This window comes from Zalophus californianus, chromosome 16 (genome assembly GCF_009762305.2).
Source record: "Zalophus californianus isolate mZalCal1 chromosome 16, mZalCal1.pri.v2, whole genome shotgun sequence".
In the NCBI taxonomy this organism is placed as follows: domain Eukaryota; kingdom Metazoa; phylum Chordata; class Mammalia; order Carnivora; family Otariidae; genus Zalophus; species Zalophus californianus.
The window spans coordinates 33,960,908-35,027,953 of record NC_045610.1 but is presented as its reverse complement, the minus strand read 5'-3'; the positions used below and the strand labels follow the sequence as shown (position 1 = coordinate 35,027,953).

Genomic DNA, 1,067,046 nt, shown 5'->3' with positions numbered 1-1,067,046 from the left:
CATCTTTAATTGGTTACTGTATAGTTCCTCTCTTGTATCACCCTCCATCAGATGCATTACACCAAACTCATCTTCCTCTAGCTGGCTTTTTTGGGTCTTCCCTATTTCTGTTAATATCATTATCGTCACAATTCTTAGGTGTAAAATTCTGTCACCCATAGCTATATAAAAACCAGACAGCTATTTATTATTTACTATGTGCCAGACACTGTGTTAAATTTTTATTGCATTACTTTATGTAATCCTCACAACACTCTTTTGATGTATTATTGATGTATTGATCTATTATTACTCCCATTTAACAAATACAGAAACTGAGTTTGCTTGGCGATGTTGAATATCTTGTCTAAGGTCACATAACTGATATATGGTTGAGCCAAGAAGCACCCCCACATCACTTGAAAACAGACTCATGCCCTTCAGCCCTAGCATTGCTGTGATAGAGTTCCTGCCCAGCTCTTATTAATCATATTCAGTCAATTCCCCAAACCTTGGTAATTTTAGCAAAAACATCCCTTTGACTACTTTAATCCTCATACCTTGATTATTGATAACGTCAGCGTCTTCCTTATGGGCCTCTTTCCCACCAGCCTTTCCCATCCAGTCTACCCTCCAGACCATGGCTAGATTCTTCACTGTTCTAAAGCGTAGCTTTCCCCATGTACTGGTGTAATCTTGAATAAATCGAATCATCTCTTTTGGTCTGTGTCTATGTCTGTAAAGTGAGTGAATTAGATAACCATGACGGTTTTATTGAGTTCTAGAATTTAAAATCTTTCTCAGGTCACTCTTCTACCCTCAAAGCTTCCATGACTCTCCATTAACTATGGTCCCAACTTCTTAGGCTAGCATTCAAGGCTTGTCATTAATCTGGTGGTCTTATCCCCCACTATTCTAGAGCACTCTATTAGGAGTGTCTAATCAGTTTCTCTGACATTTTCGACTTTTCCCTGCTTGCATCCTTTGCTCTTGATTATTTTCTTTGTCTCCCAGTACCCACAGATTTATCATCTTCTCTCTGTGAGATCATGACTCTATGAAAAATTCCCCCTACTTTACCAAGGCAGCCCAGTGACCATTCTTTTCTTTCTCCATGATAGTTGATGTCATTAGCACAGTTCACTAACCGTTGATCCTGTTATTATTATTTTTTTGAGGGGGGTGAATATATTCAATTTGCAAATTTATTGTTCTATTGTTGTTGTTGTTGCTGTTTAAGCAAGAGGAGGGTAGAAGGCCAGGGATCTGATATTTGAGGTAGTGAATTCCCATTCTTGGAGGTTTCAAGCAGAAACTGAAACCCTTTATCTGGGTTTCTGGAGAGATTAGTCCATATGCCCATTAAGATTATTCATAGTTCAGGGGCACCTGACTGGCTCAGTCAGAAGAGCATGTGACTCTTTTTTTTTTTAAAGATTTTATTTATTTATTTGACAGAGACAGAGACAGCGAGAGCAGGAACACAAGCAGGGGGCATGGGAGAGGGAGAAGCAGGCTTCCCGCTGATCAGGGAGCCCGATGTGGGACTTGATCCCAGGACCCTGGGATCATGACCTGAGCCAAAGGCAGCCGCTTAACGACTGAGCCACCCAGGCGCCCGAGCATGTGACTCTTGATCTCAAGGTCATGAGTTTGCGTCCCATGTTGGGTGCAGAGATTACTTAAATAAGTAAATAAAACTTAAAAAATTTATTTCTCTTAGCTTTAAATTCTTACTGTTTTCTGATTTAGTTTGCTGAAACATTTACCTACAGAAGCCTGAAGGGTTGTGTGCAGGGGTTGGGTAAGGAAGGGTAGGGTGAGTCATGTAATTAGGATGGCTTCCAGGAAGAGATGAAATCTTCCCATTTTCTAATGCCCTTTGCCCTTCTCCGGCATCTGCCTGGGCAAGATCCTCCCCACCTAATAAGGCTTATAACATTTTTAAAAGAACCTGGCTCGGGGCGCCTGGGTGGCTCAGTTGTTAAGCGTCTGCCTTCGGCTTGGGTCATGATCTCAGGGTCCTGGGATCGAGCCCCGTATCGGGCTTCCTGCTCAGCAGAGAACCTGCTTCTCCCTCTCCCTCTGCCTGCCACTCTGCCTACTTGTGCTCTCTCTCTCTGTCAAATAAATAAATAAATAAATCTTAAAAAAAAAAAAAAAAGACCCTGGCTCTAGGACATGTTCTTGTAGAGTCTATCAGTCAACAACATTGGAATCATCCAACTCTCAGGCTTCACCAGACCTACTGAAACAGAATTTGCATTTTAACAGTTCCCCATGTGATTTGTTTGTACACAGAAGTTTTGTTTGTTTGTTTGTTTTTTTTAAAGATTTTATTTATTTATTTGACAGAGAGAGACAGTGAGAGCAGGAACACAAGCAGGGGGAGTGGGAGAGGGAGAAGCAGGCTTCCCGCTGAGCAGGGAGCCCGATGTGGGACTCGATCCCAGGACCCTGGGATCATGACCTGAGCCGAAAGCAGACGCTTAACGACTGAGCCACCCAGGCGCCCTGTTTTTTGTTTTTTTTTTTTTTTTTTTTTTTTTTGTACACAGAAGTTTTAAGAAGCACTAGTGCGGTGAACCCCGACGACTTATAAAGAAACTTTGTAGGGGCGCCTGGGTGGCTCAGGTCATGATCCCAGAGTCCTGGGATCGAGCCCCACATCGGGCTCTTGGCTCAGCAGGGAGTCTGCTTCTCCCTCTCCCTCTGCCTCTCCCACTGCTCATGCTCTCTCTCTCTCTGAATCTCTGTGTCTCAAATGAATAAATAAAATCTTTAAACAAAAAAAAAGAAACTTTGTAGATAACTATTGAACTGTTATTGAATGCACCCTCTCCAAAAAAAAAAAAAGAAAGAAAGAAAACTAGGGGGCACCTGGCTGGCTCTGTCAGTGGAAGGTGCGACTCTTGATTCCAGGGTTGTGGGTTCGAGCCCCATGCTGGGTGTAGAGATTGCTTAAAGGTAAAATCGTAAAAAACAAAACAAAACAAAACAAAAACTTTAAAAAATTAAAATAAAATCTTAAAAAAAAAGAAAGAAAACTAGGAGCCAATGTCTATTTTTTTTCCCTCATGTTCCATATCCTATCCATCAGTAAGACCTATGGGCTTAACCTTGAATATATCCTGTAACTAACCATTTGTCTCTCTCTCCTTTGTCATCACATATTCCAAACCACTAGCATCTCCCACTTGGACTAACAGTGTAGTCTCAATCAGCTTTCCTGATTCTGTTTAAAGAAAAAAAAATTTTTTTAAGTTTCTTTATTTTTTTAAGCTTTTATTTTTAAGTAAACTCTACACGCAACATGGGGCTCGAATTCACAACCCCGAGGTCAAGAGTTGTATGCTTACCGACGTGAGCCAGCCAGGTACCCTTTAAGCTTTTCTTTTTTAAGTAATCTTTATACCCAACGTGGGGCTTGAACTTACCACCTCAAGATCAGGAGTTGCACATTCTTCTGACTAAGCCAGTGTCGCTTTAAAAATGTTTTAAATTTTGAAATAGTTATAGATTTATGGGAAGTTGTGGGATGCCTGGCTGGCTCATTCGGGAGAGTGTGTAACTCTTGATCTCAAGGTCATGAGTTCAAGCCCCATGTAGAGCTATTGAGCTCACTGAAAAGAAAAGATTTTATGGGAAGTTGTAAAAAAAATACATGTACAAGGAAGTGCCATGTATCCTTCACCCTCCGTCCTCTAATGGTAACATCTTGCATAACTATAGAACAATATCAAAACCAGGAAATTGACATTGGTATAATCCACAGAGTTTATTCAGATCTCATCCGTTTTACATGCACTCATTTCTGTGTGTGTATAGTTCCATGCAACTTTTTCACATGTGTAGATTCATGTAACTGTCACCACAATCAAGATACAGAAGTAGTCCATCACTCTACGACTCCCCCTTACTACCTCTTTAGGAATACTCCCATGCCCTCTCCCCCATCCCAAACTCCCGGACACCCCTAATTATCCTCTATCTTTAAAATTTTGTGAATTCAAGAACATTATATAAATGCAATAATATAATATGTGATCTTTTGTGATTGGCTTCTTTCATTTACCATAATCTCCCTTGCGATGTATCCAAGTTGCTATCGATAGTTTTTTTTTCTTTTTTTATTGTTAAGTAGTGTTCCATGGTATGGATGAATGGACCCTAGTTTGTTTAAACTTCCACTTGATTGACATTTGGGTTGTTTCCAGTCTTTGGACTGGACAAATAAAGCTGCTAGGAACATTTGTGTACAAGTTTTTGTGTGAACAGAACATAAATCTTTAATTTCTCTGGAATAAACACCAATGAAGGCAATTGTTAGGTCAGATGGTAAGCGCCTGGTTAGTTTTATAAGAAACTGCCAAACTTTTCCAGAACGGCTATACCATTTTACATTCCCGCCAGCAGTGTATGAGTGGATCCAGTTTCTCCACCTCCCTAGCAGCATTGTCACTATTTTTTTTTTCATTTTTTTTTTAAAGTAGGCTCCAAGCCCAGCATGGAGCCCAACCTGGAGCCCCACATGGAGCTTGAACTCATGACCCCGAGATCAAGACCTGAGCTGAGATCAAGAATTGGACGCTCATGGGAATGCAAGCTGGTGCAACCATTCTGGAAAACAGTATGGAGTTTCCTCAAAAAGTTGAAAATAGAGCTACCATACGATCCAGCAATTGCACTCCTGGGTATTTATCCCAGAGATACAAATGTAGGGATCTGAAGGGTACGTGCACCCCAATGTTTATAGCAGCAATGTCCACAATAGCCAAACTGTGGAAAGAGCCAAGATGTCCATCAACAGATGAATGGATAAAGAAGATGTGGTAGGTATGTGTGTGTGTGTGTGTGTGTGTGTGTGTGTGTGTGTGTGTGTTTGTGTATAACAGAATATTACACAGCCATCAGAAAAGGAAATCTTGCCACTTGCAATGACATGGATGGAATTAGAGGGGATCATGCTAAGCGAGATAAGTCAATCAGAGAAAGACAATTATCATATGATTTCACTGACATGTGGAATTTAAGAAACAAGGCAGAGAGGGAAAAAATGAAACAAGATGAAACCAGAGAGGGAGATAAACCATAAGAGACTCTTTTTTTTTTTTTAAAGATTTTATTTATTTGAGAGAATGAGATAGAGAGAGAGCATGAGAGGGGGGAGGGTCAGAGGGAGAAGCAGACTCCCCGCTGAGCAGGGAGCCCCATGTGGGACTCGATCCCAGGACTCCAGGATCATGACCTGAGCCGAAGGCAGTCGCCTAACCAACTGAGCCACCCAGGCGCCCAACCATAAGAGACTCTTAATCATAGGAAACAAACTGAGGGTTGCTGGAGGGGAGGGGGTGAAGGGATGGGGTTAACTAGGGGATGGACACTGGGGAGAGTATGTGTTGTAATGAGCACTGGGTATTATGTAAGACTGATGAATCACAGACCTGTATCCCTGAAACAAATAATGCATTATATGTTAATTGAATTTAAATTTAAAAAAAAAGAAAATACATGTTCCCATAAAAACCTGTAAAAAACCTTAAAAAAAAAAAAGTCACATGCTCTACCCACTGAACCAGTGGGGCGCTCCTACTTTTTTTTTTAGCCATTAGGATAGGTGTGTAGTGATATCTCATTGTGTGTGTATGTTTTTTTTTAAGATTTTATTTATTTATTTATTTATTTAATTTATTTAGAGAGCAGAGGGGAGGGGCAGAAGGCAGAGGGAGAGGGAGAAGCAGACTTCTGGCTGAGCAGGGAGACCAATTCAGGACTTCATCCCAGGATCCTGGTATCATGACCTAAGCCGAAGGCAGATGCTTAACCAACTGAGCCACCCAGGCGCCCCTCTTTGTGGTTTTAATTTGCATTTGTCTAATGGCTAATCTCTTCATGTGTTTACTTGCCATCTGTAAATCCTCCCTGGTGTAATGTCTATTCTTGTCTTTTGTTTATTTTCTAATTGGTTTTTTTTTGAACCATTGAATTGTGAAAATTCTTTATATGTTCTAGATACAAGGCCTGTGTTGGATACATGGTTTGCAAATATTTTCTTTTACCCTGTAGCTTGCTTTTTCATCTTCTTCTCAGGGCCTTTCATAGGGAAAAAGTTTTTAATTTTGATAAGGTTCATTTTACCAACTTTTTCATTTTATGGATTGTGCAAGTCCAAAAACTCTTTACCTGGCCCTTGGTCCTGAAGATTTTTTTTTTTAGAGAGAGAGAGAGGGAGGGAGCATGAGCAGGGGGAGGGGCAGACGGAGAAGCCGATTCCCCGCTGAACAGGGAGCCCCATGCAGAACTCCATCCCAGAACCCTGGGATCATGAAAGCAGAGCTGAAAGCAGAGGCTTAACTGACTGAGTCACCCAGGTGCCCCCGAAGATATATATGTATTTTTAAAGATTTTATTTATTTATTTGACAGAGAGACACAGTGAGAGAGGGAACACAAGCAGGGGGAGTGGCAGAGGGAGAAGCGGGTTTTCCGCGGAGCAGAGAGCCCAGTGTTGGGCTGGATCCCAGCACACTGGGATCATGACCTGAGCCGAAGGCGCCTAATGACTGAGCCACCCAGGTAGCCGCTGAAGATATTTTCTTACCATGTTTTTTCTAAACTTTTTATAGTTTTACATTTAAATCTATGATGCATCTAAAAATATTTATTTATTTATTTGAGAGAGCTTACACACGAGTGCGGGAGGGGCAAAGGCAGAGCCCCACGCTTGGCTGGATGTCAGGAGAGATAGGCCCGGAGCCAAATCAAGAGTAAGATGCCTAAAGACTGAGTCACCCAGGCGCCCCTCTATGATCCATTCTGAATGAATCTTGTTTAAGGTGGAGGTGGAGGTAGAGGTTCTTTTCTTTCTTTCTTTGCCGGCATATGTCCAGTTCCTTCAGCACCAATTTTTTTTTTTTTAAGATTTTTTTTTTTTTTTTTATTGAGAGAGAGAGAGAGAATGGTAGAGAGAGAGCATGAGAGGGAAGAAGGTCAGAGGGAGAAGCCGACTCCCCGCTGAGCAGGGAGCCCGATGTGGGACTCGATCCCGAGACTCCAGGATCAGGACCTGAGCCGAAGGCAGTCGCCCAACCAACTGAGCCACCCAGGCGCCCTTTTTTTTTTTTTTAAGTAATCTCTACAGCCAACCTGAGGCTTAAATTCACAACCTCAAGATCAGGACTCCTGAGCTCTAGGCACTGAGCCAGTAGGCGTCCCAGGACCAGTTGTTGAAAAGGCACTTGATTCCACTTTGTAGCTTACCCCCACCCATTTATTCTATAGCAGTCAGAATGATTAAAAAAAAAATGTGTATCAGATGATGTCATTCCCTGTTCAAAACCTTCCAGTGGCACCACAACATAACCTGGCCTCTCCCCGATGGCATTTTCTACCACTGGACGTCCACTGTAATAATATTCCGCGGTCAGATAAACACCAGACTTGCTCCCTCACTTCATGCAGGTCTGTTTGTTCCACTGTCAGAGAGGCTTTTCCCAACCAACCTTTTAAAATTGTTTACTCCTTCTGTCTTTCTCCCTTGCCCTGCGTTTTCTTTCTTTCTTTTTTTTAAGGTTATTTATTTATTTATTTAACAGAGCACAAGCAGGGGGAGCAGCAGAGGGAGAAGCAGGCTCCCTGATGAGCAAGAAGCCCACGTGGGGCTCGATCCCAGGACCCTGAGATCCTGACCTGAGCCGAAGGCAGTTGCTTAACCAACTGAGCCACCCAGGCACCCCTGCCCTGCGTTTTCCTAACAGCACTAACATAATGCAATGTATTACATATCAATTTGCTCATTTGTTTATTCTTTGTCCCCATTTCCAACCCCACCAAAATCTCCGAGAGAGTTTACTGCTATACTCTCAGGCCCTGGAATAGTGCCCGGCACACAGTAGGTACTCAGTTAATAATGCAGTGCTTGATAGGCTGGGAAGAATGAATAAATGTAAAGTGAGAAAGACCTATTTCTGGGTCAGGTGCCCGTGCGGACTTCGTGCAAAGTGGGAGCGCCACCTCTCGGGAAGCCACCTTACTGGAGAACGAAGGAAATGACTCATAGAATCTTAGGCAAAAAAAAAAAAAAAAAGCAGCGTGCCGGAAGAGCCGGAAAAAGCAGTGCCGGAAGTTAAACATCGGAATGTTGCTCTCTAGAATGACATCCGACTCCCAAGAGGAAGTGTGGCCGAGTGGTGTTCTGCAAAACGGACTCCCCGGCAGCCGATCCGGAAAGAAGCGTTCCGCGCCTGCGGGTGCGAGGAACCACGTGGGGCCGGGGCGTGTTTCCGGTGCCGGCGGCCCCTGGAGGAGTTGCAGCCGGAGCCGCTGGAGGGGTGAGAGGGGTTTGGGGTCCTGAGAAGAAGGGGAGATACTGGGATCGGGGGAGGGGAGAGGCGACGGGGTTGGATGAATTCCGCTCTGAGAGGTGGCCAGAGGGATCGAATGGGAGGCAGGGCGGGGCAGCGCCGGTGGACAGGTGCAGACCTGTCAGCGCACGTCCCACGCCACGTGGACTTGCCTTTGTCCGTGGCTGCCTTTCCCATCAGGCCGCGACGACAGGGGTTGTGCCTTATTTGTCTCTGTCGCGTGCAGTGCTGGGCACGGAGTTGGGGCTCAGTAAGTTCTTGCTGAATGAGTGAATGAATGAATGAATGAATGTGTGTGTGTCTCGGTAGGTATGGAGGACATTTACAGTATAAATGGTATGAGTATAGAGAGTATTTGTGGCTTGTTAGCCTATTTTCTCCTGGGGAATCCGTGCTTGTCTCGAGCTTCCATTGGGAGTTCTTCGCCAGTCCTTGGGTTTTGTCTCTTTTTCTTGAAGGAGCAGGGCGATTGCGACTCAGGACATTTTCTTTGCTTTTACTGAATGCTAGGCCGTGTGGCTAGGTACCAGGGACAGACACAGGAACAAACCGTCCCTGTATACAGGCCGCAGACCAGTGCGGGGACAGAAACACAAACAGAAATTAAAATATATTAAGGTGCTGTAATAAGAGGTTAACTAAAGTTCGGGAAGATAGAGCCAGGAGGTGGTGTGGCTGTCCTCATTAGGGATTGTCTTTCAAGGTCAGGGGCCTCCTCCTTCCCCGTCTTGTGGAGGCCCAGAGCAGGTCATGAGCCCAGTCTTCTCTGTAAAAGGCAAGGTCTGGGATGGACGTTCTCTAGGCCTCTTTCTTGCATGATGTCCCATCTCAGATATTACTAACGGCTCTAGTTCTCCCACCATCCACCTTTTACTGGTTTGTCTGAATGTTCATTATGTCTTATGATGTAGCATAAATTGTATTGGGTTGGGAAATCAGGATTTTGGACCTCATTCTGGTGCTCTAGATTTGTTTGTAAAATGAAGAGGATTGTAATGAAATAATCTCTAAAACCCCTTCCAGTTCTAATACCATGATTGTGGCAATAGGTCAGACTGTTTTGTTCTACCTTAGACCTGACCCCTCTTTATCACTGTAGTTTCCCTTCTCTGAATAATTCACAAAGACAGTGTCTTTTTTTTTTTTTTAACATCCGTGTTCTGACACAGTATTGGGTACAAAATAGATGCTTAGAGGCGCCTGGGTGGCTCAGTCGTTGGGTGTTTGCCTTCAGGGTCCTGGGATCGAGCCCCGCATCCGGCTCCCTGCTCCGCAGGAAGCCTGCTTCTCCCTCTCCCACTCCCCCTGCTTGTGTTCCCTCTCTCGCTGTGTCTCTGTCTGTCAAATAAATAAATAAAATCTTTAAAAACAAACAAGCAAAAAACCAAAATAAATGCTTAATAGTAACTTTTAAGTCAAATGAGATAGAAATAATAGCCCCTGCTTTTGGATCCTTGCCCACCCCGGGATATTAGTTCAGGGATAAGGGGACTGAGGAGAAATTGGGTTTTTTGTTTTTGCTTTGTTGTTTTTTTTTTTTTTGCTTAGGGAAAAGTCTTTTCTCCCCCCCCTTCGGAACATTTTTTACACATGTGCTATCCCAGAGTTTTTTCAGTGCAGCACCTTGTGGTGAACACATACACAGCAATAGCAGCACTCTTCTTTTTCTTTTTATTTATTTATTTATTTTAGAGAGAGAGAGAGAGAGAGAGAGAGAGAGAGAGAGAGCGGGCGCGCCTGAGCAGGGAGGGGCTGAGGGGGAGGGAGAAAGAATCTGAAGCTGACTCCGCACTGAGTGAGGAGCGCATTGCAGGGCTCGATCCCCCAACCCTAAGATCATGACCCGAGCCAAAATCAAGAGTTGGACACTCAACCTACTGAGCCACCCAGGTGTCCCTATAGCACACTATTTTTATGGGCATATACAGCTACCATTGTAGGAACGGTGTTTATACATATATCTTTAAAATGTGTCTTCAAAGTAACACTGTGGTGAACACACTAGGAATTGGGTTTTTACCAGAGAGACTTGGAGTTGGCATGACAGATTTAAACCGGATTTATGGAGTAATCCGCTTGAGAAGGATAATGATGTAGGCAGGGTATTCAGTGCTGTTTCATCCTCCCAGCTGTTTATCCTCAGGACCATGGCCAACAGTGAACGCACCTTCATTGCCATCAAGCCTGATGGGGTCCAGCGCAGCCTTGTGGGAGAGATCATCAAGCGTTTTGAGCAAAAGGGATTCCGCCTCATTGCTATGAAATTAATTCAGGTAAGTGGACTTCATTCTTCATATTTCTGTTCTCTTGGAGTATAGGGGATCATTGTAGGTTAGCCCCCCTGTTTCTCCCCTCCCCTCCTTTTTAGCCTTCTCCATGTAAGGTGAGCACATATGTCCTGATACCTGGAAACTCCTTGGTGCCTAGCATGGTGGCCAAGTCCTACAACAAACCAAGTTACTGGGACTTTTGGAAATAGCCTCCCTTTCCCCCTAGCACTGGAGAGCTCGCGTATTACTACAGCACTGATTTCTTTCTTTTTTTTTTTTTTTTAAGATTTTTATTTTTAAGTAATCTGCACACTCAGTGTGGGGCGTGGACTCAACCCTGAGATCAAGAGTCGCACACTCCACTGACTGAGTCAGCCAGGTGCCCCCTTTTTCCTTTTTTAAATTTTTGTTTATTTTCTTTCTTCAAATTTTCATTTAAATTCTAGTTCGTTAACATACAGGACAACACTGGTTTCAGGAGAGCACTGTGATTTCTGACTCAGAGCCCTGGGTGTTTGAGCTCCTGGTCTTGAGCTTCCTGAGCAGATAATTTCAGAGAACTTCTCCCCCCCTCCCCTCCCCCTCTCTCTGAGGCAGGTTGATCCTCAGCAAGGAGATCTTTCCATCCTTATTTACCGTCCACTTAGTGTCTAGTGTATATTAGGCACCATCAGGGCATGTTGCAGGGAAAGCTGTGGTTTTGCCCTTGGGAAGGCCCACCTGGAAACAGCAGAGAGCAGACACACTTGCAAGACACCTGCAAAGCAATATTTCAAAAAATGAAAAGGAAGGGGCACCTGGGTGATGCATTCGGTTAAGTGTCGGACTCTTGGTTTCAGGTCAGGTTGTAATCTCAGGGTCATGAGATGGAGCCCTGCGTCAGGCTCCATGCTCAGCGAAGAGTCTGCTTGAGATTCTCTCTCTCCCTTTCCCTCTGCCCCTCCTGTTCGTGCTCACTCTCTCTCTCTCTAAAACATTAAAAAAAAAAAACCCAAAAAACAAAACCCCAAAAATGAAAAGGATAAACCGGCTAAGAACCTTTTTTCAGACAGACCTGGGAAATGAGAATTCAAATTGTCAAAGCAGATAAATTAGGGGGCATTCCTTTTTCCTATCTATAGAGTCATCTCTGGACTCTGCTAGTGCATTTTAAATTTAGTTTGATTTGCAATTTAGTTCCTGTGTGATGTTTAGGAAAACCACTTTAGTATAATAGGGAGTAGTTGGATGTTAGTGCAGAGTCGGAGGGGTACATGATGGAATGATCAGTGCCAGGTGTTGGACAAACATTGCTTTCCAGGGAGTTTGCATATTAAATTAGGTTTTGAAGGCAAAGTGAAATGAAAAGTATTGTTGATCAGGCATTTACTGTGTGCTGGACATACGTGTTTTCTTTGCCTTTTATGACAGGCCAGAGACATACTTATTTCTGTGCCTGTGGTTGTCAGTCATGAGGAATCGGGGGCTTGGTGAGGTTACATAATGTATCGGAAGGCGCACAGTGATGGAGCAGGGATTTTAACTCAGGTCTCTCTGACCCCTGAGTGAGTGCATTTTTTCCCGTTAAGTTAAGCTGACTTGCCGATCAAGGATGTGGGCCTGAGGAAGAATGGGAGGAGGGGCAGCTGTCAGGAGTCTACAGAGGACAGGGAGGAGGGCGGGGAGGGAAAACGTGATGTTCCCCCTCCGAAGAAACCCTGTAATCTCTTCGGCAGACTAAAGATAACCAGAACTGGGCCGCCTGGGTGGCTCAGTGGGTTAAGTGTCTGCTTTCGGCTCAGGTCATGATCCCGGGGTCCTGGGATCGAGCCCCGTGTTGGGCTCCCTGCTCAGCGGGTGTCTGCTTCTCCCTCTACCCCTCCCCCCTGCTCCTGCTCTGTCTCTCACTCTCTCTCTCTCAAATAAATAAATAAATAAAATCTTTAAAGAAAAGTAAAGATAACCAGAACCAAAAAAACCAAACAAAAAAGATGATCAGAACCAATTAGTAGAATTAAAAGACTGTTCGGGGAAGGGAAGGTCAAGTCATTGTGTGTCAGGAGAGCACCCCTACCGGGTTTCCGTTGGGATGGGGTGGGCGGTGGCCAAGGGTGAATGACTGACGTGGTGTGGTCACGTGGCTGTGTCACTTTGGCAAGGAACACTCGCCGGAGGCTGAGAGATGGGCCGTTCTGGTTGTGCTTTCTGGCAGTGGCTCTCCACGTTTGTGGGTACGACTGCAGTGCGCAGGGTACAGACCTGGGAGAACGAAGGGTCCGTGTGAGGCCCGGAGCAAGCCCGTGTGCTGTGGCAAAGAGTGAGCCCGGCTGAGGGAGTTGGAATTGCCAAGCAGGTGGTTCGCTCTCTGGCTAACTTGCTTTATTGCTAGATGTCATGTACTTTTGAGTGGTTTGTGAAATACTTGTGGGAGTCGCATAGTTGCCCCACCTGGCCCCTGGCCTTCATCTTCTGAGTAAATGAGCCGTCTCCCTGGGTTGTGCCTGGGTTCAGTTTGCTTCTCATCGAATGCCAAGACACACCCCCCCCCCACTTCCCTTTGACATTTGAGTTGAGGCTTGTTCTCAGTGAATGGAAAGTCATCGTATTGTTGGTTTTGCTGTCTAAAATGGGATGGCCAGATTCGATTCTTTTTTTAAAAAGATTTTATTGGGCGCCTGGGTGGCTCAGTTGGTTGGGCGACTGCCTTTGGCTCAGGTCATGATCCTGGAGTCCCAGGATCGAGTCCCGCATCAGGCTCCCTGCTCAGCAGGGAGTCTGCTTCTCCCTCTGACCCTCCCCCGTCTCATGCTCTCTCTCTCTATCTCATTCTCTCTCTCAAATAAATAAATAAAATCTTTAAAAAAAATTTAAAAAAAGATTTTATTTATTCATTTGAGACACAGAGATACAGAGAGAGAGAGAGAGCATGAGCAGGGAGAGAGGCAGAGGGAGAAGGAGAGGCAGGCTCCCTGCTGAGCCAGGAGCCCGACGTGGGCCTCGACATGGGGCTCGATCCCAGGACCCTGTGATCATGACCTGAGTCGATGGCAGACATTTAACCATCTGAGCCACCCTGGCGCCCCGGATTCGATTCTAATGTTCTGTGGTTTTCTTCCGATCAGGCAAGGCCAACAGGGGGCAAATTGGCACAAAGCTGAAGCACTTTGAGTCTCCCTGGCACTGCTCCCCTCTGGTAGTGTTGGGAGCGGATTGCGTTCTAACAGAATCAGTGAGCTGAGAGCTCACATTTTAGACAGCAGTGAGTGGGAAATAATTAGATTGCTGATTCTTAGAAAGTTTGGGGGCCAATTCTCATTCTCTGTCCTGTGCAATAGGCTTCCGAAGGCCTTCTCAAGGAGCACTACATTGACCTGAAGGACCGTCCGTTCTTTGCTGGCCTGGTGAAGTACATGCAGTCAGGGCCTGTGGTTGCCATGGTGAGTATGCATGTGTGGGATATCGAGGTGGATGACTCCGTTGGAGTCAAGAGTGAGGGGTGTGATTCCTGCCTCTGACGCCAGGTCCTCACTGATACACAGGAAATGGGGGCTGGGAGGATTGGGCGGTTAGGATATAAGTTAGCTCTCTGACCCAAACAAAGGCAAGAGGCATTTGTTTGCTGAACTGAAGACTCATAGTGACTCATAGCTGGGAGCGATCGGGAGAGGTTGGCCTGATTCTTCACTTCGGGAGGGCAGCGAGATTGTCTCTTGCTTATTGCAATGATTTTCCTCCAAGTATGTATCGGTTGTCATCATGGTGCCAGGCTCTGTTCCAGACACTGGGGGTACAGTCATGAATGAGACAAAATAGGTACTAAGTATTACAACAAAATAGGTACTAAGGATTACAAAGCTTTTCATAGCTTTGCTTGTCTACACATCTTAAAGGGGGAAGATGGGCAGATAATGGAGAAATATATATGTATGCTAATGATTAGTGATAAGCCCAGAAATGTAATAGGATGATGTGACAGCAAGTGGCCACTTTAGATTGGCTGGTCAAGGAACATGCTTTTCAAGCTGAAATCGGAGTGAAAAGAAGGAGCCAGACATACACAAGAATCACACTGAAGAGCAGTCTCAACAAGAAAACAGCATGTGCAAAGGGCCTGGGCTTTCTGAGGTACTGAAAGAAGGTTGGAGCCGCTGGAGCCTGGTGGGTGAAAGAGAAGGTCAGATGACATGAGATCAGACGCACGGGTGCAGGCCAGGTCAGGCAGGGCTGTGCTGGCCACGCACATCCCGAGCACCGGGACGGACGCTAAGGGAGGTCCAACAGTAGGCATTTTTAAAGGCTGCTCAGGCTGCTCTGTCAAGAATGGATGGATTATAGGAAAGCAGGAGTGGGCGCAGGGAGGCCAGTATTGCCAGTGTTGGAACCAGTAGATGCTCCATAACTATTCCTTCAGTGTTATAAGGGGGCTGTTTTCTTTTTTTGAGTTAATAGTTTTCAGATTTTCTGCTGAGATGGGTTTTCTTTCTTGACCATATATTTTATCCTTGGAGGTCTGGGAGGGCCTGAATGTGGTGAAGACAGGCCGAGTGATGCTCGGGGAGACCAACCCTGCGGACTCCAAGCCTGGCACCATCCGTGGGGACTTTTGCATCCAAGTTGGCAGGTGGGAGTGGGTGCTTTTTGCCTTTTTCCAAAATCTGAGTTAGGTGACATAAGAATTTGGGTTCCTCCGGCATCTGCCTGGCCCAGTCGGCAGAGCATGCAACTGTAGATCTTGGGGTTGTAAGTTCGAGCCCAGCCCCACTTTGGTTCTAGAGATGACTTAAAAAAAAGGGGGGGGGGCGCCTGGGTGGCTCAGTCGTTAAGCGTCTGCCTTCGGCTCAGGTCATGATCCCAGGGTCCTGGGATCGAGCCCCGCGTTGGGCTCCCTGCTCGGCGGGAAGCCTGCTTCTCCCTCTCCCACTCCCCCTGCTTGTGTTCCCTCTCTCACTTTGTCTCTCTCTTGTCAAATAAATAAAATCTTAAAAAAATAATAATAAAAAAATAATGTGGACTCAGGTGCAGGGAGCTTTGGCTTTTTCTGCTGCAGAGTCTGTCAGCTTTCTGGCAGTGGGAGTGGGGGCCTTCCGGGTAGTTGAATCCTTTGGGTCTAGGTAACATGGCCATCTCCTTCCCCATCCAGGAACATTATCCATGGCAGCGACTCTGTGGAGAGTGCAGAGAAGGAGATCGGCTTGTGGTTCCAGCCTGAAGAGCTGGTGGATTACAAGAGCTGTGCTCAGAGCTGGATCTACGAGTGATGAGCGACGAGAGAGCAGACCTCACTGCTTTGTTCATTCCATTCCTGCTCCCTCCCACAAGCAGGGGGCCAGGCTCTCGGAAATCCACTTATTTTTGAGAACTTCCTTATAACCTGGAGGGGAACTCTGGAGCTGGGAGTGCTCCCTGTACAGTATTATGTGCTACTATCAGATTAAAATGTTTCATCCCAACATAGGATTCATCGAGTCGGTTACTTTGTATTGCCCTGTTGCTTTGTAGTGTTTTTTCTTTTCCATTTACTCTGGATAACCTAAGCTAACGGAATGTAAATACTATGTAAATTATTTTTATTGGCCTGAGAGAGATCTGTCTGCCCCTCCCTTCACTCCTGCATCCCATCCACTTTTGGCACTGAGCCAGTCAGCAGTCATCCAGGAAGGATCTGCTAGGTTGCTAAGATTGTACTGGGTGCAGAAGATTCACTGGAAATGAGAGATAGCCTTACTACTCTTGAGAAGCTCTGAGGGACTCTGCAGATGGGGGAGTGTGAGAAATAACTACTCCAAAAACAGAAAAGCTGGATAGTGGGCCTGGGTTCCTGGGAGGACCTCAGAAGAAGCAGGTGAAATCTTGAGTAGCTTTGATTTGTTAGGGCACTGATTTGGTTGCTTTAACAGAAGCAAAATGGAAATTTACTTTTTTTTCTTTTAAATATTTTATTTATTTGACAGAGAGAGACACACAGCGAGAGAGGGAACACAAGCAGAGGGAGTGGGAGAGGGAGAGGCAGGCTTCCCGCGGAGCAGGGAGCCCGATGGGGGGCTCGATCCCAGGACCCCGGGATCATGACCTGAGTCGGAGGCAGAAGTTTAACAACTGAGCCACCCAGGCGCCCCAAGAAGAATTTAGTCAACCGGAGAGTTTGAGGTCAAAATGGAGGCAGCTGAAGTCCTCTCTCAATCCGGCGGATACCGGCTATCAGGGCGTTCGCAGGGAGCCGTCGCGGCTGGCACGCGGTGCCCGCCGTCAGCTCGCTGTCCCGAGCAGGGACAGACACGAGGCCTCCGACCATCTCGGGGGACAGGCACTGCTGGACGGGTGTCTGGACGGGCGGCGAGGACGGGCTCGCTGCCTCGCCACCGAAGCTGGGCACCACCCAAGGGTGGGGAGCTGTGTGCACTGCTGTGAGACAGTCTAGAACCCGTCAGGGATGTGTGACCGCACAGGGAGTGTGAGTGTGTGCGCGGGCATGCGCGCGCGCGGCCGGCGGTACTGCGGGGAGGGCTGCGGGCCGGAGGTGCCGAGTTCCAGCCGCGGGGCACCCCGCCGCACCGGGAACAGGAAGCCACTTCCTGCTCCCGAGCCCCCAGCGCCTCCTCGCCTGCCCGGGCCGTGCTCAAGAGTTCTCCGCCGCGTCGGCCTCGCGGGTTGGGCGGCGGGGCGTCCGGGGTGTGGCCGTCGCGCGGCCCTCCTCCCGAGCCGCCTCGGGCCCCGCCGCCCGCTCCACGTCTCGCCTCCCGCCACGCCGCGCAGCCTGCTTCCCGGTACGGCGCTGGGGGCGCTTTCCCCGCCGCCCCCCCGAACCTCCTCCCCGCGGACGCGCTCGCCGCTCCCCCTCCGCCCACCCCCCCCCCGGGGCCCGGGGCCGGGTCCCTTCCCGCGGGGCGGCGGCGGCTGCCGGCGGGCGCGTGTCCCAGCGGAGCGGGCGGAGGGGCCCGGGGCGCCCGCGGGGTGAGGGTGGGGGGGAGGGCGGCCGGGGTCCTGTGCCCGCGCGGCCGCGGGGCCCTGAGCCGACCTGTCGCCCGCAGGCCATGGCCCACCAGGAGCGCACGTTCATCGCCATCAAGCCGGACGGCGTGCAGCGCGGCTTGGTGGGCGAGATCATCAAGCGCTTCGAGCAGAAGGGGTTCCGCCTCGTGGCCATGAAGTTCCTGCAGGTAACGCGGCGCCCCCACGGATCCCCGGAACCCGGCGGCGGGCGCCCCTTCTCCTGCTCGCCCGCCGCCGCTCCCCCGCCCCCCGCGCCCGGCGGCTCTCGCCCTCGCGGGGATCCCGCTGTCCGAGCCGGGGCCCCGCGGCCCGCGAACCCGGGAGCCCTCGCAAGGTTAAGCGGAGGTGACGTGACGGCCCGGGGAGCAGCCGGTGCCTCGCCGTGGCGCTGGGCCCGCGGGGCGCGGAGAAACCTGTTCCCCGGCGCGGCCACGCGGGCCACACGTGCCCAGGGTGCGGGCAGACGGAGTTCCCCCCGATTTAGGACAGGGCCTGGCATTTCCACACTTTACATTTGGGGCACAGATCTGGACTTTAAGGGAGAAGTTAAGTATTGAAATCTTAACCAGGCCCATCTGGGAAGAGAACGTTCTCGGTTAACATGTGAAATGTTGGAAAGGGCACTGGAAGTGGGCCAGAAGAGTGACATGACCGCTCTCTGACGTGTTTCCTTCAAAGGCAGCCAACGCTTAATCTCCACATCTAGATTCTCAAACCACCTACTTCTTAGGATGGTAACACCCCTAATACCATTGACATTTTCCGGGTGTCTTCATGATGGGAACAGCCTTTCTGCTAAAAAGAGTATCAGTGTCAGGGTTTGGGGGGGATTTCTGTTTACACCTTATGTGGGCTAACATGTTAAGGGACTTGGAGAACCTGCCTTGGGAATGGGGGGGCGGATTCTGAGGATGGGTCGGAGCCCTATTTCAGCCTTTCCAGGGTACTTCCTAACTGCGACCTCCTTTTGCGTGCCAGGCCCCCGAGGAGCTCCTGCAGCAGCACTACCTTGACCTGAAGGACCGTCCCTTCTTCCCCGGGCTGGTGAAGTACATGCACTCCGGGCCCGTTGTGGCCATGGCAAGTGCTTGGCGGCGGTGGGGGGCCGGGAGGAGGGGCCGGGAATAGGGGCTGGTACGGAACCGGCTTGCTCAGTGCGGTGTGGCCTCTTTTTAGACATCTTCCCCAGCCACTTCAAATTCCTTTGTTTTACAAATGGAGCCTGCTGGGGCTAGAGCAGTTAGGAGCTTGGGAGGAAAAAGCAAGGGGAACCAGACCTTAGAAAAAGTTCTCTGTGGGCGCCTGGGTGGCTCAGTTGGTTAAGCGACTGCCTTCGGCTCAGGTCATGATCCTGGAGTCCCGGGATCGAGTCCCGCATCGGGCTCCCTGCTCGGCAGGGAGTCTGCCTCTCCCTCTGACCCTCTTCCCTCTGGTGCTCTCTGTCTCTCATTCTCTCTCTCAAATAAATAAATAAATAAATAAAATCTTAAAAAAAAAAAAAAAAAAGAAAGAAAAAGTTCTCTGTAACCCAGTGCTAGAAATGGAGTAGTCTGTTTCCTCCTCTGACATTAATGTCCAGCTGGGAATGAAGAGGAGGAGGAAGTTCGGGAGGGAGGCACTGAAATCGGCCCGGGTTCTGGGAGGATGGCTTTGTTCTTCCTGTCCTTCCCCTGCCTACACTTTCCGCTTTCACGGGGATCCTCACCATTTCCTGCCCTAATGTCCTTGCCCCGACCCGGTTCCAGCCCAGTCACTGTCCTCTACCCCCTCCATCACCGTTTCTCCTCGAGCTTGTGGCTGCCTGAGGTTCTTCCGTCCTGTTCATCTTCCTCTCAGTTAGGTGGGAAGTCCCCGAGTTGGGTAGACGGTTTCTGTGTGTCCGAGCGATGCGCTGGGGATGGAGCCCGGAGCGAACCGTACAGGCCCCTGCTGTCCAGGACGGGCTGAGCTGCTTGACCGAGCCCCGGGCGGGTCTGACGGGAGCGAGCTGGGCGGCACGGGTCAAGGTTTGTACTGAAATGGTCCCAAGTGACAGATCTGATGCAGTCCCTCTTCCCGACTGTTTCTAGGTCTGGGAGGGACTGAATGTGGTGAAGACGGGGCGAATGATGCTTGGGGAGACCAACCCCGCGGATTCTAAGCCCGGCACCATTCGTGGGGACTTCTGCATTCAAGTTGGCAGGTAAGGCCTGAGGGGCATGGAGGACTGTTTCTCAAAGGCACTTCACGGGGGGTATGAAACCTTATTGGCGTATCCCAATTTTAGGAAAATTTGAACTTTTAAAATTAGGTGGAAATGATCACTGGATGAAAGTTTTCTTCAATAGTGACTTCCCTATGCTACTTAAAATTTTACCTAAGGCCTCGCATAAGGGAGCTTCGTGTGGCTGGAAAGCGCAGAGTGAGGGGGGAAGCCTCGGCTTTGCTCCTTGTGGCTGTGGCTATGGGTGTGCCACTTAACCTTTTGGTTAAGCCCCCCTCCAATTCTATAGTTGCTTTTAAGAGGAAATACTTTGGGGGGGTAGTCTCATGCTTCGAGGGGCAGTTTGGCTGAAAAGGTCTGCAGTGACTCCTTTGTCTTAACTATAAACAGACGTTGGCACTTTAAAATGTGGTAACCTGGGGGATGCGTGGGGGGCTCAGTCAGTGAAACATCTGACTCTTGATCTCAGCTCGCTCTTGATCTCAGGGTTGTGAGTTCAAGCCCCACGTTGGGCTCCATACTGGGTGTGGAGCCTACTTTAATAAATAAAGTGTGGTAACAAGTATTTGTTCTCTTTCTTAGGAACATCATTCATGGCAGTGATTCAGTAAAAAGTGCAGAGAAAGAAGTAAGTCTCTGGTTTAAGCCTGAAGAGTTGGTTAACTACAAGTCTTGTGCTTTTGACTGGATCTATGAATAAAAGGTGGACAAAGCATCAGTCCCCTTTGGCACCACTTGACGTGGCCCTGGACACACCTCTTCATTCCAGTGACTTGGAAGTAATGGCATCATTCTTTCCTTTCTAAAACGTACTTACCAATAAAGCCTTTGGAAACTGGTGCAGCCTTTTGTGCTTACTTGCTACGACACTGCAAGAAGTGACTTGGTTCCTTGGCTTTCACCGCGTTATCCAGAACCAAATAATCCTGCTTGCTGTGAAAGAATGATCTGACTCTTCTCAGCACCGGGGTGTACTGCTAGACTCTAGGAGGTAAAGTAGAGAGGCTGAAGAGGGCAAGTGTGGCATTGACCGTGTGTCTAAAAGGGAAATGATGTAAATAAATATCCTGACCAGCTTAGAGGATGTAGACATGTAGATTTCTGTACAGTGAATTTGTTGAAACTCAAGTGAAACAGAGTCGTCCAGATTTACATCTTTGTTGACTGCTAACTGGGCAAGTTATGAGGAAAATGGAAGTCTAAAGACATGTAAAATGAGGGTAATACCACTGCAATGCAGGTTTAAAAGAAAGAATATATCTAGTGCCTGGCCCCTGGTAAGTGTTCTCTGCAACCTTACCCTCCTTCTTACTCTTCCCTGGAGTGAGATAAGCCTGTTTTCTGGGCTACATGCAGCGACTGGTTACAAAACTCTTACTGCCTGCTTTTAAGGTTAATTCTCTCAAATGAATAAATAAAAAAATCTTAAAAAAAAAAGTTTGTTTGAGAGAGAGAGCACGAGCAGGGGGTAGGGGGAAAGGGAGAAGGAGAAGCAGGCTCCCAGCTGAGCAGGGAGCCCGATGCGGGGCTCGATCCCAGGACCCTGGGATTATGACCTGAGCCGAAGGCAGACGCTTAACAGACTGAGCTACCCAGGCACCTCTGCTTTTTTTTTTTTTTTAGATTTTATTTATTTATTTGACAGAGAGACACAGCGAGAGAGGGAACACAAGCAGGGGGAGTGGGAGAGGGAGAAGCAGGCCTCCCGCCGAGCATGGAGCCCGATGCGGGGCTCGATCCCAGGACCCTGGGACCATGACCTGAGCCGAAGGCAGACGCTTAAGCAACTGAGCCACCCAGGCGCCCCTGGATCTGCATTTTAATGTGTTTCGAAGTCTCACAGTGACACATAAGCTGAGGTATTTGGATGGACAGCAGTTAATTATGGGCTTATTCTGTGTCAAGGCTGTTCTAAGAACTGTACATACATGAATTTTATAGTCTTCACAACTCTTGGGGATACCACTACCAATCTCCTATTTTACAGCTGAGGTAACTGGGTCCAGTTACAGAATTAACAAGGATGGTTTCAGTGGAAGCAGCTGGCTTTGGACCCCATGCTCTTGGTTACTGTTTTACTACCTCTACCTAGTTTTCCTTCCAAATGACACCTGAAAATTTTGAGTTAGGAGGGTACCTGAAATCAAATTTGGAGTGGGGCAAGATGAGAGGAAGGGTGTTAACTTCGGGACTTAATTCGGTAGAACTGCACGAGAAAGGGTGGACTATGGTGAGATTAAAGTTACTGCCTCTGGAGTAAGGTTGGATTTCGGACCTCATGCTATCTCCCAGCTAGCTCTGTGAATGCGGACAACCCCTTCAGAACCTTTTATGTTTTCCATAAAATTTTTTTGCAGTACACATTAAATACATTATCTAAATGCCATAGCCTCAGTTAACAGTTTGCAAGAGGAAATCCTTTACTGTCGTCCCCTGATCTCACAAGGCTGGTTACCACCACAGGAGTAAAAAGTTACTAGTTTCGGGGAAACACTTGGTAGTCCGGGAGCGTATGTTGGGATAAAGCACACCAGGAACCTAGTTTTCCCAAGGGGCATGTAATGGTTTCAAGAATAGGATGTGTATCTCAAATCTCAGGGGACTGTAAATGAGCCAAGCTGGGAATTCCCACGTACTAGGCAACCGTTCAAGCCATGTAAGGTAGAAAGCAGGGCAGAAATTAGGGTTGCAGTGTGTTCTATTTTTCTAAAGCGTGATGATGAAATTAACCCCAGAAAACCCAACCCATGTTACCTTACATCCATAAAATTTTTTTTTAAGATCTTATTTATTTGACAGAGAGAGACACAGCGAGAGAGGGAACACAGGCAGGGGGAGTGGGAGAGGGAGAAGCAGGCCTCCCACCGAGCAGGGAGCCCGATGTGGGGCTCGATCCCAGGACCCCATGACCTGACCTGAAGGCAGACGCTTAACGACTGAGCCACCCAGGCGCCCCCTCTACAAACTGCTTTTTTTTGGTAAAAGTTGAATAATTTACTAAGGACTTAGCTGTTGGTAAAGGGGGATGTCTCATGTTTCCTCTTCACGCAAACAGCGTGAATTCATCCTATGAATTTTGTCTATTTAGATTAATGGAGCTTAAAAAAAAAAAGTCCCCCAGCAAGCACGCCAACCCTGAACTGAAGCCCCATGTTGTAGCTACAGTGAAGGACTCTTCCCACCCGTGGCCCGCACTCCCCGCTGCCCGTGCCGCGGCTTGGCCATTTACCTTTGTCTGTGAAACCTTGGCTCAATCGCAGCCATTGTTCACGCCATACCTGGGGCTTAGGGGCCCCGTCCGCTGTTCCTCCTTGTCAGCCAGTAGCAAACGTGCCTGCTTTTCCCTCAGGTCACAGGTCGTGTGAGGAAGGAACCCACCTGGCTTTCTCGGAGGCTTGTGATTGCTTATAGAAGGCATCCAATATCTGAATAAAAAAGGAAACCCCTCAAAGACCAAAGCGTATTAAAGAATTGCTCCAATACAACTTAACTTTAACGTTTTATTTTGTGTAAAAAAGGGCAAATTTAGTGAATTATTTTCATCTTGTACACAAAGTTATAATTTTAATGCTTTTCACATCCATGCTGAAAATTTGCAGTTTGGTAAAAATGAAAGGAACATAAGTTTCTCTGAAGGAATTTTTCACGCCATTATATACACTTCATGAGAAAGTCTCAAATACTTTCTCAGTGATCACAAGTTACCAAGAAAATAAAAGATTAAATTTGTACAGATATTGATCTATATATCAAATACATACAGAAATGATGTAAAAACCTTATGCAGTTTACTTTGACCTCTGTCCTCAAAAGATTTGCCCAGGGACAGATGCTTTTCTTTTGTATAAATGACTTGTGGCTTTATTTAAAATATGAAAATCAAAGGAAGCAACCCAGTTTCATCACAGTATTTTTAAAATCCCTTCCCAATAGTAAAGGATCATTACCAAATATATAGCACCATAATACAAGTATTGATGGGAGAGGGTATTCACATCACGCAAAATTAATATAATAAAAACAAACAAACACTGAAAACCCGTGTTAGTATCCGTAGAATAAGAAGTTGATAACAGCTTTAGCTTTCCTCATACACAGCAAGGAAAAGGTTAAAGAGTTCAAACTACCAAAAATCCCCAAATAATCCTAACAGGAAAAAAAATGAAAACAAACCCAAGGTCAGCAGTACATTTTGAACCGTAGAAGAGAATGGGGCTATTGGGTTGTAGAACTGGAGTTATGGCTGAGACATCAATCTCCTCCGCACTAACTTGTTTTCTGTTCATCAGCAGCAGGAGTTAGAGCCTGAACAACGAGGAGGGCTTCAGACTGCGTTTAGACCATAGGAAGTCCTTGCCAACCTTTAACTGTTGGGCATGGGATCAAGACGAGAAATACTTCACACAAACAGGTGGGACATTTGAAAACGCTCAGAGCCTGGTTTTGCTGTATGACTGGAAGCTTCTAAGACCTGGCTACAAATGAGCATTGTGCACAGAACTAATTACCAGGCTCCAAATCAAATCCCTCCTGGTTTACTCAGTTCCCCACAGGGCCCCTAAGCCCCAGGTATGGCCGAGCACGCCCTGCAGCTCCTGTCATGGAACCAGAGCCTGAGAACGAAGACCGTGGTAAGCCCTGCTGTGAAAGTCTTCTAGGCTTTTCGCTTATGGGAAGATTCTTAAAAGTTAAAGATTTGGGAAGTGTGAGGATGTCACATTTACAGTAGGTCCCTCTCAGTAAGGTTGTTTAAGATAAATATCCAGTAATTTAACAGCTGAATTCACATATATTTGACACATGAGAATCAACTTGGCGTTGATATGATCTGCATTTATGCCCCTAAAGAGTCAGTATTAAGAAATGTTGACATGCGATTCCATACATTCTTACACTATAAAGTAACAAATTTTACTTCCAGTAGCAACTACAAAACCTTATGTTATTAACCCCTCTTGCATAGAATGAGGTAAACCTGTGCGTATTACCAATGCTATTATTCCCCAAAGTAGAGCAATATTTTAGAAAATAAATTGCTGGTTTTTAATGTTCTATGCATTTTAAAATTCAAACAAAAATCTTACCTAAAATGGTCTCCTGGGGCTTTCCATTACCATTTTTTTTTTTTTTTAAAGCATTCCATAGGCTGAAGGACTTTAGAGGTTAATCATTTTGATTAATTTCTAATTAGCCCTACCTATATTCCAGAGGAGATGGCCAATGTTACCACTCTGAAGAGGCCAGGCTAAGACCCAGAAGCACTTCTAGAACAGATGCAATTAATTCCTGAGAGTTTAGTTTATGAACCTCACTGGTAAACGCTAGAGCTCTCCCATTCAGTCACAACTCAGAAAGTTAGAAAAATGCAGAGAGCAAACCTTTCACCAATTTACCCTTGTATCTTTTTAAAGGAAGCCATGTGAATTTTAAAGTAGGGAATGTTTGAAATGGTCCAAATCAGTTATTACTGTTAAAATTAATTTTGAATACAATTAAAAGACAATTCATACTATATATATATATATATATATATATATTTATATGGAATTTTAAGAAAATTAAATTCTCTTTCAAATTAGTTTTTTTTTTTTTTTTAAAACAAATCCAGGATAGTTAAAAGCAGAGCTGGAATGACTTTGAATTCTAAACTGATTTTTGGCTTTAAACAACTTTTGATTTGATTCTACTGGTAATACAGAAGAACATCTGTTTTGGGGTGTGGTTATACTCAGTATTATCTAACAGATGGAGGGAAATGGCAGGGAACTGATCAGAATCCCTCTTGTGGGGTACCTTTTATAGTAAGGAAAAGAAAATGAACGAAGGACAATATTGCATTTTCCCCAATCCCTCAACGTGTAGACTGAGATCCTGTTTATCTTGTCAACCATTCCAGTTTAACACTTTAGTGTTAGGCTAATTTTAATCATTTTTTAATTAAAAGAGAACATATAAAAGTATCCAGAGTTCTTCCAGTTTCATATAGAACTCCAAATAAATTTTCACAGAATGAAAAACATTTCTGTACAAACATTTAAAATGGGCTGCAATAAAATGCCAACAAGCAGAATTAATTACCCCTTCCATGATCTATGTGGTGATGAACCCTCCACGAGGGGGGAGGGGTTCAGTTGCATATTTCTGCAGCAAAGGAAGCTGGAGATGTGACTGGCCTAACTTCTCTAAAATCCCAAAACCTCCCAACAGGTACCAAAAAGGTTCATTTGTAATGACAGTTCATTTGCATTTACAACTATATCCTTCTTAAATCATTTCCTTCAATCCTGCTACCTAAACTTTAATCTTACCAAAAAGTTAGAATTTCAGTTGTTAACAATGCACATAAATCCAAACTTGGAAAATATTACAAAATTCTTTCAAAAGCTTCAAATACAACACAAAAATTGTCCGTCTTTATAAATTGAAAAATTTCCCCACACGACTAAAATAGTTTCCCCACCCACCTGAAAAATCTGGAACTGAAATTTTCTATGTTTAGCAAAATGTCCCAGTAGAAGAGCCCCGCTGTACAGCTCGAGTGATTATAAACCAGTCCTGTGTAAAAGCCTCCCCTCCCACCCTCCGCCGTGGAGTCCTCTCAGGGCTCTTGTTTGATGTAGAAGCTGGCAGAGCCATTGCTTTCCTGATCAGATGCTCCTTGGAGGAAATTATAATCCTCTCCGTCTATCAACTCCTCCTTCAGCTGCAATGTTGTCACTGCATGAAAGAGATAAATATATGGGATGTTATGAAGCCTTTCTGGAGTATTCAGATTACTTTCAATCTTCAGATTCCACCAACTTTACAGTTAGGAAGACTTCATGTCTTCAGTGACTCTTAAAATTAACCCCCTGAAGTATGAACATTTAGTTCAATTTTCAAAGTATATCAGCAGGTAAGGAAAGTTCTGTAAAGAACAGTAAGATACTGCATGCTGGACACTGCACGATGGACAGCTTCAATGAAATGGTCAAGGTAATGGTGAGCACTAATTTGGCGAGAAGAATTAGAATTTTTCTTATAGTATTCACTTTTATGTCAAGGTCTATGTAACAATGACCTATTTCTCACACGATTCTGAACTATAATATTTAAAATAAGTAACAACACAATAAGTAGGACTTCAATATAATCTTACTATTTCCAAGGACTACCTTTATTAAGAAGATTCCCTGTAGAAAAAAGATACAAATCTGATAATTTTAAAATAGTACTATGAATTGTAAATACAAAGTATTCTATCATCTATAAGATGGGTATTATGTATATACAAAATTTACATATTTGTAAAAACAAATGATAAGTCTGATATTAGATAAACACCTATGTTAAAACTAAAATCATGGAAAACTTGAATAATCATTTTAGGTAAAATAAAACTACCGACATCGGCAATGTGAAAATCACTGGTGCAAAACAGCCAGCACGGCCAGTGCCAGCACGGCCCAGCAGTACTGGCGGAGTCCTTATCTGAGGACTTCCTTCTTTTATTTAAGAAAAAAAAAATTTATTAAGAAAAAAAATTTTTTTTTTAATTTTAAGTAGGCTCCACGCCCCACAAGGCGTTTGAACTCAGGGCGTTTGAACTCAGGACCCTGAGCTTAAGAATCGCATGCTCTACCGACTGAGCCAGCCAGGCACCCCTGATGACTTCCTTTTTAATGAAAACCAACCAACAGTATAGACAGTCCTCAGTTTATAAACAGGTCCAGTAGGTCTTTATTTCTGTGGACAACTGTTTTTCAGTTTCTAATATTTTCAGTGGGACTTAGATTTCTTGACAGCCACTGAAGTCATGCTAGTCAGAATCCTTAGGGACAGCGGAGAGGGCTTTTCCTAAGCATGGGCAAAGATGAAGAGAAAGAAAAAGTTTTTCTTTGCTGGGCCCAGCAGTGGTCTTGGGCAAAAACTTTAGGCTGTTTAATTCTGAGAGTTTCCTATCTATCTCTTTATACTTCCCTACTTTTTAAATAAAAATGATCTCAGCGAGGTGCTAAAAACTAGTCTTAGTAACTACCAACCTCTCAGAGATGTGTCCAGGTTTCTTAAAATGTTACCGCTTAACCAAAATTGAGCTGGTCAAATCCCACACAAGAGAAAAGGACGGCTGATCCCGTACGCTAACAGCAACACTCACTGGGATCTAATCCCACGGTGAGCAGGAGTGCTAGTTTTCTTCTCCAACTCCGTCAGCACACAGACGTGTTACATCAGAGGTCACAAACTGTGTCCTTCCCACTCCCTCACCTGTGTCCAATGGTTCTTTTGAATTTGACTGAATATTCTGAAACAAGAGCCTTCACCTAAGACCCGGGAAAGCAGGGAGACTTGGCAACAGGAAGCCAGCAATCTCCAGGGGCTGTGATCAGTGGGAACTCCCTGGCTGCTATGCTCTGTAGCTGGGCAGCCCGAGGCTCCCTCTGCCACAGTGCCTGCCACCAACATGCACGTGCAACATGTGACTCCCACTCCTGTCGGGGTGCTACTACTCCGCTTCCTGCAGGCACCAGCTCCAAATAAAAAGTGCAAACTTTTTGTTTCTTTCATTATGGAACTTTTCATTGCAATTGGAAAGAGAGGATGCGCGCATATATGGAATGTAAATTGGGAACTGCTTATACAGGAAAAAAGGTCAATTTATGAGAAGAATCAAGACTCAGTATTTAGATGAACAGTAAGCCAACTAAGTTTTCATGAAGCACTAACTAGACAGTGTCACCATGTGGAACAATATTAAAATGGTTACACTTTTATTTTTAAAGGTTTTATTTATTTTCGTGAGAGAGAGACAGAGAGTATGTGTGCACATGCACACACAAGCAGTGGGGAGGGACAGAGCGAGAAGCAGGCTCCCCGTTGAGCAGGGAGCCCAATGCGGGACTCGATCCCAGGACCCTGGGATCATGACCTGAGTGCAAGGCAGGTGCTTAGCCAACTGAGCCACCCAGGCACCCTAAAATGGTTACGCTTTTTAAAGTCAAATAGTACAGTCATAGAAAAATATTTTCTGTCCTGATCTTAGTTACAAAAGATTAGTTCCAAAAATAGTGGTCTTTGGTGCACCTAGCTGGCTCAGTCTGCAGAGCATGCGACTCTTGATCTCAGGGCTGTGAGTTCAAGCCCCACGTTAGGTGTAGAGGGTACTTTAAAAAAAAATCTTAAAAAAAAATAGTGGTCTTTGACATCTTATTTAATAATTTACAGAATAACCTTTTGAGAGATGTCAATTCATTTCATTTTACTTTGGTACTTGTTTTGGTAATGGTGTTAAAAAATTTCATAGCCCAAAGACAGAAAAGCGAATACACTATGCCCATAATAACAGCAAAACAAACACGCATCAGACTGTTGGAAGTCAAAGCAAACAAGACTGTGCAGTTCTTTTCTTTATAAAAAAATTAATTAAAAATGCTTTTATAGAGTGTGAGTATCAAGTATATAACAGTTATCCTTCAAATCTAACCAACACACATTAATCATTAAGGACATTTGAACAATACCATGAAAATAAACACATGGAAAAGAAAAACCCTAAGTTTCATTAAAGGTGCAGTACCCACAATAAAAGGTTGGTTGAAACGGTATCTTGTTACAGGATGGTCAGATGGCTACATGAATGAGAAAAGAACTCCCGTGCTTCAAGACCAAACATGTTCCATTCAAACCGATGTTGTTGTGTTTTGTTTTTTGAAATGTAAGGAAGGTAAGTTGAGATTCTAAACAGTTCTGAAACTATTTGCATTTAAACTATTAACAACTAATTTCTGGATTATGCTTCTATGCATCTTAAAATATGGAAACAATGTGCTTAAAAAAAACGTAACTCAAGATAAAGGTGAAACGTTCACTCAGATGTGGAATGCTTCCATGCAAAGTTTCACTGTTTTCATGGGATCTAAAATAAAGCCTGTCTTCTGGTATCTTCACGCTAATCATTTATCTTTTCCAGGCCTCATTCTCAATGAATGATGGATGAAATCAAATAGACCCTGTTGCCGAATGTCAACTTCCATGCAAGTGCATTTTCTGAGCTCCGTTTTTAAAAGGCAGTCACTTTGTGGACTCTAATCAGTAATATTTCCGGGGATAAACTAATGGAAATCATATTTTCCTAACTGGGTAAGTCCATTAAAAGTAATAAATTCTCAGTGGCTAATCAAACTGCAGCTTTCAGGTAGTTAAGACCGGAATGCAGTCCTCACACAGTTCCAGCAGAGTAAGATCACACCACATATCCCACGAGATGTGCCCCCAGCTGAGAAGCCACTACAGACACGGTGGAGGTCGTGCGTCACGTAGGAGAACCCCTGGTTTCCATCCCATGCATCTACTCTGAGTTCTTGGGTTTTGCCAATCCTAGAAGTTCTATTTTACATGAATCCGTAACCTCTCACGGAACATGACACACACCTTCTAAATTAGTCCAATGCTTAAAGAAAACACCTAAAATCCAATAAAATCAAACATATTCAGAGCTCACAAAATCTACAGTTAATGACTTAAGACTATGTCGTAAATAACAAGTACAAAAACAAAGTCAAAGAGACAAGAAAAGAAATTGAAATGTTCTTTAGACTTTGAACGTTTTTCCACTAAAGAGCAGATAAACTTAGATTTGCAGTCCTAACCTATTTTTTATAAAAAAAGGCATAGTAATTTCCTCTAGATATAAGGACATCGGAGTGATCTTCGGAGAGACGGACTGGGGAGGATGAAGATAACCTAACACACCAGTAGGGAGGCAAAAGCTAATAAAGAACATATCTTAAAGGGCACCCCCCAAAAAAACCCAGCCAAAAAGCCCCCACAAAAACCAAACCCCCCAAAAACTTCAGGTATAAAGACATTATCAAACAGAGAAAGAAGAAGAAAACAGAGCTAGGTATTAAGTCCCCATCAGGGTTTTCACCACACAAGAAGACTACCAAGTAAATAAAACCACCGAGTTGAGAAGCAGTACCTAGGATGACGGCAGAACACACGCCAAGGCCTGTAGGACTCTGGCTGCGGACCTGTCTCTCCGTACTCATGTCTGAGGTTCATCACGTGCAAGCGAAGCCTTTCTCATACTCTAGGATAATACGTTTGCTCTCAGCAATTACAAAAGGCAAAACCTTTTGCAGTTTTCCTTACAATCTACTAGCTTGGCCAAACGAATTAAATTCAAATTAAATGTCACTTCAGAAACACGAAGTTATGGGAATGAATTTTACTCAAATTCAACACCAAAATTATACAAGTATTTATCTCCAAATTCATGTTATTCAACTACAATGGTGGTAACAGCGTTACCACAACCTAAATTCCATAGGAACGCAAAACACATCCTTCCTAGTGAGTGAGAGATGCTGTGGAATGCTATGAGTGAAGCCTCATCTTTGGGTCTGATTAATCAGGCTGATCCCTAATGGTGTATTTCTCCCCCTAGGTCACACCACATGGAATTCTGTGATGGAAAATGTTCAACTATTTTAATGAAACCACGAAACAGTAGAAGTTGTCTCACAATTCCATCAACTGATATGATGAGCTTTACCCTAATGTGAGGCTCAGAAGCGATTTAAAAGAAAATAAAACTCCCTCCCTGATGATTCAACTTAGTGAAGTGACTACCAAGGACTAGTGAAGATGAAGTTTTTCGTTGAAAGAAAAAGAAAAATTTAATGAGTCAGCATCTGTCATGCCGGACCATGCTTTGTCTCCCACCGCCCTGCCCAGACTTTCACCCCCTGTAGTACCTGAGGTGCTGATGTGACTATTACCTGTTTTGAGGCTGGGACTGAACTCTCGGCTAGTGCTGGGAGGTGGGAAGGCCTCCGGGGCTGTCTGTGCTGGAAGGGTTCGATATGGAGGAGGAGTCAACTCTTCGTCACCAGAGAAGCTCCTCCGCACCCCACCTGTCATGGGCAGGCTCGACAAACTGACAGGCTTCTTCCCAATTGGCATCTTCCTCTCTAAATATCAAGTCAAACTAAAGTAAGCTTTTACTTACATGTGTGGTAAGAAAAGTGCATTATAACTAGGAAAGACTGTGTTGCATAGGATACTCTGAAAAGAGAACCAACTATGCAAGGTCTGTATTTCTGAAAACAAGAAGGAGTGTGAGTGTGTGTACGTGTGGGGGGTGTATGTTCTGCGTGAATGATAGCGGAGATTATTTCTGGCCTCTTGAGAGCCTGGTAATCCTGGTTCCTGACTCTTAAATCAACTTCAAATACAACAAAGCAGGGCACCTGGCTGGTCCAATCAGTGGAGCATCCGACTCTTGATCTTGGTGCTGTGAGTTGGAGCCCCACATGGGGTGTAGAGATTAAAAATAAGATCTTAAAAAAATAAAATGAAATAAAATACAACAAAGCAAAATGAACTACTAGAACATTTAGTGTGGAGAATAGCTGGCTAACTTCCTTCAAGAAAATTTTACCTTGAAGGGGGTTGAAAATCCAATGGAAGAGAGAAGGTTTTATTTTTTAAAGAAATTTTAAAAAATAATTTATTTAATTAGAGAGAGAGAGAGAGAGAGAGAGAGAGAGAGAAACAGCATGAGAGGGAAGAGGGTCAGAGGGAGAAGCAGGCTCCCCGCTGAGCCGGGAGCCCGATGTGGGACTCAATCCCAGGACTCCGGGATCATGACCTGAGCCAAAGGCAGTGACTTGAACACCTGAGCCACCCAGGTGCCCGAGAGAGAAGGTATTAAAACCCTACTTGTAGGGTGGCATTTCACTGCCCATATTAGGCCAAACATTGGCTTTTGGGGAGAATCAAACAGCTGAATAAATGTATTATCTGGGTGGCACGATTTTACTGATATGAAATGTGCTCCCCTACCTTTTGGTTTACAATGCAGTCTTTTAGAAAACACTTAAAATTCTTACTCTGAAAAGCATTTCTGAAATTTAAAGCTTGTTGCCTGCAAGTACTTAAGCAATCTAATTTCTTTTGAAACACGTTTTGATTATAGTTTCATAAGTAAATATAAGCCTTCAAAGACTTATATGATCCTTTCACCAGCAAAAAGTACTCTAAACTTTGCAAATACTGAACCAACATACTGCATTAGTCATTTGAAAGCTGAAGGATACTTACTATATCTCTCGGACTATAAATTATATCTGTTTTCTTCCAGACTATACAAATGACCAAGGCAAGAGCAATCAGAAATTATGCTTCATGAAATCAGGACTAAAAGATAAATCTAAGTCAGACAGTATTCTTATGTAAAATGGTCTGGAGACTAAGCTAGTAGTGAGTACACATTCAACGCTCATCGACAAACCCCAATCACGTGCAGCAAATCATTTAGACTTTTCCTAATGTACGACACACTCAGAGGTAAAAATCCAAGGAGGATCTCCAATTCTCTACTACTTCCAATAGCCCCTGAAGATGGTTCAGAAATTAATGTGCTGGGTTTCCTGCTCCAGAAACCTTGAAAAAAATAAGGCTTTTCAGACTGGACAGACCATATCCATACAACTGTCTATCTGATCCTCTTGGCAGAACGTTATCATTACTCAAAAGCACTAATTAATAGTTATCCCTTTATAGCATGAACACAGATCTTTACAAAACAAGCTAGAACAATGAAGCCAATCAACTATTTCTGTTAAAAAAAAAAAAAAAACCACAAAGCAACCAAACAAAAAAACACTACCAAAGAACACACCAATGGATGATTTTGGGTACAAAAAGACTGAAGAGATAGAAGATGAAAAAAACATTGAGCCAGAATATAATAATCTGTAGGCAAACTTAAAAGAGTTTGTGGCTGATCTGCTAACGATACTGTATGCAATGGATAAACTAGGTTTATAAGAAATTCTTTCTTATATGGGCAAGTCAAGTCTTGCAGGAAAATACAGAAACAGTAAAAGGAACAGGGAGTTACAATGAAGACGGCTGCTTTTTCATTCACACGGCACTACAATTCCTTATCCTCAATTCCAAAATTCACAGTTTTCCTGTAAAACTTTGGCAACAAAACCAGACCTCACTTGGTGATACTATTTATAATCTTAATTTGGCCCATTTAATGTAAACATTTACATATATTTTGCTTCAGAAAATGTGCTAGAGTCTGCAAGGGGTGTTACATAGTATATGCTACCCATACTATACTTCTTTTCTAAAATCTGAAAAGTTCTGAATTCCAAAACACATCTGGTCCCAAGGGTTTCTAATAAGGGACTGTGGGCTCATAGTCCTTTTCCTTTCTATGTCCAAAGGACAATTTAAAGGCAGAGATGATGCCATAATATTAAGAGCTATTACAACGTTACAGTTAAAGAACATGATAAATTTACAGCTAAACTCATTTTCCCAGCTAATCCAGAAATGTGGTACTATTAAATGTCACTAAAAACTGGCACACGGATATTATCACCTCATTAGTTTCATACTTCTTCCCATGTCCCTGGGCCATTAATTCAAAATCGTTAAACCCCTTAAGCTGGAAATAAACCCACAAAAGGGACATTGAGGGAGGCATGTGAATTGTGTACTCAATGCTCAGAAATTATTTCTAAAAAATATGTCATGGAGTAATCAAAGTTCTTAATTCAACACCTTGGAAAGAAAATTCTGAACCTCGGTCTTGTCCAATAGAAAGTGAAAAGACAGGCTAACGCAGCTTGTGCTCTCCAACCTCACAGAAAGCTTAGTGATCACATGTGCTATGGTTAGTCCACTGACAAAGCCGCCATGTGGATTCTTCCTCCTCATTTCCAGCTACATGGGGATTGCTTTGAGCTGCCTGTCTGGCAATGTTCTCTAAAGTTCTTTCAGGTGAGTATCAAACCTGGCAAGCAGCTAGTAGGCAAAAGAACTCTGGAAAAACGGGAGGCCTATGCCTCTGATATAAAAGAGAGGGTGAGAGAAAGGCCTGGAGGTTATCAGTGTTGAGGCTGACGTGGTTTCATGCCGGGAGGACACGAGAGCACCACGGCAGGGCCTGGTAGAAGTTTTTAGTCCCCCAGTGGGAAAAAAGAAACTATAAACAAATGACTGTAATCAGAAAGTAAGGATATATTGGATTCTTCATGCTGCTTCAGTCTCTTGGTTGGTAATGAGACAGATTAACACTTATTTAAACATATGGCAAGTCAGCTGGAACAATCTGTTTTAGTTTTAACCCTCAAATGTACTTTTTACTTTTAAAATGATCTTTATATAAAAATAATCCTATCTCAGAATGAAATATTCCACAAGTGTGATGAAGAGAAAAATCTGGCTTCCTATGTGGGGGGAAAAAGATTTTAAAAGAATCAAAATAGAGCTATCAATATATCCTATATTATTTTGGCTATTAATGCCAAAAACCATTCATTGTAAGGTTAAAAAATAGTACAGAAAGGATATTTAGAAAAAAACTTTTAAGCTTGACTTTGTTAGCCATCAACTTGAATTTCTTATAAATATCATCCTAGAAAGAGAGTTTTGGTTTATAAGAAGGATGGGTTTCTTAAGCTCTAAGTCTGTTGTAAATATCAAGTACTTCCCTTTTTAAAGTTTTATAAAAAAGATTTAAAAAAGAATTAATTTTCAGTAGGTTTACATATTATTTCAAGAACTATCTGTACTCTATTCTTTACCATACATGTTTTAAAATATTATGGTGATTTTTCCTGTCCACTAAAATATAAGTGTTTCTCATTATTGTGAAGGTTTGCCTTTTATGGCATACTGCACCTTTAAGCAAAATACATAATGCACAGTCATCGGCTCTCACAAGGGACATTAGTTTCTGTGCAAGAATACTGTGACCCCAATTGGTTAACAACTTAGGAAATGTATATAAACACCATGTGGTGACCCACTTTTCTTATGTCCTTTGTATTGCTGGGACTTAGCCTTTTTCTTCTGTTTTGATGAACCTGACTGGCTTTCTCTTGACGCTGAAAAATAAAACGGAAAATTGGTACCAGAAAAACATTGTGAGCACATGACTCTAGATACAACTTAGATGAATTATCTTTACCGAGACAATTATGCTTATAAAAGTACATGATGCTTTGAAAATAAGGGTGCTTGTTCCTGTAAAACCCATGATACCAGACAGATTCCACTATTTATTCAATAAGCACTTATTATATACCAATACATTTTGGCCTATCATTTCAAACTCATTGAAACAAGTCTAGTTGCATTTGGAGAGTGCTCTTACTGTGGTGTTTCTGCCTAGAGTCATTATGTAACTGACTACTGGGTTCACACTGCTGTGGGACTCATGGTCTGAGTCTGTGATAGTGTTGTTGAGTCTTAAGATCTTACCTGGCAACCAATCAGACAAAGGTATATTCTTGTCCTGTGAGCTCACAAGATGACTTATGTGAAACAGTCCTCTGGAGAATTGCTGATTTTTACAAAAGGACACCTTTTCTGTATACCAACTTACACTGTGATGCCGGAGGTTGTAGCTGATATCCAGTTAACTGACACCACCCTACAGGATAGAGGTCAGGGGACTCACAGTCTACCCACTGATCATACTCTTCTTCCCATCCGTCAAAATGTATCCTCAAGAGACGATGAATAATTCGAGTTACTGTGGCTACACATATTAACCGTGGCTCCATGAGATCTACTGCTTCTAATTTCATTCCTACACGAAATCCGTGATTTGGAACATCCTGACATAGAGAAGCAAAACATTACCACTGGCGAAAAGAAGAAGGCATGAGTCCACTATCACCGAGAAAGGAAAAAAAAAAAAAGAAGAAGCAATGTAACCAAATAACCTAATTTAAACCCCCCCCAAAATCACAAACAATTCTTTAATTATTAAAACATATGAAGGTGAAGTATTTAAGAACAGTTTAGGAAATGTATTCATTTCTATTTTATTCAGATTAAAAACGAAGCAAAGTCTGAAAACAAGCTTCATAATCTAGGTAAAGAAAATACATTGTTTTATTACTATATATTTGTTTATATTAATCTCCATTAAGAAATTCTAATATAAAGCAGAGACATTTTGATCAACAATGATTTGCATTTGTGAGGCATCAAAAAAATTCCACATATTATGCCATTATTTACATTTACCTTATTAAATAGTTTTACTGGTGCTGCAATGGAGCCAGTTTCCCTGAGGTAGTCAAACCATTTAAAAGGAAGTTTTGTGTAACCTGAAAAACACACCTGATTTAACTAGCAGTTCATTTAAAATTAGCAAAATAGTAAAATGCAGATAAAAAGTATACACTAAGATCTCAGACTTTAGGTTATATAATAAACTTTTAACTCTTGCTCTAATACTGTTGAATGCAATCATTCCTCCATGTTATAAGGATTTCCTTTCGTTTCTAGACAGACACAGGTGCACCTACTTACAGGTGCAAAAGTGTCTCCCTCCTGTCTACCACAGGAATTCCAGAATTTTGCTTGTAAGATCCTAGGCTTACGACAGTCTAGCATTTCATACTTCACAGTGATATTTTTCTTTCTTTGCAAGAAAGAAAACTGGCTGGGCAAATACTGTTTTTACAGACCCCTCTGTTTTTAGATTTTCACCCCTTCTTTTCTTAAGAGAAAAAACCCAAGGCTCTTATATTGAAATTAGGAAAGACACTGGTTAAGCCTTGAGAGTTATTTAAGGGTATGCCTTTTTTTTTTTTTTAAAGCCACATGATACTCTAAAGATGGAAACTTGCTTTCCCTCAAAGGCTTTAGCCTGTATCTATTTTTAACAAAAGTTTATGTGTGCAATTACCTACATCACCATCTCAATAGGGCTTAAAGAATACCAATTCATATTATAAAATGTACAGATGCTCAGGAAAAATTCTATACTAACAGAATTTATTAAAGCTAGCTAGAATACAGTGCTTTATATTTTTAGAGCACCCCACAGGTCTTGTTGTGTATACGTACGTTTATATATACATATGCACATATCAAAGGTGCACACAGCAGAAAATGCAGGGCTGTGTTAAATGATGTAAATAGATACCATGTAAAAAGAAGGCAAGGATGAAGACCCAGTGTACATATTAGGATGAAGTACCTCTAGGTGGAGTAAGTTCAATCATGTTAATTTCACAGAAACCAACAGGGAAAATAGAAGGGGAGGTTGCATGATAACAGAACCAGTCAGATCCATCTGCTGCTTCTGAGCCATCGATCCCAATCATCAGGAATCCATCAGCCAGCACCTTTTAAATTAAGAGAATTCCAAGTATGTGAAATTAGATACCACTAGTATAAATGTGATCCTTTAAATTAAGTGACATTCTCAAAGAAAGGAAAATCTGTGACATAAAGGTCTCTTCAAAGTGAAAAATGCTTCTTCACTGAATTATGTCAGTAACTGAAATGATAATGAAAAACCTCCGTAGAATGCAGTGTGTATCAGAACAAAAGCAGGGTTACACAGAAGTGACTTCAGGGGTCTAGGACAAATAGGGCCTTTGCCAATGGCTAAGGTGCCGGCTGCTGTGGCCCCCATGAAACAGGGCTTGAGTGTTCCTCTCCAATTTAACGGTCTCATCTCGGCAAGGCTCGGAGTCCTGATATTCAGCGTAACTTTCTTTCTTTCCTTCTGATTTAGCACACAGAGGAGTTTTTCCAAACCTTTCCCAGCTTTGTCAAGCCTCCGCTTTACCTCTTATGCTACACACACCCACGCTCCCGTGTAACAGAAATTAAGGCCGCCCTGCGCAAGGGTCCCCATATTCCTTTCTTTGCACCCCTGATGCTGTTAAGATGTAGTACCCTACCCCCACAAACTTTTCCATCTTGTCCGATTACCGCTGGTACTTTGCTCCAAAAACACTATTTCTTATATTCTAATGTCTCCCATTTTCCATTACATTAAAAAGATTTAAAAATACTTTATTTTGAAACAGTTCACACTTACAGAAAAGGTACAAGAACAGTACGATGAACTCCTAGATACTTCGCCCAGAGACCCATTGCCAGGTATAAACTATGTAAGTCTTTGCAGTCTGATTTCTGTCCTGATCCTACTAAAAGGCTAAAATCACCAGTGGCCAAGTTTGTCAAATCCAGTGCCTTTCCCCCAACATGTACCCTCCTCAAACCTCGGCCTCCCTCAAGTATCCCATACCTACTCACTACTCTCAACTCTCTGAAACATTTTCTCCCGGACTCTCATGACATTACAGTCGGCTGACCTGGTCTCACCTCTCCTGTTCGGTGATGTTCCTGTTGGTGGCGTCCTTTTACCTCCAACCCTTACATTTCTTTTTTTTTTTTAAAGATTTTATTTATTTGAGAGAGAGAATGAGAGAGAGAGAGAGAGAGAGAGAGAGAGAGAGAGAGAGAGAGAGAGAGAGAGCACGAGAGGGGGGAGGGTCAGAGGGAGAAGCAGGCTCCCCCCCGAGCAGGGAGCCCGATGTGGGACTCGATCCCGGGACTCCAGGATCATGACCTGAGCCAAAGGCAGTCGCTTAACCAACTGAGCCACCCAGGCGCCCTCCAACCCTTACATTTCTGATCTTGGCCCTTTCCTTCCTGTTTTGGCGATGTCACTTACGCACATTGCTTCAGTAACCGACCTCCATGCCCACAACTCCTCCAGTTTTATTGGGAGTTTTTCTCCCTTGCAGGGTCTTAGTCCTGCCTTTTCCCTGCATGCTAAACACATCCTCTGAGAGTCTAGGCAGGGTGTCAAAGCTAGCTTCAAAGGTGAGAAAGCACCAGGTCCGAGGACTCCCCCTAAAGGTAGGCCCTCTATCTGTGCCATGAACTCTCTCCTTACTACACTGAGAACTGCTTTCAGGCTTCCTCTCTGGACAGTTCCCGTCTTACACCGCTTAACTTTTCTTTGGTATGACCTCTGTTCACACCAGAAAGCTTTTCCAAGCTCAGAGGGCCTGACCAAGTATTCCAAGCTTGCCATGATGGGGCGCCTGGGTGGCTCAGTCAGTTAAGTGTCTGCCTTCAGTTCAGGTCATGATCTCAGGGTCCTGGGATTGAGCCCCTGCTCAGTGGGGAGCCTGCTTTGCCCTCTCCCACGGCCGTGCACCCCCCACCCCATGCTCTCTCTCTCTCCCTCTCTCAAATAAACAAAATCTTAAAAAAAAAAAAAAAAAACCAAAGCCTGCATGACCTAGTTCCACATTATCTTTTAGTTTCTGTCCCCAGAGTGTCTTTCTCCTAGTTGTTTCTACTACATTGCACATGTACCGTAACTTCCTCTGCAAGCTTAACAGCTTTGCCTACACCTTTGGAAAAGGCTACCCTCACTCACATGAGCCTCCTTTCCCCTTTCCTAACTACAGCGGACCAGAGTGGGGACTAATTTCTAACCTTCAGAGGACCAAGCCAGAGGCTGGGCTCAGCTAGAATGTCTCTCAGGATTAGGATTAACAGACCCCGAGACTGTTGTCAAGTCATGGGCTGGAATTGAAAGCCTATCAAAGAGGGGGCGCCTGGGTGGCTCAGTCGCTAAGCGTCTGCCTTCGGCTCAGGTCATGATCCCAGGGTCCTGGGATTGAGCCCCGCATCGGGCTCCCCGCTCCGCGGGAAGCCTGCTTCTTCCTCTCCTACTCCCCCTGCTTGTGTTCCCTTTCTGGCTGTGTCTCTCTCTGTCAAATAAATAAAATCTTAAAAAAAAAAAAAAAGAAAAGCCTATCATACAGAACGGAGCTCGTAGCCACACATGGAGACTGAGTGAGCAGGACTCTGACCGTAAGAGTGAAAGACAAGTGGCAGAGACTCAGAGCAGAGAAGAGGTGGGACAAAAGAGGCCCCGGGAGATGGAGAGAATTCCTCTGGCTTTCCAGTTCTCATCCTGCGTGTCTAGGAGACTGCCTGTCCTTGGGATAACTTTCCTAAAGCGAACTTGAGTGGGTTTCTGTTCCTTATAAAAGAAAAGCCTTGGCCAGAATACTCCGTGCAACCTGTTTTTTTTTCGGTGGGGTTCGGGAACGGTAGAGTGAGCGCATGCACAGGGGAGGGCCGGAGGGATGGAGGGAGAGGGAGAGAGAATCTTAAGCAGGCTCTACGTGTGGAGCCCGACACGAGACTTGATCTCATGACCCTGAGGATCACGACCTGAATGGAAATCAAGAGTCGGACGGTCAACTGATTGAGCCACGCAGGCGCCCCTCAGTGCAACTTTTTTGATGTGCACTGTGTGAACAACTTGTCTCCTCCAAACCCGGCCTATGCTTTCCTAACTTAATGTTTTTGTGCACATTCTCTTTCTACAATAGTTCCCTGCAGCTCTGCTGGGCTGTTTTTCCCAACCCTCAAGGTGAAGTTTTCAAATCTCTTCTCTTCTATAAAGCTTTCCCTGATTCCTCTGAGACAATGTGATATCTCCTTTATTTGAATTCCAACAGTACTGTGTACCCTTCTTAAGTCATAGTCGATCCTGAAACAAACTTTTTATATATCTTACCTTGTTCTACAAGACTATAAGCTTTCTGGAGTCCAAACCAAACCTAGTATGGCAAGTAATAACTAAGTAATTCCTTTATTTTTTATTTTTTTAAAAAGATTTTATTTATTTATTTGACAGAGAGAGATGGCGAGAGAGGGAACACAAGCAGGGGGAGTGGGAGAGGGAGAAGCAGGCTTTCCGCTGAGCAGGAGCCCGATGTGGTGCTCGATCCCAGGACCCTGGGATCATGACCTGAGCTGAAGGCAGACGCTTAACGACTGAGCCACCCAGGCGCCTCTAACTAATTCCTGAGTGAAGTTTGGTGCTATATTCATTCACTGGACCCTTCATTCTCATTTCATGGAACAGAACCTGGTACAATGGCACTGGTTTCCAGACCTGGCTATCAGAATCACCTAGAGAACTGTATCTTTTTTAAACAAATACGTTATTGTGTGTAATACTTCTTGTGATTCTTATTGAGTAGGTCTGGAGTAGGTCATGGAAATCTGTTTTATTTTTATTTATGTATTTATTTAGTTTTAAAGGTAATTTTTTTTTTTTATATTTTTATTTATTTGAGAGAGGGAGAGTGCGTGCACACGGGGGGCGAGGCAGAGGCAGAGAATCTCAAGCAGACTCTGTGCTGAGCATGGAGCCTGACGTGACCCTGAGATCATGGTCTCTGAATCTCATGACCCTGAGATCATGGTCTGAAATGAAACCAAGAGTTGGATGCTTAACCAAATGATCCACCCAGGCGCCCCAGAAATCTGTTTTAAATAATACTAGGTAATTCTGATCACTAGTCAGGTAAAGAGGAAGAATAAAACTTTGAGCTGGTCTCATCTAGCTGTGTGACCTTGCGCACGAGAGTCTGGGACATGGCAGCAATCATAACTGTTTTTAATTCTTTTGGCTCAAGGCTTTAAACTGGGTTGAAATGCAAATCACAATTTAAGCTACACTCCTATATAATCAGATTCTGATCAGTGGTTCTTAACCACGGCTGTACTGGACAATTACCTGGGGACTTAAAAAAAAAAAAAAAAGCCAATGCTAGGGCCCCCCAGCAGACTGATGAAATCAGAACAGGGATGGGGTGGGCATTTAAGAGGTCTGGTCATTTGTATTTTTTTTTTTTTTTTAAGTTCCTCAGGATATTCTGATGCCTATTTGAATTGAGAACCACTCTTCTAGATCTTTTCATAAAAGGAGCTTCAGAAGAGAGGAAAAAAAGAAAAAAATAAAGTACTACCAAAAGAAGAAAAAGGCACAAAAGGAAAGAAAAAAAAAAAACCCAGGAAACTGAAGATAAACTTGGCCATGTTACAATTCTGTGTTGGATTAGCTTTGACCAGGAAGTAACTTAAATATTCTTCCTCTAACTCAGGATATATACCTCATAAATAAAGGCAGCAGACTCAAGATGACAACACGCTATAAAAAACACTGATATGAAAACTGAAATTTATTTTCCTGGTATCCTTCTCCCCAGTGAAGATCCAGATACATACCTTCTATGTCAGAAGGAATATGTTAAGGGCCTGCTTCTTCTATTACCTTAAACCCAGTTCTTACAGTTGCCATTTCTATGTTTGAAAACCTATAGTCTTACCTTTCTAATAGTCGCGACACATATTGTGGAAAGATTTAATGGGTCTATAGCTTCCAATTTCATTCCTTCCTTGAACCATTCCCCACTCTGGTCTACTTCTTTTACCTAAAGAATTACATGAAAGCACATCTACTGTTACAAATGTTATCATTTTAATAATTAGAATATTACCAATTTGAAAACGCTTATCAGATGAAAATACCAAATGCCTTCTCCTACCTACCTAATATTATAACTCAAACCTCCGTTAGAGGATAGAGAGAATTCAGGCAAATAAGACAGAATTTAAGAATAATTATAATCAATAGTTGTGACACCTATGGATCACAAGGTCTTAATCCTTTTAAGTGAATAAATGTAATTGTGATTTCCATAATGTTAGGAAAAAACCCACAACCCTCTTTCAAACCTAATTTACAAATGAGGGTTCTTATAAAAACTTCTTACCTTAGCAAATAAATGTGGTGGTGTATCAAAATGTCCATCCTGTTTCTTTGTAATATCTACAAGGAAAAGTTACATACTAATCTGTCAGCATTTGTGAGAAGACCAAAAACCACGTTTCTTTGAAGGTTTCAAACTCACAAGGTATGTATACTCTAAAACATGGCAGAAATACATGCCTTCTACATTTATGGTGAAAAATATCCTCTAATAGTCTTTCTCTCTTCAGAGTACATGTGCTATTAAATACATTTAGCCAATCAGAATGATGGTAATTCCTTCGTTAGGGAATCACAACTTTAGAGGTATGCTTTAATGTGTTCAGTATTAAGTCTAACCACATTTAATCTTGCTCTTTTGATTAGAACTGAATGCAAGGGGAAAGGCTACCTTTAGATCTTTCAAATGGGCTGGCTAGGAAGAGTGTAAGACAACAAATGTAGTTGTGACCAAAAGTGCATTATATCTGAATTGAGAACAAGTGGAAGGAATATAAAGGAGTCAGGACACTGCTATTCTAGTGTGAACCTTCCCTAATTAAGGCAGAATGAGCAGCCTTGACAAGTAGAATGCTATTTCTGATCTCTGCTATTCTGCAGAGAAAAAAATAACCAAGTAGTATAATTTAGCCTCAAGGATGTTTTCAACAGGTGGTCTTGTGACAGGTGCTTACCAGATCTTTTGAATCGATGGCCTATGCTTCGAGACCAACCGATATGATGGATTAACGGGCTGTGCATATGGCACCAGAAGTCATCTGTTCTATCTTCACTCTCTTCATACACTAGTCTTAATCTTCCTCCAATTACACTTTCCACGACTGCCACTCGTGTGCGACACAAATGCCTCTTGTCAACCACTTCTACTCTCATGCAAGGTTTGAAAGGATACTGCATACTCTCTGAAACCTTAAACAAAAGCAGACAAAAACTGTTCGGAATTCATGACAAAGGTCTACAAATAATTTCAATACCATACCATTAAAAATACTGAGTGCACTCGACATTAAACTAGATCATCTAGCTCACTAAATTAAAACAATTCCTTAAAAAAACTTCCAGGCTATTCCTTTTTTAGAGCTCTCAATCGACACTTCAGTCCTTTCTAAGATCCTGTCTTTACCTTCTGTGAGAAATCGGGAGGAAGTGTTTTGGCACCAGTAAGTCGTTTCACTAGAAAAGCTTTCCAGTTTGTATACTTATGCTGAATAGCTAAAACAAAAGAAATAACCAGTTACACTTTAGCAAAGAGTAGAATTGCTTCATAAACTATCAAAAAAAAAAAAAAAACACAACAATTTTCCCTGCAACTCAGAGTATTAAGGTTCTGAAGAAGAGTAACAAAAATAGAGAAAACAAGTATATCTTGCCAGCATATAAGTTATGTGAAACCAGAAAGTTATTACTGTAATTTTGATATCACTCGAATATTACCATGTGTGACACTGCACTGAAGTACATATATTCCAACTGCAGTAGGGGTAAAGAGGCTGCTTACTTCTAGGAGGGACAAGAGGCTTTCCACTGGCTGCACACCAGCCAACTGGGTGGATGTCAGAGCCACACACATTGCACCAGAAGTCCAGCCCAGGGTCATTTTCAAATCCTTCATATCTTAAAAGGGCATTGTAACCTGAAACCAACAAACCAATCACCACATAATAAGAAAATGAAATGAAACCGAACAGGACCTAGCAGCCGGCAGTGGGTGTCAGATGTTAGTGTGCACCCGCAGCAGAAGCCCGTGCAGGGCCTGCGAGCAGACAGATGGCCGCCCCTCCCCCACTCCCCCACTCGGAGACTGAGTTAGTAGGGCTGGGGGCAGAGTGAGAATATGCATTTCTAACAAGTCCCTGGGTGAAGCTGCTGCTACTGGTGTACCACTCAGACTTTGAGAACTGTTTGTATAATGTCATTATAGTTTAACTGTTTTCAGAGCATGGCTTCCCTCCTTGTAATGTATTTTAATTTTACCCACAGTTTCTTAAATTCTAGAAAAGAAATTCTCAGTGGAAACGGGTGGGAAAGTCCTACCAGAATGTACAGTTTGGAAAATAAAAGAAAAGAAGGTTACAGTAAGTTGGTAAAACCTCGTCAAGTCACAGAAATCCAGTTAAAGTAACATTTCAAAGAGACTGCTTTGTCTATCTGCTTAGATGACCAAATATTTTTGGATAATTTGGATGTGGCTACCTCAAGCATCAAATTTTTTCTGTCTTATTTATTTGGAAATAAAATGTGAAAATGCTAGGTGAAAAAGTTCAATAAACACAAGAAATATGTGAAAGGACTTAAAGACTGTACGTACTAAGCGAATGGGAAGCCTTACTTCTTAGAAAGAACAAAAAGTATATAATATCTCCTGTCTATAATTTAATAAATCTTCTGTTGGTAACAGATTACAATTTAATTTAAGGCCTTCAGGAGAATAAGAAAGGCCCAATAAACTTATGTTCCAGGCAGGGAGCTAAGTTCAGTCAGCATTTTCCTGTGTTAAGATCTATGATGAAAATTTATAGCATTAAACCTTTAGTTTTAAAATTCAGTAATTTACAGAATAATTCATGAGTCTGCCAACTGTTGCTGAGCTCTAGTTCATGATTAACATCAGGCTCAATTCTAAAACATCATTAAAGTGGCTTAAATAAGACATATGATGCAATTAGATAAAATCGAAACGTAAAATTGGAGATGGAAGGTAGAAATAATTCTTGGATATTAAACACATTGATCTTTAGAGCTATTTAAATGCAACTGGCTTAAACATCTAGGACCGAAAGAATATGTTGTTTTAAATTACAGTGTAGAGAACAACACAAGCATTTAGAGAATGCTTATAATAGCTGGAGAAATGTTTCAAGGAAAAGCTGGGAATTGAATTGGGTAAAATGTCTGTGCAAAGGCACAGAGGTGCTAACGTGCTCTATGAGGGAGGAGGGAGAACTCGCCTCATCAGAACAGAGAGCATTTCTGTTGGGAAGCAACCAAAACTTTGGCCAGTGGTCTATGGAGCAACTCATCAATAGCTGTAAATGCCAACCATCTCGATCCTTTAAGGACAAAGAAGTGATTAAAGATGCTTGAGCAAAAAAAAAAAAAAAAAAAAAAAAAAAAAGATGCATGCCTGAGCAGAAAAACAGAAGATCATCTTTAGTAAATCGTCTGTCAGCAGTGCGTAATGAGCTGTGGGCAGGGTGTTTGGGGCAGAATGGCTGGAGAGAGGAAAGAAAGAGGAGGATGCATTAGATAGCTCTAGTTTAAGGACAACTTATCGGAGTAGCTGCAGGCCCCATCCCCGCCGCCTGATAAAGTACTACAGTGCCTCACTGCACCACTCACTGAGTGCCTCGTCACGGATGCGGTCAGCACTTGGCAGATGGCGGCTCACAGAATAAACTAGGTCTCATACTTCTGCACATCACCTGCCCATAGTGTCTAACACAGTACATACCTAACACATTTATGTGATGAGCAATATGGAAAGCAGTGGGAATGAAGAAAAATAAACCAAGACAGATGAAATTAACAACACTAATTTATTTTTAGTATCATGGACCTTATCACTCTTCTTAGCACCTCAACTTTTTGTTACTTTTCAAAGTATTTCCCTATACCAGAGTTTGGCAAACTGTATAATGGCCCACAATCTGGCCTACTGCCTGATGTTTTTTATAGTCTGCCATTTCAGAATGGTTTTACATTTTTAAATGGCTGAAAAAAATCAAAGGAAGAATAACATTTCATGATATGTGACAGTTACATAAAATTCAAATTTCAGTGCTTGTAAATCAAGTGTCACTAGCACACCGCCATGCCTATTCATTTACGTATTGCTACAGCTGCTTTCTCGCTACGATGGTTGAGCTGAGGAACTGTGACAGAGACTGTACTGCCCACAAAGCTAAAAGTGTTTACCATCTGGTTTTTTATAAAAAAAATTTGCTAACCTTTGCCCTATTATCGTATTTATTATTTGTTTGGCAACACTTGCAAAATTTACAAATATGCTTTCTTACAAGTTACAAAAACATAACTGGCATTTTCTGGTAAATTATTACGTGTGCTTTCACCTGCTAATTTTACAATTCCAGCAATCCAGAAGACTTTGGTAGGTAGGCTGCAGTCTGTATTGGGAACTTCTACTCTCACATTTTCTGAGATATCACCCCAGCAGGTCCCCATAGGTGCCTGTCATATAAAAATTATTAAGTTATCATCTAATTAACATAAAGCCCAAAACACATTATTTAAAAATAAGCATTCCCATCAATAACGGAAATATTAAATTAAAAATGCCATTTAATTCATTCATTTTTCTCTAAAAATAGAGTTGTTATTTCCCTTTTCACAGAATTCTATTTAGAAAAAGCCAGTGTCAGGGGCAAGCTCAAGATAAAGACAATTTCACATATATTAGAATAGATCCATGTCAACTTCAAAATTCAATACTGTCCTAATATTAGACCTGAGCAGCAATTTTTGTAAAAGCTATCAAACTCAATAGATTTCACCGGATAGAGCAGAGAAACTTGTTATTTTTAATATACGCTGAATGAATGCACTTTACCTTAACCTCTAATTTTAAAGGGTCTGTCCAAAGAGCAGAAAGAAAAATAATTCCAATTGAGCAATGTGGTTTCCACTAACAGGAGAAACAAAACTTAGTTATCTGTATTTTCAACTTAAGTTAAATTCATAAAACAGAAGTATAGTCTGTTAAAACAGACATGTGGCAAAAGCACCTGATAAAAGTTATTAAAAAGGTGGAGTTGAAGAGTTTTTAGAGATGCATACCATGGTAAATTGTTAAATAATTTATTATTTCTAAACAAAGAGGAAATGTTCAATGTCAGAACTGGTAATCACTAGCCTCCACACCACATGGTTAGAATGGGGACTCAGAAAGCCGATTAAATGAGTATCACGAAGAGATTTTCCTAAGTCTAACATGCCCAAATTATAATTTCCATTACATTTTAATCCTTAAAACTTGAGGCCATTTACAATTATTTGAAGTTTATGCAACGGTTAATTAAATCAAATTAGTGAATTTAGGAATATAAATGCTGGTAATACTAAACAGTTTCTGTGGCCTTGACAATCAGCTCGTTATATATATAATTTAGAACCCTGAACATAGAGAAAAGGACTGGGTTAGGTTATAAAAGACCTGATAATACCAACAAATCAGGAAAAGACAAAACAGCTTCAGAGCTCAAAGATGACCAAACAAAGACATCTAAGAGTTACACGATCTAGCCAATTTGAACATTGGGTAAAGGTCTTCCATGCAAGGTTTCTCATACTTTGGTGGATGCCAACCCACAGGAGGATTAGCCTAAAACAGTACTCAACCCCTATCCTCTCAATAGTTCATGACATTTCTGAAGGAGAGGAAGAAAAGGTGAAATAATCCTGAACTAGAGTAAGTCTGGATACCAAAGACAGAATCAAATTATGGCTATTACTTTAAGTAGCACAAGCAATGAATATGCCTCAGTAACTTGGAGACAGTGGCCTATCTCAAATATTGGTGATTCTGGAAGGGCACACATAACTATCTCCCTGAGCTGTGCAAAAAAACAGTACATCCATTATGACTACCTCTTTCTGCTGTTTTTGAACTGAAAGACTGGACTCTTCAGGTTCTGCTATCTCCCCCTACATCATTCTAGACTGTAGGGCCATCCCTATTGCCAGCAGATACGATCAGAAAAGGAGAGGCTGGAAGGATGATAGGTAACGCAGATTAAGCTAAGCTATATTAACATGACGACCATGTTTTCATTCCTGTGAGGATGAACCAATTAGAGCAGATAGATGCAGCTAAATGTATGCACTAAATTAAGGCAGGGTATCCACCCCTCTTTGTTTGGCTGCCAAATCTTGTGGAATGGGTTTATTTTTGGTTGAGAAGAAAGAAGCACAGTTATGCTGATAAACTGGGGGTTAGGTTGGCATACTACTAAGTGAATTTGGCATACAGTACTCCTCTTACAGCTAGATATGGCAATTTCACCTTTTTTTTTTTTTTTTTTTGGCCTTAACGATTATTTGCAGAAAATAACTTTTAGCCACATTTTATTAAGGAAAATAAAGTGTCAATATGCTCACTTAAAAAATAAGGACAATATTCACTTTATTGGGGTAATGTTTTTGTCCCTACAGTCTGGATTGGTATAGGAGAAAGTAGCAGAAAGTGACATTTGTTCTTGCCTGTAAGGTTGTGGTTCTGCTAGACCCTCTTAAACCAATCCATATGGTTCACTCTAAGAAACAAAAAAATGAAGAAACAGAAACAACAAAAAAGAGCACCATAGTTTCTACATAGCATGTGCTCAATGTGTTGAAATAATAAGGTAATTTCACAGATGTATCTGCCCTTTTGTTTAAAATGAATACTCTTAAGTGTGGAAGACTAAATGACCCAGGGCTTGACAGCCATCTTCATCTAAGTCATCTGTCTTCTCTTGCTGGCAGGAGGGATACCTCTGAAAGTCTGGATTGGCATAGCATGAACTAGCAGAACCATAATTTACAGGTAACAACAAATTTACCTTCCAGACTCAGGACGAGAGGTCCACCTCAGGCTCCTCCCAAATCAGGAAGATCTGCTTCACCACTTCCTGCTCCAGGGCCACTCGTGAGGGCTATCTGGGAGCGACTCTCCTTCCCTGCAAGGTAAGCTGTCATCAGGTCCTGCAGGACATGGCCAAATCCAAATGCTGAGGGCTCCCCAGCACAACTGAATGATAACCTCCACCTGACTCATCTATAAAAAAATAACTGGGTGGGAAGTCTTATTTTCTGCAATTCAAGAACATTCCCAGATAGTCCAACAGCCCAGATGGCTAGACTCTCAGAGGGCTGATATACTGCACATATGATGCTTCATGGCAGAAATACAAATTTCCCTCCACAGAACTGCCAACCTATTTTGATAACCACCCACAATCTTCAACAAGTGGGCAGAGGCTAGCCCTGAAGTTGCACACAGGTAACCAAGAAAGAATCTATCCCAATGATGGTATGACAAATGTACAAAAAGCCACCAGTGAAAGACTAAAAGGCATAATGATTAGTTCATCTAGTAGAGAAAGATGAAATACCGTTTGGCCAAAAAGGGAAGAAAACATTCTAGGAAATTAACTGGAAAGAAAGTAGAACTCCTAAATGCTACCTGCTGGAATTGGTAGGTTGAAATAGGAAAAAAAAAATTGTTCCCTCTTTCTCCAGAAAGCCCACTCACCTTTTGATTTGAGACCAGAATCTACTTTTTGAGGTGGTGGCAGCAGGATGAAGGGGAGTATAAGGAGAGTATAAACGGAAAATGGGATGCGTGGGTCGGAAGCAAGATTAAGAATGGGAGAATGCTATGTGTGTGTAAAAAGGGATAGGAAGCAGTGACTACTAATTTGAAAGGCATAAAATAGCCCACAATTAAAAAAACCAACAACGTATTAAACCAATACTGTTTTAAGAATCAGGGGATCCCAACAGAAAATCAAGAACTACCTTAGAAAACAGACCAAAATTAAAATAATCTAGATTATTTAGGCTTTCTTTAAAACATAAAAATAAGACAGGTGATTTTTATTATACCAGAGTCCAAATTCTATTTCACGGCGAGACCTGTGACAACTAACTCAGATGAAGCACTAACAAATGCTAGAAACTAACTCAAGTTTTATTGCCATCAGAAAGAAATTCTGCAATCTAGAATGACATACGGAAGATTCTAACTTGAGTGAGAATGGACACAAATATTTCAACTTCCAGTGGAGTTGTGTTTATGTATGGTCAAGGCTAGGGGAAAAAAGGCAAAAAACAATTTTACTTGAAATGGATTATTTTACTAATAAACACATACTTGAGAAATGGATCGTTTTACTTTAAAGAGAAACTACTTTTATTGTACATACACAAACAAAAGGACTTTTGTTTTTGACCTTAAAATCCAAAAATATACTCGTGATATATGTTGTAAAGAAGTGCGGATAACCTTCCCTTCTCAAACACCTGGCATACAGGTCAGGCGTCAAAGAGAGGATTAGAATATACCAAGTAAGTGATACCAGGTATCTCTGTGGAGGCAGTAAAGTCAGCTTTAAAGTTATGGTATACATGTGTACAAAGGACCTTTTTTAAAATAACAAAACTAAAACTATTATTAAGGGAGAAAAAAGTAGGATGATTTCTGATCTTAGCAGTAAGTTATCAACAGGACACCAGAGTATATAATCCGGTATCAAATGAAAGAAATCTCAAGTCTGTAAATGCACGACTAAAGGACTGATTTCTATGTTTCACATCCACTTGATATTAGCACATTCTGGCCTGTGCTGTGATGTCTAGAAAGAAATGTTTTACTTGGGTTTAAAAGGCAAGTAACAGGAAATAGGACGGGTTCAACTTAAAAGACTACAGTCTCGGGGGGCCTGGGTGGCTCAGACAGGTAAGCATCCAACTCTCTTGGTTTTGGCTCCAGTCACGATCTCAGGGTTGTGAGACCGAGTCCCACGTTGGGCTCTGCCCTCAGTGCAGAGTCCGCTTGAGATTCTTTCCCACTCCCTCTCAACGCCTCCCCCCACTTGTGCTCTCTCTCTCTAAAATAAATAAATAAAATCTTTAAAAAAATAAAAATAAAAGACTAAGGTCTTTCAAAAAAATGAAAAAGGCTTTAAAGCTCAATGATCTGCATATACACATTGATCATCTGGAGGCTCTCTTGGGTTCATACATAAATTACTAGAAGAAAATCACCTGTGAATTTTATGTATACAGTGTACCTAACTGGCATCGGTACTGCAGTTAATATTTTTGATTTTTCCATAGTTAGGATAGATATGGATACTGCTGTTAGAGGCTGTGAAAAAAATACGAAAATATATATAAAAAATAGAAAAAAATAGAAATATCTATTTCAGTCTGATATATATGTATCAGTCTCTGCCCCTGGTTCCTGGCACAGAGCTCTTAAAACCTTTGTAATTTCTTAAGTGGTAAGAGCACTAGGAGCATCTTTCGTTCTCATATTTGGTCTCTGAGCCGGGTCCTGACACAGAGCTCCTAAATCCTTTGGAATCTCTTAAACTATAGAAGCATCTTTTGTTCTAATGTGGACACTCTGGGTGGGCTCCTAGACAGCCTCAGGATGGGGGCTGGTCACCAGAAAGACCAGCCTATGAGTAGAAGCTTAGAACCCTCAGCCCCAGTCCCCATCCTCCTGGGAAAGGGAGAGGGTGTGGAGTTCATGATTGACCATGCCTATACGATGAAGCCTTCATCAAAATCCCAAAATATAGGCTTCCCCTGCCATCCGTAAGTAGACAAAATCATAACTATAACCACAAAACCTTTTGTAAGCTAAAATGGCATAAGGTGAGGAAGCACTTTTCATTTCCTGAAAGCAAAAATCTGTTTCTGATTTCTTTTGGTTAGTGGAAACAGGTACTAATGCAGGCCTTTCGTAAAAGTGAAGTGGTGTAAAGTGGACTTTCGGATAATGAGGGAAATCTGTATACGGGGTTCAGAGAGCTTCTGGGCTGGTGATCACATGGGGGTGCTAGGAGAGCGGCACACCCAGAGGGGGCGTGAAGTTCCATGCCCCTTCTCACAACCTTGCCTTACATATCTTTTCATATGGCTGTTCACCTGTATTGTTTATTATACCCTTTATAATAAACTGGCAAATGTTTCCCTGAGTTCTGTAAGCCATTCTAGCAAATTATTGAACCCAAGGAGGTCATGGGAAACCTGATTTACAGCCAGTTGGTCATAAGCATAGGTAACAACTGGGACTTCTGACTGGTATCTAAAGTGGGGCTAGTCTTGTGTGGCTGAGCCCTTAACCTGAGGGACATGATGCTAACTCCAGGTAGACAGTGTCAAAATTGAGTTGAATTGTCAGACACCCAGCTGGTGTTAAAGAATTACTTGATGTGTGGAAAACCTGCACATCTGGTGTCAGAAATATTGTGTGGGAGCAGTGTATGAGTAAAAGAAGCACAGGAACATTTTTCCCAGGGGGGCTTAATTAAAAACTACATTAAAAAAAAAAAAACAAAACTTAAAATTATGGAAAGCAGGTTAAAGCCCAAAACTGAAATATAATCCGGCTACTGAAAAAAGTAGCAAGAGTTTCATTTACAACAAGAGATGGACTAGATGAACTAGATGATTTTTAAGATACTTTACAGTTTTGTCACCGTATGATTTAGGATTAATTAAAAGTGTTATTACTTAATTCAGTGGTTTCCAACTTCCAAGACTGCCAAGGAAGGGGAAGCCAAGGATCAGGGGCAAAGGCTCTGGCCACCCCACCCTTGCTAGATCAATCAGTGCAGCTTCCTCTTATCCTAACTACGTCTATTAGGGAAAAGAGTAATAATTCTGAAGCTTACACAAATAAACCCCAAAAAACCAAAAACCAAAAAAAAAAAAAAAAAAGAAAAACTCTCAAAACTACCGAACTACCACCTAGACAAAATAAAAGATATACTAGATAGATGACAATCATGACATACAGATTTGAAGTAGGTAATTTAATAACAGTTGAGGCTCAATTTCCTTTGCTAATTATAAAAAAAATGTCAACACTGCCGTAACTGAGTGACTGAGCAGGAAGCACTGTGCATAATTACAGCAACTATCAAAGAGGACACAGTCCTACGATATACTTTGTAAAAACTTCATTCCCAGAAGTTTAAAGATAGACTGTGGGAAAAAAAGAGCTCCACTCCTGAAATCCTGTGATTTTAGAACTGATCACAATCATACTTAAGTGCCGAGAAATATAAAGTGTTTGTTTACCTGTGATCCTTACTCCAGAAGAAGTTGGGTTACGTTAAAGAAGCAAGGCACTCAGGGCTCTGACACTGCTCCCAGCCCCAATTCTTGGTTCAATCAGAGTAGTTCTGCTTCCATGTTACACATTGGATGTTTCTTAAAATTATGTTTGAAAAAGAATCCCCTCTGAGCAGGAAAAGGCCCCCAACCTGTGCTCAAGTTGGAGACAAGGCAGATGTGGAGTCTGGCAGAAGTGGGCCTTACTGATGAACCAGTGTTAGGGCAGGCAGTCTGAGTCTTAGAAGACTACAAGATGGATGAAACAAGGCAGGGCCTTGTTGAAAACAAAATCAGTTTCATTATTATAATAGAGATTTTCTTACAGAGAACTTTAATATACCGGACATGAAATAAAATATGCTTTTGGGATTTTGAAATGTTTTTTAAAAAAATACCTTGACTACTTACATAACACAGCTTTACATGGTTTATGGTATCAAAATATAAAAAAAACCCAGAATATTAAAGACAGGAAGAGAGATAAAGGCTATTCAGAAGAGACAACATATGTTCCAGGTATCTGGGATGAAGGAGTTATTGTAACTGAGAACGTAATCTGAGTCTGAGTTTCTCAAAAGCAGAAAGAACTAGAGAGAGAAAGAGAAAGATCTGCTTTGCAGTTCTCTTTAATGTTGCTGTTGCTGTGTATTTATTTAACCTATTTCACAAATGTAACACTACTATCCACCTTACGGTGAAGTACATCACCTACTTTACACACTGAGTAAAGTCTCTAGGATCCCTTTTAGGCTGCTGCAGAGAGTCAGCATGCCACCAACAAAGGGGCTGAACAGCTGTACTTTCAGGAAAGAAAACTAGCAAATGAATGAACTCAGCTTTAGTTTACATTCTTACCACTGATTTCATATGCTTGGCCTTGATCAAGAGTCTGTATTGGCCGTAAACAAATGAAAATTCATTTGGGTTTCCGCAGCAAGAACTCAAGCTCAGTTTTGTCCACATGCTGTTATTTAAAAGTAAAGTCCTAACTTAACAAAATGTTTAGTGTAAGCAAAATTTCATTCATTAATTTTCTAAATTCTCTTTTCTTTTTGTACATAGTCAGTAGCAGATAGAAAGTTTTTTTTAATAGCAGGCAGAACCTTTAAATATAAAGTAAATGCGTAGTAAGGTCAAAAAAGTATTGGAGAGAATTAATCACAGATCACTGAACAAAAAGAATCAACAGGAGCAAACTTATCTTCTTTTTTAAAGATTTTTTAATTTTATTTGACAGAGAGACCCAGCAAGAGAGGGAACATGAGCAGGGGGAGTGGGAGCGGGAAAAGCAGGCTTCCGGCCGAGCAGGGAGCCCGATGCGGGGCTGGATCCCAGGACCCCGGGACCACGACCCGAGCCGCAGGCAGACGCCCAGTGACTGAGCCACACAGGCGCCCCTAACTGATCTTCTGATAACGTTTTTAAAATAATTCTGAATTACTTCACATACTCTGTAAGAATCTACTTGCCAAAAAGAACATCCTGCAAAGGGTTTTCCAGTATGTATCACATATTTCAGCCCACAATGCTGTATTACTTATGGTTCCTTGTTTTGTGATTTTACCTTTGTAGACAAAACGTAACTGGAACAAAGAGCCTTCCTTTTCCGAATTATCAGGTCAGATCACAAAGATTTAGGTAACATGCACGAGGGATGGTTTGTATTACATTGGACCATACCACACTGCCAATACACACGATATACAAAACCAGCAAACTGTATATGGTTCAGCTTAGTATGAAAATTGGAGGAGACTAGTATTTTTCCCTATTCGAATAATTTCAAATTATAATTTCTTTAAAGGATGCTTTTACTTGTAGAACTTCTAGACATTGTTTTTTATTACTAATAAGTATAATAAAAAAGAAACATTTTTATGACATTGTACAAAATAAAGATCTTCTAAAGACAAGACACTTAGGTGTTATTGTGTCTTCAGCTTTAAACAATGACTAAGCATTTCAATAGGAGGTGAAAAATTCCATACTCACATGTTTAAAGCAGGTAACTGGAGCTGCTGTAAAGCTATTGCTATTGATGTAGTTACCCCAGCTGAAGCCTTCCATGGAGACTGCTGCTGAAAACAAATAAATTTAGGTATATTCCAATTCTCAAATCTTTCACTGACATGAAAATGTGAAATGATATAAAATTAACTTATCACCTTGAAAGGAAGTTTTCTTTTTTCCTGTACAGATTTAAGAACTTTTCTAAATAAACATGAACTTTTGCATAGATCATACCTGCAAACAAATAGTTTGTGTTCCACACGTAGCACAAGCTGCTTGGGAAGTGAAGTAAGAAAGAGCTCTTCAGTAATGAGCAGCAAAGAACAGTGGAGAACAGAAGTGTTCAGGATAACAAAGAATGCCATGGCTGGCTTTCGGGTTTTTATTCCCACGCAGCTTTTACTGGGCACCTCAAAGATTTCTAGCCAGTATCTGCTACTGATACCTTCAGGAGGGTTTTTCACTGCTTTAATTCCTGCTACATCTCCCTGCTTCTGCTCTCCTGTCAAGAATCTTCTATTAGAAATGATCCTTTCCTCAATCTCTTCCTCTTACTACTCTTTTCTCCCCACTCCCTACAAAGCTTGCTAAATGTCCTATTTCTTTGCTTTTTATCCCCACAAAGCTCCCCACCATCCACAGCACGCAGAACCTGTACACAGAAAATAATAAGCCAAATAAAAAATGTTAGGGGTACTACCCCAAGCACTGTTAACTTGTGAACACAACTCTCTTCTAGAATTATTTATTGAAATTAAAACCATCATCAGGAAGCCTAATGTCATACTGTACCAGTAGAACCTAGAAATGGCTTAGTTAACAAAACCCAAAATTAAAATGTCATTAACTCAAACTACATGAATCAGTATCCAATATTTCACCTCTATTACATTCACCGATATTACCTGCTTTAGTCTTTGCTTGATTTTGCAAGGTAGCTTGATACTGAGCATATGCGGCTAGTTTAGCAACTAAAGGTTGTTTCTGAAGAACTTTTGCTTTCTTTGTTGGAGGCTTACCCTAAAACAAGAAGAGTTAAGTAAATAGGATTCTTTTTCATCCACCCCCCTCCACCGAAAAAATTAACCTGACTGCATACTACCCATTCTGCTTAAGTAACATCAAGGGTTTAGAAAATTATTAAAGCAGAGAAAACAGACAAGGACTTTTAATGTGAGAAATGGTTTTGGAGTCCTGCTACAGTGTAGATGTCTAACATGGGTAGCAGGGCTGGCGCAAACTAAAACAGCAATATGCAAATTAATATGTTAATAAAAAATTATATCCCATAATGTTAAAATATAGGCTGTGGTGGATACTTGATTCCTTCTTATACTAGATAAAACCAGTGGTTATTCACTCATGCAGGTTGCCAAGCATTGCTATTTTTATGGTAAGAGAAGATAATTTAATGTTTAAAGAGCAAGTGACTGAGGTTTATACCTTTAGTGCTAACGCAAAAGATCAATGACAAAATGATCATGGGCCAAATTCACAGTGTGACAAACTGCCATCCATTTGGGTACAGACCACTGCTCAGGATCTTACGTACTGTCTATCTGAAATATAGAAATACATCTAAGTGATGTATTTCCTTAATTTGGGGAATTTATATAATCCTTTCAGTGCTATGTAATGATCACAATAAGTTAAAAGGAGAGTAAGAAAAATGTGATCAAATCTATTACAGAAGTCACTTAAATGCCTTAAAAACATTGTTTATATGCTACAATGGTAACAACTTAGTCAAATGATCAAATCTCCATTTTGTAGGCACTGAGGTACATTTAAAGAAAGACGAATTTCTTTTTATACCATGAACGTTTTCAAAAAGGTTAGTTGGATTAACCAAACACATTTGTTCAAGGTATCAAATAGGTTGCAATCAAAAGTACAAAGCAAAGATGATGGAGAGATAATACCAAAGGGTAAACCATTTCCCCCCAAATATTGAATGATTCTACCTTGATGTTAACTCAAAAGAAAACAAGGGGGAAAAATGGCTTCAGTTTCTGTATATAACGAGGTGTTTATTATATTTATACTTACTCAGAAAAAGAGTATATATTTTTCTTTCACTTATACAGTTTGGAGAGTATGCCTTGTCTGTTTATAATAGCTGTTCAATTTTATAGACGGAGCAAACTCTGGGGACCATGTATTAAAAAAAAAAAAGGGTATAAAGTGGTAACTGGCCAACTGGGTAGAAGTGGAGTGCAGTGAATCACGATCAATTGACAGATAAACAGTGAAAGCCATAGAAATAGCAGACATAAAGAACAAGAAGGTTTCTGTACCGTTACCTGAAGTCTGGCCAAAATGCTGGCCTTCTTGGAGTTTGACGAATAGCTTCGTGAACATGAAACGCTACAGAAACGCTTTGTTTTGGAGTAAAAAGCATCTCGCACACCAACCATCCCACACATTTCGCAGGTAGCTAATTAAGAAAACAAAAACAGTGGTGTCATGATCACAAAATAAAACCCATTTTTTAACTAACAGTTTTAATAACTTACTATCTAAAGGTCTGAATTTAAACATGAGACAGAAAATGTCTTCTGTTACCAAAATGATGGAAAAGCCTCGACAACAGTTAGAGAAAAGACTGGTACGATGCCATGGCTACAGTTCCAGAAAGTCTGACCATAGCTCAAGGTCTAACAGGCTTTACAAGGGTCTAAACCCACGAGCAAATATAAAGCAGATTCCACTTACATGTCCTTAGTGCTTGCCATGTGCCAGGCATTTTCATACACACTAAGAGCTCTAACTTTCTGAATGGATTATAAACAAAAGATGAAAAGAAGTGCAACGTAACTGAGGATTAACACAAAGTGCAGCCTAGAAAGAGCCAAGTCTTGGAAAAATGCTAAGGGTAACAGATTCTTTCAAGTTCTGTTCAGAGGACAAGGAGGACGGGCTCAAAGCTTGAGGAAGGTGCTTGACTATTCCTTTTGCTAAGAGAGGAAAACAAGACTCTGACTACTAAATGTGCCTCTTTTGTAAATTCGCATACTGGACAATAATCCGAAAGGCAGAATTAGAAGAAGGGTCATTGTAATGGAATATTATTCATTCACAAAAAAAGAAGGAAATCCTGCCATTTGTGACAACACGGTTCAACCCGGAGAGCATATGCTAAGTGAAATAGTGTATGGGATCATTTACATGTGGAAGCCTAAAAAAAAAAAAAACCAATTTCATAGAAACAGAAAAGAGAATGGTGATTGCCAGAGGCTGGGGGGGAGGGTGACATGTAGGTCAAAGGGTACAAAGTTTCAGTTATAAGAAGAGTAAACTGTGAAGATCTAACATACAGCATGGTAAGTGCAGTTAATAATACTGTACTGCATATTAGAAAGCTGCTGGGAGTAGATACTGTGCTCTTTTCCATGATCCTACACACGAAAGGAGAGCTAATTATGTGAAGCGATGGACAGGTTACTTATCTTGATCTTGGTAATCATTCCAGAACATACATACATACATATACATACATATATATATATATATATATATATATATCAAATCATCACATTGTACATGTTAAATACATACAACCATATTTGTCATTTATTCCTCCAAAGAGGGGGAAAAAAAATCCAGAAAGTAACATAGCAAACAACTGCCTGAGTGGGTTCAAATCTCCATGCAAACAGCTCACCTGGAGGTAGTTTAACCAGTACTTATAAATTTATTGAGAAATCATGGAAGAAAGATATGGTACCACAGGATTAGAGATGAAGAAAGGGTGTTTAAGGAGAGAAAAAACTGTATGGTTTCCTGTTGAAAAAATTACAGAACAGATAATTAAAAAGGTCTGTGACCATCTAGGTAAGGAAGTTGTGATCCCAAGGGAATCTTTGTCAAGAATTATACCTATCAAACTATAATTCCCATTACTAGGGTGTAAGCTCCACCAGGGTAGGGACTATTCTCTATTGTTTCTCTCTGCATCTCTAGTATTTAAAATAGACCTGGGCACATATAAAGTTTCAATAAACCTTATTTCCTTTTGTGTTATTACTGAACTGTTATAACTAAACCATGGCGAGAGTATAGAGTAGACCCTTGAACAACATGGGTTTGAACTGTATGGGTCCATCTATGTGGATTTTTTTCAATAAATATGACATGGTACTATAAACGTATCTTCTCTTTTCTTAGGATCGTCCTAAAAATATTTTTTCTCTAGCTTACTTTAATGCAAAAATACATTATGTAATATAAAAAACATACACAATATGTGTTAACTGTTAATGTTATCAGTAAGGCTTTTGGTCAACAGTAGGCTATTAGTAATTAACTTTTTGGGGAGTCAAAAGTTACACATGAACTTGACTGTGTGGGGGATTAGCACTCCTAACCTGTGTTGTTCGAGGGTCGACTGTGTATTAATAGAAGCCGATTTTTTTTTTTCCAAGGAGTTAACACATTTGATAAAATCTCTCATGTGGCTTTGTCAATGATTGAGAAATTTAAGGTGAAGTAGAAGTTTTAACTGACTGGATGACCACACCTAGTGGGTCCTGATAAATGACAGGAAGTTTTGTTTTTTTTTTTTAAGATTTTTAAAGTAATCTCTACACCCAGTGTGGACCTTGAACCTACAACCCCAAGATCAAGAGTTGCATGCTCTACCGACTGAGCCAGCCAGGTACCCCCAGTTTTTTAACTTTATTTTTCAGTAATCTCTACACTCAATGTGGGGCTCAAACTCATGGCCCTGAGATCAAGAGTCACGTGTTTTTCCAAATGAGCCAGCTAGGTGCCCCAGTGATGGGGAGTTTTTTTTTTTTTTTTTTTTTTTTGATGGGGAGTTTTTTGATACGGCCTGTAGGACTCTGTACCAGGCCCTGGGCTATTCAACTTTTTAATCAAAGGACTAGAATATGACCTACAGGGCATTATCATCAAATCTGCAAATGGCATAAAACTAGAATATTATGCAACACAACCTTCACATTAAATGACAAAATTAGAAATAAAAAATTTTTTTAAAAGATTTTATTTATTTATTTGATAGAGAGAGACACAGAGAGAGAAGGAACACAAGCAGGGAGAGTGGGAGAGAGAGGTCTCCCATGGAGCAGGGAGCCCAATGCTGAGCTCGATCCCAGGACCCTGGGATCATGACCTGAGCCGGAGGCAGACGCTTAACGACTGAGCCACCCAGGTGCCCCAGAAATAAAAAATTTCTAAGACCAAAACTTAGTAAGAAAAAGGTTATGTGAATTTATTCATTTATTTATTTGGGGGGTGGGGGAGGGGAGAGGGAGAGAGAATCTTAAGCAGGCTAGACTCGGGGCTCGATCTCATGACCTGAGCCGAAATGAAGAGTTAGATGCTTAAATGACTGAGCCACCCAAGCGCCCCTGGAATAATTTAAAGTCTTAAACCTTGGATTTAAAAAACCAACTGCAGGGGTGCCTGGGTGGCTCAGTTGGTTAAGCAGCTGCCTTCGACTCAGGTCACGATCCCAGGGTCCTGGGATTGAGCCCCATGGTGGGCTCCCTGCTCAGTGGGGTGTCTGCTTCTCCTTCTCCCTCTGCTCCTCCTCCTTCCCCTGACTCGTATGTGTGCTCTCTTTCTCAAATAAGTAAGTAAATAAAATCTTAAACAAACAAACAAAACAAAAAACTGCAGCTGGAAAGGGGCTAGAACTTGGCAAGTCTCAAAAGGAAAGCCCCCAGAAGCTTTTGTCTCCAAATCCAGAGCTTGTCCTTTGGGGACTGAGGGAGGGCCCAATTCTTTTTTTTTTTTTTTTAAGATTTTATTTATTTGACAGAGAGATAGAGAGAGCACAAGTAGGCAGAGTGGCAGGCAGAGGGAGAGGGAGAAGCAGACTCCCCCCTTGAGCGGGGAGCCCAATGCAGGACTAGATCCCAGGACCCTGGGATCATGACCTGAACCAAAGGCAGACGCTTAACTGACTGAGCCACCCACGCGCCCAGGGAGGGCCCAATTCTTACCAGTATCCTGCCACACTCAGAGACAGGTCTCCCAGGACCAGCACAGTATGTAGCTCAACCAATGTCCAAAGGGGAAACCTCTGCTGCTGTACTTGCCTTCCATCATCCTGATGGCCAGGCCTGGGGGTCAGCTCCAGTTTTTTGCCCTTAGACCCATGGCCAGGCCTCCAAACCTGGCTTTTGGCTGCTGAGGTTCTATGACAGTTATTCCAGCACAGATCACTGCTACTCTGCTTCCCTTTATCGAGAGAGCCATTAAGAGAAATGTGAAGCTGATTTCATCAATTAGGCCCACCTACAGCCCCAACCTGGGAGTAAGCTTGAAATCACTCCTGGGTCCTCTTCAGGCCCTGAATCATTTTTCAACTGTTAAAATCAGAATGGGATCCTGGCGGACTCACTTCTGAATCTAAGCGGTATCAAACAAGGCTGGATCCTATTCACATTCAGTGTTCTCAAGCATCTCTGGTGTATGTAGCCCCAGCCGGGGCTTCTGGGGATACTTCCTGTCACCCTTGGCTTCAGGCCACCCTGCCTAGCAGGTAACCACATCCCAACTGTACAGACAGAAAAACAGGCTCCGTGGGTCAGAAGCCTGCTCAGGGCCAAAAATTTAACTCCAAATCTGCCTGTTCCACCTTCTTTCCCCTGTGCCCTAGTCTTTGTGATGTCCTTGGAAATGACCTTGTCTGGCTCCCAAGTGAAGTGGGAGTGTGTCCTTCAGCTTTTGCCAATAGGAAGCCTCTTTGCTGACAGCAAGTAACCAGAAGCCAGGACCCTGTGGGAGGCCCTCAGTGAGCACTGACTGATTTAAAACTATGTTCTCAGACACTGCAGTCCCCCAGATGGTTGTATTTCCAAATCTTTCATCTCTAAGCGATGTTTCTTGTGGTTAGTCACCCATGTGCCTGCCACAGCTGAATGGCTCAGCGTTACTCCTTCGAAGTCCTACCTGCCAACCTGTGCTATGACAGTTCCCTTCTTCCACAGGCTTCTCCCACACCTTCCACCTTTGCCCTTCAAAGCCAGCTCAAAGGCTGCCTGCCCTGTGAAGCCCTCTCTGGTTGGACCTAGGGAGAATTCATCACCTGCCCTTCCTGCTCCCATAGCCCTTGCTTGTGCTGTTCCTAAAAGTATATTCAAATCAGCCTCATATATTAAAAAACAAAGTTGGGGTGCCTGGCTGGCTCAGTTGGTGGAGCATGTGACTCTTGATCTTGGGGTTCTAAATTCAAGCCCCAAGCTGGGAGGAGAGATTTCTTAAAAATCTTAAAAAAAAAAAAAAAAAAGTCAACTGCCAATGCACGAAACTGGTTTAATTGGTTTACTGGTAAAGCTGTAGAAAAGATTAAAGAATTTCAGCTATATGCAAAATCAGTATTATTTTCAAAAAAGCTAAAGCAACTGTGTGGCATGAGTGGAAACACAGTGTCCTGAAAAAAGGAGATGAAGGCGGAATTACCTTCTGCCCTAATCACACAGGTGACCAACCACCAGCCTGAGGTGCGTTCCAGGAGATGGGACTTTCAATCCTAAAAACAGGACAGTCTCGGGCAAGTCAGGACAAGCTGTCACCTTACTACCACGTAATCCAAAGTATGCCCGGAAGACGGTGAGCAGGATATATTCAGGAATTAAAATCACTGTGATACTACAAGAAATGACCGAAGCAACTAGAGTTACTCAGAGTGTTCTAGTGTGAAGGGAGATCATTGTAACAAGGATTAGAATTATTCTGGGTACCTTTAAAAGACAAAATTAAGACCCAAAGACAAAATTTAGAGCACGGGTAATTTTGGTCCAATATAAAGGATATTCTGGTAATTATAGATACGTTATCACTGGAAGCGTTAAAACAGAAAACTTCCCATGAGGAATTTTTGTAGAGGATAGAGACTTTACCCTGCAAGTACCTGTCAACTCTACAAGCCCGCGATCCTACACACTCAGTTACACAGGGATTTACTATCTAATGACTGAATTTATGTCCAACATTATGTTTCTCAATAGCCTTTTGTTTTTATTTTGTTCTACTTGCCCTCCGCCAGAATACAGCAGGTAGGCAAGATAAAGAGATCAAACAGAAATCTAATGGTCTTATCTACAACTCTTAAGTTTCGGACTGCCTTTCTTTATTCCTTGAAAAATTCTAAGGAAGGGAAATGACAGAAGAAATGGAACTAAAACATAACCTCCAACATGAAGCTGAATAACAGCGGAAGGCTGTAAACACTCACCCATGCCAGATTTACCATCTGGGTATGTGTACACTTGTCCATTGTTTTTGATAATTGGGAGGTTAGAAGGTAAAGGAGCAACTTCTTCTTCACTCTCCTCAGAGCTGGAGCTGCTACTCGTGTCCTCACTGCAGCTATCATAACCGTCAAACATCCCGAATGAGTCTCTTCTTTTCCTTTCGGAGCGTGAAGAACGTTCAGTCTTAAAAGTAGAAGAAATCAATAATACATGACACAGCACAGATACACCCCCCACCCAAAGGAACTTAGTTCCAATTATGGTAAGTGGTATCTGAAAAATGAAGATCTAGCCCTCAGAAATGATAATTTTATTCTGTAATGGAATGTTTGTTTCAAAACAGAAGCTTTCCTTTCTACAAGGTGCAAATTTATTAGCTACCATGTTAGCTAATAAGAATGTCAACGGTGACAGCAAGAACGCTGAGTGGGATCAGAAGATCACCACGTAATTTAAGCTTTGCCATAAACTAGGTGGGTTACTTCTCTATTAAAAGGAAATTAGATAATTTTAGAAATAATTTAGATATTAACTATTTAAAAATGACAGAAGATAACGTTTGTACATAGGTAGCCCTATCTCATTTTTTTCCTTAGCATAAACAATGGTTAAAAAAACTCCAAGTATCTCAAGCTAAAAACATTATTTTCTTTTCAAAGGAAAAGCACAAAGACACTATTATCATCTTCAGTGAATGCCACACATTTGCTCCTCCAAAAAGATATGCCCTCTCTCAAAGCCCCCCAAGCCCCTCAAAAATAATATTGCCAACTCCAACCTTTCCTGAAATACACTGCAAAACGTCAAGTTTAGTGAGGAGAAAGCAAAAAGAAAATAGGAAAATAAAGAGAAAAAAAATCTTCAGGAAAAAATATAAGGAAACAAAAGCAACATAGGGAGCAAAAAAAACTTCAAAAAAATTTGATATAAACAAACACAGTGAGTTACAACTGGAGTGAAAAGTATCAACCAAAGAATCTTAGTTTGGCACCTATCCTTATTCTTTTGCTTCAGTTAGTATCTTTTGGTATCATTTTATACTTTACGCACAATTTCTTTCCTGGCTAGTTAACTTCCTACCCTGACCAACAACAAAGCTGAAATCTGTCATCTAAAGCCTGACAGAATAAAACCAAGCAAGTGCATCTCCTAGTTTGAGAGACTATCATTTTCAGGTGTGCAGGTATGGAACATTGTACTAAAATGCGAAACTGATTTTCACATGTATCAGGTGTAACTATGAAAGTGACAAAATCAGTTTCTTTTAATCCACACAATGGAAATATTTTATACCCAAATGAATACTCTCTTTTAAGAAGGCCCCTTAGGAGGTTCTACGCCTACTACAATGCGCCTGCTACAATGTGGTTGCTACAGCCTCCAACTTCTTATAGTATTCTTCTTTTAGATCCAATTTAAAAAAGAAAACCGCATCGTGTGTGGTTACTTTGTAATTATTCTGTTTCCCTCAATAGTTTTCCCTAGCTTGATTACCCATCTTATTTAACAGATCTGGTTCTGAATAACTTGCAGGTATTTAAATTCAAAGAATCAAAATCCGCTACCACCAGATTTCAAAAGAAGAAGATTCTGAAGGCAATGCCAAAAGAAAGTCTAGCAACATTTTGAACTGATAAGGTGATAAAGAATGGGATAGTCCTTGTTTGAGGGAAGGGTGGTGCTAACAGCACAGAATTCAGACAGCCCTAGGTTTGACTCTCAGCTTTGCCATTCATTAGCTATGAACTTAGCTGTGAAACAAGTTATGAGCTTCTTCTCTTATTCATTCAACATTCAACAACTATTTATCAATTTTTCAACAACAAATTTATCAATTTATCAATATTTGTGTGTCTCACAGTAGCAGAGGCTAAAGATAGAGCAGGGTACAGAGCAGACAAAATTCATGCTTCTCACAAACGTTACCAGACTACTGGCAAGAGGAATCCAAGCAAGGCCACGGGAAGGCAGGGTCAAACTGAGGCAGGAGTAGTCAGCTAAGACTCAGGGGTGAGGAAAGGCTTTGGTGAGATAAGACCCCGACGCCAGAAAGGGCAGCCAATTGAATATCTGGTCCTGGGATGTTCTAGGCAAAGCAGAGAACAAGACAAAGGCTTTCAGCCTGGAATATAATATACTTGGCAAACTGAAAGGCCAGCGTGGCTGGTGCCCAGTGTGAGAGGTGTACGAGATGGGGTTGGAGGAGGGTATAGAGGCCACATCACGAGGACCCTTGAAGGCCAAGGTAAAGAAATGATACATTCTTTTTTCCTCAGGGCAATGGAAAGACATTATGAAATATTTATCACGGTGTCTGGAATGCACACTTAATAAACACTGGCTAGAACTTTAAGTTCTAGTAGATTCATACAGCCCACGTCCATGCAGAGATGATCTTTTATACCCATAGTTTTCATATAAGCTCGTTCACTTTACAGCCTGCTTGGTTAGCAGCTAATGCATATTTATTGACCCTTAAATGTCAGTGCAGAATCTTATTTGGACTCAACTTATCAGCGAATATAACCCTGCAATTTCAGGGGATCAATGAGAACGAACATCCTGGTTTCAACATTACAAGACTTTTTAACATTAAAAAAATAAAAGTATTATGGTCAAATACATTTGGAAAATTTTCCTTACTTCAAGGCCTCTTTAAACCTTCAATATACTTATGAACATTATGATAATTTAAGAGGGATATATAGCATGCAGTATTTTCCAAAGCATCTTCAAAGACTAATGATCTAGAGAAATGCTAACCTTTTCCATGGTTCCAGCACACAGAAAATGATCATCTATACAACGCAAGGGTTATAAGCCCCTGAATGCACTCAGTCTGAGGCCTCTGACTATCCCAAGTATTGCAGGGATGAATTATCTTGACAAATCCAAGACACACTAGCTGGGAAGCTATATTCTACTTGGGAAATGGTGTTCCGTCAGTATTTTTTTCTTAGATTATGACAGAATACTAATGAACTATACATATGAGCTGTAATCAACTTATTCTATGTTAAACTTAGCATTTGCTGCAGGGGAACTTAATTGGAAACCCCTGCATCAGACGAAAATCCCTAAGGGGGCTGCAACTTCAATGAAAGGGTAGGTGGGAAAAAAAAATGTGACTACATGCAAAAGAGAACCTACAAGTGAGCCTTTCCTGCCCATGCTCTGGGTGGAGAGGCTACTCTGGGATTTTTGTTTTTTTAAGATTTTATTTATTTAGGGGTGCCTGGGTGGCTCAGTTGTTTAAGTGTCTGCCTTCAGCTCAGGTCATGATCCCAGAGTCCTGGGATCGAGCTCAGCGGGAAGCCTGCTTCTCCACTCTCCCACGCCCCCTGCTTGTGTTCCCTCTCTCGTGGTCTCTGTCAAATAAATAAATAAAATCTAAAAAAAAAAAAAAGATTTTATTTATTTATTTGACAGAGAGAGAGCACAAGCAGGGGGAGGGCAGGCAGATGGAGAAGCAGGCTCTCCGTGGAGCAGGGAGCCTAATGCGGGGCTCAATCCCAGGACCCTGGGATCACGACCTGAGCCGAAGGCAGATGCCCAACCGACTGAGCCACCGAAGTGCCTTTTTTTTTTTTAAGATTTTATTTATTTTTATTTGACACAGAGAGAGAGAGAGAGAGCACAAGCAGGGGGTGCAGCAGGCAGAGGGAGAGGGAGAAGCAGACTCCTGCCTGAGCAGGGAGCCAGATGTGGGGCTCGAACCCAGAGCCCTGGGATCATGACCTGAGCTGAAGGCAGATGCTTAACTGACTGAGCCACCCAGGCGCCCCCACGAACTGTTTAAGAAGAAATAAAAAGGGGCACTTGGGTGGCTTACTCTTGATCTCATGGTTGTGGGACTGAGACCTGCACTGGGTTCCTTGCTCAGCAGGGAGTCTGCTTGAGATTCTCCTCTCCCTCTGTGCCACCCTCTTTCCTGCACACAATGTGTATGCATGTTCTTCTCTCTCTGACATAAATCTTAAAAAAAGAAAAATATTATTAAAAAATGAACAAAGGAATAAAAAGCAATCAGGCAGACCTGACAAGAACCAAATGTAACTTCTGTAAATGAAAAATGTAACCTGTGGGGCACCTGGGAGGCTTCGATGGTTAAGCGTCTGCCTTTGGCTCAGGTCATGATCCCAGGGTCCTGGGATCAAGCCCCATGTCAGGCTCCTTTTGGAGCCTGCTTCTCCCCCTCACTCTGCCTGTGATACCTACCACCTATCACCCATTCCATTCCTATTTACCTAAAATGAAAAGATATATCCACACAAAGATGTGTGTGTGTGTGTGTGTGTGTGTGTGTGTGTGTGTGTACACATACATGAATGGTCGTACTAGCTCAAAAATAGAAACAACCCAAATATTAACAGGTGAATGAACAAATTATGCTCTGCCTACTTGTGTCCTCTATCTTTGTCAAATAAATAAATAAAATCTTAAAAATATGTATAACTGCTGTAATGAAAAAAACACCCACCACCAAAACACCTCAATGGATGGGCTGAATTGCAGATCAGACATGGCTAAAAAAGAAATGGGGAAATGGAAGATAAACATTAAGAAAATACCCAAAACACTGCAAAGAAGAACAGAAACATAGAAAAAAAGTTAAAAGAGCATAACATGCAAAGATCTAATAAATGTCTAATATGAATTCTCAAAGGAGAGAATATGGAAATGCTGAATGAGAGACTGGCTAAGAATTCTACAAAAACTTTGAAAACAAATTCAGACAGGACTACCACATATATTAAACACAAGAAAAAGAAAACCACATTTAAACAGATCATAGTACCAGTGCAAAACACTAGCGAGAAGATTTAAAAAGGGACCAATCACACAGTGAATCTCACTCATCAAAAAGTCCAACCTCAGGCTCATTCAGTCCAATCAGTGGCTTAGTGAGAGGTAAGGATCACCAATCATTTAAAAAAGGCCTCTGAGGGGCGCGTGGGTGGCTCAGTTGGTTGGGCTCTCTCGTGGGCTCTCTCACTCACTCTATCTCTCAAATGAATAAATAAAATCTTAAACAACAAAAAAAAGAAAGGCCTCTGAGAATGTGAAAGACCAAAACAAATCTTCAGGAAAAAAAAATCTACAAGGAAACAGAAGCAATGTAGGGAGAAAAAACAAAAAAACCTTCAGAAACGAAATTAATGGGGCACCTGGGTGGCTCAGTTGGTTAAATGTCTGCCTTTGGCTCAGGTCACGATCCTGAGGTCCTGGGATTGAGCCCTCCATCGGGCTCCCTGCTCCATGGGGAGTCAGCTTCGCCCTCTGCCCCTCCCCCCTGCTCATGTGCTCTCTCATAAATAAAACAAAAATCTTTTAAGAAAAATATGAAATTAATTCTTCAGGGACATAAGAATAGGTAGGATACCACCAGGGAACAAGTTCTTGAAATTTAAAAACAGAAGAGGCAACATAATCTCGATGTTGTACATCTGAAACCAATGTAACAATGTGTCAACTACATCCGAATAAAAAAATTAAAAAGAAAAAAGACAAAAAGAAAAAAGGTTAATTCAGTGGAAAAAAGATAGTCTTTTCAACAAAAGGTGCTGGATCAAATACATTACCAAATTAAAAAAAAAAACAGAAGAAAACCCAATTCTGATCTATACTTCACCTCATCTACAAAAATTAACTCAAAATGGATCACAGACCTAAACGTAAGAACTCAAACTATAAAACTTCTAGAAAAAAAAATAGGAGAAAATCTTCATGACCTTAGGTAGGCATAAAATTTTTGGATAGGACATCAGAAATATGATCCATAAATGAAAAATACTAAGTTGGATTTATCAAAATTAAAAACTGGTCCTTGGAAGGCACTATTAAGAGAATAAGACAAGACAGACTGGAGAACAATATTTGCAAATCACGTATCTGATAAAGGATCGGTATCTAGGACATACCAAAACTCAATAACTGGGACAGTCCAATTAAAAAACAGGCACAATATCTCAACAAACAATTCAGAGATATACGGATGGCAAATAAGGACATGAAAAGATGCTCAACAGCACTGGTCATTAGGAAAATGCAAACTAAAACCATGAGACACTCATACATCTATTAGATTGCCCCAAATTAAAAAAAAAAAAACCAAAAACCCAAAACACCAACCCTCTACAGTCTATGTAGCAAATGGAACTCTCAAACACTGCAGATGGGAAGGTAAAAGCATTTTGTAAAAGAGACAGTTAAAATGTTAAATACATACCACCTATCACCCATTCCATTCCTATTTACCTAAAATGAAAAGATATATCCACACAAAGATGTGTGTGTGTGTACACATACATGAATGGTCGTACCAGCTCAAAAACAGAAACAACCCAAATATTAACAGGTGAATGAACAAATTATGCCATATCCACAGTGATTCCATATTGAGGCTCAGCAATAAAAAGGAATGAGTTGATATATACAACATGGATAAGTCTCAAAATAATTACACCGAGTTTAAAAAACCAGACAAGAGCACATGCTGTATGACTCCATTTATATAAAACTTTAGAAAATGCAAACTGTTTTTGCATTTCTTTCATTTTTACTTAATGTTGTATTTCCATTCCAAGGTCCCACATTACATTTAGTTGTCATGTCCCCTAAAGCTCCTCTTGGCTATGACAATTTCCCAGGTTTTCCTGGTTTTTGATGACTTTTGAGGAGTACCTGGTCAGGTATTTTGTTGAATGATCCTCTACTGCGATTTGTCTCATAATTTCCTCAGGACCAGACTGGGGCTGTTTTTGGAAAAAAGGTCAGCAGTACTGCGAAGTACCCTTTGTATCAAAGGGTACATAGTACTAACATAACTTACCACTGTTGGGATTGACCTTGATCACCTCTACCTGAAGCAGTATTTTTCAGGTTTTTCTCTGTTATAAAATTACTCCTAGCCCCTCTCCATACTGTACTTTTCGGAAGTGACTTTGTGAAGTCCACACTTACAAAGTGGGGAGTTATGCTCCCTCTCCTTGACAGCTGTGCATCCACACAAATAATTTCGATTTCTTCCGCATAGATTTCCTCGTTTTGGGTTTATGTGAGGTTTTCTCTCAGGTTGTGTATCTCCAGTTGAAATACTACTGATGCTGTCTCTTAGGGTAGCAAATTCAGATTATGTGATTTCCACCTGCCTCCTATTGGTGATGAGAAGTTAGAAGGCATGGTCCAGGTGTGGTCTGGTTCTCTGTTGTCGTTTTACTATTCTCCCTCTTTTAATAAGCAATCTGTGGAGAGATACTTAAAGACCATGCAAATATTCTGTTCATCAAAATTTCACTCTAGATTTGGCATCCAATGAGGATCTTGCTCAATCTGAAACTAGCATTTTCCAGCCCCAGAGTTTCTTCCATATTCTCATTTGGCATTCTTCTGTAGGAAAGATCCCTCTTTTTTCTCGTATTATGGGTATCCACTCATGGATTCCTACTTTTCAGTGGCTTATAATTCATTATAGTCCTTAGTTATCTGGGAACTCCAACTGTTCCAGATTTAGCCAGTGGGAGCCCCATCAAGCCGACTCGTATCATTGTGACAAGCCTCTATCATTGTTTGGGCAATTCCTTACTTTCTGGCATACCAAGATACTCCAGGATTATCTTATACTCATTTTCCTGTCCCAACCCTAGAATCAACCATTTCTTCCTAAGAGCCCCAGTTTCTTTTGGTGGGGGCTATCAGAAATAAAGATGTGGCATTCCGCATGCTCAGTGCTACTGAGGTCTCTTTCTGTCTCTGGGTCCTTCAGTAGATGGAACTGGAATACATACATGTATGTGACATGTCATATGTATACACACATGTATCTTAGAAAATCATGAGTTCACACTTTTAACTCCAATTCCAATCCATCTGTTAGGGCTTTTCCTCATCTTCCCACATCTGTATTTGGAGCTTTCTTCTTCCACAGTGAAAACCATGGCTCCCACACCAATTACACATACTCATTTGCTCAATCCTTCTATATATTTATATAGTTGCAGAAGCATTACATCCACACTGCTACAAAAACCAAACTTATGAGTGAGAATTTCTTTGTAGTCCCATCTCCCTAAACTGAAGGTCAGAGTATTTAAGAGTTACTTGGATTATTTATTTCTCCCTCCTTCAATGTGGTTATATTACTGATTTAAACAAGCTGAGTTTGGTTTTTAGTCTTCCCTGCCATCCTTACTGAATTAATTCCATTTCTGGGGCCTATCTAAAAAACTGCCCTGCTTACAAACATAAAGAACTATATAAAAAGTTACAACTTGGAAAAATGTTGTTTCCTGCCCCTGCCTCACCATCCACCTTTGCAGGCGGGTAACCTAGTTCATCCCTCTTGAGTGTGTCTATTTTGAAAAGGTAAATAGGTATATTTATTTTCTTATTCTTCTTTCTTACAGAGAAGGCCATACACTAAATTTCTCTGTCCTTTGCTTTTATTAATTCAGAAATATATCCTGGGGGCACCTGGGTGGCTCAGTTGGTTAAGCAACTGCCTTCAGCTCAGGTCATAATCCTGGAGTCCCTGGATCGAGTCCGGCATCGGGCTCCCTGCTCAGCAGGGAGTCTGCTGCTCCCTCTGACCCTCCCCCTTCTCATGTGCTCTCTCTCTCTCTCATTCTGTCTCAAATAAATAAATAAAATCTTAAAAAAAAAGAGAAAAGAAATATATCCTGGAAGGGCGCCTGCGTGGCTCAGATGGTTAAGCGTCTGCCTTCGGCTCAGGTCATGATCCCAGCCAGGGTCCTGGGATTGAGTCCCACATCGGGCTCCCTGCCCCTTGGGAGCCTGTTTCTCCCTCTGCATCTATCTCTCTGTCTCTCATGAATAAATACAAAAATAAAAAATCTTAGGAAAAAAAAAAGAGGGCGCCTGGGTGGCTGAGTTGGTTGAGCAACTGCCTTCGGCTCAGGTCATGATCCTGGAGTCCCAGGATCGAGTCCCCCATCAGGCTCCCTGCTCAGCAGGGAGTCTGCTTCTCCCTCTGGCCCTCGCCCCTCTCATGCTCTCTCTATCTCATTCTCTCTCTCAAATAAATAAAATCTTAAAAAAAAAGAGAAATATATCCTGGAAATCATTCCATTTCAGTGCACAGACATCTTCCTTCTTTTTTCAACTGTACAGTACTCCACTGTGTGTGTTTACTCGATCAATCTCCTTTGGACAGTTAGCAGTTTTCAATGTTTTGCAATTACAAATATTGCTTCAACGAACAAACTTATTATACATGCGTGTATACACATACATTTAAAACTGCCTGAGGTATACTCTCAGAGTATATTCTGTGGGTTGAAGAGTGAATGTGTATGTAATTTAGTTAGGTAATACCAAATTTCCCTCCATAGAAATTTTACCATTTTGCATTTGCATGAGCAACAAGAGTATTTTTGTCAATATAATGGATGAAAAATGGTATGTTAGTGTAGTCATTTTTTTTTTAAACTTTCTACTTGGAAAGAACTTCAAACTTCTAGGAAAGTTGGAAAACAGTACAATGAAATCCTGTGTAGTCCACTCAGATTTGCCAATTATTAACATTTTGCCTCATTTGTTTTATTCTCTCTAAATATATAGGTATTTTGCTAAACCATCTGAGAGGAAGTTGCATACATATCTTTTTGTCCACCCCAAATTCAGTATGCATTTTCTAAAAATAAAATTGTTCTCTCATAACTACCGCATAGTTAACAGTTTCAGGAAATTTAACATTAATGTGATACTTTCCCCCAATTTACCATCCATAGTCCAATGGACCCAATAATGTCCTTTATATAGCATTCTTTCGTTCAGTCCAGGATCCCATGTCATATTTGTCTCCTTAGTTTCCTTTAATCTGGAAGATTACTTCTGAATAATGCAGGCTCTCTCTCCACCTTTTTAATATAATGTTTCTCATTTGAGGCTCCTCATGTTTCCTCACTGGATCAAGTTATATACCCCCATAGTACTACGTAAGAGGGATAACCTTCTCAGAACATTACATCCAGAGGCATAAGATGCCTATCTGGCCCTCTCTGCTGTTAATTTTAATCATTCTTTCAAGGCATTTTCCACTGTACACTTACTGTATTTCTCCTTGCAACTAATAAGCAATCTTGCAGACATATTTAAAAACATGCAAATACTGTTTTTCATTGAAATCTCGCTCCACCCCATCCCTAAAGTTAGCATCCAATAACTCCTGCCAAACCAAACATTATGATGGCTACAAAATGACTTTGTGATTCTAGTACTCTTTTACCAGTCAGCACAGAATTCTTCCATCATCCTCCTTATATATTTACCCACCTACCTACCTTTATCATCAGCATGAATTCACGCCTCTTTTTTACCCCAATGGTTTATAATCCATTACTGTCCCTATTTTGGGGCTCAAATGATCCCATATCCAGCTACCTGGATTCCCTCAAACTGGCTCCTGAATCCCTCTGACATGTTCTCATCAATATTTATTAAGTATTGCCTTACTTTCTAGCATATCAAGACATTCCAGGATCATTTTGTACCTACATTGTTCAACCATTTCTCCAAGGAGCTCTCATTCTTTTCAGTGAGGACTGGTATTAAAAACCAAGATGTGCTCAGTTTTGTTTTACACAGAGCCATTTTTGTATCTTCTTTTGTATGTCTATGCGACGTGTGTTCTTTTGCCCTTTTTTCTTTAGGGTTTTTAGTCTCTTAGATGTTTTTTTCAAAGTTCTGTGTATTTAGGAATTTACCCTTTGTAAAATATGGCAAATTTTGATTTTGCTTATAAAGTTTTCATGAAATTAAAAAATTTTTAACCGCAGTAAAATTTATCAGTATTCTTTTAAACTTGATTTTGACTCAGAAAACTTTTCCTTATGACCACTGTATAGGAAGGTTCCCCATATTTTGTTATTTGTGCATTTTTTAATATCTAGACCTCTGATCCATTTGGAGTTTATTCTTACGCATGGTGTGAAGAAATGATCTGGTATCTTTTCCTAAGTGGCGCTCTAATGGTGCCAAGACCTGTTATTCTTCCCTCTTAATGTTTTGATATTCTTGCATGCTTATTTTTCCAAATGAATTCCAGTATTAACTAGTTTAGCTCTATACCAAAAATTGTTGGTATTATTAGGATCTCATTACATTTATTAACTCAGGAAGAAAGTGACATCAGGAGGTTGAGAGTTCCTAACCAAAAAACAAGGGATGTCTTTCCAATTGTTTAGTTATACCTTGTGTCTTTAAGAAATGTTTTAGTTTGCTTTATGTAGATTTTTGTTAAAATCAAATTCTTAGGAATTTAAATATCTTACTTTTTGTTGCTTTGTAATGCAATCTTCCCTCTTGTTATATTGTATAATTGGTTACTGAATACATGAAGATTTATTTTATATCCTTCAGTCTTGCTAAATTACTTTGAAATAGTTTTGTCATTGGTTTTCTGGGGCTTTCCAGATAACTATCCTGTCATCTGCAAACAAACTTTTCTTTCTTTTCCCATTACTATGCCAATTGTTCTCTCTTTCCTGTCTGTTGTTCTTCATATTTGCAGTACAATGTTATATACCAGAGACAATGAACATCCTCATTTTGTTTATGATTTCAGTGTCTATCATAAGATGCTGGCCTTAGGATTTAGGTGTATGTATGCATGTATGCTTATCTGTATTTATGAAAGTCATGTTAAGGATCTATCAATTCCTGTTTTTTTAAAACTTTAAAGTTAGGAACAGGTGCTGAATTTTGCCACAGATTTTTTCAGCATCTATAAAGAGAATATGATTTTTCTCCTTAGACCCATTAATATGGTGAACTGTATCAAAAGAGTTCCAAATACTGAATCATCTTTGTATTCCTACTATAAACCTCACTTCATCATGATGTATTTTCTTAATGTAGTGTGATAGACTGCACAATATTTAGGCTTTTGCATTGATATTCATAAATATCTGTAATTTTCATTTTTGCACCACCTTTAACAGGTTTAGAAATTGGTATTACTCTTGCTTCATAAAATTATAAAGTTTGTACAAAAAAAACTGGAAAGTTCTTCGGCATTTTCTATGTTCTGAAGTAATTTACGTAGCGTTGGGAATGTATGGGCTCTAAAGGTTTTGTAGAATTCCCTTGTGAAATCACATAGGTCTGGTGTTTTGTGGGATAGCTCCTTGATAAATTTGTTTCTTCTATTAAGTTAAAAACATTTTTTAAAAATTTTATTTATTTTTATTTTTTGAGAGGGAGAGCAGAGGAGGTGGGGCAGAGGGAGAGAGAGAATCTTAGGCAGGATCCACGCCAGCACGGAGCCTGACATGGGGCTTGATCTCTCGACCCTGAGATCATGATCTGAGCGGAAAATTAAAAGTCTGACACTTAACTGACTTAGCCACCCAGGCACCCACTCCCCCCCCCCTTTTTTAAGCTGGGTGTGGAGCCCAAAGTGGGTCTTGAACTCACAACTCTGAGATCAAGACCTGAGCTGAGATCAAGACTTGGGACACTTACCTGGCTGAGCCACCCTGGCACCCGTTTTTTAAAAATCTCTAATGAGGTTCTCTTAAACTGTATCTTCCTAAGAATCCACTTCACCTAGGTTTTCAAGTTTATTTGCATAGAAGTGTGTAAAATGGTTGCATAAGATTTTCTCAATTTCTTCTGTACCAAGTTCTTTTCCCCTTGTCATTTATTTTGTATATTTTGTGTTGTTTTTTTTTTTCCTCCTTGATTAAACTAGCCAGTGGCTTATCCTGGACCTAAATCGATTCATCAATCTGGTGTATAGTTTTTCTGTTAATTCATTAATTTCTACTTTCATCTTTAATTTTTTGTGTTTTTTGCCCCCCTTTGGCTTACTTTGTTCTTTTTTTCATTTCTGATTTGGGAATTATTTTCATTCTTTTTTTCTTTACTGTGATAAAGTAACCAGATTAGGTCCAAGATGGAGTTGCTCAGGCTAAGCCACCTCAGCAAACAAAGATTTAGGATCGAAGTTTCTATATTCCCCTCTCCCTGAAAAGGCAGGCCTAGGTAATTCATCAGTGAGTGCCCGCACAGCATACACTGCCTGACCCAGATCCAAGACTTCCCTTTGCTCCAGTAAGAAAAGCAACCCAGCTTAACCAACCAGCAAATGCCCAGTGTAACTTCCTTGTTCCCACCCACTTTGGTCTATGATAACCTCTTGCTTTGAAAAGCAATTCGGACGGCGCTCCTTTCTATCTGCTAGATTGGATGTTGCACAATTTACCAATGGCTGAATAAAGTAAGATTTTAAAAATTTACTTACTATAACAAATAAATATTTAGGACTATGAATTTTCCTCTGCTCATTGCCCTCAATGTATTCCACAGATTCTTATATGTAGTATTTTCATTATAATTTTTTAGGAACTTTTTCATTTGTTTACATTCCCCCTTTACCCAAGAGTTTTTTTTAATTGAGACATAATTTTGAATGTGTATCAAGATGCAGAAATTATCTGTCATTCCAGAAAGCACCCTCATGTCCTTTCCCATTCAATCCTCCTCCTCCCCCAGAAGTTCTAGTACTAGGAGTTAATTTTGCATATATTTTGCATGTATTTAAACGGAATAAAATGCTATAGACATTTTTATATCTAATTTAGCTCACTCAGCATAGTATTTTTGAGATTTATCCATACTATTATACATATGAATGGTTCATTGCTTTTTACTGCTAATATTGCATTTTTTTTTAAAGATTTTGTCAGAGAGAGAGCACGCATGTGCACACACAAGCAGGGGGAGTGGCAGGCAGAGGGAGAAGTAGGCTCCCTGCTGAGCAAGGAGCCCAATGCAGGACTCGACCCCAGGACCCTGAGATCATGACCTGAGCCAAAGGCAGACGCTTAACTGACTGAGCCACCCAGGTGTCCCGCTAATAATATTGCACTTCAACAATATATGTTTATCCATTCTCCATCCAGATTTGACTACTTTGAAGAAAGTCATTATGAACATTCTTGTACAAGGCTAACACATAATAAGAGGCTTCTAAATTTCAAGGTGGTAATGCCCTTCTGCTTTTTGTTTTCTTGTATGGGACCTACTGATGTTTTCTTAACTATGAACAATTTTTGTGAATATTTTGTGTTTGAGAGAGCATATTGTTTTTAGGATGCTGTGATAGATATACCTAAAGATCTGCCTCATTATATTTAGATCTTTTATATCCCAACTGTCTACAGCCCCTATCTTGTGCTGAGAGTGTCAGTGTCCAATTTTTAGTGATTACTGGCATTTCTTACAGTTTTTGTTTTGTAAAGATTATTGCTGTCATTTGATGCATATGTATTTATAACTGTTAATACCTTTGTGAGTTGTGGGTTTTAGTATTACAAACTGTCCTCCTTTGTTGTCTAATGCTTTTTGGTTTAACTTCTACTTTGGTATCAGCATTGCCAATCCTGCTTTCATATTATTTCTATTTGCTTGGTTGATCTTTGCCCATCTTTTTAACTGTTTTAAAGGGACTCTTATGTTGTAAAGTTGGATTTTGATTTTGTTCCTTTTATTTTTATTGAACTATGACATATAATAAGTTCATTGGCTTTTGATTTTTGAGCCAATCTGAAAATCTTTTTATTGGTGAGAGAATCCTCATTGATGAGACCGGTAGGTTTGATTTCAATTCTGTCATATTATTTTGTTATAATTACTGTGTGTATCACATGATTTTCCATGATGGTTTTCTTTGGCCTTTTAAACATTTCAGTGTTTTTAAAGGTTTGTATTTTTTCCTAATGCTTATCTTTGAATCTTTATTTCCATGTATCATTTTTCTTAGCTAATCTTTTCTTTCAGTTTCTCATGGTATATCGTTTGAGTCCCTTGTGATAGTTAACCTATAATCATCAGTCTTAATCTAAGTTTTCTTTTCCTTTCCCCTCCCACATTTTTTAGCTGCCCTCTTTCTACTTTGCAGAACCTGTAACATTTACGTACTATTCTACCTATGTCTCTACTCCTGATTTTAACTTTAGCTCAAACAGATAGATGAAATCACTGTCAATCTTTTTTTGCAGAAGATTTCCAACACATCTCTTTTAGATGAAGCTTATCCTTCAACAGTTTCCTCAGGAAGCGCTAGTGAGTACAGCAGTCCCTGAATTCTTGGCATGTTTAAAACTTCTTCTACTGTCTTAACCCTTGGGAGGTAATTGACTGGATATAAAAATCTTTGGTTAGCATTTTCTTTTCTTATGCTGCTCCACTATTGTCTTGCTTTGTATGCTGCTTTTGAGAAATCTGATACCAGTCTACTTCTCTGGCCCTGTAAGGCAATTCATCTTTTCGCCTGGAAGCCTGGAGAATTTTTCTGTATCTTAAGAAGTCTTAAAGCATAAATGCCTCCGGGGCTCTGCTTTTACCGGCGGGCATAGGTTAAAAAAAAAAAAAAAAAAAAGTCTTAAAGCTTACTAGAATGTATCCTGCAGTTTACCTTCTGGTATGAACTTCTGATGTATATATTCAGATCTTTATTTCCAGGAAGTTGTCTTGGGTATTATGGCTTTATTCTTTTTCCTTCTTGAGAGGCACCAACTATACATTAGACTTTTTGGACCCATCTTCCATTTGAAGTGTCAATTAAAAAAGAATCTCATTTTCATTCTCTTGACTGTTTTCCTGCTTCTCTTGAATGTCTTTTATTATATCTGCATTTGAATCTACTGTTTGGTGGGAACCTTGTAACTTACTCTTCATTTCTGGTATGTTTTTCTTCTCTTTTCTGAGTTTAATCTACTCTGATTTTATTCCATTCTTAGTTTTATATTTCTGATTCGAGGCTTTTTTTTCATATCCCCAAACACTGGTTTGAGGACGTTTTATTTCATTTTGAGTGCTGTGTCAATTTTCTTCCACCTTGTTTTTTGGGTGGGGGAAGGGAAGATTTTCACCAGTTGAAATGTTCTGATTCACATTTTTTCCTATAGTAGTTCTGTGTACATGTAGTCCATTCTTTCCTATTTCTATTCATTTCCTGGTCAAGAACACTCCTAAGTTTACTTTCTCTTTCTTTTTCGAAAGGGTGTTAATTTCTCCTCTTCCTTCTTTCTCCTCACTGCCATGTCTCCACCCCTTCCCTATGAAGCACTGCTTCTAACTTAAGTTACCAATTCTGGCACTGCTTACTTTCAAGCTCTTCTCTGTGGCCAAAGCTGCAAACTACCAAGTTTCAAACCTAGGTCCAGTACTTTGGAACTCAGTGGTGATTCTCTTTCGGAAGGGATATTTGGTGCTTCATCTAAGTCTCCCATGGCCCTAAACTCTATCAGTGAACCTGTTAAGCCTTCTCTCTCTCTTCACATCCACAGGATTGGGCAGAAGGAGCTGTTGGAATCAGATTTATTTCTCTACTTAGAGGTAATTTGAAGGTTGTGGTAATGTTCCTAATAATGCTGAAGGCATGGGTGATGTGTCATGGATATGTGCTCTCTGTTGGCTTTATAGGTTTAGAGAAAGGTAGGTGGGGAAAGTGGATCAGGCTGCTGACACTGTTCTCCAAAACTGGAAGTCTACACATACATACTGAAGTACTACTATCTTAGAAATATTGGTTTTGCCATTTTTGGAAACACTTTACCTACCATTATAAGATTCACTTTTTGTATCATTTAACAGTTTTCCAGAGTAATTCTTCTTCATTTTCATCTAATTTGGTTCAGAAACACATTCTGTCCTATGAGAGTTTATTCATAAATTCCATAATAATGTCTTACTGGACTATTTTTGCTAGTAATTTGTAAAAGGTTTCTTATAATACAACTATTTACAGGATGCTCAGTATGTGCTAGACACATTCTAAGCGCTTAATGTGTAGTAACGCAGTTAAATGCTCATGACTATTATTACTCCCATTTTACAGATGAGGAAGCAGAGGCTCAAATAGGCTAAGCAACTTGCCCGAGGTCATACAGCTAAAATGAACACTAGCAAAATGAATCAAGAAAATAATCTTAGACCTATGTTAAATTTCAACCTCTTTTTTCCCCTTTCTTAATTATCGTTCTGTCAGCTAACTTCTGTAAGGGTCAAATAAAACTATTTCAAATAATGTGCTTTTTGAACACTTTGCTCTTCAATCATAAAACTGAAAAATCAGAGGTGCCTGGGTGGCTCAGTCAGTTAAGTGTCTGCCTTCAGCTCAGGTCATCATCCCAGGGTCCTGGGGTCGAGTCCCGCGTCAGGCTCCCTGCTCAGCGGGGAGTCTGCTTCTCCCTCTCCCTCTGCCGGCCGCTCCCCCTGCTTGTGCTCTGTCAAATAAATAAATAAAATCTTAAAAAAAAAAAAAACAACTGAAAAATCATGTTAAGTGACTATTTAAAATCTTGAGGAGGAGAAACCTCACCTAATATTTAGACATATTTCGTATGGACATATATGGACCACAAAGGAAGTCAAAATATCTATCTACACTCAGTGTAAGGTTCATATACTGAGTGATGTATGCCTAATATTTAGAATTATGGAGATAGACTCTAGGTGAAAAAGCCAAAAGAATTATAAGCACTTGTTTCAGTAGAGCTGTATGGAGAAAAGAAAGAGACTGCTGTAAAGGATCCTGTTTGGGGGGCACTTTTACCATTGTTTAACATTGCACATGTATTATTTTTAGAAAAATAAAGGTCAATTTCTACAAAGCATAAATTACCTTCTTAAAAGTCATTAAGCTGATAAAAATGGAGAGACTGATGATATTTGGCATGGCAAATGTATATGTGAAACAGCCCTGATATATCCTTGATAGGAAGGAAAACTTAGGCCATCTTTTTGGAATGCAATTTGACATTATTTGTGAAATCTTAAAAAAAAAAAAAGTATGCCTTTTGACCATGTAATTCCACTTTTTGGAATCTGTCCTTCAGAAATACTCATAGGACACAAAAATCTATAGGGAAAGATGTTTCTTAAAGCAATAATGTAATAGTGAGAAGCTGGAGGCAATCTAACCACCAGTAGGGGAATGATAAATAATAGGTAAAATACTGAGTGGAAAAAATAAACTCTAAAATAGGAATGGCATGGCTCACTTTTTATTAAAAAAAAAGTATGCTAGTATACGCACAGATTCATATATCTATGTTCGTATATGCATTTAGGAAGATCCTAGAAGAAATAGCTTAACTATTAACAGGTTGACAATGTAACAGGAGAATGATTTTAACTTTCTATGGTTCTCATTTTCCTTTTTTAAACAGCAAATGTGTAATACTTCCGTAGTGAAAAAACAAAAAGGTTTTTATAGTGACAAAATGTAAGGAAGAATCACAAATCACAGTAAAATTTCATTTCCTTACTGTAATAACCAGCCTAATGAACCTTCCACCCTATAAAATCTATAATGGATTTGAAAAGTAAAACTTTTCTAGGAAAAATTTTACAGAAAATGTTTCAGATTCTAAATGCAAGCACAAATAAATATACAACAAAGTAATAACAGTATAACGTCAATATGAATAAACTCATCAAAAGTTAATCCACTCTCCACTATCCAAACCAATAGGGTGCAGTGGCCCACATAATTTTCCAGGTTTTATATTTAATCATGAAGTATAAGTTTCTTAAATCCTTGAATTTGAAGGTTGTATGGGTGAACTCACAAAGTTAAAACTAAAGGAATTAAGAGATCTATGATGACTGAACTCAGTATAAGCTAGAGAGCTATTTAAGCTCTTGCTGGTTTTCGTCATTCTGCCACCAGGACGAAAAGCAGTCTGGCATTGTGATACAACTCACTGGTCTTAACAGAAATGTCTTCATTCTTTCTCAGCTTACTATTAGAAGGAAGATAAAATGGTGAGGATTTGGGATTACTGGGTTTTTGTTTTCCACAAGATCATGTGAAAGAATAAATTCATGTCAAAAAGAAAACTGAAAACAATTAATATACTAAGTAACCCCCTTAAAGAAACTGAAAAGTACCCAGGGAACGACAGGAGAGTACAATATTCTACATAACAGTATTCTACAGCTTAAAGCAACAGTGAGCAAAAGGAAGCTTTCCTTGGCTATATAAGAAATACACATTTCTGTTTGGGTTCAAGTTTTGGTTCTATCACTTACGACTTTGGATGTAACAAATACTTGGGTCTCAGTTTCCCTCTCTTCTAAATAAGGAAACATCATGTACCACACAGGAAGGGTGTATGATAAAATAATTCACATGAATGGGCTTTCAGTTCTTCAGAAGAAAGCTATGAATCCTTAAGTATGAACCTGAAAAGCTAATTAAAAAAAAGATGACCGCATCAAAATTAAGTCTGAAAGGCAGGAGCCGAGAGGGACTTTAAGATCATTATCAGCTATCTACTCTACCATATTAACAGAATTCATACTAAAGGTGGAATTGCAGTGCAAATGTAGTTTGAGCAATCAAATAAGCTCATTTATTAATATGTTAATACGGCACAAAATAAGTTAAACAGATCTGGTATAACCTAAAAACACTGACCTAAGATGATATCATCTTGGTGTTTCTTTTGAAAATATATTTGGAGCTCGTTGTGCAAAAGATACATTATCACTGAACAATAACAACCATGGGATATTAATAATGAAACAATTAAAAATAGGATTAAACACATATGTGTACATAGGGGGTTATTTCTCTGGTGTGTAAAATAATCTTCAACCAGCTAACTAAAGTTTTGAGATCTAAAAGGAAAGCAATAGGTGATGTCATCCAGTATTTATTGAGCAATATAGACAAATCATTATGCTAAGCAACAGAAATACAAAAAAGTGTTAGATTTACTATGCATGTCCTCCACATACACTACAAACTGTGGCCAAATAGTTGGGGGAACAAGAAATTACTAAATTGAGTTATTGTATGTGACCTATTCCATAAAAATAGTAGTAACAGGCAATAGTGAAAAAGGAAAAAGAAAAAGGGTTTTTGAGAAGATATCTTAGTACTTTATAGCAGCTCACAATTTCTTGTATGCTGGTCATCACATCTGATTGGTTTACAGAAACCTTGAGAGTGAGGTAGGGCTGAACCTCGACCCACAGTTAGGTGAGAAAGATGACGCCTGAAGAGGTTAAGCAACTTACTTAAGATCACAGGTCAGGAGGTGGGAGAGTGAGAGCCCGGCCAGTTTGCCAACTTTGCCCAGAGCTTATTTCCGCTACATTAAATTTTAAGTTATCAATACTAACGTGAGAACTAAAAGGGAGTTTAGAAATATTCAAATGCAGTACTTCCCTAATCAATCTGATAAAAACTTTTCCGGGCATGCATTAAAAACAGAGTCTTAGGTCCCACTGCAGACCTTTTGAATGATAATCACTGAGAGAGAGGTTCTATATGGTTACAAGAGCCCCAAGAGGTGGTTTTAATGATTAAGTAACTTTGGAAAAAATACTCTTCTATATCTGTATGTCCAACATGGCAGACCTGTGGCTATTTAAATTTACACTGGTTAAATCAAAAGAAAAAACCGGGTCTTTCCATTGCACTAGCTACCTTTTAAGTGCCCAACAGCCAGGTGTAGCTAGTGGCTGCCATATTGGATAACACACATATAAGACATTCCTATCACTGCACAAAGTTGTATTGGTCAATGCTGATTCTAACCAGCCCTTCAACTATGAGAATGAGAAAATTGAGGCCCAGAATTTCATCTGGCAAGTGCTATAAAGCTAGTCAGTGGCAGAATTGAAACACTAACCTAGTCTGCCTGTACCTCTCTTACTATATCATTTCATCCCACCTCAAATCAGGCTTTTTCATATAGGAATTATTTCCTTTCCTCCCTTTCTTGGGGGTTCCAGCAAAGTAAGAAGAAAAAGTCTAAATCTCTGTGTGTGTGTGTGTGTGCATGTGTGTGTGTGTAAATCTTAAAAAAAAGTCATTAAAAATCATGATTAAATCTAAACCAATCTGTAATTTTTGTATAAAACTAAAGGTAGTGTTGGACAGTTCCTTATACCCCGGTGTTAGGAGACATATCTTTTTTTTTTTTTTAAGATTTTATTTACTTATTTGAGAAAGAGAGAATGAGAGACAGAAAGCACGAGAGGGAAGAGGGTCAGAGGGAGAAGCAGACTCCCTGCTGAGCAGGGAGCCCGATGCGGGACTCGATCCTGGGACTCCAGGATCATGACCTGAGCCGAAGGCAGTCGCTTAACCAACTGAGCCACCCAGGCGCCCGAGACATATCTTGTTTAACTATTTTAATTCCTCCTCTTTTATTGACCTGATGTTTTCATCTTTCTCTTGGATTTGAAACCCTGAAACTAATGTTACATTTTAACTCCCTTACCTTAATATTTAAATGTGAAAAGGTTACATCTTATTCAGCAAACACTTTAAAGATGAAAACTGAGAAATAAGGAGCAACCAAAAAATAGTGACTTGTCTAATTTTAGAATGTGGTCACTCAAACCCCGCTTTCAGTAATCTAGTGGTTTGTATTTACGACATTAATATGCTGTTTTCACTTGTAACCTACAGCTCTACCTTTTTTTGACTACCGTTATATTTTCAAACAATTTGAGGGCCTAAAAGCATCTGAATATGTAGCAAGGTTTAGACTCTAATCAGGTCAACATATAACCAGTCACAAAAAATACAACAGTGTCCTCTTTAAAAATAAAACCAGTTGTTCCTGTCTAGTATGTTCAGAATGCAAATGTCTTCAAAGTCAATCAGCTTAAGTCATGACAGTTCATGTTTAAAGTGAGCTGGAAAATAACCTGGAACTCCACAGTAATTAGAACTTTAAAGACAGAATTACACAGCTCTATCAGTTTTTTTCAGTACCTGGTATTCATTTCCATGTTAAAGTCTAGTGAAATTGATATCAAACTATAAAATTAAAAATTGGATTGTTGAAAAACATGGCCCAACATAAGATACTCATGAACAAATACTTATTCAAGACACTTTTGCCATAATTTGCAAGGTACCCAGAAGCCTTCAGATGGGGTTCTATATAAATAGAAGCTACCTGTTATTCAGAGAAAGAGATGGTGCAAAAAAAAAAAAAAAAAAAAAAAGACAGCTATTTTCTTTCTAAACACTCATTGGTGCTGAGGTAAACACAAAGAATACAGTCTAAGTAAGCATGGTAGGTATCTAAGTCACGACAAGGGGAGAGATTAAAATGTCTGTGTTTCAATACTTTAAACTGGGGACTGGTAGTTTAAGAGGAAATTTATTCTCTGGCTTTTAGACCACATTCATTACTTCTACAACTTATGTTACGTCTTGAGTCCACTTCAGTATATTAGGAAGAGGAAAAACAAGTGCCCTGAAGATTCTTACACCAACAAAACTACTTTTGGAAGCAGCACAGCTCACCAAATGAAGAACATTAGAAAAACGTTAACTGACAACAACAGAAAGGGAACTATCTCAACGACTGAGTGATAAGTGGCATATACTAATGTTAAGAATATGAAAACTACTGCAAACTGTAAACAAATATAAAAGTGTTCCAAAAATGTCAAATCTCATAAGACAGCTGCAAAAATAAGTAATAATAAAGAAAGAAATGAAAATATTGTGAAGGAGGGGCTTTGAGAAGAAGCCCAGCTTGAAAGGAAGACACAGGTCAAAAGGAAGGGGAAGGGGAACAGTTCTGACCACGTCTGTACCAGGAGATGCTTCTAACAGCTTCAGTACTATCCCCAGAAGACAATTTAGGCAGCTTGAGGGAAAGTGATTTAGGCAACAAGCAAATGGGCTTTGAGAGAGGAGAAATACAGAGGTGTTGCCGAATTTTCTACAAAAAGATGCACTAGTGAGAGAAAACGGCCACGAAATCCCAGACTGTAATTCCCAAGCTTCCTGGAAAAAAATATCAACCCTTCTCAGACATACAAGCCAGAGCATTTGAAAATGACCCAGCAAAGTTTTCAGCTGGCCCTCACTATCTCTCAAACCCTCCTTCCTCCACTTCCCTGCTGTTCTCTCCTGGCTCACAAAATATAGGCCAATGAGCGGTGGGTGGGTGAGGAGGATGTGAGAGAAAATTTGAGAAGTAAAAAAGGGAGCAACTTAACAAGGACATGAATGAGACTGAAGGGTGTAATAAGGGCAGGCAAACAGCAATTCGAACGGAACGGGCTTTCCTGGGCAGCAGAGAGCGTTCAGTGTTGGTAAGGGTTTAAGCAGACGCCAGACTACATACCACTTGTCAGAGAGGCTGCAGAGGGGACGGCTGCTTTGGGTGACCTCTAATGTCTCTTCCGACTCTGAAATGTTAGGATTCTTATTTCACAAAAGAGAACGCAATGGTCCCGAAAGCCCCCCGACCTAGAACCCTTTTAAGTAAGCGCCCCAGGTGGCTGCTCCCAAACACCACTCCCACCTCTCCCTCCCACACGTGCCCACCCCGCCCCCTTTCAGTATTTCCACCTCCACGTGCGAAATGCCTCGCGGCACTCGCCCGGGAGTGGAGAGGCACCTTCCCCCGCAAAGCACCCAAACTAGGCCCCTCTGGGGCAAGTGAGGACTCCACTCTCCCACCCTGAACGGCTAAAAAAGGAAAAGTCTCAAATCCAGCCTCCCCCCTCCCACCCGCCTCCACCAGCCAGAGCTGAAGGGGGAGGGGGGGCGGGACGCAGAGAAAAACTTTCTTCTACAATTTTTCTTCCAAAGAGTGGAGGGAGTAGAGAGAACCCCGCCGAGTCCGGGGCTGAGGGGGTGGGGGGAGGGGAACCCCCGAATCGTTAACGGCCGGTAGGGGGAGGGGGACTCTGGAGGTTGAGGGGGCGTGGGATGGAGAAACAGGCCTGGGAGCGGGGTCAAAGAGCTGCAGGGGTTCCTGGGGTCGGGGAGCTGCAGGCGTCCCCCCCATCTAGCACACAAAGCGGCTGCCGCGCTCGGCTCTCACCAGATCCTTTGTGTTTTCCATCAGGGCCTCATGGGTAGGGGTTGTCCGTGCTCCCCGGGCCCGCGGCGCCCCCTCCCAGAGCTGGGGGCAGGCGCCTCTCCCCGGGACTACGGCGACTACAGGGGGCCCCCCGCTGGGCCCAGACCGGTGGCGGCTGCGGCAGCCCCCGGATTTCCCCCCTTTAACTCGGGTGGCCCCAGGATATCAACAACATTAGCATAGCCCTCCCTCCCCAGCGCGCTTGCGCCGTGACCCGCGCCCCGATTGGCCCACTTCCCTACATACCCTCCTCTCTCTCTCCTCCAGCGTGGGACCCTCTGCAGGCTCCGTACTCCAAGGGCCGTACCAAGACGAGGGGGTGGAAAAGGCAACCGCGGCTCGGGTTAAGTCGAGTGGTTAAAAAGTCAGGAAGAAAAGTAGAAGTTCCATTCACTCATCCCAGCTTATACTCTGGTTTTCTTGTGCTCCTTTCAATCAGTTGCAGCTGCGAAGTTGTGTTGGAAAAAATTTTCCACTCCAGTCACGCCGCTTCCCCCTCCACCCGGAAGATTGGTTCTCCCGGAGGAACTCCCCTACGGGGAGGGGTTGGTGAGGGGAGTGGGCGCTACGTAGGGAGAGAGTGTTGGTCACGTGCTAACACACCGCGCAGACTCCTTCCGACCCCGCGGGGCCTCAGCGGCCGCGGAAATCCAACGACCTCGGCGCACGCGCAGCGAGGTTCCACGTGAGCGCCTGCGTTTCTTCTCCAACCTAACGATGCCGCCGGAACGTAGAAGCCGAACGAAACCGGACCGGAGAACCGGAATGAGGCTGGACCGGAAGAGCCGAACGAAGCCGGACCGGAGAGCCGGAACAGGGCCGGGCGGGCCGTCCCGAAAGGCTGCTCCTTCATCCCAGCGGAAACCGCCGGCCCGGCCGAGCGCAGCGGCCGCTGCGATCGCAGTCGCGGCGGAGGAGGAGAGACGGCTCCGGCAGCGGAACCGCCTGACGCTGGAGGAGGACAAGCCGGCCGTGGAGCGGTGCCTGGAAGAGCTGGTGTTCGGCGATGTCGAGGACAACGAGGACGCGTTGCTGCGGCGTCTGCAGGGCTCGCGGGTGAGGGAGGCCGCGGCGCGCGGGCTGGGCGCACTCGGGCGGGGCGCACGGTGGGCGGTGAGCCTCCGGGGGCGGAGCCTGGGCGACCTGCGGCGCCGGGAGCGCTCAGGTCGGCAGGCGCCCGAGAACGCGGGCGCCGACGGGTGCCAGACTGGAAGTCTCCGCTGGGCGGAGACCTCGCCTTTCTCCGCCCCCCGGGGGGGTGGGAAGCCCCTGCGCCTGGTATCCAGCAGGCGCTCTTACACGTATGTGTAGCGCACTGCAGTCGTGAGCATTTTTAGCGGCTCAGTCCCACTGTGCTCTCTCCAAACCCAGTGTTTCTTTCCTCGTGGCCGTTCGATCCCCTGCCTCAGTACCTTGCGGTGATTCAGGAGTTAGGGAATCAGAATGTGGGTTTTAACAGCTTCCCGAGTGATTGGCCAACTTCTGAGAATGATCGTGTAGTTGTTCACCGGATCATTGTTAGTTTTTTGGGGGTCATATATTTTTCTGGCAGTGAAAACCCTGCATGCTTTTTATCATTCCTTTTTACTCTTTTTGCACATTTTTTATAACTTTTGGGGGACATTTTTAATTATTTCTTGTATGCTGTACCTGATTTTTCTTCCAAGATAGGGAGTTCCAGGCGTTGTTCTAGGCAATGGGGGAGACACAGCAATGGACAAAAACAGACAAAAGTCTCTTGCTCTCTTGGAGCACGTGTACCAGTGGTAGAAAAAGAAGGTAAACTAAAATGCAAATATGTCAGTGACGTGTGCTGAAGAGAAAAAAAGAGAAAGCATTAGGGAAAGGAAGATGAGTGTGTGTAGAGGCCGGTGAAATTTTTCGTAGCATGACCAAGCAAAGCCTCACCGAGAATACTCTGGTAAATGAATGCCCACCTCGCAAGTGGCCAGTGTCAATTGATTGTCAGTATTTCCTTTGGGTGCTTATGAGAAAAGCTGCAGAAATCTCGTTGGCAGATAGAAAACTGTTACTGGAAAACTGCTGGCCTTTGGGACAGTGGCATAGGCAAGAAAAAGGAACAGTCCGTGTGAGGTGGGAATTATTGAGCTTTGGAGGATCATAGGCTCATAACGGATGAGCAAGAAAATATTTGGACATGGCTATTAGTGGTTTTGGGGAAAGTTCATGCTCAACTTCTGGGAGTATTCTGTGGTGCAGATTTAGATTTGATAGTCTGGTGTAAATTTTCTTAAGGTAGGGGGTCAAGAATGGTTATGAACAGGGCGCCTGGGTGGCTCGGTTGAGCGACTGCCTTTGGCTCAGGTCATGATCCTGGAGTCCCTGGATCGAGTCCCGCGTCGGGCTCCCTGCTCAGTGGGGAGTCTGCTTCTCCCTCTGACCCTCCCCCCTCTCGTGTGCTCTCTCTCTCTCAAATAAATAAATAAAATCTTAAAAAAAAAAAGAATGGTTATGAACAATGAAGAGGTATGTCTAAGAATGTGAAATGCCAGTTATGGCATTCAGTCACGTGAGTTTGATGTTAGTCGGCCTCTGGTCCCGTGATTTCTGTAGGTCTGGGATTTTTTCAGCTCCTTTCATCTGTCAACTTTTGTTGTTCCCATCTTACTTGGTCCTCTCCTTTCAGCATGTCAACTTTCGCTCCTTGACTGTTTGTCCTATCTGCCTGTCCAGCATATGGTGCCATTCTCTCATCTCTGCATTTTCTGTTCTGCCTCCAGCATTTGCTGTGGTAGTATTTTGTCCCATTATTCCATCAGAGGGCCTGCAAAGCATTCTACAAGACCTCTTAACTGTAAGGTGTGTGCGTCTGCTGAAAAACTCAGTGCTTGAGGGCATTTTGTCTTCTCTAGGTTCAAGTACAGGAAGACTCAGGTGACTTGGAAGTGGAGAATGAAGCAAAAGATAATTTTCTATTCCAAAAGAAGCCAGTTTGGGTGGATGAAGAAGATGAAGATGATGAAATGTAGGTTGCCTAATTTTTCTTTCAGAAACCCTTTGGTTACTTAAAAAGTGATTTTGTAAGTTTTAAAGAAGTTCTCTTTAGAAATACGTGATTACGTGAAGATTTAAAAAATACTGTAAAGCAGAAGAAAGTCATTCATAAACCCACCACCGAGGGAGAACTGCTGTTAACATGTTGGCATTCTTCTCTCCTGCCCTCTTCTCTTACGTGCGGTATCAAATAGCAAAGAAAGCATAGTGTTTGGTGTCACATTTGAGTTTGCCTTTTAATTTGGCCAGTTCCTAAGTGACCAAGGGCAAGTTTGGAACCTGCCTTTTCTCTTTCGAATGGAGGTAATAATAGTAATATCAGAAGGCTCTTGAGATTAAGTGAAATAACGTATGTGGAGCTCTTAGCACAATGTCTGAAACTGAGAAAAGTCTAGAAAAAAGGCTAGCACACTCAATATTATACCTGTAAGAGATGAGAATGTATTGTCTTGCAAGCATTTATCTCCACTTAAAAATAAAAACCTTTTTTTTAATAATTTTTTTATTGTTATGTTAATCACCATATATTACATCATTAGTTTTTGGTGCAGTGTTCCATGATAAAAATAAAAACCTTTATAAACGTTTTTAAATGGATGTACTATAGTCTACTGTGTAAATTAACTATAATTTGCATAGGCCTCATTAGATAGGTTTTCCTGTTTTTCCCTTTAATAAGTTGATATGGAGACATATTTTTCTGCATAAACCTTTTTTCCTTTCTAATTATTTCTGTAAGAAAGATTTTCTGTGGTAGAATTACTTAATCAAAGGGCATAGGCATGTGTAAGATTCTTGATAAAAACTGCCAGACTGACCAGGAGGTTCTCCCAGTTTACCTTTCCAATTGAAAGGTGTCCATATCACTCCATTCTTAGAAACAATGCTTTATCTTTTTTTCAGGCTTTGTCAGTTTAATGGGCGGGAAATAACTACTTAATTGGTGTGATTTTTGTCATTACTCATTGGTATTTTTTCAGAGCATTCTCTATTACGTGTTTATCTGTTTAAAAAAATTCATGTGTATTTGATATTCCGCACCTTACAAATCTTGACTTATATTTGATTAAATGTGTTCTTAAATTTTTAAAGGCAACACCTAGCTACGACGAATCTTTTAAAGTCATTTAAAGCATACGGTTTTGTTTTTGATAGGGTTGACATGATGAGCAACCGGTTTCGGAAAGATATGATGAAAAATGCCAGTGAAAGTAAACTTTCAAAAGACAAGCTTCAAAAGAGACTTAAGGAAGAGTAAGTGTCCTTTTCCATGTGATTTACCAAGCTGTAACTTATAGTCAGTGGTTTATTTAGAGTCACTGAGTCTTTGGCTAAAACAGTTTCTTAGGTAGTGAGATTTCCATTTTGAAGTAGTAAGGGTGTTGCTACTAGAAGAAATGGTGTCAGTTTCAGTATTTTGGAGGGAGGGGGAATACAAGTACAAAAAAATTTTGGAAAATCTGGTAATCCTACCACCCACACATAATCCGTGATGATATTGCTTACTTGCTTGTTTATTTGTATATGGTAAACCATTTCTTTTCCATAGCTTCTAGGCCCTTTTAGTTGAATAGAGCTGGGAAATGTATGTATATTTTAAAATAATGACTTCATGGAGTGCCTGGGTGGCTCAGTCGTTATATATATCACCTTTATTCATCAGTCGATGGACACTTGGGCTCTTTGCATCGTTTGGCTACTGATGATAATGTTGCTATAAATAACATCAGCATGCATGTACCCCTTCGAATCTGTATTTTTGTATACTTTGGGTAGCAGTACAATTGCTGGGTCGTAGGGTAGCTCTATTTTTAACTTTTTGAGGACCCTCCATACTGTTTTCCAGAGTGGCTGCACCAGTTTGCATTTCCACCAACAGTGTAGGAGGGTTCCCCTTTCTCCGCATCCTTGTCAGTGTTTGTTGTTTCCTGTGTTGTTAATTTTGGCTGTTCTGACAGGTGTGAGATGGTATCTCATCATGGTTTTCATTTGTATTTTCCTGGTAATGGGTGAATGTTGAGCACTTTTTCATCTGTATTGGCTAGTTCAGAGGCCTTGTATCCTGTTTCTGTCATGTGTGTCATTTCTGTGTCTTTCTGTTGACTGATTTTTGTTCTGGTTATGGTTCAAGTTTTTCTGCTCCTCTGCATGTCTAGAAATTTTGATTGGATTTTGGGGCAATGTGAATATTAAGTTGATCAATGTCTGGATTTTAATTTTTGCTTCTAATGAGTGTTGAATGAGTGAATATTGAATGAGTACTTTTAATGAGTTTGTCTTGGCAGGCGATTGATTGGCTTAGAGATTAGTTTGATCCTTTCAGGATTTTTCTTAGTTCTGTTGTAGAGTAGCATTTGCTGTAGGCTGGTTTAGCCCCATTTCTAAGATATGCCCTTTTTGCCATCTCTACTGAATGCTCTGAGTTTTCAATAAGGACCTCATGGAGTTTCATCCTCTGAATGTGCAGCTTAGTATTCAGCAAAAATGTCTGTGGACCCCAGTGCAGATTTTTGGAGCTTTTTTAAGTAGGCTCCACGCCCAGCATGGAGCCCAACATGGGGCTTGAACTCACGACCCTGAGCCAAGCCGAGGGATGCCTGGGTGGCTCAGTCAGTTGGGCGTCTGCCTTTGACTCAGGTCATGATCTTGGGGTCCTGGGATCGAGCCCTGTGTTAGGCTCTCTGCTTGGTGGGGAGTCTGCTTCTCCCTCTCCCTCTGTGCTCTCTCTCTCTTTCTCTCAAATAAATAAATAAAATCATAAAAAAAAAAGCCGAGCCAAGATCAAGAGTCGGATGTTTAACTGAGCCACCCAGGTGCCCCCCCATTTTTTAAAAATTTATTTTTATTTTTTATTCATTTATATTTTAATAAGGCAAATCCTTTCTTAAAATTTTTTTATTTTTAAGTAGGCTATACACCCAGCATGGAGCCGTAATGTGGGGCTTGAACTCACAACCGTGAAATCAAGAGTCAGTCATCCAACCAACTGAGCCACCCAGGCCCACCTGGAGCTCTTTTTCTCTTCTTTTGTTCACTGCCCCTTAAATTCCAGTTGTCTCAGCCTCTTTTAGGTGTGACTTTTTCTCATTAGTTCTGTGCCAGGGTCTCAAAAAATTGCCTTCAGGGGAAAATCCTGGGATGACAGTGCTCACCTTGTTATTTCCTTTCTCTCAGGGATCACAATCTTATGTTGTTTATTGTCCAATTTTTGGAAACAGTTTCATGTATTTTGTCTAGTTTTCTAGTTGTTTATGGCCAGTGGGCTGAGTTTGGTGGCTTTGTACTTCTGTATTAAACAATTTGAATGACACCCTGCACTCTTCCAGAAACTAGCCCTTCAGAATATGCTTCTCATGCTTCTTGTAAAGCTTACTTTTTCCAGAGTGAAATGCTCCAATTTTATTCAAAGGATATGTGATTGTGTTTTGTATATTCTTACCAACCTGGTCGTTTTCTTTCGGATGTGCAGTAAAACACTGTGTGCTCTAGTACTGTAGCATTGGTTTATAACCACAGAGTTCTTTACTTAGTCCCAAGATCTGAGATGTGTTGATATGAACAAATAAGCAGACGTGTAACTAGACAAAAATAATTAACAAATATGTATCCAGATGTCCTATATCTAAGACTAGTTAAAACGGTTAGAGGTTCACAAAAGTTTCCCATATAGGCAAGTTGGGACTATTCTGTGTGTGTAGTCCTTCTGTTCTTAAACATAATTTCTTTGGCAGAGATTGTTTGTATACATGCTCTCAAGGGTGAGCTAATCTAATCTTGTAAGCTTGGTGAGCATTTATTAACACAAAATTTCATTTTTGTATTTTTGTTTAGATTCCAGCAGGCCATGGGGGGAGTACCTGCCTGGGCAGAGACTAATAAGCGGAAAACATCTTCAGATGGTGAGTATTGGTATCTCTGTTTAAGTTAGTAAATAAATCTCTGTTTCTGTTCTGTTCTGTGAGATTTCTTGTTAAAACCTGGTGTTTCAAATATGTCTTTTTTTTTTTTTTATTTCTCCTTTAAATGTTTGGTTTCGAAGTCTACCAGTTCTGTGAGGGAAGCTCTTTTACAATAGTGTAAGATTGACCTAATAGCATGTGTTGTCTGTTGTATGGACAGTAAGGGATGAATTTTACGATGTTTGATTCTCAACAGAACTGTGTTGCGTTATGGCATGGGATTAAGGAAAAATAACTATTCTTCTTCATTCCGAATCCCTTCTGAAGACATTGGCAGCTAATCCAGCTGTCTACTAGGAAATGGGATATCTTGGGAGCACATGTCTGGTCAGGCCCAGATGATCACTCACTTTGTAAACACCTATTTTTCACCTCCAGGTTTTAAGTTTGGCTTGTACCATAACTGCTTTATCCTTTTTAGATCCTTGAGTTTAGATATTATAAATGTGGATAGCTTACCAAGATCTGATTTGGGTGCTTGGAGTTACACATTTTAGACTTGGAATTGACTTTTGAAGTCCTTTAGAGAGTCTGGAGTATAGGAGTCTATCTTCCCACATAATGCAGTAGCTCTCTCCTTAGCATCCTTGATTTTTGATGAGCCTCTGTTCTATTACCTCCACCACCTTTCCCTCCCTTCTCCCCGCCCCTGTTAGTCCAGGCCTTATGGTATTCAGGTACAGGGAGTCCATGTAAAGAACCGGTTGTTTTCTGTAATTCTGTTAGAAAACTCAATCTGTTACTAAGTCAAAATTCTGTTCTGGTTTCCAGCCAGATACTTTTAGAGGTTAAAGGCATCTTTGTGGTATAGCCTGAATTTATCCACTGCAAGAATCTTTTCTACAACATCTGTTAGATGGTAATTTAGCCTCTGCTTAAACATGTCAAATAATGCTGTACTCTTTACTGTTCTTCCCTCTTCTCTTTTCCTTAAGAACTAATTATTAGAATTTTTTCCAATTTCGAAATTTACCTCCCAACATTCCGTAGTCCTACCTTTAAAAAGTATACAGTTAAAAAAAAAAAGTATACAGTTTATTTTACCTCTTGTTTCCTGTAAAACTCTGTTGTTGAAGAAATGTCTTTCCAAGTTTGGTTTTTAACAAGTTTAACATCCCTTATCTTTTAACCTTTTCTTACATTATATGATTTTAATTTTTATTTATTTTTTTAAAAATTGACTTTAAAGATTTTATTTATTTATTTGACAGAGAGAGACAAAGTGAGAGAGGGAGCACAAGCAGGGGGAGCGGGAGAGGGAGAAGCAGGCTTCCCGCTGAGCAGGGAGCCCGATGCGGGGCTCGATCCCAGGACCCTGGGATCATGACCTGAGCCGAAGGCAGACGCTTAACGACTGAGCCACCCAGGCGCCCCCATTATATGATTTTTACCTCCTTGGTTACCAGTTTGCCTTCCTCAATAAAATATAATTTTATTACCCATTTTAGAATGCTGCATTCGTAGTCTATTTTGTTTTATTTATTTTTAAAGATTTTACTTATTTAAGAGAGAGATGAGCACGGGGAGAGGGGGACAGAGGCAGAGGGAGGAGCAGACTCCCCGCTGAGCAGGGAGCCGGAGACATGGGCTTGATCTCAGGACCCTGGGACCATGACCTGAGCGGATGGTAGACGCTTAACTGACTGAGCCACCCAGGCGCCCCTTCATAGAACATTTGGATCCATGTAATTATAGGTAAGGTTATGCTAGCTGTTGAAACAGAAAACCTTCCAGGTCCCAGTGGATTAATCCAATAGAAGTTGTTTTTTTCAAGCATATGAAATTGTGGTGGTGAGAAGGAGATGGTATGCTTTAGGGACCCAAGAGATTCTGCCAGCTTCATGCTGGGTTTTTCAAAGTTGCCCGAGAGGTTGACATGGCAGCTTATGGGGAAGAGTGAGCAGCTCACCCAAAAGAGGCTTTTTACTGGCCTGTGCTGGGAGTGGTACGTCGTACTCTGACTTAGATTTTATTGGCCAGAGCTGAGTCACAAGGCTACACTAAATCATGGGCTCCCAGGAAATGCAGTTTGTCTTTGTATCCATGAGAAAAAAGAAATGGATTAAGTCACTCATTAGCTTGTCTGCTACCATTGGGATATCCTGGTCTACTACCTTCATTTTACAGGTGAGGGGAGTGAGGTTCAAAAAGATAAAAGTGACTTGTCCAAGATGTATTTCTTGGCACAGTGCTGACCAAACCCCCAGCCTCACAGTTGTCCCAACATGTTATTTATTTATTTATTTATTTATTTATTTAAATTTTTTTTATTTTTATGTTAATCACCATACATGACATCATTAGTTTTAGATGTAGTGTTCCATGATTCATTGTTTGTGCATAACACCCAGTGCTCCACGCAGCACGTGCCCTCTTTAATACCCATCACCAGGCTAACCCATCCCCCCACCCCCCTCCCCTCTAGAACCCTCAGTTTGTTTCTCAGAGTCCATCGTCTCTCATGGTTCGTCTCCCCCTCCGATTTCCCCCCTTCATTCTTCCCCTCCTGCCATCTTCTTTTTTTTTTTTAACATATATTGCATTATTTGTTTCAGAAGTACAGATCTGTGATTCAACAGTCTTGCACAATTCACAGCGCTCACCATAGCACATACCCTACCCAATGTCTATCACCCAGCCACCCCATCCCTCCCACCCCCCACCACTCCAGCAACCCTCAGTTCCAACATGTTATTTTTATCGATAAATATTTCATTTAGTGTCTTTAAAAGAGAAGTACTCCCCGCTTTAAACATAATTATAATACAATCATTATAGGCCTTTGAAAATCAATAATAATTACTTAATATGATGGATTGTTTTATTATTGCTGTTTTGTTCATTTATTCCCCCCCCCAGTCCTTTTAGCTTGCTTTGTATTCTGCTTGGTCTTCACAGTGCTTTTGAATCTAGCTTGATGTCTTTTTGAAGTTTTGGAAATTCAGTGAAATTTCCAAAGTTCCAGTCTTCCTTTTCTTCTGGGACACCAGTTACATGTGCGTTCAATGTTTTATTTATTTTTTTAAATGTATTTTGTGTTCTTTTCTGCATTTTCTGTCCTTTTTGCTTTCTGTACTTCAGTCTGTATATTTTTTCTGATGCATTTTCCAGACCACTAATTGTCTCTCCAGCTAATTTTTGTAGGCTGTTAAAAATATCCACTGGGATTTTAATTTTAACTACTGTAATTTTCAGTTCTAGAATTTACATTTGGTTCTTTTTTTAATGGTCTAGTTCTTTGGTTCAATATCTGAATATTCATTATTCTTGACCGTATTAAACATAATACTTGAAAAGCTTATGTCTGAAAAACTCAGTTATTTAGATCTCCTGTGGAGACTATTATTCCTTAGGTTTGCAATCAAGTTAGGTTATCTTGTAATTATTGGTCTAGTTATATTTCATTGAGTGCTGGACATCGTATACGAAAAATAGCGTTGCTTAACAAGAGGACAAGGATATCTTTCTCTGGAGAATTTGTACGTTTGTTTCTGGGTAGTGGCTGGGTAAGGGGCACTAGCAGTCCCACAGCATCTTACTCCAGTGAGAGATTTTAAGGATTCAGAGCTGGGTTTCACTTCATGGAGGATTTTCTTAAAATTCTTTGATTTCACCCTTACTCCTTGGTGTAGCCTTTTGTGGCCCCAACCTGAAGCCTGGTGGTTTACCAGACCCCCTTAAGAACCTTAGAGGGCTTTTAGTGCTGGTTTTTGCCCTCCTCTCCCTCCGAGTGTTTTAAAATTGTTGCTCAGCTTTTGGGCTCTCTTTACTAGAATCGTCAGGAGAAAAGCAGCCCTGTTAGCTCCCTTTGAAGTTCTGATACACAGTTTGCTGACCTTGATCCCTCAGTGCTAGTCCTTTTTCATGTGAGTTAAGCTACATCTGCTGTCTCCCTTATTGCCAATTTTGCCATGATTATAAATTGTTCTTTTTAAATTAAATACTGCCTTTATTTTTTTTTTCATCCTGTTTTAGTCATTGTCTGTGAATGTCTGTCTTTCATTCCAGAGTCAGGCTTTTATTTTAACCATATATATTGGACTCTGTGTCATTTTCCCCGTCCCTTTCAAATTTGTTCTGTTTTTTTAACCAGTTGCAGTTTAAATAAAGTGATCGAGATTGGAGACTGGAATTGGGGGGGGTCAAAGTTTGAAATACAGACGTTTGGGGAAGGTAATGGCCATCTCCTTGATTCTAAAGCTCCACCTTGTGGGTCTGTTTGACTTAGATGAAAGTGAAGAGGACGAAGATGATTTGTTGCAAAGGACTGGGAATTTCATATCTACATCAGCCTCTCTTCCTAAAGGAATCTTAAAGGTGAGAGTCAGCAAAGTGGGGCCTCTCCAGCTGACCACCCCTGACACCCAGTGTGCTTCCCGATTACAAATGTATGGGTTCATGTTCTCTGTGGGATTAAATGTGTTGCTGTCGCTTATTATTCTTCTGTAGAAATGGTCAAGAAGATTAAATTATATCCCCAGGGATCTTTTAGCAATTGTGTTTGATTTCTCCTTCTGCGTTTCTCTTCATTTCCACGGGCGCTAGCCTGGTTTATGCTGCCATCCTCTGTTACCTTGTGTACTGCAGTCACTTTGTGACTGGTCTCCCACTTCCACTCTGCTCTTCCTATTCTTCGTTTAGTAGAAGCCAGGGAGGGGTCTTCTAAAAATAAAACATCAGGTCATGTCACTTTTCATGCTTTTTGAAAACTTCGAATTCTTTATCACGGTCTATGCTGCTCTTCGTGATCTGGCATCTGCGTATGTCTGAAACTTCATTTCAGAAGTTTTCCCCTTATTTCCTGCCCAAGTTCCCTAGGCCTTCTTTCTGTTTCTGGAACACGCCGAGTCCTTTCTTGCCTCAGAACTTTTGCTCTTCCCCCTGCCCGTCTGTTCTTCAAGCACTGCTAATGGCCAACCCATTGGTACCCTTCTGCTCAGATGACACTTCGAAAGGTTCTTCCTGGTTGTCTTGTCTGACGTGGTCTGCACTAGTTAGACTGTATCTGACTTGTTCGTTGTGGTAATGAAGTGCCTGCCCAACACAGTTGGCTCCAGTTAAGTATCTGTTAAGTGACCAGATCTCTCTCTGACATAGATATTTTTCCCCATTATAAAATGGTAGCGTGCTTTAGATGGGGGAGGGAGCCCTATTATGGCAAATTACTATGAGACAGTGATTGTGTTTCTCCCCACCTTATGAAGGTAGTTCACTCTGCTCTTCATAGGGTAAATTCACCTTCACCGAAAATGCAGTTACCATAAAAATCTAACTTCATTTGTTATGAACAAAACATACACGTAGTACTCACTTTATTTTTCGTATAATTGAGTTTGTGATGCAGAGAGAACAACCTGTAAAAACCAAGAGATAACTGAAAATAGTCTAAATGCATGATGCATGAGGTCATCATTGCTTTAAACTAGGAGCCATGTATTCTGAGAGGAGAACATAGCTGTCCCTGCCAACCACAGAACCGTGGCATGTTACAGAGTGCCTCATATTTTGTGCCATGAATGCAAAGCTGCTACAGTAGCATTTTTAAGTAAAATACACCCTGGATGTCAGTTTCCTAACCTATATGGGTGTATCATGAGGAAATGACTGTATCCTGATGCTCCAAGACCTTAACGATTTCATTCTCTCGTTTAAAAGATGGTAAAAATGGATTATTGTCTAGTAAAATGATTTGCTAGTTGGTAGGAGAGCTGTGGTCTTCTCGTTACCATTCCGATGTCCTTCTCAGCATAAGCTATGTTAAAATGCTTTATGCTTTAAAGAAAAGAATGGTGGGGTGCCTGAGTGGCTCAGTCCTTAAGCGTCTGCCTTTGGCTCAGATCATGATCCCAGGGTCCTGGGATCGAGCCCCGCGTTGGGCTCCCTGCTCAGCAAGGAGCCTGCTTCTCCCTCTGTCTGCCGCTCCTCCTGCTTGTACTCCCTCTCTTTCTGTCAAATAAATAAATAAATAAAATCTTAAAAAAAAGAATGTTAACCCATTTGAATTGATACAATTCTCGCTTTCTTTTTCCACAGCTGAAGAATTGTCTCCCTGCTAACGCGGAACGTCCTACTACCGCGCGGATCTCGTCTGTGCACTTCCATCCCCGTGCGCAGGTCGTGATGGTCGCCGCGCTGGATAACGCGGTGTCGCTGTTTCAGGTGTGCATTTTTAAATGGAAACTTGGGAGTGAGAAGTATTTACTCCCAGGACGTAGAGTCTATGGAAATACCTAAAAGGAATGTTTTGCTTTTCCTTATAGGTTGATGGAAAAACAAATCCTAAAATCCAGAGCATCTATTTGGAAAAGTTTCCAATCTTTAAGGCCTGTTTTAGTGCTACTGGAGAAGAGGTTTTAGCCACGAGCATCCACAGCAAGGTTCTTTATGTCTATGATATGCTGGCTGGAAAGTTAATTCCTGTGCATCAAGTGAGAGGTAAGGTTTCGCTGATCACCCCTCTTCCCTGCCAACCCCACGGCTGAGTTCATTTAACAGTATCTACAACCACTTTCCCCCCATGGGATTCTTAAGAATGTCTTTAGTTTTAGTATTGGGAAAATGTCATTGTGTTGAGATAATGCGTTTGAATGAAAGTAGTGAACTTTTTATTGAGCACTTCTGGGAACATTGGAATTTGGGAATCTGTATCTCCCAGAGCAGAAAAGCAGTTGCAAATGCTTGGCTGTAAATTTAGCAGTGGATGCAGTAGAGAGAGCCTGGGACCTAGAAGACCTGAGTCCCAAGTCCTCAGACAAAGTATTGCACCTCTCTGGTCTTCAGGAAATTTGGATTCTGTCTTGTCCTTCTAGTGTCTGTTACAGTAGATTTTTTGGTTTACATTTAAAGGAAATAAAGCACTGCTTTTGGAGATTGTAATGTATTTTAAAGACTACTTAAGAAAATCTTTATTTGAAAATTTATCTTCCTCTGCTTTCCCCGTTCTTCCCTTGCATTCCCCGCCCCACATCACCACATAATCCATTGACACCTTCACGAACCCTCTGTGAACCAAAGCCCTTGTGGTGAGGTTGGCTGGGTTAACATTATGCGTCTTGGGAGGGGGTGTTGACAATGCTGTGGCTCCCTGGCAGTCTCCCTGTTAAACCGGATATATGTTTGGGGCTGTAAAGGACAGGGGTAGCTCTGTACAGCCTTTTTTCTACTAATGGTTCAAAGTGAACAAGGCCAACTTCAGAAACATTTATGGTGTTTATCTTCAGTGTTTCCAGTCTTCTGTTTCCCGTGTTTCCTGACACCTTTGGTGGTCCTTTCCAAGTAGATTCTTAGTTTAAGCATGCTTTAAACCGGTGCTTTTCTGACATTAATGTGCATAGAAACCACTTGGGGATCTGGCTGAAGTGCAGATTGTTATTCTGTAGGTCTGAGGTGGGCCTGATTCTGCATTTCTAACAAGCTCTTGGGTGATGCTGATGTTGCTGGTCCATGGACCTCATTTTGAGTTGAAAAGCCTTAAATAGTTTCCCCATATTGAAGCAGAAAATGTAGTTAACTATTTTCACATACTATTCTACTAATGAAAAGGAGAGGGCTTTTGTCTGCCCTTGCCTTGCATCCTCTTGGGAAAAGCAAACCCGGGGTTGGCTAAGATACAGTTAGGGATGTTTACCGTGGATCTGCGGGTATGCAGGAGTGTGCATCTGATCACCAGCTTCTTCCAGGACGTGGCATTTATCTTTCCCTCTCAGTGTTTCCCCTTTTCCTCTTTCCTCAATGAGCATCGCTTGGCAGTAATGATAATGATAAAGTAAATGTGTTTCTTTTTGTGGGGTTGGTTGTTGAACACTATTTTCAGTCTCAGTATAGAACATTATAAATAACTCAGAATTAATTAAGGACATTAGAATTAGAGGGAAAAATCACTGACTGGTTAGAATATGCAAACTTCTACATTTGCAAACTCTTTGTCTTAAATGTAAGTTCGAAAAATGGAGGAGTACAGAATTGATGCATTCTGAAGAATTCTGATTTGATGGTTGGTTCCGTTAACCCAGTGGGGTTCATAACAGGGTCCACAGATGCTCAACGTTCTGTGGTAGAATTTAGAGGCTTGTGAAGTCAGATGGGAAAAACATTACATTTTTATTTTCACTAACCTGTAACTTAAGGTTAGCATTTCCTTCGGTTATAAAAGTTTTGAACAACCACTGTTTTAAGAGGACCATACGCTTCCCCAGACTGACACACAAAAAGTTTGAGAACCCCAGATTACTAGTTGAGACTCCAGAAGCAGTTTTCTGCTGCATCATTTAGAAGGACAATTCTTCAGAGAGATATCTTGTTCTAGGTAAACGCGTAAGGAATTTGACCGTTTGGGAATTAAATGAGTTGGTCAGGCAGCTATTTGGATTATAGGCATTATGGTGTGGTGATATCTGAGCTGCAGCTTTCTCTTTATAGCTATAAAGTTGAGGGTCCTAAATATTAAAAGAGATCATTTTTAATTTTTTGATTTTTTTTTAGTTTTATTTTTCTAGTTTTAATTTTAATTCCACTTAGCATACAGTGTTCTGTTGGTTTCAGGTGTACAGTGGAGTGATTCAGCAATTCCATACATCACCCAGTGCTCATCACAAGTGCCTTCCTTCATCCCCATCACCTTGTTCAGCCTTCCCCCAACCCCTCGACTCCCCTTCCCTTTGGTCACCATCAGTTTGTTCAAAAGAGATAATTTTTTAAAAGCTCCTAACTTAGCACCCCATGGCACTTACGAATTAGGAGCAGCGTATGGTCTATCCCATCACAGCAAGTCCTTCCATCTTAGGGAATTTGGCACTATTGTAATTAAATTGGCCATTCTTTTTCTTATCACTTGTTCTTTAGTTGACCTAAAAATCTCATTAACAGATCAAAAAAAAATAAAAAATAAAAAAATAAAAATCTCATTCACAGACCTACAAAAAGATTTATATCTGACGTCTTTAAAGTATCTTCTTTCTCAAGGTCATATAAAGTTTATCTGGTTCCTATTTTGGAAGGTTCAGCGTTTGTAAAAAGCAGTTACAGTATCAATACGTATGACTGGTATTCTGTTAAGTTTTGGATGAAAATACAGTTATCTTTCTTATTTTTTCATTTAATTCCTAAATCAACTACCTGCGCTTATTTGCTGCAAGTCTGGTATTTCCTCCTGGAAGACATTCCTCGCTCCTGAATGCTCTCAGAACAGCAGGCTCACTCAGGCTACAAGCTGGCAGTCTCTGACCCCTGCGGCCAGAGAGCAGGTGCTGTGTAATGAGCCCTCTGGCACTTTGCCTCTGTTGCTGCCACACCGGGTCCATCTCTGCACAGTGTGAGGGGACTTTGTTCCCTGTTGCTCTGATGATACGTGATGCATTCCGAACCATCCATGGCTGTGGGGTCCCCAGCTGTAGGCCTTTCAGTTCTCCCTTGCATTCCTTCTGTCCAGTCCTGTGTCAGTAGGATTAGGTCTGGGGAGTTTCCAGCTGCAGCCCCACACTGCTAGAACTGGCCTCCCTTCCCTGCTTCCTCATGTGATGGGCTTTTTCTTATGCTTGGAGCCGTTTCTGTATACTGTAGTTAGAGTGTAAGGTTTGCCAAAAATGGGGGATGAACCTACAGGAGTAGGTTCAGAGTGAAGGAATAAACCCCAGTAACTGGAAATATGTGTCTGGATTGATTTCCATCAAGTGACCTAGGGTATAGTCTCTGGCGGCAGCACTAGAGTGGGAGGGAGGCCCAGTTTGTAGGATTGTGAGCCATCTAGACAAAAACTGTTCATAGGATGGAGGTGGTCTGTGGGAGCCTTAGACAGCATTTTCCTGTAGGGGAATGAGGACTCCTCACTAGAGTTTTCTACATTTATTTATTCTGATGAATGTTTTAAGTTAGCAACTTAAACATTTTTTGAAATAATTCTTTTTTTGACCAAGCTGTACCTTCACATGGTGCAAAAATCCAATACATACAAAAGGGTAAAGAGGGAGAAGTCTACTCAGCTCCGTCTCCCTGGCCACCTGCTTCCCTTCCCTAGAGTTAGCCGGTGGTACCTATCCTATATGTATCCTTTGTATTAGGCAGTTTTTTAATGAGTAAGTTTGCTCACTAAGCTGTCTTGATGGAAGGAGTTTTCTACATGGTTAGTATGAGCCTTTTAGGCATGGAAAAGGAACATGTCCTTTTGTAAATAAGTAAATTGACTCTCTGGTTTATATTCTTCGCTCATGTGATTAGGTTAGACGAGTCACATTTTGGGAAGCTAGTCAACTCTTGAATACGCTGACACTTTGTGGATTTCTTTTCTTTTCTTTTTTTTTTTCCTTTTTGGATCCACAAAGTTAAGACTGTAGACTCCTTCATCATGGGATGTTTAGTAGGTGGCCAGCAACTAGTTTCTTTCTTTCTTTTTTTTTTTTTTAAAGATTTTATTTATTTATTTGTCAGAGAATGAGCACAAGCAGGGGGAGCGGCAGACAGAGGGAGAAGCAGGCTTCCCGCGGAGCAGGGAGCCCGATGCGGGACTTGATCCCAGGACCCTGGGACCATGACCTGAGCCGAAGGCAGACGCTTAACGACTGAGCCACCCAGGCGTACCCAGCAACTAGTTTCTACATGTTTCTGTGTTTTAGCTGTTTCTGATGGCCGTGTATTTCCCTCCTGGTAATGAACTTTGTGACAAAGAAGTATAATTTATCCTTTTAGTTGATTACAGATGTACCGTTTACGTTTGGGAAACTAGTTGATAGGTTTACTCTTTGGAGAGCTGAGTCTCTGGCTGCAGTTCAGATGGTGAATGTTAACCAAGACAGAGAAGAAAAGGAAGCACTTAGTAATGACCTTATATTTGGGTCATACTCAGTGATGCATGGGGTCAGACTTAATTCAGAATCTGAGCCTACTTTTGGTTTAGTTTGAGGCACTTAGATATTTTAAAAGAAATTCTCAATTGTGTTGATAACGTTATTATTGAAAATCGTATTAATCCTTATTGATTTGTCTCCTCTCTCAGGTTTGAAAGAGAAGATAGTGAGGAGCTTTGAAGTGTCTCCAGATGGGTCCTTCTTGCTGATAAATGGTGTTGCTGGATATCTTCATTTGCTGTCAATGAAGGTGAACCATTATTAGTGGTTGCTTGTTTTTTTAGGATGAGACGTTAGTGTAGGATAGTCTTGAACCATAACTCTAGGTGTCCTGAAATCCGCCTTGTAAGCGGGGGGACACAGTGGGACCTGGGGAGAACTTGAGTATAGGGACAAAGTTGAGTAGGTGCTACAAAACAGAACTAGATTGTTTTTATTCCCAGTGTGATTCTTCCATGCACCTCCTAACAATTTGATAAGTAATATTTGTTATTCTTTCAGACTAAAGAACTGATTGGTAGCATGAAAATTAATGGAAGGGTTGCAGCATCCACGTTCTCTTCAGATAGTAAGAAAGTGTACGCCTCTTCAGGTAGGTTAATGACATGATCATCTAAAGCTTTTTAAAAGCTTTGGATGTGGGGGCGCCTGGGTGGCTCAGTCGTTAAGTGTCTGCCTTTGGCTCAGGTCATGATCCCAGGTCCTGGGATCGAGCCTCGCATCGGGCTCCCTGCTCAGCGGGAAGCCTGCTTCTCCCTCTCCCACTGCCCCCACTTGTGTTCCCTCTTTTGCTGTGTCTGTCAAATAAATAAATAAAATCTTAAAAAAAAATAAAAGCTTTGGATGTGTTTACATTTCAGATTTAACCAAAGACAATGTTTGATTTTAGACTTTTTTTGTGTTAGAAAGTCATTTTTATTTTTAGATTTTGTTATTGCCATTTGTTTTCTTATTTACTAACTAGTAATAGTTATTAACTATTTTAGTAAATATTATTTATTATTAATATTATTTATAAAAATAATAAATATTTACTAACTAGTAATAGTTACCATTTAACATTTCCTAACTGGTAAATAGTAACCATTTAACCATGTTACCATGTTTGGGGAAAATATGGGAAGAAAATGCTTATTTAAAAGATGATTCATGGGGGCGCCTGGGTGGCTCAGTTGGTTAAGCGACTGCCTTCGGCTCAGGTCATGATCCTGGAGTCCCGGGATCGAGTCCCACATCAGGCTCCCTGCTCAGCGGGGAGTCTGCTTCTCCCTCTGACCCTCTTCCCTCTCATGCTCTCTGTCTCTCATTCTCTCTTTCTCAAATAAATAAAAAAAATAAAATATTTAAAAAAAAATAAAAGATTCATTCTCAGACTTTCTTTTGAAAACTACTTGGAATCATCACCCTTTTCTTTTAGCAGTACATTTTCACTTGGATGATGTTTTAAATGTTCTTCATCATTGACTGAAAACGATTCAAGTTTCACCTTCTGACATTCCCGTGGTGCGATTGACCAGCTATCACCATTGACAGTCTCTAATCTGGCACTTTTCTGCTCTTCTGCCTTTCTGATTGTCCTGTGCCTTCTTGGGCTCTGAGTCCCTTTCCTATAGGATCTTGGGGCCATCATAATCTCAGTGTAGCTCATGATGCTTGGTATTGGGAGGCAGCAAAGTAGTTCTGCCTGTGAGTACTATTCTCCAGTCTCCGTGGGGCTCTTCTTAAGCAGGACTTTTGCTCTACCTCAGCTAGCAGCACTTGATGATACAGTGTTAGGTTTTTTTGGTTTTGTTTTGAGCATTAATTGACATGTAACATATTAGGTGTACAACATAATGATTCAATATTTGTGTGTATTACAAAATGATCACAATAAGTCTACTTATCATCTGTCACTACACATAGTTACAGTTTCTTGTGATGAGAACTTTTAAGATCTACTCTCTTAGCAACTTTCAAATGTGCACTACTGTATTACTGGCTGTGGTCACCATATTGTACGTTGTCTCCATGACTTATTTTATAACTGGATTAAAAAATTGTGTTATTTATTTATTTATTTTAGAGAGTGCACGGATAGGGGGGAGGGGCGGAGGGAGAGAGAAAGAGGGGAAGCAGACTCCCTGCTGAGCAGGGAGCCCGATGTGGGGCTTAATCCCAGGACCCTGGGATCATGACCTGAGCCAAAACCAAGAGTCGGACACTTAACTGGTTCAGAGCAATGTTCCTTATGAAATGGCCTTTGGATCCTGGGAGGGTCAGAGTAGGAGAAAAGAGATGGAGGGTCAGAGATACTAAAATTTGGTATATGAATTGGATGCAGATGTAAAATATTTACAAATTTGATCATTACTGTGGAGGTCTTATTTTCCATAATAAAGGTCCTAAAAGCATAGGGAAGAGTAGTCCATAGTCTGGCTTTGGTAACATCTAGATGACCTTCCTGCCATTGATCCCTTTTCTTCCCATTTTAGTCTGTTGCTAGTTGGGCTAATCTTTAAATGCCTTCCTTTATTGTAACATTGCTGTACAGACAAATGCAAAGATTTTCAAATTTGACCCTGTTCAGTTTTTTCAAATATATTTTACTACTACCTAATCTAAACCCTTATGCCAGCCTGGGAAATCTTCTTTGTCAAGGAAATAGTTGAAATAGTGAGATCAATTGAATTCTTATTGGGAGGATAAAAATAGAGAAAAGTGAACTTTGGGGGCACCTGGGTGGCTCAGTTGGTTGGGTGACCGACTTGATTTTGGCTCAGGTCATGATCTTGGGGTCCTGGGATCAAGCCCTGCATCGGGCTCACACTCAGAGTCTGCTTGTCCTCTCCGTTTGCTCCCCCCGCTCCAGCACTCTCTCTAAAATAAATAAATAAAATGTTAGAAAAGTGAACTCTAGTGCAATATCCATAGAAAAGGCAGAGATGAAATGGGTGAGTGAGGAGCACCTTTGTGATGAGTGTAGGGTCCTTAAATCTTTAAATGGGTGTGAAGAAGAGGGTGATCATCAGTATCATGTGCTTTAGGAGAGAGAAAAAAGGGTAAGGGCAGATTTTGGCAATAGTCATTTTTTTTTTTCTTTTAAAGTTTGTTTATTTTTTTCAGTAATCTCTTTACCCAATGTGGGGCTCAAACTCAACGAACCCCTGAGAGTCGCATGCTCTTCCAACTGAGCCAGCCAGGCGCCCCGATTGTCGTTACTATCATGAAAATATTCATGTTCCCTTTAGATTTAACATCATCCTCAGTCTTACACACATTCTCCCTTCTCTAAACTATTTGTGTGTACTGCTCACAGTTGGCTTTTTTTTTTTTTTTAAGATTTATTCCCTTATGAGATCTTGCCATTTGCAATGACGTGGATGGAACTGGAGGGTGTTATGCTGAGTGAAATAAGTCAATCAGAGAAAGACATGTATCATATGACCTCACTGATATGAGGAATTCTTAATCTCAGGAACAAACTAAGGGTTGCTGGAGTGGTTGGGGGTGGGAGGGATGGGGTGGCTGGGTGATAGACATCGGGGAAGATATGTGCTATGGTGAGCGCTGTGAATTGTGTAAGACTGTTGAATCACAGATCTGTACTTCTGAAACAAATAATGCAACATATTTTAAGAAAAAAGAAAAAGAAGAAGATAGCAGGAGAGGAAGAATGAAGGGGAGTAAGTCAGAGGGGGAGACGAACCAGGAGAGATGATGGACTCTGAAAAACAAACTGAGGTTTCTAGAGGGGAGGAGGGTAGGGGGATGGGTTAGCCTGGTGATGGGTATTAAAGAGGGCACATTCTGCATGGAGCACTGGGTGTTATGAACAAACAATGAATCATGGAACACTACACCAAAACAAATTATGTAATATATGGTGATTAACATAACAATAAAAAAATTAAAAGATAAAAAAAAGATTTATTCCCTTATTTTAGAGCACGTGCACTTGAGCACGGGGAGGGGCAGAGGCAGAGGGAGAGAGAGAATCCCAGGCAGACTCCCTGCCGAGTGCAGAGCCCAAAGCAGGGCTTGATCCTATGACCCTGAGATCATGACCTGAGCCGAAATCAAGAGTTGGGCGCTTAACTGACTGAGCCACCCAGGGGCCCCTCACAGTTGGCATTTATTATAGTTTAAATGATTTGGTAGTAGATAAAGTTATATGTATCTTAAATTATAACTCCCTTATGGTCTGGATCCCTTCATTCTCTACTTCCTCCATCATGACCATCATCATCAATTTGGTATGAAAGTGTCCTGGCCTCACATATAGGTGCTCTAGTGCCTGTTGATGGAGGTTGGAACTTACTATGGTGGATATTTTGTTTTTTGTTTTTTCACATTTTTGCTCCAATAATTCATCTGAGCCAAATTTGGAAGTTTCTTCTGAAAACTCAACTCAAGCCAAGAGTTTGTATTTTCACTCTAAACTTAAAGATACTGTTTATTAACTACTCATGAGGATGAAGTTTTCTATACGTGGGAATGTATACCAGAAATATTTTTTGCCAATTTCCTTTCTTTTTTTTTAATATTTTATTTATTTATTTATTTGAGAGAGAGAATGAGGTAGAGAGAGCATGAGAGGGGGGAGGGTTAGAGGGAGAAGCAGACTCCCTGCTCAGCAGGGAGCCCGATGTGGGACTCGATCCCGGGACTCCAGGATCATGACCTGAGCCAAAGGCAGTCGCTTAACCAACTGAGCCACCCAGGCACCGTCGGCCAGTTTTCTAGACCTAGCACGTTTATAGTGAGTTTTTGTTTGCAGTCCCTTCTAGTATTAAAGAGAGGCTTAAGGGATGCCTGGGTGGCTCGGTTAAGTGACTGCCTTTGGCTCATGTCATGATCCTTGAGTCCTAGGATCGAGTCTCACGTCGGGCTCCCTGCTCAGCAGGAAGTCCGCTTCTCCCTTTGACCCTCCCCCCTCATGCTCTCTCTCATTCTCTTTCTCAAATAAATAAATAAAATCTTTAAAAATAAAAAAATAAAAGAAAAAAGAGAGGCTAAGAATGGTCAGTTCACTTGGCTTTCACGTTTAAAACAAAATTAACCAACCCTTTTTTGGCTCTTCCTTTCAGGCGATGGGGAAGTTTATGTTTGGGATGTGAACTCTAGAAAGTGCCTTAACAGATTCGTTGATGAAGGCAGTTTATATGGATTAAGTATTGCCACATCTAGGAATGGACAGTATGTGGCTTGTGGGTAAGTAAAGAGAGGTTCTTGTAACCTTAATCATGTGCCAATGAGAAAATACTGAAGAATCAAATATCCTAGGGGCACCTGGGTGGCTTAGTCGGTTAAGCGTCCGACTCTTGATTTTGGCTCAGTTCATGATCTCAGGGTCATGAGATCAAGCCCCACATCGCGCTCTGTGCTAGGCGTGGAGCCTGCTTAAGATTCTCTCCTTCTACCTCTGCTCTTCTTGCTCATGCTCTCTCTCGCTTTCTTTTTAAAATACACAAATAAATAAAATTTTAAAAAAAGAATTGAATATACTAGATAGTGCTTAAGTAGTTCTGTTTATAAACTTCAGTAATAGAGAATCTGTACATCCGGGTCTTTTGCATTTTATTATCTTAATGCAATGTTTAATAATGTTAATGGTGGGTGGCTTATGAGCGCTTTGACAAAGAAATACTGGACTGTCTTAGATCATTGTATTTTTTCTTGTATTCGAAATATTCATTTGATCACATCAAGTTTTCTTATTGCTGTTTTGGCTTCTTGCCATTGACAGGGAAACAATAAGTTAAACCTTGGGTTTAAGTTTTAAAGATATTTAAGCAGTTTTTTCTTTGGCTAGTGGTATAAATCAAACATAGGTTCCTTAGAAATACTGCTTGTTAATATTGTAGAAACTTTGTGAAAATATTATTTAGAACATGTCATTGTGTTATCACTGGAAAGAAATGGTTATTACATTGGGAGAAAGATGGCTGTATTCTCCTACTTGATTCTAAAGATGCATGGGTCGAGGAAGCATTGGAGACTTTCCTGGATTTCTGAATTATCTTACCTACCAAACCACTCGTCAGCACCTGTAACTTTAGAGCTTCCAACAGTGGATTTTTATGACTTTCTTAGACTAGCCACAACTTCAGTCAAATCTCCCTAGGTGAGAGGTGAAGTGGGTCTTGCCATCTGGAAGCACAGCATATTCCCCACTCTTTCTTCACTCCCTCCTTCAAGGTTAAAATTGGGGCAAATCCTTGTAAACATCCCCACCACCATTTGAAAATTGGTCACCTGCTACCTTTGGGGCATGGACGGAAAGGAAAGTAGGATCAGGCTGTGGAGCTTGGAGACCAGGTCAAAATAAAGGCCTTGACAAAGGCCCCTCCCTGTCCTGGGTTCTCCCTAGTCACCACACCTACTACAGACCTGTAGGGAGGGATGTCTCAGCGTGAGCCCAGCATTTGCCCAGTGTGTGCACTATGGCAGCAGTCCATGGTTAGTAGAACTTCTGGGAGTAAAGCTCCTTTAAAATGAAGACTGGTTTGAAACTAATGTTAAGTAATTTTAAGCAAAATTGCCCAAAAATGGCCTTCACTTAAATTTGTGAAGTTAGTCTTTTTCTGATCCTTTCCTCTCTTTTTTGAATCACTTTTATTATTTTATTCATTGGGCCCTTTGAAGGACCCAAACAGGAAAGAATCTAGTACTAGTTTAAACTCATTTGATTTTAATTGTCCTCAGTGTAGTAGAATTCGGATTCGGATGTGCTTGGTCGAAGACCATTATTAGGTTTTTATTGTTACACCTGTAGAGAAAGGCCTTAACCTTGTTAGAGGAATTTCTGAGGTTATTAGGGAGGTGGGGAAGAGTGCCCAGTGGTGGAGAGCTGAACTGCACTGGCTGGCTCCCTTGCTCTCCCCTTCTTCACCTTTCTTCCGGCTCTCCCCGCTCCTCCTCTCGCTGCCCTCACTGCCCTCCTCCTAGTACTGCTGTGAAAGCCCCCTCTCTCTCAGCCTCTGCTGTTAGGAATTGACGCCTTTGATTGAAAAACTCATCAGTTTTGTATCTGTTAATTCTTCTCATTCAGTGTCGTGACATAAGGTAGATGCTTTGTTTGTAGTTTTGCTCTGATAGGGCAGTAGGGAAACTATGTTGTAAATAGAGAGCTCTATTCATTTGCATTGTTGTTTTAAGATTTTTATTTATTTGAGAGAGAGCATGAGCAGGGGGAGAGGCAGAGGGAGAAGCAGACTCCTCACTCAGCAGGGAGACTAATGGCAGGGCTCAATCCCAGGACCCTGGGATTGTGACCTGAGCCAAAGGCAGACACCTAATTGAGCCACCTAGGCGCCCTACGTTATTGTTTTTCTATGGCATTTGTTAATGTAAGTATTGCTATATACGTCTAGAAGGCTTTCATATTAATTCCTGCAACATCAGTATTAGAATGTACTTGGGAAATCTCTGGACTACCCTTCATTCTGTAGACAGGGACTGATGCTCAGGAGTGTTCTGTAAGAGACCATTGAAATCACTGACGAAGTAGGGAACCCTGTGGTCTCACTTTTTCAAGTGCAGTTCTCTCTCACTCCACTGGGTGGAACCTGTAGTTAGGTCGTTATCTTTGCTGCATCTTGTGTCAGTGCAATAGGGTGTCTTGTTTTGTGACTTCCTAGCTGGTCTAGAAGTCAGTCTGTTAAGAAAGAGACGTGTGAAGGTCCACTAGGTACAAAGCACTGTATGTTGAAGAATGGAAAAGAGTTGAGATATGGCATATTCTCTCTTGTGTGTCACAGCCCTTTGTGAATGTAGAGGCTCTTAGGACCTCAGAAGGTAGCTCACCAAATTCAGATGACCTCATAAGGTGAGTTGGAGAATAGAATCTCCTTTATTTTGTTTTATTGTTTTATTTTCTCTGCTTACAGTGGGCAAGTTGGGAATATCTCATTCTGCAGCCATGGTCCAGATCACTAGCCTTAGGCTCCTGCCTTTACTAGGGGTGCAAGCTACAAACCACTTTGGGGCCTTTGCATTTTGAGAATTTTAGGTCAATGCCATAGAAATACCTATCTTTGTATTTTCAAATCAAAGTTCTATCAGGTGATTAGAGATTTGTTGACTCTAGTCTGCATCAGCATCTTATAAATACACAAGTTAAAATTGCCTTTTTTGGGCACCTGGGTGGCCCCACATCAAGCACCCTGCTCTGTGGGGAGTCTGCTTCTCTCTCTCCCTCTGCCCCTCCCCCCACTTGTGTGCACTTTCTCTTTCGCTCTCAAATAAATAAAATCCTTAAAAAAAATAAAAATAAAATTGCCTTTTTATTTTGGTTCCCATCTAAGTAGTTTCAAACTTTGAATAATAATTATAATAAACAGATTTAGCAGCACATTTTCCCCCAGCATTTACCATGTGCCAAGGACTGTTGTTTTTCTTATATAACTATATATGTATATATGTGTGTGTATATTGACTATATATGTCTGTGGGTGTGTATATATATCTTTCATATATATCTTTCAAGTATTCTCATTTCCTACTTCACAATATAGGTACTATTATCTCCACTTCACAGGTCGGGGAGCTGAGGCACTGTGGGTTAAGTAACTTGGTTAAGGTTGCACAGAGAGTAAGGGAGAGCCAGCAGTTACAGCCCAAATAGTCTGGCGGCAAAGCCCGAGCTCTTAATTCCTCTGCCGCCTGTTTTGAAGGTACACCTCCCTCCGTTTGTGTTTTTAAATATGTAAAGGTACAGTTTACTAGGAGTTTTGTAAATTAAGAAACTTACAAGAAGCAAAGAAAATTTATAGTCCAGTTTGTCTTGAGTATGAATCCTTTTGTGCCATGTATAGAATCCCTTTGGAAAATCTTCAACAATTCTGTGTTTCAGCTTTTACATAGCTTTATCTTTTATCTCTTTAAATCTCTAAATGTGGGTGCCTGGGTGGCTCAGTTGGTTAAGCAACTGCCTTCGGCTCGGGTCATGATCCTGGAGTCCCGGGATCGAGTCCCGCATCGGGCTCCCTACTCAGCAGGGAGTCTGCTTCTCCCTCTGACCCTCTTCCCTCTCATGCTCTCTCTCTCAAATAAATAAATAAAATCTTTAAAAAAAAAATCTCTAAATGTACCTTAGATTGCTATTTCTTCTACTTAAATTTGGGTTTTAAGCCCTTAGCTTAAGACTTTGCTTCCGGATTTCTGTGATTTCAGTCACCTCTCCGGGTTTGGAAAATATGGGAGCTAGTCTTCTGGAACTTAAAGCTAATAAACAAGTGTCTCTTTCATTTTTGTGCTGTAGGATATTTTCAGTATTCGTTTATTTTCATCTTTATTGTCCTGTATCTGTTCCCTCCTTTGTTTATCTGGATGGTGTCTTAGTCTAATCCTGCATGTCCATCACAGTAGCCACTAGCCACATGTGGCGAGTTAAATTTAAATCACTTAAAATAAAAATCTGTTCCTTAGTGACGCTCGCCACATTTTAAGTGTTGAGTAGCCGCATGTATTTAGTGGCTCCCATACTGGACAGTGCAGATACAGAGCATTTCCATCATCACAGGAAGGTGTGTTGAATTTCTCTGGTTCAATCCAGTCACTTTACTGATAAGAAAACTGAGGTCTAAGAGTTGGGTAATTTAAGTTTTGTTTATTGGTTGTTACTCATTAAACTGATTATTGGCAGAGCTGGGTCTGGAAGTCAGGTTGTCTGGTTCCCAGTTGTGTGTTCTTTCCACACTGCCATCCCCCAAATATTTTGATTTTTATATTCAGAAAATACTGGATAATTCAGGGTTATAGAAAAATATGAACTTCATTAGTATTTAGGGCCTGGAGTTAATAGTCCTTTAATTTTAACACTCTCATTGGACATATGAAATGGGTTTCATTTTAGTTCATCTCGAGGATCTTTAGGATACATATGTTTTACAATGCCAGAAAAACCTGTTTTATTCAATGATATGTTTCTGCCTTGGTTTTCTCATTTGTAAAAACATTGACCGTTTAGGGATTGTGAGATAGAAGAACGACAGTGTGTCACCACCTTCTAATAGTTCATGGTCCCATGGTGAGGACAGATGGAGCCATGTGGCTCTTTACAGACAAGTTATGAGGTCTGCTGTTGAGATACAGTGTCTCTTAACAGTGTAAGGATTGGGTGAAGGCTGTTGTAATGGTCACCTGGAAAAGTATTTTTGTACGTGTTGGCACTCGAGCTAAGCATTGGAGGGCCAGGTAGGATTCAGAGAAAGGTGTTGCAGGCAGTGGAAAGGAAGGGTATGAAGGGAAGAGGGTTCAGGTTTGGATTCTGAGTGGAGTGCAGATGGAGTGCAGATGGGGTGACTCCTGAAGGCTTAGGCGACAGAGGGAAGCAGGAGGGGACAGCTTGTAGAGGTCTTCTACACTGTGTTGAAGAGTGTGGACATTACATTGAGTGGAAGGAGAAAACATCAAGGGTTTTTAAGTAGAGGAGAATCATGATAATATCTAAAGTTTAGGGTTTGAAGTAGATAATTCCCATGACAACTTTTAGCAGGGGCAACAGAGGTGCAGGGAGCCTTGAGGTCATTGCAATGGGACCGTTGCTAAGGACAGTGGTAATGGGAACACGGGAGAGATAGGCAATGAGGTTTGTGATGTATGTCCGAGCTGCTTAGAAAATTGGGATGGGAGAGAAGCAGTGACATTCTCAGGCTCTAGGCCTGAGCAGCCAGAAGAGTGGACTTGTCCTGGTATGAGGGGGGAGGAGGAGGTGGACTATTGTGGGAAGAGGTGCATTCATGTCCACGAGCCGTTAGAAGTGCGGCGTGGCTTAGAGTAAAGGCACTAATTTAGACGTGATAGGAGATGGGTGGTCCGTGGGAGTAAATGAGATGTATGAGACCACCTGGAGGTAGGGCTGAAATAGACCCCGGGGGACAAGAGTCCATGGAGAGAGGTGACTGAGGATAAGAATAACATCAATGGAGTTTGGTCTCTGAGAATGCAACAGAGGAGAGGGTTTGAGTTCTGTGTTCACCCTGTTTGCTTTAAGTTCTATAGGGTGTCTAATGGCTATGGTGGCCCCCTGGTTGTGACAGTTAAAATGTCCCCCCACGGGCAGAATTGTCCCTGGCTGGTGACTACTGTTTTCTACTTTATAGTTTCTTCTTGCTCATAGTATTAATTTCTTTGTGGCCCCTGTGTGCTCTTCCTGTATGCCTTTTTAGCTTTGACACCCACCACCACCATGATTCCCAGTCCTAGTTCATAAGACAAACGCTGATCTGGCTAATTGCCATCATTCCTGTTTGTGAAGATTTTTGTGTACCATGACACTCTGTGGTTGCTGATCTGCTAATAGATTGACTGCCTGTGATTCAGGAACTTGCTTCTAGCCCGGTCAGCTGTGGTTGGGGGTAGAAGGGTAGCAGTCATGTCTACTTCTTTAGGTAAGAGTTCAGGGGTAAGCTAGTAAGCATGCTTATTTCTCTGTTCCTGTTCTTCCCCTTACCTATGATACCTTGTTTGTTTGTTTGTTTATGAGAGAGAGAGAGCGAGCACAAGCAGGGGGAGCAGAGGGAGAGGGAGAAGCAGGCTTCCCGCTGAGCAGGGAGCCCAATGCCGGGCTCGATCCCAGGACCCTGGGGTCATGACCTGAGCCGAAGGCAGGCGCTTAACTGACTGAGCCATCCAGGCATCCCCCTGTTCTGCTTTTTAACTTAATGTTTGCCTTCCCCAGCTTGAGTCCTGTCTGTGTCTTCCACAAAGTTTCATCTGGTCCAGCCTCACCTCATACTGCTTTTTCCTTTCCTGATGTTATAGGTCACATACAGAGCTTAGTGGGCTGTATTATATTTTCTTGTGTTTCTGGCTATTGCTTGCAGGTATATTTTTTTCTGGGATAAATTCCTTCTGGTATTTTGTATTCCTGCATAATGTGCTGTTGGACATACATTTCTCATTCAATAAATACTAACTACTTTCAGTGACATATTAGAATTCGTTATGTCTGTTTTTTTAAAAAGATTTTAAAGTTTATTTTAAAGAGAGCAAGTGAGGGTTGGGGGTGAGGGCAGAGAGAGAGAGAAAGAGAAACCCAAGCCGACTCTGCACTGAGCACTGAGCCCGATGTGGGACTTGATCTCACAATTCTGAGATCATGACCTACGCTGAAACCAAAAGTTGGACGCTCAACTGACTGCCACCCAGGTGCCCCAGAATCAATTTTATTCTTTTAGCAGAAATACCACTATTAGATTAAGTTTCCATATATCAAAGTGATCAACTTGTGCCATTTTTGTTCCACAAATTTAATCAATAGTCAAATAAGAATGAGTAGGCATTTAAGGAGCCTCTCATGTTCATGAAGGTAAGATTTGATCTGAGGGGCCCCTGGGTGGCTCAGTCGGTTAAGCATCTGCCTTCGGCTCAGGTCATGATCCCAGAGTCCCGGGAGCTGCTTCTTCCTCTGCCCCTCACCCTGCTCTCCCCTCTTTCTGTCTCTCTTTCAAATAAATAAGTAAATAAAGTCTTAAAAAAAAAATTGATGTTTAGAAGAGAGCCATATGGATTATAACTTTTTGTCCTTAATTAAGATGGATTTAGCCATAAATCAGTGTTTAGCAAGAAAAGAGATTTGGTTTAAGTACAATGAGTAGATTTTTTTATCCAAGTCAAAAATACCAGTAAGGAAAAGATGAAATTTGTTAGTCCTTTTGGGTTGCTATAATAAAGACCCATAGACTAGGTAGCTTAGAAACAACAGAAATTGATTTTTCCTCCTTCTGGAGACTGAGAGTCTGAGGTCAGGGTGCTCACATGATTAGGTTCTGTGGAGACCCTCTCCCTGGTTACAGACCGTCAACTTCCTGTGTCCTCACATGGAAAGAGGGAGAGAGCCTCGGGGGTCACTTTTTTTTTTAAGGTTTTATTTATTTATTTGACAGAGAGACAGAGAGGGAACAGAAGCAGGGAGAGTGGCAGAGGGAGAAGCAGACTTCTCACTGAGCAGGGAGCCCAATGTGGGGCTTGATCCCAGGACCCAGGGATCATGATCATGACCCGAGCCGAAGGCAGACGCTTAACGACTGAGCCACCCAGGCGCCCCTGGGGTCACTTTTATAAGGGCTCCATCGTTGTGACCTAATCCCCTCCCATAGGCCCCACCTCCTAATAAGGGGGCGTTAAGATTTCATCATAGGAATTTCAGTGGGGCACAGATATTCTGTCCGTAACAAAATTAAATAAACCAAGGATATTTGTTGTGTCTCCTGAGTGGTTATGGTTGGTTCTACTTAAAGGGTTCTGAGAGTCATATGAGAAAATGTGTATGTAAGTAGTTGGAAGACTCAAAGGCACTCACATACTGTTTGTGTGGTTGGCTGTCATTTCAGGTATAGAACCCTGTGTGTGAACTGAATTGGTCTTGTTAATGCATTATGTCTGATTCATTGTAAGCAGTAGATACTGAAACAATAAATGAGGATGTTTGAGTGGGAGGAATGAGAGCACATTTAGTGGAATGTACGTGTGTCACCCTTGTGACTTTGAGGCTTTTTCTCTTGCATCTTTCAGGTTGTGTTGCTAATGAAGTTTGAATTAATTTTCTGAGTTACAAGTACCTGGTCCCTGTTCCTTATAAATGATGCCCATAACAGGAGGTAGTCTGAACATTTACTGAAAGTTCTTGTCTGTGAATGATTCTGTTAATGGGCAGATCATCAAGATTTACTTTTTATGAGTATTGGATGTAATTTGTTGCTGTAAACATTTCAGTAAACAGAGTGCATGATCACTTCCATAATTCTTGACTAGATATTCCCAGGAGAGCAGAACTAAGATACCTATTACAGCTGCTGTTTGACACTGTTTTGGCAGTTCTCACAAATATGATAGAATAAAAAGAGAAAAGAGGAACTCTAAATAAGGGAAGAACAGCTCTCATTCTCATTTTCGAATGTTAGGTCTGCCATAAACACCATGGGAGTGGCAGGCTTGGTCTCGATCTTGTTCACCTTTGTATCACTTAACTCTAGTGCCTGGCATAAAGTTGATGTTCAGTAAATATTTATTGAAGGAATGAATAATGGAGAGTCTATGCTTTCTTGAATTTCTAGCTCACAGTTGAAAAGCTGCCGGAGTTGAGTTTAGCAAGACTGCAGGAGAACTGGTAGAATGTGTTTAGCTTTTGCCTTGGGATGAACTCTACAGCCCTGGTCCCTTTGTAACAATACACTATGATTGCTACAGATACCAGTGTGTGGGGTTCAATCTGTGTTCATTTAGGTTGTGAAAGCCCTTTTGTTCTTTTAATTTGTTGTATCCTCTTTTCTCTTTGCAGTTCTAATTGTGGAGTGGTAAACATATACAATCAAGATTCTTGTCTCCAGGAAACAAACCCAAAGCCTATAAAAGCTATAATGAACTTGGTTACAGGTGTTACTTCTCTGACCTTCAATCCTACTACAGAAATCTTGGCAGTTGCTTCAGAAGAAATGAAAGAAGCAGTCAGATTGGTAATATATCTTTACCTTAAAAAAAAAAAAAATCATTGCTAATCCTTAGGCTCCACACTGGGCATGGAGCCTAATTAAAAAAAAAAAATCTAAAATGTACTGAGGGATATGTGGTAGTTCTTCCCCGCCCCCAAATATCTTCGAGCTTAAGTTGAAAACATGGAAGGATAGTAGGAAAGAAGAGTGTTGGATTATTTTAAAAAGAGTAGCTTCTTTTGATGTAGAAATTACTAGTATTGTGGCTTTTGGGGGTGGTTGTAGAAGTGATGATGCACAGTAGCCCCCAAATTTGCCTTAAGGAATGTTTACAGCAAACACTCATTTTTCTACAGTTTTCTTTCCTTATCTCTGCCTTTTTTAAGCTCTGCTGTCATAACGGAGGGGGGGAGGCAATTCTTAGATTTTGAAAATAAATTGAGCTTGAAAATAAATTGTGTAAGCAGATTACACTTTAAATGGCTAGCGAGTACTTGAGAGTGTGCCTCTGTGCCAGGAGTCCCCAGGACCTCCCCCAGGTTTGGTGATTTACTAGGACTCACAGGATTTACTGTATGGTCTCATTCATGACTGAGCGTTACTACAGGGAAAGGATACACAGCAAAATCCGCCAAGGGACGGGTGCATGGGGCAAAGTCTGGAGGAGACCAGGCGCCGGCTTCCAAGAGTCCTCTTCTAGTGGAGTCACTCAGGGCATGTTTAATTCCTCCAACAAGTTGTGACCACACGGGTTGAGTGTGTTCTATCTGTGCTCAGGGTTTTTATTGGTGTCTGATCATGTAGCTATCCTCTGCCTAGCGTGCACCAAAATTCTAGGCTCCCAGAAGTAAAGGCAGGTGTTCAGCAGAAACCACATTGTACATCCTTTCGGAAGTGTCGCATCAGTGTAGAGAACTGTTTCCCAGTTAAGTTCCCACACATGATCTAAGGGCCACCCTTGCAAGTAGGCCTTTCTGAGGACAGCAGCCTCGGGTCTGTGTTAACTCCTTTCTTCCCAACCGCAGAGCCCGGCTGTCACTGCATCTCTGTGAGGTTTCCTACGCTGTAGGCAGAACCGGTTTCTTCGTTATTTAACAGTTCTTTGCTTGGGGCACCAGGTACGCACATGGCCCAGAACTCTGAATGGCGGTACTGCGTGGTGGTGGTGTTCCGTGTATACTGCCAAATTGTAAGCTCTCTGCAGAGACTCTACTTGTTCACTTACCAAAGGGTCTTGCATACTTTATTATGGCTTCGTGTAATAGTGTATAGTTTACAAAGATGTATAGAGAGTTCTTCAAAAAAATTGTGAGCCAAATAACAGTCCTCAGAAGATTAACTCACCCAAGAGTAACAGCTAGTTAAGGGCAGAACTGCTTTCAGAGTCTCCATTCTTCCTAGACTTTAGTGGTTTTCCAACTGTGAACTCCTCTGTTCCCTAGAAGGTGTACAAAACTCCAAATGGCAAGGAGGGCAAGGAGGAGGCTAAACCCTACCTGTATCACACTGAGCAGCTTCGTTCTTAGCAGGGGTCTGTATTGGCATTCTCCATAAACTTTTCTTGGAGGGAAGAAAGAAATCTGTTGGAAAAGAGTGAAAAATACAGCATTGTGTTACTGCCTTTGTGTTGTATGAATCGTTTGATGAATGAGAAGGTTCTAGTTCAAGTCAGTTTTAAAATCCCTGTTCCTCTAATGGGAGTGGCAGACTGGCACACATTAACCTTTTATCATTTTAATGGTAGTAAATTGTTTTAGAAAACCATGGGATCCATCTCCTGTTGACATAATATATTCTGGAAGACGCCTAGTAGTTCAGCCTAGTTTGCTTCAGTGATCATGGCAGCATTTATGGTTTTTTACTGTGGCAAAATCACGCAAGGAATTCATTAGTAACAGCCAAATCCCATTTTTTAAATGGTAGTCAGCAATAATATCTAATGGAAAGAAGCCAGGCATGGCGGCCTCAGAGTGCCTCAGCGAAACAGCATTCGTGTCATTAAGTGTAGTCTCTCATAATGACCAAACAGTTCTGCTACCCCAGCACAAAGCAGTGAATATAAATCTAAGACATTGCACCAGTAAGAGACACAGAAGTTAAATTGTTATTGCATCTACAATCTTTGATGTAGTAGAAAGTTGTGGAACTTCTTATCCATTAAATTAAGGATGAGTGAGCTTTTTACTTGTTGAAATTTGATACCTGGGCCCTTAAATGTAATGACAGATATAGTGTTGGAGGTAAAGAAGTTGGGTTTTACTTTCAAGATTTATTTATTTTAGAGTGGGCATGAGTGCAGGGGGTGGGTGGAGGGGCAGAGGGAGAGGGAAAGAGAATCTCAAGCAGACTCCCTGCTGAGCATGGAGCTTGCTGCGGGACTAGATCCCATGACACCGAGATCATAACCTGAGCCAAAATCAGTCAAGAGTCGAGGTTTAACGGACTGAGCCACTCAGGTGCCCATGGGCTTTTTCTTAATTAACAGTTCAATTGTAGCTTCTAATACAAGGGCCATAAAGAGAGGTGAAGCACAACTGACTTCTCAGCAGGTGGGTGGGAGTTGGTCTGAGGGAAGAAGTGCTGATTCAGGGGGAGTCCACTGGGCGACTTCACAAATAGATACAGCAGGGTTTCTTAGGAGACCATTGCAAACACGTTTGTGCTCTTGATAGTCAAGTCTAGAGGAGAAAAAATATAAAATAAGTTGTTGATGTGTTGGTGTTCTCCTCCATCAGAAGGAGCACACTGGCCTGTTTTGTGAAGCCATGGCCGCTGTGTACAGTTGTGTAGGTTGTTACCTGAGGAGACACCACTTTTATCATACCCTTTATTAAGTGTGTGTATTTACCTGCATTTACCACAGTATTTCTGATACTCTCTTCTGTTTATTTAGCTACAAAAATAACACAGCGACTTTCTGGGAAAAATGGGCTTTAAAAAATTGATATGTGTCTTGTGCCCCAATTTTTGCCCCATTGTGAGCTCCCTAGTTGTAATAAGTAATTGACCTAAGTATGAAGTTACATGGATCCAAATTAGGAGACTTTAAAAAAATTTTTAATTTATTTTTTTTAATGACATAATGTGTTATTTGTTTCAGGGGTATAGGTCTGTGATTCATCAGTCTTACACAAGTCACAGCGCTCACCATAGCACATACCCTCTCCAGTGTCTATCACACAGCCACCCCATCCCTTCACCCCCTCCCCTCCAGCAACCCTCAGTTTGTTTCCTAAGATTAAGAGTCTCTTATGGTTTATCTCCCTCTGTGGTTTCCTCTTGTTTCATTTTTTCCTCTCTTCCCCTATGATCCTCTGCCTTATTTCTTAAATTCCATGTATCAATTATCATATGATAATTGTCTTTCTCTGATTGACTTCTCCTGCTTTGCATAATACCCTCTAATTCCATCCACATCATTGCAATTGGCAAGATTTCCTTTTTTGATGGCTGCGTAATATTCCACTATGTTGTGTGTTTTGTGTGTGTGTGTGTGTGTGTGTGTGTGTATGTATGTATACATACCACGTCTTCTTTATCCATTCATCTGTCGATGGACATCTTGGCTCTTTCCTAGTTTGGCTATCGTGGACATTGCTGCTATAAACATTGGGGTGCAGGTGCCCCTTTGGATCACTATATTTGCATCTTTGGGGTAAATACCCAGTAGTGCAATTGCTGGGTTGTAGGGTAGCTCTATTTTCAACTTTTTGAGGAACCTCCATACTGTTTTCCAGAGTGGCTGCACCAGCTTGCATTCCCACCAACAGTGTAGGAGGGTTCCCCTTTCTCCACATCCCCGCCAACATCTGTCGTTTCCTGACTTGTTAATTTTAGCCATTCTGACTGGTGTGAGGTGGTATCTCGTGGTTTTGATTTGGATTTCCCTGATGCCGAGCGATGTTGAGCACTTTTTCATGTGTCTGTTGCCCATTTGGATGTCTTCTTTGGAAAAATGTCTGTTCCTGTCTTCTGCCCATTTCTTGATTGGATTATTTGTTCTTTGGGTGTAGAGTTTGATAAGTTCTTTATAGATTTTGGATACTAGCCCTTTATCTGATATGTCATTTGCAAATATCTTCTCCCATTCTGTCGGTTGTCTTTTGTTCCTTTGCTGTGCAAAAGCTTTTTATCTTGATGAAGTCCCAATAGTTCATTTTTGCCCTTGCTTCCCTTGCCTTTGGTGATGTTTCTAGGAAGAAGTTGCTGCGGCTGAGGTCAAAGAGGTTGCTGCCTGTGTTCTCCTCAAGGATTTTGATAGATTCCTGTCTCACATTTAGGTTCTTCATCCAGTTTGAGTTTATTTTTGTGTGTGGTATAAGGAAGTGGTCCAGTTTCATTCTTCTGCATGTGGCTGTCCAATTTTCCCAACACCATTTGTTGAAAAGACTGTCTTTTTTCCATTGGACATTCTTTCCTGCTTTGTTGAAGATTAGTTGACCATAGAGTTGAGGGTCCATTTCTGGGCTCTCTATTCTGTTCCATTGATCTGTGTGTCTGTTTTTGTGCCAGTACCATACTGTCTTGATGATGACAGCTTTGTAACAGAGCTGGAAGTCCGGAGTTGTGATGCCGCCAGCTTTGCTTTTCTTTTTCAACATTCCTCTGGCTATTCGGGTTCTTTTCTGGTTCCATACAAATTTTAGGATTATTTGCCCCATTTCTTTGAAAAAAGTGGATGATATTTTGAAAGGGATTGCATTAAATGTGTAGATTGCTCTAGGTAGCATTGACATCTTCACAATATTTGTTCTTCCAATCCATGAGCATGGAACATTTTTCCATTTCTTTGTGTCTTCCTCAATTTCTTTCATGAGTATTTTATAGTTTTCTGAGTACAGATCCTTTGCTTCTTTGGTTAGATTTATTCCTAGGTATCTTATGGTTTTGGGTGCAATTGTCAATAGGATCAACTCCTTAATTTCTGTTTCTTCTGTTTTGTTGTTGGTCTATAGGAATGCCACTGATTTTCTGTGTACTGATTTTATATCCTGCCACTTTCCTGAATTCCTGTATGAGTTCTAGCAGTTTTGGGGTGGAGTCTTCTGGGTTTTCCACATAAAGTATCATATCATCGGCAAACAGTGAGAGTTTGACTTCTTTGCCGATTTGGATGCCTTTGATTTCTTTTTGTTGTCTGATTCCTGAGGCTAGGATTTCTAGTACTATGTTGAATAGCAGGGGTGATAGTGGACATCCCTGCCGTGTTAGGAGACTGTTTTTTCCAGTTTAGGTTAGAAAATAAAGAGAGTAGTTTAATGTAATTATCTTTTAAGAAGTCATTCAAGTGGAAAGGTCGGTTCTGGTATGTTTTATTTTGGAAGAGTCAGAAAAGAAGCTTCCCAGACTTCAAAGTCATGCCAGCAAAGTTAATGAGCAAACATCGGGGGCATAGTTTAAAAGTACCAGGTGACATATAGGGTGGAAACAAAGGTTAAGCATAAGACAGTTCTCTTGTTGGCACTTGTAGGAAATGGTTGTTTCCTGATAGTCTGCTCCCATGATGCCTTGGATCACCTGTTCAAAGTTGGCGCATGCTTGGAGGATGCAAACTTAGGATAGCCTAAGCAAAACACAGTTAAGAAGCCAACCACTTATCAAAAGTTCATAAAAAAAAAGTTCATATAATTTCCACATTCCCAAACTAAGTGTAAATAAATTTGGCATATTCATATTGTGGCTTCTCTCCTCTAAAATAACTAGTCTGCTTTATTAAGTATTTCTTCTTCTTTTTTTAAAATATATTTTTCAAGGAACCTATATAGAGAGTTTAAAAGTTAAGATCACGTCCGGGTACTGCCAACTTCTTGGCGTTAATGGGTCTAGACCAGTTCTCATTAGTACTAATGGCTCTGTGTTGATACCATGCTGTGCAGCAAGAACCTGCTTTCTGGGAAAGTTGAGAATACTTGAGATGGCTTGGAAATTCACTGTAAATTTCACTTTCTTGACAAAATGGTCAGTAGGTATATAGCAGAAGGAATAGGGCCTAATAAGTGACTAATCGAAACCTGTTTAATAGACAGATGTGTATATCACTGGGTTTTGCCCAGGGCTTGTCTATGAAAATCACCTTGATTGGGTGGTTTGAAGCCTCATCTAAAAGTGTGGAGGGTGACAGACCACCAAGCTTAGTGATAGCTTTCTTCACGTATTGGAACATGAAGGTGCTGTATTTTTTAGAAGAGGTAGAGAATATTTGAAAGTGAGAGATGTTAAAATTCTGGTCTACTTCAGGTCACTGCTTTTGTGCTGGGGTTTTATTTATCCACAAATGGGATGAGGGCTTGTGTCAGTCTTGGGCTTGGGCTCGGGCTCAGGCTCATTTTCCCCAGAAGTAGACTCTCTTGGGGAAAGAGACTGCGTCTCCTCATGTTTGGGCCTGGCCTGGGAGTCAGCTTTTTGGCTCTGTTTAAATCAGAACACAGTCTCACTCGATGAACCAGGTTTTCATGAGTTTGTCCTCGTTCAGAGGAGATTGGAAAAGGCAAAGAATACGTTATTACATACGTTGAAAAGTAAAAGTGTAGAAAGGAAATCATATGCTATTGGAATAGTTGGTAGGCCTTAGCTGGGCTTCAGTTATGTAAAATCAGACTCTTCATAATTAAAGTATCTGTGCCCTGTGACCACAGTATTGTTTACTGTGGTCATTAAGTTAGAGCATTGCTGGGTACTGCTGTTGACTTTTTACTTCAGTGTGTTCGTTTATTTATCTGCTCAGCAACACCGGAATCTCCCAGAGCACCATGGTGGATGCTGCATTAGAAGCATCAAGGAGATGCTTTCTTCTCCTCCCTCCTTTCCCTCTCAGTTAATAGCACATTGAAAAGCAAATTTTAATTTCAGAACACTTTGCTCCAGTGAGAGAATTGTACATCATATGTACTACCATCAAAATGAACTTTTTGTTCCAGCAGAAAGGTAGAACGAAGCCTAAAATTAAAGATGAGTTTGCAGTTGTTGTGATTTAAAGCTTTGTATTATTTACTACAGGTTCACCTTCCGTCCTGTACAGTATTTTCGAACTTCCCAGTCATTAAAAAGAAGACTATTTCTCTTGTTCATACCATGGATTTTTCTCCCAGAAGTGGATATTTTGCCTTGGGGAACGAAAAGGGCAAGGCTCTGCTATATAGGTGGGTATTATTTATGTTTAAACATCAGAAATACCTGTAACCTTCTCTTGAAAATATGAAGAGATACTGTTGTTAGATTCCCCATTCTGCACTTACATGTAGTTTATTAATTCTATAGCTTATTGATCAGTATAGTGATAAATTATTAATTGTAGAGTGTTTAGCTTGACTGTCATCTTCATTAACAAAATGCATTTTTTTTTTAAGATTTTATTTATTTGTTTGACAGCACAAGCAGGGGGAGTTGGGGAGGGAGAAGCAGGCTTCCTGCTGAGCAGGGAGCCCGACGTGGGGCTCAATCCCAGGACCCTGAGATCATGACCTGAGCCAAAGGCAGACGCTTAACCGACTGAGCCACCCAGACGCCCCCAAAATGCATTTTTCTACCATAAAATGTGACTAGCAGAAAAGTTCACCTGGAGATTTATTAATTTTTTAAAAAAAAATTATTTGGGGTCGGTAAGCTGTATTTTGAGAATGTCAGTTTGAGGAAGGGTAGCCACTTTAATAATATTGCCACTTTCTTGGTGCCTTATGTTTAGATTAACCTTTGTTGATTTGAAAATTCAGTGTTTACTCCACTAGATTTAAGTGGTTTTTTTTGAAAGAGGTGCTGCTCTCCCTGCAGCTGTAGGGATGTCAGCCACGGGGATGTCTAAAAGTTACGCTCTGTCCAGGTTCTTTTCTGTACTCAACATACTTGGCTATAGAGTGGGAATAAACCAAGCCTAGTTGCACGGTTGCTAGAAGATACAGGTGACGAGGTGGCTCTTCTGGGGGAACTGACGAGCTGGGAGCCTGTGACTTCAGTCACAGTCCCCGTCCTTGCTCCCCTGTGTTGGTGGTGAATGCTGCGTGGGACCCCGTATTTATGGCTTGTATGCTTCAGGGAAAGCCTGCTTTCAAAATACTGAAATCTGGTGTGAGGAGAAGGAGGATTGTAAACTGGTTTTGAGGAGATAATTGTGAAAAGAGGGTAAAGCAAACAGTAATATGGTCCCAATTTCTACTTTGAAAGGAAAGTGGGATACACCTGGAAAATCGATATATTCCATCATTCTCGTTCCCAGTCACTTTTGGAGTGATTCAGGTCGGGTTTTACAAAAGAATGCAGATTCCTACTGCACTTAGAAATTCTCTCCCAAAGCTTTGGTTTTATTATAATTGAATCTTATTTTCTCTAAGTTTAAGCACCAGAGACCATTAGAGTTTCCTCCAGAGCATTGCTGTCTAGGGAGACTATTTCTAGCAAGTGGGTTGGACTGACATGTCCGCTGGATAGGGCTGATCAGGTATTTCATAGACCCCCATTTAATGCTTTGGAGCAAGCTTAATGCTTTTACTAAAATCTGGGGAATTAGCTTTAGGATCCTTCAGAATGTCAGATTGAGGTGTCTTAACCTAGCTGCCTGGTGAGAATGATTATGATTACATTCCCGCCCCGGAAAATCTTCCTGAGTGCCATTCTCATTGACAGTACTGTGGGTAATCACGAAGTTGAGATGATTTGTCTTTCACTTTTTCAGGTTGCATCATTACTCAGACTTCTAAAGAGAATATTTGAAGTAAGAAAATCCTTTTTTATTGATTCTTCAGGTTTTAAGGTTAAACCCATTGCTGTCACTTGGCAGAGGGACCACATTAGCTGAGATCTTTGTTTCTTTGCCACCGGGTTGCTGTCTCTTCAGGTAGGGGAGTGGGATGGAAGTAGATCAGGAAGAGCCGGGTGGACTTGAACCTTCCCTGGGAATTTTTATTCCAAATCACAACAATCTGGCTCTGTTTTTCTGAGGTCAGATCTCTAATATGGTATTCACTAATGGTCATCAGAATTGTTATTCCTGAACATTTAATCCACAAAGGATAAACATAATAGCGAGAGATGAGTATCTTCAGATATAGTTTCCATGCCCCTTATTTTGTATATGTTTCTTGAGAGATTAAAAGTAGCTTGCCCCGTGGCTAGTTAATGGTAGCTTGTCACAAAACTAGTTAATGGCTGGTCATTAGTTTTGCTGCCCAGTATTTAAAACAGTAGAACATGCTTCCCTTCCCATGGCTTGATCTTTGACTTGGAAATATGGTAGTTCTGAGGTTGAGCTTTGCAGTTGGCAACCTGAGAACTCTTTTCATCTCTCTTCTGAGATTCATATGTATGTATGAGATTCAAAAATTTTCATATTGAGGAGACTCTGGGAGTGCATATAGGTTTAATTGTTGAGCAGAACATTAGCAAGAGGGGAAAGCAGTCTAGCTATCCTGCCTCCCCAAGTTATATAGCCGGCACGTACGTTTGTTGATGACCAGCAGCTGTAAATCAAAGTGTATAATTTCTTCTGTTCTTTTCTCAGATCCACTTGAGCCGCAAGAGAAGCTCATCTTGATATATCTTCTCAGAAACTTTCTGAATGTGTGATAATATATGTATAATGATTTATTGAGCCAGCTGTGCTTATTTAACAGAAATGTCTTAATAAACAAATAGCAACTTTTGTTTGAAAATAAATGTATGTTCTTTCCTTCCCACCTACACACAAACACACTGTCTTGGATGCGTTTATTCTCAGACTAAACATGAGAGACTGGAAACACCTGTCTGTAGCCAGAAATAATAGATATTCTCCTATTTCACAGTTTACCTTAATTACTCTTTCCCCCTTTCCCGGCATAGAGCTCTCCATGTTTCAGGGTATCAGTTAACAGAGCCTCTCTCGAGCTATTACAAGGTCAGTTGGCTTGATATGAGAGCAGTGAGATTTCATGGAATTAATTTTGAACTTCCAAGTTTTCTTGGAATGGTGATAATGGAAATGAGAAGACTTTTCTGGGCGTATTACTTCAAATGGTTGTCATTGGTGTTTGTTGGGGAGGGGTCCCATGAACTCCTGGTACCTCTGTCCTAATGAGCCACTCTATTTCCTGGAAATATTTATTATATCAATTTAAATGTTCCATTTAATTTAGGTTCCAGGGGTGACAGTTGGTTGCATAATTCGGTTTTAGTGTAACCTTGCTTTAAACTGACATTAGACCATGTATTTAAGGAGCATTAGTTATGAGAAGTATCAAGTAGGTCTATGAACTTCCACCCCACCTCCTTGTGAACACCTGGGAAAATCAGGTTAGAGGAGGGAGTTTTTCCAGTGACGAAGAATGGCTCTGACTCTGCCCAAAGAAGTAATGGATCTCACTTAACTATATTCGAACAGCTCAGTGAAGGGCATCGTCTGCACCTTCAAGGCCCTTCCAGGTCTGCTGGCGATGACCTAGAGCAGCCCACTAGATGGTGTGTTACCGAATGCCGGGATCTTTCTGAAAGGACACTTTCTTTTAAGGTGGGCTATCGTTGCGTAATTGTAGAGGCCCTCCCCTGTCCCCTCTTTTCTCGGCAACAACTTCCATAGTAAATACCAATGCTGAAAATTTCAGTCCTGAAACCAGTTGACTTGTTAGTGTTATTCCTCTCGCAAAGTGCTAGGGGGCAGCATTGGACCGGGAGTCCTCAAAGGCGAGGCTCTGTTATTGCTGTTTACCATCACCTTGTCTTTAACTTCAGCTACATCATTGTTTATTTCAGATGTGGATACCAAGCCTTATATGTGCTTATTTTGCATATGATATTCAGTTCCTCAGAGTGTAAAGGTTTACAGGAATTTATCATTCTAGAGAAAATGATAGAAGGAGGAGTTGAAATCTTAACTACTTTTTAACACCTCTAGATCATTTTTACACTCTACCAGGGGCAGAGCAAAGAATCCCCAGTTCTAATCTCTAAGATAGATAAATGTGCTCTTTGTGCTACAGACAGGTGTGTTACCAAACCTGTGTCTTGTCTTTTTAATGTTTATTTACCCTCGATGGGCGTTGGGAATTTGAGTCAGGCTCTCATTGCTGCTTGTAGCTAGTGCCAAGCTAAGTCCTCAAGGAGATGAGATCCACCATCATGATCTCATTTACACAGTTCTCTGTTGGCACTTGCTACAATAGTGTGAGTGTAGCTTCTATCTGTTTGGGGGTGGGCGGGGGAGTGGGGGGAGGCATTCTGAGCTGCAAGGTGATAGGTTGCCTTCCAGAGCCTCACAGGATATACTCAGGTGTATCTCGAGTGATGCTAAGTTGAAATCTTTGGTGTATCCTACTCATCTCGCCCCTAGCCCCACTAATAGTCAATGAACTAAAGAATTATTAGTCTACTGAAATTCTTGCTGCTGTTTGAACGAATCCCAGGTGAGGAGACTTACCAGATGTTAAGTGTGCACATGTGTGTCTCCAGTTAGGCTATGGAGCCCTTTTCAAGTCTGCACAGAGTGTGTGACCTGCTGTAGGGCTTGTGGCCAGCATTTCTGCACTTCAGCTCGGGGGTGGGATGGAAGCAAGCAAATGCTCATGAAGGGAAGTGCTTGCCACACTTGCAGTCACCTAGCTCAGGCTGCTTGGCATCCCACTTACATGCATCTCCAAATTCATCACAAAGACAAATCACGTGAGACACAAGCATTGTCTGTTCTGTTATTCTCATGAGGAAATGGGGGCTGGGGCAAGAGGTGTGGGGAGAAGGTAGAATGTGGGGTGGGAACAGCCTTTCTGAACCTCTGGCGCTGTACTTTTGCTGACGTCAGTATATACCTGTAATCTCATGAGGCTGTCATTGTTCCCATATAAGGAAAGTGATACTTTTTAAAAAAAATTTATTTATTTGACAGAGAGAGCACAAATAGGCAGAGTGGCAGGCAGAGGGAGAGGGAGAAGCAGGCTCTCTGCTGAGCAGGGAGCCCGATGCGGGACTCGATCCCAGGACCCTGGGATCATGACCTGAGCCGAAGGCAGACGCTTAACCGACTGAGCCACCCAGGCGCCCTGATACTTTTTTTTTTTTAAAGATTTTATTTATTTATTTTAGAGAGAGCTTGAGCAGGGGGCGGGACAGAAGAAGAGAGAGAGAGAGAGAATCTCAAGCACACTCCCCGCTGAGCACGGAGCCCGACACGGGGCTTGATCTCACGACCCTGAGAGCATGACCTGAGACCCTGAGATCATGCATGACCTGAGCTGAAACCAAGAGTCCAACGCTTAACGTACTGAGCCACCCAGGCGCCCTAATACTTCCTTTTTACAGGGAAATAAGCTGAGGTTCAGAGAAGTTGAGCACCTCAGTTCCTAAAGCCGTCATCCTTACATTGATCACTGACCCTTATAGGGTGTGCATACTCTAACAGTATACAGTGCATTAGATTGTGGGAAGGAAATAGAACTCCCATGCTGTGCAAAATGTATTTATACTGCAGATTATGGGGATAATCTACAAACAAATATGTTGATTTGGGAGGTATATACTCGAGGGTCTTCTACGAAAGGGCCATGAGTTTGGAGGTCCAACCTATTACCGCAGCAGACTTGACACATCCCAAATTGAGCACATTTCCACACCCTTCCTTTCACTTTGCCAAACCTGTCTTTGTATTCCTTGTTAATGAACAGCGCCTCCATTAATCCAGTCACTTAAGCTAGGTACCTGAGGCTGACTTTAAACCTGAGGTTTTTCCCTACCTCTATTTCCCACCACAAACACTGGTTACCAAGCAATTTTATTTTTCTCAGAAAGCCCTCTTTCTTTCCTATCCTGCTGCTTCCCCAGCTCTGATCAGCTCCTGTCTGTTAATCCCCTAGCTGGGTGTCATTAGTTCCTGCTTCACGCTTTTCAGTTGGATGTCCACATGGCAGCCAGTGATTTTTTTTTTTTTTAAGATTTTATTTATTTGTCAGAGAAAGAGAGAGCGAGAGAGAGCACAAGCAGGGGGAGCTGCCGGCAGAGGGAGAAGCAGGCTCTGCTGAGCAAGGAACCCAATGTGGGACTCGATCCCAGGACCCCCGGATCATGACGTGAGCCAAAGGCAACTACTCAACCGACTGAGCCACCCAGCAGCCATCCCACCAGTGATTTTTTTTTTTTAAACATTTATTATGGAAAACTTCAAACATATACAAAAGGAGAGATACTAATATAATAAACCTCTTGGGAGGGATCACCCAGCCTCGGCAATAATCAGCTCCTAGAAATCTTTATGTCCCCACCCACACACTCTCTGGTTCTTTTGAAGCCAAGCCAAGATGTATCACTTCATCTGTAAATATTTGAGTATGTATAGAGATGTGTTTTAAAAATACAAATCTCAACATGCTACTCTTGCTTAAAATCCTTCAACAGCTCATTTCTCCCAAACCCTTTCGTTTCCCCATCTATGGAAAAGGCATAATAATAGACCTGCCTTCTAGGACTAGTTATCAGGCTCAGAACAGCACCTGGTGAACATTAGGCGCCGCCCATATCATGACCAAAGTCACGCACAGACGATACTCAACTCCTTCGCTCGCTAGAGAGGCCCATTATCTTGGCCTGTTCCCATATCTCCAGCTTTCTCACTTACCTTGGGCTCAGAAATCTTGAGCTACTTGAAATTTCCCTGAATAAGCCCAGCGATTTTTCTCCCCCATACCTTTGTTCTTGCTGACGGCTTCCTCCTTTCCTTTTCTTTTTCTGCCTTTCAAACACTCTGCATCTGGCAAGATGGAGATGGACTTCTATTATAGTACCTACACCCTTTATTTATTGCATTTGTTTCTTTGTTTATAAGGTCTTTTATTTTGTAAGTATCAGCAGATCTTTTTAAAAATTTTTTAAAATTTTTTATTGTTATGTTAATCCCCATACATTACATCATTAGTTTTTGATGTAGTGTTCCATGATTCTGTTTGCGTATAACACCCAGTGCTCCATGCAGAACGTGCCCTCTTTAATACCCATCACCAGGCTAACCCATCCCCCCACCCCCCTCCCCTCTAGAACCCTCAGTTTGTTTCTCAGAGTCCATCGTCTCTCATGGTTCGTCTCCCCCTCCAATTTCCCCCCTTCATTCTTCCCCTCCTGCTATCTTCTTCTTCTTTTTTTTTTTTTTTAACATATATTGCATTATTTGCTTCAGAAGTACAGATCTGTGATTCAGCAGTCTTACGCAATTCACAGCGCTCACCATAGCACATACCCTCCCCAATATCTATCGCCCAGCCACCCCATCCCTCCCGCCTCTCACCACTCCAGCAACCCTCAGTTTGTTTCCTGAGATTAAGAATTCCTCGTATCAGTGAGGTCATATGATACATGTCTTTCTCTGATTGACTTATTTCGCTCAGCATAACATGCTCCAGTTCCATCCACGTCGTTGCAAATGGCAAGATCTCATTATAAGGTTTTTTTTTTTTTTTAAGGATTTTATTTATTTATTTGACAGAGAGGGCACAGGCAGGGGGAGCAGTAGAGAGAGAGAGAGGGAGAAGCACGCTCCCCACTGAGCAGGGAGCCCGACACGGGGCTTGATCCCAGGACCCCGGGATCATGACCCGAGCAAAAGGTAGACATTTAACCACTGAGCCACCCAGGTGCCCCTATGTGGTCTTTTCATGGAAGATTTGAAGTGGCTTTCCAAAACACACAGTAAAGAGAAACAAGATAAATCAGTCAGGGTCTGGAACCATGAAGGTAAGACAAGAGAAATTAGAACCCAAATGTGTAGGCCATATGTGGTTACTAAAGTTGAACCGTAATTGTTTTTTCAATTTTTAGCCTAAACAATATGCAAATATATTTTTTGGAAAAAAACATATTTCAAGAAAAAGTGAAAGTCTTCTTTTTCCTCCCTATCCAAGGGGAACTCTATTAATAAATAGTCTGATATGTATCTTCCTAGTAGGTTTTTTGCTTTTGTCATCAAATCAATTATGTGTTCAGATGCAAGAAACAAAACCTGGCTAATAGTGGCTTGAATCATAAGGACATTTATTGTTTAAGAAGTCTAGAGGTGGCTAACTGGCTCCGGGATCCATTCGGTGGCTCACCGATGCCCCATCTCTGCTCAATGTGTTTTAGGTTCTCTTTGCTGGTTTTTCATGGCTGCAAAATGGCTACTGTACCTCAAGTCCCACATCCTCACACAACATGAGAGCATCCCAAGCTGGAATGAAGGGCATGGGGAGAAAACAGCCTCTTCTTTTATTTATTTATTTGAGAGAGAGAGCGCGAGAGAGTGAGCATGAGCAGGGGGAGGGGCAGAGGGACAAGCAGACTCCCCGCTGAGTGCAGTGCCCGACACAAGGCTCCATCCCGGGACCCCGAGGCCATGACCTGAGCCGAAGTCAGATGCTTAACTGACTGAGCCACTCAGGCGCCCCTCTTCCTTTTGATCAAAGGAGAAAATCTCTCCTAGAAGTCTCCCTGCAGACTTTCCTTCACGTTTCCTTGGCAGAATAGGGTCACAGGCTCTAGACCAATTACCATCAAAAAGGATGAATTTTCCATAAAACTGATCATGCTTCATCCCAGGGGCTGGCAGTGGGGCCTGCTGTCCCTGAGCACATAGCTATCTGCCTGTTGCTTGGAAAACAAAAACAAAAACAAAAAAATGCTAGGTATCTGTTTGCAGGAGCAAGGGGGCGGGGAGTAGGGAATGACTTTTGGGAGACAACCAACAGGTACATGCATGCCTGCTTTTTATTTTTTGTTTTATTTTTCAACATTAATGGTCCCAGATTTTAATACTCTCCAACAGCTATTTTCATTTAATTTCACTTATCTGGCAGGCAGATGTGGTAGATAATGGATTCAGCTCATTCCTTGTAACTTTTGCGGATTATCTCTGACCGAGTGGCAGTTGGGTAGTGTCCTATCTTTTAGTATTGCAAGTAGTTGTCTTATACTGGTCTCTTTGTACACATGTGTCTTTCTCCACGAGAGATACCTGAAGTAGACCTGCCGCATAAACACACTGAAAAATTTTGATTAAATATTTTGATAGAGGGTGCCTGGGTGGCTCAGATGGTTAAGCGTCTGCCTTCGGCTCAGGTCATGATCCCAGGGTCCTGGGATCGAGTCCCGCATCGGGCTCCTTGTTAAGCGGGGAGTCTGCTTCTCCCTCTCCCTCTGCCTTTCCCCCTGCTTCTTCTCTCTCTGTCTCTCCCGCAAATGAATAAATAAAAATCTTTAAATATTTTGATAGAAATTCTTCTCCCAAGTGTCTCTGACAATGACATTCCCACCGACAGTAAATGAGAGAGTTCCCTCCCCTCTGTCTCTCTGATAGTGAAGCAGTGATAAAAATGTTACCACTAGATATTATTATAACCTAATGAGTGAAAAACGATAGCTATCATTTTAGTTTGCTTGTGCTGTAATTTTGATTTCGCCCATTGAAATAAAGGGACGACAAGAGCTTTATCATTCACACTGTCTCTAAGTTAATACTACTTCCTCAGAGAAGGCAGTCTCCACTCCCTCCTTCCTAAGTATTTGTGAACACATTTCTCTCCTGTTATTACTTTATTCATCTTTGTCCCTCCAACATTTGGTTCAGTGCTTGCTCCATATATTAGATACATAATTGTATGAGCTTAAAAATATCTGACTCGAGTATGGAGAGAACAAAGGGTAAATGTGGGGTAATAATGGCCAGAAGCACGGTTCCTGAATCCCCAGCCGAGATACATGGATCGACTAAGGGTTTTTGTGCTGCTTTCGAATGTGAGAAGCCAATCTGGAGAATTAGAAATGATGAAACTTCTCAGGTATTTTGATGGTTTATACAGACAGCAGGTCAGAATATTTGGAATTGGGACTATTTTAGAGGTTAAATTGTAAAGTAGAGCTTAAGAGGGAATCCTGAGGCATAAGGAGAGATGAACTATAGGTAGCCGGAGGCGAAGCTCAAGTCAGTAGTTTTTAAAATAGATGATGAGTTGAGAATAAACCGTGAAACTTTGAATCAGCCAGCAGCCAGCAAAGGCATTTCTCATTGACAGCTAAGCGGTGATAAGATCCCCTCATTGTAGGTCCCGCCTCCCCGTCAGAAAGCATACAAGGGCCTGCCATAGTAAAATGGAATAACATTTCCAGGACTTCCAATAAGACGGTATACTGTTATTTTATATGCCACTGTTCTCCCCTCAAACCCTTGCTTCTTCAAACGTAATTCCTTCCTCCTGTTGCCTTCTCATCTGGATTTTCAGATCATCCATCACCTTCTCTCCCCCATGCCCCCCATCTCAATCCCCAGGTTGAGCAACTGTGTATGTGAGGCACTCTGTGTGTGAGGCACTGTGTATGTGAGGCATTATGTCGTTCATGCTGGATTCCCAGCAGTCCTGGATGGACACAGTCCCGCCCTCCTGGAGGGAGAGTCGTATCTTAGACAGGTGTGTGGTCAAAGGGGATGGACAGAGTGCTTGGGGAACATGGAGTGGGGAAATTTGACCTGGCCCGACGGGTCCCCCAGGAGGCCATGTTGCAGTTGAGTTTGAAAGAGTGAGTAGGAGTCGGCCAGGGCAGGAGGCGTATATCACCCCCAGCCCTCCAGCCACTTCTCCCCGAGGCATGCCCTCCATGCTCTATGGAATCCCCCAACCTCTTGGGAAGACTCCCTGTGCATTCCCTGAATTCCCTGACTGCTTCTCTTTATGTGGCACCCTGGGTCCTCCCTGGAGCTCCTGGGTCTCCCTTGGACCTCTCCCTCCTGTTTGATCACTCTGCCCCAGCCTCCGCCCCTCTGTTTGCTGAGAAAGGAAGATGCAGTGACTCTTTTTCGGCAGTGCCCTAACATGACTTGGAAAGGTCATGGAGTAATCATTTTGTTTCATTTCCAAGTTTTGGATAACTTGCCTTACAACATTCATAAGGCACTTTAGCATTGAGTCCAACAGAGAGTAAGCTCTTGCAAAGTTATATTACTGCCATTGTTATTTTTTAAAAGACTGACAGTACATTGCACATTATAGGCATATCGTAAGAGCTGAGTCCCTTCCTCTGTCCCAGGGCCACAGGGCCCAGGTGGGGCAGAGAAGATGGGACCATCAGAGTCATATGTTCAGTAGGGACCTTGGAGCTTGTTGGGTCCCAACAGTGGATGTCTAAGGTCACACAGCTTGTTAATGTCAGAGCAGACTGAGGACCAGGTCTTAATACTCCACCTGCATGTCATGCGCTCTCTACTGCAGTATCCCATGCTCTGCAGTCACTGTGGGGACCCTTGGTGGGGCTTGCTGTCTCTTATCACCTGAAGGGTGACGAAGGCCTTGAGTCTGCACTCTGAGAAGGCTCCTCTTGTCTCCTCTGCAAAAAGTGGGCTGTCTCGTGCAGCCCTGGAAACTTTCTCCTTTGAGAGAGTTTTTGTTTGATAGAGCATCCGCGGTCTGCCTCTGGCGGAGGGGGTGGGTTGCAGAGAAGATACAGCGGCCACTCATGCTATTTGCAAGCAGGAGGAGTGGGAGACGGAGAAGCAGGCTCCCCCCCACCCCCGAGCAGAGAGCCCGATGTGGGACTCGATCCCAGGACCCCGGGATCATGACCTGAGCCGAAGGCAGACGCTTAACCACTGAGCCACCCAGGCGCCCCCTGACCCAATTTCATGTCTGTGAATTCTCTCTCTTTTCGGCTTCTCCTCCTCCTGCCAGAATTCTGCCTGGTGCTTGTCTCCAGAAACCCAAGGGCCAAACTTCTCCCCATGGCTCAGAGACCGCCAGGACGGAATGCAGGTCTCTTTCAGGAGGGATCAGGAAGGGTACTCGGTGGCTGTGAGGCTGGTAGGTTCCCCGTAGAGAGGGTGCGCTGAATCTTCAGCAGGGCGTTCACTTAGTTGTCTGTTGAGTGGAATTACTTCGAGTCCCTTCAAAGACCTATCGATATGTTCATGCATTCGAAAATTGCCAAATCATTTAATTCTTAGACGTTGTAAAATATATATATATGATATTGCTGAAAAGATACTAATGAATTTTACACTGTTGCACTTTCTACAAAGGATAATTTCTCATGCAAGGCCTCTGGGCTTCTTGCTTTTATATGTCACCAAGAACATTCCATTTTGTTCAGTAAATCATTGGGTTTCATCCGTCTTTATTGTTCGATACGTTGACAGGGTAGATGCTAGTGTTTCCTTGTTCTCTTACCTCTGGAGAGTCCTAACTTCTGAAGTGAAAAGTTCTTTCACTTGGTGGCTAGGTGACTCTGGGTAAGTCACTGAACCCCTCTGAGCCTTTGTTGGCACATTGGAAATGATGATAATTATCTCACAGAGATGTATAAAGGTTTCAGTGGACAGGATGCCTAGAGTGCCTCCCACAGCACTGTCCCTGACGTTCAGTAGGGGCTCGGTTAGCCTGAGTTCATCTTTATCTGGTATTTCTAGAGACCTTCACATTTATCCATCCGGAGCCACGTTCATTATTTTATTTTCTTCTGACCCTGTGAAGCACATGGGACCAGTATTAACTTGAAATATAGATAGATATGGTTAGAGTGTCTTACAAAAACCTTTATCAGTTAATACCCTCATCGACCCTGTGTGAAAATCCCCAACTGACTATCTTTACTAAAGCATATCGTAGCTTTTTATTGAAAAAGAAAACACAGATATAAAAAGCCACACATAACAAATGCATGGCTTAATGAACTATTATAAGGCCAACACTGCCCAGGTCAAGAAATAGAATTCTGTGCCTGCTTCAGGGACCCCTCCACGTGCACTGTCCCAGTCCAACACCCTCTCTCCCTATAATTAACCACTCTCCAGATTTGTATAGTAGCGATTTCTTTGCCTTTTTCCATTTTTATGCAAATGTGTGCTCCTGGACAATGGACAATGTTGGTTAGTCTTGCCCGGTTAAAAAAAAAAATGTGATGTTTCTTTTTTTTTTTTAAGATTTTATTTTTATTTGAGAGAGAGAGAGAGCACGAGAGAGGGAGAGAGTCGGCATAAGGAGAGGGAGAAACAGGCTCCCCACTGAGCCAGGAGCCCGATGTGGGACTCAATCCCCGGACGCTGGAATCATAAACCTGAGCCGAAGGCAGTCGCTTGACCGACTGAGCCACCCAGGCGCCCTCCAGAAATGTGATATTTCTTGTAAGTTCTTTCAATCTGTAAGTTCCTCCTTCATCCTCTTTTTTTCCTTTACGATTTATCTGTTGAAGAATTCAAGCTGTTTGACTTGCAGAGTTTCGCACAGTCTGGGCTTTGCTGATAGCATGCTCGTGGTACAGTTAAGTATGTTCCTTGGTAAACTGGTGGGTAGATCAGAGAGCTGATTAGAACTCAGGGTCAATCTCTTTGGCAAAACCGTAGCTTGTCTTAGGCATGACTACAGGAGGTGCATAATGTCTGCTGGGTTTTCTTTTTATGCTTAAGTTCATCAAAAGTTGCAAAATGGTGATATTCTAATTCCATCATTTCTTTTTCATTTATTAGTTAGAAAACTTTTATAGAGAGATACCCTCATTTATTATTTGGTTATCAAGGGTTGGTAACCAGTCATAGAGGAATGTCAGGTTAAATGCTGGGTTATTTCCCTTTATTGACCAGTTTTCAAAATGAGTTAGTTTTCTATCATCCTCTGATGGTTTCTAATCTTTTAAATATATATATATATATATATATATTATTATTACAAACCTACGGATTTGAATGTTTGATGGGTTTAAATCCATTGCATTTATTGTCTTGGGCCAGTGGAAACTTCTTCAAGTTTGTTCCTGAGTCCTTTAGACAAGCTCTAGTGGTTTGTTGTTGTTGTTTTTGCTCTAGTGGTTTTTTAAATTGTTTCCTTGCTATTTGGTATGTCCCAGGTTCGTCTTGCATATTTCCTGCTCCAGACCTGGCAGGAGCCCTTTCTCTGAGAATCACTGCTTTCTTTGAATGAGAAATTGCATTTCAGGACCATATACTCTGGTTGCCAGTGATGTTCATTGCTACTGAGGTTGGTTACTGTGTTTAAACATTTTCCATAGACAGAACTGGGGGTGGGGTGGTGAGTTTATTACATGTTGATACGGTTGGTCTGTGTCTTTGTTGGAAGAGGTCACTGAGAGGACGTGACCCACCGGGTTGACCTGTGAGCTGGCTGGGGCACCTGGAGGCTCCTCACCCCCTCGCCTGTCCTTGGAGTGTGCCTCCGGCTTGCCTTCCCCCCACTGGAGGCTAGCTGCCTGCAGGATGCCGCCCTGAGACAGCAGTCTGTTGCAATCGGGACGATGTATGTGTGGCTGAACCCCATGAAGCCTCCACAGAAGCTTGGTGGGTGGAGGTGGAGGTCTATTCGTCTTGCAGCTGCCCAAGGCCAGCCTGGGAAGCAAGTTTCCTTGCTTATTAACCCTGCACCTGCCCCTCTGGAGCAGCCTGCCTCTTTCTCCCGGCTCTCCTTGCCCGCCCCGTCTGGGGGCCCCTTCAGCTCTCACGTGGAAGCTCCCAAGTCACGAGCCAACAGCCTTCTCCTCTCGAAGGTCGGTTTTACCAGGTACAAAATCTTGGCCTCCTACTTCCTTTCCTTGTGTGTCTTAAATATGTCACTGCTTTTCCTTTTGGCATAAAGTGTTGCTATTGGAAAGTCTGATAATAGTCTGAATTTCTTTCCCTTATGAAGTCACATGCTCTTATTTCCAGATGGTTAAAGGAGTTTTTCTTTATTCTTCAAAAGTCCAGGGTAATGGTGCTGGAATGTCTTGGTGCTGGTCATTCTGGGTCGGTATTCTCAGGTATGACATCTGCTCTTTCAATGTAAGGTTTCAAAATTTTTTTTTCATTTTGGGGAAGTTTCCTTTGTTTCTTTCTTTCTGTTAAGTGTTTTAATGTTTTAGTTAATTAATTAATTTTAATTCCAGTGTAGTTGACATACGGAGTTCTATCAGTGTCAGGTGTGCAACACAGTGACTGAAGAAAGTGTTCTTGAATTCTACTTCGCAGTATGTGTTCTGTTCCCTTGTGTGGGTTTTCTTCTTCAGGAGCTCTACTCTCTGTCTGATATTCTTTGCCTGTCTTCGGTATTTGTCAGTCTTGCTTTTTTACCTATTCTTTATTTCTTTTTATTTTAATGCCCCCCCATCCCGCCCCTCTGGCTGCTGTTTTCACCTTCTATTTCTTTTAAGATACATATTGTGTCTATCTGATCTTGTGTTCCCTCTGGTCTAGTCTTCATTTCTTTCTTTTTTTTTTTTAAAGATTTTATTTATTTATTTATTTATTTATTTTATTTTTTTAAAATTTTTTATTGTTATGTTAATCACCATATATTACATCATTAGTTTTTGGTGCAGTGTTCCATGATTCATTGTTTGTTCATAACACCCAGTGCTCCACGCAGAACGTGCCCTCCTCAATACCCATCACCAGGCTAACCCATCCCCCCACCCCCCTCCCCTCCAGAACCCTCAGTTTGTTTTTCAGAGTCCATCATCTGTCATGGTTCGTCTCCCCCTCTGACATACTCCCCTTTTCTTCCTCTCCTGTTATCTTCTTCTTTTTCTTTTTTCTTAAAATATGTTGCGTTATTTGTTTCAGAAGTACAGATCTGTGATTCAACAGTCTTACACAATTCACAGTGCTCACCGTAGCACATACCCTCCCCAATGTCTATCACCCAGCCACCCCATCCTTCCCACCCCCCACCACTCCAGCAACCCTCCGTTTGTTTCCTGAGATTAAGAATTCCTCGTATCAGTGAGGTCCTATGATACATGTCTTTCTCTGATTGACTTATTTCACTCAGCATAACACCCTCCAGTTCCATCCACGTCGTTGCAAATGGCAAGATCTCATTCCTTTTGATGGCTGCATAATATTCCATTGTGTATATATACCACCTCTTCTTTATCCATTCATCTGTCGATGGGCATCTTGGCTCTTTCCACAGTTTGGTTATGGTGGACATTGCTGCTATAAACATTGGGGTACACGTACCCCTTCGGGTCCCTACATTTGTATCTTTGGGGTAAATACCCAGTAGTGCAATTGCTGGATCGAACGGTAGCTCTAATTTCAACTGTTTGAGGAACCTCCATACTGTTTTCCAGAGGGGTTGCACCAGCTTGCATTCCCACCAACAGTGTAGGAGGGTTCCCCTTTCTCCACATCCCCGCCAACATCCGTCGTTCCCTGACTTGTTAATTTTAGCCATTCTGACGGGTGTGAGGTGGTATCTCATTGAGGTTTTGATTTGGATTTCCCGGATGCCGAGCGATGTTGAGCACTTTTTCATGTGCCTGTTGGCCATTTGGATGTCTTCTTTGGAGAAATGTCTGTTCATGTCTTCTGCCCATTTCTTGATTGGATTATTTGTTCCTTGGGTGTTGAGTTTGATAAGTTCTTTATAGATTTTGGATACTAGCCCTTTATCTGATATGCCATTTGCAAATATTTTCTCCCATTCTGTCGGGTGTCTTTTGGTTTTGTGGACTGTTTCTTTTGCTGTGCAAAAGCTTTTTATCTTGATGAAATCCCAATAGTTCATTTTTGCCCTGGCTTCCCGTGCCTTTGGCGATGTTTCTAGGAAGAAGTTGCTGCGGCTAGGGTCGAAAAGGTTGCTACCTGTGTTCTCCTTTAGGATTTGGATGGACTCCTGTCTCACGTTTAGGTCTTTCAACCATTTGGAGTCTATTTTTGTGTGTGGTGTAAGGAAATGGTCCAGTTTCATTCTTCTGCATGTGGCTGTCCAATTTTCCCAACACCATTTGTTGAAGAGACTGTCTTTTTGCCATTGGACATTCTTTCCTGCTTTGTCAAAAATAAGTTGACCATAGAGTTGAGGGTCCATTTCTGGGCTCTCGATTCTGTTCCATTGATCTACGTGTCTGTTTTTGTGCCAGTACCATACTGTCTTGATGATGACAGCTTTGTAATAGAGCTGGAAGTCCGGAATTGTGATGCCGCCAGCTTTGCTTTTCTTTTTCAGTATTCCTCTGGCTATTCTGGGTCTCTTCTGGTTCCATACAAATTTTAGGATTATTTGTTCCATTTCTTTGAAAAAAGTGGATGGTATTTTGATGGGGATTGCATTGAATGTGTAGATTGCTCTAGGTAGCATTGACATCTTCACAATGTTGAATCTCCCAATCCATGAGCATGGAACGTTTTTCCATTTCTTTGTGTCTTCTTCAATTTCTTTCCTGAGTATTTTATAGTTTTCTGAGTACAGATCCTTTGCCTCTTTGGTTAGATTTATTCCTAGGTATCTAATGGTTTTGGGTGCAATTGTAAATGGGATAGACTCCTTGATTTGTCTCTCTTCTGTCTTGTTGTTGGTGTATAGGAATGCCACTGATTTCTGTGCATTGATTTTATATCCTGCTACTTTACTGAATTCCTGTATGAGTTCTAGCAGTTTTGGGGTGGAGTCTTTTGGGTTTTCCACATACAGTATCATATCATCTGCAAAGAGTGAGAGTTTGACTTCCTCTTTGCCAATTTGGATGCCTTTGATTTCTTTTTGTTGTCTGATTGCTGTGGCTAGGACTTCTAATACTATGTTGAATAGCAGTGGTGAGAGTGGACATCCCTGCCGCGTTCCTGACCTTAGGGGAAAAGCTCTCAGCCTTTCCCCATTGAGAATCATATTCGCTGTAGGTTTCTCATAGATGGCTTTTATGATGTTGAGGTATGTACCCTCTATCCCTATACTCTGAAGAGTTTTGATCAAGAAAGGATGCTGTACTTTGTCAAATGCTTTTTCTGCATCTATTGAGAGGATCATATGATTCTTGTTCTTTCTTTTGTTAATGTATTGTATCACGTTGATTGATTTGCGGATGTTGAACCAGCCTTGCAGCCCAGGGATAAATCCCACTTGGTCGTGGTGAATAATCCTTTTAATGTACTGTTGGATCCTATTGGCTAGTATTTTGGTGAGAATTGTTGCATCCATGTTCATCAAGGATATTGGTCTGTAATTCTCTTTTTTGATGGGGTCTTTGTCTGGTTTTGGGATCAAGGTAATGCTGGCCTCATAAAATGAGTTTGGAAGTTTCCCTTCCATTTCTATTTTTTGGAACAGTTTCAGGAGAATAGGTATTAATTCTTCTTGAAATGTCTGATAGAATTCCCCTGGGAAGCCATCTGGCCCTGGGCTTTTGTTTCTTGGGAGATTTTTGATGACTGTTTCAATTTCCTTAGTGGTTATAGGTCTGTTCAGGTTTTCTATTTCTTCCTGGTTCAATTTTGGTAGTTGATACATCTCTAGGAATGCACCCATTCCTTCCAGGTTATCTAATTTGCTGGCATAGAGTTGCTCATAATATGTTCTTATAATTGTTTGTATTTCTTTGGTGTTGCTTGTGATCTCTCCTCTTTCATTCATGATTGTGTTGATTTGGGTCATTTCTCTTTTCTTTTTGATCAGTCTGGCCAGGGGTTTATCAATCTTGTTAATTCTTTCAAAGAACCAGCTCCTAGTTTCGTTGATCTGTTCTACTGTTCTTTTGGTTTCTAGTTCATTGATTTCTGCTCTGATCTTTATGATTTCTCTTCTCCTGCTGGGTTTAGGCTTTATTTGCTGTTCTTTCTCCAGCTCCTTTAGGTGTAGGGTTAGGTTGTGTATTTGAGACCTTTCTTGTTTCTTGAGAAAGGCTTGTATTGCTATATACTTTCCTCTCAGGACTGCCTTTGCTGTATCCCAAAGATCTTGAACCGTTGTGTTTTCATTTTCATTGGTTTCCATGAATTTTTTTAATTCTTCTTTAATTTCTTGGTTGACCCATTCATTCTTTAGTAGGATGCTCTTTAGCCTCCATGTATTTGAGTTCTTTCCGACTTTCCTCTTGTGGTTGAGTTCTAGTTTCAAAGCATTGTGGTCTGAAAATATGCAGGGAATGATCCCAATCTTTTGGTACCGATTGAGACCTGATTTGTGACCTAGGATGTGATCCATTCTGGAGAATGTTCCATGGGCACTAGAGAAGAATGTGTATTCCGTTGCTTTGGGATGGAATGTTCTGAATATGTCTGTGAAGTCCATTTGGTCCAGTGTGTCATTTAAAGTCTTTATTTCCTTGTTGATCTTTTGCTTAGATGATCTGTCCATTTCAGTCAGGGGGGTGTTAAAGTCCCCCACTATTATTGTATTGTTGTCAATGTGTTTCTTTGCTTTTGTTATTAATTGCCTTATATAATTGGCTGCTCCCATGTTCGGGGCATAGATATTTACAATTGTTAGATCTTCTTGTTGGATAGACCCTTTAAGTAGGATATAGTGTCCTTCCTCATCTCTTATTACAGTCTTTGTTTTAAAATCTAGTTTGTCTGATATAAGGATTGCCACCCCAGCTTTCTTTTGGTGTCCATTAGCATGGTAAATGGTTTTCCACCCCCTCACTTTCAATCTGGGGGTGTAGATTTTATTTATTTATTTGAGAGAATGAGAGAGAGAGAGAGAGCACATGAGGGGGGGGAGGGTCCGAGGGAGTAGCAGATTCCCTGCTGAGCAGGGAGCCTGATGCGGGGCTCGATCCCGGGACTCCAGGATCATGACCTGAGCCGAAGGGAGTCGCTTAACCAACCGAGCCACCCAGGCGCCCCTAGTCTTCATTTCTGAAATGGTGATTTTCTTCCCTTTTTCTGTTCTTTCCTGGGTTCTGTCGCCTCAATTCTGAGTCTAATTCTGACCTATAATGTTCCTTTATGTCTTGTTGTTTGAAAAATGTGTCTGAGCTTGATTGGAACCAGCCACTGTTTCATTTTGTTGTATGGACATGCCTTTCCGGTGCACCGTGTCTCCTCGGTGTGGTGTCCTGTGCAAGAAGTAAGCCCTTGGCCTTCACGGCAGACGCCTTTGTTCACCCAGGCTTGGAGACGACCCTTCCCAATGGAGCTGCTGTTCTGAGATTGGCCCTCAGTGTCTCTTAGAGAACACCTGTGGCCTCTATCAGGGTGTTCGCTACTTCTCTCCACTTCCTCCTGACGGGTACTCATAGTGCCGACGGTGATGGTCTTGTGGCCATTGTGGTTTGTCCCCACTCATTTGTACTTTGGGGTTCTTGAGTATACCTTGTCACATTTGATGTAAATGTTGCCCATTTCTGGCTTTCTTACCTATCTTCTTCTTCTTCTTTTTTTTTTAATTTGGAGATCATTGAGAAATTATGATCCCACTGCTACCATCTTTCTAGAATTCTTTTTATAACAATTTAAGCATCTTTGTGTTATAGCACATACTGAAATTAGGCCTAACATATATATAAATATACATAAGATAGACATAAAAAGATATAGTATGTAACAATAATTATATAATATATAAGGTATATAATGTATAACCATATATGTATATCTGTGTACATATATACAATTTTACCCCTACAACAAAATGTGACAAAGGGAAAGAAAACAATTACCCAAAGCCCCCAGTACATAAGTTGATCTGTGTTCTTCCTCTAGTGTTCGTCCATCAGGTTTATTGTTTCATATCATACTTCACTCAGACTTAAAAATTTCTGTGAAAGCAGCAATATGCATGATTAAGAAATCAAGTGATACCAGGATGCCTGGGTATCGGTTGGGTGACTGACTCTTGATTTCAGCTCAGGTCATGATCTCAGGGTCGTGAGATAGAGCCCTGGGTCAGACTCTGTGCTCAGTGTGGAGTCGGCTTAAGATTCTCTCCCTCTGCCCCTCCCCCCACTCACGTTCACTCTCTCTCTCTTTCTCTCAAATAAATAAATAAATCTTTAAAAAAAAAAAAGAAATCAAGTGATAACCAAAAGGTCTGGAGTGAGAGGACACTCCCTGCCTCACCTCCGTTAACCCTCAGTCCTACTTCTTGGAGACTGCCATTTTGAATCCCCTTGGTCCTTCCTTCTGGTGGTTGCTTCTGTATCTCTAAGTAATAGGTTCATGCTACTATTTCCTGATCTATCATCTTTAGCCATTTGCTCTTTTCTTCCTGCTGTAACAAATGAGGATTTATGTCTATTGTGCCCGTCTCCCCTTCCCTATTCAATCCTTTCGATATGGCAATTTTGTTATTCAGTTAAATGGCATTTCCATTATTATGACTAAGAAAATATTATTTACTACAAAAGGAAGTAGTGTGTTTTGATTACATTTAATTTCTTGCATTGCCTTCCTTTATATTCACCCCACCCCACCACCACCCCAAGCTGTGCCATCAGATCAGGTGTCTGTTTCCTTCCTTCTGCCCCCATCTGGAGTCTGGGATTCTCCTGTTCTCTTGGTTGTAATACCTGTGTTTCCTGCTCCCGCATCTTCCATTTTCTTGGCTTGGTTCCTTGTTTTGTTCTGGCACATTCTCCAAATAACTTCCTAAAATAAGGTGTATTAGAGAATGTTTTTTAAGAACGTGGATGATTGAAAATATCTACCTAAGTCTCAAAATTAACTCCCTTAGAATTTTAAGGCATTGTTCTTCTGACATACAGTATTGTTACTGAGAAATTGGTTAATATTAAAATTCTATTTCTTTCAAGGTAACAGGAAAAAAACCTTTTCCTTTGGAATCTATTCTTTATTTTTGGTAACACAGGGCTTTATAATGACATGCCTTGGTATGTGGCTTTCTGCATCCCCTGGTCTGTGTACTCAGTGGAACTTTCCATCTGGAAACATCAATTATGGGAATTATCTTGAACTATTTCATTAATAGTTTCGTTCCCTCTAGTTTCTCTGTTCCCCCTTTCCAAAACTCCTAAGTCAATAGGTAGACTTTGGACATTTTGTGCATTTGTTGGGTCCAGGCACTTGGCTGGTTGCTGGGGATGGTGAGGGATACAAGGTACCCCCTGCCATTAAGAATCTTGTTGAAGGCATAAATCTTTGGAGAGGAATTTATGATCAGAAGGACTTTTCTGGAAGAAATACTAACAGGAAAACCCAGTAGCTCAAAAGGTTCTGTCTCGTTGGTTATCTCGTTTGAGTAAGTTCAGGATCACAAGCTAGTAAGTGGCAGAGATTTGGACATTGACTCCTAATTCTAAAGCATCTTTGTTCCTACTACAACTGATCTACTCCTCCTGATGACACTTGTTCAGCTGTGGGGTCTTGGCCAGTGGGAATAGAATTCCTTGGGTGTTCTCAAGATCTGATAGAAAGCATTTGATTTGGGAGGATTTCTGATCCCATTCCTTAAGAAGCAGTAGGTCGGAGCATGCCTTTGTAAAATAACTTCTGGATATTTTCACAGTTGGAAAGGATCAAGTTTTGGTAGTTCTGAAGACCCCACTTGGCTTCCAGTCTCCAGCTCTCAGCAACCTCAGGCCACCTCCCCACCCCATTTCTTCCTGGGTCTCATTGTTCACTTTTTCCTTCCATGACGGGGAGGACTGGGGACGCACCCTCCATCCAGCCTGTGGGACACACTAGCTTGGTGTAGTTTTGTGATTGGCAGCTGTGATCATTGCAAGCCTTGGGGAGCTGGAGAGAGGTGGGGGGGTGGGGAGTGGGTGGCAGCTCTGTTAAGAAAGATGAGACACACATAACTGCCACTGACATTTGCTGCTATTGTAAATCCTCTCAAAGAGACCCTGCGTCCCTAATGGGATGCCTTCACAGGGAGATGGGACCCCGCCTGATGAATCAATTGTGGCTTCATTAGTCTCTCCCTGATATTTAATGGTAGCTGATACCCAGGCCTCCAGAGGTCAGCTCAGGCACTGACACCAAGAGGAGAAGAGTCAGGCTGGGAGTGTTTAAGTCAACAAGGGAAGGGGCTGCTTTTGCTTGTGTTGGGAGCAAATCCATTTTCATGCTTCATTATTGAATCCACTGATACAAGGGAAGATTAAATACAAAGGAAGAGAAAGAAATGAAAAACACAGAAAGACAGAAAGTAAGAGAAAGAAGAGCTGACATGTGAAGCCCTCAATTTTCTCCAGAGCTCACCTCTTTGGAATCTTCTGGAACTTCTGTTACTGACATCACCTCACTTAATTCTCACCAAGTTCCTCTGATTATCTTCTTTTTAGAGCGAAGAAATGGAGACCCAGAGAAGGTAACAGTTTTGCATGGCTGCCCAGGTCTCAGGACTGTGGAAAGGCAGAGTTTATGTTCTTTTTTTTTTTTTTTTAAGATTTTATTTTTATTTATTTATTTGAGAGAGACTGATAGACAGAGTAGGGAGAGGGCCAGTGGGAGAGGGAATCTCAAGCAGACTCCTTGCTGAGCAGGGAGCCCGACAGGGGGAGCCGATCTTATGACCCTGAGATCATGACCTGAGCCTAAACCAAAAGTCAGACACTTAACCAACTGAGCCACCCAGGTGGCCCAGAGTTTGTGTTCTTTGAAATGTTCCAACATAGTACAACCCATCACTCAAAATCAGAGGTGGGCAAACTACCACTGGCAGGCTAAATCCACCCGGCAGCCTGTTCCTGGACTGCTATGTCCTAAGAATAGTTTTTACATTTTTTAATGGTGTAAAGAGAATCAAAAGCAGAATAATATTTCATGACATATGAAAATTATATGAAATTTGAACTTTGGTGTCCATGAGCAAAGTTTTGTTGGAATATAGACCTGCTCATTTTTTTGGTTTGTTTTTTGTTTTGTTCTAAAGATTTTATTAAAAAAATTTTTTTTAAGGTTTTATTTATTTATTTGAGACAGAGAGAGAGAAAGAGCATGAGTGGGCGATGGGGGAGGTGTGGGAAGGGAGAGGGAGAAGTAGATTCCCCACTGAGCAGGGAACCCCACACGGAGCTTGATCCCAGGACCCTGAGATCATGACCTGAGCTGAAGTCAGTTGCTTAACTGACTGAGCCACCCAGGCGCCCCTTAAAGATTTTATTTTTAAGGAACTCTACGCCCAACGTGGGGCTTGAACTCATGACCCCGTGATCAAGAGTTGCATGCTTTACTGACTGAGCCAACCAGGTGTCCCTGCTCATTTGTTTATAGATTACCTATGGCTGCCTTCGCCTTACCACGACGGCGTTGGGTCATCACGACGAAGACATCATGGCTAGCAAAACATTAACTATAAAAAACATAAACATCTGGACTTTGATAGAAAAAGTTTGCCAACTCTGTTCAGACAGATTGCCGGACACCCTGAGTGACAGAGGCAGAGACAAATTGAGTTCAGACATGGATGCACACTTTATTGATAACTGACTTTGTAAGACATAATTAAGCACTCGCAATTTCAGAAACACCAAACACTGCTCCGTTCCCAGCCAGCAATGGCCCCGTAAGGGGATTTTAGGATTTATAAGCCTAATTAAATATTGCAGTAGAAATTGTTCAGCCACTTTGGTGATTTGCCTTGAAGGTACTTAAATGACAGGGTAGGGTTTTGAACGTAACTTGAAGAGTTTGCAAATTTCTTTGTCTCTTGATTATCGCGTGTGTGTGATTACTGCAAAAAATATTTGCTTTCCCCAAAGTTGATCAGCTCAAGGTTTGCGGCTGTGTAATTTGTCAGTGTGGGTGGGATATATCACGTCTGTCCATTACAGGTAAAAGGGAAAGCAAAAGAATAAAGAAAAGAAGATAACTCATTGGAGGCTTTTACCAGATCATGGGTCTGGTCACAATATACTTTTGAATGAACATGCATGAGCGAAGTGTCTCCCTTTCCAATCCAGGAAAGTTTGATTCCTCTGTGCTGAAAAATACCCTGACCTGACAGGCACACACCCAGAGAGGAGCATAAGGGAAGATTCTTTCTCTCTCTCTTTTCTAATATGGTTTTGATTTCAAGAAAGCTCTCCTGTCATCAACATCTGTTTCCTGCTCCGGAGCCCCATGAAGATCACAGATCGACTGCATTTGTCCCATGCCTTCTTCCAGTTTTACCTCCTCGGCCTCTCTTGGATTCTGGATAGATCTTCCTCCTCATGATTGCCATTTTATCTTAAATACCCACCTGCCTTATCTTAAGGTCATGCCTTATTATGATACTTGTCTGTTGACTTAGCTATTTCCCCCCTACCATGGGCTTCTTCAAGCGTGCTGTCTTTAAAAAACCCTGCACCCCTAGCACCCAAATGGTGGCCACCACAAAATTGATCCACACTAAATATTCACTGGCCAAATGAATGGATAGGGTCAGGGGACCTTGCCAGGGAGAGACCCCATGGGGATGAAATTCTGGGACTGGAATGCATCACTCCCTTCTCTGGATGAGAGAAGAGACAGTATGTATCAGGCCTCTGAAAATGTCTTCTGCTGACCACAGAACAGAGGGCAGAGGAAATATGTCTGAAGAAGGTGAACATGAGGACAGAGGCTTTAAAATGAGCGCAAACGGGGCGCCTGGGTGGCTTAGTCGGTTGAGCGTCTGCCTTCGGCTCAGGTCGTGATCCTGGGGTCCTGGGATCGAGTCCCTATCGCGCTCCCTGCTCAGCGGGGAGCCTGCTTCTCCCTCTCCCTCTGCCCCTCCCTGCTTCGTGCTCTCTCTCTCTCAAATAAATAAATAAAATCTTTAAAAAAAATAAAATGAGCCCACAGACCTGATGGCAGTAACAAAACCCACTTGTGTGCAGTGGCTTGTGGTTGCCACAACCCCATTTGGATCTCGTAAGGACCCTGGGGGGGTGGATGTTGTTTTCTGTTTTACAGGGGAAAGAGACCAAATTCAGAAAGATTATCTAAATTCCCTGATACTATTAACTTAAATAAACAGCTGAGTGGGGACTCAAGCTTGGTCTTCGTCTAGAACCTTGTAAATATTCCTTCACAAGAAAATCTACCTGTCTTTACAGTGGTGAGTTCACAGAAGAATCTAAACACTTGCCATTCTTGCTTTCCGGTAATCTGGAGTTGTGTAGATAATTGTCACATTCTCACGCATTTACTGTTCTCCCCCCAAAACAAAACCCAAAACTGATGCCCCCATGCTCTCTGTTGCAGGCATTTTAATTGCTCTTGTACATTACATTTAATGATAGAAACCTGCTCTGCAGGATAGCGGGATGAGCCAGAGGAAGAACAGAGTCTGACCTCATGGCATGCAAGGATGGACACCCGAAAGGCCAACTGTAGTCATCAGAGGTGGGCTCTAGATGTGTGGCTGGGACGGAGATATGGGCAACGCATGAGAAGCTGCTGCTGGAAACCGGGACAGGCTGGACGCTGACAGCAAGAGGCTGAGACAGTGGCTGCAAATGGGGCTGTGGGTCAGGCTGGGAAGGAGGGTCCACCTCTACACGAGTGTGGGAGCCGAGCCTGTTTTCCTGTTTGGTCTACACTGAATCTAGAATGGGGCCTGGCATTTTCTGGGACAGAAGGCACATGAGATTCACTCTGGTCCAGTTCTGAGCACAGGCAAGGGAGAGGTGAGAGCATCCGGTTCCCCAGATCCAAGGCCAACCGTCTATCCTGGCATCACTTGTCACCCTCTGGTCAATGATATGGTTGGAATAGCTTGTAACTGTGTCCGTCATTCTCCACCCTGTAGCCACCACCCTCATCCAGGGAAATGTCACCTTTCTCCGGGAGCTCTGTGATAGCCTCCTGTCTGCTCTCCTCTGATTTCCTAGAGCACGTACCTTCTCCCTCTGCCACCACGCCCAACCTCTTGTCCCAGACGCTTCGTTCCATCCCCATTCTTCAGATCACTTTCCCCATCTGGGTCAGGTCCTTCTGTTATCTGCTTTGAGAGCGCCATGGATTGTTCCTTCCAAGCCTTTATGATTTCTCATTTTATATATATATCTCTCTCCACATAAAATTATAAATTTATTATCCACATAAAATATATATATATTTTTTTATGTGATTAGTTTCTTTCTCCTCCACTAGCTTTAAATTCCACAAGGAGAAGGTCATTGTCTATTTTTTGCTCATCCATGACCATGTTTCCCAAGCAACCAGCACACTCGACGACTTGGTGATTGTTAAATAAATAGATAAGTACATTTCAGTGAATGAGGGAATTAACCAATACATGAGGAGATGATGCAACAGGGAGTCACGAGTCAAGGCAGCCTGCTGGGCAGGGATTAAGGGCAAAACCGAACAAGGCAGAACACCGGGCTGAGACCTCTGGCTGCCTGCAAGAAGATGGAGACTCATGTTTGAAGCACTTACTTCAAAATGGGTTTCATTATTCTGAAATGCTTTCCTAAATGGATGCAGTGACCTAAAACCAGGAATCACATAGTGTAATCCAATAACAACAACAAAAAATGAAGCAAATTCATTCCTATCTAGGCAAAGATAAACAGACCAGAAGCTGAAATATAACATTCATGGATCTTTTAGGACAGAGAGGTGGGGAGAGCGGGCCGAGGAAGGTGAGTGTGTAAGATGAGCTTATACTGTCTCGTGTGAACACTCTTTTAGCCGCTTGGTGCTTGAATGATTTTGGCTTTGGACCAAGGCTCTTGCCTCACGGGCTGCTTCTCTCCAGAAACCAAGTCCTCCCTCTGCCTGTGCATCTGCAGGGTTGATTGCCTTCAGGGATGGGTGAGTGGACCACGCTTTATAGATGGGACCACTGAAGCTGAGCGAGCACAGTAACTAGACCAGAGGCAACAAATACATGTTTTCTCCTTAGTCCAAACCCTCCTTTCTCCAGGGCATCTGTGCCACTCTGTAAATGAAAACCGTTCTTATCCTCGGCCTGGAACTCATCATTTCTCACCACAGCTGGTGGAGAGAGGCACTTACCCCCCAGGCCCCCTCTGTGTGTTGGTGCCCGAAGGACCGGTCTAGTTCCCGGCCCTGTCTCTAAGCCCCCTTGAGTCAGTGCTTCATGAGCAGGGTGGGAAGGGTTTGGACAGTGGAGGTGGAGGGGTGGGGGAGAGGGGCGGAGCTGTGTCAGTGAGTATTGATGGTGTGGTGGAAAGATCCCAGGATTTGGAGTCAGCTAGACCTAGGTCCAGATCTTGGCTTCTCTTGTGGCGATTTACGGAGCCTTTCTGGAAGCTTTTGCCTTCTCACCTGTGAAAGGAGGATAATAAGATGTGCCTTGCAGGGTCCCTGTAAGCGTCGAGTGTGCGAAGTGGCCAGCCCAGACACTGCGCTTCCTGAGGGGACCGGCTTGCGTGTGCTCCGTCCTGTTTCTGCCATCTCTCCTTTAGGAAGTCGCATGGTCCAGGGGGTGGGTGTGAGTTTTGCAGCCAGAAGGACCCGGTGAGACCCCGCCTTGGCCATGGACTGCGCAGGTGTAGTCCTGTGCAGGTGGCTTAACCTCTCAGATCCTCCTTTTCCTCATTTGTAAACTGGGGATGGCAGGTGGGGGGCGCCCACCTTGCAGCTTGAGCCTTACACAACATAATACATGTGCAGTGCCTGGGGCAGAGTTGGGGGTGAATTCATTCCATGCAAATTTCCTCTTCCACGGTCCTTTGTGAGTTGTTGGAGCGAATCATGGCTATTTGCCCATCCAAGGGAGATTGCGTCTTACAACACACACACACACACACACACACACACACACACACACACACACACACCCCACACACACACCCCCCACACACATTTTTAGCAGGAGCCATGAGCCCAGGAGCAGCCCCGCAGGATATGAACAGAGATGTCAGCTCTCACAGCCAGTCCGTGTGGAGGGCTGTTTGTGGAGCCGGCTCACATCGGTGTGCCAGCCAGTACCCACATCATGCCTCTGTACCAGGCAGAACTTCTGCTGCGACCAAGTCGGCTCTGTCTGAGCCACGCAGCTTCTGAGAAGTCCTGATGACAAAACTCCCTCTCTGTTCTTCCACCAGGTGTAGCTCCTTTCATTGCATTTATAAAAGTGGCTATGAAGAGGGAACCAGCTCTCCCACCCCGAGCTAGCCCTGAGGGCATTTTTCTACATCTGTCCACCGATGGGATAAAATGATCCCTTTCTAGAGGTGTTCTTAATGCCAAGGTTTTCTGGCAACAGGGGAAGGATTGAGTGTCCCACGTGCTGAAGAGGCAAGTGCCTTCCTCTAGCACCGTGAATTCTCTGGAAGTCCTGAAAGCATCCATTTCTCATTACTTCTCTGTGAAAGGCAGAGAGGGGGGAAGGAGTGTTTACTAGACTTCTGTCTGCCTCAGACTCCGTTTTCAGGAATCCTGGGCTTTGGTCTCAGACCCATCTGCGTTTAGATCCTTGCTCTGCCATTTCCTTACCTTGAGCAGATGCCTTAGTCTTTGTGAACCTCAGTGTCCACATCTGTAGAATGGGGGAGGGAAGAGAGCGTGGAACGGCGTTGCCACTTGGCAGTGTTCCTCCGTCCTTCCCCCCATTTCTTTAGGGTGTGTTGAAAAGGTGAACTATGGGTGCCTGGGTGGCTCGGTCAGTTAAGTGTCTGCCTTCAGCTCAGGTCATGATCTCAGGATCCTGGGATTGAGTCCTGCATCGGGCTTCCTGCTCAGCGAGGAGCCTGCTTCTCCCTCTCCCTCTGCTCCTCCCCCCGCTTGTGTTCTCTCGCGCTCTCTCTCTGACAAAAAAAAAGGTGAACTAATTAGGTGTGATAATCCTGAGCTCCCTCACACAGGAATGATTCTTGATGGCCCCTGAGCCTAAGAAGACAGCAACTCTCCAGATCACTCCCGGGCAGCACTTGTAGGGACCAGGACCTGCTTGGCCAGGCAAAACAAGGAGGTAGGAAAGTCATGATCGCATCTGCCCAGACACAGGTCCCAGGGCACCCCCCCCCGCCCCTCCCGCTCCCCAGGCCACGCCTTCCCACCCAGCCTTTCTCACCGCCCTCTTTTTTGCAATTGTGGCCACTGGGGTTGAGACTTCCTTCTTTCCCACTTCGCAGGTGACAGCATCTGGGCACTGAGGGCTTCTGGGTGTGGGGTGGGCTGCTTTCCGGGTGGCTGAGGTTAAAGCAGCGCACAATGACCCATCCGCTGATGCTTTCCTCAGGCTATTTTGTCCTGCTCAGCACTTTTCTGTGTGACTTCTGACAATTCTTTAACCTTTCTGAGTCTCAGTGTCCTCATCTGCAAAATCAGGGGAGTAGGCCTGTCTCAGCATTTTCCAAAATGTCTTCTGTGGGATCCTGGTTTGGGAGGAGGCTACAGGTGTCACGTGAACAGAGTTGCGACCAGGTAAGTGTGGGCAAGATAAAGACTCTCCTTTAGCTTTTTCGCAACGGGTTTGCCGCCAGAACACAGGTGTCGTGAAAACTACCGCTCAACCTAAACCAAAATGGGAAAGGAAAAGACTCACATCAACATCGTCGTCATTGGACACGTAGATTCGGGCAAGTCTACCACTACTGGTCATCTGATCTACAAATGTGGCGGGATCGACAAAAGAACTATTGAAAAATTTGAGAAGGAGGCTGCTGAGATGGGAAAGGGCTCCTTCAAGTATGCCTGGGTCTTGGATAAACTGAAAGCTGAACGTGAACGTGGTATCACCATTGATATCTCCCTGTGGAAATTCGAGACCAGCAAGTATTACGTGACCATCATTGATGCCCCAGGACACAGAGACTTTATCAAAAACATGATTACAGGCACATCTCAGGCTGACTGTGCTGTCCTGATTGTTGCTGCTGGTGTTGGTGAATTTGAAGCCGGTATCTCCAAGAATGGGCAGACCCGTGAGCATGCCCTTCTGGCTTACACACTGGGTGTAAAACAACTAATTGTTGGTGTTAACAAGATGGATTCCACTGAGCCACCCTACAGCCAGAAGAGATACGAGGAAATCGTTAAGGAAGTCAGCACCTACATTAAGAAAATTGGCTACAACCCCGACACAGTAGCATTTGTGCCAATTTCTGGTTGGAACGGTGACAACATGCTGGAGCCAAGTGCTAACATGCCTTGGTTCAAGGGATGGAAAGTAACCCGTAAAGATGGGAATGCCAGTGGAACCACACTGCTTGAAGCTCTGGATTGCATCCTGCCACCAACTCGTCCAACTGACAAGCCCTTGCGTCTGCCTCTCCAGGACGTCTACAAAATTGGTGGTATTGGTACTGTCCCTGTGGGCCGAGTCGAGACTGGTGTTCTTAAACCTGGGATGGTGGTCACCTTTGCTCCAGTCGATGTTACAACTGAAGTAAAGTCTGTTGAAATGCACCATGAAGCTTTGAGTGAGGCTCTTCCTGGGGACAATGTGGGCTTCAATGTCAAGAACGTATCTGTCAAAGATGTTCGTCGTGGCAATGTGGCTGGTGACAGCAAAAATGACCCACCAATGGAAGCAGCTGGCTTCACGGCTCAGGTGATTATCCTGAACCATCCAGGCCAAATCAGTGCTGGATATGCACCTGTGCTGGATTGTCACACGGCTCACATTGCTTGCAAGTTTGCTGAGCTGAAGGAGAAAATAGATCGTCGATCTGGAAAAAAGCTGGAAGATGGTCCCAAGTTCTTGAAATCTGGTGATGCTGCCATTGTTGATATGGTTCCTGGCAAGCCTATGTGTGTTGAGAGCTTCTCTGACTATCCTCCTCTGGGCCGTTTTGCTGTTCGTGACATGAGACAGACGGTTGCTGTGGGTGTCATCAAAGCAGTGGACAAGAAGGCAGCTGGAGCTGGCAAGGTCACCAAGTCTGCCCAGAAAGCTCAGAAGGCTAAATGAATATTATCCCCAATACCTGCCACCCCAGTCTTAATCCGTGGTGGAAGAACGGTCTCAGAACTGTTTGTGTCAATTGGCCATTTAAGTTTAATAGTAAAAGACTGGTTAATGATAACAATGCATCGTAAAACCTTCAGAAGGAAAGGAGAATGTTTTGTGGACCATGTCTTTTTTGTGTGTGTGTGGCAGTTTTAAGTTATTAGTTTTTAAAATCAGTACTTTTTAATGGAAACAACTTGACCAAAAATCTGTCACAGAATTTTGAGACCCATTAAAACAAAAGTTTAATGAGAAAAAAAAAAAAAAAAAAAGACTCTCCTTTACTCTCAGACTTCTCTTCAGGCAATTTGAATCTTCAAGAGGGGGCTGTGACATTCTAAACATTCTAAAGTTTCCTTACCACTGTAATATCCCCTTAGACATGACAGGTGATGTAGCAAAGTCTGGTGGGGGAAGGACACAGACTTGGGAGCCAGATTTACCTGGGGATAAGCCCCACCTTTGCCACCTACTAGTTGTATTAGTTACTGACTGCTGTGTAACATATTCCCACACACCTAGTGGCTGAAAATGACACAGATTTATTATCTCACAGTATCTGTGGGTCAGGAATCTGGGACGGGAGCTCAGCTGGGTCATTGCTTCAGTGTCTTTCACAAGGCTGCAGTCAAGGTGTTGGCCAGGGTTGGGGTCTCAGCTGAAGTCTCTGCTGGGGAAGGATGGGATTCCAAGCCCCTGTGGTTGTTGACGGGATGGAGTTCCCTGTGGGCTGTTGGCTGGAGGTTGCCCTCAGTTTCTTGCTATGTGGGCCTCTCCAACATGGCAACCTGCTTCCTCAAATCCAGCAGGGGAGAAGTCTGCTAGCAAGGTGGACGTCACGATCTTATGTGGCCTAATCGTGGAAGTAACAGCCTGTGCATTTGATATATTCCCTTGGTTAGAGGTAGTTACTTGAGGGGCATCTGGGTGGCTCAGTCGGTTAAGCGTCCGACTCTTGGTTTCAGCTCAGGTTGTGATCTCAGGGTCGTGGGATTGAGCCCGCATTGTGCTCTGTGCTCAGCACGGAGTCTGCTTAAGACTCTCTCTCCCTCTCCCTCTGCCCTTCTCCGTGCACTCTCTCTCTCTCTGTCTAAAATAAATAAATCTTAAAAAAATAAAAGTAGTTACTTGACAAGCCCTCACTCAAGGGAGGAGACTATGTAAAGGCATGAATACCAGGAGGCGGGGACCATCAGGGGCCGTCAGAAAATCTGCCCGTCACACTAGTTATGTGACTTTGGACAGTAGCTTTGTGCCTTAGTCTTCTCATCTGTAAAATTGGGATGGCAATGCCAATATCTTCTATATAAAGTTGTGATCACATGAGTTAACATATAGAGACAAGTGTCTGGCAAACAGCGGGCCCTGCCTCTGTCTATTTGCTTTCATTGTTAGCAAGACCAGTGTGTGGCACAGAGAACACACAGCAAACAGTGTTTGAATGAATGAGTCCAAGAATGGGCTTGCGTGACACGGAACACTCTCCAGGGATGGCTGCCCTCCTCATCCTCAGGATGCTGTTAAGATCGGAGGCCGTGAGCTGTGTGAAATGCCGGGCACTGTCCCCTGGTGCACCCTGGGCCTCCCTGCACCCCCTCCTCCCCCAGTAGTTATTTCCTCGGTACAGTGGCTGGGATGGTGCCACGAGCAGTTAAGTGCTTCGCAGGGGCTCTGGATGAGGCAGGCAATGACAATTAAGTGCATTTGAGGTGCCTGAGCAGCGATGAAAATGAGGTGAATGGGAAGAAAGAGAATAAAGGTCTAAAGAAGTGGAAAAAAAGAGACAGCCAGGACCACTTTGAAGAGCAGTGCTATTTTTTCTCAATGGACCTCTGAGTCTGAAGTGTTTTTATATTCACATTTAAAATCTTAGAGACACTGCCCTGCGTGCTTTTCTTCCCTCTTAGCTGCTATTAATCACTATATTCAAAGCAGGTAGGGGCACCTGGGTGGCTCAGTCGTTAAGCGTCTGCCTTCGGCTCAGGTCGTGATCCCAGGGTCCTGGGATCCAGCCCCGCATCGGGCTCCCTGCTCCGCGGGAAGTCTGCTTCTCCCTCTCCCACTCCCCCTGCTTGTGTTCCCTCTCTCACTGTGACTCTCTCTGTCAAATAAATAAATAAAATCTTTAAAAAAAAAAAGCAGGTATTTCTTCCCAGGCTTCTCCTCGGCAAATATCTGCCCAGCGTCTTCGTTTAAGTGGATTAAAGTTGATTCATTTTGCAACTTTCACGACACCTCTGGAGTTCACAGAAAGAACTGACATCTGCCCCGTGCTCTACATTTGCGAAGTCTCTCCTTGCCCAGTAGCCAGCTGAACTTTGAAATGACCGGGCCAGGTGGGGATGGCTCTTGTCTTCATTTTAGGGGGGAAGGAAACCTCGGGTTGAGCCTTGCAGGCGCCCCTGGACACCTTTCTATTTTATTTTATTTTATTTTATTTTATTTATTTATTAGAAAGAGAGAGAGAGATCACGAGCGGTGGGGGGGAGGGTAGAGGGAGAAGCAGACTCCCCACTGAGCACGGAGCCTGATGCAGGACTTGATCCCAGGACCCCAGAATCATGACTCGAGCCAAAGGCAGACGCTTAACTGACTGAGCCACCCAGGGGCCTTGGATACCTTTCTGTTTTAAGCCACCTTCCTTCAATAGCACAAGAATGGCTGGTAGGGCAAGGGGAGAGGTTCCTGGGATGGTTTCCTTGGTTTGTCAGGAGGGCTGTCTGACCTCTTTTGGCTTCTGTCCCCCATGTTGGCTATCCACTGCAGAGCACGTGCATTGCTAGGATGCTAGCCCCTGGGCAGGATGTCCAGGGACTCAGGCTACTCCTGTTCCCCTCAGCGCCCAGAAAAGTGACAGCCTCTGGAGACCTTCCCCTTTGCTCTCTGGGAGAGGCCAGTCAGGAGCACAGTTTTCTCCTGGAGATGTGCTGGAGCCAGGGGCTGGTGGGGACGCCTCCCCCAGGCCCATATTGCTTTAGTCCAGTGGTTCTCAACCAGCCGTGACTTTGCCTGACTTCCTACCCGCTGCGGACATTTGGCAATGTCTGGAGATGACTTGGGGGGAGGGTTTGGGGTGTTAGTGGCAGCCAGTGGGTAGAGGGCAGGGATGCTGCCAAACACCCTACAGCCCCTCCACAACAAAGAATTACCTGCCCCCATGTTGGTAGTGCCAACGTTGAGAAACCCTGCTTTGCCCTATTTTTTTAGAAGGTTCGATGAGACTAGGGGTTCGGATGGAAGAAGGCAGGATAGCCTGCATGGATGGGCTCAGACTGCTAAGTAGGTACTTGTGTCTAGGGCGCCCCATCGCTCCCCACCCCCTCCGCCTATCTAGTCCTCCCTTGTCTATTTTAATTCTGTTGGAAACCAGCACTGTTTGACAGGGCAAAAATGTCTTCCCCATGCTTCGTACGCCTGGCCTGCTTTTGGCTGTGGCCTTGAGGCTCTGGTTGGGAATTCATGTGTTACTGTTTGGAGAGAGTCATATTTTTTACAGCAACATAACCCATTTTACCTTTATAGTAATTGTTTTGGAATAAGAAGTAATCATCCAGGACTGACCAACTTGCTTTACTAAGCGTTCCTTTCTCACTCCTGGCAAATTGCTTTGAGAATTGAACAAAGCCCGGCTCAATCATGCAGGATATCCATTCCAAAGGATGCCGGGGAAGTAAATCTCTGTTAAGCCAGCCTGAGTCATGCCTCCTCCTCCTTCTGCCCAGGGATCAAATGGTGAATGCACGCTTCGTTCCGCATGCCCAAGGTCTCGGGGATGGGTGCCTTAAGCCGGGGGCTTGACTGGGGCATGTGCGACGCTCATGGGATTGCATAGGAAACTTGTAGCAGTGGACTGTTCTATTAAAGAGCTTTTGGTCCTTGGGGCTGAGGTCAGAGTTGGCACTTTCACGTGGCTGTTGAAATTAATCTGTGGCTGTCTTTCACTGACAGGGTTCTGTGGAATCTTAAATAGGTATGGAGTGAAAGAAGTGGTCCAATGAGTTTGTTCTTTACCACAGGACTTCTCAGTGTCTTTACGTGGTTAACAAGCTGTGTGAAGTGTCGAGAGGAGATATAGCAAATGGGGTTCCCCAAGTTTATTTGGGCTCAGAACTCTTATCGTTATGGAGCATCTCCCGTGATTAGTGATCTGCAGAACAGGATTTTGGAATATTGGAAAGGGGAAGGATGACATCTCCTCTCTTCTCCACCTCCCCCCCGGCATTTATTTGAAGTCCAAGAAGAGGATGGTGATTATTCGGTGCTTGTAGGCTGATGGTGAGGCTAAGGGCGGTTGACAAACCCCGGTCATCACAGAGGCCTGTGCTGTGGGTGGCTCTGCCTCCACAGCAGCCTCTGCCCCGGCCCAGCGGTGCAGGGAAAGAGCACTGGAAGGGGAGTGAGGAGCCCAGGGCTCCAGGCTAAGTTTCGAATATCTTCTCAAGGCCCGAGGTCTGCCATTATGCAAGAGCTGGAACACCTTCACCTCTTGAGTGAATTATTCCCATTTCTATGATCTCCCCACAGACACTACTGCGGAGACTGCCACAGCCTTGGCTGTTAACGATGTGACTGGGGCTCAAAAGGAACAGGTCTAGCACGCGCAGCCTCCGTGCGGCACCGTAAGGCTTCCGAATCAAATCTCAGCAGCACCGTGGGCTCCTTGTCTCAGGACGCTGCCGAAACCACGGCTCTTCTGTTTCTTCTCTTATTCGTTCAACAGATACCGCATTGGGTTTGAGCCTGAGTCAGGCTCCCTCCGTGCTGGGTGCAGGGGACTCAGACACGAGTAGGAAGGGGTCCTTACCTGCAGGGGTGCGTCATCATCCGTTTCTTGAAACCAGAAACACCACCGTCTCCCCACCTGCAGCTCTGATCTGCAGCCAGATACCCACAAACCTCTGGACTCCGTTCACTTTCCGTCTCTGCTCCTGGGCATTCTTGGCCTCTTGCCTCAGTGGAAGAGGAAGAGGCCTCTTCCTCCTTTACAGGGGAAGAAACTGAGGGGCTCTTTCTCCTCCTCTCCCCAGGAATGCCACCTTGGCCCAGAGAGGAGGGAGCGCCCACCATCAGGGCTCTTCGCTCAGCGAAGGGCAGCCCCGTGAGCACCCTTTCTCTGCCCTCCTACTTGTTTTTCTTCGCCGAGGACTGGTTTGGCCATGTTTTCCCGGTGGGCAGGGCTCCTGGCGTCTCCACTCTTTTTGACCTGTTTCCCCTCGGAATCAAAGAGCTCTGTTCTCAACCCATGCCTGTCCGGGGAGACGCCCTCTTGTCTTGTGGGTTCTAAGCTTTAAATTTGAGAGGGATGGGAGGCTTCCACTCGGGCATCTGTACCAATTGTGTTCGCCCTTCCGGCTTTGTCGGGGGGCTCTTCCTTTTGGTGGTTATTGGGTACAAAGCTGGCCATTAATAAATCCAGACTCGAATTCCTCGTGTGTCTTTGGTGACTGGGCAGCCAGAGGGGAAGAGGTCCATCTCCAGCCCTACTCCAGATCTCTAAACTTAGAGGCAGAGAGGGGGAGGGGCTCGCTCAAGGTCATGGGGACTCTTGGCCGATGTGGGACTTGAACTGTGGTCTTCTGACTCTTGGCCTGGCGCTCTTTCCTCACCATCTCCCTCCTCAAATGAACAGAGCTCGTCAGTGATGCTCTGCTTGCTGAAAAGAGAATGAAGCCGTCTAGACACGATCATAAAAAATGGCCTCTGGATCCAGAGAGACCTGGGTGTCTGAATTTCCAGTCTCATCTCAGTTCCCTCCTCTGGAGATAGGGTTAATCGTGGCACCTTCCTCAGGGTGTGATGATGAGCATGAGTTGAGATAATCCATGTCAAGTGCACAGCGCAGTGCCTGGCACAGAGTAACTGCTCAGTCAATGTTACCTACTTTCCTTTCATACCAAATAAAACAATAAAAAGACTTTCAAGACAGAAAAATCTAGGCCAAGAAAGGAAAACGGAATCCAGCTCATGTAGAGTAGCAGCTGAGGTGTTTTCCTGATGAACAGTGAGTAGATCAGCTAGGTGCTTGAGGAGCTGGAATTCCCATCTGGAATTCTGGGTGTTGTAACTGCTCCTGGCTGGCTGTGTGTAGCGCAGGCTGAACGCTCTCAGTATATACATCTAGAAGACCACAGACGCTAATATCTATAAATAGGGAGGAAGCCATAAATGAGAGCTCATTAAGTTCTTACTGACTGCTGAAAAGTAAATTAGAAAAAATAAACGGAGCTGAACATTTGTGTAAACCTCAATCTTTTTGATGTTTTTCAATTAGCAGAGTCATTTTTCATGAGAAAAATTAATGGCTGTCATGTGCCACCTGGCTATAGAATCAAGTGACAAATTTGTTTTAATGACCACTGTCATATCTCTGGACTGAGCAAGGTAGGACTAGTTACAGGCCATCTGGGGTGGGGCGAGGAGAGAGAAAGAGAGTTGGCCTTCAGGGAGCACTCCCTATGTGCTAGACACTGCTCCGCCAGGGTGCACACCGTCCCTTGAATTTCCTCCGTGGCCTCGTGAAGCTGTTGTCCTCATTTTGTAGATGAGGTTCAGAGAGGCGAAGGAACTTGCCCGAGGTCGCACAGTAGATGGGCAGGGCGGTCTGGTTCTAGAGTCTGTGTCTATCCCACTAAGTAATACTCTGCGGAGGGAGCAAGACGAGGCGGGAAGGCGGGAGGTATCCGGAGAGGTCTGGCAGGCGGCAGGAAGCCGGGGTGGGGTTGGAATTCAGTGAAGAGGGTTGACGTGGGCAGAATCCAGCTGCAGGAGCCCTGATGGGGGAGAGCCTTAGGTTTCTGTGGGCATGGTGGTCTCTTTTCTGAATAACAGAGCACCTGCCACCGAACAGGAACTCCCATCTCTGGGAGAGGGACAGCAAGAGCAAGGCGGGAGCCAGGCAGGTTAGGATGTCTGTTGGAGGGGGGCCCTGAGTTAGCAGGTGCTCAGCAAACATTCAGTAGGACCAGTGAGCCGTTTACGAGAGCAAGATATTACAGGCAGACACAGGGCCGAGGCTCACGCCCAGTGCCGGGTCGACCTCACGGGGGTGGGAGGGCAGCAAGGAAGGCTTGCGGTGAGTCTGCTAGTCCAATCGGGAGCTGCTTTTGCTCTGGGGTGTGAGGGAGGCACCTGGACTTCCTAGACTCGTGTGGGGCTGCTGGACCCCACTGTTGCTGCTTACCCTCCCTTTTGGTAGTGCACGACTGGGCAAAAGAAAGAACCTGCCAAAGTGATCCTTTAATTTTAGAGGGTTTCTCCAAGGCTCGGGGATGAGCCCCTGGGACCTGAGCAGGGGTGAGCCTCTGCTGTGGGGGAGGGCGGTTAGGAACAGCTCTGCCGTGAGGCAGGGTGCCCCCTCGTGACCTTGGTAGGATTTCTTGGAGCCTCAGCCTCCTCTCAGGAGCTTCCCTGATTGGTGTGAACTTGACTTCGAACCTGGTGGTAGATAGAGGTATTAAGGTTTTTTCATAGGTCTCTCTTTCCATTTGGCTTCCTCTTCTGTTTCTAATTCCTGAGGTTCATAATTATCCTGTTTGCTGTTTTGTAGTTTGGTGACTGTTATTTTTTTGTTGTTGCTCTTCCTATTGGCAATTTGAATATTTTTTGTTGTATACCCCAGTGGGTTCCTTGAAAGCACACTGTTCTTCCTGACATTTCTGGGGACACAGTGTTTGTTCCAGCCCTGACCTTGCTGGTCGACGGTTAAACACTTATTTTCCCTGTCTCTGTCCCTCTCTCCTTCTGGTATTATATATCTACCAATTTATCCATCCATTGATTCTGTCATTCATCTAGCTAACTAGCCCCCTCTTCCTCTATGCATGCCATGGCTCTGAATTAGCAAAGATTAAAATGCTTGGTTAAGGGATAACCCTTGTAAATCATTCATGCTTTCCCGTGGTCATAGAAAGCAAAGAGAATTAAAAGAATAAAGAAAAATTCAGTTAGTCTTAATCCTCGTGTGAATTTACAGCCTCTGTTTCTTCCCCTAAAATGTTCTCTTCTTGTCCGTGTTAGAGACAGGGAAGAAGGAAGTCAGTTGACTGGGGTTTTAGACCTCACATGTAAAGGGCAGATTTTTAAGATTGAAGAAAGGAGGGGAGCCATCCAAGGACCTTGAGATAAGATAATCAGGGGCAGGAGTGGCTGCGATGACGGGGCTCATTGATTTCTCCCAACCCCCCACCTGCAGGCTTCTTGGTCTTGTGCCCGAGGTGAGGGTTTGGGAACCATTGCTCAAACTTGACCAGCTTGTCCCTGGTTTTCAGTAGAGCTCCTTGATATCCATTTCTGACTCTGTGATAAGTATCCTTGGACTGGGAAGCTCATGGGACCTTCTCCAGGTACCTCTTTTCATTGCCCTGCAGGAAAGCAGGTCAACCCTTGGGACTGAGGTTCCCTGTTCTCCCGGAATGTACAGAGTTAAATGAAATAGTGTTACTTTATCCTTCTATTTCTATCAGCAAGTGAAACTGGATTTTCTACAACAGCTATTAAAAAAATCTTAAATATGGGAACTCTACTTCAGGCAGTTTTGCTGGATTTAAAGCCTCATATTGTTGGGTTTTTTGATAGTATAATATCAAAAAATAAAGTTTATGTTGTAATTATCTGCAGTAAAAAAGTAGGTGTCAGGATGCCTGGGTGGCTCAGTCAGTTAAATGTCTGCCTTCGGCTCAGGTCATGATCCCGGGGTCCTGGGATCGAGTCCTGCGTCGGGCTCCCTGCTCGGCGGGGAGCCTGCTTCTCCCTCTGCCTGCCACTTCCCCTGCTTGTGCTCTCTCTCTGTCTCTCTGGCATATGAATAAATAAAATCTTAAAAAAAAAAGTATGTCTCTTTTATAATATGTTGTTTAAGGTTGCAAGCAGTCATTTCTTGAAAGGGATCATTTCAAGAGTGGGGACTTTGAAGTCAGATCCTTCAGATTCAAATCTTCACTCCACCATTAATTTGTTGTGTTACCCTGGGAAAATGACTTAACCCTCTCCATGCTTCAGTGTCCTTCTCTGCAAGATGTAGAAATAGTACTAGCCACTGCCATGGGTTGGCCTGCGATGCTGTAGGTTGGCTTGCTCAGTCTCCCTTCCACCCTCCTTCTAGGCTGTCTTCCTCTACTGCAGAGCTTGGGACGCTAAAGTCTACATCTGCCCGATGCCCTTGCAGTGAGGGTTCCGGTCGCAACGTAGGCTTTGCTGATTAGAGACACTGGCCCGAGATTTGGATGGCCAAGACCTTCTTCTTGACTCTTCTGCCGGCAAGCGAGGGTATGGGAATGCGAGGCTTTGGGACAACGTCCTGGTGCCCCGTCGCCAGCCTCCTGGGACCAGCGGTGCTTACAGAGGCAGCAGCGAGGCCGGAGGGCTGGAGCGTCCTGGATTCTGACTCACAGTGATAGGGCTGCTCTGTGGACTCAGAAGTTCTAGTGTCAGCCTCAGGGGAGTCTCTCCCGGAGTTGACCAGTTCTTATTGTTCGAGAAATCAGTCTTGGGCACCTAGAGGAGAGCCTACTCATCCTGACCTTGCAGTGACTTTGTAGCACCTGATTTCCTTTACGAAATCCCTCCCTGCTTCAAAGGGCCAGAGTTGTTGCAGTCTCTTGTACTGAACCCGGGCTCATCCCAGCGCCTCCCGCGGTTGGTGGCAGGGCTCAGGGAGGTCACGAAAGAACTAAAAGGCCGGCCCGGCACCTGGTGAGCAGAGCCAGGGTTCACTAGCCAACAGTGAGGGTCACCACTGCAATCACTGTCATCCCATCCCGAACGCCTGCCTTTCCTGGCCCTGGGGGGGGTGCAGTTGAAAGTGACAGACAAGGGGCGCCTGGGTGGCTCAGTCGGTTGAGCAACCTCAGCTCTGGTCGTGATCTCAGGGTCGTGGGTCCGAGCTCCGCGTCGGGCTCTGCGCTCAGCATGGAGTCTGCTGTCCCCCTCCCTCCGTACCCCCCACATCAGCCCCCGTTCTCTTTCAAATAAATAAATAAATAAATAAATAAATAAAATCTTTAAAAAAAATGACAGACAGGTTTCATCCTCTGAAAGATCTTACCGTACAGAGGACTTAAAACGAGATTCACTTTTATGAGCTGATCTGCATGATTAATAATAGTTCTTTTATCCTGAGTTCCCTGACCTTATATTTTTTTTCACGACTGTGGGGACCCAAAGCCCAGGCGTCCCTGTCCTGGGTGCCATCCCTGGCTGCCTGCCATCATAGCCTCGTTCTCAGAGGAGAGCAGATCGTGGGCTGTGGGACGCCAGGGAAAACAGAGAGCACATCTCCTTCTATCGCCCGCCCGCACTTGGCCCAGTGACTGGCAGGTGCGGGTCTAAGGGAAGGAAGGAGGGTGAATGAATGCCCTTGCCTGCCACTGTTCTTGCGAGCACCGCATCCAGGACAGTGGGTTTCAGCCGGGCCTGGGCATTAGAAGCATCTGCCGGCTTCGTAAAATTCTGATGCCCAGGACTCAGATCCAGAAGTCTGAGGTGTTCCGTTGAGCTCTGTATTTTTTAAAGACCCTTTGATCCCTCGCCTCCCCCCACCAGCCTTAATAATCACATGCTTAGCTGTAGGGGTGTTAATCCTATTAGAATCCATCGCGCTGGTGCCAGTCATCTGCTGAGAAGCGGCGACATGAACCAGTTTGATTTTGTTCTTCTTTTATGGCCTTTCCCACCCATGGAGGGGCAGGAGTCACAAGGTGTGGGGTGAAGACCCAACGACCCAGGGAGCTTATAGAGGTTCCCGTCCTCTCCATTTCCAGGGTCTGCTCTGGGGCTTCACTGAGGCAGCCTTTCTGGCACCTGCCAAAGAACTTGGCTCATTCTGACTTGTCGGGACCGGCAGGAGTGAAATCCTTGGGAAAGACACCCCCCCCCCCCCACCCCTCAGGAACACATAGACATCCTGCTATTATGGTTGAAGGCGTGATTATTGCTGGAGCCTTTCATGTGTTCCTAATACAGGGAGAGGAGTAGCTTTGCCAAGAGTCTGTCTGAATATTTACATTCTTGCTTCAGTAGGAGTCTCTGCTTTCTGGGAGTTGGCTCCCTCCATCTACGCAGCTTGGTGGGCAGCAACTGGAATCCACTCCAGTCCCTGGAGCCAGCCTTTTGCACCTGCTCTGGTGGGGGCTGGGGAGTCAGAGGTGGCCAAGAGCCAGTTTCTGCCTTTCAGGCATTCACAGCCTGGTCCAGAAGGGCAACAATTACAGGGCAGCTGTGGCATCTACAACTCCAGACACATTCACAGGGAAAGGCAGAGGTAGGGAGGACTGACTCACTCTTTCCCGGTTGAATAAAGCTAGAGCCTTATAGGGAGCATGGACATTTGCCAAGTGGAGAAGGAGGGGAGGGGCATGTCTGGCAGAAGGAGCAGCATTGGCAAAGGCACAGAGGCAAGTTGTAGGGCACAAAGTGGGAGGGACAAGAGCAGAAGTGGGAAGGGACCAGGTCATGAGGATCCTCCCAGCCAGGCTCAGAAGCTGGGATTTGGGCATGGGGAAATGGGGAGCCACAGAAGGGTTTTAAGCAAGGCAGTGACATAATAGGATTTGCATAATGGAGAGATTCCAGGCAGAGAGGCCTGGGGTTGGATTCAGGTCCCCTAGGTTCTTAACCTGGCTCTGCCGTGTCACCAGCTGTTCTCGGATTAGTCACCTTCCTTCTTTGACCCTCAGTGTCCTATAAAATGGTCCTGATGATAACTTATAATGTCCTCCCAAGGCTGTCCAGGGGCCCCAGTACAGCAGGACGTGGAAAGGGAATGTGAGAAATTGTGAGCAATTGGGCCTATTGTTGGTGCTGAGGTCCAGGCTTTCAAATTCTTCTAGGTGCCAGAAAGGAAGAGGTAAGACGTGAAGTGGGCTGGCTCCGCTTGGTGTGGCAGCCGGGGTGAGGCCGTCTACATCCTTGGGAGATCTATGCCTCCCCACCTGCTCACCCTTGCACGGCTCCTGTCCCTTCGTAGCTGGCTTGTCTGGGATGTGTAGACAGAGTTCATGCCTCGGTGGCACCTTTCTCTTTCCTCCCCCGATAGGGATGGGGTGTGGGCAGTCTCAATGACTCGATTGTCCAGCCCGGTGTGAGGAAGGGGTAAACGTGGTGTGTAGGTGCCCAGAAGAACTTCATCATTCCAAGGATGCTTGCGTCAAAATGAAGGGAAACCCCGTCAAGGAGCTTCTGGCTGAGGCCAGTGGTTTGGATTTGCCACAGATGAGCCGAGGTGGCATGGAGAGGCCTCGTGGGCAGCTCTAAAGAGAGGGCACGTGGGGATGCTACCATCCTGGTCCCATGACTTGCGTCATTTCAAGTTCCTGCCTTGCCACCTGTTTGCTGTGTAACCTTAGGAAAGTCCCACAACCTTTCTGAGCTTTTAATTTTTTTTCCTACGCAAGTGGGGGCTTTTGAGGGTCTTTGTTGTTCTAAAGATCTGTGATAGTACTAACTGCCCCTGGTAATTGGAAATAACCAACCAGCCTTCAGGAATAAGAAATTACCATGAACTGGGGCACCTGGGTGGCTTAGTCGTTAAGTGTCTGCCTTCGGCTCAGGTCATGATCCCAGGGTCCTGGGATCGAGCCCCGCATCGGGCTCCCTGCTCCGCGGGAAGCCTGCTTCTCCCGCTCCCACTCCCCCTGCTTGTGTTCCCTCTCTCGCTGTCCCTCTCTCTCTGTCAAATAAATAAAAAAAAAAAAAATCTTAAAAAAAAAAAGAAATTACCATGAATTAAGACCCTGGAAATAATAAAACAGTTTCAGGGGCCTGATTCTTCGTTATTTTCAATTCCTCTCCCCCAGTCCTCTGAAAGGCCTCTAATTAGCTCATAGTCCTTTGGTACGATCCGTGATTGAGCACAATGTGTGTGAGACGCATTCAGGCCCACAGTGGAGGGAGCCCTGTCGTTCTTAGACTGTGGCAAGCCTCAGAATAATCAATGCCAAAACTTGAGGGGGCCTGAGGGAGACCCTTACTGTATTAATCTGCTAGGGCCGTGGAAACAAATTGCTACACACAGAGTGGCTTGAACAACATTTATTTTATCATGGTTCTGAGACTGGAGGTCCAGATCTAGGTGCCGGCAGGGCTGATTTCTCCCGAGCCTCTTCCCTTGGCCTGTCTCCACTTTCTTGCTCTATTTTCACATGGCCCTTCCTCCGCGCATGCTCTCTCCTGCTCTCTCTCCCTCTTCGTATCACGGACCTTACAAGGTCTACTGCATCAGGACCCCAGCCTGATGGCCTCTTTTAACTGTAATTACCTCCTTAAAGGCCCTATTCCCCAAATAGTCACATTGGGGGTTAGGGCTTTAACCTGTGAATTTTGGGGGGGACGGGACACATTCAGTCCATGACACTTACAACTGAAGAATTGTAACCTTGTGGGGAAGCAGAATTACAAGTGGAAGACCCTAGTTCAAGTGGATTCCTTCCGACTCAATGGTGCTCTTGGGATAATGAGTGAAATGAGGCGGTTTGAGCAGAAGACCCCAAAGGGCCCTTCTGGCCGAGCCATTCTAGCATCCAAAGGGTCAGGATGCAATGTAGGGTATGGGTTTCTTTCTCATGCTCGTAGCCTGATGGTTTCTGAGAACCAGTGCCAGTCTTCCCCACTTGGATATGACGATCTTACAGAGCAAGTGAAGGGAGGATTCTTCCAGGAATCCTGCAGCAGGCTGGGGCTCAGAAGTCTTGGGGCCTAGCTCTGTTACATATTTCCTTACACAACCTTGGACTTGGACAACCTTCTTGGCTTTGGGCCTCAGTCCCCCTATTTGTAAAAAATGATTTCGGTGAGCTCATTGCCTTCTCAGCAGGGGGAATGGGAGATGGTTTATTGAGATATAGAGTCATCGTCCTTTATCTGAAGTTTGTTACCTGTGGTCAAAGGCAGTCTGGATATAGAGGATCCTTCTGATGTATTGTCAGAAGGTCAGGAGTAACCTAACACTACCTCACGATGCCTATGTCATTCACTCACTTCCTTTCAGCATGTGGGCATTTAATCATCTCACATCCCCACAAGAAGAGTGAATATGGCACAATAAGATATTTTGAGAGAGGGAGCACATTCATATAACTTTTATTACAGTGTATTGTTATAATTGTTCTATTTATTATTAGTTATTGTTATAGTATTAATCTCTTACTGTGCCTCCTTTATAAATTGAAAGGGTATGTATGTGTAGGAAAAAACATGGTACGTAGGGTTCGGTACTGTCTCTGGTTTCAGGCATCCACGGGGGGTCTTGGAATATATTCCCCACGGAAAAGGGGGTCTGCTGTAATTGATACATGATATTGTGTACATTTCTTTATTTTATTTAAGATTTTATTTATTCATTTGAGACACAGAGATACACACAGAGAGAGAGAGAGCATGAGCAGGGGGAGAGGCAGAGGGAGAGGGAGAAGGAGGCTCCCCACTGAGCCAGGAGCCCGATGTGGGGCTCGATCCCACGACCCTGGGATCATGACCTGAGCCCAAGGCAGACGCTTAACCATCTGAGCCACCCGGGCGCCCCTCTAACAAGTATTATTAGATCCCCCAAACTTATTCTTCTTGTAACTGGAAGTTTATACCCTTTGACCAACATCTCCCTATTTCCCCCCCAGCCCCTGTTAACCACCATTCTAGTCTCTGTTTCTATGAGTTGGGCTTTTTTAGATAACATGTATAAGCGAGATCATACAGTATTTGTTTTTCTCTGGCTTATTTCACTTAGCATAATTCCCTCAAGGTCCATCTGTGTTGTTGCAGGTGGCAAGCTATCCTTTCTCACGGCGGACTAAGGTTCCGTTGGACAGATGATAGCCACCACCTTCTCTGTATCTGTTCACTCACTCAGGGACAGGCACCCGTGTTGTTTCCATGTCTTGCCTGTTGTGCATGGGGCCGCCGTGGGCAGGGATGGGTTTCTGTGCCCCTTTTTTCCGCACATGTGTTACAGTTCTTCACTCTGAGAGCCCTTCTTTGCTTTTCGTATTCAAATCGCCTTATCCCTGCATCTCTTTTCTCTTTTACCCCATCCAGTTGGCATCACTCAAAATTCCTTTTAAGATCTGACGACTTTTCAGAAATTATTTTCCAAGTCTGGCTAGCTCTTTGATCCAGCCTTTGCGCTTTACTCTGGCGGGGCGGGCGGGCGGTGGGAGCGGGCCGTTCAGGGCCAAGGCTTCCTTCTGCGCCGCTGACAGTCGCGGTGGCCAGGCCCGGGTCTCACTGCTGCCATCGTCCCCGCACAGGCCGAGTTAGGTTTTGATCATGTAACCCTGGTTTGAGAGCTGTTGTCTGGCTGCTCCTGGGACAAGGACTTTGAGTTTCTTCGGGTGTTACCCTGCAAAGGATTGCCCCGGCCACTTCACACTGGACCCTAAGCTCTGAAGGAATGGGCCACTGCACGGCTCTCATGTCTGCAAGCCAACAGAGGACTGGAAGATCAGAAAATGGGGTATAGGACCTGGGAACCCTTTTTTTATTGATACCTCCTATTTGTTGGAACCCTCATATTAGCTCCCTCCCTAATTCATTTTTTTTTTTTTTTTTTTTTTTTTTATGTAGACTCCACGCCCAGCATGGAGCCCAATGCGGGCTTGAACTCACAACCCTGAGATCAAAACCTGAACTGAGATCAAGAGTTGGGTGCTAAACTGATTGATTCACCCAGGCGCCCCAGAGCCCTAATTCTTGAACCCCACTTGTATTGGTTTCTCAGAGCCGCTTTCACAAAGCGCCACGAACCAGGTGGTTTGGACCAACAGAAGTCAAGGTGTTGCAGGGCCACACTCTCTCTGAAACCTGGAGGGGAGAATCCTTCCTTGCCTCTTCCTCCCTGCTAGCGGCTTGCAGTCATCCCTGGAGTGCGCTTGGCTTGCAGCCGCCTCCCTCTGATCTCCGCCTCCTTTGTCACGTGGCGTTCCCCCTTCGTGCGCCTGTGTGTTTCTTACAGACACCAGTCATATAGGGTTCAAGGGCCCATCCTATTCCAGGATGACCTCATGTTAACCATGTGCATCCGCAATGACCCGAGTACCACATAAGTTCACATTTTATGGTGCTGGGGTTTAGGATTTCAATATATGTTGGGGGGGGGGTCACAATTTAAAGCATTACATCACTATAAGCGAGGTCTTGATTTTTACAGTTGAGAAAACAGGCTCAGAGAAGTTTATGACCCCTATAAATTCATATGTGTGACAAGTGGCAGAGTCAGAATTTGGGGTGTAATTCACCTGGTTCCAGTGCCCATGTGCACTCTACTCTAACAGAGCATTTGCACGCCTGGCCTCTGCATCACCTGGATCAGAAGCACTGGAGGCCCGGTGTGCTTGTGAAACACAGCTGGGCCCCAGGAATTCGTGTTTTTAATGAGTTGCCTAGTTGCTTTGGATGCATGCTTTATTTATTTATTTTTTTTAAGATTTTTATTTATTTACTTGAGAGAGAGAGTGCACGAGCAGGGGGCAGGGGCAGTGGGAGAGAGAGACGGAGAAGCAGGGTCCCTGCTGAGCATGGAGCCCATTCAAGGCTTGATCCCAGGACCCCCCCCAGGTGCCCCCTAAGGCATGCTTTAACTCAGGAATTCCTGCCTTACATCTTGGTGTCTGTCTTGAGCTGAAGGAGTGGTGCATTGAGCAGCTGCTGGTTGTCCCAGTAGGAAGTGGTTGGTGCGTCGTCGTAATGGTCAAAGTCTAAACTGGTGGTTCTCAAACTGTACCGTGATCATATATTATCTAGTGATCTTGTTACAATGCAGATGCAGATTTAAGAGGTTCGGGGTGGGAGCCGTGTTTCTGCATATCTAGCAAGGTCCCAGATGACACTGATGCTGAGTTTCCATGGAGCACATTTTGAGGAGCTGGGGTCCTAGAAGCCGTCCTAGATGAGATAGAGTGGATTCTCAATTCTGGCTGCACATTTGGACCTTTGGTGAAGTTTTGACATACCCATTTCCAGGTCCCATCCCAAGAGAGTACTGATTTGGTAAAAGCCCGTTAGGTAATTCCATTGTGTGGCCAAGGTTAGGGAGCACTATTTTAAAACAAGGTGAGGTGCCTAAGAATGTACATGCAGAAGGGGAGGCCAGCTTTTTTGTTGTGCTGAGCTTCTTCCCTTCAAGTCCATGTCTGACCGTACCAACTTCTGTTGCTGATCTTGACGTTGACTTCAGAGCCAAGAAACAAGGTCTGGCTCACCTGGCTGGAGGGGATGGGGTGAGGGGCCCTAGTGCTATTTACATTAAACCACTGGGTGCCCAGTTGTAGGCTGGTGGGTGTGAGTTTCCCCAGGGGCTCCAGAATGCAGAATGTTGTTATTTTCTGGCTGGAGTTCAGGTCCCTGATGATCACCTAAAGTGTCACCTGCCTCGTCCACCAACCCCCTGCTCTCACATTCACCAGCTCACGTCCCCGACTCCTGCCTTTGGACGGCTTCTCAGATGAGCCCCACCACACCCAAGGGCTTCACCCAGGATAGAGTCTGCTCTAATGTGCAGTATATGGATTGTGATGATTTAACCCCTCTCCCTAATACTCCCAGCCCATTTTACCAGGATTTCACCCCAAAGTCTCTCCTCTCAACCATCATATTCTACTAAAATTATTTGTGGGACCCTGTAGTTGGAGGTGGCTCAGAACAGCAGTTGAGGGCTTTGGCCTCAGGCCTGTCTGGGTTTGTAGCCCAGCTCTGCCTCCCTCTAGCCCTCATCTGTACAATGAGGCGAGTGGTATCCTTATCTCATAGGGGGAATGAGAACTGAGTGGAATGATTTACCGAAAGCAGCCTTAGGATGGTGCCTGCACACATAAACACGGGTGTCTTCAGAGGACCAGTGTGCCAGAGCCGGGGTGAGGCTGATCTTCAGGGGCCCCCACTGCCCCAGCCTCTCTGCATCTGCGCCTCGTTAAAAACACAACATGGGCAGGTTTGCAAAGGGGTCTTTGGGTCAACTCATTTCTCCTAAGATCTGTCTGTTTCTATCCATTTTTCTCTCCTCTGCTTTTATTTTGATTTATTTATTTTTTTTAAAAAAACACCCTTGTGAAGTAAATGAAACTGTCACTCAGGGAGACAATAGGGTGTAGCGATTAAGAACATTTTCTCCGGAGGGGCGCCTGGGTGGCTCAGCCAGTTAAGCGTCCAACTCTTTGTTTCAGCTCAGGTCAGGATCATAAGGTCCTGAGATTGAGCCCTATGTAGGGCTCCGTGCTCGGTGGGGAGTCTGCTTGTGGATTCTCTCTCTCCTCTGCCCCCTGCCCCTTCCCCTGCTCGTGCTCTCAGTCTCTCTCTAAAATAAATAAATACATCTTAAAAACAAAAAAAAAAACATTTTCTCTGGAGCCCATCCTGTGGCCTTGCCATTCGGAAGCTATGTCATCTTGGGCCATTTCCTAGCTCCTTGGTGTCTCTTACTCCTCATCTGTGGAAACAAAGATAATAATGATACGTGTCTCCTGGGGTTGTCGGGATAGTGAACATAAAGTGCATGGGACAGGGCCTGGCTCTCAGAGAGCACCCAGGCTCTGTTGGCTTCTATGACTGACTGCACACCCTCTGGCAGCTTGTAATATGAGGCTTTGCATCTCCTTCAATCCCACAACTGCCTATGAGCTAGGAGGTATTATCTCATTTCACAGATGAGGAAACGGAGGCTTGGGCTTTTGGGAACTGGCCCAAGATCATATAAGTAGTAAGTGGTGGTGTTGAGATTTGAACCTTGGACTTTTAACTAAAAAGCCCAAGGTCTTTTTTTTCTCCAGAGTTTTTAATCTGCGGTCCAAGAACATCTAGTGGATTACTTGTAGGTTTCATTGGGTGTGGGGATTCTTTGAAATAGTTTCAAAATTGGGTGTTTGTGTTTGGGGGGCAGGATCCGTTGCTTTCTTTAGACCTACAGAGTGAACCATTGCATTATGCTGACTTTCTTATAAGATAGAAAAATTATTTAATTAACTTCAGGTATATGAAATTTCCATTGCTGAGATCATGCAAATAATTGGGCTCTCATGAATCTGGATTGCTAGAATTAATGATTTCCACGTTCATACTCTGTGCATATCAGACTAGTGCCTCCAGCACCATTTTGACCCCAGTGGTCTTGGGAAGTCTGATTCAGAAGAGAGCTGGAAGTCTGAAGTCATTCCCGGAGGTAGACCCAGAGTCCTGGGCTTCACTCCCAGCTTTTCCTCTGTGTCCCAGGGCTTTATCATCCTCGCCTGTAAAATGTGAGGATTGGCCAGATGGCCACCAAGTCTCCCCTGACCTTCTGTGGGCCATTTTGCTCATGTCTTTCTTTTTTTAAAATTTTTAATTTAAATTCAACTTAATTAACATATAGTGTATTATTAGTTTCAGAGGTAGAATTTAGGGATTCATCAGTTGCCTATAACACCCAGTGTTCCTTCCATCAAGTGCCCTCCTGAATGCCCGTCACCCAGTGACCCTATCTCCCCAACCACCTCCCCGCTTATGTCTTCCTTATGAAGTCAAGGCAAAAATCAAAGTGCAGGCACATTTTTGGTAGACAGCCAATTAGTCATTCATTTGCTACATCTGGGGATGAGCTCAGCTGAGCAGGAGCCTCACTATAACTCCCCCTCTCCTTTCCCCTACTTTGGTCACCACCAAGGACTGTAGAGTTAGACTTGGAAGAGGCCACGGAGGTAGCTCTTCCTTTATCCTTGTGTGCTCCTGAGTAAACTGAGGCCCAGAGATGGGGAGTGACTTGCATAAGGTCACATGGCTAGTAAGTGGCTGGATTGAGACTTTGAACCCAAGTTTTCAGACTCCAAATCCAATGTCTGTTTACAAAGCCAAATTAGTACATGGTGATCTAGGAGCCCTCTGAGGGCTACCCGAATGTGACAAAACTGTGGGCTAGCGGGATTTCTGGGAATGCTGTTCTTCCCCTTCTTGGTGCCTCATCATATAGACGTGGTCTTCCATGCATTGGAGGGAGGGAGGCAAGGATGAAGAGACAATATTGACCCCAGAGTGTATGCCTGTGTCCTGGCAAGAGGGAGTGTCCATGCCCTCAGCCCCTGGGGCTCTGACCAATGGCTGGCCATTGTTGGGAGCTCATTTGCCTGCTAGTCTCCTTTTCTCATAGGGTTAGGGGACTGCAAGAAGAATTGGACATAATCTTTCATGCCTCATTCCTACGTGTCAGATCCCAGAATTTATTTATTACTTTCCCTTTGCTATAAGAACGGGATCAGTTGGAAGAGCTTGGTAGTCAGCATGGATCCTGAATTTAAATCCCCAGCTCTGCTACTGTCTAACCATGTGCCCCTAGGTAAGTTTCTGTCTTTCTGACCCTTGGTTTACCTAACTGCAAGATGGAGACAATAACATTTAACTCAGAGGGTGAAGTGACAGGTGTGTCCGAGGTACTTCCTGCCGGCATTGGGTGGGAGTTCTCCGTTATGGACCACATGTGTTGACAGAAAGCAGGAATCCTGGCAGAGGGACTTCTCAGTGGGAGACATCTCCTGGAGGGGGCTCTCTTGGCCTGGCCTTCCAGGTCCACCTGCCAGCCATGGGTTCCTTCAGTACGTGTGGCTGAGCATCCATGAGAAGCCAGGTGAAGAGAGAGGAGCTGGGACAGCAAAATGTGTGAGAGCCAGCATCTGCCCTCAGGGACCTCACAGATTGGTGCCAGCAGAATGATGCATTTTCTCTTTTAATTCTGTTTCTCCCTGGTTGGTTTTTAGGCCTCCTTGTTCCTCCAGAGCGGGAACTGCTTCAGCGGGTGCTGATCCTGCTAGGGGCAGCCTCCCTGGGGGCATGCTTGGTGGCTGGGGACGAAGAAGCAGCCAACAGACACATGGCTGGTCACCTGGGGACCCAGGAGGGGGATTCAGCTACTCAGTTCTTCGCCTCTCCAATTGTGGATTCCTATCCCTGCCCTTTCTGTGGTCCGTACTTTTGTTTTTCTTGAAGTATTATTGCAGATATTGTATCTGTTAGTTTCAGATACACAGCATAACAATTTGATATTTGTATATATTGTGAAATGATCGCCACAATAAGTCTAGTTGACATCCATCCCCACACATACTTACAGATCTTTTTGTGTGTGATGAGAATTTTTTAAAAAGATTTTATTTTATTTATTTATTTGAGAGAGAGAGAGAGAGAGAGAGAGCAAAGGAGGGGGAAGGTCAGAGGGAGAGGGAGAAGCAGGCTCCCCACTGAGCAGAGACCCTGACACAGGACTAGATCCCAGGACCCCAGGACCATGACCTGAGCCTCAGGCAGACGCTTAACTGACTGAGCCACCCAGGCGTCCCTGTGTGATGAGAACTTTTAAGATCTACTCCAGGTAGCTTTCACATATGCAATACGGTATTATTAGGTAGAGACATCACACTGTATATCACATTTCCTTACTTGTTTTATAACTTTTAACTTATTTTATAACTTTTACAACTTTTGTATTTTTTGACCCCTTCACCCACTTTACCCACCCCCGGCCCCTTGCCTTTGGCAGCCACCAGTCTGTTCTCTGTATCGGTCAGCTCATTTTTTTGGTTTGTTGTTTTACGTTACACACAGAAGAGATACTGTACGGTATTTGTCTTTCTCTGTCTGTGATTTCAGTTAGCATAATACCCTCAAGGTCCATCCGTGTTGTTGCAAGTGGAGATTTCCTCCCTTTTTAAATGGCTGAATAAAATTACATTGTGTGCATATATATACATTACATTTTCTTTATCCATTTATCTCTTGATGGACACTTAGGTTATTTCCATATCTTAGCTATTGTGAATAATGCTGCAGTGAATATGAAGGTGCATATGTCTTTTCATTTTCTTCAGACTAATGCTCAGATGTGAAATTGCTGGATCATACGGTAGTTCTGGTTTTTTTTCTTTTTTTAGAGAGACTGAGAGAGAAAGAGAGGGGGTAGGGAGGAGCAGAGGGAGAGGGAGAGGGAGAATCTCAAGCAAACTCCCCACTGAGCATGCAGCCTGATGTGGGGCTCGATTTCATGTCCCTGAGATCATGACCTGAGCCGAACTCAAGAGTTGGATGCTTAACCAACTGAGCCACCCAGGTGCCTTGGTAGTTCTATTTATTTATTTTTTTAAATGTGAAAAGTAACATGCATAGTTAAATAATCCTTATCCTCAAAGTCCGCCTTGCTCTCTGTCTATTCACCCATCCACCATAATAATGGCCAACGTGTGAAGGTTTTCCACCGGCTGGGTACTGTGCTCCGTATTTCAGGGTTGAGCCCTCACAGTAATATTGAGAGGGAGCTGCGACTATTACCTGTGCCTAAGATGAGAAAACGAGATATACAGAGGGTAAGTGGCTTGCCACCCAGGAACCCCTGCAGGCTGGCGCCAGAGCCCCAGCCCCGAGCTGCTAGAAGTCACGCTGCATCTCTGTTTGCAGGTGGCAAGGAGGGACACCGGCAGTGCCTTCACCCAGGTACTCATGCTGGCGACTTCTGAGCGGTGGATTTGGGGAGATTTGTGATTGTCTTCTTTAAAGTCCTCAGTAGTGTTTTAACTTTAGAATAATGTGCAGCTATCAGTTTTATAATATTGAAACAAACGAAGAGAGAGTTGCAGATAATCCACAAAGCATATGATTTGTGGGAGGCTAGACAGGAAGGAGGGATTTGGGTTTTTCTGGGGCCAGGCGAAGGAAAGGGCTTTGAGAGGCAGCTGGGAGGAAGCAATGCTGATCCTGACCACCCTCTTCTGGTGCTTTGTTGTCCGGGTCCTCTTGATGCTTACCGGGGACGCTCCGCTGCCTCTCGCCCTTCCTGCCACAAGATGGCAATCAAAGCACAATGATGGACCGGGCCTGCGGTCTCTTCGAGGGACACTTGAGCTTCCCCAGTGGCCCGTGGAGGAAGGGGCTTTTAGACAAGGACCCCGAAGCCGACAAGCCCCTCTGACCCACACCCCGGGCAGCCGGGCAGATGTATTTGGACGCTCCCATTTGCAGCAACCATGGCCCTCCCCAGAACAAGGCTGCATTATCCATTTTGCTTTCTGAGGAAAGAGACATAGAGACAAAGTGACACAGAGGTTTCTGGGCATGGAAGGAATGTCGGCGGGCATGGAAGGAATGCCGGTGAGCCTGGAGAATGGGTTTTTGTAATCTCTGGGGCTATTTATTTTGTGGCTTGTGTAGATTCTTTTTGCTCCGTGGAAAGAAATTGGTGCTAGCCTCCCAGGTGCAGAGGCTACGGGGCAAGTCCCCAAACAGGAAGCTGGTAGCCTTCACCAGAGTCTTCCCTGGTGCGAGGCTGGGTGAAGCAGCTTCAGCTGTACTCAGCTTTTTGGCCAGTCTCCGGGGAGGAAGACTGCCAGGAACAGGCCTGCGTCCTTGGCTCTGCGGTGAAACTGGGGAAAGGCACAGGTGACCAGGGTTGGAAGCTTGGAGTGGGAGGGTGGGACACTGCACCTCTAGCACCTGAGGTGCCCAGGAGGGACTAGGTTCAGGGTGGGCAGTGGGGCGGGATTCCTGTATCAGCCCACACTAGCTGCTGTAAAAGATGTAGCTTCAAATCTCAGCGGCTCACGGCAAGACGAGTTCACGTCCCCTTTGTGTGATGTTTAAAATGGGTGATCCTGACCCGCAAGGAGGTAGCTCTTCTCCACGTGGTGATTCAGGGACCCAGCCTCCTTCTAACTTGTGGTCCTGCCGTTTTCAACACGTGGCTTCCAAGGACTCTTAGAAGAAGGGGAAGGAGGGGCACCTGGGTGGCTCCATCAGCTGAGTGTCCGATTCTTGGTTGTGACTCAGGTTGTAACCTCAGGGTCGTGGGATCGAGCCCCGTATCAGGCTTTATGCTTAGCCCAGTCTGCTTGGGATTCTCTCTTCCTCTGCCCCCCGCCCCGCGCCCCTGCACATTTTCTCGGTCTCTCAATTAAAAAAAATAAATAAATCTTTAAAAGAAAAAGGAAAAAAAAAAAAAAGAGAGAAGGGGAAGGAGCATGGGAGAACATGCATGGGAGGTTTCCTGGGCCAGGCCCAGCCTCACACATTATTAAAACAGCCAGAAATGAGTCTCATGCCCACACCTAACTTCACAGAGGGGCCTGTGAAATGTAGCTTAGTGTGTGCCCAGGACGATGAAGTGGGTTTTGTGCATAACTGGCCAAGACTCATTATTGAAATAGTCAGACTATAGAGTTTATCCCAAAGAAATAATCAGGTTTGCACAGACAGATATTCATGCACGAAGATGTTCATTGCTCTCTTATTATAAAAGCGAAACTTTGGAATGGACTTCAGTATTTAGCAATAAGGGATAAAAGACCTTATAGTCTGTTCACACAAAGGAATTCTATGCTGACATTAGGATGACCATGTTTTGGGCCCACAGTCCTCAAGTGCTTTATTAGGTAGTAATTCCAGGAAGCCAGGACTCCTGTGAATCAAGGTTAAATACAATCAGGCATTATCTATTTTCATTGAAACGTTCTACCACTTAGAGTCAAATACAAAATATTTACTTTCAATATAACTCTTCAAGATATTCTCTCCGCATTTTTAGGAACAGATTTCCTCAAAAGCAAAATGTACAACTGAATTATATAGCAGACTTGGTAGGAGGCTATTTCTCTTCTGATCGCCCTGGTTCCATGTCTGAGCCCACCCTGAACAGCGGCCTCACAGGGCAGAGACTGCGTCAGGCTTGTTTATAGCCCTGCACAGCGTGGGGCTGATCGTAGGCATGTGGCAAATATTTATTGACTGCAGTTGAATTGGATGCGATGATGTCAAATGAAAAAAACAATTTGAGCGGACAAAAAAGGCAAGAAAAAAACCCCCCAAACATTCAGCCTGATGCCAGCTATGTAAAAAGAAGTTTATAGATGTGTCTAAAAAGACGGCAAGAGAACATATCAGCCTTCTTGCACTGTGTCATGTTCTCTTATTTAGAATTTTCTATTTTTTATAGTGATTCATTTGCATAATCATTCACATCTATCATTTGCATAGTCAAAATAAACAGAAACAGTTATTCTTAGAAAAGACTGCTTGTAGGGACCAGAAATGCAGCTCCAGGGCTGTGCCTTGGAGATGTCACAGGGTGAGGGGCACGGTACCTTCTGGCATTGAAGGCTGAGGTGGGGGGAGCTAGTTAAGTCATTTATGCTTAGTTCGTTGGTCTGGGCGCTGGAGAACCCAGCCAGGCTGTGAGGAGCTGGGGAACACGGAGGCAGAGGATGTGGTGGGGAGCCCACTCTCCTCTCTTGGATATTCATCCCGAGACCTTTTGACATTCCCTCTGAAGTGTGAGTGTGTCCTTCATCTGCGCTGAGAGTTCTGTGGGTTGAGTCTCTGGCGACAGGTGTGGGGTATAGGAGATGTCATCTGGGCATTTGGTTCTGTACCCCTTCTGGGAGCTTCCCCACCCTCTTAGGGTTGCTAGATAAAATGCAGGGTGCCCAGTTAAATTTCAATTTCAGATAAACAACGAACCGTATTTTTGTATAAATATGGCCCAAAGATTGCACCCTTCACGTAACCCTAGCAAGCTCAAGAGCCTTGTTTTGGTGAAACGGCCTGCTACGTGAGAAGTGAGGGAGTTGTCTGAGCGCCCATCAGAGTTGGAACCTGAAGCCCAATAAAATGAGCCTCTTGCCTCCTCTGCCCACCTCCTTTCTGTCTTCCCAAGCTCTGTCTTCCTCCTACAGGACTGCCAGGAGTGCTGTCTACATCCAGGGCTGCACCGCCACTATCAGGGTGTGTAAATTCAGGGTATGTTCCCTGGAAACCCCTCCTTGGGGCGCATCAACCTTGCAGACTCTTCTGGGAGTCTTTTCAGAGCTCACCTCCTCTGCCGCCCCTTCCTCTGGCAGACTCGGACCCTTTCTGGGTTGCCATCTACCAGGCCTCCCTTCCCTGGGTCCTCAACCAGGTTGCAAGGCTCCCAGCTTCCCCCTGAGCCTCCTTCTCCTGAAAGCAGCACGCTGCCTACTTGAGGTGATCTCCACACTGCCCACATTTTTTGGGGAACAGATCTGGATAAAAATGACGGGCATTTTCACTGTAATATGTTTCTGAGGCATTTAAAAGCCGCTGCACAAGCCATTCCCATGGAGTGCCGGCACCGAATGGGGCATGGCCAGGGAGTGAGGGAGGTGGAGGGGGAGGGAAGCAAGGCACAGACACTCCCCAGCTGAGAAGCCAGGCCCAGCGAGAGGCCTGCACCCGGATCCATGGCCTTGGGGAGGAGACAGGATAATCTTGCCAGCACACGAAGCCAACAGGGGTTCGGGAAAGGGTCTGAAAAGGCCAGCCGGGAGCCCCCCCCTACCCCCCACCTGACTGCGGGAGCTGCCAGGTCCCAGGTGTAACTGGGAGCAGGGCCTTCTTCTCCTAGGCCTGTTGCTAACACTTGTCAAAAAAATACTAAACAGTTCTTTTGGGTTGCTGGTTGGTTTTGAAAAGGAAATCTTCAGAGGAGGGTGATGAATAAATCATCCACGAATATGGAATTTTCTATTTTTCAAAACATTAGGTCAAACCAAGTGAAATTGCCAGTAGTTCTCTGCTTTGGACTTTACAAAACCAGCAGTTTCGATGCTGTAATTGTAACACTATACACAGCCACAAGATACCCCCACGCGCACAAACGCATACTGTCCATGTACAGACAGACTTATGGGGGGCTTGGCAAAGGGGCTCAGAATGACCAACCCTGCCCTAGACAACTGCTCTGGCTGGCATGTTTCTCAGAATTGTAAATTGAATTGAACAAGTTTGCACAATCCCCTCTGTTTACTCAGTGCCTACTTCTGGAGAAACCGCTGGGGTCAAGTTCTCTCTGCTGCAAAGCCATGACCTCCTGAGGTGTCCACGGGTGAGAAGGAAAACAGTAAGACATTTCCGAGAACATGGGCAGGATGGGGCAACCCCATCCAGGATGGTAAAGCAGGCTCAGGGCCCATGCCAGTTAAAAGAGCAGGAGGCACAAAACTTTCAATGAGGCTGACAATAGGATGATCTGGAGAAGTCCAGAAGCCCAGGTAGGAGAGTGTTTGGTCTATGAGTATTTATGTGGAAAGCAGTCTGTTGGGATGGGGTGGTTTCTTCTTTAACTGTCCTACCATAGCTCCTTCATTTGCAAGCTATGCGGCCCGAGGCCAGTTATTCAGCCCCTCTGAACCTCAGTTTTCTCATCTGTAAAATGGAGAGAGTAATTTCTACCTCACTGAGTGGCAGTGAACATCTGACAAAGAAACGTAAAGGGAAGCATGCTATAAACTGTGAAAGCCCTAGGTAATTGTCCCGTACCATGAAAAGTGAGAATTCCCTCCTTGGAGGGGAGTTAAGGGAAGGAAGAGGTAGTTTCTCAGAGGCTTGGAGAATCAGACCATCAGGGAGTGATCCCAGTAGCCTAGGGAGGAAGAATGGACTACAGTGGCAATGGTGGGTGGATGGGAAGAAAGCAGAGTTGTTAGGGAACGAGCCTCAGTCCTGCTGGGATGAAGGACGTGATACAGGGCACCAAATGTTCATGATCATTCCAGTCCCTTCTGAGCTGCCAGCGTCAACTGAGGGTTCCCCTGCATGGCCAGGACCCATGGTGTGGCTCCAGCCTGCTATTCTCTCAGGTTTCTGGAAACACAGAAGCCCGGGGAGTATCCGCCTTGTATACTCTTCTCCAATGGCTTACAGTACACTGTGGTGTAGTGTCTCTCAAGCATCATTGACCTTAAACATTTTAGAAATCATCATGTAGTGATTTACGGCAATAACAGTTTGAGCATAAATGTTCCAGTAGTCGATACTGAAATCTCGAATATGCATGTACATTATAGGACGAGGTACCTCACGCAGCCTGTGATCTTCCAGTAGATGCTCCTGCTAGGAGTTTCTATGGCACACTCCCTACTCGCCTTGCTGCGGTGCTTGTCCTCCTTGGAGGAAAAGAATCTTCAAGAAAAGTGATGGAACACAACTCAAACTAGCTTAAGCTAAAAAGAAGAGAGTTTCTTGGCTCAATCACTGGAAACTTCAGTGGGGCAGTTCATTTCAGGGCTCTGGGTCTCTCTCAATTTCTTGGACCAGTTATCGCCACGGATGGGCAGATCACCAGCCTCCAATGCTCGCATCCTCCAGCTTAGCAACACCAGTGCAAAGACAGGGTCTTTCAGGATCGCAATGGCAGAAAAGTTCCAGGGGGGTCCTGATTGGCTCATCTTTGGTCACGTGCACGTTCCTGAACCAATGATTGTGGTCAGGAGGATGGGGGTCCCCGACGGACCTCTTGGAGGGAGTGGGCAGAATCAGGCTCCTTTCTGTGCCTCAGAGATCATATTCCCTGTTGGAAAGGGGAGTTCTCTTGCTAGAAGAAAGGGAGGAATGGATGCCAGAGGACAAAGCACAGGGTCCCCTCGCTGTACTTTAATGTTACAGCTTGTTCACTGTCCGCTCCGAGCCCTCACCATAGCACCCTTAGTACAGCGGCTTGGAGTCCATGCTTCATCTGTATCTGCTGAATTAATGAATAAATGAACAAATGAATGAGCTACTTCAGCTAGTTAGGTGGTAAATTCTGCATCTCTAATGGGACCTCCTGTTATTCATAGGTATAGCACACTGTTTTCTTTTTTTAAATTGAGGTGAAATTTATGTAACATAAAAGTTAACCACCTAAAGATACACAGTTCAGGGGTATCTAGTACATTAACAGTGTTGTGCCACCAGCACCTATATCTAGTTCAAAAACATTTTCATCATCCCAAAAGAAAACCCCTTGCCTATTAAAGCAGTCACTCCCCACTACCTCCTTCCTTACCCGCCCCCCCACGCCCACCCAGACGCTGGCAACCACCAAAATGTTTTCTGTCTCTATGGATTTATCTGTTCTGGATATTTCATATGCCATCCTATTTCTTAAGCACGTTTATGGGGTATTTTTCTTATAGTTACTAAACAAACTGAAAAAAAAATTCTTTTTTTTTAAGATTTTTAAAATTTTATTATTTATTTGACAGAGAGAGAGACAGTGAGAGAGGGAACACAAGCGGGGGGGGGGGGTGGGAGAGGGAGAAGCGGGCTTCCTGCCGAGCAGGGAGCCCGATGCGGGGCTGGATCCCAGGATCCTGGGATCATGACCTGAACCGAAGGTAGATGCTTAACAACTGAGCCCACAGAGGCACCCCAAAAACATTCTTTAAAAAAAAGATTTTATTTGTTTATTTGACAGAGAGAGAGAGAGCACAAGCAGGGGCAGAGGGAGAGGGAGAAGCAGGCTTCCTGCTGAGCAATGAGCCCGACGTGGGGCTCGATCCCAGGACCCTGGGATCATGATCTGAGCTGAGGGCAGACGCTTAACCGACTGAGCCACTGAGGCGCCCCAAACATGAATTCTTTTATTTTTTTTAAGAGATGTATTTATTTATTTTAGAGAGAGAGAGACAGAGAGAGCATGAGCAGAGGGAGGGGCAGAGGGAGAGAGAGTCCTCAAGCAGACTCCATGCTGAGCGCAGAGCCTAATATGGGGCTCGATCTCACAACCCTGAGATCATGACCTGAGCCAAAATCAAGAGTCCGACGCTTAACCAACTGAGCCACCCAGGTGCCCCAACATTATTTCTAATATATGGTTGCAAACAACACAGATCAGCTCGAGCCAGCTTAACTGACAAAGGGGGGGATTACCAACCTACCTGAAGTCAAACCTGGTCCAAGGATCTGGTTGCCAGGGTCTGAAGACTTGCCAGAACTATCTTTTGTTTCCACTTCTTCCCATCCATCAGCCGCTTCTTTCTCTGCTCAGATGGGTTTCCTCTGCTTTTTAGAGTATGTGGCAGAAGATACCTTCTCCCCAAAGGCCAGGTTAATATCCCTTCTGTTCTCACCACAGTCGCAGAGGCTCTGTGTCCACTTCCTAATTTCTGGGAGAGGGAATCAAGTGGTCCACTTGGACCAGGGGTCTCACCCCCTCCTGCTCCCAGCCCCATCACCTACCTAGGGTCTCGGGGGCAGGGCCATCCCATAAACGGATGAAATTGCTCTATGGAGGGCAGAGGGTGACATGAGCCCACGTCAGCAGGGAGAGGACCAGCAGCTACTTACTCAAAGGCCAGGGCTTCTCACTGGGACACCTCCCTGTTGGGCATAAGCCAAAGGGCTGTTCTGGCCTGCCTGAGCATGGCTGTAATTGATTTCGCTTCAGAGGATTTCCTGACCCTTCTTGAGATAATAAAAAGGACTAACATGAAATTCTCTCCCAAACAAAATCAATAGCTTTCCTTTTGCCACCAGCAGACAAAGGCAGTCCGCTGTTCCTCTGAGTGAGCAGACTCCTGAAGCGTGGAGCCCAGGGCCCAGGGTGGGCAGGCTGTATTGGTCTGGAAGGGTCTGTGCCAGGGTGAGACAGGTTTCAGGGGGCGGTCGGAGTCACATGGGTCTGAGCTGACCCCTCAACCTTTGCCCTATTTCTGGGTCTGGGCGGTTTTCTACTCCTCCTGACAGAAGTCTTTGAAGTTGGCCGGCTTCCTAGTGCCAGAGAAGGAAGGGTGCGCACTCGAGGCTCTGGAAGGTGGGAACAGGTTCAAGGTGGGGACTCCCAGCTACTGTGTTCATAGAAGGCACCTTCGGGTCAGCGGTCAGGAGCAGAGCCTCCGTATCTTCAGGAAGCATCTATAGCTTTTGCAGGCTCTGCTGGCAGCTAAGCGGGAAGAGTTCCCTGCTCCAAGAGCCGGGACCAGGGGCTCAGCAGCCTACCTGGAACTGTACTTCCAAAATCCAGATACCTGCAGCCCCCACACCAGCCCAGATGAGTGCCTCTCTAGACTCCCCAGGTCGAGGAAGGAGAATGAGTGTGCACTTTGGAGCCGGGCAGAGCTGTGGACTCTGGTCCTGCTGCTTACTCGTCAACCTGACTGCGACAACTCGACCTCAGCTTCTGCATCTATAAAACGAGGCTAATCATGTCTGTCTTTTGTTCTCTCTCTTTTTTATTTGAAGATTTTATTTATTTATTTGACAGAGAGAGAGAGACAGCAAGAGAAAGAACACAAGCAGGGGGAGTGGGAGAGGGAGAAGCAGGCTCCCCACGGAGCAGGGAGCCCGATGCGGGGCTCGATCCCAGGATCCTGGGATCATGACCTGAGCCAAAGGCAGACGCTTAACAACTGAGCCACCCAGGCGCCCCTGTCTTTTGTTCCCTTGACGGAAGGATCAGATAAGGCACAGAGCTTAGCTTGGTGGTAAAAAGGAGTTTGTGTTTATCCCAAAGAATCCAAAAGTGTTGAGCGTATTTTTGTAGTCGGGTAGGAGCCACACCCACTGCTTTGGCTTCTCCCGAGTCTCTCTGCTGTGTCCTAGCTCATACCTTAAGTTGCTGCTTATCTCTGGGCAAGGGGCTTCCACACTTTTGGCCTCAGTTTTCTCATCTGTAAAATGAGGTTCTGAGAGAAGATTATCTTCTAGGTTCCCCCTGGCAGGGAAGCCCAGGTCCAGGGGGTCCTCTGGGAAAGAGCACGAGTTCCCCAGAGCCCAAGCCTTGAAGGCTGACCACTTACAAGACGGCTAGAGACCGAGGGGGCCTATCCTCTGAGCCCCATAGTCTGGAAAGCCCTGAGCACAGAGAAAGTGTTTTCTGTGTGTGTGAAGGAAAGAGGCTGCTCTGCCATTTGACTTCCCAGATTTGGTACTTTGCTTCTAGAGCTTGAAGTTGCCAGTCCAGAAGCCTTATGAATTACAAAGTTTTCCAAAACCAAAGGCCACTGGAATATGCTATCAAAGATGACTTGTTCACACTGGCAGTTATAATGAGTGTAGTGCGTTACCCTTTGAAAATGACTTTTCCCATGCAGTTTCAGAATGAAAAATGCAATATTGTGGGAGATCGTTGACCAGGGAGCCCAGAACAGCAGAGTCACCATAACATAGTCTTTTCCTTGGACATCTGTGAAACTTTGTTGGCAATACTCAAGAAATGGGTTTGGGTATTATGCAAGGGCCAATTTATTTGCTCCATTCCTCATGAAACTCAATTCATGGTGGTCATGCGACAAGGTCAATCATTTCTCCTGGGACCCCAGGCTGACCTGGGGATGACCACGTGCACCTCTGTATCCTCGGTTATCCCCAGTTATGAACATCCTGAAGGGTCCATAAACATCATGCTCAGGAAAAGCCTCCAGACCTCTCTGACTGCATAGAGTTCCTCTCCTTTTCCCTTTCCTGGGCTCTGGTGATCTGCCGAAGAGGACATGCTCAAACAGTGCTGCTCTAAGCTTTTTAGGTGGGCAACGCGGGGAGACAGCAGAGCGCTCGTCCTTGCAAAGTGCGGGAGGAATGGATGTGGCAAGAGGCGGGAGCGGAGCAATTTGGGTTTCATCATTTGGCAGCTTTGCCTCCTGAGAATACCTTGTGGTTTGGGAAATGACCCTTTAGGCTCACTGTAGCATTTTTCTTTGAATAAATGACAAACATCCATCATGTAATACATCCCGTGCAACATTTCAGCCTGTCACTAATGACCTTATTGGAAAGAACACTTGATTTAAGATTTAAACCTTTCACGACAACCTCTCTTAGCTTGGGTACATACATTTGAAATAAAATTAATATGGTTTTAGCCTGCGGTCAAGTAGTAAATCCATGACTTTTCCAGAAAAGAATCAGCAATCTCCTCTCCCCCACCCTTCAATTCTTTAATGCAAAAGTGCTTAAATCAAGCCCCGCTGGGTCCTGGATATATAGTTAGAGGACTTCATCCATTTTTGACCAACTGAGGGTATATTCTCTGAGGTGTCAAAAGAATTATTATCTTATTTTAGGAGTCAAGGTTGGAGTAGCCCGTGTCTGTTATTCTCTCTGAGAGCTGCACATCAGATCCGAAACTGATGGTCTCTGTGGCTGAGGAAATGATTTCAGTCTGGGGAAAAGACACTGAATATCATAGTGGCATCTGACAGCTTCTGTAAACCAAGGAAATGTTGCTTCTGGTGGAACTTGTACTTTAATTAACATACACCCCTCTGCAATGCCTTCGTGCAAATGTTTTAAATCTCCGATGGGAGAGACGTGGCCCTGACCTTGGTCTTCTTTGCTTGGGATGTGCAAGTGTGTGCACTAGGTGTCTCCTAGCCCGGCCCATTTGTGGGTGGTGGGTACATGAGTGTGGCGTTTCTCTGCTTTGAGAAAAGTGCAGCCTCTTCTGGCTCCCTGGCAGCTCCTTGGGGAGGTCTCTGGCGCTGGAGGGCAGTGATGGTGAGGCGCCTTCCCCGAGGAAGGAGCCGGCTCCCTTATTGACGGGGAATTGAAATGGGGAGCGCGCCTACACTGGTACCACAACGTTCTGGTTCCGTGCCAGGCACTGTTGCAGGTACTCTGCACACGACAGTGAACAAGGCAGATGTGGTCCCTGAGCTCATGGTCGTGACATCGGGGAAGGGGGGAGCGGGCAGATAAGTCAATAGGCAATTGCTAGAAAGTTGATGAACTCAGAGAAGGAAGCATAGGGCCCTGTGGGAATATATGGCAGGAGAACTTACCCGGAGGCCCTCTTGGAGGAGGTGACATTTATGCTGAGGTCTGTGGTGTGGAAGCATGGAACATAGGCTACGAAGCAGAGCTGGATGCTTCTCACATCACCTTGCAGAGATTGTCACGCGGCTCTTATTCCAGCCAACTCCTCTTCCCAGGGCTGTGGCCAGAATTCCCCACCCGCACCAACCTTTCCCAAAAGTTTACAGACCTCACTGCCTCTTCTCTTAGGTGGCGATCCCTCCCCTCCCAGGGGGCCCCCATTTCTTCTCTGCACAGGGATTACTGGTGGGGTGGTGTCAGTGAAGTCTTTGGATTTCCCACATAAACCTAAATCCTCTGTGTTTAATCATTCTGACTAAGACTCTGTCCCCGATGAAGAAAGGATACAAACCTGAGGGCTCAGACTGGTTTAACAGTCAGGTTATGGGTCCAGAAGATCAACGCAAGGTCATGGGGGGGTTGTCTCACAGGGGAGGCTTTGGGACTGGCTGGGCCCCAGACCAGCCAGCGGGCTGAGCTCCTTCAGGGCACAGATGCTTGGACCAGACAGTCCTTGGTTGGGAGGCTTTTGCTGAGTTTGGGGTGCAGTGCTTCTTCTGTGGCAAGGAGAACAAATGGGCCCAGCTTTTCAGAATTAATCAGAAATGTTCTTCCTGAGTCAGCGCAGGACCTCCTTTGCAGGCAGGCCGAGAAGACCCCCTTGCCTTGTATCCCACTGCCCCGGGGCGGGGGTGAAGAGATGGGGGGAATCTTTTCCAGGAGTTTTCCCAGAGGGGCTCTCTGCCTTGTTGCCTCCCCTTGCCTTTCCATCCTGTCTGGGCTCTGTCCCTGCTCCCTGCCCCTATTGGTCTGGCTTTCCCCTGGATTTCCAGTCACACTTAAGTCCTGTAATCTGACACTAGATCCTTCGCAGGCCCAGCCTTCATGCTGAGCTCCCAACCCTGTCCTGAGCATGGGGGTCTTTGCTCTGGAAAGCCTGGGACAGGCTCTTGGGGGCCGGTCCTGTCCCTTTCAACTCGGGACGCTGAGAGACACCAAGTGGCGGCAAGAACTCCAGGTGAGAGTGAGCCCTGGAGACCCAGATTGCTGGGCGATCTGGAGGTGGGGAGTGGGAGCAGGAGCTTGGCCACCAGAGGGCGCAGCTGCTGAGGAATGGGCTGTGAGCCTGGCCTCGGGAGGGAGGAGCCATGGCGGGGCCAAGGGAACGACCTCCGACCCTCTAAGATTTGGCTCCTCCTTCCTTCCCTGGTCCCCTCTCAGCTCCGGCCTTCCCGCATTTGCTTATGCTGGAATCAGGGGCCTCCTTGCCACACCCCCCATCCAATCCATCCCCGGCCTCTTCCTCAGAAACTTCTGGAACCTGGTCACCTCTCTCTACCCAGCTGCCTTTGGCTTGGCCTGTGACCCCTGTCACTGTCACCTCTCCCCAGACCTTCAGTTACATCGTCATTCCCGGCTTCTATTTTTTCTTTCCCGAGGGCCTCCTCAGTCTAAATGAGAAGTCTCGCGTATACTTTCTTGCGCCACCCCATCCGTTTCCTTAACTGCACTTACCATAATTTGCAATAGCATACTCATCAGAGTGATGATTGTCTCTCTCTCCTACCTCTGTACACTTGGGGCTAACGGACGAGGAATGTTTTTGTTCAATATCCCCAAGCAGAGCCTGGCACACGGGAGACGCTGATATTTACTGAAGCCACTGGCCACGCGTAGCTATTTACATTTATATGATGAAAGTTAAATAAAATAGAAAGATTCAGTTCCTGAGACACACTGACCACATTTCAGCAGCTTGGGGCTCATGGCCACGGCACTGGGCAGCACAGAACGTTTCCACCACTGCAGAAGGTTCTACTGGGCCATGCACGCAGAAATTTAATTTCTAACTCAAGCTCCTCTTCTGCTGAGTGAGGGACACTTTCTGTTCTGTCTGGGGTCCTTCTCCCTCTTCCTGTGCTGGGAAAACCGCTAGGAGTCTCGCGTAATGCCAGAGTTTCAGGTAGGGCCTTGGTGTTGTCCACATGGTCATTCTGGAGGATGCCTCATCCTCTAGGAACGGGCCCATGAAGAGCAAATAGTGCTGAAAGTCTTGTAATGAAAAAGAGCAACACCAGCCTCCCCCTCCCCCTCGTCGACTTCTTCTCATTCCCCAGAGGCATCCTTTTCCATGGGGGAAAAAAAAAGCGATTTCTCCAGGATCATAAATAATATGTATTTATGGCTCTCTCTTTATTTGTCCACTTTAGACATTTTCTGCTTAATTCCTGTATTATGGTGGATGAGAATTTTTTTTTTAATTTTTTTATTGTTATGTTAATCACCATATATTACATAATTTGTTTTGGTGTACTGTTCCATGATTCATTGTTTGTTCATAACACCCAGTGCTCCATGCAGAACGTGCCCTCCTCAATACCCATCACCAGGCTAACCCATCCCCCCATCCTCCTCCCCTCCAGAAACCTCAGTTTGTTTTTCAGAGTCCATCATCTCTCCTGGTTCGTCTCCCCCTCTGACTTACTCCCCTTCATTCTTCCTCTCCTGCTATCTTCTTTTTCTTTTTTCTCAAAATATGTTGCGTTATTTGTTTCAGAAGTACAGATCTGTGATTCAACAGTCTTACACAATTCACAGCGCTCACCGTAGCACATATCTTCCCCAATGTCCATCACCCAGCCACCCCATCCCTCCCACCCCCGACCACTCCAGTAACACTCAGTTTCTTTCCTGAGATTAAGAATTCCTCGTATCAGTGAGGTCATATGATACATGTCTTTCTCCGATTGACTTATTTCACTCAGCATAACACCCTCCAGTTCCATCCACGTCGTTGCAAATGGCAAGAGCTCATTCCTTTTGATGGCCGCATAATATTCCATTGTGTATATATACCACATCTTCTTTATCCATTCATCTGTCAATGGACATCTTGGCTCTTTCCACAGTTTGGCTATCGTGGACATTGCTGCTATAAACATTGGGGTGCACGTACCCCTTCGGGTCCCTACATTTGTATCTTTGGGGTAAATACCCAGTAGTGCAAATGCTGGATCGAATGGTAGCTCTAATTTCAACTGTTTGAGGAACCTCCATACTGTTTTCCAGAGGGGTTGCACCAGCTTGCATTCCCACCAACAGTGTAGGAGGGTTCCCCTTTCTCCACATCCCCGCCAACATCTGTTGTTCCCTGACTTGTTAATTTTAGCCATTCTGACGGGTGTGAGGTGGTATCTCATTGAGGTTTTGATTTGGATTTCCCTGATGCTGAGCGATGTTGAGCACTTTTTCATGTGCCTGTTGGCCATTTGGATGTCTTCTTTGGAAAAATGTCTGTTCATGTCTTCTGCCCATTTCTTGATTGGATTATTTGTTCTTTGGGTGTTGAGTTTGATAAGTTCTTTATAGATTTTGGATACTAGCCCTTTATCTGATATGTCATTTGCAAATATTTTCTCCCATTCTGTCAGGTGTCTTTTGGTTTTGTGGACTGTTTCTTTTGCTGTGCAAAAGCTTTTTATCTTGATGAAATCCCAATAGTTCATTTTTCCCCTGGCTTCCCGTGCCTTTGGTGATGTTTCTAGGAAGAAGTTGCTGTGGCTGAGGTCGAAGAGGTTGCTACCTGTGTTCTCCTTTAGGATTTGGATGGACTCCTGTCTCACGTTTAGGTCTTTCAACCATTTGGAGTCTATTTTTGTGTGTGGTGTAAGGAAGTGGTCCAGTTTCATTCTTCTGCATGTGGCTGTCCAATTTTCCCAACACCATTTGTTGAAGAGACTGTCTTTTTTCCACTGGACATTCTTTCCTGCTTTGTCAAAGATAAGTTGACCATAGAGTTGAGGGTCCATTTCTGGGCTCTCGATTCTGTTCCATTGATCTATGTGTCTGTTTTTGTGCCAGTACCATACTGTCTTGATGATGACAGCTTTGTAATAGAGCTGGAAGTCCGGAATTGTGATGCCACCAGCTTTGCTTTTCTTTTTCAAGATTCCTCTGGCTATTCGGAGTCTCTTCTGGTTCCATACAAATTTTAGGATTATTTGTTCCATTTCTTTGAAAAAAGTGGATGGTATTTTGATGGGGATTGCATTGAATGTGTAGAGTGCTCTAGGTAGCATTGACATCTTCACAATGTTGGTTCTTCCAATCCATGAGCATGGAATGTTTTTCCATTTCTTTGTGTCTTGGATGAGAATTTTTTGCTTTTGTTCGTCCTCTTCAACTCTCTCATCCTTTCAGTTTTCTTAGAGTTTTTTGAATAATTGGGGGGGCGCCTGGATGGCTCAGTCGGTTAAGCGTTCGCTTCTTGATTTCGGCTCGGGTCATGATCTCAGGGTCGTGATATTGGGCCCCTCATCTGGTTCCATGTTCAGTGGGGAATCTGTTTGAGATTCTCTCTCTCCCTCTGTGCCTCCTTCTCTCCCTGAAATAAATGAATAAGTCTTTAAAAAAAGTTAATAACCGTGACATTTTATTTTTTTTCTTGTTTCCTTTGCATTCCTGGCAAAACTTCCTCACATCCTCTAGTGATTTGCTAGGACAGTTTTTAGTGCAAATTTGCATATAAACCTTTTATCCACCCCCCACCCCGAAGAAAAAGACTCTTGGAGTCCTCTGTGCTCCTGGTCCACCCTGTCCTGGCCCACTGAATGGCCATCCTCCTGGGGTTCCCCTTACTTCTCATCTGTGCTGGGAACTCTGTTTCCTCAACCCCGTGGCTCTATTTGTCATGATTTCATCCTTCATGTTGACCAAGTACAGCTTATGGCAGCTCTTGAGACAGGGGGCCATTGGAGGTAAACTTTTTGAGTCTATGAATGTCCGAAAATATCTTTATCCTAACCTCACCCTTGGTGGATAGTTTCACTGGGGCAAGAATTTTAGGCTGAAAATAATTTTTAGTCAGAATGTTAAGGGGCTGCCTCATTATTTTTTGGCTTCTGGTGTTGCTGTTTAGAAGTCCCAAACTAGCCCATGGAGGTAGTGGTGGGAGACAGAGAGAGAAAGAGAGAGAGGCCCACATGGAAGCTGCAGTGTGTCTTTTATAACCTAATCCTAGAAGTGATTTACTGTTGCATCTACCATGTTCTGTTGGCCACACAGACTGACCCTGGTCCAGTGTAGGGGGACACAAGACAGATGTGTGGGTATCAGGAAGTGGGGGATGTTGGGGGCCATCTTGGATCTTGGTTATCATGGTTTCTTGGTCTATGTGCTCTTTATATGGACTTTCAAGAAGTCCACCATTTACGGTGCCCCATGTTCCAGGTTATCTTTTGCCTCCAATACTTTTTGCCGTTCTGTGACTCTGAGGTGATGAACTGGTTTGCTTCTCATGATCTCTTTCTCTGGCACTCAGCTTTGACCTTTCTCTGCCATGTCATTTTTCATTCCTTTATTCTTCTCTATTTCTGTATGTCATGGTTCAACTTTACAGATAACTTGTAGCCTCATTAATACGGAGTTTCTGTTTCTGTATCTTGCTCTCCTTATTATCTTGGGATGAGTTTTGAGAAGAGAAGGCAGGGTCTAGAAAGATTTTTGCTCTACCATTTTGGAATCAGAAATCTTTCCAGAAAATTCCCAGCTAGTCGGTCCAATTTTGCTCTTCTTCATGTATCTTCTATGCCTCAAATCTACCTAGGATTTATGAATTTTCAGTTCAAAAGCCAATAATGAACTCATTTATTCTCTGTATTTGGCTATGTGATCCCTTCCCAGAGATAGTTAGCATAAAATGAGTGCTCAGATTTGTGAAGGACAAAGGGTAAAAAAATGTATGGAGCTGGGGCATCCTGGTCTTTTATCAAATGTGTTATTCTGTTATAACAGTTAAAGATGAGAAAAACTAAAGATCAAGAACCCTGGAAACTCCAGAGAGAAGCTGGGCACTTAGTCATGAGATATGCTTTCAAATTTAAAATGGAAACCACAGGAGAACTCCAATTGTTAAAAATGAAGAGAAGGAGAACCTAGCAAGTTAACAAACTAGCATTTGATGACTCAGGCAAAATCTAGCTAACATGATCATCTCGTCGGTCCACTCACTTTGCAAATGGGGAAACTGAGGTCAGGGAAGGGAAGGGACCGGACCAAGGTTGCAGAGTCATTTAAGAGCAGAGATCAGATCTGAACTTTGGCTTTCACTTTGGTGCTTTTATCATTGTACCAAGAAGACTTTGACATTTTTATGACATTCCTCCTTTCTTTATCATTTGGGAATGGTTTTGACAATTCTCTACCCACCCCTTTATTTCTGGAGAGCAAGAACATAATTTTTACCGATAGCCAGATGGCCTTTTCTCTGCCATCAGTCTTGATAATGGTAGTTCTGTTCAGGGAATAAATACAGAAGTTTGGGAGGTGCATTTTGAAGGTAAACAGTCGTCCTTATGGCAGGACTTCATGGGGCCTCTACCTTGTCAATGTACACAGTAAGTCTTCAAGAGATGTATGGTCAGTAGATTGGTCTGCTTGGGTTACCATAGTAAAATACCACAGACTGGGCGGCTACACCAACAGAGATTTATTTTCTCACAGTCTGTAGGCTGAAGTCCAAGATCAAGTTGCCATCAGGGTTGATTTCTTCCAAGGCCTTTCTCCTTGGCTTTGAGATGGCTACTTTCTTGCTGTGTCTGGCTTCATGCAGTCTTTCCTCTGTGTGCATGCCTCGGTGGCATCTCTCTGTGTTTCCAAATTTCCTCTTCCTATAAGGACACTGGGATTGGATTGGATTAAGGCCCATTCTAAAGGTCTCATTTTATTTTATTTTATTTATTTTTTTAAATAATTTTTTATTGTTATGTTAATCACCATACATTACATCATTAGTTTTTGCTAAAGGTCTCATTTTAACTTCATCATCTCTTAAGAGCCCCTGTCGCCAAAGGCAGGCACATTCTGAGGTCCTGAAGGTTAAGGCTGCAAAATATGAATTTTGGAGGAGATACAGTTCAGCCCCCATCCATCAGTGTTTCCCTGTCTTAGTGGGTGGTGGACTCCTTTCCAGTAGTGAGGAATTTGTGGTTGAGGGAACATTCTTCAGGAAATGGTGCTCTCAGGAAACACAACAAGCCGCAGCTGAGAAGATGCAGGACACTGTGCCAAAGTCCAAGATTTGCTAACACTGGTCTCAGGATGAAAATCAGGAACATATGATGGTGGGTGTCTAGGGGAAGGGACAGAGCTGGCTAGAAACAGCAGCTTTTTAACATTTTAAACTTTTATTTATTTGTTTTTTTAAGAATATGGGGTGGCACATCGAGTGGAAGGGAGGACCCCGGGCACCGAGGCCCTGTTTCTCTGTCTTTCTAGGCCTCTTGATATCTCTCCGATCTCTGCCTGTCTCTGCTTGGCTTCCTTTAGTCTCACTCCCTTTTCCTGCAGGTGGATTTCTCCAAGACCCCCAAATAAGAGAGTATTCCTTGTCAGATCCAACATAAGAAGATTCTCATGGCTTACATTGTGGAGGGACATTTGGTTCTTTTATTGGTTGCAGGCTGGATATCATCCAGAAGAGGGGAATGAAAGAGTAGGGGGCAAATAAAGGTAGAAAAGGGCCTTATCATGTTGCAGTGACATTGGAGGAAAGACATAGTGATCCAGCCCCAGGGTGTGCAGAACTCTCGGGGAAGAGATGTCCCTTTCAGCAAGGATGTCGTGTGAGTCAGGACTTGTTCCGTGTCTTCATTTAGGGGATGGTCAGTCAGGAGTAGCCACAAGAGGAGACACAGGAGAGACTAGGAAAACAAAGTTTATTATACTCCCCGGTCACAGAAGTAGGAGGCATGCCACGCAGGACCAAATGGGGAAGCACTAGTGTTCATCAGGAGGTAGAAGGACCGGAGCGAGGAGAAAGCCAAAGTCATGGCCTTTATTGGAGTTTCCATGGAAAAGGCAAGGCAGCGCAGGGTAAGCAGTGGGGGATCAGCTAGTTTCATAATTTTGATGAGCTCCAGGCTATGGAGGTGGTCCTTAGTTGCCTGGTACCTGGCCCTGGGAATGATTAAAAGAGAATATTGCCTCTTGGGGTGTATGGGTCGGATAGAAGGGGCATGGCTTTGGATAGGTTAGTTTGCACATCAGAGGCATGTTCCTGGTGAAGTCTTTTGCTATCGCTAAGATTTGGTTAGGTTAGGCACGAGGGGGAGCCCTGGTAAGAGAGAATACAAAGGCAACAAATTTCTGGGTAGTAGGCCAAAAAACACTTTAGGTGCCAAAGCGTGGCTCTTGACAAAGGGTTTGCGGCTGAGCGGTGGAGTCCATCAGCACTTCTGTCCTTCCTTCTTTTTTCCTTCTTCTTTTCTTTCCACTTTTGGGGTTCCTGCCTTCAGAATCCCCCTGGATCCTGTCATGCTCAGTGGCTCCTAAATTAGAGAAGAGCAATGCCCATCTCTCTTTGTGTCCAAGGGTAGATGGCCTCCATCATTCATTCATTCAACAGTGTTCTTTTTTTTTTTAAGATTAATTTATTTAAGAGAGAGATCCCTGAGATCATGACCTGAGCTGAAATCAAGAGTTGGATGCTCAGCTGACTGAGGCACCCAGGCACCTCTCCATTCAACAATTTTCTAAGAGCAGATTGTATCTTCGGCTCTGTGGGAGGTTCTGGGAACATGTGGTCAGATCAGAGGGCAGATGAAATCTAGCGATCCTGTTCAGGGGGTGTGGAGTGATTATTGGTCTTTCTCTGGGTCCCCATTGCCATTTTCAGACCACTTCTCATTCATTCTCATAGATAAACACCTTCCTCTTCCAGGGTTATCTTCATCTGGCCAAAAGGCCAAAAAAAGCTTGTGAGAGGAATTGTCAGTGGGCTGAGTCTCAAAAGATGGGCAGTTTTTCCAGCTGAAGAAGTTGGGGGAGTGGCTAAAGAGGGGACAGATAGAGACAGAGCAAGGAGAGGGTCAAATATATCATTAGAATTTTAGGCTGGTGGGCACAGCTCTGTTTCCCTTAGTTTCCAATGAGATTACCCTCCTGGCACCAGAAAATGCCCCAATGCCCATCCCCTGGGGGAATAGCTTCCAGTTGAAACTTTCTCAATCTGCTTTGCAGAGTTGAGTCTCCTAGTAACTCTTTTCTAGGAAATTTTGTCCTTGAAGGCAGCAGAGAAAGGTCCATTTAGCATTGGGACCGGTTTAAAGTGGGAAAGGTACAAGGATAAACAGCTTGGTGCAAAGTGGGTTTCTTTTTCACAATTGTGTTTGCATAGATGGTTCATGGCTGAAGAGTTCCCTCTGGAAAAGGTCGAGTCTTTTTTTTTTTTTACCAATCGCAGAGGAAGTGTAATTGACATGAAGTTTGTAGGCTCACTCCGTAGTTTAACCCATTTATAAAAGCAGATCTTAAATTAAAAAAAAAATAACAACACTGGCTTTCTATTTTCTGAGTTGTATTGTGGTTGATCACACATAATTTCAGGAACACTGATGCAGTATGCAAGAGAAGAAGCCTTTGATTAGATTTAAATGGACATCTTAAATAGAGTTGAGAATGGGAAAAGAAAGCAGAACTGCCCTTTGATTCTGCAAAAATAAAACCAATTTGCCTTGAAAAAATGTATCTCATTTTCTTTCTCTTTTCATATTTGCAAGTTAAATAGGATTAAATCCCAGTCAGCCATTCATTATATACTTGCCAAATACGTCGACTTCGACCTGGCTGAGTGTCAGATCTCCTCATGGCCAAGTTGAGTGTCAGGTGCTTTGATTTACAGGGAGCTTCAGGAGCCGCTTATGGCATCCCCTTTTCCTACTCAGAAAATGTGTTTTTTTTCTCCCACCCCTCATAATTTAGAACTCCATCTCTTACATCTATAGACAGCATATAACTTTTGAGAATGCGGAACATGACCAAAGATACTGGAATGCATAACATGAGGCAACCTAAAAGGAATACATAAATTCAAGATATCTAAAATCAATGGCTACTCACCAAGGTCTAATATTCTATATTTGGATAATTATTTTCACTTCTATTTCAGTTTTGAGACCCCACAGAATGAGTACTTAGGGTTTTTTTTTCTTTGCCACAATGGATAAGATGTTTTGGAAATGGAGAATTCACTTCTGTGGTGGCCAACCTCCAGGGATAAGCAAAGTCCTTTCCTAACATGGTCACCTGGGGACTGAGATGTCAGAGTAGATAACTGTTTGAGAGAGGAAATGAGATTTCATCAGTCCTCTGTGTACCTTTGGAGCATGGTCAGATGGTCTTTATTGGATGGAAATAAAAATGTCTCTCTCTTTCTCTCTTTCTTTCTTTCCTTTTGGAACAAGAATTTTGGCTAAAATAAGATCAGGAGGACCTCTATGCTGAGGACTTGGTAAAGGGATAAATGTATGTACATAGCTGGTTCACTGTACCCAGAACTTGTTCTCTGTATTCATAACCTGTGACTGCCCTAAAGGGACAGATTAAAATTCAAAGCAGGCAGATTCTTGGCTGTTTGATTTCAGACACAAAATTGGAAACAGGCTGATAAACATACACAGCACGCATGCCACTCTCATTCCCTCTGTGTTCCACTACACTGGGCTCGGCAGAGGCAGAGCCCTGTCAACTCTGGCTGAGAAGGGTTCCCCCTTTCCTCCCTGATGGCAAGAGTCTGGTTGTTCCAATCGAGTCTTTTTTTTTTTTTATGTTATGTTAATCACCATACATTACATCATTAGTTTTTGATGTAGTGTTCCATGATTCATTGTTTGCATATAACACCCAGTGCTCCATTCAGTACTACCTCTGTTTCTCCAGTGTGTTTGAAACAGATGAGGTCTGGAGGGGCCTGGGTGGGAGCAAGCTCACATTTATTCCACTACCTTTTCGTGGGCTGGGGGAAGCAGGGGAGGCTTTACTCACATGAAGATATTCCACCTCCCTTTTGGGAGAATGGACATGGTCATGAGACTCCCAAGACCTTAGTGATAAGTGACACCATTGGTTCGGTGACTCTATCCCCCATGATTTCAGGGGTGTGGCTGAGGTCTTTCATTGATCAGATTCTTTCTCTTTCCCTACTTGCCATTTAATTCTTGGATTTTTGAGGTCAAGACTCAACTCTGTATTTTCTTAAATGGGCAAATTTTGCATTAATCGTTGAAAGCTCAGGCATTGTCTTGCTGGACAATGACGGTCTTAGGTCTAAGGTTATAGAAGGTCATTCCTAGAGTCCTGAGATCAGGCACTCTCATCCACATTTTGAGCTTCATAGATCCGTGGAGGAAATGGACTGCTTTGCTTTTAGGGACAGAGCAGCTGACGACATTAGATTCTGGGCTCTGTTGGTGTCTTTAACTATACTAGTCTGTCAGCTGTAGGGTGAGGAAGTGGGGATTTGTGATTAACAATTCATGGAGTTCTCATTCTTTTTTTTTTTTTTTTAGGTTACCACATAATTTTTTATTTTGTTTTATTATGTTATGATAGTCACCATACAATACATCATTAGTTTTTGATGTGGTGATCCACGATCCATTGTTTTTGTATAACACCCAGTGCTCCATGCAGTATGTGCCCTCCTTAATACCCATCACCGGGCTAACCCATCCCCCTCCCCACTCCCCTCTAGAACCCTGTTTGTTTCTCAGAGTCCATGGTCTCTCATGGTTCATCTCTCCCTCCGATTTCATTCTTAATGATTAGTCAGTTTATTATTAATGATTCCCGGGTATTCTGAGCACTAATAAAACTAATGATTACTTTTGAGTATTAGCAGAGTTGTGTGTCCCCTTTAGAGATGGATGGTTGTGAAGTACGTATGCTTTAGAGCGAGTGTCAAGCCTAGACTTGGAAACTGCTTTCTCTCTCCTTCTAAGAGCCTAGATTTGTGCCCCGTGATCTTGGCCCCTTAACTACATATGGCTGATGGAACTGTGGGTGGATTCCTAACTCAGGGAGATTATTAGGGACGGAGTGTTTGCATCCTTACCACAATTCATATGTGGAAAGCCTACCCCCCAATGTGATGGTACTAGGAGGTAAATCCTTTGGGAGGTAACTGGGGTTAGATGAGGCCCTGAGGGTGAAGCCCTCATGAACGGGATCCGTGCCCATATAAGGGTTGCGAGAGAGTTTGCTTGTGAGGATACAATGAGCAGTTGACCATCTGCAACCCGGAAGAGGGTTCTCACCACAGCCTGACCATGCCCGCACCCTGATCTTGGACTTCCAGCCTTCAGAACTGTAAGAAGGAAATTTCTATTGTTCTAAGCCACCCAGTCTATGGTGCTTTGCTATAGCAGCCCAAACCGACTAAGACAGGCAGCTGTGATGCATTGAGTCAATCCCTTATTTCTATTGGTCATTTGAGCAAAAGGCCATAGAGACTGGCTGGATGAGATGGTATTGGGCAAGGAAGAGTAACACAGTGTCAGGGCCAGAGCTGGTGCCGAGGCCAGCCAGACCCACGGGCAAGCTGAAGGCATGGGGAGAGACTCTAGAACTGGTCTTTGGGTAGCATGAGTCAGGAGAAGCAGAGCTGCAAGAGCACGTGGCCCAGAGGGAGAGTTGTGGGGACTGCCCTTGGCCCCCTCTGGCCCAGATCCCTGTCCCTGGATGCTCACCTGCTGTTGTTTCCTGCAATGAATGACTCCATCTAGTTTGAGTGGGTTTCTCCTCCTTGCAAGCAGACAACCCTTGATCGGGAGAATGGCCTCTGCCTGCCAGAGGTGACTCATCACAGGGCCAGGGATAGTCCGTCTCAGTGAGAGGACACGCAGCTTCCAGGCAGGCCAAAAAAGGCTGTCTTGGTGCTGGAGTGTCTCGTTTATGCCATGCAATTGGGACAGGCCATGCCAGGAGATTGTCGCTCTGAGCATGGGTGTCCTGTGGGGAGCGGGGAAGAGAGAAGGATGGGAAGTGACTACGGACCTTTGGGTGCCAGGAACTGTGTTAGGTGCTTTGCACGTATGTCGACACTGTCCGGGTGGACCCAGTGTAATCACAAGGGCCCTGATAAGAGGGAGGCAGGGGCAGGTCAGAGGCAGAGGAGAAGGCAGTGTGATGAAGCAGAGGTTGGAGTGATAGGCTTTCACGGTGGAGGAGGGGGCCGTGAGCCAAGAAATACAGACGGCCACTAAAAGCTGAAAAAAGCAAGGAAATGGACCCTCCCCTCAGAACCTCCAGAAGGAACCAGTCCTGCTGACCACCTTGACTTTTATTTTTTTTATTCAGTTTTTTATTTTAATTCTGGTAGAACTAACATACAGTGTTATATTAGTTTCCGGTGTACAATATAGTGGTTCAGCACTTCCATACATGACTCAGTGCTCATCGGGATAAGTGTTCTCTTTAGTCCTCACCCCCTAGTCTCTCCATCCGCCCCCACCTCCCCTCTGGTAGCATCAGTTTGTTCTCTGCAGTTAAGAGTCTATTTTTTGGCTTCTCTCTCTCTTTTTAACTTTGCTCATTTGTTTTGTTTCTTAAAGTCCACATATGAACGAAATCATATAGTATTTGTCTTTCTCTGACTGACTGTTTCACTTAGCGTCATACTCTCTAGCTCCATCCATGTTGTTGCAAATGGCAAGATTTCATTTTTTTAATGGTTGCATAATATTCCACATATATACCAATATATACCACATCTTTATCCATTCATCTATTGGTGGACACTTGGGCTGCTAATCTGGCTATTGTCTTTTTTGTTTTTTTTTTTTTAAAGATTTTATTTATTTATTTGACAGAGAGAGGGAGCAAGAGAGGGAACTCAAGCAGGGGCAGAGGCTGAGCAAAGAGCCTGACGCAGGGCTCCAGCCCAGGACCCTGGGATCATGACATGAGCTGAAGGCGGATGCTTAATGACTGAGCCACCCAGGCGCCCCCACAATCTGGCTGTTGTAAATAATGCTGCAATAAACATAGGGGTGCATGTATCCCTTTAACTTAGTGTTTTTGTATTTTTGGGGTAAATACCCAGTAGTGTGATTACTAGATTGTAGGGTAGTTCTATTTTTAACTTCTTGAGGAACTCCATATGGTTTTCCACAGTGGCTGCACCAGTTTGCATTCCCACCAACAGTGTAAGAGAGTTCCTATTTCTCCACATCCTCGCCAACACGTGTTTCTTGGTTTGTTGATTTTAGCCATTCTGACAGGTGTGAGGTGATATCTCATTGTAGTTTTGATCTGTATTTCCCTGATGATGAGTGATGTTGAGTATATTTTCATGTATCTCTTAGCCATCTGGATGTCTTCTTTTTTTTCTTTTTAAGATTTTATTTATTTATTTGACAGAGACACAGCGAGAGAGGGAACACAAGCAGGGGGGAGTGGGAGAGGGAGAAGCAGGCTTCCCGCTGAGCAGGGAGCCCGATGCGGGGCTCGATCCCAGGACCCTGGGATCATGACCTGCGCCGAAGGCAGGCTCTTAATGACTGAGCCACCCAGGCGCCCCATCTGAATGTCTTCTTGGGAGAAATATCTGTTCGTGTCTTCTGCCCATTTTTTAAATTGGATTATTTGCTTTTTCGGTGTTGAGCTTGATAGGTTCTTTACATATTTTGGATACTAACCCTTTATTGGATATGTCATTTGCAAATAGTTTACCATTCAGTAGGTTGCCTTTTAGTTTTATTGATTGTTTCCTTTGCTGTGCAGAAGCTCTTTATTTTGATGTAGGCTCAATAGTTTATTTTTGTTTTTATTTCCCTTGCCTCAGAAGACATCTCTGGAAAAATGTTGCTACGGCTGGTGTCAGAGAAGTTACTACCTGTCCTTTCTTCTAGAATTTTTATGGTTTCTGGTCTCACATTTAGGTCTTTTTTTAATTTTTTAGTTTTCTTTTTTTTATTATTATGTTATGTTAATCACCATACATTACATCATTAGTTTTTGATGTAGTGTTCCATTATTCATTGTTTGCATAAAACACCCAGTGCTCCACACAGAACGTGCCTCCTTTAATACCCATCACCAGGCTAACCCATCCCCCCACCCCCCCCCCCCCCCCAGAACCCTCAGTTTGTTTTTCAGAGTCCATAGTCTCTCATGGTTCATCTCCCCCTCCGATTTCCCCCACTTCATCACATTTAGGTCTTTAATTCACCTAGTGGATTTAATCCACCGAGACCACCTTGACTTTAGCCTAGCGAACCAGAGTTCAGATTTCTGACCTCCAGAACTTTGAGAGAGTAAATCTAAGTTGTTTTAAGCCACTAAATTTGTGGCAGTTTGTTAGAGCAGCAATAGGACCCTAATGTGGTCGCATTCTTATTTTCCCCATTTTTACAAACAAGGAGGCTCAGTGTGGTTGAGTAACTTGCCCAAGGACACACAGCTCGTAAGAGATGGACAAGAGCTTTGGTTCCAAGCCTGTCAGACTCAGAACTGCTGTGGAAAGTTTCCCACGATCTGATTTTGCTGCCCGAGGGATCTTCTTTCCTAAGCACATCTTTGAGCACATCAAAAGCTTAATCTGCGTGTAGCACGTGAATGCAGGCACCTGGAGCCAGAAAATGGGTGGGATGACTTCTCAGTATCCTTCCTTTCAACATCGCCAGGAAGTGGGTATTTGCCACCTTGTACAGGAGTGCACGTGACCTCCCGGGGCCGCAGTGGCTGGACCCTCCCAGCTAGATCTGGCATCTGGGTCTCGTAGGTGCCTGCTTCTTTGAGGAGGCAGGAGTAGGTCTGATTTATTATGGTGCCTTCCCCAATTTCATGCCAAATGATTCAATTACAGTCACCCTCAGCACTCAAGAGAGGCTTCCTGCTGGCTCACAAAGATGAGCCCCGGGCGGCCTGGAGCATGTAGGAAAATTTCACCTTATTATTTATTGGAAGGGGAAGGTGGCATTTCTCCCGCTTCGGAGTAGGTTAGTTAATCACCATGTAGGGGAGAGGAGCAAGGAAATATCTCCCTGTTTCCAAAGCAAAGCCAGGTTTTAATGAGGAAATATGGCAATGTTTTTACTTTATATTCCCTGGCCACCCCCATGCCTCTCAGCTCAGGGTTACCTCTGCTCCACTGAAAGGGATGAATGTTTATTGGCTTCTCACTAATATAAGAACAATGGTTTCCATTTATAAAGCACTTACTATGTGCCAGGCGTGGTGCTAGGCAATTTACAAGTGATCCTTAACCTGAGCCTGTAAAGTAAATATTACTATGCTCATCTCATAGACTGGGAAGCCAAGGCTCAGACAAATGGAGGAATCTGCCCAACAACACCCAACAAACAGGTCGGCTAAGATTCAAAACTTGGTTTTCCTGAAACTTGAGTATTCTTTCCAGAAATGATGGCATGGTTTTTATCTGGGTATTTTAATGCCTGCTCCTCTGAACCCTGCAGGTCCCAGATGTCACTCCTTCGTGCACTCTGACCCCTCGAGTCCAGGTGCTTCTTGGTACTGGGTGCTGTCCACTCAGTGCTATGTTTTCTGCCGTATTGTAATTGTCTTCTGGTTACCTGTGTCGTATTGTATCGTAGACCCTTGAGGGCAAAGCCTTTGTCTTTCCACCATTGCCCGTCAAGTGCCCAGCACAGAGCAGCCACTCAATAACTGCTTATTGACTATATAAAGGGACAGATGACACACACACTCACACAAGGGCTGTCACGTGAACTTTAGATCTCATTTGGAGAAGACGCCATAATTTGCAAAGTGCGTTAAAATGTTATTACTTTAAAAATGTATGGCGCTGGGCTCCTGAGTGGCTCAGTTGGTTAAGCCGGCTCAGGTCATGATCTCAGGGTCCTGGGATCGAGGCCTGCATTGGGCTCCTTGCGCAGCAGGGAGTCTGCTTCTCCCTCTCCCTCTGCCTCTCCCCCTGCTCGAGCACTGGCTCTCTCTCTCTTTCTCAAATAAATAAAATTTATTTATTTATTTATTTATTTATTTATTTATTTATTTATTTTTAAGATTTTATTTATTTGTCAGAGAGAGACAGAGCACAAGCAGGGGGAAGAGGCAGGCAGAGGGAGAAGCAGGCTCCCCGCCGAGCAGGGAGCCCCATGTGGAACTCGATCCCAGGACCCTGGGATCATGACCTGAGCCCAAGGCAACTGCTTAACTGACTGAGCCACCCAGGCGTCCCTCAAATAAATAAAATTAACAAAAAAAATGTATGGCACTTGGGGCGCCTGGGTGGCTCCGTTGGTTAAGCATCCGACTCTTGGTCTCAGCTCAGGTCTTGATCTCAGGGTTGTGAGGTCAGGCCCCATGTAGGGCTCCACACTGGGTGTGGAGCCTACTTAAAAAATTTGAAAATGTATGGAACTCATAAAAGGTGCTAGAAATGACTCATTATGATGAATTTATTGGAAGAACTTTTTGGTGTTCAACTAAACCTTAAAAGACTTAGGGTATCACATGCAAGAAAATTCCCCGATTTTTGATGGAAATTTATCACATTGGTTTCCTTAGCACCAACATTCCCTACAGACTGGCATAGAAGGGCTGTAATAAAGCATTCTTTGTTCCTAGAGTATATTTGGACTTTTGTTTTCAAAGCAAACTTTTGGATGTGCTCATCCCATTCACTCACTCCATTTCTGGCTCAAAATTTATTCCTCTGGGCATATTTGAAAGCAAGCACATTAAGGGCAGGGCTCTGTCTTGTTCCCTGCTATGTTCCCTTGGCACCTAGGACAGTGTCTAGCTTATGGGAGGCTCTCAGTTCATATTTGTTGCCTAACTGATGGGCTCCTCCTATTCAATATAGAGAAAGGGCCAGAAAAGGGGAAAAGGTCACGTGCAGGAGTAGTGGATAGATAGGCGGGAACTTTTCAGGATCTCATTCCCTGATGTAATGGGTACTGCTCACCCAGTTTGTCTACTACTCCCAGTCTACCCAGCCCGGTGAAATCATCTACCCACCATGCCCCATTCTCCTTTATACCAAACCAGTCCTGAATGCCAGGGAATGTTCCAGGCAATCACTCAAGTCTTCCCTCATTATTCAGTTTTGCCATTGACCTTTTCCTTTCATTTTGTTTCCTGGTGCCAAAGCCCTTGACATGGCCACAAGCTCTGGTCCTCAGCTTTATCATGGCCCATGGTCTTTCCTTGGAGCCAGAGTGCTTTGGGTTTGAATTTAAGCCTGACCTACTGTCCAGCTGTGTGGCTTTGGGGAAATTTCTTAACCTCTCTGCTCTCCAGTTTCCTCATTAGTAAAATGAGGATAATAGCTGTGCCCCTCAGAGGGCTGGTTGAGAGGAGTCGATGAGGTAATATTTGTAAAGTGCTCAGACCAGCACCCAACACACAGTAAGTGTTAAATCCCTGTTTGCCGTTATTATAATCCTTATTGCTATTATTATAATGATGTCCTTCTTGGGCTCTCAATGGGCTGTCAGAGAAAGGCAGGCCGAGTGTCAGCATAGGAGGGAGCCCTTGCTAATATCCATGACATCTGCAGGGGTGTGGTGATGCGGACTATTGCCAGAAGAAAATTCTTACCCACAGCCAACCACGAAGAACACACTGAGGGTAAAAACTGTTTCTTTGCTGCTGCTTTGGCTCACTTTTCAGTCTACACTGAAATCTCTGTTTCCAACTCCCTGGAAGGCTCTTCTCTCTCTGACGGTCCCCCTTCTTCTCCACTCCCACTCTGGGATCCTCCTGGTCTTTTCAGGCTCTCGATTCTACCCACAGAGTCCTGACTCCATCCTCTCATCCTTCATCCTCATCACAGCCCCAAGCCTGGTCCTCCAGGTTCTGCTGAGTCTTCAGAGTGAAGCCTCCGTAAGACCAAAACATGTGCTTTGCCATTTGAGATAGCCTCTTACGGGCGAACCAGGGGGCATCATTACCTTAGCAAAGTGCCTCTTTTTCTGCCTTACCAAAGACCTGCTTTCAGGAAGGGGTGAGCGTGGGCAGAAGAGCATGAGGGCGCAGGGAAGGCAACCCCTCCCCGTCTCACAGAGCACAGGGAGAGTGCCTTTCCTGGGGGTGGTCCTGGGGGTGTGGTCTGCAGCCTGGAGAGAGTGAATCGCTTGGGATCAAGCTGCACCCCGGAATTTAATTTCAAACCAGGCAGCTGGAGCCTGACTCTGCTACTAACAACCACCTGCTCTCATCACCATGCAGACCCTGATGGAAAGAGGCATTAATTTACAAAAGGCCACCAAGTAGCAGACATGTGTCAACATGCGACTTTCAACTCAGGAGAGGAAATAAATCTCATTTTGGAATTGATGTCATGATTGACTTTAGAGCATATAAACTTGTTATGTAATTGATCTCTGAGCAAAGTGGGAATGTGACGAGCAGGTACAGGTTGCACGTCTGACATTTTGTTCCCGGCCTCTCTCCCCCATTTCAGCCTCTCTCCCACCCATCCCCTCTTTCAGAGATGGCTGGCCTAGACGGAAGAAAACAGATCTCTTTTTTCTTTTTCATGATACCCTGGGAGAAGGCATGCCAAAGGAAGGTGGACTCCTTAGCCCACTGTTTGACCCCTCATTCTGGCTACAAAGTTACTCTCTAGGTCTGCCCCCTGCCTGCTGTGTCCTGGTCAATTTCTATTAATTTCAAATGGCCAAGGAGTTGAACAGCTGTAGGTCTGAACCCTTGAAAGCTGGCCGTGGTGGTTGTCTGGTGGTCTGTCCATCCCTAGACCCAACCAGCGCCACCACCATCGCACCTCCTCCCCTCTGCTCATGGCCTGCCTTATTTCTACCACAATCCTTCCCCCCTCCCTTCTCCATTAGACCAGCGAACGGCGACGGAAAACTTGGGTCCCCCTGATGGGAGCATGGTGTTAGCCGTGAGGAGAAGCATACCACTAAATTTTAGGAGTCTGAATATCCTGGCTCTGAAGCTTGGTCTGATTTATTTATGGGCTGTCCTCTGTCACCCAGGGTACAGCATTATATCAGCCAGCGTGTTGAAGGTGCCCCCAGTGGTTTATGGCTGTGATAATGGAGTTGTTACAGGCCCTGGTGAGCTGAAATTTATCAAGGCCTAGGTTCTTCCCTGTGTTGCTAGCTTTGAGATGTCCCTTCACCTTTGTTCAGAACAATAACAGTAATAATAATAAATAGTAATACCATAGAGGAAGTGATCATGATGATGATGATGGTGATAATAATAGTAATAATAATAAAATAACTCATGCCTACCAAGCCATTACTATGTACCTGGCACATACATTAACACTTATACATTATTTTTTGCTCCTCAAACTGTCTTTAAGGTCGATGTTATCCAATTATTAATTTACAGGTGAGGAACGTTGAGGTTAAGCAATGTCCCCAAGATCACAGAGTTGGTAGGATTTGAGCTGGGAATTCAAATCTAGTTTGAAGCCAGTGTTTTTTATTTTGTTATTTATTATTATTATTTTTAAAGATTTTATTTATGTATTTCAGACAGAGAAAGTGAGTGAGAGAGAGAGAGAGTGCATGTGCTTTCATGAGTCGGGGGGAGAAGCAGAGAGAGAAGCAGACTCCCCGCTGAGTAGGGAGCCTGACTCAGGACTTGGTTTCAGGACCCTGGGATCATGACCTGAGCCGAAGGCAGACGCTTAACCAACTGAACTACCTGGGCACCCCTATTATTATTATTATTAATTTATTTATTTTAAGTAAGCTCCATACCCAGCGTGGAGTCCAACGTGGGGCTTGAACTCATGACACTGAGATCAAGACCTGAGCTGAGATCCCGAGTCAGATGCTTAACTGACTGAGCCACCCAGGCACCTCTAATTTTAAAAATTTTTAATGGGTGTTATTCTGGGTGCTGTATTTGCTCCCCAGACTAATAGCCTCTGTGGAGATAAACAAAGGCGGCCAAAGGGAGAATAAGTGTTACTTCTTGACGGCAACAGAGTCAACCACGACTATCGCTTGCATTTGGCACTGCTTCCTTAGCCACACAGGTGTTTCTAATTTGACCTTCATGTGCCCTGGTAGCAGGGAGGGGTGTGTGTTGGTTAAGGGACTAGAACATTCTGGTTTCAGAAAGAGGAATGATGTCCCCCATGAGGGAACAAGCATCTTGGCTTTCTGATTTATAGCTAGTTCCTTGTGAGCTGGGTTACTGGGAGTCTGTCCAGTGACTAGTTAATCAACTCTTGGTCCTGCATGCTCCTCGGCCAGACCCAGGGGTGCGGTGGTGAGGCCAAGGACCAGTCTGGCCAGAGCTGGTCAGCTGGCCTTTCCCTGGCAACATCTCTCCTTGGGCAAGGGTGTGATATGCTGGAAGGAACTTGAACTTGGAGGTGGTGGACTAGTAGTAGAAACCTAGCTTTGTCCTTTCTTAACAATGTGGGTGTTCAGCTGCTTACTTAACTCCTCTGAGACGTGCCTTTCTCATCTGAAAAGTGGGCATAAGAATACATTTGGAGTTCCTCTGGGGATTAAATCAAATATGGAATGTAAGATTTGTGGTCCCTGATGGGCACATTATAGTGGTTGGTTAGCTGCAATGTCAGGGAGGGCAGGAATGAGAGACAACATCTCTCTTTTTTTTTTAAATATTTTTTATTGTTATGTTAATCACCATACATTACATCATTAGTTTTTGATGTAGTGTTCCATGATTCATTGTTTGTGCATAACACCCAGTGCTCCACGCAGAACGTGCCCTCTTTAATACCCATCACCAGGCTAACCCATCCCCCCACCCCCCTCCCCTCTAGAACCCTCAGTTTGTTTTTCAGAGTCCATCGTCTCTCATGGTTCGTCTCCCCCTCTGACTTACTCCCCTTCATTCTTCCCCTCCTGCTATCTTCTTCTTTTTTTTTTCTTAACATATATTGCATTGTTTCAGAAGTACAGATCCGTGATTCATCAGTCTTGTACAATTCACAGCGCTCACCATAGCACATACCCTCCCCGATGTCTATCACCCAGCCACCCCATCCCCCGATCCCTCACCACTCCAGCAACACTCAGTTTGTTTCCTGAGATTAAGAATTCCTCATATCAGTGAGGTCATATGATACATGTCTTTCTCTGATTGACTTATTTCACTCAGCATAACACCCTCCAGTTCCATCCACGTCGTTGCAAATGGCAAGATCTCAGGAATGAGAGACAACAATACCCCTGTTCTCCCTGATCTTGGATCCAGAGAGTGTATATGCTTTGCTCATGTTTACACAATAAAAAGAGAACACAGCTCAGGTCTCCTTGTTGCCTGCTGTGGTTTCCCCTCCAATAGGGCCTTGAATCAGTCTAGAGCAGGTGTTGGCAAACCTATGGTCCCAGGGCCAAATCGGGCCCATTGCTTGTTTTTGTAAGTAACGTTTATTGGAAGATGGCCATGTTCATTCATTTCCATATTGTCTAAGTCTAAACAGCAGAGCTGAGCTTGAATGGCCCATAAAACATACAATTTCTACTGTCTCGTCCTTTGTAGAGATAGTTTGCCAATTCATGGTATAGAGTGTCATTGCCCACTTAGGTGGGAGGAACTTCAGAGCGCGGAATCACAGAATCAGGAAAGTGAGGAAACCCTCAAAAGGTGGAAGAAGAGAAGCATTCGGGAGAAAACACCGGCTTCCAGGGAAAGGAGGGAGGGGAGTGAAGGGAGAATATAGACCTTCAGCAGACCTGGCAATAGCCCCAAAAGACAAGCCAGGAAATATTAAGAAATTGATAAATCTGCTCCCTTTAATTCCTTTGTCTCTGCGGGGGATGCGAAGTTGTTTGCAGAGATTATGAGAAAATATGTGTTGAATGTCTGGCAAAAGGCCAGGTCTCGAGATGGTCCTTCTGCAAGCCTGGCTGGCGATAGGGCTCACATCTATTTGTCTTCCCTGCCTCTGGGCTCTGCCTTTAGGACCCCGAACTTGATGTTTCTTGGAAATCCTTCATCCTCTATAGCCAATTGGTCCCCAAGGCCTGTCTACTCTGACTCCTTAAATATATCTTCAGTCTGTCCCTTCCTTTCCATTTCCACTGCCACAAACCTAGGGCCTCATCACCTCTCATGAGGATTATTATTATAACATCTGCCTGTCCATCCATCCGTCCATCCAACCATCCATCCATCCCTCCAGTTGTACTGAGTCCCTGCTGTGTATCATGTACGGAGCTAAACCCTGGGATAGAATGCTGAGCACGATACAGTCCTTGTCTTCAAGGCCTCAGAGCTAATGGTCTTTAATAACTGAATTTCTACTTCTAGATTTACCTCCACCCAGGTTCTTCTTCCTCATTGTTTTCAGGGTGCTCTTTTGAAAGCATACATTTGATTCTGCAATTCCTCTAGTTAAAACATTCTAATAATTTCCTGGTAATTTGCCTATAGGACAAACTCCTCAGTCCTTAGTGAAGCATTTAGGCTTCTTTGCAAATTGATCCCTGTTTATCTTTCCAGTGTTTTTGTCCCCCCATAAATCTAAATTTCAGTGAACAATTTCTAATTATGGTTCAAGCCCAACATGAGATTTCATACTGGGTTAGTGAGGGTAAGTAATGTTAGGCTCTGCAGAGGTAACAAATAAACCCTGCAATCTCAGTGCCTTAATGCAGTAAAATTTTATATATCACCTATATACAGTCTAATGTGATGTTCCTGGACAGCTCTCCTCCAAGCAATGACTCAGGGATCCAGGCTCTTTCCACCTCTAAAAGTGTCTGCAAGCTCATCCCAGAGTCATCCAAATAGCAGAGGAGAGGATGAAGGTCCATGGAGGGGTACTCAGGAAGTGTTAGGAGCCAGGTCTTGTCCCACTTTCATTGGTTAGAGCTCAATCATGTGACCCCCATTAATTGCAGGGGAGGCTGGGAAATGTAGTTTAGCTGTGTGCCCGAGAGGATGAAGAAATGGATTTGACAATCGAATAGCATTATCTCTATCATTTGAATCTTTGTGTCTTTGTCCTTAAACTCTCTTTCCCCTGTTATTCTGGGCATGTGGGCATCTCCTTATCCTTCCACGCCTAGCCTCTCATCACCTCTCCTGAGAAGTCTTTCCTGACCCACACAGGCCCAGGTCCCTTTCTTTGTTTCCATAGTGCTTTGTCTATTGTTAACACTGATCAGATTTTTCTATGTGCCAGGCCCTGTTCTGAGCTCTTTGTATGCATTAACCCTTGTGGGCTCTACACGAACTTTATAAGGTAGGTACCATTATTCTCCCAATTCAAAGATGAGCCAACTCAGCATTATGGGAACAAGCAAATGCCCAAGGACTTTATTATAATAACACAGTGCACTGTACTGATAGGTTTTCCTATCTGTCACTCCTCTGGGACCATGAACAGGCAGGACCCTGGTTTTCCTCATCTTCTATGCCTGAACATGGTGTGTCCTCAGCAACTATTTATTGCATGAAGAGATGTTATCACTCAATACGTTAATATATATTGGTAGATTTATTTCATATGGACCCATAATGGGGTTTGCTCAACAAATGTTTTTTCCCAGTTGTTTGAAGAACTGAGTCATCAGTCAGTGATGGATGGCTCATTCTTTTAGAAGGAGCACATGACCGAAAACAGGAGCAAGATGGCGGAGGAGTAGGAGACCTGGATTTCGTCTGGTTTCAGGAATTCAGCTGAATAGGGATCAAACCATTCTGAACACCTACAATCTCAACAGGAGATCGAAGAAAAGAATAGCAACAACTCTCTGAACAGAAAAGCGACCACTTACTGGAAGGTAGGACTTCTGGAGAAGTGAATCCGAGGCGATATTCGGGAGGAGAGACGGCGGGGGAGGGGGCCTCCGTCGGCCGCTTCTGGCAAGTGCTAGAGCCCCGGAGCACAAAAACGGAACTGTTAGAAGTCGGCTCCGCGGAGGGATGTCGCTCCAGTGGCTAAGCGGGGGGTGGAACCCTCGCGGGACAGTGTGGTCTCAGGACCCTCGGGGTCACAGAAAGACCAGGGGTGCCTGAGTGCGGCAGAGCTCCCAGGTATCGGAGCGGGGAAGCCGGCTGCAGAGACGGAGCCGAGGCGCGGGCTCTCAGCTCGGCGTTGCCATAAACTGTGATCCGCGGCCCAGTGAGGCCACTGCTCCTCCAGCAGGGACCCAACAAGCGGCAGATCTGGGGAGACTCCCCTCCCTCCCCCAGGAGGAGCGGCACGGGAACGCACCGCAGGGTTCTGCTGGGTTTGGAGACTCCATACGGGGTCAGGTGCCAGAGATAGAAATGCTCGGTCACAGGCCGGGTGAGCATGGAGTGCGGCCGGAGACCGGGGACACGGGAGTGACTGACTGCTTTTCTCTGGGGGCGCACTGAGGAGCAGGGCCCCGAGTTCTCAGCTCCTCCAGGCAGAGATTGGGAGGCCACCATTTTCACCCTGGTCCTCCAAAGCTGTACCGAGAGCTTGCGGGGAACAAAAGCTCCTGAGAGAAAACCCGAGCAGCTTGCTTAGCCCAGACCGACAAGGGTGGGGCAATTCCACCTCTGGCAAAGACATTTGGGAACCACGGCAACAGGCCCCTCCCCCAGAAGATCAGCACGAACAGCCAGCAAGCCAAGACCGAGTTTACCGATCAAGGAGAACGGGAGAACTCCAGCGCTAGGGTAATACTGCACATAGAATTCATGGCTTTTTTTTACCATGATTCATTAGTTTTTCAAAGTTAATTTTTTAACTGTTTTTTAATTTTTCTTTTTCCCTTTTTCAACCAACATCTTATCAATCCCTTTTTTAAAAAAACATTTTTTATTTTTCATTTTTAGAGTCATATTTTATCCCTTCATAATAGTTACCCTTATTTTTGGCATATATATTTAAGTTGTTCTCTCTTTAAAATTTTGAGATACAGTTTCTTCTAACAGATCAAAATATACCCTAAATCACTAGTGTATGGCTTTGTTCTAGTCTCCTGCCTGATCACATTCTCTCCCTTTTTTTTTAAATCTTCTTTCTTTTTTCAAACAAATTCTTATCTTATCAATTCCTTTTATAAAATCTTTTATAATTTTCATCCTTACAGTCATCTTCCATCCCTTCATTGTATCAACCCTTATTTTGTACATATGTAAGTCTTTCTTCTTTTAAAATTTTGGGAGGCACTTTCTTCTAACAGACCAAAATATGCCCAAAATCTAGTGTGTGTCACTGATCTATGCACTAGCCTGATCATATTTGATCATATTCTGTTTTTTTTTTGTTTTGTTTTGTTCTGTTTTTATTTGTTTTTATCTTTTTCTTTTCCTTTTTTTTTCTCTTTCTTTTTTCTTTCTTTCCCTTTCTTGTCCTCTGGTTTCAGGTCTTTTCTGATTTGTATACAGTATATTAGCTGGGGACGTTGTTAACCTGTTAGCATTCTGTTCTCTCATTCATCTATTCTCCTCTGGACAAAATGACAAGATGAAAAAAATCACCTCAGCAAAAAGAACAAGAGGTTGTACCGTCTGCCAGGGACCTACTCAATACTGAAATTAGTATGATGTCGGACCTAGAGTTCAGAATCATGACTTTAAAGATACTAGCTGGGCTTGAAAAAAGCGTGGAAGTTATTAGAGAAACCCTTTCTGGAGAAATAAAAGAACTAAAATCTAACCAAGTCGAAATCAAAAAGGCTATTAATGAGGTGCAATAAAAAATGGGGGCACTAACTGCTAGGATAAATGAGGCAGAAGAGAGAATCAGCGACATAGAAGACCAAATGATGGAAAACAAAGAGGCTGAGAAAAAGAGAGATAAACAACTACAGGATCACGAGGGCAGAATTCGAGAGATAAGTGATATGATAAGATGAAACAACATTAGAATAATTGGGATCCCAGAAGAAGAAGAAAGAGAGAGAGGGGCAGAAGGTATATTGGAACAAATAATAGCAGAGAGCTTCCCTAATGTGGGAAAGGAAACAGGCATCCAAATCCAGAAGGCACAGAGAACCCCTCTCAAAATCAATAAAAATAGATCAACACCCCAACATCTAATAGTAAAACTTACGAGTCTCAGAGACAAAGAGAAAATCCTTTTCTCTTTGGAAAGCAGCTCGGGAGAAGAGATATGTAACCTACAATGGTAGAAACATTAGATTGGCAACAGACCTATCCACAGAGACCTGGCAGGCCAGAAAGGACTGGCATGATATCTTCAGAGCACTAAACGAGAAAAGTATGCAGCCAAGAATACTATATCCAGCTAGGCTGTCATTGAAAATAGAAGGAGAGATAAAAAGCTTCCAGGACAAACAAAAACTAAAGGAATTTGCAAACACGAAATCAGCCCTGCAAGAAATATTGAAAGGGATCCTCTAAGCAAAGAGAGAGCCTAAAAGCAGCATAGATCAGAAAGGAACACAGACAATATACCGTAACAGTCACCTTACAGGCAATACAATGGCACTAAATTCATACCTTTCAATAGTTACCCTGAATGTAAATGGGCTCAATGCCCCAATCAAAAGACACAGGCCATCAGATTGGATTAAAAAACAAGACCCATCCATATGCTGTCTGCAAGAGACTCATTTTAGACCCCAAAACACCCCCAGATTGAAAGTGAGGGGGTGGAAAACCATTTACCATGCTAATGGACACCAAAGAAAGCTGGGGTAGCAATCCTTATATCAGACAAACTAGATTTTAAAACAAAGACTGTAATAAGAGATGAGGAAGGACACTATATCCTACTTAAAGGGTCTATCCAACAAGAAGACCGAACAATTGTAAATATCTATGCCCCTAACATGGGAGCAGCCAATTATATAAGGCAATTAATAACAAAAGCAAAGAAACACATTGACAACAGTACAATAATAGTGGGGGACATTAACACCCCCCTGACTGAAATGGACAGATCACCTAAGCAAAAATCAACAAGGAAATAGAGACTTTAAAGGACACACTGGACCAAATGGACTTCACAGACATATTCAGAACATTCCATCCCAAAGCAACGGAATACACATTCTTCTCTAGTGCCCATGGAACATTCTCCAGAATGGATCACATCCTGGTCACAAATCAGGTCTCAACCGGTACCAAAAGATTGGGATCATTCCCTGCACATTTTCAGACCACAATGCTTTGAAACTAGAACTCAATCACAAGAGGAAAGTCGGAAAGAACTCAAATACATGGAGGCTAAAGAGCATCCTACTAAAGAATGAATGGGTCAACCAGGAAATTAAAGAAGAATTAAAAAAATTCATGGAAACCAATGCAAATGAAAACACAACTGTTCAAAATCTTTGGGATAGAGCAAAGGCAGTCCTGAGAGGAAAGTATATAGCAATACAAGCCTTTCTGAAGAAACAAGAAAGGTCTCAAATACACAACCTAACCCTACACCTAAAGGAGCTGGAGAAAGAACAGCAAATAAAGCCTAAACCCAGCAGGAGAAGAGAAATCATACAGATCAGAGCAGAAATCAATGAACTAGAAACCAAAGGAACAGTAGCACAGATCAACGAAACTAGGAGCTGGTTCTTTGAAAGAATTAACAAGATTGATAAACCCCTGGCCAGACTTATCAAAAAGAAAAGAGAAATGACCCAAATCAACAAAATCATGAATGAAAGAGGAGAGATCACAACCAACACCAAAGAAATACAAACAATTATACGAACATATTATGAGCAACTCTATGCCAGCCAATTAGATAACCTGGAAGAAATGGGTGCATTCCTAGAGATGTATCAACTACCAAAATTGAACCAGGAAGAAATAGAAAACCTGAAGAGACCTATAACCACTAAGGAAATTGAAGCAGTCATCAAAAATCTCCCAAGAAACAAAAGCCCAGGGCCAGATGGCTTCCCAGGGGAATTCTATCAGACATTTAAAGAAGAATTAACACCTATTCTCCTGGAACTGTTCCAAAAAATAGAAGGAAAACTTCCAAACTCATTTTATGAGGCCACCATTACCTTGATCCCAAAACCAGACAAAGACCCCATCCAAAAGGAGAATTACAGACCAATATTCTTGATGAACATGGATGCAAAAATTCTCACCAAAATACTAGCCAATAGGATCCAACAGTACATTAAAAGGATTACTCACCATGACCAAGTGGGATTTATCCCTGGGCTGCAAGGCTGGCTCAACATCTGCAAATCAATCAACGTGATACAATACATGAACAAAAGAAAGAACAAGAATCATATGATCCTCTCAATAGATGCAGAAAAAGCATTTGACAAAGTACAGCATCCTTTCTTGATCAAAACTCTTCAGAGTATAGGGATAGAGGGTACATACCTCAACATCGTAAAAGCCATCTATGAGAAACCTACAGCGAATATGATTCTCAATGGGGAAAGGCTGAGAGCTCTTCCCCTAAGGTCAGGAACGCGGCAGGGATGTCCACTCTGACCACTGCTATTCAACAGAGTATTAGAAGTCCTAGCCACAGCAATCAGACAACAAAAAGAAATCAAAGGCCTCCAAATCGGCAAAGAGGAAGTCAAACTCTCACTCTTTGCAGATGATATGATACTGTATGTGGAAAACCCAAAAGACTCCACCCCAAAACTGCTAGAACTCATACAGGAATTCGGTAAAATAGCAGGATATAAAATCAATGCACAGAAATCAGTGGCATTCCTATACACCAACAACAAGAGAGAAGAGAGACAAATCAAGGAGTCGATCCCATTCACAATTGCACCCAAAACCATAAGATACCTAGGAATAAATCTAACCAAAGAGGCAAAGGATCTGTACTCAGAAAACTATCAAATACTCATGAAAGACATTGAAGAAGACACAAAGAAATGGAAAAACGTTCCATGTTCATGGATTGGGAGAACCAACATTGTGAAGATGTCAATGTTACCTAGAGCACTCTACACATTCAATGCAATCCCCATCAAAATACCATCCACTTTTTTCAAAGAAATGGAACAAATAATCCTAAAATTTGTATGGAACCAGAAGAGACCCCGAATAGCCAGAGGAGTATTGAAAAAGAAAAGCAAAGCTGGTGGCATCACAATTTCGGACTTCCAGCTCTATTACAAAGCTGTCATCATCAAGACAGTATGGTACTGGCACAAAAACAGACACGTAAATCAATGGAACAGAATCGAGAGCCCAGAAATGGACCCTCAACTCTATGGTCAAGATAAAAAGCTTTTGCACAGCAAAAGAAACAGTCCACAAAACCAAAAGACAACCGACAGAATGGGAGAAAATATTTGCTAATGACATGTCAGATAAAGGGCTAGTATCCAAACCTATAAAGAACTTATCAAACTCAACACCCAAAGAACAAATAATCCAATCAAGAAATGGGCCGAAGACATGAACAGACATTTTTCCAAAGAAGACATCCAAATGGCCAACAGATACATGAAAAAGTGCTCAACATTGCTCGGCATCAGGGAAATCCAAATCAAAACCTCAATGAGATACCACCTCACACCAGTCAGAATGGCTAAAATTAACAAATCAGGAAACGACAGATGTTGGCGGGGATGCAGAGAAAGGGGAACCCTCCTACACTGTTGGCGGGAATGCAAGCTGGTGCAGCCGCTCTGGAAAACAGTACGGAGTCTCCTCAAACAGTTGAAAATAGAGCTACCCTACGATCCAGCAATTGCACTACTGGGTATTTACCCCAAAGATACAAATGTAGGGATCCGAAGGGGTACATGCACCGCAATGTTTATAGCAGCAATGTCCACAAAAGCCAAACTGTGGAAAGAACCGAGATGTCCATCGACAGATGAATGGATAAAGAAGAGGTGGTATATATACACAATGGAATATTATGCAGCCATCAAAAGGAATGAGATCTTGCCATTTGCCACGACGTGGATGGAACTGGAGGGTGTTATGCTGAGTGAAATAAGTCAGTCAGAGAAAGACATGTATCATATGACCTCACTGATATGAGGAATTCTTAATCTCAGGAAATAAACAGGGTTGCTGCAGTGGTGGGGGGTGGGAGGGATGGGGTGGCTGGGTGATAGACATTGGGGAGGGTATGTGCTACGGTGAGCACTGTGAATTGTGCAAGCCTGTTGAATCACAGATCTGTACTTCTGAAACAAATAATACAATATATGTTAAGAACAAAAAAGAAGAAGATAGCAGGAGGGGAAGAATGAAGGGGAGTAAGTTGGAGGGGGAGATGAACCATTAGAGATGATGGACTCTGAAAAACAAACTGAGGGTTCTAGAGGGGAGGGGGGTGGGGGGATGGGTTAGCCTGTGATGGGTATTGAGGAGGGCACGTTCTGCGTGGAGCACTGGGTGTTATGCATAAACAATGAATCATGGAACACTACATCAAAAACTAATGATCTAATGTATGGTGATTAACATAACAATAAAAAATTAAAAAAAATAAAGAAGGAGCACATGACCAGTAGGACACGCCAGTGACATTTGTAGATGTTGCAGCAGAAATCTGCTCCTGACACAGCACTTGCTTTGCAAGCTGTTCTCTCCTGGTCTTTGTGGGCTTTGCATGGTGATCTTCAAACAGCTCGGCTCCATTGTGATGTGTCATGTGCCAAGCTCAGGTGCATTTGCTCCTGACCCCAAGACTTGAGACAAATCAGGGGTCACGTGCCTTCAATTTGACCTTTGGATGAGCTTTGATTCCATCACTTAATAGGGTAGCCAACAGCACTTTTTGGCTCAAAGAAGTAGCAGTGCAATTAAATCGATCCAAATGAACCAAGCTTGAATTATGTGCCAACCCTTGAGGGAGGTGTTGATGTGAAGATGCGTAAAGTCTGTATGGTTCATGAACTGTGAATGCTCACATCCTGGAACTGAAGGAGAGATAGATCATCAGTAGTGCCTACCTGAGAGGGTTGCTGTGAGGCATGAATGGGATGAGACAGTGCAGTAGGGAGAGCCCATAGCCTGGTGCCGGCCGCACTAGTAAGTGCTCAGTTAGTATCAGCTGTTATATCATTATGATTATGTGGTGTTATCCTGGTGACATGTATGAAATACTTTGGGAGCAGAGTATCCAGTTATGCCTGGGGAATTCTGGGAGGCATTCGCAGAGGAAGTGAGTTTGGAATACGGCTTCAGTGGATGAGTGGGAATGCTTTTCAGAGAAGACAATGATGAGGGTGGGGATGGGCATTGGAGGCTGAGGGAACTAGGGGTACAAAATAAATTTTCTTTTTCTCTGAGGACAACAGGTAGTTTTGGCAAAAAGCGTGGCAGTTACCATGGGAGAACAGGAGGGGAAATGGAAAGTATGGTGTGGTCGGCAGAATATAGCTCCCTTGCTGCCGAACGCCTGTATCCTAATCTTGGGTACCATTGAGTATGCTATCTTACGTGGCGATGGGGAGTTAAAGTTGTCAAGGGAATTAAGGTTGCTAATCAGCTGGTCTTAAAATGGGGAGATTATTCTGGATTCCCCAGGGTGGCCTCGGTGTAATCATAAGTATCCTTAAAAGCGGAGGCAGGGGAGGGAGTTAAAATGATGCAATGTGAGAAGGATGGAGAGAGGAGCCGTGAGCCAAGGAATGTGGGTGGTCTCTAGAAGCTGTGAAAGGGAAGGAAATGGATTCTCCCCTAAAGTCTCCAGAAATGAACACAGCCCTGCTCCCACCTTGCTTTTTCCTTCCATGACACCTGTGTCAGACTTGTAATTTCTAGAACTGAAAAATAATGTTTGGTTTGGTGAGGCCACCAAGGTTGTGGTCATCTGTTACAGTCACAGTAGGAAACTGATACAGATCAGGAAGACAGAATGAAGGAGAGGAGTCTGAAAGGTGGGCTGAGCCAGACTATGCAAACCTTCCTAGGTTTTGTTCTCTTTTCCTGTAGGACAGAGATTCCAAACAAGTGTTCTGTCCCTTGACATGTTCTGCAAATGGTCCAGAGATCAAATGACTCTGGATATCATCACATGCTTTAGTCCTCAGTTGAAAATTCATTATGAACATTCATAATTTAAAGGCCCCAAGAAGTTCTGCAGCAAAGAGACCTGTTTAACTTTGTTTAATCAAATATTTCCAAAATTTGCTTGATCATCAACTTCTCTTTTTTCTCATCAAGACCTGTTAACATCCCTGTTTCTTCACATATGATCTATTACTTTGGAAAATCCTGCTGTAGGTGATGAGAACCCGTCAGAGGTTTAATTTTAATAAGTAAATTTGTTTTTTTTTTAAAGTTGAAAGATAGTGTAACCTCATTCTGAAAAATAGAGATGCCCAGTGTATAGCAGCAAATTAAAGAATTATGACCTGGAGCTGAACAGGGTTATGACCGGTTAGCACAAATCCTCCAGGAATGAGATGAACATCACGGAGTCACTTATCAAAGACCTCTGGACTCATGCTGTAGGTAAGCAAGGAGGGAGGGAAGGGTTTGTTCTTTACTTTTGTCCTGAAGTGAGTAGGGGCTTTACCAGAACTTACCAGAATTCAAAAATCACTCGATAGCGAGGATATGGTGAGGGGATGGCATGGTGGCATAGGAAGGCTGTGGGATGAATAAGGACTGCACACCGTATGAAGCTGTCTGCTCTGCCGAGGGGACCAGACACAATCCTCTTTCTCAGTTGTAGTGCACGTGACATGAGCTTGCTGGGTGACATCTTGGATATTGAAATTTTGGAGCCAAACTGCTGTCAGAAAGTACTGAGTCACAGTCTTTGTTTGTTTTCACGGGGTTGGAAAACACATGAAACCTGAGGTGAGCAGCATCATCCTCTGGTTGAAGTGGAGTGGGGGCATGTGTATTATTGCTTGACCAGCTTGCTCTTGTGGACTCAGAGAGACATCAACTAAAGTCTTGCCTCAATGTGGCTTTTCCAGCCATCGGGAAACAATCTACAGCGCCCCAGTGAAAATACCTCAGTGCACCTGTGTAACTACTCCAGTGAAACAATGGAAGCATTTCTAGGGTACTGGAGGAACTGCCTACAGTGGGCCAGGTTTTGTGTTTGTTTCTGGGGGGATTTGGTAGGATGAATAAGACATGGCCGTCCCGCAAAGACTTCAGAATCCAGGATATCTAGAAAATCTAGGAAATGGACCCACAGCTTGTCTGACAAACCTCGGGCATTCGGAGGACAAAGTAGGGGCTTGTCACAGAATGTGGGGATGTTGAGGAAGGGTTCCTTGGAGAGGTGATGCCTGAATTGGGCTTTGAAGGATGTGTGAGCATCAGCCAGATGAAGTGTGTTGGCAGATGAGGATAAAGGGCATTATGGGCACAGTTGAGAACAGCACCACCGAGGGGCAAAACAGTGAGTGGGAGGCAAGAAGCGTGTCTATGTTGGCGGCAGGAAATGTGTGAGGTGGGAGAGGTAGGAATCAGGTTATGAGGGATCTGATTACCATTCTGAGGAACTAGGGCTGCCCTTAGCCTATGGTGAGTGTTTTTTTTTAAAGTTTGAATCCCATACTCTCGACATCAGAATCATAGGTCTTAGGTGCTGGTTAAAGATCTACTGAAGCAGAGCCTCTGGAGGAGACACCCAGGAGTCTGCGTTTTGGAGAAGCTCCCAGGTGATTCTGGTGTACACTGACCTTGAGAACTGCCACTTCAGGAGACAAGAGCCATTGAAGAATTTCAAGTGGTGATGTTGCTGCATCTGTGGTTTAGATCACTCACCCTAGAGTCCTAGGGTCGAATGTCGGGTAGATTAGATAAGAGCAGGGAGACCAGTCAGGAGTCTCTTGAGATAATCCTGGTGGAAGTTGAGGACGACCTGACCACAGTAGAGGTAGCCAGGGTGCAGAGACATGCTGATATGGCCACAGAGGCAGGCGTACAGGTGAGCAGTGAGCACTCCCCTGGGGCCCCTATGGCTAGTTCTGGTTTAGAAAAAGGCACTCAGCATGGACTGTCTTGGCTGATGGGGGGAGGGGCAATGAGAAGGGTAGGGAGTAATGGTGTTTGGAAGATGTAGGCGGTAAAGTGATTCCATGTTGGTAGAACTCAAAAGTCTGACTCAAGTTCAGTGTCTAGGTTAAATAATACTTTAGAATGATGGTGGCATCTGAGAATCACCAACTAGCAGGATGCACACGCGATGTGTGTGTGTGTAGGAGCAGAGGACATCGTCTTCACTTATGAAAGGGCAGATGTTCAATGATTAGAGAAAAGGTTAGAGACTTCCCACGTGCAGAATGGGGCAAATCAGAATGAGCCGAATGCAGAAGTTCCCAAGTGGTGGGATCTGAGTTCTCTTTCTTCTCCCACCCCCAAGGCAAGTGTCCTCCCCAGATGCATCTACGATTAGTAGTTTGGTGTCTAACCTTTTAGACCCTCTTCTATGCATGCACGTACATATAATATGTTTCTATGCAAATTCATAGTTTTATTTTGCTTGTGCATGTGTTTTTTATGGTCGATTTAGGAGATTTTCTTTCTTTATTAAAAAATCCCCCCCCCATGGATGTGGAGAAAGGGGAACCCTCCTACACTGTTGGTGGGAATGCAAGCTGGTGCAACCACTCTGGAAAACAGTATGGAGGTTCCTCAAACAGTTGAAAATAGAGCTACCCTACGATCTAGCAATCGCACTACTGGGTATTTACTGCAAAGATACAAATGTAGGGATCCGAAGGGGTATGTGCACCCCGATGTTTATAGCAGCAATGTCCACAATAGCCAAACTGTGGAAAGAGCCAAGATGTCCATCGACAGACGAATGGATAAAGAAGAGGTGGTATATATACACAATGGAATATTATGCAGCCATCAAAAGGAATGAGATCTTGCCATTTGCAACAATGTGGATGGAACTGGAGGGTGTTATGCTGAGTGAAATAAGTCAATCAGAGAAAGACATGTATCATATGACCTCACTGACATGAGGAATTCTTAATCTCAGGAAACAAACTGAGGGTTGCTGAGTGGTGGGGGGTGGGAGGGATGGGGTGGCTGGGTGATGGGGTGGCTGTGTGATAGCACATACCCATAGCACATAGGGTATGTGCTATGGTCAGTGCTGTGAATTGTGCAAGACTGTTGAATCACAGATCTGTACTTCTGAAACAAATAATGCAAGATATGTTAAGAAAAAAGAAAAAGAAGAAGATAGCAGGAGGGGAAGAATGAAGGGGAGTAAGTCGGAGGGGGAGACGAACCATGAGAGACGATGGACTCTGAAAACAAACTGAGGGTTCTAGAGGGGAAGGGGGTGGGGGGATGGGTTAGCCTGGTGATGGGTATCAAGGAGGGCACGTTCTGTGTGGAGCACTGGGTGTTATGCACAAACAATGAATCATGGAACACTACATCAAGAACTAATGATGTAATGTATGGTGATTAACATAACAATAAAAAATTAAAAAAAATCCTCCCCCCGTTTTATTGAAATACAATTGACATACGACATTGTATTAGCATAAAGTGTACAACATAATGATTTGGTATATGTATATATTGTAAAATGATCAGCACAATAAGCTTAGTTAACATTTATCACCTTACAATTATGATTTTTTTCTTATGGTAAGAACTGTTAAGATCTACTTTCTTAGCAACTTTCAAATATCCCTCACAGTATTGTTAACTCTAGTCATCATGCTGTCCATTACATCCCCAGGACTTATTTATCTGGAAATTTGCATCTTTTATCAACTCCACCTATTTCCCCCATCCTCCACCTCCTACCTCTGGCAACTATCAGTTTGTTCTCTGTTTCTATGAGCTTGGTTCTTTTAGATTCCTCATATAAGTGCGATCATAATAGTATTTGTCTTTCTCTGTCTGATTTATTTCACTTTGCATAATGCCTTCAAGGTCTGTTCATGTTGTCACAAATGGCAGGATTTCATTTTTTTATGGTTAAATAATATGCCATTATCTACCTATCTATCTATCTATCACAACTTTTTTAACCATCCATCTGTTGATGGACACTTAGTTTATTTCCATGTCTTGGCTATTGTAAATAATGCTGCAAATGAATGTGGGGATACAGATATCACTTTGAGATAGTGATTTTGCTTTCTTTGGATATATACTCAGAAGTGGAATTGCTGGAACATACAGTAGCTCTATTTTTAATTTTTTGAGGAAGCTCCATACTGTTTTCCATAGTGGCTGCACAATTTCCATTCCTACCAACAGCGCACAAGGGTTCCCTTCTGTCCACATCTTCACCAACACTGACAATCATTCTAACGGGTGTGAGGTGGTATCTCATTGTGGTTTTGACTTGCATTTCCCTGATGATGAGTGATGTTGAGCACCTTTTCATGTACCTGTTAGCCATTTGTATGTCTTCTTTGGAAAGATGTCTACTCAGTTCCTCTATTTTTAAATTGGATCTTTTTTTTTTTTTTTTTTTTTTGCTGTTGGGTTGTATGGGTTCATTATAGGTTTTGGATATTAACCCCTTATCAGATATATGATTTGCAAATATTTTCTTTTATTCTGTAGGTTGCCTTTCCATTTTGTTGATGGTTGCCTTTGCTGTGTAGAAACCTTTTAGTCTGACGTAATCCTCGTTTATTTTTGCTTTTGTTGTCTTTGCTTTTGGAGTCAAAGTAATGTGGGTCCTTTGCATGCCTGGAATACTGTACATAAGTAGATACACTGCGACTGACTTTTTTCTTTTAACGATGTGTTTTGGAGACGTTTCCATGTTGGTTTATGTAGATCTGATCCATTCTTTTAAAAATGCTGCATTTTCCCTGATACAGATACACTTTCCTATCTCATACGCAAGGTTGATCCAAATGCGGAGCCACCTCCTTTGCCCCAGCCAGGACCAGGGACGTCTTTGTCTTTTCCTCCCCAAGCTCCTCCCGATGCCAACAATAGGGTTTCCCTTCTTGTTCCTTGCAGTTTTCATTTCACTGCAATTAAATCTCTCTTTCTGGCAGCAAGCCAAGCCATACCTTTGCGATTCCACCTGGCTATATCTGAGTGGGAACAAGAGAGTTTGCTGTCTGCATTCCTGTTCTTGAAGAAAACCCTCATGGGGTAAGATTTGGGAACCCTATCCATGGCACACTGACTTGGGGGCTTTGAATAGACACGGTATATCTGGCCCATTCTCATCTGAACTGAGAATCTCATTTCTGTTCTTTTACCAGTTACTGCTCTGTAAGTTCAAGAATCTGTGAACAGAGGAAAGGTATTTATTGGAGAGAGAGACCACAAGGAGAAAAAAATGACAAGTACTTGATAAAGGATTTCATGATTTGGAAAAACATATTTATAATTTCAGCCCTTGGGAGAGACGTTAAGGTTACAGGAGATTTGTCCTAACCACATCTCCTCACACAGACATTGGTGCAGGTTCCTTGTAACAATAGCAGGCAAGGAGATGAGATATTAGCTGAAAATAATTGGAAGGTCTAAGTGAACCATGGAACGAGGGTCACTGAGACATCTCTGGCTTCTCCACCCACATGCTAATGGAAGAGTTTGGTGGGATTTAATTTAATTGAACCAGTCAGAGTGGCAACTGCTGAAAACCTGCTGCTTCTATTTATTCTCTGGGTTTCTATGGAGAGATGAGCTCTGAGGGGTGATTCTTTTAAAGAGCGTTATAGGAGGAAAATAGTTCCCCGGTGGTCTGGGAGGAACTTGGACTTGGATAGCGTAGGTGGCTGCAGGTGACTTGAGGGGTCTGTGTGGTGATGTTTGAGGAAAACAGAATTTATATCCCCTTGAGTTTTCTCAATAATAATTAAAATAATAAATTAATAATAGTTCTCTTTTTTTGAGTACTAACTGGGTTCTTTCACTGTCTCACTTATTCCTCAGGTTATCTATGAGGTGAGCAGGGCAGAGTTAGTTTTCCCACTTTACTATTGCAACTCAGAAAAATTAAGTGAATTGTCTGAGGTCACACAGCTAGTTGGTACAGGACGGTGCCTAAATTTGAAAATAGGTCATGTGATTCTATAACTTTTGCTCTTAATGTCTATGTTACACAGCCATGGGCATAGCAATCCAAACCGAGGGAGAAGGAAGCACAGAAGGACAACAAATTGACTATGGGGGATCAGCTTTAACTGGCTGCAAGATTATCAGATGTCATTTAGGACTCTCTGAGGACACTAGGTAGATAGGTGTATGGATCTCACAGTCCAGGGGCTCTTTCTAGGGGCTTGCAGTATTTAGTCACCCTCTCCCACCACCTGACATCACGAGCACTCCGGAAAGAGTATTTTCCTTAGAGGTCATGGCTTAGGATTCCTGAGTTGTCCCCTTTCTTTTTTAGGGATCAGGAGTACAGGAACACTAAAGCATCTTGAAAGGAGTGTTTGAGCATTCTAGATCAGAGGGAGGCCCTGCATCATGTGGACTGAGACAGGGTAGTCAGGAGTAGCCTTCACAGTGCAGGATAGAGGCAACATCATATCCCGGAAGGAGGGAGGAGAGAAAGCGCAATGAGGTCAGGAGGGCTTGGGACTTAGAGCGGGTTGGGATGTGGTGTGGGTGGAGCAGGCGGTTCTGAGGTATGAATAGACGGTGGGTGTGAGGATCTGCCTTTGATGTAATGGTGCCCTCCTGGGAGAGAAGATTACTCCTTTAAAGGGCTGAGTGGGCCGACAGGGCCCAGGACAATGCCTTTAACACGGCATTAATTATGCCTGCTATTTGTATGGTGTTTTTACATTTCCAAAATAATTCCACGCAATATATTTGCTGCATCAAACTGAATGAAGTGGGATCTCTGTTACTCTGGAAGTTGATATGCCATCCATGCCCATTACAATACTTTTGGAAGAAGTCAGTGACTCTGATGAGGTTTGGCACATCAACTTGAACTTGTGGGGTAGCTTATTATTATTATTATTTAAGATTTTATTTATTTATTTGTCAGAGAGAGAGAGCACAAGCCAGGGCAGAGGCAGAGGGAGAAGCAGACCCTCCGCTGAGCAGGGAGCCCAATGCAGGGCTCGAGCCCAGGACCCTGGGATCATGACCCGAGCTGAAGGCAGACGCTTAACCGACTGAGTCACCCAGGTGTCCCTCGCTTATTATTTTGATACAAAATGTCAACAAGTATGTTCCTGTGACTGCCCTGGAACAAGTCTACAGTCCAGAGCACTACAGTCTGGAACATATCAGGGTTGGGTCCCTCCTGGTGAGAGATGGCGGGCAGGATAGAGCTGAGAATTACCTTTGATGTAAAAGGGGGACAAGAACTTCCTGGCACAGGGAGTCAACAGAGGGACAATCCCAGTTACTGGTAACCTCTTTCATCTCTAACTCCACTAGCCTTTCATCTGGTTCTCTCTCTCTCAGCATATTGAAGTGGAAATTCCTTGTTTTGGGGACACCCAGGCCCCTTCCTCCTTCTTCCGACACCAGCACCCAGAATCCCCTTGGGATGACCCCTCCTCCCTCACTCTCAGGGCATGGCTTTGGATGAAGGTGACTCCATCACGGGTTTTGGAGGTGGATCACGTGATCATACGCAGTGATTCGTTCAGTGATGGGCCCGTGACCAGGATTTCAGGTGGGCAGCTTGGAGAGGAGAGGAACTCTCTGTGGCCTTGGGCCTTGACGGTGTGAGGATGGGGGGCTGTAGAGGTCAGTAGCCACCTTGCCCTGTGGGGAGAGCTGGAATACTCAAAAGGACTTCAGTGAAAAGAGGCTAATGTCAGGACTATTTACAGAGGTGTGGGGAGGATTAAGGAGACCGAGAAGCAGAGCAAAGCACCCAGGGGCTGGCAACAGTGGGGGGCTCTTGGTACCCTGAGTCCTGAAGGGGCGGGCTGAGGGAACATTGTTACCGGAACCTGAGAAGTGCTGGGGCCAGGGAAGAAGGAAGCAGCCACTGCTGGACTGACAAGGCAGAGAGGATGTGGGGATGGGCTGGGAGGAAGGAAATACTCCAACCTCCCCCGCCTCAAGCCTTCCAGTCTTCTGCTGGTACTTGCATTGGCTGGGCCCCATCAGAGACAGAGATCAAGCCCAGATCAGCCTCCCCCTTGCAGAACAGGGCAGAGAAGGGCAGAGAGTGGAACTGGGGTGGGGGAGGTGAAGTGGAGAAAACCAGCACAAAGCTGCTTTTGATGTTCTCTTCGTTAGGAGAAGCAATAATCCTCCTTTTGGCTCGAGCCAGGTTTGTGTGGCCAGAGTCCCATGTGGCACATGAAGCTTACTAGCTAGCTATTGTAGTTAGTGGTTACAGCAGTCCCCCTGATCCACGGCTCTGCTTTCCATGGTTTCAGTTACCTGTGGTCAGCTGTGGTCCAGAAGCACGTGACCCTCCTTCTGACTTATCGTCAGAAGGTCAGAAGCAGCCTAATGCTACATCAGGATGCCTAGTCGTTCGGCTCACCTTGTCTCATCAGGTAGGCATTTTATCTTTTCATACCATTGCAGGAAGAAGGGTGAGTATAATATAATAAGATATTTTGAGAGTGAGAGAGACCACATTCACATCACTTTTATTACAATATATCATTATAATAATTCTATTTTTATTATTATTGTTAATCTCTTACTGTGTCTAATTTATAAAGTAAATTTTATTATAGGTATGTATGTATCAGAAAAAAACATCGTATTTGTAGGGTTTGGTACTCTCCCCTGTCTCAGGTATGTTTCATCCTCCCAACTGTATTCTCAGTGAAGTGCCTGCACAAAGTAGATACTTGGCAAATGCTTGCTGAAGTGAATCAAACTGAATCCTAGGGCAGAGCGAATAGCTTATCCACAGACGCAAGGCGCACCCACCACGGTACACCACGATGATAAATGGGGGTGTTGGAGTGGGTGGCACTTCGTGGCAAGGTAGGAGGACAGCCTGGGCGGCTTCACTCCTGCCGTGAAAGCAGAGAAGCCCCGGGCTCCTTGAAGAACTAGGATGGTGGGAGGGAGCAAGGAGAGGAGCATCCGTGTGACGGGCTCTGGGGGGTAACTCAGCCACATGGACTCTGATGGGCAGTAGAGCCAGGGCAGAATTTCACAGGGACCGGGAAGTGTTCAGCAAGAAAAACTGAAGCAGAGCCTCAGGGTTAAAAGAGCCCATAGAAATCATCTGATGGAATCCCCAGCGTGTGAAACGGTAAGGGTGGGGTTGGGGCGGGAGGGCGGGAGGGCGGGAGGAATGACTAAGTACCGGCATATCGGGTTGATGATCTGGTATAACACGCTGATACTGCGGGAGAAAAAGGAATTGCAAGCCAGGGTAAGGAAAATCAAGGAAGGGTTCTCATCGGCCTGGCTGGCTCCGGGCTGTGTCCATTCTACCCATCCCAGAGGCCAGGAGATCTCATGCTTCTTTCTGCGCCAGTTACCAGAAGCAGTGAGGGAAAGGGAGCTGGGAAGACACAAACGAGGCATGCTGGTATTTCGAACCATTTCGGTCCATCTGGAGCCAGGATCTATACCTTGTTTTTTGCAGATAGCATTCAAAGGTAGCATACCAGAGGGGTAGTGTGGGGTTTTAAGGGACCATGAAATGGTCCCATGAAATGCTACAGGCAAGAAAGACGTGGGATAGTCTGAAACAGTTGACTAGAAACGCGAAGGAACACAGTGAAACCCTGAAAGCATTTTGGGCATTCAAATGAATGTGCCCTAAGGCAGTGTTTCTCCAAGTGTGGTCTGGGGATCCCTGGGGGACTCTGAGACCCTTTCAGAGGATCCTCAAGGTCAAAGCTATTTTTATAATAATATCGGATGTTATTTGCTTATTTCACTCCCATTCCCTCACAAATGTACAGTGGAGAAGGAGAGCGAGATGTTCCAGGGAGTTCCGGCTTGTGCTAATGCTACACATTGAATCCAGAAGCAGGGATGAGACCCCTGCTCCCCCCTGAAGCCAGATATCAAAGAGATCTGCAAAAATGTAAAACAGGGCTGCTCTTCACATTCTCTTCTGTCTTGTTTGTGAAAGTAGTTACTTTACATAAAGATAAATTATTTATGTTAACCATGCAATGGGTTCCTTGTTATTTCTGACATTAATTGATATGTAAATATTTTTTAAAATTCTCAGTTTTACTTTCTGATATGGTGTTAATAGATATAACCCACGTAAAAAAAAGCTCTTTGGAATTCTCATTAATTTATAAGTGTAAAGGGGTTCTGGGACCAAAGAGTTTAAGAATCGTTGTCTTCAGGTCGTGTTAATTCCCTGGCAATGAAGAGGGGAGGGGAATTCATGTTTTCCCAGTTGGCATTTTTGTTGCCGACAGTTTGTTTTAATACTGAGGTTATACTGAACGAACGATAATACTTGCCATCCTGTGGAGAGAGTCCCATGCGGGGACTAGAGGAAAGATTACGCATGGAATTGGGGCAGACCATCTTGTCTTTAACCCCCCATTCCTCTGGGGAACGGGTCATGATCAAGTTACTTACTATTTTTGAATCGCAATTTCTCATTAATAAAATGTGGATGGTAACAGCTGCCCATCTCACTGGAATTTTGTGAAGATGAAAGCAGGTGTTTGTGAGAGCATCTAGCCGATCACCAAGTAATAACAGGTGCTCCCTCTCAGGTGACTCAAAGGATCAGTCACTTCAGAGTCTCCAGTAAGAGTTCTAAAGTTCCCAAGGGTGGTTCTGCCTGGTCTCTGGCCTCATCCAGTCCCATAAGTGTCTTGCCTCTGAAGAATCAATTCACTGGCTCATGGGACCTTTTTTTTTTTTTTTTACAAGGCCAGTGCCACTGAATGATATTTCCTGGATTTGCTTAGTCTTGGTGGGCCTAGTGAGGCTACCAGGGGAAATTGGCATATAGATATATCTTTGGGCGATTTTGCACAAACACTCTGTCCTCTTTCTTTGGGATCCGTATGGGCCTGGAAGGGAGGGGAACAGCCCCCCAGAGTGTTACCTAGCAACTATCGGAGTTCAGGTGAAATCTGCTAATTAGATTGGTATGAAGTGTGGCCGGCGAGGGATTGCCTAGCAACCGGCAGCCTCCTGGACCTCCTTGCAGATTTTGGCAGAGGGGCATCCATACCCTCCAGAAGGGTTCCCCCAAAGTTGCTGGCTCCTGGAAGATTTCAACCAAATTGATCCACCCTGACAGTCTCTTTCTGGTTCTCTCCATCCCTTTCTCTCTCCTACCCCTTTCTCTATTTCTCATCAATCAATCCACCTGGTAGCTAAAAGAAAGTTGAACTTTGGAGGGAAGCAACAAGGCCTAGTGGAAAGGGCATGAGTTCTGGAACCAACTAACTATGGATTTCAAACCCATTTTGCCACTTACTGATTCTGTGAGTTAAATAAGCTGCCTCATCTCTCTGAGTGTGTTTCTTTGTCTATGAAACAGGATATGATAGAGCCAGGCTCAGAAGGCTATGGTGAGGTTTAAATTCAATAAGACCTAGACTGCCTGCCACATGGTGGTACTCACCAAAAGTTCCTTCTTGCCACTCCCCCTCTTTGCAAATTAGATATTTCTGACTCTGTTGGAATCAATCAGAAGGATTAAACCATCAGAAATACACACCTAAGACATAAACAGTAGAGAGGAGTATACTGCAGTTATTCACACATAATACTGTATTTTATATAAATATATTGGGAACCACTTCTCCTGCCAGTTCTTCAAAACTGGACCCTCAAAAATGGAAAGAGAGAACAAAATATGTTTGATCACTGGTAAAGGTTTTTTTTTTTTTTTTTTTAACCATCATGCCCATAGAAGATGCTATCAGATCATTAATCTGCTGCATCAGAAGCATTCGGATGCTACGGTAGACAGAAGAATGGTCCCCAAAGATGCCCACGTCCTAACCCCCACTATCTGTGAGTAGGTTTCTTTACAACGTGAAAGGAATTCTGCGGATGTGATTAAGTCAAGGATCTTGAGATTATCTTGGATTGTCATCAGGATCCTTCTAAGAGAAAGAGGGAGGCAGGAGGGGGGCGGACAGAAGATGCTCCCCTGCTGGTTCTGAAGAAGGAAGGGGTCGCAAGTCAAGGGATGTGGTGGTCTCTAAAAACCCTGTCTCCAAATATAGTCATACTGGGGGGTTAGGGTTTCAAGCCTTGAATTTTGGGGGAACACAGTTTGGTTTATAACAGTTCCTCACAACTTAACCTCCTGTTGCTTTTGCTGTATCGTGTTTGTTAGAACCGAGCCCAGGCTCAAGGAGGGGAGATGACGTGAGGGCATGCAGACCAGGAGAAGGCATCACCGGGGTAGCTTCAAGGCTGCCTATCACCGTCATTTGTTCGTAGAATGAAACTTTACTGACTGCCTACTCTGTCCCTTGGTGCAGCAACAGCAAATAAGACACGCAAGATCCTATACCTCCTAGAGCTTGCATTCTGGGAAGAGAGAGGATATATATCGTCTATAGCTTTATCTAGAGAATTATCTAGATCTGTATCTATAATTTATATACTTATTCCTTATTTGTCTGTTTAAATAAAAAAAAATTTGAAGAGAGTTGTTTTAGATTGTCTGCTGTGCTTTTCTTTCTTTTTTACTGAGTTCTCTTTACATTTCTAAGAGCCGTTGCCTTGAATATTATTTATTGCATACATTTTCATGTATTTATTATCATAACTTCTTCATGGAGTGACTGTCATTTATAATATCCTTCTTTAAGCTGTTTAAATTTTTGGCCTAACATTTTATCCTCAGATTTTTTCTACCCCTGTTTCTTTTTGTTTGCTTTTCTTAATATCTGTTTGCTCATCTAATGTTTTTCAACTTCACTGTGTCATTTTGTTTTAGGTGCATCTCTTCTAAAGATTTTATTTATTTATTTACTTATTTATTTATTTGAGAGAGAGAGGAGGTGGGAGGAGCTGAGGGAGAGGGACAAGCAGATTCCCCGCTGAGGACAGAGCCTGATGATGTGGGCTGATCCTATGACCTTGAGATCATGACCTGAGCCAAAATCAAGAGTTGGGCACTTTACCCATTGAGCCACCCAGGTGCTTCCTAGGTTCATCTCTTTTAAACAAAACATAATTCCATTTTTGTTTTTCAAATCTGTTCTAAGGATCTTGACTTTTTTATAGCAGAATTCAACTCTCTTACATTTATGGGGCATCCAGGATGCTTGGTCTTATTCTTGCTGTTTAATTTTATGCTCTCTCTTTGTTATACTTTCTATTTGTTTCCTTATTTCCTCATTACTTATATTTATTAAATTGATGAAATATTCTTTATTTCTTTTCTTTTTCTTTCCAGTTGGAAATTAGAAGTTCTAATATGCATTTATATTCTGCTAGTGTTTACCTTTAAACATTTAATAAACATATTTAAACTTACATTTTGCTAACAGTTACAAAAATGAATAGTAACCATGACCCTTCAGTTCTGTTGAAATAATTAGGAATATTAGTTTTATGTTAACTTTCTTTCTTCTTTCTCTCTCTCTTTCTTCTTTCTTTCTTTCTTTCTTTCTTTCTTTCTTTCTTTCTTTCTTTCTTTCTCTTTCTTTCTCTCTCTCTCTCTCTCTCTCTCTCTCTCTCTTTCTCTCTTTCTCTCTTTCTCTCTTTCTTTCTTTTTCTTTCTTTCTTTCTTTCTTTCTTTCTTTCTTTCTTTCTTTCTTTCTTTCTTTCTTTCTTTTTCTTTCTTTCTTTCTTTCTTTCTTTCTTCTTTTTTTCTTTCTTCCTAGAGAGGGAGAGAGAGACAGAGGGGCAGAGGGAGAGAGAGAGAATCTTAAGCAGGCTCCATGCCTAGCATGGAGCCTGATGTAGGGCTCGACCTCATGACCCTGAGATCATGACCTGAGCTGTAATCAAGAGTCAGACGCTTAACAAACTGAGACCCAGGCACCCCATGTTAACTTTTTTTCTTAGAGCATGTCTTTTATAGTTCAAGAATCCATTAACAATTGCATTGCAGTTTTAAGTCACCTTTTGATCATTTACTTAGATTTAATTATAAATAAATGTTTATTCATTTCATTGTAGGGGGCATTCGGCCTCTTTGTTCATCTGCCTGAGGACAGGGACCATTAAAAGGATAGTTTCTTGGAGTGCCTGGGGTGGTTCAGTCAGTTAAGCATCTGCCTTCAGCTCAGGTCATGATCTCGGGGTCCTGGGATTGAGTCCCGCATCGGACTCCCTGCTCAGCAGGGAGCCTGCTTCTCCGTCTCCCTCTCCCTTTGCTACTCCCCCTTGCTTGCTCTCTCTCTTTCTCAAATGAATAAATAAAATCTTAAAAAAAAAAAAAGAATAGTTTCTTATATTCCCCCAGAGCCTTACACACAGTAAGTGGTTCACACTGGTAGTGTGATGCTGGAGACATAGGATTGGCTCTGAAGCTTGACCTGTGTTTGTCTCATCTCTGCCACTTGTCAGTGTCACGAGCTTAAGTAAACCATTAACATCACTGACCTGCAGCTTCCTCAGCTCTAAGATAGTAATAACTTGGCAGGCTGGTTAAAAAGGATGAGAGGATCAAATCTGCAACAATTTTGAGACCCACAGTGCACAACTGCTGGGTAAACTAGTGGATGTGTGGGAAATGAAGAAAAACAGAGATAAAGCCTAGAGACTTGGATATATCCTGAATGTGAAGCCCACTCCCTGGAGCCTCTCTTTGTAGCCTCTGCTTTTCAGCCGAAAGTGTTTTGGGTGAGCTTGGCCAAGAAGTGGCTGCACGATGTAGGCGGGGGTGCTGGCAAAGGTGGGGGGCCTTGTGAGCCAACATGGGCCGCCAGGTGGGGCCCCCGGTTAGAGGCAGCCTGCTCATCATGCAGGGTGCGGGCCTGGGCTGCCCAGTTGCTCACCAGGGGTCAGTCTGGTGGACAGTGTCAGGAAGGTGACAAGAGTCTGCTTGGTTTCCAGGGAGTTTGTGTGCTCAGATTGATTTCTCTTTCCCCCCCGACCTGAGGGGCCTCTGTGTTCATCTTTCTCCCCTCCCCACCATTTGTTGCCTGATCTCTTGTTTCTATTTTTTTTAAATTTTATTTATTTATTTCACAGAGAGAGACACAATGCGAGAGGGAACATAAGTTGGGGAGAGGGAGAAGCAGACTCCTCGCTGCAGGGAGCCCCATGTGGGACTCGATTCCAGAACCCTGGGATCATGACCTGAGCTGAAGGCAGACTTAACCGACTGAGCCACCCAGGCACACTAGCTAATGTCCTTTTCTGTCTCAAGATCCGGCTCATGGTCCCACATTGTGTTTAGTTATCATGGACCCGTAGCCTCCTCCCATCTGTGATAGTTTCTCAGTCTTTTATTGCTTTTCACGGTCTTGAAGGTTTTGGAGAGCACCTCATTTTAATTTAGGGGAACACAAGTTCTCTTGCATTTGGAAGGGAGGAAGAACAATTCATTCTTTTCCACCTTCTCAGAGTTGAAATCTCCTCTCGCATAAGCCATTTTCCTGGTAGTGGCATCGACATTCTCAGAAGATTACTTAAAAGGCAGTTGAGGCAATGAATTTTCTTCCTTCTCTAGAAGTCTGGCTGGGTGGTAGTTAATTCTTTATCTCCATGCCCCTGACTTAGTGTATGAACATAGAGTGCACGGAGTCGACAGGTTAATGATGCGCCTGCGTGATGTTATAGATGGTCGCGCCCACTCTCCCCACAGGCTGCCTCGCTGGGCTAGGATTTGCAAAGATGTGCATCTTTGCAGGGACCACACCCCCCTGGCATCTGGGGATACATATTTCCCTCTATCTCTGCCTCAGTGGGAATGCAGAGTCTAAATCAGGACAACAAGCAACGGCAGCCCAGATGTCATAACCCAAGAGACCAAGAACCAACAAGGCCAACCTTATATGAGTGTGGCACCTGGGGCTGTCGTGGGGGGCACCCCAGACCTCCCCACATCAGGATCCTGGGAAATGTGTTACGTGACTATCAAGGGCCCCTGAACAGGAAAGGATGGAAAGATACAGCAAAGAAGCATGGCATGAACCTGGCAGGGAGAAGGAGCAAGAACAGGGAGCAAGTCCTCTTCCCTTTCAGGTGTAATGCGTGCCCATGGCTGTCCCGTTGCTGGCTGAGGTCCCCCTTCTCTGCCTCCCCTACACATGTGAATGGCTGGCTCCTCAGGAGAAAGAGGCTCTACAAAGTCCAGAGTACGATGATTGGCCTGATTTTCCAGAAAGATCTCTGGAACTGCACGGGGTCCGGACTTGGGCTTTGGAATGGGTGGCGGTGCTTCTGGACAGTGGGCGAGGATTCACACTGAGGAAGAAGCCAGGGCTGGTGCGGGCTCTGCCGCTCATCAGTGGTGAGAACCGAAGTCAGACACTATCCTTAGTTTCCTTGTTTGCAAAAAAAGAAAGGGGGAGTGCATTAGATAATCCCAAGTTTCCTTTGAAGTCTAGCAAACTGTGATTCTTATTTAGCTCTGTCCAGCCCCAAGGTAGCTCGGCTCGCCCCTCACCAGAGGACTCCTTTTCTCTGAGTGCATGATGTCAGAACTTCAGGAAGCATCATGGTATCAGAGGGTGTGCTTTTGGTCATCCAACATCTGCTTTCCATTCCTAACAGCACCCCGAAATCCTTTTTGGACAATTACCTCTTCCCAAGTGCCTTCTAGTGGCATCCTGTCCTTCCATAAGCAGAGGGTCATGTGACCAAACCAGGCCAATCAGATGATCCTTTTCAGGAATTTGAATCTTGAGCAAACAGGAAAAGGCAGTAAATTCCTGGTGTTGCCCGCTGCCCTGGTGGCATCTTCATCTGGCCGTCCCTCTCCTTCCTGCTTGCAGGAGCTGCCTGTGCCCTCGCAGTGTCCGGGCCTGGGTCCCAGCCTTCCAGCGGACTCTGAGAGCCCCTGATCTCCTTTGGTGTTACTCCTTTTTGCATAAGTTAGGCAAAATCAGTTTCTATTGTTTGCAACCATAGATCTGTAAATAGTAAAGAATGTTCCACTCCACTTCTGAAATGTGAACTTATAGCAAGAATCTTTGCTTTGTTTTCACTACATCTGTGTCTTTGGGGTAAATACCCAGGAGTGCAATCGCTGGGTCATAGGGTAGCTCTATTTTTAATTTTCTGAGGCACCTCCACACTGTTTTCCAAAGTGGCTGCACCAACTTGCATTCCCACCAACAGTGTAAGAGGGTCCCCCTTTCTCTACAACCTCTCCAACATTTGTAGTTTCTTTCCCTGCCAATTTTTGCCATTCTAACTGATGTAAGGTGGTATCTCAATGTGGTTTTGATTTGAATTTCCCTGATGGCTAATGATGATGAACGCCTTTTCATGTGTCTGTTAATCATTTGTATGTCTTCTTCAGAGAATTGTCTTCTCATGTCTTCTGCCCATTTTTTGACTTGGTTATTTGTTTTTTGGGTGTTGAGTTTGAGAAGTTCTTTATAGATCTTGGATACCAGCCCTTTATCTGTAGTGTCATTTGCAAATATCTTCTCCCATTTTGTGGGTTGCCTCTTGTGTGAAAAGAAGGGCCATATGCACCCCAATGTTCATAGCAGCAATGTCCGCAATAGCCAAACTGTGGAAAGAACCGAGATGCCCTTCAACAGATGAATGGATAAAGAAGATGTGGTCCATATATACAATGGAATATTACTCAGCCATCAGAAAGGATGAATACCCAACTTTTGCATCAACATGGATGAGACTGGAGGAGATTATGCTAAGTGAAGTAAGTCAAGCAGAGAAAGTCAATTATATGGTTTCACTTATCTGTGGAACATAAGGAATAGCAAGGAGGACATTAGGAGAAGGAAGGGAAAAATGAAGGGGGGGGGAATCGGAGGGAGAGATGGACCATGAGAGACGATGGACTCTGAGAAACAAACTGAGGGTTCTAGACGGGAGGGGGGGATGGGTTAGCCTGGTGATGGGTATTAAGGAGGGCATGTACTGCATGGAGCACTGGGTGTTATACGAAAACAATGGTTTGTGGATCACCACATCAAAAACAAATGATGTATTGTATGGTGACTAACATAACATAATAAAATAAAAAAAATTAAAAAAAAAAGAATCTTTGCTTTGCATTTCAGAGATTTCCAGAGTTCTGGAAAGTACTGTTCATGCCACCAAGTGATATTCAGGCTCTGGAATGAAACAGACATAAGCCAAATTGGATGTCACATCTAGTGGCTCCTTGGCTTGCTGGTGGCCTTGGAGAACTCTCTGAAACTCCTAAACCCTGGTTTTCTTGCCTATTAAGTGGGGAAATAATATACCAGCCACATAGAATGGTTGTAAAGATTAAAGACATTTATAGTAAGTGCTCAATAAACACTGAATCCGATTTTTTTTTTATAGAGAGGGAGGGAGAGGGGGAGGGACAGAGGGAGAGTGGAGAGAGAAAATCTCAAGCAGATTCTCCCCGATGGGTGCAGAGCCGGACGCAGGGCTTGATCCCACAACCCTGAGATCCTGACTTCAGCCGAAATCAAGAGTTGGACGTTTAACCAACTGAGCCCCCTGGTACCCCTGAATCTGGTGTTGATGCAGTCACGAAAACTTGGGCAGATTGTGGTACCATGTGGGATCTCATCTCCTCCACCGTACATGTGAGGAATCGAAGCATAGTACCTCCCGGTACTTAACTTGCTCACGGTCTCCCAAAGCACTTGACGTGCTCTGATGTTTTCTGACAGAGAGAAAGCAGGGCAGACAGGCCCACATCACACGCACACTGCGGGATCCGTGTGCTTTCTCTGCCTCCCTCTCGTTGTCTCGGGGAATGCCTGTCCCGTCACTGCCATCGGGGGCGGGGGGGAGGGGCTCATCAGTAGGCAGTACTCATAGCCGGAGCGCCTGGATTTGTTCTTGAAGTGAATTTCCATTGTGTTTATTGCAAACAGTCAGGCAGCTCCCTGTTTCCTGTTGGCTCGACTTCCTTCTCATTAAGTTACCAAACTTCAAGGATCGGGGATGGCGAGCAGGAAGCGAGGTGAGACAGGGTTAAAGGAGGACTGTGTTTTCGGCAAGTAATGGATTTCCCGGGCGCTGTTCCCACTTAGGCCGGATGTAGTGACAGGATGTGAAGATGGGCTTCCTCGTTCTTCCCCGGTCGCAGCTCTGAAGATAAAGATCAGCTCTCCTCTTGGGGAGCTGGCCCCGGGACCAGACATCTGCTGCCGAGGCCGGAGGGAGGACCGGCCAGGTCTCCGGCCACACACCAGCACGGCCAGGAGAGCTGGAGCAGAGCCGTGGGGCGTAAACACTGGCTGGAACCAGTTGTCTAGTCAAGCAGCCGGAGCGCGGGGAGGGGCGTCCACACATCCGGAGCCTGCTGGGAAGGGGAGACACAGCCAGTGTCTCCTTCAGTACTTACTTCATTTAATCTGCAGGTCAACCCCCCAACCTTATTTTATTTTCTTGCTCTACAGACAGGAAACCAAAGCTTGGGGGAGATTACGTGTATCTGCAAAGGACATCTAGCAGAATCAGGATTCAGGTTCAGATCTGCTGGACTCCAGGGCCATTCCAGAAATCTGCCTTTCCTTTGGGCCCTGCCATAGGATGGGCTGGATCCTTTCTGCTAAGATTTCCATCTTCCACCATCCCTTGAATGAAATACCAGAATGCAGATAATGAAACCCACAGAGAGAGGGGAATGTCCTGGTGTTGGATGTGGTTGTTGAAGAGGAGGTGAGAGCTGCTGTGATGGGGTGTCTGTCCCAAGCACGGGAAGCCTGGACTGAAAGCTTGGTGCCTGGGCTGGAGAAGCCGAAAGAGGTTGGAGGTCCTTGGAAGTCATCTGGGGCAGTGGTTCTCAAATGGTGGTGATTTTGATAATGTCTGGAAATGTTTTTGCTTGTCGTGCTGGGGGCAGAGGGGGTACGACCAGCCTTCAGTGGGTAGAGGCTCACGGATGGTGCTAAACATCCCACAGGGCACAGGGCAGCCCTCCATATCACGGAATCCTCTGACCTAAAATGTCAGTGGTGCCGAGACTGAGAGAGCCTGGTGTTGGTATTTACAGGTGTGTAAACAGCTTCCGAGAGGTGTGGTGCCCTGCCCCAGGCACTCACCCAGATGAGTGATGTTCGCACTGTGCTGAGAGGCCTCAGGCAGGGAATGTAGGAAGGGGCCTCAGGTGGGAGCGAGGGGTCCAGGGGGACTCAGCTCAGATCGCCAGGCTGGGTAGCGCCTGCACAGGTGTCTTCTTGGGGCAGAGGTGCTTCTGGTCTGCTGATTTGTCCACTGGGCTCAGGGCCCATGGGAGGGAAGGGTGCTGTGGGGAGTCCTGGGAGCCAGTGTGAGCGGGGGCTTCTGAGAGAGGCTGATTGGAGGTTCCAGTCAGGTCTTTCTCACCCAGCCCAAGATGCTACTTCCTGTGTTGGCCTGCACTGACCCTCATGGCCGTCTGGTGGGAAAATGGGTGCCACCGTAGTCCCCAACCCCTATTGATAGTCAGAAAGCGCTTTTTGGGGCGCCTGGGGGGCTCACTGGGTTAAGCATCTGACTTCAGCTCAGGTCCTGATCCCAGGGTCTTGGGATCGAGTCCCGCATTGGGCTCCTTGCTCCGCGGGGAGCCTGCTTCTCCCTCTGCCTCTGCTCTCTCTTTCTCTCTCAAATAAATAAAATCTTAAAAACAAACAAACAAAAAAAAGTTTTTTAACATCAGGTCTCCTCCTTGACCAGTGCAGTAGGCAGAACCCGCATGATTCTTCCCTTTTCCGAGACGATGGGAGTGGGGCTCGGGGGTTAACCGGCCGAACCAATGCCGGGGGTCTTCCCACTAGTCAGCCGCTTCCATGGGAGCGGAGCGCCGTCGTGGGAGCGCTGTGCTGGCGCTCTGGCCTCGGCTGCGTTCTGCTTCTCTGCGGCCCCGGGCGGCCCTGGGCGTCCTCTGTTTCCCGACGGTGTGAATAGCTCAGCTTTTACACTCCAGTGAACGAGTGCGTTTAGGATTTAATTTCTTCATTTTAGTAAAGGAAGCTCCCAGTTGAGCCATTGGCGTTTGGGAGGCCTGGTGCTGCCCAGCGGGGACACGGCATTGACCGAGCCATAGTTCTGTCCCTTACACGCTCAGAGCGCAGGCGAGACAGAGACAGAGACAGAGACGCAGGGGCTGGGGAGTCAGCCGGGGGAGCCACGGGAGTGGAGCCCAGCACCCACCTCAGGCAGGAGCGGAAAACCACTGACCTCAGATTATTGCTTTATAATCCGCACCGCGTAACGCCTTCCCCAGGACAGAGAGCATTTCTTCTTACTTCTGTCTCTCTAGCCCTTAGCAGAGTGTTGGGCACACTGTAGTAGCCTAATAAATGCTTCTTCCTTGCTGTTCCCTCCCAGGAGGGCAATGTAGAGCGTGGCTTCCCGAGTCTCAGTCCTGTAACGTATTTGTTGTATGACTTTGGGAAAATAAATTAATCTCTCTGAGCTTGAGGTTCTTCGCTTGGAGGATGGGGATCAAAGCGATGGCTACCTCGCAGGCCTCCTGTGGAGGTTATCCGTGTAAAGCATTCAGCGCTGTCACGGTGTGTGGCACGTGGGAAGACGTCCATAAATGCAGCCGCACTCTTAGCGATGATGTAATTGGCATGGTGATGTGTCCGCCTGCCCAGCGCACGGACCAGTGCTTCTTAGATCCCAGTAACTGTTGGCTGATCTGAATGGTTCTGGCACAGATGTTGTAAGAGTATGGATTTCACTGGTTAACCGACTTACAGTGCTTTATAGTTGGAAGTGAGGTGAGTTGTTGACATGCTAAGAAGTATCTTTAATGCCCTCACCCCAACAAACATTAAAAAATTGTTGCTGAGGCATGCTAGAGGTGGGTCTGGAAGAACCCATCTGCCATGGTGGAAGAACATGGGGCCAGTGAGTCTTAGGTCCGCGAACGGAGCTTGTTGCTTACTGGCTGGCCTTCCCCCTGTCTGAACCTCTGAAGCCCATCTCTCATCCAGTAAGGGATCCTCAGTGCTGAGCTCCAGAGCGCCTGCCTTCCATCCCAAGGGTGCCTGCAGCCAGCTCAGGGAGAGTACAGAGCGCTGCATCCTCAAGGCCTGCACTGCTAACATTCTCTGCCCTTTCCTGGGTCTGCCACATTCCCTTTGCTAAGACCCGGAGACAGTTTGCCTCTGGTCTATAGCCATCTCCACTGGGAGCCAAACAGTGGACAGGATTGCTGATCTTGGCTAAGTCTGTGCTGGGAGCAGAGGTGACAGAGGTGGGGAATGTCTCCCACCCCCCTGAGCTGTGAGTGTCCAGGGCAGAAGCCTAGAGGCCCAGTCACACCACCTTGACGCACCCTGGGATGGGCTTGCTTTTCTGGAGCCAGCTCAGAATTCCCATGTTGTCCCCAGTAATTGTTCTCTGCACACATATATGAAGAGATTTTTTTTTCCTCCCTCTTTGTTGGTACACGATCAAAATGTTAGCGTCTGGATGCCCCCCCTCCCTCTGCATTTCCAACCACCTGCTTGAGTGTTGTTAGGCAGTCAGCCGTGGGGACTGAGGCACTGAAGCTGAGGCAGCCATGACTTTGAAGCCAGGAACTCGGAGACTCACTGTCAGCTCCACGCCTCTGCTTGGGGGCCCTGCCAGTGTTGTAACAACATCTGCAGAGCGTGTCTAACCACGTGTTGGAATGATCCTCTCCAGACCCTGCATTGCCTTTTGTTAGAATTTCCCCTGTGCCCGTAGCATGCGTCTACTACTGACGAGTCCATTGAGCCCCTGATTTTTTTTTGCACCACATCAGCCAGTCTCCACAGACATGTCCCTTGGCAGGTAGAGCTGGGTAGGGACTTTTGATCAGTCCAAAAAAAGACTTCAACCCTTAAAGAAATCCTGGGCCCACTCTGCCTTTACCAGAGGGAAATTTCTGGACCCCATTCTATGCATGCCCGGCTCTTGGATAGGTTACCCACACCCATCCCCACATTGTAAGATTGACCTCAAAGGAGTTTCACAACTTCCTTCTGACTTTTGGGAGATATTTCTAAGGGGACTTTCCAAAATTGTAGGAAAAAAGGGAAGGGAGGTGGGGTATGGGCAGTGAGGACGAAAGTGGGACAGATGATGCTCTTGAAGGTAGAACCCCACCTACTGATCACCCAGTGATCTGAAGCTAAGCCTGGGGCCCCTTGGATCAGTTGATTGAACCAAGGCTTCTGTGCAGATGAAGTGACATTAATGTCAGTGGTAAGAAGAAATCCCTCTAGAGGGCAATGAAGCAGGAGGGATGTCTCTATAGGGAGAGTTAGAAATTCATTCTTTATCCTGAATCATTTTTAGAACCCCTGAAGGGTGAAATGAAGATATCACCCATGTAGACTAGTGTTCTGTGGAATGCGGTGACCCTCCACGTCCATCTTGAGGCACCACCTGGGGAAGAATCTGGCTGCTTCAGCTGTACAATGTGTTTTGGGTTCCCCAATATGTCACCATAAAGATGAGACCCAAAGAACATGACATTCTTTTGAGCAGAGTTCATAAGTTCTCAAATACACAAAATAAATATGAGGAGGGTCTTGGGAGATACAGAAAGTTCCAGAGACCTGGCTGGAGCCTTGAATCTGCTGAGAAATGAATGAGGAATAATTCCTGTTGCTTGCGGGGGAGTGGCAGGGGGCAAGAGGATTTTCAAGAACGGGGATTTTTTGTTTTTTAAGTAGGCTCCACCTCCAGTGTGGAGCCCACTGTGGAACTTGAGCTCATGACCCTGAGATCAAGACGTGAGCTGAGGTCAAGAGTTGGACTCTTAACTGACTGAGCCTCCCAGGTACCCCAAGAATGGGGATTTTTGATGAAATTGCAAGCTATCTTTCTGTGAAATAAATCCTTACCCTTTGCAACCAGACCCTCAGCAAATTCTTTTTGACGTGTGGGTTGGGGTATGGTTTTGGGCAAAGTCAGGAGAAAGGACCCCTGCTGCACATTAGGATTGGTGAGAGTAGAGGAAAGAAGAGGCGGGGGAGGGAATTCATAAATAAGACAGAGAATGTAGTGGGAGCAGGGATGGAGAGCTAGCAGAGGTCATGACAACGTGTCTTTGGGGATTTACAGAAGTCTTGAGGGAGGCATTGGATCTCCTGCAGGATGTAGGTGTGGGCACTGGTGCCAATTTTATTTAAATCCTAAAACTTAGAAACACCTCCTGTAATATTTGAATATGTGTGGATGCACACAGACAAAGGTCGAGAAGAAAATGTTCAGGGAGACCACTGTTGAGTTGCATCTGGGGGGGGGTGTGACTTTATGTGAGTGCCCGGGAAGGTGAGGGAAACTTCACTGTTTCCACCACATATATTTCAGTATTATTTCATTTAAAGATGACAGATAAATTAAAAATGTACCATTTTATAATTTAAAAATGAAAAAAAGGCACAAATCATCCATAATCTCATTGCCCAGATGTGATAACTTTTGGCATTTGATGTGGATTCTTCCTGATGTGTTTCTATCCATATGTAAACACATGTTACCTGCGTATGTAAAAAATGAGGTCATCCCAGCCTTGTTGTGTAGCCCACTTTTGAAACATAATAATATATCTTAAGCATCTTTCCGTGTCCTCAGACTACAGTTACACATCATCATCTTTTAATAGATGCGTGATATTTCCTCATGTATGTGTCCCATGCCTGATGAAACCAACGTTAAGGACACTAAAGTTGTTTCCATTTTTCCCCACCGTATATACGGTGAATATCTTCGTGGATGCATCTTTTCGCATTTTTTAGTTATGTCGCAGAAAACATTCTGAGAGGTAGAATTACTGGATCAAAGAGCAGTCATGTTAAAAATTTTGATACATATCATCCAATAATCGCCCCAAAATGTACCAGTTTCCGCTTCCACCAGCTATCAGCTCTTACGTATTTTTTGAGCTCGAACTCAGAAATAATATTCCAGACAAATAAACATTACTTTTGCCCCGAGGGGGTTTACATTCTATTAGGTGGTTTGTTAGCACATGCTAAGATTCTCTGTGTATTTGACAAGTACTTACACCATCCTTACCATGAGCTGGATAGTTTTCTGAGGACCTTAAAATATTAAGTCATTTAATCCTCATGACAACCCTGTAAGTCAGTAGTAGTATTTCCATTTTACAAATGAAAGAGCTGAAGCAAAGACGTTAAGTAGCTTGCTTAAGGTCTCACTGGCGACAAGTGGCAGACCCAGGAGTCGAACCTACAAAGCATCCTGGTTCCAGAATCTGTTTCTTAATCCTGTGAGCAACAGGTAATAAACCTCAGCACTGAGATGACAAACCAGTGGCTTGGAAACCCTACATTCAATCATGGAGGCTAACAGGGAGATGGGCTTCCAGCTTGCCAAGACCCTCCCTTTAGGGCCAGGGCTGAAAGGGGCCTCAAGGGGCTCAACTGCCCCATGTCTGGGCAGTTGAGGATGGAATGGAGGAGGGAGGATCATGGAGATTTCCCCCGGAATTTTCCATTACAAGGGTAGCATTGGAGGAGACCCAGGGATGGGTAAACTACCTAGGGCCCTATGGCTGACCCAGGAAGATGGAACTCTTTTTGGAGGTTTGAGTGGTGCATTGATTCTGAAGAAGGAGGAAAGCTAGAGTATGAAGAGGAGACAGACAGACAGACAGGCAGACAAGCAGAGAGACAGGATGAGATAGGAACTCCAGCTTGGATGAAGGTGGGAAGGCTAGAGAGCAGGGTGTGAGGGCCAATTGTCCTGGGAAGGAATGATCAACCATATGGCTGGAAAGCAAGCTGCAGATGGGTCAGGTGGGAGATAAGGAAGGGTAGTTGGTTTCAAGTCTTGGAAAGCTCTGAGCCCAGGCAAGGGCTTGGACTGAGGACAACAACAGAAAGCCATTCCACATTAGAGCAGAGAAGTGGTGTGACCCAAGCTGTTTTAGGAATATCTTCCAGAAAGCATGGAAAGATTTATAAGAGATTGTGGTGAGACATCAGTGCAATGGTCTGAGCTAGAGGCATCTGGGGTTCGATTTCGTCGGACAGAGGCAATGTGAGCGTAAGGATGGGGCTGATGCAAAGGCCACACAAAGCTGAAACTGAGAAGTTTGCATGACTGACTTTTGTGAAGCTGGAGGGCGAGTGAGGGAGGAGAAAACACGATTTTGTGATTTTTAGCATGAGCATGTGGGAAGCCGCTCCTGCCCTTAGCTGAGATGGGACACCCAGGGCGAGGGGAGATGGAGGGTGGGGCCGAGAGAACAGAGACTCCTGTTTTGGATTTGTTGGTTCAGAACTCCGCGAACTGTCCCAGTGGGAGGGCCGAGCAGCCGAAGGCCAAGCACGTTTGGAGCTCGGGACAGAAGGTAGGTCCTGAAGGAGAGTCCTGGAGTCATCAGCCCAGGGGACGGCTGTGAAGCAGTGAGTGGGGATGAGGTCCTACAAGGACAAGGGAGAGCAGGAGGAGCAGAGAACAAAGGGCTGGTCTTCGAGAAGCACTTCCATTTAGGAGAATGGTTCTCAGCCGTGGCCCCATGTTGGAATCACCTGGAGACTAGAAAACTCCTGGTGCCTGGGTCCAACCCCAGATATTCTGATTTCATTGACCTGGAAGGCAGCCAGGGCATCACACATTGGAATGCTCCCCAGATGATTGTACCGTGCAGCCAAGGTAGAGAGCCATTGGTTGAGGGAGATGACAGGAGAGGAATAAGATAGAGAGCCATCTCTGTAGAGCAGGGGAGCATTTAGAAGTGTTTTCATTTGTTCTGTAACATTTGCCGAGTACCTAATAATAATAATAGCTACCATATATTGAAGGCTTGGCCCTGGCAGGCCCCATGCTGAGTGCTTTACACACATTATCTCATTTTGATGCTCACACAATACCATGAGATAGATATCTTTACCCTCTCTAACAGGTAAAGAAAGTAAGAATCAGAGACATGCAGGAACTGCCGGAAGTCACTCATCTGAGTGGAGGAAGCAGGAATTAAACTTACTATATTGAATGTCTTCAAAACCCTTGGAGTTAATCACTGCGCTACGCTGCTCGCTGCCCCTTAGACCCTGTGCTCAGGGCTCTCAAGGGCCTTGTAATCGGATGGGTATTGGAAGAGTTACCCACCATCCGGTAAGCTCTGTCGTGGAAGAATGTACCAAGCGCCATGGGTACCAGCTCACATCAGCCTGGAGGACTTAAGGAAAGCTTTGCCTGAGCGCTAATACCCAGGGCAACATTTCCTGTTTATTCCTGCACCCAGAAAGAGGCTCCATGTCTTGATAGGAGGGTGGCGTGTGTGTGCAAGGAGGAAAGAATTGATGGCGGCCAATACTGGCGTTACACAACTGTAGTGTTGATCAACACACGGACACTCTTGGGGACTGTATTAACTGTCAGACCCTTTGGCTTCATGAAGATGACCAAGCCTCTCTGGTGGATGGCAGCCCAATTGTTCTCTGTCTACTTTTAAGTTACCCTGGATCAAGAGCCACAACCCCTGGAAGGGGATTCTAGCCTCAGTACCACGGAAGAATTCTGCATGGGCCGAGCAGCCTGCCAAGTCAACCATCCTATGGAGAACAACTCTGAGGTAAAGTTTGACACCTGTCTTGGGAAGGTGTTTTTTTTTAAATTTTTTAAAATTTTTTTATTGTTATGTTAATCACCATATATTACATCATTAGTTTTTGGTGCAGTGTTCCATGATTCATTGTTTGTTCATAACACCCAGTGCTCCATGCAGAATGTGCCCTCTTTAATACCCATCACCAGGCTAACCCATCCCCCCACCCTCCTTTGGGAAGGTGTTTTCTAAGCCAATGTGAATTGACTGTCTCTGGAAGGTGAAAGGGCACATTGAGGCTTTCAGAAATGGGAAGGTAAAAGTGGGCATTAGTCAAAGTTGTCATCCTTTTATATATCAAAATTAAGATGGTGCTGATGTCATTGTCAACTGCATGAGTCAGAACATAATAAACTTTAAAACTGCCAGACCAAAGGTAGATGCTTATGCCTGGGATTGATGACAGAAATCACAAGGTGCTTCATTAATTTCTCCACTGCCCATTTATGTGTGCATGAAGCTCAAGGGGTGGGAGGAGAGAAGCTGAACCCTTTGGCGGACATGGTCAACAAGACTGTAGTTTCAGAGGGAACCAGGTTCACTCGGTACCTCTTAAGACCTGGTCCTTGGCCTCTGGTCTTGACTGAGAATGACACCTCTGTATTAATCACCCTGACCCCTCTCTCTGCTCTGTCCTTGAGGCTTCTCGAGGGAATTAGCTGGTAAACAGGTTTAACTGAAGTTCCTGAAAAGTCAGGGAGTTGAGAACTCTTTATTTGAATGCAATCACTCTATCAATTTAAGACACAATTAGTGACTAAATATACAATCTCATATAAGTGGCCTTTCCCAGTTTGTGGAACTGTTTTTATTAAACTTAGTGAAATCATTTGAGGCTAAGATATAAGACTTTCAACACTAGGATGATTGAAAAATGGCAAAAACGTCACTGTATTAAAATTAATCAAACACACACAAAGATGAAAATATAAATGAGGACAAAACTTGAAGGGATTAATGTAAACTCTGATGACCTTTCACCAAGTGATTCATGATTTAAAAAATCTCTCTAAGCATTTTTCTCAACAGTCAATCACTGAATGTCCTCTCTAGGTCACACACTGTGGTAGGTGCTAGAGATCCTGAGGTGATCAGGATAGAAAGCCCCTGCCTTCAGGAGGCTTCTGGTCCCATGGAGGAAAACAGACCATGCATGTAGCTCTGTGAAGTCTACAGGATGCTCTGATTGTTGAGAGTAGGGGTGTCTCTGAGAAGAGACTTTTCAAGAACGATGTTAGGTTGTTACAGAACCTGGACTGGATCGCCTGACAGAAGAACCAAGCGGCACCTGGAGATCTTGGAGGACAGGGGATTATTGAACACCGGTGGGCTCAGAGGAGAGTGGTCTCCAAAGGTCTGAGCCCCGAGCACAAACAAAGGGGCCAATTTATACACTTCTACTTCCGCATACTTGGCACTTTTGGGGCGTGTGCGAAGCGGGGCAGGGAGAAGGACACGGACTGGTGCGTGTGGGAAGCAGAGCAGGGAGAAGAACCGGGAAGAGCCTGGGGCAAGGACTGGGACTCTCTCGCTGGCTAGGTTGGCCATCTTAGGACACAGATTTTCCTTATCAAGGTGAATGGTGGGAAAATGAAGGGTGTTGAGGATTTATGGGGGGCGAGAGCCAGTAAACAACTCTTTTAAGAGGTATGAGGGAGAAGACCAGAGGAGAGAGATAAGGGAGTCTTTGGAGAGGTATGTTAGGAGGAAGGAGAAGGGTGTTTTGAAGATTCAGCGCATTTGAGTGTAAATATGAAGGTGATAGGAGAAGGAGGCAGGCAGAGAGAGAGAGAGAGCATGCACCAGTGAGTGAGAGAGATTAATTGTAGGTCCCAAGAGAGTGAGAACAGTTGACAGGTCGGAGAGGATGGCATCCAGTGCACAGGTGGAGAGATTTGTTAATTGGGACGTTGTGGTTACAATCCACCCTTGGTCCCTCAATCTCTTTCCTGCTCCATCAGCTGTAAGGGGTTGGGGCTCTTCTTGCCATTGCTACTTCTATGGTACTTTACAATCCCTTTTGTCATTTCCAGTTACCTTGTTAACAGTTCTTTATAGTAAATTCTCTTTTGTACAAGCAACCAGTGTGGTTTATGTCTCCTGACTGGACTGTGCCCGATACACTAGCAGTTTCCTCTGGGGGAGCTTCAGGGTTGGTTCTGGCTGGAACTGGGGATTCAGAGGCTGGGGCAGACTGCCCTTCAAACCTTCCACTCCAGCGTCATCTTGCCCCTTGCCATGGACATCCCTGGTCCAGGGTGCCAACTGAGATGCTCAGCTTCTGTGAACTTCTCCCTTCCCCTCCACTGGGCACAAGGGATTTTCTGGGTCTCCTCCATGTCAGGCGTGATTGGCAAGTAACCAGGGGACATTTTTTACCATTTCTTGTATGGAACACGTGCACATGTGCTGCCATCTCTTTGCTGTCCTGTCCATGTCTTGTGCTGGGTGTGGCATCGGTGAGACTCTGTTTCTAATGTCGGTCAAGAAAGAGCACTTTAGGGGCACTGGTGGTTCAGTTGGTTAAGCATCTGCCTTTGGCTCAGGTCATGATCCCAGGGTCCTGAGCAGGGAGTCTTCTGCTCCCTCTCCCTCTGCCACTCTCTTGTGCTCTCTCTCAAATAAATAAATAAAAATCTTAAAAAAAAAAAAAGAAAGAGCACCTTAGTCCACCCATTTACAGATACACTCAACCTCCTGGGCATTCTCTCGTATTTTTCTGCCCTTTTCCCTGCTTCCCTCTCATTAACTGGAGGATCTCAGCCACTGTACTCTCTCTAACTTGTTTCATCTTCTGTCAACCCTTGTCTCTTATTTCTAGGCCTCTCTATCTTGCCTTTGGGCAGAATGAAGAAAAATCAATTCTCCCAATTCACACATGCTCTCCACCAATTTGTCTCACGTGGTTCCCTGTCTACTGTGTCTAGCACCTTGGGACCTTCCCCCACCCACCCCCACTTTTAAAAAAGATTCTTTGTTGGAGTTTTCTAGAAACATGACATGTGATGTCTTAGTTTACCAGTTGGCCACAGATAATATGCCAGGTAGCACTCTGCTTTTATTATACGATGCTTACAACGGGGGTGAGTAAGACAGGAAGTAGAAAGGACAGCATAAGCTCCAATAGACAGAAGATCGGTCAGATGGCCTGGCCTTTGGGTTCTGCCAGCCTGTTTCTGTGGATTTCTTCTCAGTGTGGCAGAGCCCCCAGTGAGACTGCGGAGTCAGGCCCCCTAAGCGCCTTAGCCAAAGCTCAGCCCTTCCATTCCATCCAACAAAGTCCTCAGCTCAGCCTCTTTTCCACAGCACTTTTGCCCCAAATGCTAATTGCATTTAACTAATCTGCAAAAGAAACATCCACACAGAATTCCATTTTAATTAGCATACCACACTCTGTGCAAATTTGCTCTCAGAGGAGACCCATTGTAACCATGTGGAGATAGTAATGACAGGGCCCCTTGATGTTTTCCCGATAGCTTTTAGCTGCAAAAGCATTTGGGCAGCACGCCATGAGCATCCTGCCCAACTGTATTACTGGGGAACACCTCATTGGTTAGAAGTTGGTCCTCCTGCAACTTCCTAAGTTTCTTGACACTTACTCTTGAACCCCAGATGGGCCTCTTCTTAGGAGGATGCCATGAAAGGTAGCAGTGTCTAGGATGAAAAGAAGAATCAGGCTATAGTCTATTTTCTTTTCTCGGCCATGAAATTTCAATGGTGAAAAGAGACTTTAAAATTCTTTTATCCAGCGGGTTCATTCTATGGTTGGGAAAACTATGGTCCACATTCTTTTAGCTTGAACTGGGACTAGAATCTCCACTGAGGGCTCCCCAATGGTTCTTAACGCTGGATACACGTTAGAATCCCCTGGGAATGTGAAAAAAAAAAAGTACCAGTGTCCCACTAAATCAGTTTTTGGTGGGGACCCGGCATTACTGTTTTTTTTTCTTTTTTTTTTAGAGGGGGTGCAGAGGGAGAGGGAGAGAGAGAATCTTAAGCAGACTGCATGCCTAGCTCAGAGCCTGAGGTAGGGCTTGATCTCACGACCCTGAGATCATGACCTGAGCCAAAACCAAGAATTGGAAGCTTAATCAACTGAGCCACCTGGGCACCCCCACCCCAGCATTGCTGTTTTTCAAAGCTCCATATTATGGGCTGAATTGTGTCTCCTCCAAATTGAATAAATGGATTGGATCGATTTGTCCATGGACCATCAGACCTGAGAGGGACATAGTATCAGAGATTGGCAAACAGTGAAAACTTAAAACAAGTAGCTGACCAGTCGCCTGAACAAATGAAGGAATTTACAGATCAATTGGTTCAATCTATTCATTCTGTAGATGAGGAAACTAAGATATATCACATTCTTCAGAGGAGTAGCTGTGGCTCATCTTTCCATCTGAGTGAATAAAGGGATGCCATTAACACCCAAAGTGAATATAAAATGCAAATACTACAGGGCGTAACAGCTATTAACACGCGAGGCCCTTTCCCCGGGGAGCTGTTTGAATGCACACGCTTGTGGGAGAATGCCCCTAGCAGCCAGCTTTGGAGAGTGGAAAGATGACTGAACTCAGGGACAGAAGTTGTGGTTTCTGCTCATTGCTCTCTGACCTTGGGTTCTCTTTCACTTCTATCTCGCCTTTTCCTTAAAACAAACAAACAACAACAAGAAAAACAATGAAGGGACGCCTGAGTGGCTCAGTTGGTTAAGCATCTGCCTTCGGCTCCTGATCCCAGCTTCATGATCCCTGTGTCCTGGGATCGAGTCCCACATCAGGCTCCTTGCTCAGTGGGGAGCCTGCTTCTCCTCTGCTTCTGCTGCTTCCCCTGCTTGTGCTCTCTCTCTCTCTGACAAATAAATAAATAAAATCTTAAAAACAAACAAACAAACTAATCCCCCCTACAAAACCAACCACAACAAAACAACAGAAAAGTGGAGAAGATAATTTAACAAATACCCATAGTCTGATAGCCCGGAATTAAAAATGACGTTATCCTATTTGCTTGGCATGGAATGTAGGAAACACTGCAGAGAAAGGCGAGCTTTCCTTCACCGCCACGCACAGACCCACTCCTTCTCTCCCAACAGGCAAGTCCTGAATTTTTTTAAAAAATTGAACTTGATATTCTTCCAGTCCTTTTTTCTCTTCTCCTGTTTTTGAGCGCAGATTTGTGTTTTGTCCTTTTGCTTTTTCATGTTAACCGTGCTTTATGGAGGTATAATTTACATACAGTAAAAGACAAAAACTTAAGTGTGCTTAAGAAGCAACCCTGAGATCAAGAGAGAACATTTCTCTTACCCTTGTAAAGTCTCCTTACAGGCAGTACCATTTCCTCCAAGAGTTAACCTGATTCTCATCCCTGTGACTGTTGTTTGTGCTTGAACTTGATCTAGACGCACTCTTGTTTTCTTGTATCTGGCTTCTGTTGTTCAACATAGTGGTTTTGAGATTCACCCATATGGATACGTGTTTCAGTAATTTACTATTTTGTGTTACTGAATGCTATTGCATTGTATGAATGTAGGACAGTTAATTTGTTTATCCCATAACTATGTACTTTTATATATTTAAGGTATTTTATCGAACATTTCTGTTTTTATAGCAGAAGGGGGATGTCTGTGTGTGTGTTCTCGCCTCTGACTTTCTTACACTTTACAAGCATTAGTTTCTTTGTCAAATGATTGTGCTGCACAAATGGGCCCCATGAAAGGACCATTCCCAGAACTGGCTCTGAAACAACTGGAGCAATGATTTCCAACCTCCGGAGTCGCGTGGGGAGCTTAAAGAATACCAGTGCCAGACCTCTTGAAGATTCAGAGTTAGTAGGTCTGGGAGGCGCTCTGGCATTTTTTTCATGTGGTTAAAAACGGCTGCCTGTTATTCTCCAATGATCTTAAGAGCTAGCCTGAAATTTTATTTTATTTAAAGATTTTACTTATTCATTTGACAGAGAGAGAGAGAGAGAGAGGGAATGAGCAAGGGCAGAAGCAGAGAGAGAGAGAGAGAAGCTGGCTCCCTGCTGAGCAGGGAGCCCGATGTGGGGCTCAATCCCAGGAGCCCGGGATCATGACCTGAGCCGAAGGCAGACGCTTAACTGACTGAGCCACCCAGGCGCCCCTAGCCTGAATTTTTAAAAGAAGCCCTCAAGACACCATCTTTGGGGTGATCCGTGGTGGACGTTTTGAGGGCAGCTGTCCTGCGGCTTGCGCGCCCCGGACAGCCTCCTGTGGAAGCCTGAGCCGGCTGTGTAGCTTTCTCCCTTTGTCTCATAACCATGTCCACCAACGAGAATGCTAATTCACCAGCTGCTCGCCTTAACAGATTCAAGAACAAGGGGAAAGACAGTACAGAAATGAGGCGGCGCCTAATAGAAGTTAATGTGGAGCTAAGGAAAGCTAAGAAGGATGACCAGATGCTGAAAAGGAGAAACGTAAGCTCGTTTCCTGATGATGCTACCTCTCCACTACAGGAAAACCGCAACAACCAGGGCACTGTAAATTGGTCTGTTGATGACATTGTCAAAGGCATAAATAGTAACAATTTGGAAAGCCAGCTCCAGGCTACTCAAGCTGCTAGGAAACTGCTTTCTAGGGAAAAACAGCCCCCCATAGACAACATAATCCGGGCTGGTTTGATTCCAAAATTTGTGTCCTTCTTGGGCAGAACGGATTGTAGTCCCATTCAGTTTGAATCTGCTTGGGCTCTCACTAACATTGCTTCTGGGACGTCAGAACAGACCAAGGCTGTGGTAGATGGAGGTGCTATCCCAGCATTCATTTCTCTGTTGGCATCTTCCCATGCCCACATCAGTGAACAAGCTGTATGGGCTCTAGGAAACATTGCAGGTGATGGTTCAGTTTTTCGAGACTTGATTATCAAGTATGGTGCAGTTGACCCACTATTGGCTCTCCTTGCAGTTCCTGATATGTCATCTTTAGCATGTGGTTACTTATGTAACCTTACTTGGACACTTTCAAACCTTTGTCGCAACAAGAATCCTGCACCCCCATTAGATGCTGTTATTCTTCCTACCTTAGTTTGTCTCCTGCATCATGATGATCCAGAAGTATTGGCAGATACCTGCTGGGCCATTTCCTACCTTACTGATGGTCCAAATGAACGGATTGAAATGGTTGTGAAAACAGGAGTTGTGCCCCAGCTTGTGAAGCTTCTAGGAGCTACTGAATTGCCCATTGTGACTCCTGCACTAAGAGCCATAGGAAATATCGTTACTGGGACAGATGAACAGACTCGGGTTGTAATAGATGCAGGAGCACTTGCTGTTTTTCCCAGCCTCCTAACGAACCCCAAAACTAATATTCAGAAGGAAGCTACGTGGACAATGTCAAACATTACAGCTGGTTGCCAGGACCAGATACAGCAAGTTGTGAATCATGGATTAGTCCCATTCCTCGTTGGTGTTCTCTCTAAGGCAGCCTTTAGGACACAAAAGGAAGCTGTCTGGGCTGTGACCAACTATACAAGTGGTGGGACAGTTGAACAGATTATATACCTCGTTCATTGTGGCATAATAGAACCACTGATGAACCTCTTAACTGCAAAAGACACCAAAATTATTCTGGTTATTCTGGATGCCATTTCAAACATCTTTCAGGCTGCTGAGAAACTAGGTGAAACCGAGAAACTTAGTATAATGATTGAAGAATGTGGAGGTTTGGACAAAATTGAAGCTCTACAAAACCATGAACATGAGTCTGTGTACAAAGCTTCATTAAACTTGATTGAGAAGTATTTCTCTGTAGAGGAAGAGGAAGATCAGAATGTTGTGCCAGAAACTACCTCTGAAGGCTATACGTTCCAAGTTCAGGATGGCACTCCCGGGACTTTTAACTTTTAGACTGTACAGATGAGGCAGAAAGTGGTTTGTTGTGTACTCTGTTTGGTAGAAGTTTGTCTTACTGTTTCTCTACTAAGAACTCTTTTTAAATGTGTTTTGTTATTGTAGCACTTTTTACAACAAAACTCTACTTGACCAGTTCCAAACTGTACAACCTGTATGAAGCTCCTCCTCAGTGGGTTTCTTATTTCTATGTAGAATCTCCTCTCTTGCAGTGTCCTGTAAATAAAGATTAAATTCCACTCTTTTCTTAAAAAAAAAAAAATAAAAGAAGCCCTCAAGTCAAGGTTCTCCCTTACTTTACTATGAAAAGCCCCAGTAATATGAAGCCTACAGCAAGCAAACACATAACAACGTGACAGGTATGGAAAATCAGTAGGAGGAGAAAGGGTGGGTGTTTTGAAATCAAACCAACCCTTTATGGTGTGTTGGGAAAGTCCCTGGCCTGGAGTCAGGAGATCTGTGTTCTAGCTCCAGCTGTGTAGACTGCGGGCAAGTTGCTTAAATTCTCTGGGTCTCGGGGTTCCCCCACTGTAACTAGAAGACGTGGGGTCTGGACAGTTCCTGAGATTCTCTCCAGCTCTGGTCCTCAGTGCTTCTCAGGTTCAAGAGGAGGCTGGAGTGAAAGGATTTGGTGCTCCACTCTTCTCTCATTGTGTGTGTCACCCTGGCAGGGCATGCCTCCTTCCTGCTGGATTAATTTTATTTGTGAAGGGTCTATGAAGCATGGCAAAGCCTTTGATTCACATGAATTCGTTGCAAGAAGAAGTATGTAGTTTGCAGCTGTAGGAAATATAAGGACACTGCTAAACCAGGGAAAGAGGGATTTGCACTCTACTGCAATGTTAGTTGACGTCTCCATCTGTGCAAGGGATTAGCTAATGATTTGCTTCCAGGAGTCAGAATTTGCCCAACCCCTATGCAATAGTGGTAACTCAGCAGAGAAATGTGCACCACATCCTAGAATTATAGTCTGCAGAAACCACCAGAGTGGTTGGCACGTAGTAGGTGCTCAGTAAATATTTGATGAATAAAAGATCCATTTGGAGTTTCTTTAAGGATTCTCCTCTCTCAGCCTGGGTGGAGAAAGTAGCTCTTTCTCTGTTGTCACCAATGCAGTTTATATTTGAGTAATAGCTTTCACTGCTTACTGTTGCTTTTCACTCACAGAGGATGGTTTGAAGGAATAGGTATGTTTGGGGGTGGGTCAGGGTGGGTGCAGAGATTTGGGGGGACAGGGTTCATCCAGATTACCATCAATCTGAGAAAGGAAGCGGCTATCATGAGAATCTCTTGAAAAGCAGCCTCCTCCCCAGAGATACCTAGATCAAGCCCCATCCCATTGAAAATGTCTTTTTACTTTTTTCTTCCCTTTTTTTTTTTGCAGTTAACATGCCAAACTAAGAAAGTGTGGCATAATGCAGGTATCACCAACACTAGGTATTTTTTTTAATAAAGATTTGCTTATTTAATTTAGAGAGAGAGAGAGCCTGAGTAGGAGTGGGAGCGGGAGAGAGAGTCTCAAGCAGACACCCTGCTGAGATCGTGACTTGAGCTGAAACCAAGAATCAGACGCTTACCTGACTATGCCACCCAGATGCCCCATCTTAACTGTTTTTAAGGGTACAGTTCAATTAAATATATTGACATTATTATGCAACAGAGCTCCAGAACATTTTCATCATGTAAAAAGGATACTCTATATATCCCTTCTACTTCACAGAAAAATGCATGAAAAATACGTTCTGAAGGGGATGAATTAAGCGTGCAAGCTAGGTGGGTCTGGTTTTACCCAAGTGGTGACAAGGAGGAAATTAACTAAATTAATATTTGTTGAGCACCTGCTAATATTCATTGAGCCTCTCCACACAGCATATCCAGGTACTTGCAGTTCTGAGATCCCACACTTCTCATTTTTGTTGAGTTTGTTGACAGGAGGATGCTACAAGGGGCTATAATTTCTTTTTTTCATGTTTTTTGGCTAAAGCCTGATTCCCTGTGTGAATCTGGGGCACTTGTCAGTTTTTTTTTCTAGGGCTCTGACCACCAGTGTTGCACACCAGCCCTGCACAGCAGAACCCCTGAGAAAGGAGCCTGGGGTGGGGGTGGGGGCGGTGTTTGGGGGGCAGGGCTCATTGTCTCAGTATGTGTGCTGATATAGGCAGAATCACTGCATTCAAGTCCCGGTTGTACTGCTTCTAACTTAGGTATTCCTTGCTCCATTTCCAGAAAGAATTCGGATATGGCATGAGAAACAAATACTGATCAGCAGTTTTAATAATGGTTAAGGATATTTGGACGAAGGGGAAAGAAGGCAGGACAGTAAGATAAAGCAGAGTGAGGATACTGGCCATACATCCTGTGTATAGCTTTCTGGCTCTGGGGAGTTCATTTACATCCTTCAGCTCTCTTTTAAAAAATGGCAGAGAGGGGGACGCCTGGGTGGCTCAATCAGTTAATAGTCCGGCTCTAGATTTCAGCTCAGGTCATGATCTCAGAGTCATGAGATCGAGCCCTGCATGGGGCTCTATCCATGTTGGGCGTGGAGCCTGCTTAAGATGCTCTTTCTCTCTCTCCCTCTGTCCCTCCCACCCCTAAAAATGGGAACCAAAACTTACCTCAAAAGGTCATGAGAATTATACTAGAAAGCAATAGATTAATGAATTATTGTTATTATAACAGATTCCCCCCTCCCCTCCAAATCAGCCCAGTCAGCTTCCATTACAAATGAGTTAGATCAAAAAGATTTTTAGGGTAAATTTGGTGCAGTGGGCTCTTCCTTAGCCTTTTCGAGTTGTGACTTTCTTTCCATTCGGCTATTTAGAGAATGATCAGCAGAACAGAATTTACACTCTTTAGATGGATTGTACAAAAAAACTGGGAGCAAGTTCTGAATATCCAGGTCTCCGCTTTTGCAATATTTCCTGATTTTTTTTTTTTTTTATGGATGCTCTCAACCCAGCTCTGTAAGGAAAAAACTTGAGTTTCTGTGGAAAAGTGTGTATTGTTTGGAGCATACCCTTTCAGATTATTGTATTCTGATTCTGTGAGGACTTAGGCCTATTATGCGTCGACTTTTGTCCCCTCTCAGCCACCCAATTTACCCGTTCAAGTTCTAACTCCCAGTACCTCAGAACGTGACCTTGTTTTGATATAAGGTCATTGCAGATGTAGTTAAACATAAGATGAAGTCCTACTGGAGCAGGGTGGGCCCTATCTAATATGACTGGTGTCCTTGAAGAAAGGGGAGATTCAGACATAGACGTGCATGGGGAGAGCACTGCATGAACACGAAGGCAAAGAGACAGGGATGATGCATCTATAGGCCAAGGAATGCTAAAGATTGCCCCCAATCCACCAGAAGCCAGGAGAGAGGCTCAGAACAGATTCTCCCTCGCAGTCCCCAGAAGGAACGGGCCCTGCCGACACCTTGATCTTGGACTTTCAGCCTCCAGAACCTTGACACAGTGCATTTCTATTTCTTTTGTTTTTTTATTAATTTTTTATTGTTATGTTAATCACCATACATTACATCATTAGTTTTGGATCTAGTGTTCCATGATTCATTGTTTGTGCATAACACCCAGTGCTCCATGCAGAATGTGCCCTCCCTAATACCCATCACCAGGCTAACAAATCCCCCCACCCCCCTCTCCTCCAGAACCCTCAGTTTGTTTTTCAGTCCATCCTCTCCAATGGTTGGTCTCACCCTCCGATTTCCCCTCCTTCATTCTTCCCCTAGGCTATCTTCTTCTTTTTTTATTAACATATATTGCAATATTTGTTTCAGAGGTAGAGATCTGTGATTCAACAGTCTTGCATTATTCACAGCACTCGCCATAGCACATACCCTCCCCAATGTCTATCACGCAGCCACCCCATCCCTCCCATCCCCCACCACTCCAGCAACCCTCCGTTTGTTTCCTGAGATAAAGAATTCCTCATATCAGTGAGGTCATATGATACATGTCTTTGTCTGATTGACTTATTTCACTCAGCATAACACCCTCCAGTTCCATCCACGTCGTTGCAAATGGCAAGATCTCATTCCTTTGATGGTTGCATAATATTCCATTGTGTATATATACCACTTGTTCTTTATCCATTCATCTGTCGATGGACATCTTGGCTCTTTCCACAGTTCGGCTATTGTGGATATTGCTGCTATAAACATTGGGGTGCACGTACCCCTTTGATTCCCTATATTTGTATCTTTGTGGTAAATACCCAGTAGTGCAATTGCTGGATCGTATGGTAGCTCTATTTTCAACTGTTTGAGGAACCTCCATACTGTTTTCCAGAGTGGTTGCACCAGCTTGCATTCCCACCAACAGTGTAGGAGGGTTCCCCTTTCTCTGCATCCCCGCCTACAGCTGTCGTTTACTGACTTGTTAATTTTAGCCATTCTGACTGGTGTGAGGCGGTATCTCATTGAGGTTTTGATTTGGATTTCCCTGATGCCGAGCAATGTTGAGCACTTTTTCATGTATCTGTTGGCCATTTGGATGTCTTCTTTGGAAAAATGTCTGTTCATATCTTCTGCCCATTTCTTGATTGGATTATTTGTTCTTTAGGTATTGAGTTTGATAAGTTCTTTATAGATTTTGGATACCAGCCCTTTATCTGATATGTCATTTGCAAATATTTTCTCCCATTCTGTCGGTTGTCTTTTGGTTTTGTGGACTGTTTCTTTTGCTGTGCAAAAGCTTTTTATCTTGATGAAATCTCAATAGTTCATTTTTGCCCTTGCTTCCCTTGCTTTTGGCGATGTTTCTAGGAAGAAGTTGCTGCGGCTGAGGTCAAAGAGGTTGCTGCCTGTGTTCTCCTTTAGGATTTGGATGGACTCCTGTCTCACGTTTAGGTCTTTCAACCATTTGGAGTCTGTTTTTGTGTGTGGTGTAAGGAAATGGTCCAGTTTCATTCTTCTGCATGTGGCTGTCCAATCTTCCCAACACCATTTGTTGAAGAGACTGTCTTTTTTCCATTGGACATTCTTTCCTGCTTTGTCAAAGATGAGTTGACCATAGAGTTGAGGGTCCATTTCTGGGCTCTCTATTCTGTTCCATTGATCTATGTGTCTGTTTTTGTGCCAGTAGCATACTGTCTTGATGATGACAGCTTTGTAATAGAGCTGGAAGTCTGGAATTGTGGTGCCGCCAGCTTTGCTTTTCTTTTTCAAGATTCCTCTGGCTATTCGGGGTCTCTTCTGGTTCCATACAAATTTTAGGATTATTTGTTCCATTTCTTTGAACAAAGTGGATGGTATTTTGATGGGGATTGCATTGAATGTGTAGATTGCTCTAGGTAGCACTGACATCTTCACAATGTTGGTTCTCCCAATCCATGAGCATGGAACGTTTTTCCATTTCTTTGTGTCTTCTTCAATGTCTTTCATGAGTATTTGATAGTTTTCTGAGTACAGATCCTTTGCCTCTTTGGTTAGATTTATTCCTAGGTATCTTATGGTTTTGGGTGCAATTGTAAATGGGATCGACTCCTTGATTTGTCTCTCTTCTGTCTTGTTGTTGGTGTATAGGAATGCCACTGATTTCTGTGCATTGATTTTATATCCTGCTATTTTACCGAATTCCTGTATGAGTTCTAGCAGTTTTGGGGTGGAGTCTTTTGGGTTTTCCACATACAGTATCATATCATCTGCAAAGAGTGAGTTTGACTTCCTCTTTGCCGATTTGGATGCCTTTGATTTCTTTTTGTCGTCTGATTGCTGTGGCTAGGACTTCTAATACTCTGTTGAATAGCAGTGGTGAGAGTGGACATCCCTGCCGCGTTCCTGACCTTAGGGGAAAAGCTCTCAGCTTTTCCCCATTGAGAATGATATTCGCTGTAGGTTTTTCATAGATGGCTTTTATGATAATGAGGTATGTACCCTCTATCTCTATACTCTGAAGAGTTTTGATCAAGAAAGGATGCTGTACTTTGTCAAATGCTTTTTCTGCATCTATTGAGAGGATCATATGATTCTTGTTCTTTCTTTTGTCCATGTATTGTATCACGTTGATTGATTTGCGGATGTTGAACCAGCCTTGCAGCCCAGGGATAAATCCCACTTGGTCATGGTGAATAATCCTTTTAATGTACTGTTGGATCCTTTTGGCTAGTATTTTAGTGATAATTTTTGCATCCATGTTCATCAAGGATATTGGTCTTTAATTCTCCTTTTGGATGGGGTCTTTGTCTGGTTTTGGGATCAAGGTAATGCTGGCCTCATAAAATGAGTTTGGAAGTTTTCCTTCCATTTCTATTTTTTGGAACAGTTTCAGGAGAATAGGTATTAATTCTTCTTTAAATGTCTGATAGAATTCCCCTGGAAAGCCATCTGGCCCTGGGCTCTTGTTTGTTGGGAGATTTTTTGATGACTGCTTCAATTTCCTTAGTGGTTATAGGTCTGTTCAGGTTTTCTATTTCTTCCTGGTTCAATTTTGGTAGTCGATACATCTCTAGGAATGCACCCAATTTCTTCCAGGTTATCTAATTGGCTGGCATAGAGTTGTTCATAATATGTTCTTATAATTGTTTGTTTCTCTTTGGTGTTGGTTGTGATCTCTCCTCTTTCATTCATGATTTTGTTGATTTGGGTCATTTCTCTTTTCTTTTTGATCAGTCTGGCCAGGGGTTTATCAATCTTGTGAGTTCTTTCAAAGAACCAGCTCCTAGTTTCGTTGATCTGTTCTACTGTTCTTTTGTTTTCTATTTCATTGATTTCTGCTCTGATCTTTATTATTTCTCTTCTCCTGCTGGGTTTAGGCTTTCTTTTTGTTCTTTCTCCGGCTCCTTTAGGTGTAGGGTTAGGTTGTGTAATTGAGACCTTTCTTGTTTCTTGAGAAAGGCTTGTATTGCTATATACTTTCCTCTCAGGACTGCCTTTGCTGTATCTCAAAGATTTTGAACAGCTGTGTTTTCATTTTCATTGGTTTCCATGGATTTTTTTAATTCTTCTTTAATTTCCTGGTTGACCCATTCATTCCTTAGCAGGATGCTCTTTAGCCTCCATGCATTTGAGTTCTTTCCGACTTTCCTCTTGTGATTGAGTTCTAGTTTCAAAGCATTGTGGTCTGAAAATATGCAGGGAATGATCCCAATCTTTTGGTACCGGTTGAGACCTGATTTGTGACCTAGGATGTGATCCATTCTGGAGAATGTTCCATGGGCACTAGAGAAGAATGTGTATTCCGTTGCTTTGGGATGGAATGTTCTGAATATGTCTGTGAAGTCCATTTGGTCCAGTGTGTCCTTTAAAGTCTTTATTTCCTTGTTGATCCTTTGTTTAGATGATCTGTCCATTTCAGTCAGGGGGGTGTTAAAGTCCCCCACTATTATTGTATTGCTGTCAATGTGTTTCTTCGCTTTTGTTATTAATTGCCTTATATAATTGGCCGCTCCCATGTTAGGGGCATAGATATTTACAATTGTTAGATCTTCTTGTTGGATAGAACATTTAAGTAGGATATAGTGTCCTTCCTCATCTCTTATTACAGTCTTTGTTTTAAAATCTAATTTGTCTGATATAAGGATTGCCACCCCAGCTTTCTTTTGGTGTCCATTAGCATGGTAAATGGTTTTCCACCCCCTCACTTTCAACCTGGGGGTGTTTTTGGGTCTAAAATGAGTCTCTTGCAGACAGCATATGGATGGGTCTTGTTTTTTAATCCAATCTGATGGCCTGTGTCTTTTGATTGGGGCATTTAGCCCATTTACATTCAGGGTAACTATTGAAAGGTATGAATTTAGTGCCATTGTATTGCCTGTAAGGTGACTGTTACTGTATATTGTCTGTGTTCCTTTCTGGTCTATGCTGCTTTTAGGCTCTCTCTTTGCTTAGAGGACCCCTTTCAATATTTCCTGTAGGGCTGGTTTCGTGTTTGCAAATTCCTTTAGTTTTTGTTTGTCCTGGAAACTTTTTATCTCTCTTTCAATTTTCAATGAGAGCCTAGCTGGATAGAGTATTCTTGGCTGCATATTTTTCTCGTTTAGTGCTCTGAAGATATCTTGCCAGTCCTTTCTGGCCTGCCAGGTCTCTGTGGATAGGTCTGTTGGCAATCTAATGTTTCTACCATTGTAGGTTACATATCTCTTCTCCCGAGCTGCTTTCAGGATTTTCTCTTTGTCTCTGAGACTCGTAAGTTTTACTATTAGATGTCGGGGTGTTGACCTCTTTTTATTGATTTTGAGAGGGGTTCTCTGTGCCTCCTGGATTTTGATGCCTGTTTCCTTCCCCACATTAGGGAAGTTCTCTGCTATAATTTGCTGCACTATACCTTCTGCCCCCCTCTCTCTCTCTTCTTCTTCTGGGATCCCAATTATTCTAATGTTGTTTTGTCTTATCGTATCGCTTATCTCTCTAATTCTGCCCTCGTGATCCAGTAGCTGTTTATCTCTCTTTTTCTCAGCCTCTTTATTTTCCATCATTTGGTCTTCTATATCGCTGATTCTCTCTTCTGCCTCATTTATCCTAGCAGTTAGTGCCCCCATTTTTTATTGCACCTCATCAATAGCCTTTTTGATTTCGACTTGGTTAGATTTTAGTTCTTTTATTTCTCCAGAAAGGGTTTCTCTAATAACTTCCACCCTTTTTTCAAGCTTGGCTTGTATCTTTAAAGTCATGATTCTGACCTCTAGGTCTGACATTGTACCAATGTCCGTATTGAGTAGGTGTCTGGCAGACGGTACTACCTCTTGTTCTTTTTGCTGAGGTGATTTTTTTCGTCTTGTCATTTTGTCCAGAGGAGAACAGATGAATGAGAGAACAAAATGCTAACAGGTTAACAACGTCCCCTGGAAATATACTCTAAACAAATCAGAAAAGACCTGAAACCAGGGGAAAAGAAAGGGAAAGAACGAAAAAAGAAAGAGAAAAAAAAAAAGAAAAAGAAAAAGATAAAAACAAACAAAAACAGAACAAAACAGAAAAAACAGAATATGATGAAATATGATCAGGCTGTGCATAGATCAGTGCCACACACTAGATTTGGGGCCTATTTTGGTCTGTTAGAAGAAAGTGCCTCCTAAAATTTTAAAGGAAGAAAGACATATATGTACAAAATAAGGGTTGATACAATGAAAGGATGGAAGATGATTGTAAAGATGAAAATTATAAAAGATTTTATAAAAGGAATTGATAAGATAAGAAGTTGTTTGTAAAAAGAAAGAAGAAGATTTAAAAAAAAGGAAAGAAAAAAAAGGGAGAGAATGTGATAAGGCAGGAGACTAGAACAAAGCCATAGACTAGTGATTTAGGGTATATTTTGATCTGTTAGAAGAAAGTGTATCTCAAAATTTTAAAGAGAGGACAACTTATATATATATGTATGCCAAAAATAAGGGTAACTACTATGAAGGGATAAAATATGACTCTAAAAATGAAAAATAAAAAAAGTTTTTTAAAAAAGGGATTGATAAGATGTTGGTTGAAAAAGGGAAAAATAAAAATAAAAAAAAAAACAGTTAAAAATTTACTTTGAAAAACTAATGAATCATCGTAAAAAAGCCATGAATTCTATGTGCAGTATTCCCCTAGCGCTGGAGTTCTCCTCTTCTCCTTGATCGGTAAACTTGGTCTTGGCTTGCTGGCTGTTGGTGCTGATCTTCTGGGGGAGGGGCCTGTTGCCGTGGTTCCTAAATGTCTTTGCCGGAGGCGGAATTGCCCCGCCCTTGTTGGTCCGGGCTAAGCAAGCAGCTCCGGTTTGCTCTCAGGAGCTTTTGTTCCCTGCAAGCTCTTGGTATAGCTTTGGAGGACCGGGGCGAAAATGGTGGCCTCCCAATCTCCACCCGGAGGAGCTGAGAACTCGGGGTCCCGCTCCTCAGTGCGCCCCCAGAGAAAAGCAGTCACTCCCGTGTCCCCGGTCTCCGGCCGCACTCCGTGCTCACCCGGCCTGTGATCGAGCGTTTCTATCTCTGGCACCCGACCCCGTGTGGTCTCCAAACCCAGCAGATCCCTGCTGTGCGCTCCCACGCCGCTCCTCTCGGGGGAGGAAGGGGAGTCTCCCCGGCTCCGCCGCTTGTTGGGTCCCTGCTGCAGGAGCAGTGGCCCGACTGGGCCGCGGATCACAGTTTATGGCAACCCCGAGCTGAGAGCCCGCGCCTCAGCTCCGTCTCTGCAGCCGGCTTCCCCGCTCCGATACCTGGGAGCTCTGGCGCACTCAGGCTCCCCCGGTCTTTCTGTGACCCCGAGGGTCCTGAGACCACACTGTCCCGCGAGGGTTCCACCCCCCGCTTAGCCACTGCAGCGACGTCCCTCCGCCGAGCCAACTTCTAAAAGGTCCGATTTTGTGCTCCGCGGATCTATCACTTGCCAGAAGCGGCCGACGGAGGCCCCTCCCCCGCCGTCTATCCTCCCAAATTTCGCCTCGGATTCACTTCTCCGCATGTCGTACCTTCCAGAAAGTGGTCGCTTTTCTGTTGAGAGTGTTGTTACTCTTATCTTCGATCTCCTGTTGAGTTCGTAGGTGTTCAGAATGGTTTGATCCCTATTCAGCTGAATTCCTGAGACCAGATGAAAGCCAGGTCTCCTACTCCTCCGCCATCTTGCTCCGCCTCTGCATTTCTATTTTTTAAGCCACCAAGCTTGTGGTCCTTTGGTAAGGCAGCCCTAGACAGCAAATACATCTTTCATTGTCTTTGAGCGATTTTTAAAACTGTGAGTGTTGGTTCACTGATAACCAACTGCAAAATAATTCTTTTTTAAAATTATTATTTATTTATTTGACAGAGAGAGAGAGAGTGAGTAGAAGCAGGGGGAGCAGGTGGGGGAGAAGCAGCCTCCCCACTGAGCAAGGAGCCCGATGTGTGACTTGATCCCAGAACCCTGGGATCATGACCTGAGCTGATAGCAGCCGCCTAACAGACTGAGCCACCCTGGAGCCCCAATATAACTTTTGTCTATAGACTTGCAAATGTTGTCTCAGCCACAAAGAGGGTGAATTGGCTTTCCTTCCCCCGCTGTGAGAGAGGCCGGTCTTGTTCCTATTTGCCCATTTATTTCAATATTTTTCATCTTAAGTGTGTTTGTTCTTTGGTTTGTTCTCTGGAACCAGGTGCCACCTCTTATTGGTTTCCTCATTTGGTAATGAGTTCAATAAAATCCTTACCATATATTTATGTAATGTCTGTGGGAGAATCCTGATTTTACTTTTTTGGGGGAGGGCAGGGGGAGGAAATGATTGATCCTTTACCACTTCCTCATTATCAATGAATCCTTCCACCTGTGTCACACATTGCTCTATTTAACATGTGTCTCTTTCCTACTTTGGATGATCATGTCCCAGGGGGTCAGAGACAGACTGATCTATGCCAGATCGAGGGAGGGTAGTCTGTGAGACACAACAACTTTTATAAAATACTTGCAGGGGGTACCACGTGCAGGGGGGCAGAGTCATTCCATGTTTCCTCCAGCAGCTCAGTTACAGGGAGACAGGTTTTGGTTCCAAAGGAAGATGGACTCCTAGATGAGCTAATCATCACTGTCATCCAAAGACAAAATTGCTGCCTTGGGAGTAGTGAGTTTTTGTGGTTGGGGTTGGGCATGTAGGTTTGGGTGGCTTTTGGTGGGATGTAATACCAGGGTTTAAGGATAAAGGATTGGCTGGAAGTTTTAGGTCCCTTCTAGTCATGAGGATCAGTAAGTCAAAGATCTAAAGATAGAAAGACACCCTTTGCTTGCCCCCATTTCTAGCCCTGTCTTGCCTTACCTACAAAATTCCAAATTCCTTCTTCCTTCTCTAGTCCTGTTTCCAGCTTCTCAGTCGTTCCGTCCATTCCCCCGTCAATCCTGAGATGTCTCTTTGGGGGAGAGGCCCTGCTTTCTCCTCATTAGCTTTGCCTCCCCTGGCTGCCTCCCAGATGTAAGAAGGATGGAATGTTTAGCGTCCTCGTCCTCTGGGCCTGGGCCTGGAGGCTTCTAGTTCTCAGATTGCATTTGACAAAGATGTCAAGGTGTCACTGGTTAAGTGGCTGAGAGACGGCGTGGATGGGGTGTTACTGTCTGACACACTGTCTGGGGCTGCAATTTAGCAAAACTCAGAGGGTCTAATTAATGCCATACACATCTTGTCTAATGTCATCATAAATCTGCCTGGGATGGCTTCTCATGGGCGTTTTCTGACTTTTGGTGCTAAGCTTCAGGAGTACTGATCACTGCTTCCCAGGCATGTCATCATTTTGCAGGTTATAATTTGCAAAATGGGACAGACACCTATTAGCATGGAGCCAGTTAAGATTGCACCAGTGACTTCATTATACACCATACACCTTTCAGCTTTGTAATTATGCAGTTAAAAAAATGAAAAAGAATTGCCAAAGGCAGTCACTTGACATAGATATACAGTTACACAAGAATCATTGATATAATTTTTTTGCCTCCTTTTATTACAAAAAAGTAGATTAAAAAATCAGAGCACTCTGTCTGTGTACTGGAGGCCACCCCTTATCTTCTGGGGATATGTTCCAAGCCCCCTCATGGATGCCTGAACCTGGGGATATAGACTATGCTTTTTCCTATACAGACCTGGAATAAAGCTTAATTTATCCATTAGGTGCAGTAAGAGATTCACAACAATAACTAATAATAAAATAGAACAACTATAACTATATACCTTAATAGGAAAGTTATATGAGTGTGATCCCTTTCTTAAAATATCTTCCTGTCTCGTGTGCACCCTTCTTCTTGTGATGATGTGAAATGATAAAATGCCCACATGATAAGATGAAGTGAGGTGATGTGGCCTCAGGCTACAATGCTAAGTCAGAAGGAGGGTCATCTGCTTCTGGACCGCAGTTGACTATAAGGTAATTGAAAGCATGGATAAGGGGAGGACCACTGTACGTGGAAATTCCAATGCAGTTTCAATGCCTGGACTTTATAGGTTAACATAGGTAGTATCTTGGGTCTTTTTAAAAATTTTTTTATTTAAATTCTAGTTAGTTAATATATAGTTCAATATTGGTTTCAGGAGTAGTCTCTTGGGTCTTAAAAGTGGTAATTTGTGGGGTGCCCGGGTGGCTCGGTCAGTCAAGCATCTGCCTGTGGCTCAGGTCATGATCCCGGGGGTCCTGGGATCGAGCCCTGCATCAGGCTCCTCGCTGGGCAGGGAGCCTGCTTCTCCCTCTGCCTCTGCCCTTCCCCCCACTCATGTTCTCTCTCTTTCTTTCTTAAGTAAATAAATAAAATCTTTAAAAAATGTTAATTTGCTGCTCTTGCTGCAATGGAAGTTGAACCTTCTCTTCATTTATTGTTGAGGATCTTTATTCTTTCAAGATGCTGTGGACATAGATTGTGTTGCAGATTCAAAAGGTGATGGTGAGCTATGCCCTTGAACAGGGCCAGGCAGCTGGTTCTGAGTCCTCCCTGGGGGCAAGTGTGGGACTTTGTCCCTAAATCCCAGCCTGTGAGCTTGAGTCCTGTAGCACAGTGCTGCACGGCCCCAGGTCACCAGCGTGCCATTGAATCAACCAGAAGGACACTTAACTAGCAATCCTACAGGCAGCTGACTGTCTTTCCTCATCACTTTATTCCCCTTAGAACCCCTGTGTCACCAGCCAGGGGTCCATGGCCAGTGCCAGCCCAGCAGGGCTCAGTGGCCAGTGGGGAGTCTGCTTTACTGAGTCTTCAGAACCAGAGTTCCCTCCTTCCTTCTTTCCTCTCTTTCACTGAAACTCATGTCTATCAAGTCCCAGTCCCTGGATACATTTTCTTAATTTACTATTTATTCCATCATGTCTCATTACACCTCAGCTACAATTAGAAAAGGCACTTGGAGGTTTCTTCTCCCAGGAGATAGGTGTTAAGTCTTTTCTTGTGACTTCTGGCTATTTCATCAACTTGAGGAAGTGGCTGGCTCAAAGGGTATTCACACTTTAAAACTCTTCTCTTTCTTTCATTTTTTTTAAATGAACGTTTAACTTAAATCATTATATCAGAAAGAATCATTTTCATGCCTCATGAAGACCTAAAAATAAAATTTTATGACTTTTTTTTTCTTTGCAATTTGAGTATATATTTATCCCCTTAGGGGCCATGATTCTAAAAAAGCTCAGGGTAAATGGGATTCTTAGGAACTATGTGTTTTTCACTATGAGTTTACATGATCATCTCTGAGCTTAGATTTTAGCTTAATTTCTCTCTGACAGTCATTCAGTGTGTGCCCCTAATGATCTGCTCCCAGGTCTCACTGTCAAGTAGTTAATGATCTGCCAAGCAGCCCTTTCATTTACTAAACACTTGATATTTTCTGTGTAAAAACATTTCAAGGCAAAGAACTGTTCTGTAAGGCAACAGATCATACCCAATTTCTATCTGGTAAACTCAGGTGTCTCTTGGTTGGATCTTCTGTAATGGAATGTGTGAACAATGGGGTGTCAGGGAACCTGGGTTTTAGGCCTGACTTTGCTGCTAGCTTGGGATATGCTCAGTATCTGTACATATTTGACGTACACACTGCTACTCCCTCCACTTGGTCATGGCAGACATTGCTAATTGATTAGGGTTACTAGAGATGAGAACCATTTGCCCCTCTAGCTCAAAGCAATCATTTCCTGTCCAAAATTCTGTTGTTGTGCATGATGTACAATCAATGCCCATTGGTTTTTTTTTTTTTTTGAAAAAAGACAAAGTAACAGAAAAATGCCATTTCCTCCCGTCTGAAGAACTTTGAATTTCCAAGAGCCACAATTCTGATATCTTCATGGGATGTACTTGGAACCTCAGGAACTTGGATCCTGGGGAGGTGTTGGAAGTCAGGACTGAATAAGACAGAAATTGACAGTCTGTCAACTCCCCTTTGCTGCCCTGGAGATTCTGAGAGGGCCCTAGGCTAGGTTCTACGCCTTCCAGCCTCAGTCTGTGAGCAGTCCTGCTGGTGCAGGCACCCAGTGGGAGACACTCCTGTCTGAGCTTCAGGAAGTTCTGAAATGGCCCTGTAATCAGTTCTAGCTCTCCAGTTACTATCACAGAGCAGTCCAGGCTGCCCCCGCATGTGGAGAGAGACACACCAATCTGTGCCTCCAAAGCCAGGTCTGTAGACCTCAATCATGGGTATGGATCCTAAAACAGCCCTGGGACTTGGTTCCAGCCCCTCTCAACCAAGGTCCAGGGCTAGTTCTGCCCACCCAGGGACCTACCCAGTGACTTGGTAGGAGCCTTCCCAGGAATGTGGCGGGAACCACACCCATCTATGCAGCTGGTAATAGGTGAGCTGTCTAAGGACTCAGCTGTGGACCCTTGTCCCTATGCCACGTTACTCAACAAGATACTGGAGGCAGTGCCATCTACCCAGGGACTGAACAGGACTCATGCCTGCTTGAGCCTCTGGTAACAAGACTGCCAACTGCAAAGCCCACTGCAGATGCAGCAATAGCCTTGCAAGTCAGCCCCAGCCCAGGCTGACTGTGATTCCAGAGGTAATCTCATCAGCCTGGGGAACTGACAGAAGGTCTTTACCTGCCAAAACCAGTCTGTAAAGACTGAGAGGTGTTTGTTCTTTCAAATGCAAGACACCAAAGCAAGACTACATGGATCATGAAGAATCAAGCAAATATGACACCAAAAAAGGAAACTAATAAAACTCCAGAACTGGGGACTCAGAAATTAATATATATATGTGTGTGTGTGTGTGTGTGTGTGTGTGTGTGTGTGTGTGTATTAGCTAATATTTGACAAAGGGTCCAAGAAGAGGTAATGTGAAGCTATATAGTCTTTTCAGTAAATGGTGTTGGAAAAACTGGGTATTGACATGCAAAAGAATGAAATTGGACCTGTATCTTACACTGCTTACAAAAATTAACTTGACATGGATGAAAGACTTAAACATGAGGGGTGGTTGGGTGACTCAGTTGGTTAAGTGTCTGACTCTTAGTTTCGGCTCAGGTCATGATCTCAAGGTTGTGAGATTGAGCCCTGCATTGGGCTCCATGCTGGGTGTGGAGCCTGCGTAAGATTTTCTCTCTCTCTCTCCCTTGCCCCTCCCCCTGTTCTCTCTCTCTCCCTCTTAAAAAAAAACAAAAAACAACTACCACCACTTAAACATAAGAATGGAAACATAAAACTCCTTCAAGAAAACACAGGGAAAAAACTCCCTGACATTGGTTTTGGTAATTTTGGGGTATGACACCAAAGGCACAAGCAACAAAAGGAAATAAGTGGGAATATATATATATCTCTATATATATCTATATATAAACTTCTGCACAGTAAAAGAAACAACCAACAGAATAAGAAGGCAACCTATGGAATGAAAGAAAATATTTGCAAACCATCTACCTGATAAGGGGTTAGTATCCAAAATATATATGAAATTCCTACAACTCAATATAAAAAAACCAGATAATCCAATTAAAAAATGGGCAAAGGACCTGAATAGGTATTTTTCCAAAAAAGGATGTACATATGGCCAATAGGCACATGAAAATGTATGAACATCACTATCAGAGAAATGCAAATTGAAACCACAACAAGCTATCACCTCACCCTTGTTAGGATGGTCGTGATCAAAAAGGCAAGAAATAACAAGTGTTGATGAGGAAGTGAAGATGTGGAGAAAAAGGAATCCTTGTGCACTGTTGGGAATGTAAACTGATGTGACCACTATGGAAAACACATGAGTTTCCTCAAAAAATTAAAACTTTGGAACTACCATATGATTCAGCAATTCTTCTGTGTATATATCCAAAGGAAATGTACTTTCTATCTTGAAGAGAGATATGTACTTCTATGTTCATTGCAGCATTGTTTATAATGGCCAAGATATGGAAACAACCTAAGTGTCTGTGATGAATATATGGAAAAAGAAAAATGTAACACGCACAAACAGACACACACAGTGGGATGTTATTCAGCCATAAAAAAGAAGGAAATCCTTCTTGAGGGCATTCATGCTAAATGAAGTAAATAGGACAGAGAAAGACAAATACTATATGATTTCAGTTATATGTAGAACCTAAAACAACTGAACTCAGAGGAACAAAAGGTAGTTTGGTGGTTGCCAGGGGCTGGGTGGGGGTCGGGTGGGTGGAGGAAATAGATGGAGGTGGTCCAAGGATACAAACTTCCAGTTATAAAATAAATAAGTTCTGGGGATGTAATGTACAGCAATACTGTATTGTATATTTGAAAGTAGCTAAGAGCTTAGATCTAAGCGTTCTTACCACAGGCAAAAAAGGAAACTATCTGAGATGATGGATGTGTTAACTAATCTTATTGTGGTAATCATTTTGAAATATATACATACATCAACTCATCATGTTGTACACCTTAAACTTACATAATGTTATATGTCAATAAAGCTGGAAAAAAAAGACGGGGGGAAGACAGAGGCCAAGGACACTGATGAAGCTAGAGTGAATAGATTCAATAAGGGTGACTTAGAGATCCAACACCATAAAAGGATTCGGGGAAAATATGAATCCCTTGAGCCTGCTGGTTCACAATTACTACCAGCTTTGTTGGTAGTGTGTAGGACATGGGAATTCGGTACGAGACCCTACTGCGTATCCTGCCGTTTGCTGTGTATTGACAAGTAGAGTAACCTGCGTGGTGTCCTCACTGCAGAGAAGGAACTTAGGCATTCTCAGAAAAATGATTTTGTCACCACCACAAATTTAAAGTTAAAGAATGTCTTCAGCTATTGGATGCAGGTAACCAAGCTGTGTGAGTCTGAAATGATTATTATAGTCAAGATTCTGACCCTCACAAGGACCAAGGAAGAGGACTCTTTACCCGCTTCCCACCCCACAGAGTTCTGCTTCAGTGAGATATTTTTCTTTCTTGTCTGGGACACTCAGCTATTGCATACACCCTCCCAACGGCAGGCAGGGTGCAAACACTAGAAGCAGTTATTTCCATTTGTGTACTTGTTTGACTTGCTTCCAGAAATTCAAATCCAGAGGTTTAAAGTTACACACAGTTCAAAGATTATATTACAAGAGGTTCCTTTAGTAATCATTGCTCCATAAAAAGAAAAAAAAAATTCACAGTTCAATATACTTTTAAAAAGCTTTGGCTTACCAAAAATCAATCTGTGAACACCTTTTGCATGGTAAACCCCGCATGTTGGGTCCAGGATGTTTCTTCAGCACCCTTATCTTGCCCTCGATCAGCCTGGTGCTCTCCACCTACGTCATTTTGGACCATGTGGGCTTCCACTCTTGATGACCATGATGTCAACTGTCTCTTTAGTGACTCTTCCCTCCAAGTTCAGTGTGACTGAGTACCCTCAACAACTCCTTCTTGTTCAAGAGGGAGGCCTTAGGGGCTCTATAAAGGTGTTCTCCCTCTGTGCCCGGGTGCCCAAGGAACTGCTCTTGGCAAAGACCTCTGAGCCTGCCTGCTGCGTCTGGCCTGCATCCCAGTAGAGACCTCTAGCTTTGATTCCCTGCTGGCCTCTCTGCCTGCTTCCTTAGAACAGATGATCTAGAAGGCTCCCTGCTCCCTAGAGCTATTTGTCCTTGACATATTTCCCCATTTCCCTCTGTTCTGCATTTCACCACGTGCACCAGCCTTGCCCTCCCATGCATCACATGCTCCTGCAATCCCAGCCCGAGTGGGGGCCCCACTGGTCTGGGAGGGAGCTTAGATAACCTAAGTAACCCTCCGGATGCTCGTGGGTTCTGGTTACATTGGCTCTTTTCCCAGGTGGGGCTGAGACCGCTCATGAGCATGCAATTGAGGAAGGTGTTAGAGCAGCTGCTCATCTGAATTCTCCTCAGGAGCTATGGCCAGGCCTCTGGGAGCACTTAATTCACTTTCATTTCCAAATTGGAACTCTGCTGGAAATGTTAAAGTGAATGGAATTCTGCACCAGGCAAGATGTCCTTTCTCATTTCATTCACGTGTATGGATATTTAGCTGTAGTTAAGGCTGGGTCTGAAGTCAACTCTTCAAATCTTGGGAGAATTACTACTTGTGGTTTGGGGTGTGTGTGTGTGTGTGTGTGTGTGTGTGTGTGTGTGTGTGTGTGTGTGTGTGTGTGTGTGAGTTTTCTTTCCTATACCTGAGATTTCAGATTACCTTCTTTCCTACTGAATTGTCATACCCATGGCCTGGCTGCAAAGAAGGGGAAGCAAGATTCTGACTTCTCCCTTGGGGAAGCAGTAGTCCTAAAGTGGAAACTTTATTTTAAACTCAGGAAGGCTAGTCAAACAGTACTGGGTGCCAGAAATTATGAAACATATCCTTGGTACTCACCGTTCAGGGTGTCGGGTCTATTCTGTGCTTCAACAATGACTTTGAAATGGATATAATGCCTTTCACTCCTCATTACTGCCTTAGGCTCCTATCATCTTACATAGATTTAGTGCCGTAATTTAAAAAACTGCTAGATAGAAGAAAAAGAGACTACAAAGGAGTCCTACTTTTTAAGAGAGTATTTTTATTTTTGTTAAAAAAGTACATGCCCATAATTTTTAAAAGACAAGCAGTGCTTAAAGACTTATCTAGAAAATACTTGGCTGTCCTTTGCTTAACAACCCTCCTTCACCTCTCCATTAGCAATGTCTTTGAGCTTTTAATCTTCTTTTCTTCCCATGTTTGCCTCCTCCATATTTCTAAATATGGATACACTACTCTCTCTTGATTAATCACCCTTAGACATTATTTATTGCCTTCCTATTATGAGGAAGGGGAATAAGAATTTTAAATCTCTACTATTCCTTTCTCTCTTCCAATATAATGAGAGCACTATGCATTATAACAATAGTGAATCCATATTTACTATTATTAGTATAACTTTAATATTGCCCACTTCTGGATTTAAAGTACAGTATTTTATTTTCTACTTGGACAAGTTATTTTTCCCTAGAATTAATAGTTAGCTCATTAATTTTTACTTCCTTGACTTTCTGGGATCTCTGGCTAAATTTTCTCACATCTTCCATAGATCTATGGAATTCAACTCAATTCAATTTTCTATGCACACATGTGTCAGATAATCTATCAGTTAACAATTTAACCTTTCTTGGAGTCTGATCTCCTGGGACCTTCTTCCCTTGTTTCAATCACAACTATCTGTTCCCTGGAGGGTTTCCCATCCTGGACATTCCCTTTGCCTTTTTTCTATGTTGAATCTCCTATTTCCTGGATCCTGTATGCTCTGTTTTTTTGGTTAACTCTGTTATTTTGGTGAGGTACATTCTCTTGTAGTATTCTGAGAAAAGTAAGTATGAGAGATAAATTGTCTGAAGCTCTGCTTACCTTATTCTACTTTCAAAATGGATTGATAGTTTAAATGGTTATAGAATTTTATGTTGGAGACCATTTTACTCATAAGGTATTCTACTTTCTTCTGTTTCTAGTATTGCTGTTTAAAAATCTGATGCCTTTATCATTCTCAATTTTTTGTATGTGACTTTTTTTTCCTCTCTGGAAGTTAACATCTTTCAAGATTTTCTCTTTATCCATGGTGTTCTGAAATTTCACAAATGATGAGCTTTTATTCATTAAGTGTTGTATACTTTTTTTTATTAGGTGTTATATACTTTTATTCATTAACTGTTGTATACTTTTTTTATTATGTTATGTTAATCACCATACATTACATCATCAGTTTTTGATGTAGTGTTCCATGATTCTTTGTTTGTGTATAACACCCAGTGCTCCATGCAGAACGTGCCCTCTTTAATACCCATCACCAGGCTACCCCATCCCCCCACCTCCCTCCCCTCTAGAACCCTCAGTTTGTTTCTCAGAATCCATAGTTTCTCGTGCTTCATCTCCCCCTCCGATTTTCCCCCCTTCATTCTTCCCCTCCTGCTATCTTCTTCTTCTTCTTCTTTTTCGTTTAACATATAATGTATTATTTGTTTCAGAGGTACAGATCTGTGATTCAACAGTCTTGCACAATTCACAGCGCTCACCATAGCACATAACCTCCCCAATGTCTATCACCTGGCCACCCTGTATACTTTTTTTTTTTTTTAAAGATTTTGTTTATTTATTTGACAGAGAGAGATACACAGCGAGAGAGAGAACACAAGCAGGGGGAGTGGGAGAGGGAGAAGCAGGCTTCTGACAGAGCAGGGAGCCCGATGCAGGGCTCGATCCCAGGACCCTGGGATCATGACCTGAGCCGAAGGCAGATGCTTAATGACTGAGCAACCCAGGCGCCACCACCCTGTGTATTTAAAAAAAAAAAATTTATTGTATTTGTTTGCCAGAGAGAGAGAGCGAGAGAGCACAAGCAGGGGGAGTGGTAGGCAGGAGGAGAAGCAGGCTTTCCACTGAGCAGGGAACCTGATGCGGGACTTGATCCCAGGACCCTGGGATCATGACCTGAGCCAAAGGCAGATGCTTAACCAACTGAGCCACCCAGGTGACCTGGTGGGCTCTTTTTATCAAAACAGTGTGTCCTTCAGTCCTGGAAAATTTACTTGTAGTATTTCTCTGAAATAATTTTCTCCACCATTTTTTTCTGTTCTTTCTTTTTGGAATTCCTATTAGGCAGATATTAGGCCTCTTGGACTGATCCTCTACTTTTATTATCTTTCTTTTCCTAGTGTCCTTCTCTTCATCCTTTTTGTTGAATATTTTAAGGAAACTAGATATAATATTTAATTTTTTTCATTCTTTTTTAAAAAATATTTTTATTGTTATGTTAATCACCATATATTACATCATTAGTTTTTGATGTAGTGTTCCATGATTCATTGTTTGTGCATAACACCCAGTGCTCCATGCAGAATGTGCCCTCCTTAATACCCATCAACAGGCTAACCCATCCCCCTACCCTCCTCCCCTCTAGAACCCTCAGTTTGTTCTTCAGAGTCCATCGTCTCTCATGGTTCGTCTCCCCCTCTGACTTACTCCCCTTCATTCTTCCCGTCCTGCTATCTTCTTCTTTTTCTTTTTTCTTAACATATGTGGCATTATTTGTTTCAGAAGTACAGATCTGTGATTCAACAGTCTTCCACAATTCACAAGGCTCACCATAGCGCATACCCTCCCCAATGTCTATCACCCAGCCACCCCATCCCTCCCACCCCCCACCACTCCAGCAACCCTCCGTTTGTTTCCTGAGATTAAGAATTCCTCATATCAGTGAGGTCATATGATACACGTCTTTCTCTGATTGACTTATTTCACTCAGCATAACACCCTCCAGTTCCATTCACATCATTGCAAATGGCAAGACCTCATTCCTTTTGATGGCTGCATAATATTCCATTGTGTATATATACCACATCTTCTTTATCCATTCATCTGTTGATGGACATCTTGGCTCTTTCCACAGTTTGGCTATTGTGGACATTGCTGCTATAAACATTGGGGTGCCCGTACCCCTTCGGATCCCTACATTTGTATCTTTGGGGTAAATAGCCAGTAGTGCAATTGCTGATTCATAGAGTAGCTCTATTTTCAACTTTTTGAGGAACCTCCATACTGTTTTCCAGAGGGGTTGCACCAGCTTGCATTCCCACCAACAGTGTAGGAGGGTTCCCCTTTCTCCACATCCCCGCCAACATCCGTCGTTCCCTGACTTGTTAATTTTAGCCATTCTGACGGGTGTGAGGTGGTATCTCATTGAGGTTTTGATTTGGATTTCCCTGATGCCGAGCGATGTTGAGCACTTTTTCATGTGCCTGTTGGCCATTTGGATGTCTTCTTTGGAAAAATGTCTGTTCATGTCTTCTGCCCATTTCTTGATTGGATTATTTGTTCTTTGGGTGTTGAGTTTGATAAGTTCTTTATAGATTTTGGATACTAGCCCTTTATCTGATATGTCATTTGCAAATATCTTCTCCCATTCTGTCGGTTGTCTTTTGGTTTTGTGGACTGTTTCTTTTGCTGTGCAAAAGCTTCTTATCTTGATGAAGTCCCAGTAGTTCATTTGTGCCCTTACTTCCCTTGCCTTTGGCGATGTTTCTAGGAAGAAGTTGCTGCGGCTGAGGTCGAAGAGGTTGCTACCTGTGTTCTCCTTTAGGATTTGGATGGACTCCTGTCTCACGTTTAGGTCTTTCAACCATTTGGAGTCTATTTTTGTGTTTGGTGTAAGGAAATGGTCCAGTTTCATTCTTCTGCATGAGGCTGTCCAATCTTCCCAAACCATTTGTTGAAGAGACTGTCTTTTTTCCATTGGACATTCTTTCCTGCTTTGTCAAAGATAAATTGACCATAGAGTTGAGGGTCCATTTCTGGGCTCTCTATTCTGTTCCATTGATCTACGTGTCTGTTTTTGTGCCAGTACCATACTGTCTTGATGATGACAGCTTTGTAATAGAGCTGGAAGTCCGGAATTGTGATGCCACCAGCTTTGCTTTTCTTTTTCAATATTCCTCTGGCTATTCGGGGTCTCTTCTGGTTCCAAACAAATTTTAGGATTATTTATTCCATTTCTTTGAAAAAAGTGGATGGTATTTTGATGGGGATTGCATTGAATGTGTAGATTGCTCTAGGTAGCATTGACATCTTCACAATGTTGGTTCTCCCAATCCATGAACATGGAAAGTTTTTCCATCTTTTTGTGTCTTCTTCAATTTCTTTCATGAGTATTTGATAGTTTTCTGAGTACAGATCCTTTGCCTCTTTGGTTAGATTTATTCCTAGGTATCTTATGGTTTTGGGTGCAATTGTAAATGGGATCGACTCCTTGATTTGTCTCTCTTCTGTCTTGTTGTTGGTGTATAGGAATGCCACTGATTTCTGTGCATTGATTTTATATCCTGCTGCTTTACTGAATTCCTGTATGAGTTCTAGCAGTTTTGGGGTGGAGTCTTTTGGGTTTTCCACATACAGTATCATATCATCTGCAAAGAGTGAGAGTTTGACTTCCTCTTTGCCGATTTGGAGGCCTTTGATTTCTTTTTGTTGTCTGATTGCTGTGGCTAGGACTTCTAATACTATGTTGAATAGCAGTGGTGAGAGTGGACATCCCTGCCGCGTTCCTGATCTTAGGGGAAAATCTCTCAGCTTTTCCCATTGAGAATGATATTGGCTGTAGGTTTTTCATAGATGGCTTTTATGATATTGAGGTATGTACCCTCTATCCCTATACTCTGAAGAGTTTTGATCAAGAAAGGATGCTGTACTTTGTCAAATGCTTTTTCTGCATCTATTGAGAGGATCATATGATTCTTGTTCTTTCTTTTGTTAATGTATCATATCACGTTGATTGATTTGTGGATGTTGAACCAGCCTTGCAGCCCAGGGATAAATCCCACTTGGTCGTGGTGAATAATCCTTTTAATGTGCCGTTGAATCCTATTGTCTAGTATTTTGGTGAGATTTTTTGCATCCACGTTCATCAAGGATATTGGTCTGTAATTCTCCTTTTGGATGGGGTCTTTGTCTGGTTTTGGGATCAAGGTAATGGTGGCCTCGTAAAATGAGTTTGGAAGTTTTCCTTCCATTTCTATTTTTTGGAACAGTTTCAGGAGAATAGGTATTAATTCTTCTTTAATTGTCTGATAGAATTCCCCTGGGAAGCCATCTGGCCCTGGGCTTTTGTTTTTTGGGAGATTTTTGATGACTGCTTCAATTTCCTTAGTGGCTATAGGTCTGTTCAGGTTTTCTATTTCTTCCTGGTTCAATTTTGGTAGTTGATACATCTCTAGGAATGCACCCATTTCTTCCAGGTTATCTAATTGGCTGGCACAGAGTTGCTCATAATATGTTCTTATAATTGTTTGTATCTCTTTGGTGTTGGTTGTGATCTCTCCTCTTTCATTCATGATTGTGTTGATTTGGGTCATTTCTCTTTTCTTTTTGATCAGTCTGGCCAGGGGTTTATCAATCTTGTGAGTTCTTTCAAAGAACCAGCTCCTAGTTTTGTTGATCTGTTCTACTGTTCTTTTGGTTTCTAGTTCATTGATTTCTGCTCTGATCTTTATGATTTCTCTTCTCCTGCTGGGTTTAGGCTTTCTTTGCTGTTCTTTCTCCAGCTCCTTTAGGTGTAGGGTTAGGTTGTGTATTTGAGACCTTTCTTGTTTCTTGAGAAAGGCTTGTATTGCTATATACTTTCCTCTCAGGACTGCCTTTGCTGTATCCCAAAGATTGTGGACAGTTGTGTTTTCATTTTCATTGGTTTCCATGAATTTTTTTAATTCTTCTTTAATTTCCTGGTTGACCCATTCATTCTTTAGTAGGATGCTCTTTAGCCTCCATGTATTTGAGATCTTTCTGACTTTCCTCTTGTGATTGAGTTCTAGTTTCAAAGCATTGTGGTCTAAAATATGCAGGGAATGATCCCAATCTTTTGGTACCGGTTGAGACCTGATTTGTGACCTAGGATGTGATCCATTCTGGAGAATGTTCCATGGGCACTAGAGAAGAATGTGTATTCCGTTGCTTTGGGATGGAATGTTCTGAATATGTCTGTGAAGTCCATTTGGTCCAGTGTGTCCTTTAAAGTCTTTATTTCCTTGTTGATCTTTTGCTTAGATGATCTGTCCATTTCAGTCAGGGGGGTGTTAAAGTCCCCCACTATTATTGTATTGTTGTCAATGTGTTTCTTCACTTTTGTTATTAATTGCCTTATATAATTGGCTGCTCCCATGTTAGGGGCATAGATATTTACAATTGTTAGATCTTCTTTTGGGATAGACCCTTTAATTAGGATATAGTGTCCTTCATCTCTTATTACAGTCTTTGTTTTAAAATCTAATTTGTCTGATATAAGGATTGCCACCCCAGCTTTCTTTTGGTGTCCATTAGCATGGTAAATGGTTTTCCACCCCCTCACTTTCAACCTGGGGGTGTCTTTGGGTGTAAAATGAGTCTCTTGCAGACAGCATATGGATGGGTCTTGTTTTTTATTTTTTTATTTTTATTTTTTTTTTTTTTAAATTTTTTTATTGTTATGTTAATCACCATATATTACATCATTAGTTTTTGGTGCAGTGTTCCATGATTCATTGTTTGTTCATAACACCCAGTGCTCCATGCAGAACGTGCCCTCCTCAATACCCATCACCAGGCTAACCCATCCCCCTACCCCCCTCCCCTCTAGAACCCTCAGTTTGTTTTTCAGAGTCCATCATCTCTCATGGTTCGTCTCCCCCTCTGACATACTCCCCTTTTCTTCCTCTCCTGTTATCTTCTTCTTTTTCTTTTTTCTTAAAATATGTTGCATTATTTGTTTCAGAAGTACAGATCTGTGATTCAACAGTCTTGCACAATTCACAGTGCTCACCGTAGCACATACCCTCCCCAATATCTATCACCCAGCCACCCCATCCCTCCCACCCCCAACCACTCCAGTAACACTCAGTTGTTTCCTGAGATTAAGAATTCCTCATATCAGTGAGGTCATGTGATACATGTCTTTCTCTGATTGACTTATTTCACTCAGCATAACACCCTCCAGTTCCATCCACGTCGTTGCAAATGGCAAGATCTCATTCCTTTTGATGGCTGCATAATATTCCATTGTGTATATATACCACATCTTCTTTATCCATTCATCTGTCGATGGGCATCTTGGCTCTTTCCACAGTTTGGCTATGGTGGACATTGCTGCTATAAACATTGGGGTACACGTATCCCTTCGGGTCCCTACATTTGTATCTTTGTGGTAAATACCCAGTAGTGCAATTGCTGGATCGAACGGTAGCTCTAATTTCAACTGTTTGAGGAACCTCCATACTGTTTTCCAGAGGGGTTGCACCAGCTTGCATTCCCACCAACAGTGTAGGAGGGTTCCCCTTTCTCCACATCCCCGCCAACATCTGTCGTTCCCTGACTTGTTAATTTTAGCCATTCTGACGGGTGTGAGGTGGTATCTCATTGAGGTTTTGATTTGGATTTCCCTGATGCCAAGCGATGTTGAGCACTTTTTCATGTGCCTGTTGGCCATTTGGATGTCTTCTTTGGAGAAATGTCTGTTCATGTCTTCTGCCCATTTCTTGATTGGATTATTTGTTCTTTGGGTGTTGAGTTTGATAAGTTCTTTATAGATTTTGGATACTAGCCCTTTATCTGATATGTCATTTGCAAATATTTTCTCCCATTCTGTCGGTTGTCTTTTGGTTTTGTGGACTGTTTCTTTTGCTGTGCAAAAGCTTTTTATCTTGATGAAATCCCAATAGTTCATTTTTGCCCTGGCTTCCCGTGCCTTTGGCGATGTTTCTAGGAAGAAGTTGCTGCGGCTAAGGTCGAAAAGGTTGCTACCTGTGTTCTCCTTTAGGATTTGGATGGACTCCTGTCTCACGTTTAGGTCTTTCAACCATTTGGAGTCTATTTTTGTGTGTGGTGTAAGGAAATGGTCCAGTTTCATTCTTCTGCATGTGGCTGTCCAATTTTCCCAACACCATTTGTTGAAGAGACTGTCTTTTTGCCATTGGACATTCTTTCCTGCGTTGTCAAAAATAAGTTGACCATAAAGTTGAGGGTCCATTTCTGGGCTCTCAATTCTGTTCCATTGATCTATGTGTCTGTTTTTGTGCCAGTACCATACTGTCTTGATGATGACAGCTTTGTAATAGAGCTGGAAGTCCGGAATTGTGATGCCGCCAGCTTTGCTTTTCTTTTTCAGTATTCCTCTGGCTATTCTGGGTCTCTTCTGGTTCCATACAAATTTTAGGATTATTTGTTCCATTTCTTTGAAAAAAGTGGATGGTATTTTGATGGGGATTGCATTGAATGTGTAGATTGCTCTAGGTAGCATTGACATCTTCACAATGTTGATTCTCCCAATCCATGAGCATGGAACGTTTTTCCATTTCTTTGTGTCTTCTTCAATTTCTTTCCTGAGTATTTTATAGTTTTCTGAGTACAGATCCTTTGCCTCTTTGGTTAGATTTATTCCTAGGTATCTAATCGTTTTGGGTGCAATTGTAAATGGGATAGACTCCTTGATTTGTCTCTCTTCTGTCTTGTTGTTGGTGTATAGGAATGCCACTGATTTCTGTGCATTGATTTTATAGCCTGCTACTTTACTGAATTCCTGTATGAGTTCTAGCAGTTTTGGGGTGGAGTCTTTTGGGTTTTCCACATACAGTATCATATCATCTGCAAAGAGTGAGAGTTTGACTTCCTCTTTGCCGATTTGGATGCCTTTGATTTCTTTTTGTTGTCTGATTGCTGTGGCTAGGACTTCTAATACTATGTTGAATAGCAGTGGTGAGAGTGGACATCCCTGCCGCGTTCCTGACCTTAGGGGAAAAGCTCTCAGCCTTTCCCCATTGAGAATGATATTCGCTGTAGGTTTTTCGTAGATGGCTTTTATGATATTGAGGTATGTACCCTCTATCCCTATACTCTGAAGAGTTTTGATCAAGAAAGGATGTTGTACTTTGTCAAATGCTTTTTCTGCATCTATTGAGAGGATCATATGATTCTTGTTCTTTCTTTTGTTAATGTATTGTATCACGTTGATTGATTTGCGGATGTTGAACCAGCCTTGCAGCCCAGGGATAAATCCCACTTGGTCATGGTGAATAATCCTTTTAATGTACTGTTGGATCCTATTGGCTAGTATTTTGGTGAGAATTTTTGCATCCATGTTCATCAAGGATATTGGTCTGTAATTCTCTTTTTTGATGGGGTCTTTGTCTGGTTTTGGGATCAAGGTAATGCTGGCCTCATAAAATGAGTTTGGAAGTTTCCCTTCCATTTCTATTTTTTGGAACAGTTTCAGGAGAATAGGTATTAATTCTTCTTGAAAGGTCTGATAGAATTCCCCTGGGAAGCCATCTGGCCCTGGGCTTTTGTTTCTTGGGAGATTTTTGATGACTGTTTCAATTTCCTTAGTGGTTATAGGTCTGTTCAGGTTTTCTATTTCTTCCTGGTTCAATTTTGGTAGTTGATACATCTCTAGGAATGCACCCATTTCTTCCAGGTTATCTAATTTGCTGGCATAGAGTTGCTCATAATATGTTCTTATAATTGTTTGTATTTCTTTGGTGTTGCTTGTGATCTCTCCTCTTTCATTCATGATTTTGTTGATTTGGGTCATTTCTCTTTTCTTTTTGATCAGTCTGGCCAGGGGTTTATCAATCTTGTTAATTCTTTCAAAGAACCAGCTCCTAGTTTCGTTGATCTGTTCTACTGTTCTTTTGCTTTCTAGTTCATTGATTTCTGCTCTGATCTTTATGATTTCTCTTCTCCTGCTGGGTTTAGGCTTTCTTTGCTGTTCTTTCTCCAGCTCCTTTAGGTGTAGGGTTAGGTTGTGTATTTGAGACCTTTCTTGTTTCTTGAGAAAGGCTTGTATTGCTATATACTTTCCTCTCAGGACTGCCTTTGCTGTATCCCAAAGATTTTGAACAGTTGTGTTTTCATTTTCATTGGTTTCCATGAATTTTTTTAATTCTTCTTTAATTTCTTGGTTGACCCATTCATTCTTTAGTAGGATGCTCTTTAGCCTCCATGTATTTGAGTTCTTTCCGACTTTCCTCTTGTGGTTGAGTTCTAGTTTCAAAGCATTGTGGTCTGAAAATATGCAGGGAATGATCCCAATCTTTTGGTACCGATTGAGACCTGATTTGTGACCTAGGATGTGATCAATTCTGGAGAATGTTCCATGGGCACTAGAGAAGAATGTGTATTCCGTTGCTTTGGGATGGAATGTTCTGAATATGTCTGTGAAGTCCATTTGGTCCAGTGTGTCCTTTAAAGTCTTTATTTCCTTGTTGATCTTTTGCTTAGATGATCTGTCCATTTCAGTCAGGGGGGTGTTAAAGTCCCCCACTATTATTGTATTGTTGTCAATGTGTTTCTTTGCTTTTGTTATTAATCGCCTTATATAATTGGCTGCTCCCATGTTCGGGGCATAGATATTTACAATTGTTAGATCTTCTTGTTGGATAGACCCTTTAAGTAGGATATAGTGTCCTTCCTCATCTCTTATTACAGTCTTTGTTTTAAAATCTAGTTTGTCTGATATAAGGATTGCCACCCCAGCTTTCTTTTGGCGTCCATTAGCATGGTAAATGGTTTTCCACCCCCTCACTTTCAATCTGGGGGTGTCTTTGGGTGTAAAATGAGTCTCTTGCAGACAGCATATGGATGGGTCTTGTTTTTTAATCCAATCTGATAGCCTGTGTCTTTTGATTGGGGCATTTAGCCCATTTACATTCAGGGTAACTATTGAAAGGTATGAATTTAGTGCCATTGTATTACCTGTAAGGTGACTGTTAACTGTCTGTTGTCTGTGTTCGTTTCTGCTCTTTGCTGTTTTTAGGTTCTCTCTTTGCTTAGAGGACCCCTCTCAATATTTCTTGGAGGGCTGGTTTCGTGTTTGCAAATTCCTTTAGTTTTTGTTTGTTCTGGAAGCTTTTTATCTCTCCTTCTATTTTCAATGACAGCCTAGCTGGATATAGTATTCTTGGCTGCATATTTTTCTCGTTTAGTGCTCTGAAGATATCTTGCCAGTCCTTTCTGGCCTGCCAGGTCTCTGTGGATAGGTCTGTTGCCAATCTAATGTTTCTACCATTGTAGGTTACATATCTCTTCTCCCGAGCTGCTTTCAGGATTTTCTCTTTGTCTCTGAGACTCGTAAGTTTTACTATTAGATGTCGGGGTGTTGACCTATTTTTATTGATTTTGAGAGGGGTTCTCTGTGCCTCCTGGATTTTGATGCCTGTTTCCTTCCTCACATTAGGGAAGTTCTCTGCTATAATTTGCTGCAATATACCTTCTGCCCCTCTCTCTCTCTCTTCTTCTTCTGGGATCCCAATTATTCTAATGTTGTTTCGTCTTATTGTATCACTTATCTCTCGAATTCTGCCCTCGTGATCCTGTAGTTGTTTCTCTCTCTTTTTCTCAGCCTCTTTATTTTCCATCATTTGGTCTTCTATATCGCTGATTCTCTCTTCTGCCTCATTTATCCTAGCATTTAGTGCCCCCATTTTTGATTGCACCTCATCAATAGCCTTTTTGATTTCGATTTGGTTAGATTTTAGTTCTTTTATTTCTCCAGAAAGGGTTTCTCTAATAACTTCCACGCTTTTTTCAAGCCCAGCTAGTATCTTTAAAGTCATGATTCTGAACTCTAGGTCCGACATCGTACTAATGTCCGTATTGAGTAGGTCCCTGGCTGACGGTACTACCTCTTGTTCTTTTTGCTGAGGTGATTTCTTTCGTCTTGTCATTTTGTCCAGAGGAGAATAGATGAATGAGAGAACAAAAGGCTAACAGGTTTACAACGTCCCCAGCAAATATACTGTATACAAATCAGAAAAGACCTGAAACCAGGGGAAAAGAAAGGGAAAGAAAGAAAAAAGAAAGAGAAAAAGAAAAAAAAAAGAAAAAAAAAAGATAAAAACAAAAACAAAACAATTCAAAAAAGGCAGAATATGATCAAATATGATCAGGCTAGTGCATAGATCAGTGCCACACACTAGATTTTGGGCGTATTTTGGTCTGTTAGAAAAAAGTGCCTCCTAAAATTTTAAAGGAAGAAAGGCATATATGTACAAAATAAGGGTTGATACAATGAAGGGATGGAAGATGACTGTAAAGATGAAAATTATAAAAGATTTTATAAAAGGACTTGGTAAGATAAGTTGTTTGAAAAAAGAAAGAAGATTTAAGGAAAAAAAAAAAAAGGAAAAAGGGAGAGAATGTGATCAGGCAGGAGACTAGAACAAAGCCATACACTAGTGGTTTAGGGTATATTTTGATCTGTTAGAAGAAACTGTACCTCAAAATTTTAAAGAGAGAACAACTTATATATATATGCCAAAAACAAGGATAACTACTATGAAGGGATAAAATATGACTCTAAAAATGAAAAAAAAAATAAAATTTTTTTTTTTTTTAAAAAGGGATTTATAAGATGTTGGTTGAAAAAGGGAAAAAGAAAAATAAAAAAAAGTCAACAAAAATTAACTTTGATGAAATAATGAATCATGGTAAAAAAAAAAAAAAAAAAAAAAAAAAAAAAAAAAAAAAGAAGCCATGAATCTATGTGCAGTATTCCCCTAGCGCTGGAGTTCTCCTATTCTCCTTGATCGATCAACTTGGTCTTGGCTTGCTGACTGTTTGTGTTGATCTTCTGGGGGAGGGGCCTGTTGCTGTGGTTTCCAAATGTCTTTGCCGGAGGCGGAATTGCCCCGCCCTTGTCGGTCCGGGCTAAGGAAGCTGCTCCAGTTTGCTCTCAGGAGCTTTTGTTCCCTGCAAGCTCTCGGTACAGCTTTGGAGGACCAGGGCGAAAATGGCGGCCTCCCAGTCTCCGCCCGGAGGAGCCGAGAACTCGGGGCCCCACTCCTCAGTGCGCCCCCAGAGAAAAGCAGTCACTCCCGTGTCCCCGGTCTCCGGCCGCACTCCGTGCTCACCCGGCCTGTGATTGAGCGTTGCTATCTCTGGCACCCGACCCCGCTCGGAGTCTCCAAACCCAGCAGATCCCTGCAGTGCGTTCCCGCACCGCTCCTCCCCGGGAAGGAAGGGGAGTCTCCCCGGATCTGCTGCTTGTTGGGTCCTTGCTGGGGGAGCCGTGCCCCGACTGGGCCGCAGATCACAGTTTATGGCAACCCCGAGCTGAGAGCCCGCGACTCTGGTCCGTATCTGCAGCCGGCTTCCCCGCCCCGACACCTGGCAGCTCTGCCGCACTCAGGCACCCCCGGTCTCTCTGTGACCCCAAGGGTCCTGAGACCACACTGTCCCGGGAGGATTCCACCCCCCGCTTAGCCACTGCAGCGGCGTCCCTCTGCCGAGCCAACTTTTAAAAGGTCCGATTTTGTGCTCCGCGGCTCTAGCACTTGCCAGAAGCGGCCGGCGGAGGCCCCTCCCCCGCCGTCTATCCTCCCGAATATCGCCTCGGATTCACTTCTCCGCACGTCCTACCTTCCAGTAAGTGGTCGCTTCTCTGTTCAGAGAGTTGTTGCTACTCTCCTGTTCGATCTCCTGTTGAGTTCGTAGGTGTTCAGAATGGTTTGATCCCTATTCAGCTGAATTCCTGAGACCAGACAAAATCTAGGTCTCCTACTCCTCCGCCATCTTGCTCCGCCCCATCGGGTCTTGTTTTTTAATCCAATGTGATGGCCTGTGTCTTTTGATTGGGGCATTGAGCCCATTTACATTCAGGGTAACTATTGAAAGGTATGAATTTAGTGCCATTGTATTGCCTGTAAGGTGACTGTGACTGTATATTGTCTGTGTTCCTTTCTGGTCTATGCTGCTTTTAGGCTCTCTCTTTGCTTAGAGGACCCCTCTCAATATTTCTTGGAGGGCTGGTTTTGTGTTTGCAAATTCCTTTAGTTTTTGTTTGTCCTGGAAGCTTTTTATCTCTCCTTCTATTTTCAATGACAGCCTAGCTGGATAGAGTATTCTTGGCTGCATATTTTTCTCGTTTAGTGCTCTGAAGATATCATGTCAGTCCTTTCTGGCCTGCCAGGTCTCTGTGGATAGGTCTGTTGCCAATCTAATGTTTCTACCGTTGTAGGTTACATATCTCTTCTCCCGAGCTGCTTTCAGGATTTTCTCTTTGTCTCTGAGACTCGTAAGTTTTACTATTAGATGTCGGGGTGTTGACCTCTTTTTATTGATTTTGAGAGGGGTTCTCTGTGCCTCCTGGATTTTGATGCCTGTTTCCTTCCCCACATTAGGGAAGTTCTCTGCTATTATTTGCTCCAATATACCTTCTGCCCCTCTCTCTCTTTCTTCTTCTTCTGGGATCCCAATTATTCTAATGTTGTTTCGTCTTATCGTATCGCTTATCTCTCCAATTCTGCCCGTGATCCTGTAGTTGTTTCTCCCTCTTTTTCTCAGCCTCTTTATTTTCCATCATTTGGTCTTCTATATTGCTCATTCTCTCTTCTGCCTCATTTTTCCTAGCAGTTAGTGCCCCCATTTTTGATTGCACCTCATCAATTGCCTTTTTGATTTCGACTTGGTTAGATTTTAGTTCTTTTATTTCTCCAGAAAGGGTTTCTCTAATAACTTCCATGCTTTTTTCAACCCCAGGTAGTATCTTTAAAGCATGATTCTGAACCTAGGTCCGACATTGTACTAATGTCCCTATTGAGTAGGTCCTTGGCTGACGGTACTACCTCTTGTTCTTTTTGCTGAGGTGATTTTTTTCGTCTTGTCATTTTGTGCAGAGGAGAATAGATGAATGAGAGAACAAAATGCTAACAGGTTAACAACGTCCCCAGCAAAAATACTGTAGACAAATCAGAAAAGACCTGAAACCAGGGGACAAGAAAGGGAAAGAAAGAAAAAAGAAAGAGAAAAAGAAAAGGTAAAAAAAAAAGATAACAACAAAACCAGAACAATACAAAAAAAGCAGAATATGATCAAATATGATCAGGCTAGTGCATAGATCAGTGCCACACACTAGATTTGGGGCGTATTTTGGTCTGTTAGAAAAAAGTGCCTCCTAAAATTTTAAAGGAAGAAAGACATATATGTACAAAATAAGGGTTGATACAATGAAGGGATGGAAGATGACTGTAAGGATGAAAATTATAAACGATTTTACAAAAGGAATTGATAAGATAAGTTGTTTGAAAGAAGAAGATATAAAAAAAAAGAAAAAAGGGAGAGAATGCGATCAGGCAGGAGACTAGAACAAAGCCATACACTAGTGATTTAGGGTATATTTTGATCTGTTAGAAGAAACTTTATCTCAAAATTTTAAAGAGAGAACAACTTATATATATATGCCAAAAATAAGGGTAACTACTATGAAGGGATAAAATATGACTCTAAAAATGAAAAATAAAAAAAGTTTTTTTAAAAAAGGGATTGATAAGATGTTGGTTGAAAAAGGGAAAAAGAAAAATTAAAAAAAAACAGTTAAAAAAAGTTAACTTTGATGAACTAATGAATCATGGTCAAAAAAAGCCATGAATTCTATGTGCAGTATTCCCCTAATGCTGGAGTTCTCCCATTCTCCTTGATCGGTAAACTTGGTCTTGGCTTGCTGGCTGTTTGTGTTGATCTTCTGGGGGAGGGGTCTGTTGCCATGGTTTCCAAATGTCTTTGCTGGAGGCTGAATGCCCCGCCCTTGTCGGTCCGGGCTAAGCAAGCTGCTCGGGTTTGCTCTCAGGAGCTTTTGTTCCCCGCAAGCTCTCGGTACAGCTTTGGAGGACAAGGGTGAAAATGGTGGCCTCCCAGTCTCCACCCAGAGGAGCTGAGAACTCAGGGCCCCACTCCTCAGTGCGCCCCCAGAGAAAAGCAGTCACTCCCGTGTCCCCGGTCTCCGGCCGCACTCCGTGCTCACCCGGCCTGTGATTGAGCGTTTCTATGTCTGGCGCCCCACCCCGTGTAGAGTCTCCAAACCCAGCAGATCCCTGCAGTGCGCTACCGCACCACTCCTCCCCGGGGGAGGAAGGGGAGTCTCCCCGGCTCTGCCGCTTGTTGGGTCCCTGCTGGAGGAGCAGCGGCCCGACTGGGCCGCGGATCACAGTTTATGGCAACCCCGAGCTGAGAGCCCGCGCCTCGGCTCCGTCTCTGCAACCGGCTTCCCCGCTCCGATACCTGGGAGCTCTGCTGCACTCAGTCACCCCCGGTCTTTCTGTGACCCCAAGGGTCCTGAGACCACACTGTCCCAGGAGGATTCCAGCTCCCGCTTAGCCACTGGAGCGATGTCCCTCAAGGGAGGCGACTTCTAAAAAGTCTGATTTTGTGCTCCGTGGCTCTATCACTTGCCAGAAGCGGCCGACGGAGGCCCCCCTCCCCCGCCATCTATCCTCCTGACTATCGCCTCGGATTCACTTGTCAGCATGTCCTACCTTCCAGTAAGTGGTTGCTTCTCTGTTCAGAGTTGTTACTATTCTTCTCTTCGATCTCCTGTTGAGTTCGTAGGTGTTCAGAATGGTTTGATCCCTATTCAGCTGAATTCCTGAGACCAGACGAAATCCAGGTCTCCTACTCCTCCGCCATCTTGCTCCGCCCCCCCATAATATTTAATTTTTAAGACCTTATTATTGGTCTCTGATTATTTTCTTTAAGAAGATAGCAGACTATCTTTCTCCATTCTCTGCAGTCATTAATTATAACTTCCTTGAATTTTTTGTTTTCTTTTTCTTTTTCTATCTTCTTTCTTACTGTTTGCTTTTGCCTGTATCTTTCGAGTTTCCAGATGCCTCCAAATGCCTGGTGTCCATTCATATTTAAGAACGAGGCACTAAAAAGGTAATTAGGCTTGTTCTGGTCTTGTCGACTTCTCTGGCTTTCATGTAGGAAAATTTGTTGGCCAGCCAGATTGCCCCCAAATGTCATTATTTGTAGGTCTTTTTTTCTCTTCTGATGGTATTTTTTTTCTTAAATCTTCTTGAGGAATGTAAAATTAGATAACAGTGTTCTAAAGCTGGAATAAGGGAGAAAGCTGCAGGTCTCACCGTCAGAATACAGTGTTCAGTTAATTCTTCCTGATTTGAGTTTAGCATCTCACACACACCGTCCTCTGTGCCTAGTGTCCCTGAAATGGAACCAGTTTGATTCACTCCATCCAGAGAATCTACACCTATCTCCCAATGGGCTGCAGGAGGCTGATTGCTTTGCAGCACAGTGATGGTTTTACTCTTGCCTTGGTGGCACTTGGTGACTCCAGTTTTTAGTCTCTCTTGGGCTCTTTAGATAAGTTAGTTCATTCCCCTTTGAAGACTTGGGTTTTACTTTACTCTGTCCTGCTAAGAGTGCTCCTCTTTCTGCTTTCTGGATTCATCTGTTGTGGTTCTGATTTACAGATGTCTTCTAGTCTCATAAACATGGGACTTGTTCATGTTCTTTTTTCTTGTTCTCCTTGTTCTACAGTGTTTTCCAATAAGAGGTTCCGTTTATGAACACATGGACATGATGTGTTAGAAAATGAGTGTGTGAGTTAGCTAAATTTATCTCAACAGAATCCTTGGAACTAGAGTGACCATATAATTTATTATCTGAACTGGGACACTTTAAAATTCAGCTGGGAGAGGGAAGAAGTTTCCATGCTGAGACAATAGGTGTAAACTTGGATTGTGCTGACAAAACTGGGATATATGATCTCTCTATATAGAACTCAAACTTTCCTTTAATCTCTAGAGTACAACTTTATCCTAAATATATTTATTTAAATAAATACACACACAAATGTGTGTGTGTGTATATATATATATATATTTAATTTTTTAAAAAGTAAAGTATCTCCTGTTAAAATTTATTCTTTAATGTAGTGTGCAGTGTCCTTCATCTTGGCTTCTGGCGTGAATCCACAAGGACTGGACTAGACAGTGAGCTGAAGGACAGCCGTTGTCCTGTGCTCAAAATTGCCCCTCCTTTCCTGACTCATTATTCTCATTAGCTCAGACTTGTTCCCTTCAACTCCTTCCCTTGGAATGGATTTTGTCTCAGGAGACTCCTTAGTGCTTCTAGCAAACTGACCCTTGGAAGGTTGGCCCCACCAACCTTCCTTTCATACCCAGAGGTGTTTGAATCATAATGAATAAAGCTTAGAATTTTAAGCCTGGACCTCTTAGAGTGTCATGCTTGTACTGCGGCCTCAAGATCTGCAGGAAAAAAAGGGATGGCAACCCATTGAAGTCACAGATCCTCTTAGGAAGTTTATACCAGGCAGCAGATAGAAGTCACTACCCCATTCCCCTGGCACATGTGCACACACACACATGTCATTATATTGGGACCTTGAAGCTCCTTTTTCATGTGTAGCTCCCAGGCCTATATCATCATCCCTCAATTCAATATAATTCAGTTTATTTAATTCAGATGCATTTCAACATGCATCAGTGCCTACTGAATGTCAGACATTAGGTGGGGACTAAGCACATGAAGGTGAATTCTTGCTATCAGAGATGTTATAGTCTAGCTTGGTATAGATGTAAGAGGGTCAATATTTTTGAGGTCATTCTTTTCATATAGACAGAGAAGGATGAAAGACTCTTCTGGTGTAGGAGGACAGAATTTGGGGGTAGAGAGAAGACGCACCCAGAGGGGTTTGGGAAACACCTAGTGCAGGAAACGTCTTCCTTATTCTACATTCTCAAGTTATAGCCTGAGACAATTGTAAGACCCTTAAAGATGTTCCACTTTCACTGCGGTGCCTGATAACATGGTGCTGGCTGGGGGAAGAATGTAGACTAGAAATGGCTAAGGAAGTGTCCGTAGAGCTGCTCTTGAGACAGTTACCAGTTCTCCAGGGTCCATACGGAATGTCCAGGGAATCAGAGGTTCCTGAGGGCTTCAGGGTTGGGGGGGATGGGCCATGCAAGTGCTAGAAAAGTGATGGGCTGAGGAGGCCTGATGCTGGCACAGGGAGGCCATAATCTCAGCTATGGATGCCACTGGCATGCCCAAAATGAACTGGGCAGAATTAGCCACATGGTGGTAGATGCCAGCATAGTCCTTAGTGGTCAGACCAGATCAGCCATTCCTAAGAGTATCTGATTCATCACAATCATGGTTGGATCAATACTCAAGCTGGAGGTAGGAGACAAGCCATGATAGATAGTATGGTAGGTTTCCATTAGATGGTGGCCTACAGCAAGGGTACAGAGGGATGGGTTGGAGAACACAGAAGTCACATGAAGTGAGGTATTGGATAGGAGAAGTAGATGGCCTCAAAGTAGAGCTGGTTTGGGGGTGAATGTAGGCCTGTGGGATTGTGACCAGAAGCACCCCCTCTGCTCCCACAGTTGCATGTGGTTTTGGTTTCCTCTTTTTTTTTTAAAGTAGGTTCCACACACAACATGGAGCCCAACGTGGGGCCTGGACCCACGACCCTGAGACCAGGACCTGAGCTGAGATCAGGATTCAGACGCTCACCCGACTGAGCCATCCAGGCACCCCTGTTTTAGTTTCCTATTACTGCTGCATCAGACTACCACCAAATTAGTGTATTGTTGTATGGGGGCCTAGAGGTCAGAAGTTCAAAACAGATCTCACTGGGCTAAAATCAGTATGTCGGCAGGGCTGCATTCCTTCTGGAGTTTTTAGGGGAGAATCCCATTTCTTGCTGTTTCCAGCCTCTAGTGACCAGGCATTTTGGCTTGCAGTCCCTGCCTCCATCTTTAAAGCCAGGAACATAGGGCCAAATATTTCTCATGATGCCATCTCTCTGGTCTCTCTTCTGCCTCCTTCTTATCTTACCCTCGTGATTACACTGGACCTACTTGCTAATCCAGGATAATCTCCCCATCTCAAGGTCAACTGGTTAGCAACCTTAATTCTATCTGCAGCCTTTACTTCCCTTTGCCATGGAACCTAACATATTGGCGAGTTCTGGGACTTGAACACGGGTATCCTTGTGGGAAGGCATTGTTCTACCTTCTGCAGATGTTCTCCCACAAGGCCACACACATGACCGTAAAGTAGCAGGCACCTGTCTGGCTGATGTCTTTACGGAAGAGGTGGCAATTTAGCTGTGTTTTGAAGGAAAGGTAGAGGTTGGTGAAGTCCGGAGGGGAAGAGAGTGAATTACAGGTAAGGGAGAAATGTGAGTAAAGGATCAGAGTTGGGAATGTGAAGAACAGAATGCAGGAAGTTTGATGACACCAGAAGGTCCCTGTGGGGCAAGAGGAGAGATGAGATTGGCAAGGATGGTAAGAGACAACTGTTTAGTGCCTTGAAGTTTAGGTGGAAGGCACCGGAGAGACACTGAAAGCTTGCATGGGATCAGGTAAGAAAAGACCACAAAATAACTATGTAAAGATATATGGTCGTTAAATCATTTGGTTCCCCTCACTCAGGCAATCTTTGATTTTATGCTCTTGACTTTTATTGGAATTGTTCAATAAAACTCACTTCGCATGATTTACCAAGATGTAGTTGAAGAAGTTCATTTTGTGGTTTCCCAAAGATGTGGTTGCCTGTGATGAATGTTCCGTGCACTGAGTGCCAAAGTTTGTCTCTTGACGTTTATGTGTTTTCTAACTCAGGCACCATGAACTGTATCAGCCAGTGATTTTTGGTTTGTTTGTGTTTGTTTGGCTTCCATGAAGCTCAGAGCCAAAGACTAAATTGCTAGATGCCTTATTTCTCTTGCTTGTACATTTACATATTTTTATTTATTTATTTATTAACATTAAAATAGCCTCTTTTTTATTATTATGTTATGTTAATCACCATACATTACATCATTCGTTTTTATTTTTCATTTTTATTGTTATGTTAATCACCATACATTACATCATTAGTTTTTGATGCAGTGTTCCATGATTCATTGTTTGCGTATAACACCCAGTGCTCCATGCAGAACGTGCATTTATATATTTTCTAATTCCAAGTGGGCTCCAATTTTTCTTTTATGTCTCTGTGAGGGGTAATGCTAGCTGTTAACCCCAAATACCAGGGGGTTAAACACAATGGATATTTCTGTCTTTCTCACATACAATATTCCTGATTCCAGGTATTCCTGATCCCAAGTCCCTCCAAACAGTGATTTTTAGGAATCCAGGATCCTTCGTTTTTGACACTCCACCCTCATGTAGGCCTACGGAGTGCTCTGGATGCTAGTGGCAGATGAGGAAGAGATGGAGGATTGTGGATGAGGCATACGAGGAAATGGCGCAGGTAACTTCTGCTTATTTCCCACTGACTAGAGTTCAGTCACCTACAGCACTGCCACCTAACAACCAGGGAAGCTGGGAAAGGTAGACAACTTGTGTGCTGGAAGAAAAGGAAACTTATTTGATGAACAGTTAGTCAACCTCTGTTATTATGGACTGAATGTTTATGTACCTACAAAATTCATGTGTTGAAGCCCTAGCTACCAGTGTGAGGGTCTTGGGAGGTGGGGCCTTTGGGAATTAATTAGGTTTAGATGAGATCACGAGGGTGGGGTCCTTATGATAACATTAGAGTCCTTCTAAGAAGAGGCCAGAGCATCCCCTCGTTCCCCACCATGGGAAGATACAGCAAAAACACAGTGGCTTGCATGCCAGGGAGAGAGCTTTCACCCGGGACTGGAACCAAATCAGCCAGCACCTTGATCTTTGACTTCCTAGTTGATCCAGAACTGGGAGAAATAAGTTTAATTTTCTGTTGTGTAAGCCACCCATTTAATGGAATTTTGTTATAACATCCTGAGCTGATGCAGACATTTGTCATATCTATCCTCCGGTTACCAGGTACCTATTTTGTCCTTCCCACACGTGGAAGATACTTTCTCCAAGTGAGACCATCCAAAGCCTCATCCAGTCACGTCCTCAAACTCCAAGTGCAGGATCTCTGGCTGTTGATATACACTTGTCTCCATTAGGTCAGTAGGTGGCTCCTGTAGGCCTTCAAAGATAAACTGAAGAGATGATTGTCATGCCCCGCCCCCCCGCGCCAACTTCCAACGTGCCATGCACAGCAGGGACCCGATAACTCACGAAAAACTCCCCTTCATCAAAGGGAGAGGTAGGAACTGCGTGTAGCTGGTCCAGAGCAAGGAGGAGATTTTGTCAGGGAGGTGGGGTGAGGCCCCTCTGCCTCGAAGTGGGAAGTTTCTTGAATTGACCTGACTCTGATTTGAGTGAAGAATGTCCTTGTTCATTATGCTCTGTGATCCCCGTTCTACCCTCTGTGAGGGTCTTCCAGGTCCCTTTCCTCCACAGCCCTCTGAAGTGGGCTTTGGGAGGAGACCCCTTCTTGGGGGCTGTAGAGCTTCCTGGCCTGGTACCCAATCACATGAATCTGGGCAGTCATAGACTTCCTTGGGGAAAAAAAATCTCAAAAACTCAATTCTCTTCTCGTTTCTTTGCTTCCAGGGGGCCCCAAGTACCAGGAACCATTCTCCAAATCCCTTCTAGCCACAATTCTCTGCTCTGGCTTATTTCTTTGCATCCTTGTCTCAATTGGATGCCATCTGCAAAAATATGCTTTGGTGGGGACGTGCCTCTTCTTAATCTAACCTTTATCCCAAGGCAGGGTCCTGCTCTAAAAGGCAACCTACAGAATGGGAGAAGATATTTGCAAATGACATATCAGATAAAGGATTAGTATCCAAAATCTATAAAGAGCTCATCAAACTCAACATGCAAAAAACAAACAATCCAGTCGAGGACATTAACAGACAATTTCTCCAAAGAAGACATACAAATGGCTAACAGACACTTGAAAAAATGGAGAAAGGGTTTGGGTGGTCATGCCAGGGAGGTATCTATGGACTAGCCCTGGAACTGGCACACATATTTCTGCTTACGTTTTATTGGCGAGAACTCAGTCATTCCTATTTGCACAGGAGGTTCTACCTAATTGCAAAGGAGGTTGGGAAATGTGGTCTAGTTTATATCCAGTAAGAAGAGAAAATGAGTTTGATAAAGAGTGAGCCAGACCTTGCCAAGCATCTTTACTTAAATGTCTTGTGCATGCACTTTAATATTGTGACTTGCTTCGGATCCTTTCAGAAACAGGCATGCTATAAATTAATTTTAAAAGACACACAATGTGCCTCTCTTCTTCCAGAATTTTTTCCCCTATAAAATATAGGACAGGGAAAAATTATTTCATAGTTTGTTCTCAGTTTGGGAAGTCTACCAATTCGCATCCATCAGTGGTAATGGTCAGACCATCAGAAGCTTTCTGAGCACCTAATTCCAGGTTAGAGACTTTTTCCAGGGTCAACTTTCTTCTTCCTTTTGAAATGGCCTTATTCTTCTGCATCTCCTTAATCACGGACCAACCTCTCAGCTAGCTTGTTTTGGATTCAAGGGTGAGGCTTTTGTCTATGTACTTTCACTTTGATTAATCACTCTTTCTTGCAATTTCTTCTTAGACTCACTACATGCACCCAGTTAGCCCTGTGCCTTTGCTCCTGCTTATGTGGGTTAAAAAAGTGTGAAGGTTCTGGTGTTCCAAGACTACCTGTCCTGGGCACAACATTTGGCAGGCTGTGGCACTGATGAGGTCTGGTGGATGGCAAGATCCTTGTTCTGGGCTCACGTTCACCCCTCCCCTGCAACCCTGTCCTTTGGTCTGGCTGCCCTTGCAGCACTCAGGGACTACCCAACTGTCTCCTGATGGGCCATCTGTAGGCACATTTGCTTTCTGGCAAATTTCTTTGCATAAGCAGCTTTTAAACATGATTTGTGTGATTCATCCAGGTTTCTGATTTCAAATCGCATCCTGAATATTTACTGCCCCTCTTTTGTTCACTATTTTCTACAAAACTGGAACACTTTTATTTCCCCCATCAATATACTCTTCCTAGCCTTTTACATAATGAAAAGCTTGGGTTTCAGCATTAATCATTGTGATTAATGAGATTCCACTAACAACCTTTTTCTACTTGGGAAGGGTCCAATTATGACTATATTTTGTGTTTGGCCTTGGGCCAGTTTCTAACCCAATGATCCAGGTTTTCATTGGTTTCATGATTCCACAGCATGGACATTAACCTCTCCTAATCTACTTTCTCCTACATATTTCAGGCAGAGCCAGTCCTCCAGACCTTCTGCTGACCCATCCTTGGATATAATGAGGCTGGCTGCTTGGGGAAGGAAGGTCTGCCTCTCTCACATTCTCAGTATGTTCAGACACAAGCCTATTCAGTGATTCTTGATGTTTTCCCCATAGGTGTTATCAAGCCACATTTAGGCTTCATAATTCTTTGGCTTACCATTCACCCTTAAAATTAAAAATGGAACCCTGCCAGAAACTTACAAAAAAATAATGTTCTTCAAGGAGAATTTTCAAAGGACTCTTCAGTTTAAACTCTTCAAAAGCTCTGGACTCCTTCTCTCAGACACAGTAGAGGAAATAAAGTAGCCCCTCAGAGACATAACAGGGGAAACGAACATGGTCTTCAAGGTCAGGATGAGTTGTGAGACCTTGAGAAAATTATTTAACTTCTATGAGTCTCAATTTCCTCATTTGTGAAATGGGACTATGATTATCTTGCTGGAATAGGATGAGGATTAAGTTGAATAATGTACCTAAAGAGACTTGTGGTTCCATTTCCAATAATACAATAATCTAAGTAGTCTGAAATCCTCCCTACTAGAAAATACCTACAAATGCTGAAGAGACTATAACAAACATCCTTTGAAATACCTAAAAAGAAAGAGGGAATTTCCAGAAGCTGAAAACAGAGGGGACTAAAGACAAGGGCTGTTGGTCCAGCAGTCTTGGGAGGTGGGAGTTTATTGTTTCTGGTAAACAAAGGTTTTGGATTCTAAAGCTCACATAGAGATGCGAGATGAGGTCTTGGGCTCTGTATGGCAGGGAATTGGAACTGAGACCCCTGAAAACATCTGGGGCACTTGAAAGGCTATATCCTTGGAGAAATGGTTAGATATTATAGCCTATTGCAGAGATACTGAGATGGCATTTATTTGTCTCCTCTGGATTCTGAGTAGGGATCAGTTTCCTCTTGAGAATTCCTAACAGTAGGCCTTTAGAACAGACTCCTTGCACAAGTCTGGGATTCTAATGTACACGGCCTGCATGGTCTAGGAAGCCCCTAACCCAAAAAATGAACATACCACTTGTTCCAAGCCAGTCATACCCTTGGAATGACTACAGTTGCAAATATAAAACTACCTTAGAAACCTGGTAGATTTTTAACTCTGCCCACTTGGTATTTCCACAGATAAAGGCCCACTAGAATTTCGCTCAAAAACCAAATTATGAAATGCATGAGGAAACCACCTGCCATATCTAAGAGTTATCAGGCAAAACATATGGTAGGTTTGGAGTCCAGAAGCTTCCAATCACAGAGCTATTCAATGGAGACCATGAAATGAGTATACTCAAAAATCGTCAAAGTTATAATAGAAAGAGGTGAGAACCTGGGAAGAGAATGAAGCAGGATAGGCCAAAAAGAACTTGTAAAAATGAAAAATGCTGTTGAGATTAAAACTCAGTAGGCAGGGTGAAGAGTGGATTGGCTCTGGTGGCAAGAATATGAGTAAACTGAAATGCTCCCAATCAGTAGGTGCTCAGAAACGCCCAGCGAGAGTGAAATAAGTCAATCAGAGAAAGACATGTATCATATGACCTCACTGATATGAGGAATTCTTAATCTCAGGAACAAACTGAGGGTTGCTGGAGTGGTCGGGGGTGGGAGGGATGGGGTGGCTGGGTGATGGACATTGGGGAAGATGTGTGCTACGGTGAGCGCTGTGAATTGTGTAAGACTGTTGAATCACAGATCTGTACTTCTGAAACAAATAATGCAACATATTTTAAGAAAAAGAAAAAGAAGAAGATAGCAGGAGAGGAAGAATGAAGGGGAGTAAGTCAGAGGGGGAGACGAACCAGGAGAGATGATGGACTCTGAAAAACAAACAGGTTTCTGGAGGGGAGGAGGGTGGGGGGATGGGTTAGCCTGGTGATGGGTATTGAGGAGGGCACATTCTGCATGGAGCACTGGGTGTTATGAACAAACAATGAATCATGGAACTCTACACCAAAACAAATTATGTAATATATGGTGATTAACATAACAATAAAAATATTAAAAAAAAAAAAAGAAACGCCCAGCGATCCCTCTTTGGGAAACAGTGAGGTGTTTACTTTCTCTTCATGGTAAACCTGGGAGGTGAGGAGGGGTTAGAAATGTCCATGTCTGTTATTTTCAGATCTGCAAATGAAATTGTGAGTTGAATGTGTCTTTAGTGTAGCTGACCACTACTGTGGTACCATTTTCTCTATGGTGACTCTTTTTCTCTTTCATCTCCCTTCGTTCTTAGCAACCCCAGGGGTTCATGGCTTTATGCTTTCACTCCACTTCCCCTGCCGGAATGTCATCCCAGGAAAGGACCTTACAGATCTACATACAGCGTGGGGTGCTGGAAAATGTTCAGGACTAGGAATCAGAAAACTTGGGCTTAAGAAGTGGGTCCATCACTGAAGAGGTGTCTATAAAATTGGAATCATATTCCCTTTTCTTATTCTACAGAGTGATTGACAAGATCAGATAGATCGTGTTGTGATAGTATATTATAAGTGGCAAAGCATAATACAACGTTACGAAATTGCTATTATTGCTACTCATATCAAGAAATAATTAGAAGCTTCAGAGGCTATTTCTCTTGTGACCATTTGTTTTCAACAGGGAAGTCTATAAACTAAATGAACAGGTCTCCTATGGTGGGAATTCAGGCATTGGTGGGCAACCTGGGAAGCATTTTGGTGGAGTCTTCTTAACAACCCTGAAATCACACCAAATATGCAATTATCTTCCTTGTTCATTTGTAGCTGATATATTTCACATGTGATTTGGGGGTAGGATACTGTGGGATGATAAGCTTCTGCAAAGTGACTGTGCATATCAAAATTGACTTTCAAAAGGCAAAGTTGGGCTTAGGGAGGGAAAGTGTCTGTGTCTCGGTTCCTCCCTAGCACAACTGAGTCCTCAGAGTTGAGCGTTTTAATGTTTTCTGTTTGCATTACATACTCCGTGAATAGTAATGTTCTTATTCTGTGCCAGTTTTCTTCTTTCTGTTGGATTGTTGGTCTTCTTATTGACTTTGCAGGTGCTTTTTATATATGAAAGGAATTCTGTCTTTATTTGTAATGCTATTTACAAATTTTTCTCTGGTTTTAATTTGTCTTTTAACTTGGCTAATGTTTCAAAGATTTAGAAACATTTTTACTTCCAGGCTTTGTGCCATTTTCTCATATTTTTTCATTTATTTTCTCATAAAAATTCTTTTTTTAAAAAGATTTTATTTATTGAGAGAAAGAGTGCACGTGTGCGTGAGAGCAGAGGGGGTGCAGAGGGAGAGGGAGAGAGAGAGAATCTCAAGCAGACTCCCCACTGAATCTGAGACCCTGACCTGAGCCAAAATCAAGAGTTGGACTCTCAACTGACTGAACCACCCATGCGCCCCTGGCACAGATTCTCATGAAACTTTTGTGGTTTCACTTTGGTGTGAGATGTGAAATATGAGTCTAAAAAAGAGTGAAGCAGTTCTTTGTATCCAGATGAAGTGTCTGTTATTTCTCTTTTCTCTAAAGAGTCCTTAGAGGTCTGAGAAATCTCTTTCCTTTCAGAAATTTCAGATATCTCTCTGATACTTCGGTAGATTGGGTTCTAGCCTGTGCAGTTTACATGGGAAAGGGGCTTTTTTTTTTTTATTCTTCTATTTGCTGTACTCCTTTGAGAATTCTTTCCAACAGAGACCAGGTTTCTCTATTATTAAATCTCTAAAAAGTTTAGTGGATGATATAAAGTCATAGACGCATTTCAAAGCCCAATTTATCAGCTAACCAAAGGCAGCCACTGCACGTCTCTGCTCACCAGTAACCGTGAGGCAGTGAGAGGGTGGGCAGGCAGAGCTGAACGACGTGGAGGGCGAAACTCCTGGAATGAATGGGGTTTGCCCACAATGGTGTAAGTTGTAAAGCGGGTTCCTGATGCAGCGTGCAGTCGGTTTCCTGTTGCCTATGACCCATAGAACACTCCTCTTTTTTCCAGCTCACTGGAAAGGGGGGTGGTTATCTATGTGAGGATGAGGTTCCTGGACAGAGCCAGTGGGATGAAAGAAAACACCATGGACGCCACGGTGTTGTGTATCTGAGCAAGACTTCACATGTGACCCTAAGAGTTTTTCTCATTCCTCTCTTCTCCTCATTTCCTCCCTTTCTTCTACTTCTCTTCCAGCAGCTTCCCTGGCAGGCTGTGTGCAGTGGGGCGAGGGGGTGTCTTCCTCACTCCTGTTGGAGATCAGCTCACCGCTAACTCCCATGAGGGGGAGTGCTGATCACACGGAGCCCGGGGGTCTCGCTGAAGTGGACCAGGTATGTCCCCTTAGAACCACCCCTGCCTTCCAATCTTCTCTCTCTCTCTCTCTTTGTTTAGAGAGGGGGAGGGCAGAGGGAGAGGGAGGGAGAGAATCTCCAGCAGATTCCCTGTTGAGCGTGGTGCCCCTCCACCTGGCTCCATCTCACAATCCTGAGACCATGACCTGAGCCGAAATCAAGAGTTGGACACTTAACCGACTGAGCCACCCAGGTGCCCCTTCCAAGCTTCTTTTTATAGGGGATAAAAGGAGTTATTTTCATTTCTCCAAAGTGTGGTGATTCCTAAAGCAGCGTTGCTCAGAGGTCCTTGATAGAAGACCACCACAGCAGTGCTCCCCTGTCTGCCAGGAACAGAGGGTGGGGGATGGGGTCCAGGAGAGCAGTATCATCTAACCTGGATATATTCTGGCTAAGGCTGTAGCATGGAAGCACAGAATTTCAGGGTCTTCACAATGACTGATTTAAGTTATTTTACTGATAAGAAACAAAAGTAAAGCACTCAGTTGTCCAAGGTCACAGAGTTAGTGGCAGGGCCAGAACTCGATCCCAAGTCTTTTGACTTGAATTCATTTAGTCTTGTGACAGATCATGCATGACTCGAAATGCTGAATTGAAAGCTGCCTGATTATTGCTATAAAAAGTGTCAGAACTTCTAGATGTGTTAGATGGGGAGGGGATACAATAGTTGCTTACCTGATAGATATCTCATCTCCCTTCTTCATTATTAACAGAAGCCCAGCTAAGAGGTAGTGGTGTGTCCACTAAAAAAGCACATTTTCCAGGTTCCTTTGCAGATGGCATGAGCATGTGATTCATTGTTGACGTGTAATGTCTACTTTCTGACTTGATTAAGCCACTATAAGTAGATCTTTCTGTTATTTGCATATTCCTGTGATATCATCCAAAAAGAAATCTCTCTCCCTCTCTTTGTATATGCCCTAATTCGCAGAAAATAGCCTTATAACATTATTAAACACCACCAAATGTGTTAGCAAACAGATTATTAGAGGGTGAAATTATTTACATTACCAGAAGATTTTTCACGTTCAAAAGGATCACAGGATCCATTTCAACTGCATCTTTCTCAGTGTTTGTTTGTAGAACATTTCATACTTAACAGAGGAGAAACTAAAAGCTGAGTTGTTCCGTGCTATTGCTGATTAAGAATCAATCAGAAACAAAGATAAAACAAATCTGAAAGTATAATGCTCAAAAAAGACATTCATATTACGAGCTAATTATTCTCCTTCTCCTCCTGCTCTCCTTCCTCTTCCCCCACACCCCATTTCTTTTTCTCTTTTTTAACCAGGCAGGAAACTCAAACATGATATGTCCTGGTTCAGTGCCAGATGCCTGGCTTCCTAAAAGAGTGAAATTGAACACATTTCTCACCACCCTTCATTCTTTACATGAAACTTACCCCCCCACCTTTTTAAAAGATTTTATTTATTTATTTGCAGAGAGAGACAGCGAGAGAGGGAACACAAGCAGGGGGAGTGGGAGAGGGAGAAGCAGGCTTCCCGGGGAGCAAGGAGCCTGATGCGGGGCTCAATCCCAGGACCCTGGGATCATGACCTGAGCCGAAGGCAGACGCTTAACCTACTGAGCCACCCAGGTGCCCCGAAACTTACTCTTTAGGTATTTCCCCCCCTTTCTATTAAAAGCCCCTCTACCCTCCGGGATGCCCTGACTTGAAATCTCCATAATCTTTTCTCTCCCCACCCCAATGTTCAATCAGTTGTCAGACCTCGGGTGGGCGGGGTGGGGCATGGAGGAAAGGATCCCAAAGTGGATTTATCCAGTTGTTCTCCGTGACCTCAATCACACCCGCTCTTTGGTCTGACCACTCATTAGCTGCTTGCATGGGAAATATCAATTTGTGTGATGGTGACATTTGAGGCTTACATGATTGCTTTGATATATTAGTTTTGGAGACCAAACACTCCAATTATAGCCAACAGAACACTTTTAATTGGGACTCAGAGGTAAAAGGACTTTCTGTTGCTATAGTTTCAGGGGTACATATGTGGTCAAGCTGTCTAAAGCTGGATTTATTTTCAGATGTAAGCTATTACGGACAGCGAGCTCTGGTGACTAAGGGACATCTGCTCTTCTGGGAGGGGTGGAGTGTGATCTTGGGGCTCAACTAAAACTAAGTTCTTAGGCAGGGCACATTCTGTTATGGTGGTGCTTTCAATGCCTTCGATTTCATATCCTTGGATGGTGAGTATATGTCTGAAGAGGAAACATTAACCTATACCTCTATGAGTGCTTTGCCAATAGACTAATGTTCTGAGCTTCAGAAGGAAGAAAGGAAAGAAGGAAGAAAGGAAGGAAGGAAGGAAGGAAGGAAGGAAGGAAGGAAAGAAGGAAGGGAAAAAAAAAAGCAAAGGGTATTTCTAAGCAAGTTAGTGACCTTAGCATCTTGATCTAGTTCCTAGGGTTGGAGAATCTCATGGAAATGGCCAAGAGTATAAAAGGAAGGAAAAACCTGCCTTGGCTACTAGACATGCTTCTAGCCATGCACCTGTGAGACACCACAGACTTGCTGCTAAGAATGGATCAAAAGAAGGACTGAGTGGACTTATGACTTCTTTTATGCTTAAACCCAGCTTGCCTAGGAGGTGAGTAGGAGAGACTTCTTCAGAATTGAGCAACGCCCTTTCATTCTGAGAGATGCCAACCAGAGGCAAGGGTACACTGCAGGCAGTTAGAGTCATATCAGGATCCTGCAAGAAGGAGCTCATTAAGCACCCTGTGCCCGTGGTACCTCCTTACAGATGGCACCTGGCACAGATGCCTCCATCAGGCAAAACACGGGGCACTCCCCAGAAACTCTTGGCAGCCCCTCCAGCCTGGCAGAGAAGATTGTAAACACAGAGATAAAACTTCTGCTGTGGTATTTGACAGCTTCAGCTCCTTCCCTCAGTCTGTGGGCTCTCTGGAATTCTGCAGTAAATCTCTTCTCTTCTCCCTTCATTGGGGTTCAAAGACTGGTTAAAAACTGGGCTATAAAACCATCTCACATTCTAAAATTGGGAGATTGCACAGGTCATGTTTTCTAAGCACAACATTATTAATAAATAAGAGCTGCACTAAAAACTCAACCACTTGAAAATTAAAAACAAAACATAAATGCAAAACATTTACTTAAACAATGCCTAGATCAAGGGGAGTATGAGAAGTGCAATTAGAGTGTAATTAGACAATGATGACATTAAGGACACTGGATACTAAAACTTATAGGATGATTAAAATTGTACTCAGGGAAAACACAAAGCCTGAAATACCTTGCTTTTATTTATTTTTTTCTTTAAATTTTTTATTGTTATAATACCTTGCTTTTAAATAAGGGATAACTGCATGCAGGATTTAATCCAATAATTGGAAAACAAAATAGACTTACATAAAGCACATCAAAATTATGGCAGACTTAAAAAATTTGTAGTATAGTAGACAAGTTGCTAGCCACTCAAATCAAGAATTAGGAGAGAACATAAGCACACAAAATGAGGCATTAGAAAGAAGATACAGCAACTGATATTAAGCTGGGATATTTAGTTCTACTATATAGAAACAAATTTGAGATTCCAAGAAATGCATGAATTTCTGAGATAATATAAATTACAATAATTTGCTCAACAAGAAGCAGAATCCTCAAGTAGTGCATTCATCAGGAAGAAATTTTATTTATTTTTTTCCAGCTTTATTAAGATCTTACTGATGTAAAAGTTTAAGTGCACAATGTGATGATAGATGTATATATCAAAATGATATGCATGTCAAAATTATATCTATTTATCAAAATGATTACCACAGTAAGGCTAGTTAACACCTCCATCTTCTCACATTTTACAATTTTTGTGTGTGCCCTTATAAAAGAGACTCCAGAGAGCAACCATCCCCTTTCTGACGTGGTGAGGACACAGGAAGAAGACAGCTATCTGTGAACCAGAGTGGACTTTCGCCAAACACTGAATCTGCTCACACTTTGATCTAGGACTTTCCAACTTCCAGAACCGTGAGAAATAAATTTCTATTATTTAAGCCACCCTGTCTATGGTATTTTTATTATAGCAGCCCAAATGGACGAAGACGTGGACATTAATAAGACAGTTGGTGAAATCCAAATCAAGTCTGGAATTTGGCTAATAGGAACCTAACAATGTCAGTTGCTTGGTTTTGACAAATGTACCCTGGTGATGTTAAGAGATTGAGGTCGGGGAAAACTGGTGAGGAGTGTACTGGAAACCTCCGTACTGTCTTTGGAACTTTTCTGTAAATCTAAAACTATTATAAAATTAAAAGTTTATTTAAAACTAGAGATGTCACCTCACTTTCACAGATATTGTGACAATTAAGGGTAATATAAGGAAGTGCATAGAGACTCAATGAGGAATAGCTATATTGAGTTAGCTTTGCTTGGACTGAGACTGGACTGAGAAAAGAGATCTCTTTTCTCCCCCTTGGTGCCTCTCAATAAACATCAATGTAAGGAATAGGTGCAGTAGCTTTTCTTCTCATCCTGAGTTCCTTTCTCCCTGCTCCCCATCCTGCCAAGCCCCTTCCCGAGGGGAGAGCAGTAGAAACCTTCCCACACAGCTATGGCAACTTTTTAGTAGTTTGGACCAAGATTTATTGTCAATGGCCAACAGCCGAGGAACAGCTTTTTGTATTCCATATCCAGCCATTGTCTCTTTTACTCTTTCTTCTTCTTCTTCTTCTTCTTCTTCTTCTTCTTCTTCTTCTTCTTCTGCTTCTGCTTCTGCTTCTGCTTCTGCTTCTGCTTCTGCTTCTGCTTCTGCTTCTGCTTAAGAAGTAAGTGAGATCATACGGCATTTGTCTTTCTCTGACTTATTCACTTAGCATAATGCCCTCAAGTTCCATCCATGTTGTTGTAAATGGTAGGATTTCCTTTTTTTTAAATGGCTGATTAATATCCTATTGTATATTTTACAACCCATTTCTTTATCCATTTGTCCCTTCAATGGACCCTTAGGTTGCTTCCATGTCTTAGCTATTACAAATAATACTGCAATGAACACAGGAGTGCATATATCTTTTTGAGTTAGAGTTTTAATTTCCTTTGGATAAATACTCACAAGTAGAATTGCTGGATCATATGGTAACTCTATTTTTAATTTTCTGAGGAAGCTCCATACTGTTTTCCATAGTGGCTGCACAATTTCCATTCCCAACAACAGCACATGGGGTTCCCTTTTCTCCACATCCTTGCTAACACTTGTTATTTCTTGTCTTTCTGATAGTAGCGATCATGACAGATGTAAGGTGATAGCTCATTGTGGTTTTGATTTGCATTCCTCTGGTGATTAGTGATGTTGACCACCTTTTTATATAAATGTTGGCCATCTGTATGCCTTCTTTGGAAAAATGTCTATTCGGATCCTCTGTTCACTTTTTTTTTAAAGATTTTATTTATTTATTCATGAGAGACAGAGAGAGAGAGGCGGAGGGAGAAGCAGGCTCCCAAGGAGCAGGGAGCCCGATGCGGGACTCGATCCCAGGACCCTGGGATCATGACCTGAGCCGAAGGCAGACGCTTAACCATCTGAGCCACCCAGGCACCCACTCTGTTCACTTTTTAATCAGAGATTTGTTTGTTTGTTTGTTTGTTTGCTACTGAGTTGTAAGGGCTCCTTAAACATTTTGGATGTTAAGCCCTTATCAGATATATTATTTGCAAATATTTTCTTCCATTTAATAGGTTGCTTTTTCATTTTGTTGATGGTTTCCTTTGTTGTGGAGAAGTTTTTAGTTTGATGTAGTCCCACTTTTTGATTTTCCTTTGGTTGCCTTTGCTTTTGTCAAATCCAAAAAATCATTGCCAAGACCAATGTCACGGAACCTACCACCTATGTTTTCTTCTAGGAGTGTTATGGTTTCAGGTCTTAAATTCAAGTCTTTAACCCAGTTAGAATTAATTTTATGTGTGGTATAAGATGGTGGTCCAGTTTCTTTTTCTTTTCTTTTCTTTTTTTTTTTTGCATGTGGGTATCTAGTTTTCCCAATATCATTTATTGAAGGGCCCATCCTTTCTCCATTGTGTATTCTTGACTTTGTTGTAGATTAATTGACCATATTTGCATGGGTTTATTTCTGGGCTCTCTATCCAGTTCTATTATCTGTGTGTTTGTTTTTATGCCAATGCCATACTGTTTTGATTACTACAGCTTTGTAGTATAGCTTAAAATCAGGAAACATGATGTCTCCAATTTGTTCTTTCTCAAGATTACTTTGACTATTTGGGGGGTTTCCTGTGGTTCCATACAATTTTTAGGATTGTTTGTTCTATTTCTGTGAAAAATGTCATTGGAATTTTGATAGAGATTGCATTGAAACCATGGATTGCTTGGGTAGCATGGACATTTTAACCATATCAATTCTTCTATTCCACGAACACAGAATATTTTTCTATTTATTTGTGTCTTCTTCAATTTCTTTCATCACTGTCTTATAGTTGTCTGTGTGTAGGTCTTTTGCCTCCTTGGTTAAATTTATTCTTAGGTATTTTATTCTTTTTGATGCAATTTTAAGTGGGATTATTTTTTAAATTTCTCTTTAAGCCATCTTTACTAGTTGTTTTCTGTGTGATCGTGTGATCTTTAGCAAATTTGTTCCTATGTTCATAATTTGAATTTCCTCATTTTTAAAAATGTGATAATAGTACCTACCTCACAGTGCTGTTGTGAGGACTCATTAAGGATATATGTGCATGCACCCATTTCTGTGCCTACTACACAGTAGGCATTGAGAAAGGACAACCATGCCTCATAGATACACCCAGTGAGAACCACAAAATGTTGGTATTGCTTGCATGTGGGAGTGTGACCTCCTTGAAGGGAGAGGCTGCTATCTTTGTGCTGCCTTCCAGGGGAGTAAGAATAAAACATTTCCACTAAGGTTCTGCAAGGTAGTGGTCCTATGGGAAAAGTCCTATGTGCAGAGTAGGGGATGTGTTTGTAAAAATAAATAAAGAAAACCTCATTTAAGATGGAGTTGGGGAGCCCTGAAGGGGGAGCTCTCATGCACGTCCCACTCACAGCAACCTGCATGACCAGTGGGAAGATAAGAATTATTTTGACAAGAGAGGACATTTTACACATAGGAATCTCATCTCCTGCTTTTAAGAAAAAGGAGGAAGATCCTTCCCTGCCCCAGCAACAATGCACTGACTACCACTGGCAGCCAATCAGGAAACCACCACAACCTCAAGCTTTTGTCCTTCTCCAATGAGCTTTTGTTCAGAACCGTCCTCCCCAATTTCCTCCTAAAACCTCATAAAGGCTGATTTCCTGTTTTGTCCCTGCAGACTTGCCTATGGTTCTCCATCGTCTGCTTGTCCCGAATTGCAATTCCTCTGGTATTCCTGAATCAACTCATTTTGCCAGTAAGATAACTGGCTATTTTAAGGCTGATGTGTTTTTACCAGTAACGATATAGCGAGTAAGATGAATCCCAATTCACGGCTCAGTGGGGCCCTCCCTTGTCAAGAAGTTCTTCATTTTTCTCCCTGTTAAAACCCATGATGGGAGGGAGAGTGTCTTCTTTTTTGATTGCCCTTGATCCCTATTATCCTAGTACAGTTCCTGGCACGTAGAATGTCCTCAATCAATACACTCTGTAGAATGGATAAATGGACTGTTAAGAAGATGGGGCTGTGAGAAGGGAGAAATTGGAGGCCTTCTTAGGAGCAAGACCATACGGTCCAGCTCATGTGGATAGGGAAGGAAAATCTTTCTTTTCTTGACCCTTCCCCCACCAGTTGGAAGCTCAGGGTTGTAGTTGGTGTCACTGGTGGTGGCACAAGGGGAAGAGGAAATGGACTGCTGAGAATGGAGCCAGCGGTCACTAGTGATACCTCAGGGCACAGAAGGTTGTGTGGGGGACCTCCTCACACTAGACATGACTGCAGGAGACCCTCACACACACCACGAGTCCCCCAGCAGTGTAGCACCAGGCTGCAGGTCATCACATGCTTTGAGTAATTTCAGTTCCATCAGAGTAGCTTTAGGATTTTCAGAGGGTTGCGTGAACTAGTCCTCAAAGAGATGTATATTTTTATTTTTTGTCTTTCCGTTGCTGCCTTTCGTGAGGTAAGCACTTGGTTTCCAAGTAATTATGGCAAAAGGACTCATATAAGGCTTGAGCTCAGCTTATTTGGGAGCCATCTGGGTTTCAAAGAGCCTTTTAAAAAATGTTGGGTTACTGGAAATTGATGGGCAAACTATTGTGCATTTTCATTTGCTGGACACATGCAGCCAAGTGGAACAGAGAGTGCTTTTCTTTGTGGTAATTGTTCACTTATTCCCTTGTTTTCCATTTATTCTAAGTTGCCAGGGGTTAGAGGGGAACAAGCTATTCAAGAGACATAATCTATCAATAGTGTCTTTAAAAAAGGGAAAGAAACCAATATTTTATTATGGGTTTATAATGGCGGGCATTTTACATGTAATCAGTCAGCTGACTCTTCAAGCTCTTTTTAAGATCTAGATAGGATTGATTCAAAACACTATTCCATGCAGTATGGAACATCCAAAGCCCTCCCCCAGACTTATGAACATTTCCTGGGGGCTTAAGCTCTCATAGTCTGCTCTGGCTCTGAGCTCACTTTCCTGCTGAAAATAATCATGTTGGTTGGAGCATCTTGGTCCCTGTTAGGCACCCTCCCAACCTAGATGTGGGACAGTTCTCTCCATGGTCTCCTCCCCACCTTCCAGTGATGAAGGGCCTTTCTGGGGCAAGAAGGGCAGAAAGAGACGGTTGAGGAGAGAGGAAGTAGTTCTATCATATCAATGTAAGTCATTTCAAATTACTATTACATTTCTTTATTTTTATGTCTCTGTTGCCACACCCCTATGAGGTTACTGGCTAAGCCAGGTCACTCTGCACTTAGTCTCCTGCTGGCTCATGAATTCTTCTCTCCAGGTAAGACTCCATTTATTTAAATGGTTTTAAGCTTGTTGTTCTCCCCCATTTAATTACACACATGTTATCACATTTAGCACACGACAACCTCGAGAAATATGTACCACTAGTCTCATCTTGTAGATGATATCTTGGAGCTCAGAGAGGTAAATAATTTAATGGAGGCCACATGGCTCATTGTTGAGAAATTGGATTTCAGACTGAGGTTTATCTAGCTCTAAAGTCCATGTTCTTTCTGTCTTTCTCTTTGTATTTATAAATGTGACTGCTTTTAAAAAGTGGCCATGAGAATTCCAAGACCCTCCATCATTTTATCACAAGGAACCCTTATCTTCGAAGTCATTGTTTGAGCAACAATACAGTTTTTTGTGGGCTCATTTACCTCTCCTTGCACTCATTCAACACAGTTCCTGAGTGTCTCTCTCCAGTGATAAGCTTTGTGCGGACTGTTAGATGCCTCACACAGTCCAGAAATGGGACTGTGGTGAAAGGATTCATGAGTTGGAGAAGATAGTGTTGTTCAGAAAAGTTAGCTTCTTTTGGTCCCCTGCCTCTACAGAAGACAGTGAATAATCAGGACAGATGGGGGAGAATCTCAGTTCTTTAGGTTTTTAGTCGTGTGTCAGTGGAAGAGGGTACACGGCTACCGTGTGGGCCCCTTAATACCAGGTCCCATCCCCACCCTCCCACTGGGCACCATGACTTGACTTCTGCCTGTCAGGCATTGCTGACAGGATTCTCTGAGTAATGTGATGTTTTATGTACTAGTCCATGAGCCCCACAGCACAGTGGGAGTAAAAGCTGGGTTACCTAGACCTTGGCAGACTAAAGAAAGTTGAAAGTAGTAGAGTCCTCCAGATAACTGTAGGGGTAGGGAAGAGGGAAACTTACAAGAAGTGAGGCGGTTTTGCCTGAGAAAGAAGTGGTGCAAAATGATTAACTAGCTTCTAGTCCCTTCTTTAGCTGCATCTTCAAGATCTTGGGTCAGTTGCTTTGTCTCTCTAAGCTTCAGTTTTATTTGCAAACCAAGATTCTCCTGAGCTCTTCCAAGTCTGACCTTTTCTATTTTTTCCACAAGCACTGGAGACAAGGATCCTTGCCCACTACTGACTGGGAAGACTTGGTACCCCGCTGTTCTCAGGAAGCATTTATATGGCTCTCTGGTTGGCTCTTAGTTTGGCTCTCTTTTCCTTGCTGTCATTGGGTTGGATTTCTTATCTCTGCTGAAATTGCCTTCTATCTCTTCCCCCTTCAGTTCTTCCTTCTTTGTCCTCTGATTGACAAATGATGGAGAAACAGGCCTGTGGCAGGTATCGGAGCTGCCTGTGGCTGAAGGGGGCTCTGCTCAAATCACCGCAAAAAATTTTAAACTGCGTGCCTGTAGGAGTATTGATTCTGATTTTATTTTCTCCTTTTGGTGAGGAATCTTAGATGAACTGTGGGTAGCCACAATTACCATGGGCTCACCCCTATCAAGCCCCAAACACACGCTCTTGAAAGTTCTGCTCAGTCAATACCACCTAGTTTCAATGAGAAGAGAAAGGTTACAAATTTTATATATAAAAGTGGGTATTGAAAAATTCCTCTCGTTGGCTCCAGGTCAGCATCCAATTCACAGCACTTTATGAGAGTAATTCTTTTGGAGAGAGATTTTTCAGCCCATGGAAGTGACTTTCATGAGATATAGGGAACAGCTGGGATGTCAGCATGGAAACCCTTCTTTGTGTAAAAAGCTGATGGGAGTGGGAAGAATCAGCCAAGCCTGTCTGTGTCTGGCTGGGTTTGGAGAGAGGCAGAGGCTGACAGTGGTGTGGTCCTATGGACACTTTGATGGGGGCTGCCAGATGCCTGGAGGAAATCTGCTCTCTGTACCCTCCTCTGTTTTCTTTAACTGCCAGAAGGAAATAAGACTTTATCAAGTCCCTCCTAATTAATGGTCAGACAAACTTTATTTCATTTCATTCATCCCATAACTATTGAGTATTCACTCTGAGCCAAGCGAGGGACATCTAGTGGTGTTTCATCTGTGTCGGGCAGCTCAGTCCTAACAACAACCCTATAGCTTGGGTATTATCATCTCTAAGACTCAGATTGCCCTCTTGTTGCAAAGCTTATAAGAACTTTGCTTCTGGAGTAAGATGTGTTAGTTTGGGTCCTTCAAGAAGCAGACACCAAATGAGTTAGACTTGTAAGAGATTCACTGGGAGAAACAATGGTGAAGGAAAACAGGAAGGGAGCCAGAGAAGGCTGGGAGAGCCATCTGACTGGTGCAGGTCCGGCCCCTATGAAGGAGAGAGGGAAAGAAGGAAGGGAAGGAGGGAAGGAGAAGGAAGACTGCAGTACAGTTCTCAAAGCCAGGTTGCTGGGGAATCTAGAGTCAAAGTCACCCATGAAAGGAGTGAACATTTCCCAAGAACAGGCCTGCCTTTAGTACCCCTGCCATGCTCAGTCACTGACTAGCAACAGCCTATGGCATGCGTCTCCTTGTGTGAAAGCACTGATGAATTCTAGAGTGCAGCCCTGGGGCTGCTGGTCAACCCCACTCCCAACAGTAGGGGATCTAAGAGGCACTGCCATACTCCAAACCCCAGTCCTGCCACTCACTGTCTGGGTGATGGTGGGCAAGTTAAGTAACTTCTCTAAGCCTCATCTTTTCTCTTCTCTAAAATAAGAGAATTCATACGTCATAGGATTCTATGGAGGAATACAAGAGATGATGCATATAAAAAAGCATTTTGCACAATGCTTGGCACCATAGTAAGGTGTTGAATGTTAAACAATCACTAGGTGTTATTACATCAATGATTCAAGCTTTTAGTTTCTTCTCCAAATGAAATGTTCCTTAAAAAATAAACACAGAATGGAACATTCTAGTGGAAAGGGGTTGGGAAGCCAGTCTGGGTCTCCTCCATACTTGTACTGTAGCCCTTGGGGCTTCTCTGAGGAGCCCTAGGGGTTGAGGAAACATCAGGTGGAATCATATCATATAGATATTTTATGTGTGTGTGAGTGAGTGTATTTTTAATTTTTTTATGTTGAAGAGTTAAAAAGTATTTTTAAAATCAATACACAGTAAGATTGACCTTTTCAGGGTGTACGGTCCTATGAGTTTTAATACATGTATCAATTTGTATAACCATGACTCTGATAGAAACATAGATCAGTTTCATCAGTATCATCGCACCCTCCCCCACTCTTCACCCCTGGTAACCACTGGTCTGTTCTCCATCACTACACTTTTGTCTTTCTGAGAATGCCAAAAAGTAGAATCCTGTAGTATTCAATCTTTGGGGCCTGGCTTGTCTCATTCAGCGATAATGCCTTTGGGAGTCTTCCAAGTCTTTGTGTGTATCAATCATGGATTCCTTTTTTTGGCTGAGTGATATTTTGATGTATGGGTGCACCATAGTTTGTTTATTCATTCTGCTGATTAAGGAAATTTGGGTTCAGAAAAACGCCTGGCGCATCGTTGGGGGGGGGGGGTCATAAGCAATGGCTGCGGGACTAAATTGTATCCCTGACTATGGTTAAACACACACCTATGATGGTAGGACTATAACACATAGCACTTAACTCAGATGCTTCTAGTTTATATTCCTAAAGTACTCACCAACAGTGTGCCCTTTTATCCATCCATGCTGACATTTTTCAAGCATTTTAGTGACTCTGACCTCATTCTCTATTTAGCAACTTCATGACTTCAGTCCCATGCTGTTAAAAATTTACCCTCACTAATATCAACAATCATTAGGTTTATTTGAGTAATGAAGACACAGATGCTATTTAAAACTGCAACTGGCATCTAAGGAAAGTGGAGCTGTTTAAATTGAAGGCCTTCCAGCTTATGGAGCTCCCAACGGGTTTGGTCTGGCTCTTCAAAGTCAGTCTGGAGCAGAGTTTGCTGTTTGGAGCTGTGGAAAGTTGAAAGCTTTACCTCCCAATGGAGTGAGAAGAATTTGGGGATTCTGGTGATGGTCCTAGAGCTTGAGGACCAGGAAGAATAAAGAAGGTAAAGCAAGAGGGAAGAACCTGTGACAGCACTAGGCTTGGAACCACATGGGATGAAGTAGCCAGTGAACCACACCCCCCTGCACCCCCGCTCCGAGGTGAGATTTCGCTCCTTCCCCTGTTTACTCTGTGATCCAGTAGTCACACTTTAGTACAGTGCTGGAGATATAAACGGTCAATTAAGCACGCCTTCTGCCCTCTGGGCTCTAAATGGTCGAGAATAGATACCAGGGGTCACATGTAGTAAGGATGTTCTCAGAACAAGGCTGTCTGGAGTCCTGTTTGAAATTGTTCATGTAGACTCCTTTGCTATCACTTCTCTTCTTGGACTTCTTAGTAACATCTAACACATGGCTCCTGCGAATAATCTTATCCTGGAAAATAGCAGCATCCTTTCTACTGCTAAAGTGTGTGAGAGCCAACATTGAGTTGTTACTAGTACAGAAGACTCCAATCTTACCTTGGCTCTCATTTCTATGCCAACAGTGGGGCAGAAAGAGTAGATGTTAGACACAAGATTAATACAGGGGTTTAACCTGGTGAAAGCAGGAGTTTGGAGCCAGAGAGATGCAGTTCTCCCCCTCGCTTCCCACTTCTTTTCCACCATCAAGGACCCACATCATGTTGAGGAGTGCTTAATACTCCCATAGGATGTGGAATGAGGGGTGTTAGGGACTGAATTATATCCTACCCGCAAGCTCAGATGTCAAAATCTTAACCCCTAGGAGAATGTGTATTTGGAGTTAGGGTAATTAGGTTCGATAAGCCCATAAGAGTGGGACCCTAATCTGATAGGACTGGGGTCCTTAGAAGCAGAGGAAGAGATATCAGGGCTGATTGTACACTGAGAAAAGGCCATGGACACAGCAAGAAAGTGACCAACCACAAGTTCAGGAGAGAGGCCTCTGGAGAAACCAACCTGCTGGCACCTTGATCTTGAACTTCCAGGCTCCAGAACTGTAAGCAATCAATTTCTGTTGGGTAAGCCCCCCAGTCCGTGGCATTTTGTAATGGCAGCCTTAGCAGACTCATACAAGGCATTCAGTAATCTCCCCAAGATCTCAAGAGGCAGGGAGCGCTCAGCTGATGTCTGAGAGATTTCTGGTAAGAACTGATATCTCCATCCTATTTATATAGTGCACGACCAAGAAGAAGCAGCTAGGTGAAAGGGGCAAAGCCCTGACATATAGAGCCAGGATACCCCGCTACTCTCTTGGTTTGGGCACTCACCTGTTTGTGACCTCGGACAGCAATTTCTTTGAGCCCCACTTTCCTCCAGCAGGAACATGAGGATAGTAAACCTGGCCATGACTGCTTTATAGAGCTAAGTGCCTCCAGGGAGAATACACGAAAGCTTGTGATTACTTGGGAAGCATGATAACTTTTGCCCAAGCTCTCATGGAATCACTCGGAGGTTTGACCAGGAATAGTGAGACACAAAGGCCTATCACTGTCTGGAGGACCACCCTGAGAAGCACCTCTGTCATTTCTTACAGAACGGAGACATCCTTTGAATGAGGAATTAAAGCAGCATCCTTTCTACTGATAAAGTGTGTGAGAGCCAACACTGAGTTGTTACTAATAAAGAGCACTCCAATGTTTGGGCTGCTCTCATAAATTATTATGGCTTCAGTTGGTAAAATCTTTTTCAAACAGCAATTTGGAAAAATGTATCAAGGTCCTTAAAAATCTTTGTATTCTTTGACAGAGTAATTCCATTTATCATAACTTATTCCGAGGAAATAATATGGAATGCAGAAAGCTGTATGCTTTAGGTGAGATGTTCCTTGCAACTTTATTTACTCTGGTGTAAATTAGGAAATATTTTAAATCCCTGACATTAGGAGAACGACTAAGAAGTTGTGTTATCTTTGTATGGTGGAAGATTACAGAGTCAGTAAAAGTATGTATACAAAAGTATATACATTGAAATGAAAAAGGCAGACTACAAACAACATTGGAAGGAAATACAACAAAATGATAGCAGTTGATGCTAGAATTATATATTTTTATTTTCTGCTTTATGCTTCTGTTTTTGGTAAATTTTCCACAGTGAACATGTATGTTTTTTATAATCAGAAAAAAAAGAAGTAAAGGTCAGAGACGAAGATAAGAATGGCAATGTATAAATAATTTCCTTCCTTGTGACATGGATCCTCTCTGCCGGCCTTTATACCCCCCAGGAAGTATTGTGAAATTCAAATGAAGTAATGTGCAGCAACATTTATTCTCTTCCCACATCCTTCCTCAGCCCCGAAGAGAATAAACAGAACAGAATAAACCTAGCCAGCAGGGAAGAGCCGAAAAGAAACTTTCTACTCATTCGTTACTCACCTCTTTCCAAGGGGTGGTCAGTGCTAGCCTGACTCATGAACCTGGTGAAGCCACTGACATTCATTTGCCTAGTTTATCAGTTGGGTCAAGTTCCCGTTTCCTTCTGTCATCTTGGCTTAATTTGGAGATTCCCAGCCCTGGCTGTGCTTTAAAATCACCTGGAGGAGCTTTTAAAAACTATTGATAAGTGGCCCCACCTCCAGTGATTCAAACTCAATTGGTTTGGGGTGAGGTTGGGCAAGAGTGTTTCCAAAGCTCCTAGGTGATTCTGACATGCATTGTGGCCCAGAACCACTGGATTGATTGAATCAGGCTCTTTGAAATTCCAGCCTCTACAGGGTATACAGACCAGGTAGGACCTGCCTCTTGCTCAGCCTCCAGGTCTTGGCGCTCTCTGTTTCAGCTTCTTAGCCTGTGAATGGTAGAAGAAGATCATGTCAGGTCTTTACCAGGGGCTGATTTTCTTTACTTTGTAAGGCAGGGAGCAGGAAGCTTCATTTGGGGCTCCATTAATTTATTTTTATTTATTTTATTTGAAAAATAAAAAAAAATTCAAATTGTTTATTTAAATTCAATTTAGGTAACATATACTGTATTATTAGTTTCAGGGGTAGAATTTAGTGATTCATCAGTTGTGTATAACACCCAGTGCTCATTCCATCAAGTGCCCTCCTTATTGCCCAGCACCCAATTACCCATCCCCCCACCCTCCAGCAACCCTCAGTTTATTTCTTACAGTGAAGAGTCTCTTATGGTTTGCCCCTGTTTTCATCTTATTTTATTTTTCCTTCCCTTTCCAGCCTAGTTTTATCATTAAGGAGGCTGATTTGACTCTGAGCCCCATTTGATTCCTGGTATCTGTTCTCAACCAGTTAGAGCCAAGAGCGCAGGAAAGGGAGATACTTGACAGTTTATATCTCCAACACCATAAAAAAGTGTGATTACTGTATCGCAGGGATAACAAGGAAAGTGGTGAAAAACTTTGCAAGGAAAACAAAGGAAGGATTCACCAGGCTGGGTTTGAATGGAGCATATAGATCTAGGCCAAGAAGGTAAAAGAGGAAGGATATTTCAGGGAGAAAGCGTGAGGATGTGAAAATCCTTACAGGTCCTGGATCAGTAGAAAGTCTTATGATTGGTGCACGGAGTAAACATTTGGGGAGTGTCACACGAGAATAGAAATGTATTTTTGGAGTCTTGAGTGCCATGCTAATGAATCTAAATTCTGTCATGAAGAAACTATCTAGCCATTAGAGAACTTTATGCAGGAGTCCCATCTATATTCAGAAGGTCATAGGCAGTGGCCAAGGGGGACATGGATGCCTATACTTTACGTGGGTTTAAAACCTGTTTGCTATGTGGTGCCCGACCGTACCGGGACTGGGATTTTTCATGGAAGAGTGTCTCACTTTTCCCTACTTGGTAATTCACTTTCCTCTCTCAGCCTCTCTCTTCCTGTTCTTTCTGTGGAAGTTCAAGAAGTAAATGAGCCATCACAAGCAGAGTCCCTTTCAAGGCTGACTCTAGGCAAAGCTTTCAAGTGGGCCATTCTGGGGGCACCTTCAGCTCTCTCCAGCTTTTTCACACTGGGGTGGGTGGTGGGCTCCTCTTCCTCCTCGTACGGACAACCTACTAACTCCCTCTATCAACCCTTCTTTTTGTATGCATCCATCTGTATGTGTATTAAATTAACTATGAGTTCATATTAATTTCTCTGACTTTCATGTAGAATCACATGGGTCCTTTGAGCCTCTTTGCTTATCTGTAACCACCCACTCCAACAGTGAGAAACCTGGCCCATACCATCTCCCATCATTTCTTAATTGTTCCATTCCAGGATTCATGCATAGTGGTTTCAGGTTAACTTGTCCTTACGTGGGAGACAGCTTTATCTATTAAAGTATAGTGCTAATGTACAATGCCTTTGGCCTTTAGTCCTGGAGACAGTCCTCATTTCCAAAGTTATTTAAGTTCAGCATCTTGTTCTTCCATCCCCTTCAATGAGGTTAATTCATGCATTTTACAACAATACAACAGATCCATTCTGGGAGCTCCCAACCTCCAAAATGAATTTTTAAAAATTTGATATATTAAGATTTACTCTGTATTGTAAAGCTCTATGGGTATCGACAGATGTTATAGTGCCATACAGCCACCATTAGAGTTTCATATAGAATAGTTTTACCACCCTAAAAAAAAAATCCTTCCTTCTTCCTGAACCTGTGATCTCTTTACCAAGTTTTGCTTATATGACATTCTAGAATGTCATCTTAATGGAATTGCATATATGTAGTCTTTCCAGACTAGCTTCTTTCACTTGACAATGTGCACTAAAGATTCATTTGTGGCTTTGGATGGCTTGATAGCTCATTCTCTTTTTATCACTGAATAGTACTCCATTGGATGGATGTATCACAGTTTGTTGGTCCATTACCTGATGAAGGATGTCTTGGGTGCTTCCAATTTTTGGTGATTATGAATAAAGACATTATAAATATTCATGTGTAGGTTTTGTCAAAGAATAATCGCACAAGGGATGTTAAATAGGCCAGGAAGACTTTATTCAAGACTATTGCAATTGGGGAGAGAGATTGACCTCAACTCCGCTGAAACAAAAGGTGGGAGAATTTTTTTTAAAATTTTTGTTGTTATGTTAATCACCACATATTACATCCTTAGTTTTTGATGTAGTGTTCCATGATTCATTGTTTGTGCATAACACCCAGTGCTCCATGCAGAACGTGCCCTCTTGAATACCCATCACCAGGCTAACCCACCCCCCTCCCCTCCCTCCCCTCTAGAACCCTCAGTTTGTTTTTCAGAGTCCATCGTCTCTCATGGTTTGTCTCCCCCTCCAACTTACTCCCCTTCATTCTTCCCCTCCTGCTATCTTCTTCTTTTTCTTTTTTCTTAACATATGTTGCATTATTTGTTGCAGAAGTACAGATCTGTGTTTCAACAGTCTTGCACAATTCACAGCGCTCACCATAGCACATACTCTCCCCAATGTCTATCACCCAGCCACCCCATCCCTCCCACCCCCCACCACTCAGCAACACTCAGTTTGTTTCCTGAGATTAAGAATTCCTCATATCAGTGAGGTCATATGATACATGTCTTTCTCTGATTGACTTATGTCACTCAGCATAACACCCTCCAGTTCCATCCACGTCGTTGCAAATGGCAAGATCTCATTCCTTTTGATGGCTGCATAATATTCCATTGTGTATATATACCACCTCTTCTTTATCCATTCATCTGTCGATGGACAACTTGGCTCTTTCCACAGTTTGGCTATTGTGGACATTGCTGCTATAAACATTGGGGTGCACGTACCCCTTCGGATCCCTACATTTGTATCTTTGTGGTAAATACCTAGTAGTGCAATTGCTGGATCGTATGGTAGCTCTATTTTCAACTGTTTGAGGAACCTCCATACTGTTTTCCAGAGGGGTTGCACCAGCTTGCATTCAAGGTGGGAGAATTTTTATGTGCTGGGGTTCACTGGTGGAAAAGTTGGGGTAGCTGCTTCTCTGAGTCCCTGAACTGACAAGGTAGGGGAGCGCCAGGAGGACTCTGTTCTAGGCAGAGGCTTCCTCGGAGGGTTCAGAGAACTTCTTTCTGTTCATCAGTTTGTCTTTGTCATCCCCTAACCCATTGTATTTGACACCTGGCATTATTCCTGCAGCTATGACGATGACTTCTCTGCCCTGCAGAATTTGCCTTGGGCAACCTCTCCTAGTGCACCCTGGCTGTGGAAAATTCCTAAAATTCCTCCTACTTGGGTCTCTTATTTGTGAGAGGCATTCCTTCCAATTTGCAGGAGCCCATGAGCAGGAATCAGATGTTTTACCGAATGTGTGTAACCGTTGCTGATCAAGGCTTAAAGTGTTTCCACTGGACTAGCCGAAGTGCAAGCTGGTCCTGCCATGGACTGCTGGCTGTCCTAGAGCCTGGGCCTCTAAGGAGACGGCACACCTTGCAAGGTAACAGGAAGCTCTCGGGGGATGCTGGGAGGCTTTCTGGTTCTAGAACCTAGTAGTTACATAGGCACACAAGTAGGGCCCCAGGATGCTCAGGGGGTCCAGGAGAGATAAAACCCTATCAGCACGGCTAAGAAAGCTTCTCACAGGAACTCCTGGGATGGTTACCCCTCCGTTCTCCTCCCTTCTACTCAGGGCCTGTGGTCCCCCGATACCCTTACAGCAAAAGCAGTTCCCAGGACACCTGAGGAGTAATAGGGCCACTGATGGGAAATGAGTCATGAATTCAGAAACCAGGGGTCTTAGGGACAGTGGCAAACGGACTGGTTCAGGTGAGGTTGACCATGGGGTCTGACCCTCATGAGAGCACCAGGGTCTGGTTTATTGGTTGCTGGCTGCATGGTGTGGGGATGAGCTCACCGGCTGCAAGACTTAGGAAGGGGCCGTTGCCAGGAGCGTCTGTGGAGACAGTGAATGCTCAGGCAGCTTGTCACTGGAAGGCCTGCAGAGAGTTAGGGCCAAGAGTTCTGGCTCAGGCCCTCACCGGCGTGGGACTTCCCATGAGTCATGGCCCCTCTCTGTTTCCCGGTCTGAAAGACTAGCCGCAAGCCCCTCCTTCCTGGGGGCCCAGTGGAAAGGAGTCCATGAAGGAGCAGGCAGAACAGAATGTGGTTTCTTCTCGGCTCTTCCGCACAAACACAGGCTCTGTGCAGATGGGGCATCTGTTACAGAACCTGTTAAAGGCTCTCAAAACAGATCAAGCTACGCAGTGTGGCGTCTTCCTTCCTGCCAAGTGAGCAGGCCCGGCTGTGGCCACGTCTGGCCTCCGTGGCCTCCCAGAGGGGATCCCAGGGTCTGCGAAGGAGCCAGGGCATCGTGAACAGAAGAGGCCACATCGTGCTCTGGGGAAGAGTGAAGGAAAAGACTCTTGTATCTGGTGTTTGTTACTTTCTTCCACTTTCTGCGTCTTCATTCTACTCTACCAAGTTACTCTTATTTAAAAAGTAGCTTGGTTATGTTCTCTAAAAATTATGTATTCTAAGTGTTGTTATTGAGACATAATCATAGTTGATATTAATGGAGTGCATGCTCTGTGCCAGACACCAGACGAAGCACTTTACATGCACAAGGAACACTAGAAGGGAAAATTATTCTTATGCCCATTTTACAGATGGGGAAATGGTAACTTAGAAAACCAGATAATTTGCTTAAGACGCGAGCCAGTATTGTAGAGGAAGGAACTGAAACTTTGCTTCAAAGGCCCTTCTTTTATCAAATACCTTAGTGCCTTTTCCATCTATAGAAATAAAGGCTGTTACAAAGAAAGAAAAAGCATTTAGAATTCCATCAAAGGAAACTGTTAACATTTTGGCATATCACCTTCCAGATATTTCCTATGCCGTTTCAGTTTTTGAAGTGTTCCTTCATAATGTTTTATGGACATGTTTCCAAATCAATAAATATCATCACAAATGATTTCTTTAAAAAATGACTTCATAGTGTTCCATGACATGAAGGTACCCTATGATTTTTTTAACCGATCCCCACTTCCTGGGTCCTGCCAAGATTTTGCTCTTATAAACAATGCTGTGATTTACGGTCTTGTTTTTTTTGTTTTGTTTTGTTTTGTTTTTTGTTTTTTAAGTAGGCTCCACACCCAGCATGGAGCCCAATGCAGCGCTTGAACTCATGACCCTGAGCTCAAGACTTGATCGGAGATTGAGTGGGACACTTAGCTGACTGAGCCACCCAGGTGCCCCTGTGATGTAGATTCTTGTACATGCATCTTTGAAAACTTGTCCGGCTCTTTCCATGGCATACTTTGCCAGAGTGGATTTGGGAGTGAAGTAGCTGTGCACATTTTTAAGTGGGACCTGTTGACAGGTGACCATCCAGAGGGGACATGCAGATCACATTCCCACCAGCAGAGGGACTCTTTCTGAGAAAAGTTTGAGAAACACCATTTAGAGTGATCTCTCATTTTCCTTGGATCCACGGGCACTCACTTTGGTGTCTGTTTCTCTTACTTTTCAACTTTTCAACTTTGCAAAACCTTCTGGTGCTGCGGCCACCTGAACGTTTCCCCGATGCTGTTTTTGTTTAAAAATGACTTCATTGAGTCATCTTTTGCTCATCACATAATTCACTCTTGAAGTATACAATCCAATCATTTTTTATTAAATTTACCAAGTTGTGCAGTCATCACCATAAATCAGTTTTAGAATTTTCTCATCACTTCAGTAGGATCCCTCATGTATATTCACTGTTAATTCTCCCCGCCACCCCCCCCACCCCCGTCTCTGCCCCTGGCAACCGCTAATCTACCTTCTGTCTCTACAATGTTGCCTTTTCTCGACATTTCATATAAATGGAATCATACAATATGTAGTCTCTTGTCTCTGGCTTCTTTTAATGAGCATAACGTTTTAAAGGTCCATCCACGTTGTAGCATGTAGCAGTGGCCCATTTCTTTTTATTGCTGGATAGTTTGTCATTGTATGTTTATACCTCATTTTGTGTAGCCATTTACCAGTTGATGGACGTTTGAGTTGTTTCCAATTTTTTAGTGTTATGAATAGTGCGGCAAAGAACATTCATGTGCAAATCTGTGTGCACATATGTTTTTATTTCTCTTGGGTAGATACTTACGAGGGGAATTGCTGGATCATATGGCAAATTTATGTTTAACTTCTTAAGAAATTACCAAACTGTTGTTTTCCAAAGTGGCTGTGCCATTTTATATTCCCACCAGCCCTGAATTTGTGTTTCTGGTTTCCCACATCCTTACCAACATTTGTTACTGCCCGTCTCCCTGCAATAGCTGTCAGTAAGTTTGAAATGGTATCTCCCCGTGGCTTTAATTTGTATTTCCCTAATGACTAATGATGTTGAGCATTTTTATGCCCCTTAAATATCTTAGAATTAAAGATATCCACTGCAGAAAATTAAAAAAGATACCGAAAAATCAAAGAATCAAAGAAAGAAAAACCCCAGTGTATTTCCACAGCTACATATAACCTTTTGCCATTTTGATGTCTCTTCAGTCAATGTATGTGTGGGTCTTTTTCACGAATTGGTGTCTTACTGTATATGTGGTTTTGAAAATTATTTTTTTCCCTACACATCTCTTCGCCTCATTAGACATTTTTCTGCAGCCCCTCCCTCCTCAATATAATCATTCTTACAAATGAAATCTGTCGTGGAACCTCAAGCTACAACACGGGGAGCAGAGCTTCTCTGAGTAGAGGGTAGGGGGAGTGGCTCTTGCCAGATCACGTGCCCCCTCTTTGAAGGCCAGCTTTCAAACTGCTCTTATAGATTATGTTTAATGGCTGCAATTAGTTCCCTACTGTTGAATCATAAGATTACAAAGTGGTTCAGAAGGTGGGAGCCAATCTGCTGAGGTTTGAATCTCAACTCTGCCATTTATTAGCTGTGTATTCAACTGTGCCCCTGGCCTCAGTTTCCTTGTTTGTACAATGGGAATAAAAACAGCCCACCCTGTCATAGGGGAGCTCTGTGGACACATATGCACGGTTACAGTGATTTTGCCCGTCTCAGGTTTGAGTTACTTAATTTCATATTGTTGTATAACAAAACTTAAAGATGACAATTTAAAACCATGTCTTTAAGTGAACACGCTAACAATCATTGCTTCTCTTGGAGGCCACACGAACTGGTCAATGGGCTAGTTCAGAGAGAAAATCAGTGTATGCTCTAGTTTGAATTCTCTATACACAGATGGGATATGAGGTCTTGGATAATTTAACTTTAGGATCATGATAATTTCTGCAAAGGCATTTTTTTTTGATGATTTGTCAAAGAAGAGTGACACAAGTGAAAAGGCATGATGTTCAAGTTCAGAAATGGCATTCAAAACGTGACTGTGTGCATTATACAATATTTGGAGGATGATGTGCCCAGGACACCAGCATGCCAGTGTTTCTTCAAACATTTTTTTCAAGAGAAGGGTTTCCTACTAAAAAAAGAGTTATGGGTGTTATACACAAACAATGAATCATGGAACACTACATCAAGAACTAATGATGTGATGTATGGTGATTAACATAACATAATAAAATAAAATAAAAAAAGAGTTCTGAGTGAAATAAGTCAATCAGACAAAGACATGTATCATATGACCTCACTGATATGAGGAATTCTTAATCTCAGGAAACAAACCGAGGGTTGCTGGAGTGGTCGGGGGTGGGAGGGATGGGGTGGCTGGGTGATAGACACTGGGGAGGGTATGTGCTGTGGTGAGCTCATAGTGAATTGTGCAAGACTGTTGAATCACAGATCTGTACCTCTGAAACAAATAATGCAACATGTGTTAAAAAAGAAAAAGAAGAAGATAGGAGGGGAAGAATGAAGGGGGGGAAATTGGAGGGGGAGACGAACCATGAGAGACAATGGACTCTGAAAAACAAACTGAGGGTTCTAGAGGGGAGGGGGGTGGGGGGATGGGTTAGCCTGGTGATGGGTATTAAAGAAGGCACATTCTGCATGGAGCACAGGGTGTTATACACAAACAATGAATCATGGAACACTACATCAAGAACTAATGATGTAATGTATGGGGATTAACATAACAATAAAAAATAAAAAAAATTTAAAGAAAAAAAAGAGTTCTAATGCCAACATGGAAGGCTTGTTTTGGAAAGAAATGTAGTCTCATTTTTTGCTCATCGTGTTTTACAACATATATTAATATATAAACCATACATATCCTTTAAATTGCTCCCCCTTTATTTCCTGTGAGACCCTGATTTTTCAACCAAGGGTTTGTTGATGAAATGAATGAATAACTCTGTCCTTTGTTCGTATCTGCTCGTATGTCCCGTAGGAGCAATGCACCACTTACGTCATATGAATCCTGCATGTTTGCTGTGTTCCTTGAGGTTTTATAGTTCTTGGTTAATATTATAAATGGAATATTTCCACGCAATATTCCATTCCATTTCCAACTGGTTACTGTTGGTTTTGTTGATATGCAAATACAGCTGAACTGCCTTAGGACAAGTGTTAGCAGTGCCACAGTGAGCAGAACACAAAGGTGATATTCAAAAACACTGAAAAACAAGTAAAACCTTCCCAAAAGGCTCACAGACGGGTGCGAGAGAGGCCTTACACGGCACGGCGTGCAGCAACACACGCTGGGTTCCTCAGCCTCTTATATCGTGCCAGCATGCTTCTCTCTCCCTCCGTTCTCTTCTTCCAGATCCAGTCTTCTCTTTCTGGGGGGTAGCTCCAGGCCCTTTGTATGTCACCTAAACAAAGTTATTTCTAGGTTTATTCCAACTCTATCTATTACTCTGATCAGCACCACCCCAGCCAAGACCCTTGGTGGTTGGAGTGACAGAGAATCCTGTATTAGTTATTTATTGCTGTGTGACAAATTACCCCGAATACAATGCCTCAAAACATTTATTATCTCACAGTTTCTGTGGGTCAGGAATCTGGGAGCAGCTTGATGATTCTGGTTCAGGCTCTCCGAGGTTGTGGTCCCGCGGTTGAAGGGGACTATGGTCATGGTCATGTCAAGATTCAACAGGGTGGGGTGAGGAGAGGAGCTGGGTCCAAGCTCTCACATGTGGCTGCTGGCGGGCATTATGTCTTTGCCATGTGGGCACCTCTATACGCAGAGAGAGAGAGAGGAAGAGAGAGATCCCAAGTGAGAAGACAAAGAGAGTGGAATTAAGCCCTCCTCTTGAGATAAGAGGTATCAAAGCATTGGGGATATCCTTAAAACCATCATGAATCTTTTCTTATAATGGGTTGGGAAAGAATGAAAATTATTATAGGCTATTTTTCCATACTTCTCATGCATAGGAAAGCTCTTGATTTCTTTGTTTGCATTTTCCATTAACCAGCTTGCCAAACTCTCATTAAGTCAAAAAGTTTTCAGTGAATTCTTCTGAGGTTTCCAGGTAGATAATCATGTTTTTCTTTTCCTCTACTATTTATACTGCTTTTTTTCTTCTTCTCATTTTCCCTATCACTGACTAGAATTATCTTTAATAATAATAATAACCATAAATAATAAAGATAAGTAATGGTGGTGGTAGTGGGCATCCTTGTTTTATTCCTCACTTTAAAGGGAATGTCTTTAGTGTTTTGGTGATAAGAACAATATAGGCTGCTCTTGGTTTATTGTGTTAAGGAAACACCTTGCTTGTGCTAGTTTACTGAGAATTTTCAACTCTTCCTGGTTTTCGGAGCTTGGCTTTGTTGCAAGTTTTCAGGGAAGTGCATGCTCTTGGATTTCCTAGCGCTTCAAGCGAAGAATTCCAGGCTGTGGAATTCCAGGCTGTGGAGTCCTAGCATTTGGCTAGGCCAGGGCCCATTTCCATAGGGTAAGGCAGGGAGATTCAGACATTTTGCTTTGAACTTAGTAGTCCCAGGTTCCTTTTTTCTTCTGTCCTGTCACTCTATTTATTTATTTTTATTTTTATTGTTATGTTAATCACCATACATACATCATTAGTTTTTGATGTAGTGTTCCATGATTCATTGTTTGTGCATAACACCCAGTGCTCCACGCAGAATGTGCCCTCCTTGATACCCATCACCAGGCTAATGCATCCCCCCACCCCCCTCCCCTCTAGAACCCTCAGTTTGTTTTTCGGAGTCCATCGTCTCTCATGGTTCATCTCCCCCTCCCATTTACTCCCCTTCATTCTTCCCCTCCTGCTATCTTCTTTTTTCTTTTTCTTAACATATATTGCATTATTTGTTTCAGAGGTACAGATCTGTGATTCAACAGTCTTGCACAATTCACAGCGCTCACCATAGCACATACCCTACCCAATGTCTATCACCCAGCCACCCCATCCCTCCCACCCCCCACCACTCCAGCAACCCTCAGTTTGTTTCCTGAGATTAAGAATTCCTCATATCAGTGAGGTCATATGATACATGTCTTTGTCTGATTGACTTATTTCACTCAGCATAACACCCTCCAGTTCCATCCGCGTCGTTGCAAATCTGCCGCTCTCTTTAAAAGAACCCTGTCGTGTTGAATCACAGATCTGTACTTCTGAAACAAATAATGCAAGATATGTTAAGAAAAAAGAAAAAGAAGAAGATAGCAGGAGGGGAAGAATGAAGGGGAGTAAGTCGGAGGGGGAGAGGAACCATGAGAGACAATGGACTCTGAAAAACAAACTGAGGGTTCTAGAGGGGAGGGGGGTGGGGGGATGCATTAGCCTGGTGATGGGTATTAAGGAGGGCACGTTCTGCGTGGAGCACTGGGTGTTATGCACAAACAATGAATCATGGAACACTACATCAAGAACAAATGATGTAATGTATGGTGATTAACATAACAATAAAAATTAAAAAAAAAGAAAAAAATAAAAGAACCCTGTCATATTCCATTTGCTGGCCCTGGAAAGCTTGGTATTAAGGAGGCAAAGTAAAGAACTATATGGACAGAAGACTGCTCCTATCTCCATTGACCAGTTAAGATTGGAGCCACCTATGGTTCTGCACCCATGGTCTGTCCTCTGGAGGGAGTTGGGTGACGCTAGCCAATGCTGGACATCCCCTCATGTCACTGGGTAATTTGTGGACTCCCTGGCTAGCTGTGTGGTATTCAGGGGAAACCTGCAGCTGGCTTTTCCTACAAATCATTCTCTAGGAGACTGAAGGGTGGGAATCCTAGCATCTACAACTTGAAGCCTCCTTTGTAGAAACTTCCTGTATCCTACCCACAGGGACCGTGTTAACAGGTTCATTCCCTGCTATATGGTGATCTCTTCTTTGCTGACTCAGGGGAAAACTGATTTGCTATAACACTAGGATAAAATGACCCTCATGACTGGCCCAATTAAAAGATGATTTTCAGCCCTTCTCCCCAAAGAGTGGATCAGCAGCATCGGAATCCTCTGGGGGTGGGGGGAGATTGCTGGGGATGCGGACTTTCAGGCCTCACCCAGACTGACAGAGTCAGAACCTGCATTTTTACAAGCCCCTCAGGTGATTCTCATGCACAAGGAGGTTTGAGAAGCTCTAATGTAAAGCATCCTGGCTGCACATTAAGTCATCTAGAGAGCTTTAAAAAAAATCCCAGTGCTCAAGTCATACCCTAGACCAGTGGGTTTCAACCATGTTGATTTTACCCAACCCGGCCCCCACATTTGCCAAAGTCTGGGGCCAGTTTTGGTTGTTATGGCTGGGGTGCAGGTGCTTGGTATCCAGTGGGTAGAGGCCAGGCATCCAGTGGGTAGAGGCCAGAACTTCTTCCAGGGCACGGGACAGTCCCCACAAACAGAATATTATCCAGCCTAAAATAACAGTAATACCAAGGTTGAGAAACTCTGCCCTGGAATTTCTGAGGACAGGGTCTAGGCATCACAAGTGATTTTCAATGTTCCTGATGTTAAGCATCCCCTGAGGTACTTGTTAATTATATAGCTCCCCATACCCTTCCAAGAATGATTCTCCATCATTATTGGATCTGGGATAGGGCTGGGATTCACAGTTTTAACAAGTATCCCAGGGGATGCTTATCATCAGGTAAATTTGGAAACATTAGCCCAGGGCCAGGAAGAGCACAGATGCCAGGTTACAAGTTAATTTAGGAAATATATCCCTAAAGATGTACTCAAGTGGAATGCAGGATGGAGATATGACTTGGGACCCAGTCATACATTCTCAGGAACCATGGTGTAAGGGAAAACTGCATCCTCTACCCCAGCTCCAGCCTGATTTCCAATCTGAGCGGGGTGTGTGTGTGTGTGTGTGTGTGTGTGTGTGTGTGTGTGTGTGTGTGTGTGTGTGTTTCACCTAGAAATGGATTCAGAGGCACTGGGGACATGACAGAGACAAAAACAGTACAAGTGTCTTAAGTGTTCACAGCCTTGCCCTCTCCAAGGCCTTCTGGGAGGATCCTATAAATCATCCACCTTGTTCCTGGCCTTGTTGAGCTGATTAGGGTAAAGAAGGTGGAGGCTCAGCAGGAGCCTGGAGAGTTGTTATATTGATTTGATTTACCAAGAGAGGGCGGTAGTGAGAGATAGTAGTGATTTTTCAGTGTGTATATTTTTTGGATTACAGACTGGAAGTTTTTTTTGAATGTAAAGCTGAAAATGGCCACAAGGTGGCCCTGTTATATTCAAACCAGCTCCCATGCAGGTGGACGATGGACTGGACTTACAGATCCAGGAGGACCCAGTCACTCACAGCATGTTTGATGGGTAGCAGTTGGGTTGGTTGAGCAAGGGGGAATTATGAAGGGGAGGGCTATCAGGGTGAATGTGTGAGACACCTATATGGACTGTATATACTTGCTTCCCTTGGTCTTGAGCAGTTCCTGCTTTGATATCCGTGACTTTTCCGTTTCTGAGAACCCTTTTACATTTGAAGATGAAGGCTGCCAGTGAGGTTACGTACCCCACCACAACACACTCAAGGTACCTCCACACACAAGAATCTGGAATACTGGGAGCTGCTGGCTCTTGACTGAAAAGACAAACAGAGGGAATTCTGGGTGGCTCAGTCAGTTAAGCGTCTGCCTTCGGCTCAGGTCGTAGTCCCGGGGTCCTGGCATCGAGCCCTGCATCAGGCTCCCTGCTTGGCGGAAAGCCTGCTTCTCCCTCTCCCTCTGCAGCTGCCCCAGCTTGTGCTCTCTCTCTCTCTTTCTCCCTCCCTCCCTCTCTCTCTCTCTCTCTGACAAATAAATAAATAAAATCTTAAAAAAAAAAAAGACAAATAGAGGTAACTGTTCATTCTAGGATCCTGACACCTTGATGTTGTTGCCATCCTAGGGAGTTTTCACTTCAATGATTCCCTGGTGTTTAGTTTGAAGTAGAACTTCTAGGGCTTCTACAAGCCCTTAACCTGGATCAGAGAGGGATGTTAATAAAAGACAGCCCTGAAGACAATGTGACCTAATACCCAGTGACGCCATTTGGAGCACATCCTTGGCCTTCCAATAGCTGATACACAGGAAACAGCATGACCTTTGGGCACTGGGATCCTACTGCTTATCTTGAGGACATCCTGAAACATGTTTTGGGCCTGCACTTGACCCAACCACCGGTCAGGGGAATCATGAACTGAGCAGAACAGCAGAAATCCTGAGAACCTAATTTTCTGAGGTATAGATGATGAGTGTCTGACAGATCTGTCTAGACAAGACATCTGTTCAGTCTTGCTCAAGGAGTTGGCTTTCTCTAACTGGAAGTCCCCAATCCCTCCTTCTGCTCATGTCTACTCTCTGAAGTTCATCTCCTGATTTTCCATAGTCTCTGACCCTAGAATGGACTCTTTAAAAGGAAGGCATGTTGCAGGATTTACTTCCATTTGACCCTGAACCTTACCAAACAACCCACCGACTGTTAAGACTGATGTCTAATTCCACTGTGTGGTAGACAAGAGATGCACCCGACCCCCAGATCCCTCCTCAAGGAAGGATTTGCCTCTAACCATCAGCAACTTCAGGGTCTGCCACTGCAGAAGGGCCCTCTCACTCAATATATCTGGTGTTGGAGAGAGGTGGGGATATAAGGGGATATGAAGGCATGGAACATGGACACGGCCACAGGAAGTCCTTGATCCCCACCTGCATTGCAGTTTGACTTTTTTCTCTGCCTGATCCTGTGTCCCCCTCCCTGCCTTTTGCAGGTGTTGATCCCTAATAAACAACTTTCACCTTGATTGCATCTCAGCATCTCCTTCTGGAAAACCCAACCCGTGATACACGACGTGGACCCCACATTGCTAGGAGGGGGTGTGTGCCCCTGTGCTTCCTTTTTGAGAAAGCTGGTCCTAGCAGATGTCCATTTCCAAGCACAGAGGTGGTAGCTTCTGGTGATCAAGGCTATTTTGTGAGGGGAAGGCATTTTCTCATCATGGCGATGTTCAGGGGGAGTGTGGTTTGATGATTGCAGCTGGACCAGCCAAGGCAAACCCAGAGGCCCCCTTGGTTATTAACATTTTCCTAGTGCAAAAATATCCCAGAATTGAGCTAGGGGTCATCTTTGACCCTCCTTCTTTTTCTCTTGGTCCTGTTTCTGCCCTTTGTAATTTTCCTGGCCTGTATCCTATTTCTTCTTCCTTCTGTGGGTGGTGTGTGTGTGTGTGTGTGTGTGTGTGTGTGTGTGTGTGTGTGTGTGTGTGTGATTTCAGTTTGCAATTTCAACATGGGATAGGAATTTTCAAGTAAATCTGGGCTTAGTGAGACAAATTAAAATCCAATTAAAGAAATAAAATTGTGAACGGTGAAGTACCCATGAGATGTCTTGGCGGGTGGGGGTGGGGGTCGGTTTGAGCTCAGGGAGGCGCTGAAAATCCCCCGCAGGGGCTGAACTCCGTAGTGCAGGCTTGGACCGCAAAGCCCAGGATGCGGCAATTACAGGCGGGAGTCCGTGACCGCACCGTGGAGAAGATGAGAGGAATGGGTTGCAGGGGAAATTCATTTGATTAAAAAGAAGCTTAGCCTCTTGAAGAAGGCCGATTTGATTTTGTTTTGTTTCGTTTTTTAAAATTTTTATTGTTATGTTAATCACCATGCATTACATCATTAGTTTTTGATGTAGTGTTCCATGATTCATTGTTTGTGCATAACACCCAGTGCTCCATGCAGAATGTGCCCTCTTGAATACCCATCACCAGGCTAACCCATCCTCCCACCCCCCTCCCCTCTAGAACCCTGTTTGTTTTTCAGAGTCCATCGTCTCTCATGGTTCGTCTCCCCCTCCGATTTCCCCCCCTTCATTCTTCCCCTCCTGCTATCTTCTTCTTCTTTTTTTTCCTTAACATATATTGCATTATTTGTTTCAGAGGTACAGGTCTGTGATTCAACAGTCTTGCACAATTCACAGCGCTCACCATAGCACATACCCTCCCCGATGCCTACCACCCAGCCACCCCATCCCTCCCACCCCCCACCACTCCAGCAACCCTCAGTTTGTTTCCTGAGATTAAGAATTCCTCATATCAGTGAGGTCATATGATACATGTCTTTCTCTGATTGACTTATTTCGCTCAGCATAACACCCTCCAGTTCCATCCATGTTGTTGCAAATGGCAAGATCTCATTCCTTTTGATGGCTGCATAATATTCCATTGTAGATATACACCACCTCTTCTTTATCCATTCATCTGTCGATGGACATCTTGGCGAAGAAGGCCAATTTGAAATAAAGAAGAAAGCAAAGCAAAGAAAGAAAGAAAGAAAGGAAGGAAGAAAGAGAACTATAAAGTTGTCATAAAACTTGCTATGAGGCAAATGGCAGAGGGAATGTGTAAGTGAAAGTTCTTGTTTGTACGTCCCCCAGGAGCTCTTAGGGGACTTGAGATCCTTCCCTGTGCTAGGTGCTGTGCGAGGTGCTAGGGATACAGATGCTGCAGATCTGTCCTCATGGGCTTGCATGCTGATGGGAGAGGTGCCTTCACTCCCTACTCCCAAAGCGGCGAGCCCCGACGGGCTCAGGCCACACTCTCGGCGACGAGCAGGTGGACCCCCAAGTATCTGCTGGCAGGAGCTGCTGCAGGTCGGAGAGGAGGAAGCTTTGGGTGCTGGCTGCCGGGGGAGACAGAATGACACAGAGAAGCAGGACTCGACTATGGCTTGGTGAAGGAGGCATTCAGCTCAGGTGCCAAAAAACCCAAGAATCAAGATAAATAACATTCTAATGCAATGTTTTTTTATTTTTTTAAAGATTTTATTTATTTGACAGAGAGAGAGAGAGCACAAGCAGGGGGAGCAGCAGGCAGAGGGAGAGGGAGAAGCAGACTCCCTGCTGAGCAGAGAGCCCAAAGTGGGGCTCAATCCTAGGACCCCGGGATTGTGACCTCAGCCGAAGGCAAACACTTAACCGACTGAGCCACCCAGGCACCCCCTAATGCAAAATTTTAAAACATCAAAATCAATGCAAAAAAAATCAAAATATCAAAATATCACAATTTTACATGAAGACGGGATCAGCATTCCTGATTTGTGCTTTACCTTAGGCTTTAATGTAGCTTGGCAAGGCACTGTTACTGAACTTGTCTTCATTTAAAGTGTTGGTATTTTGTTCATCTTGACATTTTTTTGCATGCAATTTGGTTGTTTAACATATTGCATTAAAATATTATTTATCTCGATTCCCGAGTGCTTTGGTGCCCCCTTAAAATTTGCACCCAAGGCCGGTCCCAGCCCCTTGTGGTAGATAGATGGTGTTTGACCCCAGCATGGCTCCCTGGACCCATTCTGAGCCTTCTGTAATGAGAAGAGTGGTCAGTTCAAGGTGAAAGGACTGTTTTTACTAGGATCTCATGGGATTTGGAGACTAGAGAGGCTTTACGCCCAGTGACAAGGTGTGACAGAGCTTCGGGCAAGGGGCATTTCCCCTCTCTTGTGGGAGCCAGGGCAACTCGGTGTGCTAAGAACTGAAGGGTACTCAATAGGTGGGGGGGGGGGTTGGCAGCTTTGGGAGGGTGGCCTCCTTGAAGCACACCCCTCACACGATGTGTCGTCTACCTTTTTAATTGTAGTTCCTGACACCTCACAGGCACTCCATGTCCATCGAGTGAAAGGATGAACGTGACTTGTGGCGTGTACTGTGGTGTGATGAGGCCCCCTGGTACCCTAGGAGGAGACTCTGAAGAGATCCATCTGTCTGCAGCAATATGGTATCACCCCGCCCCCAAAGTGCAAGGAATACTCTTCCACCTTAAAAATGTTATATCTAGGGACGCCTGGGTGGCTCAGTTGGTGAAGCGTCTGCCTTCGGCTCAGGTCATGATCCCGGGGTCCTGGGGTGGAGCCCCACATTGGGCTCCCTGCTCGGTGGGGAGCCTGCTTCTCCCTCTGCCTGCTGCTCCCCTCTGCTTGTGTTCCCTTTCTCTATCAAATAAATAAATAAAATCTTTAAAAAAAAACCTTTAAAAAATTTATATCTATAATATAAAAGTCATCATTTTAACCATTTTTAAATGTACCGTTCTGTGGCATTAAGTACATGCACACTGTTTGTACAGCTTGTCGCCACCCTCCTGTCCAGAACTTTTTCATTTTCCCCAACTGACTTTCTATGCTTATTAAGCACTACCCCCTCCCCCCGCCCCCAGCAACCACTGTCCTACTTCTTGTCTCTACGAATTTGACCCCTCTGGGAACCTCATATAAGCACAATTGTACGTACTTGCCTTTTGTGACCTGCCCACTTCACCTAGCATAACGCGTTCAACGTTCATCTATGGAGTAGCAGGTGTCAGAATTTCCTTCCTTCCTTTTTTTTTTTTTTTAAAGATTTTCTTTCTTTATTTGACAGAGAGAGACACAGCGAGAGAGGGAACACAAGCAGGGAGAGTGGGAGAGGGAGAGGCAGGCTTCCCGCGGAGCAGGGAGCTCGATGCGGGGCTCGATCCCAGGACCCTGGGATCATGACCTGAACCGAAGGCAGACGCTTAAGGACTGAGCCACCCAGGCGCCCCACCACTTTTTTTTTTTTTTTTAAGTAGGCTCGATGCCCAGCGTGGAGCCCAGTGTGGGCCTTGAACTCAGGACCCTGAGATCAAGACCTGAGCTGAGATCAAGAGTCGGATGCTTAGCCAGCTGAGCCACCCAGGCGCACCCAAACTCTCCCACGTCTTCCTCTTAGAGAAATAAAAAGGAAAGCAGCCCCCGCAAGGCTGTACCTGTGCTGATTCTATTTTACTCTCGGTTGCAGGTTTGGCCGCCTGGACAGAGTCAGCCTGTTGGCTTTAGACCCTTGGAAGACCCACCGTGTTCGTAGGCACTTCATTTGGAGTTGCAGATGCAACACTGACCAAGACACGCCCCTCCCCTCCGAGAACTTGGTTTAATGCAGGGGCAGATTCATCAACAAACGACTCTGCTTGGGTCTTGTTTCGGTGAGAGAAGCAATTGCTTCCGTTTATTCTTTTGGTTCTCAAATGAGTAGGTAACTCCTGGAAGAGGAGAAGGTTTAGCAAAAGTGGAAATTATAAGAAATGTGGAGTCGTGATCAATATTCTCTTTTGAATTCTGAGGCACAATACTGGGTCCCCTAGTGCTGGGAATGGAAGGTTCTAACATTGCGACCTCTGTTGGGCTCTCCCCACCTGGAGGTTCCCAAGCCAGGGAGACAAGGGCGCTGCTTAGCAGGGAATTCTGCCCATGCGTCATGGCCCCGTTCTCACTCATAGACACACACACCTGTTCCCTGGAGGCAGACGAGCTTCAGAAAGTCCTTGAAACCAGGAGTCTGTTGGCCGATTTCATGGGAACGCTTCATGGCTGAGGGAAAACCATCCAGCCTATTAAAAGTCATATACCCTCTTTAATGTGGATGATAAAACTTTAATTAAAGTGGTGATTAGAAACAGAGTAATAGTGGCCACTAATAAAGTAGTTTATAGGGATCAATAGCTTTACAAAGAGCAGTCCATCCAATTGCTGGGGGGCCGTTGCAGGCAGCCCCAGCGCATGAGCTCTGGGCAGGGTAAAAGGATTAGGGGAAGGGTTTACTGGAATAGAGAGATAACATAAAAGGCAATTTATAATGTGTGACTCCAAGCAATGAGCTAGGGAAATGGAAAGCTGTGATGTGGATGGAATTCACTGTACCTTTACATTATGAATGAGCTTTACAAGATTGCAGGCTAGAGCAAGGATTTGGTTACTTGTGTACAAATGAGCGGTATCTGCATTGTTTTTCTTTTTTGTTGTGGTCTATGTGTCTTAGGGTGAAGGGAGGCAGGACAAGCAAAACCACATCTGAGAAAGCCTTTAGCCATTGATGCCGTACTAATAACGGTAATAGTAATAAAGGCCAGAGTCATAACAATAACAATAATAATAATAATACAGTGGTAATGAGCACTTCAGTGCCAAGTACTTTCATATTTCATCTTTAATCCCAGTGTCTGTCCTGCCAGGTGAAGGGTAAAAATCCTCCCTTTACCAAATGACACAGAGGCCATATGTTGAGAAACTGGGTTGGAAAGGGAATTCAGGGAAGGTTTTCTGGAGGGTGAAGTTTTCATTTAGGATCTGCAAGGCAGGAGAGGGAACATGAAGAGGGCATTCTCCATTGGGAAGAATTTTTGGGAAGTGTCCTCTTACCTTCTCCCGCGCCTCCCAACCCAGTCCCTCCTACGATAAATGCAGCGTGGGACATGGCAGTGTCTGGTATCTGGAATCAGGCAGATGTGAGGTCAGATACCAGCTCTGACACTCCCTGGCTACTAGACCCTGGGGGAGGCAATAGACTCTTCAAGCCTCGGTATTGCCATCTGTAAAATGGGGCTAATATTTATCCCATGGGATTCTTGTGAGGATCAAAGCAGAATTTAATGAAGATACTGATAAAGCATCTAGCGGATAAAAGGGGCTTGAGGGGGCTGTTGGTTTTCCACTTTGGCTGGAGCAGAGGGCTGTGTCCCCGAGCTCTGTGAATGCAGCGGGGCCGCTGAGCTGTGGTGACTGAGGTCTTTATGGCTTGAAGTAGCCCTTTTACTGTCCAGCTGCTCTTTGTCCCTCTGTCATTGTTTTATTGCTCACTAATATTTCTGCTCTTAGAAATTTTCCTGTTTCTATCCCTGTATCTTTATTGTCCCTACCTTCCCTTTGCAAATTAAGCTTTCAGAACAAACTTGTTCGTTTTGCTGGGGAAGTGTCCTTAACCTGGTTTAAGACTAATATTTCTACTTGAACCCTGGGTCCTGTCCTCTCTTGGCCCCCCAGGGACTCGGCTCCAGGACGGGTCTTTTTTTCTCTAGGTAATCGATTTCTCCCTCACCACGGGGTTATATCCACCAGCACATAAACATATCATGTCACTCATCTTTTTTTCCCCAAAGATTTTATTTATTTCAGAAAGAGAGAGAGCACAAACGGGGCGGGGGAGTGGCGGGGGGAGAGGGAGAAGCAGACTCCCCGCCGAGCAGGGAGCCCGATGCGGGACTCAATCCCAGGACCCCGGGATCATGACCCGAGCTGAAGGCAGACGCTTAACTGACTGAGCCACCCAGGCGCCCCAGTGTCACTCATCTTTAAAACAAAAGTCATTTTGTTGACGCCCCACAGCTCCCTCCATTGATGCCCCACATCTCCCTTCAACTATCACCCCATTTCTCTGCTTCTCTTTGTAAGAAAACAGCGTCCATCCTCAGTCTCCAGCTCGTCACCTCCCACTTTCTCCTCATTGCCCCTCTTTGGGTGGTCATCTCTACTTCTCCATGGATGCTCCCTTTCACAAGGTCATTAGTGACCACACCTGGTGAAAACCAGTGGTCACTTCTCAGAGACAACTTTATTGGGCCTCGCAGCAGCATCTGACGGGGCTAACCAGTTCCTGCGGGCCTCTGGGTGACCTCCACCCCAGCTTCTCCTCTTTCTCCCCTCCCCCTCCCCACTGGGCTCTCCATGCCCTGGCTTCTGACCTCAGTGGGCTTCCTCTCTATCTACACCCATCTCCAGTGATCTCCTCCCTCCATGCTGTGCATGCTGAGGCATTGTCACGGAACCCTCCCAGGAGCATAGGTATGTCTGTCTAAGTGCCTCCTCCTTGGCATCTCCTCTTGGATGTCCAATTGTCATGACCGGAGAAATGCAGCCAAATGCAACTCCTGTTGACTTTGCCCCAACTCCATCCCAACCCAGCTCTCTCAGTCTCGGGAAGGAGTTCTTCATCCATCTCATTGCTCAGGTACAAAACGTGGGGTTTTCTATTTTCTCTCTTCACACACTCACAAATGCAATCCATTACTGCATCCCATGGACGCCATGTTCATGTTTTTCCGTTTCCATTGCTCCTACCCAGGAGAAATCATTACCATTTCTTGCTAGACTCTTGCAGAAACTTCTTCTTTTTTTTATTTAAACATTTTTTAAATATTTATTTATTTATTTGAGAGAGAGAGAGAAAAAGCGCACGCATGAACACATCGGGGGAGGGGCAGAGGGAGAGGGAGAAGCAGACTCCCCGCTGAGCGTGGAGCTGATGCAGAGCTCCATTCCAGGACCCAGAGATCATGACCTGAGCCCAGATCAAGAGCTGGCCACTTAACCGACTGAGCCACCCAGGCGCCCCTCTTGCGGCAACTTCTTAATGGGTCTGTCTTCTCTGTTTCTACCTCTGTCTCCACCCTCTCCTCTCTTCCCCTCCCCCATCCATCTTCCATATGGCAGCCAGAATAATCTTTCCAAAGTAGGCATTGGACCATGACACTTTCCTGCTTAAAACTCTTGAATAGTGTCCATTTCATTTTGGAATCTCACACTCACACACACGCACGCACATACGCACATTCTGTTCCATGACCTTCAAGACCCTAGAGGATTTGGCTCTTGCCTACCTCTCTAGTCTTTTCTGTCTCTCTTTTGTCCTTATTCATCCACAGTGGCTTTCTTTCTGGCCATTTCACATGCTGAGTTCTTTCCTGCCTTTGTTGAGAGATACTTGCCACACCCCCTCTAGAATACTCTTCCCTCAGGCCTTTCCACAGATCCCTTTCCCCTCCTTCAGCTCCTAACCCAAATGTTCCCTCCTTAGAGGGACCTTTTCCATCAACCCTGGTTAACCCCTTCTTTTTCCAATCTACCTTATCTTCACCTTATTACTCTTTGTTGTTTTCTTTTTTAAAAATATTTTATTTATTTATTTGACAGAGAGAGCGAGAGAGCACAAGCAGGGGGAGCAGTAGAAGGAGAGGGAGAAGCAGGCTTCCTGCTGAGCACAGAGCCTGATGCGGGGCTCGATCCCAGGACCCTGGGATCATGACCTGAGCCGAAGGCAGGCGCTTAACCATATGAGCCACCCAGGTGCCCCTCGGTTTTGTTTTCTTGATTGCACTTAGCACCTGAAAGTATTTCATTCGTTCATTTTCCCTTGTTTGATGGTTGCCTTCTTCCACTAAAATATGTATTTTTGGGAGGCTGTATCCCCAGGTTCTGGGATAATTAACCCCCTGCACATAGTAGGAGCACAGGGAATGTTTGTGGAATGAATAAACAAAGGCTATTTGAAGAGCCTGTGTACCCTGCGATGTAATGTCAGATTCCTATTCACCTCTAACTATTCCCCTTGACTCTCCATGCTTTTCCTGCCCTCCCTTTATTCATTGAATACAAATTTCATAAGGATTTGGACCACGACACAGAAAGGCTTGGGAGGAAACACTGCATAATCCAGTGATTTTAAGAGTCCCTAACTTCTAATTAGCATGGTGCACGGCAATGGTGCTAAATGAACTGTAATAGTCTTATCAGGTCAAAACCCAGCTTTGTAGGGCAGCCCAAAATAGAGGCTGTGCTCTTTTTGTCTGTAGCAGGGCAGTCCATGGAGGTCTCTAAAGGTGTATCAAGGTTTAATAGGCAAATAACGTACTGGGTAGAATTGTGCAGTGAGAGAGACACTTGCAAACTCTCTGGGGTGGGGCTTCCGGATATTGAAGTCTCTTTGAGGTGCATTTGGGGCCTGGCTGGATGGTTTCAATTAGAATTCAATTAGCATCAATCAAGGCGAACTCCAGGGGCAGCCAATGCATCGCAAGTGCCCCAGGCCCCAGGGCAGTTCTGAAACGAAGCTCAATGTAACCACAGGTGAGAAGAGGAAGTGTCTCTCAGTTCTGCCCAGCGTGGAGCTAGGAACCCTTAACCATCATAACTCATGGCCCTTGGGGGACCAGCTGGCCTGTCCCTCCCTGGCCACACTATCTTGACTCTCTTCTGGCCCTTTGGATGGCTGGGCCTGCTCGGGTTACACAGTCTATGGCATGTAAAGTGTGCTTCTAGCACCTTCTCACATTCACAGCCATACTTCTGAACCATTTGTGGGAACGCGTCCCGTAACAACTCGTTGTCAGTCTCCCTGGCTTCTGGCTTGAATATTGCCTCATTCTGAGATTTGACTTGGAAATTGCTTCTCACAGCTTTTGGGACCCAATGTTTCTGGGCTTTTCTTTATGTAATCCTTAATAAACAGCTATACCTATATGTATGTGTGTGTGTATGACTCTATCAGGGCAGGGTGATTTTGAGAGAGAAGCCTAATCCGTCTGCTCAAGTGGGAACTTTGGCTCCAGGGAGCATGTTGCCAGGAGTACTGTTTCCCTGGGGATTTTGGAGACCTCGGGGATATTAGAGAAGGGTACTTTGAGACTGATGGCTGAAATTTGGGAAGCCAAAACTGAGTCTCACCAACAAAGAGAGGAGGACAAACTATATTACCCAGTGTTGGGGGAAGTTCTTGGTATAAGTTAGAAGTTCCCCTTGCAGGTGAGTCTTCTGTTTCTTGAGACACAAACTGATTACTAACAAGGACAGAGACTTTGCGCACAGCATCGACAGTGATGCTCAAATATCCTGCAACCCAGCTTCAGAGGGAAATTTGTCTCGGGTTTCTTAGTGAAGAACAGACCCAATGGGGCCCCCTTCTTGGGAATGGAGTACCATTGTCTTAATCCTGGTGAAGAGAGGGCTCTCCCTCCCCCATCTCTGTGGGAACATCGAAGTGGTAGGTCAACAGCTGGGGCAAAGGATCTCTTGGTGTAAGTATTAGCAGCGGCTTGCGGTGAAAATACCTTTCAGCAGAACAGAGAGGGGCACCCATAGTACCAGGCAGAAGATTTTATTGGCCAGGAGGGGATGCTATCTTCCCAGAACCTGCTAGATGAAAAGCTCCCAGAGCTTGAACAAGGTGATGGTTTAAGGCCCTTATGGTTTAAGGCTCTTTTTTTTTTTTTACCCCCTCCCCCACAGCTTTGGTGGGTTTCTTAAGCAGGTGTGGCATCATAGCTGGTGATATACATTTCTGCCTTTGCTTTGGGTGGAGAACTCTGGTCCTCTAGAATGCCTGCATAGTCGCTTATGGACAGAAAGGCAGCAAACAATAAATATGTGTTAAATGCACGTCAAAGGCTTTATGCCCAGGCTTTTCCCAGTGCTCGCAGCATGTGCAAAAATGCCAGCTATATAGCTCGGAACGAGGAGTCCGCTTCTGAAAGAGAGGTAGAAAGCGAGGCTTAGCCATTGAAGAGGAAATGTCAAGCCGGGCAGGGCAGGCCCGAAGGATCCGTGTTCTCAGTGGTGTAATTGTCCAGATTGGAGCCCTTGGCTGCCAGCCTGGCCCAGCCGTCAGGTGACAGGGAACAGCGCTCTTGACCTTTCAGTTTTGCAGCCAGGCCCCCTGCCTGAAGAACCAGCAAACCTCATCTGCTCCCTGAGCTGAAGCAGTGGAGGGAGCCTGTGGGGCCCGGAATTTCTCTCTTGGGGGTGTGAGTGCAGCCTCCAGGAAATCACATGCCCTCCTCAGGGACAGTTGTCTTCTCTCCTGAAGCCACCCAGACCTCCCGTTCCAGAGCAGAGAGGGCCGACCTTACCCCAGCCCAGGGCCCCATGTTGTCCTTAGTGAGCGTCAGTAGTTTCACTGACTTTTCTTCACCTCTGATTGGATAAAATGTGAAGAGCACCAGCTCGAGATCCGGGGGACTGGGATTTGAATCCTAACTGCCATGTGATAGCGGAACGATGTGAGTACATAGCTCTCTGAGCTTCTGTTTTCCCACCTGTAAAATGGGGAGAAACAGTGCAGGGAAAGCGCATTGGTCATCATGGGAGGAGGAAGACGAAGTGTTGCTCCCTTTCCCCAGTTATGTGGTTTCTTTACTGTTACCAGAGTAGGCTCTTGACCAAATAAATGGTAAGGCCGCCATGTTGGCAGTCCTCTGCCTTCTTGCTGACAAGTTCTATACTCCATGTTGTTTTCTGCCTTTCCAGGTAATTCTCTGGTTTTTGGCTTCTTCTGTGGAGCTTTCCTGCCCCACTGCCCTTCATCAAAGCCAACCCATCATATCTTGCGTTCTCTCAGGACCTTGGTCAAGAAAGAAAATTGTCATCCCATGTCTCTTTTTATTACATTTCCTAAAAGGGAGTGAGGGCTTCGGTCTTGAGGATAATAGGGAAGAGTCACCCACTTAAGACTCCTTTGGCTTGTGGGTGGCTCTGAGCCCACTGACGATCAGGCAGTATATGCCCAGGGGCTGGGGCCTCTGGCATTCAGAGGCTCTACCTTCCCCTAATCTTAGCATCATTGCTCATTCTTCATGGTTATTTCTGCAGCGGTTTCCGGATCATGTCTATTGTTATACTCTGGGGCTAGAATCTGGTTCTGAATTCTAGTTTTTAAACAGGGGTTTTGATCCCCTTCCAGATCTTGCCAACTCATCCCCTGGAAATCGGGTTCTCTTCGCAGTAATTTCTCACCATCAGATGGGTTCTGTTCCTACGGGGCTCATTGCTGGGCTCTGCGTAGAGCTGCTGTCCCTTTCCTCCTGCTGCCAGTCCGCCGCTCTGGGTTTGACTCCCTTGCACCGCAGCTGCAGGCCATTCAAGCTAGAGACCACCATGTCTTGCTGGATCATGACTTTGGACTGACACTTTTCCTCTGGGCTCCTCCCCTGGCCCGCGGAGCCCTGGGGCTAAGGGGCCAGAGTGCTACGGGCTCCTGCCTCCTGCTTAAGCTCATAAACAAATCCCACCAATAGCACTGATTTATGATTTATATCCACCCTTTTCTCCATATACTTTCAAAGGTATTTCAGGCTGCTTTCAGGAAACAATACTTAAAACTGGTCTATATAAGACAGAATCACCAAATGGAAGAGAGGGATTGGAATGATGCTAGAAATTAAGGATATTTCTGTCTTTGAGAACCACATTTTCAACTGGATTTTCTAGCAGCCAAAGTGAAAAGGAAAATACAACGAGTTGTATGGTCCCATTTTCTGGTTAATGGTGGTTCACTAAGCTCTTGCTGAATATCACTTAATTTTATATCTTTAGGCTAATACAGTGCTTTGTTTCAGTTAGAATTTCTTGGACATTCTTGAGGAATAATTTGGACGGCAAAGTTTTAAGCATCATGATAGATCAATTCAGTGAACATTGATTTATTTTTTTAATTAAACAAGCTTCCTGAGCACCTAATTTATTAGCATGAAGCGTTATAGCATATGCTATGGGGGACAGAAAGATCCAGAACCTTTCCTTGAGGAACTCACGGTGTAGAAAGGGGGATGAGGGGCACACCTATATGTCTACAAGACAAACTAGAAAGTGATAAGAACTCTAAGAGGGGCAGGGACATGGTGCCGGGCAAGTCCAGAAAGGGGGTCAGGGGTCCAAAGTTTCATGGAGAAAGGTGATTGAGACAGTTAGGGTTTGTGCAAGTAGAGGTGGTGGGAGGGACAAGTATAAGGAAAGGCCATTTGAAGTTGGAGGAATAGCATGACTTAGGACACTGCTATAAAAATCATGGGGTTGGGGCGCCTGGGTGGCTCAGTTGGTTAAGCGACTGCCTTCGGCTCAGGTCATGATCCTGGAGTCCCGGGATCGAGTCCCGCATCGGGCTCCCTGCTCAGCAGGGAGTCTGCTTCTCCCTCTGACCCTCTTCCCTCTCGTGCTCTCTCTCTCTCTCTCTCTCTCTCTCTCAAATAAATAAATAAAATCTTTAAAAAAAATAAAAATCATGGGGTTGTGTTCAGGGAAAAGGCAGGGTCAGGGAACCCATGCTATTTGATTGGATGCTAGAACGTCTGCTTGAAATCTATGAAGGGAGATCAAGGAGCATGAAGGCAGCCTGCCAGGATGGAATATGGAAGGCCTGGAATGCCATGCTGAGGAGTCAGCGAGATGTAGCATGAAGTAGGTAGTCTAGGAACCCTGTTTCCTGAACTTGGGGTTTTATTCTGCAGGCGAAAGGAGCTGGTGGAGGTTTGTTTGTTTGTTTGTTTTTCTAAGTTTTAGGATACATCTGTAATTTTATTACAAAACCATTCTTTTGACATTAGTTGGTTACAGTGATAGCAAGTTACTGTGAGTGTGGTATAGCAGGTCTATTGTAACACTGCATTCCCTGCTTCCTGAACCCAAATTTAAGTTACCTTATACCCATTACATACAAGTTACCAGCGTTCATTAATGCTGCAAATCCTGACGCATATTCCCTTTAGGGAGGAGCTGATGCTAAGGGATTAGAGTAAATGTTGATTAAGTCCACAAAGGTTCCTTCATGGGACTTTCTGTTTCTTCGCCCTCCCCCCAAATTACTTTGCTTTAAAAGAATCAAATTGCTAGTCTGAATAGCAGCAGCACCCAAGGAGCATCACGCTTAGTTCTTGTTAAAAAGCAATACCTGTGCAATGCACGTTTTATACCACAGGCAAAGGGAATGATCGCTTTAAGTTTTAAACTCCCACATTAGAGTCTCTTAAAAAAATAAAAGCATTCCATCGAGTTCTTCCAGATGGTGTTATTGCTGTACAGTTGTTGGTGGGTCACTCTCTGTGCTGTGTTTGCTTTGGAGGGATCTTCCAATATATCTCCAATATTCCTTTCTTATAGTGTCCTCTTCTTTAGCTAGAATTTCACACAACTCTAATGCTTTATTAAGAATGTCCTCCTTGTTGTCACGTTGGTTTTCTAGCATGTCTTTATAGTATCCACGAGAAAGGCAATTAGGTAGGGGGAACTGTGACTTTGTTGTAAATCAAGTAACTGATTTAACAGATTTGGATATTTGGAAAGACCACGATCCTGTAAAATCTCTTTCAAATAGTTCCATGCACTTTCATTATGTGGTACTAGTTTGATCATTTCTAGAGTGTACTGGACTTCTCTCTCCAGTATAGCACGATCATCGTAGCCAGTGGTGTTAGAAATTACGAAGTATCTTTGATTCCAGACAGAGTTATTTCTCACATCCTCTTTAAGAAGTTGTTCTACATACTGCAGCTCATTATCCCAAAGTTTAAATTCCTGAATCACCCACTGTCGATGTTGCCAGGCATGATAATTCTTTGCATCCTGATTAAGAATGTCAGCCTCTCTCTGTCAAATAAATAAATAAAATCTTAAAAAAAAAAGAATATCAGCAATAAACTCAAGCTCCTGAGATGGATCTTTTAGCCATTCCACTAATACTCGCCTATGGTGCCAAACTTGATAGTTTTTGGGCTGTTCCTCAATTATTGCAGTGATGTAGTTCATTTCCTCACGTAGATCCTTTTGAAGTGACTTTAAGAGAACTCTCCGAAAATGCCACACTGTATAATTGGCTGCATTTAACTCAATAGCATCTCTGGTTAGTTTAAGAGCTTGTTCACTTCTTTCATCATGCTGCAGGACAGCCCGGAAATAATCATAAACATCTCTAAATTTTTCACTATAAATGATCTGGACCACTGGATTGGGGCCATCATTCTGCGGCACTGGATCTATATCAGCCCATTCTGCTCTGTCCCTGTACAGGACATAGATGGGTGAGTCCAGGCTCAGGAACCCGTCGTCCATAGGGGACGCCACCGCTTCTCCGGGCTCAGCCGCCATAGCTTCTTCTTGCTGCTGTTGGGGCGGCGGAGGGTGCGGCTGGAGCAGTGGCGGCTCCTGCTGACTGGACTCGCTGCCCCGTGCAGCCTCCCCGACCCCCTCAGTGGCCGCCATCTCGCCTCGGTCTGCGACGGAGGTGGCGGCTGCCGGTGGAGAGTTTTAAGCCAGCAAGTGATACATCCAGAGTTGGGCTTTAAGCCAATTATTTTGTCAGTTGAACACTGGGCAAATTGAAGCCAAGGAGTTGGGGGCATTGGGGGCGGGGTAGGGTGGGTAGGGAGAGCAGGGTTGAGGCCGCTGCTCTAGTTCAGGTGGGAAGGGAACATAGAAGGAGCTGGAGCTGGGCAGTGAGGATGGCAGGGAGTGGGTGGATTCAGGAGACATCACGGCTCAGTGTTTTTCCCTGAATTCTGATCAGTGATCTGATCAGTGTCTTAACTGAGCAAGACACAGTGTAATGAAGAGGTTGAGGAGGTGAGAGCCACACGGACAGCTGGAGTACCTCCAGCCCTCACCAGCAGTGTGATTTCGAGGAAACCACTTCATTTTTTTTCTGAGTCTCATTCCTAACGCGAGGATGAGAATACTGGCCTCATAAAGATTAGATGAGAGAACGAATGTGAAGCGCTTCCTTTGATGCCTGGCCCAGAAGGCCCTAAATAAGGGGTTGTAACCAAAATTTATCTCTGCCTCCCAGATGTTCTGCCAGATTGTGGTCTGCTCTGGTAACTTGCCCGGATGCCTATAATTTGCTTGTTTCCCTGACCTTAGACTTTGCCTTTCTGTGTGATATAGTCTACCTCTTCTTGGTCTCACTCTATTGGCTGATTCTGACCTGGGATACCTGGATGCATCTTTGCTCTTGATCCGTGCTGTCATGTAGGTAGCCAGTAGGCACATGTGGCTCCTGAGCCCTTGAAATGGGATTTAAGCATAAGATGCACATGGAATTTCAAAAATTTAGTTTGAAAAACCAAATGTAAAATACCTTCTAAATTATTTTCTGATACTGATTACATATTGAAATGCTATTTTGAATGTACTGAGTTAAAGAAAATATATAAAATGAATTTGATCTGTTTCTTTTTTTGAAGTGGTGGTAATAAAGCTAAGGTTACTGGGGACTCACGATGTACTATGGACTGTTCTAGGCACGTCACATAGTTTTGAGTCGTTAATCTTCACAACATGCCATAAGTTACTGTTATTAGCCTGATTTTACAGTTAAGAAAACTGAGGTTTGAAGAGTTTAGGGTAAATCTTTAAACACTTGTGTTTTTTACTTTTTAAAATCTGGCTACTAGAAAATTTTAAATTATGTGTGTGCCTCCTGTTTTTGAATTACATTTATATTGAAATTATATGTCTATTGGAGGGTGCTGCCCTAGCCTAGAGGTTGGCAAACTGCTCATGAATCAGATCTGGTCCTCTGCCTGTTTTTGTATGGTCCATAAGCAAAGAAGGGGTTTTACATTTTTAAATGGCCAAAAAAAAAAAAAAAAAAAAGAGAATAGAAAAGAAAAGAAGGCTGATATTTCAAGTTTCAGTGTTCCTAAATAAAGTTTTATTGGGACACAATCACACATATTCATTTATACTGAATGAATTAAAATATTCATTTATACTGTGTATGGCTGCTTTTGTGTTATAATTGCAGAGTTGAATGGTGGCAACAAAGACTGTACATTCCATGAAGCCTAAAATATATACCATCTGGCCCTTTACAGAAAAAAGCTTGCCAATCCCTGCTCTAGATCATTCTCCCGATTGTGGACCCTTCCTCTGTCCTGGCCACTGGCCCCTGAATCCTGTCCTGGATTAGTATTCCTTCTCTATACCTTATCTGGATTCTAAACTTCCCCAGGACCTGCCATACTGCTCTTCGGCTCTGCACTCATTCTCTCCTTCTACACGTAACCCCGGTCTGGACAGAAGGTCACTCCCTCTCAGTCACTTGTAGTGGCTCACACTGAGGTGACTTGTATGTGATTATGAAGTGAGCCATTCTGCTTCGGGCTTGTGTCCTTAATGGTACCATCTTGGTGTTTTGCCTCGTGTGGGTGGTGATTTGCCATAAAACAAGCCCAAATGCACTGAAAACACCAGCTTCTGAGGCTCACAAATTGCTACGGAAGACAGATAGACAGCAATGCTGCCGTCACATGGGAGCAGCCATCTGCTGTCACCAGTGTGGAGGATGTCGCTCAGGAAGCAGAATGTGGAGAGCAGAAGGAAAACATCTGTTTCCAGGCTTGGACGTGGTCCCTCTGAAGAGCACAAGACAGTAACAGCCAGCAAGAGGAGAGGTTCTGGGTCCCGGGAAAAGCTTCACAAAGGATCCCTCCTTCAACCTTTGTAGCCCATGACCGCCATAAACTCTCTTTCTTTAAGAAAGCTTTATTATTATCGTTACTATTATTTTTACCATAATAGAAACACATGGTCATTGTTTAAAAAAAAATAAGAAGGGGCCTCCAAGGATACCCATTAACTCAGGATAATCTTCTTCCCCTGACTTACAAAGCCCTACGTGATGTGACCCTACCCACATTTCTGTCCTAATTGGTCTTCCACTCTTCTTCCCACTGCACCCCAGCCCTGATGACCTTCTTCCTGTCTCTTGAACATACCATGTTTGATCCCAGCTTCAGCTTTGCAGGCCCCTGCCCTCCACATAGCTGACCCCTCCTGACATTCAGATAGCGTCTCCTTAGCGGGGCCTTCCCTGGCTACCTACCAACTTACAACATCTCCCTGTTTTCATTCTCGGCATTGCCTTTTTTCTTCCTGATGTTCTTCTTGTGGTTGAATATATGTCATCATCCACCGGGGCGCCCGTGTGAACTGGAACATTTCCAACAGGATATCACTCATCCTAGCACATTCTTTGACTCTTAGATGGTATCAACAGATCTTCACTGAATGAATGAATAATTGAGATAGTCAGAAAGCCGTGCAGATCAAAATGCTGAGATTTCCAGCCCCCTCAAGGAAGAGAATCAAAGCTTCCTGTGCTTGCCTCGAGCTGTAGAGAGGATATATCACAGAAATACTAGATGACTTCTCTTTGACCTGGGTAATCTGAGTAAACAAGACCATCAGCTCCCACTACCAAAAGAAATGGACTCTGGTGAGACCCACAAGCATGGAGGAACCTCTGACACTCTTGTTGTTCGGGAGAATGTGGACTGCTTTGCTGACGTGAAGAGAGGCAGCCGTGGAAACAGTTTGTAGTTGCCCGGATGAGCAAGCCTGATAGACTTGGAACAAGGGAGGACATAGCAGATGCAGAGAGAAGTGTATGAACTTGTGGCATGTCTTGGATGAGAGTGAGAAGGACGGCTGACGAGACTGGATGTGGTATGAGAATAGTGAGGTCCGTCAAGAGCAAAGATCTCATTTCGGTGTGATCTTCCTCCTCATTGTTTCTTAACTCACCAAAATAAAAAAATAATAACGGGTGAAATTTGTGATGAAGGTGATAAAGTAAAGTCATCTTTTAATCCTAATTCCTTTTTCCCCACGTTTGGGAACGCAACCAAAAATAAACAAAAATTGTAAAGCTCCATCTCTGATGAAACAGAGCAATGGCCACAGCTCCCAGTTATGAACTATCAAGCATGCGTGCCTTAAATGGAACAATCTGGATCCAAACGAGAGGAGATGCTGCAATCTAATGCTCTCACTCAGATCTCAAGGAGGAAATAAATCTCTTAAAAAGTAAGAATCATGGTTTTGATGGACACTTCTCTCATCGTTTGACTGGAAAGACAATGTAAAATGAGCTCAGCTCGGTTATGACCACAAAGGATGCTACATGTCAAGTGCAGTGGGACAAGAAGCTAGAAGGATCCCGGGTCCTTGTTGACTTTCTTTACTACGTGCACCAGCCCTGGATCATCTTCCTCTGGGCTTTCTGTTACATGAAAACAATCAACTCTCTTGGGTTAAACCACCAATATTAGGTTTCTCTGAAATGCAGCATGTGGGGCAGTTGCCCACCTTGCAGCCCACATCCTGATGAGCATGGCTAACATGCTGCAGGTTGATCACAGGGTACCCTAGGCTTAGGCAAATATGAGGTCATGATTCTGTTCCCTTAAACCATGTAACTTGTGGGCAGCTCCTGGGTGGTATAAACATATGGCATCCCTCTCCTAATGATGGTAAAAATGCTTACTCTTACTTGACCCAGGCTTGTAACTTGATTTCTTCTCTGTTCCTCATCTGCCTATACTTCGCCTTATGACTTCTTCTCTCTGTTTCCCACCCTGTGCTCACGGCTTGGGACAGTGGTTCTCAAAGGGGGATGATTTTGCCTCCTCTCTCTCAACCCCAGAGGACATCTGGCAATGTCTGGAGATATTTTTGGTTGTTGCAACTTGGAGGGAAGTGTTACTGGCATCCACTGGGCAGAGGACAGAGTTACTGATACATACCCTCCAGTGCACAGAGCATCCTCCCACGGTGGTAATTATCCAACCCAATATGTCACTGGGGCTGGATTGAGAAGCTCTGCCTTAGATCTAGTTATATCATTTTGGTTTATATCATTTGGTTATATCATTTTGGCTTAAATCCTTGTCTATCTCTTAGCTACACTCAACTCTGTCACCACTAACTCCTGACTCTGAGCGATTTTACTAAATGTAGCCCTGACCTGAGAACGCTACACTGTTTGGTCATTGTGTTCACTAACTTGGACCTTGAAAAAGGGACTCAGATAGGGATGAGGTGTGCCAGAGCGATTTATATTGTTTTCCAAACAAGCCCAGGGAGAAAGAGGCTAAGACAGAAGCATAGGGGAGTCCTGTTTAAGTCGTAGAGGTGAAATAAGATCTTGTCTATGTCAGGTGAAACTTGGAGGCCCAGTTATACTAAAGGATTGGGGGTGGGTAAATGGCTGTTAAAGCCAAACAATAAAGGGTAACTGATACAAAGTAGCATGCAAAGGAACCAGTTAGGGGGGTTTAATAGGAGATAAATGGAAGTGCAACATTCTCAAGCCATCACAGTGCACAGAAAATGGTAGAAGGGAGAGCCCAGGAGATCGACAGAACAGAGGTGGCGGATGGGCCCGCAGAGGCCAGAGGGCTTTGAAATGGAGACAGAGCCTCTCCTAAAAAGCCGCTAACACTCTTCTAGGGTAGCAGAAAATAATCACTGGCTGTCCAGTGCCCGTGTAGGGTAGCACCTGTCTGCTCCCACAAGACCAGCAGTTCTCAACAAGGTCAAAAGGAATTTCATCTCAACTACCCATATCTGCTCTGTCAACTTCTTAGGTAAACTCTCTGATATACTGCAGGTTGAGGAATCGTTTTGTTGTTAAAGGACATTTTGTTTATAAGGAATTAACACAAGGCTGCAGAATGGTGGCAGAAGTTCTGGGCTTAAAGTCAAAGACAGAATTCTGTTGCTTCTGGTGAGTCACAGTCATTAACCAAGCTTCAAGTTTTGAGTCTGCTAAATGGGTGTCATACACCCATGCTGTCTTGTGGGTGATGACTCAGGGACCAAATGAGGTGACAGATTAGGAGAGCTTGGAAATTAGGCACATGAATATTTAAGATGCTGTAGTATTACCCAACACACCAGCCATGAACTGCTAGTTTGAGAGGATTAGAATAAGATAAAGTACACATAAAATTCAAACTGTACAGAATAGATTTTATTTCTTCATGATACGGGACATTTTTTGGTATCATGGAGAGAAGGCAACCTTGGAGAGAAAGTAAACACAGGAATTCAAAGCCACTGTCCCGGGTTTGGGCTCTACAGGGAAAAATCTGGAGTTGACCTCCCATTTAGTGAGACACTTAAGATGTTCTAGACCATGTGGAAGTACAGGTCACAGAGGTAAGCATTTTGCCTAATAAAATGAGAGGATTTGCGTGTCAGAAGGAATCCAAGAGGGAAGGGGATATGGACACTAAGAAGCAGGAAGTCTTTGGGGAGAAAGGGGCTGAACAGCCTGGTGAGAAGAAGCTTCTCATTGCTTTTGATCCTCAAACACGTTTATGACTTTTTCGAATGACTTGAGAGCGTTGTTGTCACGTTGGGGCAGACAGCAGGCATCACCACAGAAAAGGGGCCGAGTTCCAGATCCGCATCAGCGAGGGGCAGAGAAAAAAAAGAGCTGCTGTAGATGATGGGAGAGAAACCAGATTTTCATCTGGAGCCAGAGCACTGCACCATAATGGAGAGTGACTGTCAGGGACTGTCTCGGTGTTAGCACTGAGAGTTCACATCCCAGAAAATCCCCTGGTCCCAGACAAATTGGGCTGATTGGGCACCTTCTAAGTGATGCTGGAATGAGGAAATTCAGGATTTTCAGGTAATTTAAGACAGTCATTGGACTCTCTCACCAGGCACGGATAGAGGAATGAGCCAATTAAAACATCTCTAAGGACACGGTGACATCTTGTTCCATATGTGTGCCTGAATGTTTGGGTTAATAAAGACATTTGGTTGACAAAGGAGGCAGAAGAGAGAGCATGGTTCTTGCTGTTTTCTCTAATGTTTAATAAATTCCACAAATGCTGGAATTTCCTGGGCTCTTGTTGCTTTGGTTCATCTTAAAAGAACATCTCAAGGCTCTTGCTTGTGAAGTTTGGGGTAAATGAAATAACAAGACTCTATAAGCACTCATGAAAAAAAACCCAAACCAGAAAACCTCCATTTTATTTGGAAATAGACTGACAGAAAGGCCGCCAAGAAAATATAATCATACGAAGACCACCAATATACCCTTTTATCTAGATTGTTTATTGTTAACATCTTACCTCATTTTTTATTTTTGGATTTATTTGTTTTAATTTGAGAGAGAGAGAATGAGTGGGAGAGGCAGAGAGAGAAGGAAGACAGAATCCCAAGCAGACTCCATGCTGAGCATGGAGCCTGATGTGGGGCTCGATCCCATGACCCTGAGATTGTGACCTGAGCTGAAACCAAGAGTCTGATGCTCAACTGACTGTACCACCTTGGGCGCCATCCCCCATTTGTTTCATAATTTGGGCAATTCTCATTTTCTCTCCCTATTTCTCTCACACACACATGCACACGCATAATTTTTTCTGAGCCATTCGATACTAGGTTGCGCACATCATGCGTTTGTTCCCCTAAATGTGTTATCTCCTCAGAATAGAAATATTAGCTTATATGTCACCTTCAGTAATTGAACATCAATACAGTTCTTTCCTCTAATCTTCCACGCACATTCCAGTTTGGCCAATCGGCTCAATAATGTCCTGTATAGCATCTCCCCTCTGTTCTTCCAGTTCAGGAATGGACGTAGGATTAAGTGTTTCATTTCGTTGTCACATCTTTTTTGTCTCCTTTAATCTAGAAGATTTTGTAGCCGTTCTTGGTCACTTGTGTTGTTTTTGAAGGTATAATCCTGTTTCTGTGTTTCATAGAACGTTCCTCACTTGGGGGTTCGTCTGAGGTTTCTTCATGGTTAGATTGTGCACCCCAGTTTGCATGCTGCATATGGGATCCCGTGTCTGTCTCAGGCTTCACATCTGGAGGCACCCAGTGTCCACCTGCCCCTCATTGATGATGTTAACTGTCACTATTCAGTCGAGGGGTTGTCTGATTTCTATGCCATAGAGTTTTATGGTTTCCCACACATACATATATTCTTTTTTTAAAAAAAGATTTTATTTATTTATTTATTTATTTATTTACTTACTTACTTACTTACTTATAGCATGGGAGCAGGGGGAGAGGCAGAGGGAGAGGGAGGAAGAATCTCAGGCAGACTCCTTGCTGAACTCAGAGCCTGACTCCGGGCTCGATCCTATGACCCTGAGCTGAAATCAAGAGTTGGACACTTAACCGACTGAACCACCCAGGCGCTCCTCCAGCATATACATATATTCTTAATCAATCCTACATGGAGATGTTAGCATCTCCCATGGTTTTCAGACCTGCACTTTCTTGGCAACCATGAGCAGGTAGAAGGTGTTGTGACATGTTTTGTCACAAAGGAGCACTAAAGGAGCAAAGGAAGAAAAAAAGAAAGAGAGAGAAAGAGAGAGAGAGAGACAAATCCTGAAACAGACTCTTAACTGTAGAGAATGCACTGATAGTTACCAGAGGGGAGGTGGGTGGGGGGATGGGTGAAATAGGTGATGGGGTTGAAGGAGCACCCCTGTGATGTGCACCAGATGATGTGTGGAGTTGTTGAATCACTATATTGTACACCTGAAACTAATATAACACCGTGGGTTAACTACACTGGACTTAAAATAAAATAAACAAAATCTTAGTGTCTTCTTGTAAAATTCAGAGTGCAGGTGAGTCAGTCATGGCACTGCTTCTGTATTTTTGCTCTTTGCTTCTCACATGAGAAGTCAAGGAAAGAATTTTATATTAATTGAGAATGCTAGTGAGAGGAAAGAAGGGGTGTCCATCAGTAGTGGGCAAAACACTGGTTTCCAAGCCGCTGTAGTAATTCCAACTTGAAATGTGTTTGCTTTGGGGAAGTTTAAAGACAAGGTTGCTTTGGCACAATTTTTTTCTCCGTTTTTCTTTCTTCTGTGTTCATCATTAGATGTTAATATTGGAGCTTCCAGTAGAAAAGCATGTTTTAGGGTACCTTTCCTTAACTTTTCTCAACATTTATCCTCCTTTTGTGGAAGGGTATTATAAAAACCCTGTGAGGGCTTAATTTTAGGTTTCCTGCCTTTCCCACTCTGTTTTTTTCATTTATCTCCCTCGAGGGTAGAAAATGCTAGAAAAACATCGCTTTCAGATGGGAATAATGTAATTTTTTGGTGAAAAGTTTGGTTTTGCCAAGCTCCTTTGGAAACCATCCAATTGTCAATCAGTGTAAGCACATCATGTAACTCCTCTAAACATTGCAGAGCTCCCAGACCTCAAAACCACAAGTCCTTTATCTGCTATTACTCAACGGAAATCACAGGGGGCTCTGCATTGTACAAATCCTCTTGCAAAGTGTGTGTACATTTGGATGCTCCCAGATGGCCCTTCTGCTTGGTCCTGTCCTTCTGGCTACTTGGCCCCAGATAGCCCTATGATTAAAGGAGCAGATTTCTTTTTTTTTTTTTTAAGGTTTTATTTATTTATTTTTTTTAATTTTATTGTTATGTTAATCACCATATATTACATCATTTGTTTTGGTGTACTGTTCCATGATTCATTGTTTGTTCATAAGACCCAGTGCTCCACGCAGAACGTGCCCTCTTTAATACCCATCACCAGGCTAACCCATCCCCCTACCCTCCTTCCCTCCAGAAACCTCAGTTTGTTTTTCAGAGTCCATCATCTCTCCTGGTTCGTCTCCCCCTCTGACTTACTCCCCTTCATTCTTCCTCTCCTGCTATCTTCTTCTTTTTCTTTTTTCTTAAAATATGTTGCGTTATTTGTTTCAGAAGTACAGATCTGTGATTCAACAGTTAAAGGAGCAGATTTCTATTCAGGGACTATAAAGATACATATAAGTTCACAGGAAATATAAATATAGACACAAAACCCCACATTAGTCTTCCCATACTCTATACTGAACCAATATGGTGGTTAACTGGTAATTTTTTGCTTATTAACACACCAAAGCTCGGTTTCTTCCTCCTTTAATTACATATAAAACAGGCCCAAAAAATTGCATCTTTTAGTACTTGTTACCACAAACTTCTGCTAGGAAAACTTTGGTGCTTTCTGGTTGACTCCTTCCCAGTCTTCAAATGCCCATTTTCCTCCCATCCTGCTCTTAGGCAAAGTTCATTTGGGAGAGAAAGTAACAAGGTCAGGAGAACAGGAGGAGGGAGGGAAGGGAAGAACGCAGGGAGTATTGAGGTAGGCGGGACTTCTCACCCCTGCTGCTTGTTAAAATCTTCTTGGGAACTTGTTTTTCAGAATTCTTGGGATATTTAAAGAATGTCAAGGCATGGGCCCCTGATTTAATTGGTCTGGGCACTGGCATTTTCATAAAACTGCCTTGGTGATTCAATGGAGCAGCTGGAGTTGAGAACCACTGAGGCTGATTTTTGATAAATGAGAGGGTAGAAAGGAGGAAGTTTCCAGAGAAGCTGTGGCTTGTGAGAGAATTGGAAATCAGGACGATCAGGAGAGAGAGGCTTTTTAGAAGTTTTAAGAAGTCGTGCTGTGGATTATACATTGGATCTTTGTTTATTACTATTTTTCTTATTAATTCTGTTAAGTGTTTGGTAAAAATTCACCAGTGAAACCATCTGGTCCTGGGCTTTTCTGTGTTTCGAGATTTTTGATTACTGATTTCAGTCTTCTTACTAGTAATTGATTTGTGAAGATTTTCTATTTCTTCCTGACACTCTTTGTAGGTTCCATGTTTCTAAGAATTTTCCCATTTTTTTTCTAGGTTGTGCAGTTTGTATATAGTTGTTTATAGTAGCTTCTTATAATCCTTCATATCTCTATGATATCACTTGAAATGTCACCTCATTTAAAATTTTGTTGATTTGGGTCCACTCTTTTTTTTTTCTTGATTAGTCTAGCTAAATATTTGTCATTTCTGTTAATCGTTTCCAAGAATTAACTTTTACTTTTATTGATATTTTCTATTATTTTCCTATTCTCTATTACATTTATTAGTGTTCTAATCTTTATCATTTCCTTTCTTGTGCTAACTTTGAACTCAGTGTTTCCTTTCTCTAGTCCCTTGCAACATAGAGTTGGTTCTTTATCTGAGATTTTTCTTGGTTCATAATGTGGATGATTATTGCTATCAACTTACCTGTTACAAATGCTTTTGCTACACCCCATAATTTGGGTATGTCATGTTTCCATTTTCATTTGTCTCAAGGTACTTTCATATTTTTGTCTTTGATCCATTGGTTGTTAAGGTGAGTGTCACTCATTTCCAGTATTTATGCATTTTCTAGTTTTTAAAAATTTTTTATTGTTATGTTAATCACCATACATTACATCATTAGTTTTTGATGTAGTGTTCCATGATTCATTGTTTGTGCATAACACCCAGTGCTCCACGCAGAACGTGCCCTCTTTAATACCCATCACCAGGCTAACATCCCCCTACCCTCCTCCCCTCTAGAACCCTCAGTTTGTTTTTCAGAGTCTATCGTCTCTCATCGTTCGTCTCCCCCTCCGACTTATTCCCCTTCATTCTTCCCTTCCTGCTATCTTCTTCTTTTTCTTTTTTCTTAACATACATTGCATTATTTGTTTCAGAGGTACAGATCTGTGATTCAACAGTCTTGCACAATTCACAGCGCTCACCATAGCACATACCCTACCCAATGTCTATCACCCAGCCACCCGATCCCTCCCGCCCCCCACCACTCCAGCAACCCTCAGTTTGTTTCCTGAGATTAAGAATTCCTCATATCAGTGAGGTCATATGATACATGTCTTTCTCTGATTGACTTATTTCACTCAGCATAACACCCTCCAGTTCCATCCACGTCGTTGCAAATGGCAAGATCTCATTCCTTTTGATGGCTGCATAATATTCCATTGTGTATATATATCACCTCTTCTTTATCCATTCATCTGTTGATGGACATCTTGGCTCTTTCCACAGTTGGCTATTGTGGACATTGCTGCTATACACATTGGGGTGCACATACCCTTTCGGATCCCTACATTTGTTTCTTTGTGGTAGATACCCAGTAATGCAATTGCTAGATCGTATGGTAGCTCTATTTTCAACTGTTTGAGGAACCTCCATACTGTTTTCCAGAGGGGTTGCACCAGCTTGCATTCCCACCAACAGTGTAGGAGGGTTCCCCTTTCTCCACATCCCCGCCAACATCTGTCATTTCCTGACTTGTTAATTTTAGCCATTCTGACGGGTGTGAGGTGGTATCTCACTGAGGTTTTGACTTGGATTTCCCTGATGCCGAGCGATGTGGAGCACTTTTTCATGTGTCTGTTGGCCATTTGGATGTCTTCTTTGGAGAAATGTCTGTTCATGTCTTCTGCCCATTTCTTGATTGGATTATTTGTTCTTTGGGTGTTGAGTTTGATAAGTTCTTTATAGATTTTGGATACTAGCCCTTTATCTGATATGCCATTTGCAAATATTTTCTCCCATTCTGTCGGGTGTCTTTTGGTTTTGTGGACTGTTTCTTTTGCTGTGCAAAAGCTTCTTATCTTGATGAAATCCCAGTAGTTCATTTGTGCCCTTGCTTCCCTTGCCTTTGGTGATGTTTCTAGGAAGAAGTTGCTGTGGCTGAGGTCGAGGAGGTTGCTGCCTGTGTTCTCCTTTAGGATTTGGATGGACTCCTGTCTCACGTTTAGGTCTTTCAACCATTTGGAGTCTATTTTTGTGTGGGGTGTAAGGAAATGGTCCAGTTTCGTTCTTCTGCATGTGGCTGTCCAATCTTCCCAACACCATTGGTTAAAGAGACTGTCTTTTTTCCATTGGACATTCTTTCCTGCTTTGTCAAAGATGAGTTGACCATAGAGTTGAGGGTCCATTTCTGGGCTCTCGATTCTGTTCCATTGATCTATGTGTCTGTTTTTGTGCCAGTACCACACTGTCTTGATGATGACATCTTTGTAATAGAGCTGGAAGTCCGGAATTGTGATGCCGCCAGCTTTGCTTTTCTTTTTCAGTATTCCTCTGGCTATTCGGGGTCTCTTCTGGTTCCATACAAATTTTAGGATTATTTGTTCCATTTCTTTGAACAAAGTGGATGGTATTTTGATGGGGATTGCATTGAATGTGCAGATTGCTCTAGGTAGCATTGACATCTTCACAATGTTGGTTCTTCCAATCCATGAGCATGGAACGTTTTTCCGTTTCTTTGTGTCTTCTTCAATGTCTTTCCTGAGTATTTTATAGTTTTCTGAGTACAGATCCTTTGCCTCTTTGGTTAGATTTATTCCTAGGTATCTTATGGTTTTGGGTGCCATTGTAAATGGGATCGACTCCTTGATTTGTCTCTCTTCTCTCTTGTTGTTGGTGTATAGGAATGCCACTGATTTCTGTGCATTGATTTTATAGCCTGCCGCTTTACTGAATTCCTGTATGAGTTCTAGCAGCTTTGGGGTGGAGTCTTTTGGGTTTTCCACATACAGTATCATATCATCTACAAAGAGTGAGAGTTTGACTTCCTCTTTGCCGATTTGGATGCCTTTGATTTCTTTTTGTTGTCTGATTGCTGTGGCTAGGACTTCTAATACTATGTTGAATAGCAGTGGTGAGAGTGGACATCCCTGCCGCGTTCCTGACCTTAGGGGAAGAGCTCTCAGCTTTTCCCCATTGAGAATGATATTCGCTGTAGGTTTTTCGTCAATGGCTTTTATGGTATTGAGGTATGTACCCTCTATCCCTATACTCTGAAGAGTTTTGATCAAGAAAGGATGCTGTACTTTGTCAAATGCTTTTTCTGCATCTACTGAGAGGATCATATGATTCTTGTTCTTTCTTTTGTTAATGTTTTGTATCACGTTGATTGATTTGCGGATGTTGAACCAGCCTTGCAGCCCAGGGATAAATCCCACTTGGTCATGGTGAATAATCCTTTTAATGTACTGTTGGATCCTATTGGCTAGTATTTTGGTGAGAATTTTGCATCCATGTTCATCAAGGATCTTGGTCTGTAATTCTCCTTTCGGATGGGGTCTTTGTCTGGTTTTGGGATCAAGGTAATGGTGGCCTCATAAAATGAGTTTGGAAGTTTTCCTTCCATTTCTATTTTTTGGAACAGTTTCAGGAGAATAGGTATTAATTCTTCTTTAAATGTCTGATAGAATTCCCCTGGGAAGCCATCTAGCCCTGGGCTCGTTTGTTGGGAGATTTTTTGATGACTGCTTCAATTTCCTTAGTGGTTATAGGTCTGTTCAGGTTTTCTATTTCTTCCTGGTTCAATTTTGGTAGTTGATACATCTCTAGGAATGCCCCCATTTCTTCCAGGTTATCTAATTGGCTCGCATAGAGTTGCTCATAATATGTTCTTATAATTGTTTGTATTTCTTTGGTGTTGGTTGTGATCTCTCCTCTTTCATTCATGATTTTGTTGATTTGGGTCATTTCTCTTTTCTTTTGGGTAAGTCTGGCCAGGGGTTTATCAATCTTGTTAATTCTTTCAAAGAACCAGCTCCTAGTTGTGTTGATCTGTTCTACTGTTCTTTTGGTTTCTATTTCGTTGATTTCTGCTCTGATCTTGATTATTTCTCTTCTCCTGCTGGGTTTAGGCTTTATTTGCTGTTCTTTCTCCAGCTCCTTTAGGTGTAGGGTTGGGGTATGTATTTGAGACCTTTCTTGTTTCTTGAGAAAGGGTTGTATTGCTATATACTTTCCTCTCAGGACTGCCTTTGCTGTATCCCAAAGATTTTGAAGAGTTGTGTTTTCATTTTCATTGGTTTCCATGAATTTTTTAAATTCTTCTTTAATTTCCTGGTTGACCCATTCATTCCTTAGTAGGATGCTCTTTGGCCTCCATGTATTTGAGATCTTTCCGACTTTCCTCTTGTGATTGAGTTCTAGTTTCAAAGCATTGTGGTCTGAAAATATGCAGGGAATGATTCCAATCTTTTGGTACTGGTTGAGACCTGATTTGTGACCTAGGATGTGATCCATTCTGGAGAATGTTCCATGGGCACTAGAGAAGAATGTGTATTCCGTTGCCTTGGGATGGAATGTTCTGAATATGTCCGTTAAGTCCATTTGGTCCAGTGTGTCCTTTAAAGTCTTTATTTCCTTGTTGATCTTTTGCTTAGATGATCTGTCCATTTCAATCAGGGGGGTGTTAAAGTCCCCCACCATTATTGTATTGTTGTCAATGTGTTTCTTTGCTTTTGTTATTAATTGCCTTATATAATTGGCTGCTCCCATGTTCGGGGCATAGATATTTACAATTGTTAGATCTTCTTGTTGGATAGACCCTTTAAGTAGGATATAGTGTCCTTCCTCATCTCTTATTACAGTCTTTGTTTTAAAATCTAATTTGTCCGATATAAGGATTGCCACCCCAGCTTTCTTTTGGTGTCCATTAGCATGGTAAATGGTTTTCCACCCCCTCACTTTCAACCTGGGGGTGTCTTTGGGTCTAAAATGAGTCTCTTGCAGACAGCATATGGATGGGTCTTGTTTTTTAATCCAATCTGATGGCCTGTGTCTTTTGATTGGGGCATTGAGCCCATTTACATTCAGGTATCTATTGAAAGGTATGAATTTAGTGCCATTGTATTGCCTGTAAGGTGACTGTTACTGCATATTGTCTGTGTTCCCTTCTGATCTATGCTGCTTTTAGGTTCTCTCTTTGCTTAGAGGACCCCTTTCAATATTTTTTGTAGGGCTGGTTTTGTGTTTGCAAATTCCTTTAGTTTTTGTTTGTCCTGGAAGCTTTTTATCTCTTCTTCTATTTTCAATGACAGCCTAGCTGGATAGAGTATTCTTGGCTGCATATTTTTCTTGTTTAGTGCTCTGAAGATATCTTGCCAGTCCTTTCTGGCCTGCCAGGTCTCTGTGGATAGGTCTGTTGCCAATCTAATGTTTCTACCATTGTAGGTTACATATCTCTTCTCCCGAGCTGCTTTCAGGATTTTCTCTTACTCTCTGAGACTCATAAGTTTTACTATTAGATGTCGGGGAGTTGACCTATTTTTATTGATTTTGAGAGGGGTTCTCTGTGCCTCCTCGATTTTGATGCCTGTTTCCTTCCTCACATTAGGGAAGTTCTCTGCTATTATTTGCTCCAATATACCTTCTGCCCCTCTCTCTCTTTCTTCTTCTTCTGGGATCCCAATTATTCTATGTTGTTTCATCTTATCGTATCGCTTATCTCTCGAATTCTGCCCTCGTGATCCTGTAGTTGTTTATCTCTCTTTTTCTCAGCCTCTTTATTTTCCATCATTTGGTCTTCTCTATCGCTGATTCTCTCTTCTGCCTCATTTATCCTAGCAGTTAGTGCCCCTGTTTTTTTATTGCACCTCATTAATAGCCTTTTTGATTTCGACTTGGTGAGATTTTAGTTCTTTTATTTCTCCTGAAAGGGTGTCTCTAATAACTTCGAAGCTTTTTTCAAGCCCAGCTAGTATCTTTAAAGTCATGATTCTGAACTTTAGGTCCGACATTGTACTAATGTCTGTATTGAGTAGGTCCCTGGCTGACGGTACTACCTCTTGTTCTTTTTGCTGACGTTATTTTTTCCGTCTTGTCATTTTGTCCAGAGGAGAATAGATGAATGAGAGAACAAAATGCTAACAGGTTAACAACGTCCCCAGGAAATATACTCTATACAAATCAGAAAAGACCTGAAACCAGGGGATAAGAGAGGGAAAGAACGAAAAATGAAAGAAAAAAAAACAAAAAGAAAAAGATAAAAACAAAAACAGAACAATACAAAAAAACACAGAATATGATCAAATATGATCAGGCTAGTGCATAGGTCAGTGCCACACAGTAGATTTTGGGTGTATTTTGGTCTGTTAGAAAATAGTGCCTCCTAGGGTGTTATGCTGAGTGAAATAAGTCAATCAGAGAAAGACATGTATCATATGACCTCACTGATATGAGGAATTCTTAATCTCAGGAACAAACTAAGGGTTGCTGGAGTGGTTGGGGGTGGGAGGGATGGGGTGGCTGGGTGATGGACATTGGGTAAGATATGTGCTATGGTGAGCGCTGTGAATTGTGTAAGACTGTTGAATCACAGATCTGTACTTCTGAAACAAATAACGCAACATATTTTAAGAAAAAAGAAAAAGAAGAAGATAGCAGGAGAGGAAGAGTGAAGGGGAGTAAGTCAGAGGGGGAGATGAACCAGGAGAGATGATGGACTCTGAAAAACAAACTGAGGTTTCTAGAGGGGAGGAGGGTAGGGAGATGGGTTAGCCTGGTGATGGCTATTAAAGAGGGCACATTCTGCATGGAGCACTGGGTGTTATGAACAAACAATGAATCATGGAACACTACACCAAAACAAATTATGTAATATATGGTGATTAACATAACAATAAAAAATTAAAAGATTAAAAAAAAAGAAAATAGTGCCTCCTAGAATTTTAAAGGAAGAAAGAGTTATATATGTAAAATAGAAGGGTTGATACAATGAAGGGATGGAAGATGACTGTAAATATGAAAATTATAAAAGATTTTATAAAAGGAATTGATAAGATAAGAAGTTGTTTGAAAAAAGAAGATTTAAAAAAAAAAAGAAAAAAAAAGGGAGAGAATGTGATCAGGCAGGAGACTAGGACAAAGCCATACACTAGTGATTTAGGGTATATTTTGATCTGTTAGAAGAAACTGTATCTCAAAATTTTAAAGAGAGAACAACTTATATATATGTGCCAAAAATAAGGGTAACTACTATGAAGGGATAAAATATGACTCCAAAAATGAAAAATAAAAAATGTTTTTTAAAAAAAGGGATTGATAAGATGTTGGTTGAAAAAGGGAAAAGGAAAAATTAAAAAAAAAACAGTTAAAAAAATTAACTTTGAAAAACTAATGAATCATGGTAAAAAAGCCATGAATTCTATGTGCAGTATTCCCCTAGCGCTGGAGTTCTCCCGTTCTCCTTGTCCGGTAAACTTGGTCTTGGCTTGCTGGCTGTTCGTGCTGATCTTCTGGGGGAGGGGCCTGTTGCCGTGGTTCCCAAATGTCTTTGCCGGAGGCGGAATTGCCCCGCCCTTGTCAGTCTGGGCTAAGCAATCTGCTCTGGTTTGCTCTCAGGAGCTTTTGTTCCCTGCAAGCTCTCGGTGCAGATTTGGAGGACAAGGGTGAAAATGGTGGCCTCCCAATCTCCGCCCGGAGGAGCTGAGAACTCGGGGCCCCGCTCCTCAGTGCGCCCCCAGAGAAAAGCAGTCACTCCCGTCTCCCTGGTCTCCGGCTGCACTGCGTGCTCACCCGGCCTGTGACCGAGGGTTTCTATCTCTGGCACCCGACCCCGTGCGGAGTCTCTAAACCTAGCAGATCCCCGCGGTGCGCTCCGGCGCCGCTCCTCCCTGGGGAGGAAGGGGAGTCTTCCTGGATCTGCCGCTTGTTGGGTCCCTGCTGGAGGAGCAGTGGCCCGACTGGGCCGCGGATCACAGTTTATGGCAACCCCGAGCTGAGAGCCCGCGCCTCGGCTCCGTCTTGCAGCCAGCTTCCCCACTCCGATACCTGGGAGCTCTGCTGCACTCAGGCACCCCCGGTCTTTCTGTGACCCCGAGGGTCCTGAGACCACACTGTTCCGCGAGGGTTCCACCCCTGCTTAGCCACTGCAGCGACGTCCCTCAGCGGAGCCGACTTCTAAAAGTTCCGATTTTGTGCTCCTCGGCTCTATCACTTGCCAGAAGTGGCCGACGGAGGCCCCCTCCCCCGCCGTCTATCCTCCCGACTATCGCCTCGGATTCACTTCTCCGCACGTCCTACCTTCCAGAAAGTGGTTGCTTTTCTGTTCAGAGAGTTGTTGCTACTCTCCTGTTCGATCTCCTGTTGAGTTCGTAGGTGTTCAGAATGGTTTGATCCCTATGCAGCTGAATTCCTGAGACGAGACGAAATCCAGGTCTCCTACTCCTCCGCCATCTTGCTCCAAAAAAAAAGCGCATTTTCTAGTTTTACTCTTATTGTTGATTTCCAGTCTCACATCACTGTGGTCAGAGAAGATACATGGTATGATTTTAATCATCTTGAATTTGCTAAGGCTCCTTTTGTGGCCTAACGTATGGTCTATCCTAGAAAATGGACCATGTGCACCTGAGAAGAATGTGTGTTTTTCTGTTATCATATAGGATGTCCTGTAGATGTTTGGTAGGTCCAGGATCTTTAATTTTTTCCTGAGAGATGTATGTAGAGATTAGAATTGCTTTTGGTTGCTGATCTGTGTTTCCTTGAAGACAATATCACACCATGGTAAGACTTTCCTTCTTTCAGCTTCAACAGCCCTCTTTACAGGATTTAAGATGGGTGTGTGTGTGAAAACACAGAGCTCTCTAAGTATCTGTAAAGACCACACCCTCCCTCACCCTCTAACCCCATATATGAGCTCCTTGCTTGATCCTTTCAAAAGAAACCATTTGCAAGAAGAAGGATATAACAAGACCTGATTCTCTATCCTCCTGTAAGCCAGGATTTTGCATATTTTAGGGTCATGAAATCAATTTACTGGCTTGTGACCCACATAATGTATTTTTAATGAAAAGGAACAGACCAGAATATAAACAGAGTATGTGGCAGACAGTAAAGGCAGACATCATTTGTTAGTCTTCATCTCACTATGTGTCAATGAGAGTAGTACTTCTTATATTATATTCTTATATTTCTTATATGAGATATTCTTTATTGTGAGTTTCAGTAAAAAAAAAAAAAAAATTGAAAGCCACTGCTCTACGTGACCACAAAGCCAACAGCATCATACCTTTATCTGTGTTTACTCCATAACTGGTAAGATTTCCAAGCTTCTCAGGTGGTCCTTTGTCACCTGGACTCATTCCCATGTGGGTCTGTACATTTCCCAATCTGACTCAATACACCACCTCTCTTGACTTCTCAGACTCTTCCACTCTGCCCTTGAAAACTCATGCGTTGGTCATTAGCAAAATTCCCTGTGTTCTCAAACTCTTTGGAAATTTCCTCCTTCTTTTTGCTGTATCTGAAAACTGATTCTTCTGTGAGGCCACTGATTCCCCATAGGCTCCCATGTGGTGGTTGTTTCTTTCCTTCACTTCCCCCCTACCACTGCAGGTGGGGGTAGGTGTCCTTTCTGCTCCTCATCACCACTTCCAGATCACTGTTCCTTTTTCATCCCTAAAGAAGCCAGCTCCTTCAGACCATACTACCTAGTATCCTTTCTTGTTGCAGCTGTCTTCAGTTCTTATGGTTAAACTCATTCACTGAAAATCAACAAACCTGATTTTGTATCTTTCTTTCCATCCCTAATCCTGCCATCATTCCTGACACTTTCAAAATCCACATGGGTGACTCATCCATCTTCCTGATCTCCCAGTTCCTTGACCTTGTCACCTCCACTGATTTTTTACCTTCACCACACTCAGCTGCAATCCCCAGGGTCATATGTTAGACCTGCACTGTCCAACACTGTAGCTGCTAGTCACAGGTGATTATTTAACTTAACTTTACTGAAATAAAATAAAAAACTTAGACCCTCAGTAGAACTAGCTACATTTCAAGTGTTCAATAGCCATTTGCAGCTAGCAGCTACCATATTGGACTTTACAGGTATAGAATATTTCTATCACTGCAAAAAGCTCTATAGACTAGTACTGCACTAAGACCTTGTCATGACAATAACTCGATTTTAAGCGTTATGCTTCCAGACCATCATCTTACATGGTTGTAGCTCACTCCTTAAGTACCTGACTGTGATAGCTCTTTGATTCTGGACCTTCAATCCACTGACCTCAGCACTTTTCACTGTCCATTAATTATCCTCGTCATATCCTCAGTTTCCCCGTTGCCCAACTTAAACTTCATGGTCCATCATTTCAACCCCTGGCATAAATCTTCAACTTTCTTGCTGCCACTTCCCTCTGTCCTCCTCAACTAGAAAAACACTGCCCCAGGTTAAATCTCTCCTCCTACACTGTATCTATACCCAAGAAGCAGAATGAAGCTTAACAAACATTTGAACTGTACCGATTCTTACTTGAATTTCATGACCATAAATCTCACATGGGCTCTCAGTACACCCGACTATATGTCACAGGTCAATTCACAAGTTCTAGGGTAACTAGGGGTCTGACTCTCAGCATTGGTGGGAGGACCTCTTTTCTCAGCTCTGGGGGTAGTAGTTACTCTTCACATCTTCTATTTCTGTTTTCTGTAGAGTTCTTTTTGAACTCTTTCAGTAGCTAACCACTTTTTACTAGTTAATAGTTATTAATATTAAATTTTCCCTATCCTAATTATGGTGTGATTTCTGTCTCCTGATTATATCTCGACTGATACAGTGGAATTGACACGAGGTGAGATAAATAGACCAAGAGAAGAGAATAGAGGGTGCCCAAGGGGACCCATGCCATTTGTAGACACTTGGTTTATGACAAAGTGGACCCTGCAGAGCAATGGTGAGAAAAATGGTCTTTTCTATAAATGGAGCTGCTCTCTGACCATGTCTCCTAACTACCCTTCCCCCCTGTCTGAGTTCCAGCCTCCCTAGCCTCTTTGTTGCTTGTTAGACACAGAGATTCTGTGTTGCTATTCCCTTCCTTGGAATGTTCTTCCCTGGATATCTGCATGGCTTCATGTAACTCTATGCTCAAATCTCAGTCCCTCAGAGGGACTTTCCCTCTAAAGTTGGGAAGTTCAGAATATCATTTCCAGCTATTCCTTAGTCCCTCACTTCATTCTATATTTTTTTCATGGTTCTTCTTAGCTAAGTTTAAATATTTATGTTTGCGTATTGCTTGTCTCACTCTTAAAATGTAAGATCCATCAAGAGATACTTTTCGTTTCCTTTCCTTTCCTTTCCTTTCTTTTCTTTCTTCTCCTCCTCCTTCTTCTTTACTTTTGTATGCCCATCATTTAGAACAGAGTTTTATTTGTTGAATGAGCAAACGAACGAATGAATCATACTGACATGGGACCATGTGGGCCTAGGGTTTATTTGAGTTACATGCACATTTTCTCTAAACTGATGTTTTAGCCTCACTCAAGGGAAAGCTCTGTTGTTTCCTGGCATCAGGCTCCTTCTCTAAGATTACCTGTCTTAAAGACTGACTGCCATTCTACTGAAGATTTTAAAACTGATGTTAAAAATGCAAATCAGATTATTTCACTTCCATGCTTAAATCCTCAAATGTCTTCCCCTGGCATGTGGGATAAAATTCAAACTCCCTTTTCTGGTCTACTGCTCTGGACACTATCTGTCTTCTTTCTATTTTTCTGAACTCCTTTTTTTTTTTAAGATTTTTATTTATTTATTTGTCAAAGAAAGAAAGAGAGCAAGCAGGGGGAGCAGCAGAGGGAGAGGGAGAAGCAGGCTCCCTGCCAAGCGGGGAGCACGATGCGGGACTCCATCCCAGGACCCCGGAATCCTGACCTGAGCAGAAGGCAGACCCTTAACCGACTGAGCCACCCAGGTGTCCTGAAAACTAGCCATCCCGGAAGGCTCTGACCTCTTCTTTTACGTTCCCTTCTGCTCTTTCTTCTCTAGCCGCACTTGGTTGCCTTCTGCTCTTTGAACAACACCCTGGCCCATTCCTTAGGACCTTTGAACTTGTATTTCCCTCTACTTAGAACATTGTCTTCAGATTTTCACTTGTTTAACCCATTGTCATTCAGTGCAGATGTCACCTTGGCAGAGAGGTCTTTCTTTATTTCCTCTCATCACCCTGTTTTATTTTCCATGTAGCACTGGTCACTTCCTAAAAATTACCCTGTTTATTTGTTTGCTTACTCTGTCTCTCTTCTTCATTACAATCTTGCTTTATGATATTTACTAGCATATTCCTAGTGTCTAGACAAACAGTGATTGATACTCAATAGGTGATCAATAAATATTTGCTAAATAAGTGAATATTTCATCAGTAATATCATCTAAGTGTTGAAATGCTAGCTTGAGGTGGGAACACTGATCCTCTTAGAAATAATGTGAGCGGCGGAGCAAGATGGCGGAGGAGTAGGAGACCTAGATTTCGTCTGGTCTCAGGAATTCAGCTGAATAGGGATCAAACCATTCTGAACACCTATGAACTCAACAGGAGATCAAAGAGGAGAGTAGCAACAACTCTCTGAACAGAGAAGCGACCACTTACTGGAAGGTAGGACGTGCGGAGAAGTGAATCCGAGGCGATATTCCGGAGGATAGACGGCGGGGGAGGGGCCTCCGCCGGCCGCTTCTGGCAAGTGATAGAGCCGCGGAGCACAAAATCGGAACTTTTAGAAGTCGGCTCCGCTGAGGGACGTCGCTGCAGTGGCTAAGCAGGGGGTGGAGTCCTCCCGGGACAGTGTGGTCTCAGGACCCTTGGAGTCACAGAAAGACCGGGGGTGCCTGAGTGTGGCAGAGCTCCCAGGTATCGGAGCGGGGAAGCCGGCTGCAGAGACGGAGCCCAGGCGCGGGCTCTCAGCTCGGGGTTGCCATAAACAGTGATCCGCGGCCCAGTCGGGCCACTGCTCCTGCAGCAGGGACCCAACAAGCGGCAGATCCGGGGAGACTCCCCTCTCTCCCCAGGGAGGAGTGGTGCGGGAGCGCACCGCAGGGATCTGCTGGGTTTGGAGACTCCACACGGGGTCGGGTGCCAGAGATACAAACGCTCGGTCACAGGCCGGGTGAGCACGGAGTGCGGCCGGAGACCGGGGACAAGGGAGTGACTGCTTTCCTCTGGGGGCGCACTGAGGAGTGGGGCCCCGAGTTCTCGGCTCCTCTGGGTGGAGATTGGGAGGCCACCATTTTTGCCCTGGTCCTCCAAGGCTGTACGGAGAGCTTGCAGGGAACAAAAGCTCCGGAGATCAAACCCCAGCAGCTTGCTTAGCCCAGACCGACAAGGGCGGGGCAATTCAGCCTCCGGCAAAGACATTTGGAAACCACAGCAACAGGCCCCTCCCCTAGAAGATCAGCACGAACAGCCAGCAAGCCAAGACCAAGTTTACCGAACAAGGAGAACGGGAGAACTCCCGCGCTAGGGGAATACTGCGCATAGAATTCATGGCTTTTTTTTTTACCATGATTCATTAGTTCATCAAAGTTAATTTTTGTTAACTGTTTTTTTTTTCTTTTTCACTTTTTCAACCAACATCTTATCAATCTCTTTTTAAAAAAAAAAACATTTTTTTATTTTTCATTTTTAGAGTCATATTTTAACCCTTCATAGTAGTTACCCTTATTTTTGGCATATATATATATAAGTTGTTCTCTCTTTAAAATTTTGAGATAAAGTTTCTTCTAACAGATAAAAATATACCCTAAATCACTAGTGTATGGCTCTGTTCTAGTCTCCTGCCTGATCACATTTTCCCCTTTTTCTTTTTCTTTTTAAATCTTCTTTCTTTTTTCAAACAACTTCTTATAAAGTCCTTTTATAAAATCTTTTATAATTTTCATCTTTACAGTCATCTTCTATCCCTTCATTGTATCAACCCTTAGTTTGTACATATATGTCTTTCTTCCTTTAAAATTTTAGGAGGCACTTTTTTCTAACAGACCAAAATACGCCCAAAATCTAGTGTGTGGCACTGATCTATGCACTAGCCTGATCATATTTGATCACATTCTGCTTTTTTTGTATTGTTCTGTTTTTGTTTTTATCTTTTTTTTTCTCTCTTTCTTTTTTCTTTCTTTCCCTTTCTTTTCCCCTGGTTTCAGGTCTTTTCTGATTTGTATACAGTATATTTGCTGGGGACGGTGTAAACCTGTTAGCATTTTGTTCTCTCATTCATCTAGTCTCTTCTGGACAAAATGACAAGACGAAAAAAATCACCTCAGCAAAAAGAACAAGAGGTAGTACCGTCAGCCAGGGACCTACTCAATACGGACATTAGTACGATGTCGGACCTAGAGTTCAGAATCATGACTTTAAAGATACTAGCTGGGCTTGAAAAAAGCGTGGAAGTTATTAGAGAAACCCTTTCTGGAGAAATAAAAGAACTAAAATTTTACTAACCAAGTCGAAATCAAAAAGGCTATTGATGAGGTGCAATCAAAAATGGGGGCCCTAACTGCTGGGATAAATGAGGCAGAAGAGAGAATCAGTGATATAAAAGACCAAATGATGGAAAATAAAGAGGCTGAGAAAAAGAGGGAGAAACAACTACAGGATCACGAGGGCAGAATTCGAGAGATAAGCGATACGATAAGACGAAACAACATTAGAATAATTAGGATCCCAGAAGAAGAAGAAAGAGAGAGAGGGGCAGAAGGTATATTAGAGCAAATAATAGCAGAGAACTTCCCTAATGTGAGGAAGGAAACAGGCATCAAAATCCAGGAGGCACAGAGAACCCCTCTCAAAATCAATAATAATAGGTCAACAGTGTAGGAGGGTTCCCCTTTCTCCACATCCCCGCCAACATCTGTCGTTCCCTGACTTGTTAATTTTAGCCATTCTGACGGGTGTGAGGTGGTATCTCATTGAGGTTTTGATTTGGATTTCCCTGATGCCGAGCGATGTTGAGCACTTTTTCATGTGTCTGTTGGCCATTTGGATGTCTTCTTTGGAAAAATGTCTGTTCATGTCTTCTGCCCATTTCTTGATTGGATTATTTGTTCTTTGGGTGTTGAGTTTGATAAGTTCTTTATAGATTTTGGATACTAGCCCTTTATCTGATATGTCATTTGCAAATATCTTCTCCCATTCTGTGGGTTGTCTTTTGGTTTTGTGGACTGTTTCTTTTGCTGTGCAAAAGCTTTTTATCTTGATGAAATCCCAATAGTTCATTTTTGCCCTGGCTTCCCATGCCTTTGGTGATGTTTCTAGGAAGAAGTAGCTGCGGCTGAGGTCGAAGAGGTTGCTACCTGTGTTCTCCTTTAGGATTTGGATGGACTCCTGTCTCACGTTTAGGTCTTTCAACCATTTAGAGTCTATTTTTGTGTGTGGTGTAAGGAAAGGGTCCAGTTTCATTCTTCTGCATGTGGCTGTCCAATTTTCCCAACACCATTTGTTGAAGAGACTGTCTTTTTTCCATTGGACATTCTTTCCTGCTTTGTCAGAGTTAAGTTGACCATAGAGTTGAGGGTCCATTTCTGGGCTCTCGATTCTGTTCCATTGATCTATGTGTCTGTTTTTGTGCCAGTACCACACTGTCTTGATGATGACAGCTTTGTAATAGAGCTGGAAGTCCGGAATTGTGATGCCGCCAGCTTTGCTTTTCTTTTTCAAGATTCCTCTGGCTATTCGGGGTCTCTTCTGGTTCCATACAAATTTTAGGATTATTTGTTCCATTTCTTTGAACAAAGTGGATGGTATTTTGATGGGGATTGCATTGAATGTGTAGATTGCTCTAGGTAGCATTGACATCTTCACAATGTTGGTTCTTCCAATCCATGAGCATGAAACGTTTTTCCATTTTTTTATGTCTTCTTCAATTTCTTTCCTGAGTATTTTATAGTTTTCTGAGTACAGATCCTTTGCCTCTTTGGTTAAATTTATTCCTAGGTATCTTATGGTTTTGGGTGCAATTGTGAATGGGATCGACTCCTTGATTTGTCTCTCTTCTGTCTTGTTGTTGGTGTATAGGAATGCCACTGATTTCTGTGCATTGATTTTATAGCCTGCTACTTTACTGAATTCCTGTATGAGTTCTAGCAGTTTTGGGGTGGAGTCTTTTGGGTTTTCCACATAAAGTATCATATCATCTGCAAAGAGTGAGCGTTTGACTTCCTCTTTGCCGATTTGGATGCCTTTGATTTCTTTTTGTCGTCTGATTGCTGTGGCTAGGACTTCTAATACTCTGTTGAATAGCAGTGGTGAGAGTGGACATCCCTGCCGCGTTCCTGACCTTAGGGGAAAAGCTGAGAGCTTTTCCCCATTGAGAATGATATTCGCTGTAGGTTTCTCATAGATGGCTTTTATGATGTTGAGGTATGTACCCTCTATCCCTATACTCTGAAGAGTTTTGATCAAGAAAGGATGCTGTACTTTGTCAAATGCTTTTTCTGCATCTATTGAGAGGATCATATGATTCTTGTTCTTTCTTTTGTTAATGTATTGTATCACGTTGATTGATTTGCAGATGTTGAACCAGCCTTGCAGCCCAGGGATAAATCCCACTTGGTCGTGGTGAATAATCCTTTTAATGTACTGTTGGATCCTGTTGGCTAGTATTCTGGTGAGATTTTTTGCATCCATGTTCATCAAGGATATTGGTCTGTAATTCTCCTTTTTGATGGGGTCTTTGTCTGGTTTTGGGATCAAGGTAATGCTGGCCTCATAAAATGGTTTTGGAAGTTTTCCTTCCATTTCTATTTTTTGGAACAGTTTCAGGAGAATAGGTATTAATTCTTCTTTAAATGTCTGATAGAGTTCCCGTGGAAAGCCATCTGGCCCTGGGCTTTTGTTTCTTGGGAGATTTTTGATGACTGCTTCAATTTCCTTAGTGGTTATAGGTCTGTTCAGGTTTTCTATTTCTTCTTGGTTCAGTTTTAGTAGTTGATACATCTCTAGAAATGCACCCATTTCTTCCAGGTTATCTAATTTGCTGGCATAGAGTTGCTCATAATATGTTCTTATAATTGTTTGTATTTCTTTGGTGTTGCTTGTGATCTCTCCTCTTTCATTCATGATTTTGTTGATTTGGGTCATTTCTCTTTTCTTTTTGATCAGTCTGGCCAGGGGTTTATCAATCTTGTTAATTCTTTCAAAGAACCAGCTCCTAGTTTTGTTGATCTGTTCTACTGTTCTTTTGGTTTTTATTTCGTTGATTTCTGCTCTGATCTTTATGATTTCTCTTCTCCTGCTGGGTTTAGGCTTTCTTTGCTGTTCTTTCTCCAGCTCCTTTAGGTGTAGGGTTAGGTTGTGTATTTGAGACCTTTCTTGTTTCTTGAGAAAGGCTTGTATTGCTATATACTTTCCTCTCAGGACTGCCTTTGCTGTATCCCAAAGATTGTGGACAGTTGTGTTTTCATTTTCATTGGTTTCCATGAATTTTTTTAATTCTTCTTTAATTTCCCTGTTGACCCATTCATTCTTTAGTAGGATGCTCTTTAGCCTCCATGTATTTGAGTTCTTTCCGACTTTCCTCTTGTGGTTGAGTTCTAGTTTCAAAGCATTGTGGTCTGAAAATATGCAGGGAATGATCCCAATCTTTTGGTACCGTTTGAGACCTGACTTGTGACCTAGGATGTGATCAATTCTGGAGAATGTTCCATGGGCACTAGAGAAGAATGTGTATTCCGTTGCTTTGGGATGGAATGTTCTGAATATGTCTGTGAAGTCCATTTGGTCCAGTGTTTCATTTAAAGTCTTTATTTCCTTGTTGATCTTTTGCTTAGATGATCTGTCCATTTCAGTCAGGGGGGTGTTAAAGTCCCCCACTATTATTGTATTGTTGTCAATGTGTTTTTTTGCTTTTGTTATTAATTGCCTTATATAATTGGCTGCTCCCATGTTCGGGGCATAGATATTTACAATTGTTCGATCTTCTTGTTGGATAGACCCTTTAAGTAGGATATAGTGTCCTTCCTCATCTCTTATTACAGTCTTTGTTTTAAAATCTAGTTTGTCTGATATAAGGATTGCCACCCCAGCTTTCTTTTGGTGTCCATTAGCATGGTAAATGGTTTTCCACCCCTCACTTTCAACCTGGGGGTGTCTTTGAGTCTAAAATGAGTCTCTTGCAGACAGTGTATGGATGGGTCTTGTTTTTTAATCCAATCTGATAGCCTGTGTCTTTTGATTGGGGCATTGAGCCCATTTACATTCAGGGTAACTATTGAAAGGTATGAATTTAGTGCCATTGTATTGCCTGTAAGGTGACTGTTACTGTATGTTGTCTGTGCTCCTTTCTGATCTTTGCTGCTTTTAGGCTCTCTCTTTGCTTAGAGGACCCCTTTCAATATTTCTTGGAGGACTGGTTTCATGTTTGCAAATTCCTTTAGTTTTTGTTTGTCCTGGAAGGTTTTTATCTCTCCTTCTATTTTCAATGACAGCCTAGCTGGATATAGTATTCTTGGCTGCATATTTTTCTCGTTTAGTGCTCTGAAGATATCTTGCCAGTCCTTTCTGGCCTGCCAGGTCTCTGTGGATAGGTCTGTTGCCAATCTAATATTTTTACCATTGTAGGTTACATATCTCTTCTCCCGAGGTGCTTTCAGGATTTTCTCTTTGTCTGTGAGACTCGTAAGTTTTACTATTAGATGTCGGGGTGTTGACCTATTTTTATTGATTTTGAGAGGGGTTCTCTGTGCCTCCTGGATTTTGATGCCTGTTTCCTTCCACACATTAGGGAAGTTCTCTGCTATTATTTGCTCCAATATACCTTCTGCCCCTCTCTCTCTTTCTTCTTCTTCTGGGATTCCAATTATTCTAATGTTGTTTCGTCTTATCGAATCACTTATCTCTCGAATTCTGCCCTCGTGATCCTGTAGTTGTTTCTCCCTCTTTTTCTCAGCCTCTTTATTTTCCATCATTTGGTCTTCTATATCACTGATTCTCTCTTCTGCCTCATTTATCCCAGCAGTTAGTGTCCCCATTTTTGATTGCACCTCATCAATAGCGTTTTTGATTTCGACTTGGTTAGATTTTAGTTCTTTTATTTCTCCAGAAAGGGTTTCTCTAATAACTTCCACGCTTTTTTCAAGCCCAGCTAATATCTTTAAAGTCATGATTCTGAACTCTAGGTCCGACATCGTACTAATGTCCGTATTGAGTAGGTCTCTGGCTGACGGTACTACCTCTTGTTCTTTTTGCTGAGGTGATTTCTTTCGTCTTGTCATTTTGTCCAGGGGAGAATAGATGAATGAGAGAACAAAATGCTAACAGGTTTACAATGTTCCCAGCAAATATACTGTATACAAATCAGTAAAGACCTGAAACCAGGGTGAAAGAAAGGTAAAGAAAGAAAAAAGAAAGCGAAAAAAAAAAAAGATAAAAACAAAAACAGAACAATACAAAAAAAGCAGAATGTGATCAAATATGATCAGGTTAGTGCATAGATCAGTGCCACCCACTAGATTTTGGGCGTATTTTGGTCTGTTAGAAAAAAGTGCCTCCTAAGATTTTAAAGGAAGAAAGACATATATGTACAAAATAAGGGTTGATACAATGAAGGGATAGAAGATGACTGTAAAGATGAAAATTATAATAGATTTTGTAAAAGGACTTGATAAGATAAGAAGTTGTTTGAAAAAAGAAAGAATATTAAAAAAAAAAAAGAAAAAAGGGAGAGAATGTGATCAGGCAGGAGACTAGAACAGAACCATACACTAGTGATTTTGGGTATATTTTTATCTGTTAGAAGAAACCGTATCTCAAAATTTTAAAGAGAGAACAACTTATATATATATATGCCAAAAATAAGGGTAACTACTATGAAGGGATAAAATATGACTCTAAAAATGAAAAATAAAAAAAAATTTTTTTTTAAAGAGATTGATAAGATGCTGGTTGAAAAAGGGAAAAAGAAAAAGAAAAAAAACAGTTAACCAAAATTAACTTTGATGAACTAATGAATCATGGTAAAAAAAAGCCATGAATTCTATGTGCAGTATTCCCCTAGCGCTGTTGTTCTCCCGTTGTCCTTGATCGGTTAACTTGGTCTTGGCTTGCTGGCTGTTCGTGCTGATCTTCTGGGGGAGGGGCCTGTTGCTGTGGTTTCCAAATGTCTTTGCCGGAGGCGGAATTGCCCCGCCCTTGTTGGTCCGGGCTAAGGAAGCTGCTCCAGTTTGCTCTCAGGAGCTTTTGTTCCCTGCAAGCTCTCAGTACAGCCTTGGAGGACCAGGGCAAAAATGGTGGCCTCCCAATCTCCACCCGGAGGAGCTGAGAACTCGGGGCCCCGCTCCTCAGTGCGCCCCCAGAGAAAAGCAGTCACTCCCTTGTCCCCGGTCTCTGGCCGCACTCCGTGCTCACCCGGCCTGTGACCGAGCGTTTGTATCTCTGGCGCCCGACCCCGTGTGGAGTCTCCAAACCCAGCTGATCCCTGCGGTGCGTTCCCGCGCCACTCCTCCCCGGGAAGGAAGGGGAGTCTCCCCGGCTCTGCCGCTTGTTGGGTCCCTGCTGGAGGAGCAGTGGCCCGACTGGGCCGCGGATCACAGTTTATGGCCACCCTGAGCTGAGAGCCCGCACCTGGGCTCCGTCTCTGCAGCCGGCTTCCCCGCTCCGATCCCTGGGAGCTCTGGCGCACTCAGGCTCCCCCGGTCTTTCTGTGACCCCAAGGGTCCTGAGACCCCACTGTCCCGCGAGGGTTCCACCCCCTGCTTAGCCACTGGAGCGACGTCCCTCAGCGGAGCCGACTTCTAAAAGGTCCGATTTTGTGCTCCGCGCCTCTAGCACTTGCCAGAAGCGGCCGGCGGAGGCCCCTCCCCCGCCTTCTATCCTCCCGAATATCGCCTCGGATTCACTTCTCCGCACGTCCTACCTTCCAGTAAGTGGTCGCTTCTCTGTTCAGGGAGTTGTTGCTACTCTCCTCTTTGATCTCCTGTTGAGTTTGTAGGTGTTCAGAATGGTTTGATCCCTATTCAGCTGAATTCCTGAGACCAGACGAAATCTAGGTCTCCTACTCCTCCGCCATCTTGCTCCGCCCCCCCCTTTTGATTTTAACCTCAAGTATTACATTTTTATTTGACAATTTTTTTTAAATAATTAAAAAAATTCTCTTGGTATAGAAGCATAGAATATTAATTTTTTTTTACCACTTTTTAGCTCCTTAAATAGTGGGTGCCTTCTTTCAAATGAAGTATTAGGTGAGCAGATATTATAAAACAGATTATGGCAAATTGTTCAGGTAGAGATGGGTTGCCAATGGGGAGAAGATGCGATCCCCCAATGTCCAGCTTTATCCTCTGTGGCCCCTGGAGCGTCTCACTGGAGCCTCAGAAAAAACATTGTTCTAGATTTCAGCTTTCCATTTGACAAATGGGAAAACTGTGGCCCAGAGGAAGAGCATTGTCAGCTGAAGGGCACATGACCAGTTACCACCAGAAGGAGATTGACACCTGGGCCTCTGGACTTGGCTCTCGGGTGGGTTTTTTTTTTTTTTTTCCACTTTGCTACATTAACCTAAACCCAAATTCTTGTTTCACTAGATTTGTTTCCCCCTCACTGATAAGGTGAGAGATACAAGCGTTGTGTGGTGGGTGGGTAGAAGAATGTTTTTCAATCAGAAAGTTCAGGCTCAAACGCGTGTCTCATGTTCTCATCTTGTCTCAGACACATATCAGCTGCTAAAATAATTTCTCCATCCTGCTACAGTCATTCTTTGGTGTGGAAACTGAGACTCAGAAGGATTAAGTGGTAACCCTCTATCCATTTTCAGCTCACCTCTCATTCAGCAAATGTCTCTTCCCATTCCAAGAGATGAAAACCCTTTCCTTTTGCCTCAGTGTGGGGACTGTTGAAAAAGAGAGAAAAATGAAGATTTCTCATGGATAGGAACACAGCCAGCCAACATTCTGTGCTTGTTGGATGACATTAGAAGAAAGGCATGCCTTTCCTCGAAGTCTCTTAGAAATGACTAAATCCTTCAAGACTTCTCTTGGAGGAGGTGGGATTAGTGATTAGGGTGTGCAGTCTGGAGCCATCTTGGGAAATGATGGGGAAGATCTCCAAAACCCGAAGGAAGGAGGATCTAGCCCAGGCCAGCACTGAGAGTTATCACCAGCCCTTCCTGAGAAGGAAGCATGGACTAGTATCAACTTCATGTCTTCTCCCAGGTCGCTTATCACACGTGTAGAGTCAGTCATTCTCATTTCAGAGTGAGGCTCCAGTCATTCTTCACAAATCCACCCTAGGCATTGCTGTGTGTACTGGGGTTAGGACTCCGCTGGTACACACCTGTGAGGCTTACCAGCAAGCCTCTGTTCTGATTGGCCAGGGCTGACCTGGCCAACGCATACCTGTCATTAGATATTTTAAAGGGTCCCCCTGAAATAAATACCAGGATCAGTCAAAATTCTGGCATCTGTAGTGAGCCAAGCCAGGTATGCAAGATCACTTACAGAATTTTTTATGGAATTCATTTTGATAGGGGTGCTGTAGTAAGCAACGGACCAGAATGCAAACGCCTTCCTATCTGACTTCTTTGGCCGGACGCTTTTTCAGCACCACGTGCTGTGTTTCAAGAGATGAAAAGCATTTTTCAATTTGATGGGTTTCATCTGCATTTTATTAGTCTATTTCTGGAAAAAATACCATTTGTACATCATTTTGCTTGCAGACTTGCCTTTATTATTCCTCTCCCCACCTCATGTGGTGGGTTGAGGATTTGATTTTCTCTCGGCTGTTGGCACATTTCTCATCCTCTCTCAGAGCAATTTACCCTCTGTGACAGTCCATCTGTCTCTCCTGCCCCCCTTACAAATACTTTGCCTTTTCCAATTTTCCTTATTTCCTTTTAATATCATCCACCTAGTCTTCCCTGACCTTTCCTGACTCTTCAGATGTGCCGTTGTTCCTTATCCGCGCAGTGCGATTGGTCGGAATCCCACAGATGCTCTGATAGCATCTCTCTCATAACCTGCTCTGTCACTCTGTCTTAACTGTCTCATTGACCTTTGCTTCTATTTTAGTGGCTTGTGTTTTTCTCTTATTAAAAAGAAAAAAAAGAGAAAAGTACAAACATTAAATGCGCGGCCATTGTCTGAGTGTTAGCATTTGAGAGAGGATCTGGGTGTGGGTGTATCTCCCGTCTTGCACCTGCTGGAGCTGGAGGGAGCGACCACATGGACCTATGGCATTCAGTGGCCACCTCTGAGGCTTGTGGGGTTTTTTGGATGGGCAGATGGTCATTGTTGATGAGTGTCACCAAGAGGGGGAAGTATGCTTATTCTTGTATATCAGGGGTCAGCAAACTTTTTCTGTAAAGAACTAGATAGTAAAATATTCAGCTTCTCAAGTCACTTGGTCTCTGTTGTAGCTACTCAACCCTGTTTTGCAAAAGCAACCAAAGGGGACATGTGAAGAAATAGTCAGGGCTGTGTTCCAATAAAACTTTATTTACAGAAACAAGCAGTGGGTCAGATTTGGCTCAGGAGCCTTAGTTTGCTGACTTTTGTTTCAGAGTGATTTTACCTTCTAGCTTCTTACCTGTCCTTGTATATTTGTGCATTTGTTGTAGGCTGGGAAGTGCCTTGTTAGACATAGGTTAGCATTCTATCCTGAGATACTCTCAGAGGTCACCTTGTAAGGGAGAGAGAGGCAGGGGAAAGGGAGTTTGGTGCAAGGAGATATCATGTCCTGTGTTTTGGCAATGACAGAAAGGGACCCTCATTCGGGCCTGCTGGAGGGAGCTGGCCTCCTTGTGAGTTGGAGGTAACTGGAGTCGGGAGATTGAAGATTCAGTTCTGACTCTGGGTATTTTGCTCAGGAGCTGGATAGTCTGGATATGTCACTTCACATCTTTGGATTTCAAGGTTCTTAACTGCAAAATGGGGTCATTGTTATTGCTGTTATTTTTCTTTTTTTAAAGATTTATTTATTTTAGAGAGAAAGAGATTGTGCCAGAAGAGGAGGTGCACAAGGAGAGGGAGAGGGAGAGAGCATCTCCAGCAGACTCTCCACTGAGCACGGAGCTGGATGCAGGGCTCAATCTCATGACCCTGAGATCCTGACCTGACCTGAAACCAAGAGTCCAACACTCAACCAACTGAGCCACCTAGGCGTCCCTGATGTTCTTCTTCTTCTTCTTAAATTTAATATTCTATAATATTTTACATCTTTGATTATCAATTGCTGGCTGGTGCAAGGATTTCTAACTTAAAGGAATTGCTGTCTTCTCATATGTTGAGGATGATGTAGAGTATGAATTATGATGAAGTCTTCATGTAACAGAAAATCCAAATGTAGGGATTATGATATAGGTGTTTATTTTTCTCTCAATCGGTTGTCCAGGGCTAACATGGTAGCTTCAGGATGTGAACTGGAACTCAAGATCCTACTGTCTTTCTGCCCCCCTGCTCTCAGTATATGGCTTTCATCCTCAGGGTTGCTTCATGGTGTCAGTATAGCCACTGGACCTCCAGCCATCACATTCATGTTCCAAGCATCAGATCAGAGGAAGGGGCAAAGGCAAAAAGGAAGTCTTTTAAATAAGTTTCCTGGTAACTCCACCAAACGATATCCATTTATGCCATTAGTCACTCTCAACTTCCAGGAAATGCAGTGTTTTAGCCGGACACATTACTTCTGTCTATAATATGTGGGACAAAAGGGAAAAATGGATATTAGGAAGGCAGATAGCAGTTTATGCAACATACAGATTTACATAATGACCCAACAGAAGTAGATAAATGCCCCAAACCACAACTGTGGCACAGCATTTCTATCTCACCTTTGACATTTTTTCCAACAAAAAACAGGTGAGTTTATATAATGGGTAGTGCAATCATATTATGATACATTTCATTCAGAAGGAGTTCTAGAAGTCATCTTGTTTCCCTTAGTTTTTCTCATTCCAGATACCAGAATCTTAACTGAGCCCGGCATGCATATCAGGGCTACTATTAAGAAAACTAACAATGGGTCTGTTGTCAGCCCTGACCATTTAGAACAGATGCTGGCTAGTGAGACAGATAGGTGTGTAGCAGCTGCTCTAAAGTAATGCATGGGAAGGATTCGTGAAAAATGATGGGAGCCTCTTTCTGGAATAAAAATTATTTACAGTGCACACTTGTCGGAAATGAACCAGAAAGATACATAAATGATGATAGCAGGCTATAGCTCCTTCTCAGGAGAGGGCTGGTGGTAACTCTTTGTGCTGGCCTAGGATGATTCTTCTTCCTTAGGTTTTAGTGATCATCTGTGTTTTCCAAGTTGGCTTCTTACAATAGGCTCTAGTAAATAATCCCACCTGCTCAAAGAGAAGTCTTTAAGGATTTAGTCATTTTTCATGGATTTTCATGGAAAGCAACCTTTTCCTCTAATATAATCCAACAAGCACAACAGGCTGACTGTCTGTGTCCCTATCAATGAGAAATCTTCATATTTTTCTAACTCTGACTCTTTTTTACCGGAATGCTCAGGTTGGCGGCAACAGTCCCCACACCGTGCAAAAGGGAGAAGGTTTTCATCACCTTGAACGGGAAGAGATGGAGTTCGGAGTGAAAAGTCGACCCCCTTTCGTCCCTAGTACGAGTGCTGTACTCCTATAATGAGAACGATACAATGTTATACTTCCTTTGCGTTTCCATTAGACAGGGGTGCTCTGGAACTTCCGTCTAAGTGGGCACAGCATTGTGTGGAGGCTTTCCTGAGTTGGACAGGATGGCCCCCCAAAGAGTACATTTATAGTAGCAGTGTTTTCTGTCTTCCCCAGACCACCAAAATAAATCCTGTACTTTCCTTCTCAATTCTTGTTTTTTTTTTTGTTTTTTTGTTTTTTTTTGTTTTTTTTTCCTGATTGGAGAGTCAGGAAAGCACATTTTGGGGTTGGGGAGAGAAGGGATAGAGAGAAAAAAAACCAGCGCTGGGCCAGGCGTGGCTAGGAGTGGAAAGAAAGGTGTTTTTGTGTGCGTTTTTTTTAAAGTCAATCTGGACTATATTTGGATCCCATTCATGCTTTTTGAGAAATACAGGTAGATGATTTTTTATTACTTTTAGTTGTTGGATTGTCCTTTTTGGTCATGATACTCTCCACAAGTAAACCCATACAATAAAGAGTATATCTTAATAAAAAATAAACCTTTTTCTTATTAAGCAGTGCATGCCCTTTGTAAAAGTTGCTGGAAAGGGGTGACGGTCAGATCTTTAAGAAATTGCTATTTACAAATTGCAGCTTCCTTGTTTTGGTGGATGACCAGGCAGAGTTCCAGCGGATCTTTTTTCAAGGAAGAGTTACTCAGGTGGCTTTGAAGATTATACAAATGCAAGATTTAGTGGCTACTTTTCATCCTTGGGAAAGGGTGTCAGATGACCTTTGTCACTTGAAGAGGCTATTCCTGGGAATACCCTTTGGTATGTTTGGTTGGTGCTTTAGAAAAGGCGGATCTACTTGCCCAGGGGCAAAGGAGCCATTGGGAAGAAAGGGATCAAGGCCCGAGATACTTTCTTTTTTAAAAAATTGAAATATATTTGACATATAGCCGTGTGTAAGTTTCAGGTGTATAACATGTTGATTTGACACATTTGTATATTGCAACGTGATTGCCATTGTGGACTTAGTTATCGCCCCTCTCACATAATGTAATTACCACTTCTTTTTTGTTGTGGGAATAATTAAGATCTAGTCTCTTAGCAGGTTTGATGTTTGTTATACAGTATCGTCTGTAATCATTGTATTGTGCATTTAATCTACAGTTTTTAAACTGTAGTTTAAAGTGCATTTAAACTACCTACTAGTTGCAAGTTTGTACCTTTAAACAAATCTCTCCTATTTACCACCCCCAAGTCCCTGGCAACCACCATTCTCCTCTCTTTTATTATGAGTCCAGCTTTTTTAGTGATATCATACAGGACTTGTGTTTCTCTAAGTTATCTCACTTAGCATAATATCCTTAAGGCCCATCCATGTTGTCTCAAATGGGAGGATTTCCTTCTTTCTCATGGCTAATATTCCATACCAAATCTTCTTTATCCACTCATCTGTTGACAGACATTTAAGTTGTTTCTGTATCTTGGCTATTGTGATCAATGCTGCAATGAACATGGGAATGCAGATATCTCCTCACGATCTTGCTTTCTATTCCTTTGGATAAATACCCAGAAGTGGGATTTGCTGGATCATAGGGTACTTCTGTTTTTAATTTTTTGAGGAACTTCCATATTGTTTTCTAGAGTGGCTGCACCAATTTATATTCCCACCAAGGGTGCACAAGGGTTCCATTTTCTCCACATCCTCCCCAACACTTGTAATCTTCCTGACAATAGCCATTCTAACAGGTGTGAAGTGAATCTCCATGCTTCCTTCTAAGGTTAAATTAGCGGACACTTTCAGATGTGTTGCAATGGTCCCCAGGGAGAAGCACTGACTGGAAAGAAGAGCTAGGCTTCCAAGAGGCACTCAGGAGAAATGGGAGTCTGGATTGTGACAGAGCCTGGAACAAAGACTGCTTGTGAAGTGAGCCACTGATCCAGAGCCCTGGGCGCCCACACCTGGAATACCTCAGTTGAGGTACTACGGAGGGAGGAGATTGTCCTTCCTCAAAGGATGCCCTTGGATTGAGCAAGGATGTGGGTCAGGGAGGGCATCAACAGGGAAGTGCCAAGAAGGGCAGGCCCCAATTTTAGCAGCAACATAACTCCAGCGTTTGTCAGGAATTTCTCTCTCTTTACCTAGCGGTGGGTAACAGAACTACCTAAGTCTGAAGACTCCTGGACCATTCGGAAAGAGAGTCAAGCCCAGGAATGAGAAAATGGGCATTCTACTAATGTGAGAATACATGAGTGATCAACTGACGTATAAAAAAGCACAAATAGAGCTTATTTGTACCCTAACCTGGTAGGGTGGTTCATACCCAGCTACATCAGAGAATACAGACAAACAGAGAAGAAAATTCACAAGACCTATGATAATTATTATAAAACCTCAGCATATATTGTCTTCTAGATTTTTCTGTCATAATTATACCCATATGATGAGGCCTATTGTTTTTAAAATAGCTGGTTTTCACTTAGTGATATTTTATAAATACTTTTCTTATCAATGAACATCATAGCATCATTTGTAATAGCTGAAAACATCCTACTTTTGGGTACAGTATATTTTATATTCTGAAGGTAGAGTCATCCTTTTTTTTTTCTCAATAAAGACAATTACCTAACATTGCATGACAGTACTCTACTTCACTGTGGACCTGAGTTCAGGAAACAGTATAGGGTAATGGATCAGAGCAGTGGCTTTGGATTCTGGATGACCTTGGCATTATTTCTGGATCTGCTGCTTACACACCATAGGATGTTAGAGAATTCATTTAACTTCAGTTACCTGGAGTTTCACCAGCAGTAAAATATGCATAATAACTTCAACTTCATCGTGCTGTTTTGAGGATTTGATTGTATGAGGTATGTAAAGTTCTTAGCCCAGGGCCTGACACAGAATAGTTATGCAGCCATGGTGTAATTCATTCATACATTAGTGCATTAGTGCATTTACTGAATGACTATAGAGTTTCAGTCACAGTGATGAATGCTTAGGCTAAGAAACGAGAATAAGGACTGATCCTTACCCTCACGAAGCTTACTGATAAATGAAAGTACAGTTACAGAACAAGGAGATAGGAGCTGACATTTTGAGTAATGCTCATGGGACCCCGAGGTGCTTAGGCTTCCTTGATGGCTATATCACATAAAAGACACAGTTGTCATGCACTCTGAGGGCTGTTGTTACTTCCTCTTTTCCCCAGGAAGCGGAAGAAACCAGTGTCAGCCTCACAAGTGTGTCCCTTGTGTGCTTGCTCTGACATGGGCCACTCCTCCTTCATCTTTTAATTCCTTCTCTGCTGGAGACATTGTTCAAGGCCAAGAGAAACTCAGCCTTGTGATGCCAGGGCCAGCCATGCTATCCAATGGGCCATGAACAGACCTGACAGAACAGTGCTCATTGAATGGAAATGGCTAGAACAGAGCCACATGAAGGGTCCTTTGGAGTTATTAAGCTAGGGAAGAGGTCTGTAACTCAACTGAGAAATGGAGGCCCCCATAGAGAATTCTTGTTTTTCCCGAGGCACACGATTTCTGGCATCCAGGGCAGATAACCTGTAGGACAGTTGGAGGAGAATTAGAACAACCAGTTACATGCATATGGCATTATTATTTGTATCAAGGAGATTCTACTTGATATTCAAAAAGGAGAGAGAGGCTATTGTTTTTGTTTGACAACTAAAGAGGAACTGACCCACCTAGTCCAGGAGGGATGTTGGGGATATGCTAAATATTAGAGCTGGAACATGATACCTGTGTAGCCACACCTAAAGAAGGTCCTCTTGACCCTCATCTCAAGAGTGAGGATTAAGCAGGGGCACCTGGGTGGCTCAGTTGGTTGAGTGGCCGACTCCTGATTTTAGCCCATGTCATGATCTCAGGGTCCTGGGATCGAGCCCCACGCTGGGCTCTGCACTCAGCAAGGAGTCTGCTTGAGATTCTCTCTCACTCTCCCTCTGCCCCTTCCCTCGAGCTCTCTCTCTTTCTCTCTCCAAAATAAATAAATAAATCTTAAAAAAAAAGTGTGAGGATTGAGCAAGGAGTCTTGTACTTTGCTCTATTTCACATCCATCAGACAGACAGCAGGACTGGGATTGTTCTCTTGGTATCTGCACCTAGGAGGAGCTCTGGAATATTTACCTAGAGATCAAGGACTGAGGGGTGATGTTTCTTTGGACAGAGCCATCCTTACTATATACCATGTGTGTTTCACAGCTGATGTGGCAAATAGGCTTAGGCTCTTGGGCCAATTTTGGTTATTCAGATTAGCTACCTGAATCATTGCCTTGACATAGATTCTAAGGCCATGTTCAGACTCAGGGGCATAAAAAGTAATGCTTGTTTGGTGAGTCTATCACGGGGACAGGAAAAGGCAATGGTGGCACTTATTATGGGATAAGTAATATGGGTATAGAAGTCTTTGTAGAGATTCTTTATACATTACGAGAAATAATCCTAAATCCATTAGAGATGCTTTGCACAGTCAAGCTTTCTGCTTAAGAAGTAAAAGGGGTGATGAATAAACATATCTAATAGACACAGGATTATTCTTTCTAACATATAAAGAACTCCTACAAGTCAGTAAGACAACCCAATGGAAAAACAAAGTGTGCAAACAGGTAACTTGCAGAACACAAAATCAAGACTGCCAATACGTACTTGAAAAATTGCATACCCTCTCTTAAGAATCAGGAAAATACAAACTTAAATGATATTTTTTGAAAACCTATCAGATCAGCAAATATTAGAAAGTGATCCAGTCCAGGATTGGATGGATTATGAGGACCTAAGAACAGTCATATACTGTCGTTGGAAGTATAAATTGGCTGTCTTTTACTGGAAGGCATTTTGGCAGTCCCTATTATAATTTTAATGAACATACCCTTTAGCCCAGAAATGCCAATTCAAAATTTTTGTTCTTGAGATACACTTATACATGTGCACGAATATGTACGAGGATATTCCTTGCAGAATTGTTCACAACTGTGAAAAGCAATTAACAACCCCATGCCAATCATGTGGAAATTGATTAAATAATTTAATATATTCATAATATGGAAATCTATTTAGTTCTTGAGAAGAATAAAACTGATCTACAGATGTATAGACAGGGGGCGGTCTCTACGATATAAGGTGAGAATAAAATTATTTTGCGTGTGATACATGTGGTCCCATCCCATTAATGATTTTTTGACATCAAAACAATATATTCATATGTATAGTGTGTACGTACATAAGTGTATTTTTTTAGAGTTTCTAAAGACAGAACCTAAATTGTTATGTGGTTACCTTTGGTTGGGGGCTGGAATTGGGGGTCAGAGGTGGAGGGTGAAAGGGAACTTTAATTTTTTTCACTCTACATATTTTTTTAAAGAGTTTTATTTATTTATTGAGAGAGAGAGAAAGAGAGAATGGTAGAGAGAGGGCATGAGAGGGAAGAAGGTCAGAGGGAGAAGCAGACTCCCTGCTGAGCAGGGAGCCCGATGCGGGACTCGATCCCGGGACTCCAGGATCATGACCTGAGCCGAAGGCGGTCGCTTAATCAACTGAGCCACCCAGCCACCCACTCTACATATTTTTTATTGTTGAAAATTTTAATCATGAGCGTGTGTTCCTTAATTGTTTTCTAAGAAGCCAGAGTTGCCGGGAGCACATGCTTCATTCCAGGAACGACAAAGGGGCTGGTATGCTGGTGCCAGACTGTGAGAGCCCTGTATGTCAGGCTCAAGTTTAAATGAATTCTGTAGGCTATGGAGAGTTATTGAAGGGTTTAAGAAGAGAAGACATGGGATCAGACGAGCATTTCTGATGGCTGCCCTTGGCAGCAGTTGGCGTATGGGGACACGACGGGTGCCCAGTATGTGTTTATTGGACGGACAGCCAAGGAAATGACTGATTTCTTATGGAAAAGCCTGAGTGTGAAATCACAAGTGCCAATTCTGAGATGATTTTTTTCTCCTTTTCCAAATCAATTCAGAGAACGTCATGAGCGGCTTTTCAGTAGCTTGAAAAATGAGGAAACTGCATTGGATACAAGTCAGGAGGCAAATATGTTATGCTCCCTATGGTGATGAGAAACAGCCGGATCTTGGTTCCTCGGGGAGGTTTGTCACGACCAATATTTTGATAGTAACAAAGTAGTAAGCCTTGCACATTGTTTACTTAGTAAAGAGAGAGTAGCCTCAAGATTATGCCTATAAAAGTGCCACCCCACTCATGGCACTGATGTGCTTTCTTCAGTGCAGGGAGAGGGATGGGTACAGGTAGGGTGATTAGAAATCCGGCTGAGGCCAGGACACCCAGGGGAAGGTGTCTTACCTGCGACGGGTGTGTTGGAATAGGAGAAAATTTAAAGAACGCCTGCCTTAAGCAAAGGAAAACGGACCCTCTAAAATTTAAAGTAACACAGAATTGACTTGTTCTGACAAACAGCTTCCCCACCACTCATGCTATTCCCAGGGAATGGGATTCTTGGAGCTAACACGACCCTCATGCTGTGGTCACTACCAAGCCGGTCACCTTGCCAGTGGTGTGCTAGTAAACTAGAACTCTGGGAACACAGCAACAAAGCAGACTGTGATACTGTGGTTTATGATAAATACCTGTGGCTTTGTCCTGTTGTGGCACAGAGCTCCTAAAAGCCCTTGGACTTTCCTAAGTGATAGAGCAATAAATATAAAATCAGCGTCTTCCATTATTCATAACAAGCCCCTTTCAACCGCACCTGAGTTTACGTTAATGAGGTGACTGTTGGAAAGCACTTAAGAGGGTGGCTGGTTGCCAGGGCAACGAACCTGTGATTAGAGGGCTGGAACTTTCAGATCTGGTTCCCCCTCCCCAAACCTCTGGGGAGGGGGGAAAGGGGCTGAAGGTTGTGTTAATCACCGGTGGCCAATGAGTCAATCAATGATGCTTTCGAAATGAAGCCTCCATAAAGACCCTAGCTGAAGGGGGTTCTGAGAGCTTCTGGGTTGGGGAACACATGGGGGGTGCTGGGAGAGTGGTGTGTCCTGAGAGGGCAGAGGAACTCCGCGCTCCTTCCCACACACTTTGTCCCACGCGTCTCTTCCTTCTGGCTGTTGCTGAGTTATATCCCTTTGTCATAAACAGTTAATCTAGTAAATAAAATGTTTTCCTGTGTTCTGTGAGCCGCCCTAGCAAATTATTGACCCTGAGGAGGGGTAGGGGGACTTCTGATTGAAAGCCAGTTGGTCAGAAGCACAGGTGACAGCCTGGACTTGCCATTAGTGTCTGAAGGGGGGCAGGCTTGGGGGACTGAGCCCTCAGCTGGTGGGATCTGAGGCGAATTCCAGAGAGTGTCAGAATCACGGTAACTATAGGACTGTCTGAGAATTGCTTGCTGGAAAGCCCCCAGACCTCTGGCGACCAGCAGTGAAGTAGTCTGTGAGTCATGTTTTAGTGGCCAACAGAGAAACAAGGTGCCAAGAGGAGAAACAGTGAGTTTCACAAACAAACTCTGACTTTTATATTTTTGTATTTGTATTTGCTTATCTATATGGTGTCAATACGTTCACCATGGTCAAATTTCAAGTCATCATCAGTTTAAGAAACTGGCTTATAGTATTCCTGAACGTTTCTGGTATGGGTTGGAACTTCCCACCTGGAACTTCCCACAGGTGAAAATGCACATCATGGATTCTGGTCTAACTTAGGAAATAGCTGGCTTTTGGTGAAGAGGTATTATTAACCTATTTCTCTCCTGTATCTTTTGTCTGCTTGGATTCAGGAGCCCTTTCCCTGATGGCACAGTAACTGAAGTGGTAATAATCCCATTTTATGAATGAGGAAACTGAAATTCAAAAAGTAACTTGCCAAAGATTCTATACAAGACTGTACATCTGCCATTTCCCTCTAGGAGAATGAGCCTCCCCCAAAGTCCAAGTGCATCAATACCTGGATACCAGGATACCTGGTATCTGGATACCAGACCCTTTGGATCAAACAGCGGAACTCATGGGAAGTCAGTTTTGTATGGTCCTCCATAGTTAAAATAGCATGAGGGAGGTGTTGCTACAAAGATTTAATTCTTTTTTTTTAAGGTTTTATTTATTTATTTATTTAGAGAGAGAGCACATGTGTGTAAGTGTGGGGGAGGGGCAGAGGGTGAGGGAGAGAGAGAAATTCCAGCAGACTCCCTGCTGAGTGTGGAGCTGGACCCAGGGCTCAATCTCACAACCCCCGAGATCATGACCTGAGCCAAAATCAAGAGTCGGACGTGGTCAACGGACTGAGCCCCCCAGGAGCCCCACAAAGATTTAATTCTCACAGCAACATGTTTGTTGTTTATTAAAACACTAAGTGTCCAGTGATTTAAGTGTAAAGTGCTGAATAAAAGCAGTTACTAACTGTTAATAATGACAATAATCTCATAATCCTCAGGCCTTTGTCATAGATAAGATGTCCCCCAGGCTGGAAATGAGGCCAAGGGTCTGAGGGGATCATTCAGTTACTTGGGGCCTCATAGCTTGGGAGTTGCTGATCTGCCAACCGTGTCTTCTGAACCCAGCACATTTTATCACGTTTCTTCCTTGTGTGTGTCCTTTCTTCTCTACCGGATTACAGCCCCTCTGAGAGGAAGACCCTCCTCTATCTCTGCTGTCTTTGTATTTCTACATTGTCAAAATGAGTTTTGATTTCCAGGAGGTAGTTTTTGTCCTGGCCTACATGACAGGCTTAGCTAAAGCAGTCAACCAACTGATTCTCATACAAATTTTCAAGCTCTCCATGAGGAGAAACCCAGACAAACTTTTCATAGCAGATAAGGCACTTGGAAATTGCAAGCAAGTAAGAGAAGGTTGTTTACTGCGTTCTCCCTGTCTGTGTTACTGAAAGATCAGCCTGAGTTTCCTGTAACAAGTGGAGCTCAAAGCATCGTCTCTCTATGGATGGCGGTACATGAGTCGCATCCCTGACTTGGGATGCCGGCTTCGGTCCTGTGCTTCTGAGTCATCTGGTCACCCTGACACTGTTCACAGGCTCCATCTGGAATCACTTGCCTGACCTGCTCACACTTTACTTTCCTACATACACCCAGTTGATTCCCGGGCTTCTAAGGCCAGGGCTTATTTCTCTGGCTCATGGTCAGTCATTAGCAACCCGCTGGAAAACAGAAGGCAGGCCAGAGTGTAGTGAGAGATGGGGAAGGTAGCAGGAGGTGAGCCTGGAGAGATTCATGGGCACGGTGTTTCGTATATAACGACTTGCATTCAGACATTTTTTCTATTATGTACATCTGTTTTTACAACTATATTTTTTGTTCCTTGGCGATGGAACCAATTCCTTTTCCTCAGAGTGAACAGCCACAGTGAAGAAAGTAAATATTTGTCAAATGCAAACAGTGAGGTAAGAGGTGAGAGCTAGTGTGGCTGACGACAAATCACTTCACATATCTGGCCATCACTTTGATAATCTTAAAAAAAAATGAAGTTTGAACTAAAAACTCTCCAAAGCAGCAACGTAGAAGGCAAGGGTCAGTAAAAATTTCCTGTAAACGTTCAGAGAATCTAAATATTTTAGGCTTTGCAGCCCATATGGTCTTTGTGGCAACCGTTCAAATGGGCCTTCTGGCAGGATAGCAGGCACAGGGTGAGTGAACATGGCTGTGTTCCAATAAAACTTTATTTTCAAAAATAGGTGACAGGCTGACTCTCATATAGGCGAAAGGGCTTGAGTATGAGGCTTAGACCCGCATGGGTTTGACCCCAGCTTGGACACCAACTCTGGGGCCTTAGGCAAGTGAATGAATTCTTCCTCTCCTGAGGTTGTTCTGCAGTAGAAATCCAGGTGATGTTCTTGCAGGGACGCTTGCTGTGGGTGTGAGGTGAATCTACATCGGGTACTCATCCCAGGGCCTGGTGTAGGTGTAACTGCGGCTTCCATCCTAACTTCTACTACTCCAGCTCTGATACTCAAGTTGTCTAGGAGTCTGCTGGTAATTTTAGTTCAGGCTTTTCTGAGACATAAGCCAACAGCTTGTAGGTGACATTTCCTCTGAGAAACAATAAAAAATTTGAGCGGATTCCTTATCCCAACTTAGGCCACGTGGATAGATAGAGAGAAGCTTTGGGGACAGTGTTCTAAGTGGTGTGGGAGCTTTACTTTCTAAAATGCCCACCCAGCCGGCCTCTGGTCTGCTGTTCTGGGCGGTCTGTGCTCCAGGCCGCCTGGGTATCTCTTCCCTCCCAGGCCCTTCTCTGCCCTCAGCATGCCCGTTTGCCCTTCCATGTGTCACCCGGCCTGTTCTCCTGTCTTAGGTGTTTCTCAAGGCCTCCATCAGAGGTTCTCAGTCTGGCCTTTTGGGTGACAGGAAGCACAGACCTTGCAGGCCAGGTGCAGGGCACTGAGTTCAGGGAGCATCATGTCGTTCAAGGCAAGGAGGGGAAACTGAGGCAAGTCTTTCCAGACCTGGGGAGCCGTGAGGGGCAAACTGATGGCAGTATCACTGAGTTGGGAGGCTATCCTGTCGCGGTTGGGTGTGTCACTCTGAAGTCAAGTTGCCTGGGGGTGAATCCCGGTTCCCTGCTCATGAGCTGCAGGACCCTGGACGGGTCCCGTGGTGGTTGCTTGCCTAACCGAGTAAAACGGAGACTGTCATTGGACCTAGGACACAAGGCTGCACTGAGGACTAGCTAGGGCTGTCTTCTCCATCTAAGGACCTGCTTGATGTCTGGTGAGTGCCGAAGGGCTGCTTCCCTCCCGTTCCAGCTCGCGCAGGACCCCAGATGCTCACCTCAGCCCCGGAGGTTACATGACCATTTTGTCGAATGAATGAATGTGTCCGGCTTGATTTCTGACTTGCTTCCCTTAACATTCACTCAGTTGTTAGTTTAGTCCTTCGTTCCTTCTGCACTGATTGGGCATCTGCTATGTGCCAGGCATTATGCCTGGTGCTCGGATCACAGATAAGACATGGCACCTGCCTCCAAGGAGTTGCTCATGCAGTAATTTATCTACACAAGCAAACAATCCCAGTGCAGTGCAAATGTGTCCGGAAGGCAGATGCACACAGAGAGAAGGGCAGGTGGTTCAGTTGATCGAGTTGGGGGGGGGCTTCCGGGAGGAAGCAGTACTTAGATTTATTTTTTAGTAAGTGGGTCAGAGGTGGATAAGCTGGGGAAGGGTGTTCCAAGCAGAGGGGAAAGCATATACCATGGCTTGAAATACCATGATTTGCTTAAGGTTTTATAAGTAATTCGCGTGACGGGAGCATAGGGTGGAGGGGAGAGTCTGGTGTCCTGGGGTGGGGTGGGGGTAGGAAGGATTGGATAATGAAAGGCCTCATGGGCCAGACTAAGGGGCTTGAATTTCTTCTTTATTCTGTGGGCATTGGGGAGCCTCGAAGGGTCCAAGCAGGGAGTGGTGAGTCCCATGGGTCAGATAAAGGGGTCACACTGCCCGGGGGCTGCAGGTAAACCTCCTAGAGAATCCCTCAATAAACCGGTGCTGTGACCAGTGTAGTCTGAAGCCCAGAGTGTAGAGCATTGTTGTTCTCCTTTTCTTTTTGCATTCTTTCTTATTTTTTGGACACACCATAAGAAAATGTCATTTGCACTCGGAGAGTGTTTTGCCCAGGGCAGAATTGGACGTGGGGCCCAAGCTGCTCTACAGTGACAGGTTGCTGTGTGGAAGGAGGTACTTGGTATGAATAGGCAATTAACGGTCCCACTGTTGGACGGGAAACCCAGAACTTCAGAACTGTGCTCCTTCAGGACGCGTTTTCCCATTTCCCAAGTTCATAATTGCTCCACGCGCTCCGCTCCCTCGGCGTGTGGCTCGGCTCTCTGCACCCCACCACCTGTTGGGGTCGCAGGCTGGGGGAATGCACTGGGGTCCCTTGTTGGGATCCTCAGCACCAGGCTGTCCTGCTGCAGCACGCTGCGGAGTTGCTTGCACGTTGTAGATGCCTCATTAACGTGGTTGTTTTAGATCTGATGAAAACAATGTCTCTTTTATTTTACTGGTGAGGAACTGAAGAGGGAGGGAGGAAGGAAGCTGACATATATCAAAAGCTCCTCTGTGGCTGGCACCGCACTCCATCTACAGTACTCCCTGAGTCCTTATGACAGGGATAGTATCACCCTATTTGAACAGATAAGGAAAATGAGGCTCACAGAGGCCGGTGAATCTGCCTCCATTTGTGAAGCAAATTATTGACCCAAACGGATCTAGAACTCAGGGTTCTTTCGAGAGCATCCCATGGCTTCCTGAAGGCCTGAGGCTGCAGTGGGGGCTCCATGTTGCATTGGGTCTTTCAGCTTTAGGGTCCAGAGCCGATTCCTTCAGCCTTTGGGGCTTTGATGGGACATGGCTACTCTCCTTGGGGAGGTCATCGGGTACCCAGACAAGATGGAACCAGCACACACAATGTAAGTGCCTTAGCCAGGGGAGCATGGTGGAGACTCTTGTCATAGGCCAATGAAACATGGGGCTGGGGAGGGAGCAGCTGCCGTCTGTGACCTGTTGCTCCAGGAGGGGGGCTGGTCACTGGAGCTATGGCCTTCGATAAAGCATGTAGACACTGTCAGCCTGCCACCCAGGAGAGAGCTGTGGGAACACATCCCTCCACCCACTTCCTCCCTTCCTCCAGTCTCCTGCTTGTGATGGGACCCACTGCAGGACCCAAATGGAAGTGAGAGAGTCAAGGAGCCTGCTCGTGGATCCACAGGGTCAGCCTCCTGCAGCACAGAGCAGGGTAAAGGTGGGTGGAGGGTGGGTCTGAAAAGCAGGTTCTGTGGCACCTGGGGAGGGGAGGGACTTCTGTCCTGGGACTTGTCTGGAGAGGGTGTGGGACATGGTTTCTGAAGTCCTGTCCTCCTTTCACTCCTGGGCCCCCAAGAGGAGGGAGATCTTTGTTGTTGGACAATATCTTTCCTTATCCACTATCTTTCACATCCCTGAATTGGTTTTGCCATTCCCTTTCCTAAGGGCATAAGGATAGAAAGAAAGTGGGTTGCTGAAATAGAAAACAGAGCTGGAATAGATTTAAATAAATGTTTTCTGTATATGGTGTCCATGGTGAGTGTACGTGTTTCTGCAGAGACACCTGCTTTCACCAGTGCCCTTCCCCTTGTAAGGCGAGTCAACTCTCCCTCTCTGAGGGCTTACACAAGTAGAAGGCTAGGCAACCTGGCACTGAGCGAAATTCTCACCTCCTATCTGGGAGGCCCAGCTGGGACCAGCCCTGTCAGACCAAGAGTAGGTAAAACTTCTCAAGAGCAGGGTGTGCTCCGGTTAGGCTCCTGTCACAGCTACTGTGTTTCTTAAGGCAATAGGTAGAGTGGGCTAACCCTCCTCCCTGCAACCCTGCATTGACTGTGTCGGGGGAATGTCATGTGCTTATCAATCTGTTTCCATGGTCCTCTGGTCACACAGGGAGACTACATTTCCCAGTTTCCCTTGCAGCTAGAGTGGGGCCATGTGACTAGGTTCTGGCCAATAGGATGTGGGGAGAATGATGTATGCTACTTCCAGGACCCGCCTGAATTGGAAGAACCTGGATCCCTGAGTCACTCACTGCTTGGAGGAGAGCTACCAAGGAGATTAACCTTGGCATTGACTTATGATGAAAGAGAGACATAAATCTTTATTATGTTAAGTGCCCGAGATTTGGGGGGGGTTGATCGTTACAGCAATTAGCTTTCATAAACCTCACTAATATACCCTCCTCCTCCTAGTCATTGGCTAGATTTCCTCTCATCTGTACCTATTGATGATGCCCCAAATGTGTATTAATGTTGTTGAAAACTGACCTCTGTGCTCCGGAGCCAAAATATGTAACTCAAAGGCAGAGTTTGGTATAAGAAGGAGGATAATTTATCACTTTGCTGGGCAAAGGAGCCTCAGCAGGAGAAGGTCTTCAAAAAAACTGCAAGAACCCCCCCCCCCCCCCCACCCAGAGGAAGGCTCTGGAGGGTCTTATAGGGAAACACAGGATCTAGCCGGTTTTGACAGAAATTGCGTACCCACTACCAGCCTCGTTCTTCATGTCTTTGGGGTGGTACCAGGTTCCTGAAACAAAAGGTTGAGAAGGGAGGGGGGAGGTTTGCAGAAGAGAGGAAGAAGATGACTTAGTTTAAAATCAAGCCTCTAGAAATCATTAGTGCAATTAGAGTGGGACCCTGTGACTAGGTTCTGGCCTAGTTGATTTTTGTTCAACTTTATGCTTTTAAGCGGTTTCATTAATAAGCCCTGAAATGGAAATATTCAGGGGGGCTGGGATATCTACTGTGTGTGTGGAGAGATATCATCTCTATTTTGGGGTTCCAGTTTTAGGAACAGGTAAAAGTGACATTTTTTATAGGCTTTTTTTTAATATGCTAGGCATTTTCACACATGTTAATTTAGTTAATCCTTTCAAAATCATGAGAGTTAGATATTATTTAGTATTCATGATTCCTGTTTTGCATGAGAAGACACTGTGGTTAGAAGAAATTAAATAACTCCTATCATCTCACAGGTGGGAAGCCGTCAAGTTACTAATAATCTGGAGGGAGAGAGATGACCCTCAGGTGGAACAACATAAGACTTTCAAAATGGCATCTGGAGAAGACCAAGCAATGTGAGGAAAGGCGTTATCTGTTCATGCAGAGGGGACCCAGAGCCAGTGAGCTGTGAGACTTCAGAGAGCTTCACCAAGCATCAGTAGAACACATGTGTTCTCAGGGAAAACACTTTAAGAGAATAGAAGGTGATAGCCTCCTGTCTCGAATGAGAACCCTGAAGTTCACAGAGGTCAATTGCCACGTCCAGGGGATCTGGCCGGTAAGATGAAGCACTGGGATTTGAACCTGTGCTCGAAGCCCTTGCTCTTTTTCTCTACTGATAATTGAAGTTCCCTTAGAGCGTGGTCATTCCCTAATCAGAACTTCTAGAATCGTTCAGGCTCAATTTTATAAATAACCCACCATGTAGCCACATTTCAACATGAGGGGAACCATGCTTGGGGTGGGGGGCTTGGGTCTGAATCTCTGATGGGTGGGGGGGGCTGGCACATAAAGGTTCCCAGTTGTGACAAATTTCTCCACCCAAATGAAGTCATACCTTCACATTGCGTCTGCTAATATTTTTCATCATTGGTTTAAGAACTGTCAATAGCAACCATTGACCTTAATTATTTTTTTCCCCAGAGTTATCAGTTTTATAGCAGGCACCCAAGGGGAGTCCAACTAACTACATGTTTTTCTTTGCTATCAGCATGGGCAGAAGTGTGGGGTATGGGGGAGGGGAGTCAGTACTAGTTATTTCTTGAGGTTTCTGATGCTCAGCGTCACCAGATTTCTCCTCTTTTTCATCAAATTCTACTGTCCTCCTAAGCTTCCCCGAGTGTCACCAATTCTCCCCAACTCTGGCTTTTCTGGAAAGCCTGGGTTGTTTGCACTCCAGTGAGGGTTAAGCCGTCTGGGTTCCTGGAGTGGGGCCATTTCTAATGCTTTCTCCTTGTCAGTGCTCAGTTTCCTCTTGAAAAGATTTATTATCAATTTTTCATCCTCGGCTTCAGCTTGGGCGTTTGACAGATCCTTAGTTATTTCCATGCTTTTGGACACTGCGCAGAGGAGTGTAGGTTCTCTTTGTTGCTGGGCTTCTCATTATAATTGGCTTGGGTCTTTAATCACGGAAACTTTTCTTCTGAATAATTCTGTAGCAAGAGTGTGGAAGATGGCCTAAGTGGTTTGACAGTTGTTTTAATTCACTAGAAACAAAACAGTTGCCCTGAGCACCCATGATTTCTCCTGTCCATCTCTGGTTGGGAAAGAAAATTGGAAATGGCTTGGCTGAGATGCCCACTGCTAGTTCAAACTCAGGCTGGGGGGCTCTGGGACACACCGCTGCAGGGGGAACGAGCTCACTTCTCTTTGCCTGGAGGATAGTAATGCGCTGTGGGGGGAAAGTGTTGCTGGCTGTCCGCGGTAGCAATCTCCTCAGTCCCAGAGTTTCCCCAGTGGGTGGAGGGATTCTGCAGCTCCAGGGACAGAGGGAGGAAGATCCTAGGGTGGAGTGTGGGACAGTCTGAGAGACCTAGGTTTGAATCCTGGCTTTGCCACTAACTAAGGATAGGCTACTGAGCAAGTTACTTACACATTTTGAAGCTGTTTGACTCACTGTGCTCGGGGCCAGTATGTGTTTATATTACAGGAGACTGTTGGAGGATTGACTAGAATAATGCCAGGAAAGGGCTTAGCACAATGCCTGGCGCAGAGGAGGTGTTCAGTGGCTATCAGACATTGCTATCCACTGGGTTTCCCCATCAATCAAGTGATGCCACAAAGTTGGGCTTAAATAAGCCTGGTGCACAAACCAGAGGCTGATTCTTAATTCCACACCTCTCAATAGTTCCCTCCCCACTCAAGCAGGTGCCTCCATCCCTGGCCTTGTTCATCCTGAGGTTTGGGCTTTGGTTTCTTCTCTTCTTCCTCCTCCTCCCCCGCTCCTCTTCTTCTGAATTTGAAGTGAATTTGGCATAACTTAAAATGAACCATTTTATTTTTTTTAAAGATTTTATTTATTTAGTTGAGAGAGAGCAAAAGCGAGAGAGATCACAGAGGGAGAGGGAGAAACAGATTCATTGCTGAGCAGGGAGCCCGATGCGGGGCTCCATCCCAGGACCCCGGGATCACCACCTGAGCCGAAGGCAGACGCTTCACTGACTGAGCCACCCAGGCGCCCCAAAGTGAACCATTTTGAAGTGAACGATTCAGTGGCACTTAGTACATTCACAATAGTGCACAACCACACCTATGTCTAGATCCAAAACCTTTTGATCACCCCCAAAAGAAAGTCCTGTACCTGTTGAGCCATTGCTCTCTATTTCCTCTGCTCCCTTCCCCAATTCCCTGGTAGCCACCAATCTGTGTTTTGGCTACATGGATTTACTTAATCTGGATATTTCATATAAATGAAATACATAGTCTTTTGTGTCTGGCTTCCTTCCCTTAGCATAATGTTTACAAGTTTCATCCACATTGTAGCATGGATCCGTACTTCATTTCTTTTTACGAATGAATAATGTTCCATTCTTCCATTGTATGGATATACCACATTTTATTTATCCATTCATCCATTGCTGGACAGTTGGGCTCTATAGACCTTTTGACTATTGTGAACAGTGCTGCTATGAACATGCGTGTGCATGTACTTATTTGAGTCTCTGTTCTCAGTTCTTTGGGGTACATACTGGTTACCTATTCTAATTCAGCTCTGCTGTGCATTTCTGACCAGCACGTTTTCTGTGAGGCATCATGACAGAGAGGTGAGGTGTGAGGGCCCCGGTGCCAGGCTGTCTCCTCGGCTACTTACTAGTTCAGTGAGGATCTTGGCTTCTCTGCACCTCTGGCTTCCCTTCTGTAAAACAGAGTTTTTACAACAGTTCCTCCTTTACGGCAGGATTGCAACGATGAAGTGGACTGGTGCCCATAGAACCCATAGTCTGTGCTTAGTAAACATTGGGCATCACTACTGGTCTCTCCCTCCACTGTTTCCTTCCTGGTATCTCCTCTTTGATCCCCATTTGTTTAAGGTCTCTCATATATCTCCCAGAGCACCAGTGGCTGAAGTTTCTTCCCGGACAAGGTGGCTGAGTTATTGGGCTCTCCCTTTAACACTGGGAGTCTTAGGACCCTGGGAGACCAAGTCTCTGAAATAGGAAGAAGCTTTAGAGAAGCTAAGCCTTTCAATGTATTCTTTCCTGACCAATAGGAATCTGGAGCTGCCTTCTTCCTTCCCCCTAAAGCTCCCTGGGTCAACGGCTCTGGAGTATTCCTAGATCCCATATGACTATCTTCTCTCTAGGGGATGTGCCCTTACTCAGAGCTGCCGGTTTACTTATAATTTTTTCCCCTTCTGGTCATATTCCTGCTCAAGGAATGGCTTCCTATTGCTTATAATACTAAGACTATTTCTCTACAACCCAATGAAGTAGGTAGCTCTCTTCCCGTTTTATTTCAAAAGGAGTGGCCTCTTTTTTTTGGATAAGAAATCTTAAACTCAGAGGCGTAAGATAATTGTCAGGGTCACCAGCGAGTGAATTGCAGAGCTCAGATTTGAACACGCTAGCCAGGCCTAGGAGCACCTGCTCCTTCTGGTTTGCACACTGCCAACCACCCTGGCTTCCTGATACCAAACCCAGCTGAATTTTCCTTGGTCCTTTTTCATCTGATCTGTACTGAAGCCAGTGAAGTTTCACCAAGCTGAGAGCACCTGCCAGGCTTGTTCTAGCCCCAGATCTTAGTGCCAGCTGTTCTGTTTATCTAGAATACCATACCTCCCACCTATGCCAATCCTGCCACCTGGCAGGCCTAATTCAAATCCCTCTTCCTTCACTAAAGTCCCCCACTGAGCTTTTCAATCAAAATGTTGTTCTTCATTTTGAATTTCCTATCACTCTTAAAGTTGCTGCCTTTCAGGGCTTCAGCTAGCACAAACGTTGCCTTTGTGTGAATTACAAGAAGGCATTCATGCTCTCTAAGCTGCTGAATTGCAAAAAGATGTCCCGTGCCGCCCTCTCAGCTGAGCACTTTTGTGCAGTGTACAGACTGTACAACCTCACTTGGCCATCTTGCCTATCTGACAATCTCAAAAATGATTATCTTCTGAGTACAAAATATTCCTAAGTCACAGAGATGGTAAGAGTTCCACATTCATTCACTGTTTCTCACAATTAGATTTTAAACTTTTTGAGGGCAGGAACCATAATTTATCCTTCTGTTTCCCCCACCTTGCTTGGCCCAGAGCCAGCTGTGTGGTTGGTGCTAAGACCTCAGTGTCCAGCTGATGAAGTGACTCAGCAAGTGTGTCAGCTCTTGGCTCTGAAGGGACCCAGCAAAACTCTCACAGGTAAGATTAGACTGACACCTAAAGGTGACCTTGGGGACTCTCCTACTCCAGCCCATTTCTTTTTTTTTTTCTGTTTTTTTTTATTATGTTATGTTAATCACCATACATTATATCATTAGTTTTTGATGTACTGTTCCATGATTCATTGTTTGCATATAACACCCAGTGCTCCATGCAGAACGTGCCCTCTTTAACACCCATCACCAGGCTAACCCATCCCCCTACCCCCCTCCCCTCTGGAACCCTGTTTGTTTTCCAGCCCATTTCTTAGCTTTGGAACACATCCAGCCTATTCCTTCAGGCTCCTGCCTTTCTGGAATGCTGGCTTCTTCCCTATTCACCCAGACACACTTGGAGCTTTGTCAGCTCAGATGTCACCTCCTCAGGGAGCCTTCTCTCCTGGAAGCCTCTACTGAAATCAACGTCTCCCTCCTACAGTTCCTTAGGCGGTCTTCCTTTCTAACCCACCGTTCCTGACTCTTAAAAGTGCTTCTTCAGATGCAGCTCAAGTTTTCCATTTCTGAAATCTGTTTGCATCCGGGCGGTGTATCCCAGAACACAATGGGGCCTCCTCTCTGCTCTGTCCTAGGTATTTCTGAGGACTGGATTTGTGCCTGGCCGCTCAGTAGCTATGGGATTAGTGGTCAGCGGGGGCCCCTGGCTGCACACATTCTCCAGCAGCCCCCCTCTCTTCACAGCAACAGAAACATTTGCATCCCTCGATTAACACTGCCTGACACTCGGTTGACACGTTTCCCAAGCTTTTTCTCACCTCTTCTCTGGTTTTGTTTTCACAACTTGTAGGATATGAGAAAAGAAATTATTATATCCATTTTACTCGTGAGGCACCTTCCATTGGGGAGGCAGACATCTCATTGTCTGGTGATGGAGACCTGCTGCCACTCACTCGCTCGGGTGTCAGGAGCTCAACGGACCACTGGGGCATGGTGACAGTTTGGCTTTTGTTTCGTCCTCTTAACTCTTGCCTGAAGTTAACCATTCAGTATCCTTTGAATTCCCACTGCATGGGAGCCCTGAGGTCAGGAGGCTGACTGGGTATGAAGATTGAGTATCCTTGTCAACTCCAAAATCCTACGAGCACAGCTCACTGGAGTGATGTGTCAGAACCCCACACCCTGGGCGTCCAGAGGGGTCCTGCTTTTCTTTTCATCCACTCTCTATTCATTCATTTTTTGGAGTATCTCTTCCAGGGGCAGGCAGCATTTAGCCTATATTTGGGACGGCTTGGCAAATGCCTTGGTATAGAGTGGTGGGTCTCTGTCTCAGCTGACGTTAGCTTCACCTGGGGCACTTTTAGAACCACCCATACTTGGCACCTTTATAAGTTTCCCCCAGGTGACTCTGATGGGCAGCCAGCATCAAGAATGGTTCTCCAAGGCCTAGACTCATAGTCAGGGGCTCTGCTTTAACTGGGGGATGGGAATGATTGGCAGGTCTCTGTACCTTGGGTGCAGTATAAAGAAAAACGACGGTGGTCTCAGTGGGAAGAACCCTTCCATTCTAGACCAGCTGAGAGCCAAGTTCACTTGATGCTTCTCTAGGATCAGCCTTTGTTGGCTCTGCTACTCAACAACTGTGTGGTCTAGGCTAAATTTGGCTCTCTGATTAACTCCTTTATCTACAGAACAAAGCCAAGAACTACGTGGCAGAACCTCTATGGGCACCAAATAAAAGAAAAAAAAATATGTAAAATATATGTGAAAGAACCCAGGACCATGCCTGGTGTGCGCCTGGTACAGAGGAGGAGCTCAACAACCCTGAATTGAAAAGAATCAAATATTATCCTGCCTCTTATAGGAAAATTCTACATATCAACCAACCACCTTGTTTGAGTACCTTCTATTGACAAAGAATTATGATAGGATTTAAACATTTTTTCCTTTCTGTGCATAGGAGGGGGAGGTACAAAGATGCATGAAGGGACAATGTTAGAGAGCTTCTGCCTGGCGTGGGCAGACAGGAAAATAGGGAACCACATGGAGTTCTATCTCTGTAACACACATCGATTTCTGCATCTTTATTTCTCATACAGACCTGGATGAAGTAAATGTTAATCAGAGATAAAATCAATAGGCTATGTGGGGCACCTGGGTGGCTCAGTTGGTTAAGCAGCCGACTCTTGGTTTCGGCTCAGGTCATGATCTCAGGGTCTTGAGATCAAGCCGTGCTTTGGACTCCACACTTGGTGGGGAGTCGGTTTGAGATTCTTTCCCTCTTCCTCTGCCCCTCCCCCCGCTTGGGCATGCTCTCTCTGTCTCTCTCTCTCCCTCTCAAATAAATAAATAAATAAAATATTAAAAAAAAAATCAGTAGGCTGTGTGAGCTCAGGGCTAGGAAGAAACAGTTTTCCTTGGGGAGAGATAAGGGATGCCTGGCGTGGGGTGGCATTTGAGCTGGTTTTCTTGAAAGGCGTGCATTTCCACAGGTGAGGAAGAACCAGAAAGAGCGTTCCAAGCTGAGGGATGACCCAGATGGAGGCTGGGAAGGTGAGGCATGAATTTGCAGGCATCTGGTGAGAATCCATTAAGGGAAGGCTTTGCCTGCTTTGCTAAGAAACTTGAACCTTTAACCTGAAAACAAGTGGGGACGATTGGGAGTTTGCATCTTGGAGATATGCTCCAGTTGGAGATTTTGGTTCACTGATCCTAAAATGGGCTGGGAATGGGACACGACTCTCAATGTCTTCCTCCCCACCCTGGCCCATGGCAAACACTCTATGAAGAGCAGCCGAGTCTACTTCCCCGGGTTCTGCTTTCTCACCTGGAGTCTGGGTATAGCATATAGGTCCTGTCCTTTTGCATTGTTCCTGGAATCGGTTTCTTTATCAAATCAGTTTTGGAGTGCTACCCCGTTGGATTATCTGCTTTGCTTTGTGTTTTGGTGTCTCTCCTGGAAAGTGTCTTAGATTATCCGCTCCCCCCATCCCACCCCATCTAGCCTAAACTTCCCACAGCCTTTATTCAGGGTGGACTCATATTCCCCTGATCTGAAAGCAGTCTGGATATTTGTTTTGGGTGTATCTCGGCCTGGGGTCGTTCACTTGTCTGCAGACTGGAGGCAGGAGGACCTGCTGGGTGGATGTGACTACGGCCTGGGCTGAGATAATTATGGCCGGGACCGGGGCTTGTCATGGGGCTGCCAGGTTGCAGGGAGGGAGCGCCGCGTGGAAGAGACCCCATGATGTCAGAACCGACATGACTGTAATTTACCCATGACTTCATTAGGCCCCCCGCTTATCTTTCTGAACGTCTGGTCTCCTGACTCACCACTTGTTTTTGTTTGTTCGTGATGGTCTGAAGTCTTGGAAACATTACCTACGATCTGAGTAATCAGGACTGATGACCTGGGGTGGGTTTTGGAAGGTTGGTGTCAAGCCCTTATTTCAAACGCTGATACTTCTTTTATTTAAAACAGGGAGATTTGTTATCCAAACGCTAGACCTGTTAACTGAAGATCTGGGCCAGGAGCAGGGGGCCGGAAAACATTCTCAGACCATCCCAAACAGTGACGGCGCAAAGAGATTGGGATGTGATTCTGAAACGGGAAGAGCCTTTAGATCAGGCTGGCCTCTGGGCTCCCATGGATCCACCTTACAAGGGGAGCCTTTCTCTGAGCAGGTCCTTCAGATGGAGGCCTGTCCTCCTGCCCAAACTCCACATTAGTCACATTCCAGACCCATCTAGTGCAGCCAGTGGTGGTTGTCCTGGTGTCACCATGGAAACCAAACTGCTACCAAGGGAGGTGGGAACTGGGCTCTAAATCGTGTTGGAAACCACAAAGCGTGTCCTTGAGTGGAGCACTGGGGATCTCCCTGCTCTGTCTTCCCCTTTCCTCATGCAATTTGCCCAGCGTTCTCTTCTGCGTATATTTACTTCCCCTCCCCATTTTGCTGAGGAGGGAACTGAGGCACGGCATGCATGTCCCTGCAGGTGGACAGGATGCCCATGTCAGCCTGCAGCTCTGCAGGCCAAGCTGTGGCCACCCCCTTTCTGAACACCCATGCACATCACATGGAGAAATGGATTTTTGTTCCTTAATGGCTTTACCAGGTCAACTCTCAGGGACTTTTTGATATGTTTAAAAGTTCTATTTTTTTTCTTAGAGTGGTAGAAATCTAGTAAATCTTTATTACTTTCACATGGTTTGAGGGCAAAGTGCCCCGATTTCCATTTTATAGTTTGGGCCACGCAGGGAATGGGGAGAAGGCACATTCAGGATTGGCCCAGAAGGTGAGAGACTGGCTCATTCTCTCCATTTCCAGTTCTGGTTGGCCAGAGTGAAATTCTGCCCATGCCAAGGGGCCCCAGGGGTGTGGGCCTGGGTTTTCTTCTGTTCTCCCTGGACTGAGAACTGAATGAGAGATGGAGTTAGGGAATGATCTTAGGCCATGGGAGGTCATCGAGTCCAGGTTATTTCTAGATAAGGACACTGTCCCCCGGTGGGGAATTGATTTGCATCACAGAGGATGCTAGTAACAGAACAGAGCCTAGACACCGGGCCCCTGCCTTCCTTTCTCACTGGGGCTCCTTGCTCTGTGCCCCGACACGAGTCAGGCATATACCTATGTGCAGACTGCTGGGTATCTATTACTCTCGTTTGATATTAATTGATGGCTTTGTTGTGATTAGTGCTAAGCCCTTCCTGGAGAGGGAGGTGTGGTATGGTCCACATAAACACTGCCAGGTGAGCCGCACACATGACCCACAGGCACCACATGCAGAACTGTCACTGGTACTGGGCTGGCTATTTTAAGTAGCTGTGTTCCATTCAAGCCTCACAACTCACAGAGGCAGTTATTAGCATCCTCGATGCCCAGATCAGAGAAGTAAAGCCACTTGCCCAGGATCACACAGCAAGCAGGCAAGTGGCAGAGTGAAGATTTGAAGCCAGGTTTGGTTGATTTACCAATATTCTTCAGCCACTGTACTACACTGCTGCCTGCCTTTGCAGGTTCAGGAAGATTCTGTCTGAGAGAGAAAGCCGCAAGCCACACAGAGGAAGTCTGTCCCCTGTCTACCTTGAACTTTTGCAGACCTTGTTTTCTGCAAAAATACAATTGCTCAGAACTGGCTCCTAGGGCGTCATGGCTAAGGCCATCATCTAACTCACATTGGTGCAAAAAGTGAAAACACTTCAATTTTTATTATTTCAAATATGAAGTATTTGGCTGTTTGATCATTTTTCTTTTTCATCGTCAGTATGGTTAACGTGTCACTTGGCTGAAGTTTCCCATTTGCACAGACCCTGCCTGCCTGTGTGCTTCCCTCTTTCTGCGGACTGTGACAGGAAGGAGAGATGAAAGTTATTTTTAATTTGGCCACTGAACGAACAACCAAATCTTCCCTTCCAGCAGCCGAGCCTATATGTTTTCTCACCAGGGTATTAATTAGCCGGCTCTGGGAACGGCCAGCCGGGTGGCTCCGGTGGCTCAGCAGCCCTACCAGTCACAATGCCATGGCTCGTGGACGCAGCAGGACCCTGAGGCTTCAGCAGGGAGCGTCCTCCTCCTCAATAAACTCAGACATGGGTACTGGCTAACTTGTTAAACACGTTTATTGGTTTCTTGACAGTAATCAAACACAGTGAGTGACCATTATAAACAAGGAAAGAAAGGCATTCGTTTGTATTTTGTGAGATCCGGCTGCACCTGGAGAGAAAAGACACCCCCTTCCCAGGAATTTACAAGGCAAAGTGCATTCCTTCAAGGGAGCATCACAGTGGGGTAGGGGGATGGCAGTTTTGAAATGCAAGAAATCTGTCGCCTGCTATCTCAGGCTGAAGCTCACTTTGTATGAATGATCGAGCCATGGAGTGGAATTAAAGTTATACTTGCTTAGCAAATGCATTCCTGATTGCCACAAACTCAGTCAAAACTGGCTGCAAATGAACAGAACACATAGATGAAGGAACAAGTGAAATCAAAGAATGCAGTTGCAATGGAGTCAGGGCTTCACCTGTAAGGAAGGAGAACAGACCAAAGGCGGAAAAAATGAAATTAACTTGTTAAACACATTTATTGAGCTGTTAACAATAACCAAACACAATGTATGACCTTTGGAAAACAAGAAACAGCAAATGGATCAGTTATGATCTTGGCAAATCCTACTACAGATATGCGACAAAGGGGAAATAATTCCATTTCTTTATAGTCTGCAGTGATATATATACAATGTGTATCTCTTCAAGGTCTGTCCTTTGCTTTTTGAATTTTTTTTGAGTAAACAGAAGAATCATAATCTAGAAATAAGTGTCCTTGGCCAACTTTGTCTTGGTTCACCTGTCACCAGCACCCTCAGAGGATCCTAGGACACCACCCGAGATAACTTGATGCCAAGAACAAAGTCTGCTTGATGCTGTCGGAGCTGTGTTTTCTCCTCTCTCTCTTTTGGAAGAATTTTGTATGTACAAACGCTGAAAAGTCTCATTGGGTAGATTTATTAGTTCAGGAAAACAGTATCAAAATTGTAATCAGGCTAACTGGTTATTTTCTTCTAAGACCTCTTATGAATGAGCCTGTTTTTTCTGAAACTTGACTTCCCATCTTGAAGGCCATGTTGAGTGTGTCTGTGTGTAGATCTGTTTGCATGTGTTCACATGTGTGTGCGAGTGCTTGTGTGTGTGTGTGTGTGTGTGTGTGTGTCGGTGAGTGTGTGGAAGAGATGTGTTCCTCTGCCATGGTTTTGCAGACACTTTTCATGAAGAAAGGGCCAATCCAAAGAGTGAATGAGGCTTGAGGGAGAGAGGGAGAGAGAAGAAAGAAGGGGGCATTCTAGGTTACATCAATTCACAGTTGTAGCATTTCTTCTTGAGATTCTTCTTGGTCTCGTTCCCTACTTGAGGAGCCATTCATTTACTGGAAAGAGAGAGAAAGGAAAACACACACACAAACAACACAAAACGAGGCATAGTTGAATTAATGCACACAAAGTTTGGGGGCCTTACTCCAAAGGGGAAGGGACGGTTCCGTAAATTATATGTATGTATCCCAACCTCCCCCTCTGCTTCCTCATAAACCTCTAGCCCGAGCTGTCCCATAGGGTTGTTACCAGTCACATGCGGCTACCATAAATTCAATTAATTAAAATGAAAACTAAAAATTTAGTTGCATTGTTGTGCTAGCCACACTTCAAATGTCGGATAGCCACATGTGGCTAGTAGCTACCATACCAAACAAGGTAGATATAGAACATTTCCAGAGTTGCAGAAAGTTCCAGTGGATGGCAGTGCTCTAGATGAGGGTTGGGCAAATGACAGCCCACAGGCCAAATACAGCCTGTGATCTGTTTTTGTCTGTAAAGTTTTATTGGAACATGGCCACACCCATTCATTTACATATTACCTATGGCTGCTTTCACTCTACAACATAAGAGTGTAGCAGAGACTATATGACTCAAAAGCCTAAAGTATTTACCAATTGGCCCTTACAGAAAAAGTTTGCCACCCCTGCTCTAGACTATAAGCTCTGCATGGATGGGGCCCTACCTGTCTTCATCACCACTGTATTCCCATCACTTAGCTAAGTGCCTGGCACACAGTAGGTGCGTCATAACTATGTGTTGAATAAAGGGAAGGCTCAATGAATGGAGTATTTTTCTGGTAGTTCTGGCTGGAAGGGAACAGAAAATTATAGTTTTGACACTTTGCATGTGTCTGACAGAGGAAAAAGAAAGAAGGAGATGCAGGGGAAGTAGGAGAGATGAAGTTGGGGGACTAAGGGGCAGCTGCCTGGTAACATCCATAGCCCCCATATTAGGGCGGCATGTTATTGCTACAAAGGACTTCCCCATCTAGGCTCTCATTTGCTCCTCACGAGTCATGAAGTTGATGGTATAGAGACTGTCATGAAAGAAGACAGGTCCAGAGGGGAAATGAGGTGGCTGGGTTTACCTGGCTTGGTAGTGACAGAACCAAGCCAGGAGCTCAGGTGTGTGGATTCCTTGTTGAAGACATCTCCATGACTCCGTTTTGCCTCCATCTTCCTTTCTATGTTGAGGGTTTACCACAACGATCAACAGACACTTAGCGTGTGTAGGAAGAGAGAGAGAGAGATGGATGTGGACGAGAGGGTTACTGGAGGCAGGAGTCATCTTAAATGTCTCCTTTAGTAGGGATAATAGTCACCTCTAGGGACATAGCACCGGAAAAAGATGTGCCCACACATGTTACCTCATTGGATCCCAATGGCCTGGCATCCAGAGTATTTGCTCCCCTTTTGGGAGAAAGGGGGTGAGAGTCCATTGTGCACATAGCTAAAAGCTTGAATGCTTCTAGCTGTCCTGTTCTAACAGATGACATTGGAAAATCAGCCTCTCTGGGCCCTTGGGTAAAATGGCAATAAAACTGCTGTCTTATGCTAAGCGAAATAAGTCAGAGAAAGACAAATACCATATGATTTCACTCATATATGGAATTTAAGAAACAAAACAAATGAACAAAGGGAAAAAAGAGAAAGAGAAAGAGGCAAACCAAGAAACAGAGTCTTTAAGTACCGAGAACACACTGATGGTTACTAGAGGGCAGGGGGTTTTCGGTAAACTAGGTGATGGGGATGAAGGGGTACATCTGTTGTGATGAGCACCGGCTGATGTATGGAAGTGTTGAATCACTACACTGTACACCTGAAACTAATATCACACTGTATGTTAACTAACTGGAATTTAAATAAAAACTTAAAGAAAAAGAAAAAGGAAAATACCTCCCTGGCTCCCATCAGTTTAAAGTCATGTGCTGTATATACTAGAGGCCTGAGATGAGGTCTGCAACTTTCTGAAATGTCCTTAGTGTAATGATTTGGAACTATTTCTGCAAAAAATATGTATAGAACCCTAGCCAAATATTCTTTCATGGGAGCACTTTCTTCCTTGTGAAGACTGTGTATCCTAGGCAGCTGTCCTAACTTGGGCTCCAATAAAACTTCCTCCCTCCCCCCACTCCCTCCCTCCCTCCCTCCCTTCCTTCCTTTCTTCCTCCCTCCCCTCCTCCTTTTTTTTTCAATGCCCTCTTGCTTGAACTGGAAGGGATTTGAATATTTGACACCCCCTCCCCCATCTCTGTCTCCGTATGTCTATTTCTATCTCTGTCTATCTCGAATGCTACAGAGGTTTTACCAACAGGAAAGCACCATACAAATGGAAGGGGGTGGTCTCACTGTCATTTGTGATCCCAATTCTAATAAGACGACTGAGCCCTGGCGGGGGCCCGCTGCCCTCCAAGCCAGCACACCCACCTCTATACTGAAGCTTCTGGGCTCGGTTGTTCGGACAGTCCTTCCCCTGTAAACTGAAGTTGATGTTGGTGCGGATGCAGCGGTTGCTGAGCGGCTGCACAGGCCTGAAGTTGTCACTCATGCTCAGAAAGATCTGAGACGGCTGATTCTGGCTGAGCAGGCGTAAGGAATGCATCTGCGGGGAGAGACACAGCTCAGTCCCACCTACCCTCCTAACTGCGCTAGGGAGCATGTCGGACTGCGTAGACTGTGTCCAAGCCAGGTGGTCCTGGCTATCTGGGACAGGGCACACGTGAGCGCTGCAGAGACCCGTTTCATGGATTCGGGTGTGCTGCAGGCCTCCTGATGCCTCCGTGCACGGAGTGAGCCAGGCTTCTACCTCACCAGGTCACGCATGTCTCTGAGCACGTCCTTTGCTCTCTCTTAAGCTCAAACATGCCATCTGTCAAAGGAGGAAATCCATCTGGTTGTTCTCCAGGGTCCCTTTTTCCTCTGACACCTCATGGTTCCAGAATTTCCAATAATTCAGGAAATTATTCCCCGCCATGGGTGTTATCCACACCGTAGTGGTTGTTCCAGGGGTCAGAGCTAAATTAAGCTGGATCAATTTGGTTGCTTTTCTGTGACTACGGGGACGGGGCGGCTGGACTAAAGGTTTTCTGCCATGTTCCAGCCCAGGACTGTTTTTAACAGGAAAGGAGGACAAAGAGAATGTGCAATAAGAAGTGAAAGAGAACAGAGAGGACAGACTTCCTGTGAATTCTGGACATCAATTTCTGATCTCAACTTCCATAGGATGCCCCCATATTTCTCGAATACCTCCTTTTTTCTAAGTGAGGTATCTGGAGGGGGTGGCTTGTCACCAAAAGAATCCCAATCAACACAGATAGGACTGGAGACTTCAAATGCTTCAGACTGTTGGGTCATGAGTACATATCCTGTCAAGGAGATTGGATTCTGCTTCCTTTGCTCATCTTCCTTTTGAGTTTTATAGACGATCTTAGAATGTCGGAACTGGAGCAGACGTGACTTACCCCCCTTGTTATAAAGGAGAGGAACTTTCATTTCACATAGTGGGGGTGACAGCTGTGGGACTGCACAGAAAGCCATTGGCAAAGCTCACACCCAGTGCTCAGACCTGGTTCTCAGGTAGTTCAAGGGCATACTAGCCCTGTGAGATGCTCTAAAAATACTTCACGTGTCAACAGTTTGTGAAATGCTCAACATCCCATGCCTCTTCTTGGAGACTGACACATATATTATCAATTTAAAGGCCCTGACAAGTTTCCCAGTAAGGAGATCTATTTATTTATTTATTTATTTATTTATTTATTTATTTATTTATTTATTTAAAATGTAGGCTCCACAGTCAGCATGGAGCCCAACCCAACATGGGGCTTGAACTCACGATGGTGAGATCAAGATCTGGGCTGAGATCTAGAGTTGGATGCTTAACCGCCTGAGCCACCCAGAGGCCTCTATTTAACTTTTTTTAAAATCCAGCCTTTTCAAACATTTTTGGACACACCATCCATTTTGCTCACTTGCTGTTTGAACATAATGACTGTAGTGCACACTTTGGGAACTGACCTTGCTCTCTTTTCTCATTCAGACACGTGGGATGCTTCTACAATTTGTTCATGCTAAGCCTTTTCAGATGCTGGTTTTTCAAACATAGGTGTGGTGATTTCAATTGTGGACCCCCAGAATTCATAAATGGAAGTCCTAACCCCCAGTACCTCAGAATGTGACCTGATTTGGAAATAGGGTCATCACAGGTGTAATTAGTTAAGATGAGGTCTTTGGGGTGGGCCCTAATTCAGGGTGACACAGGTGTCCTTATCAAAAAAGGGATTTGGGCAAAGATGCAGGGGAAGAACGCCACATAAAGATGGAGGCAGAGTGGGCAGTGCTTCTAGGAGCCAAGCAACACCAGAGATTCCTGGCTACCACCAGAAGGACGGGTGTGGAACAGATTCTTCCTTACATCCTCAGAAGGGGCCAACCCTGCTGACACCTTGATCTTAGATTTATAGCCTCCAGAGCTGTGAGCCAGTACGTTTCTGCTGCTTAAGCCACAGAGTTTATGTTACATTTTGTCAAAGCAGTCCTAGCAAACTAATCAATCGGCACTCCATAAACCCAGCCAGTCTTGACATCATCTTCCCCATTAGCTGAAAGACCGCAGAAAAGCTCACCTGCATCCTGGTTATATAGACAGGTTTGTTCATTATTATCCAACTTGCCGTCTCATAGCAGGGTGGGATAGTCATCGACCCATCATACGTAATGAAACTAGAGGTCTCTGGATATAGTTCCTCTATATTAAGTCCCTGTAGTAAATATGCATCATCTAGAGAAGGAAATAAGAAAGACTTAAGAGTTAGGTTTCTTGAGAACGTGCTGGGGTTGCCGACAATTTCTTTTCTTTTCAGACTTCAGAAGACCATATCTGCAGGATAGGCTACAAAAATGAGCACCACGCCCCCGCCCCAATCTCAGTTATTTTCAACAACAAAGGCTTATTTCTTGCCCACATACACGTTAACCCTAGGTTGACTGGGAGCTTCCTCCATGTCATCATCGTCCACACTCTGGGACTCAGGCCCTGATGGCAGCTGCTATCTAGACCCTTATGAGTAGCAATGAGAGAAAGCAACCGAGATGAAGCATATGTTGGCTCTTAACTCTCCCATCCCAGCAGGGGCACATGTCACTTCTCACATTTTGGTAGCCGAAAAGGTAACATGGCCAAGGCTGACATCAGGGATTCAAGGAAGCACATTTCTCTGGCAGGACGGGGCACGGAATATTGGCAAACAGAAGTGTGGTCTACCACGAGGGCACAAGAATGAACCAAGTCCTTGCTTATGGTCCCTGAGACCTAGACCCATAGCGTTAGAGTCATAATGAAATACTCAATTAAAGGCTTCAGGGCTGATTGAAACATTGCCTGGTCGCCATTCTTATTTATTAACATTGTTTAATTAAAAGAACATTAAGAAAACACTTTTAAAAAGAAAAGCAAATCAGGCCAAATTTACCATGAGATTCAACAGTTAAGTCCAACAGCTGATTTCATTTTTGTGGGTCTCTTCCCTATTGCGCCCATGTACACAGCCTTTTCTCTTTTTACACCTACTTGAGATAGTCACATTCATATGCATTTTACTATTAAATGTGCTTTTTCAAGTATGAGAGTGACATAAGTACATATCAGACTATATAGAAAAAAGAGAGACAACAAGAGGATAATCAATACCTCAGTCATCTGAAACAGTGGCCAGGAGCAGTTTGGTCTATTTCATTCTGATTTTTAAATTCAATGCACTGGTTGTATTTCTGTAAACGCTGTAATGTACTGAAGTTTTCAAACACCCACAAATTCCAATGACCCTCTCTCACCCTCCTCCTTTCCCTAGGACCCCTCCCCTTCTTTCTGCACACTCTTCCTCTCTTCTCCTGGCTTCCAAAACACAGTGCTTGGTATTCCTATTTTTCTGGCCATTCTTTCTCAGGTTCTGTTGATTCTCCACCTGCTTCTCTTAGTGTTGACATTTACTGGGGACAAGTCCAAGGCTTTTTTTTTTTCCTTCCTCACTCTGCAGTGAGAAGCCCACCTACATCCATGGCTTCCATTGCCCTCTGTAGCTGGTGACTCCAGATGTAAGTGTCTGGGGATCTTGTCATGAGTGTCTACCACTGTTGTCGGTCCAGGAGGCCCAGGGAACCCAGTGCCTGGCAGGTGGAGGGAAGAGCCTGGCTCCTCCAGTCCTCCTAGATTCTCTCATCCATGTTTCCAACTCCCAGTGGGAAAGGACTAACTCTTCAGCAGTTGACGTAACCTCTCAGGTTTAGGACTGTGCCCGTATAATGGTATAAAAGGACATTCACATACAGCTGGAACCCCACAATGACCTATAAGATTGGTCAGGCAGATAATAACATCCCCATTGACAAGATCAGAGAGGCAGAGTAACCTGCCAAAGGTCAAGAGCTGGCTGGTGACTACAGAGTGGGACCAGTTCTCCCGACTTCCAGCCCAGAGTCATTCATTCACTCAACAGATGTTCAGTAAGCACCAGTTTGTGCTGGGCCTAGGATTAGGTAGGGTCTGGGGAGAGAGCAGTGAACAAGATAAATGCGGTGCCCACCCTCATTCTATTGAAGAGACAGACAAAAACAGCCAAATTAATAAATGCAAGCTCTCCTATCAGGTGGTAATGAGTGTACCTTGGCCAGGCCTGTTCTGACCTTCCGATCCTGAGCATCAGGGAGGCTAATCCATATTCCTGGGCACAGGCCCCCTTCCTTTCCCATCTCTTCCTCCAGAAATTGCTCACTCAAGTTTCTCTGATAAAAAAGAACCATCTCTGCCAAGGGAACTTGAATTTCAGTGCTCCTTCACTCGTCAACGGAATTAAGAACAAATCAACTGATCCAGTTGTTTGGAATGATGTAAATAAAACCGCTGTCTGCCTGCTCCATCCTCAACTCCTCCTCCTGGCCTCGGACCACCCCGAGGGGGGACCTGAACATCTCCAGAGCTATGTCCACAAAATGACCATAGAGGCGGACAGAGTGGTCAAGCTGAATTTGGAGGCCAGCGCTAGGAGGAAGGTCTTTCTTTCAATTTGCATTACATGTGTCCACCCTCCCATCCAAAGACCAGGGAATCCAGACAAGCCCAGGAGAGACGCCGTGATTGGCATATGGCTGCCCTGGGGGTCCGCACTCTGGCCTGTGGGGTCAGATACTTCCCTGACAAAGCCACGGTGTCCAGAGCACACACCAACGTGATGCTCCTTGGGAGTCACGTCAGACATCAACACAATAAGCTTCTGTTGAATAGCCATCATGTGGCTCTGTTTCTTAAGCCCCTAATATGTGTCAAGCACAATGCTAGGTATAGGTGAGCAGGATGTAATTAAATGAATGCAGCAAGGAGCCAGAGACAGTGACATGGATCTGCACTGGGTACATTGAGAGGTTGTCATTTCTGCCTGGGGGTGGCACTCAGGAGAGTATTAATCGAGGAGCTGACCTGAACTGCATTTTGAACGACAGGAGGTAATCAGTGTGTGGCTGGCAGCAGGTGGCTGTCAAGGGCACCATAGACATTTCTGCCAGGGAAAGAACTGAGGATGGAGAGAGAGATGCATGTGGGCTAGGGGTCGGAGTGGTGCTGGGGAGCTGCAGGGGTTGGGGGGAGGGGTGTTGTGTGAAATGAAGCCGGCAGTGGGCACAGGCCACACCCGGGAGGTCCTTCTCTGCGCTGTTGGGAGTTGGGGCTTCCTCCTGTAGGCAATGCGAAGCCACTGAAGGGTTTAGAGCAGGAGAGTAGCAAGATCAGATCTGCACTTAATGGTGCCTGTTCTCACGGCGCTTTGGCCCAAAGATTAACATATTGAATGAGAGAAGGAAGCATCTTGCACATCTTTATTAAAGGTCAATGTGATTTGTTTAACCAAGCTTGCACGCAGAGCATATTGGGTACTCTAGCATGCTGCTATTATTGTATTTTATTTTATTTGGGGCGGTGGGGAGGAGGGAAGGAAGGAGGTGGTGGAGCGAGGGGCATTCCAGGCATGACTGGAATAAAGGAAAAGAACACTTCTGTTTCTCTGAAACCAGAAGCAGCCTCTGTGTTGCATCCATATTCGAGGCAAGTGTTGGTGTGTGTGGGTGGTGGGGGAGGGGCAGGCGAGGAGCAAGATGCTATGTTCGGGGATGTAACCCACACAGTAGGGTAACAGCATGCTCCCAAAACACTGCTGTGCCCGTATCCCAGACACCACCTGCTGGGGTCCTGCTGGGAGATTCCTCTTCGCCCACGTCCCCTGAGAGATGCAGTGCTCCATCGGGGAACTCGGGTAGCTTGAGAGCAGTTCCACCCTCCCGCGATCCTCACTCACCACTTGGTTTTACACTTCACCTTTTGCCCTTCTCCTTCTTCTTCCTTCTCCTCCTTTCTTCTTCTTCTTCTTCTTCTTCTTCTTCTTCTTCTTCTTCTTCTTCTTCTTCTTCTTCTTCTTCTTCTTCTTCTTCTTCTTCTTCTTCAAGATTTTATTTGTAAGTAATCTCTACACCCAATGTGGGGCTCGAACTCACAACCCTGAGATCAAGAGTTACGTGCTCCACCGACTGAACCAGCCAGGTGCTCCACCTTTTTGCCTTTTTTGTTTCCTTACGCTCCAGAACTTGGAAAGACCCAGTGTGAAGAGTGTGAGCATTGGACTCAGACCTGAGTTCGAATGCTGAAGCTGCTGCTCACCTTCCGTGTGACTTTGTGTGTGCAAGTAACAGCGTGAGCCTCAGTTTCCACATCTGTAGTATGCAGATGGTTGGGGTAGCCATAGGACTGAATGTATATGTCCCCCCAGAATTCATATGTTGAAGTCTTAACCCCTTAGGTGACAGTATTAGGAGGCAGGGCTTTGGGGAGATAATTAGATACGAGGATGGAGCCCTCATGAACGGGATTAGCACCCTTATAAAAGGGACCCCAGAGAGTGCTCTCACCCCTTCATCCTTGTGAAGATTCAACAAGATTTCTGTAACCCAGGAGAGGGCCCTCGCCAGAACCCACCCATACTGGCATCCTGATCTCAGAATTTCAGCCTCTGGAACTGTCAGAAGTAAGCGTCTGTAGCTTGTAAGCCACCCATCAATGTAGTTTGTGAAAGCAGCCCAACCTGAGACAGAGTACTTGCCTCCGAGTTGTTTGAAGAACAAATAAGATCACACTTTTCAAGTACAGATGGTTCCCCAACTCAGGATAATTCAATTTATGATTTTTCAACTTTATATTGGTGTGAAAGCAATACTCATTCAGTAGAACTCATACTCTAAGTTGCAAATTTGGCATCTTTTCCCAGGCCAGCAATAGGTGGTAGGATCTTCTTCCGTGAGGCCGGGCAACGAGCTGAGCCTCCCTGTCAGCCCCTGGATCGTGAGGGGTCACAGCCGGTAACCTCCAGCCATTCTGTACCCACGCACAACCATCTACATTCTGTTTCTCACTTTCAGCGCAGTATTCAATAAATTACATGAGATAATCAACACTTCATTATAAAATAGGCTGTGTGTTAGATGATTTTGCCTAACTGTAGGCTAATGGAAGTGCTCTGAACACGTGTAAGGTCAGCCAGGCTGAGCTATGATGTTCAGTAGGTGAGGTGTATTAAGTGCATTTTTCACCTAAGATATTTTGTTTTTTTAAAAAAGATTTTATTTGTTTATTTGACAGAGAGAGACACAGCGAGAGAGGGAACACAACAACTAGGGGGAGTGGGAAAGAGAGAAGCAGGCCTCCCACTGAGCAGGGAGCCCGATGTGGGGCTCGATCCCAGGACCCTGGGATCATGACCTGAGCCGAAGGCAGATGCTTAATGACTGAGCCACCCAGGTGCCCCTCACCTAGGATATTTTCAACTTATGATGGGTTTATCAAACGGAACTCCAGGATGACCTCTTCCCTGGGATAGGCTCTGCTTGACCTCCCTGAGGTCTCCTGGCTCGCTCCAGCTGGGTTAGTGTCTTCCTTTCTCATCATATTTGTTGAATCAGCTTGCCAATAATAACTTACTATTTAAATGTCCCCGCCACCCTGCGAGCTTTTGGGAGAAGGGCTTCTGTCTTTGATCTCTGAATCCCTAGGCTTCCGCCTGGGGCCCACCATGTACTGGGTGTTCAAGGAACATTGATTGGATGATCAGTAAGACAGTTTCTGCCCAGCAGCTCCACCTGGTGATGGTGCTGGGCAGAAACTAAAGGAAGAAGAGGAAACATCATTTGTCAGGTGATGGGGAAAGATCTCTGAGGCTCCAGTCCGTACCACTAGCTTAAATACATATTGGCCACTCCTCTCCCCAAATAGAGCCCCCTCTCCCCCCCAGATATCAGGGCAGGAGTGAGACTGGTGCCTGTCTCCGTCTGGCATCACCGTGTTACTACACCAAACACTTACACTGCTGTATTTACATTGCTGAAATTGGTGTAATGTCTGTCTTCACGGTTCCCCACACTCTGCCTCGGGCTGCCATTAAGTCAGTGTTCCAGCTTTTAGGGATTGGAATTTGAGAACCACAGGCCACCTTTTTACATCTTCTATTCTCCCCATGGAGACTTGCTTGGTGTATTTGGCGGAATAAAGGCCATGGAAGCCAAGAAAAGAATATGGGCAAACCCCGCGGTTTCCAGCCCTGGGGTCAAGGAACACTGGGGTGGGTTCCATGACTGACCAGGTCAGGAACGAAGTATGACCCACTTCCACTGTCTGTGCAGCCACCAGCGGAAAACCATCAGTGTGTGCATGTCACCATTATCCTCTGGGCTCTGAGACAGAAAGGAGGCTAAGAACGAATGTGCTGGGTGGTGGGTTCTGCTCACCAAACTCTCATGGATCGATACATTCATCAGTAAGGATGGCAAAGATCTAGAGGTCAGAGTTGTTTGTGGATAGAGAGATACAGATTTGAGGGGAAGCTCAGAGGCCAGTGGGGGTGGTCCGTTTGGTTGAAGGATATTTATTGAAAGGAAGAAGTTCAAATAAATTTTCATGTTTAAAGAGAGGTTTTCTTTTTTCTTATTTTCTCCATTTTTCTGCCTTATCTTTTCTTATCATCTTTCCATCCACCTATCTTTGAATTATCCAACTGTCATATGAGAATGTAGCTTAGAGGGGGCAAAGCCCTGGACTTCAACCACGAATCTTAATCTGAGTCTAAGTTCCAGTTGTGGTTTTGCCAGGAACTTTCCTCTTCCTTCGCAGCTAAGTCCCGTAACCTCTTACTGTGGGCACCAGACTATTCTGGATAATTGCTCAAGTCATCTTCAGGTGAAAAAAGTCCATGGACCCCCAAACATCCTTCAACATAAACAAGCTTCTGTAGACATATTTATCCTCGGTCCGTCCACCTTCTATAATTCTTTATGTGTTGGCTACATCTCTATAGTACGGGAAGACCCCTGGGAGAATCACCAGGGATAGAACAGTTAGGTGCAGCTGGTACCCGATTTTATTCTTTCAAAGGACTGGAGAAGTTGACAGATGTGTGCTTTTAATTTTATGACATGCTCTTGCTGAATCTGTGATTTATCTTATACTGAGTTCTCAGTGATGGATACAACCCTTACGCTGATTTTTTTCTTTTTTTTTTTAAGATTTCATTTATTTATTTGACACAGAGAGAGAGAGAGAGAAGGAGAAAGAGAGAGAACAAGCAGGGGGGAGGAGTAAAGGGAGAGGGAGAAGCAGACTCCCCACTGAGCAGGGAGCCTGACCCTGGGCTCAATCCCAGGACCCTGATATCATGACCTGAGCTGAAGGCAGATGCTTAACTGACTGAGCCACCCAGGCGCCCCGCTTCTTCCTTTTTTTAGTAAGAAAATGTCCTATGACGACATGCCTAGGACTGCAGAGTGGGGGAATCTTTCCCTTGGTCTGAGCTTCAATGGCAGTCTCTGTTAAATGTGTCGTGTTTACTTATGTGAACCACTGAGAGATGTAACACCGCCTGGCTCCCTGCTTATGAAGTTCCCGTTCAGAGAGAGCAGTTCCAATGAGCAAACGACACGGCGGTTCCAGAGATCGATACCGGGCTGGCTTCTGATCAATAAGGAACTATTTGGCAATTTTCTCATATGGAATGACATTTCCTCTTGTAATCCGAGGCAAATCCGAGTGAATTGAAGAAAGGCAATTACCAAAGAATAAAGTAAGATGATTTTTTTTGTTGTATACAAACAATCGGTGAAAAACAGGACCCCCCAGAATTGGATTCGTGGAGGGAACCCCTCCTTTCCTGTCCCTCGCTTCCTGGAGTTAGCACTTAGATTGCAGCATGGCAAGTGGTTGCTACATTTCTCATTCTGTGAAAACATTTCCAAAGCCAGTCTTTTGAAATGAAAGTACAAGTTCCATTAAGCATAGAGAAAGGTACCAGAAGCAATATGCTTCAACTCCCCGGTGATACTTCGTCACACTGAACACTGCACCTCTCTGAGGAGCGGGTGCCCAGAACACTTCCCAAGGACCTGAGAGGTATAAGGCAGTTACAAGTTGCTCTGTCCTTGCCGATGCATTCGTCTTTTAGCCAGGGTCAGGGCAGGGGCCCAGAGCAGAGTTATAAAGAGGCGAGACAGAAAAAAAAATGTTTTAAGGGGCTCATACTGTGTGTCAAAAACATGCTTAAAATCTCTCCTCTGAGTGCCTTCGGTTGTGTGTCTTTTTTTATTTCCTTGGGCGGAATATATTAAGACAATAGCAGGATCTTTTTAAATTTGAAATCTGGGATCTTTTGGATCCTTATTGGGCTGAAGTTCACCACTGTATTTACAATCTATGAAATGAACGGAGTATGTGAAATTGAAAGAGAATGAAACCACCGAAATGAAACACTGTCCTAGGACGACATCGGAAGAAAGCCTGCATTTATATGTAATGTTCTAATAAGTACTCCCTGTTCCCCATTTAAGAAGGCTCTTTGCACTCCATTAGTTACTGGTTTCACCCTTGAAAATATCATAAAATCTTTAAAAAAAAAATAACGCCAGCTCGATGAAGTCAGGTGGATACTAAAATGATAAGAATGTTACCTTTCATGCAACTGGAGCTCTGTAGCTGCTAATTAACACAAGGAAAATGGAGAGATATTGGCATTCTTGCAATATACCACATTAAAAAATTAAAATACTTCATAAGTTACTGATATCTCCTCCAGAAATCCATTCAGAAAATCCATTTTTCAATGTCATGATTTCAGTCTTGACCCTCAGTCTATTGAAGGGGAATTTAACTTTAATAAAATGGATTTTCTTTAGAAGACTTTCTAAATTCAGCCTGAAATTAATTCTGGCTGGTCTTTTCCATTGTCGGTCCAGGTTCGTGAGAGTGTTTTATAAGATTTTCTCAGACATATGAAATCTAAGCTTACAAGGCCTAGTAGAACCTCACTAGGCCATTACTATCCACTGCATGGCTTCATTGACAGGAGCTGTGCGTTATTTAAAGTAAGCCGTATTGTGTGCCCAGTATTGTATTCACCGCAAACAGTTTTTATTTGGCATTATAGTGACCTATCTCCCACCCTTCAAGAAGCTGAATTTGACCACCATGCACCTTTGGACGATTTAGGAACGCACAAAACAATACACCTCGTTTATACCAGGCATTGTCTAGGCAACTGACTGATTGCCTTGCTTAATTCTGACCCCAACCCTCTCAATATCAGGATAATTATCCTCATTTTACTGATGAGTAAATCATGATTTCAGAGTCGTTAAGAAACTTGCCTGAAGTCACACAGCCAAGGAAGTGGTAGAGCCAGGAGCCCAGGTCTGCTTCATTCCATCTCTCTTTGCTAGAGCACATTGCTTTCCGTGAGTACGGTGGTTTCACCACCGTGGTATCTGGCTTCCAAAATTTCCAGTCCTTTTGGCAAGATTCTCCTTCTTGTTTTCTTTTACTGATTCCCTGGCATTGATTTTCTTAACTGGCTCAATAGAATGATTTTGCACAATTCCTTTTTCTCCTAGTCCTCTAATCTGTGACCACCTCAAGCAAATGGGCTGTGTACCTACTAGGTACCATTGTGGTGATTCCACCCCATGCTTCCATGCTTGCTCCCACTCACCTGTACCTCTCCAGCTAGTTGATGAGACAGACATGCAAGAGCCTCTTCCAGGGTGGGATTTAAAAGATATCTTTAGAAATGATTTGCAATCCTAAGTACGGGTATTTGAGCTGCTCTTTCAAAAATGAGGAAATGTCCCGCCTCTCTCCTCTATTTATTCTCACTCATGATTTCACCCAGGTTTAAATGCCATCTGGATCCCAGTGACTTCCACATTTATATATGCAGTTCTCTCTCCTCAAATCCAGACTCATATATCCAACTGCCCACGCTTCACCTCTTCTTGGATGCCCAACAGACATCTCAAGCTTACCACGTTCGAAACTTCTCATTCCCTTCCCCACCCACGAATACGCTTCATCACAGCTTTCCCCAGCTCCGCTGATGGGAGTCTTCCCTCCAGATGCCTGGGCTAAAGCATTACAGTCATCCTTGACTCCTCTCTTTCTTTCACATCATAAATCCAATCTATTGAGAAATCTCGTGGCTCTTCCTTCAAAATATACCCCATCATTTCTCACCGCCCCTTTCACATTGGCCTGGGATCATGATTGACATTGTTGAATCATTGGGATGGTTGCAATTATCTGCCAGCGTTGACCCTTGCCCCTCTACAGCCTCTTTCCAAATATGCAACCACAGTGATCCTTGTTAGCAGATCTTAGATTCCCTGCTCAAAGTCTTAGATTGATTTCTCATTACAATGGCCTCCAAGAGAAAGACTGATAGGGAGGATTGACCCATCTGGAACAAAAGTCTACACCTTCTCAGGTAGTGAAGGCAGTGCCACTGTGTCCTTCTGGATGATGCTGATTCCCACCAGTGGTTCCATGCCAAGGCACAGGCAGGAGTGGCAGAGAGCTTGGAACAGGATGAACCTGAACTTTCAACATGCCCACCAGCTCTATGGTTAGTTTCTGTCTCTTCCATTTCGCAAACAAATGCAAAAAGCGAGGAGATGGCTCTTGAAACTGAACCGAAGTTAGAATTAAGAAAAAAGGCATGCTGCCCAGTTTCATGCAATGCACAAGTATCATCATTACAACTAATTTTAAGACCTCGGAGCTAAGGTTTTCTCTATCCCTAGAGAGGAAACATGATGGGAAGATGGGGGCACAGAAAAGTTCCCAGGAGGACCTGTGCTTGAATCCTTGCTCTCTCACTATGGAAGTCTAGATTATTGGTCAGGAAGTGTTCACTCCCATCCCACCCCCACCTCCATGGGCGGATTTTGATATTGGGCTTGGCCATGTCTCTTGCTTTGGTCAGTTAAGAGGGGATGGAAATGACGGTTTGTGAGTTTCAAGCTTAAGCCTTACGGAACATCACGTATTTCTGATCTCCACCATGAGAAGTGCTTGCCATGGCTATCTACCCAATCCCAGAAAAGCAACAGCCATGTGGAGCCAAGCTGCCCTCACTGACCCATAGACCCACAGCTGCAACGGGAGAAATCAGTACTTCCTATTGAATGCTTGTTCGCTGTGCAGAAGTTGCTGACTTATACAGCTGCTTACTAAATGGGTGTTCTTGCCAAATCGCTTCCCTTCTTCAGGTCTCGGTTTCCTCATATGTAAATTGGGATAGCAATCAGACCCACTTTGAAGGTGGGTACTTTCCCCAGGTGGGTGCCTAGTGAAGGTGAGCACCAGGGAAGGTGCTGCCGGTAAAGCTATCAGCACAAAGCCTGAGATGTGGGAAGTGCTCAGTGTTGCTTCCTTACTCCTCATGCTCAGCACGTGGCAGAGTAGGTACCATGTCTAAGTGAGTGGGGCAAGTTGAAGCTATGCTGGGGTGGGATTCTGGGTAGCAGCAGAGTGGGTGGGGGTCCAGGTCAGGTGTCCCTGGGTAATGTGGTTGGGTGGCCCTGGGGGCAGGGATCAATTTCTTTCACTCTTACTCAGAAGTATGGAAGCAGGGGACTCTGATAGATGCCCCCAAGCAGGTAGTGATGTCTCCCCTGGGGAGGCTTCTGGGCTTGTTTCCCATCCATGATTCCCATTCACTAGGAACATCCCCTACTTGCCACCAGGCCAATCTTCCACAGGCTGGCTGCCTCGGGGAGTTTAGCGGATGGAAGAGTGCTGGTGCTCTCCTGCTGAACAAATCAATCCCTTTCAGCCATGGTGTCCTGGGCATAGCGGGGTCGAGGCCATTCCCACTGGTAGGGCCATCATTATCCTTGCGGTGTGTGATAAAGGTGCTACCGGGAACAACTCCCTTATTGCCCAGAGTGTAAGAGCACAAATAACTGCGATTAGGAGGTCTAAAGCAGTTACCTCTCCCCATGTGGGGTCTCTTTGTCTTGCTTTCATTCCTTTTCTTTTTCCTTGGCCATGACTGAGGGAGAAGGGCTGCTCCCACTGCCTTCCATTTGCATTTCTAGGGCATTTCTTCAAATAGGCTTCTGCCTAAACTCCTTGGAAGGCTTCAAGACCCTTCAAGATCTGGACCCAAACCACCTTTCCTGTCACTCCCTCTGTCCCTGTCACTGCTATGGCAGGGGCCACTCATGCCTCCATTAATTCAGGCCCTACCCATGGTTGTCGTGTATACTATGGGCACTGCAATGAACTGCTGAGGAAGGCAGAGTTTCTCCCCCTGAGCTCTTCACAGTCCTTGTAATGCTCTCTTCACCTTGGATGTTGCTCCCTGTGCTTGGAATGTCCTCCCTCCTTCCCTCTCTTTTTCCCTCCTTCTGGCCTACCTTCCTGCCTGCTTTCCTGTCTTCCTGCCTTCCTTCCTGCCTGCCTTCCTCCTTCCTCCCCCTCCCCCCTCCCCCTCTCCTCATGTCTCTCTCTCCCCAGCAGGTAGTTATTCATCTCTTCAGTCCTTACTGAAATGGCACGCGCTTCGTGCAACCCTGCCATGTATTCTAAGCAGATCTGCTGTGATCCCAAAGAATTCTCTTTAGAGTTTTTTACATCGTGCTTGTTACATAAATGTCTCTAATGCACTACAATCTGTCTCCCCACCTAGAGAGTGAGGACCTTGTGGACAGAAAACTTGTTCTATTGATCTAGCTCGTGGCACCCAGGAGCCACTCAATAAATATCTGTGGAGTGAGTGAGCGAACAGCTGAATGAAGGTCTTGGGTTTTCACACTGCTGCCCACTTCAGCTATCGCCGAAGCGCGTCCTTCTCGGTTCCCATGGAGCTGACGGGACGGCAATCAGCATGGACGCTTCATTCCAAAGAGATGAAGCTGGACTTTCCCTCAGCCGAAAAATGGCCATCTGCCATTGGTCCCAACGAGACCTGTGTTGGCTCTCCAGCCCCTTGTTTGCACCAGAACTGGGACCTGTTCCTGAGGAAGGCCACCCTTCCATAGCATGGACCCCCGTGGGTCGGCAGCAGCCACGTCCCTTAACGTGAATCAGACCCGTGTTGGGCGTGGGGCGGGGAGGAAAGTCCCATTAACAATTGACTCTGCAGCTGGCAATCTGTTAGACTGGGCGTTGGGGCTTAATGTGCGATTTCATGGCTTTTCACAGTCTCTACACAGCAAATTCGAGATGATTTGAAAACACTTTATTTAATTTTCATGCTTTTTTAATCAAAAAAGTTAAAAAGACTAATAATATTTTATGGGCAGTTATAAAATGTGCTATTTGCACATGAGACAGAAATGCCTTCCTTAGATGAGCAACCCGAGTGTGCACTGGGGCTTTGGTGAGGAAGGGTGCGCTGGTTTGGAGACAACTGATTCTTTCAGGTGATGTCCATTGAGGTGCCCTGGGATTCTCCAAGTTCATTCACCGCCCCACACCCCAACCTTTTCATGTGGAAGTGACTCGGCAGTGAGCACCTTGTGGGGAGGGCTGGGGTTAGGCCATCTTTACGTTTGGGGAGCCTCGCCTGGTGTTTGTCACGGGCAGGGGTACAGAAAATGTTTTCTGAATGAATGAAGGAAGGAAGGAGGGAAGGGTTCTCCATACTCTCCCTCCAGCAGTCCAAGAGGAGACCTGAAGGCATTCACTCTTTTCCCCATCGCCACCGGGAGCAGAAGCAGCAGATACAGCTGAGCTCCTCGATTGGCGGAAGGGCACTCCGAGGGGGTGTGGGTATAAGAATGTTGGCATGCTGCTTTTTACTTTGGTGAAATCATTATTTACCTATTGCTTAATTCAAAATCCCAGACCCAGACGGACCCTAGAAACTGGAAGTTCAATTTCTTCACTTTACAGATGAAGAAACAGTTAACATTGAAGAAGCTCCTTGCTTAAGGACAAAGTTGGGACTTGAATCCCACTTTCCTGCTCCCTCCTAATTAGTTAAAAAATATTTTTTTCCTTGTACTACTTCTTTTGTCTCTTGGCATGAGCTAATAAGCCTTTCCCAACTTCTGGGATTGCTTTGGGAGAAGTAGCACCTTTTTCCTTCTTCTCCTTTCAACTTTGCACAGCACTCCCTTTTCTGCTTAAGGATTCTGGGGATAAAACACTCTGGAAACCCAAAGAAATGGACAGAGTCCTCTAGAGCAGTGGATCACATATAGCAGTGCAGAAAGATGCCTCAGCCTGAAAAGGGGGACCCAGCGACACAGAGAGGGAGATTTGGTCCAGCTCTGGAAATGTTGAGGTTGGATCCAAACTACCTGGTGAATGCTTTTTCAATCATATAACTGGCGAAGCCCCGAATGTGGCTAGCTGACATGGTGGAGTTTGTCAGCTAGTAGAGTCCCCCAGCTCATTACCAATCCATGAGATAACGATGACCATCCTCATAATAATCATTATTGCCTTAGACAGGCGTGGATGACAAAGGCACCGCGGGGACATTCTTTTGAAATGAACTGTTTCTTAGCCAACCCTGACTCTCCAGAGTGACTTTCTAGAGAATTAAAGGATCATGAAGCTGAAAGAGGCCCTCTGAGATCATCAGTTCTGGCTTGCTACCTTCAGACAGGACTAACCTTTACAGAATAGTTGTTGTATAGGAAATCGAACCAAACTTACTTTTATATGTTATTCTTGTGATAGTATCTCTGTTGAGCATTCGATTAAGAAATGGGTTTGATGAATCAGAAACCTAGGAGAAAAAAGAAAATATTAATGACTAGGCAGTGCTATCTCGGAATAAATACTGCCTCCTTGCATTCACTTATTCATTCATATTCATTGAGTGCCTACCATGCGCCAAACAGCATGGTGGCTGGAAATTCAGACATTAAATGCACACACTCTACTCTCAAGAAATCCTAGTCTAGAGAAAGAAGACAGGTGAGTAAATGAATGGTTATAATAGAGTGTGAAGATTGCTATGATAGAGTTGCAGGCATGATGATATTAGGGGAAGATCACCCACGTGGGGAATCTGGGGAGCTGAGTGAGCTGGGTCTTGAAGGATGGGTGGAAACTACAAGGTGCTTTGCTGGTAGAATGTGGAAAGGAAGAAGCGTAAGGAAAAAATTGCATCCAGAGGATCTGTGCATATGGACGTGAGAGAGTGAGAACTAGTTATGCTCCGGCAAGTACTTCCACGTAGCTGTTACTGAGGGTATGGGGTGAGGATGGAGGGTGAGGCGAGAGAGGTAGGCAGGGGCTAGCTCATATCAGGCTTTGAATGTCATGGGAAGATATTTAAGCTTCATTCTGAAGGGATGAGGAACCATCAAAGAGTTTTAAGTAAAGGGTGGGGAGTGACATTTTAGGAAGGGGACAGTTATTCCTAGACAGTGAGAGAGAAAGAATACCCAGAATAGTGGTATCAGGGGATGAAAAAAAAATCTCTAAGAAATAATTTAGAACCTTATATAATTGCTTATTAAAAGAATCAAATATATCATAAGCCATGCCATTGTGTCAACCAATCATCCATCCATCCATCCATCCATCCATCCATCCATCCATCCATCCATCTATCCATGCACCCATACATCCAATAAATATTTACTAAGTGCCTATTAGGGGCCAAACATTGTACTAGATGTCCAGGGATCAGTTCCCATTTTGTGTCCATGCCCTCAGGTCTCCAAATTCCTTCTTTGGGAGAACAAGGCAAGGTTCAAGGGGCTCAAGCCAGAGGACCACCATTTGGAGATTGTGATGTGCCCCCACATAACCGTGTACACTGTTTCTTAACAACCTCCCTTCTACTCAGTCTTTTCCAAGGCACATGGGTTCATCTCAGTCAGTTCTCTCCTACCTCTCTCAGCTCTGCTCTGTAATTTATGCCTCAGCTGTTAATCGGATGCTGTGACACATCAGCATTTTAAATCTGATTTATTCTGAGGGTTGGAAAAATTGCAGCAGATGATTATTATTATTAGATAAGCAACAGGTAATTTTTAGTTTGGAGAAAGCACAGACTGTTTATTTTCCCTCCATCTGTCTCTCCTTTCCCACACAGTTTCCTGGATGTGTTGTGGTGCGACACACACTGCGGGGGGTGGGGGAGAGTGGTGGGTGAGAATGCTTAGTGGAGTTTGTCAGAGCCACCCCCAAATGGAGAAAAGTCCCAAAGCAAACACTGTTGCTCCCCAGAAGCTTTAGTGTCAAATTTAGCTTCTCCTTTGACCTCCTCTTTGGCCATTTAAAACATGGCTTGAAGCCGCCTGTTTGTGCCAATTCACATGGAAGGAGAGAAAAAAATATATTGTCATGGCTAGTAAGGAATCTGCCATGCCCCTTAATCGGGTGCCTTGGGCTCCTGGTATCCGATGAGTCTGGGCAGCACTAATGTTGGGACTGGACCTTTTGAACTGATTAAAAATAACAGAAAAATTTCCAGAGTGCACACAGATGATTTGTGGGCTTTGGTGTGTTGGTGGCGTGGGAGGGAGGATAAAGTACGTACTTGGTATAAGTGAGCTTAAGTGGGAAGTTAATGGTGTGTGATTGAGCAGTAATTACAGCCAAATCTCAGTTCCCTGTGGTCATGGTAAGGATGGGGGATTAAGAGGGGACAGAGATAAATAAAACCCACAGATATACAATTCTCTTATTTTAGCCAACAACTCCAACCCTTCTATGGCTCAGTTTTTGGCCAGGGTGCCTTCTCTAGGGATTCAGCTGACCCAGAGGAGGGGCCTCTCATTTTCTGTGCCTGCCTACCCTGCAGTGATCTTTGCTGGGAAGGAGGGGGGCGGCCAGAAAGATCAGAAGGAGGGGGAGGACCACCAGAGGTTGGGTGCTCTTAGAGCCAAGGGCTCTGTTCATCTCATATCTAGGCACGTGCTTAGCATAGGAAGGGCCCATGTTCCACACTTAGTTGGTGTTTTGGGATGAGTGAGTGACGAGTCTCAGCTTGGATAACTCACTGTGGAGCATCTGGGAGTTGATTAAGTTGGACAAAAATAGAAATGCTGTGACTTATTTTGAGATCCAGCGAGAAAGCTTCAGGTTTGCTCAGGGAAAGAATGGAAGTGTCCCTAGGGGGCCAAACTGGCCTGAGAAGATGCAGGAGCTGGCCCCCAAAATTTCACTGACTGCAGGGGTGGGGACCTAAGTTCCTCCCAACAGCCCACTGGGACACAGCCAGGACCTGCGTCAGTAATCTCCCTGCAAGAGCTTGTGAAACACGCCCATGGTCTGCTGTTGAGGAGGCTAACTTCCTGGCGTATCAATCACCCTGTCAGCTGGAATGTGCCTGAGCTTCTGGGATGACATCCACTGACTCGAGTGCTTTGAGCAAAGTGCGGCACAGTCAGGGGCCTAGGCTGAGGCACCTGCCAAAGGACAGGCGGTGTTGGGTGCTCAGGTTGGCCGACATGGAACCCAGGCACTGGGAAGGCCAACGAGGGAGGTGAGCTCCTGGACACTCACAAGGCAATACTGTGACATATCTGCAGGCTTCCCAGCAATGAGCATGGCCCAGGATGAATGCACAGGTTGTATCAATGTCATGATTGAGGCTGGTTGAGGGAGATAGAGTTTGTTTGCCCTGTGCTTGTGGGTGGCATAGGGGCATGGGGGAAGATGTTTACAAATGTCATGATCTCTCTTCTTCATCTCAGTTGCTTTCTCCACGCTCCGTTGGGGAGGCATGTGGTGTGAGGAAGGTCATTAGTGTGAAAGTCAAGCAAGACCTGGGCTCCTTTCCTGGATGGGCTGTTAGGAGCTCCATGTACTTGGGTGGAATGCAAAGATTCTCTGAGCCATTTTCTTCATCATAAGGATGCTGGTGCCCACCCCACAGGTTTATTATTAGGGTTAAGTCACAAAATATATGTAAAGTATGTCTCTCAGTGCCTGGAATTCAGAAATCTGCTGTTCATTATAACCGGGTCTGTGATGATGCCAAGAGATGTAGAGTAGGGACTGGCAGGATCTCTGCCAGAACCAATGTCCTTTGGGTATCACATGAGGTACTCAGAAGGTATGACAGCCCAAAAATATGTTTTCCTGGCCAAAAGCCCCTTCCTGTCTTTGCTAATGACAGCTGCAGGAGTTGAGCGGCCAACAGATACCTCTGGCCAATGTTCAGCTCTGCCCAGGCCACAAGAAGGCCCTATGGGACCCCTGTGAGGGAGAGGAACTCAGGAGATGGCATGCACTCTGGAAGGGGAGGATCAGGCAGGGCCAAGTGCCTGTTGCAAAGGGTGATGATGCTTTGGGAGAGGAAATGGGGGTAGTGCCTGGGGTGCCCCTGTGCCCAGTCTCCTGAGCAGTGATCATGTCACCATAAGAACTCTGTTAAAACCCCCCAGTGGCAAATGCTGGATTTCTACTGATCATATTCACCAGATTCCAAGTTCTGACGGGTCTGGCCTCTTGTGGTCTGGCCAAAACTGCCCAAGGGGCTAGCACAGTGACTGCCAACTTTTGGAACTGTCACACATTCCTTTTGTTTTCTCTCTCTTTTTTCCCCAATTGGAAAGACATTTCTTCTTTTTTCATTTTCTTTTAAATTTGCATACCTGTTTCCCTCCATATCTGTCAAAATGTTAAAGGTGATTATTATTATCATTATTTTTAACAAACTGGAATTTTCTTGGTTGGAGATCTGTTGTTGTTGTTGACTGTTGGGGAGATGTGGAGCCTCCTGAGAATGTCATAAACTCAGCCTTGGTGATCTTTCCTTAATTTCTCCCAGGGGTGCTTACGAGGGAAAGGGAGAGGAAGATGGGAGGTGTGATTCAGAGCAACTTCAGGGAAGCTGGGGGGGGCTGTTCAGGGCAGCGCCTAGAGGGGAGGGACATCTCACACTGCCCTTCTATCTCTGTTTCCAAGGGGCCACTGAGGGACAGGAGTTTAATGCTGTGGGGTGTCAGTGAGCCACCCCTCCTCTTCCGTTGCATCCTTTTGCATGATGTGGAACCTGAAGCCTATTGTTGGCTCCAGCTCCCCTTTTCTCTCTAGAACAAAGGCTGCTGAATCCTCAGGCTCTGGAGCTCTGAAATGGAGCCATCATTTCTGTGTGAAAAGGACCTCATGTGTCACAAATCTCATGGGTATAAAAGTCACCATCCCGCAGCTTTTCTTGGGCATGGACCTCACCCCTTTGATTATTTCTGAGATCCAACAGAGACTGAGCTGGTATTCTGACCGGACTGGGAATGGCAAGAAAAGAATGAAAGAATGCAAGACACTTACTTTTATAAATATAGAAACCACCACCAATCCATTAGGGCTCTTTGCAGCTTCTGTGACATTTGTATATAACTCATGGTTATAGTGGATGAGCTGCACCTGGCAAGAGGGAAAAACAAGAGTAAGAACAACAGCCTCGCCTGAAAAGGCCTGAGGCACAGCACCTCCACCCTACATAAGGGTTAACTTTAAGGTATACTGTAGAACAATCACGAAGACAATGTTGTAATTGAAAGGGATTCAGGGAGGTGTGTGTGCATGTATGCATGTGTGTGGGGTGTGTATAAAATGCGCGCACACACACACACGGATATACAAAAGTACCCATACATCTTTGCAAATGTTTTCTGGTAACAATCATGCCTTTATTTTTTATTTTATTTATTTATTTTTAAAGATTTTATTTATTTATTCATGAGAGACAGAGAGAGACAGAGAGAGAGGCAGAGGGAGAAGCAGGCTCCCAAGGAGCAGGGAGCCCGATGCAGGACTTGATCCCAGGACCCTGGGATCATGACCTGAGCTGAAGGCAGACGCTCAACCATCTGAGCCACCCAGGCGCCCACAATCATGCCTTTAATAAGCTCAGTGCCCATCTGGCTCTGGCTCTGTCCCAGGATATTTCCCCTAAAGCATGTGCAAAGTGAATTTCTCTTATTGGGAGTGGAACTGCCCTGCACGGGCAGATGTGCCCTCCTGGCTGCATCCATAGCTGCCACTGGCACTGAGTGAATCTTCCCCATGGCCTTGGGCAAGCAGGGAATGGTTAGGTTCTGAGTCAGCCCAGTGACTCTGGGAGGGCAGTGGCCAGCCTGTGAGATGCAGCATTCCTGATAAAGAGAGAGTGATGGCTCAGGCTGCGGATGCCCCAACCTTGTGCAGGACTCAACTTCCTCCTTGCTCAGTGAAGATCAGCAGTCTGCTTGTTAAGCCTTTGTGCAATGGTTAGTGTGGGTAGCAAATGAAGTCTTGGATCTGGGCTCCAGGAAACTAGGTCTTCCCTTTCTTCCCTAATTTTTAAAAAATGCTTTTCTAAGGAATTGTGAAACATAGCATACATATATGTTTAAACAAATGCCCCACCAATTTTTAGCCACATGAGTAATTTACTCCATCTCACTGAGACTTGGTTACTTCCTCTGAAAAACAGGTGTGATTGTCTCTCCTTAGAATTCATCTCAGGCTGTGGTTTTAAAATAGATTTTTTTTAACAGTATGGAAGTATAATTTTTGTAACAAACTAAAAAAAAAAAAAGTGAGAGTTCTTCCCCCACCTCTGTGTGATCCCAGCCTAAGCAATATGACTGTTAACAGTTTAGCATATGTCCTTCCTGATATTTTTTGTGCTTATAGGTCACACACATATACATGGAGGGTTTAAAAAATTATAAAAGATCCAGATTCTATAAATATCTAGGATAGATAAATTCTTAGAAACATACGACCTACCAACACTGAATCAAGAGGAAATAAAAACCTGAACAGATGAATGCAAATAAAGAGATTAAAGTAATAACCAACCCCCCCAACAAAGAGAAGCCCCAGACCAGATGGTTTTGTGGGTAAATTCTACCAATCATTCAAAGAAGAATTCATACTGATCTTTCTTAAACTTTTCCAAAAAATGGGAAGGAGAGAGAATACTTCCAAACTCATCTTATGAGGCCAACATCATCCTGACACCAAACAAAGCCAGATACTTTAAGAAAAGAGAGCTACAGGCCAATATCCCTAGTGAACAAAGATGCAAAAACACCAATGGAATAGTAGCAAGCTGAATTTAACAACACATTGAAAGGATTATACATCATGACCAAGTAGGATTTATTCCTGGGATGCAAGGATGGTTTAACATATGTAAATCAATCAGGGTGATACACCACATTTAACAGAATGAAAGATAAAACCACACGACCATCTCAATAGATTCAGAAAAAGCATCTGACAAAATTCACCATCTTTCATGATAAAAACTCTCAACAAAACAGGTATAGAAGGAACTTACCTCAATGCAATCAAAGCCATATATGAAAAGCCCATAGCTAATACAATCAACGGGGAAAAACTGAAAACTTTCCTCTAAGACAAGGATACCCACTCTTGCCGCTTTGATTCAACATAGTGCTGGAAGTCATAGGCAGAGCAATTAGATAATAAAAAGATACAAAAGGCATCCAAATCAAAAAGGAAATTAATAAAGTCAATTCCATTTACAATTGCAATAAAAAGGATAAAGTACAATTGACCTTGAACAACACAGGTTTGAACTGAGCTGGTCCACTTACATGCTGATTTTTTTTTTTTTTTAAATACAGTACAATATTGTAAAGGTATTTTCTCTCATGATTTTCGTAATAGCATTTTCTTTTCTCTAGCTTACTTTATTGTAAGACTACAGTAGTGTACCAAACATGTGTTAATTGGCTATGTTATCAGTAAGGCTTGTGGTCAACAGTAGGCTATTAGTAATCAAGTTTTTGTGAAGTCAAAAGTTATACAGGGATTTCTGACTGCATGGGGGGGAGTTGGTGTCCCTAACTCTCGCATTGTTCAAGGGTCAGCTATACTTAGGAGTAAGCTTAACCAAAGAAGTGAAAGACTTGTACACTGAAAAATATAAAATATTGATGAAGGAAATTAAAGAAGACATAGATAAATGGAAAGACATCCCGTGTTCATGGGTTGGAAAAATTAATATTGTTAAAATGTTCATACTACTTTCAGCTCAATCCCTACCAAAATTCCAATGGCATTCTTTACAGAAATAGAAAAAAAATTCCTAAAATTAATATGGAACCAAAAAAGACTCTGAATAGTCAAAGCAATCTTGAATAAGAACAAAGCTTCCTGGTTCCACAATATGCTTCAAAGCTATAGTAATAAAAAAAGTATGATACTGACATAAAAACATACGTATAGACCAGTGAAACAGAACAGAGGGCCCAGAAATAGCCACACACTTATGGTCAACTGATCTTTGACAAGGATGCCAGGAATACACAATGGGCAAAGAATAGTCTCTTCAATAAAGGATGTAGGGAGAACTGGATATCTCCTGAAGAATGAAACTGAACCCTTATCTCATGTCATATAAAAAATTAACTTAAACTGGATTAAAAACTTACATATAAGACCTGAAACTGTAAAACTAGTAGAAGAAACATAGGGAAAAAGCTTCTTGACATTCATTGGTCTTGGCGATGATTTTTGGGTCATGACACCAAAAAGTACAGGCAACAAAAGCAAAAGCAGGCAAGTGGGACTGTATCCAACTAAAAAGCTTCTGCATAGCAAAGGAAATAAAACAGTGAAAAGGCAACCTACAGAGTGGGAGGAAATATTTGCAAACCATGTATCTGATAAGGAGTCAATATCCAAACGATATAGGGAACTCATACAACTCAACAGCAAAAACCCAAATAGCCTGGTTAAATATGGGCAAAGGGCTTGAATTGACATTTCTCAAAATAAGACATATAAATGGCCAATAGGTACATGGAAATGTGCTCAACATCACCAGCCATCAGGGAAATGCAAATCAAAACCACAATGAAATATCACCACACACTTGTTAGAATGGCTATTATCAAAAAGACAAGAGACTACAATACAAGTGTTGGTGAGGATGTAGAGAAAAGCAAACCCTTGTACACTGTTGGTAAGAAGGCAAACTGGTATATCACCATTATGGAAAACAGTATGGAGGTCCCTCAAAAAATTAAAAATAGAACTGCCATATGATCCAGCGATTCCACTACTGGGTATGTTTCCAAAGCAAATGAAATCTGGATCTCAGAGAGACTTCTGCAGTCCCATGTTCATTACAGCATTATTCACATTAGCCAAGATATGGAAATAACCCAAGTTTCTGTTGATGAATGAATGGATAAAGAAAATGTATAAAGAAAAATAAGACGGAATATTACTCACCCATAAAAATGAAGGAAATCCTGCCATTTGTGACAATATGGATGAACCAGGGGGACACCATGCTAAGTGAAAAGCCACACCCAGAAAGACAGATACTGTATGGTCTCACTTATGTATAGAACCTCAAATAGTCAAACTCATAGAAACAAAGAATAGCTTGGTGGTTGTCAGGGGCTGGGGGGAAACAGAAATGAGATGTTGGTCAAAGGGTACAAAGTTTCAGTTATTCACGATAAGTGAGTTCAGGGGCTTTGAGTACAGCCTGGTGATGATAGTTAGCAATACCATATTGCATACTTGAAACTTGCTAAGAGCATAGATCTTAAATTAAATCATCTTTACATACACACACAATAGTAACTATGTAGAAGTGGTGAATATGTTATTTAGTTTGTGGTAATCTAATATATTCATATATTCATATATCAAAACATCAAGTTGTACACCTTAAACCTACACAATTTTTATCGAAGAAATCTCAAAAAGTTGTTAAAAAATAAAAAATGAATGGAATTATTTATATTATAAATATATAATTATAAATTATAATTATTTATAATTACGACTCTGAACTTGATTTTTTAAAATTTAAAAATAGTTTGTGGCTATCTTTCAAAGCCAGTGTGTATAGAGCTACCCAAGTTTTTATAATAGCTGTAGAATTTTCTCTCGCATGAACACCGAATGCCCCGTGACACATTTAACGATCCTCTCACTGGCTTTCGGTTTGTTTCCAGTTTTTCTTCCGTCTTGTAAACGACGTCACAGCAAGCTCAGCTCTATCTGTCTGTAGCGGTGTGAACATTTTCCACAGGCTGATGGGAGAATCTAATAAGACAGTGCCTGTAAAAGTGATTTGTGACTCTGAAAAAGTGACAATTACCAATATCCTGTATTGCGTTAAAAAAAGGAGGTAAAGTTTTAGAAACTGAGAAAGTCAATGATTTAAAAAAAAAAAAGTGCTGGGGCGCCTGGGTGGCTCAGTCGTTAAGCATCTGCCTTCGGCTCAGGTCACGATCCCAGGGTCCTGGGATCGAGCCCCACATCAGGCTCCCTGCTCTGTGGGAAGCCTGCTTCTCCGTCTCCCACTCCCCCTGCTTGTGTTCCCTCTCTCGCTGTGTCTCTCTCTGTCAAATAAATAAATAAAATCTTTAAAAAATAAAAATAAAAAAATGTTTAAAAAGTGCTTTTCTTTGATCTTTGGAAAAAAAAAAAACACCTCTAACACAGTGGTTTGCAACCTTTACTGTGCATTTAAATCACCTGGGTGCTTTTAATACCCACCTGTGCCTGCTCCCCCGATTCTGATTTCATTGATTTGGAGTGGGAACACGGCATGGAGATTTGTTAAATGCTCTCCAGCTAGTGGGCAGCTGGAGTGGAGAGCCAGTACCACATGATCAATGAGCATCCACACCCCATCAATACCCAGTCAGGTGGATGGAAACTTGGATCTGAGAATACCCTGACCATCTTGAGTCATTAGAGCTTTTCACGGAGGGAGCATGGTATTGCTGCTCTTGAACTATCCTATTTATTCATTGCTTTTTCATTTCTCGTGCGTTTTGCCGATGGTGGCAGATGGTTCTACAGTAGCTCTTTTGTAATCAGAAAGGCAACCATGGGCAGGGACTGGCAACTCTGCTTTGCCTGTGCAGAGTGGATCAGGCAGGTTTCTCTGGCCCATGCTTATCATTTGCCACCCGCCCCCACACACAGACCTCACTTTCTTCAGGTGGAGAAGCGTTGCCATGTGGAAGAACCAGGAGCTGTGGGGGACCTGCCACACCTCCCTTCAGTGTTGAGTAAGCTTCTTAATGAGAATCAAAACACATCCTGCCATCTGCTAAGATTGTCCCGCGAGGTGACCTACGAAACCACCTGGGGGACGTGCCAGTGCTGCAAGGCATGCCCGGAAATTTCAGCATGTTCTGAGAATCAGGAGTTGGAGAGCCGGGAATTGGAAGGCGCTCCAGCGGAATGGTTCTTCCCTCCAACTCGCGTGACTGAAAGATGCAGGAAGAAGTCTCTTGAGCCACTGGGTGACCCACAGGGTGGCATTCTGCAGGGGCCGGAGACTGCAGAAGGGTGAGGCTGTGCTCTGCTCTAAGCTTGAGTTGGCACATTTAGAATTTTGATCTGATGTCTTGCCTCCTCTTTGTTCCAAGGTAACTTGGCTAGGACTTTGATGTCATGAGCTTGGGTTTCTATTGGAGTTACGGATGGCCTGCTTCTTTTTTTTTTTTTTTAATTTTTTTATTGTTATGTTAGTCACCATACATTACATCATTAGTTTTTGATGTAGTGTTCCATGATTCATTGTTTGTACATAACACCCAGTGCTCCACGCAGAACGTGCCCTCCTTAATACCCATCACCAGGCTAACCCATCCCCCCACCGCCCTCCCCTCTAGAACCCTCAGTTTGTTTCTCAGAGTCAGATGGCCTGCTTCTTACATGAGGGTCGAACCGTATGAGATTGGCCTTTTGATCTACCAAAATGGTGATTTTATAGAATTAATATAATCTTAAAGGAATTTGGAATACAACGCCTTCGCCCTCCCAAGATGTTAAAAAGACCCCTAGTGCTTTTCTACTCAATGCGCTGGGCAGGGACCAGCAGCAGACACAACATCTGGAAGGGAACTTGTTAGAAATGTAGAATCTTGAGTCCTACCCTCGATCTCCTGAATGAAGATCTGCATTTAAAAAGTCCCCAGTGATTTGAATGCACATTAAACTTTGAGAGGTACTGTTTAGCAGATACTGTTGGTTGGTTAGCAGAGAGCCCTGTCTGGTCTGGCTGTTCACTGCTCTTCTGGGTCAGTTAGGCTGGGTTGAGGGGTATAAGTATCATGTATGTTGGAAGACAGGCTGAGTCCAGATCATAGGAGGCCTAGAATATGAGCTATGGAAGGGTTTTGAGCAGAGGGTAAGATAATCAGCATGGACTGCAGGAAGGCAGATTCAAGCAGGGAGAGGCTGGAGGTAGGGAGGGTGTAATTTCAGGAGGTGGCTGTTTGGTGGACAGTGTTCTGTAGGACTTGCAAAATGTGTGCGTTAGGGAAGAGTGGGCACCAAGCAATTCCCCCAGGCCTCAGAACTGTTAGGAGCTCCAGAGGACCCTACGAGGCAGCTTGGCAGTGGCCGGGTTTCTTGTTCCCACCTCTCAGAACACAATTTTGGCATCAAAGCCAAGAGCAGAGGATGCATGGGGCCTATACCAGTTCGTGCACCCAGAGTAGGGCTTAAGTGTGAAAAAGAGCTGCTTCTCTACCTACCTTCCAGAGCCAATGGAATTATAGTTACTGCAGCTGATGCTTTGTTCCTCCCCAGCGAGGCACAATGGTGCTAATCCAATGCCCACTAACCATGCACGATGTTCCTGGTGTGGGTGGGTCTAGGGGAAGAGGGTCTGCTGCTTGTCCCACCATGAATTTGGGCTAGGGGTGTGGGCAGCCATGTACAGATCATGTCCTGCTAGGAGCAGAGTATCGGATTGGCAGATGGGCTCTGAAAGTGATGTCTATGATTACTTTTTGCCAGTTATAGGTAATATTTTAAAATCCCCAACCTACAAATTCAGAATTTGTAATAATTTGGATAAACACTAAGATGTAGTTTGAACCTCAACTTTGGGGCTTACTCAAGGTGATCAGTATCTGACATGAAAGAGGTGACAGTAAGTGGATGTTTGACCTCTGAGCAAGTGCAAAGCAACTTAAGACGGCGGGGACAACGTGCAAAGGGCTTACAAAAGCCAACTCTTTGGGAGCTAATCGTGATATGCTAATTAAGCATCAAGCCTAGTTATTCATTAAAGAGATGCCCCAAGGGCTTCTGCCAGCCTAGTTGGAATTCCCATGTGAAAGAGCTAACCCTGGATTACAGGAAATTATTTTATAATCTCGACTTCTTATTAATTTAGACAGGTGCCCTCAATTAAGAAGCTTTCTGGAAATGCAAGAGCGAGAAATCACTGTCTTAGAGGAAGAAATAAGATATTGTTAGTTTTTTCATGATGCTCAGAGGCAGCTCAGAGCCTGACACCAAGATCCAGCACATTCTCTATACTTAAGTCCTTAGTGACCTGATGTGACTCTTCCTTGTATGGCACTGGCTTGAACCTTGTGTTCTCATCCCAGAACATACTGTCTCACTCAATCTTACAGGCGTCTGGAATTCACTTGTTCAAAAAATCCTGGAGGGCCAACTACGTGCCGAGGCCAGTTGTATAAGACTGATGAAGCCCTTGACCTCCTAGAGGTCATTTCAGATAGCATCGACAGCTTTGAAGGAAACAAACAAGACTTTGGCTTGCAAAGTGAGTGGCAGTAGTGGGAAAAATGGGGGTGAGGTACATAGGAGTTGGAACGATGTCAGGTAGGGTAGAGTTGGTGAAGGCCTGTCTGCAGAGGTGAGATCTGAGCTGTGTTCTGATGATGAAAGGAGCTGGGTGTGGAAGACTAGAAGGAGGCATGTCACTGGCAGAGAGCACAGCCTCTGCAAAGGGGTAGGGACAAATGGCTGAGCATGGTTGGGGAAGGGTGAAGGTGGCTCAAGATGGGACGAGCTCATGGGGGCTTTGCAGACAATGGTAAGGAGCGTTGACTTTATTTCAAATGCAACAGGAAGTCACTGGTTTTAAGGAAGAAATCAGTTTATCAGATGTGCATTTTTGAAAGATTTCCCAGGGCAGAGTGGAGACAGAGGAGACCTTGCTTCCCCTTCTTGACCTAACAGCTCAGCTCTGGTATCATCTTCTCTAGGACATCTTCCATGAATCACTGACCTTGAACATCAAGTGCAGCTCCTCTCTGCTCCGTGGCGCTCTTGTCCAGGGGACAGGTTCAAAATATTTTACAGCTGGGATGGCAGGAGTACTGAGTGATCAGGACAGACGTAAGTCATAGACAACTGGCACAATCACATGGGTGCTGAATGTCATTGTTGACATTAGTCACCACCATCATTTGTTGATAATCACCACCAACACTCGCTGCACACTTATTTGTGCGAGACACAATGCCAGCAGTAACATCACCTCATTTAACCTTCACAAAATTCCGAGAGTTGTGCCATTCTGTCCATCTGAATCACGGGGACACTGGGCCTCTGAGAGATGCTTTGCTCAAGGGAGTGGAAAGAGTTGGGATTGCCCTAGTTCCTATGCTGGTAGAGTTCACACTCTACTCATGCTCACGCACCATGTTATTTTGAAATTATTCTTTTCTCTACCTTTGAATAAACATCTCAGGGGCAGGGGTATCTTTCATCATATCCTATGCCCTGTGTCTGTCATGGGAATTGCTTGGAGGAGATGTTGGCAATGTTTGTTGAATGAATCCCAATTCTGCATCCTGTAGATTCTTCATCTTGGGAGGGGCCTCGGAGGAAACCCAGGCCAGCCACTTCTTCTAAAAATGAAGAAACTGAAACCAGAGTGGGGCTTGCCCAAGATCATACAGTCAATCATACATCCATTCATTCAACAGTGTTTCTTGAGCAACCACTAAGTGAGGCAGAGTTGTGTGAGTTGAAGTCGAACAGGGCGACGGGGCCAGACCATGGAAAGCCTGACAGGCCAAGCTAAGGGGTTTGGATTCCGTTCTAAGGGTGATGGAGAATTCTGTTTATGACTTTACTCTTAGGACCACAGGCAAAGCTTCCGTGCCGCATCATGGAAGTGAGCAGCCTGACAAACGTTGGTCTTTGGTGACAAGTAACTCAGCTTCCAAGCTGATAGAGAAGTACTCATCTTTACTACATGAGCAGAACTACTGCAAGCAAGCTTCCGAGTTGACAGCAAGCTATCCTTGTCATTGGTTAGGCTGAGAGCAGCATGTGGTCTACAGGTCTCACACCGAGTTCACACTTGGCAGCAATGAGGTGATTCATGGGTGTGTGCCAGGTTGTGCTTGCTCACCCTTCACGCCTCAGCAGAGTGACCAGCTGGGTCCTGAGACCATGCTCTAGACCCCTCAGTTCGGCTTTCCCAGCATGACACTCCATTAGCAGGAGCCCCTTAGTGAACTCAGGAAAGAGCAGCCTTGTCATGGAAGACTACACACCTGGCATTCGGAGGGATAACACCACCACCTTAATTACCCCTGCTTAGACACCTCAGTGGCTTCCAATTGTTCTGAGACAGAGACGGAGACCCAAATCTGAGCACAAGCCTTGTGTGGCCCCTGGTGTTTCCCACCACGTCTCCTTGTTCCATGTGCTCTGGCTACAGTCACCTTTTAGTTTCCTTGTGCACCGTGCTTCCTCCTTCCCTAGAGCCTATGCATATGCTGTTCCTTCTGCCTAGGACGCCCTTCCCTCCCCTCCGTGCCTGCCCTTTATTTACAAACCCCTTTAGATCTGAGCTCAAGGGTCGCCTCTTGAGAGAGATCCCCATGACCCACCCTCATGGCATCCCACGCCTTTCCTCTTTGAAACAGATCACAGTTTTGTTTCAGTTTCATTGTGCGATTGATTAATGCTTGCCATTTTCACTATGCTGACTTTAAGCTTCATTCAGGCAAGGATCATATCTGATGGGTCCTTGTGATGCCCCCATGCCCAGCACAGAACCTGGCACGTATTGGCTATAGCAACATAGAAACAATTGTTAAGTGAATGAATGAAGCCACGCAGGCTGGCAGAAATACAATAATATGTGATGTCCCCAAGGGACAGGGAGAGCAAGGCACTGGGCAGAGCTGGTAAAGGAACAGCCTGGAATCCTAAAGAGAGGATCTCTAATGGGAACTCGCCACTGGGTACCCTTGGGCAAGGCAGGCCTCTCATTTATAAACAGGATAATAATATTAACTACTTCACAGAACTGTGGTGATGATTTTATGAGACAAAATATATAAAGCATTTAGCCCAGGGCCTGGCATCTCACAAGCACTCAGTAATTAGCTCTTTAGAATGACTAAACAAGCAATCAATAATAGAGCCTTCAGCTCCTACAGGAATAGGGGGTAGGTGTGTGCAGCCCCCTCTTCTGGGTCCTCACTTTGAGCCTGTTTTCCCAAGGGAAGCTTGAGCAAGATGTGGCCTGTTCAGGACCCGGATCATTTTCCAGTTTCTCTTGTCCTGTTCAGACACGTATGGAGCACCCTGTGTTGCAGGCACCGGATGAGGTGAGAGCTTTTAAAGACAAACACATCCCCGGTGGCTCATCCTATAATGGAGAGGTTGGCAGGCTTTCTGTAGAGTCAGAAAGTAAATAAATTCAGCTATGTGGGTTACAGGCTCTCTGTCACAACTCTTCAAGTCTGCTTTGGTATGAAAGGCACCACAGACAAAATATAAAAGAATGGGCGTCTCTGGGTTCCCACAAAACTCTATTTACAAAAACAGGCGGCAGGCTGTGGTTTGCCAACCCTGCTAGTCTAAATCTGAGAGACGAATACAAAAATTCAGGGGGTATAATTTATCCAGTCAGTGTTCTATGGAGATAGGAAGAAAATACATATTGAAGGAATATCAATATTAACCTCTCCCTTCCCTTTAAATGATGATTACCACTGTCACATTTCTATAGCCCTTTAAACTTTTCAAGGGCAGATTCAACTCCGGGAGGGCTTGATTCCAGTCAAGCCACAAGTCCCACCTGTCGTCTGACAGATGCCAGGCCACCAGAGATGAGTACCATATATTCGATTACCCCATTTGTTCCTGACATAGGCAAACGATGAAACAAAGGCACAAAGAAGTTAAACAACTCTTCCGAGGTCACACAGCCAAGTGACTCTGGTCCACTTTGCTTTTGAGTGTACACGCTTTTTCTCCCTACAAGAAAGGAGAAAGGCAAGGAAAGGTGTTTTGTATCTGAGGGCAGATCACATTTCAACAGCGGTTGCTGGAACAATTATCAGCTAGAACTTATTTATAGAGCATCATTAACAAGTTCGTCTTTACGTGTAAGAGCGCACGCAGTCTGCGGAGGAGAAGGGGGTTTGGTATTTACCAACTGTCAAGTTCTGGCCCTCAGGTTTGGCAATTATCACCGGTCTGCCTGGTGACAGATCATTTCCTCCATTTTAAGATGTGGAATGCAATTACGGCTAAAGAGAAAAAGAAGTACCTGTAATTTCAGTGACTAAAGACCCCCAAATGTGGTCCAGCAATCACAGCAACCTATAAAACCAGAGTGAAATATGGTATTCCACCCCCCCCCCGAAGACCCCCGAAGATAACAAAACCTGGGTTTTTAAAGCATGGTGTTTTTCACTGAGTTGCATGACAGTTGGCACACGTGGGGAGTGGTACGTTTGGATGCAGGATGCTTCTGGAAAAGCCATTACTTTGAATCCAGCCCAATACCTCTTCTGTCCAAATAACCCCGGGCTAGTTGTCTAGCCCCTCTGTGCCTTATTTTCTTCATCTGTGATATGGGAATGCAGCTAAGGATCGTTGTGAGAGTAAAACCAAAACATCCACTACACAGTCTTTCAGGAACGAGGCAGGGTATAGTCAAACACGCAAAATAAATGAGGTGACACATACAAAGTACCACACATAGGAAAGGTGATTCCAATATTCCTTCTTTTTCCTTCCACAATACGAAGATTGGACACACTTTCCTTCTTACTGGTTTCTGGACTTGAAATCTGTTGTCACAAAACAAACCACATGCCAAGAATATTCTGGAGCATTCTCTCTTCTGAAGAGACATATTTCTCACATGTTTATCACAAACCACCGAATTAGGCTATTCCCTGATGCTTTTCTTTTCCTTTTTCCCCCCCTGCAACATTTTGAAATAGCCATTTCTAGAAGCCAAGCTCTCTTCCTACGGTCCTTTTTTTCAAAGCATCTGTATCCTTTCCAACTCTCCTGAAAGAAGTTGCAGAAAGCCAGAGCAGGATGCCCTCCTGTAATGAGGTCTGGATTCTCCTGGAAGTGACTTTAGGCGGTGGCTGCTACCTGCCAGGATGGAAAGGTGAGGTCTGCGGGTATGTGTTGAACCTTGGCTGATTTTAATGAATGCTCTGCATCCTGCTACCCACACTTCACTGCTCCTGTCCTTCCTCTGCGTCCAGCTACTTCCTGCCCATGCTCCCATGACGTCAAATGCATCACAGCGAAGGGCACGGGGGAGGCTCATCCACTGGCTCTGGAGTTAAATGTCCTGGGTTCAAGTCCTGAGTTATTCACTCTCTTTGAGCCTCAATGTCTTCATATGCAAACATGTGACTCCAACATAACCTTGCAAAGAGTCGGGATGATTAAATGAGCTAAAACACGTAAACGAGCTTTAGTGGGTAAATGAGATAAAGCAGGCTTTAGCAGCTGTGCCTGGCACAGAGCAAACGCTCATTAAATGGGAGGTTTGTTTATTACTATTAGACACGTCTGGCTGCTGGGGCTTAGATAAGGGACACGAGAAGCCTGGAAGGATTAAGTGACCTGTTACATCCAATAGATTACAGCAGAGCCCGGCCGTGAACACTTGGAGACTATATTTCTTGAAGACAGGCTAGTCTATTATTCATTTTTGTATCTTATTTTATCTTACTGTCATCTGCTGCCAAGAAGATTCTGCCAGTCTTTTCTTTCTGTAGTTCATATGATGAAAATTGTAGATGTACTGGGCTCACTGTCTCCATTATCTGTGCACCGTCTCTCTTAGCCTCATGGTCATCCTTGTGGAAGAGTCTGTCCCCAGGGTGAAAACCCATGTTCTGGTACGTTCAGCTCATTTTTGTTCCGTGTTTATTGAATAAGGAACCCCAGAGCTCACATAAATAGTATTAATGAAGGCTCACTTTGTTCTAATTATTGTAGGGACATGTTATATAGTTCCTTTGGTTAAGATAAGAATCTTTTTTCTACTTCTAGTACCCACAGAAAAGCCTTGGCCAGAATGGGTTTATAAGTATGTTCCATAAGACTCTTTTTTTTTAAAGATTTTATTTATTTATTTATTTGAGAGAGAGAAAGAGAAAGAGAGAAACAGCATGAGAGGGGAGAGGGTCAGAGGGAGAAGAAGGCTCCCTGCTGAGCCGGGAGCCCGATGTGGGACTCGATCCCAGGACTCTGGGATCATGACCTGAGCCGAACGCAGTCGCTTAACCAACTGAGCCACCCAGGCGCCCTGTTCCATAAGACTCTTAAGGGGTAGGCAGGCCATGGTCTCTTATAATCTTATATGTAAGAAGCCTAAGCTAATATTAGCTAATGGAAAACAATATTATGTTAAAAATTATTTTTATTATTATCTTACTCTATATTTTTATCTTATGTACTTTATTTTATTATTTTATTATGATCAAGTAGGGTTCATATCAGGAATCAAGAGTCAACATTAGAAAAAATCTTCCAATGTAATTTGGTTGAATGGCGGGGGGAAGAACCATGAACATTTTTCAGGAGGGATGACCTACATTTAAGTCACCCTTATACCAAATTAATACCCATTTTAGTGGAATTATTTCTCCTCTTGGCCCAAGAACATGGCTTTAACAGTTGAGTCTTCTGACTTCACCAATGTGATGGCTGGTCTTGCATCTCTTAGACACTGTAGAAACTGTTAAGTTACTTTTGTTTTATTGTCCTGCTTAAAATGACTTCAGTTTTGAACTTAAAAAAGAAGAGTCCAGTGCTTCAACCTGATGGCCAGGATATCTTTGCCTGAGGTCTGATCTCAGGGCGTGGAAGAGGAAGGCAACCTCCAAATGATCATGTGATGGCGTGGGCCAAAGCATGTCCATGGGAGACTGAGTCAGTCTCTGAAAACTTCCTTCTCTATTGCTCGGGGCCACCACCCACAGTGCAATGTGAATGACGTTCCAGGGGACCACGGTGTAAGGTTTCTATCCTTTCACAGTTATTTGTAGATGTTTATGGACTCACTAGTTTAGATATAATTCAACAGAAGAGACACGTGATCTGTCAAATATCCATAGGCCATGACCATTACTAGGGGCTCTGCAGCAGGTGCATGCCGAGGGCTTGATCCAAAAGCCTTCTGAGCTTCACTTCTCAGTTGGTCCTGGGATTAGCCAACCTCACATAAGTGTGAAACAGAGGAGCAACCAAACTCTCCTTGGTAATTAAAGACAGCTATGCGGTACTGGATGGCGTGAGGGCCTCAGAATCTCAAGGTCTAGTCCTCGGGGTCCAAGCTCTGTGCCTTACTTGCTTTGTGACCTCAGGTGATCACCTAATATTTTTCTGTCTCTGTTTCCTGATCTGTAACATGAGGCCAGCCACTTTTGCCTTCTAGGCTTTTGGGAAGGATTTGCAAAAATAATGGATTACATCCATTATTAATTATTAAATACATCCGGGTGTATTTTCAGCATGTGGGACGGTGCCTGGCATATTCTATGTTCTTAGATACTTGAAGGAAGAAGTGCATGTATGAAAATCCTTCATATACATATTTTCTTTTTATTCCAAACACTGGAGGACTCAATCTTTTCAGAACTCCAATGAATGATTCTTACAGGTATCCTGGTGGGAGTAGTAGCTGGGGTGGAGAGGTGGGGGCTATTTGGATGACATCTTTAGAAGAAAAAGGAAAGAGCTCATCTGGAGAATAGTGAGATTCTTCTGGGAGCAATAACAAAGGTTAAATGAGGCACATTATAGAGGCAGAACCTGTTGTTCCAAGTGCTCAGACCAGAGCAAAGGAACCGCTAGGCCGAGAGTAAAAGCCCTTCTTTTTCTCAGATTCCGACTTTATAAGTAACTCTGTCAAGACTTGGATGACACATTATTCAGTCACATCTGCTTTCTGAAGAGGCTGTACACAGGCCATCACAGAGGAAGGAAAGATGAGATCCTCACAGACCTCTTGCATAGCCACCATATTGAGTCAGTGTTAATTCAGAAGAGTTACTTTTGAGGAGTGCCCTCCTGCTTGTCGTATTAATGGAAATCGAAACACGACATCTATTAGGTAAGATTGGAGGGTTTTTTTCTCCTCTTGTAAATCAGGCTGTGGAGCAATTTGGATAAAATGTTCCTAAAACTAGGCTTTATTTTGTACACATTAATTGCATAAAGCGTAACACTTAACTAGATACGCACACTTTCAAAGTCCATTAAAGATACATAAATACAATCCACAGCATTGACTCTGGGGATGAGGAGTAGAAAGAGCTCCAAGCTGGCAGTCAAGGGGACTGGGTTTTAAAGGACAGTCCTGCCACTCAGTAGTTGGGTGGGTCCCTGCTCCCTTTTAGACCTTGGGGTGTTTATCTGGAAAACATGGAGATTTCAAGGATAGGGTTTTTGATTCTTCTAAAAAATGCACATGGGTGGGAGGTGTGGGCTGTTGCCTCCTGAGTTTCTGTCAAAGTCAATTAAGTCACATAAAACTGAAACCAAATATTTATTTGAAATGTTTAAATGAAAGCTTCTGTGAAATGTTTAAGTGAAAGTTGCAGTATACAGCATGTGTCAGCCTGTGGTCGCACATGGAATGACTAGAGGTGGCCAGGCAGGTTGACAACAGAAGCGGGGCTAAGGTCAAAGAATACCTGTGTGCAAGTCAGGAACAGTCTCTGGGTCTCCTGGCCGCCAGTCTGTGACCTCTGGTTTGATAGTGTTTAGGCCAAACCAAATCATACCCAAACAAAACAAAATATCCCAAACCCGAGAACTGACACCCGTGTTTTCATTCATTTATTCTTTCGGTAAACACCTGTGCTTCCCGGGCACCAGGCACCGTGTAGGACATGAGGTGATAAAAAGAGAGAAGGTCTCAGAGGCAGAAGGAGGCACATGTACAAAGGCCCTGTGGCACCAGGGAGGCATGTGTAAGAAGAAATGGCTGGAGCCCAGAAGAAAAGGTTAGCTAGGAGAAAAAGGGAGGGACCACACCCATATCCAGCCTTGGAGATCCTGGTAAGAGTTCTGCCTTTATCCTAGGAAAAAGGGCAAGTCATCTGAAGTTTTAAGACCAAAGAAAGGGTGTGTATGAAGGGATGGGGAATGGTGATAATATCAGATTTGCTTTTCGCACAGATCACTGAACCAAAGATTATGGAGAGAATTCTGTAAGTATAGGAGACTCTTCACTACAGCACATTTCCTCACTATGGTGTTGGACCCTTCCAGGTTCTCAGCGAGCCAGGCATTCCAAACCCTGGAATCAGATCACCCCAATTCAATAACATATCTCACATCACGGTGCTTGACAGGTTAAAAATAATTTGAATATCTGCTTAAATTTTTTAATGTTAAAAGGCATGGAACATTATCTCGTGATTTTTTTTTCTTAAAAAAAAAGAATTAAAAGAACAACGTATTAATTACAGGGAATAGGAAACCCTCAGGCAAGCTTCTGAAAAATCAGGAAAAGTATTCAGGAAGATTATAAAAGATGAGTAATGAGTATAAAACATCTTCTGGCAAACACAGAAAAGTATTAGCTTATTCCAAGAAATAAGATAAGGTCGGCCAATCACTGTAAAACAAATAGCAACCCTCCCAAAAAGAAAACACTCAGCAACCAAGAAAGCCCTAATACTACTTATAAGAAATAGTACAAAAGCAATAATTCAGGAACTAATTTGACCGACGCAGGGATGGCCATGTTGGTTCCAGGCTATTGTTGCAATTTACAAGAAGCCAAATGCCAGAGGATAATGGGATCTGTTGTGAGGGTTCTCGCATGCCACACAGGGGGGAGGGAGCCACAAAGACATGCCACATTGAAGAAGAAGGAAGGAATTATGGATGCTGATGGGCTCCCTGGCCAGGATGACAGAATCCTAGAATCCAGCCCTTCCTCTTCTACCCAGGCAATGTTTATAGTCAGACAGCTGTGCACAGTGGGCTCTGGACCAGTCTTCATTGTGGGTGACTATCTTACGCATTCCAAGGTCTTTAGAACCTTTGTACCCCTCCCACTGATTGCCTGTAGTACCCTCCCAATCATGGTGACAATCCTAAATGCCTCCCACACATTTTCAAACAACCCCTCCAGTACAAACACCTTGGAATGTGGAGGGGGGTTTTGGATTGGGGGTACTGCTCAGACTGAGGGTCATGGCTGGGAAATTCAGCTTCCTTATCTGTAAGCTGGAGGTAATGATGGGGTTCCCATGCTACATGTCTAAGCTATACATCTTTATGAAGGTTGCAGGGTCTCAGGGGTGAAGCAAAAATGACTTTGGGTTGCCATACCCTTCCTGCTGTGCCCCTGTGTGGTCTGATCGTCATTCACACCAATTCTTTGCAGGATGCAGCTAGTTCCTTCCTCTCCTGGTGGATCTTGTTTTATAGAAGGATCCTTTGATTCTGTTGCTGAGGGGTGGGTTGGGGCTGACCGTGGGGAAAAGGAGACAGAAGAAGGGAAGCTGAATTACCCTCACTCCTATGGCCGGGGAGTCCAGATGGTGCCCTTGTCCTAGGCTCCCAAAATAAACTCTTGGAGGGGAACAGAGACCGCATTTTGCTGACAGCATTTGGGAAGAGGCATGTGTGCAGTCTATATTAAGACTTCTGATGTCCATTCTGAGAGTACCTGTGTGTCCGTGAGAGCACGTTGGCTCTACTTGCAGACCACTGGGCCTAATATCTTTGGGGGCAGAGCACATTTCATCCTCTCCCTCCCATCCTGTAAGCCAGGCTCAACCATTCCACAAAGGGTTTGGCCCCAAATCAAGGCTCCATGTGGGACCTCCGTCATTTACCAGAGCAAAGGTTGTTTCCAGCAGAACCAGGTCAGTCAGAGAGGAAGGCTTGAGTCCCTTGTGCAAATAGAGTCTGGAACATTCCCAAGGGGGAGTGGGGTCAGTGCAGTTCACATCCCCGGAGAGGTAGCATCCACTCTGTGCCAGGAACTGTGCTGGGTGGGGATTCCAAGACGGAAACCAAATCTTGGCCTCAAGCAGTTCCCAGTTCATGGAGAGCTTCATAATTTACATTGGATCTTCACGTACATTTCCTCACTGGACTCATATAATAGCCTGCTGTGAATTAGCCCAGGAAGCTTTGAAGCCTACGTTCAGATGGGAGACTGAGGACCCAAAGCCACTCAGCTGGGAAGCGGTAGATCCTAGACTAGAATCCTGGTCTCTTATTTTCCAAACATAGTCTATGTCCCATCCCTAGACATTTTTTTTTTTTATGTTATGTTATGTTAATCACCATACATTACATCATTAGTTTTTGATGTAGTGTTCCATGATTCATTATCCCATCCTAAACTTTTGTTCAAGCTGCTTCTTTCATCTCGTGTGGCCTCCCTAATTCTCTCCACTCAACCCCATCTTGCCCGATTATCAATTAAAAAAAAATTAAAGGAGCTGCTGTGTACGGAGAGGTTTCCATAGGCCAGCAGGGTCTGGAATACCCTGTAGACTCCATCTCGTTCAATTCCTGTAACAGATGTCGTGGCAGGAACTGCTGTTCCCACTTAACAGATGTGGAAACTGAGGCCCGGGGGGGGGCGGGCAGGAACGACTTGCTTGAGGTTCCCCCAGGTGGTAAAAGGTGGAGTCATGAGTCAAACCTGGCCTGGGGGGGGGTCCACAGAAGCAGCCTCTGCTTCCCGGGGGTTAGCACGGTTGCTCTTTCTGCTTCGGGCCTCCCTGGCCGGACCTCTGGGACACCAACGCTCGGGTGAACCTAGGGAAGTTTCCTTCCTTTGCTGGGCCCTGGTGAGGGGTTGAGTGATTTCAGAGCTCCATTCCAGCCCTGCCTTTCTCTGGCTCTGCCTGCGGTGCCCACACTGCCCCCAGGTTTCTAGGCTTCAAAGACTCACAGCAGCAACGACAACACAAGTGAGTATTATTGAGCCCTTAGTGGGAACCGGGACCGTGCCAGACAGTTCACGTGCATTCTCCCTCATGCACGAGGACCTCACCATTACCTCCAATTCACAGATAAGGCACAGAGAATGTTAAGTAATGCAGGGCATGCAGTTATTCAGGGATGGAACAAGGGCTGGAGCCTGACGCCAAAGACAACACAGCCCCCAAGTGGATGCAAAAGCTTTGGGACTTGGGTGGTCAAGCCAACGGAGGGGCTGGCTAAAGAGATGAATCCCCACGGGGTGAAGGCCTCATGCACTGGAGGGTTTCCCCACTTGCCAGCTGCAGAGACCAAGGCACAGGGGTCCATTCTCCCCCATGCTCCTTCCTCAGCTCCAGTAGCTGGGCATCCTGTCCTCTGAGGTTGGAGGGAGCGGGCTTGGTGCATGAGTCAGCCTCAAGGAAGAGGTAGGAGCCATCCCAGACACACCGCTAACCCTTCCCCTGTAAGTTCGGCCTCCAGCCTCTAGGCTTTTCCCAAGTGCTAATGCTGCCTCCTCCTTCCCACCTCCAGACCTCCCTGCCCTTGGTGAGCCCTCAGGGTCCTTCACTGCCAGATCCCGCCGTTTCTGGCCTTTTCTGGCCCACGTATCTACAACATACAGCTTCTCGTGTAAGGGGTTCCTTCCTCTTCGTGCACGTGCCTCATAGTTTCACAACATTTGGCCTGGCATCACGCTGTCTGTCCCCACCTGGAATGGCCATTTTTTTTTTTAGCTGTCATTTCTGCGAACTGAAAGCCCCTCCTAATTGCCATCTCCTCCCTGCTGGCTCTCTGGATTTGCTCTCTTTGTTCTTTTGAATTCTCATCATACTACCATGTGGATTTTCCTCTGCTTTAAATGATAACTTTTTGTGTCCTTGTAGTGATTACTCCTCAGCCTCTAAGGAGTGGAAAGAGTTGAAAATCTGACCCGAGCCCTGGCACTAACTCTGTGACTTAGGGCCAGTGAGTTAACCTCTCTGAACTTGAATTTCTTCCTCTTTAAGATGGGACTAATACGACTTATTTTTCTAATCATTTTAAGGATTATATAAGTTAATGCACGTAAAACAGCACATGCCGGGCTAGCAACAGGCACTCACGAATTCTGATTTATCCTTCCAGCTCACTTTCCTTCCTGACTCCTCCCCCCATACATATACTCACACACACAAACATCTACACACCCCACTGCCAGGGCTACCACCACCCCAAAGTGGCTCATTGCTGGTGTCCTTGGGGTCACAGCATGGGGAGCCTTAAGACTCATTAGCAGTCCATTGTTTAAGTCATTGTTTTGCATATGAGTCACTAACACCTGAGCTGGAGGTCATTTGCTCTCACTGCCCTTAAGTTAGTACAGTCATATAGCTAACATTTACTGGTTTCCTACAACACACCAGGCATTGCGCTTGGTGTTTGACGAGCATTATCTTATTTGATCCTCCTGATAAATCCTATGAGTTCGGGTAATAACATTCTCATCATCCCTATTTTATAGAGGGGGAAACCCAGGCTTCAAGAAGTCAAGCAGCTTGCCCGATATCTCATTTTGCTACTAAGTTGCAGAGCTAGAATTTGAACCCCAGAGCATAATTCTAGAGCCTGGCTCTTACCCAGAAGGTTAAAACAAAAGTGGACCCCAGATATCCTATATTCTTCCCAGAGTCCTCTCTAGGACCTCAGGAACGGCTGAGGCAATTCAGAAACAGCTCATTTCTGTCACGGCGACTTGCCCAGCTCTGCCCAGGGAAGCTTAATTGAACAGAAATGAATTCCACCGGCCAGCCCCTTGCCCGGCCAATCTCCTCCCTCAATAGCTAGGATAAGCTCCACAAGGGCTGGCCGCTATCCCGTGGGGAGCTCCTGCGAGCTTTGCAGGAGAGGAGACCTGCCCTTAGGCCGCCGGAGATGGAGACTTTTCACTCTATCTTGGGCTGACACAAAACACGCACCTCTCTTGCTGGTCGTTCGGAGGTGAACAGGCCTGTGGCTGGCCGTAAGGCCTGTCGAATTGCATGGGTGCCAGAAAGGGCCATTCTCGGCCTTCTGGGACCTTGGATATAGAGCTGGGTAGGGCAGGGATAAGCAAAAACGGCTTCCCAGGCCGTGTCCTGGAGCCTCTTTTGTTCATTTCCCTTCTTTGGCGTTTGGAAAGCAGGACCCCTGAAGACCAGATGGCCGAGATCTAAGGCTAACTCAAGGCAGTCCCATAGAGCTCACCTCACGGGTGGTGGCGAATCATGGCATCTCAGCACGGGAGACATCAAGCATTTGCAGGGAATTTCATACCCCAGATCTCAGCCACACTTGGGGTCCTGCCACGGAACCTCCTTCTGGATCTGCCCCTCCTGCATCCGCTCTACCAATACCACCAACTTCCCAGCACTGCATTTTATGAACCTGGGCACCTTGGAAGACTCTACTGTCTTCCTTACTCTGGGGAGCCCATTTGTCACTGCACCCTGTGGATTTCAGAGATCTTTCTAAATAGTTCTGGCAACTGTCCTCATCTCCACTCCCAGGACCATGACTACAGTTCAGGATCTCACCTAATCTTACCTGGAATGTTCCACAACCTCCTAAGTGGCCTTGCTGCTTCTAATCCAGTCTCTGCACAGGGTCATTGTGATGGCTCTAAGTGCAGACACTTCACTCCCCTGCTTAGGGAACCCTTCTGTGGCACCTCACTCTCCTGAGAGAAACATCCAAGCCCCTTTCATTGGCCGGGGAGGCGCTTCACGACCTCCATGTTTCACCTTCCCGTCAAACCACACATGCTGGTCACCCCAAGCCACTGCAGCTTCATGGACAGACCCAACTATATGCACATCTGTATCTCTGACTATGCCTTTCCCTCCACCTGAAATGTCCTTCACCCCTGTGTTCATCTGGCACACTCTTATTCATCCTTCAAAACCCTGCTGAGGCTTTGCCTTCCAGGTAGAAATGTGCTCATGTACCTCTGAGCCACGTTCCTACCTGTGACATACCCCTAGTAAGCCTTTACTAGATATAGTTCAATGATTGTTCATAGGAACATCCCCCAGGTTTTCTAGAAAGCGACTGCCCAGGATCGAGCACAATCCCCGTCATATCATAGGCACTAAATACACTTTGTTGATATGGACGATTTCCCCCAAATTGATCAAGCCGATTCCTCTCACCAAGTACAACCACCACAGGGAAGAAAAATCATCCTCTTACTTAGGAAAAAGAATTACCTGACATGTCTTAAAACTGTAAAACCCATGAACAAGCACTTTATCCTTCTTTTTGCGGTTACTTTTTCTTTTTTATTGCATGGCTGGAGTCTGGTTAAGTTGCCTGAGTTTTATTCATTTTCCAAACTCTGATCGTTATCTTGGGGGGTGGGGTGCAATGAAAAAACAAACCATATATTATAGCTTTTTTCTTTCCCAGAAACATATATAGAGCAGCCCCTGAAGAAGTATTAATATTGAGAAAGATGCTATTATCTGCATTTTATTAATTAATCCATACATCTACCTGTCATTCTTCCTTTTCTATGGCCTTCCTCACAGCAGTGGTGCACACTTCTGCTGTTGGTAAATTGGCACAATAAATCTGGTGGGACCACCTCTATTTCCAGCCGTTCACTTAACATTTTATCACGCGGCTGTGGTCTCAGGATTGAAGTCAGTTAAAAAGATTAATACCATTTAATACCACCCAGAAGGAAGATGCCAGAAATCTGTTTAAGGTCTCGTTATTCATGTCTTCATTCCCTTTGTGTGTGTATTCTGATAAGCATAACCATCCGTTTTAGGCTGCTAATAACTACTTAAAATGATTAAGGTAACTAGTTATTTCCTGTAAGAAAATTGCTCTGCAGTCATTAACACGGAATTAAAACGGCTCCCATTTCGTCTTCGGCACACAGCCTCTTGCCCCCCAGTTGCCTTAAATAAACCATCTCAAGGAGGCTGCGTGCTCCTTTGTAAGCGATGAGCTCTGACTAGGTAAGGAGAGGAAGTGTAGCTTTGCCGAGGACCCTGCTATGGAGGCGGATGCTGGGAAGGAATACTTGGCTGACACCCGTGTTGTAAGCCCATCCCCCTGACCTGCCACAGGGTTTGCAGGAGTATGATTCACGTAATTGCCATAACTGGCATTATTCCCGTGAGGCCTGAGCAATGTGAATGGGATCCGGGACTCTGTAAAATCTCCAATGCCTCTGGACCACCGTTCTAAAGTTTTCTCCTCCCTGGACACATACATGATATTCACCTGTGATACACATACACTCCCATGGGAATGCTCTGCTTTTTGGAGAAAGACCCACAGATATCTTGTCGGGACAGAAACATCATGATCATTTGCAGGTCCCCTAGGTAGTAATGGTAAGTGAGGAATGATGGCTGCTTATTGGGGGTTTTAGCATAAATAAGTTTGACCAGTGCTACTTAAGGTGGAATTCATGAACATGCATCCTATAGTTTGTTTGAATATCCATTTCCAGTTCCGGATATATATCCAGGAGTGGAATTGCTGGGTCATATGGCAATTATATGTTTAACCCCTTGAGGGCCTGCCAAACTGTTTTCCTACATTTTATTTTTTTTTCCTACATTTTAAAAAAAATTTAATTTAATTTTATTATGTTATGTTAGTCACCATACAGTACATCATTAGTTTTTGATGTGGTGATCCACGATTCATTGTTTTCGAATAACACCCAGTGCTCCATGCAGTACGTGCCCTCCTTAATACCCATCACCGGGTTAACCCATCCCCCCACCCCCTCCCCTCAGTTTGTTTCTTGGAGTCCATAGTCTCTCATGGTTCATCTCCCCCTCTGATTTCCCCTCCTTCATTTTTCCCTTCCTTCTCCTAATGTCCTCCATGCTCTTCTTTATGTTCCACAAATAAGTGAAACCATATGATAACTGACTTTCTCTGCTTGACTTATTTCACTCAGCATAATCTCCTCCAGTCCCATCCACGTTGATGTAAAAGTTGGGTATTCATCCTTTCTGATGGCTGAGTAATATTTCATTGTATATATGGACCACATCTTCTTTATCCATTCATCTGTTGAAGGGCATCTCGGCTCTTTCCACAGTTTGGCTATTGCGGACATTGCTGCTGTGAACGTTGGGGTGCATATGGCCCTTCTTTTCACTACATCTGTGTCTTTGGGGTAAATACCCAGTAGTGTAATTGCTGGGTCATAGGGTAGCTCTACATTTTTAAACAGCACTTACCTGTGCCAGGCATTGAGTGAGAGTTCATAAGACAGTGCACTTGGACAATAAAGGTTGAGAGACAGGAGACCAGTGCGGCTGGAGGAGTCCATGCAGTCTATGGATCTGTCACATTGTCCTTCTCACTCTCTTGTTTGCTCTTGCTCTCTCCCACCTTTTTTTTAAAATTTTTTAAATTTTTATTTATTTCTTAAAAGATTTTATTTATTTATTTGTGTGTGTGTGTGTGTGTGAGAGAGGGAGCATGCATACGCAGGGGGAGCAGTAGGTAGAGGGAGAAGCAGGCTCCCCGCTGAGCAAGGAGTCTGACATGGGACTTGATCCCAGGACCCTGGGATCATGACCTGAACCAAAGGGAGACACTTAACTGACTCAGCCACCCAGGCGTCCCTTGCTCTCTTCCACGTTAACCATCTGCCACGAGTGGCTGCACCCAGCATCGGCATCACCTAGGAGCTTGTTTGAAAAGCAGAACGTGGGGCCCCACCCAGACCTACTGCAACATCAGCATGGTGGTGGTGGGGGAGGCGGAGCTCAGGATCTGTGTTGAAGAAGCTGTCCGGGTGATTCTGATTTCTCAGGTTTGAGAAGTTCTGAGACAGACCTAGGTCCAGCCTCCCAACCACCCTCTTTCCTTTTATGCTGGAAAAACTCCCTGCAGCAAAGTGAGTGAGGGAGATACGGCATTAGGGACACTTTTGAGTCTGCTTTAACTTATATAAAATCAATCATTTGCAACACTCTGTGTGTACCCCACTTCATTTACATTTACAATAATAATACTAGATTATTCTGGGCAGTCCTGCATGGAGAGCCACCTTGGCCCACGTTACACCAGTGACTGTCAGTTGGTCTCTGCCGAAATAATCCAGGATCTTCCCAGTAATTCCAGAGACTGTGCTCCTCCTCAGTGCTCATACCAACCTGCAGTTGTGATGACTGGTCTACAGAGGAGTCAAATGCCCCCTGGTTAGCCCTCTGTGGCTTCCTGACAGCCAATGGCAGCGTTAACCTGTGATATTTGGTGCTTGGGTTGAGCCCTTCACATCTCTGCTGGTCAAGAAGTAGCAGTGTAGTAGAGGATTGAGACCCTGCATTTTGTTGTCAGACAGACCAGGATTCAAACCTGCCCCTTGAACTTGAACCTGTTTTTTAATTCTTGAAGAAGTCAATGTCTTGCCTTTAGAATGGGTTAATAATCTCTACTACATGGAATATATGTCCAATAAATAGTGGTTATTATTGTTACTGATCCTTGCTGATGATATGTGTGGGAACTCTCCATAGTGCTTCTGTCCTTCCTCCATCCCTCTCTCCTTTTAATAATAAAAAAAGAAATACATGGAAAGAGGCAGGCAGTTAAGGTAGGGTAGAGAGAGCAAGAGAGAGAGGTACTTGTCATGGTTCCACAAAAGCTTTTGGAAGTACTGAAACCTTCTGGTCTCCTCCTGTCTCTAGATGTTTTTTGTTCAAGTGCACTCTCTTGTGAGCTCTTGAGCTCAGTGTTTGGTACAGGGTAAGCGCTCAATTTAAAAATACAGAAAAACAGTTTGGTTGTTCCTCAAAACGTTAAACCTACAATTACCATATAACTCAGCAATTCCACTCCTAGGTATATATATCCAAAAGAAATGAAAATAGGTACTCGAACAAAAACCTGTGCATGCATATTTATAGCCACACTATTCACAACAGACAAAAGGGGGAAAACAATACACATGTCCATCAATGGATGAATGGATAAATAAATTATGGTTTACCCCTAACACCAAAGAAATACAAACAATTATAAGAACATATTATGAGCAACTCTATGCCAGCAAATTAGATAACCTGGAAGAAATGGATGCATTCCTAGAGATGTATCACTACCAAAACTGAACCAGGAAGAAACAGAAAACCTGAACAGACCTATAACCACTAAAGAAATTGAAGCAGTCTTCAAAAATCTCCCAACAAACAAAAGCCCAGGGCCAGATGGCTTCCCAGGGGAATTCTATCAGACATTTAAAGAAGAATTAATACCCATTCTTCTGAAACTGTTCCAAAAAATAGAAATGGAAGGAAAACTTCCAAACTCATTTTATGAGGCCACCATTACTTTGATCCCCAAACCAAAGACCCCATCAATAAGGAGAATTACAGACCAATATCCTTGATGAACATGGATGCAAAAATTCTCACCAAAATACTAGCCAATAGGATCCAACAGTACATTAAAAGGATTAGTCACCACGACCAAGTGGGATTTATCCCTGGGCTGCAAGGTTGGTTCAACATCCGCAAATCAATTAACGTGATATGATACATTAACAAAAGAAAGAACAAGAATCATATGATTCTCTCAATAGATGCAGAAAAAGCATTTGACAAAGTACAGCATCCTTTCTTGATCAAAACTCTTCAGCGTATAGGGATAGAGGGTACATACCTCAATATCATAAAAGCCATATATGAAAAACCTACAGCGAATATCATTCTCAATGGGGAAAAACTGAGAGCTTTCCCCCTAAGGTCAGGAACGCGGCAGAGATGTCCACTATCACCACTGCTATTCAACATAGTATTAGAAGTCCTAGCCACTGCAATCAGACAACAAAAAGAAATCAAAGGCATCCAAATTGGCAAAGAGGAAGTCAAACTCTCGCTCTTTGCCGATGATATGATACTGTATGTGGAAAACCCAAATGACTCCACCCCAAAACTGCTAGAATTCATACAGGAATTCAGTAAAGTGGCAGGATATAAAATCAATGCACAGAAATCAGTGGCATTCCTATAGACTAACAACAAGACAGAAGAGAGACAAATCAAGGAGTCGATCCCATTTACAATTGCACCCAAAACCATAAGATACCTAGGAATAAATTTAACCAAAGAGGCAAAGGATCTGTACTCAAAAAACTATAAAATACTCATGAAAGACATTGAAGAAGACACAAAGAAATGGAAAAACGTTCCATGCTCATGGATTGGGAGAACCAACATTGTGAAGATGTCAATGCTACCTAGAACAATCTGCACATTCAATGCAATCCCCATCAAAATACCATCCACTTTTTTCAAAAAAATGGAACAAATAATCCTAAAATTTGTATGGAACCAGAAGAGACCCCGAATAGCCAGAGGAATGTTGAAAAAGAAAAGCAAAGCTGGCGGCATCACAATTCCGGACTTCCAGCTCTATTACAAAGATGTCATCATCAAGACAGTATGGTACTGGCACAAAAACAGACACGTAGATCAATGGAACAGAATCAAAAGCCCAGAAATGGACCCTCAACTCTATGGTCAACTCATCTTTGACAAAGCAGGAAAGAATGTCCAATGGAAAAAAGTCTCTTCAACAAATGGTGTTGGGAAAATTGGACAGCCACATGCAGAAGAATGAAACTGGACCATTTCCTTACACCACACACAAAAATAGACTCCAAATGGTTGAAAGACCTAAACATGAGATAGGAGTCCATCCAAATCCTAAAGGAGAACACGGGCAGCAACCTCTTCGACCTCAGCCGCAGCAACTTCTTCCTAGAAACATCACCAAAGGCAAGGGAAGCAAGGGCAAAAATGAACTACTGGGATTTCATCAAGATAAAAAGCTTTTGCACAGCAAAAGAAACAGTCCACAAAACCAAAAGACAACCGACAGACTGGGAGAAGATATTTGCAAATGACATATCAGATAAAGGGCTAGTATCCAAAATCTATAAAGAACTTATCAAACTCAACAGCCAAAGAACAAATAATCCAATCAAGAAATGGGCAGAAGACATGAACAGACATTTTTCCAAAGAAGACATCCAAATGGCCAACGGACACATGAAAAAGTGCTCAACATCGCTCGGCATCAGGGAAATCCAAATCAAAACCTCAATGAGATACCACCTCACACCCGTCAGAATGGCTAAAATTAACAAGTCAGGAAACGACAGATGTTGGCGGGGATGCGGAGAAAGGGGAACCCTCCTACACTGTTGGTGGGAATGCAAGCTGGTGCAGCCACTCTGGAAAACACTATGGAGGTTCCTCAAAAAGTTGAAAATAGAGCTACCATACGATCTAGTGATTGCACTACTGGGTATTTACCCCAAAGATACAAATGTAGGGATCTCAAAGGGTACGTGCACCCCAATGTTTATAGCAGCAATGTCCACAATAGCCAAACTGTGGAAGGAGCCAAGATGTCCATCGACAGATGAATGGATAAAGAAGATGTGGTACACACACACACACACACACACACACACACACACACACACACACACACAGGAATATTATGCAGCCATCAAAAGGAATGAGATCTTGTCATTTGCAACAACGTGGATGGAACTGGAGGGTGTTATGCTGAGTGAAATAAGTCAATCAGAGAAAGACATGTATCATATGACCTCACTGATATGAGCAATTCTTAATCTCAGGAAGCAAACTGAGGGTTGCAGGAGTGTGGGTGGGGTGGGAGGGATGGGGTGGCTGGGTGACAGACATTGGGGAGGGTATGTGCTATGGTGAGCACTGTGAATTGTGCAAGACTGTTGAATCGCAGATCTGTATCTCTGAAACAAATAATGCAACATATGTTAAGAAAAAAAAAAAGAAGAAGATAGCAGGAAGGGAAGAATGAAGGGGGGGAAATAGGAGGGGGAGACGAACCATGAGAGACGATGGACTCTGAAAAACAAACTGAGGTTTCTAGAGGGGAGGGGGGTGGGGGGATGGGTTAGCCTGGTGATGGGTATTAAAGAGGGCACGTTCTGCGTGGAGCACTGGGTGTTATGCACAAACAATGAATCATGGAACACTACATCAAAAACTAATGATGTAATGTATGGTGGTTAACATAACAATAAAAAATTTAAAGAAAAAATTATGGTCTACCCATCCAATGGAGTATTGGTCAGTCATAAAAAGGAATAAAACACCCATACATGCTACAACAGGGATGAACCTCTAAAACATTATGCTGAGTGAAAGAAGCCAGACACCAAGGGTTATGTATTGTACAATTCCATTTATGTATACTATCCTGGAATAGGTAAATCCTATTTTTAGATAGAAAGCAGACTGGTGGTAGCCAGGGGCTGGGGGTGGGAGGAAGCATGCGGAGTGACTATTTAATAGGTAGGGGGTTTTATGGGGGGGGTGACAAAAATATTTTGGAACTAGATGAAGGTGGTGGCTGCACAATTTTGTCATTGTACTAAGAGCCACAGAATTGTCCACTTTAAAATGGTTAATTTAATGTTACTGAAATTAAAAAAAAATATGTTTAGATGATAAAAAAATGAAAGGTTGACCTTGAATGATCGGTTTCAGTATTCCTAAAAGCACAACCACTGAAACAGATCTTTTATTTCTGTTGCTCATTGCTATGATTAAAAATCCATCAGTCTATGTGGGGAACTCCAGTGAGGGATGTATGGCTCTCTGGCAAGTGTACGTGGCCATAAATTTGGCCTTGCTGGTGCAAGGATTTCAGGTAAGAATCAGGAACTGTGAAAGCTGTTAACAACTCAGCTGTTTCCAAGACAGGTAAGCATCTAAGACAGGGCCATGGGCAAGGTTTAGTCTAGTCAGGAGAAAAATGTGAAGGAAATACATGTAGGCAAGCCCTCCTGAGGGACAGATTCAGGGGCATAAAATTGGCAGTTCTTCTCCATTAAACAATTTGGGATGATCTGAAGTCTCCTCCAAGTTCCTGTCTCTCTCTTTATCTTAATTAGCAAAGCAAAGTCTTAGGTGCCGTAGGTCCTCTCCTTCCCTAACGGATTAGCTGGAAAATAGGAAGCTGAGCTTTTGCAAGAGTCTAATAATCAAGGAGTGAAGGAAAGAAGGACATGATAGCCTGCAGGCTAAGAGCTATGTGCTGCAAGGCGAACAAAGCCTTCCCAACCCATTAATTCACATGCAAACTCATTCACCTTCAAAAACAATGGCACTCATTTTTTTGGTGTACTGTAAGGAATCAAAGATAGACGTGACCTAGTCATTCTCCCCCCCAGAAGACCTTACTGACTCTTGAGGGTTGAAAGGGAGACGAGGACACAAACAAGTATTAAGCAAACAGGAGGGGTGTGTCAGATTGTACTGTGCATGAGGATCACTTGAGCTTGCTAAGATGCAGGTCTGATTCACTAGGTCTGGGGCAGGGCCCGAGATTCTACATTTCTCAAAGTACTGAGGTGAAAGCACGCTTCTGGTCTGAGGACGCCCACTCGACACAGCAAGGAGCTAGAATATGATAATGGAGTGATGATATAAAGTGGGGTTCGGCAAACTCTGGCCTGTGGGCCCCATTGGGCTTGCTCCCTGTTTTTGCATGGCCCACGAACTAAGGAAGGTTATACGCTTTTATCTGGAAAATAAAGGAAGCATGCTCTTTCGTGACATCTGAAAATTCCATAAAATTCAAATTTTAATTAACATAACAATAAAAGTATAAAAAAATTCAAATTTTAGTGTCCATAAATAATGTTTCATTGGAACACAGATGACCCCATTCCTTTACCTATTGTCTATGACTGCTTTCTCACTGCAAAGACAGAGTTGAGGATTTGCAACTGAAACCATATGGCCCACGGAACCTAAAATACTCACTCTCTGGCCTTTTATGTGAAGTTTGTCTACACCTGGCATAAAATAATAAGGGATTTCGAGAGAGAGGGAGAGACTACTTCCTGCTGGATTAATCGGAGGAAAATTCAAGGAGGAAGGGCATCTGAGTGTCTTGACTGTGGGTAGAATCTGAATGGTAGCCTTTGGGGAAGGAAGAAATCCACGAGGTACAAAGTCCTGGAAGTGGGAAACACAGGGGGCGCGACAGCAGATCTCAGTGTTGAAACCACAAACAAACCGGGCCACTGTTGGGGCTGCCAATGTGGAAGCATCCTTAAAGCTTCCTCTGGAATGGGAAAGAAAAATGGCCTGATACAAAAAGACCCGTTCCCAACTCCGGGAAGATGGAACCAGCCAGGCAAGCATCTGGTGAACTTGTGTGTGTGTGTGTGTGTGTGTGTGTGTGTGTGTGTGTGTGTGTGTGATTATTTATTTTATCATTATTTTATTTTATTATTAATATTGTATATTAATTAATATTAATTAAATGTGAGTATTTGGACCCAGTGGTTCTGAAAGTTGGGGAGGGACACTGTCCCCCAGGGAGCATTTGGAAATATGTCAAGGTGTTTTGGGTTGTCACAATAATTGGGGAACATTTGGGGTGCCTGGGTGGCTCAGTCATTAAGTGGCTGCCTTCAGCTCAGGTCATGATCCCAGAGTCCTGGGATCGAGCCCAGCATCGGGCTCCCTGCTCTGGGGGAGGCCTGCTTCTCCCTCTCCCACTCCCCCTGCTTGTGTTCCCTCTCTCCCTGTGTCTCTCTCTGTCAAATAAAAATCTTTAAAAAAAAATAATTGGGGAAAATTTACTGACATTTACTATACAGGGCCGGGGAAGCTAAACAGATTTTCAATGTGATGTAGAGGACAGTCATTCTTGGCAACATCGAATTGGTTTCTCCTAAATGCTGAAAGCACCCCATTAACAGAGTTAGGTTGGGAACTCTTCTGTGGTGTGGAATAGCAATGGGTTGAGGAATGAAAAGACGGAATAAAGGGAATGCAACCTGCCTGGACACTGATGAATGGAGACCAGGCTAGAGGGGGTATTGATGCCAATGCTTAGCCATTAGACCGGAAATCTTCCATTTCCTCCTCCGATTCCAGAATGGCCAGAATGCCAGGCTAGTGTACAAATTCCAAGAGAATCTATGTGTAGGGGATAGAGTGCTTCTTTTTGTGACCATTTACCCACTACCACTCTTTCAGCCTTCATCTGCATGGTGGCCAGATTGTTGGGTTTGGAGTCAGGAGGAGCTGGATATGATTTCTGCTTTGTCTCTTCCTAGCTGGTGTTCCCAGGCAAGTTATTTCAATTTCCCTAACCTTAGTTTCCTGACCTGTAAAATGACTATGGTGAAGGATTTTTGTACACGTTGATTTTTTTAAAGATTTATCTATCCATTCTGAGAGAGTGAGAATGAGAGAGAGAGAGAGAGAGAGAGAGAGAGAGAGAGCACATGAGAGGGGGGAGGGCCAGAGGGAGAAGCAGGTTCCCCGCCAAGCAAGGAGCCTGATGCGGGACTCGATCCCGGGACTCCAGGATCATGACCTGAGCCGAAGGCAGTTGCCTAACCAACTGAGCCACCCAGGTGCCCGTGTACAAGTTGATTAAGATACTCTGTGGGGCAGCCTTAGCGCAATACTAGGGCCCATAGCAGTGCCCAGTAAATGTGTTTCCTTCTCTCTTTGCTTTGATGAGCAAACACTGATTTCTGCTGCTAATGGTGCTATTATTGGCCAGCTGGCAAAATTAGAGGAGAACCAGTTTTAGCCGAGCATGTCATTTATAGGTATAAAGTAGATTTCTCACCCCCAGCACTACTGATGTTTGGGCTCAATAATTCTTTGTTGTGGGGGCTGTCTTGTGCACGGTAGGATGTTTCTCAGCATCCCTGGCAACTATGCACTAGATACCAGTAGCATCCCCCAGACTGACAACCAAAATTGTCTCCAGACATTGCCAAATGTTCCCAGGGAGGCAAAATCACCCTTTGTTTGAGAACCAGTGGTTTAAGGTGAGAGAAAAATAAATAGTAGCTCTTTTGGATGAAGGGAGAAATGTGGGATTGCTTTGTTTTGTTGTCTAAGCAAAAATTCTGACCATAAGCCTTCAAACTCTATAGTCTATAAACACCACACATAGCATGTTTTCATTCAGTGCTGGGCAATGAATGCACTAGGTCCTGGGGACAGACAGAAACAAGGAACAGTCCCTGTTTCCCAGGCATGAACAACCTGCTTTGCAGAATCCCATCTGGGGAAGAAGGTTCTTGAAACTCTGGCCACCATTCATTTTCTAGGCAGGGCCCGCCATCGGGTCTCTGGAAAACATGTGGTTGGGCAGCTGAACTGATAAGATGGGAGGCTACGTGGATTTATGCTGGTGTTTATTCTAAGAGTTGGACCAAGGCACAGGTTGAAACTATTGGCAAAATGAAAGTTCCCTTGCCAGATAGGGAGGCCGGATTTATCTCAGGGGATATGGTTTGGTGACAAGACTGATTATGTGGGGTGTATTGTTTATACAAGTGTAATGTACTCAGGGCTCAAGGCAGAAGGTGGGTTTTATACATCAGCAGATAAGTAAAATAAATGCATTGCACTAGATACTCCTGCTGTCTGGATAAAGGTGAAAGGGGATGGTGAAACACAGTTATTCAAGGGAATTCAATAAACTTAGTGGATTCTTCCTTAAATGATCAGTTACTATCACCACCCAAAAGCGCCCCTCCCCCAGCCCCTAAGGCCAGATTCCCTATAAGAAAATTCTAGAATGTTGGCATTGGAAACAGGATCTTGTTTTCTTTTTTTCTTTCTTTTTCTTGGTGGGGGACTGGGCAGAGGGAGAAGGAGAGGGTGAGAGAGAATCTTAAGCAGGCTCTGCACTGGGCATGGGGTTCAATCTCACAACCCTGAGATCATGACCTGAGTCGAAATTAAGAGTTGGATGCTTAACCGACTGAGCTACCCAGGCGCCCCATGAGATCTTGTCTTCTTGACACCAATAATCAAAAAGTAAAGAAATGGAAAGACTCCCTGATGAGGGTGGGGAGAAGAGAGGAAACCCAATGATTACGAAGGGCTACTCTGTGCCAGGTGTTTGATATTGACATAGACAACATCTTATTTAATTCACATAGAAATCCTGTGGAACGATTATTTCCAAACTTGTCTGCTTATAAGAACCACCAGGCACGCTTATTACAAATCTGGAGATGTGAGTCCCACCCTTAGACCTTCTGAATCTGACTTTCTGGGGAAACAGGGAAATCTGTGTTTTTATACCACACCTTCTAATGATGAGGGGTTTCCGAATGATCAGGCTAGTTAGGGGAACACTGCAGTAAACTGTAATTTATCATCTCAAGGTTAGAGATATGGAAACCGGGCTTTGCCTGACCTCTAATTCTAAAGACTTTCTGTGGCTTCGTGCTGCCTCCTTGGAAATGACAGGTCCAATTAAGACTCAGACAAGACGGGCTTAAAATTTGTCTCTGCTTTGCATATTAGCTTCTTAGAGCTTTGAGAGTCAGTGTAATGAGGAGAACAAAGCCTGTGACTGGAGTCTCAGGACCTGAGCTACTGCTCTGTACTTTATGGTGACCTTGGGTGAGTTACTCTCTCTGCCGGTCACAGTTTTTTCATCTGTAAAATGGTGATAAAAGAATGCTTGCTTCAACTGCCTTGAGAATCACTGCGTGGATCTAATGAGATAATAGATGTGAAAGAGTTCTGCAAATGGTAAAGCCATTTGTGAGGTCTTCCTGTGAAGGAGTCCTGATGAAGTCGATGCCCAATTATCCACGTAACCAGTTCTTATTTTGTGCAAAGCCTTTGTAAAGGTCTGACCTTTCCTCCTCGTCTTTGGATCACTCCCCATAGTGTGGTCAATGTGAGGACAAGGAATTCACACTTTGACAGGTTAATGCATGAAGAGTGCTCCCCATCAAAGGTGGCTCCTCAGTATAGGCCACCCTCTAAGGGCATGTGTACATATTTTGTGACCTCCGGATAGACAACAGCAAACATGCCACTGGATGCACCTGGATAACGGAATATTAACCAGGCCACCGCTTTAGCAGGGATCGTTGTGTTGCCTGTGTCATGTGAGGTCACCTGCTGGTGGATGAGACTGTCAATGCACCTAGAGACACCTAAACATGGGTCCCCCCACCTAGTTGTTGTGGGGAACAGATGCCCCCAAAGATGTCCATGTTCCAATCCCTGAAATCTGTGAATATGTTACCTTACATGGAAGAAGAGACTCTGCAGATGTGATTAACTGAAGAATCTTGAGATGATCCCATTATCCTGGATTATCTAGGTGAGCTCAATGTAACCACACAGGTCCGTGTAAGTGAAAGAGGGAAGGGGGAGGAGAAAAGAGGAGATGGGATGTGGGAGGCAGGGACTGGAGCCATCCAGTGTGAGAAAGACTCAACAGGCCATCGCTGGCTTTGAAGACAGATCCTTCCCCAGAGCCTCCAGAAGGAATGCAGCCTGACCAGGACCTTAATTTTACTCTGTGAAACCAATTTGGGCTTCTTTTTCTTTAAAGATTTTTATTTATTTTAGAGAGAGCGAGCGAGAGTGGGCGTGCATGAACAGGAGGGGTGGAGGGAGAGGGAAAGAGAATCTCAAGCAGACTCCCTGCTGAGCATGGAGCCTGACTTGGAACTCGATTCCCATGACCTTGAGATCGCGACCTGAGCTGAAACCGAGAGTCGGAAGCTCAACCGACTGTGCCGCCCAGGCGCCCCAACCAATTTGGACTTCTGACCCCCAGAACTGTGAGATGTTGTTTTAAGCCAGGAAGTTTGTGATAATGTGTTAAAGCAGCCCCAGGAACCGAATGCGCCTCCTCTTTCAGGGTTTAGCAGTGGGGTGCTCAACAGCATGCTAGTGGAGGCTGTTCCCAAGCACTGCAGGGCATCCAGTGGTCTGCCGGCCCTGAATGCCAGCCTCCCTCCCGAGTCACTGTGACCACGCGTTCCCAAAAGGCCCCGTGGTGGGAGTGGGCACTGCCCAGGTTGAAAAGAACAGCTTATATGGCTGGGCCACCTGGGGAGGAAAGGTATATGTGGGAGCGGGCCTCCGAAAAGCAGGATTTACGAGATACATGGAAAGCTCAAAGGTCCTCATCAGCATTACTGGCTCACCTCTGGACTGCAAACTCTTCTTCGTGCCTCTGTGTCCCCTGTACACCAGGGCCTGCAGCCAGGCCCAGAGTAGGTGCGCTCTAAGTGTTTGTGAAGAAAATAAATGGGTTCTTTGATGAATTATTTCTCAGGCCTCCAAGAGGGATTTATGATGCCTTAAAATATTAAAATGCATAAGCTGAAAATAATGAAATAAAATCTCATTAAAAGGAGCATAGAAAGAGATGTCTGGGCACCTGGGATGGGAGGTTGGAGGGATGTAGGAGGGTTGAGGTCCCGTGTCTGAACACCACCTTTGGCCCTGAATTTCTTTTTTTTTTTTTTTTTTAAGATTTTATTTATTTGAGATAAAGAGATAGAGAGAGGGAGGGAGAGAGCATGAGCCTGGGGGGAGGGGGGCAGAAGGAGAGGGAGAAGCAGGCTCCCTGATGCGGGGCTCGATCCCAGGACCCTGAGATCATGACCTGAGCCGAAGGCAGATGCTTAACTGACTGAGCCACCCAGGCGCCCTTGGCCTTGAATTTCTGACTGCAAAATTAAATGGGCAACACCCACTTAAACATCCCTTTGGGTCTCAGGTGGAGGTCAAAGGTGAATCCTAGAAGGGCGTGAGGAGTGACATGTTGTTTATCAGACAGGACCCCATGGAGACTTGCACACTGGATATGCAAATGTAGGTTTGATCTCCGAAAACGTCCCTTACAATTAGGCAAGAGATGGTTGGAACACACAGCCAGCTTGATTAGAGATAGCCAGAGGGTGCTGGTGTGAGCAGTTTATTACATTATTGAGATGTCTGGAGGCTACAGATGCCAGAGAGGATGGCGTGAAGAGTCAGAGTTGGAGTCTGCAAGTCACTGGAGATCCTGTCCTGTCAGTGAGAGGACAGGAGGGGAAGCTCTGGCTGGGGGAGGGGCGGAGAGGGTGCCAGGGTGTCACTGTGTCTTCCAGGCAAAGAAAACAAACCCACACGCAGTCCCCTGTGTCTCTCCCTGCCTCTGCAAAGCCACCAGGTACAGCTTCTCTGTGTTATTGATGCTAATGACCCAACTAATGGCCCTGCAAGAAGGATTTCAAATTTGCAAATGACAGTTTTTGCAGGCTCCACAAATCGTGGAGACTTGCCATCAAATGCAAAGGGGCTCAGATCACTGAAGGACTTGGGATAATGGGTGATAAAATGCAGTTTAATGCGGACAAACGTGGAATAATATGTCTTGGAACAAACAGTCAGAAGGAGGAACAGCTGCCAAACGAATTGCTTTGCATTACACTGACCAGGGACTCAAAATGGTCCTTTGCAGCAGTCAAAGAGTTGACAGAGGGAAAGGCTGTAGGGAATGTTGTCCATTGCTGGACAAGAACCCCAGAAAAGTCAGAGGTAGGAGAATAACCAGGTTAGCACCTGCCTTATAGGTACTCATTGCCTGAGTTAGGTGCTGGTGGCTGCTTCTCAGGCTCCTACTCAGCCTCCAAATGCTTAGGGGTTTAGGGGTGCCCCTGGGCTTGGACCTTGGCTTTCTCTTCTCCAGGCTCACTGTCTCTCCAAAGAATCTCAATCAGGTCCTTGACTTGAAGTATCATCTATACCCCGAAGACACCCAAAGTTAAATCTTCAATCGACCTCTCTCCAGAACTCTAGGTCAACAGGTCTCAAAGGTTCCTACACATTAGAATCATCTGAAGGATATTTAAAAAAATCCCAACATCCAGATCACACCCTAGAGCAATTAGTCAGAATCTCTGCAGTTGGGACTCAGGTACCAGTTTTTACTCTATAAGAGATTCCAACGAGTAGCCAAGTTTGAGAACCACCATTCTAGACTTCTTTACTCAACTGCCTACTTAATCTTTCCTCTTGGATGTATAAAAACTTAATATGGCCAACAAACTTGATTATTGCCCCCACTCCACACCTAGTCCTCTGTAGTCCCCACTAGCCACTGATTGCTCAAGCCCCAAATCCAAGCTTTATTCTGTTTTTTTTCTCTTTCTCTCAGTATCTAAATCTAATCCACCAGCAAATTCTTCAACACTAACTTGAACACATCCAACACCATCTTGCCATCAAGTCTAAACTGAAATATTGCAACTTTTTGCTTCCATTTGACTTCTCTCCAATCCATTCTCCCTTTGGTATCCAAGGTGATCTTAAAACCAAAAACAGACCATGTCATTCCTTGTTTACAAGACTGATGGCCTCCCTTCCATGTAGAATAAAATCCAAGCTAATTATCCTGACTTCTAAAGCCCTATTCTGTGAAACCAACAGGATATTGAGTAAATGTGTGTGACTTCCCAGGTTACATAATAACACATCACAACCTCCCCTTATGTTCTCTTGGATCATTTGCTCTGGGGAGCAGAGCTGCTTTCTGGGAAAAGACAGCTGCAGTGTTGTGAGGACACAGCAAGCAGCCCTATGGAGAAGTGTGTGTGGTGAGGACCTGAGGTCTCCAGCCACCAGCCGGTGCTGACACCCGATCCACATGAGTGTGCCATCTTGGAATTGGATCCCTCACCCCAGTCAAACCCCAGCTGACATCTGCCTGTAACCTCTTATGAGACTTCTAGCATAACTGCCCAGATTTCTGACCCTTGGAAACTGTGAGATAATAAATGTTTACTGTTTTAAGCCACTAAGTTTCGGGATAATTTATTATGTAGCAATGGATAACTAACATGTTGATTCATAAAAATCCAAGAGTCTAGAGACCTCTGCATTGCTCTCAACTATTCTGAACCATCGTTTGTACTACTGACTGGCTTTATCACTAAACATCTTTAAGCTTCAGCTTTCTCATCTATAAAATGGGAACAATATTCATCACTACCTCTCAGGTTGCTGTGGAAGATTAGAAGACATGATGCCTGTGTTTGGAACTATAATTGGTAGTAATATTTGTTATTATTATTCTTGGTTTTTATTACAGTTATGGGCTGTCTCATGCCTTCATCAGTTCGTAGTACTGTTTTCTCTACATGATCTGCATCCTCTCCCCCATCCACCTGCAGAATCATTCCTTCTTCCAGAAGCATGTAATCAAAATAACAGCAGCCATCTATCATCCGCTACCTAACGTACTATGCTGGGGACTTTACAAGCAGGAGTTTTTAAGTCTCCATTTACAAGTGAGAGACCTAAGGCTCAGGGAGGCTGAATCACCTCATGTAAGGTCCCTAATGCTGGCGGGAGCAGCCAGGATTCCAGCCCAGGGCGATTCAATTCCAAAGGCCATTCTCATTTCAGGACATCAAAGTATGCTCAGTAATCTTTGAATGAATGAGTATGTGTGCAATATCATTTGTTACACAAACAGCAGAGGAGAAGGGTGGATGATCTGTGGGCACTCATTTCCACTTTGAGATATATACAATTACATGACAAAATGATGTCACAGGAAGTAGAATTTTGGCTTTGTACCAGACAACTTTTTGTCTCATGTGACCTGGTCATTGCCAATGACAATTTCTATGATGTGGGCGGACATCCTGTACATTCTAAGCTGTCCCCACTCTCCATATTCCCTGTGGTACAGAGAATATGCCCTTGCTTTCATTTTGGCCTGAGTCATTTTCAGAGTTTCCTGAGAAAAAACATTCCCAAGCACTAGGAGTGCTTAGAAAGGAAATGTGGCTTTGGAAACTTGATCTAAAAGTGTGTGCGTACATGTCTATGTGTTTTGGCTACGCAGAATAGTTCAGTATACCATATGATATTGATTTTAACCTGTGCACATGAGTAGATATCCAAGAGGGGCCTCTAGGACGTAATAATGCAATGTTCTGGAAAATGCATCATGTTAGACCTGGACTATCCCATCACCTATGTGCTATATGCATGTGGGCAGATTACTTAAACTCTCGGAACCTCCATCTTCTCATCTGTAAAATGGGGATAGTAACATCTAGTTCAGTTCTATTTGTGAGGGTTAAGCACATATCAAATCTTACCTGATTTGGGCCTCCCATACTTCTCTGAGCTTATATCCTATGATACCATCCCACTGCATACTCTTTTTCAGCTGCATCAGCCTCGTAGCCATTCCTTAAACTCATCAGGCAAGTGTCCACCACAGGGCCTTTGCACCAGCTCTTCTCTTTGCTTCTACTATTTCCCCTTCAGATACCCAATGGCTCACCCCTGCATGTCTTGGCTTCCAGGGCCCCTCTTCCATGAGGTCTGTTCTGACTACCCTAATTAGTGCTGCACCCTCCTCCAGCCATTCCATTGTTTTGCTTTTTTTTTCTACCTCCTTATATGCAAAACAATGTATTTATTAATTATGATCCATCTCCTATTGCTAGAATATAAACCACATGAGGGCCAGCATATTTGTGCTTTACACACTGATGTATCCCCAGCAACCAGAACAGAGCCTGGCACATAGGAGACACACCATAAATACCTTACTGAATGAGCGAATAAATAAGTACATGAATGAATGCATGAATGAATTCACTCAGTGCAGTGCCTGGCATATTGTAGACATCCAATAAAGTTACCTATTATTGTTGTATTGTAACCTGGGTAGCAGTCTTTTTCACTGTGGAGTTACAAATAATTTTAAATGCTTCAACTTGACTGCCTACCATCCCTGCACAGTGCAGGACCTCATCCCTCCCCCTCCCTGCCACTCCCATGCCTTCCAGTCATTTTTAAGACCCCCATAGGGGCCCAGGTAACCAGTCTGCTTTCGTTGAGCAGCTCCATACTTGCAGTGGTGTGAGATACTTGGTCACGTGGTGATAGCCACCTCCTCTGTTGTAACCCTCTGTAGGATGCTGCTTCCCTGCCTCCCCGGGCCCAGTGTGCTCTGCAGCTGCTTTCCCACTGTGCTTGGAGTCGCACCCTGCCCCCCACCCCAGCACGGCAAACACCACTATTGCTGCTTTCCCAGTGGCTCTGAGCACCATCGCCGTGTGCTCCCTGGAATCAGAGAAACTGTTCCTTCCTGTACTCTCTGTTGTGACGGCTCAACCGTACCCTGAAGCAAACAGCCTGTGGTCCTAGCCCTCAAGGTTGCTGCTGGACAAGACACTCCCCCTTCAGCTTTTACTTAGGACCAGCACCTGACAAAGAGACACCAACCTGCTCTCCATGATCTTGCCTTTGCTCTTATCTTTGCTCCAATCTTCCTTTGAACCAACCTCCTTCCTCTTGCTACAACCAGAGACAGGCATGGCTCCCAGGCCTCCCAATTCGTGCAAATGCCTGTCTGCCTGCAGGTGTCCTCGGACCCCATGCCCAATCTTTGCTCAGGTTCAGCCAAGACATCCCTCCAGAGTGTCAAAAACAAAACCAGCCATCATTAAAATGAAATTAAAAAAAAAAATAAAACAGCACTGCAGAAGAACACAACGCCTTAAGTTACTGCATGTTGGTAGACTGCTGGTCCCTCCAAAGGTCTGGTTGTGCATGACAAGGCTACCGTCACAGCCCAACAGATGGCCCACAGTATCAGGGGGCACTGATCTTGTTACAGTGAAATCCACTAAATGAAAAATTCTCCCCAGCAGGTGTGTACACCAGTTTTATACCCACGTGGGAATCCATCTCTTCATGAAGACATTGCTTTGGTGGTATTTATAGGCTGATGGTTGCAGGGTGAAGAGAGGGGTGACTGATATTAGTATTAATTGCAATCACTTGCATTTATCTAGTGCTTTATGCTTTTTCGAAAATGCTTCCACAGCTGTTCCCTCATTTGCTTCTTGCAATATTTCTATGAGGTAAGACATTAGATTGAGGGCAGTGAACCCAGGAAGGCGGGCACATTTCCTTCCTTCTTGGCAAGGTCTCGGAATAAGTTTGCAGCCCGTCTGCTGTGGCTGGGAGGCCGGCCTTCGGGTGGTGAGCCTGTGGGCCAGGGGATGCTGTGGAGAGAAGAGGAAGGAGCAGGAATCCCAGACACCCCCCTCCCCTGCAGGGCATCCTTGGGAACCTGGTGGAGATCCCTGTGAAGGCCGTAGTCTTAGCTGGGTTGTTGCAGGGCTCCCTCAACAGGTCTCCCCACCTCCATCCTTGCCCTGCTTCCATCTCTTCTCGAGGCAGCAGCCACAGGGAGCATGCTTGGGTGGCGCAGTCGGATAAGCGTCCCAGGTCCTGGGATCGAGCCCTGCATCGGGTTCCTTGCTCAGCGGGGAGCCTGCTTCTCCCTCTCCCTCTGTCTGCTGCTCCCCCTGCTTGTGCTCTCTCTCTCTCTCTGACAAATAAGTAATAAAATCTTAAAAAAAAAAAAAAAGGGTGGCTTTGTCCTAAGTGTCTTAGGTCAAGGATTCTATAAAACAAAACAAAACAAAATAAAAAAACCCATTTCAGACTGTGTCGCTGCAGCGCACCCCCCAACCCCCGCCCCCAACTCCCAGGGAGGGCGGAAGGGCTGACAATGGCTATAAGGTCCCCCACCCCCATGGCCTGGCCCCACTACCCTCATGCCCCTGCTCCCACCGCTGCTTGCTCCCACTCCTGCCATGTGGGCCTCCTTGGTGTTTCTCGAACATGGCCCATTCCACCTCAGGGCCCCCATGACACCTGCTTTCTCTGCCTCTCACATTCTTCCCCATCGCTGCTTGGCTCACACCTCACCTTCTCTGTGGTGCCCACCCCGGTCTCTCCAGAACTCCTCTTGCCTGCCCACCCTCCTTTTTCCTTCCTTAGCCCTCTCTCCATGTATTGCTTTTCTCTGTGACACTTCGCTTCTTTTAACATATTATATGTATTCACCTCCCCAGGTGGCCATAAGAGATTACCACGAAATACAGAGATATATTCCCTCACAGTTCTGGAGGCTAGAAGTCCAAAATCAAGGTATGGGCAGAGGTGGTCCCTTCCAGTGGCTCCAAGGGAAGATCTGTCCCAAGCCTCTCTCCCTAGCTCCCGGGGGCTGCCGCAATCCTTGGTGTCCCTTGGCTGTGGGAGAGTGACCCCGACCTCTGTCCCTGTGTACACATGGCCATCTTCTGTGGGAATCTGTGTCTGCACTTCCTGCTTCTTATCAGGATGCTCTGTCATTGGACTAGGGCCCACCCTAATAATCTCATCTTAAATCACTGATGATATCTGTAAAGACTATTTTCAAATAAGGTCACATCCACAGGCACCTGGGGTTAGGACTTGAACATATCTTTTTGGGAGACAGAATTCAATCCCCAACACTGTACATTTAAAGATTTGATTATGTCTCTTGGTTATGGTCTGTTACCTCTGCTAGGTAAGCTCTGTGAAGACTGGGGCCTTTGTTACACGGACTGGGTAGACCCTAAGATACCCAACAAATGACAGCTTCCTTCCCTCAAGTTCTTCATCCTTTAAGTGTTATTTATATCCTCCAATAAAAATCTCATAACAGTTAATTCTCAATTATCCACCCATACTTGGGAGTTGGCCAAAGACGTTCACAGTCGTTTCTAATGTATTGTCAGAGGAACCCTACTTTGACAAATTGGGCATTCTATCCAAATTGCTAGCTTATATTCAAATTCAATTTATATAGAGGCTGCCACTGCCTATAGAAGGCTATGACTTGGGCTAGAGTCTTAGGTGAATTGTTTCCACTGAGACCCCCCCTTTCCTTCTGCAGACCTTGTAAGTCACCTGCCCTCCAACTACCCGTCCAACCCTAGGCTTTGCCCAAAGTTTGGTACCTTGTCCAGATGTCCCAAGTCCTTCCTTAGAACCTGACAACTAGTCCAGAGAATCAGATCCCTCTCATTGAGAGCCAGAAGGGATCTTAGGAATCGCTCATTCACTCACTTGCTCCATAATATATTTCTTGAACACCTACTAAGTGCCGGGCATTATGAGTGCCCCTTTTCGTCCCCTTTAAACCTCATAACACCCTGTGAGGTGGGCAGTAGGGTCCCTGCCCTGCACGTGAGGGCACAGAGGCAGATAGAGAGGGTAAGGATTCACTGACATTACCGGGCTGGTAGGTGGCAGATACAGACCCACACCCAGGATGCCTGGGTTCGAAGCCCCTTGAATGACATTGTCTTGTAACCCGGCTCCTCAGCGTTCTATTCAAAGAGGAGAGATGCAGATTCTATTCTGCTCTTCTTTCAGATTGTAGATCACTCTCATCCCCTTCTTGGTGATGCACTAAATAGCACATAGAGGGCTGGTGAAGGAAGTTCTTATTCCCGGGTTAGAAAACAACTTTTTTTTATCTCATTTTCCTAAGGTCACTTTGGTGCTGGTCGAATAGGTACCCTGTGCACCTCCAGACTCCTTCTCCGTTCTCCTCCTCTCTGTCTGGGAGACTCACTGAGTACTCTGTCTTGACTGGCTCTCAGAGGGTTCTGCCAATGGCAGCTCCCCAGGGAGGCAGGGAGAGGGAGAAGGTCGGGGAGGTCAGGGTCCTTCTGCACCTGGCTCCTGCCTCGTGAGGCTGCTGGGCTGGTTGTGTCCTAAAACTCACTGCCCTTCTCAGGGCTGCCAACCCTACAAGAATCTCTCTCCTTCCAGCTTCTGCTAACTTCTCTCGCCTTTGTCCCTTTGGACCTCAGGGTAGTCACAAACACTCGGTTAGCATCCGTGGGTTAGCGTCTTTCCCCCAGTGGTTCTCTCACACTCACACTTTGGTGATACACTTCCCTCAGATTATCCAATTGTGGGGCTGCCATTTGTACCCTGTTGGGAATCTGCTGTATGCAAATAACTGTACCCATATGGTAGAGGGGTACCCCGAGGCTTAGGAGGCGAAATGTCTTCCCCCAGGTCATATGTGGAGAAAGCAGCTGCCTGGGGTCTGGAATGAAATCCCTCGTTTAGCGCTCTGAGATCCAAGAGGAACGTCCAAATGGCCTGAGATAAGCCTCTTGGGGGCACATCAGACCCACAGAAGGCTGCTGACAGGTGGTTCTTGTTCTATCCCTGTATGTAGTAGGTGATTCGTAAATGTTGGCTGATGACAAAGCATTCTGGGTTCATTAATAACGATGATTGCATTTCGAATAACCACAAGTAGGAAGTCAGCCCATTTGGAATATCAGTATCGTGGAAAGGAAGCTGGGACTGTCCCTAGTAGATCTAAGTCTGAATATTGGCCCGTGGAGGGCAAGGAAGGCACGCTGCTCATCTGTAACTAGACAGGCCTCACTCCCCAGCACTGCTGTGAGCATCCAACATGAAGACACCCGCCAGGGCCATGTTTTGGCAATAACACCCTGAGTCCCTCCAAGCAGTCCCGAGCTTATTGTCACTCATGACAATATGTCTTCAGCATTCCACTCTGTGTCCCTAATGGGGTGCATGATGAACAGGAGTAGTGGGGTGGCAAAGAATGAGCTCCAGAGGAAACACTTAGGAAACTGGGCTTTCTGCCATTAAAAGAGACGGATCTTTATGGTGACCTAATTAAAGTTTTTAAAATTCAATTTGGACAGTTAGCAAGTTAGGCTCCTTTCCAGGAGGAATAAGGACTCGGTGCAATGACCTAGCTGATCCCAGGCTGCCACCATCTTGAGCAACGGAGTGGGTGTATTGGCTTCTTGCAGGGACCCAGGCTTCCCCGGGCCCAGTCTTGGGTCAGGAAGACATCCCATGGGATCACATTGATGTCATGGGCCAAGAGTGGCTGCCTTGACTTAGAGGAGGTGCTTCTGGGGGAGGAGAGTTATGAAGTATGATTCTCACCAAGGGAGAGGTGATTTCTCTTTTGTAAACCCTGACAGTTGTTTTTTCCCTTTTGAGTAATGCAAGTGCCCCACTTAAGCTTCAATTGCTGAGGCATCTGTTCTAAAGGGGCTATCTCAAGTAAACACACCACTGGATAAAGAGCCAGGCCACCTGTCTCCACCGAGGCTCCTTTGTTTTAGAGACCTTGGTTGATTTCAATAACTGACCATTTGGGCCATTTGTCATTTCTCTTCCTCTAAACTAAATTTCTGCTCTTAAGTTTTAAATTCACCAATAAAGAGTGGGTGTGAGAAAACCTAGACTCCCACCCTCCACCCTAATAAAACCAGGCCTGGGTGTGCTCTCTCTCTACCTGCAACCTGGCTGTGTGGCCCCAGGTGTACCATGTAATTTCCAGGGCCTGTAAGTAATAAGCCTGTGTTTTTTCAAAGTTTCCTAATGGTTACTGCTGAACCACAAAGGCTGACCCGGGCACAACACTGGTTATTGACAGGCTGAGAATGGTACAAAATATCTTTCAACTGTTGCTATGGAAGTTTATGGAGTCTAGAAGAAACAACATCCTTCCAAATCACCCATCCATCCATCCATCCTTCCATATTTCCATCCAACCATCCATCCATCCATCTACCCACCTACCTCTCTGTTCATCCATCCAACGTATATTCTCTGATTACTCCCCTCAAACACTGGAGATACAATACTAAATATGACACCATTCATACATTGAAAGAGCTCAGTCTTTATGCAAATACAGATAGCTAAGACAGTGGTTGCAAGCACAAGGCTCTGAGTCAGAAGACCAGCACGAGGTTGACTCTGATTTAAGTGGCCATGTGATCTTGGGCAAGTTGCTTCTCTCTAGGTCAAGTTTCTCCTCCATAGAATAATGCAGCTGGACTAGAGGAATGCACTCTAAGACCTCTTCCAGGTCAGATATGCTACGATTCTCTGTCCAGGCAAATTCAGTGTAAAACAGATCATCTCGTGAGTGTACATTGTGATATCTCTAGTAAGGGGTCTCCTCCGTCCACTTTGCCCCTGCAATGTGTCTCCTGTAATGTAGGCAGAGGGGTCCTTGCTAAAGTGAATATCATATTTCTCTTTTCATTCATCTCCCAAAGGGTGGATTCCTGTCCTCTCAGGCAAAAGATCAACATTCTTCATCTGGTCGCCTTGCCTAACTCTTCACCTCATTTTGCATCAAGCCTTGACTGGCTTTCTTTGCCCCTTACACTCATCATAGTTCCTCTTGCTACAAGGCCCCTGTCTGGACCACTTATTTTTTTCCCCCATCCTCCACCCAAGGAGAATTACCCATCCTTCAGATAGATAGCAGCCTGCTCACCATTTCTTCAAGGACACTTTCTCCTACCTTTCAGGCAAGGCCTGGCTCCTTTGTCATATATATACATAGAATCGTGTTTCTTTCCTTTAGACCACAAACCCTACTCCTGCTCTAAACCCTGACAAAGGGGTCTCTTGGTTTTAATGTTTGGCTCCCCCAACCACCTGTAGCTCCATGAGAGCAGGGACTGAGTCTAGTTTGCTCACCTGGGCATTTCCTAAAACTGTGCCTGGCCCATAGGGGGCGCCAAATACCCATTTCTTTCTTTTCTTTTCTTTTTTTTTTTCTGAACAGTAAAGAATATGGTTAGTGTCATAGGCTGATAAATATGAATTCTGCCACACCTGGAAATGAGACTGGGAAATGGTATCCTCATTGAGTAAGTTCACCTGGGAAAAAAAAAAACTGCATCAAGAGAAAGCCACCCAAATGTTATACACTTGCTGCAGAGAAGAGCAAGGTGCTCACTCTACCCCATCCAATGATTAAGGGTATCTGTCAACTCTCCAGGGAGAGGACTCCTCTGAACCACAGTGGATGTCACACCAGCTGGGACTCTGAAGCCTGGGGCCCATCACCAGCTAGAAGACCAGAGAGTCAGAATTTGATGAGGGGTCTCTACCACCGGCCGATGTGGGGACTATTCTCAGTCTGGAAAACTGGTTCTGTAGTTTAAAAAGCCTTAAAGGAAGAAGGGCAATTCATAATTTTTCTTGAACTTGGTTAAAAAATACTTCGAATGTGATTCTGAGTAGCACATCAGTGGTTGAGAGCATGAGTCTGGAAGTCTAGCTGGAGTCACAGTTCTAGCGCCAGGTGAGTCTCTTCGCGCCAAGCCTCAATTTCCTCAGCTATGAGGACAACAGTATGTTTATTACCGAGTGGTCAGAAGCAGTAATGGAGTCACGTAGGCTCAGTGGTTCACACAGGCCCTGGCGTGTATTTGGTGCTCTGTAAACAGAAGCTGTTACCAGTAAGACCAGTTACTTCCTTTGTCATGATCCTGTGCTCATTTACAGATCCATGTGGTGCTCCAGATTCTTGAGTGGACCCATTTTCCCAAAGTGGGCTCCCGTGGGAACTGTTTGTTTTCATGGCCCCAAACCCTGACACCTCTCCTTCTCCCCACAGCATGCCAAGTCTGTCAGCTACCAGAGTTGGCCCTCTTTTCAAACTGTCTCCAGAATCCATGGCTACTCTCTGGCCTAAGCTGCCAGCCTGCCTCGCCCTGATGATGCCAGTGGCCTCCCAATGGGTCTCCCTGCCTGTGCCTTTGACTCCTATTGTGGTTTCCTGGTACAACGGGCAGAACAAGCCTCTTAAAATCTCAGGCAGGGGGCACCTGGGTGGTCCAGTTTGTTAAGCAACCAACTCTTTTTTTAAAATTTTTTATTGTTATGTTAATCACCATACATTACATCATTAGTTTTTGATGTAGTGTTCCATGATTCGTTGTTTGTGCATAACACCCAGTGCTACACGCAGAACGTGCCCTCTTTAATACCCATCACCAGGCTAACCCATCCCCCCACCGCCCTCCCCTCTAGAACCCTCAGTTTCTTTTTCAGAGCCCATCGTCTCTCATGGTTCGTCTCCCCCTCCGATTTACTCCCCTTCATTCTTCCCCTCCTGCTATCTTCTTTTTTTTTCCCTTAACATATATTGCATTATTTGTTTCAGAGGTACAGATCTGTGATTCAACAGTCTTGCACAATTCACAGAGCTCACCACAGCACATACCCTCCCCAATGTCCATCACCCAGCCACCACATCCCTCCCACCCCCCCCACCACTCCAGCAACCCTCAGTTTGTTTCCTGAGATTAAGAATTCCTCATATCAGTGAGGTCATATGGTACATGTCTTTCTCTGATTGACTTATTTCACTCAGCATAACACCCTCCAGTTCCATCCACGTCGTTGCAAATGGCAAGATCTCATTCCTTTTGATGGCTGCATAGTATTCCTTATGTATATATACCACATCTTCTTTATCCATTCATCTGTCGATGGACATCTTGGCTCTTTCCACAGTTTGGCTATTGTGGACATTGCTGCTATAAACATTGGGGTGCACGTACCCCTTCGGACCCCTACATGTGTATCTTTGTGGTAAATACCCAGTAGTGCAATTGCTGGATCGAATGGTAGCTCTATTTTCAACTGTTTGAGGAACCTCCATACTGTTTTCCAGAGTGGCTGCACCACCTTGCATTCCCACCAACAGTGTAGGAGGGTTCCCCTTTCTCCTCATCCCCGCCAACATCTGTCGTTTCCTGATTTGTTAATTTTAGCCATTCTGACGGGTGTGAGGTGGTATCTCATTGAGGTTTTGATTTGAATTTCCCTGATGCCGAGCGATGTTGAGTACTTTTTCATGTGTCTGTTGGCCATTTGGATGTCTTTGAAAAAATGTCTGTTCATGTTGTCTGCCCATTTCTTGATTGGATTATTTATTCTTTGGGTGTTGAGTTTGGTAAGTTCTTTATAGATTTTGGATACTAGCCCTTTATCTGATATGTCATTTGCAAATATTTTCTCCCATTCTGTCGGTTGTCTTTTGGTTTTGTTGACTGTTTCTTTAAGCAACCAACTCTTGATTTTGGCTCAAGTCATGATTTCAGGGTCATTAGATGGAGCTGTGCATTGGGCTCGGCGCTCAGCAGGGAGTCTGCTTGAGATTCCCTCTCCCTCTGCCCCTCCCCCGCTCATGCATATGCATGTGCTCTCTCTCTTAAATAAATAAATAAATAAATAATAAATAAATAAAATCTTAAAAAACAAACAAACAAAAACAAACCCTCAATCTGCTCCTGCAACCCTGTTTGAAAACCTCTAATGGTCTCCATCACACTTAGAATGTAACCCAAATCCAGACCCTGCCCTCCCAAACTTTCCTGATCAGCCCCAGCCAACCTTTCCAATCCTACTCACTCTCCCTGAACCCAGGTTCCAGCTACAGTGGCTTCCCTGCCACACACTGTGCACGTCCCTTCCTGAGGGCTGGAGACCTCGCCACCTGCCAGCCTGCACGTCAGCCTCCCCATGTCCTTCATGTCTTTGTTCATATGTTACCTTCTCAGCCAGGCCTTCCCAGACTGCCTTAGTTAATACTGCAGTCTCCACACGTGACCCTTTTCCTTATAATCCATCTCCTACTCTACTTTCGCCATTGCACTTGTCAACCATTTGATGTACTATACATTTTACAGACTGGTCTGTTGTCTGTCTGTTCCTCTAAGTTCCATTATGAAGGAAATTTTTTTTTTTTTTTTTTTGTTCCCTGTTGTAGCTCCAGTGCCCAGATCCTCAGAGAAGCAACATGCTGGGTGCTTCTGAATGAATGAATAAATGAATGAATAAATATTCATTTCTATTTATCCATTCATTGTATGACTATAAGAATGAATGAATGGTCAGCCCAGTTCTTGAGGTGTGGATGCCTTCTGTGTACACTCAGGAACTGTCCTGGATTATATAGTGGCTGTGTCAGGATCCCTAAGCTTCTTCTTTATAGAAGGGCTCTACTATTATCCAGTTTCTGAATTTTCTGGGTTGCAGAGTCAATCCTGGACCTCAGATGTCCCTCATACCAGCTCAAGCATTGCAACACATTTTCACAATGACAGAATGAGTCAGACTCTGATATGGTATAAATATTTAGCCACTTGCCTTCTGAAGGTGAATTCATTGTCTCAGGTTACCAGAAATATCTCTTGGTTCCCTGAAGTAGAAACACACTTTCTGATGTGCATAAATAGCCAAGACAAGTAAGAAGAAGCAGTCTGAGGCTTACCATCTTGGCCACCAAGTATGATGATAAGTGGGCAGGGAAGGAAAGTGGCTAAGTATATACATTTGTTTCTCATATCTCATATTCCTATCCTTAAGCAGAACAATGGAATCCCTTCTGGAAGACTGGCTGGCTAAATTTGGAGCTGTACTTTCCATTTTAGAGAACAGTGGCTTTGCTTTTATAGGAAAACTGGAGGCAGCTCTGGGGAAGGGGTGAATTGTGTTGGTGGTGGCACCCAGAAGTACTCATCAGGCTTGTTCATGTTGAGACACATGGTGGCCAAAGGATGGGCACTGGGAGATTCATGATAATGGCACTTGCTGGGGAAGATATTAGGCAAATGTTTAAAGGAGGACATCAACCCAGGAAGTATCTGGGAGTAGGGATGAACAGAAAATGGCACTAAAAGTAGTAGAGAACCCTAAGATATAACCATTCCTTGCTGCTTTGGTGATCATAAGTGGTCTTGAGTAGTTATTCTAATCAGATTCTACTGATGACCAGTATATTATCTAAATGCTCCTCTGGGAAGCTTAGATGGGAAGGCAAGGGAAGAGGGAGCGAAAAGGAGGAACTCTCAGGCCTCCATTGTGCTTGAGAGTGGAGTGGGGAGGGCGCAGGACACTGAAACACTGGCTTGCTGGTGATGGGCATGTGTGGGTCATGCAGGAGAGGACATTAAAAATCTACAGTTTCAGGGCGCCTGGGTGGCTCAGTTGGTTAAGCCACTGCCTTCGGCTCAGGTCATGGTCCTGGAGTCCCGGGATCGAGTCCCGCATCGGGCTCCCTGCTCGGCGGGGAGTCTGCTTCTCCCTCTGACCCTCTTCCCTCTCGTGCTCTCTCTCTCTCTCATTCTAATAAATAAATAAAATCTTTAAAAAAAAATCTACAGTTTCAGAGAACTTCTAATACTGATATGATGATGTGGCTATATAAATTTGTAGTTGTCATTCATCAAAATTTTCTGCATCCTCACGTTAAGAGGACCTCAAAGCAGAGAATGATGGTTGTCTGTAGAATAAACATATTCTCCCTGGGTGTACTGAGACAATTATCAAGGGAAGTATGCTATCAAAAATAGGAACTTGGACTCCAAGGACAGAAGCTCATTCACTCTTCATTCATTCATTCATTCATTTATTCACTCACCCAGCAAATATGTTTTGAGTACCTACTATGTATCAGGTACCCAAATACATCATACACCAGGTATATGTCCCGGTGATACAGAAGTCAACAAGATGAACAAGATCCCTGCTATCTTAGAGCTTGAATTATGGTGGGGGAAGACAATAAACTAATAAACAAAAAATGGAAAAGATAACTGTTGATAGCGATGAATGTTATAAAGATGGTAAAATCAGTGTGTGATGCAGAAGTCCGGGAGTTAATGTTCAGGCTACTTTCAAAGGGATAGGCAGGGAATGCTTCTCTGGGAAGGGATGTTGGAGCTGAGACCTGAACAGTGGAGAGGACCCAGTCACATGAAGATCCAAGGTGATGGCTCATGTGGAGCTTTTGAAAATAACAGATGGTGGGCCCTATCTCCAGAGGTTCTAGTGTAATTGATCTGGAGATGAAACCCAAGGGTATCTTAATAGGTACCCAGGGTTGCCAACCATGTACGTAGACTAGAAGAAGAACTTACTAGATAGAGTAGCATGTGCAAAGGCTCTGAGGTAGGGAAGAGCTAGGAGTGTTCCCAAAGCAGAAAGCTAAGTGTGGCTGGAAGGGAATGGCTGAGGCAGAGAGAGGTTCAGAGAATCAGAGGCGGCAGGGATTATACTGGCCATTGGTAAGCTTGCCATGGCTTTAGAACTGGACCCCTGAAGTACAGAGGAAAAAAGGGTTCCTGGCTACATGCAGAGGAGGGTATTGTTCTGAAGGCAGCCAGGGAGGCAGGATGGATGATAGGGAGTGAAATGTGTCCTTGGGACACATTTCACTTCTTCAGTGTCATCAAACAGCAAACTAATCTTAACTGCAGAATTTCTCTGGTGATCAGTTGCCTGTTTTCCTGGGGTGATCAATCTATGAAAAGTTTCCAAATTGTGTTAAAACTGCCAGTTTTTCAGCAAACAGCACAGAGCATACTTTCCAGGGAGAGAAGTTCAATAATTAAAATGAGTCAGCACTGAAGGACTGGAGGGCGGTTTGATCTAGTTCAGCAGCCGACATTTTCTTAGCAGAAAAATGCAATATCCATAATACATTATTTTGCGCCGAACAGAAGTCAACTAGAACAGAATTGTCTCAGGAGAGACCACGGAAGCTTGCCAGAAAATCATTTGGAAAGCAACAGGAAACCGGGTCTTCAAAAGCTGAAGTTGGGGAGTAGTCTTGGAGGCCACCGTCTCAGGTACCTGTGGGTCGGAGACACTCCCCAGAGCTGTCCCAACGTGCCTCTCTCCTGTGCTGGTGGGACTCCAAAGGGTGCACAAACACAACCCCCCGGCCGTCTGAACACCTGGGGTTCTGAAGCCTGGCTCCCATCCTCACCAAGAGCAGAAAGATCTCCTCAATGTGGAGCAGCTTTTATCCTAGGGGGCAGCTTTGCATTTGCTTGGGGTGTTACTGCAGGAGGTGGGAGGTTGGGGTGATTTTTTTGTTCTTCTGAGACAAGAAGAGCTGTTGAAAGAGAAAAGCTCTTTCTCTGGATGGCCTGTGTCCCTGCAAGCATCCCCCCACTGAGCTTCCATGATGAGTGAAATCTGCCAAACCTGAAAGTGGCTTGGCTTGAAGTCCAAACCCTGGTGAGAGGTTTCAGGAGTCTCCTCCTTACGCCTGCTGCAGTCTCCCTTCCCGGGGCTGGCTCTCCAACTTCAAAGAAAACAGAAATTGGCTCCATTCTGTCCTCCTGAAGTTCATGCAATTATGGGCCCAAATAAATTTGTGTTGGATTATGCCAAAGACTAAACAACATTTTGCTTTATTTTTTATTTTTTGCTTCACTGACAATAGTCCAAGAGAGGAAGCCTTCAATTAGAGTAGTAGAAAATACTGATTAGAATCAATCAACACCTCTAGAAGTTTAAATACTTAGTTAATTAAATGGTTCAGTAAACTTGAAGCAAAACTTGAAAACAGAAATTGCAATGTATAAAAGGATGCTTAGATTTTTAAAAAAAAAAACAAACAGATAATTATCCAACAAGCTCAACATCAACCTCACCAAAGTCTCTATGGAAATGATCAGGCAGTGCATTAATTTTCATTGTAGCTCACACTTATGTTAACACCAATACTCGAAAGTAAAAACTTATGATTCCTACCAGGGGGTGTGATGTTCTCGAAAAGAACTGGTTTAGACATAGACTATTAGGAAATTGGTAATGGCCATGTGGTTTTTGGAAAGTCCTGAATATTATAAGAGACCATTGTTCCCTCACCTTCAATATAAATAAAACCATGCAAATGCAACTAGTTCTTGCCGATTTTGTTTAATTTAGAAGAAGGCCCAATCAGAATGCGTGAACATGGCATGCATACTATTTACAAAGACCTATATTTTGTAAACTCTTCTGCTACAAAATGAAGTCAAACTAGGTGTTTTTGGTTGGGTTCCCTTAGACAGAGCCTGAGATGGGGAGTCTAGTGATTTATTGAGGATGTGTTCTTCACACAAGGTGGGGTGGGGGAGCAGGACAGAGCAGAAGCAAAGATCTAAGTAAGGATGTTGACTCGGATGGAGATCATTACAGTCTGAGCCCTTAAGGAAGTGTTGGACTATGGATTACACAGCAAAATTAATACCACCTAAGTCAAGGAGGTTAGCTCTTTATGCCCTTGCCCTGTATATATCAGTCCCACTGACTACTACTGGCTTCTGTTGGAGATGGGTGGGAGTGGTGGGGTGTGGTCTCGTGGGCAGTGTGGTCTCCCAGGAAAAGGGGCAGCTGTCAGGTGTGATATGACAAAGCGCATCCACTGGGGTATGGACACAGTGGCTACCAGATGGGATCTGGGCAGGGGGTCTACTCTACTGGACCAAGGAACTTCTACCTCATAGAAATCACTGGGTGATCTTAGGTAAGGGCAGGGCTGAAAGTTACCTTTGATGAAGAAGCCCATTCTGAAGTGTGAGCTACATCAAGATACTGTCTTGTTCACCTCTGAGCATATTAATGAGTCAGTACATTAAATGAATGAGGAACAGATTGCTTATAGCGTCAACTGGAGATGGAGCAGTTTTCATGCCCTTTCTAGACATTTCACAAACACCCACTGGAGATAAAACAATAATATGCTACTTGAGGTTCAGTCTTACAAGGATACATAGGTTGGAGCCCTACTGTAGCTTGTCACTGGGTATGTGGTTTTGGACCTCAGTTGTCAAATCTTTAAAATACAGTACAACTTCACAGGGCTCCCATGGGGTTTAAGAGAAATGGCACATGGAAATATTTAATAATTTGGCTTTTTCTCACAAAATGCTGTTCTTTGGTGGAGAGGCCAGAGTGAAGGAATAGAGATACCTAAAGCTAAAGCATTGGAAGACTTTAATAATAAAAATTTACTGTATAAAGATAACACAACATTGGAACCATGCTCTAAGTCAACAGGCACCATGAATTGATATTGATCCACAGAACACACTTTTAGGAATGAAGCTACTAGATAAAGAGAGGTAGACCTAGAGCAAATATCTCATTGTTTTATTTCCCAACCTCGTCTGCAGCTCAGGCTCTGAACTCTTCTTAACTAGAGAAACTGAAAGTTGTAAGTAAAACATGGGTTTCCCATGTTTGGCCATTTGCAAGTGCACAACACTTACAACTCCTTCTCAGACTATGTGATGTGACTTATTTTTTGGGTTGCCAAAACACTGCCTACCACCAGTCAAGAAAGCAGAGGGAAAGTGAGTGGGCTTGTCAGGATAGGGCATGGTAATGCAGGCACTCTGCGCCCTGGTATGCCAGCTGTCTGGTGACCTATCTTTGCCTCCACAGACTCTTCTTTCTGGCCCCTGCTGGGCAACTGTTCATGGGTCCAGAATGGGGAACACAGAGACTCAACCAAACAATAAATCAGAGATCATATTTTCATTATTTGGGACCATGAAGATTTCAGTTGTCCAACTGAGTGACTTCTTGAGAGTTTTTCCTCTTTTAGAGTTCCTGAAGAATTGGGAGCTGCTACTCAACATGACCTTTCCTCACACTCATTGAATGGTCTGAACATTGTTCTCCTCATTGACTAAGGGACTGGACTAATGGCTGGACTTCAAGTACAGTCAGAAGGGATGAATGGCTGGCCATTTCTTGACTTGATCATGATAATGAGAGAATAGCTGTTTAACAGGCAGGTGTAAGAGGACCATTAGAATCCTGCATTGACTGAACCCATCAAAGACGTCCACCAAACATGAATCCATTAAAGATGGGGACAAGGGGGGCCCCTGAAGACACTGGTTATGGTAAGTCATACAAGAAGAGTAGGATCTGGAAGAATATGAGTTTCAGTTTTGTATCTTTTTCTGACTATGGCTTCCTAGCTATACCACTTAAGCCTAGAACCAAAGGCAAGATTCCCTGACCACCAGACTTACTCAGACTAGGGCAAAAGATGGAGTATGGGCAATGAGCATTCATTGGTTTCCTGCCCAGTATCTATCTATTCCCCGTTCTCTTGATAATAGCATCCTTCCTTTCCTTTGGAGAATGCCCCGACCTCACTCTATATGGCCATTGGGGAAATGCCAATCCTAGTACCCTGCTCCAGGGTGGGTCCATGACTGCACAATTTAAGCCAGATTTAATCTCCTGGGAATTTGAGTTATAAGTGGAGTGAAATATGGATGGAAGATGATTGACTATTTGATGGCAGTACTCAGAGTCAGTCTGTGATCCTTGGTGCTGATCTGATGTTCCTGACCTTCTTGAGGCCCTTGAGTCTATGAGATACCTGGTATCGCTTAAAAAATTAAATTTAATCCTTGAATTAGTTTGAGTGGCTTTCCTGCTGCTTATACCAAGGAACATTGAGTGCTCCAGTATAGAGGGCCATAGTGTTCCTAAGGAGAGAAATGTCAGTCTCTCTTTCTCCGTGTCTCTTGCTCTCATGGCATATGTATGTACACGCGATAGTGTGAGCACTGACAATAGTCAGTTAGGCCTCAGTGAACTTTACTCCAGGCCTCTTGTCAGTCTGAGAGGTGAGATGTGATACTATGTGTTACTATCCATCTCTGTCTTAAAGCGGCATAGTCTCTTGGTGGAAAGAGTACAGATTTTTGCAATCAAAGAAAACTGGCTTTGACTGCCAGTTCCACCATTTGTAATTCGTGTAACCCTGGGCAAACCTGGGTTCTATATCCTTTTACTTTCCCCACCTGTAAAATAGGGACAATAATGCTATCTTTTCACAGGTTGTGTGAGAATTAAATAAGACAATATATACAAATGACCAAGTATTGTGACTTTTCACTAGAACACGTAATTTCCTTCGGCTCTTGGAGCTCTCAGGGAGGTGGGTTGGGATCTTTATCACCATGGTTATTTTGCAATGGTGGGCTTTCTTAGGACACTTGATGAGGCCGCACTCAGGGAATGAGTTAGAGACCCTTTGTGGTTTCAGACATAGGAGATATGACTGAAAGGGTGATATGGACCCTTGTTAAATGATGATGGGAAAAGCTCAATTTAGATGTAAGCAAGAGTGTGGTCAGGTGGAGAGAGAAGTCTACAGATGGAAGAAATCTGCAGACAGCACATTTTCGTCTATATCTATGCGGGACAGTTTCAGTTAGGGGCCTGAGAGGGGGCAGGGAGGAATGAGGACTCATGGGTCCTTTTCCATACATGTGATCCTGGCAACACAGGTGCTTGATATCCAGAGAGTGCAAAATAGCAAAGCCTGTCAGCACAGTGCCCTTCCCTCAATTTTTCACTATTTCATGAGTTTTGTCATCTCAATAATCATAGTTCTTTTAGTGCACACTATTATAAGTGAATTGTAGGGGGAAGAACAAAGTAATGGCGGGGGTATAAAATAATTTTTTTGAGGGGTGGCAGTTTCCAAGTAATTGCGTCGAGAATTTTGTGTTTGTTTCCTGAATCAATATACACTGCACACAACAATGTAAAATGGCCACTATTTTCTTTCCCTGCTCCCCTCCTGAGGACAGGCCCCCGAGCTACCTCACTTGGGGGTTCTCCCTCCAGATGTGTTCCAGCAAATGAGGCCAAGTGATACATTACAACCCCTTCAATCATTTTCAGAGGAATCTGGTTGGGGTGGGGAAGTCGCCAAATTAGGGAAATGGATTAGTGTATTTGGGGGAGAAGAAATGCACAAGGGGTAAGAAACTACCTTAAAGAAAAGAATGTTCTAAAATGTTGACAGTTCCCTCTTTTGCCTCAAAAAGTGACATTTATTCAGAGATTAAAAAAAGAAAGAAAGAAAGAAAAAAGTCAGGATGTTCATTCCTTGGCTCCCTTCCCTGTCCCTCCTACCATCCCTCAGTCCTCCAGGATTGATCCCAGGCTGGAGTAAGTAGCAGCGCTGCCCCCTCAGGTGATGTCGGCATTGTGGCTCTAAGTACTGCCTCAGCACTTAGCTAAATGGACTTCATTTTGCCACTCTCAGCTGAGCTTCCCTCCGTATTATCTGGTGGGGGCATTAGTCAAGCATATGCTTGCCTCCCCCACTGAATTGTAGGCACCCGTAAATGCTGCATTGAATCCTTTCCCTTACAGACCCTTCAATCTGAAAGCCTACTACTGAAAAATTTGGTTTGCATTCAACAGAAGGTCCCGACATTCACCAGTTTCATGGTAGGACCCGCATTTGTTCATCAAGTTTATGGTCTTTGGGGCTTTGGCTGTGTAGGCAAGGGGATCTTAAGTACAGTGGGGACGTGGAGAAACGAATTAGAGTATTCTTTGAGTAATCTGTGAAATAGGTTGCTGCTGTCTTTGGAAACCCACTTCTTTGAGGTAGTTTTCTCTACCTCCTTTTATACCACAGCATCTGTAAACTATAAGCCGTGGGCATTTCCAAAAATGGTCACATCTTTTCCTCTGACCTTACTCCAGTCCCTCACTCCCTTCTGAGATCTCATCTGAGCCTACCACACATTGGCGTGGGTGCAAAAGTACATTATAGAGAAGAGGGATTTGACGAATCATAAAATCTCATATGGTACTGGAGAAAGTCCAGGATAAATGGGCTTTGAATAAAATAAATGCCACCAAACCCCCTCACATAAATGATGCATGGCATTGCCTGCAAACTGAGGCATGAAGGCATGAAAATTTAAACTCCCAGATGACTCCCCCTCTGTTTCTTTTCAGCTTGCCTTCACAAAACTACATCACTCACTGTTGAACTTAGATGACACGTGAACTCAGCCTATTGCCGAAAAGCCACCTGGGAAGTCAAGTCATTGGGGACTTGAAGGCAAGATCCATGTTGTATTTGCCCCTGTAGTTCCAGCACCTAATATAGGATTGGGACACAGTCAGGTTCAGTAAGTGTTGCCTGTATGTTTCTAAATGGGGAGGAGAGCTCTCTCTAAGAGGGGTTAAGACCCATCAGCAGATGTCTTTCCTTCATTATTTAAGGGGTTGAGTATGAACAGATGGGAATGAACCTCGTGTTTCCAGCCTTAAAGGAGGCAATGGGCTTTGAGACCAGACAGGCTGGACTTTGCTTCTCAGCTCTGAAATATAATAGGCATCTAAAGGCATCTAAACTCTGAACCCTTGGTTTTCCACCATTGAGATCATCATCATAATAATAGTAACAGCTCTACTGCCATACGATCCAGCAATTGCACTACTGGGTATTTACCCCAAAGATACAAATGTAGGGATCCGAAGGGGTACGTGCACCCCAATGTTTATAGCAGCAATGTCCACAATAGCCAAACTGTGGAAAGAGCCAAGATGTCCATCGACAGATGAATGGATAAAGAAGAGGTGGTATATATACACAATGGAATATTATGTAGCCACCAAAAGGAATGAGATCTTGCCATTTGCAACGACGTGGGTAGAACTGGAGGGTGTTATGCTGAGTGAAATAAGTCAATCAGAGAAAGACATGTATCACATGACCTCACTGATATGAGGAATTCTTAATCTCAGGAAACAAACTGAGGGTTGCTGGAGTGGTGGGGGGGTGGGAGGGATGGGGTGGCTGGGTGATAGACATCGGGGAGGGTATGTGCTATGGTGAGTGCTGTGAATTGTGCAAGACTGTTGAATCACAGATCTGTACCTCTGAAACAAATAATGCAATATATGTCAAGGAAAAAAAAAGAAGATAGCAGGAGGGGAAGAATGAAGGGGAGTAAATAGGAGGGGGAGATGAACCATGAAAGACAATGGACTCTGAAAAACAAACTGAGGGTTCTAGAGGGGAGGGGGGTGGGGGGATGGGTTGGCCTGGTGATGGGTATTAAAGAGGGCACATTCTGCGTGGAGCACTGGGTGTTATGCACAAACAATGAATCATGGAACACTACATCAAAAACTAATGATGTAATGTATGGGGATTAACATAACAAAAAATTAAAAAAATAGTAACAGCTCTAATATTAATAATAATAATTATTATAACCAATTACATCTTCAAAGCATTATTTCAAAGACTGAGCTAATTACGCACCTGAGGGACCAGGACCCAGGAGACACCCTATGAATACTTGCTCTTGCTCATGCCTGATTCCACCAGTCCCACTTGTTGCTCCAATATCAAGGTCTATTCTAACCATAGGGATGTGTGACATTTTACTCCTAACAAGCATCTTTCAAAAGGATAGATATGGGTGTCCTTTTAATCCAGGTCTATTTTGTACGGTTTGAAAATGAAGTTGAAGAAATGAGGAAGAGGGACATCCTTCATAGTCACGGTTTGTCTCAGTGACTCTGCTAACCTTTAGGCTCCGGGATGTCTTCAGGGTTTCCCGTCTCCTGGCTCCCTTACCAAAATTAGTGTGCCATGGACTTTCATACATTCTCTTATGTGACATTCATATTAGCCCTGGGAGGAAGTCTGGATTAGACAAATCATCACTATTTTCCAAATGAGAAAATGGAATCTCAGAAAGACTTGTAATAAAAGAATGAAAGCCTATTGAAGCTGGAGGGTGTCTTGGAGATCACGTGGCACAATCCCGTCATTCTCTGATTGGAAAATGAAGCTTGGATCAGGAAGTGACTTGGCCTGAGGCTACATGGTCATTGGTAGAGCTGGGACTGAAACCCATTTGTCTTGATTCTTAGTTTGGTACTTTCTTCTTGGTTACACCTGTTAGGTCTCAAATGCAGATTTTTTTTTTTTTTTTTTTTTTACAATAAATCTAGTGCTTAATCCCTAATACCACCATCTAAGAGATAGGCTTTTCCTGAAGTTTGTTCCCCTCCTGTTGAGACAAAGAGTGGCTAGTTGATTGAAAAAATATGATTCGACCGACAATACCAACTCAGCTTTCAAGATGCTGTCTGGTTCTCACTTTTAGGACTGGGAACCAATGGGAAAGGAGCCCATCAGCCAGCCTGGTGGAAGGAGAATGCTGGGGAGGAGTCACGGCTGGGCATGTATTTATTCAAGCTATCTGAGAGCATGTCATTGGTGGTAGAACCTGAACTATGACAGGGTAATCAGGGTTACGGAAAAATTCGTGCCGAATGTCCAGTCTAGAGGGTGAGGCTCAGAATAAAATTGGAGGCTAAGTCATGAAGTGGATGCTGAGAGGTTTAAGAACAGGACAGATTCAGTATGAACAGTAGTCAAAGCCAAGGATGTGAATGGCTGCTGAGTGTTATCAGTGCCTGGGACGTGGTGTGGGGACAAACATGCTGCCTGGAGGTACCGGCAGGACTGGACACATCCACTGAGCAATCCTGTGTGTGTCATCTATGGGAAAGACACACATTTCAGGCAATTAACCAGTCATAATCTTAAAGAATTACATACATATAAAGTGATTACATATGTGTATATATATATATATATATTTAGGTCTCTGGGGAAGGTTTTTGAAACTCAGTTCATCTTCCCTTTGATGTGAGAGAAGCCGAATCAGACTGAAATCTTTTTTTAACCTACTTGCCATTCGTATGGGGTGCTTGCTGACCCTTTTATCTTTGCTGAAATCAGAATCCTTTATGTCTGATGAGTGTTCTAGTGCAGTGCTATTTGGGCTTCAGTGTGAGGCTGTTTCTCCCCCCTCTGTCCCCTTCCCCCATCTGTCTTCACATTTCTGAGTACAGATAAAAAGCCTGGCACTCATTAGCTGAGCACCGCTGTAGTCAGCCAGCCCGTGTTTACTCGTGCCCACGGGGCGCACGGCATTGCCCTGGGCACCTGTGTGAGCAGCCGATGGCCCCGCCATCCTCTGCCCTCAATCTTGGCTCCCAACAGGGCTGTGGGGCTGTGTGGGCCTGGCACACAGCAGTGGCAGGCAGACAGGCCTGGCGAATAGTAATCAGGACTATGAGGGGGCCTGGGAGTTTTGGAATTTTGAGGGCTCCGTGGTAAGAATTCAGAACTGTGAATGATTTTGTAAACAGCCATTCGAAATGACAGGAAGAGCATCCAGAAGTGCAGTTTCCATCAATGCCCTGACAGAGTAGTAGGGACCCCCACTGCCATGCATTCTGTAACTGATACAATATGATAGGAAAGAATATTGTCACAATAAAGGACACCCTAGGTCGGGAGATGTGTTGAGACTATCTGGGCCTGCCCACTTATTTTCTACTTAAGGAAACTGTTTTCTGCTTACATGCTTAGGAAGGTCTAGTTGGGGTACGTCCCCTTAAATAACACGGACATTGGGAATGAGTTTTTTCGGTAAATACTGGCCATTGCCAACAGAAGTGTAGGATGGGCTAAGATCCTCATCTTTTGGATAAGGTCAAAGAGGCCCCACTACTTCTGAATAAAATGCTGTCTCTGTCTTTGCCTAATCCAATTTCACTCACCCCAAACTGGGGAAATAAAAAACAGTTTGATTTTGGGGGTGGAGGGCCATGGGCCACTTTTTCCTTTCTTTTATTTTGTTTTCTCAGAATATTATTATGACGGCTGTGTAATGCAAAAAAACAGTGACCTGCTCTCTCAAGGAATGAGTCAGCAATTGAAAATGCAATGGAAGAGAGAATATTTCCCTTCCTGGTTTGGGAATGAAAGTAAAGTATGCCTATCCCTGATGACCTGGGGAAAATTCTAGCTCCTCCATGAAAGTCCTCTCTTAAATATCTCTGTGCCTCCCCAAGGCCCAGCACACTGGGGAGCCCAGTGGTCGTGCAGCGAATCCTTGCTGAAGATGAAGGCCATAGTAATAGGTAGGGATAATGATGACAGTTTCTACTGTTGAGTGTCTACCAGGAGCCAGCATGGGTGGGAAGCCAGCAAGGGAGGAGTGACATCCCAGTCTTCAAATGGTCAGGCTGAGACTCACAGAGACGAAGTGGCTTATCAATGCCACATAGTAAGTGGCAGGATTGGAACTTGATTTGCTGGACTTCAAAGGCCCTGCCCCGGGATGGGGGCGGGGAGCTCTTGTTGGCATCCTGTGGGACCGAACGCATGTTAGTGTGGCTGGCTAGAGTGTTCCTCTTGATTCCCACCTGGACAGGACAAAGATTTATGAGCATTCCAGAATCCCTCTGAAAACAGCTTCTGAATAACCCACCTAAGAAAGGACCAGTAAATCAGCCTAGTTTCTTGGGTTTCCCATGGCTCTAGCTTGAACTTTAATAGAATACACATCTTCTCCTCTTTCTAGTTTCACTAAATGTCAAGGTTTCATCAGCACGAGCCATGCTTTTCAGGGAGGGAAGTGTGCAAAGTGTGCACTGCTGCCCAGCATACCAACAAGAGGAAGAAGTGCAGTAACCAGCTCAATGTCAAGGCCAGTAGTGCAGTCCTCCTGCTATGTCCATAGCAAGTGGGAGCAGGTGCATGGGAGGTAGCCCAGAGCTGCTTGCTGGCTGATTAGGGGAAGGATGATTATTGGTTTCTCTCTCCTTCCCTAGCATCAAAGGGGGTATGTTTGCTCATTGACAGGATTCTTTTTCTCTTGTGATTTCTCTTTTTTTTTTTTTCTATATTCATCCAGGATATCTGTCCCTCGGGTTTGAGTAGAAGGCAGATGCTGATGGCCAGTCTTTGTTCATGTATTCATTCATTCATTCATTCATTCATTCATTATAGAATGCTTCTGCTGGGAATTACGTCCTTTGCTGGAGATAGAGAGATAAAGACCTTGAACCATCTTGGAGATGGAAAGATTCTCTAGTTGTAAAAGAATGTGATGCGCGGTAGGGACACATTTACACATTCTGTGGGAGCCCCAAGGCGCTCCCTGCCTGGGGCTGGTAACAGTGATGCTGGTGTGGCTGGGGGCACAGAGAAATCTTCAGAAATCTGGTGTACTTCTGGACAGGGTCTTGAGGGAGAAGTGGGATTTGGCAGGCAGACATACAGGGCAGGAGGGTCGGGTGTCCTGGACAGAGGACCTGCCCCTGTGAAGGCTGGAGATGTCAATGAACATGTAGGTTTTGAAGGAGTGACTGGAAAGCTACTCTTCTGTTCTCTGTTTATGTGAATATGATGCATCCTTAAGGTCCAGCATAAGTCCCACTTATGTAAGAAGCTGACCTGACCTTGAACCACACCAGGAGATACCCTGGCTTTCTTTCTTTTTCTCTTTTTTTAAAATTTTATTTTATTATGTTAATGTTAGTCACCATACAATACATCATTAGTTTTTGATGTAGTGATCCACAAATCATTGTTTTCATATAAAACCCAGTGCTCCGTGCGGTACGTGCCCTCCTTAATACCCATCACCAGGCTAACCCATCCCCCCACCCCCCTCCCCTCTAGAACCCTCAGTTTGTTTCTTGGAGTCCATAGTTCATGGACTCTGGTTCATGGTTCATCTGGTTCATCATGGTTCATCTCCCCCTCCGATTCCCCCCCTTCATTTTTCCCTTCCTTCTCCTAATGTCCCCCATGCTCTTCCTTACGTTCCACAAATAAGTGAAACCATATGATAATTCACTTTCTCTGCTTGACTTATTTCACTCAGCATAATCTCCTCCAGTCCCATCCATGTTGATGCAAAAGTTGGGTATTCATCCTTTCTGATGGCTGAGTGATATTGCATTGTATATATGGACCACATCTTCTTTATCCATTCATCTGTTGAAGGGCATCTCGGCTCTTTCCACAGTTTGGCTATTGCGGACATTGCTGCTATGAACATTGGGGTTCATATGGCCCTTCTTTTAAAATAATTCCATAGAATTATTTGTCTACACTTAACCATCTAGTGTCTTGTGTTACTACATAGCTTTCCAATGCATGTCTATCGTCTTCCCTGAGCACTTTCCGGAGCTCTTAGAAATAATTAATATGCACCTTGAATGACCCAGAAAAGGACTTACAGATTTTCCAGAGATCTGCCCTCGTGGGACAGAGGAGAGGCCCAAAAAGATAAAATGGATTGCCCATATTTGTGAAACCATTTGGTGGGATCAGAACCCAGGGCTGTTGATTCTCACGAAGTGGCCTGTCTGTTGCATCAGCTGCTTCCCTATTTGTTGAGTAGAGGGGTGGGCGGTGGATGGATGGACGGATGGATGGATGGGTGGATACCACGGTATGTGATGTGTATTAGCTGCAGCCTTGCTTGGGTGCTGCCCACTCTTTAGCTACTTGCTAAGTCCCTGATGCCCCCACACTACCTGTGGGGAGGAGCATTTCTAGAAGCTGAGACTCCATCAATGGACTAACTTCCACCAGAGCCTTCTAATGACCCCTTTCACAGAGAAGCTGGCATTTAGGGGCGGCGGGAGGAGAGAAGGGGGCATAATCTCCTGCTTTCATTTTCAATTCTTCAGAAAGAAAGGTCTTCTTTAGTCTTTGGCAAGCGTTTTCAGAATGATACTCTGTGGAGTAAGAGGGGTATCCCACACATTCTTAACACAGATTAATAAGATGTCACCAAGATGATGATTTTTTTTTTTTTTTACTTTAAATGAAGTTTCTCTTGTCTCAGAACCTTTGAGTTGGAAAATCTTTATGAACAGAGTTGGCTGCAGGTCAGGGATGCCCAGTGATGGCATGGTCCCATACAGCAGCTCCCAGGGGTCCTGAGCTAAGCTGTCACTTTCTGCAGCTATACCCCAGGAAGTGGGTGGTCTTTCTCCCTTTTTAAAAATCAAAATGGGATAATAAGAATGTTCTTTTATATTTGTAAAGAGAGACTTGCAAAGCACTTTAATTGCTTCATGCATTTTTTAAGCTATCATTACTGAGCTGAGCGTCCATTGTATTGATTTATCAGATATTTATTGAGCTCCTATTACTATCCTAAACATTAGGGGCACAGCAGTGAAAAAGAAGACCAACAGTGTCCCTGATATTGCAGGGCTTGCTTTTCCTCCCAGATTTTTTATTTTGAAATTATTTTGTGTTTATGTAAGACCTGTAAGAACAGTACAGGGAGTTTGTGTATGTTCTTCATCCACCTTCCCTTAGTGTTCCATGACTGTGGGACTTTTATCAAAATGAAGAAATTAACATCGGCACAACATTGTTAACTAAACTGGAGACTGTATTCAGCTTCCCCCAGTTTTTCCACCACTGACCTTTTCTCAGGACCAATCTTAGATAGTTGTCCTTTCTCCTCACTCCCCTCCAGTCTCTGATAATTCTTCCATCTTTCCTTGTTTTTTCTGAGTGTTTTTGAAGGCTGCTTATCAGGTATTTCATGGAAAGTCCCTCAGTTTGGGTCTGTCTGAGAACATATCCTGTATCTATTCTGTTCCCCAGCTAGGACAGGGGATACCATTTCTGCTAAATCTCATGATTATACCACGATAATGGGGTTTTGGATGTGATCACAAAGGTGGAGTATCCTTCTCGTCACTTCCAGGAGCAGTTGATATCCACATGGCATCCCCAGTAATGTTAACCTTCACTCGGTTCAGGCTTCTCTGGAAAGCTAACATTTCTCCCCACTTTCCATTTCTTTCTTTGGAAAGCAAATCCGTAAGTCCTGCTTATGCTCCAGAGGGGAGGAATTAGCGGAGCTTGCTTTTTAATGAAGGGAGATAGAAGATATGCAAATAAGTAGATACATGGGGGAAATTATCAGTAAGTGATAAATGCTGAGCCAAGTAAAGCAGGCTGCTGTGACTGTGAGTGACCACGTAGTTAGGGACAATTGGCGGCTGAGATCTGAATAACAAGGAGTCAGACACGAAAAGGGCAGGGGGAAGAACATTCTTGGGAAAGGACATGAACAAGCTTGGTGTCATCAGACCACATCACTCTGCTCCAGTGACCCCCTTCTCACCCAGAGGGAAAGCCAGAGTCCTCCCCTTGGCCCCCACCAAACCTGCACGATCCACCTTCTACCATTCCGCCTCTGCCCTCACGGCCCTTCCACTCCACCTCACTGACCACCACTCTATTCCCCAAACGCACCAGGCACAATCCATACTTAGGCCGTGGCACTGGCTGCTTCCTCTGGGGAAATTCTCTTCTGGCCCCTCTGCTCACGGTCAGCCCCCTCACCTTTCAGGTTGTGCTCCAATGTCATCTTTTCAGTGATGCCCACCTTGACCTTCTTATTAAAAAAGCAGTATGTACTCACTGCTGGTACTTCTGAGCTGTTTAACCTGCTCTCTTTTTCTGCATCACCTTTAACCTTGCAACACACACCCCCACACGCCTCAGACCCAGGGAGTGAGCAGGTAATCCCATCCCTAGGAGCTCAAGCACTGGGTGAGAAGGAAGTCCCTTGTGTCTAATCAGGTCGCAGGCACTTTCTTTAGCTAAAAAGGCCTGCGTGACAAGCCACTAGGCCTGCATGACTCTTTAATTTCCACCTCCTTAATGTATTTTTTTCCCTGACAGTTACCACTGCCAAGTTTGCCAGCAATGAACCCCCTCTCTCCCTGTTTTAGTCACTGCCTACAGTTCAGCAATAGTGAATTCTGCTGCTCCCTCTTCATTTACTGGTGACTGAAGAGGCATCTGCATCATGTTCTCCACCAGCCTATGCATGAATAAGTTATTTTGGGAGAGAAACTGACATTTTGTGTGGAAGTTTCCAGTATTCCTGAAAGAAATAAAATCCAGGATTTCTTCGGTTTCCTTGATGGCCATCTCTTCGGTCCATCTCTTTTGCTCACCCAGTCAATATCCAACCCCTGCAGCCCTCTCTGGAGGCATTCCAGTGGGGTAGACAAGCTGACCTGTTAGCAGCCATGCAGCAATGGCAGAGAAGGGGTGCTCAGAAAGGCCAGGAAAACAAACTAAGAACTGCACCTGACATATGTTCATCTGTATCATACCATTTCTGCTAAATCTCACAAATCCTGGTTTTCTCTAATGATGGGGATATCGACATGACATTAATTTGCAGAAAACACAAAGTGTAGGTCAACGTGTGTGGTCAGAGAAGAGGAAGCAAGTCTTAGATAGACATCTCTCTGAAATGGCCAGCAAATCAGGACAGAGGATGAATCAGTGAGGCATAAGTTGGTGCCATTATTATTCCCATTTTACAGATGATGAAGCTGAGGCAGAGACCTGGGAAATAACTTGCTGAGGGTTAGCCCCAGCAGTAGAGGCAAGAGTCAAGTCTTGTGCTCATAACCCTCTGCCTGTGGCTCTGTGTATTCCCACCTCAAGCAGTGCTGTCTCCTAGCGCAGAACTTGGCGAGAAACACTAAATATCTCCTTACTAGAACGGAAACTCCTCGAGGACATGGATTGTTCATTATTCATACTAGAACCCAGAGGCTGGGAAAATTTTTCACACAGTCAAAACTCAAATATGTGTCTATGAGGAATAAATATTATTCATTATACAGAGTTTTTGGGTTTTTCATTATTTTGAATTAGTCATTCTTCTGTTTCCTTGATGAGGAAGTTATTAAACATACCAATCAGACTTTGTCGAACCTTGTGATGCAAGAATATTTTCTTCCTTGTTGGATTCTTTTTCTGAACTTGTTGGCCATTATTTCCTGGTGGAAATGTTTTGTAAATCTGGCCAGAAAATTGACAGGGTCTTGAGCAAGGTTAAGGGATTAGCATGTATTTGCAGTGAAGCGAATCATACTATATAGCTAGGGATGTAGTTGGTTTTGCAAATTTAACCCTGATCCCCAGCTCTTAACTCAAGCAAACATTCTTTTTTTTTTTCTGTTGAAAAAGAAATTGAATATATGCCAGTTGAAAAAAAAATGCACCTTCAATATTAAAGGTCCACTGTAAATGAATTTTTCTTTTAATTAAAACAAGCACCCAAATTAAATAATATAACCTGCAGTGTTGATCAAGCTCAGCCTCTGCCCAAGAAAGTTGTGTATTTCGCACCTGTTGGCATTTTCCAGAACACTAATAATGAGAAAACTATCCCAATGGGGATATCCTGGACTTTGATATCCAAAAGGCTTTTGGAGAGCGTCCTGTATCTGGGGCTCTTAAGAAATTAAGTCAACACATGGGATAGAATAATTTCTTGGGTTGTTTCAGTTCCGTGGAAGGGACAGAGATTAGAAACAGTTGTCATAAACTAATCATCTGTGCCCAGATAAGATGGTCCCTGACTGAGGTGGGCAACAGGGAGCTCGGATGATCGGCCCCACTGGATGCCTCACTCGACAGGCTTAATACCAAGCAAGTGAAAGTGGTTCCAAGCCAATGAGTAATTGTGAACAATATAAACAATTCTTCCTCTTTTTGCTCCGAGTTCTGGAAACTGACAGGCAAGAGGTGAGAACATGTGTAAAGGTCCACTGATTATTTTAGAAATGTTCCCTTTTGGTGGCTGGGGAAGACTCTTTATTTTAACTATTCCATTCCAATGTTAGACCACATCCCTCCTAAGTCTGTGTGGTTTTACCCAAGACAGCTCATCAGCCCACCCCTGGAGAAGACAACAGACAGAGAGGGAAGGGGCTGGAAACATTCTTGTCATCTCCTCTGGGCTGGACACAGGGCTAAGGCTCTTGATCTCACATTGCTTTGTTTTATCCCAACAACAAACCCTCTGAGGTTGATATTGTTACTATCATTTTCCTCATTTTGGAGGAGCCCAAATATTTTTGAAGGGCACACAGCAAGTGACAGAACTGGCATCTGAATGTGGGTTCGCCTGATGCCAACCCCTGGGAAACTTGTTTGAGCGCACCCCGTGATTTATGTACTGGCAGAAAGGGAGGAGGGGGAGAGCAGCACCGGCAGCCAGGAAGACGAGTGACATGCTGTGATTTGCCACTGACGTCCCCACGGTGAGTAAGATTGTTGTGACAATCACAAGACGTTAAATTCTTTGAGAGCACACTATGGATTGACTACATTTATTCTTTCTACTAACAGGTGCTATTCCTATTTGTCTGGGATGCTCTCATCCTATTTCAGCCACACTCATAACCTCTCTTTCAAGATCTTGCTCATGTCCGAAAGCCTTCTCCAACCCCTAGATCTGCGTCCGATATATCGTGTGGATTTTGTTGGGCTGAGCAGGAAAAAACTACGTTCCCCACCACAGTCAACATTTTTGTGGGTGTCCGTATGGCTTTACAGCAACTGCTTACTCCATGTCATTGCTCTTCCTCCCACCAGGGCAGGTCCCCCCAGACCTGTTTATCTACATGACCACCTCACACACATAGCTGGTTAGGTCAGAGAGGATATCAGATCTAGGTTGGAAAAAAAATCAAACCTCTTCTTGGAGAATTTGGAATTGGGATGAAGAGCCAGTCAGCCAGTCAGGCCAGGTGGTCTTGATCCAAGAGGACCTAAACTTGGGAGCCTAAGGGGGGTCATTTATTCCCTGCATGGGCACAGAGAATCAGAAGAAAAGGGCAGCTGATGGAGAGAATGAGAATAGAGCAGCCATGTGGAGGTCAGAAGTGGGGCTGCAGTAATTTCCAGGGTCATGACCTTGTCTCAGTTCTGGCTTCCAGTCTCTTTACTGGCCCAGGTGACCTAGAGTTCTATGACATATCCCAGAGGCTTTCCATAGATTGTCTTGGTCACTTCGCTTAGCTTGAACGAGTTCCTGTGACCTGCATCCCAAAGCACCACACCTAAGATGCCCTTGGGGACCTGAACTCCGTGAGGACAGTGGCTGGGTTTGTTCACTGAGCAGCCCTAGGCTGGAGCCATTCTTGGCTCAACTGCATGGATTTTTGTTGAATTGCTCTGGCTGGTAATACAGCTTTTCTATCAAGAGATAGAACACTACCTGGCCCTCCCCCAAACCGTCATCTGCTCGCAGGAATTAAAAGAATTGAAACCAAGGGTTGGTTGGTTCCACTGAAAGACGGGCCTCAGCCCCTGTCATTCCATCCCATTTCCAGCTTGAGAAGGCAGGTAGGGCGAAAGCTGAAAAGCATCCAAAAACAAGAACAGCAGGACAAAGTGACAAGCGAGACAGGGTATGAAAGGGATTGTTTTGTTCTGTGTGCTTTGGAATCAACTCGTTCTTTAATTAAGGGGAAAAAAAATCACCCTCCAGCTAGTAAAGACACCCCTAAGAAAATTAAAATAATGTAAATCAAGCTAAATGAATACTCCAGAAGCAGCACTAGAGCTTGGTGGGACTGAGGGTTTGGATGCCCCCGGGGTTTTAAAAAGCAAAGACTGCAACTGCCTTTTGGAGCAGAAACCCTCTCCCTTTTGTTTGATGGCAAAGAGTGACACCAATAGGGATTTACAGAAGGGTTTACGGTGACAGAATCTTCTTACTGTTCTGGCTCTCTAAAGATCAGAATTGAAACAAAGCCTAAGTGGATGATGATGATAATTCCTGGGGTTTCTTCCTAGGGGTGCTCCATGTAGAGAAATCACTTAAATTGTAATTAAAATACACAAAGCAAAATGGTTCAAGGGGAACCTGTAGTTTCTAGTAAAATACCCTACTAACCACAGGAGCATTTTACCTGGGAGGTAGCTGAATGACCGAAGCCTTGTAGAATGTGTGCGTGTTTGTGTGTGTGTGCGCACGCACGTACTAGTACTGCTAGCATACCGTGGCCGTGGTAACAGGGACACAGTAGGAGGTTCAATATTTCAGGCATTATAGCAAGTAAAGGTGACATATCCGAGTCAGCAGGACAAGCTCAGCTTTAATTTTTGGTGTCACATCAAATGTCTTAATTTCCCAAGCTTTTACCTTAAAGGAGGTATGATAGTGGCCACTTAGAGAGCATATACCTAATCTTTGGGGGAACCTCTTCAATGTAGCATAAAGATTTTATTGCAGACCCATGTTTCTGACTCTCCAGACAGCACAACGACCCCCTCCGTCAATATTTATATGTAACGATAAAATGACTCAGGAAGATTTTACTTCCCTGGGCCCCGTGGTGCTGGAAGGGCTCTGACCGAGCTACTCCAGTCCTCTCATTTTCTGGATGAGGGGAAGGAGATCCAGAGAGGTCTTCTAGGTCTTCTAGACACAGGTTGACCATATGATTCACTGTACAAAGTGGGGCATTTTTGAGAGAAAAGGAGGTGCTATTTCAATGACACCAGGACCAACTGACCTCAATCTAGAGTGCCCTAGGAGCATGTGATCATCCTATCTAGATAGATCAAGGTTTTGCCTCAGACCCAGAGCATGAGAAAATGCCCTGTTTGCTGGTGGCCTTTGCAAGACAGAAGGAGAAGGAGTCATTATCTGGGGAGGGGGAAGGGCGCTCCCAGAGGCCAGGATGGGGATTGCACTTCCTTGCACATGCTCCAGCTGATGCATTTCCCAAACCACATGTCCAAGCTGGTGTTGGCAGGGCCTGACTGGCTTGCATGGGGCCCCGGTGATGACTAGAAAGAGGTGCAGTTCTGAGGACAAACACCTTGGCCAGTGGGTAGCACATCTGCAGCCCTCTTCTAGGGAGTATTGATACCAACAAGAAATCAGCAATCAGAAAAGGTGAAATGTAGGAATTTCACCTCCTGCCCGGATGCCACTCTGGATTCCTAGATGGGGACAGAGGGTAAAAACGCCGACCTTGAAAGATGGAGCCCGAAGAAGCATACTGTTGCCAATAAACACTACCATTACTGGGCGCTCACTGCATGCCAGGCTCTGTTCTGAGCACTTTCCATACACTGATCCTCTTAATCCTGAAAAATACCCTATAGGGTAGAACGGTTCTGTATCCTGATTATGATGATGGTTATGCAAATCTGTACATGCGAAAGTTCAAAGAACTGTATGCCAAAGGAAAACAGTTAATTTAAATGTATGATAATTTAAAAAATAAAGTTAAAAAAAGACTATATACTGTATGAGTCCATTGAAATTTGAAAAAAGCAAAACTACAGTGATAGCAGATCAGTGGTTACCAGGGGTCAGGAGATTGACTGCTCAGGGACATGAGGGCACCTTTCGTGGTGATGAAAGTGTGTGAGATCACAGTTGTAGTGGTGGTTACATGACTATATATTTATGAAGATATATTGACTTGTACAGTTAAAATGGCTGACTTTTATTGTAGGTAAACTTTACCTCAATAAAGCTGGGGAAGGGAGCCCTACAGATGGGCATCGCTGTTAGTCTCATCAATAAGGAAACCGAAGGACAAGTAGGTTGAGTAACTTGCCCAAGGTCACAGGTGTGTGTGACAAAGCCAGATTCAAACATAGGAATAAATAACTCTGGCAATTTTAACCTTTGCGATTAACTGCTGCTTATGCAAGAAGGTCCCAGCTTGTCACCTGGGGGGGAAGGGGAACACATTAGCCCTAGACAGGCAGGTGCAACAGGAAATGTGTGATCCCCACCGAGGACCTTACAGAAACAACAGTTGTTCTGGGTGGCTGTTTGGGTCCACCAAACTGGTCCTTCCTGAAGCAGACACAGCTATTTGCTTTGAAAAACCTGGAGCAGGGGCACTGATTCCTGAGGCAGGTATCTGGTGACCGCTGGGCCTTCCTCCTTTTCCTGGCTGGGAGTATGATTTAAAATCTCCTGGCTAAGCTCATTTTGCGAAACAGCTCCTGCAGGGTCCCTTTTTAAGACTCAATCCAGAAATTTCTAGCTCAGCAAACAGATCCACTACCAGAAAATGTATTCGCCCAAGCCACCTCTGAGACTAAGGAATATGGTTTCCCATGCTTTGCGGAGGGAGACAGATGTGTTTATTCGCAAACAAATTTACAGACATGCAATACCTTGCTTATTGTATCTCAAAGACACGAGAGCAAAAAACATCACTGTGCATCTGTATGTAACGTCCTAGTTACTGTCCATCTGAGAGGGGCAGGTGAATGCATCTACAGTCCTCGGCAGGTGCACAAAAGGATGCTGTGTCATATTTCCCATTGCAGTTCGTGCCACTTGGAGAGATAGGCTCCTGGCTCACTTTATAGCCAGAAAAAGTGCAGGTTATTCTTAAGGCTGGTGCAGAACTGGGAGGGGCTGAAACATCCTCTCAGGTGACACACGGGGTATTCGTGATTAGAGAGAATGAACTTACCGGTGATCAAGCAGCTACTTAGAAGCAGAACCAGTTAGGTGCCTTGACTTTGCATAGCTGAAGTCAGAGACCTGGGTTCAAATCCCCGCATGGACCATGTGACTGAAAGCAGGTTCTTTAATCTCTCTTTCTTTTCCTTTTTGTAAAAATGGTGCTTCCGAGTGTTAGCTCACTGGCTCGTTGTGAGCATTGGGTGTGAGAAGGCACTGAACTGGGTCATGGTACAAGCTCAATAAATGAAAACCCATGGTAGCAACCATCTTGGTACGTTGTGATTATCTTTATAGGTCTTCTCTGCAAAGATTTTGGACTAGATGACTGGCACAGCACTTTGCAGCTTAAGAAGCCCTATCACGGGAATGCTTTTTCTCAATACACAATCAACCGATCATGTATATAGGACTGGCATTATTAAACCCAGATCAGAGTTTAAAAAGGTTAAGGAAGGCTAAGAGATTTGCCCCGTTTTGCCCTTGCTGAGATCACACAGCTAGTAGGCAACAGAACAGGGTGCTGAAGGCAGATCTTTTAAGTAAAAACGTTACCCTCTGTCTGGTGGCACAAGAGTCTGACTCCCAAGCCACTATCCCTTCCCTACCATGTGCTTGTCTTGGCTTCCCTGTAGCCCTCTTCCAGACCAAGGCAACTGCTGTTCTTGGAAACTGCTTCTAACAAGATGATCCAATGAATAATCATGAGAACAATTCTAGTGTTGCCCTTTTACAGCTGAAATGGGGATAGATTTATAGAGGCTGACCCTGGCTGGTATTTGGGAACGGATAATTACCTTCACTTACTATATCCTAGGCTGCTTCGGCTAAATATTTACTGCCCAGAATTCTGCTCTTTCCAACCAATTCTGAACACGAGCATGCCACAGGCAACTAAATGGCATAATTCATTTGGTGCGACCATAAATCTAAGCCTTCTACCAGAAATGATGCAAAAAATTAATGGAACATGAAATCAAGTAAATGGAATTGAGTATAGTAATTAGTTCATATTTTAATCCTCAGGTCTGTTTATTATCCGTCAACTGGCGAGCAATTAAGTCGGCACCATTGAGATGATTAGCTTTGTTTCAGCAAAAGTTTATCGATATGTCAGAGCAAATGAATCTGGGGGTTTTAAATGGCTTTATTTTGAATTGTATAGCAGCACATCCATGGGGTGGCTAGACATCTCATGATTTAATTTTGCAATATTATTATCTAGATTACTTATATTTAATATTACTGAGCTGTTGTTCTAGGTGGTTATTGGGGAGAGTGGGTAGGAGGGGGGATTCAAACTGTAGAAAAGCACGGCTTATATTCTTAGGTCCTCGTGATTGCCTTTTCGTATTAAGACCAACCAAAGGATCTTTCAGGAATTCTACTTTCTGTTTTAGTCTTCCAGTCTTTCATTTCTACATTTCTTGCAATCAGGCACTATTACGGTTCTCACATGGGTGGTATTTTTGTTTGGGGTGATTTGGTGACTTCTAGATCCATCTCCTCATGGATGCTGATAAGTGCTCATGTTTATAAAATAATCTGTCCATGTCTTTGCCTTTTTGAGGCTGGCTGCATTAATGTCCTTGTGATGGGTTCTGCTCACTAAGATAGGGAATCTGATTATCAGACTACACCTGCTCTACGGGACAACTAAACCAGATGATCTCAAAGGGCCTGCTGAACCTTGGGATTGTATATAACTTACATTTTTATCTGAAAAATTTTAAATCTCAAATTAGGGCGCCAGAAACTTAGGTTCCAGTCCTAATCCTGCCACTGTCTCTCAGTGACTTTGGGCAGGGCTCTTATCCTCTCTGGCATCTGAGTTTTCTTTTGTACAGTAAGTGGGTTGGAAGAGGTGACCTCCATGGACCTCCAATTTTAACACTTCAGACGGAGGCTTTGAGCAGACTTGTTCTTTTCAATAGCTGGTCTATACCTTAAAGTAGGAGATGTGATCTTTGGTGGAACCTCTGCAAATTTTAGTGAACTCTTGACAGTGGTCAGAGTAGTAGTGAATTCTTACTTCACACCTTTCTTTTCCAATTGATTTTATTCCTCTGGCTTTGGAAATGGGTGAAAAAGAAGTACAGCTAGGTTGTAGAGGTGTTGGGTCCAGTACCCACCTTAACTGCAATGTCATTGTTTACTAAATAAAGGAAGACCACATTCGACACTTGTAAAGCTGAACACTGATGGTCTCCATGGTAACAGTTAGGTTCTACACTGAACCTTGATCAAGTCCCAGGTAATGCCTGTCTTTAACAATGTCTTTGTAATATAGTACCTCCTTCCCTGCTTTAGACGGAACACCAGGGAGGAGATTAGAGTGCAGTAGAGGAGGATGGTGGCTGTCATAATGACATCCTGGCAGGACCAGGTCAGAGGTATGATGCAGGTTAGGATGCGAGTCCACAGGATAATGAGTTGCCTCAGCAAGTTGTCTTTAAATGCAATGTCTTCTCTCTTTGGCTGCCCCATGGTGTCCTTCTAAAACTAGCAATCCAGGAGGCTGTTGACTTGATTGGATTGTCCCTTCCCAGAAGCAATTATAAAAATGTCCAAAGGGAAGACCCCCTCTCCTTAGATCCCAGTCATCATCTGCTTGCTGGCATCATCATAATATGCCCTACCACCATCTGGGCTTCTGACTTCTGTTTGCTTTGCTTCTCGAAGGCCAGTTTGCTAACTCTGAGTGGGACTGGCTCCCGGGATCCAGAACTTAGGCTTCTAGCACTGGCAAAGACTAATTCCCTGGTCTGATCCTGGGAGTAATTCCAGGGCTGAAACGAGGAATCTACATGAATATTTCTAGCACATTGGCTATCCATTTTTCCATTCCTCCTCCCAGGGACCCTGAAGAATTCACTTACTCCGTATTTGTGAATAACGTAACCTAAAATGTCCAGAACTGCTGTTGATATTGACATTAACTTTATTAGGTTTGCCATTATGGCAATAGAACTGAATTCATGACATACTGGGCATAATTTAGGCACTCTGAAATTTGCAATCTTTTAAGTTATCTTCATTTGCCGATTCAATCTTTTTATTCAGTAATATCCATCAGGGGCCTGTCACATGTATGGGGACATATTTTTTTTAAATTTTTTTATTGTTATGTTAATCACCATATATTACATCATTAGTTTTTGGTGCAGTGTTCCATGATTCATTGTTTGTTCATAACACCCAGTGCTCCATGCAGAACGTGCCCTCCTCAATACCCATCACCAGGCTAACCCATCCCCCTACCACCCTCCTGTCTAGAACCCTCAGTTTGTTTTTCAGAGTTGTATGGGGACATATTAAAAAATACGACCTACTCTGTGACTGCATGGAGCTAACATTCTGGGAAGTCAGGGTCTTCCTCATGGTCTACAGATCCTTGAACATATCCCCCGGGCTAGGGTCCAGAGTAGGCGAGCAGTCACTACTCTGGGGTTTATGGGTAGGTAAACCTTGGCTTAGGTTAATCAGTGTTTTCAATCAGAAGACCTGAGCTAAGCCCAACCTCAATCATTTACTGTCTGCATGGTCTTGGGCCTTAGGTTCCCCAGGTAAGAGGGAGATAATACCAAGAGGCAACTTCACGGAGCTAGCGTTGGGTGATTCAGTGGGAGAATTTATGTTGTGCTTTGGAATTCATTGAGAGTAAGGGCCAAAGTCCATACAAAGTCCGGGCAAAGAAGACCTGATGTGCAGCAGCCCTGCCCACTCTCACCTCCCTGACTTCTCACGTCCTCTCCCTTACCCTGTGTTCATGCTGCTCTCCCTCTTCCTAGAAAGCTCACAGCTCTCTCCCACTTCAAAGCCATGGTAGTGGCTCTTACCTCTGCCTGGAATGTCCTTCCCCCAGACATCTCTATGGCAACCTCACAGATGACATCCTCTCAACACAGCTTATACAGATGATCCTGCTTACCCTTGTAACTCATTACCTCCCCTCCTCATGCTCTGATCCCTCCTGACTCTATTTCTTTCCCCATAGTGTTGATCCTATTCTAACTTACCATATGCATTTACTCATTTATTATGTTTATTATTTATTATTTGTGCATTCTCACTTGACTATAAGCACCATACAGGAAGGATTTTTATCTGTTTTCTTCACTGTAGCACATGGTAGGCACTCAATATTTGTTAGCTGAAGGGAAGAAAGAAGGAAGGAAGGAAGGAAGGAAGGAAGGAAGGAAGGAAGGAAGGAAGGAAAAGCAAATCAGGAAGCACGTAAATAGTGGCCAGATGTTAGCAGTGAGATTCGGTAGCCAGCTGTGGACGTGCCTGAGCAAGTTCTGGATTGTGCTGCTGAGTAATTGACTCAAGTCTGTGCCTTGTTCCTCCAAGGTGACAATTGTTCAATGCTTTTGTGTTCTTTACCACACTGAGGATAGGGCTAGGTTAGTACCTTGTTAATACATTTTTGCATCTCTCAAAGTACAATCCTTTCTCAAAGAAAGCCCAGAACACGCCTTAGTGGTTGCTGTGAACTAAACCACTCTTTCTCTTTTCCAGTTTCTAATGGAGCTTGGTGCTTTGGACAGCCTTTATTGAAACACTCCATCTTCAATTTAAATGAGGCTTCATATTCCTGGTATAGTCAATGAATATAACGCACCCAAAATTCCAGGAAAAAATTCCTGTAAGCTTTGAATTCCTAGGTCGCCAAGAGTTGATTGAGTTATGGATTCAGTGACTGAATGACTCATTCCACAGACATCAATTATGCACTTACTGTATGGTGGGTACTGTGCTAGGTGTACCGTATACAAAGATGAATAGTGAAAAAAGTCCCTGTCCTGAAGGGGTGTACGAAGATCGTTTATTTTTTCATTCAGCAAACATTTATGGATTCTGCTCTCATTTGTCTGACAATGTACAAAGTGCTGGGAATACAGCGATGATCAAAATAAAATCTTTATCAACAAAGAACTCCAGTTCTAAGAGAACTGAGAGTAAACAGTTATAAAATCTATAGTGATGGGCAATTTAATAGATTGGGGCCAGTGAAAGTTTTGTGTAAAAGACCAGATATTTTGTAAATATTTCGCTTTTGCGGCCACACAGGGTCTCTGTTGCACGTTCTTCTTCTTCTTCTTTAAAAAAAAAAAAAAACCTAATCCTTTAAACATGTAAATCATGCTTAGCTACTTGACTGAATTTGGTCCACAGGCTACGGCTTGCGGACTACGGAAATAGGTGAATATGGAGGATTCTCTGGGAGTCACTGGCTGGGAGGAGGGGAGGAGGCTTGGAAAGCTCTGGGGTGTGGGGTGGGGTGGGGGGCTGTGTGGGAATGAGGAAGAGAGAGAGAAAGCTGGCATTCAGGACAGAGGGACCACCTTTACCTCGGCACTCAGGGAGTTCTTCCATACGTACGACCGTGTACCTGTTATTTTTAAACATCCCAATTCTCATTCCCCTTCAAAACTCCACTTGTGTCAATGAACATCTCTACAAGGAGGTCCCAGCCTCCTGGCAAAGTGCTGATTACATTGCCTGAGTACCTCCCCCCGGAGCTCTTCTGTGCCTAATGGGGCCCTGGTTCTCCGTGATGTGCTCCTCAGTGCATTTCATATTCTAGCATCCTGCAGAACAATTTGGTGTTGCTTATTCCTACAAATTTGTGTGGCTTTAGTGCAGCCAGTCTCTAAAGGATGCAAATAACAGACTCCTTTAAGGAGACAGGGCCTGCATTTTCTGCACTTCTCAGTTGTTTGCACAGAGATAATTGTATTCCCTATTCTGGTTCAGAGCCACTAAATAAATAGATAAGCAAACAAACAAACAAGCAAACAAACCCATAAATAAATAACATACGACTTTTGTTCCCCCTTTTAATGAAACAATCTTATCCACATTCATAGCAATAGCTGTGGACTCTTTCCTTGCTCGGATGTGTGTGAGCAGAATCAGAGACTCAAGAAGCTGAGCCGGGAAAAGCTCATGTTCCTACCTCACCTTCAGTGGGAGCAGCGACTGTGTCCAGCCACAGAGGTGTGCAAGTGTCCTCTACTTAAAACAGTCCCGAGAGAGCTATTTCATAACCCCCTTCCAGAACCAACCTCAAATACAAGCCACGTGACCCTGTATTTTAAATATACATGTCCTCAATAGACTGTCTCCTATGCGGGGCTGTGGAGCTCAGCACACTGGAGACATGGGAAGATGGATGGCAGGAATGGGGGCAGAGGTTTCCCGTGAAGTGGCTGGTGCGAGTCTCAGTATATACACTCCCTTGCGCCTTCGGAAAGAACTTAAGGAAGGTTTTCAAAATGAGTATTTCCAACCTCCACTCAATAAGAACGCTTCTTTTTTGTCTAGCCTCACTACTGGAACTTCATCCATTCCCATGATTCTTTTCAAATATTATCTTTTGCCTACTTAATGCATTTGTTTCTTTTTGTAAATACCCTACTTTAGAGTGGACATGAATCTAACCAGTTAGTTAGACATGATTAGCAAGCAAAGGGTCTTCCATATTAAAAACAGTTCATTTTCCCTTCTTGAAAAAATGGAGTCATTTGAATCCCTGAATATGCTCATTTATCACCAGCCCCCAACAAGGCGTCCTGGAATGCTCCATGTAGGACATGAATAATTTTTATAAAAATGCAGTTGCTGACTGTGTCATACATCCACGCAGCTTTAAAAAACAAAGCAAATGATTACCATCAATTACAATAACCTCACTAGACAGACTGCAATTAATCTACAGCTCTTGAGATAATGACTGTTGCACTGTGCCAAGGAAAATGCCTGGCATTAATTGACTTATCACGATTGGCGATGATAGATGGGACAGATGGCGATGTGATTATTCATTGTCAACAAAATAAACACACACTCTTTTGCCAGAAGTGTCTACTTAGGTCCTCTCAGAGGATAGCCAAAAACAGAGACCAAAGGTGGCTTTGAAGACAGCACAAAATAAAAATAAGACATTAACCTCCAGGATGGGCTATATTTACTTTAACTGGGGCTAACGCTCAGTGGAATCCAGTTGGGGGACATTTTCTATAAGGAAATCATGGATTGTATGGGATTTCAGCACTAGAAGGTACATTCCTTGCTCATGAGGATATGAGATGAGTCACTCTTATGAAGTCCTCAAATTCCATTCCATGCTTAATAATTCCAGTGATGGGAATTCACTATTTTTAGAGGCAAACTCATTCCATCAATGGATAGCTCTCATTGTTAGAACGTACATTTATTTAGTTGAACTCCATCTTTCTAGGACTTCCATCCATGGGCTCTAGGTCTTTTCCCTCATGCCACAGAGAAGGTGCCAAACTTTTCTTGGTCACTAAACTCTTAAATATCTCAAAGGCTAATACTTAGCCACGTGACATTGTTTTGGTGCTTCCAGCATTCTGATTTCTTATACCTAAACCCACACCAGTTCAGAGACCACTCATACTGAGACCATTCATACTGAGGGGCTGGGAAAGAAAAGTAACACAGCTGATGTGGTCTGCCCAAGACAAGGTGTAATAGTACTTATGCTAAGGCCAATGCTCTGGCTTGCCTGCTTGGGAAGCTGTTCTCCAAATCTCATCCATCTAGACAGCACCCCAGCTTTGCCATTTGCCGTAACACCCAGGTGCCCTTTTTAATTTTTGTGTAGTATGGTTTTGTTGATTAAGTCCTCATTGTTTAGAAAACTGGGATAATTCAGGCATATTTTGAGCTAAAACTGGCACAGCGGTCACTCACCAAAATCTCTTGGGGGGAATTTATACAAAGGTGCATATCTGGACCCCACTCCCTGAGACCCTGATTCAATTGCCCTAGGGCAGGATTCAAATGTAAATATTTTGACAACGGTCCCCAGTTAATTCTTACTTGCAACTATGTTTGGATTCTTTATTCATTGAAAGCACTTAATAATGTGCTAGTGAAGAGAGTGCTTCACAGACCTAATCATCAGACTCTCCTGCGGGCTTTAAAAATGCAGATTCCTTGGAGTGCCTGATACCTGTGGTCTGGGTATGTCTAGGAAAATTAGTACTTTGAGAGATCAACTTGTTATATGTTTCCATTAAGGATTTTGGAGACACTCATTTACTCCAAAATTGTAGTTCCTATACAAATTACAATGCACCCTTATCACACACTGAAGAAAAAGGCAATTCTAAGGAATTCTACAAAGCAAAGATTTTAGCCAAGTAATCATCCACATTTTTTCACTCATTCACTTAATAAATTCATTAATAAATTAATTTTTAATTGGAGGCAATATTATGATAAGGATCAGTGAGGGAAAAAAGCAAAGAAATCAAAGCAAAGAAATGAGCAAGTAAACCAACAAATAAAAGTTACAAATACTGAAATAATATGTATTTAAAAAGGAAGTGTTTATCTAATTTAGAATATTCCCTAATTCAGACTGGCAGGCCCTGGTCACTCTCAATTCATGGATTTTTGCCCTGCTTTCATCATCTTCCCTGCTATACTCTAGCTCAGAATCTGCAATTCTTGGGAGTTTTTCCATTAGGGTGCCTTTGGCAGACATCCCTAATCAATCCTAGCATTTTTTTTTCCTATGGATCCAGGAAGGAGGCTCATTCCTGCTCAACCCTGTGCTCTATGCAGCCATTACTAATAGAGGACAGATGAGCTGAGCTCTACCTGAAGCTTCCCCAATACACACAAAGTCCTGACACAGGTTGGTGCCTTTGTTGTTCATAATTTCCTGCTTTATCTTTGTTGTCTATCAACTCTTGAGTACTACAAATGTTCCTTACATCTGAAATCCCACTTAATTTTCAAAATAACCTAATGAGGTGTGTAAACTCAGCCTTAGAAGGATCAAGAAACCATCTCAAGATCACATAATAAGTGTGTATTAGAGCAGGACGTACAAACTCTGGTTCTTTGACTCCAGAGCTGATGTTCTTAAACATTATTCTGCATTGCCTCTCTTCTTAGCCCAGTTCAAAGGGCCCCTCCTCTGGGACACTTCTCCTGACCCCTTCAGGGAAAATCTGTCACTTCTTCCTTGAGTTGGCCAGGGTCTTTGTACATCTCAGAATACTCTAATAACAGAATACCTCAATGATTTGAATATAGTATTCTTTGAACTCCTTTGTGGTAGGAGCTTTGCCTTTTTTTTGGTTTTATTTTTTAATCTTTGTATCCCTGGTACCTAGGAGAGAGCCTAGTAGATTCTCAGTTGATACACTTTGAACAATCATTAAAATCTGGCCAAGGGACTCCTTAAGGTTGGCTTCTCTTTTTCAGTGTATGGCTTTACTATATTAAAAACAATGCCAGGTTTAAACATGATGTTGATTAAAAAAATTAAAAAGACTAAGTCAATCGTGAGATACATACTTCTGTTATTTTAAAGCTTTCTTGACCTCAGTTACTGAGGACTTTTAAACAGAAACATAGTTACCGACTATTTAGCATATAAGCCCCCCAGGCCCCTAAATGATAACCACCCTCAAGTGTAAGAGGACAAATTAAATATACCGTGCTTGTCAAGGGTCAGAATCCAGATGATATCTGTTTAAACTGTATCGCTCATCCTATAATTGAAGGTGGTTTGGCTCACTGCTATGGTCTGAGTCCTATCTGGGTTGATGGTGGCACATAGTGATATTCACCATTAATGGTGACATACAATGACATTTCCATTCTGTAGAAAGTCAGGCAGACTATTTAGTTGCCTGACATTTATTTCACAGTAAGTTATAGTTTTGTGCAAATAAGATCCATTCTGCCAGAAGGAAGAAATTATGGAACCTATACTCTCATATGAGAGGCTGATGGTCCAAGTAGGTGTAAGTGAAGGTGTGCATGAAAAGTGAGGGTTTGGGGTTAAAATAATGCTCCAGAGATACTGTAGGGCATGAGTCACGATAGCTGCACCAATGTCTCAGAAGGAAATACCCAGTTTCATTGTGGCCTTCCCTAGAAAACACTGGAAGCACGTTTATAGACTTCCACGTCAACTTGCAAAAGACAGATGGAGAAAGGAGGCACTGACCTTCTCATTTCACAGATTTAAAAGAAAGCTTTCCATCTGTTATCCCACCTTGGGTATAAATAGGCATCAAGTCTTATTAATTGGCACTCAACTTTAGTACTTCAACAGCCCCACATACCTCCCCAGAGAAGGCTTGTCCATTGAGGAGGTGCTCCGACCCTTGGCTGTCCTCACTCCCGAAGTGTAGTCGGATTTCCTCCAGCCGGTGGCTGTATGTCATGGGCCCTCCTGATATGTTAACCAAGTGTTCCTTGTCCAGGCGCAGGGACACATGTCTTCCAGTGTTGTACATGGTCCCACTGACCTGCAAGGCAATGCACAACAGGTCATGCAAGGCTCTCGTTCCATGTCTCACCAAACCCAGCATGGTGCTTAGACCAATGCCTTTTGCCTCCTCTTGATAGGCAAATGTTAGGCTAAGTCTATATATGAAATAGGGAGTAGCAGTACCTAGAAGGCATTCCTGCCCTACCTGGCTTATGTGGTACTTTCTGCGAGGCATAAACCACATTTACGATCACATGATCATGTAGGAATTTGAGGTAGGAATTCAAAGGAGACCTCAGCAACTGTGACTAATATTTTGGACATTGCACTTTAGAAAAAATAACTTGTCCCTCTTAACAACAGGTGCTGGCAAGGATGTGGAGAAGGAGAAGGTCAGTGGGAAGGCAAATTAGGGCAGCCTTTTGCAAAACAGTATGGAGTTTCCTCAAAAAGTTAAAAAAAGATCCACCCTTCAATCCAGCAATCACACTACTGGATATTTGCTCAAAGAATACAAAGACACTAGTGCAAAGGCATACATGCAACCCTATATTTATAGCAGCATTACTTACAAGAGCCAAACGATGGAAGCAGCCCAAGTATCCATTGACAGATAAATGAAATATATATATATATATATATACATATATATATATATATATATATATATAATGGAATATTACTCAGCCATAAAAAAGACTGGAATCTTGCCATTTGTAGCAACGTGGATGGAACTAGAGAGTATAAGGCTAAGCAAAACAAGTCAGTCAGAGAAAGACAAATACCACATGATTTCACTAATATGTGGAATTTAAGAAATAAAACAAATGAGCAAAGGAAGAAAAAAAAGAAAGAGAGAGACAAATCACGAAAGAGACTCTTAACTCTAGAGAACAAACTGATGGTCACCAGAGGGGAGCCAGGTGGGGAGATGGGTGGAACAGGTGATGGGGATGAAGGAGTGTGCTTGTCACGAGGAGCACCAGGGGATGTATAGTAGTGCTGAATCACTATCTTGTACACCTGAAACTAATACTACACTGAATTAAAATAAAAACTTAAAAAAATAACTTGTCCCTCTAACCCTCAGTATTTGGAATGTAGAGATACTGTAAAAGTTAAAATCTCAGATGTGAGAAATTGGAGAAAGCAAGAGATGCTCAAAGGCCAACTGAGAGACAAGGAAGCCAAAAATGGGTAAACAGGAGCAAACTGTCATGGGAGACTGAAGGCTTTGGTCTGAAGTCTCAAGTGTGCAGTCCCATGTGTCTTTATTAAGTCCCTCTCTTGCCCTGGCCACCAGATGCTGCACAGAATGTGAGCTCTGACCCCTTCTCAGAGCTCATGGACTCAGTGCTAAGCTAAAGAGATGGATACAAGTTTCCCATTTCCCTTCCTCATTCCTGATTCCATCTTGCTTCAGTCTCTCAAACTGCTGACCTTACTGCTTGATGTTCCCTTTCCTTCTTTTCTCTTTGAACTTGATATTCAGCTTCATTTTTTTGACTTAGCACCTCTAAACACTTGAACCCTGATTCCTACCTGTGACTCTACTGCCTTTGTCTCCTGGGTTGACTTAGCTCTTGGGGCAGAACAAAAGCTTAAAGGAGACTCTGACTGGGTCTGAATCTGACTGGGTCTGCATGGAATGCTTCTGGACTCTCAGGGCTGAGATACTTGGATTTTCTTCCTGCTTATTCTGACTCCTTTGGGCCCAGCCTTCTGCCCTAGGGACTCCTTAAGGGCTTCATGTAACATATGATACATTCCTTAGTCACGGTTTCCTACATTTTCTCTCTAGCACTATCCTTACCTGCCCCGCCACCTTTCTGACACTAGTGATAATCAGATAGGTCTGCAGATGGCTCACTGTGGTGGACAGAGTAACGCCCACTAAATACTCCATTGACTTATTTTGCTGTAAGGTGGAGCCCATGTGATTGACGTCGGCCATGGGGTATGAGGGTACACGACAGGTGTCCTCCCAGGATGCCTTCATGGCTGACCTGCCAGCTGACTGGCCCAGCCGAGGTCAGCTTAGCCTTGCCCAAACCAGAAGAACTGCCCACAGACCCCCAGACTTGGAAGCTAAATAATGGGGGTTTTAAGTCCCTAAGTTTTGGAGGTAGTCTGTTATGGAGCAAAAGCTAACTGATAAACACTAGGTCAATCATCTTGCCCCTCCTGAATCTGGAACTATCAACAGAAACGCTGTTGAGTGCCTGGCAGTGTTGAGTACCTGAACTGGAAAGTCACATGGCGTCCAGAGACTCAGCCTGCTAGGTAGCTGGAAGTCAGACCAGAGAGGAGAAAAGCAGATGTGCCAACAATGACAGAGGAAACCGTGCACTGAGAGACAGAACAGCCACTTGACCTTCAGAAATCCTTCACATCTCCTTGTTTGCAGTTCCTTCATGAGGCCTGAGCTGCATTTTCTCAGATGCGTTACATCTTACCAATAAATTAATTTTTTCTCAAGTTATCTATTCTTTGCCATTCTGACTAGATCTTGCCATTTGCAACGAAGTGGATGGAACTGGAGGGTGTTATGTTGAATGAAATAAGTCAATCAGAGAAAGACATGTATCATATGACTTCACCGATATGAGGAATTCTTAATCTCAGGAAACAAACGGAGGGTTGCTGGAGTGGTGGGGGGGTGGGAGGGATGGGGTGGCTGGGTGATAGACATTGGGGAGGGTATGTGCTATGGTGAGCGCTGTGAATTGTGCAAGACTGTTGAATCACAGATCTGTACCTCTGAAACAAATAATGCAATATATGTTAAGAAAAAAAAGAAGAAGAAGAAGAAGAAGATAGCAGGAGGGGAAGAATGAAGGGGAGTAAATCAGAGGGGGAGATGAACCATGAGAGACGATGGACTCTGAAAAACAAACTGAGGGTTCTAGAGGGGAGGGGGATGGGGGGATGGGTTGGCCTAGTGATGGGTATTAAAGAGGGCACGTTCTGCGTGGAGCACTGGGTGTTATGCACAAACAATGAATCATGGAACACTACATGGAAAACTAATGATGTAATGTATGGTGATTAACATAACAATAAAAAATTTAAAGGAAAAAATTTACATTATAAATTTAAAAAATGCTTAGTGAACATGTATTAAAAATAATTTTAGGTTTGTATTAAAAAAAAGTTATCTATTCTTTGCAACCAGATAATCCCAAAGTGTGTATTCCTCCAGTCTCAAATAAATGCATATTTAGTCAGTATGAGATCATGAGAGCTTGTCATTTTTTCATGTCCCAGCTCATGGTTTTCTTGGCAGTAAAATGGTCAGAAATAGGCTTGTGTTTGACATTGCATCTATCATTAAGTAAAAATTACTTTTTCTAATATTAAGATAATATACAGGTATTATATATGGTTAAAAGGATATAGAATGGCTCAAGGAAATAAAAATCAGCCACAATTTCACAATTACCCAATGATCACCACCAATATTTTGATATATATAATTCTTATACCTATATATACTATAACATATATGTGTGACTATTTATACCCATATTTTAACAAGATCATTTTATATGTGTGTCTGTATAATCAGATAAGTGATTTTTCACACACATGTATATATATATGAGTTTGTATATATGAATATATACTATTATTTATAATATGCCATGTATAATATTAATATTTTAATGATACCATATAGTATATATTGTTATATATTAATACATATTAATATATTAATATATTATAATATATTATATTATAATTGCAGTACATTTTTGCAATAGTGGAAAAGTGAAGGGGATTTAAAGATGTATTTGCAATAGTGAAAAAGTGAAGGGGATTTCTTTACAACCCCTTCACTTTTTCACTATTGCAAAAATGTACTGCAATGAGCATCCTATGGATAAATTAGTGTTGTTAATCCAGGGATATTGCAGTTGGCAAATTCTGTGTCAAGTGGTGTACACATTATTACAGTGCTTACTATCTATTGCCATATCCATCGGCTGTGGAGAGCAGGTCCCGCAGAGCAGAGCTGGATCTCGGTAATTCTCTTCAAATGACAAAAAGAACAGCACCATGAGATTCAACCAGTAATATCCATGGGCACCCATGGTGTGCGAGGCAGTGTAAAAGGAACTGCTCTGAATTTTTTTTTAAGATTTTATTTATTTATTTGACAGAGACACAGCGAGAGAGGGAACACAAGCAGGGGGAGTGGGAGAGGGAGAAGCAGGCTTCCCGCGGAGCAGGGACCCCGATGCGGGGCTCGATCCCAGGACCCTGAGACCATGACCTGAGCAGAAGGCAGACGCATAACCGACTAAGCCACCCAGGTGCCCCAGTGCCCTGAATTCTTAGAGGATATATGCTCTGTCCCATTAGGGAAGTATCTGGGGCTTTCCTGCACTTCTAGAAATCTTTCCATCTGTGCCTGTTTAACATCTAATGTTCCTAAGAAAACTGTTGCACATTGAAACAAGGCAGGGACCAGGCGGTATGCTTGTCTGTATTTCCCCAGGACATAGAAAACCTACTGGCACATAGCAGGTGGAAGAATGAAGGATCCTTGAGTCAAAAGATTCCCTGTGTGCCTCTTGGTGACCTTGGGAGGTTCAGCGAATTTCCTGAATCCTCAGTTTCCCTAAACATAATGTAGAGATAAGAACCGCCCCCCATGAAAATGGGGGATAGGAAACTATAAGGCATATAGAAAACAAATGTCAAAATGATAGAAGTAAATCTTCCTTATCAGTAATTACTTTAAAACTAAATAGATTCCACTTCTTCCTTATCAGTAATTACTTTGGGCGCCTGGGTGGCTCAGTTGGTTAAGTGACTGCCTTCAGCTCAGGTCATGATCCTGGAGTCCCGGGATCGAGTCCCGCATCGGGCTCCCTGCTCAGCAGGGAGTCTGCTTCTCCCTCTGACCCTCCCCCCTCTCATGTGCTCTCTTTCTCTCAAGTAAATAAATAAAATCTTTAAAAAAAAATTAAAAGGAAATAGATTCCACTTCTGCGAGGTACCTAGCGTAGTCAGAGTAATAGAGATAGAAAGTGGAACATGGTTGCCAGTAGCTGCCAGGAGAGGAAGAGGGAGTTGGTACTTAATGGGCACAGAGTTTCAGTTCTGCAAGATGAAAAGAGTTCTGGAGATGGATGGTGGTGATAGTTGCAGGATGATGTGAATTGTCCTTACGACCACTGAAATGTATCCATAAGAACGGTTAATATGGTAAACTTTATATGTGTATTTTACCGCAGTAAAAAAAGTTGGGGAAAAATTCCCTCATGAGTTGTGAGAAATAAGGAAATAATACGTGTAGTAGTCCAACATTTTTATTCCCTTCCTTCCCCCCCCTTTTGGCTTCTGCATGGGTGCCCAGCTGACGTCCAGGGGCCCATGCTGATCTTGCCCACCTCCCAGGATCCGGTGGGATACGGTGTTGCTTGCTAAACATCACAATGAAGGACTTCCACTGATTTCTGCATTGTGACGATTCGCTTGCCCCTCATTCCAGATTATTTTTATTTATTTATTTATTTACCGAACATGGGAGGTGGGGGAGGAACAAAGGGAGGGAGAGAGAGAGAGAGAGAGAGAGAGAGAGGAGAATCTTAAACAGGCTCCACCCCCAGCATGGAACCTGACGCCAGGCTCCATCCCACACCCTGAGATCATGACCTGAGCCGAAATGAAGAGTCTGAATAATGCCTCTAACTGTGTGCTAGGAGCCGAGGATGGCATGGTGAGTAAAACCAGGCATAGTCCCTGCCCTCATGGAGCTCACACTCTCCACCGTGCAGAGACCAGAGTAGGGGAAGGGAGTTACGGGAAATCCACCTGAAACTTGACCATTTGCCTATGCGTTCTTACAGCTAGGTGCAACACCCCCTTAGCTCCACCCTTTCCCTAGACACTGAAATAACATTAATTTGTATTAATCAAAAAAAGCTGTGTAGCCTGGGTATGGTTTGTTGCACTTTAATTTAAAAATAAAGGCTTGACAACATTATGTATGATATCTAATGGTACATCTGCACTGTAGTAATTAACATTGCAGTAGTGTCATTTTAACTGTAATGCTAATTACAGTGTTTCCAATGAACTACTTTGGTGCACAGCATGTTGGAAAAAGTTGTCTCATGCCGACCAGGAAACAGAGCTGCACAGAGAAGTTGAAGCTGCAGGGGGAGATCCCGCCTGCCTTTAGCTGCTTCATGGTTCTCTTCTATGTTTTATTTTAATCCACTGCAAAATGAGGGGAGAGGCATAAATGATGATCATTTTGCAAGGGAGGGCCCTAAGTGCAGTTGCTGAAGGCTCAGTGACTTATCCAGGATTGCACAACTGGAGGGGGTAGCAAAAGCCAGGTCTTCTTGATTCCAGGTCTCATGATGTGAGCAAATGCAAGCATCTCAGCCCCTTTCAGATGGGAGCCCTGTGGGGAATTGTGATTTCTCCTCCAGTCTGCAAATGCAGGGGCTTAGGCAGGTGCAGAGGCAGCCAGATTCCTTTTCAGGAAAATAGGGGGCCGGAACGGACCCTTGGCTGCTAAAGTTCATCTCAGGAGGAGACCTGGAGAAATCTGTAGGTCAGGGAAGTCCCTTGATTTCCTTACCTGCAGACATTTACACTGGCTGGAGACAGGGTGGAGCCATATGTGTTGAGGCGAGCAGTTAACAGGTGTTCCACAGAAGGGCCTGTCAAGATTGCATGTCACTCAATATCATCTCAATCACTTGAACCCATCTAAAAGCCATGCGTTCTTTTGCAAAGCAAAGAATTAACCTCAGGTTATTCATTTTGTAAAACTGGATGTCTTCCTATAGCAAACACGGAGGTTTGCAGCGGTTCATGATTAGCCAAGTCCTGTTATTAATGGATTCATCTCTTTTATTCTAATGACACTGCTGTATTAGAGGGAAATAAATTCAACCAGTGTTTTTAGGGTCAAGAGAAGTTTGATTCTTTGACAGTCAGCAATGATCTTGTTCATAACAACTGCCATCCTGGTTTGACCTGTTACTGGGTGTCAGATACCACGCTAAGTTTTGAACCTGAACTTAATTAATTCTTACAATTTCTCCCTCACCAAACCCAGCACCACAGAAGTCTGGTACTTTGACTTATGCCGTCTGCTTCCTCTCAGATGATAAGATACCGGGCTAGCCCCACCTGTGGCATGGAGGCCTCCCACAGGGCATACCTGTCCTTCTGGGCCTCTGGTGATTTTACACCAAAAGGCAAACAGCCCATTGGTTGGGGAGCTAGGGCTTGACCCCACAAAGCTCTGTCTCTAAAGCCTGTGCTTTTAGCCACTGGAAATTATTAGATTGCCAGCTGACAACCTAATGGCGCAATATGACAGGTTTTCTTTAAACACGAGTTGATGGTGTAGGAACCCCACAGGGGTTTAGAGTCAAGGGTGTTTGGGATTGTTTATTACATTAAGCAGGGTTCTCCGGAGAAAAGGAACCAGTAGGCTGTGTGTGGCAAGTTCAAATTCCATGGGGTGGGCCGCAGGCTGGCGAACCAGAGAAGAGCCAACGCTGCAGCTCAAGTCTGAAGGTCATTTGCTGCAGAATTCCTTCTTGCTCCAAGAAGCTCAGTCCTGTTGTTCTCACCAGGCATTCACCTGACCGGGGGCACCCACCGCATTATGGAGTGCTATTTGATTCATTCAAAGTCCACTGATTTAAATGTTTGTCTCATCCAAAAACACCCTCACAGAAACATCCAGAATGATGTTTGACCAAATATCTGGACACTGTGGCCCAGCCAAATTAACACATAAAATTAACCATCATATTTATCTTCACATCCCGTTTGCTTTCTTTACTACACCACTCTTACCCAGTTATGCTGATACTATATACAACACATTGATCTATGTTATATATATATATATATTTTTTTTTTCTAAATCACCTAATTTAAAAAGTCAGCTGTCCTATTCAACAAACCTCAGTCACATGGAAGGAGAGCTAGTTTGAAATAATGTATGTCTGAGTTATAGAACAATCATTAAGTAATGATTTAACTGTTCTTGTCAAAAGCTATGTATACAACATGGTAAATTTATCCTTGAGTCTGGAAGGGAACTCAGAGACAATTCTGGTGTAAGTCCCTCATGTTGTCTATCTTCCTATTTCCAGACTGGGAAAAAAAAGGAGGAAGTGTGTCTTTTTTAAATGACCCAATTCACAAAATAAACATATTGAAGATCTTTGGTTTAATGGAGATAACACTTAGAGGGTTGATGTTTATTGAGGACAGCCAAGCATAAGTAAACCTTACCCTCAGAAATTCCAAAAGATTCAATAAAGTTACTTGCCTGGTATGACACAAAGCTTACGTGAGGTTTCCTTTATATTCTCTCTTGAGGCAGCCTGACCCAAATCTCTTGTAATATACTCAGAAATAATTCCCTACAGTTTAAGATTTTTTAAATTTATTTATTTGACAGAGAGAGAGAGACAATGAGAGAGGGAACACAAGCAGGGGGAGTGGGAGAGGGAGAAGCAGGCTTCCCGGGGAGCATGGAGCTCAATGCAAGGCTCGATCCCAGGACCCTGGGATCATGACCTGAGCCGAAAGCAGACGCTTAACCGACTGAGCCACCCAGGCGCCCCAGAAATAATTCCCTACAGTTTAAATGGAAATGTTAACACTATGAATGAAGTAGTTGAGAGAAAATAGAATCTCAGTTCTGTAAAAGGAAGAGGTGACCATCTGACTTGGCATATGAGCTACCACATTCTCAACATGGTTCATTAGGAAAGCTGTGGGCAGGATGCACCCACAAATTTTGAGGACTTACTGTGTGTCAGATGCTGTGCCAATCTTTTTAAAAAAATTTTAATTCGAGTGTAGTTAACATATGGTGTTTTATTAGTTTTAGATATACAATATAGTGATTCAACACTTCCATGCATCAGCCAGTGCTCATCAGGATAAGTGTACTTTTAATTCCCATCCCCTATTTGACCCATCTCCCTACCCACCTCCACTCTGGTAACCATCTGTTTGTTCTCTATAGTTAAGAGTCAGTTTTTGGTTTCTCTCTCTCTCTCTTTTTCCTTGCTCATTTAAATTGCACATATGAGTGAAATTAATTGGTATTTGTTTTTCTCTGACTGATTTCACTTAGCATTATACTCACTAGCTCCAACCGTGTCGTTGCAAATGGCAAGATTTCATTCTTTTTTATGGCTGAATAATATTCCATTATATATATACTACCTCTTCTGCCGATAGACAGTTGGGCTGTTTCCATAGTTTGGCTGTTGTAAATAATGCTACAATAAACACAGGGCTGCATGTATCTTTTTGAATTAGTGTTTTTATATTCTCTGGGTAAACAGCCAGTAGTGAGATTACTGGATCCTAGGGTAGTCCTATTTTTCATTTTTTGAGGAGCCTTCATACTGTCCTCCATGGTGGTTACACCAGGAGTGCATTCCCACCAACACAGCCGTGTCACTTTTTAGATCAGGAAACTGGGTACAGATAGGCTAAGAACTCTACTCGAGGGTACAAGGGAAGTAAGGGAAGCAGAGCTCAAAAGAAGTCTTGATGACTCAAAGTTCATGGTGTTCTCACTGTCTCAGAGAGCAACTTCAAAGCCACCAATGAGAGGCTGCACTCCATTTCTCATGACCCTGTAAATTTCAGAAATTTAATAATGGTCATTTTAATTATGTATTTTGGAGTTGGCATGTGAGCCCTCTTCACTCTTCATGCAGGAGTGTTGGCATTCTTGCCTTTAAGATACAGTCTTCCTCAGCAGATTGTCTACTATACTCTGAGTGAACACAATGGGCTGATGGATGTCACCATAATATCCACAACAGCTGTGACTATATATATGCCAGGCCTTGTACTTATTCCTTCTCATACATTATCTCGTTTAATCCTTACACTACCCATGTGAGGAAGGTATTATTCATATTCTACAGAGGAGGGGATGGAGGCTCAAGGACTCATAACTATAGCTCCAGAGTTAGAAATTGGCAGAGTCAGAATTCCAGCCCAGGTCTGTTTGACTCCAAGTTCTCTAGTTCTTGAAAGCGAAGAAGTCTGGAAGTTGGCAGAAAGAGTTTTGGGGAAATCACGTAGCTTCTAAGTAGCTTCTAGGATTGGGGATAAACTCGTAAAGCCCAAATATGGTGTCCCCATCGATGTGCCTGAATGGGTTCAATTTGGCTAGTCCTAGCCTGAATCCTCTTAGTTGTTTCTAGACCAAGTACAGCTGGGAAAATCTTAGCCCCTACTTGCTGGGGGTTGAGAGATGGGCCACACCTGCCTATCCTTACTGTTGGCTTAGCAAGTGGGTGGCCAAGACTGTAGTGTTGGCTCAGTGCCTAGAAGGGTTAGTGAAGAAGGTTTGACAGCATGCTGTATAAATTAGGTGTCCTTTCATGGCAACTGAGGCTTCCTATTTTATGTCTCTGACCACTCTGCTGAGGTGTGTAATAGGTCTTCTCTGAATGTTATTAGCGAGCTGAAGAGATTTAAGAACACAATTCAGACTGGTTTCCTGTAGAGTAGCTCGAGATGCCAAAGGGCTGATTTGTAAAGCAGAATGCAAGAAGTCAGTGGGCTGCTTGCTCGCATGGGCACTCCACAGGCATCACTGTAAGGAAAAGCAACATGGAAGAAATAACTGGCATCAAATCATTGGCCTCACTGTAGCGTACCATATACATGAATTGGGGAAATTTGGGTGCTCTGGATTCTAGGGCTAAAAGAACTTTAGAGACAATCAAGCCCAACCTCTTCCTCCAAAAACCCAGAAAACTGGAACACAGAGAAGGTAAGAGCCTCGTCCAGGATTGCACAGCAACTAAGTCGTAGGTTCAAGACCAGAAATCAACCAACCAACACTGTTCCTTGCTCTGGGAAGCATATCTCCACTTCCTCTTATTCTTTTGTTTTTCTTCCAAATTATTTTATGCTGAGGGTACATAAGCATACTGACTCAGAGACTCAGAGTTGGAAATGCTGGGTATGTAGACATGAATACCATAACCCATAGAAAATTAGAAAAGATTCAGCCTGACATCTGGACATACCATTTACGTGGTGTCAATCATCTGGATTCAGGGCTCTTCTTGTTTAATCCTTACACTAGACATTTTATGCTATGTAGATTTCAGATAATAATTAGACATTGAAGGGATTAATTGTTAAGAAAAGAGATGAAAGTAAAGTAAAGGAAATGGAGCATTAGGAGAAGGCATTTTTTTTTTTCCAATGCAGCTTTGAAAGAAAGCAGAAGAAACATATTTGGAGCTCGTGGGTTGGGGCTGTTAGGAAGCAAGTGGCTGAGATGTGGGTAAGGAACAAAATGGAACCTGATCGGAGAGCTCTGCTTTGAGTTACCATACAGGAAGCTGTGGAGGAGGGTTGAAGAAGTACTTCCAAGATCTCGCCCACTACTCTTAACCCTGCAGGGCAGATAGAAGTTTCTTCCTTAGGAAGGCTTAAGTTTACCCCAATCTTTCTCTATCCCAACCATCTGAGTCAGTCTGCCTTTCCTATAGGAAGAGCCCAAGCTTTTGGAGTCCATGTTGAAAAACCAGATGAAGCGATCACATGTTCCACTTGTTATTATATGGATCCTATTATTATCATTATTATTAAGAAAAAAGTTGAAACTATGTAACCTGGCAATATTGACTCTTCAAATAACAGATATACAAATTCTATAGGGATGCTAGGCAGCACCACTGTAGCAAAGCATCTGTTGAACATGACCGACACTGGTGGGGATGACAAGAGGAACAGAGAACAGGTGTGAACGATGTTGTCTGGTCATGAGGGTTATGTGAAGATAATTCCCTTTATCCTCCATCTTCCTCAAGGGAATGAATGGCAGGAGGCTGACATTGGCTAGGCATGTTCTGCCACACATAGTTTTTGGCACTGAAGCCCTTCACCTATACCTCAGCCCTTGGTCTGTGACCAAGGAGGGGGACCCCAGAGAACGCTGTCTGGAATGAGTTTCTCCCTTCCAGTCCTGGTATATGGGTTTTTAGATGTGAGTCCCACGTACCACTTGTCTACTGAGTCAGTGTTGCCAACCAATGATTTCATTCATTTAATATTATTTTAATGATTTAATATTATGAGCAAAATGTAAATTTAATAATTTGTCTTATGTGTGTCCTTACGTGCTTTATGGACATTCTAAATCCTTACACAAAATCTGCAAGGTGGGTGTGATCTTCACATTTTGCAGATGAGAAAACTGTCACCAAGAGGGTTATGTGACCTGCCCAGGGTCTCACAGCTAGTGGGTTAAAAAGTCTGAATTTGGACAAAGACTGTTTGATTTCAAAGATGGGTCTCCTGCTTCACTGTGCTTTGTCTCTGTGACCTTGGTTCAACGTTGGTTTCACAATTAGTTACCCAATTCCCCTAGCACTCTGCTTGAAATCTTAGCCTGCTAGGATTTTGAGAGCCTGCAGAGTTCTTGCCAAGCCTCTCATGGTTGGTTGTCTGCATCCAATTTTTTTGACTCTCTAGTGAGTGGCCAATTGGATAGAGCAACCAGAACCAAGATGGTATCAGCTGATTGGCCAGCAGTACTGTTTCCATGGAAACCTCTGTTCCTCTGTTCCTTTGGTGCACTGGGGGCCCACCTGAGTAATCTGCACTGGCTCCAGTCAAGTACTGGGTAGAGTATGCTCCTGTATATTTAAATATATCTATAATTTTTGGGAAAAGATAACAGAGGCATGTTTACACTTAACCTTTCCTGTTTCCTGCTGCATCCCCAGCAACTGAACGGTGCCTGGTTTCTATGTGTTGCAAAAAATGGACATGGTGGTGCCCAGCATCATCTAGGTGCCTGTCCCCAGCTCCACCCTCTAGTCTGCCTCAGTGGGTCTGAGGTGGAACTCAGGAAACCACCATCTTCCTCTTCCAGTTTCCCTTGATGTTCTTTCTAACTCAATCTGTCAGATATTCAATGCTGGGGTCAGGGACACAGTAATACAGAGGAATTTTCTTTATCCTTTCCCCATCTTCCAGGCTCTAAGGGTTGCTTTGATAATTATAAAGACAATAGCATTAAAACTCTCTCTAAACACAGAGTGGGTTATAAATAGAATCATCTTCAGGCCACTGTTTTTCCCTAAACTGAAAATTCAAGGTTAGGCCACCTTAATTAACACACTAAAACTTGCCTTAGAAAAGTTATTTGTAGCTTAAGGTCATTTAACTCAGTCCCTGATTCACAAGGCTTTAGGCAAGTAACTCCCCATCTCCAGTTATTTCATCTCCAAAGAGGAAAATGTCTTTTGAGGGGAGTCTGGAGGACCCAGTGGCACACAGGTGCTGGCAGAGCAGAGATCACCTTCTTCACATTCCCTTGGGTGGGTGTCACTGGTCCCACCGGTTCTATTAGAATCACTGATGCCAATTTTTCAAAGACATGAGAGATAGCAAAGGTTTGGGGGATAATCAGGTAATAAGTCCCTTTGTTCCTCCCTCACGTCGTTGTGTGCAAGTGAATTACTCAACCTTTATCTCCCTCAGTGTCCTTGCTCTTACGGACTCTTGTCCACCATGAGCTGCCCCCCTCTAGGGCAGACCCAACTGCCCACAGTGGCCAGCAGTTCACATAGATAAGTGAGACAGGCCAGGTGGGAGACAACAGGGCGTGGTGGAGACTGGGGGAGGCACTGGGTGGTACCACTTCTTGGATATCTCTGGAAGGGTGCATAGCACACGAAGGCGGTGCTTGCCTCTGGGGGAGAAACCAAGAGGAATCAGGAAAAGGAGGGCCAGGGGTAAGTTTTCATCTTGTGCCCTTTGCCTTGTCTGAGTTTTGAAAGTCAACAGAGTAATTTTTAAATAAGATAAATTTAAAATTTTGAAATAAGATACTCTACAGACAATCACATCTCATGCTAAAATCCGGGCTATGGTACAATGGTTATGATGTGGGCCCAGGAGCCAACCTAGAGATTGAAAGCAAATCTACATCTGCAATTTTAAATTGTCTAAAAGCTACATTTTATAAAAACACACAATGAAATTAACATTAAGAAAATATTTCATCTAACCCAATATATCCCAAATATTATTTCAACAGGTAATCTATACAGAAATTGTCAATGAGGTAGTTTACTTTCTTTTTTCATAGTACATTTTTGAAATTCAGAATATATATTTTGCACTCAAAGCACACCCCAGTTTGATCTTGAGGCATTTCAAATACTCAACAGCCCCACGGGGTTAGTGGCTACCGTATTGGAAAGTAAAGCCTCCTCAGTCTTCCTTTCCAATTTCTTCTCCCTCATGCAAACAGACCTATATCAAGGAGTGGGCCAACTGGGTAACTGCTGAGGGTACCCGACTCTGAGGAGCATCGAACACCCTTCTTTTCTCATCTCTTCTCCTTTCCCTTTCCTTCTTTCTTTGTGATTCACATCACAAATTTTATGGGGCGACCATGCATGGGAGCAGACAAATGACAGTCGCCTGGGTAGTTAGAATCTAGTGACCTTGAAACCCAGTAAGGCATGGCCTAGTTCTATTTACTAGGCATGTCTACTATGTCCCATTGTCTAAATGATGAACCTCTTAATATTCCTCCTCAGAAGTTGGCTGAATCTGAAAATCGTGAAATACACTGAGAAGCTAAATGACATAAAAGTAGGAAACCTTTTGCTCACAGGTGTATTTGTTGGCGGATCATGGAAGAATTCCCAAGTGCTTCCATCCCCCTGCTTCCTCCCTCTCCCAGGATCACACAGGCCCTGTTCCCATCTGGAAGGTCACTTATTCTATATTTCCCAGAGCTCTTCGTCTTGTCACTTGAATGACTGTGCATTTGCAATTTTCCATTGTTGCCCAGTTTTCACATGCCTTGTATTTCTCAGCGGGCTCTGCAAGTGTGATGAACATTTCCTGTGCCCAGGAAGGAAGGCTTACGGTCTTAAGCTGATAAGTAAATATCATCCACAATCCAAATCCGAATAGAACTCTGATGCATGTATTTTGTCGGATTCCTCACCGCTGCCGCTTACAGCCGCAGCCTCTACCCAGTGCGGGGTGACCGTGAAAAAAGACTGATTTCTAGAAACAGCATGCATCCTTTCCAGAAGCAAGCGACCACGGAAATTGCATTTTCTGACGAGAGATTGCATCTCGATACACTACCATTAGGAGTACCCGAACATCACTATGATCTCTTGAGCCCTATGTGTCTGCCCCTGGGCACTTGATCCTTGCCACTGCCCCAGGAAGCAGAAATTTTTATTATCACTCTTTTTATGAAGAAACTAAGGCTCAGCTAGGGTAAATAGGTTGCAGGGCTCTACGTGTCAGAGATCATGTATGTGAAAGAGCCCGTGCGGAGCGTTCACGGAGGTGTTCTGTTGGCTCTTCAGGGAGAGAAATGACTTCCATCCAGGGACGTCCATCTCAAGTGGGCCTTGGAGACGGTAGGGCATGGATGCCCAGAGACACCTAGGATAAGGGGCGGCATCAGCGAGGACCGGGGCTGGGAAGATACAAGTCGTGCAAAGGGGATGGTGTAGTGACTGGTCCATGTGACCAGAGTGACTGAGACACAAGCCGCCCAGCATGGGGGGCGCACAAGGAGTCTGTGACAGGAGGTACCAGACACCTGCCGTGTAACGGACTGCCCTACTGGTGCTTCACAAAGGTCATCCCGTTTACTTTTCAGGGAAGCCTGTGCGGGCCAGCGTTATGACCATCTCTGAGCTACAAATGATGAGGACCGGGGTCTGAGAGAGGTTCAGTGACTTGCCTCGGTCCCCAGCCGGCGAGCAAAGGACGGAAGATGTGAGTGCATATCTGTCCTACTCTTTCTGCCACAATGTGAAATCATGTCGGAAAAGGACACTTTTCCTAAGAAATAATTTCCTGCTGGCAAGCTCTGCCCTCCTACATGGATTCTTCAGATTTGCCACATTTATCAGACAGAGCCGGGTCCTCCTACCCCCCGGGAGGATCCGCCATCACTGCCATTACCACCCTGCAACCCTCTTCTTCCTCTTCCTGGTCCCTGGCTAACGGAATAAAATCTAAACATCAGCAACCACGGAAAGCCCAACAAAATGATTAAGTAGCTGTCAGCACCAACTAGAATCTCACCTTAGGGATGAGAAGATAAATACAGCACTAACCCAAATCTCAGAAATACGTGGCTCTGTTTTATGCAACTGATACTCAATTTCATGGCTCCAAAGCAACAGTTACATCAGCCAGTTTGTGTCCTTAACGCGGTAAAATGCCCCCAGAGGGAAGGCCGTGGAGCTTGTGTGCAGCCCCGGGGTGGGGGTTCTTCACTGAGGATCCTCGAATCAGCTCACTGGGGACCCCGCATGGGCAAGCAAACGGTCCTCTTCCACCTCACCCATGACCAACGTACTGAGTGGCTCCGAGGTGATCTGTACAACTGATCCAGCTGATATTAGGACGGCGTATTTGCCAGATAAGTTAGAGCCAATTAGATGCAGAAGACAGTCTTCAACCTAAAGGGCCAGAAAGAAATCATGCAGACCCTTTCCAGACGCCCTAACCACCCTACCTCCATCGTCCTGGTCCACTGGAGACATGCACAGAATTTCATTCCATGAGCTGACCTCATGGTGACTTTTTGGTATGTACTTCCAATCCCATGCCCCTTTTATGGTCAAAGAACTTAAAATATTCACAGCAAAACTCATTTTTACGTTTCTTCTAGTTGTTCACACACACACACACACACACACACACACACACACACACACACACACACACACCCCTACCCCACAGAAGAACTCTCCTCTTCTTGGTCCCTGACATACATTCAACAATTATACGAATTCCACTTCCTAAAAGCTTCCATAATCTGTCCCCTTCTCTCTGTCTCTGTAGCCACTCACCTTATCTTCTTCTGTCCCTTTATTTCACACTGTCCTGTCGTCTCCATCCCCCAACCACGCCTAATTTAAGCCCTTATTTTTCTGTATTTCCTCAAATCTCAGATGTGAAAGATTGTAAAATGCACTGTGATTTTATGCCCCACCCCGAAAAGAGAAAATACGACAAGTGACACAGCACCGTTGGAAGGAGGTGTCCCCTAGAGATATTAAAACGGGAAGAGAAAACATGCATCTTTTTTCCCCTTAAATGTTTTATTGTTATGTTAATCACCATACATTACATCATTAGTTTTTGATGTAGTGTTCCATGATTCATTGTTTGTGCATAACACCGTGCTCCACGCAGAATGTGCCCTCTTTAATACCCATCACCAGGCTGACCCATACCCCTCTCCTCCTCCCCTCTAGAACCCTCAGTGTGTTTTTCAGAGTCCATCGTCTCTCATGGTTCGTCTCCCCCTCCAATTTCCCCCCTTTCATTCTTCCCCTCCTGCTATCTTCTTTTTCCTTTTTCTTAACATATGTTGCATTATTTGAAAACGTGCATCTTAAAAACTGACAACACATAGTATCTCAACCAAACTCTTATTGTCTCCTAAATGCTCACCCCTTCACTCTTTTCCTGGCTCTTCCTGCTCAGGCCCCGAGCTACCTCTCCTTTTCCTCTGCTTGGCAAGCCCCTTCTCCTCCTTCCAGGTCACCTTCTCAGGGTCCCCTGAGACCCCGCACGCACGGTGATGACGTTTCCTTGTACTCCCGTGGCATTCTCAACATGTCCACGGGTAATCACACATACACGTTGCTCTGTAATTATTTGCCTATGTGTTTTTCCCCTCCAAGGACTATGAGGGATTTGAGGACAGGCTGTGGGTCTTGTTCAGCTCAACATCCCCAGACCCTGGCACAGGGTAGTGCGGAAGGGACGCAGCGGAGGGCTGCGTGCTGCTGCTTGCTCCTGGGCAAGCCACTAGAGGGCAGTGTGGAACCATTCCATCACCCAGAACTGCCGTCCCCAGGAATCCAGGTAGTAAAGGTGGAAGGAAGCCGGCCTCCTGCGGGCAAGCTGGCTGAGAGCCTAGGAAGCGATACAGCTCCAAGGGCGCCTTACCACTCGGCAGAATCTACTTTGAAGATACTCCTTGCATCTCAGTATCCCTTGTCAGCCCGCCAGCAACGGGTGGCTGCCTCAGCACATTCCTTTAATAAGAGCCAAGTGCTCTTCCCTGCTTTCCATCCTGGGTAAAAGGGCGGGGGGCGGAGGCCATGGAGAGGGAAAGAAATGCCTCCTTCACATCCCCATCCTCATTTCTAATAAAGACAGCCTTGCCGAGAAGGGCCTGCAGTATAATTGCTCCACTTTGAAGAACAACAGGTAGCAGCATCAATATTTGATTTTTAAAAGGTTGTGTGAACAGTTTTAAATATTAAAGATAAAGGCAAAGACTCAGATTGCCTTTTCATCTCAGTAGTTGGAGCATTTTAAACGAAAAACGGTGCTAATGAGCAGAATAAGACTGTTTGCCCATCAAATGGTATCGGGTTGCAATAAAGCAAAATCATTTTGAGGTGGGGGGAGGCAAGGGGTGAGAAAGTGGTGTCTATACCAGGGAAGTTCACTGTTCATTATCTCTGTAATGAGAGAAAAAGAGTACAACTCTGCCAGAGGAACTTTCTTCCATCTTATTGTGGGCTGTTTAGCTCCCTCAATGAGTGGTCTGGGACAGGCTCCGAGGAAGCCTCATAAATTAACTATCCAACTTCCTGGCTAATGAGCCCAATATGTCAATTTCCAGTGATCAAAATGATGCGATTCAATAAAGCACAGTTCATTTTGTAAGGAAATATACTTTTAATAGGAAGAACTGCAGGGTCATGGTCCTCTCGAGATAATTATGGGCCAGAGGAATTAGAGGCATGAGCTGTTCTTACCATTCCGAGATACCCCATGGGGCTTGCGTGGCAGAGAGTGTCTTTCAGGGACAATAAATTCCTTCATTATATTTCCATTATGGCATTAATGCAGCAATCTCCGATTTACTTGTAACCAAGAAGGCTGGTTATTCCTGAAACTTGTCATTTAATGCTAATGAGTGCTTGCAAGACAGGCAGCTCCCTGCGTGTGCGTGTGTGCGTGTGTGTGTTGTGTATACATGTGTGGTATGTGGTATGCATATAGAGTGTGTGCGTGTGTGTGTGTGTGCGCGTGTGTGCGTGCATGTGTGCGTGTGTGTGTGGTGTGTTGGGCTCAGGCAATCCAGCAGGAAAGTCAGGAACATGGGAGGGCAGGGTTCAGAGGGCTGACTGACTCAGGCCAGACAGACAGACAGACAGACACCTGGAAAAGTCAGGAGTAGATCATCTAAATCACACCTGAAAAGTGAAGCTGAGCACATCACTTGGTAAGCAGCACCCAGCGTGAGATCCAGACCCTGAGGGAAGGCAAACAGGACTCCCTTGAAAGACAGAGGAGTGCGGGGTGGCAAAAGGGTGCAGGACCCAGGCTCAGAAGCAAGAAAGGGTGCTGGGAACTCATGCCATTTCAGGGTTGTCCATGCAGTGTAGGACACTGCTCTTTGTGGTGATGGGGCCAAGGGCAGCCCGGCACAATGGGTATGTCTCTAAGAGGCTCCATCTGGATAGAAAGAGCTCCTTTAAGAGTGAGGACTCCATAGTCAGACATGTTGGAAAGGCTTGGTTCTGCGATCCGTACCCAACAGCGGAAAGGTACCTATCTGGTTTATAAAGATAAAAGTAGACAGAATTTCACAAGTCTCCATGCAGGAGTGGATGATCCTCTAACATAATACCCATCCAATGTGGGAAGCTCTGCTTTGGAGGGAAAAACCACTTAGGAAAGATGAGTTCTACTAGCATTCTTCAGTTTGACTCCAGTGGAGTGGGTAGGTGACGTCGCAGGAGACAGGACAGTTCCTGGAGTCAGACTCAAGTTCTGGCCTCTCTGCTCTCAGCTGGGTGGTGTTGGGCAGGTTGCTCAGCTTCTCTGAGCTGGAGTTTCCTTAACTGACGTTTAATTTGCTCAGCAATCTATGTATTTCAAGGGAGATGGGAAGATAAATGAATGTGTCAGTTTGCTTACTTTTTTTTTCTATATTTCTCCAATACCAGAGATAAGAAAAAAAATATGATATAGCAGAACTAGGATTTTTTTCCCTTGAAGCAATTCTTATTTATAATGCGACTTACCTAGGGCAGTAAGGTTGCTGTTAATTCAAGTAACTTGGAAAAAAATTGTAAAGAAGGATTTTTTTTTTTTTTTAATTTTTTATTGTTATGTTAATCACCATATATTACATCATTAGTTTTTGGTGCAGTGTTCCATGATTCATTGTTTGTTCATAACACCCAGTGCTCCATGCAGAACGTGCCCTCCTCAATACCCATCACCAGGCTAACCCATCCCCCTACCCCCCTCCCCTCTAGAACCCTCAGTTTGTTTTTCAGAGTCCATCATCTCTCATGGTTCGTCTCCCCCTCTGACATACTCCCCTTTTCTTCCTCTCCTGTTATCTTCTTCTTTTTCTTTTTTCTTAAAATATGTTGCATTATTTGTTTCAGAAGTACAGATCTGTGATTCAACAGTCTTGCACAATTCACAGCGCTCACCGTAGCACATACCCTCCCCAATATCTATCATCCAGCCACCCCATCCCTCCCACCCCCAACCACTCCAGTAACACTCAGTTTCTTTCCTGAGATTAAGAATTCCTCATATCAGTGAGGTCATGTGATACATGTCTTTCTCTGATTGACTTATTTCACTCAGCATAACACCCTCCAGTTCCATCCACGTCGTTGCAAATGGCAAGATCTCATTCCTTTTGATGGCTGCATAATATTCCATTGTGTATATATACCACATCTTCTTTATCCATTCATCTGTCGATGGGCATCTTGGCTCTTTCCACAGTTTGGCTATGGTGGACATTGCTGCTATAAACATTGGGGTACATGTACCCCTTCGGGTCCCTACATTTGTATCTTTGTGGTAAATACCCAGTAGTGCAATTGCTGGATCGAACGGTAGCTCTAATTTCAACTGTTTGAGGAACCTCCATACTGTTTTCCAGAGGGGTTGCACCAGCTTGCATTCCCACCAACAGTGTAGGAGGGTTCCCCTTTCTCCACATCCCCGCCAACATCTGTCGTTCCCTGACTTGTTAATTTTAGCCATTCTGACGGGTGTGAGGTGGTATCTCATTGAGGTTTTGATTTGGATTTCCCTGATGCCAAGCGATGTTGAGCACTTTTTCATGTGCCTGTTGGCCATTTGGATGTCTTCTTTGGAGAAATGTCTGTTCATGTCTTCTGCCCATTTCTTGATTGGATTATTTGTTCTTTGAGTGTTGAGTTTGATAAGTTCTTTATAGATTTTGGATACTAGCCCTTTATCTGATACGTCATTTGCAAATATTTTCTCCCATTCTGTCGGTTGTCTTTTGGTTTTGTGGACTGTTTCTTTTGCTGTGCAGAAGCTTTTTATCTTGATGAAATCCCAATAGTTCATTTTGTAAAGAAGGATTTTTTCCATGAGTCAGAGGGCTGAAAAGATTATGCATTAATTAGAGGTGTTTATTCAAGGTGAGAAATAGATGGTGCCAAGTTCAACCTTATGCAGAGTCTTGCCAGAGGTCCGCGATGGGCAATGACTGGCAATGCTCATTAGCTTGCCCTGTCCTTGAAATGAGACTCTTGGTTGTCCAGAAGTTGTGAGAGGTGACTTGGCAAGGATTTTCTTCCATTAAAAAAAAAAAAAAAAAAAAAAGAAAGCACTCTTTTTTGGCTTTTGACACTTACCTTGTTTTGGCCTTTGATTAAATTCAACTAATGGGCGCTGAACATTTACTTCCTGCAAGTTTGTCTTATATGCTCTGTCTTTTAATCATCATAATAATTCTATAAAGTGGGTTCAATTATGCCCAATTTTTAGAGATGAAGAAACTGAAGTTCAGGCAGGTGAAAAACTTAATCACAGGGACAGCTAATTTGAGGAAAGGGGACTCCATATTCATGCCTCTGGATAGACTCCAGGTCTCACTTCCTTTTTCATATTTCGCATCTTATTCTCAGTGACCTCTGGATTTGTTTCTCTTAAATTTTTTTCTTTTTTTTCTTTAAATTCAATTAGCCAACATATAGTACATCATTAGTTTTAAATGTAGTTTTCAATGATTCATCAGTTGTGTGTAACACAACTCATCACATCACATGCCCTCCTTAATGCCCAATCACCCAGATTCTCTTAAATTTTTAAAATCAGCTTTATATTTTGGAATCATTTCAGTTTTACAGAAAAGTTGCAAAGATCATACAGAGAGTTCCTGTAAACCCCTCACCCAGTTTTCCCTAATATTCACATCTTGTATAACCATTGTACATTGCTCACAACTAAGAAATTAGCATTAGTACATTACTATTAACTAAACTACAAGCTTTATTTGGATTTCCTTAGTGTTTCCATTTGTGTCCTTTTTCTGTTCTAGGATCCACTCCAGGACACCACACAGCATTCAATGATTCTCAGTTGCAACTTGGTATTTGTTGCAACTTCATTTGGGCGAAGGTTGGCAAAGGGATCAAGTGTAAAGGCTAACATTTTTGTAGGCTGTACCCACTTGTAAAGATATGGTAGTTTTTTGTTTGGTTTTGATTTTGCCTTTGGTAGAGGCAGTTCTTAAAACTTGTTGCAAATGACACTTTCATTCTGGCTTGGAATCTTGGCTTGCTTGTACCACGACTGTGCAGGTTTGGGATTGAGATTCAGCTTTCAAAAAGCAACTCTCCATCATTGTCTCCTTTCAAGGACGGGAAATTTCAAATCAGCTTTAGGCTTCCGCATTTGCTGTGCCAAACATTCCTGAAGTTTCCACGATTGCCAATAAATAAGACATTCCATCATCTTTAACCGTCAAATTTACTGATAAATTGAATTTCATAAAATATTGCTCTATTGATCTTAGTGCTCAGCTTACAATAAGGCGAGCCGGCCAGAATTGCTAGCTGGAACTTTCTGCAAGGAAGATGTTGTGTACTTACATGGGTAGGGACATTTATGAGGTCAGGGTCCCCGACTCTAAATTTTAGTTTCTGGCACTACCTCAAATCTGAACTGATCTGCAGTGACCTCTCCATTGCTGCCCTCTGAACTTTTATAGTAAAATTCCATTTTGGCTTATTAAAGAAAGTGCAGAGGAGCTCTGTGAATTTGCACGGTAGCTAGTACTTGGCACACAGTGGGTGTGCAATCCGTGTTAATGCTCTCTTTCCTTCGAGAACAAAAGGAAATCAAACCTGTCTCAGAACTCAATTTTGAGAGTTCTCACAATGACAGAAAGGAAATGGCCAACGATGAAGATGGATAGCATGGCAAGACCAAAAAGGAAAAAGTCAAAGCACAGTGTTGTCCCCACACCAGCTCTCCCAGGGCTGCTCTTGAAAGAGTCTGCAGTGAGGTGCGGGTTCTTTTAAAAAATTTTTAAAAACACAAATAACATTCTCATACTTTTATAATGACAAAATGTCTTGAATGCCATCTGTTCCTGCCATTTGTTAAGGCAACTCTATGAAAAAAGAGTATCTGGATGACTAATATTTAGTCTGTTCATAGTCTTTTTAAATGGGTGGACAGCTTCCCTTAAGATAATACCCCAGGATCCACAGCTTCCCTTGAGATAATATCCCAGGATCCATGGCAAGCTCATGGAATGGGAGGGCTGAAGGCAGGGCTTTGCCATCACTAGGCAAATTGGGTCATTCAGCCAACATTTCTTGAGCAACTATGCCAGAGAGTGTGCTAGAGAAATAAAGATGGATGAGAGAGACTCTCCTTAGGCTGGTGGGGACTGAGCAGCAAATCCATGATTGTATATGAAAGGTTAAGTGCCATGACAGAGGTTTGCAAAGGATGCCACTGAAATATATAAGGCAGCCCAAGACCCAGTCTGTGTATGTTTGGGGTGGGGGGTGCGAGGGGAGAAAGAGGTGCTCAGGAAAGTTGCCCTGAAGAAGATAAAACCTGACCTGAGACTAGCAAAACTGGTAGACATCAGCTATGTGTCAAAAAGGGGGGTGGGTGCAGCCTCAAATGAATCTGACAGGATCAACATGGCGCATCAAGGATGCACATGTAGTCTTCCATCTATTTTAACTGGACCCAAGAGCAGGAACGTTCAAGAGAGGTAATAAGTCCAACACTTTCCTGGGCACTCATTAGTGCATCCTAAAACAGTTGATCAACAAGAATTGATTGCTCAGCCCCACAGCAGAGCAGGTGAAATACGAATATAAGAGAAGACAACGTGGTGCATGATGGGAGGGTAGCCACAACCTCCCCCCAGGCCATAATCAAACAGCAATGAGAGGCGGTATGTGAACTATGGGGATCCATTTGTGCTTAGGGAACAGATATATCCTACACTAGCCTGAGGTCATGAAGTTGCTACTTGGGTTTTTTTGTTGTTGTTGTTTTGTTTTTCAGTCCAGTTACTGGAGGATCTGGTGCAAGAGGGCTGGATAGGCTTCCTCTCAAATCTTAAGGTTATAGCTCCATTGTTCTCTTAGATGACCAAGGTTAAACCCTTTTTAAATAACCCTTGTCGTTTTTGCTTTGTTTTGTTTTGCGTCCTAGCACTATTTGGGAGTACCTGTCTTTTTCTAATGCATAGGAATGCATAGCACATTGTAAAACTGCATTCTCTCCCACGTGCAGCTGTAACATTCCGAGTTCTCTCCACATACTACAGGGGAACAAGGAATCCTAAAACAACAAAGCAAATAAGATACAAAGCCCCCAAGAGCTTGAAGGGTCACAAAATCACACAAATATTAATGCTATGATTTGCTAAACTGAATTGAAGGCTTCCTATGGGCCAGACCCTGCAATGATCACCATATCTCATTCAATCACGAGAGCAACCCTACGAGCTGGTACTAAGGTTATATTTACTTTATAGATAGGAGACAGAGGCTCAGAGAGGGTCATTGACCTGTCCGAGACCACACAGCCAGGAGGGAATGAAATGAGGTCACCAATCCAGGCTTGTCCACTTGCAAAGCCTTCTCTTGATCATATCTCCCCCGAGAAGTCAGTCAAGGGAGCTTCCCCATGCCTGACTTGGCAGTGCCAACTCTCTGTACTGGCTCTGGTGGATCTGGGGACCTCCTGTACATGAAACTCAAAAGTCACATCCATGGAACTCTTCAAAGTCCATCTTTCCCGCTGTTGTCCCAGGTGGCTTTCCTGCCATGTCCCAGCTGTGTCACTTATGCTTCCTATGTTCAAGAAAGAGAACGTCCTCCAGCCTGGCTCTTTCCTCATTCATCTGGCAAGCACTGAGTGAGCCTGCACCATGTGTCAATGTTCTAGGCCTGGGGCGGTAGCGTGGGGTCAGGACGGGAGGGGACCAGTGAGACGAGACCTGACCAATAATGAGCTGGCAGCATCACCACGGCTCCTTACCTTTCACAGAGCTGCTTCATAAGCCCATTCTCCTCTGGCTCCCAGACAGAATGTTCTGCAGGGGGAGCAGGGCAGCCCAGCTCCCTGAGTTTAAGCCACTTGTCTACGGCCACGCCGCCTGCAGAGTTAGGGTTTGATACCATCCATCCGTGTGACGGCACGTGTCACACGGCACTGTACCCCCGCTCCTCCTACCTCTCCTCTTTTTCATTCTCACACATTCCATAACCTCCCTGGGCCTCACTTTCCTTATCCATGAAATGGGGAGAGCAATGGTAGTATTGGTCTGCTGTGATGATAAATCAGGTACTACATGTAAAAAAATACATATGGTAATTACTTAATGAACATTAGGTGCCAGCAGTTAGTTACTGCCCACAGTTGTCAGAATCACTATTACCTCTACTACTATGATGGCCGCACAAGAACGAGAAAATGATTACGAAGAATATGCAAATGCACGCCAATGAGCACAAGCACTTGCTTATAAAACATAACTGTTGGGTGATATGGGGTAAAAGAGTGAGATAAAATACGGCTTCCCAAGGGGCACCTGGATGGCTCAGTCGTTAAGCATCTGCCTTCGGGTCAGGTCATGATCCCAGGGTCCTGGGATCGAGCCCCGCATTGGGCTTCCTGCTCTGCAGAAAGCCTGCTTCTCCCTCTCCCACTCCCCCTGCTTGTGCTCCCCCTCTCGCTGTCTCTCTCTGTCAAATAAATAAATAAATCTTTAAAAAGAATACGGCTTCCCAAACTTGGCTGTATTGATACACAGCTCTAACAGTTCATGCTTCAGTAATGAAGGCCACAAGGGGGACTAAAATATGGACTAAATCCTTAGGACATCCGCAAATGGGAAAGACAGGCAGACACACACATGGTGAGCAGGTTAAAATGAGGTGGGGCCACGGTTGCCACAGGAGCAGGGAAGAGGAGGAGAGGGGCTGACACACTCATGCAATTTAATTCTAATAACGGTCATGCGAGACAAGTGGTGTCGTACAAATGAGGACACTGAGACTCAGCGAAGTTAGTTTAACTTGTCAAGGTCACAGAATGGAATGGAATTTTCACACAGATACTTGATTCCCACACTTTTTCTACCTCACCAATGACGATACCATAATCGGAAGGGAGTTGTGGTTTCTCCCGTCTCTGGACTCTGAGAGCACTTAGCATCTGGAATTTACATTCATTCGTACACACGATATTCATGCACAGTATGCACTGAGTTATCCCCACACGCGAGAGATCTCTACAGTCAGGTTGTAAGTTCCCTGAAGGTGGGTCAGTGCTATCGTCGCTTTTATATTTCCCAGGGTGCCCAACATGTGGCCCAGGGCATGGTACGTATCTGTTGAATGGCCTGGTGGAGAGGAGAGATTCTGTGTTGTGCAAGACTGGGGAGGAGGCAAGGACTTTCATAAGTCCTTTCATAATGGAAAATTTTGTGCCGAAGTAAAGTCAGAGTCCTTGGGAAAGACCTCGGAGTATAGAACCCTCTGGAAGCCAGAGTTGAGCTACAACTTCCTCCCTGGGGCATGGATGATTTGATCAGGTCTGGATCCCTTCCGGAAGTTGGGCTGTTCAGGTTCTCTTCTTACTAATCTGAGTCTGGGACTAGGAGATTCAGTCTGGGCTGGTCTCTTAGATAAAGGGGATGAAACTCAGGAACTATGGGCTGGTCAGCTCTTGCCTGAGAAGCAGACAGAAGGATGGAGCACACATTCAGAGACAGGATGTCCTCACAGCCTAATGGAGAAATTGCCAGATTTCTGCAGGGTGGCACATCAAGGAAGGAGACCACTGCGTCTTTGGAGCCAGGTTGCTTGGGTCCAAATCCTGGTTCTGCCCCTTACAGTCATCAGTGTGACTGGAGGAATACTGTTTAACTTCCCCATGCCTGAGTTTCCCCCTCTGGGAACTGAGAATGATAGTACCTTCTTTGGGATCGATCCCACGTCACCTGCTTCAGCACAGAGTTGGATACATCATACACCCTCAATGAAGAGCAGCTGCCATTTTCAGATTGTAACCTGCATTTTATTCTGCTGGGTTTCCCATCTGTATGTTTCTGGCATCTTGACTACTTTTTCTTCCTCATTTCAGAACTCTCGGAGGCTCAATTGCTACTTGCAACACAAAGCAAATCAAAGCCCTCTCGGTCGCCGGTAGAGAGACCTGTCTCTTCAACAGCTACTGCCTGAGCATATTTATCAGCTACTAGCCAGAAACACACACCTGTCTTCTCAGAAGTGACACCCCAGGCCCCAGCACATTTCAAAGCATAGACCTTTCTCTTCTCCGACGGAGAAGGGGCTCTGCTTGTTTGTTCTCTTTGATTCTTGGGGCTTCTTATTAACTGGGTATAGGGCTGGGGATATTAATGTCCTCCCTTTGTCAAGAACATTCTCCAAAGTCATGAATAATCATGTTGTCATGCCTGTGTGACTTAAAATACAAAAGGTGCAATTTACTCAAGTTTTAAAGTTTTTTCCAAAGAGTTCAACCCATGATGCTGTCAGACTGTCAGAATATGGGCACCAGACTAGATCCTTAGCTGTTACTTATGAATTTTCAAAGGACTTTAGCACATTTTTAATTGGAGTTGTTTGCTACCCACCCCCCCCCCCCAGCCTGCAAACCAATCTGTTTGGCTATTACATTTCGAGTGGGGTGGCAATATAATGTTGGGCTGCTGGGAGGGGTGGGTGGAAAGCTTGCTTCATTTCAAGGCTACCTTCTAGGCTCAGGGCCATAGGCCTCAGACCAGGTTTCTCAGGCAATAAATCATTTTTATTTATTTATTTTAATTTATTTTATTTTATTTTTTTAAAAGAATTTATTTATTTATGTATATGAGAGAGAGAGAATGAGAGATAGAGAGCACGAGAGGGAGGAGGGTCAGAGGGAGAAGCAGACTCCCCGCTGAGCAGGGAGCCCGATGCGGGACTCGATCCTGGGACTCCAGGATCATGACCTGAGCCGAAGGCAGTCGCTTAACCAACTGAGCCACCCAGGCGCCCTTATTTATTTATTTTTTTAAAGAAAGGTGAGGAAAGAAAGCAGGATGCCAGCCAGTTAGTTGTGTGTGAAGTTTCTTAATAAGAGCTTATATTTTCATAGCACTTCTCAGAGCAATTTGCACATACCCCAGTGCACTTGAGCCTCCCACCAATGGTGCCTATCCTCATCCTCTTACTGGGACGTAACATTTTTCCGGGGCTTGGAGAGACCTTGGCTCCCCATGCCTCCTGACTCGTGAGGATGGATTCTTCCCATCTGTGCCCTCCTCACTCCTCCCCAAGGAAGAGGGGGCCGACTTCTCTGCACTGAGAGGGAGACGTGACAGTGCCTTGCTCTCTGCTCAGAAGGACCTGCCTGCAGAGGGGGTGTGCTATTTGGCTCTCTTGGTCATGCTGCGACCACCATGGTAAAGATCTGTCCCCTCTGAGGTCAGGCCTATGGTTTAGGAGGATAAGTTCAATTTGGGGTAATGAAGTGGGTGGTGTCCTCAAATTCACTTCGCAGCCCACCACAGCCACAACTTCCAACATAGTTTTCACCATTAAGAGAGCTGATATTTTAAGTCTCCCACCGGCCGACTCCTGGGTTTACCTCTTCCTTCACGTGAACCATGTGGGATACAAGGTGTGTGTGGGCGTGGAGTAGGGCATATTGTTTATTAGCCCCCTCAAACACAAATAAAAAAAATCAAATCCATGATTAAATAGCAAATGGTGAGTTTGCTCTTTTATTTATTCCATAACATATTCATGGGGTGTCTCCTATATGTCAGGGCACAGGTGTTAAAATGAAGAATCTTCAACAAGCATATATTTTCATGGTGGAGAAAGGCAGTCAACAATTAAATACACAATTACATGGTAATAAGGACTAATAAGCAAAGGAGAACAGGATGCTAAGGGAATGTATAATGGGGGATCTGACATAGTTTTGTCTGGAAATTGAAGGCTGTCTTCTTTGAGCAAGTGGCATTTAAACTGGGCTCTAGAGGTTGGGCAGGCGGAGGCTGGCCAAAGTATTCATGTGGAGGGGGGTGAAGGGTGATCCTAGCATATGGTCCCTTGGACCCTGAAAGGCAGGGTGCCGCTGAAACAGAAAAATGGGAGGGGACTGGGGCACACAGCAAGATGGGGCTGGCAAGACAGGCCAATTGTGCAGGATCTTGCAGGTCAGGTTTAGGATATTTTTGGTGTTTTTTCCTAAGATCAACAAGAAGGCACTGAAAGGTTTTTAAGCAAGAGTGGGATCTGTTAAGATTTGGGGTTCCCAAAGATCACTCCCGCTGCAGCGTAAAGAATGGAAGAAAGCAGAGTAAGAATGGGAGCTGGGAACCCAGGGAAGAGCCTGTTCCCACAGTCCAAATAGGACATTAGAGATAGGGATTCATCTTGTGGCACCGAGGACGGTTTAGTTCTCTTAGTTTGGGTTGCCCCCAATTTGTTTGGGAGGTGATTTCAGGAAACACCAGGATGGAAAGAGGATATGAGATAGAGAAGGGAAGGATCCAGCTACCATGGGTAATGGCGCTCGCTCTTGCCAGGACGTATGCCTGAGAGCAGCGCTCTCCAGTAACAGTGTAGGTGAGCCACGTACGTAACGTAAAATTTTATAGTCATCACATTAAAAAAAGCAAAAGAGAGCAGGTAAAATTAGTTTTAGGAATATTTTTTATTTAGCCTAATACATCCCAAAGATTGTCATTTCAACATGTAGTCAAAATAAAAATTATTAATATTTTATGTGCACTTTCTTACCCTAAATCTTCAAAATCCAGTGTGTATTCTATAAAGATAGCACATCTCAGTGTGAACACCAAATTATCTTCAGACATACTCGATCTGTGTTGAGGGTTCATAGAGCTTCTGGCTGCTAAAGAAGATTCCTGTATCTACGTTGTGCTACACATATGTAAAAGTTTCCCAGTAACTGAACCGAGTGTCAGCTTTTGAATTTAAATTAATTAAAATGAAATAAAATCAAAATCTCATTTCTCAGTAGCACCAGCCTCCTTATAAGCACTCAGCGGCCACACGTGGCTAGTGGCTACTGTGTTGGAGAGCTTGACCACAGACTATCCCAAGAAGGCATGAGGCATGGGAGCGGGATATTTATGCACCAACTACAGTCAGTCCCTGGGTGCGGACTTCTCCTGGCAGCCCAGGCTTGCCTGTGCTTGGGCGGAGTGGACTCCGGTAGTTAGAGGAAGACCCCGACAGTTGGTAGCTGGGTGGGTACACTCTGAAGTAAAGCCCAAGGGGATTAGAACAAGGATAAATCTGCTACAGAAGGACTGATGTTGGAAATAGAGTTTGCAGGCTGTGCAAAAAGAGGAGAGAGCGGGGAGAGATAGAGGGAGTGGGGAGAGAGAGTGGGGAATAGAGAGAAATCAAATATGTGTAGTTCATGGTTTACAGTTGTGTGGACAGTAGGAACATTTATTGAGATAGGGAAGATGGGAGAGGGCATTGGTTTTGGAATAAAACCATCAATTTAATTTCAAATATTTGAGTTTGAAGTTCCTGTGAAATATTTAGGTAGAGACGTTGAGTTGGCTTTGGGATAAATTGGCTGAGAGATCAAGAAACATGTCAGAACAGTAAACCTGAAATATTACAGAATAGCTCCCGAACTCGAGGCATGATGGAACAGTGGCCAAACTGCAGATATTTCTAGAATGTGGCCAGTGGTGGGGTCTATCTTTTGTGGTGCAGGATGGGTTCATGGGGCATCTCATAGCTTGGGGCAGAAAAAATCCATCAGGAATGTATATTCTTTGCCCTGAGTTCAGACTCCTCAGGCACCTTTTTCTTGGCCAGTGAGAGTAGACAGGGGCCGTTTCAGATAAAGGAAAGCATTGTTGTAAGGGAGTTCCCATTCTCAGTAACAGCAACTTCCAGGTTACATCACATCCTAGGTGTTTGTTCACCTCGAGCCAATCAGTCTCCCTGGGGCCCATCAACTCTGAGTATCCTGGCCCATGGGACAAGCCCAGTACCAGGCACACAGATGGCTCTCCCCAGACTCAGCTGATGGATCAGAGGAAGACCAGCAGCCCAGCCCAGCAGTCCTTCAGATCCAGTGTCATTCGGAAGTCAGGCGTGGTTGTCTGGCTTGCAGGCTGGTTCGGGGGCACGAACCGTCGCATGGGTACCCTGTGGACAGGTTTCTAAGGACAGGGCCACCCTAGGTGATTCAGATGATGAGGTCTTACAGGATTTCACACTTTGTTAGGGAAGTTTGTTCCATCAGTTTGGAGAGATTGCAGAAAACACACCTTGACCACATGGTAATAGCTCTGATAGTTGTAAAATCACACCGAACACCTTTACGACAGAGGAAATAATGCAGTGCTCAATTATTTGTTCAACCTGAAGTTGTAAAGTGCTGACATTTTTCCAGGACTTGTGCTAGGACAGGAGCCACAGAGGAGCAGGGAACTGTCTCTGCTCCCACTCAGGAGGGAGGATCAGTAAACAATCAGGGTAGAATGTGCTAGAGGATACAATGGAGGGGTCACAGAAATGAGGCATCTAGCTCAGGCTGTGCAGGGAGGAGGAGATGGGGATGTTTCCCTGCAGAAAGCAACCTCTGGACTGGGCCTGTGGAGGGATCAGGAGCACAGAAACCCAAGTTCCTGGATCAAAGGGTCGAGAGGGGTCCCCGGGAGCCCCAGAACTCAGTTTCCTGCCTCCTGGAACACTCTGCCATACATCAGGTGGTTGAACTAAGCACCTTTTGATTCACTGCAAGAGAGAATCTATAGTGGAAAGTGCAGGACCAGGGAGTTCGGTGAAACTGAAAACCAATAAGGGGTCAGAGCCAGCGAGGGCCTTTCACAGAAGGAATGGATGCCTAGGCACTTGGGGGCTGGTAGGTTACGGGCTCTGTTTCCCTTTGTCCAAAAACGGGGGAAAGAGAAGTGGGTAGCTGGACTGAGAGCCCTTCCATGGGGCTTGGCATCTCGGGGCTCCCTGCCTGCCTAGGGTGCCCCCACCCACGTCCCCAGACAGGGTTCTGGCCTGCAGATGAACACCGGATGCTGTCTTAAAAATTTAATCTTTTCTCCCCTAAAATGATTCATTACAAATTCTATGTCCATGAGATGCATTAATATTGATTAAGAAACAGGTGCTCTCATATTCAATTAGCAAAACTACAATTATTCACAGAGGGTTATGCCAGAAAATTGGGCAAAATATGCAGGTGTGCAAATGAGCTCTACCCGAAGGCCCTGCGGCAGGGCTTGAAAAATGCCTCCCCTCCAGCAAGGGCTTTCCTCGCCTTTCCCTTTGTTTGGGTGACAAATGGAGTTGCCATTTCAGCTGAACAGCCATGATGAACCTCGGGGGCTCAGAAGCCCACAGACCTTCACAGTTGGAATCCGAGTCCCAAGTCAGGATTCCCAAACTGGCTCATCAAATCCCTGCTTGTGAATCCCTAGAGCACTCAGCTCCACTCCAGGTGATTCAACTTCGAGGAACTGGGTGAGGGGCTCAGAATTTGTAGCTTGAAAAGTGACTCGTGGGACTCTTGTTACAAGTTTGGGGAATGCGCTTAAAGTGAAGGCTGGGGCTGCCCAGAGCTATGAAATGCCATCGGTAGGGATGGATGATGGCAGGACACGGCAGGGACATTCAGTATCCCTTCTGGTTGGGCCTGGCCATATGTCCTATTCCAAGGGCTGTCTCTCTCCATGGGTGCTGAGTGAGGAGTGGTTTAATCTAACAGGCATGAAACCAAGAAGACAGCATCACGATTTGCTAATTAATACTCTTTTTTATAAATCAGAGAGAGAGAGAAAATAAATAGCTTTGGGAGTGGAATGATGGATAGCCAGCCTGGACTTCTGTAACATTTTTGGGATTCTTGCAAACAAAACATCCCTTGACAACAAGACAGGAGTGTTGGTGGCTTAGATGCCTTCCTGGCTAACTGTATTCCTAACCACGGACCCTCAGCTGCAGACATCAGAGTCTCATGGAATTTTTACCACAGGAAGGGATATCCAAGATAATTGAGTCCAACTCCTTTACAGTGCAGAAGAAGGAAGGCATGCTGTCGCAGAGAGGTGGGGGGACATGCCAATCGGGTGATGAGGTGTGAGATACCAAAGATCTTCCCAAAGATGGGAGGAGAGCCGCCACATTTCCTGAGCCCTGGGTTCTGGCTGTCAGTGCCTTCTTGTGGTATACCGCACTGCCTCTGAGAGTCTCTCATGATAGAGCTCCCATATGCTAGGGAGCGGGGAAGGCAGGAAGAACTTCAATTTGTTCAACACACGTTAAGTGAGAACCCTGTATGTTCAAGGAATTGGGTGGCACAACAAGATGTATAAAATAAGAGTCCCGTGCTTTAGGTCACACAGACATGTAAATGAACACCTGAAATATGATGTGACAAATGCAAAGTAGGGGTATACATAGAACAGTGGTAACTCCAGAGAGGAAGCCAAATTAGGGAAGTCCACTCAGAAGGGTTTGAGTCAAAAGCCAAAGCTCGTCCCATTCAGAGTCTCTGGCTCATATCAGGAGAACTGTCTCTGCCCAAGAACCTAAAGAAATTCATCCCTGTCCCATAAGGAGATAAAGACCAATTCCTTATACAGGAAACCATCAGCACCGTAGTGCCACCAACTCAGATGACCAGACACAAATGAATTCTTCATGGTGCTAGGGTGTTATTGGCTCTTCCGGATCAACTACCGAAGGGAATACTCTCTCTTTTCCACATATTAGGATCCTGCTAGCCTTTGAAGCCCACTTAAAGCCTTTCCATCTTTGGCAGTACCTCATTTTCAATGTGATGGCGTAAAACTGTGTGAACCTGTATTTTAGAGCCTCTTTCATTCTATCTTGTATAAAAATTACTTGTGTGTATTTTTCTTTTTTTCTACTCGATGGTAAGTTCTTGAAAATAAACACATCCCCTCACCTCTACACAGAGGAACATCGAGCGTGATGTGTAGGAGAGAAAAACTGAAAGGTAAATAAATGGAAAGTGCTACATCGTACCTACTCCCTATGTTGGGTTATGCCAAGTGCTGTATGGATATCTTGGGTACTTCTCATCTGAGAGACAGGTATGACTTCCTCAATTTTACCAAAGAGAAGACGAGCACAGGGAGGTTGCATGACTTGCCTCAAGTGATGAAGACAGCAGGCAGGGGAGCTAGAAATATAGCCCAATTCTCTTTGGTTTCAAAGTCTATTCTTCCACTTTACCAACTCCTTCCTAATGCTTTGCACATAACAGAAGTTCAGTAATTTTTTTTAAGATTTTATTTATTTATTTGAGAGAGAGAATGAGAGAGAGAGAGAGAGAGAGCACATGAGAGGAGGCAGGGTCAGAGGGAGAAGCAGACTCCCTGCCGAGCAGGGAGCCCGAAGCGGGACTCGATCCCGGGACTCCAGGATCATGACCTGAGCTGAAGGCAGTTGCTCAACCAACTGAGCCACCCAGGCGCCCCTGAAGTTCAGTAATTTTTAAACCATGACCTGATGAACCCAATGACAGATAGAGGGTATGTGATCATAGCTAAACATCATCGAATCCCAATTAACAGCTTCAAAGTACTCGAGCAGTAGAAGATGAGTACCAGCATCTGTTTGTCAGAATAACTACATTATGAGAAGCCAGTTCATTTAAGTAAGAAGCGAAGATTGAATTAATGAAAGACGATTAGTGGACGAGCTCAGCCTCAGTTGCTGGGTGTGTGGAAAACCATCATTGTAGCATGCTGTTCATTATGTTCAAATCAAAAGTAAATTGACTGGTAGCTATTAATTATGTTTTTTTTTACATGTGGAAAAGAAAAAAAATTGGAAAATAAGCACCAGGATCAACAGATCCAATAGAGAGGCTGGTGTATATTATGCAGATAGGAGCCATAAATCATGTGGGAGTGAATTTTAGGAATGATTATGTCTCACCCAACTGCTACTATTCCAATTATAACAATATCTGATGTCTATGCAGCTCTTTGTAGTTTAAACATAATCTCAGGCCCCTCATCAATGTTAACTCTCAAAGCAACACTATTTCGTATGGACTATCCCTGTTTCACAGGTGAAGAAAGCAGCTCAGGGTTTCAAGCGCCTCACCCAAGGTTGCCCACAGTTAACAGAAAAGCAGAGAGTGCAAACTTTCAAGGAACTGTCCGCCCTTGCCAAGAGTTTTATTGTTCCCAGTACAGTCCATAGAGAGAAATGGATTAGTCCAATCACTTTCTTCCTATCTTATGCAGTTCCATCTTCCTTCTTCTCTCTGTGGCCCATGCTGCTGAGGACCCAGCATACCTCACATCTGAGTCCACCTGAGTTGAAGAAACAGGATATGATGCCTCATGGTTTAAAATAACATTGGACGGGGGTGCCTGGGTGGCTCAGTCAGTTAAGCGGCTGCCTTCGGCTCAGGTCATGATCCCAGAGTCCTGGGATCGAGCCCCACATCTGGCTCCCTGCTCAGCGGGGAGCCTGCTTCTTCCTCTCCCTCTGCCTGCCACTCCGCCTACTTGTGCTCGCTCTCTATCTCTCTGTCAAATAAATAAATAAAAATCCTTAAAAAATAAAATAAAATAATAAACTTGGATGGAGGCAAGAGTGGAGAGAATTTGAGACCATGAACTTACAGAGTCTGGAATTCCTGACAACTTCCTTGGGCTCAGTGGCCATTTCAGGGGCAAAAATTCAAAGAAACAACCTCAAGATGCCTGTGAGGGAAACCACGTGGGTGTGGTTTCACGAGAGGAGGGCGGGTCTAAGATGATTTGCCTGCTGCCTTGTTTTACCACATGATATACACCTATTAAAGTCGAGAAGTCGCTGCTGGTTAGAAACGAAGGAAAGACTACAGATGGCAACAAAACCGAATAACGGGCCAGGGCTGGAACCATAATTCTCGATAATCTTTAATTTGGTGCAAATCTATTACAATCATCCCTGGGAGGCTGGGTACCCCACAGAAAGTAGGTTTTGCCCTGTGTTGAAGCTACTGGCTAAGACGGGAAAGACAAGTGGCTTTTGACTAGAGATCGGGCTTAGAGAAATTTTCTGTAGCTCAGTTATAAACTTATCTCTGGTATGGTGGACAGTGGAAACACTGAACAGCTGCTGATTGGTAAATTAGTACGCAGGCCCACACGCTATCTGCGGAGCAGAGACAATTTCTTTCCCCCTTGCGTGTTTTAGACAGATGTTTGGTGTTCCTTGTGCTTTCTTGCCTTACCATCTCATTTCTGACCTTTCTTTGTCAACTGCTCATTCAGCGTAGGGTTATCATTTATCCACCTGCTGTGCCTCCATCTGCCTTCAAAGGCCTGAGCATGCTCCGATTCTGGACATTCGATGCAATCTGATGGGGATCTGCTTTTCAGAGCTCTTTTCTCTTTGTACACAATGCATCACACAGCAAACGGTGACCGTGGGACACACCTCTGCAAAGTCAACAGATGCCGGGTAGCTGTTTGGAAGAAGGCTGAATTGAACTAGGCAGGAGAGATATTTGCAAATTAAAACAACTGCTTTTCTGCCCGGGTTGTTGTTGAGTCTCACAAGGAGCAAGGAGAGAAGTTAATTACACCAGTCACCTTGAATTTCTTGAGTATCACAAGAGGGAAAGGTGTATTTTTAGTTTGTTTCTGGCTCCGCTGTTAACAAAAATGAGCGTGTAAATAGGGCATCCTGCTGCCCAGGCACCTGAACATAGATACATCACCTGGGAGCTGGAAGGAAAGCTGCTGGAAGGGCCCCTTCTCCATTTTACCAGTAGAAAATTGAGGTCAGGGAGGTTACACGCTTGGCTCAAAGTCATACAGCTAATTGGTGACTGTGGTGGGAGTGGAGACTAGGTCAATTTGCCCCTGGGTCAGCAGGTGTCATCCTACTATATTGTATTAATTTTAATTTCTATGTATTGGGCTTCAAGACCTTCTCCTGCCCAGGCAGGGATTTTTTTTATATCATAAATTCAATTGTATGATATTTAAAAATTGATACCAAACAAATAAAACCAAATAAGTATCATGTATAATATATACGCTAAATATAACATGCAATGTTATAAATTTCCTCCTTCTTTCAACAAATATTATTTAAGACCTTTGTGCAGCACCGGGATAGAGATAAAAGAAATTTATAACTGGGTGGAAAAGTAGGGGAAAAAAGTAGGGAAAGAAAAAAAAGTAGATAGTGCAACCCAGGAAATGTATTTAGGACAGCAAAATCAAGGATATTTCCACATATAGAAAGCAAGATATCTGAGACTTTCAAAAAAGTCTGAAAGTCCTCACTTGAAGCAGGGCTGATACTAAAACTCAACTAACTAGACGGGACTTACCTAGGACTCTCAGTTAATCAGAACTGGATTGCCAGTTCTGCCTTGGGAGAAAGAGACAAACCACAAAGAACTTAAGGTTATGGCAAGCAGGATGGCATCTAGAAAGGGCTTAGGTCCAGATGTAGGTTTCCAGAAGGCTGAACTTTCCTATCCTTCAGTTTCATCTCCTGCCAATGGCCAGTGTGAGGTGTCACTGAGTGGGTGGGAGGGTGTAGTGTATGTGGAGCATCTGGCCCAGAGGCTGGCATGCTGCATCTGCTCAGTAAAAGTTCATTGTCTTCCTTATTTCTTGAAAATGCACTTCTAGAGGGGGTGCCTGAGTGGCTCAGGCTGTTAAGTGTCCAGACTTTTGATTTCAGCTCAGGTCATGATCTCAGGGTCCTGGGATTGAGCCCTGCGTTGGGCTCCCTACTCAGTGGGGAGTCTGTTGGTCTCCCTCTTCTCTCTCTCTCTCTCTTAAATAAGTAAGTATATGTATATTTTAAATGCACTTCCAGAGGACATTCCTGAATTTGGTCTATATTTAGAGCTATGTCTGGCATCATCTTCCTCATAAGACGGAACCGTGAGGACCAACATTTGGGATTATGTGACGAGGCTCTGGGGGAGCCACAACCATCCATAATGGTTCCAGTGTGTTCCACTTACCAAAGGAGAACAATGGAATTACACATTTGGAAACGTGTAGGCATCAAAAAGTCAACTGGAAGATTGAATTAGTCAGAGCATGGCCGGTATAAGAATTGTGGAAGACGGAGGTTTGTTTCATATGAACCTCACAAAGGTACCTTCAGATGCAGGTCTGTGTTTCCTGGTATCAGCTTCCTCCAGGAGGTAAAGGCCCCTCGTGTCCTTACCAAAAATAGTCTCTCCTGGATGGGACTGGTGCTGACAGAGCTCAGGGCTGACCCCAGGGAGGAGCACCGTGTCCTCTGCGAGGCACTGGCCACACACATGGTGTTCACAGGGCAGCACTGTGCTGGGCACATGCTGATGCTTCTGAATGTGTCAAATCCCTCTGCTTTCAAAAAATGATGGACTGGGAGGGTAGGTTGGAGTGGGGGAGAATCCAACCAAAGCACAGGAAAATCATGGCCTAAAAAAGTCCCAGAGAAAAAGCGATCTGAAAGGCTACAGACTCTATGATTCCAACTGTATGACATTCCGGAAGAGGCAAAATTATGGAGATAGTAAAGAGATCAGGGGAGTGGGGCGGGGAGAGGGGAGAGAAAGACGCAGAGCACAGAGGGTTTTTAGGGGAGTGAAAATACTCTATGACATTGCAGTAGTGGATACATATCATTATACATCTGTCCAAACCTACAGCATGTACATCCAGAGTGAACTCTAGGGGCACCTGGGTGGCTCAGTCGGTTAAGTGTCTGCCTTTGGCTCAGGTCATGATCCCCGGGTCCCGAGACTGAGCCCTGAGTTGGGTTCCTGGCTCAGCAGGGAGTCTGCTTCTCCCTCTCCCTCTGCACCTCCCCACCACTCATGCGCTCTCTCTCTCAAATAAATAAATAGAATCTTAAAAAAAGAGAGTGAACTTCAATGTAAACTATATGATGTGTCAATATAGGGGATTTATAACAAATGTACCACTCTGGTAGGGGATGTAGATAATAGGGAGGCTATGTGTGTGTGGGGGGGGGACAGGGGGTATATGGGAAATTCTATACCTTCCTCTCAGTTTTGCTGTGGACCTAAAACTGCTTAAAAAAAAAATCCTCCCAAAAAAAGTCCTAGGAGTCAGAGTGATTTGCCGAGATACTTTATTTTATAGAATGAGAAAGTGCACTCTAGAAAGGGACAGAGGTTTCCAATAAACAGCAGCAGTGCGACCAGAATCCAGGGGTGCTATTTTTTCACTCAGTTTCTCCCTGCCATCCGTCTGACAACCTGGATCTTGACCGACCTTCCTGGGGCATTTCTGGACCACTCACATGGAGTTGGATGTTACAGATGGAAGGCGTCTTACAGACTTCTTGATTCAATTCTCTTCTTTTTCAGAGAAGGACACTGGGGCCGAGAAAGGGAATCTCATGGAAGTTAGTGAGAGAGGCTGACCAGAGCTCACCTCCTCTATAATGGGCCCAGGGCCATTTTTATTTTACCATGCAGAGGCCATGGACAGCCAGACTTCACGGAGGACCAAGCCACTCCCACCACCTCCAGGAACGGTGAGTTCAAGTGCCATGTCTCTGGCAACACCTTCCTTGTCAGATGGAAGAGTGAGGACATTGTAGGGCACCATGCAGAGAAACCTATATCCTTTGGGGTGAAGGAGATAGGAAGGAGATGAAGGCAAGAGAATAGACAAGACCTACTATCCCCTAGTTTAAATCTTTTTAGATAATTCAAGTAAAATTCATGAATCCTGGACCACTGTAGCTGGGGATTAAAGCTAAACTCATGAGGGTCAAGGAACTGATCTGCTCTGGGTTTTTTCTCGACCTGCCGTCAGGCTGCCTGGAACACTTCAAATCAGGAAAGCCATCTCCTGCTTACAATGTAGCATCTATCACTCCATCCCCTTCCTCCCCAAAGTCCTGTCCATTGCCAAGGCCTCCAGGATCCATGCCAAGAGCACTGGTGCTTTCCCTAAAGCCATCAAAGCCTGGGAAGGTGATTGCAAAGCCAGCTCTCACAGCTGCCAGGGACACTGGTACTATTTTCTATAAAACATAGCATCAGTGTCTTTAAAGATGAAGATGGTGACCTCGTTAGCAATTACTTAGTCATTATCTGCATCTTTCAAGGCATCTTTCTTCCCCCTTCTTCCCAGAAGCATCCCAGGTACACCACAGCTCCACCTACAGACCATCTGCTAGCGGCGTCGGCCGGAACAGCTGCCCATCAGCTGGAAGAGGGACCCGGAGAGCCTCGGCACTGTTCCACAGTGCCCTGCATCAGGGAGGCAGGCAGGTCTGTCATGGACGGCCCCAGCTGTGGGTGGCTGACACAGCCAATTGGGGCATGGAGTAGGGACTGAGGGCATTCAGGCAGCATGAAAATAGGTGCGCATTTGTCCCCACTGTGCAACGTGATGATGTTTCTGTGGACTTCCCAGGCTCAAGCTGCAAACTCCACTCTATCCTAATTCATAACACACACACACACACACACACACACACACACACATTTGAACAAGCTTTCCAAATGATTTGGATGTAGCCAGCCTAGCATGCATCTACAGATTAGCATCTGGGATCCACTGATTGAAGTTCAAATACCCTCCCTCCACTGCTATAATTTTATCGAAGAGGACACAGTGGCACTGGGAGAGAAAGTGACTTGCCTTGAACCCATGGTAAAGCCCTGATAGAAATAGGTTTAAAAGCAAATCGCTCGTCTTCTTATGCTTCCTCCTTCCTACAAGTCTACTGCCCTGTCCTTATTAATGGCCAAACCTTCCTTCTTATTTTTCTTATCTTCACACCAAGACACATGCACATTTAACTAAGCAACCACATTTACTGATCAAAAAAATATTTAATCTAATGTTGCCTCCCATAGGAAGCTCAAATTCTCCCTACACATGAGCCCTTTGGAGAGTCCTCAAGGCTTAAGAGAGGCGCTGGGGCTTCAGAGATCAGTGTCCGAAAATGTACATTGACTGTTGTATACAAACGTCTGTGCTTGGTTGTTGGAAGAAGCGGGTTCACAGCTCCCAACAGATCCTCAAAGGCATCTATCTATATCTCTAAAATGGCTAACACCTCTGGTTTATAATATCCCCGATAAGAGGTTGTTCGCCTATCATGTTGAAGGAGAAGGCTTAGAACTTTAAAAAAAGAAAGAAAAGAGAAAAAAAAAAGTTCACTGTAGAGATCCAGTTTGATGTACTGATTTTTGGCACATCTAGCTGTGCTAAGCATCATGAAAGTGTTTGATAAAGTGTCAACATAGACGACATGATCATAAAAGCTAATGCAGCTTGAGAAAAAAAATTTTTTAACTTGGCTTAAAGCTGCATTGTCACTAATGTGAAGCAAAGGGATGGCCAAACCAAAATGCCTCAAGGAAAAGGCAAGAGAAACCAGAGAAGGCTTAAGACACAGACTTGGAAGGATCATAAACCATTTTATCAGGGCAGGACTTGGGAGGAATGTGAAGCAGCAACTTTTAATTAAAGTTAGGCTAATACACTAATTTGGGAAACCAAGATTCATAATTAAAATTTTATGCCAACTCTGTGCATCACCAAACATTTTTAATGCCTCCGGGAAGAACATGATGTGGGTACAGGATACATCATGGTGCATGTTGAGGGAGCAGATCAAATGCACGAGGTGGAGAAATTGGTGGGAAAAGCTAGGAAGGTTTGTCACTGATGTTCTCAAATCCTCCTTCTTCTGCAAAATGAGCAGTGATTGCTTCTCGGTCAAGGGAGTGTGCAAATGTCTTTCACAGCATGGACTGAAGTGTAGTATCACTCCTCGGTACTTTCTTGCCTTCCCTAATTCAATATAGTTTCCTGAGGGCAGGGACTGTGTCTCTCATCTTTCTATCCTCAGTACCCAAGATATGTCTTGTATTAGTTATCTGGTCCCATATTAATACTGCCAAAGAATCACAAACCATCAGTGGCAGATGTCAATAAATATTTAGTTAGCTTAGGAGTCTTTAGGGTTCAGGTGATCTGGACTGGATTTGCTTCTGTATCCATGATTAGCTGCAAGACATCTAGACAGGTTTGTCAAACTTGCTGGGTTCACTCACATGTCTGGGGGTTGCCTGGCTATTGGCTGATCTAGGATAGTCTTTGTTGGGATGATGGGGTACCTCAGCCCTGCACCATATATCTCATTCTCCAGGAGGCTAGCTTGGGCATGATTTCCCAACACTTCACCAGACAAAGCAAGACCTACAGCTAAGTTCTGAATATGAATGAGAAGGCACTACAAAATTACTTGGCGAAGGGTATAGATACAGACAGAACTGAAGAATTGGGGGCCCTAATACAATCAGCCTCCCACATGCCTTGCATCTGCTGAATGCTCAATAAAACTCCGTTGCAAAAAATGAATGTTTTCCAAAGAAGATATCCAAATGGCCAATAAGCACAACGAAAAGATGTTTAATATCATTAGTCATCAGAGAAAGGCAAATCAAAATCACAATGAGATGTCACTTCACACCTACTAGGATAAGTGTTTGTAAGGGCATGCAGAAATTGGAACCCTTGTACACTGCTTGTAGGAATGTGAGTTGGTGCAGACACTTTGGAAAACAGTCTAGCAGTTCCTCAAAAAGTTAAACGTAGCATCATCACTTGACAGAGAAATTCCACTCTAGGTATATACCCAAGAGAAATAACTTGTACACAATTGTTTACAGCATAATTATGCATAAGAGTCAAGGGGTGGTAACTATCCACGTATCTATCAATTGATGGACGGCTAAATAAAATGTAGTATACCTGTACAGTGGGATAGCATCCATAAAAAGGAATGAAGAACTGACACATGCTACCACATGGATGAATCTTAAAAACATGATGCTGAATGAAAGAAGCCAGACACAAAGGGCCATGTGTGCTGTGATTCCATTTATATGAAATGTCCAGAAGAGGCAAATCTATAGGGCAAGAAAGTAGATTAGTGGTTGGTTGCCTAGGGCTGGGTGGGTTGGGTGAACTGGAGATAGCTTTTAATGGGTATAGGGTTTCTTACCGGGTGACAAAAACATTCTACAATTGTGACAGTTGCACAACTCTGTCGATGTATAAAAAACATTCAACAGTACACTTTACAAGGGCGAACTATATGGTATCTCAATAAAGCTTTTACCAAAAAAAAAAAAAAACAAAAACAAAAAACCTAAACGAAATACCTCCTATAAAGGTACTCAGCCCAGTGTCTGGACATGTTAACCATACTTTATGAAATCAATGATGTTGTAGATTATAAGATGCACCATTATTTTATGTACCACCAAGAAAGAAAAAAAAACACTGCCAAGTAAACTGTGACATATCATCAATTATAAGATACCTTCTAATTTTGGAGATGTTAAAATGTGGAAAAATGTGTGTCTTAGACCCAGTGAAATAAGGCACACATTGAAGAAGTTAGTAGCGTCTGAAATTAAATCTCTTCAACAGAAAGACAGATGTTTCTGTCTTCAGATTCAAATTTGAGGCTCACACACCTTTCCTAGATTAATGGTTTTCTGGGTATCCATTCTTGACTCCCACTCCCCATCAAATTCAGCAGGTGTGTACAGGTGAAGTGCCTACCCTCCCTGGGCCAACCTGCCCTGCCATCTGCACTGCAGCTCTGTCTAGGATCCAAGTCCCTGGTCTGCCTGAGCATCTCTTTGTAGGGAGGGAGGCCTGTGCAGGGAGTGAGCCTGTCCTTCCCTCAGGGACTGGAGGTCATTTCTGCCCCTGAAGCTCTTCAGGCGTCTTTTCTCTTCCCCATGATGGGATGTGACTGGGATAAACAAGGAGAGCGCTTTGTTGTGGTGAGAGATGTCGGGCCCCCAGTGGCAGCTGCAGCTGAGGAGAGAGTGAAAAACCACACACACGTTCACTGTTGTTTGGGTGATGAGCAGTCAGAGCTGTTGACTGACAGACAATAGGATGAATAAAAGCACGACCCATCCATCTTTTGGTTGTCAGTAAATCTGCAGTCCCCCTTGGGAACTGGGGAGAATTCTTGTCCCCCTCCTCCAATTGACCGGTCTCATTTACGACAGAGAGCAGAATAGCTTCATTGTGGGCAGGCTCTCATGTACTTTATTAACTTCTAATTTTCAACCTAGAGGGGAAAAAAAAAACAAACCCAAGTTCTTCAGCCCTCTCTCCCATATATATGAACCTTGTATGAGCTATAGAATGTTCTTGTGGGGAAAGGCAATTAAGAAAAAAACAGCATTCCTACTGGGTATTTACCCCAAAGATACAAACGTAGGGATCCGAAGGGGTACGTGCACCCCAATGTTTATAGCAGCAATGTCCACAATAGCCAAACTATGGAAAGAGCCAAGATGTCCATCAACAGATGAATGGATAAAGAAGTTGTGGTATATATATACAATGGAATATTATGCAGCCATCAAAAAACCCGAAATCTTGCCATTTGCAAGGATGTGGATGGAACTAGAGGGTATTATGCTAAATGAAATAAGTCAATCAGAGAAAGACAAGTATCATATGATTTCACTGATATGAAGAATTTGAGAAACAAGACAGAGGACCATAGGGGAAGGGAGGAAAAATGAAACAAGATGAAACCAGAGAGGGAGACAACCTGTAAGAGACTCTTAATCTCAGGAAACAAACTGAGGGTTGCTGGAGTGGTGGGGGGGTGGAAGGTATGGATGATGGAAACTGGGGAGGGTATGTGCTATGTAAGCGCTGTGAATTGTCTAAAACTAATGAATCACAGACGTGTACCTCTGAAACAAATAATACATTATATGTTAAAAAAAAAAGATAGTAGGAAGGGAAAAATGAAGGGGGGAAATCGGAGGGGGAGATGAACCATGAGAGACTATGGACTCTGAGAAACAAACTGAGGGTTTTAGGGGGGAGGGAGGGTAGGGGGATGGGTTAGCCCGGTGATGAGTATTAAGGAGGGCACATACAGCATGGAGCCCTGGGTGTTATATGCAAACAATGAATCATGGAACACTACATCAAAAACTAGTGATGTAATGTATGGTGACATAACATAATAAAATAAAATTAATAAAGAAAGAAAATATGCACAATAAATTGTAGGTGTACAGTCAAAGAAAAAACAGTGCTCAAGGGATGCCTGTGTGGCTCAGTTGGTTAAGCGTCTGCCTTCGGCTCAGGTCATGATCCCAGAGTCCTGGGATCAAGCCCACATGGGGCTCCCTGCTCAGCGGGGAGTCTGCTTCTCCCTCTGCCTGCCACTCCCCCTACTTGTGCTTTCTCTCTGTCAAATAAAAAAATAAAATCTTAAAAAAAAAACAGTGCTCAGAAGCAATCTTTCTCAGAAGTAAAACCTAGAAAGAGAACAATGAGAAGCAGCGTGGATGGCATGGCCACATGAAGACCCTTCTCCTAGGGCTGCTCTTTTGTTCTGAATCATTCCAGGTTTAGAGTATTATGTCACAGAAATTCCAGTGAGAAAAGAAGGCATCTAGTGCACAATGACCAGTGTTTTATGGAAAGTATCTGACCTGGTGATACCACAACATCTTGGATTGTGGTGTCTGAAGTGTGTAACCCTCATGGTGGTTCGTGTACTAGAAGCATGTGAGACTGTTGTCCTGAAGTCTTCACTTCAGCCCTACCAGAGACACTGCACAGAGAACAGTCCCAACAGATCACAGTCGATGAAGCTTCGGGAGGGGAAGGATTGCAAGGGTGTGGCCCACAGGATGCGCGACAGTGGGCTATCACAGCTCAGGGCAGGCAGATAGCTTCATTTTCCTGCCAGATTCCAAATGGTAGGAAGTGGCTGCTTGCCATGCCGTGTTGAGAAGGATTCAGAGGCTGCTTCAGAATATCAATTGGAAAAAGTGCACCGTTATTGATTACACCTCTCTATTCTTTTATCGGGCTGGGGGTATGGCTGGGTCTGTCTGCTATAATGCTTCTCATTATTCCTTCAAGGAAACAGCATCCTAAGAGGGAAGATTTGGAATCAGGTACACCTGGTTTCCAACCGGGTTCTGCTTTTTATCAACTGACAATGGCTCTGGTTTCTCATTTGCAAATGGCAGTGATAATAACAATTGTGATCTCTTGTACCTTGTTCACTTGGGTGCCATGCACTATTCAAAAGGGCTTTGCATATTTTAACTCATGTGGTCCTTACACGTGCCTAGCACAGTCGACCTTGGTATCGTAGAAGGAAGATGCTTTCCATGAGGGAAAATTCTTCCTCCTCAGGCCAGCGCCATCTGCCCCAGCCCAGTGCATTCTGCAGGCCCTGCTTGGACGGAGGACGTATCTGAAATATGAAGAACCAGGAGCATTTCCTGTCTTTGAGCCAAAGGGCATCTGAAGATTAAGTCTGAAGTGAGAGGGGTTCATGAGTCTGGATTCAGCCCGAGGCGCAAATGGCTTGGGGCGTCCACAGAGTGTCCTCACCTCCAGTTAATGGGCAGATAACACTGGAGGCTGTGGCAAGGAAGGACCCGGCCACCTCCGTTCCATTCCCATTAGCACATGACACCTAATAGCCAACGCACAGCTCTGCGACCTGTGTTTGCTTTTACGTAAGTTGTAACTGTTTCCAGGTTCTGCTGAATCTGCCCTATGTCTTCATCAGGAACAATAAAACAACCATCTCACTGATATTAAATTAAATGCAGAGTCGCAGACAACAGACTCATAGCCTCACATCTCAGGACCCTGCCAGTTATGCCCAGATACCCTGCTGGCTAAATGATGAACATGTTTTTGTTTTTTTTTTTTTAAGATTTTATTTATTTATTTGACAGAGAGCGAGAGAGGGAACATAAGCAGGGGGAGTGGGAGAGGGAGAAGCAGGCTTCCCGTGGAGCAGGGAGCCCGATCGGGGCTCGATCCCAGGACCCTGGGACCAAGACCTGAGCCAAAGGCAGACTGAGCCACCAGGAGCCCCAAATGATGAACATATTTCTTCTGGTTTAAATGGGGAATCAGCCCATTGCAGTACAAGCCAGTTCTTCCCTTCGCGTCCCTGACATCATTTGAAACCCTGCCAGAAAATGGACAGTACTCAGATCTCTTGACTGGTAGGCAACTGAGACAGTCTAGCTGGAAGGCTGTATGGGAGGGGGCGGGTTTGAGGTTGGGGCTCAGAGAAGCTGATGAGATGGGAAACTGCCTAAGGTTTCCTGAAGCAGCAGCCTTGTCCTCCATCCTCCTAGGATTTAGTCTTTCCTTCCTGAGTCTTCCCTGTTCCAAAATGGCAGCGGAACCAGCAGCCTTCCCTGCTGCTTCTGCCTCCCCCACCATCCTGATTTCCAAACCTCGACTAGAGACCTCGTTTCCTCTTTACTTTCTCTTCTTCCCCAGTCCTGATCTCTGTTTTCTCTCTCCCAGCTTTACGATCAAATCTAACAATGAAAAATGTCTGGAAATTTTAAAGTACTGAAAAACTTTTGGTTTATTTCTGTTTTTTCCCTTTCCTTTAATTTATTTTGTTGGTGGTGTTTGGGCAAAAGGATGGCATGGAGGATGAAGCAAAGAAACACCACGTTTTAGGAAGAGTAGAAATCTACACAATGCCTATTTTTAAGTGCCAGTTTTAGTCAACTTTAGGAGCATAAGGCACCACTCTACAACTCAGTTTGCTAATTAAGTGGGGATTGGTATATTAAATTTTAAAGTATAATTTAGTCAGACAATAATTACCAGTGAACTAATTAAATTTGCTTTTCAGTGGTTTCAACTTTTGCCACAAATGGAGCTATAAGTTATTGAACTGTAAGGAATTTAGCATCTTTCCTTTCATCAGTGAATAAAAAGCAGGAGAAACAGACTTTCTTTCAACATTGTATTGTACATGAATCCTATGGTAGGCTGTATGATCTCGACCAAGTTACTGAACGTCTCTGTGCCCCAGTTTCTTTCTATTCTACGGTACCTATCTCACAGAATTTTCATGAGGAATAAATGAGTCGGTTCTTATAAGATGTTTAGAATGTTGCCCGGCACATGCTAAATGCTAAATGAGTGTTATCTACGATGATTTTTAAAAACAATCTTTATGCTTTCTGCACATATCTCCCCTAATGTTAAGCCCATTCAAAAATATCAATTTTTAGAAATGGATCTGGAGGGAAAAAAAGGGAACGAGAACCTAAACTCACAGATGATAGCATCTGCTAGTCATTCTTAATTTGTGACCTATCCCTGCCCACATTTCTGCTTCTGATATTTCTCTCTTGTTCCTTTCATAAATTCTGAACTGAAGTTTGGAAGTGACCAGAACTGCTGGTTCATTTCTTGATTTGGGTCAGGTAAGGACCTTTCTGGGAGCAGTAATGGAGGTCATGAGAAGACAGAAGCATTAAAATCGAAAATGCTTGAGGTACTTGGACAATACACCAGTTTCTTTCACATGCTTCAGAATATGGAGCAATGGGAAGTTGGCAGGAGGTGGAGGAAATGAAGTTGGTCAAAGGCATTGGCCACCTTGCTCTGGGGGTGCCTCAAGGAGTCACAAACTGCATTCCTAGCTGCATTCTTTGTCTTGGCTCTGGGAGGTACCCTTCCAGCATTAGGAGTGAGTATGTGGCTTGTTTGGTAATCCACAATCTAATTAAGAGATAAAGTATTTGTACAGTCCAATTAACAGGTAAGGACTCCCTAGCTCCCAGAAGAGTTCAAGCCCTTTCCGACTAGCAGACTCGACCCTTGCCAACCTGTTTACTCTCGTCAAGACCATGACATGATCACACCTGAATGGATTTGGCATATAATTTACCCATCTTCAAAGAGAGTATGTTTTTACTCCCTTCGAAAAATTGGTGGGGTACCACATATCCATAAAGCTTGGCTACATAAAACACAAAAATTTGGTCAGTTTCTTTCTTAACCAACTATGGGCTCATGCTAATATTTTTCTTGGGCTTTATTTAGGCAAAGTTAATCTTCTATTGACAGCTGTTACATTTGCATCATTTGCGAAAAACTTTTCAGGAATAATCAAAATCTTTGCAGCTCTCACTGACCTCTTCTTGGCCTTTAACTTGGCCTCACGTGGGTTTAAGTTGCAGATTCTTAGTTACTGACACACTCAAAATCTGCATTGCAATTTCATTAGGAGTCCCAGGCTCAGTGTGTGACCTTTTCTGAGAAATCAGATAACTATGTTTAGTAACAAAGGGCTTTACTGGGAAACCTCTTCATAGCTTACATATTTATGATCTTAAATAACTTTGTGATCATCTTCATGCAAACTCTCCAGGCAGAGAAAATCTAACGACTGTCTTTTTTGATGTCACTAACTAGGAGTTGCTGAAACTTACCAAAACAACGGTTATGCCATAGAACTCTTCACGCAGATGACTGCTTGACTATCAACTACACCAAAAGTTAAAATCACTATTGGTCACAGATATCCTTGAAAAATAACTGAACTGTATTCATTAACTCTGTTCAATTGATCAATTTGTTGTTGGCAACTTTTTTGTATTCCTGTTTCTGAATTTTCAGCCCCAGTGGTCTGTAGTCGCATGAACTCCCACAAAGAACTCTTTAAGGCAGGGAATTGGTATGAGGAGTGCCCAGTGGGAAGCACATTTGCAAGAAAGCTAGGCAGCTCAGCTGCTGTCTTGCTGAGCCCTGGGCAAGTACTACCCCATCCTGATCGTCCTATACAGTTTCCCCAAGATCTTCTAGCCCCAGACCCCCATTTCTGTCCACTGGGTCCTCTCCTTTGAAACCTGGCCTTACAGCCCTTTCATGGTCAACTTTCGACCTCAGGTTGGACATCCGGTTTCTCCTTATTGAAATAAGCCTCTGCTTCTCCCCTCATGGCCCTTCTCCCCACAGTCTTCACCCAGACATGACCCTAGTTCCCATCTTCACTCTTCCAACTTGGATGGAGCACCAAAGAGAAAAAAATAAATTTGCTTTCCCAGGAGAAAATTATCTGCAACAATGCAAAATGAAGTTATACACATCTAATTGAAAATGGGGGAAGGCGAGCCTGAAAACTTCCTAGCCCATTTTTACTAATTAAATATGTATGCAGCATCATTTATATTTCATACTTTATTATTTAGTAATCTGTCTGATGTTCTATCTTAGTGAATGCAAAAACATGAATAAGGCTTGCATAGGCTTAGGGGTGAAAGGGCTTTAAATTTTGCCATAAAGTCTTTTTTTCCCCTAGCTTTGAGATATAATTGACCTCTAACATGGTGTAAGTTGAAGGTGTACAGTGTAGTGATTTCATATATGTATATATTGCAAACTGATCACCACAATCAGGTTAGGTAACACATCCAACACCTGTCAGAGTAACAAATTATTCTTTTGTGGTGAAACTAAAGATCTACTCTCTTAACAACTTTCAAATATATAGCACCATATCATGAACTATAGTCATTACACTATACATTATATCACCAGAACTTTTTCATCTTATAAATTTGGACACTCTGACCACCTTCACCCCTTTCCCCACCCCTCACTCCTGCCCCTCACAATTGTCAATCTGTTCTCTGTTTTCTATGATTGTTTTTCGTTTTTTTAGATTCCACATATAAAGTGAGATCATACAGTACTTGTCTTTCTCTGACTTATTTCACTTAGCATAATGCCCTCAGGGCTCGTCCATCGTGTTGCAGATGGCAGGAATTCCTTTTTTTTAAATGGACGAGTCATATTCGATTATATATATATATTCCACATTTCCACAGTATATATATATATATATATTCCACATTTTCCTTATCCACATTTTCTTTATCCATTCATCTGTCTTACTTAGCTTGTTTCCCGGTCTTGGCTATTGTGAGTAATGCTGCAGTGAACACAAGAGGGCGGATGTTTTTTTGAGACGATGATACAAGGTCTTCAACTCTTTCGTGGCAAACTTTTTCACTCTCAGGGTGCACAGTTAGGAAGGGGAAGAACTGTATGTTCCCTGAATTCTCCATTCCATATTTCTGGGCTCCTGTACTGAATACCTCTAATTCCTGTGTCTGGGGTCTTTCTCCCTTGCTTTGCGGGGTTAGATGACAATCTTGCTGGACCCCTGGTCTCAGGGGTCTCTTTCAGCCCCATGAATGATTTTCACAGATGCCTGTTTGCCATGCTGGGCAGAGCTTCAGCAAACATGCTGTGTTAACATATGATGTTCCTTCATGTTTCTGTGCCTTAATGAGGGCATTCCCTCTCTCTCCCACTTCCCTATCCATTTACTTAATAAACATATTACACAGCTAGTGTGTGCTAGTTGCTGGATGTTCTTAGGTGATCCGGTAAATGTCTCTCCCATGAGGGAGCTTTTATTTATTTATTTATTTATTTATTTATTTATTTATCTTTATTTTTTTAAAGATTTTATTTATTTATTTGAGAGAGAGAGAGCGCAATCACAAGTCAGGTGAGGGGCAGAGGGAGAGGGAGAGGCAGGCTCCCCGCTGAGCAGGGAGTCCGATGCGGGGCTTGATCCCAGGACCCTGGGACCATGACCTGAGCTGAAGGCAGATGCTTAACCGACTGAGCCGCCCAGGCGCCCCAAGGGAGCTTTTATGACGTGTGATCAGGACCGTAACCAAGTAAATGATGGAGTAAATAAGATAATTACCATACTGTGGAGGCAACAAGCAGGATGAGAAGATGGAGCAGTGGTTCTCAGTTAGGGCTGCACATCTAAATTGCCTGGAGAGCTTGAAATAGTTATAGGTGCTTCGGCTCCATCCCCGGATCAATTAAGTCAGAAATTCTGGGAGTGGGGTCCAAGTATCCAACTACCAGTATTCTTTAAAACCTCCTCAAGTCATTTCTTAAAATGTTATTGAAAACCTTATCAGAGGGCACCTGGTGGCTCAGTTGGTTAAGCAACTGCTTTCAGCTCAGGTCATGATCCTGGAGTCCCGGGATCGAGTCCCACATCAGGTTCCCTGCTGAGCAGGGAGTCGGCTTCTCCCTCTGACACTCTTCCCTCTCGTGCTGTCTCTCATTCTCTTTTTCTCAAATAAATAAATAAAATCTTTAAAAAAAAAGAAAACCTTATCAGAATGTATAAACTTGTCAAACCACTATGTTGCACTCCTGAAACTAATGTAACATTGTATATCAACTATAGTAAAAAAAAAAACCCACTTTATTTAAAAACTTTATTAAATAGCTTCATTGCAGTATAATTTACAAACCATAAATTCACCACTATAAGTACATGGTTCGATGATTTTTAGTAAGAGGCAGTTGTACAGCTATCCCCATAGTTCAGTTTTAGGACATTCCCAACACTCCAAAAGATCCCTCCCGCCCATTTGTGGTAACTGCGCATGCCCTTCCCCAGCCCCCGGCGGCCCCTGATCTACTTTCTATAGACTTGCCTTTTCCAGATGTTTGCCGGGTACTTTTAATGTGCAGCCTGGATTGAGGAAGGCCAACACTGAGTGAGGAGGAGAGGGAGTGGCTAAGCTGGATCTGAAGGATGAGAATCAACCAGCCAGGTGTGTGGAGAAGGGCACTCCTGGCAGGAGGAACAGCAAAGGCAAAGGCTCGGAGGAGGGAGAGACCTTGGCATAGCTCGGGAGCAGAAAGGAGGCCACTGAACATAATGAGCAAGGGTGAGAGCAGAGCAGGAGGCAGGATACGGAACATGCAGGGCTTCGAGGCAGGGCTTTGAGACAGGGCAAGGAGGTGGGGTTTCCTCTGAGAGCCACGGGAGATCACCGAGGATTTTATGTAGGAGCAGGGCAGGCCATGGTTTTTCTTTAAGCAAGGTTCCTGGCAGCTCTGTAGAGACTAGATCAGAGAGGGGCAAAAGGGAGAAGCAGGGAGGCCATCAAGGGGCTACCTCCATATGGCCAACTTCTGCTCCTCCTGGAAGATTTGATTAAATGTGGCCCAGCCTTGGGAGGTTTTCTCTGTGTCCCCGCTTTTCTCCCACAGAGCTCCAGTCACACTTCCATTAAAAACCAATTACAAGGGATTGTTAATAATCTGTTTACTTGTCTGTCTTCCCGATAGGCTCTGAATGCCTTTGGTGGGTCTCATGGGGGAAGAAAATCTCACCAAATCAATGAATTAATGGAAAATATAACAAACAAAAATGAGAAAGAGGGAAGAATTATGTGTTATTTATCCTTCTATTCTTAGCACTTGGCACTGCGCCTGGTGCTGTTAACAGGTGTTCAGGAGATAAATATTTGTCGAATTGAACGATGCATCTCTTCAAGGGCTGTGCCCCTGCCTTGTGTTTGAATCCCCTCAGCAAGTAGCATGATTTAGTGCACGAGATAGGCGATGTATAATTTCATGTTGCATAAATGAATCTAACTTGAGATGTGATTCCATCAGCAGATGGAAGAGAATGTGGAGTGATAATGAAAAAGAACATTCTTGCAACAATGTATAGTTCTCAGAGCACTTGCTTTCATTCAGGAAACAGTTGATGAGCACCTCCCAGGAAGCAGGCACTGTGTTGGGTGTTGGTGGGCGCGGGGCTGTGGTCTTGCTGGAGGAAGCTGAGGGTCAGGAAATCATACAGCAGGCTTGAGGTGGATGAATCAAACCTCATTACCCCATTTTACAGATGAGGAAACCAAGGCACATTGAGGTACTTGTCTAAGGGATCAGCTGAGATTCCAACCTGAGTCTTCTGCCTGCCAAGTCCCTTTGCTGGATAGTGGAAAGAACCTACACATCCGGGACACTGGGCATTTCCCTGAGGAAAACAGTAATTGTCTCTGGGGTGCAGACCATGTTGGACTCTTCTGAAACATGGAATTTATACCTGGAAGGGACCTTGGGGAGCATTTGGTTCAATAGCTTTATTTCACAGATGAGGAAACCGAGGCTCAGAGAACTGAAATGTTCTTCCTTCATTACATAGGTATTTAGTCAGAAAGCCATAGACTCTTGGAGTGAGAAGTCCTCAGACATTTTATATTGAAGGAATTCAGAACCAGAGATGTAAAATGATTTGCATAAAATCATACAATTAGGAAATGGCAGAGCTCCAAAAAGAACCCAGCTCTTGGTTCTCTGCTCTCACTACTATTTGTGAAAAACCTCAGAGCTTGTATCTGTTGTTCACCAAAAAACATACAAAAAATGTCCATAATACCTTTAATCATAATAGCCCCAAAGTATAAATAATAAAATTATCCATCAATGGTAGTATGTGTATAGGCACACAATGGAATACTATACCGCAATGAAAAAGAATGAGCTACTGCTTCACAAAACAAGGTGGTCTAAGAGTAACAGATACAGTGACCAGCAAAAGAAGTCAGACCAGAAAAAGAGTCTATACCATGTGATTTCACGTTCATGAAGTTCAAGAATAGGCAAAGTCCCAACAAGAGTTCCTACACCGGTGGGCTGTGATCTGGGAGGGGTCCTGAGGGACATATCCAGGGTGCTAGAAATGTTCTGTGTCTTGGTCTGAGTGGAGGCAATACAGGTGTAGACATGTATAATTCCCCAAACTGTCCTCTTAAGATCTGTGCATGTTTCCAAATACCAGTTATATCTCAGTATACGTAATGAATGAAAAAGAGCAAAGTTCCTCCTTGTCCTCTCCCGCTGCTCACCACAGCTCTGGGAGGTAAAGCCAGTGCTCGGAGTATTAAGGGTTTTGCTCGGGGAATTTGCTGGTCAACCCCACAGCCCAGGGAATGTGCCTGCCCAGCCACAGCTCCACTCGAAGGAGGGTTTCAAGCCTTCAGCCAACAGAGAGAACGTTTTAAGTTTCTGAGAGAGTTTATAAATGTGTTAATTACAGTCATCAAGATTTTGTATTGCAGTGAATGCTTATCTAATGGGTTTAGATGAGGCAATTTACTCAACTTGCTTGTTATTTCTCAATTAACTTCTGAAATCTTTCTCCGACTTTTCAACCTATACCAACAGAGCCCCTGGAGTTTGGATCGAAGGGGTTTCTTTTAAGTACTATGTATAGTTTGCTTTGCCAGCAGAGAGTTGTGGGGGCAATTTCATATTTACACCTGCATGTCTGTCTTTTAAATTTTTTGTTTGCCTTGCTTTTGAGGAAGAATCTTTATCAGCACGAACATTAACTGTAGCTGAAGAATGCCTATGTGAACTATGGGCCATCTGCTAGATGGAATTCAAAACGGGCACTGAAATCAGACAGTAGACTGAAGAGTGCCTGTGGGAGGTTAAGGGAAAAAACAAGTAAAACTGTACATATAGTGGGTCTCAACTAAACAAAGTTACACATATTTAAAAATATATATAATAAAACATATATATAAACAGTATATATATATATATATACAGAAATGTCAACAGTGATTATATTTAGATAAGAAAACTAGAGTATTTTGCTCTTCTTTCTCCTTTTCTGTATTTTTCAAATTTTCTTTACTGAGCATGCACTACATTTATAGTTAATAAATGGTAGCTTTGAGGACAAAACAAATTAATTTTTAAAGTCTTTGAGGTGTACTTTCTAAATGTCCATTTTTCGGAGCTATTGAGTGCCTCATTGTATTCTTTTTTGCTTTGAGGTACTTTTTTTTAATTGAAGTATTTTTTTTTTATTTGAAACATACATTGGTATATTAGTTTCAGGTGTAGAGCATGGTGATTTGACAATTCTACACATTCAGCTATGCTCACCATAAGCAGAGTTACCACCTGTCACCATACAACATTATTATAAGATTACTGACCCTCTCTCCACGCTGTACTTTTCATCCCCATGACTGATTTATTTTATGACTGGAAGTTTGTACCTCTTAGTCCCCTTCACCTATTTTGCTGACCCCTCTGACCCTGGCTCCTTTGGCAAACACCAGTTTGTTCTCTCAATTTATGATTCTGAGTCTGTTATTTTCTTTTTTAGACTCCACATATAAGTGAAATCATATGGTATCTTTCTCTGACTTGTTTCACTTAGCAGGATACCCTGTAGGCTGCAAATGGCAAGATCTCATTCTTTTTCAAGGCCGAGTAATATTTCAGTGTGTGTGTGTGTGTGTGTGTGTGTGTGTGAGTGTGTGTGTGTGTCTACATGCTTACATATCTTCTTTGTTCATTCATCTACTGATGGACACTTAAACTGCTTCCATATCCTAGCTATTATAAATAATGCTGCAATAAACACAGGGGGCATATATCTTTTCAAATTAGTGTTTTCATTTTCTTTGGGTAAATACCCAGCAGGGGAATTACTGGATCATATGGTATTTCTATTATTAATTGTTTTTGAGGAACCTCCATACTGTTTTCCACAGTGGTTGCACCAATTTACATTCCAACCCACATTCTCCAGGACAGAGCACATGTTAGGCCACAAAACAAGCTTCAATAAATTTTTTTTCATTTTTTTATTGTTATGTTAATCACCATACATTACATCATTAGTTTTGGATGTAGTGTTCCATGATTCATTGTTTGTGCATAACACCCAGTGCTCCACGCAGAACGTGCCCTCTTTAATACCCATCACCAGGCTAACCCAAGCTTCAATAAATTTAAGAAGACTGAAATAATATCAAGCATCCTTTTGGTCCACAACAATATGGAAATAAAAATCAATTACAAGGAAAAAAAACTGGAAAAAACACAAACACATGGAGGCTAATCAACATGCTGCTAAACAACCAATGAGTCAGTGAAGGAATCAAAGAGGAAATTAAAAAAAAAATACTTACAGACTAATGAAAATGAAAACACAGCAGTCTAAAATCTTTGGTATTCAGCGAAAGCAGTTCTGAGAGGCAAGTTTATAGTAACAACATTATATTTTTAAGCCAGTAAATTGAGGCTTATTAAGCCCTAACTTTGTGTTTGAGGCTTCTCATAGCAACATATGGGATAAAATAAAAATGTGGCAGGGCAAATGAGAGTGACAAAAGCAACAGGGGAAAAAACAGAGGCTAATGGAATCATGAAAACTAAGTTTATTTCGACCTATTTCCTATTAGATAGTTAAAATAAGTTATCTTGATGGGGCTCCTGGGTGGCTCAGTTGAGTGTCTGACTCTTGTTTTTGGCTCAGGTCATGATCTCCGGGTCATGAGATCAAGCCCCAGGTCAGGCTTCCCCCTCAGCGGGGAGTCTGCTTCTCTCTCTCTCCCTCTCCCTCTGCCCCTCCTCCTGCTCATGTTCTCTCTCTAAAATAAATAAATAATATATATATTTTAAAAACCAAGTTATCTTCAACACATTCATTGCTGACGGTGGGTATGATCCCATTCGTTTATTCCACAAGCATTTCTAACCACTTATTGTGAGCCAGGCACTGTGTTCCATGGTGGGGTTACAAAGATAAATAAGATACAGTCCTTACAGTTGTATGTATGCAAATTATACCTAACGAAAAAAGTATAGCCTTTTAGCTCAAGAGAGCTCCCCACTGAGCAGATGTGAAAAACATTCAGAAAAGTTAAATGACTTGTCCAGTGCCCCGCCTCCCCAAAAGACAGTGCTGGGGCCAGGCTTTCTGTCACTTCCCTGTGACAATATCCTGGTGCTGCAGACCATTGACTGTGGGTACAGATTCTGCAGGTCTGGCACCAAGGAACTGGTAAAGGCTGAGGGGACCAGGCTGACCTCCCTGGGCCTCAGGGGGTAAGATGTGGATACGGGGAGGTGACAGGGAAGATAATCCCGTAGCTCAAAAAGTCAGGGGGTGAGAAGGATCCCATGATCTGATAGTCTTGTAAGGAAAATGGCCCATAAGTAGATAGTGAGGCTAGACTATGGGACGGGCTGTCTTGTCATTCAGATTTTGGCCTCTGATTGCCACCTCTGCAGAAAGGCCCAATTTGAAATGGCCATCCACTCATTTTCCATAGGATCTAATCTTAAATCTATACAGACCATTTATCAGTAGTGATTATGTTTCTTGGTTTGTAGCCTTTAAAAAGAAATCACTGCTTATTTCCTTCCATTAGAATGGAAAATCCAAGAGAAAAGGGACCATGTGTGTCTTATTCTTAGCTTAATTCTTAGAGCCTGAAGCAGAGCCTGGAAAAGAAAACCTTCATTAAATATTTGTTGAGTGAATTAATTGGTTTTATAGGAGCACCAAGCAGGTCCCTAGCCAGGACAGAAGTAGGGGGGGCCGATGTCAGGGAAGGCTTCCCGCCGGCGGTGGCAGTTGAGATGGGTCTTGAGGGATAAGCAGGTTCTTTCCAGAGTCAGGGTAGGAGAGAGAGGGCTGAGGGAACAGAGGAAAGACGTTGCAGAGCATGGGGACAGCCCGGGCGAGATGTGGTGGAGAACAGTGGTGCGGGAAGAGCTGGAAAGCATGAAGCAGGGCGTGCCTAAAGGTGAGGCTCAACATGAGGCAGGGGCCAAGCTCCAGCATGACCTGGAAGCTTCCATTTATTCGGAGGACAAGGGAGATCAATTGGAGGGTTGCAACTGGGACATGGCACGATCGGATCTATGTCTTAGGAAGTCTGGCCATACGGAAAGACATTCGGGTGACACAAGCCTTGGGGAGAGAACCCCTGATCCCCAGGGCCTGGCCTGGCGTTATCAGCCAGGCCTTGGTGTTCTCCTGATGAACAGAAACCCTTTCACAGACCACAGCAGACAAGGCCACTCTGCGACTCTGCTGCGGCCAGTCAAAAACAAGATCACTCCACAATGGTGTCTGGATACAGACACCAGGCACACGGTCCCAACTGCAAAAATGACCAGACACTCCCCCATCATGGCTAGTGTGAGTGACTGCAGCTTCTGCACCCATTACAGTTCTTACAGTGCTTCGTGCTTCCAGCTTTATGGGTAAGATTTACCAAAATACCTCATCTTAGAATTATCCCCGTTTCCTGGACAACAGTCCCCCGGGCCAAGCCCTGCTTCCTCGAACCCTCCTCCAAAGCACTGAATGCACATCTCGCTCCTACAAGTACCTCCTGGCACCTCTTACTGAGATGCCTCATGATACCCCATTCCATGCATGCTCCCTCCCTGGAAGGAGCAATAGATTTGTTCAGCAGCAGACGTGTTCCTGGTGGTCTTGGCTGGAAAGCCCACTGTTAGGTTTCCAGGAGTTTTGCAAACCGGTGGTTAAACACATCACTATTAATAATTAAATTATATAAACTTCCAATTAAATTAAGTTTATTATATTGAGACAGTAGTAATGCATCCTCGAAACTCATTACTTCTTAATTCTTCTATTATGTTTCACTATCCTCTGTCCTCTGGGGCTATGCAGATCTATTTTATCTGCAGGGTGGGAACAGTAGAAAACCATGCACTACCGTGCTCTCCTCCCAAACCCGTGTTTAGTGATGTCATGTTGTGAGCTTGACATCTGCCACAGTGAGAGTATTTATACCATGGAAATTGTCAAACACTACAAATTAGAGCTTCTCCTGATCTCCTTCCTCCAGCTGGTTGGTAAACCAGTACACCACCCTCACTCTAATCTACAGGTGCTGAGGCCTTGCCCCCAGGCACCAAGAACAGGGCAGATCAGTGGATGAATTCAAGGACTATTTAGGTGATAAGAGAATTGACAGGGAAGGGAATTAATGATCTGAGTTTTCCTCTGTCCTCTTGTATGTAAAGTACAAAGCCTTGGGGTTTCTTCTGTCCTAGGAGGCCTGTCTTTAGTACCAGGACATTCCCAATTCCCCGAACACTGACCTGGGTCCGGCCCGCTCCCGGCTGATTTCTGGCCCTTGCCTTGAGAGCCGTCTGGATGAGGTGACCCTGCTTAGCCATTTCACCATTATCAATTAAGAGAACAAGACAAGCTGTGTCATAAATTTACTACGAGGGATGGTTTAGAAGTAAAGACGCATAAAGTGTGTTTACTTTTTAAAAAATGTTTCAATCGACATTAAAATTTCACTTAGACTAAATCAGGTAACAGAAAAGCATAAGGCGGATAGAAAAAGACGAAAAGGGGAATCATAAATAACGTTAAAAATCACGGCACTGGATGGGGAACAAGGGCACTATAGTCTGAAGGAAGGGGCTTCCTCCAGTGATGGTATCCTGCACCTTAATGGTCCAGGTGACTAATGCTTGTAAAATACTTCAAAAGCATCAAGCACTGCATCCATGCTGGGGTGCTCCTGGGCCATTAGATCACCATGGGAGGGGGTCTCAGTACAAATGCCACTTCCTGCATGGAGCCCTTCTAGATCGAGGTCTTCCAGATCCTTCCAGGTGCCTTTGTCAGAACCCCAGCAGCTCTGTACCCTTAGGGTCAGGGTTGCTGCGACAACATGGCCATTTGCAGGCTTCGCTCGGAGGTCTGCATTCTGATCCCTGCTTCTGCTGCCCTCTGCGCTGCCCTCTGCACAGCACCTGCCCCTCACAGGGTCGTAGCCTCAGGGGACTCTCCATAAAGCCGTGTGCGATCTCATGGCGAGCGTGAAAGCTTTCTCCTCTGAATGGCCTCTGCTCCCACACGATAGTCCAGCTATAAACCAACCGTCACAGCCCATGGAATAGTCTGATTCGTCCACCCACTCTGGGAGTCAGGCGTTGTCTAAAAACTCCCACTTTGTAGGTCGGAGAACCGAGGCTCAGGAACGTCAAGCAGCTTGCGGAAGGTCCCAAGCCTCGTTCCCACTCAGTCTAGCACCCTTTCCTCATTGTTTCCAAACAGCTGGGTGGCTTCTGCCACGGTCTGATTTCCTCCTGCCTTGCTTCCCCACGATGGTCAAACCAATAACCATCCCCACTATGAACATGACGGCCACCGAGGAAACCGATAACCATCCCCACTACGAACACATCTGAACACTTCTGCCATTGCGGAGGGTGCTTTCCCCAGCTCCGAGCGCTTCCGTATTTGTCATCTTAATTAATCTGCACTGTGACTCCACTTCTAGCCTCGTGACCTTGGGCAAGACCTTAACCTCTCGGGGCCTCTGTTAACTTCAATTACCACATTCATCAACGCAACATCCAAGTGAGGCAGGGAAGATTTTATTAGTAGTAAATTATTAATAAGTATGCATTAATAATGCCCTCTTAAACTTTTATAACTGTTCAGAGTTTACAAAGCACTTTCTCAAGCATTTTCTCATCTCTTCTTCCAGTCCCACTGTAAGGCCAGTGGAGAGGCAGATGGTACTGTCCCAATGTGAAGGTGAAGAAACTGAGGCCTAGAGAGACTCCAGCAGCATTTTTTAAGTATATTTCAGGAGCATATGAATCCCTGGGAATACCTGGGGGAAAAGGGCTGAGTGGGAAATAACTGCATGCTATGTTCCCTGCTTAGAAATTTAAAAGTTCACAGCGCATTAAAGGCCCTGATAAGTCCTGCAGTAAGGAAACCTGCTGAATTTTGTTTAAACTATGGGTGCATAAACTTACCTAACCACAAATGATCCCCTCACTCTCTGACAGTTATCAGTATTTTGTGAAACTGAGTTCCTGTGGAGCTCCTGTTCTGTAGAACTGACCTTTGGTATTGTCTGGACTAAACAATTTAATCAAGATTGTATGGCCGTGAGTCCATATGCAGCTGATGTGGTCATTAGCAGAAATTAATTACAGCCCTCTGTTCATAATAAGTTCAACTACCTCTATGGTTCAGTTTCCTGTCTGCTTTCACAAGTGAAAGTCATTGTTGCCAACAAAATGCTGAGTCCGGGTACTGAGCTAACTTTACATCACTGTGAGGCTGGCCCAGACTTCTCCCATGTCGGGCTGCATTCCTCCTTAAACTTCTAGCCATGAGTACAGGGGTGGGAGATTGGGAAAAAGTGTATTGAGGTTTCTGTGTCCCAGCCTTTCAAGTCTAAAAAGATTGTATAGTGTAGATATAAATTCTGGGGTCTTGTTGGTTGTTCTTCTTTCTCAGTTGTTCTGAACATTTGAGACAGTAGTCCAGATACCGAACACCAACGATTAGGTTAAGAGACTAAAATAGTTGCTCACAACCAGGAGCAATTACCCCATCCCCTCCACCCCGTTCTTTCTGCAGGGGACATTTGGCAGTGTCTGGAGACATTCCTGGCTGTCACCACTAGGAGGTGCATGAGCGGAGAGAGGCCAGGGATGCTGCTGAACATCCGGGTGCACAGGGCAGCCCCCCACAACAAGGGATCATCCTGCCCCAAATGTCAATAGTGCTGAGGTAGAGAAAAGCTGGACTACAGGTGTACCCCAACTTATTGAGGCCATGTAGAGCAGTGGAAAGAGCACAGACTGCTTGCCTGAAGGCCGGGGTTCACGTCCTGGCTTCCCCAGTGTGAGGGAGACCTCTGGGGGCAGGTTGGCAAGGGCTTTGACTCACTACCTGGGACTGGGCCGCAGGTGAGGTGGTGTGATCCCCTGCTGGGCCGGGCCCCATGGCCATCTGTCCAGGAGACCTTCCATCTGCGCTCTCTTCTATCACCTGTGGGCTGGGCACCTCCTGAAGGATTCTGGGGGCTCACCTGGATACCAGAACAGGGTTTCTGAAACTTAGGTCCTTGAATCCCCCAAGAGGTTCACAGATGCTGGAATTTGGGGGGTGGGGGAGCCATGACCTCTTTACTTTCATGAATCTCTCACTGAAAGGCTGAATCACTGAATCTCTCATTTTTTAAATTGTAGTCTAACCGTACCTGTGACTTCTTTTCCAGTAGGAATCAGAGATTTTTCTCATATCACATTGCAGTTGTTAAGCCAATATCTCAAAATGTCATTTTCACTCACTGCTACTTTGTAATTATAGTAGTTATCAGAGTGGCTTCTAGCTCTTGTGTAATAATGCACTAATCAAGAAGCACACATATTACTATAGTATAATTTGCTCTTTTTATTTTAATATTTTGATAACCATTTCACATTTGGTTTCCTTTATTATCCTATGTATTCTATTTTATTCATTGACAAGTATTCTGCAAAGAAGGGTTCCCAGGCTGCACCAGACTCCTGGGGGTGTTCCTGGGACAAGAAGGTTCGGAGCCACGGCTCTCTGAATGAATGACTGTGTGAATCACAGTCCTTCCTCCCAGGTCAGCCCCACGCCATCCCTGGGAGGCCCCACAAACCCACACTGGGGCACAGTGTGAGCAAGGCACAAACCTTGCTTGTGTCGAACCACTGAGATTTGGGAGATGTGTGTCATAGCCCTTAGCCCATCCTGACCCTCATTGATTAACCCTGCCAAGTTTGTCCAGTGCCTCTAAGCCTGGCTTCCAAGCTTCTTGGGAAGAATCCTAATTGTCCATATGGTGGCTGGGAAGAGTAAAGGGGAAGTGTGTGTGGTGTGTGGGACAGATGCAGGCGTTACTATGAATAGCCGAGTGGGGCTGCTATTCCCTGAACCAGGGGTCAGCAAACTATGAGCCACCTGTTTTTGTAAAAAACGTTTTATTGGAACACAAGCCCACCTGTTTGTTTATGGATCCTTTGCGGCCGCCCTCACGGCAGAGGTGAGGACTTGAGGCAGAGACCAAGGGGCCCCTATAAGCCTAAAATATTTACTATCCAGCTCTTTAAGAATAAGTATGCCCACCTCTGCCCTAGCCCTAAGCCCTGCTTTTCTCATTTTGGTGGTGGTGGTGGGAAAAGTTGTAGCCCCTTCGTGTGGATAAAAACCCTGGGGAGGGGCGCCTGGGTGGCTCGGTCATTAAGCGTCTGCCTTCGGCTCAGGTCACGATCCCAGGGTCCTGGGATGGAGCCCTGCATTGGGCTCCCCACTATGCGGGAAGCCTGCTTCTCCCTCTCCCACTCCCCCTGCTTGTGTTCCCTCTCTCACTGTGTCTCTCTCTGTCAAATAAATAAAATCTTTAAAAAAAAAAAACCCTGGGGAGATGCTACCCTCTTCAGACCCAACCATGAGGTGGGGGTTGGGACAGCCGGCGACAGAGAGCATGCCCTGCCACCTAAGGGCACAGACAGGATTCCAAGCCCCAAAAGGCAGCCCCTTTGGCATTTGCTTGAACTGGTTCAATATATGGATGTTTCCCCGGGGTTGTTGCCTTTAATCAGGTGGACAGACAGCCTCATATCTGGAGGACGCGCACAGGGTAGAGTACCAAGGGCAGTTTGTTCTATATGCTTCCAGCAGCATGACTCTTTCTACCTAAACTGTGAAGATATTATCACACCCAGTTTACAGGTAAAGAAACTGAGTCATGATGGGCTACGGGAGTCTGTGTGAAGGAAGCTACCAGGTAACAGACCAGTGCCCTCAATGATCATGCACTTTCTTTAAAATGCCACCATGAGGATGCAGATTTGGGGGGGCTGATTCCAGGATTTGCCCCAGATGGTGTAATCAGTAGGTGGCCGAGCAGGCGTGTTAACTCGGTTTGGTTTCACAGCCACCACAGCGGACACGGCTCCACACTGCTTCCTGCATCATTTTTGCTGCCTCTGGCGTCCGGTCAAAGGACCTCTGTGCACGACGAAAGCTGTGGCAGGGCCTCTGAAGTAAGCCGGAATGGCCTTTCACATGACCCAAAGTCAACTCTTGTTTGTCCTCTGCTGTTGAATGCTGTATGGTCCCGAGTCCGTCATTTACCCTCTCTGAGCCTCAGTTTATTCAACTGTCATAACAGAATTATTATAATCTTTATCCTTCCTCACTGGATAATTTAGCACTCAAAGATAAAAAAGGAAAAAAAAATTAGTTGAGTAGATTTTTCTTTTTTTAGTCTCAGCATTGAAAAAAAAAGTATTTTTCTTTGAAAGACTCATAACACTGACAGCTGCCAAAATTAGCATCTGGCTCTTTTCCTTTTATTTAAATATATCTTATCTGATTCTGTTATTTTGGCACATTGTCGGGTGATACAATGCCAGTGTGGGAAGGAAGTTTAATAGATTTATCCTAAGCCAGCTTTTAGTTGAGCATTTGGGGAAACAGGGGTCCCAGAAGGGCAAGCAGTTTGCTTTGCCCGCCCCCCCCCCCCCCACCATGGAAGTGTGAGCTGAGGCTACAACTCTGGCCCTGGACTTCCAGGGACTGTGTTCTCATTACTTGACTGCATCTTGAAGGAGAGGCCCGTGGCAGGTGCTCGATTTCATGACGATGGTTCCTCAAGCACGGAAGTCATAATCGACGCGTCCCTCTCCTTTGGAGGTAGGTGTGCACGCACTGTGAAATCCACCAGCTCTGGCTTAAAGATCTGGGCATGAAGGGTGCCTCTGCCACTGACAGATGGTGAGACCATGGGCTCATTTCTTACCCTTCCTGCAAAGTCTTTGTCTCCCTGCCTGTCAAACCGGGATGGGACTAGTACTACCTCGTAGATGCTGAGAGATGCTGAATGAGATGAGGTGGATAAAGCACGCCTAATAAAGTCCCTGGCATAGAGTAAGACTCCATAAGGGCTAGCCGTACTACATTGTTCTAGCTGCTAAGGATCCTATATCAAGTCCTAACTAGCACGGTCCACTCAGAGGCAGGAAAGAGGCTGTCATGTATCACCCCGAGGTCCATAAAAAAGATGCCTAGAAACAAGGCATTAGTAGCCATGGCTATTTGCCCAGCTTTATGATTGAGAAAAACTGCATGCTAGAAAATCCCTGTGCATTGAGGTCTCTTACTCGAAACTCACTAAATGCGAGTTTAAATACATATTTATTGGGGCCGCCTGGGTGGCTCAGATGGTTGAGCGTCTGCCTTCGGCTCAGGTCATGATCCTGGAGTCCTGGGATCGAGTCCCGCATCGGGCTCCCTACTCCTTGGGAGCCTGCTTCTCCCTCTGCTTCTCTCTCTCTCTCTCTCTCTCTCTCTGTCTGTCTCTCATGAATAAATAAAAAAAATAAAATCTTTGAAAAAAAAATAAATAAATAAATACATATTTATTTCCTGTTCTGATATCAGTGAGTAGGAGTAGTGAGGAAATCACCTGTAAACAACTTAAATCTGAGTTCCATCTTCTGCGGGAGGGTTTCTTGGCAGCAGACAGTTGGCTCTCAGCATCTGATTTCATCTGTACATGGCCCTTTCCCCCTCCCCCCCAGTGGCCGCCTCCTTCCTGGCCACAGAGCTGGGGTTCAGCACTTGGTGGCTCCGGGGATCCAGGGCACCGCAAACCCACAAACCCGCACTAAAAGTCTTTAAGCATTAAGCTTTGATGAGGTGGATGCCCAGAAACTAGGCCTTTCAGCCACTGATGGGAGGTCACAGGCTCCCTGGTTTACGAAAAACCAAGCTCTCAGTGGAACCCTGCAGAGGTAGGAGCTGTTTGGGGCTAATTAGCCTCATTAAGAAACTGTTGATGAGCTCATGGAATCAAAATGTAGTCACAATCTGAAGTCACTTAGCAAATTTGCAACCTAAAAATAAAGTAACTTTCTGGCAGTTTCCCACGGCCTCAAAGTACCATGTTTGTGTTTACCTCTGGGAGGAAGTAGTTCAGGCGAGGTCTTCCTCCTCAGCTGAGCCAGAGCCTGGAGACCAAAGGGGCTCCTGGTGCCTTTTTGTAACTTCTTTTCTTGGATTGAGACGCCTGTCCAGCAGAGTTCCCTACCTGCTCTTTTTGCATCCGGATCCAAAGCCTGGAGTTCTGCTCAAATCCGACTCCCTCCCTAAAGTGTGTGCTTTCTCTCTCTCTCTCTCTCTCATTCTCTCTTTCTGTCTTTGATGATTTACTCTATGCTGGGTCATCCTATGCATTTTCTCATTTAATCATTCTAAGGATCATATGACATGGTCACTACCACCATTCCTGTCTTACAAATGAGACTCAGAGAGGTTAAATGACTTTCCCCAAGTCCCACAGCTAGTAAGTGGCAGACCCAGAATTTGAACCCCAAAAGTTTGACTCCAGGACCTGAACCCCCCATGTAAGACTGCCTTCAACTGTGAGCACTTAGGATGTTCTCAGTCTGCATCCACACCATTCCTCACTTCAGTGTGCTCTTGTCTTGTACATGGGTAATGGGCCTCCCCGACTGACACACAGTGGGCATTCAGTAAATATTTGTTGCAGGACTCCATGGGTTATAAACTTCTTGAAAGTAATGATTTTGCTTTATATAGCTGGGGACCCTCCCCATAAGTTCCTTGTACTCTTTTGAGCTCATAGTTTGAAGCCATTACGTTTTCCCCGACTATCAGATAGTCCTATTTACTGGGCAAATTCTTTCTCATATCTAAATGAAATCTCTGACACAGCAATTTAAACTCATTTCCTTTAGTCTGAGCCGTGTTTTAAAATGTCCATCTGCACATGAAGACTACTGAACACCGAGCCACCATAACAGGAGAGAAAAGCATGGAGTTCAGAGTCTGAGGACCTAAGTTTGAATCCCATTCTGAAACCTGTTCACGGTGACCTTTGGCAGCTGGCTCAAGATTCTTGAGTCTCAATTTTCTCAATTTTTCTTGATCACCCAGACCGCCTCATACAGCTGGTGTGGATATTAAATTAGATAATATACATTGCATCGATTTGTACATCAGTCATTATTCTTACTGACCACAAGCTGGTGGTGATAATAATTGAGTTGTGGCTCCTTCTGCTGAGCTAAATCAGCAGAAATCTTGAGGATATCTTTCCCAGGTCAAACTACTGAGGAGAGGGCCTATGGATGCTTAATTCTGTCTACAATTCTCCCTTCAAGTTATTTATTGTGCACTTACTGCACGGTAGGCACTGGATGCTAAATGCTGGATATTCTAGATGCCAGATATGCAAAGCCATGCAAGACAGAGTCCATGGTGTCTGTAGTCTAAATGAAATAGAGACAGGTGAATCCCCAAGCACCATGCCATTGGTCAAGTTCAGTGAAACAGGTGGAAGGAGAGAGAACGGTGTATCGTGAATATCTACTAAACCTTGGACTCATCCTTGACTTATCCATTTCTCTTACATCCCATGGCCCATCTCCCAGCAAATCATGTCAGCTCTACCCTCAAAATACATCACGAATATGACCATTTCTCAACCAAAATTTCCATTCTTTTTTTTTTTTAAAGATTTTATTTACTTATTTGAGAGAGAGAGCATGAGTGGGGGGCGGGGAGAGGGAGCGTGACGCGAGGCTCGATCCCAGGACTCTGGGATCACGACCTGAGCTGAAGGCAGACACTTAACCAACTGAGCCACCCAGATGCCCGCAAAACCTCCATTCTTGACCATCCTATCTACAATAGCACCTACACTCTCCAGTTATCACTACCTTCTTGCTTAATCTATCTTCAGAGGACTTCATGGCGCTGCACATATGGTTAATTGTTTAGGTGTTTATTGTCCTCCATCCCATAGAATGGAAGATCCTTGATGGTTTGTTTGGTTCACTGATGTCTTCCTAGTATATAGAACAATGCCTGGCACATGGTAGGTATTCAATAAATATAGACAGAATGTACAAGGTGGTGCACCAGAAACACAGAGAAAGGGCATCTCACAGGACTTGGTTGGGCAGAGAAGAAGGTGCCACTTGCTTTGAGATTTGAAGAATTAAAAGGTATTAGCTAGACAGAAAAGGGGGGGAAGTGTATTTCATGGAAGGTCCAAATACTGTATGTAAAGACCCAAAGACCATGATGCCTTTGGGGAACTTTAAGTGGTTCTAGAGGGAATGACGTCTAGAATCCTTCTACAGTGATCTCAGGAGGAGATACAACTTTTTTCCCATCACCTTCTTTTCTCTTGAATAATTCACTGCAGGTTTAATGAACTAACATATTTTTAAAGCCTTTTCTCAAGCTCTGTTCTTTCCAACCTGGGCAATTCTTTATTTTCTTTATTTTTGTTTTCCTTTTTTGTTTTTGCCTTCCTTAGTCTTTAACAGGCATAAAACATCCAGATGAAGGAAAGAAAACTTTCACTTCTTTCTTTACATGATGCTTTGCTGGATCCCAAACACCATGAAATGAGTTGGTGAAATGCTAGGACAGTCACATCCAGAGCGCTGGCAGAGGGCCATGTGGGCCAGGCCAAATCAGCCGACCCACAGGAAGCCTGTAGAAGGATGTAGTCCCAAGCACAGGATGGTTCCTCCAGCTCCAGCCAGGGGCAATGGCTTCATGATGTTTTCTGCCCATGGCTGGATGCTGCTTGGGAAATGAACCAGATTCACACTTTGGAATACCAGTTACTATGGGGCTATTTCCAGTTCCGCTCATCCTTTTTACTTCCTCAGCACATATGGTCTTTCTCCTCTGTCCTCTCTCTATAAAGAATAGGATGAAGCCCAATGTACTCATGATAGAGGGAGAATGGGGTGGACCTTTTTTCAGATAATTGCATTTTCCAGGCCTCAGAGCCAGAGGCCTCCATGCTCCTAGAGTCGAACCAAATGATGGAAGATAGCTGTTAACACTGCAATGCTCTATCTGTGCTCCTAGGGGTAGAATTATCCAGAATCCTGGCATTTCAGCTTCAAAAATGGCAGTACATCCATGTCCATGGATCCAACCTCCCTTTCCAAACTTATCTCTCCCTATGTAACCAAGATAAACAAAAACCACTTACTAAGGCATTAAGATGTGCCTGGCATTGTCACGCACACCGGAGATCATGACCTCCTTTATTCTTCTCCCTAACCCTTCCCTAAGCTAGGGCCACCTCTTCCTCCCCACCCCTGCTGCCATCATGCTCGGTCAGCCCACCTTGCTTGACTGTCCTAAGCACTTTCCATAACACTACTACATGAGATAATGTATTTACTTTTTTTGAGCATTACTCTCCTAAATAAAAATGAAAATGTCATAAGAACAGAGACTTTTTGTTCTGTTTGGATAACTGCTATATCCCCTATGCCTCAAGCACATAATAGGTGCTCAACAAGTATTTGTTGGTGGGTGAATGATTAACCCATGAATTAGGTTTTATTATCCTTTTACTGAGGAAGAAACCAAGCATTTAAGAGGGAAATAAGTGGCCCAAGATAAGAGACTCAGGATAAAGATGAGGGTAGAGCTGGGTCCCAGGCCAGCTAATCTCAAAGACATCTCTTTTAATATATTCCTTCATGCCCCCTACGCTCTAATGGGGCCAGGATTAGGGTGATGCAAGTGAGGCACTCATCTCAGTGCAGAATTTAAGGGGGTACCAAAAAATTTAGTAATTAAAATAAATAATATTTTAATGCACTATTTAAAAAAATTCAAAAATTTTAATGCCCTAAAACCATGATACACGGAACTCCAAAATTATAAAGAAAGAAAGGATCGGTATTACTGATTCTTCCTTTTGCCTCGGGCTCCAATGTGGTTCAGCCAGCAGTGATAGGTCCTTATTTAAAATATTACCCTGACCCCTGCGGTGCTCCAGTCAGTTATGTGGTGAACCTCTTGTTCCTCAGGTGTTTCTTCCCTCCAGGCCTCTGCTCACATGTTCCCAGACTTTGGGATAATTGCCTCTTGAACCACTTGCACTCTTGTGTGTTCTGCAGATCTCACTAAGCCACATTGGATGGTCACGTACCACGGTGTGACATCTCCCATGCTCAGGGGCGTGGATGGCACATGCTCTGCCGTCCTCACTTTGCTAACCAGTGGCCATGTCCCAGGATGGCATTGGCATTGATCCCCCACTCTGAGCTCTGTTCATCAGAACCACGGTCTGTACTGCCCTATGGTCCAATTACTGGACTGTTTTGTTACAATTTCCGTATTGTTTGGTGAACGAGTAGAAAACAGAAAAATGAAAGAGCTGAATCTAGCGAGAGGAAGCATAAATCTTATAATCTAATCTAATTGGAATAAAAATGGAAATCATTAGGCATGCCAAAAGCAATGCTTCCTGAGCTTTAATCAGAAGCTGGCTGCAGTGCCTGTTGACTGGGTGTCCACACGTGGAAGGAAAGAACAGGATGCGAGAGTATGTACAGAAATGAGATATTATAAAGATTGAGTCAAAAGGTGAGGTTTAATGAGGTTGTGATGCTTTTTTTCCCCAGATATAATTCTACAGTTGACCCTTAAACAATGGGGGGGCGGTTAGAGACACAGTCAAAAATCCACATAAACTTTTGACTCTCCCCAAACCTAACGACTCCAGCCTACTGCTGACCGGAAGCATTGTCAATAACATAAACAGTCACCATGTATTTTGTGTGTTATGTATCATGTTCCTACAATAAATTAAGCTAGAGAAAAGAAAATGCTATTAGGAAAATCATAAAGAAAAGAAAAACGTTTACAGTATTACTGTATATTTTGAAAAAAAAAATCCATGTAAGTGGACCCATGCAGTTCAAATCTGTGTTGTTCGAGGGTCCGCTGTAATTGTTAATCCAGAATGTACTCTGTGTCAGGCACTTTACGTGTATTAGTTCATGTAACCCTCCTAACAACCCTAAGAGATAAGTGCTAATATTATCTCTTTATCTATTACGGATGAGGAAACTGAAGCACAGAGAGACTAAGTAATCTGCCCAAGGCTATACAGCCAGTGACTGTCAGAGCCAGAATTGAACCCCAAGCAGTCTGGCTCCAGAATCCTAGCTTTTAGGACACCAAATCTCTTATGTAACATGTAGGTGGATTGGACTTTGTGTATTTTACCTATGTTTTTATTATTAATTCCATAAGCATTACATATAGAAGTAGTGCCTTACCCATGGATCTCTCTCCCACTTTTGCTGACCCTAATGCTTGCCCTTTTCCAGGGTTTGGGTGAAAAGCTACCTTTTCACGTTGCCTTCTCTGACAAGCTAGAAGTAGTCTTTCCTTCCAGAATGCCCTATAGCACTTTTATTTCTTCATCTCGCCAAGTTCTTTATTATTCTTTTATTCAACACATGTGTGACTCTCTTAATTGATTGTGTGGATTGCATCTTTACATTGTGCAAAATGAAGCAATGAAGAAGGAACAGAAGAATGGGATCTACGCAGGAGAAATGGCCTCAGCTCCTCAAATCCAGAGATTTCCATGGATTTTCCATGACTTCTCTACATAGTGGATGGAAACCATAAAGTGCTATACAATTATAAAAGAAGTAAAGGGTACCAACTACTGAAAAGTATAGCAGTCAGTGACTAATAATAACAGCCTTTCATGGAGATGACCCTTCCAGGACACTGTCAGCGAAGTAGGTCACTGACATAGTAGAATTAGCACTAGGTTATTCCAGAAAATTCCACCTTCAAGTCCCAACCAGGCCTTTGAAGCTCAGATGTGGGGAAGGCAGCTTCATTGTGCATAAAAAATGGATAATTACTCCTGCTCTGTGTTCCTCATGGAGTTGTTGTGACAGCAAATGGAAGAAGATATGAAAGGACCCCATACACTCTAAAGCAATGAGGAGTCTAGGCAGTGATCATATTTTCCCTGGGTGGATTGAATCACTCTCAATCCATGTTCCACATGTCCTTCAAAGCCATGTGTGTGTGTGGGACGCTGTGCTTTAATGCTAGGTCTTGCCTCCACCCTTTCCATCTGTCTCTGCTCTAGAAGACTGGCCCTATGCTTATCACTGGCTCCCTTGCTCTCTGGCTTCCATTTGGGTTTGGCCAATGAGGGACCCTGGCAGAGACTGGAGCAAGGAAAGGAGGAAAAGGCCAGGGTATTTATTCCATTTGCCTGCCTATCCTCTTGAGGCAGCCCTGTCTACCTGGCCATCTCCTTCATTCATCTCTTTAGGTCTTAGGGCAGTGACAGCCAGTGCTGGGCACTGCACTCTCCCTGTAGTTTCTCTACTGTCTCCCCAAACCCATACACACAGTCCCTCCATACCCTCCTCCACTTATCCTGATTTGTGTTATTGTTTCCTACTGAGACCCTCATTGATTCATCTACTCAAGGTCCTACACTTTCTTCATGAGGCTCTCCAATCCAGCAGAGAGCTAAGCCACCTTGCTCTGAACTCAAAGATCTCATTTTTGGTTTAAACCAATTTTTGGCAAGGTGAGTAGCATGGAATATTCAATCTAATGGGTATTAGTAAATGACATTTAAAAAAATTTCATGTTCTTTTTTTTTAACTTAAATTCAATTAGCCAACGTATAGTACATTATTAGTTTTTGATATAATGTTCAATGGTTCACTAGTTGCGTATAACACCCAGTGCTCATCACATCACGTGCCCTCCTTAATACTCATCACCCAGTTACCCCATTCCCCCACCCACTTCCCCTTCTGCAACCCTCAGAGTTTGTTTCCTGGAGTCCAGAGTCTCATATGGTTTGTCTCCCCCTCTGATTTCTTCCCATTCAGTTTTCCCTCCCTCCCCTATGGTCCTCTGAGCTATTCCTTATGTTCCACATAGGAGTGAAACCATATGATAATTGTCTTTCTCTGCTTGACTTATTTCACTTAGCATAATCCCCTCCAGTTCTATCCATGTCAATGTAAATGGTAGATATTCATGTTCTGATATCCTTGGGAGACACAGGTTGAGCAGACCCCATAACCATCACCCCTCCTTTTTTGTCTGTGAGACTTTTTAGAGCACTTAATTTGCTATTATGCATATTATATACCAGTAGGAGAGAAGACACAGACACACACACACACACACACACACACACACACAGTGTAATTGTAAGAAGCCATTGACTGTAAAACATATTACTATTTCAGAGATATTACAACGTGAAAAAGAAAAAGATGCTGGTCTTAGTATGGAATACAATAGTAGGCACATCTTCCAGATTTCTTGCTTGCGGAAACAATTTTGGTAGAAAATCTCACCAGAACAGAGCGCTAAAGGATATTATTTTGGCAAAGCCAACAGCATATACAGCACCTGTGCATTTCTTTTATTATTGCATCATTGTTTAGCTATAAATTGATTACTGATCTCCTGCTGGCAGGTGATCACTATTAATTCCATGTCTACACATAGAGATAACATCCTCTGGGCTTCACAGACACTCGGTGGCTCCAGGGTTCTGGGCAGAGGCTGGCTAGCTGTTTGCCATGTTCTACTTCCTCCCGTGCACACAGCCCACTGCCCTTCTCAGCCTTCCTCCCAGTGAGCTGTGGCCATGTGAGTTCTGGCTCACAAACAGCAATCAGGAATGACGTGTGCCACTGTCAAGCTTGCCCCATACAATTCTCCCCTTCACATTCTCTCTTCCCATTTGCTGATGGGACAGCAACACCTGGGGTGCAGCTGGAGCCATGAGTTAAGGATGGCAGACATCACAAGGCTACATCTCTGGACACATGAGCCGCCCCCCCCCCCCCGCCCATCCATCTTCCCATCATTGCCGTTGGGACTCTGAGTGAGCAACAAATAAATTTCTGCTGTACATTACACCTGTGGGCTTCACCTGTTACTGTGGCTGGTACTGTACAAGCTAACACAGCCTCCCTGTAAGTGTGGAGTGGCTGGGGCTAGGAATGTGGCCTGTGGCTGCAGAATGCACATGGCCTTGGCCTCTAAACTCAGAACATCCCTTTTCCTCCAGCCTTCTCCTCTTTGACATCTTCCCCAGGCCCCGGCTGCTGGTTGCTCCCTTCCCATTCTTCCTACTCTTTTGGGCAGAGCTTTACCAAAGCGCTTATTAAGTTGCATTTCATCTCTCTATGTGCATGTTTATCTCCCTCATTTCATTACAAATTCCATTAGGTCGAGAACCTTGATGTATCTATGTCCCCATTCTAAGCACCCTACATAGGGTGCATAGTTAAAAAAAATGTTTTATTAAATGAATGAGTTACTAGGACTTTGGATGGTCCAATAAGGCATCTTGGGACCTTCCCCATATATTTAGAGTACCTCCAAGTGAATCCCACTTGGAGGGATATTCAAACAAATATATAATAAAACTAACCTAAGATTCTCCAAGAGGAATCAGAGTTTGGAGAAAAGCATTCATTCAAAGCAAAAGTATCTTTCATCCACAAACTTTTCAAAAGGGCTGTTCCATTGTTAAATACCTTTTTTGAAACAAAATAAATCTTCCAAAGGTGTGCTGTTGGTCATGATTTAAAACTTGGGTTCTGCAAACCATCCGGTTGCATGATACTGAGGGGCCTGATCCTTTTTTGTCTCCTTTTTTTCATTTGTAGTGTGGGAATTATAATAAATAGTGCAAAGTTTTTATGGAGAGTGAACGTATATGAAGTGTGTCAAAGAGTGCATGGCACACCGTAAGGACTACCTAAATGTTAGCTGTTTTTTTATTACATCGTAGGTAAGCAGTTTTATTTCCTGATTTCATTAAGATGTCTGGTTCTCACCTGCGTTAGCAAACTGTGGCCTCTAAGTCAGGCCCAGCCCCCAGCCCGTGTCTGCGTGGCCTTGCAAGCTCAGAATGGTTTTGTATTTTTCTTTTGTATTTTTGTTGTATTTTTGTAAAACAAAAACAAAGAAAAATAAAACAGAATATGTGATGGGCCATATGTGTCTGGCAAAGCTGAAAATATTTATTTTTCACTCCTCTTCTGATCTCTGCTTCAGAGTAACCGCTCTTTACTTGTGGGAATGACAGGGTTAGCTCTTCTTGAAAGCGCGCATGGTAGAGAGTGGAGAGTAGATTGAGTACTGGCCTCAAACCCTCGGCCCTTTCTATGTACATTTGCTTGGACAAATTATGTAAATCTCCTGAGCCAGTTTCCTCACTGTAATATGCAAAATTTAATTTTGTCCCTGTAAACAGGGGTGGGTGGGTGGTCATGCCTACTCCAAGGGCTGTTTTAAGAATTTACCATGAGAACGTATGTCTAGATGCCCCGCCCAGTGCCTCCCCAAGACTAGGGCCTCTGTGACTACTGTTTTCTTTCCCCTTCACATCAGTGCTTGTTCTACTGGACCTGGAATCCCACGATTCTTTTTAATGAGCAAAACTGTGGATTTAGAACATGGTACGAGCGTTGTGCACAGAGCCATCGGGAAGCCTATGGGAGACTATAGAACCCCCGCTCGAGAGTCCTGATGTTATAGGACCAAGGAGGGCAATGGAGTCCTGATCACACAGCCTCACGAGCCCCCTTTTAAGAACTGATCTCCAGCTTTTCTTGGCTCTTCCTGATTCTCCTGGAACACGGAGTCCTGCTTGAGGGTTGAAGTGATTTTGCAGGAATGAAGGTTGTAGGCAGGAGAGATTCATGTTATTCAAAGACTGCCCCCCACGGATGCGTTCTGCATCTTCTGAACAGCACATAGCAGCCTCCCTGTGGCTTCCTCCTTTAATTTTTAAAGCATTTGAGATCTTCACCAAGTTGGGCAACTTGTAAACATTCGTAATAGACAGGGAGTGTTGGAGCCTCACTTTCTGCGCCCATGAAACTCAAGCACCGCGGGTGCAGAGCTGAGGGTCAGGGGCTGGGCAGCAGACAGCAGTGAGGTACTGAGGGGGTTTGTGGGGGTTCGGAGGACCATTCCTGTGACATCTTGCAAAGACAACTCCACGCAAATAAAGGTGGCAGCAAGGAACGACATTTAAAGGCTTTGTGCTAATACTTAGGAAAAGGCGGCACACGGAGATACACGTGATTGCAAACCACTGCAATCCCAGAAGAACCACTATGGGAAAGGGGAGGAGAGGGGGAACTAGTGTCTGGTAGGTGCCTACTATGTGCCAGGCATTGCATGAAATGCCTTCATGAGCAGGTTGGCAATTCAGTTCTCACAGTGGCCCAGCGAGGCAGTTACAATCATCGCTCCAAACTGACAAAACCGGAAGCTCTGGTTTAGAGAGGCAACTGCCTATTTAAGACCTCACTCGGATAGAACCAGAGTCCAGGCTATGTTGATTTCCAAGCCATTGTTTGTTCCTAGAACAGAAGGTGGGGTGACACTCTGTTAGGAGGTTCCGGAATGACCCTGACCCGCTGGGTCTATGTAGACATAAATAAGTCAAGAGAGTACACACACGGGGCTGAGGGCCAGGCGCGATCTGGGGTCTCAAAGCAGTCCCTTAACTTCAGAATGAGATAGATTCATGCACAGTAGAATGGGGATGCCTGTCTGCCTTCTTTCTCTCTCTCTCTCTTTAAGATGCACCTGATTTAGAAAGAGTATTGTGCTTTTTAAGAATTCATTTCTGAGACGTATTCCAGCTTTATAATTCTCTGCTTCTCTGCTTTGTAGCTTCTGTTATCCTTATTCATGAAAGGTTTATGACCAGCTGGTGCCAATGAGCCGCAACTCCTGAAAACTTCAGGAATTCACCTCATAAAAAGGTTTTTGTGTCGTCCTGGGCTTGCAAGGTATTCCAGGCATAGAAAGCTAACACTGCTTCAGCAAGGAGGCCAGCATGCAAACTCTCTGCTGACTCCACATCAGTGGAGAGGAGAAAACCAGGAAATAGAATGCTAGCCATTGGCCTAAGGGATGATGGCACATGCCTGTCTCCCTCTAGTGGGTATCTGTGATGTGGGGCTGCCCCATACCCCCTCCCTATATTTTGGTTTCTCTCTTATTACATGTCCTTCCTTCCCAAGAACAGAGACCAGAAAACCCATATCCCCAGACTCCCTTGCAGCTAGAGTGCAGGTCTGAGCCTGGGTTTCTACCAGTTGGCTGCACCCATGTAAGACTTGGTTTCCGAAGTGAGCAGCTGAGGAGGTGGTTAAGTATGGGGCACTTAAATACGCCAGTGGTCACTGCAATGGAGACCTCTACTTCTTCTGAGCTTCTAGCATCCAGCACTGAGGCTCAGGGGCAATGGCTGGGACAGTGATGTCTTCCCTAAAACAGTTCCCATGGCATGGATGGACACTGTCATTATCTCTACAGTTCCAAAGCCTGGCTCTTTGGTCCTTCTGCGGAGTCTGCAAGTCACCTAATGTCCTTGTAAAATTATTGTTTTTTATTTAAACCAGCCACAGCAAATGTTATTATTTGCAACTCAGAACCTTGACCATTGCTGTCAAATGACAAGAAGCAGGTGGATCCTGGGTCAGTGCAGAGCCTCAAAGTATCCTTAAGGATTCAGCCTCTAGCCTTTCAAGTTTTGTGTGTTTATTTTTTATTTTTTTTAAGATTTTATTTATTTATTTAGAGAGTGCAGAGGGAGAGAGAGAATCTCAAGCAGACTCCCCACTGAATGCGGAGCCCGATGCGGGGCTCAATCCCAGGACCCTGAGATCATGACCTGAGCCAACACCAAGAGTCGGATGTTTAACTGACTGAGAACCAGATGCCTCACAGGAGAGTAGTTGTGAACAACAGAAAGAAGAATATGAAGGATGAGCTAAGCAACAGAGGAATGAGTGACATTGGTGAGAAGTGAGTTTCCAGGCACTAGAGGTAATCAAGTAGCAATGGTCTCCTGTAGAGATGATTCACGCATTGGATTGAGGCAGGGAAGTAAGGCTGGATGAGGCTGAGGACCTTTTCAGTTCTGAGATTAAAGATTTGGGGAGAGATGGGGGAGAGCAACATCAGCCTCATGGGAGGTTCTGGGGTGAGTGGAATCTACTTGTCTAGCAGGGAGGGTTGCCAATCTTAGACCATCTGCAGTCAAACACAGGTTTGATTCCTCTGCCCTCTCTGCCGTGCTTCTGTTGGGAGATGCCCGTAAAGTCCTTTGGGTATCCAGGTTTCTCCCTTGGGCATTAGCAGGAGTGGCTTGTTCGAAAGGAAATCTAGCTGACCATTCTCAGTGGTGGATCTCAGTAACGCTGCGGCCCTAGAGGCCAAGAGAAACCAGTGCATCCTGTCTTCCTCCTCTCAGCCTTCATGCAGATTAAGAGCTTATTTTTCAACAGCCCTTGACGTGTTTTTAAGCATTTACCCTCAGGAGTATTTCTCTTTCTCTCTCTTGTTCTCTCAACTTCTAGCCAGCTGATTAAAATTCTAGTTAAACTGAAATACTCTTTCCGATTGGGCTATTCAGAATTAAGCAAAAAGCACTGAATTTACTAAAGGTCTAGCACTTTTGATTAATCTTTAACTAATATTTCACTTTAATTTTCAATTTTAATTTCAGATTCGTAAAATCTGCATTGATAGACAGTGGTTCTGAAATGTATATGTTTTAGTAGACAACTGTTTTCTGAAAGATCTGACAAGAATCAGCTGGGAGAACATTATTGTAACACAGGGCAAAATGATATTGTACTGTGTTGACATTAATTTATCTTTGTTATTTGCCCTAATGATTTTATGATTTTATTGGTATGCTACATTGCCAAAAGTGTGGCTTATAATTTAATTTCCACTGCTGAGTCCAGAGAAGCCACTGGAGGCACCATAATGATGAAAGAAGAGCCGTGGTAGTAAGACCACGGAAAAGGCTCCAAAGATGATTTATGTAACTTTCTTTTCCCATTTGCAGTTCATTAAGTCACTGTCTTCTCGCAGTGACCAAGTGAAAATTAAAGTACTTCAGAGAAGAGCTTGGGGTTCAGCATCATTAAAGGAAGAGAAATGGGCGCCTGATGAACTTGACTGCAGGAATCTATAGAGCACAACTTAATCAGCCTCTACATTGATCTTGGATGCTCAGAGGCAGGCTTAAGACTGAACAAATCTTTTTAATGCATATTCTCTCCCTTTGAAAAGCAGCATATGATGCATGAGAATGATTTAGAGATTATCCCGGACTTCAGTTTCATAAAGTGAAATTGCACGTAGCACTTTCCAGGTATTCATGGAGAAATAGGAAGAGAATGGATACTTTTCATGGAGCTGCCTCCTTCCTGCGATTCTCTGTCCATGTTCCTAAAAGTCATCGTCCAGATAAAGGCAACTGCTAAGAAGAAAGGGAACTTCCTTGCTGTCCAAATGATCATAATAACTTTGGGCCACCAGTGTTTTACTTGCTTTTTAATGGAGGTTCAGAGAGATCAGCACAATCTGTGCATCTGGCCTGGCAAGGGCTGTGAGAAGGATCCTTTTCCCCAGTAGTACATCATCTCTCATCCTCATAGGGAGGGGGAGCTGCTCATGAGGCACCAAGGCTTTGGTGTCGGACAAGCTTGGCCTTGAGTCCTTGCTTCTTCACTCACTGTGAATCCTTGAGCAAGTTACTTAAATTAGTTGGGCTCCAGATTCCTCACCTGCTGAACGGGCTGATGAAACTTATCTAATATGGTTATAGAGGGAATTAAAGATGGGAACTGGAGAGAATGACAACCATCCCATGTCATGCAGAAACAGGCTTTATTGGGGAAATTTACCAGCAGAGGGTCAGCAAGACTGGTCACCCATTCTCTCCTTTGCCACAGAGAGGTGTCTAGGGGCCACATTGGCGAGGCACAGTGTGAGGCTGTGCCCCACCACCTTGCTCCTCTACCCTTTTATAGGCAGAGTGTGTGAGTCCTCAAAAGAGTGGCAAGAGGGGCGCCTGGGTGGCTCAGTTGGTTAAGCGACTGCCTTCGGCTCAGGTCATGATCCTGGAGTCCCGGGATCAAGTCCCACATCGGGCTCCCTGCTCAGCGGGGAGTCTGCTTCTCCCTCTGACCCTCCCCCCTCTCCTGTGTGCGCGCTCTCTCTCTCTCATTCTCTCTGTCTCAAATAAATAAAATCTTTAAAAAAAAAAAAGAGTGGCAAGAACAATCTGGTTCTGCACCCCAGTCGCTCAACAGAGTTGTAGATAAACATCTTGCAGCTGGACATCAGCTCCCTGGGGGGGGAGGGGCTCATTTCTGGGATAGTATCAGCCCCAACATGTGGGAAGTCTAAGTCCCTCCCCCTGGAAGAGATAACAGTCAGCCACCAGGAGTGACGTATGCTGGAGTCACAGTGGAACCGCTGAGGAGATGGTGGCAAGGTTTGAATCTGATTTGAGGCTGTGCCTCTTCAGTTGAGAAGCGAGGCCGCTTTCCCTTGACCCATAGATTTTGCAAGTCAAACTTTACTTTGGGGCCCCTCAGACGTGTAACCGTGGTCTGCTGACAACACAGCTATACTACTGGAACGTCCTAGAGATCTATGGCTCGCTACTCTCCATGAGCTCCGGCTTTCTTCCTCCGCTACAACGTGAGCCCGGCACAGGCACTGAAAGCAAACTAGTGTAAGGCAAGATGTAATTAGGTTTCTAAGAAAGGTGTTTTTGTTGTCTTTCAATTCAATAAAATAAACATTCACGTTGTACCTTCTAGGCACCAGGGAATGTAGTCGTGGGGTGGGTGTTACACCAACAACACCAACAACAATAACTCCTAACAGTTATTGAGTTTTAGTGCCTGCAGGCAGTACTCCAAGTACTTTATGTGTTTTATACAAAGAAAAAAACCTAACATATAACACTTGCCTTTGAGTTAGGTGGGGATTCAGCCACTTAACCAACTGAATGGGCAATGCTAGCGCTAAGTGCCATGGGCGTGTAATAGACAGAATGCTTTGGGGGTCCAGAGAAGGCTTGTGGGGAACGGAAATGAAGGTGACATGAGAGCTAGAAGGGCCAGTAAAAACTAGCCAGATAGGAGAGGGATGGAAGGAAGGGCACGGAGAAAGGCATGATGGTGGTGGTGGTGATGATGGTGAACAAAATCCAAAGAGGAGGAGGAGTAGAAAGGGAAAAAATTAAAGAAGATTTAAGAGACAAGAGACTCCCCACCACCATTGGCACACCTTTCAGTACAGGCTTTCAAATTTTTCATTCATTGACCTGGAAGGGACCAGGAGACGCAAACATAGAATGACTATGCCAAATGACTATGGCCATGAATTTTGGCCATGATTATGGCCAAAAAGTAAGTCATCCATTCTGCATCTCTCACCTACCATGCTTGCTGACCAAGGTAAATACACTGTAAAGGAAGAATGTCCTAACTTCTTCTGGGGTCTTTCTTCCCAAGATCCCATCATCTCTTTGTAAATCCAGTGAGATGCTCTATGTAGAAGCACTTCAAGAAAGGTACCAAGACCGAGCACACAGGCAACGTTGCTTCTGTGAAGTCAGGTTCCTCCTTTACAATCAGAGCTCACAGGACGGAGACAGTCATGGCCAACCAGTCGAAGGGCAGAGCACATGGCACATACGTAACCCAGCTCTTCACACTAGCCTGCAGGGCACCCTTTTAATGCCCTGTCTGCACCCATCCCCACTAGGTAGTAAAACACTCAGAGGGGAGAAAAATACAGAGGTTCAGTTCAATCATTCACTTGCAGGGTAACATTTGTGGAGAGCCTGTGCCAGGTCCTGTGGTCAAGGATCTCCAGCTGTATGAGGAAAATGGACCTGTCAAAAAAAATGATTGTGTATTACATGCCCCAAAGGTTATGAAAATGTGGTGGTAGGGAGAAGGGAGATGGCTGGTGGGGTGAGGTTTGACAGGTTTCTTGCTGTGGGTGCAGGAAATCCTCCCCAAAAGTGAACGTACTTGAGTATGAAAGAAAAGAGAAGGAGTTTGTCTTTACGTTTTCATTCTTACTACATATATTTGGTTCCTTTCATTGGAAGGTTTTATCCCCTTTGGGAGGGGTTTTCCCCCTGGGTTTGCCTTTGTAAAGGGGTAATGAAAGAGGGAAGGGAGATGTGAGGCTGGAGAAGAAACCCAAAAAGTGAAATGCTGTGTGAAACTTTATAATGTCATAAGAATGGTACCTCTATACTGGTTTTCAGATCACACTCACACACACACACACACACACACACACACACACACACACACACACACACACACACACACAACTTGGGGAGAGAGTCAATGAAAAATGCTGTGAAGAGTGCAAGCCTTCAAGACAATTCTTTGATGAAGAAGCATCAGGAGCAGAATAGGCTTAGCAGGACTTTGTATAGCTTTCCTTGGCCAGCTGACTTTCCAGAAAATATGTTTCCTTATTTAGCATTATCATGGCCCCTGCTACGAAAGTAGGACTCTCTTCTACCAATTATAACGCAGATCAGGAGATAAGGACAAATATTTCTGAGGGTCCATCCTTTGGCTGATGCTATGTATATAAAATTGCATTTAATTCTCATGACACCCTATAATGTTGGATATGAAAGATTAGGTCATTTCACCAATGACTGCAAATTGTGACCTAGGGTTTTGGAACACTTTAAGGTCCTACAGCTGATACAGGTCAGGCCTCTTTTATTCCAAAGCATATATTCTATCAACTATATAATGCTGCCCTGAAAACATTAGCCAACAATATTACTTTAATAAATAGTGCTTTGTATGTGTATATGATCAAATGTGAAAATGTAAGATGTTTTATATATGTCAAGTATATCTATGTGAGGGGTTATCATGATTATTTGTCATTATTTCAGTGTTGTTGAAAACTTTCCATTGTTTACAATTTCTGAATTTTAATTTTGAGTCCATAGGAGGCTTGATTCTTGGAGTTTCTAACCAGCTAGTTATCTAATACAAGTGCAATAGAACACCTGCTCTTCAAGGGAATATTTTTTTCTCTCCTGGTCAAGGACAAATTTTGATGATGAAAGAATCCATATATTCTGCAACTCTGAAGTCTTTAAAGTGATATTTATCATCACCAATGTAAAAATTGGAGTGTAAGTGTCTTGAAGCATTTTATCTTTTTAATGTATAATTAATTACTTTGTTTAAAACCCTTATGAAGTAGGTGGTATAGGTATTGTAATTCTCATCTTACATTCACCCATTAACTTATTCAATTTACAAATATTTATTAACAGATTAAAAATATCTAAGCTCCAGAGAGATAGTTGATATGCCTCTGAGTCAACAGAAGAAGCTAATGGCAGGCTGCAATCAGGGCTCTGGGGGTTTTGAATTTGGGGCATTTCTCACTAAACTGTCTTGCGTGAGTCTTCATTCTAATCTAGGTCTTTTGGACTTATACTCTTGATGCCCTAGCTAGTTCACTTTATTGTAGGAAAGATCCTAATGGAACCAGTACTTTCCAAATCAACTCGCATTGGCCTCCACACCCCCATGGAACTATGGCTCTTTGAACTGCTGTAGCTTCAGAAATCCTGAGAAATGCATGAGGCAGCCTGTATGCTAACTCAATTAGAGGGGATGGGACTGTTTAATTGCCATGAGAAGCTGAATATAGTTATTACTCGGAGTGAAAGAGCCTTATTTCTTATTCTCCTTGAAAACTGACAATTATCTTCTGGAATGACTTGATGCATTATCAAAAATTCTGTAGAAATTCAATGAGACATTCCACAACAGAGCAAGTTTCCATAGCAAATATCTCTGCATACATATCCTGTACTTCTCAGAGAGTAGATGGGTGGAAAATACGCAGTTCTGCTCAAGGGAGTCTATGTATTAGCTTTCTGGCACCTTCTGTGACCCCGATCCTGCCTATTCCTCCTCTACCTCACCTATCAAAGACTGGACAGTTCCTTCCCATCCACCACCAGTGAGCCCTTTATAGACTTCTCTGATTAACAGTTATTTTGCTTTTATCTCTTGTTTTTTTCCCCTACTAAATTATAGGCTTCCTAAAGGCAGAGATCTTGTTTTATTAACATTTGTAGCCTCGATGCCTAACACAGTGCCTGACACAAAGTAGGCATTGAGAAATGGTTGTGGGAGGAAGACACAAATGCATGAAATCAGGGAGTCACAATCCTTGGTTAATTACATGTTCACTGTTGAGTGACAGAAGCAATAAGCAACAGGCTTTGAATATATCCAGTGCTTTCTTACCATGCACAGAACGCTACAGCTAAAAGACTCTACCTTATAGAAAAGATAAGTAAACATGTAAATGATGAAAATATCATTGATTTGTTCATCGGATTTTAGGTAAACCCCTACTTTGGCACAGGCACTAGCTGCTGACTTGGTATACAAAGGAATGACAGGGACCCTGGAGGGGCTTAAAGCTTGGAAGGAAGAGGCTGGGCTATAATCAAGTAACAAAAATAAAGTAAATCAATGGCCTAATGAAAAGGAAGACTGAAACAGAAAATTGAAAAATTTCAAAAAAGATACAAACGTAGCTCTGGCACAGGAATTCACCTGAAGAACAATTCTAGGAGTTAGCGTCATGACCAATAAACAAGGGGGTCACTAACACTGAGATGAAGTGTTACTGAATGTCAGAGAGTATGGCAGGATCGAAAGGCTATTCTAACTTAGTCCTTCCACCAGCCCTAGAAAGCAAGCACTGGTCTAGAGAAAGAAACTTGGAATCAAGGAGATAAAGCAAATAGAGTGTATGGGCCAAGAACACCAGCTTTGGCATCTGCAGAGCTGGGTTTGAATGATGGATCCATAACTTAACCATGTGTCCTTGGCAAATCTTGTCAAGCCTCAGGATTTTCACCTCCAAGAGGGGCAAATGACAGCACCCACCTCACTGGTGAGGCAGGTAAAGTACTTATTAGTACACTGCCTATTGTAGAACCCACTAAGTGTTGACTACTTCTTTTTTTTTTAATATTTTATTTATTCATGAGAGACAGAGAGAGAGAGAGGTGGAGGCAGAGGGAGAGGCAGGCTCCCCACTGAGCAGGGAGCCCGATAGTGTTGACTACTTCTTTAGTTTAAGACCACACAGCTAGCAAGGGCCAAGGCAGGGCTTCATACACAGGCCCTCTTTAATTCCAAAGCTCATACTCTTTTATTACCTGCTCCCTTTCTGGGTGGAGTAGATGATTTGACATACATTCATTAGATGTCTGATATGGGCCAAAAGGCAGGATGCAGCTTTTCTGATCACATTATTAGGGCATTTCTGTCCCAACTTGAACTCGCAACCCAGTCTGATTGGGTTGGGACAGAAATACTCTAATAATAGTTCCTTGTGGCTATCATAATACAGAACTGGTAAATTATAGATAAAAGGAGGGATAAATTACAGCTCTTCCCTGTGTTTTTTGACTTTGGAGAGTAAGTCTAAGCCTGAGGATAGGAAGGATGATCTTAGTTTCGAATATATTGGGTTTGAGTTTTCTGTGGATCATACAAACACAGGAAGGTACAAATGGAAAAGACATGCTGAAGGCATCATCCGCAGGATATAACTACGTAAGGGAGATGGCTGGGAGGTTTTGAGCATGGAGGCAAAACAACAGGACCACAGTCAAAAACGTGTGGCTGTTATCAAGATGTCTTGAACAAAACAGATCAACACTGAAACCAAAGCAGCAGTAGAGGCAGACCCTGGGGAGAACAGAGTCACAGTTTATCAGTCAAGAAACAGAAAGCAAAACAGAGCTGAGTCTACTTCATGGGACCCATGTGGTTGTTTGGAAGTAAATTAACATCCTAGAGGGTTACGTGACAGGCGTAGAGACAGACAGTGATGGCCTTCATTCCCACCGGCACAACAGTTAGGATCCTGCTTCCCTGGACAGGACCAGACTCTTAAATGAAACGGGGCCCCTTTGCCTACCCTTAGGAAGAACGTGCTCCTTGGCTTCCTTCCCCTCCTTTGCCTGCAGCAGCCCACACCAGGACTTCATCCTCCCACCCCCACATCAGGTCTTCAGTCCACGTACCATTTATATTTGTCATTCATTGTGACTTTGGTGTGTATATACTGAGAATTGGATTTTATAGTCCCCTTTCTGGTTTCATGGCCTCCATACACATCCATGCTGCTGTTACTATCTCTAACTCTGGCAGCACATCCTCCAACAAACCAATGTGCACAAGATTGCAACGTCTTTGCTGATAAACATTTTATTTAATGGCGGTACTATTTTTATCGTACCCGGCTTCTCTTTCTAGCACAGATCTGGCTTTTCTGCACGGCAACTCCCAATGTGAGTGTGAGAAGACAAACCTACAAAGAAGCCCCAGTAAATAGGATAACCAGCAGGATGCATGCACAGGGATTCCTGGGAGATTAGATGAGGGAGTGGCTCATTCCCCTCTGAAGAGTGGGCACCTTGGCTAGTCTTCAAAATCACCACATACACTCAGGTGGAAGCTCCCTCCAAGCAAAAGACATAGCATGGGTTGATTTATTATTTGGCTCCTATGTCTAAATACATTGGCAACAACTAGCTGAAAACTTGGCTTAATGTAATTAAGCTGAAAACCAGCTTAAATGTAAGGAGATTTATTATCTCCCAGAGCAAGCTGTCCATAGGTAGGGAAGGCTCCAGGCAAGGTACATCAGGGCTCTGACCCCACTTCACTGGGGTCCTGACTTTCTTTGTGGGTTTTGCTTCATCAGCAGTTCCAGGTGTATCAATGGCTAGGGAATGTCTCCTCCTTGTGCATCTTTTTAGCAGCAAGGGAATATTTCCCATTAATGCCCAGTTTCTCACCTCACAGACCTGAACAGAGTCATGTGCTTGTGCGTCTAAGCCAGTCACTCAGAAGGGGTCTGAAACTGCGATGATGGTGTTAAGTCATTTGGGATTTGTCCCCTGAGCACTCATGTTTGCAGACAGAGGCTACCTGAACAAAATCAGTACTCCATCAATGAAGAGGAAGACGAGAACAGATTTGAAGTGGGCAGCCAACAGGGTCTGCTCTGTAGCCACTCTCTGCATATGATACTTTTTATTTTAAAAGAGAAAGAACAAAAATAAAAACAAAAGAGTGCTATTGGATTAGGACCAGACTCAGGAAGGTATACTGATTTGGGGCAAGGGACTCGGATTCCAGACGGCATGACAGTCTTACAGAGAAAATCTAGAAATTTAAAGAGCTGGCTGCCTGTGAGCAGCAGGTGCAGAGATATCAAAATGTCTTCTGTGTACCCATTAGACGTGGCTGTGATTGAGCACTGCCATGACAGGCACCTCTGTGCTCACCTGCAATCGTGTGTGGTGTTCGAGTTGACAGTTACTGTGATGCAGTTTGTGTCAAAGTTTTTTTTTTTTTTTAAGATTTTATTTGTTTATTTGTCAGAGAGAGAGAGAGAGAGAGAGCACACGCAGAGGGAGCAGCAGGCAGAGGGAGAAGCAGGCTACTTACCAAGCAAGGAGCCTGATGCAGGGCTCAATCTCAGGACCCTGGGATCACAACCTGAGTCAAAGGCAGATGCTTAACCAACTGAGCCACTCAGGCATCACTGTGTCAAAATTTCAAAGGGTTGGCAGCTACTAGATTTACTTGTTGGAAACATTACCTTATAAGAGATAAGGCATCACTGGTATGAAACTCTCTCTCTCATATACACTCACACAGAAAAAAAAACATATATATATATATATATATATATATATATATATATATATAACTAATCACTTACTTTTCATGCATATTAAACCATTCTTGCTTTTAGTAAAAGTCACATCGATAAATCAATAAGTAATTAAAATTTAAGCATTCAGTATGAGAAGAAAAACAGTATATGGAACCATATAACCCAACTCCCTATCCTCAGCTGGCTTTCAGATTTTACAAACAAGCCTATGAGAGACAAGCAAAAATTCATTTCTGTTGCAGAAAAATGAGCAGAGTGGGGGCTGCAAATGGGTTATTTCCCCAGGTTGAGCAAGAGGAACGCTTATACCCAGCTTTGTTAAGTAACCTGCGGATGATAAGTAGGATGACTATACCCATTGCTGGAAATCCACCACATATGCACTGAAGCTGGGGCTTATGGAGACATGAAATGGCCAGCCAAATTCACCTAGAGACAAGCTAAAGTGATGGGATAAAAACAGCTGCAGGAAAAATGAACCATAGAGACATCTGCAGCTGGGGCAGTCTGTTCCTTGAAGCTAGTGGGAAAATTCTGAGCATCTAGCGCATTCCAAATGGGTAGATGGAGGGGAGGGGCACACGAAGAAGGTTGCTGTGAGAAGGAGCCATTGTGTTAAGGAGAGGCGGACAGCTATGTTGGCCGGGCCCTTAATATTTGGTTCAGAAAAGTTCTCTAATTGACATCTCCAACCACACAGCCTCTAAATAAACCATTGCATTCGTTAAGACAAGACAGACTCATTTATTTTTGTCACTCTAATTGCTTTGAACATTGGTTCACGACCTCATCTGGGAAAAGACTTTAAAAGGACAAATTCCAGATCTCTGCTACAGGGAAGGTTGAACTGGAATCATCCAATGCTGGTTGAGTTTTCTCCCACAGGAAGGCGCTCTTGCAGTCAAGGCATCATACCTGGTTATTTGAAATGACATGGGCCCATCTTCAGGAAAGAAGGTCCTCATGAAAGTCAGTCCTAATAACAGTCTCCAGTTGTACACACCGTCTCTTTCCTACACAAATATACCAAAGTAACTCTATCCAATGTTATTTATTTTTTAGTATTGCTTTAAAGAAGATGGAAAGATCTTAATGATAATCTTTTGGGATGGAGTTGGAGTTGTAGAAAGAAGAAAAAAAAATTGGGGAGTCTTTATTATCTCAGTTTTCATGATCAGAGTCTGCTCAGTTGCAAGATTTCAGAGAGAAGGAAATTCAAAATAGCATGAACGTATTCATTACTGAATTGACCACTTATAAAATCAGTCCCTATTCAAAATCAGTCCCCACTTAACACTAGAGACGTAGCCAACGTCATTACAAATCTCTCATTGACTCTCATAAAACACAGTCTTATAAATACATTTTGTAAATGGTTTATACATTTTAAAATTTTCCAAGAAATGGAGGATTTCCTGAAGTTAAAAGAGATGCTGTTGAAGAACAGTTAGAATCACATGCAGAATTCTTGATGATGATGTGGCAGAAACACAACTAGGCATTATTTAAAGAAGAAAAAAAATCCTCAAGGATAATGACAGCTTAGGCATTATAGAGAGAATGCTACAAATACTAAAGGGATTAGAGAATACTGATAAAATCCTTGAATTTTGCAAAAACGACCTTTCTGATTATGCTGAGAAAGTTAAAGTGAAGGCTCTATTGTGACATCATGTGATTTTGTTGGAAAAATTAATCCAAAGGGGGAAGCAAAACAAGACAATTCATTCTTTGTTTTCAGAATTAGTGGTATAGTTATAACCTGATTTTTTCCCAAATTTAAGTAAAGTACACTTATTTTCATAAATTTTCATGATGAAATCCAAGTCAAACATAAGCCAAGCAGAAAAAGACAATTATCATATGGTTTCACTCATATGTGGAACATAAGGAATATCACGGAGGACCACAGGGGAAGGGGGGGGGAAACCCGAATAGGAAGAAATCAGAGAGGGAGACAAACCATGAGAGACTCTGGACTCCCAGGAAACAAACTGAGGGTTTCAGAGGGGAGGCGGGTGGGAGGACATGGTGACCGGGTGATGGGTATTAAGGAGGGCACATGTTGTGATAAGCACTGGGCGTTAAGCACAACTAATGAATTGTTGAATGCTACGTCCAAAAGTAATGATGTACTACATGTTGGCTAACTGAACATAAAAAAAAAATTTTTTTTTTCATTCAATTTTTAGAAATTCTGGTCTCTATTTCAAGAGAATTCACTTTAAATGGCCATATCCAGGTATCTGTTATTGTTAAATAAGATGGAACTTCCGTAAATATTCTCTTATCACTGGGCTAAATGACCTCATATGAGTCCAGTATTAAGGATATCTGGTATGGAAGCACAGTTTTGTCCTGTGGTGGTTTCAAAATATATCCACAAATCTTTGGATACTTATCTCTTGAAAAGGCAGTCTAATTTCTCTTTTCGTGAGTGTGGGCTGGATTGAGTGATACCCTTCTGATGAAAAGAATAACAGAAGTGACGCTAGGGGTACTGGGTCGAATGTGCCCCCTTCCCTCCTCACAAAAAGAAAATTCATGTCCACATGGAACCCCTATTTGGAAATAGGGCAAGATGTAATTAAAATGTGGTCATAGTGGATGAGGGTTGGCCCTTAATCCAATGACTGGTGCTTTTCTGAGAAAGCAGATGCACAGTGGGGAGGGCAGTCATGTGAAGATGGAGGTAGAAACAGAAATGGTGCATCTAGAAGCCAAGGAATGCCCAGGGTTGCTGGTAACCACCAGAAGGCAGGAAGATGCAAGGAAAGATTCCTCCCCTAGGGTCTTCAGAGAGAGCATGGCCCTGCTGACACCTTGATCTTGGACATTTCACCTCCAGAAGTATATGGAAGAATACATTCCTATAGTTTTAAGCCACTCAGTTTGGGGTACTTCATTATGGCAGCGTTAGGAGATAAATTCAGGGATAACTTCAGATTCTGTTATTAACACTGCAGCTTCCTCTTGGTCACTCTCCCTTGGGTCTCTCACTTGAGGGGAAGTTAGATGTCTCATCATGCAGGTACTCAGGCAGCCTCTAGAGAGGCCCCCTCAGTGAGGAACGGAGGCCTCCTGCCAATGGCCATCTGAGTGTGTCATCTTGAAAGAGGACCTTCTTGTCCCCGTCAAGCCTCTGCTAACATCATGGCAGCCCCACCTGAGAAATCCGGAGCCCGACCCCCAACTAAGCTGCTTCCAAATTTCTGACCCACAGAAATGGTGTGATAATACATATTCAATGTTGGGTGCCTGGGTGGCTCATTGGTTAAGCAACTGCCTTCGGCTCAGGTCATGATCCTGGAGTCCCGGGATTGAGTCCCGCATCGGGCTTCCTGCTTAGCAGGGAGTCTGCTTCTCCCTCTGACTCTCTTCCCTCTCGTGCTTTCTATCTCTCATTCTCTCTGTCTCTAAAATAAATAAATAAAATCTTAAAAAAATAAAAAAAATACATATTCATTGTTTTAAGCCACTGAGCCTTGGCATAATTTTTTATGCAGCAACAAACAACTAATACCTTTGTTCCCTCAAATCTAATTTCCCTACCTCCAAAGTTCCTGAAGATCCGGCTACAAATAAAACACATTTAGAATTGAACAGAGATTTCTTCTCCCAAGGCTATTACAATTTTCCATAACTTTATTTCCACTGCTTATCCACCTCTTATTTCTGACAGATTAAAAAACAGCCTTCTTCTGGGAGTAAATTGGAGGGGGAGATGAACCATGAGAGATGATGGACTCTGAAAAACAAACTGAGGGTTCTAGAGGGGAGGAGGTGGGGGATGGGTTAGCCTGGTGATGGGTATTAAAGAGGGCACGTTCTGCGTGGAGCACTGGGTGTTACGCACAAACAATGAATCATGGAATACTACACCAAAAACTAATGATGTAATGTATGGTGATTAACATAACAATAAAAATTTAAAGAAACAGGGGGAAAAAAAAACAGCCTTCTTCTCTCACAGTGCTCTACCATCTCTGAGATGTAAAGACTTAAAATAAAGGGTGGTTGCCACTTTTATACATGAGTTATTAGTTTTATCACCTCAGATATTTAAAAATAATCTGAATCTTCTCATATTCCCTGGGAAAATGCTCTCGGATGCAGATACCAATACTGGCCTTCTACTCAGTAGGCTTCAGAGGATGTTCAAGGGGTTCATGCGGAAAACGGCTGGTCTCTAGTTTCCCTGGTTCCTCAGAAAGCTCACTGAGGGGCTCAGCTGCTCTGGCGGCTTTACCCACGAGTATACAAAGGAGGGAGGGGGTCCCTGAGAAAAAATCTCCCCCAAGCATGTGACACAGGTCCACAGAGTTGGGCATTGGTCACTGCCTGATTTAACAGATTTTTTTTTTTTTTTTTAATTAGAGGGAGAGAGAGCATGAGAGTAAGCAGGGGTTAGGGGTTGGGGGGTGCGGAGAGGGGTGGAGGGAGAGGGAGAGAGAGAATCGCAAGCAGACTCCATGCCCAGTGTGTAGCATGAAGCAAGGCTTGATCCTACGACCCTGAGATCATGACCTGAGCCGAAATCAAGAGTCGGATACTTAACCAAGAGACACCGAGACACACCCTGACTTAAAAGATTTATCGAGTACCTGATAAGCACCAGGCACAGAATGTTAGGCCCTTGGCAGACAAGGAAGAATAAGGATCCAACACTGTCATCAGACAAACCCATAAAAAGATCATTATGTGATATATGGGAAGGACAGAGTGGAAATACATATAAAGTTCAATGGGAACCAAGAGGAGATGAGGCGGGCTTGCAAAATATGTTTTATTTTAGAATCTATTTGCCTGCAGGTCTGTTTGCCGTTGGAACCTATATGGGAACCACCTTCAAGGTGATAACTGCACCCATCTGATGTTGAAGGAGGAGGAGGAGCAAGAGAAGGAGGGTGGGGAACAGGGTAGGAAGAACAAATCCATTTACACTGCAGGCTCAGTACTATAGGCTCATGGCCCTGGGACGCATGAACGTGAGGAAGGTCACCTGTGGGCTGGAATCCTGTGCTGGGGCTGCTTCTGGTCAGAAACACCAGCTCATCTTGTACACCAGGTACTATACTATATTCTAAGTGCTTTACAAACATTAGCTCATTCAATCCTCCCAACAACCTGAAGAGGACAGTAGTATTATGATCCCTATTTTACAAATAGAGAAACTGAGGCAAGTAGGAGGCAGAGCTGGATTCAAACCTGGGCACTATGTCTCCTAACAATGCCCCTCCATACTGATCTCTCAACTGTCCCGAACGCCAGCAGAAAGGATGTTTACTCTTTACCATAGCTGATTAGGGATTTTGACAAAGTATGGCACAAGGCAGAGTTTTAAGCCTTTTAAGCAAATCATACTAGTTTTGCTTGGGTGAGCTTGCTATTACAACCTCAGACTGATTTGTGTCTCTGCTTGGTAGAGGTGTTTAAAAAACTAAATGAAAGGGAGGCAGACTCAGCTGTTTTGTGTTTTGTGACCATTTCCTAAAAATGGTCAGGATGCCCATGGCTGATTCGGATCAACGTATCACTATGTCTACTTCAATCCTAAATACATTTGAATGTGATATTTTGGAAAGCAATCAATTAGGTGTGCTCCTAATTGCCGGGTGGGGTGGGCAGATCAGACGGTTGTGGAACAGGGTGGACAGTTTAGTCTCATGTCATAAACCTGGGACCATCCTATGAGACTCTGGAAGCCAGCTAGGGAATCTCTGCAGCTCATCGCAGATTTGCTTTAAATGGAAGCGGCTAAAGAGAAGAGCTTCGGAGTCTCGAGTCAGCTAGACTGCATTGGCCCCTCTCTCCCTAATCTGTGGCTCCAAATAATTCTATAAGTAGATAAAATTCTTAACCCATCCAAGAATAATATAGTCAGACAACTAATACTGCAATCTTTCTCTCCTGGGGAAGCCTCTACAGGGCACAAATGAAGCAGACTCTTCCTAAGAATCCTCTGCCTTTCTCTTGGTTTCAAGTTTATCTCCTTGCGGGAATCACATCTGCTTTCGCTGAGCTGAGGGTGGTGAGAGGACTCTGGGATATTTGGAGATACACAGAACGCCCTCATCTTGTCATGTCTGTCATGGCAGTGCACCCTTATGCTGAGCCGCCCCAACCTTTTTTCAGTGTCACGGTCACGTGGGATAGGATAATGATGTAATACTGTATTTTTAGCCCTGTTCATCCCATCCCCAGACATCCCAACTTCCCACCGTTAATGCCATCCGGGGGTGGCAGGGACACGGCACATAAAATCATGCTGCTTCCCATAACGGCCAGAATCTTGGGATGCAAAGGACGATGGTATGTGTGACGCACGCTGGGGTAAATGCGCGAGGCTGCTTCTGGCTGGAGGCAGCCCCAGGTGCTGGCCAGCACCCACTGGGGCCTGGGAGACTCAATATCTCAGGCATGCCTGTGATTCATTTGTGACACTCCAGGAGGGCATCTCTGCCTCCTCAGGTCTCAGACACTCTGTCTGGAAAACAGAAATCATAACAGCACTTTCCTGATAAGAAGCCTTTGCAGGCCTTCTGTGAGTTTACGTACATAGAGCACATCCCTGCAACATGACATCAAAGAATCTTCGTTACTGCTGTTGGCTTTACAGGGCCAGGGCCAGGGGGAGGCGAGCGAGGCATTCGCCTTTGACACAAACCTTAAGGGGCGTCAGAATCTCAGTGATCAGAATAAATAATATTTTCATGCAATATTCAAAAAATAAAATGAACAAAAAAATGAAAATTTTAGGGGTGCCTGGGTGGCTTAGTTGGTTAAATGTCTGCCTCCGGCTCAGGTCATGATCCCGGGGTCTTGGGATCGAGCCCCATGTCCACTCTCAACTCAGCAGGGAGTCTGCTTCTCCCTCTCCCTCCGCCTGCCACTCTCCTGCTTGTGCTCTCTCTCTCTAATAAATAAATAAAAATCTTTAAAAAAATAAAAATTTTAAACAAAGACAGGATCTGGCTCTTAATTTCTATCCTGTTGGATCCCATTTGATTTTTTTACACAACTGCATTAAAATATTATATATCTCAATTATGAAGTTTTTTGGTGTCCCTTGGCATTTTGTGCCTGAGGCTAGTGCCTCATGTCCTTCACCCTAGTCCTGACTCTGGTTACATTTCCGATGCTGGACTCCTTTGACTCAGGCACTCATTCAGCAAGCCTCTGTTCTGTGCCGGGTGCTGTGTCAGGCACGGGGGATACACAGGGGCAAAACGCAGCACTGGCCTATGGAAAACATCGATATGCAAACAGATATGCGCTGTACACCCTTTAGGGATGCTAGAGACGCATCCCCTCATTGATTCATTCCACACTGCTTAGTGAACACCTCCTCAGTATGTATCAGGTACAACACGGGACTCAGGAGGAGAACAGTCCCCTCTACGTGGGTCGATATTTCCTCGTAAAATGCACATTTCCAGTGGCCTACCAGGAGGTAGTGAGAAATCTTCCAGCAATTGAAAAATTTCTGTGGCTGCTTGAGATGCATCACCCCGCACAGTGCCTATCACATTAGACATACCCCATAAGTAAATGTTTGTGAAATGACTGTTCAAACTAATGGATTCCTGTAAGTAAGACGGAGATGATAAGTTACCGTCTGCCCACTTGGAATCCCTCTGTTTGCTTTGGATGCTGGCGGGCTTGGCACAATGGGAACAATCAGACTTTGCAGTCGATGGATGTGAACCTGACACTTGGCTCCACCACTTATTAGCCACGTGACCTTGGTCAATTTGCTTCATCTTTCTGAAACTGTCTCCTCCAGTAAGGTTAATCCCACCAACTTGCAGGTCTTTAACGAGACTATCGATCTGCAGAGTGTTTCGTAAAGTCTGGCTCATAGGAGGCACTTGGTGGATGTGCTTTTCTCTCCTTTCCACTTTGTTCCAGAACTTGATGGAAGTGCAGGTCAGAGAGTCTGAGACAACCCCGGGCAAAGAAAACCGTTTGGGAAAGGGGCAATGAGATTTCACCACGGCTGTCACGCCAAGGGCTCTGACCGCACAAAGAATGGGACCAGTCTGTTGCTTCGCATCAGTACCCCATAAGCAAGCTGGATGCAGGATTTGAATAATTCAAGCCCATTTCCACAAGACAGTCACAAATGGATTGGCTTCTCCAGGAAAGAGGCCAAACCAGGGTCTGAAGAAATGTGGACCCAAAGAAAGGTTTCAAGGGCTAAAGAGACCCATGTACCGAGAGCAGGAGAGTCCTGAGTGCTGCCGCAGAGATGCAAATTGGGGCCATGTCAGGAAAACACAACTTAAACCATAAAATGTCACTTCACATACAATTTAAGAGAGATCTGTGAGAAATAAACTTTAGAAAAGTGCTCACATATATCAGTGTATTACAGGTGCCTGGCAAAACATTTCTATGAAAATATGCGGTATGGTGTACATATAAATCTGTCCCGAGTGGTATGGTTCCATATACAGAATCATAATGTATATAAAGTAGAGGAACATGGAGAACCAGTTCATTGCTTTAACCCATGCTGGTCACTTGGACTTGGAATGATCCGTTAAATTTATATACTGTCAAACAAGTACAATCACCATCTCAAAAGGAATCCAAGCGGCAAAGGCGGGTCTGATCATATTCATGTTATAGAGGGGCAGGTGGGTGGGGAACGGATGGAGACTTCTTGACCACCTGCGATGGGCCAGGTCTCTGCTAAGCACCTTACCTGCATTATCTCACTTCAGCCTCTCCACAATCCTATGAGGCAGGTACTACTGTTCCCATTTCACAGATGGGAAAACTGACACCCAGAGAGGTTGAGTTACATAATCAAGGACACAGAGGCAGCAAATCCTGCGCTAGAATGGGAGCTCTATGCAAGCAAGGGGATTGTATACCACTGTTTGCTCAGCTCTTAGAACAATGCTAGACATGAAATAAGTACTCAATAAATATCTGTTGAGAACAAATGAGGGAAGATGGCAAACCCAGGCTCAGTTAACTCTATGTTGGTGTTCTTCCCCTGGGGTCTGTGCAGTGACGAAGGGAATAAAGCAGCTCATCTACACAGAAGAGAGTGTTCCTGGGGCATGATGAGAGCCGGAGCCTCCAAGAGGCAGGTTATGGAGATCCTGGGAAATCTCACATTTAAGGAGCAAGCTGCCTCTCTGCCCCAGTGCCTGGCCCGTCCACAGCTCTAGACCTGGCTGAGTTCAACGCCCCCCCGCCTGCTGCTCTTAGAGTACCTATGAGGAGCAAAGTGGAGGCAGCATGGAATCTAGAAAGAGCATGACGCTTAGGGGCAGCAGCTCCAGTTCCAAGCCTCAGCACTGCCACTGACTAGAGATCTGACCTTGGAGATGTCACCCCAGCCTTCTAAACTTCCAGCTCCTTGGCTCTGCCAAGAGTATATTACCCCCTCTCTTGTGATCTTCTGGGCTGGATACAGCCTCGCAGGTCGTGTACTAAACAGCTCCAAGTCCTAGAGCCTAAAGTGTGAATGGTGCCCCCTGCAGTTGTGTGACACAGTAGCCCTGCTCCCAGAGGGAACACAGGAGAAAGAAGCCACAAATGGAGCCAGACACGCCTGAGTGCAAATCAGCTCTGTCACTCTCAGGTGCATGGCCCGGCCTCAGGTTCCCTCACCTATAAATGAGAATACAAAGAATATGCGCCTCCTAGGGTGATTTTGAGGATGAAATGAATTAATACATGTGAAGCACTTAGAAGGCATGTAATAGGTGCTCAGAGATATTTTGCTGTTATTATTTTATTATGTTACTTCGCCATTTTCAAATTCTGTGTTAAACCAATCTGTTTTGGGTCAGTTTGCTTGACTAGACCGGGAGCTTCTAGAAGGCAAGAATTGTGACCATTTGTCCATCTATCACTATTGTCCTGGTGCTGTGCACATACTGGACCCTTGATCAATATTTGTGGAACTCAACTGAACCAGCTGTTGGCCAAGTTCTGAGTTCTTCGGCCATGTCCCATCAAGGATTGTCTTCTTCTGTTTTAGACTTGAAACTTGAGCCAAGTACTTCCAAGTACTTCCTAATTTATCGTGAAGGTTTAGATTTGACTAAACTTCAGATTTCACTAAACTTTCCTTTCTTACCTCAGTCCCAACTCAAAACCTTTTACTCTGAGAGGAATGAATGGAGAGTTTTCTGTCTGGCTGTCAGCCAGAAATCCACATGTGAGAAGGCCTCCTAGCTATTTGAAAGGAATTTTTTTCTCTGCTCCTCTTCTTGGGGTCATACAATTAAGTAGAAGAAATAATAGGCTACACCGTCTACCTAGGGCCCAGCACAATGCAGACTTTATACCCTCTGGGGCCAGAGTGAGAATCAGGGTCACGCGGCACCCTACAAACCATGTCCATGTTTGTAGGACAGTTTGGGGACCCTCATCCATGACCACAGTCCAGCTCCATTCAAGTAGATTTCAGCTGCACTCAATTAGAAGGGGAGGCCATTGGGTTTGTCCATGATCTCTACACGACAGTGGTGAGTGGAGGTGACAGACGGTCAAAAAAATTTCAGACCAAAAAAGCCCCTATTGCTTTTCTGAATTATTTAGGATTTCGGATGACCACTTCTAAGGAAGAGATATGTGACAGTTATAGTACTTTTATAGTACTGAGCACTTGCTTATGTATTATTTAATTTAGTCATCACAGAAATTAAGGCAAGGATAATGAACCTCCAGATCACAGACTCAGAGAGGTTAAGTAACTTGCCCAGAGTCACACGGTTGAAATTCAAATCTAGGTCAAATTTAAATACTGTGTGCAGGGTTAAGCACTTGGGCTCTGAAATCAGATGAATCTAGATGCAAATTCTAGGTCTGTTTCACAACAGCACTGTTGTATTAGGGAACCTATTGAAACTTTCTGAGTCTCTGCTCTACCACATGTAAAATGAGAATAATGGCTGTATTCATCCTACAGAGGTGTCCTGAAGGTCAAATGAGACAAGGCATCTGAGTCACTTAGCACGACATCTGCCACAGAGCAGGGGATCCATCAAGTTTAGTTATTTATTACTACATTTCAAATGTACTATTCCTACATCGTGCCATTTACATAATTCAGATGTTCTGCATTCCCCTCATTCTTAACAGAGCAATGGCTTTATGGGTTTTTAATTTAGAAACCCTGATCTTCCTCACTTGTTTTATTTAAATGAGAAAGTATCCTATTTAGATATAGGGGGACTTTATCCTATGTCTTTGGAAAAATTGAAAGGGCTAAGTGGACAGCTCAATAAGCTTGAGTCTACTTCACTGTAAGACATTAGCCTGAATGCTAATATATTAGTTGTTTAATAAAAAAGAGAATATTAAAAAGGTCCTGATGAGGGAAATCCAAATCAAAACCTCAATGAGATACCACCTCACACCCGTCAGAATGGCTAAAATTAACAAGTCAGGAAACGACAGATGTTGGCGGGGATGCGGAGAAAGGGGAACCCTCCTACACTGTTGGTGGGAATGCAAGCTGGTGCAACCACTATGGAAAACAGTATGGAGGTTCCTCAGTTGAAAATAGAGCTACCATACGATCCAGCAATTGCACTACTGGGTATTTACCCCAAAGATACAAATGTAGGGATCCAAAGGGGTACGTGCACCCCAATGTTTATAGCAGCAATGTCCACAATAGCCAAACTGTGGAAAGAGCCAAGATGTCCATCGACAGATGAATGGCTAAAGAAGAGGTGGTATATATACACAATGGAATATTATGCAGCCATCAAAAGGAATGAGATCTTGCCATGTGCAACGACGTGGATGGAACTGGAGGGTGTTATGCTGAGTGAAATAAGTCAATCAGAGAAAGACATGTATCATATGACCTCACTGATATGAGGAATTCTTAATCTCAGGAAACAAACTGAGGGTTGCTGGAGTGGTGGGGGGTGGGAGGGATGGGGTGGCTGGTGATAGACATTGGGGAGGGTATGTGCTATGGTGAGCGCTGTGAATTGTGCAAGACTGTTGAATCACAGATCTGTACTTCTGAAACAAATAATGCAAGATATGTTAAGAAAAAAGAAAAAGAAGAAGATAGCAGGAGGGGAAGAATGAAGGGGAGTAAGTCGGAGGGGGAGACAAACCAGGAGAGACGATGGACTCTGAAAAACAAACTGAGGGTTCTAGAGGGGAGGGGGTTGGGGGGAAGGGTTAGCCTGGTGATGGGTATTAAAGAGGGCACGTTCTGCATGGAGCACTGGGTGTTATGCACAAACAATGAATCATGGAACACTACATCAAGAACTAATGATGTAATGTATGGTGATTAACATAACAATAAAAAGGTCCTGATGATATTTAAGTGTATAATAAAACCCACAGAAACTGTTAGATAGAGAGTGAGCAAGGAAATACTGCCGCAGTCTAATGATGCTAGAAGCTATGGTGCAGCCACCCAGTCCAGGGGCTCCCCAGGCTGCTCTGCGGGAGGTTGGCGATGGGGCAGCGGCGGCATGGCTGGGAGCCCGCTGCTGTCCCTGCTCCAGCCAGCATGCCAAGAGCCAGAGTGCTGCCACTTGAACTGTCTCCCACTGAGCTCTTTAAGCAGATGGGGCCTGCCCACGCTGGATCACCCCCGACCCCTAACCGAAGCCCATGGGCCATGACTCTGCTAATGAAGCCCAGGTCACCTCCTGGTGCATTCATTGCAACCTGTGCTGCATGCCACACTCCATTCCCCAGGCTTTTGGTGCCACTTCCAGCTCCCCGGCTTTGGTGACCTGCTACACAAATGTGTCTTCTGACTCGGTCTCTACACCTGCCCTCAGGCACGCTTCACCATGGATGACAGGCACCTACTCCCCGACCTGCCCCCCAAGATTCCAAGGGAATGCTCGGCCAGTCAGCCTGCTTGCTAGGAGTCTTCTTTCACGGTCCCTCCCAAGGAGGGTATGCTGGCCAACCTGTGGTCCAGAATGAGGAAGTGAGGCCGGGGAAGGAGCTGAGAGTACAGCACAGCAGCGGCTTCACCCCTGCCGGGCACTGTTAATTTTCAGTGAGGTCAGGCTATCTCTGGTCACCCAGGGAACATAGGGTTAGGATTGGGCAGCGGGTAGCAATTCAACTTGTGGCTGGGAAATTTTCTTGGGGAGAATTTTCTTGCTGTCCATTTACAAACTGCCTTTCTGTGCAGTTTGTAAATGGACAGCAGGTGAAGAACCTCTTGGGTTTATGAGCACTAGCGTGGGTAGCTTCTAGGGGTTAGTCCGGTGGGGCGCTCCCCTTTGAAAGGGCTAATGGGGAATATGGATGAACAGAGGGGCTGGCTGAGAAGTCACTTCCCGGTGACAGTAACAGCTGAGGAAGGCAAGCTCTGCGTAGGGCACCTTCCCAGGACTACAGAGGGGGTCCTGGCAGGCAGAATCTGCAGTCCTCTCCTGCTCTCTTGGAAGAAGCGATATGGTCCAGGGCATCCCAGAGGCTTCCAGGCACATAGCTTATGACCTGGGAGTTGGAGCTGAAGGCCACTTCTAAGCTGAAGATGATGCCCACAGGGGAGTCAGCAAAACCGAGAATGATGTGAGCACTCACATTTACTGAACTCTCCGTGTATGCCGGGTCAGTTCCTGGTGCTTCATACACTTAACCCTCACAACTGCCTATGGGAAGGTGTTATTTTCATCCCCACTTTAGAGATGAGGAAATTGAGGCATAGAAAGATCAAGTTAACTCTCCCAAGGTCAGTTGAGAATCTGTTTTCTTATGTGGCCCATCTTGCTGCCCACTCAGCTCTGGGGGAGACTGACAGCAACCGCCAACAGGAGGAGGAGCAGAGGGAACATAGGCTCTAGATTAAAACCGCCCTGGATATGGCTCTGTCTTTGCATCCCACTGCTTTGTGACTTTGCAAAAATTGCTTTACCTTAGTTTCGTCTTCCAGGACATGGGGGACAATGCCAGCCTGAAGAGTTAGTATGAGATGGGAATAAAATAATTGGTATAAACCACCAAGCCCACAGTGCCCGATGCACAGTGGGCATCTGTATATGTTGGCTCTTATTATTATATGGGGAAGCACTTTGTGAAATTCCAACTATCATTTACATTTTAGCTCCACAATGGCAACATTGGAATATGCACCATCATTTAAGCAAAGACAAAATGTTGATAATTAAACTATCACACACCACTGAGGGTAAGACACACCTCAATTTCAGGGATGCGAAGATGCTAAATGTAATGGAATATACCTATGTGCAAACAACCTAAAAAGAAAATGTAGGGAGGCCTCCCCTCCCCCAGCAAGGAAGGGAAGCAACGCAAAGAAACAAAGAGCTCCAGTTTTATAAGGAGCACAGGGCCCAGACCTCAAGGGGACTGAAGAGCCACGCACAGGTGCTCACTGGGCTGGTCGATGGTGCCTGAAGGCACTTAGACCCAGCCAGCCTCTTCATCACTCGTGGAGCTACAGTTTAATAATGGGGGACTCTGGCTCTACCCTGAAGGAAAAAGAGGTAAAACAAAGAGGTCTGATTAATTCCTCAAGTGGATCCTTAAAATGTCAAAATGTGGACTGTGAGTAATCCACGCATGGGAAGAGGCCACAGGGTGCAGGAGAGGAAAGCGCAGGGGACATAGGGCCTGAAGACTCGTCCCAGCCCCAGCTTTTGTCCCTCATTTTCTATGGGACTTAGGCTGGTCAGGTCACCTTCGGACCTCAATGACCCTGGCTACCAGAGAGGGGTGGAAGGAGGAGATAATGAGGTTTTTCTAGCTCTGAATAAGTATGTGTCTTCGCCTAAGGCAAATGTGCAAGGGGTAAGCCGAAGACGATACCAGAAATCTGGGTTTTGCTATATTTCACATGCTTCCAACCTGTCGCCTAGACAATCCTGGCCCTTTGCTGCCTGAGCTTTCCACCTAAGAAGGGACTAGCATGCTGGGGTCAAAGCCTTCCGAAAGCAGATCCAGTCCTAACGTATTTGAGATTTTTCTTTCATGCCATAAAGCGGCAGTGGAAATACTCTGTGTTCCAAACTCTTGTTTCAGTTTGTTTCCCCACGTTCATTCTGGCTAATTAAGGGGTCACCCACAGGAAAACAGACGTGAGAGACATCTCAGTAAGGCTACAACAGCATCTCCCCAAGACCCCCATTGCTTACCATGAGACCACCAGGAGTCCAGAAGCGTTTAATATAAAAGGACTGATCACTGTAAAGTGAGTGGCCGCCAAGGATCATGAAAATAATTCCAAGACTGCAAATCACAAATAAGCACCTAGAAGATTCAGAGCAGCAACAGGAGTGGTGAATACACTGAGCTTCAGCTCAGATCAGCATCCACCTCCTTGGTGCACAAAGGGGGGGGGGAAGACAAAGGTGAACATGCCACAACCCCCTTGCCCACTGGGTCTCCCATTTTGAGTGTCAAGACCCCTTTTCTACAAGGCTGTCTGTGCGGGGTGCAGGGGGCAGAGGGACAACAGAAGGTCACTTGGAGAAACGGGAACCCTGACTTGAAGCAGAGGGCTTGTAAAAAGATCTACAGAGGAATGTGTGGATGGAGTGGAACAGTTTGATCACATCATGGTTCAATGGGAGGAGAAAGGAGGAATCCACATTCCAGGTGACTGGGGCCTGTAGAGCAAAATCCAAGGGCCAGGGCAGTAGTCCAGAATGTGGGGACTCTCGTGGATTTCACACATGTATGTGTGTTGTGAGAGACACACAGAGACAAAAACAGACACAGAGAGAGAAAAAGGGAGAGACTGATTTTATCCTCTATGCAGTACAGAGTAATCCATTTGTTTTAGAGAGGGAAGTGACATGGCGATGCGTTAAATTGAGGATTAAAAAAATATGATCTTCCAAGCAAATCAAAACCACTGCTTTTCCCCACAAAACTATATACCCCAGGATAATAATAATAATAATAAGCACCATTAACTGAGAATCTGCCACTGCCAGGCATTCCACAACTGTGACCTCATTTATTCGTCACCATAACCTTAAATCTGTATTATTGTGCCCATTTTACAGATGAGGACACTGAGGTTCTAAGAAAGAACCTAAGACCCATGTCATGGTAGAGCAAGGACCAAAGAAAAGGCTCTCAGATTCTAAAGGCTGCTTTTTCCCGCCTGCTGTAGACACCTTTCCTCGTGTGCTACTGATTTTATCAGACAAAACAACGAGCCTGTATTTTAACAGAAAGAGCCTTGGACGAGAAGCCCCCTCGTCAGCCTCACTCTTCAAGTTTCACTCTTAGGAATGCCAAGCACCAAACCATAAGGCACTGTACGAAAAACCAGTCCGGGTCACAACCCTGGTCTGATTATCTGCCGTGATGTGGCCTGGTCACACATGACTTCATTTTCCTTCTATTCTAGCAACAAACTGCTATTGGGTTTGGGGGAAGAGAGACATTCCCACATTCTGTCCCTGTCGCCATTCCCATATGAAAGGGCTGGAAAGAGAGTAGAGTCTGTCTTCATGATCTGAATGATGTAAGAGGCAGTGGATGACACAGGCACAATGTTCTGTTTTCATAATTTTATGATTTCTGGTTTAGTCTGCAGGCGCAAGCATAATAACAATCCTTCTGATTCTGTGATAGTGTCTCCCTTTAGAAAATACTCATTTCTGGTGCAGTTAGGGTCGAGATGGAATGAGAAACTCAAGACTTTCTCTTTAGCTCAGTCGGCTGAGGCCCGCCTTCTGGAATTCAGGGGGAAAAGAGCTCAGCAACCTCACATCGTCCTTTTTCTGAATATTCACGACTGTGACCTGCAACCATAACTACATTATTATGTACATAGCAAAGCAGAGGAAGAAAGAAATGAATCATCAAAAATCTCCCTGGGAACCTCCATCAGAAATGCCAATCATAGAAGTTTCTGGATTCGAGGTGGGCACCTGGAATCTCAGCTTGTAGTTTTCTTTGAGCGAAGATTAAGAATAAAGAGAAACCATACGTTCCATTTGAGTGAGCAAAAGCAAGGGGACGTAGGCATTAAAAACAGAAGTAACACATGCAGAGAAGAGCTTCCTTCTACACTGAGAAAGCAAGGTGCGCTTTCTCCAGTGTCCTTACACCGCAGTGCTCGGTGCAGGCCACCCCCATGGGGAGGATGGGGTAAATGTACCCCGTGCTGAGACTGGGAGTCCCCACAGCCTACTCTCTCCACTGATTGTCAGTGTTTTCCTGAACAGATTTCCAGCTACAAAACCCTCAGCTGTTGTGTAATCGCTCTGGTTACAGCTGAAAATGTTAGTCATTTCATTATACACACTCCAAAAGGGGTATATAAAAGTTGTTTACAAGGGCAAAGTCGAAGTTCTGAACCCTGGCTCTAAGAGGTTCTTGTATCTTGCCATATTTTAATTCTTTAAACCCCCAGCAGCTACAGTCACACTTTTATAACTGCAAGCATAGGCAGTTATTAAAATACTTGGCTCCAGTGCACCTGGGCCCCTTACCTCTGCCGGAGCGCCGTGAACTGTTACGGCCAGCCATTTGTGCAAGCCCACTGAGAGAAGCATCATGATGGAATCATTTCTGTGGCCAGTAAGGGGAAGTTAAGGACACACTTCGAATCCAGGCCATGAGATGCAGTGATGGAGAGGATGGGTCTTGGAGTCAGAGTAAGCTGGAATCCTCATCTTGTGTCTTAATCCCCATGTGAGCAGGTCCCTTAGCTTCTCAAAGTCTCTGGGGGCCTGTCTGTGGCGGCGGGGGGGGGGAACAATCATGGCACCCACCACATGTGGTGGGAATTAAATGAGACATGGATGTGCCCCATAAAAGTTAGGTATTATTATTGTTATTGAATTAATATAATTATCTTTTCTGCATCAGAGCAGGGTTCTGGAATCTGTGGCAGAATGAAATTTCACAACCATATCCCCCTGTTGTCATCACTTACTTAAAAAAAAGAACAACTTTATTGAGAGAACCTTGATCTATAAAAGCTATACATATTTAAGGGGTACAACTGGATGTTTTGATATATGTCTATACTATGAAAAGAATGGCATAATCAAGCTAAATAATTTATCCGTCGTCTCTACATAGTTATCATTTTTTTTTTTTTTGGAGTGTGTATGTGTCTGCATGTTGAGAAGATTTAAGATTTTTCCTCTTAGCAAATTTTAAGTGTGCAATGCAGTGTTGACTTTTGTCACCATGCCGTACATCAGATGCCCAGAGCTGGCTCATCTTGCATAACTGAAACTTGTAGCCTTTGACCAACATCTCCACACTCACCTCTCCTCCTCCCTCCCTCCCCTGGCCCCTGGCAACCACCATCCCACCATCTGCCGCTGCTGGTTTGACTGTTTTAGATTTTACACATAAGTGAAATCATACAGTATTTGTCTTTTTGTGTCTGGTTCATTTCACTCAGAGTAATGTCATCCTGTTCTTCACCCTTGCTGTCACAAGTGGGAGGGTATCCTTCTTTTTAAAGGTTGAATAATATTCTATCATGTGTGTATGTGTGTCTGCATCACATTTTCTTCATCCATTGGCCCTTTGACGTGTAGGCTATTACCCTACCTTGACTGTTGTGAATAACGCTGCAATGAACACAGGACTACAGATGTCTCTCTGAGATCCAGATTTCATTTCCTATGAATATGTTGCCAGAAGTGGGATTCTGGATCATAGGGTAGTTCTATTTTTAGTACTTTGAGGAACCTCCACGCTGTTTTCCAGAGTACCTATAATCGTTTTCTTTTCTTTCTTTCTTTTTTTTTTTTTAAGATTTTATTTATTTGACAGAGAGAGAGAGAGCACAAGTAGGGGGAGCTGCAGAGGGAGAAGGAGAAGCAGGCTCTCTGCTGAGCTGGGAGTCAGATGTGGGAGTTGATCCCAGGACCCTGGGATCATGACCTGAGCTGAAGGCAGACGCTTAGCGGATGGAGCTACCCAGGCGCCCCTGTAATCGTTTTCTTAAGGGAACTGAAAGTAAGCAATGATGAACAATGATTCACACTACCTTTTCCTTTCTTTGCCACAGGGGTCCAGCCTCTGGCAAGATTTATACTCCTACTTGGCCTCGTCTGTGAACAAGGAAAGGCAGGACCTGGCATACAACTGTCAGCATTCTGCACTAGTTTGGGAGTACCCCCCAGCTGCCATGTTTGTTGACCTTCTCCTTCAGACTGGAAACTATTTGGCCTACAAGCGCGTCCAGGATTATACTCTCGGTTGGGTCTGGAAATAACCTTGAGGGATCCACCCACCCAGTGAGGCACACGATTCCCTGGCCCACATTTCACATGGGCTACTGCAAGCCTGCAAATATTGGAGTCTGGAGAGCTGGGTTTAAGTCCTGACTATTGAGGATGTAATCGTGGAGAAATTACATAAACCCTCTGAGCCTCCATTTTCTCATCTGAAAAATGGACATTACATTATTATTTATTTCAAAGAGTTTTCATGAAGACTAAAGGATGCAGCACAAAAGAGCATTATGGACTGTAAAGGATTACATAAATGTTACACTTGTTATTACTTTTGGCAAGCAGGGTCATCATTGTCTGATCAGTTCCTTATAAGAAGTCAGAGGGTTCCTGTGACTGACGATGGGCAGGATACACCTAAAATATAGATCTTGTATTTTTTACTCAAACGTCAGAGCCATGGGGTTGGCTGACGACAGGATATAATGGGAGAGGCAGGGCTCCTTGTAAAGGGCCATACCAGCCTACATGGCTATGGAGAGGCCAGTGAGCCAGGGCGAGAGCAAGGTTCGCTTACTTCTCATTTATTGGAATTGAACTCCTTTATATTTTTCTTTCTTCCTTACAGAAGTATCCCATTTCATCCTTAGGTTCTTTCCAAATCCCATTCCTGGAAACCCTTTCTCTTCTAGTCCCTTGAGACCCCTTGGACTTAGCACTCATCAAGCATTAATTTTTAAATGGTAGATGCTTTTACGGGACCCAGTACTGACCCTATGAAAATTAGTCCTTTCTATTTGGAGCCGCCTCATTCTGGGGAGGCTCGAGCCCAGCCAGACTTGCAATGCTCATGGCCTCACTGCTCTGGAGGCCTCGTTTGCAGCCTTCTCTTGTTTTCTTCCCTGAAACACCCAGCAAATTGAATGGCTGGAAGTCTAGTTGCAAGCCCTGGTGAAGGGAGGGGGCCAAATCTGTGGTGTGTATTTTGATGGCCTGGAGGAGGCAGGCCTGCTCTTTCATGCTGCAAATCTGCAAGGACAACCATCTGAGGGGAAGAACTGGCTCGTGGGGGGTTGTTGGCCACTGTCCATGCTCCACACTTAACTGCTCTGAGAGATGGTCTGGAGGATGGATGCACTCCCGAATGTTAGCTGTCTCAAATAGTTCCCGGTGACTGTGAATTTGGAGGACCAGCAGGAAGTAGGTTTCTTCTGCCTCCTAGACTTTCGTCCATGCAGTAGAAACATGCTAAAGACTTGAAATGACATATATGCCAATAAGAGCATAGCAGCTATTGACTTCTCTACCCTATTAAAATGTCATTGGCGGGGTCGGGGGTGTCAGGGGACGGTACTCAGAATATAAGTCCCAGCAACAGCCATCCTGATGGGCTGAGGTTTGGAAAACAAGATAGAGATGGAGGATGGGGCCAAGAGACATTGCACTAGGTACTTGATTTCCTCCCCCCCCCCCCACTACTTGTGAGCTGTGTTGCGCTGATCTACTAAGCCAAGCATAGACACGGTACTTTTTGAAATTGTGACAGAAAACACATATGAAGCTATGGCCTCTCCGCTTCAAATCCAGCTTTCCACACTTAAGTTCGTGAGGCCGGGGCCAGTACTCCGCAAAGGACATTTGGCCTTTGCGGGCTGGAGCCATGCCAGGTTCTGCCAGTAGGGGGCGCTGGCGGAGCCCGCGAGGCCCCAGGAGAGCGCAGACACTGATCCGCTTCAGGTCTCAGGTCCGCTGTGCGTTGCCGGCAACTGTGCTGCAGGCCTCTTTTGCCTTTACCGCGCCAGCAGCAGCAGTTCCGTCTGGTAATTGCAATTTAATCCAGTTTGCAGTTTTCCCAGCGTCACAGAACCTGCCTCATGGCGACCCTTCAGGACATCAGCACCATCTGGGCTCCTCAGGGCATTGGGTCCTCTCAGCCCAGAGATGCCAGCATTGGCCAAACAATTCCCACCTCTCAGAGGTCTGAACTTGGGCTACAGCCGCCAAGCTTCTAGGTTTCACACTTTTATTTTCCCTGTCTTAGAACTGGCACGTGCTCCATGCAACTGTTGGCTCTGTGATACCTTCGTGTTATCTCTTTGCCTTTCCAGATATTCAACACCTAGCTAACCATCCTTTATACCAAGTTCTCTGTTAAAATACCTGGTGTGGTTTCTGTCTCCGGATTGGACTCTGACAGCTGCATGGCTTTGGCTCTCTGGCATGCCTGGCAGTGAGAGCTCACAGCATTTCTTTTTTAATCAAAGACACAAGTGCATGCTCTATGGGTTGTCTGTTGAAAGCCCATAAGAGACAGCTGGTATTTGAGAGAGATACTCTAGGAACCGCAGTAACTATTCATACCAAAAAGTCTCCATTTATCATTAAGCCAGAGCATCTAAAGCCACATGCTGGGATCGTGGAGGTACATACCTATCTCCCAGAGCTATTGGGGATATTAATTGAGATAGCCATATAAAGTACTTAGCAGATTATAAGTCTCCAAAAGTACTAGATAATTGTGTGTGTGTGTGCAAATACTTATTTTATTTTTAAATATTGTATTTATTTGTTTGACACAGAGAGATACAGTGAGAGAGGGAACACAAGCAGCGGGAGTGGGAGAGGGAGAAGCCAACTCCCAGCTGAGCAGGGAGCCTGATGTGGGGCTCAATCCCAGGATCCCGGAATCATGACCTGAGCCAAAAGCAGACACTTAATGACTGAGCCACACAGGCACCCTTGCAAATACTTTTTAAAGCAGGACAAGTGATTGTGCTGTTTCCTGCAAAGTTGTTACAGGAAGTGATGCCATTGTATTTGGGGATTTAGGAAAATAAATTGGAAGCTGTGTCCCTCTGCCTGTTTTTGCTATACAAAATTAGCAGGAATAAAAAGGAGACTACTGATACTCCTTTTAGCCCGGAGAAGAGAGGGCTTGAAGGAGCTGGAGGGGGACGACTTGAACTTCTTTAATCATCCTCAGAGATCTGAAGGAGATGAGAAATACGGCATGTTTCCCATGGCCCAAAAGGTCAATCAAGGGCTGATAGGAGAAAAAGAATACTTTTTGCTTAAGATAAACAGAAATCTGAGAAAAGTGAGAAATATCCAGGGGCTGACTGGCTGGAGAAGCAGAGGGTTCCCCCCATCAGATGAGGTGACTAATCAAAGCTGGTGGCTGGTAGGTTAAAACAGAGGGGCTTTGAGCAGCGATTGAGGGACTTGTGAAAGTTCTTTTTCAAACCCAATGCTATTTCATCCTCTGGGGTTGGTCTAAATTTTCTAGATTGACAGGTTAAAATTTCAAAGGTGGAAAAATAATGAGGATGTGTGAGAGAGAAAAAAAGTTGAACAGATGCAAAGTATAAGGTTAGAAAGGCATCAGGAAAATCTACACCTGTGAAAAAACTTCCTTTTTATTCCTATTATATTTTAAACCCGCTGAGTTGGAAAAATGAGAACTAGGTCATGATAGGTGGGGTTTTTTTTAAAATGAGATGATTTGGGTCAATTTTCTATATACCAACTTCACATGTTTCAAAGGCGACTCTTGGAATAGCAAAGAGAGAACGTAATAAAAAATTCATGGAAAAACAAAGTTGCAATCAATGTAGAATAAGCCTTTGAAAATTAGCTAATTAATCTGGATTTGCTTTGTTTCCTCATATCGGGGGACTTGATTTACATAAAAGAAGTCTGATGTGAATGATGAACGCACACACAGAAAATAAGAGTTGAATAAAAGATTACTTATGTGTATGACTAGACACTTCAAATATTCATAGTGAATGATGAATCACTGAAGGCTACATCTAAAAATGGTCAGAACCATGACTTTTTTAAAAATTTTATTTATTTATTTATTTGAGAGAGAATGAGAGAGAGAGAGCACATGAGAGGGGGACGGGTCAGAGGGAGAAGCAGACTCCCCGCCGAGCAGGTAGCCTGATGCGGGACTCGATCCTGAGACTCCAGGATCATGACCTGAGCCGAAAGCAGTTGCTTAACCAACTGAGCCACCCAGGCACCCCAGAACCATGACTTTCTTAAAACAAACCATAATGAATTCCACAGGCTGGAAAGGGTCCGAAACAGAACTACAAGACTTCATGTATGGTCCGCCATGTACAACAGTTATCCTCTTGCTATTGACATGATTTCTTCCTTAATTCTCTCAGAGACAGAGCCAGCATCGAGGAGTGGACAACACACTGAGGTAAATTTCAACCCCGTGGAGAAATTTTCATATGATCTGATCTGTATGAAGGAGGTACCATGTACAGGAAAGGGATGAGGTTGGAAGACTACCCGAATCTAGAATCAGATGGGGATTCTTGCACTAAGATTTTTAGGTTCTTTAGTAACTAGCGCAGTGAGCAAGAACATGGTACAATAGATATTTAGAACTCTATTCATTCAGATAGGAGAGATTTTAGACAAAACCAGTGCTTAACAGGACTCCATTTTTTTTGGCCTCAACCCTAACACCATCCCCACTTCTGTGCCATTACACTCCAGAAGAGACCCAGTGTCTTTTTTTTAAATAATTTTTTATTGTTATGTTAATCACCATACATTACATCATTAGTTTTTGATGTAGTGTTCCATGATTCATTGTTTGTGCATAACACCCAGTGCTCCACGCAGAATGTGCCCTCTTTAATACCCATCACCAGGCTAACCCATCCCCCACCCCCCTCCCCTCTAGAACCCTCAGTTTGTTTTTCAGAGTCCATCGTCTCTAATGGTTCGAGACCCAGTGTCTTATACTGAAATATCATACAACAAAATACCACAGACTGGATGATTTAAACAATATGTTTATTTTCCTACAGTTTTGGAGGCTGGAAGTCTGAGATCAGGGTGCTAGCCTGGTCGGAGTCTGATGAGGTTCTCTCTTCCTGTGCTCGCATGCCCTTTCCTCAGCTCACATGCATGGGGGGGGCGGGGCAAGCTCTCTGGTGTCTCTTCTAATGTAAGAGTAACGTAATGTAACAATGTAATTAGTGTAAGGCACTAATCCGAATATGAGGGGTCTACCCTCATATCTCATCTAATCCTAATTACCACCCAAACATGGCACCTCCAAATACCATCTCCCTGGGACTTAGAGCTTCCGCATACAATTTTTTTTTTTTTGGCGGGGGGGCATAAACACTCATTCCATAATAGAAACCGAAGTGTGAAGTAAAGGTATGCTGACTTACTGGTTGTGTGAATTTGGCCAAACTGTATACCTAAATCTCAGATGCTTTCACTGGAAAAAGGAAACTCCAACTACCCCCTCCTGACAAAGGTGTTGTGGAGATTAAATGAGCCAATAAACACAAAGCACATTTCACATAAAAATAGTGCAAGAGATTTTAGTTATTACTGTTGTTGTTATTATTAGTATTATCATTAATTCAGATGGTACAAAGATGATTCTGCAAGTTGTTCCAAATGCTGCTCTCTGTTCTGGCCTTGCCCTGCTAATTACTATTTGTGCTTAAATTCAGCTCATTCTGTGCAGAAGCCTACCTCAGATTATCCCCCAATGAGTTAGATGGCACCTACCTTGCTCTCCCACGACTAAGCCTACATTTGTGAGCAAATAGCTTTCTCATTGCCCTGTAAATGCGATTTTGGTCTTCATCATAGTAGCGAGACTCTGAGCTACTTGACGGACTATCCAGAGTTAGGGAAACTTCAGAGTTAAGGGCACAGTGTTTCACAGGACTGCTGTCACTTTGGATACCAGCCACAAGTTCAAGGTCCCCATGAACCACCCTCACTTCTGACTAGCTGGCTATAAATTCAGGGGTCTCCAAAGACTCCTTCAGGCTTGAGAATTCACTAGGACAACTCACAGAACTCAGGAAAACACTATATTTATGATTAGAATACAAAAAATCAGAAACCAATCAAAGAAGAGACACATAGGGTAAAGTCTGGGAGGGCTCCATATCAGAAGCTCCCATCATCCCCAGGGATGCATTACCCTTAATGGCACATCCGTGTGAGATAATACACAGAGTACAGCCAAACACGAACACTTACCCGAACTTTGGTGCCCCGAGTTTTAACTGAGGCTTCATTATACCTGCATGATTGATTGAATCACTGGCTACATGACTGAACTCAATCTCCAGCCCTTCTTCCCTTCCCAGGGTTGGGCTGATATCAAGTGGATCAAAGCCAATCAGTCAGCCATGCTGAGTCTCTGCATTAGCATAAACTATCAGGTGCATGTGTGTGGTCCAAGGGGTCCACTATGAATAACAAAGACACTCCTATCACTTAGGAACTTCCAAGGGTTTAGTGCTTACCTCCCAGGACCTTGGGACAAAGGTCAGCCAAATTCTTTATGACACAGGGATAGAGATTATGCCTCCTGAGTGATTAGTAGAGTACATGGTATAGGGGGTTAGTAAATATTTGCTGAATAAATAACAGAATGAGAAATAAAAGTCAAAACAAGGTTACTGTTTTAACCCCACAAAAAGAAAGAGTTGGACAATGACTTTTATTGGAGGCAGGGGTAGATTTATTTCTGGCATCGAAGGCCTCACATCCCTTATTCCATTTCCTCTTCCACTTTCTCCTATTTTCACCGAGTTCTTCCCACTATCACCGTTCCTTACTACTGTGAAACAGACTTCGAGTTCCTCCTTAAAACTCTGCCTTTGCGTTTCACACCTTTTCAATGGGATTTTGCAGTGCTCAGAGCTGAAGAAGTGAGAGAAAACACTGCGTAAGAAAATCAGATTCCTCTCCCAGTGGCAGAGGTACCTTGATGCAAGACAGCATTTCAATCCTGGTGCTCACTCCTCTCTGCATTATATTAATGTCACTCCACTTGCCACTCCATTACTTATTATTACTTAAATCAATAAGCAACCTGTAGGTTTGCTGCTTACTGCCTGTCAAACCGAGGCACTTGGGGGAGTTCTTAATGCAAAGTGGTATTTCAGGTGTCAAGGGGCACACTGGTGGGGCGCCTGGGTGGCTCAGTTGGTTAAGCGTCTGCCTTCGGCTCCGGTCATGATCCCAGGGCCCTGGGATCGAGCCCCACGTCGGGCTCCCTGCTCCATGGGGAGCCTGCTTCTCTCTCTCCCTCTGCCCCTTCCCCTGCTTGTGCTCGTGCTGTCTCTGTCAAGTAAATAAATAAAATCTTTTAACAAAAGGGGGCGCACTGGCTCCCGAGAGAGGTGTGGGGTGGGCAGTTTGGCTCAACAAACAATTATTGAGTGCCTATTATTGTGTCAGATGTTATAAGAAGGCACAGTTTCTTGCCTCGAAGAACCTAATGCCTAGGGGACAATGGAGATGGGCGACAGGCAGAACGGATTTTTCCCTCCTTGGTTCTTTCTACCCAGGGTCCCTACATCACCTTCCGAGGTGTGACTGGTGAATTCAAGATCCTAGTTCTTCTCCCTGCAGTCTGGCGCTCCTCGTTTTGCCTCTCTGCTTTATTTTTCTCCCATGGCATTTATCACCACCTGGCATCCTATCTAATTTGCCTATTTGTTGCCTTGCCTCCTCCCACTAGAATGTAAGCTCCATGAAGGCAAAGGTTTTCATCTATTTTTACTCGTGGCTTATACTCCACTTGCAAAATCTATACTGGGAACATAGTAGGTGTTCAATATCAATTTGTTGAATGAGTCTACAGGAGATTTTTTTCTTTGAAAAGCTCTCGAAGCCGGACACCGCAGTATGTACTTTGTACATGTGGTCTCATTTAATTCTTAATGAGGAGAGGGCTAGTCAAAGAGCTTGCCTCTGGTCCCACGCCTCATCAGTGACAGCGCTGAGCTTTAAGACCGATAACTGTGGAACTCCCTGGCCCATGTTCTTCCCACCTATGATGTCGTTAGGCTATCTCTCTACCCAGTCCTGGTGAATGCCAAAAATGGTCAAGACTGCTGTCTCTGCCATAAGAAGCTGGACAAATCTGCACCCAAGAAACCACACTGGTCTGTAAGGTTGGGACCATGTCCCACTTTGCACATTCTCTGTCATGTCCTGCTAGTTCTTGACAGCTCCAGTAAACACATTGCAACAGTTCTTAATCCTAATCTGACTCTTCCTGATGGAAGACCCCTTAATTCCCCCTGTTCTCCCTGTCTCCAGATCTGAGCCAATGAAGCCCCAATGAGGCACTAAATTAAGAACCATCCCTCTAGCTGGGAGAAAGCTCTGAAATTTGTAGGCTTTCTCCATGCCTTGCTTCAAGGTAGACTGGAGCTCACGGAACAGCCTCTCCATGGAACTGTCCTCCCTCCTCCTCACCACTGTGGTTATTCCCCCTGGCAGCTGGTTTTACTCTAGTTCTTTCCAGTGGCCTCTTCATCTGGCTTTTGTCAATCTTTCCTCAAGACTGACCCATACTTCCAGCATATCCCCAGCCATTGGGTTTTTCTGGAAAAAGCAACTAAGAGATGCTAAGACCTCTTCTTCCTAAGAGTTCTTGCTCCTTCTGTACCCTGAAAATCATTGCCCACCTGGACTGGACTGACACTCAGGATACCCCCTCGACTTTATGATTCCTACATTCTCTTCTAGACACAACAGGAGGGCACCATTTTGGCTCATTTATTTTTCAGGCCCTATTATACCACCTCCCCAATGGAAGCAATGCTAGATGTCCTTTAACATAGTCACATGGCTTATGATATTTACTTTTAAGAATTTAGTAGAAATGTTGCCCCACTTAATGGTCTTTAGAGCCCATGAAGAAACACTGAAAATATTTTTAATGCAAGTTAGAGAACTATTAATAGAAAAATTAAAGGTAAAAATTGAAAATAATGATAGGAAGCATAACTCCTCAGAAATAGTCCCCTTGATTGAAAAGTTAAAACTCAGAAATACCTGGATTGCACTCAGCTGATGAATCTCCACCATGAGAAATGACTACAATGGTTTATTTCTGTTTGGTTGGCAATAAGATTGACATATTTCCTTGGCTCTCCTGTACTATTAGAAAGAAGGCCTCTAAAATTGAGAATACTGCCCATTTCAGTAAGAAACGAGGCCACATGTCAATAGAATATAGGTAACTAGACATTTATAGCACTGGGCAGTGATGCAGAATTGATTAGCAAGTGTAATTGCAGTAAGTAAGATGCTCTCTGCTCCTGGTAATGATGACTCGTGGCATATTGAGAGGAAAAAGCATGATTTGCAAGGAAATGAGATTCCCACTATTAAGACTGGGTCTAAAAGCACCCAAATAGAATTGGAAATAACCTAACTATTGAATGAGACTGTAGAGTGTAATGGTGAAGAGCATAGGCTTTACAAGGAGACAGTTCTGGCTTCAAACATCAATTTTAACAGGTATCTGTTTTTTTTTGACAGGCAGCAAGTTCTTTAAACTCTTCAGGTCTCTGTCACCCCTACAAGGAAATGGGAATGCTAATAATGTTTACTCCTCTAGGTGATTGTAAGGATTAAAAGAGAAAATGCAAGTAAAGCAAAGTCTGTGTCTCTCACACAGCAAGTGCTAACAAGTAAAAAGGAAAGTAAGGGAGAAAAAAAACCTATCTACGATGTTTTATTACTTCACCAGAAACTCCAGATACTGGGAAGCCACCACCCAGTGATCTAATGAAGCTAAGTCAGCCTACAGACGAGACGCAGTTTTGTAATTGATTAGCTTCAGACCTAGAGGCAACTGACAGTCTCTGGTCCCTCAGGACAGGATCTGAGGTTCTGCCTTGTGAACCCAAGCTGCAAGGAGCAGGAAAAATCTTCCCAGAATGGGAAATGTAAAAGCAAAGTGCCAAAGGTGTCTAATTATTTCCAACAAATTTTAAAAGCTTCTCAACATGCATTTTGCATAAATGTAAATCTAAACAGTTGGATGATTCACAGTTTCTATGTTATTCTTTTAAAAATAAATACATCCCCGAGTTTTCCTTAAATAATTCTATCAAGATTCAAATAAAACAGGTGTAAGATACAAAAAAAGAAAGAAAAAAAGAAAGTAAAAGAAAATTCAGGGAAAGATATTCTACTTTGGCTTTCTGTTATATCTGGGAGACCATTCATCTTATCTCCTGCTCTCTCCCTCTCTCTCTCTCATTTTTAGTAAACATTAATCCGCACAGATGGTGAACCATGGTAATCTCTGCTACCAGCTGCAGAGAGGAATTTTTAATGAAATGGGAATTTGAAGGTTTTTACACAAAGCACTAGGATCTCTTCTACTTTTTCTCATAATGCTCAAATTATTTTTACTGCCGTGGGTTATAAATGCATGATTGTGGCACTACTTCTGGAACACACTGATCTACTGTGCAGAAGGTGCTGATGCTTTATGCATGCTGCCTCTTGCCCCAGCCAGTATAAGGGTGCCAAGTTCCCCCATAAAAGGCACTCAGCGGCTAAAATGACAAGACTTAGCCCTAAACTGCCCCATCTTTGTCTGGCTTTTGTTGATATGCCTCCCAATTCGATGGCCTCCCTTTTAATAAACTCCACAGAACTGTGGCCTTATTTTGTGGCTTCTCTAATCTCCAACTGAAAGATTTGTTCCCACCTTTTTTCCCCTGGCCCAGCACTGCTCAGACTGACCACCTAGTATTTTGACATCTCCTGCCTGATGTTAAGACCCTCCCTTACATACAACACTGTGAGCAACTTTCTTGGACATGGCTCAGTGCTTAATCACTCACTTGACTTCCTCAGTGCCTGCCCAAGATGGTCAATGCTAGACACTTATGATCATTCTTAAAGAAATCTTATCAGAAGGAATTGCAGTTAGCTGTAAAGCCTAAGTCTTTTTATAAAAAGCTTTATAAAAAGTTATATACACTCACATACACAAGCATACATGTGCAAAAAAAAAAAATCAAAAGTCAAACAATGTCTAACCTATGTTGTATTTACGACTTTTAATAAGGACACATTACTTTAAAAAAGATTTATGCACCTCTAAAAAATTCAGAACATGGTAACACAGAATGATGTTGATGCTTATAATAGTTTTTAAACATAAACGACAAAGGGAAAAGAGTCAGAAACTCTAAAAAAGGTGGGGCAGGGAATTATTATCTGCTAATTAAGGATGGACACAAAAGAATACTATAATCTTGAGGTTAGGAAATTCATCTCTATTGAAGTTAAATATTGAAAACTTCAGTCTTGAACACTGAATTCTCTTGTGTACTCCTCTGATGACCACAAATCCAATCACAGACCATTTCAAATGCACAGGGAGAATCTTTGAAGATGAAAGGAGGAGATCAGAGGAAACTCACTGCCATGGAAAGACTATCGGGATCGGGAAGCCTGGGATCTAGTCTCGCAAGCCATGAACTTACTTTGTGATCCAGGCTGAGTTACCAGTCCTCTTCAGGCCTCAGTTTCCTGATGTGTAAATTTACTTGTGTGGTCCTCAGGCATGATTAATAAGATTTCATCAGGAAATAATGCAAAACTCATCTGGAAATTTAACAGGAGACTCTCTTCCAGATCCTTGATATTATGTCATTGGATGTTCATGGAGAAGGCAGGTTTCAGAACCCTGGACAGAGCTACTTGAACTCCGGAAGGGGAAGGGAAAAAACCAGCTTACCTGACAGAGCAGAAAAAGTCAGGGGTATGAGAAAGCCTGGCTGTCAAATCTTTGGGAAGACTGGCCTCAACTACTCTTGACAGAGTTGTCTATTAGAACCCATGTTAACATCCCTGGCAAGATCATAATCTTCTTAAAGCAGGGCTCCTGGAGGTTTAGTGCTCGCTTGAGCCTTCTATCTAGAGATTTCCATATGCAGAAATGTGTATTTTTCACAGACCCACTGGTGATTCTGACATGCACTGGTGCTGGAGAGTTTTTTTTTTTAAGATTTATTTATTTGAGAGAGAGAACGAGAGAGCGAGAGAGCATAAGCAGTGGGAGCGGCAGAGGGAGAGGGAGAAGCAGACTCCCTGCTGAGCAGGAAGCCAGAATGCAGGACTCAATACCAAGACCCTGGGATCATGACCTGAGCAGAAGGCAGATGCTTAGCTGGCTGAGCCACCCAGATACCCCACTGGAGAGGTTTTAAAAGCAGACCCTAGGTCTTATTAGGTGCCTGGCACCTACTAGACTGCCAAAGAAGCATGCTAAAAGAATGGACGTGCTGAATGAATTAATGTATTTCAGATTCTGCAATCCAGCATAAACACTGACTTTTATAGGACACATTACTCTGGCATCAGGCAAACTTCCATAGATGGTCACTATCCCAAAGATGCTTTTATATGAAGCCAGGTGAGGTCATCTGAGGTTACCACATTGAGAAGAATGGAAGGTTATACCACTACAAAGAACATTTGTTTCCTAGGGTACAAAGAGTAAAACTAGCCAGGTAAAAACTAGGGCACCAGAAGAGAAGGATGTAAACCTTGGAGTTGAGGTCTGATTTCTCAGGCGGAGATAAAAGTAGAAGTCAGGAATTATCCAAAATGAAGCCTCAGACCTTCCTGCCCAAACCATTCTTTAATTAGTATTTATTAAGACCACTGCACTGCTGCATGATCTCTCAGGATTCAAGAATCTGAACTACAATCACTATGCTCTGTCTCACACTTTCCCCATAAGGAAGCCAAAAGCCAGAAGAAAAGAATTGCATGGAACCGAAGCCAATGATACAATTCTGGCAATGACCGACTATATTACACAGCTTGCAGCCCCTCCCAGGAGATTGCCCTCCTGGTCCAGAAATCACCAACAGCTTTTCTTGGGCCATGGCTTTATAGGACATGCTATGCTATTTTGCCCATCATGCAAGGGCTGGCAGTCCACAAATCACCCAAGGGCAGGATCATGCTCTGAAGTGACTTGAGCAAATGATTTGTGTAAGTTAATGTGCAACTCCTATAGTTGTGCTGTCATCAAAACACTGGGTCAAATCAAATAAGTCCATCAAGGTGCTATAAAATATGCATGCAAAGAGAATGGATGTGATGTTGTTGAGAATAATAAAACAGTCCATAAAAGCTATGAAATAAATCAGCTGTTCTTTCAGGCATGGAATACCAAATACCACATACAGCCATATATATTATATATGCTGTAAGCACACATATATTATATATGAGCACTTATTGACACACTTGGAGAAACACAAAGTGATTAAGGTGTTTGCATCATGGCAGCATTTGCTCTCAAGGAGGCACTGGCACATTGAATGAAATAATGCTTTAACTTCTGATCAATGGCTCTGCCAAGGACTATCTCTCTAGTGAATACTTCTCATGGGGAACAGGTATCTCCCTAAAAAGGACAACTCATACATAGGAAATACAGGGAAATTACACTTATGTCATGGAAGAAGATTCTCAGGTAGGTAGCTCTAAGATGTTTTAAAGTGATTCTCTGCCTTTCTCCAAAGCCATGTTTTTAATCTCAGATCATGGGGCAGGGGAATGCACCCCCCACCTTTAGACCAAACAATGAATGAGTTAGGAGTAGAGATCCTTCCCCCCCTCCTCCCTCCTTACATCCTTCCTTCTTTCTTTCTTTCCCACCTCTCCCTTTCCTTTCTCCCCCTCTAACTCCCCTCCTCCTTTTGGGGGAAAAACGTACTCTAAGACCGGGTGCCCTTCTGCACACTGCATTACCAAGGCCAGGATTATTTAGTGAGTATCTGTAGGTGACAGGCTCTTTGTTATGCAAGCAGAATTAGAGACATGAATGAGCTCCCACCCTGCCCTCAAAGAATTCATCATCTACTGTCAGAGAAACACATATACATAATTAATGATAATGCCAATAAAGATGAAATGTGTAATTTAAAGGAGAATTTAAGCAAAGGAAAGAAAAACTAATTCCAATTACAGGGATTTTGATAAAGTGTCTTACATAAGATGGAATCCGAACTTTGACTGAGGGATAGGATTTTCATCAGGGGAAGAGAAGGACCAACCTCTCCAGCTATGGAATAGCATGTTAAAGACCTAAGGAAGAGAAAGGCAGTGGTAATTTTTCTCTACTGAGCATCACTACCATGCTGGTGCTTACCTGAATCTCTGGAAAGGAAATGCCTTCTCCTCCTTCTAGCAAAAAGGACTGGGGCTATTCCACAGAGTGACTTGGAACCCTAAAGACAGAGTTTCAATTTCCAGCTTCAGCACTCACCTACATGTGGGGAGGGAGCTCTCCCACAAAGTGTCTTGAGGCCCTAAAAATTCCATTCTCTCTCCATTTTAGTGCTAGTTGGTAATCCAGAGGTCCAAGACCACGGGGATTCAAGAATAGCACCCCAAATCCATGCTCCCTCAGACATTATCGAGCCCATCTTGCAGGCTCATGCTAACCTTACTCTGTTTTTTCCCTCTCTCACACTTCTTCGTCTCTCCCTGCTATTTGCCTTCTATCAGAACCTCTCCAGTGTTCAGATATCTCAACACATGCCAGCACGCCACACATAGAAAGGATGTAAGTTTCCTTGCCAGGCTATCCCAAGTCCTGAACAATAAGGAGTATTTGTAGTACGATCTGGAGCTGGCTCATTCTGGCTTGCAAGAGTCAATTATCAAATTTTCAGGAATTTTGTGAGCCCGTGAGCCTGACATCGAATGCAGTAGGAGGACTTACGCCATGGAAATTGGCAAAGGCTACAAATCAAGGCTCTTATTTTCAGAGAGCCAGTCATTAGATTTTTACCAGTACCATACTGAATATTTTGTTCTTCAGAGTCCCCAAATATTCTGCACCAGTTAGCTAAGGATACACAAATGACTTTCAGAGAATTATCACCTTACTTCATAAACCAATGAAATGTTGCTGCCCTGGGAAGTGTTGAGAGATGGATTTCAACAATGGTGCTGGTCAAACATCCCCTGTCAGGAGTGCAGTGTGCTGCAGGGAAGAGAGAAGCATTGAAGTATCATGTCTAAGAACTCTAGCTCTATTCCTTATTGACTATGTGATCTAGGGCAAGTTATATAAGTCTCTGTACTTTGTTTTTCTTACCTGCAAAATGGGGACTCTTAATACTTACGTGACAAAGTGGCTGCAAAGATTTTAAAAAAGAATATTTGAAGGCACTTCGAACAATGTAATAGAGCTAAGTACCCAATAAATAACTCTGGAGAGAGCCTAAGATAAGTTCAAATGTTGGTACTACTCCTTTCCAGCATGTACAACCCTGTTAAAGTTATCTAACTTCTCTGGTTTTCCATGTCTTCATATGAAGAATAACACTAACTACTTTGCAGGGTGCAGTGAATTGGGTGTTTGGCATTCAGCATCCTTCTGGTCTTCTCAGTATTGCAGAGGCTGGAAAGCTAAAAACCTACACTTTTCAGACTCTCTTGTGGCCAACATTCAGAAGGGAATTAGGTTCTACCGATAGGAAGTACTTGTGTGGGGCCTGAAACATAGATGCAAGGCAGAGACAAATTTTTTGTTCCTTGGCTTGAGTTGTTGGTAAGCACAGTTGTGGAGACACTGGGCTTTTCTGCAGTAGAGTTCCTGTGTTCATGACTGGCTGTAGGAGTGCTGAGAAGCAGCTGTGCTGGCTGGGATGGGTTTCTGGTCCTACCCCCTCTGACTGCTGCATTGGGAGCAGCTCCCTGGTTTCCACAATATTGTTCTGGAGGTTGTTCCTGGAGGCCCAGCCTACAGCACTCCTTTGACCCTTCCAATGATGTTACATTCTTTTTTTTTTTATATTCAGTTAGCCACCATATAGTTTTTGATGTAGTGTTCAATGATTCATTAGTTGCGTATAACACCCAGTGCTCATTCTGTGTTAAATTACTCTAAGTTACCAAAGAGGTGTTTGTGTTCTGCAACTGAACCCTGACTGATAAACAGAACTTGGGGAGGATTTCATAGGTACATAGGTCAATGTGCCTTAAATAGCTAGTATTGTGCCTGGCATGCAACAGGTTTTTAATAAATGTGAGCCCCCTTTTCTTTCCATACTCATCAATCCTCCTTTCTCTGTGGAAGAAGACCCAGCTCACCATGGCTTGTAATCAGCATAATCTGTTTTACGACTTTTCTGTGCAGAGTGTGGGGGAAATGTGGGGGAATAGTCATTCCCTGGAAAGCCAGAACTCTGCTCTAAGTCCATTTTTATACATGTAAATCCTCAAAGGATGCTAAACAATGTTATAAGAATGTGGCCTTCATGGACAGAACTATAGGGTAGTTGCTGAACTTGGGAGGTAAAACTATCCCTTCTGGAAACTAACGGAAGATGGCATTGCTTGGAAAAGCTTCCCATGGGACCCAAGAATCAGTTTTGTGTTAATATAGGACTATTCCTATTGTAGGTGGTCTCCAACCCCAATATTATTTTATTAATTCCATTTTAAAACATTGCTATCTGAGCATCTACTCTGGGAGTAATTATTAAAAAACAAAACAAAACTCAGTTCTCCTTCCTCTGCTCTTTTATTCAAGTCCTTTTCAAGTTGTTTCCTAAACATTAGTAATTGTTTCAGAGATTAAAGTGTCAGGAGGTGGGCAGAGCTGATTAGAATAGCTCCTGACGGGGGGGGGGGGGCGGAGCAAGATGGCGGAGGAGTAGGAGACCTAGATTTTGTCTGGTCTCAGGAATTCAGCTGAATAGGGATCAAACCATTCTGAACACCTACGAACTCAACAGGAGATCGAACAGGAGAGTAGCAACAACTCTCTGAACAGAGAAGCGACCACTTACTGGAAGGTAGGACGTGCGGAGAAGTGAATCCGAGGCGATATTCGGGAGGATAGACGGCGGGGGAGGGGCCTCCGCCGGCCGCTTCTGGCAAGTGCTAGAGCCGCGGAGCACAAAATTGGACCTTTTAAAAGTTGGCTCGGCGGAGGGACGTCGCTGCAGTGGCTAAGCGGGGGGTGGAATCCTCCCGGGACAGTGTGGTCTCAGGACCCTTGGGGTCACAGAGAGACCGGGGGTGCCTGAGTGCGGCAGAGCTCCCAGGTGTCGGGGCGGGGAAGCCGGCTGCAGATACGGAGCAGAGTTGCGGGCTCTCAGCTCGGGGTTGCCATAAACTGTGATCTGCGGCCCAGTCGGGGCACGGCTCCCCCAGCAAGGACCCAACAAGCAGCAGATCCGGGGAGACTCCCCTTCCTTCCCGGGGAGGAGCGGTGCGGGAACGCACTGCAGGGATCTGCTGGGTTTGGAGACTCCGAGCGGGGTCGGGTGCCAGAGATAGCAACGCTCGATCACAGGCCGGGTGAGCACGGAGTGCGGCCGGAGACCGGGGACACGGGAGTGACTGCTTTTCTCTGGGGGCGCACTGAGGAGTGGGGCCCCGAGTTCTCGGCTCCTCCGGGCGGAGACTGGGAGGCCGCCATTTTCGCCCTGGTCCTCCAAAGCTGTACCGAGAGCTTGCAGGGAACAAAAGCTCCTGAGAGCAAACTGGAGCAGCTTCCTTAGCCCGGACCGACAAGGGCGGGGCAATTCCGCCTCCGGCAAAGACATTTGGAAACCACAGCAACAGGCCCCTCCCCCAGAAGATCAACACAAACAGCCAGCAAGCCAAGACCAAGTTGATCGATCAAGGAGAATAGGAGAACTCCAGCGCTAGGGGAATACTGCACATAGATTCATGGCTTCTTTTTTTTTTTTTTTTTACCATGATTCATTATTTCATCAAAGTTAATTTTTGTTGACTTTTTTTTAATTTTTCTTTTTCCCTTTTTCAACCAACATCTTATAAATCCCTTTTTTTAAAAAAAAAAACATTTTTGGGCGCCTGGGTGGCTCAGATGGTTAAGCGTCTGCCTTCGGCTCAGGTCATGATCCCAGGGTCCTGGGATCAAGTCCCGCATCTGGCTCCCTGCTCCTTGGGAGCCTGCTTCTCCCTCTGCTTCTCTCTCTCTCTCTCTCCCTCTGTCTCTCATGAATAAATAAATAAAATCTTTAAAAAAAAAAAACATTTTTTTTTTTCATTTTTAGAGTCATATTTTATCCCTTCATAGTAGTTATCCTTGTTTTTGGCATATATATATAAGTTGTTCTCTCTTTAAAATTTTGAGGTACAGTTTCTTCTAACAGATCAAAATATACCCTAAACCACTAGTGTATGGCTTTGTTCTAGTCTCCTGCCTGATCACATTCTCTCCCTTTTTCCTTTTTTTTTCCTTAAATCTTCTTTCTTTTTTCAAACAACTTATCTTACCAAGTCCTTTTATAAAATCTTTTATAATTTTCATCTTTACAGTCATCTTCCATCCCTTCATTGTATCAACCCTTATTTTGTACATATATGTCTTTCTTCCTTTAAAATTTTAGGAGGCACTTTTTTCTAACAGACCAAAATACGCCCAAAATCTAGTGTGTGGCACTGATCTATGCACTAGCCTGATCATATTTGATCATATTCTGCCTTTTTTGAATTGTTTTGTTTTTGTTTTTATCTTTTTTTTCTTTTTTTTTTCTTTTTCTCTTTCTTTTTTCTTTCTTTCCCTTTCTTTTCCCCTGGTTTCAGGTCTTTTCTGATTTGTATACAGTATATTTGCTGGGGACGTTGTAAACCTGTTAGCCTTTTGTTCTCTCATTCATCTATTCTCCTCTGGACAAAATGACAAGACGAAAGAAATCACCTCAGCAAAAAGAACAAGAGGTAGTACCGTCAGCCAGGGACCTACTCAATACGGACATTAGTACGATGTCGGACCTAGAGTTCAGAATCATGACTTTAAAGATACTAGCTGGGCTTGAAAAAAGCGTGGAAGTTATTAGAGAAACCCTTTCTGGAGAAATAAAAGAACTAAAATCTAACCAAATCGAAATCAAAAAGGCTATTGATGAGGTGCAATCAAAAATGGGGGCACTAAATGCTAGGATAAATGAGGCAGAAGAGAGAATCAGCGATATAGAAGACCAAATGATGGAAAATAAAGAGGCTGAGAAAAAGAGAGAGAAACAACTACAGGATCACGAGGGCAGAATTCGAGAGATAAGTGATACGATAAGACGAAACAACATTAGAATAATTGGGATCCCAGAAGAAGAAGAGAGAGAGAGAGAGGGGCAGAAGGTATATTGGAGCAAATTATAGCAGAGAACTTCCCTAATGTGAGGAAGGAAACAGGCATTAAAATCCAGGAGGCACAGAGAACCCCTCTCAAAATCAATAAAAATAGGTCAACACCCCGACATCTAATAGTAAAACTTACGAGTCTCAGAGAAAAAGAGAAAATCCTGAAAGCAGCTCGGGAGAAGAGATATGTAACCTACAATGGTAGAAACATTAGATTGGCAACAGACCTATCCACAGAGACCTGGCAGGCCAGAAAGGACTGGCAAGATATCTTCAGAGCACTAAACGAGAAAAATATGCAGCCAAGAATACTATATCCAGCTAGGCTATCATTGAAAATAGAAGGAGAGATAAAAAGCTTCCAGAACAAACAAAAACTAAAGGAATTTGCAAACACGAAACCAGCCCTCCAAGAAATATTGAGAGGGGTCCTCTAAGCAAAGAGAGAACCTAAAAGCAGCAAAGAGCAGAAACGAACACAGACAACAGACAGTTAACAGTCACCTTACAGGTAATACAATGGCACTAAATTCATACCTTTCAATAGTTACCCTGAATGTAAATGGGCTAAATGCCCCAATCAAAAGACACAGGCTATCAGATTGGATTAAAAAACAAGACCCATCCATACACTGTCTGCAAGAGACTCATTTTAGACCCAAAGACACCCCCAGGTTGAAAGTGAGGGGTGGAAAACCATTTACCATGCTAATGGACACCAACAGAAAGCTGGGGTGGCAATCCTTATATCAGACAAACTAGATTTTAAAACAAAGACTGTAATAAGAGATGAGGAAGGACACTATATCCTACTTAAAGGGTCTATCCAACAAGAAGATCGAACAATTGTAAATATCTATGCCCCGAACATGGGAGCAGCCAATTATATAAGGCAATTAATAACAAAAGCAAAGAAACACATTGACAACAATACAATAATAGTGGGGGACTTTAACACCCCCCTAAATGAAATGGACAGATCATCTAAGCAAAAGATCAACAAGGAAATAAAGACTTTAAATGACACACTGGACCAAATGGACTTCACAGACAAATTCAGAACATTCCATCCCAAAGCAACAGAATACACATTCTTCTCTAGTGCCCATGGAACATTCTCCAGAATTGATCACATCCTAGGTCACAAATCAGGTCTCAATCGGTACCAAAAGATTGGGATCATTCCCTGCATATTTTCAGACCACAATGCTTTGAAACTAGAACTCAACCACAAGAGGAAAGTCGGAAAGAACTCAAATACATGGAGGCTAAAGAGCATCCTACTAAAGAATGAATGGGTCAACCAAGAAATTAAAGAAGAATTAAAAAAATTCATGGAAACCAATGAAAATGAAAACACAACTGTTCAAAATCTTTGGGATACAGCAAAGGCAGTCCTGAGAGGAAAGTATATAGCAATACAAGCCTTTCTCAAGAAACAAGAAAGGTCTCAAATACACAACCTAACCCTACACCTAAAGGAGCTGGAGAAAGAACAGCAAAGAAAGCCTAAACCTAGCAGGAGAAGAGAAATCATAAAGATCAGAGCAGAAATCAATGAACTAGAAACCAAAAGAACAGTAGAACAGATCAACGAAACTAGGAGCTGGTTCTTTGAAAGAATTAACAAGATTGATAAACCCCTGGCCAGACTGATCAAAAAGAAAAGAGAAATGACCCAAATCAACAAAATCATGAATGAAAGGGGAGAGATCACAAGCAACACCAAAGAAATACAAACAATTATAAGAACATATTATGAGCAACTCTATGCCAGCAAATTAGATAACCTGGAAGAAATGGGTGCATTCCTAGAGATGTATCAACTACCAAAATTGAACCAGGAAGAAATAGAAAACCTGAACAGACCTATAACCACTAAGGAAATTGAAACAGTCATCAAAAATCTCCCAAGAAACAAAAGCCCAGGGCCAGATGGCTTCCCAGGGGAATTCTATCAGACATTTCAAGAAGAATTAATACCTATTCTCCTGAAACTGTTCCAAAAAATAGAAATGGAAGGGAAACTTCCAAACTCATGTTATGAGGCCAGCATTACCTTGATCCCAAAACCAGACAAAGACCCCATCAAAAAAGAGAATTACAGACCAATATCCTTGATGAACATGGATGCAAAAATTCTCACCAAAATACTAGCCAATAGGATCCAACAGTACATTAAAAGGATTAGTCACCACGACCAAGTGGGATTTATTCCTGGGCTGCAAGGCTGGTTTAACATCCGCAAATCAATCAACGTGATACAATACATTAACAAAAGAAAGAACAAGAATCATATGATCCTCTCAATAGATGCAGAAAAAGCATTTGACAAAGTACAACATCCTTTCTTGATCAAAACTCTTCAGAGTATAGGGATAGAGGGTACATACCTCAATATCATAAAAGCCATCTATGAAAAACCTACAGCGAATATCATTCTCAATGGGGAAAGGCTGAGAGCTTTTCCCCTAAGGTCAGGAACGCGGCAGGGATGTCCACTCTCACCACTGCTATTCAACATAGTATTAGAAGTCCTAGCCACAGCAATCAGACAACAAAAAGAAATCAAAGGCATCCAAATCGGCAAAGAGGAAGTCAAACTCTCACTCTTTGCAGATGATATGATACTGTATGTGGAAAACCCAAAAGACTCCACCCCAAAACTGCTAGAAATCATACAGGAATTCAGTAAAGTAGCAGGATATAAAATCAATGCACAGAAATCAGTGGCATTCCTATACACCAACAACAAGACAGAAGAGAGACAAATCAAGGAGTCTATCCCATTTACAATTGCACCCAAAACCATTAGATACCTAGGAATAAATCTAACCAAAGAGGCAAAGGATCTGTACTCAGAAAACTATAAAATACTCAGGAAAGAAATTGAAGAAGACACAAAGAAATGGAAAAACGTTCCATGCTCATGGATTGGGAGAATCAACATTGTGAAGATGTCAATGCTACCTAGAGCAATCTACACATTCAATGCAATCCCCATCAAAATACCATCCACTTTTTTCAAAGAAATGGAACAAATAATCCTAAAATTTGTATGGAACCAGAAGAGACCCAGAATAGCCAGAGGAATACTGAAAAAGAAAAGCAAAGCTGGCGGCATCACAATTCCGGACTTCCAGCTCTATTACAAAGCTGTCATCATCAAGACAGTATGGTACTGGCACAAAAACAGACACATAGATCAATGGAACAGAATTGAGAGCCCAGAAATGGACCCTCAACTCTATGGTCAACTTATTTTTGACAAAGCAGGAAAGAATGTCCAATGGCAAAAAGACAGTCTCTTCAACAAATGGTGTTGGGAAAATTGGACAGCCACATGCAGAAGAATGAAACTGGACCATTTCCTTACACCACAGACAAAAATAGACTCCAAATGGTTGAAAGACCTAAACGTGAGACAGGAGTCCATCCAAATCCTAAAGGAGAACACAGGTAGCAACCTTTTCGACCTTAGCCGCAGCAACTTCTTCCTAGAAACATCGCCAAAGGCACGGGAAGCCAGGGCAAAAATGAACTATTGGGATTTCATCAAGATAAAAAGCTTCTGCACAGCAAAAGAAACAGACCACAAAACCAAAAGACAACCGACAGAATGGGAGAAAATATTTGCAAATGACATATCAGATAAAGGGCTAGTATCCAAAATCTATAAAGAACTTATCAAACTCAACACCCAAAGAACAAATAATCCAATCAAGAAATGGGCAGAAGACATGAACAGACATTTCTCCAAAGAAGACATCCAAATGGCCAACAGGCACATGAAAAAGTGCTCAACATCGCTTGGCATCAGGGAAATCCAAATCAAAACCTCAATGAGATACCACCTCACACCAGTCAGAATGGCTAAAATTAACAAGTCAGGGAACGACAGATGTTGGCGGGGATGTGGAGAAAGGGGAACCCTCCTACACTGTTGGTGGGAATGCAAGCTGGTGCAACCCCTCTGGAAAACAGTATGGAGGTTCCTCAAACAGTTGAAATTAGAGCTACCGTTCGATCCAGCACTTGCACTACTGGGTATTTACCACAAAGATACAAACGTAGGGACCCGAAGGGGTACGTGTACCCCAATGTTTATAGCAGCAATGTCCACCATAGCGAAACTGTGGAAAGAGCCAAGATGCCCATCGACAGATGAATGGATAAAGAAGATGTGGTATATATACACAATGGAATATTATGCAGCCATCAAAAGGAATGAGATCTTGCCATTTGCAACGACGTGGATGGAACTGGAGGGTGTTATGCTGAGTGAAATAAGTCAATCAGAGAAAGACATGTATCACATGACCTCACTGATATGAGGAATTCTTAATCTCAGGAAAGAAACTGAGTGTTACTGGAGTGGTTGGGGGTGGGAGGGATGGGGTGGCTGGGTGATAGATATTGGGGAGGGTATGTACTACGGTGAGCGCTCTGCATTGTGCAAGACTGTTGAATCACAGAGCTGTTCTTCTGAAACAAATAATGCAACATATTTTAAGAAAAAAGAAAAAGAAGAAGATAACAGGAGAGGAAGAAAAGGGGAGTATGTCAGAGGGGGAGACGAACCATGAGAGATGATGGACTCTGAAAAACAAACTGAGGGTTCTAGAGGGGAGGGGGGTAGGGGGATGGGTTAGCCTGGTGATGGGTATTGAGGAGGGCACGTTCTGCATGGAGCACTGGGTGTTATGAACAAACAATGAATCATGGAACACTGCACCAAAAACTAATGATGTAATATATGGTGATTAACATAACAATAAAAAAATTAAAAAAAAAAAAAAAAAAAAAGAATAGCCCCTGACAACATGTACCAAAAAGTCATGTGAGAGAGAGCTAGCTTCGTGAATATGACCTCATTATTAACACGGTGTATTATATTAACCTTGTTCCCAATGTAAAATGTGCTGAAAACACTGGTACTCAGCTCTTCCTGGTTTTGTTTGTGGCACATCAGGCAATTGCTCACTATTAGAGCTAAAAATTGCAAGAGTATTACTAAATGAAGCCCTGAAAAAAGAACTGGAGATGCAAACTGAAATAACACTATGGCACAAGAGACTGAGAGTCTGCTTTCTCAGTCCTCTAGGATGCCTCCTTTACCTAAGGGCACTGAGTTTGGAACTGGGTCTCTCCCCTTGGTGGCATGTCTCCATGCTTACTCTTGGGCATCCTGTGTGGGGCACGATGAGGGGTAGTCAGAGTGGGGAGGGTGGTTTTAACCTGTGCCTAGATTTTTATTTGCAGGCAACCAGAGAGCCATGGTATTATTACAAGGGTATACAAGTCACCATGAGTAAACTTAACACTCTCAACAGTCAATACAACTGAACAACAAATACCTTCGATCCTCAAAGTCATTTAAGATCTGCTCATAGCTCAGTGTCCTTCCCTGTGCAGACAGCTTTATGCAAAGGGAGGTCTCTGCAGCCATAGGGGATCTGGGTTCTACTCCCTGTTCTACCACTTCAAGCTCTGTGTCATAGGGAAGTCTCTCAGACCCCACTCCTTTGTGGGTTTTTTTTTTAAACTGACTTTTTCAACTTTAAAATGATTTACATATAATAAAATTCACTTTTTCGGGGAGAGTACAGTTCAATGCATCTTAGCGCATGTGCAGATTCATGTGAACACCACCAAGATCAGGACACAGAACAATTTCATTATCTCTGCCACTTTTTACCCCTGGAAACCACTGATCTACTCTTTATTGTCTCCATCCCTATTGCCTTGTCCTTTCCAGAATGTCATATAGATGAAATTATAAAGTAAATAACTTTCTGAGACTGGATGCCTTTGCTTAGTATAGTGTATTTCAGGTTCATCCGTATTGTTGCGCCCACCAGCAATTCTTTTTCATTGCTGAGTAATATTCCACCATGTAGGTATATCCATTCATCCACTGAAGGACATTAGGTTGTTTCCAGTGATTATGACTAATGCTCATACAAACTTTTTTGGGAAAGTTTTCATGTGAATGTAAGTTTTCACTTCTCTAATGCAGAATTTTTCAATGACTGTATTATTATGTGCAGAATGTTAAGTGAGATAATTTTTTGATGTAGGAGGCTGTAAGATGCTTTGTAAGATGTTTAGTGGCATCACTGGATTTACCCATTAGATACCAGTGGCATCCTCTGACCAGTGTGACCACCAAAAATGTCTCCTCATATTACTGAATGTTCCAGGGAGGGCAGGGCAAAAATGCTCTCAGTAGGTAACAATGCTCTGGGATAAAAACCCAGGAGAGAGATTGCTGGCCCATATCGTAAGTATACATTTACCTTTCAAAGACACTGCTAAGCTATTTTTTCTAGATCATCTGTACCATTTTGCATTCCTACCAGCAATGCATGAGGTCAAATTGCCTTGCATCTTTGAAAACACTTGGTATTAGTAGGTTTCTTAAATTTTAGCCATTCTAACAGCTAGGCAGTTCCTTCATTTTAAAGTAAGGTATAAAAATACAATCCTGTGTCAGATATTAGTGCAGCTCACTGATATTTTCAGTTCTGTGATGCCTCTCACTTGAGAAAATTTCATTTCCTCATCCCACCAAGTTCATTTCACTTTGTGAGTTACAATGGCCAAAGAATGGAAGTGAGTTGGGTCACTTCAGGATGGACACATAGAAGAACTGATGCACTCTTCTCTGTCTTCCCTTTTCCCACCTTTGGCAACAAGTTACATTCCAGATGGTGGGGACTTCATCAGCCAATGTCCTTGAGTGAAACTGACATGGAAGAGAGTCCCCTGCCAAACTTCAAATGGACAAGATGTATGAGCAAGAAATAAACATTTGTTGTTTTAAGCCACTGATATTTTGAGATTGTCTGCTACCTCATCATATTTAGTCTATCTTGACAAATTCCTTTGTAATAGACACATCGTAAGCATTTAGGAGATAAATGTGGTTAATGCATTTATCACAGTTCTTGGCTCAAAGTAAGTGCTCTGTAAATGGTTGCTATTATTATAACTATTTATTCTTCCCTGACCGTCCTACCCCAGGGTGATTCTCCATTTATAAAAACAGCTTTTATTCTCTATAATGCTTAACACAACTACTTCAACTCCTTCAAGGTACTCTGTGAACAGATTGGTCTCAAAGAGACAGACTGAAGCAAGCGCACATTTCATTGGCCACCTGCCCATCGGGTGTGCCGTATACCATCCAGGGTTCGAGGACACAGTATCACTGTGATGTTGCATGCATATTCTTTTGGATGACAACAATTTCGAGTCATTTTACAGCCTATCTCCTTTAGGTCATTGTATGTTTTGAAGGTCTTTCACTGGTCGGCTAACCTTTTCACATTTTCTGTCTACTTACCCATTTTCCAAGAATGTAGAGAGGTATAAAAACACAATGGCTCCCAAAGCTGATGGTACATCAGAATTACCTGCAGGAATCTGAAAAGTCTGATTCTAAGACCTAATCCCACTGAGATTCTAATGCAATAGATCCAAGGTGAGGTCTAGGACTTAATTTTTTTTTTTTTTTTTTTTTAGAGGGAGAGAGCAAGAGCATGTGCGTGCTGGGGTCCAGGGGGCGGGGGTTGTTGGAGATGGGCAGAGGGAGAGAGAGAATCTTAAGCAGGTTCCACGCCCAGCATAGAGCCCAACATGGGGCTCAATCTCATGACCCTGAGATCATAACCTGAGCTAAAATCAAGAATTGGACAATTAACTGACGGAGCCACCCAGGCTCCCTGGACTTAATTTTTAATATTAATGTTTTAAAAATATTTTTAAGAGTTCCCTACATAATTTTGTTAAGTAGATAAGTTTGGGAGCCTCTTCATTAGTTACAGAAGGGAGAAAGTGTGACCTCAAGAATCCTGGTGAGACTCAGAAAAACTCCTGAAATTATCCCAGCCATTTAAGAATGCCAACAAAAGTCCATACTACTCACTTGGAAGAATTATAAGCTGCCATAGCATTTTATTTCAAGTTATTGCCCAACACTGAAATATTCCTGGCTCTGCCTTAACTTGGCAGAGAGACCTTAGGCAGAAAACTTAGCTCTTTGGGCACCAGGGTCCACATCTGCAAAATGTGTGAGACCTACAAAAGCCTTTGATCCATTATCTTCTATAATCCAAACATTTATTCTGATTATACAACTAGATGGTCACGTGAGTTGATGACTCCTTTTCTCAGGATTTTAATGCATCATATGGGCCCCGTAAATGTTTTTCAAATTTATAACTCTTCATTCACTAACAAACAGGGTGTCTGTCTGCCTGAGCGAGGGTCTCATCAGTTCAGGTTTGATTTATATGTATATATGTATATATGTTTGTATTTATTTCTTATTTACTAGATCTCCAGTTTATTATAAAATGATACAACTTGGGTTCAGCCACATGGGAGAGATGCACAAGGCAAGGCATAGGGAAAGGGTGCGGAGCTTCCATGGCCTCTCTGCATGACCCACCTCTCCCAGCACTTCCATTGTTCACCAACCTGGAAGCTCCAGGTTTTGCTTTTAACATAATATTTTTTATCATTCCAAATACGATATATGCTCATTATATAAGATATGAAAAACAGATATAAATAACAGTAACATTTCATAATTCCAACACGCAAAAATACCCACTGTTAATAGATTAGATTATCTTCTTCATTTATTAAAATAAAATATATAATATATAGCTCTACAATCTTTAAAAAATTTTCTTTCCATTATCACATGAGGATTTTGTCATGATTCAAGATTATTCAAAATTGAACTTTAAGTATCTGGTGTAGTATCTTATTAGATAGTTATCATACTTATGTAACCACTCCTCTCTGTCAGACATCTTCCAATTATTCTCCATTGAACATCATGTGATGATGAATATTCTTTGCACATGCATTTTAATGTGTGTATTTCTTTAGAATAAGCCACTAGAACTGAAGTTACTGGGGAGTCAAAACACTGTAAATAGTGGCAGAAGCCTTCTAAATGGTCTTCCTCCCACCATTCTGCCCCTCCTCTCCTCATCTTCCTTATTGCTGCCAAGACTATCTTTCTAACACATGGATTTTTTCCCCTTTCTCTCCCATTAGACTAGAGCTATGACATCACTGTTCAAGATGGTGGTTACCTCCCCTCTGCCTCCCAATATTATTACAATGAGCAGAAAGGTACAAAGTAAAGAATTAAATCAATTAAAGCTCTGGAAAACAGGAATGAACAGACACGTGGAGGAATTTTTGAATGTTAAAGAACAAATGAGTTAGGTTTGGCAGGAAGTGAAGACTATAGAACAGAGTGACCCAAAGCCTATTAAAAAAAAAAATCCCAGCAGAGAGGAGAGCCAAATGCTCCCAACAGCATCCTGGAGAAATTCCATGGGGATATCTATAAGTTTGAGGAGCAGGAATGGAATAGAAAGATGTTCCTCAAAGCCATATCAGAGAGGGGTATTCTTTTAAAAAAAAGGAAAAGCAGTGAAACATGTCCAGGAGTGAAATGCACTGATGGTACCAATCTTTGAGTGGTAGTGTATTAACTATGTCTTTTATATTCTGTATTCTGATGCTCTGACATCTGGAGCTGGGCTGATCCGGGAGGGACTGCCACTCCCAAGGTTAGCCAATTTCTAGATACAAAAAACTTGCCCTGGGAGTGTGCTTTTCATATCAAACCAAACAATCCAGAGTCCACATCCCTACCATCTCCTTTATTGGGCTTTTATACTCCTGGGCCACTATTCATTGGCCCAAATTACCCCAGCTCTGGGTATCAGACAACTAGGGACTGTCCCTCTGCCCCGGAGCTCAGTAAAATTATTCAAATGAATTAATCCTAAACCTGTTTACCTTGCCTTCATGGTTCCTTCCCAAAGAAACCATAATAAAGCCTCCTGCCTTCCATTCCCTCCTCACCCTCTGCTGATGACAGACCCTGGTGCTTCCTGGTGTGGTCTCCCCTGGCATGGCCTGCCTCCTCCTCTTCGGAACGGTAACAAACTCTTTTCTTTTTTTTTTTTTTTTAAATTTTTTATTGTTATGTTAATCACCATATATTACATCATTAGTTTTTGGTGCAGTGTTCCATGATTCATTGTTTGTTCATAACACCCAGTGCTCCATGCAGAACGTGCCCTCCTCAATACCCATCACCAGGCTAACCCATCCCCCTACCCCCCCTCCCCTCTAGAACCCTCAGTTTGTTTTTCAGAGTCCATCATCTCTCATGGTTCGTCTCCCCCTCTGACATACTCCCCTTTTCTTCCTCTCCTGTTATCTTCTTCTTTTTCTTTTTTCTTAAAATATGTTGCATTATTTGTTTCAGAAGCAAACTCTTTTCAATGGCAATCATCTCCTCATTGGTTGGCCTTACCGTACCTATCTATTAATGTGCTCTATTTTAATAGGACAAAGTCTTCCTTACTGTTTAGTACTCTTAGTGTTCTCAACTCCCTGCCCAATCTCCTATAGGAAACCATGTTTATTGGCATATTCAATAGGTTTTGGTAATAAAAAATAAATAAGTAGATAAAAGACCTATGCAAAAGCATGATAAAAAATCAATGTTGAGTGTGCAAACATACAGAATAATACGATGGCAACAATTAAACCTTGCGGTATTGGTGCATGAAGAAATGAGAAAAATGAAAAGAGAAAGCATACTACAGGGCTATGCACACATTCAGAAACTTAGTTGCATTTCAGATTAGTGGGGATAGGTGATTTATTCACAAAATTGAGTAACTGGAAAATGTTAGATCTCTTTTTCAAAGACAAACTAAAAATGATCTTGAGATGGATTACAAACATAAATGCAGAAAAAATATCCCACCATGATTAAATTAATAGGATAATGTTTTCTTTTTTTATAATCTAATGCTAAAGGAAGCTTTCCCAAGCAAGAACAAAACCCAGAAACCACAAAGGAAAAGATTTACAGATTTTATATCTTAAAAATGGAAGTTTCTGTGAAACTTCAGCAAAAGTCACTATAAACACATTTAAAAGACAAATTATAAAATGGAAAAAATATTTGCAACATCTAAAACAGAAAAATGGTTAATATTCATGATCTATAAAACAAACTCATAAAAATGAATATGAAAAGGACAGCCTTAAGAGAAAAAAAGAGCAAGTGCTATGAATAGGCAATTCCACATAAAAGGACAAAAGGCAAATAAACATATGAAAAGGTGATGAACCTCACTAGCAATCAGGGACATGCAAATGCAGCCTACAATAAGATAGCATTTTTCACCTATCAAATCAGCAGAAATTTTAAAGACTGATAATCTCCATGGATGGCAAAGCCAAGGGGGAAAGAGAGCATGTTATACTGATGTGGGAGGGAGGCAGTGCAGAGGAGGACAATTTGGTAGAATCCTTTAAAATTACAAGTTTGTGACTTTTTGGGCTCAGCAAGTCCACTTCTACTGACATAACCTATTATACTGCTTGCTCAAGTGTATAAAGGCATGGGTGCAAAATGTTAGATGCAATAGTTTTTGTAACAGTAAAGAATTGAAGCATTTTCAAGGCTCATCAATACAGGCATGATCAAATACCTTGGCAAACTTTCACAGTGGCTAAAAAGAAAGAATAGACTTATATAGCCTGACTTTAAAATAGATACCTATCTCAGAGTGTTGGTTAACAAGAAAAAAAAAAAAAAAACAGAATGAAAGAAAGTTGCAAAATACTGCAACATGTACAGTATTATCTATTAATATGTGCATGTTTAACATTTAACACATCTATAAAAGATATGTTCATATATTTAAAGGTGTATATTTATACAAGTACATATATATATATATAAATAAAGTAACTGACAAAAAACTTCATAAAATCATAGTATTACATCATCATATCCCTTTTCATCTTCCCCAGCTGATCATTTTAGCCCCCATATGCCTTAGTACAAGGAAATCCAAGATCTCATTTGTGGTTGCCCATCCCACAAATTGTCCACAAACCCTTGGAATCTCATGAATGACAACTGTGATTTCTGTGTGTGTGTGCATGTGTGTGCATGTGTTTTGGGGAAGGATGTCAATCCAGCTTCTAGACCCAAAAGATGCAGCTGAATGGGGATGGCTTTCCTAAAATGTCATTGTGAAGACTGGTCTCCCACACTGTGGTCTGTGATAGTGATGCTTGGTTGTAATGATGCTCCCTGACCTAGGCATCTGTACTTGGTACTTGAAGGATGAGCTCTCCGTGCCTTCTGAGCTAAGGTCAGCTGAGAGTGAGGCTTTCCATGCTCAGCTCTCTCAGTTCCTTTGCAGCCATCTCCCAGGGCTCCTGCCGGCCATAGAACACTGAGTCAAGGCTGGAATCTTCCAGCTTGGAGACACAACATTGCCACCCTCCTTCCCTCTCTAGGAAATCCACCAAGGGGTCCAGGCAAGTTTTCCTTTTAGAACCTCAGAAGTCACTATTTATTCTCCTTTCCCAGAACAGAGTAATAGGTTGGCACCTCTCTTAGAAAGGAAAGCCTTCTAGGAGAAATTCTGGTGGGGTCTACCTTAGTTAAGGTACTGATGGAACAGTTTACTGATAGGACTGATTTGCTGTGCCTTGCACAGGTCTGGAAGGAGTCATGCCAAACTATTCTAGTGGGTCATCACTTTGTACGACGGTGGGGATTGGGGAGAGAAGTATGGTCATATTTACTCCATAGTACTTTGAATGGACTAAATTTTGGGTTGATTTTATTTTGAGAGGATCAGTGAAGTTGTGTATACATACACACATACACATACATATTACGTATACATATTACCTGTATGCAAACCAACTTAAAAATAATCAAAATGTTTCTTTCTCTCACCAGGATCATTTCCATCATCTTACACAGATGCCATTATTCCTTTCAACTGAAAACAAATCCCCTCATGATTACCCTTCCCTCTTGAGCTATAACCGTATTTCTCTGCTGCACTTTACAGCAGAAGTCCTCAAGTTGTCTTTATAAATCACACTAATGATGATTTCCCCCTTTACTCATTACTACTGCTCTCATCAAGGTCACTAATGGCCTCCACAGTGTTGATCCGGTGGTCAGTTTCAGTATTCATCATACCTGACCCATGAGCAGCTCCTTCCATTTTAGAGTATGTTCTCCTGGTTTCCAGCATACCAGCACTTCTAGTTTTCCTGCTCCTTTTCTGGTAGATCCATCTTAGTTTCCTTTACTGATTTTGCCTCAACCCCTTCCCATCTTACTATTGGGTGTTGCAGGACTCACTCCTTGAGCTTCTCCAGTGTGATTTCATCAGTCCTGGCTTTAAAGACCATGTATGTTCATCATAGCCCAATATTTTACTGTTAGCCTAGCCTGATGTTCCTGAATTCCAGATGCTTATATCCTACTGCCTATTCAATATCTCCACTTGGAAATGTGATAAGTATGTAAAATTCAACATACCCAAACATGATGTTCTCTCTCAAACCTGATCTGCTTGCATTCTTCTACAAAACGTTCTACAAAACGTTCTACAAAATGATAAATGATAACTCCATCATTTCAGTGGCTCAGGCAAAAATCGTGGAATCCTCCTTGACCCCTCTCCTACTCTCACATTCCATATGCAACCTACCAGCAAATTTTGTTGACTCTACCTTCAAATTATATCCAGAATCTGAACACTTCTCACCAACTCTTGTGCTACGTCCTTGGCTCAAGACATAATCATCCTCCTCCTGGATTGTTGCCAACAGCCTTTTCACTGGCTGCCTTGACTCAGCTTTGAGTCCTTTCAATGACTCAACACAGGGTGATTCTGTTAAACCATAAGCAGATTGTCACTTTACTCACAACCCTACAGAAATCCCTCAGCTTTCTCAGAGTAAAGCAGAGTCCTTAAAATGGCCCACTAGACCTCACATAGGTTCCCTATGACCTCATTGCCTTTCCCTCCCCTACCCCCCCCTTTAGCCTCCCAGCCTTTCCTAGGACAGGCCACACAAGGCTTTGCCTCTGGACCTTTTCATTTGCTGCTCCCTTTTCCTGACTCGGAATACTCTGCCCCAAATATCCAATGGCTTGCCGATGTAACCCATGCAGGTCTTTGACTTTATGCCCTATTCTCAGCAAGACTTTCCATTACTACACTGTTTAGAAGAGCACTCCTCCCACCCTCCTGACATTTCCTATGTCCCTTTCCAGTCTTTTCTTCTGCATAGCAATTATACCATCTGTATTTGTTTCCTAAAGCTAAAACAGACTAAGTGGCTTAAAACAACAGAAATTTATTGTCTCATAGTTCTGGAGGCCAGAAGTCTAAAATCACGGTGCTGGCAGGGTTGTTTCCTTTTGGTGGCTCTGAGGATGAATCTGTTCCATGCTCTCCTGGCTTGTGATTGTGCTGGCAATCCTTGTGTTCCTCAGCTTGTAAATATATCACTTTTATCTCTTTCTTCATTATTACATGGCATTCTTCCTTGTGTGTCTGTGTACCCGTGTCATCATGTGACTTTCTTATTAGGACATCAGCCATTGGATTTATTAGGGCTCATGCCAATCCTGTATGACCTCATCTTAACATGGTTGTATCTGCAAAGACTACTGCCAGATACATTCACATGCTTGGGCACCAGGGGTTAGACCTCAACACATCTTTGGGAGACACAGTCAGCCCAAAGTACCACTTGACATACAATGTATTTTACTTATTTTGTTGTCTTTCTCTTCATACAAGAATGCAAGCTCTCAGAGGGCAGAACTTTTTTGTCTGATTTTTTTTTTCACCATTACCCTCTCAGCAACTAACACGGTGCCTGGATGGGATGCACCCCATGAAGACTTGTTGAATGACTGCAGTCTCCCTGCTAGCTCCCCATGATGAAGAGGATAAAGTCCCCACCACTGGATATAGCATTCATGCACTTGGACAACCTGCCCTTCACTTAACTTTTCCCGTGTAGCTCCTGTCTTCCAGCTCTTGTCTCTCAGTGTCCTAAATTTCTACCAAAGTGAACTCCTGGCTCTTCTTCAAAACGAACCCTTCTACAACTCCCCATATCTGCTCTTTCTTTTCCCCTCTCCTAAAATATGCTCCTTCTTTTCCTCATGACACATATTACTTGGTTAAAATCTCATACATCCTCCTAAGATCAGGGCAGTCCTCCTTGAAACCTGCTCTGAGCCCATATACAGGTAACAGCCTCCTCTGGGTCTCTGGGTCCCTCCCCATTGTGCTAGCTTTCCCATTAGCAGTTGAGTGAGATTTTCATTTCATCACATGAATGTACTGGCTTCTTACCATGATCACCCTGACCTTCGCATTAAATGGAGAGACCCTTCAGGGAGGGACCAATGCCTTCCTTACTTTTCCATCTTCCCTTTACTTCAACCTCCAAAATCTACCCAGCACTTGGACTATACTAGCTGAGAGCTATGAACCTATAGATGGAATGAAGGAAGCAAAGCAGATTTGCCATCCTGGGATGTGAAGTGACAGCAGATAGAGTGTTGGCCATGGGCCCCAGAACATCTGTCCTAGAGAGTCGGGCAGTGAGGAGAGTGGCAAAGATGAGGTTTCTCAGGCTTTTTTTAAAGTCACCACCCTGCCTTCCAGGAAAGTCCTTAGTCCTGGGCAGAGAGTACGGATCTTAGCACAGGAACACTCAAAATAGATGGTGCAGGAGCAAAAAGAGGGGCTTTGTCTCTCCAAACTATCCACCAGAGATGGCCAGTCCAGTAATTGGGGGCGGGGTGAATCCTCCTCCAGCCACCCACACCGTCTCCAAAGTCCATTTCCTTAGAGCCATTTCTAGAGGTATTTTGAGTGCTGTGGGTGAATTTAGCAGTGTGGTCTTAGGCATAGATGAGCCTGAGTGGCTATAAAAACTGCTGCTGCCAACTGCACAAATTTCCTAAGGAACAATACCTCCTCCAAAGTAACTCAAAGGTACAATTGATCTGTTTCATCTTTAGGCAGCATTCCACAAAGTCTTAGAACTACTACATTAGAATCATGTGAGTGCTTCTTGAAACTCTAATTCCTACGTCCATCTTAGTTCCCCCTGAATCAGATCTTTGGGTGCAACAGTAGAAGCTGCATTGTCAATGAGCCGCCCATTGGAAAATATGACACACAAGGAGGTTTAAAGATTCCTTTCTTAAAGGAACCCACCGCGAAATCCATCTATGGGAGCTATCATGGTCAATTGTATTCTTGACAAAGCTGGAAAGAGAAAGGAGTGAAATAAATAGCAAGTCTTTGGATCCAGTTGGGGTTTCTCTAAATACTCCCCCATCTCCATTAGAACTATTATTTGAGAGTGGGTCCCCAGCAAGGACCCTGTGGGCAGAAGTAAGCAGGCCCACAGGGCTGGGATGTGGAATGGAAGTGAGAACAGTTCTTGAGAACATATTATCAATCATACCCAAAGACAGACAGGGATTCTGAGATGAGGGCACACCCTGGACAATTATTCTATATACTTTCTTGCAGCCCATGGAACTGAATATTGATGCCAGATGCAGGTGGTCTGGTGCAAAGAGTAAGGTCTTTGGAATAGGACAGAACAAGGTTTTAATTCCTGCTTTAGCCGTTATTTCTGGCTCAGTGAATCTGGGCAAGTTATTGAATTGATCTAAGCCTCAGTTTCCTCATCTGCATAATAGGAACATTAGTGCTTGGCTGGCCTGTTTGTGATTCAAGGAAATAAAGTGTGTGAGATCACCCACTGTGACACCTGACAGAGGCCCCTGAAACAAGACTTCTTCTAGATTCATTTCCCATGTCCCCAGTAAATGATAATCAGAGGCTGGCCTTGATAGTAGAAGCTGGAGAAGGAGGAGCAGAAAAGGGGGAGGAGGAGAGGAAGGGATAAGAAGAAGGAGAAAAGGCGAAGAATAAAAAGGCAGAGGAGGAGGAAGAAAGGAATGAAGAAGGGAGGGAAAGGGGAGGGAGGAATAAAAGAAAGGAAAAGAGAGAGAGAATGAGGGGAAAAAAGTAAAAAAAAAATAGTGAAAGAAAAGAAAATTAGCTTGGTCCAATTTGGGAGATATAAAATAAGTTACCTGTATATAAAATGTTCTACTGCATATTTCAATTAAAACATTTAAAGGATCCATCATGTCACTGTAGATTTCTCCAAATAACTAGACAGTAGAGTAAGACTATTTTCTGTGGCTCAGAGTGAAATAATAGGGAAGTAAACATTGGAAAGCTTTCAAAGCATCCTAAATTGTTTTTTCTTCCTTCAAATGTCAAAATACTTGTCTCAATAGGTATTTTTAAATTGCATTCCTTTTTCAAGATCCTTCTATCCCTAGTGTCTCGCTTAGGAATGAAAGAAATAACTTAGCCAGAAGCAGCACAATCGGGGGTGGGATGGGAAAGGAATTTAAATAAATTTCAATTTGACCATCTCCTAGATCTTGGTAGCTATTTATCATGTTTTGCCACTGAGTTTGTGGAAACTGGAGAGAAAAATAATCTTTTGATATTTTCTACTACTCCCATTATCTACTGCTACCTAACAGATCATCCCAAAACTCAGTGGTTTAAAACAACAATTTATTATTGTCACTCATGGTTCTTTAGATTGGGCTCAGATGGGTGGCTTCCCCTTGGGGTCTTTCATGTGGTTGCAGTCTGGGACTATAGTCTCTGAAGGCTCTCTGGACCAGATGTTAAGTTGGGTCACTCCCCAAACCGGCACTCGATTTGAGAATGTGGCTGGGAGTCAGCTGGGGCTATCAATCAGAAAACCTACACATGGCCTCTCCAGGTGGCTTCCGCTGCTTGGGCATAGTGTCTGGATTCTGAGAGAGAAAGCCCCAAGAGTGAGCATTCCAAAGACCCAGGAGGGGCCTGCAAGGCTTCTTATAATCTAGCCTTGAAGTCATGCAATGTTACTGCTGCTGCATTCTATTGGTTACACAGGGCCGGCCAAGAATCAAGTGCACCAGTACCTGAGTATGCAAGAGAAGGACTCCTGGGAAGTTGTGTTTGTTGGAGGCCACCTTTGCAGACTAGTGCCACATCAATTATTTTGTAATTAGACTTTCCTGTTCATATGGGCATTTCTACCTTTACAAAACCATTTTAGCACAAATCCTTAAATGGAAGTTTCACCTGCATGAAAAGAAAGTTACCATCAAAGGTAACAAAACACATGACCAAACACTGCCTGCTAAAGCATCTGTGAAACACCTTTTAGTAAATGGGGGTCCACTAGAGATATCCATCCTTTGTGAGTTTCTGACCCAATCCCTAGGCAGAAAGGGAGTTAGAGTCTCCCAGCTGCTGAGGAGTCCTGAGGGAGTAAGTTGGCACAGACGGACCACTGATGTTGAGTACCTTGGGCAAGTCACTTCCCCTAGTTTCTTCACCTGGAAGAAAAGAGGGAGCAAACTAGATGATTTTTGGGGTCTCTTCCCTTCTGACATTCCATTAACATGCCAGTGGCTTAGGGAACTTCAGAGAATAGGACATTTTAGTTAAATTATGGTGGTTGTAATGCATTTTTCTAAATCACCTCTTTTTTATCTTTTGGTTCATTCACGAGAGTAGAGCAGGCGGGGTGCATTGACCCATGGTTCCATCACAGTGTGGCGGAGATCAAAGTACAGACATGGAGTCAGCAAGTGCTGGGTTTAAGTGTCGGCTCCAATATTCACAAGGGTAGGACCTGTTCCCATTTGTTCAACCTCTCTGGTCCTTGGCTTTCTCATTTGTAAAAAATATTGACCCCATAGTTTTGTTGAAAGGAATAAATGAGATGAACTTTAAGGTCCTACCCCAGGTCTTTTTACCACTGAGCCATTTTTGTTGTTTGGTATTGTCTTTTAACCTCACTTGAATGGCATAATGGTTATGGTGTACCTGTAGCTTTTAGTTACCACAAATCTGTTTGAGAAATAGCCAGGGTATGAATAATACACATAAATAATAAACGAGTGAACCATATTTCAAAGCAAAGCAATCCTATTTGAAAATGTGGACTCAAATCACAGTTTCAAACCAACCAAATATATTTATTGGGTCACTAGCGTTTAGAAGGTGCTGTGCGAGTCTCCATAGAAGACAAGGTTCCCATTAGGTGTCTGTATTCAAAGCTTCTTCCAGTCTACTTATCCAGAGATTGCTGAATTGGGAGGTGGTTGACAGGCCAGCAGCACAGATCATGCTGTCTGCTAAGGAGAGAATTGAAAGCTTCCTTCTGCTCAGTGCCTAGCAGGGCTCTGAAAGAGTCCTGCAAAGTGAGCACTGAACACAAGGCCATCTCTCCTGCTTTCCAGGTTTTCACAAATAGGTCAAGAACAGTTCAGGGAAGATATACTTCTGCATCAGAGAACTGTTCCAACTGACCAAGACTTAACTTTGTCCCTAGCAGGAGGGATAAATAAAGTATATCAATGAAAGGAAAGAACCCCCGAACTATCACATGTACTACTACGTATCCATTACTAAAGAGGTACTGAGGACCCACCTGAGCAAGATGCTGTGTGGGGACTGAGGTGTCGTGTGTGTGTGTGTGTGTGTGTGTGTGTGTGTGTGTGTGTGTGCGCACGTGCGCGCGCGCGTAGGGGGTTGCATGAATAACACAAGGCTTTTAGGACCTCACAAAAGGGGGAGATGAGACAGATACCTAAATAACCATAATTCAAGAAAGTGCTAAGGATTACAAAAGCTCAAAGTTCTGAGGACTGAGAAATGACAGCAGTCAGGGAACAAGAGGGAGACTTGTTGGGGAGGGAGGCCCCACTTCAGCCTGGCCATGGAGTAGAGGTAGCAACAGTAAGGAATTTGGTTTAGAGGAATCACAGTTTAGGAATGAAAGAGGAGGAAGAAAAGTCTGTAAAGAAGATTGAAGCCACACTCTAGAGCAATACTGACTGATCTAATGGGTCAAATGGCAGAAAAACATAGCAGACATGGTTTGAATGAGAAGGGAGTTTGTTTATTCCATGCAAAAAAAATTAGGGGGCAGGCAGTCCAGAGTCAGGATGCTGGCTCAGTGATGGGTCTCCCATGGAGTATGCTGGCTCCTTCCATTTGTTCCATTCTGTCATTCTTCATAGGCAGCTTTTTTTTTTTTTTTTTTTTTTTGTCCTCATGTTTGTCACCTCATGGTCAGAATATGACTGTTCCACCTCTGGCCTCAGGTGTGTGCTATAGGCAGGAAGAAGGGTTCAGGATAAAGGGACATGCTGGTCAAGCCCCTCCTAAGACTTTCACTTACATCTCACTAGAAATTTGTGATGATGTCCCGAGCTGCAGGGGAGGCTGAGATCTTCGGAGTGCCTTGCATTTTCTGCCACTGTGGTAAAGCAAGCTAAGGGGAAAAGGACTTATCAGTCCCTTTTGAGGACATAGTTCACAGTGTCCACCATAGAACTACTGATGGTTTTTGGACAAGGGAATGATAAATTTGGAGCTGTGCTTCTTGATAATTAATTTGGCTGCAATACATAACCAAACTTTGAGAGAATGGTGGCAGAGAGAAAGATGAGAACTCAAAGACACAGATCAAGTGATAGGTTCATAATCGTTCATATATTAGGAAGTAGTGGAATTGCGATTTGAATCTGGGCTGGTGGTTCCCAAGCTCTTTCCATCCATCTAAGGACTCCAAGGATTTGAGCCTTATGATTGAGAGCATATAGGGCCCTTAATAGAACTATTTCCTACATAGAATCATAGGCATAAGCACCAAAGCTAAAGAGCCCATCATTTATTTATTCCTTCAATCCTGCTTTAATTAGGTCTACCGGTGTGTTATAAACAATCCAGAGAGGGAGTGTAATAAAGTGGAAAGAATGGAATTTCAGAGAAAGATGGAGATGGGTTCAAATCCCGGCTACTATTCCTCTTTCCAATGGTATGATTTGGGGTTAGTCTCATAAATTCTTTGACCTTCAGTATCTTTATGTAAAATGGGGAGGAGAATAATAATGAAACAAATGTGCAAAATAAGATAATGTGAGTACGCCAAACATATGGCCAGCATAGGTTAGTTAGTTGGCCCAACCTGCATTCTTAAATTTCTTCTCCTAGACAATTCCAGCTAGGATTAGTTGTGTGTCACCAATTAGACACAAGTGAAGTTGGCTATGTTTCTATGTTTACTTTTCTCATATGGATTCTTTCCTTTTCTCCTTTCTTTCTGATGGCGAACATGATAGCTGGAGCTGGTAGAGTCATACTATCACCATAAGGAAAAGGCCATGACAATTCCAGTGGTTTCATCAGGGATAAAAATGAACAATTGGACTGGCTCTAAAAGCTGCCAACCCCCTGACCTCTCATTATGTGACCAAAATAGAGCACTTGTTGAATAAACTATGGTTTCATTTTCTATTACTTTCAGTTAAAAGCCCTTAAAATTGATCGCACTTGGTGTTTAGCCGGCAATAAATGATGCTTGTTGCTGCCATCACTGCTATTATTGTTATTGGTACAGTAACATTAGACAACATCAAACTAATGTTAACTTGTGGATGAGAAGACTATAATCAAAATACAGGAACAAATATGTGATATTCCCATGAAAAGATGAAAACAAAGTCAACCACGGAGGACTGAGAGTACCATAACACCATGCTGATTCTGCAGGGGTGGAAACTGTCTGTACATATGTTGGGAAAATCCAGGCTACAAACCCAAATCCAGGATTATAGGAAAGGACTCTCTGTCCAGATGCAGGAACAGAGCGTGCATGGCAAGGGATAGAGGGAGGGAAGGCTTTCTCCTGGAGAATTCTGAGCGATGGCGACAAAATCAGGGCTCCGACTCTGGAAGAAAGAGTCTCTCTGTGGCTCTAACTTAAATTTAGTGCTCATGGGGATGGACAGAAATCAAACTGGCAAAGAGAGACTATGGTTTCCGGTAAAGAATTTAGAAATCAGGGAAGCCATGGTCCATGGAAATGTATTTTCTGACCTTCAGAATTCCCTAACCAGCTACTGAATGAGATAAATTGTTAATCTATAATGCATGTTAAATGCTCAGATTTTCACGAACCTAAAGTGCCAAATTAAACCCAATGGCTAATAGGCACCAAGAACAGAAAGGTTATCAAAAACAAATGAACAAACAATTCCAGTGCAGAGCATAGCCCTGTGTGTGTGTGTGTGTGTGTGTGTGTGTGTGTGTGTGTGTGTGTGTGTGTATTTGCTAAATAAGTGAATGATCCAATAAATAATATAGGGTCCTTCAGACAAAATCAGAGATTCTATATTCATGAGAGCAATAGATCAAAATTTCCACCAATCTATTTGCCATCTATATCACTTTTATTTATGCATTTTCAAAAATATTTGTTACAGTTTACAGAAACACATACATAGCAATAGAATGAACAATAGATAGAAGAATTCTGCAGTTCAAGATAGTTGACTATGTATGTCTCCTGCCTTACATCCCATTAAATGACACAAGGTACATGAAATAGGAAGAAAATTATCACTGGGAAAACTATAGGAAGCTTGCCATGAGCAGATCAGAATATTCAGGAATTTCTGAAAGGTTTCAGTCAGATGGTAACCTCTCTAATGGAGAAGAGGCTAAATAACCTACAGCACAAAACGGAGAAAAGACAGGATGAAGAAAATATGAGATTTCCCAGCCAAATTCTGGAGGGTTCCCCAGATCAGGGGCAGGGAAAGAGTGAGGAGTAACTGAATGAAGGAGCTGTACCATCTAGAAGGCTGATGCGTCATTTGTCCCTGAGGAAAGCCAGAGGAATGGCTTGCTGTTTAGGGTGAATGATCTATGATAGGCCCCCAGAGTAGGCAGTAGGGTCCAAAAAATGCAGCATTGTGCTTCCAAGTAACTTTGGTTGCCACGGTGAGCCAGATAGCAGATAAATCCCCACATCTCCTAAGAAAAGGGCTTCTCAGGTATAGTCCCCACTACGTGTAAGGACCCAGGGCTTCTGTCATCAGAATCTGTACCCATTGTTGGAGAAACCATGATTTTTACACATGATGAGAATGCCAAACTCAAGATACCAATTCTGTTCATCTAGGTCCTGATTTGTAAATGTGAACATGTAACCTAATCACTAATACTGAATGAAATATAATAGTCTGAAGTGATTCATAGGAGGAATACCCAGAAAAATCCCCTAGGAGAAGGAGTTAATGCATAAAATAGAAAAAAATTTAAAGCAAGTAAAATTAGCATCTTCAGAAATAATTGTGAGTTTCCTCCCAGTTTTTTTTTTTAAAGATGAATCAGAATTCTTGAAAATTGAAAATATCACCGTGGAAATAAAATGCATACATATTTGTGAAAGCCGAAAAAACAAGGTAAAGAACTCTTGCAACAACAACAACAACAACAAAACAACAACAAAGTAAAAAGCCTAAGAGATGAACTTCATGTAGAAAGTAAAAAAGTGTTGTGGACAGAATAATGGCCCTTCCAAAAATGCCCTTATTGAATCCCTAAAAACTGCAAATATGTTACTTTACATGGCAAAAGGGGTTTTGTGGATGTGATGAAGTTAAGGATCTTGAGATGGGGACAGTCTCCTGTATTATTCGGGTGGGCTCAATGTACACATCTTCATTAACCTACAATGGGGATAACCATAATGTCCCAATAAATCCCTCCACTGTAAGTGGAAAATGCATGTAATACATCTACCCTATCAAACGTCATTGTTTAATTTAGCTGAATTTAACTGTGCTCAACACTTACATTAGCCTACAGTTGGGCAAAATCATCTAACACAAAGCCTATTTGATACTGAAGTACTGATTATCTCATGTAATTTATTGAATGCTGTAATGAAAGGGAAAAACAGAATGGTTGTATGGGTCCAGAATGGTTGTCAGTATGTTGGTCGTTCACCCTCCTGACCGTGTGGCTGACTGGATGCCTCAGCTCACTGCTTCTTCCCAACATCCTCAGAAAGCATCATACCTCACATCACTAGCCTGGGAAAAAATCCAAATTTGCAATCTGAAGTACAGTTTCTACAGAATGTGTATTGATTTTGCACCATCATAAAGTTGAAAGATTGTAAGTCAAACCATCATAAATTGGAGACGTCTGTAATCACAAGGGCCCTTGTAAGCGAAAGAAGGAGGCAGGGGCATCAGTCAGAGAGAAACTTAAAGATGATGTGCAGCTGGGTTTGAAGAGAAAGGAAGGAGCCATAAGCCAAGGAATGCAGGGGGCCTGAAGAAGCTGTAGAAGGTAACTGAGTGGCTTCTCCCCAGAGCCTCCGGAAGGAATGCTGTTCTTTGGACGCCTTGATTTTAGCCCAGTGAAACACATTCCTAACTTTGCAGCCCCCAAACTATAATATAATAGATTTGTTTTCTTTGAAGCCATGAAGTGTGTGGTCATGTGTTACAGCAGCCTGAGGAATAAATGCACGTGGAGAATAGTCCGCCAATCCAACAGCTGTGTAAGGAAGTTCAGGAGAAAAGATGTGTGGATGGAGGGTAGGATGCAACCAAATAAATATCTGAAGGAATGTCTCTGAGATGAAAGGGACTTGAGCTTTCAGAGAGAAAAAGGCCAACTGAGTCCTTTATGGCAAAATTGTAGAAAATTGGGACTCTTAAGGATAAAGAAAAATCCGAACAAGTTTCCAGAGAGGGGGAAAAACATTTAAGGCTGGTAAAAGAAACTCTTGTCATTCTCATCACTGAGTCCCTTGTTCATTTGTGCTCAGTATTTTCTTTAATCTTTGCTACAGCAGGACTCTATATCACATGCTTATCTCATACATATGCATGAGGAAGAAGACCCTCACTGACAGAAGGCAGTTCTACAGTTAGTGGTAGGAATGGCATTAAAACTCAAGTTGCCTATTTCTGAAACTTGTAACCTCAGTTGCTTACACCAAGCTTCTCATCTATAATAAAGAAAGCAGGAAAACAACAGACTAATGCTAAATACATATGTATAAATATATATATATTTATATACATCTATATAAAGAGCTAAGGAGGGCGCCTGGGTGGCTCAGTCATTAAGCATCTGCCTCAGGCTCAGGTCACAATCCCAGGGACCTGGGATTGAGTCCTGCATCGGGCTCCCTGGTCAGCAGGGAGTCTGCTTCTCCCTCTCCCACTCCCCCTGCTTGTGTTCCCTCTCTTGCTGTCTCTCTCTCTGTCAAATAAATAAAATCTTAAAAAAAATAAAATAAAGAGCTAAGGAAATGTGTTTTGAAGCTGGATTCCTATCATTAAAGTATGAGGCAGAGGGTCACAGCACTTTTAGATATACAAGAACTCAGCGAGTTTACCATCCACATAACCTTTTCTGAAAACAAAACACCAAAAAAGATAAAATTTCGGGTTGTACTTCAGCAAAATAAAGCTGAGAAACAGAATATTACATAACAAACCAATAAAATGAGCAATGATATCAGTAAAACTTATAGTTAATACCAAGTAATTGTTGAAAATATGGCAGTGAAATTTAATGGAATTGTTAAGTAGGTATTCATAAAACAGAAGAGGCACAAAGTAAAAAATTAACAATCTGGAACCAAAATTGAAGATAATTTTAACAGTACAGAGGAGGCAGTAAGGAAGAAATAAAGGAAAGATATAAAATAACCAGTGATACAACTCTTATTTTGTTTCAGTGAGGTGGCTGTACATATTGCTTCATTTTTATGGAGAAAGGAAAATAACTTCTCAATGTGAAGAGTTTAAGGACGACCACTAGCAGAACAAAAATACAAGGTAATACTTTTAAACTACCAAAAAGTAAAATGTAAAATAATCAAGAAAATATGATAAAGCATGGAAAACGTGAAATAACAAACATGTCAGACATTATAAGGAATGACCATCAGTTGAATTTTTTCACTTAAAGGACTCTCAGTTTGGAGTGGGGGAAACAAACAAGAGAATCCCACTGTATTTAAGGAGAAATACCTAAAATAAAACCACATAAAGAGGTTGAAAATAATAGTAATACAGGAAAAAGACAAAGATTTATCTGGCCAATGTAGTTCAAAACAACTTGAGAGTTATAGACAAAGTAGAATTCAAGACAAAAAGCATTATATATATAAAAAGAGAGCACAATTTATATTGATAAAAACATGTGTTCTAATAATATACTAGCTATGAATGTTAATAACCAGGACAGTACAGTTGACCTTTGAACAATTCATGGTTAGGGGCACCGATGCCCCACACAATTGAAAATCCATGTATAACTTTTTAAAAAGACTTATTTATTTATTTATTTGAGTGCACACAGGGGCAGAGACAGAGGGAGGAGAGAGAGAATCTCAAGCCAACTCCATGCTGAGCACAGAACCTGACGTGGGGCTCCATCTCACCACCCCAAGATCATGACCTAAGCAGAAATCAAGAGTCAGACACTTAAATGACTGAGCCACCCAGGTGCTCCTCCATGTATAACTTTTGATTTCCCCGAAACTTAACTACTAAAAGCCTATTGTTGACCAGAAGCCTTACCAAGAACCTAAACAGTCGATGAACACATATTTCATGTGTTATATGTATTATATACTGTATTCTTACAATAAAGTAAGCTAAAGAAAAGAAAATATTATTAAGAAAATCATAAGGAAGAGAAAATACATTTATAGGACTGTACTTTCATAGTATCCCTGTATAAGCAGACCCATGCAGTTCAAACCCATATTGTTCAAGGGTTAAATGTACATCAAGAAAAAAAAAAAGGATAATGAAAGGAGAGTTTTATTAAAAAAAAAACACTGAGAGATTTTTTAATTGAATGAAGTAGACACAAAAGTAAGAATATAGAGGCTTTGAATAACACAGTTAACAATCTAGAAAGAACAAGAGAAAGAGAGGGGGGAGAAGGAAGACAGGAAGCAGGGATGGAAAGAAAGGATGGAGGAAAGGAAGTAAGAAGGAATGAAGAAAGACAGGAATTGGGAAAAACTGGGTTTTGTCTCAGACATACTGAGACTATGCATTCTTTTTTATTAGACTATGAAATCTTGGGGCGCCTGGGTGGCTTAGTCAGTTAAGCAACTGACTCTTGATTTCAGCTCAGATGATGATCTCAGGGTCCTGGGATGGAGCCCCGAGTTGGGCTCCATGCTCAGCCAGGAGTCTGCTTGAGATTCTCTCCCTCCCTCCCTCCCTCCCTCCTCACCCCTCCCCCCCACTCAAGCGTGCTCTCTCTCTCTGTAAAATAAAAATAAATCTGTAAAAAAAAACACTATGAAATCTTTACAAAATTGATCATGTTCTTGGCCATAAAGAAACTGCATAAATGTACAAAAGCTCAAATCCTCCAAGTTACATTCTCTGATTACTGTACAACGAAGTTGGATATTAAAACCAAGGGCATAACACAACAAAGAAAGGCAAAAGGAAATCAAAATCCTTGGATATATTTTAAAGGCTCATCTGCGTTAACACTGTGTGTAAAGCAAAAGTCAAAACTGACCTTGCAGTCTCCTTAGGAATGAGGGAAAGTGAGAACACTGTAAGAAACCTGAGACATGAAAGTCATGAAGAACCTCGGGCTTGGTAACAAAAAGATTACATCTCTTTTTTTTAAGATTTATTTATTTATTTATTTGAGAGAGAGAGAGAGTGAGAGAGTGGGGGGAGGGGTAGAGGGAGAGGGGAGACTCCTTGCTGAGCATGGAGCCCGATGCGGGGCTCTATCCCATGACCCCGAGATCGTGACCTGAGCCAGAATCAAGAGCTGGCCGCTTAACCAACTGAGCCACCCAGGCACCCCCCAAAATTAAACTTCTCATGTAGAAAAACTCACTGATTGGTTGAAGGACAGAGGAGAAAAACACTTGCAGCCTATTTAATAAAGGTTTAGTGCTCATAACATACAAAGAGAATATATAAATTCAGGAGAAAAATTAGACAGGCCAATAGAGAAATAGAGAAATGGCAACTCACCAGGAAGAAACAGAAATGGCCAGTAAACATAGCAACAGATGTTCACACTGGTGATGGGGAAAATGCACACTGAAATAAGATACAGTTTTTGTCCCCTGGATTGGAAAATATTTTAAGTCTGTTAATAACCAGTTTGGTTAGGTGGTGGGGAAATAGCATTCTTACAGTTTTTGACTGGTGTTTAAACTGGTTCAGATTTGCAAATATCTTCTTCCATTCCATAGGCTGCCTTTTAGTTTTGCTGACTGTTTCCTTCACTGAGCAGCTTTCTATGGTGATGAAGTCCCAATAGTTCATTTTTGCTTTTGTTTCCCTTGCCTCCAGAGACATATCTAAGTAAGAAGTTGCTATAGCCGAGGTCCAAGAGGTTATTGCCTCTGTTTTCCTCTAGGATTTTGATGGACTCCTGTCTCACATTGAGGTCTTTCAACCATTTGGAGTCTATTTTTGTGTGTGGTGTAAGGAAATGGTCCAGTTTCATTCTTCTCCATGTTGCTGTCCAGTTTTCCCAACGCCATTTGTTAAAGAGACTGTCTTTTTTACAATGGATAGTCTTTCCTGCTTTGTCAAAGATTAGTTGACCATAGAGTTGAGGGTCCATTTCTGGGTTCTCTATTCTGTTCCATTGATCTATGCGTCTGTTTTTGTGCCAGTACCATACTGTCTTGAGGATGACAGCTTTGTAATAGAGTTTGAAGTCCAGAACTGTGATACCAACAGCTTTGGTTCTCTTTTTTCAAAACTTCTTTGGCTATTTGGGGTCTTTTATGGTTCTATACAGATTTTAGAATTGTTTGTTCTAGCTCTGTGAAAAATGCTGGTGGTATTTGGATAGGGAATGCATTAAATTGCAGGATTGCTTTGGGTAGTATAGACATTTTAACAATATTTGTTCTTCCAATCCATGAGCATGGAATTTTTTTCCAGTTCTTTGTGTGATCTTTAATTTCTTTCATAAGTGTTCTATCGTTTTCAGAGTACAGATCTTTTACCTCTTCAGTTAGGGTTATTTCTAGGTATCGTATGGTTTTTTGGTGCAATTGTAAGTGGGATTGATTCCTTGATTTCTCTTTCTACTGCTTCATTACTGGTGTATAGAAATGCAACAGAATTCTGTACATTGATTTTGTATCCTGCAACTTTCCTGAATTTGTGTATCAGTTCCAGCAATTTTCTGGTGGAGTCTTTTGGGTTTTCTACATAGACAATCATGTCATCCGCGAATCAGAGTTTGACTTCTTCCTTGCCGATTTGGATGCCTTTTACTTCCTTCTATTGTCTGATTTGCAGATGACATATCTGATAAAGGGTTAGTATCCAAAATCTATAAAGAACTTAGCAAACTCAACACCCAAAAAACAAATAATCCAGTTAAGAAATGGGCAAAAGACATGAATAAACATTTTTCTAAAGAAGACATCCAGATGGCCAACAGACACATAAAAACATCACTGATCATTAGGGAAATACAAATCAAAACTACAATGAGATACCACCTCACAGTAGTCAGAATGGCTAAAATTAACAAGACAGGAAACAACAGATGTTGGCGAGGATATGGAGAAAGGGGAACCCTCTTACACTGTTGGTGGGAATGCAAGCTGGTGTGGCCACTCTGGAAAACAGTATGGCAGTTCCTCAGAAGTTAAAAATAGAACTACCTAACAACCCAGCAATTGCACTACCAGGTATTTACCCACAGGATACAAAAATAATGATTCGAAGGGGTACTAGCACCCTGATGTTTACAGCAGCATTATCAACAATAGCCAAATTATGGAAAGAGCCCAAAAGTCCATCAACTGATGAATGGATAAAGAAGATGTGGTACATATACTCAAGGGAATATCACTCAGCCATCAAAAAAGAATGAAATCTTGCCATTTGCAACAGTGTGGATGGAGCTAGAGTGTATTATGCTTAGGGAAATAAGGCTGTCAGAGAAAGACAAACACCATGTGATTTCACTCATTTGTGGAATTTAAGAAACAAAACAGATGAACATAGGAGTGGGGCAAAAAGAGAGGGAGGCAAACCATAAGACACTATTAACTGTAGGGAACAAACTGAGGATTGCTGGAGGGGAGGTGTGGGGGAAGGGCTAAATTACTAATGGGGATTAAGGAGGGCATTTGTGGTGATGAGCACTGGGTGTTATATGTGAGTGATGAATCACTAAATTCTACTCTTGAAATTAGTATTACACTATATGTTAACTAAGTAGAATTTAAATAAAAACTTAAAAAAATAAACTGGTTCAGATTTTTGGTGGGCAATTTAGCAGTACTAATCCAAAACTTTAAAACACAGATCCTTTGAAACAGTAAGATTACTTCTAGGAATCTATCCTGCAATGATACTCAATGTGTGATTATTTGAAGAACGAACAACTGAAGATAACTTTAGTTCTAACAACAGAATGGCTGGATCAAGTACATTTCAGCTATTCCATACAATACTAAGCAACTCTCAAAATAATGCAGTAAAGATCTTTACGTACTGCTGCAGAAGAATGTCCATATATTGTTAAGAAAAGCCTTTGTATGCCCGCATACATGTCCCCCCATGCATGCATGTATATGCAAGTGTATATACATATCTGTGTATGTACATATATTACTTATATGTGACTGTCTATAGATAAGTCTAAAAGAATACACACTGCTGAATTGTCAACAATGACTTTCCCTAGAGCAGGACACTTAGGACTTAATTTTATACAACTGTATATATATATATATATTTTTGCCTAAACGTGTAACATTACTTTCAAAATTCCAAAACTAACAATAGATAAATTAATCAAGGTAGGAAGTAAGATAAGGTTATAGTAGTAAAAGGACACTGAGGGTAGGTGAGTTTACATAAATCCAGGGCATTTGTTAGGGCTAGGTGGGCCATAAATCCACCACTGAGCCTCCTAAAAGTCAAAGCAAGAAGAAAAACATAACCGGTATATGATTACAGAAACCATAATAATTATGCAAAACAGTTGCCATATTCTTGAGAGGTACCATTTCCCCAGGCACTTTGGTCTAAAAGATATTTCTCCTGGGGCTTCATATAAATCATTGATACAAATGAAAGGGAAAACCCTACCCATAAGAAATAGCATGATTAATTTGTAAGGCTGCTTCTTAAACTGACCACATAGTCATTCATAAGATTAATCCCAGTGAGGAGCAAAGGAAGTCTGAAGTTCTTCCTTGAGAAAATATTAGTGAATCCCAGTTAAGTTCTTCAGACAGAAACATCCATAGCAGCAGCAGCATTGAAAAAAAATGCTACTCACTTGCACAAAAAGAATAAAGCAATGGGACATCTGAGATGAAACAAGCTTACGCTCCCACAAACTGCCCCCTCAAGAATTAGAACTCTTGGGGTGCCTGGGTGGCTCAGTTGGTTAAGTATCTGACTTTGGCTCAGGTCATGATCTCAGGGTCCTGGGATTGAGCCCCGTGTTGGGCTCCATGCTAAGCGGGGAGTCTGCTTGTCTCTCTCCCTCTGCCCCTCCCCCTGCTTGTGCTCTTTCTGACCCTCTCTCAAATAAATTTTTTTTTAAAGATTTTATTTATTTATTTGACAGAGAGAGACACAGCAAGAGAGGGAACACAAGCAGGGGGAGTGGGAGAGGGAGAAGCAGGCTTCCCGCCAAGCAGGGAGCCCGATGCGGGGCTCGATCCCAGGACCCTGGGATCATGACCTGAGCCGAAGGCAGATGCTTAACGACTGAGCCACCCAGGCACCCCTCAAATAAATTTTTAAAAAATCTGAAAAAAAGAGAAGAATTAGAACTCTTTTTAAATCAAAGCCATAACCAAGCTGGATAAAGAATATGATGACAACTTGGAGATGCAGAACTTATTCATACCTACATATAATTTGTTCCTGAGCAGAACAAACAAAATGAAATAATTTATTACTTAGAAAAAAAATCAGGCCAATAAATTCCAACAAAGGGACTTCTGTTATCTTAGGATGTTCTGTCCTCAGTCTATTAAGGTAAGGAAAAGCATGCTTCATGCCAAAGTGATGTGAAATGTTTACTTTGCCTTGTTTTAGGGTGGGGTGTAATTATTACCATCAATGTCACATTTGTTTCTTTGCCTTCCTAGCATATGAATCAAATTTGCCACTTCATGAAGCACGAAATTACCTTTTTAACACAAATTCAATAATAATGTTGAGTAAACCGTGAGCAATTATCACCTGAATCAGGAAATACTGTCTTCCTACCTCTGTCACTTTCCAGTCACTAAGAATACAGCTCTGTTTGCTCACACCACAGAAGGGTATGACACTGATGTGACGAATATTTCCAAAACTAGGTAAGAACATTCCAAGGGTTGGAATCCCAAGCCCCTTGCCTAGACATTTCCTGTATCCTTGGATCCCACAGAATGGTTATAGATTTGTCATCTTTATTATGTAAAAAACAAAACAAAACAAAACAAAACAAAATGAAACCAAACCACTTATTAAGTTATCCCCAGGTAGCAGACATTGTAAAGGAATGTAATAGAGATTCATGGCTGCTTTCTAGTAAAAGCTTATACTTTGAGTAGGCATAAAATCTTTTGGAGCAATCAGGATATCAGATCACAGAATTCTTGACAAAAAATATAATAATAATAATAATAGCCATAGTAATCTGATTGTCATTATGGCAATACTAATAGCAAAAATCATAGCTACCCTTTAATGAGTGTTTCCTATTTTCCAGGCATGTTGCTACTAAGTGCTTCATTAGCATTACTTTATTTAATCCTCGCAGCCGTTCTATAAGGTTGAGATGACAAAACTGAGGCTTATAGAATTTGAGAAGTTTCCCCAAGACCACAGAATTATTCAGTGGCATAGCTGAGACTGACACCAAGGTCTGTCGGAGCATAGAGTACATTCTCTCTCCACTCTTCATTCTAGCTGAAAAAGTCTCAGAAAACACCAAATTCATGACCATGCATTTCTGTAATAGATGAAAAATCAAGAGGCAAAAATACTCAGGTCTCTGATTATAAATGTTCACTTTGACAGCCTTGCCTAGAACCAAGGCCACGTGAGGGTGAAAAGCACCCCTAAAGACTCAACTTGAGGATTTAGGTAACATTGAGTACATTTCCTTTGTGTTAGTTGCTATTTGCTAAGTAGTGTGTTGTGTAAAATTCTGTGGTCCCTGCCCCAGTGGAGCTTATAGTCTAGTAGGGAAGGCAGATGCCATTTAAATAATTACGTAAGGGAAGGTAATATTAAACCGTCATCATTGCTTCAAAAGAATGGTGAAAGTTTCAATGAGAGATTACAATATGGCTATGGTAAGGAATTTTGTTTTTGGCTTAAACACTACAGGAAATTTTTTGAAAGGTGGGAAACAATACTAGTGTTGGGGGTAAGGAAACTATAATTTTAAAATCTCTGGATTGAGAGAACAGAGGATGAAGTGGAAAGTAAATGTGTGTGGGGAGGTGGTAATACCAATTAGAAGATTATTAAATTGTCTTCAAAAGGGACAATGGTCTGGATTAGGATAAAGCTGGGAGTATATAGAAAAATGAAAGGATTCTAGAAATACACAAGAGGTAACATTGACATTCATGTAGGCAAATCATAAGCAAGTCAGTCTTATGAAATCAAGCCTGATTGGATTCTTACCAAAAAGTGATTTTCTTTCTTCTGATTTGTGATGGGGACTTGACCCATTTATTTGAATCTTAATTGATTTTGAACCTGCTTAATAAACATTTAAAAAAAGTCTCTGTTTAATGGAATGCTAAGTGATTTTTGTATGTAATTTTTTTTCCTGAGTAATTTTAGCTAAAATTCAGAGGCAAAAACTATTCTTTTCAAATTGGCTTACTTTATGGTTGAGAGAGACACGGGCTCTACGGGTCGCTCTGATGTACAGAGAAAAACTCAACCCATAGTTTCTGCTCCTCAACCAGAAAAAAAAAAAAAAGAAAGAAAGAGACTATTGATGGTTTTTCCTTAGTATTTCTGGCTCATGGGGTGGTGTATGTACTTTTCTCTTTTTTAGCCAATCTTTAACAAAGTTCCTCATACCAGATGTCTCCCCTAGATGGCTCACTTATATCTTATACCGTACCATATATACACTGTATATACTATACCTGACTGGGTCATACATTAAATTATTTTTTTATTTTTTATACCATACTACTAAATCTAAAACAAAATTAGCTCTAGCCTATATGCATCATAAAAAGTATCACTGCCTTTAAGCTATATTTAAGTTAAATAGTTTGTGTTTTGCCGATTGAGTCATAGCTGTATTTCTGTCTACCTACCTACCTACCTATCCATCCATCCATCCATCCATCCATCCATCCATCCATCCAACCATCTATCCATCCATCCATCCATCCATCCATCCATCCATCCATCCATCCATCCATCATCTATCTCTATCCCTACTTCTTCCCCCATCAACTTTTTCTCTATCTCTTTAAGTCACAAATGGATAATACCAGTGAAGAGTGGATTGTTTGGCCAATGGATCCACCCTTTGTCAGGGTCCCAATAAAAGCCAGATAAGAATAAGCCTTTGCCATGAAGTTCTCACATTTTTCATAAACTCGGTGTTAAATTTCTCTCCACAAAGCGAGCTACTCTTTCTCCCGCATTCGTATGACAGATGCCTTTCCTCGTGTTCTTATTATTAGCCCTACCCTACCCTTAAGATTTCATACTTGGTACCACTTTCTGGCTCCCATCTCAGTTCCTTTTCTTGGTCGTAAGTGATGTCTCTGTCTTATAAATGTCACCTCGGGTCACTGAGAGTAGGAATTGGAAGGGGAAGAAGCAGGACAAGGGATCCCGTGTGTACCCAGAGCCCATGCGCTTAGCGACTGGTAAACTACTTCTATGAATACCCCTTCTACTTTAGCTTGGCCCCTAACACCTGCTCTTGTGGGCCCACCTGTCTTGCAGGCCCCCACGAAGGAGGAACTGTCCAGACATAGTTCTGGGTGTATGATGAGGGCCCAGCCCCGAGTCAGCTCCTGGTCAGTGTTGCTTCCGAGCCATGACGACACGACACGAAGGCGAAGGTCTACTGACAGAATAAATGCTCCAAGCTAGAATGCCGGCAGGCACTCTTGTGAATACAAAACACCAAGAACTTGTACGTTCTCCCGGGCTTTCTGATATCCCAGCTATAACACCCCTGCACTCTTGTGAATCTAGTGCAGCAAGGCTAAAAGGAAAAAAGAACTATTAGTACCATTATGTTTTTTTTTTTTTTTAAATTTATGTTTCTTGCTTTTGGGTAGCTTTTAAATAATCATGAGAACTCCTCAGCATTTTATTTATTTATTTATTTATTTATTTATTTATTCATGAGAGAGAGAGAGAGAGAGAGAGAGAGGCAGAGGGAGAAGCAGGCTCCCAAGGAGTAGGGAGCCTGATGTGGGACTCAATCCCAGGATCCTGGGATCATGACCTGAGCCGAAGGCAGACGCTTAACCGTCTGAGCCACCCAGGCGCCCAACTCCTCAGCATTTTAGAGAAGCTTATTAAAAAAGGAGTTAGGAGAGGGCGCCTGGGTGGCTCAGCTGTTTAACATCTGACTCTTGATTTCGGCTCAGACATGATCTCAGGGTCATGGGCTCAAGCCCCTTGCTCAGCAGGGAATCTGCTTGAGATTTTTCTCTCTCCCTCTCCTTGTGCCCCTCCCCCTACATGCACACATGTGTGCGCTCACGCTCACATGTGTGCTCTCTCTCTCTCTCTCTCACACACACACACACACACACACACACACACACACACACACAAAGTAGCCAGGAGTCTAGAATTTACTCTTAATATCCAAATTTGGAAATACTCTACACGGCCAACATCCGAGAACACTGAGTAAGCTATGGCAATGTTAGTAATGATGATGATGATGATGTCGTCGTTGATAACCACAGCAGCACGCATTTATCAAGCCCTTATTAGGAATCACCAGGACTAGATTCACCCCCTCATTTCACCTTTGCAACAACCTTATAAAGCTCAGGAACACAGTCAGTATAAGATGATGTTGCCAAGAGTTCATGATAAAGCGGAGAACTAAAGAAAATAGGACATAAAATTCTTTCTTTTGCAAGAGAAAAACTAGTTACTAGAAAAAAACTGCAAAGAAATACAGTATAATATTACTAGTGGTCAACTGTCAAAGGTGGGACTATGTGTACCTTTTCTTCCTTCTTTTCCTGAATTTCTTTTCTCTTACAAACTCTTGTTACTTTTGCCCTGGGAAAATACATAAAACCTTATTTAAAATAAACAAATGCTGTGTCATTTCTCTTCTGAAGATGACTAACTAGAAAAATATTTGTTCTCAAAAGGTCTTTGGGGGGTCTCCAGAGAGCCTAAGTTAGATTTATGTTCTTCAGCAGGTTGAAAAACCATTGCCTACCATTCTTTCTTAGAGGCACTACTTCAAAATTCTCCCAAAGAGGAACATAGTTGTGGACCTCTCAGATCTGGAAAGTTGCTGCTGGTGAACCAAAAATTATAGGAGATAAAGCACCTCAGGTGGGTCTGGTAATTGATACTCTTCTCAGCAACTTCATTTTCCTTTCTTCCCCCTTGTCCCTCACAAGACCCCTAGGAGTCAGCAACACCAGGCACTGTTAACATCCTCATTACAGAAAGTCAGGGACAATGAGAACAGCTACCTGGCCCCACAATGAGCTAGTAAACATCTGAGACTAGAACCTAATCTCAGCTCTTAATTCCATGCCCTCTTTAAGGACAGGGCTATCTACATAAGAGTCCTGATTACCCCTGGCAGCAAAAACAAGCTTACCAGGCCATCGGCCATGTAAAATGTGGATGGATGAAGGTTCTATGTAATGTCTGCTGTAAACTCATTATAGTGCAAACCTCAGAAAATTAAAGGCATACCAGTGGTATCATAATCTGATTCAGCCAGTCATGCAATATTTATTGCATGCCAAGCACTACGGAAGTCCTGGGGATTCAGCGATGGCTGCCTTCCGGTAGCCTACCATGGGGAATGAAACTTAGTAGTATAATTCAATGGGATGAGTAATGTAAAAGAGACATAACAAGGTATAACAAGCTCTCAAAAGAGGGGTGTGCTGCTCCTCATTCATTCACTCATTCAATGCCTCTTGCTGCCACGTTTTGAGTTGGGTTCTGGGATCCACAGCAAAGAACATGTGATCTTTACCCAGAAGGATTACCATCTAATGGGGAAAACAGAATTATATTGATTATACAGACCTAAATTAAATCAGAAATGAGGTAAATGTGCCAAAGGATAGTTAACCAGTGCTGTAAAAAGCATATGTTCTACATATGATATATGCTTTTGACTCAAGGGAGAGTTTCTTTGCAACCCTCTGCTAGAAAGTGAGACATCTGGTAGTCCCTTGAAGGCTTGGACATTCACGGGATAGTTTCCAGGGGCTGACTGGAAGGAGCCTACTCAATAATGCTTATACATTTATGGTAATAATTTGATAGACTCACTGTTTCTCTGTTTTCTCTTCTCCACCACTGCACAGAGTAAATGCTTATCCTCTTGCCCTCAGTTTATGGATGGGGTGTGAAGTTGGAATGTTCCTCTTTTCCCGAACAAGCCAGGCGCACACAGTTTTATTTTTTTCCCCTCTTGCAATCATATCACATTATTCATAGTAAAACATTAGCTCCTAACCTGAAGGATCCTCCGCTGAGGGTAACAGATGGCATCGGGACGCCTATGCTAGAAGGAGTGGAAACCTGATTATACTCTTTCTAATTTTTTCCCCCTCCTACATGAAGCATGCTGTAGTCCCTCATCAAATATGGTGCTGTGTCAAAACTTAATTAGCCAACACTTGTACCCCATCTATATTGTGTTGGGAACGATGTTTTCAAAAGCAAGAGAAAAGAGCTTAAAATATTCTGGCAAGAAGGGAATTCTTAGGCTACAAAGGAGAGAGAATAATGCAATAAGCTATCTTATATTCCCAAGGCTTTCATACTTTCTTAGATAAGCTCAAGCAGGAGGAAACTTCTTGGTTCCTCGGATGCAGGCTGGCATACCTTCTACACAAAAATGGGAAATACTGGCACGCCTGTGTGTACTTATAGGGCATCAGGGACTAGTATATTTGAATGAAGTATAGTTCCTGTGTTTCGGGCCTGCATCCTAGGGTGACCAGCCCTCCTGGTTTGCCTGGAACTGAGAGGGCTTTTGCAACGCAAGAATTTCATTACACTGGGGAAGTCCATGTCACCTTCAATGCATGTAAACAATAGTCATAAGAAGACTTTCATTACAAGCTTCGAAGGTCATGTGGACCAGGCCAGTGGTTTCTTCTGCTCTCCTTTTACCATTTGGAGGAAGGAGGCTGACTGTTCCTAGGAACATCAGAGGAGATCTTTCTTGTTCCTAAACTGGCTCATCTGTCCAAATCCTGTCTCCACCATCTTTCTTCTCTTCTGGTCCTGCTCCCTGTGGCCTAGCTCCCACCCTCATGGCTTCCTGGCCGAATACAGTCAGTTGCTCACAGCAGCATGAGAAGAGTCTCAGGCTCATCCATCCCCTGTTCACAAAGCAGGCCCAGAGCTCCTTTCACATTTTGTAGAGATTTTTAACCAGGGGACAGAAAAAAAAAAATGAGATAAACGGTCAAAGTGACAAACGGCCTCAAAAATCTCACAATAAAAATACGCTTTCACAATTCTCTAACACGTAGATGGAGTGAGTTCTCTCCTGGTGTCCTTACTTACTAATTGTGTGCCTGAGAGAGTCAATCCCACCTCTACTCCATCCCCAACCTCTCTTGGCCTCTACTATTTACAGGCTTGGCAACGAGGTCTCTATCCTGGGCTCCTTCCACTGCTCATGACCATAGGAAGCAGCGAATGTAGTACAGACCATGTGGATTTTAGGGTTCTCTGCCTATTCACAGCTGATTTCAGATCTTGGCTCTGCCACGTTTTAGCTGAATACTATTGGATGAATTACTGAATCCCTCTGAACCTCGGCTTACTCATTATAATATCGTCACAGAGATGTAAAAAAACATCAAAAAGTCATATTTACATGTTGCCGACCTTCTAAGGAGGCTGCTTTGTTTGCTTCGAGGTTCAGCATGATAGATAATTATGAGGCACACGGGAATCTCAACAGTCAGAGAAAGATGCAAGTACATTTTCTATGTTTTCTTCATTAAGGCAAGGAAGTGGTTGATGATTTTCCCCAAGATTGGAAATCCAAAGGATTATTCATCAGTGTCCCAGAAATTGCAGTTGGCTCTCCCCCGTGGCATGGAGAGAACCATAGAATTGGAATATGAGGCTTAGGCACGGAGTTAGAAGTGGTTGGGCAAACAGTTCACAATGCATCTCAGGTGGGAATAATTCCTCCTGACCTCACCAACTTGTAAGAATTAATTGAGAACAGATCTAAAAGCATGGGACACAGACCATGCATGGGGCACAGACCATGCATGACCATTGGTGAAGTTGGGTGGACCTCTTTTTCCCTTCTGGTAAAGGAAATAGAAGGCTCACATGACTAGTAAATAGCATTTCTATCACTCCCTTGCTTCCCTTCTTCCTTGCTTAGAATCCACGGTCCATCACCATGACCAGCCCCTTCCCTATAACTCAACTCCTTTATCATGGTCACCTGCCACACCTGATAGCTGGCTGGAACTAGCTCTCCACCTACCTTGTCCCTGTCCCCAACTATAGAATGAGTTTGGATAAAAGCATACAACTGTATTTTCATTTCAACCATGACTCTCAAGTATGCCCTCAGTACTCCCTAGCAAGGCTTTGGTCAATTTATGATCCATATTCAGGGATATCTATTTTATACCTCCTCCCCACCCTCCTCAAATTTCCCATTCCCATTCTTTGCTCTCAGTTGGTGACCTTGATTATTTGAAGAATAACACAAAATAGTCAGACACAGAGCTACTTCATCTTCCCATAAACCAAACCTACTTCCCCAGCCCCATCTGCACCCAGATTCTCTTCACCCCTCCAGTTACGGGAGTGAGCTGTCCTTCCATCCACCTATAGTCAGCACCTCCTCTGCACTGGATCCCACCTTCTGTTGCCTAAAGGAGGACGTGACGCCCACAGGGAGCCTGTCTTTCCTCAGCATTACCAGTGAATTGGATTACTCCCATTAGCATATGATTATGTCCTAATATATAACCTGTCTGAAATAAAAAACTACAACACCTATTTTGATCCTCATTCCTAAATCTCTTATTTCTCTCTCTCTCTAGTATGTATATTATAAATCTATATCTACACACACACTCTCTCTCTCTCTCTCTCTCTCTCTCTCTCTCTCTCTCTGTTCGTTTAATATCTGTTGCTGGCCAGATCCCCATTCAAGGCTGCAGGACTTATCCCCCCAACTGCTCTGAGTGCTACAGCTGGGAGTACCCAGTTGCTAGCTCTCTCCCAGAATTGCTTTTAGAGGGTAACAGCCTCCTACCCAAGATCACGCCCCCTTTCCGGATAGCCCTCAGTCAGGCCTGGGCACCAGTCTGAAGATGAGGGCCCCCACATTCCAATGGGGGATCATTCTGCAGGGCCATCCTAGCTTCAGAGCTCGTCACGGGGTCACCCACATTGCAACCCAGCTTCTTCTGCTCAGTCTTCCTTCCTTTCTTTCCCCCACAGGAGTCGAGCTGGACAGCCATCTTCAGTCAACTTCCTACACACCAGTGCTCATCTCTGAGTCTTTTCCTGGGAAACCTGACCTGTAATACTTTCATTAACATGTGAGTTCCACCAGTGCTGGGACCTTATCTGTCTGTTTTTCAGTTAGATGCCAGAGTTTAGAACAGTACTTGGTACATGGCAGATGTTCAAGGAATAGCTGGTAAATGAATGAATCAAATCACACAGCTGGCATCAGATCTAGTCCTGCAAGGTCCCAAGTCAGTACTCTCTGCTCCTCAAACACTACCACTTCCAACTTATAACTTTGAGATCCAGTTCAATTTGAAACTCTGCTTTGCTTCTGCATGCACCTGGTACCAGATGAGTCTTGTGGTTAGCTAAAGCACAGAGATTAATTGGAAGAATTCGTTCTCACAAATGGTAAACTGGGGGAAGCTCATGCGTGGCTGTGTAATTGCTTTGGTGGCACTGACGCATCAGGAGGCCCCTGGAGGGTCCAGAATCCCACTCAGCCCGAGAGGTTTCCATCTTAACTTTGAATTTCCTTGGGCCTCTGTCACTTGAAGTCAAACAACATCATCTTAACAAATTTTGAGTGTGTGAATAATTTCTCTGTTTCTTCTGTCCTGGTATGTAAACCGATATTAAAGACCAGAATATTTATCATGTTGACAGCTCCTGCCTGCTAGATTAAATTTTGTTAAGGAGCTGAGTTTTCCTCTGAGAGCATTCAACTCCGTATCTTCCTACTCTCGCCTTCCACTTTAGATGCTTTTGGTATTAGCTAGCTGTACACCAGAATAAAATGGGAGGCAGCCAATAGAAATAGCTGAGGATATTGGCCACCTTCAACCCAGACTACCGGGGAAATACAAATTTAGTTACGAAATAAAAAGCCAATTCAGTTAAGGAATGATGCTGTATCTTCCCAATGACTCCTGTCCCATCCACTGGATTAAAATTCACAGCCCTGCAGCTCATATTCCAGTGATATGTTTAGTACTTACTTTACCAAATCACTAGGAAAGCTATGTGCCGTGACATCTGTCCAAATGCAGAGAGAACCAAACTCTGATTATGCAAATCGGTTACTAATGCAAGGACATTAGTGAAATAGGGCTACTTTCACTGAATGAAATGTCCTTGGCTCCTGTAAGTAATTTCTTGACTTGACTTCATCTGGTTCTCTGCAAAAGCCAGAGATACAGCTGCCCTTCTATTTCAGGGAAGACCGTAACTCAGGTGAATGCATGCACGAGCACGCAGGATGTTTCGAAGCCGCCATGCTATCTTACCCACAGTCGGAATAAATGGGCCGCCATTTCCTTGTCACAGGTGAGACAGAAGGTGGAAAGGGTACTGAGAAACTCTTTCTTGGTCTTTGTTAAAGAGAAAAAAAAATCATTTTCCCAGTTAAAGCAATACTGAATAAGACTGGATGCCACCTCTGTTTCTGCAAAATTATAGTGAAGGGGAGCTCAGATTTCTCTGGAACTAGAGGTCAGGCCTGCAGAATTATTCACCATTTATCTACACACTGAGCATGGAGCGACCTATTATGATTTCGGGAAATGAAAGCCACACGAGGCAGGTGGAATTCCGAGGTAAACACTATCAGTTTGAAAGAGGAAAACATGGTGTCCTCTGCTCTTTCTACTGAGTTATTTTGAGACACAGGAAGACAGTGGAGAAACACAGACAATATTAGACATGAAAAGCAACCCCCTTTAGAAGAGCAAAAGGACAGTGTCAGGATGAGACTGCACCTGCCAATCTCCAATCATCATTGAAAGGACAAAGCGCCCATCTCAGGGAATCTTCTGCAGATGTTCTCTTGATAGCTGCTTCTTTAATTGTCAGTTTGGGGCTCAGCTTTTTATAATTTGGTTTCCCAGGAAGAGCATCCTCTTCTCTCAGGAGAGTATTTAGCACCTCTGAGATTTGTAGAATCCACTCTTGTGCGATCTGCTCATCTCACTGATGTTAACCTCAGAAGGTAATGAGAATGTTGAGAAAGACCCCTCTCCTCAACAGCCTGCAAGCTCATGGCCCCCTCCTCTCTTTTCAGGACACAGGGTGTTTCTAAATTACTGCAACTTCTTCCACTTTGTCTGTAACTGAGAATATTTTCTGCTTCAATGTTTGGAATTGTAGATATGTCATAAAATGTGACCCTGCCCTGTGTTGCTTAACTCATCTGCTCCTGCTTCTATCTGTTGTCCTTTATTTTCAAATCCTGGGGACTGAGCTATTTGAACCAGACCTCCCAGCCAGAAGTAGGGCGACAGGAATGAACAGCAGAACCAGAAGCTCCTTTTGTGGGCTTGGGCTGGGGGGTGGGGAGAAGAGAGGCTTAGGGAGGGGCATGGTGTCAGAGGGGAGCCTTAAGGATGATGCACAGAATCCCCTCTGATCCTACCCTTAAGCTCTTTTAGAAAACCTAATCTCCAAAGATCTAGTTTAATTTTGATTATAAACAAAATATCTTTCTACCCATGGTAATTAATAAAACTAGAAAGCAGAGAAACAGACCAGCTGGTTTCCCTCTTAATTAGGTACCTCTGATTTATTTAATTATTTGTTTTGTTCTTTCTATCTTGCATCATGCCACAAAAGATTTCCTATGGCTTACGGGGGAAAAATTATATATAACAAAACTATCAAGGCAGGTTAAAGACAGAATAGAATGGCAGGGCCCAGAGAATAATTCAACAGGCTATCAAGGCCCACTAATTTTATTACAGGTAAAGATTTGGCTCTGAAGTTCTTTATACTTAAAAGGAAATGAACAACACAGTTCTCATGGAGGGAAAAAGCACATCAATTGTGCGGAGGGAGCAAGGCTTTTCCTAACGCTTAGTGTTAACAGAAATTTCTCACTGAGGGCTTCCTTCAGGAAGACCCAATGACACAATGTCCTTTACAAAATGCCAGTGGCAATTTAAAGGGTAGATCCTTCCCCTAGATTGTTCATAAATTGGAGTTTTGTAAGGCGAAATGAATCTTAAAGGTGTTTGTTGCTAGGGGGGAGGGGACATATTTTGGTCTGTAAGTTATCACCTTTCAATTTATCACTTTTGTTCACCATGGATTTTTTCATGTGAAATTTTCTCAAATACAGGCCAATCTGGGGAGTGGAGAGACTGTAGTAGAAACCACAGATGGCTATGCAACTTGGCCTGTGTAATGTGGGTAGAAGCAACAAGGGTCCAATTTTGCCCCTATGGCTTATGTGGTCTTGTGTGCTTTCACTTCCCCCTGAGAACTTCTGATCTCAGCTAAAAGGTCATGCTCTAGGTAGTAGCTGCCCCTTCAGCCTGGGCCACAAAGCCTAGCTGACCTTGACTTGAATAAGACCCGGCTCCGGCAGACCTGAAGACCCATGAGTAAGAAATACATGCTTATGAGATTTTGTAGTTATTTGTTAAGTAATGCTATTAAATAGCATTATTGTGGCAATAGCTTGCTAATACCTTGCCTTGACTATGCCACAAAGTTGTTGTGAAGGTTAAGTCAGAGAATGATCAAGGGTATTATTTGCATAACCAAATTTAATGGATGAATTATAACTGTTTACTTCTCTGATGTTTACTCCAATATAAGGCTTATAGAGTTGACAGCAGACCTGCCTTTTGCTTGCTGGCAAATGAACCGATCCTGGGACAGTCACATACCCAGCAAGTGCATCGTAGAGGAGGTGGTTCATTCTGCCTGGCATTGAGAGACCCATTAGTTGACAGGTTAGGTGGACCCTCGTGTACTGGAACACAATGCTGTGTCTATTTGGCCCATCATGGACAGATGGGAGAGTGAGTTGAGACTGTTGGCTGGAGTGACACAAAAGGACAATCCAGAAGAAGCTGGAAGGAGTGGGACAAAATAGTAAAGAGCTACTAAGAGGAGTCTAGAAACCCAAGTACAAGTCTGGCTGATCTATTGCTAAGCATTAATCATTTGATATGATGGAGATTACTTTGTTCAACCAGTAAAGATCTGAATTACCTACCTGTCCTTTCCTGGGGGTCACCATGGGAATAATGATAACATCCACATTTATGCATATCTTTTTTAACCTACTTTGGTCATCCGAGCCCAGATTAAATACAATAAACATTTATCAAGAGGTTACCAATAATTTCAGTGCATATTTACTGGGCACCTAACTATGAGCCAAATCCTACGTGGCTTCAGGAATAAGCAAGATAGATCATTAGACATGGTTAAACATATGCCAGATTATAAAACACATGAAGACTGTACTCCATGAAGATGAAGAAGTCTAGCTCTCACTGATGGGGACCAGGACATGCAGCCCCAAAATAAGCCAGCTTGGCTTAAGAATTATTTTGAGCGGAACTCATCTGGGTTCCTGATGTCCATTATCTTCCTAAAAGCAGAGCCTCCCCAAAGAACTCAACTGTCATAAAGCCCTCCCCTGAAGTAATTTATCTTCTGGAACAACACCACACTCAGACAGATGTCACAAACTATCCTATCTCCTATCCCGTCTCCTAAGAGCCCATTTCTCTTTCCAAAAAGCCATTTGTTTTCCAATAAGTGCCCTCTCTTCCCCTCCCTTTCCCCTACTAAGTTAGTTATATAGATCCCCAATTCGAACCATCCCTTTGAGTTACTCATCTCTATCCCTGTATTACTCCCATGTCTTAATAGGCACCACACACATGTTAATAAACTTCTGTTTGTTTCTCTCTTGTTAATCTGTCTTTTGTCAACCTAATCTACAGGGCATCAGCTGGACAATCTAGGGCAGAAGGAAAAAGATATTCTGTTCAAAGCTTATCATCTACTATATATTTTATCATGTTTTATGTACCACCTTTTACCTCTTTTTATGGACAAAAAAATACACTGATATTGATGGCATAAATAAAATTGACTTCAAATCACAAGCATATTATTACATGAGTACATATTACTACATGGGCATCATTACTATGGTGACATAATTTCCAGGGTCAGCTATTTCTCTGTTAAATTAAAATTAAATTGTGGAAACAGTATGCGCTAGGCACAATGATGGGAGCATTCCAATAATCTGTGATTCTCATCAGAATTCTTTAATATTAACTCCACTGGATAGATCAGAAAAGAGGCTCAAGGGGATAAAGTAACTTGCTTAAGGGCTGTTAGAGTCTAAGTGCATTCCTTTTTTCTCTGCATCCTGCTACCCTCATAGTTTATTTACTGTGCTCCATATGGTGCAGTCAGGAAAAAGCAAATGGCAACTGGAAAAAAAAAAAAAACAACTTGCCTGCCATTTCTCTTCTTCATAGCTAGAGAAAGAGTTTACTAACATCAGTGTCAATGATCATAAAGTGAAACGTCCTAAGCCTTAAATTTGCCTTTCAAATACCAGTATTTCAGAGGCAGATTACCTGACTCCAATAATATGCCTCAAACCTTGCACTGTAGGTGCAATGAGAGGGAATATTTTCATCCATTATAAGAGGCTTGTCAGGGGAAAATATTTTCCTGTTATCATACCCAAGAGAACAGTATGTGGAGCAACATTATCATATTTTATTGAACTTTCATATATTCCATGCAGTATAATGTATATTTTATCTTTTGAAAAGCCTTGGTAACAAAAGAATAAAATATCTATCTAAAACTCAAAGTACTTTCTAATAATGCTGCATGCACATTAATAGCATTCAAAACAATTCACAGGGCTCTGGTAGCTCACCAGTCTGTACTAGGAATGAATATCCTTCAGTTCCAGGAAGGAAAGCTCAACCCTGTGGCTTTGCTCACTCTTCATAGCAGGGGGCAGGTGGAAGCTAAGGGGCAGAGTAAAGGGCATCCATTCATAAAGGCTTCCTCTCAATTGGCAAGATGGGGGAGGAATGTCCTGAGCACTGGGAGTTAAGTACTAGCCTCGCTTAATTTGCATATTCTTCTGGCATCGAAAGGGTATTGATTCTAGCCTCTGAGAGACAATTTACGTAAAGGTTTTAGGGCTTTCTCAGGAAACTGGCAAAGAGGATTTTGGAGTAGACAATGACAGTCTCAAGAAAAACAAGGAGAAAGAAACCAGTTGTTGGTAGTTGGGGGACAGGAGGCTGGGTGAATTACTTAGAGGTAGAAGAGAGTACAAAGACACATGTTTGAGATGAGGTATCCTTCTGTTGGTGACTGAGAACTTCACGTCTGATTCCCACCAGGCATGGTCACTCAAAGCACTTCCAGACAAGTCCCTAGGGTCTTGGTATAAACTCAGAGGCTCCTATTGGAATTGGAAAAGCCATGTTATCTTCTAGGGACTCAAAAGAAAGTTCAAGGTCAGACCAGTTGGGCTTGGGATAAAGGTCTTCATATGCTTTGGAGAAATACCACTGTCAGGATGGGAATGATCGTTCATGTTTCAGCAGTGCCTGCAAGAGCCACGCACGCAGAGTACCGGGGAGGTGGGTCGCATGGGGAGGAGTGACCCCACCTGCACAGGCATACTCCCAGGAAGCACAAGTCACCCCAATCACCCGGGACCACGCAGAAGGGATGAACCTGGGAGGCTGAGGTAAGCTCCCAGCAATGGTCTAGAACAGGGACATGAGCCAGAAACCATTGTCATCTTAAGTCTTTGCTTTGACTGTCCTATTCCCAAGATGCCTGGAGAACTGAGGGTCACCTCTGAATTCCTTTCAGTCTTAACACTGGATGTGGAGAAGAACAAACCCAAAATTTCCAACCATTATCATCATTATGATCCACAGAGAACTAAGGGCAGGCTGAGAAATGAATGGCAGGGGTGTACCAGCTTCGCCCCTGTTACATTATGCACATCATATGAAATGACTTAAAGGATGAGTGCCCAGAAGAAACAGGGACAGGCCATTTATACTGGCCAGTCCTCTGAGGCTCGTGACTTTAAAAGTTTCTCTTGATCTGCCATGAGCCTGGCGGAACATGGAAATGTGCCTACCGGGATTTCCGCCGTGCAATTCTTATTCTTTGGGGGAATACCCTACATGCAGAAGCACCACGGCGTGTCCTCAGTGCAAAGCAAGGGAAACAGAGCAGAGCAGACGGAAGACACAGAGAAAACACTGCCACCTTGTAAACAGAGAGAAAACACTCATGTCTGTGTCCTCGAAATTAAAACTGTATGTCTTTCTCCTGACTCTAGAGCTACCAGATCTGGTACGGTGATGACAATAACTATCTGGGGCATTTTAGGTGGCACTTCTTTGATGAAGGCTGTAGGAAAATTAACTACCCATTTAGAAATGACATTCAGTATGTGCTCTGCCGCCTTGCCAGGGAGGAGAGTGGCAGCCAGATAACAAAGCAGACCTAGAGCATCACCTCTAAGGATAAAATATGTATGATGCTAGAGCCAAAACAAACAGGCTGCAGAGATGCAATTAACAGGCAGAACATGGCAGGAACCCAGCACAGGGCACCACCTTCCCTCATTCTCTCAAATGATGGCAAAGAGCAGGAAACTGGCTGAAGGTCAGGGCTCTTCTGATCCCAGACCCTCTCCTCCCTGAATCCATGCTATATTGTAGGATATTTTTCCCCTGTCTTCAGCTTTAGTGCAACATTCTGGAAAGGGACACAGTGTTTCAGGCAGATAAGCTGAGGTTGAAACTCAGCTCTTTTTCTTGTCTCCCCTGTAACTCTAGGTAAATTATGTAACAACTGTACATCTCCGCTTCCTGGTCTGCAAAACTGACCATCTCAGATTGGGGAATTAAATGAGATAAAATATATGTATAAATGGATGTGGTAGGTACTTAATAAATCTAGTTCCTTTCTCTCTTCCCATTATTCGTAATTCCAGGATCTGGGGCATTTTTTTTTTCACTTATCTATTTATCATTTCATTCAATAAACATTTATTGAGTGTTTTCTTTGTGCCATGCACTTTGCTGCTAATCAGAATTTGTCAGCCACGGCCATGAAAAGAAGTGGGCCAAATGAGCCCAGACTGCATGTTGAAAGGGGTTACCCTTATTCCAGACCCTATGTCTCATAGCTGTTGGTGCTTTAAGCACACAACCCACAAGGGAAAGGCCAGACCACATGGTAATTAGCAAGAACAACATGTTCCTCCAAACAAACAGGCTGCAGAGATGCAAGATTTTGTTGCTCCCACTTGAATTTGTATCAAAGGACTCTGGCCGAGGTTAATTCACCTCCGAAAGGTGATCAAGGTATACACTTTTCTCTTCACTATATGGATGCCAGTCTTTGAAAGGCAAATTAAAGGCCTTACCAAACATATGATTATGGGTGTTTGTGTAACATTTGACCTTCTTCTGTCTTCACAATCCTTTGAATTTTATATTTCTAATCACGGAGTGTCCCAATCCAGAACACACAGAACAGTTTGACTATATTAGTGAAGTTAGTTATTTATATATTATCTGTGATCACTTGCTTTCCTCCATTACATTCTTCCAAGTGGGTAACTTACAGTTATTAACTTTCAGGAAGCCCCTATATATCATAACATCATACCATTAAGCCTTTTGGAAATTCATCACAAATCAGTATACAGATGACATTGATGTCTTATTGCTATTCATTCCTCCTGGGCCGTTTTTAGCAGTTCATTTTTTATATCCCTGCAGTGCTGAAATATGGCTCACTCCAGTATCTGTCCTTTTTGTAATGGCAAAAGGAAAGCTTGGCAGTTGTTGTATATTACACTCTTGAGAAAAATGCTAGTAATACTTCGAATTGATGGAAGAGCATGGACTCAAAACTGCCTAGCACAGGGCTATTTCTTCAGTCTTATTCAGATTTTTTTTTTAAAAGCATACCTTTTAGAATCAGAAACTGTGAAATCATCATCACAAGGCAATGTGCTGAATAAAGATCACTTGGAAAAGCCCAGAAGCTCCTCCCCATTTCCTCCCTTTGCTCCTGCAAATAAGTTTATTGCATGTGTTTACAGTGTTGCTATTCTGGAAAGAAGAATGTTGCTATACAGCATGCTATTCTTCTGGAAACATACTATCACTGACAAGAAGCTGGGGGGTGGGTTTGGGGAACTGGGGTTGTGAAATAGCCCTGGACATCCCTAGTTCTGGGCAGTGGCAGCTTAAACTGGAAAAGTTCTTGGTGACGTTGCTTTGTGATTGCCAGGGCACTGGGTAAAAGCTGTCTCCATATGCCAACCTTACTTTGCAAAGACATGATTAGGAGTAATGTGGGCTTGTAGAAGGCAACCAAGGAAAGATGATGTATTAACAGAGGAACCAGAATGAAGGTAAGGAACGTCAGAATTCCATCTACTCGTGTCTATGCTTCCTACCTCCTCCCCCGTTAGTGGAGACTGGGCTTGGGGAGGATAGAGTACAGGGCAGCCCAAATGGAATGATAGTTAAGGAGGCCAACACAGTCACTGGAGTCATTTCCAATATGAATATCTGCAGCAAATCTAAAACTTCTAACACTAGTTATCACAGATGCTGTTGGTGATCCACTCAGATCCCCTTTTCTGGGAGAGTGGGCAGGTCTCTCAGCTTCTCAGTGTTGGCTGCAATCAACTCACCCTCCTCTTGGGAATTGCCCTTGGCCTATATGAACCGCGGTGCGCTGGTCAATATTTACCAACCAGCTCTCTGGGGAAAAAAGGCCCTGTTGTGTAGCATTGGCAGATTTCTCTGGTATAAACACACTTACCATGGGGATTTCAAGTTACCAACTTGATGTCACTGAATGTAGAGGTGGGAAGAGATGTTCGGATGGGCTCTGGAAAGCCAGTGTAAGCGAGCTTTCCAGTGCATCACTGCACATGAGCCGCCTTGCCTGGGAACACCAGCAATGTTATACCCCACTTAGTCTGCCTCCCTGGCCCATGAGGGTAAGTAGAAGGCTGCAAGAACAGTGGTGCCATTCATGCTCAAGAGCTCCCTGTGGGATCTGGCTCCAGTTGGACTCCAGGTGGACTCCCATCTTTGCTGAACTTCTTCCCTGCCCTGCTGCCCCCACTCCTTTGCAGTTCTCACTTGAGAACACTTCCTCAGCAATTCATTGGTTCTGGAAGCTGTATCTCAGGCTCTAAAAACTTGGGCTTGGGGAAGCACTGGACTCTGAAGGGGTGATGCAACACTTAATTTGAACTGATAATTTTGCCCAAATCTTATTCTATCAGAATCTCTCAAGCTCAAAATAAATAATTTGGGAGTCTTCAAGCACTGAGCTGATTTCTATATTCAAACCTACCTAGCACACGGGCACTAAATAGTAACTATAAAGAGCTATATATACTGCATAATCCCTCCTATGCCAGCACAAGCCATGCATGTTTCTTCTAGTGAGAAATCAGTGAAAATAGCTACTTGGCTTAAAAGAAAAAAAGTCGCTTCTCTCAACTTGAAATAAAAAAAGAAGAAATATTTCCTGAATATTTCAGAGGAAAATGCAAAATAGGAAAAATCTCTGCTCCACTGAATTTGATGTGAGGCATATTTGTGATATGAAGGTGGGAGAAAATATTTTCAGGAGGTGAGATGCTGCTAGTTTGACAGGTTTCCATTGACTCCAACGCATCACATGGTATGTGTGTGTGTTTTCACTTCTTGGTAAAAATGAGATCATGCACCTTCATCATATGATATCATATGTAGACATGTTTTGTATATATGGTCAGAGCATATGGGTTTCAGGGCTAAGGGCCAGAAATGACTAATATTATATTGTGTCACATCTGGTGAAGATCTTAGTAAACAGAGAAAAGAATCTGTTCAGAACACGAAGTAGGCAGCATTAGCAAAATGTCTTACTGAATAGACACCAGGTTTATTGTATGAAAAAAACAGATGCTAGGCTGAACTAGCTAATCTCTGAACATTTTTTATTTACCTTTTTAATAAAAATTGTATATATACATATATATATATATACACTTAATTTGAACTGATAATTTTGCCCAAATCTTATTCCATCAGAGTCTCTCAAGCTCAAAATAAATAATTTGGGAGACTTTAAGCACTGAGCTGATTTCTATATTGTGCGCAATATAGAAATCAGGTGTGCAACATGAGGATTTGATATACACATGCATTGTTAAATGACTCCTAAGGTAAAATTAACCTATTCATCTACTGAGAGTTAGCATTTTCTTGTTGTTGGTGAAAGCACCTGAAATCTACTGTCTTTGCAAATTTCCAGTATTCAGTAGGGCATTATTAATGATCATCATTATGGTCTACATTAGATCTATATGCCTACTCATCCGACGTAACTACAACATTGGGGTAGGGAGGTGGGGAAATGGAAAAATAAACTGGCTGCTCTTAACTTTTCATACAGTTTAGATCTTGGCCCTAACATAGTACAGAACAGGGATTAGAACACCTACATTCTAAAATGATAAAAATATGAGATATTGGAAAGAAATGGATTATTTTAATTATTCTTTTTTTTCTCAGTTCAAGTTTAATAGAAACAACAAAAGACAAAAAGCAATGCCCTGCTACTGTACATAACAGGTGGCCTGCCCCATAACAGCTCAGGCCCTTCTCTCCAGAGGAAGAAAGGCTGGCCTCCCCAACCCCTGCAGGAAAGCCCTGTCCTGTCCCCATACCACATCTGCACAGAGTCTAATGTCTTACGTTCTAAGCATGACAATAGTACAAAAGAGATTTTGTTTTCATGGCCACCCACTGCAGCCCAGCCCTAAAATGACCTGGCGCTCACTTCTGCTTAGAGAAATATTCTTTGCTCTTCTGGACATCAGGCTTGATGGTATCACTGCCAGGCTTCCAGCCAGCTGGGCACACTTCCCCATGCTTGTCAGTAAACTGGAAGGCCTGAACCATTCGCAGAGTCTCATCCACAGAGCAGCCGACAGGAAGGTCATTTACCGTGATCTGCCTAAGGATACTGTTATCATCAATGATAAAGAGGCCCCTGAACGAGATGCTTTCATCAGCCTTTAAGACTCCATAGTCCTGAGCAATGGTACGCTTGGGGTCTGATACCAAGGGAATGTTCATGGGTCCCAGTCCTCCTTGTTTCTTGGGTGTGTTGATCCATGCCAGGTGACAGAAATGAGAATCCACAGAAGCACCAATCACTTGACAGTTGAGTTTCTTAAATTCTTCTGCCCTGTCACTGAAAGCAATGATCTCTGTGGGGCACACAGAAGTGAAGTCAAGAGGGTAAAAGAAGAATACAATGTATTTTCCTTTGTAGTCAGTAGGCTGAGGCCTTTGAATTGGAGGTCTGGCATAATAGCCCTGGCTTTGAAGTTGGGGGCAGGATGCCCAATTTTGGCATTTCCTGAAGACATCTTGCTATCAGCAGCTCTGAGAACAAAAACGCCCAAGACAAGGCAGGAAGAAGACACCATTTTAATTATTCTTAATGCTTCATGAGACATTAATAAGGTTGCTTCTATACGACATTAAATTTTCATAAGAAAAAATTGGGGCACCTGGGTGGCTCAGTCGGTTAAGCATCGGACTCTTGATTTCAGCTCAGCTTATGATCTCAGGCTCCTGGGATTGAGCCCTGCGTCAGGCTCCACACTCAGCAGGGAGTCCGCTTGAAGATTCTCTCCCTTTGCCTCTCTCCCCACTCACACACACACTCTCTCTCTCAAATAAATAAATAAATAAATAAATCTTTAAACAAATAAATTTTCATAAGAAAAATGAAAAGTCTGATTGTTGCTCAGATGTTCAATTGTTAATGATGCATAGACTCCCCAAATCACACCTTTTTTCTAGTTTTCCAGTTTTAATGTAATTCTTTTGTTTCAGAAAAGCAGAATAAGAAGAAAATTTGTATTTTCTTAAGTCCTTCACACAAATTCCACTTCATTTTTTCCCCTGAAATGATGGGGAAATTATTTTTATTTTCAGACCAAAGCTACCTGGTTTCTAGGCAACAATGGCCCTTTAACTGGACTCAGAGTCTCTGAAGTTCAGGTAGGGAGAGCTTGGCTGGTCTATGCAGCCAAATGACCAGGCTTACAAGGAGAAGACTGGCCAATTTCAGAGCCTTCTTGGAGAGAATGCACAACCGATATCAGATTTTTAATATCAAAATTCAGAACTCTTGGGTATATGACTGTTTCTGTGTCACCCAGGTATTCTGCCAGCTTTATCCTCTAGACTGTGATGGAGACACTTGTTCTGGAATGCTTGAGAGATAACACAAAGTGGGAGAAGTAAAAATTAGGTTTCGTGTTTTTCCCTTTTTTCTTGCTCTTCTACCTCATTTTTAGACGAATGGCAAAAGAGCTGAACTACAAGCAGTGTAAGTGAGTACGACATTTTGTCACCTATTTGAAAGGACAGTTAATTTGCCAAATGCCTGTTGGTTTCATCTATGGAATCAAGTAACCAGACAACGAAGATGGTACCATGTGATTGATACTTAACACCCATGAAATTCCTGGGGGAATTCATCTGCCTCTAAATTCATTAGATTTCTTGAGTCAATTCCCCACATACTCTCTCATAAAAATTGTGCTCAGTCCTCGGATAACTTGAATTTTCTTTTATTTAAGTGTTGCCACCGAAATCATAGAATTGTCAATCCTTCTAAAATGTATGAAAGGGGAGTACCTATTTCACCCTGATGCAGAAGACAGAAGGCACGGATTCCTCGGTCACATGAACCCAGGACCAGGAGGAAGGAGGGAGGAAAGCAAAGTGGGGACAGAGGAATGGGACAAGGTGAACGGGAGAAAGGAGACAGGGGAGGGGAGAAAAGGGTAGGAGAGCAAGACAGAATGAGAAGAGGAAGGTAAGTGAAGGGGAGGAAGGGAGAGAGAGAGAGACAGAGAGATAGAGAGAGACAGAGACCAAGAAGCAGGAAGGGAAAGCAAAGTCTTTTCTAATACTCACAAGAGGAATAAAGAAAGCCACAGAACTAGATGTATTTATAAAATACTAAAGCCAACATCCAGGTGTTTCCTTCAAATGCTTGCCTAATGACTGCATTGATTTTCTGGGTGATGTCAAGAGGGATACATTACAAGCAACTGCTGAGATGCTGAGCAGTAATCCTGAGCCCAGCTCTAAGCCCGGCGACTGTGCATGAGAACCTGACGCCAACCACAGAACGCCTTTGCTCTGAGCCCATTCCCAACTTAGGATACAGCATCGGTCTCACATTTTGCTTATCTTTCATCACAAGGCCCTGAAAACTTCCACTGCCTGCAAAACGCTCTGCTCTGAGCATAAACACAATTACCTTGGCCTCGTTTCTTTATCTTTAATCAAAGTCCTTTCTTGTAACATTCATTTTGCCCTGGATCCTCCATTTTAGCAACTCAGAGCAAAATATCCTAAAGGAGAAAGAGTCCAGTATCCAACACTTTGGGGAGTAATTTTGATAGCGGATGAGAAAGAGGAGAAGGCAGGTTTCTTCCAAACCAATGCTAGGGCTTTAAAGGGAGTTCTCCTTTCAGAGGTAAATCCTCATTCCGGGGTCAGCCTCAAACAAACATATTCTGTGTGCCCATCTAACCATTGTTCGTAGTTTCTAGATCAGAAGGGGGATTCCAGGCCAGGTCAAGGCTCTCGTCTGATGCTTGAGCTGGTTCTAGAGTAGCATGTGGACTTCAGTGCCTGCTGGAACTCTTTTTGTGCTGGGGTTCTCAATGAAACACATGGAGGTCATTCACCCTTCACATGGCTTGAGCCCTTATTTTGAAATAAAGTCTGGTTCATGCCATTTCCAAACACCAGCACTCGTTTTTGGTGTCTGAGGCCGCACAGGACAGGTATAATTAGAAGGCACCTGTAATTATATCTTAAAATGTCATCCTTTCAGATAGAATTGAATACAGAACGTACAGAATGGTTGATTCTTCTCATCGCTACTTTGTTCCCCTTTTTCTGCGTTTCACTTTGTCAACATCTTTTCCATTAGTTATTCTAACCATCAACACTGAGGGATCTGACTGCAATATCCTAGGTACCCTCTTCTCCCTGAAGGTTATTATAGGACAATGACCTCACTTACAGAGGAGTACCTTATGTACTATGTAATTAGGTTGAATTTGTCTCTTGGCATCTTCCCTGTGTTATTTACTCATGCCAATCACATTATCCATTAACTTCCTCTACTTTTTTCACATGTAGTGATTTTACAACAAATCCAGCCCACTCTGAATCTGTGCAGCTTTTTATAAAGATGGGCCTGAGAGGAAAGCTTTACCTTCATGCCGACTGAATTTCAAACTCTCGGATAGGGGTTGCTGGCAAGGTGGTTCTGGATTCGTATTCTGTCATCGCTTCTCGGCCTTTCGGCTAAGATCAAGTGTGGATTCGTATTCTGTCGTCCACTTCACCTCTCAGCATATATGTTACTGATTCTAAAGTAAATATTAGTTTCTTTGATGGAGAAACTCTGGTGGGATTAGGTTGTGTTCTCTCACTAACGGCCACAACATCTCTGATGGCAGTTACCACAGTCTCAAAGTTCATATGTTCAAATCCTAATCCCTAAAGTGGGGTATTAAGAGGTGGGGCCTTTGGGAGGTGATTAGGTCATAAGGGCAGAGCCCTCCTGATCCGGGCTGGTGCTCCTAGAAAAGATGCACCACAGAGCTCCCTGGCCGCTCACACCACGTGGGGACTCAGCAAGAAGGCGCCGGCTGTAAACAAGGACGGGGGGCCCTCCCCAGAATGTGACCATGCCCCTGCCTTGATCTTGGACTTCCCAGCTTCCAAAACTGTGAAGTCCATTCTTTAGAAGCCACCCCGTCAGTGACAGTTTGTTCCAGCAGCCCAAAGGGATGAAGCCAGTAGCTAACAATTGTAGCACATTTCCTTCTCCACCAGCTGCCGATCTGAGAACTCGAATGACCACCTGCCTACTAAGTGTGTTACTTCATGTAATTCCCTCCACCACAACCACCACAACCCTGCAAGGTGGGTACAATTACGGTCTCTCTTTTACAGAGGAGGGAACTGAAGCTCAGAGAGGTTAGGCTTCTCATATTTGGGTGGTTAGTGGTAAACCTAAAATCCAAACCCAGAGCAGAACATCTGTGGGTACCTATCCCTCCCAACCCGCCAAACAAAGGTCTACATTGTCTTAATGTTCCTTCTCCCTGTAACTGTAACTTTAAAAGACCTTCTCGTTCTGCCACCCTAAACTCATTCTGGACCTTATTCTCCCTGAAATGATTTTCACAGGTTCCTTCCACTTTCATCGTCCTCCTTGGCTATAAAGCCCTTTCTCTCACATCTCTTCCCTGCCATTTAAAAACATTATTTTTGGCAAAACTCCCTGTGCAGCCACATCTGTAGCCTTAGCTCCTACCATTTCCTTTTTTTGAGGTATCATCATTTGTAATTGTATTACCATAATTTCATTTTTAAGAGCTTCTTAGTCCTCTAGAGTTACCTTCCATGAGGCAGAGAGATCACATCTACTTTAACTATGATAGTTCAAAAATCTGCCTTTTGAAGATTTTAGGATCCATGTCTGACAATGCTTATCAGCATTTTTTTTTCCTTTGGAATACCGTATGTTCTAAGATAATACATCCACTTTCTTCCAGAATTTTACTGTCCATTCCATATCACCGAGCTGCTTTTCCTTGTTGGTTAGAATTAGATTCAAATAAAGAGACCCTTTATTGTTTCCTTCTGAGAAAGGATATTGTCAGTATGGCAAGTCAAAAAACTTATCAAACCACAAAATACAAATGAGTAAGAATCACATTCACTTCTTCATCAGCTCTTAGAGATCTACTGTATCCCACAAGCACACGTAAAATTATAGGTATCATTTCCATACCAGAGCTTCAGTATAAAAAGACCCGTGGTACTTAAAGATAGCTAATGAGTTCCAAATGGGAAAGAATACTTATCTATGAAAGTTTAATATCAGTTATCCAATAAAAACCAGCACCACAGTAACATATTTAGATGGCAAAATGGATCCTTACATTTTCTTTAATCTTTCACATGGGGAGTCAGAACATCTAACATTTAAAGACCCTCCTGCAAACAGTATTTCATTCCACCTACCTGTCCACGCTAGCTCACATTCTAGCACCTCCATAAAGCCTGGTTCAGCCAACCCAACTTCTTACCACCATTAAATATTAATGTCAAAATGATTGATTTGCTAATTAATCATTTCATTGTTTCCTTAGGTTCTCTTCCACTATTATCTCAAATAGTTATTTAAATCAGCTACTGTGATTTAATTTCTGTATCTCCATATTTTCTCCCCTAATATATCATGAAGTCCTTGAAGGAACATAAATGCCTTACTCATAAAAGGTTTCTAAACATAGCAATGTAAACACTGCAATGATTAATTGTGGTCAACTAAATTTTGCTATCTGGTTCATGGTGGAAATTTAAAAAATAGAGAAGTGATAAGATTTTAGGCACCCAACCAATTCACAGTCATTATTTTTTTCAACATATTTTGACCATGTTTCAGGAAAAGTACAATAATCGAAAATTTAGTTTCTAATGGCAGATTCTGTTGATGGCAAGGTTACTTTTCATCATGGGACTTTCTCATATTTTTCCCACCTTAAGCGAAAGCAACTTTTCACTAATTCCACATAAACCTTTTGTTTGGTGATCAAAGATAATCTTGGTTCAGTTCAAATCAACCAGCCTCATCATAGATAACCTCAGGGATATAAAATGAAAATATGAAAGCACATTTATCATGAGGAGCCCTTAATCTAAGATGGGGAGATGAGGCAAGTAAGACTAATATACTATAGAAGCCAAGGTTCAGGTCCTAAATGAAAGATAAGCAAGTTGCTTAAGGAGGCAAATGAGGAGGGATTTCACCAGTCATGAAAGACATCCAGAGGAGCATCATGGCAGAGGCGGCACTGGTGCCAGAGAGATTGAATAATAAAAAGGTAGGGATGGGGAGTGCTGAGGTCCAGAGGTACATCAGGTGAAGGGTTACATTGTGGCCAAAGCACAGATCACAGGGAAAGGTGAGATACAGTCAATTAAGAAAAAAGCATCACAATCTCACTGGGAACAAAACGTAGGCATAAGATGTAAGATGAATAAGGCTCTGGAGGGAAGATTTGGGGCCATATTGCAAGGACTATGAATGCCAGGTTGAGACGTTTATACCTAATTTTATAGGAAATGATGAGTTTTATTACCTCATATTCATTTAATGGGAAATTTGCAAATGGTCATGTAGATAAAGGGTATAGCCTTGCATAGGATGTCTTCTTCTTGCCCCTTCAAATCTACCTTCACCTTGCCCTGTGGCCTGGAGGCTGGCTTAGGTAGACTGAATCAACAGTCTTGTCTTAGTCTCTGACTTCTCCCCAGAGGGAGCCTGACAAAGTGGGGGTGGGGAGGAGTGTAGCTGGGGGTCTTTCGTCCTCAGCTCCATCCCTGTGGTTGCGTGAGCTGCAACCAGTCTCCTTGAAAGGGTCATCTTACATTCTGGAAGTCAGAGGTCAAAAATCAGTTTTGCTGGGCTAAAATCCAGGTTTTAGCAGGGCTGTGTTCCTTCTGGAGACTCTAGGGAAGAATCTGTTTCTTTGCCCTTTTCCAGCTTCTGGAGGCAGCCCATATTCTTTTGGCTCATGGCAATGCATAACCCTGATCTTGCTTCTTTTGTCACATCTTCTCTGCCTTGGACTCCCCTGCCTCTGTCTGTTCCTTATGAGAACCCTGTGATTGCATTGGGCCCATCAGGATAATAGAGGATAATCTTCCCATTTTAAGATGCTTACCTTAATCGCATCTTCCAGATACCTTGTGCCATGTAAGATATCATATTTATAAGTTCTGGGGATCAGGATATACATATCTTTAGGAGAGGGCGTTATTCCCTCTACCATATTTGCCAACTCTGTTATGTTTGCCTAAAATGAAGGGATGAATTAAAAATCTATAGGTGTTTTTCAGATTATTAAATTAATGCAAGCTTGATACAGAAAATCTAGAAGCTTTAGGAAGGTTGAAAGAAACAATATTACTCTTAATCTTGGTCTCTTCTATGCGTAGCATGGGTGCTTTTTAAATACATAGGGATCATTAAGTGAATGACTTTAGAGGTTACCTTTTATATTTAATTCTCGTGAGCAAGGCCCATGTCACTGACTACTGAGATGTCCATTTTATTAAAAGACCTAAAAGATGGGGAAGGATGCCAGAACTGATTTTTGGTTAAAATGGTAGGATCAGCAAGTGATTTTAGACTCAGTTTTAATGTTCTTTCTTCTTTTAGATGTTTCAGATCAGCAGAGAGGTTATCTACAAACCATATCTCTTCCATGAACACTAACCTCACCTCTTAATCCAGAAACCCTTCAGCACCCACCTGTATCAGACAAATATCTAGAGGAACTACTATATCCCAAAATGATCAAGCCAGGCCATTTAGATTTTGCTATTCAGTAACATTCACACTCTACACTGTTATTTTCAAATTACACCAAGAAGCTTACTTAGGTGAATAGCACACAGAATTTAATACACAAACACTTAACGTATACTCACTTTGACATGAGGAAAAAGACAAGGAAGGTAAAAATATATGTGAATCTGTACAAGTCCATTGACTACCAATGGTCTCCATTTTTAAAAGAGTCAATCAGGCTTGAACTGAGCTTAAAATACCAGTTGTCAGAATCCAATTTACCACATACAGGGATTTTAAATGATCTGAGACCGTGAAGGAAGAATTATCTCCACCTGCCTACTCTAATTCCTGAGTTGACTCAGTAGCTTTTTCTAGAAGAGATTCATTAGCTCCAAGATTAAAAAAAAATGTTTAGACTACTAGGAGTTAAGTTGAATGGGGTCCAGGGTGGGAGACTGATTCCAAGTAAGATTCTTATGACCATACACAACCCAACCCTAAGTGAGTATTGTCTGAAAAGCACAGTTATTTTAAATTTTGTCCATAAGAGTCCTATGTGTCAGATACGAACAACTAGGTAAAAAAAAAACCACTCTCCTTCAAGAAAAAAAAAACAAACAACCCAAACATTGCTTAAGAATTACCATTGAAAAGAAGCAACCTAAAAAAAAAAAAAGAAATACCATTATTCAAGTATAATGAATATACTTTGTTATCCAAGACACAACATGTTTTGATTGACATCTAACTATTATTATTCTTTGTATTTTTGCATTCAGGTTGAATTTCAGCCCTTGCTCATGCTAAGATAAGCCCTTAATTCATGATTTGAGCCCCATGCCAGGTCAGTCACATTAAAACGAACACAGCAACACAAGTCCGAGATTGCAGCAACGCTGCTTCATGGGTTTGGGCATAAGGTTCACTGAAACACGAGCAGGAATCATGTTCATGGATAAGAATGTGACATTAAACACATAATGACTGGGATGCATTTAACATGCTGATACCCAGCAGATCTCCGACTTCACAACGTGGCACCTTGCCCACATTCTAAAAAACCTCCCAGTCTTACAGGGTGGTCTTTAAACCTTTTGATTTAGATACACATTTCTTCAAGGCAAAACTAAATTCACAGCAGTGATTTGAATACTCACTTCCAAAATAAGTCTCCAACTCATTAAACACCACCTTTAAAAAGCTGGCAAACATAATTTAGCTATTGTCTATCACGTTTAGACATTTCATTACCAGTTAGTTTATCCTCCTACCATCTATATTTTATTTTCCACCTTTTGCTAATGCAAGGGAAGCCATCAGACAGTTCTCAGCTCTTCAAACAGCTGACAACACAAATCGTGCCAGATATAAATATTTACATCGTCAAAAGTAAATGTTTCCAAAATTCCAAACTCCAATGCATTTGAAAATTGATTTGGATCAGGTACACTTTACTGAATTGGAAATATAAAAAAAAAACAAAACTCTGTCAACAACAAAAAAATACCAAACCAAAACATGAGTGCTTTTTAACATCAGGCTATCCCCCCATCTCTTCTTTCCCAATAAATTTTAGGGAGAAGTGTCTTGAGTTAATTATTTTTTTTCTTTCACATCAATATTTTCCTCTAAGATGGGCTGATGGAAAAGTGAAAATTATGTGACCATTATTTGTGTTAGCTTGCCACCTTTCTCATCCCATGTCCAACGTACTCTTAACCTAAAAATGCTTCAATTGCTTGCTGTAACTCAGGAAAAAGATTCAGTTCCTTAACACAGCCTCTAAATTTGGCCCCATCTTCCTTTTCCATCCTTACCTCCCTCCTCCACCTCTTTGATCTCTGTGCTTCAGTCTTGGTGGTCATCCTGTAGCTGATTTCTGGAACTCAGGCCCCAGCCCTCATTCTGCATTTTTACTGCTTCTCACTTTGTCTAGAATACAATTATTCTCTCCATCACCCTCTCCAAGAAGGAAAGAAGGATCGAAAAGTCAAAACTGCAACTTGCCCTTTCGGAGTCCTGGTCAGTGAGCCTGTCCATGCTCATGACTTGAAGGAGAGAGGTACGTATAGAACCCATGGCAAGTTTCCTTTAGAGTTTATAAAAATAAAACTTCAAATCGAATGATAATTGAGATAGGTTAATTTCTATGGAATCAGAGCAATAAACTACATGACCTACATAGGACTTTTCTAGAAAAATGCTTCTCAAGTCATATTTAAAATAGCACACAAACACTACATAGAGAAATAGTCTCAATTACGTGCAATGCCTTTTAAGGCCCGCTTTGTGACCTGAGTCAAAGTCACTAACATCTCCGAAAACAGTCATCAGACTTTGGGTTTGTTTGTTTGGTTGGTTTTTCGGTGACAGTTATATATTAGGAAAAAATACATCCCGATATATCAGAAGTGGAAAAACTTTCTTACAAACTCCATGGTAAGTAAGGCAAACAGACTGTGTAAGTAGAGAGCAGAGCCCAAGGAACGCAAACCCTGGAGAATTGGCTGCCAGCAGTAACAAAAGTTGTTCATAATTTTAATCTCAATTTCTTAGACACAAATGATTTTCCATTCCTCTTGAGTTCACAATAACTAAATCACCTTCAAATACAATTTGCTGTGTGTGTGTATTTCCCACCTTCAATGAACTACTCAACAGTAAAAGGTAGCCAAAAAGAAATTAACCCACAAGAGAAATGCTAGAGCCCAGCAACAAGAAGACCCCATGGGCATTATATCCTTCCGAAAATTAAGGAGGAGCACATCGCGGGGGGCGGTGGGGAAAGGAGAGATGCTGGTGTGAGAATCACAAAGCATAACTCAGCATTTCTGGGCAGGAGCTAGGATTCTTAGCCAGCCAAGATGTCCCTAGAAAGATTAATTATTGATTTTCTTATAAATCATCTAAGGTGATTGTTTGTTTTTCCTTCCAAGATGATACATTTCTGATTTTACTTTTGTTAAAACAAATTTTCCCCCACTTTGTTGAGGTTAAAAGAAGCCCCAGTAAAGAGGTTTCTGAGAGGAGGGATTTTTCCCAGCGTGATACGCTTGGGAAGCAACATTGCTCTCTGACCTTCATGGGGTACCAAGGGATAGGGCCTCGGGCAACCTCCAGGGGGCACAAAGTAATTAGAATGAGGGTTTGACTAGCTAAGGAGAGAAAGCACAATTTAGACATAATTGGTTATGTAATTAGACCAACTGCCTATTGGTTGGCAGTAGGCCTGAGGTCTGTGATTTTACTCCTAGATGGAAAGACAAACTCATCACAGAGATGGAGACCCAGAAGACTAGCTTTCAGAATCAGCATCTCCCGGCGTCCTTAACTTCGCAATGGAAGCAACATGGCTGCTTACCTTCCTGCCCCCAGTGTTGATGCGAAGGGGCGTCAGAAAGGGGTCGAAGATCATGTGACTGGTCTCTATGTTGACCGGTGACTGCCGTTTCCCCACAGAGCAAAGATTCCAAGCTGAGTTCACCAATCCCCAGAAAGAAGGAACTAGAAACAGAAAGAAATTGTAGAATTAGTCTGGGTGGAAGTTTCGAAAAACAATGCAAAAAGAGCCATGGCACCAAAGTGGTGACATCAGAGAGAGCCACCGATGTTTCCCACCCATAGAGACACTTGGGTGTCACTAGGGTATTTTCTTGGCCTGGATCGTGGTCCATTTCTCTAAGTTTTACCTTCAGATTTTGTTTCAGACCCACTCATCTTGGGGCCTCTTTGATGAGTACAGTTAGCATTAACGCCTTAATGGGAAGAAGGTGTAGTCCACCCACATCATCTTTTGAAGTACACCAAATATTTAGTAATGCCTGAGCTGATGCTATGCTTTTCCGTGTGGCAGGAATGATATGGGAATCACCCTTGTTCTATATAGAAGGTATTTAAAGCTTTTAAAAGAAAGTAGCATTTTGAGTGAAATAAGTCAGAGAAAGACAGGTATCATATGACTTCACTGATATGAGGAATTCTTAATCTCAGGAAACAAACTGAGGGTTGCTGGAGTGGTGGGGGTGTGGGAGGGATGGGGTGGCTTGTGATAGACATTGGGGAGGGTATGTGCTATGGTGAGCACTGTGAATTGTGCAAGACTGTTGAATCACAGATCTGTACCTCTGAAACAAATAATGCAATATATGTTAAGAAAAAAAAAAGAAGAAGAAGATAGCAGGAGGGGAAGAATGAAGGGGAGTAAATCGGAGGGGGAGACGAACCATGAAAGACTATGGACTCTGAAAAACAAACTGAGGGTTCTAGAGGGGAGGGGGGTGGGGGGATGGGTTAGCCTGGTGATGGGTATTAAAGAGGGCACATTCTGTGTGGAGCACTGGGTGTTATGCACAAACAATGAATCATGGAACACTACATCAAAAACTAATGATGTAATGTATGGTGATTAACATAACAATAAAAAATTTAAAAAAAAGAAAGTAGCATTTGACATATACAAGGTGTTATTCTGTGGGTTGTCAAAACCAAACTGAGGGAATGAATGACTTTTATGACTCCCAATCAATGCCAGACAGGAGCTTGGCAAAATGACTTTGTATTTGTTTAATCCAGCAACTGTGTCACTAACCTAATGTACCAGCAGCTTAAGAATGTGTTCATTTGATAGGCAGGAAAAAAATGACATGGAGTGCTGGGTGCAAATATCCAAAGGGGAATCATCTACTCATCTTCCGTGTCCCATTAAAACATCTATGAAAATAAATTTCTAAGGCAATTTCCAGTTCTCTTCTGTTTAAGAAAGTTAGTAGGGCAGGGGGAACCAATTACTAATTTTATGTCAGTGAAGATCACAGACTATATCTTCAGCTTTTTCCTGCCCCCGTCCCCTGTGCTCAGTATTTCCACTGAGGCTCTGGATCCATGTGTCCAATATGTGGCCAAGAGCTTGTATGGTTATCATTCACTCATCCATCCACAGTGTCCATGAACAGTACAGTGAGTTCCTTTTGCAGGTCCAGCCCTGGGTTAGGTGAATTTCAAGAAGGCAGACATGTATGACTACCACACTGCGGGCAGTTGGAGGGCTTGGAGGGTTGCAGAACAAGGTGAGTGGGTTATGAATCTCTAGGTGAGGGGCACCAAACCCTGATAGAGTGGTAGTGGAGTTAGGGAGTGATTCCTAGAGTAGTTGAACCTAACAATCAAGTCACAACCCTCTCAAATGCACCTGTCCTCTCAGGAACTCAAATTTAATTCAGCCTTCACTTTAAGCAGCCATCATTCCTTCTCATGTCACGGATGGAGAAAATTGAGGCAAGAGAGGAGTAGTGCAAATACCTGCCAAAGAGACTCTATAAAAGACCCATAATTCAGGAGAAGAATCGAGCTGGATGGTATGTCTAGTACCATTGAAATCCAAAATTCTACCAACCTTTTATTTGTTACAGGCTGTTGTTGGGCAAAAGTGGGAGAAAAACCAAAAACAAGTTCCTCAGATTCTTAGAAAAATGTTTCAGCACCAAAATAAGGGGGGCTCCCTTGTGAAATATAACAAATAGTTAATTTGGCTTAACCCATGGCAGTAAGCCCATTGGGTGGTTCCATTCCTTTTGGTTTAAGGAGTTTGAATTGGGTTTCTATCTCTAACCGATTTTCAAATGGCAGCCATGGGTAGAGTAATAAAGGGAGAAAAAGAAGCAGAGGGGGTGGGGTAGAAAGAAGAGAAGAACCTGTACATGTGTTCCTTCGCACTTTCATTTCCCATCATTATTTAAGTTATGTTATCCCTGCAAGTCATTTAACATCTTTAGAAGGTAGCAGGCCCCAGCCAAATGATAATATTTAAGGAAGCTCTTGAATTAAACATGTATTTTTAAAAATATAAACTTCTGTCTCCTCTAAACTGCTATTTTTAAATCACTGACAATCCTATACTTATTCCCCAATCACTCAGCTTGTTATGCAAATAAAGTCCCCATCAGTGTCTGCTCCTACCCATCTTTGTCAGTGATGCACATAAACATGGCAGATGTGAGGATGCCAGGGATATGGCTATGGCCCTGCCCCAGACTGATAAATCATTTATCATTTGGGCTTTGGTTTGGTCTCTATAGCCTGTGTGGTAGGCTGAACAATGGTCCTCCTTCAAAGATGTTCACATCCTAAGATGTTACCTTCCATAATAAATGGTACTGTGCAGAAATGATTAAGTTAAGGGTACTGAGATGAGTAGATTATGCTTGATTGTCTGAGTGGGCCCAATGTAATCCCAAGGGTCTTTTTTAAGAGAGAGGCGTAGGAGGGTGAGAGGCATAGAGAAAAGATCTTGGGGTGGAAAGAGAGGACAGAAGACACTGGTATTGAAGATGGAGGAAGGGGATATAAGCCAAGGTGATCTCTAGAAGCTGGAATGGGCGAAGCAAGGGATTCCCCCCCAGAGCCTCCGGAAAGAACCCTGGCATACTGACCCTGATTTTTAACACCCCAACGTTCATTTTGGGCTTCTCACCCACAGAACTGTAAGATAATAAATTTGTGGTGTGTTAAGTCACTAAGTTGTAGTTCCTTGTTATAGCCACAGCAGGAAACTAATACAGCCCCCTTTGATCTTTAAAACTCTGTGAGACCATCACCTCTTTGACAGCCGGGCCATCTATGATGTCTGGGGGCTTTCCCCGGAAGGCAGCGGTATCATAAATGTAGTGAGAGTTAAGTGCAGGTTGCATCTCATCTAGTCCCTTGAAAATCATTACCAAAAATAATTCCAACCCTATAAATGGGTTGCAAGACTGCTAATATATGGCAACATGGGGAGGCAGATGCTGCGGGGCCTAGTAAACTTCACACCCCAAAAGCACCCCCACAAAAACACAAACAACAGAAACTTTATGCGAACATCTGCCTTGGCTTTTACTGGGCATGCCATTCTTATGACAAACAGTTTCAGGGTTTTATATTCCCACTTCACTGTCGAGGCCTATGTGTCTGGTTCTCACCACCCGCTCAGATGACGGAGGAATAGCTGTGAGCCCTCACCCCCATTCATAGCTCCACCCCTGAAGGGCTATCTAAGTTTACTCACTACTGGACTGCTCATTTTCAAATCAGCCATGAATTCACTGTCTTTCAGAAAGAGAAGCCACCTTACGGATCATCTGGCCTGAACACATACATGAAATTAAGGCCTTAGCACCAGAGGGTCAAGTCCTTCCTTCCCAGCAGGCTCCACACGAGGGCAGATTATGGGAGCCAAGGAGTGTCAGAGTTAAGTGTTGCCTTGGCCATTGTAAGACTCTGCTCCCGTTTCTCTATTGGCAAATGAAAAGTGCCCTTTTTCCAGTTAAAATAAATTTCAAGCACAAAGGTTCAAACCGACCTGCTTTGAACGTCAACCATTGCAAACAAAATTTGGATTTTTAAAAAGCCATGCAACGATGGGTGTGTTAGATACAGAGACTTCAATCCAGGCAAGAGAGGAGGTGCTTGGGTCTCCTCTGCAGGGCCCTCGAGGAGATCTAATGGGCATGACTGCTCATGAAGAGCAGCTCCAGGGGTTGGTGTCCTGGGGCCAGCTGGGCTGGGGAAGGTTCTAGTCCAGGTGAAAGAAGCCAATGCTTTTAGAATCCGTAAGTGTTGGCACAATAATGAAGGTGTCAAAACTAGTCTAGGGTATTTAGGTGCCAAAAGGACCAGACTCAGATGTCTGCAAATGTGGTGTAATCTAGGTTCTAGGGAAATGCATTAGGAGAAAGCATCTGGAAACAGGAGGGCAGGGAGACTCCACGATTCCTGCGGCATGGGAGCGAGCCAGCAGATTTCACCTGCACAGCAAGGCTGAATGTGTGAACGAAGGTTTCAAGATTTAGAGTAAGAGGCTCTTCCTCTGGATTTGTGCAGAACATTATCCCCAGGATTCTGATACTTAACTGTCCTCCATGTTATTGATCCTTCAGGTTGATAAACACCCCATGTCACCCCTGGGAGCAGAAGTGGCATCAAGGGGTGCTATGTGTGGCTTCTACTTCCAATTTTAGAGAATCACTGTTGAATTCTTTTTCTCTTAGTTTCCATGACTGTCCCAATAAATCAAATTTTTAAAGCTCTCTGTCATTTTTTAAAAGCATCCGTTATTATGGCTTATTGGCTAATGCTGTGTCTTTTTCTAGCTCAACTGGTGCAACGTATTGTTAAGAAAAAAAACCCCACAAATGTAAATAAAGTAAAACTGAGTGAGAGTCACTCTAACCAGTTAATGGACAACTGGTCTGAAATTGTTTGAATGGCATCATCCCTGGCATCCTTTCCCCCACGGTCTTCTGATTTACATATAAACTAGAACACACAACAGACCTGGATATTTTTGTAAATTAATTTCCACAGAGCCCAAACAATGGCTTTTAACAGCTGCACCGCAGCTGTGTGCTATTTTGCCAAAACATCTCCCCCATGGCAATGCTGTGTTGTTACCATAAACTACAAATCCCAAACAGTCTCTTGGCTCTGGGTCCAGCGAGCTATGAAAAACGCCCAGTGACTGGGATTTCGGCTGCTTAAAATATGAGCCTTGGAAAATCCAAAGCAAAACCTATCAGCTGCTTGTTCAAAACCAGTGAACCAAAAAAATCCCCAGTTTACTTTATTAACACATCATGGTAACCCCCACACAAAAACAGAAAAGTTCTCACCAAAACAAGAAACAGATTAGGAGAGCAAGGAACCAGAGAACTCGAGTCTGATATTGAGAGTTAAAATTTGCCCTGGGACATTTTTTTTTTTTTATCCTAGAGATGATGCCCAGAGTCTGTCTGAGCTCTTAGGCACCCTCTTTATTCATGTGTCCTGAATTTTCATTTCTTGTCTCAACAGAATTTGCAGAGACCATGCTGGTGTGGGCAGGGAGTTTGGCACTGGGAATTAATTCATGCAGCTTATGTGAATTTGCTAAATCCGATGGGAGCAAGATAAACTCACTTAAAAAGTGTTTACTGACAGCCTATGACATGCCAGGCATTAGCCTTGACACCAAGAATTCATGTAGCAAATATCTGCTGAGGACCTATTATGTGCCAGGCTGTGTTATCAGTTCTGGGTAGTTCAGCAATGAATGAAAACAGCTCCTGCTCTCAGGGATCTTGCAGTCTAGCGGGGAATATGGGAGACACTGTTTATCTCCACACTTGCATATGTTTATCCACATAGTTAGCACTTCCGGTCAGCATGCTGTAGAGACAATCAAGATGGCCAATGTACTGGGGCACCAGGGTGGCTCAGTTGGTTAAGCATCTGCCTTTGGCTGGGGTCATGATCCCAGGGTCCTGGGATCAAGCTCCTCATTGTCATTGGGGGGGCTTGTCCTCTCCCCCCCCACTTACTCTCTCTCTAAAATAAATAAATACAATTTTTTTTTTTAAAAGATGGGAATGGATTATAGAATAAAGCATGGGTAGAGAAATAGCCTAGAATGGTCAGGGTTAATTTCTCTGGAAGTGATATCTAGTAGCAGTGGAAGAATTGAGAGGAGTCGTGCCTGAAGAGTGGCAGGGAAAAGTGTGTCTGAGGCAGAGGAGCAGACTGGTTTTGGCAGAGAAGAGCCTCCTGTGTTCAAGGAAAAAGAGGAAGCCAGTTAACTTGAACCTGATGAACCAGATGAGAGAGAAAGAAAGAGGAGATGAAGTTGGCTGGGTAGACAAGGGACTGATGTTTCAGGGCTCTGCTGAACACAGCGAGGAGAGTTTGTACTTTAATGTATTAGAAAGCCACTGAGAGTTTTAGGCACAGGAGTACCATGAATTGATTGATGAATTAAAAGCATGTATTTGCCTTGGCTGGAATATAGCCAAGAGTGAGCTTGATTATCCTTAGAGTAGTTTAAGTGGGAAAAGAATCGGTTCCCAAGCAACAGTTGGGTTTTTACGTGAATTTAATCCTATTGCTTTGGATTTGTTTAAATTCTATCTCAAAGGCAGAACTAATTGAATGTTTTAAAAACTATTCTCTTCAACATATGCGCCAATAAAATAGCATTTTTCCTAGGATCCAATGAGCGCTTTACAAGTCACCATTTGAAGCAAGGAATATTTTCTTTTCTTTTTAAAGATTTTATTTATTTGACAGAGAGAGACACAGTGAGAGAGGGAACACAAACAGGGGGGAGAAGCAGGCTTCCCGCTGAGCAGGGAGCCCGATGCGGGGCTCGATCCCAGGACCCTGAGATCATGACCTGAGCCGAAGGCAGACGCTTAACGACTGAGCCACCCAGGCGCCCCGAAGCAAGGAATATTTTCATGAAGAGATTCCGCTAAGGCAATCTTTTCTTGCTTTCAAGCAATAAACTAAGTCCCCAACTTTTTGGCCAAAGGAAAGCAAATGAAAGATGGGAAAATGAATACTGGCATAAAATGTATCTTTGGTGAATTCAATCCTACAAATAAAGCCTTCCACTTCAATATAGCAATCTCTACTTTAGGGTTATAAAGCACATGAATACATTTTAAATAAGAACTCATATCTTTCCCTTGCTCTTTTCCTCACCAATGCTGATTTACTGTCCCTTTCCCTACTCTCAACTGTAATAAATCTCTACTTTGAGCCATTATTAATAAGCATGTTTAAAATATGCTTTAAACTGCTGCAGGCTTTTGGCCTCTTTCTGACTTCAGATTTATTTCATAGGAGGAATAGTGTTTGAATAACTCTTTTGCTTCTGGATTCTTCTTCCATTGCTGGGCCTCTAATCCATATTTCATAAAGGGCATCTAACAAGGGCTTCCCATTCTTTCACTTGGTGACCTCTCAGGGGTTGCAAAGTAACCTACTTAACACATAATCATTAAGCTGGGCATTCATTTGCAAATTAATGAAACATCTCCACTGAGTCAGATTAAAAAAAATGCCCCCACTCTTAAGTACACCCCATATGGTAGGAATATAGGCATGCTAACAAACAGTTATCATAAAGCATGGTAAGTGTTATAATTAAGGAGTGTTCATATTAAAGCTTAAATGCAGAGAGGGGAGTAAACTGACTCTGACCCTTTCCTCAGGGCTAGGATAAGCCTTCCTACTAGAGGGGATATTGGAGTTCAGCCTGCAAATATGACTAGAGGCTGCAAGCCACAAAAGTCTTAGAACTACTTAAAAGCCGGAAGTTCTTCCTCACACAGAGAAACTTGTCATTCTTAGCACCCAAGATGCACTGTCACTGGAATCTGAATAACTATTATGCAGAGAGAGAGTTTAAGCCACTGGCTCTTCTAACTTCTCCGATTTAGGGGGTTATTATTGTATAGGAGAAAGATCATGAGCTACCATATCCTCACCATGGAACCTTGAATAGATGGCTAAACTTCTGTAGTCTCAGTTCCTCCATTTATAAAATGGGGGTGACAGTCACTTCACAGAGGTGCTGGGAAGATTAAGTGGGAACATGTTTATCAAAGGTCTAGCATTTTGTGGTTTTTATAATAAGTATTCCATGAGGGTTGGAGAAGGGGTCCAGTGAAGGGATCCTGGAGGATGTTGTGGCCCCCAACCCTGGTTCCACCACTGCAGCCTTCCAGAGAGGGAAAAGGTGAGGGATCCCGGCAGGAGAGGGAGGAGAGGCAGCTTTCAGATGCCCACACAGCCCAACCTGGATTCGGAGCGGGAGCTGTCCAGATCAAAGGGCTGACCAGTTAATTTCACACCCTGAACGTGCCATGTGCAATTATTTCTCGAATCTATAACACTCAATGTCTGGATGAATGGGGGAGTGAGCAGTAATATGAATCATGCACAGTGGTTTTAACTCCAAAGACAACCATTTTTATTTAGCTTTTCAAAGTTGTTGGATTGTTTGTATAGCACCTTCATCCACCTGTTTGGGGTTGTTTCCAATGTGGGGACTGGCTTGCATTTCTGAAGACATATCACTTGAGGGTGAAAGGAAGGAAGAAGGGGTTTGAATTTGCATTTGCTGACCACGCACCATAATCTCTGTGCCACAAACCTGACATATCTCATCTTGCTAATCCTTCCTACAACTCTGTGAGATACTATTATCATTATTTTATAGATGAGAAAAGTAAGACTTAAGAGAAGTTACGTGATTTTCGAAGGTCATTTGGCTAGTAAGTACAGTGACCAGAATTTGAGATCAGTTCCTTTCTTTAGAGCAAACAACCAGACAAAAATCATTCATGTGTGGTGGAAGGTGAAGCAATATACAAGTGTGTAGATCAAGGGGAAATTATCTCCCCCTTCTTCCTTCCAGGGATGCCTTGAGGTAATCGGTGTGAACACTTTTGTCAGGCATCTTTCACTAAGCTCACATACACATGCCCAAACATGTATCCATATACTTATAGAGGTTCTATTTGTAAAACTATTGATTGGTTGACTGATTTAGAGAGCGCCCATATTTGCAGGGGCAGGGGTGGGTGGGGAGGAAGGGCAGAGGGAGAGGGAGAGACAGAATCTCAAGCAGGCTCCATGCTCAGGGCAGAGCCCAATGCGGGGCTCGAGCTCACGACCCTGAGATCATGACCTGAGCCGAAATCTAGAATCGGACGCTCGACCCACTGAGCCACCCCAGCACCCCTGTAAAATGACTTTTTGTTTCAAGTAACAATATGCCACTGATGTCCACTCTGTCAATGGTCCTTAGAGCTTCTCATTCATGTGTTAGGTGACAGAGTTTCCATAGTTTGGATGTACTTCACTTTTCTCAACCATTCCCTAGATGAGAGAGTAGGGTGATTTCCATCTTATTTTAGCGAGCTTTTCATATATTTTTCACACAAATGCCTTCATTTTGGCAGGAAATATCCCTAAAGGTAGTATTGTCCAGTCAAGGTATACACGTTTTAATAGATACAGCCAGGTTCCTTTTTTTTGAGGAGAGGGATACCACTTTTATTTTTTTATTGTTATGTTAATCACCATACATTACATCATTAGCTTTTGATGTAGTGTTCCATGATTCATTGTTTGTGCATAACACCCAGTGCTCCACGCAGAATGTGCCCTCTTTAATACCCATCACCAGGCTAACCCATCCCCCCACTCCCTGCCCTCTAGAACCCTCAGTTTGTTTTTCAGAGTCCACCGTCTCTCATGGTTCGTCTCCCCCTCCAACTACTCCCCTTCATTCTTCCCCTCCTGCTATCTTCTTTTTTTTTTTCTTAACATATATTGCATTATTTGTTTCAGAGGTACAGATCTGTGATTCAACAGTCTTGCACAATTCACAGCGCTCACCATAGCACATACCCGCCCCAGTGTCTATCACCCAGCCACCCAATCCCTCCCACCCCCCACCACTCCAGCAACCCTCAGTTTGTTTCCTGAGATTAAGAATTCCTCATATCAGTGAGGTCATATGATACATGTCTTTCTCTGACTTATTTCACTCAGCATAACACCCTCCAGTTCCATCCACGTCATTGGAAATGGCAAGATCTCATTCCTTTTGATGGCTGCATAATATTCCATTGTGTATATATACCACCTCTTCTTTAGCCAGTCATCTGTTGACGGACATCTTGACTCTTTCCACAGTTTGGCTATTGTGGACATTGCTGCTATAAACATTGGGGTGCACGTACCCCTTCGGATCCCTACATTTGTATCTTTGGGGTAAATACCCAGTAGTGCAATTGCTGGATCGTATGGTAGCTCTATTTTCAACTGTTTGAGGAACCTCCATACTGTTTTCCAGAGTGGCTGCACCAGCTTGCATTCCCACCAAGAGTGTAGGAGGGTTCCCCTTTCTCCGCATCCCCGCCAACATCTGTCTTTTCCTGACTTCTTAATTTTAGCCATTCTGACAGGTGTGAGGTGGTATGTCATTGAGGTTTTGATTTGGATTTCCCTGATGCCGAGCAATGTTGAGCACCTTTTCATGTGTCTGTTGGCCATTTGGATGTCTTCTTTGGAAAAATGTCTGTTCATGTCTTCTGCCCATTTCTTGATTGGATTATTTGTTCTTTGGGTGTTGAGTTTGATAAGTTCTTTATAGATTTTGGATACTAGCCCTTTATCTGATATGTCATTTGCAAATATCTACTCCCATTCTGTCGGTTGTCTTTTGGTTTTGTGGACTGTTTCTTTTGCTGTGCAAAAGCTTTTTATCTTGATGAAATCCCAATAGTTCATTTTTGCCCTCGCTTCCCTTGCCTTTGGCGATGTTTCTAGGAAGAAGTTGTTGCAGCTGAGGTCGAAGAGGTTGCTGCCTGTGTTCTCCTTTAGGATTTGGATGGACTCCTGTCTCACGTTTAGGTCTTTCAAACATTTGGAGTCTATTTTTGTGTGTGGTGTAAGGAAATGGTCCAGTTTCATTCTTCTGCATGTGGCTGTCCAATTTTCCCAACACCGTTTGTTGAAGAGACTGTCTTTTTTCCATTGGACATTCTTTCCTGCTTTGTCAAATATGAGTTGACCATAGAGTCGAGGGTCCATTTCTGGGCTCTCGATTCTGTTCCATTGATCTATGTTTCTGTTTTTGTGCCAGTACCATACTGTCTTGATGATGACAGCTTTGTAATAGAGCTGGAAGTCCAGAATTGTGATGCCACCAGCTTTGCTTTACTTTTTTTTTTAATTTTTTAATTGTTATGTTAATCACCATATATTACATAATTTGTTTTGGTGCCCTCTTTAATACCCATCACCAGGCTAACCCATCCCCCTACCCTCCTCCCCTCTAGAAACCTCAGTTTGTTTTTCAGAGTCCATCATCTCTCCTGGTTCGTCTCCCCCTCTGATTACTCCCCTTCATTCTTCCTCTCCTGCTATCTTCTTCTTTTTCTTTTTTCTTAAAATATGTTGCGTTATTTGTTTCAGAAGTACAGATCTGTGATTCAACAGTCTTACACAATTCACAGCGCTCACTGTAGCACATATCTTCCCCAATGTCTATCACCCAGCCACCCCATCCCTCCCACCCCCGACCACTCCAGCAACCCTCAGTTTGTTCCTGAGATTAAGAATTCCTCATATCAGTGAGGTCATATGATACATGTCTTTCTCTGATTGACTTATTTCACTCAGCATAACACCCTCCAGTTCCATCCACGTCGTTGCAAATGGCAAGATCTCATTCCTTTTTTTTTCTTTTTTTATTGTTATGGTAATCACCATATATTACATAATTTGTTTTGCTGTACTGTTCCATGATTCATTGTTTGTTCATAACACCCAGTGCTCCATTCAGAATGTGCCCTCCTCAATACCCATCACCAGGCTAACCCATCCCCCCACCTCCTCCCCTCCAGAAACCTCAGTTTGTTTTTCAGAGTCCATCATCTCTCCTGGTTCGTCTCCCCCTCTGACTTACTCCCCTTCATTCTTCCTCTCCTGCTATCTTTTTCTTTCTCTTTTTTCTTAAAATATGTTGCATTATTTGTTTCAGAAGTACAGATCTGTGATTCAACAGTCTTACACAATTCACAGTGCTCACCGTAGCACATATCTTCCCCAATGTCCATCACCCAGCCACCCCATCCCTCCCACCCCCGACCACTCCAGCAACCCTCAGTTTGTTCCTGAGATTAAGAATTCCTCATATCAGTGAGGTCATATGATACATGTCTTTCTCTGATTGACGTATTTCACTCAGCATAACACCCTCCAGTTCCATCCACGTCATTGCACATGGCAAGATCTCATTCCTTTTGATGGCTGCATAATATTCCATTGTGTATATATACCACCTCTTCTTTAGCCATTCATCTGTCGATGGACATCTTGGCTCTTTCCACAGTTTGGCTATTGTGGACATTGCTGCTATAAACATTGGGGTGCACGTACCCCTTTGGGTCCCTACATTTGTATCTTTGGGGTAAATACCCAGTAGTGCAATTGCTGGATCGAATGGTAGCTCTAATTTCAACTGTTTGAGGAACCTCCATACTGTTTTCCAGAGGGGTTGCACCACTTGCATTCCCACCAACAGTGTAGGAGGGTTCCCCTTTCTCCACATCCCCGCCAACATCTGTCGTTCCCTGACTTGTTAATTTTAGCCATTCTGACGGGTGTGAGGTGGTATGTCATTGAGGTTTTGATTTGGATTTCCCTGATGCCAAGCGATGTTGAACACGTTTTCATGTGCCTGTTGGCCATTTGGATGTCTTCTTTGGAGAAATGTCTGTTCATGTCTTCTGCCCATTTCTTGATTGGATTATTTGTTCTTTGGGTGTTGAGTTTGATAAGTTCTTTATAGATTTTGGATACTAGCCCTTTATCTGATATGTCATTTGCAAATATTTTCTCCCATTCTGTCGGTTGTCTTTTGGTTTTGTGAACTGTTTCTTTTGCTGTGCAAAAGCTTTTTATCTTGATGAAATCCCAATAGTTCATTTTTGCCCTGGCTTCCTGTGCCTTTGGTGATGTTTCTAGGATGAAGTTGCTGCGGCTGAGGTCGAAGAGGTTGCTACCTGTGTTCTCCTTTAGGATTTGGATGGACTCCTGTCTCACGTTTAGATCTTTCAACCATTTGGAGTCTATTTTTGTGTGTGGTGTAAGGAAATGGTCCAGTTTCATTCTTCTGCATGTGGCTGTCCAATTTTCCCAACACCATTTGTTGAAGAGACTGTCTTTTTGCCATTGGTCATTCTTTCCTGCTTTGTCAAAGGTGAGTTGACCATAGAGTTGAGGGTCCATTTCTGGGCTCTCGATTCTGTTCCATTGATCTATGTGTCTGTTTTTGTGCCAGTACCATACTGTCTTGATGATGACAGCTTTGTAATAGAGCTGGAAGTCCGGAATTGTGATGCCGCCAGCTTTGCTTTTCTTTTTCAATATTCCTCTGGCTATTCGGGGTCTCTTCTGGTTCCATACAAATTTTAGGATTATTTGTTCCATTTCTTTGAAAAAAGTGGATGGAATTTTGATGGGGATTGCATTGAATGTGTAGTTTGCTCTAGGTAGCATTGACATCTTCACAATGTTGGTTCTTCCAATCCATGAGCATGGAACGTTTTTCCATTTCTTTGTGTCTTCTTCAATTTCTTTCCTGAGTATTTTATAGTTTTCTGAGTACAGATCCTTTGCCTCTTTGGTTAAATTTATTCCTAGGTATCTTATGGTTTTGGGTGCAATTGTCAATGGGATCGACTCCTTGATTTGTCTCTCTTCTGTCTTGTTGTTGGTGTATAGGAATGCCACTGATTTCTGTGCATTGATTTTATAGCCTGCTACTTGACTGAATTCCTGTATGAGTTCTAGCAGTTTTGGGGTGGAGCCTTTTGGGTTTTCCACATAAAGTATCATATCATCTGCAAAGAGTGAGAGTTTGACTTCCTCTTTGCCGATTTGGATGCCTTTGAATTCTTTTTGTTGTCTGATTGCTGTGGCTAGGACTTCTAATACTCTGTTGAATAGCAGTGGTCAGAGTGGACATCCCTGCCGCGTTCCTGACCTTAGGGGAAAAGCTCTCAGCTTTTCCCCATTGAGAATGATATTCGCTGTAGGTTTTTCATAGATGGCTTTTATGATATTGAGGTATGTACCCTCTACCCTATACTCTGAGAGTTTTGATCAAGAAAGGATGCTGTACTTCGTCAAATGCTTATTCTGCATCTATTGAGAGGATCATACGATTCTTGTTCTTTCTTTTGTTAATGTATTGTATCACGTTGACTGATTTGCGGATGGTGAACCATCCTTGCAGCCCAGGGATAAATCCCACTTGGTCGTGGTGAATAATCCTTTTAATGTACTGTTGGATCCTATTGGCTAGTATTTTTTTTTTTTAAGATTTTATTTATTCATGAGAGACAGAGAGAGAGAGAGAGAAGCAGAGGGAGAAGCAGGCTCCCCGCTGAGCAGGGAGCCCGATGCGGGACTCGATCCCAGGACGCTGGGATCATGACCTGAGCCGAAGGCAGACGCTTAACCATCTGAGCCACCCAGGCGCCCTATTGGCTAGTATTTTGGTGAGAATTTTTGCATCCATGTTCATCAAGGATATTGGTCTGTAATTCTCCTTTTGGATGAGGTCTTTGTCTGGTTTTGGGATCAAGTAATGGTGGCCTCATAAAATGAGTTTGGAAGTTTTCCTTCCATTTCTAGTTTTTGGAACAGTTTCAGGAGAATAGGTATTAATTCTTCTTTAAATGTCTGATAGAATTCCCCTGGGAAGCCATCTGGCCCCGGGCTTTTGTTTCTTGGAAGATTTTTGATGACTGCTTCAATTTCCTTAGTGGTTATAGGTCTGTTCAGGTTTTCTATTTCTTCCTGGTTTAGTTTTGGTAGTGGATACATCTCTAGGAATGCATCCATTTCTTCCAGGTTATCTAATTTGCTGGCATAGAGTTGCTCATAATATGTTCTTATAATTGTATTTCTTTGGTGTTGGTTGTCTCCTCTTTCATTCATGATTTTGTTGATTTGGGTCATTTCTCTTTTCTTTTCTTTTTTTTTATTGTTATGTTAATCACCATATATTACATCATTAGTTTTTGGTGCAGTGTTCCATGCACCAAAGGATATGAATTCCTCATATCATTGTTTGTTCATAACACCCAGTGCTCCATGCAGAACGTGCCCTCCTCAATACCCATCACCAGGCTAACCCATCCCCCTACCCCCTCTCCCCTCTAGAACCCTCAATTTGTTTTTCAGAGTCCATCATCTCTCATGGTTCGTCTCCCCCTCTGACATACTCCCCTTTTCTTCCTCTCCTGTTATCTTCTTCTTTTTCTTTTTTCTTAAAATATGTTGCGTTATTTGTTTCAGAAGTACAGATCTGTGATTCAACAGTCTTGCACAATTCACAGCGCTCACCGTAGCACATACCCTCCCCAATGTCTATCACCCAGCCACCCCATCCCTCCTACCCCCAACCACTCCAGTAACACTCAGTTTCTTTCCTGAGATTAAGAATTCCTCATATCAGTGAGGTCATGTGATACATGTCTTTCTCTGATTGACTTATTTCACTCAGCATAACACCCTCCAGTTCCATCCACGTCGTTGCAAATGGCAAGATCTCATTCCTTTTGATGGCTGCATAATATTCCATTGTGTATATATACCACATCTTCTTTATCCAAGGGTCATTTCTCTTTTCTTTTGGATAAGTCTGGCCAGGGGTTTATCAATCTTGTTAATTCTTTCAAAGAACCAGCTCCTCGTTTCGTTGATCTGTTCTACTGTTCTTTTGGTTTCTAGTTCATTGATTTCTGCTCTGATATTTATTATTTCTCTTCTCCTGCTGGGTTTAGGCTTTATTTGCTGTTCTTTCTCCAGCTCCTTTAGGTGTAGGGTTAGGTTGTGTATTTGAGACCTTTCTTGTTTCTTCAGAAAGGCTTGTATTGCATATACTTTCCTCTTAGGACTGCCTTTGCTGTATCCCAAAGATTTTGAACAGTTGTGTTTTCATTTTCGTTGGTTTCCATGAATTTTTTTAATTCTTTAATTTCCTGGTTGACCCATTCATTCTTTAGTAGGATGCTCTTTAGCCTCCATGTATTTGAGTTCTTTCCGACTTTCCTCTTGTGATTGAGTTCTAGTTTCAAAGCATTGCGATCTGCAAAGATGCAGGGAATAATCCCAATCTTTTGGTACCGGTTGAGACCTGATTTGTGACCTAGGATGTGATCAATTCTGGAGAATGTTCCATGGGCACTAGAGAAGAATGTGTATTCCGTTGCTTTGGGATGGAATGTTCTGAATATGTCTGTGAAGTCCATTTGGTCCAGTGTGTCATTTAAAGTCTCTATTTCCTTGTTGATCTTTTGCTTAGATGATCTGTCCATTTCAGTGAGGGGGCTGTTAAAGTCCCCCACTAATATTGTATTGTTTTCAATGTGTTTCTTTGCTTTTGTTATTAATTGCCTTATATAATTGGCTGCTCCCATGTTAGGGGCATAGGTATTTACAATTGTTCGATCTTCTTGTTGGATAGACCCTTCAAGTAGGATATAGTGTCCTTCTTCATCTCTTATTACAGTCTTTGTTTTAAAATCTAATTTGTCTGATATAAGGATTGGCACCCCAGCTTTCTTTTGGTGTCCATTAGCATGGTAAATGGCTTTCCATCCCCTCACTTTCAATCTGGGGTTGTCTTTGGGTGTAAAATGAGTCTCTTGCAGACAGCATATGGATGGGTCTTGTTTTTTAATCCAATCTGATAGCCTGTGTCTTTTGATTGGGGCATTTAGCCCATTTACATTCAGGGTAACTATTGAAAGGTATGAATTTAGTGCCATTGTATTGCCTGTAAGGTGACTGTGACTGTATATTGTCTGTGTTCCTTTCTGGTCTATGCTGCTTTTAGGCTCTCTCTTTGCTTAGAGGACCCCTTTCAATATTTCTTGGAGGGGTGGTTTCATGTTTGCAAATTCCTTTAGTTTTTGTTTGTCCCGGAAGCTTTTTATCTCTCCTTCTATTTTCAATGACAGCCTAGCTGGATATGGTATTCCTGGCTGCATAGTTTTCTCATTTAGTGCTTTGAGGATATCATGCCAGTCCTTTCTGGCTTGCCAGGTCTCTGTGGATAGGTCTGTTGCCAATCTAATATTTTTACCATTGTAGGTTACATATCTCTTCTCCCGAGCTGCTTTCAGGATTTTCTCTTTGTCTCTGAGACTCGTAAGTTTTACCATTAGATGTCGGGGTGTTGACCTATTATTATTGATTTTGAGAGGGGTTCTCCGTGCCTCCTGGATTTTGATGCCTGTTTCCTTCCTCACATTAGGGAAGTTCTCTGCTATTATTTGCTCCAATATACCTTCTGCCCCCCTCTCTCTTTCTTCTTCTTCTGGGATCCCAATTATTCTAATGTTGTTTTGTCTTATCGTATCACTTATCTCCGAAATTCTGCCCTCGTGATCCTGTAGTTGTTTATCTCTCTTTTTCTCAGCCTCTTTATTTTCCATCATTTGGTCTTCTATATCACTGATTCTCTCTTCTGCCTTTTTTATCCTAGCAGTTAGTGCCCCCATTTTTGACTGCACCTCATTAATAGCTTCTTTGATTTCAACTTGGTTAGATTTTAGTTCTTTTATTTCTCCAGAAAGTGTTTCTCTAATAACTTCCATGCTTTTTTCAAGCCCAGCTAGTATCTTAAAGTCATGATTCTGAACTCTACGTCCGACATCATACTAATATCTGTACTGAGTAGGTCCCTGGCAGACGGTACTACCTCTTGTTCTTTTTGCTGAGGTGATTTTTTTCGTCTTGTCATTTTGTCCAGAGGAGCATAGATGAATGAGAGAACAAAATGCTAACAGGTTAACAACGTCCCTAGCAAATATACTGTATACAAATCAGAAAAGACCTGAAACCAGGGGAAAAGAAAGGGAATGAAAGAAAAAAGAAAGAGGAGAAAAAAAAAAAAAAGAAAAAGAAAAAGATAAAAACAAACAAAAACAGAAGAAAACAAAAAAACAGAATATGATCAAATATGATCAGGCTAGTGCATAGATCAGTGCCACACCCTGGATTTTCGGCGTATTTTGTCTTGTTAGAAGAAAGTGCCTCCTAAAATTTTAAAGGAAGAAAGACTTATATATGTACAAAATAAGGGTTGATACAATGAAGGGATGGAAGATGACTGTAAAGATGAAAAGTATAAAAGATTTTATAAAAGGAATTGATAAGATAAGTTGTTTGAAAAAAGAAGATTTTTTTTTAAAAAAAGGGAGAGAATGTGATCAGGCAGGAGACTAGAACAAAGCAATACACCAGTGATTTAGGGTATATTTTGATATGTTAGAAGAAACTGTATCTCAAAATTTTAAATAGAGAACAACTTACATATATATATGACAAAAATAAGGGTAATTACTATGAAGGGATAAAATATGACTCTAAAAAAGAAAAATAAAATGTTTTTTTTTTTTTAAAAAGGCATTGATAAGATGTTGGTTGAAAAAGGGAAAAAGAAGAATTAAAAAAAACAGTTAAAAAATTAACTTTGAAAAACTAATGAATCATGGTAAAAAATCCATGAATTCTATGTGCAGTATTCCCCTAGCGCTGGAGTTCTCCCGTTCTCCTTGATCGGTAAACTTGGTCTTGGCTTGCTGGCTGTTCGTGCTGATCTTCTGGGGGAGGGGCCTGTTGCCATGGTTTCCAAATGTCTTTGCCGGAGGCGGAATTGCCCCGCCCTTGTCGGTCCCGGCTAAGCCATCTGCTCGGGTTTGCTCTCGGGAGCTTTTGCTCCCTGCAAGCTCTCGGTACAGCTTTGGAGGACCAGGGCGAAAATGGTGGCCTACCAATCTCTGCCCGGAGGAGCCAAGAACTCGGGGCCCCACTCCTCAATGTGCCCCCAGACAAAAGTAGTCACTCCCGTGTCCCCGGTCTCCAGCCGCACTCCGTGCTCACCCGGCCTGTGACTGAGCATTTCTATCTCTGGCACCCGACCCCGTGTGGAGTCTCCAAACCCAGCAGATCCCTGCGGTGCGTTCCCGTGCCGCTCCTCCCGGGGGAGAAAGGGGAGTCTCCCCAGCTCTGCTGCTTGTTGGGTCCCTGCTGGAGGAGCAGTGGCCCGACTGGGCCGCGGATCACAGTTTATGGCAACCCCGAGCTGAGAGCCCGCGCCTCGGCTCCATCTCTGCAACCGGCTTCCCCGCTCTGATACCCGGGAGCTCTGCCGCACTCAGGCACCCCCGGTCTTTCTGTGACCCCGGGTCCTCAGACCACACTGTCTCGGTAGGATTCCACCCCCCACTTAGCCACTGCAGCGACGTCCCTCAGCGGAGCCAACTTCTCAAAGTTCCGATTTTGTGCTCCGCGGCTCTAGCACTTGCCAGAAGCGGCCGAGGGAGGCCCCCTCCCCCGCCGTCTATCCTCCCGAATATCGCCTCGGATTCACTTCTCCGCATGTCCTACCTCCCAGAAAGTGGTCGCTTCTCTGTTCAGAGAGTTGTTGCTACTCTCTTCTTCGGTCTCCTGTTGAGTTCGTAGGTGTTGGGAATGGTTTGATCCCTATTCAGCGGAATTCCTGAGACCAGACGAAATCCCCGTCTCCTACTCCTCCGCCATCTTGCTCCGCCCCCCCAACAGGTTCCTTTATTTATTTATTTTTTAAATTTATTTATTTGAGAGAGAGAATGAGAGAGAGCATGAGAAGGGGGAGGGTCAGAGGGAGAAGGAGGCTCCCCGCTGAGCAGGGAGCCTGATGTGGAACTCGATCCCAGGACTCCAGGATTATGACCCGAGCCGAAGGCAGTTGCCTAACCAACTGAGCCACCCAGGTTCCTTTGAAAGATACTGGTAGTGTCTATAAATATTTATGCTCCTATTGGCTACATGTGTGTCCCTTTCCCCCATAATCTCCATAGCACTGGATGTTATTTATTTATTTGTTTATTTATTTATGGAGATCTAACAGGGAAAATGAGATCTCATTTATCTAATTTGCGTTTCCTAACTGCTGCTGAGGTTGAGCATCCTCTCACATTTTCATGAGCTATTTGCTTTTCTCTTTTGAAAATATTTCTCATGCATTTTTCTCTGGGTTATTTATATTTTTATATAAATTTTTGTTGTAATTTGACCTGTAGAAACATTTACTCTTTGTCATGTGCTGTCAACATTTTCTCCTTGCTTTTTATCTAGCTTTTAACCTCATTTTGGGTATTTCTATATAGGGATTTTTTAAGTTTTTTTTTTAAGATTTTATTTATTTATTTAAGAGAGAGTGCAAGTGAGCGAGAGAGAGAGCACGAGAGCAGGGTAAAGGTCAGAGAGAGATGCAGACTCCGCGCTGAGCGGGAAGCTGGATGCGGGACTCGATCCCAGGACCCTGGGATCATGACCTGAGTGGAAGTCAGAAGCTTAACTGACTGAGCCACCCAGGCGCCCGGGATTTTTTAAGTTTTATGTAGTTGGATATATTGATCTATTTCTTTATAAGGTTTCTGAGTTTCCTCTATTACTTAAGATTGTATCTCCAAATACAGATTGTATAAGTATTTTCTAAATTATTAAAAACTACTTTTATTATTATACTTTTTCTAATTTGACTTTTAAAATCTATCAGAGATGAATTTGCATATGCTATGACAGCGGTCTAAGATTTTCCCAGATAGAAAGTGAATAATGCCAACATTATTTATTAAATAAATCATCTTCCCCCACCAAAACAAATGTTACTTTACCACATATTAAGTTTCCATATATATTAGATTTGCCTCTGGACTTTCGAGCTTGTTCCACCTGTTCTGTGTCAGTGCCATGTTGTTTTGAGTATAGTAATATTTCCGGTAATTTATAAAATCAGACTTCCTGATCAAAAAGCCTGTTCTCAGGGCGGCTGGGTGGCTCAGTCCATTAAGTGTCTGCCTTCAGCTCAGGTCATGATCCCAGGGTCTTGGAACTGAGTCCTGTGTTGGGCTCCCTACTCAGGGGAGAGCCTGCTTTTCCCTCTCCCTCTGCCTCTCCCCCTGCTTGTCTGTGCTCTCTCTCTCTGTGTCAAATAAATAAATAAAATCTTAAAAAAAAAAAAAAGCCTGCTTTCTTTCCTTGCTACCTCTAGGGGACCATAAATACCTGAGCTCCAGAGTAACCTGCTAGGATTAGTGATTCTAGATATGGAACATAGATGTAGTATTCTTGGGGACACCAGGTCGTTAGAGGCCATCTGACCCACCTATGAAGGTAGGTAGTTGTATACTTGAATCATATCTGACAAGAGAGGACAGTGCTTGCCTCTTTCCTCAAAAAAGCACTAAAAGTGCAAAGGGCACACTCAAAAAAACCTCCAAAATGGACTCCTTGGAAGAGAGGGCACTGAGATAGAAAAAACACAGCTTTTAGGGCCAGGAGAACTAGGTCCTGGTTCCACTAATAAAAGTCACGCCTACTGAGTGCTTACCATGTGTTGGCCACCACACTAGGCATTTTCCATTCATCAGCTCATTTAATAATGTAGGAGGTAGATCTTGTTATTTTCCTAATTCTTACTGGGTCTTATAGGTATCTGAGGAACAAAGATATTAAGTAAGTTGCCCAAGATTTAAACATGTTATAGATGAACAACTGAAGCTCAGAGCATTGAGTAATTTAACCAAGGACATTTAACGAGTACAGAGCTGAGCTGGTGGTGACTTGAACCCAGGTCTGACTCCCACATCCCATATCGAGCACAGAGCTCAGTGGAACTAAGCAGCCAATATTATTTTCTCCTCAATATTTTGCTTTCTCAGAATTCATTTGCCAGTGAGTCAGGATGACTTGTTTTTGAGAACCCACAGGAGGGCATAAAACACAGTCTGGTTTATGTAGGCATTAAGCCCTGTGTGTCTGTCTTAGGTTTAAGATTTAAGCCTAACAATGGTGTTAAGCATTATCTGATTGTAATTTGGTGGAAATTTTTCTTGCCCCGTGTAATTATTGGTACTTCAGATAAAATCTGAAATTAGTCTACTGAAGCTGGTAATTGAAACCACAAAGAGAAGAATGTCTCAATGCATGTCAATAAACCAGCCCATTAATTATTTCCGCCTATTCAACTTCGAAGAAAATGACCAGCCTGATGTCTCTGAATAACCACACAACCTACTTGAAATTTAGATAAAAGCTGCATCCTCTTGACTTCAAGAAGTACACATCAGTAATGTTGAAACCAGCTGGGGCATGAGAATCGAACACCAGGTAAAAAGCATTTTGCCAGTGAAAGTAGCTAATCTTCTTCAGCCTTTGGAAACTGAGAAACATTCACTAATCCAGTATCTGGCAACAATTTCCCACAAATTCAAACATCTGGTGAAACGCTTTTAAAATCCTGCAAAACATCTGGATATCTTGGACTACACTGTCCTTGATTTAGTTGAATGTGTAAACAACTTCTTTTCCCTCTCCCTCCCTCTGTATAAGTGCACAAAATCATACCCCTTATACAAATGTCAAAAGGGGGAAAGCCCTACTACCCAGATGTGTGGAGATCAGCTGAGCCTCACCTCAGCGCATCCCAGCGGTAGGTATCTCAGATGTTTTGAAACATCTCACTGGGTCCACATCTGTGTCATCCCACAGAAACCCCCAGCTGTTCCAGTCTGTCTTGAGTTTGGCATGTATTTAGGGCATTTTCTTTATCATCTGCACAAATAACAGGGCTCTGTTCTCTTCATGATACATCAGGAGAAATAACCGTCATGCCATCAGTGAGTCTTGGGGCCCAAACACAACGGAATCAGTCACTAAACAGGGAACAAAGACACACAAATGGTCTGTTGGTCTTCTGATTTTGTGCTAGGATGGACTGTCCAGTATGTCCATTTGTATTTTCTGTCCAGTGTATTTTCTATTGAGATATCAGATTTAGTTTCTCTGATAGAGTTCCTTGACTAACACATTTAACTTCTCCTCTTAACTTTTTTATTTGACTTTTGTATCAATATGCTTCCTATTAGCCGGCAAGAAACCATGCAGTCATCTCCCTAACTGTAGATCTCTGTCAAAATCTTATGAACAATCAAATCTAGGTGAGTTCTTTGCCTTGAAAAGCCCCTTATCCATCCTTGGTACCTCTAGCCTCATCCAACTTCCCACTGCCATGTATCTTAGTCTCTGCAATAATTCCTTAAATAAATTCCCCAGCTCCAGGGTCCATTTCATCTCACAAATGGCCTGACAGCTGAGCACACAAGGAAGAACCAGGTCTGGAAATTGTGCCAGATCTGTGGTCCAAACAGAATTTAGAACACAGCAGGGTCAGGGTTAGGTTACCCTAGACTTTTCCTTGTGGCCCTAGAACTCTGATTTGATGCCACCATTATAACCCCAATGCTTGGCACAGAGTAGTCACTCAATAACTATTTATGAAATGGGTAGATACACAAATGGATGGATGGAAGAGAGAGAGCAGGACAGTGCTGTCTGCTTTGCATTCCATTTTCCTGCTAGTGCTTGTTAGATTACAGTCCTTTAATACAATTTATGGGATGAGCGGATGCACATCGTTCTGTTTCATTTCTATACCCTCAACAACACAGTGTGCTCATTCCTACTTCTGTGCTTTTTTCCCTCCAACTTCACTAAGATATGACTGACAAAAAAAATTGCATATTTTTTGGATTATGATGTGATTTTTTTCAGGTGTATAATTTGATGATTTAATATACATATACATTATAAAATGGCTACAACAACTAAGTAACGCATCCACATAGTTTGTATGTGTGTGTTGAAAACACTTAAGACCTACTTTCTTAGCAAATCTCATGTATATAATACAGTGCTATTAATAATCACCATGCTGTACATTAGATGCCTGGAATGCATTCATCTCATAACTGAAACTATGTGCCCTGTGACTTATTTGGCTCCACTCCCCAGCCCCTACTCTCTTCTAAGAGTTAGAATTTTTAGATCCCACGTTTTTATTCTTCTTTTCTCTCTTGACCTTCCTGTAATAAAATCCTACACATTCTACAATTCCGAATTTAAATCCCAATCCCTCCATTAAGTTATTATCTATTGTTCAAGGTCATCATTCTGGATTTCTAGGGAAGCCAGTTCAATGCCAGATCATTTCATACTTAACTATGCATGGCTATCTTGTTCACTGTTTTGCAAATGCATTATTATCATTTCCTAAGTAGAAGCAAGCACTTCAAGATCAGGAACTCAAACATAGCACAGCACTTGATTACAGGGCCCAGGCTCATAAAAGATGATTCATGAAGTGATTGACCAAGATTAAATCTCTCTTAGGGGCTTTTAAAGAAAAGGATTTGTATTTGAAAAGACATCAGCAGGGAAACAGATTTGGTGGTATTTTGACACTCATTGCCACCCAGTGCCCCAACATATGCCCAGCCCTCAGAATCTCCTTGCAGTTCCACTAACATACCCTGCCTGCAGTGGCTCCATGCCTAGAATGCCCTTCACAATGGCACATGCAGACAGCACGTTCTCCTCTTTCAAGATGCAGGTCGCTTTTCCCATCTGCTCCTCCCTCTATCTTCTACTCTTCCTGCTAGAGTCACATGTCCCACCCCTGTGCAACTTGGGCACTCCTATCTTCCAATACTTATACCTTGCAATTTTGTACATGCCTATCCCCCCAATTACAATGGACATTTTTTGAAAATATTCTGTCTCTAAATCACCATCACTAAGCACCGTGCCTGGGATATAGTAAATTCCTAGGCAATGTTGTTTGAATAAAAAACAAAGGGATAAAAAGTAGTCAAGACCTGATATATACTAGTGAAAGAGAAGTCAAAGGGTGAGGAGTGGGGCGATCTGTCATTTTAATGAGCATCCCCTGTATGACAGGCTCAGTATTAGGCATTTATTCAGAATGCCTATTTCATGTCTGATCACTTTGCCTGGATGAAGTAGGAGAAAAGGCCTGATCCCGGTGACACGGTCTTATTTATCCAGGTAGTGAAGTATGAATACCAGACACGGTGGGGATTTGATGGTATTCTTATCAAGGCAAAAGTCCAAAGTTGGCTTGCCACATGGAATAAAGAAAAAAGAATGATTCAAGATGCAAAATCAAAGGAAGAAAGTAGATGAGTGATGAGATTTGCAGTGGGCAGTAGGAGGGAGAATAAAAGAATTTCATGAGTCAGCCAATAAAGAGACAGAGTAGCATTTTATTCATTTGTATGTCCATGAGTATAGTATGTTCTGAGCTCTCAAAAGTGTAGCTCTGGGGCAGCCATTTGATCATCCTTGTACTAATCATGAAAGGTGGACTGAAGGCTACATCAAATGATCAGATTGCAAGAAGGACTAGAATACTACCACCATAGGAGACACTGACACTGGTCAACATGGCTTTAGAATGTAAAAACTCTGCTGGTACTTATGTTTCCATTTTGAAGGCGTTTCTCATTTCCACATGGTACTGTATAAAGATTCAGTAATAAACGAAAGCAGAAATGCTTTGTAAACCATTAAACATTCTTAATTTCTTTTTTTTTTTTAAAGATTTTATTTATTTATTCATGAGAGACAAAGAGAGAGGGAGAGAGAGAGAGAGAAGCAGAGGGAGAAGCAGGCTCCCAAGGAGCAGGGAGCCTGATGCGGGACTCGATCCCAGGACCCTGGGATCATGACCTGAGCCGAAGGCAGACGCTTAACCATCTGAGCCACCCAGGCACCCAAACATTCTTAATTTCTTAATTATTCATGTTTGCATTGCAATATGCTTACAAATGACCAGCATTCTTTTGGCCAGTTGGCTCTCTGAATTTCAGTTTTGCTCTCCTGGCAGGACAACTCAAGTTCATGTACTAAACACAAGGAATAGATCTTTGTTGTTGCTTGCTCACACAGACAGCATGAATGTTGGCGTATTGCTTTATTATTGTTTCCTAAGGAAAAAAAAGTGAGGTACTTAACAAACTATACTCCAACTTGCAGCCTCTCTAGGAGATCCATGACAGGGCACCAAAAGGAATTCAGGCTGATCTAAGTGAAGCTTTCTTTTAGTGACTGATCCAGCTTCGAAGACTCTCTTGAATCAATGGCTTGGGACATTAAAGTCCAACATCATCTTTTTGATACAGTAAAAATCTGAAGTTTCCTCATTATAGTTGGCGGCTCCCTGGTCTTCACCGAGAAGAATCTGAAGTGCCCTGAGGAAACACCAGTTCATGGTGAGGAGAGATTAAGAGAGCATTTGAGTTTTAAAGGCCCCAAATGCCTAAGAGAGTCAGCAAGGACGGCTCAGAAATTTAAACAGCAGTGAACACATCCTTGAAAGTTTCCTCTGTAAGTGGCCTCAACCTCAGCTCTGGGTCTGTCATAATGCACAAATGCCTTTGTGCATTGGGAAATCAGAAAAATCAGCAAAGCCCTCACTTTTGCAACACTTTATTTTTTTTTAAGATTTTATTTATTTATTTATTTATTTATTTATTTGAGAGAGAGAGAGAGAAGGAGAGAAACAGCATGAGAGGGGAGAGGGTCAGTGGGACTCAATCCCAGGATTTCGGGATCATGACCTGAGCTGAAGGCAGTCCCTTAACTAACTGAGCCACCCAGGCACCCACAGCACTTTAAAGTTTATAAAGCATGTTCTCAAAAAATGCAATTCCACTACTTCCTGTGTAGCAGTACACGATTTCATCAACAAACAAATTTAGCAGGTCAAAAAAAACCCTTGTGCAGTCGGGGTCACCAAATATGAGAATGTATACCCTCTTCTCTCAGAAGGAGGCAACCATTTAAAATTCTCTGTGATCTTCTAGGAAGCAGGACACAATACCCAAATCCAGAAGCAATCAGAGGTGATGGATTACTGGTCACCATAAGGGGACACCAGTGGAGTCTTAGCATACTGATGAAGCATTAATTTTGGGACAAAGCAAGAAGCTGTGAGTAGAGGAGGCACTCAGTTAATACTAGTTCAGTGAGGAAATGGGGGGGGGTAGATAAATGTTCGAAAAGAAGGGGAAACAGGGGAAGATGGCTGAAGAGTCAAAGCTCTTTATAGGATGCTCTATGGAGAGTTGGCTAATGAATGCAGTGATTGGATAATTAACCTTTATCAAGTGCTAACTCCACTTTAGGCCCTGTTCTAAGTGTTTATATATATATTAACTCATTGAATCCTCACAACAGTCATATCATGTGAATACAACCATTATCCCTATTTAACAGGTGAGGAGACTGGGGCAGAGGGAGCTTAAGTTTTACAGACAGAAGGTAGTCAACTTGGGATTCAAAGCCAAGAAGTCTGGCTCCAGAAACTGTGCCCATTAAAAACCAGGTGAGCTTACTCACTTTGAGTCTTGATCTTTAAGGATACACAACAATCAAATGGGGAGCTTGTCAAAAGAGCTGAATGGGGGACTCCTATACCAGAGATTCTGATTAAATAAATTTACTGTGGAGTCCAGAGATCTTCATTATTAACAAGCAGCCCAGGTGCTTCCTATGCTGGTTGCTCAGAGACCATAAGAATGGGAAAAATAAGCTGATAAAATTAACATTTTATGTTAATTTATGTTATGGAGAAAGTGAGTCTACCAGATTCACAAGGTCAGCCTTGTGAACAATGACAGATCTAAGGGCAAAAATGTTATCAACTGAAGGGTCAATAAGAAAGACTAAAACAGAAACACCCACATTGCGCTTCCTGCCTTGCCACAGGAAAATGGCATGGAAAATTGTCTCCTGGTGGGAATAGTAATATTTCACCAGGGCTCAGCCCTCGATTTTATCCACTGTCTTTTGTTCTAACTCCTTGTCATCCAAGCAACCCCTGGATAAACGTTCCCAAGTGTTCTAATCTCAAGAAAGAAAGAAAGAAAAAAAAAAGAGAAATAGTTCTGTTACTGAAGGGGGGAGGTCCTAATTTCCCCATTATAAATAAATTATCATGATGGCTTATTTATCGGCCTATGCTATTTTTATAAATACCAATCAGCTCCAATAGCCTGCTCACCTGTGGCTATACCAAGATTCTCCTGTTTCTGCATTTGAGAATCTACACATCAGACACTGGGCCATGAGGTTTTGACCAATCCTTGGCCTCTGACTCAGGAACCGCCAGCAAGCAGAGCACACCCCTTCACGGCTTGCCTCTGCAGCAGCCTCCCCTCACCTCACCAGAGTCCACACTCATCATCATTTTAGAAACCATAAACTGCATTTAAAAACCAAAAAAATGACTTGTGCATAGAGATGTTCACCAGAACATAATTTATAATAATGAAGTGCTGGAAATAAACTAAATGTGCAACAATATTAGGGGATGGTTTAGAAAATTAGGTGGGTTCACATAAAGAATATTTGTGCCATCGTTAACATAAATCTTAACTATACAGCAAATTTTTATATAGAATATTGTTTCAAATATACACAACAATGTGTACTGGAGGGGGGAAAAATAACCAAAACGTGGCTAGAAGTTATCTCTGGATAGTGGAATTATAGGTGACTATTAATGTATACATTAATGTATAATTATGTATAATTACTGTATTATTACTATGTATAATTAATGTATAATTAATGTATACATTAATAGTCACCTATAATTTGTATGTTCCAAGCTTTCTACAAGAAAGAGGTAGTGCTTTCACAATTAAAAAAAAAATTAAAACAAAAGAAAACAAAAAAAAACACAAAGACTGCTTATTTGGGCCAAATATTAACCTTCCAAAGAATTCTGTTCTGTTTAACTGAGGTTAATTTTCTTATCACATCTGTTTCGAAAGTAGGAATGATAAAAAAAAATGATTAAAAAAAACACCCCAAAACCAAAAAACCTGTCTGTCTCCCTGTACCCACTTTCCAAATTTCTGGGCCAACTGGGATGATCTGGGCACATCAAGGCATAAAATGTAGGTGCCTTCCCCTTGTAAGAAAAGAAATGGGGGTCATACTTAGCCACTGCCAAATGGTAGATATAGAACCTCAATATATTGAGCAAGAATTCTTCCTTTTCATCCCTGCCCTTGGACATGAGAAGTCAATAGGGATTTAGTTAATTGGCTGGTTTTCATCCTAATTGGCTAACAAATCCATTCCAATCTCAAGGAAAACCAAAGAGGTGGAAACAAATAGCAGGAGGGTTCCAATGCTGACTGATGTTTAAAAGAGATGGCATTTTAAGTGTCCGGAGGTCTGAGGTCCTGAGGCTCAGAGCATTAGCTCCCTGGAGGGTTGGGGCTCCAACAAGAAAGGGGTGAGTGTCCCTGCCAGGACACCCTGGGACTTCCCGTCTCTTTGAAGACAAACTGAAACCAATGGCACACACTTGATTTTGTCATCTGACACTGAATTCAGCTTCAGCAAAGGCAGACTTGCTGTGAGCTGCGGAAAGAAGTTCCAGCAGGCCTCAGTCTCCTGGATCACATGGGCACCAATCTTCTAGAAGGTGCAAGTTAAATCCATCTAAACTGAGTTTGCTCTTTCTTTCCTCACACCAATTAGTTCTGCCATTTAACACAGGGATTAGCAATCTCATTTCCTGGGACCGATTCATCAAAGGATCAGGATCAAACTAAGTGGAGCTAGCCTTCTGCAAAATTTTGAGGTAGGTGAAATTGGTTTTCCTCATCTCTTCACCTGCCTTTGCAGCCTCCTTCCTGCCCCGTTCCCTCCCCAGGGAGTCTGTGTTTCCTTTGCTCACTCCCTTGCGGTCCACCTCTGCTGCTCATGATCACAGGTAGTGGATGTACCACAATCATACGGTCCGGACTACGACTCAGCCCTTATGATTACACATGCAAACACACTCTTAGGAGGGGTGGAAGGATGCTCGAGACTTGTGCAAGATCAGAGAGTCAGGCCAGATGAAAACTGATGGAAGGAAAAGTATAAAAAGTAAAAGGTAAAAAAATATAAAAACAAAGCAGAAGGGAATATGGGAAAAAGCATAGGGTGAGAAGAGCTAACAGACCACCAACACTGACCTCAAGATCAGCTGACAAAGGTCCCAAGATTCAGGCCATCGGCCACTGCAGTAAATGAAAGGACTCCAAGGTCAGCTGGGGAAAGAACCCAGAATTCACAAAACACGCAGAATGAAGTCTCTTCCACGTTTGTCCCTTTCCATTCCTTCTGTACACCTTTTGAACCTCCTGTCTAGTCTAAGATAATCACCCACTAGGAGGTCTTACAACATTCAGTTTCTCCTTGCTTTCCTTTTCCTGGCACTGAATTTTTTTTTTTTTTAAGATTTTATTGATTTGAGAGAGAAGAATGAGACAGAGCACGAGCTGAGGGGAGGCGCAGAGGGAGAGGGAGAATCAGGCTCCCCTCTGAACAGGGAACCCGACACAGGACTCAATCCCAGCCCCCTGCAATCATGACCTGAGCCAAAGACAGATGCTCAACTGACTGAGCCACCCAGGCACCCCCGTTCCCGGCACTGAATCTAACTGCTTCATTGTCCCCTGGAGCCTCCTTCAGTGAGGCTTTCAAGACCTTCCACCATCTGGAAGGAACCTGTCTTTGGAGCTTACCTCTCACTGCTCTTCCCCGCTGCACCTTGGCCTCCAGCTAAACAAGAACTGTCACCCCCCACAGGTCCTGGGGCTTTCGTTTCTTCAGCAGAACCATGCTCTTTGCCTGATGCACCCACTCATTAAAACCCTCCTCATTCTCCAAGGCTGGCCTCAAGTACCTCTTCCTTTGAGAATCTCCCTCAATGCCCCTTTCTGCCTCATGAAGTGGTACTCCCTTTCTCCTCTGAAATTCTGTTGTATCCTCTCTCTAATGCCACCTCTTACAATATCTCTTACAATAGTGGCAGGAACCATGTTTTTTAATGTCCTAATATTTCTTGGAACTTATGGTGTGATAAGGGGATACCAGGGGTTTGATGAACGCATGAGGAATCCCGACCACAAACTGAGTGAATGCCACCACACCATATGATGGAGATTTCTCTTATTCTTGCTCATTCTCTCTTGCTTCATATGCACACACATATACTCTCACACATTCCTGTCCATGAGAACAATTCAGATATCTTAACTGAAATATAAAAGATTGATAAATAAAGGGAAAAATAAATAGTAAAAAAAAAAGAAAGAACGATTAATACTTCCTTTCTCTCAAATAAGACAGATCTTTTTCTACTTGGCTTTTAGAACGTAATTATTTATGAATTTCTGTACTTGAAAACCACCTCATTCCACTGAGGCCTTTGGGTATGTTTTGTAATGCAAAATCTTGATTTTAGGATGCATCTTCACATGGAAAAAAATACTTGGTCTAAACTTTCTGAGCTACCTTTACCAGTCTGGTGGTGAAAGACTGAAAGAAGCAGCCTACATTTCTGTAGAAATTGGTAAGTGGTAGAGTGCTACATGGGAGGGCCTCATTAAATCTGACAGTGGTTCACCTACCTGAGGTTTGTAAACAGAGCATCTGTTCTCATTGGTATAGACATGACCTTGTGGGTCTCTTTGCAGACTATATTAGTGCTGTGCAAATATTCCTACTCAGTTGTGAAGGCACATTATCCTCAGGGAAATTATTCTCCCAGCAAACAGACAGATGTTTAACTTCACTTAATATGACACTATAGTCTGCATTCTTAATGTGAGACAGGGGTCCTTTTTCCAGCTCGAGTAAAATTACGTATGCCGTTTTAACACCACGGCTCTCTGTAGCAAAGATTAAGTCGTTACCTCCTTCTGACTAGAAACTGTGAGCCTCCACTCAGGAATGTCATTTGCAGAGGCCATGGTGTACCTCCAGACCTTGGGAATCACAAGATGATGCAGGAGCTGTCTGTAATGGCCTTTTTCAGCCTCTCTGAGAACTTCTAAACACTTCTGCTTGCAAATCCCTACAGTATAACATAGTGGGACTTATTTCCAGTTGCAGGAGTCAGACCCAGAAGAATACGAAACACGCCTTTTCCAAAGAGGCTAGGAAAGCTTAAGAAACTCAAGGGGCATAAAAGGGGTGGGTGGGGTTAGAGCAAACACACACATCTAGATTTATTCTTGAGGGCTTTGGCATACAATCTGCCTGTCTGCTAGTGGTTATCAAGGACCATTGTCCTTTGGAACTTAAGCAGAAGGGGCCCAGAGAACTGAGCTAGACCTGGGTTTGACACAGTGGAATTTCTTTTAATGCTGGGACTTAGGATGGCACGACCGATGCACATGAGGTCCTCACAGCTTCCAATCTATCCTTCCACTCTGCTGGGCTCCACAGCCACGTTTGTGCTTTATCCGCTGGCTTCTGCAGACTCGAGCGGGACACTGGAAGGCTGGTATGAAGGATCTGCTCCTTCCTTTCTGCATCCCCTCCTGCCGGCATTACCCCAGGGATGGGGCCTCACTCTAGCAGCACCATTGTGTTCTATTTCACAGGGCTTCTGTCCCATACTCTCAGGACCAGCTCCATCACACCTTCTTTGAGATACCAACACCAACCAGCTGACTTGCTCCCCAGAGGTCTGGGTCCCAGTTTTCAGGGACCTCTTCCAAGCTCCAGAGCCCCCAAAAGGAGCCCTGCTCCGAGTCCCCCTTTTGGGGCCTCCTCCCCTAAACTTCTAAATTCTTGCCCCAATCTCTTCTTCCAGCCCTGGGGTGAAAGCTGATTACTTTTATCGTGACTCCTGTGGTACACTAAGGGTCCCTTTTTCTTCTTCTCCTTTCCAATCCTCTGATTAAACAATTGTTTTATATTAAATGATCTCTATTGAAATAATGATGTGGTTTCTTTTCTCTTGACTGGGTCCTAATATGATTGATATAATTATAACTGATATATTTATTATAATGGAGTGACACAGACTTTTACTATATAGTTAATATTATGTTTATATTTTGTAAGGAGCAACCATGTGCTAAAAACGCATTTGTTAAAAAGAACCTGAAGGATCACTATTACTACCCTGAAAGATGTTCCTGATAGATTGATAAAAACAAATGCTTTTCTAAGTGGCAAGCATTTGTTTTATAATTAGAGAAAGATAAAGGGAATGTTTAACAAGGGTAAAATAACAGGATACTGTCATCTCTAAAAGAGTACTTTATTAGCCCTGTTAAAATAACTCTTAAAATATCTTTAACGTATGTAATCAGGACACTATGATTTTCCCCCCATATTTAGCTGGGATTGCAATAACCATAAAACAATTAAGATGCAATTTTTTGATGCTTTTGCCACAATTTGAAACTCAAAACATTTACATAATATGCTTAATTCAAAGGTATACATGCTACTGCATCTAAAATTTAACTTTTTAGCTAAATATAGCAAAAACCAACTCACATTAAAGCCCACAGCTGGGAAAGAAGAATTAGCAAAAACTTTAATTATTGTCTCATTGACACTTCTATCTTCAAGCCCATTCATGAATTAATTTTAAATCTGTGCCTCTGCCTTCAATCAAACTTAAGTACCTGTCAGATAATGACAGTGTTTGAATATCTGCACATATGTTTGAAATTTCTACATCTTGGTGCCTTTGTCAAAATTTCAACTTTGCTCTGCGTGGGGGAGGCTCTAAGGCAGAGGCAGCAAGACTGGTCTCTGAATGTGGCCCAGATTCCCCATCCAGAGAATGTTCATTTACTCTATAAGCCAAAATGGAACTCCTTCGTAACAGAGTTGACCTCCAACACATGATAGAGCAGGAGGGGAGCATGATGTAGGAAAGCAAGCGCTGAAGAGGAACTTCAGGGGATCCAAGTTCAAGGCCACGTTCCATAATGTGACATTAGGCTAATCCTACTCTGTGAAAATGGGCACTGAACTAGTAGAGTTTTGTTGGCAGCTATGCAGGCTGTCATTATAATAATAAGACCCTCTACCTGCAATGTTTAAGCAGTCGGTCTAACGCGGTGGTTGCTAAAATTTTGGATAGCATGGCCCTCTCTGTCGGTGAAAAAGAGTTCAGAATGCAACCTCCATATCAAAAGATTTGTTCATAAATTAGACATGTATGCCATTGTACTAATTAGTCCTAGTGCTTGGTCTCCTCTAAAACAGTGCCTATCAGCCAGCATCCTCTCTCATTCCGGTGAAGCCACAGGGGGCTCCTTTCTGATCCTTGACATTGCCAAGCATGTTCCTACCTCACCATCTCTGCCCCACCTTCTTTAGCTAGCCCCTTGGCTCATACCCTCAGCTACTTCAGGTCTTTTTTTATGTTCAGTTAGCCACTGTATCATTAGTTTTTGATGTAGTGTTCAATGATTCATTAGTACGTATAACACCCAGTGCTCAAAACAATACGTGCTCTCCTTAATACCCATCACCCGGTTACCCCCTCCCCTCTGAAACCCTCAGTTTGTTTCCCGGGGTCCAGGAATCAGAGAGGGAGCTGCTTCAGGTCTTTGCTCAAGTGTCCCTTTGTCAGAAGGCCTTCCCTGACTGCCTCATTTAAATTTAAAATCCTTCCCAGTTTGGCCCCTTGCCCTCCCTCTCCCCCTTCTTGCTTTATTTCTCTCCAGAGCACTGTGCTGGGCATTCCCCACTGACCCTGGGGATACCTCTTCCTCTTTCTCCCCTTTTCTGTGCCCCAGGAGGCTGTAACCCATGGATTATACCAACTGGGCGCCCTTGCTCCCTGGCTTTCAGCTGAGTTGGGCCATAGGAAGCATAGCAGGGGACTGGAGGGAGAGACAAGGGAGAAAGAGGGCACTTAATCCCTCGGTAACTATCCTACAGGGGCCAAGGACTGGAAAGGGCTGCTTTCCTCTCCCAAGGCCACATCTCCTGTTGGGTATCCTGCTTCTCCAACCACAGCTGCTGCTCTCCCTTCTGAGCGCTGGGATGCTCCTTCCTCCTCTGGGGGACAGTGCCCCACTACCTGTAGCCCCTAAGGTGTCCCACCAACCCTTGCTGGTTTCTCTTAAACCCTGACTTGCCCTCTATAAGCAGCTCTTCATCAATCTCTCCTCAGTGACTTAGTTTGAGTGTGCCACCCAGGACGTTGTCAATATTTATATTGCTAGTCTGTTTCCTCTCATTACAATGTAAAACTCCTGAAGACAGAGATTTTTCATCTGTTTTTTGTTGTGGTTCACTGCCATATGCACAGTTCCCAGCACATAGTAGGCACTCATGTAAACAGATGAATACTATTTTTCTCCTGGATCCCTGTGGATTGTCTTGCACATTCTATTTTGGGAATCACTAGCTGAAGGTACAAATATATATGGTTCTTGCCTGGTTTTACTAACTCTTGGACTCATTTAGCCAACTCCCATCTAATACAGGGCTCTGATTATTGTTAAATTGTAAGAAATGTAATTTAATATCAAATCCTTCTGGAGGATCATCCTTGCCTCCCACAAGATTCCTATAATAATGGCCTCAACAGATACTGAGCCAATCATGGGAGAGACTTTATTAGTTCACCTTTCTAAGCTGTCTTTGAGCTAACAGATTTGTCCTTCTCCCTCCTGATTTCTGCTTTAAGATCCTGTCTTCCTTTCTTCCAATAAGGAAGATGAAAACTGCCCAAGGAAGTACAGACATGTCTGGCTCCTTTGGTCCCTATTCACACAACAAGGGAAAATCACTCAATATCTTGTTCCCCAGCTAAGTTACTTAATTTGCAGACAATACTCCATTGTTTAATTAACTCATAACTTCTAGGGCTTAGTTGCCCAGACCAGACTTAACAATTGTCTTTAGTAACAATATCCCTTAGAGCAGAAGAGCTAATTACACAGATTTTTTTTTTTTTTTTTTTTAAATCAGAGGCACATACATATCCTTTTTTCTGTCCTTCAATGTGAACATTTGGGTAATTGCTTCTGACTGAATTACCTTCTGCCTATTAAACATGCCCGGTACTTCACTTTTGGATAAACCAGATCATTTTTCACACACCTGAGTTTCTTTCTCTGCGTTAATCGATAAATGCAGCTGGGTTCTAAGAGTCTCTACTGTACTGAACAGAACCTGATCTTCAAGACAATTTCATGGAACCTGCTGAGGCTGCTTTGGGAGGAAGAACATAAAGTGGCAAGAAACTGCTGAATCCTGCATCCACGAGGAAACGTTTTGTAAACACAGTATCTTCCATGTGCTGCGTGGTTCCATTTTTAAATGCTGTGCTCATCTCTGGCTATATATAGAGGCATGAGTAAGTGTTTTCTTAAGGGTTTTAAGTTTCTTGAGCTGCAAGTCAAAACATTGAGATGCTCCGTCTTTGGGAAGAAGAAGACATTAACTGCCAATATTATTAAAATGGAACTCTGCTTTCTATTACAACCAAAGTGTGTGAGCTTGCACCAGCAGTTATGCACAGAGTAAGATACAGTTTTCTTTCATTTGAACTTGAACAGCATTTATATTTTCCCACTCTTAGCAGTGGTCTGACTCTCCAATGTTGTATTAGTGTTCTAAGTGGGCCATACCAAGTGCCACAAACAGGGTGGCTTACACAACAGAAATGGATTGTGTCGCAGTTCCGGAGGCTGGAAATTCAAGACCAAGGTGTCAGCAGGGCCGGTTCCTGCTGACTGTGAAGGAGAATCTCTTCCATGTCTTCTCCTTAGCTTCTGCTGGTTTGCTGGCAGTCTTTGGTGTTTCTTCATTTTTCCGCCATCATCCCTATCATTACATCTGCAATGACTCTATTCCAAATAAGGTCACATTCTGAGGTACTGGGGATTGGGACTTCCACATGAGCTATTTTTTGGGGTGGGGGTGGGGAGGGAGGAGGCACAATTCAACCCCTAACAAATGGTCAAAATTAAATGATGTGTCAAGAAGATGCTAAGAGATCACTGTATCCAACCCCTTTCTTTTTTAGTGAGAAACAGAAAGATAAAGTGACTTGTCCAGGGCTTGCTGGTGGTTAGTAGCACAGACAGACCTAGAACACAGGGCTTCTGGCTCTGGTTCTGGTGCTTTCCTAAGCGCATGACACTGTCTTAGTTTTCTTCTTCCTGAAGCGGAGACTCCTTTGCATTTGCAGAGGTGAAGTGGCAGCAGGGACCATCCTATTTGCGAAAACTGCCCAAAGATGGATGTAGCATGTCTACACCGACTTGCTTTATGAGGGTCACCCCCCAATAGGGGAGTAAAAAAGGGAAAGCTAGGTGTGGGAACCGAAAAGTAAACCTCACTGAGGGGCACGCATGGCACCTGACATTTGCTCTGCACTCTGAGCAATTCTGAGTTAGTAAGTTAAACGAGTTTTCGTAGTCTAAGGAATTACTCACAGGCACTGAGAGCTTCCTTTGTAGAAAGTGTTTTCAAATCCATTATCTCATCTGTTCCCTGTCAGCTCTGAGACAAGCATTATTTCTATTTGACAGGAAGAGAAACTGAGGTTCAAAGATAAGCATATATATATATTTTTTAACTAAAGTGTTACAGCCTGACTTGATAAAGCTTGTATGTTATCTCAAGTTGGGATTCAAATTCCAGTGCTCTTTACTGAAGTCTTATCGTTCTGAGCAAAACTAAGTTAAACATGTTTAAAGTTCACAAACTCCTTAGTATTTACACTTGAGTTTTTTTTCCCTACTTCTCCCTTGAAATATAAATTTGGGAGAACTTCTCATAGTCCAACCAAGTGCTTTAGGCATCCATTGCTTTGCACTCAGCAGATGGTCATAAAATCTGAGAAAAGGATGACATCCGTCTTCAGACCTTAGAGAGTCAGAGTCATAAGCCTGGGATTTGAATGAGCTTAGAGGCTTTCTAAATAACACTTTTGTTTAAAACAGACAAGAAAGCTATGGTTCTAGATTCTACAGCATGTTAAAAATCCAGCATCCTGAGTTCTGATGACTCTCAGCCCTGTGTTCTGATAACTGTAGGATCTATCACCATTTCAATAAGAGATAGACTGGATGGAAGAAAGTCCCTATCACATTGGATTGCTTTTTTTTAGTTGTGATACATTAGATTGCTTTTATCCCACTTTCTCTGAAGGCAAGAAAGGTCATTAAAGATGCATGGGAGAAACTGCAAAAGAGTACAATGCTGTGCAATAGTGATACTCAAAATTATTAAATTGCTGGCCACAGTGCCCTTTGAAGGCACAAAGCAGCTCCTCTGTAAGGTTATAAAAAGAGGTTGCATGTTGCCGGCTGAGGCTTCTTTCAACAGAGACCCCATTATGGCTCCAGAGGGAAGGACATGAATTCCTTCCAGGGAGTCTGTGTAAAAGATAGTGTATGCTTCTCTCCTGGCATCAAGACTCACAAAAGAGATAGGAAGTGTGAGGCTCTATTACTGATGAACTCCCACAGAATATACTGCATCTCATTTTTAAAAATAGCCTTGCTCCTACTGGGTGGAGTATTTGATGGCCTTCATAAAGAAACTGAAAGCTTTATCAGAAGTCTTGAAAGGAATAAAGAGCAGAACAGAGAGAGGGAAGAGAGAGGCCAAGAAGCTGATCTCACTGCTCCTGGATCTTTCTGGACCTCAAAGGGGTCATGTGTTTGACCTCGGGGTCTCACCACCTCGGAATGGTTTTCCCCATGGCCTCAACTCATCTCCATCATTCTCCCCACTGCTAAGCAGGTTGGGTTTTGCCATCACCTTGGAAACTTCTTTTTTCTCCACACTGTAAATCCTACCTTTCTCAGCATGGCCGGCCTGGTGTTTGGAAACCCAGCCTCTGCTCTGGCTCATCTCCTGCTTCTCTGTTCTGGTAATTCACGTCGCCACCACACTCGGGCACCTGCCACTCCTCAAACATGTTGCTTGTTGCTGCTGCCTTGGTGTGCCCTTTGTTTTCCTTCATCGATCAAAATTCTCCCTGAGAGGGGCACCTGGGTGGCTCAGTCGGTTAAGCGGCTGCCTTCGGCTCAGGTCATAATCCCAGGGTCCTGGGATCGAGCCCCGCTTCGGGCTCCCTGCTCGGCAGGGAGCCTTCTTCTCCCTCTGCCTCTGCCTGCCTCTCTGCCTACTTGTTCTCTCTCTGTATCTCTCTGCCAAATAAATAAATAAAATCTTAAAAAAAAAATTCTCCCTGAGAACAAGGCTCAGCTCAGAAGCTCCCTTCCATGAGAAATCTTCTGGTCAGAATGAATCACTCCCATCCTGAGCTCTTTCTTGGGGTCTCAGCTCAAAGCCTCCTACTTTAAGTTTTGGTTCTTCTGATTAGATGGAAAGACAAAGCCATTTGTAAACCAATGCCAAATCTAAAAACCTTAAAAAAACTTTTTCAGATTAATTTTAGATTGACAGAAAGGATGCAAAGAGAGTATAGACAGCTTCCATCTGATAATTTTTTAGAATCACAAAATATTTTACAGAAACATATAAAGAATATTACAAACACTTAGATCTTCACCTCCCATCTTTATCAAGTCAACATTTTGACATCTGCTTCAGATTTTTTTTCTTAAACACAAAGCATTACTATTACTTTTAAAGTCTTCTGTGTATATCTCTCTATTCTCAATCTCTTTTCCTCCTCAGAATTAATCACTGTCTTTATTTAGTGCTTATGATCAATTGGCATGCTTTTATATGTTTGCTTCACATGTATGTATCCCAGAAGCCATACTGGATCGCTTTGTATATTGTCAAACTTTATACATATGGCATCATTCTGTACACATCAATCAGTTTTATATCTTTTGTTTTTTCACATAACATGTGTTTGTGATTTTGTAGATCTAGTTCATTCATTTAATCTTCTGTATTTTATTGTAGGAATACACAACCATCTATTCTATTCAATTGCTAGGTATTTCAGTTTCTCATTTATTTTTTAGTGTGGACAAGGAGAAACATACAACAATGCACATTGCAGCACTTGTTTTATTAGCAAAACCAGGGAGTGGATCTGGATGGATTAATCCATGAGCTCATAAACTTTCCCACCCTAGAGCACCATTTAAGCACTTATGAAAGAAAAAAAATAGAGATATCAAGATATTATTTTTGACAGTGGTGAGAAGTTTCTTGTTCATTTCTTAAAGATTTTATTTATTTATTTGAGAGAGAGAGCACAAGCAGGGGGGAGGAACAGAGGAAGAGGGAGAAGCAGGCTCTCCACTGAGCAGGAAGCCTGACCTAGGACTCAATCCCAAGACCCTGAGATCATAACCTGAGTGGAAGGTATATACTTAACTGACTGAGCCACCCAGGTGCCCCTCTTGTTCATTTTTGTTCAGCAGAAATCTTTTTCTTCTTTAGATCCATAAAAACAGCAGGAGGGGAACCCACCAGCAGTTTTTAGGAAAATACACATAATAGAGGCACCTTTACCACTGCCAACTTCTTCCAAATCTCAAAAACATGAAGGTAGAAGGTTAGAAGGTGCTGTTCATACTACCATACAAAACTGTAGAATTAAGTCCAAAGGATACCTAGAGTCTTATCTCTCTGAAATCTAATTTCCTAAACCCAGCATTGGCCCAAATTGCTTTAACATTCTCTTGAAACAATAAACTCTTAAAAAAAAAAACCCAAACAAACCTAGATACAGGTGATATCACTGTTTTTCCCCAAACAGTTTTAAAATACGCCTATAAATAATCCTATAGAAAAGAGGGGAGCAGACAGGCGCAACTATTTTGGGAGCTATCAACTATTTTGGGAGCTAATTAAAGCAGAACTTGGGTTTTCTTGCTTAATGATTTTATACAAACTGGCAGAAAGGTGAGGAATGTTATTACAAGGTGGTCAGGCAGGAAAATAGATGCCTTGTCTCAACTCGAGAGAGCCCCCTGGTTCCACTGGGACATTTGCCTTTATTACCTTTTCCTTTCTGCTTATTGTGATAGCATGCAATCTCATAGGCATGGTGGTAGGACTGGGGACACTGGGGTGAATAAGGTAGTGTCTGCTTTTAAGAAGATACTGGCCACTCTATGAATATGTGGAAACAAAAGAGAGAGAGAGGGAGGGAGAGAGAGAGAGAGAGATAGAGAGATGGCACAGTTCTTTGGGAGGAGGCAGGAGATTGAGTGGGATGCCACATAGAGGGAGCTGGAGCAAAGGCAAGGAGCAGTAACAAACCATCCCTGCCTCCAAGGAACACCTGCAACAGTACATCTACTTGGAACCTAAATCCTGGTTTCCATAGTTTTGTTAATAATACAACTACCCTAGGGCACCTGGGTGGCTCAGTCGGTTAAGCGTCTGCCTTAAGCTCAGGTCGCGATCCCAGGGTCCTGGGATCCAGCCCTGCATCTGGCTCTCTGCTCAGTGGGGAGTCTGCTTCTCCCTCCCCCTCTGCCCCTGCTCATGCTCTCTCGCTCACTTTCTCTCTCAAATAAATAAAATCTTAAAAAAAAATTATACAACTACCCAAACCATGATGTAGAAGAAATAATACAACCTGACTCAAAAGTATAAAAACAAAATGGAGTGTGCCACACACCAGCTACACTGAACTATTTTCTATCCCCCAAGCCATTATTTTCAAGCCACAAAGCTTTACTTACAGCCCTACTTTGATGACATTCTCCGCATGCTCCACTTCCTTCTAGACTAATGCACCCTTAACACTCATTTGAAGCCTCACCTCCCTAAGAAACCTTCCTCATACCCCCCAGAGGGGTGAATCGTCCCTGTGTGTGCTTCCAGAGAAGGCTGCTTCTGTCCCTGTAAAGTACAGCACTCAGCACAGTCTGACAAATAGTCTCTTAATTGTGCTTGCCTCACACACAAGTGTGTCCTCCACTCTCAGAAGACAGGGATTCATCTCATTCATCCTTCTGGTCCCCTCAGTACCTGGTATAGTGCCAACTGTGTTAAGTGTTCAATGTGAAGTTCATTAGATGACTTGCATAGCTGAAAAGAAACAGTGCTGGGAACGAGAGTCATCAACAGACCTAGTAGTATAATTGCCTTAGACTTCATGTGGATATGATTCCTTTGAAAAAATTGTGTTTTGTGTTTTTCTGTTTGTATGTTTTTGGTAATTGGCATTGACTCAGCTCTATCTGGAAGCCCTAGGTTTAATTCCCTGGACAAGGAAGCAAGCTGTGTATGTTTGAGTGGGTGTATGAGGGTAGTCCTCATGGATCTTTTCTACAAGTTGTGTTCAAAGTAGGCCCTTTTCTACTAGATTCCTCACCTTTCCTAGATAAAAAACAGTGGAATGCTTATTTTAATTAAAGTAAACAATTACTTCAAAAGTATGCTCAAGAATGAAAATTGAAAAGGCAAGAAGGAAAACACTAGACGTAGCATTTAAAAGGGTATTATTTTTCCTTCAACTTTATGGTTTATTATATGTGTTGAAACAATTGTGAATGGCTTTTCCTTAGGTAATGTTAGGTATTTGGTGTGTTTTTTTTCCCTAATTTTCTCTAGAAAATTTATAGGAAAAGAGAAATATACCTTAGCAAGGAAGGCTGAGAATTATTTTAAAACTCAAACATATCAGGCCAATATACTCATGATATAAAAACAAAACAAAACAAAGCAAACAAACAGATGAGCAAAAGTAAAACAAAACATGAAGAAACAAATGAGAGTACCAGTAGAAAAAAAAAGTAATATAATTTTGTTTGGTTCCAGTTTTGGCTATGATGAAGTATGTATCTCTACATCTCCCATTGATTACTACTAAAGACATAAAGGCATCCATCAGAGGACTCAGAAAAAGTAAATGATAGCAGGTGAATTGGAGAAAGAAATCAAAATTGAAAGTATGGCCAATATAGCAGTGAGTTTATGAGTATTTTCTTTTTCTTCCTAATCTCCCAGTTTGGACTGCAGAATAGCCTAAATCCCAGAACTGCAGATTAGGTACGAAGAGGAAAAACTCCAAGAGAAATATATTCCCTACTTTATTTCCAGAGGACTAGGAAGGAAAAGTATATGGAATGGAGACTGTGGAAGGAGATCCTTTCCTTTGTGTGTTTTTTGTTTTGTTCATCTGGCTCAGTCCAGACAAGTCATAGTCACAAAGTTGTAAACTAATGGATGCAGCAGCTATGTATATACCTAAGATTCTGAGAGAAATTATTTCTCTTTGAGCAGAGTAATTGGAAAACTGGTCCCTGTGGTCCAAAGAGAGAGTATGTTTGTGGGAAATTGTCACTATTAATTTTCTTCCTCTTTTTCTTCTCATTGTTTTGCTCTCAAGGTGAACCAATCATGAAAAGTGTGAAATAGCATAGGAACCTAAAACTCAGACTTTTAAGAAACCCTGGAGACTGGACAGGAATCCTGAGGACTGTAGAGGAATGTGGTAGAGAAAAAGAGCCCCTAAATCTGTGCACGAATTCACAGGCTCACCACTTAGCTGCACATGCATTGAAATTACGTGATTGAGCATAGTGAATGCTTCAAGAACTGGATTACGGTAAAACAAAGAGTTGATCCCTGGGTTGTGTACATATGGAGCAGACAGAATAGGGCTACAGATGTTTTGAAAACCATAGCCTATAGAAGGCAGGTGTGGCAAGAATCACACCAGGTTGATTATCTGAGAATACGAACAAAAAACAAAACAAACAAAAGGAAAGGAAAACATTACCTAGAGAATTTAACAGGATGAGTCATAAACATAAATCTCAAAATGTCTATGATATAATTACTAGACATAAAAAGACCTGGAAAAAAAATCTCACCAACTCTCCAAAGAAAAGACAATCAAGTAATTACTAATCCCTGAGATGATCCATATGTTGAAATTATTGGGCAAAGCTTTGAAAGTAGTCATAACTATACTCCATGAAAAGAAAAAAAAATCTTTTGAAATGAATGAAAAGATAAAAGTTCTGAGGCAAGAAAGAGAAAATATAAAGGAGAACTAAATGAAAATTTTAGAAATAAATATATGATAACTAAAATTTTTACCAGATAAACTCAATAGTATAGTGCAAATGTCAGCAAAAAAGAGTCATTGAACTTGAAAAAAAAATAGTAGAAATGATCCTTTCTGAACAAGAGAAACAAAATTAATATACACACATACATACAGAGCCTCAGGGACCTGTAGGAGAGGTCTCACACTTGAGTTACTAGAATCCCAAAGAGGAAAAAGATTGGTGCAGAAAAAATAAACCTGAAAAATTTTCAAATTTGGTTGAAAGCCATATATGTATAGATTTAAGAGTCTGAAAGTACCCGAAAAAGGGAAAAAAATCACATGCAGAGACATCATAATCAAACTGCTGAAATCTAAAGGCAAAGAAAAAAATCTTGAAAGCAGCAAGTAAAGACTCCCAACACTTTACATACAGGGGAACAGTTCAATGACAGCATATTCAATGGAAATCTCAGAAGCCAGAAGACAGTATAATAACCTATTTAAAATGATGAAAAGCAAAGAACCATTAAATCAGAATTCTATACCCACCATAAATATCCTTCAGGAAAAAAAGGTGAAATAAGATATTTTTGGATGACAGAAAAAGCTAATAGAATTCATAGCAGCTGATCTTCTCTAAATGATGAAAGTTCTTCAGGTAGAGGAGAAATGATACTAAAGAGAAGCTTGGAACTTCAGGAATGAAAGAAGAGCAACAGAAATGGCAACCACCTGGGTAAACAGCCTTTTTATTTTTTCCCTCTTAAGTTCTTTAAAATATGTTTGACTGTTGAAGGTAAAAATTATAACACTGTGTGGTGGGATTTTCACTTTTTATTTAATAGACACACAACATTTGTTAACTATAGCATAAAGGAGGGAGCATAAAAGAACCTATATGGTTGTGGTTTTTCTGCATTTTTCTTTAAGTGGTAAAATCTGAACTCTATGTAGACTGTGAAAAGATAGCTATACATATTTTAATCATTTCAGTAACCACTAAAACACTATAGACAGTCAAAAAGTAAATAGGCAAAACTGAATACTAAAAAATCAAATAACCAAAAGAAGGCAGAAAAACAGAGGAATGAAAAACAGAGCAAACAAACTGTAAAACAATAAAATGACAGACCTAAATCTAAACATATCAATAATTACATTAAATGTAAATGTACTAGGCAAATTAAAGGAGAGATGATGAGATTTGAAAAAATTAAGAATCAACTATATGCTGCCTGCAAGAAAAACACTTAAATATAATGATATAGATACATTAAAAGTAAAAATAAGAAAAAAGACAAACCATGCAAGCAGTATTCAGAAGGGAATTGGGATGGCCTATATTAATGTCAAATAAAGTATACTTCAGAACAAGGAAAATTACTGGGGATGACATAATGATGAAAGTATTAATTCACCAAGAAGACATAACAATCTTATATGTATATGTACCAAATAACAAAGCATTAAAATGCACAAAGTAAAAATGGATGAAGCTGGAAGAAATAGACAAATTAAAAATTACAGTTAAAATAAAAATATAACTCCAAAAAAAATTACAGTTAGATTAAAAACACTCCCCTTTGTAATTAATAGAACAAGTAAACACGAAATCAGCAGGGGGGATATAGAAGTTTTTAACAAGACTCAGCCAACTTGACATACATAGAACATTCAACACAAGAGCAGAATATACATTCTTTTCAAGTGTATATGGAACATTCACCAAGATAGACAAGATCTCGGGTCATAAAACGAACCTTAAGAAATTTTAAGTGACTGAAATGATATGAAGTATGTTCTATAATGATAGTGGAATTGAACCAGAAATCAATAACAAAAAGATACTGGGAAAAAAAACCCCCACAAATATTTGAAAGTTAAATAACACACTTCTAAATAATGCATCTGTCAAAAAGAAAGTTTCAAGGAACATTAGAAAATATTTTGAACAAAATGAAAATGAAAATATTACACGTGGTGGTCAGTTTTATGTAGCCACCTTAGCTAGGCTATTGTCCTTGTTATTAAATCAAACTTCAACCTAGTTTCTGCTGTGAGGTAGATATGGTTAAAGTCTACAATCATTTTGGGTTCCTGGGTGGCTCAGTTGGCTAAGCATCTGCCTTTGGCCCAGGTCATGATCCCAGGGTCCTAGGATCAAGTCCCGCATCGGGCTCCCTGCTCAGCGAGTAGTCTGCTTCTCCCTCTCCCACAGCCCCTACCCCTGCTTGTGCTCTTTGGCTCTATCTCTCTGTAAAATAAATAAATACATTTTTTTAAAAAAAGTCTACAGTCATTTTATGTTAAGTAAGGAAGATAATTAGTTGAAAAGGTAAAATAAAGATATTTTAGAAAGGTGTCCCTCTAAAATGCCTTCCCTGAACTACTGTGAGCATACTGAATGAAACAATAGATCTGAACCGCATAAGAAACAGTCCAGTTCTTATTGGAACTCAACTATGTATTCATTCTTCCACCCAGATGGATATTGACTGTGGGCCAAGTACTATGATAAGCAATGAAGATCAGACCTAAAATTAAGATAAATGAATGAATGAATCTTTAAGACACTTCTGTGTGGAATTTAAAGAATAAGTAGGGAAGAAGCAGAAAAGTCCATCCCAGGCAGAAGGAAACAATATAAACAAAGAAACAGAAACAGAATAAGAAAAATTATGCTTTGAGAAATTACCCTTTCTGCCCCTCAGATGCCCTCTGCTTCCTTTTGTGGGTCTCTGACAGTGGGGACTGGAGGCAATGAGGCAGCCAAAGCATATGGAGTTACTGAGCAGACTGTAGAGGAACAGATCACAGAATAGCTACCTAGCCCAAGGAATGGGAAGAAGAGAGATGGAACACACATTGCAGGCCAATGCAGATTTTGTGCTCCCAACGGAATTTTTACAGCATCTTTAATTTAAAAAAATACTCTGCAAGGCTGGGTGAAAACTTGTCCAATTCCAAGCTGCACAGGCTAAGTCTCGACTTCATTTAAGTCCTATTAAAGCACAATCTTCTCAAATATCCTTTTATGATATCTAGAAAGTCTAATTCTTCAATTTAATTTTATGGGAGTATGGATTAAAAATGCTTATAAAGAACAAAGGGAATTACCCAAAGAAAGGCATTTCCTGGAGGGTGAAAAAAAGCCCTCCACTCAGCAAAAGGAATTTTTTAGTTTTATTATTTTTACTCCCCCCCCCCATGTACGAGGAATAGAGAGTGAGAGGTCTAAAATCTGAATTTAAAGTTATCACCGAAGTATATTTTTTATTTTATGCGACATGGCTTTAACAGAGGAAAAGTGATTCTACTACCACCCTGCATAATTTTTGTAGAGGAAGCATAGATGTATTGCTGCTCAAATGCTGAAATGACTGTTTGGCTTATTCAAAATTATTTGAACTATCAGCTCATGTAGGATAAGCATGCTAAACATTAATCCTTTCACGATCTAATTAATCAGTCTTTCCAAAGTTACTAAGACAAATTCTTCAAAGATGCTTTCAAAAATCCCTTTATCCTAAAAGGATTCATTGTTTTATTCTTCTTATCCAAAATCACAGATAAGTTATTTGCTCTACACCTAGATCCTTTTAAAAATAAACTAATATAGGCAAAACACCTACATTCCAGGATTGAAATAGAAATAGAGAAGAGTGAGGAAGCAACCAGCAATAGGCACAAGAAGTGATGAAAAGTGACCTGACTACATCATAGACCTACATCAGGAAATACTACTCCAAAATTTCCATATTTGAATAGGTATTACATGGCAATTGGAGTTAATTTGTTAATCGCTGTGATCTAAATAAGGATTTCAAAATATACCATAAAATAAGTTCTAGATAAGATGTTTGACTCCTTTGGAAAATTGTCATAAATGATTTAGTAGTGAAGGACCCAGAGCTTCATTAGTCTCAGACCAATGATGAAGAGAATCTAAAAATGAACCTGGAACATAACAGGCATATTTGCAGGCAGTGGTGAGCTTACAGTTTATTTCCCATAAATGGCAAAAACCATGCTTATTACCTGCATAGGCTTAGGAGCACGAAAAACATATTCTACTTCTACAATTTCTTACAAATTGTTAACAAAACAATTTCTTCCCTAAGAAGAACAAATACCTAGTGATACTGTGTTTAAATTTATCCTTGGGCATGATGAATAAAAATGTATCTGGTGTGAGCTATGGATCCCATATTACAGAAGGATTCTTTAGGACGTCTAACCCTTTCTTCTTGCAGGAGAAAGCTTAGTCAGCATTATTTGAGGATGATCAATCTGGATAGAAACCGCAATAGAAAATTAACACTTGCTTATCAGAATTTGTAATACTTCAGATAACATTGATATGGGAATGAAAGTTACCCTTACCTAGCTAACTTTCAGTACTAGTTAAAAACGGAATTTTAACAAGATAGTAGAACTGTTTAGAAATATTTACTGGTATATTTTTGAGCTTTCTGCTGCTACCACTTTATTTTCTTTTTCTTATTCTTCTTTTCTTTTAATTTTTATTTATTTATTAATTTATTTTTTAGAGAGAGAGGGAGAGTGTGAGCAGGGGGAGGGATAAAAGGAGAGGGAGACAGAGAATCTTAAGCAGGCTCCATGCCAAGTGCAGAGCCTGATGCGAGGCTCGAGCTAATGACCCTGAGATTATGACCTGAGCCAAAATCAAGAGTCGGATGCTTAACTGACCGAGCCATCCAGGCACCCCTCTGTGTCTATCACTTTAAAAGTAACTCATATTTTACACAGCATCTTACGTTAATAAAAAGTTATTGTTACCTACTTATATATAGAATAACGCCACTATAGATCTATTGATTTTTCAGACTATGCATTTAACCAAAGTAAAGGGATACTTTAAAAAATCTAAGTACAATTATTTATCTCAAATACCTTATACTCCTGGAGGAAGGAAAATACATGGGCATATGCAATTATAGAACCCATATTGAATCAGAAATTATAGAAAATGTGATATGAGAGTTACATAAGGGAAGGATGCTATTTGAGGAATCAAGAAAAGAGCAAAGGTCTCAAAAAAGATGTGAGATTTACTCTGGGCCCACTCCCGTTTTTTTTTTTTTTTCTGGTGGCTCCTAGAAAAGTTCATTCATACTGTAGACTGTAACACTTTTTGGAGACCAATTGAAAACACAACACTGTGATCATAATTTGCCTTTTTTCTTTATGTTCACTGATATTCATGAATCTTCAATCTTTATTCCTAGATTTTATATCTATACCCTGAATACACAAGATTGTAAGTGATATTCTGATTTAAGTTTGTACATAAACTTTTCTGAATATCTAAAAATCTGAAGGACAACAGTAGTGCTCACATAGAGATTAATAAGAGAAGACTTCTGCCTTAAAGAAGGCAACTATCCTTTGAGGGAAACAGGTTCATGAACAGATACAAATTTAAAACGCTGTGATAAGAGCACAAGGTAGTAGGGGAGCAAAAAGAGGATCTTGTTTGAAAATGTCATACATTCCTGAAAATTATGTCTTATAACAGGTGGCCATAAGTGAAATACGCATGAGTTGTTTTTACCTCTGAAGAAAATGGAAAAATTAAATAATAAATAAAGACAAGAAGTGATGAAGAAAAAAGACCCCACAAAAACAGAACTGTATTAAGCAGTACTGAAGGAATCTGACCATAATGACCAGCTTAATTTGTTTTGTGTGACATCATCTATGGCATGTGATTGTTTAAATAAGGGACCATCCAAATGCCTCCAAAACAAAAATGAAAATAAACTGCAAGCATAGCTATAAAGAATCATGGGGAGAGACTTTCAGTCACTTCATTTCAGGCTGATGTGACTCTTCATTGCCTGGTCAAATAGGTTACAAAATGCTGCAAAATTGGTGTGTGGAGTACTAGCCAACTGATGAGGCAGCATTCTACAGAGTCTAAATCTAATAAAGCATCAAGATTTTCAGTTCCTGACATAACAGAGTAATAAATATCAGACAAACTTTCTTGCCATAAACAACTATACACCCGGACACAACTCTTTTCAGGCATTGGCAAAAGAGCCATGACTGTGATCTTTGAAAGAAAAAAACACACACAAAATGAGCTCCGTATTTACCCTGAATTTCTGCCAGAGGGCACACTGCAAGCCTTGACATAGGGAAGTTGAGTCCAAGCAGAGAATGACATTCTCAGCTGGGAAACGTATAGTTGAGGATGGAGTTCTGAAGATAAGAAGCCCCAGAAATCTGCCTCTTTAGAGTCTCCTACACATGTGCAGAGCTAAACTTTATGAGGTCTGGCAGAAAATAACTTCTGGGGAATTGTGAACTTAATAGAGTTTCTGAAGGTTGTTAATGTGGGGAAACATTGGAGTTCTGTCATTCAGAGTGGGAATATGTCCTTAAATGCCCCAAGCATTCAGTTAAAATTTCACAAAAATTACAATTAAAGAGTATGGCTACATTAGCCTTAACATATCCTTTAGATTTATCCTAATGAAGCCCCAAACAGCCCTCAGAGCATAAAGCTGATTCTTCAGTTATTTACTTTCCAGAAAAAAGAATCAATTTTGTTTAAAGACAATAATGTGTAAGGTCTAAACATGAGTCAAATACACCTACAGCATATAATAAAAAATTACTAGAAAATGAAGCAGGGAAATATAACACATAACTAGGAATCAATATGAACAGACTCAGATATGCCAATGATGTTGTATTTAGGAGGTAAAGACTTTAAAAGTAGCTATTATAGGGGTGCCTGAGTGGCTCCATCGGTTGAGCGTCCAATTCTTGGTTTCAGGTCAGGTCATAATCTCAGGATTGTGAGATTGAGCCTTGCTTCGGGCTCCATGCTCAGTATGGAGTCTGCTTGAGATTCCCTCCCTTTCCCTCTTCTTTCCTCTCTTCCCTTCTCCTTACTCTCTCTCAAATAAAGAAATGAAATCTTAAAAAATAAAAGTAGTTATTATAAATAGATTCATTTAAAAAAAAAGATTGAGAATCTCAGCAAAGAAAAACTACAAAAATATAAATTCTACAACAGAAAATTACAATAAAATAAAAAAAATTAGAAGACCTTAAAAGTAGATGGCCAATGCAAAAGAAAAGATTAATGACCTTGAAGACAGGATGAAAGACTCTATATAAACTAAAGCTCAAAAAGAAAAATAAGCTTGAAAAAGGGAACAGAGCCTTAGTGAATTGTGGGACAACATCAAGCAGTCTAATATGTGTAATTGAAGTACCAGAAGGACAAGAGAGAGAGATTAGGCAAAACATATTAAGAAGAATTAATGATTAAACTTTTCCAAATTTGATGAAAAGTTTCAATTGCTGGGTCATAGGGTAGCTCTATTTTTAATTTTTTGAGGCACCTCCACACTGTTTTCCAAAGTGGCTGTACCAACTTGCATTCCCAACAACAGTTTAAGAGGGTTCCCCTTTCTCCACAACCTCTCCAACATTTGTTGTTTCTTGCCTTGTCAATTTTTGCCATTCTAACTGGTGTAAGGTGGTATCTCAATGTGGTTTTGATTTGAATTTCCCTGATGGCTAATGATGATGAACATTTTTTCATGTGTCTGTTAGCCATTTGTATGTCTTCTTTGGAGAAGTGTCTGTTCATGTCTTCTGCCCATTTTTTGACTTATTTGTTTTTTTTGGGTGTTGAGTTTGAGAAGTTCTTTATAGATCTTAGATACCAGCCCTTTATCTGTAGTATCATTCTGTGGGTTGCCTCTTTGTTTTGTTGACTGTTTCCTTTGCGGTGCAGAAGCTTTTTATCTTGATGAAGTCCCAAAGGTTCATTTTTGCTTTTGCTTCACTAGCCTTTGGAGATGAATCTTGAAAGAAGTTGTTGTGGTCAAGGTCAAAGAGGTTACTGCCTATGATCTCCTCTAGGATTTTGATGGATTCCTATCTCACATTGAGGTCTTTCATCCATTTTGAGTTTATCTTTGTGTATTGTGTTAGAGAATGGTCGAGTTTCATTCTTCTGTATATAGCTGTCCAATTTTCCCAGCACCATTTATTGAAAAGGGACTGTCTTTTTTCCATTGCATATTTTTTCCTGCTTTGTCGAAGATTATTTGACCATAGAGATGAGGGTCCGTATCTGGGCTCTCTATTCTGTTCCATTGGTCTATATGTCTGTTTTTGTGCCAGTACCAGGCTGTCTTGGTGATCACTGCTTTATAATATAGCTTGAAATCAGACAATGTGATGCCCCCAGCTTTGTTTTTCTTTTTCAACATTTCCTTGGTGATTCAGGGTCTTTTCTGATTCCATACAAATTTTAGGATTGTTTGTTCCAGCACTTTGAAAAAATGTCATTGGAATTTTGATCAGGATGGCGTTGAAGGTATAGATTGCTCTGGGCAGCATAGATATTTTAACAATGTTTATTCTTCCGATCCATGAGCATGGAATATTTTTCCATCTTTTTGTGTCTTCTTCAATTTCTTTCATGAGTGTTCTGTAGTTCCTACAGTATAGATCCTTTACCTCTTTGGTTAGGTTTATTCCGAGATATCTTATGGTTTTTGGTGCTACTGTAAATGGAATCATTTCTCTAATTTCTCTTTCTACAGTTGCATTGTTAGTGTAAAAGAAAGCAACTGATTTCTGTGCATTGATTTTGTATCCTGCCATATTACTGAATTGCTGTATGAGTTCTAGTAATTTGGGGGTGGAGTCTTGGATTTTCCACATAAACTATCATGTCATCTGCAAAGAGAGAGAGAGTTTGACTTCTTCTTTGCCAATTTGAATACCTTTTACGGGGTGTTTACCCCAAAGATACAGATGTAGTGAAAAGAAGGGCCATATGCACCCCAATGTTCATAGCAGCAATGTCCACAATAGCCAAACTGTGGAAAGAGCCGAGATGCCCTTCAACAGATGAATGGATAAAGAAGATGTGGTCCATATATACAATGGAGTATTACTCAGCCATCAGAAAGAATGAATACCCAACTTTTACATCAACACGGATGGGACTGGAGGAGATTATGATAAGTAAAATAAGTCAAGCAGAGAAAATCAATTATCATATGGTTTCACTTATTTGTGGAACATAAGGAAGAGCATGGAGGACATCAGGAGAAGGAAGGGAAAAATGAAGGGGGAGAAATCGGAGGGGGAGATGAACCATGAGAGACTATGGACTCCGAGAAACAAACTGAGGGTTTTAGAGGGGAGGGGGGTAGGGGGATGGGTAAGCCCGGTGATGGGTATTAAGGAGGGCATGTACTGCATGGAGCTCAGGGTGTTATATGAAAACAATGAAATCATGGATCACCACATCAAAAACTAATGATGTATTGCATGGTGACTAACATAACATAATAAAATTTAAAAAAAAATTTCAAATCAGCTGATTACTCATTTCACCATCAAGAAAGTAGGAAATTTCTTAGGAAATTAGTACACAGTTAAGACGTATGTCTTCTTGATGAATTGTTACTATTAACATTATAAAATCTCATTATCCCTGATACTGCATTACTCGCTGAAGTCCAATTTGTCAGATATTAATATAACTACATTGGCTTTCTCATGATTAATGTTTGCATAATATGTTTTTCTCCATCCTTTTACTTTTGATCTGTCTGTGCCTATATGTTTAAAAAGTTTTCTTATAAACAGCAAATAGTTGACCCTAGCTTTTTTATCTAGTCTGACAGTCTTTGTCTTTTAAATGGGGGAATTTAGTCCAATTACACTTAATATTATCATTTATAAGTTTAGATTAAATATGCCATGTTTATATTTTCTAAAGTTTCTATTCATTATTTCATGTTTGTTTTCTATGTGTTCTGTCTGCCCTTCATTTCCACCTTTCCTACCTTCTTGATGGTGAAATGAGTAATCTTCAATATTGTATTTCAAAAAAGGATAATCAGTACAGACATTATAAAGATAATAAAAGAGCATTATATACAACTTTATGACAATGAATTATACTACTTAGATAAAATTAACAAATCCCATGAAGCAAAATTTAGCAAAATTGATACAATAAGAAATAGGAAGTGTGATTAATCCTGTATCCATTCAGGAAATTTAATTTTAATTAAAAATTTTCCACTCAGGCCTAAAAAGCTTTACTGATAAATACTATAAAATCTTTAAGAAATGTATGATATCCGTTTTATAGGTACTTTTGCAGAAGATAGTGGAGATGAAACCACATTTCAGTTAAGCTTACGAGGTTAGCATATGGTTGATACCAAATCTAGACACAGACATTATAGGAAAAAAATGTTTCTTATACATAAAAATTCTTACTAAAGTATTAGTAAATACATAATACATAAAAATACATAAAAATTCTTACTAAAGTATTAGTAAACAAAACCCAGTAATTTTTTTTTAAAGATTTTATTTATTTATTTATTTGACAGAGAGAGGGAGAGAGCAAGCACAAGCAGGGGGAGCAGCAGGCAGGGGAGAAGCAGCCTCCCTGTTGAGCAAGGAGCCCGATGTGGGGCTCAATCCCAGGACCCTGGGACCATGACCTGAGCCAAAGGCAGACGCTTAACCAACTGAGCCACCCAGGTGCCCCAAAACCCAGTAATATTTTTTTAAAGATTATATATAATGACTAAGTGATGCTTACTCTAGGAATTCAAGGTTGGTTAAACACACAAAATTCAATTAATATAACTGCCACATTAAAAGTTTATAATAGAAAATGCATATGATCATTTCAAGTGCCACAAAAATTTTTTTAAATAAAATTCAATACTCTCTCATTGAAAAATTCTCAGCAAACTATGAATAGAAGGATATGTCTTCAACCTAGTAAAATGCATCTGCTGAAAAACCTATAGCTAATATCACACTTAATTATAAAATATTAAACACTCCCTAAGATTTAAAAAAAGTCCATTAGCAGTACTTTTATTTGAATACTTTATTGAAGATCCTAGATGGTGCAATAAAATAAGTAAATAGCACACAGATTACAAAGGAAGAAATAAAGCCATCTTAATTTACAAATGACATGATTGTGTACATATAAAATCCTAAGAAATCTACAAAAAAAATCCCCAATGAACTAAAAAGTGCATTAATCAATACCATAGATACAAACCAATACAGGAAAAAGTAATTGAGTTCCTATGTATTGGTAATAAACATTTAGAAAAATAAAAACCAAAATACCACTTAACGATATCATCCAAATGATAAAATATTTAGGGTTAAATTTAATGGAATCTGTGGAAGAGCTCTATGCTGACACTTAAAACACTGCGGAGGGAAACTAAAGAAGACCTCAGTAAATGGAAAGATGTATCATGCTCTGGGATTGGAAGACTCAATGTTATTAAAAAATCTTTTCATATAGATCTAAAGATTCAATGCATTTCTTTTTTAAAAATTTTTTATTGTTATGTTAATCACCATACATTACATCATTAGTTCTTGATGTCGTGTTCCGTGATTCATTGTTTGTGCATAACACCCAGTGCTCCACGCAGAACGTGCCCTCCTTAATACCCATCACCAGGCTAACCCATCCCTCCACCCCCCTCCCCTCTAGAACCCTCAGTTTGTTTTTCAGAGTCCATCATCTCTCATGGTTCGTCTCCCCCTCCAACTTACTCCCCTTCATTCTTCCCCTCCTGCTATCTTCTTCTTTTTCTTTTTTCTTAACAGATCTTACATTATTTGTTTCAGAAGTACAGATCTGTGATTCAACAATGCATTTCTAATCAAAGTCCTGTGGGTTTGTATTTTTAACAGAAAAAAACAAGCTGATTCTCAAATTTATATAGAAAAGCAAAGAATCTAGAATACCCAAAAAAATTCTGAGAAAGGACAAAGTTGGAGAATTTCAAAGCTTAGTATAAAGCTACAATAATCAAAATCATGAGATATTGACATAAATATAAACAAGCAGATCAATGGAACAGAACTGAGATTCCAGAAATAGAGCTACACTTATATGTAGACTTGATTTTTCCTTTTTTTTTTTTTTTTTGGCAAAGGCACCAAAACAATGCAATAGGAAAAAAGAAAGAAAGAAAAGAAAAGAAAAGAAAAACTCCTTTTTTTTTTTTTTTGATGTAGTGTTCCATGATTCATTGTTTGTGCATAACACCCAGTGCTCCACGTGGAATGTGCCCTCTCTAATACCCATCACCAGGCTAATCCATCCCCCCACACCCCTCCCCTCTAGAACCCTCAGTTTGTAGAAAAACTCCTTTCAACAAATGGTCCTGATACAACTAGATATTCATATGGGGAAAACCAATTTCAACTTCTACCTCATCTCATGAACAAAAATTAATTTTAGGCAAATCATAGACTAGCTAAAACTAAAAATCAGAGCAGAAAATATTTTTGAACATATGCTAAGCAAAGTTTTCTTCAATAGTACACAATAAAGCACGAATCATTAAAGGAAAAAAATTCATCAAAATAAAAAATCTTCTGCTCATAAAAAGACCTGGTTGAGAAAATGAATAGGCAAGTAATAGATTGGAAAAAATATTTGCAAAACATATATCCTGACAAAGGATTTTTATCTGACAAGCTAAAATGTGAATTTATCAACATTATGGATAAAACCAGTATAAAACGAGCAACTGGGTTCCATATAATAGCAATAAGTGTTTGAAAAAATAAAAATAAAAAAATACCATTGACAATATCATAAAATATTTAGAGTTAAGTTCAATGTAATGTTTAGGAATTCAAGGTTGGTTAAATACACAAAATTCCGTTAATTTAATTCAATTAATGTATCCATAGTAGGTAAATAACCCAATAGTACAAAAACAAACAACCCAATTTAAAAACATGGGGGGATAACTTGCACAATCACCTCACAAGCGTGATAAAGAAATGGATAATACACACATGGAAGTGTTCCACATCATTTGTCATCAGGGAAATGCAAATAAAAAATACAGTGGGTTACTACTACCCACCCAATAGAATTGATAAAATTAAAAACCCTAGAAATACCAAATGCTAGAGAGAAGGTGTAGCAACTCTAACACCCACACACTACTAGTGTAAGTATAAAATATCTTATCACTTGATAAGAAGTTCTGGTAGCTTCTTAAAAGGTTAATCATATAGCCATCATATGATCTAGCCTTTTCATTCTTAGGTATGTATTCCAGAAAAATGAAAAGATATGTTCACGTAAAGATTTGTTCATCAGTGTTCACAGCAATCTCATTCATCATTTGGAAATATCCCAAATGACCATCAACAGGAGAAACAACAAGCCGGGACAGTTATACAATGAAATATTGTCCAAATGCATAAGGGAAACAGCTACTTGTGACATGCTGCAGTACGAATGAATCTCAAAAACATGACGTTGGGTAAAAAAGTCAAGCTGGAAAGAGTACATACTAATTGACTCCACTGTATGAAATTCTAAAGGGGACAAAACTAAAGTATGATGAAAGAAATCAGAACACTAGTTCTTTTTGGTAGGGGAGGGACACAATTGATGGGGAAGGTACACCAAGACACTTTCTGGAGTGACAAAAATGGCTTCTGATGGGGGCGTGTTATATAGGGGTTCATGCTTGTCAAAACTCACTAAGCTTTAGAGGGCAGGTATATGCATTTTACTGAACATACATTATATCTCAAGATTTTAAAAGGCTACATATACATGTGATTAGTGATAAAAGTGGATATTTACTTCTGCCTGCCCCCAGACAGTATTTAGCTTCTTTTTCTTTTTTCTTTTCTTTCTGTTGCTGAGATGTACATTAAATATTGAAAGGAGCAGATCTTGTCTATACTGACATTGGTCTGGCCACTGGGGATAGATCTGTTAAGACAAAAGAACTCATTTAAATGTTAAGAAGGAATGGGCTGGATTCAGAAAAACCAACTGAATTTACTTATTGTCTCTTTTTCCTAACCCATTCCACAGGTAAGCAGAACATAATACTTGTAAAGGTATTAAGGACTTAAAGCATGCTTGGAAAATTGCCACTCAGCCTTACAAGCAATGAAACAAGACCAGAGGTAGAGCTAGAGTCCCAATCATGAATTTTAACTTATAATTCACTGTAAGGCTATAAAAATTCCTTTGAACTTTTCCTCTCTCTTACCTCCAATGCTTAGAACTATGGTGGCTAGGTACACATCGAGGAAAAAATGATGCAGAAATAGTACAGGTCTTGTGTCTTTCAGTGCTTGCTTATCCTGGTATCTAATATCCGCCAGCACATCCATTGTGTACAAACCTCCCATGAAAATCTAACTGGGGTGGCCCGGGAGGCAGGTAAGTAGGAAAGATTCTCATCACCGTTACCAACTACAATGTGCTCAGTTTCTCGATGGACTGAAATTACACAATCAGGGTCTATCCATGTATTCAGTTATATTCTGTCAAATATTATAGAGCATTTTGCATCTATGAGTTAAAGGTATCCAGGGAGAGAAATGTAATGCCCGATTCATTCAAACCTTCAAGGATAAAGCACTGAGAAGAGAAAATACTAAAAGAGACTCCAGGTCTATAGTCAACATTTGCTTGTACTGATTTATAACTGCAAAAGCTATTCCAAGCTATGCATGGTACTCAAGACTTACTGTGCTTTTTCCTCTCTTTTCCTCTGTTTGGAATGTTCTTTCCCCTTTTCTCTGCAGGTTAAAGTCCTACTCTTCACTCAAGCCTGTGCGAATACCACAACCTCTTCCCAATCAATTACTTCACCAACTTTAGGTACTTTAAATATATGTGCTCATATCTCTGTCTTTTCCAGAAGATAGGGAACTCACTGAGGGAAGCACTTTGTAATATCCATCTTTGTGTCCTTGTGGACTAGCTCACAATAGGTGCTAAATAACTATTTGATAAGGGCCAAATCAACTATGTGAAGTAGAGATTTTGGAACACTGTCAACCATATGATCTGATTAGGTGTCAACTTCATGAAGGTATTCTAGCTCAAAACATTCAGTTGTTTTGGATTTCTTTAAACTTTTTTTTTTTACCCCAGTAATATTGCTTTTATCTCCAGCCTAATCTGGTTTCACATCTCAGAGTTGGCTTTCAATTTTGCCATAGGAAATGATATATTTTTTTCTATTTTCTTGATTCCAAACTCTTCCGTGTTTTATATCTGGTCATCCTTAATAGAGTATGTCATTTATCCACCATGAAACTAACTCTGTCCAGATTACTCATCTTTTAATGTTCCCTGTCAGCTTTCTGGGCATCAGGAAACCTGAACACTTTTCAAGCTATATTCCTACCTAGGACATTCATAACAGAGAGTGCTTCCTGCCATCATGAATAACTTTTCTTTCTCTCCTAGAAACAAATTGGGGATTAAAATACACAATCTCTCTCACATCAGGCTTTCTGATTTGTTTGACTGATTTCTTCCACTATAGTGTGCAATATCAAAAGTACCATAGAAATCTCAATAAATTACCTGTACCTAAAGTGCCTCTTCTCTGTCTCTTGAATCTGCAATAATCTACTCTACTTAAATAACTCTGTAAATGGATGGCAGTCCTTATTTGTTTTCATGGGTCCAGTTCCTCTAGTTTTTTGCTAGATGATTGCATATGTATTTTGCCTCTTATTTGTTTACTTTTTACTGATTTAAAATCTTATGCAAAGGCAAAACAAAATAAGACATTGTCTGTGGCTACACATCAAGCATGAAAAGAATACTATAATTAGATAAAATTTCAGCAACGCTCCAGCAATAAGAAGGTCTAGTTACTCAACAATGGAACCAGAAGTCAATGATTACTGGTTATTCATTCACATCTTCATAACTGTGTACACACACACACACACACACACACACACACACACACACACACACACACACACACACACGGTTGACACCTGAACAACACAGTTGCTGAACTGTGTGGGTCCACTTATGCATGGACTTTCTTTTAGATAAATACAACACAGTAGTGCAATGTATTTTCTCTTCCTTATGATTTTCTTAATAACATTTCCTTTTCTCTAGCTTACTTTATTATAAGAATGCAGCATAGAATATATATAACATACAAAATATGTGTTAATCAACTATTTATGTTATTGGTAAAGCTTCCAGTCAGCAGTAGGCTATTAGTAGTTATGTTTGGGGGGGTAGTCAAAAATTATGTGCAGATTAAGGAAGGATTTGCACCCCTAACCTCCATGTTGTTCAAGGGTTAACTATATATACAAATATATATACATAAATATGTACAATAGCTTAAGCTAAGTACACATATATAAACTTAGCTTAAGCTAAGTACATATATATAAATTTTAAGCTATGCCAACAAATCAAGAACATTTAGTAGTACATTCACTGTCTGGATGGCTCATTGTTTTTCTGCAAGGTCAAAAGAACATTTTGTAAGACAGTTTTCTGGGGCACTTGTGCTGCTATGTTCTCCTGGATTATTGGGCTCTGTAATTACTACAGAAGCTTTGTGGCTGGAATATGGTGAACGATGATTAAGAAAAGCAGGATATGTGTAGGTGAAGCAAAATATCATCCATGGCAGAAAGAAACTGGACTGGTGAGGACAGTGAAGACAAAATCCATTACATCAAAAGCAGAAAGAGCCCATTGTATATAAAGCCTAGAGCTCAGAGACGGAGAAGCTTGCCACGTAACAGGGTGGTAGAATTTCCTTACCTACTTTGGTAGGAGAGCCTTGACTTCTGTTCTCCTTGGCAAACATTCCCAGCCTAAAGTCTCTATATGAGCATTGACTGTGATTAGTTTGACTATCATAGATGTTACCCTTTAGTTAGTTTTCCCCAAATTATTTTATTCTAGTACTTCTCAACCTTAGTGGCTTCTGGGTCCATTCACTGGCTAACTTAATAAAAGCACTGCATGATTTCACCAAAAAATGCACATCTACCCATCTATAATAATGTATACAATTTCAAGGAATAACATGATGGACACAAATACACAAAGCGAAATGCAGACAAAAAGAAAGTCAATATCACAATATGAAAAGCAAACCGAGTTGGATTTAAGGCAAAAAGCATTAAAATGAAAAGAGGAGATGATTTCACGGGTAAAGTCAGAATTGGAACCATGACTGTTTTGAACTTTTATGTACTGAATAACATTGCACTGAAATACCTAAAGCAAAATGACAGAATGCCAGGAAACTTTAGGGAGAAAGTTAAGGAAACAATGTAGTAGAGGGGAATTTCATATTTTTTTCTCAGTTTTTGACTGATAAAAAACCAAAGGAAGAAAATGGAGCATGTAAACAACATAATTGAAAAAGTTGATCTAATAAGTGTATGTGTTTGTGTGTGTATAATTCTACACTCTGCAAATACTTTCTATTTTAGTACACGTGAAATGTTTACAAAAATTTACCATATGTTTTTAGGCCACAAGTACCTTTTATACACACACACACACACACACACACACACACACACATTTTAATGTATAATTAGTTAAAACAGTAACAATAATAGCTATTCAGAATTAAATCCCTCTACCAGTTCTTACGTCAAAAAGTTCATTGAAGATTATCTATAAAGTGACTGCAATAGTATATATTTGACCTACGAAGCATATCTTAAGGTCCACTTAGAGAAAAGTTTAGAAAATTTGATGAATAAATCATAACCTCAGAAAATATAAAAAGAGCAAAAAATAGATAGCATGAAAAGATTTACTGAAAAGTCCATTCAACAAACATTTATTGAAAATCTCCCCCAGAAAAACTACAGATTTAAGGACGAAATCTGAGAATTTGTTCTATGGAGAAAAAGATAGAGTGGGGTGCCTGGGTGGCTCAGTGGGCTGAGTGCCTGACTCTTGGTTTCAGCTTAGGTCATCATCTCAGGGTCATGAGCTCAAGCCCTGAGTCTGGCTCCACACTCAGCATGGAGTCTGCTTGAGATTCTCTCTCTCCCTCTCCCTCTGCCCCCCTAACCACTTGCTCCTTCCCCCTGCTCAAATACATACATACATACATACATAAATCTTAAAAAAAAGATACAGTGCGGTGATGGACATTGGGGAGGGTATGCGCTATGGTGAGCGCTGTGAATTGTGTAAGACTGATGAACCACAGACCTGTACCCCTGAAACAACTAATACATTATATGTTAATAAAAAAAGATACAGCAACAATAAAAATACAAAAGTAGATTATTCACCGAGGAAAGGAGTAAAGCACAAATACCTAAAAATGTAATTCAAAAAGAAAACAAAACTTGAGGGAATTTGTTGTCAGCAGATCTGCCTTGCAAACAGTATTAAAAGAAGTTCCTTAGAAAAAGGAAAATGATATAGGTCAGAAACTCAGAACTACATAAAGAAAGGAAGAGCGTCAGAGAGGAATGCATGAAGATAAAACAAAATCTTTTAGTTTTCTTATCCTTAATAACTTTAAGAAATAACAGCTTGGTCACAATAATGCTAGCAATCATGTAGTTAGTGATTATGACCTGTGAGTAAATGAAATGAATCAATGACAGAAGTGAGGGATGAGGGGTAGGAATAGGGAATAGCGTGAGGTGCTTGCATTACCCATGAAGTGGTATAGTGTTTGTTATTTGAAAGTGGACCTGAATTAATCATAAATGTATTTTGCAAACATTAGGGCAACCACACACACCCATGCACGTGCGCACACACACACACACACACACAGACACACACAAAAGAAAGTCTAGATAAGAGACAGAAATCAAGAATCAGGAGTTGGGTTTTAGACACATTAGTTCTGAGAAACATTTTAAACATGCAAGTCCAGTAGGTGGGGTGGATGAAGAGAAACGAGGAAAGAAAATGAAAAGTAGCAACTGGTGAGTGAGGAGAAAACTGAGAGAGGATGGTTTCCAGAGTGCCAGTGAAGAAAGATTCTTCTAAAAGATTAAAAAGTATACCTAAAATGCATAAAAATGTTGAACAAATATAAAACCGAGTGTGAGCAGTGGTTGCTTTGATGCAGTGCGTTTGTGGGGGATTTAATTTTGGTTTTTCTGTTTCGAGCTTCCAAAACTGTTCTGTAATAAATAGCAATACCATAGTAATAAGAAATGAGATCATGAAAGTTATACTAAAAAATATCAGGCCCCTTACTCTTACTCAGGAGTACACATTCTTCATGTCTACCTTCCTACTAAAGTCAGCTCCTAGGGAAAATGCTTAAGGAGATGCCCATGTTCCAGGAAAATCTGTTGGTGAAATGTTCTGGAGTAGCACTGTCCAATAGAAATACAGTGGGAGCCGCCTATATAATTGAAAATTTCTTAGTGGGCATACTGAAAAAAAATTAAAAATGAAATTCATTTCAATAACATTTTATTTAATACAGCATGTCCAAAGTATTACTATTTCAACACACAATCAATAAAAATATAACTGAGCCATTTAATCTTTTTTCCTGAAGTCTTTGAAGTCTGGTGCCTTTCACAATTATACCACATCTCAACTCATACTCATATCAAGGGCTCTAGAGACACTTGTGGCTGGCTCCTACCATACTGGACAATGAAGTTCTTTCTAGACCTAGTATGGTCTACAGGCCAGCAGCATTGACGTCACTGAGGAACTCGTAAGAAATGCACAATCCCAGTTCCCACCCTGCACCTATTGAATCAGAATCTGTTTCTAACAAACTGTCAAATGATGCTGATCTATAGACCACATGTTGAATAGCAAGACTACATGTTTCCAACTCAATCTTCCTCTAGAATTTCTGCAGTGGTTCCCTAACTTATTTCCTGCCACTAATCTCTCTTGCCTCATCTCCATCGTTTCTCCAAGCAGCATTTATTATGTGCTTATTACCTTGTGCTAAGACTTTACAAGTCCAGCATGCCCATTTTCCAGAGGAGAAAACAGAGGCACTGAAAAGTTACATATTGTGCTCATGATCACCCAACCCAGGACTCACCTTGGTCTAAGTGCCCAACACTACCTAGTAAGTGGTGGGACTGGTTCTAAAACCAATTAGTCTGCCTCCAGAGTCCTACATCTTAACCGATAATGATCTGTTTACATATCTGTCTCTTCTACATCCAGCTCTTCAAGGACATTTACTGTATTTTACACAAGTGTTGCTCCATAACACTTACATAATACACTAAATGTTTTTGGAAGGAAGGGAAGGAGAACTCCTGCCTGTTCTCCTACTAGGGCTGACCTTCCAGGACCAAATGCCTGTAGTGTCATCATGCATGCTTCCATTACTCACAATCCCCATTTTATGAATGCTAGTGGATACGATATGACAATGTGGTAGGCTGTGGCCCAAGCACCAGTTTTGTTTCTATTATTTTGGATTAATATTAAGCAAAGTGACTAATCTTACTTTGAGAAGTTGAGAAGGCTTTGAAATTGGAGTAACAAATGGGCTTTCATATTGACAAAAGTTATGGATAATATCCAAACCCAACTTTTGCTTAAGAAATGTTTCTTCCTAAATATTTAGAAGATGAATTTGGTCTAAATGATAATCTGGTCTGAGTTCTATGAGTGGCAGCTGTGAAAACTCATGAAATGACCATAGAGTAAGTAGGAGATTTAAGGGAGAAAGTAGGAAGATCGAGTATCCAGGGGATAATTTTTATTGTACATCCAGTATCGAACCTTTTCAGGTTCTCTTGCTTTTTGCTCTAATTTAATCAGTCCGATGCCATTTATATTTTCTCAGTTAAAACGCCTGCCCTTGGGAAAGGGACCAGTTGTTCCTTTGGCACTTTGGACTCCCTGTTCCTCACCTGGCCACACTGACATGGCTGAAATGCTCTCCAGGACATGGAGTTGTGGGTAGGGAAGCACCTTGTGCCCCTTGCTAGAATCTCAAGCTGGCTGCCAACAACAGCTGCTTTTCCACAGAGACGCTGCCAAGTCAGGAGAACCACCTGCCTCACAGATGGCCTCAGTATCTGCTCCAACAATGGCAGACCCCCCAAAAGAGGGAGAAGAGTCTGTTCCTTTATGAGCATGTGTAGAGATGGCTATGGTGTGATATACCTTCCACCATTTAAAAGCTGTGTGCCCTTGGGCAACATACTTAGACTCTTTGTGCCTTATTTTGCTTCAATATGTAAACATGGACAAGTTTACTATAAACTTCAGGTTTCACTTATAATAATGTGGCACTTTTACTTAGTGCCAGAAGCTTCTAAGAACATTAACAGAGAGCAAAAGATACGAAAAAATATAGTGCAGAGCCTGGCACCCAGTGAATAATATCACATTATCATCCCCCTGCAATCCTTTCCTACTTAACTACAGGAGTTTTGAGGCTTAGACAGTATCAGTATTTTAGGTCTCTCAATGGCCAACCACCCCCCTCCGAGATACATTTAGCCTTCAGAGGCATTTCATGCTAAACACCATTTGTTTGCAATTCTCTACTGTATTTACTTACCAACACAATAGTGAACAGATAGTGTCTGGGTCATTTCATTTTCCTTCTTGGGCATCTCATACAATGCCAGGAATGAACAGGTCCTCAATAAAGGCCTTTTTGTTGATGACAGGCACCCCCAAGGTCTGTGAACCCCACAGTCTGGTCACCAATCCAGCTCTCCCCTCTTGTCTTACCCTGAGATCCTCCATCACAGATCTGACCTCACTTCCTGCAAATTGGGTGTTATTACAAAACACTTCAAACGTACAGGGAAGTAAAACCTCCATGTCTCTACCACGCAGATTTCATGAATGTTGACCTCAGGTCATATTATTCAAGTTCTGGTTTCTAGTGATCTATAAATGTTTCAGATGCAATCATAAACTTTTCAACCCTGTTCCCTTCCTCTTCCCTCTGAGGCAACCACTCTCTTGTTAAGTCTGTAAGGTTCATTTTTACTTTCTGTAAAAATGGACTTATAGTATCTCTCTTACAGGCTTATGAGGATTAAGTAAAATAAAATATATAATGGGGCTGATATCGAGCTAATGGCTAAATAGTTGGATCTATCATCACCATCACCATCATTGTCCTCCTCATTATTTTTCTCTGCACGTTTATCTGTCTCTTCCGGTAGAATTATGCTTTTTTTTTGACATCTGGAACTATCTTTTCTCTCTCTACACCTATAGCCTAGCCCAGTTCCCATTACACAGCCAGTGCACAAAACTTATAAATTAAACAAAAGTTCTAAAGACCGGACTGATTGCTGTTCATTCTCTAATTTCAGGCATGGTCTTAAAACACATCAGGCACAGTCCTTTACCAATTCTCTAAAATACAAACTCGACCATAATGTGCAGGCTGGTATTCACTCATCTTGAAAAATCCAGGGGACCGATAATCTCTTGGTACTTTCAAGTGGCCCTGGTTACTTGTTTGTTAGTATCATTCATTCTTCTCCAATACCTGACTCAGAGGACAATGGGACAAAATTAAGGTTCCTGACATTGAGAAGCTGAATTAAAAGATGACCAGGTAGTGGACAGAGGTGTACCCAGGATTCTGGCGTCCTCCAGATCCTCTCAAAATAAAAGCAGCCTTTTCGTTTGTTAAAACCCCACTTGCTGTCTCCTATTCAATTACTGAGACTTACAGACAGAAGAAAGCAGAACTTGCCATTTTAAATTATTTGCAATAAAATTCGATTTTGTTTACTCGACACTAAATACCGACAGTCAAGGAAGCAGCAGGCAATCTTACTCGCTTCCCCCTGTACGCTAATTAAACATTTTAGTGCAGAGATCAGCATAATTAAAGAATTAGGAAACAATGAGAAGTGCTTGGGATAATTTGTAATATCAGTGCACTGATGCACTGCGTCCAGATACCAGGATTTGATTGGCAGGACTTTATTAAGTTTTGGCAGCACTTAGGTAGGCTGGGAGCTCCTTTATGAGGCTCTTGTACATTAATCCAGGCTCCCGTTCTCGTTAATACTGATGAGTGAAGGCAGTTAATTGAATTATGTATGAAGCACTGCTGATTAAATAATATTTCACTCCCCACTATAGAATTAGTTCTGCTGGATTAACATCCACTGTTGTCTCTGACACTGAATGTCATAAGGACCTCTTCCCAAGCATACACTTTGATTCTTTTCCATCTGTTCAACTGATGCAGCATCTCAGTTACCACTGGAACCAACTACCCTTCAGCTTTGACATCAGGTCACTTTGGAGAAATGACAGTTATTTATTAGCATCTGTGTAACCACGAGCAAAAAAGTCCTCCCCAGTGCCTCCAGTATTCTAAGGATATTACTATTTAATATGTGGAACGTGAAGGAAAATTCAAATAATTTATAATTGTATTTGCATTGTATAAGGTAATAGGAAGAGAAAATAAGGCAGGGTCTTCCAAATCAGCCTTGAAAATTAAAGCTGTTTTGAGCCGTGTATGTGGTTCTGCTTCCATGTTCTGCCCCTTCCTCTTCTCATGTAATCTCAGTAACTGCTATCGAGAAAACAGAAGCCTCTCCCTGTGGGAGATGCACTCAAGTGTCTTTCCTCTCTCCTGCCCTCCCTCCTTTCCCTCTTTCTCCCAATCCATCCCTTCCTTTACTGTGACATTACTAAGTGGCAGACTCTGTGATGACTGCTCGTATGCAGAGACAAACAACTGTGGTTACTCTCCTAGACAAGTTCATGTCTTACCAGGCAATAAGATAGGTATGTAGATATTTAATAGCATGTGATATGTAAATACCAGTGATATGAATGGGGCCAAAGAGGGAGTAAGCTAATCCTACTGGATTAGTCCTAGAGAGGTTGGAAGGCTTTGAAAATGGACAAATGGGGTGGGTCCTGAAAGATGGAGTAGGAATTTTCCAAGTCCTGACTCCATCAGAAAGAAGAAAAAGAATACAGGGTGCACTAAATGACACATAGACCCATCATTCACTGAGGTACCAGAATAGGGATTCGACTACCAAACTAGGAGTTTTGTTTCTGATAGTTAGATAAGATTTGTTGAGTTATTCCTCAGTTTTCCAAGGATTATGGTGTATTATGAGACCATACCACGTAGTGGAAGGAAGAGATACTTGGCAAGAGGCCAAATTTGCCTGTAACCTTTGTCAAGCCACTTTCATAGTCTGGGCTTTCATTTCTTCAATTGCAATGTAATTGAAGTTTGGTCAGGACACATCCTACAGAAGATCTGCAGAAATTCTGCCCAACAGTGGAGAATGAGGTTGGTCTATCTCCACGAGAGGTAGGCTGGTAGGCTGCCTAGGCGAACTCACTCTAGATCAGGGTCTGGCTTCTCATTTGGCAAGTCCAAAAACCCTCTTATCAATGCCGGACGGGAGTACCTGATTTACACAGACTAAATTTATAGGAGATTGAGGTATATAGAGTTCTTAATCTATAATAAATGTTCTTGGAAGCCTACCCTGAAATTTTCTTCTTATAGAAAAACTATAGGGAAAGCTATATTTTAATCAAAGTTTACTTAAGCATGAACTCAAAGCAAAGAGAATTGAATGATTTAATATTTATGACATCAGATCTTGAAAGCACCTGTCTGAATGCATCCATCTCCACGGGAGAATCTGTTTGTCAAGAGGAACTGTTTTTAGTAGGCTGGGACAGGAACTCCTTTCTAAGGAGTGTTAAAGAGTCAGTGCCAATGTTCAGCTCCCAGACTTTCTTTTCATCTAAACTTTCATTACTCACCTTTTTTTCTTTCCTATAGATCTCAGTAAATATGTATCATCTACAACTACTGTTCTCTCCCACTGTTTCATGGGGCATTTGTTTCTTAAGATGACTGCCTATTTCTAATGGTCCATGAGTTGATTTGATAATTCAAGTTGGAGAGGACAATCTTATTTTCTCACATAGCTAAGTTCTTGGAAGTCCCTTGTTATTCTTTACCCACCTATGTCCTCCAACTCTAGAATTCTAAGACCTATAATAAGTTATCTTCTCATAGTGTGTCCAACATTAGACCTACTGAAGATGCTTAAATGGAATTGAATGGCAACCCAGAAATAAACAAATAGCCACGGTCATATTTTTTTAAAAAAGAAATAAAGCTGATAAGATGTCAAGATCATGACTAATACACAAATCTATCTTAGAAGAGTAAAACCATGTAATGCATTTTACCTCTCAAATCTCAAGTTCATTAAATACTTAATACATACAAAGCAACCAAGGGAAGAAAATAAAGCCCAACACTCAGCATTTGGAATATTAGAAAAACATCATTCCTTAATTAAAATTGTTAATTGCTTTTATGCTGTGCTTCACTTATTGCAAATAAGTAAAAATATTCAGGAAATAAAATGCCTGAAACACAATTGCTGAATTTTCAACTAAGAATTCTGTTTATGTGCCTTAGCATTCCTTCAAAAAAAATTTACGCAAATAATGGTTTAACCAAATAATTGAAGTTTGATCATTAGGAGAAGACATTGTTCAATCATTAAAGAAATGTAAAAACCCTCAGCAGGCCAAATTAACATTTTCATTAAAGTTATATTCAAGCCTTACATTCAGTGGCATTCTCTAACTAAGGGAAATGGGTCTAACAACAACAACAAAAAAGATGTATGGAGAAAAACATAGCTGAGATTAATTCTAAAATTTCTATAATATCTGAGAAAGTTGTATGTTATTCATGTAAAGCTTCTCTGTCCATCCAGAGCTGAGGATGACCCAATCGGGATGGCTGGATTTTCAGAACTCGTTTCCTGTGTTATTCTTGCTTTTAAGCTTTTCTCGTGGCTGCCTTTCAGCAATTGGACCAAACTAGGTCAGCTATTGTGTGCCCTCACATATTACATTTCTTCTTCTCTTAGGAGCTGTCACTTTTCTTCTCTTGGAAATAAATTCACCTAAAGAGTCAAAGCCATTTCTCTCAATCAACTTCCCATCCTTCTCTCTGGAGCCTTCAGAACTCACCATTATACTGTCAAAAGTATGTCATCCATGCATTCACAAAAACACAACTCTTGAAAGCTGAATGATAATCATGGTTACTATTTACTGAACTGCTCAAATATGCCTTGCCAGCTGTGCTGGGGATTCAGTGATAAATAAAGCATTTTTGCCCTTGAGGAGCTCCCAGTCAACCAAGAGAGGCAAACATGTAAGCAGACGTTCATTGTAGAGAAGGTCTGTGTTAGAAAAGATGAGGGAGGAACTTACTCCAATGGGAGACTCTCCCACATCTCCTTTTCATGGTGTCATCATCCACCCTGTCCCCAACACTTCAGTGTCACAGCTATCTCCTCTGTTGTCTTTTTCCCACCAAATGGTGGTTTCTGCTTCAGAAATATCCCTGATATCTCTTCTCGCTGCCAATGAACTGGGCCCTCAACATCTCTCTGCCTGGATGACTACCATAACCTCTTTGCCACTCCTACCTTCCCTCCAAAAATTATTATTGAATTTTAAGCAGCACTAATTCAAAAACTGCCACTGGGGGAGATGCATGAGGGATGGGCAAAATGGGTGAAGGGGAATTGAAGATACAGGCTTCCAGTTATGGAAGAAATCACGGGAATAAAAGATACAGCACAGGAAATATAGTTAATGGTACTGTAATAGCGTTGTGTGGTGACAGATGGTCGCTACACTTGTGGTGAGCATGGCATCATGCACATTGTTGAATCACTATGTTGTACACCGGAAAACTAAGGTAACATCATATGTCAACTATACTTCAATAACAACAACAACAACAGAAACCAGACAGACCATCCTGACTATTGTGATAAACCATGATAATGTGATGCTGCTTAGGAGGCTAGAGGTTTTGCTCAAGAAAGAGTCACGGGAATTTTTTAATGCCTTGTCGAAATTAACAAAGTAAGAGTTTGCCACCTTTATGGAATCATCGCTGAACTCAAGAAGCTAGCTGAATAATTCAATAAAAATGTGAACAATCCATTTTCAGCTCTTCTATTTTTAATTTTCTTCTTTTTTAGACTCAGTATTTTGTGGAGTTTAAATAAAATTTCAAGAAAATTAAAAAAAAATTTACATTGGCTCTGACTTGTTCACAAGATTTAAGTTCAATCTCTTCAACGTGGCCCAGGTAACTTTTTAAAATCTGGCCCTCACATACTACTTCAGCTTCATATCCCACATCATTCACCAGGTGACACCAAACTTTTCTTAAGTCTCTCTTTGTGCCATGTTCTTTATCCGTAGCTTTGAATGCCCTTTTTTCTGCATGGCATACCTTTCTTTCTGGCTCCTTCTTCCTGGGAAAATTCTTGTCCAGCAGATCAAAAGTCATTCCCACTTGGCCTTTTCCGCATCCAGCTTGCAAAGGCTACCAGATGGCCACTCACCCAACAACTGCAAGGCCACTCCATATAAAGGCAAAAACTTGACTTTTAAATAACAGCTGAGGACCACATTTCAGCCATACATACAACATTCACATGTGGTAAAAATGTCACCAAGAGAGCTGCTATAACATGCTTGACTATTTTCTATGGATTTAAAGATGTTAATCCATTTCTCAAAATATCTACCTTTCTTACAGCCAACAGGTGCAACCTGGGGTTTCAGAGCTTCAAGGTGAATAGACTGAATTATACTCTAAACTTCCTAACTTCCACTCCCTCGGTATGGCTGTTTCCTGCTCACCCTTCAAGTTTTGGCTTATATTCAGACTTTTTCAGAAATCTTTCTGATATTCTTCCCAGGATAGTCCCTACTACCATCTTTCTTATAGAATCATGAGAGAGATTCTTTTCATTTATAGCATTTACCCCAACTTATTGTTATATATTTATTGTTTGATTTTGTCTTTTTCTGCACAAGTCTCTAAAGTCCATAGTGATGGGGACCACTTTTGTTTTATTCATCCATACCTACCCAGCACTAGCCTGGCACAGAGTAAGTGTCAATACATATGTGTTGAGTGACTACAATTCCATGTTGTATCACGTTAGATGACACAAAAGCATAAAAAAAAACAGTAGATGACATGACCACCAATGTTACAGTCTGATGGCTGAAGAAATCAATTATTGATGAAGATCTATACATATCAGGGTAGCTAAGTATTTCCAAGAGTTTTATTGTCATGAAAACCGCATGGAGGTCCTGAGAGAATGAGAGGAAAAAAAAGAACTTTGAAATTTATAATCATACTCTTTGGGGGACAGAAAATTTATCCTGAGGTAGAAGAAAATCAAGTTGCCCAGGCTTCTTCCATGAAACATGTTGAGTTTTGGTAATGAAGCAATCTTTTTAGATGTAACACAATGTGGGAACAATTAAATATTATCTGACTCAATATTTATTAATTATTAAATATGGTCTGACTCAACTCAAATAAATATTATCTGACTCAACAGAAACTCTCTCATATTTAAAATAGCATGCTCCAAGAAACTAAAAGAACAGGGCAATATTTTAGGGATCCCCAAACAAAACTGGCACCACTGAGGAAATATCTCACATCACTCCCTGTGAGAGAAGCACTTAGGCTAACAGAAGAGAGTCAACATAAGCTATGTTAACAATGTCAGCCTCCAATGGCAACCCCAAAGTTACCTTCCCAGTGAGAACCACAGGGACAGAAGAATCAGAGTATTATAACCACCAAATGGCAAACTGAAAAGCAGCTGTGTTCACTGTAATATCTGCCAAGGTAAAAGATGGGTCATCCTGGTCACCCAGCCTGGTAAAGAAAGGCAAAGGTGTTGGGAGGCTCAGCTGTTCCTCTGGGTGGGGACCCAAGTCAAAGCAAATATTCTTTACAGAGGCAATGGCTGGCCATATTTTTTGCTTATCTACCCTAGACTGCTACATCCTGGGGAACAAGGACTTTAAAGACACACCACATGAGAAAATGAAGGAACAATAAAAATGGTGAAATAATTTTGTGCTCAGGTGCTATAGATATTGGAGAGACGAGAGAAAGAGTATCCAGAAAAGGATGGGATACAAATATTTGCTCTCCTGCCATCCTTCATGGAGAGAGTCAGCCAAGGATAAATTTAACTTTACTTTCTTTTAAATACCTGTCCCTGGAAATTCCTTATCCCATAAAACACCAACCTCATAAAATTACAGGACCATCCCATCTTCCTCTGATGTATTTCTCTTCCTTCTCATTTCCCTTTTATCAATCAAAACACACTGCTCACAATTCTGACAGTGTCTCCTTTCACTCTGGGATCCCCTGGGCCCACTTTTTTTGCACAGCACATCAATTTATTTATATTTATTTCTCCTAATATATATTTTTTTCAATTGGTTTCTATTATGCAATACACCGCAGGGAGAGAGCCTGGCATTAAAATCACACTGTGTGGTTTAATTTCACTTCATCGGCAGGACTCTGGTTTTAATCAACTTATTTTGGTTGCAGAATAAGTCTCAGCAATCATCCAAGGGTATGAGGTAGGCCATAAGCTGAAAGGCTGAGAATAATCAAATGAGTCTCTCTTTCTCGTTCCTCTCTCTTCCATAGGGAGTAACACATTTCTTCCACTTCACATAAGCTGGAGCTAAAGCCAGGTTCTAGATTGGTCTGGTGAAATTGTCACTGACTCTCCATTACCCTTACTAGTAATAGGAATCAATGGAGTGGATAACCCAAAGTAATGGTTGGTTCCAAATCAATCATGGTTGTCTTGAGGAATACAATTGATTTTTTTTTTTCTCCCTCAAAAGATTTACCTTTCTTATTAATTATGTTTCCTTGGTCCCTAAGGAGACATCAAGGAAAAAGAGACAGCACTCTTTAGAAGGCCAAGCAATACTGGGGCCGCTTTATAAACATCATCTTTGGCAATCACTTTAGGAGGAAGACATTACTATTTCCAGTTTGTAGAGGAGAAAATTCAGGGGCAGAAGAGCCTTGTGGGAAAATCTCTGGGCAAAGAGTTCGGGAAAACAGAGTTCAAGTTCCAGATCACCCTATACTTCCTGAAAATGCTGAAAACGTTTCCTGCCCATTGAGCCATTCAGTATTCAGCAAACTCCATTCCTGCTGGACATGGGATGTGTGTTTAGTGCCATGGAGAAAGGATGCCAGCTTTTCCTGCAGAGGATTCCATCATCAAGGTTGAAGGCTTGCGCGACGTAAGAGAGCGTCGTGACTTCAGGCTGTTCTCATGAGTTCTAGCCTGTCCACTTTGTCCTAGCTTCCCTCTCTTCACATCCATCTTTCCTTCCTCATGGCTTTCCATGCAGACTCCAGGCTCCAGCACCAGACAGAGAAGCATCAGCCTCACGTAGCCTACCTACCCAGCCCCACAAGTACGTAAGGTCCAATCCCTAGAAGAATCCCTTATTCTCTACTGTGCCGATTAGATCTGCTTCCCTGATCAAACTCTGACCCATGCAGGGACCCATCTTAGGAACTCACTTTTTCCTTCACATTAGTAAACAGTCCTTCATGGCTCTGTGGGGAAAGTGAAGGGTGATCCAAAGTATGCCAAGGGGATTTTCTTTCTGTTCACAGATAAATCACAAAATGGGTAATTTGCATGTGGACAATCAGGAGCTGAATGAAAAGATGTTCTTGCGAAGATAAGAGTCACCACTAGGCGTTAAAGTCTTGCACTTTCATCATGGGAACAATGCAGTGCTCAAGCCCAGAGCCACCTGTGTGAACAAGTGTGTGATGAAGATGAAGGTTGAGAGCAAGATTCACGGTTGTTGAGCCTCCTTTCTTATAGGTCCAGTGAAGGCAGTTAACCCACATGTATGTCTAGCACCTTGCTTCTTTCAAGTGCTTTCACACTAATGCCCACACTTGTCAAAATGCTTGCCTAATGGAGTTGCTGTTAGAAACATAGTGGTAATACATGTGGAGACCTCAGGATGAAGCGAGGGACAAAATAGTGAATAAGTGGTTATTATTTCTTAGATTTGTATGTTTATTTGACTTTTGTTGTCTCTCCTCGGTGAATCCTCAGGATAATCTTGAAATGCTATTATCACCCACTTTACTCAAGAGGAAATAAGCACAAAGTATAAAAATGCCTTGATTGAGGTCATATGACTAGCAAGTACTTACCAGGACCAACAGCAAGTGATAGAACAGGGGCCAATAACTTGATCCATTGAAATAATGAGGATAAAGCAGATGCGTATGGAGCATAAGTGATTATGTGGTGTGTCAGACTATGCCTACATATTAGCTTATTTCATCCTTACCAAGGAAAAAAACAACACTCTATAATAGGCAAAAATATTATCTCTTTTACAAATTATGAAACTGAGGTTTAAAGATTAAGAGAAGTTACATTATCTGTTTTATGTTACACAGAGGTAAATGGTAAATGGGGACTAAAATCTGGACAGTAGATGAGCAAGGGCCTGAGGGTAGGGTGGGGGTGGTGCCCCCAGCATCTACTTCTTAATAGTGGATCCGTACGATACTTGTCTCATAATGTTGCCCCAAGGACTGGACAAGGGAATGTAAGTAAGCTGCTCATATTATACCTGACATGTTCTAAGACTTCCTTACTCAGTCTAAGCAGAGCTGGTGCTTCTATTGCTTATACCAAAGATGAGAAAACTGTCTTCTGGCCCAAATACAGTGTGAGGCCTGTTTCCATATGGCCCATAAGATAAGAATGATTTTTTACAGTTTTAAAGGGTTGCAACAAACAAAGAAAATAAAGAAGAATAAGCAACAATGACCCATGCAGTTCACAAGCCCTGAAGCATTTACTGTCCAGCTCTTTACCGAAAAACTTTGCCAATCCATGGTCTATACCATGCTACTTCTTTGGTCTTGAGACACAGAAATGAAAGAACCAGAAAGGCTATTTTCATAGTTTGGCTATTGCTGACAACGCTGCTATAAACATTTGGGCGCATGTATTCCCCCAAATGCCCATTGACTGATGAATGGATAAAGATGTGGTGTGTGTGTGTGTGTGTGTGTGTGTGTGTGTGTGTGTGTGTGTGTGTAAAATGGAATACTACCCAGCCATCAAAAAGAATGAAATCTTGCCATTTGCAATGACATGGATGGAGTGAGGGTATATTATGCTAAGCAAAATAAGTGAGTCAGAATAAGACAAATACTATATGATTTTGCTCATATGTGGAATTTAAGAAACAAAATGGATGAACATACAGGAGGGAGAAAAAGAAAGAGAAAGGGGAAATCATGAGAGACCTTAACTATAGAGAACAAACTGAGGGTTGATGGGGGGAGGTGGGAGGGGGATGGGCTAGATGGGTGATGGGTATTAAGGAGGGCACTTGTTGCAATGAACACTGGGTATTCTATGTAAATGAGGAACCACTGAACTCTACTCCTGAAACCAATATTGAACTGTATGTCAACTAACTAGAATTGAAAACAAACATACAAACAAAAACCAGAAAGGTTATATTGATTTATAATAAAAAAGGCAGGGCTCTGCCTAGCGAATGAACAGATCCTAGAGGATAGAAGGAGCGGGTGAAAGAGGCAGAAAGAAGCCATGTTTGGTGTTTTCCAGTGCAGTGAATAAAAATAATGAGAGGCCAGATGTTCTCTCTGCCACAGCAGTCCTACTGCCCCTCCCCTGTCAAGCAATTAGAGCACAATGACCGCAGAGGACTGGGGTTTTTTTAGAGGATCTTGCTACCTGTCATGCCATGTGATCTTCTTCTACCATTTTCTTAAAAGATTAATTTTATTATTTTTAGAAAGAGAGAGAGAGAGAGAGAGAGAGAGAGCATGAGTGGGGGGAGGGGCAGAGGGAGAGAAGCAGACTCCCTGCTGTGCATGGAGCCAGATGCTGGCTTAATCCCAGAACACTGACAGATGATGACCTGACCCAAAATCAAGAGTCAGCTGCTTATCTGACTGAACCATCCAGACACCCCGCCTTCCACCACTTTTTTAAAGAAACTAATAAAGATTTATATTCCTTTTTTGAAGATGGAATAGATAATTTTAGACTATTATGCTATATGTAAACAGGCTATGAGGCAGCCCAACTATATTAGGGTTGCTTATGTATCTTTCCCAAATGACCCTGCAGCAGATTTTCAGTGTCTATTCCTGCCATCTTTCTAGGATAAAAGTGTGTTTGGGAGACTGCATTCATCTTCATGCAAGACACAAACAAAGAGAAGCCAAGTCATTTGCTGGAAGACCCTGGGCTTCAATCAGCTGGGCTAGTTGGGTTTTCCTAGGGGTTAGAGCTACCTGGAAGTCTCAGACTACCGGCTTGGCTTCCAGATCAAAGAGAAACAAAAGGGTCAAGAAGAGCTCAAGACATATAACCTGAGAGCCACTCTGGGATTGATCCTGGTTTTACCTGAATCCTGATGAAGGGGATAAAGAGAGGCTATGGAGATGGTTTCTCCATAGGATGTGCTAAGTCACAGGGGCTGTGGAAGCTCAAAACTTAATATGTGGGCAAGAGGCCACATTAAAACAAGCATGTGATGGGGTGCCTGGTGGCTCAGTGGGTTAAGCATCTGCCTTTGGCTCAGGTCATGATCCCAGGGTCCTGGGATTGAGCCCTGCGTTGGGCTCCCTGCTCAGCCGGAAGCCTGCTTCTCCCTCTCCCTCTGGCCCTCTCCCTGCTTGTTCTCACTTTCTCTGTCAAATAAAGAAATAAAATCTAAACAAACAAACAAAAAACCAAGTGTGTGCTTCCAAGGCTGTCATGCAATTTTATTTATTTATTTTTAAAGATTTTATTTATTCATTTGACAGAGAGAGCGAGACAGCACAAACAGGGGGAGCAGTAAAAGGAGAGGGAGAAGCAGGCTCCCTGCCAAGGAGGGAGCCCAACGTGGAGCTTGATCGCAGGACCCTGGGATCATAACCTGAGCCGAAGGCAGACACTCAAACATCTGAGCCACCCAGGTGCCCCCTGTCATGCAATTTTAATTAAGAACATGAAGCTTCTGGAAATGTATCCAGGTTGCCCCGCTGCAGAGGTAAGGTGTGTAAGAGCAAAAAGGAGCTACGGCATCAGGGAGGGAGGGAGAGCCTAGTGGGCAGGTGAAGCAAGCCTCAAGATTCACCCAGGGCCATAAAAAGGCTGTGTGCTCCCAGAAGCACATACAGGAGCTGCAACTGCAGGGAAGTGACTTGTTTAGGGTCACAGAGCAGTAAAACAGAGGAGGGCAGGTGGGCACAGATGGACTCAAACACAGAGAACCCGGTAGCTACACAAATGGTGAGACTTCAGGGGTGCTCTACATTTATTCTCACATGTAAATAATGAACATGCAATATATCTAAGTTCATTTACTGATTATTTCCCATGCATAATTTTATTGATCCTTAATATCCAATTATGGGGAAAAAATCAAGCTCTCCATCATAGAAATTAGGGAAAGAAAAGGAAAGCAAACTACTATGCAGTAAGAACCTTTGCTGTGTCATGAACTCTCTAGACAGGTCCACATTCTCTCATGCGAGCATCTTCACAGTATTATCACGTATTTAGTTATGCTTGTTGCTGCTTACCATACAAGAACAATGAGACTGAGACATGTAGGAAGGCTCACAAATGCCAGGATCTAAAGGTGAAAAGTAAACTCTAGTCCTGCATCTACAAGTAGTCAGTATCTGTTAATGAGGGGATGAAACCTTTTTTTTTTTTTCCTGTTTAATAAGTTTTAGGCTACAGTTTTGGATAGCAGCTGATGAAGGAAACAAACACGCAAATGCTCATTACTCTTCCAATGACATCAGAGTAAGAAAAGCTGAAGACAGGGGGATTTGATGGGGAAGTCTACAACTCAGGTAGAAAACAAGACACCCAGAGCTTACCCATCGGGGAAATGGGAACATTTAGATGCAATAACTTTCTTTAAAGGCAAAGGTGGAAATAGAGCCCACCTACCTGTTCTTTTGAATTGTATTGTCTTTGAACTATGTGTGGGTACTGGGCTAATCAATCAGCGTCCTTTCCCACTTCCACGTACATTTCTAAGGGGATAAACTCTTGCCTAAAGATATGCAGAGTGGTTATTTATAAGAAAAAAATAACACAGCACATAAATAAGTTAGCTGTCTTTTACCAGGACAACCACCGAAAATAACATCCACTTCCCACGGGGCTGCTTCCTACTTATATTAATAAATCAAAATATCTATTTATGATGATTTATTTGTAGATCTTGATGCTGAAAACTCATTTATCATTTGCAATGCAATTTGCCCATCTCTACAGATCATAAAAATTCATTGAATTATGCTTCTTTTTATGGTATAATTTAATATCTTGTTTTTTTCAGCACCAGAATAAATCCCCATAAGTATATAATTTCCCTATGTTATCCTTTAGCAGCCAATCACAAACAATGCATTTTATATTTGCACATGCATTTCATGAATTAGTGAAAGGAATGTCTCACATCATCATTTCTTAAATCAAAAGGTACAAAGAGAAGTATCTAACATATTTAGGAATGAGAACAACAAAAATGCTCAGTTAACAAGAAAGCCAGCTGTATATTTCTGGAATAAGTGCAATATCTTGCTGATTCTACTAAAACTGTGATTTATAACCAATACTGTGGAAAAGACACATATATGTGTTTTCTTAGAAGGTGACAGTAGAGATTTTTAGCACTACCATTCTGTGCTGTAGACATTAACGAGAGTTATGGCTACTGAAATAAAATAACAATCCAAGATCTGGGATAGAGTTTGTGAATTTTGCATTAATTGACATGCCACCAATTTACATTATTTTTACATCATTTCTACAAAGAGATGTGTTTTAATAATTATTTTCCCAATATTTTAGAGAAACTGAGACATGGCAAGTTTCAGAGAATACTTCAAAAACTAGAATAAGGTAGTGATAAACAGTATTTATTGTCAACCAGTCTAGATCTCATTTTACAAGATAACAGGTAAATGATATTCTTTAATAATGAAAAAAAATTTTTTTAGTATAAAATTAGGAAAATACCAACTTATTTTTCGTCTCTGAAGAAATTTGCTAATCTCAGACATCTCAAAACCAGGTCAAGAACAGGTTCTTATTTTTCTCATTCAAATCTTAAACTTGTCCAAAAAACAAAACAAAGCCTTAAGATTTTCGAAAATGTAAATGTTTTTTCAACTTCACCGGTATATTAGCAAGTTATTCTAAAGCATGTAACAAGAAACATTAGAATCTGGACCTTCATAAATCCCCAAAGTTGTGAATATCACTATAGTACATCTTTTTCCCCATGAAAGGTGGTAAAGTATAATATTTTAGTTGACCCTTGAGGACCTTAATGATTCTATAAATACACCAATAAAATTATTTATAAAACCATAAAAATAAATTCTGCTTCCAAAATAAACTCTACACTTCATTATGCTTCCATGCTATTGTCATAATATTAATTATAAACTTACTAGAATCTTAAAGAAATTTTCTATCTCCACTAGGTATCTACCTCTTGAGAGTTATTCTCTAAGCAGTGAGCAATAGACAACTTCCAAGGCTCATCAAATAAAAAGGGTGGGCCATCCACTGGGGTCACTCCCCTAGCCAAGTGACTGGTTCCATTAACAGACATACACTGTGCGTGTCTTGGCCCATCCCTCTTTGGAATTATACTTATCAAACCTTATGGCTTTTTAGGGCACTTTGCAATAGTAAATGCAGTGAGTATTCCATCTGGCCTAGAAGAGGTCTATTTCACTGTTTTGGAGAGCAGTTGTTAAAGCCACTTCATGGATGACCAATTCCTTACAAGACTTTCATGATACAGAGTAGCTATAATGGAGGGTTGATGAAGATTTGATTTACAATGTTGATGTAATAAGAAGCTTTCCAAAAAGAGCCCCTAATACCCTCACAACTTGGCTTCAGAGGACTTTCTTTGAAATATATTGATCTCTTGGCTCTACTGGCCCATACTAACTAGTCACATGAGAAATGACCAGGGGTTGGGAAATTTGTGCCATAAGCCAGATTTATTTTGAACACTTGGACATGCTACAGCCGTACCACCCTGAACGCGCCCGATCTCGTCTGAACACTTGGACATGGAAGGAGAAAAGTGACAAATGGAGCAATAGAAAAAATGAGAGGAAACTGAGTTTAAGGTTCAAGGAGGAAAGAGGATGAAAAAAATGCCCTAAAGTAAAAAAAAAAAAAAAAATCATCACAGAGTTTCTGGTCTTAGCAGTAATGCCAAGTTGCAACTTTCATCATCTGATGTAGACTGTGAAGTAAAAAAGTTCCAGAGAGAAAAAGATGCATAAGGCACATACTCTAAAATCTCTGATGAACAGTGAAATGATCAGGTCTTTGCCTCTGTAGAAGGAAGTAGCCCCTGATAGGGTTCCTGCTTCCACCTAAACCTGAACTTCCATGTTGATAGAGCTTGAACACTATAGGATGAAACCAGCAGCACCCATAGGGGAAAGGATGGGGTCATGACATACAACTCACTCTCTTCTCTGCCCCTTAATCCCAACCACTTAAACTCAAAAAGGAAATGGGGCACACCTGTGCCTAAAATTCTCAAAAATAATTATTACAGAAAATCATTACAGGTGAAGGGAATTAAGAGGTACAAACTTCCAGTTATAAAATAAGTAAGTTACAAGGACGAAAAGTACAGCATAGGGAATATCGTCAATAATATTGTACTAACTTTGTATGATGATAGACAGTGACTACACTTATCATGGTGAGAGCTGTGTAATGTATAGAATTGTCAAATCACTATGTTGTACACCTGAAACTAATATAACACTGTATGTCAACTATACTTCAATAAAAAATTACAGAAAATACAAAGAATAATATAGAAGTGCCATGTATCCTCTGCCACACACCCAGATTTAACAATGTTAACATCTGCCATTCTTTCAAGAGATCATTCTTTGTGAAAAAAATGTAAATGCAGTGGAAGATCCATTTTCCTCATTTTTAAGCCCATTTTTTCCCCCTCTCTCACTAGAGGTAATCAATGTCACAAAGCTGTTTATGGCCTTTATGACCATTGTTTTTATATTTTTAATATATATATTAAAATTTTACATGAATGTAATCATATAGTTTATTCTGCAACTTGCTTTTTCACATATGATTGGTTGTGTTGATATGGGCATATTTATTTTAAGTGCAGTAAAATATTCCTGAGAAAATATCTTTTCTAAAAATGTTACAGCAATTCTTGTACCCTCTTGGGATTTTGATTAAAATATTACTGACTTGATTAATCCGGGGTGAATTAGCTTTTTCATTATATGAACTTTTGCCATTCATGTTTATTATGATTTTTTTCCCTTTTATCCAATCTTCTAGTTCTTCCCATCACATGTAATTTTTGTGGTTGTTGTTATAAGCCTTTGATGCATATTATGTGCATAGTATGGGTTCCTTGTAGTCATTACGTGAATGGTACCTTTTTTGTCCCCCTATTATAATCTCTGTTTTGCTATGCCTGATATATACAAATGCTTTCAATTTTTGCCTATTGATCTTATATCCAATAAACCTGTTCAATGCTCTTTAACAGTTTGGCTGTAAAATTTCTTTCAAGTTTCTATATAATTATATCATATTCAAATAGTAACAGTTATTTTTTCTTCTTTTCCAATCCTTCTACAATTTATTTATTTTACTTGTCTTTTCATGGCTGGGACTTCCAGTTACAAATTTACATGCTAGCAGTGACACTGAATATCTTATCACATACCTGTCTTTAATGGAAATGCTTTTTACATTTCATCCGTAAGTAAGGTGTTTGATATAAGATTTTGGTGGATACTGTTCAATAGATTAAGGAAGTTTTATTTGATCCTTAGTTCAAAAAGAATTTTATTATGAGTAATGCTAAAATTTAGAATTTAATTTTCTGCTTCTATTGAGATGACCATATGACTTTTTTTTTCATTAATTAATGTACTGAATTACACTGAGGGATTTTTATGATGTTGGCCCACTATCACTTTCCTGGAAAAAAAATGACTTTTAAGAAAATATCAGTGTATTTTTAACATTCTGTTGAATCAAATTTGCTAATGTTTTATTTCAGATTTTGCATATGTGATCATACATGAGAACAGCTTGTATTTTCTCTTCTGTTTTTATCTGATTTTGCTGTTAATATTATAGTAGCCTCATGAGTTGGGCAGCTTTCCTTATTTTCCTATTCTCTGATACAGCTTGTATTATGTGTGAACTATCTTTTGCTCATAAATCCATTTATATCTATAGTTTTCTTTTTTTTATTATGTTATGTTAGTCACCATACATTACATCATTAGTTTTTGATGTAGTGTTCCATGATTCATTGTTTGCATATAACAGCCAGTGCTCCATGCTGGTTTTTCTATTAAAAATTTCTATAATGTTTACTGGTTCATTTTTTTGAGCATGCTTAATTATTTCTATTTTTCTAGAAAATTATCCATCTCCTAAAATTTTAAATAAGTGATCAAAATAGTACCACATTTTCTTTTATCTCTTCACTGTATCTATGGTTACACTGCTTTTTTTTTTACTACTCATATTATTTATTCATGCAATCCCTTTTATTTCTTAATCAATCCTGCTTATTTGCTTAGTAATACAATTTAGTTTGTTTTTCAAAGGGCCAGTTTGGGTTCTGTTGATGATCTCTTGTTTGTTTCCTATTTCATTACTGCTTCTTTCCAGAGGATTCCTTTGCAAACAAAGTTGTAAAGCCCTCAAGAAAAACTATTACAAAGGAATTCAATAAAATCAGCAATTAGGATGTGAATATACTCCAGATGGAATGAAAATAGCAGAGGAAACTAAAAATAGATCTAAGATGAGAAAGTTCAGAATCCTTGATAAAAATATCTTAATAACTGTGTTTTTTATTGAAAAGATAAGGTTTTAGACAAAAATTAGTAGGAAGTTGGGAGTGCAAAAAATGTCTAATGCATAATTGTTTTTTGGTGGGAACACGGTAGAGAAAATAAGTAATTTACACTTTGGTTAAGTAAGTATGTTAAAAATGTAAGGGAGTACTCTGTCTTAGCCTTTCTAATTTCTCATTTTTTAATATTTTTGTTTCTGTTGCTGCCATGTGTTTGAAGCACAGTGGGGCTCAAAATATGAAGTTACAATGTCAATGTCTTGACTGGAAATCAGTAGCAGACATTATCAGAAGTTTCAGATCTTCCAGTACCTGCTTTTACTTAAAATTTTGAAAGACCTTCTCGGTCTCAAGTGTCATGTAGACTTGATATACATAAAGCTCTTTAAACCGACTAAACTGAAACACTGAATTTAAACATGAGTGTAGTGGCCTTTCTATCTGAGCTTATTTCCTACTCTGGCTTGGGCATAGCATCCCCTATTCCTAAACAGAAAACAGTTTACGCTCCAACCATGTGGGGGATTAGGGGCGCCAATCTCTTGGCTAGTTGAAAATCCACAGTGGAAAATCTGCATATAACTTTTGACTCCCCCAAAACTTTACTACTAATAGTCTACTGTTGACTGGAAGCCTTACTGTTAACATAAACTGTGGATAAACATGTATTTTGTATGTTATATGCATTATATACTGTATTCTTACAATAAAGTAAGCTAAAGAAAATGTTATTAAGAAAAATCGTAAGGAGGCACATGGATGGCTCCGTCGGTTAAGCATCCGACTCTTGATTTCAGCTCAGGTCATGATCTCAGGGTCCTGCTTAAGATTTTCTCCTTCTCCCTCTGCCCCTCCCCCCCCCACCCTTCTCATGTGCACACTCTCTCTAAAAATAAATAAATAATAAATAAAAGAAAAATCATAAAGGAAGAAAAAATACATTTACAATACTTTATTGTATGTATCTAAAAAAAATTCCATATATAAGTAAACCCACACAGCTCAAACCTGTGTTGTTCCAGAGTCAACTGTAGTTGGTCTTCCATTCTGCCTTTGTCTACACCTTCCAGCTTCTCTCCAGTCCCACACCTGTACACTACTCTGTGGGTTCCTGGAACAGGAAGTGCTTCTCATGTTTTTCACTTTAGCATCTAGTACAGTGTCTGGCACAGAGCACTCAAGCAATGTTTCTTGGATAGAAAAAAAATGCTTCCTTTAGCCACTAATATTAGTCTGTCTCATCTCTAAAAGTATGAATACCAGACCATAAAGACACTACAAGTCTAAATCCCACTCCTACAAGAATCGCCTGCCCTCTATTATAAGGCTTTCCTTTATACTCCCAACTGGAAATCATTTTGTTCCTCTTTTAATTTGTAAAGTATTTTAGCATATCTTTTATGCCACATTACTTTTCTATGTTATAGGACAGTGATTTATGAATAGACCTCTTTTTTATAGGACAGCAAAACTCTCTAGACCAGAATCTAATTTGTGTTTTATACACAGCAAAGCAAATTACAAATATGTGCTGAATTTAAAATATAAAGATAAATTTTTTAAAAAAATGGATTTCCCATTTTTTCACTACTTAATCAGTATTTTACCAGGTCACCATGAAGGTTCCTGAACTATGGTTTTGACGTCACTTGGAGAGAAGACATCCTATAGGCATTGAATATTGTTTTCCTTCCTTTCAAAGAATATACTCCTCAGCAGAGGCTTGGGAGCAGGCTACACACAACGCCACAGGTTTTGGATGATCTCTAAAGCAACGGTCAATTGTAATCTTCAAGAGCATTTCTCTTCTGAATTTATAACTTGGAGATGTTTAATTTTAGAGGATTAAGAAAAGCTTATGATTCAAAACTCACATTTTTAAGCCAAAATATTAAAACCTCTATGATTTTTACATTTTGTTCAAGGTGTATTTATTAGTACTTTTATGTCAGAAAAATGCATGCTGTCCTTTTTTAATTAGATGAAGCAAGGCTGATGTCATCAAATTGAAGTCCTACATTCAGTACTTCATTAGATACATAGTTAAAGTTTAAGTCTTGTGCTCAGAGAATGAAGTCAAGTTTTAGTACATCTTCTGTAGAGAATGATAAGCAGTATGCAGAGTAGAATACTGCATGTGCACACTAAGTGGGGCCAAGAAGACCAACGTCTCGCTTCTGTCCTGGGTGGATCAACTCCCAACCTGGGAAGGTCATTCAAGCTTTCGGAGCGTTGCTTTCTGTGCTAGAAAATTGGGAATTGTACTTCTGACCCTGTAGAATATTTGTGATGGTTACAGAAAAGTCTGTATGGCTCCTAACACTGTATTATGCATCCATTATTCATGGATTATATATAATTTATGGTCATTTATCATGACCACTTATCATGATATTTATCATGATGATGATGATGGTGAGGATGATGATATATGTTCACTAGGTCAGTAATGTCTCCTGGGCTTAGGGGCCATTGGATCAGCCCTGTAAACTTAGAGTTGAGTTTCTGCTTTGATCAGGTGGAAATAAGTAGTTTGTTCTCAGGGTCATCAACACGACATTATGTCCTGGTGCAAATACTTTGGGCAATTTAAAAAATCACAATCTCATTGGCTTGGGCATCAATTTTTTATAGCTGATCATGATAAAGTGGAATAGTTCATCACAACAGGAAGATGATGCTAAATAATTTTATTCAGTTATATTAACCAATGTATAAAACATAAGATGCTTTATTAAAACAAATGAGAAATAAGTCTACTTTGCAAAAGTACATTTAGATTTCCTCCTCTCCCTCCCCGCTCCTTTTTCCCTCCTATTCCTCCTCCTCTTTTCACTATATCAATAGTCTGTAATGTGAGCTAAAAGTTTCCACATTTTATCATGGAAATGTATGTGAAATACACACCGAACATTACAAGGACAACATACATTGTAAGGAACATGACCCAGGAAAAGCTACAGGGGAAACAGAGTAGGGCTTAGGGATTTGTGGGTAAGAGAGAATCTTTGAAGGAACAGAAACAAGAAGTACCATGTTGATAGAGAAATGACTTCAGCATCATCAAAGAGCAAAGTGGAAACTCAAGAAGGAATGGGCATTGTTCCCTAGGTAACTAGCCCCCAAGGATATGGCTGTACACACAGCTGTGTTTCACGTCATACATGGCCAAGGAGGCAGAACTACTTGTGAGGACCGACAGAACAGAAGGTGAGCCCACATCCAGGGTGAGCTGGGGGCTGCATCAGGGAGCATGCACCTGGACTGAGGAAGAAGCTTGGTCAGGAAGACCTCCCAGCTTCCTGCCCCAATACACCATGAACTGAGCTAGTACAGTAGCTTATCATTTATTAAACATAATCCTAAGCATTTTTTTACAATTTCTGTTATAATTCTTATAATCAGTGATGATTATTATCTCAATTTTATAGACGAGAAAACTGAGGAACAGAGAGGTTAAATAACTTGTCCAGATTCTTTCAAAACCCTGAATCCTCACAACAATCCTACAAATTCAGCATTATTAATCTTATTTACAGATAAGATAGTTGAAGTTTGGAGCTACTGAGCAACTTAACAATACATAAAAGAGCCAAAATTTGAATAAAGATACATGAACCCGAAGAGAAAATGCTACTCAGTAAATGTTGCATTGATTGGAAAGAACTACTTCCAACTTCATTTTTACAGATCCTGAGATTTGGACATTTTAGTGGTTCAAAATAGTGTCATAATGGTAAGTGAAATAAGTCAGTGGGAGAAAGACAAATATCATATGATTTCACTCATATGCAGAATTTAGGAAACAAAACTAATGAACACAGGGGAAGGGAAGGCAAAATAAAATAGGATAAAAACAGAGAAGGAGACAAACCATAAGAGACTCTTAACTATAGGAAACAAACAGAAAGTTGCTGGAGGGGAGGTGGTTGGGGGATGGGGTAATTGGGTGATGGGCATTAAGAAGGGCACTCGATGTAATGAGCAGTGGGTGTTGTAAGCAACTGATGTATCACTAAATTCTACCCCAAATTAATAATACACTATATGTTAAATTTTAAAAAATAGGGTCAGTTTTCTCATTGTCTTTATTCTCTTTAACAAAGAAGATAATCTTTCTTGTAAAATTACGTATTTTTTTTCATGGAATTTAATATAACCATTTGTTTTAATTTTGTAGCTTATAAATATTTCTATTTTTTTTTTCTGAACTGACTGATGCCGAAAAGATTATCTGTCACCACTTCAGTCATTCAGAATACTGAGAAAGGTTAGTTTTGTTTTGTTTAATTTAGGCAAATCCCCACAAACAGGTTTGAGCAGCTAAAAGCAATTTGGGGATTTTTTTTATAAGGAACAATCTGAATATACATCTTATTTTATTCTTTTTTTTAATAATTTTTTATTGTTATGTTAATCACCATACATTACATCATTAGCTTTTGATGTAGTGTTCCATGATTCATTGTTTGTGCATAACACCCAGTGCTCCACGCAGAATGTGCCCTCTTTAATACCCATCACCAGGATAACCCATCCCCCACCCCCTCCCCTCTAGAACCCTCAGTTTGTTTTTCAGAGTCCATCGTCTCTCATGGTTCCTCTCCCCCTCCGACTGCCTCCCCTTCATTCTTCTCCTCCTGCTATCTTCTTCTTTTTTTTTCTTAACATATATTGCATTATTTGTTTCAGAAGTACAGATCCGTGATTCATCAGTCTTGTACAATTCACAGTGCTCACCATAGCACATACCCTCCCCAATGTCTATCACCCAGCCACCCCATCCCTCCCACCCACCACTCCAGCAAACCTCAGTTTGTTTCCTGAGATTAGGAATTCTTCATATCAGTGAGGTCATATGATACATGTCTTTCTCTGATTGACTTATTTCACTCAGCATAACACCCTCCAGTTCCATCCACGTCGTTGCACATGGCAAGATCTCACTCCTTTTGATGGCTGCATAATTTTCCATTGTGTATATATACTTCTTCTTGATCCATTCATCTGTCGATGGACATCTTAGCTCTTTCCACAGTTTGGCTATTGTGGACATTGCTGCTACAAACATTGGGGTGCATGTACCCCTTCGGATCCCTACATTTGTATCTTTGTGGTAAATATCCAGTAGTGTAATTGCTGGATCGTAGGTAGCTCTATTTTCAACTGTTTGAGGAACCTCCATACTGTTTTCCAGAGGGGTTGCACCATCTTGCATTCCCACCAACAGTGTAGGAGGGTTCCCCTTTCTCCGCATCCCCGCCAACATCTGTCATTTCCTGACTTCTTAACTTTAGCCATTCTGATTGGTGTGAGGTGGCATCTCATTGAGGTTTTGATTTGGATTTCGCTGATGCTGAGCGATGTTGAGCACTTTTTCATGTGTCTGTTGGCCATTTGGATATCTTCTTTGGAAAAATGTCTGTTCATGTCTTCTACCCATTTCTTGATTGGATTATTTGTTCTTTGGGTGTTGAGTTTGATAAGTTCTTTATAGATTTGGATACTAGCCCTTTATCTGATATGTCATTTGCAAATATTTTCTCCCGTTCTGTTGGTTGTCTTTTGGTTTTGTGGACTGTTTCTTTTGCTGCGCAAAAGCTTTTTATCTTGATGAAGTCCCAATAGTTCATTTTTGGCCTTGCTTCCATTGCCTTTGGTGATGTTTCTAGGAAGAAGTTGTTGTGGCTGAGGTCGAAGAGGTTGCTGCCTGAGTTCTCCTTTAGGATTTGGATGGACTCCTGTCTCACGTTTAGGTCTTTCAACCATTTGGAGTCTATTTTTGTGTGTGGTGTAAGGAAATGGTCCAGTTTCATTCTTCTGCATGTGGCTGTCCAATTTTCCCAACACCATTTGTTGAAGAGATTGTCTTTTTGCCATTGGACATTCTTTCCTGCTTTCTCAAATGTGAGTTGACCACAGAGTCGAGGGTCCATTTCTGGGCTCTCGATTCTGTTCCATTGATTAATGTGTCTGTTTTTGTGTCAGTACCATACTGTCTTGATGATGACAGCTTTGTAATAGAGCTGGAAGTCCGGAATTGTGATGCCGCCAGCTTTGCTTTTCTTTTTCAAGATTCCTCTGGCTATTCGGGGTCTCTTCTGGTTCCATACAGATTTTAGGATTATTTGTTCCATTTCTTTGAAAAAAGTGGATGGTATTTTGATGGGGATTGCATTGAATGTGTAGATTGCTCCAGGTAGCATTGACATCTTCACAATGTTTGTTCTTCCAATCCATGAGCATGGAACGTTTTTCCATTTCTTTGTATCTTCTTCAGTTTCTCTCATGAGTATTTTATAGTTTTCTGAGTATGGATCCTTTGCTTCTTTGGTTAAATTTATTCCTAGGTATCTTATGGTTTTGGGTGCAATTGTCAATGGGATCGACTCCTTGATTTGTCTCTCTTCTGTCTTCTTGTTGATGTATAGGAATGCCACTGATTTCTGTGCATTGATTTTATAGCCTGCCACTTGACTGAATTCCTGTATGAGTTCTAGCAGTTTTGGGGTGGAGTCTTTTGGGTTTTCCACATACACTATCATATCATCTGCAAAGAGTGAGAGTTTGACTTCCTCTTTGCCGATTTGGACGCCTTGATTTCTTTTTGTTGTCTGATTGCTGTGGCTAGGACTTCTAATACTCTGTTGAATAGCAGTGGTGAGAGTGGACATCCCTGCCGCGTTCCTGACCTTAGGGGAAAAGCTCTCAGCTTTTCCCCATTGAGAATGATATGTGCTGTAGGTTTTTCATAGATGGCTTTTATGATATTGAGGTATGTACCCTCTATCCCTATACTCTGAGGAGTTTTGATCAAGACGGATGCTGTATTTTGTCAAATGCTTTTTCTGCATCTATTGAGAGGATCATATGATTCTTGTTCTTTCTTTTGTTAATGTATTGTATCACGTTGATTGATTTGCAGATGTTGAACCAGCCTTGCAGCCCAGGGATAAATCCCACTTGGTCATGCTGAATAATCCTTTTAATGTACTGTTGGATCCTATTGGCTAGTATTTTGGTGAGAATTTTTGCATCCATGTTCATCAAGGATATTGGTCTGTAATTCTCCTTTGGATGGGGTCTTTGTCTGGTTTTGGGAACAAGGTAATGGTGACCTCATAAAATGAGTTTGGAAGTTTTCCTTCCATTTCTAGTTTTTGGAACAGTTTCAGGAGAATAGGTATTAATTCTTCTTTAAATGTCTGATAGAATTCCCCTCGGAAGCCATCTGGCCCTGGGCTTTTGTTTGTTGGGAGATTTTTGATGACTGCTTCAATTTCCTTAGTGGCTATAGGTCTGTTCATGTTTTCTATTTCTTCCTGGTTCAATTTTGGTAGTTGATACATCTCTAGGAATGCACCCATTTCTTCCAGGTTATCTAATTTGCTGGCATAGAGTTGCTCATAATATGTTCGTATAATTGTTTGTATTTCTTTGGTGTTGGTTGTGATCTCTCCTCTTTCATTCATGATTTTGTTGATTTGGGTCATTTCTGTTTTCTTTTTGATAAGTCTGGCCAGGGGTTTATCAATCTTGTTAATTCTTTCAAAGAACCAGCTCCTAGTTTCGTTGATCTGTGCTACTGTTCCTTTGGTTTCTAGTTCATTGATTTCTGCTCTGATCTGTATGATTTCTCTTCTCCTGCTGGGTTTAGGCTTTATTTGCTGTTCTTTCTCCAGCTCCTTTAGGTGTAGGGTTAGGTTGCGTATTTGAGACCTTTCTTGTTTCTTCAGAAAGGCTTGTATTGCTATATACTTTCCTCTCAGGACTGCCTTTGCTGTATCCCAAAGATTTTGAACAGTTGTGTTTTCATTTTCATTGGTTTCCATGAATTTTTTTAATTCTTCTTTAATTTCCTGGTGGACCCATTTTTCTTTAGTAGAGTCCTCTTTAGCCTCCATGTATTTGAGTTCTTTCCGACTTTCCTCTTGTGATTGAGTTCTAGTTTCAAAGCATTGTGGTCTGAAAATATGCAGGGAATGATCCCAATCTTTTGGTACCGGTTGAGACCTGATCTGTGACCTAGGATGTGATCAGTTCTGGAGAATGTTTCATGGGCACTAGAGAAGAATGTGTATTCCATTGCTTTGGGATGGAGTGTTCTGAATATGTCTGTGAAGTCCATTTGGTCCAGTGTTTCATTAAAAGTCTTTATTTCCTTGTTGATCTTTTGCTTAGATGATCTGTCCATTTCATTTAGGGGGGTGTTAAAGTCCCCCACTATTATTGTATTGTTGTCAATGTGTTTCTTTGCTTTTGTTATTAATTGCCTTATATAATTGGCTGCTCCCATGTTCGGGGCATAGATTGTTAGATCTTCTTGTTGGATAGACCCTTTAAGTAGGATATAGTGTCCTTCTTCATCTCTTATTACAGTCTTTGTTTTAAAATCTAATTTGTCTGATATAAGGATTGCCACCCCAGCTTTTGTTTGGTGTCCATTAGCTTGGTAAATGGTTTTCCATCCCTTCACTTTCAATGTGGGGGTGTCTTTGGTTCTAAAATGAGTCTCTTGCAGACAGCATATGGATGGGTCTTGTTTTTTAATCCAATCTGATAGCCTGTGTCTTTTGATTGGGGCATTTAGCCCATATACATTCAGGGTAACTATTGAAAGGTATGAATTTAGTGCCATTGTATTGCCTGTAAAGTGACTGTTACTGTATATTGTCTGTGTTCCTTTCTGGTCTATGCTGCTTTTAGGCTCTCTTTGCTTAGAGGACCCCTTTCAATATTTCTTGCAGGGCTGGTTTTGTCCTTGCAAATTCCTTTAGTTTTTGTTTGTCCTGGAAGCTTTTTATCTCTCCTTCTATTTTCAATGATAGCCTAGCTGGATATAGTATTCTTGGCTGCATATTTTTCTCGTTTAGTGCTCTGAAGATATCTTGCCAGTCCTTTCTGGCCTGCCAGTTCTCTGTGGATAGGTCTGTTGCCAATCTAATGTTTCTACCATTGTAGGTTACATATCTCTTCTCCCAAGCTGCTTTCAGGATTTTCTCTTTGTCTCTGAGACTTGTAAGTTTTACTATTACATGTCGGGGTGTTGAGCTATTTTTATTGATTTTGAGAGGGGTTCTATGTGCCTCCTGGATTTTCATGCCTGTTTCCTTCCCCAATTAGGGAAGTTCTCTGCTATAATTTGCTCCAATATACCTTCTGCCCCTCTCTCTCTTTCTTCTTCTTCTGGGATCCCAATTATTCTAATGTTGTTTCATCTTATCGTATCACTTATCTCTCGAATTCTGCCCTCGTGATCCTGTAGTTGTTTATGTCTCTTTTCCTCAGCCTCTTTATTTTCCATCATTTGGTCTTCTATATCGCTGATTCTCTCTTCTGCCTCATTTATCCTAGCAGTTAGTGCCCCCATTTTTGATTGCACCTCATTAATAACCTTTTTGATTTCGACTTGGTTAGATTTTAGTTCCTTTATATCTCCAGAAAGGTTTCTCTAAAAACTTCCACGCTTTTTTCAAGCCCAGCTAGTATCTTTAAAGTCATGATTCTGAACTCTAGGTCCGACATTGTACTAATATCTGTACTGAGTAGGTCCCTGGCAGATGGTACTACCTCTTGGTCTTTTTGCTGAGGTGATTTTTTTCGTCTTGTCATTTTGTCCAGAGGAGAATAGATGAATGAGAGAACAGAATGCTAACAGGTTAACAATGTCTCCAGCAAATATACTCTAATCAAATCAGAAAAGACCTGAAACCAGGGGACAAGAAAGGGAAAGAAAGAAGAGAAAAAAAAAAAGGAAAAAGAAAAAGATAAAAACAAACAAAAACAGAACAAAACAAAAAAACAGAATATGATCAAATATGATCAGGCTCGTGCATAGATCAGTGCCACACACTAGCTTTTGGGCATATTTTGGTCTGTTAGAAGAAAGTGCCTGCTAAAATTTTAAAGGAAGAAAGCCTTATATACGTACAAAATAAGGGTTGATAGAATGAAGGGATGGCAGGTGACTGTAAAGATGAAAATTATAAAAGATTTTATGAAAGGAATTGATAAGATAAGTTGTTTTTAAAAAGAAAGATGATTTAAAAAGAAAAAGAAAAAAGAAAAAAAAGGGAGAGAATGTGATCAGACAGGAGAATAGAACAAAGCCATACACTAGTGATTTAGGGTATATTTTGAGCTGTTAGAAGAAATTGTATCTCAAAATTTTAAAGAGAGAACAACTTATATATATATATGCCAAAAATAAGGGTAACTACTATGAAGGGATAAAAATATGACTCTAAAAATGAAAAATAAAAAATGGTTTTTTTTTAAAAGGGATTGATAAGGTGTTGTTTGAAAAAGGGAAAAAGAAAAATTTAAAAAAAAGTTAAAAAAATTAACTTTGAAAAACTAATGATTTATGGTAAAAAAGCCATGAATTCTATGTGCAGTATTCCCCTAGCGCTGAAGTTCTCCCGTTCTCCTTGATGGGTAAACTTGGTCTTCGCTTGCTGGCTGTTCGTGGTGATCTTCTGGGGGAGGGGCCTGTTGCCGTGGTTCCCAAATGTCTTTGCCACTGCCCCGCCCTTGTGAGTCCGTGCTAAGCAAGCTGCTCCGGTTTGCTCTCTGGAGCTTTTGTTCCCTGCAAGCTCTCGGTACAGCTTTGGAGGACCAGGGTGAAAATGGTGGCCTCCCACTCTCTGCCTGGAGGAGCTGAGAACTCGGGGTCCCGCTCCTCAGTGTGCCCCCAGAGAAAAGCAGTCACTCCCGTCTCCCTGGTCTCTGGCTGCACTCCGTGCTCACCCGGCCTGTGACTGAGCATTTCTATCTCTGGCACCCGACCCCGTGTGGAGTCTCCAAACCCAGCAGATCCCTGCGGTGCGCTCCCGCGCCGCTCCTCCCTCGGGGAGGAAGGGGAGTCTCCCCGGATCTGCCGCTTGTTGGGTCCCTGCTGGAGGAGCAGTGGCCCGACTGGGCCGCGGATCACAGTTTATGGCAACCCTGAGCTGAGAGTCCGCGCCTCGGCTCCGTCTCTGCAGCCGGCTTCCCCGCTCAGCTACTTGGGAGCTGTGCCGCACTCAGGCACCCCAAGTCTTTCTGTGACCCTGATGGTCCTGAGACCACACTGTCCCATGAGGTTTCCACCCCCCAATTAGCCACTGGAGCGACGTCCCTGAGTGGAGCTGACTTCTAAAAGTTCCGATTTTGTGCTCCGCGGCTCTATCACTTGCCAGAAGTGGCCGACGGAGGCCCCCTCCCCCGCCGTCTATCCTCCCGAATATCGCCTCGGATTCGCCTCTCCGCACATCCTACCTTCCAGAACGTGGTCGCTTTTCTGTTCAGAGTGTTGTAACTCTTCTTATCTTCGATCTCCTGTTGAGGTCGTAGGTGTTCAGAATGGTTTGATCCCTATTCAGCTGAATTCCTGAGACCAGACGAAATCCAGGTCTCCTACTCCTCCGCCATCTTGCTCCGCCCCCTCTTATTTTATTCTTTATAAGGATTTCATTTATTTATTTGAGAGAGGGAGGGAATGAGAGAGAGCAAGAGCAGGGGGAGGGGTATAGGGAGAAGTAGATTCCTGGTGGAGCAGGGAGAACCCTGGGATCATGACCTGAGCGGAAGGCAGACGCTTAACCAACTGAGCCACCCAGGCGCCCCCATTTTATATTTTTAACTTAAATCGATGTATACTATATATGTAAACAAGTGCACAGAACACAGGTGTACACAGCCTGAGGGATCTTCACATAATGAACAATTTTGTGTATTTAGAATCCGAAATCTAGGTCTTTGGCTAAGAAATAGAAGACCATCAGCATCCCAGAAGCCTCAGAGGGAAGCTAGGAGAGGAAAGAAATAATTTGGAATTTTCTTTGTAATTTATCTTTTGATCCATGGGGTACTTAGAAACATGTTGCTTAATTTTCTAACATTTGGGCATTTTCTAGTTACATATCTATTGTTGATATAGAGTTTAATATCCCTGTGAAGAGAATACATATTCAATCTTCTATATCTTACCTGTTAACATACAGTGTACTATTAGTTTCAGGTGTAGAATACAGTTATCCAACACTTCTCTACCACACCCGGTGCTCCTCACTACAAGTGCACTCCTTAATCCCCATCACCTGTTTCACCCATCCCTCCACCCATCTCTCCGCTGGTAACCAGCAGTTTGTTCTCTATAGTGAAGAGTCTGTTTCTTGGTTTGCCTCTCTCTCTCCCTCTCTTTTTTCCCCCTTTACTTGTTTGTTTTGTGTCTTAAATTCCACATATGGGTGAAATCATATGGTATTTGTCTTTCTCTGACTATTTCATTTAGTATAATACTCTTTAGCTCCATCCATGTCACTGCACATGGCAAGAGTTCATTCTCTCTTATAGCTGAGTAATATTCCAGTGTGTGTGTGTGTGTGTGTGTGTGTGTGTGTGTGTGTGTGTGTGTGTACACATACATGCATATACACACCACATCTTTATCCATTCATCACTCAATGGACACTTGGGCTGTTTCCATAATTTAGCTATTGTAAATAATGCTGCTATAAACCTAGGGGTGCGTGTATCCCTTTGAATTAGTATTTTTCTATTCTTTGGGTAAATACCTAGTAGTGCAATTGCTGGATTGTAGGGTGGTTCTATTTTTAACTTTCTGAGGACCCTCCATACTGTTTTCCAGAGTGGCTGCACCAGTTTCCATTCCCACCAACAGTACAGAAGGTTCCCCTTTCTCGACATCCTTGCCAACACCTGCTGTTTCTTGTGTTTTTGATTTTAGCCATTCTGATGGGTGTGAGGTGATATCTCACTGTGGTTTTGATTTTCATTTCCCTGATGATGAGTGATGTTGAGCATCTTTTCATGTCTGTTTGTTTGTTTTTTTGTATTTGTCATATCAGTTGTTGGAAGATTGTTAAAATCTCTTACTATGATTGTAGATGCCTCTATTTTTCTTGTAGTTCTGTCAAATTTTGCTTTATTAAATTTGAGGCTATGTTTTTAAGTGAGCACAAATTTGGAACTCTTATATTGTCCTGGTGAACTGACACTTTTATATTTATGAAATGTCCTCTTGCTCTCTAGTAAGGCTTCTTGCCTTAAAGTCTACATTATCTGATATTAAACTGTTAGGAAGTACAGTTTTTTTCTACTCTTCTATGTTCAGTCTTATCTTTCCTTATTTTGGAGGTACTTTGCTTGTTGGTTGTATGATCTTCCTGTTCTTTTATTTGTTGAGATTATCATGTCAATACCTATATTGAAGTCTATTATAAATTAGTATTTTTGCTGCTTCCTGAGCAATGCAACGTTCTTAGAATGTTTCAATTCCAATGATACCCTTCCCACACTTTATGTTATTATTTTAGGGGTTATTTTAACTCTGCATATATTTTAAATCCAAAACAATACTGTTAATATTTTATTTTCATTATTTCCTTAGAAAGTCAGTATTAACTCAGATGTACATTTTTTTTTCTTCACACATTGCTGAATTTTCTTGCTTGCATATGGGATCATTTTTGTTTTGTTTTGTTTTAAGATCTTTATTTATTTGAGAGAAAGAGGGAAAGCACAAAGGGAGAGTGACAGGGAGAAGCAGACTATCTACTGAGCAGAGAGCCCAACATGGGGCTCGATCCCAGGACCCTGAGATCATGACTTGAGCCGAAGGCAGACACTTAACCGACTGAGCCACCCAGGTACCCCGGCACCATTTTTCTTTTGCCTGAAGTATTTCTTTGTATTTTCTTTACTGAAATTCTGCTGGGTTTTCTCTAATATAGAATTTGTCTGCTAGTATAGAATTTTGTCTGTCTACTGTAGAATTTGGTCTAGTGTAGAATTTCAGGATTTCTGGGACGCCTGGGTGGCTTAGTCGTTAAGCATCTGCCTTCAGCTCAGGTCATGATCCCAGGGTCCTGGGATCGAGCCCCGCATCGGGCTCCCTGCTAGTCGGGGAGCCTGCTTCTCCCTTTTCCACTCCCCCTGCTTGTGTTCCCTCTCTCGCTGTGTCTCTCTCTGTCAAATAAATAAATAAAATCTTTTAAAAAAAAAGATTTTATTTATTTATTTGAGAGAGAGAGAATGAGAGAGAGCACGAGAGGGAAGAGGGTTAGAGGGAGAAGCAGACTCCCTGCCGAGCAGGGAGCCCGATGCGGGACTCGATCCTGGGACTCCAGGACCATGACCTGAGCCGAAGGCAGTCGCTTAACCAACTGAGCCACCCAGGCGCCCCAAATAAATAAATAAAATCTTAAAAAAAAGAATTTCAGGATTTCTGTAATTTTCTTTAATTCTTTAAAAATGTCATTCCATTTACTCTGCTTTCCATAGACTCTGGTGAGATGGGGAAGTCTGTTCTATTGCTTCTTCTTTGAAAGTAACATTTTTCCTTCTGTATTTAAGATTTTCACTTTGCCTTTGTTAACAATTTTACTATGCTATCTCTAGATGTGTTTTTCTTTTCTTTTATTCTGCTTACAGTTTGTCAAGTTTTCTAGATCTGTGGGCTAGTGTATTTATCAATTTTAGAAAATTTTCAGCCATTACCTCATCAGACTTTACTTCTACTTCATTCTGCACTATGCTTCTGTCTGAGCTTTTGGCCTTTTAGGTGTTGGCAACCTTGGTCACTCTATGATCCCTTCTGAGATATTTTTAAAATGTTTTATGCATGTTATCTAGCTCTCAGCAAAAGGACATATCTGACATAAGCTAATCATTGGTAGCAAGAAGGAGAACATCCTCTTTTGAGGTGATATTTCTTATACTGTACTAATCTCAGTCATGGGCTGAACACACAATCTTCTTATTCTTACTTAGACATAGTCACATATACAAAATGGGAGCCAAGTTTAAGATATTAAGTAAGTAATAATGTCAAGCCTATTAAATACAGTTTAGATCTTCTACTGTCTCAGTCACCAGCTACTCTAAGGCTCATTCACATAGGACTAGGGCACTGTGACCCTCACTATAAACCCATGGGTACTGGAGGGACTGCCAAATCACAAGCTGGGGTCAGATGTAGCAAAGCCATTGCCAGAAATCCCAAGCCACAGAGAAGCAAAGGAATTAAATTAGGTCAAAGGAGAAGTAGAGTGGATATCAGAAGATATCCAAATGGATATTGCGGACCCTCAAAAGCTACCTCCTCATCCACAGATGATGCTCAAGCCTCCCTCTAAAAGCAGATAACTTCCTGTCTCTAAGATTCAGGTTTCTTAAAATGATGATAATCATGAATAATCATCCTATAGGCTTGCAGTGATTGGAAATAATAAATATGCATAGTGCTTAGGATAGTGTCTCGTTCATAGTAATTGCTTAATAAGTCAGAGCCATGATAGGTGATGGTGATAATGACAATGATTGTGATGATGATCTTGAAACGAGAACGATCATCATTATTATCAGGAGGAAGTCAGAGGATATCAGAGTTCTACACGTTATACATGTAGATACACAGTTCTAACATGTTATAGCTGACTTTCCATGGGGTGTTTTTTTTTTAAGATAAAATGGGAAATCTAGTATTTATTGATTTTAAAATATGTGCTCTATCTCAGGGGCACCTGGGTGGCTCAGTTGGTTACGTGTCTGATCTCAGCTCAGGTCTTGATCTCAGCTCAGGTCTTGATCTCAGGGTTGTGAGTTCATTCCCCATGTTGGGCTCCATGCAGGGCATGGAGCCTACTTAAAAAAAATATGTGTATATTTTTTCTTTCTATATATTTGTATATATTTGTTCTATCTTAAAGTGGCAATGCTCCTGAGGCTGCATCTAAGTGAAAGGACAAAGTTCTGTTTAGGGGACCAGTATCACAAACAGATTCCATGGGACACATGATATGTCACAATGATGGTCCTGCCTTATCATCCCCCATAACTAATAAGAACAGGGAGGGGAAAAAGCTAACTCACTTATTGTCACAGATCTTGGAGAAGGACTCAATGCTAGTTTATATGGCTCAGTATTTCACAATGTTTAATACACAAGATCTCAAAGGAGAAAGAGAAAATACCTCAGAATGGACACATTCCTCCTTGTGGCTCTTGCTGAAAAATACTGATAATAGAAAGCAATTTTCCTAAGGCTCATTCACATAGGACTAGATGGTTTTCTGCTTCAAATATGCTGCATTTTTAAAAGAGGATAATTCGGAAAAAAAAAAAAAAGCTGTCACTTACACCAAACGGATAAGACACCTAGATGGAAAGGGACAAAATCAGGACACTGTCATTTCTATGCATGAACACCTTTCCTGTCCTCATTTATCTTAAAATATTTTTTGATTGTAGAGAAGTGAAACATGCATAAAATACCAGCCTTTTCAGAATGTGATAGGCAACTTTGTTGAGACAAATGGATTTGATGATTGCTTTTCAAGCTGTGGATAAAGAGGGGGATGGTGATAAAAGGGAACAGGTGAAATACACACAGCATGAAGAAATAGGTAGCAAAAGAAGCAAAACTTGACCAGGGTGAACATTTACACTTTTTTTGATGGTGATACAGAAGGTAAAAAAAATAAAAAATTCAAATAAATACTTAAAATATTATACATATATAACATATTATATGTTTTTATGTAATTTTATAATATAATTTATAATTCACTTGTTTATATATATAAATTTTATTTTTTATTTTTATTATATATAAATTATATATTTTTAATGTAATGTAATTTATACACAATATATATGTATATATATAGTGTGTGTGTATATATATGTGTGTGTATATTATATATATACATATATATATATAAATAAAGTGAAAAATATCTCTTAAATGGAGGGGAACACACCAGTCCTTCTCCAACTTGTTGAGGTTAAGATTCTGACAGAAGTGGCCCCCAGTCATGAGTGAACTTGTCTCAGTGAAGATCGAGAAAAGAGTCTTAGAAACTAAAGGACCTTCTGCAATAGTGGGGCACAGGCATCGGGTTAGGGGGCCACATGTAGGTGAGGATCCTGCTTCACAAAGTGGGGTGTGCCCTTAGGCAAAATCAAATCATCCTGAGGCTCTGTCAAACCACCACTGCCTTTCCAGCCTTGGGGAGTCTTACTGTCCCCTCCCACAGAACCTCACAGTCCTCTGCTCACTGGTACCAGCCACCGTCCCTTCTTTTCTACTTCAATCTTCCCAAAGACCTCAAGTTTTCATACACAAAGGCAGATGCCAAAAGGAAAGAAACCTCCTCAAAGAAAGAAAATGCAACTAGTTGACTTCCTTCTTGGAATCTCCTCCCTGGATCTCTGTTTTTTTTCCATCTGTAAAAGGAAGAGCTTGAACTATAATTCCCTGAAGCCTGTTCCAGCTGGGAGCTCTGGGAGTCCAGGATTCCATGTTTCCTCAGGCTCTTCCCATTAAGTTCAAAGACAGAAAATCATTCCAACCTCCCCAAAGCAGCACACATTTCAGAGTCCTGTTGTTTTAGGTTCTAGGATGGGATTGTGAGAAAGTCGAAATTTACAACAAAATTGGGGAGAGAAGACATTCTTCCATAGAAGTTAACTTTGAAAAGTCTATGTAGGCGGGAGGGAGCCCCTAAGCTCGGGACAGACTGACCTCACCACATTCTGTGGAAAGAGCAAGATGCGGACCCCTCCACCCATTCTTTCCCTCACTGCTAATCAGAACCGGTACCAGTCTACCAGTCTCTCTTAGAAAAGAATGCCTTCCTAGAATTGAGGCAGGTATTATTCTCTGCACTCTTCCAATGGCAGAGCTGTGAGTCAGAGAAGTTGATGTTTTGCCCAAGGTCACACAGTGTCTCCAGTAAGTGTCAGAGCAGGACAAGTAGAGGACAAGGGCAGTCCCATGATAGAACCTCACTTTTCTTGGGCTTCTGCACTCAGGGCCTCTGGGATCAGACCTCCAACAAACACTGGTGGGCTGGACTAATTTGGGCCCACCCGAGTTCCCTCTGGAGCCCTCTTGCTGACCATCACTTTATGTTGGCTGACCTTTCAGAACTTTCCCCCTGTAAATGCAAGTAATAATATCTGACTTCATGCCTCCCAGGAATGGGAAGATAAATGAGGTAATAAAGGTGAGAACCAGATGACCTCCTTTTAATGTCAGTGCTAAAAACCCCATGGAGTATTATGGTGTTATTAACAAAATGCAGGGGCTGCAGAGTTAAATATGGCCAAAATCTTATACCTCCAGTTTTTTTAGGAGGGAAACAGAGATGTGGAATCAGTATTTACTAATAATGAAACTGACAGCCAGCGTGCTTGCACTTTCAAATGAACCCATTACATGCAAACCCAACTAATGGCAAAAGGACACCAATAGGTGATTTTATCAGTCTGTAAATACCTTTTATGGAACTATTCTAGACTTTATTAAAAAGAGAATTCTTTGATACATTTCATGCTTTGTAGCATTGCAGTGAAGCTGGAATTGTAAAACAATGACTGACATCAAGTCTTTCAAGGGCACATCTTTGGTATAAAATGAGTACAACTGAAGTTACCAGAGGGTCTCTCCTGGGATAAGATTCTACTAACCAATTGCATCCCTGGCAAATGTTGGCAGCTGTTGCCCTGGGCTAGCTCTGGAACCCATAAGAGCAGCCTAGAATGAATACTTGGGCATTAGAAGGGAAGCACACTTGTGCTGTGAGCCACTGTACTGCAAAGGGGCAGCGCTAGTCAAGACAGGACTGTGGACATGATCCTGACTTAAATAGACTGCTCCCTTCTCTAGTGTGCATTCACAAAATCCCACCTCTTTGTGTGCCCAAGAAACTTCTGCTTTGATGGCATGGCTTTTAGGGCCATGAAGAGCCTAAGGCTAACTTACATTTCAATGTTTACCTTTTTCCCCACATGGCTTGCCATTAAAACTCTCTTCCCAGCTGGTGGCCTAGAGAACACATTTTCCTGGTTTTGCATCCCCCCCCCCCCAACAAACACACAACTCTGTTCAATTATATTCTTTAGAATTACTGGATGATTCCTTTTGAGGGTGCTATAATGGCCTAAATATGTCCGCATGTAAGGTTTTCCACTGGTAAACATTGAACATCTTCAGTTTTATGTTGGAAGTTCATCAGATATAATTGAGCCCTTCTATGTTTATTATTTGCTGAGGTTCCCCTCAAGTCTTTCTGTCTCACATCTCCTCTACCATATTCCAAGAAACAAAAGGGACACAGTTAAGATTCCTGGACCCCTGCCTTGCCTAATTTAGGGATAACCATCACAGGAGTTGGACAATTACCATCGCAAGATTAAGTTTTCAAGAGATCATCCCAAAACATCCTTTGGTCAACAAATCCATATTCCAACAACATTTGAGTACTCTTTTTTTTTTTAAGATTTTATTTATTTATTTGAGAGAGAGAGAGCACAAGCAGGTGGAGGGCAGAAGGAGAGGGAGAAGCAGACTCTCTGCTGAGCTGTGAGCTGATGTGGGGCTTGATCCCAGAACCCTGAGATCATGACCTGAGCCGAAGGTGGACGCCTAACTGACTGAGCCACCCAGGTGCCCCTTGAGTACTCTTTCTGGATCCTAGAATGAACAACACTGATCAAGAGCATCATGTGGCCTTACCCTGACCAGAATCCTAGTGAGACTGAAGCAGTAGCACAATGATAGAGCACAGGACTTGGAAGTTAAAAGGCCTAAATCACACAGCTTTCAGCACGTTGCTCAATGCTTCATGGCCTCATCTGTTTCTCATCTAGAAAATACCAAAGATTCTTATCCTATCACACAAATGATATTCCTCTCATTGTTGTGAGAGACTAATAAGACACAAAGTACATGGCATGGTGTCTGGCCAACAGTGGGCACCTCACAGTCAGTTTGAATCTGAATCTCCAGAAGGGAGTAAAGAAATTAAGAAGTATGAGACATTGAACTCTGTTCCCAAATATTTCCAAGAAGCTTACAACTACCTAGCCATTTGAAAGCCATATACTTTCAAATCCAAGTATAAAAAAAGCCATGTGGCTGAACTAAAAAGTAGACTTATTCTATAGCTTATTGTATCACAATGTTATATGGGTGCTCATCTCGTGCACTTTATCATGTATACTTTATATTTATTTATTTATTTATATTTATTTTATTTATTTTGAGAGAGAACAAGGGGGAGGGGCAGAGAGAAAGACTTTTTTTTTTAAAGGCAAGAATTTTTATGTCAAGTGAGAGCATCTGCTCATTTGCATAGACTGCATATTGGTTTGTTGCTTAGTACAGAGTAATGGCTTGCTTTTCACACCCTCAAGTTGAGTCCACCAATGATGGAAAACTGGCCTTTGGTGGCAGAGGCTTCTGTCCAGCTAAGCAGTAAATCTTAGCTGGTCCTAATGATTGTAGGGACTGACTCCTGGTAATAATTCTGATGTCATTAACCTCTCCCAGAAATGTATGAATGATTCTGGCCTTTAAAAACATATTTAAGAGAATGCATTTATCTTGACATTATCAGCCTTTTAAAGATCATGCAATAGGGCCTGTTGACCTTTCTGTCTTAACAATGAGTTGCAAAACCGTTAGATAACATTAATGGAATGAAGTAAGAAAGAATGTGTACTCAGGAGCTGTCCCTGTTGAGTGGAAGAAGTGAAAAAGTGATGTTCAAGATAACGGAAACTTGCTTTAGTCCTGTGGGAACTGAGGAGTCACACGTAAATGGAAGCAAAGAGGTACAAACTGGACTCCATTTCTGTTTCTACTTCAAATATGTGGTCCATGGGCATACATCAAGGCATGAGCCAAGAATAAAACATCTGGCTTATAATGCAGTGGTTGACAATGACTCCAACTCTGAGACATGTTTTCTTTACACCCAATAATGTAAATGTCTATACTTAAAAAAGATACATAATGTTCACCAATTCACCACTATCTACTGGTAACAGAATTGGATTCTGTTACTAATCATACGGAAGATTGTATGCAAATTCCCTGCCTAGTACTGAATTTCCCAAAATGTTTTTTATTTTTATTTATTTAAAGATTATGTATTTATTTATTTGACAGAGAGGGAGTAAAAGCAGGGGGAGCAGCAGCAGAGAGAGAAGCAGGCTCCCCGCTGAGCCCAGTGTGGGGCTTGATCCCAGGACCCTAAGACCATGACCTGAACTGAAGGCAGATGCTTAACGAACTGAGCCACCTAGGCGCCCCCCCCAATATTTTTTAAAATCAAGGGTTTTGGGGTGCCTGGGTGGCTCAGTCAATGGGGCATCCACCTCTTGGTTTCAGCTCAGGTCATGATCTCAGGTTCGTGAGATCAAGCCCTGCACTGGGCTCTGCACTGAGCAGGGGTGACTACTTGGGATTCTCTCTCTCCTTCTCTCTCTGCCCCTCCCCCTTGCTCTCTCTCTCAAAATAAATAAATAAATAAATATTTAAAAAATTTTAAAAAGTAAAAAATCAAGGGTTTTTAACATTTTAAAGATTAAAGAAAATAGTTATTGACAAATTCTTCACACAGTGCCTTGGTCCTACCATGAGTTCAATAAATGTCAGTATCCTTCCCTCTACCCCCTAACTCCCCTCTTTGCACTAACTTGCTCAATCCACAAATCAAATAAATGGTGGAACAAACTGATAAAGTTAAAAATTAGAAATTGAGATTATCTGACTCCCTTGGCATCTTTGAGATATAATTATCATGAACACATTTTCAGTGCAATACAGAGTTTTAACAGAGGTACAGGAATTTAAAATTGGAAGCACTCTGAAAAACACAGGAGCAGCCATGGGCACAGCAAACATCTCTAATCTCATACACACAAATAAAAACAGATTAAGTTAAAAGCACTGACTGTTCTGCCTTCTAAACCCAACAGGGAGGTCATATCAATGCACAAGCTGAAATGCATAATTCTATGCTTACCCACTAGCACTACAGCCCAGTGAATGTTTTAAATCCCAGATACGGTTAAAAATATAGCTGCGTATGTGATTTTCTTTGAAACCTAATATAGTGAAATGAACCACATACTAACAGGAACAGATGAACTAGTATTTCCATGGCAACCAAAGACTATCAATATCACTTTATTATTATTATTTTCGCTTTGCAAGTCACCTTCTTTGATAAGCAGTTCCCTTTCTGCATGGGTCTACTTGATAGCTCCCTGAATAATTCTAGTCCATGAGGCTTTGTATCTTTTTTTATATGCTGGAAATACAATGGCTTATTCTAATTATCTCATGAAACTCAACTCTTAAATAAAACTTGAAAGTAAAAACATAAAGCAGCCTCCTTCTTTGACTTTAACTATTGGTTTCATGGTGCCTTCCCCTTGGCAAAGTGCTAATAAGAAATGGGATATGCCTGCAGCAGAGAAGGGGTTCTTCACACTTCTCCCTTGCAAGAAGGAGGGTTTGGGCCAAGTCAGGCCCCATTAAAAAAGAATGAGATGAGTGACCAAAAAACTTCCTTCTGGATGACAAAGGAGTGACTGGCTGAAACAAACATTTATTGAGCAACTACTAGAAGTCAGGCACTTTGGATGAACCTATCAGTGGTCTGGGAGAACTGAGATCTGCAAGGGAGGAAATGGGCACACATGGGATGTCTATAAACTGTGATACAAGCCATGATGGACTTAACATCAAGGTCACTATTTTTTTTAAAGATTTTATTTATTTATTTGAGAGAGAGAGAATGAGAGAGAGAGAGAGAGAGAGAGAGAGCGCACATGAGAGGGGGAGGGTCAGAGGAGAAGCAGACTCCCTGACGAGCAGGAAGCCCGATGCGGGACTCGATCCCGGGACTCCAGGACCATGACCTGAGCCGAAGGCAGTCGCTTAACCAACTGAGCCACCCAGGCATCCCTCAAGGTCACTATTGATTCATTGTCCAAACTGGGTCACTTTTGAGAATTAAAGGGGCACTGTTAATAATTGTGCAAGGACAACTGACATAAACATTACCCCAGCTAAGATCATAGTATATGAAACAAAAGAGCAAAATGCATTTGGAGGAAGAGGGGACCACCAGGGGTTTCAGAGGAATTTTTGAGTTTGGGTCATCAAAGAAAAATGGATGTTGTGAAGTAGAGAAATGGGAGAACATTCCGGGCATAATGAAACAGGAAGCACAAAAATGTGAAACAGTAAAGTGCATTGTGTGGCTCTACCCATATGAGCCCAAAGAAAACAACCAGGAGCTGCCATTTTGTCCCATTACACTGAGAAAATGCAAAAACCTGATAATACCCAGCATTGATAAGGATGTTGATTAATACCCCATGCATGAGCACAACCAATTTGGAGAGCACTATGGAAGTATCTGCTAAAATTGAAGCTATGTGTAACCTTATATCCAGAAATAAAATTCCTGGTATAAACCTACATGTGTGCCCACGAAGAAATATAAAGGAATATGCACTGCACATTGTTTGTAAGAGTGACGAATTAGAAATACCTTAATTGCTCAACAGCAGAATGAAAAAAAATTGTAGTAACTCCATATAATGGACTACTATTCAGCAGTTAAATGAACAAAAACCGGATGCATCTATCAACATAAATAAATCTCACAAGCATATCTGGTGAAAAAAAGAAAAAAAAGCTACAGAAAGATATATATTATAGGATGCCCTACCAGTAAAGATTAACAGCATGGAAATCCTGCTATAAATTGTTTCATGGGTACATATATACAAATACAGTAAAAATGCATGATAAAAAGCTTGCATGGGAATGATAAATACAAAATGTTGGGTAGTGGTTTGCTTTAGTTGGAAATAAAAGGAAACGGATTAATAAAAGGCACAGAGATACCTTTAACTGTAATCCAGCTTTATTCCTAGAAGAGAGAGAGATGATGGGGCACCCGGGTGGCTCAGTCGTTAAGCGTCTGCCTTCGGCTCGGGTCATGATCCCAGGGCCCTGGGATCGAGCCCCGCATTGGGCTCCCTGCTCCGCAGGAAGCCTGCTTCTCCCTCTCCCACTCCCCCTGCTCGTGTTCCCTATCTCGCTGTCAAATAAATAAATAAAATCTTAAAAAAAAAGAAGAAGAGAGAGATGAAACAAATATGGAAATATTTTTAGATGTGACCAAGCTGAGTGATGGGTACAGGGGGTCCAATGTATTTTAGTGTGGTGATTAGTGGGGTCTGAAGTCTGAGTCCGATCCAATCCCCCGGCTCCACCACTTCACCAGTGTGTGACCTTGAGAGAATTAATTTTTCCTTCACATCTCAACTCCTCGCCTGTAAAATATGGCCAATGACAGCGCCCACATCATGGAGTTGCTATAAGGGCTGAATGAGTCAGTGTTTGAAAAGCTCTTAGAACACAAAGTAAGAGCTGTATTTGTTAAATAAAAAATGAACAATCAGTCTAGTGCACAGCTCAGTTAGGCAGAGAACAGGATAGTTGGGCTGGGTCAGGATGAACGACGGGCCAAAAGGCAACCTAGGGGTAAAGCGCAGGGCCTTGGAAGCCAGTAGGCTTCCCATGAAGTCACTGAGTTGGAGTGAATACAGATGATAAAGGAAGTCTGCACTTGGAACCTTCTTGGAAGGACTGTAATTCAATCTATTATTGTCTTTGGAAGCACTGCCTGGGATGTAAGTAGTGCTCAAAAAAACAAGTGCGTTTCTTTTCTTTATTCTTCTCTCAATCTAAAATATTCCAGGGGGTAAAATAGGCTCCATCATAGCTCTGATATTAGGGTTCATGACTAAGGCCACGTTTAGAGGCTGGTTATGTCCTGTGCTATCTGGAATGGCTATCAGAGGCACGAGTGGACCCATGGCATAGCTAGATAATCAATAGATTTATATAACGCAATTCTTCACGTAGAGAGGGACCTGGAAGATCATCAACCTGATTATGCTGGTGATTTGTCTGTCTCTCTGCTCTAAGACTCTCCTTCCCCCCCTTCCATACTCTGTTCTGTGACGCCAGAACTCTGTATGCTGCATTTCTTTTCTTTTCTTAAGATTTTATTTATTTATTTATTTATTTATTTATTTATTTATTTATTTATTTATTTATTTATGAGAGATAGAGAGAGGGTACGAGCATGAGCAGGGGCAGAGGGAGAGGAAGAAGCAGACTCCCCACTGAGTATGGAACCCAACATGAGGCTCGATCCCAGGACCCCGGGATTATGACCTGAGCCGAAGGCAGACATTTAATCAACTGAGCCACCCAGGTGCCCCTATATGGTGCATTTCTTATCTCCCTTCTAGCTGGTTTCATGTTAGGAGGCTGGGAAGGGGGGGAATAGGGGTTCCTTCACACTTCAGCATCTGTCCACGTGACTGCAGCAGCAGCAACAAGCAGTTAGGAGTATGCTCTTCAGCCTCCTTCAGCAATCCCAGGGCCCCAGGGGAGTACCGCCCTGCTATAGTCTCCAGAGACACAGCTGCACGCACCAGGCTAACCTAGCACCTGCTGGGCCACAGCGGCCTGATAGTCCAAACGCTCACTGGGCCATGCTCTTTAACTAGTTCCTGGAACCAAAGCTCAGCCTCCCTGGTCATCCAAGTACCAGCCATGGGGTACCACTCCCTTTCGCAGTATGAGCAGCATGTCTTCTGTCTCCTTAGAGATTTAAGTTACAGTCCCTTAAGGTCCACCTCCCAGGTCCCAAATTCTTCCTTGTGGCCTCTTCCTTTCTGATCCCAGAGCTCTAAGAGTGGGAGTTCTTTTCTGGTTTTATTCATGCCACGTCGCCTTGGCTCCCTCTTTTTGCACCTTGACTTCCAAACATCTGTATTAAATTTCCTGTATTAAATTTCCTTTGTATGAATTAGCTGGCATGGTTTTTCTTTTTCTTTTTGCACCTTGACTGGTTCAGCAAGCTTACCCTTGTGTCATTTCCCAGGATGAGAACACTGAGCTTTGGAGAGCAGAAATACCTTATAACAAGGTATTTACCTTACAAGAGATGGTCTAGAACCCAGGTCTCCTGACTGGCAGCCCACCATCAATCAGGGATAATACACTGGACTTATCACCAAGGAATGAGAACTGGAAGGTCCATTGGTGATCCTATCATTTAGTGCAGGGCTTTTCTTTACAAAAATAGGCCTTGGGTGGGATTTGGCTCATGGCCCTTCAGGCCCTAGTTTTCCAGCTCCTAGTGTGCTGGTTTTTAAAATTGCCATGCATCAGCATCACCTGAAGGGCTTGCTGAATATAAGTTTCTGGGCTCCACCCCCAGAGATTCTAATTCAGCGGGTCTGGGGAAGAGCCCTAGCATTCTGATTTCTAACAAGTTCCCAGGAGACAGGAGATACTGATGCTGGTACTACACACTTGGGGAACCACTGCTATGATCCAACTTCTTTATTTTATACGTGAGGAGAATAATGCCAGAGATTCTGATTCAATTTCTTACCAGAGGTGACACGGCCAGTAAATGAGGGAACTGGGGCTTCGACCATAACTTTATTTATTCTGAAAGTATGTGTGAAGTTCCGACCCTATTCTGGGCACTGTGCTACGTTCTAGTATGAAAGAATGAATGCAACGTGGGCTAGCAGTTGAGGGGAAGAAAATGAGATGAGAGAGGATAGTGCATTAACTCTCCTGAGAGCACGGGAAAAATGGGACCGCAGTGAGGAAGCCCCTGGCTTCCTGACAGAGGTGACATCTGAGGCATACTGAAGAATAAACAGTAGCCACCCAGTCACTAAGCAGATGGGAGGAGGAAGTTCCAGGCAGGCAGGGCAGCTCCTGTGAGATGGGTGAGAAGCAACAGGGCATCATGCTGAGCAGCAGGACCTCTGGCTGAGGCTCTTAGTAACTGCAAGCCTAGGTGAGTTATTTAAACTCCAAGCCTCGGGGCGCCTGGGTGGCTCAGTCGTTAAGCATCTGCCTTTGGCTGGGGTCATGATCCTGGGGTCCTAGGATCGAGCCCTGCATTGGGCTCCCTGCTTGGCGGGAAGCCTGTTTCTCCCTCTCCCACTCCCCCTGCTTGTGTTCCCTCTCTCGCTGTGTCTCTCTCTGTCAAATAAATAAATAAATAAATAAATAAATAAATAAATAAATAAATAAATAAATCTTTAAACTCCAAGCCTCAGTGTTCTCTTCCAAAATTAGGGACACACCACGTACCTACCTTAGAGGGTTGATGTGTAGATCAGATACGATATTGAAGGCAAGATGCTTTGGTACAATGTCTGAAACACAACTGGCCCTGCAAGAACATGAGCGATCGGCATTGTGCTTGAGTGCAGCCGTATGTCAGAACACGCCACGTTCACAGTCGCGAACAGACCTAGAGTACGAAGTGCAGGTGAAGTTACGGAGGCAGGCAAGGTCAGACAGTGAAGGGCTGTCCGCAACAGTGTCTTTTCACATGGGGGCAGTGAAGAGGCACGGAAGAATTCAGGCAGAAGAGTGACGTGAGAAGGTCTGCGTTATACCGAGGAAGGGAGAATGATCTGGAGGGGGATGTCATCATCCCAGGGGTAGGGGCAGACTTGGTAGAAAAGATGATGAGGTCCATTTTGGAAATAAGTGGGATATTTCCATGGAAATGTCTAGAACTCAAAAGAAAGATCTCAGCTGTGCAAACTGGGGAGCCCTTAGTGTGAGCTGCACCCATGGAAGTAAATGAAATGACCGAGGGATACTCTGTGGAGAGAAGAGGGTACACACAATGCTTATGCAGTCAGCACTGAGAAGTAGAAGGGAAGACTTATGAAATCTTATCCCAGTGGTTCTGAGAGAAGAGTTTCAAGAGGATACAGTCAATGATACAGACACTTCAGAAATCAAGCAAGATAAGGATCTGTGAAGGATTCCTGGATATGCAATTTTAGAATCTGCTTTATGCTAGGTGGACTACATCATGTACATTTTATAAAGAACAATCAATTTGCCCATAAGACGGTAAAGAGGATAGACAGTAATTAGTCAAAGAGTTAATAAGATTTTTTCCAACCAAGGAAATAAAGACATCTCCTGCTAAAAACCTCGAGAAAAAAATGATTTAAATATTTCACTCTTATTTTCTACCCAAGGTTGTGCGTGGCATTCCAGGCCCTCTCTGATCTGGCCATAGATGATGCTAGGGCAGCCTCATCCCGCCCCCGTGCTCTCACATTCTTCCCTGGACTGTCCCAGCCATGCTGAGAGTATCTTCCTCATCCCTGCCATGACTTTGCAAGTCTCCAGGCCTTTGGTCACTCTGTTCCTTATCTTTCCCTAAAATGATGAAAAACTGTGAGTAAAAAAAAATTCCACTACACTTGAAGCTTAATTTCTGCGCCATGCCAGACTCTCATCTTGCCCACCCACCATTATCCTCTGGCCCAACACTCTTTATTTTCTTCATAGCACGTTTCACAAACAATATTTCATTTGTTTACTTGCTCTTTAGTCCCTGTCTCTTCTCTGGAATGCAAGCATCACAAGATAAAGGACCACACCTGCCCAGCTCTGTGTTCTATTCAGTTGTACCTACTGCATCCAAGTGCCCGGTATACAGAAGGAACTCAATGCACAGTTATGGAATGAATGGAAGGAACAATGTGTCCTGATAAAAAAAAAAAGTTTTAAAATAATTTAGGACAAGTGTAAGAAAACTCACACAAAGAACGTCTATTGGAGAGTTGAATGGGATCAGAGGACTGAAGTTTAAGAGCAGGCGGGAGTATACAAGGCTTATCAAGGGGAGAGAAGTCAACAGGTACCTACTGGATGCATCCCTCATTAGTAATTTTATCCTCACAGGAATAACACCGAGTAAGTGGCACTTTTCTCATTTCATGAATGAGGGCCCAGAAGCTTAAAGAGGCTACTAATGTGTTGCCCAAATCACACAGCTAATAAGTGGCAGCGTGGAAATGAGTCTGATTCTACAATACCATGGCATTGCATGATAGCATGTTGCTCTCATGAATGAGGACACATAAGAGCAGACCTAATGAAAAATTAAACAAGATGTGAATAGAGCTTGGTGTCCATTAATTGATCTTGTATAGGGTAACAGTACTGCCCATATAAGAGCAGGTGACTTAAAATTTCAGGATGGGTCATAATTAATCACTGTGGACAGAGAATTGTGCAGTAAACACAACCCTGAACAAGGTTTATTAACCCAGACTTTGCTCACGACTCCACCATTTAGAGTTCAGTTGCCTTGTTTAAGCCCCTCACCCATGTTGTGCCTTCAGATCCTGCCTGCCTATTTAGCTCATAGAGTTGTGGTGAGGAGCAAACAAGACACCACATTTTGCAAGCATTTTACAAACTGAAACAAGCTACACGTACCTAAGGGATCATTAATTCTAGGCCCCCTGCCTTCTCCACCCTGTACTCTTTGAAACATTGCTCTCACAAAATTTTTGCTTATCCTTTTTTGTCTTAATTGTATTAGTGTGAATACAATTATGTGTATACATACTGTTTTTCTTAGCCCTGTTGAGAAGTAATTTTAAAAGACATGTTTCAAGAAATATTCTGAATAGTATAGTAGACATTTGGGCTGCCAGATAGTGTGTTCTGCCACAAACCAACTATGTGACCATGTGGGAATAATTTTCCTTCTCTTGGTCTTACTTCTTTTACCTACAAAGTGAGCAGAATTAAATGATTTCTAAAATATTTTCCAAGTCTCCCATTTTATGACTACTTATGCCTCTGAAATTAACTTGATGTGAAACAGGGTTTAATCTTTCCAACCTGGTCCTTAAGAATCTCAAGTATTTATTTTCTCGCTCCCACAATGGTTCTAGGATAGGATATACCTATTAGGCCACTTTTTCCGACCATGAAAATCCTGGTTACAACATTGAAATCTAGGATGAGTAAGTTTCTGCGTAAATATTAGACTGACTCCACATTCTCACTGTTAATGGGGATTTTGAAAAAATACTTCCATTCTTCTCACGGCACTTTTTGTCAGTTGGAAACTGACAGGAAATTTCAGGGGAGAAGTGATCACCTTAAGGAGCAGGCACCTGCTTTAATTCAGGGAATAAAAGTTACACTGATTTTTTTTTTTTTTAATGATCTGAAACCAGCACATATCTCTACCCAAAGCCCAGACAGATGGATGAACCAATGGGCTGCCTGTGATCACCTCTGCTCCCCATACATCAACAGGGGTAGGAAATAAATGTGTTTTAAATTACTTACGGTTTCAGATATACCTAAGAAATTAAATCTCTCCGTATTTGAAAAAAGTTAATATACCTTAAGCTGCATTAATAGATGTCTAGTTCCCTTGCCACGGGAGATAATTGACCCATTTAACTCCACATTTAAAGTAGAGTATTTATTTCTGGCTATCAGATGTTAAGCATAAAGGTAACACATTGGAGTTTGTCCAAAGGATAAATGACTAATATGGGGAGAAGCTCTGAAAGCCATGCTCTTTGTAAGAAACCAGAGAATTTTAATCCAGTTAAAAAAGACTTGAAGGAGATCTCATAATAGTTGTCAATTATTTAACACAATATATTCTATGTTATCCAGGAGGGCAGAGCAGATAAATAGGAGGAAGATAAAGGAGGAGACATTTGTCTGATTGGTACAGAGAAGGTTCCAAATTACCAAGCAATCCTGTATTAGAGCAGGTCCTCCCAGAGGTGGCACTGTCTGGACACAGAACATGTGTAAGCAGAGGGTGAGTGGCCATCTATCAGAGATGATATAGGTGGGAAATAGCAAAGTTTCCTTATTGCATTAAGGTTCTTTTTTCTTTCTTTCTTTCTTTTTCTTCTATTTTTGAGTTATTCTCAAGTGACTTTCAAAATCAATCCCTTCAAAAACCCACATCTTTGGAGAGAAAGTGCAGGTTTCATTGCTCATTTAGAACCATGGGATTCTAATTCCAAATCCATGTCAGGGACCTGGTCTACTTATGAGCTCTGGTTCTTGTTCTGCACTAAGTGAGTCTTTTATAGTAGAGGTACTTGGGCCCTGAGATCTTCTTCCATCATAGTACTTTGCTTTTCATTTTGCCTTTAAAGTCTTTTCTGCATTCTACAGATGTTGAAGGTAGGGATCAAAATAGAGAATGGATGAAGAAACTTTTTTTCAGACCTGATGGAATAGCAGGGATCAGATTACCATCCTGCCTTAAAGAAGAAGAAAACTGGAATAGATATATAAAAATGGATTTCAGACATGGTAAGAAGCTGTGCAGGGCAATGATTCCTGAAAGAAGGAAAACAAACAAGATGAGGCATTTGAGTGCCCCAGATCACCACCTAAAAAATATTTCCAGGTCAATGCATGAGAGGCAGGGACCCAAACAGAACCGGGTGGCCTTGCTGAGTTGAGGAGATAGAATTCAGTGTTTGGAAAGGCTAGGGTGGCTAAAATTTGTGAGCAGTTTACTGAGAGGAGGGAACCACACCAGAGATGAGTAGAAGGGAGCCTTGAGTCCTTGGCTGAGTACTAATCTTGGCATGCATGACAGAAAACTATCCAAAGCCAGGGAGAAAACACTGGAAAGAGAGAGTCAAAACAATATCTGAAGCTCACACAGGGCTGGGAGTAGTTTGTACTCCCAACATCCAAAGTGGAAACACACAGATGTATAATTCAGAAGGCATAAGGTAGAACCCATGGAAGGGGACAATCGGGTGGTGAAGCTAAATTAGTCCTCAGCTAAAGGCTTCTCTGGCAATGCTTCAAAGAAATCAATAGATTTCAAATAACTTAAGTGCATGCTTGAACAAAATCCAGCACTAGAAAGGGAAGATAACAAAACCCAGCCGTGAAAATGTAAAATTGGCAGTTATCTGCCACCAATTCAACATGGCAAGTCATGCAAAGAAACAGAAAAGGATAACTTACACCCTGGTGAAGAATCAATGGAAACAAATGCAGAAATACACAAAAGGTAGAATTTTTAGACAAAAACATTAAAACAGCTATTATAATTATCTTCTATATGTTCAAGAGAGTAGAGGAAAACATGAGCATGATGAGAAGTGGAAGCTTTAAAGAATATACAAAGGCATCTTCCAGAGATGAGAAATAAAATATCTGAAATGAAAAGCACACTTTATGGGATCAATAGCAGATTAGACACTGCAGTAGAAAAGATCCACGAAGTTAAAGAAACAGCAGTAGAAACTAGCAAACATTAAGCCGAGAGAAAAAAAGAACTTAAAAATTGAACAGAGAACTCAGAGACTTGTGAAATAATAGCAATCAGTCTAAGAAACATATAATTAGAACCACAGAAGGACTTGAGGTGGGTGAGGGGATGGTGGAAAAAATGAAGAAATAATGGTTAAAAAACTGTCTAATGTAACAAAAGACCTATAATCCAAGAAGCACAAATGAACCATGAACAGTTGAACATAAAGAAAACCATGACAAAAAAACATCATAACTAAACTGATAACAGCCAGTGAGAAAGAGAAAAATCTTAAAGTGGCCAGAGGGGGAAAAAATTACATTATATACAAAAAACAAAGATAAGAATTCCAGTGAACTTATTTAAAGCTATGCAAGCCAAAACTCAGTAGAGCAATATCAAGCACCAAAAGAAAAATACAAACAAATGCACAAACTTGGACCTTGTTATCCAGTGGAAATATATTCTATAAATAAAGGTTAATTAAAATATTTTTCAGAAAAATAAAATATGAAAATACTCACTGCAAGAGATCTGCTCTAAAAGAAATACAAAAAGAGTTTCTTCAATCAGAGGAAAAATGACAGCGATGAGTATTTAGGTCTACACAAAGAAGTAAAGAACATTAGAAAAGGTAAATAGATGGATAAATATGAAAGACTTTTCCTCTCATTTTTAATCTCTTTAAAGGATAACTGTTTACAACAAAGATATGATGTATAATAGGTTCTGTAACATACATAGGAGTAACATGTATAACATCAATAGTACAAAGCCAGGAAAAGGGAAAGATGTGTACTGTTGTAAGGTTCTCATAATAATAGGACGGCTTTAAAATACACAAAACAGAAACTGATGGAACTGAAAGAAAAAAATCCAAAAATCCACAATTAAATTGGAGATTTCAGTGCTCTTTGAATAATTGATATAACAATGACAAAAATCAGTTAATACATGGAGAACTTGAAAAACACTTCCAATGAATGGAATCTAAATGACATTTATAAAACACTCCACTAAAAGAGTAGCAAAATATGCATTCTTTTCAACCGCACATGGAACATTTTCCAAGTAGACCATATTCTGAGACATAAAACAAATCTCAATAAATTTAAAGAAGTTTGAAAATATACAAAGAAGTAGTTCTGATCACAACAGAAATGAACTAGAAATCAATAATGGAAAGACACCTGGGTAATTAACTGAATTTAAGTAAAATAAAATTAAAAAAAATAATGGAACAATACCTGGGAAAATTCCAAAATATGTGGAAATTAAACAGCATACTTCTAGACAACTGATGGGTTAAAAAAAAATCACAGAGAAATCAGGAAATGGTTTGAATTGAATGAAAATTAAATCACAATATATTAAAATACGTGGGATGTCACTAAGGTAGGCCTAGATGGAAATTTGAAGCATGAAATGCTTATAATAAAAGGAATATAAGCAAGATATCTAGCTTCCATCTAAAAAAAAAAAAACAAGCCAAAAACCAAACCAAAACAACAACAAAAAACCTAAAAAGAGAAAAGAAAATTGAACCCAAAATTAAAAAAAAAAAAGGAAATAATAAATACTGGAGACCCTGGGTGGCTCAGTCATTAAGCAGCTGCCTTTGGCTCAGGTCATGGTCCTAGGGTCCTGGGATCGAGCCCTGCATCGGGCTCCCTGCTCAGCGGGAAGCCTGCTTCTCCCTCTCCCACTCCCCCTGCTTGTGTTCCCTCTCTTGTTGTTTCTGTCAAATGAATAAAATCTTTAAAAAAAATTAAAATAAATAAATAAATACTGGAGAACAATCAGTGAAATAGAAAAAAAAAATCAGTGATACCAAATCTGGCTTTGAGAAATGAACAAAATTGATAAGCCTCTAGTCAAACTATTTCAGGAAGAAAAAGAAGAAAAGGCACAAATTATTATTTTTTAAGGCACAAATTATTAATAGCACAAAGGGAAGCAGGTCCTCAAGATTCTACAGACACTAAAAGTATAATAAGTAACTTTATGCCAATAAACCTGACAACTAGGATGAAAAGGATGAATTCCCTAAAAACACATCAACCATAGTTTGCTTGAGAAGAAATAAGGAATCTGAATAGCTCTATAATTCTTTTTTTTTAAAGATTTTATTTATTTATTTGACACAGAGAGACGCAGCGAGAGAGGGAACACAAGCAGGGGGAGTGGGAGAGGGAGAAGCAGGCTTCCCGCTGAGCAGGGAGCCCAGTGTGGGGCTTGATCCCAGGACCCTGGGATCATGACCTGAGCTGAAGGCAGATGCTTAACAACTGAGCCACCCAGGCGCCCCTGAGTAGCTCTATAATTCTTCAAGAAATTAAGTTAGTAGTTAAAAAATTAAATTATCTAGGCCTGGGTGGCTTCACTAATTACTTCTACCAAATATTTACACTTCTAGAAAATAGAAGTTGATGGGACATTCCTAACTCATTCCATGAAATCAGAATCAAAATCACTTTGGTCCCCAAACTAGACAAACACAAATACATTATATGGAAAAAAACTTCAGGTCAATGTATCTCTGAACATAAACACACAAAGATTCTTAACAAAATATTAACAAATAGAATCTAACAATATATTAAAGGACAGTAGACTACGACCAAGTATGGTTTACCCCCTAACTACAGGATTGGTTCAACATTCCAGAATCAATCAGTAATTCACTATATTAACTGGTAAAAACAAAAGGCCACATGATTATCTCAATAGATGCAGAAAAAAACTTGATAAAATTCAATTACTGTTCAAGATAAAAATTCTTGGGGCACTTGGGTGGCTCAGTCGGTTAAGTCTCTGACTCTTGATTTCAGCTCAGCTCATAATTTCAGGTTCATGAGATTGAGCCCCACATCAGGCTCTACACTGAGTGGGGAGCCTGCTTAAGATTCTCTCTCTGTACCTCTGAAACAAATAATGCAATATATGTTAAGAAAAAAAAAAGAAGAAGAAGAAGATAGCAGGAGGGGAAGAATGAAGGGGGGAAATCGGATGGGGAGACCAACCATGAGAGACGATGGACTCTGAAAAACAAACTGAGGGTTCTAGAGGGGAGGGGTGTGGGGATGGGTTAGACTGGTGATGGGTATTAAAGAGGGCACGTTCTGCGTGGAGCACTGGGTGTTATGTACAAACAATGAATCATGGAACACTACGTCCAAAACTAATGATGTAATGTATGGTGATTAACATAACAATAAAAAATTTAAAGAAAAAAAAAGATTCTCTCTCTCCCTCTCCCTCTGCCTCTCTTCCACTCCTCGTTCACTCTCTCTCTTTCTAAAAAAAAAAAAAAGATAAAAATTCTTAGTACACTCAAAAGGGAACTTCCTCAGCTCGATAAAGAACATTTATTAAAAACCTTTAACCATAATTAATCAATCATAATCATAATTGATTGGAAAAGACTGAATGTATTCTCCCTAATATGAGAAACATGAGGGTAATATTTACTCCCAAATCTTATATTATACATTGTCATAGAAGTGGTGGCTATGCAATAAGGCAAGGAAAACAAATAAAAGTCATAACATTAGAAAGGAAAATGTTAAACTTTATGTTTTATTAGCGTGATCATCTAATGTAAAACAAAATATTTATAATAAGTGAGTTTAGCAAGACCACAGGGTAGAAAGTCTATATATAAAAATTATATTTCTGGGTGCCTGGGTGGCTCAGTTGGTTAAACGACTGCCTTCGGCTCAGGTCATGATCCTGGAGTCCCTGGATCGAGTCCCGCATCGGGCTCCCTGCTCGGCAGGGAGTCTGCTTCTCCCTCTGACCCTCCCTCCTCTCATGTGTTCTCTCTCTCTCTCAAATAAATAAATAAAATCTTTAAAAAATTATATTTCTACATAGCAGAAAAAAACAAAACTTAAAGATTGGACATGAGTATAATTTATGTTATCAAAAATATGAATACTTAGGCATAAATTTAGCAAATCTAAGAAAGACCTATATACTGCAAAGCATAAAACACTACTAAAATAATTTAAAAGACCTAAATAAATATAAAGGAATATATTATGTTCATGGATCAGAAGGCTCAATTGTATTAAAACAAGAATTCCCAAATTGATCTAGAGATTCAATTCAGTCTGTCAAAATCCCTAAAGGCTTTTTTTTTTTAAGAATTTGATGAGTTATTTACATAATTTTATGGAAATGCAAAGATCTTAGAAAAGCCAAAACAATTTTGGAGGAGATAAACAAAATTATAGGATTTACATTACCTGAGTTTACGATTTCTTATAAAGCTACAGTCATTAAGATAATGTCTATATAGTGAAAAGATAGACAGCAATTGACTAGAATAGAGTCCAGAAGTAGACCTGCACAAAACCTGTTAATTGACTTTCAACAAAAGTCTCGAGTAATTTCAATGGAAAGGATTATATTTTCAATATATGAACTGGAACAATTGTATATTCATGTGCACCCTTAGCTTAAATGATATGCAAAAATTAACTCAAAATATATCATAGTCCTAAAGCATGATCTACAATAATAAAACTTCTAGGAACAAACATTGAAAAAAACCTTTGTTACGCTGGATTAAATAAAAACTCTTTAGCTCACAGAAAGCATGAACCATAAAAGAAAGCATCCTTCAGCTCATAAAAAGCATGATAAATTGATTTCCTCAAGATTAAAAAATCTCTTATGCACAATGAATCATGGAACACTACATCCAAAACTAATGATATAATGTATGGTGATTAACATAACAATAAAATAAATAAAAAAAAGAAAGATTAAAAAATCTCTTCAAAATAGGAAAATGAAAAGACAAGCCACAGACCAAAAAAATATATTTTTAAATGTATCCAATAGATGGCTTGTATCCAGAGAATATAAAGATCTCCCATAAATCAATAAAAATAAGAAAAAAACCCAATTTTTAAAATGAGCAACATATTTGAATAGAAACTTCACTGAACAAGATATATGAATGGCAACTAGGCACATGAATAGATGATCAACATCATTCATCATTAGGAAAATGCAAAATTATAAATATAACAAGCTATATTACTACACATTCACCAGAATAGCTAAAAATAAAACGACTGATAGGACCAAGTGTTGATGAGGATATGGAGATACTGAAACTCTCACACACTATTGGTGGGAATGTACAACAGCACAGTCATTTTAGGAAACATTCTGGTAGCTTCCTGTAAAAGAAAATACACTTACCAAATGACTCAGTAAGGTAAGGTATTGAGTCAAGATAAATGAAAATATATATTCAGATAGGTACTTGTACATGAATGTCACAGCAGTTTTATTCCAAATAGCCTAAATCTGGCAACAACTCTAACGTCCATCAGTAAGTACACGTAGGATATGTATAGGATGGACCACTATTCGGCAACATAAATAAATGAGCTACTGATACAGTCAACAACACGGATGAACCTTACATCATGGTAAAGGAAAGAAACCAAGCACAAAAGACTCTCTATATATACCTACAGTCTATAGTTCCATCAATATGAGCCTCTAGAAAATGTAAAATTATATTGATAGAAAGCTGACCAGTGGTTGTCAGGGACCAGGAGGTAGGAGGAATGAATCAACTAACGACAAAGGCATACAAGGAAACTTTTGGGGATAATAAAAAACCTCTCAATACCACCTCCCTTTCCCACAATTCCTCTCTTAGAATAAAAGCTGTATTTTTAGTAAGGTTTTAACATAAAAGTAATGCCTGCTAATTTTTAAGCAATTAGAAAATACAGAAATGTAAAGAAAAGAAATAACCCCATCAACCAGAGATGTACATTTTTTTTCATTCTGCCATTTTTCCTTCTAGAGTTTTGCTTATATAGTTATGACAGAGTATAAAAAATTGAATAATACTGTATATTTAATATCTTGCTTTTATTACAAAAACTATGAAGTTAAAACTTAATATATGGTGTTTATTTTCCTGGTCAAATACCTACTTCCTAAGTATTTATTATTAAAAATAAATTCCAGTTAGAAAATATGTCTTATGGTAAAAAAAATACTGTGTTAATAAAATGAAAGCCTGAAGAAGTTCCATTTATTCTTATTCAGATGAAAAGAAATGAATTTCCAGTTCTTGGATCCCATTTTTCACTGATATCCCCATGCCACCCCCCCAAAAATTCCTTTTTAACAATTTTGTTTCTTTTCCTGAGGCATCTGAGAGGCAATTTGCTGAGAGGCAAACTGAGGGGGAAAAAGTCTTGTGCAGAGTTCATCCAATCTGTAAATGGCTTAACTGGGGAGTCAGCCATTTGGCATCCTTGGTTTTAGCATATGTTTGGGAAACACATGGGATAAATCACCACATGCTGTGCATGCATTTGGGAAGCAGAATCATTCCACTGGAAAGCAAGACATAGGGGCTGTGCTCTTCAGGGAATCACACAGGGAAAAGGAGCCGAGAGGGAGAAATTGCATCTGGTTATCCACTACTGCACTACTTAAAGAACTGATTGTGGGCCAGGCACCGTGCAGGCATTCTAGATGGCAGTGGAAAGATACAGACAACCTGCTTTCTGAGACTTGGCAATCTGTATGCACAAGTTCCCGTAATATTTAGAACCCAGTGACTACTATAAAAGGAACAAGGGATGTGTGAAGAGTTCAGAAGAGAATCTGATCAGTTCCCGCTGGAAATTATGGAATGGTGAAGGGAGGACACTAATACTGGGTTGTGTGGGATGAGTCAGATTCCAACCAGCAGGAACAAGAACCTCTGGGGCATGCTAGAGTAGGAAGAGAGATTCTAACTATGCTGGAAGGCACGACAAAGTTGCTAAGCTGAGAAAGCCTAGGATGTACTCAGGGAATAGATAATGAGTCCTGGCTGAAAGCTGCAGCTCCATACTGGGGAAGTGTGATGGATGAGTTTGGAAGTTGAGGCCAAATTACAGGTGGCTTTGGATACCAGGAGAGGCATGTAAACTTGATTCTGTAAGAAATGTGAGGCCACTGATGGCTTTTGATCTAGGAAATAATAGTCTGTGGTTGTGCTTTAGTTAATCTGGTTGCAATGGTAGAAAGTGATAGGAGCCTGAAAAGATTTAAAACCACCTAGGAGTTTATCACAGTATTCTTAAAGTCTGAAATTCAAATGATACAAGAAATATAATGAAATGACAGATGTAAATTATTTTTGCAGTTAAAAGCTGCAGGTTTAGGCAATAAAATGATTTAAAGTGGGAAGAGTTAGAAAGAATCAAGGTCTACAAGACCAACAAGAGGAAATAAACTTCTATTCCCATCTCCCATATTCACGGACGACCAGTCTCACTGAATCCAGGAGAGACGGCAAGATGCTGAGAGGCACCATGGCAAAATATTGAAAGAGGATGAATTCTAGATGCAGTCTGCCTGAGTTTGAGACCTGGCCCTGTCATCTACTAGCTATATGACCTTGAGTAAGAGGCTAAGCTTTCACATGCCTCCATTTCTTTATTTGCAAAATGGAGCTAATAACCATCACCACTTCGTGGGATGGTTGTGAGGAATGAGTGAGTTAACATTTGCAAAGTTCATTTCCAAATGAACATTTGGAATCATGCCTGGCACAAAGTAAGTGTGGCATAAATGTTTGTTAAAACATACAAATGCTCATGTAATCCTACTACTCACTAACTAGTAACCCAATTCACTAATGTGAGTTGTCATAGGGGGTGAAACTGCTTCCATGTCTGCCCATCTCCTGAAATGTTGGCTTTTCTCCATGTCTAATCTCCTGTCTGTGAGCTCTAGTTTGTCTTTAGGCAATCTCATTCACTCTGTGGCTTTTAAATACCATTTGTATGTTGGCAGGAGGCAAACGCATATTTCCCCTCAGACATCTCTTGCCAACGTGTTGCCTCCTCTTGAGTGTTTCGTGAGCATGTAAAAATTAGCATGGCTGAAACAGAACATTGGATTCTCTCCACTCCAGACCTGACTCTCCCACGGTTCACCAGCTCAGATGACGGCTCCACCATTCACCAGGTTGTTCAGACTAAAAATTTAAGATTCATGCTCCATGACTCTCTTCCCATCCAATCCATCAGAATGTCCTATCCACACTACCTTCAGAATGTTCCCAGAATCAGCACACTCACTTCTGCCTTCACTCCTGCCCCTGCAGTTCTAGCCACCATTACTTTGCACCTGCCATTTTGCAAGACTTTCCCTAAGTCCACTCTTGCTCTCTTCTAGTCTACTCTCCCTGCAGTAGCTAAAAAGATTAAAACAAAATATATTTCGGGCACCTGGGTGGCTCAGATGGTTAAGCGTCTGCCTTCGGCTCAGGTCATGATCCTGGAGTCCTGGGATCGAGTCCCGCGTCGGGCTCCCTGCTCCTTGGGAGCCTGCTTCTCCCTCTGCTTCTCTCTCTCTCTCTCTCTGCCTCTCATGAATAAATAAATAAAATCTTTAAAAAATATATATATATATATCATTCATGCAGCTCCTCTGTTTAATACTCTACTTGCTTACTACTGAATAAAATTTATTTAAAGATTTTATTTATTTGAGAGAGACTGAAAGAGAGAGAGAGAGAGCACACAAGCAGGGAGAGTGGCAGAGGGAGAAGCAGACTTCCCACTGAGCAGGGAGCCTGAGGAGCGGCTCGATCCCAGGACCCCGGGATCATGACCTGAGCTGAAGGCACATGCTTAACCGACTGAACCACCCAGGTGCCCCCTGAATAAAGACTGAAATCGTTATTCCTTGCATGGCCTATGAGGCCCCTTACTCTCAGTTTTTATTCTTTTTTCCTGTTGCTCTGCACTTCAATCCCATCCCTGGATTTCTCTACCAGGCTCCAGTGTGCCAAACTCTTTCCCACCTCAAGGACTTCCAATGTTCACGCTCCATCTTGTTGCAACCTTCTCACCTTGCTGGTCTCCTGGCCAAATTCTACTCACCCTTCAAGGCTCACTTCAAATGACATTTACCCAGTAAGGTTTCTCAACCTTATTTCCTTTGTGGACTATACCGTACTTTGTAAAGATGCATTTTAATCATGTACTTATTTGATTGATATTGTTCTCCCCCACTATTGTAAGTTCTGAGAGAGCAAGGCCATATTTTTTTAAATTTTTTATTGTTATGTTAATCACCATACATTACATCATTAGTTTTTGATGTAGTGTTCCATGATTCATTGTTTGTGCATAACACCCAGTGCTCCAAGCAGAACATGCCCTCTTTAATACCCATCACCAGACTAACCCAACCCCCCACCCTCCTCCCCTCTAGAACCCTCAGTTTGTTTTTCAGAGTCCATCGTCTCTCATTGTTGGTCTCCCCCTCCAAATACCCCCCCTTCATTCTTCCCCTCCTGCTATCTTCTTCTTTTTCTTTTTTCTTAACATATGTTGCATTATTTGTTTCAGAAGTACAGATCTGTGATTCAACAGTCTTACACAATTCACAGCGCTCACCATAGCACATACCCTCCCCAATGTCTATCACCCAGCCACCCCATCCCTCCCACCCGCCACCACACCAGCAACCCTCAGTTTGTTTCCTGAGATTAAGATTTCCTCATATCAGTAAGGTCATATGATACATGTCTTTCTCTGATTGACTTATTTCACTCAGCATAACACCCTCCAGTTCCATCCACGTTGTTGCAAATGGCAAGATCTCATTCCTTTTGATGGCTGCATAATATTCCATTGTGTATATATACCACCTCTTCTTTATCCATTCATCTGTCGATGGACGTCTTGGCTCTTTCCACAGTTTGGCTATTGTGGACATTGCTGTTATAAACATTGGGGTGCACGTACCCCTTCAGATCCCTACATTTGTATCTTTGTGGTAAATACCCAGTAGTGCAATTGCTGGATCGTAGGGTAGCTCTATTTTCAACTGTTTGAGGAACCTCCATACTGTTTTCCAGAGGGGTTGCACCAGCTTTCATTCCCACCAACAGTGTAGGAGGGTTCCCCTTTCTACAAATCCCCGCCAACATCTGTCGTTTCCTGACTTGTTAATTTTAGCCATTCTGACGGGTGTGAGGTGGTATCTCATGGAGGTTTTGATTTGGATTTCCCTGATGCCGAGCGATGTGGAGCACTTTTTCATGTGTCTGTTGGCCATTTGGATGTCTTCTTTGGAAAAATGTCTGTTCATGTCTTCTGCCCATTTCTTGATTGGATTTTTTGTTCTTTGGGTGTTGAGTTTGATAAGTTCTTTATAGATTTTGGATACTAGCCCTTTATCTGACATGTCATTAGCAAATATTTTCTCCCATTCTGTCGGTTGTCTTTTGGTTTTGTGGACTGTTTCTTTTGCTGTGCAAAAGCTTTTTATCTTGATGAAATCCCAATAGTTCATTTTTGCCCTTGCTTCCCTTGCCTTTGGCGATGTTTCTAGGAAGAAGTTGCTGCGGCTGAGGTCGAAGAGGTTGCTGCCTGTGTTTTCCTTTAGGATTTTGATGGACTCCTGCCTCACGTTTAGGTCTTTCAACCATTTGGAGTCTACTTTTGTGTGTGGTGTAAGGAAATGGTCCAGTTTCATTCTTCTGCATGTGGCTGTCCAATTTTCCCAACACCATTTGTTGAAGAGATTGTCTTTTTGCCATTGGACATTCATTCCTGCTTTGTCAAAGATGAGTTGACCACAGAGTCGAGGGTCCATTTCTGGGCTCTCGATTCTGTTCCATTGATTAATGTGTCTGTTTTTGTGTCAGTACCATACTGTCTTGATGATGACAGCTTTGTAATAGAGCTGGAAGTCCGGAATTGTGATGCCGCCAGCTTTGCTTTTCTTTTTCAAGATTCCTCTGGCTATTCGGGGTCTCTTCTGGTTCCATACAAATTTTAGGATTATTTGTTCCATTTCTTTGAAAAAAGTGGATGGTATTTTGATGGGGATTGCATTGAATGTGTAGATTGCTCGAGGTAGCATTGACATCTTCACCATGTTTGTTCTCCCAATCCATGAGCATGGAATGTTTTTCCATTTCTTTGTGTCTTCTTCAGTTTCTTTCATGAGTATTTTATACTTTTCTGAGCACAGATCCTTTGCCTCTTTGGTTAGATTTATTCCTAGGTATCTTATGGTTTTGGGTGCAATTGTAAATGGGATCGACTCCTTGATTTGTCTCTTTTCTGTCTTCTTGTTGGTGTATAGGAATGCCATTGATTTCTGTGCATTGATTTTATATCTTGCTACTTTACCGAATTCCTGTATGAGTTCTAGCAGTTTTGGGGTGGAGTCTTTTGGGTTTTCCACATAAAGTATCATATCATCTGCAAAGAGTAAGAGTTTGACTTCTTCTTTGCCGATTTGGATGCCTTTGATTTCTTTTTGTTGTCTGATTGCTGTGGCTAGGACTTCTAATACTCTGTTGAATAGCAGTGGTGAGAGTGGACATCCCTGCCGCATTCCTGACCTTAGGGGAAAAGCTCTCAGCTTTTCCCCATTGAGAATGATATTCGCTGTAGGTTTTTCATAGATGGCTTTTATGATATTGAGGTATGTACCCTCTATCCCTATACTCTGAAGAGTTTTGATCAAGAAAGGATGCTGTACTTTGTCAAATGCTTTTTCTGCATCTATGGAGAGGATCATATGATTCTTGTTCTTTCTTTTGTTAATGTATTGTAGTACGTTGACTGATTTGCGGATGGTGAACCATCCTTGCAGCCCAGGGATAAATCCCACTTGGTCGTGGTGAATAATCCTTTTAATATACTGTTGGATCCTATTGGCTAGTATTTTGGTGAGAATTTTTGCATCCATGTTCATCAAGGATATTGGTCTCTAATTCTCCTTTTTGATGGGGTTTTTTCTGGTATTGGGATCAAGGTAATGGTGGCCTCATAAAATGAGTTTGAAAGTTTTCCATCCATTTCTATTTTTTGGAACAGTTCCAGGAGAATAGGTATTAATTCTGCTTTAAATGTCTGATAGAATTCCCCTGGGAAGCCATCTGGCCCTGGGCTTTTGTTTCTTGGGAGATTTTTGATGACTGCTTCAATTTCCTTAGTGGCTATAGGTCTGTTCATGTTTTCTATTTCTTCCTGGTTCAATTTTGGTAGTTGATACATCTCTAGGAATGCACCCATTTCTTCCAGGTTATCTAATTGGCTGGCATAGAGTTGCTCATAATATGTTCTTAGAATTGTTTGTATTTCTTTGGCGTTGGTTGTGATCTCTCCTCTTTCATTCATGATTTTGTTGATTTAGGTCATTTCTCTTTTCTTTTTGATAAGTCTGGCCAGGGGTTTATCAATCTTATTAATTCTTTCAAAGAACCAGCTCCTAGTTTCGTTGATCTGTGCTACTGTTCTTTTGGTTTCTAGTTCATTGATTTCTGCTCTGATCTTTATTATTTCTCTTCTGCTGGGTTTAGGCTTTATTTGATGTTCTTTCTCCAGCTCCTTTAGGTGTTGGGTTAGGTTGTGTCTTTGAGACCTTTCTTGTTTCTTGAGAAAGGCTTGTATTGCTATATACTTTCCTCTCAGGACTGCCTTTGCTGTATCCCAAAGATTTTGAACAGTTGTGTTTTCATTTTCATTGGTATCCATGAATTTTTTTAATTCTTCTTTTATTTCCTGGTTGACCCATTCATTCTTTAGTAGGATCCTCTTTAGCCTCCATGTATTTGAGTTCTTTCCGACTTTCCTCTTGTGATTGAGTTCTAGTTTCAAAGCATTTTGGTCTGAAAATATGCAGGGAATATTCCCAATCTTTTGGTACCAGTTGAGACCTGATTTGTGACCTAGGATGTGATCAATTTTGGAGAATGTTCCATGGGCACTAGAGAAGAATGTGTATTCCGTTGCTTTCGGATGGAGTATTCTGAATATATCTGTGAAGTCCATTTGGTCCAGTGTGTCCTTTAAAGTCTTTATTTCCTTGTTGATCTTTTGCTTAGATGATCTGTCCATTTCAGTCAGGGGGGTATTAAAGTCCCCCACTATTATTGTATTGTTTTCAATGTGTTTCTTTGCTTTTGTTATTAATTGCCTTATAAAATTGGCTGTTCCCATGTTAGGGGCATAGATATTTACAATTGTTAGATCTTCTTGTTGGATAGACCCTTTAAGTAGGATATAGTGTCCTTCATCATCTCTTATTACAGTCTTTGTTTTAAAATCTAATTTGTCTGATATAAGGATTGCCACCCCAGATTTCTTTTGGTGTCCATTAGCATGGTAAATGGTTTTCCACCCTCTCACTTTCAATCTGGAGGTGTCTTCGGGTCTAAAATGAGCCTCCTGCAGACAGCATATTGGTGGGTCTTGTTTTTTAATCCAATCTGAGAGCCTGTGTCTCTTGATTGGGGCATTTAGCCCATTTACATTCACGGTAACCTTTGAAAGGTATGAATTTAGTGCCATTGTATTGCCTGTAGGTGACACTGTATATTGTCTGTGTTCCTTTCTGATCTATGCTGCTTTTAGGCTCTCTCTTTGCTTAGAGGACCCCTTTCAATATTTCTTGTAGGGCTGGTTTTGTGTTTGCAAATTCCTTTAGTTTTTGTTTGTCCTGGAAGCTTTTTATCTCTCCTTCTATTTTCAATAACAGCCTAGATGGATATAGTATTCTTGGCTGCATATTTTTCTCGCTTAGTGCTCTGAAGAACTTATGCCAGTCCTTTCTGGCCTGCCAGTTCTCTGTGGATAAATCTGTTGCCAATCTAATGTTTCTACCAATGTAGGTTACATATCTCTTCTCCCAAGCTGCTTTCAGGATTTTCTCTTTGTCTCTTAGACTTGTAAGTTTTACTATTAGATGTCGGGGTGTTGACCTATTTTTATTGATTTTGAGAGGGGTTCTCTGTGCCTCCTGGATTTTGATGTCTGTTTCCTTCCCCACATTAGGGAAGTTCTCTGCTATTATTTGCTCCAATATACCTTCTCCTCCTCTCTCTCTTTCTTCTTCTTCTGGGATCCCAATTATCTAATATTGTTTCACCTTATCGTATCGCTTATCTCTCGAATTCTTCCCTCATGATCCTGTAGTTGTTTCTCTCTTTCTCAGCCTCTTTATTTTCCATCATTTGGTATTCTATATCGCTGATTCTCTCTTCTGCCTCATTTATCCTAGCAGTTAGTGTCCCCATTTTTTATTGCACCTCATTAATAGCCTTTTTGATTTCGACTTGGTTAGATTTTAGTTCTTTTATTTCTCCAGAAAGGGTTTCTCTAATAACTTCCATTCTTTTTTCAAGCCCAGCTAGTATCTTTAAAGTCATGATTCTGAACTCTAGGTCTGACATTGTACTAATGTCCATATTGAGTAGGTCCCTGGCTGAGGGTACTACCTCTTGTTCTTTTTGCTGAGGTGATTTTTTTCGTCTTGTCACTTTGTCCAGAGGAGAATAGGTGAATGAGAGAACAAAATGTTAACGGGTTAACAAGGTCCCCAGCAAATATACTCCATACAAATCAGAAAAGACCTGAAACCAGAGGAAAAGAAAGGGAAAGAAAGAAAAAAGAGAGAGAAAGAAAAAAAAGAAAAAGATAAAAACAAAAACAGAACAGTACAAAAAAACCATAATATGATCAAATATGATCAGGCTAGTGCACAGATCAGTGCCACACACTAGATTTTGGGTGTATTTTGGTCTTTTAGAAAAAAGTGTCTCCTAAAATTTTAAAGGAAGAAAGACTTATATATGTACAAAATAAGGGTTGATACAATGAAGGGATGGAAGATGACTGTAAAGGTGAAAATTATAAAAGATTTTATAAAAGGAATTGATAATATGAGAAGAAGTTGTTTGAAAAAAGAAAGAAGAAGAGTTAAAAAAAAAAAAGAAAAAAATAGGGAGAGAATGTGATCAGGCAGGAGACTAGAACAAAGCCATACACTAGTGATTTAGGGTCTATTTTGATCTGTTAGAAGAAACTGTATCTTAAAATTTTAAAGAGAGAACAACGTACATATATATATATGTGTATATATATATATATATATATGCCAAAAATAAGGATAACTACTATGAAGGGATAAAAAATGACTCTAAAAATGAAAAATAAAAAATGTTTTTTTTAAAGGGATTGATAAGATGTTGGTTGAAAAAGGGAAAAAGAAAAATGAAAAAAAACAGTTAAAAAATTAACTTTGAAAAACTAATGAATCATTGTAAAAAAAGCCATGAATTCTACGTGCAGTATTCCCCTAGCGCTGGAGTTCTCCCGTTCTCCTTGATCAGTAAACTTGGTCTTGGCTTGCTGGCTGTTCGTGCTGATCTTCTGGGGGGAGGGGCCTATGGCCGTGGTTCCCAAATGTCTTTGCCAGGGGCGGAATTGCCCCGCCCTTTTCGGTCAGGGCTAAGGAAGCTGCTCGGGTTTGCTCTCAGGAGCTTTTGTTCCCCGCAAGCTCTCGGCACAGCTTTGGAGGACCAGAGTGAATGGCCTCCCACTCTCCACCCAGAGGAGCTGAGAACTCGGGGTCCCACTACTCAGTGCACCTCCATAGAAAAGCAGTCACTCCCGTTTCCCTGGTCTCCGGCCGCACTCCGTGCTCACCCGGCCTCTGACCGAGCGTTTCTATCTCTGGCACCCGACCCTGTGTGGAGTCTCCAAACCCAGCAGATCCCTGCGGTGTGCTCCTGTGCCGCTCCTCCCTGGGGAGGAAGGGGAGTCTCCCCAGCTCTGCCGCTTGTTGGGTCCCTGCTGGAGGAGCAGTGGCCCGACTGGGTCGCGGATCACAGTTTATGGCAACCCCAAGCTGAGAGCCCGCGCCTCGGCTCCGTCTCTGCAGCCGGCTTCCCCGCTCCGATACCTGGGAGCTCTGGCGCACTCAGGCTCCCCGGTCTTTCTGTGACCCCGAGGGTCCTGAGACCACACTGTCCCATGTGGGTTCCACCCCCCACTTAGCCACTGGAGCGACATCCCTCCGCGGAGCCGACTTCTAAAAGTTCCGATTTTGTGCTCCGCGGCTCTATGACTTGCCAGAAGCGGCTGCCGGAGGCCCTTTCCCCCGCCGTCTATCCTCCCAAATATCGCCTCAGATTCACTTCTCCGCACATCCTACCCTCCAGTAAGTGGTCGCTTCTCTGTTCAGAAAGTTGTTGCTACTTTCTTCTTCGATCTCCTGTTGAGTTTGTAGGTGTTCAGAATGGTTTGATCCTTATCCAGCTGAATTCCTGAGACCAGACGAAATCCAGGTCTCCTACTCCTCCACCATCTTGCTCTGATCTCATTCCTTTTGATGGCTGCATAATATCCCATTGTTTATATATACCACCTCTTCTTTATCCATTCATCTGTTGATGGACATCTTGGCTCTTTCCACAGTTTGGCTATTGTGGACATTGCTGCTATAAACACTGGGGTGCACGTACCCCTTCGGATGCCTACATTTGTATCTTTGTGGTAAATACCCAGTAGTGCAATTGCTGGATTGTAGGGTAGCTCTATTTTCAACTGTTTGAGGAACCTCCATACTGTTTTCCAGAGTGGTTGCACCAACTTGCATTCCCACCAACAGTGTAGGAGCGTTCCCCTTTCTCCGCACCCCCGCCAACATCTGTCGTTTCCTGAAGGGCAAAGCTATATTTGTTTATTCCTATATACCAAGCCCCCTTCCAGTGCCTAGACAGAAATGTAGTTTTTAATAGGAAGGAGGGATGGAAGGAGGCAAGGAAGGATGAAAGGAAGGAAGGAGGAAAGAAACAGAAAGAAAGGCATTCACCAACATTGATCAGTGGCCATTAACTTTTGCTTCTCTGAACCAGGGAGCCATTAAAATAATGGGAGAGTTGGAGAGAAAGAACTAGTTTGGCAGGTAAAGAGGACTTATTTCAGTTTTGGTTCATTATCATTCGGGGCACACATATTTATTCTCTTCCATCCATACTTCCCAGATATAATTACAGAAAAGATATTAGAAAAGGGAGAAATATATAACTCTGATAAATATGAACCAGTACGATTTGCAGGGCCAGGAATTTGGAGTTTTCTGAAGATATCAAGCAGGTAAGATCAGATTTAAGAGAAGGATAAATAACTAACTAGGAGAGAGAATAACTCCTTGCAGTGGTAACAGTCTTTCTTTCTAACTTTTCACCGGCTTCCTCGAGAAAGGCCAAGCCTCAAAGGGATAGAAAGCAGGAGCCGGCCAGACACAGGGCAAGGATTAGAATATGGCCTAGGGAAGGGTTCCGCTGCTTTGCCACTCCTCCATGTGCATGTGCGTGTGTGTGCATGCATGCATGTGGTTGCGGCAGCAGTGGGGGTCCTCCTAGCATGTACCTGGGGCCAGACAGAGAAGCTGAGCAAGCCTAAGGCACCTTCAGAACCACACAGCTGGCACAGAGATGAAACATAGAAGGGGTAACTCTGTAATAGTAAAAATGCACTGTGCCCTTCATTATGGTGCTTCCTGGGGACTCCTGGGGGGCTCAGTCAGTTAAGCAAATGACTCTTGGTTTTGGCTCAGGTCATGATCTCAGGGTCATATCGAGCCCAGAACTAGCTCTGCACTCAGCAGGGAGTCTGCTTGAGATTCTCTCCCTCTGCCCCTCCCCCACTCTCTCTCTCTCTCTTTGAAAGTAAATAAATAAATCTTAAAAAAAGGAAAGGGAAGGGAAGGGAAGCTTCCTGACTTTGGAGGCTGAGATTTACCAGCTTGTCTTTTTATCTACTCTTCCTCTACTTCAAAGAAAAGAGGGCCCATCAGCATTTTCCTCCCATTCAAGGTTAGAGACTTATCACAGAAACTGATGGGCATAACTACAGAGAAAACCACACCAGTTTCCAATACTAAACTACTGAGTCCTTTGTTTAAAACATGAACAGATAGCCAACAATCACCAGGCATTTGAGGGAAGTCAACAACATGAAAGAGAAGAACCATGACTAACAAAGAGAGAGAACATTGAAGAGAAAAGGAAATGTGAAAAAAATCTCATCAGTATCCTTGTAGGGAGTTAGGTAGATAATGGATCCATAAAACAAGAAAATCTTCATAAAAAAGATAAATTGAAAAATAGAAATCATTTTTAGAAATTAAAATGTGATTGCCAAATTTCAAAAGTTAATGAAAGTCCTGTATAAAAGAACAGACACTGCTGAAGGCCAAGGTAGACCAATGCAAGGTAAGTAAAGGAAATCTCCTAGAACTTAAAATAAAAAGAGAATGAAATGAGGAAAGCAAGCAAAGGACGCAGAAATTGTGCATGAAAAGAAAAGAAAGGCCTAGAAATTAGGTCCATATGTTCCCAAAGCTGTCCAGAATGTGAGAGCAGAAGGAACAGATAGGGAAAGGTAATCAAAGAAATAATAGAAGAAAATTTCCCTAAAATAAGAAGTGACTCGAATACTAGTTCATTTAACCAATGAGATTCAGGGAGCTCTTACTTTTTGTCACGCACTCTTTTTAGTGTTCATCGGTCTGGGAACAAAACAGAAAAAAACAAAACAAAACAAAAAAGACCTCTGCTGTGTTATAACCTGGATTGCAGCATGCTACGAGTGCAAATAATGAAAAAAGACATACCCATGTCTTTGGATATGTCCCATGACATTTCTGAACTTCAAGGATAAAGATAATGTCCTAAAAGGCAATAGCAGCTGGGGTTGTTGGGAGACATTTATCTACAAAAGCATCAGACTTCTCATCTTGGACACCACTTGCAAGTTGACAGTAGAGTAATACCTAGAAAAAGACGAAGGAAGGTGCTTTTGAAACTAAAATTCTGTTACCAAAGAAACTATCATCAAGGGTAAGGGCAAAAGAAAGACCTTTTATTGGACATCTGAGGACCCAGAATATTGATCACCCCTATACCTTTACTGCCCCAAAAAAGAGCAAAACTTAAAAATGGCATTCAGAAAATTATAACGTGAATTCAAGAGTATGCCGCAAGATATGAGAAAGAGTAGAAATAACCCATGAAGTAAAACTCAGACAAACAAAAACCAAAGCCAGTGTGATAGCTGAGCAATGTAGAACGCAATCAGTCTGACTTAGAACAGAATGTTAAAAAGCACCAAGGAGGATGTCCTCAAGAAAAAGTAGCTGTAACCACAAAATGCATCATTAAAAATCAGTAAGTATGTAATATATTGTTATACTGGTATATTATACCAGTTATTATACCATGGCATGTTAAATAATGTTATGATAATATGATATATTATTTATATATTTTCATCCTGATGAGATGAAGGCAGAATTTCTTCTGATCAACGTGGGTGACATTTTCCCAGGGAAACAAATGCAAGAAAGGGGTGATCTAAATATGAAACACTCTAAAAGGAGGCATGATTCTGGGTAGCTGCTGAGGTATTAGAAAGATCACTCTGGGGGAAGAAAAAAAAACAAAAATCTGCTTTCAGGAGTAAGGCAGATCATCTGAAATAAAATATAATTGAGTATATAACTGATATTAATAACATCCTGTGAAAAGCTGGTGCTCATAAGATGGGCAGGGAGAGGTGTTCCAAAGCTTGGACAATGAGGACATAAACTGGGAAGAGGTTGGAACCAGGGCTAGAGGTGTTGGAGCTGTTCACATGAAGCAGGTGGGCTGCCAAGGCCATGAGAAGAGTGAAGCGGGCAAAGGAAGAGGCTCCAGAACACCATTCGCGGACAAAGGATGGGCACGGAAGGCTGCAAAGGAGCCCGCAGATCTGGAAGCTGCCAATACAGAAATGTGCACTCTTCCAGAAAGAAGAATCCTCGGTGATCCGAGTCCGGGCTGAAAAGGGGCCAAAGGTACGGCACCTGGCAGGAACTGATGACCCAGTTCTGTTTGGCGAGGGAGAAGACAGCTTGCCAGGTAATTGGAGGTGGAATGCAAAAATCATCACAGCTGCCATGGGGTCCAGTCATAAGGAGAGAAAGGAGCCCCCCCCCCCCCCCCCCCCCCCCCGCGCCCTTCCAGCCCTTATCGCCACACTGGGAAGCTGCCACCCAGGCTAGGGTCAAGGGAAGGGAGTTGACACCCTCCTGCCACCAAACCTGCAAAGACCATCCAGAGAGTGGGCTTGGGATACTTGCTGCATAAAAGCCTTTGCTACATAGTTTGTCTTTTTGAGAATGTTGTCAAATGTTACAGTCTGTAACAAAGTCCACAGGCACCTCCCTGCCATCCTTTGGCGGTTAAAAGAAGAATTCCTGGTTGGGGTTACAGTCTTGCTGCCTTTGATTATCTTCCACCAGACAAAGAGCTATAACCTGAGGGTGAAGCAGCCTGCTGTGTATTCTGTAAACAATCCCATTATCACACAACAACTCAATGAGCAGTATTTATCCTTACAAGGTACCTCTCAACTCGCAGAGCTGCTTTTCAATAAAGCTATTACCTGTGGCTTGTGAAGGTAACCCAGGCATGTCTTTCCAATGGGAGGCATTGGCAGGAGGAGGAAGAGTGAATTTTCAGCTAACTGGGAGGGCGAACACCATGCATGGGAACCCAGTTAGCTTCACTCAAAGAACCATGTGTTTCGTGGCCAGAAGGCAGCCATGAGCTCTACTTTGGGGTTGTTTATTCAGAAAATGTCAAGTTACTGAACTTAAGGCTGTGTAGTGTCAAACCTAAAGTATGTGACTAAGGAGCTTCTCATTTTTTTTTTTTTTTAAATACCCCCTCCTCTGAACAACACAATTATTCTCCGGTAGTACTACGTTAATTAATAACAATATTTTTTTTTCTGTAGCTTTAAAACACAAAATTAAAAAAAATTTCAGTGGTAAAGGCATTATTCTGATTCAATAAAGCACTTCACGTATGAGCTGAAAATTGCACTGACCTAACAACAATATTATCCCTTGCAGTTCCCATTTTGCTTCAGTGTTTTAAATGTTAAGTACAAATAAAAACTCCAAGATGACACAGGGAATGACATAGTTGAAGTAATTCAAGATCTGCTTCTTTGTGTTTACAATCACAGTGCTATTGTTGTGTATTTTGAACCAACAGTTTAAACTCAGGAATATGTAGTACTCCAGGGACTGGATAGGTCCTAAAGCTCTAGAAGTATTTACTTTTTCTTTTTTTTTTAAGATTTTATTTATTTGAGAGAGAGAGCACGAGCATGAGCAGGGTTGGGGGGAGCAGAGGCAGAGGGAGAAGCAGACTCCCCGCTGAGTAGGAAGCCCGATGCTGGGCTCAATCCCAGGACCCCGGGATCATGACCTGAGCCGAAGGCAGATGCTTAACCAATTGAGCCACTCAGGTGCCCCTCCAGAAGTATTTTCAAAGTGGTGGACTGGCTAGAGTCCCTTGTGCTGATTGGACCAAGATTCAGTTTGTGGCACCAGGAAAGACATGTGCGTCTGAGAAGGATTGGCGCAAGATCCCATCCACAACAGTACCTCATACTGGATGGTTTCAACCCGACCATAGTGGTGTAGACATATAAGCTGCATGTGTACTTGAGTGCAAGTTGTCTCTTTTTGCACAATGGGCAACTGTTAACATATCTTCAAAAGGCTTCCCATGCCTTCCTGGATTAGAAGGATGTATTAGGAACTCGGAATAGTAGTACAACCAAGCAGGGCCCTTCCTTGCAAACTTAAATAGCCCAGTGCAAAATTACAGTAAGAAAAAGCAATACCTTTGTAGTCTTTCAGAGTGGACAAGGCATGTCTAGGTCTAATCTAGACAGTGGTCCCTCCTGATCTGCAGTTTCTTTTTCTGTGATTTCCATTACCTGTGGTCAACTGCAGTTGGGGAGCAGATGATCCACCTTCCGGCTTATCATCAGAAGGTCCCTAACAGCCTAACCTTAGGCACATGCCTACGTCATTCTCACTTCACCTCACCACGTATACATTTTATTGTCTTATGTCATCACAAGAAAAAGGATGAGCCCAGTACGGTGAGATATTTAGGGAGAGAGACCACATCTACCGAAGTTTTATTATAACATATTGTTATAATTGTTCTATTTTATTATCAGTATTGCCAAGAATCTCTTGCTGTGCATAATTTATAAATTAAACTTTAACACAGATATGTACATACAGGAAAAAAGATGGTAGATACAGGGTTTGGTACAATCTGCTTTTGAGGCATCCACTGGGGGTCTAGTATCTTGCATCCTCTACAGATAGGGGGCGATTACTATCATTTTATTTTTCCAAAAATATTTGAGACATGGGTTTTATTGTCCTTATTTTACAAGTGTGTAAACTGAGACTCTGAGAAGTCAGGTGATTTCTAAACATCACACAGCTGGTACACAATGGAGTGGGACATAAAGCATCTTTTGAGTCCAGTGCACTTTCCATGACACAGCTTTGAAGTATGGTCATAATAGGGGCTGTCATATAAGAGATGCTTATAAGAATGCTTGCAAGAAGTTCACAATCTTTTACTTAGTAGTAGGTCAGATTCCATTATGTTTAATCCACCAGCAAAGCCCTTTTCCATCTTGTCGACCTGACTACTCTTCCATTATCTTTTAAGACCCTATGTCAAGAGACGTCTTCATCTGCAAAGCCTTCTCTGACCTGAAGGCAGAGCTCATTGCAACTTTCTCCTTTGTCTCTCCACTCGGGTTTCAAATCCTCTACCAGGCTAAACTGTAACCTCTGATTTGCAATCTGTCTCTAAACTTGTCTGTGAGCTCCTTAAGATCAGGAGCATTATTCTTATTTGTATCGCAAGTGTCTAGCAGGGTGTCTGGCATCTTTCAGGCTCAGAGTAAATTTTAATCTCTACACATCCCAATTTCTGAGAAAAAAATCTAACTAAAGGTATTTATAATTGAGGGTGAGTCAGTGTAACATCACCCTCCTATAGTGAGAAGAATACATCCATTAAGTTCTATTTGCTCTCTCATAGAGACAAGAGATCAGAAATCTAGAGAGACACACTTACATCACTGACTCCATTTCCAAATACTGATACTGAGAACATAATAAAATTACCCTGTGAATGAAATCAATATTCTATTTCTTAATGCTGCTAAATGTATCTCCCAAACCAATCTTATATCACATTAGCAAACTCTCAGAGAATATTGGAGCCAGGATGGGTCTTTGAAAATAATGCAGCTCAAGGCGGTGATTTTATACATGAGGAAATCAAGAGCCTAGGATACTAAATGACTTGCCTAAGATTACAGATGTTTGGTTAGTGGATGAGCCAAGCTTGTGAGCAGTTTCCTGTACTCTTTGTTGCTTCCATGACCCAAACAAGAAAGAAGATTGGTAATGACAAAAGTAAAGTTCAGGGGCAGCATCCTGCTGTGTTTGCTCGCCCACCGCACCCCTCAAGTAAAGGAAACAGATAAGAACTTACACAGTAAGGATTGATTGCCTCCAATAGCACAGGGTTATTCCCTTGACCAAATAATAATGCAACAGGACTCTGTAAAATGCAAGTTTTATGCCTTAGAGAAATTAAAATAAATACTACCCTCAAACAGAAAGGTTTGCATATACTTCTGTAGCAAAGAAATTGATGCCATAAAGTGAGACATCAGGAGGGGCTTGATTTTAGAACATCTACCTCCAGAATTATAATAAATCTGTGTTGTTTCAAGCCTCTGCTTGTGTAATTGGTTATGGCAGCCACATGAAACTAATACAATGACTTTATATCACACCCATCGAGTGAGGTGTATCAAAGGATGCTGGAGGGTAGGTAAGTTTAGGGGCTGTGGGATCCTCTTCCCTTCAAAGGGAGGCTAAGTGGGGTTAGGGTGATCATGCAGTGAATGCCTGAGGGGAGAAAGGCTGTGTCCCAGTGTCAACAGAGCCTGTCAGCTGAAGGTGGAGGAGGAGCTTGGGAAGATGATGGCAAGCAAACACTGAGTCTGAGCCAAAGGGCAAGCTCGCCAAATACAAGGACAAAGGTCTGAGTAGGGAGAATTATCAGAAGCCAGAGTCTGAGGCCAGAGGATAGAAGGGCAGGGGGAAAATGGCTGGAAGAGCAATTTGGGGCGGCATCTGGCTGTTGTCCACAGGGAGCCTCTCCATGCTGAGTCCCACACACCTCACTGCTTCTTTCCTGTCTCCACAAAGGAGAACAATTCCACCCTCCAGCAAGTTGCCCAAACCAGAAACCTGGGAGTCATGTAAAAAATCCTTCCCTCTCCCTCACACTTGACATTTGTTATAAATCTATGAGCACTGGCTGAGAAATCTGAGGTGGTGTGGGGAAAACTAGCTTTGGTTTTCACCTGAGGGTACTCTTCACAGAAAGGCAACAACAACAACAAAATATCCAATCCAAAAAATATTATTTCTCACCTCTCAATTTGAAGATGTTAGGCTAGAACAGTGTCTACTTCATCCTAAAATGGGATTGATTTAGCATGAGCATTTTGGCAGCCTTTTTGTTTTAAAGATTTTATTTATTGGGGAGCCTGGGTGGCTCAGTTGGTTAAGCAACTGCCTTCAGCTCAGGTCATGATCTTGGGGTCCTGGGATCACTCCTGTGTTGGGCTCCCTGCTCAGCAGGGAGTCTGCTTCTCCCTCTCCTTCTGTTCCTCCCCCTGCTCATGCTCTCTCTCTCAAATAAATAAATAAAATCTTTAAAAAAATAAAGTATTTATTTATGTATTTATTGGGGGCGGGAGGGGCAGAGGGAGAGAGAATCCCAAGTGGATTCCCCGCTGAGCACAGAGCTATACACAGGGCTTGATCCCATGACCCTGAGATCACAACCTGAGCCAAAACCAAGAGTCGGACACTTAACTGACTGAGCCACCCATGTGCCCCCATTTTAGCGATCTCTTACAGTTTTGTACATATGAAGGAATGAGGGGCAACACTTAGTACACAGGGGAACGCCCACACCATTTTCCACACAGAGGAATGAAGCTCAGTGTGGTAGGCCAGAGTCCAAGATGGCCTCCAACTTTCTCACCTTCTGGCGTACACACCCGCCCTGAGTATGAATTGGATTTGCGTGTAGGTGGAATTTCACTCCTGTAATTAGGTTACATGGTTTGTGAGAGATGAAGGGATTTCACAGATGTGAATGAGGTCGACCGTCAGCAGGCTTTGAGTTGATCACAGGGAGATTATTCTGGATAGGCCTAACTTTAAAAAGAGAGTCCAAACCTTCCCAGGAGAGAAGGGAGAAATTCAAAGAAAGACTCTTTCCTCTTGGCCTTGAAACAGTCAGTCGTGTTGTGAACTATGGAGAAGGGACAGCCTATAGGAGCTGAGGGCCTTAGTCCTACAATCGCGAAGAACTGAATTCTGCCCAGGAGCTGTGTGAGCTTGGCCCCAGATGAGAAGCAAAGGGACTGACACCTTTTGCAGCCTTACGAGACCCTGAGTAGAGGACCCAGCTAAGCCGTGCCTGAATGCCTGACCCAAGGAAACTGCAAGACAATAAACATTGTCTATTTAAGCTGCTAGTTGTATGGCAATTTGCTACAAAGCAACAGAAAACAAATATAGGCACCATCTACTATATGAAGGAAATGGGGGGCATGTATGACCCTGCACAGGTCTTCCTACATCACCAAGCACCCCACCATCCAGCCTGCTTCCCTCCCCAGGAGGACTTCACGGAGAAAAGAGAGCTCACATTCCTTACCGATGTCTAATAGGGGCCTGTCTTAAGTAGAGAAAATTGGCCATTTTAAGCAACGCAGGTAATTAGGTATCGGTGCTAAACCACAGGTGGTTGCCAATAGATATAATTACCTGCATCTTCTAACAATCTTGAGGTCTTAAACCTATCCAACAAGGAAGGGGTGGGAATCTGCATGCTGTGAGAACTGACTGTCACGTGCAAACCATTTCTCCTTGATTTTGAAGAACGTACCCGAGGATGGTGCAGTGGGCCAAAGCAGCTTTCTAAGCCCATCCTGATCCGAAACAAAGCTTCGGGTTTCTTTTTTAATCATTCAGACAGAAACTCACTTTCCTGATCCCTTGGTACCTGCCAGATCTCGGAGGAAGGGTGAATTGCTTATAGCTTCTTACTGTCCTGCTTTTGTTCCCGGGACTCTCACGTGGAATACCTAAAGTGTGGTCCAGGCACGTAGAGGCTCCTGACTGCCTCCGATCTCAAACCACTTTGCCTCTGACACCCTACGTTCTGGCCACAGTGAAGTTTGTTCCATTTTTTATGCATGTCATGCCCACACATGCCTCTGAGCTTTTACGTGGGTGCGCTCCTCTGCCGGGAATACACCTCGAAGCCTACCCTTTACACACCACTGCTCCCGAAACCCTTCTATATTCCTAAGTGATGAGAGCACCGGGAGCATCTCTTGTTCTAATGAGACAACTCAAGGTGGGCTCCTGGATGGCCTCTAGGTAGGGGCTGGTCAACAGAAAGACCAAGCCATGTACAGAAGCTTGGAATTTTCAGCCCCTCCACCCACCCCATCCAATTTCTCAAAAGAGTCAGTAATTGATCATGCCCATGTGAGGAAGCCTCCATAAAAATCCCAATAGTGGGGGGTCTGGGAAGCTTCCTGGTTGGTGAACCCATTCATGTACTAGGAGCGGTGGTACACCCCAGCTGCAGGGGATGGGAGCTCCTTGCCCTGTGTATTTCTTCATCTGGCTGTTCATCTGTATCATTGATCATATCCTTTAATAAACTGGTAGACATAAGGTAAGTGTTTCCCTGAGTTCTGTGAGCCACTCTAGCAAATTAAACTGGAAGAAGAGGTTGTGGGAGCCTCTGATTTGTAGCCAAGTCAGACAGAAGTTGTGGGTAGCCTGGGGACCTACTACATGGGATTGGCATCTGAAATGGGGGGGTGGCCATCTTATGGGACTGAGCCCTTAACCTGTGGGATGAGACGTTCTCTCCACATAGAAAGTGTTAGAATTGAGTTAAATTGACACTCAGATGGTGCTGTGGAGAATTATTTGCTGTGTGAGAAAAGCTCCACCCATCTGGTGACCTGAAGTGTCAGAAGTGAAACATGCTATAGGAGGAGTAAAGGAGACACAGGTAGGAAACGGGAGGTTTTTCCAATGTACCTTTGTAGCCCTACTTCCTTTGGTACTGCTGGGCTTATTTTGATGCTGATGATGCTGATGATGATTCATACCTGGCTTTGAGGAGCAGCAATTCCTCTGTTCTGATCCAAGTTGATTTAGCAAACATGGAGCCCCTGCTGTATGCAAGGTTTGTGCTATGTCCTGGAGGGGTAGGGGTAAAGGGAGACAAAGCTCCTGCCCCTGGAGGCTAGACCCTCCTCAGAGTTCCCACTGCTCCTGTCTTAGAGCTCACATCTTCCTCATCCTGAATTTTGTATTAGCTTTCATCCCTCCCTTGGCACCCCAGTGCGTCCAGGGTAAAATCTAAACTGGCAGCTGGTATGGCCTTCGATGCTGGGACTCGGGCTGCCCTCCTCAGCCCTAACTCCCCTGAGCTCTCCTTGCACAGTGAGCCTCTCTCTTCCTAGCCTTGAGGCTGTTGCCCATCTCCCTCCCCTCTCTGAAACACCATTTCTTCCCTCCCTGCCCTAGCAGAATCACACATGTTACCCTTCAGGACTCAGTTTAGGCACTGCATTGGCTGGGAAGCCCTCTTGTGCTCTCAAACTGGGCAACCCCAGACACCCTCCATGGCAATTCCAGAAACGCTGTCATGTGATGGATAGTTACTTATCTCCCTCTCTCCCACTGTCCTCAGCATCTTGAAACCACAGTGGAATGTTCTTTGTGTCTTTTTTTTTTTAAGATTTATTTATTTATTTTAGAGAGAGAGAGAGTGTGTGTGCATGTGCGTGCAGGGGGAGAGGGAGAGAGAAATTTTAGCAGACTCCACACTGAGCGTGGAGAGTGATGCGGGGCTTGATCTCACGACCCTAAGATTCATGACTTGAGCTGAAACCAAGAGTCAGTAGTTTAACTGACTGAGCCACCCAGGTGCCCTCTTTGTGTCTTTACCCACCAAGGACCAAGCTGAAAACAGGCGTCTGGAGAGAACTTTCTGGATGAGTGAATTCAAGAGGTCAGGTTCAGCATCCTGAGAGCAACCCTTAGGAGCTGGTGACATGGAAGAGAAGTTCTTCACCTGCTCTAGGGTTTCATAAGGTTCTAAAAATATATACTCCAAGTGTCATGATTTAAAGCTTTCAAATGGAAGCAAGCCCCTTGATTCTGATATCCTAGTCTGAAAAGAGAGAAACTCCCCATTTCAAATATGGCCACACGGAGGCCCGTTATTACTTTTAGTGACTGTCTCTCCCATTAGATTGAAGGAAGTCAGAGGCCATCTCTTTTTTGAAACCCCAGCTCCTAGCATAGTGCCTCCTCGGTAGAGAATGCCTTATTCCCCTACTGTTTTGGATACATGGAATGTGAAAAGACGGTATTTGGCACAAATTTTTCTGAAATGTGTTAAATGTGTGTATTTATGCTAAATGATAAATGTGTTATCTATATGTGTGAAAGAGAGATATGCTTTAAATGTCACTAAACAAAACCCATGCCGAATCCTTCAATAACATGATTAACCCAGTTTTTTGTTTGTTTTTTTTTTTCACAGTCTTAGTATAGGTACCTGCTACCCTTGCCTGGATGATTTAAAAAAAGAGAGAGAGAGAAAGAAGAAAGAAAGAAAGAAAGAAAAGAAAGAAAAAGAAAGAAAGAAAGAAAGAAAGAAAGAAAGAAAGAAAGAAAGAAAGAAAGAAAGAAAGAAAGAAAGAAAGAAAGAAAGAGAAAGAAAGAAAGAAAAGAAAAGAAAAGAAAAGAAAAGGAAAGAAAAGAAAGAAGCAACCTCATGAATCCTCATGAATCCTTGTGTCTCTGATATTCTTATCAAAATGCAGGACATCTTCATTACTATAGCCAGAGCTGGCTTTTTAAAATACACATTTGACTGTGTCCCTCCAGAGCTTAGGGATGTCTTATAATTCCTCTATTTTTAAAGGAACTGTGTCTATGCTCTTGAATATGAAACACAAAGAATCTCACACATGAGTCCCATGGCATGCCCCGCCCTGTAGACTCTCCCCACACCCATGCTGCATTTCCACCCCGCTCTGCCAGCTTGGTTCACTCTGATATTACCCCACCCTCGCCTCCTCCTCCACTGAGAACCCTGAATCTGGGAGAAAGCTTTGGGCTGCAAGTGACAGAAAGCCTGATGCCAAACAGCTCCAACAGGAAGAAGTTTGTTGTCTCACTTAAGAAAATGAGGCCATTCCATGGTTAATTTAATGCTACAAAGTAAGCCATGCAAGAACTGCGTTCATTGCAAGTCTCTGTTTCGTCATCTTCGGTATAGCTTTTGTCCCTATCATGGACAGAATTGTTTACCCAGGCTCATGTCTATATTAGTGAATCAGTCAGGGTTTTCCAGAGAAACAGAACCAATAGAATGTGTGTGTGTCTCTGTGTAGAGAGAGAGATTTATTTTAAGGAACTGGCTCATTTCATTGTGGAGACTGACAAATCTGTAATTTGCAGAGAAGGGTGGCAGATTGGAGACCCAGAGAGGAGTTGATGTTGCAGTTTGAGGCCAAAAGGTTCTGGAAGCACATTCCCTCTTTCTTGAGGAACCTCAATCTTTCTCTCAAGGCCTTCAACTGATTGGATGAGGCCCACCGACATTAGGGAGGGTAATCTGCTTTACCTAAGCTCCACTGCTGTAAATGGTAATCTCATCTAAAAAAAATCACAGTGGGGCACCTGGGTGGCTCAGTTGGTTAAGAGTCTAACTCTCCATCTCAGCTCAGCTCTTGATCTCAGGGTCATGAATTCAGGCCCCACTTTGGGCTCCATGCTAGGGATGGAGTCTACTTTAAAAAAGAATGTATCTTCACCAAAACATCTAGAATAGTGTTTGACCAAATATCTTGGTATTGTTGACAAGCCAATTTGACACACAAAATTAGCCATCATGATGTCTAAATCAATCACTCTCAAGAAAGAGATTGAAATCACCATTAGTGGGGTAGATAATAATCAAAAGTAACTTTCTGGGGCTAGAAAAGGACTCCTCTGAGCACATGGCTCTGTGGTGGGTGAACATAAATAAAATCAGGGCTCTGCCTGCAAAGCAGGCTGTAGTTAGGGGTGAGGTTGGATGAAAGTGCGGATTTGAGCAGGAAAACAACAAAGTCTGCTAATCAACAGGCAGGCAGAATCACAATCCTTTATGGATTCCTTTACATGTTCCATAAGCCCTACTAGAGCCCTTGTTATACTGAGTCATGGGTTTGCAGCTCATCTTCCTCTTTAGATGGTGGGTGTACCCTTGAATAAGAACCATGTATCAGTTACCTCTTTATCAACAGCCCCATGCATGGTGCTCAGGATCAGGTGGTTACTCCATAGGTGCTTTGAACTGACCAAAGTGGATTATTCTGGTGCTAAATCAACCTTGTGCTTGCCATTGCTAGAGAAATCATATATTTCTATGCACCACAAGCTTTGTTGAAATCACAGATTCACAACTGTTATGCCAACTTTTTTCTAGATATTCCTACAGAGAACCTATGAGGCAATAAAACTTGCCCAAATAGTCTAGTCATACAAAGTTCTCTTCTTTTTCATACATCCATAACATGAAGAAAATCCCAGTGGCAAAGCAAAGAACACTCTCGACCTTATACTCAGCAATGATAATAAGAGATAAAGGGTCCACCATTTTCCCTAAGCACCAACTCAGACAAAGTAGGTCATTTGGAGTGTGTCAGATAATACAGCCTCAGGTCCAATTACTTAATTCAGAAATTCTCATGACTTATCTTTTTTTAACAGAGTGGAGTGCCCCAAAGTTTAAGAAGTAAAATCATCAGATACCAATCTTCTTTTCCAGGAAGCCAAAGGACTTTGGGACCATTAGATGCAGAGGATGATAAAGTCACTTCTCAGTTGGCCACTGTGTAGAGACCAGTTGAACTCACCAATCCACTTTAGGCCACTGTGTAGAGACCAGTTGAACTCACCAATCCACTTAGGAACAATACTAAGCATCTTCCATGTTCTATGCATCATGAGAGACCCTCACTTGCATTACTATGTTTCCAGTTTATAGCTCTCTGCTTTTTCCGAAGCAGAGAAGTATCAACTTTCCAATTACACTGCTATTGATAAAATAATAATAGTTACACGCAGAACAACTGACATGTACTCACACCATGCCTCAGACATTACCATAAGCACCTTACCTTGCATTATATAATTTAATCCTCACAAAACCTCACGAGGCTAACTGGGTCCTTATCTCCATTTTAACAGATGAATAACCCAAGGATCTGAAAGGAGGTAGGCAATTTGCCGACAGAACTACCAGTAGGAAGCCAAAGTCCCAGACTCAACGCCAGGTGTGTCCGACTTGAGTTCACACTGCATGTTTTATACATATTATCTTCTATAAAGCTGGAAATGAGGAAAAGTTCAGCTTTTTTAAATCAACACACAAAAGGAAAGATAAAACTTTCCTGTGGCTGTCTCAGAAGCAACAACCAAATCAAAAGAGGGCTTTGAACATGTGTAAAGAAGGGATGTGCCAACCGAGGGGAAAACATCAAAAATAAAATGTGGAGCAGAAAAGCAAAATTTTGCAGGGCTTATTCAGTATTATCCATGAGCACTTCAGTCACTACAGAGGATATTGGAGGATATTATTAGTTTGGCAAGACTCATAACCTGGAGGGAATGCCCTTTGTTGCTTTAATTCCATAATTGCAAAGCACAAGCATATAATTATAAATACAATTTCTGGGATGCCTTGAATATGAGAAGCAGATTCCTCAGAAAAACCATAAGCACTCGATCCATTGGCAAGGGATGTCCCCAGTTGTCAAGGATAAAATGCCATGTATCTAGATCAGGCCACATGAATATAGCCTGTGTCGATTAAGTTGTTAAAAGATTATTATTAGAAACCTGATCATTTCTGGGTGAATTAATCAAGACCAGTTTCTATGCCCACTGGGCCAAGGAATAAATGTGCCATAGTAAATTTGTACAGTTAATAATCTCAATTTATGAGGCTATTTGGCAGTCAGCTGGCTTTTTCGTGGGTCACCCACCTCTCCCTCACCAAGCTGCTTTCCTCCTACTGGAAAGCCCCAAGAGCATGGGTTAATTACCGTCCCACGGTACAACTGAGAAAGTGATGCTCAGAGGGGTTTAGTAACTTGTGGCGCTCTGCACAGTTGACATCAGGAACTCCACAGAAGAACCAGAACACAAGAGACAGCAGCCAAGAATGAACCATGTGAGCTCGGGACACTGCTCTTCCCACCTGCCACCAACTACAAAGATCTCCACCGACACATGAAACCCTCTGTGCTTAGCGCCCAAATGGGGAACTCCATATCGACTCCTCTCAAGAACTGCATTTCTTCCCCTCCCACATCTAGGCAGTTAAAAATACTTTGAAATATCTCACCCACCTTTCTGTCCATCCTTCTCCTTAACATGCTTGCTCTTTCTCTTGCCTCTCTCCCAACTAAAGTCTGATACAGCAGAACGAGGAGGACTGTGATTAAGGTGAGAGTGGTGGAGGACAACAGGGACCCCCACACTCCTTTGACACCAAAGCCATGGTATGTTTCTGGCTCTACTTTGTCTTCAGTTCCCTCCCCACTCATGCTGACAGCATCCACTCTGGCCATTATTTTTAGCCCACGCTTGGCCCAATCTGCTAAGTCCTGACCACAGATGGTACTAAAGTGACATCAGTGACAGCATGCATCCCAGCAAGACTCACTGTCATGGTCAGCCTTTCCAGACTTCCTGTTTCATTAATGTTAAAAAAAAAAAAAAAATGGCTCTTTCTCGCTTAACCAAATTACAACAGATGGAGCTTCAACCCTCCGTCCTCCGCAGCCCTCTCCCTGGCAGAACCACCCAAGGGAAAGGCCTAGGGTTGTAGGCTTCCATGGAGAAAGGGGGTCTTGGTGGAACTGCCACTCTTGAACAAACGTCCCCTTGACAGAAAAGTCTTATTCCCACTGTGTACGAGACATGCCGCTGCTCCCTGCACCTCCCTTGGCACGCAGCAAATGCAAAATTTATTTCATTCAAATTCTTTCCTTAAAAAAAAAATAAAAGAACAAGAATAAGTATGTATTTACCTGGAACAAAGCTTCCCTGGACCACCTCCTTGTACGCCCACCAGCCTTCATGGATTTTTGGTGAATTCTGTTGAGCTGTAGGGGTTAAAAAAGGAAGAGACACTGAGAGGCTAGTGGAGGATCTCTGTGTCCTGGCTGGGAAGAAGGGTGAATATACATAAAATAATCCTCTTCTACCCACAAGTCATCCTACAAAATGCAGCAACTACCCTCCTTTTCCTTTTTTTTTTTTTTACAATATACTGTCATCGTGTTTTTATTAAAAAAAAGCACTCAGGAGATTTCTATGCAAGGGAAATAGACAATAATTATGTATTTAAGCCTATCTGAATTCCCCTGTCACTTGTCTCTACCTCTGACTCACCTCTTTTCTGCACCTGCCCCCGTACACGTGCGTGCGCGTGCACACACGCGCATGCGCACGCACACACACACACACGCACACACACGCACACGCACCCTCCCCTGGGATTGAGGAGAGTAAGCTGATCCCAGCCATGAGCCAGACAAGAACTCTACACGTGCACAAACCCCTTAGGAATCGAAAAGAGGTAGGGCATTTGCTAAAAGGGCTGGGCTAGAAGAGGGAAGGGCTTTCTTCAGGCCCCAGGAAAATGAAAACAAGAATATAAATCATCATGGTGAGAGCTTCTGTCGTCATAGGGAGAAAAAGTGGAAAGCCCAAGAAATTGGGACACAGCATAGGGATCTGTGAGCTCATGCTGACAGGACCTCAGGATAAGCCTTGACCTTTATGGCAGCTGGTGGGCGATCTGGGGTGATTCTATTATATGTGGGTGTCTGCCCCGAAGTGCAGGTGGCACACGCACTTATGTGGATGCCTGAACTGCATTCACATCTCAGCTGTCAGTCACGCTGGAAGAAAATAAGGTAATTTCAACCATATCTGTAATTTGGCGAGTACATAGCAAACGTTAAACCTTGACATTCATTGCCTTTCTTTAAATCTTGTTCTTTTTTCAGTCTCCTTCAGACGCATCATTCTGGGTTAGAGAACATGGTCCAAGACAACGCGTTTGAAAGCACAGCTTTGTATAGGGAGGATTTGCCAAATTCCTTTAGCTTCCCTATGAGCTTCAGTCGCTTAGCTCCAAGTGTCTCCCCATAGTAGAGAGAAGATACTTATTTCTGAGTATGACATTAAGCCTGCTGAGGCTTGCAGTTCTGTGATGAAGAATGGTTTATGACACAGGACAAGTGAAAGAGAAGCCCACTCCTTCTGGAGATGACAGTGGGGGTTGAGGTATTTAGACACAAATAGAAGAGGGACAAAGAACCTACTTAAGGATCTGGAAAGATATCACCTTTCAAGTTGCCCAGCACAAGTCTAGGGCTTGGGATGAGTCAAAGGACACTGGGTTACCCAGTACCCCATTTCCATGTGGAATGGACAGAGCCCCCACAGCCCTTGAGGAAGATCCTAAAGGCAGCTGAGTGAAAGGCCAGTTTATCCATTCTGGGGCAGCAGGCAAAGGGAGAAGTGGCCTCAACACAGAGGCTGGAGAGACTTTGTCCAGCCAGGGAGCCAAGTGGAAGAGTCAACAGACTCCTGGTATTTGTGGTACTAGGGAAAGACAAGGAGATTTGAAATTAGCTAGGAATTCTTTATGCCTGACCAAGTTAAGAAACCAGGTCAAGAGTTATATGGTTGGAAAGTTTACCAAGTAGGTGGACAAAGGACATTTCTCTGGTTCAGAACAATTCTGATGCTTCCTCTGAGCCTTGATATTACATGATCCACCTTCCCCCTCCTTCCCAGATCATGGAGGGTCGTCGTAGGACAAAGAGGAGAATGACAAAGGTTTAGAAGTCTGTGAGATCAGATTCACCTAATGCACTCAGACCCAGTGGCCCATTCTTTTTTAAAGATTTTATTTATTCATTTTAGAGAGAGAGAGAGAAAGAGGGGGGAGAGGCAGAGGGAAAGAGAGAATCTCAAGCCGACTCTGCACTTAGCATGGAGCCCAACGTGGGGCTTGATCCTGGGACCCTGAGATCATGACCTGAGCTGAAACCAAGAGTCAGATGCCTAACTGACTGAGCCACCCAGGCACCCCTACGGTGGCTCATTTTGAAACATTTTGTAATGCTCACCTTGATGATAATTAAATAAAACTCACAGGCAGTACATCCTACAAAAAAACCCAAATAAACAAACAAACAAAAAAACAAACAAACAACTCTGATATTTCACTAAACTTCAGCCTAACTCTGCTGGACATGAAACATGTTCCAAGTGTGGAAGAGATACACATATCTGAAAGCTCAAAAGCATTGAACTGCAGATACCACTTAACATCTTTGCATTAGAGATAAGCCAGGATTGATTTTTCTTATCAAAGACAGGAATTTTTGAGTTTTATTGAAACTCACAAAATTGACTGTCTTGAACAATTTAAATCATAAATATGGCCTTCTTTCTTTATTCCCAGGGGTACTTGGGAAAGCCATGTTCTCTTTTTTTTCTAATTTTATTTTATTTAAATTCAATTAACATATAGTGTATTATTAGTTTCAGAGGTAGAGTTCAGTGATTCATCAGTCTTAAATAACACCCAGCGCTCATTACATCATGTGCCTTCCTTAATGCCCATAACCCAGTTACCCCACACCCCCCAACAACCGTCAGTTTGTTTCCTATGATTAAAGTCTCTTATGGTTTGACTCCCTCTCTGATTTTGTCTTATTTTACTTTTCCCTCACTTCCCCTATGATCCTCTGTTGTTTCTTAAATTCCACATATGAGTGAAATCATATAACTGGCTTTCTCTGATTTATTTCACTTAGCATAATACCCTCTAGTTCCATCCATGTCATTGCAAATGGTAAGGTTTCATTTTTTTAATGGCTGAGTGATATTCCATTATATATACATACCACATCTTCTTTATCCATTCATCTGTCGATGGACATCTAGGCTCTTTTCATAGTCTGGCTATTGTGGACACTGCTGCTATAAAGGGGTGCAGGCACCCCTTCAGATCACTATGTTTGTATCTTTTGGGTAAATACCTAGTAGTGCAGTTACTGGGTCATAGGGTAGTTCTATTTTTAACTTTTTGAAGAACCTCCATACTGTTTTCCAGAGTGGCTGCACCAGCTTGCATTCCCACCAGCAATGTAAGAGGGTTCCCCTTTCTCCACATCCTCACCAACATTTGTTGTTTCCTGACTTGTTAATTTTAGCCATTCTGACTGGTGTAGGGTAGTATCTCATTGCACCAAAAACCGTAAGATACTTGGAATAAACCTAACCAAAGAGGTAAAAGATCTGTACTCTGAAAACTATAAAACACTTATGAAAGAAATTGAGAAAGACACAAAGAAATGGAAAAATGTTCCATGCTCATGGATCAGAAGAACAAATATTGTTAAAATGTCTATGCTACCCAGAGCAATCTACACATTCAGTGCAACGCGTATCAAAATACCACCAACAGGGGCGCCTGGGTGGCTCAGTTGGTTAAGTGTTTGCCTTCGGCTCCAGTCATGATCCCAGTGTCCTGGGATCAAGCCCTGCATCAGGCTCCCTGCTCAGTGGAGAGCCTGCTTCTCCCTCTTCCTCTGCTGTTCCCCCTGGTTGCTGTCTCTCTGTGTCAGAAAAATAAAATCTTTTAAATTAAAAAAAAAAAAAATACCACCAACATTTTTCAAAGAGCTGGAACAAATAATCCTAAAATTTGTATGGAACCAGAAAAGACTTAGAATAGCCAAAGAAATGTTGAAAGAGAAAACCAAGCTGGTGGCATCACAATTCCAGACTTCAAGCTCTATTACAAAGCTCTAATCATCAGAAAAAGTATGGTACTGGCACAAAAACAGACACATAGATCAATCGAACAGAATAGAGAACCCAAAAATGGACCCTCAACTCTATGGTCAACTGATCTTCGACAAAGCAGGGAAGAATGTCAGGGAAAAAAGACAGTCTCTTCAACAAATGGTCCTGGGGAAATTGGACAGCCATATGCAGAAGAACGAAACTGGACCATTTTCTTACACCACACAGAAAGATAAACTCAAAATGGCTGTAAGACCTAAATGTGATAAAGGAATGCATTAAAACCCTAGAGGAGAATGCAGTCAGTAACCTCTGTGACCTCGGCTACAGCAACTTCCTGCTAGACATGTCTCCAAAGGCAAGGGAAACAAAAGCAAAAATGAACTATTGGGACTTTTTATCATCAAGATAAAAAGCTTTTGCACAGCAAAGGAAACAGTTGACAAAAACAAAGGACAATTGACAAAATGGGAGAAGATATTTGTAAATGTCTTATCAGATAAAGGGCTACTATCCAAAGTCTATAAAGAACTTATCAAACTCAACACCTAAAACACAAGTAATCCAGTGAAGAAATTGGCAGAAGACATGAACAGACATCTCTCCAAAGACATCCAAATGGCCAACAGACACATGAAAAAATATTCAACATCACTTGGCATCAGGGAAAAACAAATCAAAACCACAGTGAGAAGCCACATTCTCTTGTATATATCTCATCATTATAAGTGAGGATCTTCACAGCCCTCAAAAATTTCGGTTTTATATTAAACATTTTTACCAAGTTGTTTTACAAAACTTTTCATTGATAGTACTTACACATATCCATTTTAAACAATTAACACAGTGCTTTAGCTATAATGTAAAGGAGAAATAAATGTAATTCATTAAATATATATTTCAGTGTGTATGCTTGAGCATGATGCATTAGAACAGAGATTGGCAAATTATCATCTAGTAGCCAAAGATGGTCCACTGACTGTTTTTGTACCACTCAAAAGCTAAGAAGGCTTTGCAAGTAGTCAAAAAAATAAATAAGAATATCTTATGACATGTGAAAATTAAATTAAATGGTAATTTCAATGTCTATAAAGTTTTATTGAAACACAGCCATGTCCATTTCTTTACATATTGTTTATGGCTGCTTTCTCACTATAGTGTCAGAGTTGAATAACTGTGACAGAGACCAATTAGCCTGCAAAACTTAAAATATTTCCTATGTGGATCTTTACAGAAAAAGTTTGTTGACTGTTAATTTATGAACATGATTTCAAAAAACAATGTAATGCTTTAACTGTAATATAAAGGATAAATGCATAATTTGTAATAAAATATATTTCAATTTGTAAATACTTGGTTATGATACACCAGAAGAATGAAGAAGTTGGATATTTGATTGAAACAGGTACAAATAATACAGTTGGGGGGCACCTGGGTGGCTCAGTTGGTTGAGTGTCCAACTCTTGATTTTGACTTAGGTCATGATCTCAGAGCCCTGGGATTGGGCCCAGTGTTGGGCTCTGCACTCCGTGGGGTGTCTGCTTGAGATTCTCTCCACCTCCCTCTGCTCTTCCCACCCCCTACCTCTCTCTCTCTCAAATAAATAAATAAACCTTAAAAAAAAATAAGACAGTTGTACTCTATTGGAGAGGCCACAATCCACAAGTGGCATTGCTCTCAGTGATGTGATTTTCCAAAATACTGAACAACTCTTGGCAAAGTTCAGAACAAAATAAAGTACCATCTTCCCTTGATAGACACAGTATTTGCACTGCTGGAGAAGAGGACATAGTAAAACTATGTAAGAGATACTTTGTGTTCATAAGCAACATGAAATTTATATGCTCATATAAATACAAATTTTTCACTCACTTGAATGTCTGCTGGGACATGGGGCAATGTATCACTGTTTGAAACTGTCAAATATACTGCAGAGCAGATTCTCTGCCTGCCCTGGCCCAGTTGGTGCTAAATGCAGTATATTTCATTAAAACAATCTCAAGGGGTTCCTGGGTGGCTTAGTCAGTTAAGTGTCTGCCTTCAGCTCAGGTCATGATCCCGGGGTCCTGGGATCGAGTCCCACATCGGGCTCCTTGCTCAGCCAGGAGTCTGCTTCTCCCTCCCCCTTCTCCTTCTCTCTCTTGCTCTCGCTCTCTCTCAAATAAATAAAATCTTTAAAAAAATAAAACGATCTCACAATGCCCTTCTTGACAGTCACTGACCTAACAGGATTATTTACAGGACTATTTATCTATGCTAAATGAGAATAAAGCATTTTGAACACTAATCAGAAAACTTTTAGATAAAAGACACATTTCCCTATATATCTGAATTGTAGTGTCAAGTCCACATGCCACCGCATTACACATTTCAATATTTTTTCTTTTTCTTGCCATTTGACCATATCCTTAAGAAACTATCATTTCCAGCAAAGGAAAAGCAGCAAGGAAGAAAGAGAAAGCAAAGATGTTCTTAAGATGACAAAAAGGGAAAGCAATTCCAATACAATCCTGAGTAAAATGACTAAGTTTTCAGATTTTCAGATACATTCCTATTCTTTCTCTCTCTCTTCTCTCTGTGCATATAGGCACCCCCCACCCCCTACAGACACACACACACACACACACACACACACACACAGAGGCCCATTATAAGGAAGACCTATCAGTCTGACCTAAGCACTGATTTAGGAAATGTCATTTTTAAGAAAGATTTTATTTATTTATTCATCAGAAAGGGGGAGAGAGAGAGAGAGAACACACAAGCAGGGGGAGCAGCAGGCAGAGGGAGAAGCAGGCTCCCCACTGAGCAGGGAGTCCGATGCGGGACTCAATCCCAGGACCACAGGATCCTGACCTGAGCCGAAGGCAGGCGCTTAACCGACTGAGCCACCCAGGCGTCCCAGGAGATGTCATTTAAAAGGCAGAAGAAAATGAAGTCCTTGGATAATTATGAGTATTGCAATGAACAGAAGCAGCAAAACATCCTGCTCTCCCTTCATGTCCAGTCATTGATCCTTCAGCTACCCTATCCATTACGAAGTGAAATTATGTAAGAGTTTAGCAGGCGGCAAGACAATCAAACCATCTGAATGAAGTCTGTTAGAACGACAGAACTGGAGAGTTTCCATTTGCTTTCTTTGACATGCCTAGAGAAGGATCCAAACTCGCCCTGCAAAAATCAATCAGCCTGAGCTGTCTATAAATTACAAAATATGATACCTGCAGGCTAGATGTGAAGAAAAGGAAGGGTTTTATACAATGTGTTATTGAATGCCATTGTATGCCCTGTCTGGCCTCATACTGTTGGGCAGTTTGGAAAGATAGAACAGCACATCGAAAAGCTTTTTTTCATTTAAAGCTTTGCTCAGGGAAACCTGGGTGGCTCAGCCGGCGAAGCGTCTGTCTTCGGCTCAGGTCATGACCCCAGGGTCCTGGGATCGAGCCCCACATCAGTTCCCTGCTCAGCGGGGAGTCTGCTTCTCCCTCTCCCTCTGCTGCTACCCCCGCTTGTGTGCTCTCTCTCTCTCTCTCTGACAAATAAATAAAATCTTTAAAAAATACATTTAAAGCTCTGCTACAGTAAGCATGGGTGGCTTGTTTGCCACAGTGCACCAGGACAGGTACTGGCTTTTCATTTTAAACCTTGCCAGCCAGATCCTCCTGATATCCAGTGAGTGGAGAGCCAGCTGAGAATTCCTCGGAGCAAACAGGTGATCAGAAAGCAGCCTTAGCCTCTGAAGCACTTTGCCGGTGCACTGGATTTCTTTATGCACTGTGCAACCAGCCCCTGGGAAAAATCCAGGTGTCTAATCAAAAAAATTGTGGTGACAGTAAAAGCTGTCATCACTGCCAGATGAGGAGATACACATAGCAAGGGCCCCTCTCTTGATAGTAAGGAAAACATATTTCAATTTTATTCTTTTTTTTTCATTGTGGCAGTTTGAGAACTTGCAAGTTTTAAAAAAAAACTCAGAATCTCTGGATTTGGAGAGAGACACAATTCATTGCTCCAATCTCCTCTTGGGCAGTTGGGGAGATGGACGAACAGAGAAGGGATGCCCCTAATAAAGAAAAGAAAAAAAAAATACATATATATATAGTCTTAGACCAAGAGTCAGCAAACTTTTTCTGTAAATGGCCAGATAATGAATATTGTAGGCTTTGAAGGCCATTCTGTCCCTGTCCTCATGACTCAACTTTGCCACAGTAACACAAACACAGCCATATACAATATGTAAATGAATGGCTGTGGCTGTGTGTCAATAAAATGGTATTTACAAACACACATGGAGGGCTGGACTCAGCCTGTGGCAGGCAGCACTGTGTTGATTCCTGTCTTACAGCTAGAAAAGATTTTTGTCATCTAGTTCCGCTTCCCTACTAAAATGTTTAGAACTGAGCTACTTTATTTTTTTTTAATTTTTTTATTGTTATGTTAATCACCATACATTAAATCATTAGTTCTTGATGTAGTGTTCCATGATTCATTGTTTGTGCATAACACCCAGTGCTCCACGCAGAAGGTACCCTCTTTAATACCCATCACCAGGCTGACCCATCCCCCCACCCCCCTCCCCTCTAGAACCCTCAGTTTGTTTTTCAGAGTCCATTGTCTCTCATGGTTCGTCTCCCCCTCCGACTTACTCCCCTTCATTCTTCCCCTCCTGCTATCTTCTTCTTTTTCTTTTTTCTTAACATATCTTGCATTATTTGTTTCAGAAGTACAGATCTGTGATTCAACAGTCTTGCACAATTCATAGCACTCACCATAGCACATACCCTCCCCAATGTCTATCACCCAGCCACCCCATCCCTCCCACACCCCACCACTCCAGCAACACTCGGTTTGTTTCCTGAGATTAAGAATTCCTCATATCAGTAAGGTCATATGATACATGTCTTTCTCTGATTGACTTATTTCACTCAGCATAACACCCTCCAGTTCCATCCACGTCGTTGCAAATGGCAAGATCTCATTCCTTTTGATGGCTGCATAATATTTCATTGTGTATATATACCACTTCTTCTTTATCCATTCATCTGTTGATGGACATCTTGGCTCTTTCCACAGTGTGGCTATTGTGGACATTGCTGCTATAAACATTGGGGTGCACGAACCCCTTCAGATCCCTACATTTGTATCTTTGTGGTAAAAACCCAGTAGTGCAATTGCTGGATCGTATGGTAGCTCTATTTTCAACTGTTTGAGGAACCTCCATACTGTTTTCCAGAGGGGTTGCACCAGCTTGCATTCCCACCAACAGTGTAGGAGGGTTCCCCATTCTCCACATCCCCGCCAACATCTGTCGTTTCCTGACTTGTTAATTTTAGCCATTCTGACGGGTGTGAGGTGGTATCTCATTGAAGTTTTGATTTGGATTTCCTGATGCCGAGCGATGTGGAGCACTTTTTCATGTGTCTGTTGGACATTTGGATGTCTTCTTTGGAAAAATGTCTCTTCATGTCTTCTGCCCATTTCTTGATTGGATTTTTTGTTCTTTGGGTGTTGAGTTTGATAAGTTCTTTATAGATTTTGGATACTAGCCCTTTATCTGACATGTCATTTGCAAATATTTCTCCCATTCTGTCGGCTGTCTTTTGGTTTTGTGGACTGTTTCTTTTGCTGTGCAAAAGCTTTTTATCTTGATGAAATCCCAATAGTTCATTTTTGCCCTTGCTTCCCTTGCCTCTGGCGATGTTTCTAGGAAGAAGTTGCTGCGGCTGAGGTGGAAGAGGTTGCTATGTGTGTTCTCCTTTAGGATTTTGATGGACTCCTGTCTCACGTTTAGTTCTTTCAACAATTTGGAGTCTACTTTTGTGTGTAGTGTAAGGAAATGGTCCAGTTTCATTCTTCTGCATGTGGCTGTCCAATTTTCCCAACACCATTTGTTGAAGAGACTGTCTTTTTGCCATTGGACATTCTTTCCTGCTTTGTCAAATATGAGTTGACCATAGAGTCGAGGGTCCATTTCTGGGCTCTCGATTCTGTTCCATTGATTAATGTGTCTGTTTTTGTGCCAGTACCATACTGTCTTGATGATGACAGCTTTGTAATAGAGCTGGAAGTCCGGAATTGTGATGCCGCCAGCTTTGCTTTTCTTTTTCAATATTCCTCTGGCTATTCGGGGTCTCTTCTGGTTCCATACAAATTTTAGGATTATTTGTTCCATTTCTTTGAAAAAAGTGGATGGTATTTTGATGGGGATTGCATTGAATGTGTAGATTGCTCGAGGTAGCATTGACATCTTCACCATGTTTGTTCTCCCAATCCATGAGCATGGAATGTTTTTCCATTTCTTTGTGTCTTCTTCAGTTTCTTTCATGAGTATTTTATACTTTTCTGAGCACAGATCCTTTGCCTCTTTGGTTAGATTTATTCCTAGGTATCTTATGGTTTTGGGTGCAATTGTAAATGGGATCGACTCCTTGATTTGTCTCTTTTCTGTCTTCTTGTTGGTGTATAGGAATGCCATTGATTTCTGTGCATTGATTTTATATCTTGCTACTTTACCGAATTCCTGTATGAGTTCTAGCAGTTTTGGGGTGGAGTCTTTTGGGTTTTCCACATAAAGTATCATATCATCTGCAAAGAGTAAGAGTTTGACTTCTTCTTTGCCGATTTGGATGCCTTTGATTTCTTTTTGTTGTCTGATTGCTGTGGCTAGGACTTCTAATACTCTGTTGAATAGCAGTGGTGAGAGTGGACATCCCTGCCGCATTCCTGACCTTAGGGGAAAAGCTCTCAGCTTTTCCCCATTGAGAATGATATTCGCTGTAGGTTTTTCATAGATGGCTTTTATGATATTGAGGTATGTACCCTCTATCCCTATACTCTGAAGAGTTTTGATCAAGAAAGGATGCTGTACTTTGTCAAATGCTTTCTCTGCATCTATGGAGAGGATCATATGATTCTTGTTCTTTCTTTTGTTAATGTATTGTATCACGTTGACTGATTTGCGGATGGTGAACCATCCTTGCAGCCCAGGGATAAATCCCACTTGGTCGTGGTGAATAATCCTTTTAATGTACTGTTGGATCCTATTGGCTAGTATTTTGGTGAGAATTTTTGCATCCATGTTCATCAAGGATATTGGTCTGTAATTCTCCTTTTTGATGGGGTCTTTGTCTGGTATTGGGATCAAGGTAATGCTGGCCTCATAAAACGAGTTTGGAAGTTTTCCTTCCATTTCTATTTTTTGGAACAGTTTCAGGAGAATAGGTATTAATTCTTCTTTAAATGTCTGATAGAATTCCCCTGGGAAGCCATCTGGCCCTGGGCTTTTCTTTATCGGGAGACTTTTGATGACTGCTTCAATTTCCTTAGTGGCTATAGGTCTGTTCATGTTTTCTATTTCTTCCTGGTTCAATTTTGGTAGTTGATACATCTCTAGGAATGCACCCATTTCTTCCACGTTATCTAATTGGCTGGCATAGAGTTGCTCATAATATGTTCTTATAATTGTTTGTATTTCTTTGGTGTTGGTTGTGATCTCTCCTCTTTCATTCATGATTTTGTTGATTTGGGTCATTTCTCTTCTCCTTTGGATAAGTCTAGCCAGGGGTTTATCAATCTTGTTAATTCCTTCAAAGAACCAGCTCCTAGTTTCGTTATCTGTTCTACTGTTCTTTTGGTTTCTAGTTCATTGATTTCTGCTCTGATCTTTATGATTTCTCTTCTCCTTTTGGGTTTAGGCTTTATTTGCTGTTCTTTCTCCAGCTCCTTTAGGTGTAGGGTTAGGTTGTGTATTTGAGACCTTTCTTGTTTCTTGACAAAGGCTTGTATTGCTATATACTTTCCTCTCAGGACTGCCTTTGCTGTATCCCAAAGATTTTGGACAGTTGTGTTTTCATTTTCATTGGTTTCCATGAATTTTTTTAATTCTTCTTTAATTTCCTGGTGGACCCATTTTTCTTTAGTAGGGTCCTCTTTAGCCTCCATGTATTTGAGTTCTTTCCGACTTTCCTCTTGAGATTGAGTTCCAGTTTCAAAGCATTGTGGTCTGAAAAAATGCAGGGAATGATCCCAATCTTTTGGTACCGGTTGAGACCTGATTTGTGACCTAGGATGTGATCAATTCTGGAGAATGTCCATGGGCACTGGAGAAGAATGTGTATTCTGCGGCTTTGGGATGGAATGTTCTGAATATGTCTGTGAAGTCCATTTGGTCCAGTGTGTCCTTTAAAGTCTTTATTTCCTTGTTGATCTTTTGCTTAGATGATCTGTCCATTTCAGTCAGGGGGTGTTAAAGTCCCCCACTATTATGGTATTGTTGTCAATGTGTTTCTTTGCTTTTGTTATTAATTGCCTTATATAATTGGCTGCTCCCATGTTCGGGGCATAGATATTTAGAATTGTTAGATTTTCTTGTTGGATAGACCCTTTAAGTAGGATATAGTGTCCTTCGTCATCTCTTATTACAGTCTTTGATTTAAAATCTAATTTGTCTGATATAAGGATTGCCACCTCACCTTTCTTTTGGTGTCCATTAGCATGGTAAATGGTTTTCCACCCCCTCACTTTCAATCTGGGGGTGTCTTTGCGTCTAAAATGAGTCTCTTGCAGACAGCATATGGATGGGTCTTGTTTTTTAATCCAATCTGATAGCCTGTGTCTTTTGATTGGGGCATTTAGCCCATTTACATTCAGGGTAACTATTGAAAGGTATGAATTTAGTGCCATTGTATTGCCTGTAAGGTGACTGTGACTGTATATTGTCTGTGTTCCTTTCTGATCTATGCTGCTTTTAGGCTCTCTTTGCTTAGAGGAACCCTTTCAATATTTCTTGGAGGGCTGGTTTCGTGTTTGCAAATTCCTTTAGTTTTTGTTTGTCCTGGAAGCTTTTTATCTCTCCTTCTATTTTCAATGACAGCCTAGCTGGATATAGTATTCTTGGCTGCATAGTTTTCTCGTTTATTGCTCTGAAGATATCATGCCAGTCCTTTCTGGCCTGCCAGGTCTCTGTGGATAGGTCTGTTGCCAATCTAATGTTTCTACCATTGTAGGTTACATATCTCTTCTCCCAAGCTGCTTTCAGGATTTTCTCTTTTTCTCTGAGACTCGTAAGTTTTACTATTAGATGTCGGGGTGTTGAGGTATTTTTATTGATTTTGAGAGGGGTTCTCTGTGCTTCCTGGATTTTGATACCTGTTTCCTTCCTCACATTAGGGAAGTTCTCTGCTATTATTTGCTCCAATATACCTTCTGCCCCTCTCTCTCTTTCTTCTTCTTCTGGGATCCCAATTATTCTAATGTTGTTTCATCTTATCGTATCACTTATCTCTCGAATTCTGCCCTCGTGATCCTGTAGTTGTTTCTCCCTCTTTTTCTCAGCCTCTTTACTTTCCATCATTTGGTCTTCTATATCACTGATTCTCTCTTCTGCCTCATTTATCCTAGCAGTTAGTGTCCCCATTTTTGATTGCACCTCATGAATAACCTTTTGATTTCGACTTGGTTAGATTTTAGTTCTTTTATTTCTCCAGAAAGGGTTTCTCTAATAACTTCCACGCTTTTTTCAAGCCCAGCTAGTATCTTTAAAGTCATGATTCTGAACTCCAGGTCTGACATCGTACTAATATCCGTATTGAGTAGGTCCCTGCCTGACGGTAATACCTCTTGTTCTTTTTGCTGAGGTGATTTTTTTGTCTTGTCATTTTGTCCAGAGGAGAATAGATGAATGAGAGAACAAAATGCTACCAGGTTAACAACATCCCCAGCAAATATACTGTATATAAATCAGAAAAGACCTGAAACCAGGGGAAAAGAAAGGGAAAGAAAGAAGAAAAAAAGAGAAAAAAAGAAAAAAAAGTTAAAAACAAAACAGAGCAATACAAAAAAAGCAGAATATGATCAAATATGATCAGGCTAGTGCATAGATCAGTACCACACACTAGAGTTTGGGCGTATTTTGGTCTGTTAGAAAAAAGTGCGTCCTAAAATTTTAAAGGAAGAAAGACATATATGTACAAAATAAGGGTTCATACAATGAAGGGATGGAAGATGACTGTAAAGATGAAAATTATAAAAGATTTTATAAAAGGAATTGATAAGATAAGTTGTTTGAAAAAGGAAAGAAGATTTAAAAAAAAGAAAAGAAAAAAGGGAGAGAATGTGATCAGGCAGGAGACTAGAACAAAGCTATCCACTGGTGTATTAGGGTATATTTTGATCTGTTAGAATAAACTGTATCTCAAAATTTTAAAGAGAGAACAACTTATATATATATATGCCAAAAATAAGGGTAACTACTATGAAGGGATAAAATATGACTCTAAAAATGTAAAATAAAAAATGTTTTTTTTAAAGGGATTGATAAGATATTGGTTGAAAAAGGGAAAAAGAAAAATTAAAAAGAAAACAGTTAAAAAAATTAACTTTGATTAACTAATGAATCATGGTAAAAAAAAAAGCCATGAATTCCATGTGCAGTATTCCCCTAGCGCTGGAGTTCTCCCGTTCTCCTTGATCGGTATACTTGGTCTTGGCCTGCTGGCTGTTCCTGTTTATCTTCTGGGGGAGGGGCCTGTTGCCGTGGTTCCCAAATGTCTTTGCCGGAGGCTGAATTACCTCGCCCTTGTCAGTCCAGGCTAAGCAAGCTGCTCGGGTTTGCTCTCAGGAGCTTTTGTTCCCTGCAAGCTCTCGGTACAGCTTTGGAGGACCAGGGCGAAAATGGTGTCCTCCCAATTTCCGCCTGGAGGAGCTGAGAACTCGGGGCCCCGCTCCTCAGTGCACCCCCAGAGAAAAGCAGTCACTCCTGTCTCCCCGGTCTCTGGCCGCACTCCGTGCTCACCCGGCCTGTGACCGAGCGTTTCTATCTCTGGCACCCGACCCCGTGTGGAGTCTCCACACCCAGCAGATCCCTGCGGTGCGTTCCCGTGCCGCTCCTCCCGGGGGAGAAAGGGGAGTCTCCCCGGCTCTGCCGCTTGTTGGGTCCCTGCTGGAGGAGCAGTGGCCCGACTGGGCCGCGGATCAGTTTATGGCAGCTCCGAGCTGAGAGCCCGCGCCTTGGCTCCGTCTATGCAGCCGGCTTCCCTGCTCCGATACCTGGGAGCTCTGCCGCACTCAGGCACCCCCGGTCTTTCTGTGACCCCAAGGGTCCTGAGACCACACTGTCCTGCGAGGGTTCCACCCCCCGCTTAGCCACTGCAGCGACGTCCCTCAGCAGAGCCGGCTTCTAAAAGTTCCGATTTTGTGCTCCGCGGCTCTATGACTTGCCAGAAGCGGCTGCCGGAGGCCCCCTCCCCCGCCATCTATCCTCCCGAATATTGCCTCGGATTCACTTCTCTGCTCGTCCTACCTTCCAGTAAGTGGTCGCTTCTCTGTTCAGAGAGTTGTTGCTACTCTCCTCTTCGATCTCCTGTTGAGTTCGTAGGTGTTCAGAATGGTTTGATCCCTATTCAGCTGAATTCCTGAGACCAGACGAAATCTCGGTCTCTTACTCCTCCGCCTTCTTGCTCTGCCCCTCCCTTCAGTCTTTTATAAAGCATGTTTCTGGATAACTCCTGGGATTCTCATCCTGGGATTCTTCTCTGTGTCCATAGATAAAGTAATTATACTTTCACATGTTAATTGTTTCACATCATTTTGAGATGAACTTTTGCAACATTTCTGTATTTTCAATCCCTATCACTACCTTAGGTTCAGAGAAAACACAACTTGGGACCATCTCCATGTGGAAATTGTAGTGGTCTCTTGACCTCATGGAAAAGAAAACTCAAGAGCAACACTGAGAGTGGCCGGCGTGGTAGGGAGGGAAATGGTGCAAGATGGAACAGAAGAGCTTTTACAAAGGGCTCCTGCAGGGGAAGGGAGATTGCTTAAGGAAAATCCCGTCAAAATGCACCTAACTGTAAGCATGCACATTGCAAAAATGCACTTCTAAGCCCTTGGTCAGTGCAATGTTATTTGTGCCAGGTGGATTATGATAAAGGAAGACAGAACAAAATATAGGGGAGATGCACTTAGACTACAGGTACTATCCTTTAAATGGGATAGGAGAAGCTCTGAACAGTATAGTGTACTTAAGAAACTCCTTTTCTCTGACTAAGGAGGTAGCATAAGGAAGGAGGCACTGATCAGAAGAAAACCAAATGCTGGAAGGTGAAAATAGTCCTGCTATCAATGGATGCAGGATAGGAAGGATCACATTCCCTGTCCCCGAGACAATCACTGTTTTCCCTTAAAGGCCGATTGTGCCCCCTACATGGGAAGCAGGAACATCCAGAGGAGCATGGATCACTAGGAGAAATGTAAATGACCATCCCGGTACATTTTGTGGCACCCACTGGACCTGCCAGGGATAATACTTTTCCCCAAGTGCTTGACTTCTGTAGGTCTCTCTTTCCTCCATGCACCTCTGATATTATGTGTTATCTTACATTTTGGCATGGAGATAGATAGTGCCCCACATTTACCTGTTTCCATGTCATTCTTTCACACTAAACTAATTTTTGAGGCCAGAGAACATATCTTCTTTTGAAATACCATTATTTATGCAAAGCGTCGCCAAGAAGAGGTACTCAGGGGCGCCTGGGTGGCTCAGTCTTTATGCGTCTGCCTTTGGCTCAGGTCCTGATCCCAGGGTCCTGGGATCGGGCCCCACCTCCAGCTCCCTGCTCAGTGGGAAGGTGCTTCTCCCTCTCCCACTTCCCCTGCTTGTGTTCTTTCTCTTTCGTTGTGTCTCTCTCTGTCAAATAAAGAAATAAAATCTTTAAAAAAGAAGAAGAAGAACAAGAGATGCCCAGTAACTGCTGGATGAATGCATGAAAAATGCTGTGGTGAAGTCGAACGTTATACAAAATTACAGTCCCGCTCAAACAACCCTTGGGAGATTTTAGTTTATATCCAAAGACTTGTTGGTGTGATGCCTGCATTTGCGGTCAATGGGAATGCTGACAAAAGCAGTTTCAAGTTGGTGGACAGGCCCACACTCACTTGACAGATGGAAGATCACCAGGAGCTGACACTCTGCCTGGGAAATCAAAGCCATAGCAAACTCTTTTATTTAAGCTCAATGTGTTTCATTTAAAAGTATGGTGGGGGTGGGGGTGATACCATATCTGCGAGTATTTACATCTGCACCATTCTTTACATTTTTGCATTTGTGAGACAAGAATGAGACTCATTTCTATCCCTCTACCCTACGTGACCCCCATTTACCATAAAAACTAGACAGAACACTCAGATCAAGGATTGTGCTAACTAACTGGGCCACATACTGACATTCAAGCACAGGAACTATATATGAGCTAGAATCACCTGGCACATTCGGCCAGACTCAAGCAAGCTGACATCAAAATTGTATGTGCATTGGGAGATTAAGGAAAAGAAAAAAAAAACAAAAATTGGTGGTGAAACAGACTGTATTACTTTCACCTAAAACGCTTAGGAGATTGCAGTTAGGAGGCTAAAACGTAGCTCGAGTCAAAAATCAACAAGAGAGGAAAGTCCCTAACATGGATGATTCTTAGTCCCTTTGCCTGGTATTTTAGAATCTAGACCACTCAGTCTGATCTCATTTCTCATAATCTTTATAAAATTTCTGCTCTACCTGCTGTCCCCAAGTATTCATGTTTATTACTCTTTCTACATCTTTGCTTTATTTAGCCTTCCCTCCCGCCCCCGGAATTCCCTTTACCTACTTCTTCTTGACTAGTCTTACTCAATTTTCAAAGGCTCACCAATTCCCACTCCTTTCAAGAAACTTTTCCTGATCACTTCAGTTCCACTGTGATCCCTCACATCCCTGAATTTCAGAATGTTAGTGTTTATTTCTCATTTGTCACTTTCATTATTTCAACAAACATCACTGAGTACCTACAACTGTCAGGCAGTGTTCTAACCATCAAACATACAACCTGTTTTCTAAGAACTTGTATTCTACTGGAGGGAGACAGGAAAATAAAAAGCAACTGAATTAAACTAGAAGGAGAAAATTATGTACAGAAAGTATTCTGCAGTATAATTAAAGATTAGGACAAGATAATAGGAAAATGACTGGAAGGACACTTCAGATTGTGTGATAGTTGATGGCCTTTCAGGTTATGACACTTCATCTGAGATTTAAATGACAAAAAAGATCTGGTCTCATGCAGATCTACAGCACTGTTATTTCAGGTGGATTCAAGACCCTACGAAGGCAAGGAGTTTGGCTTTTCGAGAAACAGAGAAGTAGCCACTATGGGTGAACCATAGTAGATGCATGGAAAGAGAAGTTCAACATGAGGCTGACAATTTAGGTTGTGATCCGGTGGCTTCAACTAGAACTGTGTTGGTGAAAATAGAAGTGGATGGACACCGTATCATTTAAAGGAAGAGTGACGAGAGCATGCTGATGGAATGAATGAGGGAAGTTAAAAGACCACAGATCAAAGATAACTCCTACCTTTTTTGGCCTGAGTGATTCGATGTTGACAGTTATTGAGCTGGCAAAGGGGACTGGGGGAAGAGTATCTTTGGAGCATGAAGTGAAGTCAAGAGTTCCATTTGAGATGGTGAGTAAGCATTTACGGGGAGATGCCAAGTAGGTGGCTGGATATAAAATGAATTCTGAAGACAATCAAAATGGGATATACGTTCATGACTTTTTGACATATAAATGATATTTAAAACCTTGAGTTTAGAAGAGGTCATCAAGAAGAATGTGAAAATGTAAAGAGAGAGACCAAAAGGGACAGAGAATAGAGCCCTGGGATGTTCAATACTTAGAAGCTGAATTGAGGAGGAAAATCTGAGATGAGCTTGAGAGGGAGAGGCCACTAAAGGTGGCAACAAAAAAGAAACAGGAGAGAAAAATAGTGGTCTGGTGCTAGTCCTGGTATCTTTATTTACTTTCGATAGATAGATAGATTATAGATAGATAGATAGATAGATATAAGATAGGGATAAATTTTAGAATAGTTTTAGTTTCACAGAAAAATTACGAAGATAGAGACTTCCCACATATACTCATGCCCAGTGTCTTTGATTATCACTATCGGCTTCATCAGTACCTTTGTCACAAAGTAATGAACCAGTATTGATACATTATTATTAACTAATGTCCATACTTTACTCAGATTCCCTATGTGTTTAACCTGAAGTCCTTTCTCTGTTCCCAGGATCCCATCATCAGGATCCCACATTCCATTTAGCTGTCATGTCTCCTTGGTCTTCTCATGGCTTCAGCAATTTCTTCATATACTTTTTTTTAAAAAGATTTCTTTGTTTATTTTAGAGAGAGCAAAAGAGAGTGCAAGCTGGGGGAAAGGCAGAGAGAGAGGAGACAGAGAATCCTCAAACAGACTCCCTGATGCGGGGTTCGATCTCACAACCCTGAGATCATGACCTAAGCTGAAATCAAGAGTCAGGCGCTCAACTGACTGAGCCACCGAGGTGCCCCTGTAAGTGATTATTTTTAAAGAGAAATATTGGGGTAACCTCAAGAAAAATAAATAATGATAGAATAATGCTAATCCATTTAAAAACAATTTGACTTTTGACAAATAGGCAACTATTCAAGAAGCACTGTAACTGTCTAATGAATGATTCTTTTCCATTATAAATTCTTGTGATGAACATTTCATTAAAGTCAGGACAACTTTTGTATTCCATTTTTTTTACTGTTATTTATTATCTTAGAATCAGGTATAGATGTATTTTCCATAAATACCATAGATCAATTTGGTAGTAGGTTCTGTCTATGTTTTAAAACAGGTGGATGAAACTTCAGACCCCAAAAATTCAAGTCCACGCCCAGGCTCACCCTGCCCTCTCCATCATGGGGAGAAGGAAAATGTGTGTGTGTTGTATTCAGAATACTAAGAGTATTGATACAACGAAACACTTTTTTTATTATGTTATGTTATGTTAGTCACCATACAGTACATCATTAGTTTTTGATGTAGTGTTCCAACACTTTCTAAACTGCAGTTGATAAACATTGGTAATTCCTAAAATCAATGAGCTAGTCAATTGTGGGATTAATGTCATTTAATATAAAACTTTCCATCAAAACTAGTAGCTTTGAATGAGACTAAAACTTCCTCATTTCTCTCTTAAGCTTGAATTCAGTAAGGCTAAGTCAAACGAAGAGAAACAAGCAGGGTGTCTTTTGAGAAGCAGTGTCTTTTGAGAAGCAGTGTGAAATAATGGAGAATATACAGCAACCCAGAGTTGAATCACAAATTCACTACTAAATTTTGTGCTACTCTGGGCAAATCATTTCACTTTTTTTTTTTAAAGATTTTATTTATTTATTTATTTGAGAGAGAGAGAATGAGAGATAGAGAGCACGAGAGGGAAGAGGGTCACAGGGAGAAGCAGACTCCCCGCTGAGCAGGGAGCCCCATGTGGGACTCGATGCCGGGACTCCAGGATCATGACCTGAGCCGAAGGCAGTCGCTTAACCAACTGAGCCACCCAGGCGCCCATCATTTCACTTTTAAAATGCTCAGTTAAACACACACAAAACACCTCCGTGTCTTTATCTGAACACTGGGAATAACTACCTTGAACGACTGTCAGAAATACTAAATATGCTAATGTATATAAGACAATACTTTAGGGGCGCCTGGGTGGCTCAGTTAGTTGGTTAAGCTTCTGCCTTCGGCTCAGGTCATGATCTCAGGGTCCCGGGATCAAGTTCCACATCAGGCTCCCTGATCAGCCGGGAGTCTGCTTCTCCCTCTCCTTCAGCCCCACCCCCTGCTCATGCTCTCTCTCTCTCAAATAAATAAATAAAATCTTTAAAAAAAAAAAAAGACAATACTTTATGCCCAATAAACTGCACCCATTACTTTTATTATTTGCTGTCAGTGGTGGTGGCACTGGTAGGGAGAAGGGTGCAACCAGAGGCAGAATGGGAATCTAGCAAAAGGGAAAAAGTAGAAAATGCTCAGAAGAAGAAGTCAGAAGTTATGGCATAATTTCACTTGAATCTGGTTGAAATATTAAAAAAAAAAAATCAGAGCCTAAAGAAGCATTGATCTGCATACTCCCATTCTCTAAATTCTGAGCCAACTCAGAAGGAAAAAGACAGCCCTGCCAGACTGGGGGGCTGCTCAGGAGCCCCTAAGGACACTTAGGACATTTGCAAATCAAAGTGCAGTCAGCAAGGAGCCTGCGGAAACAGGACCAGAGACCTGAAGCAAGAAAGCATTCTGGGAACTCATACAGGGAACCTGTGCTATTTGCTGGGACAAAGCCAAGGTCAGGGGGCTGCAGAGAAAGCAGACAAAATGACCCTCTGCAATCAATTAGCCATGATGGGACATAGGGTCAGATGCAAACCTTAAGAAAAGGCCAGGGTGGTTTATTAATTTATTTTTCTCATCTATTTGCAGCTCAACGCCGTTTTGTCCTTCTTTCAGATTCTGATCCACTGAGTGTTTGCTGACCATGTAGTACAAAACAGGGCCGGTCACGTACTTTGTAGGTAAGTGGTGGAGCCAGTGAATTAGGAGCATATCTGTGCAGTCCAGACCAGTCAAACTAGAGTTTCATTATTTAAATAACAAAGACAAAAGTGAAGTTTGGAATCTACCTGGAGTCACAGCTACTACTTCAATGACAGGACTTGAAGATTTATGTTCCTCCCTAGGACATTCCATTTCAGGTCCATCCAACCTTTTCAGCAGCTCACTCAATAGGGCACTTCTATTTCCCAGAACGTCACAATCCCAACAGTAGTGTTTTGCCCCTATGTCAAACACAGTAAGAATAATGTCCCAATATTCATATTCTTCTTCTTCCTTTACAAGAGAAGCCCTAGTTTTTAGGAAGGCACATGACTTCTCAGAATAAAGACAATTCCCTACTTCCCCTGTAGCTAAGTGTGGGCCTGTGACTAAGTTCTGGCTAATGAGATCTTAGTCAGATCCAGGAAGTGTTAAAGGGAAATGCTATGCCTCTTCTCACCCCTTCCAGAAGGCTAGAACGTGCATACAATGGCAAGACGTCAAGCAGCCGTCTTGAACCATGAAGCAAAAGCCTCATTTCCAGTAACAAGAAAGGAGGAGCTAGAATCCCTACACTGCCTACATTTACAAGAAAGAAAAAACTCTCCATCTTATTTGGTATTTTCTGTCACTCACAGCTGAAACTAATCGCAACCTATACATACCCACCTCCAATACTGAAGAAATTAAGACTTGATTCTACATCTGCTATAGCTTTAATCCATTCTTTCCTATACATTTATAATGCCCAGACACAAGTCCTCAATAACTACTGGCATGGGCAATTACAACTGCCTAATCACAGGATTGTGAGATCCCCATCTCCATGCTCTCACTGCTGCCCCACACCCACCCCACTATTAAGATTTCTCCTGCTAGGGGAATCCAACTCGTGATTACAGCTCAGGTCATGGTTTCAGGGTTGTGAGATGGAGCCCCACGCTGGGCTCTGTGCTCAGCACAGAGTCTGGTCTGCTTGAGGTTCTCTCCCCCTGCCCCTCCCCCTGCTCTCATATGCGCTCTCTTTCTCTCTCTCTCAAATAAATAATAAAAAAAATAAAATCTTTAAAAAAAAGATTTCTCCTCCTAGAGCAGTATTTTGCTCTTGTCTTTCCTGGACTCTTCAAAAATCTTCAATGACACCAACTATTTACAAAACAATGTCCAGATTGGATCACTACCGCATCCCTTCAATGCTCCAAATGGTTACACAATAATGGACAAGTGTCCTAGTGAGGCTTTCCATGCCCTGTATGGTGTGCTTAATTTATCTGTTTTTTTAACTCACTCTACTCTTGTTTGGGGGGGTCTTTTCTCTGTGCTCTCATAGCATTTATTACATACTTGTGTCTCATGTATGCCAACTTTTTAAATTGTCTCTTCATGGGTTTTTCCTCCTACCAGAACAGTTCCCTGATAAATATTTTGAACTAAAGTAAATTTAGACATTTGTTTTTCACCGACTGACTCTAGGTCTTAGACTGAACTATCTATCTCTTTATGTGTGTCAAATGCTCGTGCTATTTCTTTTTCCTGTAACATCATTTTCTTCATGGCATTTCCAAATTCTTCAAATATCAGCTCAAAGGCCACCTTCTCCTTGAAACCATCCATGTTCCCTCCAGATGAAAGTAAGCTTTACCATCTCTGAGGTTTACTACCACTTTATGTACAATTTATTTCATTTCTATCCAATTTAATAAGATTCAATTCAATCCAATCCAAAAAAAAAAAAAAAAAAACGGTTAGAATGTAATCTACATTTGACTACCTCTTCTGGGTTTCTGTTTTGGAGAGGCTTGCAGTTCAGTGAGAAAGAAAAAGATGTTTTTAATATATTTGAGGCAAATGTTCATGAGGCATAGGAGTTAAGGTACACACACTAGTGTTGGTAGTTTCCCCGCTGTAACAGGTAATCTCTAAAGTCTCAGTGGTGTAGGACAAGTTTATTTCTCACACCTGTGAAATCTTAAACTGGGTTTCCTGACTGATGTAAGACTCTTGAGTGCAGGGCCCAGGCTTCTTCTGCCTTGTAGCTCTGCTGTCCACACCACATGGGTTCAAACCACCGTGCTGGGGACATCAGGCCAGAGGGAGGAGAGTGTGGGGTAGCTCTCATAGGTTGTTTTTGTGGCATCAGCCTGGAAATGATGCTCATTATTTCTGTGCACATTCCATTGACTAGAACTTAGTCTTCTGAATACCACTAAACGTAAAGGAGGCTAGGCCAATGTTGTCTAGTGGTGGACTACATAATGGGGTTTGACTTTACAGAACCAAGGTAAGTCTCGTAGAACCCTCCATGCTCCTCAGTACTACAGAAAATTTTGAAAGCCTCCCATTCCCTGAGATGAACCAAGAAGAGAAGGTAATATGTTTTGGGGAAGATATAGTCAGGGTGTCTCTGAATTTCAATTTGCCTAGGATATTCCTAACTTACCCTTATTGTCCCAAAATAAATATAAATAGGACCCTCTTTTGCTTTCAAAGGTGTCCCAGTTTAGATGGTCATCCCTACACACAGCCACAGTCTTTGTCATATGTAGCTGTAGCTGTTTGAATTATTTGCCTGCAGGGCATCTGGAGTCATATCAGATCATCCACATATTGGCCAATATTTTGTCTTGTATGGATGCTGTCCAATCTAAATCAAGAATGTGCACCTTCTCCATCTCCTCCTGTACCCTCTGCCTTTCTCCTGCTTTCCTCATCATCATTTGCTCCCTGACAAATCAATAAAACCAATTTATTTGACCACAGAAAAGATCCAATTACTAGAAACCCGGGGACCCAGATACTTTCCTTTTATTTAAATGTTAGATGAAGGGGCGCCTGGGTGGCTCAATTGATTAAGTGACTGCCTTCGGCTCAGGTCATGATCCCAGGGTCCTGGGATTGAGCTCCGCATCGGGCTCCCTGCTCTGCGGGAAGCCTGCTTCTCCTTCTCCCACTCCCCCTGCTTGTGTTCCCTCTCTCACTGTGTCTCTCTCTGTCAATTAAATAAATAAAATCTTTAAAAATAAATAAATAAATAAAAAATAAATAAAATAACGTTAGATGAAACATGTAAATTTCAAGGAAATAAGCTTTTTGAAGGTATTAAAGGCTGGGTTGTGATGGGGCTGAGTAGGGGGAGGGTTCCCCTTTCTCCGAGTAACCTTTCTCCATCAGCAAATATTCAACATGACCTCCCATTCTTTCTTCAACTCCTGTTTTATACAAGGGAGCATGGCTACTGGAATGAACTGTCGTGTAAGAAGGTAAATGTAATGAGTTCTAATTATCTTATAAACAAACTATCTAACTATATTTCATTTTCTTCTCAATATGGGCTAGCCGGTTCAGAAAAAAATGAAGATATGACATAGAATAACAGATGTGGAAGGGAGCTTGGAGATCTTGTTTTCTGTCCCCCCTTGTTTATCAGATGGAGAAACTGAGGCCCAGGGGGGTAGAAGCCTTCAGACGAGTTCATGGCAAGGAGGAGTAGTGTAACTTAAGGCCTCTGGTATTCCAACGGCTGCCCTTCCAACTTTATATTAAAAAAAAAAAAAGGATTTTCAGTGACTTGTAAAAGTGAAGATTCGTTGTCAGTCCAACAGAACATCTAACGTCTGTTATTCTGGATTATTAGGTTAGCAGTCAGTAAATCCAAGCTTTTCTGAGAATACATGCACTAATTCCACTCAAGAAATCTGCAGAGGTGAGATTTTGTCCCGTTGGCCTGTGTAGCAGGGTTCTGGAACAGAACGCGCACTCTGTGCCTAGGAAAACTGAGTACAGGAACCAAGTTTGATGAGAAAGCTTCCTTTGTTCTGTAATCATCCACCTCCAGAACGCCCTGTGACTACCCTCAAGGTCTACCCACTTGTAAAAGCAAAGACAGATTATTATGAATGAAAAGACAGAACTATGGGAGCCTGCTTTCTCTGAGATCCTCTCCAAAAGTTAATCTTTAAAGGCACAAAAGCAAATGTACTTTAAAATGACTTGTTCCCTCCCCCTCCCCCACCAAACAATAGGTTTTCTCAAGCTTCTGGGAATGCTGAGAACATCTTATCTCGGTTATAAATGTTACATGCCATCATTTAATAACAAAACCAAGAAAGGAAAAAGAAGGAAAACCCTTACAAACAAAGACTGTTTTATCACATAAGTGAGGCAAATGCCATTCCTTAGAGCTAAGAGAACAGTTGGCTTTCAGGAAAAAAAAAAAAAAAAAAAAAAAAATCACCAAGCACAACAGTGGAAAAACACACTAAAGATTATAAAGAGCTCAGTCAATAAAATGCTCCCATCATCCTGGCCAGATTTCCTCAGACCATATTTTGTTCAGAAACTAAGCAAATGCTCTTTCATCCTTAGTTAATACTCTGCAATTCAACAAATCCGCTTCCTTTGGAACATCCAGGGTCATGTGACCGTAAATTTCAAAAGGTAGGCAAAAAGAGACATAGTCTGTGTGCTGCAGAGGCAAATGCTGTGCTCTCATTTTCAAGGTCAAAAAGATCGGATTGGAAGATTTGAAGAAGTTCACATGAATTACACCAATATTGACCTCCGCTGAGTTTTTGTGTCACCAGCGTGTGCATACCTAGCCGCTAAACCGAGGGACGCTGGCTTGGGAGAGTGGAAGGTGTGTGAAGGTGCCATGGCAGGGGTCAGGGCTGGCTGGCATTGGGTTATGGGCTTGAGCTGGACTCAAAAAGGTGTTCTCAGTAGTCAAGAGTCAGCCAAGAGAAGAAATAGTTATAATAATAGCTATCATTTAAATAGCTTTTAATAGTAGGTACTATTGAAGCGCTTTATGTATATCGACTGGTTAAACTCACATAGACCCTCCCTCTGTAGTGTTAACTTCCATCTTCCCTATTTTACAGGTGTGGAAACCAAAATTAAAGACGTTAAGTCATTCGCCCAGGGTCTCAATGGTCCTAAGTGGTAGAGCTGAGACTTTCGCACTCAAGTGAGGGCTTTTCAAGAAAAGGATAAATACGAGGTTTATCTTTAGAGAACTGTAATAAAAGGAGAGACAGAGAGAGAGATGAGAGAGAGAAGCTCATCAAATGCCAAGAGGTAAAACGGGATTTGAGACATTTAGAGAGAAGAGGTCACTGGGACTGACGAAATAGAAAAGGAGCAGGTGGGAGGCAAGAGGACTCTAGCAAACAGCTGGACCATGTTTAAAGAGGCTTCATGTAAAGGCATAGGTTGAGAGGGACACTCAAGGAAAGACCTATCACCCCTTCGCCAGGGTTGTCTTCCTCCTGTCCAACCATTCCCTTACATCTATTCAGAAAACTAGACATTCTTGTGAATAAAGCTTCACTGCACCTGTGCTTAATTCCTTCAAAAATGCTTTAGAAGTAGAGTTATTAGGGGCAAAGGGGAGAAATAACTTAAATCAATGGGCATTCCCATTCTAATTAGAAAGAAAACAAGGATGATTAAAATAACTATGAAAAAGGAAAAGCTAGCATTTATTCAGTGACAGGTGCATGCCAGCTGATCTTCTGGGCACTTTGTATGTACCATTTCACTCAATCAAGACAAATCTACAACACAGAAAATGTTCTGGAGATTAAAATTCAAAAACATTATATAACTTATTCAAGGTCATAAGCTCCTCAGTGGCAGATGCAGGATTTAAATGAAGTCTGTTTGATGCTAAAGCTCATGGGCTTTACTAGCTATATTGTCTGGAAGCTCTGAACCATCAATAGAGGAGGATTGGGAACCATAACCACAACTACTGAAAAGAAATGGGGGAAAAATCATTATTTGTACACCATTTCTTGTCAAAAGAAATGTATAACTTTCAAAAAAACAAAAAAGCAATGAAGAAAACAATCCAATAGAGTCAAAAATGCAGAAAAGAGAGACAGAGAGAGACACACAGAGCAGAGGAGGGGAGAGGACCAAGGAAAATCATATTGATAGAAAACAAAACAGGAAAATAAATTCAAATATATTAGTCATCACTAAAAATGTAAGTTGATTAAACTGAACTATTATAAGCTGTCGACTCTCATATTGGATTTTTTTAAATTAGATATTCTATATTCTAACAATACACCTGAAATAAAATGGCACAAAAAGACTGGAAGTGAAAAAAGGAAATAATTGAAATATTCATTAACATAGGTCAATTAATTGTCATATTCATATGCAAGAAGGTCTTTAAGTATTAAGATAGACCTACAATCATATTAAATGAGAAAGTAATTTGTAAAAGATAGTAATTATCTAAAATATATAGAATGTAACTTATAATATGCACACCCTAAAACTCACAAAATAAAACTATACATTCTATGCATGTATGCATATATAGTAAAGTTATAAAAACATAGATATACACTAACTTCAAGGAAGTTATTATCTTAAGAGGAGGACAGAGAATGGGGAATGGAATTGCAAAGGGGGTGTACAGATTACTACAAGTTTTATTTATTTAAAAGTATCTGAAGCGGGGCGCCTGGGTGGCTCAGTCGGGTAAGTGTCTGCCTTTGGCTCAGGTCATGATCCCAGAGTCCTGGGATTGAGTTCCATATCGGATGCCCGGCTCAGTGGAGAGCCTGCTTCTCCCTCTCCCTCTGCTGCTCCCCCTGCTTGTGCTCTCTCTCTGTCAAAGAAATAAAATCTTTTAAAAAAATAAAAAATAAATAAAAGTATCTGAAGCAATATAGCAAGATGTTAATATTTGCTTTTTCAGAATGGTGGGTACATTATTGTTTGACATATTCTTAGTAGTTTTACGGTATGCTTAAAAGAAATCACAATTCTGGGGGCGCCTGGGTGGCTCAGTCATTAAGCATCTGCCTTCTGCTCAGGTCATGATCCCAGGGTCCTGGGATCGAGTCCTGCATTGGGCTCCCTGCTCCTCAGGAAGGCTGCTTCTCCCTTGCCCACTCCCCCTGCTTGTGTTCCCTCTCTCGCTGTCTCTCTCTGTCAAATAAATAAAAATCTAAAAAAAAAAGAATTCATAATTTTAAAATATGTAAAGAGAAATAGGTATGGTGGCAAATAAGCATGTTATTACATAACCTTAAAAACCTATTTTTGAAAATCAGCTGGGAAAAATAACCTTAGAATCTATAAGTAATGCAGTAAGACAGAGTAAGACAGATCAGTTAAGAGCCTTTCATGTTTCTGAAGTGGCAGAATAAACAGGTGTCATTTTTCCTAAATGGATGTGTAGTTTTAATGATAATCTACTTCAATATCAAGAGATTCTTTATAGTAATTCAAATTGTTTCCAAAGTTTATATGAAAAAATAAACAAATAAGACTTTTTAAAAAGAATAGTTGCGGGGGGTGCCTGGATGGCTCAGTCGTTAAGCGTCTGCCTTTGGCTCAGGTCATGATCCTGGGGTCCTGGGATCGAGCCCCGCATCGGTCTCCCTGCTCTATGGGGAGCCTGCTTCTCCCTCTCCCTGCTGCTCCCCCTGCTTGTGCTCTCTCTCTGTCAAATAAATAAATAAAATCTTAAAAAAAAAAAGGTTAGGGACTTACATGTTCAGATATCAATATTTTAAAGCTACAATAACTAACATGATGAATTATTGATAAGCAACTTCCAAACAGATCCATGAAATGGCACTGATGATATTGGTGCTGAAATATTCCTCAGAAATGACAAGAGTAACTCAAAAACATGTATGTATTCTTAAGGTTACTGTGCATTATCTTTTTCTTTTTTTAATTAATTTTTTAAAATAATTTTTTATTGTTATGTTAATCACCATACATACATCATTAGTTTTTGATGTAGTGTTCCATGATTCATTGTTTGTGCATAACACCCAGTGCTCCACGCAGAATGTGCCCTCTTTAATACCTATCACCAGGTTAACTCAACCCCCCAGCCCCCTCCCCTCTAGAACCCTCAGTTTGTTTTTCAGAGTCCATCGTCTCTCATGGTTCGTCTCCCCCTCCGACTTACTCCCCTTCATTCTTCCCCTCCTGCTATCTTCTTCTTTTTTTTTTTCCTTAACATATATTGCATTATTTGTTTCAGAAGTACAGATCCGTGATTAATCAGTCTTGTACAATTCACAGTGCTCACCATAGCACATACCCTCCCCAATGTCTATCACCCAGCCACCCCATCCCTCCCACCCCCGACCACTCCAGCAACCGTCAGTTTGTTTCCTGAGATTAAGAATTCCTCATATCAGTGAGGTCATATGATACATGTCTTTCTCTGATTGACTTATTTCACTCAGCATAACACCCTCCAGTACTATCCACGTCATTGCACATGGCAGGTTCTCATTCCTTTTGATGGCTGCATAATATTCCATTGTGTATATATACCACCTCTTCTTTATCCATTCATCTGTTGATGGACGTCTTGGCTCTTTCCACAGTTTGGCTATTGTGGACATTGCTGCTATAAACATTGGGGTGCACGTACCCCTTCGGATCCTTACACTTGTTTCTTTGTGGTAGATACCTAGTAATGCAATTGCTGGATCAAATGGTAGCTCTATTTTCAACTGTTTGAGGAAACTCCATACTGTTTTCCAGAGGGGTTGCACCAGCTTGCATTCCCACCAACAGTGTAGGAGGGTTCTCCTTTCTCTGCATCCCTGCCAACATCTGTCATTTCCTGACTTGTTAATTTTAGCCATTCTGACGGGTGTGAGGTGGTATCTCATGGAGGTTTTGATTTGGATTTGGATTTGTTCCATTTCTTTGAAAAAGGTGGATGGTATTTTGATGGGGATTGCATTGAATGTGTAGATTGCTCTACATAGCACTGACATCTCACAATGTTGGTTCTTCCAATCCATGAGCATGGAACGTTTTTCCATTTCTTTGTGTCTTCTTCAATTTCTTTCATGAGTATTTTATAGTTTTCTGAGCACAGATCCTTTGCCTCTTTGGTTAAATTTATTCCTAGGTATCTTATGGTTTTGGGTGCAATTGTGAATGGGATCGACTCCTTGATTTGTCTCTCTTCCACCTTGTTGTTGGTGTATAGGAATGCCACTGATCTCTGTGCATTGATTTTATATCCTGCTACTTTACTGAATTCCTGTATGAGTTCTAGCAGTTTTGAGGTGGAGTCTTTTGGGTTTTCCACATACAGTATCATATCATCTGCAAAGAGTGAGAGTTTGACTTCCTCTTTGCTGATTTGGATGCCTTTGATTTCTTTTTGTTGTCTGATTGCTGTGGCTAGGACTTCTAATACTCTGTTGAATAGCAGTGGTGAGAGTGGACATCCCTGCCGCATTCCTGACCTTAGGGGAAAAGCTCTCAGCTTTTCCCCATTGAGAATGATATTCGCTGTAGGTTTTTCATAGACGGCTTTTATGATATTGAGGTAGGTACCCTCTATCCCTCTACTCTGAAGAGTTTTGAACAAGAAAGGATGCTGTACTTTGTCAAATCTTTTTCTGCACCTATGGAGAGGATCATATGATCCTTGTTCTTTCTTTTGTTAATGTATTGTATCACGTTGATTGATTTGTGGATATTGAACCAGCCTTGCAGCCCAGGGATAAATCCCACTTGGTCGTGGTGAATAACCCTTTTAATGTACTGTTGGATCCTATTGGCTAGTATTTTGGTGAGAATTTTTGCATCCATGTTCATCAAGGATATTGGTCTGTAATTCTCCTTTTGGATGGGGTCTTTGTCTGGTTTGGGGATCAAGGTAATGCTGGCCTCATAAAATGAGTTCGGAAGTTTTCCTTCCATTTCTAGTTTTTGGAACAGTTTCAGGAGAATAGGTATTAATTCTTCTTTAAATGTCTGACAGAATTCCCCTGGGAAGCCATCTGGCCCTGGGCTTTTCTTTATCGGGAGACTTTTGATGACTGCTTCAATTTCCTTAGTGGTTATAGGTCTGTTCAGGTTTTCTATTTCTTCCTGGTTCAATTTTGGTAGTTGATACATCTCTAGGAATGCACCCATTTCTTTCAGGTTATCTAATTTGCTGGCATAGAGTTGCTCATAACATGTTCTTAGAATTGTTTCTATTTCTTTGGTGTTGGTTGTGATCTCTCCTCTTTCATTCATGATTTTGTTGATTTGGGTCTTTTCTCTTTTCTTTTGGATAAGTCTGGCCAGGGGTTTATCAATCTTGTTAATTCTTTCAAAGAACCAGCTCCTAGTTTCGTTGATCTGTTCTACTGTTCTTTTGGTTTCTAGTTCATTGATTTCTGTTCTGATCTTTATGATTTCTCTTCTCCTGCTGGGTTTAGGCTTTAGTTGCTGTTTTTTCTCTAGCTCCTTTAGGTGTAGGGTTAGGTTGTGTATTTGAGACCTTTCTTGTTTCTTGACAAAGGCTTGTATTGCTATATACTTTCCTCTCAGGACTGCCTTTGCTGTATCCCAAAGATTTTGAACAGTTGTGTTTTCATTTTCATTGGTTTCCATGAATTTTTTTAATTCTTCTTTAATTTCCTGGTGGACCCATTTTTCTTTAGTAGGGTCCTCTTTAGCCTCCATGTATTTGAGTTCTTTCCGACTTTCCTCTTGTGATTGAGTTCTAGTTTCAAAGCATTGTGGTCTGAAAATATGCAGGGAATGATCCCAATCTTTTGGTACCGGTTGAGACCTGATTTGTGACCTAGGATGTGATCAGTTCTGGAGAATGTTCCATGGGCACTAGAGAAGAATGTGTATTCCGTTGCTTTGGGATGGAATGTTCTGAATATGTCTGTAAAGTCCATTTGGTCCAGTGTTTCATTTAAAGTCTTTATTTCCTTGTTGATCTTTTGCTTAGATGATCTGTCCATTTCAGTCAGGGGGGTATTAAAGTCCCCCACTATTATTGTATTGTTGTCAATGTGTTTCTTTGCTTTTGTTATTAATTGCCTTATATAATTGGCTGCTCCCATGTTAGGGCATAGATATTTATAATAGTTCGATTTTCTTGTTGGATAGACCCTTTAAGTAGGATATAGTGTCCTTCATCATCTCTTATTACAGTCTTTGTTTTAAAATCTAATTTGTCTGATATAAGGATTGCCACCCCAGCTTTCTTTTGGTGTCCATTAGCATGGTAAATGGTTTTCCACCCCCTCACTTTCAATCTGGGGGTGTCTTTGGGTATAAAATGAGTCTCTTGCAGACAGCATATTGATGGGGTCTTGTTTTTTAATCCAATCTGATAGCCTATGTCTTTTGATTGGGGCATTTAGCCTATTTCCATTCAGGGTAACTATTGAAAGGTATGAATTTAGAGCCATTGTATTGTCTGTAGGTGACTGTTACTGTATATTGTCTGTGTTCCTTTCTGACCTCTGCTGCTTTTAGGCTCTCTCTTTGCTTAGAGGACCCCTTTCAATATTTCTTGTAGGGCTGGTTTTGTGTTTGCAAATTCCTTTAGTTTTTGTTTGTCCTGGAAGCTTTTTATCTCTCCTTCTATTTTCAATGACAGCCTAGCTGGATATAGTATTCTTGGCTGCATATTTTTCTCGTTTAGTGCTCTGAAGATCTCATGCCATTCCTTTCTGGCCTGCCAGTTCTCTGTGGATAGGTCTGTTGCCAATCTAATGTTTCTACCATTGTAGGTTACATATCTCTTCTCCCGAGCTGCTTTCAGGATTTTCTCTTTGTCTCTGAGACTTGTAAGTTTTACTATTAGATGTCAGGGTGTTGACCTGTTTTTATTGATTTTGAGAGGGGTTCTCTGTGCCTCCTGGATTTTCATCCCTGTTTCCTTCCCCACATTAGGGAAGTTCTCTGCTAGTATTTGCTCCAATATGCCTTCTGCCCCTCTCTCTCTTTCTTCTTCTTCTTCTTCTGGGATCCCAATTATTCTAATGTTGTTTCATCTTATCGTATCGCTTATCTCTCAAATTCTTCCCTCGTGATCCTGTAGTTCTTTCTCTCTCTCTTTCTCAGCCTCTTTATTTTCCATCATTTGGTCTTCTATATCACTGATTCTCTCTTCTGCCTCATTTATCCTAGCAGTTAGTGCCCCCATTTTTGATTGCACCTCATCAATAGCCTTTTTGATTTCGACTTGGTTAGATCTTAGTTCTTTTATTTTCCAGAAAGGGTTTCTCTAATAACTTCCACGCTTTTTTCAAGCCCAGCTAGTATCTTTAAAATCATGATTCTGAACTCTAGGTCCGACATCGTACTAATGTCAGTATTGAGTAGGTCCCTGGCAGACGGTACTACCTCTTGTTCTTTTTGCTGAGGTGATTTTTTTCATCTTGTCATTTTGTACAGAGGAGAATAGATGAATGAGAGAACAGAATGCTAACAGGTTAACAACATCTCCAGCAAATATACTCTATACAAATCAGAAAAGACCTGAAACCAGGGGACAAGAAAGGGAAAGAAAGAAGAGAAAAAAAAAAGGGAAAAGAAAAAGATAAAAACAAACAAAAACAGAACAAAACAAAAGAAAAACCAGAATATGATCAAATATGATCAGGCTAGTGCATGGATCAGTGCCACACACTAGCTTTTGGGCATATTTTGGTCTGTTAGAAAAAGTCCCTGCTAAAATTTTAAAGGAAGAAAGACTTATATACGTACAAAATAAGGGTTGATACAATGAAGGGATGGCAGGTGACTGTAAAGATGAAAATTATAAAAGATTTTATAAAAGGAATTGATAAGATGTTGTTTTTTAAAAAGAACGAAGAAGATTGAAAAAAAAGAAAAAAGAAAAAAAAGAAAAAAAAGGGAGAGAATGTGATCAGGCAGGAGAATAGAACAAAGCCATACCATAGTGATTTAGGGTATATTTTGATCTGTTAGAAGAAATTGTATCTCAAAATTTTAAAGAGAGAACAACTTATATATATATGCCAAAAATAAGGGTAACTACTATGAAGGGATAAAATTATGACTCTAAAAATGAAAAATAAAAAGTTTTTTTTTAAAAAAGGGATTGATCAGATCTTGTTTGAAAAAGGGAAAAAGAAAAATTAAAAAAAAAAAACAGTTAAAAAAATTAACTTTGAAAAACTAATGAGTCATGGTAAAAAAGCCATGAATTCTATGTGCAGTATTCCCCTAGCGCTGGAGTTCTCCCATTCTCCTTGATTGGTAAACTTGGTCTTGCCTTGCTGGCTGTTCGTGCTGATCTTCTGGGGGAGGGGCCTGTTGCCATGGTTCCCAAACCTCTTTGCCAGAGGTCGAATTGTCTCGCCCTTGTGAGTCCTGGCTAAGAAAGCTGCTCAGGTTTGCTCTCAGGAGCTTTTGTTCCCTGCAAGCTCTCGGTTCAGCTTTGGAGGACCAGGGTGAAAATGGTGGCCTCCCAATCTCCGCCCGGAGGAGCTGAGAACTCGGGGCCCCGCTCCTCAGTGCGCCCCCAGAGAAAAGCAGTCACTCCCGTCTCCCTGGTCTCCGGCCACACTCTGTGCTCACCCGGCCTGTGACCGAGCGTTTCTATGTCTGGCACCCGACCCCGTGTGGAGTCTCCAAACCCAGCAGATCCCTGCGGTGTGCTCCCGCGCCGCTCCTCCCTCAGGGAGGAAGGGGAGTCTCCCCCGATCTGCCACTTGTTGGGTCCCTACTGGAGGAGCAGTAGCCCGACTGGGCTGCGGATCACAGTTTATGGCAACCCCGAGCTGCGAGCCCGCGCCTCGGCTCTGTCTTTGCAGCCGGCTTCCCCTGCTCCAATCCCTGGGAGCTCTGCCGCACTCAGGCACCCCCGGTCTTTCTGTGACCCCGAGGGTCCTGAGACCACAGTGTCCCGCGAGGTTTCCACCCCCCACTTAGCCACTGGAGCGACGTCCCTCAGCGGAGCCGGCTTCTAAAAGTTCCGATTTTGTGCTCCGCGGCTCTAGCACTTGTCAGAAGCGGCCGACGGAGGCCCCCTCCCCCGCCGTCTATCCTTCCGAATATCGCCTCGGATTCACTTCTCTGCATGTTCTACCTTCCAGAAAGTGGTCGCTTTTCTGTTCAGAGTGTTGTTACTATTCTTATCTTGGATCTCCTGTTGAGTTCGTAGGTGTTCAGAATGGTTTGATCCGTATTCAGCTGAATTCCTGAAACCAGACGAAATCCAGGTCTCCTACTCCTCCGCCATCTTGCTCTGCCCCCCACATCATTAGTTCTTGATGTAGTGTTCCATGATTCATTGTTTGTGCATAAAACCCAGTGCTCCACGCAGAAAGTGCCCTCTTTAATACCCATCACCAGGCTAACCCATCCCCCCACCCCCCTCCCCTCTAGAAACCTAAGTTTATTTTTCAGAGTCCATCGTCTCTCATGGTTCATCTCCCCCTCCAACTTACTCCCCTTCATTCTTCCCCTCCTGCTATCTTCTTCTTTTTTTTTCTTAACATATATTGCATTATTTTTTTCAGAAGTAGAGATCTGTGATTCAACAGTCTTGCACATTTCACAGTGCTCACCATAGCACATACCCTCCCCAATGTCTATCACCCAGCCACCCCATCCCTCCGACCCCCCACCACTCCAGCAACCCTCAGTTTGTTTCCTGAGGTTAAAAATTCCTCATATCAGTGAGGTCATATGATACATGTCTTTCTCTGATTGACTTATTTCACTCAGCATAACACCCTCCAGTTCCATCCACGTCATTGCAAATGGCAAGATCTCATTCCTTTTGATGGCTGCATAATATTCCATTGTGTGTATATACCACATCTTCTTTATCCATTCATCTGTCGATGGACATCTTGGCTCTTTCCAGAGTTTGGCTATTGTGGATATTACTGAGCATTATTATTTACAATAGTCAAGGTAATGGAAGCAACTCAAGGGTCAGTCCACAGATGAATGGATAAAGATGTGGGACCTATTTGCAATGGAATATTAGTCAGCCATAAAAAGGACTGAAATCTTGCCATTTGTGACAACATGGATGGACCTAAGGGTATTATGCTAAGTGAAATAAGTCAGAAAAAGACAAATACCATATGAATTCACTTACATGTAGAACGTAAAAAAAAAAAACCCTCAAAAATATGAAAAAACAAACTGGAGATAGACTCATAAATACAGAGAACAAACTGGTGGTTGCCAGAAGGGAGGAAGGCGGGGTGGGGGGATGAAATATGTGAAAGGGATTAAGAGGTACAAACTTTCAGTTATAAAGTAAATAAGTCACAGGGATGAAGCACATAGCACTGAGAATATTGTCAATAATATTGTCAGAATTTGTATGAACACAAACAGTAATTACATGTATCATGGTGAGCATTTTGTAATGTATATAATTGTCAAGTCACGATGTTGTACACCTGAAACTAATAGGAAGCTGTATGACAACTATACTTCAATAAAAAATAAATAAGTGAAGTAATTTTAAGTTAATGTAGGTCACCCTCTTCCCCTAAACCTAGCTTGTTTATGAATTATAGGTAGAAAAGCAGCCTAACCCTCATAGAACATTCAGAGAAATGGAGACAAATGCTGTCCATGCCCTTATGGGAAATGAACTGGAACATGGTTTAAACTGGTGGGCTGGAGTCCCCTGAAGGAAACATAAAGGAACCCCTTCCAGGAGATTACCATGAGCCCATGAAAACAAAGACATACATAAATGAGTGCTGACTACACTCTTATTATTAATAAACCTGAAAATAACTGAATGTTGAACAAAAAAGCATGAGCTAAATATACCACGGAACATACATCCATACAATGGAATAGTAAATCATGTTTTTTGAAAATTAAAGACACAGGAAAAATCCTCACCAGAAAAACACTATGTGAAAAAGGCAGAATACAAAAAAAAAAGGTATATAAAATATGATTCTGATTTTGAGAAGGGACTATAAAATCTGGAAGGAAATACAACCAAATGTCAAGCAAGGCTATTTCCAGGTGGTAAGATTATGAAGTGAAGTTAATTTTCTAACTTTTATTTTTCTGTATTTACCAGTAATGTGTGTTTATTTTCTATGATTAGGATAAAAAAAGTTATTAAAAATTTAAAAGGCGAAACCTCCCACTGTGTGCTGAGCTTCCCAGAGCTAGTGACCCAGATTTCAGTGAAGACCCTAACAACTTCTCTTCTTAGTCATAAAAATAATGAGTTTTCCAACATTAATATTTAATTTTCAGACCTATAGATAGGGGCAAGTAAACCCAAAGGACAATCATTCTTGAACATAATTTCTCACTCTTACACACTGGCCACTATGCGGCTGGCTAAACAGTTTCCCCCATCCTTAGTTACTCATTTTGACTCATGCATAAAAAATACATGTCAAATCAGAGAAACCTCTTTAAGGGCAATTATTAAGGAAGGGAGCCTGGAGTGTTGCTTCAAGCCGTTAACTCAGGAAACGTGATAACATCTTGGACTCAACTTTACTTTGCTGCTGTAAATGACAGCAGACCTCACTCTGGGGAGCTTTGTTGTTTATGCCAGCATTCAATTTACCAGGAAATCCTGCATACTGTTAGCAAACCCAAAGCCCACCTCCATGACGTGAGGTCTCCCTAATAGGACAGCAACTGCACAATGATACCTGTTCTGGAAGGAACTGCTCCCTGCCCAGCTAATGAAGTTTCACGAGGCTCTGTGAATAAGAGGAGCAAATGGGAGGCAGGCAAGGAATGGAATAATTGTTACCTGTGAAAAGGGAATGCTGTCTATGCTTTTCACACATTCTGGTGCTTCTAAAGGAAACCCCGATGTATGTCCCTAAGAGAGGGAAAAGTTAAAACAACCTCTGTCTCTCTGTATCAGCTCTGTCTCCTGACTCTCTGTGTCTTTGATTCTTTGTCTCTCTCTTGTGTCTCTCTGCATCTCTCTGTGCTCTTCTGTGAGTCTGTCTCTCTGTGCATGTCTCTGTCTCTCTCTCTGTACAACATTCCTTCTCCTTGTTCATGGAATCTAAACAAAAAAGTTGGGAGTGGGGATGGCTAATATACCAATTTTGCCTGGCACTATGCTTGTTCCTTTATATATATTAATTCATGGAGCCACTCAGGAACCCTAAGAGGAAGAAATGGACCCTCGAGAAGGATTGTGTCCAATGTCATAGGTAAGTGGTGGGAACGGGATTTGGATCCTGGTCCGTCTGTCCTCTCTGCTCAGAGAAGACGGAAGACAGCTCTCTGATAGTGAGCCACTGTGGTCGCCCTCTGGAGTGACACCATTCTTGGTCTGTGGCTACGCTGGGTGTAGGCACGTTCTCTATGATGGAAGCACTCAGTCCTCATAATCTGCAAGCTGGGAAATCTATGGCCAACATGTGAGTTGACCTAACCAAGGGTTTAGAGAGCAGGGCAACCGGCCTTCCATCCCTCCTACTTCCACTGCCTTTCCACCTGCTGTTTTTAAACTTCCTCCAACCTGATTTTTGTTCCTAAAACAATCTAATCTTATCTTTCCAAGGGTCTTCTAATGTGCAAGACCCAACAGCACAACCCAGTCTTTACTGTATTTGGCTCTCTCTAAAGACTGAGCACTGTGAAGCTCATTTCCTTAACTTGCTTTGTCCTTAGCCACTATAATATGGTATTGTATTCAACTACTTTCTGTCTATTCTTTTAAAAAAGATAAAATAATATATAGACACCTATATATGTAACTAATGTATAATATATAGACATGTATGTTACATATAATATATAGACATACATATGTGTCTATATATTATTGTCTTTTCCTTTTTAAAGAGATACATGTATGTATACATATTATACATATACATATATTTGTATATGTGATATATACACACACAAACGTATTAGGGAATTAAATGAGAGCATGTAGTTGGGAAAATCAAGTGTCATAGAACTGGCCACACGGTAGGTGCTCAATAAATATGTGTTGACTTAATGAATGAATAAGTTATTCATTAATTCAACTGCCAGTATTATTTCCCATTCCTTGTCTCGAAAAATCTTCACTCCAGCCAAGTAGAGAAAGTGCCTCCTATCCCTGCCATTTACTTTCTTGCTCACTTCTGCAGAACCCCCTCGAGAGAATTCCCTGTCCATTTACAAATGCTGTTCACATCCTGGCTCAAATCACTGCACCCACTGAAAGCCAACTGTTCCTCTCTGAGCATTTATGGCAATTTTTGCCTTGTGGCATTTTATCCTGTACTCCTCTGTGAATAATCTTTAGAGTTTTCAATGATTACCTAAGCCCTGTACTGTGATTTCACCTTTCCCTTGTCCTTTCAACTGAATGAGTCTTAGTTTTTGTGTCTCTTCTGTGCTCCTCTTACAATAAGTACATACTCAATACACGTTGGATGCATTACTACGGTGCAGTTAGGAGACAAATACCTCCCTTTTATGTGACAGAATGGGGGGAAGTGGGGTAACAAAATTGGCTGAGCTTCTCCTGTGCCCTAGATGCTTTACATACATATCTCGTGTAATTCTCACCACCAATTTATTAAGTGGACTTTATCTCATCTATACATGAGGAAACTGAATTACTTGATCAGGGGTATGCATCTGTTTAGTAGGGAAGCTGGGATGCGAAACCAAGATTCAACGAGGAAGTTCATGTGCTCCCAACATTACATCACACTAAACAAGAAAACTCTAGAAGAATACATATAAGAGTATCTTCAGGACTTTAAAATAGGCCAAGGTTTCTTTAACAGGACACAAATAGCCCTAACCAGTGAGGGGGGAAAAAGGTGGATAACCTGAACCTCATTGAATCAAGAACTTCTATTCATCTGAGGATATCATTAGAAGGGCAAAAAGGGAAGTTGTGAATTGGTTGGAAAATACTTCCAGGCAAAAGATTTGTACCCAGAAAATATTAAATACCTCCACAAATAGGGAGAAGAGAAGCAACCCAATTTTTTAAAAAATGGGCAAAAGAAAAAAAGGGGGGGCAAAAGACTTGGGGCACCTGGGTGGCTCAGTTGGCAGAGCATGTGACTCTTGATCTTGGGGTTATGGGTTTGAGCCCCAGGTTGGGCACAGAGATGACTTAAAGGTAAATAAAACTCTAAAAAAAATTTTAAATAAATAAAAATGGGCAAAAGACTTGAACAGGCCCTTCACAAACGAGGACATCCAAATGGCCAGTGACCATATGAAAACTTGCTCAAGGTCATTACTCATCAAGCAAATTAAAACCACAATGAAATGCCACTAATGCCACCAGAATGGCTAAACATGAAACAACTGACAATACCAAGTATTGGCAAGGATATGGAGTAACTGGAATTCTCATATGCTGCTGGTGGGGAGAATAAATTGGCACAAGTACTTTGAAAAATTGTTTGGCAGTATCTCCTAAAAGTTAAAACTACAAATTCCACCTACTCTACGACACAGCAATTTCACATCTAGGCATACATGCAAAAGAAATGAGTGTGCGAGTCTACCAAGACATGTCCAAGAATTGTTTATAGCAACTTCGTTCATCAGAGCCAAAGACTGTAAACAACCAACATGCCCACTGACAGGAGAATGAAATAAATACATATTTGTGTACTCATACAATGGCGTACTACACATCAATTCCAAAAATGAACAACTGGTATCTGCAAGAAATGGGTGAATCTCACAAATTGTTAAATGAAAGAAGCAAGACACAAAAAGCATGTTCTACATGATACTATTTACACCAAGTTTAAGGACAGGCAAAAGAGGTCAATGTTTATAGAAGTTCCAACAGTTTTTACCACTATGGGGTGGGAGTGGAGAGGTTGCTAATTGACTGGGAGGGAGTAGGAGTAGGAGGGAACCTACTGCAGGACTCTAAAGAAGATGTGGTGTGTAACACACACACACACACACACACACACACACACACACACACACACTGGAATATTATTCAGCCATAAAAAAGAGTGAAATCTCGCCATTTTCAACAACATGGATGGAGCTAGGGGGTATTATGCTAAGCACAATAAGATAGCCAGAGAAAGACAAATACCATGTGATTTCACTCATATGTGGAATTTAAGAAAAAAAACAAATAAGGACTGGAAATATTCCATATTTTGATGTGGATGGTGGTTACATGGCATATATTTATATAATATATAATTATATGTAAATACACGCCCATGTAACCATATAATGTAATATAGCTATATTAGTAAAATTAAGATATATAAATCTATACAATTAATATTTGCACATTTCATATATCTCAATAAAAATCAATAAACAAATAAAACGACACTGTCTCCCAATGAGGACAGTATGGTAAGTGAAAATACAATTGTAACTACAAGTTTCCTTTATAAGAATTTATGTGATCTATCCCTTTTATAATTAAGGTTCAGGGGAAAACAGCTGCCTCTCCTGTCACACTTCCCTTTATCAGACAATAAAACCATAAATCCTGCCATGTCTCACCCGTGCCAATAAGCACACACTAACTCAGTACTATTGATCACTTTCCTGGCCTGGGTCTTGGTATATTTACTTCTATTCCCTTTTTTTGCTACCCACTCCCATGTATGCCTTTTGCCACCTCAAAACCACACTGGATGCAGGTAAGGGTGTAACACAAAGAATGTACTAAATGAGTAAGGTGCCAAGGACAGAGTTGAAAGGTGAGAGAAAGAGGGATAATAGTCACTCAGAAAACATTGGTTTGGGTCTCCACTTTTACCTGCAGGCTCTTGAGCAAACCTCTGTCTCCTCACCTCTCAAACCAGGATGCCCTGACTCATCCCACAGGTGTTGTGACTGTGTCACAGCATAACACGTGTCAAGAGTCCAGGAAAGCATGGTGGTAGCATTCACCTGGCTACCAATACAGGGGTACATGAGCTGAGGTCAGGGAAGGAGCAAGTCTGAGCGTCCCCACCACACACTGAGGACCTCATTGCTCTCCACCCGTCACATTTTCTCTGACCTACATTTCCTTTTGGGAACTTGGTGGGTGTTCCGCCTAATGAAACAGACTTCCTGCTGTTGGGAAGGAGGTCTCAACAAGAAGCCTGTGAAAGTGTCTTGAAAGGCTTGACTGGATAATGACCATGGAACTTAGAACCTCTGGTAATACCTTCTTTTCTCTCCCCTTAGAGGAAAAGTCCCAGGCCAGACCTGCATGTCTGCTCACAGAAGAAAGCGATGGGAACCAGCTCAGAGGACAAAGTGAACAAGCTTCCGACAGAATTTAACCAATGCTCTGATCCTCCACCCCCTCACTTCCGTGACAATGGTTCCTTCTAGTTTCCAAAATTCATTACGTGTTGTCGGATATCAAAATGCTCAGGCAATAGTCTAATAGACACCAATGTCTCCACTACTCTTCTGGAAGAGAAGCTGATAGTATGTTAAACGTGCTAGGATCTCTTTCTTTAAAAAAAAAAAAACAATTAAGTATTACAGGCAAAGCTGAAGTTCTACTACCCATCCCCCCTTCTTACCTGCCCCCTCCCTTGAGATCCCTCATGTCTGAGGTTGGTGTAAATCACTGGCATGCATCCTTTTGGTTTTCTGTGCATAATCCCCTATACTACTGTTTGGGGGTGTCATTAAAGTTAAATAAAATGAATCCAGCCATACCCAGCCTTTCAAACTTGCTTTTCTCATTTGTCATATTGCAGACTCCATTCATTCATTCCAACCACTGTATAAGTTGTCATTGATTCGTCCATTCCCCTACTAATAAATTGTTGGATTCCACCACCACCACCCCTTTTTTTAGCCATTTCAAATTGTGCTGCAATGAATATCCTTGTGTAGATCTCATATTTCATACTCGCAGATATCCCATTTAAAAAAAATCTAGAATGGGTGCTGAACAGTAGAATGGTTGAATTGTAGAATAAGCTTATCTTGAAATAAATTAGAGCTTTCTAAAGTGGTTAGAACAGTTTAAACCACTGTATCGTTTGCCCACAGTTGGTGTAATCAGATTTTAAAATGTGTGCCAATATGATGGGTTTGAAATGGTAATCTACTGCAATTTTAATTTCCCCTGAATCCCGGCGAGACTGAGCACATTTTTCATATATTTATGGCTAGTTGAGTTTCTTCATCTATAAACAGACTTGTTTATACAGTTTGTACATGCAATGGTTTATTGGACTATCTGAATACATCTGGTGCCAGGGAATTTGACTCCTCCCAGAGAATCTCAACCCATTTTCTCACAGATCTAATTTTCAGAAGTTTCTTCTTTAAGGTCAAACCCAAACCTGCATCAGTATTTCCACCCAGCATACTGGGTTTGCATTCTGGGATGACACAAGGTAAGTCTGACCTTTCTTTCATACAACTGCCTTACACACTCATTTGTTCACTCACTCATTCATTCATTCCCAAACGCTAATTAAGTGCTCAGCAAGGTCAGGAATAAGACATGCTATCCAGGAGATACAGTTTAGAGGGGGAGACAGACATTGCATCAACTAATAACACAATAACATGGTAAGTCTAATAATAGGGGTCTCTACAAGAAACAGAATGAGGATGATTTCAAAAGATATTCACCATTTCAATACACAATTTATTAAAATATTAAGATATTTGCATAAAATTTATCATTTTAAGTAGCCATTGCCATAAGCCCCCTGTGTATCTCCTCCTTCAATCACCTGGCCATGCCAGCACCTTGTAGGGATAGCCCCCCATCTAAACATTACTTAAAGGGGTGGCACGGGGGGGAGCGCTCTAGGACCCTGCTTCCATGCTACAGTTGGCCCCTGTTCTAGCTGGTTGGTGCTCAGGCCCATTGTTATTCTTTTTGTTTTGTTTTGTTTAAGCTTCATTTATTTATTTTAGAGAGAGAGAGAGAGGAGGGGCAGAGGGAGAGGGAGAGAGAATCTCAAGCAGACTCCTCCGCACTGAGCATGGAGCCCAATACGGGGCTCAACTTCATGACCCTGAGATCATGACCTGAGCCAAAACCAAGAGTTGGGCACTTAACCAACTGAGCCACCCAGGCGCCCCTGTTGTTACATATTCTGACTATCTTCCCTGGGAGGGGGTTACCTTCCCATGTGATCTGGTTTCAGGTATTCTCATCACCCTCTCTGAGGTTTGTCTTCATCCCTCAGAAGTTATAGCACCCAAAACAATACTTCCATCTATGAGTAAATGGCCTAAGCACAGTGTTTGTTAGACTTCACTGTGGGTCTGAAACATCTAAGGATCTTGTTAAAATGCACACTGATTCAGAAGGTTTGGGGGTGGGGCCTGGGATTCTGTATTTCTGACAACTTGCTAGGTGATGCCAAAGCTGCTGGTCTGGGGACCACATTTTGAGTAGCAACAGTCTCACCAGCTTGGAGTATGGTGTGACTCAACACCACCCTAATTTTAACACAACACTGTCAACAACCCAGCCCAGTGTCACATCAGCTTTTTGGCTGACACTAATCACATGTATTGACCTAAGTCCCCTAAGTCTTTTTAAGGAGGAGGGAGGTTAAAGTCTACTCTTTCTCATCTCTCATTTGTTCAAAGATGCAATTTTATACAAACATATACCTTTGCGTCCACACTGACTTGGAGGCTGCATTCTGGTTGTTACTCAAACAGGCCAGTTTCTGGAGAAGTTATAACCCATGTTGCTTCTGACAATGCAACTGAGCTTCCGCTAGCCTGTCGAGAAGTCCATTGCTAAATGAAAGCAACCCTCCAGTGAGCTAAGGTTCCAAGATGTATCATTAGAATGTTTCATTCATTATTTTAGCCAGGGGTTTTTCAGCACTCCCACCGGGCAGTCGATGTTTTAGGGACTGAGACAAAGTCCCTACTCTTACGGAGCTTACATTCTGCGGGGGCCAGAGCTACTAAACCAACAAAGAAAACCAATCTGAATAAAGAAACAAGAAGAAGTTCATATGCTGAGCAAAAGAGCAAGGAGTGAATGAGTGGCAAGGTGGACTGGGTGGTTAAAAATAAAAAAGGCCTCTCAGACATGATCTCATTTAGGCTGAGGTCTTCTGGATGGAGACTATAAGGAAGAAACCATACAGAGATTATAAGGGGAAAAAAATGCAGGTAGAGAAAACACACAGTACCAGACCCTGAAGCAAGAAAGAGCTTAACATGTTCACAGATCAAAAAGGTCAGTAAGCTGCCTGGAGCATAACGAGTGGGGTAGGGGGTAGTATACACCGACACTAGTGGTAGGGAGGGAAAGGGCCAGGTCCTGCCGTGCTACAAAAGTCAGGGTAAGGAATTCAGACTTTAGTCCAAGTGTGATGTGCAGCCATGAGAGATCCTTGAAATCTCTGGATTTGTTTTAGAAGTAAAGCCTCTAAGGCTTGTTTCATCTCGAATTACTAGGTGTTTTGTTTTTGACCCTTGAATTGGACCTTGGCGGGCTAAGGTCGGATGCGTAAGTGGATCGCCGTACCGGGGCTGTGGGAGCCGCTGGGTGCTCCCTACACAGACTACGGGCACTTCAGCCTTGAAGTTCCCCTTCAGCCACAGACCTGGTGACCACTCGGTGGTGAGCACCTCCCGCACCCAAGAGGAAGGACGAAGTTTAGCACGTTCCTTCTTCCGGGGCTGTCCACTTGTGCCAGTCCCACCATCTGAGTTCCTCCTTACTAGCTGAGGCCCAGCCCTCGGCCCTCGGGTTAGGCTGACGACATCCCTCCATGCTGCTGTGGGTGTCCACGTGGGCAGGGAGCCAGCCCAAAGGAGGGGCCTTGGAGTCAGACTGATCTGGCTTCAAATCCCAGCTCTGCCACTTAAAGCATTGTGGCCTTGGGCCAACAACCACACCTGACTGAGATTCCCTCTGCTGTCTAGAAAATGGACATCATAATACAGTAAAACTGCCTCAGGAATTGCAGGGAACTAAGTCAGATGACATCAGGTCCGTGTGTTAGGCACTTAGCACATGCTCACTCCTCCTTGGGCTCCCCTCACGGAGGAGGGCGGAGTCCACCTCACAACCCTGCCTTCTTCTTATCCTCCTTCTTCAAACAAGGGCACAAGTCATAATTACTGGGAGAACTTGGTCAAAAGGGATATTCTGCCACTCCCAGATCCAACTGTTTAAAATCTGTCAACTTTAGCTTTCCCGTCTTTCTCTCAGTGACATCTCCAAATCTCTCTAAGGTGGTGGACTCAGGTGAGGCAGGGGCAGTGTCTGGGGTGCACAGTTTAAGGAGGACCCCTACTTCCACACAATCCCCAGAGCATGTACTTCCTTAAATCCAGCAGCTAGGCACCTCACTCTAGTCCTGACCTGCTGGGGATTTCATTCCCTCCATCCCCATGAGCTGCACAGAGGACAACCATTTCCTTTCTCCTGGTAGCTTAGATATAGTTAACAGTAGAACTTAGGCACATTTTCTCATTGGGGGGAATGTAAAAAATACAGGTTCCTGAGCCCCACCCCAGACCTCTGAAAGCAGTTCACCCCCTGGCTGCATGTTAGACTTACTGGCAGCCGAGACTCCCACCTCCAGGGGTTCTGGTTCAACTGATCTGGGGTGGGGCCAAGTGGGTCATATTAAAAAGCTTTCCAGGTGCTTCTTATTGATGATTAGGGTGAAATCACTAGAATGGGATCAAAGAATATGCTCCCAGGTAATTCTTACACTCACTACAGCTTAAACATCCACCTGTGTCCTGTTAAGCACTCTAGCTCTGGAAAAGAGACTCCGGTTCAGATCCTGACTCCTGCATGTGCTACCATACTACCTTGAGTAAGGTACTTAAACACTTCCTCACCCATAAAATGACAATAGCAACAGTCCCTGCCGCAGAAGCATTTATGGCATTAAATAACATTTAAATCACTTAGCATAACATGTGGCATATAGCAAGTCTCATTAAGTCAGGGCTCTTATTATTATTAGCATGTTTTTAGCATTTTAAGCATTGATTTGGCTCTTACTGTGGGCAAGCAGTGTATACGTTTGTGTGTGTATAAATATACAAATAACATAATCTTGGGCCAGTTACCTAATACCCCTGTGCTTCCAGAAATTATAAACAGCATCTATAGGCTAAATATACCATGAGGATTCAATGAAATATTGCATGCAAAGTGTTTAGCAGAGTCCAGGTATACGGTAAATGACCAATACGTTTCAGATGTTAGAACTACAAATAGAACTTCAAAGTTGATATTCCTTTAGTATTTTTAATACAATTACTATTCAAGAAAATGATCCAACGTGGCTCCGTAAATGAAGCCAGATGTCTTACCCATATTTGTTTCCCCAGCTTTTAGCACAGTGGCTGGTACGCATCAGGGGTTCAAGGAATGTTTCCCAAACATACGAATGAATGAATGACGAGGAAATTTGTATTTGCCTTCACTCTCACACTGATCTCGCCTGTGTCCCTAGATTGTGAAAGCCCCACTGACCATGGGCCATTCATTCTGTTTCCAAATGCTGCCAACATGCCCACAGCTCTAATCAAGAGCAGACCTGATTTATGCTGCCTGTGGAGTGAGCCTGGGAGGTGGAATCCTCCACCGCTGATTTGTTTATTGCTGAGTCCTTGAAAATTGAATAGGGTGGGAGAGGGAGGTATGAAGAATGAATTAAGAGTTACTCCCCATCACATTTGATAAGAGGGCCTTTCACTCTGGCAGAGTATGGCTTTATGTTGTTGTTAATATGAAAATTCTACAAATGTTACAAAAACACATGGCAATTCCCATGCCTGTGTCTTCTACCTGATGGTTACCAGAGCCTTGACAATGATGGAAGACAAGCTGCCTGGATTTCGGGGGCTCAATTAATGAACTGTCCCGGGCTGTGCTGTAACTCTGTAATACTCCTCAGCGAATGACTACAGTATATAAAGCAGAATGCATTTCCCCCAGTTAGTGGATATTGATTAAACGGTTTGTTTTAAAACATTTAGGCTAACTTGGTTCTTCGTTTTATTTATTCATATCTGTACATTAATTGAAAGCCCGACAGCTCAGAAAGATTGTATTAACTTGATCGCCCTCTACTGGCCATGAGATGGAGTACACACCTCTTTTTGACCAAAACTACAGCTATTTTTAAGAAAGCCCTGGACTTTTAAACTCCAAAATGCTTCCTACTGGTCAATTATGAGTATAGTAGAGAGACCCAGCTACACTAAACCCCAAACTGTCTGCCTTATTTTGGAATATTCTGCTTCCTAAAAGGAGAGGACCTGATTTTATATATTTGGTGATTAATGAAGAAACATGGCCAGGAGCCAGGAGACTCGAGTTCATAGAAGTCTGTCTTCTCATCTGTGAAAGGAGCTGGTTGAGGTAAGACAAGCCCAAGGTTCCTTTTGAGTCTCTCCAACTGCTGTGGTATGGACAACACGCCACGTGCCCTGAGGTCTAGTCCTTATTCTAATTTTTACTCTTGCTGTAAAAAACAAGAGGGGATGATCTCTGGTTCCTTTGAATTCTGACGTGTTATGACCAAGTCATACTAAACCTGAGCACATATAAATGGGAGAAATTCTCAGGAGGATGATTCCAGTTAAAACCCTTTGGAAAATACGGGGTTTATCCCTTACAGAGTCACATACTTGTCAATGAAACGCATGTCTCCACATGAACAGTCTCCTTAACAATTTAATTGTCTAGAAGACAGGGGCGGGGGAATCCAGACACCAGATTCTAGATGCAGATTTTCATAAACTGAAAAAATGAAGTGAAGAGGCCCTTCAAGTTCAAGGAAGAATAGCCACCTCTGAGTATCTAGAGACATTTGGAAAAAAGCTGGACTACTTCCCTCTACGAAGCAGACCTGCAATGTGCTCGGCTGGCAACCTTTTACTTCCCTTGGTTTGTGCTGGACTCCCCAGCCTCTGGCCACTGTTCAGAGAAGACATTAGCTCAGGCAAGGTGAGCGTGGTGTGATTCTCCATCCTTGAAACAAATTCTGAGAGCATGTAAGAAAGTCAGAGCAAGGCAATGCTAGAAGAAGGTCTTTTTTTTTTTTTTTTTTTACCATGAGGAAAACAAAAAAATGCCACCTAAATCAACATAAAATTGATGGACCTAGCAGTGATCTGTCCTAGATCAAATTCACCAAGTTACAAGAATTAAAAGCAAAATTCACAACTTCCTTATATCTAATTAGCCCTTTATTCTACCAGGCACTTTCAAATGCATACTTTCATTTGCTTCTTCAAACAACACTGGAAAGGGGTGGATAGGAGTATTAGGGGCCCATTTTGTAGATGAAACTGAAGAGTGTACATATCTTGCCTATAAAGACCAAATCACACAAATAATAAGTACTATTTTTTAGATATTTAAAATCATGCTCTAACAGTTTAGAAAAACATGCAAGTCATTTTAAGGATGTTAAGGTTATATGTATGTATGCATGCATGCAAGCATGCATCTCCTTTTCCAAGGAGCACAAAAAAGAAATAAACCATGCATTACCAGGGAGTAAACCAGAGCAACAGAGCTGGGAGAGGAAGTCTTTGAGTTTGTGTGCTGACTTCTTCAAAACAAGAGTTCTATTCAATGTGAAGATCACTCAGAACATTGAGTGAGCACCTAAAAGTCTCTGCTGAGTGGGAAACATGCCTTCTCTTCCAAGTTCACTGCCTGGTTGGGGGACAAGCTTGGCAGATCAATGCAGATGAAATCCTGTAGACAAAATGGCAGCTATTCGTTCTTCAGGGTGGGAAAATAATGGACAGGAAGCTTCATGCAGGTCACATCCAATCCCACGAGCAAGTCTTTAAAAAATCTACCAGCTCTAGTTCAAAGTATGTCCCAAATCTCATCATTCTCTCCATCTCCACTATTACCATTCCAGACCAGTGGTCTAAAAGGTGGGAAGAGGACCATTGAAGGTATGTTTCATGACTTTTTGGTGGCCAGTGTCAGAGACAAGAGCATCAAAAAAGGGGTCCTCTTCTGAGCTACTAAAAAAATTAAGACCTTATTCCTGTTGTCTCTGGAATCAGGAGGTAACACATCCCATGTCTCCTTTGATGTCATGCCCACAAAGTTTTATCTGCAACAGGCGTATGTAGGAGCTCATACAATATAACTACATGTGTTCATACTTCCTCAATCTCACCCACATGTACTCTGCAAGTACAAAGCTTAAAATACACCAGACTAGACACTAGTGTGAGTCCAGCTGAAAAAATTGAGACATCAGCATGATCTCTGTGTAAGCATGTGATAAAATCTCTACAGTCATCCTTTTTATCTGGATATGAGCTCTCCCTCCTCTGAATCCCCATAACCTTTCTTGCATCTGACAATATTTTTGCATTTGCTTTCTCTGCCTCTTGAACCATAAGCTCCTGTGGGTAGAAAACATGTATGATCATGTCTCTTACTCTACTCAGGCAATCACTTCGATTGTTGTTGGATACCACCAGGTCTACGGAGTCTGACACACCTGCCCCGGAAAGCTGGTCTCCCAACTGTGGAAACTGGAGCCCTTCACTAACCTCTCTGAGCCTCAATTCCAACAGCAAAATGGTTACTGTAAAGATCAAATGAGCTAATACATGTGAACTGCCTAACCAATGCCTTGTCTCTAGTAACTGAGGCAATGTACTGTGCCTTCAGCTGGGCTTCCTGGACATGAAATCTGAGATGGGGATTTGGGTGCCTGTGGTTTCACTGAAGGAGAGGTCTCAGGAAGGAGGGGAAGCAAGATAGGGCAGCAGGAGAAGATAAGCTGAAATCTATCTTCAGCCTGATCTCAAGGGGAGCTCTGGAGCATAAAGTGCACCACAGACTTGGATCCAACTTGAAATGGATCTGGTGCTTTGTAGACCGCCCCCACCCCCGCCAACCACCACCTAAGCCCTCCATCTCCAACAGTCATTGCTATGGGCCGGCCCCTCAAGGGCAAAGAAGACTGATCCTCTTCTCCATGGCCAGATAGCTCCCATTTGGCTGAGGACAATTCTCCAGAGAAGACGGCACCTGTGGGCTTGACAGCAGCCAACATTCACAGCAACTGTGCAAGAGAGATCTGGGCAGGGCACCAACAGTGCTCACTACACTATTATTATCATATTTATATCATCCCATGCCTAGATCTGTGCTTTTGATATGACAGGGACTCAATAAATGGTTATTACACTGAATTAAATTAAAGCCTCCAAATTATGGAGAGTATGCCAAACCAGCATGAGTTGCTCAAGCCTCATCCAGGGGTCCAAGAGCTTGGGAGGCAGCCCTCACATTTTTCCCCTTCACTGGCCCTCAAAACTACCTAGACGACACAAGGTTGTAGCATGTCCTTGAGTTCCTGGGCACACTGATTATGTCTGAAACTAACTTAACTGTGAATTTCCTTGCTTTACTTGTTTCAGAGATTTTTTTGGTGTTAATTACACCTATGCTTACATCCAAATATTTCATTGTGATGCAGATTATACTTGTAAGTGCATGAATTATTCTTCGAAGGCAGAAGGAATTAATGTTTCACCACTCACTGTGACATGTTTCCAAGCACATAAGTGACAGCTGTGTTTTTAAATGATGCACTTTCTCTTTTCCTTGACATGTAAGGACCGAGATTTAAAGAGACAGAAGATGTAAAGGCATTGCCTTCTGGAACTACTGATGTCATGCCTGGATTTCCATCTCCAGCAGCAAACACATGAATAAGTAATGCGCTCTGGTCCCAGTACCTGCTCAGATTAGATTGTATCAGCAGCCTTACACTCTGAAACACCATTAAAACAAATCCCCAGACACCCAGAGGGGGGAGGCAAGAGGAGGGGGAGCTGGGTTGGTCATCGATAGGAGTAGAGGGAAAGCATTTTATAAATCGTGAGGTGCTTTATAAAGGTCAGTTATTAGTATTAATTCTTTTACCATCAAACTTATGTTCAGTGCTCTCCAAATCCCCTAACCCCACATTTCCTACTGATTTAATCAGCCCCTGGAAGAGATTTCGCTTCTGTACCAGGGGCTGGGGACAAATGAAAGAGGACCCAACCAGGTTGAGTGACCAGCTCTTTTCTTACACTTTCATCTGATACTCTCTCTATTGGTAGGGATCAAATTGAATTGAGAAGATAAGTCCCAGCAGGAGCTAGGAGAGCCTTAATAGTGAGTGGCCTCTAGGTATCCTATGGAAAGGGAACGGGGATTCCAGACACAATCATCACTATCATGACGTCAAGTAGATTAATGCCCAACAACCAGGTGATGAGTCTGGGAAGCAAGGAGGCCTACCGCTCTGATTCACCAGATTTCATTTTAGTTCTGTCAGGACCATAAGGTATTTGAGAAAGGAAAAAAAAGGAAGAAACAATACCCACTATTTGGCATAGATAATCCACAAAATAATTAATTAATCCCTCAATTACATATACATGTAAATCCATAGTAATGGGAAAAATGAGGCGGGGGGGATAGGGGGGCAGACTCCAGAAGGGCAAACGGTTGAGCTCTAGAATAGGGGATTGCAAACTATTGGTCAAATCTAGCCCTTTGTCTGTTTTTGTAAATACAGTTTTATTGGAACACGATAATACCCATTCATTTATGTATTCTCTATGACTGCTTTTAGTCTACAACAGCAGGGTTGAGTAGGTGAGACAGAGACCATCTTGGCTCACAAGGCCAAAAGTATATTCACTATCTGGCCCTTTACAGAAAATGTTTGCTGAATCCTTGCTCTATAGTCAGACTCCTTGGGATTAAATACTTGCTCTATCACTTATCAGTTATGTTATCTTAAGTAAGTTCTTCAGTCTCATCATGAGGAAACTAACACTACCTACTGCACAGGGTTGACATGAAGGTTGAATGAGTTAAAATATTCAAGGCACCTAGAACAGTGTCTAGAATATGTCAGTGAATCAGTAACTTAGCCATTATTATTATAAATAGCAAGATCAAACTTCCTCCTTCTCCCCATATATGTCATTGGCTCTTCTGCCAAAAGGACCACCTGGACACCTTGCTGCCCTTTCTCATGCATAAATTTGGGATGTCTTTCAGACCCAACTTACCATGAATGCAGGCAGATTGCCCTCTCGGTATACCATAACAACCAGAGAGGAAATCACTTTCTTTTCCTTTCCTCACTTTATTTCCATAAGAGGACTCCAGTCCAAAGCCGATGCAGAGATTTGAAACCCCCTTCCTCTGTCTGCTACTAAAATATTCAATCACCAGTCTAACAACTGCTAAAATAACAGTTTGCTTTCCCAACTTAACAGTGCCTCTTCACCTTTAAAATCAGTCAGGGGCTCCAAAGATACTGTATAATCGAGGGACTATGGCTAAAAACACCAACCCTGAATTCCTGAGAGAGTTTATTAGTGTGTACCGATTAGCTGTTCAAGATGCACAGAGGGCCCAGCCTGTGTAAAGTCCAAGAGCAAGGGAGGAGGTAAACTTAGTACCAGTCGTGAATAACCTAGCTCCTTGAAAAACACAGATGGATGAGGAGATGACTCCTTTCTCTTTTTCCCTCCCTCCCTTCTCCCCCTCCGCCTTTCCCTCCTCCCCCCTACCTCCTCCTCCCTCTTCTCCTCCCTCTCTCTCCTGCTGGCAGTGTTCAGTAATAAAAAGATCAGTGTTGTGTGTAAAAAAAAATTACACAGATACACATATGTGCAAGGTACTGCCCTGGGGACCACAGAATAAAACCCTGAGGTATAATTCCTGTCCTAGGCAATTAATAATACCCTTGGGAAGACACGACAAGCCCATGAAAACTTAAATAGCAATTAATGAGTTCAGCGACAGTACAAGACAACAATAGAAAAGATACTGCTATGTAATAAGTGATTAGTTGCTAAAGGCTTTCTTTAGATAGTGAACATTATAGAAATTTCAAAAGAGAGTAAGATCCACATGACATGTGAATTTGTTAACCAAAACAGAAGAGAATGGCCCTCCTACTTCCTCCTACTGAAGGAAGATGAAATGCCAAAGTTAAATATGTATTTACATTTCAAGTGAGTAATTTAAGGTGTTTAGTTTAAAATGAACATTAATTAACTAGCTTCCCTGGCTAACCGTGTGTGTTCACCAGCCACCAAACACTGTTGTCTAACTTCCGTTGTAATGTTTTTGGACCAATGTAGGTTGGACCCAGAGAGGCAGATAAATCAGGGTGCACTCTATGGAGGAGCTTTGAGAAGAAGACAGCTCTCACAGCCACAGTGGGATGGAATAAGGTCCTGAACAGTGTCAAAGGACCCAAAAGCTGAGGGAACAGAGCGGGATTCAGGGAGCAGCCTCCCCAGAATCAGCACGAAAGAACACGTGTGGCTGAATTCTAGAATGCTCTAGAAAGACCAAGCTGAAACCTTGTGAGTAAGGCTCCTGAATGAAGATTCTCTGCCACATTTACCAGTTCCCTGTAGGCAGCCTTATTTCCCAGTGTGGGAAAGGAGTTTATTCCCAGATGTGTCACCAGATTCAAGTTTAACCACACACCCAGATTTCTATTTCTTTTGGACCACTGGAAGTTCTAATTTGGGTGCTTCAGTGATCTATCTGTTCACATAAACTCCACAGTACAGTGGTGCAGAATGTGTTTCCCAAACCAAACTGTCTGTGCTCCAGGCCCAGCTCTGCCACTTTAATCTGGAGCGTGGTAAGCACCACGCCTTCCCCAATGGGAAGGACAATACTACTGAACTCACAAGGTGTCACTAGGACCAAGTGAGGCCATACATGTGAGGGTTTTTTTAAAACCATCCTTGGTACAGAGCACCTAGCAAGTATAAGCTGCCCTACCCTTATCACTGTCTTCCTCTGTTACTTAACCTGACAGCTGCAGGGGCAGCCCTGCCTCTTTCTCTGGGACTAACACAGGCCTACAAAGGGGATATATCAAGTCAGAGTTTATTTGGTAGTCCTCTTTCTGGGCCGTGTGTATCTTACTCCAACCCTGATTCCACCCAGAGGAGCTAATTTTAGTAACTTGATTCTAACTTTCTGCTTCCACCTATCAGATCCTGGTTTCAAAGTACCCCATTTCCTCTGGTGGGTGCCCTTTGTGTTGACCCATGTCCATCACGCTCAGACCTGGACCCCGTCTTTGCATCCCAGCCCTTCCTGTGGCTGGGTCCCTCCAAGGCAGTGCTCTGCCCCCTCCTGGGATCTTGTCTGCGGCAGGACTGCTTGGGGGACGACTGCGTGCCTACCTGGATATCCTCCACTGTCCTGGCGAAACCTTCCCCCATCACCTCCGATGCCCCCAAGAATCTGACTGGTCGCTCCATCTTTGCATCTGTGGTTCAGCATCTAATCTACTCCAGTATGGTTAGTTTTTCCTATGGCAGATGACCTGAAAAGGCTGGGTCATCAAGTGTTCCGCAGACATTATGGCAAAGTCACTGAGTGTCTTCCAAGCGGTCTCAAAGGATTCACTTTCTCTCCATCATCTCTTTTTCAGTTGGTTTGGTGAAATGAGAAGACAAGGAAGACATTCAGAGCTCCTCTCAATTCTACTATTATGGGCAAGACTATTCATCGGCATTGAGACAGGAAGCAGACACAAGTGCTGTGGGATGTTATCTCCAAAAATACGAGTGCTGCTTAGCACGCAAACGAAAGCCTGACCCAGAGCGTGCACACAGAACAAAGTTGCTGAGTAACTCTTAGCTAAATCACTCTGTAGGCCTTAGGTATGTGAAGCCATGAACCCAATCCCCAATTCTCACTAGAAAGAGGCCTTCATGGAAAATGAAAAAGAATTGCAGCCTCTTGGTAGACATCCTCCAGCAATCACAAAAAGGGGGAAAATTTGAGGACGTTCCTGGCTACCTTACACACACACACACACACACACACACACACACACACACACACACACACACACACACACACACACACACACACACACACACACACACACACACGACATCCGGGCAAAATAAAATGCCGGGTATTAACTTGCAATCACTGTTAAGACACTAGGTCTACCACCTCTGGCAGCTCAGAACACAGAGAACAAGCTGTGTTGCAGAAAAAAAGACTGTCTCCCCAGCAACACTCTTGCCCCTGCCACACACCTGCGCTGCCCTCTCATCCACTGGCCTCCAGGAGCCTGTAGGCGAAAAGCTGGTCATTGGAGCCTTGACCTTCTCACTCCTCCCTGACCTCTGGTCCATATCCCAGGACACAGTGATTACTAGCCTAGTACTGGGATCAGCAAGCCAACATCTCTTCCACAAATACACTTCTTACTGCCTTTTATTCTGTAGCAAATATCACTTTATGCACCCCTCAATCAGAACTACCCCACTAGCTGTTAGTGTGGCTTGGACAGGGAGAAGAGTAAGAAAAAGTTAAAAAACCAGACAAACGCACTGCAAAGCCAAATTTGTATAAAGAACCCACAGATGCTAGGGACATCCACAGATGACAGAGTAAGGCGAGGGAGGCAGAACTCAGCCACTGAGCTGAATATTTCACCGCAATATTTTTTTAAAAAGTTAATGCAAAAAATCCATTGTGAATAGGATATCCAAATTTTAAATAAGAACGGAATTCAACAGTGCCGTGAGGAACCATCTTTGTAACCTAAGACAAAAGGAAAAATCAGTAATGCTGATCCTGTCTTTATTAAAAATTTGGATTATTTCATCCATCGTGGGTTTTTTCCCCTGCATCAATTTTGATTTCTTAAAAATATTTTATCAAGGTATGACTTACCTTGATTTCGGAGGTTTTTGGTACCTCTCTCCTTCAATTTTTACCCCAGGCAAGTGCCTCATTTAGCTTACCCTCATCCCTGCCCTTCTCCAGGTTATTGAGAATCCTCATATCACTAGGAAAAGCAAGGGTACTGGCTTCTGATATAGCCTTCTGGAATACTGCTACCCACTTTGTTAAAAAATTAAAATTAAAAGGAAAAAAAAAACCAGAAAAACAAGCAAATAAACAAAACAAAAACAGAGGCCCCAGAATGAGTACAGTGGAATGGAGGGCAGTTCTTACTGAAGCCTTATTGGACAGGTTAAACATTCTTCTTGGGTTCAAATGCCATGGATTTTATTCAAGGGCAATCATTAGTGGAAAGCCCCAAATGTAACATTAATTTATCCATTTCTGTTGCATGATGGGTCCTGTTTCGCAAAGTCCTTTTTAATAGGTAATTTGGTCTTCACAACATCAAAGACATTATTTCTCACCCCTGACCAAGCCCTGAGTATTGAAAAATGTTCTTTAATGGATTTATTAATCCATTATCAATACATTCTGTCCACCATCTTAATAGGCTAAGACGCCTATAGCTGCCAATCTCATCTTCTGATCGGTGGGAGACAGCCCGTGATGGCGAGCCTGAGCGGACACCATCGTGACCAAAGGCAGAAATCCCTGACCTTCGAGTTAGCCTGTTTGGTTGGCTTCATCATGAATGTCAAATTTCAAAATTTGGGTTATGATGAACTATTAATTAAAAGAAATGACATAAAAATGGTACATATGCTATGTTTTCACCTAGGTATAGAGAAAGATAATAAATATATAAAAAGAAAAGTAGTAGGGTATACTAGTAATAGGATTACAGATAATTTGTTTAAAAATCATGTGGTGTTTCCATTTAAAACTTGAAAAAGAATCCAGGTCTCATTACCAAATTCCTGGTCTTGTTGGGGCCTGCAGATCCCCCAGGTAGAACCACTGTTATACTGAAAACAAATCAGCGATGGGGGAAAGACGGAAAGAGAACTGGTAGAATAATAAATTTCTGAGCAAATATTCAGGAATAGAAGGCTCGTGAATATACGGTAAGCAGGCCAAAGGGTTAAAGGCCATTGACTGAAGCTTGATACATTTCCTTAAGAAAATGACATTTTCAGATACTTTTCAAGATTATCTGCTAGACTGTAAGCTCCCTGAGTCCATCCATGTGTCCCAGTATCCAGCAGAGTGCCTTCCCAGGACAGAACCAATAAATATTTAATGAATAAATGAATGAGGGAGTATTTCATTGCCACTGTTTTCACATACGAATGCACTTCAAGAGGCATCAGGATTGGAGAAGTGAGCCTTTAAGACAGATACAGGCCTGCCATGGAAGCACAGCCTTGGGCCCCTTTTGTAAAAAGGCATCTTGTCTAGAACAATCATTAAGAGACAGTATGGTGTACCTCTATTTATTTATACCTACTGGCTAACAAACCAATGACCTGTCCACAGATCCTTCCTCTTGCATTTGTCCCTGCTGGACTCTCCGGTCTCTTGTTTGAGCCAGTATCCCACCCTGTCACACCTCTTAATTTCTTCCCTTTGACTTCATGGCTCCTTCCTGTACTTCCTGGCTCTCCAACACCCTACCTTACCTTCTCTAGGCCTGCATTTACCTCCTCTCTTTCACCACACACCCTACTGCACATACAATTCGGTCCCCTTGGACAGCCTCTTATACACATTCTTGTCGATCCTCACAACAATCCTATGAAGCTGGCCAAGTAAGAGTCATCACTGGTCCCATTCTATGTACGGCAAAACTGAGGGTCAGAGAAGTTAAGTGCATTGGCCCCAGATCTCAGTAAGTGACATATCCAGGATTCAGAACCAGGTCAAGCCCTTTACCACTACCTTCAGATGAGTACAGGATTCTGTTATATCACCAAGGACCTCAGCCTTGTACATAACATGTAGTCGATCGGAGCCTGACATTAGAAATGACATAACAAGTCATACAGGAAGGTTCAGAAGATCCTGGAGAAGACAGTATCCTTCTCTGCCTATGGAATAAAATAGTCATTCTTTAGCATGATCTACAAGATTCTCATAACTTGGATTGTCTGACTTTCCATCTCCTTCTCCACCACGCCCCATGATTCACACAGTGCCCCAGTCTTGCTGACCTTGCAGGATCCCTCACTTCTCTCCTGCCCTGCTCACCTGACAAACTCCTATTCATCCTTCTAGAGCCTGCTTAAGCAAGACACATGAAACTTTCTGGGTGAGGTCTGCTCTCCTCTGTGCCCACAAGACTGTTACTCAAGTAGCTTCCCACAGCTCTTGGGATGAAGTCTGGACTTTTCATTCTACATGGCTTTCCAAGGCCCTCTGTGATCTGCCTCTTACTTACATCTTCAGCCTTATCTCTTCCTGCATTTACCATGCTCTCATGCTGTTCCCTATCCATACTAAACCACCTTCAGTTTTCACATAAACATCAATGGTTCTCTCTTCTGCAAGCTCCTGCACATGCAGCCCCTCTGCCTTTTCTTCCCCTTTGTTGGGAGAATTCCAACTCAATATTCAGTTCGTTTCAGCTGAGAGGTCACCCCCTCCAGGAAGCCCTCTAGAGTCAGGATTGGTGACACTCTTCCTTGCATCGTGGCACCTCCTCACCATGGTAAGTACTTTGTGACTGACTCTCCCAATATCACCCCTGATTTTTTCTTCCTTGATACATTCCCTGTCTGCCCCAGGAGAGAGCCCATGACCAGATTTTCCTTGATGTTCCTTACTGGAGATGCCTCTCTATCTTTATAATCATCACTAAAAGATTTTGGGGTGAATACTGTGGTGGAAAGAATGCTGAACTAGGTGCTGGCTCAGTCTCAGGTCCCATCCATCCATCCATCCATCCATCCATCCAATGGCTATTTATAGAGTACTTCCTATCTATGTTCTCAGCACTATTCCAGGCAATGAAGAGAAAAGGCAAAGCCCCTGCCCTCATAAAATTTTCATTCCAATGAGGAAGTCAGATCAAAACAAAAAAGATAAACACACAATGTAACGTTAGTGATACGTGCTGTGAGCAAAAACATGGCTACGATACTGCCCACGCTAACCTGGACAGACCCATTAAATCTCTCTGAAACTCAATGTCATCATTTATAAAATGGTGTGAATAATATTTGCTCTAAATAACTAGCAGGGTTCCTTTGAGGTTCAGGTACGCAGAAATATGGATGCAGTTTTTGAAAACATCCCAAGTATATGCTATTATAATTATTAATTTTGATGTAATGTGGTCTCTATTTACTCTCTCCACAGCCTATACATGAATAAAAAGGAAATCCATCAGTCATTTAGATATTTGAAAATGAACAAATGTCTGGCTGACGGCTGCAGCCTTCATCTGAATGTTTAGTTAATGTACCTGCATGGTTGGAAAAGTCATGTGCTTGCTGTTGTGCACTTGAAGGCATCAACCTCTAGAATTATTATTTTCCCCCATACTATTGAGATAATGGTAATTTTCCTGTCTAAATGTAAATTTAAAATGGGCATTTTCATGCTCGTCTGGGAAAACAAGCTAAACGGGACTGTCCATCTCACATAAATGTTATTTATACTTCTGTGTAGCTCATTTTTATTTAGGACATATGTACATGCCAGCAATGTGTGGGAGAACATTAAATCATTCCCCATGAAACTCAGGAGCCAAATTTAATTTTGCAACTGTTTGCAAAATTTTTAAAAAATGGCAACGTGTTTTTTTTTTTTTTTACAAGCTTTAAAAGGGAGAGCACATGAGAATAAACTAAACCATGCTTCTTCTATATTGCATTTGCTAAAGAAGAACCTGACATCCACCATTTTGAAAGGTGCATAGGAGTGTGGTAAAGATATGGCAAATGGGGGTAAGCACTTGAGGCTTCTTTATTTTACTTATGTACTGTTTGTTTGCAACCGGACAATGCAGCATGAACACATCCTCACGGCAATTCCGACAGCACCTATTAAGCTCAGGTACCTCTCTTCTCCTTACCTCTGCCGTCATACCCTCACTCCACCTATAAGGTAATCACCGTTCCCAGTTTCAGGCGTATCCTTGTAGACTTTTTAATACGTATTTACAAACATATATACATATGTCTACATGTAGAGCTGCACTACGCCTATTGTAGAACAAGTTTGTTTCACCTATGTTCTGGAGATCCCACCAGGTAGGCACAGAGAGGTCCACCATGGACTTCTGCACAGTTGCCTGCTATTGTACAATGTGGTTCCACCACATGGTGGAATCTTAGCTTATCAGAATTTATCTCATTCCCATGGATGGATATTTGGGCTATTCGCAGTGTCTTTATGGTCAAATGATACAACAACTGAGTATCTTGGATATGCTTCCTAAAGCACACTTGTGCATACCACTCCTGGGTGTTCAATGAGAGGTGTAACTGTGGCTTCAGGGACATTCATTTTTTTCTTCATTTAAATTTTAACAGACACCGCAGACTTGCTCTCCAATAATGGAATAACCATTTACACTCTCACCAACTAGATCCACTCTAGTTAGAGGGCATCACTATGCTATTCAGGGAGGAAGCAGGTGGGGAAGGAGAAGCTGGTGCCCTCCAGTTCTCTGGGAATTACATACAAACTTTCAGCAGGTAAATCCTGAAGGAGGGAAGGGGTTCAGCCAGGCAATAAAAGGCAATCCTCCTTTTTTTATTATGCGAAAGTTAATTCCTCCAGCACGCTTCTTTGCCCTTTTATTCCACTTTCAGCTGCCCTTAGATCTCTGATACTGGATATCCTGTGGCTTTATATTCCCCTGGGATATGACACTAATGAAACAGTCCATTGGAATTAACATAACAGCAACTATCATTTATTAAGTGACACACACTTCACATGCACTATGTCAGTTAATCCTCGAAATAGTTCAGGTGGATAGGTACCTTTTTGATCCACGGTTCACAGACGAGGATATAGTCAAAGAGGTTGCGTGTACCTACCCAAGTTCACAACATGAAGCACAGGGTGCAGAAATCTGGACCCAGGCGGGGTTGGTTCCAATGTGGGCTCTGAGACTGTGAGCCACCAAGCTCCAATGCAAACAATCACTCCCTCCTAAGGCTCTATCTCTGCCTCCCTTATGTCAGGCGCTGCCTTCTGTCTTGTATTAGTTATTTGTGAATAGTATTTACCTTATCTTTTCGACTATTAGCTTCTTGAATGAAAGATGCATGGCTGAGTCACCTCTGTCTCCGCCAACATTTCAAAAAACACAGTAGGAACTTAATAAATACACTTTAAATGAAAGACGTACCATTCAATATCATAACATTTCTTCCCATACCATCCCATATCACTGAATGCCCCCCCTCCTCGCCCCTCCCCACCCCCCGTGCTGAATCTGACCATGGCCTTCACGGGTCACCTACTGTGGATCTGTCGAGGGCCGATTCCCACATTGGAACCCCTAGACCTGGATCTCTTCTAACACCATCTCTGTCATTAGGAACCATTTGCATTATGGTCCATTTCCCTAGGACTCCACCGATGTAGGGTCTAATGCCTTAATTTGAGTTAATTCATCTGATGCCTTAATTAGAATTTATTTGCCTTAGGGCACCTGGGTGGCTCAGTTGGTTAAGCATCTGACTCTTGGTTTTGGCTCAGGTCATGATCTCAGGGTCATGAGATAGAGCCCTGTGTCAGGCTCTGTGCTCGGTGGGGAGTGTGCTGGGGAGTCTCTCCTCCTCTCCTTCTGCCTCTCCTTCCCCCTACTCCCCCACCCCTGCACATGCGCGCACACACATTCTCTCTCTCTCTCATAAACAAGTAAATCTTTTATTAAAAATATTTTATTTGCCTTAATTTATCAATTGCAGCTTTTTGTAGCTTGCTGCTCCCCATCTCTATGCTCTGCTGTCCATCTTTCATGCCAAGTCCTCTTGCTCTAGCGTTTATCCCCAATTTCCAATCTTTTGGGTGATGCTTTCATTTTGCCTTCCAAGTCAGCTGCCGAATGGAAGCTTGACTGGACTGTCTGGCTTCCAGGCCAGCTCTACCACTGGACACTCTCTCTTCAATCACTTGCCATTCCATGCTCTGCTATCCAAGGGAGAATAACACCCTACCCCGTGATGAATGCAAGCCCCCCACATTTCAGCTTAGATCCAGAATCCTGGGCTTTATTCATGCGGATGGAAATGCAGCCAATAGGCAATAACAAACAAGGACCATCAGTGCTCTGTGGAAGGAAGCAGCCCTCATGTCAATGAGACTAGACTGCCACTTCCCCCTCTGCCTCTCTCCAGCCTACTCATCCCAAAAGCCATCGTCAAGTTCCTCCTCCGTGTGGCCTTTCCCAATTTTCCCCAACAATTATTGAGACCCTCACTGGACATTTGATATCCATTTTCCAAACTAATATTTAATCATATATGGTCTCATTTTGTTTCATGTGATTTGCATTGTTTTAATAGACCAAAAGCTTCTTGAAACAGGGACAATATTGCCATATTTTCTGTAATCATCATCATCAATATAGCAAATATTTATTTAACACTATGTGCAGAAATGCTTTACATGAATTAACTCATTTAATCTTTATAAGAACGTTAAAAGATGGGTACTATTATCATCCCCACTTAGCAGATGAGAATATTGAGGCATAGAGAGACTAAAAGTAACTTGCTCAAGGTCACATGGATATCAATGTGGTAAAGCAAGTGTTCAAGTCTGGGCAGTCTGCTTCTAGAGTAGTCTATGAGCTTAACCACTGACACCCCTTCCTCCATGAAATCCCATCATAGCACGGAAAACAGATGAGCACAGAGATATTACACAATAAATACCCACTGGCTACCTGGTATACAATCTGATACGAGTTGTCCTTTTGGTGTCCTTAAGTCCACTCTACAATCATTTTGAGACTCAACTGCACATTACTTAATTGGCCATTGTCCAATTGTGGAGTAAGGGCTTAGACTGGAACAGGATTTGCCCATAAGAGCTATGAAAGCTTTGGAGAAAGCAGACCCAGAGGAAGAGGCTGTCCAAACTGAGTTTGGCTGAAGAAGCACTGAGCATGACAACAAGAGGAGAGGATCCAGTTGAGGCAGACGATAAAGTGCAATAAAGCGCATTCTGGTTAAGAAAATGGGCTTTAGAGCAAGGCTACCTGAGCTGGAATCCCAGCGCAATGGGACACCTTTCTCGTGGAGCTACCCTAAAGGCATGGGAGCTAATTCTTGTCAAGTACTCAGCACGGTAATGGGATGAGTAGGTGCCCTGCGCGTGTTAACTGCTGTATTATTCCTAATAATTAGAATGGAGAACAATCTCTGGGATCTGGGTTCCTGACTTCTATATGGGACACAGCAAGGGAATGAGGCACAGTGAATATTCAGAATTCAGCATTTTTTTTTCTGGGGCTCCGGCAACATGAATCCTTTGGGTTCTAGCGAACTTAGTCATAGGTCGTAGAACCAAATTTAGGGAGGGCACTGTACCCTAAGCCTAGAGATTCCAAGGTCCCTGTGTAATGCCTGTAGAAATTCAGGCACTAGGTGCAGGGAGAGGGGCCCCAAGTCAGGACCGAGCCAACATACGAGATTTGGTGCCACGCGGAGGTGAAATCTCATGGTTCAGCTGAGGTGCAGGACTGGAGCAAGACAGCAGCAAGCATACCCTGGAGCAGAACCCAATATATATGGGGTGGAACGGCCTCCATCAGCCCTTCCTCTGCTCAGGAAGAGCCCCGAGAACCATGGGCAGGCTGAGCTTGCACCAAGGATCACGTGACACTGAAGGTAAGGAAAAGCTGGGAGTGAGTCTGGACCTCTGTTCCATGTTGCATGGGGCTGCCTCACAGCCCTGTCCAGGCCTCACCCTGTTGGGGAGCCAGCAGTCTGGTGCTGTGCCCTTTGCTGAAGGCAGGTGCACAGCAGGTGACTGACCCCGGGGAGCGCAAACCAAGCTGACGGTGGGCACAGCCCATGGTGCAAAGCTCAATTGCAAGCCTCGCAGCCTCAGGGGCCCCAGCGGTGGGGCCCACATCCTCCGGGCAGGGAGCGTCGATTCACACAGCACGAGAGCCATAACATAGCAGGAGACCCACAGAAGGCTTTTAAATGTCTATTTTTTAAAGTGGTTAGCAAAGCAGGGGAGAAACTGTCAGAGATCCAAAATGAAGAGTTTAATTCAGAGTCAGCAAAGAAGTGAAAGGAAGCAGAAAGAGAAGACAGTGAAAGAAGAAGCTTCAGGATTTTGGAAGAGGAATGCAAAGGCCGGTAACAAGGGGAAAAAGTAACAGCCACATTTCAGAAATGGCTCAAATCGACATTTGGGAAGACTGTTTTCCATTCTGCAAACACCCTTTGCAGGCAGGTTATTTGCTCTGCCGGGAAAGCCCCCTCCTCCATGCATCTGACAAATTTCTATGTGTTCTTAACTCTGGCTCAGGGTTCATCTTTAGACAAAGCCACACTCTCTTTCGGTCTCTGTTTTCACCGTTTGTATTGGTGTATTTCAAAGTCTAATACAATAGATTATGAGCTCCGTGCACCACAACCACCCACAGTCTCCTGGAGGCCGTTTATCTTTCTATCCCCAAGACCCTGAAGACTTAGTACAGTTACTAGCACACAGTAGGTGCTCAATTGATAATCATTGAAGAAACACGTGGATAAAGAATGAATAAAATACAAATAGGAAGGAAGGAAGGAAAGAAGGAAGGAAGGTAGGTAGGTGGTAGGGAGTAAGGAAAGATCTTTTAGGGCTGTAAGTGCAGAATGCGCAGAGGGCAGGCAGGAAGTGAGTCCACAAATGTATCTTAGCATGTCCTAAGAGTCATGTGGACCGTGCTAAGTATTTAGCTCACTGGCGAAGTAGCATAATCAAAGGTTATAAAGCAGGATGATGTTTGAAAAGCTATCTCCAATGCCCTCTTCACCCTACACGTTATTAATCTCATTTATTTGCTCCCTACTTCAAATTAATGTACTTGTGCCCAGAGATTTGGCATCTATAGCCTCATTCAAAACCAGCAGACCTCAACTTCTCCAAGAAATATTCTTAAAATGACCTCCTATCCAACTCTTTGTTATCTCAGTAATTTTTTCTTAACATATCATTCCAACCCTGCACCCTTTTATTTGTCCCTCGGGGTGACAGCTCTCCATAGGAGTTATGAGTTTATTCTTTAGGGCCAAACAAACTTGGGTTCAAATCATAGCTTGGCTATTTGCTAGCTTTCTAACTCCAGCGAAATTACCTAATTTCTCTGAGCCTTAGTCTGTTCAGCTATAGCGGGGTGATGAATGATGCCTCTCAACATGGTTTTTGTAAGAACTGAAGGCTATTTAAGGTTTAGATATATACTGAGCAATCAATAGCAGCTAGTAATATCGGTGTTGCCAGTATTAGTTAAAAATTGTGGTCATAGTAGGTTTGTTGGTTCTTGTGCCCTGCTATATACTCCCTGGTGGGGGACACTGTCTTCTCTTTCTTAAGTTATTATTTCCTTTTCTTACCACTCCCCCAACTCTACATCACCCTCTCCCCTTCGAGGCGTCTTGCAATTCTCTGTGACTCAATGCACAGTGCCTGCTATGCATGATGGTTCCCCTTTGCCCCTGTGCCCTAGCTTCATGAACGCCACTGTTATCCACCCGGTTCACAAGCCAGAAACCTGGGTCTCGTTCTGACCCACCATTCTCCCTCACCCCTCACCATATGCAATTTACTAGGCTCTGTTGGCGCAAATCCTAAACAGTTCCTGGTTCTCTCCCTTGCCCTTCATATCCACCGCCACCTTCAGCTGGTGACCTCTATCTCCAACTCCGATTGCCACCAGGGTCTCCTGACTGCCCCTCTCAGGGTGACCTGTCTCCCTTACCTCTGTTGGCTGCCAGTCAACTCTCTACTCTGCAGCCAGAGAGGTCGTCTTAAAACTCAGATGTGATCATGCGACCCTCCCGTGGCTTCCCATTGCTCTTAGGGTAAATGCACAACTTGTTAACTTGGTTGTTCTAGAATCAGACTTATCACCTATGTTGGAACCACACTGGTTTATATCAGGGTCCCTCTTTGCATGGGTTGTCATCTTTTCCTCCAACAAGCTCTCCAAAGAAACAAGCTTTGCACAACACTGCCTCAAAAACAAAGGTAAGCCCTGACTCTGGACTAGGAAGGTCTCTTTTTGGTTGACGATATTGTAAGTAACTGATACAAAACACTGTGTGAAGACAAGTCTCCAGAGAAAAGGGCCAAGCTTGGAAAGTACAAGACAAAGTGATAGATGGAGGAGCTGGGTGCCTAAAAGCACTTCATTTCACTTTTCTAAATGTATCCTGTCAAAGTGAAGGGAATAGACCCAGTAAGGCTTAAGTTAGTGGATGCACAATGAAGTAGAATATTTATCTTCCCGCTCTTGAGCTGTAGACCATCAGCATTAGAAAACACCATCAAGTCTGTCTCCCAACATGCCTGGGGCCCTCGGAGTGGGGAGGATTCTGATTTAATGAGCAAGGCATACCATCTGTCACCGGACTGCTGAGCAGTAACTCAGCAAACAGCAACTCCAGCCCCCAAGGAACAGAATGCTTGGGCACCATTTGGGAAAGATGTAGCCCTTGGCTCTGTGGTCAAGAGATCTTACACACCCTATCTACTCAACTTAGGAGTGATAAGTGAGATCTATGTGTCCTTGCTCACAGTCCAACCCAGCCTCAACATTTTCTGTGTGGATGCTTGATAAGCCATTACAGAGGGGAGGCACCTAGCTTAGAACAAGGTGTTAGAGGGTTGCATCCTTAACCCTTACACTTTCTGTCAAGAAGCTTCCAGTAAACAACACTACTGACCAAAGCATTTACCTTAGCATACAACTACGGGTGGAGGGAAAGAGGAAAACAGGGAGAGTATAATTCATGTATATTCCTTATGGAATATGATTTTAAAATTGAAATAATCTAGGAGAATACATTTTGTATCTAAATCGGTGAAAGCAATATGGGGCTTGCTCCTACCTCAATAGTAAAATAATTATGATCTTTAACCAAAGAGACCGGAAATTATGTATCCAAATGAGGGTTTTACCCTTTAGAAGCTGTCACCTTAGAAAGCTATGTAATTCTTTGTCTGCATTTCCGTGGCTCGTTTTACTTATTAAATTTTGAGGTTTAGGGGCGCCTGGGTGGCTCAGTCGTTAAGCATCTGCCTTCGGCTCAGGTCATGATCCCAGGGTTCTGGGATCGAGCTCCACATTGGGCTCCCTGCTCGGCGGGGAGTCTGCTTCTCCCTCTCCCACTCCCCCTGCTTGTGTTCCCTCTCTCGCTGTGTCTCTCTCTGTCAAATAAATAAAATATTAAAAAAAAAATTTTTTTTTGAGGTTTACTTCTCTGGGGGATTTCTTTCTCTTACACATGTGAAATCTCTAGCCCCTAACCTAGTGCTTGGTACATAAGCAGGCAGAGCAGCAAACACACGCCCCCAGGAGTCAAATGACCAGAAGTTCAAATCCTAGGTCTGTTAGCTAGCAATGTGAATTATGGTCCTTTGTTCTAAGCCTCAGTTTCCTCATCTGTAAAATGGGGATGATAATTGTCCATAACTCATGGAGTTTATATAATTATATGAAAATAAAGCAAATAAAATAATATCACCTTTAACACAGAGGACTAGTGTTGACTATTCTTATGATAGGCATTAATTAAAAAATAATTATTCCAATTATTTTATCTTTATACATGAATTGATGGGGCTCCTCTTCTGAAATCACTAGGACATCCTAATTCCCATTCTTCAAAACCACCTTAGTGTACATTTTTTTGTGGGATTTGATATGTAGAGACAACTGAAAATTGGTTAAATTTCACCCAGTGTCTATGAGCATCGCAACTGTTAGCTTGAAGTCTTACTCTCTTATTTTCTTTTGTAACCATAATAGCTTTCACAGTGCTTGGCACTTAGCTCCAATAAATGTTTATTTAACGAACGGAACATTTGTTGAATAAATCATGGAATGAATAAAGTAGGTGACCAAGCTGAATAATCACAAGCGATTACTCAGCTTGTTCACTCAACCTAGCTTCAGGACTCTGTTGGAACACTCTCAAAAAATGTGAATTGGATATGGGAAACAATCTTTCTAGCTCTCCTTCAGTGCTGCTGTGCAGGACATTTTCATGCTTTCTAATCTCCCCTCACCTTTTGAATACTTTTTTGATGTGTATTCATTTCTTATTGCTGCTGTAACAAATTACTACAACTATAGTGGCTTTAAACAACACAAATTTATTATCTTAATATTTCTGGATCTCAGAAATCTGATCTGGGTCAAGATCAAGGTGTCAACAGGCCTGTGTTCCTTCTTGAGGCCCCAGGGGAAAATCGATTTCCTTGCCTTTCCAACCACTGGAGACCTTTTGCATTGTGTAGCCTTCGATCCCCTAACTCCTCCTTCGAAGTATTTCACTTCAACCTCTGCTTCTATTACCACACCTTCTTTACCTGACTCTGTTCTTCCTGCCTCCCTCTTCTAAGGACACTTGTGATTACACTAGGCCTGCCTGGATAATCCAGGAAAATCTCCCTATCTCAATATCCTTAACTTCATCACATCTGCAAAGTCCCTTTTACCATGTATAGTAACACACACACAGATTTCCAAGACTAGGATGTGGGCATCTTTGGGGGGCCATTATTGAACCAATCCAACCAATCCACTTATTTGGAGTATTTCCTGCCTTTAGTGTTCAATCCTACCCAGGCAGAATCTTGAACTTTGCTTTTGATAAAACACAGGCATGTGACTGAAGCTGGCCACTCTCAGATGCCAGACTCTTCCGTTTTTGTTTTTTTTTTAAGATTTTTTTATTTATTTATTTGACAGAGAGGTAGAGAGCACAAGTAGGCAGAGCGGCAGGCCGAGGGAAAGGGAGAAGCAGGCTCTCTGCTGAGCAGGGAGCCCGATGTGGGGCTCGATCCCAGAACTCTGGGATCATGACCTGAGCCAAAGGCAGCCGCTTAACCGACTGAGCACCCAGGCGCCCCCAGACTCTTCCGTTCTGATGGTGGTGTTAGGAGGAAGGAGGTCTGGTGGGGCACCCATTTCCTGGTGAGGCTGATGGTGGAAGTGTCCAGCTTTCTGAGCACCAGTGGTGTCTAGTGACCCCTCCACATGGGTGACAGGATTTGGCTATCTCTGCCCAGCAGTGGTAAGAGCAGGAGTGTTTTCTAGAACAATCCCATAGTACATTCTTGCAAGTGTACCCTCCAATTCCAATTCTTCCACCACCATGGATTCTGTGAGCACCTCAAACACTTTCATGAACATCTTGTCTGCCTCTTAGAGTTTGGGTTTTTAAATCTAGTCCTCAACATTTTTTTTTAAATTAGAACATCAAATGATTTACATTCCATACAATAATTATAAAAAAACTTTGTCTGCTTACAGGAGTTTTAAAGAGGTTCTATTATTTAAAAGTAAGGACCCCAGTGGACATAGCCACCTGTCCTAGGTTATAAGAAGAGCCTGCAGAGGCTGATGGGAGTGGTCCTTGAAAATGGGAACAATGAAGAATATTTTGGGGTGCCCTTTAAGGGCCGAGTACTTAATGAAAAGGCTCTGTAGAAATGCAGTGCCATTGTTCAAACTATGGGTTGGTAAATTGCACCATCCTTTCTAATAGTGGGTGTGAGGAGGACAGAAAGAGAACACGCTACGTGCCTGGACTCTGAGACTGTGATTTTCACCCCCCCCCCCAAGGTAGACAGAATGCTCTTTGTGAGGGGACAGGAAGAGATTTTGATTATTAATGTTGGTCAGCATGGACGTACCCCTCAGTGTCTTTTAAAGCACTTTACCACCATTACTTATTTATATGAAATTAAATAGCCTTGGAATAGCCATTGGTTTAGAAAACAAAAGTACAACTGGCTCAAGACTGCTTCTCACTCCTGCCACCCTCATCCCTGCATTATCTACAGCACGCTCCCCTGGGCTCTTAGTTCACCCCTTTGCAGGACGGGGAATTTGATTTTTCAAAATAACGTTTTCCAACCGCTCTCTGCTTTGTGCCTTCTGACTCTGGCAGTTCGTAGCTGGGTGACTTGGGACAGTCATTTAACTTTTCTGAGCTTCCTTCCTCTACCAAACGCTGACATGACACCCCCAAGCAGGTTTGCGGACAAGACTGAGTAAGGGTGTGGGATGGTAGCTGAGCTCAAGCCCTGGATTGAGATGGATCAGAGCTCAAATCTTGAGTTTACACTTTATCAGCCAGATGCCCTTCAGCGAGTTAACCTGGGGGCCTAAGATCGTCTCAACAAAATGGAAGATGGGTAAGCACTCCCTTACAAGGTTAAGCAATTAAATGAAATCATAGACGGGGAGCTCCTTGTACCATGCCTGTCAGCTGCTAATATTGGAAACAGTGAAGAAGCTGGTCTGGAATGGGTGTTTGTAGTGAGCTAAGGAATTTTCACATGGAAGAATGAAATCAACTTCTTGTCTTCACACATCCCCAACCACCACCCTCCTTTAGTCTCCAGTGTTCCGAAATGCTCAGCAAACAGACATTTAAAAGACATTTAAAACTATTGACAGAGATCAGATCTGTGGTTGCCTGAGTTCAAGGATTGAACTCACAGAGGGAATGACTCCAAAGGCGTGCAAGAAAATGTGGAAATGTCTACTTACATGAGTCTTACTCATGGAAATACTCTGTAGCTTGATGGTGGTGGTGGTTACATAACGGCATTCTTTCCCTACACTCACCAAACAGTAGATTTAAAACGAGTGCATGTTATATATATTACACTTTGAGAAAGCTGATTTTAATGATCATATCCCAGGCACACTGGAACAGGGATTGGCAAGATTTTTTCAGTGTAGGGCCAGATAGTAAATATTTTAGGCTTTGCAGGTTATAGGCTCTGACACTCGGCTCTGCTGTTGTTATGCAGAAGCAATCATCAACAATAGATAATACATAAATGAATGGGTCGGCGTAGCTGGGTTTCAATACAGTTTTACTTATGGACTGAAATTTGGTTTTACATATTTTTCATGTATCATGAAATATTCTTTTGCTTTTTTCTAATTCACTTAAAAATGGAAAACATTCTTAGCTCCTGGCCTTCTAAAAACAGCCAGCAGGCTAGATTTGGTCTGGGGGTCCCTGTGCTTGCCAAGTCCTGCTCTAGAGTTCAAAAGAGCCTCTATTCTGAAATCTGCCTAAGGGGCTTCTCCGTGCAAAGGCCATGTCTAAGAGGGCTGGAAATCCAGCTCCTGGGAGTCCTGCAGGGGTAACTGCCAGAACCTCCTCCCTCTGTGGTTAGGCTAGGCCGCTGCTTCTTGCTTTCAATTTCTCCATCTGTCCTGGGAGGACGACCACCATCTCCCAGAGCCCAGCAAAACTCATTCAGCTAGCTATCTGGGAGAAAATGCTCTGTCCAAGTGCAGAAACCGATCAGGGCTGAGGTCATGTGTCTGGCTTGTCTCAATCATCTGGGGAAAAGGTTTGATTTTTCAGGTTGTCATTCCCAAAACTGCTTGTCTTTCCAGGTGATATTCTTATTTCTGAATGTGGTCTGAACCTTCACATTCCCTGAAGAGGAGAGTTATTTTTTTCAAAGAGCTGACAGCAGAACCGTACTCTCAGAAAGCTGGCTCCTTCCCCGCCAAGCTGCCATCCCCAGCACCAACCATCCCTTAGGGGAGGGTGGCTTCCCCTCCGAATGTTTGCCTGGGCTGGGCCAGGGCTACTCTCAGCTCCTCTGACAGCAAAGGAAGCTTTACAAATCCAAATCAGCACCAACTAAGAGTTCTTATTCGGTTTCTGACAGCAGTGGGTGCTTACGGAACCCACTTGGGGTGGTCAAGACTGCCAAGATGCCCACAAAAGTCAAGATAATTCTCTAGTTCAAAAGCCTCAAGGCTTAAAAAATGTTTTTGAATATTTCATATATAATTTAACTAATCTTTCATTGAAGAAGATGGATTACCCAGGCACCCAGTTTATTATTCTATCTGTTGGAAGCATTCAAAATCAATTGTTTGCATTAGGGGCTGCAAACTTTTTCTGTAAAGGGCCCAATAGCAAATATTCTAGGTGTTTCAGGCAACACTGTCTCTGTTGTAGCTCCTCAACTCTGTTGCTGTGGTATAAAAACAGCCATAGACGAACGAATGAATGAGAATGGCTGTGTTCCGAGAAAACTCTGTTTAGGATGCGAAGCGGCAAAGCCAGATTTGGCCCAGAGTGTGGCTGCTGAGCCCCATCCCAAGTGGTAGTATCTCTAAGAGGGACGAGGTGAGAAAAGGTAATAAAACTTAAATCCACAAACACTATTTGGAATATCTGCAAATAATCTTGTAATCAGCACTACAGATCGGGGAGAAAAACCCACCTAACCCACAGGTTGTGCTAGGAGTGAGAACAGAAAACGCAAGTTGACTAGATGCCTCTTGACCACGCTGAGTTTGCTGTCTGACAGAGGAAGAAAGACAGCTCAGTGATGAGCAGCACTGGAGGCAGGAAGAGCCAGTGGGGCATAGAGGACCAAAAGAGACCTTCTAACTTGAGGGATCAGTACAGCCTTCACAGAGAAGGAGCCCCCCAGCTGAACTTGTGAGATGGGTATGGTTCAGGTGGGCGAGAACCAGGGGGAGAAACACAGCACGCAAAGGCACAGGGTAAGGATGTGCCAAGCGTGTTCGCAGGAGAGACAGTGGGCAAGTTGGAGCAAAGTTGGAAGGGTGTTTATGGAGTATGACAGACAACTTGGAAGCATCAGTTTTCACAGCGTGAGCTCTTTTTTTGTAGAGTCAGGGGGAGAGATGAAGGTTTCTGAACTTTTACAACAATATTCCCTGCAAAGCAGGTAACTCAAAGAATCCACCTCCTTTACAAAGATGATGTGGCTGGCTGCATCTTACGTGTTAGGAATGTCATGTTCCTAATGGGTCACATTTATTAAGCCATTATTAGGTGCCCAATAGTAACATACTAAGTACTGTACTTTCATATGCCATGTAACACTTACCAAACAATCACTGAGGTGGCTATTTTTATCCCCATTTTACAGATTAGAAAACAGAGATGCACGTGCCCTCTTTAATACGTGGAGCACTGGGTGTTATGCACAAAAAACGAATCATGGAACACTACATCCAAAACTAATGATGTAATGTATGGTGATTAACATAACAATAAAAATTTAAAAAAAAGAGAAAGAAAACAGAGATGCACAAGAAGTTACCCAAAGCCTGCCAGCTTGGTAGAGGCAGCGTGTGGGTTTAAATCTATGTCTGTCTCAAATAGCTTACCAGTGTTTTAATAGTTAAATGGTACATTTTCAAAACCTCATTTATAAATTGTCTCTTCCAAGTGTTTCCCTACTCAAAAATCCCCAGTACTGTGATTACATTTCTCATCTTTTTATCTCCCTACTAATTATTTTTTTCAAGAGCAACAGATTCATAATTAAAGATTTAGAAATTTAAATTCTGTTCAAATTTCATCCAATATGAGTTCACTAATTTAGCATAAAATTGTGATTTTCATCAATCCCATATCTATCCATCTACATCCATAATTCTTTTCATATTGGTTTTGTCTACATGTTAGGCGGGACTTGCTGTAATGTACATAAACCATGTATTTATCTCAAATGACTTTTGCTCAAACATAATAGTGGAGTAAAATTGCAAATACCTAAAAACGCTTATAAATAAAGACCTAGAGGAGAACAAACTATTAATAATAGTTTGCATTCAGGTTGTGTGATTCCAGGTAATGTTTCCTTTCCTATTCTTCTCTAAATTACTTAAAATTGGGTTATATTATGGTTATGCTTTTAAAATGTAATCATGTAAAAATGTTCTCCAAAAAAAAAAAAAGATTATGAAACAACACATTGGGATCTAGTCTAATATGCAATTAATAAAATAATTTCCTAATGCAAAAAGGGACTGTGTTCTATAAGTTTCCATGATTCTTGCTTACATGTACTTAAAGCTATTAAGTTTCATTAATTCACTGGGCTCTAATATCAGGCTAGCTGGTGTGGGTGTATCTTCAGCTCCTCTAAATTCAATCAATTTAAGAGAAACAGGAGTAGGGGTTTGGTGGATTAGCCACAACAGGCCATTAATCTCCCCATCCTCAACTGTAATCCAGCCTCTATCAACGTGATTGGGGGAAAAGAATCCTGCAAAAAACCCAAACACTCAGAAAAGCTCCCAAGCCGGCTCCCTCGAGACAAACATGCTTAGGTCACAATTTGCTTGTCTTTACTTAACATCAATACAGCATTTGTCATCTGTCCTATTTCTTGCTGGTTTTTCTTTTTTTGCCTTTTGCTGAAATTCTCAGATCAGATATATTTGAAAGGGAACCATGTTGCAATCCCAGGAATAGCTCAGCATTTAACTATCATTTAAAAAATCATTCTCTCAAGTGGCTATAAAACATAAATCAAAACTATCATTTCATGTTGCAAATCTGTTGAAGAAACATGGTTAAGGTTGCCATGTGCATAAATTAGTGGTGGGGGAAGCTGGCGAAACTGAATGATGAAAAGAAAATAGAGTAACCAAATTCCAGTAAAAAATGAGCAACACTGATGTTGCATGTTTTAGAACATGCAAATATTATATCTTCTATCATAAATGGATTAGATCCTAATACCTCATTTCTTTATTGTTCTGGCCAATGAGACATTTACTCATGCATCAAGCAGGAAAAACTATGAGCAAGTTCCTGACTCAGGGTTTTGTTTATACCACCAATCTCAAGGCCAAATATTTACTGGATTCCATGAGATCATATACCTATAATACAGGGCTTGATAAGACCAAATCCTAGTTGTAAAATGAAAATAATGTGGCATTAAATATACATATTTTTTAATTATTAAAAAAATGTGGGCTAGACTCGGTAAATTGCCTCTGAAGTTCATTTTATGAAAAAGACATGATTGTCTTCTTTCTTATTACCTTTAAAATATTCCCCAAACATCCTAGCTTTCCCTGGTGAATCAGATTCAACCAACCTCAACTGATTATATGTTATGTGCAGGCATTGTGCTAAACACTTTCACAAGATTTGGCTCATTTAATCCCCATGTTTTACATGATATTGCCAAATTCCTTCCTAATTTTGTCCAACATCTTTTGTTCTTTTAGCTTCAGCCATAACAATACAGAACCATTTATCAAGTACATTCTATGTGCTAAGCACTATGCTGCGTTTTAAAATTTCAGTCTCTCTTAACTCCAAAGATAGATGTTATTACTTCCAGTCTATGAAAGAGGATACTAAGGATTAGAGATTTTAAGTAACTTCCCAAGGTCACAAAACACGAGGTGAAATTCTAAGAATCCAATATAGAGACCACATGGTTTTCAGTATTTGCTTTGATGAAGCAGCCATTGATGACAACCTGACTCTTTCCAAGGGTCTTACTAGAGAGCTACAAGGTCATCTTTCTACAAATACAGTTTGGGTTATTCTCTCATCCCACACCTTATCTGATACTTGTCTATCTCGGAAGTCACCTGTTACTCTCCTGCCCACTCACAGTCATGAAAGTTCTTCCTGCAATTTAATTTTGCTGCCTCAACATTTCCAAAACTGGAAAAGTTCAGCATCACAGCAAACTTGAATAACTTTCTGTAAAAGTTTCTTAACATGATAAAATTTCCAAGTTTGAAAGGGACCCAGAAATTACCTACCTAGTCCAATATCCCTGTTTAAAAGGAAAAAACTGGGGCCCAGGCCAGTAAAACAATTTCCCCCAGACCACAGAGCTGGTAGCAGCAAAGCTAACACTAACGTCAATGTTTTCTAACTTCCATCCCATTAATCTTTTCTGCCATCCACCTGATTGGCTCTTCCCTATAATTTACAGAAACATGTTCTTAGAACAATATTTAAGAAGTCTCAAAATTCTGGATTTAGGAAAGCGATTTGCTTGTTCTTAACCATGGTTTCCTGTCTCCCATCTGACTTATTAAGCAAAGTAACATTCTGAAATACCAAGGCTATTTGGTTTTTGTTTAGCAGTTTGTGGGTGGGCCACTGTTGAAAGGATCTTTGAAAGTTTAATCACTACTCTACATACTTGTCTACTTCCTCAAGGAATTCAGGTGTACTTCTGGAATCTTATAAACAGGTTGTGCATTACTTAAGGATGTATTATGGTAAAACCATAAAAAACTTCATCCTGTGTTACCCAGTTATGACAATACTGGGATAACTTTAAAGAAATAGTTCAATAGAAATAAATAATCTATACCTCTTTGACATCAGCCATAACAATTTCCTTCTAGATATGTCTCCCGAGGCAAGGGAAACAAAAGCAAAAATAAACTATTGGGACTTCATCAAAATCAAACGCTTCTACACAGCAAAAGAAATAATCAACAAACTAAAAGGCAACCGACGGAATAAGAGAAGATATTTGCAAATGACATACCTGATTGGTATCCAAAATATATAAATAACTTACAAAACTCAACAAAACTCAACACCCAAAAAACAAATAATCCAATTAAAAAATGGGCAGAAGACATGAATACACATTATTGCAAAGAAGACATACAGCCAACAGACACATGAAAAGATGCTCAACATCTCTAATCATCAGGGAAATACAAATCAAAACCACAGTAAGATATCACCTTACACCAATCAGAATGTCTAAAATAAAAAACACAAGAAACAACAAGTGTTGGTGAGGATGTGGAGAAAACAGAACCCCTCTTACACCATTGGTGGGAATGCAAACTCGTGCAGCCCCTCTGGAAAACAGTAGAAGGTTCCTCAAAAAGTTAAAAATAGAACTACCCTATGACCCAGCAATTGCAGTACTATTACCCAAGAATACGAGAATACTAATCCAAAGGGATACATGCTCCCTGATGTTTACAGCAGCATGGTCTACCAACAGCCAAATTATGGAAACAGCCCAAGTGTCCACTGACTGATGAATGAAAAAGAAGATGTTGTGTGTGTGTGTATTCAGCCATCAAGAAGAATGAAATCTTGCCATTTGCAACAACATGGATAGAGAGCTAAAGAGTATTATACTAAGAGAAATAAGTCAGTTAGAGAAAGACAAATACCACATCATCTCACTCATATGTGGAATTTAAGAAACAAATGAGCAAAGGGGAAAAGAGTGAGAGAGAGAGAGAGAGAGGCAAACAGACTCTTCACTACAGAGAACAAACTGATGGTTACCAGAGGGGAGGTGGGGGGGTGGGGGGGGGAGTATGGGTGGAACAGGTGATGGGGATTAAGGAGTGCACCTGTTGTGATGAGCACCAGGTGATGTATGGAAGCGCTGAATCACTATACAGTACACCTGAAACTAATATAACAGGGTCTGCTAACTGGCATTTAAATAAGAACTTAAAAAAAAGGAACATTGGGGAGGGATGTGCTATGGTGAGCGCTGTGAATTGTGTAAGACTGATGAATCACAGACCTGTACCCCTGAAACAAATAATACATTATATGTTAATTAAAAAAAATCTACAGACAAAAAAGCATATGCCAAAAAATGGCAAAAACTAGAGACACAGATCTCAAAAACAGGGAAAAAGATAAATATAAATGAGGGCATTTTTGATGAATAAATTATATGGAACTATTATAAAGAAAGTCATGAACATTAAGATGGCAGATGCCAACTAATTGTTCATCACACCATTTTCCCTCTGCAACTCAATATAAGGCTAGCCTACAATTCCCAAGCTCTTCTGCAATAAGAAGTGGCCATGTGACTGACCATAAGTGATGTGTACAGATTTCCTGCTTGGTCTATAAAAGCTCTCCCATGATCCTTCTCCATATGCTTTTTCCTCATCTGCTGATATTGATGCCGAGAACAACACTGGAAGAGAGCAGAGCCTCCATCAGCCTTGAAACTTCCAAGTCACTACAGAGACAAAATTCCTTCCCTTTTATCCCTCCCCTTCACCAGCCCTTATATAATCTTACACACACATACACACACACACACACAAACACCTTGACACCAATGAGCAATTAATGTGAGCAGGAAGTAAGCTTCTATTGTGTTATGTCACCAGGCTTTCCCTGTTAATCCGTCAAAGTCCAGAATTTCTTGAGCTGACATAACTAGGAAGCAACAGGGAAAACACTTAAAATACAATGTAAAGTTAAAAAAAAACAACAAACCAAAGAACAAAGATTTAAGGTTGAAAACGTTGCAACTCCAAACTTTGGTAAATAAGCATTCAGTCTATAAGGAATCAGTCTGTTTTCCTCAATTTCCTTTGAAACTGTGATTTAGCATTAAAATGAACTCAGTGACTTCCAGCCTCACCCCTTGTGTGGCACCGAACACCCGCATATCAAGTCCCCTGACTTGCAAGAAGCACTGACCAAGGAGGACCATTTCACTGGAACATACCTCCAGCCTGAACAGCAAATAAATACAACTCTCCTTCATTAATTTGTTCAACACCTCTTACCCTGAGGTGGGGCACATGACAAGACTTCACCTGGCTCAGTAAAGCTGCAATCTCAGCAGTTCTAAGAGCAGGAGAGGGGAAAAAAAGGGGGGGGGGTGCCGTGCACCAACTCATGCACTTAAAATGCATAGGAGTCACAGCACTTCAAAGACACAAGCTGAAAGGCCGAAAAGAACTTCTTCACCACAGTGGAAAAACAGGGATGGGGCTTGTTACAGACACAAAACATAATGACTTCTCTCCTTTGTATTTTATTCAGCAGGGGTCTGAGCCGCTGGGACTTAGAGCCGGTAACATCACAGTGATGTAACATCATGGTGATTCTAAGAGTCAGCCATCCAGTGACACTCCTATTCACACCCAGGCCATACAACAGAAATGTATTACTCACAGACGCCCCACTTTCTAATTGTTGGTATAATCGCCATATATCTACAGAGAAGTTAAACGTAGAGGCCTTTTTTTTTTTTTGCAAGCTTCCCTGATTTCTTTCTGTAATTAAAGTAACAAGCAAACTAACAACAACAAACCATCCAACTGAGCATTTCCTCACAGCTGTGGGGATCACCTAGAAGATTATAGGCACAATGCACAGCCAGGAATAGCAAATTAATAATGTTCCTTTAATTTCTAGGCCCCAGAGTCTCCCTGCCAGTAAGAACTAGTAGGCAACACAACAGTTCCGTTACCAAAGGCCAGAAGGAAAAGTCAGTTCTCTGACACAAGACTGAAAACACCTTAAGAACCAGAGTCCAGGGAGCCTGGTGGCTCAGTCGGTTAAGTGGCTACCTTCAGCTCAGGTCATGATCCCAGGATCTAGTCTTGCATCGGGCTCCCTGCTCAGCTGGGAGTCTGCTTCTCCCTCTCCCACTCCTCCCCCTGCTTGTGCACACTCTCTTTCTAATAAATACAAATCTTAAAAAATAAAAAAAGACCCAGAGTCCAGACTAAAGAGTGGGTGGGCTTTTCTCCTAAAGCACTCTAGTGCAGTGCTATAGGGCAGTGAACTTTCCCAAGTGCCGACTTCTCCCAAGCTAGAATCCAACAAGAAAATGCCCTATCCTCAGCAATGTCCTTTAACAGGAATGAGAGGACACAGGGAAAGGAACAACAACGCATCCACTGATCCTTAGCCCTCCTGGTGCAGATCTAACAGCGTGGAATCACTGAACACAAAGGAGCCAAAATACATCTTAAACAACTACAAGTGCCCCAACTAACACTGGGTTTGTCAAATACAGATAGGAGTTGAGCCTGAGAAGGAAACAGAAAGCTATCGAACACATTGCTCCCTGGGAAGGTTCCCGTCCTCTCTGACTCTCTGCATTCTCAAAGAACCCCGTGCTGTAGAAGGGAAAGGGCAGCTAGCAGAGATCTTCATCTCTCCTCCCTCCTGGCCTCAGATCTTGTCTCCCATTCTCCTATGAAAGCAAGAAAGCCATTCTAAATCAGTCTCTGTTATTCATTTATTTTGACTTTTTATTATTAATTTTTAAATAATAATAATTTTTAAATAATAATAATCCTTTATTATTATTAAGGAATTCAGTCATTCCTTATTGAGCATCCACTAAAAGCAAAGTACTGGGTAGAGCAATGGAAAAAGAAAAAAAAAAACCCACAGCATTTATGTATCACCTATTATACATGCTACAAGGGAAAAGATCATGGCTGCCTTGCTCAGCACATCGCCTGGTCCAGAGCCTCCCTCAGAGGCAGCATTCATTAGCATTTGATGAATGAATGAACTGACTCATTAAACAGTCGGGGTGGGGGGCAGAGCCCTTCCATAGATATGTCACTTTGGTTGTTCATTTCAAGAATCCCATGAGGTATTTATTGTTATTCCAACCTCACAGAGGAAGAATGGCCGATCTCACTCAGTAAGTGCTGCCATCAACGTGGTCTTCCTTGAGGGTGAGAGGTAGCCACGTGTGGTAGGAAGAGGGGGCAGCGAGCGGAAGGGGAATATGTTGACTCATATCCTTCAGTAAATGTGTTTATTCCAATTCTGGCATTGCTGCCAAATGTGTTGTGAAACCAGCAGGACTTGGCTCCGGAAAACTTACCTGAAAGTCACAGGCTTCATTTCCTACTGCCAGGCCCTTCAGCCACTGGGCATGAAGTATTGGACCAAGTTAAAGATTAATTCTGCGTTTTCTGTGACAAAAGGTCACACCTCTCCCAGATGAGGAGGAAAAGCCATTTGTAGGCTGTCTCCTTCACAGCCACTGACCACCGCCCTGCCGCCATCCTGATGGTACCTTAATGCAAATGTAATCAAACCCAAACACTGGCTACCCCATTACCAGACCAATCTTGCTAACAAAGAGCAATTATGGCTTTGTTAGAAAGGCAATCCTGGACCATTTCTTACCACTCACAGCTCCCCACCCCGACCCCTGTGTGATGGAAACCCTCTAAAATTTTGTTTAGGGTTATAGGAGATGAAAATTGCAAAAAAAAAGTTATAGGAAAGACTCAATTATCAAAGAGAAGAAAATTGGCATAGTGCCAACTCCAGGCTCAGCCAGTGGGGTTCTGGCTTTTTCTTGGGGTCCAAACACATGGGGACAGACTAAGTAAGAAGACAAATTCTGAAATGTGTATCTGGGTTATGTCAAAAGTTTTGGGAAGCCACTGCACTAGAGGGGACACTGGAAAATCACCAGTGATCTGGGCCAAATGAAGCATAGCTGGACCCGAGCCCAAAGCTTTCACCCGGACTCATCGGCTCCCAGTGAAGAGAAAGGCGTAAGCCAGAGCTACTTCTTGGGCCTTTAAAGGATGCTTTCCCTGCACGGGGAGGTGCAAGGGTGGTTTCTACTGACAATTTTTATATGCAAGGTATTACTGTTATTGGAATCCTATCTCCCCAACCTCCTCGATCTCAACCTCATCCATCACACCCCACCCTCTCTAGTGGTTGCCATACTGACCTCTTGACAGCACCCTGAAATCATCATGTGTCTCATCTCATAGCCCTGCCTTTGCAAATGTGCTTTCCTGGGATCGCCCCTCCCCCATCACACTCCTCCTGGTCCATCAGCAAAAATCCTCCATCTTTCAAAGACTCAGTCTAAGCATCAACCTCATTCAAATGTTTCCTCCTCTATGAATTCTTTACCTTCCCCACTTTTTAAAAAAAGATTTTATTTACACTACTTTCCTCCCTCCCTCCCACCTCCAGAATGAGTCAGACATCCCTTCTCAATACTTAGCGGATTCTGCTGTCGCTACTAATATTTTTTAAATTGGTCTCTTACTAGATTGTGAATTGCTGGAGGGAAAGGTCCGGGTCTGACTCATTCCTGTTGGATCCCCAGTACCTTACGTATAGTGCCCCCTCCATAAATGCTGAATGATTAAGTGGACAAGGGAAGACATTTCATTTTAGGTTTCTATACTTGATCTACAGTAACTGGACCTTTGAGAGGGTAAAATGGGTATATAATTTAGTGCACCATGAGCATACTCCCAAGCAAGCACGGAGTCGATTGGAAAGACAAGCATAGGGCAGAATAAGGCAAAACCGCTGCAAAATGCTTTGCAATGCTTCAAGCAGCTGTTTTTCAACTAGTGCATCTATTGGAGGTGCACAATCCTCAGGGCACAAAGGCATGCACGGATCGGTTCACTTCCCTTAGCCTTTGTCTAACGTTAAAGACGGTACTAATAATGTTATCATTGTTATTCAAGTACAAAATTGCAGACATTTGCATTTGCTTCACATGAAAATACCAAATCTCAAAGATGAGGGTAAATCAGGTCCATAACAGGACAACTGCCTTCCTTTTTTTTTTTTTTTTTTTTTTTAAGGTCTGTCACTCAGAACGTCCCATAATGGCCTAATTGATCTATTAGACCAGTATTTTTTAAAATGGGTTTTGTGAGCAAGAATAAAGGCTGACAAGAAGACAAGGAATTGGGTTTCTAAGTTATCACTTATTGCAATCAAGTTTAAAAAAGAACTGCACATAAACCTTTTTTTTAATGTCATTTTTCCTTACCTCCACCTTAGCTCCTCATAACTAAAAGAAAAAGCCTAGATTTCTTGTCTTGGCTAACAAGCCCCTACCGACTGGCCCCAGGGTATTCTTCCAGTCTTGTCTCCAGTCATTATTTATTCCAGCCCACCCACTCCACATGCCCAGTTCACCACACTTCTGACCCTTGTTTCTTTTCATTCCTTCTTGTCTATCAAGCTACTATTCTTGCCTCATGCTATGTCCTTTTTTTTTTCCTGTCCTTTTGAAATCTCAGATCTTCTTCCAGCCTCATTCAAATGTTTCCTCCTCTATGAATCCTTTACCTTCCCCACTTTTTTTTTTAAGATTTTATTTATTTGTCAGAGAGAGAGAGCACTCACGCACACAAGCAGGGGGAGCGGCAGGCAGAGGGAGAAGCAGACTCCCTGCTCAGCAAGGAGCCCGATGTGGGACTCTATCCCAGGGCCCCGGGATCATGACCTGAGCCGAAGGCAGAGACTTCACCGACTGTATCCACTTGTATCCACCAACATGCTTCTTCACACTCCCATAGCACTTTGCACACACCTCTATTCCTCAACATTTTCCATCTTGGAAATACCAAGAATCAGGTGTTTTTCATTTTTGTGATTTCTATGCCTGACACATAGTTCGCCGGCAATGCTATTTTGTTGAACACTGAAGAAATGACTGAATGATTCAGTGGAATTTACAAGAACAGGTCCAAAGTGTCAATAACAAGGACAGTTACTGATGACAATGATGAGGATGTCTTTATGGGGTTAGCTCTCATTCACTGAGTGACTACTACATGTCAGGCGCCATGGCAGAATCTTACGTATATTTTCTCCAACCCTCATTTTACAGATTTTACAGAGCCTCAGAGAAGTTAAACAACTTCTCTAAGACCACACAGAGGCAAAAATCCCAAAAGGAGGAATATTATGTATAGGCCTATCTTGGTTCCAAAGCCCATCCTTAACTCTCATATGATATGGGTAATTTGGCCCACGGTAAATGTATTCCAGACACCATGTTATCATTTTACAAATATTGTTCTGCTCCTTACAATTACCCTGTAGGATCAACACCCTTGGGAAGTAAGTATCATTTCCATTTTACAGATGAGAAAGCTGAAGTGTCCCCAAAACTCAACCATCTACAATCCCAAATAGCCTACAAACTATGGAAAGGACAGCAGTAGCTTGAAACTTGCAACACAAATTTAAAACCCAAAGAAATGTTAGGATTTCAAACAAATTTTAACAAAGTTCAGTCCATTGAGTGCAGGCAAAGATCCATCATAAAAAAAAATAAAAATCACCAAGAAATTAAATATCTGAACACACTCCATATTTTCTCAATTCAACAGCTCCCAACATGGGCTCATCCCAACTTTCCAGTATCTTCAAGTGAACCTTTTATTCCAGTTGGGACTGTCTTTCCTGTATATCACTCATTCCTATTCCTCTCCTTTGGATGATGTAGTCCCTTCATCTCTTCTTTCCAAGCCTCCAACATCTACCCAATATCCTCCTTTTCCCCCATGTCTGGACTTCTCTTCTGCAGCACGTATATCCTTTATGAAATAATAAGACATTATTCTTATTATTTCATATCACTATACCTTTTGTGCATTACAACTTTGCTGTCATATCTTAACAATTAGGCATTCATTATTCATATTATTTTACATCACTCTATATTATGTGTATGTATCTCAACTTTGATTTCATAACTATTCCATAGTATAGTAAAGACACAGATGCTTTACGTTTGTGCAACACAAAGAGCATTCAGGATCACCCTCTGTTGTTTCCTCAACAATCCTCTGGACCAGGCAAAGAAGTTATCATTTTCATTTTACAGAGAAGAAAATTGAGACTCTAAGTGGCTAAAAGAATCTCCCAAAGAGGTAATTAAGGAAGAGTATGACTGCAGGGTGGTTCTTCTAACTTCCATACTCTTTCTACGAAGGCTCACCGCCATACTTATTTATGGTGCCTGGATCTCTTCCTGACCTAAACCCCAGGCCCAAAGATGTAATGCTTAATCAACGTGAAAGGTTGAGGTGTTAGGTACTGATGGCCTAGGATGGCAATCCAACCCCCTTTCCTCCCCACACAAGAAAACGATTCTCCACCTTGACATCTCTCTTTCCCCCAGGGGTTTTATATTACTCAGAAAGACTCTTGTCTCACAGACAAGAAAGTTCCATCTCTGATGATGGGATGTGTCAGTTACTGGGCCATATGACATCACACAGCATTGGATTTAAAGAAACCGATGAGATCATCAGATAAGTAGTCTTTGTGGGGGTGGGGGCTCTTTTGTATTTAACGGAATGTTCTCTTTTAAGTCACGTTGACAGCATATGTAGTTTGCCATCTTGGAAACACTTTAAAGCTGGGTTTATACAGAGTTATAATTTACGGCAAAAAGAAGAAAATTCTGTTGCTCCCCTAAGTAATAAGTACTATGTTGTTCCCAGGTGATTTATTAAACTTTCCAAGCCTCACCTCAGTACTGGGCTCACAGAGGTAAAAGTGGGTTTTACTCATAATAGGCACCAAAGCCCAATGCTACCAGTTTCATTTATATGAGAAAGAAAATTAAGAGACAGTTCAAAGTTGTTAAGCCAAGGCCTCCTTGAAAGTAGAAGGAAAATGCTCAATGTCATAAAATGCGCTTGCTCATGATTTTCTTTTTGCTTTTAAACAAGTTGAAAGTGAGGAAGGTAAAGGCTCTGTTCTGTCACAGCCTCACAAATCTGTGCAGTGCCTGATTTGTAGGAAAAAAAATATTATTGCAAGCTTTCTAGGCCTCAGATATTGTGCCAAGTGAAAAAATCATTGAACGCATTATCTCATTTAATCCATGTAACAAAGGTGTGCGGTATGTACTATTATCCCCTCTCTACCTGTAAAGACACTGAAGTGAAACCATTTTAATTTTCCAATTAGGAAAAGAATGTATGAAATATTCCTTGCTTATAGGGATTGCTGATCACAAGGTGCTGGCGGCCAACCCGGGTAATAGTCTCAACTGTTTGCCTCACAGTCATATACAACTCAAATGCTACCTTATGTCTAGGACTGAATTGCAATCACCCCAAACTTCCACTTCCAAATGAAGACTCGCATCCATTTAACATAACTCATTCTTTCAATCCAGAGACATCCCAATAAAAAATACCGAATAAAAACATTTAAAAGAAATCCTGAGCCAAAAAAGAAGTGCTATACTCAATTCTGACACAGTTAGACCTGCATGTGAATCCTGCATGCTGAGCCACCGTGGGCTTCGGCTGCCTCATCTATAAAATTACCCTACAGACTCTAAGAAGAGATGAGTTAAAATATGTGCAATGTTATGTAATATATATGAAAGCACATCATTTTAATTGCTATTGCTGTTATTATTATGAATAACCTGACAAAGAAGTAAAGTTACATAGAGGCAAGTTGGATGTGTTGTGGAAATGAAATCAGACAGCTGTCTTTGAGCCAGGAAATTCTGTCCTGGTGCTGCTAAACATTCATTCTCGCTGATCTGAGCTGCTTTTGTAGGAATGGAATGGTGCTCTCACTAGCACTGGAAAAAATCATCCTGGTTCTCCTCTCTCTCTCTCTCTCTCTCCCTGTCCTTCTCTCCTCTTCACAGATCTTGGCTGCCTTACACTTTTGGCAAAATGACATCTGAGTCTGATGTGGAACAGAACTCCCAGATCATGGCATTCCCTCTTAAGCCCAGCTGTGCCGGTCTAACTAGCCAAAATGGATATGATCTTGCAAATGGAAGGCACACACGCTACATCCTCAGCAGTTAGCTAAGCAGACCCTCAGTCCCATTTGCTGACAGCTTCATCAGGACCAAATGATTAGTGCAGAGCCATCAAACATACCAAGCCCAGGGCTCTGTATTTTAAGAAACATATCCACACAGACCCAGGGAGAAAACACTTTGGGTACACTTAATTTGCAGAATGGGGAGGGGTAAGGGTGGGAATCTTTGTTTAACAAAACACTAAGCTACAAAGCACCAGTGTTTCTGAAAGCCAATGTTACCGAGTGAAATTCAGTCACTAGAGGCCAGATCTACCCCCAAAATTTTCCTTCTGCAAAATGTTTACACTGCAGACTTTTGCTGACCTTTTCTAGTAATGAAGTCAACCCTACCAATGCATCAATCACTGAGGCCTGGTAACTCAGGAAGAATTAGTCCCCATTTACTGGGTAGGGTAATTTATCCCAAGATGGAAGAGAGGTGCTTTGTTTTTTTATTTTTTTTAATTTAAGATTTAGTAGGTTCTATGATCACAGGGTTATGTTCCTTTTGGTAAAGCACAGTCGTGAGTAAATTAAAACTGCAAATCATGGAAACAGAAATGAAAGACCCACTAAACTCTCCCTGAGCCACAATTATTCAAACTTAGTGCACTGCATAACTCTACCTCTTAAGGCTGCTAGATGGGGGGGGGGAGGTTCCCCAAATTGTGGCAACTGTGAATAATAATTATATTATTAATCAGAATTAGTACATGGATATCACTGAATGGGTAGTTGTTTTGGGAGGGAGGCCACCTTGGCTGTGGAGAAAGAACAGTCTTTGAAAATTAAGTTCATGGATGTATAAATGTAGAGTACATAATGTTGCAACTCTGCCTAAATGTCTTCATAAAGTGCAAATTAATGCAGAGCCTAACTAGGCATTTGGAACCCTAACCTAGTTTTCTGTGTTTAGCTAATAGCAATTTTGCTTACACTTTTATCCTCTCATTACATAGCAATGATGATTATTTAGTAAATACATGTGAAAGGCCACATACTCCATAGCACCTCTTCTTGGTTGGAAATAACCCCCTCCTAATACTTGTGTTTACAGAATTTTGTTACTGATATACCAAATCAAGTAGAGCCTATTAAGGCCTCTTTTGGAGGCTCAGAACAAACCCGTTCTCAGATGGTTCCCCTGTGATGGCCTGGCCAAGTGCAGGGTAGGGCCTGGGGATAAGGGAGTTTGGGGGGCCCAGAGCTTCAGTGAATGTTAATCCTTTGTTAATCTTAAATGGACTCAGCTGGCTTGGCTGCTTTGTGAATTACTTATGATGGGGGAGACAGGTAGGGGAAGGCTATCTTCTAACTAGTGAAATATTATGGAACATGAGAGAGTTTGATACAGAGATGTAGAAAAGAAAGATATAAAACGTGCTCTTGGGGCACCTGGGTGGCTCAGTCGTTGGGCGTCTGCCTTCAGCTCAGGTCATGATCCCAGGGTCCTGGGATGGAGCCCCGCATCAGGCTCTCTGCTCTGCAGGAAGCCTGCTTCTCCCTCTCCCTCTCCCCCTGCTGGTGTTCCCTCTCTCGCTGTGTCTCTCTGTCAAATAAATAAATAAAATCTTTAAAAAAAAAATGTGCTCTTGTAAGATGCTACCCAGGCCACCCCTGGTCATATGACTGATATCAACCCTTATAAGTCACCTGGGAATTTTTCCTCTTAGATGCAGGATAGGGTAAAACAGGTCCCATTAGAGGATTTGGGGTGGTCGCAGGGCACTTCTTATTGTCGGCCAAGCATACAACCTATCTCTAAAGTATTACAGAGGCAAAATTCTTCGTTGGGTGGGCAAGCCCCAAACAGAATGATTTTGAATACAAGATTCCCCCCATTCCTGGCCTAAAAGGAGAAAGTTGAAATTGAACAGAGTAAGCACAGACAAGGATTTTTAACTTCCACAGCCAGGTCTGGCTTAGGGGGTGGGGAAGATGCAGGAAACAGGGCCCTCCACCTGAATGCTGCTCCTCTGTGTCTGCTCCCAGGGTCAAGGTTTCTGTTGTCCTCTTCTGGTGACTTTATGGGAAGTTGGCTGAGTCCCCAATTCTGCAGAGGGAATGCAGGCAGAGGAGAGCCCTGCAAATGGGTCCTACCCTAGCCACTTTAATATTAGGTGGGAGGGGAAATGGGGGAGACACTGTCAGTGGGAGGTGGCACTGAACTGAGCTGGGGAATACTGCTGATCCTGGGGCTTTTTCTCATGGCTCCCCTCCACACCACCAACTCCCTGCACCAACAAAGATGCTGCTTGGAAATCAGAATGCCCTCCAACACACAGACACACAGGCGCAGGCAGGCACAAGCCCTACCCCATTCACCTCATCACTCCTGAAGCTACAGACTGGCACAAGAAGTCTGAGGTCAGTGAGTCTGACCTAGCACATCCTGGCCGCTGGGAATGGGAGAGCCTACAATCTAGAGTGGTATTTATGACAGTGTTGTTGCAGGCGAATTTTGCCTTTACTTGATGTGGAACAGGGCATGCTAGCATGTTTCAGACCGTCATGACCAGTCCTGATGTGCTTGGGGAAGGCATGGAGGACCTCCACATCCCTCTGGTCCCTGCTGGTGGCACTCGATAGTCCCGCATCCTCCCGCAGTCTCTTGAATGTGCCTAGTTACCAGGGCAGGGCTCTGCGTCCATTTTGCCAGCCAGGAACCACCGAGTTTGGGAACTTTGAAAGCCAGGGGATGGGGGTGGGGGTTGCCAAGGCTCAGATTTCGGGGCCAGAGTTCTCATCCAGGAAAGCAGTTGAAAATCAACACCCATCAGCCTTTTCTTTCTTATCACTCACCCCTTCTATGTTCCAGGACTCCATACAGGTACTAACCATACCACACACAAACAGACACACAGACACAGGCGCGCGGCCGCGCGCGCGCGCGCGCGCGCACACACACACACACACCCTTGGGCTTAGAAGGTTTTTAATTCTGAAGGCTGGAAACCCAAAGAGCTGCAAGGGTCTCTGCCACCAACCCCTGCCCCTCCTACCCCGCGAGGCTACTTGACAGTCTACACACAATAAAACCCCATACATTCCAAACAGCACAACGTAACCCAAACCCGCCAGTGACTCCAGCGCGTCCCATACCTGATATGCAGACGATGAAATTGGCTTGAAGAAGAAAAAGCACCTCCCAGACTATTTCCATCCTCTGATTCTCATTCCAAGTGCATCACTCGACGGGAAAACAGGGGGGGAAGGGGGAGCCCGACACGGCACACACACATACAAACACGCACACACTTGCGAGCGAGCGCACACTCGCACTCCCACCCGACAGCCGGCCAGGGACAGTCACCCCCAAGATCAATATCGCAGTTTGAATTGTTCCGGCAAATCTCCCCTCGGGCTGGACGGATGTGCGCCCCAGATGTGCTGACACATGTCCGATGCCTCGCTGCCCCGGAGGTCTCCCCGATTGCCGGTCTCTGCTCCTCGCACGAGAGGCGGAAACAGCACTAGCCGCGGTGGCAGCAGCCACCCGAAGCCACCAGCGCCGGGTTCTTCCTGCAAAAACGAGACCCCGATCCGCCTGGCGCCCCAAGAAGACATAGACGATAGCCCCCCGCCGGGCCGCGCCGCACAGTTCCGGGCCCCCGGCGCTCGCAGCTCGCTGGCTAAGCCCAGGTAGTCCGCGACAAGTTGCCCTCGAAGTCCGCCCCCCTCACCGGGGCATGGTCAGAGGCTGGCTGCCGCGCTCCGGGGCCGCTCTCCTCCTGCTTCCGGGGGGCGGGGGGAGGAGACGACACCGCAGACAGGGGAGACAGAGAAAGAGAGGCAGGAATTATTGCCCGAAACCGCCGGCAGCCTCCGCGGACCCTCCCTGCTCCCCAAGTCCACGCTCAGCCTGCCGCCTCAGAGCCCGGCTCGGGCGGCGCGTCCAGGGCGCCGAGCGCCGAAGGCGGGGAGTCTGGGACCAGAGCGCGTCGGGGACCCGGGCGCGTCGGGGGCCCGCGGGCTCCCCACGTCGTGCGCGCGGTTCCCGTTCCTCTGCTATTTTCCTGGGCTCCTAGGAACCCCCAGTTGTCTCGCTTCCATCGCCCGCAACTAGTGCCGCCGCCGCCGCGATTTTCCGCAATGCAACTGCAGGGGTCGTTATTTCCTCGCCTACGGAGCCCGACGCTGCCCGATTCGGATGGGAGGAGGAGGAGGAGGGGGCAGCCCGGCCAGGTGAGCGTCCCCGCCGCCGCCGCCGCCAGCCTCCGCTGCAGCCCCGCAGCCCGGGGGAGGAGGCAGGAGGCCGGGCTGGGGAGCCGAGGCTTAGCGCGGCCAGAAGGAGGAGGCGAGGGCTGGGCGACGGAGCTGCGGGCCAGCGCGGAGGCTCCTGGGCCCCGGCCGCCCTCCAGGATTGGGGACTTTCTCATCTCCTCGGAAAGATTGGAAAGAACTTCGCGCCAGCCGCTCGGGCGCGGGAGACCCGGGCGGGACTCAGCCGGGGCGCTGTGATGCGCTCTCCCTCTGCTGCGGAATAGTGGGGATTTTTTTTTTTTTCATAATTCATTCCCTACTCTCTCCCTCTCGTCCCTTTCCTGCCCCCCTCCTCCTTCCCCCTTTCCGCTCCAGTGCCAGAACACTACTTACCCCAGAGTTCTCCTCTCTGAACGCTCCTAGACCAGGTGCAACTCTCGCCCGCGAGTCCCTCACCTCCCTCCTCCCCGAAGCGGGGAAAAAAACCGTCTTTCCAAGTCCGGGCGCGAGCAGGGGCCGCTGCCAACTGCGCCTCTGCTCAGCTCCGGGCGGATCCGAGACTATTGGAAACCCGGGCTTTACGGGAGCGGGCTTCCCTTCTTTTCGGTCTTTTGTTTTTCTTTCGGGAAGCTCAAGTGCTTTGGAGGCTTTTGCTGGGCTCCAGAATACTCTCTGCCAGCGACACTCAGCAGCTTCCACCGAAGGAGATTCCCCTACCAAATCCGCGCGCGCGCGCGCACACACGCCCAGCGCGCGGCTCTCGGAGGCCCCGGGGGAAGGTGGGGGAGGCGTGAGCACCACCCACCGCAGTGGCCGAGGCCCAGGCCGGAGGCCGCGGGTGCGCAGAACGGCTCGCCGCGACCCGGGGAAGGACGAGCACCCGAGCAGCCGCTTGGAATGCAGATGCGGGGGAATTGGGAGGAAACCCTGCGCTCGGGACTGTTCGCCCGAGAAGAGGGCTGGGAGCGAGAGAAGAAAAGACAAATTGTAGCATATTTGCATTGCCTCCGTCGCCGCAGCAGCGTTTTGAAAAAGCCCCAGACCTACCTCTTTGGGAGTGCTGAAGAAGAGGAGGGCAAGGAAGGGGAATCCCTGAAAAGATCTCGGATTTCTCGACGCGCTTGTCCGGATTGCAAACTGTGACGTTTGGAGATTTTGCACAAGCGCGGATGGACACACACAACAAACACAAACACACACGTAACCCGCAGGGGATTTTTTACACTTTTTTTTTTTTGGTGTTTAGAATCCATTTCAGTGTGAGTCTCGGTTTAATAACCGCAGGAAGGGTGGATAAGGGGAGAGGGAGAAGGAAAGAGGGTACCGTTCTTCCGCACACAGTTTTGTGAGGCTTCCAGGCTGTGTGGCTTCTGGTGGGGCAGGGTTGGAGCCAAAGGAGTAACACTGCGGCGCTCCCAGGCTTCTTGAACTGACTCCAAATGCCCAGGAGTCTGGCGGGTCTTTTGCAGAGTGGCGAGGGAGGGGGTGGGGGTGGAGGTGGGAGGGAGCGGAGCCGAACAGCCTGAGCATCTTGGGTTGCGTCGGCTTGGGGAGCTGCGTAGTCCTGATGCCTCTGGGGTTTGGGAAGAAAAACCACCTGGAAGACTTGCTTTAACAAGGAGGTGTGGCCAAGGACTCCAGGTGGTCAGCACATGAAACAAATCTAGGCCCAAGTGAAGAAAGTCCAAGATTCTTACGAAGGGAGTTTCCGAGGCTCTCAGCGGGGAAGTATTTGAGACCTCAGAACATTTAAAGAATCTAAGATAGTGAGAATTAGCCCATTTAGGAAATACTTGGGGGATGTTTGTCTCCGTGCCTTGAAAGTCAACCGCGCGAAAGGGATTTTTGAAGGGAAAAAAAGAAAGCAGTTTGCTAAAAAATGCTAAAAATGAAGGGAAAAAGAAAGCAGTTTGCTAAAAATAAAAAGAAAAATTGCCTCCCAATTCCCCCGCATCTGCATTCCAGAAATCCACCCTAGCCAGGGTTTGTAAACATGGACAGTGACTGACCTTCTGCACTTGGGAGTGGAATTTGCTGCCAGCAGGAGAGCTCTCTCTGGAAGCAGAAGCAGGGTGCCTGGATTTTTATACCAAGACCCATTTATTTATTAATGAATTATGCATACATTAATTGAGCACCTTGTATGTGGCAAGCACTGTGGCAAGATGCTGGAGTTTTGTAATTGAAAAATCCATAATCCTTTCTTTCAAAATGCTTACAGACCATATTTTCTTCTACATTTTGCCTTAAGAGCCAATGCTAGTAAAATAATACTTAATTTCCCCCTCTTCAACTTGTGCCCTGACCTTCTGCACTCTCAAGGAATATTTAGTCTAGTCTCTGCCACCAAGTCCTTCCAGTAAAAAAAAAAAAAAAAATCAATCCATGTGATAGTATTTAAGCAAAAATAGTGGCATGCATCAATTTTTTGCTATATGTCATGCATTGCCAAATCCCTTATGTGAATTATCTTAATTATCATTATGTCTGTATGAGAGAAATATTATTACTTCCATTTTACAGATGATGAAACAGAGCCCCAGACTAGATAATTACCCAAGGTGTCACAGTTATTAATTGGTAGTGTAGAGATGAGAGCCAGGCATTTCAAACTCAGAGGACATTCCTCACCATATCCCTTCATGCTCTGCAAAATGAAAAGTATCATCTCGGGGAGGTTATTTTATATTTAGGTGCAGCAGAAGTCCTTAAACAAAGGCAGGGTGGAATGTAATGTTATGTGGTTTAGAACTTAACTGCTGTCAAATTGAGAGAAAGACAAGATCACTGGGAATTAGGGATAATCAAAGGCATTTCTAATGAAAGAATCTGAAAGCCTGCTAACGGCCAATTCTGTTCTCTGTACTTGGAAGACAGCACTGAACACAACAGTTCCTCAACATTTAGTTTCAATATTCTCATTTTCTAGAAGAAAAAAATTTTTTCTTGAGTCATTGCTAAGCTTAACCGGTATGGTTTTTAAGAAAAGCTCCATGTTGGGGTGGCTGGGTGGCTCAGGGGTTAAGCGTCTGCCTTGGGCTCAGGTCATGATCCCAGGGTCTTGGAATCAAGCCCCACGTTGGGCTCCTTGTTCAGTAGGAAGCCTGCTTCTCCCTCTCCCATTCCCCCTGCTTGTGTTCCCTCTCTCATTGTCTCTCTCTCTCTGTCAAATAAATGGATAAAATCTTTTGAAAGAAAGAAAGAAGGAAGGAAGGAAGGAAGGAAGGAAGGAAGGAAGGAAGGAAGGAAGGCAGGCAGGCAGGCAGGCAGGCTCCATGTTAACCCAGAAGATAACTCAGAAAAAGCATGTACTAAGTAGGAAACTTCTATCTTCACTCTTTATTGAAGTGTTTAGTTTTTTAGTCTACAAAACAAATGAAAAAATAACAGTGTAGCTGAAAATATTAATTCATAACAAGTTTTTTCATATTTTAATGAGCTTGTACCCATATCTTGGTAACAACAGAGAATCTCTCTCCCCAATATCTGCCTTCATCTTTTGTCTCTGTCCTACCCTACATATCTCTGCCCTACAAATTCAGTGCAGGTATGCTACACATATAATAGAAAAGTCTTTGCTGAGCCCCACTGGGGGGGCCAATTCCAGTTTCCCATAGAAAGCAGGGGATTGCAGTTATCCCCGGGAAAAGACAATATTGAAATCCTTTGGATTTTCTCTCTACCTTCTCCTTTTGCCAACCCCATCCATAGAAAGAAGAGTGACTTCTCTGATTGATAAAATTTTTGCAAGCTTGACATCCATTAAGACACATTCCCCAGAGGCTAAACATCTGTATTAGGAGCCAAAGCAGATCCATCTCTCTTGATGCACCTGTGCTCAGGCACTGTGGGTTCACTATTTCACCAGTTTCCTTGCCATATCTAATTCGGAAAGAATAGTGGTTGTCTAAGGGAGGCAGAGAAGTGGAGAGGGCCAAGGAGGGAGGGGTTACAAAGGACTGCAAAGAAACTTTTTAGAGTAATGGATCTATACAATACCTTAATTGTATTAATGGCTTATGGGTGTGTATATACGTCAAAAGTTATCAGATTGTGCACTTTCAACATGTGCAGTTTATTTTGTGTCAATTATATCTCAAAATTATGCCTTCAAAGGGATGATTCACTTTTACAAATATAAGAGAGATTGTAATCATAAATAGTCATAAATAGATGTATTTAATAAACCATGGCTAGGCTAGGCTTGGAGAAGCTTAACCTCAGTGCACTATTGTTGTTCTATGTGAAATGTACTTACTACTAAATTTCTCAGACTTTGAGAAATATTAAACACTAAAGGAGTTGTTCTTTCTTTAGTTTGGCAGCTGTGTAAAGAAAGGGCTCTGATGTTGTATCTGTGTCTTTATCTGTTTTACAGGTATTGGAATAGGATGTTATAAAATCACTATCCTCTTGGGCATAAACCCCCCTAGTATTAAGTGGGAAATGTTCCCTCGAAGGTAGTAGAAATCATCCATTCAGTCATTCCTGGACAGTGGAGGACCTTGGAGTAGAAATGAAAACTTGGGAGCTGAGTCTTACAATGAGCTGATCAAAGAATACTTCTTTTCAGAGCTAGGATGAGAGGCAAAAGAGTCTGTACATTCAGGAACATGTTCCATGGTGATGGGAGACTGCATCCTGCCACTAAGACGCAGGTTACGAACTAGGGGGTTCGAGAAAGCCTTATAGTAAGGCAGGAACATACCCTGAGGGAAACCAGTAAGACTGGCATGTAATTCTGTTATCTGAGAGCAATCATCTAGTAACCAGTTAAAAGTTAGTCCCTGAATGTTTTTTCCTGTCTGCTGTCTCATGAGATGACTATTGATGAACGCTGTAACATAGTGTAGGAAAATTCCTGTGCCAACATGGGCTCCAGTACAGCCATTCCAAAACCAATATGGAGATGGTGGCGGAAGCAAACTCTTGGTGGTACCCCAAACTGCAGAGTGTGATGGCCAGTGACACCAAGGGCAGTCCACTGGCAAAACAGAGAGCTATGTGGAAGGAAGAGGTGGGTGATGGTGAAGACCCTCGTGATGACGTGGCTTGTAAGCACAGAGTGCTTGAGTTACCCCCTCAAGGAATCCTTAAGAATTAGTTGGGGTCCTCGAAAGGGGGACCAGGACTCCACTATCCAGCATGCAGGTTGAGGCCGTCACATGGTATATGAGTTTCCTGCTGGTGCTGTGGTAAATTATTATAAATTTCCTGGCTTAAAACATTGGGCCCACCTAGATAATCCAGCATAGTCTCTGCATCTCAAAACCCTTAATTTAATGGCATCTTAAGAATCCCTTTTGCCCTACAGGGTGACATATTTATGGCTTCTAGGGATTAGGTAATGGACATCTTGGCAGGACACCTTGGCACATTATTCTGTTTACCACAAACAGGTAGATTGTTGGGTCACATGAAAAGTGCCAAATGTAGATCAATGGAGCTTCTCAGGAAATAATTGCAGAACAAAAACTTGACACTCTTCAGTACCATTTAGTAATATACCATATACTTTTCAATAGTAAATTCATGTGGGTTACTCGAGGCATGGGCATGAAACCTTGTTCTCTATTAATGAGTCAATCAAGAGGAGATGTTAATGTATTTGAGTGGATGCAGTTCACTTCTCTGGACAGAGCATGTGAAGATGTTGAAATGGCATATGCCACCAGGACAATGGGTTATTTCCCTCTCTTTGACGTCAGACCGGGTAATAGGTTCATTACCACCAGCGTGCATTATATTTTTGAAACAGAATTTCTTCTCATCCACCCTATAATTTGTGACCAACACAAGGGAATTTTATTTTTTCAAAGGAGATAGCGGACATTTTATTCCTATCAAATGCTATACCTTATTTGGTATTTAAGTTTTGGCAGATGGACAGTAGCTAGGAAATGATACACGCTAACTTCGCAGCATTTTGGCCAATGATTTGGGCACCATTTTGGAAGTCCACAAAACCCCTGCCATGATTTTTGTCTTTTCATCGCAGTGAATTTCTCTTAAATATCCAACCTCCTGAACTCAAGCTCTTACAAATGGAAGACTTGTTCACAGTGAAGAAATAGCAGGAATCTTGTAAATGATTGCTGAAAAACTGAATAGGTTTATTTGTTTGTTCATTTAAATAGCTCCACACTTTCTTGCATTTTTGTCACAGATTTGATGATAGATGTTTTATGGTCCATTTCAAGTGCACATTAATAGAATTTCAGACCTGATCTTACCCCTTAATTTTCAGGTGAGAAGATGAGGGCCTAAGGTGAGGTTAAATGATGTGTCCAAGTTCAAATATAGGCAGAAGCAGAGGCAGAGTTAGAATTTGCCTCCAGCCTTCCTAATTATTTTTAAACCTTTATCGGTTTGTCAACTGGTCCCTGTACACAGAGGACAAGGAAAGACTGAAGAGGCAGAGCACTCTGGATTCGGATCCATGTTTGTAGGTGGCAAGTTCAATAAGTAAGGGAGCTTATACACGAGGCTTGTCTTGGGTGGCTGCAAGCTGAGTTTAATCTCTGCACCCATCCAGAATCCTAAAAGTTTATATAGACACCCTAACTGGGTTTAGTCACGTATTTAGTACAGAAGGTTTCAATAACATTTTACTCTCTCCTTCAAATAGCTCCTAAGGCAGGATCTGTGGACCGAGCATACAATCCAAGGACGGGGGCGCGGGGCGTAAGGAATCTCTGATTGCCTGGTCCAGCTTGAGGGTCAACTGGCAGCCATGTCCTCTCGATGACCTTCTCCAGCAACCTACCATCCCCACCCTACTTTCCGTTGTTACCAAGTAACACAATGTAACAGCTGAAACACAGAAGATAAATACATTACCCAAATCTGTACAACTCAGTAGAAGATGCTTTCCCCGGGTTTTCTGCTTTTTGTCCAGTGGACTTTCAACTCCGCCCCATCATTCGTGTGTGTGTGTGTGTGTGTGTGTGTGTTTCTTTTACATTAAACACTTTCCAGTAAAGTGTTATACCAGTAAGACTCCTCTCCTCTCCTTAAGCCAGCTGCAGTACCTTCAGGTAGCAGTTATAGATCAATATAGAGGATTTTAGCTTCATAATGGTTCTAAGGTTTAAAGAAAGGCTTCAATTAGAACAACAGTCTGCTCCTCTTTCAGCTTGTATAATTTTGGAATTAGCAACTAATGCATTAGGTTCCTAAATTATTTGCCAAGATTTTTTTCACATGGCCTCCCCAATGATTAGCATTAAAATTACAAGCATTAAGTTTCATTTTTTCATTTGCCCTTGAAAAACACGTTCTGGTTCAGGATGTAGCATTTTCTACAGGCTGGATTAGAGTCTTATGTCACATTTATTTATGAGGAAAACCTACAAATAGTGAGGGTGGCAGATAGACCCACCCCAAATATTTGGAGGCTCAGGTCAAGAGTAAATCTGAGGGAGTATCCAGTCTCCAAGCTGTGGCCCTTGCTCCTTCTCTTCTGCCTCCCCACACTGTCTCACATTGCCAGGGGGCTCATGTGGGGTCTTTCACATGCTCAAGTGCTTCAAGCCCAAGCCAGGGTTTCTACTGCACTCACTTATATGAAGAGTCATTTCTTGGCCACACCCTCAGTCCTGGGTGTGCACCCTCCCCTGCTGCAGTTTCCCTTGGGAAAGCAGACCCGCCCTCCCCCAATAGTATTAGACATCAAACTCGGTGACGTGTGTGAAATTAACAGTCCTTTTCTTCAAAGCATTGAAGATGTTCAATAGAGAGGAACACTGCACCTGGAAGGTTCTAAAAGGAATCCCATTTCTAAATCAACACAGAGTGGGGCTCCTGGGTGGCTCAGTGGGTTAAGCATCTGCCTTTGGCTCAGGTCATGATCTCTGTGTCCCGGATCAAGCCCCACCTGGAGCTCCCTGTGCAGCAGGGAGTCTGCTTCTACCTCTCCCTCTGCCCCTCCCCCTCCAGAATCCTAAAAGTTTATATAGTGCATGCGTATGCATGCACTCTCTCTCTCTCAAATAAAGAAATTAATAATCAATCAATAAATAAACACAGAGGATGAGACCTGGGTCTCCACATCTCCCTTGTTTTCTTCTCCTGTGCATGGCATTTCTGGATTTTTATCCAACTTCAGCAAGAGATATTTTTCTTCCTGATACGACCCTATGGATTTAATAAAGCAGGAGTTGAATTGCCGTGGTAGGGAGCCCACCAAGTTCCGAATCTGTTCTCTGATTGTTGCTAGACAGAGGAGAAAACTCATTAAAACAAAAAGAACCTCCTGCCAAGCAGAACAGGAGAGGTATGAGTAGCCGTAACCCTACGACAGAGTTAACAATACTTGAGACCAAAGAGGGTTGTAAGACTAGAGCTTTTGTTACAAAAATATAAACATGCCTTTGTCAGTGGCTGTAAAATATCAAGATTGCAGCAAATGTCACATAAACTTAAAACCAAGTGATGGTTTTCATCTCACTGGCTTGAATACTTTCCTTAATGAAATCTTTTAAGACCCTTATGAGCGAATATTATCTTATGTTGAATTTCCTCTCGGGAGGAAGAAGGAACATAAATATCGCATGTGAAAATATACTTCATTTTAATCTCCCGTAAGTTATTAGTTCTTCAGGAACATGGATTTTAAATGGATGTGAATGAAATCTTCAGTGTATTTTAAGTGACCAACTATTTAAAAAGAGTGTATTCATTTGACATCACTAACTTCTCTCATAATAAAATAGGAGTTCCTGGTGGCCATTCCTATCTTTCCCATGAAATGAGAAACAGACTTTCATCCTACCCTCTTCACTTCAGGTTTTTCATGAGAAAGAATACGAACAGAATGAGCTCTATTTTCTCCTCTTGTATAAGTGAATTTCAGAAGGAGGTGGTGGTAATTTTGGAGGTGTTGCCATAATAATTTTTTGGAATCTTGCATTCAGTTCGATCAATAACTAATTGAATTAGCTGGTTCAATAGTCCTCATTAACCAAAGAAAAAGAATAGGGCTCCTAAGGAAGCAGAATGTGAGTGCCAGTCTCCCACTCCCAAAGATTTCTCATTTACATTCAGGAATTTCATAAAATTTTCAAAGAAAATTGATTTTAATATACTTGAATTACAATGACTTTTAAGGAGGTGTAGGGTGATAGTGTCATAAAATCAAATGATGGAAAGCCTGGATAAAGCCCATTGGCATAAGGAAGTCGGGTCTATAATGGTTCAGACACTGACTTTTATCCCAAGCCAGCCACTGAGTCTGTCAGGAGAGCCTCTTCTCACCACCTGCTACCAACTATCTACTTTAAACCAGCAGGGTGCAACCTTGAGTCAGCCTGGATATGCCTTATCCCTGTGGAGAATGACCAAACTTAAAATGAAGCTAACCAGAGGTAAGGGAACTTGAGAGCCTCCTCCTAAACCATTCCCCACTGAGGGGAAGACATTTCTGGCTACTCTAGTGGAAACCCAAACTAGATAATGCAGACCCCGTGAACCAAGCAGGGTCCTGTCAGGAACACAAAACCCACTTGTTATTTTTCTGAGATAATTTAATGTAGAGAATTGGTTGAACAGGCGTCGGGAGGACCAAAAAGCCAATAGGAAACACTAAGTCAACACAGAGAGAGTAACTGTAGGGAGGAGGTGCCACCATTATGACTGGGGAGACAAAGCAAAAATGTTAGGGTTATCAGAAGCCTGGAGGAGGGGTTCCTGAGGGTCTGGGACTCCTACCGCTCGGGAGAAGGTACTTTCCCATTGGTGCTGGTCCCTGAGAAGCTCAGAGGGGAAGCTGTAACTCAGACCCTGAGGGTGGTGTTGCTCAGCTGCGACTAATAGTTTTTATCTCTGATATGGCACAATGAAGGCGGTTTTGCTGACACCCCTGGGAGAAACTGGAAAGTGGACCAATTGCCCCTTGCTGAAATAAGAGCTGTTGCTGGAGACACTTGAAAAACTGGATGCAAAACTAAATGGATCAAGTGCTTTCTCTGCCTCCTGCCTTCTAATCTCCCTCTACCAGCCCTGTTGGCAAAAACCTCACGGAGAACAGCCTGGCAAGAGAGAAATGTATTTGATAAAGACCCAGCCACAGCATCACAGAGTATGGAAGGAATTGAACAGAAAGCTGATAGGTTAATAACTGACACCCACTAATGACAACAACGACAGGACTTTGATGCAGAAAAATTACCCTCTAATGTTATAGAGCTACATTGGTTGGTTATAGAGCTGCATCGGTTGCTATCATCCGGGGTTTTGAAAATGAAGTGCTGTCTCTCAGCTGCTTTTCACAGGACTTGATGAGAACGAAGCACGACTTTTCTCTCTGATTCAACAGCAGTTCTGATATGTTACACATAACTTTGTATATATCCCATGTCATTTTCTAAAACCTGTTTCTATGTTGATTTCTTACTGCCCTAATGAAACTAAGCAGTTTACCCCAAAGTCTCTTTCCCTGCCTTTGAATTTGGCATATCATAGCTTTGGCTTTTTCCACCATTATCAATCAAAGGCTGAGCCCTCCTCAGAATAATGATTGAGACCAGCTTCCAAATAGCCAGTGACCTGAAAGATGGTGCTTCACTTCCACGTTCCTAGAACCTGCCAGATAAGTGTCGATGCAAAAAGAAAAGATGTCTTGTAGTGTGAAGACTTGATCCTGAGGTCATCTGAATTGGATAGGCAATACAGCTGACCTACAGACTTAGAAAGCATTATAGGAACTCAGAGAAGAAACGTCCAATGTGAACCGTAATAGCTGGGCAAGTTTTGGTGGCAGAGGTGAGTCACCCTAAATTCAAAGGTATGCCAGCTTTAGTACTGCAGGGAACACAGTAGATAAAGAGGTACTGGGTCTTGAATCGGAAGACTGGCATTTGAATCTGAGGTCTACCATTCACCATCTATGGGATTGCAAAAGACCCTTGAGTGCTTTAAGCCACGGTCTCTTTGGCAAAACAGCATAAAAACATCTTTCATATAGAATTGTTGTGTTAGTTGCATGGGACAGTATGCATAAAAGCATTTAATACATTATAGGTACTTAATATATTATTATTCATCGAAATCTATATGGAACGGTAATTGGAAAATCTACTATGTGGTTTAGGAAACATGCCAACCAGGAATTTAAAACATCAACTACCAGACACTCTTTGTATGCCAAGTTATGGTTCTCATGCATCCTGTTCTCTATCCCTTCCACCCTAGCTAATACAATGATGTTTGATTAGCTGATGGGGTTCTGGGTTAGGAAGGTGATATAAAGGGGAGTAGACGATTATATAAACAGATACTTATAGTTTAAGCAAATAGTTGATGTTCACTAACTAAACTTTTTTTTTTTTTCTTATTCTTATCAGGGAGGAAAAACACCAGGAAGATTCTTGAAGGAGAACTGAGATAGGAATCAGAAAGCATGAAGTCACCGCTTTGTCATTTGGAAGTTATGTGGGCAAGTTACTTGACTTTTCCCCAAATAGGGTTTTGTTTTTACTTGTTTTTAGTTTGTTTTCTTTTGTTTTGATTTTTGACTCTGTAACAGGTGGACAGGTTATCTACCTCACCAGGCTGTTTTGAGAAATAAATGAGATAAGACATACGGAGTGCCCAGTGCAGAGTCAGCCCTAAATTCATGGGGGTTAGCACTTTCAGCTTCTGAGCACTTGGTTTTTTTGGATGGATCAGTGAGACAGGGGTTTGAGTCTTGGCTTTGCCACTTACTAGCTGTGTGATCTTAGGTAATTCACTTAAAATCTCTTGGTCTTAGTTTCTTTGTCTTTAAAACTAAGAGACAAAAACTGAGTCTCTACTTCGCAGGGTAAATGGGTAGTGCATCTGATGAGAAAATCATTGCAAGACACCTTATGTATGTGTGTATACATACGTAGGTATGTACACCTGTACATGCATAAATGTGTATATATGTATACAGAGCATATGCTTGTATGCGTATCTGTATACACACGAGCGAGCACATATGTGTGGATACATACATAGGTATGCACACCTGTACGTGCCTATATGTGTGTATATGTATACAGTGCATATGCTTGGATGTGTATCTGTATACACACGAGCGAGCACATATGTGTGGATACATACTAGGTATGCACACCTGTACATGCGTATATGTGTGTATATGTATACAGTGCATATGCTTGGACGCATATCTGTATACACACGAACGAGCACGTATGTGTGGATACATACGTAGGTATGCACACCTGTACGTGCGTATATGTGTATATATGTATACAGTGCATAGGCTTGTACGCGTATCTGTATATACACGAGTGAGCACATATGTGTGGATACATACTAGGTATGCACACCTGTACGTATGTATATGTGTATATATGTATCCATGCATATGCTTGTACGCGTATCTGTATACACACGAGTGAGCACATATGTGTGGATACATACACATACATGCACACACATACATATAGGCCTTGATTTAGACCTTGATTTGGAAATGTCCGAATATTACATAATTTATCTGTGGTAGTCCTGGGCCTGGGATTTATTGATTAAGGCAAGGGAAGAGCATCAAAATCCAGGCTGTGCTGTGACAATTGAGGGGAACAAATGTAACCTCTCATTTGTTACAGATAAAGATTGATATCTTTATTCCATTCATTAATAATCAATTGCCCCAGGCTCTGATTCAAGTATAATTGTACCTTATGAAAGCCCACAGCAGAGAAATACTGTGCAAAATGCAAAACACCAATTTTATCATGAGTAATAAAAATTCAATTAAGTTTAGAATAAATGTGTGAGTTAGTAACCAAAGCTTAACATAAAGCCATGGAATATAAATAGATTTTGGAAAACAAAATAACAAGGGTGTGACAATTTATAAAGTGTATGGAAAATCCATCATTCCCTTCCACACACTGGCAAGAAAAGGCCACATTACGAGAGAGGGGAATAATCTTTGACATTTTTATTGTGCTTTACAGCTGGAACAGTCCAACAAGAAAGCTGAATTGGAGGTTTCTTATACCGAGTGGCTTGAGGGGAAATAAAAAGTAAATCTCCTAGAATTATTTCTTCCATGTACCTTTGTTGGGGCCTGGAATTCTGCAGTGTTGGTGAGGGTCTTCACTCTAGAAAAAGATTTTTCACTCTAATGTGGCATCAGAGGGTTTGGGACCTGGTCTGCCCTCCGTTATCTGCTTTGTAACTATGGACAAGGCCACTTAACTTAATATGTGATTTTCAGTTCACACATTAGAAAAATAAAAACACTGATGATATTATTATTATTATTATTATTAAATGTGTTATGAGAGAGTAAAATGAGGTGTTAGTGAAAGCACTTTGCATATACTGTGGAAGTTAATGAATGTTATCCAAGAGGTGAGATGATAATGTAATTTGAGGATTTTAGTATCTCTCATTGTTTGTTTGTTTTTTATTCATGTAGAATTTTCATGTTCAGATAACTTTGTTCTTCAAAAGAACCTCAGAAAAGGATTTTTTTCACAATTCTATCAATTCTCAAAAGAGTATGGCAATTCTTATTTAAAAAATGGATTTTAAAACAGTCGTGCCAAAATAAAATAGCTAATTTACCGTCACAACCACTGTTTTTGAAACTAGAAAATGTATAAACAAGTTTTATCACTCACTTTCTTCAGTAAACTTGAGTTTGTTGCTAATGAATATATTCTAAGGAATAAGTCATAGATTTTGAAAGTAGTTTCTAAGAAAGAGTGTCCGCAGTATTCTGAGCAGTGATAACAGGTGGAATCCCTGTGTTAGAACCTGCTGGGGCTGGAAAGGACCACTCAGACTACCACCCGCAGCTACCTGCTAATACCAAAGCTCCTTCCCTAGTTGTGCTCATCACTGGTGGTCCAGGCTGTGCTTGCATACCTGAAGTGACACAGGACTCACTACACACTGTAGCCCATTCTACCTTTGGTGACTTATGTCTTTTGAAAATCCTTTCTTACAATGGAGCTGAAATCTGTTGTCCTGTAACTTTTATTCCAAAATTTCCATGTCTTGACTCTCCATGCTCTGTTTACTTCTCCTTCAAGTAGTAGATTTTCAGGTTTTCAATGATGTTTTCATTATGCTCTTAATCATTCTTTGTTTTTTTTTAAATAGCCTGGCTTCTTCAATCTCCGAAAGTATACCCAGAATTAACTATATCACTTCAGGTGTGTTCTGACCAGAGAGGGTTGTTCATTTGTGTGTTTGCATCTGTGTGTGTGTATGTGTGTGTGTGCTGTGTATGTCTGCATATGGGTGTATGTCCTCTTGCTTTTACCAAGCTGTGAAGGAACTAATGATGTTTATTTATTTATTCAATAATTAGGGTCTTTGTACATGCCAGGTGATGGTCCTGATAGCCAGGCATCAAAGACGAGCACAGTAAATAAATTCTTGTTCTCGGGAGGCTTATATTTTAGTTGGAGAGTGACAAATATATGAATATGTGATTAAGTATCATGGAGATAAGTGTTGAGAAGATTAAAGTAGAGTAAGGTAACAGGGAATAGTTGATGAGGAGAGGGTAGCTCTTTGAGATCAGGTGATCAGGAGAGGCCCTGCTTATGATGTAACTCTTAAAAATCAGCATATCTTTAAAAAAAAAGTATGATTGAGGTATAATTGACATGCAATGTTATATTAGTTGCAGGTATACAATGTATTGATTCGACAATTCTATGCATGACTCAGTGCTCAGCATGATAAGTGTAATCACCATACAAAGTTATTACAATGTTATCGACTATATTCCCTATGCTGTATTTTTCATCTCTGCTGCTTATTTATTTATTTTTGGTGGAAGTGTAGTTGACACACAATGTCACATTAGTTCAGGTGTGCAATGTAGTGATTTGACAAGTCTATACATCACATGACTTATTTATTTCACAACCAGAAATTTGTACCTCTTAATCCACCTTCATCTCTTTCACCCATTTCCCCTAATTCCCTCCCCTCTGGCAACCACCAGTTTGTTCTCTGTAATGATATAACATTTAAAGAGGGCGTAGAACAAAGCAAAGGAATGAACCAGTGGAGCCATTTCTGGCAGAGCTAATAACAAGTGCAAAGGTCCAGAAGCAAATGAGCTTGGCATGTCTGAGGAACCATAAGAGACCTGGGTGCCTCTAGTTCAACATGCCAGAGGGAAGGTGGTAAGAGATGAGGTCAGGGAGATGGGCATAAATCAGATGCTATCAAGCCTTGTAGGCTGGGACAACAAGTTGGGGTTCTATTCCAAGAGGGATAGGGAATCCATTTGGTGTTTTCATTGAAGACTGTCATTTTGAGATCACTGACTTGGGCTCCAGGGTAGAGAATTGACCCCGGTGACAGTGGTAGGGAGGCCATGGAGAGTAGAAGTGGGGAGATCACCCGGGAAAAGTGACAGCTGCAGATGAGGCAGGTAACAGGTGTTCTGATAACCAATTTCCATGTGTGTGTGTGTGTGTGTGTGTGTGTGTGTGTGTGTGTGTGTGTGTGTGTGTGTGGTGGGTTTCCCCACAAGCAATGCTCAGGATCCCAACTACATGTCCTACAATTCAACTCAGTTCTGATGCTGTCTGCCTAGAGGCAGCATCCGATTCCACAGGGGCAGGGCTGTCCCACAAGCCTCCCTCTGACCAGTACTTCAGATGCCAGTTCTAAGCTCAGGTTGTGACTTGTACTTTTGATCCACTGGCTGTAGATCAGAGGTTCCCACAAGCCCTTCAGTGGGTTCAATTAATTTGCCAGAGCAACTCACAGAACTCAGAAAACCTCATTACTCACCAGATCACTGACTTATTATAAAAAGATATAACTCAGGAACAGGCAGATGGAAGAGATACCTAAGGCAAGGCATGGGGAATGGGCTCTTAAGCTTCCTTGCCTTCTCCAGGCTCGGTTTTCCCAGCATCTTCATTTGTTCACTAACCCAGAATTTCTCTGAACAATGCCCTTTGGGGGTTTTATGGAGGCTTCAGTACAGAGGCATAATGGATTAAGTCATTGGCCCCTGGTGAATGACCTCCAGCCCCTCTTCCCTCCCTGGAAGCTTGTGTGTTGGGGAGGAGGGGGAGGGACTGGAAGTTCCAACTCTCCAATGGCTTCCAAGGCAACCAGTCCCTCAGGTCATCTCATTAACATAACAAAGGATACCGTTCTTGCTCTTATCACTTAGGATAACTCCAAGGGTTTTTGGAGCTCTCTGCCAATGACAGCAAAAAGACCAAATATATATTTCTCTCTTTTTTTTTTTTTTAAAGAGAGAAGGGGGAGTAGGGGCAGAGGGAGAGAGAGAATCCCAAGCAGGTTCCACACCCAGCATGGGAGCCTGAAGCGGAACTTGATCTCACAACACTAAATCATGATCTGAGCCAAAATCAAGAGTTGGAGGCTTAACCTACTCAACCACCCAGGCATCCCCCCAAATATACATTTCTTATGATAAATCACAATATCACAGCAAAAGACCTTGGGGCCTTGAACTAGGGCAAGAGGTTGAATTTGGGATTTATTTGAAGAGTAGTGTTGACGGGACTTGTTGATGGTCATAGGGATGGAAGAAATAGAGGGTTAAGAAATTCATTGTGGAACACATGCATAACGGTTTTTGCAAACAGGTAAAGAATCAGTGGGTCCAAAGAAAAGTGTTACTGACTCATGAAAAAGAATATTCTGACACATCCCATTCACAGCATGGTGCAACCAATGCAACACTGAACTAAGAACTCCATACTTTTCTATGCCTTGTTACTTAAGATTTAGCCTTGAGCAAGAAATTTCCCATCAGTGGGCACTCAGTTTTTCTACATGTAAAAATTAAAGGGTAAACTATATTTTCTCTAACAGTCCATTTACTTTATTTGTGCAATGTCTCTAAGGATTAAACACAACCTTTATTTGCTAATAGCTATTCTGAACCCATTAGTGACATTGCTGGTGACTTGGCTTCATAAGGGCCTGTAAGGGAAGTATTTCCCAAGGGAAAAGTGTATAGAATTTCATTAAGAATGTACCCAATGAATTGAGATGTCATTTAAAGCTTACACAGAATCCCATTTTGATGACCTGACCTAATAAAACAGAGTGAATAAACAGAAATTTGCCTCACTAATGCCTTGGGCAGAGGGAAGAGGCTCAATCTAGTTATTATACACCACTATGTGTTTGATAATGTTTCAAGTTCTTCAGCCAAAAGATTAATCTAAAAAGTCAGTAAATGTTTGTTCAGTGGGGAAAGAAATCATGATGATTGAATTACATATTATAGCTTCATTGATTGACAGCAAAAGTACTGAGATATTTGGCCTGGTAAATTGAAACTCTGTTGCATAGGAAGAAAAAAAAAAAGAAGAAGAAATCTTGATTGTGTAATCAGAGCATGTTAACACACTGTTATTATTTCAGATATGTGTTTTCTCTCTTTTGCAAAAAAGAAAAAAAATCTGAGAAAGAGTCTTGGTTTGTTTACACGAAAGATCCCACAGGCCAGGATCATGAAATATAAATAGGAAAGCAGCAACAAACTAATGATAGAAGAAAGGTAGAAATGGAAGACATCTGGGCAAGGTGGGAGAAAAATGCAGGAGAGCAGGACAGAGGGCAAATTTGAACACAGTACCACTCTCTTCCACTACTCTGACTTAGGGAGGGAATAGAAAAACAAATTTCTCCCTGAATCTTGCCAAATTCCTCTTATTAACTCTTTAACTCTTCCTGCCTAGAGAAAAAGTTCATTTTAAAAAAAAAGATTTATTTATATATTTGAGAGAGAGAGAAAAACAGAGAGAGAGAGACAAAGACAGCACCCACAAGCAGGGCGAGGGAGAGGGATAAGCAGATTCCACACTGAGCATGGAGCCTGACTCGGGGCTCCATCCCAGGACCCTGAGATCATGACCTGAGCCAAAACCAAGAGTCATTTGCTTAACTGACTGAGGCTCCCAGGTGCTCTCAGAAAAAGTTCATTTGGTAGCCTTCCTTTTAAAGCCATCCATCCATATAAATCAGAAGCGAATTTAGTGTACCTTTTCACTAGCCTTTTGGTCAATGGTTCTCAAGCTGTAATGACCACAAGAATCACCCAGGGAACCTGCTGAAAATGCAGATGCCAGGACTCCATTGCTGAAAGATGCAGACTCCGTGCTTGAGGCAGAGCCCTCCGTTGACCTTTCTGCCAAGCACCCCAGGTGATTCTGATGCAGTTAGGTCCACAGACCACATTGGAATATCCATTTTTTAAGACGCGGCAGAGTATGTAGTCAGGCTCTTTCCCTTCATTGTATCAAAGCTGAGCTGAAAAGGATAATTTTTCTGTTACGGGTATTTTTCTTTGCTGAAATTCTATAGGTAGAGGGGAACTGTTATCAAACTTGCTGACTGGATAAAATGCAAAGTTCAATCCTGTGCTGCTTAAGAGAAATGCACCAGGAAAATGAGGGCATTGGTGACAATTTTTATTCCAGCTCAGTAGAACTCAAGGTAAGAAACATTCAGTGGGAAAAAGCTGGTTATTTTATACTACTAAAAGCACAATCTCCAATAAAGAGGTAACAGTTGTGAACATTTATGCACCAATAAAACATCAAATATATAAAATGTTATTTTTAAAAATAAGGAAAATTTTTTAAAATTCTGAGAGTTTTTAATATAATTATAAATTGTATAATTGAAATAACCCACAGCTGATTCTGTCCAGTTTCTGCTATATTTAATTTGTATTAAAGGCAACATAAAACTTTTATTGATTTTGGTAAAGTCATAAAAAATTACTCCATGCTTAATTTGGTAGTGAAAAGTACAGCACTGAATGTGAGCAAAACAAAAACAACTGAAAATACCATTTATTTGAAACCAAAGATAAAAAGCCAATGAATGGCCAAGCCTTCAAGTTAATCAATAGCGTATAACAACAATCTTGAGAGTGGATTTAGCAGATCCTATGCAAGACATAAAGGGTAGTTTTTATTTATCTAAATGGACTTTGAGTGGCTTTACTTTTTCTCCCTTCAAATGTAATCATGTTTATGTTTCCCACCATATATTTATGGGGTGTGTGTGTGTGTGTGTGTGTGTGTGTGTGTGTGTGTGTGTGTGTTATATTAATATGAGAGATACTAGTAGAAACACAAAATAGTGATTAATAAAAAATCATTTCTCTTTGCTTCTAGAATATGTTAGTAAGTAAAAAAGCAACATAACCTTTGTGGGGTTTTTTCTTTTATTTTTTTCTTGCAACATGGTCTGTTTTTTGTTTTTTTTGTTTGTTTTTTTAGATTTTATTTATTTGACAGAGAGAGACACAGCTTGAGAGGGAACACAAGCAGGGGGAGTGGGAGAGGGAGAAGCAGGCCTCCCGTGGAGCAGGGAGCCCGAGGCGGGGCTCAATCCCAGGACCCTGGGATCATGACCTGAGCCGAAGGCAGACGCCCAGTGACTGAGCTACCCAGGTGCCCCTCTTGCAACATGGTCTTTGAATACTTCTTTGTTTTATGGTATGATGAGATGTTATTAGCTAATCTTATACAACTCTTGTTCAAGATCTAAAATAAAAGAATTTCTCCAAGAGCCTGGTTATTTAAGACCAGAATCTGTCTGGTAGGGGTACTCGTTACTCCACTGTTTCTAGGCCTTTCCAGTGAACAGAATTGGGGGTGGAGGGATACGTGTGTTTATGTGTATGCAAGTACACATGATACATGTGTGCACATATACAAAAACATGGGTCAATGCACACATATACATGGGTATTTATTTACATATATTTATATTTAAGATAAAATGCATACTTCCAATTAAAATTTAGAGTTACTAAGTTTTAGACTTAATCTCTTCAATCCTAGATCTATAGAACATTCTCTTATGTCAAAAACTTGGTTTTCAGTGTCACCAACATAATAATTAATGTGTGAAATTCCAAAATTCATGACTGTCTCCCTCGAATGCTATCAGTGTTACCTCGAAGGCATGGTTATTAAGATTTAAAAAAAAAAACGATCTTACTGGGGGCGCCTGGTGGCTCAGTCGGTTGAGCGGCTGCCTTCAGCTCAGGTCATGATCTCAGGGTCCTGGGATAGAGCCCCACATCGGGCTCCCCACTCAGTGGGGAGCCTGCTTCTCCCTCTGCCTACTGCTCTGCCTACTTGTGTGTGCTCTCTCTCTCTCTGTCAAATAAATAAATAAAGTCTTAAAAAAATGATCTTACTGTTTTTAGGATGTATGTTTTTAGAGCTATTCAGTATAATAAATGTTTTACATTAATTGAAATAATTCTTTTATGTACAGCTATGCTACTAACTCAATACACTGCTAGGTTCCTTTGTTTCACTATGATCTTGATTTTTAGGAACTGCTTTTTACATTTTATTTTTATTTTCTCTTTATGTTAAATATTTGATCCTGTGATAAAATATTTAAAACAAGATATATTTAGAGATTTCCAGCTTCAATTTCTGTCGCTTACACCCTCTTCCTCCCATAGGTTACCATTATATTTATTTTTCAATTTATCAATTATTTGGTCAAATGAGCAAACAGCACACATGCTTGTGTACTCTCTTTTTAAAGACTTTTCTCTACCTTGCATTTTTTCACTTAATGTTACATCATAGAGACCCCTCTGTAGTGATAAATAGAAGAAATATTGTATTTCTTGTTCTGAGTATTATAATTTCATACCTATAACACAAATCAATCTCCAAATCAATAGATTATTTAAGATAGGGACTCTGATCAAATTTGGTGCTCCCAGTATCCTAACATTAGTAAATGAAACTGTGTTTGAATGGCTCACGTCTTATCCTGACATCCATACCAAGAAATCCAGTTCGACTCTTGCATAGAGAAGCTTTTCTTGCTTGGTGCATTTGCTTTATTTTCTTTTGAATCAACAAATGCTTATTGAGAACTTCGTGGCAGTTACTAGGTACACCAAGATACACGAGATGCGTTCTGGCTTCAAATAGTTTAAATGTGAGCAGAGAAAATATACCTAAGAGGGCCGATATGGTGTGGGAAGTGCTTGGCATGTGGTGCCTCATTTCCCCTGATGGCTTTGGTGATGGTACAGCCCGTGGGGGGCAAGTCGACAGACTGCAAGGGGCGTCTGGTTGGGCTTTCATGCTGGCTGGAAGGTACAGGGAGAAACACATGGTAGACACTTAATAAATAGTAATGTTTCTCTTCTCCCCTCTCACTTCCGCAAATAATTTCCTTCCTGTGGAGCTAAATGTTATTCCATCCTCTGACTCACCATTCTCCAGAACAGTCACACTCTCTGCATTAAGTATTATCTGCTCAGACAATCACCCCATTTCTATTAGGTTATCATTTTGAACCTCTCCTTTCAGGGCCTCCCCTTCCTTTCTACCCCTCCTTTCCCTTTCCCTAATGCTTCTGTTTTATAGCTCTTCTAGTCATCCCCGCTGTTTACTCTTTTATTCTGATGTAACCAATCCCACTCATACAAACTCAATTCATTCGAAAAGGAGACTTAATGTGCCATAAAACTAACAGGGAGATTGCTCTCAAGGTGGGCAATAAGCTGACACAGCACACAGGTAATATTTATATGGCAATCCTACTTCAAGAAATACCAGCCACTGCACTGTTTGCAAATCACCGGGTAATTATCCGCTTTAGGTCCTTAATCACTGAAGCAAAGCCCTTCATAAGTAAACACAAATAGCGAATGTGAAGCTGGATTCAAAAGACAAATGAGACAAAGGAGAGACAACCTCTGGGGGCGAGGCCAGGAATGGTGGAAGGGGCCCTCCCTGCAGTCTTTCTGGAGGCAATCAAGCACCCTGGTCAATATCAGGGTCTCTGAACGCAGAGAGACAGGGTATGTAAATAAATGCCCATGTATATGTGTGCATTGACCCATGTTTTTGTATATGTGCACACATGTATCATGTGTAGCTGCATATACATAAACACACATATCCCCCCACCCCCAATTCTGTTCACTGGAAAGGCCTAGAAACAGTGGAGCATCGAGTACCCCTACCAGACAGATTCTGATTTTAAATAACCAGGCTCTTCGAGAAATTCTTTTATTTTAGATCTTGAACAAGAGTTGTACAAGATTAGCTAATAACATCTCATCAGACCATGATGTCCTGACCCTGGGCCAGTGGCTCCGGCCAGGTGTGCCTTGCTTTTCTTCCACAGAAGATGGCCATGATATTCCTGCCTTACTGATTAGTGGTAAGGATGGCATTACACGATGTACCTAAATTGCTGGTACTTAATAGACACACACATGTTTCTTCTAATCAATATCGTCCTTGTCTTAATCTACAACTACCAAGTTTTTTTTTTGTTGTTGTTGTTGTGTTTGTTTTCTTTTGTTTTAACGAGGGAATTTTTTTCATCTGGGGAGTTCCAGAAGAAACCACGATTTGCACCGATCCTCACAGATGCTCCTGGACTGTTGCCGCAGAGAACACCTGGGCTGTCAGGACCACCCTTTCAAGAGTGGCACATGGGGATGCACTTTCAGCTTGATGGTGCCACCAACCTACAAATGCGGGTGAAAGTCTAATGTTTGCGGGGAGGCATAATGGTGCCTTTCAGAAGCTGCGCTTCAACCTCAGAACCGGCATCCAGTCCCGGCCTGCACATCCCTGAGAGCTAATCTCTGGAGCCTCACAGCACGTGTTAGAGACTGCTCAACAATGACCTCACCCCCAGCCCTCCTTTCAGTTTGGAATCAGAAGCCTTAATTTTGCAACCAGGTAATTTGTTCCAAGAGCTCCAAGTCTTGCTTTCAAACTCTCAGATGCTTAAAATGCAAACAGGAAAAAAACTTTAGCCCCACTAAGCTTTACCGCTACAGTTAAGAAGTCCCCCTTTATGTGTGTTTTCCTTGTCGTCTTTGCTATAATTTCTGTTGGATATATATTCCAGGCTGGGGAACCCTAGACATTTGGAAATAGGTTCAAATTCGAGAATGGGCCTTTTGACCATCTCAAGATAGACCCTTCCGTTATAAAAATAATGACTCTGTGAGTCTTACAATAGTAATAGCTCTTATTTATGGAGGGTTGGTTACATGTCAGGCTCTGTAGTGAGAACCTTGTATTAATTCACTCGCTCCCCTCCATTACTTGTGAGGTGGTTACGATTATTTTTATTTTTCCCGGTTTTATTGAGATATAATTGGCATACGTCCCTGTATGAGTTTCAGGTGTTAGCATGAAGGTTTAACTCACATACATTGTGAAGTGATATCCACAGTAAGTTATGATAACGTTCATCATCTCATAAAGATACAATAAAAAGAAATCGTTTTTTGCTTATAGACGAGGAAACTGAAACATGAGAAGTTAAGTAGCCTTTCCACGATTATACAGCTACTAAATAGGAGCCCAGGCATTGAATTCTGGTGGTGTGGAGCAGACAAAGCCTGCTCACCTGTCAATTATAATATCCCGCCTCTTCCAGCGAAAGGAAATGTACACTCTCTTCAAGAGCTCAGAGAAGTGGGGGCGCCGGGGTGGCTCAGTCAGTAAAGGGTCTGCCTTCCGCTCAGGTCATTATCTCAGGGTCCTGGGATCGAGCCCCACATTGGGCTCCCTGGTCAGTGGGGAGCCTGCTTCTCTCTCTGCTTCTGCCGCTCCCCCTGCTTGTGCTCTCTTTCTCTCTCTCTCTGTGTGTCAAAGAAATAAAATCTTAAAAAAAAAAAAGATCTCAGAGAAGTGATTGTTCAGAAGATGAGCTGTAAAAATCAAAATGCGATTTTCAATAGCTAATAGTATTATTATGTTATTTAACTTTATTGACATAATTGACATAAGATATTAGTTTCAGGTGTACAACATAATGATTTGATATGTGTCTATATTGTGAAATAATCTTTACGATAGGTCCAGTTAACAACATTATTTACTTTTTATTTTGAGAATTTTAAAGTGTTTATTCTTGTGTGTTTTTAAATATGAAAAGAGAGTTATCCCATTGGGTCCTGATTCAATTGGCAAATTCGACAAGAGTGAGGGATTTCAAAAGATTCTTTGGATTCTATTATCTGATATGGTTAATAATATATAGACGTCAGAGCTGGAAATGACCTAAGAAATTATTTTCTCTTACCGCTCTCCATTTAGTAAATAAGAAATACCTGTGGAATGAAGTGGTGACCCCAAGGACACAGGCAAAGGAGAGACCAGAACTCTGCTTCTCTGATTCCCAGTGCTGTTTATTTTCTGTTCTTATTCACCTTTTAGATAGGTTTGCATTTTAATAAATTAAACAACAATGCATCTGGTATTGATATAGACCAGGTAAAGAAAATTAGGACAAACCTTGATATGAAGATGATGGTTTCTATATTTTTTAAGAAGCCACACTGGGCTGGTCATATCCAGCTAAGTAGAATTTGGACATGGGGATATGATGATCTATGAGGCAGAGAGGAATAATCCATGATTATTTACTTTAGTAACCCACAGTGAAGATTTTCGTTGTTGCTAAACTTATTCCCTTGTGTTACAGGGAAGAAGGACCTAAGACCTGCCTCCCATACCAGTTAACACTGTGTACTGGAGATACCACTCAAAAGTAAGGTAGTGCACGTCACACATCAGTGGACTCGGGTAATGAGTACTATTTTCACTTCATGCAAATGTTACGAACAACATGCTTGGTTGATTTTAAGAGTAGATGGAGTCACTTCTTATAAACATTCACACTGTGATTTCTATATCTGAAACAAATTCCATTGAAATCCTGTTAAAAATTGTAGTACCAATGCTGTAGCAGGTAGAAGAATACATCCCTTCCCCAAAATGTCTATATTAGAATATCTGGATCATATGACCATGTTTCTTAATGGTAAAAGAGACTTTGCAGATCTGATTAAGGGTATGGACTGTGAGAAGAGAATACCTTGGAATATCCAGGTGGGCTCAGTCTAAGCACAGGCACCCTTAAATGTAGAAGAGGAAGACAGAAAACTCAGAAATAATGACAGAAGAAAAAAGAGGGGGCATTGCAAGCATGGAAAGAATTCAACCCAATGTTGCTGGCTTTAATGATGAAGGAAGGGGGCCCCAAATCAAGTAATGCAGGCGACCTTGAGAAGCTGGGAATGGCCCTCAGCTGACACTCAGCCAACAAATGGGGACTTCAGTCCTATAAACACAAGGAATTTAATTCTGCCAACAATTTGAATGAACAGGGGAATGGAATCTCTCCTATTGGCTTAGGCTACTCAGGGTTCATTGAGTCAATCCAACCCAATCTGTAGAAATGAGACAGGAGGTGGGGTAGTTTCCAAAGGAAAGTCGGGGTCTTCTTCCCAGAAGGAGGAGAAATGAATGTCGGGCTGAAAATGACAGGCATCCGAGAAAGTAGGTCCCTTGCTATTCAAAATAAATCACCCATCTACTTTTCTATACATAAAACTCACCCAAAAGGAGAAGGTTCGAGTCCAGTATTCCTCCTTAGCTCGTATGTAACTCTCTTGGCCATGTGGGCACGTAGCCTCTCCTTGTCTTTTAATATATGTCTAAATTAAACATTTATCCACACCCAACTCATCCAGTACACTGTGAGGTGTCGATGGTATAAACCTTCTCTTTGGAGAAGTAGATATTGGTAAATAATATACTATTGTCCGGTATCCATGAAGCTCATCACATACCGTAGGTCAGAAAGTTGGAATGCTGATCCCTGATAGAGGATGGAATTTCTTGGTCAATCTGGTAGCCCGACGTTCTGTTCTTTGGTAGATTCTTCCTTTTTTCATTGCATTCTGTGTTCATATTGTAATATGGCCATTGGCTAGAATTCCCTTTCTATCTGTGGGTTGTACCTCTTTTGCAGCCTTTATGACACAGCGTGAGTTCAGGGACAAGGGGATTCTTTTAGGGGTTAAACAATCACAGACAACAGACAAGCTTGTGAGGATTTTTTTGTTTTGTTTTGCTTCATTTGTTTGTTTTTGTTTTGTTTTCCAACACAATTCTGTGAACTGCTTGGGATATTTTGATCTATTTACTTCATTCAAACTAGAGAGCACGGTGAGCCATAGTCTCTGAGCCCTGAACCTGATAAGGGAATTGTGGTTTCTAGCAACTGACCTCAGATGGTTTCCTGCCTACTTTTCCAAACCTCGCTTCAGTGGCTTCCAAATTGGGCTGTGCTTTTGGACAGTTGAAAACAATTGGTTAGGGAAAGAGAGACCACGGATCTGCTCCTTGTCACAGACTCACCCCAGCTGCATCTTCACATGGAGATAATGTGTTTTATGGTCCAGCTTTCCCCAACATACATTTGGGAAATGACTTGCAAATTTCTATAGGCCTGCTTATTTTTTTTTCCACTTGAAAAAGTTGGCTTTTCCTATTTGCCACCTAGTGTGGGGTGGATATGAGGATGAATGTGGGAAAATTCCACAGTGAGCTTAAATGTCCTTGATGGGAAGCAAAGTGCTTTCAAACACTACTAAAATGTTATCGTTAGAGCCAAACTTTCAGGGAGGTGAGGGGAGTGAATATTTATATTCAGTTAGCAATGAGGTAAAAAGTCTCCTTTCTTCTCATTAGTGTGTAACATACAAATGCCTTATTATTTTAAAAACTGCATCTGAGGATTTATTTTCCCTGATGACTTTGGTGCGTTTATTGTGACAATTCATATACTTGGGATTATTTCTACCATCTTATTTTGTGCTTTCTATGCTTTAGTATTTCTCTTTCCTTTTTCACCTTCTTCAATGAATTAAGTAGTCTTTTTTTTAAAAGATTTTATTTATTTATTTATTTAAGAGAGAGAGAGAGAATGAGAAAGAGAGAGAGCATGACCAGGGGGAGTGGCAGAGGGAGAGGGAGAAGTAGACTTCCTGCTGAGCTGGGAGTCCCACGAAGGACTCCATCCCAGGACCCTGAGATCATGACCTGAGCCAAAGGCAGATGCTTAACTGACTGAGCCACCCCGGCACCCCAAATTAAGTAATCTTTATTCCCTTTTTCTTTGCTATTGTTTTAGAAGTTATATGTATATGTGTATACATATATATACACATACGTATATACACACACATATTCATATGCATACGTATGTGTATATTTTGTGTGTGTATATATATACATTCTTAGATGTGTAACATGACTAAGTCTAAAGTTAATGAATATTTTACCCTCAATCAATACTATAACTTGAAAATGCTTTAAGTCACTGACTTTACATATTGATTTTGTCCAGTATTCTTTTTCCTCCATGATTTCATACACTCAAAGTTACAATTTGTTATGGCTTGTGGGACATTAGATTATTGCTCAGTAAGAACCGTTATCTTCATGGGCAAAATATGATTCCCTGCCCCTGAACTCGGGGACCCGTCATGTGACTTGCTTTGGCTCATGAGATATTCATAGACAGGAAATGAGTAGAGCTTGACAAGTTTGTACAGCAGGCTCCTACCTTTTTTTTTCTTTTTGTTTTTGAGACATAATTCACTTACCTTAAATTCACCCTTTTAAAGTGCATGACTCAGTGGTTTTTAGTGTATTCACAAAGTAGTGCAACCATCACCACTATCTAATTCCAGAACATTTTCATCACCTCAAAAGTAACCCCATGTCCATTAGCCATTCTCAGTATCCGCTTTTACCAGCTCTTGGTGAGCACTAATCTTTTCTTTGTCTCTACGGACTTGCCTCTTGTGGACATTAAATGTAAAAATGATATCATACAATATGTGACTGGCTTCTTTTACTTAGCACGATGTTTTCAAGGATCATCCATGCTGCAGCATGAACCAGCACTTGCTTTTTTATGGCTGAATAATATTTCATTGTATGGATATGCCACATTTGCTTACCCATTCATCAGTTGATGGGCATTTGAATTGTTTCCACTTTTTGGCTAATACAAATAATGCCGCTATGAGCATTTATGCATAAGCTTTCATGTAGACATGTTCTTACTTTGTGAAATAGAGTGGAAAATTGCTACATAATAAAGTAACTCCATGTTTAACTTCTTGAGGAACTTCCGAACTATTGTCCAAAATGGCTGCACTATGTTAAACTCCCACTGATAATAGTGTGAGGGTTACAATTTCTCCATATCTTCATCTCTACTTGTGATTTCCATTTTTTAGTATACATATTTTAGAAAGTCTGAAGTAGTAGCTCATGGTTTGGTTTGCGTTTTTCCAATGAATAATGGCGTTGAGCATTTTTCATGTTCTTATTGGTGATTTGTATATCACTTTTGGAGAGATGTCTATTTAAATCCTTTGCCCATTTTAACAGTGGGTTATCTTTTTATTGTTGAGTTGTGAGAATTATTTTCATATTGTTAATAGATCCTTATCAGACACATGATTTGCAAATATTTCCTCCCATTTTGTGAGTTCTTTTCATTTTCTTTTGTCTTTTGATATACAAAAGTTGTAATGTTGATGAAATCCAATGTATCTGTTTTTCTTTGTTGTGTTTTTGGTATCATCATATCCGAGAAATCATTGCTAAATCCAAGGCCACAAAGACCTATTTCTCTGGAAGTCTTACTAGATATATGGTAAATCTTCTCTCTAGCTCCCATGCCTCTTAACTTCCCTTTTATATTTTTTCATCTTTTAATTTTTCAGTGTTTCATGATGAGTAGTTTTCTCCCATGTATTCTCCAGCTCTCTGTGATTGTGTCCAACTTTTTCTTGAACTCATTTGTTGAGTTTTAATTTAAATGATAAGGTTTTCTATTTCTGGAAGGGTTAGGTGGTTATTTCTCATCTCTGTCCTTTTTTTCACAGACATACTTATATGCCTTAATTCCTTCTTTTATATTCTTAGTCATTTTAAACATAATCATTTATAATTTCAGGTTATTCTACAATCTGATTTTCTTGGTAGCCTAATTCTGTGTGTGTTTGTATATATATGTGTGCGCACGTGTGTGTGTGTGTGTGTACTGGCTTTTGCTCATGGTTGCTTGTTTCCTCATGACCGTTATATTTTTTATGTGAGAGTACCCTTACACTGGCCTTCCCTGTGGAAACCCTGTATGATCTGGCTATGCTTTTCTAAAGTGGTTTTGAATTTTCTTTGGCCTAGAGCTTTGAGGTATTACAAATTGGGATCGATTTAATAGTCTATTCTTTGTGTAAAAGTGCACACACCATGCAGGTGGCATACATTTGCCCCCAAATCCATGTGTTACAGTTTCACAGATATGAATTTTTAAGGGAAATCTGTTTTCTCATTCAAATACCAAGGAGATTCAGACAAAGTCTTTTTGATATATTTTACTAATCCAGCTGTCCAGGGTCTCGGCATTATGTAGAAGTCAGTTTCATTTCCCTCTTTCCCATTGGCCCAAGGTTTCATCTACCATGGTAATAAAATATAAGAATATAAAACACATCATTGAGACTGACAGTACCTCCTCAGGCCTTTGCAACCTCTGCTCCCCTACTTATATTTGTAGTTTTCTATATTCTCTTTATATCCGATCCCTGAGAATTTCTCATACTTAAGATTTTACCTATGAGTTTAAAGGATATTCAATATATTTGTTAAGACTTCCTAAAGTATTCTTAGTGAGGACATTTTCTGGTTATCTAGTCTATTGTTTTGGCAAAACTGGAAGCCTGAGAAATGTGCTGAAGACTAAATTTTGGCTGCAGAAATATTTCAGGATCAGGCTAGCTGTCTACAAATGTATACAAGTTGTTCTCTTATGAAAAGAACGTTCACAGATTTCCAATCCTTAAGGGGAAATCACTCAAGCTGGAAAGCCTATTATAGGATGCAGGCTACAGGATGCCAGAGTCTTACCCAAACACTGATTTTTGTTCTTTTCCTGATATAGATCTTAGAACTATGTGATAGACTACTTGCAAACAATTGCACACTGGTTTGTTTGGTCCTTTAAGAAAAGTGGGTGAAAATGAATTTAGCGCGTCTCCTGTTAGGATCATATCTGGAGTTCCTGTTCTCTGTGACCACTACTCAAGTGTTTCCTAGGAGAGTGTTCTCATTCTCTCTGTCGCTCTGTCTCTCAAATTAATGAGTTGGCAACAATTCCAGATTATAGCATTGCAAGGAGAGGCCCATTGAGATTGGTGGCCTTGATAGTTTCATCCATTTGATTTTGCTTTTTAACTGGAATATTAGAAACTTACTATTTTAGATTTTGATATTTTAGATAATGTGTTTGTACATTTTTATGATGTCTTAAGAATGAGAGACAATTATATTGAATCTAGAATTATAATTAAGAAAGTACCACCTCCAAGAAAAGTAAAGGAGGATTTTCCAACTGAGGTGGACAAATAAGTTCTGAGTCTCTTCCCTCAATTTTAAACACAGGGAAATCCTTGATGAAAATGATGAGATTGGGGCGACTGGGTGGATCAGTTAGTTAAGCATCTGCCCTCAGCTCAGGTGATGATCCTGGGGTCCTGGGATCAAGCCCCGCATCAGGCTCCCTGCTCAGTGTGGAGTCTGCTTTTCCCTCTCCCTCCTCTACCCCTTCGTGCTCTCACTTTCAAATAAATAAATAAAAATCTAAAAAAAGAAAGTAATGAGATTGTAATAATTATCACTGTAATTTAAATATAGAGCCAAGCTAAATATTTTTTTAAAAGATTTACAAACTATTCCAATGGACATGTAATCCCCAGAGGTACATGAAATTTCACGGCTCATGGGGCACCCTGCAGAGGATATATGCCGAAACAGCTGATGTCTAAACATATTCATAGAAACTGGCATCAAGGTCTCAGACCCCTTATATAATTGGAACAGGAGCTATGGTTTCTTTTAAAACCCAGAAAACAAGAAGGGAGGCCCTTTTGGAAAAATTCAACCTATCCCCTCAAGGGTGTGTCACAGAAAGGAAGTAAGTAAACTCCCCCAAGTCATGGGTATATACAAAGTTAATCGTGGGAGATTGAATGAAAAACACTGAACTGCATATATGACTGTAAGGCTTGAATTCTTATGCCATCCTTTTGTGCAAAAGCCCATTGATAGAAAACTAATGTAAAAACTGGTCTGGACCTCATTAGGCCCTAGCATGGGTTTTCACAGAACTGCCCTTTAAGGGCTTCTCCAAACGCAGGAACACCCGCGACTCCCTTAGAAAACAATTTTGAGGGACCAGTGAAGATTAGCCCACAGACAAAACTTACAAAGCACACAATTTTTCATACAATGCTATGAAAAATAGCCAACCGATGGGGCAAATTAGAGAAATCATGGGCAACGAATTTTGAAAAATAGAACACTCTGATATGGGTGTTCATTATGTATATATGTACAAAGAGATAAAATAAGGTGCAGAGACAATGAAGAGAAAGACGCAATTGGGGAAAAAAGACATATTTGGAAAGGAGTTAAATACAAATTTACAAAAGATAAAATGAGCAAACAAAAAAACACCTCAATAGACAAAAGAAGAAACTAAACATAGCTTAAGAGAGAATTCATGGATTGGAAGAAAAAGATTGATGAGTAAATACTCTACACTGGAACAGAGAGATAGAAAGATGGAAAATGTAAGAGCATTTGATAGATGAAGAGGAAGGAGTAAAACACCACAACCTAATTCTAATCAGGTTTCCGGATCTGAACTCTAGTTTAAGTACTTGGAAAGAGGTGGAGCTAGAATTCAACTCTCAGTTTTCCTGAATGTAAAGCCTGTGCTCTTAAGCCCCATGTGATACCCTCTCTTGGATGCTGAGCGGGTGTGCTGGATTTGGAGAGACAGACTCAGAGGAGTTGTCATGGCCTGGTGAGGCAGAATTTTTGGGTGAGAGCTCTCAGTGATGCCAACTCACACCCATACACATCTTTATAATTTACAATATTTGTCCCATTTTATCCTCCCAACTATCTGTCTCATGTAATACAGAGATATGCAAGAGAAAAATACCTCATAGGTAAACAAAGCTAACAATACATTTTTACACCTTGAGTTAATGCTTTTTACATGGTATTCACGGTACTTTATGGTCATAATCGTCATTTTGCAGATGAAGATGTTGAGCCTGATAAAGGTTCTTTGGTTCCCAAAGTCAGTTTTTTTTTTAAGATTTATTTATGTATGAAAGAGAGAGAGCACGCATGCACACGCACGTGCACATGGGTTGAGGGGGAGGGGCAAAGGGAGAGAGAGAATGTCAAGCAGACTCTGCAATTAGCACAGAGCCCGATGAGGGGCTCAATCTCACAACCATGAGATCACAACCTGAGCCGAGACCAAGAGGCAGATGCTTAAGCGACTGCACCACCCAGTCGCTCCCCAAAATCACATTCTATGAAGCATCTAATCTGACTTGAATCAAGATCCTCAGTTTCCAAATTCTAGGCTATTTCTCTTATAAAATACTATGGCCACAACTGCACACTACTTTAACCTTGCTGCTAAGTCATGCTACTTCTGAAAGGAAAGTTGAGATTTCAAAATGAATTTCTGGAAGCAATGTCTTAAATCATAGTTCCCCAAATGGTCCCCGCTGGTGAAATGACAAAGAAGATGGGGAGTAAATCCGATGCCTCTGTGTGCCAGTTACTTCCCCGCCTCCCACTCCCGCTGAAGTTACCCATGGAGCCTCAGGAGTTGTTGTCTCCTTTTAATCTGGCACCATGGGAACTGGAATCCAAATGTATATACCGCATTAAGGAGGACCTGTGTCATTAGATTACACCTGAATTACTGGTCAAGATTAAAAACCACATTAGCAAAGAAACCACTCATCAGTGGCCGTGTGTCTGGCAACAGGTATGACTCTGCTCCTGCTGAATGAGCAGGACAACGCCTCCACGGTTAGAGGCAGGTGCAATTTCTGTCTGCTCCTTTCTAGTTCTCGGGGTTTTGATTATTGAAATCATCAAGGTTCTGCTTCTTCTTCTGTATTGGATATAATCAACATTTTTGCTTCAAAGAGTGGTTGTGAGGGTCAAGAAAGTGTCATACATTTTATGAACTGTTGTGTGGTCTTAATTATTTTTCTGTAGCCTGGGTAGGAGTTCCGTCTTGCCAGAAGGACTGTAAGAGGGCGCCTGGGTGGCTCAGTCGTTAAGCGTCCGCCTTCGGTTCAGGTCATGATCCCAGGGTACTGGGATCGAGTCCTACATCGGGCTCTCTGCTTGGCGGGAAGCCTACTTCTCCCTCTCCCACTCCCCCTGCTTATGTTCCCTCTCTTGCTGTCTCTCTCTCTGTTAAAAAAACCTTTAAAAAAATAATAAAAAAAAAAGAAGGACTGTAAGACTCTCAGCTTGTGCTTCAGACGTACTTTTGTTTCCCCTCCGAGAATATGGAGTAGATGCTAGGCTCTCAATATTTACTTACTAAAATCATGGAACTGAATATTTGTGTTCTCTTATTAGCTTGTTGCATATTTATTTCCTGTCTATTCCCCACCAGAATATCAGTTTCATGAGGGGACATTTACTTGTTCTGTTCTTTGCTGAATTGCAAATACCCTAAAACATGGCCTGGCACACATAGACAGTTATTAAATATTGAATCATGAGCGGATGAATGAATGATGCTTACTGAACTAGGAGTTTCTAGAATGGGAATCCAACATAATTTATTTTTTTATATTTTTAGCACCAGCTTCCTTTTCTCACCCATTTGGCAGTTAACTAATTGTTCCTGGATGAATTTTAAAACCCTCACAAATTGTTTTTTTTTGCCTTCCTGTCCATTCTCACTGTCTTCACTCTTATTCGGGTACAAATTACATCACACTCAGATTATTTTTGTAAGTCTCCTATTTCCTGACTCCACTCTTTCTTCTCTAGTCCATAGTGTACTATGCTGCCAGAAAAATCTACCTAAAACACAATTTCAGCTTGTTAACTGTCCTGAAAATCTTCAACGGCTTCACATCATTGTACCTCTGAAACAAATAATACATTGTATGTTAAAAAAAAAAAAAAGAAGAAGAAAATAGCAGAAGGGGAAGAATGAAGAGGCAGAAATCGGAGGGGTAGACGAACCATGAGAGACGATGGACTCTGAAAAACAAACTGAGGGTTCTAGAGGGGATGGGGGTGGGGGATGGGTTAGCCTGGTGATGGGTATTAAAGAGGGCACGTTCTGCATGGAGCACTGGGTCTTATATGCAAACAATGAATCATGAAACACTACATCAAAAACTAATGATGTAATGTATGGTGATTAACATAACATAATAAAAAAAAATGGCCAGAGAACTAAAACAAAAAAACAAAACAAAACAAAATCTCATTCTGACATTCAGAACCCTCAACAGTAAATCCATCTGACTTTTCATTCCCTTCCCTATGACCCCCTCCTGCTTCTGAAATCCCGATTCCAGCCGGCCCGTCTACTCCTTTCATGTCTTTAATTTTCTCACTTTTGCTCCTTTGATCATGTTGTTAGCACCTAAAATGCACTTCCTCCGTATCTAACAGGGCTATGAAATCCAGCAACCTTTAGTTGTGAACATTCTGTCTTAAATCATGGGATGTTTATACCATAGTCCCTTTTGGTTCAATTTAAAATTTATTTCCAGTAAGATGGTACAAGATGGCAAACAAATCTTGTTTGTTTATGTTTTGCTTATTTATTTATCAACATGCACTTTCAGAAAAGAGTTGAATTTCTTTCTCAGGATTGTGGAAAGCTATTGGAGTGATTTTAGCAGAAAAGTGACATGATCTAAGTAATGTTTTAAAGCAGAGTGTCCCAGGGCACCTGGGTGGCTCAGTTGTTTAAGTGTCTGCCTTTGGCTCAGGTCAGGTACCCCAGGTCCTGAGATTGAGTCCCGCATTGGGCTCCCTACTCTGCGGGGAGTCTGCTTCTCTCTCTCCCTCTGCTGCTCCCCCTGCTTGTCTCTCTCTCTCTCTGTGTCAAATAAATAAATAAAATCTTAAAAAAAAGAAAGCAGAGTGTCCCAAGTACAGCTGTACTGATATTTGGGGTCAGATAATTCTTTGTTGTGGGGAGTATTCCCGTGGCAAGTGGGAATGTTCAGCAGCATCTGAGGCTTCTACCTACCAGATGCCAGTAGAACCCCCATCCCCCACTGTGACAGCCCAAATGGCTCCAAGACATTGCCAATGGTCTTTGGAAGGTACCCCACTGAGAACCCTTGTTTTAAACAACCCACTCCCCCCTGTCAGCTGCTCTGTGGAGAAGAGAACAAGGGAGAGAAGCAACTGTAAGATACCCTCACCATCTGTTTTCTCTGACCTTGGATGTGAGGCAAGGAGGAGAGAAAAGAAATGTCCATTGGCTTTACTGTGATCTGAGCAGAGATAAATAATGTATCAATAACTGACTCCTCTCTGAAAGGTAAAGAAGAAAATATAACAGGTCCAAATAATCTAATGAGGAAGTTTGTGCTATTATGTGAGGTCTAGTTGGGTACACATGTTATACTGTAATCTGAAAACAGAAAATAAATAATTTTACAAGTGTTTCTTTTCTGCCTTGGAAATTCACATTTGTCCTTCTCTGGGGACAGACTGGGATTCAGGAAGCAGTTTTCAAAGTTTAATTGATAATAAAACAATAACTTACATCTAAGAAATGTTTAGAAAGTACCACCATCATTGCCATTTTCAGAATTTAAAAGGTTTTGGGGCCCCTGGCAGGCTCAGTGGGTAGAGCATGCAACCCTTGATCTCAGGGCCATGAGTTCTACCCGTGTGCTGGATGTGGAGCCTGCTTTAAAAAATACAGTACAATAAAATAAAACACAAAGAATTTAAATGGTTTTAATCTCGATTGTTTTTGAGAGATTTCTTCCTGAAATCAAATGTGAATAAGGAATTCTTCATTACAGATGACAGGAATATCAGCTCTCATTTCCTGTAGCCTCTGACTGGGGTAACTATTTCTCCTTAATCTTAGCCTGCACCCCAGGACACCCTGCACTCCAAATCCAATCCTGGCTCTGGGCAGGGGAGATAGAAGGAGCTCCCTGTCATTTACTCTTTGGCTCAGTTTTGAGTAAGTATCACTTCCGGTTCTAAGCCAACTTTGGCATCAGCTTCCCAGTGCTCTGGTTTCTCTCTTTTTTTTAAATCTCTCCTAATGCTTGGATTTAATGTGTTGTAAACCAGTTCTCCTCACCTTGTCGAAATCCTTGCCACTATTTTTCTGATAGCAGCTGCTGGATTACAGTACACTTTTTATAGTGTTTTCTTTCTTTCTCCTTTTCTTTGAGAAAATGAAGGTATTTTCTATAATAACTGAACTTTTGCAACCATAAACAAGTTTTTGAATTATTTGCTGGGGAAAAAATGGAGACAAACATTTATTACAGAAAGACACAGGCCTTTAAAAATATTAGTTTAGATCTGAGTGGGGAACCCTTATCTCCAGCTCCATAATAACAGAGATAATAGTAACGATAGCAAGCATGACAGCACCAGGGATACGGCAGGGCACATTTTTATGTTCCACTCATCCTTTCCAGCTCTTTTTTATTCTTTATAGTATTGGAGGTGTCCGGCAAGGAAAAGGAAGAAATAGAGACTGTGTTTGTATAATAATAATGCACTAACATAATGCTCAGAGAGAAAGAGAACACAGGCTAGAGAAGAGGTTGTCTGTCTTGAATGGGGTTCCCTCCTTAGCAAAAGAAGGGCATACGGTCACCATCCAGAGCGTTAAGTCTGAATACCGTCTCGTTCCCTCTCTCTGGGATGGAGTGTGGACTCTTACAGAAAGGACTGATGCTAACTAAGGAGGAAGAATGAGAGACCAGTGATTCAAGAGGCTCTAGGGCACCCATTGTATGAACTGATAAATGATTGCATGAGCAAAGGAAAAGACCATTTTGCTCCCCCTCTGGTCTCTGTGAGTTCAAGGTTGCCTTCCAGAGTTTTACCCCCTGTTGGTATAAGACTGCATTTAGGCTGCCTCCCACAAGCTAAGGAGGAACCACCATCACTCCCAGGAGAACGGCTAACATTCATTGAAGGCTTATTTTAAAGTCCCTCCCAAGGGCTTCTTCCGTGCCCTCGCAAAACCTGACCTTTATGCAGGCTTTCTTCTCCACAAATTGGAAAAGCCAGAGCCAGCTGTGTGTCCCGAAATACCTTGGAGACGTTGCTGCCAGGGGAGTTCATGAGTGGGGACCAAAATAGGGCCAACGATTTTTTTTCCTAGGAGTCTGACTACGCAAGAGGCTGCCTGCTCTGCATTGACGCGGCTTTGTTCGTTTCTCCGTGACAAGAGCCTCGTGGCTGTCAGGACAAGATCTTTGGAAGCCCAGGGCTGAATTCGAAGGCAGCTTTCCCCTTGCAGGCTCTAACTGAATCCTTGTTCTCGGAGGATCGCCCTTGCGCAAGGTCTGAGAAGGGCCCGCTGGGCTGGGTGATTGCCCAGTCTTGTCCCAAGTGCGGAATTTCACTTGGTGGCCTCGCAGAAGGCCAGTTAGAGGGGGTGCTGATAACACCTTGAAAACCTGGCTGCAGATGCCTTGGGCCGTCTCTGGGGATGCCTCCTCTTCCTGAAATGGCAGGGCACCCACTCCTCTCCCTGCACACCTCCACCCCCGCTCCCTCTACCCATTACCACTAATCACCACCTTGAAGTTTTATGACTTTACAACTACTGTTTGGTGAGCTCCACCTGCAGGGAGATAAATCCTCAAAGTGAAGGCCATTTGTCAGTGCAATATTAAAACGAAGTGTGGAGAAGAAACACTTCAGCAAAAGCCAAGCTCGCTAACCTTTCAAAAGGAAGTGTATTTAATTTGAGCTGAATCAGGAAGACTGTTTGGCTGTTTTCTGTATTTATAAGCGTTATGTGTAGGCTTCATGTTACCCCAAAGGCTGCTTGTAATCCTGTCCCTCTGCAAAAAAAAAAAAAAAAAAAAAAAAAGTCTTCTTGAGCTGTAAGCTGCATTCTGAATTCCCACTAGTCTGCAATGCTTGTATGCTTGTTCAACCCTCCTTAGGGCCATTTCCTGAATGTTACTTCCTACCTCCATCTTCCTACCCCTTCCTCAACCCTTACCACGTCACCCAAAAGAAGGCTGTTAGATACACCTCAGAGATGGGATTTTTAATATAACTTCTTAACTCGTCTTCCTGTCCCCAGTTTCCACCTCTCTTGCCAAAAAGCAATACAAACCATTCTCCACATAGCTGTGAAAGTGATATTCCAAAAATATCTATCGCGTTGCTCTCCTGCTTAAAACTTCTATGGCTCCCTATTGCCTACAGAATCGAGTCTAAACAACTTATAATGGAATCCATGGTTGTTCTCCACCTCTACCCATAGCTGTGTTGTTTCGTAGCTTCCATGCCTCCCATGATTCTGATTGGAATGCTTCCACTGTTTAATCTCAGGACTGGGGAAGTCCTATTCATCCTTCAAACCCCATGCCCGCACTCATCTCTTTTAGGACATCTTTTCTGACTTACTGTCTGTGTCTATATTTAATCATTTCCTCCTCGTGATTATTTCTGCCTCTTGTACCTGCCTGTAGTGGTGCACTTATTGGGTATTATAATTGGTTTATCTCTCTCTCCTACTCAATTATAATTCCTTGAAGGTAGAGGCTATGTCTTACTCATTCCTGTGTCTTCAGGATTTAGCATAGTGCCTGCCACGCTGTAAGCTTTCCACAGTTACTTCTCAGATTGATTTATGCTTAGTCACATCTCTAATGGATGTTTGGTGGAAAATAAGACAGTATACAAACATGAGAGAGGAAATAGGGCTTGAGTGGTGGAATCATAATTCAGATATGGTCACGCTAGATTGACTCCATGGTTTCTTCCACTCAGATAAGCTGGAGGAGGTGACCTCTTGCTTTTGAGCTCAGTGAAAATGATCATGTTTCTCTTTTGATCTCCAGTGTCTTCTTTCCCGTTCTTCCCTCGGTTTTCTCGCTCCTTCTTAGAACTAGAGGGCACTGCCCAAGTGTCCTCCTTCCTCATCCCCCATTTTTTTCTGTGGGTCTCATCCTGAAGGCATGACATTAGGTTAATGCAGAAGTCCCAGTTTATACCTGTTGTACTAGTTTCATCCTGAAAAGTGGACCCCTTCACCCTCAAGTTTTAGGATTTAGACAAAAAAAATTTGTGGACATTTGCATACATGCACAAGTAGGGATGGAAAGAGCAGAGGCAGAGTTTGAGGGGAGCAGGGGAGGGAAATGAGGACATGGTCTATGTTGTTTCGTGCAGAAAGGGAGGAAGAGAAGCCACCTCTTGCAATAATGGTGGTAAGTAATACTGGTGATGTGACGTGGTTTTTATTTATTTATTTATATATTTTTTAAAGATTTTATTTATTTATTTGAGAGAGAGAATGAGAGAGAGAGAGCACATGAGAGGGGGGAGGGTCAGAGGGAGAAGCAGACTCCCTGCTGAGCAGGGAGCCCGATGCGGGACTCGATCCTGGGACTCCAGGATCATGACCTGAGCTGAAGGCAGTGGCTTAACCAACTGAGCCACCCAGGCGCCCTGTGACATGGTTTTAAATTCTTCTTTTTTAAGAGAGAAAGAGAGAGTGTGTGCAGGTGCGGGGGAGGGCAGAGGGAGAGGAAGGGAGAGAATCTCAAGCAGACTCCCCACTGAGTGTGGAACCTGATGCAGGGCTTGATCTCACAACCCTGAGATCATCTGAGCTGAAATTACGAGTCAGACGCTTAACTGACTGACCCACCCAGGTGCCCCTAAATTATTGTCATGTACATGATCTCATTGGATTTTCACAACCTGATGTGGTAGATGGAACAGGAAATAGAATCCTTGTTTACAGATGAGGAAACTGAACACTCAGTTGGCCCAGGTTTGCACAGTAAGTAGCAGCCCCAGGATTCAAATCTACATTTTTCTAACTATGAGTCCACTACACTTTTGATGTTTCTATTGTGATTTCATAGCCGTGTATGTTTAATTTGTGATGAAATTCAGTGACTAAAGAATGGGAACTCTTTCTGGTAATGTTCTGCCTAGAATTTGTTCCCTTATGGCTGAAGCGTAGAGGGGGCGATAGGGGTTCTTTCCCCACACTCATCCTAAAAGTCTCCTGTCCACAGTGCAAGAAAGAGTCTCAGACAGATCTTGCAGGGCACAGAGACTGAAGAGAGACACATTTCTAGCCCATCCCAGGTATGTGCCCTATAAAATATAAACACAGATAGCAATTGAGAAATTCTTTTCATGAAGAGGAGCTTGTAGTAGATGTTATCCAGTGTCTGGGTTCTATTCCCTAATCTTCTTCTCTGCTGCCATCCACGACCCCCTGCCTGGAGCTCTATTATCTATAATGGCAAGCTTCAACCACATGCTGGGCAGGCTGAAAGTGCAGGGGGGTTAACACCCCTGGAGCAGAGTTAACCCCCTTGGGGGTGGCGCTCATCAATGACTAACAGTTGTCAGTGGATAAATACCCCGGCTTCCTCCTCCCCTCACTGAGGGAGCGTCCACTCTGAGGCCTGTTTGGCACCATCTCCTGGAGTTCCCCAGGGAAACTGAACCTGAGCTGCCCACACGGGGAACCTGCTTATTCGGGTACCCTGTGCTGACTCCCTTGTCTTCTTCATTTCACTTCCTCACCTCCCTCCTGGTGCTTCCTGGTATCACTTCCCAAATAAACTACTGGTGCGGCCATTCAAATCTCAAGGTCTGCTTCCAGGGGAACCCAATTTAAGACTTTCCTCCTTAAAAACTGAACTTCAAGCACTTGCAGAAAGAGAATGTTGGAGTTGTCCGCAGGGAATACATCAGCTTGAAGTTAGAAAGCAACTGAGCCGCACAAAGTAACTTCCCTCAGACTGAGCACAGAAGACCAGCGTCAGTGGAGACCAATGGCCAATGACCAATGGTCGGCAACTATTAGAGAGGCAGTCTGTAACTCCCTAGTTAGATGCACACTAATTCCAGTTTGTTATTTATATGTTTATGTTTGTCATCGAATTCTACAATGGCGCACGTTGACGTCCCAGTGTTCTCGGGTGACCCTGTGTGCGTCTTCCTACGCAGGGCTAATTCTTCCTCCACTGGTGTGGTGGTCTCATCCTGCATATCTCAGGGACCCTTCTGCATTTCCTCAATCTGTCTTTTGTTCTTGTAGTTCCCTCTTTCCACTCTCTCCTCATTGCAGGAGTCTTTACTGCCTGTTACAAAAATGACCCTGGGAACTTGGGATGTTTTCTCCCTCTTCCAATCAAGATTCTTAAAAAGAATAGATGCCTCTCCCTCTTGTTTCCTCACCTCTCACCCACCTCTCAGCCCACTGCAATCTGGCTTCTACTCTTACTACTTGACTGAAATTCCTTTTTTGAAGGTCAAAGGTCACTAAGGATTGGTCAAGGTGAAATCCAACTCTAAATGTCCAGCCCTTATAACACTTGACCCTTTCACAGCAATTGACAGTGCAGAGATGAAAAGTAATATTACACGTATAGTAAGTGCTTGGTAATGTCATCTATTATTATTAAGATTATTGCTAACTCCCTAACTTCTTGAGACCTATCCTAAGGCTTTCTGGAAACAACTTTGGTTTGTTTGCTTGCTTGATCTCTCTTACTTCATCTCCTTTACTTGATCTTATGCCTTTGCTTACTTTTTTAATGTTGTGTTCTCCAGAGTTCTATTCTGTGCTTTTCTCTCCCTACACATGTCCCAGGGAGGTTCCATTTACTTCTATAACTTCAGAAATTCATTTCTCTAGTCCAGAATTTGTTTTAATGAATCATGGATTTTTGCTTCTGATTCTTTTATGAATATCTCTACCTGGATGTTTTAAAGGGCTACCCAACTCAACATATGCAATGTGGAATTTCTTTCCTTTGTTATGCCTGTCTACCCCTCTCTGCTACTCCTTTAGTATTGCGTATCATGAATGGCACCACCACCTCCATAGAAGCCCAAACCAGAAACCTCCATGAATTCCTATTTTCTTCTGTCTCACACACCAACATCCCTCCCATCATCTCTAGTTGTCTATAATAGCCCATAGATAATAATATTTGAATATCTCTCCAACCTGCTTCCTCTTATCCAGTCTATAGACATTACCTGAGTCTTAGTTCTCATTATATCTTTCTGGTAAGATTGCCCCAGGAAACTTCTCATCCCTGCCTCCAGATAATACTTTACAGCCTGATGCCAGAGGAGATTTCTAGTTTACTGTCTCATGCCAGAGAAGTATTCAAAACTATAATTCTTTATATAATATGATGCCTATAATATGAACTCTATTGATTGTAACACACACATGAATATAACACCCCAGACCCTACAAGAACTTTTATGATCTAGGTGTGGGCAGCTCTGGAGCCCCATAAATTGCCACTTCACAAAAACATACACAACCATACAAAATTGCTTAGTGCCACACCCTGGGTTTGTGTCCTGGGCACTCTCCTCCACCTACCCCTCATCCCCACTTCCCCCAAAAGTAAGAATTACTAATCCTGTACTACAGTGTACATATATCCCATACGGCCAATTCTATAGCATATTTAAAATAACTGATTTAAATGGTTGTCTTTCCTAGTGGCCTTTTGAAATCCTAAAAATAGGATATTTTATAATATTCACCATTAAACTGCAGGGCTTATCACAGTGCTCAGTTCACTCCAGACGATGAGTTTAGTCATTTTCATCCAATTCCTGTTATCTATCTAAAGACTTATCCACAGAAGTTCTTCAGGAATTGTTAAGAACATAATAAATACGTGAGGACAAGAGTTTGCCATGCAATATGAGCAGACGAGACTCAACTGGGAGTTCGGGTCGGAGGCTAAGGGGTCAGGTCTTGAATTCTACCAGATTCTCTTACTGTGAGTTGAGACACGTTATTTACATAAACCCTCTAAGTTTAAACTGGCTCAGCTTTAAAGTCAGGCTAACAATTCTTGCCTTACTATCCTATTGCACAGATTAAGTGAGATCATATGTGGCAAAATAACTTCATAAATTGAAGAATTCTTTAAAATACAAGATATTATGATCACCACACATAAATGGTTTACTGATACCAAAAACACAGTTTCTCGACCATTTGGAATGATTTCAACTGCAGGAAACAAAACCAGAAAAATGGTGGCTTTAGAAACAGAAGTCTGTTTTTCTTATCAACAAGAAATATGGAGGTAAATAGTTGGTTCAGTTGGTTCAGTAATGTGTCAGGGACGCAGGGTCTGTCTCTGTTTTTACTCCATCATCTTTTGCGCATTGGCTTTTGTCTTCATGCTTGTTACCTCAAAGATGGCTACAGCAGTTACAGACTTGACATCTTCATCCAAGGCAGAAAGAAAGGAGATAAGGGAGAAAGCACAAAATCCATTTGTTTTCTTTATTAGGAAGCACAAGCTTTTCTGGAAGCCTCCATCAGACTTCTGCTCCCATCTCATTGCCTGGAACTCCCATGGCCACTTGGAAGCCCGTGGAAGACTGGGGACTTCAGGTGAGCAAGGAAGAGGGAGCTTGAGAGTGGATGTTGGGCTTGCCAGCTAACAGTGTTTGCAACAGATATTTTTTTGAACACCTCAATTTTTAACCAGCTGTTGAGAAATAAAGCAAGCATTGTGTTCTCAGAGAAGCTTCCAGTGTGTAGGGGGTAGTTATCATTAAGGGTGATTAAGAGTCAGCATGTCTTGGCTCAGTGGGGTAAGCAGCTGACTCTTGATTTCAGCTCAGGTCGTGATCTCAGGGTCCTGAGATTGAGCCCTGCTATTGAGCCCTGCATTGGGCTCCATGCTCAGCAGGGAGTCTGCTTGAGGTTCTCTCTCTTCTTCTCCCCTGTTCCTCCCCCTGCTCTCTCTCTCTCTCCCTCTAAAATAAAAAAAAGAGTCAGCATTCCTTTTCAGTTGTCTGGTCTTTCTTTCATATCTCAATAAAATTTAAAGATCATAGTGTTTTCCCTGTGGTGGAAGAGAAGGTCACCCTAGCTCTACACTTTGTCTTCAGGAAATGCACCCGTTAGAAGCTGATCAGGAATGTTAGAGAAGAAGGTGCTCCCTGAGAAGTAGCTTTCCTCTTTAGTGTCAGGTCCTGTCCAGTGTAGACAGATGAACACAAGAGCATTATGGTTGGGAGAAGATTTAGAAACAGGAAGGAGGTGCCAGAAGAAAGAAAAAAAAATGAAGAAGACAAAACAAAACAAATGAGCAAACAAAATTAAAGTTTCATTTCTCTCTCTGCTCAAGTCCCAACATAGCAACATAGCTCTTTATAAACAGCAAGGCAGTCTCCCTCCCTGGCCCTACCTCCTAGCTGGATGGAACTGTGGGAAACCCCGGTAGTTCCTGGGGAGTTCACTAGAGGTACTGGTATCTTCCAGGTCTGAGATAGTTATAAGCAGCCTCTTTCTTTTCATCTGTTCTGTCAAATGCAGTTTGAAGCCATCTTAAATAAGCATCTTAAGGAAGTTGCCTGAAAGCACACAGGGCCACGACTCTGTCCAAAGATCAGTGTGGTCAAGGAGTGTGCCTTGGGCTGCGAATACTGTACTGGACCACCCAGGACTTTAGGGTAGAACAACTCTGCAAACCCCAGCCCTTAGCTACTTTATGTTTCTAGAAGAGCCAACTTGGGATGCCTTACGCTTTTAATCTTATTGAAAGGTGCTCTAAAAGCTCAGAGCCTATTGGGGCGCCTGCAGGCTCAGATGGTTAAGTGTCTGCCTTCGGCTCAGGTCATGATCTCAGGGTCCTGGGATCGAGCCCTGCATCAGGCTCCCTGCTCAGCGGGAAGCCTGCTTCTCTCTCTCCCTCTGCTACTCCTCCCTGCTTGTACTCTCTCACTCTCTCTGTCGAATAAATAAATAAAATCTTAAAAAAAAAAAGCTCGGAGCCTATCAATTGCTCTTCATCTTTCTCATTCAAGCTAGAGCAAAAATGCATTAAAATTAACTTATTATTTAAAATGGTAGGAATGGAATGTATAATGCTCTTCACAGAAATGTAGAAACTAATTCTAGTGATAAATCTGAGACCAGACTGCAAAATTATGGTGAACTATTCTGTCTGCCCCCACCATCAGGTGAAAAATTACCTTGTGGAAGCAGTTATTATGTATTTCTGTCCAGGTCTTCCCACACTCTCCTCCTCTTTCCTTATCTCCTCTCCCTCTTCTATGTAGTTCTTCATTTAAGCCACAAAGGCAGTGAGAGAGGTGATTTTGTTAACAGCTGTCTGCCTAAAATACTCCATGGCCTCCTCATTTGAAGGTCTGTGGATACTTTTATCTGCAGTACCTTCTGAGTGTTGCCGCTGCCAAGGCTTTCGTGAAGAACACGACTAAGTCCAGTCTCCATTTTCCTCATTCAAATTATCTAATGACATTTTCATGGCTAACCCCTAAGACATCCATCCTTTAAATTGAACTATCTTGAAAATCCATTTCCAGTTGAAGACAAGAATTGTTTTATTTGCTAGGTGTATTTATTTTTTTTTCCATTGGTCAACAAGGCTTCAAATAGATTTCAATGGTCAACTTCAAGTATTATAATTGCTTTTTTCTTAAGTTGCATACATGTGAAAGACATTGATTAACTTGTTGGGATATGCAGAGAGCTGGACAATTTTTCTTTAAAAAATAAATTTGAAAAATGAAAGAATAATTCTTATGGCTCCTTTGCAAAAGGCAGCATTATATAAAGAACATGTGCTCTAAAGAATTGGACAGACCTTTAGATCTGGGAGAGTTGGGAGATACTGTTAGAATTTAATTTTGGGGCTTCAACCCTCCCCACCACCCCTCAGTCTCTACTAGCTTTTTATTTTTTATTTTTATTTATTTTTATAAAGATTTTATTTATGTATTTATGTATTTATTTATTTATTCATTTATTTAGAGAGCACAAGCAGGGAGAAGGGCAGAGGGAGAGGGAGAAGCAGGTTCTCCGCTGAGCAGGGAGCCCCATGCAGGGCTCGATCCCAGGGCCCTGAGATCATGACCTGAGCCGAAGGCAGATGCCCAACTGACTGAGCCACCCAGGTGCCCCTCTATTCCCTTTTTACAAGTAAGAAAAATTTCTCAGGTAAGTGAAGGTCTTCCCAAGGTCATATGACTCATTGGCATGCAATCTCAAATCTCATTTCTGATGAGTGCTCATTCTGCTAAAATGGCTTTTCACTATGAAAAGTATTTTTTTAAAAATGTTGAATGTGCAATATTCACATTCAACTCAAGTCAAAGGAAAGAGCTAATGTTTAATTGGTTGTATTAAAAACTCCACAAAGCAAAATTACATCAAAATGAATCATCCTTTTCAAACATTTCTCAGCAGAATATAGTGTAAGATACACATGCTGGGAGTCAGACAGATCAGGGTTTACAGCTCAGCCCTGTGTTATGACGTTGAGCAAGTAACTTACCTCTTCTGAGGATAAGGATACTGATGTGCAACGTTGTTATGAAAATTGGCGGCACTGCATGTGAAATACATAGCACAGTACCTGCGATGTAATAGGTACTGAACAAAATAGCAGCTTTTATCAGGTAACAATAAACCTAAATTTTATATAAGTGATGGTGAGGGCTACATAATCTTAGGAACATGGAGAAAAATGGGCACCGTGCAGGTGTCTGTGGAAAGTGAGTAGACTGATACGGTAAATACAGCGTGTTTGTAAATTAGTTCCTGTCTCTCTTGGCCTGAATCAGCTCAGATATTGAAGGCTATTTCAACTACCTTGCCTAGGTCCTTAGCCAAATCTGAGGAAGATACGCAGAGTAGCAAAATCAGCTGTTCTAGCTGCTGGAGCCTGGAAAAATTCCTTGTGCCCTGAGGTATCTTAGCCGATATGCTTGGGAGCATGGTTTTCTACTTTCCTCCTTATCATTAGTTTGTCCAGCTGTGGGCCTCAACAGCTGCCTTGGTGTCCTGATTTGCGTGCGGGTTCCTCTAGTGGAGTTCAGGACACTTTGCTGAGACAATGATAACCTGCCTAGTGCTTAACACCCACCCCTTTCAGAGACGGGACCATCACTTGGAGCCCTCAGTATTGACTGGGGTCCTGCTCCATGTGGATGGAGAACACAGGATTAGAATAAGCTCAAGCTCACCTCATCCTTCTGAATATTGTGATAGGATTGTGAGTCAACACCATTAGGTGCCAATCCTCCACTTCATTGAACTCATCCACCTAGATTGTACACCAACCCAGCTCCTTTGTTTTTCTCTTGCTGATAAGTTTCGATAGTTTCTCAGGCCACGCTGTCCTGAGCTAAGAAGTCTTTAGAAGATCTGCAGGTAAAAAGAAAAGTTTGATGTAAATATCATGAGGAAGCTGATCTGTGCAGGACATTAATATTCCCATATCATCTCTATTTTCCCTGAGCCATAACTCTCTGTTACTCTCTGATGTAAAGCCGTGAATACAATCTCAGAGACTCTTTGTGGAGTTTCAGTGATGCAACTCTTTCCCCTTGTGAGGTTTGGTGGAACAGGGAATCATAGCCAGGGGTTGGCTCTTCCTTCTGATGTTGAGCTACGTTTCTCAGACAAGCTTTAGGCACCTCGAACTTTTCTTTTTGTTATTTATTTCATCATCCAAAGAGCCTTGCATATATACTTGCGAATGTCTGAAATAGCCCTAGATAACCTGATTAGGAGCTCCTTTAGACATCCTTGATATAACACTACAAAATCAAGCCTGTTCTCATTTTGACCTTTATTTATACAAATGATAACAGAAGCCTAAAGAGGTCTTGGGTGCAATGTTTGGGCCTTGGGAGGCACTTGACCGTGAATGAGTAGAACACGGGGGCCTAGGATGCTGTGCTACCGCCCACATTGAATACGTCCTTTCTCATAGGCAATAGCAAATGCTCTTGTTTCTGTGAACAGTAGAAGCAGAAGCTCTGAAGGACATCCTGAATGGCAATCACAGACTGCAAATATTAACTTCCAGGGATCTATATTTGCAATTTTTTCTCAATAAGGGCTAATGATTTTGACCCTCAGGCTTGTTCAGGGTCTTGGCTACTACTTTGAGTTATTCTTAAACTAGAGAATGAATCTGGCACACCATCATATCATTTTTAAAAATTAGATGTACAAAGATCACAGGATAGACCCAACACGGGTAAAATGCTTTTTATTGTTATTCCAGAAGGAGGGCTGTTTTTCTGCCCCAGACTCTTACTCCTTCCCTGAGTTCCCATTATGGCCAATGACATGGATCGACAGGTGCCAGGAGTCTCATCAGTAATCATGAGCCAGAAGAGATGGGATGAGACAAAGGACCAGAAGTGCACAATTGGGACACAGATCACTGCAGAGCCACCTGTACTTGTTAAGGTTCTTTCGGTCACAGGCACCAGAAAGTAACCCTGGGAAGTTCAGGCACAATCAAAAACATTTTATTGTGATCATAATGTGGTTCTTACAGGATTGAAGGGAGAGATGAAAAACTAAGGCTCAGAAGGGGAAGGAATGAAGGCAGTGTGGACACATTATCAGCAGAAGTTTGGGGCCTTTTTCTTGAGGTGACAACCGATTGGTTTCAATTGTTGTGTTTCCAAATTTTGCCATTCCAAATGTCAAAATCCCATCAGATCATTTTGGGTTAGGTGCCTATCTTTGAATTAAACTGTTTAGTCAGGGGGGTCGGGTCACATAGGATGAACAAGCCTTGTGGGACACACCCCTGTGACCTGGGGTCAGTCTCAGAGAAGAGGATTTGTTTTGAGCTGGGTAGCCACCCACACCACCCCCAAACTATATGCTACACACCTTATATCCCATCCTTAATTCTCACAGTTAAAACTTTCCCAAAGCTCAAGTATAGATCGTGTGAAAAATGAACATGAACTACACACACACACACACACACACACACACACACACAATCCAAAACAGAAAAAAAATTGTGTAAAGGCAATTTGATGTTTTTTGCATCAGTTTTGTTGCTGAAGAAAAAAATTGTTCTTCGGCTCATAGAGTGTTGGTTATGGGCTGGATTGCGTCTATCCAAAATTTGTATTTGAAGTCCTACTCCAGAACCTGACTTTATTTGGAGATATAGTCTTTACAGAGGTAATCAATTTCAAATGAGGTTATTAGGGTGGGGTCTAATCCAATATGACTGGCATTCTTATAAAATGCGTAATTTATTTATTTATTTTTATAAAGATTTTATTTATTTATTTGTGCACACGAGAGAGAGAGAGAGAGAGAGAGAGAGAGAGAGCAAGCACAAGCACAAGGGCACAAGTGGGGGGAGGGGCAGAGGCAGAAGGAGAATCAGACTCCCTGCTGAACAAGGAGCCATCCCAGGACCGCCCCCCCTCCCCCGCCCCGCCATCATGACCTGAGCTAAAGGCAAACGCTTAACAAACTGAGCCACCCAGGCGCCACTAAAATGGGTAATTTAAAGACACAGCACACAGGGAGAACACCATGGGAAGATAGAGGCAGGGATCTGGGTGGGTGATGCATCTACAAGACAAGGGATGCCAAATATTGCCAGCAACCCATCAGAAGGTAGGCAAAAGCATGAAACAGCTTTTTTACTGCCCTCAGAAGGAACCAGCCCTGCTGACATCTTGAAACTTGGACTCCTAGCCTCCGGAAATACGAGACCATACATTTCTGTTATTTAAGTCACCCAGTTTGTGGTAACTTTTTACAGCAAATCTATCAAAAGAATACAAGCATTATCAAAATGTGAAGGGGTGCTGGTTATACATTGAAAAGTGGCTCCATTGAACTTTAAGTTTTTAGAGAGAAAAATAATCCCATAAGAATCTCTTTATATGTGATGGTTGAGTGACTTTTCTGCTGAGGCAAGCCTTCCCCTTCATTCCCATGGGATGACAGGGTGAGCATTTAATTAAATGCTCAAATGTGTCACAGACCAAATAAGGTTGAGTAAGTGAGATGTTAAGTAAATGGGCTAGCAGTCACATATAGAGATATGGCCTGGTATTCTTATGTTCTTTGGGAAATCTTCTAATGTGAAGCTATTCTTTTCTCAGAGTAATAATTAGAACTTGCGCTAAACAGTCACTGGAAAGTTATAAAGAAGTAGATTTTGTTGCATTTTTAGGTCAACAGTGGACTTTTTCCTCTCTCTAATTACTAACGTTAGGTCAGCCATTGGTCCTTTCTACTGGCAAACCCATACATTTCAAAGACTCCAGCTGAGAAGAGCTTGACTACTTCTCTTCTCCAGCAAAATATAATAATTTCTAGTAATTTATAAATGTTTGGAATAGCAAAAAGTCTCACAGAAATTACAATGATTTATGTTGAGGTTACCCAACCCCAAATTCACTGGCAAATGACATAGCTTAAAAGGAGAACATAGTTCTATTTAGAAAAAAAAAAAGAGTAACACTCACACACTTTTGGTGATGAACTCAATATGAAATTTTGTAACTCAGTACCAGTGAGCTCTGGGGCGATTTAGCATGTTATTGTAATAGTACTTATCACAATCTGTAATCATCTCTTTTATATGTTTCATTTTTATCTCCCCAATCTTACCAACTCTATAAGGACCAGGAATATATTTGTCTTGGCCTCCACTGCATCCCATAAATCCAGCACAATGCAGGGAATTTAATAAATATTGATTGGATAAAAGGATGATGAAGTATGAAAAAGCAATGATTATTGCAGGGTCTAGGCAAAATATTACCAGTTGGATACAGATGATAGATAACTTAATACTTCAGGAGATGGATTTCTACCTCTCCTTTACTGATATTTAACCTGCTAATTAAAAAAAAAAATTCCCAACTTGGATATGCCTAACTTGTTTTTATCATCTTTAATAATAGTTCTTCATTTCTCATAGCACAAAGTTCAAAATCTACAGAAAACAATTCTGCTTACAATCCAGCTTCGATCAGCACATCCAGCCTCCCCTCTTTGCACATGTCCAGTCATTCTCTTAGCTTTTTCTCTCACTGTGTTTTTATGAGCTAGCTTGACAGGGCTGTCTTCAACCCCATATGTTCTGCGTACTTTCCAAGCTATATGCTAGTGTTCTTGCCTAGACCAAGAAGGTATCTCCTTCGCCTCTATCTGCCGCAACTCTATTAATCTTGCAGGACTCACTTCACTGCCTCCATAGAAACTTCCATGAACTCACTTCTCTCTTTTTTATAAAATTAACCACTTGCAAAATAATTTTTATATAGCAAATGAATTATTTTTCCTTGATGTCTGTATAGCTCTAGTGCTTGTCGAGAATCCCTTTAGGGAATCCTTTTATCCCTCAATCCTCTGAACCTAGCTCAATGTGTGGAACACAGTAGGTGCTTAATGAATATCCAGTTGATCCTTTCTTGGTTTTCTCAGAATTCTTATTTTTAAATTAATTCTTCCAAAAAAATTGATTCTACTTCCATAAATATATTTAACCCACACAGAAGTGGTTTGCTTGCGTGACCAGAGATGACTTAATGTTTTATAGGACAATAGAAGACTCAGACTATTGGACGAGTACATCCTCTTTTCAGCTCATTTAAAAATAACTTAAAGAAACCTACCCTTAATTGCTCAAAACAGCCTAGTATAGATGGCGCATCTCAATGCTGTGGGACTATTCAAATTTTACATTTGTTTCTTTCTATTTTTACAAAATAATCAAGCCAGTAAAATAATACAGCTTCTCACTCCTATTATACCCCTAGTCTAATTGACTTGGATTCTCCAGAGTCAATTAAAACTGAATATGTTATCCCACCCAGTCATGGGAAATGGGATGCATCCTTCTATTTTTTTTTTTTTTTTATGTAGGTTTATATAGTCTTCTGTGGGGTAATGCTCAAGGCTGTGTATCTATAAACACACTCAGTTTGGGAAAGAATTTGGTTGAAGTTGGGAGGGGGGACTCCTGTGGATCAGTTGGGCAGCTGCCTTACTAAAAATGCCACTGAGCTGTTTCTAGATTGCTCCCAACATGCCAGTTGGGAATGAGCTCAGGAAACCCAGAGAGATATCAGAGCCTCTACCCCTGGGTCTGCTGTAGTTGCCCAGAGAGACATCCAATCAATTGAGAGAATGTAAGTGGAGCGTTGAGTTTTCCTATAGATCACATGGTTTGAACTGTTATTGATTTGGCACAAACTCTTCTGCATCATTAATGGCCTCTTAATTGGGCAAAATGCTATTTTAAGGACATTCTAACCAAGTACAGTTGTTATAGAAAAGTGGGGAAAATTCAACAGTATGGCAAGCTATTAGAGCAACAGAAGTGTTCGTTCCTTTGGTGAAATGGGTCTTCTCCTCACTGTCGATCCAGAGCAACAAACACAATACAATCTCTGGTTCTTCTGCCCAGGAGCATGTACACCATTTTTAGAGAAAATTTCCATTTTTTATGCCAAATATTCATCAGCTAGTGCCTGAATTATTATAATAACATTTAGCATTTGTATATTGCAATGCAGTTTATTGAAATGTTTTCCTGCACGTTATATTTTTAGATTGTCATTGATCCCATGATTTGGATATGATTTAGGGTGACATAAAAGGTTTTGAGAGATTACATTATTTAAGACCACATAACTATGAAGTGGTATTTCTGGTAGTCATACCTAGGTTTTCTAAGTTCCAAGTCCATACTCCTTTATTGAATGGTGTGAGATATGGTTCATAATTTCACAGCAGGAGCACACATCCACTTATGGCTCTGACTTGAGAGAAATTGAAGAAGGCCTATCATAAACCACCTCTCCTAGTGCCTTCAGGAGACATGTACGTTTTAACCATGTAAAAGCATTATGTTACCTTAAACTGTTCCAGGATAAGCAGCTAAAATAATAGCTGGTTCAAGAGATGTTTCTTGAGTATGGTCCTATATCCCAGGCACTACATTAGGCTTTGGCATTGCAGTATGGTCCTACCCATGAGCATCTAGCTCCAAACTCATTATACAGAGGATGCATAAGAATAGGGAAAAGCTCTGAAGGATCCACTATCATACCAGCCCCCAAAGGAAAGTTAGCCACCTTTCTATTCTGTCACTCAGAACAAAGGTAGAAGTCCTTACAACAGCGACCTGGTCTGCATATCTGACCTTTCTCATCTCTCTGACCTCTTCTCTCCTTACTGTCCCTCTCCGTGATTCAGCTCCAACACCACAGCTCTCTTCATTATTCCCTGAATGGCCCATTGGCAGTGGCTGTTTCTTCTGGCTGCAAATCTCTTCTTCCATATATCTGCTTGGCTAAATTTCTGATCTCAACCATCATCCTCTTTAATATTCCAACTACATTTCCTCCCTCACCCTTCCCTGCTCTCCTCATTCTCTTGTTTATGCTTCACCTTCACTTTGTTTTTATCCATAGCATGCATGGATCACTCTATAACATAGTGTAGACCTTACTAATTTGTCTGGTGTTTATTATCTGACTCAACATTCTAGAATAGAGCTCCAGGACTTTATGTTCACCAATGTATCCTAAGCATCTAGAAGAAAGAGCATCTAGCACTCTTGGTATTTGTTGAATAAATATGATTCATATTTGGTTTTGTGTCACAAGCCTTCTTGTATACATTAGTCATAACCTTACACGCTTCTAGACAGTAGCTTTTACTCTCCCCATTTCACAGATATAGAAACTGAGAGCCAAAGAGCTTAAATATCCTGATGAACCTCATACAAATGATCTGCTACAGATTCTTTCCAGTACACGCTCCCTCAGTCTGGCAAAGAAGGATTTAGACCATTGCTGTATAACTGTTACGTCTGGGTGAAAGGAGTAGGCAGCTCAGGGTGAAGAATACTCAGGTACGAGTGACTGGTTAGCAGGGGGTCAAGGGGGAGACTTCAATATTTGAGTCTAGGTAAAACAATTTGGGTAACAGGAAAAGGACCAGAAACATCCAAGCGCAGAGCTGTACCATTAAACCAAGTTCAAGATCATTCCATGTAGGAGGAGCGTTGGAGGTAGGCCTCACAGGAAGCTGGAGCAGAGTAGAAACACTGAAGGTGGTCTCAAATTGAAAGTTAAGCTCCTTAAAGTCTTCGGTAGAGGGAGCTCCCTGATGGAGTCTTCACCTTACCTCAACCTGGTTGCATGCTAGACCATTTTAAACAAATGGTAATTACAAACATTATTCATTCTGTGTATTATCTTCCCTTTGGATTACAGCATACTTCTCCATGTCTCTGGCCATTGAATCACAATCTTCTTTGCTCTATCAATTCTTCAGAAAATTTCCAACAACGTCTCTTGGCAGAGAACAGTGAGGCAGGTGTGTGGAGGGCAACAATGGGGTGAAGAGATTGGGCAGACTAAGACCCATCTATCCTGAATTCTGGCCTCACCACTTGCTAGCTATATAACCTAGGACAAGTGGCTCATGGGCGTTAGCCTCAGTTTCCTGAACTGACAAATGGGCATAATCATACAAAACGTTACAGTTGTGAAGATTGAACATATATAAGAAATTTGCATCAAGGACACAGTATGGTGACCAGCAAATAACAGGTGTGCTGAACAAATGTAGTTATTTTTGCTTTGTTGTTGCTGTTGTTCTCCTGAAAACACAATGCGAGGATTTGGCCTTCCTATTCAATTCCAAAAGTGAACTTCTGGGGTTATCCAGGAAACTTAGCCACCATGCCAGGGCCAGAAGGAACAACCATAATTGGGAGGAGTGGGAGGCAGTGGGAAAAACAAAACTTAAAGAAGAGCTGTCCCTTACTCTTCCTATTTACATAATCAAGGTGTTTGGAATTTTAATGTTTGGAATTTAAATGAGAAAGACATTTAAGGTTTGACTACAGGTGTTTAAACTGCAATTAAAAAGATGTAGAATTCTGACCAAAGACAAAAAAAGCCCCATTAAAATTGAGACCCTTCATAACTTGAAATGAATCAGGTATCACTAAGATTTTTATGGGTCCAAAGTGAGATGTGCTTCTTCTGGTTTCCCCTTTATCCTAAACTGTACACATTGAAGAAGTCCAGAATGGTATCTGAACAGATGGCTATTTGCATAATTTAAAAAAAATGCCAAAGAATATGTCACAATTGACCTAATGCTTCACTTGGGGTCCAGTGGTCTTTTGGATGAAATTATCAAAATGCCCGACAGGTCTTTTCCTGATTAGGGTGCAAAGTTTAGGACAGAGTCAGTGGTGAAAATGAAAAATCTAAACTGATTCTAGTTTAGATTTCAGTGAAGGTGCTCATATTTAGATTTTTAGGAAGGAAAATAATGTGCTGTCATTCATTTATTTAACATTTACTGAGCACCTATTATGTGGCAGGCACTGCCCTAGACCTTGGTGAGTCAGAAATAAACAGAGCAGGCACATCTTTACCCTTATGGAACTTAAAGTCTTCCTGGGGAAGAGAAGAGACTGTGTTATAAATCCAAGAAGTGTTGCTCATACACTGATACAGGTCTATTTCAGATACATTTGTGACTCTTAGGAGAGGTTTCAGTTTTCCCTGAAGAGTGGTCAGGAACAGGCTTGATAACATGAGCTGAGTTTTAAAAAATAAAGAGGTATTCTATGGGTAGATTAAATCAAGGAGAGTATTCTGGGAGAGAGACATTTGAGCAAGATGCATTCAGCAATCTGCCTGTTACCTGGTGAGCCTGTAGCGTAGGATTCAAGTGGAAGGTCGGAGAGGAAAGACACGGGACTGGAGGGGTAGGAAGGGCAGGTCCTAGAGGGCTTTGCGTGCCCCACTAAAAGACCAAGACATTATCCCGAAGGCTCGGGGTCATGCAAAGATGTATATCATGCATGCCAATCAGCTTTGACATTTAGAGAGGTGAGTCCTGTAGGATCATGACGAAGTTCTGGAAGGTGTAAGCCTAGCAGCAGGGGAACCTTGTAGGACATTTTTGGAAGAATCCAGGTTAAAGATATTGAGGGTCTGGGCTACAAGTTTTCGTGTTCGAATTGTTTTTAAAAATCCTCCCAGGTTTCTCTCCTTTGGGGGCATTCCATGTGATGGTCCCCACTATCTCTCATTGCTCCTAAGGAAACTGCACTGGCAGGTGAGTAAAAAGCAGGCAATAAGTTTTGACCAAGTCATGAGAACAGAACAAGGTACACAGAGACCTACTTCTAGCTCCTCCAGCTCTCAGAGCCAGGGATTTGGGAATGTACTGAGGGAGGAAAGACGTGGCAATTAAGTTTTTCATTAGTGGGAGTCCAGAGAAACAGCTGAGGCTAGAGGAAATGTTCTGTCGGTGAAGCCAACGGGAACCAGAGACGAGAGAAGAAAGAAATGAGAGCAGATGCAGAAGAATCCAGACACATGACCCTTACAGACCTTGGCATCTGAGTGAGAGCCAGACAGAAGAGAAGTGGGGTTTGGAATCCTCACTTTTATTTTAGGAAATCTAAAATGGTCCGGCGAGAGACACCAGAAAAATAGAAAAAAGTCCGATTGTTCCGCTGAGAAAAACAGGAACACTCAAGTAGAACAAATTCACCCTGTGCCTCCCCCCACCCCACCCCACTGCTTTCTTTCTTTGGAAAAAGATTGCAGAGAGGGCATTTACAAGTGATTCTGCTGGGCGTCTGTGAAATTAAGGAAGAAAAAAAAAAAAGAACAAGGAAATGAGAGAAAGCAACTATATTTGAAACAATCAGAAGTCTTTAGAGTTGTCCTTAACCGCGCTGTCGCCTTGCTGGGGCATGAGGAGGGCTAATGATGAGTAGAATGTCCTGAAAACAGACCTGTGTTAAGTGGAGAGCCAGAGAGACATCAGCAAAGATGAAAAGTTTTCGTTTAAAACACACAAGACTGGATTCCCCTGTGGCTCGCACAGTGTGGGACTTGGATTTCCAATTTCTTGCTCTCCACTATTCCCTCCACAAGTTCACATATTTTATTGAAAAGGTATTAAGACATGCACACGGGGTAGTGTCTACAGCAAAAGATACACTGCACAAAGCATTTGAGAGCAGAAAGCCCTGGCAGATCTTGTAGATAAAATGCAGCCATGTTCAATTATCTGTCCTAAAAATAAACAAAAATGCAGAAGTGAATTTAACAACTTGCTCAACTTTTAAAAGGCACTGTATTTCAAGTTGGAGGGGCATAAGCTATGGTCTAGGGCATTTTAAAGGGTTCTATGTCAAAGTTTTATACCTTACCCGTGAAGGGGTTGAAGAGAATGAAGAAATACTTGGTATTTAAAAGCCAACAGCACTGGGTTTTGATTCTTCCTTATTTCTACTAATCATTAGCGATGTTGTTCCTTAATTATCTCCAGTGCATGGCTAGCATTATCTTCTCTTGTAAATCCTGGAATGTTAGACTGCAAAGGCCCTTAGAGATCCCTCTGGGAAGTCTCTATAAATGAGAAAACACGGGCCCAGAGAGAGATGGCTAATTTTCGGGGTTTAATAATTGCCCTGGTAAGAGAATATTTACTGAATCTACACTCAGAATTAATCTCAGAGCTGGGAATTTGGAGGTGAGGTGCTGATATATATATATATATATATATTTTTTTTTTTTTTTTTTTTTTTCTGGTGCCTCTTAATTTAGTTAAGTGATAGCTTAGGTAGCCCTCTAAAGCAGCAGGTTAGAAGAAAATGCTGGGTTTTACATATTTCCCTGATTATCAGAACAAGAAATGGAACCATAGACAGCCAATGACTGTGTGGGTCAATCTGGTTGTTTGAAACCCTGGGACAGTAGTTTTCTGAGTTTAAAGAGAATGTAATCTTGCTCTCTTGCTGGCATCCATGAAAAATACATAGGCAGTTAACAACTTCGTCATGCAAAAAGGCCAGAATGGTGCTTACAGCATAAGACTCTGTCCCTTAAGGTCACAGAGATTAAGCAATGCGACCAAACTTCCAAACAAGAAATTGAAGGCCAAGGGAAGAAAATGAGTTCTCCTTTCAAGATCTTCTCTTGTGTTTTACTTTTCATAATAAAATATGGATGAGGATAAATTATGCATTATTTTTGCTTTCTTATCTCCCCTTTGACTCCTAGTGTTTACTGCTGAAATTTACCCAAATTATCTCTGCAAATGATTAAAAAAATGGTAAAACCACTGGCATGCTAAGTGAAATTGTTCCTGCCGTTGACATGCAACTTAATGAAATGCCATCTCCAGTCGTTGATGAAATCCATTCCCACCCTGATTGGCTGCTTACCCTCTCAATCCTGCCTTCTTGCTTGCCATGAACAATTTGGTTCTTTGCTGAAAATCTGGGAATCTTGGGTCATCTATGCGGAGTATGATGTTACTAATCAGTTGACATGTTACATGGATAAAGCAACCTAAAAGAGAGGTGCTTTTTCTTAATGTAAATGTTAACTATAGCTTGCCTACCCCATTCACTTATTTAACACATATTTCCTGAGCCTACTATATGCCATACTTACTCTCCTCACTGTTTGCTCAGCCTTAGTTTCTTCCCCCATGCTGCCACCGTATGACTTTCTGAAAGCACAAATGTGATTTTGTCACTCTGTTGCTTTAAAACTCCCCAACAGCCTGTAGGAAAAACCCTAAAGTCCTTAGTATAACTTTCTGGGACTTGATCCCTACCTAAGTCTTCAATTTCACCCCCTACCAATCCTATTTCATAGTTTCTATGCTCTTGTTATACCATCCCATTGGCTATTCTCATTGGCCATGCCAACATTTCTGCCCTCATCCATCTGGGAAATCTTATGTCATGTTTGAGAGAAAAATCAAATATCTCCCCTTCTGTTTTCCTTAACCACCCCATCAGAGCTGCCTTATCCTCCTGTCCTATCACTACACCACGTGCTTTCTGTCATTCAGCCAATAGGTACTTACTGGAAGCTGACCATATGCTAACTGTGTTCTAGGTGTGGTGAACAGTGCTTGCAGTCAGAGTCATCGGGGAGACAAACCATAATTAATTAATTGCAATTAATGTAAGTACCACTAAGGAGAGGTGCAGGATTCTTTAAGAGCATAAAGCAAGGAGGAAGCACGTTATTAGGGTATTGGTGAAGCCTTCTATTATTATACTTATTAATCTAATATTACAGCTATTAAACTCTGGTACAACTGTCGACTTATTTCACTTCATCACCTACACATATGAATTCTGTGGGGTTAAAGACCTGTGTTAGTCATCTTTCTATTACCAGTGACTAGCAGAGTAGCTGACATATTGTAGACACTCAGAATATGTTTTCAAATTCAATACCTTAGGCAAGTGGCCAGACCTCAACTTTTGCCTTTCTTAATAAGTTTTGATATTTTCTATGTGGAAGAACGAAGTATTTGTCCTGTGAGGTAGGTTTTATTATGCTCCTTTGATATATGACAAACTGGAACTTTGAGAAAGTAAGAATTTTTTTTCAAGTGTTTATATCCCTGAAATATCTAGAGCTCTTACAAACTGATACTATTTAAGTGCGCATGGAAAAAAATACAGGTAGATGAGTTGAAGAAGAAATATGATTGGCTCATGGCCATATGAAAAGATGTTCCAACTACCCCAATAGTGATCGAGGAAATACTAATGACAATGAGATGACAATATCAGATTGCATTCTTTTCTAATCACACCCCAACCTCACTTAAGGATTGCGATTCTTTTTCAAGTTCACAGGAGGCATTCTTCTACTTGATTCTTACTTTGATTTCCATGCTTGTCCTCTTCATGCTAGTTTATTTTCTGAGTGTTATGGATGTGGGCGGGATACATTTTCTGTCTTATCATTTTTTTAAAAGGCATTTAATTGATTATCTGTTTTTCAGCAATTTGGATTAAATCAAATAAGCAAATTGAATCATTCAGGAACTATGGAATTTTCCAAAGTAAATTAAATAGTTTCTCTCTCTTCTCAAGCCTGCTACCTTTGTGTATATAGTTATGTACATCCCATATTAAAAGCATTTTTTATTTCTTTTTTTATGAAAATGGATCAGATAATATTATTTTGTAGTTTGTTTTCTTTAATCCAAAGCAAACTGGAACACTCTTCCAAGTCAATACAATTAAAGCTATGTCTGCTTTCATAGATCTTAGTATTTTCTAGTATGATATATTATCATGAAAATATGCCCCACATGATTCAGACTGATACTAGTGTTTTGCTTATAAATGCAATTCATCAATCTGTCCTTTTTATATTTACTCACTAGTATTTTATTATCAAAAGTCATATTGTTGAACCAAAATGTATATGCACTTTTAATTTTATTATTTTGTTTTTTTATTTGCAGCCAACACACAATGTTACATTCGTGTCAGGTGTACAACATAGTGATTCAACTTCTCTATATGTTATGTTGTGCTCACCACGAGTGTAGCTGCCACCTGTCACCATCCGATACGATTAAAATATCATTGACTAGATTCCCTGTGCTGTGCCTTTACTCCCATGACTGCCCTTCTTAATTTTAATAAAAATTGTCAGATTACTTTCCATCAGTGTTATAGATATTTATTGTCTCACCAAAAATATATAAAAATGTTTGTTTCCCAACATCCTTCCTAGCCCCTGATGTTCACAGTCTCCTTTCATTTTTGCCAATTGATAAGCAAACAATTCCCATTTAATATTTGCTTTGCTTTTCATTCTTGTTGGTATCTATGAGGTGGAACATCTTTTCAAATGTTTATTAGTCATTCATATTTTCTATGAATTGCCAATCATATTCTTAGCATTTTTTTTCTGTTGGACAGTTGGATATTAATCCTTTGATATGTTACAAATATTTCCTTTTATGGTTAACGCTTTTATCTTATATTCAAAATTCTTAAATACTTCAGAGTCATCAAATATTCTCCTATATTTTCTAAACGATTTAAGTTTAGCTTTTCTTATTCAAACCTTTATTTCTTTCATCTATCTTTTTTTTTTTCACTGTGTTTTATTTTTGGCTTTTTTCCTTTCTCTGAACACAGAGCTTTAATGGTCCCTATCACTTGTCACTTGCATGCTGCTGGGCATCTCCTATATGGTTAGTGAATTTTGGTAGCATTTTCAAGGCATTAATGGGGAACCATTGATGATTTCCAGCCAGGGGAGGAACACAACCATTGGTTTAATTATTACAGTTTTCTACCATAGTAAACACAGCCCCCGTTTATTGTGTGCCTATTACATTCTAGAGCCTTTATGAAAATAATTTTTTTAAAGATTTTTATTTATTTATTCATGAGAGACAGAGGGAGAGAGAGAGAGAGAAGCAGAGGGAGAAGCAGGCTCCCAAGGAGCAGGGAGCCCGATGCGGGACTCGATCCCAGGACCCTGGGATCATGACCTGAGCCGAAGGCAGACGCTTAACCATCTGAGCCACCCAGGCGCCCTATGAAAATAATTTATAATCCTCTTAGCACGCCTGAATCGTGGCGTGCTGAATCGCTGAATCATCAAGCCCGTTTCCCAGATGTAAATATTGAAATCCTGAGTTTAGGCCAGGGTCTGGCCCGCAGAACGAACAGTGAAGCCAGGTTTTGTGTCTGTCTGATTTCAAAGGACAGACCACCCTGTGTTTTCACCACTGTTCAGCTCAGGTAAATAGCTTTCTCTTTTTTTCCACTTTGTACCATGCTGTTCCTATCTCTATGCTTTTCCTCACTGAATTACCTCGTGTTGTAATTCTGTCTTTCATCCTTGGGGCTCATACAGAAACAGAAAGGGTTAGAAATGCAAAGGTCAGATCTGGGAGTCAGTTAGACCCCACGATGGGCAAAGGAAGAGGGCACATGGAATTACCACGGCAAACAGACATCAAGGGAGTGTGAGAATCCAGATTCAAGAGCCCTATCTGATGCATATTAGCTCCGTGCGGCCGGTGAAGGTGAATGTTGCTGACATTTAAGTTTTTATCCCATATACTTTTAAATCTACAAAGTAAGGTTAAAAGTCATGCTTAATGTGCACGGCTGTTTTATAATTCATCTGGTAATTTTAGTGAAATATAAGGCACCTGTGAAAAATGCTTTTTTAAATGGTAAAATGTTAAACTTGAGCATTGAACTTTTCTTAGGCATATGTCTTGTCTCTCTCTCTGTACCACTGCTGGCAATACAGTTGTCCCTAGCAAATGAGGCTACTGAGCTGTTGAAACGTGGCAGTGATGTGCTGGAAGTTTAAGATGCATACCAGATTTTGACAACTTAGTACAAAAGAGAATGGAAAGAACGGAAAGAACCTTGCTAATTTTTTGGTATTTATTACATGGTGTAATGATAATACTTTTGATATGCTGGATTTCATACAACACACTAAAGTTAATTTCATCTGCCTCTTTTTACTTTTGTTGATATGGTTACAAGAATATTTTAAATTACATACATGCCCTGCTCTCTATTTCAGTTGGAAGGCACAGATATACATAATGTGTTTCTTTGGGGGCATGAACCCTGATTCTCGCTGAATGAATTGATCTCCTTGAGCCTAGCTTTCCTCTTCCTATAATCCATCCTCCACTTTGCTGTCAGAGTTTACTTCCTTAAACACAGATCTAGTTTTGTTCACTCTCCTGCTTAAATTACTTTCAGTGGTTTCTCCATGCCAAATGAATAAAATCCAGCCCTCCCAAGACCTTTTGAAAGCTCACCAGGCTGTCCATGGTTCAGTCCTCAGCTTTGCCACCTTTGGAAAGTGAGTCACTCCTACCCCACTCTATATGTGTCTGATAATGAAGGTGACATCTGATTTTTTTGTCCAAACAACCTGGGATACTTTCATGATGGGAAAAGGGCAGGGTCACTAATAATGCAGAGATAAAAGGCATAAACTGGGACTGGCCCAAGAAAACCCCTTTCGTGGTCCAGCTTTGCTGAGCCACAGGTCATGTGTGTTTGCACTTGCTGCTCCTTCTACCTAAAATATTCTTCCTCCTCTTTCCTGCCATTCATTTCTCAGATTTCATTGTAAGCATTTCTTTCTTTCTTCCTTCCTTCCTCCTTCCCTCTCTCTCTCTCTCTTTTTCTTTTCTTTTCTTTGCTTTTCTTTCTTCTTTTCTTTCAAGTAGCGTCCACACCCAACATGGGGCTTGAACTCATGACCCTGAGATCAAGAGTTACATGCTCTACCGACTGAGCCAGCCAGGTGCCCCTTCAAACATTTCTTTAATGGTCCACCGAGACCACCATCCACTGGCCACTCTTCTGGGGTGATTTCCCGGCACTCTCCCCTACCACCCTCACTCTCCTATATTAGGGTCTCTTCCCTATTCCTCCACTGTTTGTCTATCTCTTGAGCACATGAAATATGTCTTTTTACTGTTGTCTCTCCAACATATAGCCCGTGGCCTTGTCTGGAATTAGTGTTTCAAAATTGTTTCCAAATGAATAATAATTGGCTCTGACCTCTTATCACATCCAAGATCCATAGTCACATGGGCATGCCTGCTCTGGGGGCTGATTGATGGGGGGGTGCCATCATTTTCCACTAGGGGTTTCTCCAGCCGCAAGTTAACCTCTCTGAGAGTCTACAGCTCAGCTTCTGCAAGGATACGTGCAGGGGGTGATTGCAAGGGATTCCTATTCCCAGATTAGGTGATGCTGGCACAACCTCCCCACACCAGGGATCCCTCCATTCCTGTGCTGGGTGGGGAGGCGCTGGGACTCCTCCTCCCGGCCAAGGTACACTTACAAAGTAAAAGGTATTTTATCATACTTGGAAACAAGAAACGATAATCACTAATGAGATTTATGAAATTCAACCCAAGCTGATTTTGACTTTCCTAGTAAAACCTAACAAAATACCTCACCTTAGCCAGCCCACACTATTGTCATAGTGAAAGCCTCTGGAGGCTAAGGCATGTCCTCTTTGAATTATGGATTGATTAAAGGGGCACAACATGTTATTTGAAGGTTGTGTGAAGGCCAAATAATCCCATCTGTGTAAGACAGGATACGATATTTTATACTGTCTGTGGAGATTTGTCCAATTATGTTTTATGGTCAAGTCTCAAAGATTCCAGCTTCTTATTTTATTTAACTCTGCAGGTGAGTATTCAGCAGGACATACTCCCCTAAGGTAGACAAGATGGGGAAGTTGGGCTCTGAAAGTCATAATTCAGCTTCAAACCAGGGTCATTTTAGGGGATGAAGAACTCCCTTTGAATTCCCCCACTGTACCAAAGAAGAAAGAAAAAGATGGGTGCAAATCCTGATCCGACCATGGAGCTGCTCCTCAGAGCTGACCGTGGTGCAACACAGGGGGCTCCTTTCCACATCGCCAAAGCCTGACTCAAACTGGAGGTGAGCTTTGCGGTCAATCGTCTCCTGTTTTTAGGGCCCCCAAGAGGCTGGTGTCGGGGAGATTTCTGTCTCACAAAACTGTGAGACAGCAGTTGCCCTTCTTAATGCCACATGTGTTTGGCCTTTGTTTCCAGATATTTCAATGCACTTACTTCCAATATTTATCAGGCTGTGACTTGACTATTGCCTAACAGAAAGTCCGCGCTCATAAACGATGGTCAAATAAATGAATTAGGGCTTGATTTCTACAAATTCATTTAATGTCCTTGTTCCAGAAAATGGCAGACTGGGGAGGAGGGCATAGATTTGTCTTATAGGTTATCCGCAGACAAGCATACTCTTTCTCGGGGGCCTACACTTTACTTACTGTGAGATAGGAGATCCAAGAAGTGAAAAGAACAATTTCAAACTTTCTCAAATGCTCTTGTCAGCTTTCTGGAGCAAGTGATGTGCTTGGTTTCAAATGTAAATGATTGAATAGACAATTAAATGTGAATTACCATCTTCTTAGATATCCTTTTCCCTGCCAAGAATTAGTTGACCCACGCTTGGAGACCTGAGCCAAGCTAGGCCGGTCTGAATCCTTTTCCAGGCATTTTAAACGTGGGACAGGAAATCCCAAGTCCTCTCGGGAGGGGAAACAGTGATGAGAGATTCAGAAGCTGTTGTGTGCAGGTTCTTTATCTTGTGGAGAATGCTTCTGTCAAAGATAGAAGGTGACCTGCAGTAAATGCTGGGGGGGCAGGGGGCAGGAGAGAGAGAGAGAGAGAGAAGAAGAAGATGGAGAAGGAGAGGAAGAAGGAGGAAGAGGGGGAGGGAGAGGACGAAGAAGAAAAACCTGCCTCAGTTTCTTTTTCTCACGGAGATTAGTCTTATCCCTGACCCTTCTTTGATTGTGTGAGCCAACAAATCTCTGTTATTTCCTCAGCTCATCGAGGTCTGATTCTGTCACATGCAAGAACCAGCTTCCATCACCAACATCAGAATGGAATCGTCTGCCACTCTTAGCAAAGCCTCTTCCAATTGCCCTGGACATTTATAAATCAACTCAGTGGATTTTTAAACATTTCCTATTTCTCTTTCTCTGAAGTCAAAAGTTTACTTCCTCAGAGGGATGATGTCCCAAATCAGACTTATTCTATAGCTAAGAAGTAGCCATATTTTTATAGTGCTTGGCCTAGACCTGCCAGACCGAGTCTTCCCAACTTTTTCCATGTGGGCAATCATATTCAGTGGTCACTAAAACAGACTCTTGCTAAAACAGATAATTACAGCTTTCCTCTTTGATAAGGGTACATGTTGGGGCAAGGACTTCTGAAATGCAGACCCCAAGACAAAACAGCTACTCAAGAATGATAGTTTCTCAGGGCACCTGCGTGGCTCACTTAGTTAAGCATCTGCCTTTCGCTCAGGTCATGGTCCCAGGGTCCTGGTATTGAGCCCCGCGTCAGGCTCGTTGCTCAGCAGGAGCTTCTCCCTCTCCCACTCCCCCTGCTTGTGTTCCCTCTCTCTTGTCTCTCTCTCTGTCAAATAAATAAAATCTTAAAAAGAAAAAAAGAATGATAGTTTCTCTCTCTCTCCGTCTCCTTTTCTCCTCTCTCTCTCTCTCTCTCTCAGCAGTCCAGTAGTCTATGAGTTGTCAAATGGGGAACAGATGGGCAGCTTTGCTCCATCAGAGGCCGAAGTTCCTTCTTTCTAATTATCTTACCATTCTTTAGAATGCTGGTTGAGCTAGCCCATCAGCAAGTACACTTTCTGGCTTATGGGAAAAGGGAAAGAACTCACATCGAGAGCAAGAAAGGTTTACTTAAGGAAAGGATGTGAAAGTTGCACATATTATCTTATGCCATTGATGAGAATTGGCATATAGGAGGCTGCAGCAAGGGAGACTGGGATGTGTAGTATCTAGCTGGGCAACCTTGCGTCTTGCTGACACACAGGATGGTAGAAAGGATCTATTACTAAAAGAAAAAAGGGGAGAATAGGTACTGTGGGAATATTACCATTCTCTGCCATGTGTTGCTAGACTACTACTATAGGGAACTGAATGTGCTTTCTCCTTAACGAATAGGTCACCAGAACTTCCCGTGTGCTAAAAACACATAAATTGCAGTTTGCTATCCCCTCAAGCTGCTGCCCTCTTTTCATTTTGTTCACCACCAAAATACTATCAAATAATTACCTGCACCAACTTTCCCACCACCTGCTTCCTCTGTAGCCCAATGCAATCTGATTTCCATGCCTATGCCTTTTATGAACAAGCTTTCTTATGAGTCAGAAACGGCCCCTAGTTCCCTTCATTCATCTGCATTGTTGCTGTGGAAAACTTTTTGCCCTTTGGAAATACATTAATCAATTCTTATGACTCAGCACGATCTCAATTCTTCTTCTACTTCTTTAACCATGATTCCTCTATCTTTCTCTTTGGCCATCTTGTTCATCTTATAATGAACCATTTTGTTCTCATTTTATAAATATGGCATTACCTGTGGGTACAAATTCTTGAATTCTTTACCCATCCTTCAGAAGCTTACCCAGTGGCTTTGGCTAATTTCTAGGTTGACCTAAATTCCACACCCATACTCTTTTTGTCTTTTTTAGAGAGAGAGAGAGAGAGTGGACACAGTGGGCTGGGTAGGGGCAGAGGGAGAGGGAGAGAAAGAATCTTAAGCAGGCTTCATGCCCAGTGCAGATCCTGATGCAGGGCTTGATCTCACAACCCTGAGCTGAAATCAAGAGTCAGACATTTAACCAAGTGAGCCACCCAGGCGCCGCACTCCCTTTGTCTTATTACAATTTGCCTTATTCTCCCATGGTGATGGTTAAAAAAGGATCTTGATACAAATCCAAGCATAGTCCCTATTAGCTTCCAATGACCAGGTGTGCCCTGTGACTTCTCTGGTTCATCAGATCTGTTTGGATTCCAAGGAAAGAAATTGCCTAAGCAAAAGGAAGGGACTCAAAGAGCTATTCTGGGAACACCCAAAGGTGGGCTGATGCCAGCAACAGACTGGAAAGAGGGGTCAGATCTATCTTCTCTCTTGTTGCTGTGTATGCTTCTGCCTGCCATGGCTTCATCCTCCTTGGGACGGAACAGGTCCAGGTAGGGCATGACTCCAAAGGTTCCTTATGCTCAATTTCATTTATTTGGGGCAAGACTGACTTTCCCTACCTCAGTCTCTGTTTCTAAAATCCATGGAAAGAATCCCAGTGGAGAATGGAATATTATGCAGCCATCAAAAGGAATGAGATCTTGCCATTTGCAACGACATGGATGGAACTGGAGGGTGTTATGCTGAGTGAAATAAGTCAATCAGAGAAAGACATGTATCATATGACCTCACTGATATGAGGAATTCTTTTTTTTTCTTTTTTTTTTTTAAAGATTTTATTTATTTATTTGGCAGAGAGTTACAGAGAGAGAACAAGTAGGCAGAGAGGCAGGCAGAGGGAGAGGGAGAAGCAGGCTCCCCACCGAGCGGAGAGCCCGATGCGGGGCTCGATCCCAGGACCCTGGGATTATGACCTGAGCCGAAGGCAGCCGCTTAACCGACTGAGCCACCCAGGCGCCCGATATGAGGAATTCTTAATCTCAGGAAACAAACTGAGGGCTGCTGGAGTGGTGGGGGGTGGGAGGGATGGGGTGGCTGGGTGATAGACATTGGGGAGGGTATGTGCTATGGTGAGCGCTGTGAATTGTGCAAGACTGTTGAATCACAGATCTGTACTTCTGAAACAAATAATGCAATATATGTTAAGAAAAAAAAAAGAAGATAGCAGGAGGGGAAGAATGAAGGGGAGTAAGTCGGAGGGGGAGACGAACCATGAGAGACAATGGACTCTGAAAAACAAACTGAGGGTTCTAGAGGGGAGGGGGTGTGGGGATGGGTTAGCCTGGTGATGGGTATTAAAGAGGGCACGTTCTGCATGGAGCACTGGGTGTTATGCACAAACAATGAATCATGGAACACTACATCAAAAACTAATGATGTAATGTATGGTGATTAACATAACAATTAAAAAAAAAGAATCCCAGTGGAGGTGGAGGAAAGGAAGTACTCAGAAGAAACCAGAGGGATAGCTTCCATAGAAGAGGACATTTTGGGGAACCCATATCCAGTGAAGTCAGTCATCTCTTAAATGCAAGCATGAACACACATCGAGGCTCTAACAAAGTGGAAAGAACATCAGACTTAGTGTTAAGAAATCTGCATTGTTTCAGCCTGCCATTATTTTAGCTGCATGGTTTGGCAAGTTTATGAGTGCCAATATTTTCATCACATAGTGATCCCTACATTCTGTCTTTCTTGTGATAAGTGAATGACATTATAGACACGAAACTGACTAGTTTAGGACATGGCACATATTAGACATTTATAAATGTTAGTTGAATCTAGTTGGCCAAGAGGTCCCTAAAGGGACAAAAAAAAAAAAAAAAGACACTGGTCTGGTAAGTTTGGGCAATCACTTTCCTCGGGGCTGGAAAATAACACAAAAATCCTCTTTCCAAATAATTCTCATCTACAAAAGACAGAGTATTAATGCATTTATCTGTTCTTCATTGGGTGAATTGGCTATGGATATTCTATGCAGTGCTTAATTGGCCTTGCCAGTTCATTAGGAACTGCAGAACGGCGTCACAGACTTCCAAAGGAAGATGGATGGTGGCCTGCTTGCTCACATAATAGGAAGCTGCACATCAGCTGAAAAGTGCACAAAGAAAAGTTTCTCAGCTTTGTCTGGGCAGGAGAAGTGTTTTGGTTCAATTCAAAGCAGACTCATGGCCTCTTTGCCGTATTCTGGATATATTTCTGTGAACAATAGGTGTGTCTGGAAGATGGGACAGGGGAGTGCAAGAAAGATTATATCCTCCAACCTGAAGGTATTGGTTATGTTTGGGAATGAAAAGAACAAGGGGCTATTACTTGGGAGTTTGTTTTTCTGAGGCTTTGGCTTCACAAAGGGATGGTTATTTGTACCCCTTCAATGTTTAACTTGTCCTAAACTCTGCTCCTAAATACTACTGAATCAAGATGACACTGAGGTCTGATAATCCACAAAGTGGGAAGAAATGAGAGAAGACAAGTTGCATACTTCTGTAAAGCCAGTGGGAGTTTCCAGTACTCTTAGGAATAGCAAGACAGAGGGATTGCCCATCTGTGTTCATAAAATTCTTACAGGCTTCTAGTTTGTTCGCTGATTGTGAGGGCATTGAGCGCCAGGGTCAGAGTTAATCACATAGGCTCATTAAGTGCCCACATTTCATGAGTACTTGCCAGATAAAGCAGGCCAAGGCCTCTAGCACATAGAAGTACATTAAAATCTATTTACCACACGATCTCTTTTGACCTTATGTCTAAAAGACAGAGAGATTAAATAACTTGTCCAAAGTCACAGAATAATCAAATGGGTGTGTTCAAGATTTGAATGGGGTCTAGCAGATTCCCAGACTTAAGTTTACCCCCACTGGACTCCTTTTGCCTATGGTCATTGTTCACCAATGAACAGCAGGCTTATGGTGTCCTAGGAATTGTAGTAAATGACCACATCTAATATTGATTGATCCTCTTTGCTTTCCAATATCACTCTAGTCTAATTTTAGAATTGATTGAGTTAATAAAACAGAATAAGCAGATGCTAAAGGCATAGTCCCTTCCCCCAGAGTCAGTTAATTGTCTTCAAGGAGGGTTGGTGGGAGGGAAGTGGGTCAAAGTTGACCAGAGATTAAATGGTAAAAAGGAAGAGGTGAATAGTAAGAATTTAGGATTAGCTGCATTTAAGAATTTAATTAGCCACATTTAGGAATTCTCCTTGGAGGGGCTGTTACTAGATGTGTTTGAGAAATGTACTTAGCTTCTGGAAGAATGGTGACTTTAAGAAGCAGGGTCCTTGGCATGCCTGGGTGGCTCAGTCGGTTAAGCATCTGCCTTCAGCTCAGGTCATGATCCCAGGGTCCTGGGATCAAGTACCACATCAGGGTCCTTGCTCAACAGGGAGCCTGCTTCTCCTTCTGCCTGCAGCTCCCACTGCTTGTGTTCTTCCTCTCTCTCTCTCTCTGATATAAAAAATCTAAAAAAAAAAAAAAAGAAGAAGAAGAAGAAGAAGAAGCAGAGTGCTGGAGAAGTCCTAATTCTGAATTTGTTCCTGATTATTTGATTGACATTGGACAAATCACTTTTCCTCTCTCTGCCTTCATTTCCTCTCTTGCAAAATGCAGCAAATTTTATGGAACTTGCTCTAAACAGTCCTCAAGAGAAGATATATGGATAAAAACTAGAAAGTTGTGAAAATTTTGCAGAAAATGTCTTTTATTTTCATGGGCTATACAAATATGGTGTGTGATTATGGATACAGGATACTGCCTTCATTTCTTATGGGTTGAATCATTTCTGGCCAAATCCTGCCTGCCCATCCTCCATCCTTCTTTGACCCTGTGGCCTATCTATGACTTTGGTCTTTGAGTTTCCCCGGTATCCCTGTAGCCAGCCTGGCATCCCTTTTAGTTTAATGCTTCTGGCTGGGGTAAATTCATAAGCAGCTCTTTTGAAACTAGAGCCTGGTGCTCACTGTCTGAAATATCTTCTTTATCAAAACGTCCAGGCTAGGGCAGATCCACCAGTGGATGGCATATACAATGCTTTTTTTTTCCTGAAGAAGAACTGCGTTTTTCAAAAGAGATGCCTTCAGTTTCCCTCCTCTCACTCCCTCCAACCATTTGCTTTTTGTTGCACTATTATTAGAACCAGCTATAGATGAAACATTTGATGAGGTTCTTTCTTCCACTTGAGCATTATTCTTATAATCCTCTGAACAAGATCAGCTTAACCTTGATCTATTTAAACTAAAGAATTTTTATTTTTGCCTGTATATGTTGACTCTAGATTGCCTATGGAAACAACAACATTGGGGATGAGGCTTGATAACCATAATTGTCAAGCTGCAGAATAAAAACTAAATTTGTGATTTTCTTTAGCCAATAGAATACAATAGAAGTCATGGTATGTCACTTTCAAGGCTAAGCATCAGCACTTCTACTTGCTCTCTTGGAACCCTGCCATGTGAGCAAGCCCAGGCTTGCTGGAGAAAGAGAATCACATGGCTCAGTTCTATGCACCACCCCAGCTTCCAGCCAGCCAACTGCCAGGCATGTGAGTGAGATCATCACAGGCATGCCAACCTCTAGCTACCCTGCCAATTGACACAGATGTAAGACCATGCCCAGCCAAGATCAGCTGAGACTTACCTAGATCAGCAGAACCACCCAGCTGACCTATAAACTTGTGAGCATTAATAAATGTTTTAATCCACTGAGTCTTAGCATAGTTGTTATGCAACAATAGATGGCTGATACAGAGGTTATCAATAACCAAACATAAAACAGAATCAGGAGAAATTAATTTCATCAGTATGAACAGCCTTGTCGGAAGGAGGTGATCTGGAGCATCAGAAACAGAACAGTCACTTGGGCTTTTCCAGAACTTAGGTGAGACCCCAAATTCTGACTCCTGCCCATGGTAGGCAGTGTGAGCATTGCAGGTACTCAGAAGGTATAGTTTTGTTGTTAATATACACTTGGAATTTGCATTTTTGTCTTTCAGTCTAATGTGAGTTTGGCTGATCACCTTGAATGGGCTGTAATGTGAATGTGTGGTTTCCCTTCACATAGAAACTTGCCTGAAGGAATGCCTCTGATTCCCTGACCAGCACCGACACCCTCTTTGGTGACCCCAAGCATAGAGCTCCACTGGGCCATACAGATTCTTTAAGTGTTACAGATATTATACAAAGGCAATGCTTTATTTTTAATGATCTGCCCATATAACAGTAGCAATGGATACTTAACCAGGACGATTTGTCCCAGAGATATTTGCTTGGAATATAGAAGAATGTTTAGCCTTCTATTTCAGTATGGTGAGAAGACATAGACCCCAATTCACTTTAGCACAAGTTTGCGTTTTAAAATAGAGAGGTTTTATGTAATGTATGGTGATTAACATAACAATAAAAAATTAAATAAATAAAATAAAATAAAATAGGTTTTGAACTACATTTGTATAGCTTATGAAAAATGTCATCTTTCATTAGCAGATCAGTCCTGGTTTGGGCAGTGTTTTTAGAGTACAGACTTTGAAGAAATGGTAATAAACATTACTATTTGGTAAACAAACTTAGCACACACTAAGTTGTTTGGTTCCTATGTACAGAATCAAAGGCTGGCGAACATCGAAGGAAACTATCGTCTTATGTGGCTTTGAACAGATTTGCCCAAAAAGCAAAAAAAGAACAGCAGTTTTCAGTATGACTGTAGTTCTACCTGAGCTCTTAGCAGTAAGAAATGGCAAGTTCTACCTGAGGAGCTAGGGAAGTATTTCCAGAGGAGTGACATTCATACTGGTCATAGAATTATGAGCAAGAGTCTTTGAGGTGCAGAAAAGAGGAGCTACTGTGTGTGCGTGTGTATGTGTGTGTGTGTGTGTGTGTGTGTGTGCTCATGCACAGGTACAGGTGTGTATTTATATAAAGAAAAATATGTATAGGGAATAACATCAGGGAAGATCAGCTAGCAATTTCATTAATCAGAATTTTTTAGGAAAAATTATGTTAACTTAATGAAGCAAATAGTAAATATTTACCATCAATATTTACAGTGCAATGAGTATCTAGTAGTGTGAACCAAAGGACTCATTGATGGGGATTGCTTTTCGCTCTCTTTGAGGAACCAGACACATCATTAGGCCAGAGGTTGCTGGTGCTTTATTGTTATTATTTAATGATGTGAATTATGGGAATTTAATCCTCTCCCTCTGAGTGACCATATATTCTCATTCCATTTGGGGTTGGGCATTCACACTCTGACCTTATTAGCTGCAAACGGACTCCAGATCCAGTTTAGTTGTACTTCCCTTGGGAATGGCAACCAGCCCATTAACAGCCCAGCCTTAACAGTGCTTGAACACAAGGAATCAGGCAGTGGGTTCTGAGTCAGGGAAAAGCAGTAAATAGCAAACTGTTTTTCTTACTTCTCATTAAATCTCTTACCTCATGCTGTCGTAAACAGGGGTCAGACTCAGCCCTTGGTCAGGGTCCCCTAATTGGCTTATTGTAATTGTCTGCCTAGAATGCCTGCCCCAGGTGTAGACAGAATAATGACCTGAAAAACTGGCAGGATCTCCTGGATTTTGACATTTGCTGCGTGGGATCGCCATATGTTATTGCCAGTTACTGAATCAGGAGGAAAAGGTATGAAATTTCAGTAAAATTAGCTGACATTCTGTAACTGGTTATCCATCGTCAGTTTTCTCTTTCTGAAGGGGAAATCTGGGTAAAGTAGACTAGACTTTGGGGACTAGACTTTGGGTGGGGGAAGAGGGAATGTTCGAAGGTAAACTTTAGAGTTGAGCTGGAGAGGCAAGTCCAAAACAGAGCGTCCAAGGCAAATAGTGCTGAAGAAACAACTGACGTGGAGAGCCAGGGAAGATGAATCTCAGAGAGACTGAAGTTCAAATCCTGATGTTGCCATAGATTAACTTGGAACCTTGGTCAAGTTCTTAGTTATTCAGCCTAATTTTCCCCCACTCTGTTAAGTGAGGAATAAAAATAGTACCTGCCCCATAGCATTGTATTGGGGAAAATCATATAAAAGGTTTAGTAGAGTGTCTGGCATGACGTAGATGCCACCTATTTATTAATGCTGGCAGTGATGAGGGAATGGTGGTGGTGTTGATAAAGACAAATTAGTATGTATGGAAACAAATTAGACTGAAAGAATTTGTGCACTTAGGTTAAAGCATCCAGCTAGCCAGTGTGAATTTCCTGAGGTGTGAATTTATCTGGTGAAAGACCTTCAGTTTCTTTTAAAGAAGATTCAGATCTCACAATGTAATTACATTTACACATGAGTCACTGCTCTGGGTCTTTTTTTTGTGGGTTTGAAATTGATCAGTAAAGACCTAAGTAGCTGTCGGCAGTGTTTCCCCCGGCCCCTTATTGGTCGGTTGTGTTACCTGCTGAGGCAGGATGGAGACTGGTTCTGGGCCAATGCTGTGTACTCTCAGGTGCCCATCAGTATGTACATCCAGCAGGGCGAACACAGATTTCCTCCTCTTTCACTTTAATAGGTAAGTGACCAAGTTCCAAAGACTGTTTTCTGTTCAAAAACTGTCACTCTTTCTCCATAGAGATATAAGCAGATGTCAGGCAGATCAAGGGCAAGAGGGAAGAAGCACTGGTTCCTGAATAATTCCTTTTTAGCTTTGAGAATAAATTTAGGAATTGAGGGGAAAAGGTATGAGCTCACAACTCTCATTTTTTACAGACATTATTTCCAAACCTTCCTGATGTTGATCCCCATAGCTGTAGGGCCAGCTCAGCATAGTAACATTAAAAAAGAGAGAGAGAATTTTAATTGTAACATTTGCAATACGATATTTTTTTTTTTTTCTGGTTCATTTGGTCCTCGGCTACCTGCTAATAAAGACAGGTGTATCTACTCAGTTGTGTGAAGATATTTCTATTAGGTAAACCAAGCTCTGGCATAATCATTGTATTTCTACTTATGGCAAAGGGATCTCTGTCTTTTGATTAGTCTCATTCCCTGATAATATTCCTCTGCAACAAATTGGATTTACATTGCCTTAAGTCCTTAGCCTTAATCTTTCATTCCCCAACACACAAATCTTCTACTTGAACCAGACTTGGCTTCCTCTGCCAGCAGCAGGTGGATTCACTAAAATCTGACCCACAGGTCCAGGGCTGACCTGTTACTGAATTAGTTCTGCCTGGGTAAAGGGTTAGTATCCAAAATCTATAAAGAACTTACCAAACTCAACACCCAAAAAACAAATAATCCAGTTAAGAAATGGGCAGAAGACATGAATAGACACTTTTGCAAAGAAGACATCGAGATGGCTAACAGACACATGGAAAGATGCTCAACATCACTCAGCATCAGAGAAATACAAATCAAAACCAGGATGAGCTATCACCTCACACCTGTCAGAATGGCTAAAATTAACAACACAAACAACAGGTATTGGCAAGGATGTGGAGAAAGGGGAACCCTCTTAGACTATTGGTGGGAATGCAAACTAGTGCAGTCACTCTGGAGAACAGTTTGGAGATTCCTCAAAAAGTTAAAAATATAACCACTCTATGACCCAGCATTTACACTACTAGGTATTTACCCAAAGGACACAAAAATACGGATTCAACAGAATACATGCACCCCAATGTTTAGAAGCATTATTTATCAACAATAGCGAAACTATGGAGAGAGGCCAAATGTCCATCAAAGTATGAATGGATAAAGAAGATGTTGTGGTGTGTGTGTGTGTGTGTGTGTGTGTGTGTGTGTGTGTGTGTATGAATGGAATATTATTTAGCCACCGAAAATAATGAAATCTTGCCATTTGCAATGACGAGGATGGAGCTAGTGTATTATGCTGAGTGGAATAAGTCAGAGAAAAATAAATACCGTAAGATCTCACTCATATGTGGAATTTAAGAAAGAAAATATGAACATATGGGAAAGGGGAAAAGAAAAAAAAGGAGAGAGAGAAACAAGCCATAAGCGACTCTTAACAATAGAGAACAAACTAAGAGTTGATGGAGGGAACGGGTGGGGATGGGCTAGATGAGTGATGGGTATTAAAGAGGGCACTTTTGATGAGCACTGAGTGTTGTATGTAAGTGATAAATCACTGAATTCCACCCCAGAAACCAATATTGCACTGTATGTTGACTTAAATTAACTTAAATTAAAATTAAATTAAAATTAAAAATAAATAAATTTTTATTAAAAATTTAAATTAATTTAAATTTAATTCAAATAAAAAATAAATTTAAATTAAAATAAATTAAATTTACTAAAATTAAATTTAATTAAATTTTAAATTAAAATAAATTAAAATTAAAATTAAATGTAATTAAAAATAAATAAATACATAAATAAGGTTTTAAAGTTTAGAGACAAAAAAAGAAAAAGTATGTCCTGAACACCATCTCTACCTACAGGTGGCATCAAGGAGAAATCTTTCTTCCCTAGGTTTGGAATCTAGCAATCTGCAGAGTTTCCTTGGACCCCCCACATTTCATTGAGCTACAGTCTAATCACTGCCATGTCTATTTTGGGTTACTTTTGTTTCTTAATTTTATTTATTTATTTGACAGAGACAGAGAGAGCCTGAGCAGGGAGGAGAGGGAGAAACAGTCTCCCTGCTGAGCAGGGAGCCCAACGTGGGGCTCAATCTCAGGACCCTGGGATCATGACATGAACCAAAGGCAGTCGTTTAACCCACTGAGCCACCCAGGTGTCCCTGCCATGTCTATTTTGTTCAGACATAGAGAAAAATGTTTTTGGCCTTCACATGGTTGAGGAGCATGGTCTTGTTTGAACATTCAAGTGAGTTGCCAACATTTAGAACTTGGGGTTCTGAAACAAAAGATATTCAGATTTCTAGGGGCGCCTGGGTGGCTCAGATGGTTAAGCATCTGCCTTCGGCTCAGGTCATGATCCCAGGGTCCTGGGATGGAATCCCACATGGGGCTCCCTGCTCCCTGGGAGCCTGCTTCTCCCTCTGCTTCTCTCTCTCTCTGTCTCTCTGTCTCTCATGAATAAATAAATAAAATCTTTAAAAAAATTCAGATTTCTAGCTCAGATCTAGCAATGCCCTTGCTTTTATTTTTCCACATGGCATTAATCAGATGGATCTGAGTAGCCACTATTTAGTTTGGAGGGGGCACATGCTCTTTGATCTACTGAATCCACACTTGGACTGGTGCTGTAGACATGTGAGCTCACCACCCCTGATCCGGTCATGATGATTTCTGATCATGTGATTCCATACATTTTGGACCATACATATGAACCATACATTTTGATTCACATGTTAGTTCTGGAGCCCTGCTCAGAAACTCAGCCTGCTTGGCTGGAACACTGGCTACTTGCTGAACTCTTGCTGACCGCCTCCCTTCCAGAGTCAGGAGAACTGCTATCTTTCTGCCCTGCTCAGGAAAGAGAAACTGCATTGAAATGACAGAAACTGTAATCCCTTGGGTCAGCAGACAGCTATCTAAGCCTCTTTCTCTCTCCTTGCACGCACTATATGAGACCTTCTTGGGTATTACTATTGTTCAAATACACAAGACCTTGACTGCACACTCTCATTAGATTTTTGGACAATGCCTATCCAACAGTCTATCATGCAGGCTGGTCAGTTCCCCAGCTCCAGGTAAGCCCATTCCCAGATCACTTCCCTTGCTGCTCAGGCCACTATCAAAATCTCAGCAAGGCTTGCGGTAAAGCTCGAGGGAGTGGGACACAGTCACAACCCAGGGACATGACCAGTGTGTTGATCCTGTTATGCCTTCCTAGAAAAACCACTAACTCCCAATGTTCCCAGGCTACCCCAGTCCCTGGCATCCTTCCTAACATAAATCCTACCTCCTTTGTAGAATTTTCTTTTTTCTTTATTCGTTGAGCAAGGATTTTTTAAGTGCTTCTATGTGATGGAGTAAACAGGGTGACCGAGGTTTAGGGTAGGACAATACAGATGAAATCTCTTTGGAATGTCACTCTAGTGTTGGAGTCAGCTAATGAGTGACAAAACACAGAAATGAAAAATAATGATTTCAGAAAGTTTAAAAAGTACTATTAATAAAATAAAATAAGGCAATGTAACAGCCAGTGGGGTTAGACAGAAACAATAGAAAATTTAGCGACTGTGTGGCGGTGACATTTGGGTTGCATTACCTTCTATCAGTTAAAATGATTTCGGTTTTAAAACAATCAGCTTAAGTAATTGGATTTTCTTCTCACATGGTAAGATTATGAAAAATAATTAGAGGAAACTTCATTTAAAATGGAGTCAGGAGGCCAGAAGCGGGAGCTCTTGCACACTACCACTCCTGGTCAATTGCAGACCCAACAGGAATAGAGGGACCTGGCAAGTCCTACTATTTTAGCTACTACTTTACAATCCTGGCAGGAGGAGGAAAGGTTTTCCCCATTCCCCTCCCCCCCCCACAACAGCCCAGCCAATGAGAGACTGACACAACTCACAGCCAATGAAAAGCCACTACACTTGGAACTCCACAGTTTACTCCAATAGACTTTTTGTTTTTAACAGCCCTTCCGACTTTCCCCTGGCTTGGGTAAAAGAGCATTACTCTCCTTTGTGCTCAGGACTTGTTTATGGTTTCACTGTAGTTTGCTTGTCTGGGGTTGCAATTTTCTGCTATTCCCAAATAAACCCATTTTTGCTGGTAAAATAACTGGCAGTTTTATTTTTAAAAGATTTTATTTATTTATTTGAGAGAGAATACAGGCGGCAGGAGGGAGGGGCAGAAGGAGAGGGAGATCAGGAATGGCAGCAGACCCCACACTGAGTGCAGAGCCTGACTCGGGGTTCCATCTCACGAACCTGAGATCATCACCTGAGCAGAAATCAAGAGTCCCTCGGTCGCTTAATCAACTGAGCCACCCAGGCGCCCCGGCAGTTTTATTTGTAAGGTTAATGAGATATATATAGATATGAGAGCTTCCAGGCATGGCACTTTGGGGGATTAGCGCTACCTCCCTGAAAATATCCCGGCTCTGACTTTAGCCTATTGGGTTCACCCTCAGGCTGGTTGAAAGATGGCTGCAGTGTTTCCGGATATCATAGCCACATACCGAGGTCATCTGGAAAACAAAGAAGGGTAGCAGCTCTCCTTGTGTGTCTCTTTGATCAGCTCAGAACACTTAGGTTCTTTTTAGAGAGGTGTCCCCTCACATCACTGGCCAGGATTGAGTTTTATATACCTTCCTAAACCCATCCCTGGCAGGGGGAATAGAATAACCTCGATTGGCTTACAGCAGGGGCCAACAAACCCCTTCTGTAAAGGGCAAAAGAATACAGGAAGCCCTCTCCCCGACCTGTGGTTTTGCTTTCCAGCATTTCAGTTACCATTGGTCAACAGCAGTCCAGAAACATGATTCTCCTTCTGAGGTTTGTTCAGAAGGTCAGTAGAACCTAATGCTATGTTACAATGCCTACGTCATTCACCTCACCTCGTCACAAAAAGAAGGGTGAGTACAGTACAATAAGATATTTTGAAAGAGACCACCTTCACATAAGCTTTATTACTGGATATTGTGTAATTGCTCTATTTTATTAGTAGCTGTTGTTAATCTCTTACTGTGCCTACTTTATAATTAAGCTTTATCATAAGTATGTTTGTATAGGGAAAAAAACAGCATTTGATCCTATGCAGTTTCAGGCATTCCCTGGGGGTCTTGGAATGTATCCTCCATGGATAAGGGGCAGGGGCTGCTGTAAATATTTTCAGCTTTGTAGACCATGAAATCTCTGTTGTAACCACTTACCTCTGTTGTTGTAGCACAAAAGAAACCATAGACAATATGCACTGGAATGAGTGTGTCCGATAAAACTTTATTTACAAAAGCAGACATCGCTTTTGACCATCAGGCCATGGTTGCTGACGGCTGGCTTGCACTAATTGCAATTTGCCCATGGATAGGGTGACTCTGCCATTTTTAGTTCAAATCTGGGCACTTTGACGTTGAAGGGGGAATGCTATTAATTTTTATACTTAAACAATAAGCATAAACTGGGACTGTTCTAAAGGCCTCCTATGGGTCATGTGAAGCAAGGCTGAATACCTGAACACAACTGGGGAGAGAGTTCACACGTGTGCAAGAAGAGCAACCATTCAGACCACAGAGGACATTTGGATCACGGTAAGAAAGTTGGAATTTATTTGAAGTGCATGAGAGCTGCTGGTTGATTTAGAAGAGTGAGAAGTGTTTCGTGTTAGGAAGATTCTCTGCTGTGTGTGCACACTGGCTCGCAGTGGCAAAAGTGGAAGCAAAGAGACTAGTTGGGACACAGTTATGCTACTAGAGGCAAGAGATGCTCATGGCTCTGACAAGTTAGTGCTGAAGGCAGAAGTAGATTGGTCTAGGAAATACGTTTTGAGGAACATCAGAAGTATTCGCTGAAAGATTGTGTATAAGTGCATGGGGGGCTGTTGTGGGTAGAGCAGGTACAAGAGAGACATGCAGAATAACTATACTTATATAGCATTTATTTTGTGCCAGGTTTTTGCACATATTAATTAATTTAGCCCTTTTAACAACTCTGTACTTTAATTATTCTCATTTTTAATTTTTTTAAGATTTATTTATTTGAGAGAGAGCGAGAGCGAGTGTGCATGCACACAAGTGTGGGGAGAAGCAGAGGGAGAGAATCTCAAGCTGACTTCCTGCTGAGCATGGAGCCTGAGGCGGGGATCAATCCCAGGACCCATGAGATCATCACGTGAGCTGAAATCATGAATCAGACACTTAACCGACTGAGCCACCCACGTGCCCCTAGTCTCACTTTTTAAATAAAGAGTTGAGGCACAGAGTGGTCAAGTTACAAGTCCAAAGACACACAGCTGGTAAATGGCAGAACTAGGACCCAAATTTAGGCATTTGGCTACAGAATCCAGGCTTCTTATGCTGTTCTGTTTTTGTGCGATATGTGTTGTTCTTATCATATTCCTATGACCTAAGGATGTGGGTTGAGCCATTAGATAGAAGGAGCTATAATCTGCTGAGCTGGGCTAGAAAACACTGCCACAGGGAATAGCTCCTTGTGAGCCTGTCTCACAGATTGCAAAGACGCATTTGGCAATGTCACCCAATGAGGACATCTTAATTGTTGTTTATTTGTGTTTATTTGATCACAAATTGATAGTTGTTGAATTTATCACATTATTTTAGATCTTGGCTCTTTATTGGACTGGAAGTTCATTGAGGAGAGAAATGGCATCTTCTTCATTTATGTATTACATCTACCACATAGCCTTATTATTTGCATGCAGTAAATACTCAATAAATATTACATTGATTTGTAAAGCCCCAGACATTTAATTCTTTAATTTGAAACTTACCAGAATTCTACACATTGACTTTTATTTGGAGCATAAAGAGAAAACACTACTGATCTGAAAGTCTTGTCTGAATATTATAATATTCTTAAATTTAATTTTGCTTTTCCCCACCTTTTTAGATTTTTCAACACTCAAGTTTCTAATTCATTTTAAAAATGTTAACTTTTCTTTTCTGAAAAAACAAGTCACAGTGCAAGGAATTCCCTTGTACTCCTCACCCGGACATCTCAAATGTTAGCATTTTCTATAACCACAGGTCCAACTATTTATGAACAATGAGCACTCCTTCCTCTGCAGAAGCTGCTTTTCTGTGCTCATTATTTTTCCCTCTCCTGTTTTTAGTTCTGTCTCTGTGGATGCTTCTTCTCAGACTCTTTTGCTGGCTCCTCTCCAACACTTTAACTTCTTGGTATTCCTTAGGGTTCCAGCCTTGTTCATCTTCTCTCTAGTGACAATCTCTCCCATGATAATATCATGCAGGCTCATGTTTTTAAACATAATTTATCCTGAAAAATTCTAAATTGATATCTACAGTTCTGGCATCTCCCTTGAGCTCCAGATTTCTATATCAGACTGTTTACTTGACTTCACCACCTTGCCTCCATAGACATCTTGTATTTAGTATGCCCAAATATAAGATGTGATCCTTTCCCTTATTGCTCCCTCCAGCTGTGCCTTCATAGTATTTCCCATTGCATTAAATAGCACCATCATTTACCACATTACTCAGGCTCCAAACCTCTGCTTAAATGTCCAGACATTCTGAGAAGTCTCTCCTGACTACCCAATCTGAATATCTGGACCCTTTCATGTCAACGTGACTAAGATGGCAGCTCCATGGCTGCAAGGACCTCCTTTATTTTGCCCAGTGCCTACCAGACTGCCTGCCGGGTAGTAGGACCCCCATGTTGTTGGTAGATGAGTGGTTAATGAATGAACATGCATCTAACAAAATAAAATTCAATAGGTATTTCTTACAAATCTTAGATGGGGGATTTTTAAATTTTAGGTAATTCGTTCTGAAGGCAGTTTCCAACACCAATATAGGTTAGTAGTAAATACTTTTAAAATTCATATAAGTGTAATGCAACACACTGAATTTGCTTTTACTCTTCTATAAACATATAGCTTTGATACTTTCTTCAGATACTATGAATGATATTCTCTTTTTTTTAAAGATTTTATTTATTTATTTGAGAGAGAGAATGAGAGACAGAGAGAGAGCGCATGAGAGGGGGGAGGGTCAGAGGGAGAAGTGGACTCCCAGCCGAGCAGGGAGCCCGAAGCAGGACTTGATCCCAGGACTCCAGGATCATGACCTGAGCTGAAGGCAGTCGCTTAACCGACTGAGCCACCCGGGTGCCCATGAATGATATTCTGTTAAGATAATAAAAAATGTATACTACCAACAACTAATGGTGAAACAAAGCCTTCATGGTAAAAAATTTGAAACTTAACAATAAAAAAATAATAGCCAATAAAACTATAGTTATACAGTATTTTCCTGAAAGTTCTGGCAAATGCAATAATGCATGAAGAAAACAACAACAGCAAATATATAGAGACATATATATAGATATATATCTCTATATATGTCTCTATATAACATTTTAATTTTAATTATTAATATTATATTAATATATTTATATTATATATTATAGGTTTTGAATATTTTAATTAATATTTTAAATATTTAATATATAACATAATAAAAATTATGTATTATATGTAATATTTTTATTTAATTTATATTAAATTATCTATTTACATAGTTTTATATATTTGTATATAATTTATATTTTTATATAACTATATATATTTTATAAATATATAAATAAAATATATATTTACTGAATATATATCAGCAAATATATATATGTGTGTGTGTATATATATATATATATATATATATATATGAGACTAAAAAAGAGTAATGAGACTACCAGCTAAAGGTGTATACCACAAGAACATGGAGGATCTCTTGGAAGCACACAGGCAAATGGGAGAACATTATTCGTTAAGGTAGCATTGATCATTTATCATGCAAAACTCACTTATAGATGCAAGAAAAGTGAATTCTAGGCTGCCAGTAGGGAAAACAGTGAAGCAAACTAATTTGCACTGTGGACCATCAAAAGGCTCAGAAATGAGTGGCAGTAGGTATGGGTGATAGGGACCTTAAAACAGGATGAGGGAATAAAAGGCGGTGTAAACTCCCCAGCCTGCTCTATCCTCACACAAATACATGATTGCGCTTCACTATTGTGGTAGCAGAAGACTGAATGTATTTTCTGCAGAAGATAACTGTGGGAGCTCCCAGCCTCAGTGAAGAGTGTTAGTACAAGAAGAAGGACATTATTTGTCCACAATAGCCAAACTGTGGAAAGAGCCAAGATGTCCATCGACAGATGAATGGATAAAGAAGATGTGGTATATATACACAATGGAATATTATGCAGCCATCAAAAGGAATGAGATCTTGCCATTTGCAACGACATGGATGGAACTGGAGGGTGTTATGCTGAGTGAAATAAGTCAATCAGAGAAAGACATGTATCATATGACCTCACTGATATGAGGAATTCTTAATCTCAGGAAACAAACAGATGGTTGCTGGAGTGGTGGGGGGTGGGAGGGATGGGGTGGCTGGGTGATAGACATTGGCGATGGTATGTGCTATGGTGAGTGCTGTGAATTGTGCAAGACTGTTGAATCACAGATCTGTACCTCTGAAACAAATAATGCAATATATGTTAAGAAAAAAAAAAGAAGAAGATAGCAGGAGGGGAAGAATGAAGGGGAGTAAGTCGGAGGGGGAGACGAACCATGAGAGACGATGGACTCTGAAAAACAAACTGAGGGTTCTAGAGGGGAGGGGGGTGGGGGGATGGGTTAGCCTGGTGGTGGGTATTAAAGAGGGCACATTCTGTGTGGAGCACTGGGTGTTATGCACAAACAATGAATCATGGAACACTACATCCAAAACTAATGATGTAATGTATGGTAATTAACATAACAATAAAAAATTAAAAAAAAAGAATGACATTATAGGTATACATTTATTCACCAACTATTGAGATCTTCAGCTTTCTTCTCTCCTGGTGGCTGCTTGAAGACAGAGGACCAGTTAGTTTGCATCCTCCAGGCCGGAGACTGTAAGAGACTTTTCTAGTGAATTTAACCAGTTCAGAAGGACAGATTAAAAACTACAACACTGAGGAGTTAAAAAAAAAAAAAAAGATAGTTCAGTCAGATCATTCTACTGTGAAGACGTCAATGTTTCCAATCAGTTTTTTAGTTTTTGTTTCTAAAATATGAGAGAACACAAAGATCAAGTCCACCATAAACATTAAAGGAACTTGAAAGAAACAAATTAGTCCAAGAGATATTTTTATTTATTTTTAATTTTTAAATTTTTTTAAAATAAATTTTTTGTTCAAGTATAATTAACATACAGTGTTCAATTTGTTTTAGGTGTTAATATGATTCAACAATTCTATACTTTTTTTAAAGATTTTATTTATTTATTTGACAGAGATAGAGAACACAAGTAGGCAGAGAGGCAGACAGAGGGAGACGGAGAAGCAGGCTCCCCGCTGAGGACGGAGCCTGACGCGGGGCTCCATCCCAGGACACTGGAATCATGACCTGAGCCATAGGCAGGCGCTTAACTGACTGAGCCACCCAGGCACCCCAATTCTATACATTTCTCGGTGTTTATCTCCATGATAAGTATATTCTGATCCCCTTTATATTTCACCCCCCCCACCTCTCCTCTGGCAACCACCAGTTCTCTGTATTTAAGAGTCTGTTTTTTTTGTTCATTTGTTTGTTTGTTTTGTTTCTTAAATTCCACATGAGTAAAATCATATGGTATTTGTCTTTCTCTAATTTATTTCACTTGGCATAATACTCTCTAGATCCTTCCATGTTGTTGCAAATGGCAAGATTTCATTATTTTTTATGGCTGAGTAATATTCTATTCTTTACCCATTCATCCATCTTCTTTATCCATTCATCCATCAGTGGATGCTTGGGTTGCTTCCATATTTTGGCTATTATAAATAATGCTGACATTTTTAAAAGAGATATTTTTAAAAATAAATAAACAAGAAAATCCACCCAACCCTAAAGAACAGTAGTAAAGTCAAATAACATTTTGACAGCAAAATAAAGCTTTAGGAAATTAAAACTATGATTGCAGAAAGGCAGAATTTAAAAGAACAATTGGACAATAGAATTGAGGCTGTATCTCAGAAAGTAGAGTCAAATCTTAGATGGGAAAGAGAAGAGAGAGAAAAAAAGAATTAGAGGAAGAAACTAACAAGTACAACAGCAGAGAAGAGTTTTAGAAAAAGAGAAAAGAGAAAATAGACAAGGAAATGAAAGATGAAATAATTCAAAAAAATGAAGGAAGATCTAGAATGGAAGGGCTCATGACCAACTCATGATGCCAGAATTGAAAGGCCCACTGAGTACCCTGCAGAATGGATGAAAGTAAACCCACATCTCATTGTGAAATTTCAGAACACATGGAGAAAAGAGGGCATCTTTTTTTTTAAGATTTTATTTATTTATTTATTTATTTATTTATTTATTGCAAGCAGGGGGAGGGGCAAAGGGAGAGGGAGAGAGAGGATCTCAAGCAGGCTCCAAGCTATGTGTGGAGCCCAATGCAGGGCTCGATCTCATGAGCCTGAGATTGTGACCTAGGCTGAAATGAAGAGTCAGACACTTAACCAACTGAGCCGCCCACATGCCTCAAAAGAGGGCATCTTAAAAGCTTTCCCAGGGGGAGGAAAAAAAACAGGTTTATGCAAAGGACCGAGAGTCTGAGTGGCAAAGTATTTTTCAAGAGAGACACTAGAAACTGGAAAACGTTGTAGAAATGCCTTCAAAATCTCTGAGTGAAAATAATTTCCAATTTAGAATTCTATACTCAACGTCACTATCAATTAAGTGTGAAGGTAGAATAAAGGCATTTATAGACAGACAAAAAATTACCTCCTTTTCTTCAGGAAGCTACTAGAGGATGTGCTCTGCCAAAAGTACAGTAATAAAGCAAGAAGGGGGAAGAAATGGAATTCAGGAAACAATGGACCCAACATACCAGAAAGATCTTTGACAGAAGAGAAGGATCAAAAGAAAAACTACAGGTAGAGAGACCACACTTGAAGTAGACCTAAAGAGCATACATCTCCAGGAAAAACTTCTCCAAAAAGATGAACCTGAAAGAACAGTTTATGTTTTTGGGTATCTTGAGACAATTTCCCGCCACTGGGAAAGAAGATGACAACAGAGAGCAACACATGGAAAATGATGCCCTCCTCCCTTCCTCTAAAACAAAACAAAACAAAACAAAACAAAAAACAAAACACCCACCCAAACAAATAAACAAATAGAAACAAGACAGTTATAATGTCAGAATAAAAAGTTGACCAGGAAAGTTAAACTACTGCTTGGCTCTCAGTAACATTTACATAACAATAACGATGTAAACATTGATCAAATAAAAATTAAGAGATTGAGCAAAATAGGTGGAGGGGGTCAAAAGTTATAAAATAAGCTATGGGGATGTAATTATACAGCATGGTGTCTGTGTTTAATAACACCGTCTGGCATATTTGGAAGTCTCTGAGAGAGTAGATCTTAAAAGTACTCATCACAAGAAAAGTCTTTTTGTAACTATTTATGGTGACATGTTATCTAGACTTATTGTGGTGACCATTTTGCAATATACAGGTATTTGTATATATCATCATGTTGTATCCCCAAAATGAATAGAATGTTATGTGTAACCTCAAAAAAACTTTTGAAGGATAGAGTGAAGGGGTTCTAAATGAAAGGAAGAAATCAGTAGATAGTCCTTAAAACTAAAAGAAATCAATGAATAGTAATGTATGCAGGTTATTTAGAAATGTGGAAGTAACTACCAAAAGAATCAGCTCAAAGGTTTGAAGGTGGCTCCTAGGAATGAGGAAATGTGCAGTGGGTGGTGGGTGAGTGTTCTTAGTTGTAACAAGGTTTATAGATGTATTTGACCCTTTTACTCTCTGTATGTGTATACATTTTGATAAAAATAAAAATTTAATGACAACAGCTCAAAAGAATTACTAGAGAGAAATATCAGTTCATAGTAGTAAGAGAACTAAAAATACCTGGGGATAACCATGAAGAAAAATGTGTTCCTGTTATGTGAAGAAAATGGCAAAACTTTACCATAAGGAAAAAATATATATAAATTAACGAAGAAACATAGTGTATTTCTGAGGAGGAAGACTATTTTAATATTGTCTATTCTTTATAGTTTTAAGACAATATCAATTAAAATATTATGAGAGGTTTTAGAGACTTTGGTGAAATGATATTAAATTTAATCTGGGAAATAAATAGGGTAATTTTGAAAAAAAAGTGAAATAATGGGGAATCTGGTTTTTTTTTCAAATATTAAGAGGTATTTTGAAGTTGAAATTAAAACGGAGTGGAAATGATACCTTACCCAAGAGATAGTACAATGGAAAAGAGTGAATAGCTTTGAAAAAAACCCATAGTTTACATAAGAACTTATATAATTACTTAAAACACCAAAAATGATGTTTTAAAATTTGATATTGAAATATTAGGTTAGATCTTCTGATATATTAGAAAATACATTTTCAAGGGATTAAAGTGTGAAATGTTTAAAACTGAAAATATGATAGGAAAGATAAGCAATACTTAAATTGATCATGAGTTTAGGTGAATTTTCTAAGCATCACAACCAATGGAAGTAATCCCACCACAAAGATAAATAGGTTGCACTGTGTAAAACTGAGAAGTTTTGAATATTAAAACAAAACAGAATACCCTATGCTTGCTCAGTCTATCGGTGTGACTTTATGGTGGGCTGGCTATTATGCTGGCGAACTCCCACCCCATCAGTGACACGCACTTTATTTGAGCTTTGTTCTGGTGCCCCCTCCCTGTCTCTCTTCCTCCACCCCCTAAGCTGCCTTAGCTCTCCCAGTTTACCCATTCAATTTCTTCATTTTTAAATTTTAAATAATTTAGTTTTTAAATAAAAATTATATATATTTAAGATATACAACATAATGATTTGATATACATATACATAGTGACATGATTACTACAGTCAAGCTAATTAACAGATTATCTCCTCACATAATTACCAGTATGTGTGTGTGTATGTGTGTTTGTGTGGTTAGAGCCCCTGAAACTTAATCTCTCAACAAATTTCCAGTATTCACTGCTCTCTTGTTAACTATAATCATGGTGCTGTGCTTTAGATTTCTAGACTTATTCATCCTCCATAACTGCAACTTTGTACCTTTTAACCAACATCGCTTTTTCACCTACCTCATCATCCCCTGGTAACCACAGTTCAGCTTTCTGCTTCTTTGTATCCAACCTTTTTAGATTCCACATTTAAGTGAGATCATGAAGATTCTTTTCTTTCTGAGTCTGGCTTGTTTCACTTAGCCTAGTGTTCTCCAGACTCTGTTGGTTTGCTTGGGCGGGCATAAACACCCAGCTCTCTCTTACTGGAGATAGACATGGGGAGCGGGTGGGGATGACCCTCAGGATTTTTCAGGGAATAGAGGCAGTCTTCCTGTTCATGTTCACCCTTCCTCTAGTCAGTACCACCCTCCCTGGAGGTCTCCTGGGCAGATGGGTTTCCTCTTCTGTTTACTCCCCTCTTGAATTTCTGCGCTGTGGGTCCTCCAGTTTGTTTCAATTATCAGCATGCTTCCATCTATTTTTTAATTTATTTTTTAAAGCTTTATTGTGATATAATTGATATTCCCCAAAATGGCACATACCCTGTGTATACGTTTTGATGAGTCTGGACATAGACATACACTCATGATATGCCTCATTTATTTTTGATAGAAAAAAAAAAATCTGTTGAAGTTTTTCCTCTGCTGATGTTCCCCTTGTGTTCTTTTTGTTCCTCTGATTTTATTTCCTTTCTTACTGCTGTATCATGATTTTAGTGGGAACTCCGGAGAGAGGGAGAAAAACACTGTTGGCTCTGTCAATCATCTGGAACCAGTAGTCTTTTAATAAATGTTGTAGGAATATTTGATTTAATGGAAATGGAAGCATACTCTGCAACATTTAAATAAAATGCCAAATAATGAAATGATTCTAATAAAAATTAACATTTCACAAACAGATGTTTTTATAAATCAATATAAAAAACAGTAATGAGGGGCGCCTAGGTGGCTCAGTTGGTTAAGCATCCAACTCATGGCTGCAGCTCAGGTCATGATCTCATGTGTCTTGAAATTGAGCCCTGCGTCAGGCTCCGCGCTCAGCAGGGAATCTGCTTGAAGTTTCTCTCCCTCTGCCCCTCTTCTTACTCGCTCTCTCTCTCTAAAATAAAATAAATAAATCTTAAAAAAAAAACAAACAAACAGCAATGACTTGGTGGACTATCAGGACAATGAAATAAACTGAAGAAATTCAAATAACCAATAAGTCTTTGGGAATATTTTAAACCTAATTAATCAAATATGTTTATGTAATGAAGTATATTTTTTCAGTGTTAAATTGAAATTTTAAAAATTTCATGTTACTTAATACTGAGTGCTGGGAGATGACCCCTTCACAGACTGCCTGTGGGCATGTGCATTTAAAACGTCTGGAAAACACTTAATCAAGATGTATTAAGGACACTTTCCAATATTTCTTTTTTTTAGTCAGAAGATCCACTTCTAGGTATCTACCTCATAAGGACTATAAGAAATGTGGATAAGTCATTGCAACATTACTAGTCTAATAGAGGGGGGAAAAATGGAAACAACCTCTTATAGCCAACAGGGATAGAATTTAAAAATAAATCATAATAAATCCATGCACTGTTAAATAGTCATTAACAGAATATCTCAAAGAATATTTAATATTTAATATCATGCATAGAAAATATGCATGATAAGTTAGATTTTAAAGAGTTACTTAGGACAATGAATGGATCAGATATGGTCAAAACTCTGGGAGGATAGCATTTCGATCTAGAATTCTATTTCTAACCAAATTATCCATCAAAGTTGAAAGCAGGACTAAAGAGTCTGAGATATTTAAGGTCCTGAAAACTTTCCCTATCATGTATCTTTTCTTAAGTAACTAATGAGGATGTGCTCCAGCAACATATGGATGTAAACCAAAAAAGAAGATGCAATTCGGGAAACAGGCTATGAGACAGGAAAGAGGAAAAGGAATTCTCAGAATCACATGGAGGGAAGTCTCAGAATAGCATCTGTGAAGGGCCATACAGAACAACTAGTCAAGCTTGGAGCAGGACACAAAAGCCTGCAATAAGGATTTCTCTAGAAAAATAAAAGGTACAGATTACTTGATTTGTTTGGCACTCTAGAATGTTTTATATATAGTTCATTTAAAAAATTCTTATGTTAGGGATGCCTGGGTGGCTCAGTCGGTTAGGCATCTGCCTTCAGCTCAAGTCATGATCCCAGTATCCCAGGGTCGCATTTTTGCTGCGGTGCCATCCTGTTCTCAACACCCTACCATTTGTTTGCTGACAGTGCACTTAAATTATATCAGCGGCATATAGGTAAAAATTAAAGTTCACAAAGAGCCAAGTCTATAAAACAAAATCCTTTTAAGCTAGGTTTCCTTGCCTGTCATGGTATTTACTCAAATTATCACTCACTGGAGTCCAAAAAAAGTATTAAAAATAATTATTTATGCTTCTTGATTTTTTTAATGGGAGTAAAGGATGCATTGTGTCTTTTGATTGGTGCAAGGGGCAGTTGAATGGAGAGATAAACATTGGTTGTGTTTTTGAGCCCAGCCAAGTGTTAAGAGCTCTATCTTGCAGTCATCCCCACATCCTTGTCAATGAGATAGTTTGGTTGAGCCTGGGCTTTGAAGACATATAGTTCTGGGTTTGAATCTCAACTCTAATACTTACTAGCTCAGGGACCTTGATACTGCCTGTTGAGCTATGGGGTCACATTGCTTTCATCTGGGAAGATCATTAATGATAACAATTTCCTAGGATACTGTAGGAATTAATGAAATTTATATAATCTTCCTAGCATTCCCAATAGTGCTTGCTCCAGTGAGAATTTTGGGCTTCATATGTTCTTTGGGAGTTTGGGTGGTCTACAGGCATTTCAAGAGAAGTTGTTTAAAAATGCTTATCCTTGGGAATGTGGGAGCAAGATGGCGGAGGAGTAGGAGACCTGGATTTCATCTGGTCTCAGGAATTCAGCTGGATAGGGATTAAACCATTCTGAACACCTACGAACTCAACAGGAGATCGAAGAAAAGAATAGCAACAACTCTGAACAGAAAAGCGAACACCTTCTGGAAGGTAGGACGTGCGGAGAAGTGAATCCGAGGCGATATTCGGGAGGATAGACGGCGGGGGAGGGGGCCTCCGTCGGCCACTTCTGGTAAGTGATAGAGCCATGCAGCACAAAATCGGAACTCTTAGAAGTCGGCTTCACTGAGGGACGTCGCTCCAGTGGCTAAGCTGGGGGTGGAACCCTCATGGGACAGTGTGGTCTCAGGACCCTCGGGGTCACAGAAAGACCAGGGGTGCCTGAGTGCGGCAGAGCTCCCAGGTATCGGAGCGGAGAAGCCGGCTGCAGAGACGGAGCTGAGGCGTGGGCTCTCAGCTCGGGGTGGCCATAAACCGTGATCCGCGGCCCAGTCAGGCCACTGCTCCTCCAGCAGGGACCCAACAAGCGGCAGAGCCGGGGAGACTCCCCTTCCTCCCCCGGGAAGAGCTGTGCAGAAGCGCACCACAGGGACATGCTGGGTTTGGAGACTCCACACGGTGTCATGTGCCAGAGATAGAAACACTCGGTCACAGGTCAGGTGAGCACGGAGTGCGGCTGGAGACCGGGGACACGGGAGTGACTGACTGCTTTTCTCTGGGGCACACTGAGGAGCGGAGCCCCAGGTTCTTGGCTCCTCCGGGCGGAGATTGGGAGGCCACCATTTTCACTCTGGTCCTCCAAAGCTGTACCGAGAGCTTGCGGGGAACAAAAGCTCCTAAGAGCGAACCCAAGCAGATTGCTTAGCCCGGACCAAAAAGGGCGGGGCAATTCCACCTCTGGCAAAGACATTTGGGAACCACGGCAACAGGCGCCTCCCCCAGAAGATCAGCCTGAACAGCCAGCAAACCAAGACCAAGTTTACCGATCAAGGAGAATGGGAGAACTCGGGTGCTAGGGGAATACTGCACATAGAATTCATGCCTTTTTTCACCGTGATTCATTAGTTCATCAAAGTTAATTTTTTAACTTTTTTAAAATTTTTCTTTTTCCCTTTTTCAACCAACATCTTATCAATCCCCTTTTTAAAAATTTTTTATTGTTATGTTAATCACCATACATTACATCATTAGTTTTTGATGTAGTGTTCCATGATTCGTTGTTTGTGCATAACACACAGTGCTCTATGCAGAATGTGCACTCTTTAATACCCATCACCAGGCTAACCCATCCACCCACCCCCTCCCCTCTAGAACCCTCAGTTTGTTTTTCAGAGTCCATAGTCTCTCATGGTTCGTCTCCGCCTCTGACTTAATCCCCTTCATTCTTCCCCTCCTGCTATCTTCTTCTTCTTTGTTTTTCTTAACATATATTGCATTATTTGTTTCTGAAGTACAGTTATCAATCCCTTTTTTAAAAAAATATTTTTTATTTTTTATTTTTAGAGTCATATTTTAACCCTTCATAGTAGTTACCCTTATTTTTGGCATATATATATAAGTTGTTCTCTCTTTAAAATTTTGAGATACAGTTTCTTCTAACAGATCAAAATATACCCTAGATCACTACTGTATGGCTTTGTTCTAGTCTCCTGCCTGATCACATTCTCTCCCTTTTTTTTTCTTTTCTTTTTTTTTTAAATCTTCTTCTTTCTTTTTTTCAAAAACTTCTTATCAATTCCTTTTATAAAATCTTTTATAATTTTCATCTTTACAGTCATCTTCAATCCCTTCATTGTTATCAACCCTTATTTTGAACATATATAAGTCTTTCTTCCTTTAAAATTTTAGGAGGCACTTTCTTCTAACACACCAAAATACGGCCAAAATCTAGTGTGTGGCACTGATCTATGCACTAGCCTGATCATATCTGATCATATTCTGTTTGTTTTGTTCTGTTTTTGTTTGTTTTTATCTTTTTCTTTTTTTTTTTTCTCTTTCTTTTTTCTTTCTTTCCCATTCTTGTCCCCTGGTTTCAGGTCTTTTCTGATTTGTATAGAGTATATTTGCTGGGGATGTTGTTAACCTGTTAGCATTTTGTTCTCTCATTCATCTATTCTCCTCTGGACAAAATGACAAGACGAAAAAAAAATCACCTCAGCAAAAAGAACAAGAGGTAGTACTGTCTGCCAGGGACCTGCTCAATACGGACATTAGTACGATGTCAGTACGATGTTAGAGTTCAGAATCATGACTTGAAAGATGCTAGCTGGGCTTGAAAAAAGCATGGAAGTTATTAGAGAAACCCTTTCTAGAGAAATAAAAGAACTAAAATCTAACCAAGTCTAAATCAAAAAGGTTACTAATGAGGTGCAATAAAAAATGGGGGCACTAACTGCTAGGATAAATGAGGCAGAAGAGAGAATCAGCGATATAGAAGACCGAATGATGGAAAACAAAGAGGCTGAGAAAAAGAGAGAGAAACAACTACAGGATCACGAGGGCAGAATTCAAGAGATAAGCGATACGATAAGACGAAACAACATTAGAATAATTGGGATCCTAGAAGAAGAAGAAAGAGAGAGGGGCAGAAGGTATATTGGAGCAAATAATAGTAGAGAACTTCCCTAATGTGGGGAAGGAAACAGGCATCCAAATCCAGGAGGCACAGAGAACCCCTCTCAAAATCAATAAAAATAGGTCAACACCCCGACATCTAATAGTAAAACTTACGAGTCTCAGAGACAAAGAGAAAATCCTGAAAGCAGCTGAGGAGAAGAGATCTGTAACCTACAATGGTAGAAACATTAGATAGGCAACAGACCTATCCACAGAGACCTGGCAGGCCAGAAAGGACTGGCATACCTTCAGAGCACTAAATGAGAAAAATATGCAGCCAAGAATACTATATCCAGCTAGGCTGTCATTGAAAATAGAAGGAGAGATAAAAAGCTTCTAGGACAAAAGAGAACTAAAGGAAATTGCAAACATGAAACGAGCCATACAGGAAATATTGAAAAGGGTCCTCTAAGCAAAGAGAGAACCTAAAAGCAGCATAGATCAGAAAGGAACAGAGACAATATACAGTAACAGTCACCTTACAGGCAATACAATGGCACTAAATTCATACCTTTCAATAGTTACCCTGAATGTAAATGGGCTAAATGCCCCAATCAAAAGGCACAGGCTATCAGATTGGATTAAAAAACAAGACCCATCCATATGCTGTCTGCAAGAGACTCATTTTAGACCCAAAGACACCCCCAGATTGAAAGTGAGAGGGTGGAAAACCATTTACCATGCTAATGGACACCAAAAGAAAGCTGGGGTGGCAATCCTTATATCAGACAAATTAGATTTAAAAAAAAGACTGTAATAAGAGATGAAGAAGGACACTATATCCTACTGAAAGGGTCTATCCAACAAGAAGATCTAACAATTGTAAATATCTATGCCCCTAACGTGGGAGCAGCCAATTATATAAGGCAATTAATAACAAAAGCAAAGAAACACATTGACAACAATACAATAATCGTGGGGGACTTTTACCCCCCCCTGACTGAAATGGACAGATCATCTAAGCAAAAGATCAACAAGGAAATAAAGACTTTAAAGGACACACTGGACCAAATGGACTTCACAGACATATTCAGAACATTCCATCCCAAAGCAACGGAATACAGATGCTTCTGTAGTGCCCATGGAACATTCCCCAGAAATGATCACATCCTAGGTCACAAATCAGGTCTCAACCGGTACCAAAAGATTGGGATTATTCCCTGCATATTTTCAGACCACAACGCTTTGAAACTAGAACTCAATCACAAGAGGAAAGTCGGAAAGAACTCAAATACATGGAGGCTAAAGAGCATCCTACTAAAGAATGAATGGGTCAACCAGGAAATTAAAGAAGAATTAAAAAAATTCATGGAAACCAATGAAAATGAAAACACAACTGTTCAAAATCTTTGGGATACAGCAAAGGTGGTCCTAAGAGGAAAGTACATAGCAATACAAGCCTTTCTCAAGAAACAAGAAAGGTCTCAATTACACAACCTAACCCTACACCTAAAGGAGCTGGAGAAAGAACAGCAAATAAAGCCTAAACCCAGCAGGAGAAGAGAAATAAGATCAGAGCAGAAATCAATGAAATAGAAACCAAAAGAACAGTAGAACAGATCAACGAAACTAGGAGCTGGTTCTTTGAAAGAATTAACAAGATTGATGAACCCCTGGCCAGACGTATCAAAAAGACAAGAGAAATGACCCACATCAACAAAATCATGAATGAAAGAGGAGAGATCACAACCAACCCCCAAGAAATACAAACAATTCTAAGAACATATTATGAGCAACTCTATGCCAGCCAATTAGATAACCTGGAAGAAATGGGTGCATTCCTAGAGATGTATCAACTACCAAAATTGAACGAGGAAGAAATAGAAAACCTGAACAGACCTATAACCACTAAGGAAATTGAAGCAGTCATCAAAAATCTCCCAAGAAACAAAAGCCCAGGGCCAGATGGCTTCCCAGGGGAATTCTACCAAACATTTAAAGCAGAATTAATACCTATTCTCCTGAAACTGTTCCAAAAAATAGAAATGGAAGGAAAACTTCCAAACTCATTTTATGAGGCCACCATTACCTTGATCCCAAAACCAGACAAAGACCCCATCAAAAAGTAGAATTACAGACCAATATCCTTGATGAACATGGAAGCAAAATTTCTCACCAAAATACTAGCCAGTAGGATCCAACAACACATTAAAAGGATTATTCACCATGACCAAGTGGGATCTATCCCTGGGCTGCAAGGCTGGTTCAACATCCACAAATCAATCAACATGATACAATACATTAACAAAAGAAAGAACAAGAATCATATGATCCTCTCAAAGATGCAGAGAAAGCATTTGACAAAGTACAGCATCCTTTCTTGATCAAAACTCTTCAGAGTATAAGGATAGAGAGTACATACCTCAATATCATAAAAGCCATCTATGAAAAACCTACAGCGAATATCATTCTCAATGGGGAAAAGCTGAGAGCTATCCTCTAAGGTCAGGAACGCAGCAGGGATGTCCACTCTCACCACTCCTATTCAACATAGTATTAGAAGTCCTAGCCACAGCAATCAGACAACAAAAAGAAATCAAAGGCATCCAAATCTGCAAAGAGGAAGTCAACCTCTCACTCTTTGCAGATGATATGATACTGTATGTGGAAAACCCAAAAGACTCCACCCCAAAACTGCTAGAACTCATACAGGAATTCAGTCAAGTAGCAGGATATAAAATCAATGCACAGAAATCAGTGGCATTCCTATACACCAACAACAAGACAGAAGAGAGACAAATCAAGGAGTCGATCCCATTCACAATTGCACCCAAAACCATAAGATACCTAGGAATAAATTTAACCGAAGAGGCAAAGGATCTGTACTCAGAAAACTACAAAATACTCATGAAAGAAATTGAAGAAGACACAAAGAAATGGAAAAACGTTCCATGCTCATGGATTGGAAGAACAAACATTGTGAAGATGTCAATGCTACCTAGAGCAATCTACACATTCAATGCAATCCCCATCAAAATACCATCCACTTTTTTCAAAGAAATGGAAGAAATAATCCTAAAATTTGTATGGAAACAGAAGAGAACCCGAACAGCCAGAGGAATCTTGAAAAAGAAAAGCAAAGCCGGCGGCATCACAATTCCGGACTTCCAGCTCTATTACAAAGCTGTCATCATCAAGACAGTATGGTCCTGACACAAAGCAGACACATAGATTAATGGAACAGAATAGAAAGCCCAGAAATGGACCCTCAACTCTATGGTCAACTTATCTTTGACAAAGCAGGAAAGAATGTCCAATGGAAAAAAGACAGTCTCTTCAACAAATGGTGTTGGGAAAATTGGACAGCCACATGCAGAAGAATGAAACTGGACCATTTCCTTACACCACACACAAAAATAGACTCCACATGTTTGAAAGACCTAAACGTGAGACAGGAGTCCATCCAAATCCTAAAGGAGAACACAGGTAGCAACCTCTTCGACCTCAGCCATAGCAACTTCGTCCTAGAAACATCTCCAAAGGTAAGGGAAGCAAGGACAAAATGAACTATTGGGATTTCATCAAGATAAAAAGCTTTTCCACAGCAAAAGAAACAGTCCACAAAACCAAAAGACAACCGACAGAATGGGAGAAATATTTGCAAATGACATATCAGATAAAGAGCTAGTGTCCAAAATCTATAAAGAACTTATCAAAGTCAACACCCAAAGAACAAACAATCCAATCAAGAAATGGGCAGAAGACATGAACAGACATTTTCTCAAAGAAGACATCCAAATGGCCAAGAGACACATGAAAAAGTGCTCCACATTGCTCGGCATCAGGGAAATCCAAATCAAAACCTCAATGAGATACCAACTCACACCCGTCAGAATGGCTAAAATTAACAAGTCAGGAAACAACAGATGTTGGTGGGGATGTGGAGAAAGGGGAACCCTCCTACACTGTTGGTGGGAATGCAAGCTCATGCAACCCGTCTGGAAAACAGTATGGAGGTTCCTCATACAGTTGAAAATAGAGCTACCATACGATCCAGCAATTGCACTACTGGGTATTTACCACAAAGATACAAATGTAGGGATCCGAAGGGGTACGTGCACCCCAATGTTTATAGCAGCAATGTCCACAATAGCCAAACTGTGGAAAGAGCCATGATGTCCATCGACAGATGAATGGATAAAGAAGTGGTATATATACACAATAGAATATTATGCAGCCATCAAAAGGAATGAGATCTTGCCATTTGCAACGATGTGAATGGAAGTGGAAAGTGTTATGCTGAGTGAAATAAGTCAATCAGAGAAACACATGTATCATATAACCTCACTGATATGAGGAATTCTTAATCTCAGGAAACAAACTGAGGGCTGCTGGAGTGGTGGGGGATGGGAGGGATGGGGTGGCTGTGTGGTAGACATTGGGGAGGGTATGTGCTATGGCGAGCGCTGTGAATAATGCAAGACTGTTGAATCACAGATCTGTACTTCTGAAACAAATAATGCAATATTATGTTAAGAAAAAAAAGAAGAAGATAGCAGGAGGGGAAGAATGAAGGGTAGTAAGTCGGAGGGGGAGATGAACCATGAGAGACGATGGACTCTGAAAAACAAACAGGGTTCTAGATGTTGGGTGGTGGGGAGATGGGTTAGCCTGGTGATGGGTATTAAGGAGGGCACATTCTGCGTGGAGCACTGAGTGTTATGCACAAACAATGAATCATGGAGCACTATGTCCAAAACTAATGATGTAATGTATGGTGATTAACATAACAATAAAAAATAAAAAATAAATAAAAAAAATAAAAATGCTTGTGCATGTATCATTGCAACTGATACATTTCCCAGGTTTTGATCTGGATTTTTCTGAGCAATCATGCAAGGGATATTTGCCTGTTTCCTAAGGATTTTATGATGACTGTCTTGTTTGCTTGTGCTCCAGTTGAGACAGAGGCAGTCAGGAAATATTTCACCAGGGTGGAAAAGTGAGCATCCATTTCTGACAACCAGCAATTCCCTTCTTCAAGTGCATCTTTTAGACGTAAACCGAAGTGTTAGAAAAGTACATATTCCTCATTCATCACCGCTTCAGAGAAGTGGATTCTATCATTCTGGAATCAAAAATGAGCATTCAACTCCAGGAGAAAGAAAGAAATCAATTATGTTAGTGGTATTAAAGCATCATAACAAAGAAACTAAGAAGCACAGAATGAGATCTTGTATTTTCTTTAAGTTGAAGAAGCCAAGCTTCCATTTTTTATACTTGGAAAGGACATCAGTGAGATTGATTGGGAAAGGCTAGTAGAATGTTAAAATTATACAGCATTTTTGCAGGCTGACTGGAATTTGTACACACAATGTGCTATTACCTATGCATTGTTCTATGGAAGAAAAAAATAAATTAATTGCTTCTTCCCTTCCCTCCTCCTTTCTAAAAGCCTGATCAAGTGATTTATCTTTAAACTTATTGCAATGAGTAGTTTCATAATCATTTTTAAATTTTTAGTTGTTTTCTTTAGGGAAGGTGATAACAAATTAATAAAGAAGTTTTTGGTTTTCAAAATTCTCTTTGGGCATAGCAGCTGCTGGAGGATTAGTATGATTCATACGAAATCTTTCTCTGGACAGTCTATTGGAGTTCAGATTTTTAAGAGAGCAAATTAGTATCTTCATGATGCAATGTTTAGAACAAGAAAGAGGGATTTGGGTTTAAGAATTTTCATGCTCAATATTTATTGGTGTATCTCTGTATCAGATATATCCACCAAGTACAGTCTGTTCTTGCCAGTCTTGGTTAAAGCCTTGGCACTTCACCATAGCATACCTCGTGACAATCCTCTTTTGGAGAATTTTGGAAAATCACTTAACCAGCAAGCATTTACTGAGAAGCCACTTTATTCACTGTACTCTGTAAAGGCTCTGAGCCAGTCATCACATAACTCACTCTATTTTAGCCCCAGGAATGATCTCTTCCCTGCGGATAGCCCTGATCTCAACCATATGTGGTGCAGTGGAAGTCTAAAGGATCTGCTTTCAGGCAGACACATCCGTGCTCCAGCACTGACAAAGAAACTTCCTGCTATGCGACATCGGGTAAATTAGTACTGGAAAATGCAGAAAGTATTAACTCTTCGGCAAGTATGTCTTCATTAGAGTCTGAATTAAATGTCCCTCCTCTGTACTCCCTTCCAAACTTATACTTTTATCACGTGCATTTCTGGTTTATTGAAGTTGTTCATTTACAAGACTAGATCTTCTGTAAACCATAAGATCCCTGAGACTCGGGTCTGTGCCTTATTCATCTTTGTAACCTGAGCACTTAGCGCAGTGGTATGTGCCCCCTAGATTCTGAAACATCTTGGAAATTGAATGTTAGTGTAAATCAGGTTAAGGAATTCGGAGCCATGAAGTGTTAGCCCTGGAAATGACTGAGAGTCCATTGTTGTTATGCAAAATGATACATAACCAGTTTCCTACTGAGACATATTTATGTTTTATTAACTTTTTACTATTATAGATAATACCATATTGATTATATTTGTGTTTACATTTTGCAAACATATGTAATTATTTCCTTAATATATGTGTGTGTATGTTTGTGTGAGCAATGGTGCGTTGGGTCTAGTGATTTGCAGTATAAAATGTTGATGTAAATCAACACTCTGCCCTCCAGAAACATTGTATCTTCGCACTAGAAGTGCATACTGTTTCTCCACACTTTAAAAAAATGAACATTAGATATTTTAAATCATTTAAGTTATTTTTCCAAACTGATAAATACAAATGATAATACCTTGCTTTTTATATGCATTTCTAAATATAGTTGACTGACATATATTCATTGGCACTGACGTTCTTTCCTGAATTTGTGTTCTTTACCCGATTTTCCTTTAATTGTGATGGGTTTATCTTTTTCTTACTGATTTGTCATATAAATGGAATCATACATTATGTAGTTTTTTGGTTGGATTTCTTTCAATTAGGAAAATGCATTTGAGGTTTACCCCTGTTATATATAAATCAATAGTTTCTTTTGTTTTTGATAAACAGTACTCTGTATGGCTGTATCACAGTTTGGTCGTACATTTAGCAATGGAAGGACTTGGGGGTTGTTCCCAATTTTTGCCATACAGCTGAAGGTGCTATCAACCTTTGTGTAAGTTTTTTGTGTGAATATAAGTTTTTATTTCTTTTGGGTATATACCTAAGAGAGGTTTTTCTGGATCATAAGTGTATCTAACTTTAGAAGAAGCTGCCAGAGAGTTTTTGAATGGCTATATAATTTTACATTTCCACCAACAGTGTACGAGAGTTACAGTTGCTTCTCATTTTTGCTTTAGTAGAATAATTTAAAAAAAATTTTTTTTAGGAGTGCCTGGGTGACTCAGTCAGTTAAACATCCAACTCTTGATTTTGGCTCAGGTCATGATCTCAGCATCGTGAGATCAAGTCCCACATGGGGATCCATGCTGGGCATGGAGCCTGCTTAAGATTCTCTCTCTCCTACTCCCTCTGCACCTCCCCCCACTCGCACACTCTCTCTATAAAAAAAAAAAAATTTATTTTTTTACTTACTATACTGGATGTTAGTGGTAACACATTGTGGGTTTAATTTAAATTTTCCTAATGACTAATAATGTGGAACATCTTTTCTATATGCTTACTTGCCATCTGTATATCTATTTTGGTGAGGTTTCTATTTAAATCTTTTGCCTATTTACTTTCATTGGGTTGTTTTCTCATTTTTTGAATTTTGAGAGTTTATATATTTTCAATACAATACTTTGTTAGAAATATGATCTGCAAATATTTTCTTCTAGTCTATCGCTTGTTATCTCACTCTCTGAATGATGTTTTTGAAACACTGAAGTATAGCCAACCCAGAATGCGCACAGTGTTCAGGTGTACTCACCACCTAATGATGCCATGCTCACCACCAGTGTAGCTACCATCTGTCACCATACAACGCTATTACAGTAAAATTCCCTCTGCTGTGCCTTTATTCCCATGACTTATACTGGAAGCCTGTATCTCCCACTCCCCTTCATCCATTTTACCCACCCCCCCAAATTCCTCCCCTCTGGCAACCATCAGTTTGTTCTCTATGGGTCTGTTTCTGCTTTTTGTTTGTTTGTTTGTTTGCTTCATTTTTTAGATTCCACATGTAAGTGAAGTCATATGGCATTTGTCTTTCTCTAACTTATTTCATTTAGCATAGTACCCTCTAGGTCCATCCCTCTTGTTGCAAATGGCAAGATTTCTTCTTTTTTAAGACTGACTAATATTCCTCTGTGTGTGTGTGTGTGTGTGTGTGTGTGTGTGTGTGTGTGTGTGTGTGTGTATGTTTATACATTTTCTTTATACATTCATCTGTTAAGGGACACTAGAGTTGCTTCCATATCTTGACTATTGTAAATAATGTTGCAATAAATATAGGGGAGCATATACCTTTTCAAGTTAGTATTTTTATTTTCTTTGGGTAAATACCTAGTAGTGGAATTACTGAATCGTATGATATTTCTATTTATAATTTTTTGAGGAAACCATACTGTTTTCCACAGTGGTTGCACCAGTTTGCATTTCCACCAAAGTGCATGAGGGTTCCTTGTTCTTCACATCTGCACCAACACTTGTTATTTCTTATCTTTTTGATGTTAGCCATTCTAACATGTATAAGGTAATATTCTCATTGTATTTTGATTTGCATTTCCCTGATGATTAGTGATGTTGAGCATCTTTTCATGTGTCTGTTGGCCATCATGGGTCTTCTTTGGGAAAATATCTGTTCAGGCTTTCTGCCTATTTTTTAACTGGATTATTTGTCTTTTTGGTGTTGAGTTGTATCAGTTCTTTATATATTTTGGATACTTTATCAGATATGTCATTTGCAAATATCTTCTCCCACTCAGTAGGTTGTCTTTTTGTTTTGTTGATGGTTTTCTTTTCTGTGTAAGAGCTTTTTGTTTTGATGTAGTCCCATGTTTATTTTTGCCTTTGTTTCTCTTGCCTCAGGAGACATATTAGAAAACTGTGATGATAGCTGATCTTAAAGAAATTATTGCCTATATTTTCCTCTAAGAGTTTTATGGTTTTAGATCTCACATTTAGGTCTTTAATCCATTTTGAGTTTATTTATTTATTTTTTATTATGTTATGTTTATCCCCATACATTACATCATTAGTTTTTGATGTAGTGTTCCATGATTCATTGTTTGCGTATAACACCCAGTGCTCCATGCAGTACGTGCCCTCTTTAATACCCATCACCAGGCTAACCCATCCCCCCACCCCCACCCCCAGAACCCTCAGTTTGTTTCTCAGAGTCCATAGTCTCTCATGGTTTGTCATTTTGAGTTTATTTTTGATGTATGGTGTAAGTAAGAAAGTGGTTCAGTTTCGGGGCCCTTGGGTGGCTCAGTCTGTTAAGCATCTGCCTTCAGCTCAGGTCATGATCTCAGGGTCCTGAGATCAAGCCCCACATTGGGCTCTCTTCTCAGTGGGGAGCCTGATTCTGCCTGCTGTTCTGCCTGCTTGTGCTCTCTTTCTTTCTCTGTCAAATAAATACATACATAAATACCTACCTACATACATAAAGTGGTCTGATTTCATTCTTTTGTGTGTAGCTGTCCAGTTTTCCCAGAACCATTTATTGAAGAAACTGTCTTTTCCTTATTGTATGTTCTTTCCTCCTTTGTCATAGATTAATTGACCATATAAGTTTATGAGTTTATTTCTGGGCTCTCTATTCTGTTCCATTGATCTATGTGTCTATTTGTGTCAGTACCATAGTGTTTTGATTACTGCAACTTTGTAGTATATCTTGAAATCTGGGATTGTGAAACTCCCAGTTTTGTTCTTCTTTCTCAAGATTGCTTTGGCTCTTTGGGGTCTTTTGTGGTTCCATACAAATTTTGGCATTATTTTAATTCTGTGAAAAATGCTAGTGGTATTTTGATAGGAATTGCATTGAATCTGTAGATTGCTTTGGGTAGTATGGACATTTTAACAATATTACTTCTAATCCATGAGCATGGATTATCTTTGCATTTGTTTGTATCATCTTCAATATTTTTTATCAGTGTTTTATAGTTTTCATAGTACAAGTCTTTCACCTTGGTTAAGTTTATTCCTAGGTATTTTATTCTTTTTGGTGCAATTTTAAATGGGATTGTTTTCTTAATTTCTCTTTCTGTTACTTCATTATTAGTGTATAGAGATACAACTGATTTCTGTGTATTAATTTTGTATCCTGTGACTTAACTGAATTCATTTGTTACTTCTAGTAGTTTTTTGGTGGCATCTTTAGGGTTTCCTATGTACAGTATCATTGAATGGTGGATTTTTGAACAGCCAAATTGCTAATTTTGAAAAGTTCCAGTTTATCTTCATGTTTTTCTTTTTAGATCATTCTTTTGGTTTCAAATCTAAACTTGATTTGCTTACCTCAAGGTCGTGAAAATTTTCTCCTGTGTTTTCTTCTACAAGTGTTATAGGTATTAGATTTCACATTTAGGTCTATGGCCCATTTTGAGTTAATTATACATAAAGTGTGAGATGTGAGTTGAGGTTAAATTTTGTTTGCATATGGATGTTCAATTGACCCAAGACCATTTGTTGAAAAGATTATCCTTTTTTTTTTTTAAAGATTTTATGTATTTATTTGAGAGAGACAGAGAGTGAGATAGAGCATGAGAGGGGAGGAGAGGGAGAAGCAGGCTCCTTGCTGAGCAAGGAGCCCTATGTGGAGCTTGATCCCAGGACCCTGGCATCATGACCTGAACCGAAGGCAGATGCTTAACCAACTGAGCCACCCAGGCACCCCAAAAAGACTATCCTTTGTCCATAAATTGAACCTTTGTCAAAAATCAGTTGACTTTATTTGTGTGGGTCTTTTTCTGGACTCTCTATTCAATTGATATGTGTATACTTTCCCCAGTATTACACTGTCTTGACTATTGTAACTTTATACTAAAACTTGGCATTGGATAGTGTGTGTTCTCTAACTTTATCCTTCTTTTTTAGAGATGTTTTGAGTTCGGTTTAAATTAAGATGGGGAGTGATATCATCAAGATGGCAATGTAGGAGGGTCACTGGCTTCAGTCCCCTTCACAGAGCAAAGTTGGAGGCATCACTCTTCCTGATTTCAAACTATATTATAAATCTATAGTACTGGTCAAAATAGTATGGTGCTGACATAAAAACAGACACATAGTAACTATCCAAGGATGAAACACCATTATGAAAATCCCAGAACCCGGGAGATGAGGCTGAAGCACTTCTGTGGATAGCAGAGACTGAGTCAGACTGCACTGGAAGGGTAAGAGGGGCAGCTACAATTTGACCATGTTGCCCCTCCTCCAGGCTGGACCATGCAGCACCAGGGTGGCTCCCCTGGGCCTACAGTTTCTCTGGTGAGAAAATAAGAACACAAGCCTTGGGGGACACTTCACCTTACAGGGATCACTGGGGGAACTTCTGGATCTAGAACACTGGGGATCAGATAGAGACTGAGAATGGGGGTGGGGCTTACAGCCCAAACCCCCAGCCAGCAGCTCTGGCCATCTGTGGAGCAGAACCAGTGCCCCATCTGGCCAGGAGCTCAGTTGGCAAATCACCCTGATTCGGATACCCAGCCAGTGGGTACCAGCTATAGAGTATATTCTAAGGTCCTGCCTTGACAGGGGAGCAAATCTGTAGCTTGCCCAACTACTAAGCATAACCTCTGGTGTTACGCCTCCAGGAAACATGGTCACAGACATCTGCCAGCTGTGGAGCACATCCTCTAGCCCACTGAGGCAGGCAGTCAAGTCAGCAGCCTGACCTAACTGTTGAATCAACTTCTGGTCCTCATAAGCAGGGAGCCTGAATAGTGACTCTGAGCAGCCATGAAGCTCAGCCTTGTGGTACCACCCAGCAGCCATGGAGTGAAAACAAGCAGCAGAGCCTAACATACAACCCTGCCTGATTGCTGAACATAGCCTGTGGTGTCTCCTAGGAAGGGAGCCCATCTAGAGACCCTGCCCAATCAGGGAGCTTAGCCTGCTGCCCCACCCAATCAGAGAGCCCAGCCAGCAACCTCACCCAGTGGCTTAGCACAGCCAAAGGTCTACCCAATCACAAAGCCCAGCTTGTGTCCCCATTCAATTTTGGTTCACAGCCTGTGGCCCTCGCCTGCCATTTGCAATAACTTGAATGAATCTTGAGGGTATTATGCTATGTGAAATAGCCAGAAAGAGAAACACAAATGTTATGTAATCTCACTTATATATGAACTCATAGAAACAGAGTAGACTGGTGGTTGCCAGGATGAGAAAGTGGGGGAGTATGGGTGAAGTTGGTCAAAGGGTCCAAACTTCCAGTTATGAGCTGAATATGTTCTGGGGATTTAAAGTACAGCATGGTGACTAAAACTTACAATACTGTTTTATAAACTTGAAAGTTGCTAAAAGATACACATCTTAAAAGTTCTCACCAAAAAAAAAAAAGGTAACTATGTGAGATGATGAGTGTCTTAATTTACCTTATTGTAGTGATCATTCACAATATATTTATCATATAATCACATTGAACACTTTAAATTTATATAATGCTATGTGTTAATTATATCTCAATAAGGCTGGAAAAAATAAAAATTAAGGTGAGGATAAAAATTATTTAATTATTACTTGTTAAAAATACCACTGTTTCCCCCAGTGAATTGCAGTGGTATATTCGCCATCAGGTGACCTTATATGAATGGTTCTCTGTCTAGATTCAGTATTTTCTCCCATTGATTTGTCTACAGTTGTATCAATACCTGTGTTATTGTTTTTAATTGCTCTCTTTTCACACTTTTGATTTATTTCTGGGATGTCTATTCTATTCCATTGATCTATATGTCTGTTTTTATGTCGGTGCCATGCTATTTTGATTAATACTATAGATTTATAATGTATTTTGAAGTCAGGAAGTGTGATGCCTCCAGCTTTGTTCTTGCTAAGATTGCTTTGGCCATTTGGGGTCTTGTGGTTCCATATGAAGTTTAGGGTTGTTTTTTCTATTTCTGTGGAAAATGCCATTGAAATTTTAATAAGTATTGCATTGAATCTGTAGATTGCTTTGGGTAATACAAACATTTTAATAATATTATTTCTTCCAGTCCACGAACACAGATGTTATTCTACTTATTTGTGTCTTCTTTGATTTTTTTCAACAATGTGTACATACAAGTGGGGAAGGCTAATACTGGACATTCTCTCTATTATCCTGTGCTCAGTATTGAATTAAAATGCAACAGGTAAACTGTATGTAAAGAGTGAGATAACGGTATTTGGTTTTGTCAATCTTCACCTTCTGGGAAGTCACATAGCATTATTGGACCCCAGGTTTGTTTTTGTTTGCTGGTTTGTTTGTTTGTTACCTCTAGAATGTGATGTATGTGGCATACATAACCTGCTGGATTTTTATTATCAGATGAATAACAGATAATTTTAAACACACACACACACACACACACACACACACACACACACACACACACACACACTTTGTAAATGGCAAAGCCCTATACCAAAATAACATGTTACTGATAAAGATAACTTTCTTTTTACTAAATTCTGGGGCTAGATGTCTGGAGACTTTTTCTTTTCTTTTTTTTTTTTTAATTTTTTTATTGTTATGTTAATCACTATATATTACATCATTAGTTTTTGGTGCAGTGTTCCATGATTCATTGTTTGTTCATAACACCCAGTGCTCCATGCAGAACGTGCCCTCCTCAATACCCATCACCAGGCTAACCCATCCCCCACCCCCCTCCCCTCTAGAACCCTCAGTTTGTTTTTCAGAGTCCATCATCTCTCATGGTTCGTCTCCCCCTCTGACATACTTCCCTTTTCTTCCTCTCCTGTTATCTTCTTCTTTTCCTTTTTTCTTAAAATATGTTGCGTTATTTGTTTCAGAAGTACAGAACTGTGATTCAACAGTCTTGCACAATTCACAGTGCTCACCGTAGCACATACCTTCCCCAATGTCTATCACCCAGCCACCCCATCCCTCCCACCCCCAACCACTCCAGTAACACTCAGTTTCTTTCCTGAGATTAAGAATTCCTCATATCAGTGAGGTCATGTGATACATGTCTTTCTCTGACTTATTTCACTCAGCATAACACCCTCCAGTTCCATCCACGTTGTTGCAAATGGCAAGATCTCATTCCTTTTGATGGCTGCATAATATTCCATTGTGTATATATACCACTTCTTCTTTATTCATTCATCTGTCGATGGGCATCTTGGCTCTTTCCACAGTTTGGCTATGGTGGACATTGCTGCTATAAACATTGGGGTACACGTACCCCTTCGGGTCCCTACATTTCTATCTTTGTGGTAAATACCCAGTAGTGCAATTGCTGGATCGAACGGTAGCTCTAATTTCAACTGTTTGAGGAACCTCCATACTGTTTTCCAGAGGGGTTGCACCAGCTTGCATTCCCACCAACAGTGTAGGAGGGTTCCCCTTTCTCCACATCCCCGCCAACATCTGTCGTTCCCTGACTTGTTAATTTTAGCCATTCTGACGGGTGTGAGGTGGTATCTCATGGAGGTTTTGATTTGGATTTCCCTGATGCCGAGCGATGTGGAGCACTTTTTCATGTGCCTGTTGGCCATTTGGATGTCTTCTTTGGAGAAATGTCTGTTCATGTCTTCTGCCCATTTCTTGATTGGATTATTTGTTCTTTGGGTGTTGAGTTTGATAAGTTCTTTATAGATTTTGGATACTAGCCCTTTATCTGATATGTCATTTGCAAATATTTTCTCCCATTCTGTCGGTTGTCTTTTGGTTTTGTGGACTGTTTCTTTTGCTGTGCAAAAGCTTTTTATCTTGATGAAATCCCAATAGTTCATTTTTGCCCTGGCTTCCCATGCCTTTGGCAATGTTTCTAGGAAGAACTTGCTGCGGCTAAGGTCGAAAAGGTTGCTACCTGTGTTCTCCTTTAGGATTTGGATGGACTCCTGTCTCACGTTTAGGTCTTTCAACTATTTGGAGTCTATTTTTGTGTGGGGTGTAAGGAAATGGTCCAGTTTCATTCTTCTGCATGTGGCTGTCCAATTTTCCCAACACCATTTGTTGAAGAGACTGTCTTTTTGCCATTGGACATTCTTTCCTGCTTTGTCAAAGATAAGTTGACCATAGAGTTGAGGGTCCATTTGTGGGCTCTCGATTCTGTTCCATTGATCTATGTGTCTGTTTTTGTGCCAGTACCATACTGTCTTGATGATGACAGCTTTGTAATAGAGCTGGAAGTCCGGAATTGTGATGCCGCCAGCTTTGCTTTTCTTTTTCAGTATTCCTCTGGCTATTCTGGGTCTCTTCTGGTTCCATACAAATTTTAGGATTATTTGTTCCATTTCTTTGAAAAAAGTGGATGGTATTTTGATGGGGATTGCATTGAATGTGTAGATTGCTCTAGGTAGCATTGACATCTTCACAATGTTGATTCTCCCAATCCATGAGCATGGAACGTTTTTCCATTTCTTTGTGTCTTCTTCAATTTCTTTCCTGAGTATTTTATAGTTTTCTGAGTACAGATCCTTTGCCTCTTTGGTTAGATTTATTCCTAGGTATCTAATGGTTTTGGGTGCAATTGTAAATGGGATCGACTCCTTGATTTGTCTCTCTTCTGTCTTGTTGTTGGTGTATAGGAATGCCACTGATTTCTGTGCATTGATTTTATATCCTGCTACTTGACTGAATTCCTGTATGAGTTCCAGCAGTTTTGGGGTGGAGTCTTTTGGGTTTTCCACATACAGTATCATATCATCTGCAAAGAGTGAGAGTTTGACTTCCTGTTTGCCGATTTGGATGCCTTTGATTTCTTTTTGTTGTCTGATTGCTGTGGCTAGGACTCCTAATACTATGTTGAATAGCAGTGGTGAGAGTGGACATCCCTGCCGCGTTCCTGACCTTAGGGGAAAAGCTCTCAGCCTTTCCCCATTGAGAATGATATTCGCTGTAGGTTTTTCATAGATGGCTTTTATGATCTTGAGGTATGTACCCTCTATCCCTATACTCTGAAGAGTTTTGATCAAGAAAGGATGTTGTACTTTGTCAAATGCTATTTCTGCATCTATTGAGAGGATCATATGATTCTTGCTCTTTCTTTTGTTAATGTATTGTATCACGTTGATTGATTTGCGGATGTTGAACCAGCCTTGCAGCCCAGGAATAAATCCCACTTGGTCATGGTGAATAATCCTTTTAATGTACTGTTGGATCCTATTGGCTAGTATTTTGGTGAGAATTTTTGCATCCATGTTCATCAAGGATATTGGTCTGTAATTCTCTTTTTTGATGGGGTCTTTGTCTGGTTTTGGGATCAAGGTAATGCTGGCCTCATAAAATGAGTTTGGAAGTTTCCCTTCTATTTCTATTTTTTGGAACAGTTTCAGGAGAATAGGTATTAATTCTTCTTGAAATGTCTGATAGAATTCCCCTGGGAAGCCATCTGGCCCTGGGCTTTTGTTTCTTGGGAGATTTTTGATGACTGCTTCAATTTCCTTAGTGGTTATAGGTCTGTTCAGGTTTTCTACTTCTTCCTGGTTCCATTTTGGTAGTTGATACATCTCTAGGAATGCACCTATTTCTTCCAGGTTATCGAATTTGCTGGCATAGAGTTGCTCATAATATGTTCTTATAATTGTTTGTATTTCTTTGGTGTTGCTTGTGATCTCTCCTCTTTCATTCATGATTTTGTTGATTTGGGTCATTTCTCTTTTCTTTTTGATCAGTCTGGCCAGGGGTTTATCAATCTTGTTAATTCTTTCAAAGAACCAGCTCCTAGTTTCATTGATCTGTTCTACTGTTCTTTTGGTTTCTAGTTCATTGATTTCTGCTCTGATCTTGATTATTTCTCTTCTCCTGCTGGGTTTAGGCTTTATTTGCTGTTCTTTCTCCTGCTCCTTTAGGTGTAGGGTTAGGTTGTGTATTTGAGACCTTTCTTGTTTCTTGAGAAAGGCTTGTATTGCTATATACTTTCCTCTCAGGACTGCCTTTGCTGTATCCCAAAGATTTTGAACAGTTGTGTTTTCATTTTCATTGGTTTCCATGAATATTTTTAATTCTTCTTTAATTTCCTGGTTGACCCATTCATTCTTTAGTAGGATGCTCTTTAGCCTCCATGTATTTGTGTTCTTTCCGACTTTCCTCTTGTGGTTGATTTCTAGTTTCAAAGCATTGTGGTCTGAAAATATACAGGGAATGATCCCAATCTTTTGGTACCGATTGAGACCTGATTTGTGACCTAGGATGTGATCATTTCTGGAGAATGTTCCATGGGCACTAGAGAAGAATGTGTATTCCGTTGCTTTGGGATGGAATGTTCTGAATATGTCTGTGAAGTCCATTTGGTCCAGTGTGTCATTTAAAGTCTTGATTTCCTTGTTGATCTTTTGCTTAGATGATCTGTCCATTTCAGTCAGGGGGGTGTTAAAGTCCCCCACTATTATTGTATTGTTGTCAATGTGTTTCTTTGCTTTTGTTATTAATTGCCTTATATAATTGGCTGCTCCCATGTTCGGGGCAGAGATATTTACAATTGTTAGATCTTCTTGTTGGATAGACCCTTTAAGTAGGATATAGTGTCCTTCCTCATCTCTTATTACAGTCTTTGTTTTAAAATCTAGTTTGTCTGATATAAGGATTGCCACCCCAGCTTTCTTTTGGTGTCCATTAGCATGGTAAATGGTTTTCCACCCCCTCACTTTCAATCTGGGGGTGTCTTTGGGTCTAAAATGAGTCTCTTGCAGACAGCATATGGATGGGTCTTGTTTTTTAATCCAATCTGATAGCCTGTGTCTTTTGATTGGGGCATTTAGCCCATTTACATTCAGGGTAACTATTGAAAGGTATGAATTTAGTGCCATTGTATTACCTGTAAGGTGACTGTTAACTGTCTGTTGTCTGTGTTCGTTTCTGCTCTTTGCTGCTTTTAGGTTCTCTCTTTGCTTAGAGGACCCCTCTCAATATTTCTTGGAGGGCTGGTTTCGTGTTTGCAAATTCCTTTAGTTTTTGTTTGTTCTGGAAGCTTTTTATCTCTCCTTCTATTTTCAATGATAGCCTAGCTGGATATAGTATTCTTGGCTGCATATTTTTCTCGTTTAGTGCTCTGAAGATATCTTGCCAGTCCTTTCTGGCCTGCCAGGTCTCTGTGGATAGGTCTGTTGCCAATCTAATGTTTCTACCATTGTAGGTTACATATCTCTTCTCCCGAGCTGCTTTCAGGATTTTCTCTTTGTCTCTGAGACTTGTAAGTTTTACTATTAGATGTCGGGGTGTTGACCTATTATTATTGATTTTGAGAGGGGTTCTCTGTGCCTCCTGGATTTTAATGCCTGTTTCCTTCCTCACATTAGGGAAGTTCTCTGCTATAATTTGCTCCAATATACCTTCTGCCCCTCTCTCTCTCTCTTCTTCTTCTGGGATCCCAATTATTCTAATGTTGTTTCGTCTTATCGTATCACTTATCTCTCGAATTCTGCCCTCGTGATCCTGTAGTTGTTTCTCTCTCTTTTTCTCAGCCTCTTTATTTTCCATCATTTGGTCTTCTATATCGCTGATTCTCTCTTCTGCCTCATTTATCCTAGCGTTTAGTGCCCCCATTTTTTATTGCACCTCATCAATAGCCTTTTTGATTTCGATTTGGTTAGATTTTAGTTCTTTTATTTCTCCAGAAAGGGTTTCTCTAATAACTTCCACGCTTTTTTCAAGCCCAGCTAGTATCTTTAAAGTCATGATTCTGAACTCTAGGTCCGACATCGTACTAATGTCCGTATTGAGTAGGTCCCTGGCTGACGCTACTACCTCTTGTTCTTTTTGCTGAGGTGATTTCTTTCGTCTTGTCATTTTGTCTAGAGGAGAATAGATGAATGAGAGAACAAAATGCTAACAGGTTTACAACGTCCCCAGCAAATATACTGTATACAAATCAGAAAAGACCTGAAACCAGGGGAAAATAAAGGGAAAGAAAGAAAAAAGAAAGAGAATAAGAAAAAAAAAAAGAAAAAAAGATAAAAACAAAAACAAAACAATACAAAAAAGGCAGAATATGATCAGATATGATCAGGCTAGTGCATAGATCAGTGCCACACACTAGATTTTGGGCGTATTTTGGTCTGTTAGAAAAAAGTGCCTCCTAAAATTTTAAAGGAAGAAAGACATATATGTACAAAATAAGGGTTGATACAATGAAGGGATGGAAGATGACTGTAAAGATGAAAATTATAAAAGATTCTATAAAAGGACTTGGTACGATAAGTTGTTTGAAAAAGAAAGAAGATTTAAGAAAAAAAAAAAGGAAAAAGGGAGAGAATGTGATCAGCAGGAGACTAGAACAAAGCCATACACTAGTGATTTAGGGTATATTTTGATCTGTTAGAAGAAACTGTACCTCAAAATTTTAAAGAGAGAACAACTTATATATATATATGCCAAAAATAAGGGTAACTACTATGAAGGGATAAAATATGACTCTAAAAATGAAAAATAAAAAATGTTTTTTTAAAAAAGGGATTTATAAGATGTTGCTTGAAAAAGGGAAAAAGAAAAATAAAAAAAAACAGTCAACAAAAATTAACTTTGATGAAATAATGAATCATGGTAAAAAAAAAAAAAAAAAAGCCATGAATCTATGTGCAGTATTCCCCTAGCGCTGGAGTTCTCCTATTCTCCTTGATCGATCAACTTGGTCTTGTCTTGCTGGCTGTTTGTGCTGATCTTCTGGGGGAGGGGCCTGTTGCTGTGGTTTCCAAATGTCTTTGCCGGAGGCGGAATTGCCCCGCCCTTGTCGGTCCGGGCTAAGGAAGCTGCTCCGGTTTGCTCTCAGGAGCTTTTGTTCCCTGCAAGCTCTCGGTACAGCTTTGGAGGCCCAGGGCAGAAATGGTGGCCTCCCAATCTCCACCTGGAGGAGCTGAGAACTCGGGGCCCCACTCCTCAGTGTGCCCCCAGAGAAAAGCAGTCACTTCCGTGTCCCCGGTCTCCGGCCGCACTCCGTGCTCACCCGGCCTGTGATCGAGCGTTGCTATCTCTGGCACCCGACCCCGTGCGGAGTCTCCAAACCCAGCAGATCCCTGCAGTGCGTTCCCACACCGCTCCTCCCCGGGAAGGAAGGGGAGTCTCCCCGGATCTGCTGCTTGTTGGGTCCCTGCTGGGGGAGCCGTGCCCCGACTGGGCCGCAGATCACAGTTTATGGCAACCCCGAGCTGAGAGCCCGCGACTCTGCTCCGTCTCTGCAGCCGGCTTCCCTGCTCCGATGCCTGGGAGCTCTGGCGTACCCAGGCACCCCCGGTCTTTCTGTGACCCCAAGGGTCCTGAGACCACACTGTCCCGGGAGGATTCCACCCCCCGCTTAGCCACTGCAGCGACGTCCCTCCGCCGAGCCAACTTCTAAAAGGTCCGATTTTGTGCTCCGCGGCTCTATCACTTGACAGAAGCGGCCGACGGAGGCCCCTCCCCCGCCGTCTATCCTCCCGAATATCGCCTCGGATTCACTTCTCCGCACGCCCTACCTTCCAGTAAGTGGTCGCTTCTCTGTTCAGAGAGTTGTTGCTACTCTCCTGTTCGATCTCCTGTTGAGTTCGTAGGTGTTCAGAATGGTTTGATCCCTATTCAGCTGAATTCCTGAGACCAGACGAAATCTAGGTCTCCTACTCCTCCGCCATCTTGCTCCGCCTCCTGGAGACTTTTTCTTAACCTTATTTTACTGCTGGCTTTCTCGTTTGATAACAGGATTAGATCTAGAAAGCCAAGGTGGTGTGAGAAAGTAGATTATATGCAGTTTTTTCTTCTATCAGATGCTGCTTTTCATGAACAAGAGGACATATTCCCCTGAAACTCAATCTGGAAGAATTGTACACATGTTTCCCAAAATAAAGCTGTGTGGGAAGTAATTGCACACCTCCTGTTTGCCAGCCAATTCATCTCCATAATTCAGAAACCCCTGGCATGGTTAGATTCATTCATTTGTACCAATAAATTCCAGTACATCCTGCCACAGTATTCTTCCAACTGTCATAAAGCGACTCAGGTACCTTTGAATACCATATGCTGGCAATAAGTCTAACCTAATAGCCAAGCCCATGGTCCCCTCGTTGCTTTTAAGTCATTCCTCAGCATCACAGGGACCCCTTCAAAACTACCATTTAGCTGTCACACGTGTCAGCAGATGAAAGCTAAAGGATGATAAATAACCGCATCACCAAACACAACTTGGTCCAATATGCTCTCTGCCAACTCTCTCTCTCTGAAAATGCAGATCTTATGCTGCATTAAGATGGTAAAGTCAAAGGCAACACTATCAATGAAACATCCTTAGCAGACACTTTCTCTTTTCAACATCTCCACCTACTTGGCTCACAAGGTCGAGGACGCTAGTCTTCTTGAAGACACAGGGTGATAAGAAAGATTGAGGAGGGAACAGCCAGCCGGGGCCCTGGCAATGAGCAAAGGGAATCCAGACTCTCCTAGATAATTCCTTATCTGTGTAAGAGATTCAACATGGCCTGAGTGGGGCCTGTTGCCCTTGCTGAAATCCATTATTAGCTTGGTGTTCCTGGTCATGCCCTGTACTTTATCCAAGTGACCTTTTGACTTAAAATATCCTTTCTCCATTGCTTCAAGTTCGTGATCTCCCCATCACTTCTCTGACATCATCTCTTACCAGTCAGTTTACCCCCATTCCCCTGGCCTCTTTGTCAGTCTCCAAACCCACCAACCTGCTCTTGCCCCAGGGTCTTCGCTGTTGCTCTTCTCTGGTTGAAATGCTCT

At 42.6% G+C, this 1,067,046-nt stretch overlaps 6 protein-coding genes, 1 long non-coding RNA gene and 2 pseudogenes across 20 annotated transcripts; 5 read left to right on the top strand and 4 right to left on the bottom strand.

The window, feature by feature from the left end:
• The first annotated feature begins 8,157 nt into the window (after positions 1-8,157).
• NME1 (NME/NM23 nucleoside diphosphate kinase 1) lies at positions 8,158-16,047 on the top strand. Of its 3 annotated transcripts, none has more exons than XM_027626320.1 (5): positions 8,158-8,308; positions 10,485-10,614; positions 13,926-14,027; positions 15,099-15,211; positions 15,731-16,047. In XM_027626320.1, the coding sequence occupies exons 2-5, from the start codon at positions 10,489-10,491 to the stop codon at positions 15,846-15,848; spliced, it is 459 nt and encodes a 152-aa protein (XP_027482121.1). In that variant the 5' UTR covers positions 8,158-8,308; positions 10,485-10,488; the 3' UTR covers positions 15,849-16,047. The 3 variants fall into 3 exon arrangements, with proteins under 3 accessions (XP_027482121.1, XP_027482122.1, XP_027482123.1); XM_027626321.1 differs by having other exon boundaries at positions 8,215-8,308; positions 10,471-10,614; XM_027626322.1 differs by lacking the exon at positions 8,158-8,308 and adding an exon at positions 8,448-8,591.
• Positions 16,048-17,140: 1,093 nt separating this feature from the next.
• Positions 17,141-20,622, top strand: LOC113939761 (nucleoside diphosphate kinase B). Its single transcript, XM_027626319.2, has 5 exons — positions 17,141-17,354; positions 17,619-17,747; positions 18,559-18,660; positions 19,650-19,762; positions 20,366-20,622. The coding sequence occupies exons 2-5, from the start codon at positions 17,622-17,624 to the stop codon at positions 20,481-20,483; spliced, it is 459 nt and encodes a 152-aa protein (XP_027482120.1). The 5' UTR covers positions 17,141-17,354; positions 17,619-17,621; the 3' UTR covers positions 20,484-20,622.
• A 2,636-nt stretch (positions 20,623-23,258) lies between these two features.
• Positions 23,259-88,542, bottom strand: MBTD1 (mbt domain containing 1). Of its 9 annotated transcripts, none has more exons than XM_027624889.2 (17): positions 88,408-88,542; positions 87,418-87,481; positions 64,261-64,462; positions 58,349-58,488; positions 56,957-57,071; positions 56,034-56,119; positions 47,264-47,381; positions 44,692-44,826; positions 44,317-44,405; positions 43,868-44,102; positions 43,198-43,253; positions 42,751-42,855; positions 37,788-37,935; positions 36,827-36,909; positions 36,177-36,411; positions 35,599-35,676; positions 23,259-26,500 (listed from the first exon to the last, which is right to left on the bottom strand). In XM_027624889.2, the coding sequence occupies exons 3-17, from the start codon at positions 64,412-64,414 to the stop codon at positions 26,382-26,384; spliced, it is 1,896 nt and encodes a 631-aa protein (XP_027480690.1). In that variant the 5' UTR covers positions 64,415-64,462; positions 87,418-87,481; positions 88,408-88,542; the 3' UTR covers positions 23,259-26,381. The 9 variants fall into 9 exon arrangements, 8 of the variants coding, with proteins under 8 accessions (XP_027480690.1, XP_027480689.1, XP_027480692.1 ...); XM_027624888.2 differs by lacking the exon at positions 88,408-88,542 and adding an exon at positions 88,123-88,378; XM_027624891.2 differs by lacking the exon at positions 88,408-88,542 and adding an exon at positions 88,123-88,377 and having other exon boundaries at positions 56,034-56,116.
• A 182-nt stretch (positions 88,543-88,724) lies between these two features.
• UTP18 (UTP18 small subunit processome component) lies at positions 88,725-130,054 on the top strand. Its single transcript, XM_027624897.2, has 14 exons — positions 88,725-89,217; positions 91,035-91,147; positions 92,332-92,430; positions 95,008-95,075; positions 99,364-99,452; positions 101,169-101,294; positions 101,396-101,570; positions 106,123-106,223; positions 106,475-106,565; positions 111,043-111,166; positions 120,240-120,414; positions 127,387-127,529; positions 129,056-129,094; positions 129,881-130,054. The coding sequence occupies exons 1-13, from the start codon at positions 88,879-88,881 to the stop codon at positions 129,078-129,080; spliced, it is 1,668 nt and encodes a 555-aa protein (XP_027480698.1). The 5' UTR covers positions 88,725-88,878; the 3' UTR covers positions 129,081-129,094; positions 129,881-130,054.
• Positions 130,055-234,006: 103,952 nt separating this feature from the next.
• Positions 234,007-237,266, top strand: LOC113939185. The gene is made up of 3 exons (XR_003525160.1): positions 234,007-234,117; positions 236,713-236,816; positions 237,145-237,266. It is a non-coding gene; the product is annotated as an uncharacterized LOC113939185 (long non-coding RNA).
• Positions 237,267-258,738: 21,472 nt separating this feature from the next.
• On the top strand, positions 258,739-260,322 carry LOC113939075 (importin subunit alpha-1-like). The gene has a single exon (XM_035724727.1). It carries the CDS (start codon positions 258,739-258,741, stop codon positions 260,320-260,322), a length of 1,584 nt encoding a protein of 527 aa, XP_035580620.1.
• Positions 260,323-351,386: 91,064 nt separating this feature from the next.
• On the bottom strand, positions 351,387-352,576 carry LOC113908173 (annotated as a pseudogene).
• Positions 352,577-412,504: 59,928 nt separating this feature from the next.
• Positions 412,505-952,968, bottom strand: CA10 (carbonic anhydrase 10). 3 transcript variants are annotated; one of them, XM_027568019.2, is made up of 10 exons: positions 951,893-952,527; positions 950,399-951,027; positions 860,294-860,368; positions 712,011-712,153; positions 522,415-522,600; positions 437,368-437,463; positions 432,790-432,862; positions 418,394-418,548; positions 416,196-416,370; positions 412,505-413,822 (listed from the first exon to the last, which is right to left on the bottom strand). In XM_027568019.2, exons 2-10 carry the CDS (start codon positions 950,457-950,459, stop codon positions 413,800-413,802), a joined length of 987 nt encoding a protein of 328 aa, XP_027423820.1. In that variant the 5' UTR covers positions 950,460-951,027; positions 951,893-952,527; the 3' UTR covers positions 412,505-413,799. The 3 variants fall into 3 exon arrangements, with proteins under 3 accessions (XP_027423820.1, XP_027423822.1, XP_027423821.1); XM_027568021.1 differs by lacking the exon at positions 951,893-952,527 and adding an exon at positions 952,547-952,968 and having other exon boundaries at positions 413,670-413,822; positions 950,399-951,030; XM_027568020.2 differs by having other exon boundaries at positions 413,670-413,822; positions 950,399-951,030.
• LOC118356398 lies at positions 700,741-712,143 on the bottom strand (annotated as a pseudogene). Its single transcript, XR_004819707.1, has 2 exons — positions 712,011-712,143; positions 700,741-701,622 (listed from the first exon to the last, which is right to left on the bottom strand). The product of XR_004819707.1 is annotated as a peroxiredoxin-1-like (transcript).
• Positions 952,969-1,067,046: the final 114,078 nt, after the last annotated feature.

Coding starts and splice junctions, on each gene's coding strand:
- LOC113939761 (XM_027626319.2), top strand. CDS start 17,622: ATGGCCCACCAGGAGCGCACGTTCATCGCCATCAAGCCGGACGGCGTG. Junction 18,661..19,649: donor CCGGGCCCGTTGTGGCCATG/GCAAGTGCTTGG, acceptor GACTGTTTCTAG/GTCTGGGAGGGACTGAATGT. Junction 19,763..20,365: donor TTCTGCATTCAAGTTGGCAG/GTAAGGCCTGAG, acceptor TCTCTTTCTTAG/GAACATCATTCATGGCAGTG.
- MBTD1 (XM_027624889.2), bottom strand. CDS start 64,414: ATGTTTGACGGTTATGATAGCTGCAGTGAGGACACGAGTAGCAGCTCC. Junction 57,072..58,348: donor TGGCCAGACTTCAGGTAACG/GTACAGAAACCT, acceptor TTCTTGTTTTAG/GGTAAGCCTCCAACAAAGAA. Junction 44,827..47,263: donor TGGAATTGTAAAATTAGCAG/GTGAAAGCACAC, acceptor TGTTGGTTTCAG/GTTACAATGCCCTTTTAAGA.
- NME1 (XM_027626320.1), top strand. CDS start 10,489: ATGGCCAACAGTGAACGCACCTTCATTGCCATCAAGCCTGATGGGGTC. Junction 10,615..13,925: donor TTGCTATGAAATTAATTCAG/GTAAGTGGACTT, acceptor CCTGTGCAATAG/GCTTCCGAAGGCCTTCTCAA. Junction 14,028..15,098: donor CAGGGCCTGTGGTTGCCATG/GTGAGTATGCAT, acceptor TTATCCTTGGAG/GTCTGGGAGGGCCTGAATGT.
- LOC113939075 (XM_035724727.1), top strand. CDS start 258,739: ATGTCCACCAACGAGAATGCTAATTCACCAGCTGCTCGCCTTAACAGA.
- UTP18 (XM_027624897.2), top strand. CDS start 88,879: ATGCCGCCGGAACGTAGAAGCCGAACGAAACCGGACCGGAGAACCGGA. Junction 101,571..106,122: donor TCCTGTGCATCAAGTGAGAG/GTAAGGTTTCGC, acceptor CTCCTCTCTCAG/GTTTGAAAGAGAAGATAGTG. Junction 127,530..129,055: donor GGCAAGGCTCTGCTATATAG/GTGGGTATTATT, acceptor TCACTTTTTCAG/GTTGCATCATTACTCAGACT.
- CA10 (XM_027568021.1), bottom strand. CDS start 950,459: ATGGAAATAGTCTGGGAGGTGCTTTTTCTTCTTCAAGCCAATTTCATC. Junction 432,863..437,367: donor TGGTTTCTATATTTATAAAA/GTAAGTGTCTTG, acceptor TTTTTCTCCTAG/GTTTCTGATTCATCAAACCC. Junction 413,823..416,195: donor CCAGAAGCTTCAGTATAGAG/GTGGGTGTGCTG, acceptor CTCTCTTTCCAG/TAAATGAATGGCTCCTCAAG.